This window comes from Argopecten irradians, chromosome 7 (assembly GCF_041381155.1).
Source record: "Argopecten irradians isolate NY chromosome 7, Ai_NY, whole genome shotgun sequence".
In the NCBI taxonomy this organism is placed as follows: Eukaryota; Metazoa; Mollusca; class Bivalvia; order Pectinida; family Pectinidae; genus Argopecten; species Argopecten irradians.
The window spans coordinates 18683229-19615863 of record NC_091140.1 but is presented as its reverse complement, the minus strand read 5'-3'; the positions used below and the strand labels follow the sequence as shown (position 1 = coordinate 19615863).

The window sequence follows — 932635 nt, the reverse complement described above, 5'->3', positions numbered from 1 at the left end:
GATACATGGTCAAGAATGCTTCTCTATGAATCCAAAGTTCTGGTTATTAATTCAAGGGAAGTAACTTTTAGAAAGTGGTTGTGGAGGTTCAAGTAACTATAATATTAAATCCATTTAGAGACACTATTCCATTAAATACCTATCAGGTACAATTACTGCGATTAAAACTTTTTATCTATAACATTTAAAACAAGAATGTACACCTGTCAAGGTTATGAAAGCCTGGCTTTCACCACTGAACCTCGAGATCGATGATAGGCGATTCCCAAGCAAAGACAGTGTACAGTTTTTATTCTCCTGAAACTGACTCCTTTCCTGCAACAGTTGGGGTCTGATAGATGTTTTACTGGAATAGATCTTGTTTTAAAGTTTAGATTATAGACTAATTGTGTTGTTAGGGGATCAAGGAACTCCAAATGGCACCACTAAATCTTCCTTGTGTTCTACTCTCACATCCTTTACCGCTTTACTTAATCTTTCTGCTACATTTGTTATCTGTTAAGAGAGGAAAAACAAGGAGAAAATTATTATGGTATTGAGTATCTATTCTTTAATTTAGTAGTTTTATCTTCAATAATTTCAGGGACCTGTACCTCTCTCATTGGAAAAGTACTTTTTTCTTCCTCCGCCTGAAATAAGTATATTTTAGGTAAAATTTTAACCTAAAGTTTTGAACAATATTTTTTATTTGGTCCCAGATGAATCATACAAATATAAACCAATGTTATTTCACTCAATTTTTTATATATAATCAAAATGGATTCACAAGAGACTGAATATAATATTAAACTTTTTCTTACAATGACCGTCACAATCAATTAGAAAGCTTACCAATTGTATATCTCCAATGGACACAGCTGGCTGTGAAAGTGTTATTTGTGGTGTTGCTGTAGAGTTTGATAGTGAGTTCTTGTAGTTTCGGCCCTGCCTGATGTACCCAACTTCATATTCAGTCGACCACTGGAAACATTACAATGAAGAAATGCTCAATCATTACAAAAAGATGTAGTTTTATTTATAATCTTCCGGACGATAATTAGATCACTGAATGTGAATCCAAGTACATTCTAATACACACATTCTAAAATCATAAGAAGATTTCATTTGCAGAGAATAATGATCAACGTCAAGGTGTACATCTCCAGCACAATCGTCTTACATATTCAAACCTTCATCAATTTATCCTGTTCACTGTATTTCATCTGTTACATTCAGCATATTCCTCTAATAACATTATCAAATATAAGCACAGCTAGCAAAACAAATTTCCTCAACATATTTTAATTTTAGAGTATTATGCATTTTCCGTGCATAACATGGCAGTACAAATGCTACGAATTTAAAACATTCATGCATTGAACTGCAATAAGTTGGCCATTGGGATGAATGCAAACTGGGCAACTGCAAATTAACGACACATCGCTAATCAAATGCTTCATGTTAAATCTTCTGTTGTCAGGTTAAACGCTTACATCTAATTAGGGTTTTTGTATCCAAAATGAATAACCAATTTCATTACAGAACAGCCATATCAACAGGCATCTTCTATGATCATTTGAATGACAATTGTAACGTCACAATGATGCCATCAAAAATAGCAGAAGGCTGTTCATGCACTAATTAAAGCATTTAAAATGTAAATATTGAAGTATAAAGACACCATTGCTATCCAATTATGGTACAATATACTAATATAACAAACCTATATTGTTGTGATCTGTCATGGTATTCCTGGTTCTCCACTGTCTGTCCATCGATAGCACCAACATCTATCACATTTCTATATATAGAAAACACAATGGTATTATATTACATTATCAATATAGGTAAAGTTTAAATATATGGACAATAAACTAAACCTACAGAAATTATTTTGCCTAAGTTTTTAAACATTTCATTTCAAAGTATTTTATTGGTAATACAACAAATATAAACATATAATTATAATATAGATCATAAATATATTGTATTAGCAATTTTTAAACATTAATATTTCTTTTCTGGAATAAAAGTTTTGTACAGGATCTTCAGATTCATAGAAATAATAGTCATAGAGTTGGATGAAAAAAACATACTAAAGATGTACATGATAATTAAACTTATTAATATGACCTGGAGCCTGATATAAACACACTAGTATAGTATATATAGTGTATACCTCCAAATTTTATGTACCATTTTATCCAAAATCAAATATTGCAGGTAAAACCTTACCTGGCAGTGTTTTGGAGTATTCTATCTAGTGCTGATTGTTCATCTCCTTTCTGTGAGTGCTGTTGTACAATGGAGTTATAGCCATCACTGAAACCAAAGTACACTAATTTGTAGGTAACTTTTAACTTAATTTAGTAATTATATATATACATTGTATTATATGATATCAGGAATATCCAGTAAGTCTGGCAAAATTATTAAAAGCTCCGCAATTTTAAATTAGAATATGCAACACAACCAAGAAGGAAATTGCTATCCAACTTTATGTAAACAAGAGGCCCAAGAGGACTTGACAGTCACCTGAGTGCTGATACAGAAAGAGCATTGCAAAGTTGGTTCAAATCTGTAAAAAGTATTTATAAATTAGAATTAATTTTGAAGTTGAACCTTTGTATTAGATTTTTTATTTTTTGTTTTTCATTTTGATAGTTAGCGTATTATGTTACCAAACCTTATGCTTTAAATTCCAACTTGCTTTCCAACATTAAACAATAAAACCAAACTAAAAGTCAGTCAGTGTCAGTGATTTTCTAAATTTAACTTTTTAATATATGAAGATTATTTGGTTCCATCAAACCTGTGAATTCAGAATTCGATTTTTGAAATTTTGCGACCCTTCTGGCCCGCCTAGAAGATTTTTGAAATTTTTATTAAGCCATTTTGACACCACCCTCCCCCCTCCCCCCTTGGTCCCTGGGGGTTAGCCAGGACCAATATTGATATGGTTTTAAAATGCTATTTCAGGTTAATAATTCTAATCCAGTTTGACTAATTTCCTATTAAAACTAAGCAAATAATGTTAATAAATGTGTTTTTTCCATATAAACTATAGTACATTTGACTCCCTCCCCAGGGGAAAATCTGAGTTCCCAGGGCCATGAAATTCACATATTTTGTAAAGGGCCTTAATTAAGACCTTTCAATCTATGAAGAGTATTTGGTTCCATTGAATCTGTGAATTCAGCAGAAAGATTTTTGAAAATCTAGCCAATTTGACCCCTTTAAGCCCCGGCCCTCTGTCCCTGGGGGTCGGCCAGGACCAATATGGATATGACGTTAAAATGCTATCTCAGGTTAATAATTCTAACCCAGATTAGCTAATTTCCTATGAAAACTAAGCAAATAATGTTCAAAAATGTGGTATTTTTTCTATATATACAGTAGGAAATTTGACTCCCTCCCCAGGGGAAAATCCGAGATCCCAGCTGCAGGGCCATGAAATTCACAATTTTTGTAAAGGGCCTTAAGACCTTCCAATCTATGAAGAGTATTTGATTCTACCAGTTCCAAAATTTCAGAAGAAGATTTTTGAAATTTTAGCCTATTTGACCCCTTCTGGCCCCGCCCCTAAGGCGCCTGGGGGTCAGTCATGGAAAATTTGTTATTAAGATTCAATGGTCATTTCATAGGGATATATCAGACAACATTAGACTAATTTCCCCCATTATAGATGACCAAATAATGCTCAAAAATGTGCTTTCCCTATATAAACTATTGTAAACTTAACACCCTCCCCAGGGAGTAACCTGAGACCCCAGGGTCATATAATTCACAATTTTTGTAAAGGGCCTTGAGACTTTTCTATCTATGAAGAGTATTTGATTCTACCACATCTGTGAGTGGAGAAGAAGATTTTTGAAATTTTAGCCAATTTTACCCCTTTTGGTCTCTCCAAGAGCCCCCTGGGGTGTGGGGGTCATATAATTCACAATTTTGATTGGCCTTATGCCTTAGAAAGTTTGTGCAAAATTTCATTGAAATTGTCTCAGTGGTTTTGGAGTAGAAGTCGAAAATGTAAATTGTTTACGGACACCCGACGCACAAGGGACGACGACAGACAAAAGGCGATTAGAAAAGGTCACTTGAGACTTCGTCTCAGGTGACCAAATAAAAATCCAGACTCTTTTTTTCTGTTAATTTATCAGAAAACACATAATATTATCTTAACACCTTATCAGAAGTGCATCCAGCTACACTTGATTTGTATTTATACATACACATTGATGCCAGGATATACCATAAAATCATACTTGTTTATGGTAAAATGGGCTTGCAGGATCAATCAGTACTAACAACCATTCACAGATGAATTACATTGTACCAATGGTTTATATATATGTGACCAAACAAATTATCAAATTATGGGAAGATAATCAAGAATTATGATCATGATTCAGCTATAAAATATTTACAAATTGAACATCAGAATATATTAATATGATGATCAGTCTAGATTGACAGAAAAGGATAGTTACCCAATCTGTGTCTGTGGAGTTGAATTGTTGCTGACTGGATCTCCCAGTAGTCTAGAAGTTTCATTAGCATCTGAATTCTAAAAAGATATACAAAAAATACTGAACTAGTATATACGTACTAATTGTTAATTAAGTATCAAGGCTTTTTTTTAACAATATCAATTTTATCTATTCTAAATTTAGAAAAAAATAACACAAAGACATTGTTTCTTCAGAATGCTTAGAAAATAATGAATAATCATACACAAACAGATGAAAATGAGGTACATAACTCTTGTTTTTCCATGTATTTGAAATTGTATTTTATCCTGTTTGCTAATTTATAGATGGCCAAAGCTTATTGCTGTCTAGATTATATCACAACAAAATACAGAACAGCTAGATGTAAATATCAAATGGTTTAAATATAGTTATTAAAAAAATTGCCATTAAGCAGCCATTTCATTAACATGTAGCGGGATTGGACTGGGTCGATCATCGGTGACCAGGTAGCTCAGTCGGTAGAGCACTTGGCTAGTGTTCAGAGCGTCCCAGTTTCGAATCCCGATCTAGCCTATTCATTTTCTCCTCTCCTGTTACAGAATTGGCATCCAACTAAATACTCCATGGAAGATGTTTTAAGAGTCTTGGGTTGAGATTTAGAAGGAAATCTCAAGAAAAACAGGGGGAGTAGTTTAAAAGGAGCGGGTCGGTGTGGTTTGTACAGTGTTGAATACGGTCTCTGTCACTCAGCTGACAGAGCATGCTTCTTTGTTTAAGTCGGTAGAGCCGTACACTTCAGAGACCCAGGTTCGATTCCTGGTCAGTGTATTTTCCCTGTTCTTTTACATTAGTGCCCAACTAAATAACCCACGGTGGTGGTGTTTGGAAGGGTCTCGTTATGTCTTCAACGGCGAAGACTTCGGGAAAGGAAGGAGGAATGTAGCGGGATTGGACTGGGTTGATCATCAGTAGCTCAGACGGTAGAGCACTCAGCTAGGGTTTGGAGGGTCCTGGGTTCGAATCCCAGTCTGGCCGCTACATTTTCTCCTCTCCTATTACAAATACCAAAAAGTAGAGAAAAAAAGGTGATCCAAAGACAGAGCTTTTTCTCACTCCTTTGGGAATGGGGCACGTGGCTTTGAATTTGGGAAAATGTGCAACAAAGCCAAGATTTGTGAAAAATTATGAAATATGAAATAAAGCATAATAAATAAGACTTTTTATTTTCAATGTAGTTTATGTACTTTTCTGAAGCAAATTTACCAAATTAAAAGTCTTAGCCAACTAAGTTCATGCAATGTTTTTGGATAATCTTCAATAACCTTTGATTTTGGGAAATTTTAGAATTGAATTGGGAAAAAATAAAGGGGATTTGCCATGGGGAATGAGGCTGAAATTCGTTCACCCCCAATCAGGCTGAAAAAAAAGCCCTAAAAATGTCAAATAAAATTTCAATTTCAACAGGATTTTCAAATAACACAATGCTTTCAATAACACATTTTTTTTTTTAATTATGGGGGGGGGGAAGTTATCAATTGTTAAAATAAGTACTCAATCCGTTTTGAGAATCAAATTCTACCGGATACAATGCACCATGCGCTGCAGTAGTTTACCAAATGTTGGTCCATTTTGGCCGAGAAATTGATGAATCACCAGCTGTCAATCATCAATCTACTCATGACTTTAATTTGCATTTCGTCTTGTGTAATGCTACAATATTTGCTCCCACATTAAGTAACGCTACACGTGCATTTGCAGGCACCAGGCATGGTTATGTTACATCTGGCGCTCTGTTAATGGTCAACATTAGATTAACATACATCTATATGATAGATGATCTACAATTGTATCTGATTAAATACTGGTGCTAAAATTTAAAAAATTGCCTACAGCGAATAACACCCCAGGCTACTAGCATCCAGGTCATACCTGCTTTGGTTTCCCACACCTTTATAGAGGAACCCTGCAGAAGCGGAAAAGTTAGACGGAAGGCGATCTCTTTTCGTCTAGAACAGCTAGAGTTGATGTTCAGTCTTTATTGTTTATTTCAGAAACTTATGTTTAGAAGAGGATATCATAATTAATGTCATTAAAATTCGGTCGATTAGTGACATATCCTTTGCATTTACAGTATAAACAGATTGATAAGAGGTGTCGATGCTGTGGTACATTTGACATTTTGTATAACACATTGATTGTAACGTTACGCACAAAACAAATTATTGTAAGAGACTTCGTCCCCTCCCCCTGAAAACTGAGAATGCAGACGACAAAGAATTAATGATGACGTTTGTGACAAGTGCTCCAGTACAATAGAAGTTGCATTGACAAATTACCAGATAATCCTTCTCCTCGTCGTTGCTGAAACAACACCCCATTTCATCGGGAAAGTTTTTTCTCGAACGCTAACTTCAGAAGTAGTTTTTCCTCTTCCCACTTGAACGACCTTCACCTTCAATTGAACGGGCACATGACTTCTACAACGCAGTAAATACTAATAAATAAATCGATAGTTTTATTCTACACTAATCAAAACCGTTCTATTCAAATGAACACTTCATGAAAAAACAGATTTTGTAATATGGAAATTCAATTAAATGGGGGGTTGATATTATCCATCATTTCTAAACCCCTATTCTCTGCGGAGCTCAAATATGGCTGCGCCCTTGAGTCGAAAGCCTGGTAGCTGCATTTTAGGAATAATTAAACGTTTGAGGGGATTTCATTACTTAAGTTTCTGCAGTTACAGCAGTATACGACAATCAATCAACGACATACTCAGTACCGCGGAAGAAAATGGCGGACTTAAAGGAATATCGGTTGATGTAAAGATGTTTTAACTTTACCGTGATCTCTCGTTACGCGTTACCTCATTTGACCAGAAGAGTTGTCATATTGTTTTTATTCAAACGAATTGAATACAGGATATACATACGAATTCGTATTGTAACGTTATGCATTTTCAGAAATAAAAAAGCAACATAGAAATGCTTAGTGAAATTTTAATCAAAATAACTAGGAATTAGTAAGTTAAAATGTCAAGAGTCAAGAAGTTTTATTTAGAGTCGCATACATGAGGAACATAATAACATTAGCACTGTAACAAGTGCTATTCTTTCTTGCGACAAACATACCTGGTATGTAAAAATATCACAGTACAAACATAATATATATATATATATATAGACAGACAACAATTTAACCATAACAAGCATGCAATGGATACATAATATTTAGTTGGAAACAGCTATCACAGTTTAGCAGAAATAAGAAAATTTAATTTAAAGATAATAACTTAATAATTACACTTGTATGTCACACAAATGTTACACAAAATAGGTTAAGACACTAAAGTGTAATATACATAAATGCTACTATAGCAAAGTGTAAAAATTTACAGGATATACACTAACATAGTGTGAATTAAAAATATATATTGAAGTCATAGGTAGATTATTGTGATCAGTTTAACGTCCTATTAACAGCCAGGGTCATTTAAGGATGTGCCAGGTTTGTTGGTGGAGGAAAGCCGGAATACCCGGAGAAAAACCACCAACCAGCGGTCAGTACCTGGCAACTGCCCCACATGGGATTCGAACTCGCGACCCAGAGGTGGAGGGCATGTGGTAATATGTCGGTACATCTTAACCACTCGGCCACCGCGGCCCCCTAAAATAGGTTTAACAATAAGCTAAAATAAGGTTTATAAAAGTAAAGATCTTTGAAAAGGTTTGAATATCACGGGTTGTATGGTATAATTTCAAGCAGGTAGATTCCAAAGGGGAAACATTAACTCATCCAATATGGTGTGTGCAGATGGTACAGGAGCAGATCTGTGTATCCTAGGTGTGAAGCAGTCTGCGGAACAAATTGTAGTTTTCAGCTAGCTGACATTCATTTTGCAGACTGTTCCACACCTGAGAAGCAGCGAAACGAAAAGATCTCTTACCATAAGTGGAGGTGTTCACCCTTGGAATCTTTACCAGGTTGTCCTGTCTAAGATTATAAAAAACTTCTTTCTTCTCAACAAGGTTTTGTAAAACATGAGGAGAAAAATCATTTAAAATTTAAAAAACCTCATAGGCCTTATATGGTATGTAATTTAATTTTCTGATTTTAGCACGATCAGTAAACTTAATCTCTACATTGCTGATGTAATAGTTTAATTATGATACTATTTATTTTGTGTCCTACAGGGATGGGTTCTAGTTGTGTTAATCACTAACATGTTGGTGTAACAGTTTATGATACTATTTATTTTGTGTCCTACAGGGATTGGTTCTAGCTGTTTTAATCACTAACATGTTGGTGTAACAGTTAATGATACTATTTATTTTGTGTCCTACAGGGATATATAGGTTTTAGCTGTGTTAATCACTAACATGTTGGTTTAACAGTTTATGATACTATATATTTGGTGTCCTACAGGGATGGGTTCTAGCTGTGTTAATCACTAACATGTTGGTTTAACAGTTTATGATACTATTTATTTTGTGTCCTACAGGGATGGGTTCTAGCTGTGTTAATCACTAACATGTTGGTGTAACAGTTTATGATACCTATTTATTTTGTGTCCTACAGGGATGGGTTCTAGCTGTGTTAATCACTAACATGTTGGTTTAACAGTTTATGATACTATTTATTTTGTGTCCTACAGGGATGGGTTCTAGCTGTGTTAATCACTAACATGTTGGTTTAACAGTTTATGATACTATTTATTTTGTGTCCTACAGGGATGGGTTCTAGCTGTGTTAATCACTAACATGTTGGTTTAACAGTTTATGATACTATTTATTTTGTATCCTACAGGGATGGGTTCTAGCTGTGTTAATCACTAACATGTTGGTCCTACAGGGATGGGTTCTAGCTGTGTTAATCACTAACATGTTGGTTTAACAGTTTATGATACTATTTATTTTGTGTCCTACAGGGATGGGTTCTAGCTGTGTTAATCACTAACATGTTGGTTTAACAATTTATGATACTATTTATTTTGTGTCCTACAGGGATGGGTTCTAGCTGTGTTAATCACTAACATGTTGGTGTAACAGTTTATGATACTATTTATTTTGTTTCCTACAGGGATGGGTTCTAGCTGTGTTAATCACTAAAATGCTGGTTTAACAGTTTATGATACTATTTATTTGGTGTCCTACAGGGATGGGTTCTGGCTGTGTTAATCACTAACATGTTGGTGTAACAGTTTATGATACTATTTATTTTGTGTCCTACAGGGAGGGGTTATGGCTGTGTTAATCACTAACATGTTGGTGTAACAGTTTGTGATACTATTTATTTTGTGTCCTACAGGGATGGGTTCTGGCTGTGTTAATCACTAACATGTTGGTTTAACAGTTTATGATACTATTTATTTTGTGTCCTACAGGGATGGGTTCTAGCTGTGTTAATCACTAACATGCTGGTTTAACAGTTTATGATACTATTTATTTGGTGTCCTACAGGGATGAATTCTGGCTGTGTTAATCACTAACATGTTGGTGTAACAGTTTATGATACTATTTATTTTGTGTCCTACAGGGAAGGGTATCTGGCTGTGTTAATCACTAACATGTTGGTGTAACAGTTTATGATACTATTTATTTTGTGTCCTACAGGGATGGGTTCTGGCTGTGTTAATCACTAACATGTTGGTTTAACAGTTTATGATACTATTTATTTTGTGTCCTACAGGGATGGGTTCTAGCTGTGTTAATCACTAACATGTTGGCTTAACAGTTTATGATACTATTTATTTTGTATCCTACAGGGATGGGTTCTAGCTGTGTTAATTACTAACATGTTGGTTCAACAGTTTATGATACTATTTATTTTGTGTCCTACAGGGATGGGTTCTAGCTGTGTTAATCACTAACATGTTGGTTTAACAGTTTGTGATACTATTTATTTTGTGTCCTACAGGGATGGGTTCTAGCTGTGTTAATCACTAACATGTTGGTGTAACAGTTTATGATACTATTTATTTTGTGTCCTACAGGGATGGGTTCTAGCTGTGTTAATCACTAACATGCTGGTTTAACAGTTTATGATACTATTTATTTTGTGTCCTACAGGGATGGGTTCTGGCTGTGTTAATCACTAACATGTTGGTGTAACAGTTTATGATACTATTTATTTTGTGTCCTACAGGGATGGGTTCTGCTGTGTTAATCACTAACATGTTGGTTTAACAGTTTATGATACTATTTATTTTGTGCCTACAGGGATGGGTTCTAGCTGTGTTAATCACTAACATGTTGGTTTAACAGTTTATGATACTATTTATTTTGTGTCCTACAGGGATGGGTTCTAGCTGTGTTAATCACTAACATGTTGGTTTAACAGTTTATGATACTATTTATTTTGTGTCCTACAGGGATGGGTTCTAGCTGTGTTAATCACTAACATGCTGGTTTAACAGTTTATGATACTATTTATTTTGTGTCCTACAGGGATGGGTTCTAGCTGTGTTAATCACTAACATGTTGGTGTAACAGTTTATGATACTATTTATTTTGTGTCCTACAGGGATGGGTTCTAGCTGTGTTAATCACTAACATGTTGGTTTAACAGTTTATGATACTATTTATTTTGTGTCCTACAGGGATGGGTTCTAGCTGTGTTAATCACTAACATGTTGGTTTAACAGTTTATGATACTATTTATTTTGTGTCCTACAGGGATGGGTTCTAGCTGTGTTAATCACTAACATGTTGGTTTAACAGTTTATGATACTATTTATTTTGTGTCCTACAGGGATGGGTTCTAGCTGTGTTAATCACTAACATGTTGGTTTAACAGTTTATGATACTATTTATTTTGTGTCCTACAGGGATGGGTTCTAGCTGTGTTAATCACTAACATGTTGGTTTAACAGTTTATGATACTATTTATTTTGTGTCCTACAGGGATGGGTTCTAGCTGTGTTAATCACTAACATGTTGGTTTAACAGTTTATGATACTATTTATTTTGTGTCCTACAGGGATGGGTTCTAGCTGTGTTAATCAATAACATGTTGGTCCTACAGGGATGGGTTCTAGCTGTGTTAATCACTAACATGTTGGTTTAACAGTTTATGATACTATTTATTTTGTGTCCTACAGGGATGGGTTCTGGCTGTGTTAATCACTAACATGTTGGTTTAACAGTTTATGATACTATTTATTTTGTGTCCTACAGGGATGGGTTCTAGCTGTGTTAATCACTAACATGTTGGTTTAACAGTTTATGATACTATTTATTTTGTGTCCTACAGGGATGGGTTCTAGCTGTGTTAATCACTAACATGTTGGTGTAACAGTTTATGATACTATTTATTTTGTGTCCTACAGGGATGGGTTCTAGCTGTGTTAATCACTAACATGTTGGTGTAACAGTTTATGATACTATTTATTTTGTGTCCTACAGGGATGGGTTCTAGCTGTGTTAATCACTAACATGTTGGTTTAACAGTTTATGATACTATTTATTTTGTGTCCTACAGGGATGGGTTCTAGCTGTGTTAATCACTAACATGTTGGTTACAGTTTAATTTCACAGTTTATGATACTATTTATTTTGTATCCTACAGGGATGGGTTCTAGCTGTGTTAATCACTAACATGTTGGTTTAACAGTTTATGATACTATTTATTTTGTGTCCTACAGGGATGGGTTCTGGCTGTGTTAATCACTAACATGTTGGTTTAACAGTTTGTGATACTATTTATTTTGTGTCCTACAGGGATGGGTTCTAGCTGTGTTAATCACTAACATGTTGGTGTAACAGTTTATGATACTATTTATTTTGTGTCCTACAGGGATGGGTTCTAGCTGTGTTAATCACTAACATGCTGGTTTAACAGTTTATGATACTATTTATTTTGTGTCCTACAGGGATGGGTTCTGGCTGTGTTAATCACTAACATGTTGGTGTAACAGTTTATGATACTATTTATTTTGTGTCCTACAGGGATGGGTTCTGGCTGTGTTAATCACTAACATGTTGGTTTAACAGTTTATGATACTATTTATTTTGTGCCCTACAGGGATGGGTTCTAGCTGTGTTAATCACTAACATGTTGGTTTAACAGTTTATGATACTATTTATTTTGTGTCCTACAGCGAAGGGTTCTAGCTGTGTTAATCACTAACATGTTGGTGTAACAGTTTATGATACTATTTATTTTGTGCCCTACAGGGATGGGTTCTGGCTGTGTTAATCACTAACATGTTGGTTTAACAGTTTATGATACTATTTATTTTGTGCCCTACAGGGATGGGTTCTGGCTCGGTTAATCACTAACATGTTGGTGTAACAGTTTATGATACTATTTATTTTGTATCCTACAGGGATGGGTTCTAGCTGTGTTAATCACTAACATGTTGGTTTAACAGTTTATGATACTATTTATTTTGTGTCCTACAGCGATGGGTTCTAGCTGTGTTAATCACTAACGTGTTGGTTTAACAGTTTATGATACTATTTATTTTGTGTCCTACAGGGATGGGTTCTTGCTTACTCCAACAATGTTAGAGGTAAAGCACGACAAGACACTTATGGAACATTACGTCGTGGCTAACGTCTGACAGTCAGCAAAATAACGTCCAATAAAAAAACGGCTGACCAGTTGACCCTCATGTTATGGGAGTAGGTTCTTGCTGTGTCAATCTCTAACATTTTTGTTGTAATAGTTTATGATGATAGTGATTATACAATTTATTTATTTTGTGTCAAACAGGGATGGGTTCTTGCTGTACAGAAACATAAAAGTGTCACCTTCCTGCACCTGGCTGATGGATCAACATCTAAACACCTTCAGGTTGTAGTAGAAGGAGAAAATTCTGAAAAGTAAGCAATAAATTATACCTGATATGTAGTGTTGAGGTTTTAAATTCACAATTGATGATCGGTTTAGGACAACCTACTAATTATTGATTTCACAATTTGGTACCATTTACAGAAAGCTTTCCTATATTTGTATATTTATATATATACCCTTTTACTTTCTCTGAAGAATTTTAGAAAGATATGAACCAACAGTACAAAGTATTTGTTATTTAATTCAAATTGGTGTGCATCTAACATGTCTAAGACTTTTTAAAATGTGGTTTTGCACCAAAATACACATAATAAAGGGTTCAGAATAGTATGAAATAAGCATGAGTTATCTCCCATTTTAATAATCAATTACTTGTGTTGACTTCCATAATAGATAGTGTTTTGGAAAATCGCGATCGATCAATAATCATTCATTAAAATCAAGAATCAGTCCAACAATAATTATTTATACCTGTTTCTGGGAAATAGGAGTCTGACTTTATGAATATGATTATCAGTACAAATGTTAATTTAATCTCTTTAGTTTGAACTATTGGTGTTTTCAGAATAGCCAGATATGGTGAAAGTGTGAATGTATATGGGGACTTGATCAGAAGTCCTGGAAGCTCACAGAAATGGGAATTACTGGCAAAGGAAATAGACATTAAAGGCACATGTGATGCTGATGTATGTACACTGTTTTCTCATTTAAAAGGATAAAACATTTTTCAGTGTATTGATATGACAACCTGTTTCTGTTCGTTCTTATAATGCTCAACAAGTCACTTTGTAAATGAATTTTTGCATGTAAATACAACATTTAATTTATTTCAGAAAAATATCCACTTGTATTTGTTTAAACATATTAATGTATATATATGTAATAAGAAGTATGCTGAAGGTGTAAGACAACAGTTAATTATTGGCTTCTGGAATTACTCATTACATGCACAAATATTAAACATTCAATATACAATGACAACATAGAATGCTCTTGGTTTGATAATAGAGTTTAATGCACATTGCTATAGATAAAGTTTTGTTTCATTTATAACACAGTTTCCGATTGGCCCAGCAAAATCTAAACAACCTCTTGATACAACACGAGAGTTTTTGCACCTGCGACCTCGATCTAGAATTAACAGCTCAATATTTAGAGTGAGGAATGCAGCAGCAATGGCTATTCACAAATTCTTTCAGGTAAATAAATATTACTAAGTATTAAGTGTGTAAAGATGAGTATGCAAGTTAGGACTTTTCTTGTTTTGTGAGAAAAATAGAATATATGTATGTGTGAGTAGGTGCGTGTATTATATGTGATGTAAGTGGTATGAATGCTGTGTGATGCCTTTATTTATACCAACAGCTCAATTATGTTTATTTAATTAATTATGATCATTAATATTACTATAGGAAGATTTGAAAGGACCTTTGATAATGATGAGTGATTATGAAAATGAGGATGAGTTATATATGATGATGATGAATGATAATGATGATGAATGATAATGATGATATGAATGATTAGGATTATGAATGATAAGGATGATGAATGATAATGATGATGAGATGATAATAAAGATGATGAGGATGATGATGAATGATTACAGCATTGATGATGGGTGGCCATGATGATGAGGATGAGTGATGAAAATGATGAATTACGGTAAAAATTATGAGTAAATATAAATGATGAAAGGATTTGATTGGTGAACGTGATGATGAATGGCTATGACTTATGAGAATGATAATTTGAGTGTGTTAATGAGGATCAATTATGACTGATGAGGATGAACTTTTAAATGTGAATGAAAATCTGGTGAGAATGGTAATGATGATAAGAAATAATGTGCATGATTAGAAGGAATATGATAAGCTATATAATTTAAAAATAATTAATTAAACTGTTTTTGTCTGTATATATTACTGCTGTTGGAAAAAATAAAACAATTACAAAAAAAAAAGTATTAACAGATAATCAAATGCTTGGATCTGCAAAAAATTCAATGTCAAATTATTACATTGTATCTTAATATTATATTTATATTTACAAACTGCCTTGCAATGGTTGTTTAATTATATTGTACTTAAATTCCTTAAAGATGCTACACTTCTGACAAATAGTATTTACTCTATCAAAAGATAGAGAACACAAAAAAGTATTGTTTTTCAGTTACAGTACAAAAGGTGTTTTTTACACCATTACCACCATTAAAAATTTTGAGCTTTAGCCTTCTAAACTTCTGAAGATTAAAGTATTAAATAGAATAATTAATTGTGTTCCGAAAAACTATGCTCTGTTGGCGGCAGAGTATCTTTAAATTTAAGATGCCTCAAACCAGCATTCCATATTATAAGATGAGGTTTCTGATGGTTTTAGTGAACATTGCTAGTTTGATGTTAAAATTTCTGAACTTTGAAGTCCGGGTAGTAGAAATCTATTTCATATTGAATTAGTCTATTCAAGAATGTCACTTAGTTTGGGGTGGGGGGGGGGATAGAAAGTAATTTCATAAGTCGAATCTATTCAAGAATGTCACTTAGTTTGGGGTGGGGGGGGGAGGGGGATAGAAAGTAATTTCATAAGTCGAATCTATTCAAGAATGTCACTTAATTGCAATGACTTTTATAAGATCATCCATATTGGAAGTTATTATTCTATCTGTTAATTTTGTGCTTTTCTCTCTAATCTACCAGAAATCACGAAATTATTATTTATTGAACTGTGAAACACATGTTCATATCTCTGTTGGATAGATTACAAAGTTATAATCCTTCGATTAGATATGAGTAATTTTTTTCTCTTAAATTTACAGACAAATAATTTTATCCAAATTCACACCCCAATGTTGACATCCAATGATTGTGAAGGAGCTGGGGAAGTCTTTTCTGTACAGGTATATTGGAAATCTCATAAAATGCGACGCATTGATCGTATTTCTGACAGACTTGATTCAAATAACAAAGCATTAATTGCCCGAATGCCAGGGCATTGTACTATTCACTGACTCGATCCATGCCCTTGTTTCAGGCTAATAGCTTATAGCTATTAATGTTCTTTCCCCAGTGCGGACCTTTCTTAAGTTATGATTTAAACTAGAAATAACTGTTACATCAGGTTAATTTAAAAAGGATCTAGGACTTAATTACAGTAGGCAAAGATATGACCATTATTAATTTTTATTGCATTTTTCTGAGTTTTTGAACTTCGGATTTTATCTCTGATTTCAAAATAATTCACACCACATATAGAGATATAAATTCATGTCAATAACTCAGTTTTTCATAAAAGTTTTTAACCTTGGACATAAATATTCCTTTCTTATAAAGAAAGTTTGTTCTTTATTGAAGCCTGATAAAGAAGACATTGTGAAGAATACTGAAGACAATGGAAATCAAGGTGATGAAGAAGATGAAGAGAAAAGTAAACTCTTCTTCAGACGTCCTGTATTCCTAACAGTTTCTGGCCAACTACATCTTGAATCTTTCTTAGGGTAAATCTTTTATCTCTGAGAAGATTTTAGTTTATAATTTGTTAAATTTTGCAGGTGTTAACCTTCGCAATTTTCACAAATTACTGTTGTTGCCTGTGATATGGTATGTCATTCTTGATGTGATCTGCTTTTTGAGAAGATGATAAACCAAACCAAACTTATAGATGTTTTTGCCATTTGCAGCGCTTTTGGTAAGGTTTATAGCTTTGGCCCAACATTTCGAGCAGAAAGTTCTTCGAGTGGAAGGTTTCACCTGTCAGAGTTCTACATGGTGGAGGGAGAACTTGCCTTTGTAAATAACCTTGAAGATATACTGAAGGTTAGTAAGTAATTAACTGACCATTTTAATTAGATTGATTTGTGGATTTGATAAAAATGACTTCATAAAAGGGGGGGGAGGACTTATGGCCAAGTAGGTGCTTATTGCTGGTATAATATAATATACTCAGTCTGATAAGTCAAATTAAGTATGACTGTTTTGTTTGATTTATAAAGTTATATAGTCATTTAGATTTTAACAAAAATCTCAAAATATTGTAATTGCATGGCATAGTAGGTGGCATTGAAAGATAATATGAAATAAATGTTGGTTCTTTCAATTGAAAAATACAGGTCATGGAAGATCTTGTAAAATGTACCACCAGGGAAGTCTATGAAAATTCTGAAGAAGATGTGAAATTCGTCACTAAATATATAGGCAACAAACAATATTGTGTAAGTTGTATTCAGAATATTTCAAAGATAAGGAAATCAAAGTTATGTTGATCAGTTTGAAAGTGTTAAAAATAGTACCTACATGTTTATAAGCAACAACAAAATTGTTATGATATCCATCTTTTGTTAACTAAATAAAAATGTGCTTGAAATAGAGCATAGCCAATTTGTATTTAAAAGTCAACAAGGATGATTTAAAATAACTGTAGAAAGTGCTTGAATGCTTATTGATTTTTACAGTGGTTATTTCATGAAACATTTCATTGTATAGTCATGTTTATATATTTATTTAACTGTTTCCTAAAATCAGACAATTTCACCTTAATAATGCCATTAGTAAATGATATTGTATACAATGATCTTTTTTAAAATGGTTTCTGACTGTTTCAGGATAACATTATTTCAATGATGGACAAAGATTTTGTAAGGTAAACATATACATGTACAGTCTAAACTTGTTATCTCAAAACTGATTGACTCGAAATTCCTGTTGAGTCGAATTAATTTTGATGGCCTGTTTTATTTCATTTTTGTATATGTATTTTAAGATCGGATGACTCGAATTTCGATGATTCGAATCTGTGGTTGAGTCAAAGTCAATTCCTGGTCCCTAGAACGGATATTCAACGAAAAAAGTAGTCGCTATCTCGAATTTAATTTCAGTCAAACATTTCAAATTTTATATTTCAATTACGTACATATACAATGTATACAAACAATTTAAATTCACCCGTGGTTTGTCATAACGCTTGATTGGTTTACTTGGACATAACGCCATCGGTATACGCAGGCCTATAACATATAAGTTTGTTGTATGAACCACTGAAGTCAGTATACCACCTACGGGAAATCATGGTGCATGCCTTTTATCGTGACAATCATATTATCGTAATTCAAGATTTTTTTTATGTTTTTAATAAAATCCAAAAAACATCTGCAAAACTTCTAACCAAAATGATTTAATACAAACCTTATAAGTTGATAAATCACGACAGTATAGGACTGTAATAGGCATGTACCCGAATGTAATAGTCATAAGATAAAGACCGTTAAAAACCACGTTCTGATCATACCTAATGACATTATGTTTGAGTCGAATTCAGGATAAGTAGAATTATTTTGGTTGGTCCGTTGAATTTCAAGATAACAAGTTTCGACTGTACTTAAAAGTCTTACATTTTTTACTAAAGTGAAACTAAATATTGCGTTTTGGTAAATTTCTTCTTGGTTGGCTATGTCTATGTAAAATGTATAGTCTTATTAATAATAATTTAATATGTCAAATATATGCAGTTATCTCCCTTCTCCTTAACATCATACTTTTCTTTGTCGGTGCATATACAGCATCATTGACGTCAATACCTTTTTTCATTATTAAGAAATGGTTTATTTTTCAGATTATCCTACACGGATGCTATGGAAATACTTGAAAAGAAAAACAAAATATTTGAAAGAAAAGTAAAGGTAACTGCTCTGAATTTCAAACTGATTGAAAGTAATAATGTCCAGTAGGATTATTTTGAGCAACATATATGTATTAAATTTATCATACTTATATAATGGATACAAATTTAAATTATGTAATAATTTTTGATTAGGTACAAAGACTTTATATTTAAGTTCAACTGAAGATAACTACTAGGTACATGTACAATGTACAAGTCTAACTGAATGGTTTTATTACATATTGCCCCTATTACTTACATGTAGTCCTCACTTTAATGTGAGATGTTTAATTACCACAGTGGGGAGATGACTTATATAAAGAACACGAGAAGTTCCTGGTGAAGCACTGTGGCATGATTCCTGTGTTTCTCACAGACTTTCCAGCGTCCCTTAAGCCATTCTATGCCTACGAAAACAGTGATAATAAGACCGTAAGTCATACTAAAAAATAAGTCATAGGTACTGTATAGTATTGATACAAGTTATGTTATACTCTTACCATGTGTCGCAATTCCTGTAAACAAACTCTTTTTGTGACGACTTGACTCGGCGTTTTTATACCTGGGGATTTTATCACAATAATTTAATGGTTCTCGAAAATAGTTGGTTTACAGTTAATAGATATGTGATACTTAACTATGAAATACAAGTTACTGTTTAATCAATTGCATGTATTTTACTTAAAGATGCCCTACCACCGACAGGCATAAAGGAAACTTATCATTTGAACAATAATTGGTGTTTAATCATGTAAAAATATATCTAGTAAATACAAAATTAATAATAAAATTTATAATTGAAACAAAGAATAATATAAGATATCTTGTTTTGCTTTTAATGGTTGTATAATCAGTACTCTATATAGAGCATAGTGCCATTTTTTCAGACGCAATTAATTAATTAGAAAAAAAATTATCTTAGAGTACAATAAGAAACTCAAACTTTTCAATGGTGGTAATGATGAAAAGTAAGCAACTTTTGTAACTGAAGAAAAATACTGATTCGACTGCTCTTGTTTTTGATAGATAAAATGTCATTCGTCAGCGGCGTAGCATCTTTAAGTTGGTGTAATCTTATTTTAGTTTTTAAATAAATCTGAACGGATTATGACAATGATAAAGTTATAGTTACCACACAAAAGTAAATCAGTAATTTGATCTTTTTTTGCAATATTGCAACAAAATTTATTTCAATATACTGCTATCATAAAAAGTTTCTTCCACTGAACAATGAATCAGACTCCATAAACTTTTTATTACCATGGGTATACATTTTCAAACGAATAATAGAGATAGGTAAGAAAACTTTGAATTAAGGAAAGCTGATTATGTATCACTACAGGTGATCATTTTTGAGGTTGTGTATTTTACAAAAAATATTATTAATAAAGTGCTATAAAATTTTTAATAATAATAATTATTATCATCCATCTAACTCTATGCATGAAGTTGATCTGTAGTTTTAGAAATCTATCAACCAATACTTTACCCAGGCTGGTGCTGTTGACTTACTGGTGCCAGAAGTCGGGGAACTGTTTGGTGGCACTCTCAGGGAACACAGATATCACGAACTAGAACATAAACTGAAGGCTATTGGCCAAGAGGAACAACTTAGCTGGTGAGTATCGGGTTATTAGGATAGTATACTGTGTAGCATGGAATGTTTATAGAATCTTTCTTTCATGGTTTGCAGATTTTTGAGGAATATTGGTGATTATTTGCTAAAACATTCATACAGTACGTATACTTGCATATAATAGATCTAATTATGTTGCTTTTATGAATTAATATGGTTCCACACTAACCACAAAGGTTTTCTGCAAAATGAATATGCGTTTTTATTCTGTATACACGTGTGTTAAAGGAGAAATAATGAATTTCGTAAACTATATTATTTAGCTATAAAAAACACACAGAAAATGTTACTTACTTATGGTTTTGAAACAGTTGATTCATTGAAATTACTCCCTTGTAACTTGGTAGAGAAATTTCAGATCTCCGCAACACCATTCATGCCCTTTGTTATTTCTCTGAAATAAACACAACAAATCTAATACAGATATTTTTTATAAAGTCGATTACATATTAACAATTTATACATTATATAATGTACTTTTAAAGAGGCTGTGCCAATAAGCATCAAGCTTTAGGTGGAAAGTGAAAAAAATAAAAATTCAAAATATATACTTTAAAGTAACCCCCTTTTTTACTAGAAAAATAGGGTCATTTCTGTTTGTTATTCTTTCAATGTTGTATTTAATTCGTTCAAAAATTAAATATCACTGCTGGAAGCTTGTTGAGTATGCTTAAAATAAATAAATTATAAAAAAAAGTGAAATTTTAGGACCATTTGTCATTTAAAATAGCCCTAACAACACTATTTTTTCCTTGGCAACAGCTTATTATTGCTTATAGTTTTAATGCCTCCTCTTTCAAATAGAAATAATTATATTGTCACAATATGTGAATTGTGACATTACTTGACACCAAAATACAGTTAATTCCTTTCACCAAACCATACATATAATATATATAAGTGTAAATGGATTTGAGGAAAAACAGACATAGAGACAAAACAGTCTCAATAGCAAATATTGTGTCAACTGTAAATCTGCTTGATTAAATTAAAAATATGGTCACTTACTATAACCAGATAATATTAGAATAGTGAAGTGACCATGCCTATGATGAAACAGATAAGCCCTATTTAACGCAGATAATTATTACTTGACTTTTTGGGAATCTCGAATTTCATGATATATCTAATGAAAATTTCACAGACTTGAAGTTGGCAAGTTTTTAAAGGAAACATTCGTAGAATTAAGAGCTTGATGTGGTTTCGAATATTAAACGGGTATGATGGTTTCAAAATCTACACATCGAATTTGTTGAACTTTCATTTTCCTTCAATTGTTGTATTTGTAGGTACCTTGACTTAAGAAAATATGGCACAGTGCCCCATGGTGGATTTGGGATGGGATTTGAACGATACCTCCAGTTCATCCTTGGCGTGAAAAATATCAGGGATACAATACCATTTCCTAGGACTTCTTCGCATTGTAAAATGTGAATTAGATATGTACTTTAAGTTGTCAGAAGAAGTCCTTCAGTAGATGAAGATGAATATGAATAAATAATTATCATAATCAATGAAAAACTCCGACAGTGAATAAAAATAAACAAACTTTTCTGAGAAAATTGAGTTTGTTTGTTTTACAGAATGGATATAAACACCTTCAAAAAGACGAAGATAATAGTTTTTGAGGCCAATTGGTCTTCACGCACATGTTACAATCCTGTTGAAGTTTCTAACTCCATCGGACAAGATCGGGATGTCATGATAAACAATATTTAAAATCAACGTATACCGGGTAAATCAACAAATAGATAAAAGCAGTGTCAAAGGACAACAGTATTATGGACATAGTCTTTAGAACATTCACTTGAATTATCCCAATAATCAAATATTTCCAACACGTGATATGACATCAACCTAGACAGAAATAATATTGCCCGGTTGTTTGGTTACCCTGACTAAAGAAAGCTTAGGTATCAGATAATAGAAAGTGCAAGGAGGAGGAACAAAACAACACTTTTAAAACTTACCCTGTCTACACAGAATCAGGACTTTAGGTGGGTATTTCAACCATAGAGACGCCAGGATGGACATAGTTTAGAACTTGGAAGATTTTAGACAAGATAAACCTTTTTAATAGTGTTAATACGTGTAATCCTATAAGATAAAATGGAACAAGAGGACACAACAAGAAACCTTTATCGTTTCTACATATCAAAATATTTTCAGCAATAAAATGGAAATTGAAACGTAACAAGAGGACACAACAAGTAATGAAATACTGATTATTTTTCGTTTTGTTTCACAAACAATAAACCATTTCGATGACTAGTACGACGTGTACCCTGTCACTGATTCGTCACTCTGCTATAACATTGTAATCGTCTCAAATGACTCGATCTTGCTACTTTTTGCCTAATGCTTTGTTACTCTCCAACCAAAAGAAAACTTTCAGAGATAATTACTGAAAAACAATATCTAAAAAGACAAATTGAAAGAGAAAACTACTATACTCTCACACAGTAGTTAGGTATACGTAGGTGACCAACTCCTTACGTTTTGCATGTATAAGAACTTCGTTCATATTCAAAAAGACAATGTGTAAGAAAGACATTGACATCATCAAAGTATGTGTGCATCAAGAAAGAGATTTTGAAATAAATCATTGCCAAATCGCCTGACTATACATTAGCTTTGCTCTTCTCATGACAATAGAAGTGACCATAAGCTAATCAAATAAGTGATTAGCATTCCAGAAGTTTTTTCACCTGATAAAAACGAGATCTAATGAAAGCTTGACACCGAACTTATTTTGTTTAAATATCCTTATTGCTATTAAGTCCGTAAGATGTATTATGTATTTGAACCTTTACAACTTAACATTAGCAAGTTCACAATTATCCCATGTAACATTCTAGGTATTGAAACCGGCCAATGATTTTACATTTGTCATGATAAAAAAATAAGATGGGTAACCTGGCGATTGAGAATTTGTCTTTTTGCTTACACTAGATAATCTGAACAAGTATATGTATGACTAACTAATATAAGCCATCTTTAACTGAAAATCTCAAATTTCAAAACGGGAGAGGTTATCGGTTCAAAGCCATCACACACGTAGTGATTTAGTGACGCACTGCGCCTATACCAGCTTCATTAGTTATTTCACCATGAACTTGAATGTTATAAAGTAAACGATGTTTTAACCGTGGTGTTTAGATTACAATTCCTTACGTTAGGGACTCTACAATAACCAGTACGTAAATAGATATAAAGACCATCCAGGCATAAGTTAGTATGTCTGTGTGTATGGTTGAAAAAGTTCGTCATGGAGATCGTCATGGTTGAAAGACCAATCAATAAGTTTTCGAAATCGATTTAGGAGGGTTTTTTTTACTTTTGTTGCATGTCAACCTATATATATGCATAAACTCGCAAATATTCTAGGTAAAAGTGAATATCGCATTGCATTTTACGATCGTTACATGCATGTACAATAACCAATACGTAAATAGACATAAAAACCATCCAGGCATGGGTTAGTATGTCTGTGTGTTGAAAAGTTCGTCATTATTGAAAGACCAATCATAATGGGGACAACCTACGTCATCGGAAGGGATATCGGGCACACAAAAACAATGAAAAAACGCCCGCTTCAAGATGAAAAGCGGCTGAAATTATGACATAAAAGCAATTCATCTTCTAAACCTATCGTGCGTCAAAGACAGTGTGTTGTTAGAGACTCTGTGAAACTATTAGAAATCGTCAAACTAGCTCAGGTAATGCAAACATCTTGACACAATATTTTTCGACAGCAGGGATATCGGTCACATTTTTCACAAACACGTTAAAAGTTGTAAATAAACAAATTTTGCTGTCACAAAACTGTCCCGTTTACTAAAATGTAATATATGAATGTTGAAAGAAAAATATTGCAATCGTTATATCTGCTAGTGGAGAAACATAGACGGTGCTTTATTAGAAATTATAAAAGGGATATCGGTCACACTTAGAACTTTAGGGGTAACGGTCACATCCAAAGTAACTAAAACTGAATATTAAGCAGCATGCGACTCCAGTGGATACGCCGCAAAAAATACCTTTATTGAATTTATCTTATCTTGAAAGACGACTTTTAACCCACTATCAGCAAATGGTTGGCGAGCTATTGAAATCGCCTTTCGTCCATTGCTCGTCATCCGTCCGTCTTTCACTGAATTTATTCACTGAAAATATGTCTAGTGTAAATTTCGTAACTTTATTGTTATTTACTGATATAAATTACCTTATATTTCAAGTAGTAACTATAGTTCATTTCATCCGCTTCAAAAGTGACGTACCTGTATAATTTGCGTTTTGTTGCTTTTGAAAAGAATGTCGTTCACATGGTAACGGTCAAATCCAAAGTTTTTGAAATGGTTTGTCGCTTCGTAAAGATTGCTGAAATATTGCAGCTTTTATCTAATCATTCAAGAGGAAATACTACCGAGATACATGAAACATCGTTAACTATTATCGTAACTATTTTTTTTGCTGAATACTTTGGTTATTCGTATAGTGTATATTGTTTCGTTGTTGTCTATACATGTATTTGTACATACCCATTTGTTCTTGCATTGCCTTTGCGTGGAATGCTTGCTGAAGCAAAGTGGAACTGGAGCAACCCTTACCAAGAAGACAAATTACATCTCAATGTAGTACCATTGTACTTTTTCGAAGTACTTTTCTGTGTTAAAGTAATTATAATTTAAAAACTTCGCAGTGACAATATATAAGAAACTACATAAAACTTAAAGATGTAAAGACATCCGATGTAAACAAAAGGAAAACCCACACTGATCTATAAGCAACAGAGATACGTGAATACATGATAGACAGGATCACTGAGGGTTTTTAGCTGATAGCGTTTGTACAGTTCTACATGACAGTTCACTGATAGTTTCTCCACAGATTTTCAACTAAATTATTTGCTTTATACAAATAAATACACAATAACGATTGAAAAGGTAAATAGAATATATCTTAACAACAGTAGCACAAATGATCATCAATGAACAAATTATAAAAGCAAATCAGTCGATAACAAGAGGCCCAGGAAATAGTGTGACGTCTACCATTAGATTTGCAAATTAGTCAATTTGATATGTGGAACCAATATCTTTAGCGCTTCATGTTGAATTAGCCGATGTCCAATTGGCATTCATGCTCCCCTGATTTTCAACTGGACGCATTTTCATTTTATAACAATTGTATGATAACATTTAAAGATGCTCCACCGTTGACAAATGGTATTTTTTCACTATCAAAAACAGGAGCAGGCGATGTAGTATTTTTCTTCAGTTACAAAAGTTACTTACTTTACACCATTACAAACATTGAAAAGTTTGAGCTTCTAATTTTACTTCAAGTTAAAAATATGAAAAATAATTAATTGCATCCCGAAAAAAATCCGTGACACTATATCCTACATGGAATGAAGTACTGGTTGCGCATGCACCAAAGGCGAAATAAATTATTTCACACTATTTTTTGTGTTAATTAGGCATATATATACACGATTAAACACCAATTATTGTTCAAATGATTAATATCATTTTTGTTGTGGAGCATCTTTAAAGATATTTGCATATCTAAGGAAAAAAGCAATATCGTCAAGGACGAAACAACTATAGTTTATTTGATCGATGGCACAAAAATTATGACGTTACATGAAAATAAGCGGATAGCAGATCATGCACCCCTGAATGTCAAATGCACTTGGTAAGTGGTAGTGGTAGTCAAAAATTTCCAAGATAGCCAAATATTCATTATTTTGTAATATTATCCGTCCCAAAAATAAGCATTAATATATACAACCCTATGACATAAATGAATATCAAAATATATATATCAAACTAGATATTTGATAATTGCATGTCTACATGGCAACGAACTTCAAATTGTCGACTACCGCGCTTTAATTGGTGCATTATGCACAACAATGGTAAAGAGAGAGATAGTACTTATAAAATTCCAGAAAGGTCCATTAAGTACATAAATATGGGTAATAATTCCTATATGAAAACCAAAGATGACTACCATGAAATATGAAATAAATGAATATGCATTACTAAGCTCACATGTGGAATTTGAACCATAGCAGCAAGTTCAACTATTAGAATCAAGAAAGATGACTTTCTAAACATGAAATTTAAAATAGATCCTTAATACTCTCTGGCAAATACATGTATTGGTATCGAAACAAATGATGTAATCTTGTTTCCCATCTCGATTTCTGATTGATCCCGAAATATTTTATACATAACTGGATCTACATATGAAACCCCTCCAGTACTTTCAGAGAAATAACAGAAACAAAAGACGGATGGATTTTTTATAGCTCTTTCAAGATCAGATAAATTCAATAAAAGTGTATTGGCGCTTTTCCACTGGAGTTGCACGAATGCGTAAATAACGACTACATGTACAATGCTGTAATATTCAGTTTTCGTAACTTTGGATGTGACCGTTACCCCTAAAGTTCTAAGTGTGACCGATATCACTTTCATAATTTCTAATTAAGCACCGTCTATGTTTCTCCATTAGAAGATATAATGAATGAAATATTTTCTTTCAATAGTCATATATTACATATTAGTAAACGGGACGGTTTTGTGGCAGCAAAATTTATTTTTTTACAACTTGTAACGTTTTATTGAATAAAATGTGACCGATATCCCTACTGTCGAAAAATATTGTGTCGAGTTGTTTACGTTATCTGAGCTAGTTTGACGATATCTTATAGTTTCACAGAGTCTCTAACAATACACTGTCTTTGACGCACGATATGTTTAGAAGATGCATTGCCTTTATCTTTATTTCATAATTTCAGCCGATTTTCATCTTGAAGCGGGCGCAAATAGATTTAGAAACCATCCAGGCATAACTTATTATGTCTGTGTGTATGGTTGAGAAAGTTCGTCTTGGAGATCTTCATGGTTGAAAGACCAATCAATAAGTTTTCGAAATCGATTTAGGAGGGTTTTATTTGTTTTACTTTGGTTGCATGCCAACCTATTTATATGAAGAAACTCACAGATATCATCGGTAAAAGTGAATATAGCATTGCATTATATGATCATTACATGCATGTTTACGTTACGTCCGGGATTCACTGCGTTGTGCAAGGAAAATATGTGTCCTGCTGATAACGTAATCGTTACCAATGGATTCATGTAAACAAAATCAAAGTACTGATAGTACTGAGAGCTTAAGGCAAGTTATAAAGTTTAATTTGCAGGTATTCAGACAATAAGACCGATAAAAACAACGAAAATCACTACAACCTACACCTTCAAAAATGTTTTCTTTTGAAAAAAGTCCCGCAGACGTTTAATTTTTTTAATAGTCATAGTTTCATGCAGTAAACCTCTTGGATATTGAAGTAATTTATCTTGATAACTTATAGAAATGGTTTATTAATATTGTACAATCTGAAGTTCAGTGAAGCATGGTAATTTTATTTATTTTGGTACATGATCATGGGAACATGACCATCAAAATGAACTTTATATTTTGCAAAATATATGAAAAGACAGCTGTGTAACATTATAGGTAGACGATAGTTTATGGCTCGGGAAAAATCAGAAAGTCTTAGTGAATCTTTTAAGAACTAAATTATATGCATTATCAAAGAAAATGTCATATTTTGTGAATCTGGATATGTTTTCTATTTCATATGTATTTGGTGTTATAAGTCAGCTTTGATATCGGGTATTACATCACTGTAAGCATCTCCATAAAAATTATTTGATACTGAAAATGTGAGTAATAAGTTTATTCATATCTTAAAATTTGCAGAAGCTGTCTGATCAGTTACCAGTAAGTAATATTAGATGTAATATCTCTATCTACAGAGTATAGAATGTCCATAATTCTGTAATAGTTTAACAGCTTTTAATCAGCAAAATTTAACTACATTTTGTTTAATACATCCAAAATATTTTTGTCTAAACATTCTATAGACCCTTCTGAGACCCTTGATCTTAGTTTGTTTTTTTAAATATGCTTACAATAATTCCCAAACTGAAAGGTAAATTTTGGAAAATATCGTAAAGCAATGAAGTACTGGTACTTTGGATCATCTGATCATTTCTCATTTAGCTCAATCATTTTTTTATATTGAATACTGATAAATTGTTCATTTCTAATCAAACCTGCAATATTCATTTGAAACATTTTCAATTGTAAAAAGATATTGAAATTCGCCAAATGATAAAGTTTACAACCTTATGATAATATTTGATGAAAATAGTAATAAATCAGGTTTGTAACAAAAGGAGTATCTTCTAATATTAGACAAATTTGTTGTTAACTTAAAGTACAGAAAACTTCTCTTCACAAAAAAATGCATACTAATGAAAAGAGAGTTTCTCCAAATTTTTTTATCTGTGAAATTGACACAAAAAATATCCCGGTTACATTTTAGGTTAAATGTGCCTTATTTAAACTGTACGAAAAATTTTCGCATATATTTTCTTCAGTAATCTACAGAAAACCATATGGTTTGATGAATATCGTCCAATTGGTACAACACAGAAAATTACGTAGTGTAAAATTGTCAGTTTTTACACTTTATGTATGGAAAGAGGGATACACACCTGCAGAAATTACTTAACAATTACAAACAACCTGTTAAAATTTGAAATGAAATCGTAGACCACAAATTAGCTTTATGGTCTGACCATATGTACCTGTTTCACTTCACTATAGATGTAGATGTAATAATTTTTGCAGTAATGCCACAAATAATAATTAAATATGATTTTTAGTTTCAAGTTATGTTCATTATATGACATTATGATACACCATTCGGATTTTTATAATTATTATCTTTGTTAAAAAACTAATAATTTCCTAATGATAAATATCTTACTTCTGGTAATCCATTTATCATAAAAAACATTACGCTGTTAGGCAGATGCCCCATTCCCCAGAAAACAGATACTGTATGTCCTAGAAAATTAAGCTTAATTTAAGGCATTGAGTATCTATCAGAAGTCAAACGTCTTGTGACCGATTTTGATGTGAATTATTTCAAAAATATTCAACTGATCACAGAAAATACATTTATGTTTTGTTTGACATTCTTTTTCATGAAAAATCTTAAAAATGAAAGAAAATATTTCAAAATATAAAGAAAGCAAGTCTTATATTCATTAAAACAAATGTTTGTCCAACATTCTTGTTGCACATATTCACTTATATGTAGGTAAAATCATTCACACTTGAGAGCAGCTATATTGTCTTTTATCTCAGATCAGCATTCAACAATCATTTAAAAACATTGTTTTAATGTACACAGAAAGAAAACTCATATCATTATCATAGATTATGTAAGTTAGATGGGGAGTCACTAGTGTGCTTAGACTCTGTGTGTGTATATATACACACAGAAAGCAAGGTGGATCTAGATGTAGTTATTCAACACAGACACTAGTAGCCCTATTCTGTTAATTTTCGTTCTCAAACTGTTATTTTAATCATATTAGTTATTTTTTAAATATTTACTTTGGTTATATCTGTTTTACCGTTATTATTCAAATTTTAGTTATTTTTTACAAATAGCATGTTATTATTTTCTAGCACACGTTATATGTTTGCTACTGAGTTATCGTTATCATTGCATGCGTTAGTCTTTTATAAATGATGTTAGATTCAGTGGCTGATGTTATTATTTATTGTGCATGGTTATTATTTTAATTTCCTTTGTTATTGCCAGCATATTACGTGATTTTTTATGTGGAACTTTGTTAGCATCAACAGAACATATGATTATTTACGTGACCACGTTACGATTAAGTTGAAAACGTTATTTTTCCGTGAAAGCGTTATTTTTCCATGCAAATACCACTTCTCAAATTGTTCTCAATGACCCCCCTACGGCGACAGCGCAGTGAGCCGGCGGGCGAGCTTCGCTAGTGTGTTGATCAGCGACCCATGACGAGAGCACGGCTCGCAATATAAGCTCGATTATATCGCTACCGCATCGCATGTGCTGTGCGATCTGTGCAAACTGAACATGGAATACATGTATATAGTTTTCAGTTACTATATTTACCAAACTTTACTCCGGAGTTTGCATTCACTGTTTAAATTCATTGAAAATTCCTTTCCATTTCTTCATCGTCCTTGTGATGATTTACGTTTAAGGGTTTGTGTTGGATTCGGTCAAAACTTCACTACTAGTATACTGATGTTATAATTTGACACGTACCTGTTCTTTGATGATTGGTTTGACGTCACAAATAGCGTAAAACAAGGCTGTAATATTTCGCCGACAATTTTTACGATTTATATAAATGACCTGGCTGCCGAAATAGCCTTCAATGTCTCTATTTTATTTTACGCAAATGGTATTGCACGAGACTTCACTATCAGCTATGACAACTAGTGCGTATCTAACATTCATTTTATTTGTGGTTATATCTGCTAATCGACATTACCGACAAATACAAATATCTTGGATTGTGATTTACCGAATTTCTGAATATGGAAATTAAATGCCCGCACGAGAACTAGCAAAATCTACCTTCGTGCCAATGTTTTAAATATTCTATTCATAAATACCGTTTCATCCAGTTTGTTAAAAAAAGCGTTCCTTTACTTTCTCGGTTCCGGTACAAATGCATCCAATGTAGTCACAAGAGGTGATCTAGATTGGAGATTTGTTTAATGTGAAACAAAAAATAGAGGCGTGTAGGCTGTGGCTGACGACTCAAAAATGTCATCAGTGGTCAAAAGGGAAATGGAGAAGCTGGGAATGTCGAGTAGACAAATTACTTACCGAACGATCGTTGATCGACTTTTATGTACCTATTCCTAATGTTAAACAGTACCTTCTTAAAGCCTGGTATATATTTATCCAGGAAGATGCAGCCGACTAGTACTGATATCGACGACTATGGAATGGCATTGGCCAAATAAATGGAAATAAATATACAATGTATAACCTATCGTACATTTAAGAATGAACCACAAACAAATCTTAGCAAAATTTCGCTGTGGTAACCTAAGCTAAAAGTCGAAACATTTAATTACAGGATCATTTGTGTACTCTATATATGCTCATCTAAATAGTGTTGAGGATGAAACTCACTTGATCTCATGTACAGTTTTAATTAATTTACCTGTATCAGTGTGACAGTGGTTTTTTTTTTTTCAAATTAGTGTCTCGTAAGCAAGTTTGGCTGGATATCATTATCATAGATTCTAAATTTGAAATAGTTTTTACTTTGATGTAAACTCTCTGTTGTTTTTATATGATTTTGAGATGTGATACTCAAATAAAGTAAATTGCATTGTATTGTATACCATGTAACACTGAGGTTTCGTCATCGCGGATCCTGGTGAGTACGTTTATGATATGCAAATGATTCAGCTAATAGTTACATTTCATCATATTTAGCAACACTTTATAGTATTTTAGGATTCTCGATACTGTACGCAATGTGTTCTGGTTGACATTCTCTACGATCCGTATATATCAATCTAAATAACTAATCAAATACATATATACCTTACACATGTATTATGGTTCTGTAGAAAATGTCACTTCAATTCGGCACTTCACGTTGCAGTTTAATGTAGTTAATGCGGACTAAGAATTTAAAAATACAACATTAAAACTGAACGATTTCGCCATATTATTTTTCGAAATCGACAATCGTACAATGTACGTGTAACCAGAAACATATATACATATGGATGTATGTTTCTGGTGTAACAACCACTTGAGATATTTGCTGTAATTATTAATATGATCAATGGACAGGTCTGCACTGCATACGGCCTAGCTGCGATGACGTAGCTCTGAACGACGGACGGCTCACATCTCCGACACGGCTCACTTGGCCGCCATGATGCTTCTCGTTAGAAAGTCTCGCGCTCCAAATATGGCAACTAGTACCATATATGGAATGACCTACAAATTTTCACTACGAAAGAAATATAATGTTAATAATAAGTTTTTAACATGAATTTAAAAAATTCTTTTTCGCTAAATTCTAAATAATACTTACATTTGTTCAGTTCCACCATGTTTATTCTGAGTTTGTTGGCTTTTTAAAACTTTTAAACATATTTCACCTTTGAGTGTTTCATTTCGTCACAGTTTCCGGTAAATCAAACATGGCGGCGTAATTTAACAGAATTATACATGTGCTGTGTTTGCCTTGGATTTTACTACTAATACAATCTAATTAAAATTAGACTTGTAATTCCGCTCCACTACGATACTCTACGTTACACTCCAATACAAGATCTAACGAAGCCCCATTCGAGGTCACCTCAGCATGACCTCTGGCCTAGAATCGGAACATCTTGGGACGTACTATTATCCGTTTACACTTCCGAATGAATCAACCATACCGAAAATTCCGTAGGCGACACGCTGATTGGCTAACCATAGGGGTCATGCTGAGGTGACCCCGAACGGGGTATCGTTAGATCTTGTATTGGAGTGTAACGTAGAGTATCGTAGTGGAGCGGAATTACAAGTCTAATTTTAATTAGAATGACTACTAATAGCTGATGAAACATTATAATCGAAAGGTTTGTGAATTGAATATTGATCATCGTTGTCAGAACAATACAGTTACATAAGCATATTACCCGAAAAATATAATTTTATCAGTCTCAAAGTGCGCATGTGGATCACAGCGGGGCTTGCAACACTAGCGGCAACGGAGTGGAATTCATACCCTGCCGGGAACCGGAGTGGAGGCAGGGTATGATTATTCGTTCTACATACGGCCGCGATCGTTTCAACTTTGCAATTGTTCAGTTCATTTTTGAAACAAAAAGCAAAACAAAACACATATCAATACGACTTTCGTAGAGAACCTGTGCGATATTGGGTGACTGAATAAATAATATACACTTTGTACATTTGAATTCTAAAGTTCTTATTTTCTAGCTTCACTTTTCTCGTACAGCAAACAATTTATCGTGTACATGCGGTCATGCAGGAGGGTAATCCTCTGGATAGTGAAGTGAGCAGAGAATACGTGAGTGCTGTCATGGCGCCGACGAACTCACATGTACAAGTGTTGAACGCCGTCGACAAAGGTACACCGGGTAGAAAGAGAAACCGCCCAGATGATTTCGTGGTTTTAGAAACAGAAAGTGACAATAAAAAAGTAAAAACCAACCAGACTTTGAGCTCTGATATATTAGTGGAATTCGACATTCATCACGCACCCACTACCCCCCCACCCCACCTGCACCCATTCCCGGGACTGGCCATACGAACTGTGATAAAAACAACGCTGAAGTCAAAACACTCGTAATAGGCCTGAGTGAAAGTATTAATCAAATGCACGTTCTATTTACCAAACAACTTGAACTTTTGAGGTCAGACGTGGCATCCATGCTAAATGTCAAAATGGAAACAGAACTGAAAAATCTACAATCAACGATAACATCCGAAATGGAAACAAGCGTGAAAAAGTTACGGTTAGAATTCGATAGAAAATTAAAAGGTTTGAAAGACTCGATACAAACGACAAACATACCTGCCCCGGACCACGTATCCGATACAAACGACAAAAAAAACTTAAAATAGCAATTAAAAATTTACCAGTATTGGAAGAAGAAAATGGTAAAAACAAAAATGAAATGACATTACAGAAGATGATTTCATTACAAAAGATTGGACTTCCGGAATAATTCATCCTATCCCTAAGTCGGATACGAAAGACTTCACCAATCCGCTTAGTTACCGGTACCCAGTAAAAATTTATACCGATATCCTAGGACAGCGCTTAAACACCTGGCTTGAACGTCATTACTTACTAGCGGACGAACAAAACAGCTTCCGTTCCAAGAGGAGCTGCCTCGACCACATCTATTCGCTTTATAGTGTTTTTAAATAACCGAAAACTTTCCAGAGAGTCGACGTTCGTTTGTTACGTAGACGCTAAAAAGGCGTTCGACACCGTCAACAGACATTGCCTGTGGTACATACTTAAAGCTATTGGCATAAGTGGATTATTCTTGGACGCGGTTAAATCTCTCTACTCACAGTCGCGATGTGCGGTACGGCTGAACATTACAAAATGTGAAAACATTGGTATGTGACGGTCTAAAATTAGCGGACATACAAATCACACATGCAGAACGTAAACAACCGAAAAGTAGATATGCGGGTGTTGTGATAGCTTCAGTGGACACGATTGAAAACAAAACAAAAAAAAATGAAAGAGAAAAAGAAACTGAAAAGTACAGACAACTACAACAATGTGTACATTGACAGTGACAAATCAAAAAGTGAGCTTGAAACAGAACGTACACTACACACATTCCTAAAAGAAATCGGCAGAAATAACAAATACCGAGTACGCGTGCACGTGGTGAACAAGTGCATAACAGTGACACACACGTGAATGCTCATGACAGTCGTCCGCGGAACAGAAACCACAGAAATGGGGGATACCAACATAGCGACAATAGTTTTTCAATCTCATGGAGAATCAACGGCACAAATTCAAATAGACGTCAAAATGACAGGTTTGATAACAGACCCGAATGCGATAATAGGCCTAGGGACACGCGTGACCGACTTACACCCAGGCCAACATGTGGTAACGTAAACAACCAACACGTGGGCAGGGACCGTCAAAACACACGACATTATAATGAACGTAGATCGGAAAACGGAGAATCCCGTCTGTCTCTAGGATTTTGGAATTTGGCAGGATTGTCAGTGATTAATAAAAACAATTTTGACTTTAGACAAAAAGTTATCACTGCAATGAACTTTGACATTTTTGCGGTGTACGAGACATTCCTGAGAGGTGATGAGGAACCACATATCAATGGATACCGATGGATTGGAAATAACCGGAAAGCTTTACATCAAAAAGCTAAGCGGGGAAGCGGCGATGTAGGAGTTTTTATAAGAAATTACATTTACATTTCGTACGAAATCAACATTTTAAATGATAATACGGATGACATTTTATGAATAAAACTCAGTAATGGAGCAGAGAAAGACCTTTATTTTTGTGTGTGTTACCTACCACCCCAACATTCAACAAGGTCAGCGGAAAGTGATGCTTTTTTTCCATAACCTATTGGAAAGTATTTATTCTTATCAAACCTTGGGTAACATATGTATAGCAGGAGACTTCAATGTCAGAATAAGCGATTCAGCTGACTTTATTGAAGGTGTTGATACAGTACCCCCTATAGACATTCAATTGACGACGGATCATATCATTATGGTGATGTTTTTATTGACTTTATGATTGAAACCAATACTTGTGTCTTAAACGGTAGATTTTATCTGATGATTTTACTCATGTCTGAAGAAGGGACAGATCAGTTGTCGATTACGTCATAGTTCCGCACGAACAGTTATTTTTATTTGATAGTTTTAACTAGAAACATATATTCATAGAGATTGGCAACTCCTCCATTTTTACGATCCGCAGATGTACTTCCGTATGTGCTTAGGTGTTTTTAGATAAACTCTTAAGTAGTTGAATATAGAAGAATAATTTTGATATTTTGTAAACGTTCAGTAATTTTCAGATGGTTTGAGTACGATTTTGGATAGAAAATATAATATTTTAACTTATTTATTATAAAAAACAAAATGCACTTCCGGTTTTTAGTGCCTAATTTTCGAAAAACTAGGTAAAAATTGCTTATTTTCATGCTTTTCAAAATTCATATTAAATATCATCAATCGGAAAAATTATCACAACACACCATGATATGATGTTTAAACTTTGTGTTGATGTAAAAATATCATGTTTAAAAGAATACACTTAAAAGTAGTTAGCCTAGGCAAAATGCCTATAAACCGGAGGTCCCTCTGCCTGTCAACAAAGACAAAGAAGGAGTTTCCAATCTCTATTTATATATGTTTCTGTTTTAATGTACTTTTTATGTCAGACATTGTGCGCAACCTAGGCCTGGAGGGTCACACCAGCGTACCCGATCATTCTATACTCGGATTTACTATGGGAACAAAACGGACAACAACAAGAAATCAAGAAAGTATCCCGGATTCCAGCAAAAAATATAAACTTATCGACGTTACGTCAGATTTTTAAGTACCGTCAGAATTTTCTAAAGATCTGATGCCGAAAATATCGACGCAAAGCAAAGTTTTGAAAGATCTCATATTCACGGAAAAATCACACTTAAGGAGCGTGGGACGGAAGCAGGTGAAAATAACGCGAAAAATAGAAACCTTTGTTGGTCGGCCCAAAGCACGAAAACGACCTTGGATACCACCGATGGTAACATGTTGTCAAGAAAAAAATAAATATGAAGAACTCTATAATAGTTATGGTGATTCAAATGATTTTGACGAGACTCATCTCGCTGATGTAAAAGCGAAACTAGAGACAAATAGTGTAGAGGTTTCTAACGCGGTAGATGTTACGTCCTTTAATACACCATTTACCAGGGAGGAAGTACGGAAAGCTATCGCGCGTGCGAAAAACAGGAAATCACCAGGATTTGACAATATTCCAGTAGAGGTTCTCCGGAACGACGTGTGTGTGAACATACTTCTCAAGATTTTTAAATATTCCTTTGACAATAGTACTGTACCAAAAGATTGGACTTCCGGAATAATTCATCCTATCCCTAAGTCGGATACGAAAGACTTCACCAATCCGCTTAGTTACCGGTACCCAGTAAAATTTATACCGATATCCTAGGACAGCGCTTAAAACACCTGGCTTGAACGTCATTACTTACTAGCGGGCACGAACAAAACGGCTTTCCGTTCCAAGAGGAGCTGCCTCCGACCACATTCATATTTTCGCTTTTATAGATGTTTTTTTAAATAACCGAAAACTTTTCCAGAGAGTCGACGTTTCGTTTCGTTACATAGACGCTAAAAAGTCGTTCGACACCGTCAACAGACATTGCCTGTGGTACAAACTTAAAGCTATTGGCATAAGTGGATTATTCTTGGACGCGTGTTAAATTTCTCTATTCACAGTCCCGCGATGTGCGGTACGGCTGAACAATTTCACGTCACCGATTGGTTTAACGTCAACAACGGTGTAAAAACAAGGTTGCAATATTTCGACCGAGCTTAATATCGCATATACATCAACGACCTTAGCAGAGGAAATCAATAAAGCCTATCGATGTGGAGTCACGATTGGTGAATAGTAATGATCTCTTATTCTTCTGTACGCCGACGACGTGGCATTATTGGCGCCGGATGAGCAACTCCTTACAAACGGATGATGAATTGTTTGCATAAATTGGAGTGTTGGAAGTGGCGTCTTACGGTCAACGTCGAAAAAACCAACGTTATTCACCTTAGAAACAAAAGTGTACCAAAATCAAATTTCCAGTTCACATGTGGCGATCTTTATATCCAGACTACCGATCGCTATAAATTACTTGGTATATGGTTTACGGAAAACACTTAGACATGGAGCTTACTTACAAGGAACTAGCGAAATCAGCAAGTCGAGCACTCGGCGCACTATACAGCAAATTTAGATTCGCGGGTGGCATGTCGTTTGGTGTTTTATTAAGAACCTTTATGAATCGTTAGTGGAGCCCGTACTTTTCTACTGGTACCGGTATCTGTGGAATTAACTCTTACTGTTTTGTTCAAATCGTCCAAAAACAAGGCCGGGGGCGGCTACTTCCTTGGCTCCGGAAAAAATGCTTCAAACGTGGGCGACTAAGAGGGACGACCTTGAGTGGAACCTCGTGTGCAACGAAACAGAAAATAGAAGTATGTAGGCTTTGGCAAAAAACTCAAGTGTTGTGAACCCCGGCGCGGTCTCATAAAAACAATTCATATCTGGTCACTCTCTCGAGGAAGAAGCTGGGATAAACGAGTGGAATCCATGTTAAATATATGGGAAACGTAACAAAGCCTTCACACCTGTATATACCGCCCCGGGGGGATTGCATACGACAACACGGGTGTGTATTTTATGGTCGGTTGATTCATACGTCGTGCCATATAGGGTTGAGACCGAATCATTTGTAACTTGTGTGAACTCGTACCTAGTAAACGAAGTTATATTACTTGTGAATGGTACATTAACCTGAGACATAGATAATAGTTCACATAGTAGCGTATGTTAGATATTAGACTGTAATACCATCTGGTATTCTTATCAATCAATCGAATCGAAAAAGTTAATTTATTTCGTACTCGTATCAAAAGTGAACAGTCCTTCCTAAACCAGAGACATCTATATGTCCCATGATGTGTTTAAGTCTGGTGTCAGGGCCAGAGTAATCTCAGGTCCTAACCAGGTAGAATATAACCGGAATGTTCACAGTTTTCATAAATTTTGAATAGATGATAATCATGATCATACATACAAATGCATTTTGTTTTTGTACTGGAATATCAATGAGTGTAATCAAGGATTATATAAGTAATATTTCGTCCTTGGTGATATATCAGGGATATATCCGCGGTCTAATAAAACTGAATGTAAAATGCATAAAATGGGTTTGTAATACTTTAATCTAGATGTATTTGTAATACTTGGATTAAAATAATTGATAAAACCAAGGACGTATATGAATCACTTATAAATCCTTGATAAAACTTTGTGATAATAGAACACGGTTTATTTCATTATATAGTTGAGAGTTTCCAAATCAACTTGATTTCATTGAAAATATATCTTTTAAACGTAGACCGTCCATTCTGTGATGTCATGCGTTTGTAATGCTGCTACCGGATCCCGGTAAACATACTTATTTCTCCGTACCCCACTTCTGACACCGGGATCTGAGCATTAGTTACATATTCTATAATCATGGACCGACCCGTTTAACAGGTCTTAATCAAAATACGGTAAAAATCATACTTCTTTAGCAAGGTCTTTAATTGCTTGAACGTTTATAAGTTCTATTTTCTTTAAACATAAAATATATAATTATATGTCATGATCATACTAATTTGACATTCACTTTTGTGTTATCAGAAAAAGATGTCTCAAAACAAAATTCTCACCATTATTGTCAAATTTTAATGGCGACAGTATTTATATACGGGACACCTTCGTGCGAATATTACGCAACTGTTTCTTTTAATCAAGAATTTATAAATGATACGTCATCTACGTCCTTGTTTTAACAGAGTTTTCGGAGATGGCTTTATGATGGCATTTTAAGAAAGTTTCCGATTTTATTTCAGTAATATATCAAATCAGTCTTCATTAAAAAATCGCATGGTAGTTATTTCAAGTTGCGCTCCAAATCTATGAAATAGTTTTTAAACAATAAAATACGTTTTTAGCTGTATTCACATTCCCTGAAAGTTACATATCACACTTGCTCCGGTTTTACAAAGCATATATTGTATCGGTTATTCACGGTACTTTTATTATCTGCAATGTACCTTGCATTTGGCACATACATTGTATACTTTATTATAGTTTAAATTGAAATTTATCTGTAATCGTAAATATTTAGGTATTTTTTTTATTGAATACAAAACAAAAACAAAAACGAGCTTACCATGTTTTAATGCATTGCTTTTGTCGGGTGTACTCTGAACGCCAACATTTTGGATTTACCTGTAGGGTAGTTTGTTGTTGACAGTGGGTTATAGTCTTTTTCCTAAAAGGGTAGTCCCAATGCCAACAGGTAAAATTTACATGTAAAAGTTACTGTGTTGATTGACTTATCTAAATGTATGATTGATTAATTTTTTACTTCAATAAGTGTTCAGATTTAATATCAGATACATATATACATAATATATGTTTTCTGTTGATATTCTATGAAAATATAACAATAGAATCTATGAATTAAATTATATTAAATTCACAGTGATTTTATTTCAAGGAATTTTAAAGATTTCCGTTGATATATATCTAAAATCTCTGGTGTAAAATTTCATTAGATTTTCAAGTTAAACTTTCCCATTCATAATATCAACGAAAAAAAACCACAGAAGTAAATTATCTTATTTCAACTTAGTGTAACACCAATTCGATTAAAAGTTTTGAAATAATATAAGCCTTTTGCCTGTTTATGTCAAATATGATTTCCAAACTTTAAAAATGTATTACTTGCACTTGACGCGTCCTTTTTAAGTTAAAACAGAACATATACTATATCTTGAAAGCTGTTTTGGATGCATCATTTATCACAATTATGTAATTTTCCACTGCTTTTCTTATCCTAAGATGGTATTTCTAGATCAGCGTGATATTACATTATAATGTAAATGTCGGTCATTATAGTAAAGGAGTACCCAATAGTTAAACTGTTGTCCGTTAACAGCGCAGTTAAATGATATATTTTTGTGCATGTTAGAAATAACATATAAATTTCTCTCCTAAGGTTGATTTTCGGTCAAATATTGTTATTAGATACAAAATTTGGTATATGTACTATATTCTTTAAACAGAAAAAAAAGACGAAAACTGTTAATTTGGTATTCTTAGCACTAAAAGTTTTGCAACATTTTGAGAACTACAAAACCTACAACATATTGGACTTGAAATAATTTTGCCAGTATTGCAACATTATATTAAAATCTATAAATGTGTATTAAAATGAATATACATGGTTAAGGACCCAAAGTAATAGTCTTCAATCTCATTTTCAAATAGTATTTTTTCATTGTTAAGTGACGTCTAAAAATATATTTTGTATCTAAAATACATATAGAGCATTTAAAATCAATGATATTAATCAATATTATTACCAATGTTTGTAAACGTCATATATGTGTGTTTGTGTCGGCTTCAATAGATAACCACAACTTAAACTATAATCAACAGATCAAAATTTCCCGACAAAATTTAATTTAAACTGTTAATGATATTGTTTTTCGCCACTCACTTTTCAACTAATATTAAATTACTTAACGGTGTACGTCTTTGCGAAAACAGAAATCAAAAACTATGCACGGTCACAAGAAATGAAAGTTGGCTAAGAATAATGTAGCCCTGGAGAACTCCTATGTCAATACAGAATACAGTTACATTAGAATATACATTGATTGAGAAAACTGTTTTTCTGATAAAATTGAGATTGATTTGTAAAAAGATGCATTGTTCTTAATATAAATCTGCATGTAGCTCCTTATTAATTCTATGTATATTAAAGCACCGATTATCTTTAATTAATAATTTACTTGTGTATTGTAAGATATATATTGAAGGAATTATTTTCCAAAACCCACCAATATTACCTATGATAACTGATTGAAAATACAGTAATTCTCAGGTGACTATACAGGTGAAAATATAAAGACAAAAGACAGCTTATATGAAACAGTATAGTTATTGCCTTCCTATTGTGTCCTAAAACAACACCTACCTATTGTTGATAAATATGTTGGCGTTCAGAGAACACCCCCTTTTGTCAAATATTAACCTACGATGTAATATCAGGTATTATAGACGAAAAACCAAAAACTGTTCCAATCTTAGACTGTGTATAGTTATTACGTATCTTCTGTATTTCTTGGCCTTCCTCCGAGTTATCATGTCGTTACTAGCAGTATGAAAACTAAACGAGGTACTAACTTGAAAAAACGCATTCTTAAAAAAAATATCAGCAACGATAATTCAATATCATAACATACTACATGTACTTTATTTTTTTTAATTATGTTAGCACTCAACTGGTCATTATCATTTCCGTAGATTGGCCGAGTCACTAACTGCACTGCACTACAACCAAGGGATTATTTTAATTAGCTCACGTGTCACTCTTACCTGTATGGGGAACCCTGTGGTTAGCTTAAGCTACATGTTGTTTCCCATGACTACCAATTACCAATAGTTTGAAGAGTTGTAACACCTGTGGGTTACAGAGATGAGAAGGTTAGAATTGGGGTGGCAAGGGTACCCAATCGGACATCCTTTGGCCTTTCCTACAAGCACGGAAAGTGTACATGTATTCATGAATGCCCAAGGCACGGTACTCTCGACATAGGGGCGCTTCGACGGCATTGGGGTGAACTCGAAGGGAAAAGAGGGGGAAACTTTCACAGACGATGCTCATAGTTGCATACACTCTTGAGAGGGAAATTAAAAACCAACAATTTTTAAATGTTCAATGATTTCCGTTCTATCGATGAGATGTACGAGCGAGTTCCATCATTGACTAATGACTATGGCCATGCTGTTCTATTTATTGAGATTACACATGCGTGTAAGCCACAACCAATCACTGCCATGTTTTTCAAAAAATGACGCATGCGCAAAAGAAGTTTAGTTAACGTTGAACGACTAAAGGAAATCGGTGGTTGAGCTCTAGTCGATAAGACATGCGCAATTACATTTTTTTGTTTCTGTGCACATGTGCACAACATGAAACTAAAGTAAGTTCGATCACACTTTAGTTTCACTACGGTGACTATACATGTAGCTTGTGATCGAACTCGCTCTAGTGATTGAGGCGAAGGATGCGTTCGATTCGTATGCACATAATTAAGAAATGCGAGTACGGGCGATTTTCGATGTAAAAAATCGGAGCATGTGGTGGTTTTACGTACTTAACGTTGTGTGTAAAGATACATTAAAGATGTTAGGATGATTGTAGATTTATTAGCAAAGAAATATATTGGGGACAGGAGGCATGGTTGAGGAGGCCAGGAGCCGTGACGGCAGCCTGGGTGAGCACGTCCATGAGTTACATTATGAGAAAACATATATGTGTATTTAAAAAATCCCTAAACAGGGCTCCGTTCATATCCATTCAGAATGAATGAAAACTTCTCTTTAGCTCGATCGGTTGAGCGTCAGCCTAGTAATCCATAGGTCCCGAGTTCGATCCGTGGGTGAGGTATTTTAAAATCCTGCACCCTGTGACATTGGCGGCTCGGGAATGACCTGCAAGGGAATCGATGTGACCTCTGGAAGCTCGAGGATAGCCGCAATATACCGCTTGGCTAGGGAGAGATTATCGGGACCTCTGGGTCTCCATAGCCGAGCGGTATATTGCGGTTTATAAACTATCGCCATGTGGTCTCATTAGAACTATAAAGTACATGCTGTGACGCTTGACTGGTCATCACGTCAGGAAAGGTGTTATATTTGGTGATGGGGTGATGAATGACCCAGTGCCCAGAAACGATAAAGTGACGGCACGGGTAAAACTCTTCGATTCATTCATTCTGAATGACCCAAAAGAAATGACTCGAATGAGGGTGGAAAAGGCCCTGGTGGCCCCCAAGAGACATAAAGATATGTACCATGTTACGTTACAATGTTCACATATTAAGATAGGTGCCAGTGGCGTAGGAAGTTTGAACGTAATGGGGGGGGGGAGGAGAGGTCATGGGCGGTCAAAGGTCCTCAAGAAGATTTTGTAACCCCCCCCCCTCCGGCCCCCGGCCCGGCCGCGCCCCACACCCATAATCATATAAACATTTTTTCATATATCATTACAAATAATCCTTGTACACATCAACAGTTAAAGGCGTTGGTAACGCGGAGAAAATTCTAAAATGAAGTACTGTATTTTTAGAGCATTTTCTGTCGCCCCGTCCGCTGCCACCGCCCCGATTCCTACGTCCCCCGGTACACTATCTAAACCTCTGCAACTATTACGCAACTATATACCTGTATTTCCATCTGTATCTGTATGTTCGTGTCTATACATCGGGTGTACACATACCTATATACGTAATGATATCATTCAGATGTATGTAATATAAATTGACTGGATGAAAATAAAAAGAAGTAATTATTTTAAAAACAGATTGACAATTAAAATGTTTGACAACATGAATTTTTGACTCTAGTTTAAATGCTAGAATTATCTGCAGCTTTTGCGTGGATTTCAATGGATCAAATTTCGATAGGTATAATACCTACTATACCCTGTCTTATGCGGTAAATCTTTAATATATTATGTGGTTTTGTCGTTGTATTGAGTGATTTTCTGTCTGCTTTATATTATAGCTCTATGTATCACAACGAAGAACTAAAACAAGCTCTCTGATTTATATTATCTAAAGAGTTATACAAGACGCGTGTGTTATACATGTATTTATTAGAATGAACATGAATGCTCGAACAAGAATCATCAGACGAAATTGTTTTCTTCGGTGATTTTTTTATTTAGAAAAAAATTATCCAACGATCAGCTTTAATTCTATAAATCGAATATATGACTTAATACATTATAATTGTTTGAATAATGTCCAGAAATTGTACCTCAGTTCGTACGTTATTAAACCATTAAAGATACTATAACGCTGACCAAAGGTATTTTTCCTATCAAAAACGGCAGACGAATCAGTATTTGTTCAGTTTCAAAAGTTATTAACTTAATTAACACCATTTCCGTCATTGAAAAGTTTGAGCTTCTTATTTTACTTCAAGATAAAAAAATATATATATATATAAATTAAGATATATACAGTGTACATGTCGTTGTGTATCACAGTACCTGTGTGTGTGTGTTTTCAAATACTTTTAAATGAAATCGATAAAGACGATAATCTAATTTGTTTACTATAATACATGCTTCATCCGTGATTTCGGTCATCAGTTCAATCAAATATCATTAAAAAATTGATTCTTCATATTTATAATAACCTTTATACCTCAGATTAGAGATACTGAATGATATATAAATACAATATATATAAACACATACATGAATATATACAATCCAGGAAACATTATCGTAATTATTACAATTTCCTCTTTTGATTTTACTTATCAGCCATCATAAGTATACATCTGTACTTATACTGCTATCAATATACCGTTAATTTCATTAGTTTGTAATCAATTTTTTAAGGTCATAGAATAGACGCAACCTTTTGAATTATATCATCAATTGTCGTTTTAAGAATAGAAGAAGATAGGAAAATTACATGAATTCTTACGTTCACTTTTAACAAAAATTGATAATGTCATTAAAAACACATTTTTGTTCATTATCGCTGTCTAATATAGCGATATGTATAGCATTCCTATCATTATAACGTATCATAGAGTCGCTAATTAATTACCGCTAAATGTCCAGTTTTGTGTGACTAAGTCATATTAAAATTAGAATTATGTCTTCATGTATACAATTACAATAATTTGAGCAGGACACGTGCACGTTGAAGAACAGACTTGCGTTAAAAAACAACATCAACAACAAGAGGCCCAGGGGGCCTGTATCGCTCACCAGGTAATGTTCTGAATACAAGTTCATTGTTTCTTTTCTGAAGGAATTTGAATATTTACATCTAAATCCCCTATTGGGCCCTACTTTTTCTGACCCAGGGGGTCAAAGCCAAAATTTATACGAATTCTGTTAACCCCAAGGATGTTTCTGGCCAAATTTGGGTGGTACAAACCATGCAGATCTCTAGGACAAGTAGCGATTTTTAGAATTTACCTCTATTTCCCTTATTGGCCCCCCCCCCCACCCTCCTGCCCCCGGGGGTCAGAGCCAAAATTTATAAAGTTCTGTTCCCCTTCCCCTAAGGATGTTTCTGGCCAAATTTGGTTACAATCTATGCAGAACTCTAGGACAAATAGCAATCTATAGGATTTACCCTCTATTTACCCTATTGGGCCCCGCCCCCTCCTGCCCCCGGAGGTCAGAGCCAAATTTTTTACAAGTTCTGTTCCCCTTCCCCCAAGGATGTTTCTGGCCAAATTTGGTTACAATCCATGTAGAACTCTAGGACAAGTAACGAATTATAGGATTTACCTCTATTTCCCCTATTGGGCCCCGCCTCTCCTGCCCCCAGGGGGTCAAAGCCAAAATTTTTACAAGTTCTGTTCCCCTTCCCCCAAGGATGTTTCTGGCCAAATTTGGTTACAATCCATGCAGAACTCTAGGAAAAGTAGTGATTTATAGGATTTGCCTCTATTTCCCCTATTGGGCCCGCCTCTCCTGCCTCTAGGGGGTCAGAGCCAAAATTTATACAAGTTCTGTTCCCCTTCCCCCAAGGATGTTTCTGGCCAAATTTGGTTACAATCCATCCAGAACTCTATGACTAGTAGCGATTTAAAGGAAATGTTGACGGACGGACGGACGGACGGACGGACGAAAAAGAATGGTAAATGATAGTAACTGTAGCAAATCCATGTTCAGTTGCACAGATCGCACAGCACATGCGATGCGGTAGCGATTTAGTCGATTTATATGGCGAGCCGTGCTGTCGTCATGGGTCGGTGATCAACACACTAGCGAATTCGAAGCTCGCCCGCCGGCTCACTGCGCTGTCGCCGTAGGGGGTCACTGTTTATAGTTTGGTATGTTTTCGATGGGTTTTGATGAATACATTTTTTAGCCAATTTATATGGACGACAAGTTGTCATTTTTTATGTAGCATTGCATGATCAAACTTACATCAAAACTTTTTAAAAAGTCATAAAAAGAAAAAAATGAATCACATTGTATAAAATATCTCAAAAGCCAACTGCCATTTGATTGTATTATGATGTATATAAATCATCAAATCTTACCGAAAATATTACCTTTATATATATATATACCTGTAAACGTAGCTATATTTATCAATTAAGGACCCAATCAATAGTTCTCAATTTCTGAATTATCTGATGTACATGTTCATTACACAGCAGGAAGAATGGTGGCTACAGGATGTCACCCTGAAAAACTCAACGTTTTGGTAATGGCGTAACAGAAGGTGTATTGACTCGACGTGTTAGATATGCTCTGATTTTGCTCTTTTCCCATTGTTTAATACATGGTCACGTGAGGTTCGATATATATATCGAGGTCCTGTAACCTGTAATTAATATGTAAATCGGAAAATTCTTTTGACATTTTTCAAAGAAATTACGTACATATCTAATATAGAAATTAATTATCTCAGTCTACATCCTCGGCCATTATTTAATTATACCAAGGCGTTATAACACCTTGTTGAGGTCCGTAATTGATAACTGCAGTGAAGGTCCTCAATATTTTGTAACCCCCCCCCCCCCCCCCCCCCCCCCCCCCCCCCCCCCCCCCGCCGCACCTACAGGAGGAGATTAATTCAACTCCCAACCATATATGTTTTATGTACATTTTTCATATATCAGTAAATTTAATCCTTGTACACATTTATAGACAGTGGGGTCGCTATAAAAGGATATTAACGAATACGCCAATTGGCCAGATTAGCGTGTGAGCGCCGAAGGCGCGAGATTTTAGTGATTTAGGTGTCTGAGGGTGACCCCCGGAAAAAATATGGTAATTTAGAATGGCTGAGATGAGTTTTACAATGTATTTTGATGATTTTGCGAGCGCCCGAAAGCGCGGGATTTTGGTGTTTGGGGGGTCCGGGGCCTCCTCTAGGAAAAATATTACGATTTAGAATAGCTTAAATGAGTTTTGATGAATTTGCGAGCGCCCGAAAGCGCGAGATTTTGGTGTTTGGGGGGTGCGGGTGTCTACCCCGGAAAAAAATACGGTTTAGAATGGCTGAGATGAGTTTTTACGATGTATTTTAATGATTATAAAGCGTTCTTAACATGGTAATTTTTTCTATTTAAAGCTGCTTGCATTTAGAAATGATAATTGTGTCGTCAAAACATTATGCAACCCTACTCGATCTGAATACACCGGCTTCACACCATCGGCACATGGTTGTGTAACATAAAAAATGAATTAATATTGTCTCGCTAAGACATAAACAAATTGATCTTTTAAGAGAATTTTTTTTAGGTAGTACATAAAATCCTGTGTATTGAATTTTGACTAGGCCTATTTAAGGTTTGACATTATGTGTTTGAACGTTTTAGGAAATACGCCGCGCAGCGGAAAACTTTCTAGAATGAAGTACGAAAAATGTGCAGGAGGACCCTTTTTTCTTTCAAATAAACATTTTTAGAAAATTTCAGTCGGCGAAAATGGGGGGGGGGGGCAAAAAGACATGTTTGCCCCCCCCCCCCCCCCGCCGTCCTGGGGAACGGGGGGGGGGGGCAGTTGCCCCCCCCCCCCCCCCCCCCCCCCCCGCTTCCTACGCCCCTGGTCTGTATACACTTATTTTTGCGTTTCCTTACTCTTTTCGTTGACCTATTCTCTCCTTGAATGATGGAAATTGTTCGTATATTGATATTTGTTATGGAATATGTTAAACACGATTGCAGTGTTAAAATTAGAACGAATATATGTACACGGCCTGCTATACCTTTCTACAATACTATTTTCTGTCAAAAAGTCTTTTGAGCTACAATATTGCAGCTATGTTAAAATATGAAATTATATGCCCTTTAACATCAAATACGTATTTCAAGATTATGCTCTTTTTAAATTCGCTACATTTCGTTGTTTATAATCATTTTCAGTGTCAAATCTAAATAGGCAGATAAGTTTATCTTAGCAAGTTTACTACAGAGTCTTTTGTATGGAAAACTGTTATAAATATTTGTGTCATATTGGATACTGTTCGCATTTAAAGTGTACACAGAACGGGAAATAATATTTAGATATGTTATTTTGTTTGATCTCCTGACCAGAATGTTGAAAACCGCATCAAAATCGGCCGCTTCAGTACCGAGATACAGCCCTCCGAAGTGTTCGATTTTTACCTGTATATCGACTGCTAATCAGGGAATCGGATTTTGGAAATAACCGGATGTGACGTCACGAGGACAACGGCAGTGAGGTGCTTGGTAGTGGGGTTATAGCACAAAGGGGGGGGGGGGGGGCATATACATGTATTTGTATTCCTGAAATGGGGTTAAGAGAATTTTACAAATATATATACAGTATACAGTTATGTTGACGATTTAATTATATTTACATGAATAATAGGAAATATTACAACTGAAATTAGGCTAAATACATAGCTGAAATATGTATACGTTATTTATGTTTCTGGTACATTTAACTAGAGATCTTATCTCTGTTTTAACAACTTTCTAAATGATCAAACCTCGGGAATATTCCATTTTCATAATGTGATCTAAAAAGAGACGAATTAGGAAAATGATGGTTATATAATTATTCATTTGAATATGTTTCTGTATAAATAAAAATTCTCTCTAGGCCTATGGATTTCAACAGAAAATATATGTATATGATTCTGATGTCAAGAACCAACATAACGAAAAGAAAATGTTTTAAATGTATTTTATAGTTCAATACACGTAGATATCATAGACATAAAGTAGGAGGGGAGTAAAAAAATGGATATCCGAAATCTAGCAACTATCAGAAATATCAAAATTCTGACATTGTGAGCATTATATTTGCATTATTCTTTCTCGACATGCCATTTGTAAATAATTTTGTAGTTTTTGTTATAAAAATACATTTACGTGTTACCAGAACATATAAACAATACAAATGTATAATGAGTCTTTCTGAAATATATACTGTAAAATCTAGTAATTGATAGACTTGTTATATGTTATGTTGGAACGGTATATTGTACTGCAAACCAGGGATTTTTAAGTGTAAACAAATATTACATTATACAACAATTACATGATGGTCCATCGCTAACTTACCTGTGATCTTACTTTTGACACCTGACGCGAGCTCATCAACAAAGCGTGACAGGTCACTACGTAAACACCTTTCTTGCGTAATCTGGTTAGCCCCCTCATTAGTCTCGGTTTACCACGCGGTTTAGTTACTGCAGTATATACAGCGGCTGTATCTCCATTTGCCCACTTTTTATAACAAGGATTATAGTCTATTTCAGAATAGTAAACAATGATTTACCTGTGTTTTACCTTTGAATTTCACCTGTGCTACTGTACTACTACTAATAATAATAATATATTTTATTAACGTGTCACACATTTTTACACAACATTTACAATTAAAAATATTCATCATTAATAAAAATGCCCAGCCATTAATTGGCTTACGAGACACAAATGTACTAAAATTATGGACAATATATGTGAATAAAATAATATTTTCAGTTAAAGTTATAATAAGTTAAGATTATTATAATAGAGATCGCCTTCTCCTCATCGCTAAAAAGATATATTTAGCAAGACTAACTTGTAAAACATCACAATTCATTAAAAAGAGAAGTTGATTATCAGAAGACATACTTTTCAAAATGTTCACATAAAACAGTTACTCTATCAAATATGTAAGTTTTCCTTAAATCACAATACGCTTTCGGCCCTGCAGGTAGGGCGTTAGAATTGTACCTGCTGCCCCTATTGCATGATCGTAAAAGGCGACTAAATTTAGGATCTTATCTTTTCTCTTCTTCCTAACCGACTTTATCTTTCCTAATGCCTCCCTTGGCATCGCCTCACTTTTGGCCTTGAGTTGAGCGTTCGCCCCTGTGAGGAAGGCTCTGGGTTCTGTCCCCTGGCCGAGACACACCAAAGTCTATAAAAGTGGTAGTTTCTGCTCCTGCTTACGCTCAGCATACAGGGAGTGGGACGACTGGTTCGCCCGTTGTCAGTATAATGTGACCGGGTGGGGTGTGTTGCTTGGTGTCTTCGGCGGCATGCTTCAGTGATATAGCACTATAAAAAAGGGCAATAGTTCCACTATACAAGAAGACACAACACGAATATACCGCAGTCTCCCAAAACACGCACCTCGCACAACATACACGCAACACACCGCATACATGGGAGGCCGTCCTTACATGACCATAGCTGTTAATAGGACGTTAATTAATCAAACAAACAAACAAACAATTTACATCCTAAAAATAAAATGAACTTCAGACTCGATGATATCTTGACAAAATGGACAAGTTCTTTTGTTTAAAGGCATTGGAGGCTTACAATAACGCCCTGTCTCTATATTCAATGGCAAACTGCCACAACGCAACTTAGCAAGAACGCTACGGTGACCTCTAGGCATAATGCAGGAAACATAACTTTCAGTTTTTAAATCTTTCTTAAAAGTTCTATATGTCCTAAGCTTATTTCCGTTTACATTTCTATTATCATTCCATATTTCCGTGAACCAGGTCTGCTCATCATACCTAAAAACACACTGCTTAATGGACTTCATAGCAGTACGTATAGATGTAGCACAGTTTATAATATTAGTTACATTATATTTAGAAGCCAGTTTGTTTGCCTTCGAGTCCCATGATCTGCCATACTTTTCGGACCATTTACACACTTTATATATCAGTCTATTCGTTGACAATGTTTTTAGTTTACAGCGTAGACGAAACACTTCAATATGCTGCGTAGCTAAACATGACATCCAACCCATGTCCCCTCTTTTTCCACAGTTAGAAGTATTTTTGGAGACTCCCAGGAACAATCTAATTGCTCTGTTCTGCACGTTATTGATGACGCGGTGCTCAGTCTGGCCCCATATCGCTGAACAATAGAAAAGAACTGGTTTTACTAAACCATTACAGAGCTTTGTATAAACAGAGTAACTCATTCCTCCGGCAGCTATAAATTTCGATGATAACATCCCCAAAGCTCGGCTGGCCGATTTTGCAAGTTCCTTTACCGCCATTTTTAAATCTAGGTATTCATCGAACCATAGCCCTAAATACATAAATTTATTTATAGGCATTACATATCTCCAACTCATTTGTACCACATGTGAACACAGACTTCGTACGTGATATAGAATTGGGGCGAAAATGAATAATTTTGGACTTCGTCGTATTAATTGTGATTCTCCACTTGAAGCACCATTCCGCCACAATATTCAATAACTTTTTGTAGATCACTTTCTGTCGCCGAGATGAGCGCTATGTCGTCCGCGTAAAAAAGAGCACTTAAATTCATTGTGTCTATGTTGACACCACATCCTGACTGATTAAGGATTTCAATCAAGTCATTTATGTACAAAAAAAGGCTGCCGGTGACAACAAACATCCCTGTTTTAGGCCCGCCGTACATTGAAGCTGTCGGTTAAAGTGAATAGTCGGCCAAAGAAAACCAGTCTAAATGCGTTCATTGGCCTTCCAAAAGCTCTCACATATTAATACGACGGTCAAGTTCTGCTTACATTTCCCAGTTCTGACCATTGAAATAAAGAAAAGTTGAAAGCATTGAAAGCGAGGCTGCGTGGAAATGTAACCACGGACATAGTCAGCCGGGAGGACGTTTTAGGATTCCTATACTTTAAATTAATTTCTACTTACGCAGACAGATTCTGACGTGAAAGTTTATTTTTCTATTCCATAAGAAATTATACTGGATACATTCACACCATTTTTACCGACTTTAGTCATCCTTGCCCGACTATTCACTTTAATGTTCCATTTATCCGTACATAACATTTTACATCCTCATATAACGAAAATATGGCTCTACAGAGTTTTCCCTTTATACCAACTTATTGAAATTTAAACCACAGACAATCCCTATCTACTGTGTCGAACGCTTTCTGTAGGTCTATAAAACTTGAAAATGTAGATTGACCTTTCAATTTTCTATTGTGTATAATGTTATATAATGTATAAATATGTTCCTGACATCCTCTTGACTTACGGAATCCATTTTGAGCGTCGGCCAGTTTATTTTCCCGTTCTAACCACTTCGTAAGTCTGGTATTTATAATATCGCAATAAACTTTACATGGTACCGATAAAAGTGTTATCCCGCGATATGTTAAGGGGTTCCGAGGGTCTGTGGAATTTGGCTTAATTAGTGGATTAATTGTTCCTTCCTTCCATTTTCCAGGCACCACTCCATTTTCAAAGCATTTTTCAAAAATGGAATGAAGTAATGTGACACATGCATCAGTTTTTAGCGCTTCCGCCGGTATGTTGTCTATCCCTGCTGCTTTATGTAGCTTTGCTTTTTTTTACTGAAACATCTACTTCCTCCATCGTTATCGGGGCATTTAGAGAACTACTATCACAATCATCTCCCGCGACGGAATTTGTTTCCTCTCGAATGCGCTTTATGTGAACCTCATCAAAGCTATTGTCGCTAGTAGAGCATGTAGAATATAGGTCACTGTAGTCTAATTTCCATCTATTTAACACTGCTTTAGTATCGGTAACAATACGACCATCACCATCAATTACTTCCCATGGAATTCTTTGCTTGCGTTGTTCTCCAATTCCAATTTTACCAATATCACGCCAAAATTCCCTAGAATCGTGTTTAACAAGTGATTCCTCTAATTCGCGTTGTTTCTGTAATTGATAATTACGTCTACATCTGCGATGAAGTTTGTCGAATAGTCGCCGAGCGATACAATACTCCTCCTTATAGCGACGACGTATTATAGGTGAACCTTTATACTTCAGCCAAGTTTTTTCTTTATCGCATAATGCATCCCAATTCTCCTGTAAGATATCGTTCCAGTAAGGTTTATATAACGACTTGCGTTTGTAACTATTGTACGAGTTCTGTGTACGTAAATGCACACGCGATGACATACCTGCTCCCTCCATTTCTGTATGTAGAAATTTTTCAAATGCGTCATAAGCTGTATTTATGTCACTATTACAAGCGAATTCCTGCTCAATGCGGTCTATAGTTTTGTTAATTGCGTCTATATAATCGACGGATTTAAAAAAATCTCCAGGTATTTTATTTGCGTTGAACATCGGAGCTGTGCGTTTGGACTCAATAGATGTTTCAAAGCGGTGATTATGATCCATTTCCGGAATATCGATAGAACATTGTAAGTAAGAGTGATCCGGAATTGAACAATCAAATTTGATATTCTGTTCACTTTAAAATCATCGTATAAAATCAGTTGTTCATGGGGAACAAGTATGTAATCCACGACAGACCTTCCTTTTGACGACACACATGTAAAATCTTGTGTTCCCGTACGACCGTTCATAACACACAAATTCGTATCTATACAAAAGTCTAATAACATGTCACCATAACTGTTTTGTGTTGAGTCGATAGATATACGCTGGGAGATTTGATCGACGCCCTCAATGAAATCATTTTCCTCTCCGATTCTAGCATTTGTATCTCCCATTATAGCAATATTACCTTCCTCCTGGTATGTGTGCACATGATTCAAAAGTTCACTAAAAAATTGTCCCGCGTCGCATGCCCTTGTCGAATTTTCAGGCACTAGATATACTGCACATACAAATAACACAGAGTCAGTGGATTTGTTCCGTAATTTTATCCAGAATATTCCTTCGTGCTCTTTATTTATTTCGGTAATCACATAACTTGTGAAGAGATCATCCTTTATTAGAAAACCTACTCCTCCCGAACCCCGTCTGGCGTTTTTGTGTATATCGGTACGGCATAAAACGGTAAATGCATAAAACATATATAGTATTGTATACTGTATATATTGATATCTCTCTATTTCCCCACTTTTGACAAACTATAGGTAGCTCAGGTAAACAAATACAGGTAAGCACAGGTAAAAATTATTATGGAACTGACTATAATTGGTTTTCCATTGTTCTCCTATACCATCACTTTTCTTTGTTCTCTAAAAAATGGGCAAATGGAGAACACACCTATACAGGTATAGAGATTAACGCAGCACGACACTGGCTATTCGGAATGACAGTTCTCTTTTTGTTTTGTACTTTATATCTGCTACTTGGATTAGACTTGTCACATAGACACCTTCAGTCTCATTGTTTTCGTCTGACCCGTGCATGATTTATATTTCAATTAAAGACACTAATGAATGTACTTGAGCGAAATATCAACAAGTCGTCGAGTGTAATATATTATATGTAAGCTGAATGTATTTCGTCAAAAGAAATAGATCGATTTCAGATATAACGCAATTAGTAGATGCATTTACATACATAACTGAATGGTATGGGCAGGTTTTATAAAAAAAAAGAGTCAGAAATTTGTTTAGCGGGTTTGACCAGTAGACATTCAAAGACCCGAGTCGGGCTTTGGATAACATAATCAAGAATCCTTGATAAAATATTCACATATATGTGGTTCCAACCACCGCATATATACAACGTACGTGGATTATTATGGACATTTTATTGTGTATATTGTGTATAATTATGCAGTAATTGCGTAGAGATGTTCATTTATCTAAGACAGGTACATCAATATACATGTATGCATGGTATAAATCCCTGTTTTCAAGCGTTTTTCAAACTCATATTTGTGATTAAGGATAATATTAAATAGGTATCGGACATGAACGCAGGTATTTGTGTCTTCAAAATCGATATTTACAAACAGATAGTTTATATTAGATAGCATACACCAAAAATCGCCTCTCTATCTTATGCGAGTAGAATAGGTCCCGTTGTCCTCGTGACGTCACAGGTCAGGGGTCCCGAATCGGGGTCAATGGCTTGGGGCTTCAGGTGTGTTCTAGAGAAAAGTCGCATTATCTCTAATACCGTAATCGCTATGAAACTCGTTCTTTCACCATTCTAAATTTTATCCAAAGACGCATTTATCAAGCCTTATATACCAAACCATTCCGTGTACACTTTAAATTCCAGATACATTATCTGTTGTCGGACTAACAGGCCTTCGGACAATTGGGTCTTCGGACTAACGGGCCTTAGGACTATTAGGCCGTAGTGATATAAGGCGGTCACCAGTAAAATAACAGTTTGAGAACGAAAATTGACATAATAGGGCTACCAGTAAGAGCAGCCAGGAAGTAGGTGGCGTAGTAGTAGAAAAGGCAGCTTGGAGTAAGTAGGTCACCCATGATCACAATAGCCTTAAGGCTATAGGTGATTTCAGAAAAGATGGCGATGACGTCACACAAAGGTACATCCGGGCGCTCAAAGGTACAACTCTGTATACACAGCCGCTTCGATGTTTGTTTACATTTTATTGTAATAAATAGTACGACCATCCGAGAATTGTTGCTTTATCTTAATTTCAAAAGGTGTAAATAAAAATATGTAACAATAATATATAGATATAAACATATGGTATTCACATGTTTTACGATGCTTATACTCCATTTTCGACCGCCACGAGGAAAAACACGGTCGCCATTATGTGTAAACATTGACAGAATATTGCAAATATCAGCTTGAAATTACAAATTAAGTTCCGCAAATATAGTACTGAAATTTTAATAAGCGATTGCTGTTTTCTTAGTCTTACTTTGTAAAACACCTTAAGATGTGTGATTATCACCAAATTAAAGTTTGCTTTCGTAGATCACCCAAAGCGCACGGCAGCCATTACGTACAGTACTGCCGAGATCTCGAATTTTGCCCTTTTTTAGAGTCACAAAATTACGTATTCTAGATAATTTATTCGTCAGAAATTTTGGATTTTAGCTCATGACATACAAATGAGTCAGTTTATAGTTACTTTTTATCGTATTTTTAAACAAAACTTTTAGTATTTTAGGATTTTCGAAGCCGTGCGCAATATGTGTCCTGGTCGGCATTTAGAGTATTACGATCTGTATTCATAAATCTAAATGTAGTCTATCTAACATGCATTCAAATTATATTAAAGTAATATCACTTCAATTTGAGACTTCACTAGCAGCCCATGGAATAAAAGCGACTGACATTAAAAAATAAACTCTACAGCATTAAAACTGAACGATTTCACCATTTTAATTTTCGAGATATCGGAAGCCATACGTTTACGTAAACATGTACATTGCGTAGATCTGCATATAAGTGTAACACAGTGGTTTAAAGCATTCCTTTAAAGCAAGATATACATGGAAAAGAACGAAATATATATCTTTTACAAGTACTTATTGAGATATGTGTTGGTAATTACGTATTTATATTATTAAATTCCCAACTATGGGCTGTGGCCTGAGGTGATCTACCAGCGAAGGCTCCATGCACGAGCGGCCGTGGTCTGGCAATGTGGTTCACATTTCGTTATATTTAATAGTATTGTGAACAAGTTTTTCATGTATAACAGAAACGTTACACAATAAAATCAATTATCTATTCATAACTTTTTCACAACAAGGATTTCTACCTGTGAAGAAAAAACGGGTACTGTGACGGCCCGACACCGCTTGGCAAGCTGGCTTCAACACTCTATCTACACAAATATATTCAGCAATAAACAATTGTAAATACAAAAATATAAATGTCTGTAACCTCTGAAACAATTTTAAAATCGGAATTTGCAAGTATGAATGTGTATACTTTTGTCAAAGTATCGATTGTGTAGCAGCGATGTACGTATCTGTTATTGTTTTTATTAGTCGCCATACTGTGTTTGTACCTTTGAGGACCCGGATGTAAACTTTCTGTGACGTCACGCCATCTTTTCTGAAATCTCCTATACATAGCCTTCAGCTAAAAACCAAACAGGCGATTGAATGATTTTATGATATTCCGGATGTATCTATAAAGGAAGTCTGAATGCGAAAAAATTCCTTACTTGTGCTATTTGAGTGCCATGGGGGTGAGTGTTTCTGTCAATGTCAATATGTGTGTATTTAAAATCCAGGGCTTCAACTTTAGTGCTATCTTGAAGAAAATGTCTTGTTTGATTTTCATCAAGTTTGGGGATTATGTGGTCATTACTGAGATATGAAAATTATTTTTTCAACATTTACATGTTGCAGTCGTGTCAGAGTAACAAACTGGTGACAGATGGATCACAGCAGGTCAGTATATGTTATCATAGTTCACTTAAAGATGCTCCACCGCTGACAGACCATAAATGATACTCATCATTTGAACAACAATTGGTGTTTAATCGTGTATATATATGTCTAATTAACACAAAAAAAATAACATAAAATAATTTATTTTGCTGTTGGTGCATGCGCAGTCAGAACTTCATTCTATATAGAACATAGTGCCACGGAATTTTTTCGGGATGCAATAAATTATTTCTAATATTTTTATTTTGAAGTAAAATTAAAAGCTCAAACTTTCCAATGGTGGTAATGGTGTAAAGTAAGTAACTTCTGTAACTGAAAAAAATACAAAATCGTCTGATCCTGTTTTTGAAAGTGAAAAAATACCATTTGTCAGCGGTGGAGCATCTTTAAGAAAAGAATGATTGTGTGTGACATACTATTGCACCCTCGATATTTGCCGGTTTATTATCACTGTCTTAATAAACACGCCTGGACTATTGCATAGCAGGTTAAGTACGTTGTATTTTGGTAATTGTTGCACCTGCAATACTAGTCCGCCTATGTCCATTATTAGTTTTTTTGGCTTATATATATATATAAGGCAACAAACAGAATTTTAAAAACCTAAAAATATAGACAGGTTTGGTGGACAACTGCAAAAAGTCTCTCAGGTTGAAAAAGATAGTAAAGGGATGGACATAGAACACAATAACTTCCTCTGAAATATCGAGAATGATTCGATTATCATAATATCCGTAACATTTAGCATAAACTTTTTTGGCTCCCTTTACAAGTATCGTAATATTCGCTTCCATTTAAGACTTTTGGTTTACTTTAACCATGATTCTCGTTCACCCATATGTATCGCTACAGTGTAATACTAGTACACGTTTAATAGGAGATCTATAACTAGAGTATGAAGAGCCATTTCATTATACGTATTGTCTTGTGTTGAAATAAATATTTCAAAGGAAGCGTATAAACATATACTGAAAATAAGTTTAAGAACAAGTCACTTGTTGGACATGCAGAAGAAACACATATAGTGCAGAATCTCTGGATATGAATTAAAAATTAATGAATTAATATTATCCTTTATTCACTAAACAGGTAACATGGATCAGAAGATTTCAAATATATCGGCAGATTTAGTTAATTAAAATGTAATCTTATAATCTCTCTGGTTCTCATTCGGACACTTAAATTTAGCTGAAATTAAAGCACCGTATAAATTAATTAAGAAAAAAAAAAGTAAAAATCGCATTGCCTTCTGCACATCTCACGAAAATTCGTCTGGGCAAGGATTTATAAGTCTCATATACGTCCTTAGTCTGGGTAACGATACCGTTGTCGAAGTGCCTCGCTCATGCTGACTCGCTTATGTTGTATTCGGAACGGAAAATTATATTTTGATATGTAATTCTGATTACTTTCCTGAAAGTGATATAAAAAAAACGCATAAAAATCGGCCGCTATACCGAAATAACGCCCTCAAAATTGCTCAATTTGTACCTGTATAACGACTCATGCGACTGCTGATTTGGGGGGAATAACCGATTGTGACGTCATTTCAGGCAATGGGCTATTTTGTAGTGTAGCATTTCTGATATGGGGCTATGATAATTCACAACTATATCTATACACACACACAATTATACCTGATCCTCGGACTGTTTAAGCTGTAAGCTTCTTGGCCAATTAGGATGATGATATGATTATATGAATATATTACGAAGTATTGCAACTGAACTAATGCTAAAATACATAGTCAAAAGGGATCAACTTGTATACGTAATCGTAATCCTTATATCCATTTGAATATGTTCTGTTTGAATAAAAAGTTACTAGGCCTATTCCATACATCCTCATACATGTATAAATTGTATTAAAATTGCATTTTAATTATTTATCATACATGACTTCGGACAGGACGAACTAGTTGTACCAAAGGACAAAAAACAGACAAGTGTGATTGAATTGAAATTGGCCGTTTATTGATTAAACGACAATTGATATAGACTTGCTTTCGCAAGTTGATATTTCAAACAATAAACAAAGGTATGATATAAACTTTTGGTACAAGGCGGGGATACAAAAACGCCACAATGGTATCAGATTATAAATAATCAGAGACCATACCCCACCCGGAGTCCTGTCCGAAAATATATATAATAGCCTTCAGGAAGAAGGTGCCACAAATCATATATATGTACCTATAACATGGGAAAACAAAAGGATAAACATGTGTCCGCCTACTTGGCTTGTAAGTATAGTGTATAGTCTGTATAATTCAACAATAACACAGAGGTAGAGTCAGCGTTCAAGTCAACAAACACACCATGAAGGCACATAGTCCCGCTTAAAAAAGTATCTGATGGTAGAACAAAAAGCAAATCACATGTAAATTGCACCAGGGGTGAATCATTGAGTCCAAATTGTCTCCAAACAGTTGTCCTGTAGCGATCATCACCCAGTCGCCCATCCATAATCAAAATACAATTGTACAATGTGATACAAAATTAACCTCGACCCTATGCCCAGGTTGACAAGATAAAGTATGACATTTCAACCTCGACCCAATGCCCAGGTAAACGTCATCTTTATAAAAATGTAAAATATTTGTGGTTAACAAATATAATGGCAAAAATGTGCAAACATACAAGGTACACATACAAACTTACAAAAACTATTAATCATCGACAAACATTCTATACTGGCATTATATCAACCTCGACCCTATGTCCAGGTTAACGTTAACATATCATTGTGTACCGTTTAACAGCAGTATGAAAATAGCATTGTGGTCATTCAATTTTTACATAAGCTGACCTAATATCAGTTTCTAATAGGTATATTAATCAAAAACAGTTAACAATTAGCAATTTTTAAACTAAGGTATGATAAATAAATACATATGAAATAAGACATTTTAATAAGACTGACAAACAGTTAGGTGGTTTGACCAAATGTCCTTGTGCATTTTTATATGCACAGACCATAACCATACTATCTGATAATGTCTGAACTTGTGAATAATTTTATATGTTTATTAATTATATGTTAGTTGGATATTTATTGATAAGTAAATATAAGAGTAAACTTTAAAGAATCACAAACTAATTGTTTAAAAATTGATTTATTAACACACAAACACAGAATTATTGTTCAACTGGGTTCAATCTGAATCAAGGATTATACTATATTCAGATTGGATCCTACGGTAAAAACAGAGACTTATATTTTATAAATATTAAATCGTTTAGACTTTCCAACGAATTGATGAATATCTTTAAACATTTGCTTATTTATTTTAATATCACAACTATTGCATCCATATAAAAATATATCAGCACTAATGTGGTTATGTGTATTATTGTATATGTTGATGTTTTAGAATAATTCATTGCGAATATTAATGTAAAGGGGACATTCCAAAAAATAATGAGAAACTGTCTCAGATGAGTCAGAACACTGTATGATGGGTTATCAGTTAGATGATCATGATATAAATCAGACTTTAAATCACTACAATCATTTCTAAGTTGAGTAAGTATGATATTTGCCCTCCTTTCCCCTTCAGATTTAAAAGTATCTACAGATATCATATCAGTAACTTTATTTTTATCTAATAGATGTTTGAAACTTGCAAGAGAAGGAGAGTTAAAAAGATTTTCATCTGAGGTATTAACTGTGCGGCACATGAATGGAAAGAAGCTATCATAGTAATTGTTAGTCCTACAAATTGGTGGATTAAACTGTCTTGTGTGACGAAGAGAGTAGTGATTATCGTTAGGATTATTAAAAAAGGGTATTAGAATATCTTGTAAATACTGAGGGGATATATTGTGCATTAATTTATACATCATGATATATTTATGTTTTTCTCTTCTGGTAGCCAGAGAATCCCAACCAAGTTCAGTATATAGTTTATGAGAGGTGCCTGATCTTAAGCCTGTAATTATTCTTGCTGCTTCTAGTTGAAATGATTCAAAAAGTTCTGAAGATTGTTGAGTACAGTTATCCCAAACAATGTCAGCATATTCTAAAATTGGCCTAATAAATGCTGTATGTAAAGAAATTAATGTTTTTCGAATCACTTTAGTTTTTATATGACGAAGAATATTGAGTCTTATATAAGCTTTTGTATATATGTTTTGAATACAATGTATGTTGATTCCATGTTGCATCATCAGTAAGTGTAAGCCCTAAATGTGTATGAGATGAAGTGCCAGTAATTTGACTATTTTGGAAGTTTATTGTGGGGTGATTTGCGTTTCGTTTCCTGGACAATGTGACAGATTTAGTTTTGGTAGGGTTAAATTTTATGCACCATAAATGGGGCCATTCGCTTATGTTAGTGAGGTCAGATGTTAATTCTTGTGCCGCTTGTGCAGGGTCATTGTCTATAATCACATAGAGGGAGTTGTCATCTGCTAATATTAGTAGAGATATTTTCAGTAATATCATTAATATAAAGAAGAAAGAGAAGCGGGCCAAGAACAGATCCTTTGGGTACCCCTGCATTAATAGTCTTGAATTGGGAATAATAACCTTCTGTACTTACTCTTTGCATTCTATCCGAAAGATAATTTTGAAACCAATTCCGCATATTTCCATTAATACCATATTTTTTAAAATTTGAATAAAAGACCTTGGTGCCAAACTCTGTCAAATGCTTTGCTAATATCACAAAAAAATAAACCTCAACTCTTTGCCTTGATCCATATTACAAACAATTTCATTATAAATAAACAATAATTGACTCACAGTTGAGTCTCCTGGTGTAAAGCCAGACTGATGTCTGGTAATTATAGAGTTGACTACAAGGTAATTATAAAGATATCTAAAAATGATTTGTTTCTATCAATTAACTAAAACAAGATGTTATTGAAATTGGTCTATAGTTCAGAACATCATTTGTAGAACCATTTCCTTTATAAATTGCATTTATATTAGCTTGTTTCCAGCTAGAAGGTACTAACCCTGATTCTAGTGATTTATTAAACAATATTGTTAAAGGAATTACCAGAAAAGTGTTGAGCTTTTTAACTATTTTTGGAACAATGCCATCAGGACCAGCCGGCTTGTTTATATTTAGAGAATTATTTTGATCAATGGCATCTTGTTGTGTAATTCTGATATTTGAAAGTGAGAATGGTGGTAGTTGTACATTTTCTATTGTTTGAAGAAGTTCAAGGTTTGGTGAAGATGTAGAAATGTTGACAAAATGGTTGTTTAATATTTCAGCTTTGTCAACTGGATGGTGAAAGACTTAATTGTTAGATTCAAGATGGGGAATTGAGGAAGACTTATTAGCAAAGTTAGTGATAGATTTGGCTATCTTCCACCATTTATCTTGAGGAACTTTATTTTCGCTAAGAGAGGTTTCAGGTTGTTCAATATACTTTGATTTTGCCTCGCGGATCAAGTCTACAACTTCTTTTCTTATAACACGAAATCTATGCCAATCATGATGATTATTATTTATTTTTGCTTTTTTTTTGTGTATTCTGAATATTTCGTTGTCTCATCTTCAATCTAATAGAGTTATTCATCCACGGTTTGTCATTTGGTCGAACCGTTATAACCTTAACAGGAATAAAGTTGTTAATTTGATCCGTATAAATATAATGCAATTAATTATAGAAGTATTAAATAGTTCAGTGTCTTGATTTTGTGATAAATTAAGCCAATCAATTTCAGATATTGCAGTTTTCATACTATCAAAATCTGCTTCATCATATTTTAAAATGTTTTTTATAGCTGGTATGCTTGAATATTTTAAAGGCCCACTACCTTTCCGAAACGGCTTTTAATCTTTAAAATGGAAATGTAAAACGAGATTGATAATTTTAAAAAGTCGCAAAAGTTTTCAACTTACCGGTAATGCTACACTTATCATTTCCTTCTGAACAATTTAAGTTAGATAGATAAAATGTTAATTTTCATAACGCGGGTCGTCTTATGTTTCCCGCCGTCGTCGTAAATACCGCGCGGTAGTTGATCATCACTGCGCCAGAAGGCAAAACAGCGAAATGAAACCCAACTGTTATCAGGTATATTACACAGGACATCTTGCATAAACTTCATGTTGTAACCTCATCTTAGACCATCGATATATATTTTCTTTGTAATTAATGTTTTTAGAAACCTTTAAATTTTGCTCCGGGAAGGTAGTGGGCCTTTAAAAGAAATATTAGCATGAATTGATGAATGGTCACTACAGAATGGGGGTGATACATATGTACTTTTTATCAAGTTTCTATTGTTAGAAAATAAAAATTCAATGGATGTGATATTATTAGGTGTTAATCTCGTACGCTCATTTATGAAGCTTTGTAAATTATGTTTAATGAAAAGTCTAGATTAATGGCCATCCAGTGGCAAGATTAACATATCAACATTAATATCACCTGTCAGTATTATATCCATAGCAGTATCAGATGCTCTACTTAAAGTATTATCAAGTTTGATCCAATAGTCAACATTCCTGTCTGGTGGTCTATAATACTATGGAAGGCCGTTTCAGGATAAAATACCAAGTCAATGTTTTATGGGTAAATTGCATTAAAGTGAATAGTCGGGCAAAAGAAGGCTTAAGTCGGTTAAAATGGTGTTAATATATTTAGTATAATTTCTTATGAAATAGAAAAATAAAATATCCTGTCAAAATCGCTCTGCACGCGAAGAAATTAATTTATAGTAAAGGAATCCTAAAACGTCCTCCCGGCTGCCTATATCCGTGTTGACATTCCCATGTAGCCTCGCTTTCAGAATTTATTTTTAGAACAGTGTTAAATTTATATGGGGCTTTCCATAATTTCAATGGTCTAAACTGGACAAAGTAAGCACAATTTGATCGTCATTTTGATATGTTGGAACTTTTGGAAGGCCAATGAACGCATTTATACTTGTTTTCATTGCCCGACTATGCACTTTAAATATATCAAGGATTTATAAGTCATATACGTCCTTGAATATATATATATCATTTACATGAAATAGTAAATACAAGCATTTTCAAAAGTCCAAAACAACTTTGAATTGCAGCAAAAACCAGTCCTATTGTGCTTTTTAGGCACTTTTGCTTTTATAATAAGCTATCAGTAATACAATCAACATATATACCGGATAATACATAGCTTTTAACTAAAAAGATTTGGTGCCTATCAATCAGTTGTCTAGCGATATCCTTGTAAATCGTCTTTCATTAAGATATATACACTTTTATAATATTTGTCTTTGCTATTTTAAGTTCTAAAAGTATTTACGTAAAGATAGCTTAATTACGTATCCTTTTTAAAAACTGAACTTAAGATCATGCAGAATTAAATCCACTTCAAACGATGTGACGTCTTCCACTTATTGTTGGCTAATCTACCTACAAGTACCCAATTCAGCTTGCTTTGATTCTTAATTACCTGTAAACACAATATGTTTATGATCCCAACTCCGCAAGTTATCTTGACCATTTATTGCGTCATGGTCCAATAAATCATATACAGGTACATGTACCTCAAGGCATTCTCGGTACCCATCGGCTGTCAAGCTATCGCTGACAGAGTGAAATGAAGGGAAGTAACTCTGATGGATGAGAATGACCTCAAGGTGACCATCGATAGATGGCCAGAGGGCAGAATCGTTGCCTCTGTGTTTGCATGGCTTTATGAGAATGGGGACAGTATCGTTGTACATGTTATTTTAGAATTGTTTCAATGGAAGTTTGTTAAGACAAACAAATATACTTTACCGTTTAAAAAATCATATAGGTTTATGAGTTTGAAACACATAAATACAATTCTTAATAGATACATGTACATGCATGTTGCAGAGCCTGGGTAAACATGTACACCGTTTCCCCGCGGGCGTAAATCAAGCATGTATGTCACAACCTTGAATTTACCAATGTATATATAATAATCAAAATTAATTTAGATTAGGTACTTATTCAACATTGTAATATGGTATTTTATATACATAGTCATGATAATCAGGTTTCTGATATATATGTAAAAAGCCAGTGTAAGAAAAAAAAGATATTGAATGAAATATGATATTCCAATAATCTTGAAATAAATGTTTTAGTTTATTACACATTTGGTATTTTGATTATATTCAGTTTTGATATCTGTATCTATTGATTACGTCAAATAACCAATACTGGCATATGATTGACGGGGAGAGAGCGCATATAATATATATATATCTGCCGGTTAGTCACAGTTTAGGCGAGATTTGAAAATGTTGATGTTTTCTGCGGATATGATGTTCTCATCCAGTTGGTTCCAGTCTTTGATTGTTCTCACAAAGAATGAATCCCTATATACATCAGTCTTTGTAGCTGGTATCTTAAAGCATTTACTATTAATAAAGCTTCATTATCAAATAAATTAAAATGCACTACCCATTAAAATACATAACCCTATTGACTAGCATTGTTGTATAACTGTACGTTTGTGTGATGAGTACAATGTATGTATGTAGAGAGGATGCCACCTGAGTACAGCACGCTATAAATGGACCTCCTGGGGTTGGAATAATTAAGGTACTACATGTATACAGGTGTTGTTAGTCTGTGTAAAATGTCTTTTACACAGACCAAAATCCGGCCTCATATTTAAACAACATGTGATAAAGACAAATGTTGAAGAACATTAAAATAATATGCCCATTTTTGATAGGTGAGCATTTAAATTCAGAAATAGATAGGTTGTTTTTTTATTTGGACGAGGCAACGAGACCTTAACTTCGCGAGTACCGCTACGCTAACCGAATGCAATGCAGGCTGAATCGTAACACAATCTCTATCAGTCGGGTAATAATTGAAGTATGTACTTTCTATAGCTGTGTCATCGACTACTGTGAAGTATATATAGTATACAATAAGGCGTGTAATAACAAAGTAAACAGGAGCAGTTTATCAAAATCAGAGCGTGTGAAACCTTGGGCGGATGTAAACAAATCTCGCGCATGTGTGTGACAACGCATAGTACTACCAACCTTATATGGAAGGGTCACGAGGGTTACTATTATCTCCATCCACCAATCGCTTGCTCTGAAGGACCGCCCCGCGTAAGAAGAATTCAAACTTTCGTAGTCCAGCGGGAGAAAGATGGACGCCCTCTTGTTTTTAAATAAAGAAGGGCAGCTGTCTTAAGGCCTTTGTGCCTCCAATAAAAACACCCTTGTGCTTCTTCACACATCAGTTTCACCCTATCATTGACACTATCCACGGCCCTATTATAAATATCCACTGGTACGGATCTTGTCCTTGTCCTATAAAAAAGTTGCATAATGCCAACTTGGCCCACGCCGAACCCCGCACGAAGCCACTGTGCCACAGATATTAAGTCATTGGGCAACCGTTCCGCTACACAATCATGATCGCTTGAGTCCAGATCATTACCACCGATTTGCAGTAAAACAATCTTAGTTTGTATCTCTGATATTGAACTAGGCATGAAAGGGAGATCGCGAACCCGACTCCCCCCTTTCCCGATACAATGGAAGCGGACCGAGTCAAGGTCGAAACCTAAGTTTGTCCATGAACCTTCTGCCTTCTGCCATTTGGGTATCCCAGTCGACGTTCCGACTACTGTGATACCTTGCGTGTGTGCGCAAATTTAGTGCCGTGAAAATTTAAAATCCTAATGAGAATAATTGAAGAAAAACAATGTAATAATAAATAAATAATTATCCACAGTTAGAATACACTACTTGCAGGGGAAAAAAGAAAGAAAATAGCCACATAGAAATAAATAGGGTTAAAACATAACTGACGTTTACAGTTTAGAAGATGAATGAAAGTTTTTGAAGCTGTCTAAAGTTTTGGCATGTACAGTATTTGGTGTGAAGTTGTTCCAGTCTATAATCGTGCGTGGAAAGTATGACATTTCCTGTGCTGAGTTTTGCAGTATGGAATAGGTTTCTAGATGGGCGTGTAGAGGGGAGTAATCTTACTAGGATCAATAGCGACTAAGTTGTTTTGAATTTTGCACATCGTAGATAGGCGGGCATTTTTCTTTCGGCCAATCTAAAATTTCTAGCATGTCGCTAACACTAAATCTATTTCTATGACGATTAAGAGTAAAACGTGCACCTCTACGTTGGATCATTTTAATTTTGGAGATGTCAGTTTCGAGATAAGGGTCCCAAACGGTACATACATATTCAACAGATGATCTCACTAGTGATTTAAAAGCCTGTTCTTTTATGCATTTGGAGTTTATTTTAAGGGTTTGTCGTAAAAAGCTATGAGTGTTGTTTCCCTTGTTACGGATGTTGCCAATATGCTTCCCCCAGGTCAAGTCTGATGTTAAGGTTACGCCTAGGTATTGTGCTGAGTTTACATGTTCTAGAGTGTGGCCGTGTAGTGTTATAAGCAAAGTTTTTAGGAGAGCGACTACATGTAATAGATAGAACATTACACTTGCTCGGGTGAATGGACATACTCCATTCTTTTTCCCATGCCGCCAACTTATCAGGGTCAGACTGGATACACTTTGCATCCTGCTCAGTTGATATAATCAGGTATGCTATTGTATCATCAGCAAATAATCGTACTGTAGATTTTAAACCAGTAGCCAAATCATCAATATAGTGTAGAAATAGGCTTGGTCCCAAAACAGATCCCTGGGGTACTCCGGACTCTACTGGCATGTAAGAAGAGATTTCACCTTCACACAGGACAGCTTGTTTTCGACCTAATAGAAAATGCTTTATCCACTGGTTTATTTCCTCCCTAATACCATAATGATGAAGTTTGTGGAGCAGTAGTGAGTGGCTAACTTTATCAAAAGTTTTCGAAAAATCTAAGATAAGGACATCTGTTTGTTTACCGGCTACTAGGTTTTTTGAATTATCATTAACAAATTCCAGTAATTGGGTTTCGCAGGATCTGAATTTTCTAAAACTATGTTGTAGTGGATAAAGGATATCATTTGTCAGAATGGGACATGATATGGCTAACAATAATGTGTTCAAAGAGTTTGCAACAGACTGACGTTAAAGATACTGGTCTATAATTTTCAGGAATATGTCGCTGTCCTTTTTATATAAAGATATTATGTGTGCCGTCTTCCAATCATAGGTACAATACCAGAGTTGTACGATTTAGTAAAAATCAATTGTAAGATGGGAGCAATCTCACAAGCTAATTCCTTAAGAAATTTTGGTTTTATGTTATCAGGACCAGCTGCTTTGCCCGGCTTAAGATTTAGTAGTAAATTTAGGACACCTTGCTCAGAGATGGGAAATGTGTCCTAAAATTACTACTAAATCTAGATCCTTTAACGCCAGATATCGGTGGACACCCTTATATCCCTACGTCCTAATAGTCCGAAGGCCCGTTAGTCTGAAGGCCCGTTAGCCCGAAGGCCCGTTAGTCCGAAGGTCCAATAGTCCTAAGGCCCAATAGTCCGAAGGCCCATTAGTTCGAAAATCAATAAATATTGCAAGTTATACCCTTGTTATAATTCGTGTTACTTAACTTAATTTATTTTACAACGATTGAGAAACAAGTTATATAACTTATGTAAATCACTCTTGATGGCCCGGATGTAAGAGCGCGAGGGGTCTTAGTGTGGCAGGAAACCGGAGATCCCGGGGAAAACCCACGTGATCTTTTCACGTCTGTGCCGGGGATCGAACCCCGGCCGGCTAGGTGAAAGGCGAGCGGCTTAACGACTACAACACCCGATCATATCTACTCTAAGTTTCCATTTTTAGAAACACCGAGTAAATATACGTTCTGCGACATCATTTCTCAAACGCTGAGTTCCCCAGGGTTACGTCATGTACCTGTGATTAACCTTAAATAGAAATGACTGATCTCACTCTGCATCCTCGGCTTAACCACTACAACACCCGATCATATCTACTCTAAGTTTCGTTTTTTATGAAACACCGAGTTAATATACGTTCTGTGACATCATTTCTCAAACGCTGAATTCTCCAGGATGACGTCATGTAACCTGTAATTATAACCTAATATAGAAATTAATGATGTCACTCTACATCCTCGGCCATTATTTAATTATACCAAGACGTTACAGCACCATATGAACCTCAACAAAGTCCATAACTGAAAAATACACGCATGTCCTTAACGATTTTGCATAATGATAATTGTTAGGGAATATGTTAAACAGGATCGCAGTGTTGAAATATCAAATGTATATACTTTAACATCAAATACGTATTTCAAGTTTGTTTTTAAACGCGTTACATTTCGTTGTTTATTATCATTTTCAGTGTCAAATCTAAAAATATATCTTACAAGTATAAAAAGTATGGTTTACAACAGTGTCTTTGGTATGGAAAACTGTTATAAATATTTGTTTCATTTTGGGTACTGTTCGCATATAAATTCCAATTACATTATCTTTTATCGGACTATCGGGCCTTAGGACTATTGGGCATTCGGATTATTGGGCCTTCGGATTAACGGGCCTTAGGACTATATATATATTGGGCCGTAGGGATATAAGGCGGTCACCCTTATATCCCTACGGCCTAATAGTCCGAAGGACTATTGGCCCCTCGGACTAACGGGCCTTAGGACTAATGGGCCTTCTGACTATTGGGCCGTAGGGATATAAGGCGGTCACCATTTGGAGGGCATATATATTCTCAGTAAAAATTTAATTTGTTCAAGGATGCGCTGTATAGTTTCATAGGCAAAATCTTGACAATCAAATGGTCAAAATTGTCAAAATTTTCACATTCTCATAATTTTTCCATACTTTGGATGGTTGCCATGGCAACTACAGTTCTAAAAATTATAAAACAGTCATTATAATCGAATCAGAAATGTAATAAATATTCAAAATACAACTTAATCGCTAAATAACAGTTTAGAAAATTTGATGTATTTGGGGCCTAAACCATACATAGTCTTTTAGTCGCCTTGGCTTTACCTTTTGTTACCTGCATGGCAGAGTTGACATCAAAAAAGACCCTTGTCACTTTGAAATTCAAACCTTTTAACAGTGTTGGAGTAATAAACTCTTATGAAGTATATCTATAACAAACTTGCATTGTGATTACCTCAGTGTAAAGATCACATGCTTAATAAGACCACTCTTTCAAATCAGATATATCAACACAACATACCATGTGTATAAAGACCACTTGGCCTTAAAAACTCACCTTTAAGGTGACCGCCTTATATCCCTACGGCACAATAGTCCTAAGGCCAATAGTCCGAAGGCCCGTTAGTCCGAAGGCCCAATAGTCCGAAGGCCCAATAGTCTGAGAACAGATAATATAACTGGAATTTATATGCGAACAGTTCCCAAAATAAAACAAATATTTATAACAGTTTTCCATACAAAAAGACTCTGTAGTAAACTTGCTAAGATATACTTATCTGACTCTTTAAATTTGACACTATAATGATAATAAACAACGAAATGTAGCAAATTTAAAAAGAACATAATCCTGAAATACGTATTTGATGTTAAAGAGTATAGGCCTATACATTTCATATTCTAACAATGCAAATATCATTATGCGAACAATTTCCATCATTTAAGGGGAGAATAGATCAAAGAAAGGAGTAAGGAAATGCAAAAATAAGTCGTTAAGTACATACGTGTATTTATCAATTATGGACCTCTGTTGAGGTCCATATGTTGTTTTAACGCATTGGTATAATTAAATAATGGCCGAGGATGTAGACTGAGATCATTAATTTCTGTATTAGGTATGTAATTCTTTTAAAAAATGTCAGAAGAATTTTCCGATTGATAAATTAATTACAGGAAGAACGATGGCTACAGGACGTCACACTGAAGAACTCAACGTTTGAGTAATTATGTCACAGAAGGTATATTGACTCGATATTTCTAAAAATGGAAACTTTGAGTTGATATGTTACAGTACAAAATCGAACCTCAAGTGAGCATGTATTAACCAATGGGAAAAGAGCATATCTAACACATCGAGTAAATATACCGTCTGTTACGCCATTAATAAAACGTTGAGTTTTTCAGGGTGAAAACCTGTAGCCACCGTTCTTCCTGCAGTGTAATGAACATATACATCAGATAATTATTTTCGAATTTATCAAAGGAACAACAAGGAATATAAAAATTGAGAACCTTTGATTGGTTCCATAACTGATAAATATAGCGATGTTTACAGATATATGTATAAAGGTCGTTTTATTTCGGTACGATTAGATGATTTATATACATTATCCAGTCATGGAGCAATGTTCATCCTAATAGAATCAAATTACAGTGCAAAAGATTACATTTGGACATCTTAAAGTTTGTATATTTGTAAGATAATTCATAGAGCATGCTAATGAGATATCTTATACAATGTTAAACTTTTTTTTTCTTTTTGTGGCTTTTTAAAAATTTTGATGTAAGTTTGATCATGCAATGCTACATATAACTTGACTGATCAATTACTTTAAAGCAGTGCCAAAAATGTATTCATCAAAACAATCGAAAACATACCAAACTATGAAAATAACGTGAATTATAACAACGGTATCACTTGCAATATTTACTGATTTTCGGACTTACGGACCTTCGGACTAAAGGAACTTTGGACTATCGGGCCTTCGGACTATTAGGCCGTAGGGGTATAAGGGTGAAAAACGACTTCTTCTTGCTTTGGATGGCGTTATCGACAGATTTGATTACGCGTGTATTGAAAGTCGATGTATTTTGAAAAAAAAACTATTTGTATAATTTATAAAATACAACAAAATTTTTATACAAGGTTTAGTGGACTATTTGCGAGTAGGGGTTTAGCCTAAATATATCTTGATAAGTCGATTTGCTTTAGGAACTACAATCACATAAGTGAATGTCTAGCCAGTTGAAGCGGCTCCTGAAAGTCTTAATACAAGCACCTTCTGTAAAGACATAAAAATGTATACCGTGTAATTGATTAGGGAGAATGTATTATCAACCCACGTGGGATTGTGATATCTTACAAGTGTAGTCTATAGGTCTGTTACTGAGGCCTGACACTCAAACACTGGACAGATCACGTCCATCATCACTGAAATGGATATAAATGACAGAAACTCGCATTGAAAGTGAAATTTCATAAAGTTTAAAAAGTCTTAAAAATGTATTACTGAATATTAGATAAAATAAACTGTAGATATTATTGCGTAATTTCAATAAAGGTTTATGAAGAGGTAAAAATTAAACGCCAATTTCCGTATAAATGCTAAATAAATAGACAGTCAAAGAATTGTTTTGTCTAAGAATTAATGTTGTTTCTAAACAGTAAAAAGTTTTCTTACAACATCATGTTACAACAAGTGCTTAGAAATTCAAATAAACCTTTCTTTTTTGTAACATCCTTATGATGTAGGTGAATTCAGTATACATATATTTAGCCTGGTTTAAATATTGAATAAGGATTGTTGTTTTGATGACATTAAAACCACACTATGCATCAGCATGGTGTACATATAGTTTGCTAGGTATTGTATTTAAATTATAAAAGAGGGTGTTAATAAAATCTTAGTTGGCTGTAGTTGTTCTGCATGTATTTTGATCAAAACATTTTTTTTTTTTCATATAAAATCATGAAACTACATTGTAGATAATAATATATAAATTATAATAATGTTAAATATTGACTCATTGTTTTATGTGTAATATAGGTCAAACATAAAACGTAAGTTTGCCAACTGTCCTGGAATCATTGAGTACAAAAATGATAGTCACTGATTAAACTTTGTATCGTCCTAATGCCGTAGATCAAATTAAATTATTACAAGGCTAACAATCTTCCGGATCTGCATGTATTGGTGTGTTGCTTGGTGTCTTCGGCGGCATGCTTCAGTGATATAACACTATAAAAAGGGCAACAGTTCCACTTTACAAGAAGACACAATACGAACATGCCGCAGTCTCCCAAAACATGCACCTCGCATTTCACACACGCTGCACACTGCATACATGGGAGGCCGTCCTTACATGATCATAGCTGTTGAAAGAATAATAAAAAACCAAGCAATTGTTCAAAGTCCATCACACAATTTTTTTCTCGGGTTATTAATGTTAAGTATGTATGTTTGTTACTTCCCATATCGACAGTATATACTGCAAAAACCGCATAACGAAAGGCAAACAAATATGTTACAAAAACACAAATCATTGCAATATTGATGTTTATATTTAAAAAAAAACTCGGATTAAACAAGTCTTGGATGGTTCGGTACTTGGCAACGTTACCCTTCAATCATTTATTGTAACAATACCACATTACTAGATTTATCATAGACGTTAAGTACATATATTACAATAGCGCACATTGTTATTACAGAAGTAACATAAGCTACATAGACCTACCTTCAACGTAAAGCTATTCTGGCGTAAGAGGTCTGTTATGTGGACAATGTTGTGTTATTTTTGAGCAAACGATTCAATGCCGTATAGTGCCGTAATCGCACAAGACAACTGAAAAATGTAGCAACATTTTATCGACATTCCACTTTATTATGATTCATGATCTGCACACCCATTACAATAAATGAAACATAAAACATGAAGTGATCCTAACTTCATTAATTTATACCTTTGTATGACGTATAAAAACGTGGCATGGTAATAATGACGTAATAACACGTCATAACAAAACTGAAAGACGATGAAGACGGTGACCAATAAGAGGTCAGGTTCAAACGATCATATTAATTACCATACTATAGAATTAGTTACGCCAATCGGAAACCGTCTTTCAAACTTGCCATGTGTCATTGTAATAGAAAAAGTAGTTCTTCAACAGGTTACCAAACTCATTCAGAGGACAATAAATAATTTTACGATATATATCCATGGTCTGATGTTGTAGTTTCAACTTAGGTCATGGCAATTGAAAAGTTAGGAGCTTTAAAATACCGCATCCTGTTCTCTTGTTAGTTAAAGAAACAACTCACCATTAGTTTAATAGATTGCAAATCATTATCGTGATGATAATTTTCACCCATCTACTGGTAACTTTTATTTTATAAAAATGCAATTGGACAAATTATCACGTTTTCTCGCTTTTCAATAATGTTTCCAAAATGTTAAGAAAGCAAATCTAATACAATCTGACATTGGCATTCCTATGGTATACTCTTGATTCGCTGTGAGTATAATGTTGTATGATACAAGAAGACACAACATGAACACGCCGCAGTCTCCTAAACACGCACCTCGCACTTCACACACGCTACACACTGCATACATGAGAGGCCGTCCTTACATGACCCTAGCTGTTAATAGGACGAAAAAATAATCAAACAAACAAACAAACAATATAATGTGACCGTGTGGGCTGTGTTGCTTGACGTCTTCGGCAGCATTCTTCAGCGATATTGCACTACAAAAAGGGTAATAAGAGTTCCACTATATAAGAAGACACAACACGAATATACAAGAGTCTCCCAAAACACGCACCGCTCACTTCAAAAACGCTGCATACCACATACATGGAAGGCCGTCTTTACATAAAACTGGCTGTTAATAGGACGTTAATTACTTCATCAGGAATACCGAATAAGATCAAACAATTTGTTTATATGACTGGTGCAAAAGACGATCGAAATCTTGACTTTTTGTATTGTTGCATCTTGATTTTATCCTTTACAGTCTATATAGTTCTTACGTCTTTGATCTCCGTGTCGATCATCGCACTGTTCCAGATCGTCATCATGTTATTTTTTTTTATTTTTATACACAAAGATCTAACAAGAAAGGTACATCCGTGCTGTTACAAATTTATTTCCCTGCTGTTACTCAGTAGGTATTTTTTTAACAAACGGGGTCTATTAAATATTTGGCGTTTAGTAACTAAAACATTCATAAAACTGATATTACGTTTTACCTCCGCTTATAAATATCCGTTTTATGCATATTATGTACTTTTGTTATACATATGGCAGTGAAATGGTAATAACACATACGTTTAAAACACATATTTTTTCAATCGTTCGTTTAACGTGCGTTGCACTTTTTGCTTTGTATGCAGTAATGACATGAAACATATTTGCGCTCGGGAAGTAAAAACGTCACACCGTATCCCGTTCGGTTTACCCGTTGATAAGAGGATTTTTTTTCATTAAAGAAATTGAATTTACTGACATCTTATCAGAAAGCTTTTGAATATACATCGTTGGGTGGTGTGTTGTTCTGTGTCATTGGCGGTATACTGCAGTGGGATCACACTATAAAAAGAAAAGAGTTCCACTATCGCAAAGTGGAGACAACACTAATACGTGTACCGCAGCCTCCCAAAACAGGCAGTAACACACATTGCATACAGGGGAGACCATACTTTAATGGCTCTATCTGCTTGTAAAACGTTCACCTTTATCAACTAACTAATGATAAACCTTAAAATAAATGGAATGACCAACCACTACTTGCTCAATATCAAAAAAACGGAAAATATACCCATAGAATGAGTCTATGCAGTCTGATATGGTAGTCATGTCCCCAGAATAAGATTCTGTATTAATCACATATAATTTCTCAAAATTATAATTATATGCTTTGTAAGTAAAAACTTAGTATTTGATAGTGTAAAAATGATGCTATATATTTTATTCTTTTTACAGGTCAAAGTTCTTACCCTGATAACCCTTGGGCTTGGGATTTTGCTGGTTTGCTCACTTTTCTTTCAAATGCAATATACTGTGAACCAAGATACCTTGCCCAGTCCCCAGAACTCTGAAATGTATAGCACGTCCGACATTAAATTAGAGAATCTTTCATCATTCAACGTCAATGTGTCAAATATTCTTCGAGAGATATCTGTTGCAGCCAAGTATCTTAAAAAGGCAAGAATACATTCAAGAGGATCGAAAACGCAGAAGGCATTGGATTATGCAAGTAAGCATGTGGATGCAATATTGAGAGATTTTGGAAGCTCGTTCGAAGAAGTCACAAAACGGAAAATGTACGAATCGCGAAATGCGTGTCCAGAGTACTATGTCAATAAAATGAACGGTTACAAAATTAAGGAATGCTCTCACGCAACGCCTCTAGAACATATAGTCACTTTTGTTCGACTTGATCATGGTTCAAACATAGGAACAGATTTTTTTAAGGATGGATATGGTAAAAATATCCGCATGGTTGTTGGTGACTACGGTGGGAAGGTAAAGGAATCGAGCAATGTATTGGTAAGACCCATGGAGGCTAAGATCACAGAAGGAGCTGCATTGAATATATTAATGAAGCAGGTGAAAACCGAATATACATTAATCTTAAGAAATGCAACAGCACTGGATTTGAACGCCAGGATTGAGCGACTCGTGCGCGAGATCGAGATTCTTAATGTTAGTGCAGTTGGTGGTGCTATCAGAAACTCGGATAACGTTTGGAGTTTAGGATGTCACCAAAGAGCCTTTAGGAACTATACAGTCGTTTTCAATGAAGGATATGACGAGTCCATGCATGATTGCCAGTTTTGTGATCATATAGACGGACCATTTCTCATTAAAACAACATTGTTAAACCAAATCCAATTTGATAGTGATTTGACACCTATGGGATTATACGAGGACTTCTTTATGAGACTGAATGGAGAAGTTGCCCTCTGTGCTGACGCCTTATTTGATATGGATTTTCCACGCCGTAGTGCGGAGACAAAAGATTGGGAGAAGTTTGGAAGAAAGCGGAATCTTTACCGTTTGAAATTCTCATTCGGTTTGACAATAAATTTTGGATGTAATTATGATTATCCGTGCAAAAGACAAAAAGGGTTCATAAGATCACCATGTTGCATTCAGGAACTAGCAGATTTAAGCTACGGGTTCATGAATATGTGTGAACAAATAAATGCATCTTGTCAACTGAATGCTGGGACAATTCTGGGTGCAGTGAAAATGTACAATGTTATACCGTGGGAGGCAGACGCAGACATAAACTACTGGTGCAATGATTTTCAGAAATTGAAAATAAATGGATTAAAGCTTGCTTCAATAGGAATACGAGTCGGAACAGAACGGAATAGTCCCTGTAAACCGGGCGCCGCTCCAGCAATATTAGGTGCAAGATCTAAACACTGGCATGCAGATATATGGTCGCGTGATACAGTGGAACCCTACGAAGTAAGAGCTAAAAATAGAAATGTTACAAGAATTCCACACAACGGACATTTATTAAACGGCATGAGAAATCCGGCATTGTTTGCTCGTAATATGTATTCAAATATATTTTTACATAGTCAACATCATAGTGAAATAGGATTCAAAAAGATTTACAAATTTACTAAATGTCCGATAAGTAACAACCATGATTGTTTAGATAATTATTATGAAGATGGTAATCTTCAGTTCGGCGATCCTGTGCCATAGAGGGGTTTATTAAGCATAGAACTATCTTCTTATGGGATATACAGTCTATATAGATGCCAGAGGTTTGTAGACAATCTTCTTAGTGTGCGCTGTTTATATTGATATTATTTCAGACATTTTAGGGTATTTGCATTAAAGTTATGTAAGTTAGAATATAAAGACAGTGTCATGTTCCCAGGTTTAAATGCACTAAGATGATTTCGAAGACAAACACAAACGTTCTGCAAACTATAAAGTTATATTTCTAAAATGTTTATATAGATATTGAACAGTATCTTAATTGCGTTAAAGGTCTTATGAACGCAATGGATAGAGACATATTCAATGTAGCGCAAACTGTATACAGAATATGTCTGTATCTTATTGTGTTTATGCTATGGAACATCGTCGGAGACCCCGGATGATCGCACTACACTACGTATAAGCTACACTTATCACCCGTGGGATGCGATCCTATATACGGGCATATGTAAATATATCTGCTTTAAAATTCCAAGGGTTTTGTGATATTGGGAGTCTTACAAATCCTTGTAAAATGAAAAGAATGAGCATGAACAAAATGTGTATACAAAGTGAGCCACTAGATCAGGAATTTTCAATGTATTTTCTCGTATTAATTTCAAACCTGATTATCTTTCAGTATTTTTCATTGAAGGATTAGTTTGCAATATATCTTTTCATGTTATGGAGACTAGTGTAACACAAAAATCAGAGTGTGCTTCAGATAAACCAAAAATGGGTTTATGATGAAACTACACATCAGTTCATCTACCAGTGAAAATGATTGTTACAAATGCGTGTTATTGGTTACCAGAAACCATAATTCTAGACTCAGGAAAGTATCCATTTTAGCAATAGCTAAGGCTTCTGTTCACGTTACATTCCGCGGACAAGTGTAACGTAATCACAAACATTGTCTAGTGAAGTTGACAGGAGCATGGTTGAACGCACCCTCGGAAATCCAGTGTCTTAACTCCACTGCGTTCCGTTTCATCAGACACTAGGTAATTAACGTGGGTAACCGACGATAGGTTTTTTATATAAGGAAAAAGTGTTTATTGGAAGATTTATGTACATTCAATCTATAATATTATTTGAGACTTTTAATAACAAACTTTCGCTAAATCGCTAATTTTGTGTAATTATATTGTACTGAAATAATACGATAAATTCATTTTGCTTTTGATATTGTTATTCGTAATGGTTTGATTTATTGTTGTCTGCTAACTCTGTAGTAATTATATCTATATTTACCGTATGGTGTTAATTGATGAGTATGAAGGAGGCCGGTCAAACCAGGTATGGCAATTATCCCCAAGACAATGGACAATTAATTTACATGCAAGACCAATGACCACTGAGACGAGTTCTAAATGTCATCTGTTAATCTTTTGTGTTTTTGTTATATAATCCTATGTGGTATGCTTTGTAATCAGTTACGGCCTAGAGTTCGGACGGGTCGATTTTCGAATACTCCGGAAATCACATACCGAATTCTAGGTACAGTTATATTTAATAAATTTATATTTTGAAAAATAATTCTGCATCGTTGGAATTCATATTTTGAAAAATGTGAAAGGTTGAACGACACATATTCAATGAACCCGTACATTTCCAGAAAAGCATATTGTCAGCACTCGGTCTGTTCATTCCCTATACACTGTGTAAATATTGATGTATTAAACTAGAAACATATGTGTTTCTGATTAACCTTATACATGTATGTATTATTAATCATTTCTGTAATGGAGCTTGAATTGATCATTTTTTGTCTGGTTTCAATATTGAACAAGTGTATGTGTGTGCAGTGCTCAGTGTTTAGGTATGAAATAATTTAACCATCATTAATTAGTTTATTCAATTTCTATTTAATCAATTCGGAATCATTCAACATATAAGTTGTCATTCGATTTTAAGTAGCATTTTAGACTATTAGTCACACCTCACTATCTAGTGCACGAGACATTTCGGCCTATCATGTACCACGGGGACGAAATGACTAAATGTTGTAGGACTCTGGTACAACAGTATTCCGCTAAACCTGCCTAAATTATTAGCTTTTTTAACGGCAGCCAATCACCGTCGCTTCCGGTTTTATTTAAAAAAAACCACCACGTGTAGTTGCGAGATAAACAAAATGCTAGCCAGCTCGAGTTTCTATAGTGGAAATATGGTCGACATACACGACAATGTAGCATACACGTGGCTAGCATTTTGTTTAATAATGTAAAATGTAAAATACCTTTGATGCAGTCAAGGCATTATTAGTTGCTTACATGTTCGGCCATAGCATGGTTCCATATCACATCATGTCGGCATACCAAGTATTTTTATTGTGGGGAAGGAAGGTATTTGTAGATAAAATTGTGTTTAAGAATAGCATATTGTTATTTATATTCATGTGAACGTGTTGTATTTAGTGGTCATTTTCAACAGTGTACAGACTTGATGTGGTAAGGAAATAAAGTCTACCATGTCCGAGTGTCTATCGAACAATACAAGTCTTCAAGTTCAAGCTTTTTATCTTATACAAATACATACAAGAATAGAATAAAGAAACATGCATTTTCGCTACTATCATTACGTTAATATTTGCATGAAGATAGAGATCAATATTTCAGACAAAATGAAGTCGAGAAATGATTCATCGACATGTAATACCAATCAATACTGACGCCCTTGATGTACATGTGTATTTATGAACGTGAACGGCACTTGTAGTAGTTTGTCAATTTAATCCTATTCTGTTTATTAACTCATTATGCTACGCCCTTAAAAAATCATCTTTCTGTGTTCCTGTTTCCACGATGCAAATATTCACTGTCACCATACTACGGTGTAAATTCCCTTCGAAAAAAAACGTTCTGACGTCCTTAGCAGGATTAAGTTCAGTTTGCGAATTTAAATTCAACACAAAAAGCGGAACAACATCAATAAACAATTTATTTTCAGCACTTGTATCGACATTAGTCGGGCATAGAACTCAGTACCAGACAATAACAATATCCTGCAACCATTGCAGCAGTAACATATTATGATGTCACTTAATAATTTTTCAATTTCTTTATTTTGATTCCAAATGCTAAATTTGATGATTTGACCCCGAACCCTTAATCTCGCATAAAATAAACCTTGTATTGTAAGATACTAACAATGTATTATCTATATATCTTCATACGGTTTTTTATGCATTAATTGTTTCTTTTAATGTCCTTACAGCCTGTCGATGAATTCACATGCCCGACAGACACAATCACTCAGAGCATATATGACCCTAAAGGACAATTTATTTTATATTACACCGCGATTGTCTATATATTTTGTGTAATATTAAATGTCACCATCCGGTAGCCATTTCACACAAAACTATTTTTTGTTGTTTATGTGACAAGATGGAGGATGCATACAAGGCAGCTAATAAGTACATGTACTTACTCGCACATATAGTTTGTAGGAGTTTTCTCCCTTTGATCTGGTACCAAAATTTATTGTAAGGATTACTTCCCTTTACTGATAGGAGTAAAGGATCATGGATAGAAAAAACTATTTCATTTTAATGAGAAAGCGAGCTCCAAATTTGAATTTTACCAATTACCCACCCTCTTCCACCCTAAATTTATCGTTGGTGGAAAACAATTTCTCTTATATTTCCATCCTAAATTTATCGTTTTGGAAAACAATTTCTCCTCGATAAATTTATATTTCCAGCCATGATCTTTTATTTCAGTCCAGTTAGTTATTTATTTATTTATACTTTTTTGTTTAAATTCTTATGTTTGGCAGAGTTTTGGTAAACCCATGCTTTTCTTTATTTTACAAAGTATCTCCTTTGTTTGATATGTATAATGCTATGCTTTAGTCAGTATGACTTTTTATTTGTTTGTCTATATTTTGTGTAATATTAAATGTCACCATCCGTTGGCCATTTCACACAAAACTATTTTTTGTTGTTTATGTGACAAGATGGAGGATGCATAAATGTTTTAATGAAATTTTATATTTTGCTCCTGAAAGGCAGTGGACCTTTTAAGGTGATAATGACGCAATTGGTAAAGACATATTCAATGTAGGGCGTCAATATTTAAACATTGAAGTCTTTTAGTTGGAATTTATAGCCCATATGAATGCCAATTGGACAGTGGCAAATTCCATGAAACTCTTCATGATGAATTTGCCTCTCTTCAGTTGGCATTCGTATGGGCTATGGATGCCAATTAAATGACGTTCAATGCTATTATTTACATTTGCTTACAATTTTATGGTGAAATCCCAAAGGATTTTGCATCTATAATGAACAAATCTTTCGTTATCGTCAAGGATCTAACTGCCATTTGAACAGCCATTTTCGTGATCGCTGATATGAAAATTGCGACATCACAATGATAATGACGTCATAATAAGCGACGGTGGTTCATAGACTATATGAATGCAAACTACGGTTGGTAAGGTTGCATATTGGGACTGAAGTGAAAATGTGAATATTAAAATTTACGGCGTTGATGTATTACACTATAAATATTAGAATGGTCTCACAGAGACCAACCAAACTAAATACTTTTCCATAGACAACAGTGTTAAAGCCTTGGCATCTACTATTAACACACTATTGAATTTTGTGGATTATCGTGTTCTATTGTTAAACTATAGGTTTTCATATAACAACAGATAGGCAAAGGTACCCATCTTGAGAAAAAGTACATTCTGCACTGAAAAATTCTAAAATCCTAACGTTTTATCTAATCAATTTCGGTGGTCACGTGGCTTAATCCTTATACAATACGTCAATTCGAAGGTCTTGTTTACCTACAGCAGATTCAAATCAAAAATGTATTTTTATATTTGTTTTTGACAAGAAGTTTCGAAATATTTTTGAGTCAGGAGAGAAAATCAAGGCTACAATTTATGAAAACTTGGATCAATCTTTAGTCCGGAATTCAACATAAAAAAGAACTCTCCACATAAAAGTTTAACAAGGTAGTACTTCACAGTTGTGTCAGATGGTTTTCTTCGAATTTAGTTATAAATGACAGGATTTAAAACTTAAAATTTATCCTGGACAGTGGCAAACGTGAACATCATCGTCTATAGGAAATATTTGTTCTGCGGCCTCTTTAGGTGCTTGATCCTAGAAGTGATATCGAGTTTACAAGTTTTCCGAGTTTGAACATTTCACATACATTTCACTACAGTAGGCTTTTCTGGCACACCACAGCAAAACCAACTAACCGAATTTCTAAAAGAACTGGTTTGATTCCGAAATATGTGCAAATTTTAACGAACTCTAGACGATTTAGATGAATTTATGCCAAACTATCTTATAATCGGCATAAGGGAGATAACTCCTAAAATAAATGTGTCCTGATGACAAGTAATTTATTAATATATATAAGCTGGTGCAATAATACAATATCCGATGCCGGGAGCTCCGCCCTATATAACCCTTCGGGCTACCACTTGCCATATATGGAAGAAATGGAGTTGAGCTGAAGGGTTTAACGTACCGTCACGTATAATTCGTTTCTGCGTACAAGAGCAGGCAGGGAATTGAGTAGGAAGGTGTTATCACACCTACTCTTCATCGAAAGACCGCAGTGAACCTCACACGGGACACCGTCATTAAGTCCCATCCGACGGACAGTGTTAGTAGTTAGAGGTTGGTGCTCGTGAGCTATTTTGGGTGTCCCTACATTAAAAGTCAAACCAAGACTGTCTTCATACGATAACTATTCACCAAACCAATGTCTCTTTCTGTAAAGCCATACCTTTCCTTAAACACATGATACTACACATCGATTGTTCATATCGTGACGTTAGTTTTTTGAGAGAGTAGAGAATTTTAGAAGGACGACTAGGAGAGGTTAGTATGAAAAAAATGGAGTGAAGCCGAAATTGCAGATATATAGTATAGGTATTTTTTTTAATAATAAATAGATAGATAACTGAACAAATGAGTATCTAATAATAAATAAATAAAAATAAATAATAAATAAATAAAATAAATAAAAATGAAAGAATTCTAAGATACTGTACAGTTGTAGTAGACAACAGAGTGGGAGACTTGATATGAGGACAGGTTTGGGGATGTGGGTGGGGGAGGGGATTGGTTGTGAGTGGATATCACTTTTATGTAGACATGTGATGTGTTGGCCGGTTGTTAATTCAGTTCTCACTCCTGGTGTTACTACATTATAGATTGCCCCAGATTGAGGGGAAGAAATGGAAGCAGAGTGGAGGCAAAATTGAAGCCCTCCAGACTGTTTACCTATCATAACGCATTACTCTGCCTTCACCACAATATAGTGCCAAAATGAAGTCATACAGAAAAAGTAAAACAACTGTTTACACGAAATGTATTTAGAATCATATGATTGCGTTTTCGAGCTGTATTTAAAAATATATACATAAAAACCGCCGGAGCGTCAGCGTCAACAGTTTCACAGTGTGAGTGTAGTACAAATGGTCGGACCGAATATTTCTTGAAAATGACCGTTTTACATCACAAGTACGCATAAAACTCATATTTTTATGAATGGAAGTGTTATTCTCTTTGCTATCACTAAATCAAAACACAAGATTGATCTTGAAGCCTACATAAATAAAATAGCGAATTCAAATTCTGACCGCTTGCGTAGTCATGGTTGTTATTTCTTGGCTTAATAAAGGAGCAGATCGCCGAGATAAATGTACACATTAATTATCCATTCTGTTGTTACAGTATCAAAAGCTCAGATCATATACATACATTGTAATGTAGCTTATCCTAGTACATAATATGTAATATGTATCCAGCAGATTTTGTCGCTGTCATTATTGCTTGAATATATTGACCAACGTCTGAATAATTATTTTGAATAATGTATAATACAATGTAATACCTAAATCGCTAAAGGGAAATTGCTTTATGTAATGAAGTCCTATATAGTATAGTCAGATAATGATCGGCCATTATACGGCAATCATACGCAGAAGATCATTACAGGTAAATAATTGCTCACAAGTACCCGAGACATGTTCTCCCATAGATATAAGGTACACCATTCAACATTATTTTTGATACGTCAAGATGTTCCGGATTTATTTGTTTCTGATTGTGTTAGTCTGTCAGTGTGTTGCAATACCACTGACAAAATGTCAACAAGGTGTGAACTGTTTCTTACCTAGATGTTTCTGTCCTACATTTGACCACCCAACGAACTTAAGCGATATTCCGCAGATGGTTTATTTCGGGTTTGATGACGCTGTCAATTCACAGATGGCAAATCATTATGATTTTCTGTTCCTGAAGGATAACCTTACAAACCCAAATGGCTGTCCCATTAGTTCACAAATTACTCGATTCTGAAGCGGTGCTATCAACACGGATTCGAACTCGGTGTACATAGTGTCACACACGCATATAAATACCGGGGACAAAGTGCGGGAGGAAGCAGAAGACCAGAGAGACAAATTCGTCACAGAATTTGGTATTTCTAAGTATGACGTTGTTGGGTGGCGGAGCCCATTTCTCATAACGGCAGGCGATCAACAAATAGATGCACTTAAGCAACTAGGATTTAAGTATGACGTTTCACTTATCTACACAAGACTACACATAGACAATGATGATGTATGGCCGTTTACCCTGGACTATGGGTGGCCGTTCAAATGTCAGAACAATAGATGTCCGAAAGAGAACCAATTTTCTCATAGACTATAGACACGAATTCGCCTGTGCGTTTGTCGACGGGTGTGCGTATAAGCCTAGAAATGAAGCAGAGGCTTATAAATACATTATTGATAATTTCTATAGGCATTATAATGGAAACAGATCCCCATTTGGATTACACATCCATGCGGCTTGGTTTGAAACCAAACATTTAAGGGATGGTATGAACAGAGCTATACAAAGTATGAACGAATTTGAGGATGTTTACATCGTAAATATTAAACAAATGATAGAATGGATGAAATACTCAACAAAGTTAACGGAAATAAAAACATTCGATGGATTAGGATGCTGGCCCAGTGATAAAGCATTCCTACACATACTTCTGATGGTACTTCCGGTATCTAGTTTTTTCATCCTTGTAATTGCATTGCTAGTATATGTCATTCGTAAACTGATGTTCAGATCACGACATAAGGATTATATTGCACTGAATGGTAAAGAACACAGGAACAAATTAGTACACGGTAGCGATGACGTGGAGATGTGACGTCATAATATAAGTGTGGCATTAGTATATCATGACCATATTTGAATCCATATTAAGGTAATAATTGTTTTGAAATGCAACTTATATTTATTGCTATGCTTGTAGATGCTTCTTCTGCATGGGCTTGATATGTAATTTTCTTGAATGCATTTTATATAAAATAGATTTAGCGCAAAAACGGTTAAAAACGTTTATCTTTCAACTTGAATGCATTTTATACCATAGAGATTAAACAAACACATACACAAAAACAACTTTAAAAAAAGGTCTGGCTTTCTCGTGTTTTTTTTCTCCTAAGCTAACATGGTCTGCTGGTCAAAATATCCTATATGCATCACGTCAACATCGGCATATAAAGTATTTAAAAACAAACACACAAACACACACCGATTCGTTCCTTCAAACTGGAATCGATTTTGCAAAAGCACTTAACATTTGCTTTGATATTCATTTACGTATATATGTAGATATATTGAATGACATTAAATTCTCAGTGTCCGGTAAACATATAGAAATAAAAAATTGAAACACGTTGTTAGTTTAGCATTAGCGCTTTCATCATGTTCTTCAGATGCTTAACAACATTAGATGACGTCATGACAGTATAGTCATTGTGTATTGTGACGTCATATTAAGGGAGGTAATTATACATATAAAAATTACAACAAACGATTCAGTTTCGGTTTCAGAGTTCTAATTAATTGTTTTTCTTGTTCTTTTCTTTGGATAGTATTATTATTTAACATTTTATAGAACGGAAATATAGTAAACCTTTTCTTTCCGCAAATGTCCAAATGTTCACTTAAATTTATTTTTCTGTACTCCGGTACATTAATATGTTGTTTGTGTACACGGACACGGGCCCCAGTGTATTACTGGTCTCTCCAATGTAAAATTCCTTACATCCGGGGCATGTTATTACATAAATAAGGTCTTTCGAATCACAACACATATTTGCATTCACTACGAATGTTCTGGAGTGGAATTTGAAAGATGAACCTTCTGTAATGTAGTCGCATGTTCCACATCGTGGGTCCATACATTTTCTTACGGTGAAATTTTCTTCAGTTTGGAAGGTAGATTTACATAGTACTCTCTTCAGATTTTTGGGTTGGCGTTTACTATTGATGAAGGTTGTATTTTTCAGTACTCTCTGCATATGTATATCTGCTTGGAGTACATTATTTAGTTAGCGTACCGTTCCGGTTATGCTTTTATTCCGTGGATTATGTGTGGTTACTAATGGTAATATTGAAGATTCTCTTTAGGACTGAGTAGCATTGTTCTGTCTAATTCTTCTGCTTTCTGGATTCCATCTTCTATCAGTTTGGTAGGATATTTTTGAGATTTCAAATAATTGGTTAATTCTTTCAGGCGGAGGTCTCTTGTTTCACTCTCACTAACTATGGTACAGTTATATATTCTGAATTTTGTGTTTGTATTGCTTCCTTAATTTGTTTTGATTTGTGAATTTTCGGTTGTCCATAAAAGCAACTTTATTTGAATTCAAAATGTGTTAGGTAATCCTGTTCATTTCCGGTTATTTTCGTAGTATTTAAGTTGTTGCTGAAGAGTCTTTTTATTTTCTGTATTGAATATTTGTCCTGATTACCATCTACCTTGACGTAATATTCCTCATTCAGCAGTATGCTCGTAATTTTCGTTTTATAGAATTCTCTGTTCATCACCACTATCGCGCCTCCTTTATCTGTTTCTTTTATAATTATGGTGTTGTCATTTGCTAAGGCTTTCAAGGCATTTTCTTCATCTTTCGTTAGATTGCTTCTTTGATTTGTTTGTTCATTCTGAAGAGGTAGGTTTTCCAGCGTTTCACACACGGCATCTAGTGTGTTGTTTCTGCCTTTTCTCTTGGGTTGAATGATGATTTATTTCTCACAAGGTCTTCTTCGTTAATTTGATTATCTTCATTTTCATTCTCTTGATGAAAAAAACTCCGCTAATCTTAATCTTCTAGTTTAGGTTTTAATTTCCGTTTTGATTTCTTGATTATTTGAATTTGGCGTTGGAGTATATTTGAGACTTTGGATTATAATTTAATTTGGGAATCATTTAATTGTCTATTGGACAGATTTATTACTTTGGGATCAATACGTTTGTCTTCATTTGGTATCAAACAGGTGTTGGTTCCACTTCTTAAAATTGGAACTTTTGTCCTCGGTTTGCTTTGCCTCCTCCTAAAAATAGTTTCTGGCTCCATGACCGATGTATGCAGTACCACCGTTTCTGTAGTAACCCCGTGTGTTACTTTTAAATGCGTTCCTTCTCTCACTATGTATGCTCTTTCTAGGATTATGATAATTGCCACCGGGTCGTCCTGCGTACTGTGAAAAATTATACCCTTGGCGGTAGTTATTTTTCACATGGGGAATTATTGTCCTTGTGGTTCTCCTAGGTACGTTTCTATTGGTGTTGGTAGTCCTTCTTCGCTGTTGTGGCGGAAGTCGGTTGACTGGTGTTCGAGACCTTACCGCTGATGCATAGTTCATTTGTCCAGATGGCAGGACCGTTTCCTCTTCATTCTTGTTATTGTTTTGCTTGGTTTTCTTTCTCTTTTCTTTTGTTACTTCTGTACCATACTTTCTTTTATAGTCCAGAAGCCATACCTCTTTATATCTCCAGCGATCTCTTGACTTGTTTTCTTCCAAGTCGCATTCCTTTTGCCACATCTCCAGTAATATTTCTGAAATTCTTTCAGTAGCACTGGCGAGACAGGAGACTATTTATAACATTTTTGTTTATTATTACCTATTGTACCTATTTAAAGCAGATCACTGATTAGTGTTTAAATGTATGCACGTATACTTTGAAAAATAAAACTCAACGACCCAAGTACTTTTGCCTTGATGGCTCTTCAGTAATACAGATATCTATATTTCTGAATCAAGACATGGCGAAAGTGACAGAGGAAGGTCGCTGAGTTTTATTTTTTCTATATATTTAACTCAACGTGGTCACGTACATTTCTCTTGACATGTGTACTTTATATATTGGATCTTGAATAAGTATCCATTTTTGCTAGTCAAAGCGAAGAGTGAAAATGTCATGTAAAATGAACATAAATCCAAGATACATTTTATCACATTGTTACAGCAATTTATAAATGATTTCAGTTGAAACGTATTTTGAGTTGGCTCCCCTTACCTGACATATTTGATGGCAATATTAAAGTGAACAGTCGGGCAAGGATGGCTAGAGTCGGTAAATATGATGTGAGTGTATCCAGTAGAATTTCTTATGAAATAGAAAAATAACATATCTCGTCAAAACCTGTCTGCGTACGAAGAAATTAATTTAAAGTACAGGAATCCTAAAACGTCCTCCCGGCTGACTAGGTCCGTGGTTACATTTCCATACAGCCTCGCTTTCAATGCTTTCAATTTTTCTTTATTTCAATGGTTAGAACTGGAAAACGTAAGCGGAACTTGACCGTCGTTTTAATATGTGAGAACTTTTGGAAGGCCAATGAACGCATTTAGACTTAATTTCTTTGCCCGACTTTTCACTTTAACTACCTGGTAAATATACACAATGTAAATCAATTTAATTTTGCAATTACAAATATCAATTTATTTTTAATGGATATGAATGATTGAGAGTTAATGATGAATTTATCTGTAAATAATGTGAAAGCGGTGAAAGTTTGTGTTCAAGATTAGAATAATCTATTTAAGTATGGAAATTTGTGTGCAAGTCCTTCTGTGAAAGGAACATAATGCTATTTCTTTCATACCTACACGTGTAATACTGGCTGGTTTACGGCAATACACTCATGCCGCCTGAGGCTGTATTGCATGGCTACCCATGCAACAAAGCTTCGTGACGTCATGGCGTCAACAAAATTTCTATTTACTCGGTAAAATTTTAACATTTTTTTCCACAAACTTGCATGACTGGTTTTACTATTAAAGATGCAAACAACGGAATTTTTGTTGAAAATATCACGTGATTTTTCATGTATGAAAAATTGACTTCCAGTCGTGGATTTCTTCGAATTTGTCTAAAAATGGCGGGATATTATAGTTGTAAAATTGCAATAAAACGTCGATGTATGAAAGAAAAATACTCTTTCATAAGTGAATATGAAGGATAGGGATATTCTACCCCCGGGATCACAAAATGTTGCAAAAGCCTCGGCAAACCTCGGGTTTTACTACATTTTGTGACCCTCGGATAGAATATCCCTATCCTTCATATCCACATATGAAAGAGACTTATATGTCTATTGAATAATTTTTTAATGCTAACAACGTTATCGATAATTACCCTTTGCTCAGTCATTTTCGTTATGTTAGTCGATGAAACCACACCTTTCCCGGTTGCAACATGAGAACTTAAAATAATAAGGCTACCGTAGCTATGTTCTAGTGAACAGGACCCAGATGTGAGGGGAAGCCGTTAAATAGTTTCCATACGTATATGTTGAGTTTTGTTTAAATTGGACTAGGACATTATTCATTAGCGGCCATATTAGTTCCAACTTGGAAACCTCAAATGAGATGTGCTAGCGAAACGTCGCTTACCATTCAGAGGAACGTCGGATTCGTCCCGGAAAAACCGGAACGTTCCGCGAAATGGAATACGCTATGATTTTCGCGATTTCCAATCAGCTACAAAATACGCGAGATTCAATCGCATGTAGTAATGTGATTGATTTGCTGCCTACGTAACAGACAATATTTACAAGTTTAATCCGGCTACAAGGTTGCAACTGACCTGTTTAATTAAATAGACACTAGTCAACGTTATGCCCAACAAAAACAAATTAAGGACGTCACGATTATACGTTAAAATGATTATGGCTGCCCATTCAATACTGCCCCGTGACGTCACTGCGTCAACAAAATTACTTTTTTTCTCGATAAATTGACATATTTTGCAGAAACTGGACTAGTATTACTATGTAAACAACGGGATCTGCGTTGAAAGTATAGAGACCGCAGGACCAAATGATTTCGCTATATACGATATATTAATGTTTGCCACTGTCCAGGTTAAATGGAGTTTTCAAGTCTGGTCACCTGTCACTAATTTTGAAGAATGGCATCTCGCATACCCGTGGAAAAAAAATGTGGGGGGTGCCATCTTATGTTAAATTCCGCACCAAAAATTGTCCAAAATATTCATGAAATTCCAATATTGGTTACCTCCCCCTGTCAGACACACACTTGACAGAATTTTAAAATTTCTTGACATGTTTTACATCTACATGTATTGCCCAACCCACACATTAAACATTTGAAACTGATGCGCCCTGAATACCCAATCGGCAGGCTCCGAAACATTCACCTCTCTATGCCCAAAAGGGGATATCCAGGAATCTATTTTTGGTTTGATTCTGCGGTCCCGTAATTTTGCATGTATGGAGAATTGACTTGCAGTCGCGGTTTTCTTCGAATTTATTTTAAAATGGCGAGATTATATAGTTGTAAAACTGTAATAGAACGTAGATGTATGAAAGAAAAATATTCTTTAGGATATCACTATCCTTCATATCCACATATCATCTTATAGGTCATTTATTCAGTAACTGAAGTTTATTTTGTGATATGAAAAAAACAACAGAGAAGCAAATGTTGATGTAGGCCATTTGGTTAATGACACATACTATTAGGACAGTAAGAATTAATGACATTAATACATAATTGCCAATTACAAAATGACCGACGTCCATGTTACCAAGGTCATCTTAATGTCCAGTAACGGTTTCTATGGAATCCAGGTTGGGTTTAATTAGTTTAACATCCTATTAACAGCCAGGGTCATGTAAGGACGTGTGGCAAATTTGTTTGTGAAGGAAAGCCGGATTACCAAGAGAAAAACAACCGAACGGCGGTCAGTTCCTGGCAACTGTTCCATATAGGATTCGAATTCGCGACCCAGAGGTGGAGGGCTTGTGATAAAATGTCGAAACATCTCTTTTTTCTAAAAAAATATAATTTTATTCAAGAGTTAACTACTAAGCCACTGTGGCCCCTTATTGAATCCGAAAATATACAAAAAAAATACATAAAGAACACTGAAGGAGCACCTCTAGTTGTTAATGATTTCTGATATTTGATTAATATAATGTGTTACACCGAAACATAAACACAAAATAAATGAATGCTTCCATAGACACTAGGGCCTTGGGACCAGTTTTCAAAAGCTAAGCGAGATTGTACATTGAAAATCAGGAACACATGGACTTTGCTTTGAAAATCAGGAACACGGGGGCTTTACATTTGGAATCAGAGAAATTGGAATTTCTATTACCTGGCTTAATACCTGTAAGCTGATGCGTAATTATCTTCATTTTATTATTGTGCTTTTGTCAATTTCAATTCCTTGATAATGTCAACGAGCTTAGGTTTATGTTGCATTTGACGTCATCGCATTACGTCTCGCGCGCGCACACACACACGCACATATATATAATATGTTTGTGCTGATTGGTATCTCCGACTTCACTCTGCCATCTACAAACTGGAGTTATTCTTTCATCTCTGAAGAAACAATGGACAATATGAAAGTATTATCAAACATCTCTCGTCTGGAATCATATTACCATATCGCCAACTTGGAGTATGCCATTATCGTAGCATTTGTTGGCTTATTTTGCCCAAGCGTAATTATCTTAAACTGTTACTTTATATTTGTGACATTCAAAAAGAAAACTTATCAGTCCGCTTTTGTGGTCTACTTGATGCCGATTTGAGGTTCTGATTTGCTGTTTGGCTTGGTAACTGTTTGGTGGGGAGTTGGAGAAGTGATCGGCAACATAAGTTACGCGTTATGTATTTTTCGGGTTCATCATCGTTGGCAATGCTTTTTGTACTTTTTGTTGTACAATATATGTCGATGAAATACCCATTCATTCATAAGAAATATATAGGGAAACCACTCACTGTGATATCATGATGTGTTGTACCGATTCTCGCTGTACTTATACGACAGCAGTGAGCAAGTTGAGGAATGCATGGATATCAATCTCTTTCCGTCACTGTCTTCTTGCTGATTACTGTGTTTGAAATTACGATAGCGAATGTTTTAGTTGTGATGAGGTAGGTAAGGAGGATAGGTGTTGGTTCTGCTCATCAAGGGGATCTAGTTACGTCTTCAACGACGAAACGTGCAATTAAATCCTTGCCAATTACAAATAAACACCAACGAAACATCAATGAGAAATCTGTCTGCCTATAACTTCTAAAAAGCGAATAACATTTTCTGAACTTGGCAAAGACAAAAAAGCAGCGAAAAGAACGTCAGGAAACATAATGTATCTTCATCTGAAGGGGATAACATACCAAGAAAGCTACCACAAGGCACCGTTTCGAGAAAAAAAGAGACCGGCTTATTTAAAGTCTTTCATAACACTCATTTTAATGAGTCTTAACAGCTGTTGTGTGTATATTCCCTTACATAGCCAGAATTATTTGGTTCATATTTGCCCGATGATAATATATAATACAACAGATGATATTTTATCAACACTTTGGTTTAAGCAGATTTTCAAAGAAAAACAACAGGTTAATTTTTTAGTTTGTGACGCATGTCGCTATATTTTTTTTAATTTCAAATGGGTAGGAAAAATATGTTTTTGTAAACTCTGTGAATCCGAGTACACGTAACTGTGTTTTTGTACGGGTATGTTTCATATTAATTCCTGTTCATCTTTCTGTAACCTCTTCTCCAATTTGCTGAATTAAATTATCTTTTTATATTCGTCGTTTTAATTGATAAAAATGCACTTTATGTGGAGAGGCGCTCTGTTTTAATTGTTATTGTTTGTTTGTTTTGTTTCAAAGTCTCCAAATATTACTGTTTTCTCTAGACCGTACACGTAGTTTCCTTAATGTAACCTTACGCGATTCAAATTAACTTGAAATTGTCATTGGACAGGATTTTCACCAAGAAGGAATTTCGGTCAAGGTCATTCATATTAACAAACTTGGTAGCTATTTATGTCAGTATGCTACACGCCTTATATTGGGTCTCTAGGCCTTTTAGAAGTTCCAAGAAATCATTTGAAGATGATAGGATTTTTGGCCCATGTGACATTGAATGAAGGTCAGGGCCATTCATATAAACAAACTTGTTAGCCTTTAAAGACATCATACTAACGCCCGAATATTATGTCTCTGGGCCTTTTAGAACTTTAGAAGAAGACTGTTTATTGATTTTTGTCGCAAAATTGTACTTTTGAACTTTTCATGTCAAATAGCAATAACACATTCAAAAAATTAAATTGTATGTCTCCGATCGTACATGTGTTATTTGTAAGCGATGACACGTGAATTTGTGGAATGTAAAAGGAAGTCCGCCAATGTTTACATGTATCCATACGCACCGAATCAGGTCCATCGTCGGAGACCCACGGGTGATCGCACTACACTACGTTACACTTATCACCCGTAGGAAAACTCATCGTAAAATCCTCGTAGGTAATTTATATGCATGAAGAATTTGATTGGTTTCAGTACGTTTTTGCGATGGTATTTCATCCAATCAGAGTAAACGTTATTTACAGTATACGGCAGCACAACAAGGATGGCCAACACTAGTACCTGGCGAATGTTTGGGTACGCGATACTTTGAGCGCACGAGCGGTGTGAACACGTTTGTATATTGGCCAGGTAAACTATGAACAAACGTCATGGAGGTTAACGCTCACCGTGGTCAACAACTCCATTCTATCCTTAGTGTCATACCACCATACTCACCATATCACCATGACATATGTGGTCATATGAGATAGTTTTGGAAGACAGATATCTGTATGATTTGTCCTTGGTCATTTCTATATGTACTGACAAAGTCTGGGTTCTAAGTTTTCAAATTCTTTATTCAGTTTCTCTTGATTGTCAGCAGCTCTGTCCTGAGACAGAGTAAAAAACTGTAAACAGAAACAAACATAGTATTACCTTACAGTAGCGTGTAACACGTTTTCAGCCGACGCTGAATTAAGCTAAAGCTAGGTAAACAACGCGGCATAGTAATACGAATGTAATTAGAGATAATATCTTATATGTATTTACCCTTTAGACTATTAAGGACTCTGTTGTAATTCTGTCCAAAAATGACGTTTCTCTTTCCCAGTTCTTTTTCGTGCGGTCGATAATAAAAGACCACTTCCGGAACCGGACTCCGTAATGGGTATTCCGGAATTTAAATTTATTACAAAAGGGTGAGACACGACACTCCCCCACCTGATTGCGAATAGCAATCACCACTATACTACAATAATACACCGTAAAAGAAGGTAAACAAGACTTAACAGTTCTGGAAAGCGCGATAAACAAGAAAGTTTAAAGTCACAATTGTAGTCCTCACAACACTCTTGATGATGATAATAGGTCAATTTAAAGTCACTCACTAAGAATCAGTACCAGATCCGTAACTGGGCGGATGTAGAAGGAGGTGGTTCCATCCCTGGTGACCTTGACCTTAACCTTTCGGACAAGGTTGTCCTCTCCACTGAAGGTGTCGACGACTCTGGACACGGACCAGTCGTTCCTAGGTGTATTTTTGTCTTTAAGCAGTACAATGTCACCAGTTTTGACATTTTGGCGTTCAGACTGCCACTTTTTGCGTCCCTGTAGTGATTGTAGGTATTCCTTTTGCCAACGAGACCAGAAGGAATTGGCTAGGACCTGGACATGTTTCCATTGGGCCTTATACATGTCGCGAATGCCCAGTTCCTGGAGAGGCTCTTCCACTCTACCAGTTTTCTGCGTAAGGAGGACAGAAGGGCTGAGTATCTGAGGAGTTTCGGAATCATTTGATACGGAGATGATAGGTCGTGCATTGAGAATAGCACACACTTCATACATTAACGTAGTTAGTACTTCGTGGGTCAGGTTCTTGTTGTTGTGCTCCAGCAGCAAGGAGTCGAGAATACGCCTTGACAGGCCAATCATCCGTTCCCAGACTCCTCCCATGTGGGAGGAGTGGGGCGAATTAAACTTCCAGGTGATACCCCTGCGATATAAGTAATCCTTCACTGGGCCGTCTCCAACATTAATTGTATCTATCTTGAGGTCGTTGGTGCTTCCGACGAAGTTGGTACCGCGGTCCGAGTAAAGTTCTTGAACTTCTCCGCGAATAGAAACAAATCTCCTAAGAGCGTTGATAAAGGCCGATGAGGTCATGTCTTCGACAACTTCGATGTGGATTGCACGTGAAGCCAGGCACGTAAAGATGACAGCCCATCGTTTGGAATGAGCTAGGCCGCCTCTGGTCTTCCTCGAGGTGACTTGCCAGGGGCCGAAGACATCGAGGCCGACGAACGTGAAGGGCGCAGAAGGAGTGACACGTGCCAATGGTAAGTCCGACATCTTTTGATACAGAAGTTGGCCTCTGAGCTTACGGAATTTTACGCAATGGTGGATAATCGAGTTTACAAGACGTCGACATCCGACGATCCAAAATCCGGCTGCACGCACAGCGCCCTCCGTAAGATGTCGACCTTGGTGTTCGGTGGCTGCATGGTAGTATCGAACAATGAGCATGCCCACGTGGCTTTTACCAGGAATGATAATGGGGTTCAGTTCATTTTGATTCAAAATATCCTTTAGTCGGTTCAGTCTTCCTCCAACTCTCATGACACCGTTTGAATCAATGTATGGTGAAAGCGAAATGATGGGACTGTCACGTCTCAGTTTTTCTTCCGTAGTAAGTTGCATGAAATCGTCCATATAGAAATCCTTTTGAGTTTCCATAATGATCAAGCTCTTGGCCTGGTGAAAAGGGACGGAATCCCTGTAATCCTGATCATTATTCGTATGTTGATTGCTGTTTGGATTCGTTTTCTTACTGAAAGATCTAGCGACGTGTTTGAGGATAGATATGCTACGTATCAGCGAGATCCAGTCGGAGAATTTCTCAAACCGATGCGAGCCGAGGTTGGTGGCTGGCTTCTCCGAAGTATTGGTTTTTCACAACCTGGACCAGGGGCCTGATTTCTTTGTCAGAATCCTCGTTGACCAATTCATGCTCCTCCGGGTTTTCTTTCACGAGATTAGAAAGTGTCAGGAATGGAGGGACCTTTCAGCCAGACACTCTCTTGAATTTTCGTTGACGAAATGAAACGTGTACCCTGATCGGCAGGATTCTGGTCGGTGCTTATGTACAGCCACTGTTCTGGTGTAGTGATCCTTCTGATCCGTTCAAACCCTGTTAGCTACGTAGACGTAGAATCTTCTGGTCGTGTTATGGATATACCCAAGGACCACCCTGCTATCGGAGTACAACTTAACCTCGTCGAACTCGATTTTGGAGTTGTCCAACACAGTTTGCAGGATTTGAGTGGCAAGGACGGCCGCGCACAATTCAAGGCGGGGTATGGTATGTCCTTCCATCGGCGCAACCTTAGCTTTTCCTAATACATGAGAAATATATGAATCTTGTCCTCGTAGTCGAAAGTTCTGAGATACGCTACGGCTGCGATAGCTTCGACAGAGGCATCAGAGAATATGTGCAGTTCCTTTCTGACCTCGCTGCGAGGATTGTCAGTGTACGTGCGTGGAATATGAACGCCTTCCAACTCGCGCAAAGATTCCCTCCAGGTCTCCCATTCACCCTTCGACTCGTGAGGTAGGGGATCGTCCCAGGCCAAGTCCTTGGCGTTCATCAACTTCCTGAGGAATAGTTTGCCGCGGATGATGACAGGGGGCAGGAAGCCAAGGGGATCATAAAGGCTGTTGACTGTGAATAGGACGCCTCGTTTAGTGAATGGTTTTTCCTCGGCAGAGACTTTAAACGTGAATTCATCTGAGTCGATATTCCAGTATATTCCCAGACTTCTTTGAAGCGGGGGTGATTCAGAGTCGAAGTTCAAGTCCTGTAGGTCTTGGGCTAGATCGTCTGAAGGAAAGGCGTCCATGACCATGCGAGAGTTTGACGATATTTTGTGAAGTCGGAGATTGCCTCCCTGAAGGAGGGATTTTTGTGTTCTTTTCAGGAGGTCGATCGCTGATTCGGCATCAGGACGGGACGATAGGCCATCATCAACGTAAAAATTGTTGTTGACGAATTCATAAACGTCCTCACCATATCTGTCCTTGTTGATTTCAACTGATTTCCGAAGGCCAAACGTTGCTATGGCCGGGGAGGGGGCGTTGCCAAATGTATGTACCTTCATCCGCTATTCAGTGAGTGGTTTGTCTGGGTCATTTTCAGAATGCCAGAGAAACCGCAGAATGTTCCTGTGTTCTTCCGTAACAAAGAAAACAGTGAAACATTTGTTGAATGTCTGCTACAAAGGCCACTCTTTCCTTGCGAAAACGAATGAGAATACCGAGAAGGCTGTTGTTGAGGTCAGGTCCTGTGAGAAGAGAACTGTTGAGGGAGACGCCTTGGTATGTGGCCGAGGAGTCAAATACAACGCGAATCTGTGATGTCTTCTTCTTATGGTATACTCCAAATATGGGTAGATACCATTGTTCGAGTTCGAAATAGGTGGCATCTCTGCAGGATCATTTCCTTTTTTTCTTGGTTCCTTCTTAGGTTTCGAGTCAAGGATTTGGCTCTGTCCATGGCTTGTGATTCCGTTGCGGCGAAAAAGGGAGAGGGGCTTCCCAGTTTCCGTTTTTATTTCTTTTCATTTTTTTCCTTCCATGATTTCCATAAATTCTCTATCTTCGTAGTCGTCTGGGGTTTATGGAGTGAGCTCAGTATGTATACACGCCTTATATTGGGTCTCTAGGCCTTTTAGAAGTTCCAAGAAATCATTTGAAGATGATAGGATTTTTGGCCCATGTGACATTGAATGAAGGTCAGGGTCATTCATATAAACAAACTTGTTAGCCTTTTATGACATCATACTAACGCCCGAATATTATGTCACTGGGCCTTTTAGAACTTTAGAAGAAGACTGTTTATTGATTTTTGTCGCAAAATTGTACTTTTGAACTTTTCATGTCAAATAGCAATAACACATTCAAAAAATTAAAGTCATATGTGCCGTAACTGGGCGAAAATTTTGACATGCTATTTTTTCATCGTTAATCTATTAAAAACCATAAGGTTTGATGAACAAAGCAATAAAAATCATTCAAATGGCTTCAGATGACTTTTAAACGTTAGTTATAACAGAAATTTTGTACTGTAAAATTGTTGTTTTTATGCCTTAAATATGTTTACATGGAAACATACCTGCAGAAATCACTTTACAATTACTAATAACATTGTAAAAATGTAACATGAAATTGTAGACCACAAGTTGGCTTCATGGTCTGACCGTATGTACTCATTTCACTTCACTATTGATGTAAATAAATGATTTTTGGCAGTACTGCCAAAAATCATTTTCAGCTCTTATTTGTACATGTAAAATTATAACCTATGCATTGAAAGTACTGTAATTTTCAAAAAGTTGGTAATTTTTGGTGATTAATAACATATTAAAAGCTCATCTTGATTCGTGAGTATGAAAAATACGGCACATATAACTTTAAATTGTATGTCTCCGATCGTGCATGTGTTATTTGTAAGCGATGACACGTGATTTTGTGGAATGTAAAAGGAAGTCCGCCAATGTTTACATGTATCCATACGCACCGAATCAGGTCCATCGTCGGAGACCCACGGGTGATCGCACTACACTACGTTACACTTATCACCCGTAGGAAAACTCATCGTAAAATCCTCGTAGGTAATTTATATGCATGAAGAATTTGATTGGTTTCAGTACGTTTTTGCGATGGGATTTCATCCAATCAGAGTAAACGTTATTTACAGTATACGGCAGCACAACAAGGATGGCCAACACTAGTACCTGGCGAATGTTTGGGTACGCGATACTTTGAGCGCACGAGCGGTGTGAACACGTGTGTATATGGGCCAGGTAAACTATGAACAAAAGTGTTGTTAGCTTCTTTCATAGCAGTATAGGACTTTATTAGGTAATTTCAGTAATAATAATATGCTTTATTGGGGTAGAAATAGGTATTGTCATATGAGTGTTTTATACTAATAGTCTTAATGTTATTAGGTTTAAGGTATTAATTAGGGCATACGTATGTTGTAGCTCAACGTCATGGAGGTTAACACTCACCGTGGTCAACAACTCCATTCTATCCTTGGTGTCATACCTCCATACTCACCATACTACCATGACCTATGTGGTCATATGAGATAGTTTCGGAAAACAGATATCTGTATGATTTGTCCTTGGTCGTTTCTATACAAAACTCACATGTTTTTATGGGCGCCGCCATTTTTAGTTTATCTGCAAGCTAATAAACCAGCCTTCATTCTGAAGAGTTCCAAACTATATATCGAGTATTCTAATTGGTCAATTCTAGTATGTGAATTAGCATATTCTACGAGGATTTTACGATGATTTGCCCATGGGTGATAAGTGTAGCGTAGTGTAGTGCGATCACCCGTGGGTCTCCGACGATGGTCACGTTCTGCACTCAAGTTATTGGAAAATAAACAGATTTGCTCCAACTTTGTTTATCGATACAGGAACAGTGGCAATTGTAAATGTATACATGTATATGCTAACATAGCAAAGAGTACAAATAAATTGAATATAACATCAAAGAAAGGCTATTCACATTAATATGAAAGTATTTGATCAGGCTTTTTCTAAACCTGATAAAAGTTTGAGTTGACTTCAAAGCACTTGGAATTTGGTTTCAGTCCTGAGCTGCAGAGATAAATGACCTGATTTTAATAAAAACTGGTTCTATGTTTAGGTTCAATAACATTATCGAATTATGAATGTCCACAAGGATCGGAGCATATTTCTGTCACCAAATAAATACATATTATATATATATGTGTGTGTGTTTATAGCTGGTTCATTAATGTGTATTGCTGATAATTCTAGCGTTTGTGATAAAGGAGTTAGCTTCATCTATTTTGACTTTTTTCTTGAAACGAACTGATGACTTTGTCAAATGCACTATTTACAAAACATATTATGGGTCAACAGTAATATCTAAGTAACTCGATGATGCATACACACGTTTGATAAACCTAGTTCTGCTTAATTGCACCAAAGAACAGATTTATAGACTTGCAATGTATCGATAGTGTAAACAGGAGATATTACCTCAGAAACTTGCCTCAATAGGACTCAGGAAAAACAACTTTCAAAATGACAATAATGTAAAGAAGATGGTATATCTTGCACATACTATATGTTAGATTCTGTCATAGTCTTTGAATCAACACATAAAACAGTTTTGTTGATAGGTTGAGTATACCATTAGCGTGTTGACTGGTGACAGGAAGGGGGCTGGCACTGACGCCAATGTGACAATCATTCTCCATGGTGATGGACAGTCTTCAGGACCTTTTCATATTGACAATTTCCTCAGGAATGACTTCGAAAGGGGAAAAAGAGATAGTTTCAAAGTTCAGGCCCCGTATCTAAATACAATACATATGATAGAATTATGGTGGGATGATGCCGGTTTGAAAGAGGACTGGTTCCTTGAAAACATTAAAGTTCATTCAAAGCAATCACGCACCATGTATGTTTTCCCATTTTTGCGCTAGGTAAAGGAAGGTTATCATTACCAAAATCTGCCATTTTGATACGTCACTTCCCCAAGATGACCATCACATAAAGCAACGACACATAGAACTTGCTGATAAAAAGAAAATCTACGAGATGTTCATGTAGCCATGCTTCGTCAGTTGACTGACAAACACCGTGTTTGTCTATTTGACACTGTTCACAAGTCATACTTACATATAACCGCTTCTTTTACTATTATTGAAATATTTGTATTGTTAATGACAAAATGGACATTCATTAATGGTCCCGATCGCGCACCCATTCCGTGTTTTTCATTCTTTTGGTCAGATGAAAAAATACATTATGAATATAAATGTACTGATAACAGAAATGAATATCAATACTTTGATAATATGAGCGTTACGGGCTTTGTGGATAGGGTTTTCAATCGTTCAAAATAACTACGGTTATGTAATTGTAGTTTTTATAATAATTTCTGTTTGGTGGTCTTATTTTTTATAGCCAAGTTTGATTTTATTTACAATAGTTGTTGACTGAACGTATGCGACACTTTATAATTTGATATCCCCTAGCGCATAATTTATCATTTCAGGCGAAAAATATACCGGACGATGAAAAGTTTTCTTCAGACTACCAGGTAAATTCAGTTTTATAGGAATGTAACGACATTTGGATATTTATATAAACGTGATGTACGATAATGTCACGAGATAATTTGTTTCCATCATACATGAATTACTCTTGCAGTTTTCAAATGGATTAGAGCAGTACTTTTTTGTTACTTAGTGCCTAAAAGGAAGAACACGTTATTCTATCACATTAAGTTATCCTGTCAAAGTAAAATTTTGGTCATATTCTGCAAATATTGCTGAATATCTTTTCGTTATGGATAATGAGAAGATATTAAAAATAATTTGTAGTAAGAAAAGGACCAAAATGCGGAATGCAAACTCACTAAGAAAATTGACATTGACAAGATTGTTTACTTTGAAAATTTGATGTTTTGAAAATAAATATTTGTGTGAATACTTTCTGCATTGTTCGAAAAAAAATCATTTGTGAAACAGAATTGATGAAAATGTTATATATTCTATACCTTACCTTCCTGCTCTTCAGTGATCAGCTGGTTGGTTGCCCATGCAGCGGACAATCTCCCTTGTAATAAATAGAACAAATTAATGAAAACTAGATTTGATCGCGATCAAAACACGGAATTTCCATCCAGTTAAGATTAAAGTAATGTTATTGAACACACGATTGCTTGAATACCCTTTCCCTTTGAATGAGCTATGAATGAACGAAATAAAGAACGATCGGACAAATAAAATGGTGATTATGCATCGTATTCAGATGCATATATTGAAATCAACGTATCCTTTCTTCCCTTTGCTAATCTGTTTGTGCAACGGTACTAAATCTCGCAATTAAATAAGCCAATATGCGGTAGTCTAGTGAGAAAAACAAGTTCTGTATTTTAATAGGATTTTAATTGAAAAGTCTTGGAAATGTGTAATGATATTGTCATATTGTCATATCTTATATTTCAAACTAACAGGAAGTTCTGATAGGATACAAATGTATATGTTGGAAATAAAATTACCACACAGTAAAACTAGCTGAAATATTGTAGCTCAACAGACTTTTAGACAGAAAATGGTATGGTCTTAAGAACTACAATTGGTGCCTCTTACTGCTAATGGAGCAAAGAAATGATCATACAAATCATTATTAAAACGTTTGTATGCATTTTCTAGTACTCGACGTCTTGTGAGTGGCACGGTAGATATTAAGAAGGGTCGTTATGTAATGATAGTTATTATGATGGGTTGTTTAAGACAAAAGTGATATATCAATGCACGCATACGCATCAAATAATTGGAAACCTACAAAAATATGTAGAAAATTGTGCCCGAGTGATTTTCGGAGTCAGTGCTCCACTTGGACACAAAGGGATCATTTCGTACCCGAAAGTATAGTAGGTTACAGTTGTGTCATATACATTTGTAAATGAAGTTGGGTTGGGGAACTCGTTCAACATGTCTTGATCCTTCACAACACAGAAACACATCTGATTGGTTACAAGTCCACGTTCATTCTCCTTTTCGAATATGACAAATCTATTAGAGTTAAGATAACTTGATTATCTCCCTTTGACCACATGTAAATTTATCACATTAATACATACACAACATCCCCATACACAAAATCAAATTTGGCTTACACAATTTTATATGCATGTTTAAGATTAGAAAGAGCTTTGATGCAGAATAGACAAAAAAGGAAATAATTAGAGAAAAGTGTTTTGTTTTAAATGGAACTTTAAGATGTTGCTTCCTCCCCACATTACATGGTGCAGTATCCGAACCCGGTGTGTCACGCAGATGTGTGAAATGAGAGTGACAAAAACTGTAATATTTGATAAATAACGTTGATTACGGTGATATTATGATCACATTACCTACTTGAAACAGCGTGCGCCCAACTGTGCGATCTACGATACAGTTTATCGCACACAGCGCATTTTGGAACTTTGGGTTCAATATTACGAAAGCTTGTCTTATCGTAATTAACTCACCTTATACTTAATTAGCAAATAGAGAGTCAAATAAATTGCCCATTATTAATTCTTGTGATATTTCACACAAGATATAAGTTGTATTATACTCGAATACTGTTTAGCTACGTATACGATGGTGAACGATCTTTATGTACGCATGCATCCTCGATACTGCAGGGGTTACTATAACTGACGTAATATATATCGGCTGCCCATTTGTATCATCTGTCTATGTACATATAATTACGGACAGACAGACCAGACACTGCATATTAAACGAACATACTTTCAGCTATGGTTTCATTAGGTCAGACACACAAACACACGAACAAAATAACTTTTTAGCCTATTTGAACCCTGCAACCTTGAATGAAAGTCATGGTCATTCATTCGAACAAACATGGTAGCCTTTTATCCCAGCATGCCACAGGCCCAACATCAGGTATGCAGAACTCTTGGTTATTAAAAAGTCGTTTAAATATGTTTCAGCCTATTTGACCGCTGTGATCTTGAATGAAAGTCAAGGTCATTCCTTTGAATGAAAATGGTAACCCATCATCTAAGGGCGCAACAGGCCCAATATCAGGTCTCTAGAAAATCTTGGTTATTAAGAAGTCGTTTAAAGATTTTAGCGTCTTTGAACCCTGTGACCTTGAATAAATGTTAAGGTAATTCATTTGATTCAACTTGGTAAATCTTGATCCCAATGTGTCACAGGCCCAATACCAGGTGTCTAAGCCTCTTGGTTATTAAGAAGAACTTGTTTGAATATATTTCAGCCTATTTAACCCCTTTGACCTTGGATGAAGGTCAAGGTCATTCATTTGAACAATTTTGGTAGCCTTTTATCCCAGTATGCTTCAGGCCTAATATCAGGTTTCTAGGCCTCTTGGTTATCACAGGTTTACGACGCGCAAAAAAAAAAAAAAAAAAAAAAAAACTTAAAATATTGAAAGGTTGTTTACTTACCCCTGTATTCCATTTCCAGAAAATGGGGTAATTAATTTTAAAATGCTCTGAACACCACAAAAATCATCCGATCTGAATATTTTTTAGCTTTCATTGAAGACAATTCCTTACTGGTCACTATGGTATATAATATGATGGGATTATGGGCGAATTTCATATCGAAAGTTGCATTACGAGGATTCGTGTAAAAATCGTTAGTCGGAAAAGTACACGCTACATCCCCAGGTCACGATTCTCTAATGAGCACAGACCGAATAAAATCGCCATCTATTCAACGAATGCATCCCTGAAGTGCAGATCCTCAATATAAACTCACTTACTTATAAAAATCGCACATAAGTATCCCTTAGCGATCCCCACGCTCCATTTATTGTCATGCAGAACAGATGATCACCGATCTCGGCCATTTTTTGTCTGTCGTCTCCGATTTGTTATAAGCTCTCTGATTGGTCCACTCGCTCCTAGGAGTCAATCAGAGAGCTTGCATCAAACTTTTTTTTTAGCGTCGTAAACCTGTGTGGTTATTTAGAAGAAGTCGTTTAAAGATTTTAGCCTATCATGACCCCTGTGACCTTGAATGAAGTTCAAAGTCGATGCAAAGCATAAGTTCTGTAGAGATATGTCCATGCTATGTATATCCAAAAATTCAAGCATGTACATGTATGTTAAGTATTAAAGGCGCTGAAACCTTGTACATTTTTGGCGGGAAAACGACAAAATCGCCATTTTTCAAACGGCTATATCTCCGCCATTTTGGATCAGATGACCTTAAAACATGTCATTATATATTTCTGAGAGCATGCCCTTTCATATCCAACTTTTAAAAGTGTCTGTGGCAATATTCATTTTTGACCTTTGTTTGACCTCGTAGCGAACTCTTGACCTTGACATAATCTCTGATAACAATGAACAAAACACGCGCTATGTCACGATTTACCTTAATGATTAAACGTGGACAACATACAGCGAACGGTAACGAAGTTATGAACGTTTAAAATTTGTTCGAAAAAAATAATTTTTTACGTCTGTGACCTTGACCTTGAACATTTTTGCAAAAAATCGAATTACATTTCAAAATCGCGTGTACGTACATAACATGTCCAAAGTTGAGCGTAGTACCGTGTTCCGTTCGTGAGATATCCTGCTAACAAGATTTGTGGAAATAAGAAAAAGAAAAAAAATAATAATAACTAGATTTGATCGCGATCAAAACACGGGATTTCCATCCAGCAAATAATCATATTATCGATCAGACGATCGCTATAATCAGTTTTCTCTTCGTATAAAATCGAACTTTCTGTAATGAGAGAACAAACTGTCGAAAGAACGAACAAACGCACAACGGAAAGATGGAAAGAAAACAATTTATAACTATCGAACGAAAAAAGCAAACGAACAAAAAAGACAGAAAGAACGAATATAATGATTATATACACAATATATCTTGTTAAACACGGGTATCAACATGTCCTTCCTTCCATCCGTCTTTTAATCGGACTGTACACGCGTCCTTACAGACAGGACACACTGCATATGCCACGAACATACTTCCAGATAGGATTTTATTAACTCAGACAAACAAACAACATACGAACACATGAATTAATAGTCAGACAGACGGACAGACGGAAGGACAGGCAGACAAGCAGGATATGATGATCACCATTTACACATATGGACGAACACACAGCGCTGAAAAAGTTGCATGTTAGAACGCAATATGATAAAATCAATATACAACATAAATAAAATGGCATATTTTTCTTTTTACCTGCTGTAAAAGCACAGTAAAATCTCAAGTAGTCGAAGTTGAAGGGACTATCTTAAAAAGTTCTACTCATCTGGACTTCGACGCATAAACTGTAGACAATGACCGACAAACTTTCTGCCGATTTAGCTACCTACTGGGTCTAGACAGTGACCATACTTGTGTTTTAGATGAAGTTGTCACTTATAGGTTTTTAGTTTAAAAATATTGTTAAAATTATGCAATAAAATCAACTGAATGGATCGCTACCTGTCGTGTCTCTGGGCTTTCAAACTTTAAACTTTATTACTTGTCTCTTTACAAAATACTTTGTGTAGAGAAACATGTTTACAGCATTCAACAAGATAACTTTATGTTTCTGAAACATACATGTGCATTGAACGGATCACTGCCTAAGATGGCATATTAAAATATACTATATTTTTAGATCCAATCTCAAAATTTTGTGTGATTTATGTATATGTATATGTTATGTTTGTTTTACATGTGATCATTAACGCGTTACACTGCGCGTCCAAGTGGCGGACAGATCTAACAGCATTCATAGAATGATGGATATGTTAATATTATGAAAACGTGAAAGCACATCTTTATTCATTTTTGTTTGTCCTTATGCAATCTCGTAAATGCATTGTACTTTAGTATATCTGTGGTTTCATTAACTATTAAGTAACTTAAATCATGGGTAAAAGGACGCAATCGAGATGATCTCGGCGATCGATGATTAAATTGCCAATTTCATGAGCCAATATCTCTGCCATTTTGTATTATATGACCTTGAAACTCAAATCTGTTACAGACATCGTATACCTTCATGAATGTGCGAAAAATGGTCATTAAACACCAAATTGTAAATTCGGTGGGATCCCGTGAAAATCATTCAAAGGCACGTCCAAACATGTATGAAGCTTTATAGGCTTCCACACCCGTGACAACACAGCATTTATGCACCATATTAGTTCTTGTCTGTCTTTATGATTTATGTATGTTAAGATGAGAGCTTATGTGAAAAGGTGTGAAATGAACGACACAATTGTCGATTAAGCTACTTACTGGGTCTATACAGTATCCATACTTATGGTTTAGTTGATGTTGTCACTTAAAGATTTATAAATTGAAAAAGTTGTTTAAATTGTATTTTAATAGAACTGATGAAAATAAAATCAATTGAATGGATCACTACCTGTCGTGTCTCTGGACTTTCAAACTTCAAACTTTATTACTAGTCTCTTTACAAAATACACTGTGTGGAGAAATATATCAACAACATTCAACAAAATTAATGCAACATAGATGGAAGCAAATTATATATCTTTTTGTGAAATATACATGTGCATTGAACGGATCCTGCCTAAGATGGGATATTAAGATATTCTTTACCTAAAAATGAAATCTCAATATTTTGTGCGATTTATATGTCAATTTGTTTAATTTTTTGTTTATACACAATACATATACCTATATTCATATTTTTCTGTAACAAGCTTTCTGCTCTTGTGATTTATATTGTATACTGAATTTACCTTATATTGTAATCATGGCATCAATGCAGACACATAGGGAAGAGGAGGTGGGTCAGGGAATAGAGTTGGATGAGGGTGTCAGATAAGGTCTTTGTTTATGTATGGGAGTTTGGCAGGTCATTTCAATTGAGGTCAAGTAGTCAGGGCTAATGTCATTATTTTGTTCTGAACATCTAAGGGAGGGTGTTTAATTGCTTTAGGGGTCTGGATAAGGAAGGGCAGTGATGTCAGAAAGGGAGTGGGGTCCTGCACGTGGTGTGGGCGTGTGTACATATGTGATTTAGGGTATTAGAGTTTAGGGGATCTAGCCTTTAACCAATCAGTAGAGGACACTTGCTTCAACAGTTCCCTAATTTAGTATTGGGCTGATTAGTCACATGACCAAGAGAGTCAATTATGATTGGGCAAACCTTATGGACTATCAACATATGTTAATATGTTACTCAACAAATTACAAACAACTGGTTGCAACAACATTTTTCACCCCAAATTCAGATAATTGATAGATCAACTAAAATAATTTAAAGTACCCAGAGGATTTAAACTTGATACCGGTTTAGGTTGTACCCCAGGTAAATAAGGTTGACCCTGAAATAAAAGTTATACCTATTTATAAAGTATATCAATTAAACCAGAGGATTTAACTTGATACCGGCTGAGGTGCTATCCCTGGTAAATAAAATTGTCCCTGGTAGAAGAAATTCTTAACCTGATACCGGTGGGGACGCCCCCGGTAAATAAGGTCCCCGGTAGGAAAATTGACTTCATACCAGATGGGTCCGCCCCTAGTAAATAAGGTCACACCTAAATGCATGGTAGAAGTCTACCTGCAATATTTCTAAAGTATAACCTGATACCAGATGGGTCACCCCTGGTAAAATTTAGGGTAGATGTCTACCTATATAACAAGTATGTTTGTAGTCATACGAGTAACTCCCAAGAAGACACATGTTAGGTTAATTAGACATAGTTTAGATTGTCGGGTTTTATTTGTACATCTCATAGTAGGATTTAATTGCTTTTGAATTAGATAGATGTATCAGTAATAAAACAATTGGAATATAATCTTGCCTCATTGTATTATGTGTAAAGTGAAATAGAGTCACCACTTTTGTATAAACAAGCTCTGTATATTTTATATGTAGTCATTAACACGTAACACTGTACGCATTCAAAGAACGATGTATATGTTGATATTTTGAAATCGTGAAAGCACATCTTTATTCAAAATTTTTGTCCTTATGCAGTCTTGTAAATGCATTCTATACCTTTAATTTCATAGCTCAAAAGACGCAGTTTGAGATGATCTTCCTGACCGGGCGCGATCATATTTAACTTTGATGACAAATTGCCAATTTCATGAGCCAATATCTCTGCCATTTTTGAATCATTTGAACATACTTGATAGGCCTGCATCTCAGCATGCCAAATGCCAAATATAAGGTATCTAGGACTCTTGGTTTAAATATAGTTCAGTCTATTTAACCCCCGTGGCCTTGAATGAAGATCAAGGTCATTCATTTGAAGAAACCTTAGCCCTTCATCTCAGCATGCCACAGGTCAAATATCAGGTCTCTAGGCCTCTCGCTTATTAAGAAGTCGTTTAAAGATTTCAATCTTTCTGACAACTGTGACCTTGAATTAAGATTAAGGTCAATGAAAAAGCATAAGTTTTGTAGACATCCGTCCATGCAATGACTATTCAAAAAATTAAGCATGTATGTTAAGTATGACCATTTTCAAAGGGTTATATCTCCGCCATTTTGTATCAGATGACCTTGAAACTTGTCATTATACAAATCTGAGAGCATGCCTTTCATATCCAGCTTTCAAATCTTTTCTGTGGCAATATTTTCGTTTTTGACCTTTGTTTGACCCCGTAGCGAAATCTTGACCTTGACATAATCTCTGATAACATGTAATGCACAAAAAACGCGCTATGTCAGGATTTACCTTAATGACTCAACGGGGATAGCATACAGCGTACGGTAATGAAGTTATGAACGTTTAAAGTTTGTTCGAAATAGTAGGTTGTTACGTCTGTGACCTTGACCTTGAACATTTTTGTTAAACCTCGAACATCCTTCCAAGATCTCATATACGTACATAACATGTCCAAAGATGAGCTCCGTTCTGTGTTCCGTTCGTGAGATATCCTGCTAACAAGATTTGTGAAAATAAGAAAAATAAAGAGCAATAATAATAATATGAAAAAACAGAACAATAACAAAAGGGATTTCCATCCGTAAATGGAAATCCCTAATAAGAAGAAAAAAAAGTAACGATAACAATAGGGATTTCCATCCGTAAATGGAAATCCCTAATAAGAAGAAAAAAAAGTAACAATAACAATAGGGATTTCCATCCGTAAATGGAAATCCCTAACTAGATTTGATCGGGATCAAAACAAGGGATTTCCATCCAGCAAATAATTATGTTATCGATCAGGCGATCGCTTTGATAATTTTCTCTTCGCATAAAATCGAACTATCTGTAATGAGCGAACAAACGGTCGAAAGAACGAACAAACGTACACCCGAAAGAAAGAAAGAAAACAATAACTATCGAACAAAAAAACAAACGAAAAAAAAATAAAAAAAAGAAAGAACGAATATAATGATTACATACACAAGTTGAATACGGGTATCAACGTGTCCTTCATTCCATCCGTCTTTTAATCGGACTGTGCAAACGTCCGGTTACAGACAGGACACACTGCATATTGAATGAACATACTTTCATATTTGATTTTATTAACTCAGACAAACAAACACACGAACACATGAATTAATGGACAGACAGATGGAAGGACACACACGATACGGTGATCACAATTCGCACACATGGACGAACAAACAGCGCTGAAAGTGTTGAAAATTAGAACGCATTACGATGAAATAAATATACACATAAATAACACATACATGACAGGGGCGTAGGAAGCGGTGGGGGCAGTGGCTGCAACCCCCTAACGTCAAATTCTCGCGCCTTTGGGCGCTCGCAATTTCATCAAAATGCATCGTAAAACTCATCTAAGCCATTCTAAATCGTATTTTTTTCCGAGGGAGACCCCTGAACCCCCCAAACACCAAAATCTCGCGCTTTCGGGCGCTCGCCAAATCTTCAAAATACATTGTAAAACTCATCTCAGCCATACTAAATTACAATATTTTTTCCCGGGGGTCATCCTCAGACCCCTAAAACACCAAAATCTCGCGCTTTCGGCGCTCACACGCTAATTTGGCCAATTTGCGTATTCGTTAATTTCCTTTTAGCAACCCCACTGTCTATAAATGTGTACAAGGATTAAATTTAATGATATATGAAAAATGTACATAAAGCATAAATGGTTTGGGAGTTGAATTAATCTCCTCCTGTAGGTGCGGCGGGGGGGGGGGGGGGGTCACAAAATATTGAGGACCTTTGCCCCCCATTACGTTTCATCTTCCTACGCCACTGCATGAAATGGCATATTTTTGCCTGCTGTAACGATACAGTACAATATCAAGTAATCGAAGATGAAGGGACTACCTTAAGTTCTATTCATCTAGACTTCGACGCATACACTGTCTAGACAATGCACCTAGTTGTGGTTAAGTTGATCACTTACAAAGTTTTTAAGTTTTGAAATTTTGTTTTCAAATTACAATTTTATGGGACTGATGCAATAAAATCAACTGAATGGATCGCTGTCTGTCGTGTGAAACATACATATGTATTATTAATAATATATTTTTAAATGAAATCTCATTTTGTGTGATGAATGTGAAATGAATCTGTGGTTATTAACACGCAACACTGCGCGTGTTAGTTCGCTAAACCTGCCTATATTATTAGGCTTTTAAAATGTTTTTGTCTAATTTATAGTCAGCTCGCGATACCTCTTAAAATGTGAAGTCGTAGGAAAGATTTGGCCTAAGCTACGTCAGCGGCATATATCTAATACATCGTCCATACCCCACTGCCCCCATGTTATATCTCATTTGTGAAATTAAACAACTCTGCAAAATGAAATACTTCTGAGACCCTTCTATTTCACACATTTGTAATGGCTGCCGACTACACATATATTTGAGTAAACGGCAGCAAATCACCTTCGCTTCCGGTTTCATTTTGAAAAAGCCACGTGGATTTGAGAGGTAAACAAAATGCCAGCCACGTGTAAAATGTAGGCCTGTAGTGAGCTACATGATATGTATGCAACGTGGATATCGCGAAAGTGATGCGGTACCGCCGCCGTGTTCAATTTGAATGTTTGACAACATGTCGTGTATATGTCGACCATGATTCCACTATAACAAATCTAAGTGGCTGGCATTTTGTTTACCTCTCAATAGACAGCCTATTAATCTGTCTGCTCGTACTAAATGACAGGACACACACTGTGTACAGCACGCGCATACTTTGAGATATATTTCATTAAGTCAGATAGACAAACGTTACAAACCAAACACACGAACAAATGAATGGACAGACAGACGGACTGAATGATAGATGGAGGGATGGATAGGCAGATACGCACGATATAAGATTACAATTTGCACACAAGGACGAACTAACAGTGCTGACAAGTAATTAGTGCTGTTCAATTAAATGAGCCAATCAGCGGGAGTCTGGTGAGAAAAAAATCCCTATTTTAATGGCATTTGAATTGTTTTGGAAATGTGTAGTGATATTGTCATATTGTCATATCCTATATTTCAAACTAACAGAAAGTACTGATTTTGTTATACTAGGATGTACTTCTATACACACAAAATAAAATAAAAGGACCACACATAGTAAAACCAAAAATATACTTGTGGAAATCTCCCTTTTTGGGCATAAGTTTTCATAGTGAGGTAAATGTTTCAGTAAATGTATATATGTTTCTGGCTCTATCTGGATCTTGAGAAGATTTTTTATATCTGATTTTTAATTTGACTCTTTGACTCCGTCTCACATGTACCTTTTGATCTTCTATACAAATGTATTTCGAATCTTTTACGAAACAACAGCTGCGTCATGGACGTGAGGTTGTGTAGGGGAACTCAGTCTACATTTATTTAATCTTCACAATACAATAAAAAAAACCACACATCCATTTGGTTTAAGTCCACGTTCATTCACTTTTTCTTATATGAAGACCAAGGGAATAATTTGTACAATTAGAGTAAAATGATCTCCCCTTTGGCCTCATAATGTAATACACAACATCCCCACACACAAAATAAAATTGGGCATACACAATTTTAACCATGGGTGTTTCAGATTAGAAAGAGTGGATGCGGAAAAAAGTATTTTGTTTTAAATGAAAGGTTACGATGTTGTTCCGTCCCCATAAAAAAACATGGTGCAGTATCCGAACCCGGTATGTCACGGTGATGTGGGAAATGTGAGTGGCAAAAACTGTAACTTTTGATAAATAACGTTGTTTACGGTGATTGTATGATCGCATTACCTTCTAAAAACAGCGTGTGCTAACTGTGCGATCTGCGATACAGTTTATCGCACACAGCGCATTTTGGAAGTTTGGGTTCAATATTACGAAAGCTTGTCTTATCGTAATAAAATCACCTTATACTTAGCAAATAGCGAGTCAAATAAATTGCCCATTATTAATTCTTGTACATACGCATCCTCGATACTCCAGGGGTTACTATAATTGACATTATATATATCAGCTGCACATTGGCATCATCTGTCTGTGCACAAATCCTTACAGACAGACAGGACAGACACTGCATATAAACTGAACATACTTTCAGCTATGATTTCATTAGGTCAGACACACAAACACACTAACAAATTAACGTTTTTAGCCTATTTGAACCCTGTAACCTTGAATGAAGGTCATGGTCATTCATTTGAACAAACAAGGTAGCCTTTTATCCCAGCATGCCACAGGCACAATATCAGGTATGCAGAACTCTTGGTTATCAGAAAGTCGTTTAAAGTCATTATATATTTCTGAGAGCATGCCCTTTCAAATCCATTTTTCAAAACTTTTCTGTGGCAAGTTTTTGACCTTTGTTTGACCCCGTAGTGAACTCTTGACCTTGATATAATCTGTGATAACATGTAATAAACAACACACGCGCTATGTCACGATTTACCTTAATGACTATACTGGGACAACATACAGCGTACGGTTTTGAAGTTATGAACGTTTAAAGTTTGTTCGAAAAAAGTAGTTTTTTTACGCCTGTGACCTTGACCTTGAACATTTTTGTAAAAAATCGAACGTACGTTTCAAGATCTCATATACGTACAGAATGTGTCCAAAGTTAAGCGGTGTACCGTGTTTCATTCGTGAGATATCCTGCTAACAAAATTTGTGGAAATAAGAAAAAAAATGATATCGAGAAAAAAAAAGAACAATAACAACAGGGACTTCCATCCGTAAATGGAAATCCCTAAAAACAGAACAATAACATAAGGGATTTCCATCCGTAAATGGAAATCCCTAAAAACAGAACAATAACATAAGGGATTTCCATCCGTAAATGGAAATCCCTAAAAACAGAACAATAACAACAGGGACTTCCATCCGTAAATGGAAATCCCTAAAAACAGAACAATAACATAAGGGATTTCCATCCGTAAATGGAAATCCCTAAAAACAGAACAATAACATAAGGGATTTCCATCCGTAAATGGAAATCCCTAAAAACAGAACAATAACATAAGGGATTTCCATCCGTAAATGGAAATCCCTAAAAACAGAACAATAACAACAGGGACTTCCATCCGTAAATGGAAATCCCTAAAAACAGAACAATAAAAACAGGGACTTATAATTACTAATAATACTGCAAAAATGTGCAATGAAATTGTGGACACCAAGATGGCTTCATGGTCTGACCGTATGTACTCATTTCATTACACTGAAGATGTTAATATAATGATTTTTGGCAGTACTGCCAAAAATATTTTTCAGTCCTTTTTGTACTTGTAAAATTAAAACCTATGCATTGAAAATATTGTAATTCTCAAAATGTTGGTAACTTTTGGAGTTGAATAACATATCAAAAGCTCTTCTTGATTCGTGACTATAAAAAATACGGCACATATAACTTTAATGGTTAATGTGTGGGTCGGCAATGATACATGAAGATGTACAATTTTGATAACTTAATTTAACCTGAATATTAGCAAACGTTAACACGATCCTCTATGGGAATTTATTTGGTTTTGTGGTCTCAAAACGGCCAGTATTTTCCCAAAATAGCACCGGTTGTGTTTAAACATCCGATGTCACAGGTGACAGCTCTGCAACACATAAAAGGTCTTAAACCTGTCAGTTATTGGGTTTGTGCATTGCCTTTTTTGTTTATTTGTTTGTTTGATTAAAATGTACGTCCTATTAAAAGCTAGGGTCACGCAAGGACGGCTTCACATGTATGCGGTGTAGCAACACCTGTACGTATATTTACGATAATACGTGTACATTGTTCGTATGTACGTGTACATGTAGAACTTTAAACATCTCGAAAAATATTCAAATTGGGTATAGGGAACTACCAACTTAATGAAAAACTAGACCTTCGAAATGGCCCCTAGGTATACAAGATTGAGCCCAAGATAGAATTTAAACCCGGCCGCTGATTGGCTGGCTAATTATGAATTTCAAAAGTAAAAATGTTTTCTGACAGATTATTATTCCCAAATAACCATGATATGAATTTGGAAATTAAGATTGAGATTTAGGATCAAAATATCAATTTTGATTATGAATAGGTAAAAACACTAGAATTTCAGGATTCTTTAACGCAAAATGCGCCTGATTTCAATATAGCTACCCTGGTTGGAGTTTGAGCTGAAGAACCAAAACTTTTTTCTATCTAGTGTTATATGAGAACCTAGACTTTTATTATAGAACACAATAGCCAGTTGATATTTCTTTAAAAATACATCACAACACTTTAACAAACTCTAATACTGTGGTCTATGTAAAATTATCTAGTGGGTTATTCTCTATACAGTTGTGTCATGGACGTGAGGTTGGGTTGGGAAACTCGCTCTACATGCCTTGATTCTGATTCTACACAACTCGACGTTCATTCTCCTTTTCTTATGAAGATCTTGAACCAAAGGGGAATAACTCGTACAATAATATTATTAGAGGATTAGCTCATCACATTCGTACAACTACAAAATCGCCGAAAGGACAATTGACGTCCTATATCTCCGCCATTTTGAATTATATGTCCTTGAAAGTGGTCAATATATGTGTCTGAGATCATGCTCTTTCACATCCGATTCAAAACCATTCTCTTAGAAATTTCTTAAATTACGGTAAAATTTACATTAAAAAAGTGAACGAAATGCCATATGCAGATGGCTATATATCCGTCATTTTCGAATTCATGATTTCGAAATCATAACCCTGTACAGACAATATGCCAAAGTTTAAATTTACAAAAAATCAACACCCTACATTAAACAATAAAGGCCCTACAAACTCACACATTATAATTACGGAATAAAATAAGGAAATGGAACAAATTGCCATATTTGGAGAGCTATATTTCCGCCATTTTTCTATATAACCCATTGAAATTCATAATGTTTGAAGACAAAAGTTCATACAACATATTACGAAAAATTAACACTGTACATGTAGGTTTAAAGCCGCTGAAACAACTGCCGCAAGGACAAATAATTTTTTTTTTAGATTTTTGATGTCCTATATCTCCGCCATTTTGAATAATATAACAATGAAACTGGTCATTATATGTGTCTGAGAGCATTCTCTTAAACATCCAATTCAAAACATTTCTGGTTGAAATTTCATAAATTACGGTGAAATTTACGTTAAAAAATGAACGAAACGCAATATTTGGAGGGCTATATTTCCGCCATTTTCAAATTTATGACTTTGAAATTATAACCCTGTACAGACAATATGCCAATGTCTCCATTTACAAAAAATCAACACCCTACATTAAATAATAAAGGCCCTACGAGCTCACAAATTACGGAAAAAATAAGGAAATGGAACAAAATGACGGATCGCCAGCTGTCAATCGAACCGCACGTGACTTTGAATTTTGTATTGTGTGTGCTACGATGTTTGCTCCGACATTGAATAGAAACACGTGCGTTTGTGAGCACGAGGCGTGGCTATATTACACCTGGCGATTGGTTAATTGCTATATTTGGAGAGCTATATTTCCGCCATTTTTCTATATTACCCATTTAAAATCCATAACTTTTGAAGACAAAAGTTCATACAACATAGGTATGAAAAATGAACACTGTACATACAGGTTTGAAGGCGCTGAAACGTCTGCCGCAAGGACACATGAAATTAAAAATTTCTCCAATTTTTGATGTCCAAAATCTCCGCTATTTTTTACCATATGACCTTGCAATTGGTCATTTAATGTGCTTCAGAGCATGTTCTTTCAAATGCGCCCTTCAAAACATTTCTATGGTAAAGTTCATTTTTGACCTTTGTTTGAACAAATTTGACCCTTTAGCGAACTCTTGACCTAGACATAATCTATGATAACATGTAGAAAGAAAAAAAACCCGTTCAATATCGCGACCTACCTAAATAACGAAACGCACACGTTGAACAGCGTACGGTTATGAAGTTATGAACGTTTATAGTATGTTAAAAAATCGTTTTTTACTTCTGTGACCTTGACCTTGAACACTTGTAAAATATCGATCGTATGTTTCTAGAACCCATGTACGTACATAACGTGTCCAAAGTTGAGTGTCGTACCTTGTTCAGGGTTCGTGAGATATGCTGCTAACAATATTTGTGGAAATAAGAAAAAAAAGGAAAAATAATAAGAAAAACCAGAATAATAACAATAGGGATTTCCATCCTTAAATTGAAATCCCTAATTAAGGATCTGCATAAACCGCGAATTGAAACAGCATCAGTGTCAGCGTGAGCAGCTTTATGTTTCCATTTTCAGTACGATCTTTTCAAAGTTGGCACAGAACTAGCAATCAAAGGTAAACTCGCCAGACTTGTGAGTGAACAGTATCGAAGACAATAGTAACATCTATACATCCGAGGTGTTCACCAAACCTACAGTAAGTTCATATAAGTCAATATATAGATCAATCATGCACAGGGTCATTGTGACGCATATGTTATTCGTATACAGACCAATATGACCTATAGGATTCAAAGTTATATAGATGACTTGCATTCTCACTAATGACATATATAAAAAATGCTCTATCTTTATTTCGGGTATTGTGTCAAAAAATATCTTGTGTAATATACACCTTTTTGATTCTTATTTATCAGGATTAATTGATTCTATAACATCAAGTAAATGACACTTCCAATTTTATCACTACAATACACATTAAATATATTACGTTATCCTACGCTACAAGATGATTGCGATATACTGTAAAGCAACATTCTTTCGCAACTACTAAATTTCGCGATTTCCATTTCAAAACAAGTTCACGAAAATTAACATTAGTTGAATTTAAATATAAACTTTATTTCTATTACATCGATTACGAAACAAGTTATACAACTTATGCAAATCACTCTCGATGGCCCGGATGAAAGCGCGCGAGGGGTCTTAGTGTGGGGGAAACCGGAGTGCCCGGAGAAAGTCCACGTGATCGGTCAGGTGACCCCTAACTTTTTCACGTCCGTGCCGGACGTTGAATTTAAATGTAATGGGAATATATCATGCCAATATAAATGATGTATATTTCAATTGGCGTAGATATACTTTCGTGAATTTACATGAATTATGAAATTCGCGAAAATATATCGTACGCGTACGTTTCAAATGGATTCACTAATTACGTTGAGACATGATAATATCGAATTTGATAATATCTCATTTTGTATGACAGCCCTTGGCATACAGACGAGTATTTGGGATTCCAGCGTATTGGACGCTTAAACAATGCCCTCATCATCCTTTGTACAAAGATTCCAGAAAAGTAAAGTTTCAAAATTGTTTTAACAATGTTTGATCTTTCTTCTAAAAGGCTGTCCCTCCAGTATTAAATAAACTATCTTGTTTGTCTGTTGATTTAGTTTTCATGTGATAGGTACATATCTGTGTATCCCATGGTCACTTGAACAATGTAGCTGAATAAGAAATGACACTCACTCTCAAAAGTAATGTCGGAAATATATATTAATACGAAATGCATTGTACAGATACTTTTCTTTACTTGGAATCAATGAAATATTTTCCGTTCAGGCTTGCCGTTACTGAGGACATGATTAAACCGTTCCTGGAGGGTATTCGCCTATCCGCTGCTTTGGCGAAAAAGAGGCTGTTTTATGTCGACCATGCCATCATGGATGGAATTCCAGTTAAAAGTGGTTTGACGGTATATACAATGTACAACAATATATTTTCATTGAATATGATCTTTTTCTATAAATGAATACTTACAGATGTTCAAAAAGATATTTTCTGTGCCATTTAAATATCAATAATATTCCTATAGACGTCTTTTCACTTTGGTTGCTTTTTATAGAAGCGGTAAAAATAAATGTAGATATAATGAGTATCCTGCAATGGATAGATACAGTTCTAATCTATTGTATCTGTATCTATTCCGTATTAGCATATCATAGAGTTATCTGCCCTTGCGGGTAAGTATTGGTTTTGGCGTCATGTGTTTCTGAGGGTAATGTCATACTTTTGCTCTCGCAAAATAATGACGACACAATACCTACCCGAAAGGGAGGTAATTTTGTAATATGCAAAGACTGAATACACATGCTAGGATATATATATAGAGAGAGAAGACACGGTTAGTATCTTACAATACAAGGTGTATTTTGGTGCGAGACTTAGGAAAGCCGAGATGACCAGGCTCGAGATGACGAGGCTGTCCGGCTTTACGTGTCGAGCACCAAAATAAAACTTGTATTGTAAGATACTAACCGTGTATTCAGTTTATCCTGCAACCATTATGGCATTCAATACGAAAGCAAATTGAAAGTTATTTACTTGGTTTCGCTCGAAGCGAGAAGTTTGATGCGGAGGTCAAGATTCATTCACTAAACCGAATGAGAGTGGACTCTTTTTTTACTGCCGTGGGAAATAAATAAGCGCAATCACAAACATACAGTACGATATATCACTGAAACAAAATGAAAATACTCAAAAAACAATAAATACGCATCAATGAATTACTTTACAATACATACTTTTGCTATGAGCCAAGATTTTCGATATCGTAACTATGACGCCATTCCGGTGAATGTGATGTCACGTTTTAGCGGGACTGAATTACGTTTTATTCACCGGAAGGTTCAAGTTCTGGGTCAAGTTAGAAAAAGTTCCCTCATATATGAAACAAATTCACGTGATCGTATTGACGGATTAAACATTTCGTGTTGACGGATAAAGCACAGGTTTACCCGGCAGTAGTTATCGTTCAGTCCCATTAGACCCAAAATATTATATCGACGACTTCCAATACAAGGGAAAATCTTTAAAACTGTCTTGTTGTTTATGTAATTCTGGTTCAACTTAATATCATTTAAATGCTTTAAACTCTCTTAGTTGCTAAGTAATATCAGGACATCTATTTAATTATTCTGAGTGAACAAAATTATTTTGGAAATAGTTATCTGCCGATCATATATGATCATGACTATAATTGATCCACAAGAAAGATCTATATATCATTTACATTAGTTAAAAGAATGGGAAAAATGCTAAATGTATTCCTTTATTTCAATCCAATTAACTTTATTTTAATATATATCTTTATTGAAATATTAAAAATACTGTATTGAATTGAATAAGATACCATGTTTCATTATAATGGATAATTAATTAAAAAAATGTTCTTAATTTACAAGCATTAAATTAAGAAAATACAGATAATTAGATTAGTATTCCAAATATTTTAATTTAATTTGATAGAGAAAAAAAAAAAATATTTCTTTTTAATTTGATTTATTTTAATTACTTTGAAAATTAATAATTTTATATTAATATATCTTTTTTCTAAAAATAAATTCACAACGAAATTCAAAAAAAATAATACGTTTGTCATTTTAAAAACGTGTATATCTTAGTAAAAATTCTGAAATTCAATACCTCCGATCTTCTTTTACAATACACCCAAAATGGCGGCCATTACGATTGCAAATTATGTGACATCCATCAGATATAAATAGGCCTATATAACATTAAAAACGTGGTAGTAAATAATTTACAGTTGTAAGCAGTATTTGTTTTTGAAGTAATGCTCACTATCTGTAGTCATAAAACTTATTGAAAGGCCAGCTGATTAGGCCATGGGCTAGGAGGGTCCCACATGCACCCCCCCCCCAAACCTCCGAACCAATATTTTTCTTAACCCTTATGACCCACTGATCGCACAAAATCAAAATGTTAACATTGCATAAGTTGGGATGAACTTCCGGTTATGACGTCATCAAGATGGCCGCCATCTCAAATTTCACTAAAAAATGAAAAAATAGTCCATTAACATTGACATTTTTCAACCGAAGTAGACAAATGAGGTATCAAAAATGACCACAATAGAACACACTACAAACATATCAGGACCAAATAACCAAATATGTGTAGTTGATTTTTACGCAGGAAGTGAAAAAAAATAGGATTTTAAGCTCAAAAATGGTAATTTTTTAATAAATTTTTCATATTTTGCTTGACGCAACAAAAAACGTTTTCCAACCGCAAACTATTATTTCTAATTAGTTTTTGTCCACTTTATAAATCAGTTTAAACAAAAACAAGAAAAAAAACAATGTTAACACTGTATAAGTTCCGGTTATGACGTCATCAAGATGGCCGCCATCACGAATTTCACTAAAAATGAAAAATATTCATAAAAAATTGACATTTTTCAACCGAAGTAGACAAATGAGGTATCAAAATGACCACAATAGAACAAGTACATATCAGGACCAAAACATCCAATATATGTAGCAATTTGTATGTTGGAAATGAAAAAATAAGATTTTAAACTCAAAAATGGAATAATTTTTCAACAAATTTTTCATATTTGTCTTCATGGCAGCAAAAAATGTTTCCCAACAACAAATCATTATTCGTAATCAGTTATTTGATATCTTATCAATCAAGTAAAACTGAATGAAAAAAACCATCAAAAATTAAATTATATAGAAATGCCAAAAGATAATTATTAGTTATACTCCCTCATTAGGTTTACAAAACATCACAGGTGCCGTATAATGGGCATATACTATTTTTCGTGAACCACCGAAAACTCGCATGACCTCTTAACTAAGCATCTCAAAAAATAATTATTACGTGCACAACATCCTCCTGATAGAGTAAACAAATATAACCTATAGCCTGTTTTTTTCTGGTTTATATCCTTTTCCAGAACGTTTGTGAGTCTTTGAAAATGAGAACATTCATTGTTTATTTTCTTATGCATAGCATAGGCAAAATGTTAGATGGTTACTACAAGTGTCACATATTTCTTTTCACCGGTTCTTAATGATAACCATTATCATTGTATGTGCTTTCTCGCCTCACTGCTCCATCCACTGACGAGACTCGGGCATGTCTGGTAGCTGGTAGTTCCAAATTATCAGAATAATCGAGATATCAGTATCAAATTCGTCGAAAGCCATAGCGTTGTCTTCAATGTCGATGAGCTGATGTGACGGTTACATTACCAGTATTGTTCTAGCCTGTCATCTTTCATAAACCCATACCTTGGCCAGAGTTCATATCAGGAACAATAGGTTCAGAGATGTGTGATCTCCCTCAGATTCTAACATATCGTATATACTGTTCCAGACTTCTTCGGCATAATAGAAACTACACCAGATCCACATTATTCGAATGGTGGAATTGGTTCTCCTTAGCACATAGCTCCATAATTTGTATGAAGTACCATTCATTAATCTAGTGGACCCTCGTGCGCCCGCATAAATGGCAACAGGTGATATCATCGAGGTCATTAATGAGGCCATTAATGTTAAATGTTTTATCATTATGTCTGACTTTGTCCCCACTCCCCTTGAAGGAGCGTGGTTGTGTCACCATCTGGTGGATGCGTAAAGTGACAATTGAAGAGCTCCCTCCAGAAAATAAAATAATTGTCTAACAGTGCAATTCAAGACTTGGCAAATATTAGAACTTCACTGCAAGACCTCATTTAATGACCTCAAAAGACATCCTCCTGTGGCCATCTATGGTCACTGAAAGTTTCATCAACGAATGAGAAATTCTGTGTTCATACGAAAAAAGGAGAACCAGCCTCAAAACTTCGACAGAATTTGGATCTGATAGGTTCGGAACCATCATATACGGATATTTGAAATCACTAGGTTGGAAACAAGGAAGAGCTCCTACATCCCGTGACACGTGATGTATATTCTTATGTTAACTCTGGCCATGGACGGTTGACAAGCTACAACCACGATGGCAACCCGGTAATGTCAGCTCATCAGCTCATCGCTATCGAAGACAAAGAACTAGTGAAAGAAATATGTGACACTGTTAAGTAACCATCTGACATTTCCTGATGTTATACACAGGAAATAACACTGGATGTGCTCATTCTAAAAGGCACAAAACGTTTCGGAAAGTGTCATGGTATTTACGGTATGACAGAATTACCTCAGTTTTAATTTGATACCATATAGCTATTAGTTGGCATTTTGCTGTAATAATTCAGTTTTTGAGACGCTACTAGTGTACAACATTTCGAACATGAAAGTGAATTATTTTGAAGTCCCACTTAGATATTCGGCCAAACTAAAATACTTTGTTAAGATTTAAATTTTCAATAGCCACTATTATATTCAGGAAATTCTAAGACACCAGGAAACTGTAGTCTCGTCGGTTTGGGAAAAATACACTATCATATGACCTGTATACGCAAACGGTGATGCTTTGTAAACCAAATGATGGTTTAACAATAATTCTCTTTTGCATTTCTGTATATTTTGTTGTTGTTTTTACTGATTGACAAGAGATCAAATAACTGATTACGATCAATAATAATTGTTGGGAAACATTTTTTGCTGCATGAAGACAAATATGAAAAATTTGCTGAAAAAAATTACCATTTTTGAGCTTAAAATCTTATTTTTTCATTTCCTACGTACAAAATCGCTACATATATTGGATGATTTGGTCCTGATATGTATTTGTAGTTCTATTGTTGTCATTTTGATACCTCATTTGTCTACTTCAGTTAAAAAAATGTCAATTGTTATGAATATTTTTTCATTTTTTAGTGAAATTCGTGATGGCGGCCATCTTGATGACGTCATAACCGGAACTCATACAATGTTAACATTGTTTTTTTTATTGTTTTTGTTTAAACTGATTTAAAAGTGGACAAAAAAATAATTAGAAATAATAGTTAGCGGTTTGAAAACGTTTTTGTTGCGTCAAGCAAAATATGAAAAATTTACTAAAAAATTACCATTTTTGAGCTTAAAATCCAATTTTTTCACTTCCTGCGTAAAAATCACTGCATATATTTGGTTATTTGGTCCTGATATGTTTTAAGTGTTCTATTGTGGTTATTTTGATACCTCATTTGTCTACTTCGGTTGAAAAATGTCAATGTTATGACTATTTTTCATTTTTTAGTGAAATTATGTGAGATGGCGGCCATCTTGATGACGTCAATAACCGGAAGTTTTCCTCCAACTTATGCAATTGTATAACATTTTGATTTTTGAACAATTGGTCCCATAAGGGTTAAATAGTTCGGCGGTTTGTGTGGGGGGTGCAAGTTGTGGACCCAAACGGCCTAGATTGATAGGCTGCGTCAGAGCTACTTCAGCTTACGTAACAGTAATATAACACCGACCTTAAATTGACACCACAAGCCAAGGGTGAAAATAGCCCCAAGTCCTAATTAGGGCGCACTTGGAGTTTTGGTCAGGTACGACCTCTTTATTGTTAATTCTCAAACCACTGGCCTGGATATTGGTAGTCTTAGTAAAAGTGAAACTGTGACCAACGGGCATGGCTTTTAGAAATAGGGGCATTGACTTCATGACAAAGGGCACGGCGCTACGCGGCGCATCGGGGACTGTGGAACAGTCCCATTAGACCCAAAATATACTTGGATAGCGGCAAAGATGTGGTAAAACCGTGCCGATGCTTCTCACCTTGAAGCAAATACCCATGCAGGTACATTTGTTAATATCAAAATGGTTGTACTTTAAAAACACATGCTTTATATTATAAATATTAACTGAGATCGGTAGTCTCGAAAATCATAAGTTTGCTACCATCCAGTAATTGACTATTTCTACATTAGGAAGCAATTTAATAAACCTGAATTGTTTACACAGGTATCATTTGTTTTGTTCTGTAACTTTATCTTAGATTGACGTCATAACTATTAAGACCTTTTACATTTTTATTTCTTTTATACAAAAACAAGGATGTATCTACAAAAAAGGACTTTATAAAATTTGTTATCACGTGGCTGATATTTGTAACTAAAGACTAATAGAATCTTCCATGGGTCTGTGAAGTGGACAGGGATATCTCAACTCGATTGAAAGATTTTGGCCGCTCAACCCGAGGCTGACGGCCAAAATCTTTCACGAGGGTTGAGATATCCCTGTCCACTTCACAGACCCATGGAAGATTTTTTTTCTCCCATACTTAGTAGACAAAATGATAAAATTCCACTTGGTTTCCAGCTTTTTCATCGCGCCATGATCGCAAGAACGTCGTTATGCGTAAAATTGATGACGTCATCTACAATGCGCGCCGCAGTAACGTTGCATGTATTGATGACGTCACGTTATTGTCTAGCGCGTGTGAGCTGTCTTACACCCCCCTGTGTAAGATAGGGATATATTTCCCCTAGCAACCACGGGATTATATGACTCTTTCATATGTACATATGTAGGATAGAACTATTCCACCCGAGGGTACAGAATTTTGGGTCAGAACCGAGGCTTGCCGAGGTTTCTGACCCAAAATTCTGTACCCGAGGGTGGAATAGTTCTATCCTACATAATTTACATATGAAAGAGTTATTTTCTCACATTGCTTGTCGAGTTACTTGCACGAAAGGTGAGGCAGCCATTTTGTTACAAAATCTTAACTTCTTAAATAATTGATCGATTTTAAAAATAAGAACGCCATTCGAAAGAGCTCGTCAAAGTTTGGTTTATCTTTATAAACATAAACAAGAAATCTTAGGTAAAACGGTTTGAAATGCAAATTAAACAAATGAAATGGTAAATAAATCCGGCAAATCAATCGAAATAGAAGAAAAATGACGTCAACTTTGGCTGATATGACGTCATCTGATTGTTCGGCAATTGTGACGTCACAGCTATGTAAGATAGATTTATCTTACATAGCTGTCTTTCATGGGACAACTCTATCTTACATGGCTAGCTATGTGAGAAATCCCTGTGAAGTTTGTGAGAAAGACATATCTGTCATTGATACTCCAGGTCCGGGGGTTACTATCACTTTCGTAATATCCACCCCTGGAGTATCGCATCATAACACTGAAGGCTTTCCGTCTTACAGATTAGCACTCAAGGCACTTGTCAGTCCGAACAGCTGGATTCAAAAGGTGATGGCGATCGAGATACATGGGTTGTTTGAGCTAATTAAAAGAAGGGAAGGGTTGATGAGAATTTACACTTATTCAGTTTACCCTATGTTGGAAATTAAAATTGTAAATATTCTGAAAAATTGTCGATTGATAGCTTTTGTACATTTTGTGGAAATACGTATTCAAAACATTCGATTTCTTCACACTAATATAACTTTCATCTAGATAATTTACTCCACAATTTCATGCTCACTGAAAATCTAAAGGCGAACTTTCTTCTTAAAGCTGCGTCAGTTGTTGAATTTGGTCATTATTTTCATATTCAGGTTTCATCATAATGAGGTAAAAACAGTATAAAGCTAGTATATTAATAATCCGAAATAAAAGACCACAATAAATTCAAAGTAAAATCAAAATCAATTCCATGGAAAAATATATTCAGCCACTATAGGGCCTTCTTCAGTCCAAAAAAAACCACTCTTCATCAGTTGTTTGTTTTGTTTATTATTAGATTGGAAACATGGCGGATGGATGTCGATGGAACACTGCCAAATGAACTAGAGAGCAGAGGAGTATGTATTTCTACTCTTTTGTTATTATAGTTAGCAATAATTATTTTAAGAATAATCAACCATGTTTTCTATTTTAAAGTGATATTTTGTTGTTGTTCTGGGGTTTTTATTTATGTTTTTTTTTTTTTTTTTTTTTTTTTTTTGGGGGGGGGGGGGTTTAAGTGTAAGAGTCTAAGAAAAATTTGATAAATTATTAACTATTCTAATTGAAAGACATGCGAAATAGCTTCTCCTCGTATTCGTGTTGACACCATGGGTGGTCATCTAGCATTTTTTACATTTTTGCTAAAGCTACTGGACCAGACGGTACTGAGTGGCTACCACTATCGGGATGACGCTTTAGCACTGTATAACATCATAAACAGCTACGTCACCGAATACTAGGACCTCTATATGGTAAAATCAATAGACCATACTGTATACCGAATTTCTTTCGCGGCTACTAAATGTATATATATCCAAGTTTCAAAATGAAAATAGCTTATCATTTATTTACAGATGAATAGTCTATCGTTCTTTAATTGTCCATTCAACTTTTCTACAAGATAACTTAACTTTGAACTATCTTGGTTCATTGTGTTATATCTTACAATCTGAACTGTACCACCAAGTGATTTTCAAGGGTGATTGAATTTTGCGCATTTTGCGAGCCGTACGAAACCACGAAAATCCATACCTGCGAAAATACTCTAAAGCAAAAATAGACCTAGAAATCAAATCGCCATTAAATACCGTTATGTATAGAATGCGAAAATAACTTGATTTACAGAATATCATAATTTATGATAAACACGTCAACTTTTTGTACAGGGAGTCCATTAAGAATGATCTATCAATAACGCGGCTGATCTCGTGTGTATTTTGAACTCCATTATTTTCACGAGCAGTGCCGGCCATGCGGCTGCTAACTTTCCACAATACGACGAGTACGGCTTCCCTCCAAACTACCCCGTTGTCATTAAAGGGGATCCCCCCAAAAACAAGGTATGATGTTGATATCAAATAAAAAGTGACGTATGATTGTTTTCTAAATCCTTTATTTCTTTTTCTTTGTTTTCAAACTTAATGTGAATTTCTGAGTGACTCAATAAAAAGCGAGAACGCTGTAAGACAGTGACGTTATTCTGACGTCACAATGGAGATAATGACGTCGGGCATTGATCTGAGAAAATAATCCCTTGAATAACCAACGGAATCGTACATAAAAACCCTATTTAATACTGTCAAGAATTTGGAAGACATTGATGTTACTCTTTATTGTTTTTTTCCATCGGATTATGGAAAACAAGTTTACAAACTTTCGTTAGAAGCTGCATATTAGTTGGGTTTTTTTATGGGAAAAAACAAACGCCCAATCCTCTCAATTTCGCAATATTGTTTTTTATGGTTTAGAGTTATTGTAAGAATTCATGGGTTTAACGTTATTCGTAAGTATTATGTTTCGCTGACGAAAACATACACGAACAAAATTTGATTTTAGCAAATAGTTTCGAAGTCAATTTACCTAAGCTTTATGACGTTTCTTTATTTCAGGAAGCATTGACGGAATCTTGCATTTTGAACGCTCTCCTGGACAAGGCTGTGACTGTTGAAATCATGATCATCACGAAACTTCTTAGCTCTTTTGGAACCAACAAGCTTGGAGATTTTGAAATAAAATACATTTATGATCCGAAAGCTGAAAGAGTCTTGCATCGGTAGGTTTTTTTTAAAATTAACAAAACCATTATGTGTGGTGACAACATTTATATTCGTCCCGGATATTTAGTAGGATATTTAGTAATACACAGTTTTTTTATACTCTAAGTAATGGCATTTTTCAGTTAGGAATGCAAATTTGAAAGAGGCGTTCAAGCAGTACCTTTTATACAGTATAGATTTAATATATAGATAGCACAACTAATGGTTTTTATGAGTACCTTAACATACGAGCTCTATTTAAATCTTTAAACATTAAACAGCAATAAACATAAAATGATGTGTAGAAGAAAAAATAGGTATAAGCCTTTATGGCTATAATCTTGATGTGTTTAGATGTAGATATCAATACCATGATTAATTACATATCTGTAAAGTGTTTTGGAATACCTTCTCTGCCTTCGTTAAATCTTGTAAAATAGGATATTTTAATAAGATAATTTTATATCGAACATCATATATTTTGCAGATTTAAGAAAGAGCTTGCCGAACAAAGTCAGCACGTAAAATCTTTAAAGAAGACACGAGAATTTTCTTACCAGTGGCTGGATCCGGAGATCGTCCCAAACGCCATCAGCATATAACTCATGCTACACGTGATACTGCCATATCAACATTTGTACATTTCATCATATCATCAGTTTACAATGTTTTTATCTATAATAGTCCATTTTACACAAGCTACTGATCATCAGGCGTGTTTTTGGATACTTGAAATACTTTTAATAACATCAACACTTTATATATATCATATTACATATTATGTGTATCTTTATATAGTATTTTAAGATTTTCCTGTTATTTGTTCAATTTTCCTACTTGAATAAAAAGTTGCATGAAATAAAAAAAGTGTTTATAAAAACAGGGGCGTAGGAAGCGGGGGGGGGGGGGGGGGGGGCAACTGCCCCCCCCCCCCCTCCGTTCCCCAGGACGGGGGGGCAAACATGTCTTTTTGCCCCCCCCCCATTTTCGCCGACTGAAATGTTCTAAAAATGCATATTTGAAAGAAAAAAGAGTCCTCCTGCACAATTTTCGTACTTCATTCTAAAAAAATTTCTGCTGCGCGGCGCATTTCCTAAAACGTTCAAGCACATAATGTTCAAACCTTTAATAGTAGTAATTCAATACACATGAACTACACTAAAAATGTCCATTAAGGGATTCTACGTACTGCATTTGTATTTCAAAAATGTCTCTTAAAAGATTACTTTGTTTATATGGCTTAGCAAGACATTTAATTCATTATTATTTTGAGTTACAAAACAATGTGCCGATGGTGTGAAGCCGGTATGTTCAGATCGAGCAGGGCTGCACAATGATATGACGACACAATTATCACAATTATCATTTTTAAATGCAGGTTACTTTAAATCGAAAAATTACCATGGTAAGAACGCTTTAATATCATTAAAATACATCGTTAAACATTCTAAAATCGTAATTTTTTTTCCCGGGGGAGACCCCCGGACCCCCCAAACTCCAAAATCTCGCGCCTTCGGACGCTCGCAAATTCATCAAAATGCATTGTAAAACTCATCTTAGCCATTCTAAATCGTAATATTTTTTCCCGGGAAAGACCCCCGAACCCCCATAACACCAAAATCTCGCGCTTTCGGGCGCTCGCAAAATCATCAAAATACACTGTAAAATTCATCTCAGCCATTCTAAATCGTAATATTTTTCCCGGGGTCGACCCCCAGACCCCAAAATCTCGCGCCTTAGGCGCTCACACGCTAATTTGGCCAGTTTTCGTTAATTTCCTTTTAGCGACCCCACTGTCTATAAATGTGTACAAGGATTATATTTAATGATATATGAAAAAAGTATATAAAGTATATATGGTTGTGTGTTGAATTAATCTCCTCCTGTAGGTGCGGCGGGGGGGGGGGGGGGGGGGGAGGACCTTTGCCCCCCCCCCCCCCCCCCCATTACGTTTCATCTTCCTACGCCACTGCACAAATTGTAATAAACCTTTTGAAATGCTGTCAAAAGTAGTCTCGTATTTCACCACTGAAGGCAATCGGCCAAACGAATGTCTGATACTGTCGTGTTTAAATTTTGCAACCGGTAAAGGGTGCGCTAAAACGGTAAACAAACATGAACGAATTCACAAATTTTTGTGCATAACGACATTCTGAAGAATGTAAATGTTGATATCTTTAACTGAACATCTATTTGTAGTTGTTCAAGTGTGTCTTACCGCTTTTTGCAAAATTTGTATTTTTCATATTTGTGGGTGTGGCGGGAGTCTGAGGAATGTGAGACTATGTCAAAAGTATCATGACGTCATATTCACGCCAAAAAATGACGCGAAATTGTACGATTGGCAACCCAGTCCTGCAGTGAGATATCCATAAAATGAATCACATATTCAAATTAATTCTTATAAGTCAAATTTACTAAAAATAATTTCATCAAAATTCATTTTTGGACTCTTTTTTTCTGTCTGTGAAATTATTAGCTTTTATCTCAGCCAATCAGAAGTGACGTTACAAACGTCATCAACATCACTATAAACAGTAATTGAGTTCAAAATTATTCAATTATTCGATTATGTGAGCCTGCAGAAGGTAGCGCTATATATACAGAGTATTCATATCTACGACCTTTTCTCTTAATCATGTCTTATTACACCCGTGGTTGAATATGCTACTCAGGTATGGTCTCCAGTACTGAAAAAGGACCGGATAGCTTTTGAAAACGTACAACGGAGAGCCACTAAGAGGGTTTAAGGTCTACAACACCTAACGTGTCTAGAAAGACAAATAAATCTAGGTCTTCCAAGATTATTTATTATTTATTTATTCCATTACCATAAATAAGTATCTCTTCTTCTATTTCTGTAAAAGCACTTTCTGATGAATAAACAGTATTTTCCGGGGGAATGTATGTACAACCAATTAAAATGTGTGAGCCTTGAGCCAGCGTTTGTTATCTGACATTCAACCCATTGAACAAATTCAGAATTAGATCGATGAAATTGTAAAATATTTGACAAGCTGGATTTGTATAATATAACAATTACCCCTAACTTTTTCTTACATTTCTGTGTGTGTTTAGCATGGAACGTATAACCCTCTGGTGAGTTAATATCATCTAATAGGTCAGTTTGAGATTCAACACATAGTATTAAATCATATTCAGTAATTAAGATGTAAAAGTCTGGATTAATTAATTTTGATTTTAAGCCACAAACATTTAAGAAACATAAGCTTAATTGTTTTCCATTAGTTGGTTCATTAAGAGCAGTGTCTGGGTGACTGTCCTATTCACGATTTACCGGGGGTCGGGGTTCGTGGTAAGGACGAGGCGCGTAGTGGGGGACATTGTTTATATAGCGTATCGTAGACCAGTCTCGCGTTTTCACCCCTGCGTTTGGCTTCCCTTAGCTGTGGAGTCAACGCGGTTCGTATCTGGACTATCTCAAGAGCGAATTGCTGAAACACCGAGAGAATACTTGGCAAACCTGGCGATGATTCCCGGAGGTTTACCGTCGTTTCTCCTCCTCAACCTTTGCACGTTTTGAAGTGGAATGGTTCCTACATCTTCTATCCCCAGTTCCTGATCAATGAATTTTTTCAATACCTGCTCGCTGTTTTCTTGTTCATTGCACGCGATTCCATTAAAAATCAAATTATACTTCATCGAGTGCGTTTTCAATTTAAGGAAGTCTTCCTTCAACTGATCATTCTCTTCCAGTAGTTCTCTGTTTCTATGCTCAATGGTAGCAACTCTATTTTCAATTTCATAATGATGACTTTCTTCTTTTTCCAATACACCACCATGTTTTTTGTCGGTAGGCATTGTGGCATGACCGTCATGGCTGAGACACCAATCAATAAATGCTCGAAATTGATTTTCAATTACATTTCAACCTCTTTATATATACATATCAAAGAAACACAGTTAAATCCCCTGTTAAAAACACCATGAATATCGCACTTTATCATATACGCGTTTTGTTTTATTGACGTTCCGGGTTTACCGAGTTTCAGATACCGAGAAAGATATGTGCCCTTATGAAACCGTAAACGTTACCAATGGATTCGTGTAAACAAAAAACACCAGACGGTGGGATGATGTTATGGTATTCCGGATATCTCTATAAAAGAATCCTATTTGCACACAAAGCCTACACCTGTGCTATTAGAGTGCCATGGGGGTGAGTGTTTCTAAATGTCTTTATCAAATTTCACCATTAATGCAAATTATTTAATTCCACTTTTTCGTATTGTTTAGTTAGTTTAATATATGTGTATTTGAAATCAATTTCTTCATGTTTCATGGGTAAATGTCTGGGCGAAATACTGAGACATAAACTAATTTCTCATCATTTACATGTTCCAGTCCTGTCAGAGTAACGAACTGGTGACAGATGGATCACAGGTCAGTATACATTATCTGCCAGTGTTTCGTAGACTTGCATCTTCGATATTTCAGAGGTTATTTTCCATGTCCTAATATCCACTCCTGTGCTATTTCTTAGCAGGTAAGGTACAATGTCGTTCCTGCCATGTATTTAGCATCACGCAGATAGAGTAAAGGGGTGAACGTAAAGATTGATAATAACCCCTGAAATATCGAAAGTGATTTAATTGTCATCATTTCCATTAGTTATAGCATATCTGTTTTCGGTTTTATTTAGAAGTTGGATGATATTTATTTGGTTGAAGACTTGTGCGTTTTAATGTAATCGTATACAACTGATTGTCGTTCAAACGCAACCTTTTCACCCATGTGTATCGCTACCGTGACATACTAGTACACGTGTAACAGGAAAGTGTGTCCAATCGAGTGGAGCACGTGCAACAGGAAAATTTGTTCGCTAGGGGCGCGAATCAATTGCAACAGACTAGAGACGCATGTCAATTAATTGATCGGTACGCAGGCAACAGGGCAACGTGCTCATCAGTTGAGGGGATATCGGGTTTGGGCATTTGTTTTTCGATGTAAATTGCAATATCAAGTTCTAGCGAAATTATCATCGTATTTACCACTTCACACAAGAAAATTTTTATTTCATTGTATTTATAAGTATTATTAATATATGGGTGTATTGTTATCTCCCTTACATATTTGCGTTCGGTTGTTCTAGCTATGTGTGATACGTCCCTTATATAAATTGGATCCATATCAGTGAGTATAAGATCGGGCGGTATGCATGTCTCGTCTTTTAAGAAACAACATTTCTTCTTTGTATTTTCTGAAATAAATTTCTTCTTTCCTGTATAAACAAGTGTTTTTACACACATTTTTACATGCATCACTTCTTAGATGCATATGATTATAACTAGGTTGATTAAAAGTCTGCATGCATCATTGCTAACCGTAAGAAATGGTGGTGTAACATTGTTCAGTTGCAAAATCTTGCAAAAAAATGTAAATTTTGGCATAAAAGTCCACAAGATTAGGTACACAATGTCATTTGTTCCTTAATGCACATACTCAGATTTCTAAAGCTGGAACCTCCAACGCTTGTGTGAATTTCCTGAAACGGGTGTTATTTCGAATAGTTTGCTGAATTCAAAAGCTACACAACACATTCCGACACAACATCAATTTTTAAAGTTAGCCATGATGCATACACACGTTTGATAAACCTAGTTCTGCTTAGCTGTACCAAATAACTTATTTACAGACCTGTATTACTAGATTAACATGAGGTACTAACTTAAGAATTTTGCCTCGCTAATTGGACTTGACAATATTACCTCGCAAAATGTATAATTATGTAAAGATGAGATATTTTGTACTGCCTATGTACTGTAGATTCTGTCATAGTCTTTGAATCAACACAAATAACTGTTTTGTTGATAGGTTGAGTATACCATTAGCGTGTTGACTGGTGACAGGAAGGGGGCTGGCACTGACGCCAATGTGACAATCATTCTCCATGGTGATGGACAGTCTTCAGGACCTTTTCATATTGACAATTTCCTCAGGAATGACTTCGAAAGGGGAAAAAGAGATAGTTTCAAAGTTCAGGCCCCGTATCTAAATACAATACATATGATAGAATTATGGCGGGATGATGCCGGTTTGAAAGAGGACTGGTTCCTTGAAAACATAGAAGTTCATTCAAAGCAATCACGCAACATGTATGTTTTTCCATTTTTGCGCTGGGTAAAGGAAGGTTATCATTACAAAATCTGCCATTTTGATACGTCACTTCCACAAGATGACCCTCACAAAGAGCAACGACACATGGAACTTGCTGATAAAAAGAAAATCTACGAGATGAAGGTCCAGATTCCAGGGATGCCTATTCAGGTGAGATGTTTCCCTTTATATATATGTCGTTAAAGTTGTATTGTCTATCACTTTCGCTCTTTTTTGTCATAGTGAAAACTCTTTAAGTGTTATACACATTTTTCTCCGTCTGTGCGAGGTTTAAACTTTCTACTTTTACCACTTTTTATAAAGTTGCAGCACTGGAAATATTTTTAATTATAAAAGTAAAAAATCTTTTTAACGTGTACACGTTTAAAATAGCTCGGAAATATCCGAACTGTTCCGATCTATTCCGATCTCTACCGGAATTACCGATATTGATCACGTGATACGGCTCGGGAGTTTCCGATCTATACGGGTATCGACGATGTCGGTCACGTGATGTAACTCGATTTTCCGATATTACCGGAAAGTTTGAAACATGGCATTGACTGTGGCGGTTCTTTCATGCGACATTTACCACTTTGTCAATAGCATATTGGTGTTTTCATGGATCTGAACCATCATATATATGTATTCATATTCACACATTGTATGTTTTATGAGAGTTTGTGATGGTGAAATTTACAAGAAATGCAACTTTAAGAAGACGTTAAGAAACCATGCTATTCTATCATCGGGTATGATCATCGTCTGAAGCTTACGATTCGATACAGTGTTTAGCTTGCAATTACAACTTGACTTCGAAAACGTTACAAATTCAATTTCTTAAAAAGATGCTGCATCGCCGACAGAGCATAAACGAACCCTGATATTTTCTTAATATATATGTGTCTAATAAGTACAAAAATGCATATGAAATAAATAATATTGCTTTTGGTACAGGCGCAATGATTACTGTGTTCTATATAGTTTTATATTGAAACAATTTTAAACAAAAAGCTCAAACTTTACAATGATTATAATGGTGTAAAGTTTTGTAACTAAAGAAAATTTGTCTGGACCTGTTTTTGATTGAGAAAAAATACTATCCATAAGTGGTGGAGCAACTTTAATATACTGGATATAATTATAAAGAAAATATGATCTAGATGAGCAATGTTCTTCGCGGTGGAAATTTAACGACATACAATAAAAACAATTCAAGAGTAGGAAATATTTTGCAATATCTTACAACAAATATTTGTTTTATTTATTTTGAGTAACTCTTGTCATAGATATTGATGAATACCATGGTTACCTGGTACAACAATTAGACATTGTGTGTACCTAGTTTTACCAGACCATGTTTTAATAAACGTTGTCGAGAAATCGCTTCAATAGATAATTGATCTTATCGCCAGGTGGGTTGGTCATTGTGAATGATTACTCAGTATCCTGATCGGGATTCACATGAATACGGTTTGCCTTTGCCAAGCTCGATTAATTTTCGCTAGTGTGACGGCGTCATATTCAATTAATGTTCGATATCGTTATCACATATATTTATTCATCCATGTCGTTAATTACATTTAATGTTCAATACGTATAAATGTATGTAGGGCAACAGTAATAAAAATGGGATAAAAAAGTTAAGCTAAACAGAGTGCAATTGTTAAATCGTCCTGATCACACACAGTAGAAACTCCATCTTGTAATATAAAAAAAAGTCAGTTGGGATATTTTATACAGTGAATATTTTCATTTACTCTTCTATCAAGGTGATAACATATTCAGATATATGACAACCTGCTAATGTTAGATGTATAGAAAATATCACACATTTTCCAGGATACATTAGTCTGTAAGTAAGGTCCAATCAAAATTTGCATGTTTTCACACTGTGAATTGGGTACAACTGATTGGAACTAATATGCATTTACAAGAAAGACACGCAGTATGTCATGTCTACGTTTAAAAGACCTACAGCGGGCATAGAGTACATTAAAAACATTACACCCTATTAAAAATTAAAGGTGTATATATAGCCCAAATGACATAAACAAAGTTGTGTTTACCTATTAGGACAGATAAAAGCAGACGGTTTTATTCATAATCGATGTTGTGTTCTCGTTACCACTGGAAACAAACGACTTGTTCCTGTTGTAGTACTTTGTGTAGAAATAATTGTTTTGTAAATCACTACGCCGCATAGATAAACAGTTAGTGCCGTTTACCTACTGTTGTAATGAGATCACTAAATTAATGCAAATGAAGATGTGTTTAAGACGACGTGTCTTAAACTTACGATGAAAATGTCATTTTATATTTGATAATTATATTATATTTCTTATTGAGGGAGACATTTCGTTTATAATTTTACTCCTAATTGTAGCATATAGTGGAATATAACAAATAACTGATTAATTTACATATATAAATTTGCTTATCAGAAGCCTGTCGTATCCTCCTCCAAGCATTGAAAGTGCATGTCAATATCATATAAAATTAAGTACTGTACTACTAAACTGTTGTTGATAATTTATGGCCTGACATTAATATGTGCCATCCAAAACATCTTAAAGCTGCTTAATATCCATATTAATTAGCTAGTATTTGAAGAAGAAAATAGCATTTTATGTTCACTTTTGTATGTAGAAGACCAGGGAAAACTACACATTCCTGTAGAAGCCATACCGACCCACTCCTTTTAAACCTACATCCAAGTGTATAAAAGAAATACTATGATATAACATTTCGCAGGGTGTATTTGCATAATGGCTTGCAAGTGAGAACTCATCAAAATTGCAATTATTTGTATTTAGGTATTAAAAATTGGGAAAATGCAATTTCTTAGAAAAACTAAAAGGCAGCTAATTTATTAGCTTAATTTATGTTTACGAAAACTTAAGAATACTTATAAATATAACATTAGATATTAAGTTTAGGTAGCTATATAGGCTTTATACTGCCTGCGTGTAGGCATGTTATCATAACTTTTTTTTATAAGAATCTTAAAAAACTTGGGTAGCTTTAAAAGAGGTTTATGGGGTAAGCACCTTTAATATTAATTGTAACTTGTGGGGAGATAAATGATTCTGGGAACTCTGATTGGTCAAAATATTTAGGTTTGGGTTTACAAGTGGGGAAAGTGTTTATCTGTGTTGCAGATACACACTTTTGTGGCGGATTTTTACAACCCCACTAGGGCTAATTGTAATAATGTTTGGTAATGTAGTTTCAAAATACTTTTTGAGTGAAAAACGATTTGTTTTGATGTCATAATGTTATTGTTTTAATTCTTCATGATAATAAATATATGTCACCTATGGTGGCCATTTCAATGTCTATTCTGTATTGAGTTATTTTTAAGTTGGAGGAACATAAAAGGCAGCTAATTTATTAGCTTAATTTATGTTTACGAAAACTTAAGAATACTTATAAATATAACATTAGATATTAAGTTTAGGTAGCTATATAGGCTTTATACTGCCTGAGTGTAGGCATGTTATCATAATGTTTTTATAAGAATCTTAAAAAACTTGGGTAGCTTTAAAAGAGGTTTATGGGGTAAGCACCTTTAATATAAATTGTAATTTGTGGGGAGATAAATGATTCTGGGAACTCTGATTGGTCAAAATATTTAGGTTTGGGTTTACATGGAGAGGCGCATGCGCAACTTTTCAGTTTATATTCAGAAAAGAAAGACGAAATCCTTTGTGTTAAAGCTTAAACAAATTTTAGTGTTTGGGACAATTTTGCAACCCACCCACGTACCACCCTCTTTATCATTTATTTTTGTTTGTCAGTGAAATTTGTGGCGGATTTTTACAACCCCACTAGGGCTAATTGTAATAATGTTTGGTAATGTAGTTTCAAAATTCTTTTTGAGTGAAAAACGATTTGTTTTGATGTCATAATGTTATTGTTTTAATTCTTCATGATAATAAATATATGTCACCTATGGTGGCAATTTCAATGTCTATTCTGTATTGAGTTATTTTTAAGTTGGAGGAACATAAATACATATATAGCGTACGGCAATTAGATATAAAACATTATATCCTGTTGAAATTCAAAACAGTATATAGCCCTTACATAGCCCTTCTATAAAAAGTTTATTCAATACGTCAGATATAATCAGACGGTTTAATTCATAATTGATGTTGTTTTTTTCGTTACTGTTGGTAACAAAGTAAATACTGGTAGACCGGATAGTGTGTAAAGAGAAAACCGGGCGTTACATATGTAGAAGATCAGGGGAAAATACACATTCATATCAAGTGCCCCGATGAGGAATCTAACTCGGGTTAGCTAATCTGAGTGTTATATCGTCCTGATCACACACAGTAGAAACTCCATCTCGTAATATAAAAGAAATTAGTTGGGGATATTTTATACAGTGAATATTTTCATTTATTCTTCTATCAAGGTGATAACATATTCAGATATATGACAACTTGCTAATGTTACATGTATAGAAAATATCTCACATTTTCCAGGATACATTAGTCTGTAATTAAGGTCCAATCAATCAAAATATGCATGTTTTCACACTGTGAATGGGGTATAACTGATTGGAAATAATATGCATTTACAAGAAAGACACGCAGTATGTCATGTCTACATTTAAAAGACCTACAACGGGCATAGAGTACATTAAAAACATTACATCCTATTAAAAATTAAAGGTGTATATATACCCCAAATGACATAAACAAAGTTGTGTTTACCTATTAGGACAGATAAAATCAGACGGTTTTATTCATAATCGATCTTGTGTTCTCGTTACCACTGGAAACAAACGACTTGTTCCTGTTGTAGTACTTTGTGTAGAAATAATTGTTTTGTAAATCACTACCCCGCATAGATAAACAGTTAGTGCCGTTTACGTATTGTTGTAATGAGATCACTAAATTAATGCAAATGAAGAAGATGTGTTTAAGACGACGTGCCTTAAACTTACGATGAAAATGTCATTTTATATTTGATAATTATATTATATTTCTTATTGAGGGAGACATTTCATTTATAATTTTACTCCTAATTGTAGCATGTGGTGGAATATAACAAATAACTGATTAATTTATATAAATAAATTTGCTTATCAGAAGCCTATCGTATCCTCCTTCAAGCATTGAAAGTGCATGTCAATATCATATAAAATTAAGTACTGTACTACTAAAATGTTATTGATATTTTATGGCCATACCTTAATATGTGCCATCCAAAACAACCTATAGCTGTTTAATATCCATATTAATTAGCTAGTATTGGAAGAAGAAAATAGCATTTTATGTTCATTTTTGTATGTAGAAGACTAGGGAACACTACACATTCCTGTAGAAGCCATACCGACCCACTCCTTTTAAACCTACATCCAAGTGTATAAAAGAAATATTATGATATAACATTTCGCAGGGTGTATTTGCATAATGGCTTGCAAGTGAGAACTCATCAAAATTGCAATTATTTGTATTTAGGTATTAATAATTGGGAAAATGCAATTTCTTAGAAAGACTAAAAGGCAGCTAATTTTATAGCTTAATTTATGTTTATGAAAACTTAAGAATACTTATGAATATAACATTAGATATTAAGTTTAGGTAGCTATATAGGCTTTATACTGCCTGCGTGTAGGCATGTTATCATAATGTTTTTTATAAGAATCTTAAAAAACTTGGGTAGCTTTAAAAGAGGTTTATGGGGTAAGCACCTTTAATATAAATTGTAATTTGTGGGGAGATAAATGATTCTGGGAACTCTGATTGGTCAAAATCTTTCGGTTTGGGTTTACAAGTGGGGAAAGTGTTTATCTGTGTTGCAGATACACACTTTTGTGGCGGATTTTTACAACCCCACTAGGGCTAATTGTAATAATGTTTGGTAATGTAGTTTCAAAATACTTTTTGAGTGAAAAACGATTTGTTTTGATGTCATAATGTTATTGTTTTAATTCTTCATGATAATAAATATATGTCACCTATGGTGGCCATTTCAATGTCTATTCTGTATTGAGTTATTTTTAAGTTGGTGGAACATAAAAGGCAGCTAATTTATTAGCTTAATTTATGTTTACGAAAACTTAAGAATACTTATAAATATAACATTAAGTATTAAGTTTAGGTAGCTATATAGGCTTTATACTGCCTGCGTGTAGGCATGTTATCATAATGTTTTTTATAAGAATCTTAAAACAACTTGGGTAGCTTTAAAAGAGGTTAATGGGGTAAGCACCTTTAATATAAATTGTAATTTGTGGGGAGATAAATGATTCTGGGAACTCTGATTGGTCAAAATATTTATGTTTGGGTTTACATGGAGAGGCGCATGCGCAACTTTCTCAGTTTATATTTAGAAAAGAAAGACGAAATCCTCTGTGTTAAAGTTTAAACAAATTTTAGTGTTTGGGACAATTTTGCAACCCACCCACGTACCACCCTCTTTATCATTTATTTTTGTTTGTCAGTGTAATTTTGTGGCGGATTTTTACAACCCCACTAGGGCTAATTGTAATAATGTTTGGTAATGTAGTTTCAAAATACTTTTTGAGTGAAAAACGATTTGTTTTGATGTCATTATGTTATTGTTTTAATTCTTCATGATAATAAATATATGTCACCTATGGTGGCCATTTCAATGTCTATTCTGTATTGAGTTATTTTTAAGTTGGAGGAACATAAATACATATATAGCGTACGGCAACTAGATATAAAACATTATATCCTGTTGAAATTCAAAACAGTATATAGCCCTTACATAGCCCTTCTATAAAAAGTTTATTCAATACGTCAGATATAATCAGACGGTTTAATTCATAATTGATGTTGTTTTTCGTTACTATTGGTAACAAAGTAAATACTGGTAGACCGAATAGTGTGTAAAGAGAAAACCGGGCGTTACATATGTAGAAGATCAGGGGAAAATACACATTCATATCAAGTGCCCCGATTAGGAATCTAACTCGGGTTAGCTAATCTGATTGTTAAATCGTCCTGATCACACACAGTAGAAACGCCATCTCGTAATATAAAAAAAAATCAGTTGGGGATATTTTATACAGTGAATATTTTCATTTATTCTTCTATCAAGGTGATAACATATTCAGATATATGACAACTTGCTAATGTTACATGTATAGAAAATATCTCACATTTCCCAGGATACATTAGTCTGTAAGTAAGGTCCAATCAAAATGTGCATGTTTTCACACTGTGAATAGGGTACAACTGGTTGGAACTAATATGAATTTACAAGAAAGACACGCAGTATGTCATGTCTACATTTAAAAGACCTACAACGGGCATAGAGTACATTAAAAACATTACATCCTATTAAAAATTAAAGGTGTATATATTGCCCAAATGACATAAACAAAGTTGTGTTTACCTATTAGGACAGATAAAAGCAGACGGTTTTATTCATAATCGAAGTTGTGTTCTCGTTACCACTGGAAACAAACGACTTGTTCCTGTTGTAGTACTTTGTGTAGAAATAATTGTTTTGTAAATCACTACGCCGCATAGATAAACAGTTAGTGCCGTTTACCTACTGTTGTAATGAGATCACTAAATTAATGCAAATGAAGATGTGTTTAAGGCGACGTGTCTTAAACTTACGATGAAAATGTCATTTCATATTTGATAATTATATTATATTTCTTATTGAGGGAGACATGTCATTTATAATTTTACTCCTAATTGTAGCATATAGTGGAATATAACAAATAACTGATTAATTTACATAAATAAATTTGCTTTTCAGAAGCCTGTCGTATCCTCCTTCAAGCATTGAAAGTTCATGTCAATATCATATAAAATTAAGTACTGTACTACTAAACTGTTGTTGATAATTTATGGCCTTACATTAATATGTGTCATCCAAAACATCTTAAAGCTGCTTAATATCCATATTAATTAGCTAGTATTTGAAGATGAAAATAGCATTTTATGTTCACTTTTGTATGTAGAAGACCAGGGAAAACTACACATTCCAGTAGAAGCCATACCGACCCACTCCTTTTAAACCTACATCCAAATGTATAAAAGAAATACTATGATATAACATTTCGCAGGGTGTATTTGCATAATGGCTTGAAAGTGAGAACTCATCAAAATTGTAATTGTTTGTATTGAGGTATTACTAATTGGGAAAAATGCAATTTCTTAGAAAGACTAAATACATATAGCGTACGACAACTAGATATAAAACATTACATCCTGTTGAAATTCAAAACAGCATATAGCCCTTCCATAGCCCTTCTTTAAAAAAAAGTCTATTCAATACATCAGATATAATCAGACGGTTTAATTCATAATTGATGTTGTTTTTTCGTTACTATTGGTAACAAAGTAAAGACTGGTAGATTGTAGTAGTGTGTAAAGAGAAAACCGGGCGTTACATATGTAGAAGATCAGTGGAAAATACACATTCATATCTAGTGCCCCGATTAGGAATCCAACTCGGGTTAGGTAATCTGAGTGTTAAATCGTCCTGATCACACACAGTAGAAACTCCATCTCGTAATATAAAAAAATCAGTTGGGGATATTTTATACAGTGAATATTTTCATTTACTCTTCTATCAAGGTGATAATATATTCAGATATATGACAACTTGCTAATGTTAGATGTATAGAAAATATCACACATTTTCCAGGATAATTTAGTCTGTAATTAAGGTCCAATCAATCAAAATATGCATGTTTTCACACTGTGAATGGGGTATAACTGATTGGAACTAATATGCATTTACAAGAAAGACACGCAGTATGTCATGTCTACGTTTAAAAGACCTACAGCGGGCATAGAGTACATTAAAAACATTACATCCTATTAAAAATTAAAGGTGTATATATAGCCCAAATGACATAAACAAAGTTGTGTTTACCTATTAGGACAGATAAAAGCAGACGGTTTTATTCATAATCGATGTTGTGTTCTCGTTACCACTGGAAACAAACGACTTGTTCCTGTTGTAGTACTTTGTGTAGAAATAATTGTTTTGTAAATCACTACGCCGCATAGATAAACAGTTAGTGCCGTTTACCTACTGTTGTAATGAGATCACTAAATTAATGCAAATGAAGATGTGTTTAAGACGACGTGTCTTAAACTTACGATGAAAATGTCATTTTATATTTGATAATTATATTATATTTCTTATTGAGGGAGACATTTCATTTATAATTTTACTCCTAATTGTAGCATATAGTGGAATATAACAAATAACTGATTAATTTACATATATAAATTTGCTTTTCAGAAGCCTGTCGTATCCTCCTCCAAGCATTGAAAGTGCATGTCAATATCATATAAAATTAAGTACTGTACTACTAAACTGTTGTTGATAATTTATGGCCATACATTAATATTTGCCATCCAAAACATCTTAAAGCTGCTTAATATCCATATTAACTAGCTAGTATTTGAAAAAGAAAATAGCATTTTATGTTCACTTTTGTATGTAGAAGACCAGGGAAAACTACACATTCCTGTAGAAGCCATACCGACCCACTCCTTTTAAACCTACATCCAAGTGTATAAATACTATGATATAACATTTCGCAGGGTGTATTTGCATAATGGCTTGAAAGTGAGAACTCATCAAAATTGTAATTGTTTGTATTTAGGTATTACTAATTGGGAAAAATGCAATTTCTTTGTCAGAAGCCTGTCGTATCCTCCTCCAAGCATTGAAAGTGCATGTCAATATCATATAAAATTAAGTACTGTACTACTAAACTGTTGTTGATAATTTATGGCCATATATTAATTTCAGAGCTGCTTAATATCCATATTAATTAGCTAGTATTGGAAGATTAAAATAGCATTTTATGTTCACTGTTGAATGTAGAAGACCAGGGAACACTACACATTCCTGTAGAAGTCATACAAACCCACTCCTTTTAAACCTACATCCAAGTGTATAAAAAAATACTATGATATAACATTTCACAGGGTGTATTTGCATAATGGCTTGCAAGTGAGAACTCATCAAAATTGTGATTGTTTGCAATTTCTTAGAAAGACTAAATACATATAACGTACGGCAATTAGATATAAAACATTATATCCTTTTGAAATTCAAAACAGTAGATACCCCTTCCTTAGCTCTTCTATAAAAAGTTTATTCAATACGTCAGATATAATCAGACGGTTTGATTCATTATTGATGTTGTTTACTCGTTACTATTGGTAACAAAGTAAAGACTGGTAGACTGTAGTAGTGTGTAACTATCAGAAATCTAACGCGGGTCTCCGACGTGGAAATCCACGGCTCTACTGACTGAGCCAACCAAGTGTAGTGGGATTGGACTGGGCCCAGTCAGCGAAGTACAGAGACTATATATAACATTATATATAACAGTATCTACTGTACTGTAAAATAAAGTGGAAGAACCAACACTCCTGATGTATTGATATGTGGTGCAATGCACCTATGGTCCTTGTCTCACTCCCATCCATCTTGCATCCTTTACTGTACTGTAAAATAAAGTGGGAGAACCAACACTCCTGATGTATTGATATGTGGTGCCTCTACTGCTCGGTAGATACCACACAGTATTCAGTAGAGATCCTGTACTGTACTGTAAAATAAAGTGGGAGAACCAACACTCCTGATGTATTGATATGTGGTGCCTTTACTGCTGGGTTAGATACCACATGGTATTCAGTAGAGATCCTTTACTGTACTGTAAAATAAAGTGGGAGAACCAAACACCTGATGTATTGGTATGTGGTGCCTCTACTGCTGGGTAGATACCACACAGTATTCGGTAAGAAATCCTTTACTGTACTGTAAAGTGGGAGAACCAACACTCCTGATGTATTGATATGTGGTGCCTTTACTGCTGGGTAGTATACCACACAGTATTCAGTAGAGATCCTGTACTGTACTGTAAAATAAAGTGGGAGAACCAACACTCCTGATGTATTGGTATGTGGTGCCTCTACTGCTGGGTAGACACCACACAGTATTCAGTAGAGATCCTTTACTGTACTGTAAAATAAAGTGGGAGAAACCAACACTCCTGATGTATTGGTATGTGGTGCCTCTACTGCTGGGTAGATACCCACACAGTATTCAGTAGAGATCCTTTACTGTACTGTAAAGTGGGGAGAACCAGAACCAACACTTCTAATGTATTGGTATGTGGTGCCTCTACTGCTGGGTAGATACCACACAGTATTCAGTAGAGATCCTTTACTGTACTGTAAAATAAAGTGGGAGAACCAACACTCCTGATGTATTGGTATGTGGTGCCTCTACTGCTGGGTAGATACCACACAGTATTCAGTAGAGATTCCTTTACTGTACTGTAAAGTGGGAGAAACCAACACTCCTGATGTATTGGTATGTGGTGTATCTACTGCTGGGTAGACACCACACGGTATTCAGTAGAGATCCTGTACTATACTGTAAAATAAAGTGGGAGAACCAACACTCCTAATGTATTGGTATGTGGTGCCTCTACTGCTGGGTAGATACCACACGATATTCAGTAGAGATCCTGTACTGTACTGTAAAATAAAGTTGGAGAACCAAACACTCCTGATGTATTAATATGTGGTGCCTCTACTGCTGGGTAGATACCACATGGTATTCAGTAGAGATCCTTTACTGTACTGTAAAATAAAGTTGGAGAACCAACACTCCTGATGTATTAATATGTGGTGCCTCTACTGCTGGGTAGATACCACATGGTATTCGGTAGAGATCCTTTACTGTACTGTAAAATAAAGTTGGAGAACCAACACTCCTGATGTATTAATATGTGGTGCCTCTACTGCTGGGTAGATACCACACGGTATTCAGTAGAGATCCTTTACTGTACTGTAAAATAAAGTGGGAGAACCAACACTCCTGATGTATTAATATGTGGTGCCTCTACTGCTGGGTAGATACCACAAAGTATTCAGTAGAGATCTTGTACTGTACTGTAAAATAAAGTCGGAGAACAACACTCCTGATGTATTGGTATGTGGTGCCTCTACTGCTGGGTAGATACCACATGGTATTCAGTAGAGATCCTTTACTGTACTGTAAAATAAAGTTGGAGAACCAACACTCCTGATGTATTAATATGTGGTGCCTCTACTGCTGGGTAGATACCACATGGTATTCAGTAGAGATCCTTTACTGTACTGTAAAATAAAGTTGGAGAACCAACACTCCTGATGTATTAATAATGTGGTGCCTCTACTGCTGGGTAGATACCACACGGTATTCAGTAGAGATCCTTTACTGTACTGTAAAATAAAGTGGGAGAACCAACACTCCTGATGTATTAATATGTGGTGCCTCTACTGCTGGGTAGATACCACAAAGTATTCAGTAGAGATCCTGTACTGTACTGTAAAATAAAGTCGGAGAACCAACACTCCTGATGTATTGGTATGTGGTGCCTCTACTGCTGGGTAGATACCACACAGTATTCAGTAGAGATCCTTTACTGTACTGTAAAATAAAGTGGGAGAACCAACACTCCTGATGTATTAATATGTGGTGCCTCTACTACTCGGTAGATACCACACAGTATTCAGTAGATATCCTGTACTGTACTGTAAAGTGGGAGAACCAACACACCTGATGTATTGGTATGTGGTGCCTCTACTGCTGGGTAGATACCACACGGCATTCAGTAGAGATCCTTTACTGTACTGTAAAATAAAGTTGGAGAACCAACATTCCTGATGTATTAATATGTGGTGCCTCTACTGCTGGGTAGATACCACATGGTATTCAGTAGAGATCCTTTACTGTACTGTAAAATAAAGTTGGAGAACCAACTTTCCTGATGTATTAATATGTGGTGCCTCTACTGCTGGGTAGATACCACACAGTATTCAGTAGAGATCCTTTACTGTACTGTAAAATAAAGTGGGAGAACCAACACTCCTGATGTATTGGTATGTGGTGCCTCTACTGCTGGGTAGATACCACACAGTATTCAGTAGAGATCCTTTACTGTAACTGTAAAGTGGGAGAACCAACACTCCTGATGTATTGGTATGTGGTGCCTCTACTGCTGGGTAGACACCACACGGTATTCAGTAGAGATCCTGTACTGTACTGTAAAATAAAGTGGGAGAACCAACACTCCTGATGTATTGGTATGTGGTGCCTCTACTGCTGGGTAGATACCACACGGTATTCAGTAGAGATCCTGTACTGTACTGTAAAATAAAGTGGGAGAACCAACACTTCTGATGTATTAATATGTGGTGCCTCTACTGCTGGGTAGATACCACATGGTATTCAGTAGAGATCCTTTACTGTACTGTAAAATAAAGTGGGGAGAACCAACACTCCTGATGTATTAATATGTGGTGCCTCTACTGCTGGGTAGATACCACATGGTATTCAGTAGAGATCCTTTACTGTACTGTAAAATAAAGTTGGAGAACCAACACTCCTGATGTATTAATATGTGGTGCCTCTACTGCTGGGTAGATACCACATGGTATTCAGTAGAGATCCTGTACTGTACTGTAAAATAAAGTGGGAGAACCAACACTCCTAATGTATTGGTATGTGGTGCCTCTACTGCTGGGTAGATACCACACGATATTCAGTAGAGATCCTGTACTGTACTGTAAAATAAAGTTGGAGAACCAACACTCCTGATGTATTAATATGTGGTGCCTCTACTGCTGGGTAGATACCACATGGTATTCAGTAGAGATCCTTTACTGTACTGTAAAATAAAGTTGGAGAACCAACACTCCTGATGTATTAATATGTGGTGCCTCTACTGCTGGGTAGATACCACACAGTATTCAGTAGAGATCCTTTACTGTACTGTAAAATAAAGTGGGAGAACCAACACTCCTGATGTATTGGTATGTGGTGCCTCTACTGCTGGGTAGATACCACACGGTATTCAGTAGAGATCCTTTACTGTACTGTAAAAATAAAGTTGGAGAACCAACATTCCTGATGTATTAATATGTGGTGCCTCTACTGCTGGGTAGATACCACATGGTATTCAGTAGAGATCCTTTACTGTACTGTAAAATAAAGTTGGAGAACCAACACTCCTGATGTATTAATATGTGGTGCCTCTACTGCTGGGTAGATACCACACAGTATTCAGTAGAGATCCTTTACTGTACTGTAAAATAAAGTGGGAGAACCAACACTCCTAATGTATTGGTATGTGGTGCCTCTACTGCTGGGTAGATACCACACGATATTCAGTAGAGATCCTTTACTGTACTGTAAAGTGGGAGAACCAACACTCCTGATGGTATTAATATGTGGTGCCTCTACTGCTGGGTAGATACCACATGGTATTCAGTAGAGATCCTTTACTGTACTGTAAAATAAAGTTGGAGAACCAACACTCCTGATGTATTAATATGTGGTGCCTCTACTGCTGGGTAGATACCACATGGTATTCAGTAGAGATCCTTTACTGTACTGTAAAATAAAGTTGGAGAACCAACACTCCTGATGTATTAATATGTGGTGCCTCTACTGCTGGGTAGATACCACACGGTATTCAGTAGAGATCCTTTACTGTACTGTAAAATAAAGTGGGAGAACCAACACTCCTGATGTATTAATATGTGGTGCCTCTACTGCTGGGTAGATACCACAAAGTATTCAGTAGAGATCCTGTACTGTACTGTAAAATAAAGTCGGAGAACCAACACTCCTGATGTATTGGTATGTGGTGCCTCTACTGCTGGGTAGATACCACACGGCATTCAGTAGAGATCCTTTACTGTACTGTAAAATAAAGTGGGAGAACCAACACTCCTGATGTATTGGTATGTGGTGCCTCTACTGCTGGGTAGATACCACACAGTATTCAGTAGAGATCCTTTACTGTACTGTAAAGTGGGAGAACCAACACTCCTGATGTATTGGTATGTGGTGCCTCTACTGCTGGGTAGACACCACACGGTATTCAGTAGAGATCCTGTACTGTACTGTAAAATAAAGTGGGAGAACCAACACATCCTGATGTATTGGTATGTGGTGCCTCTACTGCTGGGTAGATACCACACGATATTCAGTAGAGATCCTGTACTGTACTGTAAAATAAAGTGGGAGAACCAACACTTCTGATGTATTAATATGTGGTGCCTCTACTGCTGGGTAGATACCACATGGTATTCAGTAGAGATCCTTTACTGTACTGTAAAATAAAGTGGGAGAACCAACACTCCTGATGTATTAATATGTGGTGCCTCTACTGCTGGGTAGATACCACATGGTATTCAGTAGAGATCCTTTACTGTACTGTAAAATAAAGTTGGAGAACCAACACTCCTGATGTATTAATATGTGGTGCCTCTACTGCTGGGTAGATACCACATGGTATTCAGTAGAGATCCTGTACTGTACTGTAAAATAAAGTGGGAGAACCAACACTCCTAATGTATTGGTATGTGGTGCCTCTACTGCTGGGTAGATACCACACGATATTCAGTAGAGATCCTGTACTGTACTGTAAAATAAAGTTGGAGAACCAACACTCCTGATGTATTAATATGTGGTGCCTCTACTGCTGGGTAGATACCACACAGTATTCAGTAGAGATCCTGTACTGTACTGTAAAGTGGGAGAACCAACACTCCTGATGTATTGGTATGTGGTGCCTCTACTGCTGGGTAGATACCACACGGTATTCAGTAGAGATCCTTTACTGTACTGTAAAATAAAGTTGGAGAACCAACATTCCTGATGTATTAATATGTGGTGCCTCTACTGCTGGGTAGATACCACATGGTATTCAGTAGAGATCCTTTACTGTACTGTAAAATAAAGTTGGAGAACCAACACTCCTGATGTATTAATATGTGGTGCCTCTACTGCTGGGTAGATACCACACAGTATTCAGTAGAGATCCTTTACTGTACTGTAAAATAAAGTGGGAGAACCAACACTCCTAATGTATTGGTATGTGGTGCCTCTACTGCTGGGTAGATACCACACGATATTCAGTAGAGATCCTTTACTGTACTGTAAAGTGGGAGAACCAACACTCCTGATGTATTAATATGTGGTGCCTCTACTGCTGGGTAGATACCACATGGTATTCAGTAGAGATCCTTTACTGTACTGTAAAATAAAGTTGGAGAACCAACACTCCTGATGTATTAATATGTGGTGCCTCTACTGCTGGGTAGATACCACATGGTATTCAGTAGAGATCCTTTACTGTACTGTAAAATAAAGTTGGAGAACCAACACTCCTGATGTATTAATATGTGGTGCCTCTACTGCTGGGTAGATACCACACGGTATTCAGTAGAGATCCTTTACTGTACTGTAAAATAAAGTGGGAGAACCAACACTCCTGATGTATTAATATGTGGTGTGCCTCTACTGCTGGGTAGATACCACAAAGTATTCAGTAGAGATCCTGTACTGTACTGTAAAATAAAGTCGGAGAACCAACACTCCTGATGTATTGGTATGTGGTGCCTCTACTGCTGGGTAGATACCACACAGTATTCAGTAGAGATCCTTTACTGTACTGTAAAATAAAGTGGGAGAACCAACACTCCTGATGTATTAATATGTGGTGCCTCTACTGCTCGGTAGATACCACACAGTATTCAGTAGATATCCTGTACTGTACTGTAAAGTGGGAGAACCAACACACCTGATGTATTGGTATGTGGTGCCTCTACTGCTGGGTAGATACCACACGGCATTCAGTAGAGATCCTTTACTGTACTGTAAAATAAAGTTGGAGAACCAACATTCCTGATGTATTAATATGTGGTGCCTCTACTGCTGGGTAGATACCACATGGTATTCAGTAAAACCCTTTACTGTACTGTAAAATAAAGTTGGAGAACCAACACTCCTGATGTATTAATATGTGGTGCCTCTACTGCTGGGTAGATACCACACAGTATTCAGTAGAGATCCTTTAATGTACTGTAAAATAAAGTGGGAGAACCAACACTCCTGATGTATTGGTATGTGGTGCCTCTACTTCTGGGTAGATACCACACAGTATTCAGTAGAGATCCTTTACTGTACTGTAAAGTGGGAGAACCAACACTCCTGATGTATTGGTATGTGGTGCCTCTACTGCTGGGTAGACACCACACGGTATTCAGTAGAGATCCTGTACTGTACTGTAAAATAAAGTGGGAGAACCAACACTTCTGATGTATTAATATGTGGTGCCTCTACTGCTGGGTAGATACCACATGGTATTCAGTAGAGATCCTTTACTGTACTGTAAAATAAAGTGGGAGAACCAACACTCCTGATGTATTAATATGTGGTGCCTCTACTGCTGGGTAGATACCACATGGTATTCAGTAGAGATCCTTTACTGTACTGTAAAATAAAGTTGGAGAACCAACACTCCTGATGTATTAATATGTGGTGCCTCCACATATTCAGTAAGCTGTACTGGGTAGAACCAACACTACCACATGGATATTCAGTAGAGATCCTGTACTGTACTGTAAAATAAAGTGGGAGAACCAACACTCCTGATGTATTAATATGTGGTGCCTCTACTGCTGGGTAGATACCACATGGTATTCAGTAGAGATCCTTTACTGTACTGTAAAATAAAGTTGGAGAACCAACACTCCTGATGTATTAATATGTGGTGCCTCTACTGCTGGGTAGATACCACATGGTATTCAGTAGAGATCCTTTACTGTACTGTAAAATAAAGTTGGAGAACCAACACTCCTGATGTATTAATATGTGGTGCCTCTACTGCTGGGTAGATACCACACGGTATTCAGTAGAGATCCTTTACTGTACTGTAAAATAAAGTGGGAGAACCAACACTCCTGATGTATTAATATGTGGTGCCTCTACTGCTGGGTAGATACCACACAGTATTCAGTAGAGATCCTTTACTGTACTGTAAAATAAAGTGGGAGAACCAACACTCCTGATGTATTAATATGTGGTGCCTCTACTGCTGGGTAGATACCACACAGTATTCAGTAGAGATCCTTTACTGTACTGTAAAATAAAGTGGGAGAACCAACACTCCTGATGTATTGGTATGTGGTGCCTCTACTGCTGGGTAGATACCACACGGTATTCAGTAGAGATCCTTTACTGTACTGTAAAATAAAGTGGGAGAACCAACATTCCTGATGTATTAATATGTGGTGCCTCTACTGCTGGGTAGATACCACATGGTATTCAGTAGAGATCCTTTACTGTACTGTAAAATAAAGTTGGAGAACCAACACTCCTGATGTATTAATATGTGGTGCCTCTACTGCTGGGTAGATACCACACAGTATTCAGTAGAGATCCTTTACTGTACTGTAAAATAAAGTGGGAGAACCAACACTCCTGATGTATTGGTATGTGGTGCCTCTACTGCTGGGTAGATACCACACAGTATTCAGTAGAGATCCTTTACTGTACTGTAAAATAAAGTGGGAGAACCAACACTCCTGATGTATTGGTATGTGGTGCCTCTACTGCTGGGTAGACACCACACAGTATTCAGTAGAGATCCTGTACTGTACTGTAAAATAAAGTGGGAGAACCAACACTCCTGATGTATTGGTATGTGGTGCCTCTACTGCTGGGTAGATACCACACGGTATTCAGTAGAGATCCTGTACTGTACTGTAAAATAAAGTGGGAGAACCAACACTCCTGATGTATTAATATGTGGTGCCTCTACTGCTGGGTAGATACCACATGGTATTCAGTAGAGATCCTGTACTGTACTGTAAAATAAAGTGGGAGAACCAACACTCCTGATGTATTAATATGTGGTGCCTCTACTGCTGGGTAGATACCACATGGTATTCAGTAGAGATCCTGTACTGTACTGTAAAATAAAGTGGGAGAACCAACACTCCTGATGTATTAATATGTGGTGCCTCTACTGCTGGGTAGATACCACACGGTATTCAGTAGAGATCCTGTACTGTACTGTAAAATAAAGTGGGAGAACCAACACTCCTGATGTATTGGTATGTGGTGCCTCTACTGCTGGGTAGATACCACACGGTATTCAGTAGAGATCCTGTACTGTACTGTAAAATAAAGTGGGAGAACCAACACTCCTGATGTATTGGTATGTGGTGCCTCTACTGCTGGGTAGATACCACACAGTATTCAGTAGAGATCCTTTACTGTACTGTAAAATAAAGTGGGAGAACCACTTACTATCCTATTACTATTTTATATTTTGACTCTATATATTCAAAATATAGAATGCCATAGACTTATCAGTTATCTATATACTACTAGTAGCTATATAGCTATGCGGATATATTATTTATATATATATGTAGTCCTATATAGGTATGCATCTGATAGCACCTGACAATCCTTTCAATTCTCATAACTATTCATTCACATGCATAAACAAATGTATGTACTGGAACATGTAGGATATTTTAAAAAATTATAATGCCTATAAACCAAAGTCAATACTATGCGACTACATGTCAGATATATGTGTGATGGAAACTTCAAAAAGTTGTTTGTGACAAGTTACTGATGAAACTTTATATTCACATATTATGTTACCTCAGTACTAGTGTAGTCTATACACTACATGTAGTTCTGGTTACTGATTACACTCGGATACTTATATCTGTTATATCATGTCTAAAATAATCTGTAATTTGCTTCATGTACATGTAATATGTTAAAAACCTTACTTATACATGTATATTAGTTCTTAACAACTGTGGAAACGTGTACACATATAATGATATATAATAATTATAAAGTCAGTAAACTAAAATATACCTTGAACTTCCACTATTGAAATTTGAATCTTTAAATATATCAGGAATCTCATGCTTATAACCTTATATGTTTTTAGAAGTTTTATATATCATACGATAATGTAAACATACGATATATTCGATGATCTCTCGTACACTGCACATATACAGGACATGCATGTGTACATGTGTGAGCTTCTAACTTCACGTTGTTTTTGTTATGAAATCGTTTTTTTTTAGCGGCTAATACAAATAAACCAAACCCACACATCTGTCACAAACTAAACTCAATTAAGTCTGACATGTTCTAATATGACAAACCTCTCATTTTTTCGCAGTCTTTTTAAGTTAAAAATAAATTAATATTTTTTCTTCTTTTCTTTTCACCTCTATTCAATTTAAGGTATGTGTTTTTAGCTTTTGGAATAAATGATTGATATTCCTAAAGAAAGGCAAACTGAGTCTTGGTTAATAAGACGCTTTGTATCCCTTGTGTTGATCATGTGTGTTTTTTCCACTTCCGAATCTGTTATATGGATAAAGAACATTGGAAACGGTATTTTAATCTTAAGGTATGTTTACTTTTCGTTCTGCAAATACGAAATCTTATCACTCACGATCTAAATCAATATCCATCCAGCCAAAAACAGTGTTTTACCAAACTGAAGTATTGTTGCTGCATAAATACAGATGTGTCCTGTAGATTTCCTAAATCATCTGCTGACTATGGTTAAGTATGCTAATATGATAACTATTCACTACAGGACACATCTTATCTTTGAGGGTACATATATAATTGATTTAATAGTAGAGTTGAATCGATGTTGTTTATTAACATATTACCATATATTCCACCCAATATATTTTTTAAAACAAACATACTTTTTCAAGTATAACTATAACTCAGATAATTGTATTTACATGAAATATACTAAACAGCTATTACTTTATTTATGTAATGATGTAGAGTTAAATCCAGGACCTCATTGTAATCTTGAAATCTCTCATTTAAATGTTAGGTCACTCAGAAATAAAATTGATATTATTGAAGCAGAACTCTATGATAAAGATATATTATGCTTGACTGAAACTCATCTCACACCAAATATCCCAAACTCTGATATAAACCTAAATTCATTTTCTGATAATATTCATAGGCTAGATAGAAAGACTGGGCTAGGAGGTGGAATAATTATATATTGTAAAAATACTATAAACACTAAAAGAAGAGAAGACTTGGAACATGAGGATCTGGAGCTCATCTGGTTGGATATTTTCATCAATAATAAAAAAATATTATTAGGATGTATTTATAGACCTGAATCAAATGTTGAATATTGGAATAAGCTTGATACAGTTCTTGATGAGGTTTATAACAAAAATACAGGTACTGATATTATTATAACTGGTGATATAAATGTAAACATGTTAAATATTCCTGACAACCACTATTTAAGCAGACTATTAACAAAATTTAATCTCACCAGTATAATCAATGAACCTACAAGAGTAACTGATACTACTTCCACTGCTATTGATATACTTTTTACTAATAACATTAATCTAATTAGAAATACCTTAGTGAGTACACCAATATGCAGTGATCACTCAGTTATCCATTTTACTTGTTCCTACTCTGTATTCAAACAAAAATCTTATAAGAAAACTATCTTTCTCTACGATAATGCAAATTTCATACAGATGAATTCAAATATCAATAATGTAAACTGGGATGTAATTACACAAAACCTTGACTCTAATGAATTCAATAAGCTTTTAACTGATACTATAAATGAACAAATAGATCTATTTATTCCATCTAAAACTATTACTGTACGCCCAAATGATAAACCATGGATGACCAATAATATAAGACAACAAATTAGAAAAAGAAACAGATTACATACAAGAGCCAGAAATACTGACTTACAGACTGACTGGGCAAACTTTAGGCAAAGTAGAAATGAAGTCATAGATTTAATTCGAACTGAAAAAATAAACCATTTCGATAAACTAAAAAAATCCCTTCAAGATCAGTCAATTCCTTTAAATAAATGGTGGAAAATTGCCAAATCGGTTATGAACTCTAGTAATATATCACATTCTTTGCCTCCATTATTTGAAAATAATTGCTATATACATCACCCTTTGGATAAAGCAGAGTGTCTTAATAACTATTTCAGTTCAATATCTACTTCATCTGCTAATTTAGATCCATTACCACCTTTGGAAAATACCTTCCCCTTTAGATTAGATAACATTGTTATTTTAGAACAGGATATTAAAGATCAACTTGATTTACTTAATGAAAAAAAACCTCCTGGTCCAGACAACATGATACCAAAAATAATTAAACACCTAACTCCTTCTCTTATACACCCTCTTACTCTACTGTGTAATAAAACTTTAGAAACTGGAGTTATTCCATTATCTTGGAAAACAGCTGATATCAATGCAATTTATAAAGGAAAAGGGCTTGAGAGTAATGCTTCAAATTATAGACCAATATCTGTAACACCATGCTTTAGTAAAATAATAGAAAAAGTAATTTTTAAATATATGTTTAACTATATGAAAGAGTGTGATATTATATCAAAGCACCAATCAGGATTTTTGCCTAAAGACTCTACAGTTAACCAGTTACTAGATATTTATAATACGATAGTGCATAATTTGGATAAAAACAATGAAATAAAATTTATATTCTGCGATATTAGCAAAGCTTTCGACAGAGTCTGGCATGAAGGATTATTATTCAAATTAGAGTCTTATGGTATAAAAGGAAGAGTGTTACAATGGTTTCGAAATTATCTTTCTGATCGAAAACAAAGAGTATCTACTGAGGGTTTCCTATCTTCTTTCAAAAATGTCAATGCCGGTGTACCACAAGGTTCTGTCTTAGGGCCATTCCTATTCTTATTATATATTAATGACATAACTGAATGTGTAAATAGTAAAATTAAACTCTTTGCTGATGATACTTCACTTTATGAAATAATAACTGATAACCATGTAGAAATTGCAGATAATCTAACCAATGATCTAAGTAATATTAATAATTGGGCAAAGAAGTGGGACATTAATTTTAATCCTTCAAAAACAGAAACTGTACTTTTCTCAAGAAAAAGACATATATTCAACCCTGATATTCTTTTTGCAGATGATATTGTAAACTCTGTTCTATTTCATAAACATTTGGGGGTAACTTTCAGTAGTGATGGTAAATGGTCCAAGCATATTAATAATATTTATACTCAGGCCTCTAAAAGACTAAATATTTTAAGATTACTAAAACATAATGTAGATAGAAAGAGCCTTTTAAAAATTTATACATCCTTTATAAGACCTGTTTTAGAATATGGGGATGTCATTTGGGATAATTGTACAAACCAAGATAAAGACTTATTAGAATCTGTACAGATAGAAGCAATAAGAATTATAACAGGCCTGAGAAGAGGAACGTCTCACAATAAACTTTATGCTGAAGTTGGACTTGATTCACTTGCATTCAGACGAAAACTACATAAATCAATATTGATGTTTAAAATTGTAAATAATGAATCCCCTAGATATCTTACTAATTTGATTGATCCATTCTTTAATGATAATAATAATACTCCTTACACATTAAGGAATAATCGCCTGTTTAATCCCCCCCTCTGTAGAACTGAATTATACTCCAACAGCTTTATTCCCTCAATGCTAAGAGAATTTAATCAAACAGATATAGAACTCATAATTAATAATTCATTAGAACAATTTAAAAAAAGTATTAAAATTGATAATGATATTCCTACAACAGAAGTTTCCAATATTTTTAAATATCATGGCGACCGTAAATATAATATTATTCTGTGCCAGCTACGAAACCAAGCAAGTAATTTAAACTCTGATCTTTATCATGATCATCTAAGAGAATCTCCAGCCTGTTCCTGTTATTATACCAATGAAAATTCACATCACTTTTTCTTTGACTGTAGGCACTTCTTTGAACAGAGAGCAGTTCTCATACAGGGAATAAATAACTTAGGTTTACCAGATAATCATAATCACTTAAACATTGAAACACTATTAAATGGATGTAAATTTTGCAATAATGATATTAACAAAGATATTTTACAATGCGTGATTGAATATATATGCCATACTAAAAGATTTGATTACTGATAAACATATTTTTATATACATGTATCATAGCCCTCTGCATATATAAGCAAACAAAAACAAGTAACAAGTACCCATATCTAATTACTTGATAGTCAAAATACTATCTAGCAGTGCAATTAAACATCTAAACTATTGTATATGTTAATATTTATTTCTAATTTACTCTAACTATCCTGGCTGGATGGATACTGAATACTGCTTATCGAATATTGAGAAACTTTTATACTATAAATAATTATCTAATTGAATAATCAAACTGTACATATTAGAACCATAAATGTTGGTTAACTCCAATTGTTTAAAAAATTGCATTCAATCTCATACCAATTTTTTTCATATTCAACTGAAGACAAAATGCTCATTTGTTGTCAGACTTTCATACATATATTCCAAAGGGATGGGTCATTGTGCATAAGCACGGGGACTTTTTGGCCTAATATCTCAGTTTAAGGTGTGTATGTATATTAGTCTGTAAATAAATGAGCATGATTCTTATCCCTATCCAAAAACTACAATCACTAGGAATATGAAATCCAAATAACTAAACTTGTTCTGAAACATTTTCTATCAAAAATAAAATTGGAGTTATCCCCCTTTAATCAGTACTTATTAATATTATTATCACAATACTGTAATTAATTCAATTTATTTGTATATTTAAATATATGTATGAATTAATTGCAGAATGAATTCATGTTTATACTTTAAAATAAGATCTGGAGAGGACTTAAATAGGCGTAGCCTGATGTCCGATCCTATTGATGTACATAATATCAATAAAATATTGTTGAAATTGAAAAATTGAAAGTGGGAGAACCAACACTCCTGATGTATTAATATGTGGTGCCTCTACTGCTGGGTAGATACCACATGGTATTCAGTAGAGATCCTGTACTGTACTGTAAAGTGGGAGAACCAACACTCCTGATGTATTAATATGTGGTGCCTCCACTGCTGGGTAGACACCACACAGTATTCAGTAGAGATCCTTTACTGTACTGTAAAATAAAGTGGAGAACCAACACTCCTGATGTATTGGTATGTGGTGCCTCTACTGCTGGGTAGATACCACACAGTATTCAGTAGAGATCCTTTACTGTACTGTAAAGTGGGAGAACCAACACTCCTGATGTATTGGTATTTGGTGCCTCTACTGCTGGGTAGATACCACACAGTATTCAGTAGAGATCCTTTACTGTACTGTAAAATAAAGGAAAAGTGGGAGAACCAACACTCCTGATGTATTGGTATGTGGTGCCTCTACTGCTGGGTAGATACCACACAGTATTCAGTAGAGATCCTTTACTGTAATGTAAAGTGGGAGAACCAACACTCCTGATGTATTAATATGTGGTGCCTCTACTGCTGGGTAGATACCACATGGTATTCAGTAGAGATCCTGTACTGTACTGTAAAATAAAGTGGGAGAACCAACACTCCTAATGTATTGGTATGTGGTGCCTCTACTGCTGGTAGATACCACACGATATTCAGTAGAGATCCTGTACTGTACTGTAAAATAAAGTGGGAGAACCAACACTCCTGATGTATTAATATGTGGTGTCTCTACTGCTGGGTAGATACCACACATGATATTCAACATATCGTATTTCACCCCACCCCCTCATTTATAAAACACAAAGTAGGCTAAAAAGCGTGTGAGGCATTTTTATTGAGTTTACAAAACAAACCACACTGCACTGATGACCTATTATAGTGAATAATAGAATCTCTACATGGGCTGTCAGGTGGACAGAGGAATATCTCAACCCGAGTGAAAGATTTTGGCTGGTCAACCCGAGTCTAGCCAATGGTTGATGGTCAAAATCTTTCACTCGGGTGCGATAATTCCCTGTCCACCTGACAGGCCCATGTAAAATTCTTTTCTTGGTCCATACTTTTTTAACTTAACGATAAATGGTAAAAATTCAGTTTCCCTACCCCGGTAAAAGAACAGAATTATCTTTTCCCTAGCAACCGCGGGATATACCCTGTCAAGTATGGGAAAAATCCCTATCCGGGTTTAATTAGACTGTGAAAATGATGATGACAAATGTCCATGATCTGCTTAAGATGATTGCCTCTTAGAGTCACATAAGCTAGGCGACGGGGATGAATTAGGTCATGTTCAATGAAAGGTATCATCTGTCAACTATGTGTCTTCTTTGCTTCCATGTTTAGAATAAATGTTTAAGCTATTTGAATTTGTTTGATGAGAGAATTTCAAGCAACCCTTACATTGCAAGTATGATGACAGAACTGTGTCTGCTACCCCATTGTATGATCGTTAAAGGCGGACTGTTTTTCGTATTTCCACATCCCTTATTTTTAATATACCACAGTACCATATCGCAAAACGTATGACGAGATCTTTACTGTTAATAAGTGTGCAAAAAACAATTCACACTGGACTGTGACCTAGTACATGTATAGTGAAATCCATATGATCCGGGTTGATTAGACTGTAAAAATGATTGATGACAAATGTCATTATCTACTAAAGCTGATTGCATCTTAGACACATGTGAGCTAGGTGACAGGGTTGAATTTGTCGTATTCAATGAAAGGTATCGTCTGTCAACTATGCATTTTTGTTTTCCATGCTTAAAATAAATGTTTAAGCTATTTGAATTTGTTTGATGAGAGAATTTCAAGCAACCCTTATATTTCAAGTATGATGACAGAACAGTGTCTGCTACCCCATTGTATGATCGTTAAAGGCGACTGTTTTTCGTACTTCCACCTCCTCATTTTAATATACCACACTACCATAGCGCAAGTATGACGAATTAGTGTGCAAAAAACACTGGACTGTGACTTCTTATAGTGAAATCCATATCTGGGTTGATTGGACTGTGAAAATGATAATGATGATGATGATGACAAATGTTCTTTAATTCATATCCATATGCTTTTGTCAATACAGCATACAGCAGCAGTATCAAACGACATTTTGTACCTTAACCTCTAGTAGTTCAGGTTTTTTGTTCGTTATTGCTTGAATGATTCTTTCTAAAGCTAAATAAATATTGCTGTTTGTTTTCTTTTTTCATTTCCTATATTAATATGGAATCTTCTTAACTAGTCTATCAACTTCAATAAAACTCGTTACCATGAATATGCTGCGTCTGATCATTCATGTGTGACGGTAAGATCGTGATAGATTCAGCAGGTGTTTTACCATAGAAAATACATTATAGAATGATGAATAAGTAATATTACCACTGGGGTGTGAAATTAACAAGACGTGTTAACGAGTGGATCACATAGAATATGTTAAACGTGTTTACCATCAAATACGATGATTTTATGTCCATTAAAGATAGTGTACTCGAAAAATATTTGCTTTTAACAATAACAAAAAAATCAAATTTGAATTTATAAGCGCATACAAACTATACTTACACGAAGAGTTTCCACAGGGAAGAATAACTTAGAATGAAAAATGGTCAGTTGTCCCGAGAAAATACAAAGGTTTTCGAGATGATGGAATTATCGAAACATGTATTTGGATGGCAAAATCTCAACTTCATCTAGTAAGATTGAAAAATGAGTGCATTATTTTTCTGAGTTCCTTGCGTGACAAAGACAGAACACCTAATGAGTACACCACTAAGAATCGTGATTTCCTTTTTGTCACATCTTATAATCTTATATCGAATACGCAGGATGTCGATAAGATGAATTTAGATTTTCGATTTAAACATGAACAAGAGATTAAATTGTTTACGTGTGGTGGCATGTACCGACTAATTGATGCTTGATAAAAAGTTGTATTTATAATCTTAGTTTTTAGAAGATGATCTCGGTAAATGTAAAGTAGCATGCTAGGTTATAACATATTGTTTACCTAATACTTTCAGGTTAATTTTACACTTAGATACAACGCCAGTCGAAGTAGCTGTTTTGGGAAATTATCTACTATCAATGTAACTTAAAGTGTTTTTTTATCTTTGATTACAAAATCTGCTTTCAGGACATTGCAGTTGTCATACAGAGGCATTTCTTGCAGGAATGTCTCTTAAGGATAAGCGTCTATAATGTATTTTTATGATACCCGATACGGAGTCAAATTAGATTACCTCGATGTACTCGTGACAAAAGATCTCGATAAAGTAGCATGCTAGGTTATATAACATATTGATCATTTGAAACTTGCAGGCTATCTTTACACTTAAAACTTACGACAGGCGAAACAGCTATTTTGAGAAATTAACAATTATGTAACTTAAATATTTCATCTTCGATTTCTAGAACATTGCAGGTATATAAAATTGATAAAGGGATGTCTCTTTTAGATAAAGGGATGCGTGGTAAAGCTCTACATGGTTAAAGACTACTCAAAACTTGCTGAATACATAAAGAATTGATATATTTACTAGTTGGGCGACAACTGAAGGAATGTCGTAGATGAAATGAAGAGAAGAGAAAAGGGGAGATAACTCTTGGTGTTACTCTTAAAGGGGCCAATTTCTTAGGGTTATGAAAAAATATTTGACCCCCTGTGACCTTGAATGAAGGCCAAGGTCATTCATTTAAACAGCCTTGGTAGTTCATTATATGGCAATTTACCTGAATGATTGATTGACTATTCTTTAAAAAACTACACCAACAAAGGAAGGTAATTAAATAAAAAAAACAAGAGGCCCAAGGGCCTGAATGGTCATCTGACCTCCTTGGCAAAAGTCAATATAGGAAATTAATTAGATATGGTGTGTTATCGTAGCCATCTTCGATTTGGGATAACCACAGATGTAACAACACTTTGTCAAGATCATGTCAGGATCATTTTAGGCAAGTTTCAGCCAAATTGCACCAGGTATAACTTAGAAGTTCCAAATGTGTTTTCAAGATGGCGACTGTGGCGGCCATCTTGGATTTCGGATCAACCCGAAAAATAACAAACATTTGGTCGGGACCATGTCATGACAATTTTGATGGAAGTTCCAGCTAAATTGCACAGGTAGAACTTGAGAGATATATTTACAAAACGATAAATTACGTATTGTGTCTATTAACTTGTACGTCGGCATTTATACAAATCTGATATATCTGAGAGTTTGATTTTAATATAAACCAATTTCATAGTTACGGTCTTTAGAGAATTATCGATATTGTGCATGACCTTAATGAACATTAATATCACCTTCGACAATTACTATTATCACCTAGCTGTGATGAAAACTTACATGAAATAACTGAGCAAGTCACGATGTACATCTCCATACCCATTAAGGCAAATCATTTATCAACTACAGTGCACGGTATTTTTAGATTTTGTTATAGAAATTACGTTCTAAATTGCCAAACCACATGGATGACAGTACACTCTACCAGTCCAAAATGACTACTTTAAAGCCTTTCATTCGAGTAACAAAACACACATACTTCCCATAATGCAATTTCGTTGTACAGCTTGTGGCTAAGGGTTATCAGGAACAGGACGTTTAGAGAAAGCTTGTCGTCTGTGTGAACGTCCTATGCGTCCATTCGATACTTTATCTAACCTTGACCACACATAAAATGTATAAAGTGTACTTAGTGGCCAAAGTCATTTCTGTTCTATACTAATATGGCTATTATCTACAGTATCATGTTCATGAAAATTAAATTCTTGTCTTTGTACTCGAATTCAGTTAAGTTACCGATACCTTTGTAAATCAGAATACCGTTTATATATTGATTTCTTAAGATAATGTGTTTCTTTAATTGTGAGTTGAAAACAAATATTGTCCACGTTCATATAATGACTTGTACAAAACTAGTGTTTACCAGTTAGTATATTCTACATATGTCCATGACTAAAAAGCGGAATGTTCTATCCCGTCGGTACCATTTTTATCCTTACTCCCAATCATAAAAATCCCGACTCCTACTCAATTTTAAGCTTGTCTAGAATCCATCATTCAAATGATGCAATCCATCGTGAATTGATAGATGCTTTGGCTCGTAAAGTCATTGGAGCGAACATGTATTTTATATCCAGGTACAAGCATATGTTTCATGTATATCGTATTTACAGATCTTGAGAGATCAATGAATTCTTCACTGTGAAATGCTTGAAATATATATAAGCTTATAATCCTTAACCAATATAAGTATTGGCATAGATGGATAGTTTCATAAGCGAGCTGTCACAATTTCAATGGTGCTCGATGCTATGATTTTTAATCGGTCACGGATTAGTAAATAAAAAATACACTATCTGTATTCAGTATCGGTAATTGACCACGCCTCACTGTGTCTGTTGCTTTGATAGCGTAAGTTGCACATAGCATATACACATATGTTACTGTTAGTGATAATTTTACGATTGGCTGAAACGAGAATGTTTCATCACAAAAATATATAATCTGACTTCAACGAAATTCAAGAGGTTGAAATGTTTAAATATTTAGTCAATAATGCGTTAACTATACCTATATCCCTTGGCAAACAATATAAAACTCCACATTGCGCTGTTCAACAGATAATCAGTATTATTAACTCGAAATGCTATTGCAGTTCGAAGAGTGAAGCCTACATTTACGCTATGCCTACGAAAAATTATTCCGTTCGAGAACGAAACACTATCTGTATAACGAAATTTATCAATCGTGTTAGTTGACACGCCTCCCTTTATGTGATAGCGCGTTCGAACGAAAAAGAGATTTTTCGTTCGAACGTTATGTTACGAGAAATAATTACGGTGGCTGGGAAGCGGGACATGAAATAAATAAAATTATTGCGTGGAAAACGAACATACGTAGTACGGTGCTAGGGAGCGGACAATTGAAAATGAATAAAATAATTGCGTTTCGAACGAAATATTATTGCAGTGGGAACGAAATATTATTTCCGCGTTCGAAAACGAAATATTATTGACGTTTGAACGAAATTATATTGCCGTATACACGAAAACGAAATATTATTGCGTTCGAACGAAATAAACTATCAAAGCTTATTATATACGGATGTCAGTATGCGTTCGTCATTTATAAGCCACTAATTGTGTTGGTCCGATTTTCATATTCGAAAAAAATTGCGTTCGAAATCTTAATAGTTCCACTGCGTTGGAAATCATAAAGAACGTACATACATTTGAAATGCAACAAAATATTTTATTGTACGTTTCGAATGTACTATTGTTAACGTGAAGCATCATTTATATTCAACAGTGACAATCGCAGATTTCAAATTTTGCGTAAGCGATGAATTTGATATAGGCTCCTAGGAAATATCAGCGTTCATGTATTTATTACAAATCAATGCGTCACCGTTAAAATAATTCATTAGTTGTAAAATTACATTTTAGGCTAAACGAATTTATGTATATGGTTGTTAAACATACCTTAAATTGAAACTTACTGGTAACCAATATCACTTCTACTAATTGTGATTCATACAAATGAAACAGGTTCACTTGTATTGTCCCAAAAGAACTGACAATAGTGTTGCGGAAACAACCTAGAAACAGTTATCCGGCTAAAAGCCTTGAAATATTCAATACGCGAAGGAAAGTATATGGACCAGGGCATAGTTTTCAAAACTCTCAAAGTTAAGATGACATACAGGACCAGAGATTCAAAAAGACAGATTTGAGGAACTCGTGGAATACTCTAAAGGATGAGAATAAACTATCGTGGAGAGTAGAAAAATGAAGAACGATAAAGAAAAGGTGCATTCGTATCTAGAACAGAAGCATGAGAGTGACGATCGTCGAGGTACTTATTTTATATATGTGTGAAGCTCGAATCGAAATTCAATTGCCCTTGAACTTGCACCAGGGCCAGGAAAGATATTCTTGTAAGAATGTTTGGACTTACTGATCCTTCAGCCCTAATGAGAATCTGCCGAAGAGTGTATGTAAAAAGAGTGGTGGAACTTTGTCCAACAGTAACACTTAATGTTCACGTTGATATTGCCCAATAGGCTCGGAAATTTTGACCAATCAAAGAAAAGAGCTGGTGATTGTCAAATTTACACACAGGACGAAAGAAGTTTGAGATTATCAAGTCCAGGAGGATCTTGAAGGAACTCTGGTATCACGGTTCTCGGAGGACTTAACACGAATTAAACCAGCATCGAGAGAGAGGGACTAAGTGCTGAGAAGCTTTCAGAGTGGCTGAACAGTGTACAGAACTCTTACAGGCATTGACGGGAAAATGTGCGACCGCACGCACTCTTTCTCGTGGTGCTCAAGAACGGAAAGAAGAGAAGACTGTTATGATGACACTAAACTCACAGAGACTCGTATCTGGAAAAAACATGACGCAAATTTCAAGTATACTGGTCGTTGCGTGACTTTTAGGCATGTAATGCCTTTTCGACCAGTCTAGAAAATAATATGAATCTATAAGAGACGAGACAATCTAATTTATTCTGATATCAAAATTGGAATTATTTACTGTGTGAAAATGTGCTCACTTGTGTTTGTGGATGCTATTGAGGAATTATTTTCATTTTCATGGATCTATATGTATATACAATCTCTTTTCAAAGGTAAGTCTTTTAAACACGTGTTTGGAGTATAATAAATAATCAACAATGTATACGACAATTAATCAAGTTCAGAAAATAATTATGATTTTCTAAGTTCCAATCTACTTATTTAAAATACACTATTTGTAATATTGATGTACATGGCAACACTTCATACACTTGTATAAAAGAAATACACTATGGGTATTGATATAGCCCTTTTATATTTAGATACCATACCGTAGTATTGACTAGAATTACGTCTATATATGCAAAGTGTATATATATGGAACAGACTAGATTCAATATATATTTTGTGTTCATTTTTTCAAATATACTGTCCCATGTTATTCAATTTTGGAAAGATGAAAATATGCATTTTCTCTCGTTCCGGAAAAATAGCTGAGAACTTATTTTGCCCCCCCCCCCCCCCCTCCTTCCCTTCCCCCACCCAATCGGAACACATCAACTTATACCAATATAGTATGAAAAAGACGAGGTTACCCGAATGCCCCCACCCTCGCCCCAGTCTCGCAACTTCCTGTTATTATAACTAGAATCTAAACATAGTGGCTACAGATAGCGTGGAACTTTTCTATTAACTTTTTATGTGTAATTTATCTTTTGAGGGATTACTACCTTATATTTTTCTCATTCTGGAAAAAATGACGGTTTTTTTTTTAACCCCCCCCCCCCCCCTCCCCCTCCATAACCCCACCTAATCGGAGCACATTGCCAACTCTTATGCTAACATACGAAAACGACGAAATAGCCCGATTACATATCACCTCCTCGAGCTTGCTGGTCCCAGTTACTCGACTTCCGGTTATTGTATTTTTTTTTTCGTTTGGTAGAAATGGCATAAGAATTATTCAAATGATGATCTTTTTTATGTATGCTTGCATTGAAGCTTAATGCTTCAAGTAGACCTACAATGTACTTATGTATATATATTGTCATCGATATGCTATATCCATTAGTATTCTACACGTATTTTTTACTGTAATATAGAGTATACGCACGTGTACGTCTGTTAAACTATAAGCAGAGATTTAAATAGTATATATATAAGTATTTAACAGTAATTTATAAATTTCTTTACAGTAAGTAAAATCGGAAACATATACATGTTCCTGGTAAAGCTATTAGTGTAAAATATCTTGTTTCTGTAAGGTTACGTAAATCTTCCGAATATTGTCTTTATTCATAGTAGTATAGATATACAGTACATATATATTTCTAATACTATATAACAGTCGAGACATAAGTCAGACAATTGTATTTTTTTTTTTTTTTTCTTCAATTTTAAGAGAATAATATATCAATATGTCATTTTGGATCAAATGATGAAAGCTAATAATTTTCAAAATGTGACGTTTTTTTTCCACATTATATGTAATGTAGAATTCTATTTATAAACGTTTACAGGACGTCGCATTTCCGGAAAATGGTGTGGAGAGGCGCATGCCTTCAGAGTGTAGTGTTGTTTGTTTACTTCCGGTTTTCGCTGTGTTTGGTGGTCACTGCTACATTGTTTTTGACCTATGTTTATGTCATTTAAATGCTATCTAGTTCTCTATTTTCTTCTCTTTCCTTTCTACCTGTTTACATTCTTTCAATATCACAGAGAAATAACTCGTCGCTGTCAGGTAAGTAGTAATCACTATACAAATAATACATGGAAGAAGTTAAAATTCTGAGTGCTAACTGTCAGGGGTTGGGTGATAAAAATAAAAGAAAAGACGTGTTCACATATTTAAGAAGTATGAATTTTAATATCTATTGCCTACAAGATACGCATTTTACTACAGAAATGGAAACTATGATAAGGTCGGAATGGGGACATACCTGTTATTTCAGTTCGTTTAGCTCAAACTCAAGAGGCGTAGCAGTTTTATTCAATAACAATTTTGAGGTCAAGATTTTAAAGGAGAAAAGGGACCTGGATGGAAATCTTATTGTTTTAGATGTGTCGACAAATGAAAAACGTTTTACACTGATAAATTTGTATGGTCCAAATTCAGATACCCCATCATTTTATAGTAAACTACTAGAGGTTGCACAGGATTTTGGAAATGATGCTTTTATAATTTGTGGTGATTTTAATTTAGTCTTAGACCCTAGTCTAGATTGTTCCAATTATATGCATGTAAATAACCCTAGGGCAAGAGAAAAGATTTTTGAAATAATAAATGAGCTTGGTTTGATTGACATTTATAGAAATAAACATCCAGATTGTAAAAGGTTTACTTGGAGAAGAACAAGGCCAGTAAAACAGGCTAGACTAGACTATTTTTTAATTTCAGAGAATCTTATTTCTAGTATAAGAAAAACAAATATTGATCCAGGATATCGATCTGATCATTCTATGCCATACATAACTTTAAGTTTTAATGAATTTAGAAAAGGTAAAGGACTATGGAAAGTTTAATAATTCCCTATTACATGATTTAGAATATCTTAATTTAATAAATAAACACATAATAGATATTAAAACTCAGTATGCTTTACCTATTTATAATCTGGCGAATTTAACTCAAATTTCAGATGATAATATTCAATTTTCAATAGATGATCAACCTTTTTTTTAGAAACACTTTTATTTGAGATCAGGGGGAAAACCATTTCATACTCCTCTTTTAAGAAAAAGCAAAGAACAAACCAGGAAATGTCATTAAGGAAACTCATTAAAGAATTGGAAGATCAGGAAAATGTTAATTTAGAAGAATTAGTAAAAGCACAGAAAGAACTAGAATCCCTCAGAAAACATAATCTTAAAGGAAGTATACTAAGGTCAAAAGTGAAATGGGTCGGAGAGGGGGAGAAACCATCTAAGTATTTTTTAAATTTGGAAAACAGGAACTTTGTCACTAAAATTATACCAGTAATTGAAAAAGATGATGGAGAGATTATAACAGATCAAGATGAAATTTTAACTGAAGTTAAACAGTTTTATGAAAATCTATATTCAGAAGAATTAGAATTACATGATATTAACCTAAATGATTATCTTGATTATGATAGTATACCAAAACTGAACTTATCTGAATCCGACAGTTTAGAGGGCAATATAACTTATGAAGAGGCAGGTGTTACTTTAAAAAATATGAAAAATAATAAAAGTCCCGGATCAGATGGCTTCACCGTAGAATTTTTAAAATGTTTTTGGAAACAGCTTGGTCATTTTGTAGTCAGGTCGATTCAACATGGGTTTAATACTAACAAACTTTCAGTAACACAAAGGCAGGGAATTATAACTTGTTTACCTAAGGGAGATAAGCCAAGACAGTATATTAAAAATTGGAGACCAATTTCACTCTTGAATACCATATATAAAATTGCATCAGGCACTATTGCTAATAGAATTAGAAAAAAGTTTTAGACACTATTATAAACTCAGATCAGTCTGGATTTATATCAGGAAGATATATTGGGGAGAACACAAGAATTATATATGATATTATGCATTATGCGGATGAAAATGATATTCCTGGTATGTTGTTAAATGTGGATTTTGAAAAAGCATTTGATTCGGTCAGTTGGAATTTTATTGATAGAGTACTTAATTTTTTTTAACTTTGGAAATGACATACGAAAATGGGTAAATGTTTTTCAAAATGGGTTCTAATTCAACTGTTAACCAGGGGGAAATTTATCTCCATTTTTTTCTTATCAATCGAGGATGTCGCCAAGGTGATCCTATCTCCCCATATTTGTTTATTCTCTGTGCTGAAGTTTTAGGAATTAGAATAAGAAATAATGTAAACATTAAGGGTATTAACATTGATGACACTCCTATATTACTATCCCAATATGCTGATGATACATCAGTTATATTAGATGGGTCAAGACAAGCATTAAGGGAAACATTGAAAGAATTGAAAAAATATGCAGAAATATCTGGCTTAAAAATCAACAAGGGTAAGACTGAAGTAATTTGGATAGGGAATAAGAAATATAGTGATGAACAATTTTGTCCAGAATGGAACTTGGATTGGGGAAAAAGGAGTTTTACAGTTTTGGGTATTCATTTTAACGTAGAATTACATAGAATGGTAAAAATGAATTATGACAAGAAACTTGTTAAACTTAAATCAATTCTGAATACTTGGAATAAAAGAATTCTTACACCTATCGGCAAAGTGCAAGTTATTAAATCGCTACTAATTTCACAGCTTAATCACCTGTTCATAGCACTGCCAAATCCTGATATATATTTCATAAAAAAAGCTCTTAACTCAGAAATATATAAATTCCTTTGGAACAGTAAAGTAGATAATGTTAAGAGAGATATTATTATAAAGGAATACAGTGAAGGTGGTCTTAGAATGATAGACATATACTCTTTTATCAGGGCTCTCAAGTTAACATGGATCAGAAGATTATACACAAGGTCATGTAAATGGCAAGTGATTCTAGAAACCAATATTAACACAAACATTATGGCTAATTGTGGAGTAGGATATATTGAAGAATGTGAATCTAAATGTAACAATCAATTTTGGAAAGATGTTTTTAATTCTTGGAATTGTCTTATTAAGAAACAAGCACAGTTAAATGGTCGTGATATATCGGGTATTTTGAAAACACCCATTTGGTACAATAAAGATATAATAATAAATAGGAAAATGGTATTTTATAAAAACTGGTACAAGAACAATGTTATTTTTCTTAATGACCTTTTGAAATGTCCACACTCGTTAAGTTTTTACAATTTTCATGAATTTACAGAAAAATTTAATGTAAATACTAACTTTGTAACTTACCAGGGAATTATAAATTCGTGTAGAGAGTACTTATCTCACAAACAGTTTGATAATTTCAATCTGTCTTATCCATTTATACCAAATAATTTAGAAATTTTTATTAAACATAAAAAGGGATCAAAAGAATTCTACCACATACTATGTCAAAATAACACTAGGTCTTCTGGTAAAGGAAAATGGAACAATTTATTTGAAATTAATGAGGAAACTTGGAAGCAAATATACTTGACCCCTTTCCGAGCTACTTCAAGCTCAAAACTTCAATGGCTACAATACAGAATAAATCAACATATCCTCACAACAAACTCATACATATTTAGAATTGGCTTATCTGAAGATCCACATTGCTTTTTCTGTAAGACAGAAATAGAAACAATAACACACATATTTTGGGAATGCAGAGAAGTGCAATTATTTTTTGAAAATTTTGAATTTTTGCTAGATTTATTATTTATTCCTTTTTCTTTCAATAAAAAGACTATCATTTTTGGTATACCCAACGATAGAAACATATATTACAAAACTGACAACCTAATTTTACTCATTTTGAAACAATACATTTATAGATCTAGATGTCTACAACAAAACCTATCAATAGCATCATTAAAATCTATTATAAAGGAAAACTATGATATTCAGAAATACATTAGTATTGGCAAAGGAAATAAATGTGAAGAAGAATTCAATCAAGATTGGAAAAAATGGATTAAGCTTATAGAAATCACACCCAATCTCTGACAGCACGACTTGAAATACAATGAAATAATACATCTGATAATTTTAAAATATTAACCAATAGTTCTGCGGAACTGCAAACCTCCAGCGAATATATACCATACTACTCTCTCTCTCTCTCTCTCTCTCTCTCTCTCTCTCTCTCTCTCTCTCTCTCTCTCTCTTCCCCTATTGTACATTTATGTATATTTGTATAATTTGTAAGTGTGTGTGAATGTTTTGGCATGTGTGTATAGGATAAAAAAAGAATTGACCAAATTGAGTATGTATAAGTTTGTATATCCTGTAAGTGTGTGAGTGTGTGTGTAAGGGAAGGGTGCGATAGTGTGTGTGTTTGTGTGTGTAAGATAAAAAAAAAAAAGAGAATAAGGATAAGGATATGATAATTCATATTGAAAAGTGTTTGTTTACCAAGTAAGGATGAGGAAATGTATTACTGTTGTATGAGAATATGTCTGGAAAAAATAAAAAAAAGTTACAAAAAAAAAAAAATCTTGTACGTACAACATAGTATCTTGTACATGTATGAACAACTTACCTGTACATACAAGATGCTAAGTTGTACGTACATGATACTACGTTGTACGTGCAAACGTACAAGATAATGTGGTGTTTACTTCATTTTGATAAGATATTCGTCTTCCTCTTGGATTTATCCCCATATATTTCTGAATTAACTAGTTAAGCATGTACGTGGTCAGTCTGTACATTGATGTTACAATGCAAATCATGAAAATAAAAAATGTGTTGTGCATCAAGGAGAGCTTTAAATGCAAAAATAGCACATGTTTTAAGAACATCAAATCTTATATATCTGAAAATTGATTTATAATTCTATTCATAGTTTCGGTCTTTAGAGAATAACGATATTGTGCATGACCTTAATGAAATTATTTCACCTTCACAATATATTATCACTGGTGAAAGTAACATGAAATACTGAGCAAGTCACGAGTACATCTCCATACCCATTAAGGCAAACATTATAACTACAGTGCGGTATTTTAAGATTTTGTTATAGAAATTACCTTCTAAATTGCAAACACATATGGAAGTACACTCTACCAGTCCAAATGACTACTTTAAAGCCATTCTTCCGAGTAACAAACACACATACTCCCATAATGCAATTCGTTGTAAAGCCTGAGGCTAAGGGTTATCAGGAACAGGACGTTTAGAGAAAGCTTGTCGTCTGTGTGAACGTCCTATGCGTCCATTCGATACTTTATCTAACCTTGACCACACATAAAATGTATAAAGTGTACTCAGTGGCCAAAGTCATTTCTGTTCTATACTAATATGGCTATTATCTACAGTATCATATTCATTAAAATTAAATTCTTGTATTTTTACTCGAATTCAGTTAAGTTACCGATACCTTTGTAAATAAGAATACCGTTTATATATATTGATTTCATAAGACAATGTGTTTCTTTAATTGTGAGTTGAAAACAAATATTGTCCACGTTCATATAATGACTTGTACAAAACTAGTGTTACCAGTTAGTATATTATACATACGTCCATGACTAAAACGCGGAATGTTTGATCCCGTCGGTACCATTTTTATCCTTACTCCCAATCATAAAAATCCCCGACTCCTACTCAATTTTAAGCTTACCCTTAACATTCAAATGCAATCCATCATTGATAGATTGCTAGGCTCGTAAAGTCATTGGAGCGAACATGTACGTTTATATCCAGGTACAAGCATATGTTATGTAATTTTTACCTTGAAAGATCAATTGACTACTGTGAAATGCTTGAAATATATATCAGCTTATATCGTTAACAAATAAGTATATATAGATGGATAGTTTCATAAGCGAATAAATGAATGCGTGTATATGATTTTAACGGAATAAATGTCAATAAACAAAAAATAACTTTTCAGTATCGGTAAATCTGCACACCTGTGTCTGCTGCTTTGATAGCCAACAGATGCATAACACATATGTAATAATAATAGCTGAAAGCGAATGTTTCATCACAAAACGATTTACATCTGACTTCAAATTTCAAGAGGTTGAAGTTTACATATTTAGTCAATAATGCTTTACATACCTATATCCCTTGGCAAACAATATAAACCCCACCTGGAGCTGTCACAGATCTCAGTTATATAGCTCGATGCTGTGAACGATATCCTACAGTCTACGCTATCCTAGTCACTGTCTAGTTTATAAGGAATACACTATCTGTATACACCGATGTTTATGCAAATCAGTAATGACACGCCTCCCTATGTGTGATAGCGTTTGCACAGAGAATTTACGTCATGTTACTGTTAGTAATAATTGATATCCTTGCGTGACACATAAATTATAGGCTATTACTAACAATTACACTGGATAATTACATAATTCGAGCTATACAAACACCAAACTTATTACTATAAGTGGTATTTACATCATTTTGATAAGATATTCGTCTTCCTCTTGGATCTATTCCCATATATCTCTGAATTAACTAGTTAAGCAAGTACGTGGTCAGTCTGTACATTGATGTTACAATGCATATGATGAAAATAAATGATGTGTTGTGCATCAAGGAGAGCTTTAAATGCAAAAATAGCACATGTTTTTTGAACTTAAAATCTTATATATCTGAAAATTGATTTATAATTCAATTCATAGTTTCGGTCTTTAGAGAATAACGATATTGTGCATGACCTTAATGAAATTATTTCACCTTCACAATATATTACCACTGGTGAAACTTACATGAAATACTGAGCAAGTCACGAGTACATCTCCATACCCATTAAGGCAAACATTATAACTACAGTGCGGTATTTTAAGATTTTATTATAGAAATTACGTTCTTACTTATAAAAATTGCAAACACGCATGGAAGCACACTCTACCAGTCCAAATGACTACTTTAAAGCCATTCTTCCGAGTAACGAACACACATACTCCCATAATGAAATTCGTTGTAAAGCTTGAGGCTAAGGGTTATTTAAAAAGCAAATGCAATTGGTCTGTATGCCTCATTGTGATGTTTTGTACAGTTCCCGACGTTTAGAGAAAGCTTGTCGTCTGTGTGAACGTCCTATGCGTCCATTCGATACTTTATCTAACCTTGACCACATATAAAATGTATAAAGTATATACTTAATGGCCATAGTCATTTCTGTTCTATACTAATATGGCTATTATCTACAGTATCATATTCATTAAAATTAAATTCTTGTCTTTGTACTCGAATTCAGTTGACAGTAACCGATACCTTTGTAAATAAGAATACCGTTAATATATTGATGTCATACGATAATGTGTTTCTATAATTGTAAGTTGAATACAAATATTGTCCACGTTCATATAATGACTTGTACAAAACTAGTGTTACCAGTTAGTATATTATACATACGTCCATGACTAAAACGCGGAATGTTTGATCCCGTCGGTACCATTTTTATCCTTACTCCCAATCATAAAAATCCCCGACTCCTACTCAATTTTAAGCTTACCCTTAACATTCAAATGCAATCCATCATTGATAGATTGCTAGGCTCGTAAAGTCATTGGAGCGAACATGTATGTTTATATCCAGGTACAAGCATATGTTATGTAATTTTTACCTTGAAAGATCAATTGACAACTGTGAAATGCTTGAAATATGTATCAGCTTATATCGTTAACAAATAAGTATATATAGATGGATAGTTTCATAAGCGAATAAATGAATGCGTGTATATGATTTTAACGGAATCAATGTTAATAAACAAAAATTAACTATTCAGTATCGGTAAATCTGCACACCTCTGTCTGTTGCTTTGATAGCCAACAGATGCATAACACATATGTAATAATAATAGCTGAAAGCGAATGTTTCACTACAAACCGATTTACATCTGACTTCAAATTTCAAGTGGTTGAAGTTTACATATTTAGTCAATAAATATTAACTTACCTATATCCCTTGGCAAACGATTTAAACTCCACCCGGAGCTGTCACAGATCTCACTTATATAGCTCGATGCTATGAACGAAAGCCTACAGTCTACGCTATCCTAGTCACGGTTTAGTCCATAAGGAATACACTATCTGTAAACACCGATGTTTATGCAAATCAGTAATGACACGCCTTCCTATATGTAATAGCGTTTGCACAGAGAATTTACGTCATGTTACTGTTAGTGATAATTACGGTGGCTGGGAGCGGACATGAAACAAATAAAATTATTGCGTTCGAACGAAATGTTATTGCGTGGGTGTCGGCGACTCGCTTGGCTGCTGTGAGGGTTTATTCGGACGGGAAAATGACGAGAAACTCCTCCATCTATTATGCGTCACATTTATTCTCCATTCCATTACAAAACTATCTCCTTCTGGAGAGTTCACATAAAGGGAGGTAATAACAAACTTTTTTATATGCTCATACGAGTTATCTCCCCTCTCATGACACCCGTATACACTAATACAGAACATCCGCCCCCCAAAATATTAAAATTTTTATCAAAATTTTAAGCACGGGTACATGAGAGTGGATAAATCAAAATGAGGACTTACAAGATGTACAAAGTAGATATGATCAATGAACATAACGAACAATAGTGAAGAAAAACAAGTAATAGAATGAAATGGTTACACTATCCAATGGAGATAATTATATCATAAGCCACCTTAACTACAAATGTGAAAAAAAAACAAAATGTAAGGTACAGTATATGGCCCTATGCAAAATATTACCTATAGCAACATTGTGCAAGGTGTCATGATGTTACATATTAAAGTGAAAGTATATAAATGACCTGTCATAATTACATTCGAATGACAAATTTAGAAATAAAATTCAAAGTATAGGTATTTCAATAATGGATTATATAAGTGATTTCAACTAGATGCTTAAATCTGAGAGAAGCATGTATTTCACAGAGTGAACATATATAAGAGGTGAAATTCTTTAACTCTGTGTAAATGGACAAGCAGCAGGTACCATTTATCAGTAAAATGTACTATTTTATATACACATTATGTGTCACAACGCTGTATCCATGAACTTGACAAATGTCACATAAGAAACACCTTCTAAACCAGGGTCATAGAGTGAGCATCTATAAAATCTGGCATATATGACCTGTTACAAGTCTGACAATTCTAAACAAATGGAAGAAATACCTTAATTAATCAAGATCTCATAATCCAGAACATGTAAATTACAGATATATAACCTTCATACAATGGAGTATCATAAACATATTGTATTACATGTCACATGATCAACTCTATGAACAATTGCTAACCTTGATAAGTGACCAAATTTTGGCAAAAATCTATCAAAACCTTGAAACAATAAATGTTTTAACTTCAAACAGTAAACATAATAACAATCTTTTCAAGAAAAATACATTATACAATTCAGACATTTTCACATACTGCATATTACCATAAGAGTATTTCAACCTTAATCTGGTTGTAAGGAAAGTGAACAAAAATTGTTCAGAAATGACTCAAATATCATGAACAGTGTTACACTCAACATCATGTAATCAAAGAAAATTGCTATGTATACAAAAGAATTATGGTTTGACATAAGCCTACATGAAGGTGACATTTTGTATAGTATAGCTACGTACATGTATTTATAAAGTTCATGACACGCAAAAGCAACACTTATATGCAAGGAGGTGGTTTGTGCAATACCATTCTCCGTGCCGAGGCATTGAGATCCTTGGATGGAATCCATTGGGCATTTTGGGAAGGTTCACCGACCCAGTGAATCAAGAACTCAGTACCTGATGGAGTTTTACGCTGAGCTAGAATACGCTTAATTTTGTATTCCTTTCCTGAATGGCTGGATGATTCAGTAGAACTGCCCCCTGAATTACGATAGCGGATTGGCTTGTGAATAATCCGTTTTGGACGTTCAGCCTGATGGGCCAACGATGATGATTGTTCGACGTCTGAAGACGATGTCAGTCCAGTACTTGTCACGGGCTTAGAGGCACTACTGGTTTTAGATGATGAGGCATCCTCGTCAACATCCAAGGGTTGAGTTTGTACTCCAATATCCACTTTCACGGTTGTTGAGACATGGAAATAATTGTTCGGTTGGGGTGCACGAACATAGGCACGCTTTAGTCTGTCTATATGTACAGGTCGAGGAAGACGTTGTTGGGTTAAGGGATCCTTTAGTGTAACCAGGTGAGGTGATATGATGTCAATAACCACAAAAACACCTTTGTAAAGATCCTGAAGTTTCTGACCTTTCCCCGTTGGTACTTGATATTGATACACATAATCACCCTTTTGTAGAACAAGAGGTTTACCTTTATCATTGGTCTTTGATGTCATAGCAATTTGAGACTGCTCGACATGTGCGCGTAGATCCTCTCTGATAAATGACAATTTGTGTTTCAACTTAGTCATGTAGGAGTCAAGATCAGGAGATCCATTGTCTTTGATTGGATTGGGTGAGCATAAAGGAAATGCTGGTCGGAAACCATATATAATCTCAAATGGAGAGTATCCTGAAGTAGAAGTGACAGCATTGTTCATGGCGAAAACTATGGCTGGTAAAATATCTTCCCAGTTGTCTTTAACATTGTTCATGTATGGAGTAAGCTTAGCTGCGATGACAGCATGTGTTCGTTCGCACGCACCTAGGCAATGATGAACGTAGCTGGGTGTGAAATTCTGTTGGATTTCTAACAGGTCGCATGTGGCTGCTGTAGCTTTCGAGATGAATTCAGAGCCACGGTCTGAAACGAGGGTATCACAGACTCCATACGTAGTAATAAGCTGGAAAATTGCCATACCGACTGTCAGTGCATCTGCTGCTGCTATGGCAACAGTGAATAGCATCTTTGAGAACATATATACGGCTGTGAAAATGTACGATTTTCCTGCTGATGAAATTGGAAGTGGGCCATAAATGTCTATTTCCCACACCTGGAATGGTTGACTAGGCATAGGAAAAGCTTTGATGGTATTTTTGTATAAACGAGATCCAAGTTTCCGTTGCTGGCATTTGGGACAGGAACGAACATAGTCATTAATTATAACAGACATTCTAGGAAAGTAGTATGTTTCTCTAATCCTGTCTAGCATATCTTGTATTCCACTATGAGATATCAGAAGAGAGTCGTGATAGCTTTCCAATATCATAGGAATCAAAGTTTCTGGTATACAAATTTGATAACGACTCATGTTCTTTGTTCGTTGTGACTTGGCAACGCGAGAATGATACAGTACAGAATCGATAAGAGGAAAGTCCGAAGATTCCAGTAGAACACGTCTTGCTGCCTTTTGGGAATCTGGGAGAATATTAGATTCAACATAGTTAATAAGCGGCTTCAAATATGGATCAGATCTTTGTAAGGCTGATAGTTCCTTAGGATCTTTATGGATATCCGGGAACATGTATTTCCGTCCATGATCAAAATTGTCTGTTTGGCTACTTTTAGTAGTGTCACTTTCCGTGGTAGCATTGTCACTATCAACAATAGTATCCTGACTATAGTCTGATATAGGACTGTCAATTTCAGTATCCTGCTGATATTGAATGCCTGGTACGTATACAGTATCCAGCTGAGTTGGAGTCAGAGGCACAGGTAAGTTGTCAGGAACGTCAACACAATCAGTTAGAACATTATACGCAGGTATGTTGTCACTGTCAACTAATGTACTGGAGTCTATACACAATTTGGTGGGTACTAAAGGTGCAGGCAAGCTAGACATATCACAACTGTCAATTTCAGTAGATATATCGAATGGATCGCGAATGATCATCGGTTGATCAATAGCACAGTTTGCAGGGTTTGATCCAAAAGTATGTTGACTGGTATCCTGTTCACCCATCAAGTCAGCTTGCATTGGAGAATCATCCTTAGGCATAGGACACTGTGCAATTTTAACCGCCTTACACAGCTGATCAGTGTCTTTTGTACGAGTGTCATTCATTTTGACGACCTTCTGTGGTGTCACAAATATATGTTTCTTCCGCAAGATGCGTTTCCGTTTGGTAGGTATAATACAATCCTCACTATCTGCATCATATTCATTGTCATTAACATTAATAACAGAATGCCTTGAGGGCTGAAACACTGATATATTGTTCACCTCAGGTTGGGAGGAGTCACTCTGGTGTAAAAGTGCAGACAAAGTAGTCGCGTTAGGCAAAGTAATGTTCTTTTCCTTCTCATCAACATAAGGAAAGTTCATATCATTTTCATCTGGACTGTGATCCATCTCACCAACATAAGGAAAGGGGTGACAGCGTGAGAGAGCATCGGGAACTACCATTTTCGCTGCAGGTTTGTATAAAATTTCAAAGTCAAATTCTTTAAGAATCGCTAACCATCTCTCATAAATAGCCCCCTTTAATTGTTTCTGAAATAATGGTTGAAGAGACTGGTGATCGCATTCGACGACAAAATGACGGCCTCTCAGGTAAGAGCTACAGTCTAGTACAGCATACACCATACCCAACAGTTCCAGTTTGGTAGGTCCATAACAACGTTGGTGTTTGTTTAGTCCTTTAGATCCAAATCTGACAACACGTGGTTCAGCATCATGGAGTAGGTATAACATATATCCGACTCCTCTACTAGAAGTGTCGACTGAAAGTCTGAACTGAATGTCAAAATTAGGAAATGCTAAAGCCTTGGAGCTAAGTAGTTTTGATTTCAGAGTCTCAAATGCTTCCTGATGGGCGTTGGTCCATATGAAAGGTGTCCCTTTTTTCAGAAGATTATTCAAAAGGTAAGTACTGTCACTATATTGAGGGATGTATTTCTTGAACCAGTTGAAAAGTCCCATGGCCCTGCGTAGTTCTTTTTGTGTCCGAGGTACTGGATACGTATAATTCCCATTTTATCCGATGGCGGCTTCATACCTTCGGTTGATATCTCATGGCCGAGGAAGATACATTTCTTTCGTCCAAACATACATTTAGATGGATTCAGTTTGAGTCCTGCTTGAGAAAGTCGCGAAAAACACCTCTTCGAGATCTTTAATGTGCTGTTCAAAGGTAGGTGAGCAAATCAGCACATCGTCGACATAACAGAGCACAGATTTGAATGTCAAGCCTTTTAACACTGTGTCCATCAATAACTGAAAACTGGCCGATGATGTATTCAGACCCATTGGTAATCTGGTAAATTTAAATGTTCCGTAACACGTGTTAAATGCTGTGTACTTCATAGAATCCCGATCAATGGCCATTTGAAAGAATCCAGAGCTCATGTCGATAGAACTAATGAAATTTGGAGTAGAATTTGAGAAGGATTCAGTCAGTTCCTGTATATTGGGTATCGTGTATCGAAATGGCTGCACTTGCGAATTAAGATACCGAAAATCCACACAAAATCTGTAGGAAGAAAGGTGTTTTGTTGTTCCATTCTTGGAATCTGTTGAAGATGCTTTCTTATTTTTAGCGACGAGAACAATAGGACTCGAGATAGGAACATCCTCTTTTTCACTCACAGGAGCAATTACTCCTTGGTTTAATAATTCATCTAACTGTGTACGCAGTATCTCACGCTTTTCTGGAGAAAGACGGTATGGCTTATGGTGCTTAGAATTAGCATCAGGTTTAAGATGAATCACATGTTCACAAACATCAGTATATCCTAAACTAGGATTGTCTTTTGTCACAAATATACCTTTGTTTCTATATAAACATTTCTGCAAGTCTGATTTTTGATCAGCAGATAAACTATCATCATTCATATCAAAATGAGACAAAAAATTGTTGAAATTATCAGTATTTTGCTGAAAACTGGCCTTACTATCAGTACCAGTAACACCCGCAGTACTTCCAGTACTTTGATTTTTGTGTAAATTATAAATATTGTTGTCTGACAGACAAGTAAACATATTACCTGTATGAATATTCTGACTTTTAGGGTTATGTACAATATTATCAGAATAAGTGCTTTCAGCATTGCCTACAGCCTGATTTCTGCATGAAAAATCAACATGTTCATTTGAAATATTTGTACAGGTGGTAATTTCAAAATCACTCACATTATGAGCAGGAAAAATATTTACAGACACATCATGATCATTTCTGTTAGGGTTACAATCATTTTCATCATAAACAACAGTTTCATGCTTGTCAGTTTTTTGTGAAACAATATTGTTACATACATGACTGTTTGAAAATTCTAAGACATCATCAGACTTTAAAATATGATATGAACAATTCAAAATTTCAAAGTAAGCCAGAGTAGTACCTTTATGTACATGAATTGTTGTATGATTTGGATTTAATATCTGCAAAGGTACTGACCTTGACCTGTGTACAGTGGCAATTGACCTGGCAACAAATAAACCTTTCTTTCTTGCCTGTGTGTTAGCAGTACATATACCTTGTAAACCTAATCTTGCACCTATTTACACATTACAACACATTCAGTTGGGAAACCATGCTACTTTCATTGCTAGTACTTGCACCTTTGGGTGTGAAGTTTACACATATATGCACTTCCAACTAATCTTGCACAACACAACATTCAGAGTTGGGATCTATGGCTAGGTCATGCTGACATTTCACTTTCAACTTGCTAGTACCAAAATTGTGGGCACCAAAATCTAAAACAACATTATGAGTAGACATGAAGTGTGACCCTAGAATAAGTGGGTGTGAAGTTTCTGACAATATATGCACTTCCAACTTACATTTGCCATATGGTGTAGAAACATGAATTTGAGCAATACCATCAATTTCAACAGCTCTGGAATCTGCTACTTTTACAGTAGACCGAGTCTGCTGTATCAACTCTTTATACTGGTTTGGTATAGTGTTGAAAAATGATTGGGATATGACATTGATATTACATCCAGAGTCTAGTAATGCATGCATTTTTATGTGTGCAATATGAACAGGTAAAAACATGAAATCATGATCATGAGAAATATTTGACTCAGGTAAATCATATGAATCACTGGCATGAGTACTATGTATAGAACTATCATTGTCAGAACTAGAACCGGTACATGTAGTGTTTTTACAACCACTGACCATAGTACATAGTCTCTCAGGTGAACAACTGCGGTTATATCGATATCGACGCGAATTGTTAGTCACTGTTTGCCGCCCGAGAGGCCGCGAGCACCTCTCGGGAAATACACGTTTCCCTTGACATGGCCGGAAGCATTCATCTGTGGGGGGTGGCGTCGGTCGCGTCGTCATTCTGGTTTGTACTGGGCGTGGTGGTGGCGCGAGCGTTTTACACGTAGGAGCGATGTGTCCAAACTGACCACAAAGCTGGCACTGCCTGCCTGCAGCATTTTCTCTCCTTCTCCGGTCCAATTACACAGGTGTTTCAGGTGACCTTCACCGTGGCAGCTATGACATGTGCGAGGTGTCTGGTGATGTCCTTGATCCTGTGAATGGTTCATCGTCATCTGTTGCTCCATGATAGTCGTCAGGCGATGGACCTGTTTTTGGAGGGATTGTACATCACTAGATAAGTCATGCACATCAAGACTGCCGTTTTTCTGGATGTTATTAATCATGATGGGGTCTTTTCTCCATCCACAGGCCTCTCCGATTTTGGCTTGGGCCAAAGCTCCCATGATGTCAGTAGGGTTGGATGCTCGTACAAAAAATTGTAGCTGGTCAGGTAGGCCGGAGATGAAACGGCTCATGACCTCATTTTCTGGTTTTCTTAGGAGGGTTCCTTTTTCTAGTAGCTGCGAATGGAAGTCCTCTATAGGCTGACCTGGACTTAGTTTGGTATTGGAGAACTGTTCAATCTCCAGTAGATATGTCGGGCCACACTGTGTGTGTACAGAAACGTGTCCTAAACTCATTTAGGATGGATTCCCATGATTTGTCTATCAGGCTATTAAACCACGCGGCCGCTGGTCCCTTCATATGAAGATGAAACGCTGCTACTTTCCGGTCATCATCATGTATATTAAGAAATGTCGTGTATGATTCAAACTGACTGAGAAATTTTTGAGCGTTCTCGTGAGGATATCCTGAATAGGTGTCACATGTGACTTTCGCCATGTTTATATCACGAGTACTGTCCATGGGAATGTCGAAGATAGGCCTACCGGGATCACTGCCTCCTGGAGCGGAACATTTCACAAACGAATCTAATAATCTTCGAATTAATGGAGTTCTTTCAGTATTCAATGGTGATTTTGAAGCATGTTGTGATGAAACATCTGGGTTAACAACAGGTAAATAGTCTTTATCTAACAATGCTGGGGGTTCATCATGTTGGAAACCATGTGGTTGTAATGGCGGGAACAGCGTGGGCCGACGAGGAGAAATCTGAGGGGAGTTTCAGATGATTTTCAAATAAAAACTGTCACTTAAAACACTGTTATTGTTATGTATATTACTTGTGTGATCTGTGGACATCTTTCGTTTGGATTCTCCACCATGTCGGCGACTCGCTTGGCTTCTGTGAGGGTTTATTCGGACGGGAAAATGACGAGAAACTCCTCCATCTATTATGCGTCACATTTATTCTCCATTCCATTACAAAACTATCTCATTCTGGAGAGTTCACATAAAGGGAGGTAATAACAAACTTTTTTATATGCTCATACGAGTTATCTCCCCTCTCATGACACCCGTATACACTAATACAGAACATTGAACGAAACATCTTTGTTTTCGAACGAAATACTATGGTGTGCGAACGAAATATTATTGCGTTCGAACTAAATATTAATGCGTGGGAACGAAATATTATAACGTTCGAACGAAATATTATTGCGTTCGAACGAAATACTATTTCGTGCGAAAGAAATATTATTGCATTCGAACGAAATACTATTGCGTGGGAACGAAATATTATTGCGTTCGAACGAAATATTATTGCGTGGAAACTAATTATTATTGCGTTCGAACGAAATACTATTGCGTGGGAACGAAATATTATTGCGTGATAACGAAATATTATTGCGTTCGAACGAAATAATTATTGCGTTCGAACGAAATAATTATTGCGTTCGAACGAAATAATTTTTGCGTGGGAACGAAATAATTATTGCGTGGGAACGAAATAACTATCAATCTCATTATCATACATGGATGATATTACAGTAATCATGCCACCGTAGTAATATGATATGGGCTACAACTTATGAAACGGCACCTTATCTAAAAAAGATGTTTTCCTTATTTTCAACGATTTAAAGTTTTGTTTATTGTATAATACTTTACATATTCAATGAAATATATATAATTGTATCTATCTTGTACGTACAACATAGTATCTTGTACATGTATGAACAACTTAGTATTTAACGTACGTACGTACGTACAAGATGCTAAGTTGTATGTGCAAATGTACAAGATAATGATTTGTACGTACAATATACTGTAATAACCTGTACGTACTTGTCAGATATGAAGTTATACGTATAAGATAATAATTTGTACGTACAAGATACTATGTTGCACGTACATGATACAACGATGTACGTACATACGTATACGTACAAACGTACACGATACTGTAACAATAGATATTAATAAAAAAACTAAGTTATACGTACATGATAATAAGTTGTACGGACATGATAAATAAAATTATGTATTGGTCCTTATACGCTGCCGTAAATAAAAGCATTATATGTGCTTTTATATTACTGTATATATAACTTTAATACATCGGGTTATTATGTTTCAATATTTCCATTTGAATGTGTGCAAATTGTGTTACAACGAACATTATTTTGTATCAATACTTAGTCAACTAATTTTAAAAAGTAAAACAATGAATTTCCATGACTTTTTCTACAATTTTAATGCAAACCATTGAAGACAAATACTGAAATAGAATACAAATCCAAATAATACATGCAATAAACTTTAAATTAATGGTTTCGAAGCAAAATATACTATGTAAAATATACTTTATTAAGAAGGTTTACACAAAACCACTTTAAATGACCAATTACAAAGAATATTGATATGAAATTGCAGACTGCCACATTTGAAATAGCCAAAGGTAAACCGTTGATATTTCGTTCCCACGCAATAATATTTCGTTCCCACGCAATAATATTTCGTTCCCACGCAATAATTTTATTTATTTCATGTCCGCTCCCAACCACCGTAGATAATTGATATCCTTACGTGACACATAAATTATAGGCTATTACTAACAATTACACTGGATAATTACATAATTTGAGCTATACAAACACCAAACTTATTACTATAAGCGGTATTTACATCATTTTGATAAGATATTCGTCATCCTCTTGGATTTATCCCCATATATCTCGGAATTAACTAGTTAAGCATACGTGGTCAGTCTGTACATTGATGTTACAATGCATATCATGAAAATAAATGAGGTGTTGTGCATCAAGGAGAGCGTTAAAATCAAAATTAGCACATGTTTTTAGAACAGCAAGAATATATTATATACAGTAAAACATTGTTTTAACGAACCTCTAAGGACAAACGAAATAGCTTCGGTATGAGCAAATTTCGTAATATACACATTATAGACATATTATAGGAACCTTGATGTCGAATGGAAATTTTTGCGTTACAAGTATAAATTCAATGTAAGGGTGTTCGTTATATTTATATATCACTTTGAAATTTTCCTTTGGTGGTAGAACTAAATCGACATAAAAAAACAACATGATTTCACATTGTTTTGCATATTCACCGGGGCTAATCGTGCAAACCGGACTACGCTATTTACGCTATCTATATACTTAGTAGAAAAAATGATGAAATTCCAACGTTCGAACGCAATAATATTTCATTCCCACGCAATAGTATTTCGTTCGAACGCAATAATATTTCGTTCCCACGCAATAGTATTTCGTTCGAACGCAATAATATTTCGTTCCCACGCAAAAATATTTCGTTCGAACGCAATAATATTTCGTTCCCACGCAATCATTTTATTTAATTTCATGTCCGCTCCTAGCCACCGTAGTAAAACCTGTTAACTTTGTGAAAAAAAATGTTAAAATTTTACCGGGGAAATATAAATTTTGTTGATGCCGTGACGTCATGAGGCTTTATTGCATGGGTAGCCATGCAATACAGCCTCAGGCGGCATGAGTGTATTGCCCTAGACCAGCCAGTATTACACCCGTAGGTATGAAAGAAAAATGTATACATGGGTTATTCTGAAATATATACATCTAGTGATTTATACACTTGTTATATGTTATGTTGGAACGGTATATTTTACTGTAAACCCAAGATTTATAAGTGTAAACAAATATGACATTATACAACAATTAAATGATGGTCCATCGCCAACTTACCTCTGATCTTACTTTTGACACCTGACGCGAGCTAATCAACGACATTGGCTATTTGGAAGTACAGTTCTGATTTTGTTTTGTACTTGATATCTGCAACTTGGATTAGACATAGATATATTCAGTCTCATTTTTTCCGTCTGACTCGTGCATGATTTGGGTTTTTCTTGTAAAACCAATTTTAGCTATGAAAATACTTACCTGGCCAATTACAATAGCTTCTTCAAATCTATTAGGCTTCTTTGACACACAAGTTCTAAAAATAGATTATCCCATGGATTCCCCCACCAGGAGGACCCACTTCCTGTGTGTCACTTCCTGTATGCCATCCCTTCATATTTATATGGCCGAGACCAGAAGAAAGGGAGACAAACGGGGAGGAGGGTGGGAAATCACATTTGCCAGGTTAGTATTTTCATAGGTAAAATTGGTTTTACAAGAAAAACCCCAATTTACCTTCAGAAAATATCTTACCTGGCCAATTACAATAGCGAATTCGTCTTACCGTAGTGGTGTCTCCCGTTAACAGCAACCAAGCAATCCAAGGTAGCATATCACAGGTAATCCATGGGGGAATATAAAAACCACCGACATCTCTAGGATGACGAAAGACCCGAAGGAGGGCAAACAACAGACTGGACTGCCACCAAATGGCCGAGAGAATATAAGTCCTCTGCAGACGAGGATAGGGAACGAAGTTAAAAGTCCGAAAAGGTTGAATGGCCACGCCAAACAGAAGCAGACATAACATCCTCGTAAGGAGCCCCATTAAGTAATGCCCAAGAGGAGGATAGGGCACGAACTTCATGAGCCCGAACATGACACTGTCCCATAAATTCATTATCAGAGCCATCATAGGCTGCATGAATAGTCAGACAGATCCATAGAGAAATGTTAGCTGCAGAGATATCCGAGATACCTTTCTTGAGAGACTGAAACAGTCGGGAGTGAGAATCCCGTCCCCCACCTGTTCTGTCCAGGTAGTACCGAACGGCACGTACAGGGCACAAAAGGTAATCTGTCTCTTGACTACTAACAACAGAAACCAGGGAAGGAATGTGTACTGGGTCTGGCGAAAAATGGGACACTTGATTCTTAGCTAAAAAAAGTGGGTTCCGTGCGAAGAGTAACAGCTGAATAACTCTGAGAAAAACGAAGATAGATGCTAGATCTCCTGAAGGCATGAATCTCACTTCGTCTACGGCCTGAAGCAAATGCCACGACTAATACTGTCTTGAGCGTAAGATTCTAAATCGTGGCTGAAGACAGAGGCTCATATGGTGAACGAGTTAGAGACTGGAGAACCAAGGTGAGATTCCACTGAGGAGCAAGGCATCGTGAACGAGGGCGCCCAAGAATCGCAAAGCTGCGTAGGAGATCTGACAGCATGGAACAATCACTAATATCTCTACGACCAAAATAAGCCAAAACATTGGCAATTGCTGACCTGTAACCTCGAATGGTACCAGGAGAAAAGCCCTCATTCTTAAAAAGATGCAGAAAAAATTCTGCAATCAAGGGAATAGGGGCCGAGATAGGATCAATTTCCCTGCTGACACACCAATCACCGAAGATATTCCATCGGGAGCCGTACACGGCAGATGAGGAAGATCTGATTGCCCTAGTGATGCGTGAGGCAACTTCTCCAGAAAAGACCTTCTGAGTGAGCTGCAAGGAGATAGCCTCCACGCGTGAAGGTGTAGTCTGTCGGGGGAGGGGTGAAACTGCCGAGACCTTGGCTGGCTCAGAAGGTCTGGAAAACATGGCAACCTTAGAGGTGTCTCCACTAGGAGCTGGAGAAGATGAGGAAACCATGGTTGACGAGGCCATCGATGGGCGATTAATAGTAGGGAACAGGGTTCCTTGCGAATTGTGGAGAGCACTGGACCCACCAAGCTGACAGGAGGGAAGGCATATGCTAGAAGACCCGACCAGTCCTGAGACATGGCATCCACAGCTAGTGCGGATTCGTCTGGAACAGGAGACATATACACTGGAAGACGGGCATTCAGAGCTGCCGCAAACAGGTCTACATTTTTCTACAGGTTTTCACCGCCTGAAAAACTGAGGCCTTGAGAGTCCACTCCGTGAGGATCGGGCGTTGAGACCGAGACAGAGTATGTGCTAGAAGGTTCTGTTTGCTTGGGAAATGCCTGACAGACATGATCAATGAAAGATCCTGACACAATAGCAGGACTTTCATTGCTAGAGCACAGAGAAGATGGGACCTTGTCCCTCCCTGTCCCTCCTTAGGCCACAACTGTAGAATTGTCTGTAGCTAGGCAAATCACCTGACCCTGTAGAGCAGATCTGAAACCCTGCAGGGCTAACAGGACTGCCCTCATTTCTAACACATTGATGTGTTGAAACCTCTCTGCACGGGACCATTCCCCTGAAAGAGTCTGCCCCGACAGGTTTGCCCCCACCCTGTTGACGAGGCATCGGTATACAGGGTGGTCGTCGGAGGAGGAGGAACTCCAGCCAGGACATTGGATTCTGACATCCACCACTGAGCCGAGTCCTTCACTGTCTTTGACAGGGGGATAAAAGCATCCCATTGTCGTGTAGAGGGGGTCTAAACTGACAACAGATACAGTTGGAGAGGCCTAATGTGAAGACGGCCTAGAGGCACAACATCCGCCAAAGAATTCAGGAATCCAAAGATACGGAGGAACCAACGTACCTGAATACGTTCCAGTCGGACCAGAATCGCCACAAACTGGAAGGCCTTCTCGAATTTGTCCCGAGGGGGTAGGACTAATCCGAGGTCCGTGCAAAAACGATTGCCCAGAAAAACGAAGTCCTGAGAAGCGATTATCTCTGATTTCTCCTTGGAAGGGAAGAAACCCAAGCGAAGGAGGACTTGAAGAACTGACCTGGTGCTCTTGGAGAGGGCTATCTTGTCCAAATGGACTAGCAACGAGTCGTCGAAGTAGATGTGGGCATCCACTCCGAGACTGTGTAGGTAACCCATAACTGCTTGGAGCAATTTCGTGAACACTAGCGGTGCAGTAGTTAGACCGAAAGGCATTGCTGGAAAACCCTCCGATTGTGGGTAAATCTGAGGAACTTTCGAGCTGACCGTTTGATCGCCACATGAAAATATGCGTCCTTTAGGTCGATGGACGTGACCCACATGTCTGGAGCCACCGAGGCCATAATGCCATGTGGTGTTTCCATCTTGAAATGTGGCACATGACGATTGAGGGCACTCAGGTCTATTATGGGTCTCCAAGAACCGGGCTTCTTGGGTACCAGGAAGATCCGGGAGTAGAACCCTGGGCTCATATCCTCCAGTTGGAGTTCCTCTGTGAAAAGTTATGCCGAGGCCCTCGAGTCTGTTGTTATTTCCTTCCATTGAAGGAGGAAATACGATAGCCGACCTCCGACTGGGAGGGTGGGGCGAGGCAGGTCTAGACCTGACCATGGATCGCCTGATAATCCCAGGACGTGGGCTGATCATGATGTGCTGGGTGACTCCTGAGAGGGCTCCACCGACAGCAGAGAATAGTCAGGAACCCTTCTCTGTCCTGTTAGCCGATGTTGGCACTATATCCTGTATGGAATGAAGTATTGATTGCGCATGCACCAAAGGCAAAAGAAATTACTTTATATTATTTTTGTGTTAATTAGACATATATATATACATTATTAAACACCAATTATTGTTCAAATGAAGAATACCATTTATGCTCTGTCGGCGGTGGAGCATCTTTGATTCGTATGGGTAGGTTTTGTGAAAAAGTGAGAAATTTGTAAAGCGGGTTTGAACAGTACAACGACCCGAGTCGGGTTTTGGATAACATAGTCAATATGTGGTTCCAAATACCGTAGATTTACAACGTACGTGGATTGTTTTATACATGATATTGTGAATAATTGTCCAGAAATCGCGCAAAAATTTTCATTTATCTACGACAGGTACATCAATATATGCATGCAGAGATTTTAATATAATAATATACTATTTAAATCACTGATACATTGTATAAATCCCTATTTTCAAGTATATTCCAAACTCATATCTGTGATTGAGGATAATAATAAATAGGTATCGGACATGTACACAGGTACTTGTGTCTGTAAAAATCGATATTTACAAACAGATAGTTTATATTAGATGGAATTCACAATCTTTTGCCAAAATGTGTATCATTCTAAAGTGTACACGGAATTGTTTGGTATATAAGGCTAGATAAATGTGTCATTGTATAAACTTTAGAATGGAGACCCATAATGGAGAATAGAGTTTCATAGCGAATACGGTATTAGAGATAATGCGACTTTTCTCTAGAACACACCTGAAGCCCCAAGTCATTGACCCCGATTCGGGACCCCTGACCTGTGACGTCACGAGGACAACGGGACCTACGTATACTCTACTCGCATAAGATAAAGTGGCGATTTTCGGTGTCTGCTAGAAGAATGTAGAATAAAGCTTTAAAGGTAATGTACATTACATACATTTTGGTATTTGAATAGTTATATAATTGCTTGTTAGATCATTTTATCTATAACATGTTTACTTAATTGTGGATGTGTGCATCAAAGCTATGGATATAATGTCTGTTTTCATATTTTACATTGGATGGAATCGTGTGTTTGTAATATGGAGTTTATTTATTGACAATAACAGTTCAAAGTGCATTTTTATAGAAATCGAATTCTTCATGATGCATGCTGAGTAAACATATTTCATTGGTCTGTATTTAGTTTGATTCAGCCCATGTGCAAGCGAGGAGGGGGAGGAGGAGGAAGAGGAGCACGAGGAGGAGGAGAGGAACAGGAGGAGAGGAGCACATGGAGAAGGAGGAGGAGCAAGAGGAAGACGACTAGGTGGAGGAGGAGGACGAGGAGGAGGAGAGGAGGACGAGGAGGAGGAGAGGAGCACGAGGAGGAGGAGCACATGGAGAAGGAGGAGGAGCAAGAGGAAGACGACTAGGTGGAGGAGGAGGACGAGGAGGAGGAGAGGAGGACGAGGAGGAGGAGAGGAGCACGAGGAGAGGAGCACATGGAGAAGGAGGAGGAGGAGGAGGAGAGGAAGACGACTAGGTGGAGGAGGAGGACGAGGAGGAGGAGGAAGACGTCTAGGTGGAGGAGGAGGACGAGGAGAGGAGCAGAGGAGGACGAGGAGGAGGAGAGGAGCACTAGGGAGGAGGAGGAGAGGAGCACGAGGAGAGGAGCACATGGAGAAGGAGGAGGAGCAAGAGGAAGACGACTAGGTGGAGGAGGAGGACGAGGAGGAGGAGAGGAGGACGAGGAGGAGGAGAGGAGCACGTGGAGGAGGAGAGGAGCACGAGGAGAGGAGCACATGGAGAAGGAGGAGGAGCAAGAGGAAGACGACTAGGTGGAGGAGGAGGACGAGGAGGAGGAGAGGAGGACGAGGAGGAGGAGAGGAGCACATTGAGGAGAATGAGGAGGAGGGAGACGACTAGGTGGAGGAGGACGACGAGGACGGAGGAAAGGATCATTAAGAGGAGAGGAGCACGAGGAGAGGAGCGCATGGAGAAGGAGGAGGAGGAGGAGGAGGAAGACGTCTAGGTGGAGGAGGAGGACGACGAGGAGGAGGGAGGAAGACGTCTAGGTGGAGGAGGACGACGAGGAGGAGGAGAAGACCACGAGGAGAGGAGCACATGGAGGAGGAGGACGACGACAACGAGGACGAGGAGGAGAAGTGGAGGACGAGGACGAGGAGGAGGAGAGGAAGACGAGGGGGGCGAGGACGAGGAGGAGGGGGACGAGCAGGAGGACGAGGGGGACGAGGAGGAGTACGACGTGGACGAGGGGGACGAGGAGGAGGACGACGACGAGGAGGAGAGGAGAGGACGGACGACGAGAAGGAGAGGAGGACGAGGGTGACGACGAGGAGGAGAAGACGAGGAAGACGAAGAGGGGAGGGAAGAGGACGAGGAGGACGATGAATGAAGATAATGGGAATTACGACGATGAGGACGTAAACAAGAAATAATATGAATAGGATTAGGAACACGAGGAACAGAACGACGACACACAGAACGACGACACACAGAACGACGACAAACAGAACGACGACACACAGAACGACGACACACAGAATGACGACACACAAAACGACGACACACAGAACGACGACACACAGAACGATGACACACAGAACGACGACACACAGAACGACGACACACAGAACGATGACACACAGAACGACGACACACAGAACGACGACACACAAAACGACGACACACAAAACGACGACACACAGAACGACGACACACAGAACGACGACACACAAAACGACGACACACAAAACGACGACACACAGAACGACGACACACAGAACGATGACACACAGAACGACGACACACAGAACGACGACACACAGAACGATGACACACAGAACGACGACACACACAGAACGACGACACATAGAACGACGACACACAAAACGACGACACACAGAACGACGACACACAGAACGACGACACACAAAACGACGACACACAAAACGACGACACACAGAACGACGACGACACACAGAACGATGACACACAGAACGACGACACACAGAACGACGACACACAGAACGATGACACACAGAACGACGACACACAGAACGACGACACATAGAACGACGACACACAGAACGACGACACACAAAACGACGACACATAGAACGACGACACACAGAACGACGACACACAGAACGATGACACACAGAACGACGACACACAGAACGACGACACACAGAACGACGACACACACAAACGACGACACACAGAACGACGACACACAGAACGACGACACACACAAACGATGACACACAAAAACGACAACAAACAGAACGACGACACACAGAACGACGACACACAAAACGACGACACACAGAACGACGACACACAAAACGACGACACACAGAACGACGACACACAGAACGATGACACACAGAACGACGACACACAGAACGACGACACACAGAACGATGACACACAGAACGACGACACACAGAACGACGACACACAAAACGACGACACACAAAACGACGACACACAGAACGACGACACACAGAACGACGACACACAAAACGACGACACACAAAAACGACGACACACAGAACGACGACACACAGAACGATGACACACAGAACGACGACACACAGAACGACGACACACAGAACGATGACACACAGAACGACGACACACAGAACGACGACACATAGAACGACGACACACAGAACGACGACACACAAAACGACGACACATAGAACGACGACACACAGAACGACGACACACAGAACGATGACACACACATCCATCTTGCACGTGCTTTAACGACTATGGCTGTTATTGGGACGTGAAACTAAATCAAACTAAACCATATAATGTTGGTGTATGTAATTGATGAAAGACGGAGTATGTCATAAATAAGTACATTTTACCATATCATATTACTACAGATGCATAAAGGAAGTTCATTGGTCTTAATTAAGTCTTTCATGACAGCTTCCATGCATCATGTTACGTTTAATAAACGTATACAGTCAAACCTGCATAGCGACCACCTCGGTATAAAGACCACCTGTTTATCAAGACCACTTTCTTAGGGTCTTAAAATACCATTTATACATGTACGTGATTTGACCTATGTATAACGACCACTTGGTTATAGATACAATTTTTCCTGAGAATCTTTGATGGTCTTTATATACAACCTTGATTATATTTACTAAAGTTCTTTAATGTATGCAGCACTTTTTATAACTTTGCTCATCATTTATTATTTCAGGTAAAAGAAGTACCTGAAGATGAGAAATTTTCATTCAACTACCAGGTAAATTGCATTTCGGAGGAAAACTTTGACATTGTGAATATGATACCAGGATTTTTTCGTGATGCTTTCGTGATCATGTCACGGTATTCTTTGTCTTCATCACATACTCTTGCATTTTCAAATGGATAAGTGTTATTTTCTTGAATAGCATTGTACTGTTTTGTAACTGAGTATTTTTGTGAAAAATATTTTTATTGAACAGAACGGATTAAAATGTTATATATTCTACCTCTAACCCTCCCGCTCTTGGTCTGATGTATTGTTGCCCATACAGATGAGCAATTTGCTTGGTGATTAATGGGACTAATTAAAGAACAATGCAATAGTGATTTGATCTATCAATATATTAGTGAAATGCACTCTGTATAAACCATCGTTGTACAATGCAATGACGTAACAGTGTGTAACTTTATATTTCCATTTTCAGTTCGATCTTTTGAAACTTGGCGCAGAAATAACAATTAAAGGTAAACTTGTCAGACTTGTAAGTGGTGATTGGGACAGTCTCGACGACCTTTGTAACATCTATAAATCCGACGTGTTCTCCAAACCTACAGTGAGTACATAGAAGTCAGTGTGACCTATATTACATGTAGGTCTATGTTATATAAGTCAATATTACTTATATAGTTCTCAATCTTATATAAGTCAGTGAGACCCACATAAATGTGTATAGACCAGTGTGAATTATAAACTTATATAGACTAATATAAATTATATGTGTCAGTGTGACTTACTTTTTAGGTCAGTATGACTTACTTTATAGGTCAGCATGACTTACTATATAGGTCAGCGTGACTAATATAGGTCAGTTTGACCTATATACGTTAGTATGAATTATATAGGTCAAGATGACTGAAATAGGCCAGTGTGACTTATATACATGTAGGTCAGCGTGACTTACTAGTATATGATTCAATGTTGTAAGGATGAATGTTCAGACTGTTAGCAAGATCTAAAAGATAGTGATCAATCCTGCAATACCTGGAATTACATTAGTATAATGGTGACTAAATGTATCATGTTATATTACAATGCAAACAACGGTGACATAATTCATTAATTGCAATTAAACATAACAAAATAAATCAAAATAAACCAATTTAAGTTAATATATTGAATTCGATGATATCTCATATTGTATTTTAGCCCCTGGCAGACGATACTTGGCATACAGACGAGCATTTTGGATTCCAGCGTATTGGACGCGTCAACAATTCCCTCATCACCCTCTGCACAGAGATTCCAGAAAAGTAAAGTTTAACTTGTTTGTTGATTTTCAAAGTTGTTTAAAGAGACAATTCACTCAGGCTGATTATTTTACATAACCAAGAAGCCAAATATAGCATAAATGTATTGTTCTACATTTTTTATGAAACATATAACGTAAAACATTGACAAATTCCTCAACATTTTTAAGTATTTTAATTAATATCGTTGAAATATCAAATCGTTGATCAATACAATTAAGCAGGTCCAATATGGACGCTGTACCCATACCCAAGCCAAAGTCACGCACGTTAAACAAATGAACTACATAACCATTAAGATGGTGATAAAATGATTTTTTGGCAAGACAATTCACCTAATAAGGTAAACACACTACTGTCAGAGCGATTTGAGCAGTTCTAGACAAAAGTTGTATTACTCTACGAGCAAGGGACAGGGTTCGGCATACAAGAAGTTTGACCACAGTGTGTAATGGCGGACAGCTGAAAGAGTTTGAACATTTCACACACATTTCACCACCATGGGCTTTTCAGGCATATCACAGTAAAACCGACTGATCTAATTTCCATTTGAACTGGGTTTTTTTCGATATATGTACAAATTTTAATGTTCTCTTAGACTGAATTGCCCCTTTAAACCATGTGTGTTCTTTCTTTTTACAATCTGTTACTCCTGTTTTAAAAAAGACAATACCTTGTCTGTGGATTGATTTAGGTCATGTGACATATATCTACCTCTCTCATTGTCACTGCAGAAACAGACATAACCATGGATGACTTAAATGTAACTACGTTATAATTATTTAAAAATAATAATTACTAATTTATAAAAACATTACTTGAAATAAATATACTCAAAATACAGAAATACCGTAAAAATTTTATTGAGTATTCCTTATTATCATGTTGCAGAGTTATCTGTCCGTGTGTGTAGGTATTGATTGATTGTGATTGTGATTTTAGATAATTATGTTTTCGTAAAACAATGTAAATTTCGCTCACAAAATAACAAAGTCTTAATCGATACCTACATACAAAGACACATAACTTTGTAATATGCAAACACGGAATAATGAAATATTTTCCTTTTAGGCTTGCTGTCACTGAGGACATGGTAAAACCGTTCCTGGAGGGTATGGGTCTATCTGCTGCTTTGGCGAAAAAGAAGCTGTTTTATGTCGACTATGCTATCATGGAGGGTATTCCAGTTAAAAGTGGAATGACGGTATATGTAGCATCATCGTACATATGGTCTATATACATTAAAACACGTTTATAATGAACACGCTTACAACAAATGAGTAGTAATCCATGTTCTCCGTTCTAATAGGATGTCTGTGATATGTGTATAACGAACTATGTTTATAACGATGTCATTACATTGGATCTCCAGATGTTCGTTATAACCATATTTTACTGTATTTTCATAGATAAAAACTTGTATCAAAAATGAAATGTTTGCGATGCATTATTTTATGGGGTTCTATGAAATATATTATCTTTTGTTGAAGGTGACCTAAATCAACTTTTTTATCATATTTTATTTTATCTATTTATTTATTTTTTGTTTGCTTCATTCAGGTTAGTTCTCCAATCGCTTTGTTCTACCACAACAAGAAGAACCGGTTGGTACCTATCGCCATACAACTAAAGCAACAACCGGCTGACGATAATCCAGTTAGTATCTTGCAATTCTTCACTATTTTGTTTGTATCTATATACATATTTAGAATATGTTAAATTTTACGGATAAAAAATCGTGACATGTTTTATGATAACAATTTGTGCGAAAAATATCTGGCGCAAGCCTAGTTCTAACAGCAATAATTAAGCAATAAACTGTTACCAGATTGGACATACAGTTGATATGAAGCCCATCCGGAAGGAAGATAAATAGAATGGCGCCCGTTAGGGCGCCATGAATATTTATCTTTCGGACGGATGGGCTTCATATCAACTGTATGTCCAATCTGGTAACAGTTTATTACTTATATTTCCATTACGATTATTAAAATCCAACACTATACATGTATATCCTTTGAATTTTCCCGCTTGCACTAGTGTTGACGTCACCAAGTTTAATAAACGGAACAGCCATATCATCAGCTTCTGAATATAGTTCAACACAAAACGGTTTGAAACAAGCGAACAAATGAAAATTATGCGATGATATTTTTAAATACATGCTTTTTTGTAAACATAATAATACTATTAGATTTCATAGACAACACAACTTTAAAATCACTTTTTAAATTATTTGACCGTTATGTATAGGCGTAGGTATATATTGTATACACTATCCGTGACGCGGCGGAAACGTTAAATATTCATACGCTTGACCAGATTGGAGTTCATAGCGTGATATTGCCCATCTGGTTTAACATAGATCAAACGGGAAACTGAAAGTAGAATGGAAATATAATCCAGTTAACTTTCCGTTTTTGTTCGATTTTTTTCCCGTGTATTCACGTAAATTAACATGGCAACGAATGCTGCGAAATTTACTTTCCCACGAACAAAAGCAACTACATGGACAAGCTTCCTTTTCTGGTAGTTGTCACTGTGCCTTATAATAAACTATAACTCATGGCAGGGGAAAGGTAAGTGATATTACAAAACCAATATTGTACCAGTATAGGTCCGTGTAATCCATATACACACGTCAGATTGTGTGTTGGAAATGACAATTTAGGACCCAAGGAAGGCGAACGCACTAAACATTGAATTTTATACAGAGCTGATCGCTTTTACTAATTGTATTGCAAAACGACTTAGTACTAACAGATGCCCGTTCCTAAGATGTTTACATACAATTTGGCTTTATGTGATTATCTAATTTGTAGGTGTTTCTCCCATCAGACCCAAAATATACCTGGCTAGCTGCCAAGATGTGGTTCAATCTCGCCGATGCTTCCTACCACGAATCGGTCACTCATTTAGGTACATAATTAAATGGATGTACTTCAATTTTAAATTAAAACTGTAAACGTAAAATTAACCCGGTAGTCTTGAACATGATAAGATTAGAGTTGAATCTACACCTAAGTACGGTTGTTTATTAAACGTAACGCGGGTCGTCATATATATCTTGGCGTCGCCCAGACTATCAGTGTATAACATAAGGTAAACAATAAAATCAACATTGTTTACACATGGAATACTGTTTTTGTTTTGTGACGTGTCTACATCGTTGGCTGGTTTTATCATTATTATAAGACCTAATATATTTTCTTTATTATTGTTTCTTTAATGTGCCTTATTTTTTTTTTAATTTAGGTTTTACCCATCTGTTGATGGAAGGATGTGTTCTCGCCACTCACAGAAACTTGTCGCAATCCCATCCTATCTTCAAACTACTGGCGCCACACTTCTTGTATCTCATCGACATCAATGGGTATGCAAGATTGACTTATCCCCGAGAATTTTATACTTACGTATAAAGGTTCAGATCTTGATCATGTTCTGACAAAGTCTTGTATAATAAAAGAGATAATACAGTAACAACAATCACGAAATGTAATAATAAGTACTTTAGAAGATTTATAAACCATCGGTTGATATCTGGTGTGCGACAACAGATGGACAGGTAATTTGATCTTTTGATGTGCATTATACAACACTAGAATCGAAGGACGGATCCGCATTGTCGGTGACCCACGGCTGATTACACTTCACAATGCTTCACTTATTACCCCTAGGACAGCTCGATCTCAGAGCACCGATTCAATGACGTCACTCTATAAATAGAAACCAATCAACATAACTTTAAAAAAAAGGCAGAATCATGGATATCAATATTGTTTATATATAGCTTGTGTCAAGCGTATGTTACCTCCAATCTCATTGGCTAAAATCGACAGGAAAATCTGTCAGGGCCAATCCCGATCTTGACAAAAACCGGTGCTAAGAGATCGAGCTGTCCCACGGGTGATAAGTGTAGCGTAGTGTAATCCAATCAATTGTGGGTCAACGACGATGCATACCTTCAAAGGAATTATCTGCTAACCTGTGATTGGTCAGTTTTTCCATCTTGAACCAAACGTGGATATTACGACTGTGAAAGTTTCTCATTGAGTATCGATGATGAGGCATATAATGATGTCTGCGCTGACAAATTAATTCAGAATATCATCAATAACAGTGTTTTATTGTTTCGTCTAATAGCTCAGCACTCACAACGCTTATCAGTCCGGACGGCTGGGTTCAAAATGTGACGGCGATGGGGATTAAAGGATTGTTTGAGCTGATTCAAAGAAAGTAATAATTAAAGCATTGATTTTACAACCTGTACACAATTTACCCTTATTGTAAATAGCACTTCCAAATAGCATCTGAAATCGTCTATTGATAGCTTTTATTTATTTTGTGGCTATACCGATTCGAAAAATTCTATATCTTCACGCACATATAACATAATATAACGTTAATATGGACACTTTGCTACACAATACCATGCTTACCGGGAAACATGTCAGAATTTGGTGTTGCATTTGGTCATTATTTGAGTATAACGGTTTTATCAATTACAAGTTTTGTCATTTCTCAGACTGGAAACATGGCGGATGGATGTCGACGGGACACTGCCAAAAGAACTGGAGAGCAGAGGAGTATGCACTTGTTTTATATTAATATTTGCAATCGTTGTTTTAAAAAAAAACAATCTCCTGGATATTTTTTGTCTATTTGTATAAGTTAAATTGCTGTGTTTTGTTGTTTTTTGTAGGGCTAAAGGGTGAGAATCTAAGATGAACGTAAAGTTTTGAATGAGATGTATTTCCACACGCAATAATGTTTTTTCGTATTCTTGTTTCAAAGCTGATTCGAAATCCGTTCATGAATATCTGTTTATTTGTATTTTAATTTACATTTTGCTATAGCTACTGGACCAGACGGTACTGAGTGGCTACCACTATCGGGATGACGCTTTGGCACTGTATAACATCATCAACAGCTACGTCACCGCATACGTCGCCCTCTACTATGGTAAAATCATTAGACCTTTATGTAAACCAATTTTTGTTTACATGATTCCTACATTTCGCATTTTCAATGTCAAAACAAGTTCGCGAACATTAGATTTCGGGATTTTAAAATTGAATGAAATCACCGTATCACCAGTTATTTTTGCGGGATAAAATTTTGAACCACAAACATGAAACTTAGATTTTAGGGGTATTCAATTTTTGCGATCTAGATTCGAGAGTATATAAAATTTACCAATTTTACCACAATTTCACACATCACATTTTTGCTATATATTGTCGGTGTTCCGCGAAATCGCGAATATACTCGGCTGTGCAGTACCTATCACTTTAAGTAAAGTATATATACTTTTGTAAAGATAAACTTTTGCATATTTACTTTGAAATTCGCGAAAAAAAATTTGAAAAAGGTCGGTTTACAGCATTCTATCGACGGAAGTTCATTTCATTATAAACGCAGTAATCCAGTGAACATTGTGTCGATATGTTACATATTTCAAAATCTTAATGTACATATAGTAATTCGATGTTAAACATTCAAGTATGGATAATTTGAAGTAACCAGAGCGAAATGTTTAATGGACTATATTAATATTTAAATCACGAAAAAATATAAAACGATATAATTTTGTTTAATGTGAAATGTATATTTTATGCAAAATAAAAAACAAATATAAAAGATTAATAGAATTAATGTCTGTGACATTTTTCTGTATCAGAAATGATCAAAATGTAACAATTAACCTTTAATGTATTTCAGACTGTTCCAGTTCATTTGCGAATGACCAAGAGATACAGGCTTGGGCTCAAGAGCTGGTCAAACCAAGGTCTCAAGGCGGATGTGGACTTTTGGTGTGTACCATTGAATAACTACTCGTGTGTTTTTTTTTTTTTTTTTTGTGTGATTGCTTAAGATCACCGCATTTCATAGTATGTATAAACAAATTTAAAATCAGATTTCTATCTTTACGAGTTTCAAAATAGCAATAAGCCAACAATTAAAACAGATAAATTGTCTTTTTACATTTAAGGGCCTTATCAACTTTTCAACACGATATTGACATGTCTGGAGAAAATGTCCCTCCTTGATTTTTATTTTACATCTAAAATGTTGTTAAAATATTGTTTGTTTTGGTGTGAATATTTTTATGATCTAATGGGACCAATCCACGTAACACGTGATACCCGATAACGTTTGTGCGGGACTAGTATTTCCAGTGGTGATGGAACTTAACTCTATGTGATCTTCAATAACGTTATGCGAGAAATGATCTTTTGACGTCATTCTATTACCACTAGAGACAACAGTCCCACAAATACGTTATTAGGTATCATGTGGTAGGCGTATTAGTCTCCCATTCATGTGAACTATACATGTACTAGACCTATGAGAACTATACATGTACTAGACCTATGTGAACTATACATGTACTAGACCTATGAGAACTATACATGTACTAGACCTATGAGAACTATACATGTACTCGACATATGAGAACTATACATGTACTAGACCTATGAGAACTATACATGTACTAGACCTATGTGAACTATACATGTACTAGACCTATGAGAACTATACATGTACTAGACCTATGTGAACTATACATGTACTAGACCTATGAGAACTATACATGTACTAGACCTATGAGAACTATACATGTACTAGACCTATGAGAACTATACATGTACTAGACCTATGAGAACTATACATGTACTAGACCTATGAGAACTATACATGTACTAGACCTATGAGAACTATACATGTACTAGACCTATGTGAACTATACATGTACTAGACCTATGAGAACTATACATGTACTAGACCTATGAGAACTATACATGTACTAGACCTATGAGAATTATAGAATATGGAACTATACATGTACTAGACCTATGAGAACTATACATGTACTAGACCTATGAGAACTATACATGTACTAGACCTATGAGAACTATACATGTACTAGACCTATGTGAACTATACATGTACTAGACCTATGAGAACTATACATGTACTAGACTAGAGACTATACATGTACTAGACCTATGAGAACTATACATGTACTAGACCTATGAGAACTATACATGTACTAGACCTATGAGAACTATACATGTACTAGACCTATGTGAACTATACATGTACTAGACCTATGAGAACTATACATGTACTAGACCTATGAGAACTATACATGTACTAGACCTATGAGAACTATACATGTACTAGACCTATGCGAACTATACATGTACTAGACCTATGAGAACTATACATGTACTAGACCTATGAGAACTATACATGTACTAGACCTATGAGAACTATACATGTACTAGACCTATGAGAACTATACATGTACTAGACCTATGAGAACTATACATGTACTAGACCTATGAGAAAAGTGAATGAGAATTACTATGAACCAACTTATTTCCGTGTGCAATTAAGTTTCGCGTGTGTGGCGAACTATGAAAATTAATACCCACGAAAAGGTAACTAGTCATAAAAACGCCAAACTAAGTCGTCACGAAAATATCTTGGTTTACAGTATTAATAGTATAATTGATGATTAACACTTCTTAAAACATCCCTCTTTTGTATAGGGAGTCCCTGGAGAAGGATCTATCAATAACGCGGCTGATCTCGTGTGTATTTTGAATTGCATTATTTTCACGAGCAGTGCCGGCCATGCGGCTGCTAACTTTGCTCAATACGACGAGTACGGCTTCCCTCCAAACTACCCTATAGCCATTAAAGGGAATCTTCCAACTACCAAGGTATGTATATAAAATGATCATTAATGTTTTGATTAAAATATTATATGAATCCATATTAATTCTTTGACATGGACAGACACCTACCAGTCATTTTAGTTTGGTAATGTTACATATACTTGTGAATATTCATACCGGTATTGACGTCTTTGTCTACGACTACTATTGATATGTTCTACTGGTATTGCTTCTTTGTTGGTTCCTGCTCAACGTTATAAACTTATTTAAAAGTGTTGTATTTTGTTGACGACTACATATACGGGACAATAAACTAGGAAAATAGTTTCAAAGGCAAAGTATCTACTAAGAATTTATGACGTTTATGAATTTCATTTTTTCAGGCAGCGTTGACGGAATCTTGCATTTTGAACGCTCTCCCGGACAAAGCTATGACTTTTGAGATCATAGTGATCGCTAAAATTCTGAGTTCTTTAGGAACCAATAAGCTTGGTGATTATGAAATGAAATATATCTATGATCCAAAAGCTGAAAGAGTCTTGCAACGGTAAGTTCTTTTAATTAAAACATATTTTTGTGCGATAAGAATATTTAAAGACTTCCCAGATGTTTAGTACCATACAGCTTGTATACACTAACCTTAAGGCTGTATTTTTCTGAGGTTTCAGTCCCGTTGAAGTCTCGTTTATACAAAGATCAAAGAAGTTATGAGATTTTCAAATACAATTTATCAACATATGTAGCAAGTTGCCAGTTGCAAATTTAGTCAAAAAATTACATTTCTGCTTTAAGTAAATGTTTAAACGGGGAAACGGTCATTTGGCGGCCATTTTTAAATTGTGTCCTTTTTTTCACTTTGAGTAGAGCTACAGTTTTACCATTTTCTACTGAAATAGTTTTTACTTAAATCATCACTGCGCCAGCATTGTTTGCTGTATCGAGCAAATTTTTGTTGTAAATCTTTTCAAGGTTTGTGGTAATTAAAATACTGAGCATTAATGTGTGAAATGATACACTTTTGTCACTTTATTTTTGCATTAAATGGTAATTTGAACACTTTTATTTTTTACTATAAAACACTGAAAAATAACAAATATTCAAATGGGTCAAAAAAGTAAGCACACGGACCCCCCTTTTTCTGCCTGATTTAGAAAGTTGAACCCTTTCCCTATTGGTATGCCAAATATTAACAAAAGTTTCATACCAGAACTTTTTCTATAAAGGGTTAAATTTAGCAAAAATTGCTGAAAATGATCATTTTGTGGCTAAAAATTAAGGGGTAGGGGTTGCATATGTTGCTATTCTGAGAAAAAAAATATCAGTCTTATTAATCAAAATTGGGATATTTTTAAAGAAGACTACTGAAAAATAAATTCTGCAAACATCCATACATACCAAACACCTCATTAGGAAATTATGGCTTTAATATCTTATGTATATGGCCAAAACGGCAAAATTCACATAAAATCCAATATTTTGTCAACTAGGTATCTTTGAGTGACAATAGCTCAAAAACGAGCACACGGACATATGTTTTTTCTTCCATTTTCTTTTATGATATGAACTCCTATTTCCAAAAATCTATATGAGAAAAAAAATTTAATACAAGAAAATTTTGACTTCTCAGAGGAGTACATCCTTAAATAATAATATTGATAAGGAGTTTTAATTTGATTTATAAAGCAGGACTGTATTACCACTGTAGATAAAAATGCCTTACATACACACCAATGTAAAACAGCTAATGGATTTTTTATAGTTCCTTAACACATGCGAGCTTATTACATCCTAAAGCACTAAACCGAAATGAACACGAAGTGAGGTGTCATAGAAAAATATATTTCATTAGCCTAGTAATCAGCTGTTAGATCCGGGTCGATATTACAATTTTATCAGCAGGCAACGGAAGTAGTTAAACGGTAGTGACACTGTTATGTTTATGTACATCAACACATTTGTTAAGACATGATTCGAATATAGATACAATAACATCACAGCCTATCGAAAAGCATAACATAGGAAACTATATTTAACGTTTTACTATGTATAACTGTTATGATATCACTCTATATCGAATATTGTATTTATAGTATTGTATCGTATTGTATTTATCGTATATGTCTTATAAAAAGGAGCAAAATAACTCAACAAAATCATCCCCCATCTGTTGATAATGTATCAAGATACCCGTTTCCTGCATACGTCAGGGCTGATAATGTTTTCGTCTGTTAAGATGCAGACATTGATGACATGATTAGTTACCGATACGTTCATTTGTTAGAATACCTTAGAAAATACCATATTTAACGGTAATTTGTATAGAACGTAAATTCGGCAAAGGAATAACATCGTACATCGAACATCGTATATTTTGCAGATTTAAGAAGGAGCTTGCTGAACAAAGTCAGCGTGTAAAAAGTTTGGAAAAAACTCGTGAATTTTCTTTCAAGTGGCTGGATCCGGAGATCGTCCCAAACGCCATCAGCATATAACTCATTCTATACATGATGCTACCATATCAACATCTGTACATTATACATCATTTCATTCTTTGTACATCATTTTACATTATATTCATTATAGTTATCTCACAGAAGATCATCAGACGTTTTATTTTTATACTTGAAATATTTAAATAGCATCAGCACATGATATAATAATATGTACATTTATGTATGATTTTTTTTAAAATTTGGCTTATGTTATTTCATTTTCCTATTTGAATCAATACAAGTGTAGCGGGATTGGACTGAGTCGATCATCGCTGATCAGGTTGAGCATTCGACTAGTATTCGAAGATCCCTGGTTCGATTTCCAGGCCGATACATTTTCTCCTTTCCTGTTACAGAAGTTAAAATAAGACATATATGTTTGACAGTACACTAGAAAAGTAGAAAAAAAGTAACCCTGCACTATATGTAAGGCATTGCACATATATCTGTGTCTGTGTATTCTGAAGACGAATGTATTCTAGAATCAATATCTGTTAATCGTATCATACTGAATACCTCTAGATCTTTACATTTACAGCAGTTTTAAATCTACGTATTAGAGATGTCATTGTATTCTTGATCTGTCATAATTATTTATTGGGCATTAATAATTATTATGTATTTTGTAAAGGATTATTTATTTTTAATACATGTATAATGTAATGTTTTTAAAACGCGATGTTTTTTATCACATGACCCGCCTGATATCCAGTAATTTCGCCCGAGTAATGTTTTTAAACATGTCATTAGTGTAATATGACCTGGATAGATTTCAGTTTGCTGGAAATTCATTATGACGTCATCACAGAAACAATTGAATAATGTCAGTAAAATGACGTGACGTCAGGGTTTTGAGGACTGCGGGACACAATTGCGACATCCGCTGAATTTTCGCAATAAATACCAATATGTGAAATTCTTAGAAATGTATGCTGTTGTAGAAATAGGATAAAAAGTATCTGAAATTTGTGTTCATTTTATATGAGATTTTATGAACACGTCTAGGAGTTTTAAAGTTATATGTGCCTTATTTTTCATACTCACGAATTAAGATGAGCTTTTAACATGTTATTCATCACCAAAAGTTACTAACATTTTGAAAATTACAGTACTTTTAATGCATTGGTTTTAATTTTACATATGCAAATAAGAGCAGGAAATGATTTTTAGCAGTACTGCCAAAAATCATTTTATGTACATCTATAATGAAGCGAAATGAGTATCTACGGTCAGACCATGAAACCACATTGTGGTCTACAATTTCATTTCACATTTTTACAGTGTCATTAGTAATTGTAAAGTGATTTCTGCAAGAAAGTTTCCATCTAAACATACATAAAGCATAAAAACAACAATTTTACAGTACATAATTTCTGTGTTGTAACTAACTTTTATAAGACATCTGAAGCCATTTGATTTTCGCGGCTTAATTCATCAAACTTTGTGGTTTTCAATAGATTAATCAAGAAAAATTAGCATGCAAAATATTTCGCCCAGTTACGGCACATATAACTTTAATGTTTGCTTTCCAAACTTGCACAAATAAAAACTTCTTAGACTTGTTTCATTAAATCTCATATGAAATAAACACTTATTACTGATCCAATATACATTATTATAGACTCCGATATTTACAATTTGTTGTTTTCGTCCATACCAAAATTCATCATTTTTTTTTAATTTTGCAACATTGTTATTAGTATCTATAAGATTATATGACTCTTTCATATGTACGTATGTAGGATAGAACTATTCCACCCGAGGGTACAGAATTTTGGGTCAGAACCGAGGCTTGCCGAGGTTTCTGACCCAAAATTCTGTACCCGAGGGTGGAATAGTTCTATCCTTCATAATTTACATATGAAAGAGTTATTTTCTCACATTGCTTGTCGAATTACTTGCACGAAAGGTGAGGCAGCCATTTTGTGACAAAATCTTAACTTCTTAAATAATCGATCGATTTTAAAAATAAGAACGCCATTCGAAAGAGCTCATCAAAGTTTGGTTTATATTGAAAATATAAACAAGAAATCTTAGGTAAAACGGTTTGAAATGCAAATTAAACAAATGAAATGGTAAATAAATCCGACAAATCAATCGAAATAGAAGAAAAATGACGTCAACTTTGGCTGACATGACGTCATCTCATTGTTTTTTCAATTGTGACGTCACAGCTATGTAAGATAGATTTATCTTACATAGCTGTCTTTCATGGGACAACTCTATCTTACATGGCTAGCTATGTGAGAAATTTACTTCCTTGTGTTTTTGTTACAGTTTTCTTCATTTGTTGTGTGCTTATAAAACACAGATATGTATCCTGATAGTTAACGAATTGATTGTGATATACATGAATATCTTTCTTGTGTCGGAATATTTCAGATTATATACATGGAGTAGGTGTTAGTGCTGTTATCCAACCAATCTGATTAAAATACAGATTCCCAATTTACACTACGTTATGTACGTAGTGTATAATGGGGATCTGTATTTTATTCAGATTGTTATCCAACTTTATTTTTTTTTTTCAAATCAGTCATTTCTTGTTCATTTTGTCAATGAAAACTCATTTGAATATTTAGGTATTGTTATTTCCAATAATTAAAAGAAGTTTCTTCATTTAAACTCAAAGGAATTCAATTCTATGTCTTTCTATTTCTGTTGAGGTATGAATATGTTTATCGGCCGGAGTGAATTTGCTTTTTTGCCGTAGTCAAAAACTTACACTGACCTCGTTTAAGTCTGTTATCTGGGCATCGTTTTGATGACCGTATACCTATTTCAAATGCCAGTTTTGCTCAAAACAAACTGTCTCAAACCGCTCGGGGAACACGTCATGTCCATAACATGGAAAGCAAAGTATATGCTTTTTATCAAAGAATTAAAACTCATATTCTTATAAAATAATGACCATCCTCGTCTATCGTTAATATCAGTAAATAATATGTTTCTTATACTGGGTTTCAGAGGAGGAATATTTTAGATGAACTTTTTTTCATTAGTTTCCTAACCGTTATTTTGATATCAATCAGCTGTGTGTTGTATATAAATTGTGATACAATTATATTTATATTGCACTATAATAAACAACCGAGCTATGCAAATAGTGTTTGATTAAATACCTATTTGTAATGAATATTTATAAAAAGAACATTTTCACAAAATGGAGACCACTCGTACAAACAGCATTTTAAATACTTATTCATTATTTAAAACTAAAATGATTGATGAAGTCATGGTAATAATTAAATAGTTTCCTGTAAAACAATGCTTATCGAAATCGTTTCCACTTCCTCTGATCCAGGCCCAACAACTATAGAGTACCCAACAGAAATGTTTAAAACTGTATTTATTTTGTGATTTATATTTCAACGTGAAAATGGAAGTGCGCTATTATACAGTCATATACAACAAAAACACAAAATAGGCTAGAAACCAATTTTTATTTTATAAAAATGTATCTACACAATGGTTTATTATGATTTCAACTCGAAAACCTGCAGAATTTCCATATTTCGAACATCACTATATCCTTTGGACGGCCGTAACGTATGTACACGTAATTATGCATTTGCCCCGTTTCCTGCACCCTTCTGGAGCTCCACTGAGTCCCTTGAAAACTAAATACTAGTTTTTTGAAAAGGAAATGTTCATCACTGTATAACATGTCAATACCGTTTCGGTCATTGCATTAGTGACGTCACAAATCACCTTTGAACATGCCCAAAAAAAGTCAAAAATTGAGGTCTGAAAACCGGATTTTAGTATGTGCCCGGAAACCTGCCGTTGTCAGCTTAATCATCAAGATACAGATATGCAGATGATCTTAAACGATAGGAGAGATAAGTAAGAGAAAATAGTTTCTGCCTCCTATGACCAGTGCGTGGTGACCTTTAGGGGATTTCCGGTGACTGTTTTTGCTTTTTTGTAGTGTGTACAGTTTGTTATTATCGTGAAAATGGCATCAAACCGAAATCTAGATTCAAACTGCTTTCATAAATGGCATTTGTTATAAACAACTATCAAAACTGAGTCAAATTCGAATCCTGTCTGCCGTCGAAAGGATATAGGATATTTAATGTATATTGTTTCTCTTCGTATGGCGAACCCCACCGAGATCATTATATTAAAAGATGAACAATCAGAGTTCTCAATTACTTATTACATATATCCGCTAGTCATTTGATAATAATGATCGACGTAAATGTTAAGGACTTAACGTCTAATCGTCTTTGCTTTCATCGCATCAATAAAAATGTCTTATCATAAAACAATTTAAAGCAAAATTGTTAAGAAACATAAATGAAAATATTTATTCTTGGTATTGACATGTTTAAAACAAATCTCACTTCGGTGTTTCAAATAAGAAAGTGAAATAATGGCACTGTTTCAAAATACCGTATTATATGTAGTTGTACCAAGTCATCCACATCTATCTTTGAAAATTGATGGATTTTGACAGATAAAGTCAGCTAATCATTTAATTTCGATATATATATTACAGTTTATAATATATATTGCATATATATCAGTTTTAAACATCTATAGTTACCAATAGGAAACAAAAGAATTATACAAATACAAAAAAGCACAGTTTTAGAATCCAAACCTGACTGATAACATTTTGAATTAGACGGTGACGCAATCAGCTAATTCAAACTAATTATGCTTAATGCATTAACCAAATATTTAAAAACCATGCATTCTAATATTGAATTTTGTAATGTGTAATCATTGTTAGGTTAACAGAACAGGGAACTTAGAAAATGGATTTCAATATATCGATAAGAATAGAGTTTTATTCCATTATTTGATTTATTTACTCGACATCTCACCGGATGTCTATAATTACCACTTTTTAATTGACATAAAAGCATGTGAATTTGATAACAATCAATAAACAACAATCAAAGATACACCACAAAGCATATTATATTATTCTAAACAACAAGTGATTAGTAAACTAATTTAACTCGATTATAACAATAAGTATAGGACAAACATGCTACAATTTATATAAATATATATGACAAAATCGAGCAAACTCGCATCATCTTTCGGTTTCTCTTACAGCATAGGAGATAACGTGTTGACCTTCAAAACACACGCTTTGAAAAGGACGATATCTCAAGCATTTGAAACCATATATATCAGTCCCTAAGATGTTGCGAAATAATTGAAACTGATAATTAAATGCGATCCTAGAAAAGTTGGAAAATCAACAATTTATACATTCAATAACTTTCTAAAACTTATACAAAAACATCAAGATATGCATCACCACCAATCACAAAATTGTTATCCCATATTTATAAATACATTGTGCAATGTAACAGATGATAAATGATATTTAATTAACAGAAGGCTACGTGGGCTGTACAGCAATGAAAACCCGGATACAATAAAAAAGCAGATACAATAATAAGAAAATGATTTATTGTATCCGAGCATCAATTGGGTTTAAGAATATACAACGTATGTATCTCAACAGTTTCTTACCGTACTCAGTATACAAACTAACCACGTTGAATTCGTATGTAAATATGAATGATTAAACATCGACTAATCGACTGCACATAGTCATTTCACTTAGATACTAATAGCATTCGGAACCTCTTCGGGGTCTAGCCATGGGTACCTAGGGCAGCGCTGCTTGTTCTTCTCTTTAATTAACAAAGACAACTTCTTCAAGTCATGTCGAAATCTAAAATAAAAGTCGATTGTATTTACTAATAGATATAAGTTACATTCAGATATAAAGGAGCTGATTTAGATAATATTTCGTTTTCATCATCGTCGCAAACATGTTTTACTTTTAATTAAAGAAATTTTCTCTCTTATTATTATCATTATTTATCAATTGTTCTTAATTGTTATATAAAGAATATAAAAATATCAAAAACTTTATTTTATGTAAAAAAATGACTTACATAGTTTAGAGAAGAAACAATAATTCAACCTAATAATTGTACGTTTAAAATCGCCTGAAGGTAAACTTTATGTTTATAGATAAATGTGGTATTTCACACATAGATTTAATAAACATACACATAGAGAACATTGCTTTAGTTGAATTAATACGATTTCTGCAACTAAACTTACTCTTCGACAACTACGAGGGCTGCAGGATCATATATGTACTGGACCTCGAAATCTCCGAGACTGTTGGTGCCTTTGTCACTAAGTATCTTTGTGATAATCATCGTATCCAGTGTAGTAGCCTTATCTGGTAAGGCATTAAGTACACAATCCTCTTTCAATGGCGACTACATCAAAAATAAATGTGGTTTAAAGATTTTGGGAATCTTTTTATGAACTTGTCCATTCATTTTCATCAGTTTTGATTCTTCGATTTATTACATGATTTTATCGCGTTAAAATAATCTAATACAGTATATGTTGGATCTTAGACTTAACAATATGTACATTCAAGATGTAAGATGTAATTTAAGTAAGAATACATCACATTTTCAACTGATTAATATTACTAAGATGATAGTATGCGGTATTCCAGATTCTTTAATTGTTTAGGTGATGATATGCTGCATTGCAATTTTCTTGATTTGCATTATTATTGCTAACTTGGTTTCTAATGTTATCATAATTTATTTCCATGGCAAATGTCACATCTGCAATTAATCTTACTAATTTTACACTAAAGACCAAATGCCGTAAGATATATTCTTATTGCCAAGAGCAGGTAACTGTTTATCCTAAAAAACAACTTCAACACCCACCTTGTCTGCCGGTGGTTTACCGTTCATGGCGGCAGGATACGCTGGAGGGAAGCCATATTGGTCGTACTGGGCAAAATTTGTAGCAGCATGAGCGACGCTACATGTGAATATAATACTAGTCAAGCATATTGTTAGTTCGTCGATCGTCTGGAACTTGCCTTTTCCTGGAACGCCCTAAAATTGAATAAAATTGAGTGGAATGTGCTTAAAATTTACTCAACAAATAGGGGGCCACTTTGGGTTTGAATTTCTTACAAAGATAATCGATATAGCAGTGTTGTTTAATCAGAATAAACACATTTATTTTTGTTATTATACCTCAGATGAATTAACGTGATGCACAGTAAGAAATGAAGCTTAAAGTTGTGCCATATGGATTTGTGATTGAAGTTAATTTGCATGCTAATTAAGCATTAAAACAAAGTGTGAATAGATTAATGACACTTTTTAAATTGTTTCTCCGTTGAATTAAAAACATGACCTTTGAAATTAAACGAATTTTTACCCAGTACGATATGTTTCATACCTGCACTCCACAGCCTCCTTCTGCTACTGGCTTGACAAGTTCTTGAGCCCATCCTTGGATTTCCTTGTCTCCTTGTATCTTTTGTGGTGAATCTGAAGCAAATAAGGGTATTGAATAATACAGTATGTGACAAAACAATATCTACGCAATATCAGTAAATTAAAGAACGACAAAAGACACACGTGGATTAAAACGTAACGATTTACGGTTTGCAGTATTTCATACTTCGGATCGAATTTCACCACAACAATGTAACGAAAGGTAAGGTTAAAAGACAAGGTTAATTTAGTTACCCCAATATATGATATATTGAATTGCAGTGAAAGCATGCTTTCATCACAAAACATCAACATGAAGAAGATGTTGAAGACGCTTGACATTGCATATATAACGCGTCCAAATCACAACCTAGATCATGGACCAGCTATGAGTGGATCATTTAGAAAATGTCAGCATAGTACATATAATTGGTAATACAAGGAAATTGCTGTAATGTGCTAATTTGCTGGTGATGTTCTTACATGTTGTCCGGCGGCGTGTTGATCAACGTAAGGTTGATATTACATCTACTATGGGTAGTAATTATTAAACTTCTAAATCAGGCAACAGCACAGAAAAAAATTGTATACTGCAGAGAAATTAAAAGAAGTTATTGACATTTTCTGAGTCATCATCTTTTTATGATTTAAATATATATTTTCTGTGATATTTGATATGTTAATATTTTCCACTAGTAATATCTTATCTTGTTTATGAAATATGCTCTATTTACATATAATCCATAAAAAGATGTGTGAGGAGGGTTGCACGTAGACAATATCTGGCCTTCGGACAAACATGTACAACGTACATAAGATGTTTACATGTGTACGTTCTTGGTATGAGAGGAGTCAGACACGTTCACTTCACTTTTATTCAAATTCAGAATTATCTGCATGGTACCACCCAGTGTCATCTGATAAGGGCATACCGTGATTATTAGAGTATGAAGGTATGTCGTGCACTGTAAGAATTTCATTTCTTTTCATTTTAAAGATGTTTTCAACATCCACGTTAAAATTAATTTTGTCTATTCCGCTATGTAATACGAGACAGATTTATTTTGTGAGTTCAAATGTTATCATATTTCATGATTGACACACGCCTTTACTGTCAGTTTAACTAAATAAATGTAAGGAATTCTCTGTGTATGAACCTAGATGTGTGTTGACCTACTTTATATATATCGTTTAGGAGATGGGAGGGTAAACACTAGGATATACAACGTATTGTCGACAAATAAACACCAATTGATTTGATGCGATTAAAAATAAGTGAAGAATAAAAAATGATTAAAATTAGATATTCAGCAAGAGCCCTCACTTGTCTGTTAGCTATCCTAAAGTAATGTTCAACCACTCGATATTGTTCAACCGTTAAGTCATATATTTTACAAATGTATACTTGTTACCGCATAATTATCAATAAATACACACAAATATACGCAACTCAGGATATGTCCCTTAGCCTGCGCCTCATTGCATTTCTTTTGTTTCCTATTGGTATAACAAATTTGAGTTTAAAACTAATTAAGTTACTGCCCTGTCCATGCTTTTATATTTTTCACTGTTAACATATAGCTTTATAGATATTGTGGGTTTCGTCTGGCATATGTTAGAGAGTTTAATTTAAGGTACAATAAAGCTTCCATGATATTTCTAGATTTAAATATAATATTGCAGGTATAACCTCAAAATCTCTTTGTGTCTTGGTCGTTAATGTTCCATATAGTTGCTACAATTTGTGGGCGTTTTAATTTTGCTGAATTTGAACGCGCATAATCCTATTTCGCGAAATCTAATACCTCGCAATTTTTCTTGAAAATCATGGTGCTGTATATCACACTAATGCGAATGGTGTTTCACGAAAATACATTTCCGAGAAAAAGTTCTAAAGAATCAATCGTGAAATTTTACATCTACAAAATATAACTATGCAGTATAATAGTAACTTCTTTTTATGCTTCGATCGACTACGTGGAATGATGCCTTTAGACTTACCGTAATAAATTGCTAAGTAGTCGCCGACGTACTTCTTTATGATGTTGTATAGGGGTAAAGCGTCTTCACGATAAAGATAACCAGGTAACACGTTCTCATCTAGTACCTGTACACAACACCAATCAAAATCAAGCCGAGTTTACTGTTAACTACTGTTTCAACATGAAACCCATTCATTTAGTTGAATTTCGGATATATCAGTAGCATTGAAATGCATTAATATGAAATGCTGTTAAACTGAACGAAAGGTTCATCATTATTTTACTTTCGTCCTTTAAGATCAACAGACCAGGCGAATACGTGTGTCCATAGTACATAATTATATCTGCGATAACATGTGTTACATTCAAGATAGGGCGAATCATCAAATGAGGGATATATGGTTAAGTATTACATGGAGTAGACAGTGGAATAAAGAGAGGACAGATATTAATTTTTGCAGCAGTTGGTAAATTATACGAGAGCTTATTCATAGGTTGTGAACCTCAAATGATTCAATTCTAGCGAAAACAATTTTTGATTATTTTTTAAGTAATAACGCACTAACCCCTCTGCTCTCAAGATCATTCGGTAAGGTTCCTTGGACATCCATTCTCCATTTACGTACTCTACAAATGTAATTTTATAGACCAATGCACAAAAACTTAAAGGATTCGTTTATGTAAATCCAGATTTACATGCAGGGTAAGTTAAACAAATTGTATGTTTTGTTGTTTTACATGGTTTATTCTAAAGATTGCGGTGTCCCTGCGTTAATGATCTGTAATAACCATCATTTTATGAATTATTTTTTTCGAAAATTACCGACTATTACCAAAAATTACCAATTACTGTTTATTATGCAATGCCTGGAGTAATTATTATATGAGTCATCAACAAAAACGAATAATCTATGAACATGAATCAGTATACATACTCTCTTCTGACAATTTCAAACATCCCTAAACGGCCGATGGACATGGACTTGTCCACCCATCCTCCAGGACTGACCAACTCCCCTAGGGCGCGTCTGAAATAGAAAACAAAACACACATATTGGAAATAATTGGATAACAGAAGTAATTTGCTAGCAAGTGGACTGTGTAAATGTATCATAAATACTTATGTATGGGTCATTGACACATCTGCATTTCAGATAACACTTGATTCTTACATATGTGTAGGATACTGATAAGTCGAACTGTTAAATGTGTTGAGAAATGTTAGCGGTAACCCGCCCCTTATCCTCACACGATATTGACAAAATTAAAAGGAGATACTTACGAATTGATAGCCAGTAGATACAGAAAGTGTGGTGCCAGGAGCTTGAAGACCGGATGTGATCTAGAAAGGTTCCGGTTCGTCACCACAGCGGTTCCCTCCATCATTAAATGTGTTGCACCTGTACAATACAAAGTGTTTATTGATATTATATCAACAATACAGATTCCATCACGGACTCAAACACATAACGTCATAATAAATACGTCAATGTATATCTACCCATTGTACTAAGCCATGACTAAGAGTTAAGAGGAAACTTATGGTCGATACATTATCAAGCCAATTTGAGAGAAAAAAGTTATATATGTAAAACCAATATTAAATTTAGGGTGTTTGTTAGCATTTTAAATGTTATTGCTGCTTTAAAAGTCGGAAATTTTATTACAAGCCTTTTTATTTTACTTATTAATTCTCTTTATTTTATATTTTGGGTTTCACATATTCTCACGCTACAGAGCGACGATTATCAGCAGTAAAAAGAACATTCAAAACCCAGGACTTGGATTTCATGAGCATTCAGTCATATATTACATATTTAGATTATCCACAACTATTAACTGATGAAAGCTTAACTTTTTTGCTGATATACGATTACCTAATTCCATACCATATATTATCCTTTTTGCATACACAAGAATTTGATTCATCGACCAGTTACAAATATCACGCTTACCTAGATGAGTGAAGGCCTGATGATAAGAACAGTCGGCGTTATTGAACCACAGTTTAGCGGTAAGCCAGGTGTATTCTGGATCAGTTGGCAAAAACACCTACAAACATAATACTTTCTAGCTATACCGATAGTTTAATTAACATTTTCGGCATTATTCATGTAGGTAAACTACTGTATTCTGTAAACGTGTTTATTTTGGTGTGATCAAATTTTAGCGCAAAGGGCAACCTTGAAAAGATTACCGAACAATAAATTCATGCAATCACCATATAAGCTATACAAAATATATTTAGAAAATATGTTGACGCAACATTTTATTCCCGCAGCATTGATTTAAAATAACTATACCGCTAAAATATGAACGTTTTCAGAATTCAGCGTAGAGAATGCAATTTAACCACATTTCAGTTTATGAACTTTATTAAGAAAAGCTCTAAAATATTATCATCGCTAAAATAATATTTGTGCAGTTGTTTTTCACAAGTGAAATATCATATAATGAAATAAAAGATTTGTCCAGTTTTTTCATTGTCTTCTTTGTTTCATTTTATTTAATGAAAATCAGTATTCTTACTGGATTGTCTTCTCCTGGTTTCTGGTTTAACTGGATGGCGACTGGCATCAATTTCTTTTCTTTGTTGACAAAGAACAGGCCAATAGGAGCACAAAGCTGTAATCAAACACATATATTGAGAAAAATAAATATTACTCCGATGGTAAGGAATAGAAACTGATAAGTAAATAATTAATATGAAGAAATATTATTGTCCAATAACTTAAAAAAACGATTACTGCATTGCAACTATCGCCTTCGAAGGTTATTATATTCAAAGCGTGAAATCTGGTTTAGTATTAACAATTTCTTTTAAAATGCACTTCCAAGTGTGACGAAAATCCTACATGATATATACTGTATTAACCCTTTATTAATCATGTAAAAACCATTAATACACTTACTGTTCTTTATTTTGCGTCATCGCTAATGTAAATTTTAAAGTATTCGCAAATGCATGATTCGTTCTCAAGAGCTGTTTTTGTAATTAGACGCTATACAATACTCTCCAAGAATTTGAATTACCGTTGAAACTACTTAAGGGAATATTAGTATTTTCCAAAAATAAAGTGGTTATAGCATTTAACAATTTAAGAGACCTTAAGTGAGTAGGCCCATTCAATTATTTTGTTAGTGTGACTTATTCAGTTGACAAAAGAGGGCCGATATTTAAGGGGAAAACAGTATAGGATACACTTAACCATTCTATCTCCTGAACATGGGACACCTTCAAGATCCTTGTAATCAATGTAAAACAGACGCTTGGCATCTATGGCTTGTTGAAGAGAAAGGCCTTCTATGATTGTCTTGACCATGTCGTCTGTGACTGCCAAACTGAAGAAAAACCATAATAAAACATTAAAAATCAAAGATACCAGCAATTCCACAAAAGGATCTTATTTCAACAATTTGACTAAAATTATGTGTTGGTTTTATTTTGCAGTCCTTTGCAATTAAAGTAACAGGATTTTCTAATAATTCTACTGGTTGAAATGTTTGTCAATAAGATTATCTAATGATGTTTGCATTATTGTAACCATCGGGATTATTGTAACATGATTTGATAATTTTAAAGCGCATTGCTATGGAGCCACAATCGAATTCTATATATTACACGTGTATATACAATGTAACATGTCGTGGAGATACATACTTTGTAGGAATTGCGGTACAAAGTCGTATGACTGAGTGGTTCACTTTTGTTAGTCTCTGGCTTCCAAAATATTCATCTTCTTTCCAATGGTGCGCACTCTGAGACAAAAGATGTTACAAGGGTTATAATGAGACATCATCCGCAATATTCCAGAGGTTACTATCATTTACCTTATATCCACCCCTGGCCTATGTCTAAGTGAACTGAAAAAACTAAACAATAATAGGCATGCCGGGACTTTACTTGAAGATTTCATAGATCGATCACAACGCTCAACTTCAAAGTAACATAGTGTACCGTTATTTGATTCTTTTGATGTACAAAAGACTACCTAACTATTATTTATGATCATGAAAATCCGTGACAATAGGTATATAGATGCTGAAGAGTGCTTGATTTTTGAAGATTATAACATGTTCTGCTTATTCAGTTCCTACCTCAGTGTTTGCAATGGCAATATTCGTATTTTTATATGGCAGTAAACAAAGACTATCTACTTCAGGTATCAATAAAGATCGCTAGTGATTCAATGACGGTACATAAAACAATATATAAAATACTTAATATTACAGGATTATCCCTTAAGTTTACTTCCAATCATAAAATGAAATAAAAAAACCCATTTTCTAACTGAGGAGAATACATTTGCATATTTTATCAAGCGTTTCCTTTTTTCTCAGAGTTGGGCAGATAATTCTAATTTATGTTCCACGTGATACCCGATATCGTTTGTGCGGGACAAGTATCTCCTGTTGTGATGGGACGTAACTCTTTGTAACTCTCCCGCTAAAAAACAAACCGTTAGCTCAGGATATCATGTTGATTGATTTAAACAAGTAAGGACAAAACTAGTATAGGCCTAGCCTGTTGGTCAATCCAATATTGTTAATATGTAATATACCTTCTTGTATGAATAAATGTAATACTTTTCTTGTTGACAATAAAATATTTTGAAATAAAATATCAATTTTTAGCGTCATTCCATACTCGATAGAAATAATAGTCCCGTATAAACGTTATCAGGTATCACGCGGTACGTGAATTAGTTCCACTGGAATTACAAGGCTAAAAATGTCTCCCGGGCATCAGAGATGGTTAATATTTGGAAGAATGGATAATAAATGTTTCCATCGACCGGAATTACTTACATCTGGCAGAAAGAGACTCTCCTTGGTATAAATATTTTTAAGATCTTCAAGATTTTTCCATTTTCCAGTAAAGTGTTCCTGGATCTTTGAAGTTAGCTTGAGGTTTATTTTCTTGGTCAGTATGTCCCACTAAAAAGTAATACTGAGTTTGTACATATGTAAAATACACACGATATCATCTACTGCAGGTAGACACAAATTAATACAAATTCAAAAGCATTCGAATAGAAGTTAAATACATTATTGAAATCACTATTATCAAATTGTTGAAAAAGTTTAAAACAAAAACATGTTTGCTTCTGGTAGCATATTATTAATTTATCAAATGAAACACTGAAGAGTCCAAGCATTTGTATAATGGAACGCAAATAGTGCTTTAATCTTACCTGATAATCATCTGAAAAGTTTTCGTCAGACGGTAGGTTTTTCACCTGTAAATATACCATTCCAAACAGCGTTAAAATGATTTAAGATAAAAAAAAATCTTGTTTTTAACATGTGACGAAAGTGAGATGTTTAATATCTACTTATAACATGAAATATCACTGGGTTTGGAATTTTCAAATATTTTATGGGTAGAAATATTCGTATTAGCAAATAGAATACCTGTATTTAAACAGTAATATGTAAAATATATTTTGGAAAAACAACAAAAGCCTATCCCTACTACATATGAACAGGGGGTAAAGGTTATCATATTTTTCCAAAACCAGAACCAGACGTCTTTGTATCGTTCCTTGACAACCACGAGAACAACAAAAATATTTCACAAAGACCAAAGTTATACAACTTCACTAACGTTTTTTTTTTTTTTTTTTTTTTTTTTTTTTTTGAAAAGGATAGTCACTTTTTTTCCGATTCTTAATAGAAATTGTTAACCACTAATCATTATTATTAAACAGCGTCTGGGTTAACATTTATATTTTAACAGCAACACCATCTCCCAAATGATTACTCGATGTAAATAACGCGTTGAATATCTTTTTATGACAGTAATGCATTTCATATTGCACGCTTTTCAAATTGCACAATATCAAGAAAGTGCACACAATAGCTTCAATATATATATATAGACCACATATATCATTCAACGCTTAAATGGCTTACCTGTCCCGGAAGTCCAGGAGCCTGTGCTTGGATTTCATACAATTGTTTCATTTCTGCTAGTTCAATTTCCCGCTGTTCTTTGAAAGGGTCTGTATCAGACGGAAGTGACGTGTCAAGATGACGTATGCGGTAGTGGTAACCCGATTTAATCCATCGGTGGAATGGAAAGACGAACTTTTGTCCCGATTTTCTACACAACACTTCGACAATATCTAAGTACCATTCATCCTTCAGGCCAACGGAATCTCGCCATAGCTCAATGTGGTTAATATCATCGACTTCCTTTGTTGACAAATTAAATGTGTCTTTTTGTCCTCTTTCAAAATCGTTCCTGAAGAATTTGTCCAGTTTGATTACGTTGGTACTGCTTTTGTCACCATGGAAACGGACTGATACATGAGCATCCGTCCCAGCATGCTTCTTGTCTCCTGTCGTTACCCATACAGTGTGAGTTGTGGACGCCATTCTGGAGCATTATAGGAAAAAATTAGTAATATAAAACTACCATTGTGATGACAAAAGATTGACATTTAAATACAGTCTATTGTGGCCGCCATTAATATCTAGGTCATAGAAAGTTACGGAAGCAAAGACGAGAAATTAAGAAATAGTTTCGAATTCTAAACACCGTGAAATATCAAGAAATTCATTGACGTTTATTAACTTTAAGTATTGCTATTGGCTCGTAGATAGTTGTGTGTTTTTTGTTAATTTGGCCAAAATATGCATACATGTACATTTCACCATGTTTACTAGTGTCAATAGCATGTACAAGGAGCGCTAGTTTGACCGGATTCGACTTTACAAAATCATACGTTCATAGAGTCCTTTTGGACATGGCGGTTGTGTAATATATCAGAAACATATACAGTCAAACCTGCCTATGCGTCACCCTGTATATTGCGTCACCCTGTCTAATGCGTCATATTTAAAGTCCTCCCGCGAGATTTCCTCTATATTTCACCTGTATAATGCGTCAACCTGTCTAACGCGCCTGCGTCACACATTTATTGTACACATATCGTACAAATTACCTGTGTAATGCGTCGTTTGAATTTGCCGCGAACATATTCTGTAAACAAGTGTTTGTACTTCCGGTTTGCAATGAGATCTCGCGAGATATCGCAATTAGCTGAGTAGTGTTTATGACAACAAAATGGCTTCCAAGCGAACGGAGTTAAATCTACAGCAGAGAGTTGAAGTCGTAAAACGTCTTAACAGTGGGGAAACCGCAACGAAAATAGCCAAAGACTTTCATGTAGGAAGAACACAGATACAAAATATTAAGAAAAGAAAGGCGGAAATCTTACAGGATTACGAAATTCATGGACCATCTCCGAAAAGAAAGAGACATGTCACGGGAAATGAAGACATAAATAACTTGTGTCTGACTTGGTTTAAAGATGCTATGGCTCGACGGATCGTGATATCTGGTCCACTTATTCAGGCACGGGCTCTCAAATATGCACAGGAACTGAATATCACCACATTCAAAGCATCTAACGGATGGCTTGAAAGTTTTGTGAAGCGAAATAACATTGTTTTTGGTTCGCAGAGTGGCGAGAGAGGCGACGTCAATATTGATGTTATTGACGACTGGAACGATCGACTACAAAGCATGTGCGAGGGTTTTGACCCTAAAGATATATTTAATATTGACGAAAGTGGGATTTTCTTTCGGGACACAACGAAAAAAACATTATACATTTCTCGATGAAAATCCAAGAACAATTGGCCAAAATGGTATGTGAAAATAAGAAAAAACAGTCCAGTATTGAGGATTATTTCCCCAGTGTTACGAAGTCATTTGATTGATTTTAATTTACCAACTGTGATATTATAGAACATTTAACTACAACATATGTTTTAAACATGTTTTGTTACCAGATGCTGTTTTAAATCTTGAAACACTATTAAAATAAACTTGCCTTATGAGATTTTATTACATTTTTATGATATTCCTCAACATTTTTTAATATTAGATTAAACAAAGTATATGTATCTTAATTGCTATAGTATGATGCTATAAATTTTGATAACCTAAGATATAAAATAATTTTTAGTTAATTTATAATAAATTAGTATTGATAACTTTAGCTTTAAAATAAATTTGTATTTTAATTGTATACCTGCTATATTGTATGTATCATTTCAATATTTCATAGTAATAAAGTAAATTTGTGATATAACGTTTTGCATTGTTTCCTTTTTCACGATCCTTGGGCAACCTGTATATTAAGTCACCTGTCTAATAAGACACTTTTTAGTCTGTCCCTTGGAGTGTCTCATTACACAGGTTTGACTGTATACATAGAGATTGGAAACTCCTTCTTTGTCTTTGTTGACAGGCAGAGGGACCTCCGGTTTATAGGCATTTTGCCTTGGCTAACTACTTTTAATTGTATTCTTTTAAACATGATATTTTTGCATCAACACAAAGTTTAAACATTACATCATGGTTTGATATGATCAGTTTTCCCGATTGATGTTATTTAATATTATTTTTGAAAGCATGAAAACAAGCAATTTTACCTAGTTTTTTTTCGAAAATCAGGCATTCAAAACCGGAAGTGCGTTTTGTTTTATTAATAAATAAGTTAAAATATTATTTTTATATCCAAAATCGTACTCAAACCATCTGAAAATTACTGAACTGTTACAACATATCAAAGTTATTCTTTTATATTCAACTATTTAAGAGTTTATCTAAAAACCCCTAAGCACATACAGCGGTACATCTGCCGAGCGCAAAATTGGAGGAGTTGCCAATCTCTATGTATATTTGTTTCTGAATATATCATACAGATATGACTAATATAGAGACGTTGAAATTGAAACCAATGCACATTTTTGCACGTACTCAATATCATTATGCAATGCAGTTTTAAGAAGAAATGTTAAATTTCGGAGTTTTAGTCCGTTTTCATGAATCTGTATATTTTGCCCATAATACAGGCCTGTTTAAACAGGGTCTTTAACCTTATATCGCTAAACAGTAAATGCTAAGAAGCAGATTATGTTTATTCTTATTTCATATGTCTTTTAGATTCTTTTTAATCGAACAACAATACTTTGTCTTACTATTTAAAATTTATTTTGTTAAATGTATTTCTCTTATCATTACCAAAATGCCTATGGTAAGCTATAACTATATCACAAAACGTAATGTGGAAAACAATGATTTTAAGATAATTTGAAATTAAAAATGACGACAACACATACAAAATATTGTATTGACCAATTGCCTAAAGTCAGCAAAATGACTCGAAAGATAATACATTGTAAAATTTGTTTATATAATAACTATGGTATGAAAGTCGAATAGAATCACCAACATGAGAACAGAAAACCGTTTCCTCGTAAATCCAAGGTTAGTATGTCGTAATGACGAGAAGAAATGTTGCTTTATGAGGTAAATATCTCGTAATAACGAAAATTTATCTCAAAAAACATACCAGATAAGTGTGACGTAATTATGAGACAAATACCATGTAATGATAAAATGTTCAGGGTTTATTGTCTACGCGAGGTTTTCGTTCGATCGTGACATTATACTTTTTTTAAGTCACTTACATTTTTATGGTGGTGGTAAAATGATCTTGCTACCATTAAAGCTGTACCTATATTTTGTTATTTATCAGTGTTACCTGTATATACTTACATGTTTATACAGGTAACATGACACGTCTTTCGGCTACTTATTTCTATACAAAATACGTCTACCTATATAGTGAAAGCAGAGACGTTCTTACACGACATGGTAAAATGTATATAGGTCGGATTACTCTTACTGAATCATATATAGACCATGTGTTGTCGCCATCCTTCCTTCTTTTGATACATATTGCATTTATAATACCAACGAAGGTTTAATTGACTATTTCGTAGTGTAAGACTAGTGACAAATTATCATTCTCGAATGGATAATGTCTAAGTGATAACAAATATATTTTGTGAAATTTCTTATTCTATATCGTATCATATATTTCATAGGAAATGTCATTCAAGAGTAGGTATCGATTAAATTGCGGTGATTACATTACATGAAAGTTGGGATCATAACAAACCCTGGCAAAGATTAGTTATTTGCTCAGAAAAATAAGACGTTCTGCTATCAGACACATGACGTTACAATCAATACCTACCCACATAGGCAGATAATCTTGTTACATGCAAATACAGAATATCAACAATAGATGGTCTTTGTATGTAAAGTAAACGTTATTCGCCACCTTACATATTGGTAAATACAGATATATTGTGTAACAGAAACAATACATTGTGTAACGAGCTAGAAAACAAATCGTTATTAACTTCGCAGATGTTAATTTACAACATAACCTAAATAAAACATTTATATTCGAAGCTCGACTGACAACTCAACAATGATTTTTGTTTTGTGACAGTGGATCGAATGTGCTGACCAACGAAGCAGAAATATCAATACACAGGAACAACCGTTACCGGTACAAATACATCAGAAACTAAAGTCTAATTATTATCCTTCACATGGCATCAACAATGTGGCATTATACAAGGACTAAAATGTAATTATCTATTTAAGGCCTACATGTATGAGGTAGAGGTTGGCAATATTCTGATGCATGCGCTAATAGCTTTCCATGGGGTATACAAAATGAGGGGATAGAATTACGTTATGGTATAGCGAACCACAGCCTACAATAAGCTTGACAAACAGCGTACTTCAACGTAGCTCATCGTACAATAATGTGTTGTGTCACAGCGATAGCTATGCCCCCTGCCTAAAAGGTACAACATCTCATATCGTATTTTCACCCCCTCATTTATAAAACACAACAGTAGGCTAAAAAGCGTGACGAGGCCTTTTATTGAGTTTACAAAACAAACCACACTGCACTATGACCTATTATAGTGAATAATAGAATCTTACATGGGCCTGTCAGGTGGACAGAGGAATATCTCAACCCGAGTGAAAGATTTTGGCTGGTCAACCCGAGTCTAGCCAATGGTTGATGGTCAAAATCTTTCACTCGGGTTGCGATATCACTGTCCACCCGACAGGCCCATGTAAAATTCTTTTTCTCCCATACTTTAACGATAAATGGTAAAAATTCAGTTTCCCTACCCCGGTAAAAGACAGAATTATCTTTTCCATAGCAACCGCGGGATAACCCTGTCAAGTATGGGAAAATCTCTATCCGGGTTAATTAGACTGTGAAAATGATGATGACAAATGTCATGATCTGCTTAAGATGATTGCCTTTTAGAGTCACATAAGCTAGGCGACGGGGATGAATTAGGTCATGTTCAATGAAAGGTATCATCTGTCAACTATGCATCTTCTTTGCTTCCATGTTTATAATAAATGTTTAAGCTATTTGAAATTGTTTGATGAGAGAATTTCAAGCAACCCTTACATTGCAAGTATGATGACAGAACTGTGTCTGCTACCCCATTGTATGATCGTTAAAGGCGACTGTTTTTCGTATTTCCACTCCCTTATTTTTAATATACCACACTACCATAGCGCAAGTATGACGAGATCTTTACTGTTAATAAGTGCGCAAAACAATTAACACTGGACTGTGACCTAGTACATATATAGTGAAATCCATATCCGGGTTGATTAGACTGTAAAAATGATGATGACAAATGTCATTATCTACTAAAGCTGATTGCATCTTAGACACATGCGCTAGGTGACAGGGTTGAATTTGGTCGTATTCAATGAAAGGTATCGTCTGTCAACTATGCATCTTTGTTTTCCATGCTTAAAGTAAATGTTTAAGCTATTTGAATTTGTTTGAGAGAATTTCAAGCAACCCTTATATTTCAAGTATGAAGACAGAACAGTGTCTGCTACCCCATTGTATGATCGTTAAAAGCGACTGTTTTTCGTACTTCCACCTCCTCATTTTAATATACCACAGTACCATAGCGCAAGTATGACGAATTAGTGTGCAAAAAAACACTGGACTGTGACCTCTTATAGTGAAATCCATATCTGGGTTGATTGGACTGTGAAAATGATGATGCTGATGATGACAAATGTTCTTTAATTCATATTCATATGCTTTCATACAGCATACAGCAGCATCAAACGACATTTTGTACCTGAACCTCTAGTAGTTCAGGTTTTTTGTTCGTTATTGCTTGAATAATTATTTCTAAAGCTAAATAAATATTGCTGTTTGTTTTCTTTTTTCATTTCCTATATTAATATGGAATCTTCTTAACTAGTCTAACAACTTCAATAAAACTCGTTACCATGAATATGCTGCGTATGATCATTCATGTGTGACGCTAAGATCGTGATAGATTCAGCAGGTGTTTTACCTTAGAAAATACATTATAGAATGATGATCACGTAATATTACCACTGGGGTGTGAAATTAACAAGACGTGTAAACGAGTGGATCACATAGAATATGTTAACGTGTTTACCATTAATACGATGATTTTATGCCCATTAAAGATAGTGTGCTCGAAAAATATTTGCTTTTAACAATAACAAAAAATCAAATTTGAATTTATAAGCGCATACAAACTATACTTACACGAAGAGTTTCCACAAGGAAGAATAACTTAGAATGAAAAATGGTCAGTTGTCCCGAGAAAATACAAAAGGTTTTCGAGATGATGGAATTATCGAACATGTATTTGGATGGCAAAATCTCAACTTCATCTAGTAAAATTGAAAAATGAGTGCATATTTGTTCTGAGTTCCTTGCGTGACAAAGACAGAACCTAATGAGTACACCACTAAGAATCGTGATTTCCTTTTTGTCACATCTTATAAACTTATATCGAATACGCAGGATGTCGATAAGATGAATTTAGATTTTCGATTTAAACATGAACAAGAGATTAAATTGTTTACGTGTGGTGGCATGTACCGACTAATTGATGCTTGATAAAAAGTTGTATTTATAATCTTAGTATTTAGGAGATGATCTCGGTAAATGTAAAGTAGCATGCTAGGTTATAACATATTGTTTACCTAATACTTTCAGGTTAATTTTACACTTAGATACAACGCCAGTCGAAGTAGCTGTTTTGGGAAATTATCTACTATCAATGTAACTTAAAGTGTTTATCTTTGATTACAAAATCTGCTTCTAGGACATTGCAGTTGTCATACAGAGCATTTCTTGCAGGAATGTCTCTTAAGGATAAGCGTCTATAATGTATCTTTATGATACCCGATACGGAGTCAAATTAGATTACCTCGATGTACTCGTGACAAAAGATCTCGATAAAGTAGCATGCTAGGTTATATAACATATTGATCATTTGAAACTTGCAGGTTATCTTTACACTTAAAACTTACGACAGGCGAAACAGCTATTTTGAGAAATTAACAATTATGTAACTTAAATATTTCATCTTCGATTTCTAGAACATTGCAGGTATAAAAAATTGATAAAGGGATGTCTCTTTTAGATAAAGGGATGCGTGGTAAAGCTCTACATGGTTAAAGACTACTCAAAACTTGCTGAATACATAAAGAATTGATATATTTACTAGTTGGGCGACAACTGAAGGAATGTCGTAGATGAAATGAAGAGAAGAGAAAGGGGAGATAACTCTTGGTGTTACTCTTAAAGGGGCCAATTTCTTAGGGTTATGAAAAATATTTGACCCCTGTGACCTTGAATGAAGGCCAAGGTCATTCATTTAAACAGCCTTGGTAGTTCATTATATACTGGCAATTAACCTGAATGATACATTTTGATTGACTATTCTTTAAAAAACACCAACAAAGGAAGGTAATTAAATAAAAAAAAACAAGAGGCCCAAGGGCCTGAATGGTCATCTGACCTCCTTGGCAAAAGTCATATAGGAAATTAATTAGATATGGTGTTATCGTAGCCATCTTCGATTTGGGATCAACCACAGATGTAACAACACTTTGTCAAGATCATGTCAGGATCATTTTAAGCAAGTTTCAGCCAAATTGCACCAGTATAACTTTAGAAGTTCCAAATGTGTTTTCAAGATGGCGACTGTGGCGGCCATCTTGGATTTCGGATCAACCCGAAAAATAACAACATTTGGTCGGGACCATGTCATGACAATTTTATGGAAGTTCCAGCTAAATTGCACAGGTAGAACTTGAGATATATGTACAAAACGATAAATTACGTATTGTGTCTATTAGCTTGTACGTCGGCATTTCTACAAATCTGATATATCTGAGAGTTGATTTTAATATAACAATTCATAGTTACGGTCTTTAGAGAATAACGATATTGTGCATGACCTTAATGAAATTATTTCACCTTCACAATATATTATCACTGGTGAAACTTACATGAAATACTGAGCAAGTCACGAGTACATCTCCATACCCATTAAGGCAAACATTATAACTACAGTGCGGTATTTTAAGATTTTGTTATAGAAATTACGTTCTAAATTGCAAACACATATGGAAGTACACTCTACCAGTCCAAATGACTACTTTAAAGCCATTCTTCCGAGTAACAAACACACATACTCCCATAATGCAATTCGTTGTAAAGCTTGAGGCTAAGGGTTATCAGGAACAGGACGTTTAGAGAAAGCTTGTCGTCTGTGTGAACGTCCTATGCGTCCATTCGATACTTTATCTAACCTTGACCACACATAAAATGTATAAAGTGTACTTAGTGGCCAAAGTCATTTCTGTTCTATACTAATATGGCTATTATCTACAGTATCATGTTCATTAAAATTAAATTCTTGTATTTTTACTCGAATTCAGTTAAGTTACCGATACCTTTGTAAATAAGAATACCGTTTATATATTGATTTCTTAAGATAATGTGTTTCTTTAATTGTGAGTTGAAAACAAATATTGTCCACGTTCATATAATGACTTGTACAAAACTAGTGTTACCAGTTAGTATATTCTACATATGTCCATGACTAAAAAGCGGAATGTTCTATCCCGTCGGTACCATTTTTATCCTTACTCCCAATCATAAAAATCCCCGACTCCTACTCAATTTTAAGCTTACCCTTAACATTCAAATGCAATCCATCATTGATAGATTGATAGGCTCGTAAAGTCATTGGAGCGAACATGTATGTTTATATCCAGGTACAAGCATATGTTATGTAATTTTTACCTTGAAAGATCAATTGACTACTGTGAAATGCTTGAAATATATATCAGCTTATATCCTTAACAAATAAGTATATATAGTTGGATAGTTTCATAAGCGAATAAATGAATGCGTGTATATGATTTTAACGGAATGATAATAAACAAAAAATAACTATTCAGTATCGGTAAATCTGCACACCTGTGTCTGTTGCTTTGATAGCCAACAGATGCATAACACATATGTAATTATAATAGCTGAAAGCGAATGTTTCATCACAAAACGATTTACATCTGACTTCAAATTTCAAGAGGTTGAAGTTTAAATATTTAGTCAATAATGCTTTACATACCTATATCCCTTGGCAAACAATATAAACTCCACCTGGAGCTGTCACAGATCTCACTTATATAGCTCGATGCTATGAACGATAGCCTACAGTCTACGCTATCCTAGTCACGGTTTAGTCCATAAGGAATACACTATCTGTATACACCGATGTTTATGCAAATCAGTAATGACACGCCTCCCTATATGTGATAGCGTTTGCACAGAGAATTTACGTCATGTTACTGTTAGTTATAATTGATATCCTTGCGTGACACATAAATTAAAGGCTATTACTAACAATTACACTGGATAATTACATAATTCGAGCTATACAAACACCAAACTTATTACTTTAAGTGGTGTTTACTTCATTTTGATAAGATATTCGTCTTCCTCTTGGATTTATCCTCATATATCTCTGAATTAACTAGTTAAGCAAGTACGTGGTCAGTCTGTACATTGATGTTACAATGCATATGATGAAAATAAATGATGTGTTGTGCATCAAGGAGAGCTTTAAATGCAAAAATAGCAAATGTTTTAGAACATCAAATTTTATATATCTGAAAATTGATTTATAATTCAATTCATAGTTTCGGTCTTTAGAGAATAACGATATTGTGCATGACCTTAATGAAATTTTTTCACCTTCACAATATATTATCACTGGTGAAAGTTACATGAAATACTGAGCAAGTCACGAGTACATCTCCATACCCATTAAAACAAACATTATAACCACAGTGCGGTATTTTAAGATTTTGTTATAGAAATTACGTTCTTCTAAAAAATTGCAAACACGCATGGAAGTACACTCTACCAGTCCAAATGACTACTTTAAAGCCATTCTTCCGAGTAACAAACACACATACTCCCATAATGAAATTCGTTGTAAAGCTTGAGGCTAAGGGTTATTTAAAAAGCAAATACGATTGGTCTGTATGCCTAATTGTGATGTTTTGTACAGTTCCCGACGTTTAGAGAAAGCTTGTCGTCTGTGTGAACGTCCTATGCGTCCATTCGATACTTTATCTAACCTTGACCACACATAAAATGTATAAAGTATATACTTAATGGCCATAGTCATTTCTGTTCTATACTAATATGGCTATTATCTACAGTATCATATTCATTAAAATTAAATTCTTGTCTTTGTACTCGAATTCAGTTGACAGTAACCGATACCTTTGTAAATAAGATTACCGTTAATATATTGATTTCTTACGATAATGTGTTTCTTTAATTGTGAGTTGAATACAAATATTGTCCACGTTCATATAATGACTTGTACAAAACTAGTTTACCAGTTAGTATATTCTACATATGTCCATGACTAAAACGCGGAATGTTCTATCCCGTCGGTACCATTTTTATCCTTACTCCCAATCATAAAAATCCCCGACTCCTACTCAATTTTAAGCTTACCCTTAACATTCAAATGCAATCCATCATTGATAGATTGATAGGCTCGTAAAGTCATTGGAGCGAACATGTACGTTTATATCCAGGTACAAGCATATGTTATGTAATTTTTACCTTGAAAGATCAATTGACTACTGTGAAATGCTTGAAATATATATCAGCTTATATCCTTAACAAATAAGTATATATAGATGGATAGTTTCATAAGCGAATAAATGAATGCGTGTATATGATTTTAACGGAATGATAATAAACAAAAAATAACTATTCAGTATCGGTAAATCTGCACACCTGTGTCTGTTGCTTTGATAGCCAACAGATGCATAACACATATGTAATTATAATAGCTGAAAGCGAATGTTTCATCACAAAACGATTTACATCTGACTTCAAATTTCAAGAGGTTGAAGTTTAAATATTTAGTCAATAATGCTTTACATACCTATATCCCTTGGCAAACAATCTAAACTCCACCTGGAGCTGTCACAGATCTCACTTATATAGCTCGATGCTATGAACGATAGCCTACAGTCTACGCTATCCTAGTCACTGTCTAGTCCATAAAGAATACACTATCTATATACACCGATGTTTATGCAAATCAGTAATGACACGCCTCCCTATATGTGATAGCGTTTGCACAGAGAATTTACGTCATGTTACTGTTAGTTATAATTGATATCCTTGCGTGACACATAAATTATAGGCTATTACTAACAATTACACTGGATAATTACATAATTCGAGCTATACAAACACCAAACTTATTACTTTAAGTGGTGTTTACTTCATTTTGATAAGATATTCGTCTTCCTCTTGGATTTATCCCCATATATCTCTTAATTAACTAGTTAAGCAAGTACGTGGTCAGTCTGTACATTGATGTTACAATGCATATGATGAAAATAAATGATGTGTTGTGCATCAAGGAGAGCTTTAAATGCAAAAATAGCACATGTTTTTAGAACATCAAATCTTATATATCTGAAAATTGATTTATGTATCAATTCATAGTTTCGGTCTTTAGAGAATAACGATATTGTGCATGACCTTAATGAAATTATTTCACCTTCACAATATATTACCACCGGTGAAAGTTGCATGAAATACTGAGCAAGTCACGAGTACATCTCCATACCCATTAAGGCAAAAATTATAACTACAGTGCGGTATTTTAAGATTTTGTTATAGAAATTACGTTCTTACTTATAAAAATTGCAAACACGCATGGAAGCACACTCTACCAGTCCAAATGACTACTTTAAAGCCATTCTTCCGAGTAACAAACACACATACTCCCATAATGAAATTCGTTGTAAAGCTTGAGGCTAAGGGTTATTTAAAAAGCAAATGCAATTGGTCTGTATGCCTAATTGTGATGTTTTGTACAGTTCCCGACGTTTAGAGAAAGCTTGTCGTCTGTGTGAACGTCCTATGCTTCCATTCGATACTTTATCTAACCTTGACCACACATAAAATGTATAAAGTATATACTTAATGGCCATGGTCATTTCTGTTCTATACTAATATGGCTATTATCTACAGTATCATATTCATTAAAATTGAATTCTTGTCTTTGTACTCGAATTCAGTTGAGAGTAACCGATACCTTTGTAAATAAGAATACCGTTATTATATAGTTAACAAATAAGTTTATATAGATGGATAGTTTCATAAGCGAATACATGAATGCGTGTATATGATTTTAACGGAATAAATGTTAATAAACAAAATATAACTATTCAGTATCGGTAAATCTGCACACCTGTGTCTGTTGCTTTGATAGCCAACAGATGCATAACACATATATTATAATAATAGCTGAAAGCGAATGTTTCATTACAAAACGATTTACATCTGACTTCAAATTTCAAGTGGTTGAAATTTAAATATTTAGTCAATAAAGCGTTGCTTACCTAGATCCCTTTACAATCGATATAAACTCCACCCGGAGCTGTCACAGATCTCACTTATATAGCTCGATGCTATGAACGATAGCCTACAGTCTACGCTATCCTAGTCACGGTTTAGTCCATAAGGAATACACTATCTGTAAACACCGATGTTTATGCAAATCAGTAATGACACGCCTCCCTATATGTGGTAGCGTTTGCACAGAGAATTTACGTCATGTTACTGTTAGTAAATACTATTGCGTGCGAACGAAATATTATTGCGTTCGAACGAAATATTATTGCGTGGGAACGAAATATTATTGCGTTCGAACGAAATACTATTGCGTGCGAAAGAAATATTATTGCGTTCGAACGAAATACTATTGCGTGGGAACGAAATATCATTGCGTTCGAACGAAATATTATTGAGTGGGAACGAATTATTATTGCGTTCGAACGAAATATTTTTTGCGTTCGAACGAAATGCTATTGTACGGTGGCGGACCATCCTCGATACTCCAGGGCTTCCGATCACTAGCGATCTCTACACCCCTGGACTATCTCATAGTGAAATTGAAGGCAGTTTAGCCGAAAACATTTGACCAATCACAGGCCAGCAAAGATTTCCTTTGAAGACTACAGAGAGAGCGATGACTAATATCAAAGCCACACAGTCGACCACAGTGTACCGTTACACGTTCTTTTGATGTACATCAAATGACTAAATTACCTGTTCTATTCTGTTGCCTCCAGTTTTACTATGAGATAGTCCAGGGGTGTAGAGATCGTAAGTGATCGGAAGCCCTGGAATATCGAGGATGGGAGCGGACATGAAATAAATACTAATTTATGTGTCTTAAACATAAATGGTTTTAGCGGTAATCGTTATTATTATTTTATATATATAACAAGGGAGACTACTCGTGATGTTTTAGCCAGGATGACAAACCCCAACGGGGTTGTCGGTCTTGGCTTAGCATTGCGCATGCGCCAGTTAGAAGAAAAAAAATTCACTGGGCGCCATTAATTTTCACTCGTGGGTCAGTGCGGAATTGTAGAAAAAGGACAGTGAGTTCCAGGTAACTAACATATCGATTCACGATGCTTTTTCACATCATGAGAACTGGTTATTGTGATATTAGATGTAATATAAAACCAGTGTTTATTGACTTTTCTGGCTATCTTTCCCTCACCCTCGTGTGATTGTCAACATTATCCCCCCCGCTCCCACGCGATTCCAGATAACATGTCTACACTGATTATAGGCAGCTCCCATGTTCGCCGTTTGGAAGAATATCTACGCAAACGGAATATAATTGACTTTGATATATCTGACGGCCCACCTGTGTTCTTTTTGGGTATTGGCGGTGGCCGAGTTGGACAACAACAACATTTGTTTCGCTTTCGTTTTGCAATAGCGGAACACAGGCCAGCTCATTTAATTGTACATGTGGGGGCAATGACATTGACTCCGATGAGAGCGGTGATGCTGTTGTTCTACGCTTGCTCGCGTTTCTGTCTATGTGTAGTAAAATCTACAACATCCAAAGAGTCACAATCCTACAGCTCCTTCCTCGAGAGGTTACTAGGACAATTCCACCAAGTTGCTATAATGAGAAAGTGAAAGTGACAAACAAATATCTGAAAGAGCAAATAGCCGAACTTCCCAGATTTCAGTATTGGAATTTACGGGGAATGAAGAACGGAGTTGGTATCCTGGATGCAGATGGTGTTCATTTTTCAGACGACGGGAAATGGAAATATTGCCAAAATATGAGAGCAGCTATCTTGAATTTCAATAATGACCGTGGTTTACCTCAGACTATGGTCAGTTAATTTGTCACATGTCGATTTAAGGTTATACATTTCCTAATGATCCCTGCATAACAGTCAAAAAAAAATATATATATATAAACAGCTTCAGACACTGACACCGAATTTAGTAAGTGAACCACAATGGTATCTTTATGGAAATTCACATAAACTATATTTACTTCCATGTCTTATAAGCTGCTTCACATACAATAACATGTGATAAGTTGAATAAATACCTTCCATGGTGTACAGCATTGGCACATATATATTATAATTACAGCATATTATATATTATAATCTATTATGTTTAAAACTTTAAGAGAGTTTATTCAGCTAGGACATTTTCAATCGACATTCACTATTATTCTCGATTGATATAGATTCATAATGCTGTATCATTGCATTGTCATGAAGTACCTATATTATAAGGACAATTCAATTTTTATACTGTCCTTTAGTGCCAGTTTTAGATAGGGATCCATATGCAATTAATTTCATTTCTATTCACTATGGTCAATTCAATTCTTGTAACACTAGGTACCATTGATAGAGGTTCGGGCTATATGCCAATTGGTGAGGCACACGTACTTGTACATTGCCAGTTTCTATCATAATTAACCCATGAATTGTTCGCACTGTACATTGATTATAAATTATTAAAACACATATCAATTCAAGATATGGTGTCTATATATGCGAAGTTTCAATATGGGTTTTGTGTCACCTCGAACTCTCAAACAATGTTGGTACAGGTTTTTTCCAGTAGTGTTGAATTCATGACCAGATAATTATGATTACTGTATATGTATCCCTTATATATATATATATATATATATATAATATGAATTTACACACACATTGTGTAGGCATAGCTGTCACAAGTAGTGCACATAAAATTTTGCTTATTATGATCCAACATGTGCTGTTTTATCAATAACTTTATATGTGTTTTGAATTTTATATATTCCACTATATAAATGATATAATTATTACAATATAAAAAAAAACAACAGGGACTTGTTCCAGCTATTAACTATGGTAGTGGCTACCATTCCCATGCAGGATAATTTATTATATTCCTTACTACTGCATGAATAAGTTTATCATTTATGCTTGACTTTATAATTATCACTCAGGGACAACATGTCACGTCCACCATCTAAGAGACGGAAGACAGCTGGAAGTAGTAAGGCAGGACAAAGCAGGGAAATGGAATCAGGGCGTGTCGCAGAATTACCAGTCAACATGGTTGAGGCGATGCAATCCTGTATCACTGCGGCTATCCCCGATATCGCAAAGGCTGTATTAAATTCCATCTCACAGGAAAATCCTGCTAATGCAACAGCTTCTACCAACAGCCTTCCACCACCTGTTGCAAATGCATCAACAGTCCAGGCTTCTGTGGCAGAACCAGCTTTTCAAGACCTCACTGGAACATCAAGCTGTGAGTATGAGGAGGCACTACCTTCTAAAAGGAACTTGTGTAAACCCATTGATCTTGGTTTAGACCCCAAGATCAAATCCAAAATTGTGGCTGATGAGTATATAGACATTGGACTTCTCCTTAACCCCAGTACCACTAAGGAGAAATTTACAACGGAAATTAAGGAAGGTTCGCTGTCCTTAGTTAAACTTCAGCAATCAAAGACAATAGACACTATCGCTAATAAATGATAGTATACCGCAGGAATTTAAGACAGTCTCATATCAAACCGTTGATGACGCTTCAAAACTTTTACTTCGATTTGGCAAAGGTGCCTTAAAGGCAAAATCCGACATAGAACATGCATACAAAATCATCCCGGTTCATCCTGATGACTACGAACTGCTTGGTTTTAAAATCGCTGACCAATTTTATTTTGATCGTACATTACCGATGGGTTTGAGTTGTTCCTGTCAGTTATTTGAAAAATTTAGTTCAGCGATTCAATGGATTCTAATTGAGAAGATAGGGGTGAAGGGGTGTGTTCATATTTTAGATGACTTCTTGTTTTTAGGCAGTCCTAACACTGTAGAATGTAAACAAGCATTATTTGCATTTTATGAAATAGCTAAATCCTTAGGCATACCTATTAAAGAAGAAAAAACAGTCCATCCAACTACAGTTTTAACTTTCTTAGGGCTAGAGCTAGATTCCAACGCTATGGAAATTCGACTTCCTCGGGAAAAAATTAGAACAAATAAGAACGGAGTTACGCCGTATGTCAAGTCGTAGAAAGGCTACACTATTGGAGTTGCAGTCCCTCATTGGCTTGCTTAATTTTGCCTGTGCAGCAGTGGTTGCAGGAAGAACATTTTTAAGACGCTTGATCAATTTGACTATTGGTATGTCTAACCCTCTCCATTTTCGTAGGTTGAATAATGAAGCATGTGCAGATATTGAAGCATGGTCTTTATTTATTAACAATTTTAATGGGAAAGCAATCATCCTCCCCCAAGATTTCATTTCATCAGATTCCATGCAGATGTTCACGGACGCTAGTGATATTGGTATGGGTGGTTGTTTGGGCACAAAATGGTTCTGTCATGCTTTCACCACAGACTTCCTTAGTTTTCATATTACAGTTAGAGAGTTACTTCCCATAGTTATTGCAGTGGAAGTCTGGCATAATGTTCTGCAAAATAAGCGCATACAGTTTTTCTGTGATAGCATGTCTGTTGTGCATATTATTAATAAGCACACTTCTAAAGATCAAACTCTCATGAAACTAATGCGCAGGTTTATGGTTAGTGTATTGAAATATAACATCTTATTTCAAGCAGTACATGTGCCAGGCTTACACAATGTAGTGGCAGATCAGCTTTCTCGGTTGCAGATGCCAGAGTTTTTTCGCGGATCTCCTCACATGGACAAGGACATGACAGTCATTCCACCAGATCTTGTGCACATCTAGAGGATACAGTGCGTCATTTACTCAACAGTGCGTTGTCAACATCATCCGCAGCGTCATATAGGCACATCTTTCAACTTTACTCAAGTTTTGTCCAAGAACATTTCGGACGAGAACACACTGTGTTGCCACCAAATGTACAACACCTGTGTATGTTTATATCCCATTGCTATCAAACAGGATTGGCATTTGCAACTGTCACTACTTATACATCTGCCTTAAGCTATATTTTCAAACTTGATAATTTTGACGATGTTACACAACACTTTGTAATTAAGAAAGTATTACAAGGATATCACAAACTTAGACATTCAGCGGATACCCGATTACCCATTACACCAACTATCCTGTCCAAGTTAGTGGATTCACTTGATACGGTTGCCTCTTCTTATTTTCATAGAGTATTGTTTAAAGCTATGTTTTTGTTGGCCTTTCATGCTTTCTTACGAGTGGGTGAAATAACATCCACTGGTTCTACAAATCAACACACACTAAAACGCGGACATGTGAAAGTAGTTTCTTCTACATCTGGTAAGTCTCTAGAAATAATTTTTCCTCATTTTAAACATCATCATGGCCAATCAAGTACACATGTAGTTTCTGCTCATTTGCAACAACCACACCATTGTCCAGTAACAGCAGTGCAAACATATTTAGAACTAAGGAAGCATGAAAGGGAAGATCAACCTTTATTTTCATTCATGGATGGATCTGCCATCTCCAGAAATATTTTTACTAATCAGCTGAAATTGTCTCTCAAATGGGCAGGTCTTGATTTACAGCATTACAAATCACATAGTTTCAGAATAGGAGCAGCAACTACAGCTGCTATGAGAGGTATCCCTGAAAGTGACATTCAAACTATGGGTAGATGGAAATCGGAAGCTTTTAAAAAGTATATCCGTATACTTTTGATTTCCATTTAGGGGGTGTGTGCACACAGGTACAGTACCAGTGTCAATTTACAGATGTAATAACATCCACATGACTTTGGAGTAAGTGGCTTCTAGTCATGTTGCATTGGTGCTTACAAATTTTTACAGTATTACTTTTGTTTTTGTGTTTTGTTTCTACACTTACATGTGTACATGTACAGCATATCATGCATATGCCAAGAATTGTTTTTGATTACGATGTCAGTTGTAGTATAAGACATGAATGTAGCTTCATTTTGTGTTCTTATAAAAGAGATTATTTGTTATATTTTTTATCTATGTGCATTGATACAGAGTACTCGTATAGCTTCAGATATTTATAATTAAATGACCATGGAGTAAGTGGCTTCTGGTCATTTCATGTTGCTTTTGATTTGTTGAAATATTTCGAAACACTTTAAGTCTTTTTGCCAGTTTTTCCTCTAGTCAGAAGATAAATATATTTTTCATGATGCAAGGCAATATTGTTAGAGTGTGATTTTGAAAATACTGTGTTCAGTTATATATAATTAAGGATGAGGATGGGGGATATAGCCCAACAACCCAAGCATAGCAGAGTTGTTTGGGCTATATGATGGCATAATTCGACCCCCATCTTTGTAGCCCTGGGTATATTTTTTGAGATGTATCTGATTGAATAGTTTAAGTACAAGTTTGTATTGTACTTTAATGGATATGATAGTTTTCATTGTAATTTTTTCTCGTCATTTGTTAAATTATTAAATGGCATATTTCAATTTCAATCGGAGTCTGGTTTTTTATTTTTACCCAGGTTACAAACAGAGCACATCCTTTATTCGATGTAGCGCTAAATACTAATTTATGTGTCTTAAACATAAATGGTTTTAGCGGTAATCGTTATTATTATTTTATATATATAACAAGGGAGACTACTCGTGATGTTTTAGCCAGGATGACAAACCCTAACGGGGTTGTCGTTCTTGGCTTAGCATTGCGCATGCGCCAGTTAGAAGAAAAAATTTTCACTGGGCGCCATTAATTTTCACTCGTGGGTCAGTGCGGAATTGTAGAAAACCGCCACCCACCCCTTCCTCCTTTTTCTATGTCAATACCAGGGAGCTGCAATGATGGGGGCATATGCATAATTCGACCCCCATCTTCGTAGCCCTGGGTATATTTTTGAGATGTATCTGATTGAATAGTTTAAGTACAAGCTTGTATTGTACTTTAATGGATATGATAGTTTTCATTGTACATTGTAATTTTTTCTCGTCATTTGTTAAATTAATAAATGGCATATTTCAATTTCAATCGGAGTCTGGTTTTATGTTTTTACCCAGGTTACAAACAGAGCACATCCTTTATTCAATGTAGCGCTAAATAAAATTATTGCGTGGAAACGTAGTACGGTGGCTGGGAGCGGACATGAAATAAATATAAATATTGCGTGGGAACGAAATATTATTGCGTTCGAACGAAATATCATACATGGATGATATTACAGTAATCATGCCACCGTAGTAATATGATATGGTCTACAACTTATGAAACGGCACCTTATCTAAAAAAGATGTTTCCTTATTTTCAACGATTTAAAGTTTTGTTTATTGTATAATACTTTATATATTCAATGAAGTATATATAATTGTATTTATCTTGTACGTATAACATAGTATCTTGACATGTATGAACAACTTACCTGTACGTACAATATGCTAAGATGTACGTACATGATACTACGTTGTACGTGCAAACGTACAATATACTGTAATAACCTGTACGTACTTGTAAGATATGAACTACTGTAACAATAGAAACTAATAAAATACTAAGTTATACGTACATGATAATAAGTTGTACGGACATGATAAATAAAATTATGTATTGGTCCTTATACGCTGCCGTAAATAAAAGCATTATATGTGCTTTTATATTACTGTATATATAACTTTAATACATTGGGTTATTATGTTTCAATATTTCCATTTGAATGTGTGCAAATTGTGTTACAGCGAACATTATTTTGTATCAATACTTAGTCAACTAATTTTAAAAAGCAAAACAATGAATTTCCATAACTTTTTCTACAATTTTAATGCAAACCATTGAAGGCAAATACTGAAATAGAATACAAATCCAAATAATACATGCAATAAACTTTAAATTAATGGTTTCGAAGCAAACTATACTATATAAATAGATGAGGATCTTTGATGGTCTTTATATACAACCTTGATTATATTTACCAAAGTTCTTTAATGTATGCAGCACTTTTTATAACTTTGCTCATTATTTATTATTTCAGGTAAAAGAAGTACCTGAAGATGAGAAATTTTCATTCAACTACCAGGTAAATTGCATTTCGGAGGAAAACTTTGACATTGTGAATATGATACAAGGATTTTTTCGTGATGCTTTTATCGATCATGTCACGGTATTCTTTGTCTTCATCACATACTCTTGCATTTTCAAATGGATACGTGTTATTTTCTTGAATAGCATTGTACTGTTTTGTTACTGAGTATTTTTGTGATTTTTTTTTTATTGAACAGAACGGATTAAAATGTTATATATTCTACCTCTAACCCTCCCGCTCTTGGTCTGATGTATTGTTGCCCATACAGATGAGCAATTTGCTTGGTGATTAATGGGACTAATTAAAGAACAATGCAATAGTGGTTTGATCTATCAATATATTAGTGAAATGCACTCTGTATAAACCATCGTTGTACAATGCAATGATGTAACTGTGTGTAACTTTGTATTTCCATTTTCAGTTCGATCTTTTGAAACTTGGCGCAGAAATAACAATTAAAGGTAAACTTGTCAGACTTGTAAGTGGTGATTGGGACAGTCTCGACGACCTTGGTAACATCTATAAATCCGACGTGTTCTCCAAACCTACAGTGAGTACATAATAGTCAGTGTGACCTATATTACATGTAGGTCAATGTTATATAAGTCAATATTACTTATATAGTTCTCAATCTTATATAAGTCAGTGAGACCTACATAAATGTGTATAGACCAGTGTGAATTATAAACTTATATAGACTAATATAAATTATATGTGTCAGTGTGACTTACTTTTTAGGTCAGTATGACTTACTTTATAGGTCAGCATGACTTACTATATAGGTCAGCGTGACTAATATAGGTCAGTTTGACCTATGTAGGTTAGTATGAATTATATAGGTCAAGATGACTGAAATAGGCCAGTGTGACTTATATACATGTAGGTCAGCGTGACTTACTAGTATATGATTCAATGTTGTAAGGATGAATGTTCAGACTGTTAGCAAGATCTAAAAGATAGTGATCAATCCTGCAATACCTGGAATTACATTAGTATAATGGTGACTAAATGTATCATGTTATATTACAATGCAAACAACGGTGACATAATTCATTAATTGCAATTAAACATAACAAAATAAATCAAAATAAACCAATTTAAGTTAATATATGGAATTCGATGATATCTCATATTGTATTACAGCCCCTGGCAGACGATACTTGGCATACAGACGAGCATTTTGGATTCCAGCGTATTGGACGCGTCAACAATTCCCTCATCACCCTCTGCACAGAGATTCCAGAAAAGTAAAGTTTAACTTGTTTGTTGATTTTCAAAGTTGTTTAAACCATGTGTGTTCTTTCTTTTTACAATCTGTTACTCCAGTTTTAAAAAAGACAATACCTTGTCTGTCGATTGATTTAGGTCATGTGACATATATCTACCTCTCTCATTGTCACTGCAGAAACAGACATAACCATAGATGACTTAAATGTTACTACGTTATAATTATTTAAAAATAATAATTACTAATTTATAAAAACATTACTTGAAATAAATATACTCAAAATACAGAAATACCGTAAAAATATTATTGAGTATTCCTTATTATCATGTTGCAGAGTTATCTGTCCGTGTGTGTAGGTATTGATTGATTGTGATTGTGATTTTAGATAATTATGTTTTCGTAAAACAATGTAAATTTCGCTCACAAAATAACAAAGTCTTGATCGATACCTACATAAAAAGACACATAACTTTGTAATAGGCAAAAACGGAATAATGAAATATTTTCCTTTTAGGCTTGCTGTCACTGAGGACATGGTAAAACCGTTCCTGGAGGGTATGGGTCTATCTGCTGCTTTGGCGAAAAAGAAGCTGTTTTATGTCGACTATGCTATCATGGAGGGTATTCCAGTTAAAAGTGGAATGACGGTATATGTAGCATCATCGTACATATGGTCTATATACATTAAAACACGTTTATAATGAACACGCTTACAACAAATGAGTAGTAATCCATGTTCTCCGTTCTAATAGGATGTCTGTGATATGTGTATAACGAACTATGTTTATAACGATGTCATTACATTGGATCTCCAGATGTTCGTTATAACCATATTTTACTGTATTTTCATAGATAAAAACTTGTATCAAAAATGAAATGTTTGCGATGCATTATTTTATGGGGTTCTATGAATTATATTATCTTTTGTTGAAGGTGACCTAAATCAACTTTTTTATCATATTTTATTTTATCTATTTATTTATTTTTTGTTTGCTTCATTCAGGTTAGTTCTCCAATCGCTTTGTTCTACCACAACAAGAAGAACCGGTTGGTACCTATCGCCATACAACTAAAGCAACAACCGGCTGACGATAATCCAGTTAGTATCTTGCAATTCTTCACTATTTTGTTTGTATCTATATACATATTTAGAATATGTTAAATTTTACGGATAAAAAAATCGCGACATGTTTTATGATAACAATTAGTGCGAAAAATATCTGGCGCAAGCCTAGTTCTAACAGCAATAAAATCCAGTTAACTTTTCGTTTTTGTTCCATTTTTCCCGGGTATTCACGTAAATTAACGTGGCAATGAATGCTGCGAAATTTACTTTCCCACGAACAAAAGCAACAACATGGACAAGCTTCCTTTTCTGGTAGTTGTCACTGTGCCTTATAATAAACTATAACTCATGGCAGGGGAAAGGTAAGTGATATGGTAAAAGTTGTAGTCCACTGAAGATACAAAACCAATATTGTACCAGTATAGGTCCGTGTAATCCATATACACACGTCAGATTGTGTGTTGGAAATGACAATTTAGGACCCAAGGAAGGCGAACGCACTAAACATTGAATTTTATACAGAGCTGATCGCTTTTACTAATTGTATTACAAAACGACTTAGTACTAACAGATGCCCGTTCCTAAGATTTTTACATACAATTTGACTTTATGTGATTATCTAATTTGTAGGTGTTTCTCCCATCAGACCCAAAATATACCTGGCTAGCTGCCAAGATGTGGTTCAATCTCGCCGATGCTTCCTACCACGAATCGGTCACTCATTTAGGTACATAATTAAATGGATGTACTTCAATTTTAAATTAAAACTGTAAACGTAAAATTAACCCGGTAGTCTTGAACATGATAAGATTAGAGTTGAATCTACACCTAAGTACGGTTGTTTATTAAACGTAACGCGGGTCGTCATATATATCTTGGCGTCGCCCAGACTATCAGTGTATACCATAAGGTAAACAATAAAATCAACATTGTTTACACATGGAATACTGTTTTTGTTTTGTGACGTGTCTACATCGTTGGCTGGTTTTATCATTATTATAAGACCTAATATATTTTCTTTATTATTGTTTCTTTAATGTGCCTTATTTTTTTTTAATTTAGGTTTTACCCATCTGTTGATGGAAGGATGTGTTCTCGCCACTCACAGAAACTTGTCGCAATCCCATCCTATCTTCAAACTACTGGCGCCACACTTCTTGTATCTCATCGACATCAATGGGTATGCAAGATTGACTTATCCCCGAGAATTTTATACTTACGTATAAAAGTTCAGATCTTGATCATGTTCTGACAAAGTCTTATATAATAAAAGAGATAATACAGTAACAACAATCACGAAATGTAATAATAAGTACTTTAGAAGATTTATAAACCATCGGTTGATATCTGGTGTGCGACAACAGATGGACAGGTAGTTTGATCTTTTGATGTGCATTATACAACACTAGAATCGAAGGACGGATCCGCATTGTCGGTGACCCACGGCTGATTACACTTCACAATGCTTCACTTATTACCCCTAGGACAGCTCGATCTCAGAGCACCGATTCAATGACGTCACTCTATAAATAGAAACCAATCAACATAACTTTTAAAAAAAGATAACTCTTCAGGTATGAAGGCAGAATCATGGATATCAATATTGTTTATATGTAGCTTGTGTCAAGCGTATGTTACCTCCAATCTCATTGGCTAAAATCGACAGGAAAATCTGTCAGGGCCAATCCCGATCTTGACAAAAACCGGTGCTAAGAGATCGAGCTGTCCCACGGGTGATAAGTGTAGCGTAGTGTAATCCAATCAATTGTGGGTCAACGACGATGCACTCTCCGTAACCTTCAAAGGAATTATCTGCTAACCTGTGATTGGTCAGTTTTTCCATCTTGAACCAAACGTGGATATTACGACTGTGAAAGTTTCTCATTGAGTATCGATGATGAGGCATATAATGATGTCTGCGCTGACAAATTAATTCAGAATATCATCAATAACAGTGTTTTATTGTTTCGTCTAATAGCTCAGCACTCACAACGCTTATCAGTCCGGACGGCTGGGTTCAAAATGTGACGGCGATGGGGATTAAAGGATTGTTTGAGCTGATTCAAAGAAAGTAATAATTAAAGCATTGATTTTAAAACCTGTACACAATTTACCCTTATTGTAAATAGCACTTCCAAATAGCATCTAAAATCGTCTATTGATAGCTTTTATTTATTTTGTGGCTATACCGATTCGAAAAATTCTATATCTTCACGCACATATAACATAATATAACTTTAATATGGACAGTTTGCTACACAATACCATGCTTACCGGGAAACATGTCAGAATTGGGTGTTGCATTTGGTCATTATTTGAGTATAACGGTTTTATCAATTACAAGTTTTGTCATTTCTCAGACTGGAAACATGGCGGATGGATGTCGACGGGACACTGCCAAAAGAACTGGAGAGCAGAGGAGTATGCACTTGTTTTATATTAATATTTGCAATCGTTGTTTAAAAAAAAAACAATCTCCTGGATATTTTTTGTCTATTTGTATAAGTTAAATTGCTGTGTTTTGTTGTTTTTTGTAGGGCTAAAGGGTGAGAATCTAAGATGAACGTAAAGTTTTGAATGAGATGTATTTCCACACGCAATAATGTTTTTTCGTATTCTTGTTTCAAAGCTGATTCGAAATCCGTTCATGAATATCTGTTTATTTGTATTTTAATTTACATTTTGCTATAGCTACTGGACCAGACGGTACTGAGTGGCTACCACTATCGGGATGACGCTTTGGCACTGTATAACATCATCAACAGCTACGTCACCGCATACGTCGCCCTCTACTATGGTAAAATCATTAGACCTTTATGTAAACCAATTTTTGTTTACATGATTCCTACATTTCGCATTTTCAATGTCAAAACAAGTTCGCGAACATTAGATTTCGGGATTTTAAAATTGAATGAAATCACCGTATAACCAGTTATTTTCGCGGGATAAAATTTGAACCACAAACATGAAACTTAGATTTTAGGGGTATTCAATTTTTGCGATCTAGATTCGAGAGTATATAAAATTTACCAATTTTACCACAATTTCACACATCACATTTTTGCTATAATGTCGGTGTCCCGCGAAATCGCGAATATACTCGGCTGTGTAGTACCTATCACTTTAAGTAAAGTATATATACTTTTGTAAAGATAAACTTTTGCATATTTACTTTGAAATTCGCGAAAAAAAAAATTGAAAAAGGTCGGTTTACAGCATTCTATCGACGGAAGTTCATTTCATTATAAACGCAGTAATCAAGTGAACATTGTGTCGATATGTTACATATTTCAAAATCTTAATGTACATATAGTAATTCGATGTTAAACATTCAAGTATGGATAATTTGAAGTAACCAGAGCGAAATGTTTAATGGACTATATTAATATTTAAATCACGAAAAAAATATAAAACGATATAATTTTGTTTAATGTGAAATGTATATTTTATGCAAAATAAAAAACAAATATAAAAGATTAATAGAATTAATGTCTGTGACATGTTTCTGTATCAGAAATGATATTTATCAAAATGTAACAATTAACCTTTAATGTATTTCAGACTGTTCCAGTTCATTTACGAATGACCAAGAGATACAGGCTTGGGCTCAAGAGCTGGTCAAACCAAGGTCTCAAGGCGGATGTGGACTTTTGGTGTGTACCATTGAATAACTACTCGTGTGGTTTTTTTTGTGTGTGTGATTGCTTAAGATCACCGCATTTCATAGTATGTATAAACAAATTTAAAATCAGATTTCTATCTTTACGAGTTTCAAAATAGCAATAAGCCAACAATTAAAACAGATAAATTGTCTTTTTACATTTAAGGGCCTTATCAACTTTTCAACACGATATTGACATGTCTGGAGAAAACGTCCCTCCTTGATTTTTATTTTACATCTAAAATGTTGTTAAAATATTGTTTGTTTTGGTGTGAATATTTTTATGATCTAATGGGACCAATCCACGTAACACGTGATACCCGATAACGTTTGTGCGGGACTAGTATTTCCAGTGGTGATGGAACTTAACTCTATGTGATCTTCAATAACGTTATGCGAGAAATGATCTTTTGACGTCATTCTATTACCACTAGAGACAACAGTCCCACAAATACGTTATTAGGTATCATGTGGTAGGTGTATTAGTCCCATTCATGTGAACTATACATGTACTAGACCTATGAGAACTATACATGTACTAGACCTATGAGAACTATACATGTACTAGACCTATGAGAACTATACATGTACTAGACCTATGAGAACTATACATGTACTAGACCTATGAGAACTATACATGTACTAGACCTATGAGAACTATACATGTACTAGACCTATGAGAACTATACATGTACTAGACCTATGAGAACTATACATGTACTAGACCTATGAGAACTATACATGTACTAGACCTATGAGAACTATACATGTACTAGACTATGAAACTATACATGTACTAGACCTATGAGAACTATACATGTACTAGACCTATGAGAACTATACATGTACTAGACCTATGGAACTATACATGTACTAGACCTATGAGAACTATACATGTACTAGACCTATGAGAACTATACATGTACTAGACCTATGAGAACTATACATGTACTAGACCTATGAGAACTATACATGTACTAGACCTAGTAGACAACTAACTGATGACCTAGGAACTATACATGTACTAGACCTATGAAACTATACATGTACTAGACCTATGAGAACTATACATGTACTAGACCTATGAGAACTATACATGTACTAGACCTATGAGAACTATACATGTACTAGACCTATGAGAACTATACATGTACTAGACCTATGAGAACTATACATGTACTAGACCTATGAGAACTATACATGTACTAGACCTATGTGAACTATACATGTACTAGACCTATGAGAACTATACATGTACTAGACCTATGAGAACTATACATTACTAGACCTATGGAACTATACATGTACTAGACCTATGAACTATACATGTACTAGACCTATGAGAACTATACATGTACTAGACCTATGGAACTATACATGTACTAGACCTATGAGAACTATACATGTACTAGACCTATGAGAACTATACATGTACTAGACCTATGGAACTATACATGTACTAGACCTATGGAACTATACATGTACTAGACCTATGAACTATACATGTACTAGACCTATGGAACTATACATGTACTAGACCTATGAGAACTATACATGTACTAGACCTATGAGAACTATACATGTACTAGACCTATGAGAACTATACATGTACACTATGAGAACTATTTACTAGACTAATGATGAGAACTATACATGTACTAGACCTATGAGAACTATACATGACTAGACCTATAACATGTACTAGACCTATAACACATTGAGAGAAAAGTGAATGAATGAGAATTACTATGAACCAACTTATTTCCGTGTGCAATTAAGTTTCGCGTGTGTGGCGAACTATGAAAATTAATACCCACGAAAAGGTAACTAGTCATAAAAACGCCAAACTAAGTCGTCACGAAAATATCTTGGTTTACAGTATTAATAGTATAATTGATGATTAACACTTCTTAAAACATCCCTCTTTTGTATAGGGAGTCCCTGGAGAAGGATCTATCAATAACGCGGCTGATCTCGTGTGTATTTTGAATTGCATTATTTTCACGAGCAGTGCCGGCCATGCGGCTGCTAACTTTGCTCAATACGACGAGTACGGCTTCCCTCCAAACTACCCTATAGCCATTAAAGGGAGTCTTCCAACTACCAAGGTATGTATATAAAATGATCATTAATGTTTTGATTAAAATATTATATGAATCCATATTAATTCTTTGACATGGACAGACACCTACCAGTCATTTTAGTTTGGTAATGTTACATATACTTGTGAATATTCATATCGGTATTGACGTCTTTGTCTACGACAACTATTGATTGGTTCTACTGGTATTGCTTCTTTGTTGGTTCCTGCTCAACGTTATAAACTTATTTAAAAGTGTTGTATTTTGTTGACGACTACATATACGGGACAATAAACTAGGAAAATAGTTTCAAAGGCAAAGTATCTACTAAGAATTTATGACGTTTATGAATTTCATTTTTTCAGGCAGCGTTGACGGAATCTTGCATTTTGAACGCTCTCCCGGACAAAGCTATGACTTTTGAGATCATAGTGATCGCTAAAATTCTGAGTTCTTTAGGAACCAATAAGCTTGGTGATTATGAAATGAAATATATCTATGATCCAAAAGCTGAAAGAGTCTTGCAACGGTAAGTTCTTTTAATTAAAACATATTTTTGTGCGATAAGAATATTTAAAGACTTCCCAGATGTTTAGTACCATACAGCTTGTATACACTAACCTTAAGGCTGTATTTTTCTGAGGTTTCAGTCCCGTTGAAGTCTCGTTTATACAAAGATCAAAGAAGTTATGAGATTTTCAAATACAATTTATCAACATATGTAGCAAGTTGCCAGTTGCAAATTTAGTCAAAAAATTACATTTCTGCTTTAAGTAAATGTTTAAACGGGGAAACGGCCATTTGGCGGCCATTTTTAAATTGTGTCCTTTTTTTCACTTTGAGTAGAGCTACAGTTTTACCATTTTCTACTGAAATAGTTTTTACTTAAATCATCACTGCGCCAGCATTGTTTGCTGTATCGAGCTAATTTTTGTTGTAAATCTTTTCAAGGTTTGTGGTAATTAAAATACTGAGCATTAATGTGTGAAATGATACACTTTTGTCACTTTATTTTTGCATTAAATGGTAATTTGAACACTTTTATTTTTTACTATAAAACACTGAAAAATAACAAATATTCAAATGGGTCAAAAAAGTAAGCACACGGACCCCCCTTTTTCTGCCTGATTTAGAAAGTTGAACCCTTTCCCTATTGGTATGCCAAATATTAACAAAAGTTTCATACCAGAACTTTTTCTATAAAGGGTTAAATTTAGCAAAAATTGCTGAAAATGATCATTTTGTGGCTAAAAATTAAGGGGTAGGGGTTGCATATGTTGCTATTCTGAGAAAAAATATCAGTCTTATTAATCAAAATTGGTATATTTTTAAAGAAGACTACTGAAAAATAAATTCTACAAACATCCATACATACCAAACACCTCATTAGGAAATTATGGCTTTAATATCTTATGTATATGGCCAAAACGGCAAAATTCACATAAAATCCAATATTTTGTCAACTAGGTATCTTTGAGTGACAATAGCTCAATAACGAGCACACTGACATATGTTTTTTCTTCCATTTTCTTTTATGATATGAACTCCTATTTCCAAAAATCTATATGAGAAAAAAAATTTAATACAAGAAAATTTTGACTTCTCAGAGGAGTACATCCTTAAATAATAATATTGATAAGGAGTTTTAATTTGATTTATAAAGCAGGACTGTATTACCACTGTAGATAAAAATGCCTTACATACACACCAATGTAAAACAGCTAATGGATTTTTGATAGTTCCTTAACACATGCGAGCTTATTACATCCTAAAGCACTAAACCGAAATGAACACGAAGTGAGGTGTCATAGAAAAATATATTTCATTAGCCTAGTAATCAGCTGTTAGATCCGGGTCGATATTACAATTTTATCAGCAGGCAACGGAAGTAGTTAAACGGTAGTGACACTGTTATGTTTATGTACATCAACACATTTGTTAAGACATGATTCGAATATAGATACAATAACATCACAGCCTATCGAAAAGCATAACATAGGAAACTATATTTAACGTTTTACTATGTATAACTGTTATGATATCACTCTATATCGAATATTGTATTTATAGTATTGTATCGTATTGTATTTATCGTATATGTCTTATAAAAAGGAGCAAAATAACTCAACAAAATCATCCCCCATCTGTTGATAATGTATCAAGATACCCGTTTCCTGCATACGTCAGGGCTGATAATGTTTTCGTCTGTTAAGATGCAGACATTGATGACATGATTAGTTACCGATACGTTCATTTGTTAGAATACCTTAGAAAATACCATATTTAACGGTAATTTGTATAGAACGTAAATTCGACAGTGGAATAACATCTTACATCGAACATCGTATATTTTGCAGATTTAAGAAGGAGCTTGCCGAACAAAGTCAGCGTGTAAAAACTTTGGAAAAAACTCGTGAATTTTCTTTCAAGTGGCTGGATCCGGAGATCGTCCCAAACGCCATCAGCATATAACTCATTCTATACATGATGCTACCATATCAACATCTGTACATTATACATCATTTCATTCTTTGTACATCATTTTACATTATATTCATTATAGTTATCTCACAGAAGATCATCAGACGTTTTATTTTTATACTTGAAATATTTAAATAGCATCAGCACATGATATAATAATATGTACATTTATGTATGATTTTTTAAAATTTGGCTTATGTTATTTCATTTTCCTATTTGAATCAATACAAGTGTAGCGGGATTGGACTGAGTCGATCATCGCTGATCAGGTTGAGCATTCGACTAGTATTCGAAGATCCCTGGTTCGATTTCCTGGCCGATACATTTTCTCCTTTCCTGTTACAGAAGTTAAAATAAGACATATATGTTTGACAGTACACTAGAAAAGTAGAAAAAAAGTAACCCTGCACTATATGTAAGGCATTGCACATATATCTGTGTCTGTGTATTCTGAAGACGAATGTATTCTAGAATCAATATCTGTTAATCGTATCATACTGAATACCTCTAGATCTTTACATTTACAGCAGTTTTAAATCTACGTATTAGAGATGTCATTGTATTCTTGATCTGTCATAATATCTTTATTTATTGGGCATTAATAATTATTATGTATTTTGTAAAGGATTGTTTATTTTTAATACATGTATAATGTAATGTTTTTAAAACGCGATGTTTTTTATCACATGACCCGCCTGATATCCAGTAATTTCGCCCGAGTAATGTTTTTAAACATGTCATTAGTGTAATATGACCTGGATAGATTTCAGTTTGCTGGAAATTCATTATGACGTCATCACAGAAACAATTGAATAATGTCAGTAAAATGACGTGACGTCAGGGTTTTGAGGACTGCGGGACACAATTGCGACATCCGCTGAATTTTCGCAATAAATACCAAGATGTGAAATTCTTAGAAATGTATGCTGTTGTAGAAATAGGATAAAAAGTATCTGAAATTTGTGTTCATTTTATATGAGATTTTATGAACACGTCTAGAAGTTTTAAAGTTATATGTGCCTTATTTTTCATACTCACGAATTAAGATGAGCTTTTAACATGTTATTCATCACCAAAAGTTACTAACATTTTGAAAATTACAGTACTTTTAATGCATTGGTTTTAATTTTACATATGCAAATAAGAGCAGGAAATGATTTTTAGCAGTACTGCCAAAAATCATTTTATGTACATCTATAATGAAGCGAAATGAGTATCTACGGTCAGACCATGAAACCACATTGTGGTCTACAATTTCATTTCACATTTTTACAGTGTCATTAGTAATTGTAAAGTGATTTCTGCAAGAAAGTTTCCATCTAAACATACATAAAGCATAAAAACAACAATTTTACAGTACATAATTTCTGTGTTGTAACTAACTTTTATAAGACATCTGAAGCCATTTGAATGATTTTCGCGGCTTAATTCATCAAACTTTGTGGTTTTCAATAGATTAATCAAGAAAAATTAGCATGCAAAAAATTTCGCCCAGTTACGGCACATATAACTTTAATGTTTGCTTTCCAAACTTGCACAAATAAAAACTTCTTAGACTTGTTTCATTAAATCTCATATGAAATAAACACTTATTACTGATCCAATATACATTATTATAGACTCCGATATTTACAATTTGTTGTTTTCGTCCATACCAAAATTCATCATTTTTTTTTTAAATTTTGCAACATTGTTATTAGTATCTATAAGATTATATGACTCTTTCATATGTACGTATGTAGGATAGAACTATTCCACCCGAGGGTACAGAATTTTGGGTCAGAACCGAGGCTTGCCGAGGTTTCTGACCCAAAATTCTGTACCCGAGGGTGGAATAGTTCTATCCTACATAATTTACATATGAAAGAGTTATTTTCTCACATTGCTTGTCGAATTACTTGCACGAAAGGTGAGGCAGCCATTTTGTGACAAAATCTTAACTTCTTAAATAATCGATCGATTTTAAAAATAAGAACGCCATTCGAAAGAGCTCATCAAAGTTTGGTTTATATTGAAAATATAAACAAGAAATCTTAGGTAAAACGGTTTGAAATGCAAATTAAACAAATGAAATGGTAAATAAATCCGACAAATCAATCGAAATAGAAGAAAAATGACGTCAACTTTGGCTGACATGACGTCATCTCATTGTTTTTTCAATTGTGACGTCACAGCTATGTAAGATAGATTTATCTTACATAGCTGTCTTTCATGGGACAACTCTATCTTACATGGCTAGCTATGTGAGAAATTTACTTCCTTGTGTTTTTGTTACAGTTTTCTTCATTTGTTGTGTGCTTATAAAACACAGATATGTATCCTGATAGTTAACGAATTGATTGTGATATACATGAATATCTTTCTTGTGTCGGAATATTTCAGATTATATACATGGAGTAGGTGTTAGTGCTGTTATCCAACCAATCTGATTAAAATACAGATTCCCAATTTACACTACGTTATGTACGTAGTGTATAATGGGGATCTGTATTTTAATCAGATTGTTATCCAACTTTAATTTTTTTTTCAAATCAGTCATTTCTTGTTCATTTTGTCAATGAAAACTCATTTGAATATTTAGGTATTGTTATTTCCAATAATTAAAAGAAGTTTCTTCATTTAAACTCAAAGGAATTCAATTCTATGTCTTTCTATTTCTGTTGAGGTATGAATATGTTTATCGGCCGGAGTGAATTTGCTTTTTTGCCGTAGTCAAAAACTTACACTGACCTCGTTTAAGTCTGTTATCTGGGCATCGTTTTGATGACCGTATACCTATTTCAAATGCCAGTTTTGCTCAAAACAAACTGTCTCAAACCGCTCGGGGAACACGTCATGTCCATAACATGGAAAGCAAAGTATATGCTTTTTATCAAAGAATTAAAACTCATATTCTTATAAAATAATGACCATCCTCGTCTATCGTTAATATCAGTAAATAATATGTTTCTTATACTGGGTTTCAGAGGAGGAATATTTTAGATGAACTTTTTTTCATTAGTTTCCTAACCGTTATTTTGATATCAATCAGCTGTGTGTTGTATATAAATTGTGATACAATTATATTTATATTGCACTATAATAAACAACCGAGCTATGCAAATAGTGTTTGATTAAATACCTATTTGTAATGAATATTTATAAAAAGAACATTTTCACAAAATGGAGACCACTCGTACAAACAGCATTTTAAATACTTATTCATTATTTAAAACTAAAATGATTGATGAAGTCATGGTAATAATTAAATAGTTTCCTGTAAAACAATGCTTATCGAAATCGTTTCCACTTCCTCTGATCCAGGCCCAACAACTATAGAGTACCCAACAGAAATGTTTAAAACTGTATTTATTTTGTGATTTATATTTCAACGTGAAAATGGAAGTGCGCTATTATACGTCATATACAACAAAAACACAAAATAGGCTAGAAACCAATTTTTATTTTATAAAAATGTATGTACACAATGGTTTATGATTTCAACTCGAAAACCTGCAGAATTTCCATATTTCGAACATCACTATATCCTTTGGACGGCCGTAACGTATGTACACGTAATTATGCATTTGCCCCGTTTCCTGCACCCTTCTGGAGCTCCACTGAGTCCCTTGAAAACTAAATACTAGTTTTTTGAAAAGGAAATGTTCATCACTGTATAACATGTCAATACCGTTTCGGTCATTGCATTAGTGACGTCACAAATCACCTTTGAACATGCCCAAAAAAAGTCAAAAATTGAGGTCTGAAAACCGGATTTTAGTATGTGCCCGGAAACCTGCCGTTGTCAGCTTAATCATCAAGATACAGATATGCAGATGATCTTAAACGATAGGAGAGATAAGTAAGAGAAAATAGTTTCTGCCTCCTATGACCAGTGCGTGGTGACCTTTAGGGGATTTCCGGTGACTGTTTTTGCTTTTTTGTAGTGTGTACAGTTTGTTATTATCGTGAAAATGGCATCAAACCGAAATCTAGATTCAAACTGCTTTCATAAATGGCATTTGTTATAAACAACTATCAAAACTGAGTCAAATTCGAATCCTGTCTGCCGTCGAAAGGATATAGGATATTTAATGTATATTGTTTCTCTTCGTATGGCGAACCCCACCGAGATCATTATATTAAAAGATGAACAATCAGAGTTCTCAATTACTTATTACATATATCCGCTAGTCATTTGATAATAATGATCGACGTAAATGTTAAGGACTTAACGTCTAATCGTCTTTGCTTTCATCGCATCAATAAAAATGTCTTATCATAAAACAATTTAAAGCAAAATTGTTAAGAAACATAAATGAAAATATTTATTCTTGGTATTGACATGTTTAAAACAAATCTCACTTCGGTGTTTCAAATAAGAAAGTGAAATAATGGCACTGTTTCAAAATACCGTATTATATGTAGTTGTACCAAGTCATCCACATCTATCTTTGAAAATTGATGGATTTTGACAGATAAAGTCAGCTAATCATTTAATTTCGATATATATATTACAGTTTATAATATATATTGCATATATATCAGTTTTAAACATCTATAGTTACCAATAGGAAACAAAAGAATTATACAAATACAAAAAAAGCACAGTTTTAGAATCCAAACCTGACTGATAACATTTTGAATTAGACGGTGACGCAATCAGCTAATTCAAACTAATTATGCTTAATGCATTAACCAAATATTTAAAAACCATGCATTCTAATATTGAATTTTGTAATGTGTAATCATTGTTAGGTTAACAGAACAGGGAACTTAGAAAATGGATTTCAATATATCGATAAGAATAGAGTTTTATTCCATTATTTGATTTATTTACTCGACATCTCACCGGATGTCTATAATTACCACTTTTTAATTGACATAAAAGCATGTGAATTTGATAACAATCAATAAACAACAATCAAAGATACACCACAAAGCATATTATATTATTCTAAACAACAAGTGATTAGTAAACTAATTTAACTCGATTATAACAATAAGTATAGGACAAACATGCTACAATTTATATAAATATATATGACAAAATCGAGCAAACTCGCATCATCTTTCGGTTTCTCTTACAGCATAGGAGATAACGTGTTGACCTTCAAAACACACGCTTTGAAAAGGACGATATCTCAAGCATTTGAAACCATATATATCAGTCCCTAAGATGTTGCGAAATAATTGAAACTGATAATTAAATGCGATCTTAGAAAAGTGGGAAAATCAACAATTTATACATTCAATAACTTTCTAAAACTTATACAAAAACATCAAGATATGCATCACCACCAATCACAAAATTGTTATCCCATATTTATAAATACATTGTGCAATGTAACAGATGATAAATGATATTTAATTAACAGAAGGCTACGTGGGCTGTACAGCAATGAAAACCCGGATACAATAAAAAAGCAGATACAATAATAAGAAAATGATTTATTGTATCCGAGCATCAATTGGGTTTAAGAATATACAACGTATGTATCTCAACAGTTTCTTACCGTACTCAGTATACAAACTAACCACGTTGAATTCGTATGTAAATATGAATGATTAAACATCGACTAATCGACTGCACATAGTCATTTCACTTAGATACTAATAGCATTCGGAACCTCTTCGGGGTCTAGCCATGGGTACCTAGGGCAGCGCTGCTTGTTCTTCTCTTTAATTAACAAAGACAACTTCTTCAAGTCATGTCGAAATCTAAAATAAAAGTCGATTGTATTTACTAATAGATATAAGTTACATTCAGATATAAAGGAGCTGATTTAGATAATATTTCGTTTTCATCATCGTCGCAAACATGTTTTACTTTTAATTAAAGAAATTTTCTCTCTTATTATTATCATTATTTATCAATTGTTCTTAATTGTTATATAAAGAATATAAAAATATCAAAAACTTTATTTTATGTAAAAAAATGACTTACATAGTTTAGAGAAGAAACAATAATTCAACCTAATAATTGTACGTTTAAAATCGCCTGAAGGTAAACTTTATGTTTATAGATAAATGTGGTATTTCACACATAGATTTAATAAACATACACATAGAGAACATTGCTTTAGTTGAATTAATACGATTTCTGCAACTAAACTTACTCTTCGACAACTACGAGGGCTGCAGGATCATATATGTACTGGACCTCGAAATCTCCGAGACTGTTGGTGCCTTTGTCACTAAGTATCTTTGTGATAATCATCGTATCCAGTGTAGTAGCCTTATCTGGTAAGGCATTAAGTACACAATCCTCTTTCAATGGCGACTACATCAAAAATAAATGTGGTTTAAAGATTTTGGGAATCTTTTTATGAACTTGTCCATTCATTTTCATCGGTTTTGATCCTTCGATTTATTACATGATTTTATCGCGTTAAAATAATCTAATACAGTATATGTTGGATCTTAGACTTAACAATATGTACATTCAAGATGTAAGATGTAATTTAAGTAAGAATACATCACATTTTCAACTGATTAATATTACTAAGATGATAGTATGCGGTATTCCAGATGTTTTAATTGTTTAGGTGATGATATGCTGCATTGCAATTTTCTTGATTTGCATTATTATTGCTAACTTGGTTTCTAATGTTATCATAATTTATTTCCATGGCAAATGTCACATCTGCAATTAATCTTACTAATGTTACACTAAAGACCAAATGCCGTAAGATATATTCTTATTGCCAAGAGCAGGTAACTGTTTATCCTAAAAAACAACTTCAACACCCACCTTGTCTGCCGGTGGTTTACCGTTCATGGCGGCAGGATACGCTGGAGGGAAGCCATATTGGTCGTACTGGGCAAAATTTGTAGCAGCATGAGCGACGCTACATGTGAATATAATACTAGTCAAGCATATTGTTAGTTCGTCGATCGTCTGGAACTTGCCTTTTCCTGGAACGCCCTAAAATTGAATAAAATTGAGTGGAATGTGCTTAAAATTTACTCAACAAATAGGGGGCCACTTTGGGTTTGAATTTCTTACAAAGTTAATCGATATAGCAGTGTTGTTTAATCAGAATAAACACATTTATTTTTGTTATTATACCTCAGATGAATTAACGTGATGCACAGTAAGAAATGAAGCTTAAAGTTGTGCCATATGGATTTGTAATTGAAGTTAATTTGCATGCTAATTAAGCATTAAAGTGTACACGGAATGGTTTGGCATATATGGCTTGATAAATGCGTTATTGGATAAAATTTAGAATGGAGAAAGTGCGAGCTTCATAGCGGTTACGGTATTGGAGATAATGCGACTATTCTCTAGAACACACCTGAAGCCCCAAGCCATTGACCCCGATTCGGGACCCCTGACCTGTGACGTCACGAGGACAACGGGCCCTACTCTACTCGCATAAGATAGAGTGGCGATTTTCGGTGTCTGCCATCTTATATAAAAACTATCTGTTGGTAAATATCGATTTTAAATACACAAATACCAGTGTACATGTCCGATACCTAATTAATATTATCCTCAATCACAGATATGAGTTTAGAATACGCTTGAAAATAGGGATTTATACCATGCATATATTGATGTACCTCTCGTAGATAAATGAACATCTCTGCGCGATTACTGCATAATTATACACAATAAAATGTACATAATAATCCACGTACGTTGTAGAAACCACATATACATCATTATTATACCAAGGATTATCCAAAACCCGTCTCGTGTCGTTGAATGTCTACTTGTCAAACTCGCTTTATAAATTTCTGACTTTTTCATATAACCTAGGCCTGTCAATACAAATTAAGGTATGATTCTAAACAGATTTTTTTTGCATATATGTAAATGCATCTTTTAACTGCGTTATAACTGAAATCGATCCATTTGTTTTTTGACGAAATACATTCAGCTTTCATATAATACAGCACATCCGACGACTTGTTGATATTTTGCTCAAGTTAAATCATTAGTGTCTTTAATTGAAAAATAAATCATGCACGGGTCAGACGAAAAAAAATGAGACTGAAGATGTCTATGTCTAATCCAAATATCTAGTATCCAAATCAAAATACTTCCGAATTGCCAATGTCGTGCTGCGTAAATTTCTATACCTGTATACTGCAGTAACTAAAACGCGTGGTCAACCGAGACTAATGAGGGGGCTAACCAGATTACGTAAGAAATGTGTTTAATGACCTGTCACGCGTTGTTGATTAGCTCTCGTCAGGTGTCAAAAGTAAGATCACAGGTAAGTTAGCGATAGACCATCATGGAATTGTTGTATAATGTCATATTTGTTTACACTTATAAATCCTTGGTTTACAGTAAAATATACCGTCCGTACATAACATGTAACAAGTGTATCAATCACTAGATGTATATATTTCAGAAAGACTCATGCATATACATTTGTCTCGTAAATATGTTTCTGGTTACATGTATATGCATTTTAATAACAGAAACTACAAAATTATTTACAAATGGCATGTCGAGAAAGAACAATACAAATATAATGCACAATGTCAGAATTTTGATATTTCTGATAGTTGCAAGATTTCGGATATGCAATTCTTAGTGAATTTTGGTCAATATCGATCATTATTGAATACCAATAATGATAATCTATATGACCAAAAAATGTACCGTTGAAGATTGTTAAAATAACACATGTCGGTATACAGGTACATGTAGCTTTAAAAGGAAGAGAGACTTGTTACAGCTATAGATGAATGAAATATCATAAATTCAATCTCTCAAGTGGTTTCCTTTTTTTTTTTTTTAATTTTTTAACCCCCCCCCCCCCAATTTATGTCTATGATATTTACGTGTATTGAACTATGAAATACATTTCACACATTTTCTATTCGTCATGCTAATTCTTGAAATCCATAGGCCTAGTGATTTTTTATTTATACAGAAACATATTCAAATGGATAATTATATGGCCATCATTTTTCGAATTCGTCTGTTTTTAGATCACATAATGAAAATTGAATATTCTCGAGGTCTGTTAATTTAGTAAGCTGTTAAAACAGACATAAGATTTCTAGTTAAAAGTTTGTACACAAGGGCTTATACCAGAAACATATAACTTATACATGAATCCTCTAATCTACTTATGTATTTAGCCTGATTTCAGTTGCAATATTTCCTATTTTATATATAATTAAAACGTCGTCTTAACTGTATAATGCATATATATTTGTAAAATTCTCGTAACCCCATTTCAGGAATACATATATGTCCACCTTTGTGCTATAACCCCACTACCAAACACCTCACTGCCGTTGTCCCCGTGACATCCGGTTATTCCCCAAATTAGCGTGAGCGGCCGATTCCCTGATTAGCAGTCGATATACAGGTAAAAATCGGGCACTTCGGAGGGCGGTATCTCGGTACTGAAATGGCCGATTTTAATGCGGTTTTCAACATTCTTGTCAGGAGATCAAAGAGAATAACATATCTAAATATTATTTTCCGTTCCGTGTACACTTTAAAACAAAGTGTGAATAGATTAATGACACTTTTTAAATTGTTTCTCCGTTGAATTAAAAACATGACCTTTGAAATTAAACGAATTGTTACCCAGTACGATATGTTTCATACCTGCACTCCACAGCCTCCTTCTGCTACTGGCTTGACAAGTTCTTGAGCCCATCCTTGGATTTCCTTGTCTCCTTGTATCTTTTGTGGTGAATCTGAAGCAAATAAGGGTATTGAATAATACAGTATGTGACAAAACAATATCTACGCAATATCAGTAAATTAAAGAACGACAAAAGACACACGTGGATTAAAACGTAACGATTTACGGTTTGCAGTATTTCATACTTCGGATCGAATTTCACCACAACAATGTAACGAAAGGTAAGGTTAAAAGACAAGGTTAATTTAGTTAAGTTACCCCAATATATGATATATTGAATTGCAGTGAAAGCATGCTTTCATCACAAAACATCAACATGAAGAAGATGTTGAAGACGCTTGACATTGCATATATAACGCGTCCAAATCACAACCTAGATCATGGACCAGCTATGAGTGGATCATTTAGAAAATATCAGCATAGTACATATAATTGGTAATACAAGGAAATTGCTGTAATGTGCTAATTTGCTGGTGATGTTCTTACATGTAGTCCGGCGGCGTGTTGATCAACGTAAGGTTGACATTGCATCTACTATGGGTAGTATTTATTAAACTTCTAAATCAGGCAACAGCACAGAAAAAAATTGTATAATGCAGAGAGTTATTGACATTTTCTGAGTCATCATCTTTTTAAGATTTAAATATATATTTTCTGTGATATTTGATATGTTAATATTTTCCACTAGTAATATCTTATCTTGTTTATGAAATATGCTCTATTTACATATAATCCATGAAAAGATGTGTGAGGAGGGTTGCACGTAGACAATATCTGGCCTCCGGACAAACATGTACAACGTACATAAGATGTTTACATGTGTACGTTCTTGGTATGAGAGGAGTCAGACACGTTCACTTCACTTTTATTCAAATTCAGAATTATCTGCATGGTACCACCCAGTGTCATCTGATAAGGGCATACCGTGATTATTAGAGTATGAAGGTGTGTCGTGCACTGTAAGAATTTCATTTCTTTTCATTTTAAAGATGTTTTCAACATCCACGTTAAAATTAATTTTGTCTATTCCGCTATGTAATACGAGACAGATTTATTTTGTGAGTTCAAATGTTATCATATTTCATGATTGACACACGCCTTTACTGTCAGTTTAACTAAATAAATGTAAGGAATTCTCTGTGTATGAACCTAGATGTGTGTTGACCTACTTTATATATATCGTTTAGGAGATGGGAGGATAAACACTAGGATATACAACGTATTGTCGACAAATAAACACCAATTGATGTGATGCGATTAAAAATAAGTGAAGAATAAAAAATGATTAAAATTATATATTCAGCAAGAACCCTCACTGGTCTGTTAGCTATCCTAAAGTAATGTTCAACCACTCGATATTGTTCAACCGTTAAGTCATATATTTTACAAATGTATACTTGTTACCGCATAATTATCAATAAATACACACAAATATACGCAACTCAGGATATGTCCCTTAGCCTGCGCCTCATTGCATTTCTTTTGTTTCCTATTGGTATAACAAATTTGAATTTAAAACTAATTAAGCTACTGCCCTGTCCATGCTTTTATATTTTTCACTGTTAACATATAGCTTTATAGATATTGTGGGTTTCGTCTGGCATATGTTAGAGAGTTTAATTTAAGGTACAATAAAGCTTCCATGATATTTCTAGATTTAAATATAATATTGCAGGTATAACCTCAAAATCTCTTTGTGTCTTGGTCGTTAATGTTCCATATAGTTGCTACAATTTGTGGGCGTTTTAATTTTGCTGAATTTGAACGCGCATAATCCTATTTCGCGAAATCTAATACCTCGCAATTTTTCTTGAAAATCATGGTGCTGTATATCACACTAATGCGAATGGTGTTTCACGAAAATACATTTCCGAGAAAAAGTTCTAAAGAATCAATCGTGAAATTTTACATCTACAAAATATAACTATGCAGTATAATAGTAACTTCTTTTTATGCTTCGATCGACTACGTGGAATGATGCCTTTAGACTTACCGTAATAAATTGCTAAGTAGTCGCCGACGTACTTCTTTATGATGTTGTATAGGGGTAAAGCGTCTTCACGATAAAGATAACCAGGTAACACGTTCTCATCTAGTACCTGTACACAACACCAATCAAAATCAAGCCGAGTTTACTGTTAACTACTGTTTCAACATGAAACCCATTCATTTAGTTGAATTTCGGATATATCAGTAGCATTGAAATGCATTAATATGAAATGCTGTTAAACTGAACGAAAGGTTCATCATTATTTTACTTTCGTCCTTTAAGATCAACAGACCAGGCGAATACGTGTGTCCATAGTACATAATTATATCTGCGATAACATGTGTTACATTCAAGATAGGGCGAATCATCAAATGAGGGATATATGGTTAAGTATTACATGGGGTAGACAGTGGAATAAAGAGAGGACAGATATTAATTTTTACAGCAGTTGGTAAATTATACGAGAGCTTATTCATAGGTTGTGAACCTCAAATGATTCAATTCTAGCGAAAACAATTTTTGATTATTTTTTAAGTAATAACGCACTAACCCCTCTGCTCTCAAGATCATTCGGTAAGGTTCCTTGGACATCCATTCTCCATTTACGTACTCTACAAATGTAATTTTATAGACCAATGCACATTAGAAAAAACTTAAAGGATTCGTTTATGTAAATCCAGATTTACATGCAGGGTAAGTTATACAAATTGTATGTCTTGTTGTTTTACATGGTTTATTCTAAAGATTGCGGTGTCCCTGCGTTAATGATCTGTAATAACCATCATTTTATGAATTATTTTTTTTTCGAAAATTACCGACTATTACCAAAAATTACCAATTACTGTTTATTATGCAATGCCTGGAGTAATTATTATATGAGTCATCAACAAAAACGAATAATCTATGAACATAAATCAGTATACATACTCTCTTCTGACAATTTCAAACATCCCTAAACGGCCGATGGACATGGCAATGTCCACCCATCCTCCAGGACTGACCAACTTCCCTAGGGCGCGTCTGAAATAGAAAACAAAATACACATATTGGAAATAATTGGATAACAGAAGTAATTTGCTAGCAAGTGGACTGTGTAAATATATCATAAATACTTATGTATGGGTCATTGACACATCTGCATTTCAGATAACACTTGATTCTTACATATGTGTAGGATACTGATAAGTCGAACTGTTAAATGTGTTGAGAAATGTTAGCGGTAACCCGCCCCTTATCCTCACACGATATTGACAAAATTAAAATGAGATACTTACGAATTGATAGCCAGTAGATACAGAAAGTGTGGTGCCAGGAGCTTGAAGACCGGATGCGATCTAGAAAGGTTCCGGTTCGTCACCACAGCGGTTCCCTCCATCATTAAATGTGTTGCACCTGTACAATACAAAGTGTTTATTGATATTATATCAACAATACAGATTCCATCACGGACTCAAACACATAACGTCATAATAAATACGTCAATGTATATCTACCCATTGTACTAAGCCATGACTAAGAGTTAAGAGGAAACTTATGGTCGATACATTATCAAGCCAATTTGAGAGAAAAAAGTTATATATGTAAAACCAATATTAAATTTAGGGTGTTTGTTAGCATTTTAAATGTTATTGCTGCTTTAAAAGTCGGAAATTTTATTACAAGCCTTTTTATTTTACTTATTAATTCTCTTTATTTTATATTTTGGGTTTCACATATTCTCACGCTACAGAGCGACGATTATCAGCAGTAAAAAGAACATTCAAAACCCAGGACTTGGATTTCATGAGCATTCAGTCATATATTACATATTTAGATTATCCACAACTATTAACTGATGAAAGCTTAACTTTTTTGCTGATATACGATTACCTAATTCCATACCATATATTATCCTTTTTGCATACACAAGAATTTGATTCATCGACCAGTTACAAATATCACGCTTACCTAGATGAGTGAAGGCCTGATGATAAGAACAGTCGGCGTTATTGAACCACAGTTTAGCGGTAAGCCAGGTGTATTCTGGATCAGTTGGCAAAAACACCTACAAACATAATACTTTCTAGCTATACCGATAGTTTAATTAACATTTTCGGCATTATTCATGTAGGTAAACTACTGTATTCTGTAAACGTGTTTATTTTGGTGTGATCAAATTTTAGCGCAAAGGGCAACCTTGAAAAGATTACCGAACAATAAATTCATGCAATCACCATATAAGCTATACAAAATATATTTAGAAAATATGTTGACGCAACATTTTATTCCCGCAGCATTGATTTAAAATAACTATACCGCTAAAAAATGAACGTTTTCAGAATTCAGCGTAGAGAATGCAATATAACCACATTTCAGTTTATGAACTTTATTAAGAAAAGCTCTAAAATATATTCATCGCTAAAATAATGTTTGTGCAGTTGATTTTCACAAGTGAAATATCATATAATGAAATAAAAGATTTGTCCAGTTTTTTTCATTTTCTTCTTTGTTTCATTTTATTTAATGAAAATCAGTATTCTTACTGGATTGTCTTCTCCTGGTTTCTGGTTTAACTGGATGGCGACTGGCATCAATTTCTTTTCTTTGTTGACAAAGAACAGGCCAATAGGAGCACAAAGCTGTAATCAAACACATATATTGAGAAAAATAAATATTACTCCGATGGTAAGGAATAGAAACTGATAAGTAAATAATTAATATGAAGAAATATTATTGTCCAATAACTTAAAAAAACGATTACTGCATTGCAACTATCGCCTTCGAAGGTTATTATATTCAAAGCGTGAAATCTGGTTTAGTATTAACAATTTCTTTTAAAATGCACTTCCAAGTGTGACGAAAATCCTACATGATATATACTGTATTAACCCTTTATTAATCATGTAAAAACCATTAATACACTTACTGTTCTTTATTTTGCGTCATCGCTAATGTAAATTTTAAAGTATTCGCAAATGCATGATTCGTTCTCAAGAGCTGTTTTTGTAATTAGACGCTATACAATACTCTCCAAGAATTTGAATTACCGTTGAAACTACTTAAGGGAATATTAGTATTTTCCAAAAATAAAGTGGTTATAGCATTTAACAATTTAAGAGACCTTAAGTGAGTAGGCCCATTCAATTATTTTGTTAGTGTGACTTATTCAGTTGACAAAAGAGGGCCGATATTTAAGGGGAAAACAGTATAGGATACACTTAACCATTCTATCTCCTGAACATGGGACACCTTCAAGATCCTTGTAATCAATGTAAAACAGACGCTTGGCATCTATGGCTTGTTGAAGAGAAAGGCCTTCTATGATTGTCTTGACCATGTCGTCTGTGACTGCCAAACTGAAGAAAAACCATAATAAAACATTAAAAATCAAAGATACCAGCAATTCCACAAAAGGATCTTATTTCAACAATTTGACTAAAATTATGTGTTGGTTTTATTTTGCAGTCCTTTGCAATTAAAGTAACAGGATTTTCCAATAATTCTACTGGTTGAAATGTTTGTCAATAAGATTATCTAATGATTTTCGCATTATTGTAACCATCGGGATTATTGTAACATGATTTGATAATTTTAAAGCGCATTGCTATGGAGCCACAATCGAATTCTATATATTACACGTGTATATACAATGTAACATGTCGTGGAGATACATACTTTGTAGGAATTGCGGTACAAAGTCGTATGACTGAGTGGTTCACTTTTGTTAGTCTCTGGCTTCCAAAATATTCATCTTCTTTCCAATGGTGCGCACTCTGAGACAAAAGATGTTACAAGGGTTATAATGAGACATCATCCGCAATATTCCAGAGGTTACTATCATTTACCTTATATCCACCCCTGGCCTATGTCTAAGTGAACTGAAAAAACTAAACAATAATAGGCATGCCGGGACTTTACTTGAAGATTTCATAGATCGATCACAACGCTCAACTTCAAAGTAACATAGTGTACCGTTATTTGATTCTTTTGATGTACAAAAGACTACCTAACTATTATTTATGATCATGAAAATCCGTGACAATAGGTATATAGATGCTGAAGAGTGCTTGATTTTTGAAGATTATAACATGTTCTGCTTATTCAGTTCCTACCTCAGTGTTTGCAATGGCAATATTCGTTTTTTATATGGCAGTAAACAAAGACTATCTACTTCAGGTATCAATAAAGATCGCTAGTGATTCAATGACGGTACATAAAACAATATATAAAATACTTAATATTACAGGATTATCCCTTAAGTTTACTTCCAGTCATAAAATGAAATAAAAAACCCATTTTCTAACTGAGGAGAATACATTTGCATATTTTATCAAGCGTTTCCTTTTTTCTCAGAGTTGGGCAGATAATTCTAATTTATGTTCCACGTGATACCCGATATCGTTTGTGCGGGACAAGTATCTCCTGTTGTGATGGGACGTAACTCTTTGTAACTCTCCCGCTAAAAAACAAACCGTTAGCTCAGGATATCATGTTGATTGATTTAAACAAGTAAGGACAAAACTAGTATAGGCCTAGCCTGTTGGTCAATCCAATATTGTTAATATGTAATATACCTTCTTGTATGAATAAATGTAATACTTTTCTTGTTGACAATAAAATATTTTGAAATAAAATATCAATTTTTAGCGTCATTCCATACTCGATAGAAATAATAGTCCCGTATAAACGTTATCAGGTATCACGCGGTACGTGAATTAGTTCCACTGGAATTACAAGGCTAAAAAATGTCTCCCGGGCATCAGAGATGGTTAATATTTGGAAGAATGGATAATAAATGTTTTCATCGACCGGAATTACTTACATCTGGCAGAAAGAGACTCTCCTTGGTATAAACATTTTTAAGATCTTCAAGATTTTTCCATTTTCCAGTAAAGTGTTCCTGGATCTTTGAAGTTAGCTTGAGGTTTATTTTCTTGGTCAGTATGTCCCACTAAAAAGTAATACTGAGTTTGTACATATGTAAAATACACACGATATCATCTACTGCAGGTAGACACAAATTAATACAAATTCAAAAGCATTCGAATAGAAGTTAAATACATTATTGAAATCACTATTATCAAATTGTTGAAAAAGTTTAAAACAAAAACATGTTTGCTTCTGGTAGCATATTATTAATTTATCAAATGAAACACTGAAGAGTCCAAGCATTTGTATAATGGAACGCAAATAGTGCTTTAATCTTACCTGATAATCATCTGAAAAGTTTTCGTCAGACGGTAGGTTTTTCACCTGTAAATATACCATTCCAAACAGCGTTAAAATGATTTAAGATAAAAAAATCTTGTTTTTAACATGTGACCAAAGTGAGATGTTTAATATCTACTTATAACATGAAATATCACTGGGTTTGGAATTTTCAAATATTTTATGGGTAGAAATATTCGTATTAGCAAATAGAATACCTGTATTTAAACAGTAATATGTAAAATATATTTTGGAAAAACAACAAAAGCCTATCCCTACTACATATGAACAGGGGGTAAAGGTTATCATATTTTTCCAAAACCAGAACCAGACGTCTTTGTATCGTTCCTTGACAACCACGAGAACAACAAAAATATTTCACAAAGACCAAAGTTATACAACTTCACTAACTTTTTTTTTTTTTTTTTTTTTTTTTTTGAAAAGGATAGTCACTTTTTTTCCGATTCTTAATAGAAATTGTTAACCACTAATCATTATTATTAAACAGCGTCTGGGTTAACATTTATATTTTAACAGCAACACCATCTCCCAAATGATTACTCGATGTAAATAACGCGTTGAATATCTTTTTATGACAGTAATGCATTTCATATTGCACGCTTTTCAAATTGCACAATATCAAGAAAGTGCACACAATAGCTTCAATATATATATATAGACCACATATATCATTCAACGCTTAAATGGCTTACCTGTCCCGGAAGTCCAGGAGCCTGTGCTTGGATTTCATACAATTGTTTCATTTCTGCTAGTTCAATTTCCCGCTGTTCTTTGAAAGGGTCTGTATCAGACGGAAGTGACGTGTCAAGATGACGTATGCGGTAGTGGTAACCCGATTTAATCCATCGGTGGAATGGAAAGACGAACTTTTGTCCCGATTTTCTACACAACACTTCGATAATATCTAAGTACCATTCATCCTTCAGGCCAGCGGAATCTCGCCATAGCTCAATGTGGTTAATATCATCGACTTCCTTTGTTGACAAATTAAATGTGTCTTTTTGTCCTCTTTCAAAATCGTTCCTGAAGAATTTGTCCAGTTTGATTACGTTGGTACTGCTTTTGTCACCATGGAAACGGACTGATACATTAGCATCCGTCCCAGCATGCTTCTTGTCTCCTGTCGTTACCCATACAGTGTGAGTTGTGGACGCCATTCTGGAGCATTATAGGAAAAAATTAGTAATATAAAACTACCATTGTGATGACAAAAGATTGACATTTAAATACAGTCTATTGTGGCCGCCATTAATATCTAGGTCATAGAAAGTTACGGAAGCAAAGACGAGAAATTAAGAAATAGTTTCGAATTCTAAACACCGTGAAATATCAAGAAATTCATTGACGTTTATTAACTTTAAGTATTGCTATTGGCTCGTAGATAGTTGTGTGTTTTTTGTTAATTTGGCCAAAATATGCATACATGTACATTTCACCATGTTTACTAGTGTCAATAGCATGTACAAGGAGCGCTAGTTTGACCGGATTCGACTTTACAAAATCATACGTTCATAGAGTCCTTTTGGACATGGCGGTTGTGTAATATATCAGAAACATATATACATAGAGATTGGAAACTCCTTCTTTGTCTTTGTTGACAGGCAGAGGGACCTCCGGTTAATAGGCATTTTGCCTTGGCTAACTACTTTTAATTGTATTCTTTTAAACATGATATTTTTGCATCAACACAAAGTTTAAACATTACATCATGGTTTGATATGATCAGTTTTCCCGATTGATGTTATTTAATATGATTTTTGAAAGCATGAAAACAAGCAATTTTACCTAGTTTTTTTCGAAAATCAGGCATTCAAAACCGGAAGTGCGTTTTGTTTTATTAATAAATAAGTTAAAATATTATTTTTATATCCAAAATCGTACTCAAACCATCTGAAAATTACTGAACTGTTACAACATATCAAAGTTATTCTTTTATATTCAACTATTTAAGAGTTTATCTAAAAACCCCTAAGCACATACAGCGGTACATCTGCCGAGCGCAAAATTGGAGGAGTTGCCAATCTCTATGTATATATGTTTCTGAATATATCATACAGATTTGACTAATATAGAGACGTTGAAATTGAAACCAATGCACATTTTTGCACGTACTCAATATCATTATGCAATGCAGTTTTAAGAAGAAATGTTAAATTTCGGAGTTTTAGTCCGTTTTCATGAATCTGTATATTTTGCCCATAATACAGGCCTGTTTAAACAGGGTCTTTAACCTTATATCGCTAAACAGTAAATGCTAAGAAGCAGATTATGTTTATTCTTATTTCATATGTCTTTTAGATTCTTTTTAATCGAACAACAATACTTTGTCTTACTATTTAAAATTTATTTTGTTAAATGTATTTCTCTTATCATTACCAAAATGCCTATGGTAAGCTATAACTATATCACAAAACGTAATGTGGAAAACAATGATTTTAAGATAATTTGAAATTAAAAATGACGACAACACATACAAAATATTGTATTGACCAATTGCCTAAAGTCAGCAAAATGACTCGAAAGATAATACATTGTAAAATTTGTTTATATAATAACTATGGTATGAAAGTCGAATAGAATCACCAACATGAGAACAGAAAACCGTTTCCTCGTAAATCCAAGGTTAGTATGTCGTAATGACGAGAAGAAATGTTGCTTTATGAGGTAAATATCTCGTAATAACGAAAATTTATCTCAAAAAACATACCAGATAAGTGTGACGTAATTATGAGACAAATACCATGTAATGATAAAATGTTCAGGGTTTATTGTCTACGCGAGGTTTTCGTTCGATCGTGACATTATACTTTTTTTAAGTCACTTACATTTTTATGGTGGTGGTAAAATGATCTTGCTACCATTAAAGCTGTACCTATATTTTGTTATTTATCAGTGTTACCTGTATATACTTACATGTTTATACAGGTAACATGACACGTCTTTCGGCTACTTATTTCTATACAAAATACGTCTACCTATATAGTGAAAGCAGAGACGTTCTTACACGACATGGTAAAATGTATATAGGTCGGATTACTCTTACTGAATCATATATAGACCATGTGTTGTCGCCATCCTTCCTTCTTTTGATACATATTGCATTTATAATACCAACGAAGGTTTAATTGACTATTTCGTAGTGTAAGACTAGTGACAAATTATCATTCTCGAATGGATAATGTCTAAGTGATAACAAATATATTTTGTGAAATTTCTTATTCTATATCGTATCATATATTTTATAGGAAATGTAAACATACGATATATTCGATGATCTCTCGTACACTGCACATATACAGGACATGCATGTGTACATGTGTGAGCTTCTAACTTCACGTTGTTTTTGTTATGAAATCGTTTTTTTAGCGGCTAATACAAATAAACCAAACCCACACATCTGTCACAAACTAAATTCAATTAAGTCTGACATGTCCTAATATGACAAACCTCTCATTTTTTCGCAGTCTTTTTAAGTTAAAAATAAATTAATATTTTTTCTTCTTTTCTTTTCACCTCTATTCAATTTAAGGTATGTGTTTTTAGCTTTTGGAATAAATGATTGATATTCCTAAAGAAAGGCAAACTGAGTCTTGGTTAATAAGACGCTTTGTATCCCTTGTGTTGATCATGTGTGTTTTTTCCACTTCCGAATCTGTTATATGGATAAAGAACATTGGAAACGGTATTTTAATCTTAAGGTATGTTTACTTTTCGTTCTGCAAATACGAAATCTTATCACTCACGATCTTAATCAATATCCATCCAGCCAAAAACAGTGTTTTACCAAACTGAAGTATTGTTGCTGCATAAATACAGATGTGTCCTGTAGATTTCCTAAATCATCTGCTGACTATGGTTAAGTATGCTAATATGATAACTATTCACTACAGGACACATCTTATCTTTGAGGGTACATATATAATTGATTTACTAGTAGAGTTGAATCGATGTTGTTTATTAACATATTACCATATATTCCACCCAATATATTTTTTAAAACAAACATACTTTTTCAAGTATAACTATAACTCAGATAATTGTATTTACATGAAATATACCAAACAGCTATTACTTTATTTATGTAATGATGTAGAGTTAAATCCAGGACCTCATTGTAATCTTGAAATCTCTCATTTAAATGTTAGGTCACTCAGAAATAAAATTGATATTATTGAAGCAGAACTCTATGATAAAGATATATTATGCTTGACTGAAACTCATCTCACACCAAATATCCCAAACTCTGATATAAACCTAAATTCATTTTCTGATAATATTCATAGGCTAGATAGAAAGACTGGGCTAGGAGGTGGAATAATTATATATTGTAAAAATACTATAAACACTAAAAGAAGAGAAGACTTGGAACATGAGGATCTGGAGCTCATCTGGTTGGATATTTTTATCAATAATAAAAAAATATTATTAGGATGTATTTATAGACCGGAATCAAATGTTGAATATTGGAATAAGCTTGATACAGTTCTTGATGAGGTTTATAACAAAAATACAGGTACTGATATTATTATAACTGGTGATATAAATGTAAACATGTTAAATATTCCTGACAACCACTATTTAAGCAGACTATTAACAAAATTTAATCTCACCAGTATAATCAATGAACCTACAAGAGTAACTGATACTACTTCCACTGCTATTGATATACTTTTTACTAATAACATTAATCTAATTAGAAATACCTTAGTGAGTACACCAATATGCAGTGATCACTCAGTTATCCATTTTACTTGTTCCTACTCTGTATTCAAACAAAAATCTTATAAGAAAACTATCTTTCTCTACGATAATGCAAATTTCATACAGATGAATTCAAATATCAATAATGTAAACTGGGATGTAATTACACAAAACCTTGACTCTAATGAATTCAATAAGCTTTTAACTGATACTATAAATGAACAAATAGATCTATTTATTCCATCTAAAACTATTACTGTACGCCCAAATGATAAACCATGGATGACCAATAATATAAGACAACAAATTAGAAAAAGAAACAGATTACATACAAGAGCCAGAAATACTAACTTACAGACTGACTGGGCAAACTTTAGGCAAAGTAGAAATGAAGTCATAGATTTAATTCGAACTGAAAAAATAAACCATTTCGATAAACTAAAAAAATCCCTTCAAGATCAGTCAATTCCTTTAAATAAATGGTGGAAAATTGCCAAATCGGTTATGAACTCTAGTAATATATCACATTCTTTGCCTCCATTATTTGAAAATAATTGCTATATACATCACCCTTTGGATAAAGCAGAGTGTCTTAATAACTATTTCAGTTCAATATCTACTTCATCTGCTAATTTAGATCCATTACCACCTTTGGAAAATACCTTCCCCTTTAGATTAGATAACATTGTTATTTTAGAACAGGATATTAAAGATCAACTTGATTTACTTAATGAAAAAAAACCTCCTGGTCCAGACAACATGATACCAAAAATAATTAAACACCTAACTCCTTCTCTTATACACCCTCTTACTCTACTGTGTAATAAAACTTTAGAAACTGGAGTTATTCCATTATCTTGGAAAACAGCTGATATCAATGCAATTTATAAAGGAAAAGGGCTTGAGAGTAATGCTTCAAATTATAGACCAATATCTGTAACACCATGCTTTAGTAAAATAATAGAAAAAGTAATTTTTAAATATATGTTTAACTATATGAAAGAGTGTGATATTATAACAAAGCACCAATCAGGATTTTTGCCTAAAGACTCTACAGTTAACCAGTTACTAGATATTTATAATACGATAGTGCATAATTTGGATAAAAACAATGAAATAAAATTTATATTCTGCGATATTAGCAAAGCTTTCGACAGAGTCTGGCATGAAGGATTATTATTCAAATTAGAGTCTTATGGTATAAAAGGAAGAGTGTTACAATGGTTTCGAAATTATCTTTCTGATCGAAAACAAAGAGTATCTACTGAGGGTTTCCTATCTTCTTTTAAAAATGTCAATGCCGGTGTACCACAAGGTTCTGTCTTAGGGCCATTCCTATTCTTATTATATATTAATGACATAACTGAATGTGTAAATAGTAAAATTAAACTCTTTGCTGATGATACTTCACTTTATGAAATAATAACTGATAACCATGTAGAAATTGCAGATAATCTAACCAATGATCTAAGTAATATCAATAATTGGGCAAAGAAGTGGGACATTAATTTTAATCCTTCAAAAACAGAAACTGTACTTTTCTCAAGAAAAAGACATATATTCAATCCTGATATTCTATTTGCAGATGATATTGTAAACTCTGTTCTATTTCATAAACATTTGGGGGTAACTTTCAGTAGTGATGGTAAATGGTCCAAGCATATTAATAATATTTATACTCAGGCCTCTAAAAGACTAAATATTTTAAGATTACTAAAACATAATGTAGATAGAAAGAGCCTTTTAAAAATTTATACATCCTTTATAAGACCTGTTTTAGAATATGGGGATGTCATTTGGGATAATTGTACAAACCAAGATAAAGACTTATTAGAATCTGTACAGATAGAAGCAATAAGAATTATAACAGGCCTGAGAAGAGGAACGTCTCATAATAAACTTTATGCTGAAGTTGGACTTGATTCACTTGCATTCAGACGAAAACTACATAAATCAATATTGATGTTTAAAATTGTAAATAATGAATCCCCTAGATATCTTACTAATTTGATTGATCCATTCTTTAATGATAATAATAATACTCCTTACACATTAAGGAATAATCGCCTGTTTAATCCCCCCTCTGTAGAACTGAATTATACTCCAACAGCTTTATTCCCTCAATGCTAAGAGAATTTAATCAAACAGATATAGAACTCATATTTAATAATTCATTAGAACAATTTAAAAAAAGTATTAAAATTGATAATGATATTCCTACTACAGAAGTTTCCAATATTTTTAAATATCATGGCGACCGTAAATATAATATTATTCTGTGCCAGCTACGAAACCAAGCAAGTAATTTAAACTCTGATCTTTATCATGATCATCTAAGAGAATCTCCAGCCTGTTCCTGTTATTATACCAATGAAAATTCACATCACTTTTTCTTTGACTGTAGGCACTTCTATGAACAGAGAGCAGTTCTTATACAGGGAATAAATAACTTAGGTTTACCAGATAATCATAATCATTTAAACATTGAAACACTATTAAATGGATGTAAATTTTGCAATAATGATATTAACAAAGATATTTTACAATGCGTGATTGAATATATATGCCATACTAAAAGATTTGATTACTGATAAACATATTTTATATACATGTATCATAGCCCTCTGCATATATAAGCAAACAAAAACAAGTAACAAGTACCCATATCTAATTACTTGATAGTCAAAATACTATCTAGCAGTGCAATTAAACATCTAAACTATTGTATATGTTAATATTTATTTCTAATTTACTCTAACTATCCTGGCTGGATGGATACTGAATACTGCTTATCGAATATTGAGAAACTTTTATACTATAATAATTATCTAATTGAATAATCAAACTGTACATATTAGAACCATAAATGTTGGTTAACTCCAATTGTTTAAAAAATTGCATTCAATCTCATACCAATTTTTTTCATATTCAACTGAAGACAAAATGCTCATTTGTTGTCAGACTTTCATACATATATTCCAAAGGGATGGGTCATTGTGCATAAGCACGGGGACTTTTTGGCCTAATATCTCAAGGTGTGTATGTATGTTAGTCTGTAAATAAATGAGCATGATTCTTATCCCTATCCAAAAACTACAATCACTAGGAATATGAAATCCAAATAACTAAACTTGTTCTGAAACATTTTCTATCAAAAATAAAATTGGAGTTATCCCCCTTTAATCAGTACTTATTAATATTATTATCACTATACTGTAATTAATTCAATTTATTTGTATATTTAAATATATGTATAAATTAATTGCAGAATGAATTCATGTTTATACTTTAAAATAAGATCTGGAGAGGACTTAAATAGGCGTAGCCTGATGTCCGATCCTATTGATGTACATAATATCAATAAAATATTGTTGAAATTAAATAGGAAATGTCATTCAAGAGTAGGTATCGATTAAATTGCGGTGATTACATTACATGAAAGTTGGGATCATAATAAACCCTGGCAGAGATTAGTTATTTGCTCAGAAAAATAAGACGTTCTGCTATCAGACACATGACGTTACAATCAATACCTACCCACATAGGCAGATAATCTTGTTACATGCAAATACAGAATATCAACAATAGATGGTCTTTGTATGTAAAGTAAACGTTATTCGCCACCTTACATATTGGTAAATACAGATATATTGTGTAACAGAAACAATACATTGTGTAATGAGCTAGAAAACAAATCGTTATTAACTTCGCAGATGTTAATTTACAACATAACCTAAATAAAACATTTATATTCGAAGCTCGACTGACAACTCAACAATGATTTTTGTTTTGTGACAGTGGATCGAATGTGCTGACCAACGAAGCAGAAATATCAATACACAGGAACAACCGTTACCGGTACAAATACATCAGAAACTAAAGTCTAATTATTATCCTTCACATGGCATCAACAATGTGGCATTATACAAGGACTAATATGTAATTATCTATTTAAGGCCTACATGTATGAGGTAGAGGTTGGCAATACTCTGATGCATGCGCTAATAGCTTTCCATGGGGTATACAAAATGAGGGGATAGAATTACGTAATGGTGTAGCGAACCACAGCCTACAATAAGCTTGACAAACAGCGTACTTCAACGTAGCTCATCGTACAATAATGTGTTGTGTCACAGCAGGTACCTATGCCCCCTGTCTAAAAGGTACAACATCTCATATCGTATTTCACCCCCTCATTTATAAAACACAACAGTAGGCTAAAAAGCGTGATGAGGCATTTTATTGAGTTTACAAAACAAACCACACTGCACTATGACCTATTATAGTGAATAATAGAATCTTACATGGGCCTGTCAGGTGGACAGAGGAATATCTCAACCCGAGTGAAAGATTTTGGCTGGTCAACCCGAGTCTAGCCAATGGTTGATGGTCAAAATCTTTCACTCGGGTTGCGATATCCCTGTCCACCTGACAGGCCCATGTAAAATTCATTTTCTCCCATACTTAACGATAAATGGTAAAAATTCAGTTTCCCTACCCCGGTAAAAGACAGAATTATCTTTTCCCTAGCAACCGCGGGATAACCCTGTCAAGTATGGGAAAAATCCCTATCCGGGTTAATTAGACTGTGAAAATGATGATGACAAATGTCATGATCTGCTTAAGATAATTGCCTCTTAGAGTCACATAAGCTAGGCGACGGGGATGAATTAGGTCATGTTCAATGAAAGGTATCATCTGTCAACTATGTGTCTTCTTTGCTTCCATGTTTAGAATAAATGTTTAAGCTATTTGAATTTGTTTGATGAGAGAATTTCAAGCAACCCTTACATTGCAAGTATGATGACAGAACTGTGTCTGCTACCCCATTGTATGATCGTTAAAGGCGACTGTTTTTCGTATTTCCACTCCCTTATTTTTAATATACCACAGTACCATATCGCAAGTATGACGAGATCTTTACTGTTAATAAGTGTGCAAAACAATTCACACTGGACTGTGACCTAGTACATGTATAGTGAAATCCATATCCGGGTTGATTAGACTGTAAAATGATGATGACAAATGTCATTATCTACTAAAGCTGATTGCATCTTAGACACATGAGCTAGGTGACAGGGTTGAATTTGGTCGTATTCAATGAAAGGTATCGTCTGTCAACTATGCATTTTTGTTTTCCATGCTTAAAATAAATGTTTAAGCTATTTGAATTTGTTTGATGAGAGAATTTCAAGCAACCCTTATATTTCAAGTATGATGACAGAACAGTGTCTGTTACCCCATTGTATGATCGTTAAAGGCGACTGTTTTTCGTACTTCCACCTCCTCATTTTAATATACCACACTACCATAGCGCAAGTATGACGAATTAGTGTGCAAAAAAACACTGGACTGTGACTTCTTATAGTGAAATCTATATCTGGGTTGATTGGACTGTGAAAATAATGATGATGATGATGACAAATGTTCTTTAATTCATACTCATATGCTTTCATACAGCATACAGCAGCAGTATCAAACGACATTTTGTACCTTAACCTCTAGTAGTTCAGGTTTTTTGTTCGTTATTGCTTGAATGATTCTTTCTAAAGCTAAATAAATATTGCTGTTTGTTTTCTTTTTTCATTTCCTATATTAATATGGAATCTTCTTAACTAGTCTATCAACTTCAATAAAACTCGTTACCATGAATATGCTGCGTCTGAACATTCATGTGTGACGGTAAGATCGTGATAGATTCAGCAGGTGTTTTACCATAGAAAATACATTATAGAATGATGAATAAGTAATATTACCACTGGGGTGTGAAATTAACAAGACGTGTAAACGAGTGGATCACATAGAATATGTTAACGTGTTTACCATCAAAACGATGATTTTATGTCCATTAAAGATAGTGTACTCGAAAAATATTTGCTTTTAACAATAACAAAAAATCAAATTTGAATTTATAAGCGCATACAAACTATACTTACACGAAGAGTTTCCACAGGGAAGAATAACTTAGAATGAAAAATGGTCAGTTGTCCCGAGAAAATACAAAAGGTTTTCGAGATGATGGAATTATCGAACATGTATTTGGATGGCAAAATCTCAACTTCATCTAGTAAGATTGAAAAATGAGTGCATATTTCTTCTGAGTTCCTTGCGTGACAAAGACAGAACCTAATGAGTACACCACTAAGAATCGTGATTTCCTTTTTGTCACATCTTATAAACTTATATCGAATACGCAGGATGTCGATAAGATGAATTTAGATTTTCGATTTAAACATGAACAAGAGATTAAATTGTTTACGTGTGGTGGCATGTACCGACTAATTGATGCTTGATAAAAAGTTGTATTTATAATCTTAGTTTTTAGAAGATGATCTCGGTAAATGTAAAGTAGCATGCTAGGTTATAACATATTGTTTACCTAATACTTTCAGGTTATCTTTACACTTAGATACAACGCCAGTCGAAGTAGCTGTTTTGGGAAATTATCTACTATCAATGTAACTTAAAGTGTTTATCTTTGATTACAAAATCTGCTTTCAGGACATTGCAGTTGTCATACAGAGCATTTCTTGCAGGAATGTCTCTTAAGGATAAGCGTCTATAATGTATCTTTATGATACCCGATACGGAGTCAAATTAGATTACCTCGATGTACTCGTGACAAAAGATCTCGATAAAGTAGCATGCTAGGTTATATAACATATTGATTATTTGAAACTTGCAGGTTATCTTTACACTTAAAACTTACGACAGGCGAAACAGCTATTTTGAGAAATTAACAATTATGTAACTTAAATATTTCATCTTCGATTTCTAGAACATTGCAGGTATATAAAATTGATAAAGGGATGTCTCTTTTAGATAAAGGGATGCGTGGTAAAGCTCTACATGGTTAAAGACTACTCAAAACTTGCTGAATACATAAAGAATTGATATATTTACTAGTTGGGCGACAACTGAAGGAATGTCGTAGATGAAATGAAGAGAAGAGAAAGGGGAGATAACTCTTGGTGTTACTCTTAAAGGGGCCAATTTCTTAGGGTTATGAAAAATATTTGACCCCTGTGACCTTGAATGAAGGCCAAGGTCATTCATTTAAACAGCCTTGGTAGTTCATACTGGCAATTTACCTGAATGATTTACTATTCTTTAAAAAACACCAACAAAGGAAGGTAATTAAATAAAAAAAACAAGAGGCCCAAGGGCCTGAATGGTCATCTGACCTCCTTGGCAAAAGTCATATAGGAAATTAATTAGATATGGTGTTATCGTAGCCATCTTCGATTTGGGATCAACCACAGATGTAACAACACTTTGTCAAGATCATGTCAGGATCATTTTAGGCAAGTTTCAGCCAAATTGCACCGGTATAACTTAGAAGTTCCAAATGTGTTTTCAAGATGGAGACTTTGGCGGCCATCTTGGATTTCGGATCAACCCGAAAAATAACAACATTTGGTCGGGACCATGTCATGACAATTTTATGGAAGTTCCAGCTAAATTGCACAGGTAGAACTTGAGATATATTTACAAAACGATAAATTACGTATTGTGTCTATTAGCTTGTACGTCGGCATTTCTACAAATCTGATATATCTGAGAGTTGATTTTAATATAACAATTCATAGTTACGGTCTTTAGAGAATAACGATATTGTGCATGACCTTAATGAAATTATTTCACCTTCACAATATATTATCACTGGTGAAAGTTACATGAAATACTGAGCAAGTCACGAGTACATCTCCATACCCATTAAAACAAACATTATAACCACAGTGCGGTATTTTAAGATTTTGTTATAGAAATTACGTTCTAAATTGCAAACACATATGGAAGCACACTCTACCAGTCCAAATGACTACTTTAAAGCCATTCTTCCGAGTAACAAACACACATACTCCCATAATGCAATTCGTTGTAAAGCTTGAGGCTAAGGGTTATCAGGAACAGGACGTTTAGAGAAAGCTTGTCGTCTGTGTGAACGTCCTATGCGTCCATTCGATACTTTATCTAACCTTGACCACACATAAAATGTATAAAGTGTACTTAGTGGCCAAAGTCATTTCTGTTCTATACTAATATGGCTATTATCTACAGTATCATGTTCATGAAAATTAAATTCTTGTCTTTGTACTCGAATTCAGTTAAGTTACCGATACCTTTGTAAATCAGAATACCGTTTATATATTGATTTCTTAAGACAATGTGTTTCTTTAATTGTGAGTTGAAAACAAATATTGTCCACGTTCATATAATGACTTGTACAAAACTAGTGTTACCAGTTAGTATATTCTACATATGTCCATGACTAAAAAGCGGAATGTTCTATCCCGTCGGTACCATTTTTATCCTTACTCCCAATCATAAAAATCCCCGACTCCTACTCAATTTTTAGCTAACCCTTAACATTCAAATGCAATCCATCATTGATAGATTGATAGGCTCGTAAAGTCATTGGAGCGAACATGTATGTTTATATCCAGGTACAAGCATATGTTATGTAATTTTTACCTTGAAAGATCAATTGACTACTGTGAAATGCTTGAAATATATATCAGCTTATATCGTTAATAAATAAGTATATATAGATGGATAGTTTCATAAGCGAATAAATGAATGCGTGTATATGATTTTAACGGAATGATAATAAACAAAAAATAACTATTCAGTATCGGTAAATCTGCACACCTGTGTATGTTGCTTTGATAGCCAACAGATGCATAACACATATGTAATTATAATAGCTGAAAGCGAATGTTTCATCACAAAACAATTTACATCTGACTTCAAATTTCAAGAGGTTGAAGTTTAAATATTTAGTCAATAATGCTTTACATACCTATATCCCTTGGCAAACAATATAAACTCCACCTGGAGCTGTCACAGATCTCAGTTATATAGCTCGATGATATGAACGATAGCCTACAGTCTACGCTATCCTAGTCACTGTCTAGTCCATAAAGAATACACTATCTATATACACCGATATTTATGCAAATCAGTAATGACACGCCTCCCTATATGTGATAGCGTTTGCACAGAGAATTTACGTCATGTTACTGTTAGTTATAATTGATATCCTTGCGTGACACATAAATTATAGGCTATTACTAACAATTACACTGGATAATTACATAATTCGAGCTATACAAACACCAAACTTATTACTATAAGTGGTGTTTACTTCATTTTGATAAGATATTCGTCTTCCTCTTGGATTTACCCCCATATATCTCTGAATCAACTAGTTAAGCAAGTACGTGGTCAGTCTGTACATTGATGTTACAATGCATATGATGAAAATAAATGATGTGTTGTGCATCAAGGAGAGCTTTAAATGCAAAAATATCACATGTTTTTAGAACATCAAATCTTATATATCTGAAAATTGATTTATATATCAATTCATAGTTTTGGTCTTTAGAGAATAACGATATTGTGCATTACCTTAATGAAATTATTTCACCTTCACAATATATTACCACTGGTGAAAGTTCCATGAAATTCTGAGCAAGTCACGAGTACATCTCCATACCCATTAAGGCAAACATTATAACTACAGTGCGGTAATTTAAGATTTTGTTATAGAAATTACGTTCTTACTTATAAAAATTGCAAACACGCATGGAAGCACACTCTACCAGTCCAAATGACTACTTTAAAGCAATTCTTCCGAGTAACGAACACACATACTCCCATAATGAAATTCGTTGTAAAGCTTGAGGCTAAGGGTTATTTAAAAAGCAAATGCAATTGGTCTGTATGCCTAATTGTGATGTTTTGTACAGTTCCCGACGTTTAGAGAAAGCTTGTCTGTGTGAACGTCCTATGCTTCCATTCGATACTTTATCTAACCTTGACCACACATAAAATGTATAAAGTATATACTTAATGGCCATAGTCATTTCTGTTCTATACTAATATGGCTATTATCTACAGTATCATATTCATTAAAATTGAATTCTTGTCTTTGTACTCGAATTCAGTTGAGAGTAACCGATACCTTTGTAAATAAGAATACCGTTATTATATAGTTAACAAATAAGTTTATATAGATGGATAGTTTCATAAGCGAATACATGAATGCGTGTATATGATTTTAACGGAATAAATGTTAATAAACAAAATATAACTATTCAGTATCGGTAAATCTGCACACCTGTGTCTGTTGCTTTGATAGCCAACAGATGCATAACACATATATTATAATAATAGCTGAAAGCGAATGTTTCATTACAAAACGATTTACATCTGACTTCAAATTTCAAGTGGTTGAAGTTTAAATATTTAGTCAATAAAGCGTTGCTTACCTATATCCCTTGGCAAACGATATAAACTCCACCCGGAGCTGTCACAGATCTCACTTATATAGCTCGATGCTATGAACGATAGCCTACAGTCTACGCTATCCTAGTCACGGTTTAGTCCATAAGGAATACACTATCTGTAAACTTTGCACAGAGAATTTACGTCATGTTACTGTTAGTGATAATTACGGTGGCTGGGAGCGGACATGAAATAAATAAAATTATTGCGTTCGAACGAAATGTTATTGCGTGGGAACGAAATATTTTTGCGTGGGAACGAAATATCATTGCGTTCGAACGAAATACTATTGCGTGCGAACGAAATATTATTGCGTGGGAACGAAATATTATTGCGTGGGAACGAAATATTATTGCGTTCGAACGAAATACTATTTCGTGCCAACGAAATATTATTGCGTTCGAACGAAATACTATTGCGTGGGAACGAAATATCATTGCGTTCGAACGAAATATTATTGCGTGGGAACGAATTATTATTGCGTTCGAACGAAATATTTTTGCGTTCGAACGAAATACTATTGTACGGTGGCTGGGAGCGGACATGAAATAAATAAAATAATTGCGTGGGAACGTAGTACGGTGGCTGGGAGCGGACATGAAATGAATAAAATTATTGCGTTTGAACGAAATATTATTGCGTGGGAACGAAATATTATTGCGTTGGAACGAAATAACTATCAAGCTCATTATCATACATGGATGATATTACAGTAATCATGCCACCGTAGTAATATGATATGGTCTACAACTTATGAAACGGCACCTTATCTAAAAAAGATGTTTCCTTATTTTCAACGATTTAAAGTTTTGCTTATTGTATAATACTTGATATATTCAATGAAATATATATAATTGTATTTATCTTGTACGTACAACATAGTATCTTGTACATGTATGAACAACTTACCTGTACGTACAAGATGCTAAGTTGTACGTACATGATACTACGTTGTACGTGCAAACGTACAAGATAATAATTTGTACGTACAATATACTGTTATAACCTGTACGTACTTGTAAGATATGAAGTTATACATTCAAGATAATAATTTGTACGTACAAGATACTATGTTGCACGTACATGATACAACGATGTACGTACATACGTATACGTACAAACGTACACGATACTGTAACAATAGATACTAATAAAATACTAAGTTATACGTACATGATAATAAGTTGTACGGACATGACGAATAAAATTATGTATTGGTCCTTATACGCTGCCGTAAATAAAAGCATTATATGTGCTTTTATATTACTGTATATATAACTTTAATACATCGGGTTATTATGTTTCAATATTTCCATTTGAATGTGTGCAAATTGTGTTACAGCGAACATTATTTTGTATCAATACTTAGTCAACTAATTTTAAAAAGCAAAACAATGAATTTCCATAACTTTTTCTACAATTTTAATGCAAACCATTGAAGGCAAATACTGAAATAGAATACAAATCCAAATAATACATGCAATAAACTTTAAATTAATGGTTTCGAAGCAAACTATACTATATAAAATATACTTTATTAAGAAGGTTTACACAAAACCACTTTAAATGACCAATTACAAAGAATATTGATATGAAATTGCAGAATGCCACATTTGAAATAGCCAAAGGTAAACCGTTGATATTTCGTTCCCACGCAATAATATTTCGTTCCCATGCAATAATATTTCGTTCCCACGCAATAATATTTCGTTCCCACGCAATAATTTTATTCATTTCATGTCCGCTCCCAACCACAGTAGATAATTGATATCCTTGCGTGACACATAAATTACAGGCTATTACTAACAATTACACTGGATAATTACATAATTCGAGCTATACAAACACCAAACTTATTACTTTAAGTGGTGTTTACTTCATTTTGATAAGATATTCGTCTTCCTCTTGGATTTATCCTCATATATCTCTGAATTAACTAGTTAAGCAAGTACGTGGTCAGTCTGTACATTGATGTTACAATGCATATGATGAAAATAAATGATGTGTTGTGCATCAAGGAGAGCGTTAAAATCAAAAATAGCACATGTTTTTAGAACAGCAAGAATATATTATATACAGTAAAACATTGTTTTAACGAACCTCTAAGGACAAACGAAATAGCTTCGGTATGAGCAAATTTCGTAATATACACATTATAGACATATAATAGGAACCTTGATGTCGAATCGAAATTTTTGCGTTACAAGTATAAATTCAATGTAAGGGTGTTCGTTATATTTATATATCACTTTGAAATTTTCCTTTGGTGGTAGAACTAAATCGACATAAAAAAACAACACGATTTCACATTGTTTGCATATTCACCGGGGTTAATCGTGCAAACCGGACTACGCTATTTACGCTATCTATACTTAGTAGAAAAAATGATGAAATTCCAACGTTCGAACGCAATAATATTTCGTTCCCACGCAATAGTATTTCGTTCGAACGCAATAATATTTCGTTCGAACGCAATAATATTTCGTTCCCACGCAAAAATATTTCGTTCGAACGCAATAATATTTCATTCCCACGCAATTATTTTATTTAATTTCTTGTCCGCTCCCAGCCACCGTAGTAAAACCTGTCAAGTTTGTGAAAAAAAATGGTAAAATTTTACCGGGGAAATAGAAATTTTGTTTATGCCGTGACGTCATGAGGCTTTATTGCATGGGTAGCCATGCAATACAGCCTCAGGCGGCATGAGTGTATTGCCCTAGACCAGCCAGTATTACACCCGTAGGTATGAAAGAAAAATGTATACATGGGTTATTCTGAAATATATACATCTAGTTATTTATACACTTGTTATATGTTATGTTTGAACGGTATATTTTACTGTAAACCCAAGATTTATAAGTGTAAACAAATATGACATTATACAACAATTAAATGATGGTCCATCGCCAACTTACCTCTGATCTTACTTTTGACACCTGACGCGAGCTAATCAACGAAGCGTGACAGGTCACTAAACACCTTTCTTACGTTATCTGGTTAGCCCCCTCATTAGTCTCGGTTGACCACGCGTTTTAGTTACTGCAGTATACAGGTAAAGAGATAAACTCAGCACGACATTGGCTATTTGGAAGTACAGTTCTGATTTTGTTCTGCAACTTGGATTAGACATAGATATATTCAGTCTCATTTTTTCCGTCTGACTCGTGCATGATTTGGGGTTTTTCTTGTAAAACCAATTTTACCTATGAAAATACCAATTACAATAGCTTCTTCAAATCTATTAGGGCTCTTTGACACTCAAGTTCTAAAAATAGATTATCCCATGGAATCCCCACCCAGGAGGACCCACTTCCTGTATGTCACTTCCTGTATGCCATCCCTTCATATTTATATGGCCGAGACCAGAAGAAAGGGAGACAAACGGGGAGGAGGGTGGGAAATCACATTTGCCAGGTAAGTATTTTCATAGGTAAAATTGGTTTTACAAGAAAAACCCCAATTTACCTTCAGAAAATATCTTACCTGGCCAATTACAATAGCGAATTCGTCTTACCGTAGTGGTGTCTCCCGTTAACAGCAACCAAGAAATCCAAGGTAGCACATCACAGGTAATCCATGGGGGAATATAAAAACCACCGACATCTCTAGGATGACGAAAGACCCGAAGGAGGGCAAACAACAGACTGGGCTGCCACCAAATGGCCGAGAGAATATAAGTCCTCTGCAGACGAGGATAGGGAACGAAGATAAAAGTCCGAAAAGGTTGAATGGCCACGCCAAACAGAAGCAGACATAATATCCTCGTAAGGAGCCCCATTAAGTAATGCCCAAGAGGAGGATAGGACACGAACTTCATGAGCCCGAACATGACACTGTCCCATAAATTCATTATCAGAGCCATCATAGGCTGCATGGATAGTCAGACAGATCCATCGAGAAATGTTAGCTGCAGAGATATCCGAGATACCTTTCTTGAGAGACTGAAACAGTCGGGAGTGAGAATCCCGTCCCCCACCTGTTCTGTCCAGGTAGTACCGAAGGGCACGTACAGGGCACAAAAGGTAATCTGTCTCTTGACGACTAACAACAGAAGCCAGGGAAGGAATGTGTACTGGGTCTGGCGAAAAATGGGACACTTGATTCTAAGCTAAAAAAAGTGGGTTCCGTGCGAAGAGTAACAGCTGAATAATTCTAAGAAAAACGAAGATAGATGCTAGATCTCCCGAAGGCATGAATCTCACTTCGTCTACGGCCTGAAGCAAATACCACGAATAATACTGTCTTGAGCGTAAGATTCTAAATCGTGGCTGAAGACAGAGGCTCATATGGTGAACGAGTTAGAGACTGGAGAACCAACGTGAGATTCCACTGAGGAGCAAGGCATCGTGAACGAGGGCGCTCAAGAGCAAAGCTGCGTAGGAGATCTGACAGCATGGAACAATCACTAATATCTCTACGACAAAAATAAGCCAAAACATTGGCAATTGCTGATCTGTAACCTCGAATGGTACCAGGAGAAAGGCCCTCATTCTTAAAAAGATGCAGAAAAAATTCTGCAATCATGGGAATAGGGGCCGACATAGGATCAAGTTCCCTGCTGACACACCAATCACCGAAGATATTCCATCGGGAGCCGTGCACGGCAGATGAGGAAGATCTGATTGCCCTGGTGATGCGTGAGGCAACTTCTCCAGAAAAGCCCTTCTGAGTGAGCTGCAAGGAGATAGCCTCCACGCGTGAAGGTGTAGTCTGTCGGGGGAGGGGTGAAACTGCCGAGACCTGGGCTGGCTCAGAAGGTCTGGAAAACATGGCAACCTTAGAGGTGTCTCCTCTAGGAGCTGGAGAAGATGAGGAAACCATAGTTGACAAGGCCATCGAGGGGCGATTTATAGTAGGGAACAGGGTTCCTTGCGAATTTTGGAGAGCACTGGACCCACTAAGCTGAAAGGAGGGAAGGCATATGCTAGAAGAACCGACCAGTCCTGAGACATGGCATCCACAGCTAGTGCGGATTCGTCTGGAACAGGAGACATATATACTGGAAGACGGGCATTCAGAGCTGCCGCAAACAGGTCTACATGTGGTCTGTCCCATGCAAGGCACACCGCCTGAAAAACTGAGGCCTTGAGAGTCCACTCCGTGAGGATCGGGCGTTGGGACCGAGACAGAGTATGTGCTAGAAGGTTCTGTTTGCTTGGGAAATGCCTGACAGACATGATCAATGAAAGATCCTGAAACAATAGCAGGACTTTCATTGCTAGAGCACAGAGAAGATGGGGCCTTGTCCCTCCCTGTCTCTGAAGATAGGCCACAATTGTAGAATTGTCTGTAGCTAGGCAAATCACCTGACCCTGTAGAGCAGATCTGAAACTCTGCAGGGCTAACAGGACTGCCCTCATTTCTAACACATTGATGTGTTGAAACCTCTCTGCACGGGACCATTCCCCTGAAAGAGTCTGCCCCGACAGGTATGCCCCCACCCTGTTGACGAGGCATCGGTATACAGGGTGGTCGTCGGAGGAGGTGGGGACAGAGGAACTCCGGCCAGGACATTGGATTCTGACATCCACCACTGAGCCGAGTCCTTCACTGCCTTTGACAGGGGGATAAAAGCATCCCATTGTCGTGTAGAAGGGGTCTAAACTGACAACAGATACAGTTGGAGAGGCCGAATGTGAAGACGGCCTAGATGCACAAGATCCGCCAAAGAATTCAGGAATCCAAAGATACGGAGGAACCAACGCACCTGAATACGTTCCAGTCGGACCAGAACCGCCACAAGCTGGAAGGCCTTCTCGAATTTGTCCCGAGGGGGTAGGACTAATCCGAGGTCCGTGCAAAAACGATTGCCCAGAAAAACGAAGTCCTGAGAAGGGATTATCTCTGATTTCTCCTTGGAAGGGAAGAAACCCAAGCGAAGGAGGACTTGGAGAACTGACCTGGTGCTCTTGGAGAGGGCTATCTTGTCCAAATGGACTAGCAACGAGTCGTCGAAGTAGATGTGGGCATCCACTCCGAGACTGTGTAGGTAACCCATAACTGCTTGGAGCAATTTCGTGAACACTAGCGGTGCAGTAGTTAGACCGAAAAGCATTGCTCGGAATTGGAAAATCCTCCGATTTTGGGTAAATCTGAGGAACTTTCGAGCTGACCGTTTGATCGCCACATGAAAATATGCGTCCTTTAGGTCGACAGATGTGACCCACGTGTCTGGAGCCACCGAGGCCATAATGCCATGTGGTGTTTCCATTTTGAAATGTGGCACATGACGATTGAGGGCACTCAGGTCTATTATGGGTCTCCAAGAACCGGGCTTCTTTGGTGCCAGGAAGATCCGGGAGTAGAACCCTGGGCTCATATCCTCCAGTTGGAGTTCCTCTGTGAAAAGTTATGCCGAGGCCCTCGAGTCTGTTGTTATTTCCTTCCATTGAGGGAGGAAATACGATAGCCGACCTCCGACTGGGAGGTTGGGGCGAGGCAGGTCTAGACCTGATCATGGATCGCCTGATAATCCCAGCACGTGGGCTGATGTGCTGGGTGACTCCTGAGAGGGCTCAACCGAGAGCAGAGAATAGTCAGGAACCCTTCTCTGTCCTGTTAGCCGATGTTTTCCTAGACCGACCACGTCTGGAACCACGACCACGACCAGGAGTATAAGACCGAGGTGACGGCACGGGACCAGTCTGTGAGGTCTGAGATGTTTTGTGCTTCTTGGCCCTGGTCTTAGAAGTACGCATCTTCCGTTTAGATTTCAGGGCTGAAGCCCTCTCTCTGAAACGATCTTATACCATAGGGTCTTGTCGGATCTCCTCCATGATACCGGGGAGAGAGCCGCCAAACAAGTCAGGCCCGGAAAATGGGGCTGAGACAAGACGTGAACGGAAGAAATCATCTACTGGACATTGGTCCAATACGCACAGTCGACGTGCGACTACAATCTGTGAGATTGCTGCAGATAGTAAGGAACCCAAACCCTCATCAGGGCCAACAACCTCCATAGAAGCCGTACCCATGCTAGGGTTCGTGATAGGAGGTGGGGCTGTAGCTGAAATAGGGTCTGAAAAAGTAGACCCAGAAACAGCTGTGCTCTCCTCAAAATGAGATGGAAAAACCAGCAAGGGACGAGGTCCTGCATTATTAGGAGTTCGTTTAGGAGAGGAGCCTGCATCGTAGGCAACCTGGTTGGCTCAACCAGCAGCAGCAGCTGTCGCAGGAGCACGAGAAGACCGGCGAATATTCTTGTTGCTTACAGCCTTCTTAGGCGGAGGATGGAGGGGGGAGCCATCATTTCTGCCGAAGGAGGGGGGGGGGTACTGCCAGGAAAGGGACCGGGCAGTCCAGCTGAATGGGGAGAATATGTACAGCCGGATTAAACTCCTAAGAAAAGGAGTTACTCCATGGAGAATGGGGGGCATGCCAAGCACCTGAGCCATATTGGCCAATTGAGGCAAAACTCCTATCTGGTACCATAGAAGGATTACTTTAGGATGAACCATAGTAAAACCCTCCACCCCACTTTGCTGACCCAGTTCCAGGCATTGCCAACGACTGGGGGTGAGGAAGTCTAGGGAACCTTGGGCCCCCAGCCCCCCCCCCCCCCCCCACCACCAAGTGTCCACTGATCATGAGGAGACTGGGAAGGCAAGTGACCGTGACGGTCTCCATACAAATGGTAAGCTCAAGAGGAGACAGGATGTAAACTATTACCAACCATAGGACCAGAAATGGACTCAAAAGGGGTATCTGGGAATGGAACACCCTGAAGGGGGCACAGGAGGCAACCCCCTGGGTGTAACAGGAGGACACAAGCACAGTAGTACCAGAAGCGCCGGAGGTCACATATGTGACCGAAGGTGTAGCCATGACGTCAACACACATGAAATCAGACAAGGCAGACAACCTGGTGGCACATGAGAAGCTATTGTAATTGGCCAGGTAAGCTATTTTTTGAAGGTAAATTATTTTTTCAATTAAAGACACTAATAAATGAACTTGAGCGAAATATCAACAAGTCGTCGGATGTACTGTAGTATATGAAAGCTGAATGAATGAAAGAAAAATGGATCGATTTCAGATAAGACGCAATTAGTAGATTCATTTACATATATGCAAAAAAATCTGTTAAGAATCATAAATATATCTTACAGATGCTCCACCGCTGACAAAAAGTATTTTCACTATCAAAAACAGGATCAGACGATTTGATATTTTTCTTCAGTTACAAAAGTTACTTACTTTACACCAATACCATCATTGAAAAGTTTGAAGTTCTAATTAAACTTCAAGTTAAAAACATAAAAAATTATTATTTGCATCCTGAAAAAATTCAGTGGCACTATATCCTATATGGAATGAAGTATTGATTGCGCATGCACCAAAGGCAAAAGAAATTACTTTATATTATTTTTGTGTTAATTAGACATATATATACATTATTAAACACCAATTATTGTTCAAATGAAGAATACCATTTATGCTCTGTCGGGGGTGGAGCATCTTTAATTCGTATGGGTGTAGGTTTTGTGAAAAAGTGAGAAATTTGTAAAGCGGGTTTGAACAGTACAACGACCCGAGTCGGGTTTTGGATAACATAGTCAATATGTGGTTCCAAATACCGTAGATTTACAACGTACGTGGATTGTTTTATACATGATATTGTGAATAATTGTCCAGAAATCGCGCAAAAATTTTCATTTATCTACGACAGGTACATCAATATATGCATGCAGAGATTTTAATATAATAATATACTATTTAAATCACTGATACATGGTATAAATCCCTATTTTCAAGTGTATTCCAAACTCATATCTGTGATTGAGGATAATAATAAATAGGTATCGGACATGTACACAGGTACTTGTGTCTGTAAAAATCGATATTTACAAACAGATAGTTTATATTAGATGGAATTCACAATCTTTTGCCAAAATGTGTATCATTCTAAAGTGTACACGGAATGGTTTGGTATATAAGGCTTGATAAATGTGCCATTGTATAAAATTTAGAATGGAGACCCATAATGGAGAATAGAGTTTCATAGCGAATACGGTATTAGAGATAATGCGACTTTTCTCTAGAACACACCTGAAGCCCCTGACTTGTGACGTCACGAGGACAACGGGACCTACGTATACTCTACTCGCATAAGATAAAGTGGCGATTATCGGTGTCTGCTAGAAGAATGTAGAATAAAGCTTTAAAGTAAATGTACATTACATACATTTTGGTATTTGAATAGTTATATAATTGCTTGTTAGATCATTTTATCTATAACATGTTTACTTAATTGTGGATGTGTGCATCAAAGCTATGGATATAATGTCTGTTTTCATATTTTACATTGGATGGAATCGTGTGTTTGTAATATGGAGTTTATTTATTGACAATAACAGTTCAACGTGCATTTTTATAGAAATCGAATTCTTCATGATGCATTCTGAGTAAACATATTTCATTGGTCTGTATTTAGTTTGATTCAGCCCATGTGCAAGCGAGGAGGGGAGGAGGAGGAAGAGGAGCACGAGGAGGAGGAGAGGAGCACGAGGAGAGGATCACATGTAGAAGGAGGCCGAGCAAGAGGAAGACGACTAGGTGGAGGAGGAGGACGAGGAGGAGGAGAGGAGCACGAGAAGAGGAGCACATGGAGAAGGAGGACGAGCAAGAGGAAGACGACTAGGTGGAGGAGGAGGACGAGGAGGAGAAGAGGAGCACGAGGAGGAGGAGGAGAGGAGCACATGGAGAAGGAGGAGGAGCAAGAGGAAGACGACTAGGTGGAGGAGGACGACGAGGACGGAGGAGAGGATCACGAGGAGGAGGAGAGGAGCACGAGGAGAGGAGCGCATGGAGGAGGAGGAGGAGGAGGAGGAAGACGTCTAGGTGGAGGAAGACGACGACATGGAGGAGAAGACCACGAGGAGAGGAGCACATGGAGGAGGAGGACGACGACGACGAGGACGAGGAGGAGAAGTGGAGGACGAGGAGGAGGACGAGGACGAGGACGAGGAGAGGAAGACGAGGGGGCGAGGAGGAGGAGGAGGAGGGGGAGGAGGAGGAGGAGGAGGAGGAGGGGGACGAGGAGGAGGAGGAGGGGGACGAGGAGGAGGACGAGGGGGACGAGGAGGAGTACGACGTGGACGAGGGGGACGAGGAGGAGGACGACGACGAGGACGAGGAGGAGGAGAGGAGGACGACGAGGACAAGGAGGAGGAGAGGAGGACGAGGGGGACGATGAGGAGGAGAGGACGAGGAAGGCGAAGAGGGGAGGGAGGAGGAGGGGGAGGACGATGAATGAAGATAATGGGAATTACGACGTTGAGGACGTAAACAAGAAATAATATGAATAGGATTAGGAACACGAGGAACAGAACGACGACACACAGAACGACGACACACAATACGACGACAAACAGAACGACGACACACAGAACGACGACACACAGAACGACGACACACAGAACGACGACACACAAAACGACGACACACAGAACGACGACACACAGAACGACGACACACAGAACGATGACACACAAAACGACGACACACAGAACGACGACACACAGAACGACGACACACAAAACGACGACACACAGAACGACGACACACAGAACGATGACACACAAAACGACGACACACAGAACAACGACAAACAGAACGACGACACACAGAACGACGACACACAGAACAACGACAAAGAGAACGACGACAAACAGAACGACGACACACAGAACAACGACAAACAAAACAACGACAAACAGAACGACGACACACAGAACAAAGACAAACAGAACAAAGACAAACAGAACGACGACAAACAGAACGACGACAAACAGAACAACGACACACAGAACAACGACAAACAGAACAACGACAAACAGAACGACGACAAACAGAACGACGACAAACAGAACAACGACAAACAGAACGACGACAAACAGAACAACGACACAGAGAACGACGACAAACAGAACAACTTAGGCTAAAGAACTCTAAAAGTCGAGAGAGTGTTTTATTACATACCTCAATAGGTGAATGAACTTTTTAACAAAGTTTTTGTTCCCCAATAGTACCACTAAAGCAGCAAACAAATAGATGAGTACTTGATGTTTACGCATTTAATTATTCGATTTAACTTCGTTATCCTTTCATTTTGATAAAATAGATTATCTTATCGTTCATCTTAGCCTCAACGAGTACAGGACGTGTGTAATTGGCGAACGAAGATAGTTTCTTGCTCACATGGTCCTTAATCAGCATGGTTTATCATTCAAAAAATTCATTAATTACTTAAGTCTAGTTTAATTGTTATTGGTACATTTTATTTCGTTAAAAGTCCTTCCTAAAACATGTAGTAGAGACACATTAAGCATGAAGGAAGGGAACAATAGTATCACAAGAACGAGATGCATTGTAGTATAAAGGCTTGGACTCAAATCAATAGAAACAATAATGTTGCCAACTTACGCCAGTCCTTGCTTTATTCAACACTTCCTAATCAATTTTAAACAAAACCATAATTTGCCACACCTTACAGACGGAATTCATTATATGTAGGGATGTATTTGTGTATACGGAAGCCGCCTGGCGTCACACCAAAACTTATTCATTGTGTTCCCTCGCAATGATTTCCTTCACAATAGCACTGTTAGGCCACACAATATTACCTTGAGGGAACACAATATTGTTTTGAGGTTACACAATACTATTGTGAGGGAATACAATATTATTATGAGGGTACAAAATGGCAAAAATTTCAAAAATCTTCTTCTTCAATCGCAGATGTGGTAGACTCAAATACTCTTCATAGATTTAATGGTCCCAATGCACTGTACAAAAATTGTGAATTTCAAAGCCCTGGGGTCTCATATTTTCCCCAAGAAGAGAGGGTCAAATTTACTATAGTTAATATTGGGATAATACATTTATTAGCTCAATTTTCAGAAATAAGTCAAACTTTGTTAGATTTATTAGCCTGAGATAGCATTTCCCTGGCTGACTCCCAGGGGCAAGATGGTGGGGCCAAAAATGATCAAAATGGCTAAAATTTAAAAATATTCATCTCCTGAATTCAAAGATATGATGGAACCAAATACTCTTCATATATTAGTGGCCCTGGGGGTCTCATATGTTTTCCTAGTGAGGGGGTCAAATTTACTTTAGTTTATATAGGGAAAACACATTTATGAGTATTATTTGCTCAGTTTTCATAGACGATGTTACAGATGTAATGGAATCAAAAACTCTTTAAAGATTAAAAGGTCAATTGATATTATCATTGACTGATTTCAAGAGCCTGATGAACGTTTGTATAATGTTTATATGTTTTTGTTTCATTCTTTATCCGAACTCAGATGACCATGGGCCTCTTGTCTTTAATCAGATCTATTTAAATTTACTTCATACTTTGATATGATTTCCTAACATAATGAAATAGCTCCAAGAGTTATCTCCCTTTCGCAAGTATCTTCATTCAATCTGCGCCACTCCTTCAGGTGTCACCCCACTAGTTATGAGGGTACACAATATTATTATAAGGGTACACAATAGAATTGTGAGGCCCCACTATTAATGTGAGAGATCACAATCTTATATTGAGGCCACACAATACTTATTGTGAGGCCACACAAGCTTATTTTGAGGCCACACCGTACTTATTGTAGGGGAAAAAATAATTTTTGTGGCCTCACAATAAGAAATGTAAACTAATGTATACAAGCGATAGTTATGTTATAGCTATTCCCGTTCATGAGAAGCAACACATTTCTTTAGAAATACTTTTGATTTCTAGTAGTTTGATTCATCAAGATATAGTTACAAAATAGGTTTACTTGATTTTTCACAATAGTAATTTTAAAGGGTTTTTGTATGAACAAGGGAATGTAGTATTCAATGCATCTATCTTTATTAAATCGACAATTGGTAACGACAGTAGATAATGTTGCTGTGATACATGATGGCCGTGCATTATCAACTAACAAAATAGACACAATCATTTTAACATCAATTATGTACATGTATGCATGTGTTTAATAAATTAGAGACTCGATGGATAGCCATATGCCATTGAGTACACCACTTCCGTTGAACACGGCAAGAGCATGTGGCGGTCCAATAACTAATATGGGTACTTAAGTACCATAAATATTGTGCGTAGCTCCAGGTTTGAAGCTCAGAAACGCATAGTGTATAAACGACTGCAATGATAGACTGGAGAATGGAGACCACTCCGATTATTTTTGCTGTTCAAAACTCAAACCGAAATTAGTTCGATATACACATTCTCCAATAGTGATGATGAATTCTAACATTGACCTCAGCTAACTTGAATACTTGAGACATTTCAAAATGTTTCGAGGGATGCCTGGCGATTTATCTGTACATCTGAGTTTGCAATCTATTTGCCACTTTTTCAGTTATCTTAATACAGTATTAAGGTAAATGAATAGTGTATTCTATTATACAGTATGTAAGATTCCATAAACATGGTTCATTGAAGTAAACTCTTGTTAGTCTTCGTGGTTATGTCTGGGTTTTTCTGTATCCTGTAAGCTTAACACAAACCATTAAATACTGATGGAGTTCGGAATCTCTTCGGGATCTAACCAGGGATACGGAGGATCTCTGGTTTTATTCTTTTCTTTGATTTGCTGGGAAATAGCTTTCAGTTCATTTCTAAACCTGAAAGTAAAGATAAATGTATATGTAACGAGCAAAGGAGCTCGATAATAAAGTTAAAAATCGAATACATAAAGACAAAGTGTTGTATTGATTGGTATGTTGAATATGCAACGGAAGAAAAAAACAGAGTTCCTGAATAGTGAGCAAACCGTTGATTCATTCTGAAGTCGGTTTGGTGGTAGATAATTAAATTTTAATAACGGGTAAATCAGTCACCTCATAATTAACTTGTTAACTTATTTAAATTGTCAATCCTTCAAATCCTTGATCATCAATCAAGAATTTTTGTTTCTTTGATAATCAACACAGTAGATACCTGGACCTTTTGCCGTTTTTTCTTTAAATAATCATTCATTTCGTAAAGTACTGAAACCACTTACTCATCAACGATTGCTAAAGCCTGTGGATCATAAACATACTGAACTTCAAAGTTTCCCAGACAGTTGGTGGACCTCTCGCTAAGGATATAGGTGACAATCATCATGTCAAGTGTCGTCTGCTTCTCAGGAAGGGACGCCAACACTGATGACTCAGACAGGGGTGTCTAGAATTAGTCAATTTATAAACAGAAAACAATAGTATATACAACCCACCTTTAATTTATCGATGACGAGAATCCGGTTCACAAATGCTTTGCTCACACAAATGGTGGTAGAATTTGTTGAATAAGACATTCATAACATAAATAATCAGTCTTATTCCATATTTGCAAGGCACTTTTTTTTAGATTTCACGTTAGGTCAAAAAACATATATCTGTTCAGGGTTACCCGACCGACCCTAATTTTTGGCCCCTCACCCTATTTTCTTCTACGTTTTTACGAAAAAATGTAAAAGTCGGGATTTCGATCTCAAACTCCGGATCAGGCCATTACTTTATTTTTTTGCCAATGTAAACCTAAACAGACATATTTTTTAGCCTTATTCTATGTGTATTTACATTTAGGTTACATACTACAATGAACTGATTTGATATACCATATATATTGTCATATCGCCAATAAGACGACGATAAGCATATGTTGACACTCAATTTACAAGGTTTTTAAATATGAATACTGCTGAAATTGTATGTAACTTATTTCATCAATGTCAAATTAGTGTATTGTCACCATTCGTTTCGTGGGCACAATGGTGCTCTTCGCCTGGCGAATAGTCGCTCTTCGCTTGGAGTATTTTGGCACTGTCGCTCTTCGCAAGACCTACTGTTGCTCTCGCCAATGCGACACTACGACATGGCCGAAATCAGCCATCATAAGATCAAGTTTACTCCAATGTTACTAATATGTTGAAAATGAAAAAGCATACGTAGTAACCCTTATTAAGTAAGCACTTTTTGTCCCTGGATATTTACCTTATCTTTGGGAGGTTTACCCCTCATTGAGGCGGGATAAGCAGGAGGGAAGGCGTACTGATCATACTGCGGGAAGTTGGCCGCCGCGTGGGCTACACTACACATGTAGATATTACTTGTAAGTATCGTGGCTAGCTGGTCTATTGTGGTGATTTTACCATTGCCTGGTACACCCTATAAATGAAATCTTTTAAAATTAGTTAACGCATCTTAACACTAATTTTCATTCTAAAATTAATACTATATTACGAAAAGACATAAGGTATAATTTCTTTCATATACTTTAATCTCCTTCCTACAATTGATGCAGAGTAAGGACAAATCTGATTTATATAATAAGTAAAACTAAAAATAGTTTCAACCAGATTTTTTGTGAGTTAGTTATACTTGTACACTCCATAATCTCTACATTTATAGATTGCTACGAATTTCTTAAGTAATGAAAATAACAAATTTAACGAATCAAGTCCTTTTTTCGGAGATCCTGGATATGTTTTATGTAATCCTGTACCATCTGAATATAATTTTACTATACAAAGGTTACGATCAAAATATTAAGATCTTAGTGAAACTTACAAGAAGGCCGAGTCCTCCTTTGTCTTTGGGCAACACCATTTCAGCCGCCCAATCCTGCAGCTCATTGTCATTCATCAGCTTTTCGGGTGATCCTAAAAAACATGCATGGCTTATTTTGTGCGATTGCTTAATTAAATAAGTATCCTATATTTCAATTTCATTTGAATTTTACATAATCTTTTCCTCTTTACACTTAAAGATGCTCCACCGCTGACAAATGGTATTTTTTCACCATCAAAAACAGGAGAAGACGATTTAGTATTTTTCTTCAGTTACAAAAGTTACTTACTTTACACCATTACCACCATTGAAAAGTTTGAGCTTCTAATTTTACTTCAAGTCAAAAATATGGAAAATAATAAATTGCATCCCGAAAAATTCCGTGTCCCTATATCCTATATGGAATGAAGTACTGATTGCGCATGCACCAAAGGTGAATAAATTATTTGAATTATTTTTTGTGTTAATTAGACATATATATATATACACATGCTTAAACACCAATTATTGTTCAAATGATGAATATCATTTATGCTCTGTCGGTGGTGGAGCATCTTTTAAAATGACAAAAACTATTTTAGGATTTTACATCGTTAACATCATATTTCTTATCATATTATATAACTAATGATATAACATATTACCATAATATAATTTCAAGTATTTCACGACGTAATTGAAAATGGCGTTGTAAATCTGTAGTGCATCGTCCCGGAAGTAATAGCCTGGCAACACATTTTCTCCTAGCAACTGTAAAACACACACAAAAAACACGCATTAACACATATAAACAACCAAGTAAGCAAATGCAATTTATGCCCATTAACAACTTTGTTTCAAAGGACGTGTTTGGTTTTGATAACTCAGACAAAGAAAACAGCAACCATCTGCAGGTGAAGCGGAAATACCTAATAGGATTTGTAACACGTGATAAAGGTGGATTCGCGTAAAAGCCATTTCAATTTTGGTAAGACTGCGATAGATCCATATTGAACGTAATTGTGACGATGAAAACTTGTCTCACCATCATAGTGATAATACTACATAAGATACGGAGTAGCATTTCTCAACCAGACACGTTCTATGATAATGACATAACCAGTTGTCTTACTCCCATATTTCGTATTGCTAAACAGGAACAGTAGCTACTATAGTACTAATTCATGTACCACGTGATACCCGATAACGGTTGTGTGGGACTAGTATCTCCAGTGGTGATGGAACGTCACACAAAACGTTGGAACAGGATATCATCTTTTGACGTTATTTAATCACTAATACAAACAATAGTCCCGCAAAAACGTTATCGGGTACCCCATGGTACTTGAATCAATTGTGGAGGTTCCAAACATGGCGACAAAACCAGAAACGTTCATAAAAGAAGTAAACATACAAACAGGTGGTTGAATAGCAAAATAAATGTGAGCCCCTAAATAAAGCAGACATTGAAACACTAGTACCATTTAATAGCCCCATGCTAGAAAATAGATATGCAATGTGTAGCTGTATAATGGAGGCTGTCCTCGTGCTGGTTATAGTATTTACAAAAACCATTTCCTGGTTTTATTTTCATAATACTAATATCTTAAAAGAAATATTCATGATCATAGAATTACTGATCCGACTGACGCTTACCCCTCTGTGTTCCAGGTCCTTTGGGAGAGTACCGTCTACATCCAGTCTCCACTGCTGAGTCCTTTTCATAAAGTACAATCGTTACAATCACATCTAAATAAATCCTCTATTTCCCAGGTATGTCTATTCTGTTTTTTAATATCACATGTATCTGCCCTTGCACTTAACACTCAATACCTACCCGTATGGGCTGCTTATTTTGGAAAAGATATTATCTATCTAAATACGGAATAGCTTAGGTGGTTAATTATGAATTAATTGCAACCAAATAGAGTACCACCCGTTAATAGTTATTTCATATGATAATAACGTGTATGTCAAAAGAAAGAGTACAAATGATAAAAAATGAAAGAAATATTACACAATATATGTGTTTGGCTGATATCTTGCTATTTCTATTCCAGAGTTAAATAAAAGATATTTACTTCCGTCGGATGACTTCAAACATGCCTTTTATTCCGACAGACAACGCCCTGTCAGCCCAACCACCGGGAGCTATCAGGTTCCCCAAGGCACGTCTACAACAAATAGTATTACAAATACAAGATTCTAGTGTGTGTGATATCAATAAGGTCACTCCCGACTATTATAAAATCAATTAAGTAATTACGTGTAGTTTTTCGTTCGTGTTAAAAGTAAATATCAGTACAATACTTATCTCGTCAAATGCTTATTTTCTTTTTTTTTTTTTTTTTTTTTTTGTTACAGTTATATAATGCATTTCTGTTGCAAAAACAAGTGATTGCTACAAATTGCCACAATTACGGATTACAATTATACAAAATTTGTATAATTATGGTTACATTATATTATCATATGGTAATATCGTCCAAGTCAGAATACCCCCTAACACTATGACATATTGAAATTGACGTAGCGTGTTAATTTGATTTTGCTGTATTACATGAAATAATATTAGATAATTTCTTCAAATGATGAATTTGTTCTCACTTTACCTCTGAACTTTCAGATAGCATAGTCTCATTAATCAATCATTCTTTCTGACATAGATGTTGTGCATTGTTATATTTGTGTACTTTGTTTTATCCACTACGGTTGTTATATTTACTTATCAGAAATTAACAACATTTTTTTTTTTTTTTGTAAACATTAATAACTAAATTCGAAAGAGCTAAAAGTAGAATTCAATTCTTTTTTTTTTCATTTTTTTTCTTTATTTTGGCAGCATTTATAAGATCATGCGGATGATCGTCCTTGCTGCACTACGTTAGCGATACTTACGTATTGATAGCCAGAAGATAGAGAAAGTGGGGAGCCAGAAGTTTGAACACTGGGTGTGAGGGTGACAGATTCCTGTGTGTTATAACAGCCGTGCCCTCCATAGTTACATGTGTCCCTCCTACAGCAACACAAAAAGAATAATTACTAAAATAAATCAAACGACTTTTTAAGCAGGAAGGCGTTCTTTAAGAATGCTTTAGGATTTAACTTGATGTCTGTTCATATTTAATGCTCGGAAAAGACTTCATGGCTTCTGATATTGGAGAAAATACTTAATGATCACATAACGTTGCATTGGTCATAGTAGAAAATTATCACGCTTTTTTTAGATTGAAATAAAGACTTCAATTACGTGAAGGCGTATCCACTTACGATGACACAAACATGCGAACTAAACAAGTATGCATGTGGTGAAAATATTGAAATGATCATTAACCTACAGTAAAATGAAAACATGTAATAATTAGTTGTTATCCAGAGAATTTTTTCAAAGTAAAAACACTTTCAAGATAAACCTGTCTTCATTCGAAAGGAGAAATAAGTAAATAAGCATGATTAAAGCTTTGACAAGCACTAACAAATCTTTAGTAAAGTTATAAAAAGTATAAATGACCGAAATCACAGGACAGTAAATACTTTTTTTCATCATTGACTTATATTTATATATCAAATGAACATTGAAATACCATGCCTAGTTTTGTTACCTAAATGGGTAAATGACTGGTGGTACGTGCTGTCGGCATGATTAAACCACAGCTTGGCTGTAATCCATGTATATTCCGGATCCGTGGGAAGGAACACCTAAATTGATCAAACGCTATATGTCAACCGTTAGTTAATAAAGACGAAAATTGTTTTCATAAACTTCATTTCACATTTCATCTCGTCGAGGACATGAATTCATCTGATAACAGCACAGATTATTAAATCTTCCAAAACACTTGGTTCCAACTTCCTTGTGCCTTTACATTGAAAATAAAAATTGATAAAAATGTTACAACTTTTCAATCAACTATGTATTAGGTTCGTTTAATCATTAGATCGTTTAATCGTTAAGCTAATCCTTAAGTTCAGATTTTGACATAGAATATTAGATGTTTAGAGTAAAAATTAACATAAGTTATTTCTAATCGTCATTACCATGAAAATGTTAAAATGCTTGCCATATATTATTTTAATATTACAAACTTAATTTTTTTTTTTTTGCATACACAAAATTTGCATGATCTCCTTTTGCCACTTACCGGATTGTTTTTTCCTGGTGTCTGGAACAATTGTATTGCTATCGGCATCAGCTTCTGTTTCCCATTCACAAAGAAAAGTGCAATTGGGGCACATATCTAAAAATAAAATAAATCAAAATAGAAAGAAGATTGAAATCATTAGTAACATCACTGCTAATCCCCTATACACGTAAAAAGCAAAACGTGAAAGAAAATTGCATACTGAATTGACAATTTGATTGTTTTACAAAAAACGTTTATTGATATAAAACCGTCTGTTATAATAGCAAATAACGTGATGTTATCACAAAAACTTTCGCGGATGTTTAGAATACAGTTTTACCACATGCTCCGCTACACCGCAAGGGAGACCATCCATGATTTCATAATCAACCATGAATAATCGTTTGGCCTGTATAGCTTTGGCTAGTGTTAACCCTTCTAAGCTTGGTTTAACCATTTCATCTGTAACAGCCAATCTGTAATATCAAACATATATTGTATCAATCTATGAGTGTTGTGGCTTTCACAGAATGATTTAGAGGAAATTGCATCATCGTAACTTCCCATCACAGAGATGCATATAGAGATGCTCTATTAAAGGGACTAAATCGCTAAAAAAATCATGTAATAAAAGAGAAAAAGAATTATAGGACTAAAATTAATTGTAAAAGTTGTGTACTTTGTGTTAATAACAATATTTAAAAGTTTGTATAACAATTTTGTTCAAAATGGAGAAAAACTGAAAATAAATAGGACCGACCTAGTCACTATTTCATATTATTATCTTTCGGCGAGTGTAAACAACCCCTATGTGCATGCGCGACGCGTGAACATTCCAAACATCCGATCGAAGGAAATCTCATCTGTCTAATGGACATATCTACTATCGACTGAAAACACAAATTTATCGACTACAGGTTCCTGATTACTGTGCTAATCTAATAAACGTTGAAACGTATGCAAAAGTTTTGTGAAGAGTTTCTAAGTGTGAATAATCCTATACTGTACAGGTTTTTGTAGCCATAAAGAAGGGTTTTCATTATATTATATGGTTTTATACTTGCTTCTATTTTATTTTCATTTGTCATGATATTATGTACTATTCCGCTAAACCTGCCAATATTATTGGCTTTAAAAAAATGGCTTAATATATGGAAAAAATGGGGAAAAACTAATAATATAGGCATGTTTACCGGACTAAGTAAGTACGTGTATTTCTTTTATCATTATATCAATATTTGACATTCCGTATACATTGTATATCCTTAGTTATAATGTCTATCCGTCTAATGGGCATTCCCTATATATCTCTAGTTATAGTCTTTATCCGTCTAATGGACTTTCCTTATATAGCCCTAGCTATAATATATATCCGTCTAATGGAAATTCCCTATATATCCTTAGTTATAGTGCCTATCCGTCTAATGGACATTCCTTATATATACCTAGTTATAGTCTCTATCCGTCTAATGGACATTCCCCTATATGTCACTAGTTATATAACTTTTTTCCATCTGATTTACTTTAAAAAAATCAGCCTAACTATATATCTAAATTTTATGTGTACTTTTATGTATTCAAAGCAAAAAATATACCTTACATATACATTGTAGACATATGTACATTGTAAATGTTTGCTTAATAATGTACATATACACCTGTATTCATGTATAATATATACATAATTAACGGGTGAAAATACCTCTCACTTCTTGTCATATTTCCATCAAATACTCTAAAGCTTCATAGAACTATGCTGTTTTACTTGGCAATGTAGATACAGGGGCGTAGGAAGCGGGTGTGGGAGATGGGGGTCGGGGTTGGAGGGGGTCAGGAGGGGGGCAATTGCCTCCCCGTTTCCCTGGACAAGGGCAAACATTTCTTGTTGCCCCCCCCCCCCCCCCCCCCCCAATTACGTTTCTTTCTACGCCACTGAGATACGCTGTAAATGTATCGGCTATTACGCTTAATCAGGCCAATGTAACCGATAAAATATAAGTTGCCTCTTAGTGGTGTTATTACATCTATATCCATTAGCCGGATGAGATTTTCAGCGACCTCGATTCCGAACTCAAAGATGCACTCGGTTCTTTCCGTTGTAAACATTCAATGCCGACAGATACAATTTCTTGTTGTGTTTGGCGATATTTTAACGTTGATAAACATTGCCAATAGTTCAAATTAAATGTTGTAATTTTGAAAACTTTCTAATTTCAGGTATAAGAACGTTTGTAGGAAGTCAAAAACCCTAAGAAATCTATGTAAATCTAATGATTTAGTAACTTTAAAGTATACCCTGATATTTTGATATTTTTTCTGACATTTTATTTCCCAAAGACGATCCTTGATATTTTTTCCATCTTTGATATTTTATATAAAAGTGATCCTGAATATGAATTATTCCTTTCTACCGAATGTTACGCTAAATTTTCATGATGCGGAGATTCACCGCGCAGACCTCGTATATTTGGTGTATTAGAGGCAATATGTATTAGATGATGGATACGGGGAAATGGTTTTATAAAATGTACACTTACTTTTTCGGTATAGCTGTACACAGCTCAATAAGAGTATTGTTCATCTTGCATATCCTTTGGTATCCAAAATATTCATCATTTTTCCAATATGCCACACTCTGCCGACGAAGGAAACAATGTATTTCAAAACTTAAATGGACATCTTCAGATTCATTTGTCCTATTGTAGAAAAATAAGTTGTATTTGGTGGGATAAAAACATTCAAGATTCCTCTTGCTGGCAATATCAACTCTTGCACTATAGTAATATGTCCTTTTCTACGTACATCCATTTAAGTGATTCCAAAACCGTATTTAAAGTGTTCCTTCTTTTATTTTGAAAATTTCAGAAACACAACAACACCAAATGATCAACAATTCTTCATTTAAACATTTACCAATACCTGTTCAAAAATTCTAAGAAACCCTTAAATTATTTACTCTCAATTACCTATTTGTAATTTGTATATTTCAGAATAATTTTCATTTTCATATAGAGCTTGCTTTTTCTTGCTAACAACATGCAGTTCATTGATCAAAAACCATATTCCTTTATAACCGCGTATGACATGTGGTACTCTTTGCATCTTATTTGATAGAAGTTGTTCAGCATCCTTTTACCATCCAAGATCACTTAAGGACATTCTATGTTAGCAATTACAATGTAGATGAAAGCCGAAACGGCTAATACCATGGAGTTGCCCCACATGCGATTCGCACAAAGGTGTCGGAGACTTGCTATCATATATCGGGCATCTAACCACAAACACTTTGTAGAATTAGCCTTTACTTGTACATATAATAAATATACATGTCGGTGATTTATTAATGAGTTATACTGGTGTATCCAATGACGCCTGTGCGCTTCAGATACAGAATACAGTTGCACATATAGCTGCAAGCATTCTGGCAGACTGGTACATGCATAATAGGTATTGATTACTATCATAATATGACTGACATATTGACGGACATGATATATTCCTGAACACATTGATTCTTATATCCATGTTTACTTCCCTATAGTGATATGAAAACAAACCAATCAAAACATTCTAAATGAAAATATTCCATCGGGTTAGTCAAAACGTATCAGTACAACATGAAATTATTTTCGAATCTAATTTGTTTATATTGAAATGCTTATGTATTGGATAGCTAGCGGCAGAAGTTAAATATCAGGCGTCCGCGCGTGGGCTCTGAAGGTGGCGTCATGGTTGATTATGACGTCACTTGTAGCAGACATAATACCGTAATAAAATGACTGATAAGCGGTTTATTTCGCCAAGCAAATATGTGAAAAAGCAATTGTTTGTAAAGTAACAGTTAGGAAAGCTATGCATATGCAATATATATAAGTTAGACTGTCACTTACAAACAAATTTACGACTCCAAACTATAGCACAGTTGTGAGTTGTACGAAGAGCTCTCAGACTCATATTGTGTCATGAACAGGAACTAGGAAACTTCTATCTTTCTTCCTATTTAACTTGTATGAAAGATTGAACAATGTATGATATATATACTGTATATATACCTCGGGAAGAACTAGAACTTCCTTGGTGTAGATATTCTGTAGATCGTCCAGATCTTTCCAGCTTCCACTGGTAAGTTTGGCAATTTTACTCTTCAGGATGGCATGTGTCTTCCTTTTCGTTATATCCCACTAAAAAGAAAACAATGCCTTTCCAGTACTTAATCATTGTGTTTTGTATTGCTTAAGAATATTCTAGAACATGCATCATTTTGTTTGAGCAGTAATATCCAGTTAAAACATACATGAACAAATATATGCCCCGATAATGAAATAGCTGTAGTAAAAATAAATATCTAATTTTTTATTTCAATTTTAATTTTTCAAAAATAACCGTTTTTTCATATATAGACAAGATTCAAATCTCATTACGTATTTAGTTATAGGTTAAGCATATGATGCATCGATTTTCATATTTCAAAAATAATCATGACCAAGCCAGTGCTTAGCATGAATGAATTATAATAGGCTATAAAAGTAACGTACCACGTAGTCGAAAGAAAAGTTTTCATCTTCTGGCAAGGACTTCACCTGCAGAAAAGGATTGCTTATGTGTCTGGTTCATTGTTTAGGGAACAGGAGAATGTGTGAGAAAAAATGACGCTTGAAGCTTCGCATGACCTTTCGATTATAATAGTGTATATTCTTCCAGGCGAAACAGAATTTTGTTCTACATGAGGAGAAATGTGTCAATGTAAAGCTATTTGCCATGCCTGATTTTTCTGAGGTCTTGACAGGCTGATATTATCGTGACAACATATAAGAAAATAATCAGTGGTGTAAGTACTAGATAATCTACTGTAAACAACTTTCGCGTGCGATTAATTTTTGAGTAATTCACGGGCGTTTAAAACTCATAAAAACTAAATTGACGAGAATAAGATTTATCTATGGTTACAATCGAGAACTTTTATTGTACACGTGAAATTGATTTCAACATGAAATATCGTTGGGCAGGGAAAGGCCAAAATAGACCGTCACAACAATGAGATTTGTTTACATTATCTATCATCCATTCCAATATCATTTACCTGTGCAGGAAACCCAGGAATATTTACTGTCAGCTGGTACTGTTCCCTGGCTTCTTTTAAGCCTGTTCTTCTCTGTTCTTTAAAAGGATCATCTTCTGGTAGTGATGTGTCTAGATGACGAATCCTGTAGTGATAATTCGGTTTGATCCATCTAAAGAAAGGGAATATGAAGGTTTGTTTGTGACAAACTATCTCTATGACATCCACAAACCAGTCATCAAGGATACCAGCAGTGTCTCTCCAAAGTTCTATGTAGTCTACTCTGGCAAGATAGATACTTTTCACTGAGAAGGAGTCTTTCTGTCCTCTTTCGAAGTCGTTTCTGAAGAATTTATCCAAGTTGTATTTATCTGTTTTGTTGCCATCATCACAGTGAAGGCAGATGTGGATATTAGCGTCCGTTCCCGCGTGTTTCTTATCCCCTGTTTTTACAGAGATGTCGTACGTAACATCAGATGACATCGTCTGTATCTGTAAATCACCTCTCTAAACAGTCTGAAAGAGAAACGATAAATAAGCCTGCAATATATACAATTTTATATAATTGATGTTTTATGTGATTTTCAAGCAATTGTCTCCCTACACAAATTGACAGCTAACTGAACAGAGTTTAAAATGTGTTTCAAATAGTTGATATTATGGTACTGCATTTTTAAAACAATAGATAAATTTTGTATTATTTACAATAGTAAAACGATATTACATGTTATACATTAAATACAGATAATACAAAGACATTCTTTTAAATAAAGCAATATTTGAAACACAAAGAAACATCGCTCGTTACACTTACATTCAGAATGGCAGACAAAATACTGCTGTACTCATAGGAACGTGGTAGGAAGGCAGAACTGGAAACAAAATGGCAATAGCATGCATGATAACGACAAGAACAGGTGAGGGAGAGGAAAGTTTAAATTGTAAAATACCAAAATGTGCTACAAAGCTTTCAATTAAAAAAAAGGAAAAACAGCCCTGTAGTAAGGTTTAAAACAGAAAATGAAATAGAAGGACTCGTTTCGACGTAGTTTTCCACTAAAACTTTTAATTTGGCTTTGAAGTTGATTGATTGCTGCTTTAACTCCTGAAATGAAGGAACAACTGTTAACAAGACATGCATGTTACCCAGTTACAGAATACACAACAGTTCTTATTGTTTTAAATAAGTTTTTAATTTACAGAACTGCTGGATTTTACATACAACCCAAACCTTTATCTTCATAGGGATTCTCTAACTTTGTGAAAAGATGTAACACCTTAAATAAAGTTGCTAGCGTTCTTAACTTTTCGTCAAATTGAGAACTTTGATTGGATTCATTGCCTTATAAACAACTGTAATTTAGGAGGCGCAATGCTGGTGGAGTTGAGAAAGTTGGAGTAACCTGAGAAAAATCACCAACATACCAAACATTACCCGACAACAGTCCCACATTGGAAATTGATATATATATATATGAGTTTATGCATGTCAGTGGCGTTACCATGTGCGACCTAAGCTAAAAACATTTATATCGATAAGAGCAGTAACATTTGAATAATGAAAAGGTCAAAACATGAAGCAGCAATAATAAAAATTGTAACCAAATCAACAGGGAGGGTATACCAGAAAATATTGCGCAATTCATAATGACTTATCATCATACATATCATGTGCACTGCATGTGAAATGTTCTAAATTAATGTTCACATAATACACCCTAGATTTCAACAATTACTAACACATCATGTCAGTCACACGACCATAAATTCTTATTTATGATGCAAAACTTTCCCGACATTTATACCCATCCATACTAATCATGCAAATACTGCTTGACTGATATTTATGGTGCACTGTACACTTATGAGTGAATAATTAATTTTTATCTTCTAGTATTTACGGTTTTAATACACATGCAATAAACTGGCAAGGCTTTGAAAATTGTCTCCCCTTCATGAGATATTCCAGCAATAAAAGATATCTATTTGTATTTCTAATCCTTAATTTTCAGAAACGTGTATCTACAGTATAACATTAAGCGTTGAATCGTAAGCAGCAATTTGGAACTTTTGCTATAATTTCCAATGCACATTGTTTTAGGTTCTATAAACAGACATGATGAGGAAAAAACGTACTAAATTAAAGTGGAGATAGTCTGGTGTTGTAGAGAAAAAGCAGCGACCTACATCTTGAATGGTAAGTGAATGGCAACTACCCCTAAAGACGGTGATCAAGCGACCCAGAACATAAGTGAAGACCGGGGAGAGAACAAAGTTTCATATAATTTTATTTACAAAAAATGTGTCAAAAATAATAAAACATTCTGTTATGATGTCTGAAATAACCAAATCAATATATACACGTACAGAGCTAAAGAAATTTCTTCTCTGTTTGATCCGGGTCAAGAAGTCAACCATGAATGAGAGGTTAGTGGTCCATATCGAGAGATAGCTCCGAGAAAACACTTATAAATCTATAATTAGCATCACTAGCATCACCATCGCCGCGACGACGCCACAATCTAACAAAATGGCGACAAGTCCTCGTCATATCTCATGACATTTCATCTGTCGATAAGTCAACAACTCACTTGAAAACGTAATGAAAGTCAATTAAACCTTTTTGAGCGATGCAAATAGCGATAGCATCTTGATAATAATATAAGTTTAACACTACATATTGAAGTTTAAGTTATGCAGAACTAAGTTGTTTTTTCACCTTCTTGCCTCTGTACATTCTATGGTTTAGATATTTACATATTCGGAGTGGTTTTTTTCTACTGCGGAGTATCTTTAACTAATGCAGGTCTGAACGCTTTTTCATTGAGGTATTGTGTTTAAGAATTTTGATATACACGTGATAAAACTGTGGCATAATTATTTATTTCAATACAAATCAATGAAATAAATATCTTGTCTGAATAGCAACATAGATCGTTTTGTATATTGTGAAATGTTTCAATTTTCAAACACTTACTTACAATAAATGTCAACACTAAGACATACTTGATAATCAAGGGGAAATAACTCGTTTACAAATATTTGGTGACAAGTCAAGATTTCAAATGCTCTGGTTCTACAAAAGGATATGTATAATTCATAATAACCTACATTCTACTACATATATGGATAGTAGTTGATTTTTCACTAGTAGTATTATAAGTAATAGACGGTGGGCTATATTTGATAATTTTGTATACAACGATCAGGGCATGTGTGTCACGATAACAAAAATAAAAGGTAAAAAAACATGTAACAAATGATATTGCATGTCGTATAAAGATGCTGAAAATACCACATATTATCAATAAAAAGGTAATAATTAGGATATAAATCAAACTAACCATAGTCATATGTGGTCAGTTGAAACGTTAATCGAAATTGGAATATAATTGACACATAACTTTAAAAATTCAATAACTTTTTAAAATTTTACATTGGTATTTGAATGTAGATTTATATCAATTAAGGATGTATTCTTCTGTGGTTTCAGTCCCGCTGAAGTCTCGTTGCAACATAGATCAAAAACGTTATGAGATTTTCAAATACGATTTATCAATATCTGTAGCATGTGGTCTGTAGCAAATTTTGTCAAAAAATTACATTTCTATTTTTAGTAGATTTTTTTACACAGCGATTTTAAGAAATGGCCCATTTGGCGGCCATTTTGAAATTGTGTATTTTTTGGCTTTGAGTAGAGCCACCGTTTTCCCATTTTTTACTTAAATTGTTTTTACTTAAATCATCACCGTGTCAGCATTTTCAGCTGTATCGAGTTAATTTTTGCTGTAAATCTTCACTGGGTTCAAGTTATTTAAAATATTAAACATTAATGTGTGAAATGAAACACTTTTGTCACTTTATTTCTACATTTAATGGTAATTTGAGCACTTTTATTTTTTAGTCAAAAATATTGAAAAATAACAAATATTTAAATGGGGCAAAAAAGTAAGCACACGGACCCCCCATTTTTCTGCCTGATTTAGAAAGAACAACCCTTTCCCTATTGATATGCAAACTATTGACAAAAGTTTAATACCAGAACTTTTTCTATAAAGGGTTAAATTTGACAAAAATGGCTGAAAATGGTGCATTTTGGAGCTCAAAATTAAGGGGTAGGGGTAACATATGTTGTTATTTTGAGAAAAAATATGACTCTTATTAATCATATCTGGTATATTTTTAATGAAGACTACTTGAAAATAAATTCTACAAACATCCATACATATCAAACACCTCATTAGGGAATTATGGCTTTAAATTCTAGTGTATGAGGTCAAAACGGCAAAATTCCAATAAAATCCACTATTTTGTCATTTTGGAATCTTTGAGTAACAATAGCTCAAAAACGAGCGCACGGACATATGTTTTTTCTTCCATTTTCTTTCATGGTATGAACTCCTGTTTCAAAAAATCTATATGAGAAAAAAAGTTTAATACAAGAAAATTTTGACTTCTCAGAGGAGTACATTCTTAAACTTACCCCAGCTTTACACCCTATCCCGATCTCTCTTTTTACCACAACTATATATACGACTGAATCGTTAGAATCAGATTCACGCTTTACATCTAAAACACAATGTTATGATGACTGTTTATACTTCGTTACTGAAATCCTACGACGGTACATTAACTGATTACCAGAATAATTTTGGATTCAATTAGACCGCATGCCGATGGTCAACATAAAACTAATCAATTTACATAAATATTCAAAATAAATATTGCTCATCTAATGTAAAGTTACCTGAAGTAGTCTTGTCGATGAACCGGTGAGATTTAATGTGAAATGTGTCGTTCGCAAGGTATACATACACAATGTATCTGGACTGATCGGAAGCTAAATGGCATGACCAAACGTTATTAGTTCTATTTTAAACGTTTTTATGCCACAGGGCTCCATGCATGAATGGTGTCAGAGTATAGAGTACTCGGTTTGATCTATTTTAACAGCCCTAGGGGTGTTCGTAATGTTACCAAATAAGCAATCTACTGCAATCAACACCAAACAACTTATATGTCTTCAACTTTTCCACTTATAACACTTATACAGTTCAAAACGATAGCCATTAGTTATGCTAAAACTTATGATAAATAACAAATATACAGGTCGAAAAATACACAAGAAAATTTTGCACTTACCGTGGCTCTGATAGTAAACATCACTACACACACGACAAATAAAAAAAAGTTCAAGGAGCATACCCAAAGATATCACATTCCATGGTATAATGTTATATGAGTGCTTATCACAAATTATAAAAGGCAGCGTTAATTATACACCAACTTCACATGAGAAACGCTTACTTCAATAACATATCAAAACACCATGTACTAAGTCCCTCTCGTTTGAACGTTCACACATCAAGATCACACGATATTAGTTTGGGCAGGATCCGTCGGAATTTCATTGAGGGGCGATTCTCGGGTCATGGTTCTCTTGTGTAGTTAAGCAATGTCTCGTAACACACTGAAAACGATCACCGGTGTTGTGAATGCCATGAAAACGGAGGAATCGATAGAGTTATGTAACATGTGTCTATTCATAAGTAGGTATTGTGCGTGTGCATGAAAACCGAAAGCTAAAAAAATAAAAATGAGGACGTTACAATCTACAATGTAATTATATACCGCATTTTAATGCAGCACATTCACTTAAAAGGAGGAGTGTCAATTTGGGCCCTCTGCTGGCCATGACCGATAAGCATTATTTTGTTGACAGATACGAGGGCCCAAATTGATACTCCTCCTTTATATGTATATGTTTTACCAATGTTCATCACAGACTTGGCAAGTGTGGCAATTTGGTGAACCTTTTTATTTCTGTACTACACGATAAAAGTAAATTCTGCTACGCCTTGCATCATGAAATTTTAGCAATAATTAAAGAGTGTCATGCTGTATCTTGGCCACTCCAAGAATGATACAGAATACATAGATCTAACTCATGTGATTCGTATTGGCTGTCAATTATTATGATAGTATGATATATGATACACGGGCTGCAGATGTAAACATCACACCTTTTTGCGACTTAACAAAAATCCAAAACCTAAAATGATATAATTCCGTAATTAATCCACATTACCATGTATCGGTTATCTCCCCAATTGTATTCCTCTGGTGTTTTATTCACGCCCTTTGATGCCTAGGACCACAGATGCGTTCTAGATGCATAAAACGGAATGTGGAACCGCTTACATCAAATATGCATGACAACAGCATATCTCCTATATACCACAATATTGGCACAATTCTCTATAAGTTTCTAACCAAGTGTAGAATGAGAGGCGATCGATATCATATACATTTTAGATATAATCGGAAGTTTTTGTATATTGTGGAAATGTCTGCTGCCAGCATATCAATTACATTAATATCATAACAGGATATGAGAGGATGTTTTCTTACCTTAAAGACCGATCCGTTCGAAAAAGTATCACGATATCTTGTTTATAGGCAATGCCAGAAACATGTCAAGATATGTCTACATACTAGTTTTGACGCATGAGTCATTCATATAATTAAACTTGGGTGTTTTTCTTTTTGTTTTTTGTTTGTCTAATTCTTGTTAAACGTTCCTAACTTAAGGATGTTTCTTACCATATACCCTCTTTTTGTATTAGTCGTTTTTCGTATGGTAAAGGATGTTTGTTATCTAACAAATAGAAACAAGCCATCTTAGCTATGTATGGAATTTTATCATGCAATGTTATCATTATTGAACACGTACGCCTGCTGTGCAATTCTAATTACAACGGTGACGAGGAAAATTCTATCATGAGGGTACAATTATTATTACAGTGCTCTGAATCACCTTATTGTTTTGACCATATCAAACTTATGTTATTATGTACTTCACAGAATAATCAAACAACACACGTTTGTTATCGTTTTCCTCTCTCACATAATGCATTTCCTAGGACTTCTTGTCTGACTCTAGTAGATAGTATAGATATTTTCGTTTATTGAATCAAAAAAATGTAGGAGTGGTTTTTTGATTTATAACAATGGATCTATATAATGACTATAAATCAAGGTGGTCAATGGCCTCTTTATAAACGTTATACGAATGTTATTTTTTTCAAATTTTAAAGATCATTTAATCATTTTATCCAGAAATTATTATTTTTCTTTCTGCAGTGTGTTTCTATCCATATCCTAAGATGTTTGGTGAGTTATTTCCCTTTTATAACCAAAGTGAATTCAATCACCATTTTTGTAAATTCCTTGCATTCAATTGCAATAAAATTTACTTTGCTTGAAGCAGACACAGTTATTGATTTAGTTTTAAACACTTGGGTTTGACTTGTGAAAATACCTTACAAAATAACACTGATATTATAGATAACAACAAATAACTCAATTTAAATGCATTTTAGAGAGTCAATTTAACGACCTTTAAAAGATGTTATTATGATTTGGCATTACACACACTTTTAAGATACTTTTTTAAGATAACTGCATTTCGCTTTAATAAGACATTTAAAGCACATTATTTAGGTGTTGTAAATAGTTTGTGATGTGCCTGTGTGTATTTCGATGTAAGATCTTTCATTTAAATGACCATTACCTTTCCGAAACGATTTTCATTTTTTTAAATTGAAGGTAAAACAAAACGAGATTGATATTTTTGTAGAATTATTAGCTTACCGTTAATACTTCACTTATTATCACCTTCAGAACAATTTGATTAAAATAAATAAAATGTTACATAACATGGACGAAACAACGGAATGACACTTTACTATTGTTTTATGAAACTTAATTCTTATTTTGGAAAGGCAGTGGCCTTCACATATGTTTACAGTAACGTGCAAAAATGCCCTGATAATTGTTCACAAAGCTGAGGGAAACCTGTCGTGACACTTATTTGTAGCGTCCGTGTTTATCAATAATTCAGTGAATTTATAATCATATTGAAACAGGGTCTGCTAGATCAAAGTGAATATAACAGATATTTTTTTTCCCATTAGAAAGGATTTGCTTGAGTGAATGCGTGTTGATTTCTGTATAAGTGATCACTGATCCGTGACAAATGAACAACAGTATCGAACTTTCATATATTCATATGACTACTAGCGATACGCATGAATGAAGCACATGTGTTACACATAAACATAATCTCTACTTCCGATAGGGATCGAACTCGGGACCTCTGGAGTACTTGCATTGTCTGACTCAGATCGCACTAGAGAGATTGTTCTCTCTACCCGCGAGGTATGTGAAGACTAGAGAACGTACGTATTTATCCACTAGGAATTTCGTAACATTCGATTCGTATAGATAGTTTTTAAAAATAACACGTAAACTGTCGTTAAGATATGTTCAAGTGTGATAATACCCTAAAATAAAGACATTTAATTCCTTGTCCATTTATTTCCACACAATTGAGCCACTGATCAGTGTGATGGGGCGTAGGAAGGGGGGGGGGGGGCAACTGCCCCCCCCCCCGTTCCTAAGGACGGGGGGGGGGGGGCAAACGTGTCTTTTTGTCCCCCCCCCCTCCATTTTCGCCGACTGAATTTTTCTAAAAATGCTTATTTGAAAGAAAAAAGGGTCCTCCTCCTGCACATTGCACATTTTTCGTACTTCAGGTTAAGGTTTCACCTTATGCATGTGTTGTTCTGAATTCTCGATTACTTGAAAATTATGTCTCTGGTTGGGGACGAGGGGCAAACATGTCTTTTTGCCGCCGCCCCCCCCCCCCCCCCCTCCCAAACCATTTTCGCCGAGTGAAATGTTCTAAAAATGCACATTTGAAAGAAAAAAGGGTCCTCCTGCATATTTTTGTACTTCATTTCAGAAAATTTTCCCCTCGCGGAGCATTTCCTAAAACGTTCAAGCACATGTCAAACCTTAAATAGTAAAAGTTCAATGCACACGAGCTAGACTAAAAATGTCCATCAAGGGATTCTATGTACTATTTAAAAAAATGTCTCTTAAAAGATCAATTTGTTTATATGTCTTAGCGAGACAATTAATTCATTTTTTAGGTTACACAACAATGTGCCGATGGTGTGAAGCCGGTATATTCAGATCGAGTAGGGTTGCATAATGTTATGACGACACAATTATCATTTCTAAATGCAGGTAGCTTTAAATCGAAAAATTACCATGTTAAAAACGCTTTATAATCATTAAAATACATCGTAAAACTCATCCCAGCCATTCTAAATCGTATTTTTTTTTTCCCGGAGAAGACCCCCGGACCCCCCTAACTCCAAATTCTCGCGCCTTTGGGCGCTCGCAAATTCATGAAAATGCATCGTAAAACACATCTAAGCCATTCTAAATCGTCTTTTTTTCGGGGGAGACCCCCGAACCCCCAAACACCAAAATCTCGCGCTTTCGGGCGCTCGCAAATTCATCAAAACTCATTTAAGCTATTCTAAATCGTAATATTTTTCCGGGGGAGGCCCCGGACCCCCCAAACACCAAAATCTGGCGCTTTCGGGTGCTCCCAAAATCATCAAGATATATTGTAAAACTCATCTCATCCATTCTAAATTACAATATTTTTTCCCGGTTGTCACCAAAATCTTGCGCCTTCGACGCTCATTTGGCCAATTCGTTAATTTCCTTTTAGAGACCCCACAGTCTATAAATGTGTGCAAGGATTAAATTTAATGATAAATGATACGTTTCATCTTCGTGTGTTATTAGTGAGTGGATGTGGAATAATACCGTCATATAATACATGATATAATGTCATAGTCGATATACTTACACTGGCCTTACCATGGTTTCATATTTACAATAGACAAACAATTCCCCGTTCATGGCCCATCGACAAAGGTTTAGTTTACATTACAGGACATTCTAAAGCGACAAGATACCAGCTTTTGTTAAATCGAAAAGGGAAACAGGAGATAGCTTGTCATTTGTTTCGTCCTTAATAATCAATAAAAACATACATTTGAAAACTCTGACCATATATGATACATGTAAAATTTTTTATTTTTCAAAATTGATCTATACTATACAACTAATAATTACTCTCTGTCGAATATTACGCTCGATTAATTGGATGAAATTGCGCTGTAATAGTTTCATATGATAATCTCATCCAGTAGATAACAAGTTAAAATTATGCCCAGTAGACTAAAAAAATTTTCAATTAATATTTGAACTAAAATGGGGGATAATGAATATGTTATCAAGCTTTGAGCAATATCTTAACCCTCTTGAAAACAGGATTAAATAATCTGCGATGATTAGGAAATCGTGAATTTTGCAAATCAGCCAAATTATTCATTATTTTCCTACTTCGATTTTTAGATAAAGTCTTAATATTTATAATTGCTATATGATCATGTTTACCATACGTCAGAACAGACGATATGTTTTGTTGTTTGTAAGCTAAATAAAGTGACACGAATACGTGAGGTTATCCGGCGCTCATCTCACAAAACCATAACCACATGTGTAGTCATAGTATCACAAAAAAACATCACGATATGGATATGGTTGACATTCATTACCCTTGAAATGTATGTTTTTGCATAAAAGCAATAAAAATACTTTGTCTGCGTAAATGCAAATTCCAATAAATGATTGACGTGTTTTATAAACAGGCATTTAGTTCTCGCACACACTTGTCATTTGTCTCTATCTTCTCTAAACGGATTTATTTAGAATCCTCAGTAAAACAGTATTCAACCTTTCAATCTAACAAGATTGTGCCCCACTTAACAAGGGAGGCTACTCTATCTTACCTCTTTATTAAATATAAAAAAAAACATATATATACTCACCGTTTAACTCAGATCTGAAATGTCTTACTGTTCCGAATATGACTTTGATGTTTTAATTCACTGCATCAAAGGGACGCCGCCTGTTGGGTTATGACATGAATCGGTCGATACACAGGTACTGTGACGCTTATTATATATATGCACTATAGGTAAGTCGTGGGTCGTAGCATATTCGTCTCGCTCCATTTAAACCTGAAGGGTAGGTAATACTTGACTTACCTACCTAACAAATAACTGGCATTTCATTGAAATTACTAAAACTAAACCCAACACACATCAATCATCGGAAACGCCAATGGAATTCCATAGACAGTAGGGTGTATGATTGAGTAGCCCTCTTGTGTACCACAAAATAACATTATTTCAGTGTGCTTATATTTAGAGTAATTATACAATGTTAAAAGTAAGTATGTTGCATTGTCTATCTGATAAGAAGAATAAAACACGGTCCATTATTATCAACACGCTAATGAACACGAAAATGTACTTAAATGCAAATTAATGTAGACATTGCAAATGACATATACCATATTTAAAAAAATATACGATAAGAAAACGCCCAATTAAACAGGATAAAATCCTTTCTCACTATATCCTGATTGTACTCCCCCCTCATTATCGACGTCAGCAATATGATCAATCCCTTATTCTGATAAATTAAGTACAGTTACTATTGTTTTAGGGATGGAATATCGCCTGATGTAAATTTGCAACATGTAATGTGTTATGTCAAATCATATGGTCTTGTGACAAAGCATTTAAGGTAGTGTTGCATTTGTGAACCGCAGATCTGATGACGTCACCGATGTGTGCGGACGCGGTCACGTGGCGCTCGCGAATCGCTCTCTATCTTTCTAACTCCAGAACTACAATGTATACCACTGTGTGAGTAAACTTGTTAAATATAACATGTATTGTTTATTGCTATTGTAAATGCTTTGTAACTGTAGATAAACATATATGTATCGTTGTAGACCACGGTTTACAATAGTATCTTTGTTTTATATGTACCTTGATATAAAGAGGGCAAAAGTCTAATTAAACTATGACACATTGAGAAGCCTTTCAGTTATTTTTGTTAATCAATTATTCTGTTTCGCCTTTGTATTGAAAGGCATATTTCCAGATCTTTTCATTAGAAGTATGGTTTTCATTGGACCGATCTTTTTGCATGTCATATCCTTAATACACACAATGTATAACAAACTACCTGTCCCATTTATAATATGTTCAAAATCATATAACTTTTTGCAGAAAATATTAAGAAAGCAGACGACATATTTTGGTTTGATGTAGCATTGCTAAACAGTATATCAACATGCAAGCTTTAAGGTTATTGTATTTCCCATTTCATATCAATATTACCTGATTATATAAACCAAGTATAACTAATGATCAAACTATGGCCGATTTATCAACAAATTTCTGGTTTTGTATGGTTGAAAAATAAACACTATTTTCTCTACCCAATCCCTGCATCCTTCCCTTTCCCTATCAAAGCACTGTATAATTAGCACTGAAAAATTCTTAGAAATCAGTACTGTCCTATTGCTGATAAGTTATATATATATGGAGACGGACATTGTGCTTGCTTCTGTATCCAAACCTTTTGACATGTATATTGTACTGTATCGTTATTGGATTGAATAAACTATTGTTCAAACCAAACCATGTATCGTTATAATAATACTCATAAGGTGTTCAAATATCAAGGTTAGCGTCGTTTTAACTAAATTCTGTGATTACTGAAATTCGTGGTTGATGTTACCTTATGCTATGTAATGAAATATCTAAATGAAGGCTTTTTACATCTGAAATCCTTAGGTTTTTTTCATTTTGAAAGCGTAACATAATATAAGGAACCTCCTGTTTATTTTCTTATGTCAGGTTTCTTATGAGCAAAGGGAATGGTGGTCAGGGAGACTGTAAACTTGCTTACATAAATGGTGCGTCTTCATCGAACGTAAAGTAAATATGAAGCTTTGTCTTTGAACCGCCGAAACCGTCGGTAAGTATGTTTTTATATAGTCCACACAATATCAATATTTTTCTTGTATTTGACACAACTTCAGTTTGGAAGGATCTGGGAATCGAACAATAGTCAGCAAATACTTTTCAAGTTAAGCACACTATACATTACTAGTACATACAGAGGAACTCGGTTACAGGAAGGTCGACCTTTTAAACAAATTCGTGTTAACTGTGTTCATGTTAAGCACATGGTTAATCGGTTTGGTTAGCTACAAATGTACTAGGACAAATATGTAGGCAAAGCGAAGTCGGTTTAAAAATCGTCGCTGTCGTTTCCTATTAAGCCATGTTGTCTAGTTGTCCATATTCGTATTGAGTTAGTTCCATTGTATATCAAGAAAAGTTTAAATCCAAGAAAGCTTACAAGACAACACAGCAGATATGTTTGGCTATGATTTATTTAGAATCGAAACTGCAAAAATTACATTTCACAAGAACATTTGAATTACATTCTGAAGAAAAAGACATGTCTACAAAAATGAACACATATTTCATAGATACTAAAGAAAATTAAACAATACACAGCATATATTATGCAAATAATTTCAACGACAAAATGTAAATGTCATTCTTTTAAGAAATTCTGCCATAGAAATAAATCTTCCAGCGTCGAATATATAGCTCTCATAAACGTAACAACTCCAAACGCTAACAAAACAGTAAGGTATATAGATATAGTGTAGAAAAAATAGAAAAGGTATACTTATGTTTTTGATTTGATTAAACTTAATATTTTTGCCATAATCATTTGATATTATAACTAAATGGCAATTATGTACATGTACACAAATATTTCTATTAAAACAGATCTACAAAGGGATTGAATAGGAGGTACAATTATCAACAAGCAGAATCAATAAAATTATATGATAATTCGACCCGGCGTTTCTATAGTACCTTGCAATGTAATAATATTCATCATAGAATAAGAGTTGGAGTTATTTTATACAAGTGAGTTTTTTTTATACAAGTCAACATATTTAACTATGTAAATCAATATCATAATATACAAAGTACACATAAGAGTTTCTTCAAATGAACGAAGAAATATGATGTTGAAACCCTGTAAGCACCTAGGACAAAATGTACTGCAGACATTTTTTTTCAAAATATATCTAACCATCAGACCATGAAACGATCTCCGTCTTAAATATTGACTTAGCCAATCACAAAAGACATTGTTTAGTGTTACGGAAGTTTTGATTGGTTTAATAGATTGTTCAATAAATAGGAAGTCATAACTGAATGAGATAAATCAGCGTTCCAACGTATTTCCAAATGCCAATAAAAATGTCACACTTTTAATTCTCCGTGTCTACTTAAAGATAATACTTTCCCCAACAGACTATGGAGCAAAAAAGAGGTGATTGAGTGACTAAATTAGTATCTCGAGCTTAATATAAATCATATAATTATGATACTTCAAAAATGCTGTTAATATAAGGTTCTTAAATATGGAAATATTGGAAAGTGGCATTTCGACATTTTGATCTATCAAATTTACTTCACTTCGTTTTAAATCTGTCAGTACTGAAGGGAAGTAACTCTATTACGTCAGAATGGATTTTGACGGAAAGCTGAATATTGTTCACGATGCTTCAAACGGACCACGTACATGAAAATAATTGATATGAAATAGTGAAAACGTACTAAATAAGGATACATAACAAGACATATCTATAAATACAGACATGATGAGATAAAACTATAAAACAACTGTGATATGTAGTGTTGTGGAACGAACAAAGAGTGATGGCTTATAAGATACTTATTATAATTAATAAAATTAAAGTATTGCTATGATTCAAATGTCTTTTTGAATCTCAAAAACAAGCTTGAGTTTCTTGCACATTTTTTGTTAGACAATATTCAATAGGCAAGCTTCGAAATTGTACAAATTCATACATAATGGTATGCATATAAATTTCAACACACAAACTTAACATCAGATAAATCTTCCATTTAGAATCACTCATGTGTCTATAGCAATATAATCCATCACATGACAAAAACAATTTATAATCTTTACTACATGTGTATCTTCATGGTCCCTCATATGCTATAGCACGTGACTCATAACATGACACTATCTGCCTCATCAAACATTTCGGAAACATAACACTTTTTACTGCTACCTGGTTCAAAATATGACTTTTATCACTTTCCTTATATCGAATTTCCCTGACCAAAACAGAACGTTTTAATAGCTCATTATACGTCACATTCGCTATTATTATCACACTCATTCCATATGATCATTCTTATACAATGGAGTAATATCGTCTTGCTCATTGTGTCCTACCAATCTTGCTCGTACTGGACATTGCTCGTGATATTGTCACCTATGATGTTCCAATTGGTCTATCATGACTTTTGAACTGACGTTTCACATGACATCGCCATTTCCACCTGGTCCATCAAGGTAGTTCTCCTTGACAAACTTACTTCAGTTTTGATACACTGTGTACAGTTTACCTTAAACTTCCATTTTGTCTATTATACTCAACTAAAATCGTAACGTCACTTTCCACCTTGACAAATTACAAATGATGAAATTGAAAACAAGCTCTGTATACAAGAGTTTTGGATTACAATAAATGCATCTCAAGTGACAATATGCTACCACAATTGCAAAGATGATGTAAGCTTGGTCCGTAATGTTCATGCAAAACTTAAAAAGCTTTACGATAGTAATATCAGTTATGTACTTGTTTGGTTTTGATACAGTGTTTGATTATAGCTTCATCCTCGGTTTTCATCACCTTGTTATCTGCCCTTGGCTAGAGGTATCTGTTCAGATACTGATGGAGTTGGGCACTACGTCTGGGTCTAGCCATTCATACGGCGGATTTCTAGTCTTGTTTTTCTCTTTGACTTGTTTACTGATTTCTGCCAATTCATCACGGAATCTGTAAGAAAACATTGTTAATGCTCTAAATGTGTACATTTTCCCGAAGTTAGATTTCAAACAGTTCGCGGTCCGAGAATGATCGCGCTGTGCATCTTATATCTAATCTTCATATGTCAAAATGTGCTGTTGTGCATTTGATGATAGAATGATTGAACGTGGATTTAATTGCATAGACTGCAAAACAATGAAACACTTCCACGAAACGAATTCTCTTGCTTTAACATTAAATTAAATCTTCGAAATATTCCATTGTAAAACTTACTTAACAACGTATTCGTTTAATAACCAAAATGCAACGTTTCACGCTGTTTATTACACTAAACTTGAATATGAATTTACGATGCAATGCCTCAGGCGATCATGAATTGTTTCTTTTTACAAATTATGCATTTACCCTTTGATCGAAAGATTCATGATTTTAAGTTGACTTTATCATATTATTTTCTGATATTAATGAATATAATTTGTCTATGAATATTAATTTAAAGGTTGCCACTAGTACAAAACAATAAGACGTCTTTGTATCAACCATTACTATCAGATGTTAGTTGTAAAAGAAACATACTCTTGGACAATTTTCCTTGCTGGTGGATCAAATATGTATTGGACCTCAAAGTCACCAAGACTCTTTGTTCCCTTATCACTGAGGATCTTGGTTACCACCATCACATCTAGTGTTGTTGGTTTGTCTGGCAGGGCTTTCAGAATATCCTTCTCATCTAACGGCGTCTAAAATGATAAATATACTCATTAAAAACATATTAATGACAGAAAAAATTGTGGTAAATATTGTATCGAAACTTTCGTTGGAAAACATATAAGTCAAACTTGTCATTAAAGACCACCCAACGGACAAAGAAAAATGTTCATTATAATTAAAGGTTATAACTTTATACACGGATCAAATTGTGTTGAAGTTGACCATTTTAGCAAGTGGTCTATTAAATGGGTTTTGTACAAAGGTGGTCGCTAAGGCAGATTTGACTCTCTCTGTATAAACAAAGTACTTTAAGATATGTTCTATTCAATACATACAAGATTCAACTATGTATATAACACGTATATATTTTCATTGTAGTGTTTTTCGAGCCAGAAATGCTGCGTTAGATAATGATTACACTGAATGTATTTTTTATCGTTTATACACTCAGTTTGGTAATAAATCGAATTCAACATTGACTTATTTATTCCAGAATCATCTTTGTGCAAAAAAGGTTGTCTCAATATATATGTGAGTACATTTAAAGTATTATGTTGTTATCAGAAGACTCTTTTTAATCTTTATTTTATTTACCGACATTAAACCGACACTCTGAATACAATGAAACAAACAAAACATTTTCGAGCTTTTGAATGTTTTTGTAAATATGATCTTCTGTAGAATGCAATGTAAAAAGTCTCCCGGAATTAAAATAATTTTAAGCTCTGATTCATCAGTGTTATACTAATAATGGTACGGATATATACGTTACCTTGTCTGTGGGCGGTTTGCCTGAGAGTGAGGCGGGGTAGTTTGGAGGGAAAGCGTACTCGTCATACTGAGGAAAGTTGGTAGCGGCGTGGGCCACACTGCACGTGTAGATGATACTGGTCAGAATAATTATCAGCTGTTCCTGGCTCTCTATCGTACCGTTACCTGGTACACCCTGAAATGTCATACAGGTGTAAATCATACAGGTAACACAGATAGGTGTAAATCATACAGGTAACACAGACAGGTGTAAATCATACATCTAACTGTTACCTGGTACACACTGAAACGTCATACAGGTGTAAATCATACAGGTAACACAGGCAGGTGTAAATCATAGAACTTATCGTTACCTGGTACACCCTGAAAGGTCATACAGGTGTTAATCATACAGGTAACACAGACAGGTGTAAAGCATACAGGTAACACATGTTGGTGCACAACAAACAGGTAACACAGATAGGTGCTAACCATTCAGGTAACATATAAATGTAAAACTAAAGTAACACAGATTTTGTGCCACCGTGTAAGTTTTATCAGAAACCGATAATCGATTAATGAGGCAAAAAACTATATAATTGCAATACACAAAATCAATCAAAACTATACCGGACAGGTAATACATGAATATTAAAACTACACTGTGAGATCACAATACAATAGATATCAAAATCATTCATATTAATGGTATTTCAATTATCTCATTCAACGTTTTTGCCTGTATTGGCCGTCTACATTTGTTTGGAAGAGTAGAATGATATGATATAACATATCATAAAATCACTTTATAATGTGCTGTACAATTTACTCACCAATAATCCACAACCACCCTCCTCTCGAGGTTTCACGAGTTCTTTGGCCCAGTTCTGTATCTCCCAGTCCCCAGTGATCTTGTCAGGTGTGTCTATGAAACAGAAAATGAAATTACAATATATCATGAATTACACCATCGTTTATAGAAAATTTGAAATAGACATTTCACTATAGACGGATTTAAACTTAATACACTAAATGTGTAAAATGACATTTCATAATAGAGTTTCACGTATTTTATTCACAAATATGTATAAAATGACCTACCATAATAGAGTTTCACGTATTTTATTTACAAATATGTATAAAATGACCTACCATAATAGAGTTTCACGTATTTTAATTACAAATATGTATAAAATGACCTACCATAATAGAGTTTCACGTATTTTATTTACAAATATGTATAAAATGACCTACCATAATAGAGTTTCACGTATTTTATTTACAAATATGTATAAAATGACCTACCATAATAGATGACTACATAATGTCACGTATTTTATTTACAAATATGTATAAAATGAACTACCATAATAGAGTTTCACGTATTTTAATTACAAATATGTATAAAAATGACCTACCCATAATAGAGTTTCACGTATTTTTTGACATAGTTGTTAATTGCCCAATACAAAGGAAGAGCATCGCTACGGAAATGGTAATTCGGCAACACCTTGGGGTTAGACATCTGAAAAGGGATACAAAATCCAAATATTTAAACAAACAAAAGTTTGAGCCATGCGTATATGTGTATAAAATGACGATTTCAATAAGTACCATGTATTAAAGAAGCAAACAAAAGGTGAAAATGAGTACAAACATATTTTCAATTATTTCATGATATTCAATATCTCTCAGCAAGATATAAAGGATATATTGTATTAGGATGTAAAACATCATTGCATGTCTGAACAACACGTATCTGGTTCAGCAACAATAGCTTACCCCTCTAGCCTTCAGATCCTCTGGTAACGTTCCATGCTGGTCCATTCTCCATACGTTGATGCTATAAAAAATAACAGAATTTATAATGTTCCATCTCAAAACATGCTTAATACCTTATATTATATATGCAAACATACATACAACATTAAACCTTTTTTTGCTTTTGAGCAGGTTACCCTACACTGGATACATAACAGGTAAGTCAACTGACTATAATTATCGGGATGGGGTAAATTTTCAATACCCATTTAATGTTACAATATCGGGATATTATTATTTAAATGCAAAGTAGAACTGTCGTCCAGGAGTTCAACTTATGACTGAGCCCAACGTCCACAGTTCAAATCTAAATACGCACTGTATAAGAAATAATGCCGCAGACTTTCCATAAAATCCCCAAATAGTAGTTTAGGATGGTTAGCATTTAAATTGTTTTGTAGCAAAGGGACATAACTCTGAAAAAGTAGAGGTATATGTATCGAAATTCCTGTTCCAGTAGTTTATGAGGAGTAGTCAGTAGATCGTCATAATACAGACAGACATGCGGATAACATTAATAATATTAGGGACCGCAGAATCAAACCAATAATAGATTTCAGGAAAACTCCTTGTGGGCACAAGATTTCATAGAGAGGTGAATGTTTCGGAGCCTGCTGATTGAGTATTAATGGCGCATCAGTTTCAAATGTTTAATGTGTGGATAGAGCAATACATTGAATGTAGATGTAGAGATGTAAAAAATTTTAAAATTCTGTTTATTCTGTTTCTGACAGGGGAATGTAATCAATATTGGAATTTTATGAAAACATCTGTTAATTTTTTGGCACGGAATTTAACAAAGAGGTCACCCTATACATAAAAGTTTAACACGATGGTGACGGGTGACCAGACTTGAAAACTCCATCTTACCTGGACAGTGGCAAATGTTCCCATTGTCGTTTATGGGAAATCATTTGGTTCTGCGGTCTCTATACAGTCTACCCAACCCTCTAACTTCGTTGCACGTGATGAGGTGTATATTTATTTGTTATTACGTACCCACGCCTGATGAGCTCAAACATGCCTTTGATACCGATGTTCATGGTCTTATCCACCCAGCCTCCTTCTGAGACTAGTAACTCCAGACCTCGCCTAAATGTACAACAATGTACAACAATGTACAACAATACCCAAAATAATACATAATATGCAACGATACAAAATACAATTATACAATGTACGATTACATAATGTATGATATGTTTGTTTCTGTTCTAAAGACCATTCAATGGTTATGACCCTACTTTCTGTATGTAACTTATTGTAGAGTGATAACGATTTTAGTGTAATGTGAATCTTTAGGGAGCATACTTACGTATTAATGGCGATAAGGTACAGGTAATGAGGAGCCAGGAGTTTGAAGAGAGGATGTGACTGTGAGATATTTCTGTGTGTGACAACGACTACTCCCTCCATCAACAAATGGGTGAACCCTACAAAAATAAAACATCATCTTTACCAGTATGTGTTCTAAACCGTGAAATGTTCAACTATTTTCAAATAACCTATAACATTATTGAAATACTGCATAGCTGTTTTATTCCGTGGGTCAAAGTTTTTGTGATTTGAACTAAAAATGATGAAATTTAATTTTAGCGGTTTTAAATTTTTGCAATCTAATTTTAAGCATATGAATTACTCAACCATTTCTCATATTTCGTGAATCAAAATTTCGCGATCATAGCAATAATTAGCTATAATTCCTTTCTAAACTTGCCTACCTGCTATGCAAGATAATTAATCCTGTTACATTATGTAATATATTTGGTTAGCCTTTTCCCCCTTGCCAAACGCTCTATCATCCTCAATATATCTCTAGTAGCACTTTATCCATTTAAAAAAAATGTACTTGCTCATCCAGAATAGGTTTCTCCTCTAAAGCAAAACCCTTTTCACTAACTTGGTACTGGCTTTTTACACTAAAACCTTAAGTATTAAACCATTTTCTTCATCTTCCTTGTAAGATCTTTGTTTAAAGTTATCACCCCTCTCTCACCCCTATAACCCTAGAAGTACTTCCTAACTGTCATCCCCTGATAGTTTTCTCATTTAGGACCCGTCTCCCCTGGGTTATATATATATATATAGTCTTCTCTTTCTACCTATACTCCTAGTTGCCGTCTGTCATAGTATCGCCCTAATAGACCATTCCTTTCTTTGAAGTAGATCTTTCTGTCCCCTGTAAAACTTAAACTATGCATTCCATCCTAATAGCCTTCTATAGTACCCCTCCCTTCGATCCCCAATGTTTCCCTTTCTCATTCCCTGTGTAGCTGGAGAAGCCCGCTAAAACACCATAGCATACCAAATTATGGACAAATTCAACCAATTGCTGACAGAGGAGGGAGTTAAATTGACCCTAGTTGTTGATAGGACGTTAAGCCCAACTAAGCAACCAACTTATAATACCCACTATTAGTCCCTCTTTCCCTATCATAACCACGACTTACCCCCATCACCCCACCTCTACCCTCGACTATACCCCCTTCCACCCACATACCTAAATGTGTAAGTGACTGATGATAAGAAGCGTCCGCATTGTTGAACCACATTTTGGCCATCATCCATGTCCACGTCGGATCGGTTGGAATAAACACCTAAAAATAAACACAATAGTATGAGGTAATACACGTACTTTGTTCATTATGCCACAACCCATTACTGTTAAGAATATGCTTATATCATCGTAACAAAAAAAAAACCAGACATCGTGTGTTTACATCTACAAAATTTCAAAAATAGTATCAGCGATGATCACTGCAGGAAGTGCTTAAAATGGAAACCATGCAATTTTGACATTCGTTCTTTTATCAAACATTTTCTTTCTTCAGAGTACTGAGATATATGGCATTTGAAATACACTACCCTCTAAAAGTTCTGTTACATATGTTAGAATTTGCTGACAATTTATTTCCAAGAAAACTCTCGAAAATTCAATTAATGAGTTAGAGAAGGGAAATAAGTTGATCAATATATACTGATGCCTGTAATAACAAAGTTTACATATTTCCGTACTTTATGTATATATTTGCAAATATGCATGTGTAAAAAAGACTTTTGCAGGGCAGTGTAATTCTGAGATATTCCAAAACTCTGTACATGTATCTGGAATGGTTCATTCGGAATGTACGCATATGCATATACTCATGTTTAATTTTACAATCGTGTTATAAGTTCACCACACACTTACAGGGTTGTCCTTGGCAGGTTTCTGTTTCAGTTGTATTGCTATGGGAACCAAATGTTGTTCGCCGTTCAGGAAGAACAATGCGATGGGGGCACACACCTGTTGAACAAAAAGAGAGAATTGCATTATCTTTTTAATTATATTGATCATCTCCTCAAGCTTATTAGGATTTTCCTTCATATTCATATTAACTGTGTATCTCTTTATTAACGTTTTTAATAAAAAAAATACTTCACAGAATAAGCTTATCTCATCAAAATGAATTTGTCAATCAACGGAGCAACAACAAGTTGATAAAGCATTTAGTACTTTACAAATCCTATGTAAACATACCACGAAATTTTCATTTTTACATGGCAGGCCCTCCAGGATCTTGTAGTCCACCATAAAGAGTCGGTTAGTGTCAAACACCTGTTTCAAGGTCCATCCCTCCAGGAATGGCCGAAGCATGTCTTCTGTGACTGCAAGACTGAAATAAAGGATATGAGGCTTAATTAGTGGATTGTGTATAAAGTTCATATGGCTTGTCTTACATCACTGTTATTTGTAATATAATGTACATGTATAATACTTTGTCATATTTGAGTAACACTATCCTAAACTAATAAAGTATTTTTTTCACACCTACAAGATATTCGCATAGCTCTGCATTAAGGTTTGGTCAATTTTCAATATTGATAATGATACTGTTTATGGCAAAGCTATCTCCAAACTATTCGATTCCCTCCCTCCTCCTCCTTTAACTCCTAACTCCTACTTCACTGCTTCCTCTCTTTTCCTTATTTCTTTTAAGTATATATGTGTTCTTAAAAATAGCGTTGAAAGACCCTTAGAAATTTTAAAACATGTTAGATTTGTGTGAATATGTATTGACGTTATTTCATGTATGCTTTGAAAATCTTTAAAAAAAAAACAACATTTTTCTTAAACTGAAGAAAAAAATCATATGGGAAATAGGTTTTTTACGTGTGTGTTTTTTCCCAATATCTGTTCAAAAAGAGAAAACTGCAATTAGTGTAATGATTAATCAGATTATTGTCGAGACCGACCGACATATTTTCACGTGATTTCGACAGAGCTCGAATGTGAATTCAAACGTTACAATAAAAAAATGCATATACAGATGTGTAGGTAATAAGTCTTGAGGGCGAGTTTGTGAATTCGCGAAGTAACGAAGAGGCGAAATATTGCATTCGTGAAAATGATTGTTTTATAGTATACATAAGTTAGTATTAGGGAACATGTGATGTAATAAAAGCGTCATTACCCTAATTGGAAATTTATACATATTTTATGCTGACACATCACGATACAACGACGATGATGAGGAATTCAGCAGCCCAACAAAACGTGAAACTCGAGGGATACGAACACCATTTATATCAACAATAATGCTAACGTGACCTCATGAACGTCCTACTATAAATTCATGAGAAACATTTTAAATTTTTCATCACACATAATTTCCTTAATGTTACAAAAGGTCATTTTTGTATTAGGAGCTAAGCTCTGGACGTAATTCAAATTGCATTAGCACGTTAATTCACTTAAAGACAATGCAAAATTAATGTAATTTATAAGGATTCAAAGAAAATCATAACGTATCCAATATGAGTGATAATGCGGACCATCACGGAAATTCAACAGAGTAGCAATTTATTGCTAATTTCAATAATGATCAGGCCAATGGTATGGTCAGCCCACTGTAACAACCCCTTTTCAAAGTGATCTCTAACATCTAACCGCTAAATATCTAGTAAGTTACTGAATTTATAGGGGACTGTCACAATATGCGAAAGGAGTACATTGTACCATAACATTATGGTCATAAGACAACCCCTCTTATATTTGTGTCAGTCGTCTGCGACTGAATCCCCTATTTTGTGTAAATTGTGTGGTGACATTAGTCGTATAACTTTTAACCTAAGTGGTTGACTGGTTTTGATGTGATAATTTAAATAATGAATACACAGAGGTGCCGAGTTAATTGTAAATGTATATAATCAATGTGTTAAGTATGAAGGAAAACTAATGAAAAACACGACATTTTGGCAAAACATAAGAAAATACTATTAAGGGACATTGCAAATCTTTTTGACAATTAACTTGTAATGGAATAGATTAATTCCTAAACATCAATTTCGAAAATCGAATAACAGATTACAAAACCGACCATTTAGTGCTTAGGTTAAAACGGTTGTCTGTAGCAATCTGTACCAGGTACAATTGTGAACACCGAACGTAAATCATTCTAAACCAGTTTTGATAGAACATATGTCAAAATATGGGTCATTTTGAACTATAATTAGAAGCTTAGTGTATCTGCTTCATAAACAGCTGTAGAAGCGTTCATATAACAGGTGTTATATACCACAATGAATAAGGTGTACTATTTTCGTTTACATTCTATGCTAAAATAACGACCAATATATCCAAGCAAAAAATGTGGCTCAACTCATACAATTCATCATGATGAACTACATACTGCGCCAACTGCTGTGAGTTTTAATAATCCGGACGGTCTATATAATCACCATATTCTCAATATCCCAGAAAATAGTTAATATATTACCCTGTTTCTGTCTGGTTAAATTTCATGGCTGAGCGTACTTCTACATTTTTGCGCATTAACCCCGTTTCTGTTTCCACTTAAGACATTTAGGGTGAGGTATTTTTATAGCGAATTCCCACTGACTTTTTGTGGTTAGTTAGCCTGAAGCTAATCAAGAACAATCTGATTATATTTTACCAACTTGGCACGGTGCTGTGATCAAAGTGATGATGGTGTATCTATAATATAGGTAGACAGCTCCAGAGCTTAAATTCTTGTTCTGATTGATTTTGTTTGTTTTTATACATGTGATGTATTTACTGAAAAAATACACCAAGCACAGGTTATTTAGTACTAAATTTTAGATGACTGTTTATGATAAATGTTCTATACGATAAGGCAGTCAAAATGCATCACATTAACCTCTTTCATATAGCGTCCGATGTAACTAGGAAACTCAAATCCATACTTTATGTAGGAAACACAAGAAATGATTGAGATATAATTTTGTTAAATATTCGTCTCTCTTCATTGTGGACCTGATCGAGTGTTCAACTGATCACGATTTGTATGTGTTTGAAATCCGGTTGCTCTTTTCATCGATATCCATCAAAATCATAATTTGATATTACATGTATCTCAGAATACAGGCATAGGGATGGAGTGTCATTTTAATGGTGTTGTATCATTCATAGTGTTTCTTTGCCTATTTTGCGATGATCTTGTTAGAGAGTATGATTTCCTCTAAATGCTCAATCCCTATAGAATCGCGAGTAAATCTGTGATACGTTTGTGTTGAAGTCTTCCTGTTCATTATTTTTAACAAGCGAAAGTCTTCACAAGAATACTAATCAAGTACTTATGCCCGTCCCGATTGCAAACTTTTTCATTACTGATCACTTGCTTCTGCATGGTATTACCATTGAATCAGACAAGTTTTATAAAAGTGAAAAGCAGGTGTATCAGATCTTTAAGTAACGGAATGTAAACATGTAAAATAAACAAAACACACATTCAGGGTATGTACTGCAGTTCTGGTTGTTCTCAACATGAAACTAAGACATAAATCCAATACAATCGCAGACCGACATCTTTCACAGTTTAATGTTTAAACGTTACGTCCAAACAGCTGACTCTTCCATTTGTAAGTTTTAAACAAAACGGTATCGCGTTATCTTTCTGGCTATACATGCATTCAGCACAAACTTGAAATCTATTGATATACGGTCGTGATCAACGTTGTTGGAATTGTTTCCTGCATGTACATATGAATAAAGACAATGACATTGATTGATGGATAATCGGTTGAAGTAGCTTGAAGCGATACAGTCTGAACATCATGTCAGCTTTCACTAGTGGATAATAAATCAAAATTATTTTTATCTGTTTATGTAAGTAAGAGAGATGAATTTGTTACTCGGGGATGTAATTATGACGGCTAGTATGATGTTGATTACGAATGTTTCACATCAGACTCGAACAAGAGTTGTTTACGACATGTCAGAATATTGTACATATCATAGACTGTATAATGATATGAAAAGTATAAATAAATATAGAATACTGTACTCTATTTAGCGGGGAATGTTTTTCTCCGCGAATTCGTAACAAATAGGAAATCGCGAAATTTATACAGTACGTTAAGTTTATGGGCTTTTCAAGGCGAAATTTTGATACTGGAGGTTTTAAATTAAATATAAACGTACTCCCTTTTCGAATGATTTCTGGTAATCACATATAAATACTATACATGTAGCAAAGACGCCAACAAATCTTTTAAGAAGAAGCAATATTTAAATAGCTTTAACGATTCGTGAACACATTATGTAGACAACAGGAAGCTACCACGTGGGATGTAAACCGCATTAGGAATACAGAACCCTCAAATGAGAAGGACAAATACAACTTTTTATTAAACAAACAAGGTACTGTTTGACAAAGCGAAACTTCGAGTAGTTTGTCAACTCTCGGGTCACGAAGATAGCAGCAATACGAGGTCAAATCCCGATATCATGGGAAATATTCCTCCACTAGAGTTATTTTGGGGTTCAAGTGTATCCTGGAGTGTATGACAACACAAATACAAATACTAATCAAGTTTGGTAGACACATTACATTTAAATGATACAATTAAGAACACGTGGCCATCGCATAATTTCATATTAATAAAAAATACTTTTCGTGGGCCAGATGAATTGTCTGATTACACTAGGGTTGTACATTTTGTTCATGATAGTTTCAAAGGAGAATCCATCAAATCTAGTCAAATTTAAATCAATAGAAGCATATCATTCTTTATGGGATTGTCAGTTTTATGTCTGTTTACATGCATGGCGAATGTCAGGTAGTATATGGGATGTAGTTGGTTACTGGGAAGAACAATAATGATTAGGATGACGTTTGTGTAAGTTTATTTGTGTGCATGGTTGTACACAAGAAAAGATGAAAGTGTGCAAATGTGTGTTTATGTATTGTAATTTTTTTAAATTTTTTTTTTAAATCTATTAATGTTTGATTTTTTATCACCTCTAATGCCAATAATGTGACCGGGTGGGGTATGTTGTTTGGTGTCTTCGGCGGCATGCTTCAGTGTTATAGCACTATAAAAATGGTAACAGTTCCACTATACAAGATGACACAACACAAATATACCGCAGTCTCCCCAAACACGCAACTCGCACAACATACACGCAACACACCGCATATATGGGAGGCCGTCCTTACATGACCATAGCTGTTAATGGGACGTTAATTAATCAAACAAACAAACAAACAATATCTAACGCAATCGATACCTTATATGACTACAGAAACGAATGGGCCTACAGCGTTGACATTTGCGAAATTGATCAGACACAACAATATTTCAAAATCATCTTGCAACCTTTCACAATTTAGTTACGTTAGGAAGATGAAGCCCCCATTCAGATATATGAAGCCAATATCTTCAACACTATTGATAACAAAATTTAGGATAACGAATAAAAAACCCTGGTTAAAGCATTCATGCATCTCTTAACTCTAATACTCAGCCACAATGTCTGTATCAATAAAACCACATGTTTCATCTAAAACAATTAACAGTAATAAAAACATTCAAATAATTGCAAAAGATATTTTTGCTGGGATATGAGTAAAAGAAATATGTGATTTTCGTCGAAGTCTGTATTTAAAACAACGGTCATTTTGTGACAGCCTGGGTATTTATTTAGAATGGTAGCTACGGTATCAAAGTTTTATCAGGCTTGTCTGGACTTTACATAAGACATCTTACACACCATTTCGGTTACACCCACACCTGAGGCATGTCAATTATATGACTTAATTAACACATAGACTTTAGGTAGAGATAAGCACTTTATCCCTGCGTCTAGGTTCAGCAGCTATACCATGTAGGCGATCATGGTGATGTCAATAATTATCTAATGACATGTGAAAAAAAGGAAACATTTTACAGGAAATAAAATAGATACGAGAGGGGGAGTTCTAGAATTACGAATAAATTGGATTAAATAATACGTAATAAATTGAAAGGAATCATTTTACAGGAAATTAGATGGATACTAGAGATCAAGTTCTAGAATAACGAATAAAATAGAAGTATAGATTCAATGTACAATCGTTTCCTGACTACTGCGTAATAAATCAAAACCTCTAAATTGTTGCAAGTACACAACTGTGTAGCTACCAATGACATCATCGTCGGTTACCCAACATACGGTCTTGTGACCCAGGGTATAAACTGAGTGTAGTGGAGTTAAGACACTGGGTGCCGATGACACAGGCAATTAAACATTGCTAGACGCTCCTCACCATGCTCCAATCCCTGTACACGTTTTAATCAACGCTGAAATTGCTTCCATTTTTCTATGAATCATGTGATAGATTTCTAAGCTACTTTGCTCGGGAGATTGTTCTTTCATTTACACGTCGACCAAAGTAACAAGTCATCAGAGAGAAGATATGGTATTAGGTGTCAAAGAACAAGTTGTGGAGTATCTGACTTACTTGTCTGGAATTTTGGTGCACAATTGGATAACGGAATGGTTCATGTTGGCAGTCCTCTGGAGGCCGAAAAATATGTCATTGCTCCACCTGGTAGTACTCTGCAAAGAGACGAAATCTAAATTACAATACGTGTGATATCATCGGCTGTATCTGTTGATGGCAAACATTTTACCGATTTTAAATGTTAAACATATTGCTTGTCGGTACTTTTGAAATATATAATTTAGAGAAAAAATACAAGTTATAGGATAGAATAGGTTGTATAACGCTTTACTTGTGTTTTCAATGTTAAAATCTAAAGTATTAGTAGCATTAAGACTCGAGCAATAAAATCGTATTAACATTAATTTCAGATATTATACGTAGACCATATTTTTGTATAGGTAAAGTTTATAAATATAACTTCAAATTTTCAAAGTTTGTCATAGATGTAAAGAACTTGAATGTTATTAGATTATGACCAGCGCTTTAATTTTACATAGCCCAGTGAACATCAGGTGTGCATGAGAAGGAATTCCTAAATATCTGTACCTGTGTCTGTATAGGACTTAAGTTACTTAAATTACAACCAAAACACACATAAAGCTGTATTTTAGTTTAGCATATAGGGTATCTTCTGTTTTTACCAATTACAATAATATATCAATATTGTTGCCTTCTTTGCTTTCATTCACCACAAAAATCCGATACTCCGATGAATAATAAAACCTCTTAATATGATTTATGCTTTTATGCTTATTCCGTTTAAATATGAGTTTTGGGAAAATCCTGAAGTTATTACTTTATTAAAATACAAGGGTCTTTAACTAATGTATTTGCTGCGAATCGTCTTTTTGAGCTGTAAAACCTGGCATTGATTTATGTTTATATGGTACTGAACACAGCTGAGATTAAAAAAAGGGGTGTAATGTTTACTCTATGTTTTGTGTCATAAATGGTATTAATACATTAATAACGTGTTTTATTACATATCCAATGGTTCCCTGATGTAGCTATTGTAGCTGCCACTATTTTATATGATTTGTCGTCCACGAAATAGCATTACGTATTCATTGCAGCATAGACAAATACGAGAACACAGAAACAGAGTCCTCAAATATCTAGGTCAGTGACAGATGCAGTATTACCTTGCAATCATTACAAAATATGTTCCTACCTTGTTCTACTTTTATGTAAACTCATATAAAGCTTATGACAGGGTCAACCGGGAAAATATAAAAACGTATTGTATATGAGGCTGTACATGTGATTTCTTTTAAATGTGTTCGGGGTCATAAAGTGGGACACTATGGAAACAAGATTCGTGTATCCAATAATATGCAAAGGGCAATTTTGTAGCATGAAACATTCCTTGTCTAAAAAGATTCGTGCTGTATTGTCACTAATATATACCACTGTACCGATGAATCTACTATTATTACAAGCTAGTGAACTAGCAACAAAAATCACTTTATAAGATCACAAATTTAGACCATGACAATCACTTTATGTAATACGAGGAATCACCTATACGAATGGTACAGTGAATATAACTCTCGGTGGTCTATATCTGATTATGCTGCTCGGAGTCAACATACAATATTTTACTTACTAAAAGTCACACAATGCTTTTTGAATCAATTATAAACTGACTATCCATGAATAAAATGTTCTTAATCTGTATGTTCCGTAAAGATGATATTTCAAGGCTATGAATGGTACGAAGTTATCATGTTATACATTACAAATGACGGAATGCTGAAAAAACTGTTTCAGTTAATTTATAGGTGAGTGGCAATGTTAAAAGTCTGGGGACTTGTGATGAGGCAATTTTGCACGCTCCAAAGTACAAACGAGGGTTAAGATATGGAACGCTTCACAAATTTGCGTGTCTTTTAAAGAATTTCGCCATTTAAAATATCATTAACTATACAACTGCCTTAAACTTACCGTCGGCTCCTTAAGGATCTCTGACGTGTATACATTCTTCAGGTGTGACAGACTCTCCCAAGTACCGCTGACTAAGCTGATAATCTTACTCTGGGCGATCATTTTGATTTTCCTCGTTGCAATATTCCACTAAAAATAAAAGAATGTTAAATTATACAAGGTACAACCTCACAAATGTTATTGAAAGCGACACATTCTATGGATTACATATATACACATTGTATATATCAAATCTGAAGTCGTTGCATTTTTGCTATTGCCTTTCCCTTAATTTTCCTGACACTTTTCTTCCGTATTCCTCGGGGAAGATTGCATGGGTGTGGTGTTTTGATGGTTGATTTAATTCATTGAAAAACAAGTGCTTGGAATTGTATATCGAATTTATAGAATCAGATTTGAGTCAAGCCTTCTCTAACTAGACAGGTGTTATACAACCTGACCAGATGTCTACACTAAAACCTTTTGTTTATAAATGTCCTACATATACTGGGTAAAATGGCGGGACTTCAGCAAGTCTACAGTTCGATAACAAGCCTACAAAATATCATGATTTATCTTTTCGTTATCTCATGCAGCAGTACATACAAGTACAAAATTTCGAGGAAACATACTAGATATATTGATATTTATGGTAAGGTTTATTATTTATCTTATAGTTTGTATGTTTGCTGTGTGTAATCTGAATCAATCTACCCCCAGTCAACCCACATGCTGGATATCATACATGCGATTAATTCAATGTAACAACCTGTCCCAGTCATGCAAGCTTGTGATGTAAACGCATTCATCAAACTACATGATATTTACTTATACAATATAAAACGCTACCCAATACTTGTATAACCGAAAAAATCTCAAACGAAAACTGTAGGTGTAGCCATCAGACATGCGGTGATGTAGAAAAAGATTTATGCGTGTCTAGAATACGCCATCAGTTACATAATCCTATCACTACCGAGCCATCAGCTATATAGTTAACTAGCTTTAATCCTCCCATGCCACCCACTGTCAAGAGGGATAGGTGTGAATTCAAGATTAAAGTGGATTTTGTACTTTTTCAATGCTTTTAAGCAGACTTGTGGTGTGGGATGTTATATCATGATTTTATTGATTCTCTGCGTCAATCAAAAAAGTTATCGCAATAAATATGATGACAGATATGAAGAAAGTGTACACTTTTGCAATGAGATATTTTAAATAATTTTGATGTTCATGTCAAACAATGGCTAGTTTGTATTTTTGTTATATTATCTCCAGATTAATAGTAATAAGGTATGCTTATATATCGGTTTTGTTTTTTTATTTCTGGATTTTTTTTACCACAGAAAATGGTGTTCGTGTTGCGGAAATATGTGAGTACGTGTGAGGGAGGGAAAGGGTGTTAAGGTGGTTGACTAGTAATTGGGAGGAGGGATTGTAATTATGTGTAAGATGCTGACTTGGATACCAAGTCATATCTATCATGTATATACCAAGTGTTGGGTATACATATATATATATATATATACACAGACACTGCAACATCTAAAATAGATGTACATGCCATATTTAATGATTAAGCCCCGATAACACTTTATTTTCTGATACACCTGTCGGCTGAGCTGAACCAGCACTGTAACCGTCACTCAATCACTCCATTCAACATCTGTATGATTTCATGCATGCAGATTTAATGGCGGTGATGATTAGTTTATTCAACATTCTGTAAAATGCGTGCATCAATAAATATTTTTGTGTTATGTGGTTTTTCACAACTTAATGTAAATGCATTCAGTTGGAAAATCTTATACGACTACAAATTATATGCATTTATACCTTCCGTCTAATAAAACTTCATATTTAGCCACTTTCATCTTAAAAACTAAAGCGTAAAATCACACAAATTGCCAACTCATAGAAATGCATATTTCTGGTTATATGAGAGAGTTAGAACCATTGTACCATAATAATTACCATGTTTCGACATTATCCTTAAAGCACAGTTAATGCACATGTTGTCTTATCAAGCATGTAATATAGAACTACAGGATTCACAATTCAATCCTAAACTCATTGGGCACACATCCGCTGTTGTCCAATTCATCAACAAATATTAATTTCTGAAAGCACCTTAGCGCAAATTCAGAAATTCAATCAATTTTTTGCTTAATTTTTGATATTGCATTGGCTCCATCGTGATATCAACGAAACTTCATTCAAATGTTTTCAACTTATGGTACAGGGCTTGTGGATGTCCCCTGTACATGTATTATAAATGCAATTGAGGAATGACGTTTATCAAGAGGCATTTTCCATAAACAAGGTTGCTACGAAGTATTAGTAATTGGATTACCTCTCACCAGTCAAAGAATTAGATAATTTAATTCATGACAGACTACAGTAGATATTGCAGGGATATGTACCGTGATACATGGTCTATGTGCATGCAGTACAGCCGGTAGTTTGAATACCAGATGCGGGGCAATTGCAAGGTATTGACCGCTAGACGATTAGTTATTTTCCTGATTCTCCGGCTTCTGTCTACCATCTAACCAAACACGTCCTTAAATTACCATGAATGTTAAAAGGACGCTAAGCTAATCAAAACAAAACTTGTTTCATTACTTAAAAAATAAGTCGTTTCGGTACTTGCAGAAGTATTTTGGTACGTCAGAGATATGAAGGCATTACTTTTGTTTGTTTGTTTGTTTGTTTGTTTGATTAGATTAACGTCCTATTAACAGCCAGGGCATGTAAGAACAGGCATTACAATACGTATGCATACCGTCACTTATCATAAATCATAACATTACATAATATTATATAGAAACACTAGTTATTACTTACCTTATAATCAAAGGAAAACTGTTCATCGTCTGGAATTTGTTTAACCTGAAATCATAAAAAGTTTGGTTAACAATGATCAATAAGATGTAGATAAATTAACAAAGGCAAGGTACAATGAAAGATGTTCCTGTACAATGTTACTCTACGTGTTTGTGAACACTAATGTTAGTTATTCGCCTGTAGACAGTTCCACTTCCACTACTAATTTGATCAAAACGTTACTGAGTTCTCATTTGCACTCATTTTGCAGTCTAGCACATGTTGTAAGTATTGTTCTCACGCATTGTGCGGTATGTGAGACAAATTGCACACATAGTTGGAAAACAAGCAAGCATAATAAGTATGTAATTGTTTTTGGATAAAAATTTCGGTCAACAATTATGTAAAAATTGTCTACGCGTTTTTACAGATAGAAATAAACAAGAGCGAAATCTCGTATAATACATAGTTTTAGCCGATGGTAACAAGGACCATAAGACAATACTTCAGCACTTGATATTGGAACCAATTTATAAGTAATATGGCTTATATAATCATGTAACGGGGAAAAGACTTGTAAAGGTAAAGCGTGATGTATAATACTTTAAACATTGCCTTTTTCAATAAAATTATTTGATGGTAACATGTAATAAGGTTGATGGGGTGGATATTACACGAGTCACATCAGTTTGCATCTGGCCATTCAGAAAATTTGCGCAAGGAAGCACAGATTTCGTAGATATCGGTAAGTTTAAGTTAAAGATGCTCCACCGCTGACAAATGGTGGTTTTTTTCACTATCAAAAACAGCAGCAGACGATTTAGTATTTTTCTTCAGTTACAAAAGTTACTTATTTTACACCATTACCACCATTGAAAAGTTTGAGCTTCTAATTTTACTACAAGTTAAAAATATAAAAAAAAATAATTGATTGCATCCCGAAAAAATCCGTGCCACTACATCGTATATGGAATGAAGTACTGATTGCGCATGCACCAAAGGCAAAATAAATCATTTTAAATTATTTTTTTGTGTTAATTAGACTATTATAATATACACTATTAAACACCAATTATTGTTCAAATGAGGAATATCATTTATGCTCTGTCGGCGGTGGAGCATCTGTAAAGTGCATATTCCTAAGTAAATAACGCAAACTAAATCAGAATTGTTTAAGACATAGAATCTTTAAACGCAAATGTTTGGTATTCAAAAGCAAATACAGGTAGTGCTAAAGCATTGAAAGCTTCGACAATACGCGTGTTCTTCTCCATTTCATGTAAAAGCACATAAAAATATTTGTCGGAATGTGTGTACGGATGTAGCTAGATCAAATAACCGGATTTAAAACAAAAAACTTATAGTCGGAGCCCTTCCTCAGTGATTGCAGACATCAAATGTATGTAGGTTGTTTAGTTAAATAAAAGGATGTATTTTCTTATTTACACCAATTTCAATTGCTGACATCAACGGCTAGAAACATAATTTGAAACAGACGACAATTCCCAAAGTCATAACAAACAAGTATATAGGGAAAATAACAAATGGAAATTTTGAAGGAAAAAATGTAGATATCCACAATAGATTTGAGAATAGCGTTAAGAATATTTTTGTTTCCATTATCAAATACACCATTTCCATCCCTCTCCCCAAGGTCTCACGTTTCTCTTTCAAGTCAACCATGATATTTGATCTATATGATTGCTGAAGAATGAATCATTTCATCTTGTTTTCGCAGATATTATTTTCTTTTGATATGTCTATGGACAAAATGAATTAGTCTGTTATATAATGATAAACAAAACCGCGGATTGGAAAAAAGAAACAATCTGAATTCTCTAGATAACTTCATGTCATCTTACATTAATAAACAACATTATAACAAATAGTTTTTTGTATGAAAAAGGTAAACATTGAGTGATCTCTTTCATAATAGATATTTACTGTTGCATTACATGTCGTCTGCGTAATCACCATTTCAAGATTAATTTGTACACTGAATTACGACACACATGTGGAATTGTTGGCTTTCTCCGGGGTAAAGTGGGACATCATTTATTGCATTAATTAAGTTGTTCCTGGAGTAAACGTGATCAGTTAGCACGTCTGTTGCTACAGAGCTCTTTAGCAACGTTTGTTGTACAGGACGAGAATACAATACAGGTCTGTTATAACAGTCGATTCAAGCATTATGAAATTAACATAGCAGCACTAATACAGTGATTAATTTGTACAAATACGCTAATGCTATAAAATAATGACAAATACAAGGCAATGAAGCGAAGATAATGGAGATGTCAATCAAATAGTTGCTTTTGTTTGTGTAAATACATTTCGCTGTAAAGTAGATTTCCATGAAGTTAAATGTCAACGAATAAAGTCTAAGTGAAATAAGTTGTATGCCTTATTGATGTCAGAAATTCATTTCGATGTAAAGTTTGTTTATTGTTTGGTTTATGAACGTCCTATCAACAGCCATGGTCATGTAAGGGCGGCCTCCCATGTATGTGGAGTGTAGCGTGTATGAAGTGCGAGGTGCGTGTTTTGGGAGACTGCAATATGTTCGTGTTGTGTCTTCTTGTATAGTGGAACTGTTTCCCTTTTTATAGTGCTATATCACTGAAGCATGTCACCCTTGACAACACACCCGCCCGGTCACATTATACTGACAAAGGGCGAACTAGTCATTCTTCTCTTTTAAGCTGAGCACCTATTAGCAGCCGAGCAGAAACTATCACTTTTATAGACTTTGGTGTGTCTCGGCCAGGGGACAGAACCCACAGCCTACCTCACAGGGGCGAGCGCTCCACAAAAAGCCTACTACTTTATCATTAACATATTCAGGTTATATATTTTATATATTGTATCATTCTTGATAACTGAATACTTTAGTAAAGCATAGTCTGCCAAAATCATAATGGAGGTTATAACAAACGACAAATTTTCGCGAAAAGAATCGTATTATGAGTTGAAAGACTAAACTGCATTAATTGACATTGAAGAGCATAAACCAATACACATTATAGGATGAAACCTTAAAGGACTAATGTTTCCGGTGACAAATACTAAGACAATAGGGATGATACTTGACAGATAACGGTGATGACCTCACGAAAGGTCACCATTAAGTAGATCATATCCCAGCCAGGATAAAGTATTAAAGAGAGGCAATCTCTCCCAGGGTTCATTGTGGTAAAATAAGGGGGGGGGGGGTCTACAAAGTGTGGCGAGGTCACGAGGAAAGTGGTAGTAATACATTATTGGGGAATGGTGGAGTGGAATGGTGGTGGTGATTGAGTTGGGAGGGGAGGAGTGGGGCTTGGCAGGGCGGGTAGTGGTGTTACTATTGTACAGTCAATCATTCCCTCATACCTTTATCTACCAAACCGGATACGTGTAGTATGTACAATGTACTAAGGAGGTTTCAAACCCTAGCTCATTCTGGCTATGACATTTCATGTAGTTGTCATTTATTATGCGATGTATCATCATCATCAAAAAGGGATCGTCGTGCGTGAACGTTTGACATCTGACTGATAATACCTTCACTAGTAGGTAAGTGTTTACAGGTAAATCAAAATCCTTGAACGTGTATCTACACCATTGCAAGGTTAAAAATGGTTTATGTTCTAAAGCATATGGCGAAAGGGGATTGAGATTATTAATAAACGGTAGCTGTTCATGGATTACAAACAGATTGCAGTAGTACCCTGTGACCTTAAGATATTTATAAGTACTTTTTCAGTTCATGTAAACCAGGTAACCTACGGTACTATATAGGTAAAAACTTTAAATTATAGGTATATGACATAGAGTGAAACGTGAATATTTCAACGGTTAAAGAATCTAAAACGGAAAACACGGATACATGTAAGAAAATCAGTGGCGAATATCAAAAGCATCCATGGACTCTATATCTAGATCTGCCAACATGACTACCTGAGCGGGCATTCCCTTGGCCTTGACCCCTATGCAATAGAGTTCCTTTTTGTCTGAAAGTTCCATCGTTCTTTGATCTTTGTTGTCATCATATTGGGGTAATGACGTATCGAAATGCGTGATGACGTAATGGTACCCCGGTTTTATCCACCGGTACACTGGGAACACAAACATCTTTTTGGTGGATTTACTCTCCACCATGATTCTATCCACGTACCACGCGTCTCCTATCCCGCTACTGTCTCTCCAAAACTCCACCTTAGACACAGAATCAAAATGTTTGAGGTTTTTGACCGAAAACGTGTCCATACTTCCACTTTCAAAGTCATTCCGGAACCAGTTATCCAGAGGATACTCTTTGGATTTCCCGCCATTTTGGTCGTACAGTACTATCGTCACGTTGGCATCCGTTCCTGCACCCTTCCGGTCCCCAGTTCGGACATACACGTAAAAGTCCGTGACGTCTCCAGACCCTAAGCAGTTCCCCATGACTGCTAAACGTAACACCACACTACCAAACTACACACCTGTAGATACACACCTGTATACGCGGCTTATACATACAAAGATATCTTATCCAATGTCCCATAAACTGCAGACGACACTACACGAAATGAATCGCCAACTGAAGCACAGTATACGTACTGTCGATCGACTTCACATGTCTTCTGCTGATCCTTACACTATCAATACGGCAGAAATCCGGTCTACCCGGAACCCTCAAAATCGATATGAAAAACACACATACCCGACTGCCTTACAAGTACGTGTACCTGAGGCTATTTTTAACTCTGATGATCAAAAAACTATAATGCCCGCACTTAAACACAGCTAACCTCCGACACTAGACAAGGATCAGCGAGTAAGTACCGTAGAATGTTTGACGTACTTCTCAACTTCATCCCGTCTAGGATTAAATATGAGCTCTATATAGCTATCTCCCCCTCCCCCGGGATAGACATATTCGATTATCACTGATTCCACTGAATACAACGTCTAGGCTTCATATCCGGAATTTATCTCAATTTCCTTGCACGGATTTCCAATCTGCAGTAATATCGTTTGGGGTTAGGATACAAGAAATTGTCGGAATGTGTTTGAAACGCTAGAACAAGCAAATGTCATTAATAATGCTTCATCAAATGCGGAGTAAATCTCTACTGAAAAGTTAAACGACCGTAATCTCGTCTGTTCCGAGTTGACGCAGCCCCACAGGTACAGGGGAACAATGCTACAGTCATAAATCTATAATACGTGTAAACGACTTTTCACATATCCCCATCTTTTAGATTTAGGTATTTCACATTGCGATATTGATAAAGATTGGACGGTCGAGATCCTCTTCATCGGACTTAAAACAATAATGTCAATTGTGAAATGAAAGATAAAAGAGACGTTACTTGAACCTGTGCCTTATGTCTGATCTAATGATTATACACAGGAGTTGCTGGCTATTCCAATGCTTAACACAAGCTGTTTTAAAAACGTTCACATTTCGTGTTATACGACAATATCATTGGACAACCTGTTCTATATTTCTTCAATTCTCTTTTACAAACCTCTTTCATTCACATATCTTATCTTAATAAATGCTTTATTCTACTTCCCTGCCTGTTTGATTTATTGTCCGAAATTTACAATAACTGACTATCTCTGAATTATCACTCTGGATATTAACCTTTTAAATCTCCCACACATCCGGACATTCCCATTCCGTGCGTTTATGAATGGTAATCCCCGTTTCTATTTCAACAGGAAACCTTACCCTGATCCTTCCATTTTAACACTGAATCAACAAATAATATCATATTCCACGTATTAGTAGTATATGTTATGAGAAAATGTTTTATAATCACTATAGATCGCTAGAAGAGTATTTATCAACAACTGCTGAAATAAGTACATGTAGTTTGTCTTCGCTGACAAACAACTAGCTTTTTTAATGATATCAGATGGCCAAAATCAAATCCGAAAAGCATGTGAATTTTCTCGGATGTTTGCGGGTATCCGTCACGGTTCAGTTGAAACACTTGGCTAACGCTGTTTTAATCATTCTATAAATAGGAGGACTTAAAGAAGTGACTATCGACATTTAACCCCTGTCGATGTTCCGACCAATGAACTTTACAGATCAGTGCACAGATGAAACCTACTCTGGATCTGACTAAACCGTCTTATTCGTAAACGTAAATAGGCACAGAGTTAAGGTTTTATGAAGAACCGGGACAGTAGTCATAAAGTATAAAATATGTAATTTATAAATATGATATTGACAAAAGTATGATACCAAACATCATGGTTTCATGGATTGATTAAGGTGAAATTCTATTCATATATCTATTAGCTATAAAATGTTAGAACGTGTTTTATGTGTGTGCTGGCTAAATAACATGACTTGAGTCTACCTCTGACACTTTTGGAGTACATCTGTTAGACATATAGTGATCGTGCTACTAAAAGTCAATATCACAAATACTCAGTTAGAGATCTGCAAATGAAAAGAGGTAAAAATATCTCTTAACATATAAACTAAGCAACATAGTGAAGAATATTGAATACACTCCATCCCTGAATGTGGTTTAAATAACGCTCGATCCATAGAAAAAAACCAACACGCGATACCGAAAAGAACATGGAGCAATCAGTCTTGAAATCATAGTCCAAAGTTCCCAAACCCATTTCTGAAAACTTCCATTCTCTCATTGCCATCAACCTGGAAAGACCTACTGATATATGTGTTTTGGAATGATCGACCTAGCTGATCATTACGTTGAATATATGAGTTTATAATATGATGTCATATCCATACTAAATTTCTGTTTGTTAAAATAGTTCTGCCATGGTAATGGAAATGGCGCAACATATTGCAACCTCACTGGTATGCTTTGACGGGCTACCATCCAAATTTACATAACCTTGTCGAAAGATCTCGTGTCGTTAAGTCTTTGTTCTTTGTATTATAAAAGAGAACAGTAATTAAAACCAAACGGTGCCGACAAAATCTGATATCTTACCTGTGTATTCGATTAATATTTAGGATCACTTGTTCATTGGTGGTCTCTAAGCAAATACTTTCATGAAATAGCATGATTTTCATCAACACGTGACGGTGTTATTTCCGAGACAGAGTATATGTAATAGCAAGACAAATCATCATTAATACTAACATATGGCAAAATTATTATTAAGAAAGAGCATAATTGATTCAAAGACGAAGCATAATTATTATCAAGTCAGATCATAATTGATTCAAAAACGTAGCATAGTTGTTATCAAGACAGGGCATAATTACCGCAACTATTCCAGATAAAACCTTGACATTTAACTGGTAGACAAGTCGTCTTTCCTCCAATTCTATTTTCCGCTGGGTCCGATGGAGGTCGAATTGAGGCAGTGACGTATCAAGATGGCGGATTTTGTGATGATAGTTGGGACGAATCCACCGAAACATAGGAAAGACGAAGCTAGAGTTTGTGGCGTCACTAAACACCTCCACCGTGTCCACATACCAACTACTACCAAAACCACACTTGTCCCTCCAAATTTCGAGAGTGTCCAAAGTCGGCAAGGGAATGTCTTGTACGGAGAATCTGTCTGTGTGTCCGCGCTCAAAGTCATCTTTCAACACGTGGAACAGCCAGTGTTTCTTTGTCCGACGCCCGTCATCACTGTGGAATATCACGTTGACATTAGCGTCCGTTCCCGCGCCTCTGCGATCTCCGGTTTTCACTATCACTTTGTATTTTGAAGTAGCAGGCATGACCAGATTCCGTACAATTCACTTCGTGCCAGAATTACAGATTTTATTAATACAGTCCTACTACTCCTTAAAACTGTGAATACTCATTAATTATGGCCGATGGTCCTTGTCACATCGTTTCCGGAAATTGAACTCAGGCGCCCTGATATAATCGTACTGTTTCCTTCCTTATTGTGTAGGGAAAGTACTTTTCAGCGGCAATCCGTATTATCGTGAAACTTAGATGTTCGTATACGTCTACAGCATGTGAATGCACACGACCAAATATATATAGCCTTTTAACCCTAATTTCAGTCATCAATACTTTTTAGAAATAACAATCAAATGATTTTCGCTGTCGTTCCAGTTCTAAAGAAGCAACCTATGTCTCATAATAGAGAAAATCAAATACCCAATCTACTCCAACATGACTTCTCTCATAGTAAATCTGTCTGTAATCGAATGTTGGATTTCTATAATAAATCAGATTATGTCAATAAAACAGAAGTTTGTCATCACGCGACAGATATAAGCTCGCTCACGTGACAATTAAATGAATCTGACACGACGTGGTTTTTTATATTGAATTTTCAAAAATACATGTTTTAACTGATATGAGATATAATGTAATATCACGTGTTCCATGTTCCTTATACATCAGTTACATTTAATATATATATATATATATCTGTATATAGTCTCATTTCGAAAACATTTACATTAGATTCGTAATTGAAATCGTGTAAAGACGTACAGCTGTTCATTTTAATCGTGCATTCTTCATGCCAAAAATCGATACAAGTTGATGAATTAATGATAAAAAAATATTTGTTTTTTTCATAACATTAATGACTGGATGAGTAGAACCTCTATATATAGTCTACACTGTGACCAATAGGGAGAAGCTATAAAGGTGTATAGGCAAATCAAACTACAAATGTACATTGTATATAGATATACAATACCACACTGCTCACGTAACCTTTATCAAAATGCTATTAATGTATTTATAAGCATGACAATTTGTGCATAGAAATTTTCGCTGTTTTTTCCTGTGTTTGCTATGAAATCAGTAATTTAAAAACAACCAATTTTTATACATCATTGTTATCATTGTTCAATCATCCAACCACGATCATTTCTATTCACAAAATCTTGAAAGCTTCAATCCTCGAACGAAATTACCCTTCAAGAAATATCCACACACGTGTTTCATGTTATACAGCATGATAACATAATGTGATCGAGCGGGGTGTGTTGTTCGATGTCTTTGGCACATGTTATATGATAAAGTGTTTCACTATTACTAGAACACACAATACGAACATATATACTGCAATTCCCCCAAAGGACGCAAGTAGCACGCAGCACACTCACCACCTCGCATACAGAGGAAACCTATAGAAAAGACGTAAAACAAAATCGATCAACTAACCATCGGCTTTTGTCTCTATCATAAAGATACAAGGACATATCTATATATGTAATACTGGCACAGTATTGCATTTAGAGAGGTGTCCGTATATCTTTAGAGCCAAAAGCCTGTGAATAAACCAACGTTACCTGCGCTGTCATCCCGGGGACCTTGACCTGCGTCTGATATATGACACGTTTGTCCTCAAGTTCCATGGCCCTCTGGTCCTTATTGTCGTCTTCTTGTGGAAGACACGTATCAAGATGTCGAATACGGTACCGGAAGTGAGGTTTTATCCACCGGAAGAATGGAAATACGAATGTTTCTTGTGTTGATTCACATTGAACTTCTATTACATCAAGAAACCAATCATCCAGAATGCCCTTTTCATCCCTCCACAGCTCCAGGACGTCAACTGACGCCAATCGACGTGCAGATACCGGGAATTCATCACGTTGTCCACACTCAAAATCGTTGATGAAAATATTATCAAGCCATATTTCCTCGGTACTTTGTCCATCGTTGCTATGGAAAATGACGGCGATATTGGCATCCGTTCCCGCGAATTTCTTATCCCCCGTCTGCACGAAAACTCTGTAGTCCGACTTCTCTGACATCTTACTACTGGTCAGAAGATGCTACTTCCGGTGAAACTTTTAATGAAAAATGCGTATCGTTAAGGATCGTTAAAGATCCTTAAGTACCATAGATAAGGTTTAACTTGAGTAGCGGATTATGCGTCCTTTAAGGTCTCCAATGTATAGATATATAACAAATCAGCGAGCGTTCGAATCTATTTCCTGTAAATCTATTGTTTCTGACACAGCAAGAGAAAACAAACAAAAAATCCGTTATGATTCTATTAATACACCTGATGAATCCATCCTTGTAATCATGGCAATATGACCAATTACAAGAGAGGAAATTTAAGCATCCATGCGTTGTTCGATATTCAGAGTTGATGGAAATCCACAGAGTAAAGGCAATAGTGACCTGGTCCAATATTTAGCCAACAAAATGGCATGTGTCGTAAAATTAGAACACATATAATAGTGGTTGGAATTCCTCAGTCAGCAGGGACTGACGTGTTCCCGTCTGGACAAATTTATCCCATCGATCGGTATCCGGGGACAATCGCAACAGTGGCGTATGGATCAGGTAGTTATATAGCTACAGCACACATCCGGTGGCGCTGACCAAACCGAAACTGAAACCCCATGTTTATCATCATCCTCGAGCGCGGCACCTGCTTGACTGGAATATTGCGCGTAAAAATACGTGTTTGATTATGATGCGCGTGCCAGTGGGGTGATAATTGAACATGTGACTTAAAGGTTTTCCGCTGGATCCACTCCCAATAGACCAATGTAACGATAGGTTCATAGTAAATACATCTGCTTATCAAAGATGAAGGCAATTATATCTAGCATGTGGCTCATTCCGACATACACGTTAGTTCCGTCATCACAAAACTTAGCGTTTTATAATTTCAAAAAGAATCAGACAACTGAAAATTTGAATGATAATATGTATTGCGTTAACGTTGATTTTGGTATAGACTTGTTCCTCTGCGAAACCATGGAATTCGGTTATTTCCAAAGTCAGTTCCTTTCAAAGCAAACTCCATATTTGCGAAAATGCTTCTAGAATTCTTCTACAGATGAGATGAATAGTTTTCAATACATGATAGTTTCACTCAATAGAAAAAACCCTCCGAAACAGATCCGTTTTCCAGAGAAAGTATGAAATGGATGACCACGCTGTTACGAACTCGCTATTACATGTACCTAAAGCCTATAAGTACTGACATTGAACCTGTCTATACATATATCTTGTATAACATGTCTGAGTTACATCTATATAGACACGTCTCGCCACGAGTGACGAGTTACCACTATGTCGGCATTTTCGTAGTGAACCTAACGCCAGTGCAATTATGCACGTACATATGCACCTGTCTGTGTGGTTAGTGTATACACTTCACTGTACAAACAGGATATAGTTACCTGTCTGAAAACACGTAACGTATGGCCCTGTTTACATCAGTGGGTTAACGGTCAGATCCTAAACTTAAGGAAGTAGCTGATTGGGATTGGGCTGATGGGTTGACTTTCCGAGTGTTCCAAAGTAATTGTGACTTCGACGATGAGGCTCCCGAGGGGTGCCCATCGATAGAGGATATGTGAGGCCAATAAATTTTACAGAGACATCGCTCGTGGGACCAAGAGGCTCCTGACGGATACAGACAGTTCCGAAAGCTTTTAAGAGCAATGGACATTGGCAACAATAGAGAATCCGTATCTATAACTTCAGAGGTCATATGGCCACATGAGGGTTATACAGCGCCACCAATAGAGGATTTGTGTGGTTCCTGGGGGTTACAGTGCCACCGATAGAGGTTTTGTGACTCCTGAGGGTTACAGCGCCACCAATAGAGGGTTCTTGGGGGCTCCTGAGGGTTACAGTGTCACCGATATAGGATTTGTGTGGTTCCTGAGGGTTACAGTGTCACCGATATAGGATTTGTGTGGTTCCTGAGGGTTACAGTGTCACCGATATAGGATTTGTGTGGTTCCTGAGGGTTACAGTGCCACCTATAGAGGATTTGTGTGGTTCCTGAGGGTTACAGTGTCACCAATAGAGGGTTCTTGTGGGCTCCTGAGGGTTACAGTGTCACCGATATAGGATTTGTGTGGTTCCTGAGGGTTACAGTGTCACCGATATAGGATTTGTGTGGTTCCTGAGGGTTACAGTGTCACCGATATAGGATTTGTGTGGTTCCTGAGGGTTACAGTGTCACCGATATAGGATTTGTGTGGTTCCTGAGGGTTACAGTGTCACCGATATAGGATTTGTGTGGTTCCTGAGGGTTACAGTGTCACCGATATAGGATTTGTGTGGTTCCTGAGGGTTACAGTGTCACCGATATAGGATTTGTGTGGCTTCTGAGTGTTACAGTGTCACCGATATAGGATTTGTGTGGTTCCTGAGGGATACAGTGTCACCGATATAGGATTTGTGTGGTTCCTGAGGGTTACAGTGTCACCGATATAGGATTTGTGTGGTTCCTGAGGGTTACAGTGTCACCGATATAGGATTTGTGTGGTTCCTGAGGGTTACAGTGTCACCGATATAGGATTTGTGTGGTTCCTGAGGGATACAGTGTCACCGATATAGGATTTGTGTGGTTCCTGAGGGTTACAGTGTCACCGATATAGGATTTGTGTGGTTCCTGAGGGTTACAGTGTCACCGATATAGGATTTGTGTGGTTCCTGAGGGTTACAGTGTCACCGATATAGGATGTGTGTGGTTCCTGAGGTTACAGTGTCACCGATATAGGATTTGTGTGGTTCCTGAGGGATACAGCGTCACCAATAGAGGGTTCGTGGGGCTCCTGTGGGTTACAGTGTCACCGATATAGGATTTGTGTGGTTCCTGAGGGATACAGTGTCACCGATATAGGATTTGTGTGGTTCCTGAAGGTTACAGTGTCACCGATATAGGATTTGTGTGGTTCCTGAGGGATACAGCGTCACCAATAGAGGGTTCGTGGGGGCTCCTGTGGGTTACAGTGTCACCGATATAGGATTTGTGTGGTTCCTGAGGGATACAGTGTCACCGATATAGGATTTGTGTGGTTCCTGAGGGTTACAGTGTCACCGATAAAGGATTTGTGTGGTTCCTGAGGGATACAGCGTCACCAATAGAGGGTTCGTGGGGGCTCCTGTGGGTTACAGTGCCACCTATAGAGGATTTGTGTGGCTCCTGAAGGTTACAGTGTCACCGATATAGGATTTGTGTGGTTCCTGAGGGTTACAGTGTCAACGATATAGGATTTGTGTGGTTCCTGAGGGTTACAGTGTCACCGATATAGGATTTGTGTGGCTCCTGAGGGTTACAGCATCACCAATAGAGGGTTCATGGGGGCTCCTGTGGGTTACAGTGCCACCGATATAGGATTTGTGTGGTTCCTGAGGGTTACAGTGTCACCGATATAGGATTTGTGTGGTTCCTGAGGGTTACAGTGTCACCGATATAGGATTTGTGTGGTTCCTGAGGGTTACAGTGTCACCGATATAGGATTTGTGTGGCTCCTGAGGGTTACAGTGTCACCGATATAGGATTTGTGTGGTTCCTGTGGGTTACAGTGTCACCGATATAGGATTTGTGTGGTTCCTGAGGGTTACAGTGTCACCGATATAGGATTTGTGTGGCTCCTGAGGGTTACAGCATCACCAATAGAGGGTTCATGGGGGCTCCTGTGGGTTACAGTGCCACCTATAGAGGATTTATGTGGCTCCTGAGGGTTACAGCGCCACTATTAAAGGGTTCTTGGGGCTCCTGAGGATTACAGCGCCACCAATAGAGGGTTCTTAAGTCTCATGAGGATTACAGCGCCACCAATAGAGGGTTCATGGGGCTCGTGAGGATTACAGTGTCACCAATAGAGGATTTGTGTGGCTCCTGAGGGTTACAGCGCCACCAATAGAGGGTTTATGGAGCTCATGAGCCACTATCAAAGGGTTCTTGGGTCTCATGAGGATTACAACGCCAGCAATTATGAGTGTTACATCGCCACAATGGCTTTGAATTTTAACGTTATAGTGCCACCGAAATACGGTTAACGTACGCCCTGATGGTTAGTTTTGTTTCAATGCAATTGATTGACTCCTTTGGGGTACATTTCCTGATGAAATTGACGTCTAGAAGCCGGTTTCTGGAGTAAAGCTAAGTCATCCATAGATTTTAATTGTGGTTTGAGGTATTTTGTTTATCGTCATCAAAAACGTAACAAGTTGTAGAGAAAACCATCAACATACGGTTAATATCCGTCAACCACCCTCCATGTGTTTCAAACCTAGTAATCTGTCATAACACCCTAACCACTTAGCCACTGGGGCCCCGGATTCGGTAGGAATTCTAAACCCCGAGCTACAGGTTAGAACTCATTGCCATGGTAATGTACTTTAAAGGCATCAAAGTTAGTCGCTCCCTCGCACGCACCCATTACATGCATTGTAAACATATCGTTTAAAACGTATCTCCATACCAGTAACTCATATACATATGTTTTCTATGGTATGATATCAATATACGAGCTCTGTCCCGGGAAATGTCTGTGGAAGTTCAGAGCCGTAGTGTCATTATATAACAACAGATGCCATTTGACAGTTACAAGACATGCAGTGCATCGTCTGGTCGTGAATAGGAGAGATAGAGAATGGTGTAAGTATAGGTCATAACGGTACATCTGTGATTCTCAAATGAGTAATTCATTCCATATGATAGCTAACGTAAAAATCTGCCATTTTTACTGTCACGCTATAGTTTTCATAGTAGTAGTCTCTGACAAGGAATTCCCATTTCATCAAAGTTTCGTGAAATAACATAGTGGATTAACTACTATATCGTGGCGATATCTCTACTAGATTAAAATATCACTAGTCCACTATTGTAATATCGCTATAATAATAATCATAATGCGGAACTTTCCAAAACCGACCAGGCTTGATTGGTACATGACTTTTTGTCGGTTTAGAGAGAGTTCGGTTTCAAGAAGTGAATTCGACCGGCCGAGATTCGATGGGATGGAAGAATAATTGATATCCAGACGTTACAAGATCAAAATTGCTTATTCAATAAATTGAGAGACAGAATTAGTGCATTTTGCCTTAATTATCTGTATACCTGTACTTAAAATCGTCACTAAATAATGCCGTCGAAATCTCAAATGATGAACTTGAAAAGACTAATTACACTTATATTTAGATGTTCATACATAAAATGCACACAAACGATTAAAAGAGAAATAATAACAGACTAAAGAAGATTTCTCATAACTCGTTTTTCACAAAGACGATGAGGCGAGGTAAGATTGAACACAATGAAATAATCAAAGTTTCTGTGTCACAAATTGTTAATTATGTTTACAAATCGATACGGAGTACATCGTTTACTTAGATGGTAATTTGATTTAGGCGACAGCTGTTCAGTATAGCATCATTTCGATAGTTCAGACGTTAATGTCATCATCAGTGTACATAGGCTACAGAAACAAATGATTAATATATCATATCACATACACTATCTCCGCTGATTTGATTCAATGTACTTAGTCACATCTTGGAAGTAGAAGAGGTTGTTTGATTCAACTTAACAAGCTGCCAAGAGTTATTCCCCGTGGGAAGCTGTTTGTATTAGGAAGGCGCTTTGCTTGATGGTCGTATTGTTGTTTACACGACTCTGTTCACTTTATAGCATCAGGATGTGCAAACCAGCGAATTGTAAATCTAAGAGTCGTTCCTCGCGATTATGCGGTCAACGTCAAACAGAAATTCTAAGTAAATAATGGAACCATCTATCTTAAGAATCAATCTACATATAATAACACACTTGAAAAGTACACCGTATTCTCAGCCATACATTTTGATGTTGCTTTTTTTTCATAAACTATCAACATTATTTAACATCGGAAGTCGTTTCTGATAGTGAAAATAAAAATCCCAAAGATAAATCGAAATAACGAACAAAGCTTATCCAAAGGTACAACGTCTGCTTCATAAATGCAATAATCCATGATTGAATTGAAAAGGTTGTAAACTGTCCAGAAAGGATATATTGTAGAGCCAGCTATTTCTGCAGGCCATTTTTTTCGCGATTTTGGCTAAAAACTCGAAAATAAATTTTACCCCTTTTTGAAATATCGCGATTTGGCTATAACGGTACACAATTTATCATTTTATTCACGGACAAAATGTTCACGTCCATAGCTATATCCTACGAAACTGCGAAAAATGCCAACCTCGCGGAAATAAGTGATTAAATACGGTATATCTCAACATTTTCATTGGATTTAAACTACGAATGTCTTCGGTGTTATAATGTGTAATCCCAACCATAACGACGGTAGGACGACGTGTTGATATTGAATTGAAGAATTGAAGTGAATTGATATGCCAATTAGAGGGGATGTTTGGTCCTCCATACTAAGTGGTATTCGATCATATATCTATTTACAAAATAAGGTAATGTATACATGATAAATAAGGCCTTTGGGGTATGACGTGTGTGAAGTGACGATAACGTTACATATAAACTATTGGTAACTGGTATATTTGTAAATGTTGGACTGATTTTTTTTCTTTCAAAACTTTTATAGAAATATCAATTATATTACCTTCTATGATATATACGGAGATGGTATCGATGGGATGTAATTGAACGAAAAAACTACCAGAATAAAAGTTCGAACCATTAAAAGGTGTTTATATCGTCCCACCTGGGCAAGTTAAATCTCATTAGTCATACCAGGTAAAATATGATCTCCTAAAGTACATAGCTACGTCTCACTCGTTTTGTTGATGTATTGCAAGAGAGAAAATAGAAAAATTGAAAAAAAAAGTAAATCGCGTCAAATATCTCAATTAACGTTTAGCGTGTGATGTTAAAGAGTATATTCAGATATTATGTATATATATTTACATTTTCATGTAATAGAGTGCCATGAAAAGCAGTTTTTTTATATGGAATATAAATCAAAATGTGTATCAGTCTATACAAAACAGTCCATTTACTTTATTGCAAGTTATATGAAACTTGTGTCATTTTTATATGTACATGCGTTTTAGATTGAAAGATATACGTTAAAGTAGGGTATTTTTTCTACATGTCTTTTTGTATATATGTAGAACATATGAGATGGGATACTAGCGACGTCTAGTTTTTATAACATGGGAAGGATAACGATTGTCAACTACAGAGAAATGCCATTTAGTTCTCACAACTCTACGTGGGTTTTATTTCTTTCTATGACTATGGCTGTTCTTAGGACATAAAGCACAACTAACTTTATCTATAACTCAATATTGTTATCGTCTATATATCTAACCCATACATTTATTAAGTCACGTGAGGTTAAAAATAAGATCGTCTACTCTTACATAGGTTCGTCCTTCCCCTGGAACTCATGTTTAGTGTCGATTGTCTTCTTAGCGAGAAGAGAAATTTAAGAGCCTATGCAATGAAACGAATGTTAGCCCTAAAAGAAAATATTGTGTCAATTTAACAAAGTTATAGATACCCACATTGTCTACCCGACGGCTTCAACAAAGTTATAGATACCCCCATTGTCTACCCGACGGCTTCAACAAAGTTATAGATACCCCCATTGTCTACCCGACGGCTTCAACAAAGTTATAGATACCCCCATTGTCTACCCGACGGCTTCAACAAAGTTATAGATACCCCCATTGTCTACCCGACGGCTTCAACAAAGTTATAGATACCCCCATTGTCTACCCGACGGCTTCAACAAAGTTATAGATACCCCCATTGTCTACCCGACGGGCTTCAACAAAGTTATAGATACCCCCATTGTCTACCCGACGGCTTCATTATCACATAGATACCCCCATGTCTACCCGACGATACCCCCATTGTCTACCCGACGGCTTCATACAAAAGAACCCCCATTGTCTACCCGACGGCTTCATTTCAAGATACCCCCATTGTCTACCCGACGGCTTCATTCACCCCCATTGTCTACCCGACGGCTTCAAAGTCACATAGATACCCCATTGTCTACCCGACGGCTTCATTCTCACAAAGATACCCCCATTGTCTACCCGACGGCTTCATTCTCACAAAGATACCCCCATTGTCTACCCGACGGCTTCATTCTCACAAAGATACCCCCATTGTCTACCCGACGGCTTCATTCTCACAAAGATACCCCCATTGTCTACCCGACGGCTTCATTCTCACAAAGATACCCCCATTGTCTACCCGACGGCTTCATTATCACAAAGATACCCCCATTGTCTACCCGACGGCTTCATTATCACAAAGATACCCCCATTGTCTACCCGACGGCTTCATTATCACAAAGATACCCCCATTGTCTACCCGACGGCTTCATTATAGAACCCATTGTCTACACAAAGATACCCCCATTGTCTACCCGACGGCTTCATTATCACAAAGATACCCCCATTGTCTACCCGACGGCTTCATTATCACAATAGATACCCCCATTGTCTACCCGACGGCTTCATTATCACAAAGATACCCCCATTGTCTACCCGACGGCTTCAACAAAGTTATAGATACCCCCATTGTCTACCCGACGGCTTCATTATCACAAAGATACCCCCATTGTCTACCCGACGGCTTCATTATCACAAAGATACCCCCATTGTCTACCCGACGGCTTCATTATCACAAAGATACCCCCATTGTCTACCCGACGGCTTCATTATCACAAAGATACCCCCATTGTCTACCCGACGGCTTCAACAAAGTTATAGATACCCCCATTGTCTACCCGACGGCTTCAACAAAGTTATAGATACCCCCATTGTCTACCCGACGGCTTCATTATCACAAAGATACCCCCATTGTCTACCCGACGGCTTCAACAAAGTTATAGATACCCCCATTGTCTACCCGACGGCTTCATTATCACAAAGATACCCCCATTGTCTACCCGACGGCTTCATCACATTATGATACCCCCATTGTCTACCCGACGGCTTCATTCTCACAAAGATACCCCCATTGTCTACCCGACGGCTTCATTATCACAAAGATACCCCCATTGTCTACCCGACGGCTTCATTATCACAAAGATACCCCCATTGTCTACCCGACGGCTTCATTATCACAAAGATACCCCCATTGTCTACCCGACGGCTTCAACAAAGTTATAGATACCCCCATTGTCTACCCGACGGCTTCATTATCACAAAGATACCCCCATTGTCTACCCGACGGCTTCAACAACAAAGATACCCCCATTGTCTACCCGACGGCTTCATTATCACATAGATACCCCCATTGTCTACCCGACGGCTTCATTATCACAAAGATACCCCCATTGTCTACCCGACGGCTTCATTATCACAAAGATACCCCCATTGTCTACCCGACGGCTTCATTATCACAAAGATACCCCCATTGTCTACCCGACGGCTTCATTATCACAAAGATACCCCCATTGTCTACCCGACGGCTTCAACAAAGTTATAGATACCCCCATTGTCTACCCGACGGCTTCAACAAAGTTATCACAAGATACCCCCATTGTCTACCCGACGGCTTCATTATCACAAAGATACCCCCATTGTCTACCCGACGGCTTCATTATCACAAAGATACCCCCATTGTCTACCCGACGGCTTCATTATCACATAGATACCCCCATTGTCTACCCGACGGCTTCATTACAAAGTATAGATACCCCCATTGTCTACCCGACGGCTTCATTATCACAAGATACCCCCATTGTCTACCCGACGGCTTCATTATCACATAGATACCCCCATTGTCTACCCGACGGCTTCATTATCACATAGATACCCCCATTGTCTACCCGACGGCTTCATTATCACAATAGATACCCCCATTGTCTACCCGACGGCTTCATTATCACAAAGATACCCCCATTGTCTACCCGACGGCTTCATTATCACATAGATACCCCCATTGTCTACCCGACGGCTTCAACAAAGTTATAGATACCCCCATTGTCTACCCGACGGCTTCATTATCACATAGATACCCCATTGTCTACCCGACGGCTTCATTATCACATAGATACCCCATTGTCTACCCGACGGCTTCATTATCACAAAGATACCCCCATTGTCTACCCGACGGCTTCATTATCACATAGATACCCCCATTGTCTACCCGACGGCTTCATTATCACAAGTTAGATACCCCCATTGTCTACCCGACGGCTTCATTATCACATAGATACCCCCATTGTCTACCCGACGGCTTCATTATCACATAGATACCCCCATTGTCTACCCGACGGCTTCATTATCACATAGATACCCCCATTGTCTACCCGACGGCTTCATTATCACATAGATACCCCCATTGTCTACCCGACGGCTTCATTATCACATAGATACCCCCATTGTCTACCCGACGGCTTCATTATCACAAAGATACCCCCATTGTCTACCCGACGGCTTCAACAAAGTTATAGATACCCCCATTGTCTACCGACGGCTTCATTATCACAATACCCGACGGCTTCCACAAGATACCCCATTGTCTACCCGACGGCTTCATTATCAACAAAGTTATACCCCCCATTGTCTACCCGACGGCTTCATTATCACAAAGTTATACCCCCATTGTCTACCCGACGGCTTCATTATCACAAAGATACCCCCATTGTCTACCCCACAAAGGACCCAAAGTTCACCCGACGCTTCAAAGTCTATAGATACCCCCATTGTCTACCCGACGGCTTCATTATCACAAAGATACCCCCATTGTCTACCCGACGGCTTCATTAACACATAGATACCCCCATTGTCTACCCGACGGCTTCATTATCACAAAGATACCCCCATTGTCTACCCGACGGCTTCATTATCACAAAGATACCCCCATTGTCTACCCGACGGCTTCATTATCACAAAGATACCCCCATTGTCTACCCGACGGCTTCATTATCACAAAGATACCCCCATTGTCTACCCGACGGCTTCATTAATCACAAAGATACCCCCATTGTCTACCCGACGGCTTCATTATCACAAAGATACCCCCATTGTCTACCCGACGGCTTCATTATCACAAAGATACCCCCATTGTCTACCCGACGGCTTCATTATCACAAAGATACCCCCATTGTCTACCCGACGGCTTCAACAAAGTTATAGATACCCCCATTGTCTACCCGACGGCTTCATTATCACAAAGATACCCCCATTGTCTACCCGACGGCTTCATTATCACAAAGATACCCCCATTGTCTACCCGACGGCTTCATTATCACAAAGATACCCCCATTGTCTACCCGACGGCTTCATTATCAAAGTTATAGATACCCCCATTGTCCTACCCGACGGCTTCATTATCACAAAGATAACCCCCATTGTCTACCCGACGGCTTCAACAAAGTTATAGATACCCCCATTGTCTACCCGACGGCTTCATTATCACAAAGATACCCCCATTGTCTACCCGACGGCTTCATTATCACAAAGATACCCCCATTGTCTACCCGACGGCTTCATTATCACAAAGATACCCCCATTGTCTACCCGACGGCTTCATTATCACAAAGATACCCCCATTGTCTACCCCCTTGTTCCGACGGCTTCATTATCACAAAGATACCCCTTGTCTACGGCTTCAACAAAGTTATAGATACCCCCATTGTCACCCGCGGCTTCATTATCACAAAGATACCCCCATTGTCTACCCGACGGCTTCATTATCACAAAGATACCCCCATTGTCTACCCGACGGCTTCATTATCACAAAGATACCCCCATTGTCTACCCGACGGCTTCATTATCACATAGATACCCCCATTGTCTACCCGACGGCTTCATTATCACAAAGATACCCCCATTGTCTACCCGACGGCTTCATTATCACAAAGATACCCCCATTGTCTACCCGACGGCTTCATTATCACAAAGATACCCCCATTGTCTACCCGACGGCTTCATTATCACAAAGATACCCCCATTGTCTACCCGACGGCTTCATTATCACAAAGATACCCCCATTGTCTACCCGACGGCTTCATTATCACATAGATACCCCCATTGTCTACCCGACGGCTTCATTATCACAAGTTAGATACCCCCATTGTCTACCCGACGGCTTCATTATCACAAAGATACCCCCATTGTCTACCCGACGGCTTCATTATCACAAAGATACCCCCATTGTCTACCCGACGGCTTCATTATACATAGATACCCCCATTGTCTACCCGACGGCTTCATTATCACATAGATACCCCCATGCTACCGACGCTTCATTATCACAACCCACGATTACCCCCATTGTCTACCCGACGGCTTCATTATCACAAAGATACCCCCATTGTCTACCCGACGGCTTCATTATCACATAGATACCCCCATTGTCTACCCGACGGCTTCATTATCACAAAGATACCCCCATTGTCTACCCGACGGCTTCATTATCAAAAGATACCCCCATTGTCTACCCGACGGCTTCATTATCACAAAGATACCCCCATTGTCTACCCGACGGCTTCATTATCACAAAGATACCCCCATTGTCTACCCGACGGCTTCATTATCACATAGATACCCCCATTGTCTACCCGACGGCTTCATTATCACAAAGATACCCCCATTGTCTACCCGACGGCTTCAACAAAGTTATAGATACCCCCATTGTCTACCCGACGGCTTCATTATCACAAAGATACCCCCATTGTCTACCCGACGGCTTCAACAAAGTTATAGATACCCCCATTGTCTACCCGACGGCTTCATTATCACAAAGATACCCCCCATTGTCTACCCGACGGCTTCATTATCACATAGATACCCCCATTGTCTACCCGACGGCTTCATTATCACAAAGATACCCCCATTGTCTACCCGACGGCTTCATTATCACATAGATACCCCCATTGTCTACCCGACGGCTTCATTATCACAAAGATACCCCCATTGTCTACCCGACGGCTTCATTCTCACAAAGATACCCCCATTGTCTACCCGACGGCTTCATTATCACATAGATACCCCCATTGTCTACCCGACGGCTTCATTATCACAAAGATACCCCCATTGTCTACCCGACGGCTTCATTAACAAAGTTATAGATACCCCCATTGTCTACCCGACGGCTTCATTATCACAAAGATACCCCCATTGTCTACCCGCGGCTTCAACAAAGTTATAGAGTACCCCCATTGTCTACCCGACGGCTTCATTATCACAAAGATACCCCCATTGTCTACCCGACGGCTTCATTCTCACAAAGATACCCCCATTGTCTACCCGACGGCTTCAACAAAAGTTATAGATACCCCCATTGTCTACCCGACGGCTTCATTATCACAAAGATACCCCCATTGTCTACCCGACGGCTTCATTATCACATAGATACCCCCATTGTCTACCCGACGGCTTCATTAAAGTCACATAGATACCCCCATTGTCTACCCGACGGCTTCATTATCACATAGATACCCCCATTGTCTACCCGACGGCTTCATTATCACAAAGATACCCCCATTGTCTACCCGACGGCTTCATTATCACAAAGATACCCCCATTGTCTACCCGACGGCTTCATTATCACATAGATACCCCCATTGTCTACCCGACGGCTTCATTATCACAAGTTACCCCCATTGTCTACCCGACGGCTTCAACAAAGTTATAGATACCCCCATTGTCTACCCGACGGCTTCATTATCACAAAGATACCCCCATTGTCTACCCGACGGCTTCAACAAAGTTATAGATACCCCCATTGTCTACCCGACGGCTTCATTATCACAAAGATACCCCCATTGTCTACCCGACGGCTTCATTATCACAAAGATACCCCCATTGTCTACCCGACGGCTTCATTCTCACAAAGATACCCCCATTGTCTACCCGACGGCTTCATTATCACATAGATACCCCCATTGTCTACCCGACGGCTTCATTATCACAAAGATACCCCCATTGTCTACCCGACGGCTTCATTATCACAAAGATACCCCCATTGTCTACCCGACGGCTTCATTATCACAAAGATACCCCCATTGTCTACCCGACGGCTTCAACAAAGTTATAGATACCCCCATTGTCTACCCGACGGCTTCATTATCACAAAGATACCCCCATTGTCTACCCGACGGCTTCATTATCACATAGATACCCCCATTGTCTACCCGACGGCTTCATTATCACAAAGATACCCCCATTGTCTACCCGACGGCTTCATTATCACATAGATACCCCCATTGTCTACCCGACGGCTTCAACAAAGTTATAGATACCCCCATTGTCTACCCGACGGCTTCATTATCACATAGATACCCCCATTGTCTACCCGACGGCTTCAACAAAGTTATAGATACCCCCATTGTCTACCCGACGGCTTCATTATCACAAAGATACCCCCATTGTCTACCCGACGGCTTCATTATCACAAAGATACCCCCATTGTCTACCCGACGGCTTCATTATCACAAAGATACCCCCATTGTCTACCCGACGGCTTCATTATCACATAGATACCCCCATTGTCTACCCGACGGCTTCATTATCACAAAGATACCCCCATTGTCTACCCGACGGCTTCATTCTCACAAAGATACCCCCATTGTCTACCCGACGGCTTCATTATCACATAGATACCCCCATTGTCTACCCGACGGCTTCATTATCACAAAGATACCCCCATTGTCTACCCGACGGCTCCAACAAAGTTATAGATACCCCCATTGTCTACCCGACGGCTTCATTATCACAAAGATACCCCCATTGTCTACCCGGCGGCTTCAACACAAGTTATAATACCCCCATTGTCTACCCGACGGCTTCATTATCACAAAGATACCCCCATTGTCTACCCGACGGCTTCATTATCACATAGATACCCCCATTGTCTACCCGACGGCTTCATTATCACAAAGATACCCCCATTGTCTACCCGACGGCTTCAACAAAGTTATAGATACCCCCATTGTCTACCCGACGGCTTCAACAAAGTTATAGATACCCCCATTGTCTACCCGACGGCTTCATTATCACAAAGATACCCCCATTGTCTACCCGACGGCTTCAACAAAGTTATAGATACCCCCATTGTCTACCCGACGGCTTCATTATCACATAGATACCCCCATTGTCTACCCGACGGCTTCATTATCACACCCCCATTGTCTACCGAGGCTTCATTATCACATAGATACCCCCATTGTCTACCCGACGGCTTCATTATCACAAAGATACCCCCATTGTCTACCCGACGGCTTCATTATCACATAAGATACCCCCATTGTCTACCCGACGGCTTCATTATCACAAAGATACCCCCATTGTCTACCCGACGGCTTCATTATCACAAAGATACCCCCATTGTCTACCCGACGGCTTCATTATCACAAAGATACCCCCATTGTCTACCCGACGGCTTCATTATCACAAAGTACCCCCATTGTCTACCCGACGGCTTCATTTCACAAAGATACCCCCATTGTCTACCCGACGGCTTCATTCATTTCACAAAAAGATACCCCCATTGTCTACCCGACGGCTTCATTTCACAAGATACCCCCATTGTCTACCCGACGGCTTCATTATCACAAAGATACCCCCATTGTCTACCCGACGGCTTCATTCTCACAAAGATACCCCCATTGTCTACCCGACGGCTTCATTCTCACAAAGATACCCCCATTGTCTACCCGACGGCTTCATTCTCACAAAGATACCCCCATTGTCTACCCGACGGCTTCATTCTCACAAAGATACCCCCATTGTCTACCCGACGGCTTCATTCTCACAAAGATACCCCCATTGTCTACCCGACGGCTTCATTCCAAGATACCCCATTGTCTACCCGACGGCTTCATTCTCACAAAGATACCCCCATTGTCTACCCGACGGCTTCATTCTCACAAAGATACCCCCATTGTCTACCCGACGGCTTCATTCTCACAAAGATACCCCCATTGTCTACCCGACGGCTTCATTCTCACAAAGATACCCCCATTGTCTACCCGACGGCTTCATTCTCACATTGACAAACCGAATTCCAATAATTACACGAGGGTAGAATAACACTCGAGGATAAATAGTGACCTTATTTGGCATTTGGAAAAATATGCAAAGTGTAAGGAGGATAGACTCAACCAGTGTATGCGTTAGTTGAAAGCCAAAGAAAGATGAGGAGGTCAAGAAGTAGATGCATCTATATTTATAGCAAAGATCGGGTAAATCAGCTTTTGTCCTGACGGTCTAAGGAGAAACAATTCCTTCAATCATTGACATCCTTCTCGAATGAGTGCGATAAATGACTTGTTGACAGACTAGCAGTCAATTATTTATTTATCTGTTTGAATGCTTCACAGTCAGTTACCACATACATACGAGAAGGAAAGGAAAGCAAATCCTTTCTACTTTCGCCATCGTTTTTTACTCGGTACCAGTCGGAAAGGACGGCATATTCGAGACTCAGATGGTTTTATTAGGTTGCGACAATGTTTTTCACTCCCTGACAGGATATAGAAAGGTACAACAACAATGAAGTGCTGCTGATGAATATAGCTTTTGGGACAAAAACTAAAAGTCACTCTTGGGAACTGGGAACTGAATGGATATGGCGTTTTGCATCCCCAGATGGCGCAGAGACAAATGGAAACATATCATGATGACACACCACTGTGCACTGATGGGACCATGTCAAGTGTTTAAATGGTTGATATTAACGAAATGCTCACTGGTGATGAAAAATGTAATGTATGTTGTGATGAGGAGACGGTTTGAAATATACAATCGATGGATTTATTCGAGGTCACATATTGAATTCATAAGGAAATCCGTGAACAACTTCTTACAATATGATTAAGATGCCCAACGAAATTTATTAAGATGCTCAATGAAACTGAAATGCAATTTTGATAGATATTAGCTAGTAGTTATTTTGTTTTTTGCATTAAATAATTGGTACTTTACAAAAGTGACTAAAATTTCGCAGTTATTAAAACGTACACAACATTTAGAATAAATCTTTAGCATTCAGCATTGCGCAGTTGTCATCAAAGTTAGTCATACCGGTATTAGCATGTCAATAGTGGAGAATATCATAGAAACCCTTAGCAACAATATTGCAGTTCTAAAGACAATAGTACCGGCCGAAAAGTATATAGTTGATGGGGTACTCATTGTTCGCTCTAAGACGACTGCTCTCTGTTTGATGGATCAGAAATCAAGATACGATTGCAGAATGGCTCAAAGAAAATCTACGAAAATAAATTATTGATATGCGAAATAAAGTACGCATGTTTCACTTCTCTATAGATTCATATATCTCTTCATTATTTTTTTTTTCTTATTTTTATGTCTTTGTGTTGGCGAAGTTGCACAACACTATCATAACAGTTCCAAACAAATACGAGTATGTCCATGGGTGGGGCGTCTAGACGTACATGTATTTAACGACCGCCCACGGGACATACATATATATCTAACATCTTTATCGGCATTGAGCGCGATCGAGTGTAAATATTGGAATCGATTATGTAGACACGAAGGTCACAAAGGATTTGCTTAATCGTGTATAATCTGGAGCATGTCAAAACTCACGGCAAGATACTATCTTAAAGTACTGTACTATTGCATTCTTAAAAGTCGGAGCCCTAGGCCAACGCATACCTTTCTTACATCACACAAGTTGTAGCATAGCGATGCAATTACTAATGCTATTTAAATAAAAACCAAATTTAAGATACATGAATTATATTGATAAATCATGCATGTAAATAGGTATGGAATAATCACGTCAAGGTCGATTTACACTGCGAAAAGCTCTCCCCAACGATTAAGTTTATTTTAAGCGGATTTTATCCTAAACTGATTATCAAAAGGATACGGCACACTCACTGTTATATTCCCTTTACATGCTGAAGAAGTTAGCGATAATGCTCTTTTTATTTACTATCCATTAAATTATGCCAATCACAATTTCTTTATTGGTATGTTTTTCGTTTAATAATTTAATTGTTATTCATATTCAGTATTTCTTGTTATTCATATTCAGTATTTCATTTGAACGTGTCGCTAGAATTTTGTTTGGATTTCAAAAAGTTAGTTGTCTTGTTTGATAAGCATGTAGCAATATTCATTTGGTTGCATCTTCTTCATAATAATAAAAAGTCGATCTTGATCCCGTTTAGTCCTTGGTGTAGCTGATGGCTACGTGTAATTAACTGAACTGTCCCACACAATGGGAACACTTTGGTGATGAGTATTGTCATATTAATGTGGATGATCACCAATGATACAAATCCTACGTCATAGTCTATTATACAGATCTCAGCTTCCCATGGCACATCCCGCCTAACACTATAGATATTTACGTCACAATCTTTACCAAATGTCCTGTCAACCCCATAAATTTGACACCCATAGAAGATAATATGACTCGATTACAAATGCAATAGTTATAACTTCATTCTTTCCAAATATGTAAGAGATATAGCATGAAACATCACGCCATTGTAAGCTATAAACCAAAGCCAATGGTCTCACGTTTAGCGTTTGTTGTAGGCGGATAAACGGATCTGACATGCAAAAGAAAAATGCCCATCCATCCCTGTAAGTGACAATACAAAAAACACCCACCCCCATCCCGTCACCTACAGTACTAAGTATGTCTTATGATGTATAGGATTAAGTAACAATATATCGTACCATTACGTAATGGGCCAGTTACCACTGTCACATGTATAGATACAGCCACTGAAGGCTACTGTATTCACACTACGCCTACTTGTTACATTCTGTTGCTAAGGGTATTTTGACGTCTTATGTAAAAATGCTTAGCACACCTTTGGCTTGTCACACTAATGTGGAAATAAACTACGTAACAAAAGTTTAACAGCTTCATTTTGCTCTACACACGGATGTGAAAATCTATTCTCGGGATACAAATTCTCGTGAAATCCATCGTTTAATGGAAAATGACAGGGACTACTGGTTATTTGAGCGAAAATTGAATTTTATTGACAAGTAAGCACTCGCCTACCTACACTGTATGATACACGCACTCCATTTACAAATCACCAAATAAAATAGATATTATATAGCCAGTGTATGAAATCACTAAGGCATGTAAAATGTTTAAAACAGTTCTGATTGAAACTTTTCATGCGTGATTTATAATGTACGCAAATTATATATAGGCAATTTTAAGTGGTGATTGGAAATAGTAAAAACACAGTATCTGGACAAGAAAAGTTTAAAAAAAAATGGATAAAATGGCCAATTTTAGTTGCCGGAAAATTACTGCTACATATATGTGATTATAACGTGCACGTAATGAAATCTTATATAAAACCACTACGGAACAAAATCGGTCTAGTTTGATATAGGGGTATAGATGGCCAATGTTCAATAGACACCTGTGTTTATATGTTTAATTATGTGGTTTGTTTACTTTCACATCAAGATGTAATTTTAAGGATTTAAAAGACAATTAAGAATTTACATTGAATATTGTTTAAAAACTTGGTGATCCTCGCAATGAAAGCAATAACATATGATTTTAACGCATCGTGAATCAATTACTTGACATAAAACAGTAGAAATCAGAATGTATCCAAAATTTAGGAATAAAAACTCCAGTTTATTCATTCATTTACGTGTGATTGGGGCTTTGGTAAATTGATCTACGTCATTACAGTGTATATGACCACAGGGACCTGCCACGAAAATTTTTAACCAATAGTATACATATATATATTATAGTATCAAGGGTATGAACTCGGCGGTCGAGAAAAACGGACCTATTTTTTTTAAACCGTGATTATTTTAATAAATGGGTTCTATACAACATTGACGGATATCTTACCTTAAAGAGAAATAACTTATCTTTCCATTGAGTGCTTGATGAACAAAATTGGCCAAGTATTGACGAAGTTATGGCTTGATGAATCGGGAAATTTATGAAAAATATGCTAGGTAGACATTTCCCTGTCCAGTCGAAATGTCGTCTCGACTCTAATGTGTACCTCAAAAGTCAAGCCGTACTTTGTAAATCTACGCTTGTGGTGGTAAACAGTACCCATAACTGTGTTCATCCACAATCTCCTTTGTAGGTAATGTACCTCAAAAGTCAAGCCGTACTTTGTAGAAACTCATTTAAACATAGTGTAGCTCACTTTCTTAAAGATGCTCCACCGCCGACAGAACATAAATGATATGCCTCATTTGAACAATAATTGGTGTTTAATCGTATATATATATATGCCTAATTAACACAAAAAAATAACAAACTAATTTAATTCGCCTTTGGTACATGCGCAAACATTACTTCATTCTATATTAGATATAGTGCCACGGAATTTTTTCGGGATGCAATTAATTATTTTTCATATTTCAACTTGAAGTAAAATTAGAAGCTCAAACTTTTCAATGGTGGTAATGGTGTAAAGTAAGTAACTTTTGTAACTGAAGAAAAATACTAAATCGTCTGCTCCTGTTTTTGATAGTGAAAAAATACTATTTGTTAGCGGTGGAGCATCTTTTTTCTCTCGGAACGCTTCTCGACTTTACATATCGTGACTACATTATGCAAATTATGACATGTTATGACATATACATATATATATGTATACTGTTAGTTTAAAAAAATCGTGCCAGGTCCCTGTGTATATGACCCATGATTTGACAAAATGTCACGCTCAAAGCCATTGATGGCGGTATTTTCGTCGATGTACGTGACGTCAGTCAAGTAAACACCTTCACAGCGGAGAAAAGATGTCGTTAGCCATATACTGTAGATGGACAAGATTCCGGATGTTTTTAAATATCTATCATATCTACATATCCTTTGGGTAAATACCATTTAAATTTACAACACATTCCGATGAAAAACATTCTTATTATGACATATACCAGATAGGGTAAATATCGTTAAAAACAAAGTTAACATATTCAACAGTAAAGCCGTCACGGCCAAGGCAGAGTGGTTTGGGAAGAGTTTACAGGTCGTAATTAGTGGCTGGAGGCAGGCATGTGTTTCCGGTTATAGCCATTTCTTACTTCTGGCTGCTGTTTCTTAGATGTGTATCTTGTATTATAATCCCACTTCACTCATAAACATTAAAGAAGAAAACCTTGTGTATTCATTGCTGTGATAGAGTAGACCAAAGAAATCGTATACGTGTATAGTAATACGAGGGGCAACCGACTAACAATCGTTAAAACATAGAATCAGGCAGACACTCAAAGAAACAAAACAAATTGTTTACAATGGAAAAATACATATTCCTTATTCAAAATTGATTCTCGTAATCATAACATTCCCAGTGCTCCATTATATTGCGAAACTTCACGCAACGAATCAATTTCGGAAAATAATGTTTGATGATACAGTGCAACGTGGATTTGTTGACTTAATAAAATTGTTTCTAGTCCCAGGGAAACAGAAAGGGAAGTCATCTACGGTGTCTAATAGATACTAGAATATCAAAATGAGCATTAAACACTTCTGGATGTCACTTTGTTCAACGTACGGAAATAAAATCCACTTTTACGATACGTGAAAATGTGGGTCATAGTTATAAAACGTACGTATATATTTCCTGTTGGACCACAATGACAGCTAACATATTGGGGATGTATAATATTCTGCTGTAATTGTATAGGTTATGTCTCCGTTTTTATAAAAAAAAATGTACACCAATGCACTATTGTTTTTACGGTGACAATAAACAGGTGTAGATTCTTAGGTCGACTATTTATAATTTAAGAGTTCAGACGAAAAGTTATATTTATTAGGCACTGTTATCAGACACTGCAAACACTTATATCGGTAAATTTCCTTGTAAAGTAAAAAAATGCTAGCCTAATGGAGGTCATCATAGATAGCAAGGTAGACCTACATATCAGGTCGGGAGATATAGTTGTCGTAATTTATGTGTAAGGTATCGGAATAGGGCTCTGTCTGGGTGTTGTCCCTGTGAGGGGTTAGGTATGCGTCACATTGATCTGGTCCTATTTAGTAGGTTTAAGGCCTGGGAAATAAGTTTCAATGTTTACCGTGTGATCTTTGCATTATTATAACGCCATACCAACGCCTACCTGAGCTACTAGTCCTGGAACCTTCTGGATTAGAGTATACACTTTCCTTTTCTCCTCCAACTCCATCCTTCGTTGGTCCACGTTAGGATCGTCCTGGGGTCGGAATGTATCGAGATGTAGAATATTATAATGGTAATGTGCTTTAATCCAACGGTATAACGGGAAAGTAAAAACATCGTTGTAACTTAAGTTTCTAACCTCCACTGTGTCCACAAACCATTCCGCAAAAAATCCCTTGTTATCCCTCCACAACTCTATCTTAAACACATGTCGAATGTCCATTGGGTCCGATACGGTGAATACGTCCGTTTGACCACGTTCGAAATCGTCACGGAAACGGTTATCTAACTTTATAGCTGCTGTCTGCTGCCCAAGGTCATCGTACAAGATGATCCGGACATCAGCATCCGTTCCGGCCTTTTTTCGGTCACCCGTCTTGACCGTTACTTCATACCGCACGTGGTTATTTTTGTTCTTTGACATAGTTCTAATAATCCGGATTCTAAAAGACGCTATCCGAACCAGGCTCCTATAATATAGGTACCGTTATTCCAGTTTCATTCCAACAGCTACGAGTATCCTAGGTCATGATCCGGATAATGTAGTCTCGATCCGGAAACTCTTATATAAATATACCCAATAGAGAAATACAAACACCGTATTCCACTATATTCCCGGAATCTGTCGGTCGTAATGCTATCGGCATACACTGCAGCAGTAGTAGTACGTAGTAGGGTTTATAATCCCATTCACATTTCCATTCATCTATTTCGTTCCGGAATCGTATGTGATGTCACGCCGTTAGAAATATATTGAAGTCAATGTGGTATATCCTACACGAGTTCGCGGTTGTGTAGTTTCTCCCGACGTAAATTGGAGTGCGTACGGACCAGGACAGAGGAGTTCATGCGCAGTCATGCATAAATAATCATCTACTATTTTTGATATCAATCAAGTCTCCTACAGCAATTTGTTGGTTGTGTAGCTTTAATACATTGGGAGTAAAGATACCGGTCCGACAAGTAAGAATTCAACACCTGTGATATGTATGTATAAAAGAGGAGGCGCATGTCAATATTATCCGGATTACACATGATCACGTTAACCCAGTCATTGTACACATTATGAAAGTCCATTCTCCCAAATATGGCATGATTTACACATACTTAAAAGAAAATTTCCCAACCATGACTGTCAAGATCTGTGTAAAGTTGTTTGAGCCCTGGGGAGTTAAGACAATTATGGACGACTTTTGTGTACAGTATACGGTTTTACTAGGACGCTGTAGAGTGAAGACGCGGAATGTAAATATTTGTGTAGCTATATCGGTATTACAGGTAGGGCGATATTGGGTCCCAGGCTAACCTTTATTGAGTACTTTTACCTGCCCACTCATACGTCATCAGGTCAGGAGCCTGTGTAACGTCATTTCCTCGTCTGCATACTTTTCTCAAATTGATATACATGTATGTTAATTTTATGTGCAGAGGAATATGTGTTAATATCAAAGTTATAAATTAAACATCCAGTTGAACATTTTACTCGTGGTTTTCTACTGAAGCAAACATTTCAAGAACAAGGTTAATTGCGTAAAGAACGCACTATGGTTATTAGTCAGATTTGATGAGATGGTATTCACTCTTAAACAGACATCGTTCGGATAGTTAATCAATTCTTAGACCTATTGTCAATATCACAACCTTACTGATTACGGCGGTAGCAATTACCGCTTCAGACGCTATTGCCCAAAACGTTGCAACAGCCAAATGCACACGAAACCCACGAAGGTCTCCTAGCTCTTATCCAAGTATCACTTAGATCGTTCTTCAATTTGCATTTAACTAATGAGCAGATATATAGATTTACTTGGATTGGTGGTTATAACTTTCTAGTAAGGTTCAAGTAATGAGCAAGTCTTGTGAAAATTCGCAAGCATATATGAACTACTTGAATATGACATATGACTAATTTCCATGAACTATCTATTATTAAAGAACGCCGATGGATCTTGTTCATCTTCTCCAATGATCCGCGACCGAGTTTCGAGGCAGTCGAACTCTTGGCAGCGACAGTAACGCTCTGTTAGATTTCTCACCATGTCATTGACATCGATAAAGACTTCACCATCTTTGTATCTATCCACCCAACGAATCATTCGTCAGCGCTTAATCAGAAACATTAAACGACAAAAATAATGAACATTATAAATAATGAATTGCGCCCTCGCGGTGTCCATCATGGCGATTTGCGGGTGAGCGCACACATCGTAAAATCCCGTGGACTGGCGAGCTGACATATAACTTATGGTATAGATACGAGAATTATAGCAGTTCATAACTCTATATCATATAGTGTAAGGTTTGGCATGCTCAACGTTCGCCAGGGTTTGTACGCAATGCGGCACCAACGTTGTTATTGACATCTTATTCCATGCATCATATGCTCAAAATAATTCTTTTCGCAGAATAGATTAAAGTGAATAGTCGGGCAAAGAAAACCAGTCTTAATGCGTTCATTGGCCTTCTAAAAGTTCTCACATATTAATACGACGGTCAAGTTCTGCTTAGTTTCCCAGTTCTGACCATTAAAGTAAAGAAAAGTTGAAAGCATTGAAAGCGAGGCTGCGTGGAAATGTAACCACGGACATAGTGAGCCGGGAGGACGTTTTAGAATTTCCATACTTTAAATTAATTTCTTCGTACGCAGACAGATTTTGACGAGAGATTTTATTTTTCCATTTCATAAGAAATTATTCTGGATACATTCACACCATTTTTACCGACATTAGCCATCCTTGCCCGACTGTTCACTTTAATGTTAATGTTTTCCCGTCTCTCCATGCCGTTTTGTAAAGTATAAAGATAATAACATTTTTCTTTATTGTTTATGAAAAAGCCAAAGAGTTACTCGCATTCATAGTCAATGACATCCTCGCTTCCATGGGTTACTATCACTGTGGTAATATAAACATCTGGACTATGTCATAGCAAAACTGAAGGGCCTATGTGTGACAACAGATGAGATATTTTGCTATCTGATGTACGTAAAAAATCGGATAACAACGGTACACAGTATTGTTTTTAAGCTGTGTGGTGTTCAGTGTGTATTTTTCAAAGGAAGACTCTGCAGGCCCGTGATTGGTCAGTTTGCCTCTCCTGAAATGCTTTCAGTTTTGTTTGTTATGGCATTGTTTGGGGTGTATATAACGTCAGTGATAGTAACCCCTAGACTATCGAGAATGAATCAATGATGGTGGATGTCCCGACACACGTTATTCTCCGACAGCAATTACGTACGTAACGTTTGTCTTGCAAATTTCGTCATTAATTTCATATAAATAAAGCATTTGTACATAGCGCGAAATGTTTGTATACCATAAACCTGATCTTTATTTTTGTAATTATCTTTGCGGAGTTATCTAACGACTTGCTAATTGCGTCAAACGAGCTAAGTAAACATCAATAAAATCTTTTGTCGCCTACGTGCTATCGCCTAATTTAGAATTAAACCAAAGAGACATGAAACACACACCCAGGATCGTGTCTTTATATAGGCCTATAAACACATTATACCATCGTCAGTTTGAATGTTCATTTGGTATAAATATATAAATAAATGGCTCTTTAATGAGTAATTGAGATTGATTATAGTCATTAGAACGAAAACATCATACGTCATATATGAACGAGTTTTTCGTTGTCGTCATTACCGGAATTATAAGCTTTATAAGCTCATTTATATGTCTGTTATATATTAATGAATTCTGAAGTAGCTTTCATCTGATTCTAATTCCCATGAAATTCAAGAGAAATGGCAATTTCAATAATTCCTATTAAACAGGAAAAATATTCTCCGCTTAAATATTATGCAGCCCACAAAAGTACTCATATTTTGCACATCACAACTTTTATTAGCAATAGCTAATACAGGTATACAAATGAACAACAATGGTTACCTACCAATCTTGAGACAAAAAGACAATTTTAATGTGTACATATTTTCAGTCGTGCTTACTCCGTCAGTACTGGCGGAGTGACATGTACACGAGTCAGAGTCACTACATTAGTGTTTATTCTATCAATTTTTACTTTTTGTCATATTGGCATATATGTATATTACACTCTTGCAGTGTCTTAATACTCTATAATAACACCAGTGTGATTACTAGTGTTCAATATTAACTTACCTTTTTACTCCATGTGACTATGCTTACTTCAAATGTTATAATATTTTCTGTGTCATTACCATTGTAAAGTCTATCAGTGTATAATTATGTCTGTGATATTTTGCCAGTCATTTCATTGTTAAATTACAATATACTTATGTTTTTCGCGAGAATAGTACTACAGTACTAGTGTTATATTTGTTTCTGATATGCGACGTAAAATAAAATTTATTGAATCTTGAATCTTAAAAAAGAGTTACTTCCCTGCGCCTTGGCTTTACTCCGTTAGTTAAGTAAAACTAAGGAAAGTACTTCTGATGGATCAGAATTGTGTGTTAAGTCTGCTTCTTCAACAGTATATGTTTCAGTATGATAAAGATGGTCTGAAATTAGCACACACTGCAATTTAACATCCAATGGCAGGCATTAATCACATAAATTATGGGCATTAAAATGATTACAAACTAGGCCTGTATATAAGCGTTATTATAGGGACAAACGCATTGGCCAGGTGCGGAATTTTCAAGCGAGGAATTCTCAAGGAAGAGTATATTAACCTTATCTTATATGCAATATCAATTAAACATACCGTATTTTCCGGAATATAAGTCTTGACTTTTCCCCCTGAAAATCGGGAGTGCGACTTATACACCAGTGCGACTTATCCGTGGACGAAACGATGTTTTTGCATTATTACGTCATGATTCTCATGTGAAAATCGTAACTCACCGGTTTAGTTAAAGGTGATAAAAACAGAACGGACATGAAAAATGAGATAATACGCTAGAAACATTTGTAATGCGTATCTAAACATATACCAGTTTGATATTTGCTTATATTTTGTCTCTAAATAGTAAAATTAATGAAAGCAATCTTCACATCTTTTCGACGACAGATTTTTTTCTATGACTTACCTCCCTTGAGTTCCGATGAGTTGTGACGTCATCTGAGACAATCAACTACCGGAAGCCGGTGTGCCGATCGCGGAACTGTCAACATGCATGTGTATTTTAGCCACATGTCTTAGTACTTACGGAAATACACACGGAGAAAAATATGTTATATTTCGACTTATTGGGTAGCGTGATTTATTCCCTACATAACGACACATTATTGACGTCTATGAAATGACGTCACTACATGTAAATAATGATGTCATTAATGTCGCGGGTACATATGTCATGTGGCTTATGGTGTGCCAGGGGTTAAACCACGAATGAATAAGTAGTTCTTTCCTATTCAGTCCACCCTGGAGTAATACGACTGTGCATGTATGTAATTTATAGTTTACACATAAAATCAACCGAGGAGTTTTGATATACATAGGATCTACTGGTAATTTTATGTGCGAAACAAGATCGTAGCGAAAATGGACAATTATTGGGGCCCACCTCTTTAGACCTACGTTTTAATAGAAAAATTATCTGTTACAAACATACGGAGACATGAAAAATACATGCAGATTAAAAGAAAAAAGTCAATAATTTATAAGCCCCCCCCCCCCCCCCATTTTCGTCGACTGAAATGTTCTCAAAATGCGCATTAAAAATAAAAGAGGTCCTTCTGCACATTTTCCATACTTCATTTTAGGGATTTTCATATTTATTTTGGGTTACACAACAATGTACCGGTGGTGTGAAACCGGTATGTTCAGATCTAGTCCGCTAAACCTATAGGTTTAGCGGACTAGTTCAGTTCAGATCGAGCAGGGTTGCATAATGATATGACGACATTCGCAGTTATCATTATTTAATTGCAGGAATTTAAATTCGAAAAATTACCATGTTAAGAACGCTCTAAAGTCATCAAAATACATCATAAAACTCATCTCAGCAATCGTAAATACATTTAGTAATATTTTTCCTTCTCGGGGGAGACCTTAGGACCCCCAAAAAACAAAATCTCTCGCCTTAAGCCCTCGCAAAATCATCAAAATACATCGTGAAACTCATATCTCAGTCATTCTAAATTGTAATATCTTTATCAGGGTCTCCCCCGAACCCCCAAAACACCACAATGCTCGCAAATTTGGCCAATTTTTGTACTCATTAATTTCCTGTTATATTCTACATAGTACACTTGCGTATATATATGTAGAATGCGAGTTTTACCGATTTTTTTTTATTTAGACCCCTAGATCGTCTCATAATGGTCAATGGGCTATCTAGTGTGCTGTACGTGGTCTGTGCGTATACTTTTAAAATTTACTAAGGTCGACAGGTTTCTTATTTCCAAAACTCCGCACGGTTAGAAAATATAATGAAGTGGTCTTGTAAATGATTTGTGTTTTATAAGAAATATATGTTTTTTCATGGTCCTGTGTTAGTTGAACTATTACATGTGTATCTTGTCCACGAGTACATGTCATCCATATTAGGTCATTGTATCTAGTTTCTGTGTTTTGTGTCCCGTCTTTTTTATCGGCCGTGCGTGTATTGTTACTACTGTACATGTTATTTTATTTCGTACACATCCGTAAAACTCATTATAGAACTTTAAGAAAATACATAAGTCTAGCCCTTTCTGTGCGGTGTTCTGAAGGATTAAGCTTCAAATAGGAAATATAGAGGTGTGCAGTACGTACATAAGGCGGGATAGGGGCACGTTTATCGCGGTATGATAGGGTTTTGGATAGGGTATGAAGGATGGCGGTTTTTTTTATATAAATATGCATTATATGTACATGTATGTGCATGTAGCATGTAGTTTCATTGTAATTTGGGTCCATTTTCTTGTAAAGTTATATTTCTTTTTGTTGGTTTAACTTTAAAGTCTATGTTTTGAGTTTTAAGTTACAGACAAAAGTCAAGCGCAACCCCCTTGAACCTGAGTCAGTGACACACATGTACACGGTGTCAAATGGCTTTTAAAGATGCTCCACCGCCGACAGAGCATAAATGATATTCACCATTCGTACAATAATTGGTGTTTAATCGTGTATATATATGTCTAATTAACACAAACAATAATATAGAATAATTTATTTCGCCTTTGGTGCATGCGCAATCAGTACTTCATTCCATATAGGATATAGTAACACGGATTTTTTTCGGGATGCAATTAATTATATTTCATGTTTTTAACTTGAAATAAAATTAGAAGCTCACAAACTGTTCAATGGTGGTAATGGTGTAAAGTAAGTAACTTTTGTAACTGAAGAAAAATACTAAATCGTCTGCTCCTGTTTTTGATAGTTAAAATTTACCATTTGTCAGCGGTGGAGCATCTTTAAAGAGACAATTCACTCAGGCGAATTATTTTACATAACCAAGAAGCAAAATATAGCAAAAATGTATTGTTCTACATTTCTTATGAAACATATAACGTAAAACATTGACAAATTCTACGACATTGTTAAGTATTTTAATCAATATCGTTGAAATACCAAATCGTTGATCAATACGATTCAGCAGGTAAAATGTGGACGCTGTACACATACCCGAGCCAAAGTCACGCACATTAAACAAATGAACTACATAACCACTGAGAAGGTGATAGAATGATTTTAGGTAAGACAATGCACCTAATAAGGTAAACACACCACTGTCAGAGCGATTTGAGCGGTTCTAGACAAAAGTTGCATTACTCTACGAGCAAGGGACAGGGTTCGGCATACTAGAAGTTTGACAACAGTGTGTAATGGCAGACAGCGAGCGAGTTTGAATATTTCACACACGTGTTACCGTGGGCTTTTCAGGCATATCACAGTAAAACCGACTGATCTAATTTCATTAGAACTGGTTTTTTTCCGGTATATGTACAAATTTTAATGTTCTCTTACACTGAATTGTCCCTTTAACATACTGAACATAACAATTTTATAGCCCAGAATATGACGATAAGAATGAGTAAGCTATCGTTTTTATTATATCATTGTATGTTATAGATTATATATTATATACGGATTCATTTCCACTATTCAATATAGCAACTACACGTAGCGCGACTGTTTTAAATATCTATAATCGCCAATACCGCAACACTGCCCCATTGAGTTTCCCAGCTCTTGTCACAGCTGTTGGTCTCAGATGACGTCACGAATCTACGGCCACCTGGTGATATCAGGGGCGATAAGCGATGCGATCGTTCTAGACAAGGGTCGTTATGGACTTCGTTTCAAGCACATTTTATGGAAATTACGTCAAATACAACCTGTATTTTTTGGTGGAAATCATAAAGTGCACCACAATAAACAAATATCAACACAAAAATAGCATATTTAAAATATGTTTTTATCGCCTTTAAGTTAAAAATCTTTGTACAAGTGTTTAAAAGATATGATATGTATAATGAAAATATAATAAAGATGAAAATGATGACGTACCAGATGCATGTTCAATCGTAAATTTCTTTAATTCAAGGAAAATCAGCCGACTGAAGCGTGGTTGTTTACATGTAATCTAAGTGTTTTGATATTATTTAAAGTTTGTTTTGGTGGTAAAAATAGACTAGGAAGGATGAGGATGGGACTGTGACATAGTCGAGGAGATTTTTATCGTACACAAAGTTGAATGGTGTCCGCTTCACAAGTACCTACTTCCGGAGACACAGAGTTGTGGGAGATAAGCCTATAGATATATCATTGTTTCATCACAGGATTTGATTGGTTCGATCTGACCAAATCAACATTCAAATGAAGCCGGTAGTTTATAATATAAAAAATAGGATATAACAAATGACAAACGAATATATTCTTTGAAAATGAAAGGTTTGTACAACTGTTTTCAACAATGTACCAGCGTTATATAAAAGCTATAGGGATCTGAAAATCATGTATAGACCATTTCTAGACCCATACAATGTCTAAAATGGTTTTTGGGCCCTCCAGTTGGTTTAAATTTATATAAACGGTCTAAAAGTGGGCTTTTGGAAATCTGGCGGGTCGAAATTGATATAAACTGTAATTTCAGGCCCTATGTATAAAACAAGTAAACAAAGACGAAGATCAAAAGTATTTTAAGTAAAATATAAGATTTACATCTGGGATACTGATGACAGATCTCTGTGATTTATTTTTTTTCGATGCGCGACTCAAGAAGTGTAAGCAAAAATTAATCCATGAAAAGGGTTAGGAAACTACAGACACAATTTTGACTGACAATGTTGTTATGGTTGATTGTTTGTATGATTTTTTTTAATAAATTGCAATTGACGTCCTATTAACAGCCATGGTCACGTAAGAACGGCCTCCTACGTATGCTGTGTTAAGTGCGGGTATGTTTTAGGAGACTGTGACATATTCATGTGTCTTCTTATATAGTGGAATTCTTGCCCTTTTTACAGTGCTATATCACTGAAGCATGCCGTCGAAGACACCAAGCAAAACATCCAATCCGGTCACATTATAATTACAACGGGCGAACCAGTCGTCCCACTTCCATTATACTGAGCGCTAACCAGGTGCGGTAACTACATGTACCATTTTTATAAACTATGGTGTGTCTTGGCTAGGGGACAGAACCCATGACAATTATTCGAAAGTTGCTATTAAATGTATACATACATGGTATTATATCGTCTCTATACAAGATCACGTGAAACAAATTGTTTATATTTTTTCGGATATATATCCGCGAAACCTCGTCGTTACTCTATCAGAGTTACTTCCCTTAATTTCACTGCCTCAGCATGACGTAGCGAAACGAAGGGGAGTACGGTAAATCTGATAGTTCAGAATGACAGCATGGCATCAAAATGTTTTAATGCTTGGTCGGTTACCGTTCTACTCAAGGTTCCAATAAATTATATATTAGGTATCGCCGCTATACTGTAACAAAATATGTTCAGATCATCACAACAAAGATATCAGATATATATATAAAATGACGACCGATCAAACCATTCTGAGCACTAAGCTGCCCGCTTTATAAACACACTTGATCTGTGTATGTTTAAAAGGTACGTGAATGTACATTCAATCTCTGTTTTCTTTACAAAAGCCTAATTTGATTGTAGAGAGACTTGAAAATGTGCTACGTTAATTAAATAGACGCAATAACATACAATCCACGAATATATCCCTTGCTGAATTACAGTTTTGATTTAGGAACGCTTCAATCTAGTACATTAGTGAAACGTGCACTGACTATTTATGAAATGTATGATGAATATGCTTGTCGGCTACTGGTACTAGCGGATACTCAAACCACTTAACTTCTGAACCACAGTGTCCGTTGAAAATTAACTGGGTCGTTTGTCTTTAACCTTAAGTTGTCAACAAGAGGCGTTTTGAGTAACTATGTTGGTGAAAGGTAGGCAAAGTTCAGTTGAAAACTTGGACAATCAATAGTGTCCTCGCTGGGACCTTGACCTTCTGTTAATGCTTCTGTTTATGATGACGTGGCTTAAGCTTCATAAGGTCATTGACATTTCGTGTAATGTGCCATAGAGGCAATTTATAGTGGTATTTTAATGAATAAGAACATTACATAGTTCATGGTTCCAAGCTGATGGCCCAATATCTAGGACGTGCAGGGCATGCATCTTACAGTAGCTGTCGTTGAAAATATCCCAAATGTGGCCATTGGCAAATTACAACGCACATTCTTTTCCTGACTATCACTGTCAACATGACCTTTACAATTTGTATGTTTTGTATTCAAGTTAGAACTTTATATGGGGTTAATTATTATTGATTCGCCAAGATAAAATGAAATTTTAGCATTTGGGTATTTTTGTGTAGAATACACTCTTTAAGTTTACAGAAATTGACGTATTGGTAGTTAATATTTATCCATGCGATCTACAATGTATAGGTCCATTTTGAGCCAAATATGTATATGGCATTGATGTATTGCACAATAAGAACATGTTTACGTGTTGATAACTAACCCTCGTGCGTGTAGTGTATAGTTTGCAAACAACAACCGCGAAACAAACCTCTCGCAAAAATAGAAACGTCTGCAGTACCTTGATTATATTGACTATATATAGACGTACCTGTGACGTAGCGCCCTTGACCTTCTGTGTGACCTCATACGTTCGTCGCTTGTCGGCTATTTCCATATGTCTCTGGTCTGAGTTGGGGTCGTCCTGGGGAAGGAATGTGTCCAAGTGGAATATGCTATAATGGTAGTTATCCTTAACCCATCTGTAGATGGGGAACACAAAAGTTTCTTCTGGACACGCCTCGTTCCATACTTCGACAGTATCCACGTACCAGTTAGAAGACACTCCAGACTTATCCCGCCATAATTCGATCTTGGAAATATCCTTAATCTCCACGTCATCCTTCACTGTGAAATTGTCCGTCCGTCCGCGCTCGAAGTCGTCCCGGAACAGATTATCTAATTTGGCTGGTGAGGTTTTCTGTCCGTCTGCTCCGTGAAGGATTATCCGGATATTTGCATCCGTCCCTGCTTTTTTCCTGTCTCCAGTTTTGATCTTTATGTTGTAGGAGCTGTAAGGTGCTGCCATGACCCCACACGGACGGTTTGCAGTTTGGAACAGCATCGGACTCCCGATGCCATTTTGCAAATAACTTTTGGCATTACCCATGCTTCTAAGCTTACAAATCAGTGTCGCTGGACGCACCAGCATTTGATTGATGATGAGCCTCATCGTGGTTCAAGTACTAAATCCACTCAATTGAACGCTGAATTAGAGACACATCAACCTCACAATGGGACATTAATTGACACGGAAGATCTTGTTTTAGTATGGTGTACAGTTAACAAACACATATGTACTTCCTATATTTGTCATCCATGGATTAGATCTAGACTTGTTATAACGCACGTCCGCGCCGCTTGTTAATCCATTTTCCACGGTTTCACTTCCAGACGGATGTAGAAATATGCGAGATAAGTATTCCAGATCCGGTCTTTTTCAAGCAACGATCCTTGTTCCTTCTTTACACAAATTCATAAGACGAAATGTTTGAATAAGAGCACTCTATTGACTAAAGTCCGGCGTGTAACGTTATAGTATAGTGTACTATATAGATTATAGTTCACGAGATTAGTAAAGGATTTCAATCCTATACTATGCGGACTAGTCAATGGGGCCATATGTGTCCTCATACAAAGACGCGCTGTTCTATATACAAACCTTCAAGTACCAAATATCCTCCATAGGTTTGTGGCTTTTAATGATTATAAATCGTCGCCCCCTTCATCTAAGTATTCACAAATTCAATTACCATTGACAGTTATACACAAAATCATGAAGCACATAAAATTGCGCCTTAAATTGTATTCACAGCGACTAAAATCACTCGTAACTACAGCAACTGCGGTTTCATGAAAACGAATGTACAGTAAAATTTAGAGTTATGAGTATAGAAAATCACCCTTTAGCTTTAACTGTTGTTGATCCTTTTTTCCTCGTCAGCACCTACCACAGTTTGCTACTCAATCTCGCAAGATTGAGATCAGCTGATAGTAGTATCTTAACGGGTCATATACATGCAACGCTTCCCTTGAACTGTTAAATAATTCATAACTTAAATTGTCCGCTCTGTAAAGTCAAGATAAAATGCTGCTAAGAAAATGTGACATTGTTTGTAAGTTGACAAGGCAAGTACGTTCTTCACACGTTTCCTACTTACTTTGATTGGCGTAATTGTGCTTACTTTTTGAGGGTTTTAAATGGTCATCAATGAGTATTGAATGGCACTATATCGTTCTCTTACAGACACATCATACCTAGGTGTACTTAGGTGTGATTTAATCAAAGAGTAAACATACGGTCACGTTTTCTATATTTTAAATGTTTTCGCTTTCTTTAAAGGGACAATTCATTCTACAAGAACATTAAAATTTGTATATATATCGGAAAACCCCCAGTTCTAATGGAAATTAGATCAGTCGGTTTTACTGCAGGGGCGTAGCTAGAGTCTTTTACATGTGCAAGCCCAGGCGAGGGGTCTGGGGGCCGCCTAGGCCCCCAGCGGGTCCAGGGCAGCGCCCTGGTTAGGGGGTTCAGGGGGGCGAAGCCCCCCGACGGAAAATGGTTTTAAGGAATTGTTTAGCCCCGAAAATGATATTTGATAATGCTTGGTATTGCTAAACTATATTTATTAAAATCAAATGTATAGGACTGTTTTCTACCTGTACCTGATAATTATGCGTTAATGTTTAGTACTTAAAAAGTGTATGAAAATCTCATGATAAGTCCTGCATGTATCTTGAGTGACTCTAATGGGATTTGAGGATAGATTGACGGAACTTTCTTATGTTATCGATTTTTTTTTAAGTGAAAAAATCGAATTATACATATATGTGGAAAAAAATGAATGAATATGAAAACAGCGCCTCATATTATAAGGCATAAAAGTCGCACTGATAGAAAAAAATAGTATTTTGCCTTCTTAAAGTCTATCTTGACGGGAAGTTTTATTTCTGTGTCAGTAGATTGTGCATTTACTCTGGGTTGGGATTTTGGAACAATAATCCCATAATATCTAGATAAGGTGGCCTTGACTAAGTAGAATCTAGTCCGCTAAGCCTGCCTATATTATAAGTTTGTTTTTTTGCCTAATATATAGACTTTATATTTGGCAACAAGGACATAGTCATTCAGATCCCCCGCCAATAGAGATATCAAAGCTGAAGTAAGTTTGATTGTGGAGACCTATGTGTATGAAAAAAAAAACAGGAAAAAGAAGTTGAGCTAAAGAAAGATGGAGTATAATTCAAGTAGAGCGGGCTGCAATTGTTGAATCAGGTATACAGCCTTGACATTTATATTAGACTATATACACAGAGATGGGTGGAGTTTTGCAAAAGTAACATTTACCATTTACCAGGATATTTTCAGCAATGTTTCCATGGTAACGGAAAAAGCGCAAAAAATGAAAACCTAAAAATAGCGAAAGGTACTTCTAGACCATAACTAGAGCACTAGCCTAACATGTACAGAAAGTTTCGTGTAGCCAAGTTGAACGGTTTTTGAGTTATAGCCTGAAATAAAAAGGAAACTTTAATAATATGGTATTTTTAAATAAGTTTCCATAGTAACAGAAAAAGTATCGAAAATGAAAGGTTCCCATTAGCAAAAGGCACAACTAGAGCACTAGCCTAACATGTACAGAAAGTTTCGAGTAGCCAAGTTGAATGGTTTTCGATTATAGCCCGGAATAGAAAGGAAACTTTAATAATATGGTATTTTTGAATAAGTTTCCATGGTAACAGAAAAAGTATCGAAAATGAAAGGTTCCCATTAGCAAAAGGCACAACTAGAGCACTAGCCTAACATGTACAGAAAGTTTCGTGTAGCCAAGTTGAACGGTTTAGGAGTTATAGCCCGGAAACGATACTCGGACGGACGGACGGACGGACGGACGGACAGAGCCCAAATCAATATCCCCCGCAAACGTGTTTCGCGGGGGATAAAAAATAAATAAAAAGCCTAATAATATAAGCAGGTTTTAGCGGACTATCTAAGTAGAATCTACTTTGTGTCACTATAATTTGCGAGGTGTCATTTTCGATATTTTGACTTTGCGTGTCTTTCGATTTAAGCTTGAAAAAGCCATCTTGTGTCTTAGAAGATTCATTTTAACGCATAACGTATATTTCAGTATTATTAATTTTAGATAAATCATCTACGTTAAGGTTATTTTAACTTTGATTTTAATTTACATTCAAGACTTTGACGGATCGACATAAATGTTTTAACTTTACAAGACAATGAATAACTCATACTAGGATTTTTTATGTGCAAGCCCGGGCTTTTTTTTATAGAGCAAGCTACGCCCCTGTACTGTGATATGTCAGAAAATCCCATGGTGGTGAAATGCGTGTGAAATGTTCAAACTCATTTGCTGTCCGCCATTACACATTGTGGTCGAATATCTTGTATGCCGAACCCAGTCCCTTGCTCGTAGAGTAATGCTACTTTTGTCTAGAACAGCTCAAATCGCTCTGACAGACGCGTGTTTACCTTATTAGGTAAATTGTCTTGCCTAAAAAATCATTATATCACCTCCACAGTGGTTATGCAGTTCATTTGTTTAACGTGCGTGACTTTGGCTCGGATATTTGTACAGCGTACACATTGTACCTGCTTAATCGTATTGATCAACGATTTGTAATTAGAACGGTATCAATTAAAATACTAAACAATGACGTGGAATTTGTCAATATCTTATGTTACATGTTTCATAAGAAATGTAGAACAATACATTTATGCCATATTTTGCTTCTTGGTTATGTAAAAGAATTAGCGTGAGTGAATTGTCCCTTTAAAGCAACAATACACATACTGAGTACTTATCAAGTACTTAGCTAGAACAGGTGGCAAATATCTCGTCCCGGACGGTCCGTTGTTCAGTTTGGTGCACAGCGAATGTGTGTCGGCACGCCTCTTTGTTGACTTGTTTCAGAATGATCTCAGTTGAAGATGTTTATTTGTTTGCATCACATATTGACACAGGCTTTCGGTCCAAAAGATATACGGACAGCTCTATATATATGTGTTATAGTGTGTCAAAACATTTAACATATTCACATGCATAGAGATGTCCGTATATCTATAGAGCCCAAAGCCTGTGATACAGCGAACCTATACATTATCTTATCAAATGTTATATGGACCCCTCATCTCAATTAACATCTGTACTGTAGTACTAGTGTTTGCTGACAGATAATGGGTAGTCATAATTTTATGTCCACCTATAAAATGTGCTTATATTCTTCTTCTTCTTCTCCTCCTCCTCGATGTATTGTGCCTTTGATGTAAAATATCTTTAATCAAACAACAAAACAATATTGTTTCACAGAGAATATCCATAAATAAAAGTTTTTTATAAGATACCATAAATAGATTATGAATAGATCCGTCATTTCTTTACATCCATCCGTAAATGAAACTGGGGCATATTTGATATCCATAATACATATCTACTTACTAATGGGTATATATTGATATTTAGAAATCGATTTCCGACATGACATACACACCCGTAAATGATCATACAAAAATATACCTTTTTTACAAATAACTTTCAATAAAATTAATTAATTAATTAATCATGACTTCATGCTGGTATATTATAGTTCACGGAACCTGTGTGTGGTAAGCGGAGACTACAAATTGGAACACTTAAAAATAGTTATAAAACTTTTAATATATAATGTATTCTAGGTGGTGTGTATAGGGTTATCTTGCAATTTTGTTGTTTTCAATATATGTTATTAATAACAGAAGGATATAGAACTTTTATCACTTAGCACCTATTAGTAAGTTTTGTAAATGTATAGGAGTCCTATTTATTTTATGGCATTTATTTTCAGTTTGTGTTAACTTCATATCAAATTTTTTTTTACTTCATGTAATTAATTAACTCGTGTGAATTATATAAATTATTTCTGAAGATACTCTGAAAACGAAAACTTCTACATAATAAAAGTTAAAAAAAAATACCAATGAATATGATCTTTTTTTTTTTTTTTTTTTGTGAGGAGGAGTCGAACCCTGTAGTTAATCTTATACCGTTAACTAGGTGGCGCTGCAACAATCATTCATTTCCGGTTTTGTGCTTGTAAACATTGCAGCATGCCAAGAATTGTTAGAAAGAAAAGTTTCGACAGAACTGTCGTAAAGAAATGCCCAAAATGCGATCAGCAGGTATTTGATCATTTCATATCCATTGTTTTACATCATTGATTGTACATATGTCAGTATTTCGCCAGATAAATCAGACCGGTCACCTGTTTATATTTTGGTCATGTCGGGCCAATATTTCAATTTTCAGCTGATTTCAAGAGGTCTTGTAAATCATAAAAATCTTAGATAGTCCATCAAAAGCACGGTATTATTAAATTAGGCTTACATATGTAGGCCTAAAGTATATCATTTTTTTACATATATATCTTATGATGTAATTAGTGCGGGAGGGGGGGGGGTAAAACATACCACATAATATATGTTTCTGGTTAAAATGATTATCTTGAATAAATATTTTCTGTTTTCTGACCATAATTACAGATCATTTTGTTGTGAATGCCAGAATCAGAAATACCTGTAGTCTATGACTAACTGCACGCTGATACAGTTTCAATCTTCACAAAATTATTAATTCTCCCTGACCTAGCTGAAATAATTTCTGTGATCAAGGACGTATATTGCTGTGATGTACTGACTGTGTAAAATTTTTAGAATGTTACCAACTGATTCATGTAGTTGAGAGCAAATTAAAAAAAAAAGCAGCTGGATTTGACTGGGTCGATCAATCATTGGTGACCATGCAGGGAGCTCAAGGAGTAGAACTTAACAAAATAAAGATCCAGCTAGTGTTTGGAGATCCCTGGCCAATACCTGTCTGGCCACTTCATTTTCTCTTCTCTTGTTACTATGCATTCAAATGAAATGCAATTGATATTCAAGAACAATGCTTCCTTCTGTCTAGAATAATTAAAGTGGATACATTTGTACTTTGGAAAGGTTTGTTTGTCACTTTGTGTTTATTTCGATCAGTCCAGCAACAGCCTGCTGGTCATTTAGGGCAGAATTTTAAGATTAAAAGATAACAAATTGGTGTATTACTGTTAAAACATACTGATGGTAAAAAGGAGGCAAGTAAAAAAAAATACAAGTTCTAGAACATCTTCACTGTTTAACTTTCAATAATCTATATATACCGGGAGTATGAACATTTATAAGGTTTTGAATGGTAAAATGGTTTTCCGATTAAGCAAATAATAATCATATCAAAAATGGAAAAAGGCGAATGAAAGAGATAACATCACATGATACTAATGCCCTTCCTGTTACATTACGATGCAAAGCTTGTGATACAAGCAAATTTCTTTTAATTAAAATAACATTGAGTCTCACAGCATAAAAAGAGTTAGCATGAAAGAGATACATTAATGTATTGAATTTAAAATGTGGACAGTGTTCTGCAATGAGAGGAGAACACATGTACATGCATGTCAATTTAACCAAATGCAGGAGGATTCTCCCCTCTAAAAGCTTAAGGGGTGAATTGTACTTAATATGATGTGTATTGCAGATTCCAGTGGCATGCAAACATTGTCCATGTGGTCACCAGTTCTCAAAAAAGCCTTCAACTCCCAGTAAGTACAGAGTAATTGATAATACATAACTATACATGTCTGGGTTCTCGTTAAAAGCTGGTTGCCGGCAAAAACAGCTGTCTATTTCTTTGTTTACAACCGGCTATTTTCGCCAGAAATAGGTATTGGCCATCATAAGGGCCATGCAGTGGCCCCCAACCACCTAATAATAATAATTTCAACCATCTATAAAAAAAACTTAGTGAGAACCCTGCATGTACTACATTAATATATCAACAAACATATACCTTGTGTAATTATTATATTGTTCTAATATAGACTATCAACTTGCAAGGTCTTACATTATCTAATCTGCTCTATACAAAGAACAAAATTATTTGCCAACTAATTAGGGCCCTGGGGGGGAAGCTTATAAATGAATCAAAATGTAAATGTCAGTTGTGGACGAAAAAGGTCTGTCATATTTTAAAACTTTCTGTACTCATAGCACATTAATCTGTTACAGTAAATATTCATGCCTTTTAGCTCATAATGTTTGTGTCATTATTCAGCTGAAGAGGAACAAGCAAGTTTTAAGATAAGACGTACAGAACGAACACGAAGAGAAAGGCCAGATTTCTTTAATCCTATGGTTCTTGATGTGCAAGCAAAGCGTGCCAGGAAAAAGGTAAAGAACATGTAATGACATTTACCAGTATGTTGATAATAAAATACTGGGTTAAAATTTTTAACTTACAATCACATATATTATATATGAAATGTTCTTTAAAATTGCCTGAATATCTCAATTTTCTATACCTTTAACTTTGGATAATTTGGCATTTACATTAATCACATTCAAAAATAATTATAGAAATGAAAAAAATTATCACATCAGTGTAGGCTTGTAATTGTGTAATATTTCATTGAATTGCACAAATAACATATCTTCAACTGAAATTTGACAATATAATTTCATATCTCAATATTTGAGATATTTTACATTCTTTTTTTTTGAGAAGCTTGAAAAATCCTGGTTCATGCCTTGTTATTCTTCAAATTTCATCTAATTGACTGTATAATAGAAATCTGGCACTCAGTACATATGTGTATGATAACTGATTTTGTCATTAATTAATTCAGCTGAATGTGTTTTCAGTCCCAGAATTCACCACAGGTGCAAGCAGCTGAGACTCCTCCTCCTGTACAAGTAGAGAAAGAAACACCTGGTCGTAAGAGGAGAGGCAGACCGAAACAAACACCAACAAAGACAGTTCCTGAAGTAGAAGAAAAACGTAAGATTGCTGGTCTGTTCTTTAATCTGAAATCCCTGTCGTGTTCAAACTGTAAACTACTGTTTCAAATTGTTGAACGAATCAGTGGACACAAAGAAAATCATTTTGACAAAATTCCTAAAAATACGTTTTCATTGGAGCGGACTCATAAAACTTGTTCTCATTTATAATTTTACACTTAATCTAAAGGTGTTTGTCTTGTTTGGACAAAAGATTGACTCTTGTTGATGTTAATTATTCTTTTGAAAGGTCAATACATATTGATGGGTTTTCTTCATCTTGTGTTGTTGACTTGTTTATCAAAAATAGCAACTTATAATTTTTAACAAGCTTTGATGTGGTTTGGAACACTTTTCATATATATTTACTTTTCAATATTTTATAAATGAGACTTATTGTTTGTTTTCAATTTTCTACTTGTACAGCTCTACCAGTAGAAGACGACATGTTTGTGAAGTTACGACCAGAGAAAGCCCTCCAATTCAACATAATCCTCGCGGAGCTCAACAGGAAGTTCAGCTTACAGAGTTCACAGCCTTGTTGACATCCTCAGTAGTGTGGATGTGAAACTATGGAATAAATGTATTGTATGGTGTTGAAGAAGAGATGTGAGGCTAAAATGATGGACGTACATGTACTCTGTGTTCTATAAATAGCAAATAACTGATGTGCAATTTTATATTAATATGTATTTACAGTTGTTATATGATATAATGATATAAGTATGACATGTTTAGTTAATGTGTACGAGTGATAAATGAAAACAGTGTAAATGTAATGATAAGTGTTTTATAAATAAATGTTTTTTGTATGTATATTGAATTTTTTTGAGTTAATTGTGGATCCTTTTACTATTTAGCTGTGTCCCTTGGTTACCGGGAAATGTGGATCTTTGCTTGTCAAGGGTTTCAATATGAGACTCTCCTTTTCATCCCAAATTAATTTTGTTGTAAGGTCAAGGAAATGTCATGAGATGCAACTGGAGCTAGATTCTACACTACATGTACAGTTCAAGTACATGGGAGGTAACTCTAATTGAAGCACATGCACAAGAGTGATACAGCTAATGAACAATTTTGTTGTTTTTCCCTCAAAGTACCTGCCCATAATGATAAGGCCAAATTGTAATGGTTATTATTAAATATGGAGACATCTAGCTACATAAACGAAATACCAGGTACATACCTGGTCTAGAGGTATTCTGCAGATCAAACGACATGTCATGAAATATTATTGATAATAATAAGGCCATGAAGATAAGAATTGAAAGGCTGTTAAAGCCACAACATGTTTTTATAATATTTTTATCGTATAAGAACACACACACACCCCACCCCACCAAAATAAAAGAAAATTTTGAAAATCGGGGAGCATCATTTCATGCATCCTCGATACTCCGTGGTGGATATAATGTCATATGGCGTATCCAAGATGCATGAAATGATGCTCCCATATTTGATAATTATATCACATGCACACCTGGTAGTAAGATCCATTTAAAGTATTTGATTTGCTGTCTTGTCACACAGAATTTCGATGTATCTGCATAGTTTATTTTAAATTGCCCTAAAATTGAATTTATACCAGGTAATTGTGTAATATTATTAAAGCATTATAATATTTATAAGAGTATTAAATACAGTAAACCTTCGGTTAGTTCGAACAAAATTTAATAAATATTGATGGACCAGTTCGAATTATCCGAAAGTAAGCTTCAGGAAAAAATCGTGAGTTTGAAATATCCAAGTTGAAATCAGTAAAAACAAGTTTTGAGTACCGATGTACCTGGCATAAGCAATGTAAGGCAGAAAATCTATAGGGAAAGTATTTAGTTTCCTGAAGATATTATATTCAATCATTTTCTCGTAAACATGAGCATTTAATTGGTGAATTTATAATTAATTGCGTTTCAGAAGCCGCATGCATATGTGCACGTGGACAAGGCCCCAAACAGCACCGTTCACGTAGGTGATAACCTAAGTAAATCAGCCTGGTGTACATTGTAAATGTCTTAATTCTTGGCATCTCATTCCTCTTGTTTAAATTTAGAGAGATAGGATGAAAAATTTCAATATATTCAAGGCAGGCCTTCATGTATACGGTCAGATATGCTTTCCTTTCATAAGAGAATTGCTTTACTGATACTGTTTATGACGTTTGTAGGTACACTTTGGTTGTTTAGCGTTCAAATTTAATATGGTAAGAAATATTGGTGGTAAGCTGATGGTATATCAATCTAATTGAAATTAGACTTGTAATTCTGCTCTACTACGATGCTCTACGATACGCTTCACCTCTGCATGACCACTGGTCTAGAATTGAAACATCTCAGGACTTACTAGTAGCTGTTTATACTTCCAAAAGAATCAACCACACTGAAGATTTCATAAGCAACACGCTGATTGGTTAACAATAAGGAATTACATCTCTAGTTTTAATTAGATTGATGGTACAATTCCAATGTTTTCTTATTTTTGGTTCATTAGCAACCATCAAATACCACGAACATTTCTACAAAACAAATATTTCATGTTATACATAATCAGTCTGGGATCAATCCAGCTATGATTTACTACCGTTTATGGGCAGTTTTCCCCTCAAGGAATGAATTCCCTTCAGGCCTAAAATTCCCCTAAATATATAGAAATTCCCCTCTTTGAAGCTAAAAATGACATTTCTTCATATTCATCATACAGCTACTGCATGTTATGATAAACTCACCCTTTTAATTATATTTAACTTAAAATCCTGCTTTAATGAATCTAAAAATTAAAATTAGTTGTTTCACAATACTTTTTCGTCAGAATGAATATGATTTTGGACCTAAATAAGAAAATCAAAAACCCCAATATCTTTCAAATATTGCCCTATGTTGAAAAAGGGTAGTTTTCTCCGAAACCTAGATTGATCCCTGTCAGTATACTGCAACTTCAACCCAAATATATATCATCAATTAAATCAAGAAGTGGAAATCCTTCTGAAAATGTTTCAATTTTATTTGCTGTTGACATAGGATCATCTTGTTTTCGTGAAATCAAATTGCAACAAAATAGAGGCAACATAAGGCATGGAACATTTTAGATTGAAGCAAATGATGCAAAATATATACTTAAATTACTTTTTCCTTAAATATTGACATCTATAATATATATCAAGCTATTTCAACAGGGAATAACATATAGATTAATTATTAATATATATGATCCATTTATTTCTAATTGCTTTTAAAATCATAATTTCATTTTGCTTAAGTCAGTCTTCAAATCTTCTTTTAAGGCTTTCAACTCATCTTTTAAATCTTCTTTCTCATCTTCCTCACTTTCCTCTTCATCATCAGAGTCATCATCACCATTGTCATCATCATAATCTTAAACAAAACAATTTAATTTTTTTCATTATTTGGAAATTCATTTGAAAAGGATTTTGCACGAAATATAATGTTTTATTAATAAACATTTTCTTAATTAAAAATAAAATGTGTTAGCTTATTACCGCATTTATCTTACAAAGATGAAAACAATTTTTTGAAATTAATATTTAATTAACTTACCCCTAAGAATCATATGAAAAATTCTAATTCAAAGGCTGGAAGAGTTCATTGTGAATTCAGGGGTAAATGTGTTGAATTATTTCCGTAGAAAGAAAGCTGCATTCGCATTAAAAGTTAAACTCAGCTGAAGTGTATACTTCCATATAATTGCATTTCACAAAATGACTATCGTTTCCATGGAATGGTACATTTAAATATCTGGAACCAGAATTGATGAAGTGTTACCATCATTGCCGTAGGAGTAGCCTGCCCCGCCTCCTCCGCCGTAGGAGAACCCAGACGCACCACCGAAGGTGAAGCCTCCGCCACCACCATCATAGTCATCATCATCATCATCATAATCACCAAGTTGCTGTCTCCCAAACTGATGACGTCGAGCTGTAGATATCAAAATAATGCAGTAAGTCATTTTATATAGTAGCATTATGCATAGTTTTCCTAATCTAGGGCTGCAGATCAAATGAAAATTATATTTTTTGAACAAATAAATTTTGGGAAATTATCAATTAAATCATTATTTGTTGTTTTTTAAATATTCAATATATGTGATTTGATAATTAACTTTTTCCCCATATTAGATCATTAACAATATGTGTAGAAAATTTATCTTGTCAAAGGCCCTTGAAATAAATAAAAAACTAGAAATATGTCTGTTAGAATTCAAGTGCTCGCTAAATACTTCCTAACCTTAATTTCCACTTTGAAATCATCCTCTCCAACAGGAGCATGTATATATATAGCACTTTCGCTCATTATCCTTGGGACTATTGCAAGGAGGTGGTTTACGCCCTTGGTGCATGGTAATAAATAGTTTCTTTTTCTTCATAAGAACTTTAAATGTGAAATTACTTTGAAGTTCTTTGTTACATAAAAGTGTGTTTATTATCAAATTGATATTGATATGATAAACTTGTTTCGTTGTTCAAAATAGTCGTCCGCTAGAACACCATCCAGTCTCTGTGCACGTGGTGACTTACATGTGTCATGCTTGAACACCATTCTGGGGTACCTTAGATCTAGAGCTCAGACACTCAGACTGATAATTTATGATGTGTTTTTTATTCTGTTTCTCTCACGCAAAGCTGTGTAATTTCATAAATATTAATTAGTACTGTAGCAATTGCGGTCTATGGTCACAGAGTTTAGTAAGCGATAGTGCATCGTACACCTAGGACCTAGGATAATGTGAAATAAATTAAATATGTGGCTGGTACTAAAAGTTATCCATTTCATCACTTTCTTTTATTGACTATATAAACCTGAATTGCATTGTATTGTTCCGGAATTTTCCAAAGTCGATCAGATGCTTAGAATATCATGACTATATAATGCAAGAGTTTGTATGATACGCCGCTTGAAGTTTACACAAAACAAATGCGTTTAGCACTGTGAAATGTCATTGTTGTTAATTTATAGTAGATTATCCCTGTCAATTATACCTTAACACATGTTTTTGAAAGTTTGGTGTCACTAAATCATGACGAAATCTATTACATTGTAAACGCTATAAGACACTGACTTCCAGTATTGCATGCGCAGTTGGAATCTGCGCATAGTGGATGTACACAGACTCTACACCCGACAAGGAAAATAATAGTACGAGTACACCACACTAATAACGGATCTGAAAATAAGATTTCATATCTTAAATATTTACCTCATCCCATAACTCGCATATACCTTACTATACATGTTTATAATGTTATGATCCATTTTTATAATATAATCCTTCAAATAATTCCTTTTTTCTGTCAGGCCCTCAATCTAAACCCAGAATCCAAAGCATAAACCTTCAAACACTTCATCTTAATTATCCAACTCAAACAAAAAAATAGTCATGTCGATGTGAACATTTGACTTACTGTTGATACTCATATCCTTCGTCTCCTGGGTATCAAAGCTACACTTGGGGCATGGAATTGGCTGTCCTCTAGCATATTTAAAGCCTTTTCTTCGAACATGATCATCACAAAAACACACCTATGGCAAAAAAATGGGAAATGTTTACTTTTAGTAGAATTTTTTAGTTTAATCATAATTTTGTTTGCATACAAATATATAGACCTGACACAGAAGACAGACCATTAAAATAATTCACTAGGAAAGTATTTTTGATTACAAATTATCCAAAAAATAATTATCAAAACATTATCAAGGCCTATGTACATAAAAAATTTTGTGCTTTTTTCATTGTTCAATTTTTCTCCAATATTGAAAATTGTTAATTTTGGTTTGCAAGAATCGAAAAACTATTATCATCATGCATATGGAGGAATAATGGAAAGCTTGGCAATTTTTTGTGTTGTACAAATGGAATGTTTTCTTTTAAGTGAAACAGCAATAGAAGGGTAAAAGTAAGGACAATGAGCAACAAGTGTACTTGTTCATTACCTTGCAGCGCATACAGGAGAACTGGCCCAATTTATTGCAAGAGGCACCTGTAAAATCAAATGTTACCTTTAGTATGTGTATATCGTTATTTGATGCTTGTTAGTACAGACAAAATAACCTAGTGTAAGGTATACCCTTGGTCGTATCACAGATAATTTTGTTTTAGAAAATAAATTGAATAAATTTAGGTACATGTAGTTCGGAACTCTAAAAAAATATTCTTACTTCTTGTGCTTCCAAAACCATATACCCGTACTTATTTATTATGTCTCTGCATAAATGCCCAACAGAATTTAATGTTAGGTATACCTTAGTCCTCTCCATACATACACAAGATATGATACCGGTATACATTGTATTTATTAATTGATGTGCTTCAAAAATCAACTTATTTAAGGATTATCCAAGGTTTTGGAAATGAAGAAATTAAGGTCTGAATGCCCAGAAGAAAATCCATGAAGTTTAGCAAGAGAATGAACTTGTATCCCAGAGGTGGAGAGTATCATTGTAGAATGCTGGTCCACCCCAACCACTAGACCACCAACCTTATCAAGAGGATCAGATAAATCAAGACAAATGAGATACAAACAGAACAGTAGGTATCAATACTTTCAATTTTGAATGTATGGGTATACAATCAAAGTTCTAAGATATGAATTATTTTTTACTTACACTTGAATGATTCGGTGTCAAGCTGCTGACAGCTAGCCTGATGCTCAAACTGATCATCCTCACACAGATACTTTAAACAGTAGGAACACTTAAACACACGTCCACCTGTCAATCAAACATTGATGAGAATCGGATCAGAATGAAATTAACAAAGCATCAATAAAACTTTACAGCAAAATATAAGTGTTTCTTATATCAGCATACAATGTATTCTTAGGGTAGTTTTTAACTTAAAATCTCCATCAATTTATTTTTTGAATGTGGTGACAGTGAAGTTTGAATTTCTGGAGATTATATTTATAAGCTTATGATTTAAAATTATGTTACATTTTCTGCATGGATGAAATATTTTACACAGTAAATTGCTCATATTACACTTTAACACACACTAATAATAATGACATTTGATTGATTAGGTACTAACCATGATTCCAAACATCTCTTTTGCATTCTGTACAGACAGCATCCTGAAGTGGACAGGTACAGGCATGGGTCGTCAGACATTTACGACCATGGCACACCCAGGCTTCACAGAAGTCACAAATAGCACCCTGCCAGTAAGGAAATCATTGTATCGTTACACAGCTTCACAGAAGTCACAAATAGCACCCTGTCAGTAAGGAAATCATTGTATCTTTACACAGCTTCACAGAAGTCACAAATAGCACCCTGTCAGTAAGGAAATCATTGTATCTTTACACAGCTTCACAGAAGTCACAAATAGCACCCTGCCAGTAAGGAAATCATTGTATCTTTACACAGCTTCACAGAAGTCACAAATAGCCCCCTGTCATTAAGGTAATCATGGTATCGTTACACAGCTTCACAGAAGTCACAAATAGCACCCTGCCAGTAAGGAAATCATTGTATCATTACACAGTTTCACAGAAGTCACAAATAGCACCCTGCCAGTAAGGAAATCATTGTATCGTTACACAGCTTCACAGAAGTCACAAATAGCACCCTGCCAGTAAGGAAATCATTGTATCGTTACACAGCTTCACAGAAGTCATAAATAGCACCCTGCCAGTAAGGAAATCATTGTATGGTTACACAGTCAAATGAAATAACTTTATCATTTTACAATCATATTATAAACATTGCTAAATAAAATGCATACAGGAGTTTTTTTATTTGTGCATTATGTCGTATTAACAGCCAGTGTCAATTAATGATGTGCCAGATTTAGAAGATGGAGGAAAGTCAGAGTACCTGGAGAAAAATTACCAACCTCCAGAAACCTGGTTTATTGGGCCATGTAAGGATTCCACCTTGGAACCCAGAGATGTAGTGGTATATGTATCATGTTGGGGCATTCTGCCATCTCATCCATATATGAGGTTACAGGTACAATTATTATTAGCAGTGAAACAACCAAATAAAAGTTTGCATTTGAAATTTGTCAATAATGACGAAGACAGAATTTTCTTTTATCCCAAATGTTTATCACCTTAAATACACATTCCGAAATGTAAAGGAGACTCCTGTAAATTATCAATACTTCAAATGTATCGAATATGTGTAATTAAGGGCAATGTACACGATTAATTTAAGATTTTTTTTTTATTATGATAAAACTGAACTGCACTTACCACCATACTCAGTCCTGTTGTATACTGCCCAGCGTGTTTAACGACACAATCTCCCAGCTTGGCCATACATTTCTGTTTACCTTTGTAACAGTAGAGGTATGTTTAGTTTACATACATGTGTATCATCAATCCAATGCAAGGCTTGTTTGAGTTATTGCCTGAACACAATGACTTTGGATCTAATTGAAATTAGACTTGTTAACTAATTATTCTTCACCATGATGCTCAATGATGTTCTCCTTGTATTGGGATATTATTGTTGAGCATCATAGTCGAGTGAAATTACAAGCCTTATTTTATTCAGATTGCTGTGAATTTGAGCTCTGACCTTTTGATTTGAAAAGAAATCTATATACGCAAGCACTATTGGTAGGGAATAGGTATGTGTAGATGTATATGAGCTTGATTATTTTGATGGAACTAATTCAGGGAAACCTCTCTGACAATGGCATAGCAGAGTCATGACGTGGACATCATGATAATGAAAACTTATTCCGCCAATCTAATGTATGAGTAAACGGTTTATACAAAGCGACATAGATAATCTAATTTTAATTATATTTTATGTATTTCATATGAGGTGGGTATGTGACCTTGTACAATTTCCATGTGTGTTTCTGTTTTTATTAAACAACCAATGCTGAAAGATACACTTTCAGGATGTCTTTTGCAATATTTTGTTCAAAGTTGATAAACATTACCAATATCTAAAAAATAGTTTGTAATATTGGAAACCTTATTTCAAGTATCAAAATGTGTAAGCTTATCAAAAGTCAAATAAATACCCAAAGAATATATGACTCTTTCAAATGTACATATGTAGGATAGAACTATTCCACCCGAGGGTACAGAATTTTGGGTCAGAACCGAGGCTTGCCGAGGTTTCTGACCCAAAATTCTGTATCCAAGGGTGGAATAGTTCTATCCTACATAATTTACATAGGAAAGAGTTATTTTCTCACATTTCTTGTCGAGTTACTTGCACGAAAGGTGAGGCAGCCATTTTGTGAAAAAATCTTAACTTCTTAAATAATTGATCGATTTTAAAAATAAGAACGCCATTCGAATTTATAAATATAAACAAGAAATCTTAGGTAAAACGGTTTGAAATGCAAATTAAACAAATGAAATGGTAAATAAATCCGGCAAATCAATGGAAATAGAAGAAAAATGACGTCAACTTTGGCTGATATGACGTCATCTGATTGTTCGGCAATTGTGACGTCACAGCTATGTAAGATAGATTTATCTTACATAGCTGCATGTCTTTCATGGGACAACTCTATCTTACATGGCTAGCAATGTGAGAAATTGATGTAAATCTAATGATTAAGTCTCTTGGACACTTATGCAAATTCAACCTCGTTTTCATTTTCTACGTGACTATAGGCACCTTTATTATATTTTATAGAATATTTTTTCTGATAGGTTTAAAGATTGCTTTTTAAAAGTAAAATTTTTGCTTCATGAACATTACACGTTTTACTCTCTTGACCTCAATCGTTTTTATATTGAAGAAAAAATTTCTGCAGCATACAGATGTATATACATACCATTTATGGTTTTTCACTTACCACATTGAGCACAAACAGGAAGTCTTTGTACAGCCATGCAGAAGTAACAGAAGGCTCGGTTCTTCTGTGTCCTGAAGATAAAACCAAACAACTACAGTAATACAATACCTTTATATAATTATTGATTATCAAAGGAAATATTGTTTGACTGCTAAATACAATGTAAATTTAAAATATCTTTTTTTCCCACAGCATATCACTAAATATTTCAAAAATAAAGTGTTATTTTCTTTAGATGCAATGTTGGTAGAAAACTGATAACCAAATTTGTTTTTTAGGCCATTCCACTTTGATTTCTTGTTCTTCAGATTTCGGAATTTTAAAATAGGAGCAAGCGAGCAAAATTTTTTGAATTCAAAAAATATTTTGAAAGAGGGATAAATAAAGTGAGCGAATATTTCACAGGATTTTTTATTACATTTTTATGTTTATTTCGTGAAATAACACTAAATAACAGAGGTTTTATGTTAAAATATGAGTTTTGCTGTTTTCTTCAGTGTTTTCAACATTCATAACTGTATCAAAGATGTGAAAATAGGAAGTCTAATGTTATAAGGTATTTGTGCAGCTATTGAAAATATGCTATAACACAAAATACTTTCAATGCATGGTATATTTCAATTTTAAGACAAATCATGACAAATTTAACATTGAACAGCAATGTGTAATACTTGAAGGGAAGTACGGAAATAGTCGAGAAAGCTATATCTTAGTAAGCTTTACTCAATATTGTCAATAATTTCAATAATTAATTAAATTTAATATTTGCTGTTGACAGAGCATTCAGCAAAAACAAACAAACTAATAGAAACAACCAGCGATTAGCATTAATTGAAAATCATTTAAACCAATAAAACCTCATCCGACATGTACATTCTTTCTTAGTTGTCACATAATATTGTATGAAACTGACATTTTTATTGTTTAGCATGTTACTTATTTAGCTGCTCATACTTAAAATGAGATAATGTTTATACATGTAACTACCAAAAATATAACACAAAAATTATTCCTTTTAATTACATTACTTCATTGTCTTTAAAAAAGTATATTTGTATAAAGATGTATTGACAGTATGGCTCAAAAGTTTCACCACATGTATCAACATTCATAAAAGAAATATTCTAAATTCATTTTTTTATGATTCTCTCATGAAACGCCTTGGGTAAATCAAATGCAAACAAAAATATAACCTATCAACACAAAAATGAAGGCAAATGTATGTTACATTGTTGTAGAAGTGAAAATGAAACATAAGTAACACTAAGTTTGGATCCCAGTAAAGTGTGTAATGACCGATATTTGACCAAATAGCAGACGAATCATCACCTAGCTGTCAAAACATGTTGGCAAATGCAAGCTATGTGGGCCACGTGTTAAAATACACACTGACCGGGTCTTAAGATATAAGGTAACTGAGGTGTTAACGAATTAGCGATTGCCATCATATAATTGACATACCTAATATTACCGCTTTTCGTTTTGTAAGTCGGCCAGTCAAATCACCTGTCATGGTCGCCATTTTTAATGTAAGATCGAATGCAAAGTCTTTTAAAAGAGTTGAGAACGTCGGTAAAAAACAGACTGAAATCAGGACATGGCCTATTTAAAAGTATGGGTTCCTCAGTCTCTATATCTAAGTACCACGTGCACTCTGTCTGCACGTGGTGGCAGAAAAACTTGACATTTATGTTGTTGTAAAGGTTTGTAAGACGCTTGTGTGTTTGAAGAGACAATGCACGAATAATTCAAACATCTGAGTGACCAGGAAACGGTGACTAATATTTATTTGTTTGTTTGTTTGTTTGATTAATTAACGTCCTATTAACAGCCAGGGTCATGTAAGGACGGCCTCCCATGTATGCTGTGTGTTGCGTGTATGTTGTGCGAGGTGCGTGTTTTGGGAGACTGCGGTATATTCATGTAGTGTCTTGTATAGTGGAACTTTTGCCCTTTTTATAGTGCTATATCACTGAAGCATGCCGCCGAAGACACCAAGCAACACACCCCACCCGGTCACATTATACTGACAACGGGCGAACCAGTCGTCCCACTCCCTGTATGCTGAACGCTAAGCGGGAGCAGAAACTACCACTTTTATAGACTTTGGTGTGTCTCGGCCAGGGGACAGAACCCAGAGCCTTCCTCACAGGGGCGAACGCTCAACTCTAGGCCAAATGTGAGGCGGTGCCAAGGGAGGCATTAGGAAAGATGACTAGTAAACATGAACCCTATAAAAATTTGCCTGGGTTCGTCAGATTCCTGGACAAAAAATGAGGAGTGGTAAAAAAATATTTTATTTTTATTTTATTTTCGAAAAATAGGAGCGGGAAATCTGACGAACGAGAAATCAAATTGGAATGGCCTTAGGTATAATTTTGTATGAAATTTATTTTCCAAAGATACATACCTTTTGCATTGGTCACATTCCTGTAAAATTAAAAAAAAATATATATATATATTCAATATATTACTTAACTAAATTTCTAGCTGGACTGTGCCAGGAAATTTGTTTTTGTTGACTGAATGAGTGAGCTAGGTATTACAGGGCCCAGTTATTACTTTATCAATTTATACTAAGATTTGAAAAAATATATATACCCAGGTATACAAATGATTTCCTTTGAAAAATAAATAATTGATTCAAATTACTGCATACTTATCACATTTAACCATTATGATTTAAAATTTCCAATTCAAAAGATCCTACACTCCATTTTACAAACTAGAGAATAGGCCCAGCAGTAATAATAGATCAAGCAACAAATGAACAGAAATACACTAACACATTGTAAGCTATTGTAATATGCATGTGAGATATTTCAAAACATACCCGGTAACTGAATCCTAACCTAAAGCTGAGAGATAGCTATGACATTCTACTTTTGTCTAACAACAAGAAGCCCAAAGACCTTAACGGTCATGTGACAATGCAAACTTTGTACCATTTGAATAGGAAAATATTATTATGTATGTTTCAAGAAGATGACTTTGACATTCATCTTGGAATTCCGAAATACAGTGCTAAGTTTGATTAGAGGTCTAAAAAAACAACACTTCATAGACAGCACTCAAACATTATCATTTCAGCCCAGAAGCCAAAGACGAACTTTAGAGTGTGTTTTTCAATATAGTGGCTGTAATAGCCATCTTGAAATTCAAATTGAAAAAATAACACTTGGTCAGAACCATGGCAGGAACATTTCAGGCAAGTTTCAGCTAACTTAATTACACCAGTAGAACTTGAGAAGAAGTTCAAAATGTGATTTTGAAATGGTGACTGTGGCCACCATCTTGGATTTCAGATCGACCTGAAAAATAACAATCCTTGTCTGGACCTTATCAAGATCATTCAGGTGAACTTTAGTCTTTAGCTCAATACCACAGTTGGAACTTGAAAACAATTTTAAAATTTGAACAGTTTATGAAGCATGATGACCTTAATTAGGTCAAAAGACCTGAACATGTAGAAGAAAATGGAAAATCAACATTCCTGTTGAGTGCCCTGACCAGGAATCTTCTTGATCAAACTAGGGTTCTGGCCTGATAATTAAACCAATGACTACTTTATAAGACTAAGAATCATGCTCCATCAGCTAAGTGTCTGTTTAAATTAATACCATGTACAAGACATCAACCCACTAATTTAAATACACTAATTTAAAAAAAAAAAACCCACTTATTTTACAATGCTACTCTCCATTTTTTTTCATCAAGGATCATATTTGACACATGTATGTAAAGGTCCCATTAAATGTACAGTAATTTTATGTAATAGATTTGTAAGAGAAGAGGAGAAAATGTAGCAACCCAATGGCAACCATACTAGTGTAGAAGAACAGGGAAAATACACATTCCTGTCAAGTGCCCCGACCAGGAATTGAACCCGGGTCTCCGGCGTGGAAATCTACGGCTCTACCGACTGAGCCAAAGAAGCATGCTCCGTCAGCTGAGTGACAGAGACCGTATGTAACACTATTTACAAGTCACACCGACCCGCTCCTTTTACACTACTCCCTCTGTTTTTCTTGAGATTTCCTAAATCTCAACCCGAGACTCTTTAACAACCTACCATGGGTTATTTAGTTGGGCGCCAATGTAGAAGAACAGGGAAAATACACATTCCTGTCAAGTGCCCCGACCAGGAATCAAACCCGGGTCTCCGGCGTGGAAATCTACGGCTCTACCGACTGAGCCAAAGAAGCATGCTCCGTCAGCTGAGTGACTGAGACCGTATTTAACACTATTTACAAGTCACACCGACCCGCTCCTTTTACACTAGGATTGGAACCCTGGACCTTTGAACACTATCCGATTGCACTACCACTGAGCTACCTGGTCACTGATGGTCGACCCACTCCAATCCCGCTACACTCCTACCTCCTTTTTCAAAGTCTTTTTCTTCGAAGACATACCCTTATACCACCACCATGGGTATTTTAGTTGGGCACCAATTAAATTGTAACAGAAGAGAAGAAAATGTAGCGACCAGTCCGGGATTGGAACTCGGGACCACTGAACACTAGCCGAATGCTCTACCGCTGAGCTACCTTGTCACCGATGATCGACCCTGTGCAATCCCGCTATTTAAACAAGGGCAACAACTCTGTTAAAAGGTTAATGAACAGAAATATGTCTATAGCTTAAACACCCACAATGCAACATAAGTATGATACATATTTTTCAATGGTTCAATATTTAGTGAAATCTGTTATCCGATCTTTAGAGTCCTTTCTCATATCGTTCTCACCATCACAAAATTACATGGCCTTTCTACAAGAGGTCTTTCGCCAGATCTGATTTCTTTCTGTCTCTCCTTTTGTTTATCTGCCTTTTTACGTTGTCCCGTTTTCTTCTTTGGCATATTGGTGATCCGTCAATATGTCTACCTATGTCACTCAAGGATCGTGTATTAAATTCTAAACCATTAATTGTATATAACAACTGTCGATGCCAAACGACGTTACATGACACATGGGTCTACATAACCGGAAATGAACACGGTCGACTTCCGACCTGAATGAGCATGCGCATGTCTTAACCCTATGCAGGAAGTCGGAAGTGGACGAAAATGAATGAAACTCAGAACGTCAATATCCCTACTTTGTGATTGTCATTGCGAATCTGAGACCAATTTAAAGCTGCGATGGGGCTGGAGCCTCTCGAGTTTGCAGAATGTTTAACAGACAGTCCATTCTTCCGTGAAAAATTGCATGATCATGAGAAGGAATTGGAGCGTACTAGTAAGGCCATCAAGCTGCTGATAAATGATGGGAATAACCTTTTGCATGTCGCCAAAAGTAAGTACACATCGGAATTACGGTTATCTCGAAATTTACGCTGATGTCGCGCTTATTTGTTTGTCATTCGCATATATTAGAGATAATGTGTAAATAAGTTAGCGGCACCGCTATCTCTTGTAAACGCCCACTCCTTGGAATTAAGTCTTGGCCGGGCCGGCCACTTCGACAGTGAATAGGGATATGAAGCATCTACACTTGTTTTAAAGATGACATGTTATCTTCTTTCTTTACATGCATGGCTCTTTTTTTGCAGCACATAATATTTATATAGGACATCATTTGAAAATTATATAATTGATAGAGTGAAAATACTTTTTTAAATTTCAAATTATGTAACACTGTTAATGTACACTCACTAAAGAAAGAATTTAAAATGAAAAAAAAATGACCAAAATATGCTGGAGAAATTTCATGCGATTTTGGAAAATTAATGATTAAATAATATACTTCTGTATACATTGATGTAGAGATTTCATCTATAAATAATGAACATTGAACAATGCAATTTTATCTTTGGGTGAATCTGAAAACATAATTTTAACATTTGCTTTTAAAATGCTTTATATCATGATATAGATGGATAATTAAAATTGGACACTATAGATGTCCTATGTTGGGAAACAGAAATATTTTGAGAGACACTGTATTATAATTATTGGAATAAATTTAACATAATATCATGCAATACAGAAGTTCATACAAATATACATATACATATTCATACATGTATACACTGCATGGATATCACGATGATCTCATCTAGTAATATTGGCCATTATATAATTAAAAGTATTGATATGATTTATAGGCAAATGGTTCATGATTGAGAACTAAACTGACAGAGACTGCTTAGCTATACATGTATAAATAGTTTTATGAACCACCTGATCTCTGAATGCACCACATCCCAGCTGGACTTGAGATAAATGTATACGTATCATTTTGTCATCAGGGAAGTTTTTGGTCTGTTAATGTTTCAATGATTTTATCTTTTTAAGCCTATAAAGCTATGGCATTTACAACAGTGCAGTTGTGACATTTCTACCCACAGGCACAGGCCTTAGTAAGTTAGCAAGGGAAACAATAGTAATATAGCAGGCATATAATCTAACTAAATCACTTTGAGAAGCTTAATGTACCTTTTTACAATGCAATTACACATTTCGTTATGACATGAAATGTTTTGTGTTTTAACTTTTAGTTTATTTTCAAACTGTGTGGTTAAATGTTATATATCAGGGATTCCAGTCGCATATTAATGTGGGCCACTTTACATATATATACAGCATTTTATGAATTAGCTTACATGTACATGATTTACGGTGGTATTATATATATATAGCATATGATATGTTATTGGGATCTCAACTTGATCAAATATAAATTCATGAAAAGGAAAATGTATTTTCCATCAAGATATATGTTTTCTTAAGACGTCACCTGAAGTTTTTCTTAATCTAACACAATAATGATTGTGTAATTTTAAGTTTTAAAATAATGCGAAAAAGCTACAGTGTACATTATCAATGCAAAATTGTAGGAAATGCCTATACATTGATACATTTGCATGCAGTATGTACACATGCAGTATGTATGCTATATGTATTTTGAAGTCCTATATCCTATAGATGTCGGGTAAGACCTTGATAACCTGTTAATGATTCTTTCAGTAATTGATATGACTTAATTGTTTTCTATCAACACCATATGACCAAGAATTTAATAGTTCATGTAGGTCTATTAAAGGCAGAGACCACTGGGGGAACATTTACTGTCGAAACATAAACACACTTCTCCCTAAAGTACCTTAGCTGCATACCATCAAGGAACATGTACAGCCAATTTTGATCTGAATGAAAAACAGATGTCTACAAAATGTAAACACAAAGTTTTGTCTGGTAATTAATTATTTAAGCAGTGCAGCTTAAACTATACTGCCATATAAAACTGGTATGCATTCTTATCGATTAAAGTCTCTACTTTTTTATATCAAAAATGTAAAAAAAAGTATGTATGTATATATATATGTATGTCAGTCAATCTGAAAATATTTTTTTTTTGTATTAATCGAGAAAATTATGCATTTTGAATCAACAAATTTCCTGCATTTAGGAATACAAATATAATTTGTATATTGATACCATTACATTGTTTTCTGGCTCATGCTTTTCCTTTGTGGCTAATAAGCTTGTCCATATTGTTGAGAATCCTATGTACATTATATATAGTGCTGCAGCAATTCTCTGTAATGGGATCATCCATGTGAAGGACTCACTTGAGAAAATCTTACAAAAATTATTATGACAATAACACACATGGTACTAAGCCTTGTAGTGGATGGGTAGAGTAAGTCATAGCTTTCTGTGTCTGCACATGACATGCTGATGGCATATAATGATGATTTAGATTTTAATTGACAGTTACATCAAGATTTCATCAAAATGTCATTAAAAACACTTGCAAATTGATCGCACACTGTAAAAAAAAATCATGTATATTTTGATTCCATTTTATTGAAAACAATAAATTGAAAACACAAATCTTGTTATTTTCTTTGTGATGTATACTGTGTACCATTTGCAATTGTCACAAGTTTGATTTCTGGGTTACAGATCTTGGCCTTGCTCAGCGGAAGTTTGCCAACAAGCTGATCGACTTTAAGTTTGAGTGTATTGGCGAGAAGACGACTGAGGATGAGGACAGGATAGGTATATATAATACAACCAAGTTAGCATCAAACCCCTTCCTGAATCACAACATTATAAAAATCAAAAAGTTTTGCAGCTTTAATTGAAATTGAGACAACTAAAACTGGTTTCATTTTTGCAATCTGGCTTTCAGAATACATGTTTCTAATTTAACCATCCCAATGATTCACTAATCAAATTTTCACTGTCATAGCAATTGATATCCCTCGAACTATGGCTTTACAGGTACCTGTATATATTTCAATTAATTCGCATAGGAATTTGGATAATGAACTACATTTAGTCATTTACATTATGAATTAATATTTTTACTTTGTTTGAAGTTGAACAAATATGTAATGGTGAATCTAAAGCAAAAAAGTTAATGGATCATATTTTTTCTAGAAGTTCAATGCATATATATCATTCAACTCATTGATAGAATAGCATAACTCGTCTAATAATGTGATATACTAAGGGTATGAAATAATCTTGTGCAAAACCTGTTTATTTTTTTTCCATCAATCACTGCTCGTGACTAAAGATTTTACTTAAGATTCTTAGCTAGAATGTTCAGTGGCAGATTTATGATATTGAATGTTACATTTTGCAACATAGTTATATTAGTATACCAGATATGATCATACCAGTAGTATTATGAAGACAATGATATTAGCTTTTTATCAGCTACTCAAAAGAGAGGAATGACCCAGTAGTCCATAAATCTACTGGGAGAGTCCATTCTTAGTTTGGTGGGATGATAGGTTGCAGACTTTTATATTGGCCTCCCGGGACAAGATAGTCCACACTGTTATTGATTTTGTGGACATATTTGTTGAAATCTTTTACATTAGAGACTGTGCATGGCCATTCTTGTGGTTTTGTCATTGACCCAATCACATGTGGTACAATTCAATTAGACTTTGTACTCTGTTGTCATCTTAGAACACCAAGTTCCTGCACTTTATTGATTCAATTAAAAACAAAAACTTTGACATATTTAGGTGTAATGTTATTTTACCATTTTTAAGTGGAAAATGGACAGAATTTAATGGAATATGAAATACATTTAATATGTTGATAAATATATTTGTGGAAATTTCCTTTCCCTCAATTTGATTTGTGGGTAGACATATTTGTGGTTAATATTAATCAACATTAACCGAAAATCAGTCCCAAAAACAGTCAAACGAGAGCATCGTCATTGTACCTAGAAAGATATATTGGTTGTTCTGTTATTACCAAGGAAGTTCAATACAACAAGTGAATGTTAAATACAGTCAAACTTGCCTAGTTACCAACTCTGTATAAAGACCACCTGCTTAATTAATAAGACCACTTTATCAGGGTCCCAAATGGTCAATTTCAACACAATGTCTGTAAATTAGAATATTAAAATTATCAATGTAATATTGCTTGCTGAATTTTAGCTGTCTCCATGAAGATAAGGGTTTCCAACTAGGGGGAGATGATCTGGAATTTAAATTAGCTAGGATAGTCTTTCAAACACGGGGAGATAATCTGGAGTTTACAATCAGACAAGATATTCTTTTATTTATTAAAAATCACTTGGGACGTCAGGGGGTTAGCCAAACTGATTTCAACTTAAATAACTATATTATGGAAGTCTTTTTAATATTTTTAGTTTATACAATAATTATTACTTACAGAACAGCTGTAAAACTTAATACCGTATTTATATTTAAAGATTTGTGTGATCAGATCGGTAACACTCTAACATTTGTTAATTATTTAGAAAACCTGTAATAATATATTAACAAATGATACAGTGAAACTTATTTTGAAAAACACTTGCCCTAATTTAAGATTTCAGTCTTATTTTACCAAAACAGGGTAATTAACATTAAAACTGGGCAAGTTTACACCAATTTTCACTTGCCCAGGAGCATGTTTTACTGGTCTCGGCCCATCTAACCTGGGATATTTCTTGCCCTGATTTATAAGAGAAAAATATTACTAGGTGGTGTATGAATGCACAAAATACCTGTCATATGCAGCTAAAATATATTGTCTGAATTCAAATGACTGTGCATTTTAAGTTTCACACCAGTGACTTTAAACTAGAGCATGGTGGATGTTACATTCTGACTTATAATGTATGATATCCAGATTCATGTACAGCTGCAATTCATCTAGTCACTCAAATGATAACCTGTTATTTGATCCACTTTGTACATGAAATGTTATTCTGCACATTTTTGAGTTCTTAAGATAATGATGGTCTTTTGATCTGAATGACCCTATCTAATTAATGTTGCTTTGAGTGTGTGGTGGGTAGGCACTTGATACACACATATCTATTTATATCTAATAGTCCAATATCATCACACTTATAAATTATGATAAACACTGGTACCATACAATACTTTGATATCATATATCCTGTGGTGTATGTATATATAGTACACATGATTTGGTAATAGCATCCGGATGCTCTAGTTATTCATAATTGTCATGTTATTGTTATGATGAAACACTAATATGAGGCTTGATTATCAAGTAGAACTCATGAGCTCTTCAAACGAAATGTTCTCAGAAAGGAATCATTAAATCAAGTTTCATGAAAAGGTAATGGTCACTACGTACATACAAACAATTTTGTAATAACATTATACCAAATACAAGCTGAACACTTTAGATCTGATTTTATTCCTATGATTTTCCTAAACCACACATGAAGTTGATAGATACTAAATGCAGCGTATATATGTATATGCACAGATTCCTTGCTAATTAGGAACATAAAATACTGGCAAAACACATGCCACACCTTACATTTTATACTGGCCGAAATTGGTGAAAGGATAACTCTCCCACTGTTAAATTGTATCCTTACAACAAACCAGACACTCCTGTAATTCTGGGTTTTAGCATTAAAGGATGAAAGCAGCATGTATGGTATACATGTATAGCTGTTTTAGGATTATCAGATTTCTTATTCACATATATAATTAAGCACTAGTTGAGCTCTAAAAGAACTGACCTGAAATTGTGCTTTTGTTTAATCAGTGGGCAGCATCATAACTCTTTAAATTAAATATTGACTTTGTTTCATCATTGAAGTTTAAGTTGAGATATGAAATTAAACAAAAGTCCTGGAAACAATAGGTACAATGGTAAGGTTTATAGGACAATGGATATAATGTATGTGCTTCAACTTATGTTCAATGAAAACTTTCAAGAAGGCTAAATACCACAGAATGTATCTTTTTCTCAGACTTATAATACTGTCTAATTAATATAAGCTGATATATATATATGTGTATACACCTTTAGCACTGTCAGACATGCAAATATACTTGGTATTAATAGAGATGTTGTTAATTAATGGTACATCACTATTCTGTCACTGCCTGTCATCATGTAGTGTTCAAGACAGCTTTTGTTTTACTATTGTTTATTTTACTATATATTGCTTCAGACTTGGATGTACTACTGTGCTACAACACACTCAATATACATGTATATACACATATATATACATACATACAGTAGCCAGATATTTCTTCAGCAGGATACACATAGGAACATGCCAACACACATCATCCACAAATATTTCTCCTTTTTTTATGACCCTCATTCCCCACCAGATGACCTTGATGTGGTATGATCAGTTGTGAAGTTTTACTTTTTGTTTGTTCCTCGCCTTGTGTAGGGTACACAGTGTATAATGATTGATCACAGCACTCACAGATAGACCACCAGTATAACATCTTCCCCCACTTCCCCCAAGTAAATATCACTATACATGTGTTCATTGCATACTTCTGGATCATCTTCAGGAACTCAGAAGTTTATTGTAGGCATGTGGTGTTTCCCTCGTTAAATATTTGGGGAATGTGATGAATGTTTAATTGTTTTTATTGATCTTCCTTCACTTTGTTGTTGATTGATGCCTGGTTCCTTTACAAAGCTCAATCTGTAAAACTTATTTCTGAGGAGTATTATATCTCTGGAATGTGTCCAAGATTTCCTCCCATATGATCAAAAATCACAAGTTACCGGAATAATACTGAGTTATGTACATATAGCTATCATCATTCACTTGTACAAAACTAGCGCTGGTATCAGCATTCCTCATTAATCAGACTTTCTCCAAAGCATTCTCTCTGTTTAATAGGTTTAGACTAGAGGAATGCTTTAAACTAAATCAAAGCAATCCTATTTGTTCAATAACATTTAAGAAGGAAATATATAATAATACCAGTATGTATAATGAGACTCAGTTCATTCTGTGCATTCTGTTTCTTTAATTTAAGATCTCTTATAGTAATAAAGTTACCTCTGTTAGTATTATTCTTGCAGCAGCTAAAACTATTGAACAAAAGAAACTGTGATGTCGACTTTGACTACATTATTTAATATTTATTAACCATAGCAATAGGCACTAATCCACAATTTTCCTCATGATTTCTTGTTTTGCATAACTAATATAGTGATAAGAAAAATTGAAATTAAGTAGATAGTATATTAGAAATTTCCACATTAAAATATCATACATATTGACGTCATTTTGAGTAATACGTACATACAGTTCAATCTTCTCTCATACATGACATTGTGATGTTACCGGTTCTCGAAACTTTTATCTTAATTTTGAAAAAAAAATTATCTTCAATATGATTCCTAGTGATTCTATTTTCACAGCTGGAGCTCTCAAAGAGTTTGGCAGACTGATCCTCCGTGTGGAAGACGAGAGAGACCGAATGGTGAGTGGAAAATGTTTTGATTTTGTACATCCAATTTGATATGTGTCAAATGAATTAAAAGTGTTGACAGTAGAAATTGCTTTAAGTTTTATGCTTGACAAATACAAAACTCACCTGAATTTCACATATTAATTAGTTTTGGCCTGATGTCTTTAAGAAATTTATCATTGATGTTATTAGTATTCATTTTAAATCTTAATTATGGGTCTAAAATTGTGTTTCAGATTTCTAATGCTGCTGACCAATTTCAAAGACTGGAGAAGTTCAGGAAGGAACAGCTTGGATCTGTCAAGGTTGGATACTTTTACAAAGTTGAAGACAGAAGACTTAATATTTGATATTTAGCATTAGAAATTTGACTGCATTTATTATTGCAAGCTGTGTGGAGAATTTCAAAATCAGTGGAGCAGTGTTAGCTTATATATCCACCTGTTTCAGACACTGCTTTAGAATACATTGTATCAAGTACGGCTAGGACCAGATTAGGTATACATGTTTTTTTCAATCTAGCAGATTATTGAAGTTCTTTGATTTCAAGTAAAGGATATTCACCTGTACATGTATGAGTATTTATATGTCTATGGAATTACACTCTTTCTTTCATGATCAGAGTATTCAAGTCATTAAATGCTAAAATGTTTAATATTGAAATTATATTTTAGGATGAGAAAAAATCTTTCGATAAACAGACAGCCAAGATTTGTCAGTCTATGGAACGATACCTGAACCTAAAGACCAAGGTTAACGACAACATGTTACAGGAGGTAAGAAAAAGAAAATTATGATAATATTCATCATGGCATATCATGATACTATATTAGGTCTACAAGGGCAGATAACTCCATAATATGGATTAGACGGTATGGCATAATTGACTTTATCAAGACTTTTAGGTACTTGACAGTTGATACTTTAATATTTAATTATTGTTTGCACAAACAAAAAGTTAAAACAATACTTTTGAAAAATATCATTATCACTCTGTAATGATATCGAAACATGCAAGGATGTTCTTTTATTATGGAACAATTCATTAGTTTTGTAGGTGATAAAATGATTGATGCAAATAGTAGCAGTAATCCACTTTCAAAGTATTGTTTAACTATCTATTGTAGGCTGATGCCCAGTTAGAAATGGAATGTCGAGGATTCAGGGAAGCTTCCATGAAATATGTTCTCAAGGTTCAAGAAGTACAGGAAAGAAAGAAGTTTGATTTTGTAGAAATGGTAAGCACTAGTATATAGCAAAGATGGAATCTCGTCCAAAATAAAGTCATTTATTATATGTCTTAAAGTGATAATAGATGGTCTTTATTACCTTTAGCAAGGTATTTTAGCTGCAGTTATTTTCCCCTTTCAATTTCCCTCCCATTTTACCTAATAAACAAGGTATATAATTGTAAAACCATACAGTTTCATTAATGACAGACAAATTGTATGTCACCATACAAAATATTTAAATAGATATTTAAAGTGTTCTAAAACTATTTTCTTGGGTTTTTTTTTGGTTTTTTTTGTACCTTAACATGTTTGAAATCACATCTTTATTCTTGTACCTTAAAACTTATTTGAAGCAGTATATTAATTCTTGTTATCCAGTAAGTGGCTAATAAAAAGTTGCTATACATTGTCTTAATAAAATACTTTTTCTCAAAAACTGTATGATACTCATGAAGTTAACAGTTAAACTTATAACCAATTTGATAAATTTATTTCAGATTTTGGCATTCATGTACAGTTTGTTCACATTTTATCATGAAGGTAAGTAACCAAATCACCCAGCTTGAAGTGATGCATAGAGAAATTTTTAATATTCCTTTTCTGCCAAACATTTCAAAGCAACACATCCCGACAAGATCATCATTCAAAGAAATTAAAAAAAAAAAATGTAATGCTGAATAACCACATACAACACCACAAACCAGGCCCTGATATCATGATACAAACTTTAGAGAAAAACAGAGTTTAGTCAAAAACTTTACTGTATTACTAAAGTTACATATTAATGAAGTGATTTTTGGTAAATGAAGTCAAAAATCCTATACTCGTTTTGATAGACCTTTTCATTAAACCCACACATCTTTTCAGGATTTGAAGCAAAGACTGAATTAAATGATTATTCATCACATCTACAGAAGATACTGCAGAAGGTAAGCACTAATGCCAACGTGATTAATCGGTTATACAGTAAAACAACCATTTTATCAGCACCACCAAAATCATCATCATCATCATCATCATCATCATCATCATCATCACCTCTATACTCACCACCACCATCATCCTAATCATCATCATCATCATCATCATCATCATCATCATTCATACTCATCATCATCAGCATCATTATCATCATCATCACCATCATCACCTCTATACTCATCATCATCATCATCATGATCCCTTCTATGCTCACCACCAACATCATCCTAATCATCATCATCGTCATCATCATCAATCATCATCATCATCATCATCATCGTCATCATCCCCATTCATCATCATCATCATCATCATCATCATCATCATCATCATCATCATCATCATCATCATCTCATCATCATCAGATCATCATCATTATCTCTATACTCATCATCATCATCATCATCATCATCATCATCATCATCATCATCATCATCATCTCATCATCATCATCATCATCATCTCATCATCATCAGATCATCATCATTATCTCTATACTCATCATCATCATCATCATCATCATCATCTCATCATCATCAGATCATCATCATTATCTCTATACTCATCATTATCAATATTATCATCATTATCATCTCATCATATCATCATAATCAACACCACAATGATATTTTCTGTATATGATATATACCATCTGGTGACACACACCTTGTAATTGTAAAATTTGGATAGTATTTTAGTCCAAAATATAGATTTGATTTTAGAAAAGTAACATTATTTATTTATTTAATGGCTTATAGTTTCACAAGTTCAGAATGTATTTCAGATAAAGTGGCTATGAGAATTGAAGCCATGGTGAATTTTAAAATGTGAATTTAAATTTCTTCAATTTGAAATCTGTTACAAATAATTTCTGTGTGTACATTACAAATGAGATCTTTGTTTTAAGATTGTATACATCATGTTGGGGTCTAACATTTGATACTCCTGTAATATATATATATGTCTCACATGACAGTGAACTCCTCATTGTGTATTATTGTGATCAGGAAACACTCATGCTTTTAATGACTTCCTCATTAGTCCATTTTGTCTAAGTAATGAAATATGTTTTGTTTATACACATAGGTATGTTTCAATCATTTAAGTGTAGAAATCTGTAAAAATAGGATACCATTAAATATGAAATTTTGTTTCTTATAGAACAATGTACTTATGTATTTGTCCTACCTAAGGTAGCTATACCATACAAAACAAAGTAGAAGAAATAGTATAGCTGGCCTAGTTATATTTCCTCACATCACAACAGACTGTGTGTATTAATTATTATGTAATTGTTCTTTGTGATGTTTGTATCACTGATCTGTTATATAACATATTATTTTCAGACGAGGGAAAGTTTTGAGATGACTCGAGAACAAACTGAAAAATTGATGTTAAAAACTTTAGACAATAGAGGAACGGTAAGTTGAAAAAGAGGTGCTCTGGAAAATAAAGCAAAGGGAAGGGAGGTTGGGTACAGCACAGTCACTTCATGATCAGTGCATGAATATACTCAAGAATTTATATTAAAGGGAAAATTATACATTTGTGCATGTAAATGTCATCTTGGTTTGTAGTTAGTTGGAATTAACAAATAAATCTGGAATTAACAAATAAATCTGAATAATGACTTAGATGATTCATTAATAAGACTTTCTGCATAAAAGTCTGTTTATATGCAGATTGGTTTAAAGCTACCATACCTTTGCATATTTCTTACAAATACATTTTATTACACTCTTCATTTTGGGGGATTTTGCAGGAGATGCCTGATCAGGTTTAAGTTAAATCCCTTTGTTGTCTAGCTAGATAAACTATGGGCTATTTTCCAGTTGAACATATATATGCTTATGTATGGCAATGGTTTTTTAAGGGTACATGACATTGTGTGTATTACCTGTTTAATTCAGTCAATAAATTACTTAGAGGTTGATCAGGACAGAAAAATAAATATGAAAAGTGGGTGTTTGTAGTCATGGTCTATTGCTATAATTATGTGAGAAAAAATATGTTTTTCTAAAATCTGCTATAAAATGAGCGAATATTTGATATTTTGATATTGTCAGTACACGTACATGGTACATAATAATGTTATTATTTAGTATGAAATTATTATTACTTAAATTCCTTCAAAATGAAACGGAGACTTGTTCTTTTATGATACATGTATACGTGCAATAGTATCAAGGGAGATAATTTAAAAGCTGTAATGTATTCTGCGCTTTGCACTGTCATGTGATTAGTATAATACTGATGCTAAATAAAACACAGATCTATTGTCTGAGAGGAGTAGGGGTCGCACGCTGATGCTTTAGGCAATCTATAACTTGCTGTTAGTAACCTGTTGCATTTTAACTGTTTTTGCTGTGTATAAACTCAAGATTGAATATGAATTACTGCAGTACGTATATATAATACTAAGTTGCCTGTAGAAATCATATCAGCCAAGCAACATCAAATCTAATGTAATGTGAGAGTTACTGTACATGTGTAATAATTGTATAACATCGTGTGACACTGTGTCATTGTGTTTGATTCTGTATTTCCTTCCTCATGCCTACTACCCAGGCTGCTGAGATGTTGGTAAGCATGCCTCACCAAGTATTTCCTGTTGTATTATAATAACATTAAATATTTAGTTCCTCATCTCTTCTCAGAAATTAAAAAAAATGCTGCACCATCTGCTTTATTTCAAGCTATGAAACCATTTTTAAAAGCTACCTGCAACATGAAAGTACATACATGTATAAATAGACTGGTCATCAAATTATTGACTAAGGTACATGCTATATAAAAATAGACTGACCATCAAATGATTGACTAAGGTACGTGATGTATAAATAGACTGGTCTTGCTAGTACTGTCTTGCTTATACATGATGTAATGTTGATGTATAAATAAGATTATGATAAGGACTGTTATAATAGATTGGCTTAAAAATGGTATAATAGACTGTCTCTAAATAATTTGTAGGAAATACACTATATTTGACAGTGTAAATAAAATAAATTGAAATTGAATTATTTGAAATAAGGCAGATGTTACTTATTTACTAATCTTTAAATTATTTCCTTATTTGCATGTACCCATACTATTACCTTTATATTACCAGGTTGTTTTGACATTAATAATTACCAATGATTTAACAACTAGATGACTGACATTTCTGTAAAAATTCAATTTGATTTTTTCAAAATACATAGAAGGTAACCGATCTATTCCGCCTTTACAGAGTTATCTGTCCTTGTAGGAAGGTATCTTTTAATACAACATGCTTTAATGAGTGTAACATCAAATATTTTAGAGAAAACAATGTGAATGTCACTCATAAAGTAATTACCGTATTTGACCCAATAAGTGCTCAGGGTGTTTAAAAAATTTAAAAAATGAAAAGGTGCTAATAAGACGAAATTATTGCAAATCTATACATTATTGTGTAGTTTTCGTTTTTAGTTGTGCCTGGGCAATAGAAATTGAGGCTTCAAAATGGGGGAGGGGCGCTTATAGGGACATGGACACTTATTGGGTTGAATACAGTAGGTCATATTGATACTACCCACAAGGGAGATAACTCTTTAATAGGGTAAACAGAACAACATTTTACATACATAGAAAATTTTAATGTATAACATTCACATTTGGCATATATAGATGAATATATCACTTTGATTATTTACTCAATTACAAACTTCTTTTCGTCTTCTTTTCGTCTCACATTCTGTTTCATATAGCTTACCAAATTATTTGCATGTAGTACATTGCTATTTTTGTGCATGTAACATCAAGTCAGTGTGCAGGTCATGTAATTGTAACAAATAATATAACATTTGGATATTGTATTGATTCATTATCCTAATCTCCCTCTCTGATATAATTTAGCAATAAATAATTGCTTACCAGGTACATAATATGAAATCCTTGCACACCTATTCTTAACAATGCTGTGACATTATATCTACAAGTGCTGAAAAACACATCATGCAAGTAGGTCAAGTACCTGTATTATCAGCATTTTTTCTTTTCTTTTTTTTAAGAATTTCAGTATTTGTTTGATGAAAATCATAATTATTTTGTGCAGAAATATGTTATAATACTATGATATGTTTCAGAAACCTGTTAATCAGACAGGAGCAAGTAAGGGATGTACAAGGGAGGGGTATCTCTACCTTATGGAGAAAAGTAAGTGAAACTAACAGATACAATATCCACACAGGTAGTATATAGCAAGATCATATATCCACACAGGTAGTATATAGCAAGATCAAATATCCACACAGGTAGTATATAGCAAGATCAAATATCCACACAGGTAGTATATAGCAAGATCAAATATCCACACAGGTAGTATATAGCAAGATCAAATATCCACACAGGTAGTATAAGAGTCAATAGTAGTCAAATATCCACACAGGTAGTATATAGCAGATCAAATATCCACACAGGTAGTATATGCAAGATCAAATATCCACACAGGTAGTATATAGCAAGATCAAATATCCACACAGGTAGTATATAGCAAGATCAAATATCCACACAGGTAGTATATAGCAAGATCAAATATCCACACAGGTAGTATATATAGCAAGATCAATATCCAACGTATATATCAGATCAAAATCCACACAGGTAGTATATAGCAGCAAATCACACAGGTAGTATATAGCAGATCAACACAAGGTAGTATATAGCAAGATCAAATATCCACACAGGTAGTATATAGCAAGATCAAATATCCACACAGGTAGTATAGCAAGATCAAATATCCCACAGGTAGTATATAGCAAGATCAAATATCCCACACAGGTAGTATATAGCAAGATCAAATATCCACACAGGTAGTATATAGCAAGATCAAATATCCACACAGGTAGTATATAGCAAGATCAAATATCCACACAGGTAGTATATAGCAAGATCAAATATCCACACAGGTAGTATATAGCAAGATCAAATATCCACACAGGTAGTATATAGCAAGATCAAATATCCACACAGGTAGTATATATAGCAAGATCAAATATCCACACAGGTAGTATATAGCAAGATCAAATATCCACACAGGTAGTATATAGGCAAGATCAAATATCCACATAGGTAGTATATAGCAAGATCAAATATTCACACAGGTAGTATATAGCAAGATCAAATATCCACACAGGTAGTATATAGCAAGATCAAATATCCACACAGGTAGTATACAAGATCAAATATCCACACAGGTAGTATATAGCAAGATCAAATATCCACATAGGTAGTATATAGCAAGATCAAATATTCACACAGGTAGTATATAGCAAGATCAAATATCCACACAGGTAGTATATAGCAAGATCAAATATCCACACAGGTAGTATATAGCAAGATCAAATATCCACACAGGTAGTATATAGCAAGATCATATATCCACATAGGTAGTATATAGCAAGATCAATATCCACAAGGTAGTATATAGCAAGATCAAATATCCACACAGGTAGTATATAGCAAGATCAAATATCCACACAGGTAGTATATAGCAAGATCAAATATCCACACAGGTAGTATATAGCAAGATCAAATATCCACACAGGTAGTATATAGCAAGATCAAATATCCACACAGGTAGTATATAGCAAGATCAAATATCCACACAGGTAGTATATAGCAAGATCAAATATCCACACAGGTAGTATATAGCAAGATCAAATATCCACACAGGTATTATATAGCAAGATCAAATATCCACACAGGTAGTATATAGCAAGATCAAATATCCACACAGGTAGTATATAGCAAGATCAAATATCCACACAGGTAGTATATAGCAAGATCAAATATCCACACAGGTAGTATATAGCAAGATCAAATATCCACACAGGTAGTATATAGCAAGATCAAATATCCACACAGGTAGTATATAGCAAGATCAAATATCCACATAGGTAGTATATAGCAAGATCAAATATCCACACAGGTAGTATATAGCACGATCAAATATCCACATAGGTAGTATATAGCAAGATCATATATCCACATAGGTAGTATATAGCAAGATCAAATATCCACACAGGTAGTATATAGCACGATCAAATATCCACACAGGTAGTATATAGCAAGATCAAACTAGCATTAGTATCTGTACTAAGAAGTAACATTAATATGGAATTTCCATGATGATAAACTGGTATATCAAATAACAATAGTAATATGATAATTATCATCCTCGATACTCCAGGGCTTCCGATCACTTACGATCTCTACACCCCTGGACTATCTCATAGTGAAATTGAAGGCAGCTCAGTAGTCCAGGGGTGTAGAGATCATAAGTGAACGGAACCCCTGGAATATCGAGGATGGATAATTATATGATGGTTGATCGTTCTTAAATAACTTTCAACTTTATTTCTTTAAAATTTAAGAACCAGTGTGTAGATTCAGAAATATAAAGTTATTATTCAGTAATCTTGAGCTCTGATTTCTGTTACAACAGAAGCCCTGGGTGTATCCTGGATTAAACACTACTGCTGGTATAAGAAAGAGAACAAAGAATTCCACATGATGCCATACAACCAGGTGGCAGGCAAACTGGTGAGTCTCTCCACCAAGGATTGATGTCTGTGTGGTGAAACAATCTTACATGGGTCTGTCACGAGGGTTGAGATATCCCTGTCCAGTTGACAGACCCGTGTATTATCATTTTTCTCAAATACTCCAGAGAAAAAATCACTTGTTCAGAATTATTTTCATAGTGTCGACATCACAGAGATGTCAAAATTAAAGATGGCCTTGACAATATCCTCATGTATCGGTGACTTCACGTCATTGTCAAGCACGTGTGAGCTATCTATTCCCTACCCTGGTAAAAGCCAGAGTTATCTTTCCCTAGCAACTGCTGGATAACCCTGTCAAGTATGGGAGAAATAACTGATCCATTACCTCACTGAGCTAATATCTCATACTCATAAGTTTTACTTATTAAAGGTTGTTGAAATGAACCTTGAATGAATACTCATCTGAAATGAATTGTTGCCGATTTTTTGTCAGTCGCACTTTGTGTCAGATATTTAATCTGTTAATTTCAAAATGAATACAATTACATACTTTAATGTAATCGGTTAAAGGCCCAATATCCGTATCTTTCTTATTTTTGTCATGATTTAGAAGAATGTTAAAAAAAAAATTCTGTCGTAAATCATGCAGAGACAGGACTAAATTGAAGTCAAGATGAGTGCTATGATTCGGAATATTTTGATAAAAATCAAATTAATATTAAACATTGCTAGTTGGGTTCCACTAAGTCAAACAAGCCGAAGTAAGCCGACATTGTAACATTGTTGCCGAGAATGTCATGTGACTATCGTAACTACGTAATGTCTGTCCGAACTCTTCCGAAAATGGGTCATGAACTTTCCGACTTCCGTTCGGCAATAATCGTAACTTCTATGGCGACCAGTTTAAAATGAAGGCATGTTTACATCTATCGACTTTCAACAACTACTGTACCAAATTTATTAAAAAAAAAATCTTTAATATATCTTAATTTCAACTTTATCTACAAATACTAACAATATCGGAGTCGAATTTAACTTGAATTTTTGTTGATAGTTAGATATAGTGTGGCTTTAAAGCAGTAACTTTCTTTGTCATGTTATATTTATAAATAAAATTCATACAATGCTGTATCAGTAGATATGCTGTCTATAAATATAACAACTAGATATGAAATGTTATTCCTACCAAAGACTTATACTGGAAGAAATGCAAGTTTAATTATCTCCTTTACAAGGAATGTTTGAAATAAGATTTGCCTTTTAAATAAAGACAAAAATTTTGATGCTCCAAAAGGTTTGACAAAATGTTGCCTAACTTATTTTTTATATTCATAGATACAGTCGACAACAGAGAAACTCATACTGAAGTCTTGTGTGCGGAGACCAAGCCAATCAATCGACAAGCGCTTCTGTTTTGATCTAACTGTGATACTGCCGGACAGCAGGTATACACAATACAGCCTCGTATAATTTATGATATTAAGTGTAAAGGAAAATCCTTAAAATTGTGGAAGGGGTGTATTCTATATTTGCATATTACTGAGTTATCTTTCCTTGTAGGAAGGTAGTGATTATGACATCACTTATTGCGAGAATAACATAATATTTTTCAGGGGGAAAAAACGACAAAACATAGCAAAATCACTTCACAAATGATACCTACCTGCAAGGGAGATAACTCTGTAATATATAAAGACAGAATCGTGTTACCCATTTCATCCTCTCCTTTCCATTCTGTTCTCGCTTCTTCCATTCCTATATGTGAAGGTGAGGGAATCAATATTTTACACACATCTAATTTGTTACTAGTTTCATTTCAATTCATATTTACAGAAATTGTCATTGCTTATCAATTTTATGTTCAGCTCCACTAATCAGCAACATTTATAAACTTGTAGTCTATACAGTGGTCCTTCTATATAAGACCACTCTTACAAGAGACCACTCTCCCTCATAAGACCAGTGTCTTGTGCATTAAGATAATTATATAGTTATATAAATTTTACCTCACAAGAGAGACCTTTTCTGTTATCAGACCACTTTTTCATATTAGAAAACTTTTGACATTTTCTTTGTCTGTAGGCAGATATAAAGATATTTTCTATGTATTCATACTTTTCTTACAAGGATCCTAGCTTGCTACGTATAAGTATTTTTTTTTTTCCAGACAAGATCAAATAACTTTCCAGTCCCCTTCAGACCAGGACAGGAAGTTATGGATGGACGTCATGGACGGCAAGGAACCGGTAGGTACCATATGTGATAGGTGTCACATAGTAATGTACAGATACCAGACAAGTAAACATATATCTATGTCTTACAGAGCTATACAGGTTCAAACACATCTTGATATTAAATTCAGAATCTTTAGTTTAGTAATTTGAATATAATTGCTAAAACGAAGAATAAATTAAATGAAGGCTTAATTTTATGTCTGTCCACCGAATCACAGTAGCACATATGAGCTATATTTAACACAATGTAACTCTATATTAATATTAATTGTTTACTGGCTTAGGTTATTGGACAAAAACAATTAACATTAATAAAACCTCAGTATTTCAAATGTTGATAAAACAAGGCCTTCTCTACTGTATTTGTAACCTCTGGGCATTAAGTATGAATTTTGCATGCAGAACTAAATCTACTAACACACGATTTAACATGATGATAATAAAGTCACCTCCAAGTGGTAGTCTAAGAATGGGTCCTATAGACTAAAATCAATATATATATACTATGTAGTTGTTTAATTTTGCGAGGAGAACATTAAGCGATTTCCTCTTGATACTTATTCATGAGTACAAAAAATGTTCATGTATTGTCAATTTCTAACAGTAATACTCTATACAGCCTATCATTCTTGTCAATCTTTTCATTTTATTTGTGGGCACCGTAATCCACCAAATAAACACCCAGGGTGATTTTTAACATTGAAATTGAAAGGGCAGTTCATAGGACGAAATTTGGGCTGACATTTCATTAAATCATTGCACCGAGTAAAACAATTTACAAATGAAATCAAATAGAGAAATCTTCACGGTTATCAAAGTTTCAGTCTGTGTTTAAGTCAATGTCAGTAAGCTTGAGACCACAAAAAGGGGCATGGTGCTTACAAATATGGTATTGAAGTTCATGGAAATTACCTTGACCAATAATATCACGAAATTGAATCACCCGCAAATATAAGTAACTAAACAGTAAGTATTGCAAAAAAGTATACAATACATTGTACCCCAGTAAATAATACAATGTAACCTTCACATTGATGATGGTTTCCGACTTGATTTTGTTTTTGAACACTAGATGTACACGACAGGTTTACCAGTAATAGGAGGAGACTCGACTTTCTACAGAGTAAGACTTTTCTGTCCTAGTAATCAGCTCTATTATACATAATCAATGACAGCTTTGACTGATCACTAAAGCTTCTATCTAATTCTACAGAAATAGTGCTGTCATTTGGAGGAGAAACAGTCACTTTTAGATTAGCTTCAGAAGGCCAGCTTTTGCATTAGTTTCAAAAGGGGCAAAGGGATTCTTTCATTTAAAGTAAATTTAGAATTTTGGTGTAGGTCTTTTATTAGTGAAGAAATTTTGCTAACATAAACTGGCCAATTGTTTTGATATGAGATAATAAATGTGCCTTCCAATGCAAATTAATGTAATTATTGACATCAAAATGGAGAATTGTTAATTTAATATGATACTGGAGCTGAGTGAATGGAATCCTGGTAGGATTTAAGGATGTGTGTTTGTGTGTGTGTGTGTTTAATTAAAATTACTCATTATGTTGCATTATAAAGTTACAATAGTCTAGAGATTCTAAATCTAGGTGAGTTCATATAGACATTTATATAATTATGTATCTTCAGAGATACAATAAAAAAATCTGGCTTTCAATGACTAATAAACTAACTTCTGAGTAGTTTAACATTTTGTGGTTGTTTTATTTGATATTATATTTACTACTTCTATTCTACACAGAATAAACTTAAGTTCTGGCAAAATATTTCAGGTGTAAGTGTGCATTTGGATACATATTAACAAATAATGTATTAATTAAAAGTTCACAAACTGAATTATTTCACTGCTCTAAAACTAAATCAACTAAAATAAATGCACTGGTATATTAATACATTGTATTTAACTACCCTATATAATGATATATTAATCTTACTAGTTCATTTATACATTTATTATCCAAATTAAAAGTTTATTCAGTTATTGCAGAATGTGGATGATTATAACATACATGTACATTCATACTTTTGAAAATAGCCACAATCTTTCCTTAGATAACTTTATATGTGTGTACAATATTTCAAAAACTATGTATGCCACTTAATCTCCACATTATAAACGATTGTTCAAATGACTAATTTTCTTCTATTGTCTGCCATTCATGCATGAACTATCCTTTTTGACTCAAATTCTCAGAATATATTCCAGGGATTTTTATTACTGATAAATTCAATATTTTTCATCCCTATGGTCTGGAGATGTACATAACAAACCTGTTTAGGAACTGAGAAGAAAATAAACAGACAGACATCTTAGATTTTTGCCCCTTGAAGTGCTGAATGGATTCTTCTCATATTTTGAATGGCCATGCATGTTCTTGGTCTCTAGTTGTGCACTTCACATCTTTGATTGATTAGAAAAGGACTTGACAGATAATGTTAATGTCAATATCACTTCTGAAGTATACTGCGGTAATAAAGTTTGATTTCCCCGTCATGCTATGTCATCAAACTTTCAATGAAAGTGGGAAAGAACCAGAAAATAGAGAAATGGTTCATCAGTCTTTGGGCTGATCAATACCCCTCTGAGATCTCTTGCCTTGTTATACTGCTATGTATATTTCAGTATACATTTCAGCATGCACAAAGGTTCATTTATTCATTAATTGTCAATTAGTAATAAAAATACTGATTTTCTTTAAACTTTGCAAAATTATCTGGTGTAAATGTATATGTCTAACTAATGAATTGGGGGGGGGGGATAATAAGAGAAAAAAATTTAAGTTATAACTAGAAGTTTAAAGATATATAGGGATCAGCTTGTGTTTATTTTGATGATTTGAGATCATATGTGTATATATTTAAGTAACATTTTAGCCATAGTTTATCTACCTGGTACAAATATTATTGGCATAAAATGTAAGAAAATGTTGATTAAAGCGGTTTTAATGCAAAACAAATTTTAGATACATGCTATTTCTGTAGACTTTACTTGTGTTTTCTATCTTTCAGGTTTATAATGCACCGAAAAGTAATACAGACGATTGTAAGTGTTTTAATTAATTATTTAAAGTTAATTTTATTTAATGCCTGGCATCTATTGTATTATTAACTGAGTTTGAAAGTGATGTGAATACCAAAGTTTGCTATGAAATTTTTTCATTTCGATTTAGTAATTAACAGGCTCATTTTACAATTTAAAAAAAAAAAAAAAAAAAAAAAATGCTGACAATAATTGGTAGAAATTAAAAGAAAAATTGATGATCAGCTTGACAGCCAAAGTTCCTATGACACACAATTTGTAAATGTACTTGCAGCTTCCCTGGATGACATAGGATTTGGATTTATAGAGAGATGTATCAAGTGTGTAGAAGAACGAGGTCAGTGCACTTTGTTATCTCAGAGTTTTATTTATTGAACTGGAACAATATCCTATCTCTTTTACATGTATACTTTTAAAAAGATCTAAAGATATCTACTATGAATATCCGACCATTAACTTGGTAATCATGTTGTTTGATAATGTGAATAAACTTGTATTGATCTTGAGAGAAATGTGTTCTTTTCTATGCCAAACTACAATATCTACACATATTTGATATTAATTAGTCAAGGACAATTACTATGGATTTGAAATACCACTATAATTATGAATTTGTTCATTTGATGTTATATTTTTCAGGTCTTTTTGACCAAGGTCTCTACCGTGTTGTGGGTGTTAGTTCCAAAGTCAGCAAGCTAATAAGTTTAGGGCTGGGTAAGTAATCTCCCCTTTTCAGAATGGATGGGTGAGTTATCTCCCCTTCCTAGAGGAGTACTAGGGCCGTATTCGATTATGCGGTTTGACTTGTTGGACCTAGTTGTTCATTAATGAATTAAAGACGGACCTGGTGATTTTATATTGTTTTGAGACAAGCCTTGACAAAGCCGTCACAGGCCTGTATCATAAACTTCAGGTCCGTCAGAATTCATACTTGAAATAGAGACTTACAAACGGTCGAATCAGTTGTTCCGAATAAACGATAACGGCCTAGGTAGTCTAGGCCTGAAAAAGTTATTTCCCCTTTATCAAGAAAGTACTTAGTCTAACGGTATTAAGTTTTGGGCAGTGTAAGTTTTCCCCTTTCCCTGCCTTCCTCCGTGCCCCCTGATCATCAAGTTAACTAAAATTAATCATTTCTTTTGAATTACATGCAAATATTAGGAATATTTTGATAGAGAAGTGAAATAGTGCATGTGCTTTAGGTAACCCTATAGAAACTTTGAATTGACCCATTGTCTTGTTGTAGCACAGGGTAATACTTAGCTACAAAAAGCAATATTATCTACTCTGGCTAACAGGGCATCACAGCTTATTGTCAAATTGTCTTAATATCCTGTACTAGGCATTACGTTCTAGATTTCTGTATCCATTATATGCTACTGTAGTACATCTTTGATGCTGTTTCTGTACCAGAAGATAATCTTAATTTTATTTTGTTTAATGATTTATTGAGTTTTTGCCCCATAATACTAGTTAGCATGATTGGATATTTTGAAAATATACTAACATTAGTCTATGAAATCAGGCTTTCTGATGTCCATGTAGTTTCATTTTCGCTATTCAGAATTTGATTTTATATTGTATACATTTAACAATGCTAAACCTTGCATCATATATTGGTATCAAAAGATGCAAGTGAGGTTTTGCTGAAAAAATATCAGGATAACAAAATAGCTACTTGACAACGGTCTCTTTGAGAAAAAATTAGCCTCCCTTAGTATGTAATCTCTCATAACAAGTTAAAAGTTTAAATTGATATAAAAATGACATATACATAATAATTATATTTAGAATGTGTCTACATAGTATACTTTTAAATTATCAAATAATTTTATGATAAATCAATGATATCTTCAGCTGTAATATTGTCTTATTATTATTTTGTTGTAATGTTGATGATATTTTGATGATTGGTAGCCATAAACTAAATTTTCAAATCCTGGAGATACATGTTTTACCTAGATAGACCAAACAGTAATAGATATAAAATTTTAACTCTGTGTACATACAATGTATGATGAACAAGTAGGTCATGTAACTAGGCATGAGCTTATAAGTTACTGTGTGTTGGTTTTGATGACCTTAGATCTGAGTGCTATGGTGAATGTCTTTGATATATCCTGTGCATGTTTTGATTCTTTGTAACAGATCCCAAGAAAAAGGATAAGATTAATATAGATGACCCTTCCCAGTTTGAAATCAAGACTGTAACGAGTGCTGTGAAACATTACCTTAGGTATGTATACATCTGTCAGGTCTCGTCGTCTGTCCTCGGTCGGATTGAAATCATCTGTACATGGTGCCTGAACATCTCAAGGTCCTTGACCAATAGGAAATTTTCATGTATTTAGACTTTGGAAGATGGAATAGCAAGATGTTGTCAAAGTATTTTGAGGCATGGAAGCAATGACTTTGGCCATTCATCTACCATATAAAGACCCCTTTTCATGTAGTGTAGTTGTTTTTGGAAAAAAAAAATCAGTTGGTCAGGCACACACAAGCCATGGACAGATGGTTTAAATCATATTGTCTGTCTACATTCTCTCCAATTCCTATATCTGTGTGTACAACTGTTCATCTGCTCCCATTTAAAAAAAATAACTTGAGTTTTGAAGTTCCTAAAAATTTGTCCTTCAAATTAACTGTAAATAATTAGTCCAGTGAATCTGTCTGTATCTAGCTTCTTGTAAATGACTTTGCATGCTTGCATCTTTCTGTTCTTTCACTTTGACTTGATTTTTCTACATATTCAAATAGTAGCCAGAGAATTGTTGCTGTTTATGTTTGAAAACATGTTAACTTTATCCTATATAACCTGTATTTAGTAGTTAATAAACAACTGTATTCTTTGAACATGTATTACAAGATGTGGTTTTTTATTGTCAATTTATTTTGCTGAAACAATCTTTTTACATATCTATCACTTTCACAAAGTTATGATACATAATCATATATCTGGTAATGAAATTGATTAAGTGTCAGCACTTTTCAAACAGTATCAGATGTTTTGATAAGCATCTACACTATAAACTTCATTTTATTACAGGTCACTACCAGAACCACTGATGACATTTAAATTTCACTCCGACTTTATAGCTGCTGCCAGTAAGTTCATGTTTTTTTCTGCTACATATCGGTATGTGTATGCAGTTCCATATGATATATAACTTTTCAGTCTTTGCATATTACAGAGTTACGTCCCTTGTGGCAAAGAATCGATATTGTGAAGTCATTATTCGTGAGCAAAACTCATGTCTTTTTCTGTGAAAAGTTGGACATTATGCTCGCAAACACATGACGTTACCATCAATACCTTCTCACATGCACATGCGCAGATAACTCTGTTACATGCATTATCAGTATTTGTGCATCTGACTGAATCACTGATACAAATATTTATTGAAAATATTCATTTCAATAAAAGTTTTAAGTGAAATATTTCATAATGATGTAATTAGCTAGCAAAATGTAATTTATGTAATGTCATGGTTTGAGCATTTACATTCAAGAATAGGAAAATGATTGATGCCTTGAAAATAGTGCGTTCTCTTCTTAAATTGCATTTTTGGCCAAAGAACCAAATTTTAAGAAGCTTTTAATAGTTTCTCTTATTTCATGCTTGTTTTATGTAATTTATATATTTTTCAGAACAAGAATCGAAGACACTACGTATACATGACGTTCACACTTTAGTACACAAGCTACCACAGGCAAACTTTGAAATGTTAGAATTGTTGGTTAGACACTTAAAAAAGTAAGTGATCTATTTATTCCAAATCTAACAGGTACATGATTAAGCTAGAGGAATCTTGTCTAATTCAGTAGTATGGTAGATAACAAAATTTAATGTAAACATTCCCCTGTAAAAGATTATAACTACATTTTAAAATTGCATAATTAATTTAAGTTATGAAATTCAATGTCATTTTTTTTTAGTCATTATACTCAGACATATTCTTCATGTACTCAAGATGTTTTGATTAAGTTCATGAACTTAAAAGAAATAAGAATAATTCAGTAATTCAATTTCATTAAAGTTTATTTAAAAAAAAAAAAAGAAACGGTGGGCAGTACCTATAGCAGTTCTCTCGTAGAATCCTTTGAATACCTCAGTAATTCAATTTTGCTTTTTGTTCGCAGTATTTCAGAGCATAGTGATAAGAATCTGATGACCGTAGCTAACCTTGGCGTATGTTTTGGCCCTACACTGATGAGGTCAGAGGAGGAATCAGTGGCAGCCATCATGGACATCAAGTTTCTCAACATTGTAGTAGAAATACTCATATTACACTATGACAAAGTAAGTGATGTTTGCTTCATTTTTTATCTGATAGAATGTCTGATATTTACTGCAAAAGAATGGAGGAATTCTAATGAAAATTTATATGAAAAGAAATTGATATGATAAATCTAGTAGTTGATATGGGGGTTTTGAGTTACCAAGACAACGCAGGTAGTGTATGATTTACCCTCAATTAGTCCTTCCTTCTGATGATAGTGATGCCACAGAATCACATCAAAATATGATGTCATATGATAATGATGTCACAGAATCACATCACAATATGACGTCATATAATAGTGTTTCACATAATCACATCACAATATGACGTTATATGATAAAATCAGTGGAAGGTGGGACTACTGTCACCTAGTATTCGAAGGTAAATGGTACATTACCCATGCTGTTTTGGTATCTCAACACTACTGGTGACTTTAATCTAGAAAAAAATTGTTTGAATCCAAACAGCAGAATGATTTTCAAACAAAATCTTGAAATATTTCAGGGACTTGCAGTTTCTATGGGTTAAATATTTTATTTTGTTACAGATTTTTAAGACAGCACCAGAGGGAGCTGACATTAGTGAAGTTCGAGTTGTGCCGTCTGCCTCGACCATACTAACAGAACGGCGTGAGCCAAGTAGCAAGTTTGTGCCTCTCAACGATCATATGATGATGGCGGCTAGTCCCGGTATGGCCCAAGGAATGCATGCCCCACAACCTGTTTATGCAAATAAAGCTCCCCGTGCCCCACACCAGGGGTATCCAGCGGGGAAAACAAAACTACGCGGAGTAGAGGTGTTCAACCCACAAACAGGAGGTACTTCATCAACTTTAATTCATTGTAATATCAGAAAACACGTAGTCAAACACTCATTTTGTTACTTTATAATTTAACCTGTCTCTTAAATGGAATGTCAATGTTCTACTATTTCATCCAGAAAAAATGGTATTTTTACTGAATATTGAATTTGTCACTATTGTATCGGTGTATCATAAAAACTTCATATGTACTTTTATACCGTTTATAAGCCTGAGAATACCATTTGGACATGAAATTTAAATCTAATCTTTAGATCAATCACACATAATGTATATGATTCATTGAAACAAATGATAAGAAAGAAGATTTCATGACTTATCTGTGTCTCAAACATAGAATGTACGGCACCCAAACATACCTGCGCCTTACAGCAGTGCACCACATCCATATCCTCATATAAGGAAGTTTCAGAGACAAAGTGATGGTCAGTTCAATATCCTGGCATGATCACAGTAACAAATCGTCAGTTATATGCCTTGATAGCTGGAGTGCAATGTGAATATATACAAATGAATGTTCAAATGTTAAAGGAATAGTTCACAATTGAAATTAATCTTTGACTGTGTTATATTTCTAGGTTTTGAAATGGCTACAGGGAGTAGTACAAGTGGGAGTTCTGAGTCACTCAACTCGAGTCACTCTAACCACGTCTCCAAGAACACATCCTCACCACCAATCAACAGCCACCGTAAAGGCCCTGCCCCCCAGGTCCCACCTGGCCCCACCTACAGCAACGTCAATGCACTAGGTATACCTCACAGGCAGCTGTCTGTCAAAATTAGTTTATTACTGTTCATCTGTCTACCTTACAATATCAACACACTAAGTATACCTCATTGTTCAAACGCTTTGCTTCTTGTTACAACCAGTACATTTCTGTAGCTTTTTACCTTGAGATGTTTAATGCTTCGAAGGAAAAGATTATTTTATTACAGAAACACTATTGAATGCTGTGGTCAACATTCAGTACTTTAAAGTTTGGCTCTAATTTTAGAGCTATGTATTTATGATCTTAAAGATGCTCCAGCGCTGACAAATAGTATTTTTTCTCTATCAAAACCAGGAGCAGACGATTTAGTATTTTTCTTCAGTTACAAAAGTTACTTACTTTACACCATTACCAACTATGAAAAGTTTGAGCTTCTAATTTTATTTCAAAATAAAGATATTAAAGATGATTAATTGCATCCGGAAAAAATTCCATGGCACTATGTAATATATTGAATGACTATTGATTGCACATGCACCAAAAGCAAAATACATTATGTTACTGTTCTGTGTTAATTAGACATATATATGCATGATTTAACACCAATTATTGTTCAAATGATGAACATTGTTTATGCTCTGTCGGCAATGGAGCATCATAAAAGCAAATATATACAACATTGTGTCAATCTTATTACATGTATAATTTAAAAAGTGTTTTTACATAATTCTAGACTAAATAAATGTTGACAAAGTATGACAATGTATAGATATATTGTATATTTATAGGGTATAATGAAGGTTTTGGTCTCCATGCAAGTTCAATACGGTATAAATTCTCTCTTTTTTTATCTAGCCAACAGATTCAACTTACATATGACAGGATCGGATGTTCCCACATTGTAAGTATGGACAGTGTTCTTGTTTTCAGTTGAACCCTTCATCTTCTATACAGACAAGTAAATCAATCAACACGGGTATTAATTGAATCATGTCCTACATAGCAATCTTGTTATACTCTATATCATTACAGATAAGGTATTACATATACCTCTTGACCCCTGACCTTGACCTGATCCCTGACCTTGACCTATATTCTACCTAATGCACATGTATTGCCAGTAGGACCATTGAGGTCATGCTAGTTGTGTTTTAATAAAATCCGAAATGTTATTATTAGTTTTAAAAACTAATATAATATTAATAGCTTTGATTTGCAAATTTCCTTATTTTCATTTTAAGCTGTATTATTTTAAAGAATTAATATCCTTATACTACATTTTTTTTCTATTTATTTAAAGTTTAACACAAATCAATAATAAATATGTATAATTACTAAGTATGTTTATATTGTTTACAAGAAAATGATTCCAGAAACACAATTTGTTTGCTATGGCCATTTTGTGATTGCTTTATAAAACCACATGTTGTATAATTATGTCAGGGAGCAGATGTACATATCTTGGTAGGGCGATGCACTAGCTAACATAGTAGTCGTAGAGTTGGTTGTTGGCCATGCACTAATTCATTATTTGTAGCAGGTGGCTAGGAGACTTTGTAATGGTAGAGGGACATTCTTTTATTTAGTCTAGTTATGTCACTTAACTAAATTGGTCACCCCTGAACACATATTTAAACTCTTCTGATAGCATTGCTGGAACAACTGGAACAACACATTATGGAATTTTAGGGATTGATAGGTTCTATGATTACACTGATATGTCTACAGAATCTTGGAATCATTTTGAGATATACTGTAGTGACTCTTTAATTAATGTCTTGAGTTAGTAAATATATGAATTTTCTATAACATTATTTGTACTTACATTGTATGTCTATCTGAATTTATGAAAGATTTTAATATCATCTATCACCAAAATTAATTTGAAAATACAAGAAACTTGCTCCTTAAAACTCTTCTTAATTCAAACTTGCATATTGAGTTTTGAAATGTTAAAACAACGAAAATAGATACAAAAAAAGATAGGAACGAAAAATGGAAAAAAAAAATGAAATGTAATATTGATCATACAAATTGAACAATGATTTTTTATATTATCTTTATTATTTGATTGTGTTCTTTTGTCAATTTATAAATTGATTTCTGTTACGTGGGGTCTGGAATGTGTTTTGCTTTGTTTTGGTCCCTGTATAAGCCGATTCTGTTAAACACTTCACGATATGCAGGTTTGTGAGCACACTGTCCAACTGTAGTAGAAATCCCTATTATGTGATCGTTTCAAACAAGTTTTGGTCACTTCATCTGAATACCATCGGTGACCTAGCTATTGCTATTGCCTTTTGTCTATTGTTGTCCATTGTCAATTGTACATGTCAGATTGGCTTCTGGGACATGGGATAATAAGTATGAAGGAATATAGATTAAACTTAGCATACAGCTTTATGATAATGTGATATTTCAAAAGTTCAAAATTGGGGTCAATGTATTTGTTTCAACAATGATATCATATGAATTTAATAACATGAATAAAGGTTTTTAAAATTGATTGTGATGAGAGATTGAGTGAGGATTCAAAATGTAGGTTGATGCATTCTGAGTTATTGCCCTTTAAATGTTATCTTATAGCTACAAGTGTGTGAATATGATTGAACAGATAACATACTTAAATACACTGACCTAAAATTTAGACTAAGAAATGGATTGTATGGGACAAAATTGTATTAAAAAGCACTAACTAAAATATATTAGAAATCAGATTGATGCCAATGGCCTGGGATCTCCAATCTGTACCATACCAATCTAAGTTCTACTGTCAACTATTATTCAAATATATTCTTCATAATCAGAAAGCTCTCACATCAACTAATTTGCCTTGCCAACAACCCCTGCACCCCTACTGATGAGTGGACTCTTCCTTAGAAGTAGAATCTAAGTCACATACACGTAGGGGTGAAGGGGTGCTCTGTCATCACCTGTCACTCTGGATGAGTACCTTGTTAAAAAAATACTGTCAGCAGAAAGTTAAATTTGGGAATGCCTTTATCCTAAATATTCATTCTTAAGACACCACTTATTATTTTGTATTAAAAGAAAACATAAAAGCAGTAAAAATGCTTCTTTATTTCATCATTCATTTAAAAGAAAAAAAGTTATTATAATTCATATCAAAGAAGATATTTTTATTTGTATAAATTACATATTGATTGAAAATGATTTTTTTAAACATTTTTAATTAAAAAATGTTAGTCTGTATTAATTCATTACTTTGGTACATACTTAACTTTTTGAGAATGTTTTGACCTGCTGTTTGCCTACCCTTTATTGGTTAGGACTTGGTACTCAAGACAGTTTAGACAGGTGCTTTGACACCAAGCTGTTTGCCTGCCCTTAATTGGATATGCTGCCTTATCCATGTTTTGCTTTTTTTACTTTAGCGGAAGCATCAAGAAACGAGGTTCCAATGACTCCTCTTATTCCACTTCCATGTAAGCTTCAGGTGCACACCATGTGAATCACTCAGAGTTATCTGTATTTGTATATTACAGAGTTATCTGCCCTTGTTGGTAGGTATCGATTGTGACATCATGTGCTTGTGAGCATATAAGGTTATGTATTTTTCAGAGAAATGTTTTGCACACAAACTGATCATGATGATGGAGCAATTAATACCTACACTTAAGAGGAGACAACTCTGTAATATACAAAGTCAGAAAAGGAAACTACACAGGCTCAATTGTTCTATTTCTTTTCTATTCAATTCTTTCCTCAGGATGAAAAGAAGAAAAATCGGTCTCATTCTCTGTTTTAATATTGCTCAAAAAAAGAGTCAAAGATATTATCAACTTTTAGGGCAAAAGCATCAAGAAGAATTTAGATATTTAATTTTCATATTTGTTTTGAAAAGACAGAAAAAACGGGTATTTTAGCCTTCATCACCTCAGAAACAAATCAGGCAGAGTACTGTCACAGAAATCACTGATAGGTCATGCCTCACAGGATTTATTTACATCAGTAATTTGAAGAAAAAAAACCATAATATATAAAAGGATTCTTTTCAGTAGTAAAGTCCTGATTCAGGCAACCTTTGGTTTGAAGAAAAAAATGAGATACCGGTGTTATGTGATAACAGCAATGTATAGTATAAAATGGAAGATTTTTCAGACAATTAATAATTACACAATGACAACTAAAGGTATTAGATTAAGTTAAAAGAAATTTCTTGTCACAAAATGCATCATATTTGTACAAAAAGTTCAGTGTTTGATGCAAGGGATCAACAATTTGATATCCTTCACATGCTTTCTGATTGGGTAATCTTTACATGTTTTCTATGGCAGTGTGATAAAAGTAAGTGAACACTCTAGGTCCACTGTTGCCTGTAAATGCTTGTTTGTATTCATTTGCTGCTGAAATTGTCTATTAAACAGAATAAAACACTGGTAAAGGGGACACCTAACACATCTAAACTAAGCAATTAATCTTTAATTATCTAATAACTGGAGTAAAACTTAATAAAATGTTATTTGTGCTAAAATCATCAAGCTAATTGAAATCATTAGTGGGTGCTTTAATAAGTAAATGTCTCAGTGCCTTTACTTCTGGCAGGAATATTTCCAGCTTCTTGCTTCCAGCTTGTCAATTCAATGATTCAGAAATATGTTAATTACATATTGATAAAAATTGTTTACTTTTAGGATTTTGGAATTTGCTTTTGATAAAAAACTGTTAGCGGTAGATTTAAATTTTCATGAAGTTGTAAGTGTAATGATTCATCACTTATTCTGTGTATCGTTGGTACCGTTTGTTTACTGATATTAGATTTTGCTGTGTATACTTCCCCTCTAACCGCCACCTCCCTGTCCCTGCACTTCTAGAGGTTTGTTATCTGTAGTAAATAACAGCAGATGATTAGTCTAGAAGCATCAGACTTGAACGATCTTAACAAAATCTTGACTGTTAATTATAGCTTCAGCTACTTATGATTTATTCCTTAGTTTCTTCTTGCAATGAGCAAACTTGAAAATCTTTTTTGATAAATACTTGGTCAAAATATCTTAAGCTGGTATTAGAACAAGAATTTGGACCATGATTCTTCCAGTACCAAAATATATATATCTTGTCAGAATTTCAGTACACTATGTCTATAAGTAAATATACTGAATGTTTTCTGACATTGCAATATATGTGATAATTAATTTCCGACTAATAAGAATAACAGGGCTAATTAATTAGCTCATCAATTAGGTTTTCGGAGTATTTAGAAACAATCATAGATTTCAATAACCTTAAAACATTTGTTTGTTAAAAAAATAAATTTACAAAAAACAATTAAATTGGTATAATGGTCAGTCCTTATGTCAGTAACTTACTGTAAATTTTACTTGCATCCTGTTGTGTATGCATGTATATGTATTGAACGATTTCAGGACTTCCTCGGTACCTAGTATGACCGGTAGCCTGACCGGATCCCTTGGAGGCTCAAGTAACTTCACAAAACCAAAGAAAAGGTACAGTGTTGATTGTCAAAACCTTTAGCAATGTCATTACTGATTATAATTATGTATCATCTTTGTAGATTATATCTTATATTATCACTTTTAAGCTAACCCCTGATATACAAATCCTAGCTGTGTTATTAGTGGGCTGCTACTTGTTATCAAAATACTCTTTAATACCTTGCAGTTCAAACATTTTCATGATTTGGATTTTGGATATACTTACTCTATATGTGTATACATGTGTATATATATAAAATACCGTTATAAATTCTTTTTCTTTCAACATGTTGCTTTGGAAGTTTTACTGATTTTAAAGCATTTTTTCTGTGTATTTACAGAACGGTTCGAACCCTTTATCACTGTGATGCGGAGAATGACTCGGAATTGTCGTTTGAACCAAACATGATTATAACTAATGGTAAGCTCTCTTGTTATGCTCCTTCTACTCTTTACATTCAAAGAATCCAAAATATGATGCTATTTTTGCCCTGTAATTTGTTGATTTAAGATTGAAACAACATTTGATCTTTAAGTTCATGAAAATTTGAAACCTAGATGATTTGATGGCCGACTTTTGATGGTATTCTTTGTTGAATAGTGCGGCCTTCAAAGGAACCAGGCTGGTTAGAAGGGAACCTAGACAATAAAACTGGCCTCATTCCTGAAAATTACGTCGAATATGTGGACTGACCCCGGTGAAGCACAGGAAGCAAGCATTTAATTGAGCAAGATCAGTAAAGACAAGCTTCAGAATGACCCGATTGGTACAGAAGCTTTCTACTAATATATTGAAATGCACAATGTCAGTGCTTTGTGACCTGTTTCAGTGAGATGCCAGGATGTTCGTTCATGGGCGCTGTGGACGTCATTTTGAGAAGTATTAGTAGTTGTGGCCTTATGGCCTTTGAGCAGACTGTATTCATCACACCACAGTATTATGTACTTACAGTTTAGGTATACTAATGGCTTTACTACAGTCTATTGGTTATATTAACAGTTATTAGTCTGCTGGCTTCAGTACTGTGTCAGTGGTCAGCTGTTGTTTAAACAAATGTTGATTAATTATAAAATTGAGGTGGTAATTACTTAATTAGTATTATTAAAACTGATAAATTACAATGTAAGTGCAATTTATAGATAAAGGTTACTTTACATTTTAGAGATAAATGTACTACTTTTTTTTTGGCATGGTTTCCATAAAAATGATCATGGATACATGATTTTGATAGACTAAGACTATAAAAGTTAGGGTTAAGGTATTTGACATGATCAGTACTGAATGTTCTTAATGTTAAATAGCATGTTTACATTATTTTATTTATCAAATTTCCTTTATCTTTAACTTGTATGATATGCCTTGGTGTTAATTTAACAATTGTTTTTGTTAAACTTCAAAATTTCAAAAAAATTTATTTACTTCTAACACAAAAATAAACCAATATTCTTTTCATTCATTTGTCATGCTTTTTATAATATTTTGAAATTTATGAGTTTCATTGAATTGAAGAGTATTGGTAGAATTGGATGCTAGATAGATTAATTAAAGACTAATAAATAAATCTAGTTAATTTTAGAAAAAATGATCTTTCTTTGGATAATTATAGAATGTAGTGAAAATAATAAATGTGTTCATTTCTAATGAAAATGATTAGCATCGGTAGGTATTTGGTACACCTTCGCACATGTGTAGTGGTGAAACTGGCACCAACGTCTCATTGTTGTTTAATTGTATGATAAAACCAAGTCATTGATTTTATTTCTGGAAGTCTTGCACAAGTTTAAAAACTATGACAATATATCAAGTGCAATATATATGTATATCTGTACCATACCTGCAATACAAATTATGTAACCCCCTGTCTTCAAAGTCAGAATTCAGATTTCCTACCAGAAGAATGTAGATTATTTTAGAGCTTTTCACATAGATAAAAATCTTCTAAAAATGTAATTTTGTTAATATTGTTTCGTCAGTAACTTTCACAATGATCATATTTTCTTAATTTCATAGGACAGTTGTGTGGTTACAAACATTTCATTGGCAAATTTATGATAATTAGATTATTCATTTGTACTCTAAAAGTCATATCGCAAAATTTTATCAAATTTGTTGTTTCATTTTTTATTATTTTTTTTTCATTTTAAGCCAAAATTGCGTAATTTTAAACACAGGGAAGAATCCGGCTGTATGATAGCTCTTTTTGATTCCTTGTATTGCTTCTCCATCAGATTTATTTTTTGTTTTGTTTTTGGTAGAATTTATTGTAGTAGCACTGATCATTGTGCAAACCTATTCAAGTTTAGTGCTAATTTATAAGAATATGTTGCAATAAGAATGTTTACTGTTTTGTTCATATTTGTTAAGATTTTCATTTGTATGGCCAGAGATTAAGTTCACGCAGCAAATTGTATTCAATTTTGATTTATTCTGATAGGTTAGAGTGATTCTAGAGGCATTTATTTAAGAATCAGTTGTAAAATATTCGATTTTGTTACATTACTGATACCATCACTAACATATCAAGAACAATAGTTTCCGTTTAATTTTGCATTATATTGTTCATATATGTTAATTTTATAACATAGAAGTTGTGATCCAAATGATGAACACATCTATTATGCAAGCATATACATGTATATAGACCCATGATGATGGTGATTCTTATCAGTAATGTTTTTCAGCTAGAATTATAATGTATTTATAATAAATACAATGTTATGATAATAATACTTCTTTTAATTGCCATTATGTACTGTAAGTTGTTTTGCTTATTGGGAAAATTTTTTATCTTAAACTTGTCACAATTCTATTTTGAACATGAAGTTTTTTTCTTGTAATTTTCAATTTGACAATGATTAGAGAAATCAAAATATATGTAGGTTTTTTTTTTGCAGGGTACATCAATTATTATTAAAAAATTGAGAAAGTGATTTGTATATATTAAGAATTAAAGCTTGCTATATCCATTTCCTTGGCACATGTGTCACTGCTGCTCAGGGCTTCTACCAGTGCTGTTCTGAAATACTCTTTTTTGACTTTCGTAGAATTAAAATCATATTATATAGAGTTCAAAATATTAATGTCTTAGATAAAAGTATGTAATATAGTATAACAATGTTACACATTTTCAATATTTTTATATTTTTGTGATATTTAATCCACAAAATTTAATAAAAACATATTTAATAGTTATAAAATACATTTATAGTTTAATCAAGTTTTTAGCGCAAAATAAAAAATAAATCTAAAGATAGAGAAATCTATGATAGTTATATTAAAATCAATATCATAAAAATATTAAACACATAATAAATTAACTTGATCACAACACTTTATCAATTAACAGCACAAATTAAAGAGATTTGTTATCTGTTATGATAGGTTTGAATAAGAAGTACACTTAATGTGTGCAATATTATATGTTAAATATTTAACTGAATAATATACTTATTAATGTATCTAATATCAAATATTCACAAAAAATTTATTAACTCTCATAATAAGTATTACTGTCAAAACGTTAAATCTTTTACTGTTCTCATCATAAAACAAAAGTCTGTTGTTGTTTCTTTTCAAAAAAATAAAAAGTCATTATGTGATTATGTAAAGTGCTGGATTTATTCTATCCATTTTGTCTCAAAAAAATTAGTGATGCAACAAAATTCAAAAATTTAATTTGAAAGTGCTAATCGTCAACAGTAAACAGAAGACAGATTTTTGTTTTTGTCGTCTCTTTTCAAGCTTTTGGATCAGTCCAATGTTTACATTCCATTTATGACTATCCTTTCCTACCTCGCACTTCTCGATAGTCTCTATATACTCAAGTCAATATGGACTGTAGTATTTTAGAATTTAGGGGTGGACAGGTTAATTTACATATTAATTAGTATGCCCCTGTATGCTATACATGGAACATATTTCCAATAACAAAATTTTTAATTAATCCCCGCATGAAGATGTAGTATAACCTTGTTGACTCATAGTTGACCTACCATGGTAAAACCTTGAATAATCTGAGTTAAAGTGTAGTAAGAGCAGAAATATACACGGCCAGACTGGGTTCGAACCCATACCCTCCGAACACGAATGCTGCAACAAATTGAGCTACCTGGTTGCTGGCAATGGACCCAGTTCAGAACCATGCCATTACAAGTATACCTAAAGTGTACTTGTCGGAACCAATAGAAGACTTTAAATTAAATAAGATCTGCAAGTTATACAAGTATTTACCTAGGGTTTTTTTTATTAGACAACAAACTTTTCTCATGATCAGTTTCTGATCTGTAAGAGCTCAAATATGTTGTTTTATGAAACGGTTAAGTTTTTGCAAGTTTACATAATTTTAATTTTATGTGTTTTCTGGTCAAACTAATATCATTATGTGCTTTTTGTCATTTCCATCTACCTGTGTATAAGTCTTGCCATTCTTGCTTTCATTTAATACTCAGCCTGTTAAGCTGGAGCGGAGCAATTCAGAGATCTTTATGAAAGACGTGAAAATAAGTTTGTGTCCATATAGATAAGGAACTAGCATAATGTTTTAGCTTTTGGTACTGTTCAGAATACAAGTGTTTATCACACTCCATTATAATGATGGAGACTATGTTATGGACTATATAGAAATAGAAATGTAACCGAATATAGGATTAGGGATCAAGATAGTCACAAGGGTTAGGGGTTCTGTCCATTGGTATTTCAGAGTTATCTACCCTTATGAACTGATTTTGATTATTCCATTGACATACTCTGCATGTAGGGTATCGAACAACCAAGCTTTGCCAAATGGATATATTACATTGGTAGTGAAAGCGAGAACGTAAATTTAGAATTTTTAAAGTTAAAATTGAATTACGCTCACAAGGTTTAGATAACTTTGATTTATAAAATGGCAGAATTATAGAACCTGATAGCTATATTTTGTGTTTATATTAGTCACAAGAGCAGAGAATTGGGATGGCTAGACGTTCTAATGCCGAATGCTCTTCAGAGATGCGTGATCGTGTATTTAACTTGCTTGTAAGGATTACGAATCACGTTTTTTAAATTATGATGCACATTAAGGACGCATTTAAGGACCCATTATTTATTTCACCTATGCATATGTATGAGATATACAAGGATGTTTTATATAATGTATTATGTATATATTTCTGTTGTCTGTTAGTGTTGCCCCATTGTTGTTGTATGGCCGGATCATAACTTCTCTCCTAGTATTAAAAGCATGAAATGTGGACTTTTGTTCAATTATTGATGCTTATTCTGTGTCTATTGTAGAGGATCTCACAACATATCATTAGGGGTCACGTTTTCATGGCAATTGGAAATTGGGGGCCATGGTGACTGAGTGGTAAGATGTCTTGACATATATTACTGTACCACGAACCTTTACTTTTGGGTCGGGAGCTAGTTTTAATCCCATGTTGGGCAATTAAAAGGTAATGACCACTGGTTGGTAGTTTTTCTCTGGGTACTCCAGTTTTTCTCCACCTATAAACCTGACACGTCCTTATATGACCCAACAATCAGTAATTAGAGTTGTCTAATTAGTTATGTTACCTGAGACCAGCTTGATTAGTATTGATAGTTCTTCTGCTTATGAGACATCTTTTGTCTTTGAGGTGAAGATTTTTTGGTTAGTTCTTCTGCTTATGAGACATCTTTTGTCTTTGAGGTGAAGACTTTCTGCTTATGAGACATCTTTTGTCTTTGAGGTGAAGATTTTTTGGTTAGTTCTTCTGCTTATGAGACATCTTTTGTCTTTGAGGTGAAGACTTTTTGGTTAGTTCTTCTGCTTATGAGACATCTTTTGTCTTTGAGGTGAAGACTTTTCGGTAAGACTTCTTTTCTGTAAAGAACGCAAACCGAGTTGGCTTCAGAGCACAATTAAAGTGATTTCATTTCACCCTACTATAAGTTATTTTGCCACATCTATAGGCTACATGAAAAGTTGTTGTCTGATTGGGTCGAAATGACTTCAAATAGGTTTATAAAACTATTTTAAACATTCAACAAAGATTCTGAGAGTGGTAATTTGATTCTAAAGATTACCGGTATGTAATCCCCCATTGGATGTTGTCAGGTCCTCTACACGTAGTAGTGTGTTATTTAGGATCTGTATTGGTTAGTTTGGCCTTTTTTATTGTTTGTGTTTCTCTACACTCTGTATTAATTCTGCAATTGTTACACATACATATGAGCCGCATTATCTTCAAGTCAACAAAACTTTTTATTGATGCACTACAAGTGAAACAGTTGATTACAATGATCAAAAATACCGTATGATAAATAGCCAGAATTGTGATTCAAAATCAATTGATAATTTATGTTCATTTTAATTCAGCAATGCATCAATAATTCAAAACTACTGTTAAATTGTAATTCACAATTCTCAGCTGATATTTTGATTTTGTCCTCTTTATAATATAAGTAATCATACAAATACATATTAACACATTTCATATATTGATAATCTTAATTACTTTAACTCGAAATTGGATTTTTTATACTCCGAAACGCCTTTAACACATGATACACCAAATGTACCTATACTTCTAAATTAAATATAAATTTACTGGCCATTTAAAATTGAGGAATGTTTGTAGAACTGGGCCCTGGTTGGTGTCTTTGTACCTTTTTATAGCCTGTATTCATTTTCTTTCTTTTTGGTGCTTATCTTTGGTTCAGTGTGGATGTGCTAGGCTAGAGAAGCTATGGCCGGCCTAATGTGTTCATTTATATCTATGTACTGTTGATCAATACTTCTAGATGATAATGTATTGTGTAAAAAAAAAGAAAGATTCTTTTACATACGAGAATTATACAGGGCGTTCTGTAAAATTACTCACATTTCAAAATAATAAAGAAAAATATATGACTTCTGTTTTTGTTTTCTTCATTATGTTGTTTATTAAATTTCTACTCTTTATCAAACCAGTTTGAAGGTTAAATTTCGAAATCTATATAAAATATATGTATTTGATATTGCATTTTAACATAACTATAAACAATCAGATTATGCTAATATAAGTTTTTTCCCACAAGGACATACCTCATATAATTCATGATGATCGGTTTTATAGTTTAGGCTTGTTAATTAAGCTGAACCGTCATTTAAGGATGGTCTCCTCTTTGTGCAATATGTTATATGTTCGTATTGTGTTTCCTTGTTCTAACAATCATTCCAGTCCAAGAGAAACTTCCTTTTATGTAGACATTGATGCGTCTCCAACTCAAGGCCAAAAGTGAGGCGATGACTAGGGAGGCGTTAGGATTAAGATATCTTAAATGTAGTTGACTTCTACGATCATGCAATGGGACACACAAGGTAGAAGTTTAACTCCCTACTTGCAGGAAAGAATTGATAATGATTAAAGGTAATGATTATTTATCTGATTAAAAATGGCATCAGAATGCAAAATTTCGCCATATTTATTCACATTACCCGACGTCTAGATGGTTCTAGACTTTTCCGTCTGTCCTAAGCCTCACGAGGTAAATAAATAAATCAAAATAAGACTAAATATTACTGGAATTGTTCTCGAAAAAAATGTATTAAAGATGTCTAGGCGGCCTCGGACCACTCGCTAACTTTTTCTCTTAATCCGTGTCCTCAGATACAAAAACCAGATTCTTAAAAGTATAAAGTTTATTTGAATTAATTCCGTCGTCGATCCATCTCATTGTGATATGGTTTCGTCTTTTTCCTGATAAACGGTTTAAATCGTCTACTGATTAGCACCTGCTATTTTAGACCCCAAAATAAATCAAAAAGGTCAGACAAAGTTGAATAGTATGACTGAAAGTAGTCCGCTAAACCTGCCTATATTATTAGGCTTCTGATTTTCAACACGCCTTCTGGCTTTAGCTGTCCAATCAGACCGCATCGATTGAAATACTTGTTTCTGACTTTCTACCACAGGCCTTCATAGATTGCGAGTATTAGACTCCGTGAAGCAGCGGCGAAATACCATGTCCCCCCCCCCCCCCCCCCCCCGAAAATTCGAATGTTTTTACCATCAAAACTTACCACTTTTATAATTGCCCGACATAATTAGCAGAATGTCGAACACAAAGCAACCTGTCCCACACATAGAACACTAGTAATGATAACGTCACGTTTCGCACCACCCCGAAGAGTGTTGCAACACGGCTGTGGGTATCGATATGCCACCTTATCATGCAGATGTGAGGGAAGACTGGTTTGATGTCATTGCACAGGCAATAAATATAACCATTAACAATATCACCGAAATCTTGGATAAAAGTTCTAGCCCGTCAGAACTGAAGCGGATGAAACCTGCCTTGAAAATGTCTTCCCCGTCTCAAATCCCTCTACCAAACAAATTGTAAAAGTGCTTATCCTGTTTATTACGCGCGGTCATCGTTTCAGGGCACGTCACCCAAATATCTTTATTCAAAATACCAAGATGGTTTTGGACATCAATCTCTTTTTGTTACGAGGTTAGGTACAAGATACACATTTATGTCAGTAACGGACACATCTTACCACTTTTGACTTAATTTGTTTTACTGAAAACATAATATTGTCGTCATTTTTCAATTTGATTTCTCTACCAAGACTGTCCTTTAGACTTGCTTTGTTTTACTGAAAACATAATATTGTCGTCATTTTTAAATTTGATTTCTCTGCCGAGATGATCCTTTTGACTTGCTTTGTTTTACTGAAATCATATTATTATTGTCATTTTTAATTTGATTTCTCTGCTGAGATGATCCTTTTGCCTTACTTTGTTCTACTGAAATCATACTAATGTTATCATTTCTTATTTGATTTTTCTACCGAGATCATCCTTTTGATTTGCTTTGTTTTGCTAAAATCATACTATTGTTGTCATAGTTTCAGTTTGATTTCTGTGCCGAGTTGATTCCTTTATTTACTTTTGAAGAACTTGTTTTGATGAGCAGTACAGAAGATTGAATTTTATTTAGATGTTTCGCGATAACGATGGAGCACACTTGTACTGATCTTTACGTTTGAACACAATTTCTCAATCTGTTGCTGGGAAATGGAACAATTGCTACTTAATTCTCTGACGAAATGGATTCGTCGTTTTATCGAGTTGGTTAAAGACCATGTATCTAGGCTCTGAGCTCTGCATGGAAGCTAACGTTCAGGAGGCTAAGACAACTCCGTCAAACTGTGTATGTGACCCCGTACAGTTCTGTGAATATTGATTTTTGGACTTGTGTGCTGTGCCGAACTCGTTCCTAACAGATCGCACTGCTCCTCTCACTGCATGATGCCCAGCAGATTCCTCCACCGTGTCGCCTGCACAGTTGGTGAATGTTCCTGATGTAACAATTGGTATGTATCCTTTTAAACGCCGTATATCCTTGTCCGTAATTTGTACCATTTTTGGTCTGTAACATTAGATTGCTGTCTGACGAACGTGTAAATGCTTTAGGCATGGCAGTAGGCCTAATCTGTTGTATCATATCAGTAGATGGATCTGTAATAGGGATTGTATGGACGATGGGTGTTATATATAGTATCACGCGATATCTCAGTGTAGATCGAATAACTGAGACCGCTATTTCTGCGAATGATTTTGTGTCCAAACATTCTGGGATTTTTCACCAAAGTCTGTCACATCATTTATAGTTAATACTTATATTTCCATTCACTGAAAATGGTTTAGAGGGAAACATACCGGTTTGCGTAATAATTATACTGTAACAATAGCTTGATATATACAAACACTCGTTTGTGCGTTATAGCATTTGGCAGTTTAGTTTTCATTTCGAAAATGTAATGGTATTATTTACTGAATCTGCTAAAGTGCTGATGATGTATTTTCTTGATCACAAAAAGAAGCTATATTGTCGACAGAAATTGTCACCAAAATAAACCAAGCAGAACACAAATAGTTTCATATCGATGCCAAATTAGGTACTTAATGTAAAGAATGAAACGTCAATAAGTTCAAAGTATGAAGTCATATTTTTTCAATAACCGAACTAAATCTGCTCTGAGCTGTCCAAATTCTATTTATTTTTTTGGTTCTCAGACAAGATTCAGTGGAAAAACGTCTTTCTAGCTTTGTTAAAGGTGTTTATTATTAAAGACTTAGGAAGCCCTATAACCCACCCTGTGTGGCCATAGGTGTGGATCAACAGTTTGTTGTTTATTGCGAAAAAGAAATCTATCATATTAAAGTTCAAACCTGTACATCTCATGTTTTGCATGGCTTTCTCAAGACTAATTATTATCATTAATGGTATCACAGATTATGTTCTCATATTGCCCATGCAGGCAAATTGAATTTGAATATTAAAATTTCAAATGTGTCCACTGGATGGAGATAGATAGCAGCAGGTTCCGTTGGGCTGTTATTTGATGTTTCACTGAGGAGCGTATTCGAAATATTGTATTTGTTTCACTGTAAGAAAATGCCATTTGAATATCATTGCAATTGAATTCGGTACCTCTCTGTTCAGCTGCAGTTTTAAAAATAGTCCCACTGCCTTATGCTAGAAAAAGGAAATCGAAGAAGATAAATAGTGTGGATTATGATACGGTTGAGAAGAGTGTTGAGCAATGTGTTAGAATTGTCTGTTGATTTACTCATACAAGGCCTGTCATACCACAAGTTTCTCCCCACCAACTCAGATGTATCTACCAGAGAAATTAATGATATTTTAGGTCGCTTATATTTTGCTTTCTGTTTTTAACCGGAGTAAATGAAGGGCGTACCGGTTATTGTTGACTAGGCAATCTAGGTATCTACATAATGCTCGCGGAGGTTATTTTGGCAGGGTTAAGTCGAATCTGCAATAACTTAACTGCAAACACAATATTAAAAGATTTAAACTTAGGGTTATTTTCCACTGTGTGCAAATTACGTCTGCTTGGTAAGTATACTACACCAAAACACGATTTTGCATAAAGGGATGAGTTTTCCCTGACAATCTGGTGATAACATGGTGTAAATATTTAAATTCAAGAAAAATTCTTTTGTGGACTAAAAAAGTGTATCATTTTCTCTTGTATTTGCTTAACAAATACTAGATGTGATCATTTAAGAATTGACGAATTATTTTCGCAAATACTAAGTACACATATCACTGATGAAGAGTAAGGTAATTAAAAAAAAATTCGATATACACAATTCCTTTCCCCAAAGGAATTTTTTAATTAAAGTTGAAAATCAAGCAGTATACATGTTTTTCCTGTTAATAGCATAAAGGATAATTAGTGCATGTGTACCAAAATATATCTATAGAAGATTAAAAAATTTCTAAAGTAACCCCGGGCATTGTTGGGCTTTGCCTATAACAGAAATCCTTTTCATGGTGACGGTATAAAATCGATTGTTTAACCCCATTTCAAAATATCACCAGCTTTAATTTGATTAACTTATTTTATTATGTCATTGATTTAAAATACTATTGCATGCAATATTGGTAGATATGCAATATTAAAACATATGTGGATTTATTGATTATTGTCACATTCGCTCATCAATATATATATTACATGCAGGATTCACTAGTCCCAATTCAATTTGTTCGACAACATCATGGCATTCAGTGTGCTAATTGTCCACTTATTCTTTTTCATCGTTCATTAGACATTGTAGTATTTTGTTGGATGTATGTAATGTAATAGATCTATCCCCCAGTTGTAGAAAGATGGAAACACCGATAGAATATAGTAACATTTCAAAACAGCTTAAAGCTTCTATGTTTCTATTGTTAAGTTCTGCTATCTACATGTATGTTTAATTGCAATTTTCTCAACTGACTCTATCTGATAACGATCTAAGAAACGTCACTCTTACTGATCATTGCTTCGTCATTGTGATGAATAATTTGGTATGGAATATGGACTATAGTTTTACGGACAATCTCGTGCGATGTTTGGGAAGATATGAAGTCATGTCTTGATTTTTCAGAACAAACTCAGCTAATGTTTTAAATGTGATCAATGGTTATAACCAGAGTCATTTTTCCTTTCAATGTCTTATTCCTTTTTAGTGTGTTCATATATCTTTTACTTACTTTGTGGACGCCTGATTCTCATTTGAAGTTGAACGATACCTAATTTGACCTTAATTGACATAACTAGTCGGAAAAGTGGAGGACGCTTGCCCGTCAAGGAAACATGGACCTATTATCCTTTTAGGAGTGTTCTAAACAAATATACATTTTTAAATTGCTGTGTGAAATCAAATTTTAAATTATTTCGCTCCTATGTCACTTTTTATAGTTTTCCACGCTTGTTTGAGTGGTTTCTCGACAATATAACAACTTGAAGTTGTACGATTAATTGACCCTAATTTGACCTAAATTGTCATGGCTTGTAAATAGAGGAAATAGAGGACGCTTGTTTTGTAGCATGGATCTATTTTCTATTCTGAAGGGTCGCTGTACAAATATGTACGTTACTCTTCTAAAAATGATTTTAAGTTTAATTTTCTATTTTATTTCTATGAAGCTGTTTGTTATTTTTGACGTCTGTTGCAATGGTTTCTCGATTCTCCTGGATGATTGTTTTAGAAATTCAGCGGAATAAAAATTCGCATATTTCAGGGGAGAATAGAAAGCGGCAAAACAATCGGCCCGAAAATGATTAAAACATATGCACAGTTGAACCATAGAGTCTAAATAGCAAAATAAAATGGCTATGTTAAATTTGTAAGGCATTGGAATTTTGTAGTAAGCAAAAATAATTAATTTGTTATTTCATAAGTACAGTATCCTTAGCTATTGACCTTGGAATTTGTGTGTCAGCATGTTAACATATGATATTCAATATCGAAATTTGATCGGTGACCTTTATTTAAACTTTTGACAGCTTATAACATAAACTGTTATTCAATTGAAAACTTTAACCCTGACATTGAAATACGTCTATCTTAGCATCGGTAGCCAGTATCTAGAAGTGAGAAAACATTCCAGAAAATCTCATCCAATCTTTGATGAATTAGATTGTACAATTGTCGCGTTACCATGGCAACAGGACCAGTAAGTTTGATATGTTATCAGGCGATAATGATGGTTACGGTAGGTGTGCCATACTTCTTTATATGTCGGTATTGATTATCTTCCTGTTTCTATGACAACTCTTATATCTTTCGGATATAATACATATTAATTTCTCATCGACCGTTTTGCATGTCTTCATTTATATGAAATTGTTTTGTATCAGTTTGCCGTTTAGTACAATATATATAATCTCGTTATCACCGTAAAAAATCCACAAATCAATTCTTCTCTGTGGGGACGATCGTATTTCTTTACCGGCAGTTATATTGTTCGATTTAAAAAAAAAATCAATTTCTTTGTACTAATGTTTGTTTTTGAGCTTTTGAACTATGATAGTGATGAATGCGAAATTCAGCGGAGAGTTTCTATCAAGCTATCTGTATTATCATTGTAATATAGGTCAACGTTATGGTTACAGACAACCCTGTTGTGAGCATTACGTAATCGCCATCTTCTCTTACAATTGCTTGCCATATAAATTCCAGAACTGTATATCAGATAATGACGTGGGTAATTTAGCTGTATCAACATTTCACGACGATCACAGTCTCAGATTTTAAATTACATTTTTTTTCTAAACGTGGCACTTGCTATACTTGCTGATCAATGTTTTCCTGGAATTCAAGCAAATTTGACTTGATTTTGAAAAAGAAAATTTAACCCTTGACGATATCGTATAAATAATAATTCCATCAGGTTATTATTCACGTGCTTTTATACTTCCATTTAGAATTTAAATATCTGAATTATTTCCAAAACAAATCATGACATATTGTCAACACTATAATGGTTTTTAAGTGTTTCATGATGAAATATCTGCTGTCGGAAAATGTTGGTGCTGGCGTCTGAAATTATAGGTTGTTAAGAAAATAATAAAAATGAAACGTCTAGATTGGAAACTGACTATAATTAGTATGAATTAATTGAGTATGAAAGAAAAAACGTGGATCCAACATACTATGTTTGACTAATTAACATGTTGCAGAATTATACAAGAAGGATAGATTAACCAGTTATCCGGAAATTTGATGATACTTGTTATAAGACATGTTGAGAACTCAATACATATGTCTACGTGACAGTTTTACATGTAAGGCGAACAAAGTGTAGTGAACACACAAGTGATAATTGGTACGTTATTTTGCCATTTTCAGGCAAAGGGAAACCAAAACATGTTTACAACAGTAATTCGATATTGACAACACGTACACGGGTAATATTTCCGCATGCGAATTTCACGTGAATAGGGACAAAAAACGTCAAATCAAATGAAGATATAATGCCTGTGTGAATGCTTTTTGGTTTCCCCTTTTCTGAAAACTGTAGTGTCGACTTCTTTTGAGAGACTTGTATCATGTTTGTGTTATATATATTTCTTTTTTTCATTAGCAGTTTGAGGTGACAAAAGTGGGGGATGACCCGGTCCTCTGTGAAAAGACGAAGCTCACATCGCTCCTCTAAGATCCGGCCCATTACCATGCCGCTGGAACCACTCAAGGAGTTCCAGGGTATGGACACGGCGGAGCGGATCTTCCTGGAGGCGGTGGAAAGAGGAGATAAACATACCGTTATCCGCTGTCTCCAGGGTGCTAACTCTGTCAATGTAAACTGTACCAACATGCTTGGCCGGTCTGCAATCCAGATAGCCGTTGACAACGAAAATGTGGAACTCGTGGAAGTTCTACTCCAGCAAGATGGAGTTCGCATTGGAGACGCATTACTGTATGCTATCCGAGAAGGTGTGTATAAGATTGTAGAAATGCTGATAGACCATCCGTCCATCACTTTGGAGATGCTTGGTTCAGACTGGTCAAAGGGTCGACGTCCTGGTGAGGAGAGTTCCGATTATTCCCAGGACATCTCGCCTATCATCCTTGCGTCACACTGCAATCAGTTCGAAATACTACAGCTGCTGATCTTACGGGGAGCTGAGATCAAACAGCCGCACCAACTCTCTTGTTCTTGTAAAATTTGTCAGGAACATGTACATGAAGACAGTTTACGTCATTCATTGTTGCGGATTAACACATATAAGGCTCTTGCCAGCCCAGCTTGGATCTCATTAACGAGCCCGGACCCGATTCTCACGGCTTTCCGTCTTTCGTGGGTGCTACAGAAACTTGCCTTACGAGAGAATGAATTCAAGGACACATACATGCACCTGAGTGAACAGTGTAAGAAGTATGCGTGTGATCTCATTGACCAGTGTCGCACGAGTGAGGAGGTGATCGCCGTTCTGAACAAGGAGAGTGACGAAGAGGAAGCAGATCATAAACAGTATGGACTAGTAGACAACAATAAACTCACACTGGCTAGGTTAAAACTGGCCCTCAAATACGAACAAAAACAGGTAAGTGGTATATTTCAGTGTGATCTGCTTATGAACAATTTGTCAAATATTGATCTGTATCTGAGTTGATACAAACTCCCTATCAAAGAATATGTTAACTTCATAGTACTTTCATTTACAAACATTATTATTAAAATACCTTGCATGGGACATAGAGAAAATTTCTAACTTGAAAGCGTAATTTCTGCTGTCAATTAGTATTTAAATCATTTCAATTATCATCACATCTATTCTACATCAAATGTATATATAAAAATATGTATTATGTACAAATTACGGGCTTACAGAGTACAGGTTGTATATTTTCACATTTTCTAAAGATTATGTAAGAACTGATTGTATTGTAGTGGTATTGACGGTTGCCTATGGTTTTGTTCGAGGTTTACGTACTACTAGTACATGTATTTTCCCGCTTATAAACGTAAAAGAAATGATCATTATTTAATTTCAGTTTGTAGCCCATCCACATTGCCAGCAACTGCTAACGTCTATTTGGTACGAAGGTCTACCAGGCTGGAGAAAAAGAAATGGCGTCACAAAGTTCCTGTTGTGTATAGGACTTATCCTACTAGTTCCTTTCATGGCTGTATATTATCTGATCTTCCCGCGAAGTAAAATTGGTCAACTCCTCCGCAGTCCATTCATGAAATTTCTATATCACAGCGCTTCATTCGGAGTGTTTCTATTTTTACTAGTGTGTGTATCCACAGAAATCAGTGGAGATTCGAATAGAGAACGTTTCCGGGGACCTCCCCCGTCACAACTGGAATGGCTGATTGTGTTTTGGGTCACAGGTAAGTAATGTTTTACTTCATCAAAAAAATGTAATATAGATATCTTGGTTTGCTTTTACTTTTTTTTCAATTCAATCCATGTCATTGATTTTGAAATCGATTAATTTGGAGATTGTACTGATTTGTCTTGGCATTTTTCTTTCTCTAGCTAATTGTTAGAATACGCTCTACCACCTCTCAATCCTCAATATGAAACAATCTGTGCAATATGCATCTGAACAATAGTACAGGTTATGTTATGTGTCTTTCTTTGTGTTTTAATTATTTAATATCAAGGAATAGAAAACAACAATATATTTCCTGTTCACTTTTTACAATAGCAAGCACTGTCTTTCGTAATATTTTAGTTTTGTATGGCAGTTCATTACATTAAGGGCGTTCATGATACCTTTTTTTCCCTTTATATTCAGGATTTGTATGGCAGGAAGTGAAACAACTGTGGGAAGAGGGACTAAAAGCCTACATTCGACAATGGTGGAACTGGCTGGATTTTATAATGCTGTCACTATATCTGGCCACGTTCTCGTTGCGCTTGGTGGCCTACATCCTTATAAAGTCAGACAATTACGGTCCCAGAGAAATGACGAGAAGTGACTGGCCTCCCTTCGACCCAACTCTCATATCAGAGAGTTTGTTTGCTGTAGCGAACGTGTTCAGTTTCTCCCGGATTATCTACCTGTTCCAGGCCAACCAACATCTCGGACCGATGCAAATTTCTCTTGGATGTATGCTTATAGACATTGCCAAGTTTCTCTTCATCTTCTTTCTAGTCCTCACTTCCTTTGCCTGTGGCCTGAACCAGCTGTACTGGTACTATAACGGCAGCCGATCAGAGGGAGACCCAGACTCCTTCTACACGTACGTATTGCGTGTGTAATCCAACCGCCAAAAGAAAAGGCACATCTTAAAGATGCTCCACCGCCGACAGAGCATAAATGATATTCATCATATTTACAATAATTTGGTGTTTAATCGTGTATATAAATGTCTAATTAACACAAAAAAAATTGAAATAATTTATTTTGCCTTCAGTGCATGCGAAATCAATGCTTCATTCCATATATGATATAGAGCCACGGAATTTTTTTGGGATGCAATTAATAATTTTTTATATTCTTAATTTAAAATAAAATTAGAAGCCCAAACAAATACTAAATCGTCTGCTCCTGTTTTTGATAGTGAAAAAATACCATTTGTCAGCTGTGGAGCATCTTTAACTAGATTATGGTGGCGGAAACGCAGAAAAATGGCATACATCTGGATGATGTTGTAGATATAGTAGTGCACAAATTTGTGGAGATACATTTAGGTTTGCTTCTAACTGACAACCAGGGTCTGTTCAATAACCAAGAAACATACCACTTGCTTGCTTATGCTTGGTAGATAGAAACTACATTACTCTTAATTTTGTTTCCTACCACATTCGGCGGTCAATTGGTTTTAACTCTGAACTAGACTACCTTTGATGTGTCTTGGAAATAACAAAATGCTAAGGAACTGCCATATGTAATCATGTACATAAAATTATTGAAATACTCATAAAAGCGCAAAAAGTCAATGTCAGTTTCATGGTTACGTCTGATCTTTTTTGATCTTCTGTGGCATTAGTATAATTCGGTGATGTGTCCATCAATTTCAAGATTTCAACATCTTCGACGCTTAAAGATTTTTGAAAATTTGTAGTTTGTAACCTTTTACAGGCTAGGCGAATCCTATATCACGCTCTACTGGTCACTTTTCGGACTGACTGCCCTCAAGGACATTAAGATCCCCCATGGCCAATACTTCACTGAACTGATGGGGATGTTACTATTTATGGCATATCACGGCATGGCCTCTATAGTCCTCATAAACATGCTGATAGCTATGATGTCAAACTCATATCAAAATATAGAGGTATGTATGGTTTTGTTATTCGACCTTTTTGTAACGTAATTAATGCATAACAAGGTAAAATGATTTTCGAGATTATGGGATTTCTAGAATTTGACCTTGACGTGTTAGAAAGGTACTGTCAATTAAACAGAGAAAGCTCACTCTTTAGCTGTACCTGGTCCAGTTTCCGCTGTTCTCTTTCTGTCTCTGCTCAAATATTTATTGTTTACATTATGTCTTTGTTTCAAAATAAATCGTAAGAATTGTAATTTTTGTTTTTATTAATTTGACGGAGTTCAGTTTTCTTTCTCCCAAAAACATTCTTTATACACAACAATATATACATGTTCTAACAAGATTATAAAGATTTGTAAAATTGTTTCTGAATTGGTACACGCCAATCCTTACAGCCTTTGAATAAATATAATTCATTACTTGATGTGTTTATTTGTTGTGATGATAATATCAAAAATACTAATATACGTGTTATTCTCACATGTATTGTTACGTTGATGCCGTTTACAGAACCACGCCGACATGGAGTGGAAGTTCTGCCGCTCCAAGCTGTGGATGGGTTACTTTGACGAAGGATCTACATTGCCTGCTCCCTTTAACCTGATCGTCAGTCCAAAGTCAATCTACTACTTTCTCAGGTCCTGTCACACGTTCTTGTGCAAATGTTTCCGCTCACGTCGGTACAAGAAACGTCGGACGTCATCACACAAGAACAGGGTAAATATCGAACACAACATATCTACAGGAAAACAAAGTGATAAGAGTAAGGACATTGTTGCTATTTTTGAATGACGGAAATGATAATGGAAATTAGTGTCGTCTAGATAAGGTGGCAAAAATTAGGGGAAAATAGATGGACGCAGTAACATCTAATGTTTGAGGAAAGGGATATGAGTGATAGGGAGTCTCGGTAGCTGAAATGGTTGGTCGTTTAGCTTTGGTAGTGTGTAATTTAAGGCGTAATAGGTAAGGAAGTGCGGAACGAAATAGAGAATGACGTATAATATATGGACGATAGGGAATAAAATATGTAACGACAATTGTAAATCATTGCCATGGAGTTTTGGAAATACGTGTGAGTCGTGATTTAGTAAGCAGCGTTATCAGAAACTATTATATACCTTTTATGAATTTTACCGATGTAGATATTCATTGAATACTTATTCTACTACTTTCCATGGTTAAAGAAGGGGTTTATGATTGATGACAATTATAAAAGAAATTTTTGCATTACAATAAGCAATTTATATTATACTTATCATCCACCACGAATCTCTAATAAAAATAGAGGCAGGCTACAAATATCTAAGATGTATGATATGGAATGGTTGCTTGCTAGATGAAAAAAAAAAGATTTAGTTGATGCTGAAAATGTTTATGCTAAGGAATGATTTGACTGGCCACCAGACCCTAAGTTATTCATAAGACTTTCTCAGCAGAGTTCTTAATTAGATTATCTTCCCCTAGTTTGAAAACTCAGAACCTGAAATGTAGTAGAGACAAGAATAATCAGCAAAATCTAGGCGATTGTTTTCTTTATTGTAGAGGCTGGTGGCCAGTCTAAGGAATGATATGTGTTTGTTAAATTTCTTTTGGCTAATGTTTTAAGCATGTTTACGAAAATAAATAACTGTATATTGTTGGTATGATTAATATGTTTATTTGATACTTTTTTGTTAACAATTTTTACAAGTGTTATTTTACGTCATCAAATTATTTCGTGATTCTATAATTGTTATATCAATTTGTTTTAATTGGTAATTTTAGCGGTAATGTGTGCCATGAAGTGCTGAGTTTTCTTTTAAAATTCAAATACTATAAAATCTTCTGTTTCAATTTGCGGAGTGACATTATTGGTTTGTTTTTAGTTTTTTCAGTGTATGTTTTCTATTGCTTATTTACATGAACATATTTAGTAGTAGTACTTTTTAATGTTGCTGGTTTTATCTGAATTTTGTTGAGTAGCCGATATCGTCACACGTGCATGGTACTACAGAGCATGAGTCAAGGTTTCCGGGTGTAGCCTTAGACAATCTACCGGTATTTACGGTGAGGGCGACAACCGACCACCAGGGTCATAACATTAGTATGATGATGTTGTCCTCCCCGTGATTGTATAAACATGTGACCAAGTCCTGTATGGATATGTATATACGTATAATGATATTGTAACCCCTATCCTATACTACCAAAATCTTTCTGGTAGGAACCATGATGGAATACTCTTAAGCCACCAATGTGATACCCATGTATCCAAGCCTACGTCACCGTCTTAAACCCAGTGTCTAAACTCCACAACGCCCCGTGTATCAGACCGCAATGTGGTGTGGGCTGATTATGTGGGTAAATGATGATGAGCCTACCTATTCAGATTTCATCATTATAATGTGTACAAAATAATAAATTCTTTGCACCTTCGATTATTGGCACCTTTCACAATACCAAATTCCGAAGATATAATGACGCAAAACGTAGGTTTATGGCTGTTGTTTCTCGTTGTTGTACATTGCTGTAGTCTCTGTGTTATGCAGTATGTACATTGTTTTGTGAACAGAAATTCATAAAATGAACTATGTTTCTTGGAAAAAATGAAGCAGCCATCGCAATAAAAGATAAGTTTGGATGTATAATTAAAGTGTGTCTCAATTGAGTGTCTTTAAATGTTCTGGTGTTTTTATATACACGTTCAATGTTTAATGCTAAAATTTGCAGACAAAACATACAGTACAGACAAGTCAACTGTAGTTTGGTTTTATTATTGGTTTTTAAACATGCAATGATATATAATGTATGTGTGCTGATAGTTATTAACTTTATACATTTCCACAAAAAGTCCATACATGTATAGTGCCCTTTGTTACTCCCTACGTTATTTTCCTAATTTTCTAACGTTTGTTGTATTCCTTTTCAATTCCAAAGACCGGCGAGAGTGGTTCTGGACTGCAACGAATGGTCAAACAGTCTGTAAGTGTTGATACCTTATGTCTAATCTATGTTTTCATAAGCAAATTTATTTTGTCACAGTGAATAGGAATGGATTGCTAAGCGGGAAATTCAAAAGCGTCATAGTCATTAGTCAAATTAACTTATTGGCTAAGAAATCAAAATGAAACAACTGAATTGTTTTATTGCAAAAATTAGTAAAAGCACGAAAATCAATGCTTAATTAATACGTCACTGACTTATTTTAATAACTTATGAGCATTATTCTCAATATCATGCTTAATGATAATGGTTAATCATGTGTACATTACGAGTAGTGCTGTCGATGAATATAAACTTCCAATAAATACGCTTATTTGTAATCTTGGCGTCATAAAGATATATAAGGATTATATGTATTTTTGTATTCCAGAGATCTGCCTTTAACGGAGAACCATTCGGAATCCCTCCATCTTATTCACAGTTGATATACCAGGTAGCTATAGTAACGGGTTCAGGTTTACAAGCAGGCTCATAGACAGGTGTGGTTTGGAATGCTTATTAAGAGGCATCTGTTATACTATTTATCAAGTCACACGATGAACAATATTCTCAATCAATGGGCACGGTATCGAGCTGTCGATTGTTGGGGTTGTAATGGGAATGTTCTAGTTTATTGGTGAAATTTCTGATATCTATGAAGAATAAATGAGTGACAAAAGAATCTAGAAGCGTACGGCAGTTCAAGAGCCTTTTTACAGTCATGTCTCTGCTATTATTATCAGTCGATATCTGTCCGTCTCAAACTAACATTTGATAATATAAAAAAAAAATAAAAATTAAAAAAACTGGGATATTGTATAAGTACAAGTACACTTTGGTTAAAGCTGACAATGCAAGTTAAAAACATGCATTTGAAATTTAAAAAAAAATATTAACGAAATATTGTTTTAAAATTGTTTCTGAGACATTCCCTAGTTATGACAGTGTGGTATCTAAGGAAGTGGCAGCCATTTTTCTTTTGTTCTGCTTAGTAACCTTCACTGGCCAACCCCCTATATAAAGCACGGGACACTTGACACACGTGTGTCATTCTAAACATGTTTTGTCTCAGATACACATGCCCCGATATTGCAAATAACATTGTCAAATTGAAAATAAACACTGCACTCACCTGACAATATTTCATTGATGTAATAGATGAATGTGTTGTCAGCTATATCCCAACATATGTCCAATACGAACTAATAAAACACTTCAATATACACCAAGTTTTAAACGTACATGTACATCGACACGTGTGTGTCCTTGATAGTTGTCGCTCGTTCGGGTCAGGTACGTAGTCACGTGTACATGGTCAGTTGAGTGCATCGAGTACGATGATATACGCGGAGATATTTGGACGGATTATTGTTTGGGTTTCTATTCACTTGCGTTGGAATTTATTTTGAGAAACATCTAAATGACATCTTAGAGGAGTTGACATGTTTTCTTGCTAAAAAAAGCCCCATATAGTTTTACAGGTGAGGGTTTTGTTTACCTATTTGTAGGTGATATATACTGTGGACTGCTAGCTAGGTGTATGGGTACATGAATGAGCGCACGTGTGTCGATTCACGCGCTTTATATAGGGGTCGGCGAGTCGTCAGAATGTATAACAAAAATGGCTGTTCTCAACCGGGGAATGTCTCATAAACGATTCTTGAACAACGAGTATACTTATTTTTAAAAAATATATCATTTTAATAATTTTAACTTGCATTGTCAGCTTTAAGGGAAGCAAGCACGCTACTATCTAGAAATGGTAATATTAGCAGTAGTGACCACACATCTGAGCAATCATGTAAGCTCTTGGTTACACCATAACATAAACAAGTAAAATTTAGTAAAGGTACAAGCTAACGATTAATATGTACCTGGATCAGAATGTAAATTTGAAATTTGAATATATTTAATCCGCCATATGATATTTTGAATAACGTAGAAGCCGGAGTATAGTGTCTATATGTAACATTTGAATACTCCACCCACATCCATCAGTTACGTTACAAACAAACAAACAAAGGTTATTGTTTACAGGACGTAATGAGACGACTGGTCAGTAGGTACATTCACCAAACAAAGAAACAGCGACAACAGGATGGGGTGAACGAGGACGACCTGCTGGAAATTAAACAGGATATCTCTAGTCTGAGGTAAACAGTTCACAGACAGATTATTTTTATTTATTTATTTATTTATTTTGTTTTGTTAATGTCAGTCAACAAATTATATCTAGTCTGAGGTAAAAAGTTCAGACAGGTTATTTTTATTTATTTATTTATTCTGTTTTGTTAATGTCAGTTAACAAATTTTATTTAGTCTGAGGTAAAATGTTTACAAATTGCTTTAATTTATTTCTCCATTTATTTATTTTGCGTTGTTGACTGCCTTTTCGTGTAAGAAGGAAAGGAGAGTATTTTTTTGTAACTGCCATACTGATTTCACTCTTGTGTAGGTGAACATATTCCGAATTGTTTTGGTCTCCTCTTCTTTCTACAGATATGATTTCGCAGGTATTTAGCTGAAATAACTATGGTATAGTAGTCTTGAAGTATATATTGAAGTCAAGAGTGGAATGGAGGGTTTAGCCTTTTTCATCAAAGATAAGCTATTTGTTTCTTTGATGTTGAATTATGCCCGTTTCTCCTCTTTCTAAAACGATTTTTTTTTTCTGGTGATTTCCTTGCCACCCTTATCATCCCATTTCTTTTGATCGTCTGTACAGATATTTTTTAGTTTGGTTCCTGGTCAAGGTATATCAGACTATACTGAATTTGTCCTTTCTTATACTTTCTTATACACACTGTGTTCTGGTGTGTCTTTCTTTATGTGATATGGAGTATGCTTCAGTAAATTTAAGGCAAAAAAGCACAATGAGACCGACGAAAACACTTACCCTCAAAATACAAACACTGTCACTACATCGCTGTAATGTAAAAAATGTCGACATGATATTTAAATGGATAGGATCTAAGCATAATTAAAATCATGCACCAAAAAGAAAACTTTTTCAATCATTTAATAAAATCTTTTACACCTATTATTTGCTCATTAAGTGTATACATTTCTCATGAAAGTGTCCCATGCACACAAACAGAAATGTGGATGATAATGACATAAGTGATATTCAAGAAAAGCAAGAGCAACATAGTAGTTAACTATGCAAATAACATCTTAGACAGAAGTAATAAATGAGCAGTGTCAAGGGAGATAAGAAGATTTTCACAAGCAAAATGGAAATCCTGTCATTAATTGTGACATATTTCGGATGTTGAATAAAATAATTATTTGTTAACGATAGAACTAATAAAGTTAATCATGATATCGTTATGTTGGTAGGTACGAGCTGAGAGAAGATCGAAAACGAGAAATAGCCCGTGGAGAAAATCACTTCGAAAACTTGAAGCACGAGATCTTGTCAGTTGTCAAGGGGCGTACATCTAACGGAGGTCATCACTATGGAAACCCGGGTAGTTGTCAGGACATTGACCGCCAGGAGGCAGGAGGGTCAAATTTGTCAGTCACAGATATACAGCACCTGAAGCAGGACCTGATCAGCAGTCTACGTCAGGAACTAAGGGACGCCGTGTCGGAAATGTCCGGATACAGCCATACAGGACAAATTATACCGGGGAATTTAGCCATGACGTTACCACCGACCGAGCCGGAACTGTACCACACACATCTCTATACACAGTTATGACGTCAATATAGCCCGTACACGCTGACGTCATCTAGAAAGATTGGTCACCAGTCCATAAGTAAAAACTTTCTCATTACTTGATGATTTCCCTAGTTCGAAGATGCGTTATTGTAATACGCAGTTTGCACAAAAACAAACTTCTATACCAAAGCAGAATTCAAATACAAGACTTTATAGACAAACACAATTTGAGTAGAAGATATGATATTTTTCAACAATTATAATGATGCCTTTGTTTGTAAACTGAATCGGATATATCTAAAGAGGCTCTACTAAACTGCCACAGAGAATGCTGGTCAGTTTATTGCGTGAAATGTGAGATATTGATTAGATTGTGTTTTCCTCATTCACTCCTGGTGCATTCTTTGATTTCAAAAGCCGGAACAACTCTGGTCCATTTTGAAATTAGGGCGAATGAGACACAACTAACTAATACAATTTATTGTATTATAAGAACTTCAGACAGTTGCCATTCATTTTACATTGCGTACATATCTTGTCAACATGTTTCATCGGTGCTGAAATGTCATTTTGGTGATACTGAAATGTTATCCTGGGTGATGCAGAAATGTTATCTTATGTGATGCTGAAATACTATTCTGTGCGGCTCTGAAATGCTATCTTTAATGATGCAGACATGTTATTATTGGTGATGCAATTCTATCCCGAGTGGAATGAAAAGTACATTTGTGCTACACGTATATTGATGCTAAGATATGTGAAATACTTTTCATTTAGAAAACTTTTGGGATGCATGGTAGTATTCTTGCCAAAAATGTATAACATGTAGTCACGACTGTGCTTTTTTATTGGTTAATGTGGTGGCGGAAGTGCATATTGCTAGTATTTTTTTTTTATTTATAATTAATGATTATTGAAAAAATATGCAGATTACTATATGTTATCATAAAATGTTCGTAAACACAATCATTATTGTCGTAAATATACACTAACACCGTGGAATATAATGATCTAATAATTGATTATGGTGCAATGTGGGAAATTAAGTTGTGTGAAAGTGTACTTTGTACTTTGATTGAGTATATGTTACAGTACTAATAGTAAAATAAAGACAACATGATCACATGTGCCAGAGTTCAAGGTAACTAGATCTTCATAGGTTATAGGGAGTTATAGATATATCGTCGTGGTTATATGAAAGTTATTTCGTCTTTGCATATTACACAGTTAGCTCCCTTGCGGATAGGTATCGATTGTTACGTCATTATTTTGTGAGCGCTATTCACGTCGTTTTCTCTGAAAAGTATGACGTTACCCCACATTACGTCACAATCAATACCTACCGCAAGGGCAGAAAACTCTGTAATATGCAAATACATAATAAATACAGTAACGACGGGGTTATGCGTTATAGATTAACATCGCATCCGACCACAATTTTATTTTGTATTCATAGTCCGTCACGTGTTATCCAATTTATGGTCGCAGAAGGTAAGTATATATACTGGTTCCCTTCTCAGTTACCTCCCTCGCAAAAGCTAGTGTGCGGGGGGCAACCTGATGGAGAGTATGGAACTAAGGGAAGGGAACCACTCTATGAAGTAAGTAGAATTCTTAATTATTAGGTTTGGGTGATAGTGTTGTCGGCCTTTGCTCCCTACGTCATCATAATGTCGCCAGCAACAATATGGCGGTCAAGAAATACTTCGCGCCGGTGGCAGTGACAGTATAAGAATACACTGTACGTGGCTAAAATGATATCTACGATTGTTTAACAGAAATGGGCCATTACAACGCATTTAAGTCATTCGACGAGAAAAATGTTTTAAGTACCACTGAGTTATTTAGTTGATATTTTTAAAGTATTTCTCTACTTTTATATTTCAAAGAGCCTTCGACGGGATCAAATCGTTACACAGTTTGCTACTTACCTAATACGGAAGAATATTTGGTCTAAGATAAATATATATCAGGTTCGGCTTCGTCTCGCCCGATATAAGATACTTTTAGACCCAATATTCTTCCGTATTAGGTCACTTATAAATTATTTAACTAACAGTTATTTGTAGGCTCTCCATAACCTAAGTGTACAGACGTTTGAAAAAATAGAACAGTATTCCATTTCATGTTATACATTCAATGTATTAAATATCTTACATTTACAAACATGTAGCGGTATGGAGCTTATCCTCGAATATATCTGTTATGCGTAGAAAGAGTTGTTTGTGATTGTTATTTATGCCAAATAAAATTTGAGATTATGTCGGTTTCCATTCTAGTTTTTCCTTACTATGGTCTTCAAGTTTAATACACGGGCAAACCTGTTGCCATGAAAACCACAAAAGCCTTGATACAAGTGTTGTTACAATCGACAACTTTAATAGAAAACAGCATGATTGTGTATCTCTGATTCGCAATTCTGAACTTCGTTCGATCCATTTCTATCTCCACACTACACACTACAGAGTAAACTTTAGTGGTTCATGTTGAATGGTGTGTTGTGTAATCCCAATACATCGCCTGCGGCACCACCTATTAAGGAAAACAAATAGTTCCTGATGTAAATCTTTGTTATTTCACAATAACTGTAAAATAATATACTCTTCATCGTTTTCGATCCAATAAGCGCCCAATGCGCTTTAAACATTCTGAATAATGAAGGGGCGCTTAATAGGATAAAATTTGGGCTAACTTTTAACAAAATTATTGCACAGACTAAGGTTTTAATCAATTTGCAAAAGAAATCAAATAGAGAAACATAGAGTTTCATTTAATCGGAGGTAAGTGAAATTCAGGCCTCAAAAAGGACAGGGCGTTTATAGGGACGGGGTGCATATTGGATCTAATACGGTAGTTACATGTATACATTATAACCATGTGTACTAATCAGTATGATAATTGTGGACATAAATTGGCAGAAGTAGTTGCACACTTAACAATTTGTCAACTTAGTTATCGAAGTCGTTGCACACTTTTATACCCCCCCCCTCCCCACCTCCACAACATGCCTTATTTACTGTTCATATAAAGCATGCAAGCTAGCGTATCAAATTACCCATGTTTGGCATTAAAACAATATATTATACAAGATGTACATTTAAAATTGTCATATCGTACCACTGTTCTCTCAATGTATGTATACATCAAACCTCGTTACCTCCAATCTAATTAAAATTAGAACTTCTATGTCGCTCTCCGTACTGTCCGCTCGTTCTTCTACGAGCGGACGGTACGGAGAGCGACATAGAAGTTCTAATTTTAATTAGATTGCGTTACCTCGAACTGTTATGATAAAAAACATTATTTAATTCGAACTATCGACTTCGAGATAACGATGTTTAACCTTATACGTAAAGACAGTGGCACCTACCGTATTTGTTTTGGTTTGGCATGATCTGATGAAGAGCGTGTTTGTAATGAGTCCGATCCAGCCACATTCCCTTCCATTTCCCGGCATTAACAGGTTTTATCTTTCTGATCTTCCTCGGAAATGTCCCGTATCCGGTATCCAGCTTCAGAAGTTTGAAACCTATCGGGAACCTGGCCGAGAACTCTATTTGTGACGTGTCTTCATCAACCGTCACTTCCAGGAAGCCGGAGTCACACGAGTACACGGTATCCACCAGGAAAATGTCAAGGTCATCGAAATAGGAATCCTCTGGAATCGACAAATGACAAACACAGGCATGTAATGATAATGAATTGGATCGTACAAGAAACCCTACCGCTGAAATTGTTAGATAACCATTAATAATTAATATACATGGGCGAACGGAAAATTCACCAGTTCCTTAAATTGAAAATTTACGATCGATTTTCAAAGTTAATTATCAAAATCGTCGCGAAAAAGTAAATGAACCACGAAATGCTATTCTAATCAAAACCTTTAAATTTATTCAGCGCCATTTATGTATTTATACTAATAAGTTTCAGATATTCAATGTTACTGTTGGTTCTGACATGCGTGAATGATACTGTATGGCATAGAAAATGTAGATTTACCGAAATTTTCGAGGTCGATGGTCATTTCCCCTGGCATTTCGTCCAGTGATGATTTCTCCTTGCCTTTTAGCACCACACGGATTGTCTTGCTCTTACCATTGCACGTCAAAGATCTTTCGTACACAAAGTTAACCTCCGTATCTTCTAACTTCGAGCTTGAGTGCAGAATAAGTTGTTTATCGTCCCACGAGGGATGGAAGTCCCACAAAAACTCGGTTAACAGGAAGTTCTGGGGTCGTCTTAACACCCATTCCTTAAATGTGCGCTCTTTCCGAAGCGCCACAAATCCCGGGGCGCAAGGTGAGCGCTTGCTGCTGAATGATGGAATCGGGATGAGGTGTTCTCCTGTAAGCGAGGAATTATATTCTAAAAAAATTGCATATGTTTCTTGGTAAAACGTCGATATCATGCAATTATAGATCGTTTGAAGAAAATGAGGATGGATATCAAAAGCGCACATTTTGCAAGAGTTGAGCCTCATGTAGTCAATTCGATCTTTACTCAGATATTTCCTTAATTTCTATCAACATTATTTATGATCCCACAGACTTAAAGGGACAATTCAGTGTAAGAGAACATTAAAATGTGTACATATACCGGAAAAAACCAGTTCTAATGGAAATTAGATCAGTCGGTTTTACTGTGATATGCCTGAAAAGCCCACGGTAACATGTGTGTGAAATGTTCAAACTCGCTCGCTGTCTGCCATTACACGCTGTTGTCAAACTTCTAGTATGCCGAACCCTGTCCCTTGCTCGTAGAGTAATACAACTTTTGTCTAGAACCGCTCAAATCGCTCTGACAGTGGTGTGTTTACCTTATTAGGTGCATTGTCTTACCTAAAATCATACATGTCATCTACAGTCAAACAAGTCATAGTCAATGTCAATTCTAAATAGGTACGCAGTTCACGTGTTTACTGGCTGGTACTGGATTCAAGACTGGCGAGATTCGTCAACTACTTATTGGTAGCACACAGATACCTGAGGTATCCCGAATACCCGCGGCAATCGATAATTGAGACAACTCGACCAAACCCTGTTTCACTACAATTTCCTTAATCACGGGCCTATATGACAACTAAAGGTCTATGCCATAATTGATAACAGTAGAAATGACAACGCCCACTCGACTACGAATGAATATAACCATGCAATGACTTGTTATGTCAGGATTGTGAAGAATTGTATAGTTTTCTTATCTAAATTACCTGCAAATAATTTGACGACTTCACTGCCAACCAGATCCCATGCGAGGTTTGCATCAGCCGACTCTAGTTTTTGGAAAATACTCTTTTTCATTGTCAGATGTCGGGCCATCGTGGTGCTCAAAGCCACCACGTTTTACTGTTTTTGTTGACGGCGCTTGTTTCTGTTGTTATATGTGGAACTTTGTTATGACGTCATCTGATCGCCACTACTATGACGTCATAGACTGACAATGTTAGATACGTAGACAATGGTATTATGTCATGATTGCCGACCCAATGTTTATCTTCCGGTATCGTGTTGTTGCCAGCCTGTGAGATGCAGAACCAGTTGTTCAAGCAATTGGGGCCAGAAGCTAAAAAGGACTGGCCATTTGTGGGCGATGTCGTCTGCGTACAATTGATGGGTATGTATAAACGTGTAAATATTTTATCTAAATTAAAACTCTCAAGATAAATGTAAATATATATGTATCTAGCAATCCATGAACATACATACGTCAATGACAACCATCATATAGCTATAAATTGTGTGACCAGGAATGAGTGTATGCGTTAGAGAAGGAAAAGGCTGGTAAAGGACGTTTATTTGTTTTAATGTCCTATCAACGGATATGTAAGTTTATACATATTAACATGTCAGGTCAATGGGTGGAAGACCGCAGTACATGGTAACTGTCCCTCATAAGTTTCAAACTCCTGACTCAAGGGTGACCGCGGTGGCCGAGTGGTTAAGATGTCCCGACATATTACCACAAGCCCTCCACCTCTGGGATGCGGGTTCGAATCCCATGTGGGGCAGTTGCCAGGTACTGACCGCTGACCGGTGGTTTTTCTCCGGGTACTCCGGCTTTCCTCAACCAACAAACCTGGCACGTCCTTACATGACCCTGGCTGTTAATAGGACGTAAAACTAAACAAATTAACAAACAAATCAAGGGTGGCGGTCTTTGTGGTAATGTCGTGACCGTTGCAGCACTTCGATCATTTTGATCAGAAAATATGCGATGAGATGCGAGTTGACCGGATTGTGAGTTGAAGGCCAAAATTGGGGGAACTGATACACTATCTGGTTGTAGAAATGTAAGATCAACGATACATTTTTAAATGAATGTTTAACGGCAGTTTTGCTAAACAACAAATCTAGTTAATCTAATCTCATCAATTATAAACAATGTCTTAATGAGCCAAGGACTGAAACCCGAGAGTTACTCACCGCCTACGGAAACAAGTCACCAAAACTGGAAACTGTAGTTAACCATTTCACCAATATGGCCACCAACGTCAATTACACTATCATTCTTAATTATAATTACCGTCAACCCACGTGTGTGAATTTGTAAAACTTTGAAATAGATTTAGATGTGAAGAGACACGACTAAATATGAAATATGTATCTGTCTTAAAACACATTACCACATTAACTTTATGAAGGAGGGTAATGACATTAACGGTGTTTTCTGTCTACGTGGTTGTCAGGATATCAGTCTGACATTGCAACAAGCGGTTTCGAGTCGCACAGGGATTTGTCGACAGTTATACCAATTTTTATATTCTGTACTGTTTTGAGTCACAAAGGGACTTGTCGACAGTTATATCATTTTTGATATTCTGTATTTTTTCGAGTCGCACAGGAATTTGTCGGTATTAAGTTATTTATACCATTTTTTATGTTCTGTACTGTTTCGAGTCGCACAGGAGTTTTGTCGACAGTGTTTCGAGTCGCACAGGAACTTGTCGATAGTGCAAACAAATGATGTGTCTTAAACATTTTTACGATAGCGTTTAAACCGAGAAAAAAATGTTATCAATAATTAAAAAAAAAAAAACGCACATCGTGTGTATTATTGACTTTATCAAACGACGGATATTTTCTGGTAAATATTTCGATACTAAACTGTACTCATTTCATCTTCGGGTCAAGAATATCAACCCCAGAGCGATGGGTGGACTGTTTTGTTGAAGGAAAACTAGTACTCGAAAATACTCAATTATTATAATTTATTGCAGGTAACATAAATATTTACAACATTATAAAGTCAGCTGACAAGTATTCACACAGTATTTACCTATACTAATGGAAAAGTCCCAGAAAGTCCCAGGAACTCAATCCAATGCTCTGCGCCGCTGCTCTCGCCTGTACACTTAAATTGTCAGATACAATCAACACCAGACTATGGGCCAATCAATTACAGACAGAACACGTGTATTATATATAGGAGACAGTCAAGTACAGATGACACGGAATATTGCATAGGGACTTGACTCACTAACAAATAAAGACAGTCGAGCACATTTACAGCTATCATACGCGATCCGAGCCTCTTTCAGTCACAATCAAATACAAATAAAAAATGTGCCTCCATTATATCTGTTTTAGGTGAGGGAGTGTTCCATGTGCCATATCTCCAAGACGCTTCATACTATGGCCTTGGCGGAGTAATCGTGAAGGAAGCCAGGTCGCCATTAGAAAAGCTTCGTCGGCGCGTTCCTGGAGCAATGGCGGTAGGTCGCCTGCGCGACTTTGTTCAGAAGGACAACTCCAAATTTCAGGTCGAAGATATGAAGCCAACGAAAGAAGAAAACTCAACCATCAATCAGAGTTATGTTTTCTCGGAGTCAGACATGAAAAATGGAGTGAAAAAGGCGGTAAATGTTGAAGTTACTGGTTGTTTTAAAGAATCATTCCCCAATCTTCCGGACGTCAACTCTCTTGCAGTAGATTTTCCTGATAAAGGTACATATAGTCTTTGACTGTTACATTCCTGTATATAACACTAATAGTCGTATTGAGGCTTCCTCGTGAAACATATTTTCTTCATCATTCAATTGTCAATATCAAGTATAAATGATTTATTCTTTAGCTTTGCACGTACATTATTCTGTATTTATCAAAGTTTATGAAAGGTCAAATGGTACGTTGTACAACTATTGAAAATGAAAAGAAATTACTTACTTTAGGATGTCTGTTGAACATTTCTCTTGAATTAGACCTCAAAATCTCATATATAACCTACAATAAGAGCGTAGCATAAAACACATGATTTAATAATGAATTGAGAGGTCTTAATTACAGAAATAACTAAATTTTACCTCAGAAGTTAACAAAATGTAAGGTTTCATATCCTTAACAAAGAGTAAACCACGTACGCCTACATTCACAAAAAGTTCCTTCACCTGACCTAATTTTGTTTCACATTGAAGGTTTTTATCACTCGATAAAACTTACTCTTTCCCATGTGTTTTCAACAGACTAAATGTTACATCATTCCACATAGACATTTATCACTTGATCAAACTTTGCCTTATTCACACAGGGTTTCATCACCTAACCAAATTTTACCTCATCCATACTGTATACTATGCCAAATCAGTGAGTATAGAAGTGACCATAGGCAATCAGAAAGACAAGTATACTGTAAAAGAAACTATTCCATTGGGATTCAAACTGCGGAAATACAACTTTGGAACGGACGGTAAACTTTCCAAGTTCAAGGACTTATCAGAACGGAACTGGTCAGTTACGTGGATAGAAAAATCTAAAATAAGAACTCCTATGGATCGCCTTCCAAAAGTACCAGCGGAAAAACAAAGCGAAAGCGAAGGTAAGCATGTAATTATAAGGGCGCAGACCTTCGTGTTACTTTTAAGGTAATACATTTATGAAAATATAAGGGGAAAAAAACAATCTTCAAATCCAGTCCTACATACTGACAGCGTCAGTTTGCGGCCGCCATTTTTTATACATATTGAAAGGGGAATCATGGGAAATCACCATAGATATACTGCTTTGAAGTAAGTTCATTATATAATCGAGCCGTTCAAACGCTCTTCTGATCTGACAAACGTAATCTTCATTCGACAGAAGCTCAGTGATATTGCTCTTTATTTGTAAGCGTTCAAGTGATTTAGGCCACTTTCCAATATGATCAGCTGACAAAAAACGGAATATCGGTTACGGAAATAAAGTTTCTTACCTTCTCTAATGGAAATTTCCTTCTCAAATGGGGGTTTGGGGACAAGGTTAGAGTGTAAATATATGAATAAAAAATAAAGGGAATATTTGGCTCCGTTATTTCCATAAATTGCACTTTTGCATAATTAATGGTTACTGAAACATCTGACTCCGCATTCAGTCATATTATCGTTTTAGTTTTCTTTGCAACTGACATCTACTCCAGAGATATCTGCACTTCCGGTGAGGTAAGGTTTCTCTGTCTTACCCAGGGCAAGACCGTCTGCACGCGTAGATCATATTTGCACGATATCCGGAAGTTGTAAAGCGTCATTTGCAAATAAAAATTAACCTATGCAGTCCAATTGGACAATCAATATCACATTCGAACTCGAGCTCGTGCTGAACTTTGACCTAATGATCATCGCAAGCGGAATTCCAACCTACCTTCACGTGTTTTCCTTGATATTGATGTCTTATCCGGTAAAAAGACTTATTTAACTGGGTTTTATACTATATTAGTTAGTATTTCTATGACTGAATATTTAAAAATTATTGAGATTCCTGTTTGCCACAGTGCAACATGTTTGACAAAGTAAAATAGAAATTTCCAAGTTGATTTATTGTTTATTGTTGGGTTATGTTTAATCGCGTATTTGTATGTAGTTTTAACATTTTTGGTGAAATTTCGGGCAGAAAAACGATCAATCCCTACCTAGAGAGCAAGACAGGGAGATCTCTAGCTTCGGAGGAGATTCATAGCAGTGTAACCTCGGCAAGCCTCGGGTTATACACCATTGAATCTCCTCCTCGGGTTATATATTTCATTGTCTTTCCCTGTAGGGAAAGATCCAATTAGTCCTATCGAATCAAGTGTTAAGAAGAGAACTTTGCTATGATGCGCTTACTTTCCTGTCGTCACATGTTTTGTGAACTGTTTCTGAAAAGTTTCCCTTACTCTCCGTGCGCCTTGAATAGATGTAATCAATCCATTGTTTGCATTTTGAGGGATTTGTAATTGTTTCATTTGAATATATTTTATCAAAATATCTAGGTACCATATTTTAGCAGACTGTTCTTTCCTTTCTACAAATCTATATTGGAGTTGTATTTGATGTTTGAATCGGTGATGCTTTCATTTTTGTATCGTTTTACTTTACACTAGCAGTAAAAACAAAGAACATGTGTACATAAAACTCTATTTATTAAGCAAATAATTTCTTCAAACACAATGTCAACAGTTTTCTCTAAAATATAGTTTTCATTTTCAAAAAGCTTTAATTAACAATTTCCCCTGTAACATAATATTTACAATGCCCAATCACCCTTATACCTACACTAGGCAAGAAAGTATTAGACATGCCTCATGTTGTTTACTGATGATACAGGAGTCAGATCTACAGTTTTGAAAAAAAAATCTCACAGCTTCCTGTTGCAAATATTGATATATCTACTATAAAAACAGATGATGTTCCGATTAACTTCCATTTTTAAATTTCTTTTATTGTAGATTCTGATGGTTACTTCACACTCCCGGGCGCATGTGCAGCAACTCGTGACAGCTGATTGGTTCTTTGGTCTATATTCCTGATCGTCACTGTTACCATGGTGTTTATTTTTTTCCTACAAATAAATGCGTCTGGTTTAGCAAAGCATTTCTGAGTAATATATGTTATGTAAAGAATTAGATATCCTTACTATACACTGCCACATGGCGAAGCATGCATTGGTGCTTGCAGGTGTATAATTTTAGCATCATATCACAATTATTTCTCAGTGATTCAATGAGGATACAAAACGTCTGGATAGTTTTCCCTATCCCAAAATAGGATAAATGTATTTGGGCCCTGGTTAGCAATGAGAATGTTCGAAAGTTAGTAGAGACATGATATAAGATTTTAACATTTAGTTAATTGATAGATATTCAGCTCTGGCGGTAAGTGGATAAACCATTCAAATTTAACGGTTAGTGGGCATATATTCAACTCCGGCGTAAGGTGGGTAAACATTATATTGATTTTTGATGGTTAGTGGGTATATATTCAACTCTGGCGGTTAGAGGGTAAATATTCAACCCTGATGGTTAGTGGGTAAATATTCAACTCTTACGGTTAGTGGGTAAATATTCAACTCTGACGATTAGTTGGTAGTTATTCAAATCTGACGGTTAGTGGGTATATATTCAACTTTAACGGTTAATGAATAATTATTAAACTCTGACGGATAGTTGGTAAATATTCATTCAAATCTGACAGTACATTGTAAGTAGACATTCCAATCTGACGGTTAGCAGACTGACATTCTGCTTTATAAGTAGAGAAGCAGTTGACTTCGATTACCTTTTGAAAATAATAAACAGCAAGAAAACAGTGTAGGGAGGTGTCATCATTCGACTCTGAGAATAAGGAGACATTCAACACTGAGAGTTAGGAGACACTCGACACTGCTGACACTAGTCATTCGACTCTGAGAGTAAGGTGACATTCGAAACTGACGGACAATAGTCATTCGACTCTGAGAGTAAGAAGACATTCGGCACTCACCGACACTAGTGATTCGACTCTGAGAGTAAGAAGAAATTCGACACTGACTGACACTAGTGATTCGACTCTGAGAGTAAGGAGACATCCGACACTGACTGACACTAGGCATTCGACTTTGAGAGTAAGGAGACATTCGACATTGACTAATACCTGTCACTCGACTCTGAGGGTAAGGTGACATTCGACACTGACTGAAACTGGTCATTCGACACTGAGAGTAAGGAGACATCCGACACTGACTAACACTCGTCATTCGACTCTGAGAGTAAGGAGACATTCAAAACTGAGAGTAAGGAGACATTCGACACTCACTGACACTAGTCATTCGACTCTGAGAGTAAGGTGACATTCAACACTGACGAACACTAGTAATTCGACTCTGAGAGTAAGGAGACATTCGACACTCACTGACACTAGTGATTCGACTCTGAGAGTAAGGAGACATTCGACACTGACGAACACTAGTAATTCGACTCTGAGAGTAAGGAGACATTCGACACTGACTGACAATAGACATTCGACTCTTAGAGTAAGGAGACATCCGACACTGACTGACACTAGTCATTTGACTCTGAGAGTAAGGAGACATTCGACACTGACTGACACTCGTCATTCGACTCTGAGAGTAAGGAGACATTCGACACTGACTAACACTCGTCATTCGACTCTGAGAGTAAGGAGACATTCAACACTGAGAGTAAGGAGACATTCGACACTCACTGACACTAGTCATTCGACTCTGAGAGTAAGGTGACATTCGACACTGACGAACACTAGTAATTCGACTCTGAGAGTAAGGAGACATTCGACACTGACTGACACTAGTGATTCGACTCTGAGAGTAAGGAGACATTCGACACTGACGAACACTAGTAATTCGACTCTGAGAGTAAGGAAACATTCGACACTGACTGACACTAGTGATTCGACTCTGAGAGTAAGGAGACATTCGACACTGACTAACACTAGTCATTTGACTCTGAGAGTAAGGAGACATTCGACACTGACTGACACTCGTCATTAGACTTTGAAAGTAAGGAGACATCCAACACTCACTGACACTAGTCATTCGACTCTGAGAGTAAGGAAACATTCGACACTGACTGACACTAGTGATTCGACTCTGAGAGTAAGGTGGCATTCGACACTGAGTGACATTAGTGATTCGACTCTGAGAGTAAGGAGACATTCGACACTGACTAGCACTAGTCATTAGACTCTGAGAGTAAGTAGACATTCGACACTGACCGACAATAGATATTCGACTCTTAGAGTAAGGAGACATCCGACACTGACTGACACTAGTCATTCGAATCTATAAACAAAAAGTCTGTCGACTGTTTGACAATAAAAAGGCTGTCGACTGTTGGGCAATAAGAGGCATTAGCTCCTTCTTAACATTAGAGAGTCATTCTTATCCAACAATAAGGAGATATTCAACTCTGTTTGAAAGTTGCTAAGGAGACATTCGACTTCGTCAGTTTGACATGATAGTTTATACTCTGTTTGACAGTGAAGAGATCTCCTTATAAGGACACATTCGACAATGATTTACAATAAGGAAACATTCGATTATTTTGTGTTAGAAAGAAGGTATAAGACAATATGGAATCGTTTGGCTTTGGCAGTTAACTGACCAACATTCACCATATTTACCAGTTATTACGAAGACCGTGTTTAATATTTAGGATATACAGTTAGTTGACAGACATTTGACGTCACTGATGATTGAGACGCATGCAATTTGACTCTTTGCAATTATTCGAATGATAGTAGTCGACTGGCATGTTGTAAGAGGTATTTAATTAAGTTGAGCAACTGATTCCGATTAACATAAGACTGGATCGTCTGACGTAGTTTTCCCACTCTCCGTTAGGCTTCTATGAGCGCAACCTGGCTGAGAGACTTGGTATTAGGGCAGATAATCGAGTCTAACATATCAACATATTTGATAACTGAACACATGTCCGTGTAACTTATAAAAAAATAAATATAAAAACAAAAACAGCATCATGATAATAATTCATAAATTACGTCTAATGAACAAAGAAGTTCATCAACTTGAACTGGATTGTGTAAGATAGAGCCAGCTTTTGTCGGCTGGGTGTGGCCATCTTTGGATACTTTATTAAATTTTTTATCCCACGTTTATTCTCTGCTGCTGGACTAGAGTTGTCCACACAGAGAACAGCTGCGGGAGACTCATGCTTTCCAGTGCTGTTTTTATACGAGAATATTGTGACATAGCCCCACCTGCAGCCGTGGAACACACCGGGAGTGTCAGGTTAGCGTTCTGTTCCACACAAGTACCGGTATTCGGCTCACATATCCCTGTAACACACAAATTTCAGCGTATTTATTTTTTGAAGTTTCACTTATTGTAGGGTGGATTTCTGATTCTTTTTGTCCTATAGAGTAACAGGTAAAATCTCAAGTGTTTTTTCTGTTGATGCCGAACAGTTCTCAAACTCAAACTGTATCAACGAAAATATTCCTTATGCTCAGAGGAAACAAATAGTGTGATCGTCCATATTAAGAATGAACCATACTTTTTCGAGAATGAATAGTTTGTCAAGATACTAGGAAGATGGTTATAAACAACATTACCGGGGAAAAAATCAATTTTTTTTTTATATAAACCATATGGGTATAATACTACAAATATGTTACAAAAGAGTTAAACTTGCTGAACAAGTTTATGAACGACGTCAAAAGTTTGCGTAGCAACGATGCTGTGTTGCAGTCAGGTAAAGTTAATCAGTTATCCAAGCATGACCTGATTTGGACAAAACAGTTTGGCTGATAAAGTGGTTTTATTTGCTTTTTAAAAAGACAAATTCTAAAAAATAGTGTCTCATGAGCCAAAGTGATTGGATATTGATGCATTAGTTAAGGTCTAAAGTGAAAATAATTGTAGTATATTTCAGTATGTGACACTTAAATACACATATCTTAATCCTGAATCTACCTCACGATTACACTTACCTGGGTGACCTGTAGGGGTACCGAGGGTAAGAGAAGTAGGATTATCAGCCCAGGTATCAATGTTACTTTGTGTGCAAGTGAAACCAAGCTCCACGCCATTTGTCACTCCGTCCAAGTCTGAATCTTCATTGCACAGTTCCAGGGTCCAAGTATTGTTGTAATAGGCGAACCTCTGTATAATAAGACAAATAAAAACCATGTTGGAGACAGTACACATAGTATAAGGCTTACCCGCCTTAGTACCAATTCTCCTCGCTAGGTTGTGCTCAAGAATACTTTCGGAGCGCAGCCCAGCGGATAGTAGAAAAACTACGGCGGGCTGCGCTCCGGTCCAGTACAAACAGTTCAAGATTATAAGTCGTGACGTGCTCACACTTTGTTTGCTATATGAACGTACGCTTCTGTAATTGTCTGTATTCTTTAAGTTAGCAAATATTCAGATATATTATACAAAATATGTTAACTCAATACTGAGTTATTATTAAATTGATGGACATACGTGTATATATCAAACGTAGGTTTACACACTTCCTACTTACAGATAAAGGTTGTGTAAACTGTATAATAAAAATGTCAAAAATTAATATCATATCTTAATGGGGTTACATAATTATGTTAATGTTTTAAAGTTATGAATACAGACGAGCAGTTCAGATATGCAATGTCAGAAGCAGACATACAAAAACCTTCTGTGGAGAAGACGAATGATGTTTCTGCCTTGATTATAATTTTGTAGTGTCTGATGGGAGAGATGTAATTGTTGGTAGGGGTCTCGCCCACCAACTATTGTATTTCTCCTACACAGACGCTGTGAATTGAATTAATTAAAACCGTGTCTTTGACTAACGTCATGTTAATTGTAACTTAACATAAACCACTTTAGGTTAATACTTATATGCTGGTTCAGAACCTTGTCTAGATATAAGAAATATTGTTTCCTAGTGCGCATGACTATTATAGCTCAGTTCTGAACTAATCTTCGTACTGGTTTTTTTCCTCTTGGTACTTAAGACTTACTAGTTTTAGGACGTAAACAGAACAAAACACAACTTTGACCTTATATGTAGTGTAGTCAAATTCTATTGGTTGGTATCATGTTTTCCTGCCTATTGGAGTTGTCTGATTTTTATATTCATTATAATATTTCTGTTTTAATTGCATTCAAGCATAACGGATTTAGTCGTAAAGCTGCTACAAAGGTTGTATTATTTAATGATTTACATGTAGGAACAGAGACAGGCAAGACATGCTATTGTAATGATTACCATTGAAACAAAGCGACAGGTATACAAGGAGAAGAGTTGTACTGTATATATCTATATTCATAGATAAAACATAAAGACTTCTCATTTACATACTTGGATTTCCAAAACAAATATCTGGGTTTGTGAGAAACACAAAAAATAGCATAAAACTTATCATTTAAATGTTTGAAATGCCCCAGATCTGTATTCAAATCGTGTGAAAGGCACAGGGAAACTACAGAGCCTTTCATTTAAAGGTTTGGATGTCCCATGCCTACAAGTGCTACAACACAACGATTATTCAACAACAAAAGTTCAGAATAATTCATTACGTTATTGATAAATATCTTCATACTGCATTTATACGGATTTCATAAGAATGCTTACAAAACTGACTTAACCTAGTTACGTGTAATTACACACACTTAATTTTATAAAACCTGGTTATTGTCCTTAACATGATCACTCCTGGTTGTATAGATCTGACAGTGTCCATCCATGTTATATATTCATATAAAATATAGTTACCGCCACTGTTTACTTTCCTTGGGCAACATAATATATACACTGCTTACAGAATATAGTTATTATTTATCATTTAGACGATAATTTGTGTTTAATCGTGTAAATACATATAAAATAATTTGTTTTTTTGTTTGTTTTCTGCTCACTCAGTACCTCATTCCAGAAATAGTATCATGGGTTTGTTTTTGGATAAAATTAATTATTCTAAATACTTTTAATATCAAGAAAAATAAGAAGTTCAAACTTATCAATGATGATAATAGTGTAAAGTAAGTAACTTTAATACTAATTCGACAATAGATTAAAAAAATACCATTTGTCAGCGGTGTAGTATCTTTTAATAATTATAATTTTTTCCCTGTATTATTTTAAATGCTGATATATCTTACCTCTCCGAATTTGTTTCGGTCTGTATCTGATGCCTGCTTTTGGACATGACCTACTGCAAGCCAGCTCACTGGGTCGTCGTCCGCACAAGGCTTGTATTTAACATTATATCCATTTGGAATCTCGTCAAGGTACGAAGGGTAGGATTGAATGTAAGAAACCATCGTTATCACGATAAATACAGCGTGGAGCAGCATTCTGTTATCTTCTTTCCTGTCGGACTTTAAAGGATGATGAAACTTACGACGTTACACAATGTTTACAAAACCTTCAACAGCTTCCCTCAAATAAAGCAGGGACACAGTTTGACATAAAAATACTGTATCTGTATTGTACACGATGTGATGTAAAACAACAGAATTTAATGTACACAGTTGAGACCCTAGTAACTCGCTAACACGTCTGACATCAAGAAGCAGGCGGACGTTATATGATAGACAGACTTCATGATTTGTTAAAATTAATAAATGCCACTGCTCCCATCCATCTTGTTAGTGGTTACATAGAAAAAACAACATAGTTTGAGTTAGCAGGATTTACGCACAGTCGGCGTTACGTATATATATTGTGTAGTAATTAATCAAGTGATGGCTTTCACGTCACGGAATTACCATAAAATGTCACAAACATTTCCATACATTACCTCTACTCTGGTTCATCGTTTAATTCTCATGCTAATTAGTGTCTTATTCTTACTGGACAAGCTGTGCTAAAAGTGTTAGTGTTACGAATTTGCAATTATTACTTTAACGATTTAAAGCTGTACGGTTAATTTAATCAAGTAATGACTTATTTAATTTATCTTAAACGAAACGTACAACTTTTAAAATACTAACAAAGTGTTTTGTAGTGCTAGGTTGATTACGTTTATTAGGACGGTCTTCCATGTATGGAATGGGATACGCGTGTCAAAGTTTATGTTTGAGAGGCTGTGGCATATTTGTATTGTGTCACTTTTTAATAATAGGACACTTGTCCATTTCACAGTGCTATCTCACTGAAGGATGTCGTGTAAGACACCGAACGACACACCCCAACCTGTCACGTTATATTGATAACGGGAAAACCAGTCGTCCATCTTCCTTTAAGCTGAGCGCCAGGCAGGAGAAGAAACCATTTCTTTTCTAGACTATGATATGTCTCGTCCGAACCGAGAACCTACCTCGTATAGGCGAACACTCAAAATAAATCACCTATAATCCACAGCCTAAAAGATTTCTAGACACCATATAAGCGTATTAAATGTATTTACAAATTAGAATAAGACTCCGTCATATAGCTGTGTCGGACAGTCAGGCTCATTCCTGTACCAAAGGACCAAAACGATCGATACTACAAAAGGCAATTGAAGCAAAAAATGGAACACGCAAAATATCTATATATTTTACTGTTAACATAACTATATTGCATCATCAATTTTAATTTGATATCGAATTTACTTTAATATTTGTAGAGTTACCGTAATATTGAAATCGTACAATCGCAGTATCAGCCACACACAGAGACATAAATGTCCACTAAAGTGACAAAGGAAAAATGGTCTACATAGACATATGGTATTTATACACAGGTCAAATTGTGTTATGAATGGTTATTAGGGAACCAAAGAAAGTGGTCTTAATAAGCAGGCGATCCTTATACAGAGGTGGTCGCTAAGGCAGGTTTTACTATATTGTCATTGTATTCTATTTTATTGTATTTCATATACACGATTACAGTAGCACCAGTGGCACAAAGATCAAAGGCATGTGAATTACAAAACATAGAGATAAAGTTTTTTTTTTTTTAATATGTTATCAATTTTAAATTTAAATTCAAATGATTTTTTTCTTTTTTTACACTTATATAACGATATAGAAAATATATTTACAATGATTATCATATAACCTGATGCTAAATAACTAAAGTTTTCACTGTAGATATAAATATTGTTTATGCATAACATTTGCCATTGTCAACATTTTATTATGTTTTGAAATCACGTAAATAAATGGACTGAATTTATTCAGTGTTTTAATATTAGAAGAATGCACACCATTTAATGTGGTTTGCATTGATTGCTAAATAAACAAAGAACAGTACATACGTAGAACATCTGTTTACTTTTATTCACATTAAATATTCTTACGTACACTAATAAACAACCTCCATCAAAACACTAATGTATGCGGTGTAGTGCGTCCATGTCCTCACATACGTCTGTCACATTAATGGAAGAAATGTTTTGGGGAAGCTGCGAATCATTTATAGCACCATTCACAACCTCTCACCGGTAAAAAAGTCATCACCTACAATTCATATCCAACAAGCATTGCATATATGAAAATAATGTTATTTTCCTTAGAAAATTTATTCTGTATTAACTGAATAAATCATAACATGAATCCATATATCAAGTAAGTAAAAAAATGAAATTGTAAAAATTAAAATGTACGGTGGCTGATTGATGCCATTTCGTCTTTTCGTCTTTTCGCCCCGAAAAGACGAAAATTAAATATCTTAATTCTCGTCTTTTCGCTCCGAAAAGACGAAAATTAACAAACCTTAATTTTCGTCTTTTCGTCTTTTCGTCTTTTCGGGGCGAAAAGACGAAAATTAACAAACCTTAATTTTCGTCTTTTCGTCTTTTCGCCCCGAAAAGACGAAAATTAACAAACCTTGAATTTCGTCTTTTCGTCTTTTCGCCTTTTCGCTCCAAAAAATTACAAATTACAGATATACTTTGTCATCTTTCATATACGACGGAGATTATAATATAATTTCTAATGTACAATTATGATGAAGACCATGTCATGTATGTAGTCAAAATGTCTTTTCAAATAATATACAGTACATTGTACCTACTGATTGACTGTTATAATTAACTGTATTCGAGCAATTTCTTGGTACAAGTCCTTCCTTTAAACTCAAAGTCTTCACAAGTTGTCTTTCATAAAAATATTTTGTTAACAAGTTGATCCGTGGTTCAAACGCTTTCAAATATTACCCGCCGACAACTTTTTTTTTCAAGTTGTGTAGGGGAGGCAACTCCTGTAAGTACTATGTTTAGCATCTTAAGTTCATTATGTCCTAACATATACACGGCAATGTTTTGATAAGCGTAATTGCTAAATAGGGCGATTAGAACACAAAAAAATAAGATATTAGTGAATTTTAGAAAATGTATCAATCACGCTAAAAGGTTTGCGGAATGATGAATCTGTTTGTGGCACGTGGTATATGCCACGTGTGAGAAATCTACGTAACTGCTGTAAACATACATGTAGACTTATGTTTTAAAACTTCTAATCTTAGCGATTGATGAAGATACTTGTAATACTATCAATTTAATAAATCGATTGTTACCATAAACTTCTTTGATGCTTCCATATTGAACAATTAAGTCTATATTAAGGTAAAAAGATTTCAAAATGACTTCCACACCGGACCGGAAGACGAAAAGACGAAAATTAAGGTTTGTTAAATTTCGTCTTTTCGCCCCGAAGGTTTGTTAATTTTCGTCTTATCGGGGCGAAAAGACGAAAAGGCGAAAATTAGGTTTGTTAATTTTCGTCTATTCGGGGCGAAAAGACGAAAAGACGAAAATTAAGGTTTGTTTTTCGTCTTTTCGGGGCGAAAAAACGAAAAGACGAAAATTAAGGTTTGTTAAGGTTTTTGCTATCAGTTATGATAGCAAATGTGTTGTTTGTTTATAGTGCTACTTCACTGAATCACACTACCACAGACGACAGTTACGACACCGACCAGAACGCCCCACATTGTTAGATCAAAACAACACCACTCTGAACGAAAAAACACTAGGAAGAAAAAAATCTGTATAGTAAAGTCATTCGCGACGTAAAATTCAAACTTATTTCGCTCTCATTAAATCGCGCTAACATATCAAGATGATCAATTCTTTTCTATACAAATAATTAGATGATGATGTTAAGTACAATGAAGATATCCACATGGCGAAAGTATCATTTTTGGCAGTATATCTCTAACGCCTGATGCGTCTATTCCTGGATTAATATTATCTTATACTTGACAGGGTTATCCTGTGGTTGCTATGGAAAACATAATTAGTTTATCGGGGTAGGGAAAAGACAGCTCATACGCGCTAGACAGTGACGTCATCAATACATGCGGCGACCATTTTTACGTACAACGACGTTGATGTCGACTGAAGTTTTACCATTTCTCGATAAAGTATGGGAGAAAAAGAATCTAACATGGGCCAATCAGCCAAATTCTTTTACGAGGGTTGAGATTTCCCTGTCCACTTGACAGACCCATGTAAGATTGTATTAGTCTTCTCAACGGAGGTGAAACCTGAGCAATGCAGACGAAAAAGAAGTAAAGACTTAACTGAAGTATACTATCCCAAATTTAGTCGCCTTTAAAATCACATACACTGGAATACTTCTATTTACCTACCTGATTACATTGCAAGGTACAAGGTTTATGATCACACATGCATCTTTCCTAAAATGAAATTGAAATTTAAAATTTCATATAATGTCCAGTGTGTCAATATTATTTCATCTTGAATTGAACAACTGCCATTAAACTGTGATTATCCCTAATTATAACTAATTTTATTTCAGAAAAATAAGAAAAGGGATCAAACAACAGGTTAAGCCTATACAGGTTCTCTCACAAAATTACCCCCTAATCACCTGTTGTACACATGGGTCCCGCGATCTATGGTTATAGAGTCATATACATGTAGTTATATTACAACATATACTTGTTTTATTTAGTAACCGACTTACACATATATATATCGCTGATAATCTTTGACGACATAACTAGGAGACTCCGATTCGGTGATATTTCATTGACACGTCGACGTGCTGGAGACAGCGAGAAGCTCCGCCTTCTTACAATCGACTCATACATCACCAGTCCCTCAGATGAATGAGTGGCGTTATCATATACATGTATAGTTACAAAGTATATTACTCTGAACGACATGGGAACGACGTCTTTGGAGCAAAACAAATTTGCAAAATTGTGCAATAGGTGAATAGCATTTCGCATCATAAGCTGTTTGGTTTTCCAAAGGTAAGTATAATTCATGTCTGCTTTTGTGTTTTGCTTGCAAAAGTTAAAGAAAGAGCTGCATTATCAATCTAAATACGATTCACAGCTAGAAATGTTTTGGATGTAAAAATGACTAATTATAGAATTCAGAATTAATTGGATGGAAGTATGGCGTTAAAATACCATAAAACAAGTACCAAAAAATCATATAGATATTAATGGATCGTCATAAGGATACAACAATGTGAACATTATGTAATTCATACAATACAACTCGTGGACACTGAGTACTACCATTGTACCAGTGTGTGACCTTCCATTACTGCGGTCTGTTAGATACATCGATATACTATATTCTTGACAGGTTCATGACACAAATGAGCCTCAGGCGTATTTTTTTACATAGATGTATGGTTTATAAGCAAAGGCGTTTTGGTCGACACGTTGAGAAGCGCTTTAGGGCAATGATAAGATAAAGTATCTGTAGTGATATTACAATTAACAATAAAGTAAACAAAATCAGGGAAAACGGGAATCGTTTTATCTACTAATACAGTAAATCAATTATTTTCGCGTAGATTCGTAGTTCGCGTATACACGAAAATTAGTCGTCGCGAATTTTGTTATTAAAACATATGCTTAATAGAACCAAATCCGTTTAAAATTAGATTACTGTTAAAGGTCGTTAGACACGAAAACGCGACATTAGGTCACCGCGAAAGGTAGTTGGTTTACAGTAAGTGTTTAGACCATGCCTTGACAAAGAAACGCTATTAGCAAGATGTTTGTTTCATAACATAACTGTTTTGAAAAGGTTATTCGTGTTATTAAGGCCAAAACATAATTTAATCTGATGGAAAAGTTATTGTGAAAATTCAATAAAATGTTCTTTTGGGCAATTTCAGGAAGAATTATTTTCAAGACCGGGTTTTCATGTTTTAATGTTGTTTTTGTTGATGTCGTCGTTGTATTTGTTCTCCCAAGGTACATGTATTTTACCATGTCACTAGATAAAGAATATTTGTTTTAATATAGGTATTTCAAGTCAGATAAACGATATTGTATATGAACACCTTTGTTGTTAACATTCATATTTTAACAGTAATTTGCTATACAAAGAGCAGTCTCACGGATTTGCAACAAACTATAATTGTATGCTCCCATGTCATTTCAGAGTTACCTGATCGAACATGAGACCTACCATTAGGACGACAGTCGTCTGCGTACTTGTTGGAGCAGCCATTTGTATTTTGCTTACTTTCCATCGACCCACATTGCATAACTTCCCGGATATTGCTATATTGGCTCCAAACGCCGCTCCCATACGGCAGCCTCCCAAGGCCACTGCGCCCCCACTTAGTGTAAATAAATAAGCTGAACTTTTAAAATAAATGGGTCAATTTGAATACAACAAGTTTAAGATACTGTGAACCATCTGATTTTCGTGACGATTTTATTTCACTATTTCAGACTAACGACTTTAATTCGAATTATAATCGCTGTTAAATACGCTTAAATAAGTCTAATCGCATGTGAAACTAAGTTGGTTTGCAGTAAAGACATTTAACTCATTGAATTATGTGGAGATTTAGTTTCTTCATCTAAGTTTTATTATTTTGCTTTGAATTTATTTTAAATTATTTCATTAATTTCATCAACATCCTTAACTGGTCACTTTTTACATATGACGCCGTTAGTTTGGTTTTAGAATCCGCCAGTATTTAGTTTATATTAGGTACATGTCAATTCCATTTTCTCCATTGAAAGTCAGTACATATGTTTGCATTTTTCATCACATTTTCGTTCTAATAGGTCCCCATTCCTGCTCCCGAAATCCTAGACACGATGAACAGAGAGGAGTTATACAGATTACAGCATAGGTTTGTTACTATCATTATGTGTTACCATGGTTACACAACGCTATATGTTGTGTAACCATGGTAACACGGTAACGCTATAAGTATTTTCCACCAATATATGATAATAAGAGTTGATCATTGATTTTTATAATCATTCCTCATCTTGTTTGTCTCTTCACTTCCGACTTTCATTAATTTTCATACCCCATTGAAAAAGGCTTTTTGCTGTTGTCTCTCTACTAGCGGTGTATTAGAGGGTCGTTTGTAAAATGGAAGTCTGCATGTTGGGTCATCCGATGATGAAGTTAGGCCAAGTATTAGCTTTAACCAGCTGCTAGCAAGTTATACCTGGATGATAAAGTGTCGTGTTTATTTTAGAGTCTTTACTATTTCGTTTCATCTTTATTTTAACGTCTTCACTTTTTCGTTTCATCTTTATTTTAATGTCTTAACTTTTTCGTGTCATCTTTATTTCAGCGTCTACACTATTTCGTTTCATCTTTATTTTTACCTCTACACTATTTCGTGTCATATATACATTTTTACAATTATTCGCGAACCATTTGAATTCGCGGTCGTGCTCTATCCTAAAATTACGAGAACGACAAATTATTTCTCGCGAAGATAGAGTGCTTTACAATACATAGGTATGACTAGTTTGATAACTCGAGCCGTACGTTCATCACAGGTCATGATATCGATGCATATCAATTTACTGTTTAATTGCATTAAATGACAAAGAAGTATGTGTGTTTTCATAACAGTTATTTATTGTTCCAGATACATGGAGAACCTACAGATATATTGTCCTAGAAAAAGGATGTACGGTGGTGTAGGTAAAGGATGGTATGCTTGTGAATTACAAAGGAACGACGACCCACCACACTGTGATGCTTATGCTATCGTGTACGTCAGCTGATTTTTTTGCATTTCATGGAGAAAATTTCGCCAGTTTCCCTGTTATACTTCTTCACAGTAGCATATTTTCACGCATTGATATTTATAACAGCAATACGGTATATAGGCTGTCATTCGTGTCCATTGTATCCGCGAGAGTTTAAGTTTGAGGAAATCAAATTGACCGCAAACATATCGAAATGTATTCTCCCGTATTAATCTACAGTATATATATGCTTACAATGTCGCTATCTGTTATGTGGTGTAAGAGTTAAAGTAGTGAAGTTTGAGTTGCTTCATGCTTTAAAATTCTTCAAATCTTGTTGTAGGAAGGAAGAAACTCCAGAAAGCAAGTCATTTTTCTACGAATTAAAAACCGATTACGGCTGTGAAAAACATGTGTTTCTGAAGTAAGTATTAACCATATAGCTAGTTATTTTGTGGATGAAATATTCGTGACCACATCAATGACCAGTGAAATGTTTGTTACCACACCAATGTCCAGTGAAATGTTTGTAACCACACCAATGTCCAGTGAAATGTTTGTAACCACACCAATGTCCAGTGAAATGTTTGTAACCACACCAATGTCCAGTGAAATATTCGTGGCCAAATCAATGTCCAGCTTAATCGCGAAAATAACAGTATAGTATCTTGGAAAGGCCGACTTTCTTTTTCATTGTAAAATATAAGCATGACCACACTGTTTTGTAAAGTCATGTTTGCTCAACTATAGAAACAGATAGACATACTCGTTACCGTTTTGTAAGAACATAGTCTTTTCAATTTTGTTTTAATGTACTACATGTATTAACGCTCAGAGTCATGTAAAGGCCCCACATGTGATTCGCGATCCAGCAGTGGATGGTTTGTGGTAATATGTCTGTATATTGTAACTACTCGGACACAGTGTTTTAATGGTGTTAATGTAAATTTAAAATTCTGTACCACAATGATAAAGGCAGTGCATGACCATTAAATACATTATGTAGTCATGTACTTTTTCAAGTTAAATTGATAATAAAGTGACATCTGTTGTTACAGAGGATTCGAATCGGACGCAATACTGGCTCCACTGAACTATGCTGTAAATACTACAACAAAACACAACTCGAACAGGGTAAGACATCAATTTTCTGTGAACACTGCTTGTGGTACAATCGTGAAATGATATGATTGCTTTAAAACATTTAAAAGGTTAAATATGAATTTTGATGTAAAATATATTTGATATTTTATGACTCAAACTTATTTTACACTTTTTCTATTAATTCTAATAATTATATATAGTTCTATTCCTTGGGTATAGATAATGTAAACCAACTATCTTCGCGTTCGAGTAATGTTCCCGTATTTTTACGGGTGAAAGTAAATCGTGAAATTGAATCACAGCAAAATAGTTTAAAAACACAAGGAGTCTAAATCTCAAAAGTAAATCGTCGTAAATAAATAATTCATTAACAAAAAAAAAAAAACAAACAAACAAAAACACAAACAAACAAACCGACAAAAAATGTGTTATTGAATGGTCGTTAATAAATCGTTCGTGAGAAAAACGCGAAATTTAATAGCCATGAATAAATCATTCGTCAGAAAAACGCGAAATTGAATCGCCGTGAATAAATCGTTCGTCAAAAAACGCGAAATTAATTCGCCGTGTTAAAAATCGTTCATCAAAAAACGCAAAATTAATTCGCCGTGAATAAATCTTTTCTCTAAAAACGCAAAATAAAATCGCCGTGAATAAATCGTTCGTCAGAAAATGCAAAATGGAATTGCCTTGAATAAATCGTTCGTCGGAAAAACGCGAAATTGAATCGCCGTGAATAAATCGTTCGTCAGAAAATGCGAAATTGAATCGCAGTGAACAGATCGTTCGTCAGGAAAACGCGAAATTGAATCGCCGTGAATAAATCGTTCGTCAGAAAAAGCGAAATTGAATCGCGGTGAATAAATCATTCGTCAGAAAAGCGGAATTATGTCACAGCGAAAATAAGTTAGTTTACAGTATTACCCATCATCCTTGTTTTAAGTTTTATATTCTTACTTCAGTCTATAGTAGTGAAACGTTTTAAAGTTTAAAAGCAAATTATCACTTTAAATCACATTAAATGACAATAAATCGATATCATTTCTCATCATTTCTAATAAAGCAATTCAATACTTCAATTTTCAACTGTGAACACATGATTTCTATTAAAGAAAATGTCCACACAACTGCAATAAAAATGTAACAACAGGAAATATATTTCATGGTCATTGCCACCGACGGTGATGAAGAGAGGTTGGTGAAGTGGATGATGAAGAGGAACATTTTGAAGCATGTCCAACAATTGTTTGTCACCTTTCACGGGATAGACGCTCGCAGTAACGAGGACGAGTTAACACAACATCTCAGCATCCTAAAGGCGTTATACGATCATGGATTCCGAACATTCCACTATAACCTCAATCCTAAGAGGTATTATCACTTTGACCAGCGAATGTGGACTGTACAAGGTCGATATACACTGTACATGGTGAGTTACACTTATCATATGGAAATTATATTGAAAGTTTATTGATTGTTATAAAGTAAGTACTTGTTAATAAAAAAAACTGTAAAGTTATAATTATGACTTTGCATGGTAAGATACCAACATCATCTTTATATTGAAATATTAATAAAAGTAATTGTTTGTTTATTTAAAATAATGTATAGTTACAATTATTACTTCGCATTGTAAGTTACCCTTGTCATCTTTGCAATAGTAGGTTAATATTGAAATGCTTAAGAAGGTGTCTATTGTTTAAAAATTTACATTAATAATTGATGTTGTAATGAGTGATGACCGAAGTAAAATAAGTCTGGATATAGTTCTCCGTTATAAATCAATATAACAATGAGCATTTACTAATGGAAAATAAACAAAGGTCTCGTTAGCAGCTGGTTATAATGATTTGTTATCAAACTTAGAATAAGCGAACAATGTAACTTTTTATATCGCGGGTCGTCTTGGGTTTCCCGGCGTCCTCCTATTTACAACATGGTACTTGACTTAAACAACGCCATAAACAACGACTTAAACATTCATTGCTCCACAAGGAAACCTACATTTGTTTGTTGATTACCTTCATCTTAGCCCATTCATGTTCTGACATTTAAATTGTTTTATTAAGCTTTTTCCCTTTCTTGTATAGTTGAACTCTTGCCATTTTTATAGTGCTATATCACTGAAGCATGCTGCCAAAGACACCAAGCAACACACCCCACTCGGTCACATGAACCTGGGTGTTAATAGGACAGTAATTAATCAATCAAACAAATAAACAAATTTTCCCTTTCGGACACTTAGTGACCCTTAAGGCAATCTTAACATTAAAAAGAAAAACTAAACAATGAGAAACCAGTGTATTTATGGTTGCTGTTTAATTAAGAGGTAATTTGCATCGAGATAATTTCTAAAAGAAATGAAATATTGTAGATTTGAATCAGATTATAAAATGTTACATTGCACTACACCATACAGCTGCTTTTACAGTCTCTAGTGTATCAAAGAGAAAAATGTTGACTCGAATTTTGTCTTAAGTTTGTTTCGAGATATGGGAGCCTGGGCAAGTAATTAATTTACTGCGATTATTTGTATTACTTAAATTGTAGAGTTGTTTCATTGAACAGAATTATCTACGCTTGAGAAATGTAATGGTGTGTTTCAGTATAACGTTGTTGTTGCTATGAAATTGATGACTTTACAAATAAAACAAATCCAAGAGAGAAAAGATAAAATGGAGATTCAACAACGGGCACTAATGGTTTTCGTTACAGATGCGGGACCTGCCGACGTTTCCACCCATTGTTCTCCAGCCTGTAGAAGATCTAAAGCAAATGTCTCTGTCACAGTTAGGGGAGCTATATCACTCGTAAGTAACGCCGAATCACGTCCGAACACGACTTCTATCATTCATAAATTTAGTCTAAATCGTAACTTTAATCCTCTGTAATTTATTCATAACAAATATTACATATGCGCAAGTATACTATCAGGTGTAGAACGGTATATCCCTCCTAATGAATATTCATGGTTTTAAACAGATTGAGTGTATTCATTGTATTAGTCTACATGTCATTAACACGGATCCTGATCCCTAATGTAAATGACATTGCCCTTTATCTAGACTTACTGACGGTATATAGAATATTAGATTGATTTAATTCATTAAAAGTTTGGTTACTATATGTCTCATTCTTGAGGAGAGTTTTTGTTTAGAATTCAGATGGATAGCTGTTATCAAATTTTATTTACCACTCTGCTTTTGATAAAAAATCAATCATTATCTAAATTTTGAATGACAATAAAAAGGCTTTCAAGCAGGTCTTTAACTTTTAACCTTTGTTGAAAAAAGTTTATCCATAATGTTCTCATCCACTATACTCCATGGGTTATCATCACTGTCATTATATCACTTGTTATCGCACACAGCCTTCAGTTTTTCCTTGACAACGTCCAGGTGTAGATATTGCGGTAGTGTCGAGCATACAATGTAGTATACATAACCTTGTATTATCGATAGGTACATGCACACGTCGCAGGAATTCTGTAGGAATGTGGTACGAGTCGGTCAGGCAGGCGACGGAGGCTGGAACATGTGTAACACCACAGAGTATAGACCAGTGAAACCTTGTCTAGTCTACTCCTTCGGGTAGGTAATCTACATTATAATGTTTAGTCTACTCCTTCGGCTAGGTAAACTACAATATAATGTCTAGTCTACTCCTTCGGGTAGGTAATCTACATTATAATTTTTAGTCTACTCCTTCGGGTAGGTAATCTAAATTATAATGTTTAGTCTACTCCTTCGGGTAGGTAATCTACATTATAATGTCTAGTCTACTCCTTCGGGTAGGTAATCTTCATTATAATGTTAAGTCTACTCCTTCGGGTAGGTAATCTACATTATAATGTTTAGTCTACTCCTTCGGCTAGGTAAACTACAATATAATGTTTAGTCTACTCCTTTGGCTAGGTAATCTACAATATAATGTTTAGTATACTCCTTCGGGTAGGTAATCTACATTATAATGTCTAGTCTACTCCTTCGGGTAGGTAATCTACATTATAATGTTTAGTATACTCCTTCGGGTAGGTAATCTACATATTAATGCTAAGTAACCCTGTCGGGTGAACTCCTTCGGGTAGGTAATCTACATTGTAATGCCTAGTCTACTCCTTCGGGTAGTTAATTAACATTATAAAGTCTATTACCCTGCCTAGTATTCTAAACATAAATCTCAAGCTACATAATGTATCAAATTATTGAAAAATCTTAGTTTGAGCAAAAATATAAAAGTTTCTAATGCTGAAATAGAACAAAGCCTTAACCAGGTCACTGTGACCTACTTTTGGAATTTTTCATCGAGTTTCTGAAATGAACTTCACAAACCCAATATTTACAAACAAAAACTGCAAAAAAATATTTTCTCTATTCTAATATTTAATTAATTAGAAATTAAAAATGAAAATGTGAGTTCACCCTGTGACTTTTGACCTCTAAAATAACCATGAACCCAGCAAAAATCGGATATTCTGATTAACATACACTATACAGATGACCCTAAGGTATCTTCATGCAAAATAGTTTGCTTATCACTGAGTGATAATCCTCCTTTAACATTTTATCACAATCTGTCAGGTAATATGTGAGGAGTTCGCCGCACAAAGTTGTCTCTACCGCTCGGGCTAATTGGGGCTTTTAATTAGTAATAACTCCATTAATAGGGGATATTGCAGAACCCTATATAGTTTATTCAACTTTCCTTTATGTCAGGGTTTTGTGTACCAATCTCTAAAATAGTTTAGGAGGAGATCGACGGAAAAAGTTGTGTCTACAGACAGACGGGCGAACACACGGACTGACGGACAACCCGATTCCAGTATACCCCTTAACTTCGTTGAGGGGTACAATAACATCCCCTAAAAATATGGCTTCCTATTAGTAATATTTCTTCGGATAGATAGACCACAAGATTGAAACTGTTTTACACTTCTCGCGTGAGTAGTCCACAAAGTCTCTATCAGAGTTGCTTCTCTTTGTTTCGAGTGAGTCTATACACTTCTGATCTCTATCAGAGTTGCTTCTCTTTGTTTCGAGTGAGTCTATACACTTCTGATCTCTATCAGAGTTGCTTCTCTTTGTTTCGAGTGAGTCTATACACTTCTGACCTCTATCAGAGTTGCTTCTCTTTGTTTCGAGTGAGTCTAAACACTTCTGATCTCTATCAGAGTTGCTTCTCTTTGTTTCGAGTGAGTCTATACACTTCTGATCTCTATCAGAGTTGCTTCTCTTTGTTTCGAGTGAATCTATACACTTCTGATCTCTATCAGAGTTTCTTCTCTTTGTTTCGAGTGAGTCTATACACTTCTGGTTCTTACTTCCCTACAACAAAGTAGGCTACAACGTTTGTGAATTGTTTTAAAGTAGTATTGATATGGAAAATATCATGAACACTATGTTTTTTATAAAATCAATGCAAAGTGGGTTTTTATCTGCTATTTTGTGTTAATGGTGCTATTAGTAATAATCTATGCGATATCAGAAAACAAAAGAAGCTAATACCACAATCAAAATACAACAATACAGTCGGACAGGCATTTCCTTTATTTATTTTAGAATTAACAATGACTGGGGATTTGACGACGCCATTTCTTCTGAGTATGGCTGCGAGGTTCACGCCTTTGATCCTAGGTGAGTTGTACAATGTACCTATGTCACTAAGGCCATCTAAAATGATACAGTATCATGATACTTAAGAATCATTTACTTTATTTATAAATGGAATCATGATACTAGTAAGATATGTTTAGAAACAAGAAAAAAAACATAACTGGAAGAATAACAAAATCCATAGAAATGAATCCATTTTATAATAAATTGTATTAATTTACATAGTCTAGTAATGGCTAATTAATAAATGTTTAATAGTAACTAATGATTGATTATATGGTATATAAAGCAAATCAATAATACTGAGATGGAAATACGTGTATAGTGAAACCTGTATAATCCAATACCATCGGGAGCGACTATGTTTGATCAGATTAGACAGAATATCAGAATATTAGGTATTGTTGTTGAATATTGTCATTCACAGTATCAGAGTTGACAGGATGTCGGAAAAGTCTGTTGTCGAATTAGATAAGTTTCACTGTATTTATATTTAAGTACACATTATGGACACATTATGGAATGATAACAAAATGCAATTATCTCATGCCGAACGTTGCAAAATTCAATAAGTAAAATAAAAAGTGTAAAAATATATTTTGTAATATATCGTTATATATGTTCAGTATGTTTAATTTGTGTGTAAAACAATAAATGTTTGCGTATTTTTTATATTTATATGTAACAATAAAATTTATGTTCAATATTTTCTTTGTGTGAGTGAAAAATGTATTTGTGTGTGAATTTCACACACAAATATAAAATAAAATCACACACAAATATATATTTTTACACACAAACCATTTTTTTCACACACAAATATAAGAAGATTGCACACAAATATTTTTACACACAAATGTATTTTTCACACACACAAATAAAAAATATTGAACTCATATAACGGTGTACTACAAATATTTTTTTTGCACAAATGTTTTTACTTGTATTTTGCAACATTCGGCACGCCATATTATCCATTCTATATCATTTTATTATGTGAATACATTTTTCCAGTATGGGAGTCAATGATCACAAGAGATCGGAGAAGATCTATTTTCATAATTTAGCATTGTCGGATAAAAATGGAATTATAAATGGACACTGGAAGAGTAAAACCCTGCAATCAATCATACACTCGCTAGGGCATGACGAGGTGAGATGGTGTTAAGTACTTGAAATTTCATTTTAATGTTAAAGACCATTTTGAAATTGAAATTTTATTTGGATTTTGTATGAGTGAATGGCATGTTTGATACTTACGATTGCATATAAAGGTAATATTCATTGTAGAGTTTTTAACCATTTGGAACCATCTTTTACTTTGATCTATGTTTTTATGCCTGGATACTATAGCATATATAAATCAAACATGAATTAAGCTGACGTCAACTAAATAATATCTTTGAGTGTGTTAACAATTTTGTTGATTTGAGTAAAGTAAAAGTTTATGTTTTTCAATTCGTAAGTAGACCCGAGAATTGTTATTACAATGTCATTGTTTTCGGCAAATAACAAACAAATGGTCGATGGGAGGTAACTCCTTAATGCTTAGTAAGAACAATCACACAAAGCACAGTCACAATACTAATTATAACATTTTGTTGTTGTTGATGATGATGATGATGATGGTGATGATTATTATGATGATGATTAATGCGCTGCAAGAATGATGAGTATATCTGTTGTTATTGAGGAGGAAGTAAATGATGATGATGAATGGTTTTAATTGACAAAAATACGATTTACGAATTTCTTCTGAGCCCGTTGTTGTTGTTGTTGTTGTTGATGATGATGATGATGATGATATGATGATGATGATGATGATGATGATGAGGCTCAACAGTGTAGTTTAAATGGCCATGCAGTAATAGGGAGGATGAACAATAAAATATGTTTGACTTTTAAATATGCTGCGATTGGGAAGATAAAATAATTACAAAAAATAATTGTAACATTAGGCAAATATTGAAATACATCAGGAATTTTATTCTTTTAAACAAAGACGTTATACGTTTAGCCATGTACAATATGATGAAAACTTATTTAAAGGTTGTACTTCAAACGGAAATATGTTACCTATTGTGTGTTTATATCAAACAAAGAATTATCAGAAGTATAGGATTATTGTTAACAGAGTGGTAAATGATTTAAATGATAATGAAGATGACGTTGGATTTACTGATTTACACTAAAACTACATTATATCTAATGCCATCTAAAGCTTAGCATGATGAAGGGCATTTCGTTATTCCCTTCTGATAGGTACATATATTTCTTGATAGTTTATGTACATGTACGTACGGTCATTTACATATCGTTTCTTCTTATGCAATTATTTGTCCTTGTTATATCATGAAATATATTTTGTATCCTAAACAAATTGGTAGGAGTTACCCAATTTCCCATTTGGGTCTGTAGTATATAATGTATCATCTACCAAACGGTACACCGAAAGTAGAATATTCTTATTCGTCATATCTACACGTGAAAGAGTATTTTTCTATCATACTTCGACATTTTCTTAAAATTGGAATTACAACTGATATCTATCCGTTTTGAAATAAGTTTTAAGAAACCTGCGACTGCAAGTAAATTCTCCATAAAGGAACATGGTGTGATATCCTAAACGCAAATCCTAGCTGTTGTTTGCATCTTTTGTAATAAAACTAGCCTAGTTTCTGAAACAAATGTTAAATTTTTACTGTGAACATAATAATTGTGTTGACACCGAGATGACGCGCGGCTGTATTGTATGGATACCTGTAGTCATGTAATATAGCTTCAAACATGATAGCTTCAAACATGTATTGCATAAGACCATCCAGTATAAAAATCGCAGGTAAGAGAGAAAATGTTTTATTTACACAACCAATAGAAATGCGAGCAAACGAGAAAGCATTTGGTCAAGATCAATAAACTACCTGTATTATATAAGATATCGAACGGTGAAAAAATATTACTGGGTGTACTTTGTTTGTTTAATAGTTTTGAGACGGCTAATTTGCCACCGGTAACTAATACTAGTACATGTACAATGATGTACCTCATTATCAAGATTAAGTTATTGACCATGTTTCCATACACGGCTCGATTTTTTTTACACTGCAAATGCAAATATGTTACAAGGATAGGCTTTAGAGATTATGGCGGTGTTGATTTACATATAATTACATGTGTTTCACTATTATAGGCAGATTTTTAACCTAAATTTGAATTAAGTGTTCGTTCCGTTAGTGTTTACCGAAGTTTTAAATAGATCGTCTCCTTACACAGTCTGGGATTTTACCGTAACCAATAGATCTAGACGTAATCACTGTCTACAACTATCATTTAAATATCATCAAACAATTTTCATGTATTGACAGTTGACTTGCATTTGCGTTTTTCTTTGAAAGTGTTACTTCAGAAGTTTTAAAATGGCGGGGTATCTCAATTGTAATTAAAACGCCAACGCCAAGAGAAAAATGTTCTTTTTTATGATATATGAAGAATATGGATATTCCAACGTAGGGATCACAAAATGAGTAAACTCCTTGCCTACATCATATACGCCGATTATAGAAAATCCACATAATTTATTAAAGAGTCTTATATTCTGACTTATTTTGTCGTGAATAGATAGCGAATGTGACACTTATAATGACCATGTTATTTTTTTTTCTATTTTCAGAGAATTATAGATATTGTCAAGATGGACATCGAAGGCAGCGAATGGCCGGCTATGGAAAGTTTTATACCTTCAGGAACCCTGAAAAATATCAGACAGTTATATTTTGAATTTCATACCGGTATAACACCTTCCGAAAATTACAGAACAAGAATGATAAATTTCAGAAAACTCTACGACAATGGGTTCCGTTTGTTTTGGGGACATCCGAACCCAGTGCAGGTGAACTTGGGTAGATATGTGGAAACTGGACGCCAGGTATCAGCGTGTTATGAGGAATATTATATAAATGTGAAATTAAAACGATTGATGTAGATCTTTATTATTAAGCGATTGTATGTAGTACGTTAATGCGAATGTCTTTAAATCAAAACTGTATAGGTATATGACGTGCTTTAAGATGAGCGGATATCCGCCACTCGTACACGAACCCTATTTACAATGTGGGAAGAAGCCGGAAATGTGTTTATCGATATACAATGTATCTGTGTACTGGCTAACGTGGAAAAGATGTAAGTCTTAAGACAACAGGTCAGTCTATTTTTAGTTATTTAACTTCATTACATTTTATTTGTAATCTGCACATACAGTAATACTGGATGTTGTTGGGAAATCATTTCTTCAGTGATAAAATAATCAAATATACCTCAGGAGGAATTTTAGCTCGCAAAGTATTAATTTAAACAAAATTGTGTCATTTGTTACGAGAAAGTAGCACCTCATCATCTGATGATGGTGTATCAAGGAATAAAATGAACAGGATTTAATTCAACACGAAAATTGAAAGGTATGCAGACAGATAATATACCGTATATCTAAATAGTCGTCATTTTGTAGCCTAAAAACATATTATGGTTGGTTATATATCAATCTTTACAGACGGAGTGAAACAAAGGGAAGCAACTCCAGTAGATCAGAGTGGTTCATATAGATAACCATCAACCAGTGTTACATGTATCATAGTTTTTTTCAATTGATTCGATTTTTCAATAGCCACCGCTGGTTTGGCTATTTTCTCGACATACAATGTAGAACAATATCGGTCAAACTAGTATCGCACGGCGCCTGTTTCTCGAGTATACTACGAGTGGGAGCTCACAGGACATTGTCTCGATCGAAGCAAATATTGTACATGCATAGTCATATTTGTAAAAAATCAAAGTACTGTAAGTACTGCAGTCCTTAAGCCTTTGTGTTCATGATTTTATAAGTTGAAGAGCTTTACAATTTGGTCTGAGTAATATAATGACATGTTTTGTCATACAGGGTGGCCTAGCTCCATATCAAAGTTTTTTTATCAATATTACCTTGATAGGTTTGTTATAAATAATTTTCGCACATCTTTACCATGCAAATAAATATAGTCTTCGCATATAATGCTTGTAAAAGTGAGAGTAAATCAATATTTGTTTATTGTTTTTTATCTGCTTTCCTTTTGCGCCAAGACATGAAACAAATTGATACAAATTCTACAATATCAAAAATAAAAACCACAAAGTGGGAGGGCTATTATGTAACAATGATATGACGAATAAGAATACGTGTATTGCATAATAATACAAAGATTTCTTACAATTGTAAGGGGCAGTATAACGTCAGTGATAGTCACCACTGAAGTATTGGGGATTCAGGTAACTCAGTAGTAGCGCATTACTTCCAGTCAGCTTTGGCCACTAAACCCCTTATATAATGAAAAGTTTCAAGGTCATCTGATCCAAAATGGCAGAGATACGGCCGTTTGAAAAATGGCGATTTTGTCGTTTTCCCGCCAAAAATGTACAAGGTTTCATAGGCTACATATACATAGCATGTGAGATGTCTACCAAAGTTAAGCTTTTCATCGACATTGACTTATCATTCAATGTCATAGGTATAATCATCAAAACAAGTCTATTTTCCCATCCAAACTTTACGACTCTTATACCTCATATAGATTTCATATTCCAAAAACTTATGACATACATGTGTTCCTGCAAATGCCTTTTTTTCACTTTAAAATTATATTCAATTAGGTCACATATACTACAACAATACAATTGTTGTAGAACACATTTACATCAAAGATATATCACGGCATAGACATCTCGAGTATGTCCCTTTAACCATAGCTGCATAAGAACAAACAAGAGTCGTCGACATGACGACGAAAGTTCTCACAATATACAAGTTAAGTGCACGGGGCATGCACGAAGGTGAAACCATAATGAAGATGATCCCTTTACAGAGGACAATCATCATTGAGTGTAAATAGTTTGAAACTCAAAGTTTTGTTTTATTTCATAGCTTACAAGTACTCTTATTTGGAAGGCCTAAACTTTCTGTAGACCAAAATATAATTATTTTCAACTATGTACATATATTTATAAGGTCTAGTGATAGATTTTGATTTTATGTAAATTAAACTAGACGTAAGTCGTGTTTAAAATTATAATCTCACATTCTTTCTCTATACATCTCTTTTCACAGCGCTCTATCTCTCTCCGTCCCTCTCTATTTCTCACTCTCTCTCCTAAAAATATTTCATTATACATTTCCTTTTATTCCGTATTTTTTTGTCATCATATGATGTTTGTATATTATATTATTTTGTATTATTAAGGAAGGACTGAATGAGGTGATAAAACTCGTGTTCAACCCTTTTGTTATTTAACAATGAAATATGTTTCAATTACATAATCTAGTACAATACTTCTATGTCCATGTATTTACACTATAATTAAAAATAACCAAGATTAAATCAATTAGAAACTATAAATGAGACGATTTTACTATAGATGTTTTACAGAGTCAAAATTATTCTAAATCTGAAAACTAAAGCAAGTTGTATTATTCCTTTTAAATACATGTATTTACACTTAAAAATAGCACAAAAATGTATTCTGCAGCAGCTTGTAAATAATTAGCAGTTACTGATTTGCTGATCACCTACTAGTTGAGTTGATTTACTTGAGATTTACCTGTGATCTTGCAACGAAAACAATTTAAAGACAGACTATAACTCTATTAACTGAACCCCTATGAAAACACCCCACCCTACCCAGCGTTGGTGTTCGAGGAACACCCCATGGGCAGTAATGGGATAATATGTATTTCATGAACTGACACACTGACATTAATTCTGCCCTCTGGTCATGAATTGTTTTACCTGAAACTAACATCCTGACTTGGGTATACAGGTACAAGACCAATTTAATCCCTTTATTACCCAAACGATCTAGTGAAGTAAAGAATGAACAAAATGTATATATACATTGTAAAACCTATATCTTAAGATATAGAATTATACATTTTGTTGTAATAGCTAAATGTACATGTCGTCCTCACCAGAGTGTGTGAATAGTTTTAATATCTAATAGTATTTTGTTAACAAATCGTCATGACGATAGCTTTACTTAATTAAAAAGGTGTCCTGTTTTAAAGAAAAAACTTAATGAGATGAATGAATGTTTTAGAATATGATACGAAAGATCTATTTTATTTTGATATATAGTTAAAATTATAGAACATTATATTAATGTGAACTGTTAAATAATCCATGGTAGTTTAATAAAAAAAAATACCAAAGAAAGTTTAAAGATGTTTTTCAAATGCATGAATGTATGAATGTAACAGGTATAACATTTTGCTAAAAAAGCTAGTTCAAGCGTACTTCGGCAAAAGCGTTGACAATAGTTCCTGAGAGGCTTAAGGACTAAAAATCAGGACTCAAAACAGTGTGTAGAGAATATCTCCATTTAAAACATCAATACAATAACAATACTTGAATATATTTTAAAATGATATAAAGTGCATTTTTTTATAAAATAAGTAAGTTTATAACTATCATTTTTATTTTTTGTTTCGTTTGAAATACAACCACATGTAGACCTGTTAAATGCAAAATATACCCCACCCCCGTTTACATAAGATTCTGGTGCATGTCCTTTCATATGCAAATACCTTATGACCATAACAAAAAAAGTCCTAAGTCGCACGTGGTATATTACTTTATTTCCAAGATATGTGCAATACAGCTGTCAGCATTAGCCCAGGGCCCCATATAAGGGAATAGGGGTATTTAAACTAGTACATTTTATTATTTCCTTCCTCCATGAAATTAAAACTAGTATCTTTTGCCCAGATAACCCTCGAAAATTCATGCTTCAAAAACATCATGATCGATAATCAGATGAAGACTGGTATCTTAATTTGCATCTAAGGTATACATGACGTGAACAAAACCTTTGATAGATCTTTAATCTTAAATCTCTATTTTCCAATAAGCATCTGATAAAGGCAAGTTAAACTTGAAATACAGCATATAGTTGAATGTCGTGTCATCATAGCTGTAAGGCTGGCCAACTGGTTAACAACAAGCAATTCTATGGTTAAATTAAGTTAAATTTGATAAAAGGTGGGGTCGCAGATATACAAGGCATGATTACCATGTAGCATTATTACTCTACTCTGTAAGCATCCTGATATTTCAGCCAACACATATAATTATATTGGATGTGTGATAAAGTGTTTGAATTATTATATGGACATAGTTTAGATTAGAAGACGCTTATTGCTAAATCTACCATAAAATGATGACATCGCCAGCAAGACAATTCATCTGGTCACCAGAACAGGTTTCCCTCTTGCTTGGTCTTCAGAACAGCTCAAAATAAAGACAAATCGTCTTTAATTGCATATCGTATTTAAGTTAGGAAAACTTAAAAAAAATGGTCCAAAATCATGGTTTGCTTTTTAAAACCAGTATCACTAGTTATGCTTACCATAATGTAAACCCTTCGTATATATTCACGTTTTGGCTCTCCTTTTTCCTTCCCATGCACTCTATCGTTGGAGCTAAAAGTCAACAAGGACACCATCGTGGTCGTGTTCTTTAGGGATCTTTTCTTTTATTGATAAAAAGTAATACAATGTACTTTAATGTCCAAAACAGAATTTGTAGCAGCATAGAATATATATAAAATAATCTGTTTGGGGATCTAATTGAAAACAACACCAAAGATGAGCAATCTTCTTGATTGTGTGTGTGTCTTTATCGTACAGTAGAATTTTTATATTTATCCTCAATTTTCCCTAAAAAGCGTTAAATAGTGACTTTTTAATGCTTAGATAAATTAAATTGAATTCCTTGAGACCGGAAACGTTCATTTTGACATCAATATACATGTAGCTTTATTTCAAAGAGGGTACCCTTTAATAGGCAAATGATTATACCAATTATTTTTTTCATTTACATTATTTTGGTGGTACACTTTACTTTAACCGGCATACTATATATATATGGGATCAGATAGACTGGTAGACTTTACTGTACTAATCAGGTTATACAGGTACAGAGACTATCACAGATGATGGACCCCTTGGGGGTAATAGGTAAGGTATACCTACATGCCCCATCAACCAATTAATCACGTTGTCATGGTTGTGACGCCTGACTGTTCATCAACTATTGTAAGATACGTTAGGTGGTAGAGAGTGCAGTGAGGGAGAAAAAGACCCTGGTGGTCACATCATATACATTGGGTATACATGGCTAAGTAATGATATGAAATTTACCGGTTAAAAAATCATGAATTAAAATTCAAGTTCTCTCACTCATCTCGCCAGTATAAAAATTCTGCTTTTACAAACCATTCTTTGTTTGTTCTTGAAAAGTAATTGTTTTCTTTAACTTTGCATGACATTAACTTTCGCATTGCTGTGGTTACGACATTGTATAGTGGAAACTAATATTTACACACATACACTTGCCACTTCTACTATCTAGTATAACTGACATCCAAAATGAGTTAATAATGTAAGTATTGAACTATTTTCCTATGGAATATATGGTCTATATATATATATAATCGTCAGAGTAAACTGGCCACCAGTCTCTAAAATATTGAAAAAATCACTGAAATTTGTCATGATTATTTTTGTCTCTACTTCATGTCTGATCTTAAGGTTCAAACTAGGGGGATAATATAATAAAGAACTCTGTCTTATCAACAACGTAGGATCTGGTGGCCAGTCTAATACCATAGCTTTGCAGTTATCATCTCATAATGCACTAGCGCGCATTATGAACATTGTCTGCAAAGCCCAGGCATCTATATTGACCATAGATTCCATAGGAAAACAGCTTGATGTTTTTAAAAGTATGGTGGTGTCGTGATACCTTATTATGACGGCATTACGCACGGTATAATGTTTCATCACTATATTGTTGTAATCCTGTCATATAAAATTTGTTTTATGGACAATTGATCTGATGATCAGATCAGAATTAGAATTTTGTCAAAATTAAACCTCCCTAGTAACTGAGTTTATACCTTATTAAACCCTGAAAGTATCTCTCATCATAAACCGCTCCGCTTCGCGGTTTATTTAGAATACACTCAGATTTTTGTGTTATATTTCCATAACATAAAAAATATATTCAAGTTAATCCTTAAACATTATTTACCAGTGAAAACGAATTGAAACCATGGCAACTAAATGTTCCTCCATTGTTTATATGTCCATTGTAATAGCTATTGAATGATGTGGTGTGTCATATTATAGACATATATAAGTAATGTATTAAAAATATTTGAGCCAACAACTAATGAGTTATTGGCAATTTTACAAAACTTGTGTATAGTAACCAGGTTACCATGACAACCATTCTTTCAAAAATGAAAACCTGCTTGCTCATCTGCACATGATCTTCAACATAACCGTGAAGATAAATTTATATTGGCCAAGTATTTCAAGAGTTGTCCGGAGTTATATTGGTTTTTTTTTTCTTTCAACAAAAGACCTGTGTATATATTGACCTAGTTACCATGGCAACCAACATAATGGCACACGAAAGCATGCGTGTACATCTACACATGGTCATCAACATTGCTGCCAAGTTTCAATGAAGTTATTTAGCAGTTAAGAAGCTTAAGGAGTTACTTGAAAACATTTTTCTTGTGAAAGACAGACACGACAGACAGACAGACAGGAAAGTCAACTCAATATATGTACATGTATAACTCTTATAGTGCACGGTAGGGCCGATTTGGGCCGATCTTCGGGTTTCCAGAATGCCATAGGGCCGATTGGGCCGATCTTCGGGTTTCCAGAGTGCCAGGGGGCGATTGGGCCGATCTCAAAAATACCAGACCCCATTTTGCTTTATTTTGATATTTCCGTATATATGATTGAATTAACGTAAATGACCGTAAATACATATCTTCCAAATTTCCAACCAACGTCATTTTATGACGTCAAATATGACGTAGCATGACGTCATTTACAAAGGATAGACGGCATCTTGATCCGGACATTTGAACCACCGATTTTTAGGCATACTACTTGTTTTTCAATCAGTTTCATGTGCATTATACAGATTAGAGAGACAATTTCATTAGTGTTATATCACGATATTCTAGTCACATATATACGTACATAGCATGACATTTTATTCTCCTCGCCATCTCTTCAATAAAAACGACATACAAATGTAGAACATGTTTACAGGATGACCCAACTTCGCTAGCCAAGGGTATTAAGTCCGATTCTCTTCCTGCTACTACCTACATTTGTATAATGAGGCATCAGGCATGTCATGCCTGTCAACATCAACTCCTAGCGAAGTTATATTACTATCTATTTAATCAATTACATGTTTTGTACCAGCTAAATTAACGTCTTGGAGACGTTGCTCTCCAAACAGATAGGAAAGTACGTGCGTAGTTTATGTTTCACAAATTAAACAATTACAAGATATACTGCGATCTCGTTACAAAATTGGACATTTTGTAACAGAACTTTTGCATGAAACACAAAAACTGGTGTCCGAACTTACTAATAAACAAATGACTCACACACATGTTCACTTTTGGTATTTTGAATCTGTCGCAAACAACACACGTGTTTCCTAGGGAGCTGCCATTTTTTTCAGCGATACAACAATGATACGAGCTTTTTAATTGGTTGCTTATTTCGTAAATGGAAGGGGCGCAACTGCGGTGATCCAGCAGGTGGCGCAGTGCGGAAACACCCGTTCTGAAGTGAGATACTCCAAGGGTAGTAGAAAGAGAATCGGACTAATACCCTTGGCTAGCGAAGTTGAGGATGACCGGGGTCGTACCGAAACATGCGTCTGCTATATAATGATTTTTAAAGCTTTGTTCGCAAACAAAAATGCATTCTCAGCTTTGTTTGGTTATAGTACAGCAAACCAATAATTCTATATTTACACTTGCTAGGCTTGGTCACTATACGCTAATACTAGCCGATTTTGTTTACCATAACTGCATGGTAACATTGAACTTTGAACTTGCGTAAGGAAATGTTCTGTGCAACATAAAAGGACTACTTTTTTTAAAAAGAAACACATGGCTTTGTTTACATTTTGGCGCAACATTACGTGTATATTGTTGTTTTTCATATAATTTTGGAAAAATGTAAACAATATATACATGTTTTATATTTATATATGATTCAAAACAATTTTTAAATTAACAATTGTATAAAGAAACGGAAAAATATCCCGACCGGGGCGACGTGCTTTCATTTTTGTTAAAAATGATGGGTGTCAAATGTAAACATTACCTCTGTGCCTATGTTCGTCTTACGATCGAGCCTTTGGGGTGGACGGGTGTGAGACCCTCTGATAGAGGTCAGTTATAAACATATCCTCTTGTCTTTGTTCTTTGAGTATTTAATCATGTGTATTATAAAACATGCACCGCTAATAATCCACGTGTTGACAGTTCCGCGTCACCACAAATACATTGTATCCCTCGAACACAAGTGAATTTGTTTCATCTATCGATGGCGATATGGATCTAAGCGTAGATTATATAATCACATGGCTCCCAAGGATGTAATACCGTCAAGTCAGACGACATCTCAAACACATTGAGCTACTTGAAAATCGGTGTTTTGCCAACTTCGGCAAACTAAAGTGTGTAAGCGTGCGTCAGCTTCGCCTCGCTGCACAATAACGGTCACCGAGTTCACACATGTGGCCGTGTACAAATTCTTTATGTTATTATGCTATATATTAACTTTTAGCAAAATTGAATATATATTTAAAGTTCTGATCTGATTAAATAAAATTATCTCTGAAATTTACTTTGTTTGTCATGTTTATTTTACACTAAAATATTGAACTTTTTTGTCGTCGCGGATGAATAATTCTATCTTACGTGAAGCGTCACCATTCGCTGTTCAAATGAGTAAGCTCCTCCCACTTTTGACCGACTTTTATTGAATAATTACGTCACTTTCAATTGACGATTTTATTGCATAAAATATAAATAAAAAGTCGTGTGAGTGTAAATATAGGGATTGGATTTCGTTTTTATGTTAACCATGCTTGTATGGAGCAATTCCTCTAAGAATATATTCTATGGGGCGCGTTAGAGGAATTGCTCCATACAAGCATGGTTAACATAAAAACGAAATCCAATCCCTATATAGTACATGTATGGATTCTCCATAGCGTTAACGGCATACATGCCTATATATACCAGTCAATATTTCGGTAAATAAATATCACCTCACGTTTTAGAACTCATAAAAAATATTACAATACTGCATGTCTATGTCATTTTTGTACATAATTATGTTTTGTGAAGTTTGAGGTTATATACACTACACTTGTATACTACAGTCCAAAGAAATTTTGACATATAAATGTGAAACTGCCAAACGATACCGGCGTCATATGAAATATGGCATGCATATTCAGTTCACACTGTCAACTAGAGGCTTCAAGTGTAAGATCTGCAGCGTGTTCCATTTAGTTTTCCTGGGACGAACCTGGCGTTCCGCTAACTACTTCATTCCCTTACACTACTCGTACTTGGAGTGTAAATTAATTAAGAATTTATAATAAGATGGACACAAATCAAGGTCAGTTTTTTTCTGATATTTTTCAATATTTTATCAACACCCACCTCCTCCCTATGACCTTTCTCGTTTCTGTGACTAAAAGCTTGTTGCTGTATATAGCTTTAAATATACTACCATACTTGGACCACATGTTGTTTTTGTATAGAGTTTGCATCCTCGTAAGTTGTATCTTGCTTTTGACCATGACACATGTGCCAAGATTCTTTTCATGTTTTACGTAATAAGTATAACATGTACTTTATATGAGAATTTTTGTTAACTATGGTTGGGGCGCTTTTTATCCCCACCTTGGACCATATCTTAAAATTTGCTTATATGCTTTATAAAAATGATTGGTCCTACAAGCTAGCCCTGCTTGTCGACATTACGCGCCGGTATAAAAACACTTTAGCATAAAAGGGAGTGAGACTACTGGTTTGCCATCACCGAGGGGATGTGTCTCTGTCGGCAAGTTTCAGTGAGATAGCACTATAAATGGACAAGAGATTCCACTATTGCAAAGAGACATAGCATGAATAAAAACTTTTAATTAATATGATATAGAACCTAATCAAACAACTATTTATTACGCCCAAAATCATTTGGCAACAAATGGAAATCCTTTAACAACGCATTTACGGTAATAACAACAACAACAAAAAACAAAAACAAAAACAAAAATACAGAAACTTCTTGGAATAAAGAAGAATATATCCCCGAGATTCTTTGTAAGAAGATGCCATTCGCGGAATAATAGGGGCACTTTTCTGAAGAAACAATATAATGTGCGACTGTGCGTACATGTAGATGTGCATTGCTTATATTGGGAGTTAGTCTACATAACCGTGCTAATATTAGGAGATGTATCGTTCCGACTATTTCAAGCATATTTTATCTAAAATTTAAATATAAATTGGCATAATGTTTCAACCTTAGTGCGCACAAAGAGAAAACAAAACATGTTTTAGTGGACCCTATTGTTAATTTATCAAACTGCTGAATATTACCGAGAAACCGATGTCCAAGACAAATTAAACACTTGTTTGGTCTGAGGCGGCGGGAGCACAAGGGTCCGAGAATAAGTTACAGTTTATATCAATTTGGACCCACCCGAGTGTCCACAGGCCATTTCTAGAGGTCTTAGGCTTCTAGATTAAAACAAATCCGTGAAGTTCATATTCTACCTGTGCACGAGAAGGGAGAAAAACTCCCCGAGACAAAAACATCCACCACACCAAGTTTTAGCGGCTAAGTAATCATTTGTCGAGTGGATATTATTACAATTCCACTTTATTAGCACTTTTACTATTACACATGTAATTCGATAGCTTAACAAATAACAACAACATTAACACAATAAACATACAATAAGTGCCAAACTGGTGCTGCTGTTGGAAAGAGGAGTGATAATTTTCCATTCAAGATCATCCTTCATAACTAATTTATAAAGTGCGTCACTAAGATAACACCATCCTCGATACTCCAAGTGTTCCGATCACTTACGATCTCTATATACCCCTGGACTATCCCATAGTACAATTGGAGGCAGCTCAGCGGAAAAGAGCTGAACCAATCACAAATCGCAAATATTTCCTTTGGAGACTACAGAGAGAGCGACGCCCAACATCAAAGCCACACAGCCAACCATAGTGTACCGTTGGCTCTTCGTTAATGTAACAACATCAAACGACTAAATTACCTGTTTTGTTCTGTTTCCTCCAATTTTACTATCAGATAGTCCAGGGGTATAGAGATCGTAAGGGATCGGAACCCCTGGAGGATCGAGGATGAGATGACACAGGAAGTCTTCAATCGGGCTTAACACCTATACATGCATGTCTTAAAATTACCAATCGAAAATTATTCTAATTATAACTATAAGCAATCTGTCTGTAATTTTGCTACTGTCGCTCGAAAATGGAAAGGAACCCATGAAAATTGATTGAAATTTGTCCCATGCATGAAATATATGAAAATGACGTGGCCGAGTACTTTTGGCACGGTATATTAATTGCCCAGTATGCATCGACACTACGTAACAGAGTGGGACATGCAACGTATTGAACAATGAGTATGTGGTTGTACAGGTCCCTGTGGGTGTATATGATCAATGTAGATATGCGAGGGATTGGATCAGTAGATCTACTTATATTATTTCATAAATGTATTGGAATTTGCATATATCCGACCGCTAAAATGTTATGAAATAAAATAAGTTGATGATTATTTATTAATGTTTTGCAAATGTCTGTTTTTCTTTTGGGTCCGAACAATTCGGTGAAAACCCATAAATTACACACGTTCGACGTCAATTCCATCGGCAAATCACGCATCAATATCTTTCGACGAGTAGTCTAGAGCCTATTTATGTCGCGTGATCATTTTTGGCGTCATCAATTATAACGTCATTTCTGGCAAATCTAAAAATCCGGCAGTGAGGGATAAACACACCCCCCCCCCCCTTGCCCCGGGCGGGATGGGGAATTGCAATATTTTGGTTATATTATACATGTATTTTCAAAAGGCATTTTTGAAAATTCCTAAGTTTGTTCAATGTGTCTGAACTAACATAAAAACAATTATACATCTAGTTCTAACATCAATTCATACGCTGTACAGCTGATATTGAACTGAAATATATATATAATCAAATACGGTTTTTTTTGGGTTTTTTTTTTTTCATTTTTCGGTACGAGCACATCAGACTGAGAGGACCAACAATGTTCCCTCACTTTTTGAATCGGGGGATTTTTTTTCTCTATCGCTTTTTTACAATTTTCTGTAAAGTTACAATGAATCCTACCTAATATTGCTCAAAGCAAACTAGATGACCTTGAAACTTTTAATCGTCACGAACGATTAATTGAAAACAGATGACGTCACAGTTTGTGTGACAAGGGTCATCATTGACGTCATTATTTTGGCGAAGTTTTTACTTTTGTTGATACTTATAGGTCTATGACAAGATTGAAGAAAGACGTCTGAGGTCTGCATCTTCGATCAGACATAACGGCATATGGTGACGTGTTTTTTGTGGAAAGCTTGATAACGTAACAGGTGTGAATATGTGACTTGTATATTTGTCGTAAGTTTCCTAGGCGATATCTAACTTACAAGTTACATGTAACAGTTAGCATTCATTCATAAATACCACCACGGTCAACTATACTGTGTATATATATAGGCTACATTTTATGTACAGGCCTAATACTGTGTCAGAGTCTAAAACTCTGTCCGCTATACTGTCTATCTTCTTCGTTCTTTCGTAATTCGTCAAACAATCGATCCAATAGACCATTTGCATTTCTCAGTGATGTAAGCGGCATATTTTGTAATGATGTAGGCCTAAGGAACACCTGACCAAAAACGGCACTTCCTGTCTATTACCCGACACATTTGTTACCGATGTCAACACGACGAAATGCGTTGTTTTTGGTGTAAATATCGGCGTGACAACTCATGATAAGATAATAAGTGCTTGAATATGGTACATTGTATCTTTATACTATATCTTATTTCTGAAACAGTCACAAATGAAATGTAGGGGTAACTCATCGGCGAGTCATCGCTTCAATGCAACGTTATATTACACACCATGATCATCCTTTTGTACGGAACGCAGATGGAAACATGTTAAAAATCCTCAATTTTCCATATGAAACCTGATTATACTGACAATTTATATCTGACAGATTATTGAGAAATAATTGTGGACCAATCTTTGTGTCTGTCGGCCTAGTTACCGCCATTGTAATAAAAATAATAAATTCCTTGATCAAAAGTACGACGTACAAATGTAGAGCACATACACTGTAGACCTTCATAATAAATGTATGCCCCCTACATTACGGTAGAATGAAAGGAAGTATTACTTCAGCAGATATTTAAAGAAATCTACTTGTCTTCATTCATTTTATGAAGCATTAAATATATATGTACATGTACCATATTTATAGAATGTATACATGTAAATATACATGTACATGTATCTTATTTTGTTTACTTGGGAAAATTATGATGACACTTCAAATGTATAAAAGAAGAGAAATCAGTCTTCTTGTTGTCTTTTTGATGATCTATTCAAATGTTCCTTGCCAGCAGCAATGAAAAGGAAAACCACAATTATACAAATTGGAGAGGATAAAGCTTTTTCTTGACAGCCATAGGCCAATGTCTTATATCTATGAGTCAATAAAATTTAAAATATTGATAGATTTATTGAGACTAAATATTCAATTTTATTTAAAAAAAACTAGAGCCTCAAGGTAGGCTGTCTCTTTGACAGTTTATTGTTTATTTCCAATTAATAATTAATCTCATTAAGACCAATGTTTATTATATGTTTGGTGTGAATCTGTTGTATATCTCGCCTGTAACAGTGAAAATGCACAAATGTATCGGCCATGATCCTCCAAGAACACCTCTCTAAGCAACTATCTCTGTATAAAAAGCTAATTTCTTCCAAATGAAGATCATTCTTTTTTCTTTGTTCTTTGGATGGTCTGATTGTAGACTACATTATGTATACAGGGGTTAACAGTGTAGGATTATTTTAGTCGTTTACAACTTCCACGTTCTCATAGTAAATCTACAGTTAAATTAAATGCACAGGGGACATGCTAAACAGAGACCACAGAGCAGTATTTGCACACAGCTACATGTAAATGTAGGTAACATTTCAGTATATCTTGTACAGACACCTGCACGCGCCTTTCAAATTTATACTGCCTGCTAAATTTGTTCTAAGATAATATTTCTTTTTTTTTCTTCTTTATAATGTTTATTTTGCACGTGACATACGACGTTTTGCACGTGACATACGACGTTGTACACATGCATACATGTTGCTAAAATGTACATGTACCTGAGTGTTCGGAAAACATTGATTGGTTTTAATCCATACTGCGAGACCACTGACAAGGCTCTATATACACACGTGTATATAATTGTTAGTGGGTGGTCACCGTACATCTGTAGGTAACGCAGTCATTGTTAAACTTTAGGGAATACCGTACGTGTTTGTTAAAAATTACACATGTTGTTTGGTTTGATATTGTATATGTGTACGATTGTTAACAGTGACTGATATTTAACTCCTTAGCGTACAGACATGGATAGGAGAATTCTCAGAAAAGCTACCGTGATCGGTGTTGTGGTTTTCTTTGTATTTGGAATACTGGCATTTCACCACAGAAATGTTTTCACTGAAGATAAAAACCACTCGGACACATCAGACCCCAAACCGGGTACACAAAAATCATGGCTCAGGGACGGCAAAAACAGAGAAAGGGATTTAACCGCAGACAAGGAATGCTCGAGGCAACAGGTATGTTAATGATTTATTATTAAAATATTTGTATTTGTATGGATGCCTCATGTACATGCGTTTTCTTTTGAATTAAGATTAGTTACGATAAGAGATATTCACATATGTTTATATATCGATCGCTACTACATCTTGTATGTACAGTTGGTAGATACTCTTTGATACTCACTAAGCGTAATGTCTCACAATTAAAGGGACAATTCAGTCTAAGAGAACATTAAAATTTCTACATATTTCGGAAAAAAAACCCAGTTCTAATGGAAATTAGATTATTCGGTTTTACTGTGATATGCCTGAAAAGCCCATGGTTGTGACATGTGTGTAGATGTTCACACTTGCTCGCTGTCCGCCATTACACATTGTGGTCGAACTTCTTGTATGCCGAACCCTGTCCCTTGCTCGTAGAGTAATGCAACTTTTGTCTAGAACTGCTCAAATCGCTCTGACAGTAGTGTGTGTTTACCTTATAAGGGAATTGTCTTGCCTAAAAACCATTTCATCACCTTCTCAGTGGTTATATAGTTTATTTGCTTAACGTGCGTGACTTTGGCTCATGGGTACAGCGGGGTTTCATTCGGCTCAGAAAGCAAATATATATAGATCTAAAAAATAATTGTTAGATTACCATCAAGATGTGGAAAATTAACTATCTGTAAGTTTTGTGTAAAATAATAGATCTTTACATGTAAAATGTGACGTTTATTTTAGAAAAATAAAATAAGAATAAAAGTAGAGTACTAAAGTACTTACTGTGACCTTATGTACAGGTGTAGCACAGGTAAATACAGTAAGTCATTTTCTAAAACAGACTATAACTTACCTGTAACTAGCCCCTATTGTTCTCTATTGTTCCTCCGCCTAATGATAAAATAGGATATGTTGGCAATATGTTGGATATAGTGGGAAGACACACCTACGGGGGCCTTATTGTACCTACTTAATCGTATTGATCAACGATTTGATAATTCAACGATATTAATTGAAGTACTAAAACAATGACGTGGAATTTGTCAATATTTTATGTTATATGTTGCATAAGAAATGTAGAACAATACATTTATGCCATATTTTGCTTCTTGGTTATGTAAAAGAAATAGCCCTCGGCGATTTGTCCTTTTTTTAAAAAAGCACAGTGCTCATAATTAACCGAGTATTGGCGGTACCGCAAGGACAATGGGGACAACCTACGTCATCGGAAGTGATATCGGGCACACAAAAACAATGAAAAAACGCCCGCTTCAAGATGAAAAATCGGCTGAAAATTATGACATAAAAGCAATGCATCTTCTTAACCTATCGCGCGTCAAAGACAGTGTATTGTTAGAGACTCTGTGAAATTATTAGATATCGTCAAACTAGCTCAGATAATGCAAACACCTCGACACAATATTTTTCGACAGCAGGGATATCGGTCACATTTTATTCAATAAAACGTAACAAGTTGTAAAAAAATAAATTTTGCTGCCACAAAACCGCCCCATTTACTAATATGTAATATATGACTATTGAAAGAAAATATTTTTCATTCATTATATCTTCTAGTGGAGAAACATAGACGGTGCTTAATTAGAAATTATGAAAGTGATATCGGTCACACTTAGAACTTTAGGGGTAACGGTCACATCCAAAATTACGAAAACTGAATATTACAGCATTGTACATGTAGTCTTTATTTACGCATTCATGCAACTCCAGTGGAAAAGCGCCAATACACTTTTATTGAATTTATCTGATCTTGAAAGATGACTTTTTAACCGATTATCAGCAAATGGTTGGCGAGCTATGAAAAACCTTTCCCCCATTGTCATCCATCCGTCTTTTGTTTCTGTTATTTCTCTGAAATTACTGGAGGGGTTTCATATGTAGATCCAATTATGTATAAAATATTTCGGGATCAATCAGAAATCGAGATGGGGAAACAAAAAAACATCATTTGTTTCGATACAAATACATGTATTTGCCAGAGTGTATTAAGAATCTATTTTAAATTCCATGTTTAGAAAGTCATCTTTCTTGATTCTAATAGTTGAACTTGCTGCTATGGTTCAAATTCCACATGTGAGCATAGTTATGCATATTTCATTTTGGGACCGATCCATTGACACAATGGCCAACTGGTAGTCATCTTTGGTTTTCATATAGGAGTTATTACCCATATTTATGTACTTAATGGACCTTCTGGAATTTTATAAGTACTATCTCTCTCTTTACCATTGTTGTGCATAATGCACCAATTAAAGCACGGTAGTCGACAACTTGAAGTTCGTTGCCATGTAGACATACAATTATCAAATATCTTGTTTGATATAGATATTTTGATATTCATTTATGTCATAGGGTTGTATTTATTAATGCTCATTTTTGGGACAGATAATATTACAAAATATTGAATATTTGGCTATCTTGGAAATTTTGACTTCCACGGTGCTTAATAGCATTCATATACATGTAGATATATTTACTTTTTCACTGCAACCCCACTATTTATACTTACCAAGTGCATTTGACATTCAGGGTTGCATGATCTGCTATCCGCCTTTTTTTCGTGTAACGTCATAATTTGTGTGCCATCGATCACATTAACTATAGTTGTTTCGTCCTTGACGATATTGCTTTTTTCCTTAGATATGCAAATATCTTTAAATGTTATCATACAATTGTTATCAAATGAAAATGCGTCCAGTTGACAATTAGGGGAGCATGAATGCCAACTGGACATCGGCTAATTCAACATGAAGCGCTAAAGATATTGGACCCACATATCAAATTGACTAATTTGCAAATCCAATGGTAGACGTCACGATATTTCCTGGGCCTCTTGTTATCGACTGATTTGCTTTTATAATTTGTTTGCGTATGATCATTTGTGATATTGTTGTTAAGATATATTCTATTTACCTTTTCAACCGTTATAGTGTGTGTTTATTTGTATAAAGCAAATTATTGAGTTGAAAATCTTTGGAGAAACTATCAGTGAACTGTCATTAAGAACTGTACAAACGCTATCAGCTAAAAACCCTCAGTGATCCTGTCTATCATGTATTCACGTATCTCTGTTGCTTATAGATCAGTGTGGTTTTCCTTTTGTTTACATCGGATGCCTTTACATCTTTAAGTTTTATGTAGTTTCTTATATATTGTCACTGCGAAGTTTTTTAAATTATAATTACTTTAACACAGAAACGTACTTTAAAATAGTACAATGGTACTACATGGAGATGTAATTTGTCTTGGTAAGGGTTGCCCCAGTTCCACTTTGCTTCAGCACGCATTCCACGCAAAGGCAATGCAAGAACAAATGGGTATGTACAAAATACATGTATAGACAAAAACAAAACAATATACAGTGTACGAATAACCAAAGTATTCAGCAAAAAAAAAAACAGTTACGATAATAGTTAATGATGTTTCATGTATCTCGGTGGTATTTCCTCTTGAATGATTAGATAAGGAAAACCAAGCTGCAATATTTCAGCAATCTTTACGAAGCGACAAACCATTTCAAAAACTTTGGATTTGACCGTTACCATGTGAACGACATTCTTTTCAAAAACAACAAAACGCCAATTATACAGGTACGTCACTTTTGAAGCGGATAAAAATGAACTATAGTTACTACTTGAAATATAAGGTAATTTATATCAGTAAATAACAATAAAGTTACGAAATTTACACTTGACATATTTTCAGTGAATAAATTGTGACCGATAGCCACGCTGTCAAAACAAAAAACGGACGGATGACGAGCAATGGACGAAAGGCGATTTCAATAGCTCGCCAACCATTTGCTGATAGTGGGTTAAAAGTCGTCTTTCAAGATCAGATAAATTCAATAAAGGTATTTTTTGCGGCGTATCCACTGGAGTCGCATGCTTCTTAAATAACGACTACATGTACAATGCTGTTATATTCAGTTTTAGTTACTTTGGATGTGACCGTTACCCCTAAAGTTCTAAGTGTGACCAATATCCCTTTTATAATTTCTAATAAAGCACCGTCTATGTTTGTCCACTAGCAGATATAACGATTGAAATATTTTCTTTCAACATTCATATATTACACTTTAGTAAACGGGACAGTTTTGTGACAGCAAAATTTGTTTATTTACAACTTATAACGTGTTTGTGAAAAAAATGTGACCGATATCCCTGCTGTCGAAAAATATTGTGTCGAGGTGTTTGCATTATTTGAGCTAGTTTGACGATTTCTAATAGTTTCACAGAGTCTCTAACAACACACTGTCTTTGACGCACAATAGATTTAGAAGATGCATTGCTTTTATGTGATAATTTCAGCCGCTTTTCATCTTGAAGCGGGCGTTTTTTCATTGTTTTTGTGTGCCCGATATCCCTTCCGATGACGTAGGTTGTCCCCATTGAAGGTATACCGACTCTGAAGTACTGCAAACGCTCCCGCAGTTATTATTAGATATATCAACGATTATGCCAAAAACTTTCACTAAAGCACACATACCTGGTACCGAATATATCAAACATAATTATTCATGCACAGTCTTACCATAAATCTTAGGGTGGTATTCTGTTCCAATAATTGACGTGATTAAAATGTATGATAATTATAAGTGTATCTCTGAACATAAATTATCTAAGAATAATGACGTCATTTTGATAGCATGACGCCTGAAATTTTTTACTATGTCTTTGCAATTTTTTTCATTGTTAATTAACTTATTTCAAAATTATGGTTGTACTTTATGTTTGATATTTATATCATTATTTCATTAATTGTATTATATAACTTGGTCGAAATATACAGTCTCAATATGTCCTCATTTTGATCATGTCTTAAATGATGTGAAAGAGTAGCACATACACATTCCATGTCTTGCTCGTAACGTAAACATATGATGTACGCGTTAAATATAAGCACAGCGTTGAAGTCTTGTTCTTAATGGTTTTCAGTTTCATAACGTCATATTTACATCCCATTTTTGTTCACAGAGTGATTCTCCAATCACTTAATGATAATCATCATAAGCAAATATTTCGGTATGGGTCAATACTGTAAATACAGACTAGACGTTTAGTAATAATTTCTATACATGAATTCTACCAAAAATCTAGAATTTTAATGACACCAAGTTAGTCCGCGCAGGATCAATTTAAATTGACGTTAGCATTAGTTGTTGAGTTGAATGAACCAGTTTGGTATTTAATGAAATATGTTAAGGAATGATTTTAACGTGATTATAGCAATTTTTGTTTTAAATTAAAATTAGCTGCTCTTCATCTCCAAAAGAATGCAATTCTATTTTTGTGAGCATTAAATTGTTGAATGTATAATTAGATTGCTGTTACCTTGACCTTTATTATTCGTTCCCATACAATGGCCCCTACTCACGGAGAAAACCTGGTGGAGAGGATAGCGGATCACGTGACATCGCCGCTTCCTTGTGTACATGGGTATAGGCATGTCCCTCTTAGCGAGATATAGCGACAGTATGAGGGCGATCGCACAGGTCCTGGATTTGTTTGTTAAAAAACATGAGAATAAGTATCTTTGTTTCACCTCACATAACATGCCAAGCATGACACATTTGTCTAACAAACTCCCGTACCTAGCCTGCGAATGGGATTTACTATCTATATTTCAAAATGTTTTTCATTGTGTTTTATGATAAATAAGAAATCGAAGATTATTAATACCACTTAATGTGAGTTATCCACGTATTTGTCTTTTTTAAATTTAAAATTTAAAACCGAGAGAAAGAAAAGGGAAGTCATTTTGATTTGAATTGCAATAATTATCATAATTACTGTTTAGTGTACATTTGACTTAATACATAGCAAAGGAATCTTGATATAATAAAACAGCTACGTACAAACCCAAAATTGTCTAAATTTGATAAATATGAATTAAAAGATACGTATGAGAAAATGTACTTACATAAATGCGATTCCCCAGTGGACCTGGGAAAATTTCGTGACTGACTTCACTATGAAAATTCCGAAAAGAAGGATGGTAGGTACAATGGTGATGGGACCAATGAATCTCAGCAATATTCCGACCAATCCTGTGGCTCCTATCAGGAAGTGTATGATTCCAGCAGCCAATAGACTACCTTGTAACTACAGAAAATAATGTAAGTAAAGTTTCATTTTTTATCGAACGATAAATTGCTAAAATATTTTATCATTAAAAATAAGAACATATTACTCATGTAATTACAGATTTTTTTTTCGTTTTAGATTAGACAAATTCACGAATTAATTATATGATAAATATACATGAAGTAAATACTCTTTGTTGGTTATTTAAAGAACTTTCACTCTATTGTCGCTTTAATTTTCGATTAAAGATGTACTTACACCTTGCACAGTGGTCATTATGATTTCCTCTGAGCTTGCATGAAAAATCGTTTCTGTCATGTTTGTTACGTTGTTAAAAACTGAAAGATGAAATTATAAAATTGTTTAAAGTCATATTTCATGCTAATTTCACTGTAACGATATGTCGCTCAAACATTTGGTATTTGATCATGGACATGTAACTTGATGATTTAGCTCCCAAAAACCATATGTCGGCCTATAAGAGAGCCCCAATCTAGGGATCATATATTCCTGTATTCCTGGTTTGGAATAAAGCGCCTTCAATCACTGCCATGTTCAATACCTTCGGGTTTGTCAAAATTCCGAATCGAATCACGTGACTGACATCCACACGACCTGCACGTGGTGATCCAAGTAACTAGCGTAAGTGCAAATGTGTTTGTTTACGTTTTCCTTCTGGCTAATAGTGCTTGTATATGTCCACAGAGCGAGTATTTGAAACATCTAATACACACTTTGCCGTAATTCAATATTGTATGTATCAAATATTGTAATGTGCGAGCATTATTTTCTTTGTAGATCCAGTCTGCTGAGGTCGATCACATGTTTTGTTTAAGAAAAATTGTTGACATTTTCTTTTGGTTTCACAACTCTCGTGTTACTTCGATATTGTTGCGACGATGTTGGGAATAGTTCGGAATGATTCGGCTTCTTTCGAGCCTATTTTTTTTTTTTTTTTTTACTTTTATAATTAAAAATACTTTCAGTGCTGCAACTTTATAAAATGTGGTAAAATAAGAAAATTTAAACCTCAGAGAGACGCAGAAAAAAATGTTTCACTCTTAAACAGTTTTCACTATGACAAAAAGAGCGAAAGTGATAGACCATACAACTTTAATGGGGTTTTTTGTTGTTGTTTTTTTTATAGAAAATGCGTTGGCCAGTTGTTATAGTATCCCACATTACAGCTGTATATATTATTAGAATGATTTACTATCCGTACGCTCCAATTCGTCTGCTACGCTTCTATTCGTAAGGATACGGTCCTCAGTATCTACAGTTTGTATTTCATTTCAGAACAACAGATTGTGGATATTCCTCTTCAAACAAAAGTACAAAATTCATTTCTAAATTTTTTCCTTATCATTGTTGATAATATATTTTCGATCCGATTAATAAAGGCGGGAAATATATTCAACATTCTATCCGGCACAGCACTCAATGTACTCTAGTTCTTATCAAGACGGTTACAACCGTATTCAGCCTTGTCTTATCCTAAAAACCGATGTCAAATCTAAAAGGAAGATTTAACTGCCTTTCATTTTAAGGTGATATGGACCTATCGCTATATTTGTTCGCTAACCAGACTCAGACGACTGGATTATGATCTACGATATACGAAAGATTCTTCAATCGTCAGTTCTTCACCACACAAAATTTAGGAATTAAAATCATGCGATTTCCCCCTCAAGCAAAGTTGATATGGATGCTCACAATATTGATATTGGACAGATTTTTTTTTGCTAATTACTTGCGACCGATGTGCAAATTTCAAATTAAGGTAGAGACAAAAATATATGTCTTGCCTGATATGAATCCGCTGTATAAATTCATTCGAAACCTTTATTCATCGAAAGTTTAATGCCTCTAACTTTCCATTTACAAAATTTTCATTAAAAGTATTATATTAACATAAATTTGGCAATAACACTGCGCATTCATGTTTAATTGATATATTGTCGAGAGATGAAACGCACAGATAGGTGAGTACACCTGATACAGGCGACGTTAAATATGCCTGAAATGAAACACCACTATTTTATTCACATTTTCACAAAAACGATTTCCACGGTTTCTTAGTTCTAGTTTAAATGACAATGGGAGCTTGGGTACATGTTATTACATCTCTAAAACAAGACTTTATACCCGGTTTATCTGCTTCATAGCACATCGATCGAGGAAAGTCACACTACACCATGTTTATTACAGTTACGGACATCTGAATGATTATCCAACTCATTCACTCTGATGAAATTAACATAATACCTGGTCTTAGTACTTTTGGGTTAGAAAGAGGGCCCTAAAAATGTGTCTTCAGGGGTCACTATGATTAAAATTGTCGGTATTCACCGTGGCTAGATAGGGTTCGTTTAATTTTATCTTAAACCCAGCTTAAGTGCACAATCAACAGTGTGCAATCATTTGAACATACCCGTGCCCAACACATCATTTTTTTATGTTCTTATTTTAGAAATATTTACTGATAACATTTACTTTCACACAAATCTATGAGAACTAATCTTTTTAATTGAATCTTAAAGATCGATTGTGGGAACTAGCGGGATTCATTAATGAATACAATTTGCATCCATGTTTTTTTACCCCCTGGCTTCGCCCTTGCTCAGTATATGTGTGTAGTGTGTATATTATTGCCGTGCCTCATTGTGATATGGGTATCTCACTGCAGTATTCTATCAAAGACACCTAACAGTGCATCCCAACTGATCGCACTATACTGACAACAAGCAAACCATACTCTCTTGATGATGGGCCATTAATTACAGGTAGATCCGATAACACCATCCTTATAAGCGTGTTTATGGTGTATCTTGGCCTGAGAACAAAACGCAGAATCTTCCCCACAGAGGCGAATGCTGAAGTCAATCCCAAACAAGCGTTTGTGTCAAGTATAAAATTTATGTACATGTAGTAATAAAAGTCAATATAGGATCCTATTTAACGATCACGCAATGGGGCTTGCAGGCACGACATCTAATGGCAAAACTGCAGTGCGTTATGTAATGAAAACTGCAGCTGATAGTTTTTATATTTTTATATTCTTAATCGGTACCTTTTGTTTGTGTGTGTAAGTCATCAACCACAGCTCTAACAATAATCGATTTTAACAACTGTCGCACTAATACTTGTAGATAGGTCTAAATTGAATATTTTACCTGTTATTGGACCTGTATTGTTACATCTGCCTTTGTCTATATCCGCCATGGCCAGAAGTGGGGCAACATAATCCGGAGCAGCTCCCTGGTACAACGGCAGTCTATAGCAACAACTTCAACTAGTTAAAGTGTCAGATATAATTATTTCTTGTAGTAGGAATTGGGTGATAATTCAATGAGCAAACACCAGTATTTCTCCATTAGTCCATTATCATTCAGGAAATAGTATATGATATTATGTCCTTCTGAATCAACTTAATCAGTATGTAGTGGTAAGCGAACATTTCAATGTGTTACCTAATAATGTTTACCTCATGATGCAGATTTAGACTAAAGGATTTGTTTCTCATTCCAAACGTAACTGAAAAAACGACATAGTTGTTTACCCATCTGAAAATGGTACCATAAATTTACCCTTTTCTTAGTGTAATCATTCGATGTGTTGTGGTTTCTTGACTTTAATCAATCAATTTACCTTATTCTTGGTGTAACCATAAGAAATGTTGTGATGCCGTTACTTTACCTTATTCCTAGTGTAACCATCAGAAGTGATTTGATGCCGTTACTTTACCTTATTCCTAGTGTAACCATCAGAAGAGTTGTGATGCCGTTCATAAACAGAGTAGAAACTTAGTAGTTTGGCCTTGAAGTCCTCGTTCTCTTCGGCACACACGACCTGAGCAACCAGCAAGGAAACCGCCAGGGAAGTCGATAGGGACAGAAGAGCTTGCTGGAGAAGACACCGTATTCGAAAAATAATATGTTTGCAGTATCTTTGCACACTTATAATTATATCATTATATCATATCTATATAAGCATAACAGTTGCCTACAAATGTCCTTTTCCGTAGAAAGGTTTTCATATTCTGTATATTTGAATAATGCCGTTTACTGTTCAGTTCAGTGAAAGAACAATATTTCTACTGTACAAAAAGTAGCCCGAAGGTGAAAGTCAAACGGAATCAAGAGATGTATGAATTGACCAATGAGAGACGCCGTAGGTGTTTACAATTGCTATGGAGTTTATCTCGTGAGTTTCCTATTGTGAAACATGCAATTAAAGTTATGGGATCAACAGTTTTCTTCATTTCAGTAATCTTCCATTTTTTGCAAGATGTCTTGTCACACTTGCGATTTCTGTCTAAAATGGTTAATACCAATATCATGTAGAAGTTTTTCTACCGATAACTTAAACTGTATACATTGACGCAATGAAGCAAGAGAGAATACTAATCTTTTGAGTATCGAGATTTATTTAAGCTTTGATGTTTTTAAATTTATAGGTGTATGCATAATCTTTGCAAACTGCGTGAATTCGCGTAGCAAATGTTTGCAAATAAAATTGCATTTATAACCCCATGAAATAAAAACAAATTGCTTAAAAAAAATTCAGAGTAGATATACTTGATGAAACACAATGTAACACGCGTTTCCATATACGATTCTATCTTCAAGAGAAACTTTTCCAAACCAATATCCAACATCATTGTCTTAATTGTGACGTGATGATTACGTGGGATTTCCGTGCCATTATCGGGAAATATTTTTATACAGGTAAGAATAAATGGCGATTCATAAAGCCAGGTTGTATAAAAACAACGAAAAAAATAATATTATTTAATATAATTCCTAATATTATTTTTTTATTACAACTTTCGTCTGGTCAATGACATGAATTATTGAACAATAGCAAAAAGCTATCGTCTTATCATATTCAACGATTGTTGTATGAAATTTAATACTGTTGTGTGGTCAGTAAAACACGAAAAATTAAACAACTTCCCATGATACAAAATACACTGTGTAATTAAAAAAGTATTTCAGTTTTTATATAGTTATTTTATTTTATTATTTATCCATTAACCTAAATAGTCGGGAAAAGAAAACCAGTCTAAATGCATCTATTGTCCTTCCATAAATCCCAATCAAAACGGCAGTCCACTTCTGTTCACATTGTCCAGTTTAGACCATTAAAAAATTGGAAAAAGCTCGTGTAAATTTAGCACAGTTCTAAAAATAGATTCGTCTAACTCTTTGAAAGCTTGGCTGTGTGAAACACGGATATACCCAGCCTATGAATAAATGTCTTGGCATGCAGGACGATTTTGAATGGAATTGTATTATTTCTATTTCATATGAATTTTATACTGGATATAAAAAACACCATTTTTACCGACTTTAGCCTCCCATAGCCCCGACTATTCACCGAAGATTCGTTGCCTATTTCAAATATAATATAATACATGCATTAGGTGTGTAAATACCTGTAAAGCAAATAGAAGAGTAAGATGGAATGGAACAGGGTCACTTATATTGTAGATGAGCCTACTCTCCTTTACCACCACAATGGTCACATCAGTAGCGCCCGTCACGTTGCTCACCGGAATTCATCGTCTTTTCCGCCATCACTGTCGTAACTGTTAGATGACAGTGCTAACATTTGTCTTTCAGCATTATCCATGTTGCCGTTATGGTACTGAAAAAAGTTGTGAATGCAATGAAGATAAAAATGTTGCTTTGTGTAATTATATTTTTTTCAAATCGAACATTTTGACAGTGATATTTTAGAATACTTACAGACGATTACACTATGTAATAATGAAATAAAGTAATTAAAATAAAACTGTAATTTAACTCGAATTGCGTTTTGTCACGTATCTAAGTAACGAGATCGTGCCTATGTTGTATTGAACAATGTACAATCAAGACAACAAATTAACACACCACTGAGTTCCGCATTCATCAACCCAAGAGCAGACATAAATTAAATATGACAAAAAGCACAAAATTCAAATAAATTTCACAGCCTTGATCTAGAAAGCAAGGTCAAAGGTCAAATTTGTGGAACAATTATACATTCCTTGGTATATTCATTTATATGGATAAAGGTTACGCTCTACATTAAGCGCCACATAAAATGTGATATTATAGTCGCTTGTATTCGCAATGTTAGAAACGAATGCTAGGTCAAATGGTCACTGTCCAATCGTTATCTGAAACGTTTGATCAAAATATTCGATGGATAAGAAACTATTCTGAAAATTTGTACGATAATGAAAGAAATCGTCGTAGATAGTTATCTCTTTGATGTATATCAAGATCGATTATACGAACAGATTTACTCTCACTTCCTTTTAACTAGTCTACATATACAACTGTAGGTCCATTACATATAGAAATTTTTTTATCTTGCCCCAGACATAGATATCTGCAAGTTTACAGGTAAAGGGATTTTTCTATCTTATCCTAGGGTAAAGACAAGCTACTTGAGATCTTTGCACGTACTCACATAGGGTAAGAGAAAAAGAATCATTCACCCTCTTTGAGGTAAGACAACCCTCGAGATAAGATTCTAAAAGTTATATGTGCAGTAATTTTCATACTCTCGAATCAAAAAGAGCTTTTGATATTTTATTCAACACCACAAATTACCAACATTTTGAGAATTACAATACTTACAATGTATATGTTTTAATCTAACAAGTATAAATGAGAGCTGAAAATGATTTTTGGCAGTAATGCTAAAATATAAATTTTCATCTACAATGTAGTGAAATGAAAGCATACGGACAGCCCATGATTGTGGTTTGCAATACGTTTTTACATATTTACAGTGTTTTTAGTAATTGTAAAGTGATTTTAGCATGTAACTGTCAATCTAAACATGAATAAGGCATAAAAAACAATTTTACAGTGCATAAATTGTTATACAAGGCAAGGCAACATTCAGGTGTGTCTTTCCATTTGGATGGTTTTCACTGCTTAAATTCATCTAACCTAATGGTTTTCAATAGATTACCAAAAAAAAATATTTTGTAATTTTGTGCCCATTTACGGCATATTTAACTTGAAGTCGTCAAACAAATCAAGAATTTCGCCCTCAGGTTGAGATTTTCCTGTCTCACAACAAAGAGGGTGACATATCATATTAATCTTGCTTTGTTGTGATGACGAGTCAAATTAACAGACAAATTATATTCGACAGAATTACACTATTACTTAAGGAAAAGATTTTTATTTTGTTGAGGTTATGAGGGTATAATGATAATGGAGCACGTATAAATTATGTAACCCCGGCGAATTCCTTATATTTAGTTTTTTACGTAAATGAAGATTATTTATTATCGCGGCAGTTGTATATTTTTTATTAAATGCCCATATTTTTAGCAAGTAAAGAAGTGAAGTTTTTTTTGTAAAAAATCACCGTTTGAAAAAAAGGCCCTGGCGGTAATAACTCTATGTTATGACTATTTTTCAATTTTTAGTGAAATTCGAGATGGCGGCATCTTCATGACGTCATAACCGGAAGTTCATCCAAACTAATGCAATGTTAACGTTTTGATTTGTGACCAGTGGGTCATAAGGGTTCAGAAAAATATTGGTTCGGTTTGGGTGTGGGGATGCATGTTGGACCATCCTAGACAATATCCTATCGGGACATTTTATTAACAACCACCGCGTCCAAACTACTTACCCAGGCTTATCCTCATTAAAAATAATCACCACAACCACCGGCGGCGTGACCGCGTCCAAACAAATCACCCATAGTAACTCAGGCCTACCCTCATATAAACAATCCCCACACCACTACCACCGCGCAGTCCAAACAAAGCCACCCAGAGTCCAACTCACTAGGCCTACCCTCATATAACATCACCACTACCACCGGCGGCGTGACCGCGTCCAAACAAATCACCCATAGTAACTCAGGCCTACCCTCATATAAACAATCACCACTACCACCGCGTCCAAACAAATCACCCATAGTAACTCAGGCCTACCCTCATATAAACAATCACCACTACCACCGCGTCCAAACAAATCACCCATAGTAACTCAGGCCTACCCTCATATAAACAATCACCACTACCACCGCGTCCAAACAAATCACCCATAGTAACTCAGGCCTACCCTCATATAAACAATCACCACTACCACCGCGTCCAAACAAATCACCCATAGTAACTCAGGCCTACCCTCATATAAACAATCACCACTACCACCGCGTCCAAACAAATCACCCATAGTAACTCAGGCCTACCCACATATAAACAATCACCACTACCACCGCGTCCAAACAAATCACCCATAGTAACTCAGGCCTACCCTCATATAAACAATCACCACTACCACCGCGTCCAAACAAATCACCCATAGTAACTCAGGCCTACCCTCATATAAACAATCACCACTACCACCGCGTCCAAACAAATCACCCATAGTAACTCAGGCCTACCCTCATATAAACAATCACCACTACCACCGCGTCCAAACAAATCACCCATAGTAACTCAGGCCTACCCTCATATAAACAATCACCACTACCACCGAGTCCAAACAAATCACCATAGTAACTCAGGCCTACCCTCATATAAACAATCACCACTACCACCGCGTCCAAACAAATCACCCATAGTAACTCAGGCCTACCCACATATAAACAATCACCACTACCACCGCGTCCAAACAAATCACCCATAGTAACTCAGGCCTACCCTCATATAAACAATCACCACTACCACCGCGTCCAAACAAATCACCCATAGTAACTCAGGCCTACCCTCATATAAACAATCACCACTACCACCGCGTCCAAACAAATCACCCATAGTAACTCAGGCCTACCCTCATATAAACAATCACCACTACCACCGCGTCCAAACAAATCACCCATAGTAACTCAGGCCTACCCTCATATAAACAATCACCACTACCACCGCGTCCAAACAAATCACCCATAGTAACTCAGGCCTACCCTCATATAAACAATCACCACTACCACCGCGTCCAAACAAATCACCCATAGTAACTCAGGCCTACCCTCATATAAACAATCACCACTACCACCGCGTCCAAACAAATCACCCATAGTAACTCAGGCCTACCCTCATATAAACAATCACCACTACCACCGCGTCCAAACAAATCACCCATAGTAACTCAGGCCTACCCTCATATAAACAATCACCACAACCACCCGTCCAAACAAATCACCCATAGTAACTCAGGCCTACCCTCATATAAACAATCACCACTACCACCGCGTCCAAACAAATCACCCATAGTAACTCAGGCCTACCCACATATAAACAATCACCACTACCACCGCGTCCAAACAAATCACCCATAGTAACTCAGGCCTACCCTCATATAAACAATCACCACTACCACCGCGTCCAAACAAATCACCCATAGTAACTCAGGCCTACCCACATATAAACAATCACCACTACCACCGCGTCCAAAACAAATCACCCATAGTAACTCAGGCCTACCCTCATATAAACAATCACCACTACCACCGCGTCCAAACAAATCACCCATAGTAACTCAGGCCTACCCTCATATAAACAATCACCACTACCACCGCGTCCAAACAAATCACCCATAGTAACTCAGGCCTACCCTCATATAAACAATCACCACTACCACCGCGTCCAAACAAATCACCCATAGTAACTCAGGCCTACCCTCATATAAACAATCACCACTACCACCGCGTCCAAACAAATCACCCATAGTAACTCAGGCCTACCCTCATATAAACAATCACCACTACCACCGCGTCCAAACAAATCACCCATAGTAACTCAGGCCTACCCTCATATAAACAATCACCACTACCACCGCGTCCAAACAAATCACCCATAGTAACTCAGGCCTACCCTCATATAAACAATCACCACTACCACCGCGTCCAAACAAATCACCCATAGTAACTCAGGCCTACCCTCATATAAACAATCACCACTACCACCGCGTCCAAACAAATCACCCATAGTAACTCAGGCCTACCCTCATATAAACAATCACCACTACCACCGCGTCCAAACAAATCACCCATAGTAACTCAGGCCTACCCTCATATAAACAATCACCACTACCACCGCGTCCAAACAAATCACCCATCCAGTAACCATAGTAACCAGGCCTACCCTCATATAAACAATCACCACTACCACCGCGTCCAAACAAATCACCCATAGTAACTCAGGCCTACCCACATATAAACAATCACCACTACCACCGCGTCCAAACAAATCACCCATAGTAACTCAGGCCTACCCTCATATAAACAATCACCACTACCACCGCGTCCAAACAAATCACCCATAGTAACTCAGGCCTACCCTCATATAAACAATCACCACTACCACCGCGTCCAAACAAATCACCCATAGTAACTCAGGTCTACCCTCATATAAACAATCACCACTACCACCGCGTCCAAACAAATCACCCATAGTAACTCAGGCCTACCCTCATATAAACAATCACCACTACCACCGCGTCCAAACAAATCACCCATAGTAACTCAGGCCTACCCTCATATAAACAATCACCACTACCACCGCGTCCAAACAAATCACCCATAGTAACTCAGGCCTACCCTCATATAAACAATCACCACTACCACCGCGTCCAAACAAATCACCCATAGTAACTCAGGCCTACCCTCATATAAACAATCACCACTACCACCGCGTCCAAACAAATCACCCATAGTAACTCAGGCCTACCCTCATATAAACAATCACCACTACCACCGCGTCCAAACAAATCACCCATAGTAACTCAGGCCTACCCTCATATAAACAATCACCACTACCACCGCGTCCAAACAAATCACCCATAGTAACTCAGGCCTACCCTCATATAAACAATCACCACTACCACCGCGTCCAAACAAATCACCCATAGTAACTCAGGCCTACCCTCATATAAACAATCACCACTACCACCGCGTCCAAACAAATCACCCATAGTAACTCAGGCCTACCCTCATATAAACAATCACCACTACCACCGCGTCCAAACAAATCACCCATAGTAACTCAGGCCTACCCTCATATAAAACAATCACCACTACCACCGCGTCCAAACAAATCACCCATAGTAACTCAGGCCTACCCTCATATAAACAATCACCACTACCACCGCGTCCAAACAAATCACCCATAGTAACTCAGCCTACCCTCATATAAACAATCACCACTACCACCGCGTCCAAACAAATCACCCATAGTAACTCAGGCCTACCCTCATATAAACAATCACCACTACCACCGCGTCCAAACAAATCACCCATAGTAACTCAGGCCTACCCTCATATAAACAATCACCACTACCACCGCGTCAAAACAAATCACCCATAGTAACTCAGGCCTACCCTCATATAAACAATCACCACTACCACCGCGTCCAAACAAATCACCCATAGTAACTCAGGCCTACCCTCATATAAACAATCACCACTACCACCGCGTCCAAACAAATCACCCATAGTAACTCAGGCCTACCCTCATATAAACAATCACCACTACCACCGCGTCCAAACAAATCACCCATAGTAACTCAGGCCTACCCTCATATAAACAATCACCACTACCACCGCGTCCAAACAAATCACCCATAGTAACTCAGGCCTACCCTCATATAAACAATCACCACTACCACCGCGTCCAAACAAATCACCCATAGTAACTCAGGCCTACCCTCATATAAACAATCACCACTACCACCGCGTCCAAACAAATCACCCATAGTAACTCAGGCCTACCCTCATATAAACAATCACCACAACCACCGTGTCCTCATATAAACAATCACCACAATCACCTTGTCCAAACAAATCACCCATAGTAACTCAGGCCTACCCTCATATAAACAATCACCACTACCACCGCGTCCAAACAAATCACCCATAGTAACTCAGGCCTACCCTCATATAAACAATCACCACTACCACCGCGTCCAAACAAATCACCCATAGTAACTCAGGCCTACCCTCATATAAACAATCACCACTACCACCGCGTCCAAACAAATCACCCATAGTAACTCAGGCCTACCCTCATATAAACAATCACCACTACCACCGCGTCCAAACAAATCACCCATAGTAACTCAGGCCTACCCTCATATAAACAATCACCACTACCACCGCGTCCAAACAAATCACCCAAATACCCAAGTAACTCAGGCCTACCCTCATATAAACAATCACCACTACCACCGCGTCCAAACAAATCACCCATAGTAACTCAGGCCTACCCTCATATAAACAATCACCACTACCACCGCGTCCAAACAAATCACCCATAGTAACTCAGGCCTACCCTCATATAAACAATCACCACTACCACCGCGTCCAAACAAATCACCCATAGTAACTCAGGTCTACCCTCATATAAACAATCACCACTACCACCTCGTCCAAACAAATCACCCATAGTAACTCAGGCCTACCCTCATATAAACAATCACCACTACCACCGCGTCCAAACAAATCACCCATAGTAACTCAGGCCTACCCTCATATAAACAATCACCACTACCACCGCGTCCAAACAAATCACCCATAGTAACTCAGGCCTACCCTCATATAAACAATCACCACTACCACCGCGTCCAAACAAATCACCCATAGTAACTCAGGCCTACCCTCATATAAACAATCACCACTACCACCGCGTCCAAACAAATCACCCATAGTAACTCAGGCCTACCCTCATATAAACAATCACCACTACCACCGCGTCCAAACAAATCACCCATAGTAACTCAGGCCTACCCTCATATAAACAATCACCACTACCACCGCGTCCAAACAAATCACCCATAGTAACTCAGGCCTACCCTCATATAAACAATCACCACTACCACCGCGTCCAAACAAATCACCCATAGTAACTCAGGCCTACCCTCATATAAACAATCACCACTACCACCGCGTCCAAACAAATCACCCATAGTAACTCAGGCCTACCCTCATATAAACAATCACCACTACCACCGCGTCCAAACAAATCACCCATAGTAACTCAGGCCTACCCTCATATAAACAATCACCACAACCACCGTGTCCTCATATAAACAATCACCACTACCACCGCGTCCAAACAAATCACCCATAGTAACTCAGGCCTACCCTCATATAAACAATCACCACTACCACCGCGTCCAAACAAATCACCCATAGTAACTCAGGCCTACCCTCATATAAACAATCACCACTACCACCGCGTCCAAACAAATCACCCATAGTAACTCAGGCCTACCCTCATATAAACAATCACCACTACCACCGCGTCCAAACAAATCACCCATAGTAACTCAGGCCTACCCTCATATAAACAATCACCACTACCACCGCGTCCAAACAAATCACCCATAGTAACTCAGGCCTACCCTCATATAAACAATCACCACTACCACCGCGTCCAAACCATTAACCACCTCCAATAAACAATCACCACAACACCTTGTCCAAACAAATCACCCATAGTAACTCAGGCCTACCCTCATATAAACAATCACCACTACCACCGCGTCCAAACAAATCACCCATAGTAACTCAGGCCTACCCTCATATAAAACAATCACCACTACCACCGCGTCCAAACAAATCACCCATAGTAACTCAGGCCTACCCTCATATAAACAATCACCACTACCACCGCGTCCAAACAAATCACCCATAGTAACTCAGGCCTACCCTCATATAAACAATCACCACTACCACCGCGTCCAAACAAATCACCCATAGTAACTCAGGCCTACCCTCATATAAACAATCACCACTACCACCGCGTCCAAACAAATCACCCATAGTAACTCAGGCCTACCCTCATATAAACAATCACCACTACCACCGCGTCCAAACAAATCACCCATAGTAACTCAGGCCTACCCTCATATAAACAATCACCACTACCACCGCGTCCAAACAAATCACCCATAGTAACTCAGGCCTACCCTCATATAAACAATCACCACTACCACCGCGTCCAAACAAATCACCCATAGTAACTCAGGCCTACCCTCATATAAACAATCACCACTACCACCACGCGTCCAAACAAATCACCCATAGTAACTCAGGCCTACCCTCATATAAACAATCACCACTACCACCCGTCCAAACAAATCCGCCATAGTAACTCAGGCCTACCCCATATAACAATCACCACAACACCGCCAAACAAATCACCCATAGTAACTCAGGCCTACCCTCATATAAACAATCACCACTACCACCGCACCGTCCAAACAAATCACCCATAGTAACTCAGGCCTACCCTCATATAAACAATCACCACTACCACCGCGTCCAAACAAATCACCCATAGTAACTCAGGCCTACCCTCATATAAACAATCACCACTACCACCGCGTCCAAACAAATCACCCATAGTAACTCAGGCCTACCCTCATATAAACAATCACCACTACCACCGCGTCCAAACAAATCACCCATAGTAACTCAGGCCTACCCTCATATAAACAATCACCACTACCACCGCGTCCAAACAAATCACCCATAGTAACTCAGGCCTACCCTCATATAAACAATCACCACTACCACCGCGTCCAAACAAATCACCCATAGTAACTCAGGCCTACCCTCATATAAACAATCACCACTACCACCGCGTCCAAACAAATCACCCATAGTAACTCAGGCCTACCCTCATATAAACAATCACCACTACCACCGCGTCCAAACAAATCACCCATAGTAACTCAGGCCTACCCTCATATAAACAATCACCACAACCACCGCGTCCAAACAAATCACCCTATAACTCAATCCTACCCTCATATAAACACACCACTACCACCGTCCAAACAAATCACCCACAGTAACTCAGGCCTACCCTCATATAAACAATCACCACTACCACCGCGTCCAAACAAATCACCCATAGTAACTCAGGCCTACCCTCATATAAACAATCACCACTACCACCGCGTCCAAACAAATCACCCATAGTAACTCAGGCCTACCCTCATATAAACAATCACCACTACCACCGCGTCCAAACAAATCACCCATAGTAACTCAGGCCTACCCTCATATAAACAATCACCACTACCACCGCGTCCAAACAAATCACCCATAGTAACTCAGGCCTACCCTCATATAAACAATCACCACTACCACCGCGTCCAAACAAATCACCCATAGTAACTCAGGCCTACCCTCATATAAACAATCACCACTACCACCGCGTCCAAACAAATCACCCATAGTAACTCAGGCCTACCCTCATATAAACAATCAATCACACTACCACCGCGTCCAAACAAATCACCCATAGTAACTCAGGCCTACCCTCATATAAACAATCACCACTACCACCGCGTCCAAACAAATCACCCATAGTAACTCAGGCCTACCCTCATATAAACAATCACCACTACCACCGCGTCCAAACAAATCACCCATAGTAACTCAGGCCTACCCTCATATAAACAATCACCACTACCACCGCGTCCAAACAAATCACCCATAGTAACTCAGGCCTACCCTCATATAAACAATCAATCACCACAACCACCTTGTCCAAACAAATCACCCATAGTAACTCAGGCCTACCCTCATATAAACAATCACCACTACCACCGCGTCCAAACAAATCACCCATAGTAACTCAGGCCTACCCTCATATAAACAATCACCACTACCACCGCGTCCAAACAAATCACCCATAGTAACTCAGGCCTACCCTCATATAAACAATCACCACTACCACCGCGTCCAAACAAATCACCCATAGTAACTCAGGCCTACCCTCATATAAACAATCACCACTACCACCGCGTCCAAACAAATCACCCATAGTAACTCAGGCCTACCCTCATATAAACAATCACCACTACCACCGCGTCCAAACAAATCACCCAAGTAACTCAGGCCTACCCTCATATAAACAATCACCACTACCACCGCGTCCAAACAAATCACCCATAGTAACTCAGGCCTACCCTCATATAAACAATCCCCACTACCACCGCGTCCAAACAAATCACCCATAGTAACTCAGGCCTACCCTCATATAAACAATCACCACTACCACCGCGTCCAAACAAATCACCCATAGTAACTCAGGCCTACCCTCATATAAACAATCACCACTACCACGCGTCCAAACAAATCACCCATAGTAACTCAGGCCTACCCTCATATAAACAATCACCACTACCACCGCGTCCAAACAAATCACCCATAGTAACTCAGGCCTACCCTCATATAAACAATCACCACTACCACCGCGTCCAAACAAATCACCCATAGTAACTCAGGCCTACCCTCATATAAACAATCACCACTACCACCGCGTCCAAACAAATCACCCATAGTAACTCAGGCCTACCCTCATATAAACAATCACCACTACCACCGCGTCCAAACAAATCACCCATAGTAACTCAGGCCTACCCTCATATAAACAAACCACCCGGTCCACCATATAACTCACACATAAACAATCACCATCCAAACAAATCACCCATAGTAACTCAGGCCTACCCTCATATAAACAATCACCACTACCACCGCGTCCAAACAAATCACCCATAGTAACTCAGGCCTACCCTCATATAAACAATCACCACTACCACCGCGTCCAAACAAATCACCCATAGTAACTCAGGCCTACCCTCATATAAACAATCACCACTACCACCTGTCCAAACAAATCACCCATAGTAACTCAGGCCTACCCTCATATAAACAATCACCACTACCACCGCGTCCAAACAAATCACCCATAGTAACTCAGGCCTACCCTCATATAAACAATCACCACTACCACCGCGTCCAAACAAATCACCCATAGTAACTCAGGCCTACCCTCATATAAACAATCACCACTACCACCGCGTCCAAACAAATCACCCATAGTAACTCAGGCCTACCCTCATATAAACAATCACCACTACCACCGCGTCCAAACAAATCACCCATAGTAACTCAGGCCTACCCTCATATAAACAATCACCACTACCACCGCGTCCAAACAAATCACCCATAGTAACTCAGGCCTACCCTCATATAAACAATCACCACTACCACCGCGTCCAAACAAATCACCCATAGTAACTCAGGCCTACCCTCATATAAACAATCACCACTACCACCGCGTCCAAACAAATCACCCATAGTAACTCAGGCCTACCCTCATATAAACAATCACCACTACCACCGCGTCCAAACAAATCACCCATAGTAACTCAGGCCTACCCTCATATAAACAATCACCACTACCACCGCGTCCAAACAAATCACCCATAGTAACTCAGGCCTACCCTCATATAAACAATCACCACTACCACCGCGTCCAAACAAATCACCCATAGTAACTCAGGCCTACCCTCATATAAACAATCACCACAACCACCGTGTCCTCATATAAAGAATCACCACAATCACCTTGTCCAAACAAATCACCCATAGTAACTCAGGCCTACCCTCATATAAACAATCACCACTACCACCTTGTCCAAACAAATCACCCATAGTAACTCAGGCCTACCCTCATATAAACAATCACCACAACCACCTTGTCCAAACAAATCACCCATAGTAACTCAGGCCTACCCTCATATAAACAATCACCACTACCACCTTGTCCAAACAAATCACCCATAGTAACTCAGGCCTACCCTCATATAAACAATCACCACTACCACCGCGTCCAAACAAATCACCCATAGTAACTCAGGCCTACCCTCATATAAACAATCACCACTACCACCGCGTCCAAACAAATCACCCATAGTAACTCAGGCCTACCCTCATATAAACAATCACCACTACCACCGCGTCCAAACAAATCACCCATAGTAACTCAGGCCTACCCTCATATAAACAATCACCACTACCACCGCGTCCAAACAAATCACCCATAGTAACTCAGGCCTACCCTCATATAAACAATCACCACTACCACCGCGTCCAAACAAATCACCCATAGTAACTCAGGCCTACCCTCATATAAACAATCACCACTACCACCGCGTCCAAACAAATCACCCATAGTAACTCAGGCCTACCCTCATATAAACAATCACCACTACCACCGCGTCCAAACAAATCACCCATAGTAACTCAGGCCTACCCTCATATAAACAATCACCACAACCACCGTGTCCTCATATAATCAATCACCACAATCACCTTGTCCAAACAAATCACCCACAGTAACTCAGGCCTACCCTCATATAAACAATCACCACTACCACCGCGTCCAAACAAATCACCCATAGTAACTCAGGCCTACCCACATATAAACAAACACCACTACCACCGCGTCCAAACAAATCATCCATAGTAACTCAGGCCTACCCTCATATAAACAATCACCACTACGACCTCGTCCAAACAAATCACCCATAGTAACTCAGGCCTACCCTCATATAAAAACAATCACCACTACCACCGCGTCCAAACAAATCACCCATAGTAACTCAGGCCTACCCTCATATAAACAATCACCACTACCACCGCGTCCAAACAAATCACCCATAGTAACTCAGGCCTACCCTCATATAAACAATCACCACTACCACCGCGTCCAAACAAATCACCCATAGTAACTCAGGCCTACCCTCATATAAACAATCACCACTACCACCGCGTCCAAACAAATCACCCATAGTAACTCAGGCCTACCCTCATATAAACAATCACCACTACCACCGCGTCCAAACAAATCACCCATAGTAACTCAGGCCTACCCTCATATAAACAATCACCACTACCACCGCGTCCAAACAAATCACCCATAGTAACTCAGGCCTACCCTCATATAAACAATCACCACTACCACCGCGTCCAAACAAATCACCCATAGTAACTCAGGCCTACCCTCATATAAACAATCACCACTACCACCGCGTCCAAACAAATCACCCATAGTAACTCAGGTCCTACCCTCATATAAACAATCACCACTACCACCTGTCCAAACAAATCACCCATAGTAACTCAGGCCTACCCTCATATAAACAATCACCACTACCACCGCGTCCAAACAAATCACCCATAGTAACTCAGGCCTACCCTCATATAAACAATCACCACTACCACCGCGTCCAAACAAATCACCCATAGTAACTCAGGCCTACCCTCATATAAACAATCACCACTACCACCGCGTCCAAACAAATCACCCATAGTAACTCAGGCCTACCCTCATATAAACAATCACCACTACCACCGCGTCCAAACAAATCACCCATAGTAACTCAGGCCTACCCTCATATAAACAATCACCACTACCACCGCGTCCAAACAAATCACCCATAGTAACTCAGGCCTACCCTCATATAAACAATCACCACTACCACCGCGTCCAAACAAATCACCCATAGTAACTCAGGCCTACCCTCATATAAACAATCACCACTACCACCGCGTCCAAACAAATCACCCATAGTAACTCAGGCCTACCCTCATATAAACAATCACCACTACCACCGCGTCCAAACAAATCACCCATAGTAACTCAGGCCTACCCTCATATAAACAATCACCACTACCACCGCGTCCAAACAAATCACCCATAGTAACTCAGGCCTACCCTCATATAAACAATCACCACTACCACCGCGTCCAAACAAATCACCCATAGTAACTCAGGCCTACCCTCATATAAACAATCACCACTACCACCGCGTCCAAACAAATCACCCATAGTAACTCAGGCCTACCCTCATATAAACAATCACCACTACCACCGCGTCCAAACAAATCACCCATAGTAACTCAGGCCTACCCTCATATAAACAATCACCACTACCACCGCGTCCAAACAAATCACCCATAGTAACTCAGGCCTACCCTCATATAAACAATCACCACTACCACCGCGTCCAAACAAATCACCCATAGTAACTCAGGCCTACCCTCATATAAACAATCACCACTACCACCGCGTCCAAACAAATCACCCATAGTAACTCAGGCCTACCCTCATATAAACAATCACCACTACCACCGCGTCCAAACAAATCACCCATAGTAACTCAGGCCTACCCTCATATAAACAATCACCACTACCACCGCGTCCAAACAAATCACCCATAGTAACTCAGGCCTACCCTCATATAAACAATCACCACTACCACCGCGTCCAAACAAATCACCCATAGTAACTCAGGCCTACCCTCATATAAACAATCACCACTACCACCGCGTCCAAACAAATCACCCATAGTAACTCAGGCCTACCCTCATATAAACAATCACCACTACCACCGCGTCCAAACAAATCACCCATAGTAACTCAGGCCTACCCTCATATAAACAATCACCACTACCACCGCGTCCAAACAAATCACCCATAGTAACTCAGGCCTACCCTCATATAAACAATCACCACTACCACCGCGTCCAAACAAATCACCCATAGTAACTCAGGCCTACCCTCATATAAACAATCACCACTACCACCGCGTCCAAACAAATCACCCATAGTAACTCAGGCCTACCCTCATATAAACAATCACCACTACCACCGCGTCCAAACAAATCACCCATAGTAACTCAGGCCTACCCTCATATAAACAATCACCACTACCACCGCGTCCAAACAAATCACCCATAGTAACTCAGGCCTACCCTCATATAAACAATCACCACTACCACCGCGTCCAAACAAATCACCCATAGTAACTCAGGCCTACCCTCATATAAAACAATCACAACAATCACCCATCCAGGCTACCCATATAACAATCACCACACCACCGCGTCCAAACAAATCACCCATAGTAACTCAGGCCTACCCTCATATAAACAATCACCACTACCACCGCGTCCAAACAAATCACCCATAGTAACTCAGGCCTACCCTCATATAAACAATCACCACTACCACCGCGTCCAAACAAATCACCCATAGTAACTCAGGCCTACCCTCATATAAACAATCACCACTACCACCGCGTCCAAACAAATCACCCATAGTAACTCAGGCCTACCCTCATATAAACAATCACCACTACCACCGCGTCCAAACAAATCACCCATAGTAACTCAGGCCTACCCTCATATAAACAATCACCACTACCACCGCGTCCAAACAAATCACCCATAGTAACTCAGGCCTACCCTCATATAAACAATCACCACTACCACCGCGTCCAAACAAATCACCCATAGTAACTCAGGCCTACCCTCATATAAACAATCACCACTACCACCGCGTCCAAACAAATCACCCATAGTAACTCAGGCCTACCCACATATAAACAATCACCACTACCACCGCGTCCAAACAAATCACCCATAGTAACTCAGGCCTACCCTCATATAAACAATCACCACTACCACCGCGTCCAAACAAATCACCCATAGTAACTCAGGCCTACCCTCATATAAACAATCACCACTACCACCGCGTCCAAACAAATCACCCATAGTAACTCAGGCCTACCCACATATAAACAATCACCACTACCACCGCGTCCAAACAAATCACCCATAGTAACTCAGGCCTACCCACATATAAACAATCACCACTACCACCGCGTCCAAACAAATCACCCATAGTAACTCAGGCCTACCCTCATATAAACAATCACCACTACCACCGCGTCCAAACAAATCACCCATAGTAACTCAGGCCTACCCTCATATAAACAATCACCACTACCACCGCGTCCAAACAAATCACCCATAGTAACTCAGGCCTACCCTCATATAAACAATCACCACTACCACCGCGTCCAAACAAATCACCCATAGTAACTCAGGCCTACCCTCATATAAACAATCACCACTACCACCGCGTCCAAACAAATCACCCATAGTAACTCAGGCCTACCTCATATAAACAATCACCACTACCACCGCGTCCAAACAAATCACCCATAGTAACTCAGGCCTACCCTCATATAAACAATCACCACTACCACCGGTCCAAACAAATCACCCATAGTAACTCAGGCCTACCCTCATATAAACAATCACCACAACCACCTTGTCCAAACAAATCACCCATAGTAACTCAGGCCTACCCTCATATAAACAATCACCACTACCACCTTGTCCAAACAAATCACCCATAGTAACTCAGGCCTACCCTCATATAAACAATCACCACTACCACCGCGTCCAAACAAATCACCCATAGTAACTCAGGCCTACCCTCATATAAACAATCACCACAACCACCTTGTCCAAACAAATCACCCATAGTAACTCAGGCCTACCCTCATATAAACAATCACCACTACCACCGCGTCCAAACAAATCACCCATAGTAACTCAGGCCTACCCTCATATAAACAATCACCACAACCACCGCGTCCAAACAAATCACCCATGTATAGTGACGCAGGCCTACCCTCATATAAACAATCACCACAACCACCTTGTCCAAACAAATCACCCATGTATAGTGACGCAGGCCTACCCTGATATAAGGTAATGTCAGAATTTTAAAACTTTACCTTTGATGAATCAGCCATATCCTAGGAAATTCCACTTGGCAATTATACAGTCATACGATTATTAACATTGACTTAATGAAGGCTTATGGTGCAATGAATTTTTATATCTAAAATTGCACATGTGTTGATATCTAGACGTAAGAGCGCCACCTTTGTAACAAGACGTCGACAATACAATGATCAACCAAGGAAGTGTAAAAGGAAGCCAGCCGCCATGCGATGACTGGACAATGGATATACACCAATAAGTACACGGTATATACTGCACATGTACACACATGAACGTTTTTCATTCGGTGTCCGTAAGGATACCCTACCACGTTATATAAAGAGGTCTGAAAAAGTGTTAACTATCACTTTTTTTATAATCTTTGTTTTTTCCAATCAGTTTTATGATTACAGATATAAATTAATATGTACACTCACTATCATTCACCAATTAATATCCTTGTCAGATGACTTCATTTATTCATTATTAACTTGATAATAAAAAAATCTATTAACTTGTTATATCTTTTTATTGAATTACTGTCAGTCATCCATAAGGCATACATAAGGCATTCAAAATTTACAGTTCGTATAGTCAGTGTTGTAACTAATGTTTATAACACATCATTATTAGTTGTCTGTCCGTTTGAATAATTTTCACAGCTTTATTCATTTGGTGGTCTTCAATAGATTACAGAAGAAAAGCAGGCATGTCAAAATTTTGTCCCAGTTACGATACATATAGCTTTAAAGCACAATTTTTATATCGAACACAAATCAAAGAGATCGCTGAACCAGCACCCAAATTCTGCAGTAACCAATTTTGACAAAACCAATATATATGATCAGAGATAACCAATGTTTTTTTTGTTTGCTTGTGTATAAAAGGGTTTAGGATTTTAGTTCTATTTGCCTTGACTACAAACTTTCCAACAAAAATGACACTTATGCTTCGAAAGCAATAAAACAGGTCTATTTCCTCGAAACCAGGAAAATTACATTCATTGACTTTTTTACAGAAATTACCATTTTCCGGATTAATGTGTGGATAAGAACGGGTGTAAAACAAACCTACCTTGATTTGTTGAGTCTGTATCCCAGTCGTGAACACACAACCTGTGACCTCAAATACTAAAGCAAAAAGTAGTTCCTGTGAGCTGAACATCAATAGTCAATTTAGATCAAGTCATGCATATCTTATCATACATATGTACATAGATTGATGGGTGGATGGAAAGATGGGACAAGTCAAGCAGAAAACATGTGTTTTTTCATGTAAACATATAGTTGTTTACCGTTCTACGTAACACAACCAGTGCAAGAGTAATGACTGGTATTTCAAATTATCTACTTATCACTCCCGTGCTATCTAGGTTATTCGTTCACCCATGTTAATTTTGCGTGTATGCCATATCCGAAACAACGGTCGATTAACATTTGTTACACGCTTCATGAAAGGTTGGGTGTGCTTTGTACTAATTTTAAGCTGTAAAATGTACCAAGCTATGCCTAATAATATATGTACCTGTGTTGTATTTACAGAAATGACCAGGTACGAAACACAAGCTAATTATATTCATGTCAAAAAGAAAACATTTCAAATATAACCAAAGCTTATTTCATATACGTTACATGTGTGCATCGTCCCTTAAAGTTGTATGGTCTATCACTTTCGCTCTTTTTGTCATAGTGAAAACTGTTTAAGTGTTATACACATTTTTCCCCGTCTGTCCGAGGTTTAAACTTTCTACTTTTACCACTTTTTATAAAGTTGCAGCACTAGAAGTATTTTTAATTATAGAAGTAAAAAGTCTTTTTAACGTGTACACGTCAAAAATAAACTCGAAAGATGCCGAATCATTCCGAACTCTTCCGAACATCGTCGCGACAATCTCGAAGTAACACGAGAGTTGTGAAACCAAATGTCAACAATTTGTTTCATAAACAAAACATGCGGTCGACCTCAGCAGACTGGATCTACAAAGAAAATAATGCTTGCACATTACAATATTTGATACACACAATATTGAATTACGGCAATGTGTGAATTCGATGTTTCAAATACTCGCTCTGTGGACATATACCAGCACGATTTGCTCATATTAGCCAGAAGGAAAACGTAAACAAACACATGTGCGCTTACGCTAGTTACCTGGATCACCACGTGCAGGACGTGTAGACATAAGTCACGTGGTACGATTCGGAATGCCGACAAATGAACATGGCAGTGATTGAAGGCGCTGTATTCAAAACCAGGAATATATGATCCCTAGATTTCGGCGCTCTTATAGGCCGACATATTCTTTTGGGGAGCTTAATCAATAAGTTGCATGTGCATGTTCAAATATCAAATGTTTAAGCAATGTATCGTTACAGTGAAAATTACCAGAAATACAACTTTAACTCACATGCGGACTATTTAGCTTAGGCAAATGTGAAGCTGTTTTAAATATTTCTGTGATAAGATTTGTCTATTGTATTTCCACATGCATTGTGTTTATAACGTTTCCTACAATGGTCTTGGACACTACACGTATACAGTTGGTCTACACCTTGATCTTACTTTCTAGTTCTTCGATAAATAGATGTTCTGAAATATCCTACATTTGTTTGTGTGTTTGTTTGTTTAAATGTACGTCCTATTAGCAGCCAGGGTCATGTAAGGCCCAGTCCCACTGAAGAGCGGATTAATCACGGATGAATTTAGTTTATAAATTTGGCCGTTCGTTGTCATCCGCAACAAAATTGGCTTAAAATAACAAATTTTCAAGTATAAATTACGGTTATGTTAATATCATTCTGCGAATATATTACGAACAAATGAGGATATTTCACGAATATAAGCGAATACGATAACGGACGCTCTCCCGTGAGTTGTACAATCAGTAAGATTATCCAACAATGCGGATATGTAACAAACAATTACAAACAATTAGGAAACAGATCGGAAGTATTGCGATTGTTACGGAAACATTACGAATCTATTAATAATGTATTGCGCAGATGTAGAGGAAATAACGTTTGTATTGCGCAATTAGAGCATCTGAATTACGGAGGTAAAAGAAGCGCGCTCGGGTCTTTCGGTATCGCTTTTCACAACAATACGACTGTAACAAAGATAAGCAAGCTGTAACCTTCATCCTACCTCCTCCAGATACAAAGAAGGTCCAGTCTGTTTCAAACTCAAATAAAAACACACAACTTTTTCTTTCCTGTCTTTGAAACAATTTCATAACTTGAACAAGTAGATTATTATGTTATTGGATACCATTGTTACGCTGCATTGGCATTATTGCCGATGACCCATACCTGTACTTTCTGACGGACAGGAAATAATAGACAAATATGTCGATTTTTGCTATATTTATACAGTAGTTTTGGTTTACGCAACACATTTTTTATACATTCGCAATTTATTCTCAAATCAAATGCAAAACAGACGCAATACAAACGCTGAACTCAATATGCATTCGCTACAAATCATTTTAATTCGTTATGTCAACGTGATAGGTACGCTATACATTCGTTTTACACACTGTCCCAGTTCGCTATAAAGCCGCAAAACCCATTCAGTTGCGAGTATCTAATGCGAATGATTTCCGCAATCAAAATTTTGTGCAGTTCAAAAAATCTGGGAACGGAAAAACATGCCTTTGCGGATAATTGCGGACGTGTGCAGATGTTGGGCGACAGATACAAGTACGATTTACGGATATTGCGTGTGTTCAGCGAATATCAGCCAATTCTGTGCGCAATACATTCGCAAATCTATAAGTTCTATAGGGATGACTGTAACACCAGATATTTCGTGTTGATAACATACATGTAGATAACAATCACACTTGTCTAGCCGCCATGCTTCATACTTTATTACTTTTTCATGTTTTTTGTGTCCATATTATGAGATGAATGAATGAAACGAACTCCAGCTTCATAGAGATGGAAATATTTGGCTAACCAAATTAACTTTATAATGAAATGTTAAACTGTAAAACAACTACATAAACGACATAAGCCTGGCAAGATTGTAACTATATGAAAACTTAAGGTCTCGGCATTGATGACCAACGGGGATTATTGTGCCCCAACTCAGTTGAGTCAGGTCATCCTCTTAACTAACGAAGTGAGGATGGTAACAGTGAGAATGATAATAAGGAAATAATTATGTAATGTGTATTGCATATGAAAACCTGAATAAAAATAAGTTATAAAAAATCACACTTGTAACCTATTTTAAGGAATAAAGTCTTTCGAATATTTCGTATTCGGCTTCTTTACTCTACCGCTCCTTCTTGGCTGTGTGGTGTCTTGATACGTAATTTTCACAGGACTCTTGCAATTGTCTTTTTTCCGCAACAGACTGCTCCACAGAAACGCCTGGGTTGGGTCACAAAATTTCCTCAAGCTCCATGTCTTCTTCCAATGGATAATTGGACGGGAGGCCTTTAATGCCTGACCTTATTCGTTTAAACCTCGAGACATTTCGTGTGACATTCCCAGTCACTGTGACCATAGGTCCCTTCTTCTCAAGGACTAATTTTTTCTCTCTGTTATATGGCGTAGAGAGTTTGCTTCCCTTTGTGTCTCTCTGCATTAAAACAGTATCTCCTACAGAGATATCACGTGGACGGGCTTTGTTTTTTTCGTTTGCCCTTTCCTTCATTATGTACTTTCCACTCATTTTCTCGGACTTGTATGTCCGTAGGACATGTTATATCTACATCGGGTACTAGTAGTTTTGATTTTGGATCCCTGGAGAACATATACGGGGCGAAACCACTTGTGGAATGAGATGTAGCTCTGTACATCCTCAGAACCTTAAACATGTCCTGTTTGTAATTCTTGTTTTCCAGGTGTGCTGCGCGAACTATTTTCATCAACGGCTTAATAAATGCCTCCGCTTGTGCATTTGCTCGCGGCCAGTGATCATCATGAGGGGTAACCCTTCGATGTTTAAACACCATGTTTTCAGCATATTTGTGAAAAGCATCAGTGTTAAATGGTGCTCCATTGTCACTTTTGATGACTTTGGGTGTTCCGAACATACACAGCACTTTGTCCAAAACTGGAATAGCAGTATTGACAGCTCAGATCGCACAATCTCCGCAATCGGATTTCGCGAGTATTCATCTACCTTTGCAAATAAATATTCAACACTGGGCAGAGGACCACAAAAGTCTAGTCTATACTAATATTCTCCCAGGGCCCAAAGGGAAGTTCAGACATGCGCAAAGGTTCCATGGTCTTTGACTCTGGTTTCAGCACTTGATAAGCAATGCAATCCTTCACTGCATCTTCCACGCAGCTGTCCATGTTTGGAAACTAGACTTTAGATCTTAGAAAAAAATTGGTCTTTGCAATTTTCTCGTGTCCCTCAAGTGCGATACTAATTGTTTGATTTCTCAGTATGTATGGCAAAACAATACGATGACGGCGCAGTAACACGTTATCAGAGTGTACAGTGAGCTCATCTCTCACAATTTTAATCGTAGCAAGCTCCTCGATATCAATGTTTCCTTCACTCACATGCTTCAGTTCGTGCCAATTACCATATCTCACGAACTCTATGGCTTTCTGCAATGTCGGGCTATTTGAAGTTGCACCTTTCACATCATCGAGATAAATAGCTCGTGGTAAAGACTCACACGTCACAAAATTCACATATGACTCTGCAACTTCCTGTTCAGTAGAGTCAGTACTCCCTGTCTTAGGATGTCGAGACAAGTAGTCTGCAACGTTCTTTTCACCTGGCTGGTATCGTATGTCGAACTTGTATGGCTGCAATCTGAGTCCCCAGCGCTCGATTCTCAAACTGGGTAGTGATGGTTTCTGCCAGATTTTCTCTAATGGCTTATGGTCAGTAATAATGTTGAAATGGTTCAATCCTCTCATACAGTAAACCGTGTCAAAATGTTCAAAAGCCCATACAACTGCTAAGGCTTCGCGTTCCACCTGACTACATGTATATCGTGACTCGACAGGCGTCAATGAGCGACTAGCGTACGACACAGTTTTCTCCTGCATGATAATAGCACCGAGACCAATCAGACTAGCATCCACTCTGACCTCAACTGGCCTTGTCGGATCATAGTACGACAAAACAGTGTCACTCGAAAGCGTTCCCTTTAAGGTTACGAACGCCTTTTCACATGCGTCGTCCCAACACCATGCGACGTCATTATGTGTGAAATTTCGAAGTGGCTCGCATATCGTTGCGTAGTCTTCGATAAACCGCGAACTATAGCTTGTCATTCCCAGGAAGCTTCAAAACTCCTTCGCGTTTTTTGGTCGGTTAAAATCACTAACTGCTTTGACTTATTCTGGATCCGGTCTTTGTTAAACACAACACCGAAGAACGTAATGTTGTCCTTTCGGAATTCGCACTTCTTTCCGTTTATGGTTTAAGTCCACAATCGGCAAGCCGCTGAAGTGTCGGTCTTAAAGCTTCATCATGATCTTAGTTATCTCTGCCATAGACAATTATATCAATAGATATATTTCTAGCCCTATATATTCCTTGGATTACTTGTTTGATGGTCTCCTAAAATACTTCAGACGCCGATCAAGATTCCGAAATTCAGGCGTTTGTACCGGTATACTCCGAGATGTGTCGAGACGTAGTTCAAGCTCCAATTGGTGGTACCCACTCCTGAGATCTAGTTAACTGAATACGACGGCTCCATTCAAGTCAAGAAATAGTTCCTCTATAGTGGGCATAACATGTCTTTCCCTTATAATGGCTTTGTTTGCCTCTCTCATATCAACACATAGTCTGATCTCGTCAGGGTTTTTCTTAGGTGGGGTAACTATGGGTGATACCCATGGTGTAGGTTCACCATCGACTTTCTCAATAATGTCGCCCTTCACAAGCTTGTTGATTTCTACCTCAACTTTCTCTCTCAAATGGAATGGTGTCCTCCTGTGCAACAGGTGAAATGTCTGTGTTAATATGTAATTTTACCTGTTTGTTCTTAGCTTACCAATGCCTTTAAACAGCTGACCAAACTTGACATCATCCTCCACAGTTCTCAATGTGTCTGTATGACCTTCCTTTATCTGCCATACCTTGAGAAGTGATAACTTTGTAGCCGTAGGGTATCCTATAAGGGATCCGTACCTTATTTTCACAACATGGAATGTGATCGTGTCAAAAATCTTGTTGTGTAAGTGCCTAGCACCTGGAGTGAGTTACATCCTCCGTATGGTTATAACCTAGGTTTTGACCTGTACTTTGAAAATGTAGAACTGACAATCTTCTCATTGTCTGCTTCATCAATTATGTCGACTGAAGGTCCGCTGTCAACAAGAAATTTCAGATTCTTGTTATTTACCTTTATCTGAGTAAATGGATCTTTAACAGCATGTTTATGCTCACAGTTATCGTGTTTGGTGATCGGTCGGTATCAACAGCTAAAACCTTGTTTTAGATTTGCTCTTGTTTCGGCACACCTTTCGGAAGTGGCTCGGTTGTTTACAACCACGACACACCTTACCCTTAGAAGGACACGTTTTTTTCTCCACAGTTCCAGCATTGAATGTTTGACTTTTTTTCTGTTTTGTAAACTTGCGACTCCCAGTGCTTTCTGTCTTTTGATCTTTGTCATGTTTTTGTTTCGGATGGCGTGGTTTGACTGCATTCACAGAATGGCTGTTCTCCATGGTTTGAGCTTGAATGTTTGACATTTTCATAACTCTCCCTAACGCTACAATATCAGCTAGCCCCTTATCCGGTTCTTGTAACGCTCGACGACGTAATCAGTTTGACGAACAGTTTTGAAAGAGCCTAGACAAAATTTCCTTATCACAATCGGCAAATTCACAATCCTTGCTCAATTTCCGTAGTAAATCTGTAACACATTCGTCGATCGATTGACCTTCCTTTTGTTTGAATGTTCGGAAGCTATATATTTCAATCTGTGTGTTCTTTCTAGATTTAAATTAGTTTGTGAGCACTCCTATTTCACCCCTTCATATGTATTTTCGGACTCATCTTTGTGCGCCTGGTATATATCATAAACCTTATCGCCAATGTAATGGAGTAGTAAAGCTCAACGTCTGTCCGCGTCCTCCTCATCACCCAACTCCATTGCGACACATAGATTTTCAAGTCTCCGGACCCATCGCTCCCATCGTGGCCCAGCGTTAGATCTATCGCTTTCACTGTCGAAAGTAGGAAAAACTGGTAAACGCTCCATCCTCGTCGCCAGTTGTTGGGTTCTATAGGGGTGACTGTATCACCGGATATTTCATGATGATAACATAGATAATAATCACACTTGTCTGACCGCCATGCTGGATACTTTATTACCATGAATGGGCTATAATAAATTACCGAATAGGTTATACTAATATACGGAATGTCTAACATCGACCTATTAACAGCCAGTGTCATGTAAGGACGGCCTTCCATATATGCGGCGTGTAGTGTGTAAGACTGTGGTATGTTCGTGTTGTGTCTTCTTGTAAAGTATAAATCTACATTTGTATACCCAAGCAGTATACTATGTTGTGAGTACCCCGGTGTCTTTTAATTTCAATTGCATTAATTATACTTTAATATTGCTTTTAACAACCAGTTTTATTATCTTCGAAATCTATCCATATACTTAAAAAATGACGTCACCGTTTGTAACGTCGCTTTTGATTGATTGATCCCCTAGAAAGGGATATGGCATCCCTTTAAAGTGATATCCTTCAAATTGTAATATACTAAATCAATGAAATTTATATTATTAATTAGTTAATTTATTTGAGTTAGAAACTTAATTATTGCAAACCCAGCAAATCCAGCTAATACTTATGACTGTTAACAGTCACTCCATAGATTGTATACCACAAGTGCCCTTCTCAGAGTTACTAAATATAACTGCATACCATGTACAATTTTTCCGAGACAACCTTGAAGTATACACCCTAGTTACGGAGGATACCAAGCCTTTGGTTTACCTACTCTTACTACTTTAGGAAACTGACAATAGCCACCCTTATCTAATGTCATCACTAGTCTAGAAAAGAATGTTTAGTGTGTTCTAGCAGTATCTTCAGGACAGGTGAGGCTCAAGTTAGTTGACCTTCCAGTGTACGATTCCAAGTAAAACTAATAAAATGAACCCTATTGCTATATAATGTACCATAAAAACCACTCTGTGCACTAGACTATCTTCATTTTCATGTACTTGAACATTTCTAGAGCCTTCTACTTAACTATTGTCCTGTTTATCAATAGCACTTTCCTGAATGTTTCCTACCTGAAATTTAAAGATGCTCCACCGCCGACAAATTGTATTTTTTCACTATCAAAATTAGGAGAAGACGATTTAGTATTTTTTTCAGTTACAAAAGTTACTTACTTTACACCATTACCACCTTTGGAAAGTTTGAACTTCTAATTTTACTTCAAGTTAAAAATATGAAAAATAATTAATTGCATCCCGAAAAAAATCCGTGGCACTATATCCTATGTGGAATTAAGTAATGATTGCGCATGCACCAAAGGCGAACTAAATTATTTTATGTTATTTTTGTGCTAATTAGGCATATATATACACGATTAAACGCCAATTATTGTTCAAATGATGAATATCATTTATGCTCTGTCGGCGGTAGAGCATCTTTAAGATTTTGTCATCTTCAAAGGTGCCAAACTACGTCATCGTGAGGTTGTAGTATACTAAAAATAACAACCTTTTTGCTCCACCTATAAGTAATATGAATACCCAAATAATGTACTTAAAGTGTACAATCACTCACATTTCTAATAATGAGCCACTCCAAGGATCCCTTTCCACTAATTTTCGACCAGCGTCGTGGAGATGTCAGTGATCTTACAGTTTTTTATGTAACCCCTAAACAGCGGTTAGCAGGCGCGCTGAACTGATTAGAGGCAGCTCAACCCAAGTTTATAAGGATGTGGCGGAGCAATTTAATTACACATCAACAAATACCTTGTATAAAGTTAATTTAAGTTTTAATACAATGTAACGAATGTTCATTTAAGATCAGCTGTTGTGTGCTTATGTAAGTAAACTGTACCCACTGGTGTGTTTACATGGAATGAATATGTAATGAGGGTTACTTTGTAGCAGGACATACACACAGGATCTATTTACCCTCTCGTCAGTCGTACTGCTCCAATTGAAAAATATTGACAATGACTTTTCTTTTAAACTTTGTAAAAACGGTCTTAAGACGCAATTAAAGACTTTTTATATGTTTTAGAAAGTTTAATGCACAATTTTAGAATGCTAAATAATTACTGTACGCTAAGTTAGTAACTCTGCATATGCTTTAAATTTTTGCGTCGGCAGAGTACGATGTTGCATATATGATAGGTAAACAGTTTAGACGGCTTCCACTTTGCCCTCTCTTTGCTTTTATTTCTTCCATATATGGAAAGTGAACGTCTTAGGGATTTCTTTGTTTGTTTGATTAATTAACATTCTATTAACAACCAAGGCCATGTAAGGACAGCCTCCTATGTATGCGGTGTGCAGCGTGTGTGATGTTTGGTGCGTGATTTTGGAGATTGCGGTATGTTCGTGTTGTGTATTCTTGTATAGTGGATTTTTTATAGTGCCATATCACTGAAGCATGCCGTCGAAGACACAAAGCAACACACCCCACCTAATCACATACTGACAACGGGCGAACCAGTCGCCCCACTCCCTTTATGCTGAAAGGTATATAGACTTTGGTGTGTCTCGGCCAAGGAACAGAACCCAAAGCATACCGCACAGGGGCGAGTGCTCAACCGAAAGCCAAAAGTGAGGCGGTGTCAAGGGAGACGTTCGGAAGAACAAAGTTTCAGCGAGGAAGAAGAGAAAATATTAGATCCTAAATTTAGTCGCCTTTTTATATCATGCAATAGGTACAGCAGGTATAATTCTAACGCCCTACCTGCACGGAGAGTATATAAGGCGGGGCGATCCCAGCGAATTTTTAATATTTATCTATTTATCTATTTATCCATTTTTTTTTTATATATATATATATCTTTATCTATTTATTCTCCAAATTATCCATACATGCACTTTCGGCTCAACTTCCTCTTTAATTTCTATAATAACCCCCCATAGTCGTCCTACTAAAATTCTCTACTCCCTCACAAAACTAATGTCACAATATGCACAATCATATTTAAAAAAAAAAAACAAAAAAAAAAACAAAACAAAAAAAAAGTCGGAATGTACAGTATTATGTGTCGAAAGAAAGGTATGGCTAGACAGAAAGAAGAGACATTGGCAAGATGAATAGTTTTCGTAAGGAGTAAGTCTTGGTTTGTGTTTTAATGTAGGGACACCATAAAAATCTCACGAACATGCGCACGACAACCACTAACTACTAAACACTTAGTCCGTCGGATGGGACTTAAAGGCGGTGTCCCGTGTGAGGATGCCCAGCCTTGCACGATAAAAAACCCCTCTGCGGTCTTTCGATGAAGAGTAGGTGTGATAACGCCGGCCCAGAGGTTAGATATAGGTAACAGGTTATAGTTTAGATATTTTTACATAGATAAATTAGAAGGGCTTCCAAATTATAGAATCCATTATACCAAATTGATAGGCTAGGTTCCCTCCTTTCCCTCTGCTCTTGATGGGTAGGGCTAGTTGCTGCTAGGACGATGCCATGATAGGACATTTTAGGATCTAGGAGTCGTCTTCCAAATTAATAGATATATAGGTATAGCAGACGACTCCTCACTCTATGCTTTCTCTATATACTTTGCTCTTCCTACTCCATTTCCTATCTTTTCTCGTGCCCCGAAACGTTAATATTTAGCGTCACGGTACGTAAAAACTCTTCATTCAGAGAATTTTAACGTTCCTCCTCTCGAACATTGGACATGTATCCTTGCGCCAGTTTGGTTGTCGTCATGGACACATTTAGTATAGGAGTTTATCTCCCTTATATTAATTATATGAATCGTATATTTAATGAAGGATTATTACAAGACAGTTCGTCCAATCTTGTAATAGAGGAATTGATGACTCCATTCCCATGAATATAATTGTTGACTTAAATGAATCAAATGTAATAGCGAAATGGAATTACTTGGTCAATTTCTCTATACATAACTGAAATATCATTTATATCGCTTACTTGCAGAGTCCAGTATCTCTGCTCGAAATTAACATTTAAAGATACGGCGTAAACAAAACCCACTCTAACATCGAGACTAAGATTCCTCGAATGAACCCTATGTCGTTCGAACTAGAAGCTCGGTACCTACAGACCCGACCTCGTCTCTCACACACACATCTTGGATAACAAAACCCAGGGGCGGGGGAATAGGTCGAACAGCTACTTCGTACAGAATCACCCCTATTAATTCTGGCCGCAAAAGAAATAAGTCCCGCGTTTCAATCAAACTACAGTAGCTATTATTATCCCATGAAGCTTCGTCGAGAAACCAGGTGTTCGGCCTTATCCTATTTTATTCACCTGTGTCACACCCACTCGACCGAGCTGATATTGCTCACGATCATTGTGTTCAAACAGTTGGCGAGTCACACGATGTCAAGCCTTTCGGTAATTAAAGGATTAACGGTGTCATTAGTACCTACCTACACGATTGTACAAGTCGTTGTTTGATGCTAACTTTATTTAAATATTTCAGAAAAGTTATTGATGTTTCTCTCGTAATAATCTTCGCTGTAAATACGGAATGTTGTTGATCCGTGTTAATAGAAAGTACGCATTGTGAAATGACAAAAGAGGTGGAAGATATTGCTGACGTCCGCCTAATTATAAAAGTTTATTTTTAAAAGTTCTTTGTTGGCTTCATTCGACAGGCTTACACAATGTTATTTGCCGAAAGATGTAAAACGATTTTTCAACTTGATATTGCTATCAATAAAACACTTAAAGGGTAATTAAAATGTCATTGCCGTGCATTGTTTGTCATAGTTTGAAACAGGACATTTTGATTGTCGATCGTGACCAACCTCGGGTGAGTCGAATACCCCGTATTCCTCGAACTATTGACCTGGTCCCCTGCTGTTCGAGTTAAAGGGGTTTTACTGTACTTAGAGTTAATCTTGTTATAGTAAACTTGATTACATAATTGCACGCAGAATATTGATACAAACGATAGACGAGAAAAGATAGATACATTTAGTCGTCTTTTTACGATCATTTGATAGGGGCAACAGGTACAATTCTAACGTCCTATCTACAGGGCCGTCACAATCAGGAGTTGTCAATTTATCAAATAAATCATTTCATTATCTTGTAAAATTTGAAATGTGTGTATTTTAACATATCACTCAAAGTATACATGTACATGGTATTTTAAAAGATAACGTCATGAAGACGGCTTCCCCCTGTATGATGTGATGTGTTTGCCACTCTTTCCAATTTCATATAAAATCTATAGTGCTCTCTAAGAGAAAACGTTCTATCATGTACATTAGTCCGCTAAACCTGCCTATATTATTAGGCTTTTTTTAATTATTTTTTTTTTTGTTTTTTGTTTGCCTAATATATAAGGCAAAAAAAAATAAAAAAAAATAAAAAAGCCTAATAATATAGGCAGGTTTTAGCGGACTATAATGTACATCGAACCCTAAACTTACGCGTAGGGCCAACGTATAACGTTGTCATTAGAGTGAAGAAAAAGACACGATCCAAGTATAATATGGACAACAGGTGCAGTTCTAAAAACTTATAGCGCCATTCTTCGTTTTGTAATTAACTTTATTCTATTCTCTATATAAGGGCTTTTAGGCTGTTCCCCCGAGCAAACTTTTTATTAAGTTTAGCCAAATGTCATATTTGGAAGCGAGTTCATTGACACGTCGATAATATATTTCTGCTTAATAGGCTGAAAGAAATCCCGCTTAGACAAAATCAGTCTCATTAGAACTCCTTGAGCAAATGTTATTAGAGTATAAGATGGATCAACCGAGGTACATAAAACTTTATGACCATATTTATTATAGGCGAATACAGAGCCATATGTTGTGAGCACAAGCGGTGTGGTGTCTCACAATTATATAGGGATCACTGTGATCTATCTATCAATTATCCAAATTATGATTTAAAAAAGTACTCCTCCCGGGTTATCTTTTAAAATTACTTTATATACCATACTGGTAGATCTTGAACAGTGTTTCCTGAAATAAGATTCCATTAAAGCATTGTGGAAAAAGGTTTATTGCGCACACGTACTGATGGTCAATAAGTAGGAATTCGTTTGAGGCTATTGATTTATCGCAATATCTTTATCGTGTTCTCGCCGTAATGAAATTCTGTCGTTCAGTTATAGTGGAACACCCAATTTGTCTTCAATAGACAGTGAAAATTCATACACAAGCATGTTTTTTACAATTATTATTCTATGGATGATTTTCGCAAAATCACCAAAACTATTTTTTATAGTTTCATCCTCTCACTGAACCTGAACGTTATGGGTCTTATAGAAACATATATGTTATACATTATGTTGACTCTTTATTAGGCTTTGCTAGATGGATATTTTTTTTTTGTCTTTGAAGTCAATATGGTGTTATAATCACCTCACTTTAGAAAAATTATTATGGACTAAAATCACATTTTTAACAGGTTTTGTTTAACTACCATTTATGCACAAATACAATACATCCTTTAATTTTTAATATTTGTTCATGTACGTTTACATTCAACTCTTCTAAAATCAAAAAATTCACAAAACATTACCCAGGTGCATATTGATTACAAGATTAAAAACATCTTTCAAAGAACGTGACATCCCCTGAAGACTGCAACGTTTTTCGCGGCAAATAAAGTTGTCAAAAGCAAGAAGCACACATGACCCATTTGTAATAAATGAGAATCAGAATAGTGGATAAAAAATCAGAACATATCTAACAATATATATTCTCGATATACTACGACCTTAGTCCTAAATATTAATGTTTTATTGAATCGTATTTTTGTCGTAACCTTTCAGGAAATGTTACGATCTGTACACCGCAGGTACCACTGTTGCAGCGAAAGTACATGGCATGTATGATATTGTGTGAATAGATAGAAATATTGTAATCGATACTGTCTTAAAGGTTCGTGACCGTACACTTCGTGTGTGTAAGGAGTCCCTGTTACACGAAGCATGCAGTTGATATGCTGTATCAATATGTAATCTTACTGGCTAAAGTTCGTGACCGGACACTTCGTTTGTGAGGAGTCCCTGTTACATAAAGCATGCAGCTGATATGTTGTATTAATATGTAATCTTACTGGCTAAAGTTCGTGACCGACACTTCGTTTGTAAGGAGTCCCTGTTACACATGAAGCATGCAGTTGATATGTGTATTAATAAATAATCTTACTGGCTAAAGTTCGTGACCGACACCTCGTTTGTAAGGAGTCCCTGTTACACGAAGCATGCAGTTGACTTACTGGCTAAAGTTCGTGACCGACACTGTTTGTGAGGAGTCACACGAAGCATGAGTTGATGTGCTGTATTAATATGTAATCTTACTGGCTAAAGTTCGTGACCGACACTTCGTTTATAAGGAGTCCCTGTTACACGAAGCATGCAGTTGATATGCTGTATTAATATGTAATCTTACTGGCTAAAGTTCGTGACCGACACTTCGTTTGTGAGGAGTCCCTGTTACACGAAGCATGCAGTTGATATGTTGTATTAATATGTAATCTTACTGGCTAAAGTTCGTGACCGACACTTCGTTTGTAAGGAGTCCCTGTTACACGAAGCATGCAGTTGATATGCTGTATTAATATGTAATCTTACTGGCTAAAGTTCGTGACCGACACTTCGTTTGTGAGGAGTCCCTGTTACATGAAGCATGCAGTTGATATGTTGTATTAATATGTAATCTTACTGGCTAAAGTTCGTGACCGACACTTCGTTTATAAGGAGTCCCTGTTACATGAAGCATGCAGTTGATATGTTGTATTAATATGTAATCTTACTGGTACAGTTGGTAGTAGACTAAAGGTTACACATTGTGCACACGGTGTGAACTACGAGTGGACACGGAGTGCACGAGGTTTAGACTACAGGTAGACACGGAGTGCACGAGGTTTAGACTACAGGTAGACACGGAGTGCACAAGATTTAGACTACAGGTAGACACGGAGTGCACTGCGTGTGAACACGGTGTCCACTACATCCAGACCACAGACAGACTAAATGATGTGCCACAGAGATATGAGAAAATATGTATTTATTCTGCAGTCTATATGGACTTTGACAGATAGAAATATTTATTGCGATCAGAAACATAATATTTTTTGCAAAATAAAAATTACTGTTAATTTCTGGAAATCATTCGTACTGTAATGTTTATTTGAATAGATACATATGAAGTAAATTGTATCAATATACATTATCATACAATTTATAGATAAGGACGTTTATAAATTAGAAGTTATAAAAGCAAATTAACTGCGTACGGTAAACCACGTTCTGGTTACATGTATGTCTCATCAATGGATAGTTCAAGTCCGCATTTTCTCAGTAAAAACTATTTTTCTTAGCTAATGATATGTAGTTTAAAGATGAAATTCTTTTTCGAACGCATAAAGTGATGAACCTTGCGTGGAGTAAGATTTTCAGTGTAAGCAAACCGTCGCCAAAGAGATATTTTGATCGGCAAAATATTTTGATTAAAATGAATATATTGATGGGCATAATAAAAGCAAGGATATATAAACATAAACAAATTAAATTATTTATAAAATGTTTAACTATGAATGTATGGAATATAGTTTTCTAAACGGCAAGGTGTGCGAAATAGTTTTAATCCTGTCAAATGTATAATACGTATAAATTTGCTACATGGAACCTGGCGCGTTGCAAAGCATTGGAAAAATGAGAAATCGTCCATAGACGTTAATAATCGGCATTAGAAATTACATTTTATTGTATCAACCGATTGAGGAACCTGTAAGCACTGGCTTAAGAAAGCAAAAATTTAGTATTGGACATCTGGCTGCTCGTGAGCATCAACACTGTTCAGAGGACCGATCGCTAAAATGTAGATCACATGCCTGATAACAAATCAAACAGACAGAATCAGAAAAAATCCAACTTCTACCCATTTAAACTGTAGATTCATAGTTGTTGATTAGATTCTGAATTTGAGTTACGTGATAACAATGTATGATCCATACATGTAGTATATTTTACACTTAGAATTTGCCTGCCTCCTAGCCTAAGATAAACCCCTAGGCTAGGACTGCAGTTGCCATGGTCACTTGGACTTCATACTGTTCCATCAACCACACGGGCATGATAATCTAAATTACCTAACATTGGTCAGAGTGGGGCCAGGGGCCTTCTTTGGGCACCCTTCAAGATGTTCAGTCAAGTGTATCCCAGACTAACAACACCTGTATATACATGTAGTACCTTATCCCAACCCCAGGAGGTCCATTTATAGCATGCTGTACTTAGGTGGCAGCCTCTCTACATACATACATTGTACTCGTCAAACAAATACGTACAGTTATACAACAATGTTAGTCAATAGGGATATGTGTTTTAACTGGTAGTTTATTTTAATTTATTTGATAATGAAGCTTCATATATTAAAATTAAAAATAATCTAAATGCCAAGTGTATAATTAACTAAAACATTTATATCAATATTATTGGAATATCATGTTTCATCCAATATCTTTTCATTATTTTTTAACACTGGTTTTTTTTACATATTTCAGAAACCTGATTATCATGACTATGTATATAAAATACCATATTACTGCAATGTTGAATAAGTACCTAATCTAAATTAATTTTGATTATAATATATACATGTAGATGTATTATTGGTAAATTCAAGGTTGTGACAGACATGCTTGATTTACGCATTGTACAGCTCCCGTCAGCTCCACTTCAAAGCTGCCTGTCATGACAATAATTGTCCCCCCCCCCCCCCCCCCCCCCCCCCCCCCCCCCCCCCCCCCCGGGAACATGTTCACCCAGGCCCTACAACAAGCATGTACATGTATCTAATAAGAATGGTACTTATGTGTTTCAAACTCATGAACCTATATGATTTTTAAACGGTAAAGTATATTTGTTTGTCTTAACAAACTTCCATAGAAACAATTCTAAAATCACATATTATATAAAGATACTGCCCCCATTCTCATAAAGCCGTGCAAACACAGAAGGCAACGATTCTGCCCTTTGGCCATCTTTCGATGGTCACCTTTAGGCACCTGTATAGCTGGATACTGTGGCTTACCTGTATGCTTGACAAGTTATAATTATTGGACCATGACGCAATATACGGTCAAGATAACTTGCGGGGTTGGGATCAGAAACATATTGTGTTTACCGGTAATTTAGAATCAGAACAAGCTGAATTGGGTACTTGTAGGTAGACTAGCCACCAATTAGTGGAGGACGTCATATAGTTTGAAGCGGATTTAATTCTGCATGATCTTTTAAAGACGTTCAGTTTTTAATAAAGAATATGTAATTAAGCTATTTTTACGTACAATACTTTTAGAACTTAAAATAGCAAGAAACATATTATAAAAGTGTATATGTTTTAATGAAAGGCGACCTACAAGGGTATCGCTAGACAACTGATTGATAGGCACCAAATCTTTTTATTTAAAAGCTATGTATTACCCGGTATATGATTGTATTACTGATAGCTTATTATAGAAGAAAAAATGTCTCAAAAGCACATTTGGACTGGTTTTTGCTGCAATTCAAAGTTTTTTTTTGACTTGTGAAAAATTATATACATATATATATATATATATATTTCATACAATTTACCCATAAAACATTGACTTTTGAAAACGTAATATAGACAATTTAAGATATGAAATGGAAGCTACTGATATAAAATTAAATAGACATATACTTAAAGATGCTCCACCGCCGATAGAGCATAAATGATATTCATCATTTGAACAATAATTGGTGTTTAATCGTGTATATAATAGTCTAATTAACACAAAAAATAAGATAAAATAATTTATTGTGTCTTTAGTGCATGCACATCCCGTACAACATTCCATATAGGATATAGTGGTACGGAATTTTTTCGGGATGCAATTAGTTGCCTTTTTTATATAAATTTTTAACCTGAAGTAAAGATAACAGCTCAAACTTTTCAATGTTGGTAATGGTGTAAAGTAATTATAAGTAACTTTTGTAACTGAAGAAAAATACTAAATCGTCTGCTTCTGTTTTTAGTAGTGAAAAAATACCATTTGTCAGCGGTGGAGCATCTTTAATGAATATAAATTAATCTTTATTACTTTTGCAGTGAAAAAATTTTAATCATGTATACTAAAAAAATATCGTATTATATAGTTATATATACTTTAGATTAAATTGTAGATGTTGTAATTTAAAAAAAAAATAAACACTTAAAAATTATAATAATGTATTATTTCAAATTGAAGAACTTATTCTTCCCCGATCCCTAACTGTAACACATCACCTTGTCTGTCTATGTCTCAATGTACCTGGACACGATGTCCACCTGTAGTGGACACCGTGTTCACACGTAGTGCACTCCGTGTCTACCTGTAGTCTAAATCTTGTGCACTCCGTGTCTACCTGTAGTCTAAACCTCGTGCACTCCGTGTCTACCTGTAGTCTAAACCTCGTGCACTCCGTGTCTACCTGTAGTCTAAACGTAGTGCACTCCGTGTGCACAAGGGTGTAACCTTTAGTCTACTACCAACTGTAGTACATGTGATACTCTTTGATACTCACTAAGCGTAATGTCTCACAATTAAAGGGACAATTCAGTCTAAGAGAACATTAAAATTTCTACATATTTCGGAAAAAAAACCCAGTTCTAATGGAAATTAGATTATTCGGTTTTACTATGATATGCCTGAACAGCCCATGGTTAGATGACTCGCTCGCTGTCCGCCATTACACATTGTGGTCGAACTTCTTGTATGCCGAACCCTGTCCCTTGCTCGTAGAGTAATGCAACTTTTGTCTAGAACTGCTCAAATCGCTCTGACAGTAGTGTGTTTACCTTATAAGGTGAATTGTCTTGCCTAAAAACCATTTCATCACCTTCTCAGTGGTTATGTAGTTTATTTGCTTAACGTGCGTGACTTTGGCTCATGGGTACAGCGGGGTTCATTCGGCTCAGAAAGCAAATATATATAGATCTAAAAAATAATTGTTAGATTACCATCAAGATGTGGAAAATTAACTATCTGTAAGTTTTGTGTAAAATAATAGATCTTTACATGTAAAATGTGACGTTTATTTTAGAAAAATAAAATAAGAATAAAAGTAGAGTACTAAAGTACTTACTGTCACCTTATTGTACAGGTGTAGCACAGGTAAATACAGGTAAGTCATTTTCTAAAACAGACTATAACTTACCTGTAACTAGCCCCTATTGTTCTCTATTGTTCCTCCGCCTAATGTTAAAATAGGATATGTTGGCTATATGTTGGATATAGTGGGAAGACACCTACGGGGGCCTTATTGTACCTACTTAATCGTATTGATCAACGATTTGATAATTCAACGATATTAATTGAAGTACTAAACAATGACGTGGAATTTGTCAATAATTTATGTTATATGTTGCATAAGAAATGTAGAACAATACATTTATGCCATATTTTGCTTCTTGGTTATGTAAAAGTTTAAAAGCACAATGCTCATAATTAACCGAGTATTGGCGGTACCGCAAGGATATCTTTTAACAGCCGCTCAAGCATAAAGTACCTTGTACCTAAGTACCTTGCCTGACACAAGATTGCCCAAAATTATTTCAAAACAAGTTCAAAGACGTTTTAAGACCTACAGATGTACATATTTGGTAATACAAGAGCTCAAGTTTTGTTCTTTATATAGGGATTGAATGTTTTTTTTCTTCTAATTTTCATAGCGGCTATGAATAGCAGAAACTATCTACATATCTTCCGAGGAGCGCTAACCCATATATTTACATTCGAATAATTTATGAAAGTAAAGATTATTTTAAGGTTTTAATATTATATTTAAAATTGTGACACCCATATACGACGAGAAACGAGATTAATGGAACAGCTGGATGACGAAGTCGTTCTACAATGTCGCGTTTAGATATTATAAATTAAAGTATTGTGGGGTACTATTTTTTAGCTCACCTGGCCCAAAGGGCCGGTGAGCTTATGTCATGGCGCGGCGTCCGTCGTCCGTCGTCCGTCGTCCGTCCGTCCGTCCGTCCGTCGTCCGTCTGTCCGTCAACAATTCCTTTAAATGGCTACTAGTCATAGAATTCTGCATGGATTGTAACCAAATTTGGCCACAAACATCCTTGGGGGAGGGGGAACAGAACTTGTATAAATTTTGGCTCTGACCCCCCTGGGGCAGGGGGGCGGGACCCAATAGGGGAAATAGAGGTAAATCCTTTAAATCGCTACTAGTCATAGAGTTCTGCATGGATTGTAACCAAATTTGGCCACAAACATCCTTGGGGAAGGGGGAACAGAACTTGTATAAATTTTGGCTCTGACCCCCCGGGGGCAGGGGGGCGGGGCCCAATAGGGGAAATAGAGGTAAATCCTTTAAATCGCTACTAGTCATAGAGTTCTGCATGGATTGTAACCAAATTTGGCCACAAACATCCTTGGGGGAGGGGGAACAGAACTTGTATAAATTTTGGCTCTGACCCCCCCGGGGGCAGGAGGGGCGGGCCCAATAGGGGAAATAGAGGTAAATCCTATAAATCGCTACTTGTCCTAGAGTTCTGCATGGATTGTAACCAAATTTGGCCACAAACATCCTTGGGGGAAGGGGAACAGAGCTTGTATAAATTTTGGCTCTGACCCCCCGGGGGCAGGAGGGGCGGGGCCCAATAGGGGAAATAGAGGTAAATCCTATAAATCGCTACTTGTCCTAGAGTTCTGCATGGATTGTAACCAAATTTGGCCACAAACATCCTTGGGGAAAGGGGAACAGAACTTGTATAAATTTTGGCTCTGACCCCCTGGGGGCAGGAGGGGCAGGGCCCAATAGGGGAAATAGAGGTTAAATCCTATAAATCGCTACTTGTCCTAGAGTTCTGCATGGATTGTAACCAAATTTGGCCACAAACATCCTTTTTGGAAGGGAAACAGAACTTGTATAAATTTTGGCTCTTACCCCCCAGGGGCAGGAGAGGTGTGGCCCAATATGGGAAATCGGAGGTAAATATTCAAATTCCTTCAGAAAAGAAACAATGAACCTGTATTCAGAACATGACTTGGCAAGTTGGCATTACAAACCAGGTGAGCGATACAGGCCCTCTGGGCCTCTTGTTATTGATATGAAACTGGCGCATTGTTTGAAATCAGCTGATCGATGCACGAGAATCGTTGTATTCATTGTGTATTTATAGTGTTTTCATGGGCAAATGTTTGTTTTGGACAGTTGGTTGATTCATATAGTGAAGAAACACTTAGAATGTAAATATAAATGTGTAATCGTCTCACTTAACTCAAAATTTGGCTGTGTGTATTGTGCTTTATCGATGATTATAAAGATTACTTTGCGATCAATCAAGTTTGCTTTGTAATTTGTATAAGATTAGCTGCAATATTGTAGCTCAAAAGACTTTTTTGGACATTTACCGTCTGGCTGAAAGATATAGCAGGCCGGGTACGTATATTCGTTCTAGTATAAAATGTGTGCACTGATGTACATGATGAGATGCATGGATAATTTGACTGGAATTGTGATGATAAAGATTCTGGAATTTGATAATAATAAGCATATATTTTTGTCATGGTTTCTTAACTATTATACATTTCTTTGATCTCATAAAAAATCAATAATTTTAAAGAACTCTAGTTCTCCTGTAGCATGACTCAACATGCCAACTGTAATAAAGCCATTGTTGGAAAGACAATGTCATGGTTCACTCATGCATAGCACTAGCACAACAGTATTCCCCTTTTTACACCTTACATTGTTAGAATTTATTAAGGTTCGTCAATGTTTTGTTCTTCTTGCACAAACCCGCGATCATTCACAGTTTATATTGTCGCCTAAAGGCACCGATGAGGAACAAACAAGGCTATCTCCATTAATTATCCAATGTTATTGGTCATACCATCTGTTGATCATATAGACAAAAGCTACTAGGCTAGTACAAGAAACATTAGACACAGGAATTATATTATCGACGTACATTGTTCGTCGCTCTATGTTATTGACCGGTCTAATAACTTATTTCAATGTGGCGAGGTTTAAATATCAAGTTGACCATTCTGTACATAGCGTGATATTGTAGTATAACTAGACGAGATTGGTCATTGGGCGCTTGGTTTTACTCTATCTGGCTATACATAACTTTAAAGGTAGTGGCAAAATGACCGTCAACCTGACCCGGTCAGGAAAAAAGACATAAGGACCACGAAAGGGGGATTTGAACGAAGCGTTAAAGCCGCATAATCCGTATCTTTCAGGGTCCGTAAAACAAACAATGACAAGATATGGTGTAATAGCCCTAAAAAGTTATGAACTTTCCCCAAATTACAAGTCTAGAAAGTTAAGAGGTCCAAAGATATAAATATACAAACTTTTATTTTAGGCTTATGCGCGGTCCGACAAAAAGTCAAAAGTTAACGCCTCCAAAGCTTAGAAATGCTACTTTGCGCATGTCCGGAAATAAAAGTTGTTTACCGCAATGGAGCGAGCTTTGCAGTGAAAGCTCGCCGGCTTAGAATCAACTGCTGATTCGAAGTGAATAAGGAAATTATTTAAACTAAGAAATGTTGTGAATTGCTGAGAATATTATATGGAAACGAATTCGAGCTATGACAACAACTATGACTTGTGAATGATCTACCAAAACCACATAAACTGACTTCTCGTCGTCTCTATAAGGTGAGTGGGGCCCCGAAGGGGTACTGTAACAGTTATATTCTACAAGTGTTTGGTCGCTTTTTGGAATTGGTACCATAGTAAAATAGAGATTAGAAATCAGGAAAAGTGTTGATTAATTGGGGAACATATAACAGATTTCATCTTGGATTACAACAGAAGCATTAATAGAGTCGTATTATACGCGTTTCCTTAAAAGATGATCGCATTCTTCAGTGTTATACATGTACGATATACATGTAGCTACTGTTACAGGCTTACAGCGTCAGGAGTGTGATATCTTTTCCGATATCTATTTGTGTATTCATGTATATCAGTGATATATATCCTTTAACTAAAGAAGCCACTTTCAAACTTACTTCATCGGTGCTCGTGTGTGTAGGATTGTATTTTTTTTAGACTTACAGTCACTTAGTCACGTACATGTACAATGTACTCGTTATCCTATCTGCTGGTCTTAATTATATAAAATTCACACCAATACATCACAAGTGATGTAAGTAAAGAATAGTAATTGACTTTTTAAAATATGTATTATATATTATGTCCAATACATTTAAGCTACATAAATTCTGGCACTAATTAGTACCATTATTCTTCACATGAAAATGCCTAGACCCCTGTATTTCAAGAAATGACTATCTTAGTATCTAGTGAGGTTTGATTTTGATAAACGTGTTCAAAAAATGTGTAATTGTTATAAATTTATGTTTGACAGGAAACAATTGGAACTAGTTTGTTTTACATGTAGGCTTGCACTGAAAGATTATGTACATGCATGTATACAGTATTTATCTATGTACATAACTGACATTTACTCCATATTTTCTTAATAGAATGTATGGGACCTTCAACCAGATGACAGAAGTGCAAGATGTGATGGCAGCTCGCCCAAAAATAAAAGGGAAAAACAACTACATGTATCTCTGATATCAAAACTGACAGTAAAAAATAAAGTCTGTTTGTAATGTACCCATTATGAACCAGAAAGAAATCATTTTCAAGAAGGAAGGACAGAACAAACCTAGCATAATTCTTTACTATTACCACCAGGATATTTTCAAATTATTTATTTCTTCTTCATACAAATGGAAAAAGGAATAATAATGATTATTGCATGTTTACATACCTAGTATGTATAACTTTTGAATAATTTATATGGGACAAGGATGTAATTCCAATTTATGAACAATAAACCAATTAAAATAATATATGTCATTTGTCTGAGTTGTTTAATTATGTACATGTAGTGTTCATTTTAGAAATGTTCAAATACAGAAAATAAATAGCAAACAAGACTGAAGCTAGATCAAAGGTTATTTAGGTCAAAAGTCATTGTCAAATCTCAAGATTTTGACTCCATAGATATACATATATCCATATGTGTAATAAAAAAAATCTTGTTGTTGTGTAATACACAGATTGCACATATATATAAGAATATCCATATATCTAGAGACAATAGCCTGTGATGCATGTTGTTAAATTGCATTATTCATTATTGACTATTTTAAGTTGCAAAGTTTTGATTGAATAAGAAAGGAATAGACTGACAATAACTTCTAATTAGTCCAGGTCAATCAAGGTCTACATGTACAAGCTCTTAGCAAATTCACTTAGTGTTTGGAGCAAGATCACACTAAAGGAATTAGGATTGCTTGAATATAAAAAAATAAACTAACAAAATACAACTAATAAAGTTAGATTTCCCACCAGGTTAGACTATTTACATGCTAAAAAATGAATTTTACTGCAATTACTCTGATGACATGAGAATCACATGCTATGGTCAGCTTATTTACTACTGGATGCTATTTTAAACTCCAGTCATTTTATTATTGACCTAAAATTCAATGCACAATATGTGTACATGTACACTATACAATGTATATGAATGTGCTATTTGTGCATGAATATGATTGTATAAGAAACACCTAGGTCTTTCATTATACATGTTTCTGATTCATTTGATTCAGAGGCAAATTCACGGCTGGACATCATATTATACGGTAGTTATATGGTTCATTGGCAAGCTATCATGTACATGTACATGTACATTGTACATCACAAATTTAACCAAGGGAGCCGTCTTCATTATCTACACAGAAAATCTATACATAATTGCATGTTAGACATTCAGAACTTTTAACACGCACTAAACCGCCTTATTGCAACCTCAACCCAATTCTTTATTTTATTTTTTTTTTTAATTTTCTGTAATCCTTGAAATCATATAACCAAATGTTTATAGTTTCACCAGAAATTTATCATCATGTTTTTAACGAACATGGAGCTTTTCCAACATAAATATCAGAAATATACATACAATAACATGTATTAAGTTTTATACTCGTTTATGGCGGTACATGGTGATTTTCTAACTAATAGATATGTATGTATACATGTATATACATATAACATTGAACAAAAATGCATATTATGTCAAGTTTGCTCTCCGTGCTTATTTTACTTGATTTATTATTATATTTCATTTGGACCTTTATAAAACAAGTTATATGGTTATTCAAGGCAAGTCAAATATCGTCTGAGATATTCATTTTAAAAAAATATCACCAGAGATTTACATGTACAGTAGATAACCATTTTCGTCTCTATATAGTACGATGTGTCTTGTCTATTTCATTATTTATCAATACCATTATTTATATATCTGGTACATTTTTGTACAAATTATTATCTTGTCTAGTACGATGTATGGTATCGCAACACGTATTTTATACGAAGTTTAAATACCGTTCTCACAAAAATCCCTCCGGTGGCCCCCGGAAATTAGGCAAAGCATAGTCAACCGATCGCCGTGTTGTAAACACTCAAAATGACAGAATGGAAGTATTGTTTACACGACGATAATGTATATATATTGTTCTTGGGGACTCTTAAACTTCATCACATAACAAAACATTCACTTGTTCATGATAAGTAACACGTTCTTCCCTAGAAGTTCCTGCTAACATGAACGACACACTTTTGACTAGGCACGCCATTTCGTTTGGTCTGGAAAGTCACGTGATCGTCTACGATTGAAAATGCATATTCAAACAGTCTGGATATCGAATTTTTAATCATTAATTTCTTTTGAGCTCGGGACTTTTTGGGTGTGTAATTAGGGGAAAGTTGATAACTTTTTATAATATATGTACCATAATTTTCTTTTGTTGATTTACGGACCCTGAAAGATACGGATTATGCGGCTTTAAACCACAGGTGCTCGTTTCTAATATAAGTATAAGTATAATACTGGGTCAAGGTCTATAACTCGGCCGGCCATATAACACTACCCAATTTCAGAAAAAGTATGATTATTATCCAACCGTATAGAATATGATAATAGGAATACTCTCAATCGACAACCAGATAATTTATCTTTAATTTGGTATATGATACAATATAAATCACGCCGTATAAATGTCACTAGGTATCCAGAAACATCGGAAAACAGCCAGATTTCAACTGGTCGGACACTGTGGTGTCCTCCGATAAACACGCCAGGGCTCTAATGGGTAGCTCAAAAACCACTGCATGTCAACATTTCAGCTTCATAGGAATTAAAGTTTGGTAAAAAACAAACTTACCGGTATGTTAGTGTTTATCTATATACCATCCATTTGCTCAATACAGCCTTTTGAAATTTCCGATTGAAAAAATGTGTGTCTCTAGCCGTCATGTTGATATGTGTGTAGTACATTTGTTTTCTCGGCGTTGATTGGTCAATTAATTTTCGAGAGCCAATCAACGCCGACAAAACAAATCTACTGCACACATACTTACATGGCGGCTAGAGACATAAATTTTTCAATCGGAAATTTCAAAGGGCTACATTAGGCAAATGGATGGTATTTATCCATGGGTTTACTAACCGGTAAGTTTGTTTTCTACCAAACTTTCATTCTTATGACGCTGAAGTGTTGACATGCAGTGGTTTTTGAGCTACGCATTAGAGTCCTGGCGTGTTTATCGGAGGACACCAGTGTCCGACCAGTTGAAATCTGGCTGTTTTCCGATGTTTCTGGATACCTAGTGACATTTATACGGCATGATATATATTGTATCATATACCAAATTAAAGATAAATTATCTGGCTGTCGATTGAGAGTATTCCTATTATCATATCCTATACGGTTGGTTAATAATCATACTTTTTCTGAAATTGGGTAGTGTTATATGGCCGGCCGAGTTATAGACCTTGACCCAGTATTATACTTATGTTTATATTAGAAACGAACACCTGTGGTTAAACAAGTGAATACATTTGTTTTGACCTGATGGCGGTTTATGTCAAAGCCTGTTATTGTAGGCTGCCGTGTTTTCAGTGTAGCGAATAGACATTTTCGTTTGCAAAAATGTTCTCGATCGTATCCGACTAAGGGAAATTCGTCATTTTTTTTTCTGTTTGTGAAAAAAGTAGACTAGTTCAGTATGATTTCTTGTTATCGTCTTGAAGTTTAACATCTTAACTTTTAATTAAGACCAAAGCTGTTGAGATACGTAGTCTGGATTTTTTACCACACTTTGAACTAAATTACTCAATTTTGCATCACGGAGGAGTTCCTCACCTTTCTCTACACAATGTATATTAGTCTATAATGGGTGTTTGACTTACCAGCGTGCTAAATTCCTATGGATTGTGTTACCTGTGGTAAATAGGTAAATGTAAACAGATACTTGCCACACCTCTAGCCATAACCAAGCACGGTACACAAATACCACATTGAAATAGATTTACCCATAACACAAGTATACATGAAATAGTTTTTGTTGTTGTTCACTAGTGTACGGACGACTTTTTTCACCATTGTTTCAAATGGCACGCTTGTATCACAACGGAATTTCCGATAGTTGTAATATTTTCCTTGTCACGGTATAAAATCTAAAGACGTTAAATAGTTGTCGAATTACGAATTTATTAAATCACTTTTCTATGAGTCGGATGGCGATTTCCGGTTTGTTTTGAGCTCTAAAATTAAAATGCTTTAAATTATATCATGTCACAAGACGAAAAAGTTACGAAAGTTTGTGGAAATCAAGTTAAATAATTACTGAATTAAAATATTAACCAATGTTCACAAAATACATAAAGTGACACTAATATTATAAAATTCTTCATGATACTTCATGCTATGTTTACGCCCCGACAAGCTTTTCATTACAATATTTCCAGTTGCAGTTAAATATTTGTTATTTAATAATTTGACACTTTAATTTATATGTACGTTCGAACAACCAGGTAACTGTTTGAATACTGTTACACCTGATTCGATGACAATGATTTAATGTAGACAGGACATACATATATACATAGACATTTGATAAACAAGGGAAATACTTAAATGGAATTTGAGACGAATAGCTATCTGTTTGATGAATCTTACAAGTGAAACTAATTCGTCACCTTAAAAAAAGGATTGAATTTAAAAGCACAGAGTCTTTCATAATAGTACCGAGGTAACAATTTCTTTCTTCTAAATATCATTTGACGATCACTACAATTAAATAGGTTATGAACTTCAACTCCAATGTCGTTCTGTTTACAGAGGTTGATGTTCTGGTTTTTTTTTTATGTGGATGTTGTTCCAACTAAAATATTCCACTGGTAATTTTATATTATACTCAGATTCAGGTTTTACAGAAAATAATGTTAACTTTTACAACAAAAAAGATTTCCACAACATCATCATCTATATTTTTCAATTTTGGGTATGAGCTAATTTATGAAATCTAAAATTATGACATAAAATGTGTGTATTTCCGAATCGATGCATCGATAAAATTCACCGTTATTGTATTATTACGTGTTAAAATGTTATCTGAAAATGAACGTCCAAGTTCGGTGTCGGAAACATGCAAGATAAACGTGAAAATAAATTGATCATATTTTTCAAGAAATTAATCATTTTCCAAGATAGATATTTTCCAAATAAGACAAACCAATATATATGCCCTGCGGGTAGGGCGTTAGAATTGTACCTGCTGCCCCTATTGCATGATCGTAAAAGGCGACTAAATTTAGGATCTTATCTTTTCTCTTCTTCCTAACTGACTTTATCTTTCCTAATGCCTCCCTTGGCACCGCCTCACTTTTGGCCTTGAGTTGAGCGTTCGCCCCTGTGAGGAAGGCTCTGGGTTCTGTCCCCTGACCGAGACACACCAAAGTCTACAAAAGTGGTAGTTTCTGCTCCTGCTTCGCGCTCAGCATACAGGGAGCAGGACGACTGGTTCGCCCGTTGTCAGTATAATGTGACCGGGTGGGGTGTGTTGCTTGGTGTCTTCGGCGGCATGCGTCAGTGATATAGCACTATAAAAAGGGCAACAGTTCCCACTATACAAGAAGACACAACATGAATATACCGCAGTCTCCCAAAACACGCATCCCGCACAACATACACGCAAAGCACCGCATACATGGGAGGCCGTCCTTACATGACCATAGCTGTTAATAGGACGTTAATTAATCAAACAAACAAACAAACAAATATATATTCCGGGTTCCCAATATTTGACTAATAAGATTAAAGTTCAAAACGAATACGTTATGTCTTTTTCTAGTTGTAATGGATGATGTTGTGACTTTTTCGACCTTCATTCTAGCACATGCTACCTCCCGAGGAAGCACTGCAACGGATGTCATTGGAAAGTGTTGCCGAGGTCTACCACAGGTAAGATAATCCATTTACATTGGTACAGAGATGCCACATGTACAAATGTATTTCCTATCCTCTCGGAAACAATTTGTCAAAAACTGGTCACAGAGATACTTAATGCTTTGGTATACACGTATGGTATAAACAAAAGTGTATTCTGTGTAACTGGCCTGCCAAATCGTATTATCATGCATTTTATAACAAGCCCTTTTAAACATAAACAACCAGTTCATGATAGGCTCATATTCATGTTTCATATTCGGACATTTGTGGTAATATTTATTTGTTTTAATCTACTCGGACATTAGTTACATCCTAAGTTTAGAAGTAAACTGTATAGCATCATTCTAAATGTTATATAGGCCTTTCTTTAGTGTGACATATTGCTCTAATGTCGGGCCATATATATTTACCTGTATTTCGTTAGCAAATCCTTTTTGGCACTTCTCAATACTGTTAATTCATATTTAGCGACTATTGAATATATCATGTTGAGACTAAGTGCTGTTTGCATGTTTGTTCCTATATGTTTTGTATATTATTATTTTGTATTACTTGTCTATTCACATTTAGGCCTAGATTTGGAAGTGTGGGGTTGGATATTTCTCTGCTCTGCATCCGACTGTAAAAATCAGTACTGAGATAAAATATCTTTGGATTATCCATTTTATTTCAAACAATAATATTCACACCAAAACGATATTTTCACTGTAAATGCTGTGCTCTGATTGGTCAATATTGCGTGAAAATATATAAGAAGTTATATTTTAACTGGGATGATAAATACCGCATATATTTTTCACCATCAAACCTTATATTTAACTTTTGAAAATATTATAAATATATTTTTGAACAGATATATGAACAATCTACAGAAGATCTGCCCCAGAAAGCCGATCTACGGTGGCATGAACGCAGGCTGGCAGATCTGTGCCACATCTCCAAAGAAACCTTCAATGAAAGTCTATTTCATAAGGTAGGTCTTCGTTACTCCTTTGAAAGCATGAGTCTATGTTAAATCATGTTGTTATCGTCATGAACATCCTCGATACTCAAGGTGTTCGGAACCCCTGGAGTATCGAGGGTGTTCGGAACCCCTGGAGTATCGAGGATGCGTCCTGACAAAAGACACAATCAGTTCTGTGACACCTGGCTCAAGGGTAGTAAAACTAATTTATTTTTTTGTTGAGCCAATCACAAATGACTAAACGTTTGATAACGTCTTCTGCGATTAGCTAAGTCTAAAGTATCAGGATCCTTGAATCTAACCCCGACCATCCATTGGCTCTTTCTGCTTGTTACGATTTCCGTTACGGTTGGCTTATTCTCTGATGAATAGCAAGGTTAAATCGATACATGTATCCTTGGAGGCTGGCATATATGCATTCATTCTCGATACTCTCTAGGCTTACGATCATTGGCATTATATCCACCCTAGAATATTATATCATGGAGCTCCAGAGTATTGAAGGTACATTAATTATACATTAAACTGTCTTCCTATGACATCTATATAGACCATATATGCCATAGAAAGATAGTTTATACTAATATTTACATTATTAACTCGTTTTTGGGTCTTTGCATTAACATTGGCTAAGTTAGACAAGGAAAACCGTTCATCAACGAGGATATACTCCACAAGATGGAACAGACATTTTGACGGTCCACCGCCGACAGATGGAACAGCCATTTTGACGAACCACCGCCGACAGAGAATTGATAACATTTAACATTTGGACAATATTCATGTATATATTTGTCTAAATAACACAAAAAGACGTATAAAATAGATAGTTTTGCTTCTGTTATCTACTCAATCAATACCTCTTTCCATAAATATGACATTTTTTTCGGGATGCAGCATCTTTAAGATAAAAATGTCCAGCCTTGAAAGGTTTACGAGGCGTTATTAACAAAATTGTATTCTAAAACTGTACTTGCATATTAAAGGCTGATAGTGATATCGTTGTGGTGAGACTGAGACACCTGCACACATGAATCGCAGCATTACACACGTGTAGGTCTACAACCACACATCATATGCACAACTCATGTTTCACTACCTGTTTTTATAACACACCACACACAGATGTGCCGCAAAAATCGATCTCACCACCAACAGCTGTTGATTGTAACAACGTACATGTATAAGGGTCACCGTTACTCAAATAAAACGGTATCTAATCTAACAACGTCTGCCGAGAACAGGTCATGTTTTTTTTCTGATTTTTTTTATAGGAATAAAAGTATATATGTTGTGTTATGTATGAAAACGCCTAAGGGTCACATGTCAATAGAATCCAGACTCTTGGCAGTGAGATGGACGGTAATAAAGGCAAAACAAACCGTGACGTGTTGAGAAACCATGGAAATTTTATCTGTTAAAAATCATATGTTCATTCAAGGATTTCTAAGTGAGATATACGTCCTTGGTTCATTTTACGATCACGTAATAAGGACATCACACGTGAGCAACACATGTACGTTGTAGGTGCGATCTTCGTCGGATATCGTGACAATTGTAAGTGTATATGATTCACGTAACCGCTCACATATGCAGGTCACATATGCACACATGCACATTGCGTGTGACGCACCCCTTTGCAGCAATAAATACGGGTGCTTTACTGAGTTGATTTACAGTAGCGATAGCAACAAGTATGCTGTTAATGAATGAATTAATTAATTACCAATATCCAGATAGAACTATCACAACTTGTTCGAAACATAACCTAAATATCTTCCAATATGAATGATTTCTATCGCACTTTCGTCCGTGGTCCGTCTCTTCATGTAGGTTTCTCATTTATAGGCAGCCATCTTGGATTTTGTCACTTTCTCAGCAAGTACTGAATAGGTCTAGCGTCCCCAAACCAAACTTGTCGGGTGTTCTTTGTCCTGAGTTCTACATATTCATTTTGGAACAAATCCTAGCACAACATGGAAGACAATGACCATATCAAATTTTTGATAATTGAAGTTATTGTTTCTGCTAAGGAACTTGATGCGAGAAAACTTGTGAAGTTTCCCCTACGTGAATATAATGTATTATCATATTGGAAATTGATATTTCTTAATTGTTATTGCTTTTGGGTTTGTGTCATGTAAATACGTGTCAGGTTTGTTGGCGGAGGAAAGCTGGAGCACCCGGAGAAAAAACCCGGAGAAAAACCACCGACCAACAGTCAGTACCTCGCAACTGTCCCATATGGGAACCGAACTCGCGACTCAGAGACTGTCGAGACATCTTAATCACTCGGCTACTGCGGCTATTGCTTTTATATGAACTTGTAATTCAACGATGAAACTGGAACATGACACCTATTGCACTGGCAAAGCTTTATTGAGCCTTGGTTATATGTCTAGATTGTGTAAAGGTCCAGTAGATCGCATGTTACCTGTTCACATGTTTAGACCAATGCAGTGTAGAATCCCGTCGGAACACACTACATTTTTGTTAAAAATTCTAGACTCCCTTCGGTGTTTGGTCGACTAAGCATTACCTATTAAAATCAGCCAAGAGTTCAATTATTTGAATAGAATTCTTTGTACATCGATGCATAAAGGGATAGTTGAAAAAATTGGGTTTATGTTGGAGTATAACGTCAATGTCGCAAAGGGGTTAAAAAGAGTAGTAGTGTAATCAGCCGGAATACTGGCTGGTGATTCAACACATCGCTGTTGGCTTATCCGATGTAAAGTTCACGTTTGTATGAAGGTATTTAGTTGTAGTTGAATGATATTTAAATAACAAAACCGGATGATTTTGATGTGGAAGTTATATCTGAATGCCATAATCCAAAAATATTGCCTTAAAATATATCAAGCTACCTCTTATGTTTCTTTGATTGGTTGTTGAATGACTCACAAAACCAGGATGTGGATCAGTCGTGAATGGACACAAACCCCAAAACGCCATTTTGAAAATATATTTTCATTTTCCCTGTCCAAATGAATGTATCTAGAAAAGATAGGGTTTCCCGGATGCGATAAAAGTATAATCTATGATTACAAAAGGTGTTGCTGTTACAAGGTTTTGCGTCTGACCACAATATTTTACAAAATTGGATTGCTATGCCGTAAGGTGTATTTATCATGTCCATATGTGCCATGTACAAAGAAGTTCAAACGCCGGTATATAGCCGACGATTTCGTGTATACGTGTTTAAACCTTACCGTACGGTTTTCTGTTTTACACGCCCACCACTATTATATTTCAAATCATCTTACAACCCGTATTTTCAACCCATTCACCCTTGAAGGTGCATTTGAACACTTCCAATTTAAACGCTGGAATAATTCATTATGAATTTTCAGGCAAGTGAGGAGTGAGCTTGCACAGTGTCCTTCTTTAACTCATCCTTGTGCCATGACACAACATGGGAAAGCCACACATATCGTTTGCTCGGTGCTTCGGTTGGCGTATCAGTTCATGGGTAACGCTGACAAATACGGACATTTAAAAATTGCCCTAACTATTGACTCCAACCAATTTTGTTGACAAAAGAGAGCATAGCAAATAACTTTAGCGTGTGTGTCAAACAAGCATCAACGACACTGAGCATTGTTTAGGTAAAATGGGACCCTTACAAATTTAGGTCTGTATGATACAAACAACAGTAAAATCACATTAAGGTTCATGTAAAGGCTTTAAACAATGATATTTTGCAAGCCTAAAACTCATTACTGTGCTGCAATTGAACAAAACAAACTTCATTAATAGTTGGTATCTACCCTGGCTAACTGTCAGTCTTACTGTTGATATGTAATTTGTGAAGCTGCTTGTAAAATTCAGTAAAATATGAGAAAAATGTATATTTATGGAGAAGACATAGAACTCGTGTGAATTGCATTGATGGAACCAAATAACCATGCCATCGTGTTCAGTTGTGAATATGCCAGGTACTCCAACAGTTTGTTTGGCAAAATCGAACCAGGAGTATTTGAGTCATCCGAGGTTGGTCATTGATAATCAGAAATAGGCATTTACATTAGTCACAATCTTTGGGAAACCTTGCATGTCAATCATGTTTGAATTATTGTTTTCCGGCATTAACATATTTATGAGGGTGATTTACTAATGAGTATTTTATGATATTTAAGTCTCTATCCTAGCTCCAGACTAGGCTTACTGATACTGCTACTGCGTTCAAACTTTTTTATTATAATTTTATAATAGGAACTTAATTGGTTCAGTGGTTAATTAAATGCGGCTGACACAATTTGCCAGTTTTTCATTTGACTATTTACATAGCTGTAAAATCACATGAACTCTGTGAAAAATTTATCGGGCAGATGCACGTAGTTTTATATTTTTTCGTGCAATATATATAGCATAATTTTTCTCATTTAATGTTGTGTTCTGATTGGTCATTATTGAGTGAAAATATTAAATTTGCTATTTTTACTTGGGGACAAACATACCACATATATTTTCACCATAAAATCTATTACTTCACTGTGAAATAAATCATGACAACCTTATAATGTCGCCATAGTTTAAATATCTAGGCAAAACATTTCACGGATGATTGAATAAAAAGTAAGAGTATTTCTTGGAAACCTTGTCATCATAATTTAAAATATCTAGACATAATGATTTAGGGAGGACGGTTTGGCTAGTTATCTTAGACCATGACAACCTTTAGATAGTTTAAAATATCTGGACAAAATGTTTATAGATAACTGAATGGTTAGTTACTCTTGTTACTATTTAGTACACTACATGTAAATCGTTAGAAGATATGTTTCGAAGGAACGACATGAATATTCCGCGTAAAAAATATTGATGTTACAATAAATACCTACCCATGAGGGAGATGTTTCTAATATACAGAGATTTAATATTATTATTGATATGTATAATTATTTTCAGTACAACGAAAGATGAAGTGATTGCAGCAAAGTTTCTAAAAGAGATTGCTGTTGACACTGGAGCATCTACCGTTGAAGTGTCCAGCAGGTAAGCAGAATTAAACTAATTTACGTACCATGTGATACCTTATCAGGTTTGTGCGGGACTATTGTTTATATTGGTGATGGAATGACACTAAAAGATGATATCCCGTGCTGACGTCTTTTCAGTGCGAAGATTACAAAGGGTTAGTTTCATCACCATGCCACTGGATATACTAGTACAGCACAAACGCAATATGGTTTATCACGAAGTACAAGTATGTACATGAATTAGTACCATTGGATTTGTATTTCCAGAGAGGTGGTGCATTATATACCACAATTCTGATGAAATTAAAATAAAAAAAAAACAATTTAAATGTAAAAATGTCCGTAACATGCTGAAACTAATTATGGCAACAAAGGACTCCTTTATACATCCGGGTTTTACGACCTTAATCCTATTCATACGACATTAACAGAATGGGTTTACTACACGCAATAACACGTTATTTTTGATGTGAAGATATTTCTTTTTCTTTCTAACTCTTTCACATGACTGAAATATTGTAGTTCTATTGACTTCTACTAGACAATTACTCTAGTGTCGTCAAATAGAGCTTCAATAAGATGCCAAATGTTATTTAGTACACATGTCTATACATTTTATCGGACTATCTTTATTTCCATAATCTACCAGGTTACGTATACCGGATCCGAATCACAGACAAATGTTATTTGTTTTATATACATATATATAGCAATCTTTTCAAATTCAAATTGTACAGCATTAGTTTTGTGAAATTGACGTATAATAACCGGTAAGCTAGGTATCTAATACAGTTGTGTGAGCAAACCTGGTATAATGAACATGCATCTTAATGCATACTTTTATTTGAAACCTAAAACTAAAATGGAAAATTGTGATTCACTGGGCTCTGCCCCTCTGTTTATATACTGAGAAAGCGTATATAGGCGTTGCCTCTGGTGTTCCGTCCATGTTAAATCTTTTAGCTTTAATCAAATATATTGAAATGAAATTAACGCTCCACTAGATGCAAAGGGGGGGGGGGGCATTTCGTATCCGGTTGATTAGCATACTAGGCCTGGTTCGTTCTACCCTTTACCGCTTATTCTAAAGGCCAAAGACACCAGATTATTTTCTGGTTCGTGTGTGTACACCTGTAGCTGTAAACAGATCCATGTTTGTTTATCTATCGATCAAATAGAGAGCATGTTAGGCTCGTATGGGAAAAGAGGGATATGGGGCCCAATAGAGAAGTTATAGGTTAATCATTAAAATCCTAGAGAAAATAAACAGTGAACCTGTATTCAGAATATCACTTGGCAAACAAATCAAGAACGCGATACAAAACCTCTGGGTTTATTGTTACTTGACTTTGTCAGAATAATCTATAGATGTTGTATCAAGGAACATGGTATTAGTATGATCTACATCGCATACATTTGATCTGGAACTGTACAGCACCATACGGAGAAATATTTTCAGCCTGAAATGTTCTTTTTTAATTTCATTTAGTCTCACTTCCACTTTTTGTCCTCAGCTTTTTGTTTATTATGAATAATACTGGAAACCTCTCTTAAATTTGAAATGAACTGAAAGGTTACGAAGTATGATCATGATTCGCCAAACCCTGAAATATTATAGACCCTGTTTGTCCCTTTATTTGATGTTTACACGCACTGCCTATGTTAAATAAGTTATTCCTAAACCGATCATGGTCGGTGCATAGAATTTCGGCCGGTTTAGAGAGGGTTCGGTTTGGAGAAGTGAATCGAATATCGATCATTACGATCCGGATTTAATTGTCTACACTATACTGTACAACCGACCGATATTAATTGTTAATGTGAATGTTATCACAAAAGAGGGAAGCATACGTTCAAAAGGAATGGGTTACAACAATCTTGACTTTGTTACCGCTAATAAACATAGTTAGTTGCGCGAATGTTCTTGGGGATGTTCTCGTCTGCATTAACTCACATACGGCTGATCGCTTCCGGTTACGTCAAGAATCAATATTACATGATGATCAGTCGATGCCGGTCATTATTTGACATGGTCATTTTCCAAAACAATACAAGGCTTCAGCTTCTTCATGCAGATAATTTACGTTACCCGACAACTACATTGTAAATAAATAACCCGTGTGAGACTCTCAAAATTGAATACGAAACTTTCTCTTTATTACTAGATCTGCTTGTTTTCCTACAGTTAAGAAACCGCCAGTGCACGTGGTAGACCTTCGTTAAATATCTAAACAATAGACATGATTAAATAATTACACCACCATATCTGGTATAATTACCGTGTACATCTGACTAATGTTTTTGATGTTTGTTTAATAGACTAGTTTTAAAGGCAATGGCTGAAACGGAAACACTGTCAGAAGAAACTCGACCAGTGCGTGACATGATCGAGGAGGTAATTAACTAATGTGCTATATATAGAATGCACAATTAGGTACAAAGCTCATACTATCAGGATATTTTGAAACTGCAATTACACATATTTTGAATTTTTTAATGAAGAAATTTGATTTATCGTCGGAGTTTACTTTGTTAACCTCACATTAGTGTCTGTTTGCCTTTTCCTTAGAATATAACGTCGTGATTCATAATACATAAATATACATGACCTCGAGGTTCATTTTATATTTTGTGTTAAATCATCGAAATGCTCGAAGTTGTTTCATTCCTTAATTTCTTGATTTAGGAATCATCTGATACACAATCGTGCTGCATTTCTACTATATTTACAATTCTGGTTTTAGTATACTTACTGTATTTTTTTAAAAATATCAAAGATAAACTCCACTTCTATGATGTAATCAAATCCGTAAAAGTGCTTATTTTTTTATTTTTGTACAACCTTTCATCTTGTTAATATGTTACTGATTATTGTGACAATAATGTGTTTTCAGCCACTAATCGACATCTTGCTTGTGCATGCTGGGAACGAAGCAGCAAATATTGTACACTGGCTAGATACCAAGAGTGTATTGATGAATGTCGATCAATTAATGGTCAAGTTTGAGGGTGTCGGTCAGAAAGCATCGAAGGAAGACTACATTCGGCAGATCACGCTGTTAGCCCGTCTCCATGACAACGGCTTCAGAATATTCCATTACACACGTGACCCGACAGGTGGATGTATCTATAAGTTGAATGGTCGTGACGTCACAGGCTGTTATAAAGTATACATGGTAACAGTTCATGATTGTTTATTAATAATGCATTTTACTAGACAGTATGTAATGTACTTCTATGTCGAAGTACCAGTAACGAGGCCAGTCCAACAACACAACATATCATATTATTCTTAACCGCAATACAGCAAAGTTTTATCCTAAACCATTATATATCATAAAGAAAACAACTTATCTTCCTCTTCGAATATGGTTCACAAGTGTTATAGAATTAATGTATTGGTGTATATCGACAGATGAGATGCAAAAACACACAACCACCAATAGCTTTACCACCGCCCCAGGAACTGAAGGATATTTCCAATACAAATGCTGCCTTGTTGTATCACAGGTGAGTCAGAATCGCCTTTATCTTGTAGACTTATATATTTGAAAAAAGGTTTCTATCATTTACCATAATAAGTGAAACAGAACGCATCCACACCACCTAGATCGAGATCTCTCGGTAAGGTGTCAAGATTGTGTGTACTAGTTTGTAATCTCTGCATTCAATACGTTGTTGTTTTGCTTTACTCTTTTGTTCGCACAATATATCATATGAATAGTTATTGCATCCAATGAATAAATTTTCACAACGTATGGTAATCCATTGTAAACTTTAATTTAGTTTTGCAAATACTGTGGGAAAATGTATCACATAATACAATAGAATAAAATCCGTCATATGAATAGTTATTGCATTTAATGAATAATTCTCCACAACTCGCATCACAGTCAATCTGAAATTTCATACTGTGGAAAACAAAATTTGTTTGTTTGCATATAAAACTCAGGTCCACTACTGCTAATGACTTAACTAATCTGTAGTAATTGTAGTCTCGTCTGCTCAAATATATGCTTTACAAACAAACAAAGTACAATGTACATCTCAGAATTCTTTGTCTAACTCGTACATTATTTAGACGGAATTTGTTTTAATGAAATGGTGAATTTCCTGGGATTGACTAAATAAAACAAACAAAAGAAACCTATTGTTTACTCAATAGATTCCGAAATTCTGTTTTGATTAACCTGAGTATTGTTATCGCAATTATCATACTTAAAATTTGAATACACATGTGGTTCAGGCGTTATAGCATCAGCATACATGTTACGTTACAATGACAAGGGCATCATGGAAATTTAAGAATTATTCAATGGTAAAAAACTTTATGAATTAAACATTTGTTTGGACATTACCTTTGGTTACATCCCCTCTATATTCTGTCATTGAACCTGTTAAGGGAAAAAATATTTGAATAATTTATGATAACCGATACTACTTACTGACATGGTAATGAAGAGTCCGTATCTATTCCTTTAAGTAACAATGTCTGTAGTCGCAGGTTATTATTGTGTGGTACGTAACGTTACCGTTAAATCATGAAGCAATATTTCAGCATCACTGATTCCGTCTTTGCATATTAAAGAATTACCTGACGTCATTATTTTGTGAGCGAAAAATACGTAAGAAAAGTATGACGTTACGCTCGCAAGCACATGACGTCACAATTAATACCTACTCGAAAGGGCAGACAACTCTGTAATATGCAAATACAGAATACTGTAATCCAACTAATTTTCTCGCGCGATTAGATTTCGCGTATTTCACGACCAACGAGAATTCACGGAAATGTTAGAAATACAAGTGAAGTAGAACCAAATCGTTATGCGTAAAATCGCGAAGTTAAATCGCAGCAAAAATAGGCTGGTTTATATTGCCACAGCAATGTAAGTCGTATCCTACCCCCATGGATATGTTACTTGTCTGGATATCGATCGAAAATGATTCATAGCACTATGAAATCTACCAGATTAGTGTAGTCATTTTGAAATGAATTACATTGACTTACAGCTGTCTACCAAATCTCTGTTGTTCCCAAACACACCCGCGAATGATCACACGACCTGTTTATATCACCAATGTTATAAGGTATTAAAAGTTTTGTCTGATAAAAACAGGAACAAACGAATTAGTATTTTTTCAGTTGCCAAAGTTATTTACAAGTGTACTTTACACTATTATCATTATTGAAGTTTTGAGTTAATTGCATCCCAAAAAATCTTGACACTATGCCCTATATGGAATAAGGTACTTGTTGCACAGACCAGCAAACCAAACGAGACGATTTAATGTGTTAAATAGACATACAATGTATCCAACACGATTAAACATCAATTATTGTTTACATAATAAACGTTAATGCTCTGTCGCTGGTAAAGCATCTTTAAGAGAATAATGTTCCGTCTTCATCAGTTTTGCGGTAATTTCCGATCGGCAATATGTTTCAAGAGAAGTTAAGGTCTTCCTTACCCCAAAATATCTATGGAATCACCATCTACAGAGTCTAGGGAATGTCTAACCATGTCTTTGTGCTCCCGTCATTGTCATGAACGCGTCATGTCCAAATGTAAAAGGAATGTCTGACCAAAGGAGTTTGACGTTTTGTCAATAATATATAGTATACATATATAAAAATACCCCTACATACTATATTAAAACACCTGGTGTATATTTTGACAGAACGTCAAACTCCTGTGGTCTTATAAACGTTACTAGTTTAATTCACTTTTAAATTCTTCAAATCTTAAAATAACAACAGTAACTGAACAATGTAGAGTGATTATCTAATTCAATAAACACAATTAATTTGTTTGACAAAATGCATTTAACAATCGCGTCATGTGTAAAGTAGGGGAGATAACTCTAATTGGTGAAATGTGATTTCTTCAGCTACTCCTTATCGACCGAGGTACTGTGTAAAGACGTGGTACGTGTGGGGGATATAGACGACGGAGGATGGGAGGTGTGTAACGATACAAATTATCGTCCATCATCTAACTGTCTCGTCTACTCATTCGGGTAAGTAAACATTCTGCTATAGGTAAAATGATCAAAGGAAGTGTAATGATAGTCTATATCAGTATGTGATTTACAACTTACCTGCAGTTTACCTATGCGAATTCTAGTAACTAATGATAGGTAATTATTTTATTTTTTTCAAAATTTCACATTAATCGTTATCAATTCTTATTTTACAACACCCATTATGTACTCAATGATATAATATCATATTTTAAAATATTTATGATGGGCAATGAAAAAAATATTCGTGAAGATTGATATTTTCCTGCAAAAATGCGTTGTGACAGGACACATTCTACACCATCCTCGATACTCCAGGGGTTCCGATCACTTACGATCTCTACACCCCTGGACTATCTCGTAGTGAAATTGAAGGCAGCTCAGCGGAAAACATTTGACCAATCAGAGGCAAGCATAGATTTCCTTTGAAGACTACAGAGAGAGCGACGCCTAATATCAAAGCCAAACAGTCAACCACAGTGTACCGTTATACGGCTCTTTTGATGTACATCAAATGACTAAATTACCTGTTCTATTCTGCTGCCTCCAGTTTTGCTATGAGATAGTCCAGGGGTGTAGAGATCGTAAGTGATCGGAACCCCTGGAATATCGAGAATGATTCTACACGTCATCATAATTTGTGTCAACGTGAAAACTATCAATCTATCATATCCTTAAGAATAAATATACCATTAACTCCGATGAAACATCATCGTGTACTTGAATAGAGGATTAGATGACGTTAAGCTAATACAACCCCAAACCCAAGGATGAGATAGTAAACTCTCACTGCTTATACCATAACACCAATCTTTATATGATAATTAAATGTTTAAACTATCTTCGCAATGAGAAATTCTTATAAGAAGTATGGTTAATTTTGAAATAATAATTTTAGAGGTATTTTCAAAACAAGCTTACAGAAATAAAAATTGTAGAAGTATATTGATCTTCAAAATACGAGTAATATGGTAAGCAGTCTTTGATCTTCGAAATGATGAAACATTTAGATGAACATTTCTTGTGATTTATGTAATGATTTTCAGCTAATAGTATCATATATTATGTACATACTAGTAAGACAGATATTTGAAGGCATTTACAGTGTTCAGAAATTGAAATTTCTTTTCAGGATAGCCAGAGACTGGACTTTTGACGAGGAGGTATCGAGGATATACGGTTGTGAAGTCCACTCCTTTGATCCAAGGTACAATTCGAGCAGAATAATATTTTTTTTTTCATTTCAGATTTATTTTATTGCAGCTTTTAAAGACATTGGGAATTAGGCAACAGGCAGCATGCCTATTCATTTGCACGTATTTTTCTCGTTTTGGAAAGAGAAATCGTGACATACTGAAAACTTCGATTAGTGATTTTTAATATTTAGATTTTGACAATTGACAATATCCAAATCTATCATTCATTGTATTATGATAATTTACTAATAATATAAGTCTTTTTGATGTGTCCACACCTGCTACTAGACGTATAACCCGTTATTATAGCTGAGATGTTTTTGCGATTTCGCGAATCATGCTAATGATCGTAAAAATTAGATTCGTGAAATCTTAAGCTATGAGTAGTCTCTATATACGTTCTAGTTTCCGCCCGACAAAACACTGACATTAGGCGGTGAGATAAAGCCATGTAATAGGTGGAGTTATGTAGGATAAATCAGTAACTGAGTAACTAAACATTGTAGCCATATTGCAGATTTACTTAAGCATTGTTCCTCATATTAGATAAACAAGTTTTTAACCGCAATAATAACCAAATATGCGGTATATCTGTTTTATATTTCAATTGATGGTACTGATTGAAATATTATTTTATACTTTCCAGCATTGGTCTGAAGGATCATAAGCATTCAGAAAAGGTTTGGTTCCATAATATGGGCCTTTCTAATAAGGACGGAACCAGGGGGACTTGGAAGATGAAGACACTGGATTCCATCAGAGAGATGTTAGGTCATCAAAACGTAAGTAACAAGCCTTAATGGTCAGTATAATGTGGAGTTTGTCAGGTCGTTAAAACGTAAGTAACAAGCCTTAATGGTCAGTATAATGTGGAGTTTGTCAGGTCGTTAAAACGTAAGTAACAAGCCTTAATGGTCTGTATAATGTGGAGCTTGTCAGGTCATTAAAACGTAAGTAACAAGCCTTATTGGTCAGTATAATGTGGAGCTTGTCAGGTCGTTAAAACGTAAGTAACAAGCCTTAATGGTCAGTATAATGTGGAGCTTGTCAGGTCATTAAAACGTAAGTAACAAGCCTTAATGGTCAGTATAATGTGGAGCTTGTCAGGTCATTAAAACGTAAGTAACAAGCCTTAATGGTCAGTATAATGTGGAGCTTGTCAGGTCGTTAAAACGTAAGTAACAAGCCTTAATGGTCAGTATAATGTGGAGCTTGTCAGGTCATTAAAACGTAAGTAACAAGCCTTATTGGTCAGTATAATGTGGAGTTTGTCAGGTCGTTAAAACGTAAGTAACAAGCCTTAATGGTCAGTATAATGTGGAGTTTGTCAGGTCGTTAAAACGTAAGTAACAAGCCTTAATGGTCAGTATAATGTGGAGTTTGTCAGGTCATTAAAACGTAAGTAACAAGCCTTATTGGTCAGTATAATGTGGAGTATGTCAGGTCATTAAAACGTAAGTAACAAGCCTTAATGGTCAGTATAATGTGGAGTTTGTCAGGTCATTAAAACGTAAGTAACAAGCCTTAATGGTCAGTATAATGTGGAGTTTGTCAGGTCATTAAAACGTAAGTAACAAGCCTTAATGGTCAGTATAATGTGGAGTTTGTCAGGTCATTAAAACGTAAGTAACAAGCCTTAATGGTCAGTATAATGTGGAGTTTGTCAGGTCATTAAAACGTAAGTAACAAGTCTTAATGGTCAGTATAATGTGGAGTTTGTCAGGTCGTTAAAACGTAAGTAACAAGCCTTAATGGTCAGTATAATGTGGAGCTTGTCAGGTCGTTAAAACGTAAGTAACAAGCCTTAATGGTCAGTATAATGTGGAGCTTGTCAGGTCATTAAAACGTAAGTAACAAGCCTTAATGGTCAGTATAATGTGGAGTTTGTCAGGTCATTAAAACGTAAGTAACAAGTCTTAATGGTCAGTATAATGTGGAGTTTGTCAGGTCGTTAAAACGTAAGTAACAAGCCTTAATGGTCAGTATAATGTGGAGTTTGTCAGGTCATTAAAACGTAAGTAACAAGCCTTAATGGTCAGTATAATGTGGAGTTTGTCAGGTCATTAAAACGTAAGTAACAAGCCTTAATGGTCAGTATAATGTGGAGTTTGTCAGGTCATTAAAACGTAAGTAACAAGCCTTAATGGTCAGTATAATGTGGAGTTTGTCAGGTCATTAAAACGTAAGTAACAAGCCTTAATGGTCAGTATAATGTGGAGTTTGTCAGGTCATTAAAACGTAAGTAACAAGCCTTAATGGTCAGTATAATGTGGAGTTTGTCAGGTCGTTAAAACGTAAGTAACAAGTCTTAATGGTCAGTATAATGTGGAGTTTGTCAGGTCGTTAAAACGTAAGTAACAAGCCTTAATGGTCTGTATAATGTGGAGTTTGTCAGGTCATTAAAACGTAAGTAACAAGTCTTAATGGTCAGTATAATGTGGAGTTTGTCAGGTCATTAAAACGTAAGTAACAAGCCTTAATGGTCAGTATAAAGTAGAATTCTATGTAATTTAATCTGTATTCTTTATGGTTGTAGTATGATCACATAGATCACGTATGTTGTTGTATGGTCCTCAATTTAGTTCTTTTCAAATTTATATAGATTCACCGAGATTCTATTTAGTTTTGCTGGATTTTATATAAAATTGCTTGATTCTGTAGAGTTTCGTCTAGGATTAAAGGAGTTTAACTGGATCCATTACAGTTTTTATTGAAGTTTATATAGTTTCACCAGAATTCTTGTAATTCCGTCTGTATTATACAGGCAATATTTCTTCACGTGAATTTCACGTGAGTTTTTTTCACATGAATTTCACGTGAAGAAATATTGCCTGTGTAGATGTAGTGTCACCTGGATTGTAATTGATTTAACTAGAATTCATTTCATCACATTTTATTGACAAAGATTTTACATGTCAACTGGATTAAACAACATGCAAAGCCTATATAAGTTCTCTCCAATATTTAACTAGAATTCACTACATCCTGAACACGTATACAGTATCTGGATTGTATGTAGTTTTACCGGGATTCTAGAAGTCTCATTGGACTATGTATAGCTTTACCTAGAGTTTATAATTTTTCAACTTATTCAAAACCTATTTCAAATCCATACCTTTTGATCTGTTATTTTATACTATCTGTTCACAGCGAGTTCTGGACTTCGTGAAGATGGACATAGAGGAGAGTGAATGGGGTGCCTTAACGCAGATGATAAAAACGGGAGTACTTTTTAACAACGTGAAACAGTTAGGGGTAGAGTTTCATACTCCGAATGTGAATCCGGGGAAACAATATATCTTTCCTCTGACAACTCTTCATTCACTTCACAACAATGGATTCAGTTTATACTGGGCTCATCCCAATCAGGCAAAAGGAAATCAACGGCGGTTAGCAGGAACTAATATAGACGTGACTGTCTGTTATGAACTTTACTATTTAAACACAAAATATGGAAATTCATAGATTATGGCTTTATCGAATGTTGAAAAGCGGTCAATGCAAAGTAGTTATATGTATCATATTTCATTGTTGTGCAGTTAATCCAGGAATTTATGTGGTGAATATTTTAAGCAACTGTCAAGTGTCATCCAACCTATTTTTGCGACGACGTAATTTTGCGTTTTTTTTGTATGAACCGCAAGTTGACTTTTTGAGAATAACTATTTTTATCAACTTTAAAATTTTCGGCGATTTATTTTTGCTTTTTCACTAAAATCGCTAAATAACCGCGAAAAATAAGTTGGTTTATAGTAACAATTTGGCCTTCTATATACTCTAATGCATCTGTGATATAAACAATATATCATAATAATATTACAAAACTTTATGAACTTCTTTGGGCCACGGTGATGTCCAAGGCTACCGCTATAATCAATGAATATAATACAACAGATATTTTCCAATGGAAGCAGAATAAGGAGGGATTCACCGTTCGCCCGACAGGTTCAAAAGGTGATAAGTTTAATAACGACTTTTTTCATTGCTTTTTTTCTCTTTTCTTTCATATTTCTTATATTCTGCAAACCTGTCGCTTTGATATTTAAAGGAAGCTGCTATACACATATGATACACATATGATTGCTCAATATTTTTTTCTTCTCCTGAACGGCTGTCAGTTTTTGCTATGACATATTCCAGAGCTGGTTATAACGATAGTGATAGCAAGCCCTTGAATATAGCTGATGGCATGTAGGTAAAATTTGACTACTTAATTTTTCAATATTGTCGAGTTAGCTATCACCAAAATTACATGTATTTTGTATTAATTTGAAAATTGTATATTTCAACGAAATTACATATATGCTATAATGATTTTGAAAATGGTTGCTACTAGTAAACTGTGATTAGTCGTATCACCGTTTGAATAATTGAAGTCAGGACCCAGATCAAAGACGTTTCACCGAGATTATCAGATACTATTTGCATAATACTTCCTAACAGGAAGCCATTTTTTCTTGTTTGAACATACTCAAGAGCAATAATTGTAATGTGCATATACATATGCATGTGTGAGAGGACGGTTTGTTCGTGGTAGGTATGACTCTTTCATATATTAGATAGTGTATTGAAGATAGGGATATTCTATCCAATGAATCTCAAAATTTGAAACAAGCGATTGCCAAAACTGTTGATCAGATTTTGGGATTTCGAGTTAGAGTATCGTCCATATCTACATACTACCAACCAACTGAACTTCGCGGCGACTTCATTTCGCGTTTTTAGGTATCCGCCTCAATGTCGCGGTTATTTAGTATTGCGAAGTCTGACGTTTGAGAATTATAGCGTTTATTGGCTTCAAATTCTCGGCTATTTGTTTGATCGCAAAATTCGCGAAATTATGTCGCAAAAGTTAGTTTACAGTTTAGAAAGAATAATTACTCCCAAACAACGACATGATCATTGCGTTCTATAATATTGTTAATGTTCAATTATCATCAGTTATAAATAATATATTATTATAATATTATAAATAAGCCGTCCATGGAAAGGAATTTCCCATACTACTTAAAACGACAAACTACATAAGCCGTCTGATCAGGTGACTGTGTTGAATGTTTATGAATGTAATGCACCCATGTATTACAGTGTGTGTTGTATATTTATGTGCATTTATGTATATTCATGTCATACTTCCGTTGACGACTCATTGCATTGGACAAATCAGGAAACATCACATTATAATTTAATTATATAGTTATGAGTTTATCATTCATTTATCACTTATTTATGAATTTATCATTTATTGACAAATTTCAATTATTTCCTATAGGAAAGAGTAAAATACCCACCTTCATGTTAAATAGAAAGCAAAATGTTTTATATGTTATTTCATGTCATTGAAACCCATGTGAACATTTGATAATACAGAGTCTGGAAACATAAGCTTTTTTAAGATAAACGTATTGCTTTATTACGAATTCTGTCTTTGCCTATTACAGAGTTATCTGCCCTTGTGGGTAGGTATTGAGTGTAATGTCATGTGTTTGCCAGCGTAACATCATAATTACTTTTAAAGGAAAAGGACAAGTTGGTAGCTAGGCCAAACGACAAACCAGTTGGCATAGCAAGCTATAGTGACCTTGTAGAAGTCAAATGCCCATATAGAGGTAGACATTCTGTAATTGGTGTTAAGATGAACATGAACACATGCATTTTAAGCCAAATCATATTTATTATTACCAAATGCAAAGGCAACTGAACATTTATAAGAAGCATAATGTTTTCTTGTAGTTTTTACATTTACGGATATTTTAATAAAAGAAATTAATGTTGATAATTCTTTTTGGTCGTTTATTATGGAATATTAATTTTTGCGTTATGTAAGTGAAATTAAAATAAGAAATCCAACTTGTTGTTAGTTGTTGGTAGTACCGAGTGCAATCAATGGCGCTTGTTATTACAGGTGCACGTGCATTTGATTAACGTGAAATAATTTAATAGTTAATCGAAACATCCCTAATTACATTTTAATGAATTTCACTGAAAATTAAATTTGAGTATTCCTGTGATACACGTTTATCTTCCAATATCTTATCTATGCATTTAGATATGTAGGTAGTACAATGTACGTTTTATTATACTGACAGACGAATGAGAGAAAAACACTTGTCCATTTGAATTTGTGACTGACAGAAAGTGTGTGTTCTATTTTATATCGTGAGATGGTTTAAACATGAATTGCATCGACAAAATGCAGTGTACATTTCCTTCACCTGTACACGTGTTAATAAGAAAATAAATATACAAAATACAAACAGGATTTATATTGCAATACCTGATAAATGCCAGATCTCTTAATTGTTGAAATTCTTAGTTATCTATATAAGCTTTAACTGGAGTTATTTGCAAGAATGCGTTTTTCCACAAATCTTCATACTTGATATTATGTTTCAGGAAAACATAAAATAGTTAAACCAAATGTTCTACAAAATCTTTCATTCATTCCTCTAAAGCACATAGTGAACGTCAAAAGAGAAATAAAGTCAAAGTGATATAGTGCAGTGAATGTGCATATTCCTAGAGCTATTGTGGAAAGTGAAATTTCAAAGTTTCAGTAGTTACAAATACTGAACATGTTGATCAATTTTTATCATCAGTGACATGGCTACTTAGTGTGAAATTCAAGAGGGTAACCAAGGTTACTAAACTGAGAATTTCCGTAGCTCTCCAATAATACCACAATACTACACAGGATTTGATGACTGACCATATCTAGTTCAATACCCACCGGAAAATCAATTGGTTTTAACAATACCAGTGAAATTATGCATAGTAACAGAAAACCTTGAACTTGAACTCATTTTTATTCACATCTGTGAACCTACTGTAACTTCCTCTATTTCCAACTGAAAGACCTTGAGTTTGGCCATCAAGAGATATTGCAGATAAGTACATGTCCGATGACTTTTCTCGTTTAGGCAAAACTAGAGTAATTTTACATGGAACACAGATTCCGTTTCAAACTCATGCAACGTCAATGTTCATCTTTCCCTTCGAAACATTTGCACACCCAAAGGTGTTGTTACTTACTGATCGGACGCTTATTACTTACTGATCGGACGCTTATGGACGCTCTACGAGTGACCGCCAGATAATTGAGCGTTCTCGTCGTTTACAAAAGCATTATTTATTTACGCCTGGCGACAGTATGATGGCAGGTAAGGGGAATTATGGTAGGGGATCTATTTGCATCAAAAGATGTTCAAGTATATGTCTCAACAATGTTAAATGGCTAAAGTCAGTAAGAGGCAGAAGATGTAGTTAGAGATAGGCGCATTGCTTCAAAACGAATTCACATTGAACAAGTAATTGGCTTAGCAAAAGCATACAAAATACTGATTTCAAAATGGCCACATTGTTAAGTTACTGTTTGTCTAGAATTACATATGAATGTTTTGCTATTCAATATTTCAGACAATCCATTGTAAGTTAATTAAATATCTTTCATACCGTACCAGCTCATTATCTTTTTGTATCGGCACCACTAGTACAATATGTTTATGAAAAATAGATATCTGCTTGTATAACACATCAATTAAAGGTGCTACACCGCTGACAAATGGCATTTTTCTCTGTCAAAAACAGGAACATGCACATAAGTATTTTGCTTCAGTTGCAAAAGTCACTTACTTCATACCAATACCATCATCGAAAATATTGAGCTTCTTACTGTAAAGGGACAATTCAGTCTAAGACGACATTGAATTTGCACATATATAGGAAATAAACCAGTTCTATTGGAAATCAGATAACTTGGTTTTACTGTGATATGCCAAAAAAGTCCATTGTGGTGAAATGTGTGTGAAATATTCAAACTCGCTCGCTGTCTGCCATTACACATTGTGGTCGGACGTCTTGCAGTAGTGTGTTTACCTTATTAGGTGCATGTTCATGTTAAAAAAAAACAATTTCATTAACTCCTCGGTGGCAATGTATTGCATTTTTTTTTTAACTTTTGTGACATTGGCTCTGTAATGGATACAGCGTATTATTGTACATGCTTAATCTTCTTGCTATTGCAATGCCGACCGTCAGGTACCCCCGACTTATAAAAGTCTAGTCGTCAGACCGAGCATCTTTCCTGACGGTGCATTGTATAAAAGGTTTATGAACCCTTTCTCAGGTTCGTCTGGTGATGGCTTGTGGCAACAATTCAAGAATGACTCAACAAATTAGATACAGACAATGTGGATATTTATTTAGGACATCAAAGACATGGACAAATCAGCCTTCTCACAAGTTAACAAGCGTAAGGTGACACAAAGAGTTGTCTCCCTTTGACAATAAATGAAGAAAAGATGTGACGCAGTTTTTGTTGTTATTTTTACATTGTTTCGTTATATAAAATTTCCTTACTACTTATGTAATTAAATATTTACCCTAGTCATTGCTTCTTAAAAAATTATGTTTGTTGACATTTTCTCCTAATTTCTCCTATTACTCCTAGTTCTCCTAATACTCCTAATTTCTCCTAATACTCCAAGTTCTCCTACAACACCTAGTTCTCCTAATTTCTCCTACATTTCCTATTTCACCTATTACATATTTACTGACTCCTACACTATCCTAAACCCTAACTGAAATAAAGTACTTAGTATCTGGAACACACCTGCTCTCCTTCTTTTGACATTCTGGTTCTCTGCTCTACTTAAAAACTACTGCTTTGCTCCGCTCCGCTCAGCTTCCCGCATGTGAGGTCAAAACGACACTGAAACCTTGAATCTCCCGGCTCTCAACTTATGTCTAGTTTGAACCAATCAAAAGGCTAGAAAATTCTAGCACGAGAGATATCCCGCGCTCCTATAATCATATGGATAACACCCGAGACGTCCGAGTAAAAGTGAAGCGAATAACTCTAGAGAAGTTTCGAAAAGATAAACAATGATAGCCGCCTGTCAAGACGTACCGTGACTACGGTGACAAACTAATGTCTCTAATGACTTATAAAACACCTTACTTCGAGATTAAATGGAATAGACATATCAGGTATACTATCATCTTGCGATGTTTAACATTTTTAACATTTTTCATCGTTGTTAATGAGTTTATAATGTAATATTTTCGACAACATACAACGGTAAACCTATCGTCTGCTCACAACATTCAATACAAAACATACGATGTCATAATGCATCAAGTATTATCAATTTACATAGTTCACACCATCAATATGCACTCATATTTCGATAGTATACATTTATAATGATATGTACTCTCCATAATTACCATTTGCAAACTAGTTTCTCGAATAAAATCAGAACATATCCAACATAATCACCGTAACATTGTTACACAGTTGACAACGTTATCTAAACGACATATAACCATTACATGCTTGTTACACTAAATTATACATACATTTCTTGTACAGATAGTGTGATCCAACCGGCATAACACTATATCATTTGAAATTTCAACGGTATCAATTAAAATACTTATCAATGACACGGAATTTTTTAATATTATATATTACATGTTTCATAAGGAAAGTAGAACAATACATTTATGCCATATTTTGCCTCGTGGTTATGTAACAGAATTAGCCATCCACGGTTCTATGTCATATATAGAATGAAGTGCTGATTGCGCATGTTCCAAAAGCAAAATGAATTATTTTATATGTATTGTTGTGTTAATTAGACACATATATACACGATTAAACATCTGTTACAAATAATGAGTATCGTATGTTCTGTCCCATCCTCGATACTCCAGGGCTTCCGATCACTAGCGATCTCTACACCCCTGGACTATCTCATAGTGAAATTGAAGGCAGTTCAGCCGAAAACATTTGACCAATCACAGGCCACCAAAGATTTCCTTTGAAGACTACAGAGAGAGCGATGACTAATATCAAAGCCACACAGTCGACCATAGTGTACCGTTATACGCTCTTTTGATGTACATCAAATGACTAAATTACCTGTTCTATTCAGTTGCCTCCAGTTTTACTATGAGATAGTCCGGGGGTGTAGAGATCGTAAGTGATCGGAAGCCCTGGAATATCGAGGATGGTTCTGTCCCCGGAAGACCATCTTTAAAATATATCAACTTATAGTATTGAAATTCTAGCAAATTACCAGAGTACTGTAGATATATCTTTCGTCATATTATAATTGATTAACTTCAATGTTTACACAGGAGCATATTTAACAATGTTTTGATTTTTGATTAACTTATGTTGTAGACAGGAGCATATTAAACAATGTTTTTTTATAAACTCTTACTGAAAAAAAAACGCTCACCAGTGAAACTGAAGAAGTTTAAAATGTTTTTTCAAGAAGGCAGCTGTGATGGCCAATTTAAATTTTTTTAAATCATCCAAAAAATAAATTTCATTATTTTATATTAGAGGCATAAAAAAGATATTGCAAACCTGCATTTTACTTGCATAAATTTCCTGTAGTATTTTTGGTAAAATAATTCTTACTTTGGCAGCATACAACCTGATCAAAAGGAATTATCAAAAATAAATTTCCTCTACAAAATTATCTGTAAATGTATTGACTACAAAAACTACTCTTTCTAATAAATGTCTACTCTTTCTTATAAATGCTCTGTTGCCATTGAATTTGATAATAATAATTATTATTTGGCTTAAGATGCATATGTCCATGGTCATCTTTTACTAAATTGGAAAGTTGGCTCCTTGGTTTGCCATGTCATCTGATAAGGCAGCAAGAACGTAGTTTTTCTCATATACCTAACAGGGTTATCCCGCGGTTGCTAGGGTAAAGATAACTCTGCCTTTTACCGGTGTAGAGAAAAGACAGCTTGGCAATGACGTCATCGATACATGCGGAGATTATTGTCGAGGACGCCATTAATTGTCAATACTATAATAATAATTCCTAAACTGATTTGTTTTTAAATATTGGGAAAAACATATTGGGAGAAAAATAATCGTATGAAAGTCTTGTGAAAGATTTTGGCCGGCAAGCCTCGGGTTGACCAGCCAAAATCTTTCACTGGGGTTGAGATACCCCTGTCCACTTGACAGACCCAGGTAAGATTATATTGGTCCACACTAGACAGACCCATGTAAGATTCTATTGGTCCACTTGACAGACCCATGTAAGATTCTATTGGTCCACTTGACAGACCCATGTAAGATTGTATTGGTCCACTTGACAGACCCAGGTAAGATTCTATTGGTCCAATTGACAGACCCAGGTAAGATTATATTGGTCCACTTGACAGACCCAGGTAAGATTATATTGGTCCAATTGACAGATCCAGGTAAGATTATATTGGTCCATTTGACAGACCCAGGTAAGATTCTATTGGTCCACTTGACAGACCCAGGTAAGATTCTACTGATCCACTTGACAGACCCAGGTAAGATTATATTGGTCCACTTGACAGACCCATGTAAGATTCTATTGGTCCACTTGACAGACCCATGTAAGATTCTATTGGTCCACTTGGCAGACCCAGGTAAGATTATATTGGTCCACTTGACAGACCCAGGTAAGATTCTATTGGTTCACTTGACAGACCCAGTAAGATTCTATTGGTCCACGTGACAGACCCATGTAAGATTCTATTGGTCCACGTGACAGACCCAGGTAAGATTATATTGGTCCACGTGACAGACCCATGTAAGATTCTATTAATTTATATTCACTTATGATTGCTGTGATAATAATACAATAAGTCCACACATGATTATAGATGTATAGCCCGTTATTTTCGCTGAGATGATCTTTTTGCGGGTCATCGCTTTGGTCGTGAAAATTAGATTCGTGAAATATTAAAGCAATGGGTGATCTATATAATTATTATACCGTCGACAGAATACTGACGGTGAGAGAAAGTCAAGTAATAGGTGGAGTCATCTAGGCGATAAACCAGTAACTGACTATCGTAACCATTGAAGCCATATTGCAAAACTCAAATTTGCTGAAACATTGTTCCTCCTCACATCAGTCTAAATTCGCGAATATTTTTGTCTGCGAAAATAACCAAATATGTGGTAGATATTTATTATATATTTTAATCGATGGAACTTAATGAAATATTATTTTATGTTCTTCATTATTGGTTTGAAGGATTACAAGCATTCAGAAACGATTTTGTTCCATAATATGGAAAGGAAGGTACAAAACGGACCTGGCAGATGAAGACACTTGATTCCATCAGAGAGATGTTATGTCACACAAACCTAAGTAGCCTGAATGGTCACCATTACCAACATTGAAAAGTTTGAGTTTCTAATTTTATTTCAAGTTAAAAATATGAAAAATAATTAATTACATCCCGAAAACATTCCGTGGCACTATATTCTATATGGAATAAAGTACTGATTGCGCATGCGCCAAAGGCAAAATCAATTATTTTATATTATTTTTTGTGTTAATTAGCCATATATTCTCCAAATGATGAATATCATTTATGCTCTGTCGGCGGTGGAGCATCTTTAAAGATTTCGCGAAATTCGCTTAAAACCATAGCTATTTCATTTGTATTTGGCTCATTCAAGTACAGTTGATAGTAACAGTTAACCATCTGATCTAACAGAAGCCTTGCAGGTAGGGCGTTTAAATTGTACCTGCTGTCACTATTGCATGTAAAAGGCGACTAAATTTAGGATCTTATCATTTCTCTTCTTCTCTTCTTTCGGCGGCATGCTTCAATGATATAACACTATAAAAATGGTAACAGTTCCACTATACAAAAATACAAAACACGAACATACCGCTGTCTCCCAAAATAAGCACCTTGCACTTCACACACGCTACACACTGCATACATGGGAGGCCGTCCTTACATGACTCTAGCTGTTAAATTGACGTTAAAATAATCAAACAAACAATATTTTACAGATATGATCCACTCTCAGTGTACCATTGGTCAAAAATCCTCCGCTGAAGCGCTGAATACAAACACATCAAATTTATCCACCCATACAGGGGAAAATGAACGTCAATCATGATCATGTTTATTGCAAAGAAGTTAAAGAATGTTAATCTGACGAATCACAAGCCATGTCAACCAACTCATCGCGTGGTTGATGTACCAGATGATGGAAATTGTTTCTTTTCGTGTGTCAGTTATTAATGCATGGGAATTTCCATCACTCAAATGACCTTAGCCTCTTGATTTGTGAACATATATACAACAACTGGTATTTCTTTAAGGATTATGTTTTCTCTATACCATGACATACAAACACAAGAAACATACCGGACTGCAATGATAAACAAGCGTTGGTGGGCAACTAACGACACCAGTAAATAGTTTAATGTAAGAAGATGTAGATATTGTAGACATGTTCTGTATATATACGTATTTTCAACTAATATCATCTTGCACATTTTGAAATTTATCGTTAATTTCAAGAAAAAAACTTTCTGTCAAGTTTATCTGTTGTCAGGTTGGGGACTTCATACTATGGCAATATTCACTTTTTTCGTATTGTATAAATTCTGTCTTTCTAGAATATACTAACTAGAGCATAAACGCCACCTAGCAGCAAAATGTTCAGCCGATGAGCGTTATTGCCCAAATTTACACAGATCTACATTAGTTTGTCTTACTGGTATGCACATGGTAGCCATGGTCAATGTGGTGTTATTGACTTGGTTCCTTGAAGTGTCCTGTTGTATATGTATCTGTATGATGATCTTATAATTCGTATTGATATGGTCTTGTAGCTGGCGATCGCATATGTTAGTACTTCGCCCTAACCCTAATCCAAGGTGTCCAATGTAATCCCAGGTTCAATCCCACGTCACGGCGCCAGTTACACATGTTGCCCTGAGAGCGTACGTAAAATGGTATTGAGAATCTTAAAATATACTCACTGTACCACAATTTGAAAATATCCATTGAATATATCTATTGCTTTCCAGTAGACTTGGACATCCCAGTTCGTAAACGTTTGGCAATATATGATAAGTTGTATTGGATGCATTAGAGTGGAGAGCAACGTTGTTACTGTACCCCCAACTTATTTTTCGCGCTATTTTCGAAATTTAAGTGAAATAGCAAAGCATAAATCTCAGAAAGTTGATAAAAATAAGTAGTTATCAATAAGTCAGAAGTCGCACAATTAAATCACCGCGAACGTGTGACTCAATTGCACAAAAATGAAATATGATAATATAAGTATTATGCATAGACCACTTTTGAATGTTCAACTTTCCATAAAGCCATAACCGATTACTTTCCATACTTTGTATTTACATAGTAGGTCACATAACAGTCACGTCTCTATTAGTTCCCGCTAACCTGCTGTTGATTTCACTTTGCCTTGTTAGGGTGAGCCCAGTATAAACTGAATCCATCGTTGTGAAGTGAGTGAAGAGTTGTCAGAGGAAAGATATATTGTTTCCCCACATTCGCAGTATGAAAATCTACCCCGAACTGTTTCACATTGTTAAATAGTAGCCGGTTTTTATCATCTGCCTTAAGACACCCCATTCGCTCTCCTCTATGTCCATCTTTACGTAGTCCAATACTCGCTGTCAAAAATAGTATTAAATAAAAGATCAAATGGTATGGATTTGATATAGGTTTTGATTAAGTTCAAAATTATAAAGTCAAAGTAAACCTATACATAATCCAGTGAAACTACCACGAATCCTGGTTAAACTACATACAATCCAGGTGACTCTACACATAATACAGACGTTACTACAAAATTCCTGGTTAAACTACGTACAATCCAGTACACTACATATAATACATGATGGCATGAAATTTAATGTTGGTTACATGATTATGTAAGTATATTTTTTATATGATAAAATACAGATTTCTTTAAGAGTGATAATGATTTGCAAGGGCAAACCTGAAGGGGTTCGGGTTTGTTACGCTTGCTACTGAAGCTGGTAGGGAATTGAAGTCAGTGATGGTTCTTGGAATAACGAAAATCCGAAAACAATTTTTGTTGGCGTGAATTTGGTTGTATTTGTGTGCTCCTCATCATGTTCGTCAATCTCCTTGTAATAAGCTTTGTAATGGATTTATAGCCAGTTTTATTAATGTTTTTATGGAATATTATCAGTCAGTCTGGCTATTTTTCTTCTTTGGGCTACAGGTTCCCATTCTAGTGATTGTATCATGTTCCTGGTACAGCCAGGGTGTCTTGATCAATGGTCATTGTAGACAAATCGAACAGTCCTTCTTTGTTCTTTGTTTCTATGGAATATTACCAGTCTGGCTATTTTTCTTCTTTGGGCTAGGGGTTCCCATTCTAGTGATTGTATCATGTTCCTGATACAGCCAGGGTGTCTTGATCAATAGCCATTGTAGACAAATCGAACAGCCCTTCTTTGTATGTTCTCTATGGCTAGTCGACATTTTTATTCTGCTTTATATATACATCAATATGTAAAAAGTGTACAATACATACTTACATATGAGTACCATACATACTATATATCGTGCCTGATATCGTGAGCTCAAATGGGGACCATACACACCAAGAGTAGACTGGTCACCAAGTGTGTTTTTTCTCAGCTGACATTATGATATATACTACCTGCAGATCTACATGTATATAAAAGATATTGGAAGATAAAAATGTATTACAGGAATACTCATATTTGATTTTCAGCGAAATGCACTAAAATTTGATTAGAAATATTTCGATTTATAGCTATTGAATTATTCTACGTAAACCAAATATGCGTCCAACACACCCTACTATGCGCAAGTCGGTCTTTATATTTAACTCTAATTTCCTGCCTATTACCCGCACCAGGGCATAACCCGCGGGTTATAAGTCGATGTATTCCTTGGAAGTACAATCCATATTTGTTAGAGTAATTTCAGCTGGAAGGGAGTATAGGTTTATTCAAAGACATTCAAAAATTATCCATAGCACATTTTTGTTGTAAAAAAAGGTTTTAAATGCGAGAAATATAGCTCACATAAAAATACTTTTGCATAGGATGAGGTTTACTTGAGTAATTTTCTGTCAATTTGAAATAACTTACAACGTATAGCTCGCAAAATTTGCACATGTGAAATAGTTTCCACCGATAGCCCGCATCGGAAGATAGTCTGCATTAGATCCGGGATCCTTTGAATGCTTGCCGGGTTCCTATAAACCTTTGGTCTACTCGCCATAACTTATTCAGGTGTGGATCAGAAGAAAACGTATGACTACTTCCATCCGATTTGAAACCGGGAATACAACAGTAAAAGGGCATCGCAAAATAAAAGTTTTCGATTTGGCAGCGCTACGCCTAGTATTGGAACTCTTCTCGAACATACTTATTAGAGCACGAACGCCACGTAGCGTCAAAATTTCCTGAGTATTTTTTCATATAATGACTTTTCACGGTATACACGTTTCCATAAAGTCAATTTCCCCAATAAAATAGCCCCCCTTGCGAAATTTTGCATATTACAGTTTTTTTGCCCTTTTGGGTATTGATTGTTTTCTTTTCATACATTTTTCAGAAAAAAAGACATCATTTTCTGCCAATACTACAAGATAATACTATAATATGGAAAGACGGTACACCGCTGTAGTTTCAGATGACCAGAAAGTCGAACAAACGGTTGATACTGTTTTTCGACCTGAGTTACTTTGTTTTCTGTTTCGCCTGATTTTATTGTCAGTTTGTGACAGGTGTGAGAATGGCATGAGAGTACCAGTATTAAAATCAAATTTATTTGTATTAAAGTTTTATATATTGTAATATGTAAAGTGCTGATTGCACAGTGGGTGTATTACACATGGCACTTGTATATTATTTATGATATAAAAAGATGGATAATGTTCTTTCATACCTTCGAGTGTAATACTGGCTGGTCTCATGCAATACCGTACACTCGTGTCGACTGACGCTGTATTACATGGCTACCCATGCAATAAAGCCTCGTGACGTCACGGCGTCAACAAAAGAACTATTTTCTCGGTAAAATTTAAACATTTTTTCAGAAACTAGACTGGTTATACTATAAAAGATGCCAACCGAATTTGCGTTGAAAATACAACGTAATTTGCATGTATGGAGAACTGACTGAGCAGTCGCGGTTTTAACTTATAATTATTTCAAAATGGCGGGACAATCATAGTTGTAAAGTTTATAATAAAGCGAGAAGGTATGAAAGAAATATACTCTTTCATATGTTGATATGAAGGATAGGGATATTCTATCCGAGAGTAGAATATCCCTTTCCTTCATATCTACTAATGAAAGAGTCTTATAATACATCATATGTACCCCCCCCCCCCAAAGAAGTTAGTGCGGGTGTAAATGATTTTGATTTAGACACCAAGATCGACCGACTACTCCTCCTAAACTACCAGAGGGATTTCTACGACACATTGTTGTAATATTCTGTACGTAGTGTAGAAGTACGTTTATCTATATCGAAACAAGATACATCTACCTTTTTAGCCCACCATCATCAGATGTTGGGCTATTTTAAATCGCCTTTCGTCCGTGTTCCGTGGTCCGTCCGTCCGTCCGTAACAATTATTGTTACCGCTATTTCTCAAAAAGTATTAAAAGGATCTTTCTCAAATTTCATATGTCGGTTTCCCTATGACCCTAGTTAAGCATATTGCATTTTTGGACCGATCGGTCAACAAGATGTCCGACAGGCGGCCATCTTGGATTTTGATAATGAAAGTTTGTTATTGCTGTTTCTCAAAAACCACTGCAGGGATCTTTCTCAAATTTCATATTTAAGTTCCCCTAGGGCCTTTGTTGTTCATATTGCATATTAGGACTGATCGGTCAATAAGATGGCCACCAGGCGGCCATCTTGGATTTTGATAGTTTAAGTTTGTTACCGCTATTTTCCCACAAGGGATCTTTCTTAAATTTCATATGTAGGTTTCCCTAGGGCCCCAGTTGTGCATAATTCGTTTTGGGACTAATCGGTCAACAAGATGGCAATGCGTGAGTAACGACATTCTTTTTTTACTACAAATCTTATTCAGAAACGACGAATTGAACGACGAAAATGTTCCTAATGGAAATCCAATAATAGAAACCATAAACTTTACAGATAATCAGCAAATATATTAACAATAATCAATATTTATTTGCTTTCATACTAAATCCAACTTTCTGATTGGCAGATTCTTTTTCTTCATCCTACTATGAAGAAAACATCTGAGAACGGCACAAAAACCTGACGTTATCCTGACGTCATAATAGAGGAGTCGACGTTGAATCAATGGAATCGTACGTCTAAACGTATTTTACATAATCTAGTAGTCTGAAAATGAATTATAAGCATTGATGTAATTGTTTTGTAAACTTTATTGGTTTATGAAATAAATTTGTTCTCAAACTTATGTGAGAATCCGCTAAAGAAATCTAAACTCGTATCATAAATCTAATAGGAAGGAAAACTCATGGCAGATCCTTTATGTACAATACCACACAATCAATCAATTTTACATCATCTTTGACGCACACCTGTACATACATGATATCTTAAGTGAATACACATTTTATGTTGGCTCTTACATATGTGATACAAGATTTTGTTTCACTTTCCTAGCCGGAACTATACTTCCAAGGGGAATTGCCCTTTCACATAAACATTTAAGACGGACTCCCCTCTCGATGTCTTTCCATGTCGATAAACAGTTCAGCACCTGTGTCTAAATGCATTTCTAAATACCATGCTAACATGTTAAAAGTAGATTGAATCAGTTCATTTCCCTGTGTTAATTGTTCAAGATGCGATGATAAGTGTATTATAACTGCTAAGCTAATAACGTTTGCGACTATACTGAATTATCAAACTCATGCAACATGTATATTTTATCAAAGATATCGACCTTTTTGATCAAGATGAGTACCGGTAAAAAGCTATGTACAAAGCTGACAAAATGTCCCACCATCTTTGATATATGAAGCCACTATACATCAATCTACATCAATGACATCAAGATTATCGTAATATTCACATCTGAATGTATAAGAAAACAGGGGGGTTCATGTCATGACATCAACTTGTATAGCGCATTATTTTCTGTCTTCTTCTTGCATATTACTGAGTTATCCCCCTTACAAATAGGTATAATCGCAAGCCGCCATTTTGTTAATGAACTACGCCATTATCGCAGAAAATAGGTTCCAAGACTTCACCTATTAGCACGAGTAAATATCAGAAAAATCTTTAAATATAGACAATTATATATATTAATCCTATACACACATCCATAATGTACATACTACTGTACATAGTATTACATATAATTGTTGATCAAAAATTTATGTTGACATAATATAATTCATAGCAGCACGACACCTGTCGTTCGGCATATTTTGACTTTCTAATATTAGTCTTCAATTGATTTGGATGCGACCAGAAAAGCCTAAATCCTAATTCGTGTAACTTGTTCAATATTTTAAAATACTTGGCAACCACAGTAAAATAGCCACGATCAACCTTGAAATGAAACTCAATATACAGCTGTCGAACATCTTTTAGAACACCGGTTTCCAACATGTCAGGAAAAGCAATCCATTCCGAAAACTCGATGTCCATTTTTAAGATGTCAATTGGTCGCTGAAACATGCAAAATAATTACAAATGAAAGAGACATTTCACGAGCGTCTGGAACATCGAGATATATAACAATAGTTCTTATCGGAAATTGCACAGATAGAGGGATACATTATTAATTGGTGCTGATTAGACACTCAATCCAAATGAAACTATGTGAATCACTTCTAACAACTAGTAGAACTGTGAATCAGTTGTAACAACTAGTAGAACTATGAATCACTTGTAACAACTAGTAGAACTGTGAATCAGTTGTAACAACTACTAGAACTGTGAATCACTTGTAACAACTAGTAGAACTGTGAATTACTTGTAACAACTAGTAGAACTATGTGAATCACTAGTAACAACTAGTAGAACTGTGTGAATCACTTGTAACAACTAGTAGAACTATGTGAATCACTAGTAACAACTAGTAGAACTGTGTGAATCACTAGTAACAACTAGTAGAACTGTGTGAATCACTAGTAACAACTAGTAGAACTGTGAATCACTTGTTATAACTAGTAGAACTGTGAATCATTTGTAACAACTAGTAGAACTGACAAAATCACTAGTTACAACTAGTAGAACTGTGAATCACTTGTAACAACCAGTAGAACTGACTAAATCACTAGTAACAACTAGTAGAACTGTGAATCACTAGTACAACTAGTAGAATTGTGAATCACTTGTAACAACTAGTAGAACTGTGAATCACTTGTAACAACTAGTAGAACTGTGAATCACTTGTAACAACTAGTAGAACTGTGAATCAGTTGTAACAGCTAGTAGAACTGTGAATCAGTTGTAACAACTACTAGAACTGTGAATCACTTGTAACAACTAGTAGAACTGTGAATCAGTTGTAACAACTACTAGAACTGTGAATCACTTGTAACAACTAGTAGAACTGTGAATCAGTAACAACTGTTAGAACTGACTGAATCACTAGTAACAATTAGTAGATCTATGAATCACTTGTAACAACTAGTAGAACTGTGAATCATTTGTAACAACTAGTAGAACTGTGAATCACTAGTAACAACTAGTAGAACTGTGAATCACTTGTAACAACTAGTAGAACTGTGAATCACTTGTAACAACTAGTAGAACTGACTGAATCACTTGTAACAACTAGTAGAACTGTGAATCACTTGTAACAACTAGTAGAACTGTGAATCACTTGTAACAACTAGTAGAACTATGTGAATCACTTGTAACAACTAGTAGAACTGTGAATCACTAGTAACAACTAGTAGAACTGTGAATCACTTGTAACAACTAGTAGAACTGTGAATCACTTGTAACAACTAGTAGAACTGTGTGAATCACTTGTAACAACTAGTAGAACTGTGAATCACTTGTAACAACTAGTAGAACTGTGAATCACTTGTAACAACTAGTAGAACTGACTGAATCACTAGTAACAACTAGTAGAACTGTGAATCACTAGTAACAACTAGTAGAACTGTGTGAATCACTTGTAACAACTAGTAGAACTGTGAATCACTTGTAACAACTAGTAGAACTGACTGAATCACTAGTAACAACTAGTAGAACTGTGAATCACTTGTAACAACTAGTAGAACTGACTGAATCACTAGTAACAACTAGTAGAACTGTGAATCACTTGTAACAACTAGTAGAACTGACTGAATCACTAGTAACAACTAGTAGAACTAAATGAATTACTAGTTACAACTAGTAGAACTGTGAATCACTTGTAACAACTAGTAGAACTGACTGAATCACTAGTAACAACTAGTAGAACTGTGAATCAATAGTAACAACTAGTAGAACTGTGAATCACTTGTAACAAATAGTAGAACTGTGAATCACTAGTAACAACTAATAGAACTGTGAATCAGTTGTGACAACTAGTAGAACTATGTGAATCACTAGTAAAACTAGTAGAACTGTGAATCACTTGTAACAACTAGTAGAACTGTGAATCAATTGTAACAACTACTAGAACTGTGAATCACTTGTAACAACTAGTAGAACTGTGAATCAGTAACAACTGTTAGAACTATGTGAATCACTAGTAACAACTAGTAGAACTGTGTGAATCACTAGTAACAATTAGTAGAACTGTGAATCACTTGTAACAACTAGTAGTAGAACTATCACATAACTATGAATCACTTGTAACAACTAGAAGAACTGACTGAATCACTAGAAACAACTAGTAGAACTGTGAATCACTTGTAACAACTAGTAGAACTGACTGAATCACTAGTAACAACTAGTAGAACTAAATGAATCACTAGTTACAACTAGTAGAACTGTGAATCACTTGTAACAACCAGTAGAACTGACTGAATCACTAGTAACAACTAGTAGAACTGTGAATCAATAGTAACAACTAGTAGAACTGTGAATCACTTGTAACAAATAGTAGAACTGTGAATCACTAGTAACAACTAATAGAACTGTGAATCAGTTGTGACAACTAGTAGAACTATGTGAATCACTAGTAACAACTAGTAGAACTGTGAATCACTTGTAACAACTAGTAGAACTGTGAATCAATTGTAACAACTACTAGAACTGTGAATCACTTGTAACAACTAGTAGAACTGTGAATCAGTAACAACTGTTAGAACTGACTGAATCACTAGTAACAATTAGTAGAAATGTGAATCACTTGTAACAACTAGTAGAACTGACTAAATCACTTGTAACAACTAGTAGAACTGATGAATCACTTGTAACAACTAGTAGAACTGTGTGAATCACTTGTAACAACTAGTAGAACTGACTGAATCACTAGTAACAACTAGTATAACTGTGAATCACTAGTAACAACTAGTAGAACTGTGAATCACTTGTAACAACTAGTAGAACTGTGAATCACTTGTAACAACTAGTATAACTGTGAATCACTAGTAACAACTAGTAGGACTGACAGAATCACTAGTAACAACTTGTAGAACTGTGAATCACTTGTAACAACTAGTAGAACTATGTGAATCACTAGTAACAACTAGTAGAACTATGTGAATCACTAGTAACAACTAGTAGAACTATGTGAATCACTAGTAACAACTAGTAGAACTGTGAATCACTTGTAACAATTAGTAGAACTGTGAATCACTAGTAACAACTAGTAGAACTGTGAATCACTTGTAACAACTAGTAGAACTGACTGAATCACTAGTAACAACTAAGTAGAATTGTGTTAATCATTACTACCAGCTAGTAGAAATGTGTGAATCATTAGCAACAACTAGAAGAACTATGTGAATCACTTGTAACAACTAGAAGAGCTGTGTGAATCTTTCTAGCAACAAATAGTAGAACTATGTGAATCGTAACAGCTGGTATAACTACAAATATCCAAATATTCCAAATTTCAAACTAGGGAAAAACAGCAAATATTACCATTCAGCTGAACAATCGCATCATAGAATAATGTCAATGGACTTTTCCCAGCAAAACCAAAAAATAACAGAATGAAACCAGTAAAAATAATGATTAATTCCCGATAAATACTATTTGTTTATTAACGTCGTTGAGGAAACGAACATAACATAAACATGTTTTGGTGAAAAAGAGTTGAAATATGATTACTGATAAAATATTGCTGCTTACAGAACGCTGGTCATCAAAATATAAAATGAACTAAATGAGTAATGTGCTTTAATAAAGATCCATGGACTAATTGTACAAAAATTGTATTCGTCCACAAAATTGTATACCACAACTTTTTGTACAAAACGGTCTTCATTGGTATACATCAACAATCATTACATCAAGTATTCATAAAAAACATAAGATATGTAATAAGAGACACAATGGTCTGAATGGTCATCTGTAAACATTGGCAACCGTTAAGTAGGAAAATACTTTTTTTAAGTTGTGACTATTACATCCATCAGGAACTTTGAACACACAAGAAATGCTTTGTGGTGTCTAAAATAACACCACTTTTTGGGCTGCCCTTCCTTTATATTCAGACAAATTTTCAGCGCCAGTAGAAAAGGAGAATAATAAAATGTGTTTTACAACAAGGTGTTTTGCGGACCGACCCTACCAAATAATAACACTTGCTCAGATTCATCTCGGGATCGTTTCAGGAAAGTTTCTGCTAATCATCACGGGTAAAAACGGTTAAAACTTGAGCAGAACTTCATAATATGCTTTAAAAGATTGCGGTTGTCTGGTTATTTCTCGTCGGGTTGGGACTCTGTCATGATCATTTCTGGCAAGTTTCAGTTGAATCGCCCTGGTTAAACTTGAAAAGTTCAAAAAGTGTTTTGAGATGGAGGTTATGACGGCCATCTTGGATTTCGAATCTACCCGAACACTTGGTCGGGACCATGTCAGGACAATTTCAGGCTAAATTAAGCTTAATCTCACCGATATCCTTTCGACGGCCAGCAGGATTCGAACCTGACTCAATTATGATAGTAGGTTGTAACAAATGTCATTTATGAAAGCAGTTTGCATCTAAATTTCGGTTTGATGCCATTTTAACGATAATAACAAACAGTATACACTGCAAAAAGCAAAAACAGTCACCGGAAGGTCCCTAAAGGTCACCACGCACGGAACTTTTTTTAATCGGTGCTATTTTCCCCTTTTTCCCCTTTCTCTCTATTTTCTCTTACTTTGATATCTCTTCTATCGTTTAAGATCATCTGCCTGTCTGTATCTTGATAAAGCTCACAACGACAGGTTTTCGGGCACATACTAAAATCCGGATTTCATACCTCAATTTTTGACTTATTTGGGCACGTTCAAAGGTGATTTGTGACGTCACTAATGCATAGTGATGAACATGTCCTTTTCAAAAATCTAGTATTTAGTTTTCAAGGGTCTCAGTTGGGCTTTAGAAGGGTGCATGAAATGAGGCAAATGCATAATTACGCATAAATACGATACGGCCGTCCAAAGGTTATAACATGAAAAGAAGTTCAAAATGTATTTTGAAGATTTGAGGCCGTGGCGGTTTTTAATGCGAGGAATTATATAGCCCGCTGTTTGGTAAAAAACCAATGCCTGCGGTATGGAAGTTTGTTAGATACTTACATTGGTATGTCCAAGTGACGTCCGGATCGATTTCATGTTCATCATATTCCACTGGATACCTCTCTTTTCGATGGCGCCATTTTTATCGGACAAACCAAGGTTGTGGTACCATTGTAGTTTGGAACGTCTATGGTCTGTCAGTCCAATACTAAGAACACAACATGTCGATTCGTAAGAGAGGCTATGTTAAGGAGGTTACGGAAATGTAATCGCTACTATAATGATGAAAAGTCTAACATATCAATAAAGTCGTGTTCAAAATCTTAAAATCACCAGAGGAAAATTTACAGAAAGTATTTATTTGCATCAAAAAGATACTACAGATCTATGTAGATCTATGTTTTTCCCAGAAATGCGTTTTTTGTGCTTCAATGATATCAATGATATTGTCAAACTTGATTGTATGTCCATTTTAGATCAAAATACAATCTTAATTTAAGATAGTTTATTATCAGACGGACACTGTACAAAATATCGCCTTGCCAGAACATATAAGATAAATTAAAGAATCTGGTGCGATCTTGATTACTTTCCCTGTCGATTCATTCCTTCAGTACCGAGGGAAACAATGGAAAGTAACTCCGAATGAATTATCATTTTATTTAGTATTTAATGCAACGATTAGTTTTCATAAAAATAAAATCTGTGTTTTTTCAGTAAATGCAACTTATACACGTAGCTTATGTTATGCAGCAACGAATACTGATAATTAAAAAATAACGATTGTTACCGCTGTTGTTACTCTGTTGTAAACCATCTATAAATGAAAATCTCTTTTAGCTGAAATATTTTACCGTGATATTTTTTTCGCCATTTCTAATAATTCGGGGCATAAGCTTAATCTTATACACGCAAACAGTTTATTTTACAGTGTATTAAACTGCTTGATAGCACCCCAAACAATACATACCTTGGATCAAAGCTGTGCACTTCACACCCGAACCGCGAAGCTATTCTATCATCAAATGACCAGTCATCTTTTATCCTTCAATAGAACAGATGAAACGATGTGATAAATAACAATTAATCATTTTTTATTGAAATGAGCTTTTTCATTGGTTTAAGTTTTATTTAATCATCAAATGAAAAAGCGTCACCGTTTGTAACGTCGGCTTTGATTGGCTGATATAACGGGCTTAAGGATGTATTCTTCTGTGGTTTCAGTCCCGTTAAAGTCTCGTTTCGACATAGATCAAAAACGTTATGAGATTTTCAAATACGATTTATCAATATCTGTAACATGTGGTCTGGAGCAAATTTTGTCAAAAAATTACATTTCTATTTTTAGTAGATTTTTTTACACAGCGATTTTTAGAAATGGCCCATTTGGCGGCCATTTTGAAATTGTGTCTTTTTTGGCTTTGAGAAGAGCCATCGTTTTCCCATTTTTTACTTAAATTGTTTTAACTTAAATCATCACAGCGTCAGCATTTTCAGCTGTATCGATTTAATTTTTGCTGTAAATCTTCACTGGGTTCATGTTAATTAAAATATTGAACATTAATGTGTGAAATGATACACTTTTGTCACTTTATTTTTACATTTAATGGTAATTTGAGCACTTTTATTTTTCAGTCAAAAATATTGAAAAATAACATATATTTAAATGGGGCAAAAAAGTAAGCACACGGACCCCCCATTTTTCTGCCTGATTAAGAAAGAACAACCCTTTCCCTATTGATATGCAAACTATTGACAAAAGTTTAATACCAGAACTTTTTCTATAAAGTATTAAATTTGACAAAAAATGGCTGAAAATGGTGCATTTTGGAGCTCAAAATTAAGGGGTAGGGGTAGCATATGTTGTTATTTTGAGAAAAAATATGACTCTTATTAATCATAACTGATATATTTTTAATGAAGACTACTGGAAAATAAATTCTACAAACATCCATACATATCAAACACCTCATTAGGAAATTATGGCTTTAAATTCTAGTGTATGTGGTCAAAACGGCGAAATTCCAATAAAATCCACTATTTTGTCATTTTGGTATCTTTGAGTGACAATAACTCAAAAACGAGCACACGGACATATGTTTTTTCTTCCATTTTCTTTCATGGTATGAACTCCTCTTTCCAAAAATTTATATGAGAAAAAAAGTTTAATACAAGAAAATTTTGACTTCTCAGAGGAGTACACCCTTAATAATTACTTTAAAAAAAAATCCCCGAATAAATTTGAATATAGTGGTTTGGATCAAGTGTTTACTTTACGACCACAAGAGATATATCTAATACTTACCCGAATGAGTAGACTAAACATGGCGAGCAAGGTCTATATTTATCATCGACACACACATCCCAGCCGCCGTCGCCAATATTACCAACCCGTAATAACTCTCGACAGAGGACCTCGCTCGACAGCAGGTAACTATGGCAACATTTAAACAGAGTATTTATCAAAGTAACGTATACTGAAAAAATCCTGGGTGCCAGTGATGATTTTCATATGTTAATGCACTTATTGACATTGTCGATTGCTATTGCTCCTTTGGTCTTGAAATTGACAACTAAAGTTATTTTTCTTTCTATAGCAATCTATATTGCTGTACAATTAGACAAACAGGTTAATACAGCTACATGTATATAGTCAGCATTGTTTATCTAGTGTTTACTATGGTAATTCGGTGATAACTGTTGGGTATTTTTTCTGTACTAAAACATGTAAACAATAAGTTAAAATGACAGGATATATATATTTTATACATAAATCATTTGTTTTCGCGTCAACATCAATAGATGAACGTGAATTAAAACTGTGTACACTTTGTGATAAGAAATTGGTAGGTTTTATATAACTTGGTTTGTTGGTGTCCGATCTCTATATTAGTTTGAAGTTAGACAAATTTGGTCTACATTTGCATTGGTGTCCATAGACCATATGTTTTTTATCTTTCTTCTTTATAAGTAAGGAATCGAATGTTCATGAACCTTGGCCCTGGTTCGATTCTGCATACACTTTAGGGATTCTCTCGATATGTTCATTGTTAGTTTCGATAACAACTTACAAATGTATTTATTTATTGTTTCTACATGCACATCCTACATATAGGGATTGGATTGCGCTTTTATGTTAACCATGCTTGTATGGAGCAATTCCTCTAAGAATATATTCTATGGGTTAGCGCCCCATATTGAATATATTCTTAGAGCAATTGCTCCATACAAGCTTGGTTATCATAAAAGCGAAATCCAATCCCTATATTTACACTCATACGACTTTTTTTATTTATATTTTATGCTATAAAATCGTCATTTGAATTTGACGTAATTATTCAATAAAAGTCGGTCAAAAGTGGGAGGAGCTAACTCAATTGAACAGCGAAAGATGACTCTTCACGTAAGGTAAACTTATTCATCCGCGACGACAACAAAGTTCAAAATTTCATTGTAAAATAAACATGGCAAACAAAGTCAATTTCAGAGAAAATTTTATTTCATCAGATCAAAACTTTAAATAAATATATATTAACTTTTGCTAAAAGTTAGTATATAGCGTAATAACATAAAGAATTTGTACTCGACCACATGTGTGAACTCGGTGACCGTTTTTGTGCATCGAGGCGAAGCTGACGCACGCTTACACACTGGAGTTTGCCGAAGTTGTCAAAACACCGATGTTTAAGTAGCTTAACGTGTTTGAGATTGATGTCTGACTTGACGATATTACATGCTTGGGAGCCATGTGATTATATAATCTACGCTTAGATACATCGCCATCTACAGCCGGAACATTTTCACTTGTGTTCGATGGGTAATGTATTTGTGGATATTTTTCCCGTTTCTTTATACAATTGTTTTTTTTAAATGTTTGTATCATATATAAATATAAAACATATATGTATTTTTTTTACATTTTCCCAAAATTCTATGAAAAACAACAATATACACGTAATGTTGTGTCAAAATGTAAACAAAGCCATGTGTTTCTTTTAAAAAAAAGTAGCCCCTTTAAGTTGCATAGAACATTTTCATACACAAGTTCAAAGTTCAATGTTACCATGCAGTTATGGTAAACAAAATCGGCTAGTACTTGCGTATAGTAAACAAGCCTAGCAAGTGTAAATATATAATTGTGGTGAATTGGCCAAATTATTTACATACCTGAACAATTTACTCATCACCGTCTTTTCCGTCCTATTTGTAATTTTATCCGATTTAGGAATGGTAATTGGGTCATCTACTCTTCTTTCTCTCATCTGGTACAAAAAAACAACAGCATGTTTGTTAGACTACAAAAGTATTGACTTCAGAAGTCTTGACTATAAAAGTATAGATCATTCGTCAATTCATATGAAGTAATATAAATATATCATTATATTGACAATTTTTCGAGTAGACGAAAACACAAATTCCGTTTATTTCCCTATATTTTATCTATAAGGGCTTGAAACGTACTAATTTTAGCGCTGTCAAATTTTAGGCCTGTATATGAATTGGCGCTTCAAAGGCAACGCGAAAGCGCTAAAATAAAACTACCACTGAAAAAAAGTACGTTTGAAGTATCCAATGAACTATTTGAAAAAAACCAACAAACGTTATTTCAATGAGCGAGAGAAATCATACCAAGTTCAGCGTATATCCGCCCGTACGCCAAGGATTGTTTTCAAAAATATGGCGTTGATCTCGTCCAAAATGGAAGATTCTAAACCCTTCCTCGTACAGGGCTTTTAGTATGAGTATATGTTTAGTGTAGCTTTCACCGGACGTGACGTTATTCACTAAAAGGAAGTCCACAGACAACTGATCGACGTGACGTAGAGCCCCTCGTTTGAGTAGTCCATCAGCAATGACGCCCGAGTCACCACCATTTATAATGAGGACGTCGATTCTGTCCTGGAATTTATAAATCTATGATTATATATACTGTAGACATGGATAGTTTTATATGTACTCCAAACATGGACATTTTCGAGCTGAAACATTTTGCTAAGTCAGCATTCAAACTGTTCGTGTAGTGATAATTTTCCAACTATATAATTTAGTCTAATTATAAACTCCTTCGCGAAGTGAAAACTTTCCCACTATATAAGTTTGTTAAATTTTCCCACTTCATAACTTAGTCTAATCATAAATTCCTTCGCGTAGTGATGATCTCCCACTCTAGAACTTAGTCTAATTATAAACTTATTTGTGTTATGAAAATTTCTTCACTATATAACTTAGTCTAATTTTAAACTTCTTCCCGTAGTGATAATTTCCCCACTGTATAACTTAGTCTAACTATAAACTCCTTCACGTAGTGATAATTTCCCCACTGTATAACTTAGTCTAATTTTAAACTCCTTCGCGTAGTAATAATTTTCCCACTGTATAGCGTAGTCTAATTATAAACTCCTTCACGTAGTGATAATTTTCCCACTGTATAACTTAGTCTAATTATAAACTCCTTCACGTAGTGATAATTTTCCCACTATATAACTTAGTCTAATTATAAACTCCTTCACGTATTGATTTTTTTTTCAATGTATAACTTAGTCTAATTATAAACTCTTCGTGTAGTGATAATTTTCCCACTGTATAATTTAGTCTAATTATAAACTCCTTCCTAATAATAATTTCACCACTATATCACTTAGTCTAATTATAAACTCCTTTGCGTAGTGATAATTTTCCTACGGTTTAACTTAGAATAATTTTAAACTCCTTAGCGTAGGGATAATTTCACCACTATATAACGTAGTCTAATCATAAATTCCTTCGAGTAGTGAAAATTTTCCCACCGTATAACTTAGTCTTATTATAAACTCCTTCGTGTAATGAAAATTTCTTCACTGTATAACTTAGTCTAATTATAAACTCTTCGCGTAGTGATAATTTCCCCACTGTATAACGTAGTCTAATTATAAACTCCTTCGCGTAGAGATAATTTCTCCACCGTGTAACTTAGTCTTATTATAAACTCTTCGCGTAGTGATAATTTCCCCACTGTATAGCTTAGTCTAATTATAAACTCCTTCGCGTAGTGATAATTTCCCCACTGTATAACTTAGTCTAATTATAAACTCCTTCGCGTAGTGTTAATTTCCCTACTGTATAACTTAGTCTAATTATAAACTCCTTCGCGTAGTGATAATTTCCCCACTGTATAACTTAGTCTAATTATAAACTCCTTCGCGTAGTGATAATTTCCCCACTGTATAACTTAGTCTAATTATAAACTCCTTCGCGTAGTGATAATTTCCCCACTGTATAACTTAGTCTTATTATAAACTCCTTCGAGTAGTGAAAATTTTCCCACCGTATAACTTAGTCTTATTATAAACTCCTTCGTGTAATGAAAATTTCCCCACTGTATAACTTAGTCTAATTATAAACTCCTTCCTGTAGTGATAATTTCCCCACTGTATAACTTAGTCTAATTATAAACTCCTTCGCGTAGTGATAATTTCCCCACTGTATAACTTAGTCTAATTATAAACTCCTTCGCGTAGTGATAATTTCCCAGCTGTATAACTTAGTCTAATTATAAACTCCTTCACGTAGGGATAATTTCCCCACGGTATAACTTTGTTTAATTATAAACTCCTTCTCGAAGTGATTATTTTCTGCTGCACATCTTTCGTCTAAATATAAACGTATTGATATGTTTGCGAGTGGATCCATTCGCGGAGATTTAAGAAAGCGACATCAGGGAAAACTTCACCGGGAAAAACCTATTGCGAATAATTTCACATTTGTTTCATCATGTTATATGGATTATAAGAAAAAATAATTGAAAAGACATAATTTGACCGTATCATCAGTTTGCGTGATTGTTACATGCCATGAACACGAATTTATATGTCAGAATTGTTTTTTTCGTTATTCTATGCCTTTATTGTACTTTAATAATAGTAATAAATTTTATTTGAACTTGATTACATATTGAGCTTAGCAGCTCGTCTTGCACATGATTAAGATAGAAACATACATTACACACATATATATACAATAAACATGTATACTTTAAACATTATCATTGTAACAGTTAAAATTAGTAATGAATCTGGATTTTACCTCCACAGTCAATTGGTCTGTCAGAGGTATGTCTTTTTTCAAACTCGCAAGTTCATTTCGCATATCACTGAAATTTACAAAACAAAATAATAAATAATATCTTTCATAAATAAGATCACAGAACACATTGGAACAGTGCTGTAAAAGAGAGTCATTCTACGTGTAGGAACAGGTTTGTCAAAATTACATTTTGAAGGTTATATACCTACCTGGCTTTTATACGTTTTATTCCACATTTATAAATGTTTTCGACATCACGCTCAAAGAAGGTGCTGACTTTACCATCCCTGTAATAAAGGTTAAGGTTAAAACGAAAGCTCACAATAATCGTGTCATGTACAATTCCCAGTGATCAGAATGTATTGCATCTATGTATCCTCAATTTTCAGTAAATGTTCCGAATACGTAAAAAGACGCTACATGTCAATTTGACATGAAAAAAATATTTACCTAAAATTTACCTAAAATTGATATCAGTTTTACATGAATTTTTTTTTCAGGTCATGAAATTGACCTGAAGTCACATAAATTCAATTCGGGTCACTTTCAGGTCAATTCTACCTGAAATTTACATTAATTCACCTTAATTCAGGTTAAATTCACCTTGAATTCAGGTCAATTTCAGGTAGTTTCTACCTGAAATTCACCTAAACATTTTCTTCATGTGAAATTAAGGTCAATTTCATATAAATTTCAGGTCAAGGTTTTGACCTAAAATGACTTTTTGTTCGTTATAGGTAAATTTAACCAGAAAAAAATCATCTGTAATTGACTGGAAATTGACATGAAACTACCTGAAGACTAAGGCAGTCTTAAGTAAAGACTTACTGAGCCAATCAAAGATTACGTTAAAAGAAGTAACATCATTTTGATTGGCTAAGCAAAAACTTCTAAAAGTCTCAGTTTGTTTCATTATCCTGGGGCCAGATGATTAAATTAAACGTTTTCTCCTCTAAATTATCAAACCGTTATATCCACTATACATTTTCTTTCCAGAAAATAGAAGCAACAATAATTACAAATCGGGATAAAAACAATTTAAAAAAATGTGCGATTGCTCACAGCAATTATTCCTTCAAATAAGTTTTATTGAATTAACCAACTGTTAGTGGTATTGCAATTCAAGAGCTACAAGGAACAAGATGTCCCGAGTGACGTCATTATACTCACGTGATCAGGTACACGAGACATTTGCCGTTTGTAGAGAAGCCCGAACACGCGTACCGACCCGAAAGCACACCTCCAATCATATCTTTGTTGTGGCAGAGAAATTGCAACGTGTTCATGTACCTAAAATACAAAATGGATTCCTGTCACACAAGTAGCAGAACATCTTGTTCACATATTGGTACCTCCGAGAGACATATGTAATGCATTACGTGTTTAATATAATAGCATATGTTAACAAACTTATATTGAGAACTTTAAAAAAGCTAAACTTAACTTTAAATAACCATGTTAATCAATAAGAAAATATTTCAATATCAAAACTTATTTTATACGATGAATGGAGGATGACAAAAATATTTTCTGAATTTGACACGAATTTACCATAGCGTTGCTGGCGTTTTGGTAAAAGATGGCCTTTTAAAACAATACACAGTTACTAAACTACAAGTAGACGACAGTATTGATGAAATGAAACCTAAACTTCATATGTTTAAAGACCATTGACCTAATGTGAAGTCTAAATATAAGCAATATTGGAAGAATAATTTGAGTAAACAATGGGTAAAAGTCACATCTACAGAAAAAAAAACCTTACAATTCAATGGTCATGGGAACACGAAACGATTACTGAAAGATGTTTACTATGCTCAACGTAAAAACTCAACGAGCAAACTGAAGTCAGAAAGGTCGTATTTGCGTGGATGATATATTCTCACGTTAGCCGGTTTAACGTTGAAAATGGACCTCCGTTGAAAATTGACCTCGAGCCATTTTTCAACGTTGAGAACTGACCGGCGTAGGGCATTGCATCAAACAACAACTTACCTATGGTAGATCTCTGCGATCATCTCTCTAGGCAACTGCCCTAAACTCTTAGCATTAACGTCTTTGAGGCCACTTTGCACGATTCGGCGTATTTCCTGGTGGTCTGCGGGTTTGATTGTTAGAGCGGCATCCTGGCGTATTTCTTTTTGAAGAATGTCGTCGTCTTTGAAAAGATCTACCTGGAAAATAATGACGTGACACAAGAAAATAAAATCAAATTTAACGTATTATATGTATATATCTTATATTTCATTTTTTATATTATTTTTTTATGTTGTATCATTTTTATATTACATAATTCTTATAATATATTATTTTTATATTATATTTTTATATTATATTTTTTATGTTATTATTATTTGCTGATCAAGTGTATCCTGGATATCCAAGATCAAGACCTATAGGGACCGCAGAATCAAACCAAAAATAGATTTCTGGAAAACCCACGTTTAGACACAAGGTTCCATGGAGAGGTGAATGTAGGGTACATCAGTTTCAAATGTTTAATTTGTCGGTAGGGCAATACATGTGCATGTAACATATGTTAGGAAAATTTAAAATTCTGTCAAGTTTGTTTCTGACAGGTGGAGGTAATCAATAATGGAATTTTGTGAAAAGTTGGGTCAATTTTTGGTGCGGAATTTAACACAAGATGGCACCCCCACCTTAAGGTTTAGCAAGATATTAGACCTTCATTAAAATCAGTGACGGTTGACCAGACTTGAATATCTAACCTGGACGGACATGGCAAACATTGTCGTCTATGAGAAATCATTTGGTTTTGCGGTCTCATTTATTGCAGGAGTGAGAATACATGTCTACACATACAGTAAACAAGGAAAAGAACAGTCATCGTATTTTGTGTATTTTTATTCTTCATAGATAACGAGCGGATCTACTTAGTTCCGAAAATATTCTATTCTCAATCAGGCGTGATGGAATACCTTACTAGTATAATGTGAGTTTATACGGAAACTTACACATTTGAACACTGCGAACGCTTCCATTCACATCATCAAGCGTAATTTCAATAACTGAAGTAAATTAATTTCCAGTTGTTGTAAACAAAGATCTATTGAATATGGATAAACTCACATTGTTAAGTGCATATTGCAAAGCAGAGGTGGGTCCCGGTACCGTAGCAGTGAGAAACACATGTTGTTTCGTGTACCGTCCAAATAGTAAACACATAATGAAGACAGAGCCCAGGGCCACTAAGGCAAACTTGTGTAAAAAGGTAAGCCTCATCTTGATGTTTCTATGAATAAAGATATAGAAGAAATAATACAATTGATGCAATGTTGATTTTGATATGAAAATTTAAATTATAAACAAAACGTATAAAAGAATAGTATAACAGTTTCACGACCATCTTTTCTACGATTACGAAGTCATTCTTCTTCTCTATATTAAATTTACAACTTTTTGCAGAACTATAGGATTCTGGATTTTTCCTAGAAAATTGGCCATATGTTAGAATAGTGCATATTCATACGAAAGGTGGTGATAATACTACGTCTCCTGTATGGGCAAATTGTTTACATCAGTTTTGGATTTATGACTTTTAAAGCGGAATAAGAATAATAACCTGTTTACTGGAGATTTAAAAAATAAAAATCTCTACAATTGTCTTGTTTTACTCTAAGAAAGCATCAGATCTTGCTTATAAAATAAACCTTTGAACCAAATTAATTGAAGAATTATTTCAGGGAATTGGATATTGAAAAGTATAAAAATTAAACTTGCATTAAGAGAAAAAAAGCATATATCATAAAATATCGAAATTAGCAAATTAACAAAATTGGGCTCTTTCAAGGCGTATTATTTCCCGATTTTGTAAGGTCTGTTTGTGAACTCAACTTTATAAATGAAAACTGTCCATCTATTGAATAACGCATGATCACCATTCTTATATTGATGAACACAGAAGCTATGAATCACCAGGTGCATTACAATTTTTGTTAAATGATTTGTAGAAGTATATTGATAAATAACTTATTTCAGAATTATGAATTATTTCAATATTTAGGGTCATTCTGTTTTAATTTGTTTGTGACACGTGTATAGCCGGTTATTAGATTCTAGAGTACACAGGTGAACTCTGGTGTTTTCATAAATAGCTCAGCGGCTTTGTGCATACCTACAAAAGAAATGGGCTAGCCTTAGACGTTTAGAAAGTATACTTTTTCGTATTTTTTTTTTTTTTTTTTTTTTAATGTTTGAGAGTGGGTTACAATAACTAGTCGTCATATGTTTGAGAATAAGGTAGATAACCGTTGCATAATGTAAGTAAATTTTATTCTGAAATCTTATTACGACGAATGGATTGTACCTATACTAATAACAGATTATGTTTCGGATATCTTTGGACATGCAGCTTAGAAGGGAAAACATTATACAAGCTAATCTTAATTAAAAACTAATTATTTTTATACCTTTAAGATGTGAGGAGTAATATATAAACCAATGACGTTTTGTATTTTAACCTAGAGTGCTATCTAAAGAAACCTACATATATATCTAAAACACCGATATCATCGCATAATCTTAAAACTGAAAGCCGAAGACATATCAGCTCTCAGAGAAGATATCAACTTATGAACATTATGTGATATTGAAGAAGAGATTCAATTCATTTCATAATGAATTATTATTTACATTTACAGAACAAATATTTTAAAGGTCCGCTAACTTTCCGAAAAATGTGTGTTTTTAAAACAGTAATTAAATAAGAAAATACATAATATCGATGGCCTAGGATGAGGCTACAACACCAAACAAATGCAAGATTTCCTGATTGATGATCTTCTGTCATTAATATGTAGGTTAACAGTAAAGAATCATTTCTCTGTTATGTTGTCTGGCGCAGTGATAGCTCGGCAATAAGGACGACGACAGGAAACATAAGACGACCCGCGTTATGAAAGTTAGCATTTATTTTAATTTAATTTAATTGTTCAGAATGTGTTGACAAACGTAGCATTAACGGTATGCCGATAACTTTTGCGAATAAACAAACTTATCAATCTCGTTTACATTTCATAGGCCTTTAAGCAAAATATTGTTTTCGAAATTTAAGCATTCTCAGACGTATCCAACCATAATCTGTGATTTAAAAATGGTTGTCGTGTCATCTATTGTTTCTAAGGAGACATTTCGGTGAGGCTGATTCTGTAACATAACCAACATGTTAATATATTATTCTACAATGACTATGAAACATAAAAACAAAGAATATAAACAAATTAAACATCATTGTTACAAAAATAATTGAGACCGTAAAGCTAAACGAGTAAATATGTACAATATGTACACAATACCCATACCCGAGTTGGTGTCACTGACGTTAAATATTTGATAAAATCTTATCTTATAAAAAAAAATCGGAAAATATCGTGCGCCTTATAACGTAAACACAATATTGTAATAGCGGTTTTACTCATTTGACGCGGGCGAGGTGCGTTATGCAAGACAATATACACACGATAAGATTCACACAATACTTTGACCACAATTGCCTTTTTATCACAGTAAAGTCAACTACTCCGACTTTAGACAAAATACACAACACGGGTCGGTAAAGATCTTCAGTCATTATCTCGACGAAATACAACAATACATTTATATAAAGGTAAGCAAATATCAAATGAAAACAAACGTATTCACATGTTTTTCCGCTTCACTGAAATCCCCCTCTCGTATTCGTTATTACAATTCAAACTTCAAACTTTATTATTAGTCTCTGTACAAAATACATTGTGTAGAGAAACATATTTACAACAGTCAAGAAATGCAACATAGAAGGAGGAAAAATAATATGACTTTTTTTAAACATAGCTTTGATAAATTTACATAAATTTCTCATTATTTTTATATTCTTTGAGTTTATAAGCTGTGGAAGTTTTATGATATTTGGTATGGTGTGATAGTACTCATTAACATATAATTTCCTTTCTAAGGTCCAAAACGGACACTTTACTAAATAATGGAATTCATCACCAATATCATTGGTATCACAATAAATACAAATTCTATTTTGATAATTCATATTAATCCAATTATCAGACTCCACAAGGAATTTATGATTACTTGTTCTAAATTTACACATTAAAATTCTTTCATTATCATTTAATATATCAAAATATTTTTCAAAATTACATTAGTTTTTGTATATTCTATAGCAAATTGACTTTGAGGAACAAAAAATGTCATTATTCCATTTTTGTATGAAACAATGGAACAAGAAGCACACATTTAGTGCCTTTAGATAGTGGAGTAGGTTTTGTGAAAATTAAGGACAATTTGGAACTTAAACCCATGTCGTCCAAAAGTCTTCAGATTCTGTATGATATGTCATATGATAGTATGGTGGGGTTAAATTGAAGGCTCCAGTTGTGAATTCAAGCATATATATATACATTTGAGATTTACAAATTTTTAGTTACATTCGAATTATTGATGTTGAGATTTTATTTGATAGGATCAGAGATGAAATGAATTAGCTCATTAAAAAATATCAACCATATATTTTAACCTTTCATTATCATTTAATGAAAACACCATACATTTGGTTTTATCACTATTCACTCTTAATTTCCAGCGAATACAGTATTCACTAAATAAATCAAGCTGATTTTGAAGATCAGTAGGATTATTGGAAAATAGAATTGTGTCATCTGCATACAATAGAACGAAAAGCTTTATATACATACGAAGATCCATTTCAAATTTATTGCTTAGACATTCAATGCCTTTAATATTAAAAATCTTCTATATCATTAAGATACAAACTAAATAAAAAGGGGGATAAATTTTCCCCTTGTCTCAATCCAATATCGCATGGAAAAAACCCTGATTGACGACCATTGAAGTTAATTTTAGATTTAATTCCTTGATACGTATTATATATGACCGTGTACATTTTACCATTCACATTATTAATTAATAGTTTATTCCACAAACCTTTTCTCCATATTTTATCGAAAGCCTTCTCGAAGTCAATAAAAACGCAAAATAGCTTCTTTTTCAACATATTTGTAAGAAAAATTAGAGAGCAGAAAACGTAAATATAATCCAACGTCGAGTATTTCTTTCGGAAGCCAGCTTGACTTTCCGATATAACATTATATTGTTCGGAGTACCTTTGGAGTCTTTCATTCAATATACATGTAAACAATTTTCCAAGGCAACTAACAATTGTGATTGGTCTAAAGTGTTTAGGATTATTAACTGCACCTTTATTTTTATATATTGGAATTATACAACCCTCTAACCATTGTTCCGGTATTTTACCACTATCAAAAATAAAATTAAATAATTTGGCATAAAGATCTAACATTTTTGGAGCTGAATATTTAATATATTCATTTAAAAACTTATCGTCAGCACATGTATTAGATTTTAGAAACTTGATAGTTCTTTCAACTTCATCTCTAGTTATATAATTATTTATTTCATGGTTAATCTGGTTATCATTAAACTCAATTAAGACATGAACATTTTCAGCGTCCTTTTCAGCAGCATTGCATTCTTTAAAATAGTTTAACAGTCAAAATCTTGACACATGTTGTTCTCGGAGTAATGCTATACTGTGCGTGTGTAAAGGTGTGTCTGTGTACTGTGTTAGTGCATGTATAATCCAAAATAGTATCGTCTTTGGGCAAAATACACAACACGGGTCGGTATAGATCTTCAGGCATTGTCTCGAAGAAGTACAACAATTCTTTTATATACATGAACGCAAATATCAAATGAAAACAAACGTATTCACATGTTTTCCGCTTCACTTAAATCACCCTCTCGTATTCGTTATTATAAGACTAACGTGTGGGTATGAAGGAAAGGGATATTCCACCCGAAAGCATCGCTATCCTGCATATTCACATAAGAAAGTGTATTCTTCTCTCTAACATCGTCCTATTATTACAATTTTGCAAATATGATATACCTCGTCATTTTGAAATAAGTGTGAAGAAAACCACGACTGCATGTTTATTGCAAGTCATACTAAATTTCAAGTCTTACATGAAAAATGTGTGTTATTTTAACAGTCTTTAACAGTAAAACCCGTGAAAATAATGCTAAAGTTTTACCGAGTAAATAGTCACGGATAAAATTGGAATGTTAAACCTTGCCTTTATCCTTGGGAATGGAAGATACACAGTACATCTTATTATGTTAGTTCCAGCAAATTAATCTTTGACGCGATTGAGACAGAACCATTTAATAACACTTCATGGAAGAAAGAACATGTCATGGAGATCGACGATTAGTTAGATTATTTGGTAATACAAATGTCTAATGAAACGTTTAGGTATCATTTAATTAATGATCTGAAGTTGAAATGTGGTCTTCCTAAAAAACTGTTTGAAAGGCCCACTACCTTTCTGAAACATAAAAAAATCTTAAAATTAGATAAGAAAATTTAAATCGATGTCCTTAGATAAAATTACGACGCCAAACAAATGCGAAATAACTGTCTGTTACAGTATTTATGTATCTATGCGCCGTCTGGCGCAGTTAAAGTCAATTACCGCACGGTGATTAGATCTAACGATGGCGGAAAACAAGACTATCCGCGTTATGAAAACTGTCAATTTTTAATTCAAATCAATTGTTCAGAGGGTCATAAGTGTAGTATAAACGGTAAACTAGTAACTTTGCAAACTTTACGACATTACAAATCTCTTTTTACAGATTCGGTTTAAGTATGTAACTGAAATAAATAGTTATCCTTATGAAATACCAACGTTCTTACATTGTCAAGAGTTGGACACAACGAATACAACATCATAAACGATATCTGCTGGCAATCTTAAATTATTTGAAAACCAATTCTTACCTGTAAGTATGGTGTTGTTCCTGTCCTAGTGGCGATGTATAATGACGGCGATTTACATGGTGTTGTACGTGTACATAGCTTACCTACCATACACCACTGATCAACTCGGCTATACAACGCTCCTACGATAAACGTAACCTATTGAATCCGACGAGTTTCGCATTTCGTTTATATTATTTACCAAATCAATACAGCCAATACATGTAGGTTTCAAGTGACAACTTAGTCTAAGAATGAAATAAAATTTGTGAACATATCGAAAACAAACCCGACCTAATTGCAGTTGGTGATATGCCAGAAAAAGTCTACTGGGTGAGATTTAAACATCGATCACTGTCCCCTAACACACAAACGGCGTGCGTAATTGGAGTAAGGCATTTTTATGTCTATAACTACTCAAATCGCTCTTACAATAGCATGCTTACCTTAATAGTACAATAGCTTGTCGGAAAAACTATCATATTTACGGTATGTGCTCAACTTACGTGAACCGGGTCTTCTATTCTATATTTCTTATATATTATTACATTATTTCTTCTTTCTTCTATAGTATTTCTTCTACGTTACTGACATCTGGGGATATCGAATTAACCATTGAAGAAAATGAATTTATTCTTTCTAGCGTAAAGTGTTATTTCTATCTCTGCCACTAACAGATTCAATTAACCCTACATCTTATATTTTTGTCTTTATATTATTTGTATGTATTTATTTTACATAAATTGGTACTGATACGTGTATATACCTTATTCTATTTTCATTGCACAGTCAAACTTTTTTTTTAAATTTCAAACTTTATTAGTCTCTTTACATTTCTGATTTATTTAAACAAGAAGATTATTATTTGGTTTAATACCATACAAACATTTTGTATGTAAAAGATATGATAAATACCTATAACATAATGGTTGATATACAATTATACATCTTTACAACATGACTATATATATGTAATAATGATGATATTATGTATCATGTTATACATTTATGTGAACTGTATGCAGATGTATGTGATTATTCTGAAAAAAATAACTTGAATAAAAAATTGTTGAAATGAAATAGTGTATTTATTATACAGTACAGCTCACGTGGATTTTACAAAATCCACCCGCCCGCCACGGACGCCCACGCTATGCCCACCAGTGGGCATTCGTGGGCTATAGTGCCCACGCAAGGACACGGTCCGTGACGGATCGTCAGCCTACATGGGCGTCCATGCAATAGCGCGATTCGTCGCGGAATGTCAGATAGCGTGGACAGTGATCTTGCTTAAATATTTCCATATTCATCGTCTCCTCATCACGGTAAAAGGCAAAGATATTCCTCTCCCATTTAAGAGTTATCCCCCTTTCATTTGACAGCGTGTGATCTAATTTTCGCTCAGATTCTACTGTAGCAAGTCTCGGGATTCCCTACGTACATGCATTTTGTGATCATTGTGTGGAATTCATCAATGCTTCATATTCCAATATTAAAGGGTCTTACTTATAAATGTTATATCACACATCTTGCAAATATGTGGTCTACATTTAATGACATATAATAAACATCTAAAGAGTGTAGGTGTCAGATTCACAGACTACGTTTAGGAAGAGTTACACAAATTAAAGGAGATATTGTCTACATATTCTTTTGTAGAATTATTCCGAGAATATGGAGATGTTTATAAGATCTTCATTATTCATTGTTGCCATATACTTAACCATAGTTCTATGATCGTTTTAAGGAAGGATTAACAAAGCGGTCAAAATAATTATACATGGAATGGCAATTCTAATGAATCTACAAAAAATATATGTATATCATGTTTTGTAAACGTTTACTAGGCGCACTATGAAACGTGATATATATCCCCTGTTTACATTAATTGAGTATTGAATAAACTAAAACCTGGTACAAACTCAAATTGCATTTTTAAATCGTGTTGTCCACAATGGGACTGTTAGAACACAATGATTTATGAGTAATAAATATGATAATGAATTGTATGGAATAGATTTAGATTACTTTTGGCAAACAGATAAAATACACTGTAGATCGCATTTTTATCGTATAACCAAGCAAAACTTAATGGACATGTATTGACAAGATTTTATTGAACATAAAGAGTACGAACATCTTCAAACGATTCTTTTACTCATGTCTTGAATTCGAGTTTTGTTTACAATATTATTTACCAAAACCAAAATTGAAAGATAACGTTTTGAAAATGTTAATCTCTGCGCACAATCTTATCTAGAAAACGGTTGTTACCATTGTATACCTATACCACATCATTTAAGATATATGTTTTTCGTAATCTATATGATGCTGTAAATGTAATTCCTATGTTAATCTGATATCAGTAAAATTTCATCAAAAAACTTGTGTTTCGCAAATCAAGTACGTGTATGTATCAATTAATATAACGTAACAGAATTTGAGAATAATGCAAAATGCAATAAAGTCGCTTAAGCAAAAAAAAAAAGATCTTTATCAATCAATAACATATGTATACCAAGGATTTATACGTGATATCTACGACCTTGGTTATATTCTTCCGAATGTAGTACTGTCGATATTTATGTTTGTGATGTATAACTATGGGTAGTTATGACAGACCCTAGTTTCCATGGTATATACCATTTAAATGTAATCGTGTATAGATATGTATATCAGCTGATGAGTCAACATACAATGTACTCCAGTCTCCTTGTATTTGTTCCGGTTTAAACCGAGTATGAGACACACACAAAAACGGATTGTCACAATCATGTATTTATTTCATATTAAGCTTTTATCAATAATTTATAAATTCTTGCTTTCACTTACGACTGAAGAAATATACACATACTCCTGTAAAATAAAATAAATAAATGATTATCATTGCTATTCTACGTACAAGTATAATTATGGTTTATTTCTATATTGTGTATTTATTTATTTTAATGCATTAACGTACGTGTAAGGCAATTTACAATAACTATAATCGACGCATATACCTTAAAGTCAAGGATTTATGAGCGAGACATCTCTCATATATTAGTTCTTGTACTTGTCAATCAAAAGTTGTATCCGCATTTGATTGGTAGATGTCTGTCGTTAACCTGTCAGTCATGCTGTATAGGCAGTTGATTGGTCGATCGATGCGAGAGCGTAATGGTTATTTCGTCACACTCGAGTGGGCTTGCCCTGAACAGGGACAAAGATTTCTTTGCCCTGAAATATGCTGTATTGTTATATTGGCCTGATCTCCACTTTCTCGCTTTTAGGAAAATAGAGAAAAGTGAAAACAACAGTAACATATTGGTTTACCTACACGTTCATCTAAGCTACATGTAGCCTGTTAAAAATGGGGAAATTGCTAAAGCAATAAAAATTGAATTGTAACCAAACACCTGTGTCTGGATCCCCAGCTGACAGAGATCAATCAATGCCCGAGTAGTGTCCGTCTTTAATTCAAGGGGTTTACGTACCTTCGCGATAAATAGTTCAGTGTCAGTCTCAATGTAGGTACAATATATGGGTAAAAATTTCAGTACATGATTGGAAGTATATGGTTTTTTTCTGCCAGACAGAATTACATTCTGATTTAGATATGTTTTCTTGAAATGTTGGTTACAAGTGGTCTTTGGTTTTGCGAACAAAGAAGAGCTCGACGTATTAGCCTCAGATTTTTCTTTATAAAGCGTGCCAGTCGGTCAACTCAAGTCACGGGTATTTATGCAAGTTTTCTAAGATAATGCACATTTTAATTGAGCCAGTTTATAAATGATTTATTAAAATGGCACCGGACATCTTTATCAATTCAATTTGGTGATTACACCAACGTGTCAAAAGGAGCAGACCTTACCTGGCAGAAATCAGCGGATGTTCATAGGTCTTGTGTAATTATATCTTTATCGTCAACAGATTATATAAAATTAAAGATTAAATAATATATCCCGTGTGTGATTCAGCTTGTAGAATAAAGAGTTTGAAATAAACTTAGTTTCATTTAAAACATAAATCTTTTAATCAGTTTTGTAGCTCTAGACTTCCTTTGGCAAAAAAGTCCTATATCTTTTGAACAGTGATTAATGATAGTTGTCATTAACAGACAGATTTGACATTCGTTTTGGTGTATTCACAAAATGATATGTCACACAGCAAAATTCTCAGCAATGTAAAACTAAAGTTTCATGACGAATGTACATGTAGCCCGGAGTATAGATTTCTATCTTCAGGTGGATTTTACGTTATTTTGTTTTTTGGTTTATTTTCACAGGACTTAATTCAGGTTATTACTATATGAGATCTGGTGGACCTGTACATACCTGAGCCAAAATGTTAGTTACAGTTAAAACTGCCAGCGTGGTTTGGGTAGGGATAAAGGTAGTCTTAATTGGCAACATATACCGTACATATATAGTAACAATAATTGCATACATTTCAAATAAAATAATTACACACTAACAACACTTGCATACATTTCAAATAAAATAATTAAAAGTAAAATTTTATAAAATAGGTAAGTTTACAATTATTATTTTATTTTGTTTAAAACACAACCACCTAGGGTAGTATAGTACACTTATTTTACTAGTTATATTATACAGGTACAGATTCTGGCACAACATGATATCAATTTAACTGAATGTTATAAACCGGTCCCCTGAGGATAATATATAAATAACACGGTATACCTACATGTTGTGACGCTTGACTGGTCATCATATCGGGTAATTATATATAAGGTGTCAATTCAATTCAATTCATTTGGTGTTGGGTTGGGGTATGTTTGCACTTTTTTCTAAGTGTTCTAATTTATATTTAAATTTTGAAATCTTGTTACGTTTATTTGACACGTATGTTTCTAGCATCTTGCATTATGCTTGCGAGGTGTGGGGATCATCGAAAGGGTGTGATATAGAAAAAAATTCACTTATCATTTTGTAAGAAGATCCTATAAAAGTTAAGAGATCAACTTGTAACGCCATGGTATATTTTGAATTAGGCCGGTATCCATTAGAATGTTTAAGGAAGTACAGAATGATAAAGTATTGGCTTAAATTAATGGTCTCAAATAACTGTATTTTGAATTCCGCTCTTTTATATTGAAGTAATAGCAACACTGGTATATTATATAATACACATCTTGATTTCAATGTATAGCACAATTGTAACTTGTCTATGATATTGTACTAATTACTATGTGATTGTATATATATGTATATGTGCGTATTTTGCACAATTCCAATAAGTTGTAAACTTAAGGAAAATAAAGAACTGAATTGAATTGACCCCAGGGAATGACTGGAATGAGGATGGGAAGGCCCTGGTGGCCATGACAACATACCTATGTGCCTTTAGATAGTTAGAGTTACAATTATCAGAGATTTAGATAGATTATTACACAACTATACAGTACCTGTTTCCCCATCAGTATGTTCATGTCTATAGATGCATTGGGTATTCATATAGCTGAGTGATGATATGAAGTGCATAATGAAAATAAATAAAACAAGTAATTATTTCGTGTTGACAGTACTAAAACAGATTGACGATTAAAATATTTCTGACAACATGAATTTAGACACTCCACAAAATTTAAATGCTATAATTATCTGCAGCTTTTGTGTGATTTCAATGTTGATCTAATGCTGATGGGTATACCACCCAAAATTACATTATAAAGAATAAAAATGCAAAATATTAATCGTTTTTTAAAGCGTATGATCAAGGATTTGCAAGTCCTTGGTATGATTGAATATTAAATGTCTACAATTAATATGAATGTCAAACTATATGTTTAAACAGATATTAAGTTCCTGCTTTAAATATCGCCAAAGACAAGAACGTAGATGACTTATAAAACTGTGCATGAAATAAACTCATCAAAATATATTTAGAGGTGAACATGATCTGTAACCCCACCCATGCGCCGTCCCCAGCTAAGATAGCAATCCCCCGCCACGATCCCGTCTCTCTCTAACGTAGCGCATGTACGAGAAGGAATTGGGCCTCCCGTTGGTAGACGATGGTTTTCCTTTGATATCCGCTGGCGCAACCTTTGATATAACTTCAGCGGCGTAGCTAGGTTTGGAAGGGCCTGCATGCCAGGGGTGCAGGATCAAAATCGGCAGCTTCAGTACCGAAATACCGTCTCTGAAGTGCTCGATTTTTAAAGAATCAGCCGTTCACGATGATTTGGGGAATAACAGATTTGACGTCATAAGTACAACTATACACAAAAGGGGGTGATGTAGGACTACGTGAATTTTACAAATATTTTTACAGTTATGATGACGATAGGACGGAATCGGGGTGCGCAGGAGGTGCGTACCTCTGACTTAGAGGCGCTGAGGCGGCATTGGGGGGAGCTCGAAGCGAGAAAATAGCCGACGGTAGTTGTTTATATTTTTTCAATGCGATCATAGACATAGATATTGAGATGAAAATTAAAAAAACCCACTTTTTGCATGTAGAGTGGTTTCCATTCTACCGATGAGATGTGTTGATTGAAGTAAAGGATGCACGATTCGTTCAAGCTAAGCCACATAAGTTATAAGTTATGCGAGTAGGGGCGTGGAGTGATTTGTTTACATTTTTCGCTGTCAAAATACGGAGTATGCGGTGATTTTACGTACTTTAAAATTCCAGAACCAGACCAATTAATATTTTCATTAACATTTGCTATTAGAAGGAAAATTTCTCTATGACTTGTAAAATGGTTAAAATTTGGCAAAAATTACCCTACGTTAGCGAGGGGCGGGATGGGGGGGGGGGGATACCCTATTTTAGCTGGGGAAGGCGCATGGGTGGGCCCCGCGGGGTTACGTTATGTATATATCCGTTAGGCCTATATTAATCTGCAGAATGATCTCCTCACCTAAAATTAATTTGGATGAATTTAATTTCCATATACATGATTTATAAATCATCTATGTCCCTGTTTTGGCGATATTTAAACCAGAGAATGCTTTATTTCTTTCAAGCATATAGTTCCACATTGATATTGTAGACAAATAATATTCAATCATAAGCTTTGAAATAAATTTTAATTCACATATTTTATTTATTGATCGACATTATATCTACATTGAAATCACGCTAAAGTTGCAGACAATGTGTCATAATTCATGCTGTCAGAAACATTTTAACTGTCAATCTGTTTTAATGCTTTTACACACAGAATATTAAATTACTGGTTTTTATTTTATTCCAGTTTTATATTTTACATTTCTGAATCGTATCATTACATAATTATGTATATACCCAATGCATAGACGTTAACGTACAGACACAGATGGGGATACAGGTATATAGTTGTGTTATAATTGCACCTTATATTTAGATAGTGTACCTGTAACTATCTACAGAAACACACCTGTAGGTCCGAAGACACGCCGACAAGGCCTCCGCGACCCAAGCGACCCTCAAGTGTTGATGATGAACACAATACCAATGTAAATAGTAATCAAATTAGAATTTTAGTTCTTAACGTTTGCGGGATTCAAAGAAGAATTCAATATCCAGAATTTTTGGAATTGGTTGAAAATTTTGATTTTTTATGTCTGTCTGAGACAAAAACAGACGATGTTTTCTTGAAATACCAGGCTTTTATAATGTTATGAAAATCGCTTTGAATGTAAGCGGATAAAATCAGGAGGCATAATTCAAGCTTAAAACGTGAGTTTGAAAACCATATTAACCCTGTAGCCGCCCAGTGATAGTAAATATGTCAGTTGGTTTAAAGTTGATGAAAATGTATGTGAATATGATGATGGGTTACTTATCGGTGTTGTTTATATACCTCCTGAGGGTTCAACTTATTGTATAGGAGACCCATACTCTGAAAATGAAAATGAATACATCAATATATTTACATATGCCCCTATGTAATCAACGGGAGGGGAGTTGCGTTCAAATTAGCGTAAACGCAATGACGTATGAATACAAACGCAGTGCAGGTTCGGACTACTTCTAGTTCACGCTTCGATAAGATTTTGCGTCATAAGTTGACGGATTTTAAAATAACAATAAAGAGTTTTTATTAGATCCAATTAAATATGTATTTGACATCAAAACAAAACATGTGTTCAAGCATTGTAACGGTAATAAACTACAAAATGAATCGCTGTTCGGGGCTACAACCGGGGGGCTTTCCTCATGAATGTTCGGGGAATCCCATAGTTACGTCAGATGTACATGTGTGTACGGTCACTCATCTCACCTAAATATACAGAACATCTGATTGTCGGTGAATAATTCTGGGAGCGTCTAAGCGAACAATTGGTTAACAGATCATATACAGGTTTCCAGAAAAAAAAACCCATTACAGGTAGCCTATCCGAAACAGTATCATCAGCTTAAATGGCCCCGTCTTTGCATTCAAAATAGGCCTACACACACGCAAACACTTGTCTATCCTCCGTACAATAAAATAAAAGTCATGACTGCGAAGAATTTAGTGTATATCGCGTTCTTAAACCGATACATACATGACAAACATTCAGCAGCTCAACGGTCATACCATCAATAGGCTTTATCACAGTCACTTTCCTCGGTTGAAAATCAAATATGGCGGCTCGCTTCACTTCGAACCGCATCACTACCCTGACAACGCTACATACCGGTAGTCGTTCCGCCTTGGTTATCTCAATTTTTATTCGAAATGGACATTATTAATATACATTATCAAATTGAAAAAAAAATATGTTGAAAATAATTGAAAAGTGTCATTGTTGTATTTCAAACCAAACTACAGCTATAACATTCAACAATCGGAACTATATCTTCGGTCATCCTGACTACCGTAGTTACCCAACTTAGCAACCATCACCGTTTTAAATTGTACGTAAAGGTAGATTTATTTATGTAAATATATAGATTGAACAGTGTTTTGATTGCGTTAAAGGTGGTATGAACGCAATGGGATACAGGCATATTCTACATGTAGCGCTAACGCGCTACATTGAATATGTCTGTATCCCATTGCGTTCATACAACCTTTAACGCAATCAAAACACTGTTCAATCTCTATTTAACGCGCCATAGCTCGCATGTATGTTTACTTGGAGATTTTAATTCTAGAACAGCTAATTGTCTAGACTTCGTTGATAACAGTGAAATAGATGAAAGTGGCGAGCTGGCTAACGAAATCCTTCGAGCAAATTTTGACATCAATATTTTTGATGGGAATATTGTAACCAAATACAGAACTAGTAAAGATAAGAGTAAAAATAACTTAGGAAACCGTCTACTTGGATTATGTTAATTTAATGAGTTGTTTATTTGTAATGGACGAGTTGGTAGTGATAAAAATATTGGTAAGTTTACATGCAAAAACTCAAGTGTAGTTGATTATGTTATATGCTGGTCAGATCTATTTGAATGCATTGACGATTTTGAAGTATTAGATTTTAGCTTATTATACTCTGATGCCCATTGCCCATTAGACATTGTAATCCATGGCACGAAACACATTATTAGATTTTTGAAGTATTAGATTTTAGCTTATTATACTCTGATGCCCATTGCCCATTAGCCATTGTAATCCATGGCACGAAACACATCGATGTCTCAGTGAATGAAGGCAATCCGAATGTTTTTGAATGTATTAATAAGTGGGATAGTATGAAAACTAGAGAATTCACGGATAATATTGATATCCTGCATATAGACGACATTATACGTACTATTGATTATGCCGGAAATGATTATAATTTAGATGTCAACAGTGTAGTAACGGAATGTACTAATTTACTACTAAATGCTGCAAAATCAACCCTAGGTACAAGGAAAATCTTTACTAATAATGACCAATCTAATAATAAAGTAAATATAAATCCCTGGTTTAATAGGGAGTGTAGCTGTAATATGTATTGTCTAGCTTGCAAGGTCGAATCAACCGGGCTCATAGAGGACTAAAAAGTGACGTCATTGGAATGTTCAGGATCAAATCGCCAAATTTAGAAATGGTAATCAGAATAAAGAAATTAAACGTTTATTTACTCACATCGCAATAATTTCCTATCGCAACTGTTCCAGGAAATTCTTATTACCTGGTATCGAGTTCTATGCCTGATTAATCTCGATATTAGTGCTGAAAATATCTGGTTTATTGATATTGTTCCGCTACTTTGTTGAGTTTGAATTCGCAAATTCGAAGGGCGTCAGAACGCTTGTTTTCAACCGGAATCAACACTGTAGTGATAAAGACCTTCAAAGTGATTTTTTGCATCGGGGGGAACAGGGACATAAAAAGTTGATTTTCTCAAAAAGTAAGAAAAATAAAATACATTAATTTTGCTAGAACACTAAAAAAATAATTCTGATTTCGGAACAGCTGGAATTATGAAGATAACTCTAACAGTATTTTTATTATTATTAGTATATATTATGTAAGTTGATAAGTTAATTATCATAGCATAGCAAAAAAGAATTATCGTCGTCATAAAAACCAATACAGACGTCATAGAAATGATTACTTCTTAAGTAAATACAAAACTTCTGAAAAAAACCTATAGAAAAACTATGAAAAAATGTATATATAAATATAGACGGCATATGAGGTTAAAATTTAATGATATGAAAAGTAGTAATCCTAAAGATTATGTGAAACTGTTTAATAATTGTATAAAGAAAACATCAAAAACGCAGATTCCATTAGAAACAATGTTTAACTATTTTAAAGAATGCAATGCTGCTGAAAAGGACGCTGAAAATGTTCATGTCTTAATTGAGTTTAATGATAACCAGATTAACCATGAAATAAATAACTATATAACTAGAGATGAAGTTGAAAGAACTATCAAGTTTCTTAAATCTAATAAAGCATGTGCTGACGATAAGATTTTAAATTGATATATTAGATATTCAGCTCCAAAAATGTTAGATCCTTATGTCAAATTATTTAATTTTATTTTTGATAGTGGTAAAATACCGGAACAATGGTTAGAGGGTTGTATAATTCCAATATATAAAAATAAAGGTGCAGTTAATAATCCTAAACACTTTAGACCAATCACAATTGTTAGTTGCCTTGGAAAATTGTTTATAATTACATGTATATTGAATGAAAGACCCCAAAGGTACTCCGAACAATATAATGTTATATAGGAAAGTCAAGCTGGCTTCCGAAAGAAATACTCGACGTTGGATAATATTTACGTTTTCTACTCTCTAATTTTTCTTACAAATATGTTGAAAAAGAAGCTATTTTGCGTTTTTATTGACTTCGAGAAGGCTTTCGATAAAATATGGAGAAAATGTTTGTGGAATAAACTATTAATTAATAATGTGAATGGTAAAATGTACACGGTCATATATAATACGTATCAAGGAATTAAATCTAAAATTAACTTCAATGGTCGTCAATCAGGGTTTTTTCCATGCGATATTGGATTGAGACAAGGGGAAAATTTATCCCCCTTTTTATTTAGTTTGTATCTTAATGATATAGAAGATTTTTAATATTAAAGGCATTGAATGTCTAAGCAATAAATTTGAAATGGATCTTCGTATGTATATAAAGCTTTTCGTTCTATTGTATGCAGATGACACAATTCTATTTTCCAATAATCCTACTGATCTTCAAAATCAGCTTGATTTATTTAGTGAATACTGTATTCGCTGGAAATTAAGAGTGAATAGTGATAAAACCAAATGTATGGTGTTTTCAAAAGGAAGATTTGTTAATAGACATGTTTTCAGATTTGATAATAACATAATAGAATGTGTTAATAAATTTAACTATTTAGAAACAGTATTTTCAAAGACATCTTCATTTAATGATGCAAAGAGTCAGAATATTAAAAAAGCATCGATTGCTATGTATGATATCGTGAGAAAAGGCAGAAAATTGAATTTATCGGTTAGATGTATTTTTGAACTATTTGAAAAAATAGTTAAACCAGTTTTGTTATACGGTTGTGAGATATGGAGTTTTACAAATGTACAAACAATTGAGCGTTTTTATTTAAAATTTTGTAAACTGCTATTGGGTTTGAAAAAAAAGTACACCAAGTTACATGGTATATGGCGAACTGGGTACTAGACCACTTATAATTGACATTAAAATAAAGATGATTAATTATTGGTCAAATATGATTCTATCTAAAAAAAATAAATTAAATGTTGTGGTGTATAGTATGTTATATCATGTTTTTGTAAATGAAAACAGAGTAGTTCCATAGTTAATTTTTGTACAAAATATTTTAAACGAATGTGGTCTGATGTATATATGGCACTCTCAGTTCTAACACAATTTGGAGACAATAGCAAGACCGTGCGATCGCTTTTTATTTTTAATCGATATACATATGTACGGTGTCTTCTCACTTAGCCAACATACTGAGTTTTGAGGTATACAGGTAAGGTATTTTATTGGCCAGGTGAGACTAGGTGTGAAAGATAGAACAATAGCAGATAATTAAGGTAAGGTTATAGACTGTTTCATATTTCGTATTAGAAACGGCAGAGACAATGATGGTGCTTCCAATGATTTCACTTTCTGTGGTCATAATGGTATGAGTGTGCTTGGTTATTTACTGATGCCTTTTTCATTATTTCCAATTGTAAAATCTTTTATTGTTTGCAATTTTACAGAATATTCAGATCATGCTCCTCTACACGTGCAACTTTTTACTGAAAATATTAGTATATTAAATAACTCGACAAAAGAAGATGAAGTGAATCGTAATAGGAAACCTAATTTCAGGTGGAATGATAATTTCAAATATCAGTTCATAGAATCTTTAAACGTCAACTTTGTTTAGCTTAAAGAACATGTCCTAATTAGTGGAAATTTAAACCAGGATTCTATTGATGTAAGTGTCAATCGATTCACCGTTGAATTACAAAATATTATGGAGCCTTTCTTAAGAAACATGTATCTACTGATTTTTGTAATAAAGACGGGGCGGGCCGAGCTCAGTATCAAAATAGTCAATCTACTGAAGACCAGCCATGGTTTAACGATGAAATTAAATGTTTACGTAGGCAATATTTAAGTGCTCTTAGCATCTGTAACAAAAATAAAAATGCAGTGACGCACGCTGAGTTGATTGCTAAGAAAGGCGTTATGAAATCATTGAAAAAAGAACAAAAGACAATACATGTTGCACGAGGGTGATAGGTTAGAATATCTTCGTAAGCATAACCCAAACTATTTTTACAAAAAATTCAGTAAAAACAAAAATTATAACTCGCCCCAAATTTCAATTAATCATTTGTTTGACCATTTTAATAATGTAGCTAACAATGGAGTTAACTCCGCTTCTACAATCGAGAACGAGGCTGTAGTTGATGAGGCGGTAATTTTTGGGGATTTTTCTATTAATGAAATACAATCTGTAATTAATAATCTTAAACGCGGTAAATCACACGGTCTGGACTGTTTAATAAATGAATGTTTTATCGAAGGTCAAGTGTTTTTATTGCCTATGTTGTATACATGATTTAATAACATTTTAAACTCTGGTTGTTTTCCGTCTGAATGGTCTACTGCAATTATTGTACCTGTTCATAAGAAAGGGAGTCGAACTGACCCTAACAATTATAGGGGCATTAGCCTAATCAGCTGTTTATGTAAATTGTTTACCTCAATTCTTAATGAAAGATTATTAGATGTATGTAACAGGCATGATATTTTAACGGACGCTCAATTCGGATTCAGACCTGGGGTTAGTACAATTGACGCTATTTTCGCTTTACAAACTATAATTGCAAAAACTTTGTCTAAAAGAAAACGTCTTTATTGTTGTTTTGTAGATTTTCGTGAAGCTTTTGACTATGTAGATAGAGCAGGTCTCTGGTACAAGCTGTCCAAATTAGGTATTCGTGGAAAGTTTTTGGCAACGGTCAAATCTCTTTATACATCGGTTAAATCTTGTGTTTTAGTAAATGGAAGCTGTTCAATATTTTTCTCTAATAACGTAGGTTTACTGCAAGGGGAAATTTTGCCCCCCTGCTTTTTTCTTTGTTTATAAACGATTTTGAGAATAGCTTTATTGAAAATGGTGCTCCTAGCTACGAGTTTGGAGAATTGAGTTTATTCCTTCTTCTATACGCTGACGATCTGGTATTGTTTTCTGAATCGGTTGAAGGGTTGCAAGGGCTTTTAAACAGTTTGAATACATATGCAGATAAATGGAAACTAACAGTAAATACAGAAAAAAACTAAGATTGTCGTTTTTCGTAATGGCGGTATAGTTAAAGCAAACGAAATTTGGAGTTTTAATGGGGAAAAGCTTTATGTAGTTGATCAATTTTGTTATTTAGGCGCTCTCTTCCGATTCAATAATAAACTTAGTTTTATGTCTAAACATGTGGCTGAACAGGGACGTAAAGCTCCATTTGCTCTTCGCTCCAAATGTAATAACATGAGTTTGAATATCAAAACTATGTTGCACCTTTTCGATTCATATGTTTGTAGTGTTCTTTTCTATGGCTGTGAAATATGGGGAATTAATAAATCGGTTGAGGTAGAAAAAATTCATTTGGAAGTTTGCAAAAATTTACTTGGTGTAAAGAAATCCACATGTAACGCTATGGTATACATTGAACTTGGTCGTCAGCCACTGGCTAATGCACAACTGTATAGAATGTTAAAATATTGGTTTAGATTATTAAAATCAGACAATGGTATCTTATCTGAGGTATATAACTTTCTTTACATGGAAACGGAGAAGAAACATCCTAAGCAAAATTGGTTAGTATTTCTAAAGCGTAAATTATTTGAGCTAGGTTTTGGTTATGTTTGGTCGAGACAGACTTCCAGCGATATCTATCTTTTGCCTCTAATTAAACAGAGAATTGAAGATCAGGCCAATCAAAATTTATTTAATTTGATACAAGTCTCAAGTAAATGTGATCTTTATAGGCATATGGTTGATAAAGTGACTTTGCAATTCTATTTGACTAAATCATTACCAAATCAACGAAGAATTATGATTACGAAATTTCGTCTTTCTGTGCATAATTTAGCTGTAGAATCCGGGAGATACAGGAATGTAGAAAGGTGTTACAGATATTGTCAATATTGTAATTTATTATATGTTGAAGATGAATATCATTTTCTTCTTGTCTGTCACTTTTATTCTGGTATTAGGATGAAATATATAAAGAAATATTATTGGCACAAGCCATCCGTAATGTTATCGAATTATTAAACTCAAAGAGTCAGAAAGAATTGAATTTGTTGGGAAGATTTATAGTAGAAGCCCATAAACGTAGAATTGTGTAATTACATTATAACTGAAATGTTTTTGTCTTCTAAGTGCTTCTCTCTATCCGATATTTTCGTGTCATTCAATCAGTCCGTTCGTCCGCATGTTCCTTTTTTGTCATTTGTACAGGTGTAATTTTAGTACATATAACTCCATATTGTAACTTAAGGTGCAATATCTAATTCAAAGTGTTATATATTGGTTATTCTGTTTACATTGTATGTATTTAATTCGTATGATTACTTTTTTTGGAAAATACGCACCGCTTTAGTATTTTGTCAAATGTATTCTTTATAATTTGTGTTATTGTGTAAATGTATATGCTTGTTTGTAGCCGATAGGCCAAATGGCCTAAGGTAATAAAAGAATTGAACTGAATTGATACTGAAATACCATGTTACAAATTGGTTATTTTCCAGAGTCATGGGCCCAAGGTGTCATAATTCCTCTGCATAAAAAGGGGGATATTAATAATGTTAACAATTATAGAGGTAGAACATTAATTAGTCATTTAGCTAAATTATTTACGTCCTTGTTAAATAAGCGCTTGTTAAAGTGGAATGCTCGTGAAGATATTGTCACCGATGCACTATTTGGTTTTAAGCCTGGGTTTGGTACTAGTGATGCTATCTTTGCGTTGCAAAGTTTAATTATTAATTCTATAGAGCAAAACAAACGACTATATTGTGCTTTTTTTGATTACAGTAAGGCTTTTGATAGTATTAATCATCGATATTTATGGCATAAACTTTGGAAAAGTGGTATTAGAGGGCGATTACTTAATGTAATTTCATCAATTTATGATAATGTACGTTCATGCGTGAAACTTAATGGTAAATTATATATCCGCCATGTTCGATTTGCATGTCGGTTTATTACAAGGGGAATCTTTGTCTCCCATGCTATATTCTTTATTTGTAAATGATATGGAAAGTGAATTTATAAACTCGGATTGTCAAAGTTACCCCTTACAGTTACTTAATCTTTTTATGCTAATGTATGCAGATGATACAGTCTTATTTTCCGAAGACTCTACTGACCTCCAGCATATATGCTCAACTGTCTACAGACTTACACGGTTAAATGGAATTTAAAAGTAAACACAGATAAAACAAAAATTGTTATATTTAGGAAAAGGAGAAGAATATTACCTGGTGAAAAATGGACTTTCAATGATAAATGTATAGAAATTGTTGATAAGTTTTGTTACCTGGGTTTGGTTTTTAATTTTAATGGAAGATTTGCTGTAGCACAAGATACATTAGCGTCTCAAGGCAGGAAAGCATACTTTCAATTAAAAAGAAAAATGAAAAACTTTAGTCTTAACACAGAAACAAAAATATCCTTATTTGATACATATGTTACATGCATATTAAATTATGGTTGTGAAGTGTGGAGGCAAGATGTTTCGCCCCAAGTTGAAAAAATTCACCTCCTTTTCCTTAAAGACATACTTAATGTTAGAAAAACAGTCAATACATCTATGGTGTTTTTCGAAACGGGTAGATATTCATTGTATGTTCAACGTAAGACAGCTGTTATGAAATATTGGTTAAAACTATTGAAAACAAACAATTGCATTCTGAAATCTTGTTATGATGCACTAGTCGAATTGAATAGCAGAAAACCTAATTGTAAAACGAATTGGGTCTATCATATTAAGCACGAACTTTGTAGTTTGGGATTTGGATATGTTTGGAAAAATCAATGTGTTTTAAATGAAAATCATTTTTTGCAAATATACCACCAACGTATTAATGATGTTTTTGTTCAAGAATTATATAGTGCGTTTGATGTATCTCCTAAATGTTATTTGTATAAACATATTGTTGATAATTTTTGTACACAGTTCTATTTAATTAAGCCTGTAAATCATAAATTCAAGAAGTTTTTAAGCCAATTCCGTATGCAATGTCACAGTCTTAATATCGAATCCGGACGTTATAATAATATTCCCAGAAATCAAAGGACTTGTTCATTATGTGATAAAAATGACGTCGAAGATGAAGTACATTTTGTTCTTCTCTGTCCGGCATATTCTGAATTAAGAGAAAAATACATTAACAGATATTTTTATCATAGACCAAGCGTGCATAAGTTTATAGAATTATTCTCTAGTAAAGATGTTAAAATTTTTAAGATGTTGGGTAACTTTTTGTTTCGTGCAACAGAGAAAAGAAAAACTCCGCTCACAATTAATTAAATGATAAAATTGCTTTTTTATTTGCCGTCAGCATCAACGTGGGTTCTGTTGTGATCACGTCTTTTAAACATATGTAGCTTATTAGTATATTGAAATACTGAAATATTGTCCTCCGCCATCTTATACTTGTATACATTGTCATACAATGTCATATTATAATGATAACAATTGTACTGTTCCCTATATGCTTGTTATAAAAAACTTGAAACTTGAAATAGATGTAAATCTCAGGAGATTTTACAGGTGAAAATAAAGACACCTTAAATGAAACAGTATATAATTGCATTCCCATTGTTTCCTAAAACAACACCTATCTATTGTTGATAAATATGTTGGCGTTCAGAGAACACCCCGTATGATCAGGGATATTTTATTTCCATTTCCTTCTCATTTTCCTATTAAAAATGGAGGTGTCAATAAAAACCCTAGGGCATAGATGTACGGGCATTCTATACTTCAAAGCACAATCCAATTAACGGATGTCCTAATCTGCTTAACAGTAAGACAATGCATCAGCAAATGCCCGAATAGTCCACCAAATAGCTAATTGCCCGCGGCTAGGTAATTACAGATGAGTTCGATGAATGGCGTTGTGTACAGGTAAACAAAATCCTGGTCCAGGTATTACATAACCATCAAACTAAAGGCATGGCTAATTATATATCTATATCGGTGTATCTACTCGTTTATCGATTAAAATTTGAAAACGACCACAGGTTCTGATATTTTCAATTCAATTTTTCAATTTGTTTATTTCCGTAAGCCTTGCGGCTTATAAGACACAAAGTACAATTTTAATACATATTGAATAATTCAAACATGTACAGGAGAGTGATTGTATACAATAAAACACAAACATTAGCACACAATTATTATACATCAGATACTATACAGTTACGGTGTATCAAGAGACTGAGAACGTTTCTGGAATGCAAGTTTTAAGAATTTTCCGAGATTATTTAAAACCGACGCCTAGAATTCTTTTACAAAAAGTAACATGTACTTTTTCAACCTCAAGTGCTCTATGAAAACCCCATACTTCACATGCATAAACTAATACACTTCTTACGTAAGTGTCAAATACTGAACATAATGTTTCGGTGTTAAAACTATGACTTTTTAATTTATTTGATAATGCAAAATATGCTTTTCTGCCCTTTTCAGCTACATGTTGTTGAGTTTTGTTAAATTTACCATTATAATTAAAAAACATACCTAGATAGTTAAAATCATCTACCACTTCTACTTCTTTATGGTTGTAAAACCATTTTTCTTCTTGTCTTACAATACCACCATTTCTAAAAACTACAATTTTTTGACATGCGTGCTAAAACTACAATTTTTTGACATGCGTGCTAATCAACAAAGCGTGACATGTCAATAAGCTGAGCACGCGTTTTAGTGGATTGCAACGCAGCATGACATCACCTGATCGGAAGGATTCTGATGCGGATACTTGGTATCTATTGTTTTGGGTTAATTAGTCGCTTTACATTGTATAGAGAAACATACATGTATTTTACAGTATTCAATAAACGCAACACAGACGGAGGACAATCTGTATAACGGAAATTTGATTTTACATAATTTAGTAGACATCGACATCTTCAGTCACTGTTTCACCTTTGTCTCGTAACTAAAAACACTAAGGTATGCACTTGAATGCAAATATGAACAAATCGTGCATTATAGGTGAATGTTTGCGTCATGAAAACAAATAGACTGAAAAATATGCGATGACAGTTCTCAAAACTTGGTGTATAAAATTATATCCTTCTATTGACGGTAGAATTAAATAAGATATATAACCAGAAACGTATATGTTTATTCTGATACTACGGGTAATAATTAATGGAATTACATGTGCACAAAGTCATACGATACAAAGTCTGACGTTACGCAATTAGCAGACGCATTTAGTTACTTACATAAATGTACACACGAAACGTCTATTTAATAATTCCTAGTTCGGCCAGGAGTCAGTTTACAAGGTTCCAAGTTTTCGATAATGCATGTATAACCTTGTAAGTATACGCCCTTTGTTTAATCTTTGATCATGTGTTCCAAAGACCAGCTAGTGAGTACGTACAGTTTATTGTGTATAATTATGCAGTAATCAAAGATGAACCAGTACTACTAGTTCATTTAAATCCCTATTGCCCCGCGTATTCCAAACTCAAATCTGCGAAAAATAACTTGATTATAATTTTGTATATATCTAAAATGTACAAAGGTATATGCGTCTTCGAAATCCTGATATTGTTCCACATTAGTATTGAAGACATATACTATTCAATCATAAGCTTTTAAATAAATTCTAGTTCGTATGTGCCGTAACTGGGCAAATAATTTGACATCAATTGAAAACCGCCAGATTTCATTATTATACTGTGAAAATCATCCAAATGAACTGCCAAACACTTATGATGCCTTGTAAACATCACTTAAAACAAAAGATTTATATACTGTAAGATTTTTTTTAATTCTTTTGTCTGTTAAGATGGAAACATAAAAACACAAATCAATTTACAACTAGAAATTGTCATAGACAATTTGGCGGGCTTTTCACTATATGTAGTTTACAATACCGTCATTGCCAGGTAAGTTAAGAACTAGGTAATGCATGGGTTTTGAAGTTGTAACCAATAAATGACCTTGACTTTCAGCCCTGAATAAAAGTGTTTTAGTGAAGATCTGCATGAAGTTTGATCAGCCGAAGAGAACTCTCATCTTAATCCAATTCATATTTCCAAATTCATTCGAGCAAATGATAACGAGATCGAATGCGCCTTAACGTCATCTGACTTGCGGTGTTGTTAAGTATATATACCCCGGTATGTATATTTAAACTCTGGACACCTGTGACCTTTAATGTATGAAGACTCTTGTCATTTTGGTTATTGTTGAGTCATTTAAAGATTTGAACATATTTGACTCATGTGACCTTGAATATGGGTCAAGGTCATTCCTAGTAATCTGACTTTATAGCCCATCCCCTGGACATCTTATATATGAAATATGAAGATCCTAGACCTTACAGAACTTCAAGAGAAAAGTTTTCAAGTTTATTGTTAAAAACAGGAACTTTAACATTTGACCCTTACCGAAAACCGGAAGCTGCCATTTTTTATAATAACATATAGAAAAAAAAGTTTACGCTTAAGATTATCTTCAAAAAATATTATTGGATGAAATCTGTGAAAAGAACTGTTAGTGAGTTATATGCATTTTTAAATTTTAAGATATGACGTCATAGCGGCCATTTTGTTTTTTTTGATGAAGATGAAAATCATATCAAACGTTAGAGCACATTAGAGGGGTCTTTTCTATAGCAATTGCAGACTATATTAGTCATTCAGTTCGACAATATATAATGTTAAACATTTTGGCGGGAATTTAGCAAAGATCAAAGGAATGTTCAAAATGGCATACAGCATTAACCGGAAGTGCTACCGAAAAATAAAAGATACCAAATTCATCAGAATGACATTCTGCATCGATATGTAAAAAGAAATTTCGCAAAATCAAAAAAAATAAAAATTTGTGAACTTTGACCTTATAGCGAACTTGTTTGTTTGACCTTTGACCTAATTGCTGTAACTGAATAAAAGTTAGTCTTTTATACGATCTACATAAAACATCAAAAATATTTGCTGTATCTTAAACGGTTTTTGAGGTATGGCTGTTTTTAACTTTTTAGGTATGACGTCATGGCGGCCATCTTGGATTTTTGACCTACTTAAAAATGTTGCGGTCATTCCTTCAACTCATGCCATACAATATAACAATAAGCCATTGGCATACCTCTTACCATTTTAAAGATCTTTTGGACACAAAAAAAAGTGTAGAAGAATAATAATAACTAGAAATTGCCATAGACAATTTCGCGGGCTTTTCACTATATTTAGTTTACAATACCGTCATTGCCAGGTAAGTTAAGAACTAGGTAATGCATGGGTTTTGAAGTTGTAACCAATAAATGACCTTGACTTTCAGCCCTGAATAAAAGTGTTTTAGTGAAGATCTGCATGAAGTTTGATCAGCCGAAGAGAACTCTCTGCAAAAAATATTATTGGATGAAATCTGTGAAAAGAACTGTTAGTGATTTATAAGCATTCAGTTCGACAATTTGGCGGGAATTTAGCAAAGATCAAAGGATTGTTTTTCAAAATGGCATACAGCATTAACCGGAAGTGCTACCGAAAAATAAAAGACACCAATTCATCAGAATGACATTCTGCATCGATATGTAAAAAGAAATTTCGCAAAATCAAAAAAAAAAAAAAAAATAATTCGCGAACGTTGACCCCATAGCGAACTTTTTTGTTTGACCTCTGACCTAATTGCTGTAATTGAATAAAAGTTAGTCTTTTATACGATCTACATAAAACATCAAAAATATTTGCTGTATCTTAAACGGTTTTTGAGTTATGGCTGTTTTAAACTTTTTAGGTATGACGTCATGGCGGCCATCTTGGATTTTTGACCTACTTAAAAATGTTGCGGTCACCCCTTCAACTCATGCCATACAATATAACAATAAGGCCATTGGCATACCTCTTACCATTTTGAAGATCTTTTGGACACAAAAAAGTGTAGAAGAATAATAATAACAAGAGGCCCAAAGGGCCTGTATCGCTCACCTGTTTTTTTTTTTTTTTGTAATTATCACAAAGACTCTTACAATGAGAAAAATTAGTACAATTGACTCCAAAATTTGTTTAATTTTGAAACACAACCATATAATGATGCTATAGATACCATACAAATATGCTATCCAATACAAAGGTTCAGAGAGGAAGTAATTTATAGGAAAATAGTAGCCTAATTGACCTTTTTGGCCCCGCGTCTAAGGCCCCAGGGAGTCAGCCCTATACTTTGTACAATTTTAAATCCCCATCCTATAAGGATGCTACTATTGCAGAGTGCTATTCCATGCTGAGTTGCAGAGAAGAAGTCGTTTATATGATAATAGCAAATATTGCTCCCTTTCGACCCCGCCCCTCAGCCCCCCCCCCCCGGGGGGGGGGGGGCGGGGCGGTAAGTCCTATCCTTTGTACAATTTTGAATCCTCCCCCTATAAGGATGCTACCATTGCATTATGACTGTAATGCCATGTTTAGGTACAGAGAAAAAGTTGTTTATATGGAAATAGCCAAATTGACCCCTTTTGACCCCACCCCTCAGGCCCCCGGGGGGTCAGCCCTATCATTTGTACAATTTTGAATCCCCACCCTATAAGGATGCTACCATTGCATTTTGGGTGCTATCCCATGCTTAGTTTCAGAGAAGAAGTCGTTTTAATGGAAATAGCCAAATTGACCCCTTTTGGCCCCGCCCCATCATTTGTACAATTTTCAGTAAGTAGCCCAAAAGGATGCTACCAGTCAAATTTTGTTGAAATCCGACCAGCGGTTATAGAGAAGAAGTCGATTGTTGACGGACGGACGGACGGACGACGGACGCCGGACGCCGGACGCCACGGTATGGCATAAGCTCACCTTGGTCCTTCGGACCAGGTGAGCTAAAAAACAGAACAAAAAACAATAGGTCTTTCACCACATGGTGAAAAGCCCTGTGGTGAAAAGCCCTAATTATGACTCGAGATATCAAAATATGACCAAAAAAGCTGTAACAAACCAATTGTGCTGAAATTCCACCGGGAATCGAACCCGGGTCTCCTGCCACATAGTGACAATTGTGATAACCACTTCACCATAGGAATTGCTTTCATATCTTTCACAAACATTATTTATCCTGAATCAAAATGACCAAAAAGCGATTTAAATTCCCACCGGGAATCGAACCCGGGTCTCCTGCCACTTGACAATTGTGATACCACTTCACCATAGGAATTGCTTTCACACTACACGATTTATCACAGTGTTTGTTGGGTTTTTTCAGTGAATACAAATATTTCCCCTCTGCTTTTTCAAGGGCTTGGGACCTTCTAGCAATGTTGCTAGGCAGCATTAAAATATTTATATCCCCCCTCGTGCCTTGTTGTTCAGCACTTGGTATATGTAAACGGAGATCAGGGATCCCTAAATCTTGGGATTTCTCTGGTGGTGTAGCTTCTAGTCTTCATCGTCTCTGTCCATTCTTCAAATGATAATATTGCAGTCCTCACAACCCTGCCTTTCTCGACCTCTTCGTTTTGACGTTTATAGTACGAGTTGCTGCTTCGCGATGGGCCAGGGCTGGATGGTGACGGACGAAGTGGTGATGGTAGACGCGACATCGTGGATTCCTGTGGTACAATCGAGACAAACTGCTGAGATGGAGTGGTGCTTTGAGGAACCACTTGGACAGGACTTGGTAGAGGAGGGGATGGCAGTATCTGTATAGAGACGAACTGCTGAGTCGGAATGGCATTTTGAGGAACCACCTGGACAGGACTTTGTTGAGGCGGGATGGCTGTATTGGTATCGGAACAAACTGCTGACCTGGACTAGGCATCTGTAACAGAAGAGGAACAGTCATCGAAGGGGCAGACCCAAAGTATATCTGGTATGGCCCTTGAGGAATCGTGGCAAAGGGAGCCGGAACAGAAGTAACAGAAACCGGCGCAGAGACAACGGTCGTGGTATTTTGATATTTAAAGTTGATTCAAGATCAATAAGTTGAATAACGTATTTTCCTGAAATAACTGAAGAAAATTTATTTCAAATTTCTTATTTCTGAAATAACAATTTCAACACTAATAAATCCAGTATAAATCAAAGTGCCGTTTCTTAATCAAATTAATCATTTTCTATATTCATATATTAATTACTAAAATTACCAATGTCTCTTCAAAGAAAAAATTAAATAAAAAAGTAAATATATCCATATCTTAATGTTTACTTAATATGAGAATATTTTCGAAAAAAATAACATTAGAAGTATTACCATTTCCTTTTTAGAAAACCAACATGGCTGCTTACATGTGTATCACTTTGATTTGCCGTTTTTTTGACTTATAAATCATGGTCAGATACTTTTGCCAAATAAAAAGTACATATATTGGTTACTTATAACACTTTTTATGAAATGAAACATTTCTGCAAGTAATACACTGTGTATTTTTGTTTAAACACAGCTTGAACAAGTCGAACAACAAGTGCTATGCACTGTTACTAAATATTGGAGTATTACAGAAATAACACAAAACGTTCATTCTCAAAAACATATTATACCTGGGAAAGTACCAATTTTAATTTTAGTCACTATCCAGGAATGTCTGCCATCTGATGGTCGTCACTATCTTGATGGTTGTCATTATCCTGATGGTCGTCTGATTGGCTATGAATGCCAACTGAAAGGTATTCATTACAATGATTCCAACATCAATGAATTCTGTTACATCATCTATGACTTTTTCGTGTATTGAATCATTTTGTAACTGAAGAATGTGTCTGATAATTGGACTTAAACTTTTCATCAAACATGTTCATTTCCACAAGTTTCATGTTCCCTCCATTTTCATCAGTACCTTGTTTCTCTGACATTCCTTCATTATCGTAATTTCCATATTTCCTAACCCATTCCTCATCGTTGTAGCAGATCTGGCTTACCTCATTATGGTATCAAAGGCTTCGTGTTTGTTATTTTTTCTTCCCTCGAGTCTTCATGTCTTCTCCATTGTTACAGGCTACATGCAGATGCTTGTCTTCTCCGCCATCAGATAACCATACCGTCCTTGTGGAGGTAGCCATATCTTTGCCAAACAGTTAATTGAGAGCTATGAGAAGGTCTCCTCACAAGATGTAGGTCCAGATAATTTCCTGTAATTTTTGGATATCATTGCAAGACTTATAAAATGTTTTATAAATTCAAGTAATTATATCATAGAATAAACAGATATTTTTTATAAATACGACCAATTTGTGAATGGCACACTCGTCGGTCCAATCGGTCAGAATAGCTTTGAAGGAAGGCGCGGCCCCAAGTCCCAAAATACCACGTCTGCCGTGGAAATTTACTGGGAACCTGTGAAATACCACTCATTTCCAAGACCGTCTGTTCTTTATAACATTTTCAAATACCGTTTTGTTCAGAATTACTTTTAATGTGTAAAATCTCAATTTGTCAACTATGAGTGTTTGTTTGCTAGAACTAATTAAACAGAAACTAGCGATGAAAATGTCGACTTTTGCCTGTTTGACCCAAAATTTCTCCCTCAAATGAATTTTCGCAGAGTCAACATCTATCTCAGTCGATAGATCACGCCAGGATTCACTTAAATTTAAAATATCGTTACAAAGAATCTGTCAGTTTCCTTATTAATTAACTTGCGGTTATAAGCGTGTTGGTAGGTAAACGTTGTCGTGTTAACATGATAACTCTGTTATGTCACCTTACGTCTCTCATTTCATACTAGTGGGGCGACACCTGAAGGAGTGTCGCAGATTAAATGAAGAGACTTGCGAAAGGGAGATAACTCTTGGAGCTTTTTCATTATGTTAGGAAATCATATCCCAGTTTCAAGAAAAATTAAAGTAAAGGAATGTCACAGATGAAATGAAGGGAAACGAGCTATAATGTACAGGTCCGAGTCAAAAAAAATACATTTTATGGAAAATTGAAGAAGACTATTTTATGGAGATTAGCCACTTGACAAAAAACGCGCTACAGACAATCTGTATCGGTCTAAATGTCCAGTGTTTCCAGGTGCGCCACGTGGAGGCCCTCCAATTGCACCCTATGTTTATGTGTGTTTGTTGCATGATTGTACAGGTTAAAATGTGCCAGAATATAAAACGGTATAGTAGTATTTAAGTCAAAAGATACACTAATGAGTGTCGTGTAGGGTGATATAAAGGTACTTGACCGACAGAAGCCAGCAAACCTCAATTAAGATCTTTTCCATCAAAACACAAATATTATATCGGAGATAAGCAATTAATATCTACACAGCAGGGGAGGCACTCATGAAATGGCCTCGGCAGTCAGGGACAAGGATTGGGTACGAACATCAAATCTAATTTAGCATGTCATCATGTCATTTGGTCATTAACAGGACATATGGTATTGTTATGTCTGTTAGTAAGTAGTAGAGAAATATAATTATATGAAATAAAGGACAGTTCTTAATAGATAATTCCTTATTTATTGAATGGCAAAAAATAAATAGAAAAATCGAATAATTTGAATGCATTATCTTGCAATGTTATTGTTACAGGCTTACAGAAAATGGGCTCCCCCCCCCCTCGTAGTTACAAAGACAAAATATGTTAAAGCGTTTGTGTGGTAGCTGCATGTACTTATATTTAGGTATGTAAAAGTGAGAAGAGTATTGGTGCAATGTTGCAGCTGTTAGTAGGAGTTGGGGAAAATTGTCTCCATCATTTAAAAAAATGAACAAAAACGTGTCACTGCTATTGAGTTCAGTCTGTTGATTTTTTTCAATCCAACAATAGCAATATTTATTAAGAGACGACAATTTTAATGGAAATGAAAACAATATTCAATTGAAAAGATGAAAAATGAACATATTACGTTAAACTGACACATATTCAACCTGTTATTTTTGGTGTGTTACAAATGTAGTGTACTGTCTATTGTATGCGTGCAGAAACTGTTAGACATCAGTCTATCTCGTAAATGATATACATGTACATGAATTTTGTAGTAGAGTATGCCTGTATATATTGACCATATTGCAAAATGACATCAGCAATTAAGCGCATATCAAGATTCAATAAACAATGTATGGTTATGTCAGCCCTCCACTGGTCCATAACCATTTTTATTTATATAATCATCATATGTTATATTCCAAGTGTTTAAACGTATCCAATCATAACTTCGCGATGGTTATGTCAGCCCTCCACTGGTCCATAACCATTTTTATTTATATAATCATCATATGTTATATTCCAAGTGTTTTATTACGTATCCAATCATAACTTCGCGATGGTTATGTCAGCCCTCCACTGGTCCATAACCATTTTTATTTATATACTCCTCATATGTTATATTCCTTGTGTTTATTACGTATCCAATCATAACTTCGCGATGGTTATGTCAGCCCTCCACTGGTCCATAACCATTTTTATTTATATAATCATCATATGTTATATTCCAAGTGTTTATTACGTATCCAATCATAACTTCGCGATGGTTATTTCAGCCCTCCACTGGTCCATAACCATTTTTATTTATATAATCATCATATGTTATATTCCAAGTGTTTATTACGTATCCAATCATAACTTCGCGATGGTTATGTCAGCCCGCCCCTGGTCCATAACCATTTTTATTTATGTACTCCTCATATGTTATATTCCAAGTGTTTATTACGTATCCAATCATAACTTCGCGATGGTTATGTCCACCTGTCATAACCAATCATATATTCCAGTGTTTTACGCGATGGTTATGTCAGCCCTCTACTGGTCCATAACCATTTTTATTTATATAATCATCATATGTTATATTCCAAGTGTTTATTACGTATTCAATCATAACTTCGCGATGGTTATGTCAGCCCTCCACTGGTCCATAACCATTTTTATTTATATACTCATCATACATTATGCTCCAAGTGTTTATTACGTATCCAATCATAACTTCGCGATGGTTATGTCAGCCCTCCCCTGGTCCATAACCATTTTTATTTATGTACTCCTCATATGTTATATTCCAAGTGTTTATTACGTATCCAATCATAACTTCGCGATGGTTATGTCAGCCCTCCACTGGTCCATAAACCATTTTTATTTATATACTCCTCATATGTTATATTCCAAGTGTTTATTACGTATTCAATCATAACTTCGCGATGGTTATGTCAGCCCTCCACTGGTCCATAACCATTTTTATTTATTTACTCCTCATATGTTATATTCCAAGTGTTTATTACGTATCCAATCATAACTTCGCGATGGTTATGTCAGCCCTCCACTGGTCCATAACCATTTTTATTTATGTACTCCTCATATGTTATATTCCATGTGTTTATTACGTATCCAATCATAACTTCGCGATGGTTATGTCAGCCCTCCACTGGTCCATAACCATTTTTATTTATGTACTCCTCATATGTTATATTCCATGTGTTTATTACGTATCCAATCATAACTTCGCGATGGTTGTCAGTCCTCCACTGGTCCATAACCATTTTTATCTATATACTTCGCAGTAGGTCATTCAATTTGTTTCAAGAGCAACTCAATTCATCACCCCATGAAATCGACCAAAGCAAGATTCAATCCTTAAATGCAGTTGGTAGTTTTTCACGACTCCAGTTTACCATTCATGGAGGTTAACCATGAGTCCACATCCAAGTGTGCTTACCATGTTGCCCTTCCTGTCGTCACTTGGGTCTCAGAAACTGAAACATATAGTCTCTAAAAACGGCCACCGTACGTGGTTACCATTTGCGAGAGAAAGAAGTATATAATTAGTGTGATAGCAGTGTATATGATGTTCTTACGACAGTGCGCCAATATGTCATGCGACAGTGAGACAAATTCAATATTTATAACAGTGTCTTTACAATTAATATGAGCAGATATTCTGGATATATGTTTGTCACGTTTTTATACTTACCTAAATGCAGTTTGTAGTACGTGACGATTTCAGTTTACCATTCATGGAGGTGAACCATCCGTTATCATCTAAGGATGCTTACCATGTTGCCTTTCCTGTCGTCACTTGGGTCTCGGAAAACTAAAACATATGGTACGGGCCACCTCCCGTGGTTACCATTTTGAGAGAAAGCAGTATATAATTAGTGTGATAGCAGTATGTATGATGTGCTTATTTCGAGACATCAATCAATACTACAATGCGCCATGCGACAGTGCGACATTATGCCATGCAACAATCCGACAATGCGCTATGCGACAAACACATTGTCACATGGCGCATTGTCGAGTTGTCGCATGCCAAATTGATAAAAATTCATCATTTAGAATAGTTTGTTTACAAAAACGTAAGTTAAAGTATACTTACCTATATGCAGTTGGTAGTTTTTCACGACTCTTTTTTACCATTCATGGAGGCGAACCATCCGTCGTCATTAAAGGATGTTTACCATGTTGCCCTTCCTGTCGTCACTCGGGGCTCGGAAAACTGAAACATAGTCTCCAACAACGGCTACGACTCGTTGTTACCATTTGCGAGAGAAAGAAGTATATAATTAGCGTAATAGCAGTATATATCACGTGCTTATTTCGAAACGTCAATGAATATGACAATGGTTCATGCAACAGTGCGCCAATATGCCATGCGATAGTGCGACAATATGTCATTTGAACAAGTACGACAATGTGCTATGCAACAAACACACTGTCGCATGGCGCATGTCGAGATGTCGAATGACGTATAGTTGCACAAAATGATAAACATTCATTATTTAGAATAGTTTCTTTACAAAAACGTAAGTTAAAGTATACTTACCTATATACAGTTGGTAGTTTTTTTCACGACTCTTTTTTACCATTCATGGAGGCGAACCATCCGTCGTAATTAAAGGATGTTTACCATGTTGCCCTTCCTGTCGTCACTCGGGGGCTCGGAAAACTGAAACATAGTCTCCAACAACGGCCACGACTCGTTGTTACCATTTGCGAGAGAAAGAAGTATATAAATTAGCGTGATAGCAGTATATATCACGTGCTTATTTCGAAACGTCAATGAATACGACAATGGTTCATGCAACAGTGCGCCAATATGCCATGCGATAGTGCGACAATATGTCATTTGTTCTGTAAATGGTTGGCGTGATGGTAACACTCTTTCTCAGTAATTACACCCAGTTACCTCACTCATCTACCCATCAATTCTCGTAAATATATGTTCCGTAACAGCTCAGAGAGTAGGAAGAATTTTCTCAATACCAGGGCTTTTCTCACTTCAATAGGAAGGGGTTTAGAATTTGTTTTACCTTATTACCTGGTAATTTAATTGGTAATTAGAAAAGGAATTTCAAAGAGTCAACCGAATTATCTGGGAATTTTGCTGATCTAAAAAAAAAAAATTTCATATTGTCAGTCCACAAATGTCATGAATGACAATCCGAATGAGAGGATACAGATATTTAATTGTTAGATTTTGCTTAACACTTTTTAAAACTGCAGGAGGATTATTATAAAAACTGAAGTTGGTTCCTGTAGTTTCAAAATTAACATATATAACTTCACCTATTATTATAAATATGACTGCCTCCTGAGGTTCTGAAGAGTATATTTCCATGAAGTTTGAAATTGTGTAATTCGTAAGAACACCTGCTCAGACCCTTTTTTTCTCCATTCCATAGGTGTTCATCATAGCAGGCCTCAAAGTAGCACTTGGGAATGACTAGCCAATTGGCGAGTGACCTCTAAATTTTACTCGCCAAATGTTGTCAAGAGAAATTTATAAGATTCATATATTGATTTGATGTGTTAAGAGCTTTATTGAGACACCTTACACTATTGAGCAAGCAGATACACATGTACAAGTATTAAAAACATGAAAAACATAATTTTGTGTTGGTCAAAACTCTTTTTTATTCAACAACTGCAATGTCCCACTAAACAGCCTCTGTACTTCAGCTTCCTTTTTGTTTTAAAAACCATTTTTCAATCTGTTTAAATTTTATATACGGTAATATAAGTAATTTATATATAAATGTATAGTAATTATCAATATATCTCAAATTTATTCAGTTACTAATTCATATCGCGCCGATTAGGGTTATTATATTTTATTTAAAATTGAATAAATTGGGCCTAATATCTCAGGCAGTAATGTACAAGCTTCCAAGAGTCCGTTTTTCGTTGCATATGTCTACCAGCGGCTTGGAATTTAGTTGTGGCTTGGCGATTCTATACATGTATGCATTGACGAACTTAATGTGCATATCTTGCAATGTTTTTGCAACACATTGTTTGCGTTGTTTGAAAGTTGTGTCCGACTGTACTTTCGTTTGAACTTGAAGCGATAACAATATCATGAATGTCTTACTGTCTTTCTGTGTCACACAAGCGTCTGTCTCTTTCGTAACAATCAGTAGTTGGACACAAAGTCTGTTTTGCCGGCCATTGATCAATTAATAACCTGTTTACACATCTTTCAGAACATCGTACCTTCGTCATGTCTTGGCCACAACATTCGTTCAGCCATGTCGAAGCGTTTGCTTCCTGTTGATGTATTGGCTTCAGTCCCTTTTTTCACATGAATCCAGAGTCAAAACTGCCATTGTTCTCTGTTTGTTTTGACTTTTTAAAGCCAAAACAAGTCAGGGGGATTTGCCCCGGCCTTTTTGCCGCCATATTGCTACTGATACATGAGGTAGGGTCATCAAGACGCTTTACAGCAGGCAGTGATTATGCTTTTAAGCGCTTTTCTTACACAGATTAGATATGTGTAACTATTAAAAGAACCGAACACATAAAATAAATCCGGAAATATTAAGGAATTTTTTACTCGCCGTTTGGCGATACATTGTTAATTTTAACTCGCCTTTGGGAATATTTACTCGCATATGCGAGTAAATTTCTCTCAACTTTGAGGCCTGCATAGACAAGTTTTAATGCATTTTATATTAAACTGTGAGTCTTGAATAAATGTTTCAATGGTTATTACATTATAATCCCGATAATAAATCAATAGTAATCAGGGAAAAAAACAACTATCATACTACCTTGGATTATCATTCTGTGGAATCTAATTCAACAATCAGTGATTATAGCATTGATACTTTATTTAATAGAAGCGTTTTCTCAGTGAAGTGATTTACTATGGTACTATCAGAGGTACTCAGGAAGACAGCTTTAGATTAACATTAAGATAGCAATATCAATGTTTTTATGTTGTCTTTGTTAGGAGCGAGATTCGTTTTAAATGACCATTTGGCATCATTTACATCAAATCAGTACTGGCCTGACACGGGATTAAAACATTTGTCATCTGAAACCGTAAAACACAAGTGATGTCCAGGGCTATAAATGGAGGAATTAAAGCCATGCAAGCACATATGGTCATTTTCTTGATCCTTCGGACTCCAAGAGAAAGGTCAAAAGTTGAAGACTGGTCCAATATGTAAGACACAAAATTGAAAATATCTTCAAAATGAGAAAATAGGAAATAGTTTTTAGAGCTAAAAATTACAAGTTAAAATGTATGGTTGATATGTTTTAATAAGCTGATTCATTTCATCATTGATCCTTTCAAATAAAATCTCAACATCAATAATTCGAATGTAACTTGTAACAAATTTGTAAATCTCAATGTATGCTTGAGTTCACAACTGGAGCCTTCAATTTAACCCCACCATACTATCATATGACATATATTATACAGAATCTGAAGACTTTTGGACGACATCGGTTTAAGTTCCGCATTGTCCTTAATTTTCACAAAACTTACTCCACTATTTAAAGGCATTAAATGTGTGCTTCATGTTCCATTGTTTCATACAACAAGAGGCCCAGAGGGCCTGTATCGCTCACCTGGTTTGTAATGCCAAGTAATGTTCTGAGTATAAGTTCATTGTTTCTTTTCAGAAGGAATTTGAATATTTACCTCTTTCTGCTCCAGGGGGTCAAAGCCAAAATTTATACGAATTCTGTTAACCTCAAGTTTTGTTTCCCTTCCCCTAAGGATGTTTGTGGCCAAATTTGGTTACAATCCATGCAGAACTCTAGGACAAGTAGCGATTTCTAGGATTTACCTACAAGTTTTGTTTCCCTTCCCCAAAGGATGTTTGTGGCCAAATTTGGTTACAATCAATGCAGAACTCTAGGACAGGTAGCGATTTATAGGATTTACCTCTATTTCCCCTATTGAGCCCGCCCCTCCTACCCCCCGGGGGGTCAGAGCCAAAATTTATACATGTTCTGTTCCCCTTCCCCCAAGGATGTTTCTGGCCAAATTTGGTTACAATCCATTCAGAACTCTAGGACAAGTAGCGATTTATAGGATTTACCTTTATTTCCCCCATTGGGCCCCGCCCCTCCTGCCCCCGAGGGTGTCAGAGTCAAAATTTATACAAGTTCTGTTCCCCTTTCCCTAAGGAAGTTTCTGGCCAAATTTGGTTGCAATCCATGCAGAACTCTAGGACAACTAGCGATTTATAGGATTTACCTCTATTACCCCTATTGGGCCCCGCCCCTCCTGCCCCAGGGGGGTCAGGGTCACCATTTATGCAAAATCTGATCCCCTTTCCCTAAGGAAGTTTCTGGCCAAATTTGGTTGCAATCCATGCAGAACTCTAGGACAACTAGCGATTTATAGGATTTACCTCTATTACCCCTATTGGGCCCCGCCCCTCCTGCCCCAGGGGGGTCAGGGTCACCATTTATGCAAAATCTGATCCCCTTCCCCTAACGAAGTTTCTGGCCAAATTTGGTTACAATCCATCCAGAACGCTAGGATAAGTAGCGATTTATAGGATTTACCTCTATTACCCCTATTGGGCCTCGCCCCTCCTGCCCAGGGGGGGTCAGGGTCACCATTTATGCAAAATCTGATCCCCTTCCCCTAAGGAAGTTTCTGGCCAAATTTGGTTGCAATCCATGCAGAACTCTAGGACAAGTGAGCGATTTATAGGATTTACCTCTATTACCCCTATTGGGCCCCGCCCCTCCTGCCTCAGGGGGGTCAGGGTCACCATTTATGCAAAATCTGATCCCCTTCCCCTAAGGAAGTTTCTGGCCAAATTTGGTTGCAATCCATGCAGAACTCTAGGACAAGTAGCGATTTATAGGATTTACCTCTATTACCCCTATTGGGCCCCGCCCCTCCTGCCCCAGGGGGGTCAGGGTCACCATTTATGCAAAATCTGATCCCCTTCCCCTAAGGAAGTTTCTGGCCAAATTTGGTTGCAATCCATGCAGAACTCTAGGACAAGTAGCGATTTATAGGATTTACCTCTATTACTCCTATTGGGCCCCGCCCCTCCTGCCCCAGGGGGGTCAGGGTCACCATTTATGCAAAATCTGATCCCCTTCCCCTAAGGAAGTTTCTGACCAAATTTTGTTAAAATCCATGCAGTACTTTATGACAAGTAGCGATTTAAAGGAAATGTTGACGGACGGACAGACGACGGACGCCGCGCCATGGCAATAGCTCACCAGCTAAAAATGGAATAATGACATTTTTGGTTCCTCAAAATCAATTTGCTATAGAATATACAAAAACGAATGTAATTTTGAAAAATATTTAGTTTTATTAAATGATAATGAAAGAATTTTAATATAACAAGTAATCATAAATTCATTGTGAAGTCTGGTAGATGGATTAATATGAATTATCAAGATAGAATTTCTACTTATTGTGATACCAATGATATCGGTGATGAATTCCATTATTTATTAAAGTGTCCGTCTTTTACCTTAGAAAGGAAATTATATGTTAATGAGTACTATTACACCATACCAAATATCATAAAATTTTCACAGCTTCTGAACTCAAAGAATATAAAAATAATGAGAAATCTATGTAAATTTATCAAAGTTATCTTTAAAAAAGTCATATAAATTGTCCTCCTTCTGCATGTTGCATTTCTTGACTGTTGTAAATATGTTTCTCTACACAATGTATTTTGTACAGAGACTAATAATAAAGTTTGAAGTTTGAATTGTTCCTTGGTTTTAACCTACATTTGCCCCAATTTCTGAAACAAAAAGCACCGACTGAAGTAAAAATTTAATCGATACACTATGTAACTTAAGTACCGGGTAAAACAAATTGACTTAAGTCCATTTTTGACTTGTTTGTTTTGAGAAATTGCGAACTGATATAGTATTAGTTTAAAATCTTGATCGTGTCATGGAGATCAGCTAATTTTCTACAGACTGAATAAGTAATGGTTGTGTAACGATTGTGTTTATGAACTAACAAGCTTCCGAACCCTGATTACTATTCCTCTCGGACATAAAAAGAACCTGCCTGGAATTACCTAATCTATTATCGCAGTCAACCAGCCATACACAAACACACGCCGTTTTTCTACAGAAACCAGCTTTTTCTCCATTTCAAATAGCTCTATCAAATAGCAGTAAAGACTCACTGCGGATTTTGCGGGTTATACTTGGGATGTGAAAAGTAAATAAGCTCATCCAGTAATGTGATTTCAGGGATTGTGAAGGAAAACTAATTCTTTTAGTGGAGTCAGTTTCCTCAAAAAATATTCTGTGTACCAAAGGAAATGAATTTTACATCTGCATGGCATGTGTATGAAAGACAGCATATTTCAACATAATTGTGTATACACTAAATCTTCTGAACAAGTTTATGTTAGACTTTTGGCTGATGTTACCGTAACTTCAAGTGAAGTTTGGTTCATTCTATCTAACTTCTTATTAAAGACTGCATGATGCTTTCAGTAACCTTGAGGTTTGAAGCTTGCGGGTTTAAGTTCTTCAAATAGTTGAGAAATGATTGGTCTTTGCTGTTGTAGTGATTTAACCTTAAGGTAGACCGTCCCTTCTGGTTTCCTCTCAGGGATTTCTTTTATTTTTTGATATTTTGATTTTAGGTATATCCTGGTCACGGAAACCACATAAAAAAACAAATGTCAACGGGTTAATTTTTCTTCCAGGGTTGCTTAAAGATATGTACTAATGACATAAAATTCTGGATTTTAAGGATTTTTGAATAAATAACATTCCCTCCCTGTAACATCCCTTAACATATAAAGAATATGCCTGTAACATGTTCATACCTTCAGTAGGTGATAGAATTCATAACGCTATTAAATTAGCTGGGTTTTCCACAATAAAACAAAATATCATTATTTCAAAATAAAATCCGGACCAAATCTTAGTGAAAAATTGCATCAATATGGTCATGTTTTCTTTTTTTCTGAAAAAATGATCTCAGGAAAAATCGATTTTTTATAATTTCCATGAAGATTGACTTCTTTGCAATAAGAAAAACCAATAAAAAATATACCTCACCGTATTATTTTTCAAAAAATGACCGATTTGCTTTCTAATACCCCTTAAATTTTGGCCCGAAAACCTTAGAATAGGCAAATCCGTAGCACTGTTCAATGTTTTATGCTATTCATTTACCCTGGTTAATGTTCTATATTTATTATATTATTGGAGAATACAAAATAACACAATGATTATATATATTGATGATTTTATTTATTTATTATATAAAATATACCAAACCAGTTTGTAAGCTACATGTAGACCTGACCTCAAACTTCCAAAAAAAGTCTAATTCAGCAGAAAATACATCAGCTTTTTCTGAGACGAATATTTGCTCTGTGTGATACCGTATTAAAATGGACTATTTCCCGTTATAGCATCTTTTAAATTATAAGTAAATATCTTAATAAAATAAAATGAAAATATTTTCCCGCAATTTTATTTCCGTATTTTGTTTGTCCATTTCCGGACGAAAATTAGTATACCGGTATCTTACGAAGAGTGCCTATCGAAGCTCGAAACTCTAATGTTTCCATTCATAACACCACTAACTTCCTTAGGCATCCATCTACTATGTAAATTTATTTCTATTCTGCAAAAAGATAGGTATACAATTATAACGATAACGGTAATTCAATTGTTACTATTGACGTGAAGTTTTTCATTTTGGCTCCCCGTAAATCCATGTGTATTCCATCTGACTGTTTACTGATTCTTGGATTTTACTTCATGCATGATTCTTCAAAATTATACTATATTTACCGACTGCCACACCTTTAAATTGATACACTTCAAGTAAACACTCAGAAAGGTTCCAGACGAAGTTTTGCTCCAATGCCGATGTCAGAAGCGAGTTATAATAGATGAGTACGGAGAAATAAAATATGTTTGCCGGGATCTGGATAGTAACGTTACAAACGTATGACGTCACAGAAGGAACGGTCTACGTTAATTACCAAGTGAGTTCATTCTATTTAAGATTTTACATCAAAGATCTGCATAATGCTTTCATTTAGATAAAACCCGAGGTTTGAGACTTTGTTACAGTTCTTCAAATAGTTGAGAAATGATTGGTCTGCACTGTTGTAGGTGTGTCCTTAACATTATTGGTCAGTTCAATATGGTTACTGCAACACATATTGTTCTTCTCAATATTTTGATCAGTGTCGAAAATATTGCATGTCTCAAAATTTTATGATCTAGCTCTGATTTTTTTTAATTATATTTCATATTACATGAAGATCAAAAAATTATAAGACTGTATATTCTAATGATAATTTTGATATTTTTGAGACATGGCAAATCCAGAATTTACTGTATACAAATGTGTTATTTCCTGCCTAGTCATTCTGAGTTTCAGGTCATATACCAAGCATAAGGGACAGATCAGACCAAATACTAATTACTCTCGACTGTTGCATGCCTGCACCTGAAACCCTGGATACATGTTTATCACAGAAGCTATCGGCTTTAGAATAAACAAAGGTGTTGGGTAAAAAAAATATACTTCCTTTCCACAGAGTTTATGGTTAAATGATTCCACATGCAAACATCATTTGAATTAAATGAAATAAAAGTCAGAAAGACATTATCAAATGTTTCAAGGTGTTGCCTTAAATAAAGTCACATGCAGGATGTTTATTTTCTATCCGGTTTGCTAGCAGGGACAAAGAAATAAAGAGAGTTGTTATTGTACGAAGTCCTGCCAACAATTTAGATATCTTCAGTATGTAAGATCATCTCGTACAACTGGCCCACACATTTATTCATTCCGTGTTAATCCTCCAATGAAATCATTTTATTTCAGTTGCACCTGTAAACATTTCCCCCCTCTTTTTCATGAAAATTCTCACACTATATGTGCAGTTTAAAAATAAAATATTTCTGTAAAAAAAAAAAAAATTTGTAAAGTAGCTATTTGATTTAAAATGCTAACCTGAAAATTGAGGCTAATAAAATTAAAAATACTAGGTATCATAATATGATGTAATTCATTTAAATGCTTTTAAAACATGTACATATTACAATTCCTAAGTGTTCGATGACATTTCATTTCCATTAATTTATATGGTATTTATAAAATTACTTAACCATTGAAGCAGAAAGATGAAGTAAATTAAAGCTTAAAAGATAACGGCTTACCGTATGTCTACCTACATAGTGAAGACGTCAGATCAAAATACAGGTATGGTTCTCGACGGTTTTAAGCCATTTTAAATACCATCAAATTTATATGATATCTCCCAACATATCATTACTGAGGTTTTGTATCGCGGTAACGTATGATAAACATTTTACTTTCCATCATCGCATTATGATTGTGCAGTTAAGCTGAACACCGAAACCCAGAAATTAAGAGGTTTGCAATCGAATGGATTTCAACAGCAGGTGTTTTTCGGCAGTTGAAAGCATCTGATTACATTTTAATCCTACAAACTTTCAGTCTAAATTAGGATAAAATGTTTAAAACATTTCTCTCTGATACTAAAAAGGTTTCAGAGAATTTGGAAAAAATTTAATAATTAAAAGTTAATTTTAAAGAATCTTCAGAAGAGTAGATGTAAGATAATGAAAATGATCAATTTCAAATATAGTATTCACACCTTTATAATCAACAGGTGTCGCATACAACTCTTCCTAAAATTCCAAAATGGTACTTCAAAGAAAAAAATATATTTAATTGTAACGGATATTTCCTCAAACCATTGTATGCATCAGTAACTCAACATGTGCTCCATGTCCCCATAAAGAACAAACGGAATAAAGATCAAGAGTTAAAAGACAAATAAAGTGGCCATCTTTAAACGTCAGCTTCTGAAGTTAGATCAAAATTTGGTATTTATCGTGAAATATTTACTGAATCATTTAGTAAATCCATGACAATCTGGACGTTGATAGTTCAGAAAACTTGCAGTCCAGACGGAAATGTTAGGGAACGGACAATATTGACCAAGAACACAGAATCAGCAGTCCGGAAAATTTGTAATTCGGACTGGGGATGAAGATGTTCAGCTCATTAAGGGTTCACTGTATTATCCAATGGACATTTTCAAGATGGTCTTCTAGTTTTAATGACCTATGTAACTAATTTCTTTAACCATATTTCTCTTTGATCTGTGTATTTTATTGTGATCTACACTCTTTAAATATTATAGCTCAATATGTTTATTTAATATTTTCTATCATCTTTGACAATTTTTACTGTGATAGAATGGTGTCTCATAGGGGTTTTAAAATATCAGGTATTCAATATCATTTTATATCTGGTCTTTTTCACAATACCTGGGTACATTGGCTATCACTGGGTATGATCAGCAAAATAAACAATCAGTATTCGATTGTAAAATTTTTCTATTTAATTTTTTTTTTTTTTTACATCTGATCATCTGTTTTAGCACAAATGTTTGTTGAATATGAAAATATCTAATCATCTCAGCTGTTTCAGTCCTTTTTACACCAAACCAGAAAATTTCAATATAAATTAAATGGTCTTGTATATATCAAGCTGATCAACATACTGATGCTGTGATATTATCATATATAGTATCAAGTTCATTTTACTATTTAATGTAAAGATATAGTTGGCATCAAATCTAAATAATTTTATATTGTCATCATCCATTACATTGTATTTGAGATGGTTGCAATACATATTTACATAACACAAACACACAAACACACACACACACACACCCTCACACTTAAGACATCTGGATGACAGTGCTGAAAACTTTGAGTGAAAATTTTGGTCCATCACACCACTAAATTATTGGTGTCTCCAACTGTATGAAAGACCATCTTCCAAGTTTTCCTAGACTAATGCTATAATTAAATGATCCATGATGCCTGATGAAGATCTTCGTATTTATCACATACCCATACAACGTTAACTTACTCCAGATCAAAATGGAGAGAAAGTGACATTAATGCAGCATTTTATCTTTAATTTTTACAAACAATACTCAATGTCATATTTGGCAGTACATGTAGCCTCTTTGTCAAACAAAGTTTTTATTTTCAAGGCAAACATAATGAAATCTTTAATATTCTAAGATGTATGTGACCCTATCGTGAACTTTAAAACACAAACATACAAACAATAACACAATACACAGTGATAAACAAATATTAAATTTACCTGTAGGGAACTCTTTACATGCAGACAGCCTAAACCACATGGTCCATCACAGGTACAATGCCAGACACTGCAGGGGGTCAATTAAAAGCTGTTTAATTAGTCAATTGTTCATCCAGTAACCTCAAAGACCTGTTGTATTCCTCTGTCTATGCCCACTGTTCTATCATAATGGTGGAAACTCCTCATGCTGTGTGCCTGCTGCTCGGTATGTAAATCTACAGATTCTCTCTTGTCATGCTACACTGGTTACATGGAGCCGAAGTCAGATCGATGCTGGGGAAATCGCTCAACCATGTCCTGAGGATATTTGTGTGATTAAGAGCCGTCATTGCTGGAAAGCATGATGATGTTGATCTTTTAATATCTTCCTTTAAAGTAATACTGGGTTTAGACGCGTGTCCTGACAATATCTCATTCAATTGGAGAACTTCATTTCTTGTTGGCCACATATCACCTTTTTTTCTTTTCTTGTAAATAAAACTGTGAAGTTTTAACAATTTCATGTGAAATTAGGAATAAAATAAAAAGATACACTTTCATCTGAAGAATATTTCATTGTATAAAATACTTGAAAACAGACAAAAATATAATGAATTCAATATCAAAAACAAATTTGCCATTATTACCTACAACAAATTCACAAGTCAAACTTCTGGCATGAAAAATGTTAAAATATCTATGACTTTTTAAGCTTCGAAGAAATAAAACCAACGAAAAATGACAAATAAATATTTGAATTTGGAAAATGGCCAGCGGTGACTATATAATGTTCATGTTGAAATTAAGTTTTGTACAGCGATTGTAAAACTGTAAAATTTAGATAACCAGTGACTTGGTTCATGTAAGCCTGAAATAGTACCCGAAGTATGTAGAACTTTCAGGCTTTGGAATACAACATACAGCGACTTCTACCATTTTGTTTCAGTTACCATGTCGTCAAGGCTTTTTCACGCTAAAACTTCAGATTTTTTTTTCTAATCTTAGGAATAGAATTAAAAGATTCACACATTTCAGAAGTACACTGTATATTTTGGGAGAATTCGACTATATTGTGGAATTATTTCATTCAGAATGGGGCCCATGCAGTGACTGGCCAAAACATCACAAGGAAAACACCTGCCAACAGTCTCTAAAACGAAATCAAAGGATGTGTGTGTTCCGTTATGTACATTTTTGATAACAATATATTCCTATTAACTTTTGATGCAAATTTCTCCATTTCTATATTTTTTCTTTTAAGAAAACAACAAAAAAAATATAGAACAACAAAAAGTCCCTTAGCTTTCCCTCCATTCAAATGAAAATTGATATCTATAAACGTTTGTGATATCACAATTTGTTGTAGTAGATATAAATTTACAGCTATGTCAATTTGTCATTTCACTTTATTAGGGATAACACTTCCATAGCCCTGAAATTCAGCCGTTTTCTTTACCTAGTAAATTATTCATGAAATTGATAAGATGTCAGACATGGCCAACCAAGGGAGGCTAAAGGCAAAATGTCAATGTAAAGTCAAGGTGTGAAATATAGATGTAAGTGACAATTTTAACATTAGATATATTTCCTTTTTAGATTGTACCTGATACATTAAATTGTAATATCAATGATATGTATCTGAGGCTGATGGTTACAAGATTATAAGGACAATGACAATGTTATCGTTAAATTAGCATAGCAACAATATATAATTTTTTACACATAAAACAAGATTTTGGTTTGAAAAAAAAAAATGCAAACTGATCTCGATATAGCAACCACATTGAATTTCACTGGAGAAGCAGAACCATCCCTGACGTAAATAGCAGTAAATTATATAAGTTGTCATATCTTTATCAAGAGAAAACTTTTTCCATTTTTCAACTCTACACACTGTTTCTATAAATTTACATTTTCTTCAAATTTACTAGATAAAATTAAACATAATTATCCTGAACATACCGCCCAATTTAAATTTCTTATAAATAAATATTTCTGTCTATGTATACATATAATATTTTTTTTTTTTTTAGAAATTTTCATATGATACAAGAAAATGACCATGTACATTTCTACAAGCTTTTTTCTGTAATTATCTATTAATTATGACATTAATATTTGACTTCTGGTGAGTTTTACTGACAAATTCTACATGTAGTTTTACTCAACAAATTTAACATCCTGAAGTTGCCCATCAAAATAGCATACAAGTGACACGGCCAGTGAATCATGTTTAAATTTATAGTTAAAACGTATATATAGTGTCCGCCCTTATGTACCCATTCAGTGCTTTCTAGAAACCGAAGATGGAAAGTGAGAAATCATTTAATTGTACGAACATTTATGACTGTGTGAGGAAGTTCAAAGGAAGCAAACGTTTGTATGACCTAATGATACTGAGGTTAAATGCGCAGACAACAATTTAATGCTATTCTGAAATGACAAGGTTTTTGCATAGTATTTTGAGCCATCTTTTATTCCAACGTTTTATTATGCGAAAGTGATTTAAAGATTTACTCCTTTTATGAGAGAAATTGGATACTAGTTTTAAAATGGGGACATCAAATTTGTACGGAATGACAATGTGATTTGTTACCAGAATTCAGCCATAATGATGTTTTCTCATGCACAAAATCAGAAGTTGTGTATACAGGGTTTGCGATACTGTTACACAGGGTCATCCTGTTATGTCCCCAGCGAAACAGATCCGACACAAGATAGGGTTGAGGATGATGTCGGTACAAACACATTTCGGAGTCACAAGGTGAATAAATGGAGAAGAAAAAGGTCTTTGACAAGGTTCTTTACATTACAACAGCAACCATTATACAATGCCTAATGGACCCCTAACACAGGTGTATGGGGCTATCGCCACAGACACCGCTCTGCAGATCTTTGTGTCGCAGAAAGATAAAATGCAATCAAATTTATTTACTAGAATGCAAATGACAATTGTCAAAACTTGTGCTGTTAACAGGAAAGATGGCAGATGGAGATATTGTAACCAAATTGGGCGGGGTACTTCTATCTTAGATACACAGGTTGTAATGAAAGCTACCATTGTCAAACTGTATAATTTGCTCTTTACTATTCACTATTGTGGGCATTCTGATTTTTTTAATTTATTTCACATTCGATCTACATGGACTTTGGAAGTTAGTGAACTAAAAAGGTATTTTCAATCGGGAGATCCTGTAATAATAATTTTTCTTCACTAATCCAGCTTGAACAAGTTTGACAATATAATCTATAATTGTAACACTGTCTTATACTAACCCTTAGGCTGCTGCAATCTGAATGGTTTGTATAGTAATATGACTCTCAGTGCTGCATTAATTTTGTAAAATCCAGGGAAATGATAACTTAATTATAAATGAGTATATCTTGAAAACTATTTGCTTTATGTGAATAAAAGTTGTACGAAAATTGTTTGTTATTGCCTGCAGTTTATATTGATGCTGTTTATTCCGCAAATATACTTCTTGTAAAGCATACAGGTAACAATACAGGTGACTAAAGGTAAAAATATTAGGTTTTATCAAATAATAACAAGAAAACTCAATTAAAATTATGAAATAAAACTACTTTAATTGTATAACCTTAGTATTAAGAAGCATATGACTTCATTTGGTTATTAATTTTTTGAAAAAATCCAGGTAAAATCTTCTAAAACTAATTAATATTCACAAATAAAATCTTGATAATTGTTCATGAAGGAAAGAAGCTAGTTTCCTGTTTAATTTCTGATCTATCATCACATAGTGTATGCATCTGCATTATATACCACATATTATCTCTATCTTAGACCAAATTACCCTTAAAAGTATCGTTATAGCTCAGGTGAATCCAGGTAAGTCATTTTCAGTCAGGTGAAAGTTAATTAGACAATATAACTTGAAAACGATCCTAAACAATTTCTGAAAAATTGTTTTTCGAGTGCATCATGACTTGACCAACAGTGGTGTAAATCACTTAATCTGCATGGATAAAACCTGTAACCGTTATCACGTAAAAGAAACACCTGCATCTCAAAAAACGTAATACTGTCATTTTTCGTTCGTCTGTTTTCTTTCAACATGCCGGTCATTGACGGTAAACTTCGTGTAGATAATAGAAATATATTTGTGTGAACAACTTTATTTTTGTATGCTGTAATCATCCAAAAATGCTTTTAAAAAGGAACTGGCTTACATTTATTCATAATTTCAACTTGCCTGTGAACGGAGCATTGTCAAGGTCAATCTTGTCATCTCTCAACACGGCAGCCGGCCGCTTGGGGGGCTGCCTATGTTCTGTGTTGGCATCGGGCACATACTTATTTATAGGAGAAATTAAAATAATAGTGCCTTCTATTGGATCCCAATCTAAAGTATTTGACCCTTCAAATTTACTTTCAACTTCTGTCAATCGCTAGCAAAGAACTGTTATGTACAAGTTCTTCATCACTTCGATCTATCAGAGCGGCCATTTTGACGAGTCAGTATACTGTTCAAATTCCTTCCACACCTGTGGTTATTTTTTAGGGTATAATCCCGAGAATATCGAATGTAATGACATTAGAACCAATTGGAAACATTCTACTTTCGTTTTCAGTCATAATTTTAGCAACAGGGGGGAGATTTGATGATCTGATCGCCGGTTGAAAACTCGGAGTCAAAAAACGTCTTTTTACGCGTGAAGCACTGAGGGCCATTTAAACAAATGCATAAATATGTTTAGCAGTCTAAGGGCTATAGTAATACCCTTAGGTACTAGCTTCATAGAAAGGCAGGTTTATAAATAGTGTATTATCTCCCCTCATTGCAGTGGTAATCTCTCTTAATAAATTCCTTGCTTTTTACAAAAGTAGATTACTTCCCTTTACTTATGGTTGATTAGAAGACAATGACTTCAGTTTACTAAATCATTTCTTTTTTCTTCATATAGGAACCTTCATTGTTTTGTAATGTTACGATTTTGAAAGTTTATTTTTGTTAAAATCTTTCTCCAATAGAGTATTACTGTAGCTTTCATGTTTGATTCAAAGAGTCTTATAATTATCAATCAACATAATGTACAAAGTTGCCTTATTTGTATATTGTTCTTGTTTATGAAAATCATATCTTGCTGATCAACTTTAAGTACATTGTGGTACATAAATTCTTTGAAAATCTTTTCTCAATCCTCAAAGAAATCCAATTAAATCAATTGAAACATCTTCCTGGATGACAATGATATAAAATAATACGTTACAACCTATAAATCACTGGAGTGGAACTGAGAGGTCACGGAAGGCTGCCCATACCAGGTACAGCAGTAAATCAATATGAGTAAAAGCTGCAGTACAGGATGTTATTGGTGCAGTTCCTGTAGAGCTTCTCCGCTAAGTCATTATACCCCATTAATGCCTTTACTTTTATACGCTGATAACAGGGGCCCACATTGTAATATATGGATACATAATTAATGATATCTGGCGACTGTTGACATGAAAATGAATTTTACCTGATGAATGTGATGGTTGAGCGAACAGAACAAATCTATGGTCCAACGATTTTAGTCAAATGACAGGTCCTGTGTCAAGCGTCGGCTGTTTCATGATGTTTTAATTCTTTCGGTCTGAAGTTTAGTAGCATCCTCTAGCTAGGGAAATTGAAAGCTGTAACAAGAAGAATAAGACAATTGTCAAGTGTGTTGAAGTAATAAAAGTTTTTTTCCAGACTGTTGATTGGTAAATATATAATTTATTACTTTTATTCAATTACTGAAAACAGACACCAATTGTTTAGGAATGATTAGAATCTACTCTGACACGTGTGTAAATTTTAAAATTTACTCTTCTGTTAAGTGTGACATGATGCTGATCATTAAGTATTAAATTATGACATACTGCTCACTTGAAATGTCATTGAAAATTAAATTATAAATAGATTAATCATCAACTAGCTCAACTTCTGTATTGAAAACACATTTACCGGTAAAAGCTATTTTGCTTACTACATGTACTTTCAAAATCAATGAATTCATTTACTGGTAAAAGCATTTTTGCCTACTACTTTCAGTTGATAATAAAATAAGTAAGTTACAACCATATAAATCATGGATGGAGTGGAGGTCAAACCACGTGAGAGGTCCACGGAAGGCATGCCCCATATACCAGGTACCATGTACAGCAGCAGGTAAATCAATATGAGTAAAACGAAATGCTTCAGTACTAAATACAAGGCATTTGTTATTGGTGCAGTTACCTGTAGAGCCTTCTCGCTAAGTCCATTATAAGAGACCCCATTAATGCACCTTTACTAGCACGAACGTTTGAACTTTTATATGCTGATAACAAGGGTGCCCCACATTGTCCCAATATATGGATACAATAATTAATGATATCTTGGCGACTGTTGACATGAAAATGAATTTTACCTGATGAATGTGATGGTTGAGGTCGCGAACAGAACAAATCCATTGGTTCCCAAGATACCCACACACCCACAACGATTTTAGTCAAAATGACAGGTCTTTAGTACAAGCTGTGTCAAGACGTCATAAGTCAAAAGCTGTTTCATGAACATTTACTTTTTTATTATTTTTTTTTTTTTATTCTTTTCGGTTGAAGTTTAAGTAGCATCCTCTATCCTCACAAGCTAGGGAAATTGAAAGCTGTAACAAGAAGAATAAGACAATTTGTCAAGTGTGTTGAGGTAAAAAAAAAGGTAATAAAATATTTTTATTAATTTTTTTATTTTATAAGTTTTTATTCCAGACTGTTGAATTGGTAAATATATAATTTATTACTTCTTTATTCAATTACTTGAAAAACAGGGACAAAAAACACCACCCGAATTGTTTAGGAATGATTAGAATCTACATCCGACAAAAATACTGTGTAAAATTTTTAAAATTTACTCTTCTGTTAGTGTGACATGATGCTGATCATTAAGTATTAAATTATGACATACTGCTTTCACTTGGAAATGTCATTGAAAATTAAATTTATAAATAGATTAATCATCAACTAAGCTCACCTTCTGTATTGAAAATAACACATTTACCCGTAAAAGCTATTTTACTTACTACATTGTACTTTCAAATTCAATGAATTTCATTTACTGGTAAAAGCATTTTTTGCCTACTACCTTTCAGTGAAAGTATGTTAAAAAAATATTATTGCTTTATCCAAATTATTTTTAAATTTGACGAGAAACAATTTTGCAACTTGTTTTTGAATTCTATGATGCCAAACAGTAAAATAATTATGAATATGCAAGTAGAAAATTTTGGGGTATAACTCTTCTGATTTTGTTATTTAGCATTTCAAAAACATATGATTATGACATTTTAGATCAATTGTACAAAATATAGTTTTTTCTTCATTTCCCACAAAATGTGCACTGAAAAAAAGCATACCTGGTTAATTAGCAGCATTGCAGTTTTATTAAAATAACAGGATTTTTTTTCGCCATTACCTAGATAAAATTTTTGGAATGCTGGGGCTCCTGGCTTTGAATTTTGGAAAATGTGTGAGTCAAAACCAAAGATTTTGTTGAAAAAATAATTATTTTGAAATATTAAAGCATATAATTAATAGAACCATTTATTTAAAGGAAGTATATAATGAGAATAGTATTATATTCACTTTTCTGAAGCAAATATACATGTAAAAATAAGTTCATAACAAATTTTGGATAGTTTTTTGGGGATTACATTTGGGAAAACCTTTCCGAATTTTGGGTTTAATACAGGTTTTAAAAATTAACACAAATACAATAATAAATGATTGAAGTGTTTAGTCATAACAATGTTCAAGCGCAAGTAATTTCATATCTTTTATTTATGACTTATACCATTACATTGGGTCGTACATCCAACATCTGTATTTTCTCTAACTGACCATAAGTGTCTAGTGGTCAGTTTTATGACTGGACATTGGTGACACCATGTTGATATAAGACATGCCAGACCCATGATGGCTGGAGTTAGGGACTAGATAAACAGCCCCTAAATCACCCTAATTAGTCCCCCTCAATCCCTAATTAGCCCCTCTAATTACACTTGGGTCAGATAACACCATGGGGACGGTTCTGATTCCAGCCTCCCTGGTTCAATTTATTTGTCCAAACTCTTTATTTATGTGGTCAATCACTGGTCAAATTTCACATTCCACATATATATACATTGTCAATTTGTCAGCACAAAACTGTAGCACTTTAATTAATACTTATATAACCCACAGATTCTAAATATTTCTTACTATTTAGTTCTTTGATATAACTAGATGCATGTTCATAGCTACATTTTATATATTTTTATCCGAATTCATTCTCTACAGCAATATTTAGATTGACAAACTAAATAATATAATCTAAATATCTGGTCTCTAATTTAAACATTCACAGGATCATGAATATATATTCAAGGATATCTTTGTCTTATCAAGCACTTGTTCTGCCCTGTTGAATTAAGATCAATATTGGGTAAAATTTGACATCGATGCATGTGCACGGAATTCAACCGACACCGGACTTCAGTGCCTGTTATTTGCCTTGGTGGTCAAATGACTTTGTCCCAATGTGCCTAAGTTGGCGTTTGCATATTTTTACCGCTTGTTGTCCATGACAACTCAATTCTGCTTCTCACCATCAAAGGATTCCATGGTCCATAAATCTGTCCACTTGTGAAGAATTTACTCACGCGTTTCATAGGTCTACTGTCATCCGTCCACATTTCCCGCCAAAACTACCACTGACTGATCAAGGTCATTTAGACGCTGCACATGCACAACCACTAACCAGGTGCCCGAGACTTACATTTTGTATTTTATGCTTGATATATCGTATATAGAGCCATTTCCATTTTTTGCCACTATTGTGAGATGGGATTGATTTAGTTTTTTTTGGGTCAATGGAAAGCTTTCCTATTAGAACATGCACATGCCTACAGGGTTGTATGAAAAAAAGTTGCAGTTTATATCATTATGGACACACCAATGTACCCCCAGACCATTTTTAGATGTTTTAGAGGTCTAGATCAAAAATCGATAAAAATCGTACTCTACATTGCACTATAATGAAACATCTAAACATGGTATGATGGTATATGGGCATTTGATAGGTCCATAATGATATGCTAATTCTGTAGTATTTCGATACTATGCTCTCGCTTTCCACGATATAAATTTTTACGCTAAAATATGTATGGTAATATCGATATAACAGATTGCGCGAATTCATAGGGCTCAAGATCGCTAAATAATAACTGTACATGATCTGTAGTATTTCGATCTGATGTGTATGGTATCGATGAACACTAGGACAGATCCATCTAGATACTGTAACTAATTATATATTAGATCCTTGTATGAACTAATTTTCATCACAGGGATCTCAGAATTAGTTTTGAACCCACCAGAGCGTCCAAAGACCATTTTAGACGATTTCGTATTCTACATGTACATGTACTTTAGACGATGTAGAAGAAAAATACTTACAATACACTATTTGATATATATCCGTGTCGGTTGTGGAACGTGGGATACATGGGTCGTCTATAAACCAGTCATAAAGTTAGAGAGAATTACGACCGATTCACCTGGTCAACTGTCGCACGCGCTCACGTTTTTATTCCCAAATTTGACACCGATGATTTTTACGATACACATTTGAAGGAAAGTGACAATATTTTTTTATAAGATAGGAGACAAACATACAATATATTCTTCTTCGATAATATTAGAAACTTTTAAAAAAAAATCAAATATAAGCAGACCTCCTGTTTAATGAAAATGAATGGGTGCACCTGAAAAGACCCAAGGCCACACGAGTTACCCCCCTTAACTGATTTCGTCTTGTGTTCAAAAGAAAATCCTTTGAACAATCTTTATTGTCAAATGTTTTTGGGGAGTTTCAAACTTTCAAACTCGAACTGATGGTTAATTAAGTTGTCTACGAGTTCAAAAGATATTAATTTAAAAAGGTATACAGGGAGGTTCGCTTAATCTATTCTCATTACGACAACGTCGTGAAAAATAAACATCAACGAAAGTAAAATTCAATTAATGAAACATAAAGTGAATGACCGTTTTGATGATAATTTGTCTATGAAATTTAATTTGGCTTTTCTGTCTATGTCTAACGTCCCCATCTCTAAAAAGAAAACCTGTACAATGTACTTTTGAAATATATCTTATTGCCATATTTGCAATAGGATCGGGCACAAGTCAATTCAAAACATAATCGACATTGTTACCAGTGAGAACATGTGTACTCCAATGTGACACACAGGTACAAGAGGTCATAACAAAAAACTCTACAAAAAAAACCTTTCGTCTCAATTCAGCAAGAAAAGTTTTCAGTAACAGGATAGTGGAGTCCTGGAATATTATCTCCCTGTTGATGTAGTCAATGCTGAGAACCTGAACATTTTCAAAAATAGATTAAACAAGCACTGGAAAAACCAAGCCACGAAATTTTTACTATCAACCTAGGAACAACAGTATATTATACACAAACCTAGGACACACTATTAAGGATTTTAAGCAATCACTTTAAATACAGTTGGTAGTAGACTAAAGGTTACACTCTTGTACACGGAGTGCACTACGTTTAGACTACAGGTACAGGTAGACACGGAGTGCACTACGTTTTTAGACTACAGGTAGACACGGAGTGCACAAGATTTAGACTACAGATAGACACGGAGTGCACAAGATTTAGACTACAGATAGACACGGAGTGCACAAGATTTAGACTACAGAGTAGACACGGAGAGTGCACAAGATTTAGACTACAGGTAGACACGGAGTGCACAAGATTTAGACTACAGATAGACACGGAGTGCACAAGATTTAGACTACAGGTAGACACGGAGTGCACAAGATTTAGACTACAGATAGACAGGGAGTGCACAAGATTTAGACTACATGTAGACACGGAGAGCACAAGATTTAGACTACAGGTAGACACGGAGTGCACAAGATTTAGACTACAGATAGACACGGAGAGCACAAGATTTAGACTACAGGTAGACATGGATTGCACTACGTGTGAACACGGTGTCCACTACAGGAGGACACAGTGTCCAGGTACATTCAGACCTAGACAGACAAGGTGATGTGTTACAACTAGGAATCGGGGGAAGAATACATTCTTCACTTTGAAATAATACATAATTATAATTTTTTTAGTGTTTATTTGTTAATTATAACATTTGCAATTTACTGTACATCATATATAACAATATATGCTATTTTTTTTCCTAGTAAATACATCTTTGTACATAAATAAGACCTTTTCACTGCAAAAGTAACAAAGATTAATTTATATTCATTAAGTATGTGTGACTGTCTGTTAAATTTTATATCATTAGTTTCCATTTCATATCTAGAATATATTACGTTTTCAAAAGTCATTATTTTCTGGATAAATTGAATTAAATCAATATATCATTTACATGAAATACAAGCATTTTCACCAGTCAAAAATAACTTTGAATTGCAGTAAAAACCAGTCCTGTTGTGCTTTTGAGACACTTTTTGTATTTTATCATTATTGCAAATATCACTATATATCTCTATAAACCTTTTTTGGCTTCCCAATGATGATGGACTGATGGGAAACTGACGAGAAACTTACAAACGCCCTTTCCATTCAAATTTACAACACATATAATATATAATTATACTATAATTTTTAATTCTTAGAGAAGGAAGAGACAGAGAGATAAAGAGAAAGGTAGGAGAGCTGATATAATATCAATAGTCAACAACTTATTAACAATTATTTGAGACATGTTTAATATGTTTAATTAAAACACTTTGTACTATCTAGCACAAATGTACATAATTATATAACGTAGCTGTAGGATCTAATACTACACGAAGATTAACACAGCTCAGTACATCCAGAGATAAGGACGTAGGAGTTGTCTCCCTTCTATAGTATGGATAATTGCCGGATGTGTTTGTTTTGTAGCGGTTTATGACATAAAATATGCTGTAATGCTTGCCGTCGGTAGATATCCAAATCCTCAAGCCTTGGCGTTTTATTGCAATTTCACAATTATGATATCCCGCCTTTTTGTAACAGGTTCGAAGAAAACCGCGACTGCACTTCTCCATCCATGAAAATTATGTGATGTTTTCAGGACAAATCCCTTGGTTTAATTAAAGTCTTTTATGATAAAGCCAGCCTAGTTTCTGAAAAAAATGTTAAGATGTTACCGAGAAAATAGTAATTTTGTTGACGCCACGAAACTTCATTGCATGGGTAGCCTCAGGCGACATCGGTGCATGTATTGCTCAAAGATGCTCCACCGCCGACAGAGTATAAATGATATTCATCATTTGAACAATAATTGGTGTTAAATCGTGTATAAATATGCCTATTTAACACAAAATATAATATAAAATAATTTATTTCGCCTGTTGTGCATGTGCAATCAGTACTTCATTCCATATAGAATATAGTGCCACGGATTTTTTTCGGGATACAATTAATTATTTTTCATATTTTTAACTTGAAGTAAAATTAGAAGCTCAAACTTTTCAATGGTGGTAATAGTGTAAAGTAAATAACTTTTGTAACTGAAGAAAAATACTAAATCGTCTGCTCCTATTTTTGATAGTGAATAAATTCCATTTGTCAGCGGTGGAGCATCTTTAAGTATATGAGATAATTTTGAGTAAGTGTGCAGTCATCCATATGCAAAAAGTGATAATGTACAAGCTAAGTGTCCCTCAAAATTGAAATCCAATTTGAAAAACCAAATTCTTCATAGTTAATTACCAGCAAATTAATGAGGATGTCATGGAAACCAGTTAGGGAGATATTCTAAATGAAATAACAGCTACTGAACCCTGGAACATTTTTGCAGAAAAAATACATCTATAAGTATCGAACAAAACATACCAATGATAAAAAATAAGTCATGAAAGAAATGGAAACTGTTTCTGGATAACTAATACGTTATAAATAAAACAAAACAAAAACACACCCTGGGCAAATCATTTATCCTATACAAAGGACTACGAATGGAAGATAGCAACCCCCAATCCGAAAAAATTCCCGGGATAAAAAAAAAGGTACAATAATGAACAATAATACCACGACTGAAAAGAAAGAGAGAATGGAACCACAACTACAACTGACCAAGAAACAGCGACGGAACTAAACTTGTTCCTTAACAGTGTCTTTCCCAAAGCACCAATATACCACAACTAGATAACCACGGCATACTATTGGTATAGATATAGATGGTTATTATTTAATGTGTAGATCTGCGGTAATTACATATCTCACATGATGGTGTTTAGTATGTATAGATTGTCCATTTGTTGATTAAAGTTTTTATTATATATATATTTTAAACGTAAGAAGATTGTTTTTTACCTTAGTAATATGTTGGTTTTCTCTAGCTACTACATGTATAGATTATTTTTACTCATTATCGTAAATAAGTTGTCCTTTACATTGTTTTTATTTACAAGTTTCGTTATATTTAAGTCATGTGTTTACGCTATTCTAACTTTGGACTACTCTGAAGGTTATGTAAGGGGTCTCGTCTGGCCTAATTACTCATCATATTTCAATTTTATCCCCCGATTACGGACATATTTTGGGATGCTGAAATATAGAGTCAATATCGGTACGTAATTCAAACTTTGATGAATTTTTGAATCATTTGATTTTTACTTTTAAACTATATACATGTATTTATTACTGTCGTACAAAGAATTGTATTCAAAACTTTGAAATTTGTAAGATTTTATTCACAAAAACTATAAAAGTTGAAAAATCAGTTGCAATATAAAACTGAAAATTAGATGTATTTCGAAAAAAATTGGGTCGCTTGGAATGGAATAAATAAGAATTTCAATTAATGTTCATAAAAATTACTTATTTGTAAACCAAATTTAGATCCCCTTTTAACATATTATGTATACCGTCTTCAGCATCCTCTGAACAACATCAAAGCAACTTTTGTTAAAATATTCATTGTATTGTACTAATTTTTTTTACGTATGTGTTTATCAAATTATATCAACACAGTTATATATAATATAATTTGTAACTTCAATAAGTAAAAAAATATGATTACTCTGTCCTGTCGGTATGAATGAATGTACAAACTTGTACGAATGAATGAATGGAAAATAACTGAATGTCTTCATGTATGTGGTGAATGTTTATATCATGGGATGATAATGAGATGTGTGGAGACATTCTTTATATATTTGAAGGCTGACCCCAAGGCCCCAACATTGGCAGCATTCACGTGTATACCATATGTTTTTGGGGGGATTAAATGTTGTTATTGTACCTAAATTATCTGGGTGTTCGACACGGTAACACATAAAAGATTATACCCAAGAAACTAGAGGTAGTTGGTAACAACAGGAACAGATTGGGTTAATAACTTCTATATATACAGTAAATAAAGAACGAAATAGTGATAACGAAATTAATGGACAAACCGTTTTATGATCACCAGTGATAACTGAGTCCTGCAGGGGAGTGTGTTAGGACCAATGTTATTTCTAGTTTATATAAATGATCTTAATAGATAAAGAACGGAATAGTGATAGTCAATGGCCATACTTCTTCATCGTCACCAGGATAGTGTGTTATGACCAGTGTTATTTTTAGTCTATATAAAAGGCCTTCCCGAAGTAGTAATTATAGTGGTGAACTTTTGTGAAGGGCTTTACTGCCATTGCAAATATAAGTGGATCAGAAAGGGAAATGGAGACGGTACAATCAGATCTGAACAAACTGGAAGAATAGTAAAGGACTTAGTAATTACACTTCAACAATAATGGCTTACATTTTGGTCTCAATAACTCCAACACAGTGTATTATACGAGAAGACTAGGGCACGAAATCATCAAACAGACTAACAAAGAAAAGGATCTGAGAGTAATACTATATACAACCGTCAAATTCAGTAAACATGTAGAGAAGGCAGTAAAAACAAATCAGATAACAGTTCTAATAGAAAAAAAAAACTTTCAGTCACATGGATATGGATATATTCGTAACAAATCGGACCTTATATGGAATATATAGTGTAACTATCAACCAATTTAAAGGTACATATATGTAATCCAAGTCCGACCAACAAGTATATAACGAACAAGAAACTAGGCCTGTAATGACTTTTAGTGAGACTTGCGAAGGCAATGTAAAGGTTTTTTTTAAATGGATTCTCCGGTGGAAAACTAGAACGAATATACGTACCCGGCCTACTATACCTTTCGGACGGGTACGAATTGGTCCCTATGTGTCGTAGTGAAGCACTGCCTCCGAAAATCACTCGGGCACAATTTTCTATACTTTTTTGTAGGTTTCCAATTATTTTAAGTGCATACGTGCATTAACATATCCTTTTTGTCCAAAACAAACATAACTACCATTCTTTTTAAGGATGTATTCTTCTGAGGTTTCAGTCCCGTTGAAGTCTCGTTTCGACATAGATCAAAGAAATTCTTAGATTTTCAAATACAACTTATTTATATCTGTAGCAAGTTGCCATTTGCAAATTTGGTAAAAAAATTACATTTCTATTTTTAGTATATTTTTTTTCACAGGGAATTTAAGAAATGGGCCATTTGGCGGCCATTTTGAAATTGTGTCTTTTTTCGCTTGAAGTAGAGCCACAGTTTTATCATTTTGTACTGAAATTGTTTTTACTTAAATCATCACTTCGCCAGCATTTTTAGCTGTATTGAGCTAATTTTTGTTGCAAATCTTTACTAGTTTCGTCGTAATTAAAATATTGAGCATTAATGTGTGTGAAATGATACACTTCTGTGACTTTATTTTTACATTTAATGGTATTTTGAGCACTTTTATTTTTTACTCTAAAATACTGAAAAAATAACAAATATTCAAATGGGGAAAAAAAGTTAGCAACACGGACCCCCCATTTTTCTTCTTGATTTAGAAAGAACAACCTTTCCCTATTGATATGCAAAATATTAACAAAAGTTAATACCAGAACTTTTTCTAAAAAGGGTTAAATTTGGCAAAAAAGGCTGAAAATGGTGCATTTTTGTAGCTCAAAATTAAGGGGTAGGGGTAGCATATGTTGTTATTCTGAGAAAAAATATTAGTCTTATTAATCAAAACTGGCATATTTTTAAAGAAGAGAACTAGGAAATAATTTCTACAAACATCCATTCATATCAAACACCTCATTAGGAAATTATGGCTTTAATCTCTTGTGTATATGGTCAAAACGGCAAAATTCCCATAAAATCCCAGATTTTGTCAACTAGGTATCTTTGAGTGACAGTAGCTCAAAAACGAGTACACGGACATATGTTTTTTTCTTCCATTTTCTTTTATGGTATGAACTCCTTTTTCCAAAAATCTGTATGAGAAAAAAAGTTTAATACAAGAAAATTTTGACTTCTCAGAGGAGTACATCCTTAACTACCGTACCGCTCATAAGACGTCAAATTCACAATTTGTGGACTTGCCGTATAAGACCTTCATATGTATTATGTACAAAAATAATGCCTGGATGAGAATTTGATATTTTATGTGGTTCAGTTTTATTGTCTAGTAGGTGAGCGATATCAAACAAGTACGATAAAAATGCAAATAAACGTTTTTATAGTGGTTTACATAATCATTAAGTTGCTCCGGTAGCAGTAATAGGCACCAATTGTAGCTCTAAAGAGTTAGACGACACCATTTTCTGTCTAAAGTCTACAATATTGCAGCTAGAAGCCAAGTAGACCAGATATGTAGATACTTTAAGTTTTTTTTTATTCACGTACATGTTTTACAAGAGGTCATTTATAAACAATTAATTTTTCTTTGTTTTCATACCAAATCTGGCATTTTGATTGGCCAATATTTTTTATGCATACCACTATGAAAAAAAACGCCGACGTTATCGTGACGTCACAATAGAGAAAAACCACTATAATGTTACATTTAAACATACTTCATTTTATCAAATAGAGTATAAGATTAATTATAAGTATTGATATCACTGTTTTTTAATCTTATCGGGTTATGAAAAAAAAATCGTTTGCAAACATTTTTTTCCATACCCCGATAAAATTAAAAAAAAATAGTGACATCAATGCTTAAATGAAAAAAAAACGAAAAGAAAAAATACATAATTAGCACGTATATCAAATTAACGGTATAAAATCATTAAATTGTGAAATTCATATATTAATTATGGAATATAAATCATGTTTAATACAAATGTAGATATATATCAATTATGGACCTTTGTTGAGGTTAATATGGTGTTATATTACTCCATGGGCGTAGTCCGAGGTCATTATTTGAAATTTTACAAATGTAATACATATAACACTTTACTATATGACTGGTGCTTTTGCTGCATTTTGATTGGCCAATAAGTTTTTTAGAAGTATTCATCAACTGTGATATCAACCCCGAAATCGGCGGCAAAGCACGCGAGGTTATATATAATTACTGGACTCAGTCCAAATACCTCTCGCGAGTTCAGTAACCTGTGTCAAAAATAGATCGAGGAAATCTCCCTTGAGATGTGACGTTATAATCACTTTTGACGTCGAGTCGTACCCAAATATAGCGTAACGGGAGTTTCCCTCATTCAATGACGTCGGGATAATCTATTGTGACGTCATTATCATAGCCGGCAACATATATGGCGGAAGGCAGCATGTTTATTGCGATTAACGGTTATCAATTGCAAACTTCAATTTATGGAAAACGTTCTGGAATGCCAGACGGGCTGCAGTTGATACAATATTCCGGTTCTACCAGTCTACACCGTTAGGAAGAAGCATTTGGATATTTACTATATACATGTACTACACGTTAACTGCTTTTGTAAACAGAAAGTTTGCAAATATCATCCTGTTTTTTGTAGTTAAGTCTTTTTGAAGTGCCGGGTTAATACCATGTAAGTGTCATATAATAAAACAGTTATCGACCTTATTTCAGGTGGATACGGTGAGTTATCAACCCTCGAAAATGATATAACCCTCGGTCTCCGGCCTCTGGATATATCACTTACACAATAAAAAAATAATGGCATCAATGCATTACATACGACTTGCCAGCGAGAAAGTGGTACAAAATATTACACGCATATATTGTCCGAAATTAATCTTGCACAGATAATTCCAGACCATGTCAAGTTAGTTATAAGGTGATTATTTTGTTCATAGCTGAAAAAATCTACTACTAGTGTGTATCAAAACGAGTCGATTTTGCTATGATCGAAATTTCCGCTTGCATTTGAGAGCCCCATCCAAACATTAAAAAATAAAACGAACACAAATCACGGAAATATATTGACACAATTAGTTTTAAAATAATGCACATGGTAATTAATATATAAATATTCAATAGCAGGATTGTTTTGCATAAATATACTACTGTTTTATTTACTGACTCGCTGGTTGGCACGAAAGCCCCAACCTGTCTATAAAGGCAATCTGTCTATAGTGACTGTTTGTCTATCTCCCCTTCCGTGGTCGTTATAAACAAGTTTGACTGTATATGCAGTCAAGAGTGTGTGACAGAAAAATGAAAGTTATGTACATCTTGACGCTGTTTTCAAATATTTCATGTTTAATGTCTGACGATGTGAATTGACACTAAAGTAGTTACAGGCAGCATACATTATAATAGTATATTATAAGACTCTTTCATATGTGGATATGAAGGATAGGGATATTCTACCCGAGGGTCACAAAATGTTGTAATGTTGTGATCCGGAGGGTAGAATATCTCAATTTCTCTTATGAAAGAGTTGGGTTTTTTTCATACCTCGACGTTTTATTGCAATTTTACAACTATAATATCCCGCCATATTGAAATAAATTCGAAGAAATCCACAACTGGAAGTCAATTTTCCATACATGAAAAATAACGTGATATTTTCAACACAAATTCCGTTATTTGCACCAGCCATATTTGTGAAAAAATGTTATAATTTTACAGAGAAAATAGAAATTTTGTTGACGCCGTGACGTCACGAGGTACAGTACAGCTCACGCGGATTTTACTATATTCCCACTGGCCCGTCACGGGCGTGGGCATCGTAGACCCCACGGCCCACCGGATAAGACGGTCCGCGACGATCCGTCATATAGCGTGGGCATCAGCGGTGCCTACGTGATGTCGCGGTACATGACGATCCGCGATATGAAGTGGGCTTAATTCAACTCGAGACACCGTGTTTCGCGACGATCCATCATACAGCGTGGGCGTGTATATTATTTCGATAAGGGTAGTCCTTCGCGGTCCACGATATGCCGTGGGCAAGAGCTGCCTTTAGTTATATAAAATATACGAGTTAACTCCCTTTGTCTAACGGTATCGGTATCGACCAACAGGTATTACATATTGGATTTCGCTGGGTTGAGGTACATATATTTCTTATCGCGAAGAATACTTTATTACTTAATACTTCTGTTTCAATCGAGATATTGCTATTTGGGGGGTTCGGGGATCTTAACCCTGGAAATAAAATGATTTAGAATGGCTGAGCTGAGTTTTACGATGCATTTTGATGATTTTGGTGTTTTGGGGTCCGGTGATCTCCCCGGGAAAAGAAATTACGATTTAGAATGGGTGAGATGACTTTTACGATGTATTTTGACGGTTTTAAAGCGTTCTTAACATGGTAAGTTTTCGATTTAAAGTTACTCGCACTTAGAAATGATAATTGTAAATGTCGTCATATCATTATACAACCCTGCTCGATCTGAACACACCGGCTTCCCACCATCGGCACATTGTTGTGTAACTTAAACTAATAATGAATTCATTGTCTTGCTAAGACATATAAACAAGTAAATCTTTTAAGAGACATTTTTAGAAATAGTAGAATCCCTTGATGGACATTTTAAATCTAGTTCAGGTGTATTGACTTTTTATTGTTAAAGGTTTGAACATAACGTGCTTGAACGTTTTAGGAAATGCGCCGCGCAACGGAAAATTTTCTAAAATGAAGTACGAAAAATGTGCAGGAGGACCCTTTTTTTCTTTCAAATGTGCATTTTTAGAACATTTCAGTCAACGATAATGGGGGGCAAAAAGACATGTTTGCCCCCCCCCCCCGTCCTGGGGAACGATTGAGGGGGAGGGATGGGCAATTGCCCGCCTGCCCCCCACCCCAACCCCGCTTCCTACGCCCCTGTTATACAGTCTTGTATCCTCATCTGTATCAGTATGTATACACTTGGTACATTGGGTATACATATTATTTTCGTTTAAAGATATAAAGTGTATAATATAAATGTACTGGGTGATAATGAAAACAAGTAATTATTCTGTTTGTAAAACACTGAAAATGATTTTTGGCAGAACAGCCAAAAATCATTATATTTATATCTACATCGCAGTGGAACGAGTACCGGGTACATTCGGTCATATTATGAAGCCAAGTTGTGGTCTATATTTTTCACATTTTTACTGTGTCATTAGTAATTAGGGCTTTTCACCATGTGGTGAAAAGACCTATTGTTTTTGTTCTGTTTTTTATTATTAGGGCTTTTCACCATTTTGGTGAAAAGACCTATTGTTTTTGTTCTGTTTTTTATTAGGGCTTTTCACCATGTGGTGAAAAGACCTATTGTTTTTGTTCTGTTTTTAGGGCTTTTCACCATGTGGTGAAAAGACCTATTGTTTTTGTTCTGTTTTTTATTATTATTATTATTATTCTTCTACACTTTTTTTTGTGTCCAAAAGATCTTCAAAATGGTAAGAGGTATGCCAATGGCCTTATTGTTATATTGTATGGCATGAGTTGAAGGGGTGACCGCAACATTTTTAAGTAGGTCAAAAATCCAAGATGGCCGCCATGACGTCATACCTAAAAAGTTTAAAACAGCCATAACTCAAAAACCGTTTAAGATACAGCAAATATTTTTGATGTTTTATGTAGATCGTATAAAAGACTAACTTTTATTCAATTACAGCAATTAGGTCAAAGGTCAAACAAAAAAGTTCGCTATGAGGTCAAAGTTCACGAATTTTTATTTTTTTTTGATTATCCGAAATTTCTTTTTACATATCGATGCAGAATGTCATTCCGATGAATTTGGTGTCTTTTATTTTTCGGTAGCACTCCCGGTTAATGCTGTATGCCATTTTGAACAATCCTTTGATCTTTGCTAATTTCCCGCCAAAATGTTTAACATTATATATTGTCGAACTGAATGAATAATATAGTCTGCAATTGCTATAGAAAAGACCCCTCTAATGTTCTCTAACGTTTGATATGATTTTTATCTTCATCAAAAAAACGATATGACATAAAGACAATGACTACTGCTAGGTTTATTTATCGGGATTCATTAGTAGTAAGTAAGACTCATGATGGATTTAGACTTTGCTTGATATTGAATATGAACTTGGATAGCACAAAAACTTTCTATGTATGAATGAAATCAAAATTGCAAATGGAATGCTGTATGACTTTAATGATTATAAAGTTCCTTAAAAATGAAGATTGGAACCAAGGTCATTTAAGGTCGTGCCAGGTTTAGGAGGTAGAGTCAGTAACTTCACTTAGGTTTTAAACCTTGAGGTGGAGGGCTAAAACCTCTGAGGTGGAGGGCTAAAACCTCTGAGATGGAGGGCTGTGGTAATACGGTATGTCTTAAACACTTGGCAATTGCCATCCTCTTATAGAAGCCAAAGCATTCCATAAATCTTCATATAAATCATTGAATGGAGAAAGCTAAGTAAGATACCCGTATAATCTGTGTTAAATGTATACCACATATATAAACCCTGACATCTCTCACCTAGCCTCCATCACATTTGTCAACCTTTAATTTGTATATCCCTATCTTAGTGTGAGAGCCCGCTGCCGATCTAGATCCCCCCCCGCTTCCTACGCCCCTGTATTTGTCAATAACATCATTAAGAATTTGAAGAAATTTTTCATATATGTCATTAACATCATTTGAATGGCCAATTAGAGTATCTCCCAGTCTATTGATTGTAATTCGTTATTAATGAAATCCCAGTTGGCACTTTCAAATTGATAAAAAGTTTTTTTGTAAGATTTTTCACGCAGTGTTTTGAAAACAAGATTTAAAAGAATAGTACAGTGGTCACTACAAGTTGGAGGTAGTACCTCAGTGTTACTAACAATGTTAGGATTGTTTGTAAAAAAAAAAGACATCAATACTTTTAGCAGATGTGTCAGTTATGCATGTTGGTGTTTGGATTAGGCTGTCTAGTTGGTATTTTGTTAAAATAGTGTGTACATGTGAAGTGTTGGGGAGTCTCATCATGTCCTGATTGATGTCACCAGTAATGATTACATTAGTGTTCAAGTTAATCAAGTTTTCTATAAGATCATCAAAATGTTGCCAATAGTTAACTCTGGAGTTAGGTGGACGATAGATGCAACACAAAAGATTTTTTTTATTAGAGGTTTGCACTTCTATAACTAAATTTTCAATATTGGGGTTTTCCAGATCAGTTCGTCTGGTAGATATTAAGTTTTCTTTGGTAAAAATCAGTATACCACCTCCATTATCTTTTTCTCTATCTCGTCTGAACATAACTGGGTGTGAATTTAGTGCCAAGCTATCATCAGTTATAGTGTTGTTTAAGTGTGTTTCAGTTAAGCAGACTATATCATATTCCGAAAATTCAGTTTCAATAATATCTGATTTGTTTCTAAATGATCTCACATTAGAAGGAATAACTGACAAGTTAGATAGGTAATGTCTCTCAGGGGGTTGACCAGGATTGGGATGAACATCACCACTTAGAAGTATTAATAGAGTTGACAAATAGAAAATTAAAAGAAAAATGTATTTTATAATGTATACATATGACATTTATGAAACCGTTTGGGCTTAGTAGAAAAGTGTAGTCTATTGGCCCTGGATTAGGATGGATGTCACCAGATAGCTCCAATAAGAAAATACTCTGATGGGCAAACAAAACATTTTTTGATTTGCATAGCAATAATTTGAATTATTAACATGTATAGGGTAAACAACAAATAAGCACTTCCACACACACATTCATACCAAAAGTAGAGATTAATATACATTTTAATAGAATATTACTGCTAACTTTAGTAGGTAGCAGTTCAATTAATATAAGAATTACTCTGAAAGAAGAGTATTTATGTAACATAGACAAGTTGTTATTTAGTTGCGACTTCACAAAGGTAATTAATTAAGTAATATTTGGTCTAAATATAGATCTGTGGTTACATATAAGATAATATATATACAAACAGCAGTTTGGATACAGTCAAAGGGGGACAATAAAATAAATAAAATAGAGTAGCTAGAATAGTATGTACATTGTAGCTTGTTAACAGCAACAACGGATTTGAATACAATCAAAGGGAGACAACCAGTAAATATAGTATAGCTTGTAATTGGCAATAATTGGTTTGGATACAGTCAGAGGGAGACAACCAATAAATAAAATAGCAGTAGCTAGAGTATGTTTGTAGCCTACATTGTAATTAGCAACAACACAATTTTGTCCTGTTCATTATCTAGTGATTAAGTATTTAGGTAAAAATTAATGAGCAGAAAACACTAAAAATAACAAATGATGTAAAAAGCCAAGTCTTTCTATTTTTTTTAAATACTCAAATTATTTGATCTATTTGATATAATATAGGCATTATTGCAAACTTATTAGTGCTAATTTATATTCACTATACAGCCATACAAAGTGGAGAGATATTATAACAGAGTACAAGAATCGGCTAATACAAGGTTTCCACTCATTAACTCATGACGAGATAGTTTTAACTAGTGTCCGCTAAACCTTCGCTATATTATTAGGTTTTTTTTTTAATTTTTTGTTATTTTAGCCTAATATAGTCCCAGCTCACACGCGAACCTCTTAAAAATGTGAAATCGTAGGCCAGATTTGGCTACGCTACGCTACGTCAGCGGCATATTTCTAATATATATATATTTGCAAAAAAAAAAAAAAAAAAAATTAAAACGCCTAATAATATAGGCAGGTTTAGCGGATCATGTACACGTCTGTTCTGTAGCTAAAACCGGCAAGGTATACATATATCATTGGAAATGGTGTAACAATAAATTAACTGATGTGAGCGAATATAATCAGTATAATGCATAAGATCAAAATTAAATTCAGGGATAAACTCGTAGAATTACAAATAACGTTTCGTATTTCTTCACGGCTATGTGTAATATATGTATTTTAATGCGTTCACGTATCGATATAGATATTATGCTCATCATAAGCGACCGTGCTTAGTCACATGACTTCAAAGACTCGATCTGACCGTTGGTCGGAATATTCCCGCTAAATCCATTGTTCATGAGAAGTCCGGCGAACTGACAACACAATTTTGAGCTTCCGAATTGCAACACTTTATAAAGGCAAAAGGCAAGTCCGTTCTGAACATTTCATTTATATGATATATAATATGATATACAATACAGTATTGTTTAGATTTAAAGACTTATTAACAAAGTCTTACATTCCCGTATGTGAAGTAATACTGGCATAAATCACAGGGACCTGGCAAGAATTTTATAACCAACGGCAACGGTATTTATCTCTCCTCTCAAAAAACCTAAAACCACATGTACGTTTTTTGTATTGTTTTTCTCTTTGTTTGATATAATATGTGAGCCACCGAACATTGGACATACTCATGAACATATCTCAGTTTCTACATGCAATTTCTACATGCGCACACATCACAATCATTTGAGTTATCGCACAAAATTACAATTACATGTATTTTTTTATGAAAACCATGAACTTCTCAATATTTTAAGGTTTAAGACCCTGTTTAAACTAGTGATGTTTTTGTATGCCTATACATTGTATATCACTGTATTCACTTCTTAGGTGTATTTGCATAACATACATATACATGTACCTTAGTTACTAAACATCCTCGATATTCCAGGGGTTCCGATCACTTACGATCTCTATACGAGTAGAGATAGTAAGTGATCGGAACCCCTGGAGTATCGAGGATGGTTACTAAAAAGTGTCAATGCATCCGTACTAACTTTACTAGATATAATACTGTTGACTCTGTATAGGCTGATGTGTTGTTTGTAAATTTTGGCAAATTATGCAAAAAATGTAAATTTTCAGTTTTGCATGTCCACAGGGTTCAGTACATATTTCTGTCACCAAACAACCATGTCATTATGTTTACTAGTGTTTATAGCATGTAGTAGGAACGCTGGTTTGACCGGATTCGACTTTATAAAGGCATACACATATACATTGTTTGGAAAATTTGACATTATTTAGGTTTTCTTCAACTACAGCTTAGACATGATACATTAAACAGGGTCTTTAAACCTTAATTGCCCATTCAAGATCTCATTTTACACTCTTCTATTTCAGGTTATACACGGTTATTTCAGTAATACAAACTTTATTCTAGTCCTACATATTTTACTATTAATTTGTATGGATATACATGTAAAACCTGGTCAAGGCACAAACACTGATATATTGACTATATTCCACATAAATATTCGCAGCTTAAGAAATAAAATAACTCACCTCCAAAACATTGCAGGTGAATTCCACGTATAGTATGCATCACCGAATCTCATTTAGACAGCACTATTTCTGATGACGATATACAGACCGTGTACATTCCTATGGTGGAGGTGTTGTCGTCTATATATTTTATTATATTTATGCCAAACGTTGTCTTGACTTAGAATTTCCATCAGGTGAAGTCGTATGGGTAGAATATTCTTTAATAATTCCTCATACCTCCTTTACACAGTTACAGACCCAATGATAGTATAAATCCTCTTTGGGAACAATTTGAAAACTCCACTGAAACCGCACTTGATGAAAATCGGCATGTAATAATAGTTGAAGACTTGAACATTTGACTCTCAGAAACCCGTCACATATACTTAGTGATAGTATACGTCCATATTCCTTTTCCAATGTCATACACTAACCTGCACGTGTAGGTCAAACGCGCGCTTTGTCACTAGATCCCGTACGCGTGCTGGTCAGCGATGCGTGCGAAATAGGGCTTGCCGGTGTTATCGATGTATGTAGATCACGATATATTTCTGATCATGATATCGATGCCACTATGATTGAAATGTACCAAGGATTTATAAGTGAGATATACGTCCTTGAATGTACTAATAATTGATATAAAAATGCTAATTACCGATCTTATACAAAATATGCCAGGTCCCCATGGTTGTTATTTAGAGGCGCTCAATCATGTAATGATATGAGTAAATTTTTTTCTGAAAAAAACAATACTCGGACTATGCCCATGTTTGTATTCCCACTAAAAATATTATTATAAGACCTAATGATAAGCCGTGTTTACCTATGAATTACGACATGAAATAAGAGTGAGAAATAGGTTACATAAAAAACTTAAACGTAGCTATCCATTGCTAAATTTAGATAAATTTGAAAAAGCAATAATTTTAAAACGCAGAACCAGGGAATTATTTTTCGCTAATGTAAATGGACTATTAGACAATTTTGCCAAAAACAACCAAAAAGATTTCTGGAAACTTCTGCGTAATTTAATAAAGGGTTGTGATAGAGTTTCTAATATCCCCATTAAGATATCATGTTAATAATACTATTATGGTAGATAATGAACGAAAAGCTAATGTTTTAAACGATTACTTTATATCTATATCAACCTTATGTGATACTGGTGTTCCCTTACCATATGTTAATACCAGAACACAAAGTCGTATGGGCGATGTTTTTTTTTACGCATACTGATATTATCGATATTCTAAGTTCCTAGACATAGGCAAAGCTGTAGGTTTTGATAAAATATTACTGTAATAAATATATATATGTATACTGTTGGTTAAAACATTTCGTGCCAGGTCCCTGTGGACATGGTAAATAGACTTATCTGATTAAAATACTTATAACCACTCCGTTCAAAAGAGGATCTGACAACATCCCATAAGAGGTCATGTTCGCATGACCTTTATACCACCTGTACATCAAATCAAAAGCATTTTCTACTCCTAGCTACATCAATTGAAAACGCCATTTCGTCCCAGTATAAATATACACTTAGCTTTGTTGTGCTCTTTGGGCGAGATGACTATGTACATTAAATAATTCTGACTGTTTTTTTTAAACTGTTTCGTCCCAAAACAATTCTGGCAGCAGCAATATTTTTCAAAAGGTCACCAGAACGTGACCCCTAATGGGATGTTGTCAGATACTCTGATCAAACGTGCATAGTGATAATAAGGATCTGTATCTTAATCAGATTGGGACTAGTCTGGAGTAGCTGGGGCTAAAAAGACTAACTTTGGTCATATTTACTGAGCAATCGGAACTCCTCGGGCATTCTCTAAAGAATACAAATAAAAAAGAATATTTTCTCGTTTACGGAAAGTGATGAAGGTTCCCGATTGATTTACTGAGTTAAAGGCCCTCTGGGCCTCTTGTACTTATTATATTTGGTGATTTAATATCCTGGTTGAGGATTATTTTCAGAAATTACCAGAGATTATATAGTACATGTAGTTTGTGTAATACATAAAGGGAGACAATCTGTTCCCACTCTATAACATTAGTCTAGGGGAGACAATCCATTCCTTTATAACATTACCTCCCTTTAATAGATAATGCTTTAATTTCTTTTTTCCTTTTCCCAATTAACATTTCATCTTTACAATATATATAAACATATAATTACATATACTCCTATACATACACTTTTACTCACTTTCACACCCCCATTCAAATTTCTGATTTATATTGGTCAATCAATCTATATCCATCTTTCCATACTTTTGTTAGCCTTCTTTTTTCTTATAAATAATCATAATCTTTATTGTATATTTTCAGAATATAATTCCACACTCGTTTGCTTTCATTCTCTTACTCATTCATCATGGTTTAAGATAAAAACATAAGAAACATTTCGTTATGATTTTTAGTTATAATTCTTTAGTATATTGTCACTGTAACTTTTTGTAATATAATTTTTGTGAATTTAGAATTAAGTGTTTTTATACCCCGCCCAACGAAGTTGGCGGGGTATATACAAATGGGTTCCGTCCGTCCGTCCGTACGAATGGTTTCCGGAGCATAACTCTAAAACCAGTGGAGATATTTCCACGAAACTTCATACACTCATTGGTCTTATGGTCTAGTAGTGCCTTCTGCTATTTTTAGGTTTTCATTTTTTGCATTTTTTCCGTAACCATGGAAGCATTGCTGAAAATATATTTTTGTACCAGGTTCGTTCCGGAGCATAACTTTAAAACCAGAAGAGATATTTCCACGAAACTTCATAGACACATTGGTCTTATGGTCTAGTAGTGCCTTTTGCTATTTTAAGGTTTTCACTTTTTGTACTTTTTTCTGTAACCATGGAAACATTGCTGAAAATGGCAGATTTTTGTGTAAGAATCGTTTCCGGAGCACAACTCTAAAACCAGCAGAGATATTTCCATGAAACTTCATAGACACATTGTTCTTATGGTCTAGTAGTGCCTTTTGCTATTTTTAGGTTTTCATTTTTTGCACTTTTTCCGTAACCATGGAAACATTGCTGAAAATATCATTTTTTGTACCAGTTCGTTTCCGCAGCATAACTGGAAAACCGGTTGAGATATATGCACGGAACTCCATAGGCACATTAGTCTTATGGTCTAGTAGTGCCTTTTGCTATTTTAAGGTTTTCACTTTTTGTACTTTTTCCTGTAACCATGGAAACATTGCTGAAAATGGCAGATTTTTGTGAAAGAATCGTTTCCGGAGCACAACTCTAAAACCAGCAGAGATTTTTTCATGAAACTTCATAGACACACTTTATGTAGGACTTCTAATTTTGTATTATGCTTTACTTTTAATTTAATATACATGCAGTAAAACTCAGATATATCAAACTCAATTACTATGAACATTCACTTAATTCCTATGTAACTCGTCGCTGTTTAAAACAAATCAAAAATCGCACTGTTAGCTGCTGAACTTTGTTAAAGCTAAGATCAATTCTGGTATTTTTCAAAGAAGCAAATATTTTTAAAGTCGGTTTCACTTTGTTAAAAAAAATATAAATATGTTTGTATATATTCTTCAATTGCAGTTGGGTTTTAAAATACTTTCCCTATACTCTGACTAGCATATAACATTAATGCATTAATTGATTTAGCTCTCCATTGGCGGGGGATCTGAATGACTATGTCCTTGTTTATGATGGCATCTAGTTTATCTTTATACAAATATCTTGCTATCTATACAGTGGTCATGAGATGTATTGTCTCCCCTTCATTGGTCAGTCCAATCAAAAACGTTTTGCAAACTGATCGTCGCCGAGCTGTGCAGGAGATCAAAGGGATCCGAACTATTTACCGTTAAAAGTTTTGCTAAATAATAAGCGGTATCGCTGTAATTGAAATTTATTGATCATTTTACACTTGAACAGCAAGCTGAAAACAGCTAACCGGGTGTCTCTCAATCCATTTGATATTTAATATAATTTAATTATATTAATTAACTATATGTTTCAGTTTTCCATAGATCCATTTGACGACAGGAAAGGCAACATGGTAAGCATCCTTGTATGAAGACGGATGGTTCACCTCCATGAATGGTATACTTGAGTCGTGAAAAACTACCAAGTGCATTTAGGTAAGTATACTCTCACTGTGACAACACCCGGTATATCAGCCAGGTTTATGCATTTTCAATCAAGTGTTGTGCGCATAATGAGGCCTTGCGACATTGCGGATAAATGTAGCCTGAGACAGGTGTGTATTGCAAATGTCTCATTGTTTGTATGTGTATCGTCAAGTGCTCCCATTCGACGAGTGCTACAGAACCTAAATAATCAAATCAACCATAGAAATCAGAAATATCTAGTTTTCGACTTATCAATCTGGAAGGGAAAGACCCGCCATATTGATAGACGTTTCGTAAATAAGCAATTGAATATAGTAGTATGATATTGCCGATTACAATAATTATGTAATTGTCATCTCCTCGCAAATAGTAACCACTGAAGTTTCAGATTTTCCTGAGGCCTGATCCACACGAACAGTAAGGGCAACATGGTAAGCATCTTGGATGACTACGGAGGTTTCACCTCCATAAATGGAAAACCCGAGACACCGAGTGACGACAGGAAGTGCAACATGGTAAAGCATCATTGGAGGACGACGGGATGGGTTCACCTCCATGAATGGTATAACCCGAGACCCGAGTGACGACAGGAAGGGCAACATGGTAAGCATCATTGGATGACGACGGAGGGTTCACCTCCATGAATGGTATACCCAGACCGAGTAACGACAGGAAGGGCAACATGGTAAGCATCATTGGATGACGGACGGGAGGGTTCACCTCCATGGAAATGGTATACCCAGACCCTAGTGACGACAGGAAGGGCAACATGGTAAATCATTAGATGACGACGGAGGGTTCACCTCCCATGAATGGTATACTGGAGTCGTGAAAAACTACCAAGTGCATTTTAGGTAAGTATACTCTTACTGTGACAACACCCGGTATAAAATGTGCCATGCGACAGTGCGATAATGTGCCATGCGACATTATGTTTGTCGCATGGCTCATTGTTCCAATGTCGCATTGTCACACATGCGACATTAGCGACAAAGCCTAAATCAATCACCAAGATAAATCATAAATATCTAACATTCTACTTATCAAAATAAGAAGGGTGAAAGATCGCCAATGGGTTGATTGACGTGTAAAAAATAAGCACTTCATATATATATAGCTATTACAGTAATGATAGATTTTCGTTCTCTCGCAAATGGATAAACACGAAACGTTGCCGTTTGTCAGAGACTAGATGTTTCAGTTTTTTGTCGAGACCCGATGACGACAGGAAATGGTCAACAAAGGAAAACCTCCATGGCTGACGATGGATTTGTTCCAATTCCATGAATGGTAATAACATGAAGACCCGAGATGACTACATGAAGGGCAACATGGTAAGCATCCTTGGATGACGACGAGTGGGTTCACCACTCCATGAATGGAATGCTCAGATCTTGAAAACTACCAAGTGCATTTAGGTAATTATAACTCTCACTGTGACAACACCCGGTATAATCTCTGCCAGGTTAATGTATGTTCTTCAATTTGTACGCAAATGTTACAGTGCGACATTCCGATAATGTGCCATGCGACAGTGTGTTTGTCGCATGGCTCATTGTTTCAAAGTCGCATTGCGACAAAGCCTAAATCAATCACCAAAGAAATCAGAAATATCTGATTTTCGACTTATCAACTGCAAGGGGAAAAGTCAGGCCATATATGAATGACGTTTCGAAATAAAGCACTTCAAATATATATTGCCATTACAGTAATGAATATATTTTTGTTCTTTTCGCAAATGGTAACCACGAAACGTGGCCCTTGTTGGAGACTATATCTTTCAGTTTTCCGAGATCCGAGTGGCGACAGGAAGGTGTGTGTGCAACATGGTAAAAATCCTTGGATGACGACGGATGGTTCAACTCCATGAATGGTATAACTGAGAGTCTGAAAAACTACCAAGTGCATTTAGGTAAGTATACTCTCACTGTGACAATACCCGGTATATCTGCCAGGTTAATATATTTTCATCAATTTGTACGCAAATGTGCCATGCGACAGTGCGATATATGTGCCATGCGACAGTGTGTTTGTCGCATGGCTCATTGTTACAATGTCGCATTGTCACCCATGCGACAGTGCGACAAAGCAAAAATCAATCGCCATAGATTTCAGAAATATCTAAGTGAATTTCGACTTATCAAATGAAAGGAAAGTCGGCCATGTTGATTGACGTGTTAAGATAAACACTTCATATTTATATTACCATTACAATAATTCTATATTTTCGTCTCTCGCAAATGGTAACCACGAAACGTGGCTGTTGTTAGAGACTATGTCTTTCAGTTTTCCGACAACCGATGACGACGGTAAGGGCAACATGGTAAGCATCCTTGGATATGACGACGGGATGGTTCACCTGCATGAACGGTATACTGGATATCCGAATTGACGACAGGAAGGGCAACATGGTAAGCATCCTTGAGTGAACGACGGATAGTTCACGCCATGAATGTTATATCGAGACCCGAGTGACGACAGGAAGGGCAACATGGTAAGCATCCTTGGATGACGACGGATGGTTCACCCCTCCATGAATGGTATATACCCGAGACCCCTATTGACGACAGGAGGGCAACATGGTAATCATTAGATGACGACGGAGGGTTCACCTCCATGAATGGTATACTGGAGTCGTGAAAAACTACCCCTAGTGCATTTAGGTAAGTATACTCTTACTGTTCGACAACACCCGGTATAAAATGTGCCATGCGACAGTGCGATAATGTGCCATGCGACATTTATGTTTGTCGCATGGCTCATTGTTTCAATGTCGCATTGTCCACAACATGCGACATTGCGACAAAGCCTAAATCAATCACCATAGAAATCAGAATATCTAACTTTCTACTTATCAAGATAGAAGGGGAAAGTCGGCCATGTTATTGATTGACGTGTTAAATAAGCACTTCAATACATATATTGCTATTACTGTAATGATTAGATTTTTTCTCTCGCAACAAATGGTAACACGAATATCAGTGTGGCCGTTGTTGGAGTCCTATATTTTTTCAGTTTTCCGAGACCGCTCTATTGAACGACAGGAAAGGGCAAATGGTAAAACATCCATTGGATGGACCAGATGGATTGGTTCCCGATTCCTATGAATTGGTTCATACTGGGAGGGGACCCGGAGTGACGACTGGAAGGGCAACATGGTAAGCATTCCCAATGGATGACGACGGGGAATGGTTAACCGTCCATTGAATTGTATACTGAGAGTCTTGCAAAAAACTACCCAAGTAGCATTTTAGGTAAGTATACCATTTACAGAATTACTAACTGGCTAATTTCGAAATAAGCACTTAAATATATTTTGAATTACAGTACTGATATATTTGTTTCTTCGCAAATGTAACCACGAAATGTCGGGCCCTTGTTGGAGACTATTTCTTTCAGTTTTGCCCGAGGATCGAGTGGCGACAGGAAGGCAAAACATGTGGGTAAATGATGATGTGACCCAGGAAAGCTATTGATCAATGATGCTCATCGTAGTTGATGGTTTTTAATCAATCAAAGAACATATTACCTGATGTTTGTTTCGTATTTCACCTGGCCATGGTCAGACTGGGTCCAATAGATTTCTTTTTTCACATTTATCATCTTCTTTCTGCTGTCATTTGTTCATTCAGAATTTACAGCATCAGTTATTGCCCCTGTTTGTTAAAGGGCAATGGCTTTGGAACGAATCAGTTTTGTAAAGCTTGAGTTGATTGGGTTAAGCGTCCTATTAACAGCCAATGTCATTTAAGGACGTGCCAGGTTGAATGGGGAAAAACATCAACCATTGGTCAGTACCTGGTAACTGGGGCCCATATTGGATTCAAACTCGCCACCCAGAGGTGGAGGGCATGTGGTAATATGTTGGGACTGAGTAAAATAGCAATTTATTTTTGAAGTTTTGTATCCACCTATGCAGCCTTTGAGTATCAATGTTTATCTGTTATATGTGCAACACAAAATCTTGGCCCAATGTTTTAAAATAACCTAAAAGGATTTTTTGTCATATTACAAATTTATTAAGTTGATTCAGGCCAATAGACAAAAAGAACAGAACCATTTGATTTTCAATCAAGAAATTTTAGGTAATAGAATTAATCTTAAATATTTTCACCTTTAGTAAATACCATATAAAGAAGTTTGTGTAATTTCTCTATTTTAAGTAAAAGTGACATTTTGAAAAATTTACATTCAAAAACATTTTCAAACATTTCAAAAGCTTGTTTTTTCTGCTGAAGAGATTTGAAGAAATTTAATGAAGCTGAAGAAGTAAAATATTTGTCTTGGTTATGACTGTAAAACTTTGTTCAAATGAAGAAAAATGACTTTTCTTGTGCTTTTGAATTTATTTGACTCTGGGAGTTCAGTCCTATCATCAAATTTAATACTGACAAATGTGTATGTGTCCAAAGATATTTTTCTGCTGGCTTCTCAACACTTAGACTGAGCATTGTGATGATTGGCTATGTGAGAGGTGCCTGTGTACTGTAAGTTATGGTGGCTGGGGGTGATATGCGAGGCCCTGCACTTCTCCAGTTTGCCTCCTACATACAATTAGTGGCGCGTTGACAGGGCGGTTATATGTATACACTATCAGGTGCTTCATCACCTCCTTGTCTGAACTCATTCATCGTGAAATTGGCATCAAGTGCTGGAGACAAAAAAAAACTAGAAAATGTAAAAACTTCAAAACAGTAAAGAAACCTGCTATGTACACTGTGACTGTAAACCGTCTGGACCTTTGTTTATGAGGTGTTCAGGTTTTAAGTGGATTTTTAGAGACTGATGATTTTTACAAGTTGTGTATATCAGACTTGGGTTATTCTTGTTTATTCAGCATTCTCTTGTTAATTGTATGAAATTCTTTTGAAAATGTTTATCCTTTTTTCTTCTTTCATGTCAGATGTACTGAACATGATAAAAATCTGTTCTCAGAAAATTTAAAATTTGATTACCTGACCACTGCATGACTTCAATTCTTTGCTCTGAAGTGATTTTACAAGAAAATGTAGCAAACTTAAACGTAAAATTTTTAAAGACAAAAATTTTGTGATGTACGTAATCTATATCAGAAGAAAATACCTCTACCTTGATCACAGTTATGTCTCTTTATGACAAAACTTTGGGGGTTGAGGTATATTATAAGTTGGCTTCCAGGATGACAGTTCCCGTATTCTTTTGTGCAATCAAATTGCTGAGGCCAATCTTTTGAAGTCTCATTTCATTGATATTCTAGCAGCAGTCTAACCTGAATTCATACAGATTTTAATAATGAATGGCTAAATATATTATATATGACAACATGTGAAATATCATCACATTAAGAAATACATTTTCTTCTGTATAAAAAAAAATGTTTGAATAACAATGGTATTGTATTAATATTGTCCTGAATGACATATTTTCCGTAGTTTGATATAACAGTTATTTAAACTCCCAGGAGAGTGTGTACCAGGGCCATTAGACAGGGCCAAATAACCGCACCATTACAGAGCATAACGCTAATAGGGACATTGAAATCAATATAACACTGATATAGGGAGGGAGAGTGGGACAGATACAGGAAAACAATTAATGGATATCTCCATCTCTTTTATGTATAGAATGACGTATATTGGTACTCGGAATTAACATGACAATTTACATCAAGTGCTGAAAATGATGTGCCAACATCAATACACCATTTAACAATTGAGATTAGCATGATACAGGAGAAGCAATGATTTATTTTTTTATTGTGGTGATTTTTCAATTTGTCCTTGGACAAAAACTCGCCAATTATGTATGTAAATGTCTATCTGTATAGATTTTACAGTAGATAACAATCCATTGTGAATCTTGAAAGCAAAATTTTGAGTAACGCATACCATGTGTGGTAATATTTAGTATTATGAATAAATGGCGTCTCGATTCCCTTTAAATTCATATCCAAGGCATCTTAATCATTTATAGATGATGTGTATAGTGCACAGTAATTGGTTGTCCAGGCAGAAGTCAAAGATCATAGGCAGGCCTCAAAGTAGCACTTGGGAATGACTAGCCAATTGGCGAGTGACCTCTAAATTTTACTCGCCAAATGTTGTCAAGAGAAATTTATAAGATTCATATATTGATTTGATGTGTTAAGAGCTTTATTGAGACACCTTACACTATTGAGCAAGCAGATACACATGTACAAGTATAAAAACATGAAAAACATAATTTTGTGTTGGTCAAAACTCTTTTTATTCAACAACTTCAATGTCCCACTAAACAGCCTCTGTACTTCAGCTTCCTTTTTGTTTTAAACCATTTTTCAATCTGTTTAAATTTTTATATACGGTAATATAAGTAATTTATATATAAATGTATAGTAATTATCAATATATCTCAAATTTATTCAGTTACTAATTCATATCGCGCCGATTAGGGTTATTATATTTTTATTTAAAATTGAATAAATTGGGCCTAATATCTCGGGCAGTAATGTACAAGCTTCCAAGAGTCCGTTTTTCGTTGCATATGTCTACCAGCGGCTTGGAATTTAGTTGTGGCTTGGCGATTCTATACATGTATGTATTGACGAACTTTATGTGCATATCTTGCAATGTTTTTGCAACACATTGTTTGCTTTGTTTGAAAGTTGTGTCCGACTGTACTTTCGTTTGAACTTGAAGCGATAACAATATCATGAATGTCTTACTGTCTTTCTGTGTCACACAAGCGTCTGTCTCTTTCGTAACAATCAGTAGTTGGACACAAAGTCTGTTTTGCCGGCCATTGATCAATTAATAACCTGTTTACACATCTTTTAGAACATCGTACCTTCGTCATGTCTTGGCCACAACATTCGTTCAGCCATGTCGAAGCGTTTGCTTCCTGTTGATGTATTGGCTTCAGTCCCTTTTTTCACATGAATCCAGAGTCAAAACTGCCATTGTTCTCTGTTTTGACTTTTTAAAGCCAAAACAAGTCAGGGGGATTTGCCCCGGCCTTTTTGCCGCCATATTGCTACTGATACATGAGGTAGGGTCATCAAGACGCTTTACAGCAGGCAGTGATTATGCTTTTAAGCGCTTTTCTTACACAGTTTAGATATGTGTAACTATTAAAAGAACCGAACACATAAAATAAATCCGGAAATATTAAGGAATTTTTTACTCGCCGTTTGGCGATACATTGTTAATTTTAACTCGCCTTTGGGAATATTTACTCGCATATGCGAGTAAATTTCTCTCAACTTTGAGGCCTGATAGGTCAACAATATCTGACTGATTGTTTCCAATACATGTACAGTATATAATTATATTATATGCCAAGGTGACTTATTGTGTAAACACTTAAAAACAAATTTTGTCATGGACACCAAAGTTGTTTAATTTCTTGAAACAGTCAAATTCTATAAATGCTTGAACCAGTATTGAATGTGTCAATTTAGTTGCAGAATGTATAAAATTTATTTTATATAAATTATGAAACAAGTTAAATATTGTATACCAGTCCCTTTCAATGGCCCAATATTAAGTGTGCAATGGTCCAAGAGGGGAGGAAACTACCATAGTGCCCAGAGAAAAGTCACTTAATCAGGCAGGTGACCCCTACATGACCTTTTCATATCCATGTCCCTAATCAAACCCCTGCTGGCTAGGTGAAAGCCGAGTGACTTAACCACTACACCACCCAATCACTGATCACCAGAATACAGCTCACTGTAGGAAGAATATATGATTGCATACCAAGGTTTGGTACCCGTTGGTTCACTGAAGTTGTACTGCATTACCATGGTCGACTGACTAAGACAAACAGCTCGCTGTAATATAAATACACATCACTTTTACTGAATCGTACCTGGATGATGTAAACTAATTAATGACATATGTTAAACATATAGGTCTGGGGAAACACTTGTACTACCACACACAAACAACTCCAGCAGCTCCATCCGAATATAGTGTAAACATCACCGGAGGTTTAAAAAAGCAGGAAATTAAAAAAAGTCCATAGATGCAAAAAAGTGAAATAAAGAAAATTAAGAAAGTTAAACAAATTTCCTTTCAGCTTCATTGACATCAGTACAAACTACATCTGGTAGTTGTATTTTGCTCGCTCAGACATGTGGAAACCTCTCGGTTCTCATAGCCATAGATATTAATTACTAAAACATGTTGATGTAACGTTTGTTCTTTTCCATGAATCTTTACCATGGTTCTTTTGTAGACTTGATACCCCGAAAAAGGAACTATGTGTCCAAAAATCAATCAAGAATAGGGCAAAATAATATATTCACAGCCGAGGCCATAGCAATAAAAAAAAGCTATCAATGTTATGGATATAATTAATTAGCAGTTCTGGAATTATGACTAATTAATGACAAAATCTATATTTCTATATATAATCCCTCTACATTTGTCCAAATATACTGATGAATGGTTAGGCTAAATGATGGTATTGCCATTGATCTAAAGCGTTACTCCCATTGCTTTTCACCCATTTGATTTTTTTAACAATAATTTTGTGTATATACATCAAGCCACAGCTTTTCATGTTCTTCACTCTTAAACTTTAAAATCAAATTTACTTGTCTAGAAGTTAAATAATGGAAATTTCTTTTTGTTTACAAATAGATCAATTTAATGCTGAAGACAGCTGTTTATATAAGTTGCTTAGAAATTAACTTAGAAGATAACAGTGGGCTCATTTAAAAAAAACTTATATTATCCTAAAAATGTTTATGAATAATTTTATTGAAGTGAGACGTTTCGTAATGGCAATGCCTGATCAGATCACTTGCAACTGTCAAATATATTCAATTGTTTTAAGTTTTGATTGACTAAATTGTTTGTGAGATTTCTGTATTGATCGTCTTGTTAAGGAATCTTTCTTTACAACCAAACATACATTGTGTGCATGTGTAGAACAAATATACAATGTCCTGATGTCCAACATTGTCAAGACCTTTTTTCCTAATTTTTCATTGTCATGCGGCCATATTACAATAAGAATACGATAAAATACCAGAAAAAGCCATCAATAGCTATTCTTTATACTCTTTTATGAGTAATGTTGTCTACAGATTCAAACATGCGTGTCTATCCAAAATGTTGTTTCATCGACCTCTCTATGTATAATTCACGACCCTACTCTTGTGGAAGAATATGGCTGATAGAGAAGTCATCGACATGCTCCAGCGCTCCGGAGTAGGATGTGCCGTTTTGTCTCCAAATCTTCTTGTTTACACAGCAGTTATCTTGTCATGGCCCTTGAACTTGGAGATGTGTTGAGGTATTATTATCTACAATGATAAGTACCTATACCCAGGTAGATACACACCTGAGATATACCTGTGTATATAACTGTACCTGGAGATTGGACCATGATAGGATTGATGGCGGTGAAGAGCCTTACAATGTCGGCATCTCTGATTTATTGTGTATTCTTGCTTTAAATAATTGCGACGGTGAAAAATATTACACAGAAGGACAATGACGTAATATTTGCCATGGTTGGTGGTTTTGAAGATTTACAATGGTATAATATATTTCAGGTGGTATATCATAAAGAACAATCTTCATGCTGTGATTTCTACAAAGAAGATTATACTGCCAGAAACATCAACTCTTAAATTCAATTAATCGGACATCAGGAACCAAAGTGTTACAAAAGGATTACAACGGAAATTTTTATGATCAGTAAGTCTTATGGCATCAGTGTCATCTTTTGTCGGACATTTTCTGCTTAATATTTCATTAGCTGACTGGCATATATGAAAAAATGAAGAAATTCAGCAGTTATGTAATGCTAATTTAAATGCTACAGTATCGGGGCTTTTGACCTCATTGGTGGCAATTACTAAATTAGGATTTTGGAGTGAACGTTATTTTTAGTAGCTAGGTTAAAATTAATTTAAGTAATTCTCCATGAGAATTGGCCCATTATCATGCAGCCACAACAAGCTTAGAGATCCCGCTTTTACGCTAAAGTTGTGTGTTTCCGTAGTAAACATGGAAACAGATCCTTAGTACTCTGAAATGTGATTCAGTTGTCGCATGTTTGTGTGGTAATTTGATTGGAAATTCTGTTTGATTTCATTAAATACGTTGATCTACTGTTTATACGGGGTACTCAGTAGTGTAATGTATAATGAGATTTCTATTGGAATTGAATTCTACCATGCCTGAATAACATTGTCTTGAATATGGTTGGTTGTAAATGCATTAGAAGAATTATTCTCAGTGACAGTTTTCATTTCAGAGAATTTAATGGAAATTGAACAGGATAGCTGTCACTTACATTAAGTCTTTATTCTTAATTATCCATAAACAGATCCATAAATAGATTTATTGCCCTTTTTTGATTATTTGTACTAGGTATCATTTTCAATACTTCTTAACACCAATTTGAATGATTGAAGTGGAATGAGTTACAAATCCCATGCAGAAAATATTGAATTATTGAACTTTAATTAATATAAATAAAAGAGAATTATATGGCTCAAAAACTGAGTTGTTCTGTGGAATTACTTCTTTATAGAATTTTTGACCAAATATATTTACCTGTAAATAGTTTCTACATTCCCATGTAATAATGTTTTCTGTTCAAAATGGCAGCTGTCATATTATATCAAAGTAAAACTTTTAACTTTACTTTTCGAATTAAACGTTAAGCTACTGTACATAAGTTAGGTAAATTCTGAAATTTTTGGAATACTTTTAAATTCAATCATTAAGGAATTAACAGACTTTCAAAAGTTATGAATTTTAGTAACCCTAGCCAATATATCCATTGTGTTATGTTAAGTGAAGCAACCAAAACATCTGTGCATCCTGTGTTAAAAGTATCAATAATTTATGGCAGGTGAGCAATAGTGAAATTCACTTGTAAGGCATGGTATTATCGATTGTAATAATGCCAAATATAGCACGGTTTGACTGGGGCCTTTGGGATATCAATTAGCATGGTGTTTCTTAGATGTCTGGTTCTGGATCTGACATAACGAAAACTTAACCTGGAGAGTAACGTTATAGGTTTGATTAATTTAATGTCCTATTGACAGTCTTGGTCATTTAACTAGTTCACCCCTGAAAATTCATATTGAAGTATTCCAGCCCTTGAATCAGAAGAGTTCCATAGTATGTCTGGAGGTGAATGAGTTAGGACATGCCAAATTTAAATTGTGGAGGGAATTAAACCAGTAGCTAGCAACTGCCTGACATGGGATTCGAACTCGTGACCTAGAGGTATAGATGGCTTGTGATAATATATGTTAGGAGATCTGAGCCCAGTTTCATGAACATTCCTTAATTAACTTTAAGGAATTCCTTAACTTAGAATTCAATGTAGGAAAGCATTACAGAAGTTAAGAAAAATCCTTTAGTTAAGGAGCCTTCTTTGAAATATTAATGCTTTAATTCCTATGGAAAATTTTAAGTTAAGGAATGTTCTTGAAACTGGGCCAAGAACTATTGGGCCTGACCATGGAACCGTAATGCTTAAGGTAGAAACACACTATTATGTAGATACTGATGTATATTACCTTAGCATGCTGTATAGGTGTTTCAGAACACTTTACTCCCATTATGTAAAATCTATTGGTGGTAAATGTTGCTTGGTTATAAATTATTGATAGTAACTATTAGTATTGTTTGTATCATACCTGACAACTTTATTGTGAAGTTTTGTCCCTCTAATTGTTTTGTACTGGTTTGGTAAGTAAAATTACCATCATTGTTATGTGGAACTCTGCAATATTGTTATCGTTTTTCAACTCAACCACAGTATACATTGGCTCTCGCTAAGGTTCGAGAGCTGAAATATCTTTATACCCAATAATCATGAAATGGTGGGCGACGTCATAATGGTGTTACAATTGTTAGTCCCATCACAAAGCATCGCCTCGCCATGTTCTTTGGGGTGAGGCATTATTGTTTTACAGATATTTCTAGTTACAGTTGTTAGTCCCATCACAAAGCATCGCCTCGCCATGTTCTATGGGGTGAGGCATTATTGTTTTACAGATATTTCTAGTTACAGTTGTTAGTCCCATCACAAAGCATCGCCTCGCCATGTTCTATGGGGTGAGGCATTATTGTTTTACAGATATTTCTAGTTTCTTTAACTGGTGATGCTGCATCTCCCTACGATGTTAACGAAGTCACCAGTGCATGGTCTTATTAAGCAGGTTGTCGCTATAAGTCTCTCTCTTCATCATCTAGATTATTCCACTCTTCCTAGAGAAATACATTTTGGTTCCATTTGATTATTTATTCGGTAACAATATGGGTGGCGCCTGTAATATATTGGCATGTATAGGACAATTTACCTGAAGGATCATTTACCCCGGGGAAAATTAATTTACCTGGGGGCGATGTACATATATAAACTTGTGTATCACTGTATTGACTGGTTCTAGAGAAGCTTATCACGTTATCGCTCTGAAAAAAATCTCCATTTTCTATCTACTCTGGTTTATCTTGTGATCTGCGGATGGCCGATCCATTGATGAACAGCTCACACGACAGGGTAGCGGTGAGGAAAACATTACGTTGTCTTTGTGGACGATACGACTGAAGCAATATTGAGGTATTCACACTATAGCTCATCTGATAGGATTCTGATGTTAAATGGATTTTTATTGTATCATACTAATGGTGTTGTTTGTCTGGGGAATCTTTGAAAAAGACGAAAGAAATGGTCAACTTCATTTGATTAATTACACCTTTATGAGTAAAAATGAAAGTCTCTTTCACTGGAATTCTGTGTCATCTTTCTTTAGGAAAAAAAATCTGATTTCATAATCAACCCTTAGATGTCATATATTTTTTATTGTTTCCAGTATAAGTAATTACAAACATGAGCTAAATCAAAGAAATGGTCTGGAGATTACTTGTAATTTCATTGTTTCAAATTTAAAGATAAAATTAATATACCGGTAGATCAAACACAGTTCATGGTGATTGTAAATCTCATCATACCATTTCAAAAGCAACATGCACATTCTTTGCTTTTCCAGAATCATCTGCTTCTGTCATTGTATGTTCTCTGCATTTGTAAAATTGAAAGGATGCTTGATTTTGTCTTCAAAGTATTTCTGTGCGTGAGGGTATATTTGTTACTAGCTAATTCATTAGATATTTGGAAATCTGTTTCCCTAAAAAGTCATCAAAACATGTAATCATATCTTTTGGTTATGTTATGATTGTTAAATTTTATGCAGGCATTATTTTAGGTTATAAAAGTACAAAATTAAATTAAAAACTGGTATCCAACCATCCTAATGACATACAGATGTGTGAAATACAGACACATACAGATGTGTGAAATACAAACAAAACCATATTTCCTCCTTAATATTCCTGGTGTTGACACTGCTATTCATTATACACTTGTCACTTTCAATTTGTCTTCCAATTTTTTGTCTTCTTTGTGATGATTTTTATCAAAATTCTCGTTCTGTTTTCCTCGTTCTAAGAATGTACACAATTTCATGGCTACTTACACTATGGCAACGATAGCATCAGGTGATTTATCCATGGTGGAGCCTAGTTGTTGTAGACGTTAGCGAAAGCTGCGCCATCTGAACAGGTCCAAAACAAAACCCTACCACCCATATATCTTGTCCTACCATAGCAATGGTCCACGTTACAAAATGGATGATGATTTGAAAAGTGGAAGATATTTTCATGAAGCATGATTCCCATTCCATCTAAAGTGTCAGAAAATTAACGTGGACCGTAAACAAAACAGAAAACTAAGGCAACCTAACACCGTGGCTTTCTCTGATCTCCTCTGGAACATTTGTCTTGTTGTGTTTTGTAGATTGGGTTTTGATTGTAAAATAAATGTTTGGAGGTTTGAGTACCAGCTGCAGGAAGCTGTTTATAGGAGGAAGTTGTCTTGGAGTGGGAGACGGATGAGACTGGGATGCTGAGGGGCTGTGTCAGGTCATATTCAAAACTTTTTCTTTAAAAAAAATGGTGTTAAAGTTGCACTGTAGATTCTCTGTATAAAAATGCTTTACTGTAATCTGATTTGTTTTAAATGTCAAGTTGTAGCCCAAGACCTGTAAGTCCTCTTTAAAAAACTTCCGATACACTATTGGCTCCAACGCGAATATCTCTGTAAAATTCTGTGTATGAAGTTTTTTTCTTTTTGGAGCAGGAGAAGGAATAAAAATGATACATTTGTGAAACCATGCGTTTTGTCGGTCTTTGGAATAGGCAAATCACTGATGAGTTTTATAAAGATAAAATAGCTGTATGGTGTAGGTTTCTGGTGTTTTACAGCAATTTAACTTATCTCATTCATTCCAGAAATTCATAATGAAATAGTCCAGTCTTTGAATCAGAAGACTCCTAACTATGCCTTCAGGGGTGAATATTTTAATTAAACATGTACCAGCTACTTACCACTAAAAGTCCTTGTGATTTCTTTTAGGACAATATTGCTGATTTTTGCTGCAAATTATTTGAAACAATTAAGATAACATACATAAAAAAAATTGATAACATACATAAAAAAAATTGACATGCTACCGTAAACTATTCCAATGCAAAATGTTTGATAAAGATAATAATAACTATTAAAACATGTTATTGTTAAATAAAGCAAGTTTAATGTCACTTCATGCTACATTGGGTCAAAGATATATCTTTATGTATCTAAGTACAACTTTGTATTAAGTATATGTAAATTTGATTACCATAAGTATTATCTTCTATTTCCAAATGTCAGTATTAGTGGTTGAGTGTGAGTTAAAAAGTTGAAGATTTCAGGTATTATTTTGTATGATCGATATTAAGTTAAGGTGTTACAGGTTTGATCAATAACGTCACGGACCAGCTTTATCTCATTTTAGATTTCGAGTTGTTTTGGCGTCATATAGAATTTCCAATCAGGGAAGTGGCAGGATTTTAATTTGAATTGCTGATTTATTTTGATTCCTGGCCAGCTTTTGACTGATCAATTTTTCAGTGACCTTTGAAGTTTTAATTGAGTGGTCAGCTTCACAATGGATTGAATGACCTCGAGAAATATACGAAGCAATGTTGATTTTGGCATGAGGTTTAATTTAAACTTGATTGACAGTTACGATGATTCTATATTTGTCTTTCTCCTCTATCCTTACCTTTAGAGAGTTGACTAGGAATTTCATTGATTTCCTAATAGTATCCATTGCTATATACTTTGAACACTTGTGTAACTTCCACGCAAGTTTACATTGTGAAAGACTGCAAACTGCCAAGCAAGTTTTAGTATATTTTTTAGAACATTACAATGGATTTCACAAGTTTTTAAATGATATCTGTCTGCTTTGGTAAATTGAATTACCAATTGAAGAAAGTATCAGATTAGAAAAAAGAAACAAAATTTAAAAAAAGAAGTATGGCTGCCCCAATTAAATTGAATGAATCATCTATGGATTGTAACTTATAACTTCCTTTAATTAGAAATCATTGCAGACAGAAATTGTGAAAAGTTGATTTAATGCTGAAAAATTTTGTGTAAAAAAAAAAAAAATAGAATAAAATATGTTCAAATAAATGAAATTAAAAGTGTTCAATTTAGGAAACCTTTCAGAAATGTTGAATTGAATTAAATCTTGAGTCCAAATTACTTTTTTAAGCAGTGGATGTTGGCTTTAACCTTGAATTAGATTTAATTTAGAAGCTGCTGTGTCATTTTGACTATTTGTTCACTTATCCTCTTGTCCTGTCCAGTACAGAAGGATTACCACTGGACCAATAAAATGCTGGCTTTGTTACCGTTTCATCATTGACCAATTGGGGCTAAGTTGTGTCAATCGTGTTAGGCTCAAGTCCGTGGTATGGGGTCAGAACAGCACCACAGTGAAAGCCAGGGTCCCCAGGGGCAGGGCACATCTCAAAGGGCTCTAATCAAAGAATAACAATCTCTGCAGTGGGGCAGATCAACAGCCCCTAAGTACCCAGGCAGGTGTGATAAAAATCACCAGTTCTAATTGGTATCACCTCAGGTCTTGATTTGTTTGCAAGTAAAATGAAAGTAAAAATAAGATGATAATCAGCATTAGGCGTTCATTTCAAAGGATTTAAACACCTTTTAGGGGTCAGATACTGTCAACTTACCTGTAATGATTGAACTCACCTGTACAATGGGTGATTGGCCTATGTTGTAAGATGATCTGTTCACATCAAAGAAATAACTGTTTATTTTATTAATGACACATCTTGGAGGCCTTTGCTATCTCTTTAGTTGAAAGTAACTGGGAGGAAAGTGTTGGTCAAAGCTTTAAACCTGACTTTCAATGTTTATCTCAGTTAATTTGTCAAAACATTCCAAACCTGGAATATTTTCGGAGAGATGGACCCCACAGTCAGTAGGGGTTCTACCTGTACTTGTTTGGATGTCCAGTTTTACAGGTAGGAGGTAAACAAAATCTTTATCTGTTGGTTAGCATTTGTATACAAAATATTTCATCAATTTAAACATCATAAATAGATAACATTTGGTTATGTTTGAAACATGAAATGAAAATTAATAGAGTTTATAAAATTAGTATGATTAAATTGATAATTTTCTGCTGTATAGAAGGGTGCTTTGATTGTTTAACTAAAAGAGTATATTGAAAATGTTGAATATTTTGTTGGTTGATTTAGAAAAAATCTGATTTTCACTGTAGAAAAAATTCCACACAAAAAATGCATATTCCGTATGACTAACTATCTGTGATGAAGACCGATTCCGCTTAAAGTTTGAAATGAAATGCAGAATCTTTTTACATATAGTGTGCAATATATATATATTTTCTATTAAATGAGTTAATTAAAATGTCTTTCATCAATCACAAAGAATATGCAATATATTTTGAAATGTCTTCTCCAAGTTGGTAAAGATAGATACAAACAGATATTTTGCACAAACATTGGGGTATGACATTTCTATGACGACAATTGTCTTTCTCAGACAAGTGGCATATAGTGTATCGGGTCATTTGCACTTTAATTATCCCACCGCCGTCACCAATTCTTGTGTTAAAAAGGGCCAGTGAAAAACTTAACACTGTTTTCAAAGTATTATTGTTAATGATGTGAAGTTAACCTTGTCAAAAATATATATACAAGATGGATGAAAGTGTAAATGATTTGAGGTAAAGGTGCACAATATTTAGTGTATCATGACCGTCTGCTCATTGATGTGACAGGCCCCTGTTTAATGTTGTGTGAAATACACCGTCAGATGTAGCTTGTTACGTTCCTCGGTGATGGACTTTGAGGTGAGCTGTCCACTGGACATGCAACGGTCATCTGTGGTCATCTGACTACATTGGTCATTTATATCCATCACAACTCATAAAGACCTACAATGACAGCTTTATCATATAAAAGGCTATCCCAGCCGTTGATGTTGGCCGCATGTTATGGGAAAATTCTGGGTTTTCCAGGAAGTCAGTAGTTTGGAATGTCGGAAATACGTAAATAGAATATATGGAATATTGATAATACATTAATGGAAACAATTTTTCAATGGTCAAGCTAGTAGATAAATCTAAGCAATGACTCAAATTATAGATATACTCACTTTACCACTTATAATAATAGGTTCTTTCAGCATTGGTTCTTGGAAATTAAGGTATTTTTATGCCCCTCCATGAAATGAAGGGACTTCGGTGTTGCTGGTGTCCATCCAAAATTATCAGATACTGTACAAGGGCATTTAATTTGTCATACAGATATATCTAGTTCCTTTTACTACTATGTATTTCCGTAGTGCAAACAAAATTGTCCTCAAATCATTCTGAAATTCATTGAAGTGGTTTTTGCAAAAAAAGAATAAAAAAAATATGACATGTTGAAATATGAAATAGGGGGATACATGAATGGTCCTGATGGTGCTATCGTGTCCTCCACCTCTGGGTTACAAGTTCAAAACCCGTTGTTATATATACTGATCTGTGATATCAGTAGGTTAAATTTGTCATTTATACAATCTTGAGGCAAAACAGATAATGAGAGAAGTATAATGTCATATGATCTATTAGATAGGAACAGCTGTCTGTGGAGCTGGGGCTTCGTATCCTGTATACATTACTTAGATATTAAAACAGGCTTCAAATAATAATAACATGGCTGAAAACAAGATGCCCACCCGACATAAAAATATTTTTAAAATATGGATTTCGACAGAAACTTTATACCAGCTAGCGAACATGTGTAGGAGAGAACCAGGGATTGGGTATCGTAGGAATACCCAGATTAAATTAACTCTGGGGGGAAAGTTTGAATTTAAATAAGAACATTTGAATATTATTTGCATGACTTCAGGCTATTATCTGACATGCAACTTAATGCAGAATATCCTTTATTCATGTCTGCACCAGCAGGTGTTGACAGTGTTCAGATCATAGGCTTCTGTACTTGTTTTTTTTTTTTGGTTTTTTTTTCTGAATTTGTCACAATCTTGAGCGATAGTTCAGATGTAGGATTAGATCCTGCAGTAGCTGATGGCTACAACATACAAGATGCCCCACTATGCTCTTCAGAGCAATTACCGTATTCAACCCAATAAGTACTCAGGATTGGTTGGAAAATTGAAATATGAATGAGCGCTTAATTGGACCAAATTAGAGCTAATATTTCACAATATTATTGCACAGAGTAAGTCATTTATCATTTGACAATAGAGACAAAATAGAGAAACATACAAAGTTTTCATAGTCTCTGTCTGAAAGTGAAATTCAGGCCTCACAAAGGGGAGAGGGGTTCTTAAATAATATATGGACAGGGGCCCTTTCGGGTCGAACACGGTAAACTGAATTGATTTAAGTGAATTGTTATAGAAAAGGACCATGTTTAATAAATACCAGTTTTGAAAATGATTGATTTGGTGGCTAAAAAGGGCCCAAACCATAAAAAGTCCTTTGCTCATTGGCTCTGACCAGACCATTTCTCAGAATATATGGTACACATACCATTTTGCATGTAAATAGGTCAATCCTAAACCTTAAAATCTTAATCTGTTATTATAAAGACAAAACATTTTTTAAACAATTTTTCTCTATTATTTTACAAAATATTATTTGGAAATGATGTGATGCAAGGATGTGTTTGTTTTTGGATTTGACATATTTTTGCTACAGAAAGTATAGGTTTGGGAAGTAAATTTTGTACACCAGAGGTTATGGATGTTCCTAATGGCACGCGGTGTGAAACACAGTCATTCATCATGCATCTTGATTGTGAAAACTACATGGAATAAATTTACGAAAACAGATTTTTTTAGAGAGCTCATAAAAAGAATTATGAAGATGAATTTGACAGGTCAAAGGAATTTTCGTGGTTCCGGTGTCTGGGTTTCGGAGCCCAGTTTACCGTGCTTGACTGGCAGGCTAATGTTATTCTGTAGGGAGGTCTATCGTGAACAACTTTCATTTGTTCTAGCATAAAAATTAATGGGGAAAATGGAAATTTGGGTCCATTTGTTTCAGTTTTAAAACTAGCTTTTGACATTGTATAAAATAGATGATCTTCATTTATTATGTTTTCTACGCCAGTTTAATGTTACTTCTAACAGCTTGAGTGACAATGAACTGATCTTCAACCTCTTGACACCCTACTAGTTCTCAACGCCATTGGCTGTTTGCAAGGTCAATATTGCCATTTGTGCCTTCATTTTGCTCTAGAATTCTCAACTGTAGACAATTTTATTCAATAATCCTGACATTTTTAGCCAACCATCATCAGATGGCTATTCAAAACGCTTTTCGTCCGTGGTCTAATATATTTCTTGTTACCCCAATTTCTCAGAAAGAGCTGAAGGGATATTTCTAAAATTTCATATGTAGGTTCCCCTCGGGCCCTAGTTGTGCATATTGCATTTTTGGACCAATCGGTCAACAAGATGGCTGCCAGGTTGCCATCTTGGATTTTGATAGTTAAAGTTTGTTACTGCTATTTTTCAGAAAGTACTGAAAGGATCTAACTCAAATTTCATCTGTAGGTTCCCCTAGGGCCCTAGTTGTGCATATTTCATTTTGGGACCGATTAGTCAACAAGATGGCCACCAGGCAGCCATCTTGGATTTTGACAATTGAAGTTTGTTACCACTTTTTCTCAGAAAGTGTTTAAATGATCGTTCTCAAATTTCATCTGTATGTTCCCTTAGGTCCCTTATACTTATACATATTACGTTTTGGAACTGATCGGTCAACAAGATGGCCGACAGGCCACAATATTGGATTTTGACATTTGAAGTTGATTACTGCTATATCCCAGAAAGTACTGAAGCAATCTGTCTGAAATTTTCTATGTATGTTCCCCTAGGATGTTAGTTATGCATATTGCATTTTCGGACTGATCGGTCAAGAAGATGGCCGATAGGTAGCCATCTTAGATTTTAAAAATTGAAGTTTGTTATATAACTCAGAAAATACTGAAAGGATAATTCTCAAATTTCATATGTAGTTATATATATGAAGTCAAAGTTTGAAAAGCAGAGAAAAGATTCCTCTTTCCATTGTCAGACGTAGATCATTCTTTGGTGGACGCCAAGATCCCTCTGGGATCTCTTGTATGTGTATGTTATGTGTCTCAAGTAATAATATTGTGGTTTAGGGCTATTCAGAAGCTGTTTTAAATTTATTGAAGAAATCTATAATTGTATTTGATATTTGAAAGTCTTGAAGCTATAAGCCTTGCAGTTCTAACCTAGTGACAATGTGGTTAAGGTATCCCAACATTTTACCACCATGAGTCGACCTTGACCTCTAGATGTGTGGCAGTTGCCAGGTACCGAGTGTCAATCGGTGGTTTTTCTCAGGATTTTCTGGTTTTTCTGCACTCCCAAAACCTCATATGACCCTGGCTATTAATAGGACATTATAAGCAAAAATAAACCAATATCTTGTATTTGGACTGCAGACCTGTGTAAGACTTTTCCCATTCCTGCCAGATTGTTGGATCAGTTGAGATAAAGTTGTTGGTATCAGTGACATATTCAATACAAGGACTACAAAGTAAGCACCAGTAGCTGTGAGGTCACAATCTGTTTTTTAAGAGGTGCAGATAAATGAGTTTGACATTACTTAACCGCTATTCAACCGGATCATTAAATCCTTTAGAAAAATCTGCAACATTAACCTATTGAATTCAGCAGGTCAAACGGTGGCACCAGGCGCTAACAGAAAATAAATTTATGTAAAGGGTCATTTCAATGTACAAAGGTACACCGCAGACATTAATTTAAAATCTGATAAGGCCGAAAAACAAATCATTCAATTGCCTATCACACTTATCGACAGTTTAAACTGTTAGAAGAAGTAATTACTCTAACAATGTCCTATTGTTGGGTCGGTGGCAACTCAATAAGGAGGAGAATTTTTCGGCAGTGACAGATCCTTCAGGTGTAGGGTTTGACCCGACCAAAGGGTTTTTATCTACAGGTATCACAAGGAATACTAACCTGGTCTGATGTTTATAAAGATTGGGGGAAAAAACCAGGAAATACAAAGAATCCGATTATAATGGTTCTACAATGGTTTCTACATCTTGATTTGGATTTGAAATGCTCACTCTTAGGAACTTTGGCATAAGGATTAAAGTTTAGACGAAAGAAATGAGTAATTAGTAGCAATGGTTTAAGGAAAGGTTCAAAAGAAAAGTTTCTTTGATGGTAGATCGTAGATTGTACTGTTCAAGGAAGTTGTGAGTCATTCATTACCACAAAAATTTGATCAATATTAGACCCAGTAATAATAGTAATACACTAAGCTATGATATTTTTTTTACATTTTGTAAAACCATGCAAGAATACTATTTATGGAACATATTAGCAGCTGACAAATATGGAATTTCTATCATTTATTAATGAAATTTCTTTTTTCTTGAAATATTGTTTTTGAAGACAGGAAATACAGTAGATTAATTTTACATAAATGGAAATGTTAGTTCCTTATTGGCATGATCTTATCACAAGATATTGGAGGACAACAAAATGTTCATAACATATGGAATACAATAGCTATAATTGTCTTCTTATTTATAATTGCAACTGTTCATAGATACACTTAATAGCTTCTAGAGGGATTCATTGCAATGTGCACATGCTGCAAAATCAGTAATTTCTACTCTGAAAATGTGCCAATAAAAGAACTTTAAAGAAAATATATTTAAAAGGATATAAAGGTGCCAATAAAAGAACTTTAAAGAAAATATATTTAAAAGGATATAAAGATTATGTAAAAAGAGTATTTGTTAGGTAATAAAAACAGAAATTAAAAAAAATAAACCTATGATTTTAGTGGAGACTCAATTTTACAATTTTACCCTAAACTTTTTAATAACAATTTCGCAATTGAGATCTCTTAGTGTGATTCTTTTTTTACCTGTTTTTGAAACATTTTTTGTAGCAATTTGTTTTCACCATTTTTTACTGCCCACGAAATGCACTTAAATTTGATCACACAAGTTGGTTTATACAGAAACTGTTTTTCATTGTTCTATTTGTGTCTTATTGTGTACATCATACAAAGTAACATTATCAGACTGAAATCTTCTTTGATTGGAAACTTCACTTTCTGTTAAAATATTGTTTGTTTTGAAAATGAACCCACAGCAAATATTGAACTTCGGTCTGCTTCCAAGCAATTCTATCCGTTCCATTTAAAACCTTCTGTATTCACATTGTTGCGTTTTAATCACTGTTGACCTTGTCTGTTGACATTTGAAGGTCACCTCTGACACCTGTTTTTATTTAAAAGTCCACAGTATTTAATATCATCATCTTCAAACATTATCGAGAAAATTTCTGTGTGCATTTACTGGTTTTGTTTTTGATTTTAATCTGAAAAATCTCTCTTCAAGTAAAGTGCATAGTCATTTGTCAAAACACACAATTATTTCACCAGAACAAACATTACCAAAGTTTAATGCAAACTTGAGTCACAAGGAACTTGTTTCAAATTATATCAATAGCAAATCACATCATTTGAGTCTGTATACCGGAAGATTGACACCTTGTTTGATCCTTCAGTCTAGTATAAAGCTAGTAGACATCAAAAATATATGCTAAACAATTTTTTAATACTCAATGTTATCAAATTGAAGTTAATGTCAACATATCTTTTAAAATGGGCATGTCTTATAGGAGATCCCATTTTGACTCAAAAATTATACAAGTACAAATCATGATTTAATATTTTAAATAATGTTGTATGTCATGCATGAAAATATAGTTTTACTGTAAAAACCGGATAATTTGCTTATTTTTGAAATTGATAAATTCTTTTAAATAACATGATACTATTTGAGTTTTAACTATATAGTGTTTTTGTTATTTGAACATTACCCTGTTTTTTGTACGTACTTGCCGTCAGTCGGTTATTTTTTCCGACAGGAAGTAACCCTATCCATAGATGAACACCTGATTAGAGTCGTACCCATATAAAATACAATAGATTTCATATTTACAATTTATGGTAACTTAGATAAAGTTCCGTGGTGTTAGTGTAAAGATATGGAATGAATAAACCTATTTAAATACCCAGTCAGGTGAGAAAAAAACAGTTGTGGATTTGAAACAATAGTGTTGTTATTTTGTCCTGGCAAGCATTGTGGGAACATACCGTGCCCGTTAGGGGAACAAGAGAACCTGATGGCCACGATTCGGACCCAATGGAGCAGGGAGTTTATCGCACTATTGTGGACCAAGTTTTGTTTTCTCCGGAGAAAGTGCCCATTGACGATGACGTGTAAAATCCATGTTGATAAAAATCTATCGATAGGAAGTTTTACAAGAAAACGACCTGAGAAAATATTTTAACTTTTTGTTTAGAGTGGGATTAAATAAAGAGAGTTTGGAGTTGTATTTAAAATCCAAGATTTATCAAAAAGATGTTGAAATTCTGATGGTTATCTTCATGTTATTGTCAGAATGGTGTGAACGTGTTAGGTTCATTCAGAACTAGACTAGGAGAAAGGTGGTAATGAAAATATTTTGATGACGGCCAGTGAAAAATCTATGCGGAGGTAAGTTTTTCATCATGTGGACAAATTTTAAAATAGTTTCTGAAGGAAAATTTGAAATTCTGCAATGCTATATTATATTGTTATCTTGAACTTTCAGTTCAACAGGTACAGATTATTTATTCTCGATATCCTTTGGGTTTATGAAGCCATAGACAATAAAACAAATGGAGTTGTTGCACATTGGGGGATATATCTTGGCCAATGACTATACCACTTTTAAAATTTACTGCTAAAAAGTTTTTCGCATAGGGCGTCATGATGCTTGACATTCAATTTTTTCAGTCTATAATTATTCAGTTAACTCTTAAGATAACAGAAGGTTTGATTATCTACTCAATTGATCATTTTTCTTTGTCATAGAATCTGTTGCTATAGTGATATTATAAGTTTTTCATGATACAGATGTGGACTTCGTTTCTAAGAACAACCACAATGTTGATTATGGCATGAATGGTTCTCATTATATCACTTCCGTCTTTGATGTGATAGTTATAGTTAAAAAATCAGCTTTGACCTTTCAGAGTTGGTCCAGACACCTTTCATTGTACTTTGTTCAAACAAAATCACCTGACATGTTAATTTATTAGATAACAATACAACATGACTATAAATGGACGTAGGTATATAATTAACACAAACATGACATACCTACACAGGTTAGAATATAAAATTCTAATTTACATGATCAATAACAACGTCTGTTGAATAATTGATTCTCAGTGACGGTTGGTTGAATCGGTACACTTATATAGCTACCGACCGTGCATGGCTGGCCGTCACAGCATCGCGTCAAACTGAACACCTTATATGGTCGTGTCACATGCATATTTAATTGCTTCCCGATGGTAGGTCATGTGACATCTGTGTACATCGACGTGTGTCTATCACTAATTGATAGTATGTCAGTATTTCCTTTACTTAAGAATGAAGCTTCATCAGCGTCCTTTGAAGTTAGTTGTAATCTCTGGTTTACCGGCTCGTACGTTACAAAGCTTCATTATTATGACACTATAATTACAAATTCCTGCAATAGTTAATTATGAGTAAAATATTCATACTTTCTTAAACCCTGGGATATACTAGACACAATTTTGCTAATAAGAATTTTCTCAGCTGAATTTTAAGAGAGAATGTACTAGCTTATCTCCCCCTAGATTGAAACATGTATGTATTTTCAACCAAAATTAAAAAGTCATATTCTATTGAAAAATTTCATGTTATATGTTTCATGATATTTGTTATGGGCTAGTCTGATATTTTATTTAATTTAATAAATTTTTATTTTTTTTTATCATCAGTGAAATAAGTTGAAGAAAAAATGAATAAATAAAAATATTTACAAGATGTACTTTGGCAACTATTCTCACTGGTTTCAAATGAACTCCAGTCCATTTTTACTGTATTTAAAATTTTGGCATGTCTTTAAGGATATTAACTGAGGGGACAAGAATGTGCATATTTGCAATGCAACCAAAATATTTGGAAAGAATGACATATTTTTGTTAGACTTTTTGATGTACTACAGAAATGAGAGATACATTGAATAGTTCAGATTTTGTCGACCTAGTGCTCAGCCATCTTTTAGTTATAACTACATGGAAACTCCATCTTGTTGACAGACATTTGTCAGAATACAAGGAGCTTCCCACTGCAAATGAGTGAGAACCGATGAAACAAAATCCTGGGGAGGCGGCTTCCATTATTTAGGTACAGGTCTGAGGGATGTGTCAGCACTAATATGAGAAATGGTCTTACTTATGATAGATGAGGCGAGTTTTCCAGAGAGAGAGAAAAAAACCAAGTCCCTTCCTTGATGAGGTGAAAACTCAAAATTAGAAAAACTTCTGGTTTTGTTTTGGCAGGATTGGTGTTTTTGATAGAGATTGTCTGCTGATGATACTGTTGTGTATAGTTAGGTTCTGTCTGGAATTCATAGGTGATTTGTAGGTAAGAGAGGGGGAATGGGGTGAAAAGGGAGGGGGATTAAGCTAAAGCAAATGAGGATGAGGTCAAGAGGGGAGGGGCATTAAGTAAGCTCAAAGATGTAGAGGGTGGGGCATTGATCAGGATGGAGAGGTGTTGAAACTAGGGCCTTAGGGAGAGAGGTTTGGTCTCTGTCATTTTGTGGGGCTGTAGGTACAATTAGTGTTATAGATAGCCTAGTGTACATGTGGATAGAAAGGCATTAACTCTCATCAGGGGTACATGATGCTGAAAGAGTTTCAAAGTTGGTCTCTTGTGTATTGGGTTTAGGGCCCAATAGAAGGGGTTGATCATTAACAGGGATGGAAAGGAGATCAGAGGGGATGGAAATTCTTAGGAGGAATGTGAGAAGGATAATTATTTACCAATTTAGAAGCTGATCTCTTTGGAGGGAGTTGGGGGTGAGAATATCTTACTGATGTCAGACAGGTGGTCAATCCCTAGGGGTGGGGAAGTTAGGAGATAGGTCCCTGCATGTGGAAGGACATTGGGAGTAATTTGATGATAAAGTTTGGGGGAGCGGGGATCAAAATAGGAAATATTGAACTCAATACCTATTTTCTTATTGCATACATGGAGAATATCATTTGGGATAAATGCTATTGATCAGTTAGGGGCATGTGTGTTATTTACATGTACATCCTGTCTCCAAGATTAAATTAACCCTGACTAATTTATCACCAGGTTTTATGTCCAAGGTGCATGATATGAGTGTGCTTAATCTACAAGGACAAATTGCCAATGTGCTTCAGATAAATTTTCAAACAAGTGATAAAAATATATTAATTAATCCTACCCTGGAGTTAAGAGATGGCTGTTAGGCCTAATTAGTACTCCACTCCAGTTAATGTCCAGGTTGAAGGCCGTAGGTGAGCCCCCATCTTTTGTACCTGTTTTATTGGTCTGTAGTCAGAGATAACTTCCCACTGAGGCGGGTGTTAATTTTCCAATTAGGCTGGACGGGGTCAAACTGTGGGCTGACCTCTACAGGTTTATAGATGCACTGCTGCATTGTTATAATACAAACAGGTCTCTGTTAAACTTTCATTGGACATTTTGAATAGGTTGTTTTCCATCCTCACTTGTACCAACGACACAATACCTCCGGCAAGTCAAGGGGATAGAATGGGGGACTTTTAGATTGCTTCAGAAAAGGACGAAAATGAAGAGTCTTTTGAATGAAGATTTAAGAAGAAGAATCTCTTGAATAAAACTTTGTCTACTTAACTTTACTTCATGCTGCTTTAAAGAGTCTCTTTGACCAAGATTTCAAAGTTTTACTGCTAAACTTTAAACACAAAATGAAGATTTTAATAGTAACTTCTGACACCTGTTGTGACTTGTGGTCAATTTGTTTGGTCAAGCCTATACAGGATGGCTGTACAGATGTTGACCAGTAGGTACTTCTGGACCTAATTGGTCTGATTGACTTGACCAGTGTATTAATGTACTTTGTATGTGTATTGAGAAGTGTGAGTAATGCATAGATATAGATATAAATCGGCCAGAGGCACTGGTCAGTCGAAATGGACGTTTAACTTCAAACAATATGGACGAAACATTAAACTTCAAACAATATAGCCACATTAACCTTCGAGTTGGAGGTGCCATATTGTTCTATGTGACATTAGGTCCAGTTTTCACACAGTATTTTCATGATAAATGGCTGATTTGTGAAGGTTAATTGGGAAGGGTAATTAACACTAAACCACACACCTGGAACTTTATTGAAAAGTTTTAACATTTGTGAAGACTTTGAGGGGAAGGAGGGGCGGGGAGGTGGAGAATATTTGTACTGTCATCAGAATTATTAAATGATACAATTAGATTGAAGACTGGAATTTTGATAATTTACATAGCAGAAGAAAACTAATTTTGGAGGGAGAAATGCACTTTGAAAAAACAGGCAAGTAAATAATTATGACAGGAAATGATGATAATGATTCTTTGTCGGTAATTCGTAAATTTTGGGGGAGGGGGGGGGGGGGTTGTCATTGCCAATATTATAGTGTTAGTTGATAATAGGACGCATGGAGATTACTGTCGGTGTATACCCCCTCGAGACACTGAATCTAGTGTGAATGTAATTTAGGAAATATCAATCAGTACCCAAATTACCCTAGACATGTACAGTCTTTCATCGCCCCAGTTATAGACACTACCTGTATAATGGTCGGCCTTGTAATGTCAGGTACGTAGATGGTCAAACCCTGGACCAGTTCCCTATATACATGTATTACTTACAGTGAAAACAGGCCACAACACTGCGAAAATAATTACACTGTGCACTGCCAAAAGTCAGAGCACATTTGTTTGTTTATCATCAATGAGGCTTGATGGCCAGTTTGATTAGACAAAGTGTCACATTTCGCCCCCCAACAGATCAACATAGCTGGGTAAATGGTAGCCCAGCTCCTATTGGCTGCCCGCTCTCATAGACCACGGAGTGTAGGAGGTCCTCTGAGTGGAGCAGTACTGGCCCACGTGTATGACAGCTATCACAGTGTACAAACATCTACAAACATTGCTTGTTGTGTTTTTAAAAACATTTCTTTTACTTTCAGTGTGTAATGGAGTAGATTAGAATGAGGAAAGGGAAGTGATTATACACGGCATCAATACACCTGTAACGATCTGAGGATACCTGTAACTTTCTGGTTCTCTGGATACCTGTAACGATCTTGGGATACCTGAAACAACCCTTGGATACATGTTGTGCCAATAAGGATTAGATACACAAAAAACGACCAAAAGCATCTTCTATTTAAGGAAATTAATTACTCCTTTAAGAACAGGTAAGTTCATCAGATCAGTAAATTATTCATATGTAGATTATACTGTCCTTAATTAATCAATCTACATAAAAGACATATTTATTATCAAAATTATGTGTAGTATTAATTCAAGTACTATGTGTACCAATAGTGATGTGGTGGGGACAAACCCAACATTTTTACCCAATGCTCTCCCTAAAGGATGGACATCATGATTGAGATTTAGAGTTCTGTAAAGGGTTATTTGTTGGTAGAGACAAAATTTAATTAAAATGTGGAAAGTTCTAGTCCAAGAATCCAAGGACAGTTAACAACAGAGCAAGGTTAAATAAAACAGTGAATAATAAGGCTTGTTGATAATGTGATAATTAGTCACTGGCCATGCATGTGTTTAATGCTAATTAAATTTAAATACCAAAGTTAACAGGACATTATTTCATATGAATATATAAAGTAAATTTATCTTTTGATTTCTCAAACATAAATGATACAGGGAAATAAAAGAGAATTTTTTAGACTTCAAATGTAATTTCTTACATTCAAATATTTCTAATTATAATTCAGATGGTCATGTTCAAGCAATTATTGATCTTTGATTCAAATATTTTTTTTTCAAATTACCAAATTGAGCAACAATTATGTAAAAATGTAATATATAAAAAATTAACATTTAGATACAAATACTGTCAATGTGCCAAAGAGTTCTTGGTGTCTTTAATCGTTAATATGGATAATTAGGTGACATTGGTCTACTTTGAATCCTTTTACATTTCACACCCTGTGCTTTACACTGGTACTTACCTGTCACCATTTGTAACATTTATAAAATAGAGGATGAAAAGTCATACATCAGGTATGCTGATCGTTTTCTGCATTTATGGATATTTTAAGATCTTAATCACTTGATGATTGGGGTGTTTTTCAAAGGATCCAGATTGCATCTTCATTATCAGAATCAAAACGTGGATGACAATTATCACAACAGCTTCAGATTATATATAATCACAGGTTCCCATCTTGTATTAATGTCGACCAGTTTCGGCCATCTATCTTTAGGGGTTTTATAGGACCAAATTATCAAATTTGTTAAAAGATTTCTTAATTGATCAGTACGCTCATTAATTTTCTTGATTGGATATGTAAAATAAGATGTGATGATTTCAGAATTATGATTAATATCTGCAGTTTTCTACCAACTGTGTATCAGTAAGAGGCACCGCTAGTCCAGTGAAAAATTGTTGTTACTAACCCAATCAGTCAGTAATGTGCTAATATATTCTATACATCCACATTTCATGTATTCAATCTTTTGTCATGAACTTATAATTGCCTTCCAAATGGAATTAACATTAACCTATACCAAAGATATTGAATAGTTTGATAAAACCCCTATATGTACATGTAATAGAATCTCGATACAAAGAATGAAAATCTTGACAATATTTCTACAATAATTGAAGGAAATTAAATATCGGCTATAAATCGGGTAGACAAAAATAGGGATACAGGGATATTAAGGGAGATTGAGAATGGGAAAGAAAGGGAGGTTTTGTAAGACATAGTATTAAAGAGATCTGGTTGGACATGAATGGGTGATTATTTTGTGTAAAATGAAATGATAGCCCCAATACAGGGGATAGGGTTCAGTACTGCTGTCGCTGATGAATGGAATCAGTGAAGAATATTATCACCGAATTATCTTCATAGCCAAAACTTAACCCTCGGTAATTTGACCATGCAATGGACTGTTGAAAAAGTCCAACCAAAAAAAACTAGCACGTGTGAGATAGTGGACACTCCTAAATCTCCCATTCGTGTTGGGAGGGATGCAGAACTTTCACATTTCATGGGATTTTGATATCTGAAGAGGCCCCAGTCAACATACACAAGAGTATAAGGTTTTAGTCCAGGAACATCCCTTTAGAGGTCGGCTCAAGGGTCAGCGTCTGAGTGGATGTGGATGAAGGGGAGTGAAATTTGATGAAAAAGCTGTCAGATAAGGCATAGCATAAATCTTACCAAATCTTCACAACAGAACACATATTTCAATAGGCCTGAAATTAGAAATAAGATAATAGGCTAGATGCTTTATGGTATAAGGCTATGTGATAGTCAGTTCCTTATCTAAGAAGGAAGTCAGAAAACTGTCATTTAGTGGATAAAATATGCCTGTCAAAGTCATATGAAGTTCACCCAGTCAGTTAGATTGGATTTGTCAGCCTAGCATATCACATCTCTGAACATTTGCTCTAATTAAGGAGACTCTGGCATGTTTTCTTACCAATATATGAAGTCCAATTCTATTGGATCAAGGTCACTCTGTTCCAATGGTTGCTAAGTAACTATTATCTTCAAAAGATAAATATTCCTGTGATTCACTCCAATCTGAGTGATAAATATATAGTAATCCAGGTGTTGTTGCAATAAGAATTTAGATTCCTTTTTTGGTTCTTTTCTTCAATTAAATTCTATCATTTTTGCTAATCACGAAAATGAATTTTTAAAATAATTCATCAAAAAAAAAACTGTATACAATTCTACTAACTGACTTCAATGTTGTTCCTACACATGCAATAGTATGTTAGTATTGTACAGGGTATTGAGTGATTCTATAATCGATCATGGGGAGGAATTCACTTTGATTAAAAATATCCGTCCAGATGATAAATGATACGTGCAGTCGATGATGAATTTTTCGTGCAGGCGCTGACATGGTTACCTGAGAATCTCGTTAGGTAAAATGATGCAGAGGAAAATCAATCGACTGTTTTGCCTATAAGCATATACAATCACTGATGATGAGTGTAATGGCTTCCTTTGTCTCTCGTCAGTAAAAGTGATTGTTGATCTCATGCACTCAGTAAACAGTACTTATAGCCAAAGTACAGGTGTAAATGAGGAATAGTAATCATCTAAATTAAGGTACAACAGACACTCAATCCACACACTTGCATTCCCAGTTCAAATCATCCGGATTGCGAAATGTCCAGACTGCTAAATTCTGTCTATTGTAGTCCATAATTAACTCCCTGTCATTTCTATCCAGATTGTGGGTTTTCCAAACTATCTGTGTCTGGGTTATCATGGGCCCAATCGGATGTTTATGTAAAAGTTTATTCAAAAAGGTTCAAACATTTTCGAAGAGATTTTCAGCGATCATAATTTTCTAATTATGTTGTATTTGAGAAATTTCAGATTTGCTTTATTCAGTACATATAGTTAGCCAAGTAGTACAAACTAATACTTACTGTAGTCATTATGCAGAATTTTAGCCTCTGGAAGATTACCAATAAATCTAGACTTATTACTTTGATCTCCATAGTGTTCAAACTAAGGGGGAGATAATCTAGCTACTAGAAGAAATTAGGGTCTGGTATCTTGTCTTCTAACAACAGATATATTCTGTATGAATTCCTTTATAAAATAATCATTGATAAAGATATAAGGTTTATCAGAGGTTTCTTTTGATTAGGTTATTCAGCTCTGTTTAGATGATAAATACCAACAGGTATGGTAGGTGTAACTATACCTGTTAATTAACAATCTTAACGATAGCATTTACCTGTAGAATGTCTTCATATCTATAGATGGAATTATCTAATATGTCTTCTTATACATTATACATGATTATACAACTTATAATAAATGTGCATTCGCTGTTATGTAGAATTAAATCTTCAAGTTTCGTGTAATACCAAAGTGGAGCTCGTCCTGTACTGGTGTAGGTTAGAGGTCGAGGTAACACTATCTCTGTGTATCTCTGACATAAGGCATTAGTATGGAGGACTCACCCGTCATATTAACTTAATCACTTTTGTATGAGATAATCATTAAATGATGCATGTTCCTAATTAGACATCTATACCAGGACTTATGTAACCTTCAAACAATCTCAAGGTCAAATTGAATTGTATTCCTTCTATGTTTAGTAAAGAAATAAAAGAGTTATACCCATAATCAAATGAGATTAACGTGTATTATAATATCGCATGATTATCTACAGGGATTTCCTTTGTATTTATATGGCTTATGTTACTCAATTTATTTTGAATATCTGAATATTTAACTGCTAATATCCCCGAAACATGACTTTTTGGCATAATTTTGACAAGCTCCTGTCCTGAGTGAAAACGTGTCGTCCAATGCAATGATATCAGTCGAACATGGAATAACCACCCATTTAAATTAATTTTCATTCCTCTTATGAAATTCATTTTGCTTTCTCTGAAATTAGAATAACTTAATACAAATCTTTTGTTAAAGGTTATGATAAAATTCCATTATACTGTATTATCAATATCGTGATAAACTGCCATTATTATCATAATGTATGAATAGTTGATATATTTTTACAGTACACACATGTGAAACTATACAGCTATCAAACGTTATACCTAAATTCCTCAACCATTTTTTTTTGTAAAAAGTCCTATCTAAGTCAACATGATACCTGAAAGTATATACCACAGCTGAAGTGATAAGTTTCTTTTGAATAGTATGGAGGTTACAGCTAATGTGAAATGATAGTTATATTTTACAGATTAGCACATAATACTTGAATTAGTCATTTCTATAAATATTCGTTACTAATAAACAATTAACATCCTAGGTATATATGGATTCAAAACACTCGAAAACAGAAATGTGGAGCAAAATCAGCTTGATGTTTAAAGTCCATTGATGTTTGTGATTATAAAATACATGCAGTGTTACATTAGGTGATAATTACTTCACTTTGTGCATTTATCTTTCAACCATAGAGGGAGAAAAATTTGTTGGTTTTCCATCTGCGGACTGGAAAAAGGAAGAATTATTCTGTTCACTAAAGAAAAATCGAGATTCAAAATTAAATTTACTTGGACTGTAATGTGTTAATAGAAAGTGTTCATTTACCATTGTCAGAGACAATATATAGAATCGTGTGAATAGAACCTATAATGTTTTTATTGTTGGTCCAGTCATCACTCGGGCCTAAAGATGTCTTCTTTCAAATTCCAAATATTTTTTATCAACAAAAAGATGTTAACATGTCAATATAGGATTCAATTGAACATCAGGCTATGTTAGTCCTCTCAGATGTCTTCTTTAGTAAGGTACTATCATTATTAAATGCCAACATAGGACCACATAGAATGAGAATTCAGGCTTCACCATTCAAAATACAACAAAAGGTTTTAAAGGAAAACCCATGTTTGCTAAGGTAGAGTAAAATAACTATATCGCTGACCTATCATTTAGAATATATATAATCGTTTTGACATATTACTTCAATATTTTTTACCCTAAAGAATTGAAATATAGAAATGGCGACAGTTATAGGACTCTATTATGAAATACTTTTAAAAGTGTCTAGTAACAATCTACTGATGTCTTTTCATCTTTTATGACCTCTCAAAAATCAAAATTACTTTCTGTGTTTGTGTTGAAAAGGAAATTAGCAGGATGCGTGATCTTCATGACGAGTGCTGTCACGTCCTGAAAGATAAAGAAATGTCAGCCAACTAAAATTAAAACTGTTTCAATACATCCTTTGAGACGCTTTTCAGGGGAAGTTTAATGATCAACAACAATTACTAAACGTTTTAAAGAGTTAGCTTTGAAAAGTTGTCAATTCTTAAGTAAACGATTTGGACCATTTATATTTGTATGAACTGTACCAGTCGTGTTTCGATGATTTCCGTACTATATTGACACTAGGATTCACAGTCTATCAAATTAAGTTGAATCTAAGCTAGCCATTTGATAGTGTAGACAAATATTTGTCCGCTACTTTGTCTCCAGGTATGATTAAGATTCACCCATTTACAAGGCTTTTACATCAGTGGGGGAGCTGTCAGGGGTCGAATTAAGGTTATATTCAGTGCTTCCCTCTATTGGGAAGGGATACACACTTTCTATCTATTGACGAACCACTGATTAGTAAATCCTTTTGTATACAATTGGAGATTAATTATCAGTAAAAAAACTCCTTGTGCTCTCTCCCCGTGTCATCGGTATAAGCCTGCCGTGATTGCCTTGTTTTTGTGAAGAGTAAACACTTAATGTAGGAAGGTTTACTGGAAATGTATACTTTGTCTAAGGTCCGAGACAGTTAAACATTTTCTGTACCCAGTCATGGCAAATATGAACCGATTCAACCGGGAGTACTTGGAATGTTGGCAATTCATGCATGTATGAATGCTATATCTTATAAACATTGTAATGAAATTGAAATAAGGATCAAAGGCTCAAAACCATGACAGCAAATGTGAATTCATTAACAGGAAGATCAGTTTAAAATGGGTTCCAAACCTTTTCTAAGAAATTTTCAAAAATTCATTGTGAAAGATTAAGTTTTCTCATTTTTTCTAAGACCAAAAAAAACCCCATGAAAATGACCTGCTGTTTGACTTCTTAGATAATATCTAATTTTTTACATCAAAATTCGTGATTGGCATCTCTTTTATTGATAATTAAAGAATGAAAATAAACATTTCTCTGCTTTACACTGAATTTGAATAACTACTGGTATATGTTCTAGCCATACTAATGAATGTGCTTTAATTTTCAAAGCAGTCTAGATAAAGTTACTAATCAGAAACACTGTACTGTTATAAGTCTGCCGATGATGATCATCTTGTACAATATTTACTCTGTACTTATCTCAGCTAGTGTTAAGAAGTTTATCAAGTGTGGCCATTAGTACAAAGCGGCCTACTAGTGTCAATTTACACATCGACACAAGTGTCCTTCACGGCTAGCCTTGTCCACAGCCAGGGTGGCCTCCCAATCACAACCATAAGTACAACAATAAACTCCCTCATTGTCCGAGGAACTGTATTAATGGTGGTGACTCCTAATGGCTCGGCCTGTAAGTCATAAGTCCAAAGGCAAATATTTGTTATAGTTAATCACCGGATCACATCTATTGCTTGTTATTTCAAGCTATGTTTAAGATATCAAATGAAAATGTTTTAATTTAAAAGTCTTAAATAAATGATACATATTTACATGCTTTTTAAAAAAAAAAAAAAAAGGCATATGAAAGCAAACATATCAGTTTCTTTTTAATTAACAAGAAATAAAGAGAAGAAAAAATTGGTAGTATTATTTCATTATTGGTTAAATATTAGCTGTTTGCATGCAGGGAAACTATTTTAAAAAATAGTAAGATAAATCTGATGAAATTCAAGAAACATATTTTATTGACAAGTTAAACAGAAAAGAAGAAAAAGCAGCAAATATCCATTGTGCTCTGCAAAAGGTGCATCTTTGAAAGTGTTTTGGGGGATTTCAGATATTTTGAAGTGAGCCAATATCCAAATTTATTGCTTTCATCATTTGCATGTTTCTTAATTCATACTTCATCTGATCATACAACTTATTTTTGAAAATTTGTTAATTTTTTACCTGTTGCTGAACAGACACCAAACAGCTTACCTTTTAATTAATATATCCCTATAGTTCTTTTAAGCGAAAACATAAAAGAAAATTTCCTCTTGTTAAAATTTTCAGCATTTGTGGTATTTTCATGTATATTTTGAACTTCTAGAAAAGTATGTAGAACATTTTCTTGCAAACAAAGAAGTGGTATATTTAAAGCACTTTGGAGAGAAAATATTGCACTTGATAGACGAGGCCAAGTATTTGGATATGAATAAGTGATTGGGGAAGGTGCTATATGGATTACCTGGCCTCCTTGATACCTTTGTAAGCTGTGATTACCTTCCCGAGGAAACAATAGCTTGTTTACCTGGGCCACACCTAGCCCTTTTGTAAGCCTATCTCCTGTTTGTTTACCATTAATTGATAGGGTAGCGGACTAATTGTTGGGTGCGCGGACTAGTATTGTCCGAGGTGTTATGATGATTGCTGAGCTTTCCTGAGTCAACACCTATGTGGATAGGTTTCACTTTGAAGTCATGACCAATCTAGCCAAGCCAGGTACCCAGAATCACAGGCCGAGAAATGATTATTTCACCAAGAAAGTTTGTGTGATTCTTTGATAGTGTTACTTAGTAGATAGGTCAACTGAAAACCTGTACTAATCTAAGGGATTTAAACTAATCCCTGAGATATAGGTTTGGTCAGGATCCCTGGCATCAGTCTGATACAGTTATCAACTGACAGAGGTACTATATAGTGTTACACCTATATACAGGCTACATTCACATCAGTGTGGGACTGATACAGGGATACACCTTATACCTATACTTATTCTTCTGTCAGACTGACATTAAGACAGACACGGAACTTCTGGTAAGTTTCAGAATATTTATTCTCTTATAACAGGAAATCAATTGAAATTAATTTAATGATCATTTTAATTATTGCAATTTTCAATGCATTTAATTGATAACATTATTTTAAGAGTTATTGAATTTTAGTAAAATAATTTGAGGGAAACTTGATATAATTGATATCAAATTAAATCATTTGGTAATTCCAATATAAAAGAAAGAAAATATTTTATCACATCCAAATGTCACTCATGTGGTTGTCATAGCACCACTAAAACTCACACAAGGGGAGATAATCTGAATTAATTAGGGTATTTAAGATATTGAATAAACTGCCTGTTTGGGTTAATTTTGACAATACTGTATCTTATGAACTAAAGAAGAAAACAAAAAAATCATGATATATGTATAGGGTTTTTATTCGGAGAAAAAGGTAAATATTATAAAATGTTATGGTATAAAATTGTTAAGAAAGTAAAGCTATTTAGAAACATGATCAGAATTTTGATATAAGATATTTATTGCTCATATTTATGTTGCTTGTTTAAAAAAGTTTATTTATAAATTGTTAAAAGTTTGCTGAACATGCTTATTACAAAGCCTAAAGGGATGTCTTTAAAATGTAGGGGCCACTTCATACAATTAATTATTATTTATCGTCCAAACACACAAAATAACTTTGTAGGGTTGAAAGAAAAGTTTTGTGTAGCACACGATCTTTGTGAAGAATTGATTTAATTTTGTCGCCGTAAGAAGCGTCTGTGACAAAAATTAATGTTACATGGAAAATAAATGTCTGGTAAATGTTTTAATAACATCTCAAGTCGGTCAGAAGGAAACAATAAAGTCACTCATCTGGCAGGGACAAGCAACATCATTTTTAATACGCTGACAGGTAGATGTCTATTTCACACAGCAAAACGTCACACCTCCCCTCACCGACTATTCCTGTTGCTATCTTCGTTGGGCTCGCGTGGAAACTATACTACTACCGACACATCTGTTACAATCGGCCCAACTTTTACCTGTATAATGCATCAGTAGTCAAACGAAAACAACTGTCGGTGAGCACCAGTTAATGCATTTCCCGTAACATTGTTGATATTTGGAAGCAGAGACAGCTATGGAGCGCGAGGATGACGTTGCTATAATGGTTCGGTCCACACCTGTAGCGATAAACAGCTTCTGATTCTCTTCACCTGATAATCCAAGTAGTCGAGGTATTGGTTATTTCTCATTGTTAACAGTTATCTTATCCTTTAGCCAATATTAGCCGAGGAGTTAAGATCTGCCTGCTCGGGACGGACAGTGAAAGAACCCGATTACGACTACAATGGTCCGTCCTAGTGGTCTTTATATCGGCCACAAAAGGAAAATGATTGGTCAGGCAATGATTTACGGCCTCCGATAACTTGGCCTTTTGCTACCTGTCATCAGCACTAAGGTATTCAGAGTGATGTGTGTATATACAATGGTCAAGTTTACCTGGTCAGGTAAAATATATAGACAACTATATATAAGTACTGGACGATGAGATTTTTTTTTATTAATTTATGATGACAAATGAGCAACGACATGCATGGTGGGGGATAAACATGTGTTTCATGTGGAGAAAAGGACATTGAGTGTGCATGTGTTCTTCTTCATGGCGTCAACACCTATAATTTCTCTTGGATATTTTAGCTGATTTTAATGCAAATATTGGGGACCTATGAATTTTAAGTAAGTATCCTAGATATTTAGACTTGGTTAAGTGACATTTGTGTTAGATGTCAATATCGTGATAGATGCGGGATGACATCTGGTGACCTTTCTCCGTTCCAATGAACCGTCACAGCGTGGTTATAGCTATTACAAGTCATACCATTATCATAAGGTTTATGTTTGTGCCAAACAAGTTTGAATGGATATTAATTGATTTATGTTGACTTCAATGGTCGACGCATAATTTAGAATTAATTGTATTCCATGGTTAGGATAAACCGTGTATAGATCTACAGTAATGCAGTTATTTTAGTTTTTCCGTCATAATTTACATTTACTTAAAAGGCAAAAAATATTGTAAAAGATAACAGGCACTTTAAATACTGTACACATTTAACTTGGTAAAGTACCAAATTAAGGGTGTATGCTACTTATGTAAGAAACCTATAGCTTTTAAAGTTCTGTATTTGTATTGATAATCCGGTGTTTGTAAATAACTTTTGGAACGTTTCTGAGTGGGTACTTCATCTGGTAAATGGAAAAGTGAGAAGTTTGTCAAGGTATTCGCACTGTGAAATTTCATCCTGTTTTTGGAGCAGAGGGTCCTTACCGTAATGTCCTATTTGTATACACCAGACGCAACAAAGGGGAGACAATCCACTGGCTAAATATTTGCTCTAAATCTGTAATCCTTGGGACATTCATGGTTATTTTCAAGTGGTCAGTTCTATATTTGTCCTCTAACTACCTACAGACTGCCAAGTGTGATGTAAACACTGACTGGCCATAGTGGACAAGAGGAATGGACTCTCTACTGGACATTCATTATATAAGTTGGAATTATATATATGTTATATGGTGTTTGACAAGGAAATATCTATTTCAGTCAATTTAGATGTAGAAATTGGGCTGATCATTAGACTCAGATGAATTCTGGGCCACTGAGTTTAAGGCCGCTGGAATTGTACAGTACTACCCCCTCTATTAGGCCAGTGGAGTAAAGTAAGGTTTGTTTTCAATGACCGCTCCGATTCGAGGACCTATGTAATTTTCATCAAGGTTACATTGTGTGTATAGTTGCCATATATTTTGTTTGTGAAGGACAGAACAAGAAAAGAGTATGATGTGTGTAAAGTAGGTTAGTATTGTTGTAGATGACTTCTGTCAGGCAAACTCTGACCTAGCTAAGGTGGTCAGGTATGTGTTATGGTGGTGATCAGGGATAATTATATTACAAAATGTTTAGAGAGAAATTCATAAGGTTTTTAAAAAGTAGTATTATTGTGTTGATGGTACAGAGCTAGAAAGTAATGATAACAAGCTGTATAATTTTGGTATCCACAATATATATAACATTCTGGTTATAGTAACAAACTAGGGGGAGATAATCTATTTGTAGAATTTTAGTGATTCAATTAATGGTAAGTGCATGAATTTAAAAAAAAAAAAAAAACATAATCTGCATGGTAAAGACAGTTTAGTCATTACAAATCATAATAAGCAGATAAACTAAAATCCAGAGTTGGAGGGTGGGGTGCATGGTTTTAACAGAAAGTGGGAGTATATATAAGTTATTAGATGTTGGAGAATCGGGTGCCTGCATGCTGACTTTTAAATTTCTCAGCAAGCTCCCTCTATAATTTTACATTTTACGTATACAAGTGATGTTTTGGTATACCTGTATGTACAAACCATTGGTACCAGATGCCCTTTATGTTACCTGTAGTTTTTTTACCTGTTGATTGAATCTGTCGGGGATGATGGATTGTCAATTAACCCATTTTATGTGTTGTGTTTGTGACATGTGACAGTGCATCAGAGGTGCATTACTTCTGACAGCGGGCCACGGGTCCATCTTTAACTGCATGTACAGCAGAGCTGGCTATGACACTCCATTACTATCAGTTAGTCACTGATTTACTGCCTACGTAACTCAACCTATTTATTTGTTATACTCATAAGGGGCCATGTAAGAAAAAACCTTTCCATCAATTCAAAGTTATACTGCATGCATACATAGGGACAAATATTGTATTGCTTAAAACTTTGTATAACTATATTCAAATATTTTTTCTTAATTGATATTTTTAGTACATGTGTTTCAAATTATTTTCAAAATTCAAAGAAAATTAAAAAAAAAAAAATCTTTTATAATATATATACTCTAGCTTAAAATTTCTCTTATATTATGAATAAATGTTATATTTAAAAAAAAAAATGGAAAAAGTTAACAAAAGTATGTATAACAAAAATATTTATACTGGTACCTATTTTTGAAATATTTATTTAAAAGTGTAGGGTATACAATGTAATAAAATTGGTAGCTAAAATTACAAATGATTCTAGAAGGGAATCATACAAAGTTGATTTATTTCTTTTAGAAACATTTTAATATAATTGGTTATTTCTTGAAAAATTAATTGAGGTTTGAAAGACAAGAAATATGAAATTAATCAATTAAGATTTTCCACTAAAGATTCACAAATGATTTAATTGGCTTTCATATAATGAGATTAAATTGATCAGACTTCAGTATATTACAGAAATATAATTAGATTGAATTGATCACATTCAAACCACTGCCTATATCGATTAAACAATATTATACCTATATCCTGAGGAGAATCAGACAGAATATCTACACAAAATAATTAGCAGAATCAATTACAACATACATGTACTACACAAATATCATGTAATATGTCAACTGCCATGGGGGCTTTATTTATAGAAGAAAGCCAAGAGTTTGTCAAACTGTGCCTGACATACTGGCTACTTACAATGTTCTGGACCTGTTTGTGTCACCTGTCTGAGGCTACTGAGTGGTCAGTCCACAGGGGATGGACAGTTGACATCTATATGACTGACCAGTGATGTCCAGTACACTACTATATACCTGGCTGTAGTACCTGACTTGTACAGGTAAATGACAATAGTATGGTGTAGTAAACCAGCATGGCAGGAGCTATTAATTAGGTATACTGGTCCAGTATACAGACTGACCAGTCCACTACTCTAATTAACAGGTATACACAGGTATATCACTCACTGGTCAGTATACATACTGCCTTATTTAGACAATGGTCACTCACCTGGATACCTGGGATATAAGTGAATGAACTTTCGAGTGGTCAGTATGACTTTAAACTACAGGAAACTTTTAAATATCCAAATTACATGTAAGTACGTAGATATACTACAAGTATTAAGAATTTTAACAAGTCTTCGAGTAATTGTTTCATTAATGTTAAATGAATAAGACACTTTTACTATTCAGATGAATCCATGTTCTCTTGTCATAAAATAAATAATTATGTTAATTAATTAGGATAATTTATGTAATTAGGATAATTTATGTATGTTTAGGAATATGAACTGTTTTGTTTCATATATTAATAACAAAGTTTTCCTGTTCTTAGCAATAAAGTAACACAGGCCCATGCCTATACGCTTCTTTATATTTCTTAAATTAAATAAGTACAAAGTCAATAGACAAAAAGTTCATAATCGTGATAGATTAACGTCAGAGTAATGTATAATATAAGCATTAGGAATTGTAATGCATATTCTAATGCATACATTACACATGATCAAGTTAATGAATTCCAGGAGAATATAGTATGGTACATGTTCAAAATTCTTCTGTAGATACTTTGCAATTATATAGACCGATGTATTATAATTAATTAATTATTAATACATGTAATTGGGAAAAAATATTTAGCTTAAAAGCATTAGTTTAAAGCACTGATGAAAGATAAATTGTTAGTTTATTGTTTTATTTATCAATTTAATTAAAGTAAAAATAAGTAAATAAAACTTCAAGAATAATTTATTCTGAAAACATGTTAAATTGTAATATACCTTTGAAAAACCATCACGACAGAAAAACAAAATACAATAATGCGATTATATAAGCTATGGGGATATTAAAAATAAATGTTGAGATGTTCTTGTTGATCAATTTAAAATCAACACGAGGATTCCATGACTTTAACTTTATTAGTCTATTGTTTTAATTAATGCTTTATAATCATTCTGCCAAGAATTAAGTTAGACAATTATATATATTTATTCATTAATGCTAATAATCTTGAATTAATGCATTATTTCATGCTAGCTATAAGGTTTATGTTGAAATATCCAGATATATGCATGTCTTTAATTTATAAACTGAATTTTTATTGTGCAAGGAATATCTTCACATTTAATAAATATGACATCTTGATGACACCATTTTAATTTGTATGGAATTCCGTGAGATATATCAACAATGTGATATTTCAACATAGATAATCTGACTGTATTAATATTTCATTTGTTATTAAATAACTATTATTAAATGTATAGTATATTTGATATATAGTGCACTGCTGTCAAACTGTCTATAAGAACCACACAAGGGAACAAGTGGAAAATGTTCTCTATAGCCAGGTGGTCTTTATACTCAGGTCAGATTGTGCTATAAATAGCTATTTGGTACTCTAACAAAGTGGTCTTAGTAAACAGGTGGTCTTTATACAGAGGCTGTCACTAAGCTCTAACATAGCTGTCGCTGGGACTCTAACAAAGTGGTCTTAGTAAACAGGTGGTCTTTATACACAGGTCAGATTGTGCTATAAATAGCTATTTGGGACTCTAACAAAGTGGTCTTAGTAAACAGGTGGTCTTTATACTCAGGTCAGATTGTGCTATAAATAGCTATTTGGGACTCTAACAAAGTGGTCTTAGTAAACAGGTGGTCTTTATACAGAGGCTGTCACTAAGACTCTAACAAAGTGGTCTTAGTAAACAGGTGGTCTTTATACAGAGGCTGTCACTAAGACTCTAACAAAGTGGTCTTAGTAAACAGTTGGTCTTTATACAGAGGCTGTCACTAAGACTCTAACAAAGTGGTCTTAGTAAACAGGTGGTCTTTTATACAGAGGCTGTCGCTAAGACTCTAACAAAGTGGTCTTAGTAAACAGGTTGGTCTTTATACAGAGGCTGTCGCTAAGACTCTAACAAAGTGGTCTTAGTAAACAGGTGGTCTTTATACAGAGGCTGTCGCTAAGACTCTAACAAAGTGGTCTTAGTAAACAGGTGGTCTTTATACAGAGGCTGTCGCTAAGACTCTAACAAAGTGGTCTTAGTAAACAGGTGGTCTTTATACAGAGGCTGTCGCTAAGACTCTAACAAAGTGGTCTTAGTAAACAGGTGGTCTTTTTACAGAGGCTGTCGCTAAGACTCTAACAAAGTGGTCTTAGTAAACAGGTGGTCTTTATACAGAGGCTGTCACTAAGACTCTAACAAAGTGGTCTTAGTAAACAGGTGGTCTTTATACAGAGGCTGTCACTAAGACTCTAACAAAGTGGTCTTAGTAAACAGTTGGTCTTTATACAGAGGCTGTCACTAAGACTCTAACAAAGTGGTCTTAGTAAGCAGGTGGTCTTTATACAGAGGCTGTCGCTAAGACTCTAACAAAGTGGTCTTAGTAAACAGGTGGTCTTTATACAGAGGCTGTCGCTAAGACTCTAACAAAGTGGTCTTAGTAAACAGGTGGTCTTTATACAGAGGCTGTCGCTAAGACTCTAACAAAGTGGTCTTAGTAAACAGGTGGTCTTTATACAGAGGCTGTCGCTAAGACTCTAACAAAGTGGTCTTAGTAAACAGGTGGTCTTTATACAGAGGCTGTCGCTAAGACTCTAACAAAGTGGTCTTAGTAAACAGGTGGTCTTTTACAGAGGCTGTCGCTAAGACTCTAACAAAGTGGTCTTAGTAAACAGGTGGTCTTTATACAGAGGCTGTCGCTAAGACTCTAACAAAGTGGTCTTAGTAAACAGGTGGTCTTTATACAGAGGCTGTCGCTAAGACTCTAACAAAGTGGTCTTAGTAAACAGGTGGTCTTTTATACAGAGGCTGTCGCTAAGACTCTAACAAAGTGGTCTTAGTAAACAGGTGGTCTTTTTACAGAGGCTGTCGCTAAGACTCTAACAAAGTGGTCTTAGTAAACAGGTGGTCTTTATACAGAGGCTGTCGCTAAGACTCTAACAAAGTGGTCTTGTAAGCAGGTGGTCTTTATACAGAGGCTGTCGCTAAGACTCTAACAAAGTGGTCTTAGTAAACAGGTGGTCTTTTTACAGAGGCTGTCGCTAAGACTCTAACAAAGTGGTCTTAGTAAACAGGTGGTCTTTATACAGAGGCTGTCGCTAAGACTCTAACAAAGTGGTCTTAGTAAACAGGTGGTCTTTATACAGAGGCTGTCGCTAAGACTCTAACAAAGTGGTCTTAGTAAACAGGTGGTCTTTATACAGAGGCTGTCGCTAAGACTCTGACAAAGTGGTCTTAGTAAACAGGTGGTCTTTATACAGAGGCTGTTGCTAAGACTATCAAAGTGGTCTTAGTAAGCAGGTGGTCTTTATACAGAGGCTGTCACTAATGCAGGTTCCATTGTATATATAAATATATATGAGTGTTTAGTTATAGTGAAAACATGGTAAGCTTTTTCTTCAGAAAACAACTTGCATAATATAAAGAATCATTCAGATATTCTAACTAATCTTACTGATTAAAGGATTTTGTCCCAGGAAACATTTTGTGGTTTAAACACTATCCTAAATGATTTCAATGAAAGTGAATCGATTAATCAGTTCCAGTATTTCTGTGATCGCACACAGTAAAGGAAATTTGATCTAAAAAAAACATGAAACGTGTCAATCAGATAATGCTGATTACAGGTACAATATTGATTGTCCTTGTATAGGCCAGCCATCTCAGGTGTGTTTTATCTTTGATATTTTTCAGGTTAAGAGAATGTCAAGATAGCTGTTCAGGATGGAAACAATGATGGCTGCTCGGGCACACTTCCTCGCATGTCTCCTGCTCTGGATTACCTCCCCTTGTCATGGCCAAGAGTTACCAGCCATCGAGTTCGTAACACTGGAAGAACAACCTGTAGGTACACTAATAGGTAAATTGTCTGAAGCCCAAGTTTTGAAAACTGAAGTTTTACCTGCCGAATTTAATACATTAACATTTCGATTGCTGGATAGCGGATCTTCATCTCCAAGGGTATCAGTTGTGGAACAGTCGGGAAACGTTTACTTAGAAGAGGTTTTGGACCGAGAAGCACTATGTGGGTATCTAGTTGACTGCCAATTCACTTTTGATGTCGCTGTGAGGACAGCGTCTAATTCTTACATTACAGTCCTTACAGCTCAAGTCACAATACAAGATAAAAACGATCATGTACCGATATTCCCTAACAGCTTCATAAATCTACAGGTGTCAGAAAATGACAAGGTTACAAAATATCCTATCGCTCCAGCCGAGGACAGAGACATTGGAAACTTTTCTGTGCAGAGTTACGACATTGTACAACAGTCTGATATTTTCGACCTGGAAAAAATAAAAAATCCTGATCAAAGTGTGAGTATACAAGTGATCTTAAAAAAGGAGTTGGATCGGGAAGAACAGAACCGTTATCAGTTTCACATTGTGGCAAAGGACGGAGGTGAGGCGCCCAACTCGGGTACATTGAGCGTTTCTGTAGAGGTTCTCGACGAAAATGACAACTACCCGAAGTTTTTAGAATCAGAGTACAGTATGTCTGTGAAAGAGAAGACAGCTGCAGGTACAATAGTGCTACAGGTTTTGGCTACTGATAAAGACATTGGTGTAAACGGTCAGATCTCGTACCGATTTAGTCCACACCAGCAGGGCCTAGAACAGATACAACAGGTATTTACAATCAACTCCCAGACTGGGGAAATCAGCCTGGCTAGTTCCCTGTCCGCCAATCCTGGTAAAGTGTTCCAGTTTTACGTTGATGCCAGCGACCATGGCGACCAACCAAAAATCACACAACAAGTGGTGACAGTGACCGTCGTGGACGGAGGAAATAATCCACCCGAACTCCAACTTAGTTACATCGTCTCAAGCGACAACGGTGTTATGAATATATCAGAATCTGCCAAGAATGCTACTCCTCTCGCTCATGTCCGTGTCGACGATTCCGATTCTGGTTTGAATGGTAATGTGTCCTGTACTATCAATGATACCAACTTCACTCTGCAACCTGTGGGTACAAAAGGATTCATCGTCATGACGAATAATCGACTAGACCGGGAGAATGTCGAGCGTTACTATGTTACAGTTTTTTGTGAGGATAAGGGGTCCCCTCCCCTCAGTTCCCATATAAACTTCACTGTTAATGTGACTGATGAAAATGACAGTATACCAAGATTTTCTAAAGGTGTTTACTCTGCAACTTTCATAGAGAATGCTAACGAAGGAGGCGTAGTTACACAAGTTTCAGCTTCTGATGAAGATATCGGTAGAAATGCTCAAATTAATTATTATCTCCATGATGACAGTGTTTCAAAGTTTGCCATTAATTCTCACACAGGAGTGATCACGGCTAATATGAAATTTGACCGGGAGGTTAATCCGCGTATTACATTCCGAGTTTTAGCTGTAGATGGTGGCAACCCCCAGCAGACAGGAACAGCAACTGTAGTTCTGACCATCACAGACATCAATGACAACGCCCCATCTTTCAACAGAAGTAGAATTGAAATGATGGTACGTGAAAATCGCGATCCTCTAACTAAGGTTGGACAACTGAATGCTGTTGACCTTGATGAAGGTAATAATGGCAGAGTTGTCTACTCCTTGATTGGAGAGGTATCCAGAAATCCACCTTTTATTGTTTACCAAGATGGAGTGGTCCGAGCCAAGGAGAGTCTTGACAGAGAGGTTCAGTCTTCGTATACTTTCAGTGTCCGGGCTCGTGATCAAGGGGAAACTCCACTAGAAACAAACATTTCAGTGACTGTAACAGTTACTGATGATAACGACAATAGTCCAGTTTTCGTGTTCCCTAACGATAGTAACGACACCGTTTCCATTGGTTACCTGTCTGAGACACCATCGTGGATCACGAAAATCAGCGCAGACGATAGGGATACAGACCAGAATAAAGCAGTTGTGTACAGCATTCGTCATGGAAACGACCTTCAGTTGTTTTCAATTGACCCCTATAGCGGTGACCTTTTCTTGCTGAATACTTACATGGTAACTGAAGATACCGTTTTTCATCTCATGGTTTCTGCAGAAGACAACGGCACACCAAGACGTGTCACTACGCATCATTTAAACGTGGTCCTTGTGTACACTAATGCTACAGCGATGGCTCACATGAGCGAAAGCGTGGGAAACAAGTATATCATCATCTCCGCTGTGGTGGTCGTACTTACTGTTATTTTATCTGCAGTTATTATTGGTCTCATTCTGTTTCTACGACGTAAAGATCAGCGACAAGAACTCGCCCGAAAATTAAGTAAAGATATCCAAAACGAGAACTCAAAGTATCTCGAGAATGGGAAAGTGTGCTATGAGGACAAACAAGACTTCAATGGATGCAATGGGGATTTATACAAACAAAAAAAGAAAAAAGAAGTCAGTTTTTCTTTAGATGAGGATATGGACAATGTGTTTGATATTTCGAGTGTGTCAGCATATACCACCGGTAAACATGAGGTAAGTTTCTTAAAGTTAATCATTTACAACCCATCTCATATATCCAATAATGTACAATTTCACGTATAGGTATAAACTGGTTTCTTCCCAAAACTGTAAAACACCCAAAATCTGATTAATGTGAAAAATCAATTACCACTTTTCACAGTGGTTTTTTTATGCCTATTTAATGCATGAGGCGTGAATATTTGTGCAAGTTTGACAGGTTGAGGTGTGACATGTACATAGGCAGGTGTAAAAACACAGGTATATTTTACCTGTGGTCATTTATAACCCCAGGTACCTGCTTCGTTGACAAGATTCGATCAGGCAGACAGGAGATTGTACTGATACTTGGCCTTGCTAACCTGCCCCTTGTTTTAACGTGTCGGATATCGTACCCTTGAGGTGCACTGCGACCCGGCTAGTTGTAAAGGGCTAAAACACATGCAATTTCTGACAGGACATGGCATTGTATTGCTCCATGTAGATACAACGCTTGTCTCAACCTTAAATACCCAAACATAATGAAATTCTTACACCTACGGTACAATGAGCTAGCTTGGATGATTAATCTTTATCAATGCTTGTCAAAGTCAACTGTGCAGACATAAATTGATATATTTTCTTCAATCAAAGCAGAGTGAGTGATCATAAACAATTGTGAATACTTGTGTGTGGTCGGCACACGAAACATTGAAATACAGAAATGTTTATAACGCCTGATAACATCTAGTCAGTGCAACTTTAAAATGCTACCATAGGTCAAATGTTAACATTTTGAGAGGCCGTCCTTTTTCCTCCTTTCAACCTCTGATTTTTACTCTACCGATAGTGATAAAAAAAATAAGTTGATCAAGTGATTAGAGATCTGAAAAAAAAATAAGTAGGGAGAGAGAGAAAAAAATTCTATCAGGTTGAAATGATGCAGAGAAGTGTTTATAAAATGACAAAAAAAACAACAATAGAATGATAAAAAGGGAGAGAATTTGAACTGCGACGTCGCATGACGCATGTTTAGGACAGCTATTGTTGGTGTTCACAGACATACCCTACCAGGTATAGGATGTACTGGTGAATTTGTGGGTTGGGTAAGAAATGTCAAATGTCTTAAGTGACACCTTATCGCTAATAGGTGGCATTGTTAGAAAAAATGGGATGGAAGGGTTTTGTTTCAAAAAGGCAGATACTGGTATGGACAAAAAATATCAAGTATAGTTTCATTTTAGGTACACGCTATAATGTTATGGATATATGACATTGAGTCATATTATGGTGGACGGGAAATATATATATGGAAAAGGAATGTCGTAATTACCGAGTGTTTATGATAACGATCTAACCTTCACAATATTATCTTACCGATAATTTTACTTTTTCTGGACCAAACACCTGTAGCCCTGATCTGTCAATAGCATGCCCAAGGAGTGTCGAAAAATCTTCAGCCGAACTATTTCTTTGAAAAGTTTTAAACATATTTCCAGATTTATTAAACACCTTTTAGTCAGTTTTCAGGGTCAGTATTTATTGCATTACTAAAAATAAATTTCTGTTCATTTTGTTTCACTTAATTATATTCTGACATGAAAATATTTAATACCTTTGTCGCCATGTGTAAAGTTTTGGAGAAGTGAACTGACGTCATAACGTATTTGATAAGGATTCCAGTAAAACATTATATAACTGCATAATCCCTTTTGATACAACCCACTATACATAGATTTCTCTATTGAACGTTTAAATTTCAAAAGACTGAAATAACAAAAATCATATCCTAAAATTATTTACCAAAAATATTAAAATTCTAAACTTTAAACACGTTTAAATCTCCCGTTTAAGCTAGGAATTGTTTGACGTAGGAATGGCCTCGTCAACATTTACTCAGATTTTGTTAACTATTAGAGAGTGTTGGTTTAGCCACCCGAAAACCTAGTATAATCCTGCCCCGAGTTTGTAGGGTGTCAAAATGGCTGGAGTGTGTTTGAACAATCAGAAGAGGAACTTCTGTGTGGCCATCATAGACCATGGTTAAACATTTTGAGAATATTTAACCACAAGATGTTATATAACTTTCTTTACATGGTTATAACTGACCCAGTTCCTTTTAAAGATGTACATGAAACTTCCTGTCATTTGAATGTCACACCTCAAAATTTCCCTTCAATAAAACTAAAATTCAGTAGTGTTCATGCTACAGAAACAGATTTGGTATCTGATATCACATTTCGTAACAGGTTCTAGAGTAACCATTGTTATATTAATGGTAAGTTTTGGCCAAAATAAATAGTTATATAATTTTTAAAACTGAATTCAGTAGATTTCCACTGTTGAGAACCAAACATAAGCTATATACATTCCATATTAATAACCTATGATTTACTCTTATGATACACATCATAACCCGATTCCTCTCTCTTTCCTCACAACAGGCCGAGAAGATGAAGACATTCCAGACACCTGCAGTGACCTATGACCCCCAGACTATCCAGACTCTTCATCTCCATCAGCTTCTTATACAGAACAATGACAGCAGTAAAGAGAAAAGTCTTAAAAAGGTAAATATCTTGGGACTTGAAAGGGGGGGGGACTCCATCAGAGAATAAAGTTTTTACAAAACTTAAAAGTGAAATTTGGAAGGAGAGGGCCGGGATTCGATTCTGTCAAAGAAAATGTGTCTAAAATAAGCCCTTTGTCTCAAATTAATGAATGTATCAAAATATATAATTGGTTAGATTTTTAGTCTCTAACAAGGGGAGACAATTTAGTATAATTTATATTTTCACTGCCAATTGAAAACCCCCAAAAACTGAAGCTCTGATAGCAAGTCATCAGATGATGTATAAATTCAGGAAGTAAAAGATTAATTTCTTATTAACACCATTAAAATAATAGCTGGATGTGAAAGCAGGATCTGGAGCATTCATCATTCACATACATCTACATCTCCAATATCTTTTGGTATTGCTAATTAAAAACCAATTTATTGAGTTGAAGAATATACAAAGACTCAATTTTAGGTAAAGATATATTACCTTCAATCAATGGTAATTACTTTGATAAATGTATACCAGTGATCCAGTATGGACCCCAGCAGGAATTTGAGTCTGGCCGAGTACAAAGCAATTTTCTAATCCATTACCCAGGATGTATTCTAAAGCTAAAATATGCTACCTGTTGATGCTAAGCATATGTCAAAGGCGGAAATGTCAAGACTCAAATTTCAATATTGTAAAATCTGATATCCTAATTCAGTATTGTGGCCTGTTTGTTAGAATTAGTTCTTACTGTGTTGGTCATTAAGGCCGGAACAAGCTGTGATACGCTCCAACATAAACCGTCTCCGTAAAGTCAGGCTGTCACCAGTCCCTAACCTACATTATTGTCAACAGTCAAAAATCATACAGTAAATCATGAACATCCCTTTCATCGCACTGACCTATGTCCACCCTAAGGTCAGAGCTACACTGACCAGCTGACCAGGCCTGATGAGTAATGGTCAGTTAGCCAATAGGTGTGCTGTGTAGAAATTGCCTGGTCACTGCTGACTGACCACAGCTCCCCCAGGAGTGACCGACACATTTAGGGATAACAATAATAATTTCAAAACCTAATTTTAGACCTGTCTATAGATCAAAATAGAACTTTTATGAAGCTTTCAGATTTATTTCAATAGACTGAATTGAGTCATCAGTTCCTCAAAGAATAAAAAACTACAGAGCACAGTTTTATTGTTCAGCAACTTCAGAGAAAAATGAATTGAAAATAATTGCACTAATAAATATTTAGTTAAAAACGGAACAAGAAAATATTTGCACTAATAAATATTTAGTTAAAAACGGAACAAAACTACAGTTTTCTTAAATTGGTTCAAAATGGAACATAAAAGTGACCACAATTTTTCTTGAAATTTTCAGTTAGGCGTGAAATCTCCACATGATGATATAAGCGATACTTCAGGGGAGACAACTACGAGTGATAGCGGCCGTGGGGGCAGTGATATGGACATGCCAAGCTGTACTAACATGCCAGGTAAGACCTTGTGTTGTTATTATCATGATCTATATCAAATAATAATGAATTATTTATTGCAAACAACAACAACAAATTATTATATCTAAAAAGAAAAAAATATATGGTGCAATCTCGAGCTACTCCAGCTCTGACATGCATCTCATTTACGATTCATGTAATTGGATCAAAATTCAAATCTGAAATATTTTTATTTATCTACACTGCCTATAGACAATTGAATACTTGAAGCATCCTTTATTAATCTTTGTTTCTTGACATTTCAGATGATGCTAAAGCTTTCAACTTTAACGGTCACCATGGTTACCGATCTTCGTCGGGTTCCCCCTCCTATCTGACGTGTGGGCCACCCATAGACAAAGATGGCGATGATCTGGTCAAATCGAGACCAGCTTCTGACATATACTCTATATCCTCAAAACAGAAAGACTTCAAACATTTAACACCGCGAGAAAACTTTGAAAGAAAACATAATTTACAAAGTAGTGCTCATAAACACTGTGACAGAGAAAGTGACTCTTCTAAACAGAAGCCCAGTGATTGGTCACCTTCATATGTGTGAGCCAATAAAAAACAATGTTACATGTTTGAAGTAGTCTCGTCTAATCCAATGGCAGCAGAGGACACAAAGGAATGTATATTTCTACAAAACCAACCAATCAAAAGACACATATGATTTTATACACAGTTCTATGTTTTGTACGTTTTTATAGAAACTGACCTTGATGTTTCGTGATGTAATATGTTGCCATGGTTCCCAGAAGACGTTGCCATGGTTACGTTTTTGTGTATCAGCAATGCCGTCCATTTGTGGGATATACAACTATGATCTTGTGAAGAAGCTCAAAACCATTTCCTTGTGATGTGGCCTTGAGATATTTTTGTATTTTATCTGCGATAGCCCGGGGACCATATTAAGTACTGTTGGCCTGTTCCTCGACTGCTGAAGCCAGCTTATTGGACTTTGACATGCAATCTACCTAGGTTCTGGGTACAGATAGAGTGAGTGTGAGTGTGTGACAACCCCCAATTGTTGGTCCTCAGTCTTACCTGTCAGAACAGGTGTGGCATCTAATGCTTGTTAACCTTCCCACCCCTAAACACAGAGTAGACTCAACTGTCCCTTGTTTTGGGGGCTACTGATTTCAAAGTTTAGGGTGTTAGGATGAAGCCACCAAATAATGACCTCTCTTCAATGGTAATTTGAGAGTCATTCTTATGAAATTCTACACTGATCGGGTAAACTGAGATATTCCTTTCACTAAATTTTTATGGCTAATTGTAGGATTATTCGAGATATTTTGGTCAAAAATTCTAAAAGGGAAATTTTCTTGAAACAAAGAACCGCTTTCTTTGTTCAGCCATATTATTTCAAGGAAATTATTCCATGGAAATATCAGTCAGAAAATGACCAGAACAATGGAACTGTAGTATTGATGCATTATTTCTGATAAGATAAACATTTTGAGCGTATGAAACATATGTCAGTGATCTAAAAACAACGCCGTTATTAATATTTTTGTGATACAGTGTCTGTCTAGTCATTCACGAGGCTTTGAGTTGCTTGGTCACGTTTTCACACCATTGTTGTTCAGTTAGCTTTCAAATAGTATTTTATACTTCTGAAAACAAGCATAAAAAAATAGTTCACTGGTTTTACACAAATGTCACATTTTAAGATTAAAAAAAAATGTAATGCATGAGCTATTTATTATTATGTTAACCTGGTAAAGTGAAAATATAGTGTTGCATGAACTGAAAATAAGATTATCAAATTTATGAAATATTTTATGTTCAATTTGCTTGTGTTACTGATATTAAGTAGGGTGTTTTTTTTAAATTCCAGAATGAAATGTATTTTAATGTAAATTGTGATAGGTAATTATGAATATTCATTAATGTAATTGCTATTTTCTATGTGTGAGTGTCAATTTTGTATGGTATATCAGATTGTACAGATGTGATGGAAATTGTGTGGAAGGATAGTGACTATGTGAATGGTTATTTTATATGTGAAAGTATTTTGTAAAGATGCATAAAGATGAGAAAAGACACAATTGGTACTTTTAAATAAAATAGCTGCAAGGCATGATTTTTTAACAGAACGTATATATATAGCAGTAATGATCAAATGAAAAACATTAAAATACTCATTACCTTTCCCCATTTTCTATTTTCAGGAACTGCTGTTAATTTGTTGGAAAGACTAGTGCTATAGAAAGTGATTAATTTGATGAAGAAATCTTAAGGGTTGAGATGGCGGTATTTATTGTTATTTAACTCATAAGCAACCAAGATTTATTATTTAAGCTATTAGATGACAATTTAACTATTTCTAAATTATTTTACTTGCGACAAAATTCTAAATTCTAAGACTTTATACTCTAGCCCCAAACAGAGTGAATGTTTGATTTGATTTTTTGGATCATAACAAAATGGAAAGAAGTAGATGTTTGAGATCATGACAACTTTAAAGTTTTATTCTATTAAATTTGGTGTAATGTAAATTCATGAGAATCTGGTGCTCTGACTGGTAGACAGATTGGTGCTACAAAGATAGCTGTTTGTTGTAATGTTGAGCCCTATTGTAAGGGCTATATGAGCCCTGCCCTTCCGCAGCTTCAGTCCTGCACAATTTTTATCATGTGACACAAACTTGTGACATTGTCCTACAGCTACGCTGTTATATTTTTTCATGATTATGATTAAGATATGTTGCAATAAAATATGAAATATGAATAATTTCCAGTTTTGTTGTTTTCCATGGTAAAAACTATGATAAGTTAAAAATTTAAAGACATTGTCATTCTGAATAGTTTTATGTAGGTCAAGAATCAGACATTGGTCATTCTGGATAGTTTTGTGTAGGTCAAGAATCAAAGACATTGGTCATCCTGGATAGTTTTGTGTAGGTCAAGAATCAAAGACAATGGTCATTCTGGATAGTTTTATGTAGGTCAAGAATCAAAGACATTGGTCATTCTGGATAGTTTTATGATTGCTGTATACACCAAATATGACTTATTGTCAGTGTTGTTAGGAACACTTTTCTGAAACTGATGCTAATCTGATACCATGACAAGATTTTAGAAGGAGCAAGTCCAAAAACCAAAACTTTTGACCGACAATTAAGTGTCGAATGCAAATCTGATTCAGTAAAAATGAAGAGCAGCCAATTGTAATACGTTTAGACGGTTTAATGTTAACACACCCAGCAAACAAACCAAAAAACATTTGATTAAGGACCATGGGAAAAAATACAAAAAACAACATCTGATCGAGGACCCTGGGAAAATACAAAAAAAAGGAGAAAAAAAAGACAAGGTTCATGAGTTTAAATGGTCGAAGGAACAGTTTCAGAACATTGCATTAAATTCTATCTGCATGTAATGTTGCTGTTATGCAATGTACCCTGAACACGTACCACTAGATATTGTATCTACTGTAGCTGGGAGCTCAGATACAGAAACTGTTAATAATGAATCGCTGTAAGAATAAAGACTCTGGTAATTAGAGATAAAAAATTCATGTTGTTTTTCAACACATCAAATAAAATCTCTTTCCGGTGTTTGAAAAGCACGTGTTAGCTAATTAATTATTCATAACTGTCGTTGCTCATTTCGAAAAGCCATTTTGGTTCTGACGTTGCGTCGACACGGGTAACTGGATGTATACAAGGTCTACTGCACAGGTATACACGATAGTATCGTCGGAGGGTAGCCATGACAGATTATAAATAATGGATGTATTTATATCGTTAACTTTTTAGTGATCAAATTTGGTGTTCAATAGACTCTTTCTGATCTCTAGATATTAAAGGGTTAGAGCACGCCCGCCAAAAGTCCCCTTACGCGTTAGACATAACGCCGGGAGCGCGTGCGTAGTTCCACATCAATGGCGATCGTTGGTTCTGTAGTTTGTGGGTTTTTTTCGCATTCACGGATCGTTGCATGATGATGCTCTAGATTCCCAAGTCTTGAAACAAATGCCAATTATTGTATATAAAATTGCATGATTGGGCGGCAATGCCACAAGGAAGGAAGCTTGTAATTGCGGGCCAGCTGAAGAAGAAACCTAAAGGTGACGAGGGACAAGTCCTAATATATACACCATCTGTCCGACTTTTATTCCCGAATCCTATGAAACAATGCGGACTGCCATCTATATTGTAGATAGCTGTGTCTAGGTGAGGGAAGCCACGTGTAGTTGTGGATAATTAGGTCCCAAATAAACACATAAAATCTACACATCCCGTGGCATATTTTGACATAAAATTTGCCATCCATATCAAGTTATCATTCCGATAACGTTCGTATCTCTGCCGCTGCTAACTGGACCTGAATGATACGTCTGACCATTGATATGTATACTCGTTCGTACATGATCTCACCCTGCACTGGTCATTTACTATGTCCAGTTGTAAAATAATCTATAGGTCATATCTAATGGAACAGAATCAAATGTGGTCATACTTTTAAACATCTTTCACCAGCCAGTTAATTCTCGGTAGTCCTAGATGACTACTGTCCCTCGGGAAAATTTCCCGGTAAGTAATGGTCCGGAACTCGTTATCCGGTGTCCAGATCTAAACCTTAGAGTTTCCCTCAGGCGCCATGCTTTTGAAAGTCGCTAACGAGAATTCTTTGTGTTTCGATTTAAACCATGAACTAAATTTACTCATAAACTAAACAATGCAGATTCTTCACAATTGTACCAAATATTGACTCGTAGATTAAATGGTATTGCCTTTTACCGATTTACTCGAAATATTGACTCGCGTACATGCTATATATTGTTCCACAATTGAATGGGTCACCAAAGATTTGCGAAATCCAGCGAAAAAACGTTGACTTACAAAATAAAGATAAATTGTCAAATAACCGCAAAGTTAACGTTGTGCATATGATTGTGCAATTTGCGACTTTTATATTTAGAGTCCGAATTAAAATAGGTTTTGCATCGAACAACTTCAACAATGGCTCATATTATTCAAGTTGTAAAATAATCTTTAATCCTAGGTCATGGCAGGCGGAAAGTGACCATACCTCTTACACAGCCTAATTCGAACATTGGCTGACAAATAAAACACAAATGACATTGACTGCATGTCTGACGGGACAGCCCGACGGTCCGTCTCACTCTGTCTCGCAAATCATTCAAATGTTTGATATTAAGGACTTCGATATTGCTCGGGTAACTAACGTCGTCTGGAGTTATATCTGCTACTCGATATGCTTGTCTTCTCACGAGAAAAAAATAACACGAGATGAGCAGAGACATATATATAAATACTGTCAGTTACAGTTTTTGCGCTCAGTCAGCTGGACTACGCAACGCTATGATAATTCCACAACTGGCATACAAATAATATCGATCTTCAAAAAAATATCAAAAGGATATTCCTTTTTTAAGTCTGAACAAAATGAAATTCACTAACTATATACATTTGATTAATTTCATTCAGACACATCACTAAATTAATTTCGCCTTCGACGTCAGTACAAGGGGGGAAATGGCCTAGTATGAATGAAATAGCAATAGTAAAGAAATATATAACTACTATATAGTTTTAAGTCAAAGGGTTGTATATTGTATTTATGAAACATAAACTAATTTGCAGGAAGTATTCATAACAGATACTAATGAATAAACAAATTCAAATGACGCAACAAGTTTATGCTATTGTGTGTTTTTGCTAAATGTGATTAACTGAGAGAGCGTCATATCTATACGACGTAAAGTACTAATTGTAAATCGAGATGATGGGACAAACGCTTAAAGTCCTTTCATGAAATATTCGTGATGAACAAGCATAGTTTCATTTGTCTTGTGTGTTTTATGAAGGTGTGACCCACGTATCACATTCCAACCCTGTTGTGGTATATGGAACACCGTACAAACTTGATATATAGACTACGGGTAATTTTGAAGAAGGTGATTATTTCGAATTTAATGCTGTATTCCGAATACCTTTGGACGTCGTTGATCCGATTTCGATTTCGTAACGTATAATTTGTACACTCGACCGATTTATTACAATTTAACCCTCCAATTCGATCCCATATCTCGGATGAATCCAAACATTTCACTTTTTAATATCAAACTAACTCAGTCGTGCAGCTTTAGAATTTGTTCAAATGTAACGAGAATAATTGCTGATGTGTTTAGTCAGAATTTATGTTCCGTTTTGTGATATCAAAACATGTTTACAATGATTGAACCCCTTTATGTTATCAAGCCACGCCTCCGACTGTTAAATGTAACAATTTGTACACGAAATCTATACGTGTCACTAACCGATAAACCAATAAAAAGTCCGGATTTACGACCAGTTTACTACCCGACTACACGGTGCTTCCGCGACCTTTGACCTCAGCACCCCCAGTAACGGCTTTGATCCTCCCGTGCATATGGCGAAAAGTCTTCAAAGTTTTTATGATCCATCTCAAAATTGGACAAGCAGACCGTCACAATTTTATGGTCAATTGAAATCTCTTCTGCTGCCCGCTTGATATCCCAATCATTTGGAATATTCTGATTTTTTGCGGATCATCCACTATTCTGCCGGACATTACAATATGACAGCTTCAGACTGACCGCGGTCAGCCGTTGTCCGGACGTCTTTGATGTAGGAGTTTTATGTTAAGTGTTAGAGAAGCCATGTTTTTATAATCATATGTTTGATGACATCTTGTTATTTTCTGCCTTATATGTCTTCATATCCTGTCTCACACTTTGTCGTCTGGTCTGGAATAAAAAAAACATGTATGTTGGACAATTCGGACACAGTTTTGTGAAAAGATGTTTGAATAAGGTGTTGATTTCCAACTTTGCGTTTTCTTATCGGCAAATATTTTTGTTTTTGTTAAGATGTACCGATTTGACATTTGTCCTACTCCTCTTTCACTTCAGTGCAATTAAGCCCGGTCTGATCGACTATCCGTAAGTTTACGTAGCCATTTACATGGGGAATATATATCAAAACCTCGGGATTTTGATAAATATTGTTTATCAACTATAGTATGAATCAAAGCTTATACTTGATTGTATAATATTCTAAAGAGTGGTAACCATGGTTACCGGGATGTCCGTGTCCTCCTTACTATAGCCTCCACGTGCGTCATGTCAAAGTGACACTGTCTAGGTTTTATCTTGTAATGGGGTATAATGTCATCTTCATTTTGTTTTAGTATCCCGTCGTACAAATATCTATCCTCGTAGATCGTCTGGTCTTGTAACTCTATTTCCCGGCTTCAAGTTTCAGGATCGTACCGAACCAGAGAAACCTCTGAAGTCATTGTCACATAAACCAAAATACATCTTGCCAATTGTTTCGCTATCCACTTTTGTGTAATGATGCCAATTTTCAAAATTTCTAAAACAGTCGAATCCCAGATATACAATTCCATGGTCATTGAAATAGAATAAAGAAGATAAGCAGGCGATTCCATCAGCAATGCCTTCAATTCAATTCAAATTGAAATTCGATAAAAGTCATAACCCTGTGCGATATTTCACATGTAAAATACATGTATATACATTTTGTTATGACTGTAGCTAAGAGTGATCATTTTATTGTCCTATTAGTAATTTCACCGATGTCACCATGGCTTTGTCGTTACTTATGTTTCATTTTAATGCATGTGGCGGGATTTCAAAAAGCATACCGATATCATTCCGTGTCTCGTCCAAATCGGAACTCGCGTGACAAGGTAACTGACGGGATGGAATGATCCGAGACCCACGGCCCCTGTTCTCTAATTTATAGATTTACCTCCATTGTATATATAGGGCGTGATCTAATCACTCTTTACTATAGTGGTAGTCACTCTGAGGTCTGGCCAGAAGGATGCTGTGACCGTGAGATAATTATGGCGACTTTCCAAAAGCCGTGACATGAAATGTCAAAACTTTAGACACCTTTTTGTGGACTCATTTTAATATGGTTTTAGTGGCCATTACAAAACATCACTTATTCCGACGATTCGTTGAAAGCGAAGAGAAGATTTTTGCGTGCTTGCATATTCGTGCGTGATTTCTCATTCACTCATTAAGTACTTACAACAAACATACTTTAATAGAAGATCAAACCCTACCATCTGCATTAACAGTTACGTAGATTCATGGCGACTTGCTATTGATTGATTGGCCATATATACGTAATACTAACAAGGTTTGGTGTTGCTGTAGGTTTTGTTTGTCATCTGAAGTTTGTTTTAAGTTACATCAAAGGAAGTGGTTAAAAAATGTTCATGAAATTACTTACATGTGAAGATGTTATGAGGATATACAAGGGCAATTTGCATAAAAGCTTTAATTTGTTTCTTTTTGTTTGTTTTGTAATTAAATTGTTGTATGCTTATGTTTTAGGAAAGGTTAAGAATTTGAGCTATGGTTAGGTTATTGCTTTAATAAGCGATTTAACACTAAGATCACAGGCTTATGTTTGCACGAAAATTGTCCGATTTTCAGGAAAGTAGAACAATGCGTGCAATAGTCATCGAAGCATGAATATGGAGGGCTTTTTGGGTACGCAGACTATTGCATAAGATGTTAATGTGCGCGTGTTTTCGATAACATGTGATATTGCGCGATACCGCAATACGCACGTGTTTCCAGCATGCAGGGTCATTGGCGCATGATTTCAATTATAGCGATTGGCAACACATTGTCCATGTTCATGTCCGCTATAGACACCTTCGATATGGACGGTTGTATTTGGAAATATTACTTTCAAAAGTTGTTTGTAAAATAATGCTAAATGATTCAATATTAATTAATATTTCAACGAATTGATGTTAGCTATGGATGTTATGACCTTATACAAATGAGAACAAAAGTTTACAGAAAAAACAATTAATGTGTACTGGATGTTATTGGATCTGTTGACCATCTTAGCCGCTCCGTTTGACCATCAGGGCGGGGCGACACACACTCTCAGACCAACTTCAGTCCTAAATACTTCTCAAACACAGCGGCGACAGGGTCATGAATAAAATGACCAAGTTAAACGGATTATAGCACCAATGGACCCTATAATGTAGTAGAAATCAGATTTTAATTGAACTCTGGACAATAGCAAGACAATCACGCGTCAAAGATGAGATTCGACATCCGTAACGACGATCTGTCGGGTCGTAAAGTAATTTCATAAAATCGAGATTGATTTAAGCCTGCTTAGAATCTGAAATTGAAAATCTGATAATGAGTGTTGTAAATAGTGCGTTTGTTATGGACGCTATCCCTAAATCTGATCTTCTGGCTGACTACCCGCTGCACCCTGGGAGTACAACGGTTTGATGGCAGATAAACTACTGTACCCCGCGACCACATGCAACCTGCCGTCTGATTGGACGAGATAGTGCCCTAGGACAACACTCACCGTGTGAATCGTCAAACATGGAAGAAGAAATTAAAAAATAAAGTGTCAATTAAGTGAAATCTAGACGATTTTCAAAAGAATTTAAGAGATATTTTAAAAGCTTTATTTGTTCTGAAAACAAAACTTACATTGATCAACGAGAATTTAAAAAAAAAAAGAAAATGCCTTTAACAGTTTTCACCATTGAGTATAAGAATGCGATATTTTTACATTATCTCAACTTCAAACAATCGCAGAACTAACAGACAGTGCGATGTTACATATTCAAAGTTGTATTGTTTAAAAAAACCACTCATTTACTTTGTTCGATTTAGTGATGCTTTCCTACTTCCATTAAACTGTTCAACGGATATATTCACAAAACACAAGCATTTCCTATCAATCACATTCTACATTGTAATATACACGTATAGTATAATGTAGAATATGATTTTTACCAGGTTTTTTTAATCTCTACCCCTTAAAAATCTCAAATCCTCGATATAAACTGTAATTCTCAGTACCTGTGATTTCGTTAAGAACCAAACGTGTTTAAATCCAATTCATTAATTCAGTAAGACATTCGGCAAAATTGTTTGATATAAATACTTTCCACTCTGAAAAAATCTTTATTCTCTGACGATTTATACTTTCGTTTCTGTAAAAGTCAAAGCCAGATAAACAACTTTACGAGAGCTCTCCCCGATTATTTGTAACTATACGCCACCACTGACACTAACCATTGTCGTTTTACGAGCCATTGTTTACGGAGTGGATCCCCACACCCCAGAATACCTTCATCATCATTGTCTCCCCTTATCAAACACGCAGACATCCGCGAGATAACCCACTCAGTATTTCGTTTTTGTATCTGATACTGGACTCTGGGAACCAGAAAAAGTTTTGACCTCTGGACGTGAGTTAGGGAGGTTTACTCAAATGATTGTGAACATCGACCTTTTTATGACGATAAGGGGCTGTAATAGGACCGTTGAATCCACCGCAAAAAGGGAGCTGGGATACTTCAACATTCATCACATGTGTTGACACTTAAAATTCCCTTTTTAATCCGATGATTTCCATGTGTGTGTAATTGTAATATTAGACAAGGCGGGACAAAGTGGACTTCCCTGTTTCTTCACATCTTTTCTTAGCAGATGTCTGCAGTTTTTTTTTCAGTTCAAGTAGGCACAGCGGGTCAATTAACAGGAGATTAAAATACACTTAAATATTAAAATAGATGTAAACGTAATGTGTAGAAGTAAGATAGATTTCTTTGCTTGCGCAAGATTTGTATAAACCTGGATAGAAATAACTATAACATTTTCCTTTATATTTCCGAGATCTCATTCTTATTTGTAGAAATAGATCCACCATATTAAAATAGTTTTGTAAATAAGTTCTTGCCAATTTGGAGCGAGCAAGTTTTTAAAACAAATCGAACTCGTTTTAACTAGCGTTTTATTTCTGACGGACAATATGCAGATTAAGTGATACTGTTTTTATCAAAAGTCGCATACGTAACAAATACAATTTTTCATTAAGCTAAAAACAGTATGAAAAATATGAACAAAACACAAAAAATACCACTATTACATGTATGTATATGAAACAATGCGGAAAAAACTTTCTGTACTAAATATAGCAATGCAAATATTTTATTCGGAAATGGCGATAATAAAGTTATAACGATAATGTGACAGTTGGGACCCAGCCTCTCTATGATATTCCTGAATCTACACGATCTACCTGTGTACACCTGTGTACCTTGGGCACCTGTGATACCACACCTGATTGCAGCGTATCAGGTGACGTCATCTGCCCGTCATTTATCACCCTGACGTGGACCCTCGGGTCCTATTAGAAGGCCCGGCCTAGTCCGTAACGGCGGACTTCAGTCGGATCTCCTCCCAGCTGTTACAGGGGCAGTTTGACATTATCATCAAGGTCAACCTATCCTGTATTGGACATACACTGGACAGTGTGGTCTAAATTTGGATCCTTGTATACCATACAAATGGATATAAATATGCTTCCCCATGAGTGCAGAGATCATGCAAATATACAATGTACTCTGTACTGGTATTCTAAAGATATTGATAAATCTTGCTATTAACCTTCACAACTATCCCATGATTTTATAGACACGTGTAGATGTATCCAAAACCATTGTGGAAACAATCTCTCCCTAGTTTGAAACTAAGGATCAGACATGTAGTAAAGACAAAATAATCAAGCCAAATTTTAGTGATTTATTTTTTAGAATCTAGAAAATGGTGGTCAGTTTAGATTAAACACAACGTACATGTCGTTAGTAAACTATAAATGTATCACTATACTACAATAAGAATTCTCATGAAGTCACACAAATTTATGAAAATTGAAGTGTTCTATGGGTTCGTGCCAACGTTACTTCGTGTACATTGAATCGATATAGTCTTTCGTTTAGATATCAGAAAAGCTTTGAATTGTACGTATTCATTACTGAATTCGTGATACTGAAAATGGATAAAGCGCAACCAAATCTTGACGATTTCTTGTGATTAGTGATCGTTCGCGTCGAGTTTATAGCTATTAATACTGAGGATAGTAAAGTAGTTTTCATTTAAAGATGACACTTTTCACTCTTTTGGAAAACACACATTCCCCTTGAGTTCTTTTTGACTCTCTAGACGACCTAGAACGAATATACGTACCCGGCCTACTCTGTCTTAAAGTCTTTTGAGCTACAATATTGCAGCTATAGACGACCGGATGTCGCTCTAATTACAATGTACATGTGTAGACATGTTGGTAATTGCTTAGCAACAAATCGCTGACACCTAGTGCAGTCTTGCTATGGTTGGCAAGTCGAGCGCAAATTCTCAACACGAATTTCCCAGAGATAAAAATGAAATAGAATGGATTCTGTCATAAAACCGTGTAGACGGTGGAGCATTTCGAAATGCTCTAATTAATTCTGGCTAATTAGGTTGATCGCTGCCATGCGATGCAGTCTATAAGGAAACTATTATAACAGCATTTAACAAAGGGAACGCCCAATAGAGTGGCAAACCGGAAGTTGTAAGATAGAGTTGCAAACCGGAAGTTGCAACTCTAAGCAAGTATTTCCAGATTACTTTTTAGATGATTTTTTTCAAAGTAACCATACATTTAACACGATTAGATTTTTGAAAGACTAAAATCTTTAAACGTTACAATATATATTTTACTCATCTCAGGAATTCTAGCTTTGATTTGTCAAATGTAGAAAATTGTATGATTGTCTCAGTACAAGGACAGAGATTCTTTAGGTTCTATTTCAGAAGAGTTAAACTGTAACAGCGCATTGACCATGGCTTTGAATAGGACGTAAAAAGTATGTGGAGAGCATGACATCTTCCGTCAACTATCGCGGCGTAAAGTCGTTGTCTATAATGAAGAAATTATGGTACTGTAGCTGCAAATTTGCAAAAACTCGTTTTCAGAATGAAACTCTAATAGATCCGATCCAACACAAATACATTTGACGCTTTGTAACCGGCATGTCTTATGAGTTTTTCTTATTGTAGTTCATCCATTGTTTTTATTCGACCACTGTCATAATCATTTTTTTTCTTATTTGTTCTCGTCATATCTAGATTAAAAGATAAATAGCGAAAAAGTGATATTACATCTAAAACTGGGATTGACTATTGATTAATATAATTGTACTTCAGAGTCTATGTTAGAACTGCGCCTGACTCGATCATTCAGTGTTTTTAAATTATGATTTCTAAACATACATGTATACATGTACCGACAAAATGCATTCAAAGCATTGTTCATACCATTATAATGCAATTACAAATTTTTCAAGAACCGTTTTTGGGAAGACCCCGCTAGAAATGTTAATTTTAGCCGCTAAAGCTAGGTGGGGTAAAAGTTTTGAGTCGGTGAGCTTTCCACCCTGTACGTGTATAGTACAATGTAGAATAGGTTTTTTACCGATTTTTAATCTAGATTTAAAACGCCTAAAATGGCACTCTGGTGGGTCCATAATTACATAAACTTTAACTAATTATCAGATCCCTGTGGTCATAACAGTGAAATTCCGGTAAATGATTCACCACAGCTCAAACTCGATCACACCACACTGCCACCATATTATCATTTTTTCATTTTTCACTTTGTTATGAACTCCTATTTCCAAAAATTATATTAGAAAAAATTATGGATAGTAAAATATTGACTTTTCAGCCGAGAAAAATGGGGGCTTTACATAATTACCAGGGACGGAGCCAGGGATAAAACAATAAGGATGCAGAATCCTCTCTGTAGAGATTTCCTTGTATGCTAAGATAGAAATTACTTCCATTTGTGTTTGCTAGTAACAAGAAAAATATTGGTCATAGAACACTATGTGTACTAGTATTTAACGTTTGCACAGTGGAGTTCAAAAGTGCAATATCAATCCGACAATGACGTCACTGAAACTAATATTAGTATATGTTTCTAAAGAAGGAAAACCCATGTCCATATGCTATATCATACCGACCACCAGTCCAAGCGACCAAGATTAGTGGAAATCTGGTGGGGAGTATGGATACTCATGGGAGTCATTTTAGCAAGAGTATAGCTTACAATGCATGTAAAGAGTTGCTTCTTACAGATTTTGTGTAAAAACGTTAATATCAGAATTAATTCTAGAATGAACATGAAAATAATGTGGATGTACGGGAGTACCGGAGTCTATGGTAGCTACGCCCCTGATTACAATTGTTAAAATCATTAGTTACATTTTTCATGGCGTTTGTATAGAAATATTCAGCACGTTTTTATATCAACTTCAAAATTGAAAAGGATATTTGTTATAATGGACGTCAAATGCCATAAAATTAATCATTAATAGTTCTGTTATAAATTGATCTTACAATTCTAATTCGCTACTATAGGTAAAGAAAGACAACTCGTTGTCCAAAACATGCTGTCGACAACTACATTTTGATTACTAAACGAAGATGGATAACTCTCGCTGCAGTTCATCACATGTCGACATAATTTGTTTGAAATGTAATATTTAGTAAAACATTTTATTTTCCAAATTATACAAAACGCTATCGCTTAAATCAAGATTTGCAAGACTACCATAACATACAAATGATGTTTACCGTTTCTCACAGACTCAAATCTTGTGTTTTCTCGGGTCTGACGTTTTTTTTCTTAATATTGCGTCGCTAATTTTGTAAAAAAAAAATATTGAGATTATTTTCCTTTTTTTTTCGTGTGTCGAAAAGATTGGCGTAAGATTTGAAGATTTGTTATATCATGGCTAATAATGTACTAATCATATACAAAATGAAGCTTCTTTTGATATATTCACGAGAAAATCGTCACTATTTTCAAGACTAATAAATCAACCGTCACATTTCCATGAATTTGGACACCTCGTGATTGTTCACATTGCGAGAGACATGTTGGGGATTAGGAGCACGTGTGACGTCATATCCTCCAACACCTCCGGTAGTTTTTCCCGCCAGGTTTTCACTTTCTTCGATCGTTTGTTGAAGTCGAATTCCATGATGACGTCACTAAAGCGGTCACCAGTGCCTTGCTTCACACCGATAATGAGGATCTTTGATCTGACCCTGAGCAGAAGAGCTTGGCTACAGTCCCGACCCAGGGTCCCGGCATTTACGAACGCCCGACACCCGGGCCAATGCTTGACAAGATTCCGACCCGTAACCTGATGAATCTCTGTGTTAAGAGTGACCACGGGACCAAGTACCGCGGTGTGGCAGACGATGGTGCACGTGCGAGTGTTGATATCAATGCACTGTATGGAGTTGGTCACGTGACATTCGTTTGACATTCCTTGTGTGAACCCGCTGAATATGTAGATCTTACTTTCGACAGCTACAGAATGAAAATGTGACACTGGCATCGAGATTTCACAAAGCGGCATTGTCTCCCATGACTCATGAGAAACATCGTAAACCTCGACAGTGTTAGCGTAGTCAGCGAAACCGTCACCAGTTTTCCCGCCAAATATATATAAGTTGTCTTTGATGGCCTTCATCCCGTGGGCCATTCGTCCTTGATATGGAAAAGGATCACACACGACCCACGTGTTCTCCCAGGTAGAGAAGCGGTACATGCCGTACTCGCCTGACAGGAAGAGGTTATATAGGCCATAAGTACAGGACGCGAAATGTCGACCAGGGTACTCCAAAAGGTTACACAATTGATGCCATCGCCTTGTCAGTAGGGAGAAACACCATACCTTCATATGCTTGTCAGAGTCCCTACACTCCACCTCTCCAATTTCACTAACATATGACAGATCATTCCCTGCCCCTCGCGAACTTTTCGGGCCTGTCACAACAACAATACCTTTCTCCGTTACACCACCGGGTCTGAGCTCGGTCCGAGGTGAGGAATACCTCATTTGGGCTCCAACGTCTCCGTGAAAAGTCTCGGCTTCGCGCACAAAGTCGCTTAGTGGTTCAACAAACAGCTCTGGAAATGTGGTCTTCAGTTTCCCGTACCTGGTTCCGTCGATAAGGGGCAAACGTATACTATCCACCAACTTCCGGGCGTGACACTTCCGGTTGGGAAAGTCGTGGTGGATCCATTTCATCACAGCGTCAAAAACAATATTTTCGTCAGTCACGTTAAGATTGTCACTGAACACAAGAGTTGACAGTTGCGTCTGCGGGAGATGAACAAACTTGGAAGTTTCCAGAATGGTCTGGAAGCATCTGATAGCGACTTTTTCACACCTCTTTCTGAGTAAGATGTAGTCTTGGTGAAGGTCTGTAAGTTGCCAATAGTCCAAAACGTTCTCTGGTCCAAGGAACAGCGCGTGTCTTTGTTCCAATGACCTTTGTAGACAGCCAATCTGAAGGTAAGCTGCAGCAAACAGGAGGTCACGTGCCGTTTCTTTAGTGACCTTGACCTCCCCTGTATACAGGAAGTGGAGGACCATTTCCATGGTGATAGCATCGATCATGTCTAGCTTGAAAATCCGTTTGGGAGACTTTCTCGTGCTAGATTGGACCAGACACCGGAAATAGTTGGAGAAAGTACACAATACAAGAAGATGACAATCAAATTCTTTTTCTTCAACGACCAAAATGACGTCACTCAAGTGTTTATTGTCCTCCAGATACCGTAATCCTATTTTCAAGGTCGATGCATAGTCATAGTTAACAGCAGGTTTCGCTGGCCTACATAATACCGGGGTAATGGCCAAATCTTTATTTACCTCCGCTTCTTGATTCTTTTCCACACTACCTCTCCTCGGTTTTCGCCATTTTGATTTCTTGACGAATCTCCTATTCCTCTTCTTGGGAGTTACAGAACAAGACTTGGGTGTGGAGCACGACGACATTTTGATATATGTTTATGTTATTGTCAAAATTATCTTTGGTATCCGAATCTTTGTCTTTTCGTTTTATTCGCGGTTTCCATCATCAATCTGTATAAAGAATTGTTGGTTAATCATATCAATGTATATTCAAGCATACGAAGCACTATACTGTACAGTCAGCACACAAGACATTGCTAATTGGTATCATACTCAAGGTTATTAACATATAATCTATGATTAGTTATCTCCAAATGACCCGCGATGTTATGGTATTACCAATCACAGAGGTTGATATTTCTCTCGGGTTAATAAAACCTTGTATTAACCATAGCCTATCACAAAATAGGAAGAGGAAGGTAAGAGATAGGAAGAGCAAGAAGGAGAAGAGAAGAAAAAAGAGAGGAGAAAGGAGAAGAGGGAGAAGAAGAAAATGGATAAGGAAGGAATGAAGGAAGGAAGATGAAGAAAAGGAAAAGAAGAGGAAACAGCATAAGAAGTAGAGACATAAGAAAAAAGGGGGAAGGAAGTAGAAGGGACGAAAGAAGGAGGAGGAGAAGAGGAGGAAAAAGAAAGAAAGGAAATGGAAGCAGAGGAAAAGAAGGAAGAAAAAAATGATGAAGGAGAGGAGAAAAGCAAGGAAAGATGGGGAGGATAAGACGTTAAGGAAGAGAGAAATAGAATAAAAGAAAAAGCATCATTTGATGAGAAGGGAGGGAGGGAGGGAGGGAATAAACAGTAAGAAGAGAAGAAGAAGAAAGAAGAAGAAGAAGAAGAAGAAGAAGAAGAAGAAAAAAGAAGAAGAAGAAAAAGAAAGTAAAGAAGAAGAAGAAGAAGAAAAAAAAAAAGAAAGAGAGAAGAAGAAGTAAAGCAAAGAAGAAAAAGAGAAGAATAAAGGAAAAGAGAAGAGGAAGGAGAAAAGAGGATGAAGAAGGAGGGGAAAAGAGAGAAGAAAACGGATAGGAAGAAGGAGAGGAGAGTTTTGGTTTGGGCATATATGTGATCAGAAATATTTAAGGAGAAGAGAAGAAAAAAGAGAGGAGAAAGGAGAAGAGGAAGAAGAAGAAAATGGATAAGGAAGGAATGAAGGAAGGAAGAAGAAGAAAATGAAAAGAAGAGGAAACAGCATAAGAAGTAGAGACATAAGAAAAAAGGGGGAAGGAAGTAAAAGGGACGGAAGAAAGAGGAGGAGGAGAGGAGGAAAAAGAAATATAGGAAATGGAAGCAGAAGAAAAGAAGGAAGAAAAAAATAGATGAAGGAGAGGAGAATAGCAAGGAAAGATGGGGAGGATAAGACGTTAAGGAAGAGAGAAATAGAATAAAAGAAAAATCATCATCTGAAGAACATATGATGAGGGAGGGAGGGAGGGAGGGAGGGGGAAGGAAGGAAGGAAGGAAGGAAGGAAGAAGGAAGGAAGGAAGGAAGGAAGGAAGGGAAGGAAGGAAGGAAGGAAGGAAGGAAGGAAGGAAGGAAGGAAGGAAGGAAGGAAGGAAGGAAGGAAGGGAAGAAGAAGGAAGGAAGGAAGGAAGGAAGGAAGGAAGGAAGGAAGGAAGGAAGGAAGGAAGGAAGAAGAAGGAAGGAAGGAAGGAAGGAAGGAAGGAAGGAAGGAAGGAAGGAAGGAAGGAAGGAAGGAAGGAAGGAAGGAAGGAAGGAAGGAAGGAAGATCAATATCAGCAGTAGGAAATGAAGAATAAAAAGAAGAAAAGCCAAAAGGAGACGAATGGGAGAAGAAGAGGGAAAGGATGGAGAAGAACGTAAAAAAAAAAGAAAAAAATAACAAAAGAAGAAAAAAAAAGGAAGAGGGGAGATGAAACAGAACAGGAAGTAGAGGAAGAAGGAAAAAAGGCATACAGAAGGACAGGAGAAGATGAAGATGTAGTGAAAAGGAAGAGGAGAAAGGAAATAGAAAAGTATAAGAGAAAGGAAAAGAAAAACAATAAGGGAAAGAGAGGGCAAAGAAAGGAGGGGAGTAGGAAAAGAAGAATAAACAGCAACTTAATAAGAAAAATAAAAATAGGAAGAAAAAAGGAAAGAAGAGGGAAAGAGGAACGAGAGAAGAAGAGAAAGAAAAGAAGAAAAAAGAAACTAAAGAAGAAGAAAAGAAAATAGGAAAAAGGAAGAAGAAGGAAAAAAAAAGAAGGAAAAAGAAGAAAAGAGAAAAAAAGAAGAAAGATGGAAAAGAAGATGAATAAGGAGAGGACAAAGAAAGAAGAAAAAACGAAAGATGAAATAGGAAAAGAAAAGAAAAAAGAAGAGAAGAAGAAGAAGAAGAAGAAGAGAGAAGAAAGAAGAAAGAAGAAGAAGAAGAAGAAGAAGAAGAAGAAGAAGAAGAAAGAAGAAGAAGAAGAAGAAGAAGAAGAAGAAGAAGAAAAGAAGAAGAAGAAGAAGAAGAAGAAAGAAGAAGAAGAGAAAGAAGAAGAAGAAAGAAGAAGAAGAAAGAAGAAGAAGAAGAAGAAGAAGAAGAAGAAGAAGAAGAAGAAGAAGAAGAAGAAGAAGAAGAAGAAGAAGAAGAAGAAGAAGAAGAAGAAGAAGAAGAAGAAGAAGAAGAAGAAAGAAGAAGAAGAAGAAGAAGAAGAAGAAGAAGAAGAAGAAGAGAAGAAGAAGAAGAAGAAGAAAAAAAGAAGAAGAAAAAGTAAGTAAGAAGAGAAGAAGGAAAAAGAAATAGAAGAAGAATGTAAAGCAAAGAAGAAAAGGAGAAGTATAAGAAAAGGAAGAAGAGAGGATGAAGAAGGAGGGGAAAAGAGAGAAGAAAACGGATAGGAAGAAGGAGAGGAGAGTTTGGGGCATATATGTGATCAGAAATATATAATTGTCCATCACCATTTGGTTGCTATCGACAATGATTTTACTAAAACATTTCATACATGTAAAGCACGCAGTAATATTTTGTGACTGAGGATCAGAGATCCGAAGACGACATGGCTATTGCTTTAGCAAAGCTTAAAATGTCTTTCATTTCTTTAAGTATATTAACGGAATTTAATTTTATGGAATTTTAATGAAATTTAATAGATATGATTGGGTCATGAAATACATATGATATTTTACACTGTCATTTTTCTACTCACACATTGTTTCAATATTTTGTCGATGAACTTTTCAACTTTTCTAATGTCCAAACTAAACAATAACACCACGCGAAAAATAACTGTGTAACGTTATTATACGCAGTACCATAATAAGTTATAAGTTATAAGTGTGGAAACAATGTCAGCTTTCCCATTGTATTCGGTGTTTTTTTTATTGGGGTTTGCATTTTAGTAACAAAGAAATTTTACCTAACAAATTTTTTTTTTATTTTTGAGCATAATTTTCGTGTGTGTTATAGTTTTCAAACTGCAAAGTTTTCAAACTGCAATATGAATAAGAAAATAGGCCCTATACCTTAAAAACTTTCATGAGTCATTTCAACAAAATGTAACTTCCATCATCAAAGACTGACATCAAATGAGGATGTAGCTACTGTACAGTATAGATCTTTTATTTTAACCGTTAGGAATTTGCTATTGAATGAAAAAAATAATTAAGTGAAAAAGCAATGAATCCAATGAAGAATATCATATTAATTGATTATATGACGTCGTTTGCAGTACATTAGATATATGTTTCGGCAGTACTGAATTCGGTGGTGTCAAAAGTTCACATTACCGTCGAAGTCTACACTACTGTGGAAAAATTGTTACTGGGATTTAACATATTTGAAATAAAGAATACACATTTCAAACTATATCGCATTGATAATATCGAAGTGTATGTAACCATAAGAAAACTTACCTCATCATGTTGCCCCGCTATTCACCGCATTCTTGGTGGCTACAAAGTCGCGTTGAAAAAGGTTGGAGTCGTTGCCACTCATGACGTCATAATGGGAATGACGACACAAAGAAATAGGGGAGATAATTCACTTAAGTTAGCATATTTTCTGTCACTTATGTAACTATTTTTTTTTAAATATTCATGCCATAAAAGGATCACGAGATGAAAATACTGCAACAAAAAGTATACGACTGCCCAAACATTTACATGCTTGAATGAATTCACATTTTAATAGTGATTTACATTATATATATATATATAGATATAAATATATGTAATCTTTTTGTAATGTGAATTTTAGAAAATGTGTTTGTGTTTCATTTGTCTCTTCACGTAAAATTTCTCAGCAGTGGAGCACTCACAGAGCGCATCGTTAATTCATCTGGACATTTTTTTAAATAATTAATTGCGCCCCGAAAAAAATTTGTGGCACTATGAATGGAGTATACTTATTGCGCGTGACCAAAAGCAAAACAAATTATTTTATATTATTTTTTATGTTAATTGGACATCTATACATCATAAGATACCAATTATGTTCCGTCTGCGATGGAGCATTGCAATTTTATTTACACGTGTTAACGATTACTTACAACAGAAACATATATACATAGAGAGTGGCAACTTCGCCATTTTTACGATAGGCAGATGTACCTCTGTATGTCCCTAGGGGCTTTAAGATAAACTCTTAAATAGTTAAATACAGCAGAATAACTTTGATATGTTATAAAAGTTTAGTAATGTAATTTTCAGATGGTTTGAGTACGATTTTGGAATGAAACAATAATATTTTAACTTATATATTAATAAAACAAAATGCATTTCCGGTTTTGAATGCCTGATTTTCGAAAAACCAGGTAAAATTGCTCATTTTCGTACTTTCAAAAATCTTATTAAATAACATTAATTGGGAAAACTGATCAAATCAAACCTTGATATAATGTTTAAACTTTGAATTGATGCAAAAATATCATGTTTAAAAGAATACACTTATGAGTAGATAGCCAAGGGAAAATGCCAACAAACTGGAGGTCCCTCTGCCTGTCAACATAGACAAAGAAGGAGTTTCCAATCTCTGTAATGTATGTATGTTTCTGCATACAATCAATTTAACTTTGGAGAGTATATTTGAGGTTCGAATATTATGTATCATAATTACAAGTTTCTCCTTGAATCTTGGGATGTTATTTTTTTTTACTAGATCAAACCAGCTAAAGAAATGTTTTGTAAACTTTGTAAAATTAGCAGAAAGAAAAAAATCTGAAACAGAAATCAAAGATATGTAAGAGTTATGTCCCTTCGTCTATTTGGAATCAATGTGCAGGTAGCGAAAAGAAAGGGACAAGGGAGGTAACTCGTGGTACGTTAACTGTAACATGCTTAAATGGTTCAAAATTAAAATAATTTATTTTTGCTTGAAACATTTATAGCTTGGTATAGATCGCAGCCCGTATAAACTCGACAGCACAATGGAAATTCACATCAGAAGATCTATACGGCAGCGGATTCATACAAAATGTTCATTCTTTCTATCTCAAACCAGTTATTAATATTGTTTCATTTAATCACATGTTTAAAGTTTTTTTATTTTTTTTATTTTTTTTTATTTTACAAAATATTGGAATTCCTTTCAAATTGACTGACCAAGTATTCCGGGCTGATTTTATTTGGAACCTTTCCCTTATATTGAATCATATCCAAATGAAAACTTTCATGGCGGAGAACGTTTTTAATATAATTTATGCTAAGTTTCCCCAGAAAAGGTTATGGCAGTGTTAATAAATTAACTTCCTTGTTTTAAAATCTTCTTAATTAACTCAATTACAAAAGCATTCGTTCGGCGAAGAGGAACAATGAGGGTCCCTTTTAGCCAAATCAGCTGGGTTTTCTGCTCGTTACCCTTCGCAGTTTTTGTTCATTGAGACAACACTATGAAGTGGACACGATTTCCACTGAACCCGCTATCACAAGAAGACACAACACGAATATACCACAGTCTCCTAAAGGACGAACGCGCCCTTAGTTGCAGCCCACGCGCGTATGAATATCGCACACAGTGAAGGTCGTCTTCAAAAGACTTCAATAAGCAGTCGACGAGAAGAAGAAAAGAAAACATTTTCACGTATCGGTATATTCTATTTTTTCTTATTCTGATTGTATCGTCGAGCAATCGTATCACCACGGAAATTGCTCGCGATTGCTTCATCAAGATTTTCAGTTACAGATCCGTTCAGCAAAATTATGCAATGTATTCGCCATATAATACAAAAGGTCTTGCCGTGGTAGGTACCGTGTTTTGGCTATAGCTATTAAAAATATGTTGATATCGCCAAGTATTTCATTTCGATCTGTGATATGGCCAATATTAAAGATTCGCGGATAAATGTTTGTAAAATATCAAATGAAATATCGTAAATTGATTTTTGTATAAATGACGACGTTTAATATCAATGTCTATCGGGTATGTCTAGTCTTAACAGGCGACTTGTGATGACACTGCCACATCTCTTGCACGCATCACTGAAGTTCTGAAGAATCTGTTTGTAACAGGAGGCTCCAAATGGAGTTTCAAGAAGGGCAATAATATGACCTTGCTCAAAACAGCATCCAACAAGTAAAATGAAATAACGCTAACGATTAATTACATTAATTAATTTCATTAAAATTAAGATACGATATTACGACTATAGATATTGTTCTTGAAAATGTGCTTGAATATTTAAGTTTGTTCAGCTTCCCCCAATGGTACCCCCCTACTTTAATCAATAAACAAACTAATTATAATATAATTGTATCGATTAATATTTAAAATGTCGTTGTTGTACTATAACTTCAGATTATCTGCCACCCAATAATTAACAGAGGCGGTTACTTCGTCACACTCGAGTGAATTCTTCCGATTTGTCTCGTCAGCTGATGCGGATCTTAAAGGAACACGCGACGACATTTTATATTATCTGGGAAATCATCAAATATTGTATAGAGCTTTTACGTGCGCGAACACACGTCTGATATTAAGATTTTATTTGATCAAATTATTATTTGACACTTCCGGCTACATCTTAACTCCAGTTAAAGACATTTTCTTTATACGAAATCCATACTAATGTTCTAGATTTTTTGTCAATTTCTTAAATCGTTGAATCTCAGTTGGACACGCAATTAAAGTGGATAAATGCAGGATGTTCTCGGTTGCTCACATCTTGGAGGAAACTTATAATGTATTGCATTTAATTGATTCTTAACTATGGCTTACTCAAGGTTGCTAAATGTTATTATCAAAAATACATTACATTGTACATTGGATATTACTAAAGTAAAAATAAACTTCATTTCCTGTGCAAGGAAAAATTACGCTACGTTTGCATAAAGTTAAAATAAACTACATTTAAACATTTTAGAAAATTTGAAATACAGTTATGTACAATAAATTAAAAATTAAACTCATTCCCCGACTGATATTGGTTATATAGCACATGTACTTAATTACCAATACATGAGCAGAAATACAGTGACACTGCCAATCCCAACATTAATTACGCAAATCTGAAGTTCAGTTCAAAAACATTACATTCCGCTCTGAAATGATTGAAACTTATTTCTGTTGTAAAACTTTACTATTTCGCCTTTTACAATTTTAGCCTTTAGTATATATCCTTTAAAGTGCTAATAAAAAGTATATTTTTGTATATTCAGTCATATCGATATCCGTCAACAAAACACTGTAACACGACTACAAGATGCTTGGATGCACTGGAATATTGCCAATGTGCACGCAAAGAAAACCTAATACGTGTAACAGCAGTATTGTTTTACAGTTAACTATTTATAAAAAAAACATCATATCAATTTGTAAAATTCCTTAAACGCATAAAGCTGATACTGTTAATTTGGTTTATGAACGATATTACGTAAAGAGTATTTCTTTGATGTGTTCATTGGTACAGGTTATTGATTTCATATAACACATATGGTAGCCAAAGTAAACAAGGCATGAGGTGAAAATCATATACCATGAATATTCAGAAGTCTCGATACTTCGAAATTTTTCTGACGGTCCTTTGAACTTCGAAACATCGAGTTTTGATCGTACACACTTTTAACGGCTTGAATGCGACGGTTTTATTGGGATTTCACAGACAAGTGGAAAAGTATTCGTTCCTAGTTGAATATTTTGCAGAAATATAAACGGTAAGGTTACATGTACAAAAAATATAGATGTGGTTTAAACATATGTACAAGAGAGTCAATATGCTAACATAAAACATAGTTCAGTTTCAATAAAATCCATTGAAAAACAATTGAAGTCCTATAAAATGAATAAAAATAAAGCAAAATGATATGAATGAGAAAACTCTATTAAGCGTACACAAATACGTTCGTACGTCCTATTTTTTAATGTTACTGTTCATATCTATTTTTATTTTCCCCTATCTATATGCATGTACAAGTAACATTAGTTAATAAATGACTATTTAGCCTGCGTGCCAAGAGCGTGTCACTCGTACTCTAACAGCGGAAATTTTCCCATGAAATTTCATAATTTAATACTTGTATATTAATTATTACTTATATAAACTGCTCGTCCTTTCTGATACTATCTGCACCCGGCGTTGTTTATTTGTTTGTGACTCTGTAGTTTTAGATAAGTAGTCGTCAGCGTAATTCTGTCACAAACAAACTTATCACCAGTATCATCAATCCCGTACTACCACGCTCACATTCACACCATTGTTTACATAACTTTTATCTAAAGTACCGAGGATTTAACTGATTAAGATAGCACTATCGTGTACTTATAACTCGTTATCTCAGTAAGTACTGCATCAAACATTACCAACTTAAAAAAAACCTTCAAACATATGGCTTACTAGCATGTTAATCATTAATCATCCACTCGTTTCAAAATTAATATGATTTAAATATAATCTAAGACGTATTTTGTGTCGACACATGTATTAGGTTGTCTAAAGAATAAACATTTTAAAGTAAAATGGCTATTAAAAGGATTGCTTTTTGTAGGTTAAGTTGACAAAGCTTTGGTCAGTCTAGAATGATGATAGACAAAAGGGTGCGATGTCAAACTCTGTGTGAAATAAATATAACTTAACAAGTTTACAATTACTACCGTAAGCGTCAGTACAATATATATCTAGTGTTGATTTCAAGATATGTACTCTCTCCTAGGTCTGAACATTGCATCTTCCTTTTTATCACGCCATGCGTCTCTTTATTTTGTTGTTAACCTCAGACATAAATATCATTACAGGTATAAATACTTTCATGTAGATTGCACAACAGACACACAAGTTATTAAAACCCTTCAATGCTAAGCACGATGAAAAATGACTTAACCAAAAACTTTTAATTGAAATTAACACAAAAATGCAGATTGTACTGCAAGGCGCAATATTTCGATATATTTGATGAAATTCAGCATTAGAAACAGTTTTATGTGCATTTGTACTGTACCATAAAATCCATAATATATTTCGACTCTTGCGTAAAACATCAGTCCATCTGAGGAGTAAGACCCAACCACCTGTCTCTGAAAATCATCCACTTTTTACCTTTTGTTTATTGATATGTTTATTTCTAAAATGAGCGTATCAACGAACAATATGTGGAAGTGGCTCATTTTAAGAGACAGATGATGCTTTAGCTTACTGAGGCGTCATCGTGCACTAATTTGGCGGTTCGGAACACTTAGCTAGAGAAAATATAATAGGAAACTCAGTTAGTGAATATCCAAGTTTTAGACACGGATCTGTTTAACTTAGAATATAGATGTCTCCGTCTATATTAGCATCGTGGATTTTATTACAACCATAACTTTCAAATACCATTACTCAACTGTTGCCTAATCGTGCGCCACCATTGTTCTTTTGACGTTGCCGCAAATTGCAAGAACCCTTAGCTATTAATTAGTTTTCTAATAATAAATTACGCCTTTATCATCCAATAGGGTGTGTCATATTTGGTCATGTCAATTTCCTGCATAAACAAAATTAATTTCAGGGAAATGATTTGATTTCCATATTTATTTTGCACCTTCCTTATGAAGAAATTTGGCATTTTAATTGTTGGGTCGCCGGGTTCTACTGACAAGAGCATTAAATCGACAGTCCTAATAATTTCTACTCGTTTAAATAATGGAATTCTTATGTTGTGATAATTGGAACAATTCTCTTGAGTAATTACAATCTGCCTCATGACCTAAATATTTTCACAATCGCCATGCAATATTTAGCTGCAATATTCTGAATATTGTGGCTCAAAAGACTTCTAGACAGATCGAAAGCATCGTAGGCCGGGTACATAATTATATTCGTTTTAGCAAGGCATAGAAGAGAGGCCGTTGTTAGAAACCATAAGCAATATCAACTGAAGTATAAACTATTGCATTATTAGAGAATGATCTTAATCTGGATATTTATCTAGTAAGCTCTTGGACAGATACACGACACAAGTTCCCATCTCTCATTACTTTACTTCAGTCGGAGTTCTTCTACAATTGGAACCCTCAATTCAATCGGAAATCAATTCTGACAAACCTACACGATTATAGACTTTGAGAAAAACTCAATTGAAATAAATAAAAGTTTTCTTCTTTAAACAGTAGTTGGAAATGTCTGGGTTTTTTTTCTCGAGAGAAATTCGACAATGAAATTGAAATCTGAGCGACTGTCAACAGTCGGCATAAAATAGATCTGTCTATAGCCCTCTCTTACTGTGGGTGACACAGCCAGGTCCAATTATTGTAATCCTAACAGAATTTGATCTGCTGATTCCAATCTGAAATGGATTTGAAAATCGTAGATTTTTAGAGTACATATGTTGATTTTATACGAAATTGATTTATTTTATCCTCTCTGACAGAAAATGATATGCCTATAACTCGTGGCGCCCGCAATGAACCCATTGTGACGATATGTTAATATATTTTCTCTCTACTAATTTAACGGAAATCAATTTCTCCCAGGGTAGCATACAATATATATGTTCATATTCTCAGTGGTTGTGTGTGTTTGTTTAGGAAGCCCGGACTGCTGTGTGTGTCAATTTAATACCATAATTTGAAATAGACATCTGGTGACGACACGCTCCTTTTAAGTAATAAATTCGTGAAAATTGTAGGAGCTATTTTTATCTGAATACGTTGCCATATATATGTTTTGTATCTTGTATATATATATATATTAATTATTATGTTATCATACCTCAATTTCCAACATTACAACACATACATAGGGACAGATGGCAACGTTTATCATTTTTTGAATGTTAAAAATACGCCAAAATTTCAATTAATGTAACAACTTATATTTCAATTTACGCATTATCCTAAACAAACACCAAAAAATCGCAGCTCACTTATGCATATCACAGAGTGACAACAGAAATAGCAGATTTCAATTTAAGTTTCAACGCCTTTTTGATTAAAAGGCCAAACTTTAAAGCTCTTCCTAAAAGACACCCTGTTATTTTAACACTTTTAGTATGTAGCTTCTCTGAATTATTTTTTTTCCAGTCAGTAAACATATGGTGTATTGTAGCCTATACCGTTAGTAACGAATGCAATATATACATTTTACTAAGATAGGACAATGTCTCTCTTTCAGAGACTGGTGATCATAAAATTGCCAAAATTAGTTTTCAAATAACATGAAATTTATTGTCCATAGCTTTCATAGATCTTGATTTTGTTTTTGTTTTGTTGTGTCTTAAAATGATAGATTTGAAATATCCAAAAGTTCTTTACTTTAATGAACTGATTTTACTGTTGGTATTGATGAATTTATTTCACAAATGTACTATAATTATTGTCACCGATTCCGTTATTTAAATTAGACTACTTATTTTCGTTCTGCTTTATTTCCGTTTCAATCGTGGTGGCATTAAAGGGCTAAGATTTTACAAGGTTAATTTCAATATGATTGTCTTTTTGTTTCATAATGAGACAATTGTCATTATCATTCTGAATAAACAGCTATAAAACTGTCCTGAATTTGTTTGTAGATTTTTTCCACAATTTTGGTTAACATACATTATGAATATGTGCATGAACGCGTTGAGAGCCGTTTCACCCAGAAATCATAGAAAATATTGATTATGAAGCAGACTGTTATGAATTACCATTTTTGTAAGACAAGATATTTTGTCTCTCATTTTGCATGACACTTAAGTGTACTAACTTTGTGTATCTGATGGTCAACTATCTGTGATACAGGTTTTACAATATTGCAGGAGTGACTTTATTGCAAATGATTATATTAAATCGATACAAATCATAGCTTTGAATTAAAATGAGAGGATTCTGTTGAAACACTTATAGACCATTCATCAGAGGTTTTAAGTGTTCATCTGTTGTGTCAGTGAATATGTTGCGTTTTCATTTTCGCAAAGTTGTTTGATATTCGTGAAGGTTATTGCGATTCTTTGAACATTGATGGTTTATTCTTGTCAAAGAACAAAACACCTCTCTAGTGTTTAATCTTCCTTTAGTGGACCATTACCTAGTTTACGTGTCCGACAGGATAATCAATATTTCACAATTAAAGTTTTCCAACATAAAAGTCATCACATTCTTACTACATGTATGTCAATGTTCTTATCTAGAACGCCCAGTGACGTCTTTCTATCGACTGGTTACCAATAGACCATAGAAACCTGTCGGTAACACTAGAATTGCATGACAACTATATATCTGGTACCTTTTTAGAAATCTTCTTAATGAATCTTCTGACACTTTGAGATGTCTTGTTATCTACAAGATTTTGTCCCCAGGACGCTAATTATCAGGTTCATTGTATAACCGTACTTGGTGTCCTCTGTATACCGCTCAGGGCAACGAAAATGAATATGTATGCTAAAATAACTGGCTCCAATCGAAAGACCAAACCAGAGGGATGTTATGCTAAAGCACATGATGTTTCCGTAAATGACGGCTACAAAACATGACTTTAGCCTATTAGGCATTTGTCTTGTGGTATACAACACATTAACCTCGTGTATTGTGTTCTGAAGTACAGAAAACGCAATGTTAGGTGTTGTTGGTAGTCCCAGGAACCTTTCTTTATTAACTTGGACAAGAAAGTTATACAGCAATATCCTCTGTTCTCAATTTCCAAGAGTTCTTTTTAAAACCGATGTTGATTTTGATTTTGAAATTGTCATCTGTTCTTGACCTTCAAAGTTCGTATTATTTGTTTTTAATTTTTAAAACAACGTTGGTCTTTTAATGTAGAGGTTGTTTTCTGCCCTTGATCTTCAACGTTTTTTTTTTGTATTTATTAAAACTATGTTACTATTTTGATTTTGCTATTTGTTCCTAAAATTTTTGTTTTGATTTATTCTTGTTTCTAGTATTAAAATATCTTAAAATATCGATCGGGTTTTGATCTATCAGCATCCTAAAGAATGGTTGACGTTTTGTATGTTATAAACTGTGATGAGGACTACTGAACTGATTCCATCTGATCGGTTTTAATTATGTTCCTATTCCTTCTGGTAGGACTATTCTTAGACAAGAAGGATAGGCAAAGCTCAGTCTGATCAAAATACAAATTCTTATTCTCAATCCGTTTCTTAAAGGATCTGTTTAAGGATCTGTTTTTAAAGGATCTGTTTAAATCCCTTTAGGGCTCACATTTTAGTGATCTTCTGGATTGTCAGATTAGATAATTACCTTCCGAATGTTGAATGTAAATTTCAAGAAAACAAAACAGTTCAAGGGCTTGCAGAATCCTTTTCATGCATCAAGTGATATAGCCAGAAATGCATCAAGTGATATAGCCAGAAATAAAGCCATGCACATTGCAAGCATATCCTCTATAAAACTGCATAATCAGATTGTGTCCAAGTTCAGACATTTTTCAAGCTATATATTTCATGTCATGACTTAAACTTACAAAACAACAAACAATAATGATATCATTTAATTATTTTGCTTTAATTTAGCTGCTCAATAATTAATCATAGTACATAATTATAACAACAAACAACAACATGCATATTAATTATGTCATGCATCTGACAAAACAACAAGGCAACATGGTTTTATCACAACAAATAATATTGCAGTATTACATACACATGGTTAACAATTATCTGTTAATAATCTTCCATTTCTTTCTTTTAGTTTCCTTTGAATTTGGAAAATTCAAAATATTCATGAAAATTTTAGTTATGTACATCTCTTTATATCAGAATTTACCTATAACTTGGTTAAATTACAATTATCATTTAAAGAAAATATCAATAAAAACCTGAAAGCAATGGGAAAACCAAATTTTGATTTCTTTGGAAAAGGTTAGATATGTACAAAGCAATACTTCTGAAAATAGAACTATTTTATTAGCACCCTTATATGGGACCTTATAGGAAACAGACCCCTTTACACAGCCCCCTATCTGTATAAATAAGGCTTAATGAATAACAACATTTGTGTCTTTGGTAAACAATACTGTACAGGAATGTATGTTCATTCAAAACGTCTTCTGTATAAATTACAAACATGCAACCTAGGAAAAAGTAGAAATTATCTCCCATTCTAATAATCTCCCCTTTCAAACAATTTAATCAAAATTATCTCAAAATTTCTTTTTATAAATTGCCATGGTATCTTGAAATGTGTTGACATGTATTTGACCCAGATCAGGGTCATGGTCATTTTCAGGGAACTTTGGGAATGGTTTTAATTAATGTTTATGACTATCAACCAGTGCATCAAAATATGCACTGAAAAAAGGTCTATCAAAATCAATCTACATTAAGATTTGTTGACAAATTATCTCGATGATATAAAAAATGAGAATAATGAATTAATTATTCTTCATTGATTTGAATGCACCAAACAATAAAAGTTTGCTCTAAAAGTCACCCTATGGCTAATGTCACATGACTTTATAAAGATAAACAATAAACAGATGTACATTTCATATAGACCAAACGTAGATGTTTTGATTATTTCCCCATGGAAAAAGACATTATTATAAATAAATAATGCTTTAATGTAGTAGACAGCTATCGGTACACTAACAGTGTGGGTAAGTTGGATACCATCAAACTCTCACGAGAATGGTCTAACAACAGTTGACAAATCCATTTTTAACACAGCATGCATGTATCAAAATTCTAGACAGTTAAACCTGTCAAAGGTTAAAAGTGATTGCTTCGTAAAATTGATCAGTAAAGTTAGTGAAGTGTTACAATATCGTAATCATGTAAAACCCCTATAGTATATAACACAATATCACAGTACCACAAGTTATGTTTGTAAATGTTACATGCCTACAGCGAGACTTTTGATTATGACGAAAACGAAATGTAACACATCCATCAATCCAAAGCAATGGTTATTGCTACACAACCATGTCTTTGTGTGGCCGATAAAAATCATCCTCAAGCTCTTCTGGATTAATGGTATAACTTCCGGACGTAGTCGTTGCTGCGTCGTCGTCATCGTCCCGTGACCGACACGTACTGATACTTTCGGGACGAAGGTTAAAATAGTCTCTGTCTTTGGTGATATTTGAGTAATTCACAGAATTATTTGGTTGTAAGTAATTCCATGTATTAAAGTTAGAGGATTTAGATTTTGTGTCCAGGTAAGACTGAGTATGAGGTGATGTGAAACTAGAATGACTTGGCGCCTGGCGCACATAGGGTCCATTTTTCTGTCCCTTTAGTCCTGAACTTGACACTAATTTGTTCTCATTCAGGTGCTCTGTGCTCAGAGAATACGGCCGACTTGGTGCCATGAATGTCTGTGTTGGAGCACTAGATTTGGAGTATGGTCGACTAGCGGAGATTTTATTCTGTAGAGGCAGCTTCTGTTTACGAGGTGGAATGTTTGGAGGAGCATTGAAGGATCCGATATGAGAATTGTAGGATCCGCAATCAAAAGATCTGGAGTCATCTGAAAATAGAAATGAAATTAACAATTACTATAAAATCCAATTTTATGAAGTACATAATGTTAATTCTACCATTTTTATAAGTTGATAACAGCAAGGTTTCAAATTTAAGAAACAATTTGAAATAATATTTTGAAAAATTTTGACATAACTTTTGTATCAATCAATGAACATTTGTAATTAACCTGGTTCATAAATTTACAATATTTGCATTAATATCATCAAGTGATGAATTGTCTTACCTCCAGTAATGTTACTACTGGGGACTTCATCCTCACTTCCTCCCCTGCCGCTGTCACTCGGGATTGTCTCCCCTGATGTGTCACTGTTACTGTCGCTAGGGTGGGCAATTCTCTGTGGGGCACTCAGCTGCAAAAACAAACAAAATAATAAAATAAACATTTATCCTGAGAAATAGCTCAGAGAAAACAAAATTCATTTTAAAGAATCAATATTTTTTCTTCCTATTTTGATTTTTTTTTTTAAGTTTTGGTTCAAGATTACCAATCATCAATTACCTGAGTTTAATCAACTCTTATCTTTTGAAGATCTTAAAGAGCTTTTACAGAATTCTGGGATGACGTCCCATGTGACATAACAACAGCCAATGAATGAGATAATATTGATTCTGTCTTTCGCCATCATCAGATGTGACAGAACGACATCCCATCGACCGCGACAACATGCTCCAAGTAAATAATTCAGCGGCATGTTACATGATGTGTAAAGTTTCAATGCACGACTGACTCGTTATTTGTCAAGCTTCAGATCACCAGTAGTTCTACTACTGACATCACTATGACAACTTGTTTTTATTGGAAAGGTAGACAATGAGATCGATTTCCGTGTGCAAATTAGATTTTCTAAACTTGTGATATCGGGACTTGATCTTGAGTAGATTAACTTGACACATTATCGACGAGGTCATTACACAACATTGATACAATACTCTCTAAGAGGAGTACTTGTGTTGAAATAATTCCTTTACTTGTACCAAGGAATCAAAATATCAAATGTCATAGCAGATTATTTAGTTATAACATAATAAATGCAAGATTCACACTACAAGAAATCACTGATACTTGTTTTTTTTCAACAGAATCAAAACCTTTTGACCTCATTTTTTTAATAAAATTGACATTTGTCAGAAAATTTCCATGACTTAGAGGTTGGTATTGGGAACTTAACTTGAGGCCTGTCTATGTGGGGACATGACCATATTATTATATTAAGGGCTAAAAAGGATTTTGACATCCATTTGACCCTAATTATCATGTTTATTATAAACCTACCTCTGGATGCTCCTGTTGATGGTTTTTAAACAATAACTGTTGGAGATGTAGAGCGTTCAGTTGTGCTGTTTGTTCTGTATTTTTGTGGCTGTTGTCGGGGACGGAGTCATACATGTACATACCCTGTAAAAGATAAAAGGGATTGTTATCAGGTGGAGAATATTTCAAATTCATCAAATATCAGCGATTCATCAGACTTCCTCTTACAGTATAATAATGGATTGGAGTTATGATGGATTATGATAACTAATGTTATGATCTCTGCTAACCAATATGAATATTCATAAATACAAACGTTATTCGTTTATGATTATAGCGAGATATAATAATAAGTCACCTCTGTAATCACCTAAACGAGATTGGGTGTGGAAGATTCAATTTATTCTTAAGATTTATTTTTTCTATTTTCATTTTAGTTTAGATGTGGAATAGTTTTAAAATTTACTTTGAAAATGAAATCACAAAGCCTTTCAAACAGCTGGAAATTTCAATACCGAATAAATTTATAACATTTCAGGTTCTTAACCTTGAGTAATGATTTTTTTTTTTAAAATCAAAAACAAATTAATTACAGTCAATGAGCCTGAATAGATTTGATGCCATATTTTGGATACATGTGACCGATTCGTCTGTAAGTGATATTCCATTTAGTGTCACTCCCCCAAAGTAAAACGCAGGAAATCAACCGGGTAATTCAACCACTATTCAACAAAAAAGGTGCGCTTGTTTTCATTCAAACACCATTAGGAGTAATAATGGGTTTGAATTACAATTTATTGACAAATTTTTAACATAAAATTTGAATTAAAACACTTCGAAATGACATTTCCATTGACATAATGTGAGTATCGCATGTTTTCATGTCATATATCCATATAGGACTGGATGTGAAATTGTAATATTACATCTAATAAATACAATCCATGGTGGTTTATAATCATAAAAGCCTTTTACACAAGTTTCCTTTCACTGTATCAATTGACAGAAAAATATATAATAAACTTGTAAAAACAGTTTAGAAATATATCACAAGCTAACGCAAATTGGTACAATATTAAGCGTTTAGTTTTTTGTAGTTAATACACCTGTGTATCGACCCGAATGTTCGTAAAGAGATGTTAGAATAACAGAGAGAAAAACCGAACAAACAAACTTAGGAATGTTGGGATAATATTGACTCTCAATTAGTGGTTATGTCCAGCTTATTCCCAATCTAAGTAGTCCTAGCCAAGCTCAAATAAAAACATTTCACACAAATGCATTATCTCCCCTGATTTGTTTGTATTTACCTGTAGGATTTGCGCTGGGGGTATTTATCGACAACGACTCTGAATGGGGCCTACTCTCCGAGTACATTTAAATTAAAGGGGCGGCTAGTATGGGTAATGAAAGGCCTGGATAAAAGCATGCCTACTCTTCAGGACTTTATATAAAGTGGGGATCATTTCAAGCCAAATACAAATATATTTACAAAATTGAAATGTACAACAGCTGGTCAGCAATGAAAGAAAACATAAAGTTAACGTCTACTTTATATATAGAGTCCTGAATGTCTGACCTCAGGCAGGTTATCATACCTGGCATTAAAACGGTATAAAGTTGTAGGATTATATATCACCTGTTTCATAAAGACATGTTTTACTCTATATCTATTGTAAATTTACATTAAAAGTTATAGGATATATGCTTTTCTGCTTTTCCATTTGTCCTTTGATCACCTTAAGGAACACAATATATTTCTTATCTGTTTATTTTTTATTGGCAATAATAAGTTACATCTTTAATTAGGTACATCATATGTTATTGGATATCTTTTTAAGTTTTTTCCTTATCATTTTCAATAATTTTCTCTAAAAAATCTTCATATTTTTCTTCTTCTAATAAATGTTCAGCCTCTTTTTTGCTATAATGGTACCTATTTTTACCAGGTAAATAAGAACATCTACAGGACACGGCCACAAGTAAACAGTCTGTATATTTAAAGTCCTCAGGTGTCCACAGAGCTTCAAAACTCAAACTGACCAAGACAAACTGACCACTTCAAATTAGCCAATGAGAATGGAGCTAACTGCTTACCCCTGAGGATTATAGATATATCCTTTCCTGTCCCGCCAAGAAATAAATTTGTTTATCAAGGGAAAAAGATGTCACACCTAAATCTGAAGAAATTGTAAAATATCACCGCCTCTAGGCAGCTTGTAACAGTGTTGTTTAAGGACACCGAGATTATAACGGGGTGTATTAACAACCGATTTGTTCACGATTTACTCCCTGTTTGTACATTTATCTCCTTAATCCTTACTTAAACTTTAAAAAAAATCGGAGGTAACAAAACTAAATATCAATAATTAAAACGTAGCTTAAATAAATATAAGTATCTTAACGACTAGAGGGCGGAGTTGTTTGGTTTTTAATTTATAAAACAGATTTTGACTTTTCCATAATCCTATACTACTGTAGGCCAGCATAAGTATTTGTAGGTCTCTTTCTCTGTGGGTTTATTTGTCATACAAAAATATTCTTTCTTCACGGATTATTATTTCAAAGATATCTAATCTGTTATCAATTTCAGACATAAAGATTTATAGTTAATTAGAGTTCATCAGAAGATTTCACAAGAAAAACATCTTAAAATCGTCTATAGATTTGTAGTTATATCCCTGTTAGCATTTTACTTAAGAGCATTAAAATATAATTCTTTGCAACATTTTAAGATTTTTCTGTTAAAAATGAAAGATGTAATACTGCTATATATGGTTAACATTCTAAAACTATCGAAAAAGAAAGTTGTAAAGAATACTAGCATTGCCTTAGACTATAGGTTAGTAAAGCTTCAACCTACGTAAGTATGTATGAGTACAATGTGTATCCTGTTTTGGCCACGAGTCCCTTACATTGTTTTATACATTTGTCATCCCCCTTAATTGTCGAGGGGGTGTCACCTCCATCTATCACGACTGTCCAGAGGTCAGTGGAGAGGTCAGCGCGATGTCAGGCCGAGTTTTATACTCTGACAGAGGGGCGACACTGTCTACCACGAGGGCCAGTATACCACTCAATTACACCTAACTTATATACTTTTACTTTCTTTTTATCTACATTTTGCTTTACTCCATATAAACATGAAATATTATCTTCTAATTTGAATATCTTAATTTCTTCTAGGTTAGAAATGATTTATCAATGATTGCAATCATTATTGAAAATCTTTAAGCATACTTTTTATTGACCTAGATCTATTCATAATAATTTTATCAAATTTTGAGGAACTTAAGCCAATTAAGCCATTCCTTGCACAAATGATTTTATATAATAAATGATTTTTCAAGCTTTGTATTATTTTCTGTGGATTTCTCTGCAATATTCTAATACCTGACCTAAGAATAGAGTTATTTCCCCTAAAAAGTTGACATTTACTTACCGGCTTGGTATCCGTGGCAATAGGATATTGCATATTCATTCCTTTATTGTTGATGTCTCTAAAGCTTGTACTTGGAGAAAAGGTCACTTCTTTTTTCTTCCTTTCCATGAATTCTGCGTCCGAATTGACATCCTGTTGTGAAGATGCTGGTGATGCAGAATAACTATTAGGCATCGGAACACCAAGTGGACCATTAGCTCCATATTTTTGTTTTTGTCGATTTCTATCAATCTTTTTCAAGAAGAAAATTGTCAAAATAATAGCAGCAGATACCAGCACAGTTACTATAACAACAACTATAGATATTGTGATATAACTCGTCGACTCTCGCTGCAATCCTGCGGCCGTGGCATTATTAACGGTAATAACTACTGTAAGTTGTGCACATTTAGCCCTGACAGGATTCCCAGAATCCTTTACACAGATCACTAAGTTTACTGACTTATCTTTGCTGATTGGGTAATTCCTGTTTAGAAACAGTTCACCAGACTCTGGGTGTAACAGAAACATATCGTCATCATTTCCCTCGTGTATGTAGTAAGTTAACTTTTTATTTGATCCTTCATCAATATCATAGGCTTGGATAGTTGTGAGAGGCAGAGAGGTACCAGACTTTGACCAAATTGTGTGGTTGGTTTTGTTTGGGTAGATGATGACAGGGTCGTTATCATTAGTGTCCATTACATACACGGTGACGTATGCCGTACTGTTAAGGGGATCCTCTCCGTGATCTCGGGCATGTACCACAAAATTATACTGACTCTGAGCCTCACGATCCAGCACCTGGCTTGTTTTTATATCTCCATTAGGAAAAACAATAAATGGTACCAGGAGTTCGTCCTCCGGTGACATGTAGTATGTAATCCTAGAGTTATCTCCCTTGTCCAGATCGATTGCTCCAACTTGTCCAACAAATGCATTTGTATCTTGGTTTTCTAACACGTCAAATGCGAAAATTGTTCTGTTAAACACAGGTTTGTTGTCATTTTCGTCTTCGACCACGACATACACTGAAGCTGTTCCTGTACGTGGCGGATCACCACGATCCACTGCCAACACTTGGAACTTGAAATCAATATTTTGTTCGCGATTAAAAGAATTTGTAGCTGTGATGACACCTGATTCGGATTGGATTGCAAAGTTGGACCCGGCGTCGCTATGAAGATAGTAGTGCACCTGAGAGTTAACTCCCTCATCAATATCACGGGCAGAAACCTGCACAATTTTATCACCGATCTGGTTGTTTTCCATAATGGTAGCAGTGTACGGATTCTTGAGGAAGATTGGATCATTATCATTGTCATCAGTTACAGATACAGTAAAGTTTGCCGAAACATTCATCACCGGCGAGCCGAAATCATGACATGTGACAGTCACACTGTGATTCACCTCACTTTCCCGATCAAGCTTCTGGTTGAGTAGGATTTTAAAACCTTTTCCGGGTGGAATTCTTTCCGTTTTAAAATATTCACTAGATACGATACAATCCACACGTCCATTGTCACCCTGATCAGAATCCTCCACGCTGACATGAGCCACAAATGCGCCCACATCGGCCGACTCTGGAATGGACACAACATTACCAGATCCGGAAAGGATATTTATTCGAACTTCGGGCGGATTGTTCCCTGAATCTTCCACAAAAACATTCACTCTGGCCTGTGTAACTTTTTTGGTGTCCCCATGATCAGTGGCTTCGACGATCATGGTATAACTATCCCCTGGTTTGTAGGTGAGCTGGGTCAGAATATACAAATCTCCAGTCGTAGCATCAATATGGAATAAGTCCTGGATTTTGGTATCTGTCGTGGGGACGATTCTGTACGTCACACGACCGTTCTCTCCAGCATCTTTATCCGTGGCCACGACACGTTCCACAGACGTGTTGGGTTGGGTGTCCTCCTTCACAGTAACATTATATACAGATTCTGTAAATATTGGTGGATTATCATTCATGTCCGTAACCGAAATATTCACCAACATTTTGCCGCTGTTAGGGTTTTCTCCGCCATCATGTGCTGTTACATAAATCTGGTAGAAAGACTGAAGTTCCCGGTCGAGGGGCTGCCTGACGATTAACCGAACCAGGAAGTTTCCGTCTAATTTTTTTGAGACGTTTAATGTAAACAGGTCTGATGCTGGAGATAGTGTATATCCTTGGATAGAAAACTCAGAGCTTGTGTCATTATCCGTGGCGGGTATGATGTCGTAGACTGAATTCGGAGCAGCGTTTTCTGGGATTTCTAATTTCCAGTTTGTGTGTGCAAACACTGGGACATTATCGTTCGTATCCTTCACAACAACTGTTACTGAAGGGAAGAAAATATCTTGTGACATGCTTGACCGAATCACTACATCAAAGTTGAGATTACACACAAGTGAACAGATGGCATCACGATCAATTCTCTTCTTCACTCTTAAAATCCCTGTTTGAATATCAAGGTCGAAATAACTTGTGTATTGATTCGGTTCCAAAAAGGAAAACTCCAAAGCGTTGAATTCTTCTGTTGTTCGGTTCTCATTGTATTTTCCTGCGATAGCTATGTTTCCCACTTCCTCACCGATCGGAAGCTCCTCAAAAATCGTAAAACGGATGTCAGCTTCACAATAAACCACGAAGGTCACCAGAAGTAAGAGGAGATAACTATACATGACTGGAGCTGTTTCAAGGCACGACGTCAAAGTTTATTCTTCACTCTTCAACCATAATCCTCGTTCTTTTTCATTCACCACAAGGAATCTGGAAAGATAAAATCAAAAGTCAGGATAAGTACTTTAAAATTAAAGTTAAAAAAAACAAACAAACAAACAACAAACAATAAAAGATAAAAGAAATTAAAAATTAAATAAAAATAAAATATGAAAAATTAATAAAAATAATAAAGATTATATTTTCTTAAATGATATTATGCTACCAATTGAATAATTTCATACAACACTGACATTTCAATTAACTGTCTTAACATCCACACCGAGGGCGATCGACACAATGTGGTGGCAGCTAGATTGAGGTCTGTAACTGACTTATACTCCACAGAGTAATGAAGTCCCAACCAAGCTATATCATCTAAATTTGTTTTCAAACAATAAGCTACCTTGAGTTCAATCTCAACCCAAGTGTCCTTGTTGTCCAAACAAACCACAATTCCTTTTCATCGAGATAATAGAGTCGTAGTTTTTACCCACCCGTAGCGTGAAATGTAACAAGTTACTCAAAGTCCTAGCGAAAACACTGTAGAGCGTTGTGTTTACTTACACAGGGATGTTTAATCCTATATGTTAAGATCCTTGCCCAACACAATAGATCAGGATCCTTATATCTCTAACAACATTATTTGAGGAATTGACACAGTGAAATGAGATGTTGTCGCTGAATGGTTGACACTGTATTACATGGGTTAGTTGTTCGTATTGACATTAGCCCGCACACTCCAGTAAATCTAAAGTCAAATATCCTCTTGCAAACATTTTATATCCTCGCCAAACGTGTCACAAGATGTCAAGGCAAAAATCACTTAAAATATTAACTAACATCCTCAAAAACTTTTATTTTTACCTTTTTCGCTTCCGTATGAATTATACATGGTAATTAGTTCCCTAAGACGCTAATTTTAGACACTTCCACGGTTTTCTTGGCGTCAAAGAGCAGATGGTAACCATACCTACCCTATGATACGTTTCGAGTGGAATACATTTGTAGATATTAAATAAGAAATGTGTGGTTGCTACGGTATGGGATAATTAACAGGTAGCGTGGACCTGACACTGGTTGAGTCTACCTGTCCGCAAGTATGACATGTCAATTAATATGTCTCTACCTGTGAAACACTCGTCCCTAACTGTTAGGGTCTGCTCACCTGGACTGGAAGTGTGACAAAAACCTACAGGCACATCACTACAACCTCAAGCTACAGTTGTAAATCCTCAAACATTGACATCATACATAAGTTTTGTTAAATTTATTTTAAAAAGTCCTGGTTTTATTTGAAATTAATATTTTGTTCCTGACATTGGCAATTTTATGATTGAAAGTTTGACCTGTCGTAAATCCTCCAAAATGATGACATCATGTTTTTTCAATTTACAATTTCTAGTTTTATTTAAAATAATCATTTTGTTTATGACACTGACAATTTTATTATTTAAAAATTGGGTGACAGCTACCATTGGAAGTTTTAAGAATTACACTTTATGATTTTGGGAATCTGAAATCTTGCAGACAATAATAATTTTATAATGGAAATTATAACGAGTCCGGATGTTTTACTCTTCAGAAAATAATCCTATTGGTCATGCAATTGCACTCACAAATCAGATTCCTAACAAAATGAATTTTTTACAGGATTAACATTCCCATAGATAGAATTAATCTGTATGTGTCACAACTAATTAAAACATTAATCAAAATTCCAGGGATTAGCATCAACACCTGAATATATTCAAGTCCATTCGGTCAGTTATACGACAAATATAGCTTATTCCCACAGTCCTCGTAACATAATTACATTTCTGTTTGTCCCGATCCAACCATTCTCTGTGATGTGTGATGCACTTTTTGATCAATTTCCGTACTCAAGAAATCTCAACCAGGTTAAGGGATCGGCTAATCCTTCCTATAGTTACAATCTGAAACGCTTGGCTGACCACGACATCTCTGGTATTTTCCGACCAGAAGCCCAGCCCCTTCAATCATATTGTGACAATATATGATAAAACTAGGCTGTGGTATACGTCAGGTAGTAAAGCTTCCCTCCCAAATTCTACACAATGGTGGCCTAATGGCATTGTGTACATCTGAATGATCCAGTATATCAGCTACCATCGTACACTACTAATATGTCATGTTCTGCTGTCATACGGGAAATTTTATACAAGTATTTGTAAAATCTGTAAACCACAACAGGTCAATCATATAATTAAAAGGTTTGGTACCGTTTACGGTCAACAAATTGTGAAATCTTTCTTAATTCTATGGCAGTTGAAAAGTCTCTATTCTAAATAAAACATGTGCTGCCTTGTAAAGAATATTAATGGTTTTTAGTTATCTTTGCAAAAAATGCTGTTGATAATTCTAAAATAATATGTATTATTCAATAATCAAATTATATTTTTGTGGTTACAAAAACAATATATTTAACAGAATTTGGCTTCAATTTAAAAGGTTGCTATTGTTTTTTATGCTTGAATGAATAATCAAAACATTTTAAGAAATTCAGAAGATTTTTATCAACCGTGATCTTTTGTTCAAAACAAATAATTGATGTCTTTATACTTTTATGTGAAGGTATGTCAGCTTTGCAGCTGTGACATCTTAACCATGGCAACCATACAATGCCAAATATGGCAGAAAGAACCACCAATAAAACGCTTGGTTTATTTTACAATTGTTTTTTCGTATTCTTTGGTTACTTTTGATCTTTGTCGAACATGAATATTTCAAAACCTAACATATCTTCAGCGACTCCGGAGAGTAGTATAATTAGCCCTAATTGATAAAGAATGTCTCCTGGATACATGAGTACCCCTCTACATTCTGTATGTGAATTAATGTTTTTAAATAGCTTCTGTTACCTTTAGAGTCTTGTTTGTTGATTCGTAATGGGAGATCTAATAGATGCTTTTTTTTTGTTCATTTTATGGCAATTTTTACGATTTTAATTATCACTTCACAATATTGATCTATGCAACGTCAAGTTTACCATTAAAGTGAACAAAAGATAAAAAAGAATAGTCAAAATTAGCAATTTCAGTTTTTTTTTTCTTTGCTTGAGCCTTAAGGACTTAATTTTTTTTTCCGTTATTGCTTTATCAACAAAGCTATCTTTATATAATCTTACAGGATTGGCTGTTTGCTGAATTCATTTTAAAACATTTTTCTTTATCAATTATATAAAATTTAATATTAAAAATTTCCCTTTTCCTTTTTCCTTTCTAGATAAGCATTTAGAATTGGGTAATAAGTAGGACTGATATATGTCTTTGATTTGATATTTATATTATGACATTTAGTCCTATCCTGACACCCATAAAGCTATCACCCAAATCCTCAGCATGAACAGGTACATATCCTTATCTATCCCAGTAAAACTTTCAGATATAGATCTGATATTTATTATCGGTGTGACATCAGTAAAAAAGTCGGGCTCTTATTGTGGCATTTGTCAAGTCACCTTCTATAAAGCGTTCAGGTAGGACAGGTAAGTACAAAGGTACAGGTAAATACTGGAGCTGTCAATCACTGCTAAAATGGGTACTTAGGGGCACTTACCAATAAATGTGTCAGACCTACACAATGGAACATGCTAATGGTCGTGTGACTCGATGGTTATGTAAAACAGATGTACACCAATGTATACTGAATAACAATATGTATTGTTTTTCTACTAATGTATGATAAAGAAAAATATTACTTGACATCTTATTATTTTCTACACCAGATAATTGTATATAACCATGACAGGTTTCTTTATCAAAAAAACAAACAAATAAATTACCATTTATGAATGATACCTAAAACATATTGAAATGAAAATCTGCAAGTTGATCTGTAAAATTTTAGAGAATATTTTTTTTTTTAATTTATGCTTTTGAAATCAAATTTTTTGTCTTAAAATTAATAATTCAAAAATGTTTGAAGATCAATTTATTGAAAAATAATTAATAGACCAAATGTATGTATGCAGGTATGTTTTTTATTTTATTTTATTTTCTACTTTTTTTCTCCTTTCAAAATTATTTTACCTCTCCTGTAATTACCATTTTAATTATATTACAATTATGTATATACTATTTCCCTACACCAATACAATATGACTTTCCAGAGTGCTAGCTCTGCTGGATATCACTACATTAATTGTACAGAATGGAACGATTCCAAAACTTATCTACCATTCAATAGGTGTTTGATAAAATTAAACAAACTAAAGTGAAATAAATGAATGAATATACACGGCTCCTAAAGAATTAAATATCCACCGATACCATCTTAATTCCCCTTCGTCATACCAATTCAAAATGAAAGCTCAGCATGCGACCTCCCAGTCCGTTTATATTCTCGTTTACAATCTGGCAGATTTACTCAATCCAATTTAATTTTAATAGAAATTTATACCTGAACATTTGACGTCAAGTTGTAATTATTTAAAATATATGTTTAACCCCGAACCCCCACCATTATGTCAATACAAGCATGCTTTAAAGTCATCTTTTTACATCTATTAAATTTTGATTCAAAATTTGTATTAAATGTTTTTTTTGTTGGTTATTTTGATCTAGCACGAATCTAAGCTGGTAAAATTTGTCATTATGACTGTGCATTATTGATAAACGTCAAAACTATTAAATCTAATTACCTGAAATGTAATATTTTTTTTCAAAATGATTTCGTAAATGTATAAAACCAGGTAATATATATTATATGTATAGTATGATATTACCTGGGTCAATCGAGATCGGACTTAGCCTACCTATTACAAGTGTGTTACAAACATCAACACCTGTTTTTCAATTTACAGGTAATACATTAATTTTACATTTAGAGCTGAGAAAAAACCACATTGAAATTATTTTCTGATAGGCATTTTAAGAAAGAGTTATTGTTTTGGACAAGTTACAAGAACAGGTGTTGCAGGAGTATTTGATGGAGTAGTGGCCCCAACCACAAAATGCTGGAGGAATTGGGCAAAAAACCCTAATATATCAGTTTCATGAGAAACTTAATACATTTCCCGACATAATCTGACAAATCAACAGCCTTCAAGCTGCAAAAAATACAACATATCTACATATACATATGGTTTAGAATTTGGCTGCACCTGTTGTCATGTTTCCCAAATGTATGCTATCTTATATATGGAAATACAGTCATATCCATTGATTTTTACAAACTTAGAAATGTAGAAAATTCAAAATAATTCTCTGCATACATCCATAAAATATTTCCACAACAAAAAGAGATTACATTAACCTGCATACCAAACAGAATCACAGGAAGTCTTTTTTACATATGAAAAACGGCAAACTCACACTGGATATCCTGTAGAGCTTTAAGTTTCCCCATTGGTCAAAAATCCATCAATATCTACAGAATATTTCTGAATCCATTTTTGACAGAGATTTATACAACACAAAACTAAGTGAATCTGGTATTTGTGCGACTGTGACAATGATAATTTGTATGCTTGAGAGGATTCTGTTTTAGCTGTGACACAAGCCAACTATTGTACGATTGGTTCGATGTCGTGTTGCTAGGAGGCAGGTAAAAACGAGCCAGGTGAGACACAAGGATGCTCTATCTAGCTCCTGCCACCCTGTCACCAATTTTATACAGTGACAAAGCTAGGCACGAGAGGACATGATAACATCAGGCCTTTTACCTAATGATATTGGAGAGGATAAAAATCGGTTATGGATTTTTGACAGGTGCTTGCAAATGGCAAATTTAAATTTTGTAAGAAGTGAAAAAGTGCAGTCTTTAATAGCAACATTAAAATGTCAATGAGGGTTTGAATGTCTTTATCTAAGTATCAAAAAGGATGTTTATGTCAAAATGCTTTGTATAAGGACAAATTATTTCTTTGATTTAGTATGAAGTTAAAAATTTTGAATGAGAAGATTTGTAATTAGCTCAAGAAAAGAAGGAAATTTTTAAAACAATGTATTATTAAACAGTAAATTACCTGACATTTACAGATAATCTTAAAACTTACCCCAATGAATCACCAATATTACATAAATCCTACGTGTGTCAAACAAATAATTACACTGTCTACTTCCTGTCTGTCGCCCAGCCTCAGCAGCCAAGTGTTTACCTGTATACAGGTGTGCTTGACGAGGTGTTAAGTGATGTCACACCTGTAGTTAGATCCTATTTAACACCTGAGTCGGATGGGACCTTGTTATCTTGTCTTATGTAACTGTATGTAGTGTGGGTATTACACTTATTAACTAAAGTAGTTGATAAGAGTCAGTGAGGTCCCTAAACATCACACCTGGTCCGGCCAGGTAACTGGGAGACAGGTGAGGTCTATAGGTAAAACTAAACCCTGACACAATCACTGGCTTCAATAGATCAAAATATACGACCATCAAAGTGTGAATAAGATGTTTTCATTGAAATAATCACTTAAGCCTATTGACAAAATTATTTAGATGATTAGGCAAACAAAATAAAGGTCAAAGACTACAGGTGAAGTGTGCAGGTATGTGGTTTTAGGACTTAAAAGCCAAATCAATCTGCCATTGTGTTGGTTATAAATGCTGTAATATACAACAGGTGAAGATAAGATTTGGGTAGGAAATATCTTATTCTACTTTATTCTGATCATTTTCACAATAGACTATTGTTAAACCTGATATTTGTATTTTTTTAAAATTAAAACATAAATTATTTTTGTGACAACTGATTTATAAAAAAAATCTCTGTTAATTACACTAGTTAAAATAATGTAATGAAAATATAACTATTTCAATTTCAACTCACCAAATGATGGAATATTTCTCAAAGTAAAATGTATAAATTTTCCACAAATTGCTTTGAAAGTTAAGAGCCAGTGGTAGTGCTGAGAGGACACTGCAATAGTACCAGACTGGTGTTGGCTAGTTACCTATATAGGGCTGACACCTTTATGACAAAGCTTGGAGGATGAGTTAGGGAGTACAGGTAATTCCCTATGACAGGTAGGGTGCTGTTTTTGGCCCCTAGTTAACTAGCCTGGAGACAGGTATGGTACTCAGTTAGCTTGGAACTCTTACTTACTTATAATTATAGCAGTGTGCTTGTAATTAACACATTCATTGATGAGTTTATTAAGTATATACATATTGAATGTTTACACATATTAAAAAATCTCTTTTTAATTGGTGTTTAATTTTGAAATGTTCATCTATTTGCCATTTAATTATTATCAACAATCTGTTATCAAAGACATAAAAGTAATGTGATTATTTAAAAATCAATCTTAAATTTGTAGTTTATATTTATAGTACTTTTTTATTTTTTAAAAGTATTTCATAATTAAAATTAAGTGTATTCCTTTCACGAAGAAAACTTTTTAATATAATTTTTAATGTAAATGTATGTATCAATTAGGTTTTCTGATAGCTAGCATTCAATTGATTTTTTATATTTCTGATTTTTATTTTCCATGATGTAATAGATTTTACAATGATTTACTGAAACTTACATATTTTACCATCTCATTTATTTTGATTTTTTTTTAAGCCTTCCAGTATTTCTTTGTATTTAAAAGCAATGTGAGTTACTTATCGTTTTTCATTTTATGTATATTAAAAAAAAAATATTCAAAGATAAAATAGTAATTTAGCATGCTTGATAATTAACACAGACAAACATTTGCCTGATATCACAACAAAGTTCCAGATATTTACTACAGCTTAAATAAAACCTGTTATTTATATCAGTACAATAATTTTGTTGTAGAATTCAGAAATGATTTTTTCTCATCCATCATTATGACATTGGCCACCAAGGTGTCGGGTTAAAATTAACAACAGTGGCGACACCTAGTGACTTATTTGTTACCTCCTACTAATCACTGATGCAGAAAAGTATATATTTGGCTCAGAAAAAATTACGTTGTATGCCTCATTAGCTGAACGATATATCTTACATCTTAGCATAAATTACTCGAAAGGAACCGATTGTGATATGAAAATCAGATCAATGATGTTTATGAAAAATAACGTTGTTTATATACCGTGATAGATAATGATCATAACGATGACTTAATTGTCATTTCACTGTTGAATACATCATAAAGTTTTATTGTATAAATCGTCACACAATAGAAATCCATCATAACACTTTCTGTCTTCTCATCCTGACACAGTGTAATCGTGCAACTCGTGTTTCTATCAGCACAAATTGAGCCGATTTTCACCGAGAAGCTATTGATTATTATTTTTCTTTGAAAATTTTATTCAGTCACTTTAATTTCTCTCTTGTCTATTTAAACATTTTTTTCCCCTAACTGCTGTGGATTTAGCCCTGTCACTAATCGTTACTTTTTAAGTAACTGCAGATCTGCTACTTGCTATATCCTTTTCTATAAGCCATAAACTTTAACTTCAATTACTGATGCTTTTCTAAATATTTTCACCTATCACTTTTTTTTGTAATAAAATAATGCCACCTTTCTACTTCACACATTTTGTTTCAGTTTTCAATTTTTTTCACTTCAGCAAAAATTTGATATCAAAGGCTTTAATACTTTAAACATGATTAAAATAAATTCATTGGAAAACTTGTGCATTGTATAAATGTACGTAGCCTTTATATCAATATGTCACCATCTCACTTAATCATGCCCCAAATCAATATCGGGGTGCAGCTCACAATCACATTGCGTAATTGTAGGCATTAATTTTTCTGACAAGTTGACTGTTGGTATAACAAGGACAAAGATTAATATGCTATCCAACATAACCTAGACTGTAACTTAAACAAGCAGAAAAGGGATTGGACAATCCTACTTAAACATTTCTCAATAGGTTACGAAGCATGTTTTTTGAATCTTCAACTTCAAAGATTGCGATATGATCTATAAGTCTTATCCTGTCATAGGCAACAAGAAGATGAGAGAAAGTCCGTACTGGTAGGGGATCAGAGCTCGATCAATTGACAAGGCGAAACAGAGAAATAATCCTACCAAGGACGGGGTATTACATACAATTGTGGCCTTTTAACACCACTTGATAACCCCTGACCACAAGCGTTTGGTTTCTCGGCTAGATCCGGGATAATCAGTCTGATCGATGAACCGCTTGTTGATCAGGGATTAATATTTGGAACAGACAACTTCTGAGAAAAGTGGAATTTGCCTCCAGCTGTTATCAGATAAGGCCTCAGTTCCAGAGACTAACACCTCTAAAACCTAATGCTGATGGGATTGTCATATACTTTATCTGAACATGTAGTAGGGGTGGAAAAAATGCATGGCCAGATCAGGGTTCGAAACCAGAACCTCTAAACACTAGTCCACCAATGGTCTACTGGACAATCCAATGAACCGATACACAATCCAATGAACCGATACAAATCAATCAAAGAAATATTGAAGAAGCACACCAAATCTCCGATCTAAATTTCAATATTTTTGATGATTTATAAAGTTGATTGAAATATTTTTCACAACAAGAATGGAAAGGCTTTCCAATGCTGGACATCCAATCCAAGGGCCTTTTTTACGAAAATTATTAACTTCAATAAAATTTTGAAGCATTCTTGTACTGCATCATCAGGTTCTAATGCTCAGCTTGACACCAACTCAATTGAAATTTGAAGTTAAGAAAATTAATTACTTAAGTTCATAACATCAACTCAATAAGAATTTTTTTCCCCACTAATTAGAGATCTAAATTAATGTAACTTACCGAAGAAATCCAACTTGAAGATTTTCTCAACATCAGCTTAGCTGTCCATCCTACTTCAATTTAAAACGAAACTAGAACTACACCAGACAGTTATTCCAGACAAATATCCAAAAGGAATTTGACCACTTCTTCTAAAGGTGTGATAATCCCAAGTTAACTTTGGTCAGTTAAGACTGACCATTACCCAGACTGTCTAATCCCAGACAGCATAATTATTAGTCTGACCAGTGGTATACTACAGGAATTGGACAAGACTGGACACACATTGTCCACAATGGCTCATCAGGATCGGTCAGTACTAATTACAGGTATCAGTGCAGGTAAGACTGGACAGCTAGATTCACACCAGTCTGCACCCTGGGCTGGACATTTAACTAGTTACAGATTTATAGCTTAATCCAGTGATTAGGTCGCCTGGGTCAATTGAAAAAAACGCTTTCCCTCGGGGCTGGACCCTGTAGTTTGTAAGAACAGCAACAGTTTCGATCTTCCACCCCACATGGTCGAAATGTCTAATTTATGTCCCATAATGCTATGATCGGAAATCTTTCAAACAGTTTTTATTGCAGAAAGTTCGTCTGAAGAATTGATGCAGTCTCTAAACTAAGAAAGAGTCGGTCAGCGGATGTATAATCAGATGCCTTAACCCCTGAATTTTATGATAGGCTTGAATGAAGTCGTTCCTTTGGATGTGCGCTGAGCCGTGCTAATTAGAGAGGTTGGTGAAAGAGAGGCTCGCTTTTGGTGTCATAATCTTCCGAATGTAATGTGGGGCTGTGGTGTTTTATAGCTCACAATACCAGAACAAATCCATGGTACTTTTATCCTGTTTTTATGACAATGGTCAGAAGACCTGACCATGAGCTTGACCATGAGCTTGACCATTACTGGACATCCTGACCATAGGACCTGATTACCTTATCCATACACTGCTTTCCTTTGATCTTTGGGCATTCCTTAAGGAAGCATTACAAAATAGCATGAATTACATAAAACCAAATGAAATTCTTTATAGGGTCTTTTCACAGAAGTGATAGGCTAGTTGAGGCTATTAAACGACTGGACAACACCGTCCATCTGGGTTAAAGGACAAAATGATGAACCTTTAGCATTGTCCGTTTCTTACCTGTAAAATCTATTTGTAGGTTTATTGTCAGCCATAACTATTTCATGATCAGTTTAACACCAATCTGATTTTATTTTGTAGGTTTTACCAAATTTTGTACAAAATGGGCCGACAGGCGACTAGACAATGACCACTAAAACCCACACAGTACGGGACCCTGTACAGATATATAGTCGACGTTGTGAGAGATTCTACATGTCTACACAAGGCGTATTCAACCAGAATTATTTACAGTTATCAGAAAACATCACCAAACTGAGAAATTCCAAATGAATCTAATTAATTCACACATTCAAATTTCCTGTTATGTAAATAACCAAGATTGTCAAATATAAATCAATTAAAAGCAAAATTATTCATACAACAGGTTTTGCTCTAAGTGCACATGCAGTACATGTAACAGAATGTAAGTTTGAGGAGGCATATCACATTCAAAATAATGACATTTGTTACATTTTGTACTTACCGAGCACTTGATTAATTCTAAACAGGCACAAAAATGTTACGCATCTTATAATTTCCTGGATTATATTCCCAACACCCAAAGAACATATTTTCTTGACGAAGTAATTCGGCCCACAGGTAAGCCATATGTCCTAACTGCGATCCACATGGTCGCTAGGTATGCCACTTTATACTATCTTATAGCACCAAAGTGTAAAACCAGCAACAAAGTTTATCAAAGTTTTGGATATCACTTCTACACAATGGTACAGATTAAAGCTTGTTACCGCCATGTAATGGATTAAGTTTAACGGTCAATACTGATAACCTTCGGACAATGGCCAAACATCCTGGCTACCCGAACCTTATCTGCTGCCCGAGCCAATGCTACTGATGTGTGGTCGCGGGAGTCGCACAAATGGAAAAAGGAAGAAAACTGATCAACAAGGATATTAATTAAGATTTCTACAGGTCCTGATTCACTGGGCTATCAATAGGGGGTCGTTAGGTTGCCGTTTACCTGGAAGTTGTCAAAACTTATCGCACAACTCTTCAAACTGTTGAAATGGTAAATGTCTAGGGGAGATAACTCCACTATTCTGACTGATAACTTTGAACAAACTTCTGGCCCAATACTGATCGTAGTGGATTATCTCATGAAAGTGTATGTTCTTCAAAAACACCTGTGTTTTAAAAGGAAACTTAAAACAAGTATACAATGAATTTGATATATTTGTACAAGAATTATGGTGTTTTTATCAAACACCATGATTGTCAAGAAACAGATTTCTTCACGCTGAGGATTTAGTTTCTGCTTTTTGTTTTATGACAGAAAATCTCAAATTTACAACAAATTCTACATTTAAATAAATTAAAAAAACTACAAATTATACATTTAAACAAATTGTAAAATTCTAACTTTGTAGTGAACTTTTTGCACTAAACGTTAATGCTCTAGTTACAATCAACCAAACACTAAGTTCACCTTTGCCATCTTGTAATATCAATAATGATCAAGACAAAACCTAATTATCAAAACTAATTCATAAATTACCGTAATATTGTTTATATATCAATCAACCAGGCAATGTTAGATGTCGGTGGAGGTATAAATTAAACCCAAACATAGACGGAAATCTACGCCTCTGATGCTATAATAGGGACTTAAGTTATTGTCGAACTTGACACCTATGTCAAACGCTGTAGGAAATGCTCGTTTTACTTTTCACACTTTCATCTGTATGTCTTAGCATGTCGAGACAAGAAAGCAATTATCAACATAATTTTCCATAACACAATATCCCTGATCAGAGAAAAGTTTTCACGGGGACTGTTGTCCAAAGTTGACAACTGACGACACCTGCTGTATTGACCATGATACATCATACCCTTATCTACAAAATACAAATTTAGAAATTAGGTTTCCACGACTTTCTACTTGTCATACAAATGACCAGATGTTGAAGGAGGTAAAACTGTCGGAGAAACATCTCTGGACAAACATCGTGGCACTGGTCTCAGTGAGTTCAGTGTTTGCTTTGGATAGAAGAAAAACATGTCATTCAAAGAAATCTGCTTGTATGCATTACACTCGATATCATAATCACCCGCCATTTGCTATTTTGAAAGATAAAAATTGTTTTTCTAATCGATACAGAACTGTTAGTATCTATCTCCAACTATTATCCAGCTGAAGCTAAACCTCTCCACATCAATGTGTCTCATCAAGATTAACCAGACCGCTCTCATTGATTTCCAATAAACCGCCTTTCAGTGTAATGACAGTCTTATTTAAAAATTCAAATTAACTAATGGCACCAAAATTAAAATAGAGACTAGGGAGGGGAGACAACTCTTAATTTAGGAAATTTCAATATGGCGAACGAAAACTTTACAATGCATTGTGTTCAGGCTAGGAACCACATATAAATGTTTTGTAAGAACATTAATTGTAACATTCCCCCCCTTTTATTTATTTTCCAGACAATCTTTTTTGATATATCCAAAGCTTGTTAGATAAAGTTTTTGGATAAAGGATATATTTATACTAGTCATAGGAAATACTTGTGGCAATAGCATTGCTTTAAGTCTACCACAAGGTGAGAAACTTACACCTGTTTTCTTTACAAGAACACAATTCCTTCGTTTTTCTTCAGAAAGTTTTCCATTATGTTAAAAATTGAAGCTTTTCCTATCAAACCAATGCTAAAGTTCAAAATAAGTTTGATTAAATCTCAAACTCCCATTGTGACACTCGGTAACATCTCGGTGAATCTTTAAGTTATTGAGTAGTATAAATGCTCCACAGGCGTTTATTTCCTACGACCCTAACAACTTCTCAAAGTTTTCAATAAATATATAGATGACTTTATTGACATCCCCTGTAATTAAATACCGAAATCTATCATACAGAATACTCCTGCAATGTTTGAACATTTTCTTAAGACTTTCTTTCCTGCCTAGCAAAACAAAAATTTCAAAAGCAAAAACTGACAAAATAAGATCTCAAATTCACAAAGGATACAAAGATTTGACAATGTGAGTATTCTGACAAATGTTGAACGTCACGCAAGATACCTGTGGTGGCAAAGATGAGTGTTTGTTTAGAAAGTGTAAACAAGCCAATCAAAAAGCAGGACATGAATAAGGTATATTGACTTGGTAGCTCCCGTGGTGAAAGGCATATTGATCATAAATTCATTATTATATCAACTTGGGCCATGAGTGGCTTCAAGTCAAGAGCTCATCTATTATACTTCCAACCTTTAATATAGAATATTCTGTGAAAACTATAGTGGGAGACATATTCTACATGCGGGTGAGAAACTTCAACTGAAGAGTACTAGAAAACTTCTTTTTTTCACTCACAGACAGATGTTTTTTTTTTTGTTTTTTTTTTTTCTTTAAATAAAATACAGCTGAATGAAAATTTTGGCTCTATCGATGCTATAAAGCTTGCTGAACTCGCAAAGAACTCTTTTTATCATATCTTTTTTTTTTTACAATCATGCCATTGTATGGATTATATATAACGTACTCACGAACACTTTTTTACAATGTCAAAATATTAAAGATCACATTGCAGTGAAATATATCATCGTACCATGTATCTTCCTCATATCAACACATTTCCAATCTTTACTGATCAATGAAGGCCAAAATAGAAATTTATGGGGATATAAATTTTCATTTTTTCCAAAAGAAAAAAGAGTGTATTGTTAACATTTAAATCTATTTCTGATTTAGACGATTCATGGTTCCAGCACAAGATGTTTCACACACTGGTACAGATCATAGGTGTTTTTCTCCGCCCTTTTCCACAAAATTTGCAAACATACAAAGGCATTCAATGATTTACAGAACCAATAAATTGTCTTTTATATGAAAACTAACGTATTTGGAAATTAATTTCTATAACAGAGCGAAGATAGAATCTGATTTGTGATGAGCGTGAACCCACCAATCATCACTCACAATAAAAAGATTCTTTACATTGTGTGGTCTGAGGTTTTTAATCGTTGAATTCACCCGCTACTGCGGCCAATTTCGCTGTCAATACATATCAAGATAGCACAGAGATAAGCATTGACAAGACTCCATGTTTTCACCGAAATTAAATGAACTAGAAACCTGAGTTATTCATAGATAATGCTCGTGTCATAATTGTTTATGTAGAATTTATGTTGGTTTCGCCTGAGTACCAGGTTGTAGAAAGTGAAAAAAAATCCATCATTAAAGATTATGACAGAAATTATCTGTGATTATATTAGTGGATCAGATAAGATTCACCCACTGTCACAAGATGGACGCCACCATACATACGGCGAGTATTGTCTGGGCTCAGCAGACCTCACTTTACATAGTGTAATTAGCAACTTGGGGGCCACAATACGATTATAACCCGCGACACTGGCACAGATCCTCTCATTAAAATACTGCTTGTGTCTAATTTTCAGTACCGATCTACAAAACTCAATGGACTTTAATTGGATGGAAGAGAAAAACAAAAAATAATGCACCAATACAAATATTAAACAAAACAATCAAATAATACTGTAGATATAGAGACCTTAAAATCTCTATGGGAAAAACAAAATTTGACAAGGTTAAAGAAAATTAATGGCTAACTACTGTCAATAAGCTTGAAGCTTGCATGCATGGCCATGTTTTTTGCTATGAAACAATTATCTGCATGAACATTATCTCCAGCATGGAATTTTTTTTGCAAACTGCAAAAATTGTTAAGAATGAAAAAGATTTGATTGTTAATTTTAATATTCAACATCTAGACATATTAATTATTTATATCGCTAGGAAACACAACACTATAAAATTGGAGACGTTTTACCATAAAGTTTACAGATATATGTTAATTTTATTATCACTAGAGGAAATATTTATTCTAATGAAATCTATTATAATACAATGATTAAGTATATTGTTCATTAAAAATCAACATGGAGACCATGGTCACCGAATATTAATTTGATATCTACATATGTAGGTATTTACGACTACTGTTGTCTGTCCCGGGAAAGTCATAATACAGATACAATGACAGACATAATCGTCTTAATTGTAATTAAATCAAACCATCTGTATCATTATCATCAGAAAATTAGGTCATTAATTGTAGTAATTAAATAACCTGATCTATTCTATTAATATCAGAAATATTTTGACGCAGGGAATGTAATAACAAAGATGTCGTAAAGTGTCAAAGTTCATATCACCTAATGACAGAGGTTAAAAGGTCACGTCATGTTGTATGTCACAAGGAGGTTGTGTTAGCCCATCAAAGATTAAACAAAATGAAAATTATTTATGATTTTAATTTAGAATGATAGGTACAAAGACATAACTCATCATTTAAACAAAATGGAAATTAAAAACTTTAATATGAAATGACAGGTACAAAGTAATTAAAATGTTCTAAACATTCCATGATCAACCGAAATGCAAAAGTCAGGTGTGGTACTATTTAAATTAATTCAGTCACCTGCTATTTTGATACTGCGTTCCAACACTAGATTTTCAAACTTCACAGTAGGGTTAACTATACACAAATGGTCTCCACATATGCTACACATAAATTTATCTTAATTTGTCCCCCTTGCCAGCACTTAATTATCTCCCCTTGCCACTTGTCTGAATTCGTACAAAATTGTATATTCCATTAAGAGAACTACAGGAAGGAAATATCGTCATTGTCAACTTGACTTATGACGGCAAGTGTGAGACGCGGCACTCTTACGCCCGTCGTACTCCCACAAATAAATCATTCCTAATTATAATGGCCACTGAATTTATGTGATTGACTTTTCTTGTTGGGAAAAAAAATAATGAAAAATTTCATGCTCAAAATAAGAATGGAGAAATAAATCCTCTCGGATAGCTGTCAGGTAGATTTAGCTGAGGTATAAATTATTCCATGGCATGGACACCTGATGCTTTTCCAAACATTTATCATTTCTGGTAGAAAATCCACGTTTATGAACACATTTTCATTCTGACAGAACAATATCTAACTTCATCATTTTTGGCCATTAAATACAAGCCTACATGTGGAGGTATCCCAAACATTGCAGTCATGTTGTATTCTATTCCGTAAGAGATATTCCGAATTTACATATTACAGAGTTATCTGTGCTTGCGGGTAGGTATTGATTGTGACATCATGTGTTTGCCAGCTTAACGTCATACGTTTCGGAGAAAACGACATGAATTGCGCTCACAAAATAATGACATAACAATCGATACCTACCGCAAGGGAGCTAACTCTGTTATATGCAAATACGGAATAAGACCAAATTGAAGATTTGATGATAATTATGGTACATACCACTAGTCATACACGAGGTGCGATAGGTTATCTCCCCTTGATGTAGTTGTCAATGGATCTCATCATTTAGAACATCTGAAAAATATCATAAGAGGTAGAAATATTAGATTTATTTTGAACGGAACATGTGCATGATGATATCTTCAAAGAAAATTGACGACAAATATAATTCTCTAGAGACTTTTTGCTATTTTAGTGTTCCGTTTACCTGTATCTAGTAACTTATTTTTGATGTTTGATAGTCACTGAATAAAAGTAATTCACATAAGAAAATGTTTCAGCTGAAGGCTATGATAGTCAGTGTTAATTAATGATGGAATATAAGAAAAGACATAAAATCATGATTTCTATTGAATAACATGTAATCATCCTAACTCATGTATTTCTGTGAGCTTTTCATGTTGTGAAACACCATTGTGTATATGTAATACTGTATAGTAAAACTAACAGCAAATAATGGAAAATTGAAATATCAACTAGAATTGCACACTTAAGCTAATACTGACAAATAGGCTTAGTTTGGAACAAGATGCTCAAGTATGAAAACTACCTGATTCAACAGTAGCCCCAACAATAGCTGAACTCCACCCCACTATTCTAACTTAGACATTCCACAACCTAATACACCCCGGCAATCAACTCCCTTCAAATTTCGGAAAAAGATTTTAAAAGATCGGCCATAATTACTGTTTCACGCCGCCGACACTTTAATTTGGCCATATTCAGCTCCCCAGCATGATAGCGAGGGTAACTGGAGGTGTCGACACTGGACTGTAATTTATGGGTTCAGACAATGGACTTTGACAATTGGCAAGCCATACTTGTGTCGAGTAACACCCTAAACAAGCCAATCGTTTTTCTGGTCTAGTATTTTGAACAGTTACACTATTTACCACAATGTCTCGTGTCCGATCAGATGTCAAGCATATTTCAATCAGTGTATATTCTGATTTATGATTTGGACGCAGTTTATATGGATTTTTAATATAGCCCTTACACATGTCTAGGGGCTTTGTAAGCTGTGTTCATACAGATACACCAGGAACATATGTAAGTCGCGAAACTTCTGTAAACTCTCGTGTAGAAGTCGCACAATCGGATTAACATTAACGAAACAGCTTGTGGTTATCATATCAAGCTTATTTGATACATAAAACAAATTTAAATGTAAAATCAAAGAAAATGAACAATTAAAATAAAATCAGACTTTTCATGAACTATCGTGATTGGGCGACGTAAAATTTCCGAATGATAACATACAAGGCAGAAGTCAGTTACCTACGATTTAAATTTTTTCTGATATAGGATATACAGTGCCACCTGGTGCCTTGTTCTCCATCACAGCGGCAGATTGTTGTCCGTGTATTATAGCCATAAGCTTCTATCATACATACGGGCTTGTATACTTTAATGTACTTTTAAAATCCCTGATCTAAAAGAAATAAGAGCCGTCCAGAAAATAGCTGTACATATGTACAATGAAACACAAGGTGAACACCGCAACAATTGGTCATATTAGATTTCAATTGACCAGAAAACATGATAATTCCTGCCAGAAATAAATATCTGCTGAATTGCAAAACTTTATGACTGTTTCAAACGGACGGAGAACTCTGATATTTATTACGGAGATCTGAGGACTGCACTAAGTGTAATGTTATAAGATTTCGTAGGGATTTACTCAAGAATTTCAAAAACCTGTATCTGTCCATTTTTTATGAGGATCTGAAGGTGTGTCAAAATCTTTGTATCTTTTTTGAGTCTTTTCGACTGAAGTAAATGGTCGCGCTAGTTGAGACCTATTTCATAAATGCCTCATTAAAAGCCATCAAATACCGCTAGCCTCTGGTAATTATTAAGTGTTTATCTGCGGCAGCCATCAGCAAAAATATCTCAGCGTAATGATTAAATTTCAATATGTAGCACATTAAGGGACTCCTCGATGGTGGTCAGAATATCACTAGAGAGGTTGAGAGGCCCACAAATCAGTATTTGATGTCCATAAATGCAACCTTGCGAAGGGAGGAATTATTTTACATTTTACCTGGTGAAATACGCTCCAATACAATAGATGAAAGGGAATACTTTTTTAATCAAGTTCAGAAACCAATAAATTACACCGAGGTCAAGTCTAAGCTATGATGTTATTGTGCTTGTCCTACAATGCTCTAGAATTGATTTATTTCTCAATATACTGTAAAATTTCGACGGACAAAATACTGACAATTCACCGGATTTTTTTAATTTCAACTTCTACATCCAAATGAATATAACTTATTACATTTTTTTAATAAAAACCTATATGTGATTAGCACTTTGAAATAAATCAAGAGGATATCTTTCAATTTCTGAAAATAAATTTTATTGAAGCAATATAGTTTGTGTGAAATGTAGATGCAGCTAAGCAAACTGAACTGAAATTTCCTTCTATGGTAAAAGAATACAAACTTGGATAATTATTGCCTTTTTCCTTTCCATATAAAAATGATTTTCAGGCCATCTTTTATGAAAAATGCCACAAAATATTGTTATATATTAGTTAATTATAAGTTTTATAAGTCATAAACCTTTGTCAATGCTTTGTTTGAACGTCCAGTGTATGAACATCTTTTGCCCGCGCACTATAATTTCCTAGCCATAAATAAACTGCTAGCTGTATTGTAACATACTCCGAATTTGACGTCAAATTCAAACTAAATTGCTTATATACCGTTTATCTTGAAAGTTCATCGCAGTCAGGTTTCAATTATTTTCTCACTCCATTGTGGACAGGTCACATAAACATCAATATGCGGAAATATGGGGTATTGTCCGGACTGATAAATTTTAATCTTTAAAATAATCACGTCCATCCATCACGCTGGCTGATGACCACTATGTATCAGGCGTTGGTCAAGCGTCTAGAGTTATGAGAACGTCCAGTGAAAGCGTTAGTGACGTACTGATAAACCGTAACTGAGTACTGACTTCTACATTATAATTAACACTATAATGGTGATAACAATAGGTGCTTAGTACTCGGGCGTTTATCTCTGGCCACAATCACGCTTGACCACTACGTCCAGTTCTATAACTAATAGTAAATCTTTGTCCAGCCTTCTTATCGTCCTCTGATCTAAATTTGCTGGTCAGTACAGTCTCTTAGGACGGCCAGAACTGACCATTAGATGGACAGTTGTACAGTATATTACACGGGTATTTCGGCGTTGACCATTGGGTAACTAAAGTCAGTGATATTACTACAGGTAAAAGTGTCAATGAGAAGAATGTTTATTTTCCATTTGTGTCCTCTTTACTCCAGACAGGTAACACAATGTACGTATTTACCTGTGTCAATAAAATTAGGATGGAGCTAGTCTTCAACCTGGAGTGAATCCAACCATAATTGACACATTCGAAAACAAACCTAACATGTCAGAATCTTCACACCACTTTGGGCTCTATCTTATGTTAAAAGGATCTCCCCGGGCAGTCGTGTTCCCCTGCCTCCATCTGATGACCGTGTGTCCCTATAAAGGGCTAGAGTCAACAATGTTACCCAAGGTCAACAATAAGAAAAGGGGCCTGCTGTTTGTTTTTTGATTGTATTGGTGATAATTGTCAGGGCTGGAATCTTCACACAACGCAACAATATTGTGTCACTTCTAAGTGAGAGAATTCCTGAGGTCCCTTATCTTGACACCACCAAACAAAAACATGTGGTGCAGTCAAGATGTTCACAGATAGGCCCGGGGGTTAACTTTAACAGTTTCAAAATCACCTCAAACCAAAATAATTATATAACTTTACAGTTATTATTTAATGCTCATTTCAAAACATCACTTCATGTCCATTGATTTTTTGATTTTTTTATTTTTTTTTTTGTAATAATGACTTCTATATATTCAATAATTTCAAATTCTATGGAGAAGCAATAATTCAATTACAATTTTTGGTATAAATTACACAAAGCACAAAATGAGATCTTGCAGTTTCTATATAATTAAATCTAAAGAATAATGATCCCTAAAATGACCTAAAAAGTATTTAATAATAACCTAAATTGTAGCGTTATCATGATGATAATGCAGACTTTCAAGTAAATTAAATCTATCAAAGCAATTCAACAGAATATAACTATTTTTTTTTTTAACTTTAAACATTAATTTTGTGTGTTTATCAATGTTGCTGGACAATTTTAGACAATTATCTAAAATAATTTGCTAGATATTTGACAATTTTTTGCAATTAAGGATATTGGAACCCTATATTTGTCCTTTATTTCAATACAGGATACAGACGACAGGTTTAAAATCTGACTTCAATATTGAAAATAAAATATGATACTTTTAATTTTGAAAAAGCAGAATAGCATTCAGTGCAATTAAGTTATCGCTTGAAGAGATTTTTATTGCATGATTTGACTCTGACTTTTAAAATAGAATTAAATATACATCATAACTGTAATGAAATCTACCTCAATTACAGTGTTAATCAGTGCTGGTCACTTGGTACATTAGTATAGGAGACCATTGTATGTAAGCTTACAGGTGGAGAGTGTACAGGTGTGTAAAATGCACCTTAACATCGTTACACCTACGTCAGGTAAATACTAACGAAGCTAAGAAAAGGTGAGAAAATTTGTGTGACAGGAGAGTCGATAACAAGAGATTCTCGGACACTCTTCCTACTGTCACAATAAAGTCCTCACCGATCAAAACACGACTATAAAATCTGATTTCTCTCCCACTAACTGACCAGTACCAACTGTGACCAAACACATAAAATCGGCCCATACCGTCCACTTAATGACCAGTGAAACAAGGGCTATACAGTTCTAAGTCTGTGACGGCATTGCATACTGACCAACGTTCATTCCGACTGTCTCCCGTCAACAATATGGCTGTCACTCAAGTTCTGATATATGAGCCTCCTACCTGATTTTTGCGTTGTTTACACACTTACAGAGGTAGAACGTCAGGGGGAGCTTAAACCATAAGCATAAGAGGCCAAAATATTTCTAAGAAATGCACCTGTCAGTCAAACATGTAATTTAGCCATGGCCTTGGGGATTTCTACATATTAATTACACATATTTCAATAAAAATGGTGCCAGCAAAAAATAGATGGTCTAATACATGTCAATTTTGTAGCAAATAAATATCCTAACTGTTAGTAAATGTTCTAGTTTAATCGGACTGATCTGACGTTGATCTGAATCAGTGACTCAGACGAGTAAACAGATTCCTAATTAATGACAACGAACAAAAGGCCCATTGTGTTTTATTGTTGATTATGGTAATTACAATTAATATATTCAGGTTAAGGACTGTCTTCAAAGTGAACATTTAATGCGGAAAACATTCATCATAATTCGCAGAATAAAACTGTATCGCTGTTCCATTTTCTATAAGGTATAGATATAACTGAGTGACTTAATTTCTTTGTGAAAATTTGTAAAATACCTGTACTTTATATCAAAGTTGAATACTTCAGATTTTGCCCAATACATTCAGTTCGTTAGTACTAAAGTATCCTACACAAAAAACCTCCAAATATTTCCTTAAAGCAAAATATTTCCGAGATACAAACCATAAATTATGATAACAATTACTTAAAATAATTTAACAAATTAAGAATGTTATCAGAGTTTTTTAAATCTTGGTTAACACTTTAAAACTTCTAACTATATATATATGATTTTGCTGTTTTTAATGTTTACTTTACATCTTAAGGATAATTCCAGGACTTCCATGTAGATATAAAATTCCATTAAGAGATAATTTAACAGTTAATTTTCGCTCCGACACATTTATACCCCGAACTGTTACTCCCACAACCTTCAACATAGCTAAAGTCTAATGGAGCATGGGTAGTGTGGACATCGAGAGGAATCTACCACTACGAAATGTTTGATTTTACAAACACAGCTTCATATGTATGAATCATAAAACTGGTATAAGACATGTTCCAGTAACTTTATATTTCATTTTTTGATTGTCCAGAATTCTGGCTTCAGATAATGGAGAGTATATAGGTCTAGCATATAGTAAAATTTATACCACTATCAAACATGTAGAAATTACCAACACATATTTAGAAATTATCATGCATTAATATTTATTTTGGAAGCATTTTAGATTAATCATATTTTTTGTTTACAAATAAAGTAAACATTGTGTTACTTTTTATAGTAATTTATGGAGAGATGTTTGAAGTTTTTTCACAGTTGTATTTACATAATATCTATCGTAATCTTTAATTTATGCATTGTCAGTTTTCTAGTAGCATGATTTGTCATAATTTTCCACTGTCATTTTAACAGTTAGTAAAACAGGACATACAAATACAATGTAGATACTGTATGCAATAAACATCACTGTCCTCTGCAGTAAAATAAACTCTGTGATTTTCTGGGTATAAAGAGGTAGGTACCAGGTATTATATAAATAAAAAGATAATAAACTTTTCCTTACAAGACACATGATACCTGTTTGTGTGTCAATTAAATCTGTAATTTAGTAACTTTGATGAGAGTATATTAGATAGATAAGACGATAACTTACCTGTCAGGTGTAAACGCAGGTGAGTTTTTTCATCACCGTTAGGATAACACATCACACACACATAACCCTGTCATTAATAAATTCCAATCAGGACAGGTAAAAACGCTTGTCACCTGTTTTTAACGTAAGAACGGTAAATAAAAACTGCGAGTAGAGTTAAACACACCTCTCTATGTCCATAAGCTTTCCTCCATGTGAGACTCTCTCTAATGTTAACACAGAGATAGGCTGGTGTTCAATCAACCATGACCACAGGTCACATGATCTGGGCTATCGCAGTCGAGCGCCTTTTTTCCCTCACTCACCTGGAAATATAAGATGCGTTTGAGATTCTGTAAATATTTGAGATGACTTTTAAATGATGGAAAAAGAAATTGAGAGGATGTATCAATCTAGATTTACAGTAAAGAAATCATTAATGATATACATGTATACAGGTAACATACAGGTAACAGAGATTTGTGTAAGAATAGCCGACAATCCCTCAAGTGAGATGGCGACATCATCAACTGTTTATTAATCGGCGTTTCCTACCAATGACGTTGGAGGATATGAAGATGTGTATGTTTGACACATCAAAACAAAAACCTCAAATATTGGTGTAGTTAATAATTAGGAGTATACATGTGAATCATACAGGTGCGTAGTACAATTACATAAATCAAAAGCACCGCAATGACAATAAACTAAAGCACTGTTCTATACAGATAATGTTTAGTATATTAATGTAGGTGGGAAAAAATACAAAAAACATCCATAAACAATCGGCTCTCCCTAACCAATACATGTATTTATAGAGAAGGCACTGACAAGATTTTGATACAATTTAATCATCATATTAACTGTCAAAACTGGCCCTTTGCGAATCCAGATCCTTGACTATTTCTGTCCAATTGTATCTATTTATAGTGTCTAATTAAAACCTGTAGAATCAGGAAACCTGGCTATAGTGGCCAAACATTAAGTCCCAGGGACATCTGGTTTGCACAATATATACAGAAAAACTGTATATGTTATAGATTTATAATGCGGTGAATTTAAGCCAATTAAAGTAAAATATTAAACAAAACTTTTTATTACATGAAATTATAACAAATCAAAACATTTAATTAAAAGGCATATACGCTTTTCAAATAAAAATTTGAGTATGAAGGTATCAAATCTATTAATAAATCACAAACTAATATAATTAAAAGACATCTTTAGGCAGCAAAATTAGGATTCACTTAAAAGTTGATGATCTATATATGACTAATGCTTCCTCAGTCTTTTAAATCTTTTAGTATTTTGAATTTATCACTCATAAAGATTTTTAATGCATTTTTTAATGATGACAGGGACATAGATACATATAAATCTCAAATAATGGAAAATTATATTTATAAGCATTAAAAAATCATTTTGAAAATCACCATTAGAACAACTTTAATCCTCATTTATACAATGTCATACAGTAATTGAATTCATGATAATCGGTACAACTTTTATCCTGTTACAGTTTTATATGCCCTGAAAATCATGTAACAGTGACCTACTTAGTTCATTAATCCCAACTTAATCCCAGTAAATCCCCTGCACATGCCAAACACAAAGGGTAGTGACACTTTCACACCCTGACTTAAGGCAGCCCACTACCTACATGTATTAAGATAAAAGGTAGGTTCAGTTCGGACCACGCTGACATCTAACTCTGGCCAATTGTCTTTCATGTCCATATATCTCCATTACCACCACTTCAAGGTTGACCCCAGGGGACATAACCCTAAGTGCCATCCATCACGAGCCATATAAGGCTGTCAGGGTCTTGTGCGACAAACATAGAGATCTACAGTAGTACTACGGCCATTGTCAGAGTGACCGCGAGTGACCAGTGTACCTCAGGCTAGTTGTACTTATACCCAGAGGTGCCACATACACGTTTGTATACACTACAGGACATTCTAATGTAATAATTATAAATTATCTACCTGTATTGGCCCTAACTGGACATGTCAGTTGACACCTTGTGTGAAATACTGGGAAATCAATTAAGCCATATTGCAATCCTGATGGTCAGTTTATACAATCTGAGACTAAGTCCCTACTACCATCCACGATGGTCTGTCTGGTACAGCCACAATGGTCAGTTTGGTACTGCCTCAATGGTCAGTCTGGTACTGCCTCAATGGTCAGTTTGGTACTGCCTCAATGGTCAGTCTGGTACTGCCTCAATGGTCAGTTTGGTACTGATGTAAGTCTGGCCTTGCAGCTAAAGTTTGGTTCATTAGCTAGTCTGTCACCTATGACCGATAATTGGTCCTTAATTTGCAGCTTCCACACATTTTATGGGTGATATGACTTTGGTTAGTACATCTGAAATAATCAATTCTAGATCATTGACATAAGTGTAAATTATTCAAAGTCTGCCAGAACATATTCCACTGGATTATTTGGACACCACAACAAAACTAGATGCCAATTTCAAACTGAAAAGTCATGAAACTTAAGTTTATTCTAATTTGAAAACAACTGACAAGTGCTTTAAGTCCTGGTTTGGGATTCAAAATGAAGCACAATTTGAAAAAAAACTATCAAAAAATTTAAAAGAGTTCTATAGTTTTAAGACTTTGAAATACTCAAATGCATGAAGAGCAATTTAAAAACCATCCTAAACATCTAGAATAATTTTTAAAATAGCACAATACATAAAGGATAGTTATACAAAAAATATAGGCATCAATTAAGTTTTGGAAATATCCTTAAGCATTTATAAGAATAGTTTGTTCCATAGGGCAATAAAGCATTTAGAAGTTTTGGTAAACATTATATATATAAACTCAAGGAACATGCAATTACTGTAATGTTCTTAAGGAACAGGGCAGTTTTGAAATGATTCTGAAAAATCAAGCACCATTTTGCTGGAAATATTATCCTATAGAGAAAAATTACCGTTTGTCAGATAGACTGTTGTTTGAGCAAATGATTAAGACATTGTGAACCATTGTTTTACAAAAAGGTTTTGTTCTAAATCTGTCAAAGATGAATATAGATCTGCTTTCATCAGTTGATGGATTTCTAAATAAAAAGTGTATTGAAGTACTATATTATATTAAGTAATGGAAATGACATAATTCCATTACCGTCTATCATTAATATTATGCTATTTAGCACTGTCAATAAGTCCGTCCAGTAATTACACTCAGGTTTATTGGCCAATCGCTGGGTCAGATCAACCCGAAACAATACACAACACACTGCCACACACCTGGAATTCGGCTAACTACCTGTAGTCTTTAAAGTCGTTAACCTGGCTATAGAACAATAATGTCTACCTGATATTATCTATATAAAGTATCCTGATAATCTTTGGCCTATTGAATAATTGACTATAAACAAATAAAAAATCTATTGATCAGGGAGTTTACCATATGGTCCCGTTCCCGGCTGTTTTTTAGCCCTGATTAAAGGTTGGGAAAAGTTTGTTTATCAAGGGGATATCTTTACAGACTGATTTTCTGGGTGAAAGTTAGGTAAGCTATCTGATAGCATTATAGTTAAGTGTTTCACAACTTCACAGCAATTATCAGAAAAAAAGAGTTATTTCAGAAATAAATCAAAATTGTAATTTTTCCTTAAATCTCAAAGACTTATCGTCCATCAGAGTAAAAAAAAATCTTTAAACATTAATCAGAGTTTCATTTAAAGAACAAAAATTCACATTCCGGTGTCTACAACTACAGCAATATTTTCAAAACCATAGATTAGCATCTATGGCTACATAACTCAAAACCATAGATTAGCATCTATGGCTACATAACTCAAAACACCAATGAGAGAAGCTCATTACAAGCTTTCTTCACGAGCAACTACAGCAGTACTATAAAGAGACAAGGTTACAAGTTTGAGAATATATTCTAAATACTGTGTGATATCAGTTTTCTGTGACACTAATTTGTCATGGCATTATAACAAGTATATTACCTTTATTTCAATAACATGTCCTTTCGCAGGGAGCAAACATAACAGTTCCATTCTTCACATGGTTTTATATGCTCTATATTCTGATCTTGGTAGCTTTACTGAACAGACTTTGTCAATTTAGTCTTCTATGAATACTCGCCCATTATTACCAAATAATTGTCCCGATTACAATTTCGATCATGTATACTCATACATTATTGCACATGTATTATACAACTCTATTCACCAGGTAATTGCTGACTAAGTCAACTGACAACCGTAATAATCAATTTTCAATAGAATTCTAAACATTGTTCCTGACGTCATAACAAACGGACTAGCTGGTACATATCAAAGTGTATTTAATACATAACAGCTATCCATTCCATCGAACTCTTACAGGAAACAGTTTGATATCGCCTACTTGATAAAACCTATTGTGGAACCCACAATTTATCTTGATTCCGATCTTGCAAACATTACACAGAGTAAACAATCCGGTTTATCAATACGTTATCAATTGCCTTTTTATAGATTCTACAAGCTTTTGTTACTAAGACAAAGAAATCCTTTCAAACACCAACACTTCCACAGCACAAGTCAACTTTTCATAGTTTTGTCGACCGCGGTAGATCTGCCTCATAAATTTCTACCAGGCTTCTGGGTTCATTAACCATATAAGGTAAATGGAGGTTAGAATCGTTAGGAAGAGCTAACAAATCTTCTATCTATGGCTAAAATGACATGTTTGGTAATTAAGATGACAGTTGGTAATAAAATATAGTATTAGGGTTCTTTCAGAAAACATGGACACAATGGAAGATGTACATTAATTATTGACCAAGAGTGATGAGGATTTGACCACTCAGCAAATTGATACATTACTCAACATGTTTGATTTTTTCAGTTTAATTTTTTACAAAGTGGTGTTAATTGAAGTCTCAATGTTCCTATAACTTAATTAAAGATCCTTTTTATTGTGATATTGATAAATGTTCCATGCACCTGGATTTACAAGTTTCCTTGACTTACTGCAATATTCCTTAACTCATTTGTCCCTGAAGACACATTTAGACTCTTCTTAATCAAAGACTAAACCAGTCTATTATGAAATTTCAGGGATGATTAAGTTCATTTAGTACACTTTCCATACAGCTATGGAGCATGAGAACATCCACCATCACAAGCCTGTTTTAATGTTTCACTAAATGTTGGAAAATAAAGCCATGTAAATAACTTACATTGAAGCTGAACCCTGAGATATATTTATTTTGTGTCTCCTTGTGATAGTGGGACTCTTGCCTACTCCATAGTGCTATCACACTGAATTATACTGCCAAAAGACATTGAGTAGTACACCCAACCTGGTCAAATTATACATGTACCTTTAACATAGGTAATTACTTCATAATTTGGAATATTTCTGATATTTTTTTTTTTAAATAATAACAATAAAAAAAAAAACCACAATACACACATATTTAATTTGATTCAAGGATGGCACTAAAAAACAAACAAAAAATGAAGAAAAAAAAAATCAAACCTTCATGATAAAAAAAGCACCAAAACCCCTAAAATATCCAAAAATATTACCCAAATATGACATCAAAGATACATGTAGTTCATCACAATCAGTCATCTAGTACATGGAAATATGTGTCCACGCTTGATTGATCAAGTTATGCTTTATATAAAACATTACCATACACATAAATAATTGACCTAATAATTATACACATTACAATCTAATTGTAGTAATTTATAAGGATTTTATGATGTTCCCCCCTTTTTCAGACTCAACAGAAATAACATGTGATTTGTCTTTTTTTATACGAACAAATTACAAATTGAGAATTGTATGTGAATACAGAATAAAAAAGGGTGAAGCGTTTGTGATCTGTCACTGATTTAAGCAGTGATTAGTTACTATAATTACATTGTCATCATTGCCTCCATGTCTATTCATCATCTGGCCTGATCACATATAGATTCTGTATAACAAACATGTATCCTGGTTATGTTGCTATAAAATGTATATTGTAAATGCACTAACTTTGGTGCTAACAAAATTGACCCAAAATTGATTTTAAATAGGTACGTGCAGTGATGAATTCTAGAATCAAGAACCAGAAACTACTGAAAAGGATAACAAATGTTTTAAAAACATTTGAAAGTGTATTATGGGTCTTTCTCAATTTTTTTTCAATCCTTTGTATTTAGTGAGTGTTTTTGATTTGTCCTATCAACAAAGAGCAAAACAGGTTAAGAGGTCAATCTCAATTACATCATACTACTCTGTCAAAGTTTCATTTTCTTGTTTCACTTTTTCGATATAGGTACCTTTCAGAGTTACTTCCCCTTGTTTTGCTACAGGTACAGCGGTGGTTTGTCAGACTGCGGGAGTGGAGACGGTAACATTTCTTTTATCACTTTGTATTAGTTGACCATTTACATTTTATCAACATTTATGATGAAGTAAATCATGATAAGTTGTAAGTCTCATGACCTTGCTTTTAATATGTTAGTCCATGAAAACCCACTGGTCCCACTAAAATAGACTTATCAAGGACATTAACAGAATGGGGTTGTAATATATATATACTACCTGTCATTCTAAATCACCATTGACAACATCTCTAGCTAATGGACCCCAGGTCAGTAGAGGTGTGAGCCTGATAATTCACCGATGACAAGATGATTGCTTCAATCTAACCCTCAACATTTGACCCCCTGATCCCAATAAGAATGGTCAAATCACCATCAGATTCGATCAGTTGGAATTCCAAGGTTAGTCGTTAGTTTGTCATAACCTCTGTCCGATATGACAATTATGTGTACAAGGATGGTAAATTATGGGATTAAATCTTCGGGGGTAATTAGGAGGAATGGTCAGTTCTGAGCCGTAACTTCCTGCGGTACTATGAACTCCACCTTTATGTGATTCGGAAATGTTGGCGTAAAAAATGACGGGTTTGTGGAGGGTTCCTACTGATGAGGAGACAGGTTAACTTGCTATAGTCAAGATCCTGCTGATAATTTCACACTTGGTGACAAGGCCTGAACTGCCAACTGCTATGATACATGTCGAGGAATACACCCCATACAGAGAGTCACACTCCCCGAACATAAAATCTACAGAAATCAAATCGGTGATAATCTTTGGGTTGTGATAATGGTGCAGGCAGTTGGTGCTGTATGATAATTTTATGTCTCCAATCAAGCATGACAAGATGCAGGGATTTGAATTAGCTCTCTCTCCTAATTGGTCCCCTTTACAACAAAGATCTGATTTGTGATAATCCAAGGGGAAACAGTCAACAACAGGTGTGGCACGATGGAGGATAGATTCTGTCTCTCACTTCTAAAATCTGAAGCAATTAAAGATCAAACCTTCAAACTATTACAGTATGCACAATTCATAATAGTCTATCAAAACATTTACTTTGTGCATGGTTTTTGTAAAATCCAAATTCAAATTTTCCTCTTTTTAATTTTTCCATACATTTTTATATACACCACATTAATCTGTCACCAGTAAACCCCCAATAGCTAAATGAATATGAAAAACTTAAAATGATATTAACCAAAACGGAGCACAATTTACTCATAACTATATATACAGATGCATGTACAGTGTATATAAAACTAATATTCTCAGGTTTACTACGCATTTGTATAGCCAAGGGCAATTCAACCCATAACTCAATTTATCTGGTTCCATTTCACATCAATGAGACCGTTTCATTAAGAAAAGATATTAAAAGATAGGTCATTTTAATAATATATCTTATTTGATTAGAAAATCCTCCGTTTTATTGCTAAATTTCAACTAATTTACCCTATAATCTGTAGTATATCTTTCCAGAAATCAAAATTATGATTATTTTCAGGTTTCACAAACTCTGAGGAGGTCTTAAATTCTGTAAATGGCAAATTAATTCTCAGGAAATTAAGTTTTTAAGGAAACATGTCTCTACCGCGATTTGTAATACGGTCATTTGACTAGATATTGTGATGAGACGTCCCTGACTGCATGTCGTTTGACTCGATATTAGAAGATGTCCCGACTTATCTATTGAGGCATATTCTCGAAATCTTATGAATTACTTTGAAAACAAATCCTTTTAAGTGTGTCTGATACATGTATTGACAAACTCACCAGACTCATCCTTAATGTATTTTTATGCTATCACAACCAATAGGAACACCCATCAATCGGGGAAAAAATATCAATCTGGCTCACCTTGTATTGTGACCCTAACATCTTGTACACACATAGATAATCACTAATGGCTCAACAGACAGATGGTTTTCTGACAAATCCTTATTTCATAACATCAAATAGACATTAACGTTTTCAATTGAAACAACATTCAAATTGATTTCGAATGATTTTCACAAGACAGAAAATGACTAAGTAAACAAATTAAAAACATCTTGACTTTAAAACCAACAAACGGTAGATTGTTGTGTTTTAAAGGTGTAAAGCTGACGACAAGATCACAAAAGATGTCTGTCGTCGGGAATGGTTCATTCGGATGGGCTGTCCACTCGAAAAATTCTCGTCAACAGTTGTGGTCAAATAAGACCCTCTAAACCTCTCCATCGTAATGTCCCTAAGGACTCGGAGTCAAACACTCACTGCCCAGAGTAATAGCCCAGCACCTGGGATGGGGACTAGGGCAGGTACAATTAGCCTATTGTCAAAAACTGCCGGATTAAATTTTGACATTCTTCATTCTCTTACCCCAATAAAAGTCATGGCTTCTTTTCTCTTTGAGCTACAATGCATGAATAAGCCAAACCACTAACGGAAATTTGCCTTGATATAAAAAATCAACATCGTACCAATTAATCGTGGCTTGGAATACGGGTCCTTCAGTTTAAATTGAGTGGTCGGGGTAATTGTTAGAAATCACTGTCATGGAAGAAATCCCCCACATAAAAATCCTTATGTTACCAAACTCTACACTATTCAGCTCAATATTAATTCCATTGGTCATGCAAAAATTCTAACCGAAACTTCTGAGCCGATTTTTATGAGGTCAAAGAATAGCAGATAGGTCAGCCCAATGTTCACGGGATGTTGGTTTCACGAGGATGACACGAAGTGTTTGTTTACTGTAATAGAGAAATGATGATCTGCCACGACTCTGTTCTTGGCCGACCTCGGTAACGTTAGAAAACAAAATGATTAGGAGAACAATAGCGGACAGCACAAAACGTTACCCATGTTTTGACAGTCAAAAGAAATGAGGTTGTTAGGAGCATAATGGCTGGAATTAAACACGCTGGGAAACCTGTCCGGAGATTCATACAACAAAACCACGTAAACTCCTGGAGCCAAAAACCGAAAATTAATATCCCCCAAAGATAAAAGTATAACAATTGGCTGTGTCCACTCCGAGGCTCAGTTACATCTCAACCTTTTGTTTGTATCTTTTGATATCAACTTTAACAGATAATGTCTTTTTATAGAGTATGTTTTTATACAGATCTTATCTAAGTACTGTAAACAATTTTTATATCTATATAGTGTACTTTTCAGACATAATAGGCATGAATTTAACCGTGATTTCAATTAAATCCCTGAGGAATTCCATAACACATCTAAAGTGTGAGAAGATCGTTAATAAATATCTTAACAGGTGTAGAAACACAATGTGTCAAGGACTTAACATTTGTCTTGTAAAGTTAATCATGATAATTCATGTACACAAGAAAAAATTACATTGTTTATTTTTGCGACTGTTAATTACGGCCAGTGTATTTCAAGGAAGGTCACCTTGCAGTAGCTGGTGGCTAACACACTGAAACAATAGATACTACAGCACATACCAGATCCATTTCTCAGAAACAAAAACTTCGCCATGGTTCCTATAAGCATGCCATCAAACAATTCTAGGAGAGAACAATTCTGTATACAACTGAATTAATATACCAATTTAGCATATCTGTATTTTAACAATGCTAACTGTTTATAAATTTGCTTTTTGTTATTGTCACATTTGTTTCTCCTATGGAATGCTGTTTTAAATCCACAACACGACATTCACTAACAAGTTAACAATTGACACAAATATGAAATAATATAAATTATAACAACAAGATTATCTAAATGGTAAATTGTTTTCCTTCAACATTTCACTGGCTATGACGCCTGTTATTTGAGCTGATGGTAAATCTGCTTTGTAATTATGGCGATTAGGCATGACAATTTACACATTAAATTATAATTATTACACATCAACATGTCAACTGCACTAGAAAATATACATTTGCATTTTTATGGTACAGAGTTAATCTAGTTTTGGATGAAATAGGACAATCCATTGCCCCAGGTAAACATTTTAAATCTGCATACCTACAGTACTTTAAAAAAAGTTTTAAAACTGAACAAAACCCCCAATAACATTGCCCTCCTGCAGTATTTCAAAGTAAATAGATTTTAAACCTCACAAATCATTACATAAAATGTTTGAAATATTTAATGTTTGTTACATTACTGTAAAATTTTCCTTTGAGTTATTTAACATCCATCAGCCGGGTAATTTTCTGATGTTAAAACCATGTGTTCCTAATTATGGTAATAGTGATGCTAATGTAATACTGGAAATAATTTCAGAAAACCACAAAATTTTATTTCATATCATTTAAAAGGAATTAACAAGCTTTAAATGAACTGAATAACTGAAGTTTTTCATTACAAAAACACTAATGTCAGTATAATGTTATCTATGTTTTTTATTTAATTCTATTTTGTTGGATTTTTTCTTCAAATTATACAAATTTTTTTAGAATTTGAACCAATCAAATTAAGGTATACATTTTTAATATCCCTGATAATGCAGCTTTAAAGTTAATGTCAGCCTAGGAGGTCAAATCCTGGAAGCTAAATCCATGATTCTATTGATCAAGACTATGAATGTCAGTCCGTCGCATTTTAACCTCATCCTGGTCGGTCAAATGTTTGTACATTATGGATGTCATACCCACACAAAATTCGCCATAAAGCTTCATATTTTCTCCTGATAAGAACTAATCACACACATGAAAACAAATAAAATAGAATACTTTGTATCAGGTAGCTTCTGAATCAGCCACATAAAACAGCTCCCTAGTGTTATAGAGAAGGCTAGCTTGGTTCACCTCAAACTGAACACTTCTCTTGTGCTTGACAGTTAAAGGAGGCATTTGGTGTAAAATTGAAGAATTTGGTTCCCTCAAACTGAATGTTTTTCAAACTCCCTACTATCGTTTTACAAGCTCCCCACTAATGTTACATAGAAAGCAAGCTCAGTTCCCTCAAACGCAACACTTCTCAAGTTCTCCAACATATAAAGAATTAAAGGCTATCTTGACAGTTCCCTCAAATAAAATGTTTCTCAAATATATAATGTTTTTCAAGCTCGTATCCTTGATGTTACAAAGAAAGCTACCTCTGTCTCAGATTGGTGGTTTCTCAAGCTCCTTGGTTTTATTAAGTAGGTAACTTGATTCCCTCAGACTTAAAAGCACTTCTCTTGTACTTGACATTTACAGAAAATATTTAATGAAAAACTCAGTTCCCTCAATGTGGATGCTTCTCCAATAACCCTTAGATGAGAAAGGTATAGAGAATTTAGTCAACTCAGTTCTTTCAAACTCAATGCCTCTTCTACAACACCAACAATCATCAATACTGAGGCATGGTCATAACCCCAAGACGAAGAATAAAGGCATTGGATAAAGAGTTTCCTCAAAGTAAATGTTTCTCCAATATTTTTTTGTTTGTTTGTTTAGTTTTACGTCCTATTAACAGCCAGGGTAATGTAAGGAGTGCCAGGAGGTAAAAGAGTTTCCTCAAAGAGTTGGATAAAGAGTTTCCTCAAAGTAAATGTTTCTCGATATTTGTTTGTTTATTTGTTTAGTTTTACGTCCTATTAACAGCCAGGGTAATGTAAGGACGTGCCAGGAGGTTTGCTGGTGGAGGAAAGCTGGAGTAAATGTTTCTCCAATATCATAGTCAAAGATGGCATTCAAGGTATTACATTATTCAACTCAGAGTATTCTCAAACTGAATACTTCTCCCTTACATCAGTCATAGAAGGCAATCGGTATAAAGTATAAAGGCTTTTTAAGGATGGCATCCACTTGTGTTTTTAGAATCAGTAGACAAATGTTGTCTCCTTGTGATTTTGAAAACTATAGTACATATACTAGAGTATATATATAGTGCTACCTCAATGAAGGATGCTATACAGAAGACAGTCAAACTGTACCCAGTAAGGTCACATTTAAAAGACAACATGGACAAACCTGTTGTCCATCTCCCTATTTGCTTAGTGGTAATTAATTAGGACCTATATCTTTAATTGTTATGTCTTTTCTTAGAGTTCCATATGAGCTCAACTAAAGGTCAATATTGAGTCAGCATCAATAGAATGGTTGATAGGAAGAAGAAAACTGTTTACAAAATGAAGAAAGACAAGCTTCTGAACATACTTCCTTTCTATGATCATTCCTTTGGGATACAATTTAATCTCAATCTTCCGATCAATTTCATAGCGCCAAATGCTTAAGGGGTCTCAACATTCTAAAACTTCTAAGCCTTTCAGGTCTGGGTTGTTTGTTTGACAACTAAAGATCAACTGCCAAGCAGTATAACTGTAGGTCAATGGTTTTTCCTTAAGTACTCCAGATTTTAAATATTGTCATCGATTTCTTCCCATATATCCTTCATGAGATTGATTTGAGCTATGCTCAAACCTGTCTATAAAGAACACCGAAGGGACAAAGAAACATTTACCTTTATAGCCAAGGAGTCTTTAAGCAAAGTGGGAAAATTGTTTTGAAATTGGTAATTTGGAAAGAGTGGTCTTATTAATCAGGTGGTCTTTACATAGAGGAAGTTGCTCAAGACAGGTTTGACTGTATTTAATGGTATAACCAGCACACCTTGTCTTCTATATCTGATTCACAGCATTACAGAATATAAGGAAAGGCCTTAAATTAAATTTTCCCTAACTCTTATAATACTTTCCTAATGCTGAGTTTTCTCAACTGATTCATTGAAGAATTCCCTACAGTAAGGAACATTGGCAAAACTTGGCCAGAAGGTAATCAATCAATCCATTACCATGACATATATTACCTAAACAAAGACCCAATTCTTCAGGTGTCACTCAATGTTTAAAATAATCAAAACCCAGTGAAGTCATTATAACACTATATTAACACTAAAAAAATAAATCTTTTTACCTGGTACTGGTCTTCATGAGTAAAAGTCGTAAATCCCGTTAAATGTTACAGTTTCGATTTTAGTCCATCAACACACGAAATAAATGGTATTTTAGGCAATGTTTGTGTCGACTTAACTGTGTATCATTAGTTCTCTAACAATATCTATTAGCTGATCGCTAAAATTTAAACCACCTGTGCCGAAATCTTGTATATCTGGTTTGGGAAACAAACTAATCAGGAGACGAAACGAAAAAGGTGAACAGGGCCTATTGTGGTCAAAATACGGATGTTTAAGTACGAAAGGGCGCCTATTAGACGGGTCAGTACCTACAAAGTCTGCTGTAGATACAAGGCCCCAACCCACGGCAACCTGTCATAATTGTCTTTAATTTCAACCCTTTACAATGTAATTATGACCCCAGTTAATTGTGTAAAAGGCTACTCTATGAGTCAGGGGGTGTCAGTTTCCCAAATATCTACGGTATAACTTAACATCTGGGCACGTACATAATGTAATTTAAAAATAGTTTAATATGATAAAACATATCATGTGGACTAAATCGTTGAATTATAACACATCTAGGTTTTTTATTTCGGAATTCTGTGCCGTCTTTATTGATAGTAATGTCTATAGTCGATGTAATGATATCCCTTCGAGACACGATGAATAATCAGCCCTGCTTCCTGAATGCGTGTTTACAGTTTAATATTGCGTGTTCTACAGATTTTTTTACATTATCAGGTTATAGTTTTAATACCTTACTGAATAATATTTAAAAGAATTTCCTTTTTGAATTTGTTAATATCTATAAATTCTCATTTGCATCTGCGATATTAGATAGCATTGTTTAAAGTATAAGACTATATAAAGTTTAATCAATATTACATACCGATATTAAACAATAGACTTTTTTTCTTTTTTTCTTTTTTGCCGGGGAGGAGGGGGGGGGAGGGGGGGTGGGGGGGGGGGGAGAATTTAAGTCCTTACATATTTATATTAATAAGGTCAAGGGTCCATTAGGATAGTCAGATCATGCACAACCCACATTTACTGATATCAAAATAATAAAGTGTCCAAACCAAATAAATAAACCCTGACCGATTTTAAACCCTCTGATACATATACATTTGATATATAACTATAATATGGCCAAACCGCCAAACTTAAATGGGCCAATACAATAATATGGCTAGCATACTGTATTTTGACTTCTCATTTGTTAACAACTTTTTTCTGCTACAATGATAACATGAAAAGTGGGGATCTTAATGGAAAAGGCTACAGTGACAATTAGATTGAACTGATAGCTCTGTCGGATATTTGTGACAAGGTTATCGGGGAAAACATCCTGTCAGAATTCACAATAAATATCAAAATAATAGCTTCTTATACATGTGTGACTGGAAAATGTTGTCAATTTAATGTGATATTGTAGCACTTCAAACATGTATAAACTTACCCCTACATTATGATAAATTGCTTTACTTTTTACCTGACGCCTAGAAATAGATTCTACTGATGTATGATTAATGAAATTGATTTTTTCGTATTGAAATGAATTCTGTGGATCATTTCGCACAGATAAGTAGATTTTAATTCATCATACACATTAAAGTGAACATGACATTTTACCAAATCATTTCTGACCCTTCTCTCACCTTTTCTTTTAAAATCAATTAAAATTCTAGATTTACTCACAAATTTGAAAGGCATTGTACAGTACGTTTTAGAATTCAATAATGTTAATTGATATTAAATTCATTATCTTTGTAGCAGTTTGTGAAGACATATGACACTTTCTTAAGCGATAAATGAACAGTAATATGAACTGTGATTCCATTTTGAAGACTTGTCACAGAAAAATTGTACAATATAACATCTGATAACAAGAGGTTTATGAGGCCTGTATCTTTTATTTGCATCCTTGAACCTGACATGCTTTATCAAGAGGTATGGAGACCGAGGCTCTCTACTGATTTTACATGTTGCCTTTTACCTTAAAAATGATCAAGGTCATTAATTCAAACAAACATAAAAGTCTTTGGACCACTCCAGCATTGCTTATCTATGGACAAAATGTTTTTGTCTCTGGGCCTTTTGGTTTTTGAGAAGAAGGTTTTACAAGGGAACACCATCACAACACACTACACAATCTTTGTATGACTCTGGATGTTAAGGATGTGAAACCTTAAGACAAACCAATCATGGCTACACTGAATGTTATGTCAGAATAAAGACTTACAATTATATGTAAAATGTAAAGTTTTGACCCAATAGCTCTTTGAGACAATAAGTATATAAGCATTGTTTGGTCCCTGTCTGATGTAGACACAAGATCTAAGCCTACAGATCTGATATTGATCTGCACCTTATGCCCTCAGCTGTTACTAGTGATAAATATAGAGCCTGGCTAGAGGACAAATTAAGTGTTTTAATCCAGCATTAATTCTAATTATACCACCAGACATTGATACATCAATACACATATAGCAGCCATTGATCCCGTCATCACATGTCGTTGATACATCAATACACATATAGCAGCCATCGATCGCATCATCACATGTTGTATACAGAGGACGCAGCTTATCCATCTTTGTATATTACAGAGTTATCTCCTCTTGAGAGTAGATAAGTCAATTATCATGATCATAAACTTGAAAATAACTTGGTAAATTTCTAAAAAAAATGGGGAATTTGACCTTGAAAACTAATTACAGCACAACCACTACATTACCTGAAAGAGGAGATAACTCTTTAAATAATTAGCAGATTAGACATTAAGAAGAAAAATAATTCTACTGAAGCAGACTGTCATCTGTAACTGTCAAATCAATACAAACAATCCCTTTATCAATTAAGTTATTTCTTTAACAGAGAAATATAGAGCAGGCAATTTGAATATATGAGTATTCCATGAATTTTTGGCTTGATTTTTTTTCTTAAAAATTTAGCTCTCTTCAAAATTATTTCAACATTCATTACTCTTGAAAATTCCTTAATTTTGTCACATGAAATTCAATGCATGAGACAATATGAAGCAAAGCCTAACTAAGCTTTTACTATTAGAAATTGTATAAGATTCAGAACAGGAATGCTATTGAACATAAAATAAAACTGGATGGAATGAGTAAAAAACTATTGCAATGAACGAAGAAATACCATTAAACAAAATGGTTTCTTGAAAAATCAACTGATTCTCAATGTACATTTAAATTATTCCAAACCAGAAAAGATGAAGCATTTCATTTTCATAAAATACAGGCAACATTATATAGATACATGTTTACTTATGTTACTGTTAAAATGATTCATAATGCAGGTTCTTAAGTATAAACAGAAAGCCTCTAGCAAGAACACAATAGGTAATGCATTACCTTACTGGTACCTCAGGTGCGTACAGGTGCAAATATGATTAAGTACTATAACAGGGAGGGGTCACAATGGGTAACCTTTGATGACCACTGTGCAAGTTTCTTTTACTAACACACGTATATTATACATAGGCCGTCAGCTTACTCATCGCCGTGGGTCTGTGATGTTTTCCCACGTAAATGACCATGACTCTGCTACTGATTGTTTTGTAGCGAGATTTATTTGGATATTAAAGGTAAATCACTAATTTGTTTTGTTCCATTGACCAAATCAGGTCATTCATCAGCAGAGAAAAACAGTGATTATACATTTACATCAACTCATAAATGGTAGAAAAAAATTGTAGATACAACGCCAACACATAAAAGACACAAGTCAATGCGCTCCAATGATAATTTGTCATTGTTGTTATTGAATAAATGATGCAGAAAGAGATGGTAAATCAATTACAGTGTAATAAAGAAATGAACAAGAACATTATTCTGTCTATCAATTTGCAGAAACTGAAGTGCACCTGGAGTAATTCCTGAGATTGTAGCTGAAATTAACATTATGTAGGATGATCAGAACATACATTTCATTTTCCTGACTATTACTTAGATATCATAGTCTACCTTAAAAATGAAAAACGGTGTTAAATCTGAGAATATATTGACTCTCTCAATTAACCAAATTTTTAACAAAGTAAATAATATTTTCAAGTTTATTTTTCATGATGACTCTAAAGTTGACCTTGAAACAATTAAGAGACTGGGGAATGACAATGAATTGAGCATCTTAAATTTGCATTAACCTAGCTAATATAATAAGAGTTCTTTGTATCCCATCATCATAAAATATTGAAATATTTTATCGCACTAAATAGCTGCAATAAGCCTAACAGTAACAGATGTTAATGAGCACTTAACTAATTAACTGTGGAGTAGACAATCAGGATATTTCTACCTAATCACCGACAAAACGTTTGGTACTAGCCAATCAAATTTCACATTCAAAAACTATCAACCAATCATGTTCATTCAAATGACTACTATGTTAATGGCTACAGGAAAACATTTCTGCCAGGTCAAAGAGAAATTAATCTAAAAGCATTTTACTCTAATGGATAATAGAATTAATCAATTTTCCTTAAAATGAATACCACATTAGCATTCATATGATACATAGAAAGCCAGTTATGCTATACATATTTATGATAGAAGCACAACCGAGTCATTTATTTCTTGAATTTTTCATGGTTATCTCCCTTTTAGAGATTTTACCTTCAGTGTCTTTTTCCCACAGACAGTACATGCATTAAAGGTAATGATGTACTTTAGTACAGAGACAAGTGAAATACAACCACAAAAAGTGTCTGTGTTGTCACCGGTGTTACATGTCCGTACAGGTCCACTTCCTCCACTGCATGTCAAATGACGGAACATTATCTTGTCTTTACAACACGATACGTACATGTCTGTCAAAGGATGTACAGTTAGAACAATTAATGTAGGTAATTTTTTATTTATTTCTGTTTCCTAAATGATAGAGAGTCAGTGTAAAATTTCCTGTGAAATTTGTAGGAAAAATGATATAAAGGTGAAATGTCTCTATAACAACTAGAAAAGGTCAAAAAGGCCTGCATTACTTGCCAGTTTTTTTGTCCTCTTGAAAGATAATAGATTATTTTCATGAAGATTTTTACAATAAATGGCTATTTATACAAACTCAATAGCAATAAATGGCTATTTATACAAACTCAATAGCAGGTCTCTGGATCTTTGGTACAATGTATTTAAAGAAGAAGTTGTTCTAAAGATTTTCTTTTAAGCATATTTGTCAGATGACATTTACTGTAGCTCAAGGTCATTTGCTTGAACAAAGTTTAGTTGTATCTCATTCCAAGATACAACTGGCCCAGTTTAGTGTTTCTGTTATAGAGAAGTTGTTATAGGGAAGAAATCATTTTGTTTCCACATGTTTAAAGAGATAAACAATTGTGAGTTTGAAAAACATCAGCAGAAGAAAAATCTAGACACCATGACACAAAATCAAGAGAAATCTTATGTTTCCACAGTACCATAGCTGGTTCTGCACATCCATGTGATGTATGTGTTTATTTATAGATCATATTACCTGTATCTACCAGCACACCTCCCATTTACCTGGTCAAACTCGACAATTTAATTACTGCACCTGATTTACACACCATCAAACTTCGCTACCTCATTAAACTCGACTTATTATGATGTTATGGTGATGTTTTTATTCCGTAGATCTTGATGCTCCCAGCATTCTCAGCTTGCGGTGAATACTAATGTAAAGTTCTTCGAATATGATAAGAATTAAACATCCTAAACCACACTTTCCTACTTATGAAGTTTTCATGTTTCACTCTAACACACATGTTGAAAGATATTGTGAGCTATATAAAAATATTTCAAAGAAAATGACAAAAACTGAAATTACCGTCAAGTTGACAATTGCCAAATTTTTTTTAGATTCTATGAGACATAATAGACGAAACCCTAACCATGAGGAAACAGACGCTGACAGTATTGTCCAAGTTACACAGCTGGTCGCAGGGATTGTTGAATTTCAAATTAGGACATTAATATCAAATGGATTCTGCCATCAAAACCATTCAGGTTAAGTATATATCCACATGCTATATACCAGATCCCAGCAGGGTCTGACTATTATCAAAGTAACCCGATCCTTGGAAACTAAACTCGGATTTAAAACTTGGTGTAGATTCTTAAGAAAATTGAAGAAACATGATGCAAATTACAATCAATTTCTAATTTGACATATGATATTTATCATGTCTTTTTTCCTAGTCTGAGTCCTATTTTAAGTATTTTACATATCTGAACAGATCTGGAGGTAATTTGAAAGAAATACATCTTGGAAAGAAAAAAATATCTCTTAACACGAACCACCAGCATCTTCATCTTCTGCAAAATCAATTTAATTTTGGAAAGTCTGGATTTATTTTGTTCATTTAAGAACATGCCAGGCTTATAGGCAGTGAAGGAAAGCCTTAGTGCCCAAAAGAAAACCATTGGCATATGGTCAGTAGATGGCAACTGTAGGTTTAAAACTTGCAGCCCTGAAGTACAGTAAGACTGATATTACTGGCTTTTGGAGAGGTAGTATACATATGTTGTATTTTCAATCTGTCAAAGACACAGGGAAGCAACCTTTTTATTTGAAAGAAATTTGGACAAATAATTCCCAGACTTAAACTATCATTTTTGTAGATTTGAGGTATATTTTGAAATATAAACAAATATTTATCAGCTCTAAAGAGCCCCGAGACATCGCTACAAAACAAGCTGTATACCGTACCAGCATAGCGTTTGTTGACCTATGTACTTTTCAGCTGTTATCACAAATTGTCATCCTCAAAATAAGTCATGACTTGAAATACCATACATGTATACAAAAAATATCTGAAGTGAGATAGATAAAGTAGTATTTTTTTTATCAAAAGTCATTCTTGATTGATTTTAAGGTGAATCTGTTAATCATTAATGTAAGAAAATATAGAAAAACCTTTAGCTAGCCTGGAGCTGAAAAATAGCTTTTAAAATATGTAATTAATATCAATATGAAGATTACTAAAGGGTTAAATTTTTTATTTTTAAAACCTGTTTCCCGTCGGTGTCCATGTACTATTAAATTCATTTTCTTCAAAGGATTAAAAACTTGTCCAAACAAATTTCTTCACATGAAATTTTTCTTACATGTCTAGTTTAACATCCTAAAAGCTGGAGTACCCAGAGAAAAACCACAAACCAACAGTCAGTACCTTACAACTGCTGCACATGGGTTTCGAACTTGTGACCCAGAAGTGGAAGGATCTAGTGGTTATATGATGGAACAATTTATCCTCCCTGTCAGTACCAGAATCCTCCATTGTTTTTTACAGCTTCAAACTAAACAAAATCTGGTATTTGGACAATAATCTAATATTCTAAAATGTTATTGATAGGTTTGTCACTTCATAAACCAGGGTAATGTTTTTTCTCCAAATAGAGAAAACCATCGCCTGCAATGTGAAGAACCAAATATGATTTTACTTTGGTAATTTTATGATTGCATTTTGTAAGGGGTGGGTAAATCATAAGACTTGTCAGACTTATGAGTCAGAATAAAGTCAGAGAAACCAGAAAATCATCACTGTCAGTGTTTTCTAACTTCCCGATGTGGGTTTCAGACACATATATAACCTTGAGGTTGAGGGCTAGCTACAAGTAATGTGTCGGGAGATCTTCAACAAGAGGGACAATGAAAGGTAGAAGCTTGATACATTATCTGCAAAAGACAAACAAACAAAATTCTACCTTTTAGTTGAGTTTCCAATTTATGCAAATGAACAGCTAGACTGTATGAAAAGTAATTTTTTTAAATACAATCATTAGGCTATATGTAAATTGACCTCGTATGACCTTGTTATTTAACACAGATGGCCTACAACAGAAGTTTTATAGTGACAGGCATCGAGGTGACATATCAGACAAGCTGCTACACTGAATAATTATAGACGCAATGATTGAAAATACATTGAAAGAAATAGTACCATCAGTTCCAATGATACTTCATATCCAGTGTACTATGTCATATAATTCTTTTTTTTTATCTCCGTATTGTTATTTTCAAAATCCATAAACAATCATATCATCTTTCTCTCATTTTATTATATTGGTTTATGATAACTTTTTTTGAAATATTCTGGGCAGGGATTTTAAATGTAATGTCCTGGCCCCAGGATCATGAAACACTCTTAGACTTAAGTTTTTGTTTAATCAATAAAAAGTGATGTAACTTTTTATAACATCATCTGTGATTGGCTAAGTCTTTAATCTTAAGACTGCTTTAGACTTAAGAACCTTTCATGGTCTTGGGGCCTGGACTTGTACACTGGATGTAAACTAGTTGAATAGACATTACCAATTTAGCAAATTAAATGTTTAAGATTTTAAGCAATTATTAATAATTCCATGCTTATCATGAGATCAAATGAAGTCTGCAGCACCTGATAAATTAATTCCATTACATATATGAGGATGAAAATTATGTTTAGAATAACCAGTAAGTAAAGAACAGATATACAATCACTCTTAAGTGCTTAACAAGAGGCCCAGAGGGCCTGTATCACTCACCTGGTTATTATAATGCCAATTAATGTTCTGAATAAAGGATCATTGGTTTTTTTTTCTGAAGGAATTTAAAGATTAACATCAAATTTCCCTATTGGGACAAACTCTGTTGCCCTTCCCCAAGGATCATTGTTTCTGGCCAAATTTGGTTACATTACATGCAGAACTCTATGACTAGCAGCGATTTAAAGGATTTACCTCTATTTCCCCTACTGTGCCCCGCCCCTCCTGCCCCTGGGGGGTCAGAGCCAAAATTAATACTAGCTCTGTTCCCATTCCCACAAGGATGTTTCAGGCCAAATTTGGTTACAATCCATGCAGAACTTTAGTACTAGTAGCGATTTAAAGGAAATGTTGATGGACAGACGGATGGACGGACGACGCGCCATGACATAAGCTTACCGGCCCTTTGGGCCAGGTGAGCTAAAAATGCAATTTCTGGGATTTTTTTAATTAAAACTTGTCTTTCAAAGTGAAATTTCTGGGAATTTGTACAATTTTTTTGTAATTACAAACGGCAATAAAACAAGAAAATAGGCAACAAATATCATAATCCAAAGGTTTCTTATGTTGAAAATTCAGATATAGGCCATATAGGCTTATTCAACATCAGAAACCTTCCAATTATTAATATCAGTATCCCTCTCTTTTGCATTGTTCTCTGATTGGCCGATACTACAATCACATGGTTAGTCACAGGACCAGTCATGGTTGCGGACAGAAAGAATAAGATTACAAATTGATGATTGACCAGGGAGAACTATCTGTATTGAGTTATTAACCTTATATTGACCACTGAGATATACAATCCATGTTCAATAGATTTATCTTTGACATCTGTCCCCACCCAGCAGGAACAGGCGACAGATGCACCCAAAACAATACCAAATCTTCTCCTCAATATATTCATTGAAATGTAAAATTAATTTATAGATAATTGAACAACCATATGGATCTCAGATCTGTCAACTACTTGAAATGTTTTGTAGAGTTAAGAAAACTGTTAGATACCAATATCATGTTAAACTCTCAAAAACATTGGCTTTAATTAGTATTACAAACTTCTGAGTATATGAAATAACAATCAAAACAATCCAATGCAAATACAAATGACCTATGACCTCATGGTAGCATGAAAAAGATACTGCCCCAATCAGATTTTTCAATGTTATAAGAAAATGATAATCACTTACCTTCAAAGTGTTGGTAAGTGATAGGGACCTCCCCTGCCCTGACAACCATCTTGTCGAATCATCAACATGGATGAATGGACTAGCAGGGTCTGTATGCTCTGGTCTGCAATTTTCAGAAAACATCATCAATTGATAAATCTTTAGTTTTATGTATTTTCTTCCTGTAATTATTGCAATTTTTTACAGTATATAATTATTTTACCTCAGTATAAGCTGTAGAGGCCTTTTTCTGATTTTAAATTTCAGGTTTTGTACATGAAGAAGCACTCCTGATTTCCTGGTAAAAAAAGCTGTGGCATATAATCTGGAATATACGTTATAATGATTTCTTAATCATGGCATTAAACAATGACACACCATGTTTGGAAAAGCAATCTTATTTTCAGTAATGGTGGGTTAAAGATATCATTTTGGTTACTCATGTACAATTCAATATGCAGATCTTTTACTGACTTTTGGACATCAAAAATCATTTAAACAGTCTTATATTTGTCATGTATATCTTAATCGGTTCATAATCCGGTTAGTAGTGTGTCCTTGTTATTATGTCAAGTGCTTGAGAGCCTCGGTTTGAGGAATAAATGATGCTGGACATCAGCCATATTGGTTGTTTTAATATGCTAGATTAGGCATACATAACAAAATTAATGATTTTTTTTCTGGGGATCAGATAATTTTAGCATTAAATTTAATACCACTCACTGTTTGTTAATTGTCAACTTTCCTCTGAACAAATTATACAGTTCATCAATAAATCTTATTCGTGTCCAGAAAAGAAGATTGAAATCTTTTTTCTTTACTATTTAAAAGATTTTATCATTTTAACTATTCATTAGAATTTTTTTCAGTATGAAAAGACAACACATATTCATCTTAATGAATTATTGATTTACTTTCCCTTTCATTTTTTCTTTTTCATCCTTGATAAATAATCCAGAAAGATTTCACAGCTGGTAGATATAGGGGAAAATCACAAAATTTCACTACAGAAAATCTAAAGATAATCAGTAAAATAACACTAAATATTGCATACATTAGATAGCATGATCAATTTTAATACTACGATTAATTGTCGATTATTTGAATTACCATTTTGGCTGAACAGGTGATAAGCACAAACCTACACACCTGTACAGGTATGTTCAGGGACTTCCAAATTGTAAGTATGGATTTGTTTTATAAGGTAATTATTTACTGAGCATGATCAAAAGGAGATGACTTGTGTTCAAAGGTATATCAGTCACAGGACCAGTCATGGTTGCGGACAGAAAGAATAAGATTACAAATTGATGATTGACCAGGGAGAACTATCTGTATTGAGTTATTAACCTTATATTGACCACTGAGATATACAATCCATGTTCAATAGATTTATCTTTGACATCTGTCCCCACCCAGCAGGAACAGGCGACAGATGCACCCAAAACAATACCAAATCTTCTCCTCAATATATTCATTGAAATGTAAAATTAATTTATAGATAATTGAACAACCATATGGATCTCAGATCTGTCAACTACTGAAATGTTTTGTAGAGTTAAGAAAACTGTTAAATACCAATATCATGTTAAACTCTCAAAAACATTGGCTTTAATTAGTATTACAAACTTCTGAGTATATGAAATAACAATCAAAACAATCCAATTCAAATACAAATGACCTATGACCTCATGGTAGCATGAAAAAGATACTGCCCCAATCAGATTTTTCAATGTTATAAGAAAATGATAATCACTTACCTTCAAAGTGTTGGTAAGTGATAGGGACCTCCCCTGCCCTGACAACCATCTTGTCGAATCATCAACATGGATGAATGGACTAGCAGGGTCTGTATGCTCTGGTCTGCAATTTTCAGAAAACATCATCAATTGATAAATCTTTAGTTTTATGTATTTTCTTCCTGTAATTATTGCAATTTTTTACAGTATATAATTATTTTACCTCAGTATAAGCTGTAGAGGCCTTTTTCTGATTTTAAATTTCAGGTTTTGTACATGAAGAAGCACTCCTGATTTCCTGGTAAAAAAGCTGTGGCATATAATCTGGAATATACGTTATTATGATTTCTTAATCATGGCATTAAACAATAACACACCATGTCTGGAAAAGCAATCTTATTTTCAGTAATGGTGGGTTAAAGATATCATTTTGGTTACTCATGTACAATTCAATATGCAAATCTTTTACTGACTTTTGGACATCAAAAATCATTCAAACAGTCTTATATTTGTCATGTATATCTTAATCGGTTCATAATCCGGTTAGTAGTGTGTCCTTGTTATTATGTCACATGCTCAAGAGCCTCGGTTTGAGGAATAAATGATGCTGGACCTCAGCCATGTTGGTTGTTTTAATATGCTAGAATAGGCATACATAACAATATTGATGATTTTTTTTCTGGGGATCAGATAATTTTAGCATTAAATTTAATACCACTCACTGTTTGTTAATTGTCAACTTTCCTCTGAACAAATTATACAGTTCATCAATAAATCTTATTCGTGTCCAGAAAAGAAGATTGAAATCTTTTTTCTTTACTATTTAAAAGATTTTATCATTTTAACTATTCATTGAAATTTCTTCAGTATGAAAAGACAACACATATTCATCTTATTGAATTATTGATTTACTTTCCCTTTCATTTTTTCTTTTTCATCCTTGATAAATAATCCAGAAAGATTTCACAGCTGGTAGATATAGGGGAAAATCACAAAATTTCACTACAGAAAATCTAAAGATAATCAGTAAAATAACACTAAATATTGCATACATTAGATAGCATGATCAATTTTAATACTACGATTAATTGTCGATTATTTGAATTACCATTTTGGCTGAACAGGTGATAAGCACAAACCTACACACCTGTACAGGTATGTTCAGGGACTTCCAAATTGTAAGTATGGATTTGTTTTATAAGGTAATTATTTACTGAGCATGATCAAAAGGAGATGACTTGTGTTCAAAGGTATATCAGGGACATGAAGGTGTAACGGACCCGCGTACCAGGTAACAAAGGCTTTATTTTACCTGTAACTACTATCTATTTGTGTGGCAGAAAGCCGCTCAATGTCCGCTCTGTTCAAAGTAACTTACTTAGGATATGGAAGTTTAATCGTGCACACGTTAAACTTCCTGATCCCGACGACCATGCTTTTCTTAGTCATCATCGCCAGCCACCCAGATCTTCCGTCCCCGCAATCCTTCCTCTAGATTTAAAATACAAAAAAAATATTCAATTAGCCGTGTCTTTCAACACAATGGTTTCATTAATTGTGTGCAATTTGAAAAACTAGACTTAGGTTCATATTCAATTTACAGCCATCTTGTAGTGTTAAGTTACAGTCGGTACCTACTGCATTGTTAATTCCATAATGTTTAATTGATTTATACTATTTCCTATTATTCAGTTTTAATAGCGATCTTTCGTAGCTTCAGACAAGTTGTAATTCTATATCAAATTTACAACACAATGACGGACTACAAGAGCAATATTGTCCACATCACACTTGCTAATTGAAATTGACAAATTTTAGATGACATTTTATATTTTGTCATCATCTATCAAGGTCAAACTGCTAAAAGTACATGACAGGAAACTGACGATTCCCAACCCTAAATATTGAGTTTTAAGTTGTTATTCTCATCCTAAATATCGAGCACAAAGTCATTATTGTATTACCATCTGACAAGAAGGATTTGTCATCTAGTCACCTGACCAATTTTCTCTCTTTAATAATGTTACTGAAATCTCAGAAATTACCTGAAAATGTCATAAGACTTTATTGAAGAATTTCATATATATGTTTCTAAAGTAAACCAATGTAAAACAACAATACTTCAGAAGATAAAATTGCATAGATGAATGCATAGCTGAATCAATATAGGATTTGGCTAGTATTTTCTCTCCTGTTAAGATTTCTAATTGACAGCAATAAACAGTAATTTTCAATGTTCATTATAATTAAATGTTCATTAAATGGCACACTGGAAAACTATATGAATCATCCTTGAGTTATTCAAATGTTATCAATGAAATTCCAGTGCCCTTAAGTACACAAAGTCAATACAGAGTAAATACGCTGATCAGTGATGTTCGAGTCATCAATCACGATGTAATAATTACATAATATTTGTACAGAACCTTAGCTCATTACAAATTAGCTTAATGTAATTAATTTCCGACTTTGGTTTTCAGATTAGAACAGTCTGACATGTGTATGCTATCAGCTTATCTGAGGAGGAATTCCCCTAGATATTTTTAGCAAACAAGGGAAATCTCTGTGACTATACATAGAGCAGAAGTGCTTTGTTTACACTTGTCTCCTCTCTATGGTTGTACAACACCTGGAATGTGATTTTACATAAGATGTACACAAACCATCAGGACCATCACACCTTCCTGTAGACTCAGACAGCCTTCTTGTTAACACTACAACATAGACCACACATCTGACCTAATGGCATTGATTATCTCCCTTTATCATCTTTTTAATTAACTTTGTATTTGTACTTTTTCATTTACATGTTTAACGTGACCAGACAATCTACATGCTCATCACACAAGAATTTAAATCAGCAGTCTTTTTCTGTATTTTTTTTTTAAGACTGAAATTTGAGGCTAGTCCTTCAGACTTTAATTTTACTTCATTATAGAAGAAACATTATTAAATCAGTATAAATATTGTATGAATTTTTATTTTCTAAAAAAAAGATAAATTATTAATTAAGTCGTGATAATACTTTTTCATGTTTTACTCAAATGACTATAGTTATCATCATAAGAAATGTATCGGACAAGGTAAAGTACATTTTATGAGGAATGTACAAGTCATCTCAAAAAGGATATTTCTTTTTAATTTTCCAAACTTCATAATAGAGATTTGGGTTCCAAATCAAGATAAATTTAATGTATCAAATACACAAACATCAATATGTTTCATAAAAGATCAAAACAATTTGTTGAAGCTATAATTTAATAACGTAGATGTCAATAAGACCAAGGGTGATTTTAGAGTTTAATAAACAGATTGGCTATTGATAACATCTTCATTAAAATGTAAAGCTATTTAGCAAGTCAAGTACCCCCAATAACAATCTTTTATGTCAACTTCTAATTAAAGTAAATTATTGGACCTTTTACCTGAGCCCAAACAACGCACAAATATTCATTCCATTGAACCCTTAAAATAGCGTTAGTCACTTCTCCCAAATTTTGCTTCGGGTTAAAGGGTCTGTATGAAAAGGAATGATAGGGGTACATATGTTTAACTCTAAGCCCCTTCTGACCACATCTCCTTGAAAGGGCCTAATTTAAATCCTTTGCCCTCCCTTCTAATCTCGGACAATTCAGGTCTAAGGCGTCCAGGTGTGGTGCAGCTAATCAAGATTGAAGCTGAAGAATCATGGATGTCAATATTCAAAATTGGACAAGAACTTTTAACAAGAGAACTTTTCAGACCATTCCACCCATGATAAAGTCATTATAAAGACTGAGAGACCACCAACAGGTGTGCGTTTGAATAATTAGTTGTCGTAGCTAATTAACACGTCCAGAAAATGTCACTTCCTCTCCGGTATCCAACATGGCTCATATTAAACTGGCTACACATCCAGATGCATGACTTTCTGGTCTAGACATAGATCAGATTCGTAATGAAAGATTGACGATTCTTTTTGGAATCAAAAGCATGTCCTCCTTTCCACACAATCAATTAGAATCGGGCAGATATTAAAATAACCAAGGAAGAGATGATTCTATGGTTTATTACAATGCAAAATTAACAAGGAAGGTTAAGCTTAGCTATAAATATGAAATGAGTTACACAATAAAATCTGGATTGAATGTTCATGGAGGCAGTGGTCATTATTCTGCCCATTCTAAATCTTCTACTCATAGAAATTTTAAAGGACTCAATGAATTTCTGAGAATGGGTCACTTTAATTCTGTGGTGCCCACTGTTTTTTTGCGATGTATATGTAGATGTGTGGAAACAGCCCACGGAAATTGGTTGTAGATTAATTATTGCAGTTAGGAAATAATTAAATATGAAGGTCGAAATTTCTTCAATTCTTTTATTGCCCATTGACAGTGCATTATTTGAGATTTTCCTCATCTTTGATATGTTTCTTTACAAATAGATTCTATTCTTCTAAGGCAAGGGAAAGGGAAGGCAACAAATCTTCACAATACATAAATCTAAATCTTTGATTATACACATACTAATGTACTTACTCCTGTTGAATATGACTCGGAAAAATAAATCGACATTAATACATAAGTTATATAAATAATTAATCATATTTATCTCTACCCTTGAAAAATGACAATACATAACTCAATGCAATGTCTTAAATTCTAAAAAATAAAGATCTTAATCCTGAAAGTAGATACCTCAAGTTTAAATCTTTATCAGCTAAAAAAGTGAATATGAAACTCTCTATATATATATATACACCAGTATGTGAATATATTTTTACAAGACAAATAAAAAACACATTATAAACTAATTTATCTTGTTGAGAAAACAACAGAAAATTAGAATTGTAAATCAGTTTATATATACTCCTGAAACATAAGGTCAAAATATACAAAGAATACCTCCAAGTGAGAAAAGGAAATAAATAAATCATTTATCTTTATCGTATTACAAATATCAACAGAGCCATAATTCTGATAGAATAAACTATAATCATCATGACCTGTCAACCATAGAAACGAATCCAAGATTTTAGGGGTCGTAAATGATTCACATGCGACAGAATCCCCCGCACACACAAATGATTATTTTATATATTCAAAACACATTAGAATATAAACCGCTGACAATCCCATAAAGCTGCATTAATAATGCGGAGTGGTTTTGATAACAAGACCGCGTCAACAATGGTCAGAAAAGGGTCATTGGGCTTCTACTGTCCGGCCTTTCAGCATGTTCGCTCACCCGCATCTGCAGGTACATACGCTACATGGACATCTAATTTAGAGCACAAGCTGTGAACGACAACTAACAATTGCTGTACAATCGTTTTATTTTATCTCAATGGAAAATATAATTTCTTTTTTTGAAATCAAATTTTCCTCACATATTTCTGTAAGGAAGAAGGAGTGAAAATGATTGATTTTGATACTATATATTGACACAGGTTAAGAGAATGTGAACTGTTCCAGATTTTTGGAAATATTTTATTGCATTTATGAGTGCATGATGAAGTATGGGAATGAGATCTTTTCATCAAAATAACAATATCAGTATTTTATAATATTGAGAAAAGCAATATTGATGGTGATAGATATTTAGTACAAATTTAAATTCACTGACATTTTTGAGTGTGTTAGTATAGTCTGATTTTTCAAAACTATTAGTACATATACCAATACCAGATAATCAAAAAGAATTCATACACTTTTTCAACATCAATAACTAAATTACGTATAATATATCATGTAATGAGAAAATGACCTTAAATCAAAGTTGCTCCACCGCTGACAAATGGTATTTTTTCACTATCAAAAACAGGAGTAGACGATTTAGTATTTTTCTTCAGTTACAAAAGTTACTTTTACACTTTACACCATTAAATTTGAGCTTACCACCATTGAAAAAGTTTGAGCTTCTAATTTTACTTCAAGTTAAAAACATGAAAAATAATTAATTGCATCCCGAAAAAATTCTGTGTCACTATATCCTATATGAAATGAAGTACTGATTGTGCATGCAGCAAAGGCGAAATAAATGATTTTATATTATTTTTTTTAATTAGACATATATTTACTCGATTAAACACCAATTATTGTTCAAATGATGAATATCATTTATGCTCTGTTGGCGATGGAACATCTTTAATGTTAAATACGTTATAAAATGTTATTTTTACCATAATGGTTTTTACTGGTTTTATTTCATATAAAAAAAAATGATAAAAATGAATTGTTTTATGATACTGTACCTATGTTGGAAGATCTAACATCTTCTATCATTTAAGTCTTAACTCAATATTCAGCCCGACATGATGAAAAAACCACTTCATTCAGTCTGCTTCTGAAACTAATAAAAGACACAAATTAAAACTATGAAATATCATTTCATATGATTCTCCATGTTAAGTTGAAATTACTTTAAAAATTACAGGCATTTGTTAAAATAACATTAGTTTTGTCAAGGATTTATAAGAGAGAAGGATTCGTGACTGTCTCTTTACATAAACCGGGAATAAAAACCGTTTTTCTCAACAAATACTTGTCTTATCGAGTCAAACGAAACACCAATGTAAAGTTTATTAAATTTCACAACGTTTATAACTTGTTTTAAGGACGGAGTATTTAGAGGATATGTCTTAAATTTTCGTTAAAAAAATACGACAGCTCATGAAATGACGGCCCGCTTCAGAAAGTAAGACGGTAACCCTCGCACCCGCAAGCTACATCAAAGGTTGCGCCGGCGGATATCAGAGGAAAATCAGTCGTCGCTCAACATCACGGTCAGTGCACAAACACAAAAGCTCCTGCCTTGTACTTCCCCAAAACCCCGTGTGACTTATTCTTCTCATATACGTCCTTGGTATTGTTTTTGCGTTTTAATGTTGTTCTGATTTCCCGACTTATATGATGGTGTTCCAAGGGAGGTAATCCTTGCAAAATAAATGTTTGTGTGTGATAATCTGTGATTGAAATCACCAAGGATCTCATATACGTCCTTGAAATCACATATCATTAGCCTTTAATATATTTCTTAATAGTTCTACAAGCATGAATGCATACACACGTACGCTTTGACCAGAGAGATAGCCTACCTTTCCAGAGACATCTTCTGATCTTGCTAACTCTAAAACGTGTTCATGAATTTACCACGTGCTGTTTTGATAAAAAAAAAACATAGGATGCTCTTCAAAGTAGGTTTGATGAAACAAGTGATGTGCAGTACTCATTTATAATACTGTACTAGAAAAACATACATACTAGGGACATGTAAATATATGTTCTGACTGTACGCACAGAGTCAAGTCGACTGTACGTACGCACAGAGTCAAGTCACCTTGTTTACCTTTCTGTCGTAAGGATCTTGGTGAAATATTTCCCGCCACATAAGACATCACTTAGCCAATCAAATAGCTTCTTTTATCTATTTCCAATTAAATTATCGTTTGCTTGTTTCTCAAAATCAGTGAATTGCAACATAAAGACACATACAAAACGCACTAATTCCGTTCCCACTCACTAATAAGGTTATCGTAAGTTTGTAGATCCATTTATATTCAATATCTACGTAATTGTCGAGATGATAATGTGTTGACTACTAAGATATATATTTTTTGATATCTAATCCATTGCCGGTATTAAACAAGAGGCCCAGAGGGCTTGTATCGCTCACCTGGTTTGTAATGTCAAGTAATGTTCTGAATACAGGTTCATTGTTCTTTCCCGAAGGCAAATTGAATATTTACCTCTTCTTAACCCATTGGGCACCACCCCTCCTGCCTCCGGGGGTCAGAGCCAAAATTTATACAAACTCCGTTCCCCATCTCCAAAGAAAGTTTTTGGCCAAATTTTGTTTCAATTCATGCAGAAGTCTATGACTAGTACTGATTTAAAGGATTTACCTCTATTTCCCCTATTGGGCCACGCCCCTCCTGCCCCCGGGTGGGATCAGAGCCAAAATTTATACAAGCTCTCAGCCTCTGTTCCCTTTCCCCCAAGATGTTCCTGCATGGTAAAGTTTGGTTACATTCGATGCAGAAATCTATGACTAGTAGTGATTTAAAATATTAACTTCTATATCCCCTATTGGGCCACGTCCCTCATGCCCCACGGGGGTCAGAGCCAATATTTATCCAAAGTCTGTTCCCCTTCACCTGAGGATGTTTTAGGCCAAATTTGGTTTCAATCCATGCAGAACTCTAGGACTAGTAGCGATTTATAGGATTTAACTCTATTTCTCCTATTGCCCCCAGCCCCTCCTGCTCCTGGGGGTCGGAGCCAAAATTTATACAAACTCTGTTCCTCTTCCCCCAAGGATGTTTCTGGCCAAATTTGGTTTCAATCCATGCAGAACACTAGGACTATTAGTGATTTATATGATTAAGCTCTATTTCCCCTATTAGGCCACGCCCCTCCTGCCCCTGGGGGATCAGAGCCAAAATTTATACAAACTCTGTTCCTCTATCCCGAAGACTGGTTTCTGGCCAAATTTGGTTTCAATCTATGCAGAATTCTAGGACAGGTAGCGATTGATAGGATTTACCTCTTTTCCCCCTATTGGGCCCCGCCCCTCCTGCGCCCGGGAGGTCAGAGCCAAAATTTATAAAAACTCTTTTCCCCTTCCCCCAAAAATGTTTCTGGCCAAATTTGGTCTGACAAAAAAGCAGCTAGTTGTAAAAATTTCTAGGCTTTGTAGCACGATGAAATTGAAAACCCAATTCAAAAACAATGTTCCCGGAGATGACTGGTGGCGAGGATTCAAAAGCAGGCATCCAGAGATCGTCCTGAGAAAACCAGAAAAGCTAAGTACAACAAGGTCACGGATAATGAATGGAGTAGTGGTTTCAGCCTATTTCACAAAATTGGGTGAAATCATTACAGAGCATAACTTAACATCAGACTGCGTCTGGAACTGTGACGAAACAGGGAAACAATTCGAGCATAATCCTGTTTCAGTGGTTGCAAGAAATGGAGCTCGAACCGTTTCTGGACGGACAGGGAACTCTCGGGAAAATGTCACCATCATGGCAACGGTCAATGCGTCTGGAAACAAGCTACCACCCTTATGCATAGTAAAAGGCAAAACACTGTCAGAGCTGTCGAATCCTTTGCAACTTTGGATGCACCAACAGGGACCGTGTGGGCATACCAACAGAAAGCGTGGATGTGCGACATCCTAGGAACCATGTGGTTCAAGGAAGTTTTTCTGAAACATTGTGGACCAAAAAGGCCACAGTTGCTTATCCTTGATTCCCATGGCTCACATGAAGTCTTGGAGCTCCTTGAGGAGGCTATGAAGGAAAACATAATAATATTAGCAATGCCGCCGCACACCAGCCACTATCTCCAGCCCCTTGACAAGAGTGTGTTTGGGCCGTTTTCGAAGGCTTATAACAGATCATGCTCCGAATTCATGGCTGAACACCCAGACTATACAATAAACAAAACAACATGGCCACGGATTTTCAAAGCTTCGTGGGATGCAGCACTAACAAGGGAAAATATCCAGAGTGGGTTTCGGACCACAGGCATTTGGCCGTTCAATCCGTCAGCCATTCCCGAGTATGCTTATGCTCCAGCGGAAGCATTTGAAACCACACATGATGTACCGAACGACATACAAACAGTCAATGAGCTGCCAACTGTTCTTGACACATCACTGGATATCCTTGCTGATGCAGCATCAGCAGCCATTGCTGATGACGTTTCGGAGGTACCGTCTTTGGAAACGGCCATTGCACTTCCGGACAGATCCATGGATACATCCCTAGACATCCTAGCTGAGGCTGCTTCGTCAGCGATATCCCCGAGCAACTTGCATCATGTTGTGACCAATACAGATCTGGAGATACCAGATGCTGATGTTCCGACCTTGCTTCAAGCTCTGGGTAATGGTAATTTCACTCTTACAGACAACACCTGGAATTGGAACACCGATTTAGATGCTATTTTCGATCTTCCAAAGTCTGCGAAAAAAAAGAACAATTCTACGTCTGCCATTACAAGTCATAGACTTTTAACCAGTAGTGAAATCATTGAAGGAAAAAGGCTTAAACTGGAGGCAAAACAGCAGAAAGAAAGGGAAAAGGCAGAAAGGAAAGCTAAGCAAGAAGAAAAAAAAAGAAAATAAAAACGAATCGCGTGTAGAGGTTGAATAAAGTAAAAACTGCTAAACCGCTTGTGTTAGAGACCAATACAAATATATGTCTGTAACGGTTTTTTCTTTTTCTTTTTACGGCATATCATGTAATATTAACAGTTATGGTCAATTAAGGACTGAAGAGGTGGGGGAGGGAGCCGGAGAACACAGAAAGTTCCTGTCAAATCGAAACTCAGAAGTTAAAGAATGGTGGCAATAACATCTTATAAATAATTGCAGTTGAATATTATGTTCTATTTTGTTCTAGTATTGTTTCGGCATAGCCACGATTGCTGGATCTTTTGTGCATGCGCAACTTCCACTCAGTAAAGTCAATCAAGGATTTATAAGTGAGAAGGATTTGACACTACCTCTTTACATTACTAAACAGCACACGAGACGACAAAAAACCGGGAATAAAACCCATTTATTCTCAACAAATACATGTCTAATCGAGTCAAATAAAACACAAACGTAAAGCTTAATAAATGTCACGGTGTCTACTTGTTTTAATGACGGGAGATTTAGAAGAAATATCTGAAATTTTCATCTCATGAAATGATGACCCGCATCTGAAATTTTCAAAAACTTTAGACAGCTTAAAAAACTCTCTCTCATCTTCTAAAATGTAAACGTCAACTATGTTTTTAACCCTATTTATTTCTATGTGGCTATTTTCTTTTTTTCTGCAAGTAGTGTATGCTAATTGTGGATAATTATTTATTTTTATTTAATACATTGTTTTTCTTCAATTATTCTCATTAAGATTTTAAATTTTCACGGCACTAAATTTGCGCACTCACCCAAGGTATCAAAATAGTCGGAACATCGACTGGGGATACCCAAATTGCAGAAGTAAAACGGTAACACTCGCATACTTGTTTTGACACACTGGCAACACTTTACACATCATTTGTCGATCTCTGAGTAAACTCTGACAATACGAGAAAAGGTTCGAAACACGCAATATGTTAACATTTGGTCATTGTTTTAATTTACAATTATTATATATATATATTTTTTTTTTTTGTCTGCAGAACAGAGAAAATGTCTTAGTTCAACAAGTCGGTCGAAGTTCCCCACACCACGGTCGAAATTACACCAATCACAGTAACGGACGAACTTTTGCATGTCAGTTCGATATTTTCGGGCTTTTCCCTTGATACACGTATGGAGAATCATGCGGGATACATTCCTTAACATTAGACAGGAAGAAGTGTACCGAACGTGTACACTGCAGAGTCAGCACGCCATTGTTTGTTAGTGAAAGGCAGTATCGGTCGAAGCCTTACCCTAGTAGTGATTTACAGGATTAAGCGACGCAGTGGTAGAAGCACAGCTGTGTTTGGCTAGGCGATTGGGTGCCGTAGATCGTGAGTTCGAGACCCGGATAGTGCACGAGTCAATAAATTGTCATGCTTTGTTAAATTGTGTTTCTTTGATATTTTGTATCAATACCAATAGAACTAAACAGATGTACATAAACTACATGCCGTGTAATATACAGTAACTTAAATCTCAACTGATGTTGTCTGTATTGTCAATAATAGGCAGGGGGTGGGGGTGGTTATGTATATATTTAGGGTTTTCCTATGAATATACACAGTGTGGGTAATTATTTATCATATAAACGACGCAAAATATAAAAAGAAAGCATCTCTAGCAGTATCATAAATTTATAGTTTATTAAAACGACGAAATAAAAAAAAACCAACATTGATACAATATATACACTTAAATATTTTGTGGATTGGGATACTAGATAGTAATGGAAATAAACATTTCAAGTGTCAATGACAAAATATATTATAATGGTATTTAATATCCAGATCATACATATATATATTTGAAATCTGAGTCATCAAATTTTACTGTAATGAATTTGTTCTTCAAACACAAACTAGAACTGTCCTCCAGGAGGAGGTCAACTAATTAATCCAGTACAGTTTAGCAAAAAATAGTCTATTGACTTGAAAACAAAACATGAAATGAAAACTAGAGGAATCTATTTTTGAAATATAAGGGGGATCTTGACACAAACATAAAGTTCTGCATTTTTTTATAATTATCTTCAAAAAGTGTTCGAATTTGGATAGGTCATGTTAAACTTATGTAGTGAGTTGCAGAGATACAATCATTTAGAATAATGAGACCTTTCATATACATACAACATGTACATCATGTAAGCACAGATAGATTCAGTGTCAGTAAAAATTGAAAGCACTACAATATTTAAATGTAGGTTGTCTGATCATACAAATAAGTCCACTGAATCTTATACATCCTTTATACTGAATATGCATTTACATGTAATCCAAATTATGTTGTTTTTTTTCTGATGGGAAGTGACACTTGAGCAGAAATATAAACAAATTTTCTCCATTCACTTGTTCCTCCAAAAGTCGCTGATACTGATAACTGTGCTGTAAAGGCCCACTACATATACCTTTTCAAAAATTAAAGGTTTCTTGAAAAAACTTATATAGATGTACGTATTGTTGGGAAATTTGTTCTAAATTCGCTGACGTTATATGTCATCTGACTGAAAAATATATGTATGTTCATATGAATAAATAAATAAATTAAGGATTGTGGCGAAAAAATTGCTTCAATCTACATATGCAATGTAAAGTACTGTGACATTAATATAACCGACGTCATATATCACCTTTTTTTTTTTTAAAAATTAGGTTTTGTTCAGAAACATGTATCATAATTACATGTACATCAAAGTACTTCTGAAAAATCAATTTCATTATTAATTTTTAAAATATAGATTGTGCGTATCATTAAGACAGTTTCTCAAATTTCGAGAAAAATTAATTATTAAAAATTAAAATGTGCATCGGCCGGGAATCGAACCCGGGCCTCCCGCGTGGCAGGCGAGAATTCTACCACTGAACCACCGATGCTTCATATCCGATGGCGAGATATTTTTGACCCCAAGTCCACAGCGTAGTACAGGGACGTGGTAATAAGGAGCTGTCTGCATGATTTACTGTATCTTTTAGAAGTCAATTTTAATATTTTTATACATGTACATACATTATATAATGGGTATATTTGGCAGGTATTCAATGTTTATAGTATGACGCCTGTGTATATTAACATTTGGCTAATACATGGTTACCGTGACGTTTAAGGAATACATTTTGATTTTGTTGAGGTTATGAGGGTATAATGATAATGGAGCATAACTCGATAACCTTTCTAGTATTATCATTATCAGTGTATAATGATAGTACAACACGTTACGGGAATAGTCGCTGGCGTAGCAACGTGGGGTCATGACCCCACTTTTGGTGGGAACATATATATGCATGACTCAATTCCGTTCAACTGTTCAATCGAATTAGTTGACGATGACGGGAGAGAAAAAAATATTGGTATTTAAAAAAAATATGCAACTGTCGCCTGAATAGATAACATTCGTTTACGTGAAAAACTTTAAATATAAGGAATATATTTTTATTTTGTTGAGGTTATGCGGGTATGATGATAATGGAACCCGTGTAAATTTTATGTAACCCGTCGCTTAATATTCCTCAATATTTCGTAACACCCCCCTCGCGCGTCCCGCACCCACAGGAGAGCGACGAAGGCGCGAGATTTTGGTTTTTGTGGGGTCCTAGGGTTCGCCCCTCCCCCGAGAAAAAAATATTTCGATTTTGTATTTTGATGATTTTTAAGCGTTCTTAACATGATATTTTTTTTATTTAAAGTTACCTGCATTTAGAAATGATAATTGTGAGTGTAGGCATACCGGGTACCATTATACAACCCAGCTCGATCTGAACATATCGGATTCACGCCATCGGCACTCAAAATAATAATGAATTGATTGTCTTGATGAGACATATAAACAAAGTAATCTATTAAGAAGTTTTTTTGAAATAGTATAGTCCCTTGATTGACATTTTTAGTTTTGTCCGTCATCGTCCGTCGTCCGCCGTCCGTCCGCCGTCCGCAGTGCGCCGTCCGCCGTTCGCCTTGCGTTAACTTTTCACATTTTGAACTTCTTCTCAAGTTCAACCCCGTGCGATTTGACTGAAACTTGCATGAAATGATCCTGACATGGTCCCGACAAAGTGTTGTTATTTTTCGGGTCGATCCGAAATCCAAGATGGCCGACACAGCCCCATCTTGAAAATACATTCTGAACTTCTTCTCAAGTTCTACTGGTGCGAATTGGCTGAAACTTGCATGAAATGATCCTACCATGGTCCCGACAAAGTGTTGTTATTTTTCGATTTGATCCGAAATCTAAGATGGCCGCCACAGCCGGCATCTTGAAAACACATTTTGAACTTCATCTCAAGTTTACCGGTGCGATTTGGCTGAAACCTGCATGAAAGGAACCTAACATGGTCCCGACAAAGTGTTGTTATTTTTTGTGTATATCTGAAATCCAAGATGGCCGCCATTGCCGCCATCTTGAAAACACATTTTGAGCTTCTTCTCAAGTTCTACCGGCGCGATTTGGCTGAAACTTGCATGAAATGATCCTGACATGGTCCCGACAAAGTGTTCTTACATCTCTGGTTGATCCCAAATCGAAGATGGCTACCTTGACACTGTATCTAATTAATTTCCTATATGATTATTGCCAAGGTAGTCAGATGACCGTTAAGGCCCTTGGGCCTCTTGTTTCTTTCAAATGTACATTTTTAGAACATTTCACTCGTCGAAAATGGGGGGGGGGGGGGGAGGGCAAAAAAGACAAGTTTGTTCCCCCCGTCCTGCCCCCCTCCCCCCTGCTTTTTATGCCCCTGCCATTCGTACGTCAATGATGGAGCATCTTTAAGGAATATTGATGAAACTGGTCCCTGTAAATGCTTTCATTTGGGGAATTTAAAGCTACTTATGACGCTAATGACCGACACATGGTTTTCATTGTGACGCAATTCAAACTATGACGTCATAGTTGACGAAGCTATATAGCAACGGAATGGGAGGTTAGGCAGAGCGATGAATCCGGCAATGTACGGACGCCCTCAGGGCTTCCTAAAGCGATGGCCCGGAAATTCATCCATCGCACTTTGTGGCGATTCCAACGAGGACTTCCAATCGGAAGAGTTTGGGTCTCCGTGGGAAATCAATAGCAGAGATCCTTCCTATTGGAACTACGAAAAAGACTGCTTCAGAGTCGACCGGAACCAGTTTGAAACAAATGAATTTTCGTCCTCTTCGCCCGATAATTTCTTCACTGCAGACTCGTGGCGTCAACGTGAAGAACAGAAGAAGCAGCCACTATCACCGGGAATACCTTATGAAGATCCTTTAAGTAAACTAAAAGTCAAAGGACGTAGTGTCGGTGCAGACGAGGATAAATACGATGATTTACTCGATGCTGACAAAAGAACCAGAAGTTCACAAGGTGGGAAATTATGTGGAACGCAGAATTACTACAAACTCGACCCAGCTGAATGTGATGCGGACTACGCATCGCTCTGCATCAGTGGGCAGAAGGCTGGTACCAAGTCAACCATGAATGAGGACACTGGAATGGGTATAGCAACATCAATTGTGGTCGGAGGAGAACGAGAGTTTCTGTTTTCTTTTGGTAAATGCGGAAGAGTTGCAGTAATGACCCCTATTACAGAAGTCTCTTCGCAGTGTGGAACTCCATACAGAATTTTATTAAGCCCTTCACTCTCCGAAGAGAGTTTGTCCCCAGTCAGCAGTATATCCTGCGAATCTGCATACAACCGCCACCTAGCGAGGCGCGATTTCCATTCTTGTGACCAATACATCAAGCATTATTCCACTCCACGAGGACGCGTGTCGTACAAACTCGAGGTCCATTCTTCGTCGCAGTTGGAGAAGGACAGTGTTTATGACTACGAAGGTAGATTGAAGAAAAGCGTATCGGCGGTAACATCCAAAGACCCATTGGTCGACCAATTGGAACGTCTGTCCATTCTGCCAGAAAGAACGAGAGCTGCATATAACTTACCTAAAACTCCCGTGACGGAATTTGGAATCCCCGGTCTGTCAGTGTCCACGGCAACACTAACCAATAGATACAGTATCAAAAAAATTGAGGACAGGCCTTTGAATATGTTCGCTTATAAGTCCCTCCCACCACTGTATCCAACATATCACCTAGATAAAAGCGCGCGTGCGGCGATGAATCGATCCAAAAGTGTTTATGGGCTAAAATACAACACGGGGAAATCCAGGGAGAACTCCAATGTAGATGTGAGCAAAGATACGAAGGACAACCAAACCGAGAATGGTCAGTCTAGATGTACTCCGAGAAGGAAATCTGAATCCGATCTCAAGTCACTTAGAGCAAGACTACCACCATTGCGGAAATCCTCCAAAAGAAAGACATCCAAAACTACTATGAAGAAGACAACTAAATCTAAATGGTCAAAGAAGCGAAGTAGGGATATGAAGAGTGCCAATGATTATCCGTCACCTTGGCAGAATTCTCCACGTGACATCAGTGTCTGTAGTGAAATAGAGACAGTGATTGGGGAGAAATTGGAACACAGTTTTGACCCCATGGAACCGGAACCGGAACCAGATGGTAATTTACAAAGCTCTAGTTTGATCCTGATGCGCTCGCGTGCAAATTCCACCAAATCAAAGACAAACTGCCCATATATGTCACAGAGTGTGTCGAAAGGTAGCATTGCGAAAAAGGCAAAGCGGAAACGCGGAATCAAGAACAAAAAGAAAAATGAACGTAATGCAAAAAATGATTGAAAATATGAAAACAGTTTTACATAATTGTACATGTATCAATTGTTGAAGGATATTGTGAAAACTGATTTTTTATAGCAGTCCGTGTTTAAGATGCCCGTATATTAAAAAACACGAAAACATATTTTGTGCAATTTCATGTAAATGTAATTTGGAAGAAATAATATTATGAAAATTAAATGTATGTAAAATAAAAAATGTCTTCAAAATATCTGATACCATTCTCGACGCCTTTTTGTTGCCAATGCTCTTAGTGAAGTAGTCCGCTAAACCTACCCACTATACTATTATAGTTTTTCGTTTTGTTTTTAAGTTTATCGGACTATTAGTGAAACCAACATCTTCAATCCAATTAAAATTAGACTTGTAATATCGTTTCACCATGATGCTATTCGATATGACCCTATATTTGTATAATTAAATTATAATATCTTAGAACTAACTGTACTCACTATATTACTAGTATTTTCTAAGAAGACATCGGTAATATTTATAAATATAAATACGTAACTCGTTTTTTTTCTCTCATATTGTACTAGATTTCGCTTATCACTCAGTGCCCATCCTCGATACTCCAGGAAGTACAATACTGACGTTTTCTGTCCCTTGACTATCTCATAGTAAACTGGGAGGCAACAGAAGACACGGGTAATTTGATCCTTTGATTTGTAACATTAAAAGAGCCGTACAGCGATAAAATGTGGTTATTTGTGTTGTTTTTAGTTTGGCGTCGCTCTCTCTGTGTAATCTGCAAAGGAAGTCTACATGTGATTGGTCAGGTGTTTTTTTTTTCTGAAATATCTACAGGTTTAATATGAAATGATCCAGGGGTGGATATAATGTCAGTGATAGTAACCGGCTTTGGAGTATGCTAAGTACCTGACACAATATTTATGCTACCTTGGCCCCGTTTTTGTAAATCCCAAGGCCCACTTTCAAATTTTTTTCAAAAGATTACTTTGAGATAATTCATGGGTGTAGCGATCGAATATGACCGGAACCCCTGGAGTATCGAGAATGTGTACAAATGTACATAGTAAAAGCGAAAATGGATAAAGCCTTTTTTATGGTAATATTTTTGTTATTTGGGAAACCACATGCTATTAAAGTCCTCGTGAAGAAAGGGAAATATTATGAATTCTATGAATTTGATAACTAGGCTACATCCCCCCCTATTAATCTGATGGGTGATATAACAGGCCCTCTAGGCCTCATAGTCACTACTCTCAAGTTATCGCCCTTTGAGTAGCTCTTCTTTTGAGGAGCATTTTCCACTTCCTGCTGTCATTTTCAGGTTTTAAAGCGAACAAAAATATGGGAATGCTATGATAAAATAACCAAGTGAAAGTAAGTTTTTAGATCAAAATGGAAGGTAAGGAAGGACACGAGTTATATCCGGAACCAAAAAAGCCACAAGCAGGCGCAGCAAGCAGTGAATCTATTTCAACTTCAGAGCGTTCTGCATCCTTCCCCCACGAAACCTCAAGCACCAGTTCCAAAGACTCGGAATCCCCGTCGAAATCACTCTGTTCGTCATCTTCTACCTCATCGGAACATGTTCCTGCTGAAATAATTCCTTTAAAGGTTCGTTAAAATAACGCTAAAACTAGCACTGCCTTTTCTGTATGCTTAGGACATTTTCCAAAGTTTCCTGTAAATAGGCCTATCTCACTATATCTTACTCAGTTCTGTTTTTATCCTACTTTTGGAAACGCCCACCAACAGAGAGCGATGTACTGAAATCGAGTATATCAACATACCAAGAATTGTTCTTTGTCAAATACATGAACGATTTTCTTGAAATCAATAAATACGTTTACCGTTTTGTGAATTGTTATTTGAATATAGTCCAGTATGTAATTAATACAGTAACTATATATATCATCTTTTAACATTTTTTTCATGATAAATGAATTAAAAACAATTAATTACTGCAATAATATACAACTCAACTTTCATTGCTGTATCATCATTATGATGAATCATACATAAATGGATATTGGAAGTTTCTTTATTTCTGAAGTCGAGTCACTCACATGATCAGTGTTCCCGGTAATTTTTTCAAATGTTTTTTTTTGTACTCCCATAGGTCTCAAATTGGGGTACAATGCCATATTTAAGGGGTACATTGTATTTGCATATTTTCCCCGCGTATGTTCTTTGGTAGAAAATAAAGACAAAGTGTAACATGTATTTCGCCAAAGGAAAAAAAAACATTAAAAAACATTTTTAGACATCTCTTTATTTGATTTATTTTTAAAAACATGTTGCTTTTTAAATTTTTCTGCAAGTTATTCAAACAGAATTAAAATATAAACAGACGTACTGTACGTACATGTCTGCTGTGTTGCGGCAATTTTTCACTTAAATTTATGCTTGCACGTTTGTTGGCATTTTATCTTATTTGTTTTATATCGTTTACCTACTAGACAATAAAACTGAACCGTATAAAATATCAAATTCTCAGCTAGACATTATTTTTTTTACATATACATATGAAGGCCTTTCTGATGAGAATTTATACCGGAAGTCTTCAAATTATGAATTTGACGTCTTGTGGGTGGTACGGTAGATATAAAGAATGGTAGTTATGTTTGTTTAGGATAAGGACATTATGTAAATGCTTGTATACGCATAAATTAATCAGAAACCTACAAAAAAAGTGTAAAAATAGTGCCCGAGTGATTTTCGGAGGCGCTGCTCCACTACGACACATAGGGACCAATTCGTACTCGGCCGAAAGGTAATAGTAGGCCGGGTACGTATATTTGTTCTACTATAAGTAGAGAAATTTAGAGAAAATTAATTAAAAGATAAAGTTATGTTTAAGTTTATTACTGTACCACATTTTATTTGTAAATAATATTCTATATTTTATGTTCTACAGGTTTTGAGAGATTCTACCAAACTTGGACAATCTGATGATCCACCTCTTCTCCAGGGAGAAAAAGTCCAGGGAATTGGTAAGACATCTGTGGAATAGCATATATATTTGACCCAATAAACTCCCTTGGTCCTTTAAGTGCCCTTCACCTTTTCATGACTTCAAGCTTATAATAATTTTTTTTATGAAATGTTAGTCTTACTTGGTCCCATTAAGTGACCCTTCTTTTTTCTCAACTTTTAAGCATCCTTTGTGCTTATTTAGTCAAATTAAGTACCTTGTATAGTATATTACATTGTATATTGCTGACCCAGTAATCTTTTGTATGATGCATATGCTATATATGATAATATCTGTTTGTTAATACAGGGAAGGATGTGACCTATTTGTGTCCATACAGTGGGGCTATCAAGGGTACCCTGACTGTCACAAACTACAAACTGTATTTCAAAAGTTCTGAGAGGGTAGGTAACCTATAAAATGGAGTGGATACATACAGTCATGCTTGATAAACTGTTACTAATGATACCAAATCAGCATTGTTTGAATGACACTTGTATGCATTGTATTTGATTACATTACATACCATATTCACTGTAATTAGCGACCAGGGCACTTAAATAATTGTAACAAAGGGGGGACCAAGGGTGGGTGAGGGGGGGGGGGGGGGGGCGCTTATTAATGAATCAAACTTTCAGTTGTGGATGAAAAAGTCAGCCATATTTTAAATCTTTCTGTACTCATGATCATGGTACATTAATCTTATACAGTAAACGTGTATATGCATTTTATTGTTTAAGACACATTATCATGTTGTGATTCACATGTGACTCGCAAGTTCATGTAATATGGTATAAAATGTTGATGTTAGAGGCATCATATGTTGTATAGCCTAGTTAAAGCCATGGATATGGGACATTTATACAACTTCAACTCTTCTGCAGAAGAGGGGAGGGGAGCTTATAGGGTGAAAGGTGTTAATTATGGTGGATACAGTAAAACAAATTGACTTGACGTATATACATACAGATACGTTTCCATGATCACAGAGAATTAAAATACAGTAAAACCCCTATAACTCGAACTGCAGGGGACCAGGTCAATAGTTGGAGGAATACGAGGTATTCGACTCATCTGAGGTTGGTCAAGATCGACAGTTAAAATGTCCGGTTTCAAACTATGACAAACAATGCACGGCAATGACATTTTAATTACCCTATCTTTCAGCATTTTGGATTTCTTTATTTAAGTGTTGTATTGATAGCAATATCAAGTTGAAAAAATGTATAACATAAATTTAGCGTTTGGAAAAGCTAATGAGAAAGCCCTAAATCAAATGTCATTCACATCAGAGTAAGCGATCGTCATCTAGGTACATTTTCTATTATTTAATTATCACAAATTATTTAAATCATTTACAAAATACATACTCACAATAAAGTTATTAACCAGCATATTTACGGACATAAGAAATTATATCTATAGATGTCTAATTAGTAAAGTTACAAAATACAATTTACATGAAAAGATACGGAACGCACTGATAAAATGTACTTTGCATATATCGTTTGATATCGTTTACATCTTTCGGCAAATAACATTGTGTTAGCCTGTCGAATGAAACCAACGAAGAAATAAAAAAAATTTTTATAATTAGGCGGACGTCAGCAATATCTTCCGCCTCTTTTGTCATTTCACAATGCGTACTTTCTGTTAACACGGATCAACAACAACTTCCGTATTTACAACGAAGATTATTACGAGAGAAACATCAATAACTTAATGCCTTTTCTGAAATATTTAAATAAAGTTAGCATCAAACAACGACTTGCGATCGTGTAGGTAGGTAATAATGACACCGTTAATCCCTTAATTACCTAAAGGCTTGACACGCCAACTGTATAAACACAAGATCGTGAGCAATTATCCATGTCGGTCGGTGCAGTCAGGTGTGACACAGGTAAAAAAATCTCAAGGGCCGAACACCTGTTCGACGAATACATGGGTAAATAGTATGTATTTGATGCAACGGGGACATATTTCTGTTCGAGGAATAAGGGGTATTCGACGAATAGCTGTTCGAGCTATCCGGGGTTTTGTTACTTAAATTATATAGAGAGACGGTCGGGACCGTACGACCAGTTCGACGAATAGGGTGTATTCAAGGAATCCGGGTTCGAGTTAGAGGGGTTTTACTGTATATATGAAACACCCTTTCAGGAATCTCCATTTATACTTGATGTACCCACTTGGTGTCATCAGTAAGATTGAGAAGATAGGTGGTGCCACCAGTCGAGGGGAGAACTCTTACGGTATAGATCTTTTATGCAAGGTAAGATAACATTTCTTCTTGGATTCATCACCGTTGATTTGATAGTTCCACCCATTTTCATTCACAAAATAAGAAATGTTAAAATTTAAATTTGACAAATACACACATTTTTCTACTATTCTGAATTATGATCTGGCATTTCGGTATATGGTGTTAGAATTATTCCCTTGTTCTCAATGTTTTACCAGTGGTATCTATCTACAGGTACAGTAGACATTACTGTGAGAACTGTGAGACTCATTTGCTAGTTATAATCATTTGAATTTGGTTTTCAGTGTAACATGTCTAAACAGGATATCACTGGGACCATCTCATGTGGTTGGTATCGCAATATTTCTGGATCTGGAATATAATAAGTTTTATTATTAGGAATAAAGAAGGAAAATGACACACTATAACGCTGGATTAGACAGGGATTTTCTTTAACAAATTATACTGTACATTCTTACATAATTCATTACTGACTTTTGTATTTAATTGACAGGACATCAGAAACCTGAGGTTTGCTCACAGGCAGGAGAACCATTCAAGAAGACAAGTATTTGAAAAAATTCAACAGTATGCCTTTCCTATCACAAATAAACAGGTAATATGATATTTTACTCTCACAGGTATTAGTAAATATTTCACAGTCATTATCTCATCTGTGTTTTTAGCTCACCTGACCCGAAGGGCCGGTGAGCTTATGTCATGACGCGGCGTGTGTCGTCCGTCCATCCGTCCGTCAACATTTCCTTTAAATCGCTACTAGTCATAGAGTTCTGCATGGATTGTAACCAAATTTGGTCACAAACATCCTTTGGGGAAGGGGAACAGAACTTGTTTAAATTTTGGCTCTGACCCCCTCGGGCAGGAGGGGCGGGGCCCAATAGGGGAAATAGAGGTAAATCCTATAAATCGCTACTTGTCCTAGAGTTCTGCATGGATTGTAACCAAATTTGGCCACAAATATCCTTGGAAGAAGGGGAACAGAAATTATGTAAATTTTGACTCTGAGCCCCCGGGGGCAGGAGGGGCGGGGCCAAATAGGGGAGATAGAGATGAATCCTATAAATAGCAACTAGTCATAGAGTTCTGCATGGATTGGAACCAAATTTGGCCACAAACATTCTTGAGGGAAGGGGAATAGAACTTGTATAAATATTGACTCTGAGCCCCAGGGGGCAGGAGGGGCGGGGCCATATAGGGGAAATAGAGATGAATCCTATAAATAGCAACTAGTCATAGAGTTCTGCATGGATTGTAACCTAATTTGGCCGCAAACATCCTTGGGGGAAGGGGAATAGAACTTGTATAAATTTTGGCTCTGAGCCCCTGGGGGCAGGAGGGGCGAGCCCAATAGGGAAAATAAAGGTATTTCCTATAAATCGCTACTTGTTCTAGAGTTCTGCATGGATTGTAACCAAATTTGGCGAAAAACATCCTTGGGGGAAGGGGAACAGAACTTGTATAAATTTTGGCTCTGACCCCCTGGGGGCAGGAGGGGTGGGGCCCAATAGGGGAATTTGAGGTAAATCCTATAAATAGCTACTTGTCCTAGAGTTCTGCATGGATTGTAACCAAACTTGGCCACAAACATCCTTGGGGGAAGGGGAACAGAACTTGTATAAATTTTGGCTCTGACCCCAGGTGGCAGGAGGGGTGGGGCCCAATAGGAGAATTGGAGGTAAATATTCAAATTCATTCAAAAAAGGAACCATGAACATGTATCCAGAACATAACGTGGCATTACAAATCAGGTGAGCGATACAGGCCCTCTGGGCCTCTTGTTTTTATGTGTAACCACTATGGGTAATATTTATTCTTCCTTTTATGTAATATTCAGTTTCCCTTTTTCCTCCCCAACAGCCCATATTTGCGTTTGATTTGGCAGAAGACTATGGAGAAGACGGATGGAAAGTATTTGACCCCATAGCTGAATTTAAACGACAGGTATGAACTAAAGCATGGCTACTGAACAAAGTATATAAACAGGAAAAAGTCTAGATTTGTGCATATAACTGGATATGTCATAATTATACAAAGTCAGACAAAAATTTGCTGAACAAGAATATGGATTTCATGTAGGTACCAGGTATTTGTAGTTTAAATCAGCTGATATCAATCAGATGATATGAAATCTGAATTTGATTCGAAAAGCACTCAGTATAATTTCTCTATTTTGTTATAACACACTATACTTGTTGCTTGTTGAGTTAAAATATTTGGTACATGTGTATACATTTAATATTCTTTTGTTTATGTAACAGGGTTTGCCAAATGAAAGCTGGAGAGTTACCCGCATCAACGAAAATTATGAGTGTTGTGAGACCTATCCTTCTTTGGTAGGTTCATTAATTTATATATGATAATTACAATAAATTTTGTTCTTTTGTTTTTTTGAATTATTTCTAAACAAATATATAATCAATATCTAGAAAGATCATACTTTCTTGTTATTTCAAATCAGTGTAATTTCTATTTGCTCATATATATTGTGCTTTCAGATTTTGAAAACTGGTAATAATTAATTTACTGTTGAAGACCATCGATAAGCATGCGTTTGATATTGCATTTGTTTTTTCCCCAGTTTGTCGTACCCGATGCTACAACCGACGAGGACATCAAACAAGTGGCCACTTTTAGAACTAAGGGGAGACTACCTGTAAGTCTTAGCTTCAGAAATCTCGTAAATCATTACAAACTTATATTATAAGAAAAACTGTTAAATAAAAAGCGTTTACCAATCTTGTCTTTTATCAGTGAAACTGACTCTGCTGAATATGAATTTTTAAGCTTTAACTCGATACAGCTATTCTATTTCAATTCCTGTTCCAACATCAACTCAATTATTGATAAGTGTTGTTTCTTTTCCATAATTTAAGTTTGGCTTTGCTTTACAGAGATACCTTATATCTTATAACATCGCAAAATTGTATTTTGACAAGAACTGCTAAATATAAGAATTTTACACACAATTTCTACACATGTCTACTATATGACTTTACTATGAATTTTTGAGGTTCAAAATGATACAGTTAAATTTCTGTTCAATTACTGATAAAGTCAGGTGCCGTTGATGTTATGTATCTAAGTTCCCTTTCCTTTTAATCTTATTTAAGTTTGCCTTAGGTTTATAAACCAGTACGGAGCAAGAACATTTTTAAACAGATTGACTTTGTTATAGGTTTTATCCTGGATCCACCCTCAGAGTCAGGCGACCATTTCACGCGCGGGACAGCCCCTGGTGGGCGTAGTCAATAAACGTAACAAAGACGACGAGCGCCATATACAGAACATCATGGAGGCCAACGCCCAGTCACACAAACTCTACATCATGGACGCTCGTCCTAGTGTCAATGCCCAGGCAAATAAGGTACTGGGTGATTATTGGACTGCCTATGTGTATTAGCACTTCATGTAATTAGCATTTTCGTGTTTTTAGTAAACTTTATGACCTAGTTGAGGCTAAGATCAGCATAGTTCATCAGTTATATATGTATCCCTAGTCAATACTAGACGCAATATATTGCTTGGCTGGAGAGAACTTCTCTTTAGCTTGATCAGTTGAGCGTCAGACTAGTAATCCAGAGGTCTCGAGTTTGTTTCCTGGCAGAGGTCGGTATTATTTGTAAATCCTGCACCCTGTTGGAGCCTATGCAGGGACTCGGGAATGATACTTAGCGATACCTGCAAAGGAATCATTGTAACCCCTGGAAACTTGAGGGCGAGTTGATTCCTTGAGGGGGAGTATGTAACCCTTGTCAATACTAGCAGCAATGTATTGCTCGGCTAGAGCGAACTTCTCTTTAGCTCGATCGGTGGAGTGTCAGACTAGTAATCCAGAGGTTCCAAGTTGGCAGAGGTAGGTATTAAATTTATTGTAAATCCTGCACCCTGTTACATTGGAGCCTATGTAGGTACTCAGGAATGAAACTTATTGATATCTGCAAAAGAATTGTTGTGACCCCTGGAAACTCGAGGGCGAGTTGATTCCTAGAGGAGGAGTATGTAAACCAGGTCAATACTAGCCGTAATATATCGCTCCGCTAGAGAGAACTTCTCTTTTAGCTCAATTGGTTTAGCGTCAGTCTAGTAATCCAACGGTCCCAAGTTTGATCCCTGGCAGAGACAGGTATTAATTTTATTGTTAATTCTGGATCCGGTTACATATATTTCTTAGTTAATTGGCAAATATTGGCTATTAAATCATTTTGAAAGTTAAAAAATATAACACCTTTATTTTTCAGTGCTTTACTGTCTGTTTTCCAGGGGGAAAAATGAAGTGTTAGATTTGCTCATGTTGGATATTAACATTGTATAACTATTACATGTAAATGATGTTTAAAATAAGGGTGTCAGTGAAGTGACAAATTTATTTGTTGTCTTTTATAGGCAAAAGGAGGAGGTTACGAAAGAGAGGAGAACTACCAGAATGCTGAAGTTGTCTTCCTAGATATACACAACATCCATGTGATGAAAGACAGGTATAATACATTATCATATCATCAACAGATTCAATAGTACACTTCAAATAAATTTATTCATTATACTATTAACAGCATTTACTAATAAAACTGAACTTATTTCCTGTGTTTGATGACTGCAGTAACAAGTTGAATATTTAAAGGTGCACTACTTTTTCGAAACCAAAAACAAGAGTTTCTTTAAAACAATAATAACACAAAGAAATATACATCGATGGCCTGAGATGAGATTACAACACCTAACAAGTCTTAGATTTCATCCATAACCTATGTTTAACAGTGAAGATTGATATCGCTGTTTTCCTGTCTGGCGTAGTGATTGTCAACTAACATGCGGTAATTAGGACAACGGCAGGAAACATAAGAGGACCCAAGTTAGGAAACTTAATATCTGATTTATATTAATTTAATGGTTTAGGAGGGGATAATAATTGTAATATAATGATAAGCTAATAAATTTTACAATTTTACAAAATTATTAATCTCATTTTACATTCCATTTTAAGAATTTAAAGCTGTTTTGTAAAGGTAAGTGGGCCTTTAAGTCATGATAATTACTAGTACCGTATACTTATATCAATATTAACATTTCTGAATTAATTTTTAAACTCAGCATGCGGTGAACTTTTATTTCAACAGTTTAAGAAAGTTGAGAGATGTGGTGTTCCCAACTATAGATGATGCCCACTGGCTGACTAACATCGAATCAACACACTGGCTTGACCATGTCAAGGTAAAACAAGCTCGTGTGATTGATGTAAAAGGACTTCTGTATTGTAGGAGTGCATGTCAGAGAAGCTTTGATTTTCTCAGGAAGAAATACAAACATTACACATACATTTGTATAGAAAACCTTTTGAAATTTTCAGATAGTATATAAATATCGTATTTGTGATTTTGAACATATTTTTATTGTTGTAAATTATTGAAAACAGGGATTGTGGACATGTTTTCCAAACTTAGTGACTTCCTCTTTGGTATTATCTTATGCAACCTGATTGTTGACTTTTACTATGCAATTATTGTGATTTTGGCTTGATTATTTCCATGGCTTAATTTTTTTCCAGCAAATTTTGTCGGGAGCGTTGAGGATTGCAGACAAGCTTGAGTGTAACAAGACCTCAGTACTGGTACACTGTAGTGATGGCTGGGACCGCACAGCTCAGGTATACAAAAACTCTACTTGTGATGTAGTCATTGCAAACGACTGAGATGGCTGGGTGAATGTGATAGATATCATCACTTCTTGCTGAAAATTTATTAAAATGTATGATTACATCAGAGAATACAAAATGTAGTTGCAAAATGTAATTTTATGCCTAGATGAGACTTATTTAAGTCATCTTTCTATTGCAAAATTGTATATCTTTGACAATAGAAACGTAAATACTTTATGATCACGAGAGGCATTCTGCCATATATTTGTTGTAATGCGGCTAAGGTTAGTTCAGACTGGTCCATTTCTCAGCTTCATGTACATATACCTCTGTTCTCTAAATATGCATACATAAATAGTTGACACTATATTTAGGTGCTCTGTTTATGAAGAATCACATCCCACGATGCATGTTCTCAATCTAACACCCATAAAATCATTAACCAATATATAATTAGAACCTTACCTATTTACAGCTGACTTGTCTATCGATGATCATGCTGGATCCCTACTACAGGACTTTGATAGGATTTGAGGTCCTTCTGGAAAAGGAGTGGCTTAGTTTTGGACACAAATTTGCTCAGGTGGGTATGATGTTGACAAATAAAGGAGAATATGTATTACCTAGTCATCTGTATTAAGTTAATGTTTATGCAAAAGAATGGAAAATTTTCTGCACATATACAGTCTTTTTGATACAATGTAAAATCCCCATTGCAGTTTAAAATGATCTTTTTTGCATACCACTTATTGCACTATTTTAAAATATCTAAATTGTAATGTACCAGGAAAGGCTCAAGCCATGATACTTAAACGTTTGATATATGTTTGTAAAGTTGTGTTTTATTTTGTTGTGACAGAGAGTCGGCCACGGTGACTGAAACATTTGTTATGGTGTTTGTAAAGTTGTGTTTGTTTTGTTGTGACAGAGAGTCGGCCACGGTGAAGACAAACACTCGGATGCGGACCGTTCTCCTGTCTTCCTCCAGTTTATCGACTGTGTGTGGCAGATCATGCACCAGGTAGTTAAGTTAGCTTCAAAACACAGTTAATAATTTTTAAAATTGATATTTTGAATATAACTACTATTAGGTCTCAGTTGTTCAGATGGATATATAGTTTGGTAGACATTCATTATCTTATATGGATAAAGAAGAGTAGCACAACTGTGATCCACTGTCATCCACTGATAGGGTGTAGCAGCAATAAGAAAATAACTGAATTCCGTAAACTATCATTAAGTATTAGGTGATGCCTCCCATGAAATGATTGCATGAAAGGGGGAATAGGGAGCTGCCCATGTCTTTACCATCCAGACTCATTTATATACAAAGAGTCCTAACTTACAAATTAACCAGAAATTCACATGAATTTTGTGTTTTAAAAAAAAAGACTTGAAAATGATGTGAAATGGGCAGAATAGGCAATAGGTCAATATTAGCCGAATGTTTTTTTGAATGATCTTAAACTAATGATTTTGCTTATTACAAGTCATATTGACCTGAAAAAAATACTTTAAGTCATTCCTTCCTTAATGAAGAAATACATTCATCGACTCATGATCTGTCTCCACATGTTGTTATTTCAGTTTCCTAATGCCTTTGAGTTTAACGAGCACTTCTTGATCACTATAATGGACCACCTGTACAGCTGTCTGTTCGGGACGTTCCTGTGTAACTGTGAGCAACAGAGACATAGAGAGGTAGGTAATGCCATAAAGAAAGCTAATTATAGTGTGACATTAAATTTTGGGATCGATTGGACATCAAGTCATGTATTGTTAAAAGTTAGGTATTTTTTTATTGTTTAATCTTAAGTCTAAGTTTTGTAAGACCTTGGAATCTGCAGGACAACAAAAACATAACAAGAACTGAAATTTTATAGTTACATGTACATCAACAGATTTTGATAGTAGATTAATATTGGTATGAGTGTGAGATATAATAGTGATGTACTCTGTGTTCAGAACCTAAAACAGATGCTCATGTCGCGGTGGTCATTTGCTAAATCTAATACACTTTGTGTTTCGAACCTGAATCAGGAGACTGCATTACCTTGGTCCTTTGCTATGTGTATGATATATATGTATTACAATGAGACACTATTTGTTTAGAACCTGAAATTGAAGACGGTGTCACTATGGACGTTCATCAACTGCCAGAAAGAGGAGTTTATCAACCCACTGTACGCGGCCTATCTCCATCAGCATGTCCTCTTCCCTGTGGCCAGTATGAGGAGGATTGAGTTGTGGACTGGGTACTACTGCCGCTGGAACCCGCGTATGAGGCCACAGGTAATGTATCTTAACTTACACTGGAATCTACACTTGTGACTACATACCATCAGTACTTTCTTGAACTGCATGAAGTTAAAGGAATATGAATTTGAAATCACACTATGAGACTAGGTGAGACTAGTATTTTATTATACCAATTTATATCAGTGGAATACCTTTAACTGGAATAATATTTCTAATAAACATATCTTGAATACCTGTATTAGTAATAATATACATTGGTACATTTAGAATTTAGCTCTGAACTAAAGACTAAAACTGATGATTAGCAGAATGCTAATTCTGTAAGACAACGATATTGGAATAATTAAGTTACCAGGTAGTAGTCAAAATATTGATGACTACAAAGGAATTATTCTTTACACTCTTAATTCAGGAGCCCATACATCTGAGGAATAGAGAGTTGATCATACTAAAAGCTCAGCTTCAAAAGAATGTGGAAGAACTACAACAGGAACTGGAGGCCAGAAACTCGGGAGCCGGACTCTCTCCTGGCCGTCACAGTCCACCGAGGATATCAGCTCCCATCAACGTCTAGTTCAGGAAATACATAGAATTTGTAATTCTAAAAAATGTCATGATCAACATTGTGGAAAACACATTCAATAAAATCATACTAATGGGAGGTAATCCTTATACAAGGGAGATAATCCTATAATGAAATAATCATCAGAGTTGGGATGGTCATTCACTGATGAGACTGGTCAATCATTATACAGGGGCCACATTATTTTCTTTACAAAATTTCATTATTGAGGGAGGGTTGAGACAAAGGATGAGTTAAAGATTCAAAAGTGCAAACTCTCTCATAATCCATAATAGATATGAAAAGGATAGTGTTTCAAAATTGTATCATTTATATTGATATAAATGAACAGATTGTGACAATATCATTTTGGATAATGATTTCACATAGAATTGATGAATTTTCATAAAATTATTGTGAAAGAAGTTCTATTGAACAAGATCATAAATTTCTGTTGCAATCATTAGAGGAAACTTCCCCATAAAAAATAATTCCTCAGAAAGAAACTAAACTGGTCATCATACATATTAAATCAGTTATGCTGTTCAGTCTGGTTAATTTGAACATCAGTTGAGCAGTGTACAAATCTGATGTATAGGTGTCAGAAATGTTCACTCGTCATTGGATGGGAAAGTTTGGAAGGAAAACATTAATTGTCTCCGATTAACAGTATTGATTTTCTTACTATGTAATAATTTTATTGATATAAGGCATTGTCCGAGACATATATATGTGCAATACATTTTTAACATTAACTGTAGAATGTGGTTATTTGGGCGAGATGTAGTGTGTGTGCTAGAGGTGTTTCAGAGAAGGTTGAGAGAAAGTAATGGAAATTGGATGTTTCTGAAGAGAGCTAGACAATAAGTTTCTGAATTGTGAGAAAGGAAACATGCTTTTGTATATAGAATGAAGTGAGATTTTACTAAAGGGATCTTTTAATGTGTTCTAAACAGGTAGAAAGAGAGAATGTGCTGTCCAATCTCATTAACTCTGCTGAGGTCATTGTAAAAACTTCTAAAAGTTAATCTGAGTGATCTTAGTTATTTGAATATTTTATGTAGAACTTTGTAGGTTTTGACAGCGTATTAGTATTTTTATTTTTTTGTTTTATGTTAGTTCAAGGTGCTCTTCCCTTAAAGTATGACATGCACTGTGTCACGTTGGGGTGAATATCTTTTAGGTATTGCATATACATACATGTATGTTGAAGACCTTATGCAGATATAATATTTTTGTTACTGACCCAATATACTTTTAAGTTGAAGTTTAGTCATTGATACTTTGATACCAAACTATTAAAGTTTTTGACACAATCTGTTACAAGAAAGTATGCAGTACAGTTGTATCATATGTATTACACCAACAAATGCTATATGTGAACAAGTATCAAATTGAATTTGAATGTCAAATAACTACAGTAAAGAGTCACAGCATTTATATATAGTTAAAGGCCTTGGCTTTTTTTGTCTCTTTTTATATATTATTTGGTGTATCCTCAACAACTGCCAAATTGAATATTTGTTGTTCCTTCAAGATGGTGTAGTTTACCATTATACTAAACAAAAGTCATATGCTGTTTTATATATACACTAATTTATTGACCTTGCTCTCCAGCAATAGGTTTGTGACTTATTTATTAATAAGAGAGCATAGCATTTTAGAATTTGGTAGAATGTGCATTTTATATAGATCAATAGATAGATCTATGTTAATTTGATAACTTATTTCGATGTTTGGTTCGGAAAAAAAAAAATTAATTAATGTAATTAACACTTTCTTTGATATTTAGTTACAATGGTTATGAACAATTTTATGTGCATTTTATAGAACTATTTTGTATTTGTTTGCCATACATATATACATTTTTGTTGTGTAAACAAATATAGACTTTATACTAGAAGTTTGTGTCATCCCCATTATAATACACCATGCATGCTGTCAGTACCATCAGCTGTGTACTACTGTCATGTTCTGTCGTATTGTTTTTGATAAGTATAAGTTAATTTTGTAGATAAATTACTTTATTGTAATTTAGTAATGCATCAAAGGAGGGATATCACTTTGGGCCGTTTTACGGCCCCTCAGTGATAAGTAAAATATTTTGCATGAAGATACATTAGGGTCAGCTGCATATTGTATGCTATTCAGAGTATCCAATTTTTTCTGCGCTCATGGTAATTTCAAATTTTTAATTTAAAGCAACACCTTCACTGAGGTAGGATGCTAGAATTATGCCTGCTGGCCCACTGCATGATTGTGAAAGGTGACTAAATTTGGAATCTTAATTTCGCAGTTATTGAGATGAAAATAATTTTAATTTTTCAGCCATTTCAAAGCTTTGGAGTAATGTTTAGCAGTTGATTTGTATTTTGTCACGATCTACTTTAGATAATTACATCCTAGGGTCACGTGTATAAATTAGGTCACATTCAATGAATGTTATTGCCCGTCAATTAAGTATCTTCTGGATTTTTCATGTTTAATGCAAGTGTTTAAGCTGTTTAAGTTTGTTGTAAGAGAAAATATTAAGCAACACTTATATTGCACGTATGATGTTAGAATTGTGCCTGCTGCCTCATTGTATGATCGGAAAAGGTGACTTAATCTGGGATTTCAATTCTAGTGGCTACCTAGCTATTCTGTCTCAAATATCATAGAGAAGGTTTCTTTCTCAGGAAAACTTTCCTATCACTACAAACCAGTTAAAAATAAGAAGATAATACTCTCTTATGCTGACCACTAGATGTTAAATACATGACATTGTTTGCTAAAGCCACAAGATAAAGGTTCCATATTTAGTTGCCTTTTACGATCATGCAATGGAGCAGCAGGCACAATTCTAACAAAATGCTTGCAATGCAGGTGTTGCTTGAGAAAACTCATAAAACAAATTTAAACAGCTTAAACACTTGACTGAAAAATAGAAAATCTAGAAGATACATAATTGACAGAATATACCTTTCATTGAATATGACCTAATTAAATCCCGTCGCCCAGCTCATATGACCCTAATCTGCCATTATCTTAACCAGATCATTACAGAACCTAAATAAAGCTCTACACATCGCTCTGAAGCTATGGAATGGTTGAAAATGTAAATTATTTTCATCTATGTTACCATGAAATTAAGATTCCAAATTTAGTCGCCTTTCACAATCATGCAGTGGAGCAGCAGGCACAATTCTAACATCTCACCTCAGTGAAGGCGTTGCTTGAAATTAAGCTCATAAAACAGGTCTAAATGATTTAAAATCCTGCTTTAAACATGGGAAAACAGCATATGCTTTGTGGCAGATGTTACCATTCATTGAATATGACCTAATTTATGCATGTGACCTAACCAATTTGACCCTAGCATCTTCAGCAGATCATGTCAAGATCCTTATGCAGTACTAATTTCAAGCTATAAAATCTTTGAAAAATCCTAGTTTTCAGCAAATTTTTTTTAAAAGTTTTTTATGCTAAAATAGAATAAATGCTTAACTAGGTCACTGTGACCTACTTTTTGAATTTTTCATCAGTTATGTGAATTGAACTGAACTTCACAAACCCAATATTTATAGGCAAAACCTGCAAAAAATGTTATCTATATTCCAAGTTTTAATTAATTTGGACTTAAATAATGAAAATTTGAATTTTCACCCTTTGACCTTTGACCTCTGAAATTACCATGAGCGCAGAAGAAATCGGATATTCTGAATAGCATACAATATGCAGCTGACTCTGATTTATTTTCATGCAAAATATTTTACTTTTTTACCGAGTGGCCGAAAAACAGCCCAAAGTGATACCCCTCCTTTATAATTACAAAAAATATAATTATGCAATAAATAAATGATAGAGTTAAAATTTTGTCTTTCTTGTTTTTTTTTCCGAAGGAAAAATTTTAATGGTGTATTAGTATCAGGACTAGTTAATGACATAAGTTTGGTAATATTTATTTTATATCCTATTTTCTCAAGGTCTTGAAAACGGGTGTAAAACTCAAAATCCAGAGGTGGAGGACTAGTAACAGAATATCATTGGTTTTAATTAGTTTAGGATATTTTCGGGTTTAGATGGTGGAGGAAAGCCTCAGTAACCAGAGAAAAACTACCGTCCAGCAGTCTGCACCTGGAAACTCCCCACATGGGATATCGATTCAAACTTATGACTTAAAGGCGGAGAGCTTGTGGCAATATGTTGGGAGATCTCAACCTCTAAGCCACCGTGGCCCCCCATATGAATAGCAGAATGTCAGGACAAAGCTACATCTACTTCTATGCATAATCTTTAAACTTAATTGAGTTGTATAATCCAACTAAATAATAAGTAAAAAAGATTATAGATTAAAAAAATGTTTTAATTTCTTTATATACAATCATTTTTATCAACCTTACAATAAAAACAACTTTTGATAAAGATATAAAGTTGACTGTAAAGAGAATTTAGTAATACTTCATTTGGGTGAATGCATGGAAGTCCTGATCAACAAATCGTAAAAATATCATATAAGGCAGCAGGATTCAACAAAAGCAGTATCAGATACAGTATATTAAAAGTAGGATTATACATTATATTCATTTAGATTACATAATTAGCAACATTATATAGCATTTATAAAAGCAGCACTTGAATAAGAAAATGGAGGAAAATGTGTAAAAATACTACATGTATATAGCACATGTATTAGAAATGCATGATTTGTTTTTTTAGAAATTTGGTAAAATGTTCACAAGAGTAACGAATCCAATTTAAAAACTTTGGTAATTTAAAAACTTTGGTTATGACTGATATGAAAATCTATAGTAGTTCTACTACCATGTGAAATTCTACATGTACAGGTACTGTAAAATTAAATACAGTGAATATCATTTTAATGATTTTTTTTTACCTAAACCATGATGCTTATCTGCAGTGTTCATTAAAAATAAAACCTGTTAAATTAATTACAGTAAACTTTATCATGATTTTTTTTTACCATGCATATTTATTTGTGAATTTAGACTCATGATTTCTAATAAGGTAAGTAATATGCATTTCCCACTTAACTTGATAAATATAATAACAAATGCAAATGTACATAAAACAAAACACATCATTACAAGCACTGTACAGGGTTTGTATAGGTAGGAGCCAACAATAAAAAAATAATGCTGAACGTTGATAAAAATATATTTTGTAGAAATTTTAACAGCTAATTGAATATATCATTTCATTGTAATTATAACTATTTTATATATATGAATGAATTACAGGATTGCAGGTGTATATGAAGATATAGAACGCTAAATACATATATAAATGTACTTGAATGACTGCCATAGAGTTTGAAAGTTTGTAACCCTGAATTGGGCAGTCAGATCTACCTTAAAATCATCTCCTTTAGGAAATAAGAAACAGAGTTTATCTCCCTTAGGAAATGAGAAACAAAGTTTATCTCCCTTAGGAAATAAGAAACAGAGTTTATCTCCCTTAGGAAATAAGAAACAGAGTTTATCTCCCTTAGGAAATAAGAAACAAAGTTTATCTCCCTTAGAAAATCAGAAACTGACTTATCTCCCTTAGGAAATCAGAAACTGATTTATCTCCCTTAGGAAATAGGAAACAACTGATCAGCAAGACTATTTAAATATCTTGTGTGCAGAAATACAAATATATAAAGTGAATATATAGGCTCTTAAAAATATGCATAATTCAAATTAGAGTGATTAAGGCAATTTGGCACAATCTTTAAAATTTCCAAAATAAATTAAAAGTCAAAATGTATTTCTGGAGTTCTCATTTAATACCATAATTTCACAAACTTTGATGAGGTAGAATAGTTTATACTACACAAATTAATTATTATTCCAGAACCATTGGTACCTGTAAATTGTTAGATATGTCCCAGAATCAGACATTCAGCAGTTATCACCTCAGTCCTTGAGTTGGAGTTATATTAAAAACAAGGTCTCATCCCATGGTTAACATATACATTTCCTAATACATGTAATATCTAAACTGCAGCTGGTGGTCTGTAAGTATCAGTTTGGTTATAGTATAAGGGATTTTATATGATTTTGACACAACTAAAGCTGCTTGCATTCAAATGATTGATTAATAAGTTAAATTTATGATTGTCTAATTACAAACTTTGGTTGGATAATGATATTTTTATTATTCTATTTTACTGATTTAAATAATGTGTATTTTATTTTCCTTTCACATAACGTAATTTACAGGGCAAGTATTGCTTGATGAACAATGTTGACACACATGAAACACAACATTCTAATCTATCAGAGTTACTTCCCTTTGTTTCACTCGGCCAGTACGGAGTGTGGGATACGATCAGAATCAGATATATGTATGACATATACATATCTGCATGGTTTAATGACCAAATGGACAACTTGATCTGACGTGTGGAGCTGGTACAGTGTTTACGATGACATTGACATTGATATTTCTAACATATACCATAGTTTGCATATCTTATATATCTTATCAGTATAAAAAACATGGCAAGTTATGTCTCGGCTCACAACCTTAGTGACGCTGGCAAGTACATTGATGACTAGTTGTGAACACAAACTGTTAGAGTAAAACCTTGATAATACAGGAAGCTCACATAAACTATAAGAGTTGAGAAATGATTGTGACATACATCATATATCTGTGTTTTTAATTACTTGTATATTATTTTTATTTTACTTCTATAAATACAATCTGCTTAGAATATCATGAACAATGTGTAGCGGAATTTAACTGCGTTCATCATCAGTGACTATGGAAGTTTATTCAATTCAGCACTTCGCTGGTATTTAGAGGTTTTGGGTGTAAACCCTAGTCTGGCCATTATGTTTTCTCAGCTAGTGTTTTAAGGTAACAGGTTTTGAACCCCAGTCTAGCCACTATGTTTTCTCAGCTAGTGTTTTAAGGTAACAGGTTTTGAACCCCAGTCTAGCCACTATGTTTTCTCAGCTAGTGTTTTAAGGTAACAGGTTTTGAACCCCAGTCTAGCCCATTTAAGGTAACAGGTTTTGAACCCCAGTCTAGCCACTATGTTTTCTCAGCTAGTTTTTTCTCACTAGTGTTTTAAGGTAACAGGTTTGAACCCCAGTCTAGCCACTATGTTTTCTCAGCTAGTGTTTCAAGGTAACAGGTTTGAACCCCAGTCTAGCCACTATGTTTTCTCAGCTAGTGTTTCAAGGTAACAGGTTTGAACCCCAGTCTAGCCACTATGTTTTCTCAGCTAGTGTTTCAAGGTAACAGGTTTGAACCCCAGTCTAGCCACTATGTTTTCTCAGCTAGTGTTTCAAGGTAACAGGTTTGAACCCCAGTCTAGCCACTATGTTTTCTCAGCTAGTGTTTTAAGGTAACAGGTTGGAACCCCAGTCTAGCCTCTATGCAGTATTGCACTTCAAGTACTGGTACAATGACACTCCAAACCATTGAAGGATAAAAATAATTATTATTTTCCAAATTTACAATACTTTTTTTTAGATCAATGCATCTTGACCAACTTCTTGGTAACAAGTTTCAACTGTGTTAAAGGTATTCATAGCGTTTTTAAAACAATTAAAAAAAATCTATATAGAAATTTAACTTGTACAGAACAGGTTTTGTCAGGAACACATATCATGTTAGTAAAAGCAAAATAAAAGTATACAACATTATCTCACTTGGTCTATATATCTAACTATGATCTAGTTGGTCAACAAAATAGTCGAAAGGTTCAACTAAAATTAGCAAAAAATATACATATGTAATACAAATGTACAAACTTAAACATTACAATATTGACACATATTGTTGTATAGGTTATATGTCATCTACAATTCTGATAGCAAAAATTAAAATAAAATAAAGTTATTAAAGCTGGAATGAATCAAAATAAAACAATAATTAATCAGCCATTGGGTTAAAGTAATACTACACTCTTAAGTTACAATCAATACAAAGATTTTACTAAACCAAATATTAGATTACTGGTAACTAGAAATAAAAATAAGTAAAATGAATTGACTTTCACGTACAGTTTTACCTGGTAATTACAACTAAATCTATGCAAAAAGTTACTTTTTATGTGAATATTATGTACTTTTTATCAAAAACAAAAAAAATATTCCTTTTTGGTCCCAACCATTATGAGTGAATAATTATGTGCATAAAAATAAATTGGCGTTAAATCCTAAGCAGTAATGTTGTATAAATTATAAACAAAAATCTTACAAAATCAAACAAAAGACAACTGACTAAAATTGAGCAACACATATGACTAGTCACGGATTTTACTCCAGACATGTTTTATAAGTACTGTAGGGTTAATGTTCTAGGGTATCAAGTTATATTCGTGATTATAATATTACTGTCAAATCCATTGACATGAAGAAACAACCTTCTGCTCACAGCCTGACTCGATTTGTCCATTTTTATAATTCTAGAATATAACATCCGATCACTCAATTTGTAGCTCTTTTACTATAGAAGCTCTCTTGTCTTAGAAGAGCGCAAATCGGTCTAAGGTTAAATACAAGGATTTTTTTTATTAAGATTTTTATGTATCTTCATTATGCATGTCTCTTATGTCAGACACTGATGTTAATTGCTCTAAGACAAATTAATCATGACATACTTTTATTCTTAATTAAAACTTAACACTCTATCAATCGTATAATTCTATTATGAATAATATTTATTATTCAATCCAATTGATGTATATGATAGCAATAAAACCTTGTTTAAATTGAAATGAATAGTGATAATTAAACAAACTTAACTTAAACTGTAAGGAATAGCCTTGGTGTAAAGTGAAAGTAAATTTAACCTTAAATCCCATTTCTAGTAGGGAAGTCAGAACACAATACATATGTACCTAATGGGTATCAAAATAAATTGGTGTAAAATAGTTTTTTAAAACAAGTGAATACATATTTATGTGGGTACATATATCACTTCAAATGTAACAACACACATCAAAATCATAATTCTTGACAGGTCTACAAATTTAAGAATATTGCAAAAGGGTACTCTACACGTAACCAAAACATATCTTTGCTAATGAATGTCAACAAAAAATCAAGCCATTTTTATCATACAAAAACAAATTTCATAACTATTAGTAAAGACAACATCAAACAAATCCCTGGTTACTCTAAATAGACATAACAACACTGTCTATTGCTTGGCAAGAGAACGTCACAAGAGAACGTCACAAGAGAACGTCACAAGAGAACTTCACAAAACACTGAGAGATTTTTTATGTCATAAAGCTTTTTAATATCTTCTCACATCAATATTATGCTCCTTGTAACAAATGATATAAATCTTCATGAATTATGTATCAAAAATAGACAAAACTGTATACATGTAGGAGGTTATGGTTTTCCTTGTAAATCTGATAAAATGAGACAGTCACGTTTATCTACAACACAACAACTCCCAAATTGTGTTTAAGTAGGATACCATTGTATCAATGGGAGTCCGAGATATAGTTACAATACGACCCAAGCTTGTATCACTGCAGACTGCTAGAGAACAAAGATTTTGCCCTGGTTGTAATTTAGATGTGGAAGACGAATATCATTTATTTTAATATGTATCAATTATCATGATTTATGAAAGAAATATGTAAAACCTTTTTATTGCGGTAAACTATCTATGTACAAGTTGATACAGTTATTATGTTGCGAAAATATAAGTGATCTACGTAAATTAGCAAAATTTATATTTGAGGCCATGAAAATACGATCCCGCCTCCAATAATTTCAGTATAGTTATTTTAGTGTTGTATACTTAACCTGTAAGTTATGCAGCCTTTATATAATACACATTTTGATTTCAATGTGTAGTACAATTGTAACTTTTCTATGATATTGTAGAATTACTATGTGATTGTATATATACCAGGGGTATGTATATGTGCGTATTTTGCACAATTCCAATAAGTTGTAAACTTAAGGAAAATAAAAGAATTGAATTGAATTGAATAGACTGCCTTGGATGGCAGTAGCTATTAAGCTATAGGTACCAAACAACATCTTCAGCTTGTAGCAACGTAGGATGCCATTAGATGTATGTCCCCAGATTTAATAACACTAAGGCTCAAGCTTGTATTGTGGAAGGCTGTCGCGGACAGCAGGTCTAGATTTACCTACACAACAGCTCAAGCTTGTATTGTGGAAGGCTGTCGCGGACAGCAGGTCTAGATTTACCTACACAACAGCTCAAGCTTGTATTGTGGAAGGCTGTCGCGGACAGCAGGTCTAGATTTACCTACACAACAGCTCAAGCTTGTATTGTGGAAGGCTGTCGCGGACAGCAGGTCTAGATTTACCTACACAACAGCTCAAGCTTGTATTGAAGCAGGCTGCCTAGGACGGCATTCCTTGATTAAGCTTCACTACAACATAACAAGCTTGTACATGTATCAGGGAACGATAACTCACATGGCATTCCATGATTTAGACATAATATACCAACTCACGCATTATCGTATCAGGGTGCCACGATGGCAGTCTTGGTTATAGTCGTATCATCATCCTAAATCACTGTGGAGTAAAGTGAAGGAAGATGATCCGAGGTTCGTGTTATACAGCTACGTCACTGTCCTGTATCACTGCAGAGTACGTCGGAGGAGGACGATCGTGGTAATTATAGTCAGAGTTTACACCACTGCAATCTTCCTCCTTCTTTGGTTTCTTGGATGAAACAAACTGTGTACCATCTGGTCCCGTTTTAGGTACGAGGTATCCATCGACACCGATATCAGGCGACGTTCCCGGTGCATACGTACTAGAATGTCCACTGTCGGTGTCGTCAGACCGATGTACCTCCGCCCTCGTATTTAACTGTGTAGGAGACTCATCCCCAGGGTTCACATCAGTCATTTTCCTTCTCAATCTCACCTCCTCCGATTCCTCGCCGTCCTCTAATTTATCGTCTGATAATATCAGTGGCATCAATTCCACTTCCTGAGCCTTTTCCTTTGTTTTATCTGTCCGCCATTTGTTTGCGTTGACATATCGCTCGTTCTCGATGGAAGCCTTGTCTAGCGGTATAGGTGGCGCTGGAGACATCTTTGTATAGTCTGAGTGAACTTTATTTTTAGATTCACCGTTCATCTTATAGTAGCCTTCCTGATCGGCCGAGCTTCCACAAGCTCCCTCAGACTTTCCGGATTTCTGTAAATCTGCCATTTTGATGTATGGCTCATTGAGGTCAAGATAATACTGAAATCAGACAGAAGATGAGGTTAAAGGAAAAGTAGTAAATAAGATCATTCACCCCTATAGTCACATTTGAATTCTTCTGATTCTAAGGATGGAATATTTCATTATGATATTAAAGGGTGAAATAAGTTTACATATTCCACAGGGTGTGGCAAGTAAGTTTGAGAGCACATTTCATCTTCATTTTCTTTTCTTTGTGTATTTACCATATCTTCCTTTGTCACATGTCAGGAACATTAATGAAAATATTGGTGTTTTCCTACATCAGATATAAGAAACCAACAACTTCTATGAGTATGTAAATTACCATGCTATTCTGATCCACAAAATTTAAATTCTGTCTAAACTGAGAATGTTTACAGCTCTTTGAATCTTTGTAAATAGGTGTTAGATTTAGGGGTAACAAACGCCATCAAATTGATAGTAGAAAACTTTTAAAATTGTCACCTGTTTAACGTTAGCCTCCAGGAAGTCGCCCATCAGTGAAGCGAGACCGGAGAAGGAAGGTCGGTCATCTGGATCATGTCTCCAGGTAGCCTTCATCACCTTGTACCTAAATCACAAATTTTCAATCACAAATCATGAAATATGAATTATGAAAAATCAATACGGGGGTTTTGAATTCCCAAAACGACATGGGTGAAGTACAATTTACCTTCGAATAGTCCTACCTTTCGATGATTGTGACTTCATAATCATCAGAAGGTGGGACTAATCAACGATAATTTGTTTTTTTACCCACATCATATTGAAATTGATGAAGTATGAATTTTATCTTGATCTGTAAAGTTCGTAGAATTAATTAAATATACTGTATTTACCATATCAAATGAAATTTTATCAAAACATATAATCAGCTGATTGTACAGTTTGTTATTTCTACCATAACAACCTTCCTGGTGTACAATGTACTTACATTTCATCATAAGCGTAATAAGGCTTATCCATAATGTAACTGCCCTTATTTTTATTTATATTTCATCAGAAGCGTAATAAGGCTTATCCATGATAATACCACCCTTATTTATACTTACATTTCATCAGAAGCGTAATAAGGCTTATCCATAATGTAACTGCCCTTATTTTTATTTATATTTCATCAGAAGCGTAATAAGGCTTATCCATGATAATACCACCCTTATTTATACTTACATTTCATCAGATGCGTAATAAGGCTTATCCATGATGTAACCGCCCTTAACAAGGTCAATAAACTTTTCATTGATCTCAACTCCTGGATACGGACTTCCTCCTGTAAATATTCAGAATGAGGTTTGTTGATTATCTGACTTACTACACAACCAAACATTGGTAGTAATTTGTAAGGGAGAAGGTAACACAGCCAACACTGATTGTGGTAAGTTGGTAGACATGAAGTTTCTCTTCTATTCCGCTGTTCAGTTGGTATGAGGTTTCTCTACTCTTCCGCTGGATACCAAGGTATGCAAGGTGATTGCACGACCATGAAAATCGTCAATGGTTATGATAAATTGAACCAACCTACTCCGAAGCTGTTGCAATTGATATTCTTAAGTTAATTCATAACTGTTTATCATAAATATTTATAAAAGTTCAGTTTTGGTGACAAATTATATTGATGTACATTTTATAGTACATCCTACTGTTGACAAACACAATGTCACAGTATTTGATAAAGAGATATCAATTGATTCAGAAGTGGCCTTACCGAGAGAAAATAGCTCCCAGAGAAATATCCCATATGACCACCTGTTAAATGGAAAGAAATGTATAGAATTAATGCAGATAACTTTACACAGGGACAGTGACAAAGGAAGACAGTTTTATAATGAGTGCCCTGTTCTGTTCACAGGGACTTGACACATTCTTTTCTATGACCAAGAATAATCATAAGAACATGACAAGTCCCTGTGGTGCTCTCATGAACCCATGAACTACATCAAAACCTTAAATATCTGCACTTTGTTTTATATTATTTTAACATTTAAATATATGTCAGCAGGTAAAGAATGTGAAGGAAAGCCAGATTACCCAGAAAAAAAACACCAACCAACAGTCAGTGCCCAGTAACTACCCCATGTGGGTTTCCAACCTGCTCCCCTGAGGTGGAGGACTAGTGACACTTTAACCACTAACCCATTGTGGCAGCTTAATGATACCACATCAATGGTGCAGTGATGGTTAGCGAGTCAGTTATTCTCAATACTCTAGGAGTTACTATCACTGACATTACATCCACCCCTAGACTATCTCATAGTAAAAGTGAAGTCAATTCAGGAGAAAAAACCTGATAAATCACAGGCCTGCAGAGACTTCCTAAGAAGACTGCCGAGAGAGTGACGTCCAACTTCAAAGCCACACAATCAACCACAGTATATGTTTATTCGGTTCTTTTGATGTAATTAAAAGGATCAAATTACCTGTACCTTCTGTTGCTTCCAGGTTCACTATGAGATAAATAGTCAAGGGATAGTAACCCCTGGGGGTGGATATAATGTCAGTGATAGTAACCCCTGGAGTATTAAAGATGTGGGTCAGTGTAACATCCTTATGATGGTGGTGATAATGAAGAAAGACACATAATGTTTGAATGTTCAGACTTTATAACACCATACATACACATCACTTTTGGTGGTGTAGAGTCGATGAGTGAGGGACTCTATAGCCATCCATTTTACAGGTACAGGGCCCTGAAATACAAACAAAACATTTATAGCCATCCATTTTACAGGCACAGGACCCTGAAACACAAATAAAACATCTATAGCCATCCAGTTTACAGGTACAGGTCCCTGAAACACAAATAAATTATCTATAGCCATCCAGTTTACAGGTACAGGTCCCTGAAACACAAATAAATTATCTATATCCAGTTTACAGGTACAGGTCCCTGAAACACAAATAAAACATCTATAGCCATCCAGTTTACAGGTACAGGTCCCTGAAACACAAATAAAACATCTATAGCCATCCAGTTTACAGGTACAGGTCCCTGAAACACAAATAAAACATCTATAGCCATCCAGTTTACAGGTACAGGGCCCTAAAACACGAATAAAACATCTATAGCCATCCAGTTTACAGGTACAGGGCCCTGAAACACAAATAAAACATCTATAGCCATCCAGTTTACAGGTACAGGGCCCTGAAACACAAATAAAACATCTATAGCCATCCAGTTTACAGGTACAGGTCCCTGAAACACAAATAAATTATCTATAGCCATCCAGTTTACAGGTACAGGTCCCTGAAACACAAATAAAACATCTATAGCCATCCAGTTTACAGGTACAGGGCCCTGAAACACAAATAAAACATCTATAGCCATCCAGTTTACAGGTACAGGGCCCTGAAACACAAATAAAACATCTATAGCCATCCATTTTACAGGTACAGGTCCCTGAAATACAAACAAAACATATATGCCATCCATTTTACAAGTACAGGACCCTGAAACACAAATAAAACATCTATAGCCATCCATTTTACAGGTACAGGGCCCTAAAACACGAACAAAATATCTGTAGACATTTTCAAAACACTAAAATTACTATGACTCAGGTCCTTGGGATATAAATTAAGAAACAGCACATGTCCTTGAAAGATACAAACATGAAAACTGCAGTGATTTATTCTATAAACCAAGGTACATATAGAAATTATAGGCATGAAATAGATACCCGTTTCACTTGTAAAGGGTCATAAAATATCCATGATCAAAAACATATAGCTAATAAATCTTCAACTGCTTTTTAATATCTCTAAGTCAAACACTTTCTTGCTTTATGATTTAATAATAACAAATATTTCATTCTCTGTTAACTTACATCTCCCTTTTTGAAGTACTCTGGATTTTTGTAGCAGTCCTTGGCCAGACCAAAGTCACATATCTTCACAACATTGTCTTCGGCTAGTAGAATATTCCTAGCAGCCAAATCTCGATGAATGTACTGTACAAAATCGTAGATAATTTTACATTAAATTCAAGTCTTGGTGAATGAACTGTACAAAATCGTAAATTTACATTAGATTCACAAAACATTTAACTCAGAAACATTTTATGCATTGATAATTCCAAATTAAAAATGGTGAAGGGTTGACGGCACTTGATTACAAATTAGAGGATGAAATACAGCAATCAAGTCAGGGTTTAAACCAACATCCCACAAACTACAGATGGAGGCTCCACCTATACAGCAGCTTTTGAAAATTGTTTGGTGCTAGGGTCTCTGAATATGTCTCGCACAAGAATAGCATATATATGGCACCCATGATCACCTCACCTTTTAAGATGCCTAGCAGAACTCACCTTTTTAGAGGAGAGATACTCCATGCCTCTTGCTGTTTGAAATGCCCAGCAGATGAGATTTTTCGTAGTTAAGGAGGGACCAATCATATCAGCCGAATTATCCTTCAGTGCTTTATTGACATAATAAGGTTTGGACGCTGCAGCTTCCTTTGCGGCCTCACGTTTTTTCTCTTCCACAGGATCGATGTAATCATCCATAACATCTTTAAATGTGTTTTTATTTTTTAACAAGTAGTTACGAAGATTTCCGAAGTGAGCGTACTCCACAATAACATATAGCTCTCCTACAAAGATAACATACAAAGCCATGTATAATATACAAATAATGGTACTGTTGAATTTCCATACAAAGTATGGCTACAACTGTCGTCTGTTAGCCATAAATACCTCATCTTCATACCAGTTATGTTAGGATAGAATGGGACAGGACAGAGCGGACAATGTTAATATCATACATGTATACATGTCACTATCACCAAATTTAATGGTAGGGCATACAATCAAGGATGTATAAAACTAATACTTTACACTTGGTATTAGAATATGTGATTTCCTCTTATGAAATTGACCAAAATGTCTCATACTCTCTGTAATAATATTTTAGATATAAAGTAGGTATTAAGCTGTTTGCATTTCTCAGCCCCAATTCCAGGAGCCTACTTTAAGTCAAAAAGGGCATTGAATATGTAATGATAGGGTTTCCACTACAGTATTTAGTCAAACTCTCCACATACCATATCTGATGTCCTTGGTCACAGCGCCCAGTAAGTTGACTATATTTAGATGCTGACCCACGTGTATGAGGATCTTGAGTTCAGAGAGAAGAGCCTCCATCTGGTCACGATCTGTACAGTCTGTATACAACAAACAATTATCGTACATGAAATATTTAAAGATTAACTTGAATAGATTTTTTATTTTATGTAGATATAACACAAAAATCTGAGAGTACTCTCATCATAAACCACATCCTTATAATTCTATTTACTAAAGATAATCTCTTCAATACTCAAAATTCATTTTGGGACTCTTTTGTTTTTGAAATCACTACGCCATCATCTCAGCCAATCAGAAGCAATTTCAAAAACAGCGATGCCATTTTTTCCTTTATGGGCTGATAAAGTAAATTTTTAAGCCAATGAAAATGGGCGTAACAAGCAAAATTGAATTACAGTATCAATACTACAACTTTGACTTTGTCAGCTGTGTCTTCAGCTAATTGAGGTTTTGTTCTCGTAAATCATTTTTGTCTGGTTGAGCCATGTTAAAATTAGATGTTTGAATTATTAATTTGAAAATATTGATTTTTACATCATTCTGTACCGGTAGTTTTATTTCACAACATTAAAAACATATTTTGCTTTACTATTTAATAGTTACAAACAGATAGAAGATAATATTGTGAGTTTCATCAAAAGAATTAGATGTTCTTTACCAAAGCTGATCAAATTGCTAATAAGATTTGGATCATTGTATACCAACCTTTAACCATTTTAACAGCGACTATAGTAACATCTTCATGCTCCACAATGCCGATGGCTTCAGCCTTTATCACTCGACCAAACGCTCCCTGTCCAAGTATCATTCCTGGTAAAAATAGGTTTTGCTCAAATCAATTAAAGACATTTCACATACAATCAAAATTAAAATACATCAGGAATTTTAAAACTTATTTCGTGTAGGATAAAGATAGTCCGCTAAACCTGCCTATATTATTAGGCTTTTTTTTTTTTTTTTTGCCTAATATATAGTCAGATTTAGTAGAGCAAACGGCAGCCAATCAACTTCGCTTCCGGTTTTATTTTTAAATATCCACGTGAAGTTGAAAGATAAACAAAATGCTAGCCAGTTAGAGTTTTTAAAGTAAAATCATGGTCGACATACACGACATGTTGTCAAATATTCAAATTGAACACGACTATTGCTGGTACCGCATCACTTTCGCGATATTCACGTTGCATATACATGTAGCATATACACAGTAGAATTTTGTTTATCTTTCAACTACACGTGGATATTTAAAAATAAAACCGGAAGCGAAGTTGATTGGCTGCCGTTTGCTCTACTAAATGTGTATACGGCGGCCATTACAAATGTGTGAAATAGAAGGGTCTCGGAAGTATTTCATTGTACAAAGTTGTTTAATTTCATAAATGGGATGTAACATGGGGGCAAAGGAGTACAGAAGATCCTAATATAAAGGTATGTGTACGTTTTCCCGGCATTGCATGGACGATATATTAGAAATATGCCGCTGACGTAGCGTAGGCCAGATCTGGCCTATGATTTCACATTTTTAAGAGGTACCGTGAGCTGACTATATATTAGGCAAAAAAAAAAAAAAAAATATAGGCAGGTTTAGCGGACTAGGATAAAGACTACTTAATATCCAAATTAAATTTTGCAATGCTTTGGCTTATTAATCATGTTTTAGGTAAATTCTTGACATGTTTTAACTACTACCGATATAAGGCTGTTATAGTAATATATATCTGATATGTGGTGACTTTTATTCTTCTTGTCTTATGTTTGACATATGCAATAGATCTCCATTAAATATTCCAGAATATTCATCAAGTTACCAAAATATCTTGAAGACATGTGTTTGTTTCTGATCTGAAGCAATTAGAGTTCAAGAAATTTGGATCTCCCACATTGTTTATCAAAGTAAACTTTATAACCAAAGTATTATGAATTTTTGTGTTTTTTAACAATTGTAAATACATCTTTAACCTTTTATATAGACAAAAACTATAGTAAAAATACCTTGGCGAAGCCTCTTTTTTGGAAATTCCCACTTCGGATCGTACGGTATACATGTGGTTTGCTCATCTATAGGCAGGTCAGGGTTATAGTCCTTCACTGGGTGGATGAGGGACTGTTCTAATTCCTTGTGCTGAGGGAAAGAAATCCAGTATGTAAGAAAGGTCAACATATCAAGGTCATGATGGCCCAGATTTCAAGGTGACGATGACCGAAATATCAAGGTCATAATGGCCCAGATTTCAAGGTCATGATGACCCTGATATCAAGGTTATGTTGACCCAGATATCAAGGTCATGATGGCCCAGATTTCAAGGTCATAATGACCCTGATATCAAGGTTATGTTGACCCAGATATCAAGGTCATGATGGCCCAGATTTCAAAGTCATGATGACCCAGATATCAACGTCATGATGGCCCAGGTTTCAAGGTCATGATGACCCTGATATACAGGTCAGGTTGACCCAGACCAGGTAAAGCAATAAACAACAAGATAGCTGTCTACATAATAGAGGTCTGTGTGAAGGGTAGTGATTAATCTACATAGAAAATACAATTAAATTACAGAATAGAGGTCTGTGTGAAGGGTAGTGATTAATCTACATAGAAAATACAATTATATTACAGAATAGAGGTCTGTGTGAAGGGTAGTGATTAATCTACATAGAAGATACAATTATATTACAGACTTACCAAAATGGCTGACCGCCGTCGGTAGAGACAGATGACCACCACTAAAACCACAGTCAAGATGACCGTTGCCACCACAACAGCTGCAATGATTACAGTAGGATTCTGTCCCTGTTGATAAACTTTAGCTACCTTGGATATTTCACCTGTAAGAAGAAAAAAAAATATCAATGACATAGGAGTGGACACAGAATGAAGAGAAAAAACTCATACCCAGACAGATCTAATACCCGTCAGTATTCAGCCCTGTTCAATTCATCAGATGTAAACAAACAGGGCTAAGGTAGTGTCATGATAATTACAATGTTATGAATTACTTTGGAAATCTTCATAACACTTTGTCTTTTACTTTACAAAAAAAGACTTTTACTATTTGTGATTCTTTATGATGAGCTGTGACATACCTATTGTAAACAAAACACAACAGAAATAATGTGTTATCATAATTATATTACTTAAAAGACTGGTTGGGATTCCCATAGATTTACTGTGACATACCTAAGTACAGCGTCCAGTTCCTGTATATAACACCTCCTCTGAGATTTACTGTGACATACCTAAATACAGCGTCCAGTTCCTGTATATAACACCTCCCCTGAGATTTACTGTGACATACCTAAGTACAGCGTCCAGTTCCTGTATATAACACCTCCCCTGAGATTTACTGTGACATACTTAAGTACAGCGTCCAGTTCCGGTATATCATACCTCCCCTGAGATTTTCTGTGACATACCTAAGAACGGCGTCCAGTTCCTGTATATAACACCTCCCCTGAGATTTACTGTGACATACTTAAGTACAGCGTCCAGTTTCGGTATATAATAACTCCCCTGAAATTTACTGTGACATACCTAAATACAGTGTCCAGTTCCTGTATATCACACCTCCCCTGAGATTTACTGTGACATACCTAAGTACAGTGTCCAGTTCCTGTATATAACACCTCCATATAACACCTCCCCTGAGATTTACTGTGACATACCTAAGGACAGTGTCCAGTTCCTGTATATATCACCTCCCTGAGATTTACTGTGACATACCTAAGGACAGTGTCCAGTTCCTGTATATAACACCTCCCCTGAGATTTACTGTGACATACCTAAGTACAGCGTCCAGTTCCTGTATATAACACCTCCCCTGAGATTTACTGTGACATACCTAAGTACAGCGTCCAGTTCCTGTATATAACACCTCCCCTGAGATTTACTGTGACATACCTAAATACAGCGTCCAGTTCCGGTATATAACACCTCCCCTGAGATTTACTGCGACATTCCTAAGTACAGTGTCCAGTTCCTGTATATAACACCTCCCCTGAGATTTACTGTGACATACTTAAGTACAGCGTCCAGTTTCGGTATTTAACACCTCCCCTGAGATTTTCTGTGACATACCTAAGAACAGCGTCCAGTTCCTGTATATAACACCTCCCCTGAGATTTACACTGACATACCTAAGTACAGCGTCCAGTTCCTGTATATAACACCTCCCCTGAGATTTACTGTGACATACCTAAGTACAGCGTCCAGTTCCTGTATATAACACCTCCCCTGAGATTTACTGTGACATACCTAAGTACAGCGTCCAGTTCCTGTATATAACACCTCCCCTGAGATTTACTGTGACATACCTAAGTACAGCGTCCAGTTCCCATATATAACACCTCCCCTGAGATTTACTGTGACATACCTAAATACAGCGTCCAGTCCCTGTATATAACACCTCCCCTGAGATTTACTGTGACATACCTAAGTACAGCGTCCAGTCCCTGTATATAACACCTCCCCTGAGATTTACTCTGACATACCTAAGTAAAGCGTCCAGTTCCCATATATAACACCTTTCATGAGATTTACTGTGACATACCTAAGTACAGAATCCAGTTCCCATATATAACACCTCCCCTGATATTTACTGTGACATACCTAAATACAGCGTCCAGTCCCTGTATATAACACCTCCCCTGATATTTACTGTGACATACCTAAATACAGCGTCCAGTCCCTGTATATAACACCTCCCCAGAGATTTACTCTGACATTCCTAAGTACAGTGTCCAGTTCCCATATATAACACCTCCCCTGAGATTTACTGTGACATACCTATGTACAGCATCCAGGTCCTGTATATAACACCTCCCCTGAGATTTACTGTGACATACTTAAGTACAGCGTCCAGTTCCCATATATAACACCTCCCATGAGATTTACTGTGACATACCTAAGTACAGCATCCAGTTCCTGTATATAACACCTCCCCTGAGATTTACTGTGACATACCTAAGTACAGAGTACAGTGTCCAGTTCCTGTATATAACACCTCCCCTGAGATTTACTGTGATATATCTAAGTACAGCGTCCAGTTCCTGTATATAACACCTCCCCTGAGATTTACTGTGACATACCTAAGTACAGCGTCCAGTTCCCATATATAACACCTTCCATGAGATTTACTGTGACATACCTAAGTACAGAGTCCAGTTCCCATATATAACACCTCCCCTGATATTTACTGTGACATACCTAAGTACAGAGTCCAGTTCCCATATATAACACCTCCCCTGATATTTACTGTGACATACCTAAATACAGCGTCCAGTCCCTGTATATAACACCTCCCCTGATATTTACTGTGACATACCTTAGTACAGCGTCACAGTTCCAGTATATAACACCTCCCCTGAGATTTACTGTGACATACCTAAGTATAGCGTCCAGTTCCTGTATATAACACCTCCCCTGAGATTTACTGTGACATACCTAAGTACAGTGTCCAGTTCCTGTATATAACACCTCCCCTGATATTTACTGTGACATACCTAAGTACAGCGTCCAGTTCCTGTATATAACACCTCCCCTGAGATTTACTGTGACATACCTAAGTACAGTGTCCAGTTCCCATATATAACACCTCCCATGAGATTTACTGTGACATTCCTAAGTACAGTGTCCAGTTCCTGTATATAACACCTCCCCTGAGATTTACTGTGACATACCTAAGTACAGTGTCCAGTTCCCATATATAACACCTCCCCTGAGATTTACTGTGACATACCTAAATACAGCGTCCAGTTCCTGTATATAACACCTCCCCTGAGATTTACTGTGACATACCTAAGTACAGCGTCCAGTTCCTGTATATAACACCTCCCCTGAGATTTACTGTGACATACCTAAGTACAGCGTCCAGTTCCTGTATATAACACCTCCCCTGAGATTTACTGTGGCATACCTAAGTATAGCGTCCAGTTCCTGTATATAACACCTCCCCTGAGATTTACTGTGGCATACCTAAGTATAGCGTCCAGTTCCCATATATAACACCTCCAATGAGATTTACTGTGACATTCCTAAGTACAGTGTCCAGTTCCTGTATATAACACCTCCCCTGAGATTTACTGTGACATACCTAAGTACAGAGTCCAGTTCCCATAAATAACACCTCCCCTGAGATTTACTGTGACATACCTAAATACAGCGTCCAGTTCCTGTATATAACACCTCCCCTGAGATTTACTGTGACATACCTAAGTACAGCGTCCAGTTCCTGTATATAACACCTCCCCTGAGATTTACTGTGACATACCTAAGTACAGTGTCCAGTTCCCATATATAACACCTCCCCGGTTCTCTGCCTCACAGAGGTACTCGCCCTCATGGATCTTAGATGTGTTCCTGATGATCAAACTGTAATAACAGAATATTAAATGTCAATGCTTGGTAAGAAACTGACAAACAAATTCAAAATAATACCTCAAGAAATACTTCTTGAGAGAATTTGAAAATCCCCTTTTACCAAAAGTGAAAACAAGTGAAAGTATAAGAGTTTCACCATGACAGATTATGAAGTATATATTTTATACCTTTTATTATCGTTGCTGACTTTAAATCCTGCAGTTCTGTTGTTGAGATCGATCAGGACGCCATCTTTAAACCATCTAATGGTCGGTGTAGGTACACCGCTAACATCACACTCTGGTAACTTAAACCTGATCCCAAGCCCTGTCGGGATTTTACCTTGGTTACTTTGTTCTTCAAATGTTGGTGGCTCAATATCTGTAATATCATAAATGGGTAAAACATCTGAAGGTTTCTTTTTAGAACTTAAATTTAACTTAAAACTAAAACATTATCCTATGAGTTGAACTGAAAGAATAATTGAATACTGGAATTTACTTTATCTTATCTTTTAATTTAAATTGAAGAAACAAATTTAGGATTCTGCAGAATTTGTCACTTAAAATTTTAATGAACAGGCATGGTTACAGAATATATACATCAGACCAACAAACTCAGAAGTACAGTATTTACACTGAGAAGTACAGTATTTACACTGAGAAGTACAGTATTTACACTGAGAAGTACAGTATTTGCAATGAGAAGTACAGTATTTACACTGAGAAGTACAGTATTTGCAATGAGAAGTACAGTATTTACACTTAGAAGTACAGTATTTACACCGAGAAGCACAGTATTTGAAATGAGAAGTACAGTATTTGCAATGAGAAGTACAGTATTTACACTGAGAAGTACAGTATTTGCAATGAGAAGTACAGTATTTACACTTACAAGTACAGTATTTACACTGAGAAGTACAGTATTTACACTGAGAAGTACAGTATTTACACTGAGAAGTACAGTATTAACACTGAGAAGTACAGTATTTACACTGAGAAGTACAGTATTTACACTGAGAAGTACAGTATACAGTATTTACACTGAGAAGTACAGTATTTACACTGAGAAGTACAGTATTTACACTGAGAAGTACAGTATTTACACTGAGAAGTACAGTATTTACACTGAGAAGACAGTACAGTTTACACTGAGAAGTACAGTATTTACACTGAGAAGTACAGTATTTACACTGAGAAGTACAGTATTTACACTGAGAAGTACAGTATTTACACTGAGAAGTACAGTATTTACACTGAGAAGTACATTATTTACACTGAGAAGTACAGTATTTACACTGAGAAGTACAGTATTTACACTGAGAAGTACAGTATTTACACTGAGAAGTACAGTATTTACACTGAGAAGTACAGTATTTACACTGAGAAGTACAGTATTTACAATGAGAAGTACAGTATTCACACTGAGAAGTACAGTATTTACAATGAGAAGAACAGTATTTACACTTAGAAGTACATTATTTACAATAAGAAATACAGTATTTACAGTGAGAAGTACAGTATTTACACTGAGAAGTACAGTAGTTTCAATGAGAAGTAGAGTATTTACACTAAGAAGTACAGTATTTACACTGAGAAGTACAGAATTTACACTTAGAAGAACATGTTTACACTTAGAATTACAGTATTTACACTTAGAATTACAGTATTTACACTTGGAAGTACAGTATTTACACTTAGACTTAGAAGTACAGTATTTACACTGAGTCTTCCTGCAGTTCAGAAACAAGAGGCCCATGGGCCTTAACGGTCATCTGACTATAAGCACAACACAATGTGGTCGTCTAAAGATTTTAGCATATTTGACCTCTGTGACCTTGAATGAAGATCAAGGTCATTCATTTGAACAAACTTGGTAGCCCTTCATCCTAGCATGTCACAGGCCCAATATCAGGTCTCTAGGCCTCCTAGTTATTCTCAAGAAGTCGTTTAAAGATTTTAACCCTTTTGACCCCTGTGACCTTGAATGAAGGTAAAGGTCATTCATTTGAACTAACTTGGTAGCCCTTCATCCCAGCGTGCTGCAGGCCCAATAGGAGTATTCTGGGCCTTTTGGTTCTTGAGAAGAAGTTGTTTAAAGATTTAAGCCTATTTGACCCCTGTGACCTTCAATGATGATCAAGGTCATTCATTTGAACAAACTTGATAGCCCTTCATCCTAGCATGTCAAAGGCCCAATATCAGGTCTCAAGACCTCCTTCTTATTCTAAAGAAGCCAATTTGACCCCTGTGACCTTGAATTAAACAAACAAACTTGGTAGCCTTTCATCAAAGCATGCTACAAGCCCAGTATAAGTATCCTGGGCCTTTTGGTTCTTGAGAAAAAGTTGTTTAAAGATTTTAGCATATTTGACCTCTGTGACGTCAAATTAAGGTAAAGGTTATTCATTTGAACAAACTTGGTAGCCCTTCATCCCAGCATGCTACATGCCCAATATGAGTATCCTGGGCCTTTTGGTTCTTGAGAGGAAGTCGTTTGAATATTTCAGCCTTTTTGACCCCTGTGACCTTGAATAAGGTCATTCATTTGAACAAACTTGATAGCCCTTCATCCTAGCATGTCACAGGCCCAATATCAGGTCTCTGGGCTTCTTATTTTTTCACAAGAAGTTGTTCAAAGGATTTTTAGCCTATTTGACCCTGTGACCTTGAATGAAGGTCAAGGTCATTTATTTTAACAAACTTGGTAGCACTTCATCCCAGCATGCTGCAGGCCCAATATGAATATCCTGGGCCTTTCTGTTCTTGAGAAGAAGTCGTTTAAAGATTTTAGCCTATTTTACCACTGTGACCTTGAATGAAGATCAAGGTCATTCATTTGAACAAACTTGGTAGCCCTTCATCCCAGCATACTACACGCCCAATATCAGTACCCTGGGCCAACTGGTTCTTGAGAAGAAGTTGTTTAAAGATTTTAGCCTTTTTGACCCCTGTGACCTTAAATAAGGTCATTCATTTGAACAAACTTGATAGCCCTTCATCCAAGCATGTTACGGGCCCAATATCAGGTCTCTAGGCCTCTTAGTTATTCACAAGAAGTTGTTTAAAGGATTTTTAGCCTATTTGACCCCTATGACCTTGAATGAAGGTCAAGGTCATTCATTTGAACAAACTTGGTAGCCCTTCATCCCAGCATGCTGCAGGCCAAATATCAGTACCCTTGGCCTTCTGGGTCTTAAGAAGAAGTTGTTAAAGATTTTAGCTTAGCTGACCCCTGTGACCTGGAATGAAGGTCAAGGTTATTCATTTGAACAAAGTTAGTAGCCCATTGTCCCAGCATGCTACAGGCCCAATGTCAGTACCCTGGGCCTTTTGGTTATTGAGAAGAAGTCGTTTGAATGAAAAGTTTACGCATGGCGCACGACGACGGACGGTGCATGATGACAATAGGTCATCCTGACCCTTCAGGTCAGATGACCTAAAAATACCTCAAAAATTCCTAATAATATTCTATCTGACAGCATTGACTCAAAACGTATTTTCAGAACAACAGAAGCTGTATAAATCTGGGTTGAAAACTAACAGTCAAACTTGCCTCAGGGACCACTTCTGTATAAAGATCACCTGCTTTATAACACCAATTTGTATTAACTAAATAGCAAATTTTAACACCATTTAACCTGTGTATAAAGACCATCTGATTATAGAGACCATTTTCCCCATCCCTTGGGTGGTCTGGGTTGCTATGATCTGTTGCTATAGGTTTGACTGTACTAACTTCAATAAATAATACCTTGGACTTCCAATCTCGTCTCCACGGTAACATTGTCTGTAGAAACATTCTTGGCCGTGGTTAACAGCATGGCAACACAGACATAACTCCCTTCATCTAACTTCTCAATCTCATCAAAGTTAACATGGACAACCCAGGAATAATCAGTACTGGAACAAAAGCCAAATCATATCAATACTGTGTATAAAATTTAGTATTAACTTGAGCAAAATTGAAATAGTTCAAGAAGACAATTGTGTTAAAAAATGCATGACTAAATTCATTCTGTATCAGGGTGAAACTGTCAAGTAATTTTTTGTAAGAAATTGGACAGAGGACAGTGACTGGTCATTGAGAGAAAGTCAAAGTAGTCAACTTAAACATTTGAATTATTTAGAATAGAGTTGTGTTTCAGCACATTTTCATTGCAACCAATTATGGTAACTGTAATTGAGGAAATAAGATGCAGAAAAAAATAAAAAAAATTACAAATCAAAAGTAAAGATATAGTGTTTAAACAATAAAACATCAGCTTACCTATTGTAAGTGATATCTGTGGTGTTGGTAGTGGTTAGTTTGGTCTGAGTGGAGTTACCAAACCTTCTGTAGTACAGACCCACTGATTGGTACTCGTACATACTGGCGTAGCAGGAGATCTGTACTGGGTCCTCCTCGATGATCGCCGGGGGCGTCACAATACCCAGCCCGTCGGCTACCTCTGTGGGGACAAATATATGATGTGATAAATTGGGACCAAAATTCACGAAAGACCACAAAGAGAGGAGACATACAACTTCAAGGTTTAGCAGTTAATCTGAACAGTTGACTGAGGTCACAAAAGAGTAAAACTATTGGAGCAGGGTCAGTTTCACTGTTATCACATAGCTTAAAGATGTCATGCAGAAGTTGTCTTTCTATAATGAACTAGGTAAAGTCTATTGCTGACCAACTATTTATGCAGCCAGGTCGTTTTCTAAGCTTATTTTGAGCATGACCTTTAGGGCAGGTGAGGTCACAGTATATACTTAAGAATCATCGGATACTACAACCCCGTCCATCAAAGCTCTGGTCAGCATAAATTTTCAAGAGAACTATTTCACCCAAAATAGATATATAAAATCAACTAACCTGAGATTTTAAATTCAATTTCTGTTGAACTAGTCCCTAATCTGTTAGAAGCCTGACATCGGATGATGCCCGCCTCGGTAGCAACAAGCTGTAGGGAGCTAAGACGGTCAGTTATTATGTCTGAGTCATTGTGGTAAGCGAGGGTGTTCCATTGGTCAACAGACATGTCCTGATTGGATTTCCACTCCCATATAATCATAGAGACTGGTGGGATGGACACTGGGTTACAGTGTATACTGTAGGTGTTCCCTAGTACCAGGTATTGAGAGGACGGAGGCTTGACCGTGATGGACACCACTGGTTTATCTGGAAATTTCAATAACAATTCCAAATCACTTTAACTTTCTCTGTAAAGACTACACATGTATACATATCAAATTTCAGCATTCCAAATAATCATAATCTTCTCCGTAAAAAATATGAATAATGTATATCATCTATTTCACCAAAGAGTTAAATTTGAGGTCTATTTTTTTTACATTCCACAGGTTGATATAACACCATATTAACCAGGTCAAAAGTTTTGTATGTTCATAAAAACAAGAAATTTAAAGCCAGCAATTTTAAGAGAAACAAAACAAGAAAACAAAATTTTAATTTTTGCAAATCAAAATGAGAAAATGGCATTTTAACTAATCAAAAATTTCATGAACTTGTTAATACTCACATGCCACCACTAACTCTACCTGTGCCGATTCAGACAGGTAATTATTCTCTACGACCACTTTATATACACTGGCATCATTCTTGACAACATTTTTTATAATGAACTGGGTAGCATCCTCTACAGTTCTAGAAATAAACACAAAGTATAAATTGCTTTTATAACATTTCACAAGTTCAAAGTTCACATGATATTTACCTCGAGTACATGAAGCAATATTGGCAGTGTAGAATCAATGCAGTGATGTGTTTTTTTAAATATTAGTATTCTTATTCCTTATATCATTTGAATAGCAATTCTTTTTTTTATTCCTAGATATATACATTGATTAACTAATTCCTCGAACAATGAGATCTTTACATACAAAGTCTATGAAGTTACAGTTCTGATTACCTCCCTTTGATTTACTTACTCAGTATTTGTAGACAGAAGGTAGTCCCCTTTGTACCATTTGACTGTGAAGTCGTCAGGATGACAATTAATGGCGAAGGCCAGTCGTATGTATTTCTCATACTCGTCAACTTCTACCACATTCTTACCTCCCAGAACATTTACATGACAGTAGGGCTCTATAAAATATATAGAATGTAACACTAAGTAAATGTATTCTATGGCTATAACTGAATAAAAAGATTCAAACTGTGGAATAGTCAAGATAATGAATCATGCAAGGCCCGTAAAGGCCGTTAAAACATGGCTGTGATGTCATCTACTTGCTTGAGGTACCGGAATAGTTGAGACAAAGTCAACTATTATCACCTACTACTGTGGAATAGTTACCTTTTCCTGTGAAATAATTTGTGAATTGATGTGTATTTTCTCTTTAATACAGCCCTTTACACATTATATTCTACATGCACCTTTGACTATATAGAGATATACTGTAAACAAACCTATTTTTGGGAAATAGCAACTTTTTGCGTAATTTATCATGACAGCTTGAACATTATGCAAACGTTTTGTGCACAATGGTATACATAAAGGTACAATTGACAGTAAGATCAGAGCCATTGATTGTTTTCTGTATTAACAAATATGCTGAAAATAATAATGATGTGCAATATTTTATACATGAAAATAAAGTTTTTTACAAAATAGAGTCAGAGAATGCATAGAAATCATCAATGAAGTACATAAAATGTATAACTTATAGAAAAATGTTCCACTGTTTATATGTATCAATCTCAATGACATATAGTTAATCAATGAGGAGTTAATTTAAAGATGCTCCTCCGCTGACAAATGGTATTTTTTCACTACCAAAAACAGAAGCAGACGATTAAGTAATTTTCTTAAGTTACAAAACTACTTACTTTACACTGTTACCACCACTGAAAAGTTTGAGCTTTTAATTTGACTTCAAGTTAAAAATATGAAAAATGATTAATTGCATCCCGAAAAAAATTCGGTTGGCACTATATCCTATATGGAGTGAAGTACTGATTGTGTATGGACCAAAGGCGAAATAAATCATTTTATATTATTTTTTTGTGTTAATTAGACATGTATATTCACAATTAAACACCAATCATTGTTCAAATGATGAATATCATTTATGCTCTGTCGGCGGTGGAGCATCTTTAAGGTACTCCATTGAAAAGAAGAAAGGTGATAAAGATTTACCCCTTATGTAGATGTCTTTGGAGGCAGACTTCTGTTGTTTGTCGTGTGTTGTAATCTGACAGGTGTACACACCTTCGTCCTTCAGTTGAACGTTACGCACGATTAAAAGTGTCCTGATGATGTCATAGTTATATATATCTCTCATGTGTTTCACCGTAGGAGCTGTGTATCTTACTCGATCCGAAACCTGTCAAGAAAGGAGAGACAAAAAGAAAATGAAAAGTGCTTAGGTTTTGACAAAACATGATTAAGAAATGAATGTATTTTTTTAAATAACTATCTTTATAAAGCATACTCATTTTCAATATGATGGAAATTCAAAAAAGGAAAAACTTGAAAAAAGTACATGTACTTAGAAATTCCTCCTTTGTTCCCTTTAAAGCTGAAATTCATAAAACAATGGTAAGCTTTGTTATATTGTATTGACCCTACTCTAAAAACAACTCTTAATAAACTTCAATTTACATTAGTTATCTCCCTTTAATTTGATATTCATTCCATAAGGAAGAGTCAGTCTATGCTTCAGTTCATTTTCACTGGGTTCATTTCTAGGTAACTATCATAAAACAATGATCTCCAGGGATAGTGTGTGGAAGTAATATTGCTCTCATTCTGTATTTAAAAATGATCATGGATAAACAAAATTCAAGTCAATATTAGATATGGTAAATCAGAATGGAATGAAAAAGTATAAAATATTGTAAGTTTTGACAGCATATGTACAATGAGAAATACACAATGAATGCTTTACCATCAAATTAAAATATTTGATATTCATTCATATAAATCAAGATATTGTACATGCAGTCAATTATAGTTGTGAGTGTACATACTTTTGTGATTTTCACTTCAAACAATAAATATTTTACTGTAAAAACAAATATCTATACAATATTTATAAGCAACATAATATTTATCCAGTAAGCCATGAGAACAGCATGAACAAGTCAAAAAAAAGTTTTTTTCATTTTTTTTTCAATCATGCAAAAATCATAGCAATAAAATCACAGAAAACATGCAATGAAGCCCCTAGCAAAACTATGCATTAAAAAATGACCATATTTTTAAATGCATGATATATCTATAAATATTTAACATCACAAATTACAGAATTTCAGTTCTGTAAAGACAAGTACTGCAATGTTACTATACTATAAGTGTTTTGTACCTTGTATGCCTGTACACATATATAGAGATATGGGTATGTGAAAATATGAATATGAATATTAATTCATATTATTGAAATTAATGATATTTAGCTCTGTTGTGTCACAGGTATGTTCCTAAACAAGAGGCCCAGAGGGCCTGTATCACTCACCTGGTTATTGTAATGCCATGCCAAGTAATGTTCTGATTACAGGATCATTGTTTCTTTTCTGAAGGAAGGGGGGTCAAAGAGCCAAACTTTATACAAACTCTGTTCCCCTCCCCCCAAAGATGTGTGTGGTCAAATTTGGTTACATTCCATGCAGTTTCTATGACTAGTAGCGATTTAAAGAATTTACCTCTATTTCCCCTATTGGGCCCCACCCCTCCTGCCCCCTGGGGGGTCAGAGTCAAAATTTATACAAACTCTGCTCCCCTTCCCCCAAGGATGTTTCTGGCCAAATTTGGTTACATTCCATGCAGAACTCTATGACTAGTAGTGATTTAAATGAAATGTTGACGGACAGACAACGGACGGACGCTGCGCCATGACTTAAGCTCACCGGCCCTTCGGGCCAGGTGAGCAAAAAATGCACCAGTAAAATTATTTATTTTGTTTGATGGACATTCAACCATGATATTGCAGATATGCAGAATAACAGAATGTATCAGAACTTGACCCAATTCAATGGAGCATAAAAAATACTTATAGGGACATGAACCTTAAATAATTTGTTCTGTATGCTTTGATATGGTTTTCAGATGATAATTGAATATTTTATTACAATGATTGGTTTTCTAAATCGACAGAAAAACATGGAGAATACTTACCTCAAAAATGATAAAAATAGACCGTCATATTCTATTTTTGGAACACAAAACGAAAGCTGGTCGAATGCGAGGTTATAATGAACAACAAACTTGCTGACATAACAAGGAATATTAGTTTTCTACATTTTAAGATTATTTTCTAATTTACGATGGTTGACAAATGAAGTTTAAGCCATATTTGTTATAAAACAATTTGTATTTAGCGTAAGAATGATAAGTAAAAAGTCAAACGAGACTTTTCATTCGACAGGGCACCGCGAAGGGAGGTTCCTGACTTATTTCACATATGTACATCATGCAAGCATAAAGTAGGGAGTTGCTCCCGTCTCTTGCAATTTAGCGATCATTTATTTTTACCTACTTTCCCAATCGCACGTTACTGACACTTGACGTACACTGTTTTCTATCAGAATTTGTTTGTGTTCGCTTCACCAACAGTTTTGACCCTTACATTCATTTAATTTGTGCAGTGCATTGTGGGAGGTGACTAAAGTTCAACACTACTATACTATCGTTACAAAATTCGACCGGGCCGGTTCAAAATACAGAAAGATGGAATTTCCATTATAATTATTTTATTTGACACATTTGTACAATAACTGATATATATTACTTAGTAAGGTATCTGACACGTCTTAAATATGTATTTTACTCAAATTTACGTGGTTTATTTAGGTTCATGTCCCTTTAACTCATGCTGCTACTGCCTAGTGTACCATATTTGACTGCAAACAAGACCCTCCCGCAATTAAGACACCCCCCCCCCCCACTAATATTACAAATTTCCAGAATGAGGGGGATTGTAGGTAAATATCATTTGTTATTGAATTGAATGAATTTTATTCATGCGTCTTTATTATCATCATGCAACGTCAGAACATCTTGATATAACCTGTCTGACTAATGACGTTTACGACAATGACAGACATTCTAAAATTCAATATGGTGGCCAAATATGCAAATTAGACCTCCTCACCACCTCTTTTGACCTTTATTTCTTCTAGGTAGGGTCATTTTTGTGATCAAATATGGTAATGCAATACTTTATTGACTGATGTGGCTTTTAAAGACGAACAGTCGTACAAATGATGGATGTAGAAAGTATCAGTAAATGAGTTCTCATACACCCACTTGACCCTTGATCCAAAGAGTTTTGATATCTAAGATCTCAATACATGAAGTCAAAGTTAAATCTGTGTCTAGACAAATACCATTGTAAAAAAAGAAATCAGCTTATGAAATTCAGCTTGTTATTTGAAGAATGCATAAAAACCTCTCCTATGGAAAATATTGAGAAACTACACAACACTTGTATCTAACTGAACTGTAGATAATTGATGAAATAACACCAAACTTCTAACAGACGGACAGACACAGATGCTGTACATTAAAACAGTCATTACAGTTAAACAGTACTGAGTTCATCAACCTTCTTGACTGAAAATCATAAATCTACAAATGCAAAGCAGTGAGAAATAGCTAAAACAAAAAAAAAGTGAAAACATTTAACGGCAGGCAAACAAAAATCTGAAGCTAAAAATTAAAAAGATATTAGTAAACCTGAAAAAGAAAGGTAAAATTAACATGAAGGGGGTAAGGTTCTTGTATGTAATGGGGAAAAAGGATGAAATGAAAATAAAACATACGTCCATACAATATTAAAAAAAAAAGTGCAATGTAATATGTTTTTATTATCAACACCAGTGAAGCATGCAGATAAGAGTATCTGGGAGAATATAGCTCCGTAGGTATAGTATCAGGCGGTACATGCGTGATGCATGCTTACCGGTGCAAGGGCGGGAATCTCAACTGCGACGCCCATCTACAAAGGAAATCATGGTGAATATTTACACTTGAGAGTCATTCGCGGGGGATGGGGATCGAGGGATGCTGATCTGTATATTAGTTAATACCAACCAGTATACAACACACATGCATTCTAAAGGGTTACATATCAACACACACTAGTTGTAATGCAGCAATATTGTCCTAATTATATGGAAATTTTTATGTGTAGATAAAAATCTATCCATAAATTAAAGAATAACATAAAAACACTGATTAAATACTTAATTCTAATTAGGTAAAAACGGTATAAAGCTAGTATATTAATAATCCGAAATAAAAGGCCAAAATAAATTCAAAGTAAAATCAAAATCATGTCTATGGATACTTAATTCTTTCATGATTTCTAACTCTCTGTACGTGTGTGGTAGGTAATCAAAATGTTTTAAGATTACTATAAGGAGACTCATAACCTCTTCAAATTAAATGATAGTTAAGAAGATAGCTGAAAATTATTGAAAACCATGGTTGATCGCACTACGCTATGCTATATGTATAGCAGATAGTGCGATCAACCATGGGTCTCCGGCAATGATGAAGGCAAAGGATACAAAATGTTTTTGCAGTACAATCTTTGGTTTAATTATAAAGCTGAGTAAATCTTGCTTCCTATTTTTCATCGTGTTTCCTCTAGTTTATATATCTAATACAATGGTATATATACTACTATTTAGGCTGCATAGATAAGGGTTTTTTAACCTAAGTTTGTATGATTAAAATATCATAAATGATGACCTAAAACACATATGTACTTTAGAATTTATGGTCAGTCCCTCAGATAAAAATTCTCACAAAAAAGATGGATACATAAACAATAAATAGATTTATCAACCATATTCAAATTAGTTCATCTTCCCCTTCTATGATCTTCCAAGGAATGTCTCGTTAGCTGTTATATTCATTTCCTCTTTCCTATGATGTAGGAATGAGTTTATATTTACATAAACCAACATCTCATGTATGCAGCCCCTGTATTTAATAGCACCTATCAATTAAGGGCAACTTAACAGCTCAGAAGCACTCTAAGCATTCTAATCAAATAAAAGTTACATCTATAAAGCGCTCTTTCTTTCTCTTCATATCACTAATTGTAGCTGCATCTATACTTGTCAATGAGCATGGTAACTTTATCATATACACTAGTAAAAGGTTTCTTGCTCCTTGATAATCATATCCCCTCACTCTTATCTGTACTTACCCCCTAGAATTAAGATTAATTCACAAAATTGAAAGTGTAAGCAAAAAATATTAGTGTTTAAAATAAAGTTAAATGCAAATTATTTTAGCACCTTCAACTAATTTGCAAATTTTAGCTTTGTTAAAATAAAAATTACAAACTCAATTAACTAACTTAATTATCTTGAATAAAAAACCGTCATGCTGTTAATTACCCTAACACAATTTTAATGTCCCAAACCAACCTGCTGGCCAGTTTAAACACATGCTCTAGTTTTACATACCTGGGTGCTGTTACTCGTGGCTGACAGATCAGCGGAGAGATGGATTTCCTCCAAAGTCTACACAAACAAGAGCGGTTTATACATGTATCTACCAAATACACACAGGTTACAAGTGTACAATAGACGTGCAGACCCACACCTAAAAGTAGGCATAACATAATTGTTTACCACTAAGCATGAATCTTTTGAATAAGGATTTATTTCTCCAATTAATTTCTATATGGAAACTTCTATTTCTATTTTTTTTTATTAAATTAACACATTCATTGTTATTGGTTGATGGCCATAAAATGTTTGTGATCATATGAATGAGTTTTTTGTTTTGTTTTGTTTTGCTCTCTTTTAATCAAACAGCAAAACAAATAGCTGTCTTTAAAAGGGGAGGTAACTATACAAAGAAATTTTTGTTGTATGTTTATACATTAGGGGAAAATAGTCTACAAAATGTCCCACACTAAACACTGGCCAATTAAAAGGGTGATATTGCAGCATGAAAAAAAAAAGATAATGTATTTCTGAAGATTCTTTAAGAATGCAACTGCTTGAAGCTGCCATGGTTGAGAAAGGGAGATAATTTTTAATTGATATATTAATCTATCAGCATAAGGGTAGATCATTCTAAACAAATCCGAAATGACACAGAAATAGTATGTGTCTGTCAGTTTAGGGATGAAAGCTAATTCAGAGAGAAAGAGAATGTAAGAAATGATATCACCTGTCATTATAATGAAAGATAATTCTAAAGAAAATTTATTTACCTGTAAACAAGAAAATCTAGAGTCAGTTTAAGGGCATTGGAACATTTGTGGAAACTGTTTATTAAAGTAAGTTTGAATGTTTTGCTTCAAAATTAATGAAATTCTTTTAAGTCAGTATCATTTACATACTATTTTATAGAACTTAAAGCTAATATCAAACAGTTGGACAATATCTTAGCTCCACATATCCAACTTACTTTATATTTATTGATGAAAGATAAAAAGAAAAGACAACACAGGGGTACAGTACAACACACTGCTACCAAAAACAGGGATGGGTGGGGAACATGGGATGGGATTTAGATGTCATCATCAATACAGGCAATCAGATGGAAACTATTTCTACAGCCAAGAACAGCCATGGGAAGGTGGATTCCATTGAAGGGTCAGGGAAGCTGGGAATACCTTATAAGGTAGAAGTGGGATTGATGTCATGCTCTGGTGAACAAAAATATTAATAATATAAAATCATCAATAAATAACAAAATAAAATGTACAATAAGAAATACACCAACACCAACAAGTCACTAGAATCTAAATCAAGTTAATAGGTAAACAGTAAAACTTCTACTACAGTTATTAATTACTTCTGAAATTAAAATTGGTTAGTCACAATTTCATAATAAAAATCAACATAAATTGCCTGAATATAAAAAAACAACAACTGAATTTCAGTACATCTAGAGGCAATGTAGAAACATGCTGTAGTTTATTTAACCATCTTCATCAGGCAACACTAAACACAATTATTGAACAAATAATTCATTGATAGACTTCTGTGGTATACAGTAAACCTTAATTTATAATTAACATCGAGTTGTTTTCTGTGACAATATTTAAGACGTTTCAAAACGTACATGTCTTAAATTCTAGAATAGCCCTAATACATCTCCATATGATGGTTAACATTTTCCAAATGAACCCTAGCTAAGATCACCAATTTCATGTATGGTGTTTGAGATATTCGGAGAAATTGTTTCATAAAGAACTGATTAAAGAAATAGCAAAATGAAAGTTTCAGTTTAATAAGTTAAATCAAATGAAGTTTGGCTCCCTTCTCCTGTATCTAGAGAAATCCCGGTTTGAAGCTAATATAATTTCAAACGTATCTGATTGACACCTTCAGTTTTACAACTTATTTTATTGTTACCTACCTCCTTCGAAGTATAAATCCATTTCATGAAGATAACATATCCAGGATCGACCTTGACCTCACATTGAAGGGTAAAGTTGCCACCTTTCTCTAGGATAAAGTCTTTGTCTGACCCAATGAGGACAGGTGTGGGGGCAGACCGACTCCTACCTGTTATACAATATATAATAATCAAATGATCTTTATGGTAACTAGACAATGTTTGCAAGAGATAAATACCGCACCTTAATTAGTAGTTTGTACCATTAACCAAAAATATTGCATCAAGCTGCAATGGAAAAGGCATCAGCAATGCTATATACATGTATTTGGTTTCTCTATTTTATGGTGGGATCAAACAAAAATGTAGAAATTTAAAGTGGTTTTTTTTTAATATTATTTTGAATGAAAGGCTTTGATGTATCTCATCTAAATATTAACTTTGAATTTTTTCCCACTTTCTTTATCGCTCTGTATACTGATCAGTGGTATCCAAGTTAGGATTACGCACTCTTCTGAACCTAAACAAGAAAAACAGTGTTGGCTCTATACTTCTAATGTTGTTTTACAATTTAACATTACTTATTTCAGAGAACTATTAATTACAGAGCACAAGGGGTAACAAAGCACCAAGACAGATGTTGATTATCAATTTATTATTGTTTCATACACAAAATGGTGTGCAGACTTACCAAGGTAATTAAGATGTATTTGTTTGGCATCTGTATAATTACTGTAATTAGCTCTACAGGCAAATAATCCAATAAAGAAACTGTTAGGAAATTCCAACACAAATCCCTTTTCTGGATCATAGTACACAGCATTGGTGTCTCCAGTCTCGATGAGTTCATCTGGGTACAGTTTGTAGAGCTCCACCTGGACGTCAGGATGCGTAACTCTACATGGAATGTATGTCTTCTGATAGTGGTAAATAGCCAAACTTACAAATCTGTTGTTTTCCATTTTTAAAGGTGTGAGTAAATGATCAGGATCTGGAAAAAGAAAGAGAAATTTCTTAAAAGTTATTGTATATACCTGGTAAATAAAAAGAACAAGTTAGAATGAACTAGAACTGTCGCCAGCAGGCTAACTTATATCCTCTCCCTGCCACCTCTGCACTGGATACCCCTGATCCATAGTACTCAAGAGAAAAACCATCAACCTACAGTTCATACTTTCATGCAAATGGCACTTTCTCATGTTACTGCTTAATGTTTTTGTTACAACTGTATACATACATTAATGAATATTGATAATGACTAACCGTATACATAAATGTAGATACTACTGTATAAATTGATAATGACTTACCGTATACATAAATGTAGAAACTACTGTATAAATTGATAATGACTTACCGTATACGTAAATGTAGATACTACTGTATAAATTGATAATGACTTACCGTATACGTAAATGTAGATACTACTGTATAAATTGATAATGACTTACCGTATACATAAATGTAGATACTACTGTATAAATTGATACTGACTTACCGTATACATAAATGTAGATACTACTGTATAAATTGATAATGACTTACCGTATACATAAATGTAGATACTACTGTATAAATTGATAATGACTTACCGTATACATGAATGTAGATACTACTGTATAAATTGATAATGACTTCTAATGTACATACACATGTAGTACTACTGTATCAATTGACAATGACTTACCTTATACATAAATGTAGATACTACTGTATAATTGATAATGACTTACTGTATACATAAATGTAGATACTACTGTATAAATTGATAATGACTTACCGTATACATAAATGTAGATACTACTGTATCAATTGATATGACTTACCGTATACATAAATGTAGATACTACTGTATAAATTGATAATGACTTACCGTATACATAAATGTAGATACTACTGTATAAATTGATAATGACTTACCGTATACATAAATGTAGATACTACTGTATAAATTGATACTGACTTACTGTATACATAAATGTAGATACTACTGTATAAATTGATAATGACTTACCGTATACATAAATGTAGATACTACTGTATAAATTGATAATGACTTACCGTATACATAAATGTAGATACTACTGTATAAATTGATAATGACTTACCGTATACATAAATGTAGATACTACTGTATAAATTGATAATGACTTACCGTATACATAAATGTAGATACTACTGTATAAATTGATAATGACTTACCGTATACATAAATGTAGATACTACTGTATAAATTGATAATGACTTACCGTATACATAAATGTAGATACTACTGTATAAATTGATAATGACTTACCGTATACATAAATGTAGATACTACTGTATAAATTGATAATGACTTACGTATACATAAATGTAGATACTACTGTATAAATTATAATGACTTACCGTATACATAAATGTAGATACTACTGTATAAATTGATAATGACTTACCGTATACATAAATGTAGATACTACTGTATAAATTGATAATGACTTACCGTATACATAAATGTAGATACTACTGTATAAATTGATAATGACTTACCGTATACATAAATGTAGATACTACTGTATAAATTGATAATGACTTACCGTATACATAAATGTAGATACTACTGTATAAATTGATAATGACTTACCGTATACATAAATGTAGATACTACTGTATAAATTGATAATGACTTACCGTATACATAAATGTAGATACTACTGTATAAATTGATAATGACTTACCGTATACATAAATGTAGATACTACTGTATAAATTGATAATGACTTACCGTATACATAAATGTAGATACTACTGTATAAATTGATACTGACTTACCGTATACATAAATGTAGATACTACTGTATAAATTGATAATGACTTACCGTATACATAAATGTAGATACTACTGTATAAATTGATACTGACTTACCGTATACATAAATGTAGATACTACTGTATAAATTGATAATGACTTACCGTATACATAAATGTAGATACTACTGTATATAAATGTAGATACTACTGTATAAATTGATAATGACTTACCGTATACATAAATGTAGATACTACTGTATAAATTGATACTGACTTACCGTATACATAAATGTAGATACTACTGTATAAATTGATACTGACTTACCGTATACATAAATGTAGATACTACTGTATAAATCGTGCCTAAATTCGTCCACGTACAAACAGCTGTATTCTCCCGTATATAGATAGTCAATATCAGTAACAGTAAAGTTAGCAGCATAGTTATTAATACTCTGTAACAAGCGCTCCTCTGCTATGTTCAGTCCAGCATATGGAGAGTTCTGTTAACAAAATAAAGAAGAAAAAATTTAAGAGAAAATTGTATCAAAATAGTAAACAAATGCCATGACACATGCAAGATAGCCTATGCTGTTGTATACAAAAAAGTACACTGTACCAATTGAATTGAATTTTTCTGTTTTAGCTTTTATCAATTTTAGGTTATAAGGTATTCTGTATTACATATTACAGAGTTACATGTATCTGCCCTTGTATTGTCAAACTTTTCGGAGAGAACGACCTGAATTGCATCCACAAAATAATGACGTCACAATGGCTACCTATCCGTAAGGGAGCTAACTCTATTACAAAGGGAGGTAACTCTCCACATATAATTTTTTTTTGTATATGAAGAAACCTCAAAATGGTAAAGTAACAAAATGTGATGGAATGATGGATCATTTCTATTTATGGCACTGGTATTGTGGTTTAGATATGTATTCTGATTATCATTAAATTATCTACAAGTTTAATCTGGTAATAACATTTTTCATGGTTATCTGAACACATTAAAATGTTGTTTACACATCATCTATCTAAATGGCAATTTCAAAATATAAAATACCAAATGAACATAAAAGAACATCTTGATCTTTTTTTTTCCATTATCAAATGTTCTTTGAGAAAAACAAAATTTAGGATGTTATAAATGGTTTTTTTTTCTTCATTATAGGATTCGTACCACTTTATGGTAACTCCTTGTTAACCTCATGGTCACATTGTAAACACCACGACACTCGATCGTAAAGTTCTGTCCCGGTGACAGAACAACGTCTGCTGCCTCCCGTCCCCAAAACTCGGACCCATAAGTATCCGTGGAGTTATCCAAGGACGTATCAGCTGTATAAAGGCGAATGGTGGGACGAGGGTCCTTCTTGTTCACTGAAAAATACAAAACATAACAGTGAGACGATTTGTTTTAGTTAGTACTAGAGGTGAATGAAACAATATTTTCTAGCTTGTTTTGTGTATATGCTTCATGTAGGCCTGTCTAGTACACAGGACATAGATCAGCACAAATGACCAACAATAGCCCCATAGGCATATAGCTGTTGGACTGTAAAATTAAACTAGGGTATTCATTTCTGGACAAGTATAGATGGGATTAAATTACAGGTGTACTTAAATAATTGGTCTGTCCATGATACGGCTATTGTACATATTTCATTTATTTTTTTATTTTTTGCAAATTATCTCCCTTTAAATATCAATCCTGTTTCATCCCTATAATAAATTAGCAAAAATGTTCTATGATTTATCCCCCCTTGATATTACTGATATTTTCTGTTATAATTTTGTAAGGATTTCATTACTACTTTTTGTCCAAAACATTTGACGTAATTTTAGCACATTTTAGCAAGGATAAATGTTTATAGCATATCAGCTGCCGTCATTCTAAAATATAAAATACGTGTAGGAGTTTTGAATTTTATTGGAGTTGTCTCCCCTTGGTACTTATTTGATTTCAACCACCCACATTCTACTAATAATAAATGTATGTTTCAATGCCATATTTCACCATACATGCGTGTGAATTTCATTTTGAAATTTATATAAATAGAATCTGAAGTGTATGCTGACCAAATAAAACTGTCAACTGTATGGTGGGTAATAAAATCAATGCGTCACAACCAAAAAATATAAGACTTTTTCTCACTGGTTTGGGATAGGGCTATTTTGTCTTTTGGGGAGAAAATTAGAATCGGAAAATATTTTTCAGGATTTTTAGTAAACTGCACATTTTGGCAATTCAGCTTAATTACCTAGTACATGAAATAATTTCAAAATATTGGAATGGGATCCATTAAAAAAAGCCCCCCAGAAAAAGCTCTGTATAATAATTTGATATGATGTAGTATTCTCCAACTTATTTATGATATGACCCTCATATAAACATAAAACATTTCCCTGTTCTGTGAGCTGTTTTTACCAGGTACATACAAATGACAAACAAGGTGATTAGGGCTTTTTTTTACATACATTGTACATGCAAATAAATATCGGGTTTCTATTTTGCCAATGATGGCATCGTATTTCCCGGTCCTTTCTCATTCATGTAAATAATTCCCATGGCAGATCTGGGATAGACAATGGGATTGGTCGGGCAATTGTCTTCTTAACACCTATAAGGCCCAACATATTGTATGTAATATTACGAAAGAAATATTTTTGCCCTTTTTCTCTGATTTTTTTGTATAAGCTTATATAAAATATAAATCAATAAATAAATGACCAGATTTACTCATGATCATTATACCCTCGAAAGAACCAGAATCAACAGACTGATAGTAATAACTGTTTAATAGGTAAGAAAAGTACAGTAAAACTTGCTTTATTGATCACCTCTGTATTAAGATTACCTCCTTAATGAGACCACTTTTCTTGGGGTCACTAATTAATAACCACTTTTAACACAATCAGGGCTGTGATTGAAGACCACTTGACTTTAAATACTTTGTTTTCTTTATCCTTTAGGTGGTCTTTATACACAGGTCTAACTATATGTAACAGAATTGTTTTTAAAACTATATATCAGTTACAGATATAGCTATGTATTCTGATTTCAATGCCAAAAGCTGGGTTAGTATAAGTTAGTTCATTGTAAACAGATTGAATATTCTGCCTACATCCTCGGGGTGAAAAGGTCTGTGTATAATTAGTGGTTAGGGATAACAATGTACTAAACGCTAACAATCAAACTCTCAGACGGAAATCAGAAGTATATTATAAAGAGCCTCTATTGTCCAGGCTTAGAGAATTAAGAAATTCGACCCTGGCCACTTCCTGTTTCAGTGAATTTATTTATTTACTTAAATTCTTAAGGTGTTATCACTAATTCTATTTATAACCCATTCCCGCTTCTCCCTCCTCCCCTCTAAACATTTACTCTAATCCACTTAACGGAAACTACTTAACACAAAATCTGTAAAAGCCATAAACACAAAAATATCTTAATGCATTTCCTGGCTAATGTGGTTCTCAAACTTGAGAAAGATGTCTATTTTAATAAGTAAAGTGAAAATTCAAAGTCTTACTGGAAATATATACCGGTAGCTAGCCTAAGTGACTGGCCATTTTAGAAACAAATGTGTGAAGAAATGATAAAAAACATGAGGGGGTTTGTTGACCTGGAGTTGAAGATCTGATAAACACAAAAGATCAGGTCAAATTTGAAAGATTACACCATTTTGAAGATGAGCCTTCATTTGAGTGAAGTTAAATATTAGAAGTACAATGTTTGCTGACTTAAATAATCGTGACTTTGGACATCCTGTTGTTGACTGACCTTTGGCCAGTTGGATATGCGAAGTCTGGTTATATTAACCTGGCCAGCTGAGAGGGGAGATAGATAACCATGTCAGGGAACAGCTGTATTTTACGAATTAGCTTAAATCTATTATTAACAAGTAACCTGCTATGTACCAGGCTCTAATTAGCTGGCCATGCATACTGATCAGGCATGGTAAAATAACCACCCACCTATCCCAGAAATTGACTGAGAAATATTGGAACCATTTTTCAATAATAATGCATGTAAGTTGATGCCGAGTTGTGAAAAGCACTGATTCAAGAGTTTGAATCCTATGTAGACAGTAGAGTACAAGTGCAATTTCTAAGCATAGATTGACTATCAATCAAAAGTCAGTGCTTTTTCTCTAAGTACTCTGGCCTTCTTCTGTTTCCAACCTGGGACTATGTCTTTTAATGATGGTTGCCAATAAAAAAAGATACAAAACAACAACAAACCAGATCCCTGAAACTTTTATAAACAGTCTCCACTACCTATACAAATCCCTCTCCCTCCCCCTCCCCATCAAAAAAACAATATTTGAATACAGTAGCTGCATGGATCATATATTTCACAAGGAGCCACTCAGTGCAATCACTTCAGCTATTTATACTGAAGGAACGTGCTAGGAGGCGGATTGATCGGTTACAGAATGTCTACCATTAATGTATACAAAACATAACCTCAATTAAACTCTCTATATGTATATGTTTACGTAATGTCGGTGTAAGAAGAGGGAGCTAGTGCATCTTGTTGTATTCCTGATACATGTGTGTACTGTAATGGTAACCAGTGACAGGTGGTTAACTTAAAATATGAGCTTGTAGAATGATACAAACCATTACAGAGTAAAAAATTATCTTGTTGTTATCAAGTCAGCAACAAATTCAGAAGGAGGATAGGAGGGAGGGGGAATAGGAAGGGGGGTGTAAGTGAGATAAATAAACAGGCTATGAATGAAAATTATATAAATGGGCTATATAAATAGGAAATGTTGGATGATGGTTAAAAAGGATATATGTGTATGGACTTTACAGAATTTTCTCTACAGTTGCTATGGCAACTGCAACCATTTATAAAATTAATTTCCACATGAACCAAGCCCCGCATCACTATTTAAAATTGTATTGACAGAATTCAGCCATACACTTCAGATCATGACACAGAAACTTAGTTTCAAACTTTAAAACGGAGACCTTGGTGTTTTGACTTTTAGACCTGAAAGCAAGAACTTAAGTATTCAAACACTTCTGGTTAAGATTTACTACAATTTTAATTCCGCCATGGTACAATTGGTTATACTCTTTAAATTAAACACCTTTAATATACCACTCTTTCTGCATGTGTTTGAAACGAAACATGGGGTGGCCAAGGAGATAGAACGCATTGCATTGAAGAGGCATTTAGACAAAGTTTGTCAGCTTTTAAAGGTATGCTTTCTCTGGATCCAGGATCCATTGATAATGAGTTTAATTAGATAGACGTTTATATATATAATGTTCAGGTAAAACTTAAAAGTATACTTAGGGAGTAGGTAAAAACAGAAATAACAGGTTAAATAGGAAGAATATGTCAATTATATACACCAATTACAGAAAAAATCCTTTCATATTAATCATGCAATCTTACATCCTTAGGCCAAATAAAAAAAATATTTGTGTTATGAGTTTTGTCCTCAAGCAAAAAAATAACAACTAAAATTTTGTTTGGTTTTGCATAAAAATCAGAAATTTTGGTACAAATTCTGTAAAATCTAAAACACCAATAATCTCCTGGGAATCAAATCCATGGTTTATATTAGTCCGCTAAACCTGCCTATATCAATAGGCTTTTTAAAAAAAAATTTTGCCTAATATATAGTCTATATATTAGGCAAAAAAAGAAAATTTAAAAAGCCTAATAATATAGGCAGGTTTAGCGGACTAGGTTTATATATATAAGGTTGAATAAAGTCTACTTCAGTTTTTCACTGCAAAAAACAAGGATGAAGAAAAAAAATTTATAAAAAAAAAAAAAAAAATATCCCTACCTTCCTTCATTTTAAATGGTGTTACTGAAAACAAGAACATTTTTTTTTTGCCTTATTATTGGGTACTAGGGATAGTAAAGTAGGACATTGTTTGTGGATGGATTTCATCATGTTCAAAATGACTGTCATTTATATACTACCAAAAATTTTACCGGTATGTGAATTACCAGGTAAACAAATTGTAACAACTTTGAAAATAGAAGTCACCATTTTCTACTGCAAAATATATATCACCAATTAACAAAATGTAGTACAGCATTATGAACTTTACCAACTTATCCAGCAGTCCGACCACAGATATGTCGGATTAAACATTCTTTAGGGAAAAAATCCTAACTTGTACATTGTGGATAATGTTATACGTATTTCAAACAAAAGTTTATCAGCAAAAACTATTAAAATATGTGAACATGTTCATGTGCCATCCTGCATGTAGGCCTACACTAATTCGTTATAAATGTACAGTATATGCAAGTATCTATCCTCAATATAGACCAAGGGTTATTATCACCGTCATTACATCAACCCCTGGACTATGTCAAACAAAACTAAATGCATATCTAAAGAGAAAAAACTCACCAATCTGAGGCCTGTACATGTACAGAGAATTCCTTTAAAGATTTACAGAGAGTGAAGCTCAACTTCAAAGTCACGCAGTGCACATGTACCATTATTTGATTCTTTTGATGTACATCAAATGCCCAAACTATCTGTTTCATCTGTTGTTGCACACAGATTCTTCAGTTTTGCTATGACATACTCCAGAAATGGATATTACGGCAGTGATAGTAATCCCTTGAATATTGATCATGTAACCGATGCCATTTTTCAAGTTCCTTTGCCAAATATGAATATAACTTATAAACCATATTACAAAACAATTAAAACAAATTTGTATTAACTACCCGTGTATGTAATTCAAAAAAATAAAAATTACAACTTTTGAGAAATTAATGAAGATGAAAAAGAAAACATTTTTAAAAACATTAGAATGTTTTCTATTTCTGAGCTGGCACATTGGCATGTACAAAATGTAAAGGAGGGGGAGCTTATTTGTAGTTGACATCCAGCTGGTGTCTGATGGGATTCCAAGTTCATAATAAAGGATGTATGCACTGTTTATATTACAACATAAATAAACGCCAATCTTATGTTATCTATTTGTAAGGAAGACACATAAACAAAGAGTCTATATGATCTGTATTTAAATGTTGTATTCAGTTTTTGGCTGCAGGATTTATACAAAAGTCCCAAAAGGCCTGAATCATTCACCAAGATCATTAAACTATCAGTAATGAAAAGGTATATTATCGTATATATTTAAGTGAATTTCTAAACCTTGAGTATTTCTTTAGTAAAGCTCCTGAAGTCTTTGAACTGTTACAGCTTGACAGAACAATTAAATACATTACAGAGATACTGCAAACCCCCTATAGCTAACATAAAGCCAGCTAAGGTCCGAAATAGCTGTCTTTCATACTACAGACTAAAAATAAAACCCCAGTGAAATTTATCCATAATACAGAATAATACAATACAGTTTCATTTAGATATGTAGATAACTAGATCTAGATCTTTTATTACATCATGGCTTTACCCTTTTGCAGTCATATTGGATCTATCATATCATTTCAGTCCAACAACTAGACTGCAGCTGGCCAACAAACCCCATAATGATAATACTAGATTATCTCCCCCTAGTTTGAAACTGAGGATCAGACATATTGCAGAGACAAAAACTATCAAAATTCAGTTTAATTATTTTAATATTCAAGAGACTCTAAATAATAGTGGCAAGCTCACATCATGCAGATCTAGACCACTGGTGTTTGAAGTTTTAATGTCAATGGAAGAGATAGTTCAACTTCAATATCATTTAATGCATGTGTATTGGCTAGAGAGATTTACACTAAGTAGGTAGTAAACCAATGTACTAACCACAGTAGAATAGGAGTGTATCAAGTGTGTCATCAATTTTTTTAATGTTGATACACTGAACATGTAGGTCAGATGTCACTCCCAAGGGATAAGGGTTCTGGTCAAATATGTCAATCTGCATCAACTACACGTATGTGTACAGCCTGTACATTTTATTTCCCTAACATGCCACAATAACCTAGCTAAATATTATATATTGTCAAAGGTTGGTTGATAAACAGTAGATTGTACTAATTTCCTATTACCGTATGTTAGTGTGTGCATGATTTTGGGAGACTGTGGTGTATTTGTGCTGTCTCGAGCTCTCTTTGCAATAGTGAAGCGTGTCACCAAAACCTCATCTGGTCACGTTTCATTATACTGACAACAAGCAAATCAGTCTCTCACTTGAGCTCCCTTTAAGCATTAGGCTAAAATAGAGCACAAATTAACAACTACTGGGGACAGATGCTAAACCCAGAGCAGGAATAATGTAAATGCTTAACTCTATAGACCAAAAGTTAGGAATTGTCAAGGATCACAGAGATGTCAGGAATAAAAATTGTAAGTAAGAGAAAGAAAAAAGATAACTTGTTATCTAGTACAAATGTAAAAAGCTCCAGTTGGAAGAAACAAAAAATAAGCCTGGAAAATCTGTTCCTTTAATGCTGATCAAAGGTCAAAATATGGGTTACATCAACCTGCTTTTAGTATATTTTTCATGTCTACATGTATATATATCTTAGAAATCAAATGTGAAAATCAAATATATAGGATCAAGCAATATGTATTCAAATACAGATCCTTATTCTGACGTTCACTGAGGATCTGATATCCCCATTAGGATAGAAACATATTCTGGTGACCTTTATATACTCCCTGTACTTCAGGTCAATCAACTGAAAACGGCATATCACTGTAACCTGGGATGTTGTACTGTACATGAAATTACTTTGAAAACTGTTTTGTCCCTTGAACTTTACCGTCAGGAATTTTGGAAACTCCTTGAATGAGGTGTTGACAAGAGAAAATATTGAAAAGGATGGAATAAGTCTTACTATTGTCAGTATTGAATGACTTGATTGTCAAAGTCATACATTGCAGTTCGCTTCCCTTTTAAACACATTCTTCCTAAACTCGATAAGCATCTTTCTACAGTTTAGATCTCCATAACATATAAACTATATGTTTACAGCTGTTCCTATTGTTGTGATTGAATCCTTTTAAATTATCTTAATATTTTTTTTAATGTCCTGTGGCCCAATTTATTCTGTAGATCATGAGCACTGCATTCAAGATTGTATACAACATGATGAACTTTATGTCTAGCCTGTAATGTAAAAGTATTTAACAGGATAATAAATAAAAATTTGATAAATAATCAATGATATTCTAGTCTACGTGTAATAAACCCAACTTACATGAAGTGTTCGTTTTACAAGGTATTTATAAAGCCATCACAAAACAGGCACTCTGTCTGTTTCGGATAGTCTATACTTACGCACTTGGGCTGATGAAAACACCAGAAGGAGGTCTACAAACAGCCAACGGAAGCCTTCCATGGCTCTAGGGCCAGATAATGTACCTAATTTATCCACAAGATGGAGATCTGAAGATTCAGGTACCGAAAATAGATTTCTTGATTAAAGTTATTCAACAGTATCCAAGTAAGAAATTCATTTGTAGAATTATGTCTGGTCACTTGTTTGGTCCATTTTTAAGACACTATCCGGCGAATCTCGATATCCCATGTTTAAGACTGACTCACACAACTTCAGCGTAACTTTTATGACAAGCTCAGAAGGCACAGGTACTTGACACAGTTTGAGGGGGAGTTCCTGTGTTGAAGAGTGGCTGTTCCATCAACTTAGCAACCCATGAAAATAGAAAAGAAAGTGGCTAGTACTGGCTACAAACAATAATATTGGTTGTTTATAAGCTTATAACTTCACTTATTTTTATGCTTTCAAAAAGACAAAATATGTTTTCATGCACAATATAATTTCAACCGAGATATTTGACGTATCGATTTGCTTTCAAAAAATCGAGAAGCTAAAAATAACAAGGGATTCCCTTACGTCATTTAGGATTCCGGATGTATTTCTATTTAGTTTCTGCGCATGACCGGACATACAAGGAAAATCATGGCGAACACAGTGAGTTGACAAAAACCGGTTAAGTGGTTGTTTTTACTGTATTTATCATATATTTAAGACTTTCAGTTGGTTGACTTTCGTGTTTAGAGTAACTGAATATCAAACAATTGTGTAGTTGATAAATGTCGTTCCGCAGTACATTGCTTTCGGCTCCTTGATAGGCAAAACAGTCCTGCCTGCAGGAGGGATTCACTTTTTACTAAAGGATTCAAAGCACAAGACAAAAGAATAACAAATCCTTTAGCACTGATTGAATGTTATGTTGAATGGTAATTTCAGTTGCAAATAGTGTGTATTATCATTTTGCCATTATTGAAGTGTATTCACCTTTGTCGCTCCATGGAAGACTGGTGGTAGGGGATGGAGATAAATGTAATCTCTAATAGTAATACTCTATTGAGATTCCTCCTCGAGACTTTTATATTAGGACGTTTGATAGATGTCTCTCGTCGAAATCCCTACTTGAGCCTTCTAGACTTTATTCTTGAAAATCAAGTCAGGTTGACCTATCTCTTGTAAGGGTCTGTCACAGAAATAACCCGATTGCACTGGTTCCCATATATACTGGCACACATCGCAAGTGGAGATAAAAAAAATTCTCTCCATGCGCACATATATTATTTAGTGACATTTATTAAAATCAGAGAACCATCCCATTTTGTAAAAGACGTCTTGTTCTATTGATACTTCTAGCCGCCATTTTGATATAAAACAATATAAAAGAGTCTGGAAGAGGGATTAGGGGTTAATGTATCATGGATAATGGAATAGTAAGATATAGCACAAGTTGAAAGTCTGTCCTGAAAAAGGAGAGAAGAGTGTAGGGGCATTGCACTGGGTCAATCATCAGTGACTAGATAGCATTCGGCTAGTGTTTGAAGGTCCTGGTTAATTAGAATTCCTGTCTGGTCGCTACATTTTCTGCTGTCCTGTAACAACTTTGCAATGATCACTATGACATCTTTATCAGCATCTGGTATTTTGCACTATCAAAAAATCTTTTGTAAGGATGTATAAGTAATGTGCTTGAACTGTTTCTTGTCTTGGTACATCTGAGGACTACTGTATCTGTACCTCAGTTTAGAATGGAATTATGCAGAATTTTGGCCAGCTTAGAGAAAGGGCTATACAGACACACCATGCTTTAACCCGAGACCTCGCGTCATTGACGCAGCAAAATTTATTTTGACGCACGATCTTTGCATGCCGTGCGTCAATCTGACGCTTCACATTTTTACTACCACTGCCCATCAAGCTTGTGTATGTGTGTATTATGTGATGATCAGCCCCCCATAAAGTGTATATTAGCAAGGGTCAGTGACACTAATTGGTAGAATACCCCAAGCCAATTAAAAGATTCACTCAACTGTGACATAGTCCGACCGTAATTTGCTAATTGGAGCACAGGTAAAGAAGTCACACGTGTACTGAGTACCTACCCGCCTCCAATCCGCTAAAACTGCACATTCTTATCAGCAATCACATTTTAATCAAAGCTATATTAGATTCCAATTGCAATACATTAATGTTATATAACTTGTAAGCAGGTATACAACAGAGATGAGATCGTAGATATGCCTAGTTTGATGCATGCTGCAGTAGCCATTTTGTTGTTAACCTGAATAACCCTACATGTACATTACCCCACAAACCATTGGTGTTGGAGTATGAGAAGCGTAAATCGTTCCTGTTACAGTTTCTAATTTGTTTTTGGCGGCAAATATGAAAAGTGGTTTGACGTGGAAACGCAACACAAAATAAATAAAATCAATTTCTTTGTTGTTAAAAGATCGTTTTAGAAATACAGTTGAATTAATAACATTTGATTTCAAACAAAAAATAGCAGTCGTAACTATGATTTATAAAACAGACTTTTTTTTTGTAAAAATTTTTTTTTTTTATAAAATGATTTTGTTGATTAAATAATATATTTATGATCAGAAGCTCAAAAATGTCCTTTAAATATTCCAGAATTTAGATAATCAAATATAATTAAAAATTTAAAATATTTACATGAATACTGAAGTTAATCAATATTTTATATAATACCGGTAATTATTATCATTTTTTTTACTTATTCTATAGAAACATAATAAGTCATATTAACTTTTTTAACCATTATCAATGTTATTGGTTATGAAATTTAATATTTAAATATAACTGAATTTTAATGCGATTAATAATTGACCCTTAAGTTTAATATTTTGACCCTCAGGAATTTGATTTGACCCTCAGGATTTTACAGCCAAGGGTCACTGACTCTTGAGATTTTGATCCTAGAGAAAGGGCTATACAGACACACCATGCTTTTTCCTATACACATATTTAAAAAAAAACTTTACCCAGGTCAATATGTCATACACAAAAATTAGATCAATTTTACCTACATTTATAGATTTGACATAGGTGCAACTAGGTAAGGTTCTGTGTAAAACATCTAGGCCATTCTGATGTACATTGCAACTTTTGAATGACATACATACATTTAAGGAAAAGGTTTGAGGAATCGATTGGAATGTTATATTTAAATTTGGTGTATGGGTCCATCTAGAAAACTAATTCACATTCAGATTGGAACCTGTCTTGTCAGGGGAAAACTGTAGGAAATTTTCCTTTATTGTTAAAAAATGAGAAGCATTATCTTGTTTGTTTATTTTAGAAAATAGACATCTGCCACAGTGGTTTGAATTCAGATATTCATGATATGCATTCATCAAACAATAGAATTATTTTAAATTTTTGTTTCAGCATATTTCATATCCGGCTGTCCGCCCGAAGCCTGATGGGTCACAGAAAGTGGAAGTTCCAGAGGGACATTATGGTGTACCAGAAATGATGACACATGGGTAAGCAAGGATGCCGAATATATATGCTAGTCTGTTCTAAAACCAATGTAACAAGGTGACAATGCTAGTCATGCATAAAAACAGATGGCTTACTTTAAAGATGCTCCATCGCTGACAAATGGAATGTTTTCTCTATCAAAAACAGGAGCAGACGATTTAGTATTTTTCTTCAGTTACAAAAGTTACTCACTTTACACCATTACCACCATTGAAAAGTTTGAGCTTCTAATTTAATTTCAAGATAAAAATATCAAAAATAATTAATTGCATCCCGAAAAAATTCTGTGGCACTATGTCCTATATGGAATGCAGTATTGATTGCGTATGCATCAAAAGCAAAATTATTTATTTTGAGTTACTTTTTTTGTGTTAATTAGACATATATATACACGATTAAACACCTATTATTGCTCAAATGATGGGTATCATTTTTGCTCTGTCGGCGATGGAGCATCTTTAAATCATTTGTGAATTTCATAAACTAATTATTTTTCGTGTCAATAATATACATATTGTAAACATTTAAAGTTTTAATGCTATTTCATTTGATGAATTTTGATGATCATGGATAATTTTTGATTTTATCAATAGTAACTAAATCTATCACTATACATCCACAATAGGTTTGACAAGAATGATGCCATCAGCAGACCTGTGCACCCATTGGAACAGTCTGAGAAACAGGTAGGGTTAATGGCATACAAAAAAGGATTTTTAGTGTGAATGTACTCGCGCTATTATTTTCCTTATCGGGTGTAGAGTCTGTGTACATCACGTTGTGCAAATTCCAACTGCGCACGCAATACCAGAAGTCAGTGTCTTATACCGTTTAATAGATTTTGCCATGATTTATTTACACAAAACTTTCAAAAACATATTATAAGATATACTTGTCAGCGATAATCTACTTAAATTAACAACAGTGACATTACACAGTGCTAAACGCATTTGTTTTGTGTAAGCTTTAAGCATACAAACTCTTGCATCAGTCATGATATTCTAAGCATCTGATCGACTTTGGAAACTTCCGGAACAATACAATGCAATTCAGGTTTATATAGTCAATAAAAGAAAGTGAGGAAACAGATAACCTTTAGTACCGGTCACATATTTAATTTATTTCACACCATCCTAGGTCCTAGGTGTATGTTGCACTATCGCTTTTAAACCTTGTGACCATATATCGCATTTGCTGCAGTTCTAATTAAATTCATAAAATTACACAGCTTTGCTTAAGAGAAACAGTATAAAAAAACACATTATAAACATATCAGCCTGCGTGTCTGAGCTCTAGATCAAAAGTACCCCAGAAAGGCGTTCAAGCATGACAGATTGACACAGGTAAGTCACCACGTGCACATAGACTAGACGGTGATCTAGCAGACGACTTTTTTTAAACAGCGAAACAAGTGTATCTTATCAATATATATTTACATTTTGCCACTGCAACTCCCATTACTCTAATGATAATCCTGATCTGCATTATGAGCCAATAAATGCAGCCTAGACTTAGTGTAGTAATATCTACATAAATGAATGTGAGCCTTAACGGGCGCTATTCTATTTATCTGCCATCCAGATTGCATTTACATCTCCAATAAATGCAATCTAACAATCCTTTAATTGTTAAATAACACAAAAATCTGAGTGTGCTCTGAATAAATCGCTTCGCGGTTTATGATGAGAGTACACTACACTCAGATTTTTGTGTTATATCTCCATAACATAAAAAATATATTGAAATTAATCCTTATAATTCAATTTACGAAAGATAATCTCTTCAATATTCAAAATTCATTTTGGGACTCTTTTGTCTTTGAAATCATTACCTACAACGTCATCAGAAGCAACGTTACAAACAATGACGCCATTTTTTCCTTTATGGGCTGATAAAGTAAATTTTTAAGCCAATGAAAATGCTCGTAACAAGCTAAATTGAATTATGATGTTATAAATCTTAAATATTACATTTCCAGTGGAATGAGAACAAAATGAAGATGGATTTTGCTATGTTACGAAAAACAGATGGTATCCATGCCCCTCTAAAATTACAGATGGAATTTGCTGTAGCCAAAAGGGTAATAAGCTTGTACTTTTATGTTTTATTTTCAAGTAATAAAAAAAATTAACCATGCATCCTCTGAATTTACCCTTTTCATGCTTTCCACATTGATGGATAAATCAATTAAAGAATTCACGGTCTAAGAACAGTTTTTACACACAACACTTTATATTTTTCTTTATTTTGATTCATATATCTTCATAGATCAATTAAAAAAATTCTTAGCTTAACCCCATCATCTTTAATTTAAGCCATAATTTGCATGACATAATTTCCTTTTAGGGTAAACTAAACTTTATTCATTTCATGACAATGCAACAATTTCTCATTTTAATGCAATTTAAAAGGGATCCTTTATAGAGTTGATTATTTAAATATTCAATAAAAATGTGCATCTTCAAGTGACCATTATATTACCATTGATAATTTGGTAGGATATGCATATATAAAAGATCATGCCATATTGAATTTCTTTTAATTTTCTAATGTAAAAACTTTATATCTGAAATGGGGACATTCAACAATATTTCTTGCAGGAATTAAGATTGCCAGGACTACACAGCTCGGGTCTGATGATGGATATCCTAACTGGCCGGGATGAGATGATCGACTTTGACGATGTACTAAACAGTAAGTACATATATCATTACATCACAATTATACAGAAATGCTTTCTGCAAAGGATGTCAGTAGCAGCCAGAGTAACTGTCTTTAATTACATAACCTGGCGTTTTGTTACAATCCCATGCATTTGAGACACGTTTTAGATCTACATGCACGTTACGTACGTAGATGACCCACAGATATGTGACACAAAGCCACCCTCCTCTATCTGGCATCTACGACACCTTGTTGAGATAAGCATCATAGACAATGTTCAGACTTAGTCCTATGTAAGAGTATATGGAACTTGTTAAAGGGTTTATATTAAGTATGTTCCTAAATGATAAACTTGGGTAGTCCAACTGCTGAGGCACACAAAGGGGAAACTATTCATCTACACATCACACAGAAATAAGAATACATAATTAATTTACAACATTTGTTTAACCTGCTCACCGTGTAGAAATGTATTAATTAAATTGATTTAATTTATCAGTAAAATTAATTCAAATTTTAAGTGTAAATATTTTGAAATTTAATAGTTTCATAATGAACTTCATGCTTAGATATATCAGTAAATAAGTAATATTTGTGGCATTATGAAGCCCCCCGTATGTTGACCCAGAGAAAACATGGAGACAGTCTGCCGTGTTTGAGAGGTGAAGTAGCAACATCCGTGGGGAGGGGGTCAGTTTCCTGTTACTAGTACATTTGTAGGTCACAGACACTGTGTCGTACAACCCTAGACATACATATACACACATTCTGTAAAGTTTGTTGGTCAGCTTATAAATGCATCATACTTCAACTGCAATTGTAAAAATGTATTTAAAAAAAAAAAAAACTGATTTAAATACTTTGAATTTTCAATCAAATTTTTTTTTACCACAAAATGTCACTAATTACATCAAGCTTGTATCAGGTATAGATGTCTGTCATAGATAATGTCTTTGCTGCTAGCATTCATCCTCTGTAATACAGTATATTAGAAATTCTATACCTTACATATTGCGTAAAACATGCTTGCCGTTGGCGAGACTGAGAGCAAACATTCCTGTGACCATCTAATATATATTAGTCAAGTGTCCATCATTTACATGTATATGTGAAACAAGACATGTTTACTCCATTCTTCAAATAAATAAGGTTTTTGTTTTAATATAAGTGTTTACTTATCAACCCACTTAAATATTCACAAATGCTTCTGTATTAGTAGTGTATACACAAGCTTGCTTGGTCAGATTGTTGGGGATAAAAGCCATTGTATTTGTAAATACTCGAGACTTAGTAACAGGTCAGATATCATTCACATGTTCATCCTGATTTGAATTGCTAGTTACTTTATATGGTGATATGCGGGATGTGACTAGTCATTAAGGCATGTGTATGTGGGGGTTGGTTGACTCTCACATTGAAGATGTGATACAGCTTTTGCTCCTGCATCTCTGAAGTGGATGAAGATAATACACACAATCGATTAATTTTAGTTCAAAGTGAACAATATCGATATAAGAGTACTTACTGTTCTAGAAAATAAAATTCTGAATTTAAATGAAATGATAAATTACTATAATAGCGTAAACCAGACATAATAATCCCTCCAGTATATTTTGGACTTATAGCAGACAATTTGGACTATTATTATTTACAAGCAATTAAACAATGGATGCGACATTTACCAGATTATCATTCCCAGATTTACTCCCTCCCATTGTATAAACTTCAAAATTAACTAATTAAGATTTCCAATTAAAGGATTTAGACCTGCTAAAAGGCAAAGATTCAGTTATTTGTCGATATTTACCTACTTTGTGACAAAACTTGCTGTAAGATATTATTCAAAAGTTAATCTGTATACCCTGTGGATTGCAGAAATAAGTATTTCCAAAATCATCAAATTTTCTTCTGTTTACTTTCTTTAAAGATGCTTCACCGCTGACAAATGGTATTTTTTCACTATAAAAAACAGCAGCAGACGATTTGATATTTTTCTTCAGTTACACAAGTTACTTACTTTACACCATTACCACCTCTGGAAAGTTTGAGCTTCGAATTTTGCTATAAGTTAAAATTACAAAAAATAATTAATTGCATCCCGAAAAAATTCCGTGGCACTATATTCTATATGGAATGAAGTACGGATTGCGCATGCACCAAATGCAAAATAAATTATTTTGTATTATTTTTTGTGTTAATTAGACACATATATACATGATTAAACACCAATTATTGTTAAAGTGATGAATATCATTTATGCTCTGTCAGCGGTGGAGCATCTTTAAACAAATGTTGACTTTATTTTCATTGAAACTAATGTCGGCAAGATTTTGTTTCATTGGTATCCTATGTGTTTGTTTGTTATATTGTCATGTTAAAAAAATTAAAACTGTAGACCGAATGTACGGTAATGGAATTTGACTTTGTTTTGTTTGTTGCAGATCCATATGAATCAGAAACTATTGTGGATCACCATGGCCTGATGGAGAAGAGGATGAACATACTATAATATCATCTTATAGTGGATGTTTATATTTAAAAGACTCTTATCACATTTTATGAACTCATTGTCATTTTCTGAAGTGCTTCGCTTTATGTCAGAATTAAATTCACAATCACCATGTCATCTTATAAGTTGTGTTGTACTTAGTTTCAACATCTTGATCTCAAGGGGTTACTATCACTATTATTATAGCTACTTCGGACTGTCACTGGAAACCTAAAGGCTCTATGTAATGACATGTATTTTGAGATAAGACAGAGTACAGTAGTTTGACCTTTTGATGTATACTGTAAGCATGGATATTTTCATGAGCATGCAAAAGGAAATAATTTGCATCTGTGTTAAATTCGCCATACATGTGTATATATATAAAACTTTGGGCTTTGGTACAGTTTATATATTCACAAAACTTTATATGCAGTAGAAATGTTCGCAGTGAAAAGGCCGTTGCATAATATGGGTAAATTTCTGTTATTTTCACGATGCATTTGTATATATAAAATTTACGGCTTTGGTAATACATTAGTATAGTTTATATATTCACAAAACTTTATGTGCAGTAGAAAAGCAATTGCATAATGAGGGAAAATGTCCCTCTCATAAATTTCCATGTTTCCAGTACTACACTATATAGGCTTTGATGTTTTGCGTTACTTCATTGTCTGTTTTTCTTCAAAAATGAATTGTATGGAGTTGGATATAACGATTTTGATAGTAACCCTGAGTATAGAACGTTGGTTTGATAACAATAAGTAACAAGGACATAGTCATTCAGATCCCCCGCCAATGGAGATATCAAAGCTGAAGTAAGTTTGATTGTGGAGACTTATGTGTATGGAAAAACAAGAGATCCCAGAGGGATCTTGGCGCCCACCAAAGAATGATCTATGTCTGACAATGGAAAGAGGGATCTTTTCTCTGCTTTTCAAACTTTTGCAAACATACTATATATAAAATTTGAGACAGGTCACAGATCGCTTCAGTACTTCCTGAGAAACAGCAGTAACAAACTTCAACTATCAAAATCCAAGATGGCTCCTTGGCGGCCATCTTGATGATTGATCGGTCCCAAATCGAAATATGCACAACTAGGGCCCTAGGGGAACCTATATATGAAATTTGAGACAGATTCATTCAATACTTTCTGAGAAATAGCGATAACAATCTTAACTATCAAAATCCAAGATGGCCGCCTGGCGGCCATCTTGTTGACCGATCGATCCAAAAACGCATTATGTACAAATAGAGCCCTAGGGGCACCTATATATGAAATTTGAGACAGATCCCGTCAGTACTTTCTGAGAAATAGCGATAACAAACTTTAACTATCAAAATCCAAGATGGCTGCCTGGCGGCCATCCTGTTGACCGATCGATCCCAAAATGCAATATGCACAACTAGGGCCCTAGGGGAACCTACATATGAAATTTGAGACAGATCCCTTCAGTACTTTCTGAGAAATAGCGATAACAAACTTTAAGTATCAAAATCCATGATGGCTGCCTGGCGGCCATCTTGTTGACCGATTGGTCCCAAAATGCAATATGCACAACTAGGGCCCTAGGAGAACCTACATATGAAATGTGAGACAGATCCCTTCAGTACTTTCTGAGAAATAGCGATAACAAGAATTGTTAACGGACGGACGGACGGAAGGACGGACGGAAGACGGACGGACGGACCACGGACAAAAAAGCGATTTGAATAGCCCACCATCTGATGATGGTGGGCTAAAAACAGGAAAAAGGAAGTTGAGCTAAAGAAAGATGGAGTATAATTCAAGTAGAGCAGGACTGCAATTGTTGAATCAGGTATACGATCTTGACATTTATATTAGACTATATACACAAAGATGGGTGGAGTTTTGCAAAAAAACATTTACCATGATATTTTCAGCAATGTTTCCATGGTAAGAAAAAGTGCAAAAAATGAAAACCTGAAAATAGCAAAAGGTACTACTAGACCATAAAAAGAATGTGTCTATGAAGTTTCGTGGAAATATCTCTTCTGGTTTTAGAGTTATGCTCCGGAAACGAACCTGGTACAAAAATATGATATTTTCAGCAATGTTTCCATGGTTACGGAAAAAATGCAAAAAATGAAAACCTAAAAATAGCAAAAAGCACTACTAGACCATAAGACTAATGTGCCTATGGAGTTCCGTGCATATATCTCAACCGGTTTTCCAGTTATGCTGCGGAAACGAACCTGGTACAAAAATATGATATTTTCATCAATGTTTCCATGGTTACGGAAAAAGTGCAAAAAATGAAAACCTAAAAATAGCAAAAGGCACTACTAGACCATAAGACCAATGTGTCTATGAAGTTTCGTGGAAATATCTCTTCTGGTTTTAGAGTTATGCTCCGGAAACGAACCTGGTACAAAAATATGATATTTTCAGCAATGTTTCCATGGTTACGGAAAAAATGCAAAAAATGAAAACCTAAAAATAGCAAAAGGCACTACTAGACCATAAGACCAATGTGTGTATGAAGTTTCGTGGAAATATCTCTACTGGTTTTAGAGTTATGCTCCGGAAACCATTTGTACAGACGGACGGACGGAACCCATTTGTATATCTCCCGCCAACTTCGTTGGGCGGGGGATAAAAACCGATTTCTATGCCTCTCCCATTAAAAGGTTTACAGGCTGAAATGTAAAACATAAATACCTTGCCTTCAAATGAAATTGGATGAAGGAGATACCACAGGAAATGTGTGGCTAGGAACAATCATAAATGGACCTCCATTTTATGCTTGGAGTACAAAAATGAAAAGTATTTTATGAAAGATAGCAAGTGTTTTTTCCTCTTCATAAAGAATTTTTAATTACTGGATCAACAGCCTGAAGAATGTATCAAGATTAACAGCTTTTCATAATTATCTGAATTCAAAATTTACTCAATGAAAGATTTTTACCTGTAAATTCTTCAAAGACTACTGTCCATGTGTCAACTTAAAGTTAAGGTTCAAGGTAAACTTTGTCAAGATTTTGACCTTCAGAAGTATGTCTTTCGTGTCTTTCTCTCTAGGTAAATATTATTGCATTAAAATTTTGATGCAAAAGTAGCAGCGAATGGTTTCAATGTACAAAGTATGTGTACATTGCATTTTTAAGAACTTCAGGGCCCAGTTGTTCAGAAGGTGATTACGCTAATCAGAGTTAAACATCAACTTTCAAATCAAGATAAATTTATTTCTGGTTATAGAAATTTTACAAAATTGTATAACTGTTCTTTATCTCCTTGCTGGTTTTAGTGAAGATATAATCACAAATTTTGCAGTAAATGTGAAATTAATCGTGTGATTAAGCTGATCATCCTTTGAATAACTGGGCCCTGGAGTATACATGGAATTACTCTAACAAAGTCAACTGATTAAGCTGATCATCCTTTGAATAACTGGGCCCTGGAGTATACATGGAATTACTCTAACAAAGTCAACTATTCCATGACATAATCTTCAACTAAACGTAGGTGGTCATTACAAGAGATGTTGAAAGAATTGAAATATTGAGTTATCTCCCCTTGAACTATCAGTGGTTTTTTATACTCTGCTGCTTTTCTCCTTTGATGACTATAGCTTATCCATCTGTTGTTCATGGATAAACTACAAGATAATGGAAATTTTGTGTTGTTAGGGGCAGCATAAAAACATGCACGCTGCACCCAAAGCTGACGTTTTCCAGAGAGATGATCGATCAATTGGTTATGTGCTAATTGTAATGTTGTGTAATTGGGCAAGTCTGATTACTTGGGACTCCGGTGTACTATATATTGTACATTCTATAGTGTCAAGATTGTTGCACTAATCCCCAGAAAAGTACACTATACGTACATGTACTGTCAGCCATCTAAACACAAAATTAGCATGTCAACAAGGGTCCTGCTGTCAAT

General features: G+C 35.1%; 30 protein-coding genes, 5 long non-coding RNA genes and 4 pseudogenes across 73 annotated transcripts in view; 21 read left to right on the top strand and 18 right to left on the bottom strand.

The window, feature by feature from the left end:
- LOC138327788 (ragulator complex protein LAMTOR1-like) overlaps window positions 1–6926 on the bottom strand; it is an 8299-nt gene extending 1373 nt beyond the window's left edge. Inside the window, 7 exon segments of the mRNA XM_069274171.1 lie at window positions 1–495; window positions 832–926; window positions 929–960; window positions 1703–1780; window positions 2215–2301; window positions 4470–4546; window positions 6788–6926. The exon segment at window positions 1–495 is cut by the window's left edge and continues 1373 nt beyond it. Coding sequence (XP_069130272.1) covers window positions 403–495; window positions 832–926; window positions 929–960; window positions 1703–1780; window positions 2215–2301; window positions 4470–4546; window positions 6788–6829 — 504 coding nt within the window. The 5' untranslated portion in view covers window positions 6830–6926 and the 3' untranslated portion in view covers window positions 1–402.
- A 166-nt stretch (window positions 6927–7092) lies between these two features.
- Window positions 7093–22100, top strand: LOC138327787 (asparaginyl-tRNA synthetase-like). Its single transcript, XM_069274170.1, has 13 exons — window positions 7093–7276; window positions 13170–13279; window positions 13816–13936; window positions 14309–14449; window positions 16066–16146; window positions 16601–16743; window positions 16927–17062; window positions 17356–17457; window positions 17848–17885; window positions 18855–18921; window positions 19203–19334; window positions 20396–20520; window positions 21828–22100. Exons 1-13 carry the CDS (start codon window positions 7106–7108, stop codon window positions 21970–21972), a joined length of 1512 nt encoding a protein of 503 aa, XP_069130271.1. The 5' UTR covers window positions 7093–7105; the 3' UTR covers window positions 21973–22100.
- A 44771-nt stretch (window positions 22101–66871) lies between these two features.
- On the bottom strand, window positions 66872–75543 carry LOC138327066 (uncharacterized; annotated as a pseudogene).
- A 919-nt stretch (window positions 75544–76462) lies between these two features.
- Window positions 76463–79732, top strand: LOC138326843 (uncharacterized). Its single transcript, XM_069272840.1, has one exon. The coding sequence runs from the start codon at window positions 76517–76519 to the stop codon at window positions 78191–78193; it is 1677 nt and encodes a 558-aa protein (XP_069128941.1). The 5' UTR covers window positions 76463–76516; the 3' UTR covers window positions 78194–79732.
- Window positions 79733–85256: 5524 nt separating this feature from the next.
- Window positions 85257–86388, top strand: LOC138327065 (chitin deacetylase 1-like; annotated as a pseudogene).
- A 9365-nt stretch (window positions 86389–95753) lies between these two features.
- Window positions 95754–97106, bottom strand: LOC138327064 (uncharacterized). Its single transcript, XM_069273052.1, has one exon. It carries the CDS (start codon window positions 97104–97106, stop codon window positions 95754–95756), a length of 1353 nt encoding a protein of 450 aa, XP_069129153.1.
- Window positions 97107–98585: 1479 nt separating this feature from the next.
- Window positions 98586–130053, top strand: LOC138327063 (polyunsaturated fatty acid 5-lipoxygenase-like). The gene is made up of 8 exons (XM_069273051.1): window positions 98586–98744; window positions 118613–118680; window positions 119526–119615; window positions 119882–120014; window positions 123979–124154; window positions 128659–128755; window positions 129305–129468; window positions 129939–130053. The coding sequence occupies exons 1-8, from the start codon at window positions 98586–98588 to the stop codon at window positions 130051–130053; spliced, it is 1002 nt and encodes a 333-aa protein (XP_069129152.1).
- A 3079-nt stretch (window positions 130054–133132) lies between these two features.
- On the top strand, window positions 133133–208420 carry LOC138327786 (allene oxide synthase-lipoxygenase protein-like). The gene is made up of 17 exons (XM_069274169.1): window positions 133133–133631; window positions 133817–133855; window positions 135287–135739; window positions 196361–196405; window positions 196833–196961; window positions 197555–197658; window positions 198727–198859; window positions 199216–199311; window positions 200478–200574; window positions 200911–201028; window positions 201799–201891; window positions 202181–202241; window positions 202512–202617; window positions 203377–203468; window positions 205215–205388; window positions 205727–205890; window positions 207721–208420. The coding sequence occupies exons 1-17, from the start codon at window positions 133626–133628 to the stop codon at window positions 207833–207835; spliced, it is 2025 nt and encodes a 674-aa protein (XP_069130270.1). The 5' UTR covers window positions 133133–133625; the 3' UTR covers window positions 207836–208420.
- A 2839-nt stretch (window positions 208421–211259) lies between these two features.
- On the bottom strand, window positions 211260–234415 carry LOC138327785 (allene oxide synthase-lipoxygenase protein-like). 3 transcript variants are annotated; one of them, XM_069274168.1, is made up of 16 exons: window positions 234300–234415; window positions 223035–223500; window positions 222314–222358; window positions 221928–222056; window positions 220780–220877; window positions 220328–220460; window positions 219648–219743; window positions 219074–219170; window positions 218401–218518; window positions 218054–218146; window positions 217685–217745; window positions 217138–217243; window positions 215099–215190; window positions 214573–214746; window positions 213938–214101; window positions 211260–213539 (listed from the first exon to the last, which is right to left on the bottom strand). In XM_069274168.1, the coding sequence occupies exons 2-16, from the start codon at window positions 223497–223499 to the stop codon at window positions 213425–213427; spliced, it is 1986 nt and encodes a 661-aa protein (XP_069130269.1). In that variant the 5' UTR covers window position 223500; window positions 234300–234415; the 3' UTR covers window positions 211260–213424. The 3 variants fall into 3 exon arrangements, with proteins under 3 accessions (XP_069130269.1, XP_069130267.1, XP_069130268.1); XM_069274166.1 differs by lacking the exon at window positions 234300–234415 and adding an exon at window positions 232458–232597; XM_069274167.1 differs by lacking the exon at window positions 234300–234415 and adding an exon at window positions 232490–232591.
- LOC138327062 (tigger transposable element-derived protein 4-like) lies at window positions 224191–224751 on the top strand. The gene has a single exon (XM_069273050.1). It carries the CDS (start codon window positions 224191–224193, stop codon window positions 224749–224751), a length of 561 nt encoding a protein of 186 aa, XP_069129151.1.
- Window positions 234416–236345: 1930 nt separating the features above from the next.
- On the top strand, window positions 236346–257348 carry LOC138327784 (polyunsaturated fatty acid lipoxygenase ALOX15B-like). 2 transcript variants are annotated; one of them, XM_069274163.1, is made up of 15 exons: window positions 238896–239011; window positions 243660–243704; window positions 244132–244260; window positions 244854–244957; window positions 245453–245585; window positions 245942–246037; window positions 246635–246731; window positions 247067–247184; window positions 247983–248075; window positions 248365–248425; window positions 248696–248801; window positions 249566–249657; window positions 251600–251773; window positions 252112–252275; window positions 254104–257348. In XM_069274163.1, exons 1-15 carry the CDS (start codon window positions 238904–238906, stop codon window positions 254216–254218), a joined length of 1635 nt encoding a protein of 544 aa, XP_069130264.1. In that variant the 5' UTR covers window positions 238896–238903; the 3' UTR covers window positions 254219–257348. The 2 variants fall into 2 exon arrangements, with proteins under 2 accessions (XP_069130266.1, XP_069130264.1); XM_069274165.1 differs by lacking the exons at window positions 243660–243704; window positions 244132–244260; window positions 244854–244957; ... (9 more) ...; window positions 252112–252275; window positions 254104–257348 and adding exons at window positions 236346–237579; window positions 240384–242903 and having other exon boundaries at window positions 238704–239011.
- Window positions 257349–257649: 301 nt separating this feature from the next.
- Window positions 257650–286151, bottom strand: LOC138327781 (allene oxide synthase-lipoxygenase protein-like). 2 transcript variants are annotated; one of them, XM_069274159.1, is made up of 16 exons: window positions 286006–286151; window positions 271723–272188; window positions 271010–271054; window positions 270624–270752; window positions 269477–269574; window positions 269025–269157; window positions 268345–268440; window positions 267770–267866; window positions 267097–267214; window positions 266750–266842; window positions 266373–266433; window positions 265826–265931; window positions 263793–263884; window positions 260961–261134; window positions 260326–260489; window positions 257650–259927 (listed from the first exon to the last, which is right to left on the bottom strand). In XM_069274159.1, the coding sequence occupies exons 2-16, from the start codon at window positions 272185–272187 to the stop codon at window positions 259813–259815; spliced, it is 1986 nt and encodes a 661-aa protein (XP_069130260.1). In that variant the 5' UTR covers window position 272188; window positions 286006–286151; the 3' UTR covers window positions 257650–259812. The 2 variants fall into 2 exon arrangements, with proteins under 2 accessions (XP_069130260.1, XP_069130259.1); XM_069274158.1 differs by lacking the exon at window positions 286006–286151 and adding an exon at window positions 284535–284692.
- On the top strand, window positions 274554–304481 carry LOC138327783 (uncharacterized). The gene is made up of 3 exons (XR_011209095.1): window positions 274554–274728; window positions 303239–303340; window positions 303628–304481. It is a non-coding gene; the product is annotated as an uncharacterized lncRNA (long non-coding RNA).
- On the bottom strand, window positions 298788–317223 carry LOC138327782 (polyunsaturated fatty acid 5-lipoxygenase-like). Of its 3 annotated transcripts, none has more exons than XM_069274162.1 (17): window positions 317162–317223; window positions 311565–311622; window positions 310772–311266; window positions 310227–310271; window positions 309744–309872; window positions 308229–308326; window positions 306032–306167; window positions 305710–305805; window positions 305170–305266; window positions 304466–304583; window positions 303649–303741; window positions 303224–303284; window positions 302233–302338; window positions 301589–301680; window positions 301013–301186; window positions 300040–300203; window positions 298788–299659 (listed from the first exon to the last, which is right to left on the bottom strand). In XM_069274162.1, exons 3-17 carry the CDS (start codon window positions 311231–311233, stop codon window positions 299545–299547), a joined length of 1986 nt encoding a protein of 661 aa, XP_069130263.1. In that variant the 5' UTR covers window positions 311234–311266; window positions 311565–311622; window positions 317162–317223; the 3' UTR covers window positions 298788–299544. The 3 variants fall into 3 exon arrangements, with proteins under 3 accessions (XP_069130263.1, XP_069130261.1, XP_069130262.1); XM_069274160.1 differs by lacking the exon at window positions 317162–317223 and adding an exon at window positions 315893–316317; XM_069274161.1 differs by lacking the exon at window positions 317162–317223 and adding an exon at window positions 315498–315696.
- Window positions 317224–323918: 6695 nt separating this feature from the next.
- LOC138327778 (allene oxide synthase-lipoxygenase protein-like) lies at window positions 323919–388058 on the bottom strand. 5 transcript variants are annotated; one of them, XM_069274150.1, is made up of 15 exons: window positions 387002–388058; window positions 344222–344266; window positions 341396–341524; window positions 339467–339564; window positions 333241–333376; window positions 332911–333006; window positions 332221–332317; window positions 331036–331153; window positions 330720–330812; window positions 329682–329742; window positions 329320–329424; window positions 328733–328825; window positions 327922–328095; window positions 327015–327178; window positions 323919–326447 (listed from the first exon to the last, which is right to left on the bottom strand). In XM_069274150.1, the coding sequence occupies exons 1-15, from the start codon at window positions 387620–387622 to the stop codon at window positions 326333–326335; spliced, it is 2145 nt and encodes a 714-aa protein (XP_069130251.1). In that variant the 5' UTR covers window positions 387623–388058; the 3' UTR covers window positions 323919–326332. The 5 variants fall into 5 exon arrangements, with proteins under 5 accessions (XP_069130251.1, XP_069130253.1, XP_069130254.1 ...); XM_069274152.1 differs by lacking the exon at window positions 387002–388058 and adding an exon at window positions 375898–376488; XM_069274153.1 differs by lacking the exon at window positions 387002–388058 and adding an exon at window positions 353442–355176.
- Window positions 388059–392462: 4404 nt separating this feature from the next.
- LOC138327780 (UPF0547 protein C16orf87 homolog) lies at window positions 392463–396133 on the top strand. The gene is made up of 5 exons (XM_069274157.1): window positions 392463–392632; window positions 394020–394083; window positions 394596–394711; window positions 395183–395318; window positions 395744–396133. The coding sequence occupies exons 1-5, from the start codon at window positions 392561–392563 to the stop codon at window positions 395860–395862; spliced, it is 507 nt and encodes a 168-aa protein (XP_069130258.1). The 5' UTR covers window positions 392463–392560; the 3' UTR covers window positions 395863–396133.
- Window positions 396134–398290: 2157 nt separating this feature from the next.
- LOC138327779 (zinc finger protein 330 homolog) lies at window positions 398291–410104 on the bottom strand. Its single transcript, XM_069274155.1, has 10 exons — window positions 409848–410104; window positions 407508–407527; window positions 405098–405168; window positions 403524–403603; window positions 402356–402482; window positions 401932–402036; window positions 401260–401306; window positions 400731–400848; window positions 399094–399246; window positions 398291–398685 (listed from the first exon to the last, which is right to left on the bottom strand). The coding sequence occupies exons 1-10, from the start codon at window positions 409959–409961 to the stop codon at window positions 398549–398551; spliced, it is 972 nt and encodes a 323-aa protein (XP_069130256.1). The 5' UTR covers window positions 409962–410104; the 3' UTR covers window positions 398291–398548.
- A 22-nt stretch (window positions 410105–410126) lies between these two features.
- Window positions 410127–449978, top strand: LOC138327777 (rho GTPase-activating protein 26-like). Of its 5 annotated transcripts, XM_069274144.1 has the most exons (30): window positions 410127–410397; window positions 413013–413108; window positions 417756–417817; window positions 418042–418110; window positions 418480–418581; window positions 418933–419043; window positions 419535–419577; window positions 419905–419966; window positions 421365–421439; window positions 422587–422601; window positions 424128–424197; window positions 426488–426585; window positions 427884–427993; window positions 428716–428794; window positions 429855–429905; window positions 431804–431837; window positions 432109–432171; window positions 432474–432548; window positions 433983–434070; window positions 434881–434939; window positions 435483–435588; window positions 435975–436134; window positions 436665–436935; window positions 437516–437686; window positions 438503–438548; window positions 441043–441093; window positions 443035–443115; window positions 443445–443524; window positions 443705–448775; window positions 448816–449978. In XM_069274144.1, exons 1-29 carry the CDS (start codon window positions 410244–410246, stop codon window positions 443794–443796), a joined length of 2574 nt encoding a protein of 857 aa, XP_069130245.1. In that variant the 5' UTR covers window positions 410127–410243; the 3' UTR covers window positions 443797–448775; window positions 448816–449978. The 5 variants fall into 5 exon arrangements, with proteins under 5 accessions (XP_069130245.1, XP_069130246.1, XP_069130248.1 ...); XM_069274145.1 differs by lacking the exons at window positions 422587–422601; window positions 448816–449978 and having other exon boundaries at window positions 443705–445778; XM_069274147.1 differs by lacking the exons at window positions 429855–429905; window positions 448816–449978 and having other exon boundaries at window positions 443705–445778.
- A 2053-nt stretch (window positions 449979–452031) lies between these two features.
- LOC138327773 (transient-receptor-potential-like protein) lies at window positions 452032–470045 on the top strand. Of its 2 annotated transcripts, XM_069274139.1 has the most exons (11): window positions 452032–452429; window positions 457502–458462; window positions 458914–459256; window positions 459667–460114; window positions 460957–461152; window positions 461657–461863; window positions 463112–463195; window positions 464066–464110; window positions 464502–464564; window positions 466148–466263; window positions 467450–470045. In XM_069274139.1, the coding sequence occupies exons 2-11, from the start codon at window positions 457527–457529 to the stop codon at window positions 467811–467813; spliced, it is 2802 nt and encodes a 933-aa protein (XP_069130240.1). In that variant the 5' UTR covers window positions 452032–452429; window positions 457502–457526; the 3' UTR covers window positions 467814–470045. The 2 variants fall into 2 exon arrangements, with proteins under 2 accessions (XP_069130240.1, XP_069130241.1); XM_069274140.1 differs by lacking the exon at window positions 463112–463195 and having other exon boundaries at window positions 452033–452429.
- On the bottom strand, window positions 470033–473212 carry LOC138327774 (uncharacterized). Its single transcript, XM_069274141.1, has 4 exons — window positions 472987–473212; window positions 471777–472121; window positions 471145–471432; window positions 470033–470306 (listed from the first exon to the last, which is right to left on the bottom strand). The coding sequence occupies exons 1-4, from the start codon at window positions 473093–473095 to the stop codon at window positions 470248–470250; spliced, it is 801 nt and encodes a 266-aa protein (XP_069130242.1). The 5' UTR covers window positions 473096–473212; the 3' UTR covers window positions 470033–470247.
- Window positions 473213–473233: 21 nt separating this feature from the next.
- On the top strand, window positions 473234–478584 carry LOC138327775 (uncharacterized). The gene is made up of 4 exons (XM_069274142.1): window positions 473234–473390; window positions 475364–475720; window positions 476301–476588; window positions 478449–478584. The coding sequence occupies exons 1-4, from the start codon at window positions 473303–473305 to the stop codon at window positions 478502–478504; spliced, it is 789 nt and encodes a 262-aa protein (XP_069130243.1). The 5' UTR covers window positions 473234–473302; the 3' UTR covers window positions 478505–478584.
- On the bottom strand, window positions 478126–485060 carry LOC138327776 (temptin-like). The gene is made up of 4 exons (XM_069274143.1): window positions 484625–485060; window positions 482467–482638; window positions 481735–481812; window positions 478126–478561 (listed from the first exon to the last, which is right to left on the bottom strand). Exons 1-4 carry the CDS (start codon window positions 484817–484819, stop codon window positions 478551–478553), a joined length of 456 nt encoding a protein of 151 aa, XP_069130244.1. The 5' UTR covers window positions 484820–485060; the 3' UTR covers window positions 478126–478550.
- A 4461-nt stretch (window positions 485061–489521) lies between these two features.
- On the top strand, window positions 489522–503090 carry LOC138327772 (uncharacterized). The gene is made up of 12 exons (XM_069274138.1): window positions 489522–489671; window positions 490825–491011; window positions 491463–491530; window positions 492290–492415; window positions 492736–492816; window positions 493451–493526; window positions 494647–494925; window positions 496212–496306; window positions 496958–497086; window positions 499055–499129; window positions 500123–500261; window positions 502779–503090. Exons 2-12 carry the CDS (start codon window positions 490841–490843, stop codon window positions 503088–503090), a joined length of 1551 nt encoding a protein of 516 aa, XP_069130239.1. The 5' UTR covers window positions 489522–489671; window positions 490825–490840.
- Window positions 503091–503201: 111 nt separating this feature from the next.
- LOC138327771 (uncharacterized) lies at window positions 503202–596348 on the top strand. 3 transcript variants are annotated; one of them, XM_069274136.1, is made up of 12 exons: window positions 503202–503306; window positions 517729–517953; window positions 576837–576904; window positions 577746–577865; window positions 582768–582854; window positions 585158–585233; window positions 585733–586014; window positions 586254–586348; window positions 588731–588859; window positions 589995–590069; window positions 590705–590840; window positions 593209–596348. In XM_069274136.1, exons 2-12 carry the CDS (start codon window positions 517738–517740, stop codon window positions 593521–593523), a joined length of 1599 nt encoding a protein of 532 aa, XP_069130237.1. In that variant the 5' UTR covers window positions 503202–503306; window positions 517729–517737; the 3' UTR covers window positions 593524–596348. The 3 variants fall into 3 exon arrangements, with proteins under 3 accessions (XP_069130237.1, XP_069130236.1, XP_069130235.1); XM_069274135.1 differs by lacking the exon at window positions 503202–503306 and adding an exon at window positions 515291–515684; XM_069274134.1 differs by lacking the exon at window positions 503202–503306 and adding an exon at window positions 516931–517293.
- On the bottom strand, window positions 523237–546663 carry LOC138326746 (solute carrier family 23 member 2-like). The gene is made up of 7 exons (XM_069272755.1): window positions 546443–546663; window positions 529462–529673; window positions 527769–527927; window positions 527198–527298; window positions 524283–524362; window positions 523861–524042; window positions 523237–523435 (listed from the first exon to the last, which is right to left on the bottom strand). Exons 3-7 carry the CDS (start codon window positions 527810–527812, stop codon window positions 523237–523239), a joined length of 606 nt encoding a protein of 201 aa, XP_069128856.1. The 5' UTR covers window positions 527813–527927; window positions 529462–529673; window positions 546443–546663.
- LOC138327770 (uncharacterized) lies at window positions 564364–571443 on the top strand. The gene is made up of 2 exons (XR_011209094.1): window positions 564364–570233; window positions 571067–571443. It is a non-coding gene; the product is annotated as an uncharacterized lncRNA (long non-coding RNA).
- An 11928-nt stretch (window positions 596349–608276) lies between the features above and the next one.
- LOC138327769 (uncharacterized) lies at window positions 608277–630690 on the bottom strand. The gene is made up of 12 exons (XM_069274133.1): window positions 630407–630690; window positions 624661–624823; window positions 623566–623744; window positions 622741–622860; window positions 621780–621857; window positions 621571–621637; window positions 619138–619407; window positions 618676–618770; window positions 616814–616942; window positions 615479–615553; window positions 614569–614716; window positions 608277–609555 (listed from the first exon to the last, which is right to left on the bottom strand). The coding sequence occupies exons 2-12, from the start codon at window positions 624811–624813 to the stop codon at window positions 609250–609252; spliced, it is 1620 nt and encodes a 539-aa protein (XP_069130234.1). The 5' UTR covers window positions 624814–624823; window positions 630407–630690; the 3' UTR covers window positions 608277–609249.
- An 848-nt stretch (window positions 630691–631538) lies between these two features.
- LOC138327061 (uncharacterized) lies at window positions 631539–645854 on the top strand (annotated as a pseudogene).
- Window positions 645855–670798: 24944 nt separating this feature from the next.
- LOC138326842 (uncharacterized) lies at window positions 670799–679476 on the bottom strand. The gene is made up of 3 exons (XR_011208961.1): window positions 679385–679476; window positions 676256–676409; window positions 670799–671123 (listed from the first exon to the last, which is right to left on the bottom strand). It is a non-coding gene; the product is annotated as an uncharacterized lncRNA (long non-coding RNA).
- Window positions 679477–704748: 25272 nt separating this feature from the next.
- Window positions 704749–708150, bottom strand: LOC138326841 (uncharacterized). The gene is made up of 3 exons (XR_011208960.1): window positions 708072–708150; window positions 705445–705604; window positions 704749–705007 (listed from the first exon to the last, which is right to left on the bottom strand). It is a non-coding gene; the product is annotated as an uncharacterized lncRNA (long non-coding RNA).
- A 1656-nt stretch (window positions 708151–709806) lies between these two features.
- LOC138327768 (protocadherin-11 X-linked-like) lies at window positions 709807–755283 on the top strand. Of its 7 annotated transcripts, none has more exons than XM_069274126.1 (6): window positions 709807–710024; window positions 728882–729112; window positions 745798–748533; window positions 750942–751067; window positions 752427–752541; window positions 752808–755283. In XM_069274126.1, exons 3-6 carry the CDS (start codon window positions 745828–745830, stop codon window positions 753101–753103), a joined length of 3243 nt encoding a protein of 1080 aa, XP_069130227.1. In that variant the 5' UTR covers window positions 709807–710024; window positions 728882–729112; window positions 745798–745827; the 3' UTR covers window positions 753104–755283. The 7 variants fall into 7 exon arrangements, with proteins under 7 accessions (XP_069130227.1, XP_069130228.1, XP_069130226.1 ...); XM_069274127.1 differs by lacking the exon at window positions 709807–710024 and adding an exon at window positions 724173–724334; XM_069274125.1 differs by lacking the exon at window positions 709807–710024 and having other exon boundaries at window positions 728784–729112.
- An 11825-nt stretch (window positions 755284–767108) lies between these two features.
- Window positions 767109–773100, bottom strand: LOC138327766 (kelch-like protein 24). Its single transcript, XM_069274124.1, has 2 exons — window positions 773005–773100; window positions 767109–769340 (listed from the first exon to the last, which is right to left on the bottom strand). Exon 2 carries the CDS (start codon window positions 769251–769253, stop codon window positions 767319–767321), a length of 1935 nt encoding a protein of 644 aa, XP_069130225.1. The 5' UTR covers window positions 769254–769340; window positions 773005–773100; the 3' UTR covers window positions 767109–767318.
- LOC138327060 (uncharacterized) lies at window positions 769934–771609 on the top strand (the record flags this gene model as incomplete). The annotated part of the gene is made up of 2 exons (XM_069273049.1): window positions 769934–770094; window positions 771399–771609. Coding segments are annotated over exons 1-2 (372 nt in total), but the record flags the coding sequence as incomplete, so codon positions are not given.
- A 9877-nt stretch (window positions 773101–782977) lies between the features above and the next one.
- Window positions 782978–838997, bottom strand: LOC138327765 (protocadherin gamma-B7-like). Of its 8 annotated transcripts, none has more exons than XM_069274118.1 (7): window positions 838902–838997; window positions 816028–816332; window positions 809483–809557; window positions 789678–792417; window positions 786257–786379; window positions 785207–785333; window positions 782978–784966 (listed from the first exon to the last, which is right to left on the bottom strand). In XM_069274118.1, exons 4-7 carry the CDS (start codon window positions 792327–792329, stop codon window positions 784410–784412), a joined length of 3459 nt encoding a protein of 1152 aa, XP_069130219.1. In that variant the 5' UTR covers window positions 792330–792417; window positions 809483–809557; window positions 816028–816332; window positions 838902–838997; the 3' UTR covers window positions 782978–784409. The 8 variants fall into 8 exon arrangements, with proteins under 8 accessions (XP_069130219.1, XP_069130217.1, XP_069130218.1 ...); XM_069274116.1 differs by lacking the exon at window positions 838902–838997 and adding an exon at window positions 829207–829451; XM_069274117.1 differs by lacking the exon at window positions 838902–838997 and adding an exon at window positions 829207–829451 and having other exon boundaries at window positions 816194–816332.
- Window positions 838998–840632: 1635 nt separating this feature from the next.
- Window positions 840633–847501, bottom strand: LOC138326840 (uncharacterized). The gene is made up of 3 exons (XR_011208959.1): window positions 846852–847501; window positions 841998–842110; window positions 840633–840743 (listed from the first exon to the last, which is right to left on the bottom strand). It is a non-coding gene; the product is annotated as an uncharacterized lncRNA (long non-coding RNA).
- A 1729-nt stretch (window positions 847502–849230) lies between these two features.
- Window positions 849231–850729, top strand: LOC138327059 (uncharacterized; annotated as a pseudogene).
- A 7959-nt stretch (window positions 850730–858688) lies between these two features.
- LOC138327763 (phosphatidylinositol-3,5-bisphosphate 3-phosphatase MTMR2-like) lies at window positions 858689–874961 on the top strand. The gene is given in 18 exon segments (XM_069274111.1): window positions 858689–859033; window positions 860337–860412; window positions 860703–860797; window positions 862554–862577; window positions 862579–862665; window positions 863150–863251; window positions 864514–864597; window positions 864915–864989; window positions 865235–865309; window positions 865832–866020; window positions 867040–867131; window positions 867771–867864; window positions 868199–868297; window positions 868764–868871; window positions 869217–869309; window positions 869876–869989; window positions 870401–870580; window positions 870960–874961. Coding segments are annotated over 18 exon segments (1968 nt in total). The 5' UTR covers window positions 858689–858814; the 3' UTR covers window positions 871122–874961.
- Window positions 874962–879640: 4679 nt separating this feature from the next.
- Window positions 879641–920425, bottom strand: LOC138327761 (vascular endothelial growth factor receptor 1-like). 7 transcript variants are annotated; one of them, XM_069274106.1, is made up of 27 exons: window positions 920072–920423; window positions 912018–912217; window positions 911160–911337; window positions 908736–909035; window positions 908066–908214; window positions 906154–906210; window positions 904635–904670; window positions 900872–901058; window positions 899661–899817; window positions 899252–899376; window positions 898585–898890; window positions 897994–898174; window positions 897478–897626; window positions 893913–894105; window positions 893669–893736; window positions 892455–892487; window positions 890053–890195; window positions 889362–889491; window positions 888078–888182; window positions 887330–887449; window positions 886596–886879; window positions 886114–886236; window positions 884906–884976; window positions 883995–884035; window positions 883460–883559; window positions 882755–882860; window positions 879641–882307 (listed from the first exon to the last, which is right to left on the bottom strand). In XM_069274106.1, the coding sequence occupies exons 1-27, from the start codon at window positions 920130–920132 to the stop codon at window positions 881666–881668; spliced, it is 4245 nt and encodes a 1414-aa protein (XP_069130207.1). In that variant the 5' UTR covers window positions 920133–920423; the 3' UTR covers window positions 879641–881665. The 7 variants fall into 7 exon arrangements, with proteins under 7 accessions (XP_069130207.1, XP_069130206.1, XP_069130205.1 ...); XM_069274105.1 differs by lacking the exon at window positions 892455–892487 and adding an exon at window positions 891681–891713; XM_069274104.1 differs by lacking the exon at window positions 892455–892487 and having other exon boundaries at window positions 893636–893736.
- On the top strand, window positions 920135–928860 carry LOC138327764 (proteasome maturation protein-like). Of its 3 annotated transcripts, none has more exons than XM_069274112.1 (6): window positions 920135–920191; window positions 923475–923572; window positions 924196–924256; window positions 925549–925650; window positions 926171–926264; window positions 928676–928860. In XM_069274112.1, the coding sequence occupies exons 1-6, from the start codon at window positions 920150–920152 to the stop codon at window positions 928741–928743; spliced, it is 465 nt and encodes a 154-aa protein (XP_069130213.1). In that variant the 5' UTR covers window positions 920135–920149; the 3' UTR covers window positions 928744–928860. The 3 variants fall into 3 exon arrangements, with proteins under 3 accessions (XP_069130213.1, XP_069130214.1, XP_069130216.1); XM_069274113.1 differs by lacking the exon at window positions 920135–920191 and adding an exon at window positions 920608–920726; XM_069274115.1 differs by lacking the exon at window positions 920135–920191 and adding an exon at window positions 920977–920995.
- Window positions 928861–932635: the final 3775 nt, after the last annotated feature.

Bases quoted from the DNA above. Each gene is read 5' to 3' on its own strand.
- LOC138327787 (XM_069274170.1), top strand. From the start codon at position 7,106: ATGGCTGCGCCCTTGAGTCGAAAGCCTGGTAGCTGCATTTTAGGAATA. The intron at 17,458-17,847 runs GTAAGTTGTATT...TGACTGTTTCAG, and splicing joins TAGGCAACAAACAATATTGT to GATAACATTATTTCAATGAT. The intron at 20,521-21,827 runs GTGAGTATCGGG...TTGTATTTGTAG, and splicing joins CAAGAGGAACAACTTAGCTG to GTACCTTGACTTAAGAAAAT.
- LOC138326843 (XM_069272840.1), top strand. From the start codon at position 76,517: ATGCAATATACTGTGAACCAAGATACCTTGCCCAGTCCCCAGAACTCT.
- LOC138327064 (XM_069273052.1), bottom strand. From the start codon at position 97,106: ATGGAAACTCAAAAGGATTTCTATATGGACGATTTCATGCAACTTACT.
- LOC138327063 (XM_069273051.1), top strand. From the start codon at position 98,586: ATGTTCCTGTGTTCTTCCGTAACAAAGAAAACAGTGAAACATTTGTTG. The intron at 98,745-118,612 runs GTATGTGGCCGA...TTCCATTTTCAG, and splicing joins CTGTTGAGGGAGACGCCTTG to TACGATCTTTTCAAAGTTGG. The intron at 129,469-129,938 runs GTAGGTTTTTTT...TATATTTTGCAG, and splicing joins GCTGAAAGAGTCTTGCATCG to ATTTAAGAAAGAGCTTGCCG.
- LOC138327786 (XM_069274169.1), top strand. The intron at 197,659-198,726 runs GTAAAGTTTAAC...TTTTCCTTTTAG, and splicing joins TGCACAGAGATTCCAGAAAA to GCTTGCTGTCACTGAGGACA. The intron at 198,860-199,215 runs GTATATGTAGCA...TGCTTCATTCAG, and splicing joins CAGTTAAAAGTGGAATGACG to GTTAGTTCTCCAATCGCTTT.
- LOC138327785 (XM_069274168.1), bottom strand. From the start codon at position 223,499: ATGGCGTCCACAACTCACACTGTATGGGTAACGACAGGAGACAAGAAG. The intron at 219,171-219,647 runs GTAAGAATACTG...TTATGTTTGTAG, and splicing joins AACCAGGAGAAGACAATCCA to GTGTTTTTGCCAACTGATCC. The intron at 218,147-218,400 runs GTAAGTATCTCC...TTTCTATTTCAG, and splicing joins TATCTACTGGCTATCAATTC to ACGCGCCCTAGGGGAGTTGG.
- LOC138327062 (XM_069273050.1), top strand. From the start codon at position 224,191: ATGGCTTCCAAGCGAACGGAGTTAAATCTACAGCAGAGAGTTGAAGTC.
- LOC138327784 (XM_069274163.1), top strand. From the start codon at position 238,904: ATGCAACAGCTTCTACCAACAGCCTTCCACCACCTGTTGCAAATGCAT. The intron at 244,261-244,853 runs GTGAGTACATAA...ATTGTATTACAG, and splicing joins ACGTGTTCTCCAAACCTACA to CCCCTGGCAGACGATACTTG. The intron at 245,586-245,941 runs GTATATGTAGCA...TGCTTCATTCAG, and splicing joins CAGTTAAAAGTGGAATGACG to GTTAGTTCTCCAATCGCTTT.
- LOC138327781 (XM_069274159.1), bottom strand. From the start codon at position 272,187: ATGGCGTCCACAACTCACACTGTATGGGTAACGACAGGAGACAAGAAG. The intron at 267,867-268,344 runs GTAAGAATACTG...TTATGTTTGTAG, and splicing joins AACCAGGAGAAGACAATCCA to GTGTTTTTGCCAACTGATCC. The intron at 267,215-267,769 runs GTAAGCGTGATA...TGTATTGTACAG, and splicing joins TCAGGCCTTCACTCATCTAG to GTGCAACACATTTAATGATG.
- LOC138327782 (XM_069274162.1), bottom strand. From the start codon at position 311,233: ATGTCATCTGATGTTACGTACGACATCTCTGTAAAAACAGGGGATAAG. The intron at 308,327-309,743 runs GTATATATACAG...CTTCGTCGGCAG, and splicing joins AAGTTCTAGTTCTTCCCGAG to AGTGTGGCATATTGGAAAAA. The intron at 301,187-301,588 runs GTAAGTTTCACT...TTTCATTTATAG, and splicing joins AAGGAGGACTCGGCCTTCTT to GGTGTACCAGGCAATGGTAA.
- LOC138327778 (XM_069274150.1), bottom strand. From the start codon at position 387,622: ATGAGGCTCATCATCAATCAAATGCTGGTGCGTCCAGCGACACTGATT. The intron at 339,565-341,395 runs GTAAGTTTAAGG...GTCTCTTTGCAG, and splicing joins AGATCCTTAAGGAGCCGACG to AGTACTACCAGGTGGAGCAA. The intron at 333,007-333,240 runs GTATGTTTACAT...TTTGTTCAACAG, and splicing joins GTAAAAATGAAAATTTCGTG to GTGTGTGCCCCCATCGCATT.
- LOC138327780 (XM_069274157.1), top strand. From the start codon at position 392,561: ATGCCAAGAATTGTTAGAAAGAAAAGTTTCGACAGAACTGTCGTAAAG. The intron at 392,633-394,019 runs GTATTTGATCAT...TGTGTATTGCAG, and splicing joins GCCCAAAATGCGATCAGCAG to ATTCCAGTGGCATGCAAACA. The intron at 394,084-394,595 runs GTAAGTACAGAG...GTCATTATTCAG, and splicing joins AAAAAAGCCTTCAACTCCCA to CTGAAGAGGAACAAGCAAGT.
- LOC138327779 (XM_069274155.1), bottom strand. From the start codon at position 409,961: ATGCCAAAGAAGAAAACGGGACAACGTAAAAAGGCAGATAAACAAAAG. The intron at 407,528-409,847 runs GTGAGAACGATA...TTAATTTTACAG, and splicing joins GGCCATGTAATTTTGTGATG to GAATGTGACCAATGCAAAAG. The intron at 400,849-401,259 runs GTAATGAACAAG...TTTTTGCCATAG, and splicing joins TCTCCTGTATGCGCTGCAAG to GTGTGTTTTTGTGATGATCA.
- LOC138327777 (XM_069274144.1), top strand. From the start codon at position 410,244: ATGGGGCTGGAGCCTCTCGAGTTTGCAGAATGTTTAACAGACAGTCCA. The intron at 419,967-421,364 runs GTAAGCACTAAT...TATTATTTTCAG, and splicing joins TACAGAAGATACTGCAGAAG to ACGAGGGAAAGTTTTGAGAT. The intron at 432,549-433,982 runs GTAAGTAATCTC...TCTTTGTAACAG, and splicing joins GCTAATAAGTTTAGGGCTGG to ATCCCAAGAAAAAGGATAAG.
- LOC138327773 (XM_069274139.1), top strand. From the start codon at position 457,527: ATGACCCGGTCCTCTGTGAAAAGACGAAGCTCACATCGCTCCTCTAAG. The intron at 458,463-458,913 runs GTAAGTGGTATA...ATTTAATTTCAG, and splicing joins TCAAATACGAACAAAAACAG to TTTGTAGCCCATCCACATTG. The intron at 461,153-461,656 runs GTATGTATGGTT...TGCCGTTTACAG, and splicing joins ACTCATATCAAAATATAGAG to AACCACGCCGACATGGAGTG.
- LOC138327774 (XM_069274141.1), bottom strand. From the start codon at position 473,095: ATGGCCCGACATCTGACAATGAAAAAGAGTATTTTCCAAAAACTAGAG. The intron at 472,122-472,986 runs GTAATTTAGATA...CCTCGCTTACAG, and splicing joins AGTCGTCAAATTATTTGCAG to GAGAACACCTCATCCCGATT. The intron at 470,307-471,144 runs GTAGGTGCCACT...TTTCCTTAATAG, and splicing joins GCCAAACCAAAACAAATACG to GTGGTGCCGCAGGCGATGTA.
- LOC138327775 (XM_069274142.1), top strand. From the start codon at position 473,303: ATGCAGAACCAGTTGTTCAAGCAATTGGGGCCAGAAGCTAAAAAGGAC. The intron at 475,721-476,300 runs GTACATATAGTC...TTATTCACACAG, and splicing joins AGTAGATTTTCCTGATAAAG to GGTTTCATCACCTAACCAAA. The intron at 476,589-478,448 runs GTAAGCATGTAA...CTTTTATTGTAG, and splicing joins AAAACAAAGCGAAAGCGAAG to ATTCTGATGGTTACTTCACA.
- LOC138327776 (XM_069274143.1), bottom strand. From the start codon at position 484,819: ATGCTGCTCCACGCTGTATTTATCGTGATAACGATGGTTTCTTACATT. The intron at 482,639-484,624 runs GTAAGATATATC...CTTATTATACAG, and splicing joins ACCGAAACAAATTCGGAGAG to AGGTTCGCCTATTACAACAA. The intron at 481,813-482,466 runs GTAAGTGTAATC...TGTGTGTTACAG, and splicing joins TACCCCTACAGGTCACCCAG to GGATATGTGAGCCGAATACC.
- LOC138327772 (XM_069274138.1), top strand. From the start codon at position 490,841: ATGAGACCTACCATTAGGACGACAGTCGTCTGCGTACTTGTTGGAGCA. The intron at 491,531-492,289 runs GTTTGTTACTAT...TTATTGTTCCAG, and splicing joins TTATACAGATTACAGCATAG to ATACATGGAGAACCTACAGA. The intron at 492,817-493,450 runs GTAAGTATTAAC...CTGTTGTTACAG, and splicing joins GAAAAACATGTGTTTCTGAA to AGGATTCGAATCGGACGCAA.
- LOC138327771 (XM_069274134.1), top strand. From the start codon at position 517,231: ATGCACAGGGGACATGCTAAACAGAGACCACAGAGCAGTATTTGCACA. The intron at 576,905-577,745 runs GTAAGATAATCC...ATTTTTGAACAG, and splicing joins GTTGCCGAGGTCTACCACAG to ATATATGAACAATCTACAGA. The intron at 586,349-588,730 runs GTGAGTCAGAAT...TGATTTCTTCAG, and splicing joins GCTGCCTTGTTGTATCACAG to CTACTCCTTATCGACCGAGG.
- LOC138326746 (XM_069272755.1), bottom strand. From the start codon at position 527,812: ATGAACGGCATCACAACTCTTCTGATGGTTACACTAGGAATAAG. The intron at 527,299-527,768 runs GTAAAGTAACGG...TTGTTGCTATAG, and splicing joins ATGGTTACACTAGGAATAAG to ACTGCCGTTGTACCAGGGAG. The intron at 523,436-523,860 runs GTAAGTACATTT...AAACAAATCCAG, and splicing joins CACTGGGGAATCGCATTTAT to GACCTGTGCGATCGCCCTCA.
- LOC138327769 (XM_069274133.1), bottom strand. From the start codon at position 624,813: ATGAGGCTTACCTTTTTACACAAGTTTGCCTTAGTGGCCCTGGGCTCT. The intron at 621,858-622,740 runs GTGAGTATAATG...CCTTTATTACAG, and splicing joins TGTCTCGTGTACCTGATCAC to GGATGGTAAAGTCAGCACCT. The intron at 616,943-618,675 runs GTATGTAAATAA...ATGTTGCCATAG, and splicing joins GTGATGAGTAAATTGTTCAG to TTACCTGCTGTCGAGCGAGG.
- LOC138327768 (XM_069274126.1), top strand. From the start codon at position 745,828: ATGGAAACAATGATGGCTGCTCGGGCACACTTCCTCGCATGTCTCCTG. The intron at 748,534-750,941 runs GTAAGTTTCTTA...TCCTCACAACAG, and splicing joins ATACCACCGGTAAACATGAG to GCCGAGAAGATGAAGACATT. The intron at 752,542-752,807 runs GTAAGACCTTGT...TTGACATTTCAG, and splicing joins AAGCTGTACTAACATGCCAG to ATGATGCTAAAGCTTTCAAC.
- LOC138327766 (XM_069274124.1), bottom strand. From the start codon at position 769,253: ATGTCGTCGTGCTCCACACCCAAGTCTTGTTCTGTAACTCCCAAGAAG.
- LOC138327765 (XM_069274118.1), bottom strand. From the start codon at position 792,329: ATGTATAGTTATCTCCTCTTACTTCTGGTGACCTTCGTGGTTTATTGT. The intron at 786,380-789,677 runs GTAAGTAAATGT...TATCTTTTACAG, and splicing joins TTGCCACGGATACCAAGCCG to GGTATGTACATGTATGACTC. The intron at 785,334-786,256 runs GTAGGTTTATAA...TTGTTTTTGCAG, and splicing joins ATCAACAGGAGCATCCAGAG to CTGAGTGCCCCACAGAGAAT.
- LOC138327761 (XM_069274104.1), bottom strand. From the start codon at position 920,132: ATGGAAGGCTTCCGTTGGCTGTTTGTAGACCTCCTTCTGGTGTTTTCA. The intron at 890,196-893,635 runs GTATGTCACAGT...TTCTTCTTACAG, and splicing joins GAACTGGACACTGTACTTAG to GTGAAATATCCAAGGTAGCT. The intron at 886,237-886,595 runs GTGAGTTCTGCT...GATTTTGTACAG, and splicing joins AGTATCTCTCCTCTAAAAAG to TACATTCATCGAGATTTGGC.
- LOC138327764 (XM_069274112.1), top strand. From the start codon at position 920,150: ATGTACCTAATTTATCCACAAGATGGAGATCTGAAGATTCAG. The intron at 920,192-923,474 runs GTACCGAAAATA...TTTTTGTTTCAG, and splicing joins ATGGAGATCTGAAGATTCAG to CATATTTCATATCCGGCTGT. The intron at 926,265-928,675 runs GTAAGTACATAT...TGTTTGTTGCAG, and splicing joins CTTTGACGATGTACTAAACA to ATCCATATGAATCAGAAACT.